At 38.6% G+C, this 1,153,433-nt stretch overlaps 9 protein-coding genes, 1 long non-coding RNA gene and 4 pseudogenes across 54 annotated transcripts; 6 read left to right on the forward strand and 8 right to left on the reverse strand.

Annotated features, from left to right (window-relative positions):
* Positions 1-822: 822 nt before the first annotated feature.
* Positions 823-44,505, reverse strand: DNAJB4 (DnaJ heat shock protein family (Hsp40) member B4). Of its 5 annotated transcripts, none has more exons than XM_022581035.3 (4): positions 44,284-44,505; positions 13,950-14,190; positions 6,112-6,680; positions 823-4,728 (listed from the first exon to the last, which is right to left on the reverse strand). In XM_022581035.3, the coding sequence occupies exons 2-4, from the start codon at positions 14,158-14,160 to the stop codon at positions 4,495-4,497; spliced, it is 1,014 nt and encodes a 337-aa protein (XP_022436743.1). In that variant the 5' UTR covers positions 14,161-14,190; positions 44,284-44,505; the 3' UTR covers positions 823-4,494. The 5 variants fall into 5 exon arrangements, with proteins under 5 accessions (XP_022436743.1, XP_089776860.1, XP_089776857.1 ...); XM_089920734.1 differs by having other exon boundaries at positions 13,950-20,642; positions 44,284-44,504; XM_089920731.1 differs by having other exon boundaries at positions 13,950-20,642; positions 43,657-44,504.
* LOC115801900 (U6 spliceosomal RNA) lies at positions 26,823-26,919 on the forward strand (annotated as a pseudogene).
* Positions 44,506-44,577: 72 nt separating the features above from the next.
* Positions 44,578-105,047, forward strand: FUBP1 (far upstream element binding protein 1). 22 transcript variants are annotated; one of them, XR_002645654.2, is made up of 24 exons: positions 44,580-44,809; positions 51,051-51,141; positions 51,968-52,030; positions 52,838-52,876; positions 53,847-53,886; positions 54,435-54,487; positions 54,580-54,651; positions 54,776-54,833; positions 56,481-56,643; positions 56,743-56,841; positions 56,966-57,067; positions 57,312-57,414; positions 57,514-57,614; positions 57,987-58,128; positions 58,759-58,919; positions 61,479-61,630; positions 61,716-61,795; positions 65,091-65,228; positions 67,243-67,317; positions 73,192-73,251; positions 73,332-73,477; positions 76,083-76,129; positions 77,033-77,168; positions 78,366-78,590. XR_002645654.2 is itself a non-coding variant. In XM_022581007.3 (24 exons), exons 1-23 carry the CDS (start codon positions 44,690-44,692, stop codon positions 78,409-78,411), a joined length of 2,151 nt encoding a protein of 716 aa, XP_022436715.1. In that variant the 5' UTR covers positions 44,580-44,689; the 3' UTR covers positions 78,412-78,450; positions 80,482-82,141. The 22 variants fall into 22 exon arrangements, 21 of the variants coding, with proteins under 21 accessions (XP_089776730.1, XP_089776739.1, XP_089776756.1 ...); XM_022581007.3 differs by lacking the exon at positions 77,033-77,168 and adding an exon at positions 80,482-82,141 and having other exon boundaries at positions 78,366-78,450; XM_089920681.1 differs by lacking the exons at positions 77,033-77,168; positions 78,366-78,590 and adding exons at positions 48,333-48,485; positions 92,644-105,047 and having other exon boundaries at positions 44,698-44,809.
* On the reverse strand, positions 73,963-145,388 carry NEXN (nexilin F-actin binding protein). 3 transcript variants are annotated; one of them, XM_089920705.1, is made up of 13 exons: positions 143,224-145,388; positions 119,480-119,558; positions 117,575-117,653; positions 117,341-117,489; positions 105,016-105,057; positions 103,646-103,837; positions 103,376-103,552; positions 100,582-100,770; positions 95,893-96,090; positions 85,744-85,965; positions 80,318-80,503; positions 79,701-80,058; positions 73,963-79,605 (listed from the first exon to the last, which is right to left on the reverse strand). In XM_089920705.1, exons 2-13 carry the CDS (start codon positions 119,504-119,506, stop codon positions 79,592-79,594), a joined length of 1,833 nt encoding a protein of 610 aa, XP_089776831.1. In that variant the 5' UTR covers positions 119,507-119,558; positions 143,224-145,388; the 3' UTR covers positions 73,963-79,591. The 3 variants fall into 3 exon arrangements, with proteins under 3 accessions (XP_089776831.1, XP_089776838.1, XP_022436734.1); XM_089920712.1 differs by lacking the exon at positions 105,016-105,057 and having other exon boundaries at positions 143,224-145,387; XM_022581026.3 differs by having other exon boundaries at positions 73,963-80,058; positions 143,224-145,387.
* A 6,153-nt stretch (positions 145,389-151,541) lies between these two features.
* Positions 151,542-242,875, reverse strand: MIGA1 (mitoguardin 1). Its single transcript, XM_089920719.1, has 15 exons — positions 239,592-242,875; positions 216,293-216,470; positions 214,703-214,839; positions 212,772-212,898; positions 209,436-209,569; positions 208,582-208,705; positions 180,068-180,168; positions 167,173-167,291; positions 166,844-166,916; positions 165,708-165,794; positions 164,196-164,294; positions 161,097-161,231; positions 159,945-159,998; positions 156,922-157,038; positions 151,542-155,180 (listed from the first exon to the last, which is right to left on the reverse strand). Exons 1-15 carry the CDS (start codon positions 239,688-239,690, stop codon positions 154,962-154,964), a joined length of 1,803 nt encoding a protein of 600 aa, XP_089776845.1. The 5' UTR covers positions 239,691-242,875; the 3' UTR covers positions 151,542-154,961.
* Positions 227,785-234,831, reverse strand: LOC149750725 (2-iminobutanoate/2-iminopropanoate deaminase pseudogene; annotated as a pseudogene).
* An 18,130-nt stretch (positions 242,876-261,005) lies between the features above and the next one.
* USP33 (ubiquitin specific peptidase 33) lies at positions 261,006-331,502 on the forward strand. 4 transcript variants are annotated; one of them, XR_002645655.3, is made up of 25 exons: positions 261,098-261,204; positions 288,156-288,287; positions 288,491-288,544; positions 288,973-289,035; positions 290,171-290,323; positions 292,565-292,667; positions 293,411-293,480; positions 294,997-295,110; positions 297,582-297,660; positions 298,789-299,200; positions 301,598-301,738; positions 303,003-303,118; positions 304,266-304,438; positions 304,539-304,633; positions 305,633-305,666; positions 307,301-307,346; positions 307,791-307,971; positions 308,373-308,499; positions 309,646-309,815; positions 310,962-311,043; positions 311,688-311,796; positions 321,943-322,045; positions 323,214-323,282; positions 323,684-324,014; positions 331,139-331,502. XR_002645655.3 is itself a non-coding variant. In XM_022581043.3 (24 exons), exons 2-24 carry the CDS (start codon positions 288,207-288,209, stop codon positions 323,839-323,841), a joined length of 2,733 nt encoding a protein of 910 aa, XP_022436751.1. In that variant the 5' UTR covers positions 261,006-261,204; positions 288,156-288,206; the 3' UTR covers positions 323,842-324,885. The 4 variants fall into 4 exon arrangements, 2 of the variants coding, with proteins under 2 accessions (XP_022436751.1, XP_022436752.1); XM_022581043.3 differs by lacking the exon at positions 331,139-331,502 and having other exon boundaries at positions 261,006-261,204; positions 323,684-324,885; XM_022581044.3 differs by lacking the exon at positions 331,139-331,502 and having other exon boundaries at positions 261,006-261,204; positions 304,563-304,633; positions 323,684-324,885.
* Positions 331,503-345,296: 13,794 nt separating this feature from the next.
* Positions 345,297-484,549, forward strand: ZZZ3 (zinc finger ZZ-type containing 3). 10 transcript variants are annotated; one of them, XM_089920771.1, is made up of 15 exons: positions 345,332-345,408; positions 363,203-363,300; positions 386,707-386,840; positions 388,449-388,602; positions 393,661-395,216; positions 427,540-427,678; positions 430,734-430,881; positions 430,968-431,083; positions 432,406-432,477; positions 433,502-433,603; positions 434,267-434,362; positions 436,749-436,901; positions 442,898-443,032; positions 445,564-445,664; positions 445,976-447,345. In XM_089920771.1, exons 5-15 carry the CDS (start codon positions 393,712-393,714, stop codon positions 446,118-446,120), a joined length of 2,712 nt encoding a protein of 903 aa, XP_089776897.1. In that variant the 5' UTR covers positions 345,332-345,408; positions 363,203-363,300; positions 386,707-386,840; positions 388,449-388,602; positions 393,661-393,711; the 3' UTR covers positions 446,121-447,345. The 10 variants fall into 10 exon arrangements, with proteins under 10 accessions (XP_089776927.1, XP_022436755.1, XP_022436758.1 ...); XM_089920778.1 differs by lacking the exon at positions 345,332-345,408 and adding an exon at positions 346,104-359,286; XM_089920801.1 differs by lacking the exons at positions 363,203-363,300; positions 445,976-447,345 and adding an exon at positions 483,816-484,549 and having other exon boundaries at positions 345,297-345,408.
* On the reverse strand, positions 452,407-690,580 carry AK5 (adenylate kinase 5). Its single transcript, XM_089920808.1, has 13 exons — positions 690,253-690,580; positions 685,780-685,966; positions 678,698-678,865; positions 674,394-674,770; positions 640,949-641,140; positions 573,222-573,312; positions 565,531-565,607; positions 515,197-515,239; positions 512,959-513,003; positions 483,760-483,923; positions 481,190-481,306; positions 468,902-469,090; positions 452,407-452,881 (listed from the first exon to the last, which is right to left on the reverse strand). The coding sequence occupies exons 1-13, from the start codon at positions 690,310-690,312 to the stop codon at positions 452,813-452,815; spliced, it is 1,779 nt and encodes a 592-aa protein (XP_089776934.1). The 5' UTR covers positions 690,313-690,580; the 3' UTR covers positions 452,407-452,812.
* Positions 690,581-712,088: 21,508 nt separating this feature from the next.
* On the reverse strand, positions 712,089-756,711 carry LOC111178400 (uncharacterized). Of its 5 annotated transcripts, XR_016394954.1 has the most exons (5): positions 744,690-756,711; positions 742,563-742,624; positions 740,083-740,123; positions 737,465-737,506; positions 712,089-731,480 (listed from the first exon to the last, which is right to left on the reverse strand). It is a non-coding gene; the product is annotated as an uncharacterized LOC111178400 (long non-coding RNA). The 5 variants fall into 5 exon arrangements; XR_016394953.1 differs by having other exon boundaries at positions 737,465-742,624; positions 744,690-744,742; positions 756,154-756,711; XR_016394956.1 differs by lacking the exon at positions 742,563-742,624.
* PIGK (phosphatidylinositol glycan anchor biosynthesis class K) lies at positions 756,363-891,144 on the forward strand. Its single transcript, XM_022581056.2, has 11 exons — positions 756,363-756,918; positions 760,311-760,364; positions 768,728-768,819; positions 795,672-795,807; positions 797,494-797,605; positions 799,506-799,602; positions 801,842-801,959; positions 802,183-802,293; positions 817,175-817,347; positions 854,465-854,549; positions 890,914-891,144. Exons 1-11 carry the CDS (start codon positions 756,826-756,828, stop codon positions 891,028-891,030), a joined length of 1,188 nt encoding a protein of 395 aa, XP_022436764.1. The 5' UTR covers positions 756,363-756,825; the 3' UTR covers positions 891,031-891,144.
* Positions 781,122-782,692, reverse strand: LOC111178403 (protein tyrosine phosphatase type IVA 1 pseudogene; annotated as a pseudogene).
* A 38,985-nt stretch (positions 891,145-930,129) lies between the features above and the next one.
* On the reverse strand, positions 930,130-1,103,280 carry ST6GALNAC5 (ST6 N-acetylgalactosaminide alpha-2,6-sialyltransferase 5). Of its 2 annotated transcripts, XM_022581058.2 has the most exons (5): positions 1,103,266-1,103,280; positions 1,102,275-1,102,472; positions 949,831-950,240; positions 942,629-942,736; positions 930,130-930,790 (listed from the first exon to the last, which is right to left on the reverse strand). In XM_022581058.2, exons 1-5 carry the CDS (start codon positions 1,103,278-1,103,280, stop codon positions 930,559-930,561), a joined length of 963 nt encoding a protein of 320 aa, XP_022436766.1. In that variant the 3' UTR covers positions 930,130-930,558. The 2 variants fall into 2 exon arrangements, with proteins under 2 accessions (XP_022436766.1, XP_089776944.1); XM_089920818.1 differs by lacking the exons at positions 930,130-930,790; positions 949,831-950,240 and having other exon boundaries at positions 942,671-942,736.
* On the forward strand, positions 1,018,970-1,020,834 carry LOC111178405 (transcription initiation factor TFIID subunit 9-like; annotated as a pseudogene).
* Positions 1,103,281-1,153,433: the final 50,153 nt, after the last annotated feature.

Genomic DNA, 1,153,433 nt, shown 5'->3' on the forward strand with positions numbered 1-1,153,433 from the left:
TTGGATTTGAGACTTTAAAATCCAAACTTGAAAATACCGGGGTTCCTTTCTTTTCTAGTTTATGCTTCCTCCCCCAGCTCTGCCCCACCCTCGCCAAAGGCAAAGCAAGGTTGTTACAGAAAAGTCAGAAAATCCAAGTAAGGCAAACAGGAATCTCTCTCTCTCTCTCTCTCTCCCTCCCTCCCTCCCTCTCTCACACACACACACACACACACACACACACACACACACACACACACACACACACACACACACACACACACACACACACACACACACACACACACACACACACCCTCCCAATACGGATGCAGGGGCAGAGACTGATCCGGGCTGTGTGGGTCACACCTGGGCACCTGCTGGCCACCCTGCGGTTTGCAACTGACCTTCTGTCCTTAACAACCCGCAAACAGGAAATCTCTGGATGGTTTCAAACCCCACTCCCCCACCCCGTCCCGCCATAAACACCACAGAACGGGAACAACTTGCTGGAAGTTAGAAGCTTGTTCAGAAGCAATCCAACTCAAAGAAAGTTTCTGTAGAAACGGACAAAAATAATCAAAGCCCCCGCCCAACTGAAGCTAGCCCACGGAAGAATAGACTCTCAGAAACCCCTGCCTTGAGCATACGCGTTTCCAACCCAATTGTCATCTTAGTCAAGCAGTTTTTAGATTAACGCTTTTCCGGGACTCTGACCTGGGAACGCCAGGGTTGGTAGCCCAGCCGCAGCGGCCAGGCCCTCTGAGAAGGCCCAGAGCCCCGCCCTCCCTTCCGGCCGGTGGGTCGGCCCGGCCGGCCTGAGCCAGGCTGAGGCGCTGGGGAGCACGGGCCTGGGCGCTGCCCCGGGAGAGCCCGTGAGTGCGCGGAATGGGGTGGGTGAGGAAGTGGGATCCCACGCACCGAAGGGCACGAAGAACCCGGGGATGCGAGTGGAGAGGTCCGGGCGATGGGGTCGCCGGAGGCTGCGGTGGAGGGAGGTGGTCGGCGCGTGTGTTCCTGGGCGTGGGGTGGGGAACTCAACCGGAGGGACGGGGCGGGAGGCGCGGCAGGTGCGTGGGCCCGGAGCTGGCACCCAGTCCTACAGGAGGCTGGGGAGGGGGGCCGCGCAGAGCTGGGGAGAGCGGGGACCCCCTGTCGGGGCTGGGGGCCGCACAGCCCTCGGGTGGGCTGCGCCCGGAAGTCAGCGTTTATGTTCACTAAAATGAAGGCTGCACGAAGTCAAAAGAGTGATAGTCTTTAGCTAGGAATAAATATGGCTTGCCAGTCCCTGCTTCCTAGAAACTTTTCAGGATCGCTCATTCTCACAGCTTCGGTAAGATGCTTGCAAATTTATTTTTCCTTTGTTAGACATAACAAGTATATGAAGAAAGGCAATTAAGAAAAAAAGCCTAGCCTCGTTCCCAATGTTTCATATTTTTCAGGTTTTAGAATTCTCAGTTAATCCCATCTCTTGAACCCTTTCATTCCCAGTCCCAGAGATGCAAAATATATACTAATGATTAAAAATATTGTGCAACCTTTAACCTATTAAACATAACTAAATATTTCCCAAGCTCTTCTCTGATAGAGATCTCCTGTTATAATTTAGTGTCACAGTAGTACTTCTGGTCCAGATTTTGTGTCTTCATCTCAGTGCCACCCCTCTAACAGAAACAGGAGTGGAGTTCTTTGCCTCTGGTTTTCTCATGCTTAAGGTTGCATCCAAAACTTCTCATTTTCCTTTGTCATTCACTTTACTCTCCCAAATCTCCAGTTTCCTCTTTATAAGAATGGCTTAAGAACTACATTCACATAAACCAAAATTCTAACAGCTACAGAGATGATGTACCAATCAAATTTTAGTTGTAGGAAAGGTAGGTAAACATGTTTATCAATTAGCTTACTGAGATCCACAGTACTTCAAAACTATCCAGGTATCCAAGAACCTGGCTGAATTTAAAGAGAACATTCTAAAATCAAAAGTACCTTCATAATTTAAGTAAATAAGAAAACTGTAAAACTCTTACATTAAGTCAAATTCAATAAATAAAAATTGGGCACTTACTACAAACTAAGGCATTATTCGATATTGATATACTGAAAGACATGAAAAACATTGATATAGTTTTTCTATAGCAATGCAAATTAATTTTACTACTAGAAGAATAATTCTGTACTTTAAAAAAATACTTTTTAATCCAAAGATTATCCATCTATCTAATCTACAAATCATTTATTTAACTTGGGAGAAAATGCTTAATCAAGAAAATTACAATAAATCACAGTGGGTTTAAAATAGAAACCACACCTACCACTCTGACTGATGCTTTTCAACTCTTATCTCTTTAGACCTGTGAGAAAATTTCCATGATGTTCATACTTCCCTAAGGAGTTTTAAATGTCACTCAGTGAAAAGTTATAAAGGAATCATTTACGAATTAGATGGAATAATATGCATGATTAGCTGAATTCTCTGGTATTTTCAAGCATTTTCCACTTGCAACTAAAGTATATGGTTATTCCCAACAATTTTACTCTTAGGTATATATATACCCAAGAGAATTGAAAAATTATGTACACAAAAACTTGTACAAAAATGTTCATAGTGGCATTATTCATAATAGCCAAAAAGTGGAAATAACCTAAATGCCCATCAACTAATGAATGGATAAACAGAAGGTGGTATATCATACAATGGAATATTATTCTGCCATAAAGGAACAAAGTACTGATACATGATGCAACATGGATGTACCCTGAAAACATTATGCTAAGTGAAAGAAGCAAAAAAAAAAAAAGAGCCAAACATTGTTTGATGCCATTTATAGGAAATGTCCAGAATAGATAAATCCATAGGGACAGAAAGTAGATTAGTGTTTGCCAGGGGCTGGAGGAATGTGAAGTGGGTGCTAATGGTTATTCAGTTTCTTTCTGGGGTGATAAAAATGTTCTGGAATTAGAAAGTGGTTGCACAACTCTGTGAATATACTAAAACCACTGGATTGTACACTTTAAAAGGGTAAACTTTTTAGCAGGTGAATTATATCTCAATAAAGTGTTAAAGTATGTGGTGATTAAAACCTATGTGTTGAATTTCTAAAAGAGACAATATTCTGCTGAAAGGTGATAGGGCTCAATATACCTTATATACCAAGCATCCTGAAAATCACTTTTGAACCAAAAACATTGGTTCAACATATCATTCTCACTATAGCTATAAAACAGAAAACAGAATAATTTTTTTTTTTTTTTTTTTTGCGGTACGCGAGCCTCTCACTGTTGTGGCCTCTCTCGCTGTGGAGCGCAGGCTCAGCGGCCGTGGCTCACTGGCCCAGCCGCTCTGCGGCATGTGGGATTCTCCCGGACCGGGGCACGAACCCGTGTCCCCTGCATCAGCAGGCGGACTCTCAACCACTGCGCCACCAGGGAAGCCCCAGAATAAGTTTTTAAACGTAAATATATTTTAAAAATTAAAACACCTAAGAATGCAATCTATACATATGAAAAAGTAAAATATTTATATGCATAACAAGTAGTAGCAACATCATTCATAAGCAGCAGTTAGTGTTTATTTTCCCCATAATTTGGTTTAACACCATAGTGGTAGTTTATTCTTTTTAGGGAAATTGCATATGGTACATGTAGCATATTATGAGCAAGTTATAGAAGGCTGTGTAATTGGAAAATTAATTCCAAGTAGCAATATTTCCTCTAAAAACACATTTATTATCAAACAAATTATTTTTAACTAGTGGACAATAAAATGTACCTATAATTTATTAAGTCCAAGATATATAGTCAACTTGCATAAAATTATGTATGGCATTTTAAAAACAACCTATTGCTAAAATATCAGTAATTCAGGCCAATTGGGATTTCCACAGGAGATAAATTGACATTAATATCCTTTTTATGAAGAAAAGGTCTCCCTTAAGAACATTACAACTATGTTATTAAGAAATGCTACAACATACTTTAAAAATCAAAATGGTGAAACATATGTATTAGGATATTCTTTTATGGGTACCAGCCCTATAGCAGCATTTCATATGGTGACTTTAATCTAGTTAACTAGATTTCCAAGTGACTTGGGTTTTTATTTTCTAGAAATACCTATCACATGTATAGTTTTGTTAAGAATTTAAATTTCCATCATAAGTGAGAACCTATCATACTGATAATGTAAAGATATAAGAAATAAAGTACTTGGATATCCTAGTACTTTATTAGAAATATATCTACTAACTCCACAGAAAAAAGTTTTACATGTAAGCAAAATACTAAAATTTTCTGATTTGGGAGAAATGAAATAAAATACAGTGAATGGTTTTCTCTTCTTCTCTAACTGTAAAAATCCCTTTTGCCTTTTTATTTGACCCGTCTATTCATGCAGTTTAATGAACCCTCGAAATAATTTACATGTCTTTATACAGAATTCACATCTACATCAGTAAATGGCCAGTCCTTTTATATTTTCAGTGCCTTATCAAAATATGGGTAACAAAGTTTTTCATTCTATGAGGCAGGAAGATGTTTCCTAAGTACTTCTTTGGATGATGAGGATATAGTATCTGGGAAGGACACCTCAAATTCTATTAGAAGGTCACCACGTTGCTCAGGATTTTTTGGAAACGGTAGCCCATATCCGATAATTCTTCGCCTCATTCCAGGTTTCACAATATCATTTATTGTCATAGGTATGGTTCTTCCATCCATTGTTGGCACATTAAATGAGCAGCCACACAATGCCTAAAATGGACCAAATAAAATTAACAAATTTCAAAACGTAAAAGTCTAATCAAAAATATTACCAGCTGTAAAGGACGATACCTCTAAGGCAAATTTTTAACCTCCAAAAGAATATCAATAATTATAAGACTTTTTCCACATTAGAAAGTCCCTTCAGGACACATATAATCAGACATTTTACAAAAGAAGGAAAGGAGAAGGGGAAGGAAAAGAAAAGGAAAAACGGAGGAAAGAATGTTTTTCACATTGACCTGGAATGAAATGGATTGTTTGAGGCTGCTATTACAACATTCAAGATGCAGGGGTGGAATGGGAGAAGAGAAGAGGGAGAAATTCAGGACTAGAAAGAATAAGATAGGAGCAACTACAAACTTCTCTGGAGGGAAAATGTTAGGACAAGAAATATACTTAATGTTTTAGTCAATAAATATTTACTGAGTACCTACTATATGCCATATATTCCTGTTAGAGGCTGAGCACATAGGGACCATGCACACAGACCCCACCTCAAGGAACGCACAAAGAATTCAGAAGCAAACTAGTAATTATACTACAGTATAAAGTTGGCATAGAAGTATGTGCAGAAGTCTTTTGTGAGAGAAAGGGCACCCAACCTACCCCCTTAGCTTCAGGGGGTAAGTTTGGGGTAAGCATTGGACCAGTAGCAGGTGTTGAGGTAGAGTGAGGAACAGCAGTGTTCCATAGAGTACAGCTCAGACAATGACACAGAGGTATACAAGATAATAATACATCAAACTTAGGGAAATGCATATACATTGAGGGTTAGAAATCAGATTAAAAACAACCTTTTATTTTAAGATAAAGAGTTTAGACATTATGGTAGATGCTATGTGGAGTCATTTAAGAATTTTAAGCAGGGAACTGATACGGCCTTATTTGCAGGATTACAATCCAATTTGAGAAATAGTGCCTAAAAATAGAACAAACACGAACTAATGTATTAAAGCAGTACCCTCATAAATTATTTTGTCTTTTAATACTTTTTTTGTTATATAATTATTAACCCAAGTTAACAATTTTGGAAAAATTCTATACATGGACTAAGGTGATGAGATTACAGTGCAGACCTCATAAACCATACTTGTAAAAAACAGAGTAGAGTTAATCCAGACTAGGCCTCATAGTATATAATTCACTTAAAATTGTGATTTAAATTGTTAGTATAAATAACTAAACTTAGAAAGTATAATCTTATCCATAAATGAGGTATAATAGTGGTACTACCTCAGAAGGTTCTTATGATAATTTTAAAAGTAATGTGTAGTAAACATAAAATTAATGTTAGCTATTATTTAGATAAATGCCCTAAGATCACATACATAATTCTGTTTGGTTTCAGAATCCTATGTCCTACCAACTTACCTCTCGTAAACTAATTCTAGCAGTATAAATTATATTTGATCCATCCCTTTTGAATTTTGGGTGATCTTTATCTTTAATGACAAAAACAATGTCTGCTGGAATACTAGTTGGTGTTTCATCTCCTTCCCTTGGAAAAGTAATTTTGGTACCTTCTTTCCACCCTTTTTTTATCTCGATGGTAAGAATTTTGTCCTCTGTTCGATAACTCCTTCCATCAGGGTTTAACCTTTTTCGAGAAATCTTCATCCGTTTGGTACAACCACTATATATTTCTTCAAGTGATACTCTAAGTTCATGAATAACTGGAGGATCTTGTTTGAGGCGGGATGGCCCCACAGAATTCCTGTCTCTTGGATATCCATTCATGCTGAATCCAAAGGCGCTAAAAGGATCTCCATCTACTTCCATTTCATCAGAATCTCTACCACCACCCATCCGTCTTCCAAAGAAAATTTCAAAGGGGTTGGAACCTCCGAAAAATGCTGCAAATGTGGCATGAGGATCGCCATGAAAGGTGTACCGGAAGGTACCTCCTTGTCCATCAGTACCTCCTGCCCCTCCTTTCAACCCTAAATGAAGAGATAAGCATGATTAGAAAAATGCTTACAACTCTTGAAAGTTAAACTTTCAACAACTGTATTACTAATAAACTTTGGCTAACTTAGGTTGCTATTTATTAATATTGGCCAGAAATGCCATTATAACTGAATACAGAACAGCTACATAACTTCCAATCATTCCACCCTAAGTTAAATTTTTATCTTTCAAATTCTTCTTCCAAACCCCATCTTTTTTTTTTAAACTGGTTTGTTTGTTTTTTTAAAAAACTTCATTTTTTAAAAATTAATTTATTTTATTTTTATTTATTTTTGGCTGCGTTGGGTCTTTGTTGCTGCAGGTGGGCCCTCTCTAGTTGCGGCGAGCAGGGGCTATTTTTCATTGCGCTGGCTTCTCTTGTTGCGGAGCATGGACTTCAGAGCGCAGACTCAGTAGTTGTGGCGCACGGGCTTAGTTGCTCCGCGGCACGTGGGACCCTCCCGAACCAGGGCTCGAACCCGTGTCCCCTGCACTGGCAGGCGGATTCTTAACCGCTGCGCCACCAGGGAAGCCCCAAACCCCATCTTTAATGATAAATTATTCCTGAGTCTTTGTTCCACAGGTAAAAAGAAAATAAATAAAAATCGGGAACCTCTTATCTCATAAGCTACTGGATTGATAACCTAAAGTATATAAATTTAAGTTTTTAAAAGATGTCGTTCAAGGGGTGGGGGAGGGAAGAATTGGGAATTCGGGATTAGCAGATGCAAACTAGTATATATAGGATGGATAAACAACAAGGTCCTACTGTATAGCACAGGGAACTGTATTCAATATCCTGTGATAAGCCATAATGGAAAAGAATATAAAAAAGAATATATATATATATAACTGAATTACTTTGCTGTATAGCAGAAATTAACACAACATTGTAAATCAACTATACTTCAATAAAATAGAAAAATAATAATAAAAAATAAAAGATGTCAATTGAAAGGTCTTCAGGAATCAATGCAAAATACGTAACCTAAATCTTTGAGTACCATTATAATCAGTGAGCACAAATCAATAATATAAAATACCGTATTTATACTAACTATCTGTATTTCAGATCACCTTTCACTGTTTAAGAATTAAATAGAACTCATTTGTGGCAGAAAGGGAAAAAATTCTAATAACAGAAAACCCTATGAAAAAAAATTTTAGACACTAAAATTGTTATCCTATCCTAGATAACGAAATTCTTTATCTAGGCATACCACGTGATAGCATTAATTTCAACAGCATGTGAAAAGACTGAAATCATGAGCTGTGAACTCTTTTGACATGTAGGGCCTTTGGGCTGGCTATTTCTGTCTATTATGGTCAACCTGCTTCAGACCCCAAGATAGTGACCCTTTGATCCTCTTTTTTAAGCTCAACTAAGTAATAAGTAGCTCACAAGAGATTACATATTTGAAGTAGCATTTTCTACTACATACTGAAGGAAGATTCTACTGAAACCCACAGAACAACAGTATAGTGATCTTTTAAGGGATCAATACTGACAAGGATTTATATCATTACAGTATCAGCAAAGTTTCTGAATAAGCCTTACGGGCATTCCTGACCAAGGAAACAAGCAGGAAAAGAATATAAAAATTATGAAACTGTAAAGAAAAAGTCAAGCGAATTAAACTAAGAGATTCCAATATATTCAAGCAGTGACCAATTTGAGGGCAAGAAATACATTTTATTCATTTTTGCATTGCTCATGCATACAGGTCTGAAAATGAGAGGCGCTCATGTTTATTTATTTATTTAAATTTATTTATTTATTTTTGGCTGTGTTGGGTCTTCGTTTCTGTGTGAGGGCTTTCTCTAGTTGCGGCGAATGGGGGCCACTCTTCATCGGGTGTGCGGGCCTCTCACTATCGCGGCCTCTCTTGTTGTGGAGCACAGGCTCCAGATGCGCAGGCTCAGTAGTTGTGGCTCACGGGCCCAGTTGCTGCGTGGCATGTGGGATCCTCGCAGACCAGAGCTCGAACCCATGCCCCCCACATTGGCAGGCAGACTCTCAACCACTGCGCCACCAGGGAAGCCCCGCTCATGTTCATTGAATAAAGGGAATGAACTAATTCTTAAAGCCTCCAAAATTAAACTTTAAAGTGTATTTTGAGTGTCAAGATATTTGAGAAAAGGCAGAAGCAAAAACAACATAAAGTATAATCACACATACACATATATGAGAAATTTAATAATAAAAAATTCTACTGAAGTCACTCAGCGTGATTTCACAGAGCTTTACGTGTCTTATTCTATTTGGCAACTTCCACTAAAAGGTATACATATACTCTACTTCATCCAACAGTGTCAGATGATGTTTAAATTTTTACCTTCATCCGTGAATAGAAATCTGGAGACACAAAAAGAAATCTAACAATTTGAAAATTGTCAATATATGTATTGGATGATATATCCAAATAGCACTCACGGATATGCCTTGTAGAACCAGAATGACAAGTACAAGCAGGACAAGAACTTTTAACACACAGCTCATCCAAAACTTCTTTTTATAAATTTTAGTGGTATAGTTATAACTCCAAATGTTAAAAAAAGCTAATGGCAGATTTTAAAAAAATGATATATATATATATCATATAACTCAAGGTCATTACCAATGTGATTAAACCAATGCTAAATTATTTCAATCACTTCATCTTTCATCCCACAAATAGAGTATAATAATTTAACAGAGTTAATAAAGTAAATTGAGTGAATTAGCCTGCCCAATCTAACCCTCTACAAGACAAAATCTAAATGTTTTGGACCTATAATGGATTCATGAAAAGAAAGAACAACATTTTAAGTTATTACATCATGGGTTTGGCTTTTCTCTAAAAGCCCTTCCTTCCTCTGCCAAAAATGGTAACTCAATCAGGATTACAGAGTCCCTGAGAAGATTCACACACTGTCTGAAGTGACGTTTATCAAAGCTAACAGCCAACAATGCAGCTTTGACACTAAACAGTCAACTACGTATCCTCTATGACTGAGAAAAATCCTACCAAAATTCACACCAATACAACATGAATTATTATGCAAGTATCACTTGCATTGCCTGGCACTTGAATTGTAACAAGCCTGTCATCAACTACAGAGTCAACTCTTTACTACATACATCCTGACTGCTCATGGAAAATTTTAATATTCAGCTAGATTCCCTCTGCTATCCAAAATTTTTTCTAGACATCATCATCACTTGTGTGAGCAAGAAATGCACCCCAGAGTCAACATTTACGTATGCTGTACCGACAGCTATTATTTAAAAAACAACCAATCAACCAATTTGCAATCCAGAAACAATTATGTGTCTGGGAGACTATCCATAACAATGATATCCGTTAGTTAGTTGATTAAAAGTTTATCAAAAGCAGCAGCATTGGAGAAGAATTAGGATTTCAAAGAAAAAAAATTATAGGACTTTAAAAACTTTCTTTAAGGAGATCTAATATGTGAGAACCCAGATTTATAAAAAATACTTACAGAGTTAACTAGCATAATGAAATTCTTTAGACAGCTTTGATTCATAAAAATACAATTTACTCATTTAAAAAAATATATAGTAAATAAATTCAGTTGATTAACTATATGAAGAACAGAAGTTGCAAGCTAGTATAAAGATTAATATACTAAACACAAATTTGATCATATAAATACTACCTTTCAATATTTAAGTTATTGAGTAAAACATAAACAATAAAAAAAGAAGGCATAAGGAAAAAGAAATGTTAGAAAACTAGACTACTATGAAAATGTGTTATTGAAAATCTTTTTTTTTTTTAAAGTCTTTTAATATAAACTTCTGTTGACATCACGGAACAATTCAGAACTAAACCTAAAACTTTACGGGAGAGACTGGATCAAAATCCAATTTTCAATTTCTGTAGTTCTATGTTTTTTGTTTCAAATGATTCAACTATGGAGAAACGTCTCTATATGGAAAAATAGTTTTATTTATTACATACAATAAAATTAACCCATTGTAAATATACAGTAGTTTTAGTGAAGTTGTAGAATTGTGCAACCATCACTACAATCCAGTTATAAAACATTTCCATCAACCCAAAGAGTTCTTTCATTTCTATTCATAGTTAATCCCTGCTCCCACCTCTAGCCCTAGGCAACCACTGATCTGCTATCTTTCTCTATAAATCTGCCTTATCCATGCATTTCATATAAATGGAGTAACAGAATATGTAGTCATTTACATCTGACTTTTTTAGCATAGTTCATGAGGTTATTCCATGTTTTATTAAATCAGTCCTTTTAATTGCTAAGTAGTATTTGTGTGTGTGTGTGTGTATATACATATACAACACACTTTATCCATTCACTAAAAGATGAAACTTTCGGATTTTTTCATTTGGGGCCATCACAAATGGTGCTGCTGTGAACACTCACGTACATGTCTTTCTATGGACCTGTATTTTCATTTCTCTTTTACAGATTCCTAGGAGTGGAAATGCTGGGTCATATGATACTTTCAAAACATCTCTATTTTTATTCAACCTTTAAAAAACTCAGAATTTAAAATTGTGGATATTAGAGGGGCTTCCCTGGTGGCTCACTGGTTAGGAGTCCGCATGCCAATGCAGGGGACACGGGTTCAACGTCTGGTCCGGGAATATCCCACATGCTGCGGAGCAACTAAGCCCGTGCGTCACAAATACTGAGCCTGTGCCCTGGAGCCCAAGAGCCACAACCACTGAGCCCGTGTGCCGCAACTACTGAAGCCCGCACGCCTAGAGCTGGTGCTCCGCAACAAGAGAAGCGACCACAGTGAGAAGCCTGAGCACCGCAACGAAGAGGAGCCCCTGCTCTCCGCAACTAGAGAAAGCCCGCGAGCACCAACAAAGACCCAACGCAACCAAATAAATGAATTAAACAAACAAACAAACAAACAAAAACCACAACCAAGTAGATATAAAAAAAAAATTGTGGATATTAGAGATTTTCAAAACACAAATATACTGGGATCACTGGTTCTGGTAGGTCCTAAATATATAAATTAGCATGTTCAACTCATACAATTCTCAGTTCACGGTTCCTTATTTCCACAGTCTCAGGCCTTGCAAAAGAATGCAATAATTGGGGGAAAAAAGTATATCAGGTAAATTAGTAATGGCCCCACAGTCCTAAAATTATTGTTATGTTACTTCTAGAGAAACACATAGGGCTATGGAACCAGGCCTGCCGGCACAAACAGATCAATGACAGGCAAAGACAAAAAGTATTTTCCCACATTTTAACAGTATACGTAACGAGGTATTTTAAATAAAGGATAAGTAAATATAATGCTTTTCTGTAAAGGAAGATAATTTCTAAAACATAATCGAATAACTTTCATTTAACTGTATTTTAAAGTAACATAACTAGAGAATTATATTTCTGAATAATATATTTCAATGCTTTAAAAAACTTATTCTTCCCTATTACCTCTATTGCTTATATCAATTACCTGAGTCAAGAACAAAAAAAGATTTGGGGTACACAGATGATCCTGTTTTAGTCTTTTTAAAATTCACTCACTGGTGATGCTCAGTAAAAATCAAACTGGAGAAATATCACCCAAGAAAAACACTATTAAGAGGTAATATTAAGCCAAGAAAAATGTATCATTTGGTGACTTGAAAATTCTGCAAATATCCTTAGTAAACACTGAATCTTATGGTTTAGTTATAGACAGATTTGAGCTATTTGTGAGATGGGGATTAAATCAGTGGATATTTGCTTTTTCATGGGAATTTATTGTGTTACTCCATGTTTGTAGATTTCTTTACAAAATTACAAAATAACTTCTTCAGAAAGAGTAGTATATGGTTAGTAGTATCTCAGAATCCTGCTTAGGTTTTGAGAAGAACCAAATCATAGTATTTTGAGTAGTATGGCCATAAGGAACCAACAGGATTGAACTGCCCACTATTTGCTTTTTCCAGTATTTACTTTGTAAGAACCTGATACTGCAGGTCCTCATCACACCAAAACTGGCAGCAGAAACTGCAATTTGGGGCAACTCAGATCAAAAACAAAGAACAACAACAAAAAACCCTCTACACAATCACCCTGCTTATCTAAATTTAATGTTTTAACTCAAAATAAGCAGTTGCTACTTCACTATACTTTAGGATATATTTCTAATTAGGAAAATTTAACATTAAATGCAATAAAGGAAGCAAAAAACCCGAGAAAAGTTTTCATAACTACAATGATTTAAAAAAAAACATCTGGGGAGAAAAATTAGTAATAAAACAACTTAGTCCTGATATAAAACGTTGAAAATCCCAGAACCTGTAGAAATTAAAGTGTTGTTGTTAAATTAGCGATTTAAAATAGTCTTACTTTATAGCTACATTTATATGGAGATGATGGATAAACACTTTAAAATCCAGAATGATAAAAGGATAATCTTCAATTATTCCCATTTACTGTATTCAACTAGTTTCTGATCTCACAATCCAAGAAACAAAAGTGTGGCAAGGAGAGGAAAGGGAAGTTATCATGCCTTCCTCTATACCTAGATAGTAAAATTTTAAAAGAAATAATGTTACCTTAAAGTAAATCAATAATTGTTCTAACTAGGTGGCCATTTTAGGTCAAAAAATTATATTTCTGAGATCTCATTTTCTTGGCACACAATTACTGTTTACAATTAAGCTAAAAACTTGTTCTGGTATTTTATGACATCAGGAAAATTCTTTCCTCTCCAGGCAGAATGCCAAAAACAACTACAGCTAAATGCCTGGGCCTTCGGCTTCTCAGAGAGACGATTCTGTCCTGTTTAATTTAAACTAGCTTTGCCATAAGAAAGGCAAAAAACTTCTTTTGTTTTTGTGAATAAAATATAAACTACCCAGAATTTGAACTGCCAATCTTAAGATTTTAAATGACTAAAGGATCTTTATTGGTTCTGACAGAAAATTCTTTAGAAAACAAAACAGGTTGCATAAGACTTTTGACACAATTTCTTAATGAGTATGGGAATTTAAGGTTTCTTTTCAAACATAATGTTAACATTATAAATCTAATGGTAGAATATACATATTACAAAATGTCAAAATTCATAAAAAGGCAAACAAATACATTTCATTCATAGCTATATAACATTCATTCATATGATCAGAGATGAAATCTTGTTTTCATCCATTATTTGTCTTTCTACTTTTGAAATGTCAGAGAATTTAATTTAATAACCAGAAGGCTGAGAGAGAAAAAAGAGAGACAGAGCTGGAGAAACAGAAAGATGTACACTGAATACTTACCTTCCTCCCCAAACTGATCATATATTTCTCTCTTTTTAGGATCACTCAATACTTCATAAGCTTCTGCGACCTCTTTAAATTTTTCCTCTGCCTGAGGAGATTTGTTCTTGTCCGGATGAAATCTGAGGGCTTGTTTTCGGTAAGCCTTTTTAATATCTTCATCTGAAGCTCCTTTTTCAATTCCCAAAATGCAATAATAGTCTTTCCCCATTTCGAATGCCTTGAAATGAACTTAGATTCCCTTTGTGAAAGAAAACAGCGTCCCCAGTCTTAGCAATACAATGATTCTACGAAAAATAAACCAAGCTGGGTATTTTAAAAGTTAAAGCAAATCAGCAATTCTGCTTTGCTGTCTTAAGGCAGCAAGCAGACAGTGTCTCTGTATTTAATGCCTTCCCCAACAGCTCACTTACAGATAAATATACACTACACAGGAGACAGCCTCCTTCTAGATCCTCCCATTTTCACTACGTGTCTCTGTACTTTCTAGAACAGCAAATGCTACAGGACGTCACTTCCCCAGCTGCCTCTAGTCAAAGTATTGAGCTAGGTTTTCTCCTCCTCCACGATTAACTATTCATTTTCCTTCTGGCTCTACCATTTTTATGTCCTTTTTAAGAGGCCAAGTGGATTAAGAAACCAATATTTCAGCACAGAATGTCCTAACTACACATTTATTTACTCCATTCTAGGTAAAAAAGCAACAAAAAAATCATTATAGCCATTAAGTATCTTACCATTAAAATAAGTTAAAGTTATTATACAAATAAAAATACTTATTTTAGGTATATTAATTTCAACTTCAAGTTATTCAAATGTAAGATATACAATACTAAAATATGGTTTGTTTAAATTAAAATTGTCAAATAATTTGTGTCATTTTCAAAATTCCTAGGGTCTATCAATCAGAAATGCCAGGAATTTGGCACTGTAAAAGTCTACATGTCATAAATATCAAAAGCAAGGTTTTAAAGTCAGTAAAGGACTTAAATATGACTTTAGCTGATGATTTTAACTTTTTTTTTTTGTAGTATACAAGAGTTAATAGTTCAGGCAAACTAATAACTTCTGAAAGCTTCATATCTGATTTTAGTTACTTCAACTAAAACAGAATGAGATCTGCCCTCCCCACTCCTAGGGTCACTATTTAAAGAATTTTTGTCCTGCTTCAGGAATGATAGGAGAAAGTATCAGGTTACAGACAGTAAAAACTCATGTTTCTTTTAAGACTTTAACTGGATCAGCTTAAAATCTGGATATGCTATTTATGAGGCATAATATGAGAGATATTTTTTCTTTTACAAACACACTTTCCCGGGCTTCCCTGGTGGTGCAGTGGTTGAGAGTCCGCCTGCCGATGCAGGGGACACGGGTTCGTGCCCCGGTCCGGGAAGATCCCACATGCCGCGGAGCGGCTGGACCCGTGAGCCATGGCCGCTGAGCCTGCGCGTCCGGAGTCTGTGCTCCGCAACGGGAGAGGCCACAACAGTGAGAGGCCCGCATACCGCAAAAAAACAAAAAAAACAAACAAAAAAACCCTCACAGTTTCCCTAATTATAAATATAAATGCTAACTGAAGATTTTGGAAAACACAGAAAGAAAAAAGAATAAAATAAAAACCTTCCTGGGCTTCCCTGGTGGCGCAGTGGTTAAGAACCTGCCTACCAATGCAGGGGACACGGGTTTGAGCCCTGGTCCAGGAAAACCCCACATGCAGCAGAGCAGCTAAGCCCGTGTGCCACAACTACTGAGCCTGCGCTCTATAGCCCGCGAGCCACAGCTACTGAGCCCGTATGCCACAACTACTGAAGCCTGCGTGCCTAGAGCCCGTGTTCTGCAACAAGAGAAGCCACCACATTGAGAAGCCCGTGCATCGCAATGAGGAGTAGCCCCCACTTGCCACAACTAGAGAAAGCCTGAGCGCAGCAACGAAGACCCAGCACAGCCAAAAATAAATAAATAAATAAATAACAAAACAAAACCTTCCTATCATACCACTTTAGGTAATCCCTGCTAAATGTTAGTGTGACATAAAAAAATGTCAAAAGAATTGTACAGAGCACTGTATTGAATATCTTAAGTCTGTAAAATTAAAAGAAAACAGAACAGTTATGAGAAAAAGTAAATGTACCTGTATGTTTAGAGTATAAAGAAAGGGTGATGATCACGTTAACCTTTAAAAATATGGGAACACCTACTCTATACACCAATCAGCCTTACATTAATGATTCAGCAATTCTTTCATAATGTTCCTCTTTGTCCATTTTGACAGCTAGGATTTACTATTTCTCAAAACTCTAGAAACACCTTGGTATAGAAAGGTATCGTATTTATCTAGCCTACTTACAGGTTACAGAGGTTTGCCAGCTATTCAGCAAATATTTTTAGTCCTACCAAGGAATAGTCAATGTCAAAAGATAAACTTTCAAATCCAGAAAACTTAAGGAAAAATGCTAATATCCAAAGTCACCTTAAGACGACTGCTTTTTAAAAAAGCATATTGCAAGTTGGAATCCAGTGCAATGATCAGCATTGAGAGTAGAGTAAAAATATAATAAAAATCATCTATTCTAGAATTAATTTCCAAGAGAGTTCCTTTAAATATTTATTACCAAAGAACACTGGTATAGTAATATGAAAATTCTGAATTGTTCTGGTGGGTAATGCTGGGAACTAAAAAAAAAACAGATTCTTATCTGATTCAATCATTTTCAGAGAGCTAGAAACATTATCAGGACTTGACATATTAACTGATTTCAGAACCCAAAGGCTAGATCTTTCACATTTCTGAAAAATGCATTACATGTTAACAAATGGAAAGAAATCTGGCTCTTCACACATAGAGAATGGTGATAAAGGATTTTCATATTTTTTCAAATATCATAAGCACACAAAGGGATTATAGTAGTAGTGTTGAGATGCAAGAATTCCCCTCAACTTGGAAATTCCAAGTTAATAAGGAAGAAATTATAATTTTAAGACTTTAAATAGTAAAATAATCTAGCTAGGCTTTGGTAAAATAATCTAGCTAGTTTTGGTAAAATGAGCAGTGTAAATAACTCTTTCAAACATTTAGGAATGGTTATTTAAATGATTTTAGAAGCACTGTAAATATCATACCTGGAAATTTCTTAGGAAATAATTCAAAGAAAAAATTATATATACAAATATACCCATTGCAATTACACGCAATAGGGTAATGGATCAATGTGGTCATTATTACACTCCATAGTACTTGAGAGACATTTTACTCTTACATACACTTAAAAGTTGAAAATCCATTACACAATCACTTTACATTCAATCTTCTTCATCCAAGTTTGTTTGAGATGAGATGAATGTGGGTTGTTTTTTTGGGGGGGATGGGGGGCGCAAGAGCAATTGTCACCCCTGTAAATAATTATCATGACAAAAATAGTGTAAAGCAAGGAGTAATGGCAGCCTGTAGGGAAAATGGAGCAGAGATGTAAGCAAAGCTCATCTAATAAGTGTGCTTTTAAAAGTAAAAATAAAAACAAAACCAAAAAAATTACATAATAAGTCTATGTGAAACAGTTTAAAAATCACATAAATCAGTGCTTATTTAATTTTATAGGTATGTGTATGTGTGGCAGAAAATTTGAAGAGAACAAAAACTAACAAGTTAGGAACACCCTTTTTTTTTTCTTTAATTTCTTTAAGGCTGCTATATTTTTAACAAGGATATGAAATTAGTGTTTGTATTTTTTAATTTTTATTACTCAAACATAGATGAGATTATTCCATGAAAACACAATTCTCTTCCCTTTATTAAAAGAAAATTACAAAGAGTGAGATTCTTCTTTTTAATGCTTACAGTTTACAAGGTCAAGTTCTCATGCTGGGGTAGAGGTGGTTCATCTCTAACTGAGGGACAAGTTACAAAAGTTACAATGTATTTTAAAGAAATGATTTTAATTTTTTCAATAAAATCATAAAACTTAAGTATGTTTATTATTTTGTTTATAAAAGTTAATAGCAACAAAACTTTTGTGCTTAATAATATATTTGAGGGAAGTGTATCACTCTCTTTTAGGGAGTCGAGGGCCAGAATTAAGTAAATATTCTAATGACATTACATTTTATTTTTAATAACTTTAATAAAACGTCCTTATTTGGGATATTATGCTTTAATAAGTACAGAGAAATTATTTTTACAGAAGTATGTGTCCTTTCTGATTTTATCACCACGGTTTAAATATTAAACATGTTTAGAGAATGAGAGCTAAAGATAATAGTATTTTAACTACAAAAAAAACCCCTGGGGCTTCCTTGGTGGCGCAGTGGTTGAGAGTCTGCCTGCCGATGCAGGGGACACGGGTTCGTGCCCCGGTCTGGGAGGATCCCACATGCCGCGGAGCGGCTGGGCCCGTGAGCCATGGCCGCTGAGCCTGCACGTCCGGAGCCGGTGCTCCGCAACGGGAGAGGCCACAACAGTGAGACGCCCGCGTACCGCAAAAAAAAACCCCAACAAACCCTGGAAGTATATAACTAGTCATTCAACTGATACCATCTTCACCTTCTACTTTGGCTTTATTCACAGACAATAAAAAAGTAAGTTTTATTTCTTCAATTCACAAATCATTTCTCAATTTACAAGAAAATTAGTACAGAGAAAGACAGTAAGCCTTCTAGAGTCTCAGAAGAAATTACTATTAAAATTTAGATCATCACTGCAATACTTGAATACAAATGATTTCTAATAGTTTACCGATGTTCCTGCTGAAAACTTTTTCTGTCAATATTTAGTTAACTCGGTACATTCAGAACTGAAATTTCTCATTTAGTATTAATATTAGTAACTTATGACTTCCATTCCCTGATACTTCTTATCCAAGAATAAGCAAACTGAGGCTCTTTTATACCTTGTTAACAGTGCTTGAGATATTTGAATAGTGGTTATAAAATCTGCTAAGGTTTATCAGGGAATATTGACAGTGTAGTAGGTAAAAGCACAGACTTTGGAGACAGACTGCCTGTATTAGAATCCTGGCAACACCACTTACTAGTTGTGTGGCCTTGGACTTAACCGTTCTGTGCCTCAGTTTCCTTATCTGTCCAATGGGATTAACATTAACACCTACTTTGCAGGGCTGTTATGAGGATTAAATGAGATAAATGTGTGATGCACTTAAATGTGGATAGTGCAATCCATGCAAGTTTTAGCTACTGTAATGATAACAATGATTTCATCATATGAACTAGAAGAATTTTTTCCTGGAAAAATGATTACTATACCATATGTATAACAAAATGCCCTTATTTACAAGCATACACATCCACTCACAGAAAAGCTATCCAACTAAGAATTGGCTTTTTCCAAATATTCCAGTTATTTTCTACTTACTCATCTTGACTCTCGTTAAATTTAGAATCATTAAGACATCATATAGGTAGCATCCATTGTATTCAAATGCAGTGTATTTCAAATACCGTACCAAGACAGTGTGGTATTGGTGAAAGAACAATAGATCAGGAAAGGCAAAAAGGTCAATAAAACAGAATAGGGAGCCCAGAAATAGACTCATATAAGTATAGTTAACTGATCTCTGACAAAAGAATGAAGGCAATATAATAGAGAAAAAATAGTGTTTGAACAACTGGACATCCACTTGCAAAGAAATGAATCTAGATACAGACTTTATACCCTTCACAAAAATTAACTCAAAATGGATCACAGACGTAAACGTAAAATGCAAATGATAAAACTCCTAGAACATAGGAAAAAATCTAGATGACCTTGGGTTTGGCAATGTTTTTAAAATATGATACCAAAGGAACAATTCATGAAAGAAAGAATTCATACGCTGGATTTCATTAAAATTACAATTTTCTGTTGACAAAGGCACTGTCAAAAGAATGAAAAGGCAAGCCACAGACTGGAAGAAAATATTTCAAAAGACATATCTGGTAAAGGACTGTTATCCAAAATACATAAAGAACTCCAAAACTCAACAATAAGAAAACAAACAACTCAGTTAAAAAATGGGTTAACATTTTTTAGACCTTAACAGACACCTCACCAAAGATATACAGACGGCAAATAAGCATATGAAAAGATGCTCCACAGTGTATGTCATCAGGGAAATGCATATTAAAACAATAAGATACCATAACACACCTACTAGAATGGCCAAAATCCAGAACACTGGCAATACCAAATGCTGGCGTAGAGCAACAGGAACTCTCTTTCATTGATGACAGGAATGTCTTCCACTTTGGAAGAAAGTTTGGTGATTTCTTACAAAAAATACATCCATCATGTGGTCTGGTAATCGTGCTTCTTGGTATTTACACAAAGGAGTTGAAAACCAATATCCACACAAAAACCTGCACATGAATGTTTATAGCAGCTTTATTCATAATTGCCAAAACTTGGAAGCAACCAAGATGTCCTTCAGTAGGTGAATAGATAAACTGTGGTAAAATCCCATTCAGGCAATGGAACACTATTCAGCACTAAACAGAAATGAGTTTAAAAAATAATAATTCTTTTAAAAAATTAATTAATTTATGGCTGTGTTGGGTCTTCGTTTCTGTGCAAAGGCTTTCTCTAGTTGTGGCAAGTGGGGGCCACTCTTCATCGCACGCGCAGGCTCAGTAATTGTGGCTCACGGGCCCAGTTGCTCCGCGGCATGTGGGATCTTCCCAGACCAGGGCTCGAACCCGTGTCCCCTGCATTGGCAGGCAGAAAAAAATAATAAATTTAAAAACAAGAAAATAAAAAGAAATGAGCTATCAAGCCATATAAAAACATGGAGGAAACTTAAATAAATGCATACTATTTGTGAAAGAAGCCAGTGTGAAAAGACTACATACTATGTAACATTTTGGAAAGGCAAAACTATGGAGACAATAAAAAGATCAGTGGTTGCCAGGGGTTAGTGGAAAGGGAAGGATCAATAGGTGGAGTACAGAGGATTTTAAGGTAGTGAAACTACTCAGTATAATACTGAATGGTAGGCAAATGTCATTATATATTTGTCCAAACCCATAGAATATACAACTCCAAGAGTGAAACCTAATGTAAATTACGGACTCTGGGTGATAATAATGTATCAATATAAGTTCATCGTTCCATCTAGTGGGAGATGTTGATAATGGGGGGGGCTATGCATGTTTAGAAGCAGGAGGTTTATGGGAAATCTTTGTACCTTCCACTCAATTGTGCTGTGATCATAAAACTGATCGAAAAAATAAAGCCTATTTGTCAATTTAAAAATAAATGGATAAAAAGTTGTGTTTATATTTTTAAAATATATATCTTTGATTTGAGAGTCAGAAAATCCCTCCAGCCTTGATTTCTGTTGCTGCCTCATATACCTCAATCATACTATATTACTTGAAAGATGCCTAGGGAGAACTATTATTTATCACTGAATCTTCAATTCCTACTAGTGGACTAGCATAAAGGGGCTACAAATGTCTAAAGTATAAGTTAAATAGTAAATAAAGACCTAAGAATTTCAATGCTTAGTTCCTAATCTCAGCTCTGCCATTTAGTAGGTAATTTAGGCAAATCATTTAATTTCTTTGAATTCCTATCTCACAAATGTTATTGTGAGAATCAAATAATATGCATGAAAGCACTAAAATTTATATAATGACATATACATATAAGTTGTTTGCATTATTTTAAGCTATACAAACTATTCTGCTACCACTTGAAGGTCTATTGACCAATGATCTCTCTTTACTGAAGAAATTTTGCTTGGTATAAAGCATTAGAGTAACTACCAGAATCACCCCCAAAGGACTCAGGCATCCTCTAAGATCATGCCCTTTGCCATGTTCCCTTTTCAGACCTTCATCACTGAATTTTAGTATTAAAAAAATAACTGTGGGGCTTCCCTGGTGGCGCAGTGGTTGAGAGTCTGCCTGCCGATGCAGGGGACACAGGTTCGTGCCCCGGTCCGGGAGGATCCCACATGCCGCGGAGCGGCTGGGCCCGTGAGCCATGGCCGCTGAGCCTGCACGTCCGGAGCCGGTGCTCCGCAACGGGAGAGGCCACAACAGTGAGAGGCCCGCGTACCGCAAACAACAACAACAACAACAAAACTGTGCTATGTCTTCTCTGTAATAATAACAGTTATATATTAGTTTACAGTTTATCAAACACTTCCGTATGCTTTCTCATATGTAATCTATATATATGCACACACATCTGATATTGAAAGTAGTGATAAGGTTTTAAAGAGCTTTTCAATGGCTAGCAATTTAATAATGAGTTAAGATATTTTTTGTTTAATTTTTTTTTTTAATTTACTTATTTATTTTTGGCTGTGTTGAGTCTTTCTTGCTGCGTGCAGGCTCTCTCTAGTTGCGGTGAGCGGGGGCTGCTCTTCGTTGTGGTGTGCGGGCTTCTCCTTGCGGTGGCTTCTCTTGTTGTGGAGCACGGGCTCTAGGCGCACGTACTTCAGTAGTTGTGGCACGTGAGTTCAGTAGTTATGGCTCATGGGCTCTAGAGCTCAGGCTCAGTAGCTGCGGCACATGGGCTTAGTTGCTCCGTGGCATGTGGGATCTTCCCGGACCAGGGCTTGAACCTGTGTCCCCTGCACTGGCAGGCAGATTCTTAACCATTGCACCACCAGGGAAGCCCGAGTTAAGATATTTTAAACAATACTTAAATAGACATTGTTCCAATATTAACATAAGGAGTACTACCAGGCTGGTGTCCTAATATTTGGCCTGCGTTTTAGATAATACCTAAATGATTACATATAATCAAACTATGGCCATCTAGTAACAGAATATATTTTACCTCTACATTTTATACTTTCCTAAAACTCTTTCCAGCACTGAGGAATCATTATCATAGATTTCTTATAGCAAATTGATTGACTGCTAGTTTGGAACTTAGATTCTATATTCTCATTCCTGTGGAAAGGCTTCAAATTTTGAGCATAAGTTATAAAACCTAAAAAATTTGTCATGGTTACAAATGCAACTTTAACTTTAGGGGAAAAAATTAAAAATTTTTGAAAAGATTCATTTCTTATTCCATCCACATTACAAAACAGAAAAAGCAAACTTAAGGCAAGTGTCTTTAAGTCATTAAATGCCATCTACTTAAAATTAAACTGTTCTGGAAACCCTGTCTTTTTTCTTAACAATAAATGTCCTTCTTTGGGTAACTACAGTAATTTGGACTTGAATTTGGAATGAGGCAGTCAATAATAGCATGTGAGCGCCCATTTTATAGTATCTGATGGGTACTACAAAACTTGTTTTAAAAGATGGCTATGACCATAGGGAACATTCTCCATTAATAAAGTATCTCAATCATTCAGCAAATGTTTACTGAGTGCATACTATGTGCTATAAACTAGACAGACAACATCCTTGCTCTCATTCAACTCATATTCTGGTGGGATAAGACAACCAATAAACAAGTTAAAAAATAAATAATAAAATTTCAGATAATTTGAAGTACCTTAAAGAAAAATTTTAAATGTTGCTAAGACAGAGATGGAAAGTGACTACTTTAGCCAGGGTGGTCAGGGAAGCCCTCTCTTTTTAGCTCCCTTTTAAAAATTATACTAAAAATTTGGCACTAGGGTAGGTAGTTATTTTGGCTAGAGGAAAAGAAGAAAGTCTGGGTATCATACTTTAAAAAATATAATGCTTTCAGAAAAGCAAATGGGCCGGTAAGGAGTTCTTAATGACCTCTTTGATTCTATTATCAAGAGATGTATTCAGCTCTCATCATCTTTTCCATTTATTCCCATTCCCCATGTACAAATGTGTACATATCCCTTCAAATCTATAGCTGACAATCAAATTAGTTTGATACAAAGACAGTAAACAATTAAAGGCCAAATACGTGTTATGTAACTATTATAGGAGTAAAGGGACCATTGAGGCAGAGAGGAAAGAGCATCAAACTTGGAATGAGAGGATTTGGTCCCAGTATTCTTAGTTTTGCTACTCAGCGTTTATACAAAGTTCTGGAAAAATCAGGTATTATTCCCTTATTCTCCAAAATGAATAACATCATCCACCTCATTAGACTGACATATAGAATGAGACAATATGGAAAGGGCTTTACGAAAAGTAAAATACTATACAAATGTTAATTATATGCTCATTTTGGGCAGAGTGGTGGGGATGGGAAAGGTTTCAGAAAAAAAAAAAAGTGAGGATCTTGAAAGATTGATACAATTTAGAAAGAAAGAGAGGAAGGGGGAGGGTTTGTGATTTGGACCAAGAACTCAAAGCCCAGAAGCAAAAAGCATAAAATCATTTGATACAGCAAAAAGAGTGGTCAGATTAAATCGTATGATTTAGGAAGCTGACAGATAAAAGTTACGGTCAGATTGCTGAAAGTTTTGAATGTCACTTTTCTACTTAATGACTGCTCGTTCATGTTCTTCAAAAAGTGCTAACTTGTTAGGTCTTTGAAATAAACTTTATTCAAAAGCTTGCTTCATTTCTTAAGTGCCAATTTACTTTGAAGCTAGTGAAATTACTTTTTTAGTTGTCTTAGTAAGCTAGTGAAATTAATTCTCTTATTAAGGTAAAAAATTTCATTAATATTTGTAAGCTTCCAAGAGCACCAGTAAAAGATGTCGAACTAACCTAAAAAATTGATAGGAAGAAGAGCTTTATCAATCATAATTCGCCTTGGAATACTGTCTATACCGCCTAAATTTCCCAGTACTTTAATCACTATAGTTATATTAGTAATTCCCAAGTTTTCAAGTTTTGATTCTGTCATTGCTTTTTTTTTTTCTTGTGCCAGTCTTCTAACTCTGTGTATTTTATTTTTACTTATTTATTTAAAATTTTTGGTGTACTATATGTGTACCTCAAATTTATTAATTTATGGCTGCATTGGGTCTTCGTTGCTGCACACGGGCTTTCTCTAGTTGTGGTGAGCGGGGGCTACTCTTTGTTGCGGTGCACAGGCTTTTCACTGAGGTGGCTTCTCTTGTTGCGGAGCACGAGCTCTAGGCTTCAGTAGTTGTGGCACGCAGGCTCAGTAGTTGTGGCACACAGGCTTAGTTGCTCCACGGCATGTGGGATCTTCCCGGACCAGGGATCGAACCCATGTCCCCTGCATTGTGGGGACTGCTCTTCATTGCAGTGCATGGGCTTCTCATTTCTCATTCCGGTGGCTTCTCTTGTTGTGGAGCATGGGCTCTTGGCACACAGGCTCAGTAGTTGTGGGGTGTGGGCTCAGTAGTTGTGGCGCACGGGCTTAGTTGCTCCACGGCATGTAGGAGCTTCCCAGACCAGGGCTTGAACCTGTGTCCCCTGCATTGGTAGGTGGATTCTTAACCACTGCGCCACCAGGGAAGTCCTTCATTGCTTGATTTTACAATACTTTTCCTGGCACAAAGCACTATAATAGAATTTACACATTCAATTTGACCAATTTAACAGTATTTACCAAAAAAAAGATTTAAAATAATATTAAAACAAATTTTTAAAGTACATGCCTTTAAAATAAATAAAATAAAACTGCTTTAATCATTTTATAAAAAATACTAGAGTTATCTGGAGATACCCAGGCATAAGAAATATTTTCTGCTTTTTAAAAAAGCATTTCCTTTTTGGGGAGTGTAGAACTGATTTTATTCTGTGGTGATATTAAAAAGTTTCCTAATAAAATAGCCTAATAATAACTTGCCCTTCTTTCTAACCCTCTTTTATAAGAAGTTACTGAAAAGCTTACCACAGGACTAATGAATATACAGTGAGCTAATCTCATACTTTCCTAACATTTTAGAATTAAAGTGTTCTGGGACTTCCCTGGTGGTCCAGTGGTTGGGACTCCGCACTTCTACTGCGGGGGTGTGGGTTCAATCCCTGGTGGGGGAACTGGGATCCTGCATGCCGCGTAGTGTGGCCCCCCCGCAAAATTTTTTTTAATTAAAAAAAAAGAATTAAAGTGTTCTGTACAATATTTTTCAATATTGAATCAGAAAGCCAAAAGAAACTATAGAGTTTCTAGGTCACTTTAAATAGGTGTTGTAAATTGGTATTTGATTATGTTGAAAGATCACATAACTTAGAGTAGTGCTGTCCAGCAGCGAGCTACAAATAAAGTGAGCTGCAAATGCAAGCCACATGTGTTACTGAAACATTTTTTTAATCCACATTTTAATAAAAGAAATGTGAAATTTTAATAATGTATATATTTAACTCAATAAATCTAAGATATCATATACTGCAACATGTAGTCAATAAAAAATTATCAATAAGATATATTTTACAATTCTTTTTTTTGTACCAAGTCTTCAGAATCCAGTGTGAATTTTACACTTACACAACATCTCAGTTCAGACAGCCACATTTCAGGCACTTACCTTCATGTGGCTAGTGACTACTGTATTAGACAGTGCAGATCTAGAGGTTCCTTCCGATTCCCAGTGCTATGATCCAACTTTTCAGAAACCTTAACCTATAAACTTAAGTATATCATACATACACATCTCTGACATGCATATTTAGGGAAAACCAAATCTTAACAGATGAATATTAAAGAAAAGTTCATTTCTGGGAATTCCCTGGTTGTCCAGTAGTTCGGACTCCACGCTTAGGTAACTAAGATCCCACAAGCCATGCTGCATGGCCAAAAATAAAATAAAATTTGGGCTTCCCTGGTGGCGCAGTGGTTGAGAGTCCACCTGCCGATGCAGGGAACGTGGGTTCGTGCCCCGGTCCGGGAGGATCCCACATGCCACGGAGCGGCTGGGCCCGTGAGCCATGGCCGCTGAGCCTGCGCTTTCGGAGCCTGTGCTCCGCAATGGGAGAGGCCACAGCAGTGAGAGGCCCACGTACCGCAAAAAAATTAAAAAAATAATAAAATATTTAAAAAGTTCATTTTTACTCATAAAATAGTATTCCAGTGCTGACTTCAGCTGTACATATAATTGGCATAATACAGAGATTAGTATGGCCCCTGCCCAAGGATAACACGCAAATTCGTGAAGCATTATATATTTTTAAAAAGATAGAGGGAATTCCCTGGCAGTCCAGTGGTTAGGACTCCAAGTTCTCACTGCTGAAGGCCCAGGTTCAATCCCTGGTTGGGGAAGTAGGATCCCACAAGTTGCGGGGCGCGGCTAAAAAAAAAAAAGATAAATATGTGAGGTGATGGATGTTTCAATTAGAGGGGAGAAGTCCTTTCACAGTGTACACATATATCAAATTTTCACAATGTACACTTTAAATATCTTACAGTATTGTCAATTATATCTCAGTAAAGTTGAAAAACAAAACATCCCATCTTTCATCTGCAAAAAAAGGACTTTTTGTGAGGACTTTTTCAAAGTAATACTTTACTTTTAGGGTAAAGTAGTGGGGATGGTTCTATTTACACATGCTCACTCAGTATATGCTTTCACAGTGTTGAAAGTAAAAGCAACACTGGGAAATGAGGAATTTATGCGATTTTCACTTTATTCTTTTCTAAAGCTTCTCCTCTCACAAGTAGCTAGGGAAGGCATCAGAATCACCTGGAAAACTTAACTGGCTGGCCAGAGAGGAGAGCACTCTGTGGCCAAAGTGAAACCAACAGCTCCTCAGGGTAAGACAAGTAGTAGAGGGAAAAAAAAATGATTGTAGCCCAGAGGTAAAGCAGGAAAGGAGAGGATAAGCTGCTGTTTCGCCAAACTGTTAGGCTCTTAGGCAAGATTGCAATAAACTGATTATCTCGCAAGTTTGTTTAGCTCTCCAACTGTTTACAACTCAATAATATGATTTATTTTTTTGGCTGTGCTGCACGGCATGCGGAACTTCCCCAACCAGGGACTGAACCATGCCCCCTGGAAGTCTTAACCACTGGACCACCAGGGAAGTCCCTAAAATGATTTATTTTAAATTTAAATCAGTACCTAACCTTAAGTATGAAATATCTTTATAATACGTTGCACCTGTGAAGGCATAAATAATTAAACCTCTGCTACTGTGGAGACTAAAATATGATTCAAAGACTTTATTGCTACCTACCAAATATTAAGAATTAGGACATGTATAAGATAAGCCAACCTGTTGTATAGTATCCACCAACTGCTATAAAATTAGGCCATCGACTGCCTAACTGCAAATACAATGAGCCCAAAGTACTGTAATTGCTTAAAGGAGGACATTTATAGGTAAAAGAAAAAGTAGGATTTCAAGAATAATTTAATTTTAAGTGGATGGGTTTTAATGTTTGTCTTTAATATTTTAAAATATAGCCTTTTATTATTATGCTAAATCAGCAAGTAAAGGCAACACTTACTGAGATCAAAACAGTCTAAGTCATGATCCCTTCCAATACAATATAAACATAAAATAGTACCTATTGTCTATTGCTGCTTTCCCCATACAGTGGCAGAGTTGAGTAGTTGTAGAAGAGACTGTGTGGCCCACAAAACCTAAAAATTTACTGTTTGGCCCTTAAGAGAAAATGTTTGCCAACCCCTGCTTTATACAAATTATCCTTTAACTGGAGGGAGAGGGCAGGCTAAAGCAGCAGTGAACACAATAAAATTTTGTTATATCTAGCAAATTAAAAAAAAAAAAACAGTTTTCACTGTGAAACACTTAAGCTTATAAAACATCAGCCTGGCTGATGGTAAAATAAAACTTGTAAACTAAAATTCTCAACCTGGGCATGTTCGCTAAGGGGAATATATTAGAAAACTTAGGGTAGTGAAGTGAGATGCTTATCAAAAGAGGGGCACGCTGTCTCAGCATCTCCATTTTTGATGAGACCTAAACCCCACCCCCACCCCTTAGTGTGACACTAATGGACACTCAAGTTTGGAAACTACTGATTTAGACACAACTCAGAGCTTTTATTAGCTTGCAAAAAGACAATTTGCTTTTCTCTTAAATCAAAAGGATAAATTTTGTAAATGGGGGGTAAAATGGTTTCAATTTTTATTTTAACTACAATTTTAGAAAACCGCATACTGCAAATGTAAAGAATATAAAGAACGGATCTTAGTACCTTGTAGCAATCTAGATGGTCATTCCAATTAAAATCAGTCTTGCTTTTTTTATTCCCATTGCAAAGATAGAAAAACACAGTGCTCAGATTGTAGCTGGAACATTGGCACCCCATATATGTTTATAGAATAAAAGTCTCCATATCAATATAGTGATTAATATTAATGCCATTGAGCTGAGTCATGCAGTTTTTAAATTATATTTGCCTATCCCCAATTTCTCATTTGAATCTAGCAGAACTAATCATACCTCTAATCATACCTCTATATTGTTCAGTTTGACCATCTAACTCATCATTCCTGGCCATAAATGACTTTGGCTGGTTCCCAAAGTCAAATTTATCCTGTCTCATTATTTAACATATTTATATTCTATAAAGTTGCGTGAATGCTGAATTTTAGCAAATACTGAATCATTGCCCCTAAGGGAAATGCTGGGTTAAGTCAACTCATGAACACATAACCTTGTTTCCCATTTATTTCTGTAATGAAGACACTTTATTTATTATAACGCTGAACTCATGGTCAAATAGCAGTGTAACTCCTACCTGAATGAAGCTTATCTAACACATGTATTCCCTCCATAAGGCACATCACAGACTTCTTGTGCTTAGGAACATCAGACAGCACTTCAGCACCACATTCAAACATCTCTTTAAACAGTAAAATCACCAAAAAAAAAGGCACGAAAATGCAAAAATGCACTAAATAGACTACAAAGACTTGTTAATGAGAGCTGAAATAAGAAGGCTAAGCACTGCCTTGTTGGATATCAGTTGGGAACATAAGACAAATTTTTTTTGCTGCTCAGCTCATGCACATGCACGTGCAAATGGCCAATAAAGCACCCTGGATTTCAGGGTTACAAATAAATTTTAGTGAGTGGGCAAATTTGAAAGTAAAGAACTGGTGAATATGAAGGATCAACTGTATGTACTACTACTGATAATCTAAATTAATTATGATCATTTAAAAAATTATTTTTAAGCAACAGCAAAATGAAAACTACACAGTCACCCAAAATAATGTCTTTAAGGTAATATTTCTTTGGTATGTATAAATTGAGTGAGGTGTGTATGTATGTGTGTATTTCCCTCTTCCCCACTCCATACTCAGCTTAGTACTACTTGGAGAATCAGTCTCTAACTGGGCAAATCTGATCCCAACTTGGGTTAGGTTCCGCTGAACGCAAGTTCCCACATTTTTCTCAGTATCTCTACCACTTATCACAACTACATAACCATCTGTTTGCTTATGCCCTACTCACTGGGTTGTAGCCTCCCTACAACCCAGTTTTTTTGGGTTTTTTCTTTTTTTTAGAACATTTTCCTAGTATAAAGCCTTGTTATACATTGCTGTTCAATTAACTTTTACTGAGCGAATAATTCAATGAAATGAGAAATTACAAGGACCTAAAGTATGATGACTATGATATAAAAAGACAAATGGGCAAATTTAATAGAGGTAGAATACATACAATTTGCCAACCAACTTTATGTGGGGGATTTGGAAGGATTTTAGATTGCCCTGGTTTCTTCTTCGTTTTTTTTTTTTGTTTGTTTGTTTTTTTGCGGTACGCGGGCCTCTCACTGCTGTGGCCTCTCCCGTTGCGGAGCACAGGCTCTGGACGCGCAGGCTCAGCAGCCATGGCCCACTGGCCCAGCCGCCCCGTAGCACATGAGATCTTCCCGGACCGGGGCACGAACCCGCGTCCCCTGCATCGGCAGGCAGACTCTCAACCACTGCGCCACCAGGGAAGCCCCTTCGTTGTTTTTTTTTTTTTGGCCATACGGCTTGCGAGATTTTCCCTGACCAGGGAGTGAACCCAGGCCACATCAGTGAAAGCCCGGAATCCTAACCATTAGGCCAAAGGTATGCAGAGTTGTGCTACTAATTAAAGTATAGAATATAGGAAGAGTACATTTGAAGAAAAGATGAGTTCCATTTAGTTTCCTATAACCTCTTCACCTATGCTACTTCTTTATTTTTTTTAAAAAAAATTTATTTGGTTGTGCCGGGTCTTAGCTGTGGCATGCGAACTCTTAACTGTGGCATGCATGTGGGATCTAGTTCCTTGACCAGGGATCAAACCCAGGCCCCTTGCACTGGGAGCGCAGAGTCTTAACCACTGTGCCACCAGGGAAGTCCCTATGCTACTTCTATACTTGGAAAATTTTATTGCTTGATAAAACTGCATTCCTAATTACTACCTGTGTTGGAATAACTTGTTCCAACTATAACGTAAGATCATACAGGGCAAGGTTTATTCACTTTTTGACTCCTAAAAACCTAGCACAACAATATTCAATTGAATTGAATGTGGATGAAGATGTCCAGGAGACAGTTGGATATTCTAAACTGGGGCTTAGGAAAGAAGTCTTAGCTGGAGATAAAGATTTAGAAAAGATCATAACACAGGTGTTATTTTAAAGGGTAGAAGAATAATTTTTGAAAGAATCAAAGACAGAACTTTGGGATACCAGCATTTAGGGGACACATCAATCAAGAGGAAAAAATGAAAAACACTAAGAAGGAACAATCAGAGATCAACCAGGTGAGAATGGTATGGCAGACACTATTGATTATGAACCACAAAGCCATTCCTATCTTCTTTCTGGATAACAGATATCTAGTTTCTTCCAGAATAGAGTAATGAACTCAAGGAAGGTCAGTGCCTCTGCCAGCCCCTGGGGAATGACTCATGGTTAGTTTAAGTCAATCATAGTAATCACATTTCCTTTTGCCAGTGACTGGGGTAGGGGTGGCCAATGAGATGTAAGGGAAATGCTTTGGGGAACTCTGGGGGAGACTGTCTTCCCCATAAAGAGATACCTACCCCAGAGAAACCCCAGCACTGACTGCCTTTCTGCTTTGGGATGATTAAACTACGGTGCTTGCTATCTTACAATCCTGAAGGTAAACATCTGTGACACAGTGAGAATGCTAGAGTACAAAGAAAGCAAGAGGCTGGGTCCTTGATAGTGTTGTTGCATCCCTTAATCAATATTAGAACCATCTATCATTGGTCTTATTGTTAAAGAAATTCTGTTACTTGGAGCTGAAAACATCTTGATATCACTGGTGTCCCGAAACCAAAAGGAGGACAGTGTTTCATGAAGGATATAGGAAAGTCAAGAAGGGTGATAGAAAAGTACCCACTAGAGTGAGAACGATTTTTGTTTCAGTAGTTATAGCTAATCATAGTAAGCACTCAAACACTAACTATGTGCAAGCATTATTCTAAAACTTAATACATATAACCTCATTTAATCTTTCACAACAATCCTATGATGTAGATGGATGGAATTGTGGGCAATGAAAGCAAAAGCCAGAATCCAGTGAATTGCACAATAAGAGAGATATGAAAATAGAATAGTAAATTTAAGCTTTTAAAGAAAGTCATCTGAGGGAAGAAGAGAGAGTTGTAATAAAGTAGGGATAAAGAAGGTTTTAAAGATGCTCAAGTGAGGGACATCCCTAGTGGCGCAGTGGTTAAAAATCCGCTTGCCGATGCAGGGGACATGGGTTCGATCCCTGGTCTGGGAAGATCCCACATGCCACAGAGCAACTAAGCCTGTGAGCCACAACTACTCAGCCTGCGCTCTAGAGCCTGCGAGCCACAACTGCTGAGCCCACGTGCCACAACTACAGAAGCCCACAGGCCCTGGAGCCTGCATGCCACAGCTACTGAGCCCACGCACCGCAACTGCTAAAGCCCGTGCTCTGTAACAAGAGAAGCCACCACAATGAGAAGCCCACACACCACAGTGAAGAGTATCCCCCCGCTCGCTGCAATTAGAGAAAGCCCACGTGCAGCAACAAAGACCCAATGCAGCCAAAAAAAAAAAAGATGGTCGAGAGGAAAAAATATAGAGAGGAAAATGAGATATATATATAAAAATACATAAGAAATGAAATAATTGCTTAATTAAGGTCTCAGAGGAAATAGGAGGGAGGAGGGTTTGGTGCCAAGATTGGAAATAGATGAAATTTGAACAAAATTAGAAGTAGGCCTCTGAGATTAAGAGAAAATAAATAAGGAAAAAATTATAAATTTGAAGGCAAGAGGACTAGGAAGACTAAAAAGTTTATAGATGCTATCAATCCTCTTAAAATTTTTTAAAAAGGACATCTGCAACTAAGGAGTTGAGAATAAAAGTAGGGCATTTGACACAGAATGGTAATGGTTTGACATAGCAGTTAAGTGAACTAGGAAGGCAACTAATCAGAAACAAGTAAAGGATTACTAAATCTCACTGAGGACCCAGCCAAAACCAGAAACCATGATAAGATGAATCAATATTCATTTTATTCATTTCTTCATAAACATTTTATTAAGGATTTTCCATATGCCAAGGCACCTTCCTAGGTACTGGGGATAAAAGATGAACAAAAATTCCTGCCTCATATACTTTACATTATAATGAAGAAGATATAAAGATTTTTTAATAATTAAAAATATTAAAAAATACTATATGGAATGTTGGATGGTAGTAGGTACTAAGGAAAATAAAGTAGGAAAGGGAAATAAGAGAATTAAAATTTTAGATGGGGTGGCCAGAAATGGCTTCACAGAGAAAATAAACATTTGTACCACGACCTGAAAGAGGAAAAGGGAAAAGCTATATACATATGTGGGGGTCATTCAAAAGCTTAGAGGTGAGAGAATGCCAGGCATCTTTGAGGTTTGGTTATTTAAGAATGATGGGGTAGGGGTGGGGAAGGGATTGGGAAATGGTCAGAGAAATAATAGATGTCTAGATCGTGTATAGCCTTGCAGGCCACTAAAGACTTTGACTTGAGTTGAGGGAAGGTGAGAAGCCACTGGAGAGTTTTATGCAGAAAAATGATGGGATTATTTTGGCATCTGGAGTAGAGAAGCATGGTGGGCAAGGATGGAAGACTAAGAATGTATTGCAATAATAGTTCAGGTGATTTGGACCATGATGTAGCAGTGAAGGTCCTACTTTATTTTAAAGGTAGAGTCAATAGGATTTTCTGATGAATCAGATGTGGAATGTGAGAGAAATCAGTAATGACCTCAAGGTTTTTCAGCTTCAGCAAGCTAAAAGAACAGAATTGCTATTTACTAAAATAGGAAGACAGAAGAGCTACAGGAGGAAATTGCAGAGTTCAATATTGGACATATTAAGTTTAAGACGCCAGTTAAGCTTATAAATGGTAATGTCTAATAGGCATTTGGATGAGTTTGGTATTAATAGAGGCAGTACAGAGGGAAGACAAAATATCAGTAGAGGTGAACTTTAAAACCACAAGACTAAAGGAGAGTATACTAGATTGAATGTAGATAGAAAAAAAAAAGGGTCCAAGGAGAGAGTCCTAAGATTTACAAATATAGTAGTAATGATAACTATTACTAATAAGGTAAGGCCTCTCAGCCTCAGGAGTTGAATCTTAATTATTCAAAACGAAGTATGATACTTGCTGGAGTAAGCCACTGATTCAGCTCTGAGCAGCACAAGGTTAATCCAATGAGCAACCAGAGGAAGGAGGTAGTAGTGTTTCCTTGTTTTTAAAGGGAAGAAACTTTCTTTTTCCACTTTACAATCATGCCTGCATAACACTGGGAACTGTGGCAACCATTATGCAATCATTAGGGGCACTAAGCCACATGATGAGGATGGCAGAGGGCAAAGATGAAAAAAATATGGATACCTCATGTATTGTTGAGCTGCTAAATCAACCAGCCCTAGAGTGACTCTGCACCTGGACTTTTTACTATTATTTAATAAGGGTTTTCATTACTTATAGGCAATTGTATCTGGTTACCATAATCTCATTTAATTTTCATAAAAATGCTTAGAGCACAAAGAACAAAATGAGACTCAAAAAAGATTAAACATGGCCAGGTTAAATAACTTGGCACATAGGTAGCAAATGGTGAACTGAAGCTTAACTAACTCCAAAGTCTATTTTAAGTGGTTTAGAGTAGATTTAAAGAGTGGACATAACTGAAAGACAAAGGGGAATGGGAGTTGAGAATTCTTGAAGTGACTGGCAAATAAGGCCAGGAAGTAACAGAGATTGAAAAAAAAGAAAAGTGTCAAAAGACTAGAAGAACAGAAGGAATACATTAGTAAACAGGCTATTAAAATAATAAGAGGTCTTCTTGAGAGAATATTGGAATTGAAGATTTTTATTGTTTGAGTAGTCTGGATGAAGATTAGATGTAGGCTGTAGCTATGAGTAGGGAGGAAATTGCATTTTCAGTGGTCAAGGATTGATTTATTAATATTTACTAGCATCTACTATGTGACACATTATTTTATGCACTTAAGATACAGTGGTGACTAAAATACACCCTGTGGAGCTCACACTACGGTGTGAAAAACTGACAACAAACAAGTAAACAACTAGAACTTTGGTGTGTACGGAGTTTTGGGCCAGCATAATCAGAGGCACTCAGTGGTATCTGATGTTTGATGAAGTTCCCTGGTTGTAGCCGGGCTAGCAACTGAGGCCTTTACTCATAGAGTTACAAATAGAACATTTTACTCAGGGTTACAAACAGAACACAAGAACTGAATGACAATTAGGATGACAATGACTGGCAGTTATGTAATTATTTCAAATAATTTTACATACTCACACAAGGAAATAAATGTTTAAATGAACGAGTGGTCTGATTAAGCTTTTCAATTCTTCAAAGAATTTTTTTTTTGGCCACACCAGGCAGCTTGTGGGATCCTAGTTCCCTGACCAGGGATCGAACCCAGGCCCTTGGCAGTGAAAGCGCCGAGTCCTAATCACTGGACCACCAGGGAATTTGCTAACCCTTTTTAGAGTGATGCAAATTACTATCTGAAAATATAGAGTCTTTCCAAAGTGATTCATGGTTTCATTCAACATTCACTCACTAGAATAAGGTCCATGAGGATAAGGGTATTTGTCTATTTTGTTCACTACTGTATATCTAACACCTAGAACAATGCCCAGCATTTTCACTGAACTGAATAAATGAATAGATTAATAAGCATCCACTAGATGCCAGGTAGTATATTCATCTCAAAAGTAAGTAAGGCAGTTCCTGACTAGTCTGCAGGGCAGAAATAGAGACACAGATGTAGAGAACAAACGTATAGACACCAAGGGGGGAGAGTGGCGGAGGGGATGGTGGTGGTGGGATGAATTGGGAGATTGGGATTGACATATATACACTAATATGTATAAAATGGATAACTGATAAGAGCCTGCTGTATAAACAAATAAAATTCAAAAGTTTAGGGCTTCCCTGGTGGCACGGTGGTTGAGGGTCTGCCTGCCAATGCAGGGGACACGGGTTCGTGCCCCGGTCCGGGAGGATCCCATGTGCTGCAGAGCGACTGGGCCCGTGAGCCATGGCCGCTGGGCCTGCGCATCCAGAGCCTGTGCTCTGCAGCGGGAGAGGCCACAGCAGTGAGAGGCCCGCGTACCGAAAAAAAAATTCAAAAGTTAAAAAAAAAGTAAATAAGGCAGCTCCTGCACTTAAAGAGTGTACCATTTAAAGACTCTAACTAAAATAAAATCTCTTGATCTTCACTTATATCAAAGTACAGTTAAAAAAGCAGGTTGTTAAGAATCTAAAAGTAATACCTCTCCTGGATAAAAGGAATTTATTGTAGACTTCATATGCTTTTATACAGTTTTTTTTTTAATTTTTTTTTTTTTTGGCAGCATTGGGTCTTAGTTGCTACACGTGGGCTTTCTCTAGTTGAGACAAGTGGGGGGCTACTCTTCATTGTGGTGTGCGGGCTTCTCATTGCAGTGGCTTCTCTTGTTGCGGAGCATGGGCTCTAGGTGCGTGGGCTCAGTAGTTGTGGCTCTCGGGCTCTATAATGCAGGCTCAGTAGTTGTGGCTCACGGGCTTAGTTGCTCCACAGCATGTGGGATCTTCCGGACCTGGGATCGAACCCGTGTCCCCTGCATTGGCAGGCGGATTCTTAACCACTGTGCCACCAGGGAAGTCCCGATATGCTTTTAAATTTAGAAAATAAACTACCATGCTATCTTGAAAATTTAGTATTTGTATTATTAGGTACTATAATTAGATAATCTGTTATGAAGAATATTATGGTTAAGTCACAGGAAAATAGTAATTTCAGATACTTTAAAATTTTTTATTCCTTCTTTTCCTTCTCAAGTCCTTTCAAATACACTCTTTTAAAAATGAAGTGAGAATATCTGTTAATATGAAGCAACATAAAAGAACAAACAATCAGAAGGCAAATTCCAAAGAGATCACTGCTATAAATAGACATGGAAATGTCAGGACAGAGAAGCAAAGTTCCACTAAAAACAACAACAAAATTGTATGCCAAGTGAGTTCTATATCTCACACCCACCCATCTTCAGTTAAGGATTTCATCGGCAAAGATCCTCCATCTTCTAGTAATCTATCTCAAAAAATAAATGTGAGTAAAGGCAGATGTCCTGATTTAAAAAATCAGCTGTTTCTGGTTGTGCACAGAGTTTTCTTCCCCTTGTACCTAAGAAGCAGAAAACCTCCATCTGAAACTTAACCTAATCACTGCTGCTTCAAAGAGAACTTATTTCATGAAACAAAGAGCACTGGACTAGGAATCTAGTCTTGGCTCTAGTCTTGCAATTAATCTTGTCACTTTGTACATAGCACTCAAGCAATCTGGGTCACAGTTTCCTCCATAAAATGAAAGAAATGGACCAGACGATCCTCAAAGTCTTTCCAAGTTCTTAGGAAAAGTTCGAGTGAAGCTACTCTTCTGTGCCACCTAGCCTCGAAGGTCCCCAACATTCGTAACCACATATCCAACAATTTGTTTTTAGCTCTAGCTTTGCAGCAAAATAAGTATGATTACATATAAAACTCAATTCAATATTTATCAGGCTTTCTACCAAAAGAAAAGCACTAAGCCATACTGGGCAAGCCGAAGAGTAAAAGCCAGTCCTTGACCACAGCCCTCTCTTACACAGAGGAGAAACGGGAAAGGACAAGATCTTTGTATTCAGAACATTTGCTACAGTCTAGCTGGGGAGACAAATTTTAATTCAGCTTAATTATGTAAATACTTATTAAATACTTTTTGCATAAAGTGTCAGTTTTCAAACTTTGATGAGCATAAGAATCTAAGATGCTTTTTTTTTTGGCCATGCCCCATGGCTTGCGGGATCTTAGTTCCCCAACCAGGGATGGAACCCAGGCCCCTGGCAGTGAGAGCACCTAGTCTTAACCACTGGACCACCAGAATATTCCCCTAAGACACATTTAAAAAAATGTAATTTCCCATAAAAATGATTCACTACATCCAGGTGGGGCCCAGGTATCCACATTTTTAAAAGCACCCCCAGATGATGCTGGTGGCCCTGTTCAATTAACATTGCCATTAGCCTATATCAACAAAAAGTTGATAGGTTCAAAAACAGAAAATGTTTCTAGAGCTTGAGTTCTCAAGACTATATGCCCATAACAACTAGAGAACAAACTGCAAGGCATTAAAAATAAGCAAAAATCTGATGGAGCATATAGACTTTTTATTTCAGTGGTTTTCAAGTGTGGGCTGCACTTAAAAAAATCAACATAGGGGGACTTCCCTGGAGGTCCAGCGGTTAAGACTCTGCGCTCCCAATGCAGGGGGCCCAGGTATCAATCCCTGGTCAGGGAACTAGATCCCGCATGCATGCTGCAATGAAGATCCCACATGCCGCAACTAAGATCCGGCACAGCTAAATTAAATAAACAAATAAAATCAACGTAGGAAGTTTTTACAGATACAGGTATAGACCAGTTAAATCAGAGTTTCTGGGAGTGGTAGTTGTGGCTCAGCTTTCACATTTAAAAAAAATCTCCTTGTAACAAATGCAGACAACCATTAAATTAAGGGCAAGATCACTGGAATTGGTTAGTCAGGTTAAGTTTCATGAAAAAAGATGATTTTTTATCAGACTCTTTACTTGGCTAAAAATTTAATGAAAAAGATAAATGTAACAGAAGAAGTGAAAGGAACCAATGTATAAATAAATGATCTAAGTAGGGGAGGAACAAATAGAGATGCTTTTGACCACAAAATAAAGGGAGACTAAGAACAGTAAATATATGAATTTTGCAAACATTATCACAGGGGCTGTGTGGTAATACAGGGGAAAAATTAAAATTAATCAATCCTATCCTTGTCTTGAGAAGACTTACAATCTAGTTAGTGATGTGTACTACAAACACATAAACCCCCTGAACGATGTATTTGAAAAATAACACTAATCATCATCAAATATACAGGTATATATGTATATATACACACACACCATAAAGCACTATATACTTTAGTAGGGCATATTACTAATCCACCCAGTGCAATTAGCAATACAGAGAAACAAGCTTCTATAATGTTACACAACACACGGGTTTTTTAAATTTTGTAAGTAATCTACTTTTATTACCTTACATTAAGAGTTGTCTTCCCATGAAGAATTTTATCCTAAGTCTTGATAAAAACTAATGCAAATATTTTAAACATCCAAGTAAGAAATACCAAATTGTGACTCATACCCTAGAAATTACAAAGAGATACATTTCATAGATTTTTAATAGATTCTTCCATTCTTTCAAGTCAGGCTGCCTAGGCTCAAATCTCAGCTCTAACATTTACTAACATGTGAGCCTGGGCAAATTCGTTAGCTCATCTGTACCCCAGCAAAATGGAGATTTTAATAGCGCCTATCTCATAAAGCCAATGTGAGGATAAATGAATAAAATACATGTAAAGCACTTACAGTGCCCAGTATATAGTACTTTAGAGTGTGCTATGCAGTAAAGACACAGAAAAAGACATAGCCCTTACTGTCATGAACCTTATAATCTAGTGGGAATTCTAAACAATAAATGATATTATGGTATTATTACCATGATATGGTACATGAATACAAATAGGAATCCCTAAATTTGATAGTTCTGGACAGGTTTTCTGGAAAAATGGAAAATTTTCAACAGGCAACAGTGAAATGGAAGAGGTGAGGAGTGTTCCTGACAAAGTGAAAGATATGTGCAAAGGCCCAAGGGCTCTACAGTTATGAGTAGGTGGGAATGACAAGGATGGCAAAAGGCTGGATTTATGGCAAATCAATGGTCATGAGCAATATCCTAGAGGATTTGTCAATGCTCTAACAGCCTTTCAATCAGGACATACTATTAAATCTGACATCCAAATCAGAGAAGAAATTTCTAATAACTGAGGGTGAGATGATACTATGGTGACTTCTGAAAGAGAAAAGACACAAATCATGGTGTAAAAACATAAGACATTTTTATTATCGTTTACTTTTCAAAAACAGATTAAACTGCCGTCTCTGGTATGCTGGTAAAAAGAAGTTATGTGACTTACCAAAGGGCACATGGGTCAGACTTGAATCTAGATCCTCTGGGACCAAGTCCAGAGTTCTTTTCACTACATGGGGCTGCCTCCAGTTTCAGACACTAGTCAAACTGTTGTTCTCCACAAAGTTCCCAAGTTACATTTGTGTTAACAACTTTGTCCTTTGTAATGCAAGTACTGATAGTTCTTGCTTCCATTCACACAGTCTGAAACAGAATCCTACAAACTCAATCAGAAAGGATACAAAAGTCATTAAGACCAATGACCAACATTAATGATCAAATACCCTAAAACAACATCCTGGACCACTTACTTTACTTTGAACTAACTGGCCACTTTCCTCCTCACATTTAACCTGAATCTGTTGTGACTGTGCACTGAGAAAATACAGGCCTGGTTCAAATGACACACAGAATACAGCATAAAGTTATCAGCTCCTTTTGGCTAAGAGTTGTTAGGAGGTGGGTGATAGATATAAAGATGAGGGAGGAAGTCTGTACAATTTTGCCACTCTAAAATGCCTATCCAAAAAGCTATAATGGACTTTTTCTCCAATAGCTATAAAATAAGAATCTGTTAATATTTCACACAGATTTAACTAATCCAACAGTGGAAAGTTATGCTGAGAAAGAATCAGTCATTTGGTAACCAATAAATCAGAAGGTAAAATGAAGAATGTTGCCAGTACATTCCAACTTGTACTATCTTTACTAATCTTTTTACTCTGTTATTTGATAAAACTGAATGCCCCAGCTAGACTTTTATAAGCTTAAAAACATTGACTTTTGCTTCATCCTGAGAATGAAATATGGAATACTAATTTCTATGATAAGACAGTGCTATAAAATAGAATTCAGCTTTAAATTTACCCAATCTCTCAAAGCACAATAAACCAGTTTTAGATTAGCTATGATACATCCACTTTTAAGAGGATTTACATTGCAAAGGGAAATGCATTTAGTCAAGAAAAGTCTGATTTCATCAGTTATAATGAAATTATCTAGAGTAACCAGCAAACTACAAATGGCTTTGAGAAGACTGAGTGGACTCAGAACTAATTCACATATAACCAAATCAAGTCACTGGTTATAGTTTTCCTACAATTCAGTTGCTGTTACAAGATCCTGGGTTTTACCAAAACTAAGATTTGAACATAGATGTTTAATCCAAAAAATTTATAGAAGTGGAGTACCACGGATTATCCTTTCCTAATTATGAAATACCAGAAGCCAAATTCTATGTTTAATAAAGCCAATTTCCATTTGATAGCACTTTCCAGTTTCTGAAGAGCTCACAGAGATACCTCATTTGAGGATACCAATGCAGGTTATGATCATTATGTAGATGAGAAATCTGAGACACAGAGTCTAAGTTCACTTGACCAAGGTCACAAAATCAACTAAAATGTAGAGATGGATTTTTTTCGACATTCATTCATTCAACAAATATCTAGAAAGCTAAGACTATGTGTTAGAGACTAGTCAGTGGTAGAGACAGACAAGGTCCTTGCTCTCCAGCAGTTTACAATCTAATGGAAGACAGACAATAAACAAGTAAACACATACGACATAATTTCCGATAAATTCTATAAAGAGAACATGGTAATTGGAGAGTGATTGCAGAATGGCACAACAGAGGTCAGAGATGGTCTAGGGAGATGACATCTGAACTGAGACCCAAATGATGAGGGCAAATCATCCATGTGAAGGTCTATAAGAACATCTGAATCAGGCAGAGGAAGATGCAAGCATAAAGCCCTAGAGGCAGGAATGTTCTTGGACAGCAAGGTGGCTCAAATAGAATGAGGAGCAGGAGTGTTTAGATAGTAGCCTGATTACATGGCGCCCTGAGGCCATTCCAGGAGATGGGATTTAAAGTGCAACAGGAAAAAAAAAAAATTAAAAAAAAAAAAATAAAGTGCAACAGGAGAGAAGACTAGGTGAGATGATCTATGTTTTAAAGAAAGCTTTTAAGCTGCTATATGAAGAAACAATTGTAATACATTCAAGTAGAGGCACCCTTGAGCTTCAAGAGTACTGGTAATGGTCTACTTTTTGGAGAACATTCCTGGAAAGCAGATACATGGGTGCTTGTTACATTTGAGACATTACATACATACATTATATACTTCGCTGTACAAAATTTCATAATTTTTAGAAGTAAATTGTAAAGATGTTAAGGGTGGAAGCAGAAAAAACAACTAGAATGCTACTGTAACAGCCCAAGACTGAGGTGACGGTAACTCAGGAGTAGTGGAATGTGGAATATACCTCTGAAGTAAGGTAAATAGGTCTTCTTGATGGAAAAATCAGGGGCAGCAATCAAGGCTGACCAGCGGTTCTCACTGTGGAGTGATTTTGCCTCCCAGGGGACATCTGCAATCTCTGGAGACATTTTTGGTTGTCATAATTGGTATGGGGGTTCTCATATTGGTACAGGTTCTACTGGCATCTATGGGTAGAGGCCAAGGATGCTGCTAAACATACTACAATGCACAGTAGTGCTATAAAATAAAAAATTACTTGGCCATAAAGTGTCAATAGTGCTAAGGTTGAGAAATCCTGATCTTGACTGATTGCAAATGGTTCCCATCCTAGAATACCCGTACTTCCAGGAGACTCTACCAAAAAAAACTAGAAATGGAGGTCTTTACTTATTTTCAATGTTTAGAGATAACTAAAATTGTGGTATACATGAAACAAAGTTTATTTCTTTGGAGGTAAATTATATCACTCTGTGACTAACACTATGTTGATCAGGACTAACTGGTATATGTCTAATTAATAACATGAAAAAATCAGTTAATGATTAATAAATGCCATTTATTGGACAGACTTGCTCAAAGCACAGCTGAAGAAATCCTATTTAGCAATACCACCCAACACTGCTTATACAGTTTTTCTTTTTACCAGTTATGCTTAAATCTGTAGTCCAACACATTCACTGCTTTTCCAAATACAAATTCCCCCCCAAATCGAAATAGATGGCTATGCACACTGAAGGACATAATCAGAGCTGTAAATGGATAAAATGGTAGGAAAAGCTAATTATGGGAAAATGATGGCCCACTTGTACCTGTGTGCATGTAATTGCTATCAGACTTACTTTGGGCCTTGAGCAAGTGGATACATTAATTTCAGGTATAAGTAAGACTGCAGCACACGTTTCTCTTTATTACTCTAAGACTAGCAATGGGCAAAGTACTCTTTGAGACCTAACTCACTAAACACAAAATACCAAAGTTGGTAAAGTTCATTTTACCTCATTCTTTGTTATCTAAAGGGAAAGAATTTGGGGGAAAAGTAAAATCACTGTGATCGACTCCTAAAGCATTCTAATGGGCCTGAAACTACTACCACTAATGCAGTAAACTACGTGCCGCGATATGCTCCAGAAAGAAATTACCTGATAACTGAAGTAGATAACAAAAAACAAAATAATCAATATCATCATCTAGTCCCGGGATGACAATACAAAACATCAGAGTTCTCACAGGTTGCGGCTGAGGGAAACTATTTCGAAGAAGCCACAAAGCCAATTTTGGTCAAGAAATGGACGCCGTTTCTTATCTATAAGGACCTCAATAAAACTGGCCATGGATACATACGATACTAGGTTACTGAGTCTGGCTAAAACTGAATTTTAGGAACAATTACATTTTTAAAAGGTAAAGAAAAGGGCAGTCATATCGTCACAGCCTCATCCAAAGAATTTACACAATAACTTAGAAATCAGCTCGAGAACGAAGGCCTCCGGCCTAAATTCATCCCCACTTGTGACAAAACTCAAAACTGACAATCTAGAAGTAAAATGCAGGGACACTTCACTACCCTTAAAATCATGCCGCGTTCCCGCTATGCCGGGCGGACGTTTTCGGGAGTATCACCGCGCGGCGGCCAAAGCGCGCGTCTCCCACATGCCCTCCCGGCGGCACGCTCTAGACACTGCTGCGCCGCCGTTACGCCTATCAACATCCCCCACTTCCCCATTAGTACACAGAATGACCCTGGGCGGAAAGTCCACCCATTCTACCTCCTTGAGGCGGCGACCGATAAGAAACTACTCCTTTCCTCCAGCCTTTCAAAAATTCAAGCAGACGGCGGCCAGCTCCCCAGTCTCTCCACTAACCCAGAGGGATAACCGCACCACCTCAACTCAAAAACGCGCATAGAGGAGGCGCCAATAGAAACCCCATTCTCGCGAAATCTAAAGACAATTCTCGCGATATCTCGCTGCCTGGCTTTTTCCAGCCTCACCCCCACACCAGCGCGTTGCTTCAAAACATCGCGAGATTTTCTTCTTTAAGTCTCCGCCCCTCTACGGCACGATGGTCGCACAAGAATGTGATACAGCCTCGGCGGCCGCCATTTTCTTTCTTTCTTAGCAGTTGGTTGAGAGGTCCCTGCGAAGAAGCGGTAGCGGCCACTGTAGAGTAGGCATGGCAGATTATTCAACAGTGCCTCCACCCTCGTCTGGCTCAGCTGGTGGTGGAGGCGGCGGCGGTGGTGGTGGAGGAGTTAACGATGCTTTCAAAGATGCGCTGCAGAGAGCCCGACAGGTAAGTCTGGACCGCGCGGCGAGACCCCGACAGCTCACGGTAATTGGCCGTTGGCTGAGTAGGCCGCTACTTCTTCGCGCATGAGGAAGAGGAAAGAAGTGCCCTTCCGCCCTCTGAAATGTGACGAGACTCACGTTTCCCCACGTTGGTAATATCGAATAGAGGCTGGAACTCGGTTTTGTGTTCTTGGTGTCTAAGCCACTTTGAACCCCAACGCGTGCTACGCGAAGATGGCTTTAGATTTTTTTCTCCCGTTTCTGCGGTACTCGCGCTTTTTTCTCCAGGGTGTTAGCATTTCCTTTTCCTCGGAGTGAACATCCTCTTCCATGGGGTAAAGCGCGCGTAGTTTTACACAATAGTATGGAAGCTTCTAGTAATGAGTTTGGGAAAGGACTAGGGTCTGTCCGCAGGAGCCATGGTAAGGGAAGGGATCTGTCATTAAAGCAGTCTTCAGAGCTTCCAACCCGTTCGAGCTCTCCCGCAATTAATCTTTCGGTACCATACACTTTCACACCTTCAAGGAAGAAAAATTAGAGGCGAGCACTCGTATTCCGCGTTGGAATCCCTCTTCAGGGCGGGATTTACGTGTGTTCTACTGTTCCTTCCCTCTTACTTCTCAAAATGGCTTCAGGGCCATTATACCCTAAGTTTCAATTTGAATCTGCCTCTCAGTTCAGAGTCGTAAACTGACCAGACCTCTTTGTATTACGTAGGTGCGTACATTTGCCCTGAAGACACCACTTTCCCAAACAAAAGCTGTAAAAAAAAAAAAAAAAAAGTTATATTCCAGGATTTTATTTGAACTTTATCTTTATTAGATAGTCCCTTAATGTAATTTTAAAACGTGTGATGTTGGTATGGACTTGTGTCTAAGTAAAAGTAAGAATCTTATATTCTCGTTATGACACGATGCATGTTAGATGCTAGAGATTTTTAGAGTACAGTGTTAAGCTCATGGTAATCAGAATCCAATTTTGTGGTATGTTTTGATTCCATTAGTTCACTTCGTTAACTTATTTTTCACCCCCCGGTTGGATTAAAGGATCCTTTGAGTCAAAATCCATAAAATCTGTAGTGATGTAGCAAAGCGCTCATATTTTTATAATGTGAACACATTATAAATAAAAATGTACCTGTACTTGTTTTTAATCAGAAATTTTCCAAGGAGTCAACAGAAGGTCATCATTAACCCTAATTCTGCGATTTATTCACCTAATTCTTATTTACTACTTCTGAACATGTTTAGAATAGTGACTGAAACATTTATATAATGTCAGGAACTCTGTTAGAAGGGTTTTATTAGATTGGATTGGAAGACTCACCTGAATTATTTTATTCAACCAGCATATTGAATTAATTTGTGACACACACTGTACATAAATACTGGAGACTTTTTAAACGTGTTAATTAGGTTTCTGCCTTCTAGGAAGCTATGATGGTCAAGGAACCAAAGACAAAAGAATAGAAGTATCTGATTAACGCTTTCAAACAGTAGACAAAATATGGGCACTGTTAATTCATCCATTTGTTCTATAAACATTTTAGAGTTCTATGAATCAGGTACTGTACATAACACCAGGGATTGGGGTACCTAACTGCCAAAGTAAAGGACTGATATTTTAAGCAAGGCATTAAAGAATGAGTGAGAGTTTGACCAGTGGAGAAAGAAGCAGCATGTGCAAAGGTATGGGGGTTTTGGGGATGACAAGAACCTAAGAGTGAAGTCACTGGAGGATAGGGTTGCGTGGGGGAAGGAGGGTGGAAAATGAGGTGAGAAAAGGTACAGGTGGATACAACTTCTGAAGACAATTTTCTTATTTAGACTGCCTTTTTAAATATAGAAATTGTCCTCAAACTATGAATTTCTTGTCCTCTGTTTATATGCCAATAGCTGCCCCAGTGCCCTTTCTGTAATAAAATTTAAAAGTGTCTTTGCTGTAATTTGATTGCTTCTACAGAATTGATCTTAAATCTGAGATTCTCATATTTAGCATTTGAGTTGAATTGCCCCTTCTGGTTACATTTGAGAGTGCCTCTGTATATTGGTTGTAGAGCTGCTTGTCTGATTATGTAAGTGGAGTATAGGGAAAAGTGCTTGGGCTGAAGGGGCAAATTAGGTTAATCCCTGAAATACTTTTTTCCTTATCTATATTAAATGGATACTGAATTATATTTCCAAAATCTCCATCTAACCTTAAGTTTCTTTTCTTTGTCTAGACTATTGTGCTGTGTTCTTTGGAAGGAAGAGGTATAAGAACAGCTTCTTACCTTCAAAGAGCTGCATACTGCTTGGGAAGCTATTGGCATTTCAGCTGGATAGTTCTTTGTTATGCAGGAAAGCAGAACAAATGATAGGGATCCCTGGTCCCTATCTAGTAAATGCTAGTAGCATTTACTCTAGCTGATTGTTGCCGTGAGGCAATTGAGGCCGAGTTGCTCAGTCTTTTTTCCAGAGAATTCTAATAGCTTATTTTCTTAATGTGAAATTTCCAGATTTTTATAATATTCTGTGAGCTAAATCTAGCACAGGGGCACCAGACTGCTTCTCTAGTTTAGGTTTCCAACCTTTCTACTTTAGAAATTTGTATTTGGGTATTTCAAACTGTAACTGCACAGGGTGATGTTGAAATTCTTTGATTAGATCTTTAGTGATCACACTGATAACAAGTTCTGTCTTTGAAACACTGGAAAATTGAGATACAGCTATCTACTTTTTTCCCCTTAAGGTTATATGAAGATAGAAGTGAATCAGAGACTGAGACTAAGTATAGTGGTAGATCACAGGTTATGCAAGAATATCAATCCTCATCACTTCCCCTCTAAACAGCTATTAAATTAGTCGTTAAGTACTCAATTCTTGAAATCTCTTTCTTGATAATTGTGAAAGTAATTCAGACTGTATTATGTTTGAATGCAATGAAGAATTTATAAAATAGGACTGTTGACTTTTTACTTAGCATTAATCTCCAGTGAAAACTAGTATTTGAGTGTGTGGTGGGGTGGGGGGGTTGTTTGGTTGTTTTTTTTTTTTAAAACATTTTGAGATGGGATAGCAAAGCTTGATTATGATAATAAGCACAGATTTCTGGGCTGTAAAGAGGGGACAATGCTAATAAAGTGGTGGGCTAGTAATATTTCTAGCCTGTTCACATTTCTGGTGCATAGGAATTGAATCCATTAGGACCTTGCCCATAGTAGGTACTCATTATTGAATTGAATCAACAGATATCTTTAATGAATTAAAGCAGTAATGAAATTTTGTTCTGAAAATAATTATGTTCTTTCAAAGTGTATATCTTTGGCCAGTACAAATAAAAACCTGTTAAATTTTTTAAATTGAATATTTGAAGTCTTGTGAACCTGCTTTATAGTTGAATTAAAGTGTGCTGATTTGTTCATAGTAACTGGCAATTTATATGCTACATATTAGGCTCTGTGCTAAGCATATTTATATTAATTCATTTAATTCTCACAACTATTCTACAGGGTAAGTGTAGAAACTATTTATCTCTTTCGTACACAGAAGATGAATGAGGCACAAAATGCTTAAGAAAATTTGGCAAGGACACAAAGCAGTAAAACCAGAATTACCACTGACCCCAAATCACGGTTGGACCCCAAAGCCTAAGGAAGCATGTAGACTGAAAATTAGGAGATAGTCATTTTGGGCATTTAGGTAATTACTTCCGAAAATCAGCTTTTTGTGTGTTGTTGTTTGTGGTTTTGTTCTTGTTTTAATCTCTAAAATCAGGTGGTGTGACTGAATAATCTCAAATTTCCTTTCAACTCCAGAATTCTTGGATTCTAGGAATAATTGAAGAAAGGTGGAAAATGCTAAAACATTGAAAGCACAAAAAATACTTACTCATTTGAGAAGTAGGCAGGGTCCAAATGGAAAGCTTGAATTTTTACTGTAAATTGAAAATCAAAGAAGTTACCTACACTTAATTCTACTAGTCTCATAAGAATTTTATATAGTTAGAGATTGGATTTTAGGAATTACTGTTTCTCTTAAATTCTGTGCAGTGACCTAGGAAGTGTATGTTTTCTATTGATCTTGGAGAATTGATTAAATCTGTGTTAGTATTTTTTCTAATAGTTCTTCTCTAATGTTTTTGTATTGGTTCTGAATTTTTGAGATGGTGTTAACTGGTTCTTCTGAGTGAACTAAAGATCAATTTTATTTTCAGTTGGATATTTTTAGAACTATTCAGTGGATAGGGAGGTATAAATAAATATCCTTTTTCTGTGCAGAAGTTCCTTGGAGTTCAAGGAGTGCTGCTTTGCAAACTCAGTGTTTATAAAAGCTAACTGCAGAAGGTACTACCAGCGTAAACCATTTTCTTTCATTAGTATTAACTCTTTCCTTGGACCAGAAATATTTTCCTCATAACATCAATGCCTAGCAGTATGTTAAATTTCCTGAGGAACAATTCAAATACTGATTGCTTTAAAACTGAATGGTGGAAAAGCAGTTCTCAGATGTGATGAGGAAAACTCAGGAAAGAAATAAGATTTTAATTAGATCAAAGATTCGAATAAGCTTTTGAGAAAGTGAGAGATGATTAATATAGGTTAGAGTGACCAAAGCTATGAAGTCAGGAAATACATAATTGTATACTTTTCTTGTTGAGCATTTTTATATTTAATCCTAATATGCTTTGTGGTGGGTGTTTGCATTTACAGATGAGAAAAAGGGAAACCTAGGAATCCTAGGAAATACATTTGGTATATGGGAACTGATATATGTTTAGGACTTACGTGATACATGTTGGATTCAAGTCGTTGAATACGCTTATCCTTTCCAGTTTTCTAATTATAATGAAGCTTGAGGCACTTGGTTTAGTTCCACATCAACACCTTTTTAGAAGAATTCCAGTCACCAAAAGTTTCATTTTCTGTTTAATTTTTATCATGGATAATTTCAAGCATACTCAGAATTGAAAGAATAATGTGGTGAACTCTAATGAGCCCATCACCCATCTTTGGTGATTACCACTTGTAGTAACTGCCAAGGAGGTGTGTAGAAATTGGGACTTCTCCACCATTGACTTACTATGTAACATTGGTTAAGTTACCTCTTGAGATTGTTTTCAATTGTAAAATGGATATCTATCTCACTAAATACTGTACCTCATAGAATTGTTGTGATGATTCAGTGACAAAATGAGTATAAAACATTTATTATAATACAGAGTTTGGCCTTTTGCTGGCACTCAGCAATTTTAGTTCCATTTCCCTTTTCATAGAAAAATGCAGTAAATAACCCCTGGTTGTGCCCCACTTATGACTTGAGGCTGGTGTTTCTTTTTTTTTTTTGCGGTACGCGGGCCTCTTACTGTTGTGGCCTCTCCTGTTGCGGAGCACAGGCTCTGGATGCGCAGGCCCAGCGGCCATGGCTCACGGGCCTAGCCGCTCCGCGGCATGTGGGATCTTCCCGGACCGGGGCACGAACCCGTGTCCCCTGCATCGGCAGGCGGACTCTCAACCACTGTGCCACCAGGGAAGCCCGAGGATGGTGTTTCTTATACGATGTTTGCCCCACTCTAAAAGTTAAAAGTCTCTAACAATGAAATGAGTTGTGGTTCTGTAACAGAGACTTCCTTAGATGTACAACTTCCCAGGCTTCCTCCACACCTCCTCGTTCCCTTAGAAAAAGATTGTCCAATAGAAGTATAATGCAAGTTACATGTTTTGTTTAACCCAACATATCTAAAATATTACCTTTTTAACGTGTTCAATATAAAAATTTTTGAGACGCTTTACATTCTTTATATTTGTTCCAAGGTTTCGCTATCTGGTGTGCATTTTACACTTGAAGTACCTCTCAATTTGGACTAGACATATGAAATACTCAGTAACCAAATGTGGCTAACATTTTACCTTATTAGACAGCACAGCCTTAGCCTGTTCACGTTCTCCCTATACCAACACAGAGAGTCATGGGAGAGAGACATGGAGAAGATAGGATTAGGATTCATATTTTCCTCAAAGTTATTTGGTCAGTCTTCTAAAGATTCTTAATTGATTACTTCTTTGTTTTTATAGAGATATATCAGAAGCAATTCCAGATGATGATTATTTGTTAACTCTGAAGTTATTAATGATATTAATAAATTGAACTGTAATTTTAATTTGTCTATCAAATTAATTTTCTTATGTGATAGATATTTAGCATATATTAGGAAATAATGTAGTTATGATGCTATCCTTAATGATGGTGTGTTTTTTGTTTTTTAAGATTGCAGCAAAAATTGGAGGTGATGCTGGTACATCACTGAATTCAAATGACTATGGTTATGGGGGACAGAAAAGACCTTTGGAAGATGGAGGTAAGTTATAGCCATAAATATTTTAAATTGTTTTACACAGAGTTTAGTTGAAGTGATTTTCAGTATTTTTCAGATGTTCTTTTTTTGAAACATTGCTGTTATCATAAGGTTCCTAAAATTGTAAGGGTTATATTGGACTCAAAAGGAGAGGGGGGAAAAGAGACCTAGACAAGGTAGGTAAAATTTGAGTTAACCAGCCAGTTTTGTCTTACTAGAGAACATCATTTTCCCTCTTTTAGGATTGTGCCAGATTGATAGTTTGCACAGACGACTTGTTAATATACTGAAGAAAACAAAAATACAAAATGTTTAGGAAACATTTCATGGGTTTTTCTCATCATACATGAATTAATCTGAGATGCTGTATTCTCATTACTTTGTTATTTCAGATTTCACTTTAAAGGTTGAAGTTGTTATAGTTTGCTACTTTAGTGTGTTGCAGGTTATACCATTTTTTGTTTGTTTTAGTACCTTGTTTTGTGTTTCAGGTTTAACTCAAAATGTGGCTTAAAACAGTAGATAAACAGTGCCTTGTATTTTTTAAAAACATAATTGTTGAACCTTCTGAACTTAGAAGTCTGCACATATTTTTTTGTTTTAGATTTGATGTATGAATTTTGATACATTTTCTTTTTGCCCTTTTTTTTTTTAAAGGAGGATTCTGAATGAGCATATAGAATGTATTTGTAGCTTTTGACCAGGAGTGCTTGGTTTCCTTTTATTTAAGTGTCTTTCACATTTATAGTGAGGTTTTAATATACAAAAAAAATGAGCTAATGATGCTTCAGATGTTGTATGTAATGTATTCTTTTTATTTTATGTGTAGATGGCTCTTGGACAAGTCCGAGCAGTACAACACACTGGGAGGGAATGCCCTCTCCTTTTAAAGGCAGGAATTTTTATTTATTACCTGTGTTCAGTATGTAAACGTGAAATAAACCAGTGGATTCTTAAATGGACACAAATATTTCTTGGATTATGTGTCTGAATTTTTGTTGCACAACATTCTGATGTTTAATCATTTAAGTTTGAAGGGGGGAGGAGAACGTAGTACTACTTTGAGCTGTAGGTTGTCTATTCTAAGGTACGCATTGTATTCATGTGTGTAAAGGATGTAGATAAAGATGAAGTCATGTAGTTGTTTGAGTTTCTTTTGAAGTTTATGCTGTGAAATGTTTGGTTAGGAACAGTAGAACAGTTTAGATTGAGATTGCCTTGCAATGTGATTTTTTACTTATTTTTCATAGCTTTGTGTTCACTGTCAGATACACTCAACTTTTGATATGTCAAATTTTCACATTTTGATAGGTTTTTTTCCTTCCAATCTTCAGTTCCTACAGTGGGAAGCATCATTAGACTTTAGCATGTGATGTTTTGCTAAGTAACGGACTAAATACTTTGTCTTGTATCATTCTAAAGTGCTTAACATACATTAAGGTCAGTGATTTGATTCCGTAAAAAAGAACTTTTTTTAATGTCTGTGCATCTTTTAAACATGAAGAGAATGAAAGAAATGCCGTTTTCTTTCGATCACTAAGTGTTTGGGTTGAGTTTTGGCAGTTTTGGTTCAAATGATAAACCATACCCTCAGCTATTTCAGTAAATGTTTATATTGGTATTCTTGATTGGGCGTGGGGGAGCTAAGTCTTATGTTTGTACTTACTGGCAAAAAATTAAAAGACTCTTAATTTTACAGATCAGCCAGATGCTAAGAAAGTTGCTCCTCAAAATGACTGTAAGTATTTATTTTAAATTGGGTTAAAAGTTAAAGTAACTGGATTTTAATATTAGGGCTTTGTTCCTATGTTTGTTGGGTATCTTTGAAGTTAGTTGGAGGCCATAAATTATCTTTTTGTATGAATTTATTTGTAAAAATATACCTCCTATCTCCCAGTTCAGTTATGGCCATGTATCAATATAATTTAAGATTTAGTTGCTAAGTCATTTTACATGTTCAATTTATTTTATAGCTCTGTTTTTGAAGTACAGTTGTTATATATTTCATTATGGTTTATCATTGGCTATTGAATGTAGTTCTTTGTGCTATGTAGTAAGAACTCATTTTTTATCCATTCTGTACATATTAGTTATATTTGCTAACCCCAACTTCCCACTCTATCCCTCCCCCAGCCCAACACCACCCCCCACCACCTTAAGTCTGTTCTCTGTCCACTAGTCTGTTTCTGTTTCGTAGGTAGAATCATTTGTGTCAAATTTTAGATTCCGCATATAAGTGATATCATATATTTGTCTTTCTCTTTCTGACTTAGTATGGATATCTAGTTGCATCCATGTTGTTGCAAATGGCATTACTTCATTCTTTTTTATGGCTGAGTAGTATTCCATTGTATATACGTACCACATCTTCTTTATCCATTCATCTGTCAATGGACATTTAGGTTATTTCCATGTCTTGGCTATTGTGAATAGTGCTCCTATGAACATAGGGGTTATAGCTCCATTTCTTAATCTTTGCTTATGCTGCTTGAAAAAGGACAGTTTTTCTTCTATGCTATTGCCAATAATGTCTGCCATTTCACTGAGTTTCTTGCCCACTCTCAGTGTTAAGTATTCTGCATAAAATTTTGTGCTCTTCAGGGTGTTGTCTGTGTGTCAGGGAAAGATTTTAGAATTGCTTAAAATGATTATATTGTTAAATATATGTCAATTAAATTAAATTCTCACTTTATTTAATTTTTTGGTAGCTTTTGGAACACAGTTACCACCGATGCATCAGCAGCAAAGGTATAGTCAAATAAAAGCTTTTCAAAGAGCACTTTGCAAGTTTTAGTTGAACTGTATATGAAACACAGCCAAGTTAGTATATAGTGAATATGTGTCTGCTTTTTTTTTTTTTTTTTTTTTTTTTGGTATATATAGCTCATTTCCCTTGACTCAAATAGGTGATAGCAAATGATCTGTTTTCTTGAGTGAGATACGTTTGTAATTTGAAAGGATGGGTGGAATTAGCCACACTTTAGAAGAACTAAGCTGAATTAAAATAACTGTTAAAATGATATCTCCTGAACTGTACCCCAACTCCTCTTTGTTCGTGCCTTCAGACTGTTGCATCCACCATACCTTCCTCACTTGATGTGTATGACCTTAATTAAGATGCTGGGTTTAACTACTCAGGCCCCATATTTTGACTTTGAGTATTTTAAGTATGTGCCTAGAAATCTAGTTTAAGCTATTAGGAGCCATTAGATTTCCATTTTTATGTTTACCTTTTATTTGTAAACAAATTATCTATCTTTCTTTGAAGGAAAATGTTGGTTTCTGTTATTTTTTAGCAGGTCTGTAATGACAGAAGAATACAAAGTTCCAGATGGGATGGTTGGATTTAGTAAGTAATCTAATTTTTTTAAAGCTATGAAAAAACATAATCAAAACATACTTTAAAATCTTTCAGCAAATAATTTTCTTTTTTCTTACTAGTAATTGGCAGAGGAGGTGAACAGATCTCACGCATACAACAGGAATCTGGATGCAAAATACAGATAGCTCCTGGTAATGTTATTCTCTTGCTATTATTTTCAAAGTGACAAGAAAACTAGCATTTTTAAAGTTGCTAGTGAAAATGATGCTGTTAACATTTTCTTGGCCTAAGATTTTTGTTTGTTTTTAATTGTAGACAGTGGTGGCCTTCCAGAAAGGTCTTGTATGTTAACTGGAACCCCTGAGTCTGTCCAGTAAGTACGAAAATCATGTTCCAGCCCTTCCTTCCTACTGAAGGATATTGTCCCTGCAATTGAACTGACTTTCTCCTGCGCTATTCCTTTTCCCCTTTTTTAGAAAATTTCTAACAGCATATAAACATGCTTGAAAATCCCTCTAAACAGAAAACCATCCCTAAACCCCACATTTCTAATTCTCTGCTCTCTTTTACAAAAAAACTCCTTAAAAGGTGGTAGCTCTGCTTGAATCTTCAGCCTTGATTTCTTTCCCTAAATTCCAGATTCATATCCAGCTGCTTCCTTAGTATACTGTCCACTTGAATGTCTACTAGACATCTTTAAATGTTAAACTTCAAATTGTTAAAAACAGAATCATTGTTTTCCAGCCCATGCTTTTTCTTTTACTCAATCTAGTTCATCTCATTTCAGTGTATGAAAACTCTGTTTTAATACTTTATCTTTCTCTGAAGTCTCATTTATCCATAAGCATTTTTTCCTTCCCAGTTATTTGGAATTCAGCCTCTTCTTGCCACCTTCTGTACTGTCACCTTATCTATGACACCATTTGCCTATATTACCACAATGTGTCTCCATTCTTTTTAGCCTTGTCTAATTATAGTATAGCCATACCGATCCTTTTAAAATATGAATCAATTCATATCACTACTTTGCTCAAAGATCCTCTAATGCTTTCCCATTTAGAGTAGAAGTCAGTGTCTTTATTATGTCTTGGCTTACCTGCCACCTTTCTCACTTCATATTTTACCATTCTTCTCCCAACTCACTCTGTTCTAGCCCCATTTAGCCTCTTTTCTATTTTTTCAGCACACCAAGTGTGCTTCTCTTTAGAGTCCTTTGCACCTTCTGTTTCTTCTCCCTGGAACATTTTTCCCCAGATATTTTCATAGTCACTCCTCTACTTCCTTCAGGTCTTGGTTCAAATGTCTCCTTATTAGTAAGGTCATTCATTTTTCTTTTTTTTTTTTCTTCGCCCTGCTATGCGGCTTCTGGGATCTTAGTTCCCCGACCAGGGATCGAACTTGAGCCTGCTTCAGTGGAAGCGCAGAGTCTTAACCACTGGACCGCCAGGGAATTGTTCATTCATCTATTTTGCATAAAATAGCATCCCTTCACATACATACACACAACCTGTCCTCCTTATCTTGTTTTGGTTTTCTTTATAGCACTTCACAAGTGACATGTTGTTTCTTTAACCTGCTATTTTTACTTATTTAATGAAGTTAAGCCATGCCAGCAAGGACCTTGTCTTTTTATTTCATTGCTGTAACCCCATTACCTAGAATAGTACCTGGCATATAGTTGACATTTCTTAAGTATTTGTTGAATGAACAAATAAATTTTAACATGTGAGTAACCAAAGTAAAGGTTTTAAAAAGTAAACACATCGTTTAATTTTTGGAAGAATGAGCTTTATTCTGAGATAACTTTAGAAGTAGGATGTGTCTTGGAAATTTTGGACTATTCTCAAAAATATTGATTATATATTGATACCTAGAAAATTTATTGTGTGGTTTCAGTCTTTGACACTCATGGCATTTTCTTTTAATTGTTAAAATTTAGTTTTAGGCCACCTTATCCTGAATTGGGATGGGAGGAGTACCTGATTATATTATTTTGTATTGGCTATTAATTTGTTAACAGATCAGCAAAACGGTTACTGGACCAGATTGTTGAAAAAGGAAGACCAGCCCCTGGCTTCCATCATGGTGATGGGCCAGGAAATGCGGTTCAAGAAATCATGATTCCAGCTAGCAAAGCAGGATTAGTCATTGGAAAAGGGGGAGAGACTATTAAACAACTTCAGGTATTACTATGTTTGTAAAATGATTACTTTTTGTCTGTTTTGAAGCCCGTTTCCTTCCTCTCCCCTCTTGTTAATACATCTGATTTCTGTGATTAACAGGAACGGGCTGGAGTTAAAATGGTTATGATCCAAGATGGACCTCAGAACACTGGTGCTGACAAACCTCTTAGGATTACAGGGGACCCATACAAAGTTCAAGTAAACTTAAGTTTATATTTTACAAAGAGGGATTTGGGGTGGATGGCAGAGGGGGAACACATGCATGAATAATTACAGTGTTTTGAGACACGATTCCTAAATTGGGTAATTTTTTCTACTTCAGCAAGCCAAGGAAATGGTGTTAGAATTAATTCGTGATCAAGGTGGTTTCAGAGAAGTTCGAAATGAGTATGGGTCAAGAATAGGAGGAAATGAAGGAATAGATGTAAGTAAAAATACCAATTTAGAAGTGGTTGAATGCTAGTCCATAAATAAGGTTTTTCCTGTTTTGTTTTACATAGCCTTCTCTAACATTGTACTGTCTTCCCCCCCACTTTCTACCTTAAAATACAGAATGTGTACTTTGTATCTTGCCAACCTCTTTGATATAAATATAGTACTTCTATGGTTTGGGACAGATTAATTTTTCAGGAAATGGCTTTCCTAATGCTTGGTCTTCTCTGCTTAAGGTCCCCATTCCAAGATTTGCTGTTGGCATCGTAATAGGAAGAAATGGAGAGATGATTAAAAAAATACAAAATGATGCTGGTGTTCGAATTCAGTTTAAGCCAGGTGAGTACATATATTTATTTTCTAAGCGTTGGTGGCAGTTACTTTTGACATTAATTAATTTAATGCTAAATTAATCCAATTTGTTTCCTTTGTTTAAAGATGACGGAACGACACCAGATAGAATAGCACAAATAACAGGACCTCCAGACCGATGTCAACATGCTGCAGAAATTATTACAGACCTTCTCCGAAGTGTTCAGGTTTGATAGAATGTTAAATTTTCATTGTTTTGTTTTCATTTTAAAAATACCTTCATTAAATGTGAAAGTCCCCCTCCATATTATTTTTATCAGAATCTGTTTGGTGATACTTTATTAATAGCTAGAAAGTTTAAATTGCTTTAAGGTGAACATTTTGGAGCAGGACGGCAGCTACATAAGTGCACTGCTTTATTCACCACGGCATAAAAGGAATAAATGGTGGTGGTCATTTCTTGATTATTTGGGCCAAGGTGTGTCCCAACTTCTCTAAACTTCTCATTTAGGAAAATGAAAGTCAAGGGAAATAGATGTGTAATAATTTTACTGTGGAAAGAAGAGCATATTTCTGACTTTGTCTTTCCCCTCTTTTAGGCTGGTAATCCTGGTGGACCTGGGCCTGGTGGTCGAGGAAGAGGTAGAGGTCAAGGCAACTGGAACATGGGACCACCTGGTGGACTACAGGAATTTAATTTCATTGTACCAACTGGAAAAACTGGATTAATAATAGGAAAAGGCAATGTATTTAAAACTATTAATGTGTGGTTAATAATTTAACGGTTCTGGATGCTATTTCTGTTGCTGTTGTAAATGAGTAGCAATAATTTTTTTTTGGCTGTGTTTTAGTAGAAAAGTGTTCTTACGCTGATAGTAATACCTAAAGCCTAAATGAAGGGCTTTATATGTACTTAAGTCAAGAGTGGGATTTGAATCACATTGGCTTTTAGAGAAGGGAACCAACAGAATAATTATTAGTGTAAGAAATTTTTCTTCTGACCTAGAAAGTGGTTAGTGTTTTTGTTTATTTTGCTGTTTCCTGACATGCTTTTAAATTTTTGAATTTTTAAATCATTGTGTTAGTTTGTATTTACGTTGCTTAGAAAAGGAATTTCTTTGAAGCAAATATTTTGATGTTATAATTCATTTTAAGGTTGGGTGCAGACATACTAAGTTATGTCTTAAAACTTAAATGTGTGAAATGCTTCATATAATTTGATTTAAAGTGTAGAATAAATGGAAACTCCTAGTAGAATATTGGCAAATGGGATACTGTTCATACCTTCCTTCTTAATTGTGACCAGTTTGTTTTGAATAGCTCCTCTGTATCCTTTGAATCTTTAGAGAAATTACTGTGCTTTGATTTTAGGAGGTGAAACCATAAAAAGCATAAGCCAACAGTCTGGTGCAAGAATAGAACTTCAGAGAAATCCTCCACCTAATGCAGATCCTAATATGAAGTTATTTACAATTCGTGGCACTCCACAGCAAATAGACTATGCTCGGCAACTCATAGAAGAAAAGATTGGTGTGAGTATGCTTTAAACTTCCAATTGATAGCACAGACCCTGTTAGTTAAATAAGACATTAATTCATGTGTTCCTATAAGTGCTGGACAGAAAAATGTTAATTTCTACTCTAAAATTATAGGTCTGGTCACATAATAGAAGCATACAATATAGAAGAGATTTTCCAGTGATGAAAATAACCCAGTTAATACACAGTTACAGGTGTTCAGAACCTTGTACTTGAGGGTGGGTAAATAAGAGGATAGCATTACTTGAGTTACGGTATTAGGGTTGGTGGAAGATTGTGGAATATACCTGAAGGAGACAGTTAACAGGAAGTCACTATTAAGGGCTTGCTTACCCAACTTTGGTGAAGCAAAGGTGAATCAGATGCCTGCCCCCTCAGTAAAGTAGAAATCTATAAATCCTAATTCTTAGACTGGCTGACAGTCGTCTGGGGAGTTTTAAAATGTCGAGCGCTTGGGTGCTTTACACCTTGACACATATAACGTACACAGTTCTGATTCAGAATGTCTGCAGTAGGACCCAGCATCTAATTTTAGAAGGATGTTCCAGGTGATTCTGGTGCATGATCAAATTTGGAAATAGTGAGGAAATAGTGCTTTACTGTGTTTATCTTACTGTGAAGAATTAACGTGAACGAGCATCTTAAATTATTAATAATAATTAGAGTATCTTAGGAAAGTTCTTCTTGATGTTTGCCATGCTGTGAATGGGGTGTTTCTCTCTGCTTGGGAAAACAAAAATAGATGTACAAAAGACACTTCAGAATATCTTATGGGGACTTCCCTGGTGGTGCAGTGGTTAAGAATCCACCTGCCAATGCAGGGGACCTGGGTTTGATCCCTGGTCCGGGAGGATCCCACATGCCGCGGAGCAACTAAGCCCGTGTGCCACAACTACTGAGTCTGCTCTCTAGAGCCCGTGAGCCGTAACTACTGAGCCCACGTGCCACAACTACTGAAGCCCGTACGCCTAGAGCCCATGCTCCGCAACGAGAAACCACCTCAATGAGGAGCCTGCACACTGCAGCGAAGAGTAGCTCCCGCTCACAGCAGCTAGAGAAAGCCCTCGTGTAGCAACGAAGACCCAACACAACCAAGATAGGTAGGTAGGTAGGTAGGTAGGATGGATAGACAGATTTATTAAAAAAAAAAAGAATACCTTATAAAAATATACACAAACATAAGTCCTGTGGTATGGAGAATAAGTATAATTGTTCAAAAAAATGAAGAAAATAATTGTTGGACTCAGTAATGGCAGGAATTGATGGTAGAAAAATGAATAGTGCATCTCGGTTTTGGATTTTGCTATCATCAGCATTGCTTCTGGATTGATGGACAGACTAGATATTGTTCAAGAGAAGCTCTTAAGAAGAACTTGGACTCTTGAGGCAGGCTATTTGGGTTCAAAATACTCTGAATCATTTACTGACTGTGTGACCTTGGGGGAAGATAATTACACTCTTCTTTGCCTCTTTTTCATCTGAGAGTGAGGATAATCATACCTACCTTTTAGGGTTATAGGGATTAAATGTTTGAAGTATGTGTGTTTATCCCTTAAAAGAGTGCCTAGCACAAAGCCCTGTAAAAATGTTGCTACCTTTTTCAGTAATCCTTTTTTTTTACTATTTGGAAAGGAAAGGTTATGTATAATTGAAGTGAGGGATAATGACAGCAGTTAGAGACTTAAAGAGACAGGTTATTATGAAAGTCTTGAAGTTTGGCTTTATTGTAGTGAGAAAATTGACAACCATATATAGATTAAGCATTTTTGTCCAAATTGTCACATGGTGAGTATTAACTGCATGAAAGGAATATTTTATTTTAGAACAGTTAAATCTAGTGGTCCTTACAAGTTGGATTATCAAAGAAGAATCAACTAAGCATTATTAATTATGATGTGGCATGAAATGGATACGAAATATCCTGATTTGTTAAATCAATTAAAAAGGGAATCTTCATGGTATTCAGAAAATTATGATGAAAAGGGTAAGGGAGGAAATGAATTAAATTATTGATTGAAATGGGGCTCAGTGACAGGAAGGCTGTGAGAAGGACTGGTTTGTTGAGTGAGAACTTGTTACATTATTGGGGAAGTATTCAATAGCCAGTTCATGATATGAGACCTAAGCAATTTGAGGACTGTATTGTCAGCATGGTTCTCTGATTACAATGTTAAGTGAATAGATGTAGAGTAGATGCAGAGAGAGAAGAGCTAGAGGTAAGAACTTGATATTTGATAAGCTTCCATGATTAATATGATAAAGGGCTAGTAAAAGTAAAAATTGTACAAGGAAAGGGAAATAATGGAAAAGGGAATAGCCTGAAAAGAATAGAAGGTAAAGTTAACGTTTCAGTTCTTTGCTAATGCTGTTGATTTTAATTAATTTTACATGCCTTTCAGAAGTTTTGCAACATGAGTGAGGAAATGAAGAAAATCATAAATTTTAGATTGCTTGTGGTTAGGTAAAAGGGTAGAAATGGAAGGTTATTTGGCCTTTGAAATGTTTAACCATTACTGTCTTTCTGATTTTTGTTTGTCTTTTGCTTTTTTGCAGGGCCCAGTAAATCCTTTAGGGCCACCTGTACCCCATGGGCCCCATGGTGTCCCAGGCCCCCATGGGCCTCCTGGGCCCCCTGGGCCTGGAACTCCGATGGGACCATATAACCCTGCACCTTATAATCCGGGACCACCTGGCCCTGCTCCTCAGTAAGTTTTGAGTTTGGTTCTAGGCTTTTCCTCAAAGATTCTAGATTTTGGGAAACTATTTTAAAATTGATTTCTGTGTTTTCAGTGGTCCTCCAGCCCCTTATGCTCCCCAGGGGTGGGGAAATGCGTATCCACATTGGCAGCAACAGGCCCCTCCAGATCCAGGTAAAAGATGCTTATCATTTGGGTGTAATCTGTGTTTTTGTTTGCCACTCCTGTTATAGTTATACATTTTCTAGTGTTGATTGTGTGCATTTTCTGCACTTGTTTCACTCCTTCAGCAGAAGTGTTAGGTTCTGGTTCTACTACAGTGTATAAGACTGTTGTGAGTATGGTCTATTTTCTTAGGTCTTTTTCTACCTGCATTTGGCTTTCTCTACTTTAGAAGTGATATAGCAGAATGCTAAAAGCCAAGAGTATAGGAAGAAGTACAGTGTCTTAGGTTTTAGATGCTAGTGCCATCAAATGTATGTTAATTGTGACATTATCCATGAAAGAATAGTGTATATTTATTTATAAAATTGTGTGAGAGTCAGTTGGAGTGTTTAATCTTTGGGCATTAAACTTCCAAATTCTCAAGATACGTAAGTTGCCTATTTTAGTATTTCTGATATAACTTTACATTAGTAAAAAGCAGGCCTGTATTAAATATCTGCATGTTGGAACTCTCAGATTAATTTAGTTAAATATTTTCTCTGTTCAGATGTGATTTTTATCTGTTACATTTTATTCTATCCTTGAATCTTTTCCCACCCTGTGGTTTTCTTTCCATCACAGTCAAAGAGCATTAATTGAAACCAGTAACTTTTATTTATGATCCCTTTTTTTTTCTCACCTACTACATACCTCTTAGGCCTCTTTCACTGGAGTAGTTTCAAGGAAGGTACTGAATTAAGGATTCCTTTTCACACTAGTATACTTACTTTTTAGTTTAGTTTTTTTTTTTTTTTTGTGGTACGCGGGCCTCTCACTGTTGTGGCCTCTCCCGTTGTGGAGCACAGGCTCCGGCCACGCAGGCTCAGCGGCCATGGCTCACGGGCCTAGCCGCTCTGCGGCACGCGGGATCTTCCCGGACTGGGGCACAAACCCGCGTCCCCTGCATCAGCAGGCGGACTCTCAACCACTGCGCCACCAGGGAAGCCCTATACTTATTTTTTAAAAAACTAAAATAATATAAATGAAATTGTTTTAGTGAATTTTATTAAACATTTCTGGAGTTAAGGGTGGCCCTGTGTTATAACATACCTTAATTTCATAGGAGGTATATGCTCTTTGGAACATGATGATACAACATGACAGTTACCAAATAACCACAACTCCCACAGGTTCAAGAAACTAAACTGTGTGTGCTAAGGTCTTGAGTATGCAGCAACGAATTTACATTCTGTAGAAATGCATACTTAAAATGTTAGCAGTACTGTGCTAGAAGGACTTAAGAAGGGTCAAATATGATTTATTGTATAATAGTGTTTAAAGAATGGAAGGATTTTTCTTTCCCTCTTGTAAGCTAATTGGTATGGTGTTATTAAGCAGAAGAATCCCACCACTGAAGAGACTGAGAAAATTAAGGGGCAGATTTATATTGGGTAACTTGGATGTGCAGGATGCAGGACTGTACTTATTTGGATGCTCTGTTTGGGTAGGTAGTATGATTGAGAGAAATGATGGGAATAAGAAGTGGTCTCTGTTTCACAGTCTCATTTTCCCACTTGGGGTAGTGGTGAAGTCATCAGTGAAAGAATTGGTTAATGAATGTGGCTTTCAGCAATGCCTTTGGGAAAGAAATAACCCATTTTGCTAAAAGATAAGAGCTAGTGTTAGATATTGCTTATATGTAAAAAGCAAAATGAAATTTTCATTACTTTGTATTAAACATCCTGGTATTTAAATGTGGCCCTATATTGACAGTAAAGTCTGTATTCTCTGAATTAAAATCTGTTTCTATAAAAAAATTACTGGGTTGTTAAAGATTTATGTAGTAGTCACATACTTAGAGTGAAACACACTTGAATAAGTCCTAGTCATAACTTACTAATTATGGGATAGTAAGCAAGTTTTGAACCTCTCTATAGCTGTTTTCTTATCTATAAAATGATAAGTAAATGAATGAATATAATAATGAATGAATTTAGTAAGTGCTCAGTACGTATATATGTAATTATGGGACTGGTTTTCATATATGGTCTACACATTTTAAGAGTGTAAGTATCAATTCCTAAAAGTCTGTTTTATCTCAGTTTCTCTATCTAGACGTGCTGTGTCATATTTGTATTAATTACTATAAGGTAATGATACTGTGTATTGGGACACATGTATTAATTTAGAAACTTATGGAGAGTGGCATAATGCCTTATAATTGTATCACCTTAGACATTGGATCACTCTGGGAATCCTTACCCTTTTTTTCTCAAACATCACTAACCTTTGTTTTATTAGGCAGCTGAGAATTGCTGCCCATTTGGGATGAAGGCTAAATAGATTACATATAGATATAGAATCTGGTTAAGGAAATTACATCTTTCTTCAGAATATAAACTAATAAAGATATACCTATAGTATCATATGATACACCCAGTATAAAAGACAGAATCCGTAAGAGGATTTCTGTTTCAGACTGAGAAGTCTCAAACTTTTAATGCATCAGTTGATTTTTATGAAGGATGAGTGAGGGACAGTCAAGTGCAGAGGAAGCATAACATGGTGAAACGCCCAAATATGAGCATGATGACTTTTGAAAAGTACAACCAATTTACTGTGGCCAGAACTTGAGTGTTGGAAAAATATTGACAGCAGGGAGAGGAGGCTGGAAGGGAAAGTATAAGCGAGGGTGTCCAAATACCTTGTTAAATATGTTGAATGATATTCTTTACTTAAAAGCTTTAATAGTCCCTAAAGACTCCAGGAAATAAATGAATTTCAAATAGGGCAGTGACATCGAGTTTATCTTTTAGGATGATCACTGAAATATGATGAGATGAAATATGGCGAATCTTTTTCTTTTTCCAAGGTTTTTAAGTTGTCTCTTCATTGAAAACAAGATAGGACAGAGTTCATAGTTGTAAAATAATTCTTTCTTGTACAGGTTAGTCCCTAGAATTCCTTTCCTTTAGTCATCTGCCACATAAAACTGTTGTGCTTGAGGCAAAACTGGTTTAGAAAAAGAAGGGCACAGGATGGTTTGAGACAAAGCATTGGATTTGGAACCAAAAGATCTTTATTTGTATTCCAACTCTGCCAGCCACTAGTTTTCTAGGAACTAGGAAAGTTACTTAATCTCTGAGCCTAAGTTTTCTATAATAAAAGCTAATGATGACAGTAAAAATAATAGAAGAATTTGAAAGTGTCCACTTACTGTTTTTTAATGTCCAGTTAATTTGGGGGTCTATATATTTGCTAGAGAGGTGTGTGTGTGATTGATTATGGACTTTAGATACAAATATAGAACTTGTGTTTATTCTAGCTAAAACAGGAACAGATCCAAATTCAGCAGCTTGGGCTGCTTATTATGCTCACTATTATCAACAACAAGCACAGCCACCGCCTGCAGCTCCTGCCGGTGCACCAACTACAACCCAAACCAATGGACAAGGTAACTATGGTAATTAAAGAATTTATTTTCTTTGTGGAAGTGAAAACCTGTGTTTGGAATTATATATAAAGTATATCGGTGTATTACCCCCAAATTTATAATATTATTTAGTTAACAGCTTCAGTAAGCAGCCTTTGCTTTTTAAAAACAAGTTACTTTGAAATAACTGCAAATTTTCATAAAAGTTGTAAGATACATTACCAAGAACATCCAGATAATCTAGCTGTTGATGTTTATCTTCCCCCATTTGATCCATTACCCTGTCACATGTGTCCATATCCATTATCATTAGTCTTTTTCAGAACCATTAAGACCAGGCTATAGACATAATGCCCCATTACCCTTAAATACTTCTTTCTGTATTTCTCCAAAATTAACCATCACACGGCACTCTTTAATCAACATTGATACATCTTACTATCCCCAAGGCACAGCCGTTACTGAGATTTCACCAATTGTTCCAACAGCTTCTCATCAATCAAGAATAATTCTTATCTTTTTCTTTCAAAAGAGTACAGACCTTTTGTGAGATGTTTATGGATCAACCTAGGTCCCTTCAACCTTTTCTTATGAAGATGAGGTCACAATCAGGGTTCTTGCTTTACATTATGGCAAGAATACGTCAGAAATGAATGCTGTTCTCTTAGTGCATTACAGTAGGGGTCGTATAATGTGGACCGGTTTTATCCCCAGAGGTGATGACCATGGTCACTCAGTCATGTTGATGTCTGCCAAGATTCTATACCATGAAATCACCATTTTTCTCTTTGAAATTAATACTGTCTATAGAGTTATACTGAGATTATACCACTATTCTGTTCTTTTTTTGGAGGGGGCAGGACAAACAGGATAATTTTATTCTCATTTTTCCTTAAAATAAAGATACAGTAGAAGTTTTACAGTTCAGTTTGATGAGATGTGATTTATAATCTTAACATTTTTTAAAAAACAAATGATAGCAAAAACAAAGAACTAGTACAAATTATAAAACTACTAGAGCAAAGAGAAAAAACTACCTTTCTGATCAAAACATGTACCACAGCTAAACTTCCTTAGAAAACTTCCTAAGATTTCTAAGCTAAACTTTCTTAGGATTCTGTTCCTCATTGAAGGCCTTAGCCTTCATTGATAATAGCTGCCTGATTGAATTACAAATATGATGATAATTTCTCCTTCCATCATTCATTCTGCACTTACTAGGTGGTATTTTACTATAGAAGAGGTTCCCTTTTTCTTTCTGTTTATTTCTGTATGTCAGTATGGATTCCTGCTTTATTCAGTAAGTTATGTTTTTAACTTAACCAGATTGTCCTAGATTTGGTCAGTCAGGAGTAGCTTTAAGATGGCTCCTGTATCTTTTTGACATGCCTGTCATTCTTTAAGCACTTCCCTACTTTCTTGCACAATAAGATACTTATATTGTGCTTTTTGAGCTCCAGCCCTTGAATCAGCCATTTTTCCAATGATCCCTGATTTCTTTTAGTAGATGATGATATTTAGAAACTTAACAGTTGTGTTCATTGCTGCTGAGGTGTTACTGCTACTAGCTCCTTTCAGTGTACAGAGCTAGGAAATGAATTTATGTACATGCATATCTACATACATATAAAAAATACATAAATATCCATATGTGTATGTATTTTAAAAACTGTACTCATATCACCTGCAGTTCCATTCCAGGGTTTCAGAGTTCTTTCTAGCTTTTCCCACTTTCCATGCTTATAAATGGTGAAAGACCTGGTATCGTCAGTGTGTTTTATTTGACCAGTGAATTTACTTACATGCTCAATGTAACTACTCTTCTAAATAAATAGACCATCTTCTCTGTACACTATCTCTGTACTCCCAGAGTCCTTTGTCTTTGGCACCAGCAAGGATGCCACTATCACACAGCACTTCTCTCCTACCCTCATTTTCCGTGACAGGCTACTCCCAACTCCTCTACACAAAAAAACAGAAGGAAAGGGCTAAAATTGCTTTTTAAAAACCTTAATCATAATTTTTTATGTTTTTCTTAAATAAGGAGATCAACAGAATCCAGCTCCAGCTGGACAGGTTGATTATACCAAGGCTTGGGAAGAGTACTACAAGAAAATGGGTATGTTCTACATTTCTTTTTTAATACATTTTATTAAACTGAAACGTTTAGTAAATATCACACTAAAAGGTTGAAGATTTTGATAAAAAGCATGTTTGTTCCATGTTTTTATTACCTTGGACTTCTTTCATCCAATAACTTTTAAAATCTTGAGGTATAGAACTATTGAACAAGAATGCATTCCAAAATCACTGAACTTTCAGACGTATCATGGTCATTACAAATAATTGTTAAATTTGTGGTTAAGAAATCTTTTTATTTCTAAGTGCATTTGTCAGCCATTTACTAATTGAAGGTAAAGGTTTCCCCACTGGCACATAGGACATTGAATATTACCTATACTTTTGTCAAAGATAAGTTACATGTCAGTAACCTAAATGACACCGGTTAAATTATAGAGCACCAAGCAAAAATTGGTTGCATGTGATATTATTTGTGCTGCAAAATAACAGATAAGAAGTAACCTACAGGGCTTCCTTGGTGGCGCAGTGGTTGAGAGTCCGCCTGCCGATGCAGGGGACACGGGTTTGTGCCCCGGTCCGGGAAGATCCCACATGCCGCGGAGCTGCTGGGCACGTGAGCCATGGCCGCTGAGCCTGCGCGTCCAGAGCCTGTGCTCCGCAACGGGAGAGGCCACAACAGTGAGAGGCCCGCGTACCGCAAAAAAAAAAAAAGTAGTAACCTACAGTGACAGAGGAAGTTAATTACTTAAATAACATTTGCATTATGAAAAAGGAAAAACAGTTACCTAGAAGGACTGTTTTCATTCAATAAATGTAGAGCATATACTATATGCCAAGCATGGGAATAGATACTGAGAATGTGACTGTGGGCATAACACTTAGGAGCCCTGCCCTTCTGGTTATTATATTCTAATGGAGGGTACAGTTGTCAGTCAAGTACTTTGCAAATATATTATTGCAAACTGCTGTGAATGAAAACTGTACAGTGGTCCCCCACTTTTACATGGGGGATATGTTCCAAGTCCCCTCCCCACCATGGATGCCTGAAAGTGCGGATAGTACTGAACCTTATTTGTACTGTGCTTTTTACCTATATGTACATAACTATGATAAAGTTTATGAGTTAGGTACAGTAAGAGAGTAACAACATTAATAGAACAGTTATAACAGTATATTGAATGAAAGTTACATGAATGTGATCTCTCTCTCAAAATACCTTGTACAAATTTAATGCCTTTAACTAAGCAGCTAATCACGTACCATTGCTGTAACCTGCATATTGAGGTGGGACAGCAAAACTTGGATGAATTTCTTTTTCCTCTTCCACAATTTCACAGATTTGTTCTTACATATATCTTAGCGACCTCAGTCAGCATACGATTTTTTTCTTTCCTTATTAAATGGAGAAATTTTAACCTTTTCATTTAAAGGAAAAGGCTTCTCTTTGTCATATCCAAATTGCCAGCATCACTATTCTTGGACTTCAGGGCCATTATTAAGTAAAATAAGGGTTACTTGGACACATAAGCACTGCAGTACCATGTAGTCAATCTTTTAAACAAGATGGCTGCTGAGTGACTAACTGGTGGGATATGCTAGACAAAGGGACAGTATGAGATTTCATCATGCTCCTCAGGATGGTGCACAATCTAAAACTTACGAATTGTTCATTTAATATTTTCAGGCTACGGTTGACCACAGGTCACTTCACTGCAGAAAGCAAAACCGTGGATGGGGTTCTTTCTGTCCACTGACACTTAGATGTGCACATTGGAAAACAGGTCACACAACTACAAAGTGGTGGAACCAGACTTTGAACTCTTAAGAGAGTCTAAGTCCCATTCCTGAATTTGCATTTTTCAGGAACCATTTCAAACCTGATGTTATACTTCCGGACAGACCAGGTTTTTTTCAGATGCTTATTCTCAGTCATTCAAAATTAACACACTTACACCATTGCCAGTTGTCACAAATAGAAGCTAATAAGATAAACTTGCTCATTCTTCACTGATACAAAAAGTTTCTATAGGTGATAGTTTTGTCATAAGGTACAGTCTACTTGTGATTCTCAACGTAAATTTCAGTGTTCTTTGCCGTAACACCATGTTTGAAGATCCTCCTAACCCCCACCTTCTTTTCACTTGAATGTTTTTCTGTAGCAGCACAATGATAAGCTATTAATTTTATGAGCTAAGTGAACTGGTTGAGTGATTCCCCCTTACATGTAAATCTTAAATAATGTTAGGTTGTCAGGTCTTTAATGATAGCCACAAGGTCCACATATTTTTCCTGTATAAGTCTTTTTTTGTTTTTTGTTTTGTAAAGGATTGATTGCTTAACTACTTTGATTTCTTCTAGGTGCATTGCTTGTCCTTAAGATCTTTTTAGGATAACTACAAATAAGAAACCTTAAAGCATCAAACTAATCAGTTCAATCTTTTGGTGTTTTTAAATGGAAGGGAAAGAAAGGGGTAATAAAATATCAGGGAGAGAGAAAGATCTTTATCTCTAAGTCAAACTCCCTTATTTGGAAAGATGGAGTTTTACTCTTCCAAGTGGCATAGGTAGGATTCCCTAGGACTCTGGATGTCCTGATTTCTTTTTTTTTTCTTTTTTGTGTATCTATTGCAGTTTTGGGGTTTGCTGTTCCCATGAGGTTTGTTGTTTTTTTTCCCCACACACATGCACTGTAATTTATTTTTACAAGAGATAAATAAACTGACACCAAGCATTGTAAATGGATGACCACAACAAAAGCAACAATGATTACAATTATCAAACACGAAACACACTCATACTATGTCATAATACTGACATTCAGTCCAGTAAGGATGTCCTGATTTCTAATCCAGTGCCCTCGTCACCAAATGAGGGAGACTGTCTCAGCTTTTGAAGCCATTTCAGCTTTTTCTGTTAAGAACAGAAAATCCCCACTAATACTGTAGATTTGTCAGCTTGCTTATTAATAAAAGTCTGTTGAGGGCTTCCCTGGTGACGCAGTGGTTGAGAGTCCGCCTGCCGATGCAGGGGACACGGGTTCGTGCCCCGGTCCAGGAAAATCCCACATGCTGCGGAGTGACTGGGCCTGTGAGCCATGGCCTCTGAGCCTGCGCGTCTGGAGCCTGTGCTCCCCAACGGGAGAGGCCACAACAGTGAGAGGCCCGCTTACCGCAAAAAATTAAAGTCTGTTGAAACAGATGAGTTTTTTAAATTTTGTTTTCTGAAACAATTGTAAATTCCCTAGATTAGCATGAAGAGAACTTAAGAGAGAAATTCTTAAAGGTGAGATTCTGGAGGGTTAAAGACGGAAACTTTAAGGAATTCATATCGCTGTCCTGTATGGAATGACAGCAGTCTAGATGTGGGTGCTTTTGAAGCTAGCATGAAGGGAACTTTTGTAAAAAAGTAAACACCCTAAAGAGAAATAGGGTTTCAGAATAGAGACAGGCAGTTTCTATTTGGAGGAAAGTAAATGAAGGCATTTTGGGATAAGTTTGACTTGAGGCGGAGTCCCTTTTAATGTTAAGCACTGATATGGTGGACTCTGAACCCTTAGCGTATGGTACCTAGCCTAAAAGAGCCAGGCGTGAGTGGTTGTGGGAAAGATGCAGGTGTATGGAGAAATAACTGAGAGTGAAATCAAGCAAGACTGTCGCTTGGGCTGTAATAGAATGTTACATATGAACTCTAGGACAAGTTTTATCTCTTGAATGAGATGAAATTAAGACTTTATTGTAAAGTTACATGTAAATGTTAAGTATTGTTCTACTAAATTATCTCATATCAAAACAGTTTTTGAAACTGAGGAGAAGAATAAAGGGAACAAGTTAAGGACATGGCTTTCCAAAGGGCAAGAGGCTAGGGGAAGAGCCAAAACATAAATAGATTAGATAGGAACAGTTCTTTGCCTGCTTTCACCTGGGCAAAAAGAATGACATTTGCCCTTCACATAGGAGTGGAATGAGTTTTTCTGTGGACGCTTTCAAGATTGGAATGTCAAATGTTGATGACTTACTTAACCAAATGTTTATTTTTCTTAGAGTCTAACATGTTTACTTTTAGCTTTCCACAGGGATATTTGAGTTTGGGATGGGGGGTGTTTTTCAGGGAACATTTGAGTTTGATGAATTTTCTTGATATGTCTCCCTGATATTGTTATTTTTTTGCCTCTAAAATATGAGTATCTCTTAACAATGAGGTTTAGTTCCATTTGTAAACCTGAAGTGGAAATTGTTGCTGTCTTAAATAAGTTTGGCCTCAAGTCAGCAAGTTTTCAAGTGTGCAGTTTGTAAGAAAATGTTGTATATGGTTTTATTACTATTGGTACCAAGATATTTGGCAGTTGTCTAAATACTGAAACTGGTTTTAGATTTACTTGAATTGTGTCTCCTCATAAGATCAAAATGTTAGACTCACTTCCTCTTTGAAAAGAGTATGGAAAACAAAAGTGTGAGAATTTTGTTTACAGCATATGGGATTTCTCTGTGCTGTTGCCCATATAAGTAGGGGGCAGTTTCTTGCATTTTTTAAGTTAGTCATAAATCTTAAATTTTTATTTACTCAGTTGCTTTTATTCTTTGGCCAATTTTGTGATGGTGAATAGACCACTTTCTAAAACTCTAAAGTTGCCTTGTTGGCAACATCTAACAAACAAAAACAGCTTTCTGCCAGTATTTTTTGTCTAGCTGTAATAATTTTATAAAGTCAGATAAAGTACAAACTAAATAAATTTTTTTTCAAATAAAGGAGTTAAATAGGGAAACTCAGGTTCTCTTTGTCTCCAACTTTTGGTTTCAAATTTTTTTATACCTTCAGAAAATTGGAAAAATAGTACAGCGAACACCCATGTTTATATTTCCTATCCAGATTGACCATTTTCAAAAAGTTTGCAACGTGTACTTTGTATGTATACTTTTTTTGGTGCCTGAGCCATTTCAAAGTAAGTTGCCAACTGTTGCTCTAAATAAATTTTCAATAATATCAACATATTTAAGTTTCCCTGGTTGTCAGAAAAAGTGTCTTTTGTAGCTATTTGTGTGTTGGGGGGGAACTTGTTTTTATTTTGTTTTTTAAATCCAGAGACCATTCAAGGTTCATGCATCGCATTTGAGTATGTCTCTTTAGTCTCTTAATTCCAGAAGGTCACCTAGAAGAACGTGCTTGCGCAAGCTGTTGAGCTTTGTGTTTCATTGATTTTGCTTCTTAGAACCTCTTCAGTAGTGATTATTCTTTATGTCCTTCATCAAGTTATTTTTAATAAAATTGTGTTGTAATTTGGACACAGCATATTAAAACTTTAAATGTCATATTAAAAGATATCTTGAAGATTAGTGTTTATACATGTAGTTTATAGGTTACTTATCAGGAAACAAAAATGTTGGCCAGATCTTAAAATAATGAAGTCTTTAAATAATAGCTTTTAAGTGGGTTTTTTTCCTCAAAAAATGTTTTTTCTTTTTCTCCATTGAAGATTTACATTTTATTTAAAATTTATAGTGTAACAAATCCAAATGGATAAGAAAACAAAAGAAAAAAAATAGCGGGCCATCCATTCCTCCCAGCATCACCACTGGGGAACCGTGGACTGCTGTTCCAGACTGAATTTAGAGCATTAATTCTGTAATTGAATCGAGATTAGGCCTAAATGTTTACCTATCTTAGTTAAAACTATGTGGATGGCTTTGTTTTTTATTAATAGTGATGCTCTAGAACTAAAAGTTACGATTAGTATAAGGCAAAAAGAAAATAAAAGAGCATTTAGATTTTTTTTTTTAATTACAGAGTAGTTTTCTGACACTAATGAATATTTAAAATAAAACAGGAGCAATTCTGATCCTCTGTGCTTTTGTTTTTATAACCTGTACTTACAGTGGATATAATTTTGTATTAAAATTTAGGGGGTTTTTTTTAGGTCAACAAGGGCAGACACAAGATTATTCAAAGGCTTGGGAGGAATATTACAAGAAGCAAGGTATTGTTTTTATTAGAACTGAGATTCTTTGGGGCTTTTAGTTGTGGTTACAGCAACAAAGTTGTTTTGTTTTCTCAAAGGTCAAGCAGTTCCTGCCCCTACTGGTGCTCCACCAGGTGGTCAGCCAGATTATAGTGCAGCCTGGGCTGAGTACTATAGACAACAAGCAGCCTACTACGCCCAGACAAGTCCCCAGGGAATGCCACAGCATCCTCCAGCACCTCAGGTATAATAAATTTGCTAATGTGTTGATTTCAACTCCAGTCCTGTTTTCTGCATGTTTACTGTTGTCTGGGATTATGTTTGCCTTTTAAATTTTTATCAGGCAAAGTATAACTAAATGAAGTACTGTGGTATATTGTTTGGGTTTTTTTGTTTGTTTGTTTGTTTTTTACAATGCTTTCTGGCATCTGAGTGCTAGATATCTCTATAATGCCTTTGATTTTAAAAATAAATTTTTTTCCCCCAGGGATTTGCAAATCATGCAAGAAGCCACCACCATTTATATTAACCAGTTTTTCTTTCTTAAAGGATTCACTCCTGAGTTAGCTCCATTTAAAGGATTTTCTTTAACTTTTTGTGTATTTCTTATGTATCTCTTCTGCACAGGGCCAATAATAAGAAGTGGACAATACAGTATTTGCTTCATTGTGTGGGGGAAAAAAACCTTTGTTAAATATATGGATGCAGACGGCTTGATGAAGATCTTAATTTTGTTTTTGGTTTAAAATAGTGTTTTTTCTTTCTTTCTTTCTTTCTTTTTTTTCTTTTTTTTTTTTTGAAAATGTACAAAATATCTATCACTACTGATAGGAGGTTAATATTTCTGTGTAGAAATGAAAATTGGTTTGTTTTTAGTATTTAGTGTAGATGTACACATTCCAGCAAATGTATTTGCAACTATTATGTGGTCAATGCTTTGTGATATAAATGTACTTTTTTCAATGTATACTTTCACTTTTAAAATGCCTGTTTTGTGCTTTACAATAAATGATATGAAACCTCCTGTGTCGGTAAGTTGGATATGTGGGTATTTAAAGGATTCATAATTTCTTAGCAATGATAAATTAAGATACATATACACAAATATATAAGCTTTCCCCATGAAATATTAATTTGAGTTTTTAAACACTGGCATGTTTTTTTCCCCCTTGCAGTATAGTAGTAGATTGGAGGATCTTTTCCATTTATTGTATTTGGCTGTTTCAGCACAAGTAATCCTGATATCTTCATTTTTTTCCCCTTCTGTTTGATTAAAAACTGCATGTGTGTACAGTGATCTTTTGGCATACTTCCATTGCATTAACAGTGAAATTTCCTTTTATACATGACCACTGTTTCAGACCTGTACTGCTGCTATAACAGTTAACCTTTCTGTTTTTAATTTGATAATTACTTGATTTCCAAGACTGTTTCAGTTTTCGGATAGTGAATATGAGTAGTCTATAATAAGAACAGTTTTTTCATGTAAAGCAGCTCTTGCAAATGTATACAATATTAGAGTGTTTCTTTCTAAATTTAGGGTAGAAAAAGTAGTAGTGTGCAAAAAGTATAGCTACAGTGCATCTGCCATTGAAACATTATTGGGGTATGAAAATGTTCAAGCTTTTTTTTTCTTTTTTTTCTTTTTGCAGTATAGATAAGCTTTGTTTTGTAAATGCACAAGTCCAATCATTGAATCAACTTAATTTTTTTATGTACTTAAAATCATTTTATTACTCTATAACACTCATGCTGAAGTTCTGATATTTTGTTGAAATCCATTGTTTTACTCTTTGCATATTTGTTGGCTCTTTGCATATTAATATATTAGACTACATGCAAATACAGTCTGTCTTGCCATTGTCTGTTGAAGTGCAGGTTTGATCCAGCCAGTATAGAACTAGCTCTGTAGGGGTGAGGAGGACTGTGCTGTGTATCATCCTTGATTGTGTTCCTTCAAGGAGCATTGCACTGTAAGTACATCAGAATGACAAATTGATGAACTGCAACAGTATCTTTTTGTCAATGTTCCACATAATGCAAATGCCATACTTTGTGTGAATATTATGTTGGAATACAGTGCCTATATCTTGGAAAACCATAACTGCTTCTTAATTTAACATAGAATAATTCATAGGTCTGTATTTTTTTTTTAAAGTGAGCTTAATGGGTAAGTATTTTTGATATGCTTTAGCTATAGCTAAAGAAAACTGATCATTAACAAAGTTGAATAGTATTACTCATTGGTGCTCCTAAAATATATTGTTTTTCAGTGTAAAACATGCATATCTTATATATTAATATGAAAGACTTGAAATGTATCAGACAGAGTGGTTTTCAGTTTGCAAATATTAAGCAATGTAGTGGTTTTAACACCATTTCCTATATATATATACTAGTTCTTTCATTGGTGGGGGAGCACCATTTGCTGTTCTGAATATACTATAAAGAAAGATGTGCAAGGACATAAATGTTGAGATTACTTATAGGGTAGAAAATAGCAGTACAGTTCATTGTAGATGTTTTGAAATGTTGTTTGACTGTTTTATAGAACCTAGAGTGACTTCCCTTACCCTTATTTAGATATGGATATGTAGTTCTAGCTTCAAGTTTAATAGTTAAGGAGTTATCTGTTATCTTTAAGAGTAGGGTATTGATGTGAACAGTTTCAGTATTTTGCATGATACTGTTTTATAGATGAACTTTTAGGAAAGTGGTACATTAATTAAACTGAAGAGATCAGTTGGATTCAATATCATAACTCACAAATTGGAGGCTGTTGATTTTGATTCATTTAAGGTTTAAAATCTTTATTAATTGCAAACAGTGCAATTATTTATACTTCACAGTGCCTTCCCAGACCTTCCACCTTAGGTTCTGCTGCAAAAAGCAACAGGTAAGCACAACCTAAGGACATATATAAATAAATATTTCAGTACATTAATGTTGTCCCTGTGAGGTTTTTGTGGTTGTGTATTCAAAAGCAATCTGCTACTGCTTCCCCAAAGTGTATTTTGTTATTTATGCTACCATTTCAGTGGAAAGTCTTTAAGTTGTTCAAACAACTGTTTACATTTCTGGGTAATGTTTTTTATTTTAATTTTTTAAATTAAAACGGGAAAAAATGATGAGTAGATTGCTGCTGTAATTAAACTACATCCGAACTTTTCCCAAATATAGAAGAATTGTTAAAATTTTAAAAAGGACAGTTACATAGGTTTCAGGATTTAGGAAATCATTTGGTCAGACACTTCAACAGCCTTCACAATCTGTTTATGATTGACAAGACATTTTCTTTGCCCTCCAAAGCTATGGAGTCTTTATTTTTTTTCTTATTCTTGAACCGTAGTAACTCAGTAAGGACATTATGGGTCAAGAATTTCATTATGACTTTTTTTTTTAGACAATTCAGTTTTCATAACTTTTATATATACACTGAAAAAGGAAAAAAATTATAAGAAATACTGGCAGTATGTTTTGGTAAAGGCATGTGCATCAGTGAAATGTTAACTGTATAGCAAATAACCTTTCATAATCTGTATAGCAACCAATATTTTTCTGGTTTATAATACTTTAATAACTGACGCTGCATTTTATTTTTTGCCAGTTTAAAATGTTTGTGTGTTCTTATAGATGATTTTAACTGGTACATATTTTGAGTTAAGATGAATGTATTAAAGCAGCATCATATCAGTTTTGTTTATTCGATTTCTAAAATGTGCTGATCCTTTTAAAACTCCTGCTTATCTTTGCAACAAAGAAAAATATTCAAAAATACTGCCTTCATTTTCACACACAGTGCTGAAGATGCTGCAAGCACCAAATCATAGCTCATAAAATCAGGTCCTGAGATAGTTACCCATAAGAGGAATCCTTTGAGTGTATGCCATTGGTGAGCCGATGAGCATGGACCATAGAAGGGCTCAATGTAGAAGGTAAAATTGGCAAATCATAATTGAGAAAAATGAAATGTTTTCCCATACATAATATATGGTATAGGGTGTAATGTACCTGCTTTGATCACTTTTCATTTTAAAGTGCTATTCACTTGATCTTAAATGTTCCATGAACTGTTAAATTTTGAGTTATGTAGTTATTGCACCACATTTATGTGTGTGTATGTGTGTTTTAATAGTCAATGATAGGTATGTTAAGATTGATATTAAGGAGCTCTTTGAACCTTAAGAGCCTGTCAAGTTTTGGTTAGTTGTAGTTTGCATTTTTATAAAACAAAATACATATGAATGCTAATAGATATTGGGGCATTGTTTCTATCTCATGAGAATTTTTTTTATTCATTATCATAAGCCTTCACTGATACTGCAAGCATTTTTTAAATGGCGCTAATCTTAACCTTGAAATAAATGGAAAGCAGAAAAGGTGAGCCAGTTGATTTGAATGCAATGGATGTTAGGAGTGGTAGAAAGAATGTTTAGCTTGAAATTGATTTATTTAGCACTTAAACTTGACAATGTGTTTTTGTTTTTAAGATTTCTTAGTGTGGTAGTACTTAGAATTCTTATGGTTTGATGTTTCTTTTAGAAATGGGAAGTATACTTTCATTTTTAATTAATGAAAATGGTTTTAATACTAAAACTAGTGGTTTAATACTAGTTGTTTATGAGCATTGTAAAATACATCCTTAGACAGATACCTTAGTAGTTAATTACAGGAGTGGGTTTGGATAGGAGTGAACAGAGTACCTTAAGAGGGAAATAGAAATGTATTCAAAGTGATAACATTTGTTTGAATACTCTGCCAGGAGAACCACTTCTGCCTGCAAAGTTATGTTGTCTAGAATAAGGTTGTAGAAATTACTAATTAATGAAGATGTCTTTATTTTCTGAAAATTCTGCCTCACTTTAAAATGTATTTTAACAATACCTAGTTAAAGATAATTTTGACTCTGAAAATAACCTTATTTTTTGTTTAGTCACTTGAGTTTCCTTGCCACAGTAAACTTTTGAGGGATTTTTTTAAATTGGTGCTTTTAAGAAAGCAGATAAGTCCCAGGATTTTATTTTCTTCAGTGATACCCCTATAGAAACTCTTAAATGTATTTGCACATATATATATATTTTTTCTTATGCATGCTCAATGCATTTTCGTCCTGAGAAAAGTGTTCTCTACAGAAACTACCCGTGTAAAAAGAAGATTGGCTTAAAATGGCTACTGTGATGGGAACAGTGTCTTAGGGAGATGCAGCTTGGACTTGAGGTAAATTGAATACTTTACAAACTGTGGTTTAGAGTTTGCTTTAATACCATTGTATGTAAAAGGGTACATGATTGCTGTAATTTTGTATTGATTATGGTTTCCTCAATAAAAAAATAAATGTACATTGGTGAATATTATAAGGGAATGTTCGTCTCTTTTCTAAAATACTGAAAGACTTTTTTTTAAGTACAGAAGTGACTTTATTATGGGTTTACATTGTAAAATAAAATTGTCTTCCAGACAATTAAAATATAAAACAGCTTGATTAGTACATGGTTGCTAATTATTTACAAACTCACTTTAAAAACTCAAAATTGAAGATTGTGCCATTTTTCCCTAAATCTAATTCTAGATCTTGAAATCTTTGATTATGTTGAAATTGTTTTCTCCTGCATGAACTGTTAATACAAAGTTTTCTCATTAAAATATAATTTGTTCAGGCAAGGTCACAACACAAATTTGCTTTTATAAGCTTGAATATATATCACACACATTTGAAAAGTACGTTTGATATTCTCAACACTCAGAACTCTGTATTAGGCAGTGGTTTCCATCAGATTTGCTCTGGCAGTTGTTTCTTAAAAGTCTTTAGTTTTTTTGTTTTCTCCACCCAGAGGGAGAAATGACACCCCTACCCCCTCATATCTCTGCTTCAGAAAGACTCTGAAACTACAACAACCAAAATGATAAAACTACTGAGGAAAAAAGCCCACTCAAATTGATAGGTTCCAAATTCCTTAACTCAGCTATTTCAGACTAATTTTAGGTGTGAATAGCTCATAAGTGTTATTCTTTCATGCAAAATATGTCCGATTTATGATTTTTTTAAACATCATTGCTGTAAACATGGGAAATACGCAGCCTTTGTATGGGTTCTGATAGAAATAATTGAGTAAATTTCCCACTTGGCCTTATTAAATTACACACCAACGTATACTGCGTAATGTGAATCTGGTGCTCATTTGAAAAGGAAGGAGGTACTTTTCAGACGAGCTTGTGTTGTGAAGACTGTTGGGGAAAGGAATGAGGAGTCAGCATAGTGGCACTTCCAGTTTCCTTTTCTGGCCCCGCCACAGAAAGGATGGATGCAGTAAGAAAGTCGGAGAGAGAGGGTGTGTGTTCCAGGGAGAGGGAAGGGGACCTAGTAGTCGTCAGCTAAAAAAGAGAGAAGAAAAGTGATTTTTTTTTTTAAAGGAAAACATTTTAAAATAGAATAAAAGTTCTAGATTCAAAGAGTGATTAATTCTTACTTTCAATGGTAAGAATGCAGGTACTAGCTGCAGAGCCTTTATTGTTCACTGCTTTACACATATACTCTCCTTCATCTTCTGGGAAAGTTTCTGGTAAATAAAGACAGTAAGTTTCTCCTCTTTCAATATATTGATAGTCTTCTCCATCCTGCAATATTTCTCCTTCAAACCACCATGTAATTTCTGGTTTGGGTTCTCCTGTTACTTTAACAGTAAATCTAACTGGCTCACTGTCTACAACCGATGTGTTTTTTAGAGGCTTCTTAAACCACGGAGCTCCTGATCTGGTTTGTGCTTCATCTTCAATGGTGGAGCCATTCATGTTGCTACAATCTTCTTCTTCCTCCTCTTCTCTTTTCTATAATAAAATAAGTGCATTCAAGTTGGCATTTATACTATAGTACTATTTTCAGGACAGTGGTTTAGTAATAGAATTTGGAGGTAAATATATTTTTCCCCCCAAAGTAAAGAACGTGTAAGTATGCTTACTACAAAGTATTTTATAAAACATTTCAATTACTTGAAAACTATTAAAATTTTTTTTAATACCTCCTCATAAAACTTCATTGTCTTTAAAAGGTCATCTTTGGAAAATAAAGGAAATATAAGCCTGGTACCTTTTGTAGTGCTGCATCAATTTCCTTTTGTTCAAACTGCATGCGTAATAACTTTTGCTCTTCAATTCTTCTTTGTTCTTCTTCTTCTCTTGCCTTAGCCATTCGTTCAAATCTAGCTTTCATATTCACTTTATGAGTAAATGGAGCCTCACTTTTTTTTGCAGGCTTGATATCAACATCTTCTTCCTTTACAAAAATGGGCCAAGAATAAGAATTGTCTAAAAACCAACAAGAACTGAGATGTTAATAGTTCTGAAGACATCTAGGCACAAAATAATTAACATGTTTGGTTATGCCTATTTGCCATACTGCAGACATGGAGATTTTCACTATCCCCCAATTTGGGAAAGATGAAAGTTTCATTTGTGAACTGTTTTCTTAACTATTGGAATCCTTTTCTCCCAGTGTAAAGATCATACATTATCTCTGGAGTCCTGGTGTATTTATTTGCCCAACCAAATCTCAGTGCTTGTTGATAATGAGTAACAGAAAAGGGTGAGGATATGATACATTGTTAACAATTATTAAAATACTTCCTTCTCGTTAGAGTCTCCATATCACTCTTCACCCTACTACATAATACAGAAATGTAATTTCTGTTATTTCCCACTTCATGATTTCTTTCCTCCTTTGTTAATAACTGAGATGAATTCCATTCAACAAATAATTTATTGATGGGCAATGGCAAAGAATGTTTTCAGATAGAATAAACAGGAAGACAACTATTGAAAGAGGCAGTGGTGGAACTTGGGGAAATCATTGAGGTGAAGTATGGTTCTGAGTCAGTCTGTTTAGGGGTGAGAGCTGGAAGCCATGAAAATAAGGGGGTAATTTAAGAGCAGAATTTAAACTGTCAAATAGTGTGAGTCTGTAAAACCAATTTGGTGATGATGAGATCACTCACTGGCCTTTTGGTAGCAGTTTTAGTAGAGTGGGGTCTTATGGGTACAGTTAATCCATGGTTTCAAAAGTACTTTAGTTGTAGTCGACTCTTGGTTTCTAAACTACTTAGACTCTTGTGGGTCTATCTGGAAATGCCACCACTTATATTTCACTGTACTATGAGGAAATTGCTTCCAGGTACCACGTGCAACCAATAAAGGAAATTTTGAAACAAGCTGTAAAATAACTGCCTGTGTAAGAAAAATCTTGGTTCATCAATGTTTTACATTAGTTTGAGGTGTTGCATTGCAGCTCCAATGAATGTAGAAGGAGGAGTTAAAAGTAAGTTGGATAGTTTTTCTGGTTCTCCTGAATCAAATTTTTGTTTGATACTGGAAAGTGCTAGAACATCAGACACAACCAGAGACCTAATGGGTAAATTCTATTGTTAACGCCATTATTTAACCTTCTGTGGATAAACATAAAGCCTGACTACCATTATTGTTAGTGAACAGTGTTGATATGATTGTTTATTATTATATTTAAAAGATAGGGTAAAAAGTACATGTTAAACAATGGTTTGCTTGCTTAACAAGCAAAGTATTAAACTGCAGTTTTAATCTCAGCAGGCTTTTCTGAGACTTACATGGAAAGAAAAATGGACCTCCTTTTTCAGACTTAAACAGTTCATGTTATTCTTTGCTTACAAAATAAATCCTCAAGATAGGATATTTCAGCAGGCACAATAACTGCTATTCTGACTGAATCCCTCCTGGTTAATAACTTGCCTTCTGGATTTTTGGATAAAATTTTGTGTAGGGCTTCCCTGGTGGCACAGTGGTTGGGAGTCCGCCTGCCAATGCAGGGGACCACGGGTTCGTGCCCCGATCCGGGAGGATCCCACATAACGCGGAGCGGCTGGGCCCGTGAGCCATGGCCGCTGAGCCTGCGCGTCTGGAGCCTGTGCTCCACAACGGGAGAGGCCACAACAGTGAGAGGCCTGCGTACCAAAAAAAAAAAAAAAAGATTCTTCATAAGTTAACTGGGAGAAAGTTCATGAACAGTCTTTCAGTTATTGAGTACAGTTGCCTTTTGTTGAATCCCTGAAAAGCCAGGTTAAAAGTGTTTCCAGGAAATGAATCTACTAGGAGAGTCACGTTATAAATGGAATGATCTTTGTTCTAGAGTCTAGGTGCATTCTTAGCAGGGCATCGATACTCCCAGCATGTGGCTATTACAGGCAACCGAAATAGGCAATGAATTTGGGATAAAAACGCAAGGAATGGTTTTGGAGTGCACCTTGTAAAATCTAGATAGAATGTCAAACACACTAAGGAAATTAAGTGGTTTACCTACCAAATGTTAGTACAGGTTAAGGGCTACAGGAGCTGGGACGGAATTCTTAGATTAGGTAAGGTTACATGAATGAGTTAGGCCTTGAAAGGTGTCTGGAACATAAAGAGAAGGTATTTTCTAAAGGAGGAGAACAAATATCAGATGGGAGGGGAAGATCCTACTCTGGAAGTTGATTATACTCTGCCAAAACTATGCTAACACAGGATCTCGGTGACCCTTAATCTAGAGGGATATGATAGGAGGAATGTCAGGTTCTACACAGGAAACTCAATTTAGGACATCCTCATGGATTACAGAAGATCAGCCAGGTCCTAATCTCATATCCTTTTATACAAGAGTCAGTAATTAAAACCAGAAGCCACCTACCTCATTTATTTTACCTACAAATTTTATAGGACTAGGTATCACTGCTCTGAGGTTTCAGTACCTTTTTTAAAAAAATGGAAGCACATGCATGCTTATTTAAATTCTTTACCTTCTGTGATTTGTCTCTAAAGGATCAACTGATCTTATGGCCCATCCGTCCATTTAATGTTGGTGTTCTCCAGGGTTTTATCATTCACCTTCCAACTATTAACTCTCAAGATGGTTTTATCTACATCTATACTTTGAAACAATCTGTAGCTCCTGCCTCTTCCCTGAGCCCAGTACCTGTGTTTCAGACTGCCATTATCTTTCCAAATATAGCTCAAACTTCACAGGTCCAAAACAGTTTATTCACCCCTCCCTGACCTCCTGAATTCTCCGTAGCATCATCTAGTTTCCCTGGTAATCTTGAAGCAATGTTAGGCTTCTCAGCAACCACCTGCCTGTAACTCAGTTTTGTTAAAGTTGGGTCAATTTTTCTCCCTTGCCCCCAACTTCATGACCATCTTCCAGTTTATCCTCCATGATCCCAGGATTCTGTAAACATAAGCCTTTTATTACTCTGTCTTAAAACTGATTATTTGAGCTTCCCTGGTGGCGCAGTGGTTAAGAATCAGCCTGCCAATGCAGGGGACACGGGTTTGAGCCCTGGTCCGGGAAGATCGCACATGCCGCGGAGCAACTAAGCCCGTGCACCACTACTGAGCCTGCGCTCTAGAGCCCGCGAGCCACAACGACTGAGCACGCGTGCCACGAAGACCGTGCTCTGCAACAAGAGAAGCCACCGCAATAAGAAGCCTACGCACTGCAACGAAGAGTAGCTCCCACTTGCAACTAGAGAAAGCCCGCGCGCAGCAACAAAGACCCAATGCAGCCAAAAAAACCCTGATTATTAACATTGTTCCCGGATTATAGTGCCCATAAGGTTAAAAAGGCCCTTCAGCTAGCTACAACCTAGTTTTACAACATTTTATCCTATCACCTATTATATGAACCTTTCCTTTGCACCTATTTTCCACTCTGCCAGATAAAGTTTTACAACCTTCCTGTTGACTCACATTGTCCTTCCAATCTGGAATGCTTTCCCTTTTTAACTGAAACTTCTATTCAGCCTTCACATTCAGCTAAAATGTCATTTTCTCAGCCCTGTTAAACATCTCCTAGGAATACTGATTCCATACTACTTGATCCCATAACACTAAATACATAACTATCTTAGCACTTAATGACAATTTTAATTGTTTTCATCTCATTAGGCTGGATTTCTTGAAGGCATATTATATTCACTTTTATGTACCCAAAACTTAACATAGGGCCCAACATAGAAGATATTAAAAATAGCAATGGCATTAGTTTTTAGCTGTGACAAAATGGTTTATAACCCAGTCCCTAAGTCCTTATGTTTTTGTGTATGTTGCACTAAGTTCAGATGCATATCAATTTAATTGATATCTGGATGTTCTACAGCATCTCCATTTGTCTAGCTTGTGACCTCTCTTCCTACCAAACTCCTATGTTCCCCTATTACCTAGTATACCCAGTCACTTTGATTCCTCTCCACCACCATTTCCAAGCTAAGTCTTGCCAGTTTTGTATCCTACATACTTACCAGTCCTCTCCATTCCAGTTCTAGTTCAAATCCTCATGTTTCTCTGACCACCCTGTACAAAATTGTACCACATAATCTACAGTCTTTTACCCTGCTTTGTTAATCTCCATAGCTTTTATTTACTACCCAATCATTGTTTTCCATTCCCTGTCTCCTGCCCCACACCTGTTAGATTCTAAACACCATATGAGCAAGGACTGCAGGTTTATTCATCAATGTAGTCCCAGTGTCCAGAACAGTCTCCGGAACGTAGTAGGCTTTCAAATAATTTTTTAATGCATAAGTCTAAAGCCATCTTTAGCTTCAGCATGATCTTGCGATAAAGATGCCTATTTGATAATATCATTCCATGTTTTAAAAATCCCTTCATTGCACCCCAATAAAACAAAGTTCCTTAATATGGCATCTAAGATGGGTCATCTTGCCTGTGCTTGCGTCTTCATCATCTTTTGCTGTGCTTGCACTCTACTTGTCTCAGTAATAATGAATTGCTGATAGTCCTGGAATTTGCCCAGTTTCATCATTCTTTTTATTCACCAATCTCCTCTGAAGGCCCTCCCAAATTCCCATACCTGTTTTATAGCTAAATGTATGATGAAAATCAATTTTTAGAAGAATATATGTTAAATATAACATGGCAATTTTGACAGAATTAAGTTTTCCAGATCTTATTTAAACCAATATTCATAATCATGGAACTAGTCCTTAAGCTGGAATGGCCATTATAGGTCATCTAGTGAGTGCCTCCTTATTTCACATATGGAGGTACTTCAAATTCATGTCACCTGAATTCTGATTTAGGCTCTGCCACTGAATGATTGGCATGACTTTGAACATATCATATAGGCTTTGTTGGCCTCATCTTTAAGAAAGTAGGTATGAATCATCTCTGGAGTTTAATATACACTGGTTCTACTGAATCAAAGTAAAACTTGTGCCAATAAATATCTCTGAGCTATTTTTGCTAAAGTGAACCATTTGATGTTCACTGTAGGCTTTAATTCTTATAAAAGTCATTTTGGAAAAATGCTGGAGTAGGGAAATCTTTTCAAAGTCTCTTAAGATCTTAATGTGCTTTTGCTATTTAGTTCCAAGATTATTATATACACTGATGGTTAACTGTAAATTCCAACACTTATTTCAAAGTCAATGTTATTTCTGTTAAGTTCATCATCATTACTGAACTATAACTGTTAAATATAAAACAGTATACCTCATGAAAGTTTTCTGCTTCTCGCTCTTTAATTTCAAGATCAATTGCTCTTCTTCTTGCTCGTTCTTCTTCTATCTTTTTCTGTATTTGTTTTTCAGACAATTGTCCAATTTTTTCAAACTTGCTTTTTAGATTTTTAGCTTGAATAGAGCCACTCCTTTTCAATTTGATTAATTCTTCATATTCCCTGCTCAGTTCAAAGGTTTCATTTTCTTCTTCTTCCTTCAAAAAAATTAAGATTTTTATATATTAAATACCAGAAAATTAGTTTGTACAATAAACCATCCAGAAAGTTCACTATTTCTTATTTGAAGCCCAAACTAAATGTTAAATAACTTCCTCCCTAAACACAGTGCCTAAATTTACTAATTAAAAGTAGTGCTACAAATTTAAGACTGTAGATAACATCTTATTTCATTTAAAATGCTATTTAATTAGGGACTATGGCTCAAAACCTCATTAACATTCCATTATAACCTGCTAAAAGTAAAATATGTACACGATTAGCTTTTACTAGGAATTGTAGGAAGACCTTTGTTTAGGGGAAGGTAAAGAAAATTCAAAAAATACTGGGCTAGGAGTCAATAGTTCTGACTCTGATACTGTGTGGCCTTTTGCCTGGTCACTTAGTCCACTGGACATGATTTTTTCATCTCTATATAGAGCCACAGTATCTCTAAAATTCCTCCTGCCTTTGATTTGATGATAGTCAAAGTTAAATATTACTTTTAATAATTCAACTGAATTAAGCATTTCTACAGATATAGTCTGGTAAAATCCCTACATTTTGCTACATATCACTTGTATTCTCAATTTTATATTCTGCCAAGAAAGATGAGTCAACAAAAATTGGGTTTGAATTCTTTATACCATTTTATCTTGAATACCTTATTCAGGTTCCTTTCCCTTGTCTTTTACCTTGTCTTTCCCTTTTCTTTGTATACTTCGTACACTAAACCCTAATGGACTGGTAGAATATTGCAGTTATTCCTGGTACACTTCTCCTGCGGAAGACCTAGAGTTCTAGGCAGAGAGAAAAAAAAAAGGTGGGACTGGGCAGGGTGGGGTGCGGGAAGAGTCACAGTGGATGATGTTGACATGAGGCTTAATTTCTTGGTTCAACAAAGGGAAAAAAGAAAGTTTATTCCTTTATACTACCTCCACTTTTTGGTCTATGTGGGTGAAAATGGGCAACTCGTAAAATACCAGAAATTAACAAAGTTATGACGTCACATCATATCACAATGGTTCCCACATCACTCTGATCAAAATTAATGGTTGAACTAATCAGTTATGATCTATGTAATCTTGGAATTGGCATTCTACTTGTTTGAAAACTCCCAGACATAGTGGAGTGAGTCACTTAGCACCAGAATGTCAGACAATTACACACTGCCATATATGAATTAGATTACTTCCCAATAGTATTACTAAAATATATTCTAATTTACTTTGTTTTTCTAGACAGACAATTCATTTTCAGCTTCCTTTATAAAATAAATGCTATTACATTTTTTTTAAATTCTGAGGGTACACCTTGCAGTATTTTCCTACAGCATATTCATTATATTTTCTGATTAACTATATATTTATGCAGCATTTATTGTCTCTTGGTTGACCTGGGCAAGGAAGTAAATATCCCCACAGTCCCATTGCTCCAACCCATGACAAAGAGGCAACTTCTAAGAGATTGCGACCTCTGTGAAGGAACCCACTCGGTTCCTTGATCAGGAGTTGGCAAGGGGCCCCCACCAAGTCACCTACCAAACATGCCATATCACTGCTGATCCTACTTAGGCTGGGAAAGCCACTGCTCGCCTCACCCCAAGTAATGGGGTTGTGCACTCATCCCCGACACTGTTGTTCGTGTAGCTGCTAGGGCTCCCTGCCCAGCCGGAGGCCAAGGGTGATGGTGGAATGCTGGCCTCCTCCCTCACCCTCCCCACTTCTGCCTATGCAACTGGTTGGCCATCCAGATGGAGGGAAGCAGTGTTCAGGGTTAGGAAGGCGAAGGTTAGACAGGGTCCCAGGACATCAGGAGGTAGGAAGAGGGCTGCTGAGAGCCCACCATGAGGAAGCACGGAGACGTCACATGGAGTGGGTGAGCCAAGGCTCCGAGACTCCAGCGCAGGCTCCACTGTTCAACCAACTTTCAATTACAACACACACAAGTTCAAAGATAAACTTATTTAAAATTTCAAAGGCAACCTCAGAGCACTAAATCCTGTGTCCCTTCTGAGCATGGGGTCCTGTGAGGGCACAAGTTGCATGTTCATGAAGCTGGCCCTGTACAGTCTATAGGTATGTATGTGTATATATATATTCTTAAAATTATTTATTTATTTATTTTGGCTGTGTTGGGTCTTTGTTGCTGTGTGAGGGCTTTCTCTAGTTGCGGCGAGTGGGGGCTGCTCTTCGTTGCGGTGCGCGGGCTTCTCATTGTGGCTTCTCTTGTTGTGGAGCACAGGATCTAGGCGCGCGGGCTTCAGTAGTTGCGGCACACAGGCTTCAGTAGTTGTGGCTCGCGGGCTCTGAAGCGCAGGCTCAGTAGTTGTGGCGCACAGGCTTAGTTGCTCCGCAGCATGTGGGATCTTCCCGGACCAGGGCTCGAACCCGTGTCCCCTGCATTGGCAGGCTGATTCTTAACCACTACACCACCAGGGAAGTCCCTATATATGTATTTTTACAATTCATTTCAATGCTGGTGAAACCATACTAAGGTATTTAATAGTATCAAAATTCTATCTTAGAATAATTTAATAAAATACAGGCATAACTTGGAGATATTGGGAATTCAATTCCAGACCACTGTAATAAAGCGAATATCTTAATAAAGTGAGTCATGAATTTTTTGGTTTCCCAGTGCATATAAAAGTTATGTTTACACTATAGTCTATTAAGTGTGCAATAACATTATGTCTAAAAAAATAATGTACATACCTTAACTTTAAAATATTGCTAAAAACTGCTAACCATCACCTGAGCCTTCAGTGAGTTGTAATCTTTTTGCTGTTGGACAGTCTTTCCTCAGTGTTGATGGCTGCTGACTGATCAGGGTGTTAATTGCTGAGGCTGGGGCGGCTGTGGCAGTTTCTTAAAATAAGACAACAATGAAGTTTGCTGCATCAATTGACTCTTTCTTTTGTGAACGACGTCTCTGTAGCTTGCAATGCTCTTTGATAGCATTGTACCCGCTGTAGAATTTCTTTCAAAATTGGAGTCAGTCTTCTAAAACTTTGCTGGTGCTTTATCAACTAAGTTTATGTAATATTCTAAATCCTTTGCTGTCATTTTAACAATCTTCACAGCACCTTCACCAGGAGTAGCTTCCTCATCTCCCAGCCTTCATAGAACTGAAGAGAGTTAGGGCCTTGCTGTGAAGTGTTAAAATCACTTTCTTTTTTCATCCATAAGAAGCAACTCCTCATTCATTAGTTTTATCATGAGATTGCAGCAATTCATTCACATCTTCAGACTCCACTTCTAATTGTACTTCTCTTGCTATTTCCACCTCTGCACTTACTTCCTCCACTGAAGCCTTGAACTCCTCAAAGTCATCCATGAGGGTTGAAATCAACTTTTGCTAAACTCCTGTGAATTTGATATTTTGACCTCTTCCCGTGAATCACAAATATTCTTAATGGTACCTGGAATGTTGAATCCTTTCCAGAAGGTTTTTAATTGATTTTGTCCATATCCATCAGAGGAATCACGATCTATGGCAGCTATAGCCTTACAAAACGTATGTCTTCAATAATAAGACTTGAAAGTAGAAATTACTTCTTGATCCATGGGCTGCAGAATGGATTCTGTGCTAGCAGGCATGAAAACAACATTAATATCGTCACAAATCTCCATCACAGAGCTCTTGGGTGATCAGGTGCACTATTTTTTTTTAACATCTTTATTGGAATATAACTGCTTTACAATGGTGTGTTAGTTTCTGCTTTATAACAAAGTGAATTAGATATACATACATCCCCATATCTCCTCCCTCCTGCGTCTCCCTCCCACCATCCCTATCCGACCCCTCTAGGTGGTCACAAAGCACGGAGCTGATCTCCCTGTGCTATGCTGTTCCTTCCCACTAGCTATCTACTTTACATTAGGCAGTATACATAAGTCCATGCCACGCTCTCACTTCGTCCCAGCTTACCCTTCCCCCTCCGCGTGTCCTCAAGTCCATTCTCTACGTCAGCGTCTTTATTCCTGTCCTGCCCGTAAATTCTTCATAACCTTTTTTTTTCTTTTAGATTCCATACATATGTGTTAACAGATGGTATTTGTTTTTCTCTTTCTGACTTACTTCACTCTGTATGACAGACTGTAGGTCCATCCACCTCACTACAAATAACTCAATTTTGTTTCTTTTTATGGCTAAGTAATATTCCATTGTATATATGTGCCACATCTTTATCCATTCATCAGTTGATGGACACTTAGGTTGCTTCCATGTCCTGGCTATTGTAAATAGAGCTGCAATGAACATTATGGTACATGACTCTTTTTGAATTATGGTTTTATTGGGGTATATGCCCAGTAGTGGGATTGCTGGGTCGTATGTTAGTTCTATTTGTAGTTTTTTAAGGAACCTCCATACTGTTTCCATAGTGGCTGTATCAATTTACATTCCCACCAACAGTGCAAGAGGGTTTCCTTTTCTCCACACCCTCTCCAGCATTTATTGTTTGTAGATTTTTTGATGATGGCCATTCTAACCAGTGTGAGATGATACCTCATTGTAGTTTTGATTTGCATTTCTCTAATGATTACTGATGTTGAGCATTCTTTCATGTGTTTGTTGGCAATCTATATATCTTCTTCGGAGAAATGTCTATTTACGTCTTCTGCCCATTTTTGGATTGGATTGATTGCTTTTTTGATATTGAGCTGGATGAGCTGCTTGTAAATTTTGGAGATTAATCCTTTGTCAGTTGCTTCGTTTGCAAATATTTTCCCCCATTCTGAGGGTTGTCTTTTCGTCTTGTTTATAGTTTCCTTTGCTGTGCAAAAGCTTTTAAGTTTCATTAGGTCCCATTTGTTTATTTTTGTTTTTATTTCCATTTCTCTAGGAGGTGGGTCAAAAAGGATCTTGCTGTGATTTATGTCATAGAGTGTTCGGCCTATGTTTTCCTCTAAGAGTTTGATAGTATCTGGCCTTACATTTAGGTCTTTATTCCATTTTGAGTTTATTTTTGTGTATGGTGTTAGGGAGTGTTCTAATTTCATTCTTTTACATGTAGCTGTCCAGTTTTCCCAGAACCACTTATTGAAGAGGCTGTCTTTTCTCCATTGTATATTCTTGCTGCCTTTGTCAAAGATAAGGTGACCAGAGGTGCGTGGGTTTATCTCTGGGCTTTCTATCCTGTTCCATTGATCTATATTTCTGTTTTTGTGCCAGTACCATACTGTCTCGATTACAGTAGCTTTGTAGTATAGTCTGATGTCAGGGAGCCTGATTCCTCCAGCTCCGTTTTTCTTTCTCAAGATTACTTTGTCTATTCAGGGTCTTTTGTGTTACCATACAAATTGTGAAATTTTTTGTTCTAGTTCTGTGAAAAATGCCAGTGGTAGTTTGATAGGGACTGCATTGAATCTGTAGATTGCTTTGGGTAGTATAGTCATTTTCACAATGTTGATTCTTCCAGTCCAAAAACATGGTATATCTCTCCATCTGTTTGTATCATCTTTAATTTCTTTCATCAGTGTCTTATAGTTTTCTGCATACAGGTCTTTTGTCTCCTTGGGTTGGTTTATTCCTAGGTATTTTATTCTTTTTGCAGTGGTAAATGGGAGTGTTTCCTTAATTTCTCTGTGAGATTTTTCATCATTAGTGTATAGGAATGCCAGAGATTTCTGTGTATTAATTTTGTATCCTGCTACTTTACCAAATTCATTGATTAGCTCTAGTAGTTTTCTGGTAGCATCTCTAGGATTCTCTATGTTTAGCATCATGTCATCTGCAAACAGTGACAGGTTTACTTTTCTTTTCCGATTTGGATTCCTTTTATTTATTTTTCTTCTCTGATTGCTGTGGGTAAAACTTCCAAAACTATGTTGAATAACAGTGGTGAGAGTGGGCAACCTTGTCTTGTTCCTGATCTTAGTGGAAATGGTTTCAGTTTTTCACCATTGAGAACAATGTTGGCTGTGGGTTTGTCATATGTGGCCTTTATTATGTTGAGATAAGTTCCCTCTATGCCTACTTTCTGGAGGGTTTTTATCATAAACAGGTACTTAATTTTGTCAAAAGCTTTTTCTACATCTATTGAGATGATCATATGGTTTTCATTCTTCAGTTTGTTAGTATGGTGTATCACATTGATTGGTTTGCGTATATTGAAGAATCCTTGCATTCCTAGGATAAACCCCACTTGATCAATGGTGTATGATCCTTTTAATGTGCTGTTGGATTCTGTTTGCTAGTATTTTGTTGAGGATTTTTGCATCTATGTTCATCAGTGATATTGGCCTGTAGTTTTCTTTCTTTGTGACATCTTTGTCTGGTTTTGGTATCAGGGTGATAGTGGCCTTGTAGAATGAGTTTGGGAGTGTTCCTCCCTCTGCTATATTTTGGAAGAGTTTGAGAAGGATAGGTGTTGGCTCTTCTCTAAATGTTTGATAGAATTCGCCTGTGAAGCCATTTGGTCCTGGGCTTTTGTTTGTTTGAAGACTTTTAATCACAGTCTCAATTTCAGTGCTTGTGATTGGTCTGTTCATATTTTCTATTTCTTCCTGGTTCAGTCTCGGAAGGTTGTGCTTTTCTAAGAATTTGTCCATTTATTCCCAGTTGTCCATTTTATTAGCATATAGTTGCTTGTAGTAATCTCTCATGATCCTTTGTATTTCTGCAGTGTCATTTGTTACATCTCTTTTTTTCTTTTTTTTCCCCATACGCAGGCCTCTCACCACTGTGGCCCTTCCCGCTGCGGAGCACAGCTTCTGGATGCGCAGGCTCAGTGGCCATGGCTCATGGGCCCAGCTGCTCCACCGCACGCGGGATCCTCCCGGACCGGGGCACGAACCCGCATCCCCTGCATTGGCAGGTGGACTCTCAACCACTGCACCACCACGGAAGCCCTCATTTTTCATTTCTAATTCTATTGATTTGAGTCTTCTCCCTTTTTTTCTTGATGAATCTGGCTAATGGTTTATTAATTTTATCTTCTCAAAGAACCAGCTTTTAGTTTTATTGATCTTTGCTATTGTTTCCTTCATTTATTTCTGATCTTCATGTTTCCTTCATTTATTTCTGATCTTCTGATCTTCATGATTTCTTTCCTTCTGCTAACTTTGGCGTTTTTTTCTTCTTTCTCTAATTGCATTAGGTGTAAGGTTAGGTTGTTTATTTGAGATGTTTCTTGTTTCTTAAGGTAGGATTGTATTGCTATAAACTTCCCTCTTAGAACTGCTTTTGTTGCATCCCATAGGTTTTGGGTTGTTGGCTTTCATTGTCATTTGTTTCTAGGTATTCTTTGATATTGTCTTTGATTTTTTCAGTGATCTCTTGGTTATTAAGTAGTGTATTGTTTAGCCTCCATGTGTTTGTATTTTTTACAGAGTTTTTCCTCTAATTGATATCTAGTCTCATAGCATGTGGTCGGAAAAGATACTTTATACGATTTCAGTTTTCTTAAATTTTCTTAAGGCTTGATTTGTGACCCAAGATATGACCTATCCTGGAGAATGTTCCATGAGCACTTGAGAAGAAAGTGTATTCTGTTGTTTTTGGATGGAATGTCCAATAAATATCAATTAAGTCCATCTTGTTTAATGTATCATTTAAAGCTTGTGTTTCCTTATTTATTTTCATTTTGGATGATCTGTCCATTGGTGAAAGTGGGGTGTTAAAGTCCCCTACTATGATTGTGTTACTGTAGATTTTCCCTTTTATGGCTGTTAGCCTTTGCCTTATGTAGTGAGGTGCTCCTATGTTGGGTGCATAAATATTTACAATTGTTACATCTTCTTCTTGGATTGATCCCTTGATCATTATGTAATGTCCTTTACTATCTCTTGTAATAGTCTTTATTTTAAAGTTTATTTTTTCTGATATGAGAATTGCTACTCCAGCTTCCTTTTGATTTCCATTTGCATGGAATATCTTTTTCCATCCCCTAACTTTCAGTCTGTATGTGTCCTTAGGTCTGAAGTGGGTCTCTTGTTGACAGCATATATATGGGTCTTGTTTTTGTATCCATTCAGCCAGTCTGAGTCTTTTGGTTGGAGCATTTAATCCATTTACATTTAAGGTAATTATCGATATGTATGTTCCTATTACCATTTTCTTAATTGTTTTGGGTTTGTTATTGTATATCTTTTCCTTTTCTTGTGTTTCCTGCCTAGAGAAGTTTCTTTCAGGTGCACTATTAATGAGCAGTAATATTTTAAAGGAATCATTTTTTCTGAGCAGTAGGTCTTAACAGTGGGCTTTAAATATTCAGTAACCAGGTTGTGAATAGATTGCTATATCTAGGTTCTCTGTTCCATTTATAGAGCACTGGCAGAGTAGATTTAGCAGAATTCTCAAGGACCCTAGGATTTTCAGAATGGTAAATAAGCATTGGCTTCAACTTAAAGTCACCAGCTATGTTTTAGCCTATAACAAGAGAGTCAGCCTGTCTTTTGAAGCTTTGAAGCCAGACATTGACTTCTCCTCTCTAGCTAAAAAAGTCCTAGATGGCATCTTCTTCCAATACAAGCCTGTTTGTCTACATTGAAAATCTATTGTTTAGTGTAGCCACCTTCGTTTTGATTATCTTAGATCTTCTGCATAACTTCTGCAGCCTCTACAACAGCACTTGCTGTTTCATCTTGCACTTTTTTGTTATGGAGGTGGCTTCTTTCCTTAAACTTCAAGAAGCAACCTCTGGTAGCTTCAGACTTTTCTTCTGCAGCTTCCTCATCTCTCAGTCTTCATAGAATTGAAGAGAGTTAGGGCCTTGCTCTGGAGTAGGCTTTGGCTTAAGGGAATGTTGTGGCTTATATGACCTTCTATCCAGACCACTAAAACTTTTTCTACATCGACAGTAAGGCTGTTCCACTTTCTTATCATTTGTGTGTTCACTGGAGTAGCACTTTTAATTTCCTTCAAGAACTTTTCCTTTGCATTCACATCTTGGCTTATGGTTTGGCCCAAGAGGCCTAGATTTTGGCCTATCTCAGCTTTCGACGTTCCTTCCTCACTAAGCTTAATCTTGCTAGCTTAATTTAAAGTGAGACAAATCGCTTCTTGGCCAAGTGTAAAGTGAGAGATGTGCGACTCTTACCTTCACTTAAACACTCAGAGACCATTAATTGGCCTAATTTCAATACTACTGTGTAAGGGAACAGGTAGGCCCGAAGAGAGGGAAAGAGATGGGCAAACAGCCAGTCAGTGAAGCAGTCAGAACATACACACTTATCGATGAAGTTTACCATCTTATATGGGAGCAGTTTGTGGTGCCCCCAAACAACTACAATAGTAAGAATGAAGATCACTGATCACAGATCACCATAACAAATATAATAATAATGAAAAAGTTTGAAATATTGAGAGAATTACCAAAATGTGACACAGAGACACAAAGTGAGCAAATGCAGTTGGAAAAATGGTGGCAACAGACTTGCTCCATGCAGGGTTGCCACAGACCTTCAATTTGTAAAAAGTGCAGTACCTGCAAAGTGCAATAAAGTGAAGCACAATGAAATGCAGTATGCCTGTAAAATTATTCAAAGACTTGCCAAACTGATGTTCCTATTAGCATCCATGGTACTCTTATAGTTTTTTCTTATTTTGATTACCAGCTTAATTCTGTTTCAAGGAAAATAAGTATAACTGGGTATATTAAGTACTCTAGAGTGACAGTTCTCAATCATGGTGTAATCTCACACAATTGTGAGGTATATAGGAAGAAATATTTACTTACATACTACAGTAATATCTCAGTCACTTGGAATCTCATATATTTTTCAAACTAGCAAGAAGGAGTAGAGTTATAGCAGGCTGGAAAGGTACACTCAACTATGCTGAAACTTGTACCACGTGCCTCATAGGAGTGTCCTTTATGTAAAAATAATACTTAGATAGTTATTGTAAGGTAATGCATGTGAAATACTGAGATTACTAAATATTTGTGGAATAAAAATGGACACTTCTTAAAGTCTTACCTCTCCCATTTCTTGTCTCAGTTGTTCAAATTCCTGTTTTTCCATCTCTAGCTTATGCTTCCGTTCCTCCTCTGTTCGTCGTCTTTCTTCTTCCATTTTTTGTTTTAATAATTCTTCAAAATTAATTTCTAGTTTTCCAGGTGTAAGAGATTCTTGAGAGATTGTTTTATACATCTCTGGGGAGTCATCATCTACTACCTATTTAAAATAATTCTTTTATCACTCTTGCCAGAGTTATACATACTACAAAGGGAATATTTCTTGAATAGAAAGGTTTCACATTGAACTAAAAACCAAAAATTCTCTTTAAAAGTATAAAACAATAAACAAGAAGGCATTATTAGAAACTGTAAGACTAAAGTATTTTGTAGTAACAGAGAAAATGGTGACCATAAAGTCTCCATTCCAGTGAACACAAATAAATACTTTGACTTTATACTATGAGTAATTTGAATTAGACATTAAGATGTTCTAACAACAAAACTTTTTTTAATTAAAAAAATTAAAAAGATGTTCTAATATTGGGAAAATGTTTTAATTGGATTAAAATGAACCTCCATTCTGGTAATTAAAATAGAGCATTTCAGTTAAATCATGGTTTTTACCTGAATGAGTTAGATATCATGACCCCTTCATAATCAGGCAAAAATCAGTTAATGCTGTGATTTTACTGTGCTGATTTATTTACTGTCAGGCTAATTAAAAATAAATAATAATAGTTAATACTTATAGCTGCCAGGTACAATTCTAAGCACTTTACGTGTATTGACTTATTTTTCTGTAACCCTGTGAAGTAGGTGTTATTAATATCCCCATTTTATAGATGAGGAAACTGAGGCACTAAAAAGTAACTTGTCCAAAGTCAACACAAATACTATGTGGAAAAGGTGAAATTCCAAACTTTAAAAGTCTTTCTAATAAAATTATAAATAACTATTTAGACTACCTCTTTGTAATTTCATGAATTACATGTCTAACTGCCATTTAGTTATGACCTTGGGCAAGTTACATAGCCTCTCTAAATCTGAGTTTCCTTATCTGTGACAACTTTCATAGAGTTGTCATGAGAATTACATAAAGTTTGGAAACACTTTGCAGTGTGTCTGACACTATGGTAAGCTCCTAAATAGCAGTTTTATTATTACAATATCATTCCCTGTATATAGGCAATCTCTAAATTGCAAATAGAAACTCTGCCTTTAAATCATTGACTTGGAATACATTTTGCCATGAAAAGCAATGACCTAATTCTAACCCCTGAAAGTATATACATAAACCTCTCACTTGAATTGTGTCCCTGTGGCTGAACTAGACACAGGAGTAAGAGAGGTAAAGAGTAATTATTATTTGTTCCAAGTTTTATATATGACAGGCTTTACCACAGAACCAGTTCAACTCAGAAATAATGTTTATATGGTCTCAAAATCCACAGATTGCCAAAAAATTTTTTATTAATATATGAGTTAACTGAGCAATAATATGAAATGACAATACTTGGCCCTAGGTAAGAAAACAACATAAATGAAGGAAAAAGTTTCTCTTTCCTTTCCTGATATAGAAATGTCTTTAGGAAACCAGAGTCTTGGTTTAATGCCATTTTCCTTCCCTGCACTTTTTCCACTAGTGAGTCATGATAAAACGGCAGATTTGGCCTAAAAATCTGCTCCCAGGACTAGATTTCCTGATCTTCACAGCTACTTCTTATCTACCACTTCTGAACCAGCTGATTCTCCAGAAATTAAGTGCTCTCAGAATGTTTGTAGGGTTTCTGTGTAGAAACCATTTGTGAATCAAGGATTACCTAATAAGATAGTATTAATATCACTTATTCCAACTTAGCCATAAAAAAGAACAAAATAATGCCATTTGCAGCAACATGGATGTAACTACAGATTATCATACTAAGTGAAGTCAGAAAGAGAAAGACAAATACCATATTTGTGGAATCTAAAATATGGCTCAAATGAACCTATCTACAAAACAGAAACAGACTCACAGACATAGAGAACAGACTTGTGGTTGCCAAGGGGGAGGTGGGTGGGGGAGGGAAGGACTGGGAGTGTGGAATTAGCAGATGTGAACTATTATATATAGGATGGATAAACAACAAGGTCCTACTGTATAGCACAGGGAACTATATTCAATATCCTGTGATAAGCCATAATGGAAAGGAATATTAAAAAGAAGAATGTATAAATGTGTATAACTGAGTCACTATGCTGTAGAGCAGAGATTGGCACAGCATTGTAAATCAACTCTACTTCAATAAAAAATAATAATAAAATAAATCACTTATTCCACAAGCATTTACAGGAAGTTTGTTACACTAGAATGCACTGTGCCATGTGCTTTTTTTTTCCTAAGTCCAAGCACCATCTTTTTCTTTTTTTTTGGCTGCATTGGGTCTTCGTTGCTGTGCGTGGGCATCCTCTAGTTGTGGTGAGCAGGGGCTACTCTTCGTTGCGGTGAGCGGGCTACTCATTGCAGTGGCTCCTCTTGTTGCAGAGCATGGGCTCTAGGCATGTGGGCTTCCTTAGTTGCAGCACATGGGCTCAGTAGTTGCCACACGCGGGCCCTAGAGTGCGCGGGCTTCAGTGAAGTCCCGTGTCATGTGCTTGATGTGGTCTTAGCCTCACTGAGTGAGGAAGATGGCCATAAGCCACAACAATACAGCGCTAGTGCTATGCTAGGGGAGCACTAAATGCTCTAAGAATACATGAAAGGAACACCTTTCTGGAACTTGTATTAGCAGGAAAGGCTTCCAGAGGAAATGGAATATATGAATAGGAGATAGCTCAGCACAGGGAAAAGAGAGAGAGACACGTTTCATATAGCATTTATGAAGTTCCAGAGATGAGAGCATAGCGTTTTGAAGAAATGGAAAGAAATTTAGTATGTCTGGAACAAACATGGCAGATTAAGGAAGACTCAAGAGGGACTTCCTTGGTGGCGCAGTGGTTAAGAATCTGCCTGCCAATGCAGGGGACATGGGTTCGAGCCCTGGTCCAGGAAGATCCCACATGCCATGGAGCAACTAAGCCTGTGCGCCACAACTACTGAGCCTGCGCTCTAGAGCCTGCGAGCCACAACTACTGAAGCCCGTGTGCCTAGAGCCCGTGCTCTGCAACAAGAGAAGCCACCGCAATGAGAAGCCCGCTCACCGCAACAAAGAGTAGCCCCCACTCGCCGCAACTAGAAAAAGCCTGCATGCAGCAACAAAGACCCAATGCAGCCAAAAATAAATAAATATATTTATTTAAAAAAAAAAAAGGAAGAATCAAGAAATGAAACTGGAGAAAATACTAGGGCAAGATTATAAAGAAATTTATTTAAAAATTTTAGTGTTTGGATTTTTGTTTTAAGGGACGTGGAAAATTTTTAAGCAAAATAGTAACAATCAAATGTACTTTTTTTTTTTTTTTTTAAGAAAGACCACTTCTGGCTTTATAGGAAAGAATGGATTATAGGCAAGAAAGCAAATTAATTAGGAGTTGGCCTCAGGCAAGGGATAACAGTGACCTGCATTATAGTAGTGGTAGTGGGAAATGGGGGAAAACTGATCAATTTTTAGAGTGATATAGGAAATGAGACAGTGAATGACTGGATGTGAGGCATGAACGAGAGGTGGAAGTGCTTAAGGCCCACAGGTTTCTGATTTGAGCATCTGGGTGGGTGATGAAGCCAAATAAACACTTGGATATATCTGTCTGAAGCTCACCCAGACACAGGAAGAAAACCAGGTCATGATATCATCGAAGCCAATTAAAATGTTTCAGGAAGGGGATGCAGCGTTCACATGTTAACTTACTTAAAAAAAAGTTTGTCAGGTAACTGTACATTTAACAAACATTGAAATGGTATAGGGGCTTCCCTGGATTCTGTGGTTAAGAATCCGCCTGCCAATGCAGGGGACACGGGTTTGACCCCTCGTCCGGGAAGATCCCACATGCCCCAGAGCAACTAAGCCCATGCTCCACAACTACTGAGCCTATGCTCTAGGGCCCGCGAGCGAGAACTACTGAAGCCCATGTGCCTAGAGCCCGTGCTCCACAACAAGAAAAGCCACCACAGTGAGAAGCCCGTGTAGAGTAGCCTCTGATCTCCACAACTAGAGAAAGCTCGTGCACAGCAATGAAGACCCAACGCAGCCAAAATAAATAAATAAATATTTTAAAAATGGTATAAGAAGTATAACTTTGTAACAGAGTTAAGTTTAGTAGCAATATCCAGAGTGATGGTAAGCATTTTGGAGAGTTAACTAATTGTGATTAAATGGCTTTGATCATTTAATACATCCCAGATGGGATGGATACTGGAAAGAAAGGAGGAAAAGAAGGAAGGAGTGAGGGAGGGAAGGAGAAGAGAATGGAGAGGAGGGAAGGAAAGGTGGGGGTAGGAACCCCGCTCCCTCCTCGCTTAGATACTTAGTTCTGGAAAACATGCCTTCCCAGAGAAGGAAGATAACATACACTCCTCTATGCTAGGCATAGCAATTTAATCAGAAACTTTTCAACACTATAATGAAGCAAACACCTTTAACTGACAGTGTTATGCCATAGAAGACTTTAATAACTTATATGCCATCCCTACTTTTGGCATATAAGTTCAGAAATAATAGGGTATTCCCCAAAGTTGAATGATTTCTCATACTGAATCCCAATGGCCTCCTCCAGTCACATTCTATCTTACCATGCTTCTCCTTGCTTCAGCAAATGCCTTCTTTTCTTCCTCTATTCTTCTTCTGGCTTCTTCTTCTGCTTTCCTTTTTTCATCTTCTCTCCTTTGTCTTTCTATTTCTTCAAAACTGAGTTTGAGTTTACCAGGGCGGTACCCTTTAAAAATGTTTTCTGTGTCTTGGTTTTCCTCCTCTTCATTTACCTAACGAAGAAACAACTCACTACTAAAAACTGGGATTAATCAAAGACAGGAATGAATTATAAATCAAAAGGCACAGACTCAGCCACCTTACACAGAAATGTTTCTTTGTTCTAGTATTCTTGACCAAAATCCCCTTCCTTTATAACGTCTCATATGATTTAAAAAATCAAATTTGGAAAAATTCCAAATAAAGATGTACTCAAGTTAAATAAAACTTCTCAAGCAAGTCAAATTTTTAAATGGATAAGATTAATTGTTTAAAATTCTTAAGGAATCATTTAAAAGTTTTACTAAACATTAACTCTCCCAGAACAAACATAAAACACGTGTGTGGACTTACTAGAGAAAGGACTTGAGGACACAGCGAGGGGGAAGGGTAAGCTGGGACAAAGTGAGAGAGTAGCATGGACATATATACACTACCAAACGTAAAATAGATAGCTAGTGGGAAGCAGCCGCATAGCACAGGAAGATCAGCTCGGTGCTTTGTGACCACCTGGAGGGGTGGGATAGGGAGGGTGGGAGGGAGGGAGACGCAAGAGGGAAGAGATATGGGAACATATATGTATAACTGATTCACTTTGTTATAAAGCAGAAACTAACACACCATTGTAAAGCAATTATACTCCAATAAAGATGTTAAAATAAATAAATAAATAAATAAAAGTAACACCAACACACAGATGTGGGTCCTACTCAGTTTAAGATATGGAATGTTTCCAGTACTCTTGAAGGTCTTTGTGTATCCTTCAAGAGCCCATCCACCTTTTGCTGGCTTTTCAGAGGAAACTAATATGCTTAATTTTGTGTTTGTTATTCTTTTGCTTTGTTTGAATATGTAAAAATTTGTTCAGTGTTGCAGCTTTTGAATTTTACATATAAGAAATTATACTGTACGTGGTCCTATTGACTTACAGTTTTGCTGAATCTTGTAGTTTTTTGTGAGATTTATCTGTGTCGATGGGGCTACCTGTAGTTAATTATTTTCTATTGCTGTATAGTATTTCATTGATTAAAAATTCTACAATTTATCTTCCAAAAAAAATAAAAGTGTGTGTGTGTGTACTTAAATTGAGGTTCAAGTATACACACACTGAGTCTCTTACATAATAAAATAAAGTTCTCATTCTGTAATTTTCATGGATTTTTTTTACTATGAACTACGGTTATTAAATGTATAAAACATTATCTGGAACTATTTTACATACAATTCAAATTTTATGATTTTATAATTAAAATTCTAATGTAATGCTAATTAAATTAATTAAATACTCACTGAAATTTATGATTTGATTAATTAATGATATTTCTATGTCTTTTCACTAGATTGACCACCAGTGATATCTAAAATGTGTAGGTATTATCCAACTGTAACTACCCAAAATATTGGGTTGGCCAAAAAGTTTGTTTGGGTTTTTCCATTACATTTTACAGAAAAACCCAAACGAAATTTGGCCAACCCAATAACAACATTTTCAAACAAACATCTAGAAAATTAAAATTTTGGAGATATAGACCTCAGAACATCATTAATGAAAACTGATCAAGAAAGTCTGAAAGTTTAAAAAATTACATATGTTCCATTCTTAAATTCTTGCAATAAGATTTGGAATCAGTGTTTTCTTATTTCAATTTTATTTTTTGTTGTTAAATCTGTTACTATAATAATAGCAGTTAACATTTTTAAAGCACGTATTGGGAATTCCCTGGCGGTTTAGTGGTTGGGACTCCACGCTTCCATTGCAGGAGGCATGGGTTCAATCCCTGGTCAGGGAACTAAGATCCCAAAAGCTGTGCTGCGAGGTCAAAAATAATAATAATAAAAAGATAAAAATACATAATAAATAAATAAATGAAACACTTATTATATGCCAAACACTACTCTAACTGCTTTCTATATTAACTCATTTAATGATTTAAGAAGTAGGCACAATTATTTTCACCATTTTACAAATGAGGAAACTAAGATGTAGAGAGGTTCAATAACTTGTCCATGGGTACACAATAAAGGTTAGATATCTGAATCCAGGCAGTCTGGCTCCAAAATCCATGCTCTTAAGCACTTAGATTATATACATTACACATATATATATATCTATATATATATTCAGTATATATATATATATATATATATATATATACTGACACTAAGTGTACACTTATGATTAGACTTGAAAGTGCGCTGCACCATGCTATTAAACACATTGCAGGCTGAGCTAACAGATGAAGAGAAATTAGATTTGTTGAATAATTATTTTGTATGTTTACAACAATTTATAAAAATAAAAATTTAAGGCATATTAGGTAAAATATCCCAAAATGAAAGCTAGAAAATAATATAAATGCATGTTATATATGGAATATGTATACAGTTTCAAAATCAGACCCTTGTATATAGAAAATCTCCTTAAATTTATAGCAATGAACCTTATCTAAAGCCAGCTACCTCCCTTAATATTAAATGTTTTATATATAACATTTGTATAACATATTATACATATAATATATAATTTGTATAATATAATATATAAATGTTATGTATCATAATATAATTATGTATTATAATATCATATATAAATGTTACATATATATCAGTTTGTTTTACCATTTGCCGCCTTGCTTCTTCAAAAGCACGCCTCTCTTCTTCTAAACGTTTTCTTGCTTCCTCCTCAGCTTGCTTCCTTCGGTTTTCTTGTCTTTGTCTTTCCAATTCTTCAAAAGTCAGTTTCAATTTTCCAGGAGAAAGTGACTCTTTCTTTGCCTCACTTTCCAGTTCATCGTCCTAAGAAAACATAATGAAAACCTGTTAATCATAAAGGGATATGCTGCTAACCAACTTAACTGCTTTTATTTGTTCTTTATTAAAAAAAATTACCATGACCAATGAAAGACACTTTGCTTCCTTGAGAGACCGACGTTGTTCTTCATATCTTATATCTTCTTCATACTTGACCCTTTCCTTTTCTTCTTGTTCTTTTTCTAGATCTTCGAAATTCTTTTTCATTTTTCCAGATGTTTTGTGTGATTTGACAGGTACCACTGTTACAAGCAGTGAATCATCTCCTTCCTAATTTATAAAATAGATAATTAGCATATTTCTTCCTAATCAAAATTTAGGTTTCATGGGACTTCCATCATTGGTGAATTTCATTACATTGCCATCAATGTTATGAAGAACAAAAATTAATATTTTTAACAGATTTCTATTAAATAGCTCTTTCTCTGAATTCATTGTACATGATGAGTCAATCTTATTGAAATCCACTGCTGACAGGGTTCAAGAAGCATCTTTTTTCCTAGAAGATGGTGTTAATACAGCTGTTTGGATAAAATTGCGTGAAATTATCTGAATTTCACTATCCGTGCACTCATCCCACAAAAGGTAATGTGCATGTGAGCATACTCTAAATCAATTTGATGGTGGATGGCTTCAGTTTAAACACACAAGAAAGGTTTCTGTGTTTGATTTTTCTCTCCATGCAAGTTTTTAAATACTTAATAAAACTAACATTTTAGCAAGGAAAAAACCTCCAGTATTTCCAAGTGATTTAGAAAACATTTATATTATGGACAAAACTCTTTGGCCTTTGGTCCTATTCAAATATTCTTAAACTTGTTTTTAAAATCCATTTTAATTAGTTCTATTACATCATCTGTTACTGCCTTTGAACTTTTTTCAAAAACAAAGAATTGTAATATGTAACACATGCCCCCTAAAATAAAACTGCTTCCAATTTATGTGGCTGTAGTTTTAGGCACACCATCAAATTGATTGGTCTTTAACTTTCTCTGTTAGATAAAAAGAGATAACTAAAATTTTTGTGGTTTGAACATTCCTTCATGGTAATAGATTCTGTACTCTCTGCTAGTATGTGATAAGCAAAACAAACTATCAGGAACTCTGAGGAAAGAAGACAGATATAAAAAGAAAACTGCCTTTTTCAAATGTTAGCTTTCAACAATCTCAACTATTAGTAACAGTTCAAGAAATATACAGCCTTGGCAGAGTATCTCAAATTGAGACTTATGTCTCTAACCATGAAAGCAAAAACATACTTTTCTTTAAAAACACTAAGCTATAGCGTTTGAAAGTGCAAAAGTATGATCTTGCTTTGCAAAATATTTTTGTCCTTGTTGTTGTTGCTATATTTATAATTAAAAAACTCTTAAGTTTTTTAATTGAAAGATTATTTGTGAATCAGATAATTTTAGGTGAATGTTTCATTAAAGGAAATGTCCATTTACCTCTGATGCTGATTCAGTTCCCGTATTGTTTATGTCCTCAATCTATTGGATAAGAATTTTATATCATTACATTACATCCGATTTCTGCTTTTTGTTTTAAACATACAACTGAAAAGTATTAGTTGTGATTTATGGTAAATTTCAAAATTTAGCATTCTGAAGTATTTTTATGTTGCTCCAAATTAGCCAATTATGTCCTTTTAAATAGAGGTTAAACTTTATATTAATTTTTGCATTTTGATATCACTATCTAGGGAACAACATATTAAGAAAAAATTAAAATAAAGCCTACCTTTGTAATTCTGGAATTTGAATAATGGACCAAACTCTTATAATCTGGCTGTGAGCTTACAACCAGCAGTTATTAATTAAGCAATTTAAATGGAGCTACAGAAACATTTCCCCATTCTCTCTCTGCCACAGCGAAAGGAAAACCTATCATTAGCAATCAGATAATCATCATGACTATATTTTATAATATAAATAGATGGCAAAAATATAATTGACACAATAATAAAGCACAGTAAAAGGTGTAGGCTTTCACATGGCTAGTGTAGAAGGGAAAATAATTCTGGAAATCATAATTGTTTACTCTATATTTTGACAGATCTAGGTAGGAAAGGCCCTCATTCAAAAAGAGGGAGCTCAATTTGGCCATTAAGATTGGCTTGAGGGGCAGGCTAATGTACAATACATAACAGAGTGAGAAATGACAGAAAGGTGATTTAAATAACACAATGTTTGAGATCTCAGGAAAAGGAGACATAAGCAACAGGAAAATGGAAACAGTTAGAAAGTAAAAATTCAGATTGTTTATTGTTTTAATTTGATTTTTAACACCAGTGAAAGAGCTGGAAGTAGTTTGTTCCTCACTCAGTCTAAGGGAATTCTGCTGTACCTTGTCTCATACTAGGAACTGGGCTGGCTAACTCCCTGTTCTCTCATCATCCCACTTTTCTATATTCTCTGTCAAGAAGAAATAATACATATTATTAAGATACCAAATTTCTTGAAAAAGAAATTATTCTGAACAAATCATTTATTAAAAATAAGTCTATTTTGTATCTTAATAGTTTATTTTAAATAGCTTTGTTCAGAATAATTTGCTTTGTTACAGAATTATTTATTACACTGATTTGTTGTGTAAATGATGAAGGTTTTATTGAATGATAAATGATACTATGAAAAATTTTAATGAATCTGTAATAAAATAATTACAAAATTATTTCCCTTCAAAAGAGTGTTAACAATTCCTCTACAAATCATGTTAATCTCAATAAAAAGTTCTAGGAGATATGGTGAGAAGTGAGACATTGAGAGCATAGGGAAGAAAAATTCTAAATTTTTTAACCCCAAATTTCTTTTTCTTGCTGCTACAACCTTCTCAGATTTTTATTAGCTTACAGTAGATAATAAACTATATTTAGAATAGTTTTTCTTTGTTTAGTTGGGTGTTTTTTTGTTACTTTTGCTTTATTCTTTGCTCATTTTAAACCATTATCAAAACAACAAAAGATAGAATTTTTTTTCCGTTGGGTTTCAACAAACAAAGAAAAAGATGAATTTGCCTAAGTGGCCATGGTCTCAGTATATTCATAGAGAACTAAGATATTCAGTTCAATTATAGTGCTAGCTTTCAGAAACTACCATTGAAGATCTGCTTCCCAATTATTTCTTTTGATTTATGGAAAGAAAACTCCTTTTGCTCCTTCCCAAATCAACTTCCTTTCTCCCCTTTCTTTTCAACATCTCAATCTCCCACCAATAACCTCTCTTTTTCCAAGTTGTTAGACATTAACCTTGTCCATCAAAATATCCTCAAAGATAACCAGATTATACCAGATTAAGATTCTCCCCCAAATTTTATTGGTCTTTGATTCCAACATCCAGTATACGAAGTATGCCTATTTTTAATTTATCATAATATCCTAGAATCTCAGAACTGGTAATTATCTTAAATGTTACTCAGCTACATGTCTGACTCAGGAATCCTTTCTATAGTGTTCTTGAATATGGACTTATACAAGAGGATTTTTCAAACAAACATTAAGACTCTTCTTGACTATGTCGTGCCTTACTTCTTATATTCAAAGATAGATTAAATTTTATTAGATTTGAGTGGAAAATGTATTTAATTAGGTTTTAAAATTAGACTTCCCATATTTGCAAGATGAAATTACTATTAATAGTTTATATTGCTCTACCGACATATTCTCAAATAATTTAATAGGCTAAAAATTTTATTAACCAAGATTCTCTCGCACCCTGCCATGTAGTATCCAGGGTTACTAAAGAAAGTGGTTCTTTTTCGTGATTAGTTTTCTTCCATCTCTCTCTGAGTATCCTATGTCTTCATCATATTCAAATTCACCTCAACACACATATTTCTTCTTTTTGAAACCGCTGCCGTATTCAGTTCTCGGGGTGGTAGTGTAATCAGTGCGTTTTGGAAAAGGGCACAGACTTAAAAGAGATAGACTAACCCCATGTGCATAATCACCATTTCCTGCCAAACACCATATATTTTAATTATATATTTTATTACCTTATTTTACGATTTGTATTATAAATATAATTACATATAGTGATATATTTTATATATAACCTAAAATATTCATTTATTATATATTGTATCCCCTTATTATAATAAGGGAACTCCCTCCTTATAACTGTATTCCCTTGTGAAATGTCATTTTTTTTTAAAAAAAATTAATTAATTTTTGGCTGCATTGGGTCTTCATTGCTGTGTGCAGGCTTTCTCTAGTTGTGGCGAGCGGGGGCTACTCTTCATTGTGGTGTGAGGGCACGCGGGTTTCAGTAGTTGTGGCTTGTGGGCTCTAGAGCACAGGCTCAGTAGTTGTGGGCATGGGCTTAGTTGCTCTGTGGCATGTGGGATCTTCCTGAACCAGGACTCAAACCTGTGTCCCCTGCACTGGCAGGCAGATCCTTAACCACTGCACCACCAGGGAAGTCCAAAACTTCATTTCAAAATGAATACTAATCTTTGATGACTGGAGGTGGCAGAGGTAAAGTACACCAACCTTTCTTCAGACAAAGAGATGCAAAGTAATAAAATATAGGAAATTCCAATTCTTTTCTGTAATTCATCTGGCATATGACATTATTTGTCACCATAAAAATGGCCTGTTTGTGCCATAAAGGTGGTTATTTGCAAAGTCAGGGTAAATAAATTTCTTTGACATGCAAATACAGCATATGCTTTGCCTTCTTTGTCACTTTAAAAAAATTTTTTTGTTTGTTTGGTTTTTTTTTTGGCTGCACTGCGTGGCTTGCAGGATCTTACTTCTCTGACCAAGGATCCAACCCTGGCCCCGGCAGTGAAAGCACCAAGTCCTAACCACTGGACCGCCAGGGAATTCCCTGTCATGTTTTTTAAAGAAAAGTAGTAGAAACTGAAAGAAGCATAGCAAATAGATTTAAGGCACTTAAAGAGTAGGCGAAAAAGAGCCAAGTACAATCTCACAATAAAAACGGTTGTGAAAGGGGGGACCTTGAAGATGGCGGAAGAGTAAGACGCGGAGATCGCCTTCCTCCCCACGGATACACCAGAAATACATCTACACGTGGAACAACTCCTACAGAACACCTACTGAAGGCTGGCAGAAGACCTCAGACCTCCCAAAAGGCAAGAAACTCCCCACATACCTGGGTAGGGCAAAAGAAAAAAAGAAAAAACAGACACAAAAGAATAAGGACGGCACCTGCACCAGTGGGAGGGAGCTGTGAAGGAGGAAAAGTTTCCACACACTAGGAAGCCCCTTCGCGGGCGGAGACTGCGGGAGGCGGAGGGGGGAGCTTCGGGACTGTGGAGGAGTGCACAGCGACAGGTGCGGAGGGCAAAGCGGGGAGATTCCCGCACAGAGGATCAGTGCCGACCGGCACCCACCAGCCCGAGAGGCTTGTCTGCCCACCCGCCGGGGCGGGCGGGGCTGCGAGCTGAGGCTCGGGTTTCGGTTTTGGACGGAGCGCAGGGAGAGGACTGGGGTTGGCGGCTTGAACATACCCTGAAGGGGTTAGTGCACCACGGCTAGCCGGGAGGGAGTCCGGGAAAAGTCTGCACCTGCCGAAGAGGCAAGAGACTTTTTCTTCCCTCTTTGTTTCCTGGTGCGCGAGGAGAGGGGTTTAAGAGCGCTGCTTAAAGGAACTCCAGAGACGGGCGCGAGACGCGGCTAAAAGCGCGAACCCCAGAGACGGGCGCGAGCTGCGGCTAAAAGCGCGGAACCCAGAGACGGGCGCGAGCCGCTGCTAAAAGCGCGGACCCCAGAGACGGGCGGGAGAAGCTAAGGCTGCTGCTGCCGCCACCAAGGGGCCTGTGTGCGAGCACAGGTCACTCTCCACACCCCTCTTCCGTGGAGCCTGTGCAGCCCGCCACTGCCAGGTTCCCGGGATCCAGGGACAACTTCCCCGGGAGAACGCACGGCGGGCCTCAGGCTGGAGCAACATCACGCCGGCCTCTGACGCCGCAGGCCCGCCCCGCACGCAGTGCCCCTCCTTCCCCCCCCCCACCCCCGTCCTGAGTGAGCCGGTGCCCCCGAATCAGCGGCTCCTTTAACCCCGTCCTGTCTGAGCAAGAAACAGACGCCCTCCAGCGACCTACACGCAGAGGCAGGGCCAAATCCAAAGCTGAGCTCCTGTGAGCTGTGAGAACAAAGAAGAGAAAGGGAAATCTCTCCCAGCAGCCTCAGAAGCAGCGGATTAAAGCTCCACAATCAACTTGATATACCCTGCATCTGTGGAATACCTGAATAGACAAGGAATGATCCCAAATTGAAGAGGTGGAATTTAGGAGCGAGATCTATGATTTTTTTCCCTTTTCCTCTTTTTGTGAATGTGTACGTGTATGCTTCTGTGTGAGATCTTGTCTGTATAGTCTTGCTTCCACCATTTGTCCTAGGGCTCTATCCGTCCATGGTTTTTTTTGAAAAAATTTTTTTCTTAATAATTAATTTTAATTGTAATAACTTTATTATACTTTACCTTCGTTCTTTCTTTCCTTCCTTCCTTCCCTCCTTTAGACAACGAATCACCCCAAATTGAGGAGGTGGTCTCTGAGAGCAAGATTTATGATTTTTCCCCCTTTACCTCTTTTTGTGAGGGTGTATGTGTATGCTTCTGTGTAAGATTTTCTCTGTATCGCTTTGCTTCCAACATTTGTCCTAAGGTTCTAGCCGTCACTTTGTTTTTTCTAAATATTTTTTAATTCAATAACTATATTATACTTTATTTTTACTATATCTTCTTTCTTTCTGTCTTTTTTCCTTCTTTCCCTCCCTCCTTCCTTCCTTCCTCCCTCCCTCCTTTCTTTCCTTCTTTGCTTCTTTCTTCCTTCCTTCCTTTCCTCCTTTCCTTCTTTCTTTCCTCATACTTCTACTAATTCTCTCTACTTTTTCTCCCTTTTATTCTGAGCCGTGTGGATGAAAGGCTCTTGGTGCTCCAGCCAGGAGTCAGGGCTCTGCCTCTGAGGTAGGAGAGCCAACTTCAGGACACTGGTCAACAAGAGACCTCCCAGCTCCACATAATATTAAACGGCGGAAATCTCCCAGAGACCTCCATCTTAACACCAGCACCCAGCTTCACTCAACGACAAGCAAGCCACAGTGCTGGACAACCTATGCCAAACAACTAGCAAAACAGGAACACAACCCCACCCATTAGCAGAGAGGCTGCCTAAAATCATAATAAGGCCACAGACACCCCAAAACACACCACCAGACGTGAACCTGCCCACTAGAGAGACAAGATCCAGCCTCGTCCACCACAACACAGGCACTAGTCCCCTCCACCAGGAAGCCTACACAACCCACTGAAACAACCTTAGCCACTGGAGACAGACATCAAAAACAACGGGAACTACGAACCTGCAGCCGGCAAAAAGGAGACCCCAAACACAGTAAGATAAGCAAAATGAGAAGACAGAAAAACACACAGCAGATGAAGGAGCAAGATAAAAATGCACCAGACCTAACAAATGAAGAGGAAATAGGCAGTCTACCTGAAAAAGAATTCAGAATAATGATAGAAAGGATGATCCGAAATCTTGGAAATAGAATGGACAAAATGCAAGAATCAGTTAACAAGGACCTAGAAGAAATAAAGATGAAACAAGCAACGATGAACAACGCAATAAATGAAATTAAAAGTACTCTAGATGGGATCAATAGCAGAATAACTGAGGCATAAGAACGGATAAGTGACCTGGAAGATAAAATAGTGGAAATAACTACTGCAGAGCAGAATAAAGAAAAAAGAATGAAAAGAACTGAGGACAGTCTCAGAGACCTCTGGAACAACATTAAACGCACCAACATTCGAATTATAGGGGTTCCAGAAGAAGAAGAGAAAAAGAAAGGGACTGAGAAAATATTTGAAGAGATTATAGTTGAAAACTTCCCTAATATGGGAAAGGAAATAGTTAATCAAGTCCAGGAAGCACAGAGAGTCCCATACAGGATAAATACAAGGAGAAATACGCCAAGACACATATTAATCAAACTGTCAAAAATTAAATACAAAGAAAGCATATTAAAAGCAGCAAGGGAAAAACAACAAATAACACACAAGGGAATCCCCATAAGGTTAACAGCTGATCTCTCAGCAGAAACCCTACAAGCCAGAAGGGAGTGGCAGGACATACTGAAAGTGATGAAGGAGAAAAACCTGCAACCAAGACTACTCTACCCAGCAAGGATCTCATTCAGATTTGATGGAGAAATTAAAACCTTTACAGACAAGCAAAAGCTGAGGGAGTTCAGCACCACCATACCAGCTTTACAACAAATGCTAAAGGAACTTCTCTAGACAAGAAACATAAGAGAAGGAAAAGACCTATAATAACGAACCCAAAACAATTTAGAAAATGGGAATAGGAACATACATATCGATAATTACCTTAAATGTAAATGGACTAAATGCTCCCACCAAAAGACACAGATTGACTGAATGGATACAAAAACAAGACCCTTATATATGCGGTCTACAAGAGACACACTTCAGACCTAGAGACACATACAGACTGAAAGTAAGGGGATGGAAAAAGATATTCCATGCAAATGGAAACCAAAAGAAAGCTGGAGTAGCAATTCTCATATCAGACAAAATAGACTTTAAAATAAGGACTATTACAAGAGACAAAGAAGGACACTACATAATGATCAAGGGATCGATCCAAGAAGAAGATATAACAATTGTAAATATTTATGCACCCAACATAGGAGCACCTCAATACATAAGGCAAATACTAACAGCCATAAAAGGGGAAATCGACAGTAACACATTCATAGTAGGGGACTTTAACACCCAACTTTCACCCATGGACAGATCATCCAAAATGAAAATAAATAAGGAAACACAAGCTTTAAATGATACATTAAACAAGATGGACTTAATTGATATTTATAGGACACGCCATCCAAAAACAACAGAATACACATTTTTCTCAAGTGCTCATGGAACATTCTCCAGGATAGATCATATCTTGGGTCACAAATCAAGCCTTGGTAAATTTAAGAAAATTGAAATTGTATCAAGTATCTTTTCTGACCACAACGCCATGAGACTAGATATCAATTACAGGAAAAGATCTGTAAAAAATACAAACACATGGAGGCTAAACAATACACTACTTAATAATGAAGTGATCACTGAAGAAATCAAAGAGGAAATAAAAAAATACCTAGAAACAAATGACAATGGAGACACAACGACCCAAAACCTATGGGATGCAGCAAAAGCAGTTCTAAGGGGGAAGTTTATAGCAATACAAGCCCACCTTAAGAAGCAGGAAACATCTCGAATAAACAACCTAACCTTGCACCTCAAGCAATTAGAGAAAGAAGAACAAAAAAACCCCAAAGCTAGCAGAAGGAAAGAAATCATAAAAATCAGATCAGAAATAAATGAAAAAGAAATGAAGGAAACGATAGCAAGATCAATAAAACTAAAAGCTGGTTCTTTGAGAAGATAAACAAAATAGATAAACCACTAGCCAGACTCATCAAGAAAAAAAGGGAGAAGACTCAAATCAATAGAATTAGAAATGAAAAAAGAGAAGTAACAACTGACACTGCAGAAATAAAAAAAATCATGAGAGAATACTACAAGCAACTCTATGCCAATAAAATGGACAATCTGGAAGAAATGGACAAATTCTTAGAAATGCACAACCTGCCAAGACTGAAACAAGAAGAAATAGAAAATATGAACAGACCAATCACAAGCACTGAAATTGAAACTGTGATTAAAAATCTTCCAACAAACAAAAGCCCAGGACCAGAAGGCTTCACAGGTGAATTCTATCAAACGTTTAGAGAAGAGCTAACACCTATCCTTCTCAAACTCTTCCAAAATATAGCAGAGGGAGGAACACTCCCAAATTCCTTCTACGAGGCCACCATCACCTTGATACCAAAACCAGACAAGGATGTCACAAAGAAAGAAAACTACAGGCCAATATCACTGATGAACATAGATGCAAAAATCCTCAACAAAATACTAGCAAACAGAATCCAACAACACATTAAAAGGATCATACACCATGATCAAGTGGGGTTTATTCCAGGAATGCAAGGATTCTTCAATATACGCAAATCTATCAATGTGATAAACCATATTAACAAATTGAAGGAGAAAAACCATATGATCATCTCAATAGATGCACAGAAAGCTTTTGACAAAATTCAACACCCATTTATGATAAAAACCCTGCAGAAAGTAGGCATAGAGGGAACTTTCCTCAACATAATAAAGGCCATATATGACAAGCCCACAGCAAACATCATCCTCAATGGTGAAAAACTGAAAGCATTTCCACTAAGATCAGGAACAAGACAAGGTTGCCCACTCTCACCACTCTTATTCAACATAGTTTTGGAAGTTTTAGCCACAGCAATCAGAGAAGAAAAGGAAGTAAAAGGAATCCAAATCAGAAAAGAAGAAGTAAAGCTGTCACTGTTTGCAGATGACATGATACTATACATAGAGAATCCTAAAGATGCTACCAGAAAACTACTAGAGCTAATCAATGAATTTGGTAAAGTAGCAGGATACAAAATTAATGCACAGAAATCTCTGGCATTCCTATATACTAATGATGAAAAATCTGAAAGTGAAATCAAGAAAACACTCCCATTTACCATTGCAACAAAAAGAAAAAAATATCTAGGAATAAACCTACCTAAGGAGACAAAAGACCCGTATGCAGAAAATTATAAGACACTGATGAAAGAAATTAAAGATGATACAAATAGATGGAGAGATATACCATGTTCTTGCATTGGAAGAATCAACATTGTGAAAACGACTCTATTACCCAAAGCAATCTACAGATTCAATGCAATCCCTATCAAACTACCACTGGCATTTTTCACAGAACTAGAACAAAAAATTTCGCAATTTGTATGGAAACACAAAAGACCCCGAATATCCAAAGCAATCTTGAGAACGAAAAAAGGAGCTGGAGGAATCAGGCTCCCTGACTTCAGACTATACTACAAAGCTACAGTAATCAAGACAGTATGGTACTGGCACAAAAACAGAAAGATAGATCAATGGAACACGATAGAAAGCCCAGAGATAAACCCACACACATATGGACACCTTATCTTTGATAAAGGTGGCAGGAAAGTACAGTGGAGAAAGGACAGCCTCTTCAATAAATGGTGCTGGGAAAACTGGCAGGTACATGTAAAAGTATGAGATTAGATCACTCCCTAACACCATACACAAAAATAAGCTCAAAATGGATTAAAGACCTAAATGTAAGGCCAGAAACTATCAAACTCTTAGAGGAAAACATAGGCAGAACACTCTATGACATAAATCACAGCAAGATCCTTTCTGACCCACCTCCTAGAGTAATGGAAATAAAAACAAAAATAAACAAATGGGACCTAATGAAACTTCAATGCTTTTGCACAGCAAAGGAAACCATAAACAAGACCAAAAGACAACCCTCAGAATGGGAGAAAATATTTGCAAATGAAGCAACTGACAAAGGATTAATCTCCAAAATTTACAAGCAGCTCATGCAGCTCAATAACAAAAAAACAAACAACCCAATCCAAAAATGGGCAGAAGACCTAAATAGACATTTCTCCAAAGAAGATATACAGATTGCCAACAAACACATGAAAGGATGCTCAACATCATTAATCATTAGAGAAATGCAAATCAAAACTACAATGAGATGTCATCTCACACCAGTCAGAATGGCCATCATCAAAAAATCTAGAAACAATAAATGCTGGAGAGGGTGTGGAGAAAAGGGAACACTCTTGCACTGCTGGTGGGAATGTGAATTGGTTCAGCCACTATGGAGAACAGTATGGAGGTTCCTTAAAAAACTACAAATAGAATTACCATATGACCCAGCAATCCCACTACTGGGCATATACCCTGAGAAAACCAAAATTCAAAAAGAGTCATGTACCAAAATGTTCGTTGCAGCTCTATTTACAATAGCCCGGAGATGGAAACAACCTAAGTGCCCATCATCGGATGAATGGATAAAGAAGATGTGGCACATATATACAATGGAATATTACTCAGCCTTAAAAAGAAACGAAATTGAGCTATTTGTAATGAGATGGATAGACCTAGAGTCTGTCATACAGAGTGAAGTAAGTCAGAAAGAAAAAGACAAATACCGTATGCTAACACATATATATGGAATTTAAGAAAAAAAAAAGTCATGAAGAACCTAGGGGTAAGACAGGAATAAAGACACAGACCTACTGGAGAACGGACTTGAGGATATGGGGAGGGGGAAGGGTGAGCTTTGACAGGGCGAGAGAGAGTCATGGACATATACACACTAACAAACGTAGTAAGGTAGATAGCTAGTGGGAAGCAGCCGCATGGCACAGGGATATTAGCTCGGTGCTTTGTGACAGCCTGGAGGGGTGGGATAGGGAGAGTGGGAGGGAGGGAGACGCAAGAGGGAAGACATATGGGAACATATGTATATGTATAACTGATTCACTTTGTTATAAAGCAGAAACTAACACACCATTGTAAAGCAATTATACCCCAATAAAGATGTTAAATAAATAAATAAAGCAGAAAAAAAACGGTTATGAAAGACAATATACTGTGAAGACGATGTTAGGATAGTTGTTAAAATACTGATGACAGAAGGAGGAGAAACTAAAATGATTTCATGACATTTTATCTATATGTACCATTATTTAGGTGAGACATTTATTTATAGCCCACTTACTTTGTACAAGGCACTGTACTAAGTGCTTTGCATTTATTAACTCATATAATCTTATTTAAAACGCTAGGAGATATACCATTATTGTCTTGTTAAGCTCAATACATTGATCATCTCTTTTGATCCTACAGTGTAGACAAGGTTAAAGTACATAAGCAATATAACTGTCTTCTGTGTCTTTTTTCTATGTCTCTGTGACAACAGATCGTTTATAATATAAAACAGATATCAATATATTAAAGAAATTTTTGTGAATTGACCAGTTCTTTACTTAATAAAATGTAATTATGACTATTAGAATTTCAAATTTCTATGTCATTACACACATGAATCATTTGGAGAGATTAGCTTTTTCTGGAAATTAGATCAGATTCTTGAGTATTTTAAAATACTTACCAGCTTCTTAGGTCTCATGCTCTGAGAAGAAAATATATGGGAATTCTAAGTTCATTAAGAGACTATATAAAATCATAGTAATAATGTTTTTCTCCCTCTAATTTGTCCTCTGTGGCTATGGGCAACAGTAATGGCTATATGAAGGAAATGACTGTCACACATTTCTCCCTTCTACTACCGTCCCCAACTTAAAAAACAAAGCTAAGCTAGCTAATAATACCATTATTGAATAAAATGTGACTTGAATTTGTTTCAAATAATTGAGTAGGAAGATATCCTAATTAAGCCTGTGTTTGATAATAACCAGCAAGTATTTTTTGATTGCTATTAAAAGACCAGCATTTTGTTATATGCTTGTGGATAGTTTATGTGTGAACTTGCCTTATATCTTTGTAAAATTCTCTAATGTGTCAAGAAAAATAAGGAATGTGGACAGTGTAAGGAATGCAGAGAGAATGATAAGATGGTATATAACAAAAGTCATCTCAGTATTCAACCTTGAAATAGGCACATTCTGCCCTTATCCTTCTAGGCATTTGATATTAAATATTTGTGCTTAAGATCTTATTTCCATGTTAGCTACTATTTCATAGGTTTATGTTATATTAAAATATTTTGATTAGGCAGCATACTGATTAGTTTTACTCTGTACAATTAGTTTCTGAAGCAAATACCAAATTAATATCTAGTGTATACCTGCTCAGCCCTTTTTGCTAATTCACGTTGTATCTTCCTCTTTTCTAACATATCCTGCTCAATTCTGCGTTTTCGTTCCTCTTCTGTTCTCTTCCTTTGTTCCTCTTGTCTTTGTTTCTCCATTTCAGCAAATTTACCTTTAACAGTTCCTAAGAATATATGAAACATGTTTGATATTTTGCTATGCTTCCTTTTTTGCAATTTTATTTACAATTTGCCCCTCAAGTGTCTTACCTGTTAGCTTTGGGACGTAAGCCTTTTCTACTTTAGAAGATACCTCTTCCTCATCATCAGAAGCAAGCATTTCTTTAATCTAGATGGTTAAATAAATTAATATGAACACATCCAAACTTTAGACTAGATCATATTATATGCAGAGTTTGCAATTAGCTTATAAACACAGAAAATATTAATTATAGTTAATATGAAATGTGGTTAATGTGAATAACAAATAAAATGTAAAAGATGAAAATGAATATTTGCATGAGAATAAAATAAAATAAAATAACCTCCTGCTTTCTCCTGTTCCATTCTCTCTCTCTAATATATTGTTCTTTTCTTCTTTGCTTTTCGGTTCTAGATCTCCTTTGATTTCTTTCTTCCCTGGCTCTCTGCATGGCTTCAAACTTATCCTTTACATCACCCTTGCCAAGTTTTGGCACATAGGTTTTTGGTACAGGTTTAGATGAAGAAAGCAGAAGCTTCATTAGAAGAAAATAAAGAGAAGAAAGTTAGAAAAATAAGAAAGGAAGAAATTAGGTAAAGGTAGATCAGAATAAGCAATATAAGAAATACTTATTGAAACAGACTATAGATAGAATTGAGTTTGAAACCTTTATTTGTATAATCGGAATCTGATTAGATACTTTCTAAAGTCTAAGTATGAAAAATGAAATTACAGAAAATATGAGAGTAAAAATGTTATTAATATAAAGCAAAGAAGTCCCATTTTGTAGGTGTGTTCCACTGAAGCTGAAGGGTAGCAAAATATAAAAACTGAAGACTGGATTCCAATTTAAAACAACCTGTATTTTATTGTCCTATTTCATTACATTAAAGATTCAGATTTTACATCTCTTGCTTAAAAGATACCAAGACTAATTTTAATAAGTTAGATGAAGTTGAAAACAAAGCAAAAAGTTTAAGACTAATTCACATAAGCCTAATTCTTGCTTGTTTCCATATCTAATATCAGCAAAACTGAAGGCCTTTACTTCTCATTTGTGGCTGAGGTGAGCCAAGGTCTTTGTGCACAAGCAGTGATTTTTGTTGTTACTACTGCTATACTGCCCATCTAGAACTTCTTTAAACCCAAGTTGAAAATATGTAAAAATGCTGCATCATTCCAAGTAGGAGGTGCCCTAAGAGGAAAATTCCTAAATAACAAAAGAGCTTTCCAAAGAAGGAGGAATCTGTTAAAAGACTAGAGAAATGATTTTCCTCCATCTGAAACCAGGAAAGCAAATTATTTTCATCTTTTTGAAAATTAAACTGATCTCTAAAAGAAGTTTCAGAAAATAAAACTTCATTGCCTCAGAACACCAAACCCTTTCTTCTAGTGATAATGGCAAATTGCATAATTAATCTGTGCCATACCCAGCCCCTATTTTATTTTCTGCTTATGGTACCATTGGCCATTTTAAGGTTTTTTAAAGTTTATAATTTTGGGGTGTCAGCAACTGATTTCTTCTTATTACAATTCTCAGTAACAACAGCCAAGAACCAGAAAAAGGCCTAAGATAAGTTTAATTGCAGATGCTAGAAGAAGTAGCTAAGAAGGATCCTCACCTGAGAGTGAATTATCTCTTTCTCCTTAAAGTATATACATCAATTCTGTTTTTTTAATACTGAAAAAATAACTTCTAAAATTTATCAAGATGTTAAAATCTACTCAAGATGCTAGACATCACATCCACTTCACTATCACTCACAAAACTTAATAATCATGCTTCCTAGATAAGAATCCAAACGAAAATACTGGGCCCAAGACCAGCCTGTAAATTTTACCTCTTCTTATGTTTTACATCTTGACACTATGTCACTATGAACTTCTGTGAATGACCTTTCCGCCAGTTGCCCTTTTCAGCAATTCTACAGTCAACCCTATGATTCCCCCATTTTTTAACTTTTAAGACTTACCTCAGCCTTTTGAGAAATATCATTCATGTTTGCTCTATGCGGTCTTGGGGTGATTATGAAGCTTTGTAATTTTTTGCACCTGAAAAAAATATATTAGTATTGAATAAGAATTTTAATGCCTTAATTTTTTAATATGCTGTGTATTTTTTAAGAGAAATAGCATGTTAATTGCCCCTCAAAGAATAATGACATCATCCAAGCAAGTAATAAATTATAATAACCCTCAGCTTTTCCCAAGATTCAGGGTATAGAAGGTACAAGGTGCAAGGTGTTAAAAGATTCTTGTAAGTTTACAGCCCAGAATAACTTAGTGAACGTATCAAGTACCCTTGCAAAAAATTTGTATTCTGCAGTTATTGGATGTATTATTCTATAATTATCAATGGGGCCAAGGTGGTTGATTGTGTTATTTAGGTCTTCTATGTCTTTACTAAAAAAAATTTTTTTTGGCCTAGTTCTATCAGTCTTAAACTATATGGAATTTTCTACTCCTTTATTATTTTATTTAGTTTTGGCTGTGTCCGGTCTTAGTTGAGGCATGTGGGATCTTCGTTGAGGCATGAGGGATCTTTTTGTGGCAGCGCGGGCTCTTCATTGTGGTGTGTGGGTTTTCTCTTCTCTAGTTGTGGCACGCAGGCTCCAGGGCACATGGGCTCTGTAGTTGTGGCGCGTGGGCTGCAGAGCACGTGGGCTCTGTAGTTTGCAGCACGTGGGCTCTAGTTGAGGCACGCGAGCTTAGCAGTTGTGGCGCACGGACTTAGTTGCCCCGCGGCATGTGGGATCTTAGTTCCCTGACCAGGGATCGAACCCATGTCCCCTGCATTGTAAGGCGGATTCTTTACCACTGGACCACCAGGGAAGTCCCTGTCTATTCCTTTAATTCTGTCATTTTTGTTTTATGCAATTTCAAACTTTTAAAAATGCATATGTTATGACTATAATATCTTCTTCTTGAATTGGCTCTTTCATCAGTATGAAATTTCCCTCTTCTTATCTCATTGTCTTGAATTTATCTGTTATTAAAATAGCCACACCAACTTTCTTTAGTTTTCATGGTGTATAATTTTCTAGCCATTTACTTTCAACCTATTTATCCCTTTATATGTAAAGCACATCTCTTGGACACAGCATATAATTGGATCTTGCATTTTTAAAAATTAAATTCTGATAATATCTTTTAATTGCAGTGTTTAGCCCATTAACATTTAAGGTAACTATGTATATGAATGGACTCAAGCCTACCATTTTACTATTTGTTTATTGTTTGCCCCTCTTTTTTGCTCCTCTATTATTCTTTTTCTGCCTACTTCTCTATTAATTGAATAATTTTTAGAATTTTATCTATTGGCTTTAAACTTTTAATTAAAAAAATTTTAAGGTATAACAGACATACAATAAGTTATACTTTTTGAAAGTGCACAATTTGATAAGTTCTGACATATGTATATACCCATGACACCATCACCACAATCATGATATAAATATATATATATATATATATATATATATATATATATATATATATATATATATATATAGGGGGACTTCCCTGGTGGTCCAGTGGTAAAGAATCTGCCTTCCAATGCAGGGGATGCGGGTTCGATCCCTGGTTGGGAACTAAGATCTCATATGCCGTGGGGCAACTAATCCTGCGTGCCACAGTTACTGAGCTCGCGTGCCTCAACTAGAGCCCACGTGCTGCAAACTACAGAGCCCACGTGCTCTGGAGCCCAAGCGCCACAGCTAGAGAAGAGAAAACCCGCACGCCACAACTAGAGAGAAGCCCACTCACCGCAAGAAGATCCCATGCGCCACAACTGAGACTAGATGCAGTCATAAAAATTAAATAAATAAATAAATATTAAAAAAATATATATATATATATGTAGGGATTCCCTGGTGGTCCAGTGGTTAGAACTTGGTGCTTTCACTGCTGTAGCCTGGCTTCAATCCCTGGTTGGGGAACTAAGATCCCTCAAGCCATGCAGCATGGCCAAAAAAAGATATGAATATACACATTACACCCAAAAGTTTTCTCAGACCCCCTTTAACCTCCCTTTTCTTCTAGCCTTTCCCACCTCCATCCCTAGGCAGATATGCTTTCTGTCACTGCAGATTAGTTTAAAATTTCTATAAATGGAATCATCCAAGTATATACTCTATTGTTTGGCTTCTTTCACCATGCATAATTATTTTGAGATTCATCCATGTTGTTGCATATATCAATAGTTCATTTCTTTTTATTACTGAATTTTATTCCATTGTATGAATATACCAGAGTTAACCACTGTTAATCATTCATCTGTGGATGGACATTTAGGTTGTTTCCACTTACTATTACAAATATAGCTGGTATTGGGCTTCCCTGGTGGCGCAGTGGTTGAGAATCTGCCTGCCAATTCAGGGGACATGGGTTCAAGCCCTGGTCTGGGAAGATCCCACATGCCATGGAGCAACTAAGCCCGTGTGCCGCAACTACTGAGCCTGCGCTCTAGAGCCTGTGAGCCGCAACAAGAGAAGCCCGCACACCGCAGTGAAGAATAGCCCCCACTCACGGCAACTAAAGAAAGCCCACGCACAGCAACGAAGACCCAGTGCAGCCAAAAATAAATAAATTTTAAAAATTAATTAAAAAATAGTCTCCTTCTTAAAAAAAAATAAAGCTGGTATGAATATTCACGTACAAGTCTTTGTGTGGACATATGCTTTTTTATTTCTCCTGGGTAAATAAATAAAGTATAATGGCTAGGCCTTATGGTAAATGTATGTTTAACTTTTTAAGAAACTGCCAAGCTGTTTTCCAAGCGGTTGTACCATTTTATCTTCCCACCAATAGTGTACAAGAGCTATACTTTCTCTACATCTTGATCAACACTTGGTATCGTCTTCTTAATTTTAGACATTCTAAATGTGTGTAGTGACATCATATTATGGTTTTAACATTTCCCTAATACCTAATGATATTGAACATTTTTTCATATGTTTCTTTTCTATCTATAAATATTCTTTGGTGAAGGTATCTGTTTAAATCTTTTGCCCATTACTTGGTTGTTTATTTTCCCATTACTAAGTTTTGAGAGTACTTTGTATATTCTAGGTACAAGACATATATCAGATGTATGAATAGGAAGATTTTTCTCCCACTCTTTGGCTTGTCAAAACACAAGCCAATTTTTTTTTTTTTTTTTTTTTTTTTTGCGGTATGCGGGCCTCTCACTGCTGTGGCCTCTCCCGCTGCGGCGCACAGGCTCCGGACGCGCAGGCCCAGCGGCTGTGGCTCACGAGCCCAGCCGCTCCGCGGCATGTGGGATCCTCCCGGGGGCATGAACCCGTGTCCCCTGCATCGGCAGGCGGACTCCCAACCACTGTGCCACCAGGGAAGCCCTAACAGTGTCTTTTGAAGAGAAGTTCTTCATTTTTATAAAGTCCATTTTATCAATTTTTTTCTTTTATGGAATGTGCTTTTGGGGTTGTACTGGCACAAAGAACCCAAAGATAATTTATCCTACATTTTCTTCTACAAGTTTTATAGTTTTAGGTTTTGCATTTAGGTCTTTGATCCATTTTCAGTTAATTTTTGTATATGGTGCAAGTTCTCTCTTTTTTTTTTTTTTTGTATGTGGGAAAACAATTTTTCCAGGGCCATTTATTGAAAAAACTTATCCGGGCTTCGCTGGTGGCTTAGTGCTTAAGAATCCGCCTGTCAATGCAGGGGACATGGGTTCGAGCCCCGGACCAGGAAGATCCCACATGCCACGGAGCAACTAAGCCCGTGCGCCACAACTACTAAGCCCGCATTCTAGAGCCCGTGAGCCACAGCTACTGAGCCCGTGAGCTGAAACCACTGAAGCCCACATGCCTAGAGCCGGCGCTCCGCAAGAAGAGAAGCCACTGCACTGATCAGCATGCGCACCGCAACGAAGAGCAGCGCCCGCTCGCCACAACTAGAGAAAGCCCTCTCGCAGCAAAAAAGACCCAACGCAGCCAAAAATAAATAAATTTATAAAATAAAAAAAAAGAAAAAACTTACCCTTTCTCCACTGAAATGCTTTTGTACCTTTGTCAAAAATCAATTGACCAGGGCTTCCCTGGTGGCGCAGTTGCTGAGAGTCTGCCTGCCGATGCAGGGGACACGGGTTCGTGCCCCGGTCCGCGAAGATCCCACGTGCCGCGGAGCGACTAGGCCCGTGAGCCATGGCCGCTGAGCCTGCGTGTCCGGAGCCTGTGCTCCGCAACGGGAGAGGCCACAACAGTGAGAGGCCCGCGTACAGCAAAAAAAAAAAAAACAGAAAAAGAAAAAAATCAATTGACCATATACATATGTTGGTCTATTTTTGGACCCTCCATTCTGTTCCATCAATTTATCTGTCTCTCTTGATGCCAATATTACGTTTGTTTGTTTGTTTTTAACTATAGTCACCATGCCACAATCTTTTTTTTTTTTTCTTGGTCATGCCATGGGGCATGTAGGATCTTAGTTCCCGACCAGGGATCGAACTTGTGGCCCCTGCATTGGGAGCGTGGAGTCCTAACCACTGGACCACCAGGGAAGTCCCGGATTAGTGTACTATATAATGAGATATGAAAAAGGTGGTGTAGAGAATTCCCTGGTGGTCCAGTGGTTAGGGCTCCATGCTTCCACTGCTGGGGTTTGGGTTCGATCCCTGGTCAGGGAACTAAGATACTGCAAGCCGTGCGGCACGGCCAAAAAAAATAAAAAAATAAAAATAAAAGAAAAAGAAAAGGGTAGTGTAACTCTGACCCTTCTTTTTCAAACTTGTTTTGGCTATTCTAAGTCCTTTGTATTCACATACAAATTTTAGAATCAGATTGTCAATTTCTGTAAAAACGCCTGCTGTGATATTCATTGGGATTGTGTTGAAAACTGTAGATGGATTTGAGGAGAATTCACATCTTAATAATGTTGAGTCTTTTGATCTATGAATACAGTATATCTCTTGATTCAGTTAGTTACATCTTCTACAATTTTTTCTCAGACATGTTTTATAGTTTTCACTGTGCAGGTCTTCCACATCTTCTGTGAGATTTATCTCTAAATAATTTCATGTTTATTGATGCTATTGTAAATGCTGTTTTTTACATTTCAATTGATGATTGTCTGTTGCTAGTATATAGAAATACAACTTTTTGGGGGGGCGGGTGTGCTGTGTTGGGTTTTCATTGCTGCGCACGGAAGAACTTCTCTATTCGCGGCGAGCAGAGGCTACTCTTTGTTGTGGTGCGCAGGCTTCTCACTGCAGTGGCTTCTCTTGTTGCGGAGCATGGGCTCTAGGTGCGTGGGCTTCAGTAGTTGTGGTGCACGGGCTTAGTTGCTCCGCGGTATGTGGGATCTTCCCAGACCAGGGATCAAACCTGTGTCCCCTGTATTGGCAGGCGGATTCTTAACAACTGTGCCACCAGGGAAGTCCAGAACTTATTTTTGTATTCTGATTCTATATCCTGTTACCCTGCTGATGTAATTTATTACTTTATTGTAGATTCCATCAGATTTTCCACATAGACGATTATATCATCTGTGAACACAGTTCTAACTTTTACTTTCCAATCTGGATGTCTTTTATTTCTTTTTCTGGCCTGATTGTACTAGCTAGACTCTCCAGTACAATGTGAAATAGAAGCAGTGAAAGGAACCAACAAGGACCTACTGTATAGCACCGGGAACTCTACTCAATATTCTGTAATAACCTAAATGGGAAAAGAATTTGAAAAAGATTAGAGGTATGTATATGTACAACTGAATCACTTTGCTGTACACCTGAAACTAACACAAAATTGTAAATCAACTATAGTCCAATATTTAAAAGAAGAAGAAGAAAAAGAAGAAGTAGTGAGGACAGACATTTTTGCCTTGTTCCTGATCTTAGGGGGAAAATGTTCTGTCTTTTACCATTAAGTATGATTTTTTTTTTTTTTTTTTTGCGGTACACGGGCCTCTCACTGTTGTGGCCTCTCCCGTTGCAGAGCACAGGCTCCGGATGCGCAGGCTCAGCTGCCATGGCACACGGGCCCAGCTGCTCCGCGGCATGTGGGATCTTCCCGGACTGGGGCACAAACCCACGTCCCCTGCATCGGCAGGCGGACTCTCAACCCCTGCGCCACCAGGGAAGCCCTGATTTTTAACTATAGATTTTTCTTAGATGCCCTATTTCAGATGAAGTTCTTTTCTATTCCTATTGTGGTGGAGTAATTTCAGGAACGGATGTTGTATTTAATTTAATGCCTTTTCTATGTCTATGAAGTAATCATATGATTTTAATTTTCATTATGGTGAATTACATTAATTTTCAAATGTTAAATAGACTTCATTTTTTAATGTGTTTATTTATTATTGTTGTTATTTTATTTATTAATTTGGTTGCACCCAATTATATATATTAATTTAATTAATTAATTATATATTAATTAATTTATCTTAGTTGCAGCAGGCGTGCTCCTTAGTTGAGGCTCTCAGGTTCCTTACTTGCGGCCGGTGGGCTACTTAGTTGCAGCTTGCAGGCTCCTCAGTTGCGGCTCGCCAGCTCCTTAACTGTGGCACGTGAACTCTTAGTTGCAGCAGGCATGTGGGATCTAGTTCCCCAACCAGGGATCGAACCTGGGTCCCTTGCATTGGGAGTGCAGAGTCTTAACCACTGCACCACCAGGGAAGTCCCTTAAATAGACTTTATATTCCTAGGATAAATTTCATTTAGTCATGATGCATTATTCTTTCAACATACTGATAATTCAATTTGATAAAATTTTGTTAAGCACTTGTGCATCCATGTTTATAAGGCATATTAGTCTGCAGTTTTATTTTCTTGTAATGTCTGCTTTTGTTAACAGAGTAATACTGTTCTCATAGAATGAGTTGGGAAGTATTTCCTCTTCTTTAGTTTTCTGTAAGAGTTCATGCAGGCTTGGTATTATTTTTTCCTTAAATGTTTGCAAGAACTTCCCAGTGAAGCCGTCTAGGGCCAAAGTTTTCTTTGTAGGAGGAGACAATATGATAGGAGTGGGTTGGACAAGATTCCATGTAATTATTAACAAATCCTAACTTTGGTTGTTTAGTGGGTCTGTGGGTGCTCATTACATTATTAACAATAATTACCTAATAAAAGGAGGTCATGCATGAATGAGAGTATCATTAACCAAGGCTTGAGTAATCTATGTGCCTGAGATAAAAATAACAAGCAGCTCTAGTTCTGTTGTCTTACCTGAGCCACTGTATCATATCTAGAGTTACCTATAAGATATTTCTTCTTGTATAACTAATAAAACCTAGTCTTCATTCTCATAGCTTCTCAAGCTTTCATTCTTCTTCTGTATCTCCTAAATTTTAATAGATTGTCATGATTTGTGAATGTTATTTTCAAATTTGCTGTTATATATTACTTGACTATTTTCACTGCCCCCATACTAATACAAGCCTTCATCACCTCACACTTTGATTACTAAAATTTGATAATCAGACCTAAATCTAAATTCCAACTCTGCTGCTTCCTAGTTAGGATTAGATATCTCAAGAATAATACCTACCATTAGTGGGTATCAATAAGTTTGATTAATTTCATTACTCAGTCTCCCTCACCACAATTTACCCTTTTCAGTAAAAACCAACATTTCCCCTGCTAGTGAGCACATTAACATATTATTTGTGCAATTTAAAAGAGTAATACCACAGGGTATGATGAAAATTTGATCATCTCACATGGGATTATAGGGACTGATAATTTTAGCTGAATTAATTGGCCAGAGGGAATTTCAGGAAGCCTTTTTTTCCTGGTGAAATAAAAGAAAATTGTGTGGCTTGGTGACAGTGAAGAATTAGCCTGTCAAGAGTAATCCTGGAGAATACATGGATCAGCTAGCCCTCGTCATCTAATTTTTTAAAAATCTTCAAATTATATCTTGACCTATTTATAGATTCAGAATAAAATGAGATTGATTTTTTAAAATTTAGTATGAGCAAAACCACTTAAAATGGTTTTTTAAATGTTATTTCAGGGACTTCCCTGGTGGTCCAGAGGCTAAGACTCTGCACTCCCAATGCAGGGGGCCTGGGTTTGATCCCTGGTCAGGGAACTAGATCCCACATGCCCGCAACTAAGAGTTTGCATGCCGCAACCAAAGATCCCGCAACCCACAACTAAAAAAGATCCCGCATACCGCAAGAAGATCCTGCACGTGGCAACGAATATCCCATGTGCCGCAACTAAGACCTGGCACAGCCAAGTAAATAAATATTTTTGAAAAAATTTTTAAAATGTCATTTCAGTATTCTGAGCTCTCTTTTTGAAAGTCTGTGGAAATTTGAATAGTACTAACTTTAACGTTTTTGGTTAAAGTACAAGCAAGTTATTCTTTGCCAAGAGTTCTCTCTGTTCTGCATTTTGAGGATAAAAAAATTGTAGCAAAATAAGTTTATTAGCTTTTTGCATCATAGGACTGTCTTTTAAGGTGTAGATTGAAAACCCATAGGACCCATATCTCTTGCATAGTTTTATGTTGAAGAAGAAAATTCAAAATCAACAGATAAATATTTGTAGGATTTATAGATAATTTTTAAAAGGCATGACTCTGCCTGGTAGAACAACAGCGTGTTTCCATTGCTAACTCAGTTGTCCTTCTGTGCTAAACCAGGTTAAAGGTATAAATTTGACTACATTTGGTTTATTAACTTCACAGGAAAGAACTCTGTGCCACAGTCATTGATGTATTGCCTTATCTAAACCCACTATCTCACTAATAATTCCTTTGATCACAATATGAATAATTTATGATGATAATAATCCTAGCTAGTATTTATTGAGCCTTTACTATGTGCTAGGTAATGTGCCAACTGGTTAATAAGCATTATTTCATTTATTTCCCACAATAACCCTTTAAAGTAAATACTATCATAAAACCCTCTCTCAAAAACCTTTCCAAGCTCAGTAACTTAAAATTTCTTAAAATATTAATATGAGAACAATGTCTCGGAGTTTATGTAATAGGATTTGAAGTCTTATGGAAATTGATACAAAAAACTGAGTCTCTGAAAAGTCAAGTAACTTGTCAAAGACCACACAACTAATGAGTGGTGGACACAGGACAGAAACAGGCAGTGTGACTACTGAGTCTGCATTCTTCCCCACTGTATTATGCTGATGCCAAGAAAGCAGCGCAATTGTTTTGTATGGGAATACCAGCCAGCTTATAAGCTTTTACCTTCTTATGTAATCTACATAGCCCTTAATCCAGTTATCTGAGAACCACAATTCCGAGCAGTAGAAACATGTTGGAAGCTAAAAAGACATTACTAACAGTATTCTCCACATTTAGTGAATTCGTAATATTTAGCTGGCAACTGGCAGCAGACCATGGTGCTGGGTAAGTGAGAAGCAGGTATTTTGCCTTATGTGAGCAGCACAGAGTTTTTATTTAAGTAGTTTATTTCCTTTTAAAGTGATACATGCTAGCAGTTATTCTCTTAGAATTACTTGGAGTTAAGCAAAACACACAGTGAGGTTATTAAAGGATTCCCAGGTATTGAATGAAATGCTGCTCTCTCAGCTGGTTGTGGTTTAGAATTCATTTAGTAAACTCATTCATGTATGATAAAGTTAGGGACTGTTTGGTCTCTGATTTTTAAAGTGCCTAAGTCAGCAACATGCAAGCAGCACTCCTATTGCTGTAACTAATGACAGTGAAGAATCCAGTAACAATATTCACATGTATGTTATTCTCTTGATTAAGAAACACAATGATATATCTCATCATTCTGCTAAATTGCCGAGAGTACAAAAGGCTTCTGAATCGCTAATGTAACAGAACATTATTTAACAATGTACTCCTAGGGTAACCAAATTCACTTTTATTTGTTTAGTGACTGTGAGAATTTTGGTTTTATGAAGGCTTTTTAAAGTATTAATTGACATCAACAAAGTCATGACAAAGACTCTGTGAAACGTTTAAAAACTAGTTGAATGTCACACATTTTAGTGAATCTCAACACTAAACCATAAACCCATAGGAGAAATTCCTGTGAAAGGGAGTCATAGACGGTGAACTTTAGTCAAGGAATGGAGCCATAACGCACTCTAAACTGCAGCTGAAAATGTTTCCGTTTCCTTAAATCCTCTCCTTTCTGCCTCCTAGTACCCTCTCTCCATCCTAACTCCACAATGTCCTAAATACTCATGCCCTTCCTGCCAGAAGGGCACCGTCACCTTCAACCCTGCCCAAACTACCTCCTTCTCTTCTATCAGCCAACTAGGGACCATGCCGTGGACTAAGCTGCTCAATATGTATCAATAAATGATCATAATTACAGGTGGTGGAATGTGTATTATGAAATTAAAATTTCAGAACAAATGACATATACAGGTTTGATCTTGTCATAACTTTTCATGACTTCTCTCACACAAAAATGTACAAACCTGTGTATTTTTAAATTTGATAAAAGGTTCATACAAATATAATTTGAAATCTTCCAAAATATTCTCCTAGAACTTTTGCTGCTTAAGGACCTTTGTAGAATTTAGAATTATAAATATATCCTGATACTTTCTCAGTTAATTGTTGACGTTTCTAACACAATAAGACAATGATGGTAGGAATTCCCTGGCTGTCCAGTGGTTAGAACTCGGCGCTTTCACTGACCTGAGCCCGGGTTCGATCCCTGGTCAGGGAACTAAGATCCCGTAAGCCGTGCAGCATGGCCAAAACAAAAACAAAAACAAAAGACAATGACTATGGAAGAAGTACTGGAGTTGGAGCCAGAAAACTTGGATGAGGTCATTTATTAGATGTATGGTCCTGGGCAAGCCAGTTAACTTCTGTGAACTTCAGTTTTACATGTAAATTAGGCATAGTAATACTTTTCTCATATTGTCAAATAAAATGGACATTTCCTGCCTTCTGAACCTCTTTGCTACATCTGACACTCTCAGTCACTCCTTCATTCTTTTTTTTAAACCAAATTTATTTATTTATTTATTTATTTATGTCTGTGTTGGGTCTTCATTGCTGCGCACAGGCTTTCCCTAGTTGTGGCGAGCGGGGGCTACTCTTCGTTGTGGTGCGCGGGCTTCTCACTGCGGTGGCTTCTCTTGTTGCGGAGCACGGGTTCTAGGTGAGCAGGCTTCAGTAGTTGTGGCTGGTGGGCTCAGCAGTTGTGGCTCGCGGGCTGTACACCGCAGGCTCAGTAGTTGTGGCGCACATGAGTTGCTCCGCGGCATGTGGGATCTTCCCGGACCAGGGCTCAAACCCATGTCCCCTGCATTGGCAGGCGGATTCTTAACCATTGCACCACCAGGGAAGCCCCATTCTATTTTTTAAATATTTATTTATCTTCTTTTGGCTGCGTCAGGTCTTAGTTGCGGTATGCGGGGTCTTCGTTGCAGCGTGCGGGATCTTTCGTTGCGATGCAGGCTGTTTGTTGTGGTGAACAGGTTTTTCTCTCTCTAGTTGTGGTGCGTGGGCTCCGGAGCACATGGGCTCTGTAGTTTGTGGCACGTGGGCTCTCTCACTGAGGTGTGCAAGCTCAGTAGTTGTGGCATGCGGGCTTAGTTGCCCCGTGGCATGTGGGATCTTAGTTCCCCGACCAGGGGTCAGGGATCGAACCCACGTCCCCCTGCATTGGAAGGCGGATTCTTTACCACTGGACCACCAGGGAAGTCCCAATCCTTCATTCTTGAAATCCGTCTCATGAGCCTTCACTTGGCTCATGACACCATTTCTCTCCCTGTTCATGTCTCTGACCATTCCTTCTCTGCTCCTCTGAGGGCTTCTTTGCCTCTCTACACTTTGTCAGTGTTGTCTGCCCCGTCGTTTCAGTCTTTGCCCCTTTCTTCTGACTCTACACTTTTTCTTCAGTGAGTTAATACACTTTCGTCGTTTAAATTACCTCTCTGGTCTCATCTCTCTCCATACCTCCCTCCATCGCCCATACTGAAATACTGGCACACCTGAGCCCTCACACAGCTAGTTCCCCCAGCTTGATGTTCTACTCATTCTCTTATTCTCTTAGCTAACTCCTACTCATCCTTTAGTTCTTAGATAAACTGTCACTTTTCTCCAGGAAGCCTTCCTTGCCTCCACGAGACTGGGTTAGGTGCTTTTCCTGTGTGTGTTTCTGTAGCACCCCCATGCTTACCCTAACTGTGGCATTTACCACAATGTATGGTAATAAAGGACTTTCTTGACCACCTCCTCTACCAGAAAGTAAGCTTTCTGAGAGTAGAGACTGTATTTTATACACCACTGGATCCATAGTATTTAGCATGTGCCTGGTACATCGAAGACATATATAATAATTGTTTACTGAATAAGTAAATCCTGCCAACTTCAAGAGGAAGCACTTTATAAACAGTTAAGGATTGTTGGGATATAATGTATGACTCTATGATTATCATTATGCCGGACTATAATATAAATAGAACACACCGTTCATTACAAAAATATTTATTAAGCATCTATTATGTGCCAGGCATTCTGCCAGACATTGAGAAATGCAGCACTGAATAGACAGGTGCTCTCCCTATTCTCACGTTATTAACAGTCTCTTGGCCAAAACTCTGAACAAAAGCCTCGGAACAGGATTTTTAATGGTTCAGTCTGCCTTGCTATCTGTAGACACCGGTATGGTTCTAACATCAACCGTACTTGATACAGAATTGAAAACCAGCACACACCCATACCCCAAACTTCCCATTAGATGCCTAAGGTCAATGACTTCCATTCTCAGTCTACATTCTGCAATACTCTTAATTCCACCCAGACTTTCATCTGTACATCTGGTAGACTTTATGGTCCTTTCCCACAATACAGAGGATTGGTTCCTTTCTAGTGCCTAGCTCCATGCTTGTTAAATAATAAATTATAATTTAAAATAAATCCCAAAAGCCATCATGGAAAGGTTTTCAATATCCATGTAGTAATCATCAAAACCAGGAACTCTAAAAGATTCCATTCCTCTGACTCAACTTTTATTCCCTTAATAAACCGTCAATACTACATTTTAAAATATGCTATCGAACACTTAACAAAAGATTTTCAAATTAATGTTTTGGAAACAGATTCTCAAATTCCAAATACCCATTCAATCTTTGATCATTTTATCAACTCCTCCCACTTTCATGCTTTTTACATATATTATTAGTCAACATTTCACCTACTAGTCTATAAACTCATGTGGAATTTGCTGCTTTATTTAGCACAGAGGTCCCAGGCCTTCCTTCAATTTCACATAATAATCCTTACTAGAAATACTCATATATATTTACTATTCATATGGATCATTATTTTGATTAATAAACTTACAAAATGAGAAGCTATAAAATTCAAAGTATTCACTTTAATAGTTTTCTCTCCTTCAGAATGCTGATAAACATTTCTGAATTATTAAAACTTTACAATAGGTACCAGAATCCAATGTGGTGAGTACATAAAGTTACCTCAGTTGCTATAGGAAAGCTTTTTTAATGCAGTCTCTTCGAAGTTCTTAACTGGTACATATTATCAAAATAATGATTTTTTTATACTTCTTTATTGGAGCATAATTACTTTACAATGTTGTGTTAGCTTCTGCTGTACAAAAGTGAATCAGCTATACATATACATATATCCCCTCCCTCTTGGACTTCCCTCCCACCCTCCCTACCCCACCCCTCTAGGTCATCACGAAGCACCAGCTGATCTCCCTGTGCTATGTGGCTGCTTCCCGCTAGCTACCTATTTTACATTTGGTAGTGTATATATGTCAGTGCTACTCTCTCACTTCGTCCCAGCCTCCCCTTTCCCCACTGTGTCCTCAAGTCCGTTCTCTATGTCTGTGTCTTTATTCCTGCCCTGCCACTAGGTCCATCAGTACCATTTTTCTAGATACCATGTATATGTGTTAGCATATGGTATTTGTTTTTCTGACTTACTTCACTCTGTATGACAGGCTCTAGGTCCATCCAACTCACTACAAATAACTCAATTTCCTTCCTTTTTATGGCTAATATTCCATTGTATATATGTGCCACATCTTCTTTATCCATTCATCTGTCGATGGACATTTAGGTTGCTTCCACATCCTGGCTATTGTAAATAGTGCTGCAATGAACACTGTGGTATATGACTCTTTTTGAATTATGGTTTTCTCAGGGTATATGCCCAGTAGTGGGATTGCTGGGTCATATGGTAGTTCTTTTTTTAGTTTTTTAAGGAACCTCCATACTGTTCTCCATAGTGGATGTATCAATTTACATTCCCACCAGCAGTGCAGGAGGATTCCCTTTTCTCCACACCCTCTCCAGCATTTATTGTTTCTAGATTTTTTGATGATGGCCATTCTGACTGGTGTGAGGTGATACCTCATTGTAGTTTTGATTTGCATTTCTCTAATGATTAGTGATGCTGAGCATCTTTTCACGTGTTTGTTGGCAATCTGTATATCTTCTTTGGAGAAATGTCTATTAGGTCTTCTGCCCATTTTTGGATGGGGTTGTTTGTTTTTTTGATATTGAGCTGCATGTATATTTTGGAGATTAATCCTTTGTCAGTTGCTTCATTTGCAAATCAGAATAATGATTTTAAGTACACATTACATATTAGTAAAATGAGGTTTTCTTTTTCTTTCTTTTTTTTCTTTCTTTTTTTTTTGCCTCACCACGTGGCATGGGGGATCTTAGCTCCCCAACACCAGGGATTGAAGCTGCAACCCTGCAGTGGAAGTGTGGAGTCTTAACCACTGGACTGCCAGGGAAGTCCCTATAATGAGGTTTTAAAAGTTCGAGAGTAACTTCTAGCCATGATTCTTTTGATTTCTAATAAGGTAACAGCTTGCCATTCTTTCTACCTTCATCAACTCGGCTACTGCCTTCTCTACTGCTCTGTGCTCCTTAACTCTGGTCTATCACTCAGCTCTGAGGATATAAACTGCCCAGTGCATCATGCACCAGAACCGAAATTCTTACCTGGGCTTGTTAGGCCCTTTTGCAGGTTCCCTTAGCCTCTCTGATTTACCTTGTCTTCTTCCATTCCTTCAACCTCCCACCTCGACAAATACATTCAATGCTTGTTTCCATCTCCAAGACAATTCTTAAGCCACTTCTTTCCCAATGAAGTATTTTTCCAAACTAACAATAAATAGAAATGGTGATTTTCTGCACTTCAACCTAAGCATGGATTTTTTTTCCTTCAGTCTCTGACATCTCAAAATGTGTTTAGATTTTCTAGATATATTAGATTTTCTAGTTGCTAGATGTATCTGGCATAAATTTAAATATTTTATATTAAACATCTTAGATGTATCAGTCTAATCTATCATCTTTAATTTTTTATTATTTCACACATATATAAAATTAGAGCAACTCATATAATAGACCCCCATACACCCACTACAAAGCTTCAACAATTATCAGCTTTTTCCATTGTCTTCAACAATGCAAAGTCTGTTTCTTACAGGCTGCCCAATGCCTATTTCAGCACAGCGCACAGCACTTTACAGACGCTTTAAGCCCTACTGCAATGGCACCCACCACATTCTAGGCACTGTGCAGGACCTCCTCCTAGCCCTCAGAATTATGCCCAGGATCAAACCCCGTAACTCTCGCCTTTTATTCTCTCTTGGGAAGACTTTAAAGTAACCACTCAAAGAAAATTGGCAAGTTCTCATTTGGTGAAGTCATTAATGAAATGAAGTTACATATATCAATAAAATGTAAGAATTTTTTTCTAGGGGCAGGACAGGAATAAAGACGCAGATGTAGAGAATGGACTTGAGGACACGGGGAGGGGGAAGGGTAAGCTGGGACAAAGTGAGAGAGTGGCATGGACATATATACACTACCAAATGTAAAACAGATAGCTAGTGGGAAGCAGCCACATAGCACAGGGAGATCAGCTTGTTGCTCTGTGACCACCTAGAGGGGTGGGATAGGGAGGGTTGGAGGGAGGGAGACGCAAGAGGGAGGGGATGTGGGGATATATGTATACGTACAGCTGATTCACTTTGTTATACAGCAGAAAGTAACACACCATTGTAAAGCAATTATACTCCAATAAAGATGTTAAAAAAAAAAAAGTAAGAATTTTTTTAAAGTTACAGTACATTAGAGGAAAGACCTGGTGTCTCTATACTAATTAAGGAGAAGGGTGGAAAATAACAACTGAATCCCTATTATGTACCATATACTAGGTAACATAAATGCCAAAGGATTTATATCTGGAATCTCACACACTTTTCTTAATCTAGTATTAAGTAACTTTTCTTCTGTTTGGGCAGGCAGATGTAATGTCTTTAGCCACCTTAAAGGGGCAGCAGCAACACAACAATTAGGCCTCACTGTACTTTTCTAAGTGTCTAAGATGTCAAGCAAGCCAGTTGAATTGTTATCAAGAATAAGATAAAACACTGACCAAAGGATAAGGCTGAACATGTGGTTCATCAACAAAAGCTTGGTCATAATAAAAGTATGATGAAGGGATTTAATAATGCCATTCCAGCATATTAAGCATTCAATGTCTTCTTAAATGAAGACAAGTGCCCATCATAGGTTTCAGAGGGAATACTGCAATATTACTATAGCCTGTCCATGATTTATCAAGAATGCATTTTTTTTCAAACTTGACAGATTAGGTCTGTATTTACAAACACAGTATTTTTGTGAGGAGAATCTACTGTGTACCAGACATTATGCCTGGTGATGGTATACAAAATGTAGGTGACAGCCTTTGAAATCAATTAGCTTTGTTAGGAAAAAGAGATGGGACCACAACTAATTATAAAACAAAGTAATAAGTGCTATAACAGCAGGATATACTGGGCTACAGAAATATGGAAAAGTCATGGAAAGACTACGGTGGGTTAAGGAGGGGGCTGGGGTGAGGGCAGATGACACAGAGAGAGATGGTGACATTTGATTTAGACCCTGAAGGATAAGTAGGATTTCGCAATGTAGAAAAGTAAGGGCATCCAGGCAAAAGAAGCAACACGAACAAAAACACCAAGGCCTGATAGCCCAGTACAAATTGGGGGAGCTATAAATTGTCCAGAGAATCTATGGTAAAACTGGAGAGACAGACTGGGCACAGAATAGGAAGATTCCTAAATGCCATATTTAGAAACAGTTTAGACTTGATCCTATAGTCAATGGGGAGCCAGCAAAGGATTTTTTTAAAGTAGAAATGTGACTTAATAAGATACGTATTCTAGAAAGAAAAAAGAAAGACGCAGTGTAGAAAACTGGAATAAAATGGGGAAAGACTACAGGGAGGACAAGTAGAATGATCTTGGCAACAGAAGATAAGGGCCTGAATTAAGATAGCAGCATTAGGAATGAAACGTTGGAAAAGACATTTTAGAAGTATAATTGACATGACATGGTGACCCATTCATTCATTTATTTAACAAGTCTTTATTAAGCTCCTACTACATGCCAGGGACTATCCTAGGCTGTGGAGAGATGAAAGTGAACAAAAAGACAAAGTCCCTTCCTCCAGGGAAGGGGGTTGTACTGGGGGCATTACTGCAAGAATTTTAACCAATTAGATTTGGAGGGTAGAGGTGAGGAGAGGAATACTGTCAAGAATTAGTTCAGGGACTTCCCTTGTAGTCTGGTGTTAAGGAGTCCGCCTTACAGTGCAGGGGACACGGATCCGATCCCTGGTCAGGGAATCGAGATCCCACATGCTGCGGAGCAACTAAGCCTGCGCGCCGCAACTCCTGAGCTCGTGTGCCTCAACTAGAGCCTGAGTGCCGCAAACTACAGAGCCCACGTGCTCTGGAGCCCACACTGCAACCAGAGAGAGAAAACCCACACACCACAACTAGAGAGAAGCCCGTGAGCCGCAAGGAAGATCCGCGTGCCACAGCTGGGACCCGATGCAGCAAAACAAATAAATAAATATTAAATCTTAAAAAAAAAAAAAAAAGAATTAGTTCAAGTTTCTTAGTTTGAGTGAACGGGTGGACAGGGTTACCATTAAAAGCATGCTTAAGGGATAAAAAATTGAGTTCAGTTTTGAACAGGTTTTACTACCCGTCAGAATTACATTTGGGGTCTGGTTATACATGTACTAAGAACTATGGACTTTTAGAGCTCATTCACTAAAGACCTTAAAAATCACTTAGTCCAACCCATTCATTTACCATATGAAAAAATGGGAGGCTCAAAAAGATTCAGTGACCAATCCAAGGCTGCAAACTATTCAGCAGCAGAAGAAGGAACTAGACTCCAAGTTTCTTGACTTCTAGTCAACTACTCTTTCACTCCATCATTCTCCATTTTTACCTAAAAGTACACGAAATATATATATATGAATTGTATATATGTATACATACACAATATACTAATATTGGTATCAGCTGGCATAGCAATAAATGAGATAACCTTCAGAAAGTCTTTGAAAATGACTTAATGGCCTGATAAAATATGTTTCAAAAATAGTGTATACTTTTGAGCTGTTATAGTTTCCAGGTTGAATATTAAAGTATAAAGCTCAAGCTGTGAAACAATATGTAAGTCTCACAGAGGAATATAATAGTAAGTGTAACAGACGGTCTTAAAATACGCATGCTAATGTTCCTGTTCTAGAATTTCATCGGACCTATGTTTGACCTCAAAATTTTCTAAATTTAATTACTTTACTTGACTTTTTTTGATATGCAATGAAAGTATTTCAAGATAGCAAATAATGCAGGAATCAAGAAAAGAATTTTAAATCGTAGCTGGCTATCATTTACAATAACTATTTCATTGTGTTAATGTATTATCTCTTTTCTCAAGGAGAACAGAATTGTCAAGAAAGTGACAGCTTTAAATCTGCATTTCATTAAACTCAAGTAAATTCTTTGTCTCAGCTTTTAAGAAGGTTTTAGACAGAACGCTTACCTATACACTAGAAGTAAATGTTAAAACCTACCCTTTACAGTCTTTGGAACAAACAAAATTATTTTGAGCTTCATAAAATGTGAGCCTAAATATTTTTTTTAACTTATTTTAATTTATTTATTATTTTTGCCTGTGCTGGGTCTTCATTGCTGCACGTATGCGCTTTCTCTAGTTGCGGCAAGTGGGGGCTACTCTTGGTTGCAGTGCGCAGGCCTCTCATTGCAGTGGCTTCTCTTGTTGTGGAGCATGGGCTCTAGAGCATGTGGGTGGGCTTCAGTAGATGCGGCGCTTGGGCTCAGTAGTTGTGGCTCGTGTGCTCTAGAGTGCAGGCTCAGTAGTTGTGGCACATAGGCTTAGTTGATCCGCGGCATGTGGGATCTTCCCGGACCAGGGCTCGAACGCGTGTCCCCTGCATTGGCAGGCGGATTCTTAACCACTGCACCAGCAGGGAAGCCCCTAAATTTTTATCATTTTGTACTTGTACAAGAAATATAAACTTAAATATTATGTAACCTTATTACATTTAATGAAGGTTGTAACCTTATACTCTAAAAATTATATTACAAAACATCATGAACCTCATCACAGCTCAAAAATATGAAACTAGATCCCATTTTACCTATTTAAAATAGTGAGTTGTTTTCTCCTACCAATATATAATTCCTCATTTATAACCAAGAATCTTATTTTCAACCTGTCTTGACATGCTTCTGTATTAATATATAATACTTTGCACTCATATGACTGTGTGTAACGTTTTCAAAAGAGCATTCACCATACTTTGAGTCCCTGAAAGGTAAGAACTGTGCTCTAGTTGGTTCTTTATCTTTTGCGTCTCATATAACAACTAGGACACAGTACAAACTCGATTCATATTTGAGCTAGTGAACAAATAACAAAGAGGAGGAAAACTGTCTGATCCAAAATCAGCCCAAATGAAACTTATGAATGATATCTCTAAAAGGAGGGCTGATAATGAGGATGCACGAATGAATGAACAACAAACAAATAAATAAAATTATAGAAAGTAAAATAAAATGGAGTGAGTTTACTTATTAACCTAGATATCATGAAAAACAGAAATTGGGCTTTCAGGATGTTGGCTTCCCAAGCAATTTCTGGAGGAGACTGGGCCTCCTCATCCCCTCTTCAAGTGGAAGATGGCCTTTCAATGAAGGACACAGCTGGGAATGGGAAGACCCAGGCCGCTGGCCCCAAACAAGTGGGTGGGACAGTGAGGTGGAAGAATAGTAGTTAACGCCACTTGATGACCAATGTCTAAGGGTCGCAAAAACTCTCCTAAACACTTAAGATGGGGAAGGAGTAGGATTATTTAAGAGTTCCTAGGAAAGATTTCTTTCCCAGAGATATCTCCCCTATGCTTTCTAAAGTCCCACCAGTTAAAATATTTTTAGTTCTCAATACATGGCTCCTTTCAGCTCAATGGACACTAGCAATTAGTGTCAATGAAAGTTAACCTCTCCTTCCCATTCCCATGATCAGATTATTTAAGAGAAGGATTGCTAACCAAAATATATCTTCAACATTTAACGTCCAGGTCCCTAATGCCAAGTCCAGCAGACTGCCCATCATATCATGGCTTCAGACTTGCCCTAATATTGATACTTAGATCAGGGGCCTGCATATTCAAGTGTCTATAGTCAGGTAATGTAAGTTCATGTTATGTAGTATAATTGACAGGTAATATAAATGAGTGATGACTAATTGTCAAACAGTAAGGGATGGTGGAGACTATGTCAAAAGAAGAGTGTGTACCCTATCTGAGGAGGGAGCCACTACTTAGTTCCAGCATATTCTTGCTATGCAGAAATGTGGACCCAGTTTTGCCAAGATCTTCCAATTTTTCAAGAGAGGCTGAAAATCCATATTTTAATATAAAATGTACTATTTTTAAGCATGTCTATGGCTGAAAGTGGCTTTTTGTCTCCCAATTTGTGGCCCTTGATCTAAATGAACAAGCATCATTGAGAAAATGCAAAGAGACAAAGGGGAGGCCTATTTTGGCCAGAAAGAGGGAGGCAGAATCAAAGGGGAGAAAAGGGCAGGAAAGAGGCACAGAAAGGAAGGTGGAAGTCAAATTTCACCAACCTCAAAACCTGGCCTAGGGACCCCAAACTATCTGTCTTCTAATCTGAGAACAAAAAGGAGGAGATGAAGAAAGAAAAAAAAAAAAGAGGGGAAGGGAGAAAAAGAACCAACTCTTGAACACTTACTAGATGGCAGATGCTGTATCAGAGGCTTTCACATATGCACTTTCATTGAGATATGGCAATGAGAGAAAAAACATCCTATGCATGGGGAAAAGAGGGAACTATATCAAAATACTAACCATTTATGTGTCAGATGATGAGAGCCCCCTTTCCAGTTCCCCACAATTTTTAACCATAAATATAATATGGTTATATTAACTTTATAATAAAAAACAAATCTGATTGAAAGTTAAATAAATAAGTTGGATTTCTGGGTAAAAATCCACCCATCCTAGAGTGTAGAAAGTATACTACCATTAAGTCAAGCCAAACTATGCACTGAGCATTTAAAAAGAAAAGAAAATATAACAACTCTAAGTGTATATACATATGTAACCTTGCAATTATAAAACCAGAAGAAAGAGAACATGAAAGAAACTATACAGGTGATGTAGACCACAGACAGATTAAATAAGAACAGAGATATGTGAAATTGTTAAGAATGCTGTAGGTCATTCTCCTTAATTATAAAGTTGACTACTAAGATGTTTTGTGTGTGTGGCCTAAAAACATACAATGTACTAAGTCCTCTCTTCTATAAAATCTTTCAGACATCTGCCCATCTGTTACATACTTTTCTACATTTACTACATTGTTTTCTTTCCTTTAGGCATGTATTTTTATTTAAACAATACTTTTATTTGCCTTTAGGGTGTTTCAAAGGTAACAGTAGGTTTTCTTTTTTTTTTCCTAAATGAAGTAGTATCTCATTTCAGGCCACTTGGGTTCTAAGCAATCTAAATTCCCAATTAATCTCTTCCAAATATACATATCCAGTTTTCATTCTGTTCACAAATGAAACCCTAACCCAAATACCTCAAATGTAATTTCAGGGGAAAAATACTGTTCAAAACCCTAGATAATGCATTCCTTCGCTGATGCTAAATATAGTCATCTCAAGATGACATACATTTTGACAATGATCAGTCTTACATATCAAATTTTCAAAAATAGCACAGATTCCATTTTCAATGAGTAGGAAAAATTGCTATTCACTACATTTCAGCTTAAAATGGATTTAAAAGTGGGACTCTTTCATGAAAATGGAAATTACATCAATACTGTATCAACGTAAATTGGATTTAAAAGAATTTTGTTGTGGTTTTTGCTTAGGGCTCTTTAAGGGAGTCGTGGCAGACAAAATACAGAATTGCCCACATTTTTCTTTCAAGTATTCCCATCCAGAATATAAAATATCTTCAAAAATAGGGGGCTAATAGCTGTGAGAAAGAATCTGACTTAACTACATTAAGTAATCAAAGTTCATTTATACTAAATATACCTCCTCAAAAAAAACCCTGTCCCTCAATTTGGTTGATAATGCACTTTTCCACCCTACCGGGCTTCAAAACTCAAAAGAATTTCAGAGACTTATGTGTATTCTGAGTTTTCTTATGGCAACAATTTAACCTGTAAAAGGATTGGCAAAGAATAATGTGGTTCACTCAATGACGGGTGACTAAGATGGTATAAATACCTAAGTTTATATAATCATGCTACCCAACACATAGTTATGTTGTGACTCGAAGGCCAATGGGCCCATACATGAATTCATTAACAAAATTAAGCTGGTGAATGATGCTCCTGTTGCTTTGCTCATGGAACTAATTTCTTTCTTATTATGGCTTAACTTCTTTTCTTTACCTGCCTCCAGCCCAAGGACAGACATTTTGTTAGGGCATATCCTTATGCTATTTTTATCTTGTTCTCATTCTATCCTCCCTCTCTGTCTCTCTCTCCCACTCTCTCTTCACCCCACCCCCCCTTCCAACCTCTTCGTTCGCATTATGGACCTTAAATTAAATAAATATGAAATGAAGATCTTGAAGCCATTGCGATAATCAACTAACCTCTCAACTAGGTTATTTTCTTTATAAACGCCATTAATAATAATTTTTTTAGCATTTGTAGAGCTTCGCAGAGTTTACAAACAGTTGGAACGGCTCGGCGTTTTCAAAAAGCATACAGAGAAGGGAGGTCTCGAGAGGTGACTACATCATTCACTCCAACTTCCAGCTCTAGTTGCACAACTCCCAACATCCGACATAGGTTAGAATCACTAAAAATTAGTCTGGAGGGAGGGGGCAGATGATGGGCTGTTAAATCACATTTCAGTCCCCAGCCTCCACAGGGACCGATCAGGAATGACTGCTCTTAAAAACAACAGGCACTGCCGGCGGAGACGGAGACCGCGCCGGGGGCACGTGGTGGGGGACGACACGGCACTTTACCTGCCGGGACCCCTGGGACAGAGCAAGGGGACCGGTACCCGCTCCACCGCCGTAGGGCTCACTACCTGCAGGACCGAGAAAGCTCCTGAAACTGCACAGACAGGGCGCAAGCCGAGCTGAAGCTGCGGAGCCGGGCAAGGAAATCGTGGCCAGGAGCCCGAGGCCGGTGACCACCGAAGGACAGCCAGGCCGACCCCGGTCCGCCCTCCGCCAAGCCCGCGGAAGCGGCTCCGAGGGCCGTTTCGCTCGCGCCGGCGGACCAGCGCGTCGCCACAGCTGGATGGAGCCGGGCCAGGAGCCGGGGCGCGCGTCCCCGCCGCCCCGGGGGAGCCAACGGCTCCGTCTCGGCCGCCCCCTCCCCACGTCCCCCCGACTCCTCTCACCCGCCTCGAGCCGGCGACACGCGAAGGTCCGGGGTGCGCGCTGGCAGGCTCTGGGCGCCGGGGTGTGGTCAGGGGTCCTGGCGCTCCGGCCGCCGCCGCTCCAGCCGCTACGAGCCCTCTGGCCGCCGCCGGCTCCAGCAGCAAGTTTCCATAAAAGTCCTGGTGTGCAGCCTGTTCCCGCATTCCAGGCGGGCCCAACGCCGGCTGCAGCTGTTCCAAAACACGAGGCCAGTTCCCCCAACCCCCCGCCTCCGCCGTGTGGCCCGGAGAGGGGTGGAGAGTCCAGGAGGAAGGCGGGCGAGGGGGGCGGTGGCTGCCAACTTTCCGCCGGGACCTGCGGGTCGCCCGGCTCTGGGTCCCTGCGCTGACTCCCTCCCCGCGGGTCCCCCTCCACCTCGCGGCGGGGTCCGGGGAAGGCAGGCTGCCTCCCTTGTGGGAAACGGGTGCTACCGGAATGGGGTTCAGAAACAGGCGGCGGCTGCCGCGACCGGCAGCCGCTTTGCGCTGGGCCCGCTTCTCAGCTGCCCTACCGGTCCTGGTGTCTAAGAAGCCGAAGCACTGCCTTATCTTCTTCATCCAGAGCGTCGACCCTTGGCCAACCTTCCTTTTACTGTTGAGAGCACAGGGCAGCAGACCGGGGACCACTTCATTTGTCTGTTGCTCTCCTTTTCTTGGTTCTGGTCTTCAACTCCAAAGAGAATGGCTGATAGAGAAAAGTGGAAGAAAGAGGGGGGAGGGGGCGGGGAGGAGGAGGCATAAAAATAAATAATATTTATATAATCTTCCAATTTTCCTTAATTGAAGGCAAATCATCTCTGGTCTTTCTAAACCTACATTAATGCATCTTGCGAATATTAGCACCACAGAACTTTTCAATCTGGACCACCAGACTGCCAATTAAATCCATCAGACAACCTACATTAAAACCTGAAATACTAATCCAGCGGTGACATTTTCCTGGTGGGGAGACCTTCAGTTCTGCACTGCATGCATAAAATGAATATAAATTTAATGAATGAGTGAATGAATTAACAAAATCGAACTAGCATCCACACAGATAAGCCAGGGAAACTATCCACACAGATAAGCCAGGGACAACTACCTCCAATTTCCAGCCCTGGGCACAGTGGTGCTCAGGTTATATTTTCAGGGATTCTGAAAAGGCCTTCTCGTCTTAACTAAAACTTTCCTTCTCCATCCCATCCCCATACGCTATTTACTCGGGATGGAAATTCTTTTAAGAGGTATAAACCATTCATTCTTCAATTAGAGAAAAGTTCTAGATTGGTAATTAAGACAGCTATTTAAACTTACTCTAACACAGGTTAGCGTGGCCTGGATGATCTAGCTTGTTCCCTTGCACCCGTCAATACCATCACCCTAACCTTCTTCAGTTCATGGAATTTTCCGTGGTCATTCTGGCTGCAGGGCCTTTGCATAAGCTGTTCCCTCTGCATGAAATTCTCTTTCCCTGGACTCTTCACCTACCTAACTTCAACATATGCTTTTGCTGTCTGCTTATATGTTGCTCTCTCAGAGAAGCCTTCCTTTTACCCCAATCTTTATCAGTCCCCCCATTATAAATTCTCACTCCACCCTTTTCTTTCTTACACTTACCAATTTATAATTAACACATTTATATTTATGACTTAAAGGAGTAGAAACTGTCTTAACTGATCCACTCAGATTCACCAGATACAATAAAGCTCTTCATTCTTCCTATAAACTCTGCTAGCTACCCACAGCATGCAAGGCCTACCTCTTCTCCCCTCAATTCATCATTCATTCATTCAACAAATATTCAGTTCTAGATACTTAGGATACAGCAGTCACAAAACAAATAAAAAGCCCTGCCATCATGGGACATACATTTTAGTGGAAGAGGGCAGCCGGTAAGCAAATAAACAACAAAGTGATATGCATTAGAGATAAACCAGAGCAGAAAAGTAGGGAATGATGGGAACGGAGTGGGAGAAAAATGGTCCAGAAGGAGGTGCAAAAGCCCCAGGAAGGATCCTATCTGACATGTTCTAGGAAGAGCAAGAAGGCTTCTGTGGGTGAAGCTGAGTAGGCAAAGGGTGAAATAATACTGAGTGGAGTGGGGCAGGAGACAGACTGTGAGAAACCTTTTTTACATTGTAAGGACTTTGGCTTTTACTCGAGTAAGATGGGTGGCCACTGGTGGATTGTGAACAAAGCAGTGACATAATCTGACATATTTTTAACATGTTCACTCTGGCCAATGTGCTGCAAACACACTAAATGAAGCAGGGAGACCAATAGGAGGCTTCCAAAATAATCAGGATGAAAGGTAACGGGAGTTTGGACCAAGATGATAGTTCTGTAGGTAGTGAGAAATGCTTGGCGTATTTTTTTTCTTGGTACTTTTTAAAAAGTGGAACTGGTGTAGAAGAATGCCAGAGATTTCTGTGCATTAATTTTGTACCCTGCTACTTTACCAAATTCATTGATTAGCTCTAGTAGTTTTCTGGTAGCATCTTTAGGATCTCTATGTATAGCATCATGTCATCTGCAGTGAAAGCTTTACCTCTTCTTTTCCGATTTGGATTCCTTTTATTTCTTTTTCTTCTCTGATTGCTGTGGCTAAAACTTCCAAAACTATGTTGAATAAGAGTGGTGAGAGTGGGCAACCTTGTCTTGTTCCTGATCTTAGTGGAAATGGTTTCAGTTTTTCACCATTGAGGACGATGTTGGCTGTGGGTTTGTCATATATGGCCTTTATTATGTTGAGGAAAGTTCCCTCTATGCCTACTTTCTGCAGGTTTTATTTATTTATTTATTTTTTGGTACACGGGCCTCTCACTGCCATAACCTCTCCCACTGTGGAGCACAGGTTCCGCACGGCAGGCTCAACGGCCATGGCTCACGGGCCCAGCTGCTCCGCAGCATGCAGGATCCTCCCGGACCGGGGCATGAACCCGTGTCCCCTGCATCAGCAGGCGGACCCTCAACCACCAGGGAAGCCCTCTGCAGGGTTTTTATCATAAATGGGTATTGAATTTTGTCAAAAGCTTTCTCTGCATCTACTGAGATGATCATATGGTTTTTCTCCTTCAATTTGTTAATATGGTGTATCACATTGATTGATTTGCGTATATTGAAGAATCCTTGCATTCCTGGAATAAACCCCATTTGATCATGGTGTATGATCCTTTTAATGTGCTGTTGGATTCTGTTTGCTAGCATTTTGTTGAGGAGTTTTGCATCTATGTTCATCAGTGACATTGGCCTGTAGTTTTCTTTCTTTGTGACATCTTTGTCTGGTTTTGGTATCAGGGTGATGGTGGCCTTGTAGAATGAGTTTGGGCGTGTTCCTCCCTCTGCTATATTTTGGAAGAGTTTGAGAAGGATAGGTGTTAGCTCTTCTCTAAATGTTTGATAGAATTTGCCTGTGAAGCCATCTGGTTTTGTTTGCTGGAAGAGTTTTAATCACAGTTTCAATTTCAGTGCTTGTGATTGGTCTGTTCGTATTTTCTATTTCTTCCTGGTTCAGTCTCGGCAAGTTGTGCATTTCTAAGAACTTGTCCATTTCTTCCAGGTTGTCCATTTTATTGCCATAGAGCTGCTTGTAGTAATCTCTCATGGCATTCTTATACACTAGTGATGAAAAATCTGAAAGTGAAATTAAAAAAACACTCCCATTTACCACTGCAACAAAAAGAATAAAATATCTGGGAATAAACCTATCTAAGGAGACAAAAGACCGGTATGCAGAAAATTGTATGACACTGATGAAAGAAATTATAAAGATGATACAAATAGATGGAGAGATATACCATGTTCTTGGATTGGAAGAATCAACATAGTGAAAATGACTCTACTACCCAAAGCAATCTACAGATTCAATGCAATCCCTATCAAACTACCACTGGCATTTTTCACAGAACTAGAACAAAAAATTTCACAATCTGTATGGAAACACAAAAGACCCCAAATAGCCAAAGCAATCTTGAGAACGAAAAATGGAGCTGGAGGAATCAGGCTCCCTGACTTCAGACTATACTACAAAACTACAGTAATCAAGACAGTATGGTACTGGCACAAAAACAGAAATATAGATCAATGGAACAGGATAGAAAGCCCAGAGATAAACCCACACACATATGGTCACCTTATCTTTGATAAAGGAGGCAAGAATATACAGTGGAGAAAAGACAGCCTCTTCAATAAGTGGTGCTGGGAAAACTGGACAGGTACATGTAAAAGTATGAAATTAGAACACTCCCTAACACCATACACAAAAATAAACTCAAAATGGATTAAAGACCTCAATGTAAGGCCAGACACTATCAAACTCTTAGAGGAAAACATAGGCAGAACACTCTATGACATAAATCACAGCAAAATCATAGCAAGATCCTTTTTGACCCACCTCCTAGATAAATGGAAATAAAAACAGAAATAAACAAATGGGACCTACTGAAACTTCAAAGCTTTTGCACAGCAAAGGAAACCATAAACAAGACCAAAAGACAACCCTCAGAATGGGAGAAAATATTTGCAAATGAAGCAACTGACAAAGGATTAATCTCCAAAATTTACAAGCAGCTCAATAACAAAAAAACAAACAACCCAATCCAAAAATGGGCAGAAGACGTAAATAGACATTTCTCCAAAGATGATATACAGATTGCCAACAAACACGTGAAAGAATGCTCAACATCATTAATCATTAGAGAAATGCAAATTAAAACTACAATGAGATATCATCTCACACCGGTCCGAATGGCCGTCATCAAAAAATCTACAAACAATAAATGCTGGAGAGGGTGTGGAGAAAAGGGAACCCTCTTGCACTGCTGGTGGGAATGTAAATTGATACAGCCACTATGGAGAACAGTGTGGAGGTTCCTTAAAAAACTACAGATAGAACTACCATATGACCCAGCAATCCCATTACTGGGCATATACCCTGAGAACACCATAATTCTAAAAGAGTCATGTACCAAAATGTTCATTGCAGCTCTATTTACAACAGCCAGGACATGGAAGCAACCTAAGTGTCCACCAACAGATGAATGGATAAAGAAGATGTGGCACATATATACAATGGAGTATTACTCAGCCATAAAAAGAAACGAAATTGAGCTATTTGTAGTGAGGTGGATGGACCTAGAGTCTGTCATACAGAGTGAAGTAAGAAAGAGCAAAACAAATACCATATGCTAACACATATACACGGAATCTAAGAAAAAAAAAAAAGTCATGAAGAACCTAGGGGTAAGACAGGAATAAAGACACAGACCTACTAGAGAATGGACTTGAGGATATGGGGAGGGGGAAGGGTAAGCTGTGACAAAGTGAGAGAGTGGCATGGACATACATACACTACCAAACGTAAAATAGATAGCTAGTGGGAAGCAGCCGCATAGCACAGGGAGATCAGCTTGGTGCTTTGTGACCACCTAGAGGGGTGGGATAGGCAGGGTGGGAGGGAGGGAGACGAAGAGAGAAGAGATATGGGAACATATGTATATGTATAACTGATTCACTTTGTTATAAAGCAGAAACTAACACACCATTGTAAAGCAATTATACTCCAATAAAGATGTTAAAAAAAAAAAAGTGGAACTGGTAGGATTTTGGTAACAGATTCAGTGTGAGATGTGAGGAAAAGAAGTTTTGGGCCTGAGGAACTGGAAAAATGTTTTCATTTACTGGGATGAGAAAGATGGGGAGGAGGTTTAGGCTGGTGTGGTCAGGAGATCCGTTTTGGACATGCTAAGTTTGAGAAGACTATTAGAAATCCAAGATTTGTCTATCTGTGTAAACATTCCTTGTATATTTATCATGAATCGATTAGACTTGTTCTCACTCTTGATTACATCAGTTGCATGTTACTGAAATTACACAAACATTACAAAAAGGAAGAAATACCAAAGCAAAAATAAACAGTTAATAGTTTTTATAAAAGCTAAGTCGAATGCTTTGAAGACGTAATAAAAGCAAATAGCTTATAAACATTACCATCAAGCTAGGTGTGGGGAAGACAAATGTAAGATTGGGTAGAAAATTATGAAAACCTAGGGGGATTTGGGACTCATTGCTTTTCATGTAACTTTTTCTCCTTTAAATAAGGGAAACTGGAAAACCCAGATGATGATTTTGAGGTATAGTTTCTACAACAAAGACATCTCAGAATACCCAGTAGATCCATACTCCCAGTAAAGGCCTTCACCCTCCCTCAAAAGATTGGTCCAAGAATGTGCACACATTCATTTAAAATTAAAATGTCTACATTATCTATATACAATTTATTATGATTCCCTGGTGTGATATCCAGTCACCAAGATAACCCCAAATGATCCCGCCTCCTAGTCTTTCCACCCTTGTGTAATCTCCTCCCACAGTGTGTCAGGGTGTGTGACTAATAGAATATGGCACAAGTGATGGTATGTCCTGTTCAAGTCTAGGTTATAAAAGATACTGTGTCTTTTGCCTTGACACCTCTTGGATTACTCACTCTGGGGAAAGCCAGCTGCTGTATTTTAAAGATACTCAGGCAGCTCTGTTAAGAGGCCCACGTGGCAAGGACCTAAAGCCCCCTGACAACAGCCATGCGAGTGAGCAAATCTTGGAAGCAAATCTTCCAGCCCTAGTCAAACCTTCAGATGACTGCAGTCTCAGGACAGACCCTAAAACCCTGGACCACTAGAACCAGCCGTTCCTAAATTCCCAACCCTCAGAAACTATGGGAGATAATGTTCGTTGTTTAAAGCTGCTAAATTTGGGGATATTTTTTTACGCAGCAATAGATAACAAATGCACCCACTTTAACCTACTTTTAAAAAAATTATCCATCTGCTACCACATTAAGCACTCAGTCCTTTTTAAAGTCCCTGGGCCTATTCTCTCACAGTGTTATTAAATAAAAGAATTAGCAAAATTCTAGAAGTCACATATTTCAGGTGCTTTCAAATGTCGAAGTTCTTCTCTATATTTAAGTATTATGGTATTATTTCAGATAGCAAATTACAAAAGTTCTGTAATCTCCTATATATAAGTATACTTTGTGAAAGCCTTTTGTGACACACATAAGAGACAGTTAAAAGCAAAACGTTGAGGTGGTATCTGATATGCCAGTTGCCTTGCTGAGGCTTTTAAGTACAGAATAAAAAGCATCATAGAAGGAAGGTTTCCTTTTTTTTTTTTTTTTTCCTGTACTGGAATTCAGTCCTTTCCTGCCCAAACGATAAAGGTTACTTAGGGGTTTTTCACTGTTCAAAGGTAGAAAAAAAACAAAAACAGAACCTCATCAGACTAAAGAGCTGAGCAGCCTGATCAAAGACGTCAGTAGCATGAGGAGAGAAAGAGATTAAAGGAGAAGTGGCAGGTTAAAGTATTACAGAATACAGAGTGTAGGAAGAAACACTACATAAAAAATAGAAGTCAAAAGCAAGAACAGTAGGAAAGACAGCTGGATAAACCAAGTGAGTTTATAACGATTTCCAGCGAAGCCCTACAAAGAGTGTAACAATAGGACACTGAGACTCTTGTAGAGGAGTATTTTAGACAAACATAAAAATTCGGAGCGACATGTTTAAAGGGCAAAATATTAAGTTCATGTAGCAGGGTCAACGAGGACGGCATGAGACAACAGGAGGATGGCAGATGACAAAGAAAACAGAAGATGAGACTGAGACATGGATCAGGTTTCCCATTCCATCTCCAACCCTATATCCTTGCTAGGAAAAAATTTCACCCATATTTGTATGGTTCGTTTATTAAGTAATATACTTATGTTCAGTTTAACAGTCTAAAAGTATAACTATACACATTTATCTATACTGTACAGGTTTATTCTAAAATAAACCTCTTCATTAAAAAGTCCCAAATCGAGAATACTGTTTTTATAACGAGGTAAACCCTTCTCACCATCCGGTATCTTCAGTGGTGACCAGGCAGCATCCCTCTCCTTGACTAAATGTATCTGAACCAAGAAGTGGTGGGCAAGGGGCATGTCTGAATAGGGAAGGATGCACGTACATCAATAAGATAAATTTATATTGTGTTTGATGGCAATTTTAACCAAAACACTTTAAATTATTAATAAAAAACCACAAGTACTTTGCCTTTATTGATCACAAAACTGTTTTCTCTCCCAGTTAGTACATAAAGAAAACATACTTTTACACTTGATTTCAGTATTTCTGCAGCGTTCTGTATTCTCCATGCCTGTATATGTGGTCTTATGGAGACTGAAAGCTCCCATAAGGTAGGCAGGGTTTGCTGAGACAAGTGTGACCTTGCAAATATATATAAGCATTGTATAAAATATTCAATACATCAGCAAGATGTACCATCACTTTTTTATTTGGCAGAAGTAGAAATACAGCCACGTTACAGTGCTTATTTTGGCTAAAGAGCCAGTGCTATTTTTTTCTGCTACTGTAGTGTTTCACTTTTACATAAATTAATAAGTGCAGTCCTTACATATAGGAAATAGACACATTTACTGATATCAGCCAAGTAAAGCTAATACACGGTTGTTCTCAAACTAAGCAAAACAATAACATAATATAATCATTAGGAACAAAGAAAGGATGCCCTTATTTCCATTAATCACAGACTATACAAATTCTTAAGTCTCACATACAGAGGTATTTCTAAATTTGATTAATCCAAGCAAAAAAATATATATTTTTTAATTCAGCCTAATTCTTACAACCACTTTGAAATATATATTCCAAATAATTTCCTAATATGTGTTCATGTTAAAATAAAAGCAAATTATGTTATGAACATAATTTAAACTTTCTAATTAGGAAAGGTCACAGAGAAGTATGTTAAATGTTACTTTGGCATTCCTATCTCACAGGTTTAAGGGAATGATAAACTAAAGAATTCTTTTGTAATGCAAATAATCACTCCCTAGATAATCATTTAAGTGGAAAATATTACATCTTAAGGCAAGAAAAAGTTTGTAAATATTTTTTATGAAGTCAGTTAATTCAACAAATTAATAGAATCACAATAAATATATACAAATAAAAAAATTTTTTATGAGAAGGAAAAAGTTCTTTGGAGCTGACTATAACACTATGAAAAACTTGCCTTCTTTTTAAAAAGAATCTCATTTTGACATTTAATAAACATATCACAATCCTGCAAGAATAAATAACTAGCCTTTTAGTTGAACAAAGATGTAGGGAAACCAAAATAGAAAAAAAAATCATCAAATATAAATCACCTGAACACTTATCTTTTTTCTTCCAGAAAACAGGAGGAAAAAAAATCCATTTTCTCATGATTAATTCAAGGTCCTCTTATAATTCACATAGGGAAGTAGACGGTAGAACTCACGGTGGCAAAGGCAATATTCTGATAATACTACCATGAAGAAGTGTTAAATAGGGTTTTATCCTAAAAGGCTCTGGACTAATTTACTTACTTTTTATTTTTTAAAACTGCTTTTAACCCAATTTCAAGGCAAACTGAAATTGGAACATATGCCTCAAGTACTCTTCAGTGGTCAGAAATATTTTTAAGAGCTGTTTCTTTAGAAAGGTCAAGTTTCTTCCCTTATAATAGAGAGGGTTTTTTCTATACCTATTACCTTGAAAGTCTATTTGGTCATTCTTGTCTCTTAAGTCAAAGGCCACATAGAAAGCCTCTTACTAAGGTAGTAGCTTCTGAAATGACCAGAAACTAACCAACCTCAAGCACTGAATTTGAGGTTGATATGCTCTTAAATATGGGCAATTTCTTTTTTTTTTTAAGGTGAAGTGTAAAAGAAAAAACACCTTCTGGAAAGCCATTCATCTTACCTGATGAAATAAATTCCCCAGAGTTGATTCATGTACTAGCAGCATTATTAAATAGTGCAATTCTTCAAAACAGATTTCAAACAATATCCTCCTCAAATAAAAAAGTAATTAAGTTTACTTATAGCTTTGTTTATAAAACCACAGCTTAAAACATTCAGCCCCCCAAACAGGAAAATTAACATAAGCAATAACTATCTTGCTTATACAATGATGGGAATAGGTGTGTGCACACGTGTGTACGTGTGTGAATCATTCAAGGCTGGTGGTACCTCAACAAGAAACCAAAATACAGGATACAAATTAAAAAGTAAAATATTACATAATGCAATTTTTAGCTTTGATACCTCTAAAGATATTCCTCCATCAACAATAAGAATTATGAACAGCCAAGTGTTAAATTAAGAATATATGTAATATGTGTAAGAAAAGTCAAGGAACTATATACTCAAAAAATATTAGAGCAATATTTCATATTGTTTAATGTTGTAACCTACACATTATGGAACACAGTACATGCAAACAGCATAAAAGTTCTGAATGTCCTATTTTGTAACTAATATTACATAAATTTGGCACATATATAAACTTAAAACCTTAAAAGATTATGCTTCTTTCCCCACTTTTCATTTTCTATTCATTCATCAGAAACTAGGCACTTTAAAAATGCATTTAAAAAAATATATTTTAGATCCTTCTGGATAACTCACTCCTAAAATGAATAAAGCCCACTTTAGGAACAAAATCAACAAATCCAATCTATTGTTTTACTCAGACAGCCACTCTAAATAAGTGGCATATGATTTACACACAAAATTAATACAACTCTGAAAGTATCTAATATACTCTGAAGAACCTTATTCATATGAACAACCCACTTGTTCATACATCTATCATAAAGGACAGGAAACATACTTCCATACCATTAAAAAATATTTTGTTCTATATTCGGGGGAAAAACCTTCAAGACCTCCCTAAGATTCAAAGTATCAATGAATAACTTAAAAATATGGTTATAATATGACAAATTCTCAGTGTGCTAAGTTCTCTGTAGAAACAACTAAAAGCCAGTTTTGCATAAGGAGAAAGAAGAAATGATTTTACTGTATCAAGATTAATACCCTAGGATGTTGGGAGATGGTCTCAAAACTACATGGAAAAATTTTAATTGCCTGTCATAGTTAATAAGTGTTATATTTTTAATCAATATTCATTCAAGGGAAATGTTCTAATCTATACCAAGACAAAAGAAATTTCTTCAGTCTCTCTATTGTAACATAGGACCAACTGTAATGTATTTTGGAAACTTCAGTAAATCTAATATAAACTTGTAAACTTCTCGGTGGCAATTCGTTTAAATGTTCTGTAACGATACTCGGCCATTACAATTTCTTTGATTCAAATACTTAAGCAAATGCACAAGCAATAACATAAGCAGTACGTATTAAACACCACTACTGCCTAAATTTGATTAAACAACAAGTAACTTTACAATTAAAAATACATTTTCAGGCAAAGTTAACTTTGTTGACACTAGGAGTAATATATTCTTGCATGTGTGGGCCATAAAAGTCTTGGCTAAAGTATATATATTCCAGGTGCAAAGCATAAAAACAAAGCTTTTGAGAATGAAACTGGACATTTCAGACAGCTTCAAGACAACAAGTCAATTAACTCCCAAGTACTGGTTTCAATTCAAGCAGTATTTCTGTAAAATATACATTTCACAAAGATTATTACCTAAAGATTAAAAAAAAAAGCACTTTGGATACACTACATGGGGACTCAATGACAGAACTTCTGTGTAAGTACAGTACAATCACTCATTCTTTACTAGGTTTTTTTTCCCTCCCTGAGTCCATATCCACCAATTCTGTATAATATATGTTACAAAATCAATAGTTACCTTAAAATATTTCATAGCACACTGAAATTGTCTGATTTTTATGGTACTTATTGTACTTTGGCTTCTAATAGGCCACTGGGCATAACATGACTATGACTACTTATACAGCTACTTGTATGCCTCAGTGCATCGGCTCCAAGATAGGCCATTAAAAGTTCAGTGCGGCGAATAAGCAACTGCATGAGGTCTTCAGCCAAAGTCTCTATACTGGAGTAGCGCACCTTCTCAAAATCAAAAATGTCTTTGAGAAAGAAAAGAACTTGATTCTGGAAAATGAACACAAAACAAATTGGCACTTATTAGACCAAAATTATATTAAAACTAAATAGTTACTAATATTGTAACAAACAATGAATTAGGGGTCAGTTCCACTACTAATTTCAAATCTCAATAGAAAAGGAACCTTGAACAAGTGATTAAACCTTTTTGGGGAGTCTCATTTTCTTTTTCTGTAAAATAAGGGATAATTACTACCTGTCATTTTTACTACTCAGGGCTGATGTAATGATTAAAAAAAAAAAATCTCGGGAGGGTGGGAGGGAGATGCAAGAGGGAAGAGATACGGGGACATATGTTTATGTATAGCTGATGCACTTTGTTATACAGCAGAAACTAACATACCATTGTAAAGCAATTATACTCCAATAAAGATGTTAAAAAAAAAATCTCTGGGAAATGCTGGTAAATACTAAAGCACTGTATAAACCTAAGGGGCTACTATTAGTCCTTTCCCAATAATTGAAGTTTTCATTGTTACCTATGGGCACTGGTACTACTTTAAGACAGGAAAGTAAACTATTTCCAATAATTATAACTTATAAAATTTCAAATGTACCAAAAATGACTTGACATGTGAAAAATAAAAATAATTTCAGGTCTCAAATCAGTGGAAGATCGTGAAGAAGATTTCACTTCAGTAACTTAATACTTATGCTGAAACCCATTTTAAGCAACTTGTATACTACTAAGTCAGTCTCGGGTTCTTATGCCAAGATGGAAAACAAGGTAATTCCAAAGAACAAAAAAACAGGAATATTTAACTTCTATCCTACGGAAATCAACTGTTAAGAAGTACTAAGAAGGCACAGTTCATAGATTTCATTGGATTTTATATCTGGAAGGGTCGCTGGCAATCAACCTGTATGGTCCCCTCATTTTATGAAGAGGAGGAGGACAAAGCATGATTTGCCCACAACCAGAGTGCTCATTAATGGCATACTTAATTCCCAGTCCAAACTTTTCCCTCTAAACACATACCTTACACTTGAGAGGTCAAGTAAATTAATCAAAAATTGAGTTTTCAATGACAGGAAAAAAAAAAAATGTCCTAAACCATTTACATAAATGTTACATTAACGGCACATAAACAAAATAATTTAATTTTTTAAGTGAAGGGTATAGAGTAACATCCAAAGTTTCAAACATCAAAAACTTTCAAATTCATACTTGATTATGTTTACTTTTATTTGCTCCTTGAAACTCAGCCTAAATTCAGGACTATTAAATAGTGAGACTTTTCTTGGCACTGTGCCAGGCAGAAATTTCTGCAACAAGCTGCAACTTGTGTTTTGGTAAATTTAAACTGCTGACTTTGGAATACAATTTTAAACTCCCACCTTATTTCTCACAGCTGGGATTTTATCATTCATGTTACCTTTAACTAGAACTTATTTCTAAATTGCCACATGTGCAATAAAGACAGATATTATTTGCTTTACAAATTTCAGAAGTGTCCAGGCATGCAGAACCGTCTATAGCAATTTGTTTAACATTGTAACACACATGAGAACATGTACACATTACAGAAGGAACTGATAAGGTGAATGGACTTGCTGAATCTTCTCCAGGATAAAACACCAAATCTATACAATACTGTTTCACTGGCATGGGTGACTTTTATAATCTTACATTTAAATAATATTCTTCTACAAAACCAAAACCAAACAGAATAAAACTTTACCCGTTTTTCAGTTTAGAAAAAAGAAATGATTCAATGACTGAACATACCTTAAAGAAGCAACATAAGTCATAGAGAGAATTTCTAGGACCCAAAAAACCCCAGGCTAGGACAGGGCTGATGTGCTCACAAATGGCATAAAAATGGGCAAAAAATCCATCTGGGATCTGTTACGAAGTAAAGGAGAATCAAGTTATTTTTACCTTCTTGCATTTGCTTGCTATCCATCATATGACCAGCTCTTTTTGAGGACAGAACAAGGGTCAATGATAAGCTAGCCTAATAAGACAGTTAATACACTTAACAAGTAACTGTTAGAGTCACAGAATGCTTTAAGTAGATTTCATATCCTAGCCAACAGTCTCACTTTGCTGAAAACATTATTTCTTAAAGGCATTTTTACCTCATAAAAAAGCAATCACAGTGCTGTAACCAAGCAATAACAAGAATGCTACAATGTTCCTTAGCACTATAATTTTTAGGATGAATGAGACCAACATGGTTTTAGCTAGTTCAGTAGAATTTAAGAAATTCTACTCAATCACTTAATTAGATTATCTGAAAAAGACTAAAATGAATTTTTAATTGATTAAGCACAAAAATATGCTTACTAGAATTCTAACTTTTAGTTAAGGAACCAGATATTATTGAAGCATTTAATTAGGCAATGCACCTTCTTGTGAAATAGTAATACATACAGTTGTGATTTAGGAAACTCTCTAAGTTTATTAATAACTTTCTAAATTTCCTTTGTTAAATAACATCCTGTGAGATTTTGTCATAGCATCTACTGGGGATAAGTATGCCTTAAGATCCTGTCTCTTGGAGGAGTTATCTTCTATTTTACAGGCTCCAAGACATCTTTTAAACCTCAAATTAAAAATATATTATAACAGCAGTTACTATTTAATGAGTACCCACTATATACCAGATAATATGCTAGGTTCTACTTAATTTAATAAAACGTTCCTGAAAAATTAGGTCATGTTAATATATTTTAACATGTAAAAAGTGAGACTTCAGAGGGGTTACAAAACCTATCCTGGGCTTCCCTGGTGGCGCAGTGGTTGAGAGTCCGCCTGCCGATGCAGGGGACATAGGTTTGTGCCCCGGTCTGGGAGGATCCCAAATGCCGTGGAGCAGCTGGGCCCGTCAGCCATGGCCGCTGAGCCTGCGCGTCCGGAGCCTGTGCTCCGTAACGGGAGAGGCCACAACAGTGAGAGGCCCGCGTACCGCAAAAAAAAAAAAAAAAAAAACCTACCCTAACTCACATACAGCTAGTTAGTAAAGGCCAAAAAGTTATCACGGATACATGGACTGTAGTCTAAGAGGTTCTGCATATATTAAAATTCTAAATCCCATACTTATATTAACTATATATATTAACTATAATAGGAATTCAGACAGGTATGAAGTTAGCATAGGCTGAAGTAGAAGAGTCATGCTTCACCAAGGAATAACGTGAACTGAAACAGTAGGTAAAATTTATTTAAGTAGACAGGATAGAGTATGACATTCCAGGATAGGAAATAGTTCCCCAAGACGTAAGATATATAGCTATCTGTGGATACAGGAAGAATATTAGTCCAAGGCATGAGATTTATACTAAGAAGTAAGAAATAAGGTTAGGTATAATGATAATAATATTACTATCATTATTATTATGGAAACTACTACTTATTAAACTCTTTTATATTTACTCTTAATTTTATGTTTTATCTCAGTTCATCTTTACAGCAGCTCTATGAGGCAGGTATTAACTTCATTTTGCAAACAGGAAAACTGAAGGTCAGCTGACAGTAACTTGCCTATGATCATAATAGCTAGTGCGAAAATCAAACCTAAGTCTACAAGTCTGTTCCCCAGACCTAAACCAGTGGTTCTCAGACGTTAGAGTTTCTAATCATTTGGGGAGCTTGCTAAAAACACAGGGTCTTTAGAATCATTTTTTATACAATTTTTAAAGGTTACATTCCATTTACAGTTATTACAAAATATTGGCTATATTCCCCATGTTGTACAATACAACCGTGTACAACATCTTTGAAACAAGAATTATGCAAATATATGGTTTCCAGAATTATTTTTAACAAGCACCTTCTGCAGATGCTGTGAGAACTATGCTCCAGAAACACTGCACTTGGCAATACTATCTCAAAGGTATAAGGCTCAGACTTAGAAATATGGACATGACAAAATACTGTAGGTCAGTGGGCAAATGATAATAAAATAATAATAACCTACAGGTGCATAATGCACTGTGTCCAGCACTGTTCTAAGACACTACATTAATCCTCAAAAAACCCCATGAGGTGGAAACTATGCTCTTCTTTAGAGATGAGAAAACTAAGGCATAGAGAGGTCAAGACTTGCCTGAGGTCATAGCTGGTAGGTGGCATCTGAATTCAGGCAGCCTCACCCCAGAGTCCATCCTCCTTTACCACAGGAGTGTATGTGAGAGCAGTGTGTAGTGGGTGAGATAGCCTGGAAGGTGCGGAGCGTGCGAGCAGGATATGACTTTGAGATGTTTTTTGGTAGGTGCTCTCAGTTGAATAAACCAGCTAATCAATCATCATTTCTCAACTGGATTACATGAAGTGGAATCCACTATGCTAAACAATTTTTTTTCTTTTTTTTTTTTTTTGCGGTACGCGGGCCTCTCACTGTTGTGGTCTCTCCCGTTGCGGAGCACAGGCTCCGGATGCGCAGGCTCAGCGGCCATGGCTCACGGGACCAGCCGCTCCGCGGCATGTGGGATCTTCCCGGACCGGGGCACGAACCCGTGTCCCCTGCATCGGCAGGCGGACTCTCAGCCACTGCGCCACCAGGGAAGCCCTAAACAATTTTTTTAATCTTAAAATATCATTAAGTGAAAAAACAACAAAAAAAAGTCTATTAGCGCTGTTTGCAACTTTAAAAACAGAGAAGCCAACCCAGTGCCAAAAGATCACTCATCTAGCTTGAGGGACAGTGCTTATGAGCTGCCATCCCCCGCTGAACACTGACTCACAAGTTTCTTTGACAGGAGCTTCAAATTACTTTACAGAGAACTCCAAGACATAATGAATTTTACCTTCATCTGTTGCCTTTTCTGTTTCAACACTGACCAACAACTTGAAGCCACAGCCTAAACATATACAGAGGAGAAAAAAGCAAGATTTAAATTTATAACTATATAAACTTTCCATTTAGAAAAGAGTGACTTTAATTAGAAATTCAAAGTTTAAAGATCTAAAATGTTTAAAACATTAACTAAAAAGAAACAGTCCATGCTCCTTCTATTGTTTGTAAATATCAATGAAAAGATGTTTATAAATTTTAAAATTAAATACAAAGCCACTAAAAGAAAAAGGGTGGACTCCGGTGACAAGGAACTTGGTAATTATAGTTCAAGTAATATTTTTTTCTTCAAGAATAGTAGTGCTGGAAATAGCTGTGAGTTGAACCAACATTCTTATTCAAATAAAGAACTAAGAAACATAACCATAATGACAGGGACAAAAACACCCAAGTGGATCCTGAAGGAATCTGACCCTACTCTGGCATGACCCCACTTCGATCAACGTCACTGTCCCAAATCAGTTACAGAAATGGAGACATGTATCTTTTATGGTTAAAACATACTTTGAAGGAAAAGTATTATACTATATATATATTTTTTCCTCCAAAAATATATATATCGTCTTTTCACTGAAACTGCTATATTTGTTTAGTCATAGAGCCATTTCAGTTACAGATAATTTTTTGTTAGGCCTGAACTAGTTTGAAACCCAAGTGTTTTTTGAGATCTGAAGAAATACTGGGTCCTCCAGGTCAAGGCAGGGACTGACAGAAGAGCCAAAAGGAAAATTTCATCTTCAGATGTTATATATCATACACATCTGATCCCAATATCAAAGGATGAGCTCAGTTTGCATAACAGTCGTTCTACAGGCAGACACACATATATATATCTTATTCATCTTCCTATTTTTAAAAAAATATATATTTATTTATTTGGCTGCACTGGGTCTTAGTTGCAGCACGTGGGATCTTTTAGTTGCGGCGTGCGAACCCTTAGTTGCAGCATGCAGGATCTAGTTCCCTGACCAGGGATCGAACCTGGGCCCCCTGCATTGGGAGTGCATTGTCTTAACTGTTGATCCACCAGGGAAGTCCCCATCTTCCCAATTCTGACTAATTTTCATCAAATTTAAATGGTTGAGAAAGGTAAACCACCACTTACGGTTTCTTTGAAGGAGGAGTTTAGCCAGCGATTATTTACTACGTTCTGTATGGATGTGGGTGGGTTTTCTAAATCTTCAAAGGAATCCATTAATATAAAATCCAAAACAACATCATAAAAATTTAGATTTTTCACCTGCATTAAATTATAAGTTAAAACAGAAATTATTACTACATAGAGCTGAAATGAAGTCTGAGCCAGGGCTTCATACTGATACATTACAACAGCAGTACATTTTTAGTTGAATCAGATTATATCTCTGACAAAAACAGAGGAAGAAGACAGACAACTATGAGAACAACTCACCACCAGAAATTATAATTCACATGACAGCTGTTCCCTCCTAGATCCTATCAGGTGAAATTAATCTCTCCCTCCACTCTATTCTAGGAGTTCTTTGTTCATGCTTTTATTGGGTTGGCCAGAAAGTTTGTTTGGGTTTTTCCATAAGATGTTAAGGAAAAACCCGAACGAACTTTTTGGCCCACCGAATATTATGGTATCCACAATGCTCATTCTGTTCCGTCATTTAGTTACTGGTATATCTGCCTGTCTTCCCCACCACATCATGAACCTCTCGCTCTTTCATTCATTCATGCAAATTGTATTGTACTACATGCTGTACCAGGTGCTGAGACTTCTACAGTAAGCAAACTATATGCTTAGAGGTTAGTGGGGAAAAGACAGCAATAAATAATTCCACAAATACACAATTAGAACTGTGATAAGCACAGTAAAGGAAAAAGTACACGGTACTATGAAAGCTTATGATGGAGCTTCTAATCTAGACTGGATGTCAGTGAGGGCTTTTTTCAAGGAGTGAGGCAAGCCAAGTACATGAAATACCTTGTCAAAGACTTGAAGGTAAGAAAGAACACAGTGATGTGGAGCCAAAGAGTATCACTGAAAGTGTGCCGCAGCTCTCTACAGCACGGGGGCGAGTGCCTAGACACAGGAGGAAGGGCCAGCTCCTGCAGAGTTTATGGCCCAGGTTAATGACTTTGGATTTTATCCTCACAGTATTTTGGGGGGTAGTGGTGGAGGGGAGATGGATGATCAGATCTTCTTTTTTAATCTTCGGTAACTCATGAATCTATTTCATTTTTTTTTCCAGGTTCAGTGAGACATAATTGACATACAGCACTGTAAAAGTTTAAGGTGTACAGTATAATGATTTGACTCACATACATCATGAAATGATTACCACAGTAAGTTTAGTGAACACCATCATCTCATATAGATACAACACGAAAGAATTAGAAAAAAAAACTGTTTTCCTTGTGATGAGAACTCAGGATTTACTCTCTTAATGACTTTCATATTTATACAGCAGTGTTCATTATCTCTAATGTGTTGTACATTACATCTGTAGTACTTATTTATCTTATAAGTGGAAGTTTGTACTTTTTGACCACCTTCATCCAACTCCCCTTCCCCTGACCCCCTGCCTCTGGTAGCCACAAATCTGATCTCCTTTTCTATGATTATGTTTGTTTGTTTGTTTTTGAAGTATAATTGACCTATACTATGTTAGTTCCTGGTATACAACACAGTGATTCAATGTTTCCATACATTCCAAAATCATCAACATGATAAGTCTAGTCTAGATATTACATAGTTATTGACTATATTCCCCACACAGTACATTTCATATCTGTGACTCACTTATTTTATACCTGAAAGTTTGTACCTCTTAAATCTCCCTCACCTATTTCTTCTCCTCCCTCCATCCCCCTCCCATCTGGCAATTACCTGTCTGTATCTATGACTCTATTTCTGTTTAGTTAAGTTTGTTCATTTGTTTTGTTTTTTAGATTCCACATGTGAGTGAAATCATACAGTATTTGTCTTTCTCTGCCTGACTTATTTCACTCAGCATAATACCCTCTAGGTCCATCCATGTTGTCACAAATGAGATTTCATTTTGTTTTTATGGCTGAGTAATATTCAGATTTGTATTGTTCAAGACCGTTTTGGCAGAAATGTGGAGAGCAGAACAGAGAGGAGGAAGAGTGAACGCAAGGAGGGGAGGAGCAGGCAAGAAATTCGGGAATGCAAAACGCTGGGGTAGCCCAGGGAAAAACAACAGTTACTCAGACTACCACGGGGCCGGCAGCAACAGAGAAAAGTTGCAGAAACTGAAAGATATATAGGAGTTAAATTGACAAAACTTAGAGATGAATATGATAAAGTAGGCGAGGGCCAGTGACGTGTAAAGGATGAGTCCCAGGTTTCGGGCCTGCGCAACTGAACGGATGCCAATTCCTTCACTGAGTGAGGGAACACCAGAGAAGGAAAGATCGTGCCTCCGTGTTTCTGCACCTACTGTCTTCTCTGCCTAGAAAGCCTTTCAGTCCCTTGCAAACTCATTCTTTTAGCTTCCATAACAACAAAATATTCCAGGCTCATCATGTGCTTTCTCTAACCCAGTGCAGAAATCAGCCATTTTTCCAAGAAGTCCTAGTTCCTTTTAGTGGAGAGTGGTACTTAGAAGTTAAAATCTGTGTGCTAGAAATAATTTCTTTTGAGGTGTTTCTACTCCCAGACCCTCTCAGTGAATAGAGCTAGGAAGCTTATGTGTGTTTATGTATATGCAAACCTTTCTATTTATTTCCCTATCTATCTATCTATATTGTAAACTATGAATTCACACTGACAGCTCCAATTCCAATCCTAGCTTCTTTATACCTCCCTTCTCTGACAGTGAGCTATCTGGCTCTGATCATTCTTAATATATTTAATTGTTTGTTTGATCCTGTGTATGCAGCCAATTCCCTGGCCCCACTGAGCTGCCACTGTCCTACCTGAAACCATCCTTGCACAGGCTACCATTACCACCCTGCTGGGCCTGCTCATTGACTTCTGGATGGAAGAGAGGGAGAGAAGGAATGAAGGGCTTCCTAAAAAAATAGTATTTTCACCTGCTGCCTCAATGTATAAAGACTGTGGTTGCTCTTGTTTCTGACTCTGTCATAGCCACCGTCACACAATTGGTTTTACTGTCATTTAACAAGGACAAGGAAACAGTGGCCTCAAATTATGTAAATATTCTGAGTAAATAACTAAGGGGGACAACTATTATAAAAAATTTGAACTTACTCCTCTAGCAGCAAGTTCCATTTCAGTACTATCCCAGTGATCAGTCTGCTCTAAAAAATAGATCATTTCATCAAAAACATCTTCAAACTTCTTCGGATTCTGTAGAAGAAAACACACTTTAATCCTAAGCCCGACTTGATAACAAGGCTCAAGCCTACAAAGTAAATAAGTTACTCTTCAAGTAAATTTGTTAGATCTTCATTCTATTAGGTAACTGAATTAAAACGCACTTTCAAGGGATGCCATATTCATTTGATTTAATATTTTGTTAGTCCAACATTTTGCAGAAGCCAAGACTAAGAATGTAAGTAAAATGTCATACACAAACTGCTTACTACTCAAATATGTGTGCTCATTTAGGTCAGTCCTTAAGATGAAAACTCGGTTACAGCAGATACTACGCGATGCTTTCGATGCAGTTCTATTCCTTTTGGAGGAACTCTAGTTCAAATCAGTGGGTTTATCTGCCTTGGGAAGGCCAAGAAAGCAACATAAGATTTACACTGGGATATTGTCTTTCTAGTGGTAGCAATTTGATAGGCAGAACAAGCTACTGTGTTGTTTTAATTTTAATTTCTTTGACTACAATGCTATGGAACTTTTTCATATAATCATTAAACATTCTGTTTCTTGTTAAAAAAAAAAAGATTTACATTGGGAATTGCAAGTAGTTAATATCACCCTAAATTTATGTTGTATTTTTAAAAAATTTGCTTTCCCATTTATCCTTTATTTAATCATCATAAGAACTCTCTGAAATAGGGTACCATAAATAAAATTCTATTCTACAAATGAGGGAACTGAGGTTCAAAGGGACTGGGTCTGAAAACCAGGTGTTCAAAGGGCTCAGAGAAAGTCTGGTTTTTGTTTTTTCCCTCATCATCTGGACACAACCTGCATAAAGGAAAGTGGTTCCTCACAGTCTTCATAAAGTTCTTGCCATTGCTTCTATGCCTCTGTCAGTCCCATGAAGATGAGTAAGAGGCAGCTCAATTTGTATTTCCAGATTTCTGAGATCTATACTACTTCCTGGAACCTTCTTACTGAACAGGATTGAGGGACGTAAGAGAAGAGGTATTAGAAATAACAATAGTGGTGGCTGTAGTAGCAGATCTAACGATAATTCTTACCATGACATTCACAAGTTTCATGGCAAATTGAGAATAATTTATCAACTTGATCAAAACAGTGTGAACTTTATACAAAGAAAATAAATGAACCCAAGTAGAAATCAATGCTCTTTGGGCTATTTATTTATTTTTTTGGCCATGCCATGCGGCATGAGGGATCTTAGTTCCCCAACCAGGGATCAAACCCATGCCCCCTGCAGTGCAAGTGTGGATTCTTCACCACTGGACTGCCACAGAAGTCCCTGGGTTATTTATTTTCAATATGTGAACCTTTGTAACTATCTACAAAAACATTTTCTTCTATTAAAAATTTAATGCATCTTAATCTTCAGCTCAACTGAAATAACAACAATAAAAAAACCTGCCAACGAAACAAGTTTACCTTTCGTGCTTTTACGATTAACGCTGATAAAATTTTCCTCCCACTTTCAGCAAGGAATATCCTGTTGGCTGTTTCTGAAAGAATTACCTGAAAAATATCCATCCCCAAACAAAGAAAAAAGAGACCTATAATTAATTTGAATGGACATTTGACTTTATAGCATACCTATGCATAAATAACCCAAATACAGTCAATACATGGCATGTGACTCTATTTCAGCAGGCAGACCACAGAAAAGGTCCTAAGTTACTAAAATATAAATAGCTCTTGAGGGCTTCCGTGGTGGTGCAGTGGTTAAGAATCTGCCTGCCAATGCAGGGGACACGCGTTTGAGCCCTGGTCCGGGAAGATGCCACATGCCGCAGAGCAACTAGGCCCAAGCGCCACAGCTTACTGAGCCTGCGCTCTAGAGCCTGCGAGCCACAACTACAGAAGCAGCCCATACTCTGCAACAAGAGAAGCCACTGCAGTGGGAAGCCTGCGCACCGCAAAGAAGGGTAGCCCTTACTCGCCGCAACTAGAGAAAGCCCGTGCGCGGCAACGAAGACCCAACGCAGCCAAAAATAAATAAATAAATAAAACAAATAAAATTGTTTTAAAAAAGAAAAATACTTAAAAAATAGCTCTTGAACATATAATAAAAAAGATTAAAGGGAGATAAATATGAATTTAAATTCTGTTCAATTTCATATTAGAAAATCCAAAAAAAATATTATACAACTCCAAAACACAGAAAAATAAAGATAGTTTTGTTGTTAAATGACCTTATTTCATTTTAGGAAATCGATGATTTCACATCTGATTCAAATAAAAATATTCTAGAACACATGCTAATTGACAGTAAGAAAAAGGATCTATATTTTAAGCAGCAATTTATACACATACATCTTTAGCATCAAAATATTCTATTTTGACAAAATGTGGTAGACCCAGGAAGTTATAGCAGAGGATGACAAATGAAGACAAATGAAGGGAAACAGCAGGCAGGAAAAATAAACTTAGCAGACTTTTTATCTGCCAATAGGAATAAGGATAATAAAGAGCACAGGGCTGTCCTGTTTATATGCAGCTGGACTCTATGGCATGAGGGTGGGGATGAGTGGCTGGGTGAAGTCACTTACTGTTAAAAAAAATACCTGAAAAGCCTGTCGAATACAGTGAAGTTTGGCAAGAAAATCACTGTCTCCTAGGCACTCCAACATTTCAGTTCTAAGTAATAAACAGGGGAGACAACTGTTAAAGTGCATTTAAGATCAAGCCTACTACAAATGTGGACTCGAACAAGGCTTAACCTCGGGACCTTAATAAAAAAACACATGTCTTTTCAGTACTGACAAAACATGTAAAAATAATTTTTTTTGAGCCTAAAAACATATTTTCCCCTATTCTAATAAATATTTTTAACAAATATCGGACAAACATAGCAATAGCATCTTAATATTTTTTATAAACATAAGCATGATACCTAAGCACTCTTGAGTAAATTTTTCCTTCTTCAACTAAATGCATGGCCTCTTCGTAAAAAGGGCAGTGGCAAAGAGACTCCAGACTGTAGATATGCTGTACTTCTTTGTGTTCTGCAAGCTAAGAATACAGTGGGTTAAAACAGACTACACTGATACGAGAAGAAAAACTATAAAAAATAGAAAATAGGATCTTGCTAATATTAAAATATACTCAATTTTATTAAAATGTGAAAATAATTCAGTAAGATTTTATAGCTAGTAAGATCTGAATTCATTTTATTTCAAAATTCAGTTGTAAAAAAAGAGTAAAACTTTATAACAAGCTTATAGTTAATTTTGAATACAGCTACAGTTTACCAACAAGAAAAACTGATGATGAAGCATTGAAAAAAAAAGAAGAGAATTTTATCATGCAAAGAATGCTTAAAAGTATTATAACTCATGATTGTAAATGAAGTAAAGTTGTCTACAAAAACACTGTAATAATCTCAATTTGGCTAATTCTAGGGAATTTTTTTTTTATATGTAGCTTCGACTAACCTTTGTATAACTGAAGAATAGTCATGTACCTATGGCTAGCATAAAAACTCTACAAATGAAATTCCAGCCTTCTGATAGTTCATTAAAAAACAACAAATTTGTTGTACAGCAGAAACTAACACAACATTGTAAAGCAATTATACTCCAATAAAGATGCGAAAAAAAGAAAATGATGACAAAAAAGAAAAAACACTGCAAACACTATAGAGTTGCCAGCTAACAGGAAAACTCTGGAGTGATTTTATTTTTCAATACCAGGTGATCCATTTAAATGGGACGCTGTAGAGGTTTTTTGTTTGCTTTTAATAACAGCTTTACTGAGAGATAATTCACATACCATAAAATTCACCCATTTAAGTGTACAATTCAGTGGCTTTTTAGTATATTCACTGGGTTGTACAATCAGCACCACTTTCCAATTTCAGAATATTTTTACTATGCCAACAAGAAACCCTCTGCCCATCAGCAGTCACTCCCTATGTCCCTTTCTCTCTAGGTCCAGGAAACCAATAATCTTTCAGTGTCTATGGAATTTCCCACTCTGGAAACTTCACATAAATTGAATCAAGTAATACGCAGCATTTTGTGTTTGGCTTTTTTCACATAGCATAATGTTTCCAAGGTTCATCTATAACGCAGCATATATCAGTACTTTATTCTTTTTTATGGCTGAATTGTAAGGATATACCACATTTTGTTTATCCTTTCCTCAATTGATAGACTTGTGGGTTGTTCCCACTTTTTGATAATCATGAATAAGAAAGACTGCTTTGAACATTTATGTACAAGTCTTTTATATTTTCAATTCCCTTGAGTATATACCTAAAAATGGAAGTGTCAGATGGTAACTCTATGTTTAACTTTTTGAGGAAACTGTTTTGCAAAGTGGCTGCACCATTTTCCATTCCCACTAGCAATGTATGATGATTTAAATCTTTTCACACCTCTGCCAACAATTGTTATTGGCCATCTTTTTTTATTATAGCCACCCTAGTGGGTGTGAAGTGGTTTAAATTTCTCTAATGACTAATGATGTGGAACATCTTTTATCTCCTTATTGGCCCTTGTATATCTTCTTTGGAAAAATGTCTGTTCAAATCCTTGGCCCATTTTTAAATTGGGTTATTTGTCTATTTATTGTTGGGTTGTAATGGTTCTTTATATATTCTGGATATAAGACCTTTATCAGATACATGATTTTCAAATATTTTCTCCCATTCTACTGTCTTTTCACTTTCTTGGTGTCCTTTTTTTTTTTTTTTTTTTCTTCTGTACGCGGGCCTCTCACTGTTGTGGCCTCTCCCGTTGTGGAGCAACAGGCTCCGGACGCGCAGGCTCAGCGGCCATGGCTCACGGGCCCAGCCGCTCCACGGCATGTGGGATCTTCCCGGACCGGGGCACGAACCCGTGTCCCCTGCATCGGCAGGCGGACTCTCAACCACTGCGCCACCAGGGAAGCCCCTCTTGGTGTCCTTTAAAGCACAAAAGTTTCTACTTTTGATAAATGCCAATTAATTGTTTGTTTTCTTTTGTCCGCCTTAACTTTTTCTTTTGTGCAGAGCATCAAGGTTGGCCAGAGGTGAGAGGTTAGGGACTTCTAAGGTCTCTCCTGGACACATGCATAGCCCTGCACACGCTTATGGCCTTCTAGATTCTCAGAAATACACTGGAGCTTTTCAAAGCTCCCTATAAACATCTCATTGCCCAATTTTTCCTTTTAAAAATTGGGCAATGAGGCAGCTCCAGTGTTAAACAATTACCACTGATATTTTTCAACAAAGGCTCTAGGGATAGAAATTTTGCACAGAGCAAGCTCAAGGTCAGGTCAAATAAAGACAAGTCCTGAGAATGGAGCTTTGCAAGGAGCTGCCATACAAGCCAAATAGTGACGATTCTCTAGTGATGGGACTTTTGGGAAGCTCCAAAGCCATTAAGTTTCTTCCAGTGGCTGCTGAGCCCCTGATTTTCACAGTTACCATAGACAGTTATGAAGCTGTTGGTTTTCAAGACTACTGTGGAGAGAGGGCTAGAAATAGAACAAGTTAAAAATGTACAAGTTTACTGTTCTCATGGAGGTTCACCTATTTTCCTTGAATAAATCCTCCTTGAATTTTTACAAATGTTTAATTTTCAGAGTTCTGAATATTTTGATTTTTGACAATTTTTGCCAGTGCTTTCATTGCTTTTGTGGAGGAGATCTTTGGAAGTTTTTACTCTACTATTCCAGAAGTGTTTCTCCATGCTGTAGTTCTGGCACTTCATATGCACCCATGCTGGGCTAAATGCTTTAACTTGATTATCTCATTTCTTTACAACCACTCATAAAGTAGGTACTATTACTATCCACCTTTTATAGGTAAAGAAACAGAGATTTAGATTAGCAGGAACTTGCCCCAAGGCCCACTACTAAAGAACTTAAAACCAGGCATTCATTCCAGAGCTTATATGGACTTTTAAATATCAAACTATACGTACTCTCCTATCAGCCTTATCCAAAAATCCAAAGGAGAATAAGTTTACACATCAGCATTATTTAGGACAGTATATATACATCTATTGGTCCAGAGGCAAAAAAAAACAAAAAGTAAACAAAATGACAATACCTGCCATTATATATACTGTCTGCTTTAAGTAATATTTCCTGCATGTTTTAAGGAAGATATATTACGCTAAAGGCAAAGTGTATTTGAGGTTAAAAAAAAAGCTAACAGTTTAAAAAATTAGAGTGGAAATTCTTTAGATATTAAATAATTTAAAGTTTTGTACCACTGTCAAAACAAACAGGATCTATGTACACCGACCAGCAGAGAAAAATTCTAAGGAGGAAACTGGGGCTCCAATTAAACTCTCTACATAAAATAATTTATACTAATAAGAAGTGAACAAATCCAACAATGAGGGATTCCAGGATCAAGTCTTGATTTTTTAGTCTATCTTGTTTATTTGTTGGTTTGGCTGAGGTGATCATTTAAGTCTCTTAAAATAAGCCTGCAGCTGTGAAAATACATCATATTTAAGATTTGACACTGGCTAACATTATCATCAATTCTTCATAAGAGACAATGACAACTCAGAAACATTAACTTAAATAATGTCTTAAGGACTTCCCTGGTGATGCAGCGGGTAAGAATCCGCCTGCCAATGCAGGAGGCACGGGTTCGATCCCTGTTCCAGGAAGATCCCACATGCTGCGGAGCAACTAAGTCCATGCGCCACAACTACTGAGCCTGCGCTCTGGAGCCCGCAAGCCACAACCACTGAGCCCACGTGCTGCAACTACTGAAGCCCACGCGCCTAGAGCTCGTGCTCCACAACAAGAGAAGCCACCGCAATGAGAAGCCTGCACACCACAACGAAGAGTAGCCCCGCTCCCCACAACTAAAGAAAGCCCGCGCACAGCAGCAAGACCCAACGCAGCCAAAAAAGTAAAAATAAAAAAAAGTTAAATTTTTTAAAGCAAAAAGCAAATCACTAAGATGATGGCTTAAATTCTCATTTTAGCATGTATCTTACAGGAAGAATTTTTTTGACAAAATTCCCAAAAACTTTTTAGAAGGTTTCAGAAAAAGATTAACATTTTACTAGAGCTGTTACTTCAGAAGCAGTCAGAAACACAGTTTAATCTCTGCATAACATGCAATTTACCATGAAAAAGGGTTCTTTTTCTTTGCTGGCTGAAACTTGAAATGTGCTTTATTTCTAAATTATTTAACATCCCAAATTACTTCCCCCTTGCCCTCCATGAGATGTCTTATCTTCTTTGACAAGCAATGACTTTGCTGAATGTGAAGTAGTATTTTTTAAAGCCTTAATATTTTTAAAAGCCTCTGAACAACCATGAAAGAAATGTCCAAAGTTCCAAAACTATTATAAGCTGGGGCATAAAATAGGCTAAGTTCAATTTTAATACAGACTATTTTTTACATTTACATTTTCCTTTCAAAATAATCACGTAAAATTACAAATAGGACTTACAGTTAAAGAAAGCGGGCTGACTGTATCTCCTATGTCACTAATAGAAAAGAAATAAAAAAGGAAATAAACCCACAATAACCACCTTCTAAAACAGCCCTCATGATGATTCTCTCTTCCTGGTACTTCATACCTCGTCCCATGTTGAAGAGGGCTGACCTGTGTAACCAATAACATATAGAAATAATGGAGTGTGATTTCTGAGGCTAGATTATAACAGTCACTGCTTCTGTCTCACTCTCTCTTGGGGAAGCCAGGTACCACCTTGTGAACAGGCTCCGGCAGTCTTATTGAAAAGTCCATAAAACCGTAAAAACTTAGGTTTTCTACCAACAGGGAGCACCAATATGCCATTCATGTAAGTGATCTTGGGGCAGATTCTCCAGCTCCAGTTAACCTTCAGATGACTGTAGCCCCAGCCAACATACTTGACTACAACTTCACAAAAGACCTCAAGCTAGCACCATTTCCAAATTCTTGACCCTCAGAACAATGAGATAACAAATATTTGCTATTGTTCTTATTATTGTATGGGGAATAACTGGGGGAGTGGGCAGGCGTCCAGTCTCAGAATTTCTGGAATCACTTCTTCGTGCTGGCAACCTTGGTTGACCTTGAGCATTTTGAACTCGCAGTCTTGATCAGGGGCCAGCCTCCCCCACTGTGACAATGTCACCAATCTGGATGCCCCGAAGCAGGGGGACAGGTCCATGGACATATTCTTATGTATTTTTGGATGCAGTGGAGGTAGTCTCAGCGGACAACAATAGTCCTCTGCATCTTCATCTTGATCACCACACCAGATAGGATCTGCCCTCAGATGGAGACATTACCAGTAAAGGGACATTTCTTGGCAATGTAGGTGCCCTCAATGGCCTTCCAGGTGCTTTGAAGCCCAGGCCAATGTTCTTGTATTGTGGGAGCTTCTCCTCGACAGTTTCTCCAAGCAGGACCCTCTTTTTATTTTGAAAGATAGTACCTGCTGCCTTTGGTAGGGACGCTCAGTCCAGGAGTCACTCCTTATCTAATATATGCGGCTTCACAATTAAATACCAAAACGACGGGCTCCTTGGATTAGCCCTAGGATTTAGTTCTCACAGGACTAACCCTAAGGCCCAAGAGCTCCAGAAAACCACCCCATAAGACTTGGATTTTAAGAAGGTGACTCCTAAAATGCTTGTGCCTCTATTAAACTCCAAGTGTGGAAACCCCAGGACTTAGAAGGCTCTAATCTAGATTAACACAAAGACACATGCCCTCTACTTGATTTAATCCCTAGGAAATTGAGGACTCTGGCAATTAACTCCCAAACTGGGGCATGTGGTCCCACTCTTTAGCACACACTTCTGAGACCCAGGACAGGACCTACAGCCTTGGCACCAGCCCCCAGCCCACACCTGAATTCTATTGGTTTTAGGACAATAAGTTGTGGGTAATTTATTACACAGCAACAGATAACTAATATAACAGTGGAAATAATACTAAGAGCAAAAGGAAGACACACAGATTTCCAAACACTGGAAAGCAAATGGAAGTGTGTGGACAGATGAAAGAGATGAGGAAGCGATAGTCCAGAATAAGTTCAAGAGGGGATACAGTCAAAGAGGAGACATTTGCTAAGCAGAGCCTCAAAGAGAACCAGGCTCACAGTGAGCAGGTATGAGGGCAGGACTGAAGAAGAGGGATTGAAAATAGTAGTTTAAATGAAAGTCTGTCCAAACAACTGTAGTTGTCCTATATCTTATTATACTCTCTGCCCCAGAAAAAAAGAATTTGCAACCAGAGAACATTTCTCTTTAAAAATTACTTGAATGGGGGCCTCCCTGGTGGCGCAGTGGTTAAGCACCTGCCTGCCAACGCAGGGGACATGGGTTCGAGCTCTGGTCTGGGAAGATCCCACATGCCGCGGAGCAACTAAGCCCGTGCACCACAACTTCTGAGCCTGTGCTCTAGTGCCCGCGAGCTACAACTACTGAGCCCGTGCCACAACTACTGAAGTCCACATGCCTAGAGCCCGTGCTCCGCAACAAGAGAAGCCACCGCAGTGAGAAGCCTGTGCACCGCAACGAAGAGTAGCCCCCGCTCGCTGCAACTAGAGAAAGCCCTCGCGTAGCAACGAAGACCCAACGCAGCCAAAAATAAATAAATAATATAAACTTAATAAAAAAAAAATTACTTGAACGGAAATTCCCTGGCAATCCAGCGGTTAGGACTCCATGCTTTCATTGCCAAGGGCCTGGCTTCAATACCTGGTCAGGGAACTAAGATCTCACAAGCTGCGTGGTGCAGCCAAATAACAAACAAACAAAAATTACTTGAACTACCTGGGGAAAGTAAGTCTGCTAGGGTGAGTGATGGGTCCCCCAGAGTAAGGCCCTCTTCATTCTGCATCCAGGTGTGCCCTATTAGGCTCTTTACAGACCATTCATCCTAAAGAAAAGCCTGCCAATCAGCAACCTCAAAGAAGTCAACTGAGGCCAGTTATCCTTCCTGTTCACCTATTCAAGGAAGAAACAAACAGAAAACAATGCTCTAAACCTCCACAATCTACCTAAGGAAATCAGTCCAGTCACCAGCTAAGCTTTCACATTTAAAAGGAAAACCATTGGCACAAGAATGAAAGCCCAAAATAAAGGAGACAAATTGACCCCAGAGGAAGTAAGATAATTCTGGATTGCTATAAACAAGTGCTATCAAGTCAGAGAGGTACAGCAAAAGCTTTCCAAGCTTCCTTTTAGACTATGAGTATAGGTATCTGAATTATAAGAAATAAAATTTTTTCTTCTCTTTAAAGAGCACCCTAAAATTTATATATTAAACATGCACACAGTGCAGAGTGGTAATTCTAAGAAAAACTAAAGTTACAGCTAAAACACTCTCTCTGCAATATTAGTTTCTACCTATCAAATGACAATCTCTTTAACAGATGGGAGAGTTAGGAGAGTACTCAGTGCAGTGGTACCCTAACATTAAAAAGACTTTTCAGAACTTGAAAATTAAGCTAAGTGAAAGAACATCAAACACAAAAGATCATATACTGCGTGATTCTATTTGTGTGAAATGCCCAGGATAGGCAAATTCATAGAAACAGAAGGTATAGGAGTAAGTGCCAAGGGCGATTAGGCAGAGAAAAGGGAGAGAAAAGGGAGCGATGACCAATAGGGAGGAGTTTCTTTTGGGGGTGATAAAAATGTTCTAGAATTAGAAAGTTTGCACACCTCTGAATATACTAAAAAATACTGAATTGTATACTTTAAAACAGTGAATTTTATAGTATGTGAATTATATCTCAATAAAGCTATTATTTTAAAAAAAGACTTTTCAGAGAAAAAAGGCTCTGGTTCCAAACCAATGTTTGGCAAAGCTTATATAGGAAAATTTTTTTAATCACTTTCACAAATGACTGACCAACCTTAGAGAAAAGCCTATGCCAGGACTTGTTTTAATCTAAATAGGTGAAAACTCTTTCTGATAATTCTGAATAAAGCTTTCAAATGATCACAAACTGTGTAACTTCATAAGGAGTTCTGGTCTTATTTTCTTAATAACTTTCTTCATTAAGCAGTTCTTCTTAAGTGCTTGGCATATAGTAAATGCTATTAAAAATAATTTAACAAACATTTCTTAGTACGCAATGTATCTTGGAACATTCACATTCTGAGATCATACATTTATACCCTAGAAGCATTCCTAGGAGGTTTCTCAAATAGTGAGCCCTTCTTGTGGTATTCGTGCATTTTGTTTTCCATAAGATTTTTTTTAGTTTATCAAAGCTTTGTAACTTAAACCACAAATTTAAAGTGAGTACAATGAATACTTGGCAAATTTTTTTTTTTTTTTTTTTTTTTTGTGGTACGCTGGCCTCTCACTGTTGTGGCCTCTCCCATTGTGGAGCACAGGCTCTGGACGCACAGGCTCAGCAGCCATGGCTCACAGGCCCAGCCGCTCTGCGGCATGTGGGATCTTCCCAGACCGGGGCACGAACCTGTGTCCCCTGCATCGGCAGGCAGACTCTCAACCACTGCGCCATCAGGGAAGCCCGGCAAAGTATTTTTTAAGGTTGCATATTATAAAGAAACTTTAGAGCAATTTGCTCTAAAGGTATATTGTTCTTCACAGTGGAAAAAATGCAAAGTGACTTGCAATTCTCTTTACAAACCATTTAGGACATAAGTGTCTACAGCAAGAAAGATAAAAAGCATTTGACAAAATAAAACATCCTTTTATGATAAAAATTCTCAACAAATTGGCATAGAAGGAATGCACCTCAACATAATAAAGGCCACATATGACAAGCCCACAGCTAACATCATATTCAACATTGAAAGGTCGAAAACTCTTTCTCTAAGATCAGGAACAAGACAAGGGTGCCCACTCTCACCAATCCTATTTAACATAGCACTGTTAAGTTCTAGCCAGAGCAATTAGGCAAGAGACACAAAGAAAAGACATTCAAATCAGAAAGAAGTAAAACTGCCTCTGTTTGTACATGATATGACCTTATACACAGAAAAATCCTAAAGACTCCACCAAAAAACTATTAGAACTAATAAACAAATTCAGTAAAGTTGCAGGATACAAAAATCAATATACAAAAATCAGTTCCATTTCTATGCCCTAAAACAAACTATCAAAAAGAGAAATTAAGAAAAGTCCCATTTACAATAGCATGAAAAAGAGTAAAACACTTAGGAATAAATTTAACCGAGGAAATGAAAAATCTGTAGAGTGAAAACTATAATATTTTGATGAAGAAACTGAAGAAGACACGAATAAATGAAAAGACACTCATGTTCATGGATCAGAAGAATTAATATTGTTAAAATGTCCATACTACCTAGAGCCATTAGAGATTCATTGCAATCCCTATCAAAATTCCAATGGAATTTTCCACAGAAACAGAAAAAAAAATCCTAAAATTTGTGTGGAAACACAAAAGACCCCAACTAGCCAGAGCAATCCTAAGAAAGAACAAAACTGGAGGTATTCTACTTCCTGATTTCATACAATAATACAAAGCTGAAGTAATCACACAGTATCATACTAGTACAAAAACAGACACAGACCAATGGAACAGAACCAAGAGCCCAGAAATAACCCTTGCATATAAAGTCAACCAATATTTGACAAAAGGGCCAAGAATATTCAGTGGGGAAAGGACTCTTCAATAAATGGTAGTGGGAAAACTGGATAACCACATGCAGAAAGACATTGGAACCCTATTTTACACCACTCACAAAAATTAACTCAAAATGAATTAAAGACATAAACATAAGACCTGAAACCATAAAACTCCTAAAAAAAAAACATAGGGAGAAAAAGCTCCTTGACATTTGTCTTGACAACAATTTTTTTGATATGACACCCAAAGCACAAGCAACAAGGTAAAAATAAACAAGTGGGACTGAATTAAACTAAAAAGCTTCTGTACAGAAAAAGAAACAATCGACAAAATGAAAAGGCAACCTACGGAATGGGAAAAAATATTTGCAAACCATCTATCTGATAAGGGGTTAATATTCAGAGGGCCTGAATAGACATTTTTCCAAAGAAGACACAAATGGCCAACAGGTACATTAAAAGGTGTTAAACATCACTAATCATTAGGGAAATGCAAGTCAAAACTATAATGAAACATCACCTCAAACAGAATAGCTATCAGCAAAAAGACAAGAGATAACAAATGCTGGCGAGGATGTGGAGAAAAGGAAACCCTGGTGCATGGTTGGTAGAAATGTAAACTGGTACAGCTACTATGGAAAACAATATGGATGTTCCTGAAAAAAATTAAAAATATAATTCAGCAATCCTACTTCTTTTCTATAATTCAGGGCTTCCCTGGTGGCGTAGTGGTTAAGAATCTACCTGCCAATGCAGGTGACATTGGGTTTGAGCCCTGGTCCGGGAAGATCCCACATGCCACAGAGCAACTAAGCCTGTGCGCCACAACTACTGAGCCTGCACTCTAGAGCCCACGAGCCACAACTACTGAGCCTGCATGCCACAACTACTAAAGCCCGTGTGCCTAGAGCCTGTGCTCCGCAAAAAGAGAAGCCACTGCAATGAGAAGCCCAAGCACCACAACAAAGAGTAGCCCCCACTCGCTGCAACCACAGAAAAGCCCGCATGCAGCAATGAAGACCCAACGCAGCCAAAAATAAAATTAAACAAAATAAAATTAAAAAATTTTAAAAATATATATGTATATAATTCAGCAATCCTACTGTTTTTTGGGTATATATTAAAAAAAAATGAAATCACTATCTTGAGATATCTGCATTCCCATGTTCATTGCAGCACTATTCACAATAGCCAAGAAATGGAAACAAGTCAAATATCCATCAATGGATGAATGGATAGAGAAGATGTGGTATACATATATTTATATATATTCAATGGAATATTATTCATCCATGAGAAAGAAAGAAATCCTGCCATTAACAATATGTATGGGGCAGGGCCTTGAAGGCATTATGTTACGTGAAGTCAGACAGAGAAAGACAAATACAGTTCACCCTTCAACAATGTGCTGGTTAGGGGCGCTGACCCCCCATGTGGTTGAAAATAGTCATCCCATGGTTTCCTCAAAGGACTGGTTCCAGGGCCTGCCTCGGACACCAAAATCCTCAGATGCTCAAGTCCTATTGTTGACCCTTAGTATTCGCAGTTTCACATCCTCGGATTCAACCAACTGCAGATAATGTAGTATGTATTTATTGAAAAAAATCCACGTATAAATGCACCTACACAGTTCAAACCTATGCAGTTCCAGGGTCAACTGTACTGTATGGTATCACGTACATGTGGGATCTAAAAAAGCCAAACCCATAAAAACAGAGATTTAGAATGGTGAGTGCCAGGAACTGGGGGTGGGAAAAATGGGGAGATGCTGGTCGAAGAGTACAAATGTCCAGTCAGAAGATGAGTAAGTTCTGAGGATCTAATGTACAGCATAGTGACCCCAGTTAACAATACTACATTATATGCTTGAAAGTTGCTAAGAGAGTAGATCTTAATCATGTGAGGTGCTGGAGGTGTTAACTAACCTTACTGTGTTCATTATTCCACAATAATGTGTATCAAATCATCACTTTGTACAGCTTAAACTTACACAAAGTTATATGTCAACTATATCTCAATAAAGCTAGAAAAAACAGAAAGATAACCCTGTCTATATAGAATAGTAAAAAGAAGAGGAAATAGCTTCTTCATAAAACAAGTAAAAAAAAAAAAGAAAACAAGTAGATATGTTCTGTGTGTTGCAAACTTACAAGTATAAAAATATAAGGAAAAAGATGAACAATTCAGGAGATGATACTGTGAGCAATAGCTAAAATATACATATACAGAAAAATCTTGAGACAATGAAAGACTATGGTCAGTACAGCTTTAAAAAAGGCAGAATCAAGGTTTAGGGTACAGGGTGTTGGAACACCTAAAGCTTTCCACACTAGAGCTTGAATTCACACATCAACTACAGATGTGTGATACTATCGATATGAAAAAGGACAGCATTAGTATCCAAAATCTACCATAAAAATGAAAGAATTCTAAGACAAAATTGGCCATATGTGATTTTTTTAAGCTGTTTCAAGTAGAAAAATGACCACTTTGCAATCTTCTCTTTGGATAAAAAATTTAAATCTCAGTGGAAAACAAATTACCCATAAATCTGTAATTCAGTGATCACCACTCCTTACACATTAGTGTATTTATATCTAGTCTTCTTTTCCTCAGCCTAAATACTTACATAATATAGCACATACATGTTTTTCTTTATTACAAAATTACAAGCATACTCTCTATATAAAACCTACATACTACTCTTTTCGCTTAACATATGTTCCCATGTCATTAAAAATTATTGAAACACGTTTATGGCAATATAATACTTCAAATTATGGATGTTCCATAATTTGGTATTAGACTGTTTTCAGTTTTTCATTATTATTAAAAATGCTACAGTGAATATTTTTATATATAAATCTTTGAATCCGATCATTTCCTTGGAAAAAATATCTAGAGGCATGATCTCTCAGCTAAAGAATCTAAATATGTTTAAGACACTTGATATAAGGTTAATTGCTTTCCATTGAGACACTTATATGCCTCACCCATAATCCACAGTGTATGAAAGTGCTTATCTAAAGTTTGTGTTTACATGTCCACCTCTCTAAAGAGACTCTAAGCTCCTGTGGGAACTTATATTCATGGTATATTCATCTTTGTATCCTGGTATCTTATCATCTTTGTATCTCTGTATCTATCTACAGAGTTGATACTCAATAAATGGCTACTGAACTGAATTACAGCACAATGGCAAAACTGTATTCTCCACCTAAAAAGAATAAGAAATCCTCATTAGGAACATACATGTCCTACCTCTGCTGCTGAAGCAAAAGAATCGGTTGACGTGACACTCAAGGTGTCTCTCAGGCCAAAGTCATCCATATTCCCCTTCATGGTGATATCTGTATCTTTATCTTAAAAGAAAAGGTGAAAAGTTCAGAAATTGACATTCCTTGTCATTGCCATATTTCATATTCTATGGTTGGTTTTTCTTTTTCTTTTTTCATTTGAACATCAGTCTTTATTTAGAATTCTGGAATCTAAAAGGAAAACAATACAAATCAATGGGATATAATCTGACAAGACTCTCAAAGTGCTTCAAACTGATTCTGAACACTGCCAAGAAGAGGAGAAAGTACTATAAAGGAGACATGTTTATTTTTTAAAAATATTAAACTATTTCAGATTTTAAAAGCTTTTGAGTAAATAATAACTTAAACTGGTATATAATAACTGGAGTTGGATTATCTACCAGCTATCAGCATATACCACAGATAGCCTGAAACAGAGCAATTTAAGTTGCAAGTGGCCTTGCCCAAATCGGGATAACTGGTAGGTTCATTCAAATTAAATGAATTATTCGCATAAAATGTTGTCTGGCCAGTCACTTGTGATAAACTGACCAATTAAAATAATTCAGGAAGATACCTTCAGTCTCTAAGGTCTACTTTAAAACACTGAAAGGCCCAAAATGATCTGGTTTAGGTCCCTCATGTTTATTCTGCTTACTTGAGGATCAAATATAACTGCCCCAATGATTTTATTTTTATTTATTTATTTTTTGGCCACACTGTGGCGGCTTGTGGTTCTTAGTTCCTCAACCAGGGACTGCAACTGGGCCCCTGGCAGTGAGGGCACAGAGTCCTAACCACTGGACTGCCAGGGAATTCCTCCCCAATGATTTAAAGTGTTGAAAAATTTTAAAGGCATTTGTAAATGGCTAATATGACCATACCAAGACAGGCTACCTATTACCAATACAAAGCATTCTGAACGTCGATGTCAATATCTTCACATACTATCATCTAACTGTTAACATTACATTTTCATTGGAGAACAGTACATTACTATGGAGAACAGTATGGAGGTTCCTTAAAAAACTAAAAATAGAGCTACCATATGATCTTGCAATCCATTCCTGGGCATATATATGGAGAAAAACATGGTCCGAAAGGATACATGCACCCCAATGTTCATTGTAACACTGTTAACAATAGCCAAGACATGGAAGCAACCTAAATATCCATCAACAGAGGAATGGATAAAGAAGATGTGGTACATATATACAACGGAATCTTATTCAGCCATAAAAAAGAACGAAATAATGCCATTTGCAGCAACATGGATGGACCTAGAGACTGTCATACTAAGTGAAGTAACTCAGGGAAAGAGAGATATCTTAATGATATGGCTTATATGTGGAATCTAAAATGAAATGATACAAATGAACTTATTTACAAAACAGAAACAGACTCACAGACTTAGAGAAGGAACTTATGGTTACCAGGGAGGAAGGGTGGGGGGAAGGGATAGTTAGGGAGTTTGGGATTGACATGTACACACTGCTGTAGTTAAAATGGATAACCAACAAGGACCTACTGATTGGCACAGGGAACTCTGCTCAATATTATGTAACAACCTAAATGGGAAAAGAATTTGAAAAAGAACAGATACATATATATATACATATATAACCGAATCACTTTTCTGTTTATAGTTTTTTAACTGTCACAATATTGTTAATCAACTATACTCCAATATAAAATAAAAAGTTTAAAAAAATTACATTTCCAAACAAATTCAGTACTCACTTATAGATGTGACTACATTGTAGCAAGCAACTGATACTCTTCAAATTCTATCACAAGTATGAAAAAAGCAAAGAACAAAATATATACAGATTTTTATTTTTATTTTCAATCTGCTAAATTTGTCAGATACTTAATCTTGTTTGAAAATAAATTGGAAATCTCTTTGGCTTTCATTAATCCAAGTTTCTATTCCATCATTTTTTCCCAAAATAAAGTTCATTACCTTTACCATAAATGTTCCAAATCCTGTTTACAACCCCCAAGTACCAGAAAACAGACCTTTTGTGATGATCTACAGGAAGTGTAAAGTTTTAAAAAATCCAAACCATCAATTTAGTTGAAACTCAAAAGTTTTGCCATTTGTATTCCAATCTCTAAGCCAACCAGAAGAGCGAATTGGGACAAGGTTTATTCCTATTAAGTATCAAAAATAACCATACTCATAGCATATTTTTTTCTACTTTATATTTGGTGGGACCATAGTTGACATTTTAACCATTTATCTTCCAAATTTAAGTTATAATTGTTTTCAAATGAAGCTTACATCAATCCTTTTAAAATACCTAACTTGTCAGTTCAAAATCCTACTACTAAATGACTATTAACTGAACAAAATCTGAGGTTAAATTATTCTATTTTCAAAAATAAAAGTTCTTTTAGGAATTAAAAATTTTTTCATCAAACTTGAGAACAAAACAACATAATCGTTTTACACTTATAAACAGCTATAAAACTGGTATTTTGGGGCACTCAGGTATCCAGAAAAATTCCCAGTATTCTCTTTTCAGTGCATATATGACCTTTGAAAATACATACACAAACTCTGAGGAATCAATTATTTACAAAATTAAATCAGCATTCATAACTTTCAAACCTTTATCTTCTTAATTATTTTCCATCGTTGGTATTAATTCTGCAAAAAAAAAAAATCACACTACAAACTTCATTATGCCAAAGCACGTTTAAAGTGGGATTAAGTTACAAGCCAACTAAGTTAAATCTTGGTTCCATATGCCTTTTGCTATTTTCGGAGTAGAACACAGACATTTATCTTATGTCACTTTACCTTTCAGACATTACCCAGGAGCTGTTAAAAGTCTCTTTTACTTCACTCAACAGTAACCAGCCATTCAATGTCATCCAGATCAGCTACCATGGTTGTATTTTATTTTTTTTAAATCTAACAAAGAAAAGTGGCTCCGAGGAACTGGAAAGTCTTACTCATTAAACCCAACTTCATAAACCACAGACCATATCTCTCATTTCAGTAATTGTTATGATTCCTGGAATGACAGCTTAATAATTTTGAAGAGAAATAATACATCTGTTTTTTAGATAAGCCAATAAAAAGTATAAAGAAAGAATATTGGGCAATATTTAACTGCTTTTGTGCAGTTTTAAAATTTACAATACTTAAATTTAAATTTTTTTTTTTTTTTAAGTTTTAGCTGCATTGGGTCTTCGTTGCTGTGCGCGGGTTCTCCCTAGTTGCAGTGAGCGGGGGGCTACTCTTCGTTGTGGTGTGTGAACTTCTCATTGTGGTGGCTTCTCCTGTTGCGGAGCACAGGCTCTAGGAACACGGGCTTTAGTAGCTGTGGCACGCGGGCTCAGTAGTTGTGCCTTGCGGACTCTAGAGCGCAGGCTCAGTAGTTGTGGCAAATGGGCTTAGTTGCTCCGAGGCATGTGGGATCTTCCCGGACCAGGGCTTGAACCTGTGTCCCCTGCATTGGCAGGCGGATCCTTAACTACTGTGCCACCAGGGAAGCCCTGCCAAATATATTCTTTACTCAAGTTTTCGGTTTCTCTTGAATCTTCTCCGACATATAAATTTCTCTCCTTCTGTTCCCTTGCCCCATGCTACCCAGGAACACATACTGTTTTATAATATGCAGCTCAAGTACTATCTAACCCCTGCATGCATTCTCCTCCAAAAACTACCTAATTTGTTGCTTTTATGTAACGCAGTACAGAAAAGATGTTAAAACCATGGGTTCTGGAGCCAGACAGCTTAGATTCAAAGTCTGACTCTGCTACATTTTAGCTGTGTAACCTTGGGTAAGTTTCTTATCTTCTCCATTCCTCAGTGTTCTCAACTGTAAAATCGGAATAAAATCTACCACACAGGGCTGTGTGAGGATTAAACAAGTTAATATAGTCGGCCCTCCATAACTACAGGTTCCACATCAGAGGAGCCAACCAACCACAGATAGGGGGAAAAAAATCCAGAATATTCCAAAAAGCAAAGCTTGAATGTGCTGTGTGCCAAGAACTATTACATAGCACTTACATTGTATTTGCAACTATTTACATAATATTTACATTGTACTAGGTATTATACGTGATGTAAAGTATATGGGAGGATGTGCATAGGTTATATGCAAATACTACAACATTTTATATAAGGGACTTGAGCATCCACAGATTTTGGTATCCATGGGGAGCAGGGATGACTGTATATGTAAAGTAAGCACTGGATAAATGTTAGCTATTCATATTATTATGCAAAAGATAAGGACATACCATTTAATACACTCTCTGAATCTTTATTTAATTACTGTCTGAATATGCAACCTGTCTGTCCAGCTGGACTGAAACAACTTGAGTGGATGAACTTTCTCTTTTTTTCTCTTTCCTTTTTCTTTTTTCTGATGGTTCCTACAGTTCTCAGTACAGCATCGAACACAATGCAAACTTAATTATTTGTTCACATAAACTAAATAAAACTTGTTATTATAGACTGACCATTCTCAACACATGAAAAATCCCTATTTTAAAACCTCTCATGTATTTCCCCTGGGTTATTTTGCTTGTTCTATGACGTTAACTTGTTTTAAGAGCACTGTTAAAATTCTTATGTTTCTAATATCCAACCCTAAATTAATTAAACTTATGATACTATAAACATGAGATATGCAGCTTAAGCCCCTTAAGGACTCATCATTAACCTTTGAAGTGCCTAAAAGAAAGCTTTCCACATAATTGGACGATTAAATATAAAAAAAATGCTCCATGTGTTGCCTCATTGGCTCTCAGTGGGGCAGCTTTTTTTTTTTCTAACCTTCTTAAATAGTAAATCTAACATTTTTAAGAACATTTTTTTACATGTCTCAATCATCCAGAACTTTTAAAACATTCATGCATAGACATAAACTATGTTCTTTGGAAGAACACTGAAAGTATACTGCTTACTTTTAACTAAATAGTCATATATTTTAGGCTGAAAATCTGACTGGATTCAAGTCTTCCTCCTTCTTTAACAATCTCATAATTCACATATTACTTAAGTTTTTTCCAAAGCAGAATTTGCTTGAAAGTTATACAAAGAAAAAGAAAAAACGAGAGGACACTTCAGCTCTGAAACTTGGAACCTCAAGCCTGGATCTATTTCTTTAAGCCAAACCAAGTGGGTTTTATGCATGTCTCACTTTTGCCATGCCCAGGCATATTCTATTTTCTGTCACTTAGAAGGCATCAGGTCTATTTTAACTTCAGCAGGTTCTAGTGGAGATTCCAAAGATGCCACTCTTCTTTTCAAATCCAAGCTGTCCACTGTGGATTTTATAACACCAACAAGAAGAGGAAGCCTGCCAAATGTCTCAATGTCATCTGACTTCTATGTCAGCAGCTATTCTCCAGATGATTTTTAGCAGTTTAAATATGACGTGGAACCTTATCTTTTTTATGGTTTTAATAAAAATGGAAAAGGTCCTGCTGCTGACAAGTTATTTTCCAGAATCTGCTATAACCTGTTAAAATAATTAAGAAATCTAGAAAATTACTGCTGTTCTTTGTTTATCCTGTATGACTATGTGCTCCTTCCACACTGTGGATAATTTTTTACTCTCATTTATTTTAATACTACAGAAAAGTTTGAGAGAAAAAAACAAACTGGAATACAAAAACCAAAAACAACATAGGGGAGGGGGAACTGGATGAAGGTAGTCAAAGGTACAAATTTCCAGGTATGTAATGTAAAACATAATAGATATAATTTACACTATTTGATGTTATATATGAAAGTTGTTAGGAGAGTGAATCCTGGGACTTCCCTGGTGGTCCAGCGGTAAAGAATCCGCCTTAAAATGCAGGGCACTCGGGTTCGATCCCTGGTCAGGGAACTAAGATCCCACATACTGCGGGACAACTAAGCCCATGCCACAACTACTGAGCTTGCGTGCCTCACCTAGAGAGCCTGCGTGCTGCACACCACAAAGCTAAGGCATTCTCAACTCCACATGCCACAACTACAGACCCCACGTGCTCTGGACCCCGCACACCACAACTAGACACAGAAAAACCCACACACCACGACAAGAGAGAAGCCCGTGCACTGCAACAAAAGATCCCGCATGCCTCAACGAAGATACTGCGTGCTGCAACTGAGACGTGACGCAGCCAAAAAATAAATAAATAATAAATAAATCTAAAAAAGAGAGAGTAAATCCTAACAGTTCACATCACAATAAAATTTTTTCCCCTATTTCTTCTTTTTGTATTGCCTATTTCACCATTTTATTTTTTTATGTATTTTTTTTACATCAGGTTCTTATTAGTTATCTATTTTACACATATTAGTGTATATATGTCAATCCCAATCTCCCAAGTCATCCCACCACCACCACCCCCATCCCCACTCCCCCCCTTGGTGTCCATATGTTTGTTCTCTACATCTGTATCTCTATTTCTGCCTTGCAAACTGGTTCATCTCTACCATTTTTTAGATTCCACATATATATGTTAATATATGATACTTGTTTTTCTCTTTCTGACTTACTACACTCTGTATGACAGGCTGTAGGTCCATCTGCGTCTCTACAAACAACCCAATTTTGTTCCTTTTTATGGCTGAGTAATATTCCATTATATATATGTACCACATCTTCTTTATCCATTTGTCTGTCGATGGGAATTTAGGTTGTTCCCATGATCTGGCTATTGTAAACAGTGCTGCATTGAACATTGGGGTGCATGTGTCTTTTTGAATTATGGTTTTCTCTTGGTATATGCCCAGTAGTGGGATTGCTGGGGCACACAGTAGTTCTAATTTTAGTTTTTTAATGAAACTCCATACTGCTCTCCAGAGTACCAATTTACATTCCCACCAACACTGCAAGAGGGTTCCCTTTTCTCCACACCCTCTCCAGCATTTGTTTGTAGATTTTCTGATGATGCCCATTCTAACAGGTGTGAGGTGATACCTCATTGTAGTTTGATTTGCATAATAATTAGTGATGTTCAGGAGCTTTTCACATGCCTCTTGGCCATCTGTATGTCTTCTTTGAAGAAATGTCTATTTAGGTCTTCTGCCCATTTTCTGATTGGCTTGTTTTTTTAATATTGAGCTGCATGAGCTGTTTATATATTTTGAAGATTAATCCTTTGTTGATTCGTTTGCAAATATTTTCTCCCATTCTGAGGGTTGTCTTCTCGTCTTGTTTATGGTTTCCTTTGCTGTGCAAAAGCTTTTAAGTTTCATTAGGTCTCATTTGTTTATTTTTGTTTTTATTTCCATTACTCGAGGAGGTGGGTCATAAAAGATCTTGCTGTGATTTATGTCAAAGAGTGTTCTTCCTATGTTTTCCTCTAAGAGTTTTATAGTGTCTGCTCTTACATTTGGGTCTTTAATCCATTTTGAGTTTATTTTTGTGTATGGTGTTAGGAAGTGTTCTAGTTTCATTCTTCTACATGTAACTGTCCAGTTTTCCCAGCACCACTTATTGAAGAGGTTGTCTTTTCTCCATTGTATACCCTTGCCTCCTTTGTCATAGATTAGTTGACCATAGGTGCGTGGGTTTATCTCTGGGCTTTCTATCCTGTTCCATTGATCTATATTTCTGTTTTTCTGCCAGTACCATATTGTCTTAATTACTGTAGTTTTGTAGTACAGTCTTAAGTCAGGGAGTCTGATTCCTCCAGCTCCATTTTTTTCCCTCAAGATTGCTTTGGCTATTCAGGGTCTTTTGTGTCTGCATACAGATTTTAAGATTTCTTTGTTCTAGTTCTGTAAAAAATGCCACTGGTAATTTGATAGGGATTGCATTGAATCTGTAGATTGCTTTGGGTAGAATAGTCATTTTCACAATATTGATTCTTCCAATCCAAGAAGATGATATATCTCTCCATCTGTTTGTGTCACCTTTGATTTCTTTCATCAGTGTCTTATACTTTTCTGGGTACAGGTCTTTTACCTCCTTAGGTAGGTTTATTCCTAGGTATTTTATTCTTTTCTTTGCAACGGTGAATGGGATTGTTTCCTTAATTTCTCTTTCTGATCTTTTGTTGTTACTGTATAGGAATGCAAGAGATTTCTGTGCATTAATTTTGTATCCTGCAACTTTACCAAATTCATTGATTAGCTGTAGTAGTTTTCTCATGGCATCTTTAGGATTATCCATATATGTATCATGTCATCTCCAAACAGTGATAGTTTTACTTCTTCTTTTCCAATTTGTATTCCTTTTATTTCTTTTTCTTCTCTGATTGCCATGGCTAGGACTTCCAAAACTATGTTGAATAACAGTGGAGAGAGTGGACATTCTTCTCTTGTTCCTGATCTTAGAGGAAATGCTTCCACTTTTTCACCATTGAGAGTGATGTTTGTTGTGGGTTTGTAATATATGGCCTTTATTATGTTGAGGTAGGTTCCCTTTATGCCCACTTTCTGGAGAGTTTTTATCATAAATGGGTGTTGAATTTTGTCAAAAGCTTTTTCTGCATCTGTTGAGATGATCATATGGTTTTTATTCTTTAATTTGTTAGTATGGTGTATCACACTGATTGATTTGTGTATATTGAAGAATCCTTGCATCCCTGGGATAAATCCCACTTGATCATGGTATATGATCCTTTTAATGTGTTGTTGCATTCCGTTTGCTACTATTTTGTCGAGGATTTTTGCATCTATATTCATCAGTGGCATTGGTCTGTAATTTTCTTTTTTTGTAGTATTTTTGTCTGGTTTTGGTATCAGGGTGATGGTGGCCTTGTAGAATGAGTTTGGGAGTGTTTCTTCCTCTGCAGTTTTTTGGAAGAGTTTGAGAAGGATGGGTGTTAGCTCATCTCTATGATAGAGCTCACCTGTGAAGCCATGTGGTTCTGGACTTTGTTAGAAGATTTTTAATCACAGTTTCAATCTCATTACTTGTGACTGGTCTGTTCATATTTTCTATTTCTTCCTAGTTCAGTCTTGGAAGGTTATACCTTTCTAAAAATTTGTCCATTTCTTCCAGGTTGTCCATTTTATTGGCATAGAGTTGCTTTTAGTAGTCTCTTATGATGCTTTGTATTTCTGTGGTGTCCGTTTTAACTTCTCCTTTTTCATTTCTAATTTTATTGATTTGAGCCCTCTCCCTCTTTTTCTTCATGAGGATGGCTAAAGGATTATCAATTTTGTTCACCTTCTCAGAGAACCAGCCTTTAGTTATACTGATCTTTCCTACTGTTTTCTTTGTTTCTATTTCATTTATTTCTGCTCTAATTTTTATCATTTCTTTCCTTCTACTAACTTTAGGTTTTGTTTGTTCTTCTTTCTTTAGATCCTTTAGGTGTAAGTTTAGATTGTTTATTTTTCTTGTTTCTTGAGGTAGGACTGTATTGCTATAAACTTCCCTGTTAAAACTGCTTTTGCTGCATCCCATAGGTTTTGGATGGTCGTGTTTTTGTTGTCATTTGTCTCTAGGTGTCTTTTGATTTCCTCTTTGATTTCTTCAGTGATCTCTTGGTTATCTAGTAATGTATTGTTTAGCCTCCATGTGTTTGTTTTTTTTATGTTTATTTTCCTGTAATTATTTCTAATCTCATAGCGTTGTGGTTGGAAAAGATGCTTGATATGATTTCAATATTCTTAACTTTACCGAGGCTTGATTTGTGACCCAAGATGTGATCTATCCTGGAGAATGTTCCATGTGCACTTGAGAAGAAAGTGTATTCTGTTGTTTTTGGATGGAATGTCCTATAAATATCAATTAAGTCCATCTTGTTTAATGTATCATTTACAGCTTGTGTTTTCTTATTTATTTTCATTTTGGATGATCTGTCCATTGGTGAAAGTGGGGTGTTGAAGTCCACTACTGTTAGTGTGTTACTGTCGATTTCCCCTTTTATGGCTGTTAGCATTAGCCTTATGTATTGAGGTGCTCTTATGTTGGGTGCATAAATATTTACAATTGTTATATCTTCTTCTTGGATTGATCCCTTGATCATTATGTAGTGTCCTTCACTGTCTCTTGTAAAAGTCTTTATTTTAAAGTTTATTTTGTCTGATATGAGAATTGCTACTCCAGCTTTCTTTTGATTTCCATTTGCATGGAACAACTTTTTCCATCCCCTCACTTTCAGTCTGCATGTGCCTCTAGGTCTGAAGTGGGTCTCTTGTAGGCAGCATATATATGGGTCTTGTTTTTGTATCCATTCAGCGAGCTTGTGTCTTTTGGTTGGAGCATTTAATCCATTCACATTTAAGGTAATTATTGATATGTATGTTCCTATTACCATTTTCTTAATTGTTTTGGGTTTGTTTTTGTAGGTCCTTTTTTGCTCTTGTGTTTCCCACTTAAGAGAAGTTCCTTTAGCATTTATGGTAGAGCTGGTTTGGTGGTGCTGAATTATTTTAGCTTTTGCTTGTCTGTAAAGCTTTTGATTTCTCCATCAAAACTCAATGAGATCTTTGCTGTGTAATCCTGGTTGTAGGTTCTTCCCTTTCATCACTTTAAATATATCATGGCACTCCCTTCTGGCTTGTAGCGTTTCACCTGATATCAGCTGTTAACCTTATGGGAGTTCCCTTGTATGTTATTTGGCATTTTTCCCTTGTTGCTTTTAATACTTTTTCTTTGTCTTTAATTTCTTTTCTAAATAAATTTATTTATTTATTTTTGGCTGCATTGGGTCTTCATTGCTGCATGCCGGCTTTCTCTAGTTGCGGCGAGTGGGGGCTACTCTTCCTTGCAGTGCGCAGGCTTCTCACTGCGGTGGCTTCTCTTGTTGCAGAGCACAGGCTGTAGGTGTGCAGGCTTCAGTAGTTGTGGTGCACAGGCTTAGTTGCTCCGCGGCATGTGGGATCTTCCTAGACCAGGGCTTGAATCCATGTCCCCTGCATTGACAGACGGATTCTTAACCACTGCGCCACCAGGGAACTTCCTTGTCTTTAATTTTTGTCAATTTGATTACTATGTGTCCCGTGTGTTTTTCCTTGAGTTTATCCTGCCTGGGACTCTCTGTGCTTCCTGGACTTGGGTGGCTATTTCCTTTCCCATGTTAGGGAAGTTTTCAACTATAATCTCTTCAAATATTTTCTCAGGTCCTTTCTCTCTCTTTTCTCCTTCTGGGACCCCTATAATGTGACTGTTGATGTGTTGAATGTCGTCCCAGAGGTCTCTTAGGCTGTGCTTCTTTTCATTCTTTTTTCTTTATTCTGTTCCACAGCAGTGAATGCCACCATTCTGTCTTCCAAGTCATTTATCCATTCTTCTGCCTCAGTTATTCTGCTATTGATTCCTTCTAGTGTATTTTTCATTTCAGTTATTGTATTGTTGATCTCTGTTTGTTCTTTAATTCTTCTAGGTCTTTGTTAAACATTTACTGCATCTTCTCGATCTTTGCCTCCATTCTTTTTCTGAGGTCCTGGATCATCTTCACTATCATTATTCTGAATTCTTTTTCTGGAAGGTTGCCTATCTCCACTTCATTTAGTTGTTTTTCTGGGGTTTTATATTGTTCCTTCATCTGGTACATAGTCTTCTGCCTTTTCATTTTGTCTGTCTTTCTGTGAATGGGGTTTTAATTCCACAGGCTGCAGAATTGTAGTTCTTCTTGCTTTTGCTGTCTGTCCTCTGGTTGATGAAGGCTAAGAGGCTTGTGCAAGCTTCCTGATGGGAGGGACTGGTGGTGGGTAGAGCTGGATGTTGCTCTCATGGACAGAGCTCAGTAAACTTTAATCTGCTTGTCTGCTGATGGGTGGGGCTGAGTTCCTTCCCTGTTGGTTGTTTAGCCTGAGGCGACCCAGCACTGGAGCCTACAGACCCTTTGGTGGGGCTTATGGCACAGTCTGGGAGGGCTCACACCAAGAAGTACTTCCCAGAACTTCTGCTGTCAGTGTCCTTGTCCCCACGTTGAGCCACCACCACCCTGTCTCTGCAGGAGACCCTCCAACACTAGCAGGTAGGTCTGGGTCAGTCTCCTATGGGGTCACTCCTCCTTTCCCTGGGTCCTGATCGCACACTACTTTGTGTGTGCCCTCCAAGAGTGGAGTCTCTGTTTCCCCCAGACCTGTCGAAGCCCTGCAATCTAATCCCGCTAGCCTTCAAAGTCTGATTCTCTGGGAACCCCTCCTCCTGTTGCTGGATCCCCAGGTTCAGAAGCCTGACATGGGGCTCAGAACCTTCATTCCAGTGGGTGGACTTCTGTGGTATAAGTGTTCTCCAGTTTGTGAGTCACCCAACCAGCAGTTATGGGATTTGATTTTATTGTGATTGTGCCCCTCCTTCCATCTCACTGGGGTTTCTCCTTTGTCTGTGGATGTGGGGTGTCTTTTTTGCTGAGTTCCAGTGTGCTCCTGTTGATGACTGTTCAGCAGTTAGCTGTGATTCCAGTGCTCTTGCAAGAGGGAGTGAGTGCACGTCCTTCTACTTGCCATCTTGACCCTGCACATCCTTCTACTTGCCATCTTGAACCAATGTCCTTTCCCTATTTCTTTAATTGTGTATCTATATGAGACGATGGATGTTCACTAAACTCATTGTGGTAATCATTTCATGACGTATGTAAGTCAAATCACTATGCTATACACCGTAAACTTACACAGTGTTACATGTCAATTAAAATAAAACTGGAATCAAGAAACCCATAATTTCAGAAAGTGAAAGAATTGAGTGAGCTAACAGATGATATTTTCTTGATTTTTCCCTCTATGTACCTTAATATTGAAAAGAGAAGCAATGAAATCCACTGGAGCAAAAAAAAGGCTATCTGACCAATTCTTGATGTGGTATAACTTACACAATTTTGCCTATGTGAAACAGTACATGCACAAAACAGCCTGATACTATGTCCCTACTCAAAACAATAGTTCCACAACAGTTGTCGGTGGCTTTCCCTGCGTATCAAAACTTCTTATATGCCATGATTGGCCAACATAACAACTGTGATTCCTAACTGGGAAATACAGCTGCCAATGCAAAACAAGTAATAGAAGGAAAGAGAAAGGAGTAACAGCACTTTATACCTTTTTTAGGAGAAGAAAGAAGTAACTGGATTACCCAAAGGGCAAAAAGTAATTAAGGGTAGGTCTGCAGTTATGGAGACTTTAATGGGGACATTAGAACCACCAGTCACCCTGTACATTACACAAAGGTCCCTGGCTGACGGGACAAGTAGGGGCAGAACTCCAGCCCACATCTTAGGCCTACATCTTCATGGAAGAAGTTGAACCTTTTTCTTATCACAAACGTGCCCTTCCCAAGAGGTTACATGGGCCTTTATCTAAATCAAACAAAGGCCTTGGATGGGCTAGTGCAGGTCCTGTACTTAGAAATCCAAGTGGATAAGATATAACTTGAATACAAAAAAGGCAAAGGCAAGAAGCAGGAATTTCCCTTGTGCGTGGCACCCCAGCAATTTTCATTATACTGCTTTCATCTCTGAACCGATTTTGACTTGCATATATAACACCACTTACACTTCATTTTGTAGTTTTGTTTAACACTTTGAAATTAAGATTATGAGCCTTAATGCGTGAGAGAAAATTACAGGGCAAATTTCTCATATGTTCTGCAATTTGCAGTCTGCACATTTAGAGGTCTGAGTATACAAGTTAGGCCTGCAATTCACGTCACTCCCTAAAAATAAACCCTCAGGGAGTTTATCCTCTGACCACAGTGATTCTGCAGGAAAGGAAAGGACAAGGTCGTAGAGTGTCAACTCTGGGCTGTCTGACATTTGACATAAGATGATAGGTTGAGGTTATTTCCTCTTGCTGCTGAGCTCTTTCAATATCGCTAAATGTTCTATCTGGCTGCTTAACAAAAGAGAAGAAAAATGTCTCTCTAGCGGTCGGGAGGTCCCACTTTACAGCTTTTCCTGTTCTCTGCCAGAGAATTTGTGCAGTCAGTACTAGGCTGGAAAAATCTCTAATTTCCCCTGAAATCCTATGCATAAGTGAGCAGACAGAAAGATGGACAAAATATTTAAACTGTCAGTCAATGTTTCCACAATCTCCTGCAAACAAGTAAATTTGATTAAGACTTCTTATAATTCTCAGTGGCTCCCTGTTGCCTAAAGGTATAAAACAAAGACCTTCAAGATTTATCTCCTGCCCACCTTTTTAGATTCATTTCCCACCACTCTCCTACATATACTGTGTTCCCAAACATATCAATCAACTTATAGTTCCCTGAACAGGCTCCACTCTACACCTTGATCCACGTTATTCCCTCCACTGGGAATGCTCTTTTCTCACGTTCCTGGTGGACTGTCTTTCTTCAAGTGTCACTCTTTTCTTTGTGTGACACCTCCACAGCACCTTCTAAACACATTATTACAGCACTTACTTCACTGTGCTATAAAATTTTTTAATGCCTATCTCCAAAACTAGATTCTGGGTTGCCTAAAAGCAAGAGTGAAATCTTCTTCATTCTTGTCTCTCCAGTGGCTTATACCGTGTTTGACATATACCAGGAAAGCAAATGTTTGCTAAATAAATATTCCAGACCTAAGATTCTGTGTTCATTCTGTTCAAAAAATAGATTATAAAGAGGCCTAAACACATATCTGAAATATGCAAAACGATGCTGTTAAGCTACAAAAATTCCTGGTTTGTTTTTAAGGGCTAAATTTGTCCCTACACATCATTATAAAAGAATTTCAAAGTCCTTTGCTTCAGCCAAAAAAACAACATTTATCAAACTTATGGCTTCAGAGTTGCCTGCTAACATGGTTATTGCAAACACATACTATTCTTTACAGAATATGTAAGCATACAACATGGTGCAACTAGAGGTTATCACACTAAGTGAAGCAAGTCAGAAAGAGAAAGACAAATATCATATGATATCACTTATATGTGGAATCTAAAATATGACACAAATGAACCTATCTATGAAACAGAAACAGAATCACAGACACAGAGAACAGACTGGTGGTTGCCAAGGGGGCAGGGGGTGGGAGAGGGATGGATTGGGAGTTTGGGATTAGCAGATGCAAACTGGTATATATAGAATGGATAAACAGGTCCTACTGTATAGCACAGGGAACTATATTCAATATCCTATGATAAACCATAATGGAAAAGAATATATATATATATATATATATATATATATATATATATGTATAACTGAGTCACTTTGCTGTACAGAAGTAATTAACACAACATTGTAAATCAACTATACTTCAATTTTAAAAAAGAGAGAAAATACAAGCATACAAACTACAAAGCCCAATTAATTTTAAAAGAAATCTAAAGTATAGATTAAACTTTATCTGTTGTAAACCATATCAGCTAAATAATATGCCCAAGAAATTGTAAGCAAGCTTCATTTGGCATTAATCAAGTTTACTTTTACACTGGTATTAAATTCAGCAATCTGGTCCTGCCCTAATAACCTAACCAAAGTGAGTAAAAAATAATCTTAATTCCTGAATGCACTGTTACAGAAATAAACTACCAAACTACTAATGATGTATACTCTGCATGATATGATGATAAGAAAAGTCTCCTAAAATATAACACCATTCCTTGGTGTTAGTTGTTGTGACCAAATAAAGTCTAATTTTTTCCAAAATAATTCAAATAACATAAATTTCTGTTTAATATGAAAAATATATATACTTTTATTGTGTAATATTTGATATGTACAAAAACTATATATAGGGGCTTCCCTGGTGGTGCAGTGGTTGAGTCTGCCTGCCGATGCAGGGGACACAGGTTCATGCCGCGGTCCAGGAGGATCCCACATGCCGCGGAGCAGCTGGGCCCGTGAGCCATGGCCGTTGAGCCTGTGTGTCCAGAGCCTGTGCTCCGCTACGGGAGAGGCCACAACAGTGAGAGGCCCGCGCACCACAAAAAAAAAAAACAAACAAAAAAACTATATATAGTATAGGTGCAATCAAAATACTAAAACAAACATTTGTGAATATACTACCCATTTACAGCCACTTTTCTTTTCTTTTTCTTTTTCTGGCTGCACCATGTACCTTGCTTCCCGATCAGGTATCAAACCCAGGCCCCAGCAGTGGAAGCACAGAGTCCTAATCACTGGACCACCAGGGAATTCCCTACAGCCACTTTTCAACATTTACAAAATTATTTACTTATTAAGGAAAAAATAATATAATCATGTAGAAGACACTACTGTAAATATCATCTCCTTACCTGATATTCATGAATCTCCAAATGAATTTCATAGATATTCAGCAAAAACAGCAGCAGATAACCAAAGATAACCACATGTCCCAAACCCTTATCTTAGGCTCTTAAACAGACTGAGGGCACTTCAGTTGGGAAGTATGGGAAAGAATGGAGGTGGGAACAAAAAGTTAAAAGAAGGATCTTCTGCTTTGTAGAGGGAGCTTAAGGTCTGAGTTTTACAAAATAGCTCAGTATTGAGGTTTATACTAATCTATATGGTATTCTAACTGCTTCCTAAAAGTCTTCATTGGCCAATCAGACTACAAGTAACCTGAAAACAGGCACTGTAGTCCTTATTTCATCTGCACGTCATCACACATAAGGCATACAATAAACAGTTAAATAAATATTTGCAAGGTGACTTTTAAGCTTTAATTCGCCTTAGCAGTATTCACAAGTCCCTACATCAACACTCTTGTACCTAACTGGGAGCCTACAGCAATAGGGGCACAGTCTTTTATTCTGTGTAGTGGGCCAGCTAACTCATGGTCCTCCTTTCTACACAGCTCTCTTCGGAGGCAAAGACTCTAAGAATCTATCCAGAGCAGTAAGATGGGGGAAAAAAGAGAAGGAAAGAAAAGAACGCATAAAGGTCGGAAAAAAGCATAAGGGTTGGAAAGAAAGAAAGAAAAATAAACAGGTTATCCTTCATAGATACGTGGTCTAGATAAAAATTCCAAAAAGAACCTATGACAGGGACTTCTCTGGTGGTCCAGTGGGTAAGACTCCAAGCTCCCAATGCAGGGACCCCAGGTTCAATCCCTAGTTGGGGACTAGATCCCGTATGCATGCCGCAACTGAGAGTCCGCATGCTGCAACGAAGAAGTCCACATGCTGCGACTAATAAGTCCACATGCCACAACTAAGAGTCTGCATGCTGCAATTAAGAAGTCCGCAGGCCACAACTAAGGATCCCATGTGCTGCAACGAAGATCCCACGTGCCGCAACTAAGACCTGGCGCAACCAAATCAGTCAATCAATCAATCAATATTATTAAAAAAAGAACCTATGACAAATTACTGGTGGCAGAACTAAGAGTTAATAAGCATTGTTGATAATATTCAAATGCAAATATCAACAACATTTTAGATACCAGCAATAAAAAATTAGAAAATAAATTTAGAAAAGATACCATGTACAATGACAACAAAACTATACGGGACTTAGGAATGAAGATATATAAGACCTCTATGGAGAAAACTATAAAAAACTATGAAAGACATAAAAAACTTAAGTAAATGAAGAGCCATATGATGTTTGTAGATGGAAACATTAATATTATGAAGATATAAATTCTCCCACAAGCTGACCTAAAAATGCAAAGCAATAATCAAAATCCCAAGAGGGGCTTTCATGAAACTTGACAAGCTGTCCTAAACTTCACATGGAAAAGCAAAGGGCTAAAAATAGCCAAAGGAATCACAGTGGGGACTTCCCCGGTGGTGCAGTGGTTAAGAATCCACCTGCCAATGCAGAAGACACAGGTTCAACCCCTGGTCCCAGAAGATCCCACATGCGGCAGAGCAACTAAGCCCATGCACCACAACTATAGGGCCTGCACTCTAGAGCCCACGAGCCACAACTACTGAGCCCGTGTGCTGCAACTACTGAAGCTCGTGCACCTAAAGCCCATGCTCCGCAACAAGAGAAGCCACCTCAATGAGAAGCCCACATACTGCAACAGACCCAATGCAGCCAAAAATAAATTAATTAATTAAAATTAAAGAACTTAAAAAAAAAGAAGACAGTGAATGGACTCACCCCGTCAGGTGTCAAGACTCATTATAAAACTTTATAAAGCTACAGTAATTAAGACACTAGAAACCAATGCAGAAACAGACAAACAGAGCAAAACAGAGAGTCCAGAAAAGACACACATATAAGACAACTTGACATATGACAGGGGGCATTTCAAATCAGTAAGAACAGGATACATCATTCAGTGAATGGTATTGAGGCAACTAGTTATCCAAATGTTTTTTTTTGTTAAAAAAAAGAGTAATAATATACATTTAAAAAATCAGCTCCTGACTGCTTCCACAAAAGGCAGAAACAAATGGTTCAAAGCATGTTGAATTATACAAAGGAAGAGCATCAGCAAAGAAATGGCAAAAGAAAAACACTGAAAATTTACTAAAAACCTGGAGTTGATTATAAAACTAAAATCTTAGAGAAGAATTTCAGTTTTGGAAGAGACCTAGTCTGGCTAGAATATATGTGAAACAGTAAAACAAATAGGTCAGAAAAGTGGTCTGAGAACCTGGGAGTGACAAGATGAGAGCTCTGCATCACGAAGATAACTCCAGAAACAAGGTACAGATTTACCAGTGGGGAGAGAGACTGGAGGTAGGAACCTTATTAGGAGATTATTAAATCCCAGCAAAATACAATGAGGGTGCAGAGAAATGGGAACAAACGACAGCTATATTATGGAGGCAGAATTACTGGATGTGCTGGCAAGAAGTACATCCACTATCATTTTTGGTTTTCCTCCTACGCATATGGCAAGACCAAGGATCAAGTAAAGTCAAAAATCTTAGCTATATCTGAAATAAATACTTCCACAAAGTATTTGTCCTTCAGATGGCAGTTTTCTTTTCTAATGCAGAGAAAAAGTAGATTTATAAAGAGCATCTTTTTTTACTTTCCCAAATAACTTTGAACATGGCTTAAATACCTTGTTTCAGGAAATGCAAACTTATGTTACTACTAAAATATGAGAAAAATAAATTTCCAGAGACAAATAAATGCTGTCTGGAGCATAACTGAACAATATCACTGTAAAACAAGTTATGAACATGTGATAGCATCTACCTGTAACCACGTGTTTTTTTAAAATAAGAGCCTATTCAAAAACATTTATTCAGAGAACTACTTACAAAGAAATAAAATTTCCATCAGTATCAGAAAGAACACACACTTTGAAAAGATACCACATGTAACATAAAAGTCCAGAGTACTGGAAATGAGTTCATTTCTGCCACAACCAACAACATGATTGAACTGAAAGTGCAATAATTAAAAGAACAACCAGGACACAAAATTCATATTTTAAGATTAATCTTCTAACAGGTTAAGAAAGAGTCAAATGTGGGCTTCCCTGGTGGCGCAGTGGTTGGGAGTCCACCTGCCAATGCGGGGGACACGGGTTCGAGCCCTGGTCCGGGAAGATCCCACATGCCACGGAGTAACAAACCCGTGAGCCACAACTACTGAGCCTGCAATCTAGAGCCCGTGAGCCACAACTACTGAGGCCGTGTGCCACAGCTACTGAAGCCTGCACACCTAGAGCCAAAAATAAATAAATAAATTTTAAAAAAGAAAGAGTCAAATGTATAAATTGGATAGGAATACATACAGGGATGATAAGTCAATGGCATTTAATCTTATTGCCTGTTTCATAGGGCAAATATGATCAAATACTGGAAATTTCATAGGAGTCAAACTAAAAGAACTTCAAAGAAAATGATAAGTACACAATTCAGGAGAGTGTCTGCCACTTGAGTGGACAGAGTGATATGAGTGCAAGATCGGTTAGGTGGATTCTGTGGTGATAAACCATGTTTTTTGTTTTTGTTTTTGTTTTTGTTTCGATACGCGGGCCTCTCACTGTTGTGGCCTCTCCTGTTGCAGAGCACAGGCTCTGGACGCGCAGGCTCAGCGGCCATGGCTCACGGGCCCAGCCGCTCCACGGGATGTGGGATCTTCCCGGACCGGGGCACGAACCCGTGTCCCCTGCATCGGCAGGCGGACTCTCAACCACTGCGCCACCAGGGAAGCCCAACCATGTATTTTTTAAACAATCTTAGAACAGGCCTCATAAAAATGCCAGAATATATAGGAATGGATAACAAGTGTTTACCATGTACCTATGCTAAAATACGATATACATGTTATCTCATTTCATCTTCACAATTCTATGAAGCTGATCCTAATATAGTACTCCGGCTTACAGATGAAGAATATGAGTCTAAGAAAGGTCAAGGCTTCCTTAGGTTTCATAGCTAGTAAAAGTGGTAGAGCCAGTATTTGAACCCATGTTTGTTTAACTCCAAAGCCCATGTTCTTAACCACTAAGCTATACTGTTTACAACTGAAAACATAGTGCAGTCTTTTGGTTGAATCTTCAAAAATTATCAGTACAATAACAAAATTATCATTTAACAATTATAATTTAACAACTATCTGAAAAACAGAAACTACAAATAAATGTAACACTTCTACCTGCTGTTAGCTAGAAGAAATTGCACACAAATGGAACTGTACAGTAATATTATTTCAAGTCTCTGTGCATACCCTCCTGACTCTGTCTCACTCTGAGTTACAGTAGCAGGTGTATACGAAACACGCCAGAAAAAGAATGGTGACCTAAATTTAACTCCCAGTGCTACGAACAGCACAGAAGGGCAGTTATGAGTCGCAGGCGTCCCACATGCAGATAAAATGTGCTGCCCTCTAGTGACTTCAACACCTTGCATTTAACAATAAGTGGTCTCTTGTAAGTGAAGGGAAATGATTGTTTTTTTTAAATTAGAGAACTAAAATCTTTATTTTATTTAATAATCAGAAGAACAGAGCAAATAACTTTTGTTTAAGCCAGAAGTAAACTTTTTGGTGTGTAAGAGCAAATACAGAACTATACCCAATAATGATTCATTAATTCAAAATGATTAAGGAAATATCAGTACAGAACATGACAAAGGTGAATTAGAGAATACAGGGTGGTTACATTTTATACAAGGAATTCATGCCTTAAAACGTAATTCAAACCCTGCCTAATTCAAAGCTACTTTGCTATAGGAATAAATGTAAAGAAATGCTGACATACAACTATTGTACTATATTCCTTTTCTCAAGCATAGTTTCAAAGCACAATAAATGACTATAATACGGTCTGTTTTTAAGAATGTTTTAAAAACACTAAGTATTGGTAGTAAAGTTTTTTGTATCACTATCACTTCCTTCCCAGATATCAAAAATATTTCCTATTTCAACACAGATGATAACTTGGCTTAGGGGTGAATTAGAGTTGTGATTTTAGAGCCATGTTGCCAGAGGTTTTTTTCATTTTTTAAATAAAAGGGCTCCTGCTTCAATTCCGCTCTTTTATTTTCTTAGCATTAGTTCCAATATTTCCAGGATGCTCTGTACTAAATTAACAGCATGAGTGTCAGCAGTTATTTGAGCTTCTTTATCACATTTAATTTAATGACCACTTGGATGATTATATTATAGAATATAAAAAACATTCTAAAGTTAACAATAAAAGTAAAATTAACAGCACAATTATCACCAAAACCATTTGCATAAGTTCCCATGCATGTAACCAATAGTATAGTTCACTGGATATTGACATAGGATACTCAGTATTTCTGGTTACCAGCTGAAGTGGCACCACCTTGGGTAAACAAAATTTGTAATTCACCACGTCCATGAGCTTTGAAACTAAGAGATTCTTAATGAATTAAAAAAAATTTTTTTTGACACTTGCATTATTTAAAATTTTTAGTATGAAGTGCTATTTTGCACTTTTTCAAATCACAAAAAATTACTTAAAATTAGCTTAACAGAATCACACTGTATTTTTAACAGCTTTATTGAAGTATAATTTACAAACCATAAAACTTCCCCATTTTAAGTGTACAATTCAATGAATTTTAGTAAATGTATAGAGTTGTGCAACTATCACCGCAATCCAGTGTTAGAATCATACATTTTTAAAACTCTGTTATTAACTTCACCTACCTAAACTAACCAAATAACTCACAATACTGACAAGTCAAAAGTATTTTTGGATCTGCTAAAGAGGATCAATATAATTTACTTTCAACAAATACACTGTTATCAAAAAAGAAAAACTCTAAGACGATTTTAAACATACTAAAAGAATCATGCTGAGGAGGATTTAAACTGTCCTCCTATAGTCCACAATGTTAACTTGGCAAACTACTTACTACTTACTATAAACAGTACAAATGAATGTAAAATTAAGTAGAGCCCCCGTTTATATTTTGAATTCCAAAATTAGAGAAATAAGTTTTGCTGAGGCTCTTATAGTCAATAAAACCTGACACATGTGCCTTTCAAAACTAAAATGATTTATTTATTTGCAAGTGAGTGTAAAACCAGCCATGAATATTTGATGGCAAATACCTATCTACAAAACAGCTCAGCAATGACAATATTTCCAAATAATGTGAATTGATATTAAATCTTTTTCAAAAAAATTTCATGTATTTTCTTAAATTAACTAGTTAAGTACATAAATACACACATATTTTGGCATGATACATAATAAAGTATCCCATGATCTCTTTATGATCAAGATGAAAAAAATATGAAAGTAGAAACAGTTGAATTTATAGCTTATTGCACAAGTTGCTAAGGCTACTTGAAAGTCATGCCTCAGATCTTTGACTCTGGCCCTGTCCACTTTAAAATATGGTATTGTGATAAAATAAGTAATATATATTTATCATGGTTCCTGGCACAGAGCTTCTAAAACTCTTGAAATTTCCTGAGCGATGGGAGTGAGAGGAGTATCTTCTGCTATTCATAATAAGCCCCTTTCAACTATACCTGAGTTTATGTTGATGAGGTGACTCTTGGAGGATGGGGGGTGGTTGCCAAGGGAACAAACCCTCTGATTAGAAAGTTGGAACTTTCAACTCCAACCCTGACCCCTGAAGGGAGAGAGGCTGGAGATTAAGTTAATCACCAATAGCCAAAGATTTAATCAATCATGCCTACATAATGGAATCTCCATAAGAACACCAAACTGTAGGGTTTAGAGAGCTCCAGGTTGGTGAACACATCCGGTGCAGGGAGAATGTTGTGTCTGGACGGGGTATGAAAGTTCTACACCCATTCCCCATACCATGCCCTATACACCTCTTCCATTTGACTGTTGCTAAGCTATATCTTTCATAATAAACCAGTAATAGTAAGAAAAGTGTTTCCCGGAATTCTGTGAGCCGTTCTAGTAAATTATGAAGCCCAAGGAGGGAGTGGTGGGAACCTCTGATTTACAGACAGTTGGTCAGAAGCGTGGGAGGCCTGGATTTGCGACTGGCATATGAGGGGGGGCAGCCTTGTGAGATGAGCCCTTTACCTGTGGAATCTGTGCTAACTCTGGGTAATTAGTGCTCAAATTGAATTAAATTGCAGGATACCCAGTTGGTATCCAAAGAGAACCGGAGAATTGCTTGGTGTGGAAAATCCACTCATTTGTTGTCAGAAATTGTAAGTAGAGGGAAATAAGTTTTCCTTTAAGCATTTTTTGCTAATGGTTTCAATGAAAGCATTGATGAACAAATAGACCAAACTGAACAAACTAGAAAGTGATAGAAAGCTAAAAGGGGTGTCAAATCAAAATCTAAAACTATCTTAATTCAGAATGATGACTGAGAAATGACAATTTAGTAGGAATAATAAACATAACATCTAAACCTTGGGTCCAAAAACACAACTGCACAGGAACAAATGAAGGAAGATGTGGCTTAATAATAACATCTAACAGTAACAACAAAGAACTTAAAAGTTTTAGTTAACCATTAGCTCTACATTAGCAATGTTACAAGTTAATGTAGTCCTTAGGCTCTGTAATTATAATGTCCAGAATTTCTAGTTCAAGATGACAGAGCACAAGCATCTACTTCTCCAGACTTCCCTGGTGGTCCAGTGGTTAAGACTCCACGTTCTTAACTCAATGCAGGGGGCCCGGGTTCAACCCCTGGTTGGGGAACTAAGATCCCACATACCGCAACTAAGCCCGTGCACCACAACTATTGAGCCCGCACGCTGCAACTAGAGAAATCCTCGCACTGCAATTAGAGAAGCCTGTGCGCCGCAATGAAGACCCAGCACAGGCAAAATAAATTAATTAATTAATTAAATTAAAAAAAAAAAAAAAGCATCTACTTCTCCTTCCTAAAGGCCCATTAAAAATGACAGGAAGAGGGAATTCCCTGGCAGTCCAGTGGTTAGGACTCCGCACTTTCACTGCCGAGGGCATGGGTTCAATCAAGCCACGTGGAGTGGCCCCCCCAAAAAAAAAATGGCAGGAAGAAAATAACTGCCTCACTGGAACACATGGAAAAGGTATCACCAGACCAGAAATTTTATCTTTTTTTTTTTTTTTTTGTGGTACGCGGGCCTCTCACTGTTGTGGCCTCTCCCGTTGCGGAGCACAGGCTCCGGACGCGCAGGCTCAGCGGCCATGGCTCACGGGCCCAGCCGCTCCGCAGCACGTGGGATCTTCTCGGACCGGGACACGAACCTGCGTCCCCTGCATCGGCAGGCAGACTCCCAACCACTGCGCCACCAGGGAAGCCCCAGACCAGAAATTTTAAAGAATACCTTGAAATTGGCCAAGGTAGGATCAGGTAGGTCCTATCAAACCACAGCCTAATATCCTAGAGGTAAAAATGATTGTCTTCCTCAGAGAGTTCCAAACTCCAACCTCATAAATATTGTTACCCTGTTCCCTAGACTTTTTATTTGTTAATATAATTTAATTCTCATAATTACTTTGTTAAATAGGTACTACATGCCCATTTTTCAGATGAGGAAGCTGAGGCTTAGACAAGTTACATAATCATACAGCTAATAAATGGTGAAGACAGAATTTGAACCCAGTTAGTCTGAATCTTGAGTTTGTATTTTTAGCTATTATGCAGATATAGGCCAAAAGGTAATCCACTAGAATAACTCATTAAAGTGCTACACTAAATTCAGCTGGCACAGTTGGGCCCTCTCCCCCTATTCCCTCAGGTAAATACAGCAGTTCACGTCTTCAGTTCCTGGATTAAGCCTTGATAAATCCCTTCTATAAAACGCGTGAGAGACTTCCCTGGTGGTCCAGTGGTTAAGAATCTGCCTTCCAATGCAGGGGACGCAGGTTTGATCCCTGGTTGGGGAACTAAGATCACACATGCCATGGGGCAACTAAGCCTGTGCACTCTAGAGCCCGCACGCCACAACTAGAGAGCCCATGTGCTGCAGATACTGATCCCGCGCTCTGAAGGCCACGTGCCGCAACAAAAGATCCCACATGCTGCAACGAAGATCCCACATGCTGCAACTAAGACCCGACGCAGCCAAATAAATAAATATTTTTAAAAAATAAAATGCGCGAAGTCTGTCTAGACTGCATAGAGGGCCTGAGAGAGGAGGAAAGATGCATGAGTTCATTGCAGATCCCCAGATAGATGTGGAGGAAGAAAAAATTTAAAGGAAAGGAAGATCCACACTAAATAAATGATACCACCACCAGAAATAAGGTTCCTTACTTCAGCAGCTGTGGGGATTCCAGACTACCTGCTCCAAGACATTTCTTACAGGGGAACTTTGCCACAAAGAGTTCACAGCCAATCCTCCCATTCAAAGAACATGTCTGTCTTCTAAGTGGTGAGGCAATACAGCATGGTGGTTTATGGACTCCAAAGCCAGCCGCCTGGGCCCAAATCTAAGTTCTGTCACTTAATAGCTATGTAACTCTGGGGAAGTGATTTAATACCTCTGTACCTCTCTCCCTGTCTGAAAAATGAGGATAACTATACTTACCTCATAAAAGTTGTAAGGATTAAGTGACATAATTTTTACTTAGAATTGTGCCTGACTCAGAGAAGAAACTATGGGCCTTACTTAGCAAAGGCCCTGGAACATGGTGACATGCAAACAATGGTAGCTGTCAAATATTAAGTCCAGGGGGAAAGGCGATAAATTAGATGACTTCTAAAAAATCTTCCAACCTTGAAAACCTATCAAATCCTTAGGAGAAAAAAAATTTGATTTTATCAAATAAGACAAAGCAAATTTCAAAACAATAAAGTATTCACTGAAGTCAGATCAATAAGGGGTGGTTTAAATTCACCCCTGAGCCTCTGAAGGCATTTGTTAACCTCTCTTTATTTATGACTACTAATTGTAAGTTGCCTCTCATTAATATACATTAAATGTGTAAAATGAATTTGGATTTAGAGAATGAGGAGAGTTAACTGACTTCTAAGCAATTTTGATTAATATCAAATCACAGATATAACAGAACTACTTCCCTTCTAGAGTCCTGGCCATAGATTCAGCTCTTTGAATCCAGAAGTTCCAAAATGGAAACTTGCGATATAGAAGAACATCCAAATAATTCCCAAGAAGGAACAAAATATAACAGCTTCATGTCAACTGGAATCTCCAGGGCAGTAACAGGCCAAGGTACTGCTAGGCTGCAGGGAAAAGCCAGCCAGCCTAGTAGCCACTGACAGCTCAGGTTAAGACATGGGTGGGGTCAGGAATTTATTACAAACCTAAGCTAACCAAATGGATAGATTGATTATGAGTCCCACTCTAGAAATCCTACCCATTTAGAGTTCCAAATTAACAACAATTTCCTCAGAAACAACTTGAAGGCCCCAGAAATTAAGCCATTTTCCCAGGGGTCTCCTTGTCCAGATGCAATGTAAACCCAAAGCAGACCCTCTGGGCAATACCCAAAAAACCTTTATTACCTAATAAACTGAAGAAATCAGAGATGGATTCCACCAACTTCTATGGACAGTAGAAAAAAGAAACTTTGGGCATGCCAAACAGAACGAAATCTGAGATGCATATTAGAAGACTAACAAGTACAAGAACTACACATCTACATGATCCTTATCATGAGGCTAGACAGAAACTGCAAGCAGAAGACTACAACAGTGAGGGCAAAGCCTCCATTCCTAGAATAAAAGGATAAAAGTCTCAGGCCCTCTTCCTCTTCCTTCCTTATATTTATAATTTTTTCCTACTTCTTTTTCTCTGTGGCTTTCCTTGCTACTTAACCACTTTGCTATCTCTTCTAGTTGTTCCATTCCCATTTTTACATTTGACTTCTTTTAAAAATGCTTCGGTGGCGGGGAGGAATTAGGAGATTGGGATTGACACATATACACTATTGATACTATGTATAAAATAGATAAGTAATGAGAACATACTGTATAGCACAGGGCACTCTACTTAATGCACTGAGGTGACCTAAAGGGAAAGGAAATCCAAAACAGAGGGGATATATGTATAGCCGATTCATTTTTGCTGTACAGTAGAAACTAACACAACATTGTAAAGCAATTATACTCCAGTAAAAATTCATTTACATAAATGCTTCTCTCTGTTCTTTTTCCTACTTACTATCATAAATGCCATTCTAATAAGTTATAAAAGAAATTGTGTAAAAAAATATGTAAATAGAAACCTTTGACAAATTCTATTTGTTGACATGAATACTGTCTACTTTTCTTCTGGCCTGAATCTGCATGTCAAAATATTATACCTATGCCAAAAGCAGAGAAACTTTTAAAAAACTATTCATTCAAGTCTAATGAATAATTTTTGGTGACAGTAACAGGATGAAAAAGCAAAGACCGAAATTAATGCAGAGGTTTCACATAACCCTCACTGTAACATATAGACAGAAATTCATAATTCTAATACAAGTGAAATCTTTTACCTAAATTCAAAATATATAAATATGTAAACATCTCAAAATGCAGCCACTTTCAGTACTTCATGTTCAGAAATAAATGTGGAAAAACTTAACAAGCCTTAACAATTTTTCTTTATTAGAAAACAAAAATCCTCCTCAAATAAAAAAATTTAAATTACTTTTAACAAAAAAAATATATAATGTAATTTTATTTTATTTCATTCTTTGGATGATGTACTGAAGTCAAGGAAGCTCTTTTTTGGCCGCGCTGGGCAGCTTCCAGGATCTCAGTTCACCAACCAGCCCAGGATCCTAACCACTAAGCCACCAGGGAACTCCCGGAAGCAAATTTAATCATTCTTTCCTTGGAAGACTTCACTTAATTAGTCTTTTCAAAGTTCTTTTTTCTTTAAAGTAGGAAACAAAGGTAATGGTATATATTGACGTATGTGTTGACTACTTACATCAAAATGTAGCCTGCAACTGAAATTGCGTCAAGAAATAGAGTGACTTAAAATACTTTAAATGTAAGTCATGAGCTACATGCCTGTTTCTGAAGTAGTGTGTCTCTGTCCCATTTTTATATTATTATTTTTTTCCTCCCTCTAACACTTTAACTGGGATTCTTTCACTTAGAATGTAATTTTAAAATAACGTTACAATCCTATCTATAGTAAGTACTTGAATTTATGTCAATAAGTTCACTTGAAAAGTTAAACTGAAAGAAAAAACCAATAAATATGATAGTACTCTTTTTCTCTTGGCTATTTTCTAAAAAGTATGTAACCATATTAATATACTTAAGCCAATGATTCCAAGAATAGAAAAGAATAAAATCACACATTTCATAAAAACCATATAAAATAACCACCTTACCCATATCATTAGCAAGGGAATTAGGATCAGATGCCCCTAGAGTAGCTTCAAACTCCTCTTGGAGACGATATGCTCTTTGCAGCAGAGCTTCAAGTTTATGGATAAATTCAGTACTAATAATATCCTATAAGGAGAGAAAAAGTACACACAGCAAATATTAGATTCTAATGTTAAAATTCTAAACACTTTCCACTTTTAAATGAAAGGCAGAAAAGTGAGGGATATAAAAAAATACTGTTGGGTGGTGAGAATACTGTGATAGAAGTCAGGAGGCCTGGGTTCTAGCTGTGCCTCAGATAAAATCATCTCCATTTCGTAATCCGTAAAATTAAGGAGTTGGACTAGATCTCAAAGTAAGGTTCTCAAAGTAAGGTCCCTGAACCAGCAGCATCAGTATTACCTGGGAACTTGTTAGAATTGCAAATTAGAAATGAATTAGAAACCCTAAAGGTGGGACCCCCAAATCTATTTTTCAGCAAGCCTTTCAGAGGCTTCTGATGCATGCTCAAATTTGAGAATCACTAACCTAGATGAGTCTAGCTCTAACTCTGTGTGATTTTTATGTATATAATGGCACTTAATTAAACCCAAAGCACAAAACAGACTTTTAAAAATCATATTTGCTTAATTCTTTATTTTCTTGAAAAATCAGGAAACAATGATAAATTGCAAATTTGGGGTTTAACAACTAACCGAACAGGAAAAGCCCAGTAAGAAATATCCCCACACAATCCCAAGGAAGAAAAAAAAAAGTTCTATTAAATGCCACAGAAATCAAATACACTGAATCAACATTAAAAATAGTTCAACTGTTCCAATATTATGAAGACCACTCCCAAATAAATCATCCTTACATCTATACTTTCTTCTGCAATGGCATCTCCCGCACCCAATTTAATGGAACTACAGGCTTCGTCTTCAGCCTGTCTATTTCGAAAGGTTAGAGCTTGTTCCCATCGACGCAATGCCTCTTCAAACAATTCCATACCTAAAAATTGAGAACAGAACAATTTTATTTTATTTTTTTTCTGGCCGTGCCACATGGCTTGCAGGATCCTAGTTCCCCAACCAGGGACTGAACCCAGGCCCCCGCAGTGAAAGTGCTGAGTCCTAACCACTGGACTGCCTGTGATCTCCCAAGAACAGAGCAATTTTATTAATTTTTAAAAGTTTTTAAGTTTATTTGGTTGCATTGGGTCTTTGCTGCTGCACGCAGGCTTTCTCTAGTTGCATCAAGCGGGGACGACTCTTTGTTGCGGTGCACAGGCTTCTCATTACAGTGCTCTCTCTTGCTGCAGAGCTCGGGCTTTAGGCACGCTGGCTTCAGTAGTTGTGGCTTGTGGGCTCTCGAGCGCAGGCTCAGCAGTTGTGGTACATGGGCTTAGTTGCTCCGCAGCATGTGGGATCTTCCCAGACCAGGGATTGAACCCACGACCCCTGTATTGGCAGGCAGATTCTTAACCACTGCGCCACCAGGGAAGTCCCAAGAACAGAACAATTTTAAATAAGTGAAATCAATACCAAAATCATTTTCAGTCTAAAGTGTTTTTCACACAGTTAGCACCAATGGCACAGTGTGACTGTAATTTTGGCACTAAAGAATAAAATTTATGCTCACATCATTTCTTTGCAGAATCTTAATATCCCAATACATTCCAGGTCTACAGATGTAGTCAACCAACAATAAGAGAGAAATGACTAATATGTTTTCCCTTTTTAAAATATGTAACTCAAAGGTATACGGTGCTTGGAAATTTTCTAAAAAAAATCATGAATTCATCAAAAGTCCTAACAATAATGGCTAATTTTTATAGTCACATAACTATCTTTCAAAATATCCCCCTAAATGAAATAGAAAACTGATGGGCAAATAGAAGAAACTAGTTGATAAGAAACTATCAGGTTTACAAGAGGTTCTCAGAAGGAGAGAGTAAAGCTAAGAAGAAAGATAACAGCACAGAGGTCCAGAATAAAGTCTTTTCTATCCTTTTTCCACCAAAAGGTGTCTTAGACCACCTTGACACCAACTTGCTGATTTGGATGGATAAAGTGCTGGGCCAGAGTTAAAAATATACAAGAAAAACCAATAAAGGGTTACAATCTGAGTAGGAATTTCATATCCCTCCTTATAGAAAGCTTTTGTAGGAAAATAGGTGAATATGTGCCTCTTTTTCTCCAAATTAAAAAAAAAAAGGCTTACCAAAGTAATTATGCACTTCAGGCCACAACAGTGAGAGGCCCGTGTACCGCAAAAAAAAAAAAAAATAATAATAATAATTATGCACTTCAAACAAAACCAAAATATTTCAAAACCTCAATTTTTCTAGACATATAAAAGTAAAAGATCTTTAAAAGCTGCTTAAGAATCTGACCAAGTCATTCTGAAGATGTTTTTAAGATATGGTAGCTAGAGAATACCTGTCCTCGAAAATCATTTCTTCAGTTATCTGGAGAACCTACAACTCTAAACAAATAAGATGTTCTTTAAATGAAATGTAGGCCTTAAATTGTTTAATTTTCTGTAGCAAAGAATCATTGTCTGGATCTTCCTTCTAAAAAATTTACTCACTTAAAAGACTTCCTTTTTCCAAGCTATACAATTCTAATTCCTTCATCCTCCTCTCACTCCATCCACTCTCTATCCTTCTGATTATTTTGGCTAAATATAAGGAAGAATTATCTAACAGCAGAGTTGTCCAAAGATAAAAGTTACCTCTCAGGAAGTGCTGTGTCTCACTTGACTGCAGAACGTGGCCCAAACTGTCACACATCAGCAGTTTTGTAACAGGAATTCAAACATGTTACCAATATATTTTTTATGTCATCAACACTGTGAAGGGAACTGAAACAATAGGTGGGAATTGAAACAGTATCTCCTACCGATCCTAATTCTATGACACTGAGACTCCCTGCAGCTTCCCTAGTTTTACTCTATTTCTCTTCAATTCTAACTCTCAATATTCCTACAGAAGTGTTGAGTGTAGGTTTACTAGGCATAGTTAATCTAGAAACATAGTGAGCTTAATTCTCAGGAAGACCTGGAAAAGGTGGCAGAAGAACTACTCCTATATCTCTCCCCCCGTGCAGTATTACCTACTGTGACATCACGGCAGATGATATAGTCTTTTTGCTTTTTTAACATCTTTATTGGAGTATAATTACTTTACAGATGATATAGTCTTTAACTATTCTAGAGTGTGGGAATGCACGCAGGCACACAGTCCTTCTGCCAACTCACCATCCCCTTACTACTCACTGGCCAAGGCCACATCAAGGTTTTTTTGGTTTTGTTTTTTAGTTAGTATGCATTTCCCTCAAAAGGAATATAGCCTGAAATAGAGTACAGAAGAACAGGGGAATGGATTTGAAAATGCACTTGAATCTGATTTGGTGTTAAGGTCTCTGGTTCTCTTCCTGGGCTCCAGTGAGACGTTCTAGACATGCTCATGTTTGAGCTATAAACACATGCCTCTTTCTATCTAAAATCCTTTCTAGATATAGGAAGAATACAAATGATATCTAGATAAAAGACTACATAAAGTGGATTTTGATAGATTCATTAGATAAAAGTCAACAGATTAGGTTAGGTAAGTGTAATAGATTGAATAATAACCACCCAAAGATATCAGGCCCTAGTCTCTGGAACTTGTAAACGTTACCATATAAGAAAAAAGTGTCTTTGCAGATGTGATTAAATTAAGAATCTTAACATGGGGAGATTATCCTAAATTATCTGGTGGGCTCTAGATCCAATCACAACCATCCTTACAAAAGAGAGGCAGAGGGAGATTTGATACACACAGTGAAGAGGAAGGCAGAGATTAGAGTCATGTGGCCACAAGCCTGAAGCCACCAGAAGCTGGAAGAGGCACGGAATGAATTCTCTTCCAAGCCTCCAGAGGGAGCATGGCCCAAATGCCACCTTGATTTCAGCCCAGTGATAATGATTTCAGACTTCAGGCCTCCAGAACTCTGAAAGAATATATTTCTATTGTTTTAAACCACCAAGTTTGTGGTAATTTTAACAGTAGCCTCAGGAAGCTAACACAACATGTTATGTTATATAGACTAGAGTCAGCAGATGAGAACATTTTAGAATTATAGTTGCTTCCCTTAGAACAATTCATCATTCTTCTGTTTCACATTAAATGTGAGTACAGTATCTTAAAACTTCATTATGTTATTCCTACCCATCAGGTATAGGTTCTCAGGAGTGGTCACAGGAATATTAACAAGTTTAATATCATCTTCATCTGCTTTGTCCCAGGAATTAGAATTGCCGCAAGCACAGCTATGACAAGAATTGACACTCTGGACCTAAAATTAAAATGGACGGAAGTTACTTCAAAATCTCTTTTGTAATAGTATTTTGCGATCTTTTATATTTATAAATTATTTATGTAAATCCTAATCCTGGTATAACAACCCATGGAATTTCTACCTGAAGAAATAAATCTGATTATATTCAGTCAAACTTAAGAGTCATAAGGCCCTAAGTATTCTGAACACTTGTTTGCTCAAAAATATACAACTAGAACAATATTTGAACGTAAATCAGATATTTCCATCAAAAATCAAGCAGTTATTTTTATAGTTTACTGTCGTTAAGTATTTACTTATAAATTTTATCCACACCTACTTTGATTTGAGGTAGCTAGCTTATTTTCCTTTTAGAACTTATTACAATGCTGGTTCTCTACTATGTAATAATGAAAATCGAAAAGCCTCTGTCATCTTCCCTTCTCTAGCAAGGTCCGCTGAGCCAATCATTTCAGTCACCTCTATGCAAATGACTCCCAAATCTTGAACTTCAATTCTGTCCTCTTTTAAGAAATCTAAGCCCACACTTCCACCTGCCTATTTGGTGACTCCACTTGGCTCTTCTGTTGGCATCTCAAAATGACTATATCAAAAAAGAGCTCTGTATCTTCCCATAACAAAAACTCTTCCTCCTCCCAAGTTCACTCACAGTACTTTTATCTCCATAATTCCTCAAACAACTTCTCTTCCCACACCCCTCATATCCAGTTACCAAGTTTTGTGGACCCTGTTCCCTCCTCTTCCACTCCTGTTGTCATGACCCTTACTGAGGCACTCATTAAGAGGCAGAAATCTGGGTTCACAGCCCTGGCAGTGGAATGACTAGGTCAGCTAAGGCACATATAGTAAAGTGATTCTAAAGACTTCTTACTTATACTATTACCATAAAACTCCTTTTCTCTAGTCAAGAACAGCTTCAACTTTCAGTTGAGAAAATTCAACACAGAGGTACCCCAGATTATAGAATGGGCATATACTTCATTATCCAGCTCAGTTTCACAAACGAATTGAGAGTCTGTATGCCTTTGATCTAGATGTTCCTACCACAGAATAGCCTTTAAAAATTTGGTATATTTTTAGGCATTTAAGAATGGGGCAGCTGTATATTCCAACAAAATACAGAAGCAAGGTATGGAACAGATTATGGTATTCTATAAAGTATTTTTTTATTTTTTAAACTATTTTTTTAATGCATATACATGATGGTAGGAGGCATATTCTCCCTGGAAGTATACACATAAGAAATTGTCAGTGTCCGTCTCTAAGGAGGGGAACTGAGAGGATCAGGAGCACATTTTCACTGTTTGCTTTTTGCCTCTTCTTTACTTAGTAGGAAGTGCGTATCCTACCTAATTTTTAAAACTACATTAGATTTAAACAAATATTAACTTCATTTTTCACCTGTCAATCAATACTATATTAATGCTGTCAAGAAAGAGGTGAAGAACTCCACACTTGACAGGTTCATCAAGTGATTTTTGTGACCTAGTACCATGTTTGCTGCATCTTCTAGCTTTCTGCAGAGCATCTAGCTTTGAAGCAACACTTCCATACCAACATCATCCTCAGAGGACTCCATGGGACCACATCACTTAACTCAAAAAAACCTGGAACCAAGCTGGCTGAATATTTAGCAAAAGGATAATTTTACTTGCCTGAAGAAAACAGGATCAACCAGATTTCTTAAGTTTCTTTCCATACTAAGAGCTATCTATAACTGTATGACATTTAAACCAATAGATAACAATAGATATATAAATAGTTAAAAGAAAAAACTAATAAAAATTTTTTCTTTACTTACAGAGGCCAAACTCTGTGCAGAACCTGAGTATTTACTGAAGAGTCCTCCATTAGCATAATTATAAGACTGAGATCCTTTGTCTTTGGCAGAACTTAAAGACAGTGTCAAATTCTGTCTGCTACTGGAACAACTTGAACCTACCAAACAAACATATTAATATTAAAAGTATCAATAACTCCAATGATAAATTTCAGGTAAAATTTCAAAGTTTATATATTCATTCAGAGGGCTCATTTTAAAACACATTTCCCTCAATTGTGTAAATTATTAAATGTATACCATTATTAAAATCTACATCTCTATATAATATTTTTAATACTGCTAAAATCTTCTGAAATGAAGATTAAAACATTCATCAATTACTCAAGGTGGTATTTGAATGGTCTACTGTAATCAGCATAAAAATACTGGCAACTATGAACTTTCAAATTATAAATTAAACAAAATATAAGCACTTCTTTCCTGAATTACCTCTAAGCTTTATCCGTATCACATTATATTGTAATCAGTCTTTTTATACGTCTGCCTCCCCTAACCATCTACCCATTAATCTAGGGCAGACACTGTGCCTTAGTTTACCTTAATGCAGCAGTTAAGACACTCCTCAATTCAAATCCTTGCACTTATTAGTTATATGAACTTGAGCAAGTCACTCAACTTTTCCATATCTCAATTTTCTTTAGGTATAAAATGGGAACAACAAATAGGATTATAGTCCTAATTCATAGGATTGTTATACAGGTTAAATTAACACAGTGAATATATAGAATGTAGCACTGCACCCGAGGTCTAATAAAACATCAGTAAGTGAGAGGCATCATTATTGTAATGTTCACTACACTTGGCACAAAATAGTCATTCATTAATTATTTGTTGGGCCAACAAATCACAAAATCGTATGATAAATCAAATAATAAATTTAAAATAATTTAAAATTCAAAAATAAATCCAGCACGCTGAAGAAACTATTTCTATTGATACAATTTGATAATATGTATCAGATCTCTAACAAAAACTACAGATGCTTTAAAGGCCAGCAATTCTACTTCCAGAACTTTATAAGCTTAGGAAATAAACCAGACAAGTATATGCAAAGCAAGAAAAACAACCTAAAGAGAACAACAGGGAACTGGTTAAATAATTAGAGTACATTTGTACACTAAATACATATTAAAAATGATAGCACAGAGATATATTTATTGACATTTAAAGACATTCTTATATAATGTTAAATATTTTAAAGGCAGGTTACAAAAGGTATGAATTTTACTTAAAATGCATAAATTATTTACTTGTATATAATATAAAATTTTATGTCTCAATATGACATTTAAGTGCAAATATAAATGGATAGATATATACCAAAGTATTAGCAGTATTTATTTCTGGGTAGCAGAATTTCAAGTGATTTTAATTTTTTCTGTTTGCTTGTCTGTATTTTCTAACCTTTCTAAAATTAATCTGTATTACTTGTGAGTTAAATATTAAGCAGGGAAATTCTGGAAATTAAAACACTGAAATCACTGCACTCCAGTAATGATTTACACATAAAATTTCCTTTGCAGACTTAATTCAGCTATTTCTACATACCTTTGTCTGATGCTGCTCTTTTAGTGTATTCAAGTATGAGATGCTCTGGTTCCCATGGTAATATTTTTCCTTTCTTCTTTCCACGTCTTCTTTTAAAGTGACGGGCCAGAAAAATTACAGATACAACACTCACTGCAGTTACCACAAATAACTTTTTAGCTACTGGCGAAAATCTGATCTGGAAAAGATGCAATTAGATTGAAAAAAAGTCTTATTTGTTTGTTTAAAATCGACATAAGTACTAAAATTATTCTTAAGCTAATCTAGTTCTAAATACTACCAAGATAATATTATTTTACTCTTTCAATGACAATTTGAATTTTAAAGACAAATCCAAAAAATGTAGTAATTTATTATCCACTGCTCTGCAGTTCTCAGATAAATAATAATGCCCAAAAAGTTACCAGGAGCACAAAATAATTCAATCCCATTAATATCTGTTGAACAACTAATGATTAATTCATGCAACTCAATCTTCTATCTGAATCACAGCAAGATTTTTTTTTTTTTTTTTTTTTTTTTTTACAGCAAGATTTTTAATTGCAGGAATGATTAAATCAGACTTTTAAAATGAACCAATTTTTTAAAACTATCTGGAAATGTGGGCAAACATAAATTAACTCAATTTATAAATATCATTTAAATAAGCCCTTTTATTCATTAATTAATCAACATATATTTACTCAGCATCTTACAATATACCAGGACTGTGCTATGAAAATGAAAATGAAAATCTTAGTATAATTCTATTCAATAAGCATATGTCTTTCATTTATCAAGAAGCACCAGGTATAAAGAGGATACAGATGTTGCTTCCCTAAAGAGTGTACTAATAGTAAAGACAAATATACAAATAATGTATTACAAATAATTACAGTATAGTGTGATAAATACAGTAATGTAAGTATGTACTAAGTACTAACATAAGAGCAAGAGGTAATTAACTTTGTCTTGAGGGACAAACACTATTAACCACCTAAAATGCAAAAGAACTTTGAAATAAAGCTATAGGCTTGGGGATGTAGAAAGCTAGAAAGAGTGTCACTTCCAACCTTCCAAAAACAAAAAAGTCAAATGACAAATTCTCAATTTTTTTGAACCCATCAGAATGCAGAAGTTGGAGGGTAATCAACTGGCCCCAAAACTAAGAAGACACAGGTTTTCACCCGGAGAGATAAGACATGAACACTGACATGCAGGAAGAAGGCATATCAGGATATCAGTAAGAAGAGTTCAGCTAGCATGGTTGGTAAGTTGGTGGAGACTGAGAGGGTACTGGTGAAAGACGGTGAATCACCCTTCCCAGGGGGGCAGGTGTGGTGCAAATATAAGGGTAATTCACACTTTTTGGACGTTTTTATCTTCATGAATCCCACCAAGCACACACAGAAAAGACGGCAAGAGTCCTAAGAAAGTCTTCCTAATGGTGAACTGCGGAAGGGAAACAGGAATTTTTGTTGAGGGACATGAACTGCATCAGTACCCTTCTCTTTTGTCCCCCAAAAGGAACAAAAGCCTTAAACTGTGGGATGCAGTTTTAACTTTAGAGGGAAATTTATACCATTAAATGTTTATATTAAGAAAAAAAGAAAGGTGTTGAATCCATAATCTGAGCTTTGACCTTAGAAAAAGAAAACCAAATCCAATCTAAAGCAAGCAGAAAATTAGGAAGTAATGAAGATGACACAGAAATCAATGAAATGGAAAACCAACTCAATAAAATCAAGAGTTGTTTGGGTTTTTTAATTTTTAATTTTTTATTGTTTTGGCTGCGCTGCGCAGCTTGCAGAATCTTAGTTCCCTGACCAGGGATCAAACCCAGGCCCTGGACAGTGGAAGTTCAGAGTCCCAACCACGGGACCGCCAGGGAATTCCTGGTTTTGTTTTGTTTAATTTATTTTATTTATTTATTCTTGGCTGTGTTGGGTGTTCGTTGCTGTGCACGGGCTTTCTCTAGTTGCGGCGAGCAGGGGCTACTCTGCCTTGCGGTGCGCGAGCTTCTCATTGCAGTGGCTTCTCTTGTTGTTGAGCATGGGCTCTAGGCACACGGGCTTCAGCAGTTGTGGCACGTGGGCTCAATAGTTGTGGCTTGCGGGCTCTAGAGCGCAGGCTCAGTAGTTGTGGCGCAAGGGCTTAGTTGCTCTGCGGCATGTGGGACCTTCCCAGACCAGGGCTTGAACCCGTGTCCCCTGCACTGGCAGGCGGATTTTTAAACACTGTGCCAACAGGGAAGCCCCTAGGTTTTTTTTTTAATAAATAAAACTGATAAACCTCTAGTCAGTCTGATCAAAAAGAAAGGGAGAAGAAAAGATACATATTACCAAAATCAGAAATGAAAGAAGGGCCACCACTACAGACCTCACAGATATGAAAAGGATAAAAAAAAAAAGATTACTATGAACATCTCTATGCCCATAAATTCAACAACTTAGATAAAACGGACTAATTCCTTAAAAGAGAGAACCCATCAAATTTACTCAGGAAGGCGCTTCCCTGGTGGCACAGTGGTAGGAATCTGCCTGCCAATGCAGGGGACAAGGGTTCAATCCCTGCTCCGGTAAGATCCCATATGCTGCGGAGCAACTAAGCCCATGCCACAACTACTGAGCCTGTGCTCTAGAGCCCGTGAGCCACAACTACTGAGCCCGTGTGCCACAACTACTGAAGCCCATGCGCCTAGAGCCTGTGCTCTGCAACAAGGGAAGTCACCGTAACGAGAAGCCCGTGCACCGCAACGAAGAGTAGCCCCCACTCGCCACAACTAGAGAAAGCCTGCGCGCAGCAACGAAGACCCAACACAGCCAAAAATAAATAAATTTGGAAAAAAAAATTTACTCAAGAAGAAATAGATAGCATGAATATTTACATACCTACTAAAGAAGCTGAATATGTAGTTAAAATCTTCTAACAAAGCAAATTATAAGCCAAATTCTACCAAATATTCAAGGAAGAAATATCAAACCCCACAGAGGGAACACTTCCCAATCTTTTTACAAACCCAGCATTCTATTAACATCAAAACCAAAGACATTACAAAAACAAAAACAAACCTACAGACCAACATTGATAGATGCAGAAATCCTTCATAAAATATTAACAAATCAAATCCAGCAATATATAAAAAGAATAATATATATGACAAAATGGTGCCTATCCTAGGAATTCAAATCTGGTTCAACATTCAAAAACTAATTAATATACTTCAACATAATAACAAACTAAGGAAGAAAAGCCATAATATAATCTCAATATATTAAAAAAGAAGTATCAATATGAGCTCATGTTTTGCTTTTTCTTTTTAATATATACAGATAGACAAATTCAGAAATACAGTTGTGTATAAATACACTGATCAGTATTCATTCACACACATCCTAGTTCTGTCTCCTAAGAGGGACTAGAAATAGCAACATCCCAGTAGCAACGCACACACCTTGCATCCAGATCTTAGTTTCTAATTGCCAGAGACTAAAGAGAGCTAAATATGGAGACTAAAGAGAGCCAAAGCTCCCCGGAAAAGTGGGTAATTCCAGGACTGAGGCAGAGAAAATACAAAATGAACCTGGAGAGGGAAAAAAAAAAAAAGAAGAGGGCATGTCAGGCATGTCAAAAGACACAGGAGGGCTTCTCTGGTGGCGCAGTGGTTGAGAGTCCGCCTGCCGATGCAGGGGACACGGGTTCGTGCCCCGGTCCGGGAAGATCCCACATGCCGTGGAGCGGCTGGGCCAGTGAGCCATGGCCGCCAAGCCTGCATGTCTGGAGCCTGTGCTCCGCAATGGGAGAGGCCACAACAGTGAGAGGCCCACGTACCGCAAAAAAAAAAAAAAGACACAGGAGCCAAACTGAAAGAGCTTCCAAAGCCAAATATGGAACAATTTGAGCAACAAAATAAATAATAGTATTAGATTACAAACCAAAGAACAAAATAAATACCCAAATTGATATAAATCAATAATTGAATAAATTAATAAAAAGGGAAGAAGGGACAACTCTCCCTTACAGGATAATTTTAAATAATGAGTGTAGAAGGAATGAAGGAAATAGAAAATCACCAATAAACGCTATGGTAATAACTGCTTACGGGCAAGATTCACTACTAAGTGCTAAAATTAGAGGACAGGGACTTCCCTGGTAGCGCAGTATTTAAGAATCTGCCTGCCAATGCAGGGGACAAGGGTTCAATCCCCAGTCCAGAAAGATCCCTGGACATGCCACGGAGCAACTAAGCCCGTGCGCCACAACTACTGAGCCTGCATGCAACAAGTACTGAGGTGCACATGCCACAACTACTGAAGCCCACGGGCCTAGAGCCCGAGCTCTGAAACAAGAGAAGCCACCGCAATGAGAAGTCTGTGCACCGCAGTGAAGAGTAGCCCCTGCTTGCCGCAACTAGAGAAAGCCCGCACACAGCCAACAAAGACCCAACGCAGCCAGAAATAAATAAATAAATAAAATTTATTAAATAAATAAATAAAATTGGGGACAAAAGTTTAAGGAGAAACAATATATTTGTATAGTCTCAAAGCACCCACCTCCAAATTTATTTACAAAGAGAAAAAACAGCATAAAAACTTTAATCAAGTGATCAAGGTTAACATCACCTGTAAAAGACATATACACATCATCATGTATCCCGATATAATGCACTGTGGTTTTGTGTCAAAAATGAATAATCTCAATGCAATCCTGAGCAAAGATCAGACAAATTCAATTGAGGGACAGTCTATAAAATGCCTAATTTGTACTCTTCAAAAGTGTCAAGCATAAAAGGCAAGGAAAGATTGAAGGACCTGTCACAGGTTGAAGAAGACTAAGGAGACTTAACAACTAAAAGCAATGGGGAAAAAGCAATGAAATTTAAGTAATTACATAAAAGGACAAAAATTGGGTTGGCCAAAAAGTTCGTTCGGTTTCCCCATAAGATTGCTCTAGTAGCACCTATCCCTTTAACTTCATGTGAAACAATTTTGTTAGACTGAATTGTGACAGCTGCCAATCAACGTTATACCACACAGGAAATAGCCGACATACTCAAAATATCCAAATCAAATGCTGAAAATCATTTGCACCAGCTTGGTTATGTTAATCACTTTGATGTTTGGGTTCCACATAAGTTAAGCAGAAAAAAACCTTCTTGACTGTATTTCCGCATGCAAATCTCTACTTAAACATAACAAAAACGTTCTGTTTTTAAAACAAATTGTGATGGGTGATGAAAAGTGGACACTGTACAATAACGTGGAATGGAAGAGATCATGGGGCAAGAGAAGTAAAACACCACCAACCACACCAAAGGCCGGTCTTCATCCAAAGAAGGTGATGCTGTGTATATGGTGGGATTGGAAGGGGGTTCTCTATTATGAGCTCCTTCCGGAAAACCAAACGATTAATTCCAACAAGTACTGCTCCCAGTTAGACCAACTGAAAGCAGCACTCAATGAAAAGCATCCAGAATTAGTCAACAGAAAACACAAAATCTTCCATCAGGATAACGCAAGACTGCATGTTTCTTTCATGACCAGGCAAAAGGTGTTACAGCTTGGTGGGAAGTTCTGATTCATCCACTGTATTCACCAGACATTGCACCTTCAGATTTCCATTTATTTCGGTCTTTACAAAATTCTCTAATGAAAAAATTTCACTTCCCTGGAAGACTGTAAAAGGCACCTGGAACAGTTCTTTGTTCAAAAAGACAAAAAAAAGTTTTGGGAAGATGGAATCATGAAGTTGCCTGAAAAATGGCAGAAGGTAGTAGAACAAAACAGTGAGTATGTTGTTCAATAAAGTTCGTGGTGAAAATGAAAAATGTGCCTTTTATTTTTACTTAAAAACCAAAGGAACTTTTTGGCCAACCCAATAAATAAAGTCTACAGTTTTTAGTTAAGAATATTATGCCAATGTTAATTTCTTAGTTTTAGTAATTATACTAGAGTTATGACAGATGTATACATCAAGGAAAATTGGGTGAAAAGTATATGGAAATTCTCTGTACAATCTTTACAACTTTGATGAGTAAAATTCTTTCTAAAATAAAAGAGATAAAGCTCTGACAGACCTTGTTAAGAGGATGAAAAAACATGCTACAGACTGGGAGAAAATATTGATATTTGTAAACCACCTATCTGACAAAGGACTTGTTTACAGAATCCATAAAGAACTCTTGAAATTCCACAGTAAGAAAACAATCCAATTAGAAAACAGGCGAAGGACATGAAGAGACATTTCATTTCACAGAAGATGGTACACGGATGGCATAGACATAGACACACACACACACACACACAACGATGTTCAACATAATCAACAGAGAAATGTTAATTAAATCTACTGTGACATATGACACACCTATTAGAACAGCTAAAAAAAATTATTTTAGTGACAATATCAAATGCTGGTGAGGATATGAAGACTACTTCTCATATATAGTTGTTGGAAATTTAAAATGGGACAACCATTCTGGAAAATAATTTGGCAATTTCTTTAAAAACTAAACATCCACTTACCATATGACCCAGTAATCACATTCCTGAGCATATATCCCAGAAAAATAAAAACTTATGCCCACACCAAACTGTACACAAATGTTCACAGCAGCTTTATTTATAATAATCAAAACTGGAAACAGCCAAAATGTCCCTCAATAAATGAATGTTAACAAACTGGTACATCCATGTACAGACTACGGAATACCACAATAAAAAGGAACAAATTATTGAACCTCTCTGTACTATTTTTGCAACCTCCTGTGAATCTATAAGTACTTAAAGTTTTTAGAAAATAAAGCTGTATCAACACAGCTGCTAATCCCAGTTAATTCAAACCAATGAAATTTTGGAAGAATTTTATGATTGGGTTGTTTTCCTTTGCACAACTATTCAATTAAACTGAACTGGGAATTCCCTGGCAGTCCAGTGGTTAAGACTCTGTGATTTCACTGCCGAGGGCCTGGGTTCAATCCCTGGTTGGGGAACTAAGATCCCACAGGCCGTGTGGTGCAGCCAAAAAATAATAAATAAATAAAAATCTTTAAAGAACTGAATTGACCCATGGTGCACAGTTTGTTGTCTTTAAATATCATTTTACACTAAAGGGTTTCTTGGAGAAGTGGCTGATTCCAGATATGGGGCATGAAAAGTATGAGAGGAGCCTGTAACATCTTCTCATACCAGATAGCAAGGAGGCTGTCAACAGAGTTGTATCTAAAGCACAAACAGGCCAACTTGAATAGGCTCTCACTGGCCAAAATGAGTTCATTTGAGCATAAATAAGGATAAATAAAGTAATGGTTTAATATATCATATATAATTAAATCTGTGAGATCAAAATGATCTTTTTTTAAACCCTCCTTGATCAGCTCTGACGAATACTAAAGAACCATCTCATTATTTTACAGTCTGGTCAATAAAAAGGAAAGAAGCAATTATTCTGCCATTTCTATGCAAACTGCACCAAGGTACCCAAGTAGTGACAGAAAGTTTCTCTTCATTGATATATTTTAGCTAATAAATTAAGAAGGAAATATAGAATGATGTCACCATTTTACAACCTCTTGAATTAGCAGATCCAATAATAATTATCAAAGACTGGCAACATCACAAAAAGATTCAACCAGATATTATGTACTTCTATAACTTAGCTTTAGCAACAAACTGAATCTAATTGATACTCCAATCTAACTCAATTCATAGAAAAATACAGTGGAGAGAATATAATCAGGATTATCCTGTCACAATAAAGAACATGGTTTCTTCCACAGAGAAAATAAAAGCAAAGCAAAAAAAACCAAACAAACGGTATGGGGGAAACTACAGATTAAAAGAGATCTAAGAGTTGACAGATACCTCAATTCCATCACACAAAACAAAAACAAACAAAAAATACTCATAGGACAACAGGAGAAATTAAACACTGACTGGATACTAATACTATTAAGGAATTACTATTGTATGGAAGGATGTAATGTTATTGTGGTGGCTCTACTTTTAAGAGGTGAGATATAAAATGAAACAGTTCCAGATGAAATAATATGATGTATCGATTTGCCTCAAAAGAATCCAGTGAGGGATGGAGGAGGAAACGGATACGAAAACAGAGGAAACAAGACAGCCCATGCAAACTCTACCCAATACTCTGTAATGACTTGTATAGAAAAGAATCTAAAGAAGAGTGGACATATGTATAGGTATAACTGATTCACTTGGCTGTATACCTGAAACTAATGCAACATTGTAAATCAACTATACTCCAATAAAAATTTAAAAAAAGAAAAAAAGAAAAATAAGATTGCCCATGCATTGCTATCTGTTGAGGCTGAGTGTCAGGTATATGGGGTTCATTAAACTATTCAATTTTGTATATGCTTAAAATTTTCTATAATAAAACTATTTGTAAAAATAAAAATTGAATTAACATAAACTTTAAACTATAATGTAACAGGAGAATAAAAACAATTATTCATTACCATTTAAAACCACATGATCATCTGTGTAGAAAAACCCTATGAAACTTACAAAAAGCTACCAGAACTAATAACTGAGTTTAATTAAGCTATAAAATATAATACCAATATACAAAAGCCTATTTTCATATACTAGAAATAAATAACTGGAAATTGAAATTTTAAAAATACCATTTACAGTAGCATCATAAAATATGAAATACTTAAGGATAAATCCGACAAAAGATGTGAAAGGCATGTATCCTGAAAACTAGCAAACACTGCTGAGGTTCAAGAAAGAAAATCTAAATATATGGAAAGACATAACACATTTACAGGTTGAAATACTCAAAGATGTCAACTGTCCCCAAATTGATCTATAGATTCAATACAATCCCAGTGACAATCCTAGCAAGATTTTTTTTTTTTTTGGTAAAAACTGATACTTGATTTTTAAATTTCATAGAGAGGGAATTCCCTGGTTATCCAATGGTTAGGACTCTGTGCTTTCACTGCTGAGGGCACGGGCACAATCCCTGGTCAGGGAACTAAGATCCTACAAGACGCACAGTGCAGCCAAAAAAATAAAATTCATATGGAAATGAAAAGGATCGAGAATAGTCCAAACAATTTCGAAAAAGAAAAACAAAGTTGGAAGACTAACCTTACTTGATTTTGAGGCTTACTATAAAGCTACAATAAACAAAACACTGTCGTGTTGACACAAAGAGACAAACAGATCAATGCAACAAGAGAGAGAGTACAGAAATAGACCCACAAATATACAGAAGACTGATTTTTGGCAAAGGTACAAAAACGCAGTCCAGTGGAAAAAGAGTAGTCTTTTCAACAACTAGTGCCAGGGTGGGAGGGAGGCTCAAGAGGGAGGGGATGTGGGGATGTATGTATACGTATAGCTGATTCACTTTGTTATACAGCAGAAACTAACACAACAATGTAAAGCAATTATACTCAAATAAAGATATTTAAAAAAATAAAAACTAGTGCTAGAAAAAACTGAGTATCCATATGCAATAAAATGGAATTTCAATCTGTTTCACACCATACACAACAAATAACTAATGAATCACAGACTTAAACACAAAACCTAAAACTATAAAGGTTCCAGAAAAAGCATAGGAGAAAATCTTTGTGATCTCTGATTAGACAAATATTTCTTTGAGATGACACCAAAAACCTGACTCAGTTTTTTAAAAAAGTTGACAAATTGGACTTCAGAATTTAAAACTTCTGCTCTTTAAAAGGCACTGTTATTTGTTGGAAGATTTTTAATCACAGTCTCAATTTCAGTGCTTGTGATTGGTCTGTTCATATTTTCTATTTCTTCCTGGTTCAGTCTTGGGACGTTGTGCATTTCTAAGAATTTGTCCATTTCTTCCAGGTTGTCCATTTTATTGGCATAGAGTTCCTTGTAGTAATCTCTCATGATCTTTTGTATTTCTGCAGTGTCAGTGGTTACTTCTCCTTTTTCATTTCTAATTCTATTGATTTGAGTCTTCTCCCTTTTTTTCTTGATGAGTCTGGCTAATGGTTTATCAATTTTGTTTATCTCCTCAAAGAACCAGCTTTTAGTTTTATTGATCTTTGCTATCATTTCCTTCATTTCTTTTTCATTTACTTCTGATCTGATCTTTATGATTTCTTTCCTTCTGCTAATTTTTGGGGTGTTTTTATTCTTCTTTCTCTAATTGCTTTAGGTGCAAGGTTAGGTTGTTTATTTGAGATGTTTCCTGTTTCTTAAGGTAGGATTGTATTGCTATAAACTTCCCTCATAGAACTGCTTTTCCTGCATCCCATAGGTTTTGGGTCGTCGTGTCTCCATTGTCATTTGTTTCTAGGTATTTTTTGATTCCCTCTTTGATTTCTTCAGTGATAACTTCGTTATTAGGTAGTGTATTGTTTAGCCTCCATGTGTTTGTATTTTTTACAGACCTTTTCCTGTAACTGATATCTAGTCTCATAGCGTTGTGGTCAGAAAAGATACTTGATACAATTTCAATTTTCTAAAATTAACCGAGGCTTGGCTTCACAGGTGAATTCTATCAAACATTTAGAGAAGAGCTAACACCTATCCTTCTCAAACTCTTCCAAAATATAGCAGAGGGAGGAACACTCCCAAACTCATTCTATGAGGCCACCATCGCCCTGATACCAAAACCCGACAAAGATGCCACAAAGAAAGAAAACTACAGGGCATTATCACTGATGAACACAGATGCAAAAATCCTCAACAAAATACTAGCAAACAGAATCCAACAGCACATTAAAAGGATCATACACCATGATCAAGTGGGGCTTATTCCAGGAATGCAAGGATTCTTCAATATACACAAATCAATCAACGTGATATACCACATCAACAAATTGAAGGAGAAAAACCATATGATCATCTCAATAGATGCAGAGAAAGCTTTCAACAAAATTCAATACCCATTTATGATAAAAACCCTGCAGAAAGTAGGCAAGGGGGAACTTTCCTCAACATAATAAAGGTCATATATGACAACCCCACAGCCAACATCGTCCTCAATGGTGAAAAACTGAAACCATTTCCACTAAGATCAGGAACAAGCCAAGGTTGCCCACGCTCACCACTCTTATTCAACATAGTTTTGGAAGTTTTAGCCACAGCAATCAGAGAAGAAAAAGAAATAAAAGGAATCTAAATCAGAAAAGAAGTAAAGCTGTCACTGTTTGCAGATGACATGATACTATACATAGGGAATCCCAAAGATGCTACCAGAAAACTACTAGAGCTAATCAATGAATTTGGTAAAGTAGCAGGATACAAAATTAATGCACAGAAATCTCTAGCATTCCATACACTAATGATTAAAAATATGAAAATGAAATTAAGAAAACACTCCCATTTACCATTGCAAGAAAAAGAACAAAATACCTAGGAATAAACCTACCTAGGGAGAAAAAAGACCTGTGTGCAGAAAACTAAAAGACATTGCTGAAAGAAATTAAAGATGGTAGAAACAGATGGAGAGATATACCATGTTCTTGCATTGGAAGAATCAACATTGTGAAAATGACTCTATTACCCAAAGCAATCTACAGATTCAATGCAATCCCTATCAAACTACCACTGGCATTTTTCACAGAACTAGAACAAAAAATTTCACAAACTGTATGGAAACACAAAATACCCCAAATAGCCAAAGCAATCTTGAGAATGAAAAATGAAGCTGGAGGAATCAGGCTCCCTGACTTCAGACTATACTACAAAGCTACAGTAATCAAGGCAGTATGGTACTGGCACAAAAACAGAAATATAGATCAATGGAACAGGATAGAAAGCCCAGAGATAAACCCATGCACATATGGTCACCTTATTTTTGATAAAGGAGGCAAGAATATACAGTGGAGAAAAGACAGCCTCTTCAATAAGTGGTGCTGGGAAAACTGGACAGGTACATGTAAAAGTATGAGATTAGACCACTCCCTAACACCATACACAAAAATAAGCTCAAAATGGATTAAAGACCTAAATGTAAGGCCAGAAACTATCAAACTCTTAGAGGAAAACACAGGCAGAACACTCTGACATAAATCACAGCAAGATCCTTTTTGACCCACCTCCTAGAGAAATGGAAATAAAAACAAAAATAAATGGGACCTAATGAAACTTAAAAGCTTTTGCACAGCAAAGAAAACCATAAATAACACGATAAGACAACTTTCAGAATGGGAGAGAATATTTGCAAATGAAGCAACCGACAAAACATTAATCTCCAAAATTTACAAGCAGCTCATGCAGCTCAATAACAAAAAAACAAACAACCCAATCCAAAAATGGGCAGAAGACCTAAATAGACATTTCTCCAAAGAAGATATACAGATTGCCAACAAACACATGAAAGAATGCTCAACATCAGTAATCATTAGAGAAATGCAAATCAAAACTACAATGAGATATCATCTCACACCGGTCCGAATGGCCATCATCAAAAAATCTAGAAACAATAAATGCTGGAGAGGGTGTGGAGAAAAGGGAACCCTCTTGCACTGTTGGTGGGAATGTAAATTGATACAGCCACTATGGAAGACAGTATGGAGGTTCCTTAAAAAACTACAAATAGAACTACCATACGACCCAGCAATCCCATTACTGGGCATATACCCTGAGAAAACCATAATTCAAAAAGAGTCATGTACCAAAATGTTCATTGCAGCTCTATTTACTATAGCCAGGAGATGGAAGCAACCTACACGTCCATCATTGGATGAATGGATAAAGAAGATGTGGCACATATATACAATGGAATATTATTCAGCCATAAAAAGAAATGAAACTGAGTTATTTGTAGTGAGGTGGATGGACCTAGAGTCTAGGTGGATGTCATACAGAGTGAAGTAAGTCAGAAAGAGAAAAACAAATACCGTATGCTAACACATATATATGGAATCTAAGGAAAAAAAAAAAAGGTCATGAAGAACCTAGGGGTAAGACGGGAATAAAGGCACAGAACTACTAGAGAATGGACTTGAAGATATGGGGAGGGGGAAGGGTAAGCTGTGACAAAGTGAGACTGGCATGGACATATATACACTAACAAACATAAAATAGATAGCTAGTGGGAAGCGGCCGCATGGCACAGGGAGATCAGCTCGGTCCTTTGTGACCACCTAGAGACGTGGGATAGGAAGGGTGGGAGGGAGGGAGACGCAAGAGGGAAGAGATATGGGAACATATGTATATGTATAACTGACTCACTCTGTTATAAAGCAGAAACTAACACACCATAGTAAAGCAATTATACTCCAATAAGGATGTTAAAAAAAAAAACAAACAAAAAAACAAAACAAAACAAAAAAATAAATAAAAGGCACTGTTAAGAGAATGAAAAGACAATCCACGAATTAGGAGAAAATTGCTGCCAATCATCTATCTAACAAAGGAATTGTATCTAGGGTATATAAAGAATTCTCCAAACATAATAAGAAAACAAAAATCCCAATTTAAAAATGAGCAAAGTATGGAGACATATGTATATGTATAGCTGATTCAATTTGTTATAAAGCAGAAACGAACACACCATTGTAAAGCAATTATACTCCAATAAAGATGTTAAAAATAAAGAAATAAATTTTTAAAAATGGGCAAAAGCTTTGAACAGACACATCAACAAAGAAAATAAACAGATAGCAAATAAGCACATGAAAGCACATTCAACACTACTGGTCATTAGGGAAATGCAAATTAAAACCACAATGAGATTCCACTACACACCTATTTTAGAATGGCAAAAATTAAAAAGACTGTCCATACCAATGGTATAACCACTTTGGAAGAAGTCTGGCATTTTCTTAAAAAATTAAACATATACCTACTTATGAGTCAGTCATTCCTCTCCTAAGTATTCACCCAAGGAAGTGAAACCATATGTTCATACAAAGACTAGTACAGAAATGTTCTTAGCAGCTTTATGTATAAGTTTTTTTTAAAAAAAGAAAAAACAGGACACCCAAAAGTCCATCGCAGGTGAATAGCTGAACAAACTGTGGTATATCCATACAATGGAATATTGTTCAGTAATAAAAAAAGAACTGACTACTGATACATGCAACATGCATATATTTCAAAATAATTAGGTTGGGCTTCCCTGGTGGTGCAGTGGTTGAGAGTCTGCCTGCCGATGCAGGGGACACGGGTTTGTGCCCCAGTCCGGGAAGATCCCACATGCCGCGGAGCGGCTGGGCCCGTGAGCCATGGTCGCTGAGCCTGCGCGTCCAGAGCCTGTGCCGCGCAACGGGAGAGGCCACAGCAGTGAGAGGCCCGCGTACCACAAAAAAAAAAAAAAAAAAAAAATTAGGTTGAGTCAAAAAAAGCCAGACAAAAGGAAGTACATACTGTATGATTCCATTTATACAAAATTCTAGAAAATGCAAACTAATCTATAGTGACAAAAAGCAGATCAGTGCTTGCCTGGGGAAAAGTGGGGGAGGGGAGTTGGACAGGAAGATGCAAAGGCAGAGATTACAAAAGGGAATGATAGACTTTTAGAGATCATAGGTATGTTTATTACCCTGACTGTGGCAAGGATTTCACAGGCATATACACATATATGTTAAAACTTAAATTGTATTCTTTAAACACGTATACTTTAATGTGTGTCAATTTTACCTCAATAAAGCTGTTTTTGAAAAATAACATCTTCGGGACTTCCCTGGTGGTGCAGTGGTTAAGAACCCACCTGCCAATGCAAGGGACACAGGTTCAAGCCCTGGTCCGGGAAGATCCCACATGCCATGGAGCAACTAAGCCCGTTCACCACAACTACTGAGCCTGCGCTCTAAAACCCACAAGCCACAACTACTGAAGCCCGCGTGCCACAACTACTGAAGCCCATGCACCTAGAGCCTGTGCTCCACAACAAGAGGAGCCACTGCAATGAGAAGCTCGTGCACCGCAACAAGGAGTAGCCCTCGCTCACCACAACTAGAGAAAGCCCACGCACAGCAACAAAGACCCAATGCAGCCAAAAATAAATAATAAATAAAATTTTTAAACTAAATAAATAAAAAAATAACATCTTGGTTCTACACATAAATCCAAAATAATTGCTCATTTTTTGGTATACCAGAAATTATTTACTTCCACTTGCCATTATTATTTGGCCTCAGCGACTGTAATCTAATAAAAATTTAAAACTATTCTTACTCTACTTTTCTTTCAAATCCATTTAATTTCTTCCAAAACTATCATGGAAAATTGGAACATTCCAATGTTGCCTCAGATTTTTTTCCTTTTGCAAACTGTAAGAATTATTCTCTTCAGTAATGTATCCATACAGGAATTGCCAAATATTTGTTTCTTTCCATTTCTATGTTTTTCCCTCTGGAACCATAGCTCCAGTGTTCACTGCAACCAAATGAGATTCAGGGAAAAAAAACAAAACGAAACAGTTCCTGGAATTTGGATGCTAAACAACCAATAATAAAATAAATTCTAAAAAATAGCACTATTATTAAGAACACCTTACTTTTCATTATATTTTATGAACTGCCTTAACTTCATTACCCCCAAAAAATGTTTCTTAGATCAAATATAAAAATTAGTATTTACTGAATAAGCAAACGTAAGATAACAAAATTAAGACCTCAACTAAAGAAAATAATCTATTGGGAGTTCCCTGGTGGACTAGTGGTTAGGATGCGGCACTTTCACTGCTGTGGCCTGGTTTCAATCCCTCCTCAGGGAACTGAGATCCCATAAGCCATGTGGTGCAGCCAAAAACAAGAAAAAATAAAGGAAAGAAAGAAAATAATCCATTAACACAGGCCCAGCCATAACTAAGTGATCACATGTTCTTAAATTGTCAGTTCTGCTATATCTTAGGGCACTGAAGTTAGAGAACTATTAGGAGACATAAATACAAAATTAAAACCACTGTCAGAAATATAACATGCTTTTGTTAATATGAATTCAAATACAATATAAATCAATTCACTTTTATTAAGATCCAAGTTCTGCATATATGTTAAATATTATTTTTACATAAAAGACCCATTACAACTTACAGTCCTAACCTCATGAAAAAAGAAACATTTCCATGACAAAAATAAGGTAAATTTCCCAGGAAAAGATTTTTATCACAGGTAATCTAGATGACACAAGGTTTGAAAGTCTCTATTACTCCTGCCTATCACTTCTCATTTTGTTACTTCTTTCTTCCCCAGAGGAAAGTCAATTACTTCCTATTATCATTGCCTGGAACACTGAAAATACTGCATCTCTGAATCTCAAATTCTGAGGGGCTTTTCGAGGTGATACAGTTCCTTACCCCCAGACAAAATGGGAACCAGACATGTGTGCTATTCATTCAACATGAACTGAGTACCAACTTATGGGCCAAACACTGAGAATAGAAAGAAAGGAATAAGACACTGTTCCTGGTGCTCAGATTTCACAATCCTCCCCACTCCATAACCCGATGCCATTGTTTAATGTTCTTGTCAAGTTTCCCCCGTCATCTAATGTTCTCTGGAGACAGAATAGCTATTTAGTCACACACAAGTCTCCTGCTCCAATAACCTATTTCCCTTTATTCAGCATGAAGTTCTAACTAGAACTAAGTTGATCTATTCCTCTAACACAGTACTTAACACTCCTTTTTTTTTTTTGGCAGGGGGACTCTTAAGAGCGTTACTGAAGTTCTAAGCTCAATAACGCCAGGGATTATATCTAGATCTTGTTCACCACTTTATATCAACTGAAACAGGGTAGATACTCAATAAACATAGTTTGAATGAATCTCTCTGGTAACTTGAACACACATGTCATATGCTAACTGTGACCTTTGGACAAATGAGAATAATACCATCTTCCTCACAGGGTTGTTGTGAAAGGAGATAACATACGTAAAGTTATATCTGACACATAGTACACATTCCAAAAATATGCGCTCTTATTATTTTAATTTAAAAAAAATTTTTAAACACCTTATTTTGATATTATTTTATTTTATTTAGTTTTTAAAATCTGCATGCTATTTTATTTCCATTAGAAAAATATTATCTATATAAAATTTGGTCCAGTTTCTTCTCCTTTGCCTCTAACATTCAAACTTAAATAATTTTACTCAAGTAAAAGCAGAATCATGTATCTGACATGAAAACTAAATATTTCACATCATTAAATTAATAGTTTAACTGAATTAGGTGTGCTCTGTATTATTTCTCAGAAATAGTAACTCATCTTTCCTACATGTTATTTCCCTTTACTTTTATTTTTCTGAGTAACTATGTAATGTGTGTCTCTTTTCCCACATCCAGTAATATGAGTGTTATAGAAGTGTAATTTATAACTTCAGTAACTAGATTCATCATTAATCTTCAACTCATGTTCAATTCCCCTTATTATATGGTATTTCCATAATAACTTCAGATATTTCAGTCAACCTTACACTTTCCAACAAAGACTGTAAAAATGAAGACATTAATTTAAAAACATTATTAAAATTCCAGACTAAGTAACACTGGGCCCACTTAGAGTGATGCTGTCACAAGGTCCTTGGACAGCTACTGCTTCAATCTCAACACGGCCTCCTTTGGGCAAAGCAGCAACCTGGTAAGCAGCTCTTGCAGGAAAACTACTCTGGAAATATTGTTTGTAGATGTCACTGACAGTATGGAAGTCATTTATGTCAGCCAGCAAAACAGTTGTTTTTACCACATTCGTGAAGTCATAGCCTGCTGCTTTCAGAATTTCACCCATGTTTGGAAGAGCTGGTTTAGCCTCTTCTGCCACCCCTCCTGGCACAAGATGTCCACTTGCAGGATCCATGCCTAGCTGTCCTGAAATGTAAATGGTCCTGTCGACTAACACGGCCTGACTGTAGGGACCAATGGCCGCTGGGGCTTTCGCAGTGCTTGATCACCTTTCTGATCAAAGACGACATGGTTAATCCTTCTCCCTTGCCACCCCTCAGAGACAACTACCCTGTACACTGCTCCTACTCGCATCTCACGGGTCTCTGAAATAATTTTAAATTTACAGAAAAGTTGCAAAGATAATAGAGAAAGTTCCCATATCACTCAGTTTTTCTCTGATAGTAACATCCTACATAACCATAGTACTCTTGTCAAAACTGAGAAATTAACATTAGTACAGTATTAACTAAACTATATATTCTGATTTTACCAGTTTTCCCACTAATGTTCTTTTTCTATTCTAAGGCCAACTCAAGATACCACACTACATTTAGAGAGATTTTTATTTTTTAAGTGCTTAGTTAATTCTTAGTCTTTTCCATATAACACTCTGAATTTGGAGAATCAACAAAACTATTTAAAGCTACAGAACTGTCTGAACAAGAACTCTGAGCTTTTCCTTGGTCTTTTCTTGGTCCTTTGATGCTATTCAAACTATAGCTTACTCTCTTAGTACAGGGCCAACAAACTTTTTTGGTAAAGGCCAGGTAAATTATTTTAGGCTTGTGGAACATACGGTCTCTATTGCAACCACTGAACACTGCTGTTGTAGCACAAAATCAGTTACAGATAATACATTAACAAATGAGCATGGCTGTGTTCCAATAAAACTTTACTTGTAAAAACAGGCAGCGGCCAGGATTTGGCCCATAGCCTGTAGGTTGCTGACCCACCTTAGTGCATTTCATAACATGGAATGAGTTTTGGATACTCAGTACTATGACTGAGAGTAGAGGATGTATCCTTAAGTTTACTTGCACTGATTCCTTATATTATTTTAAAAAAAAATATTCCATGGAACAATGTGGACAATAGTCCTGGCCTCAGAAAATTATTCTTAGGATTGAAAAGCAGGTTGTATAGTAGAATCAGTGTGGACAAAACACACAAAAATAATTGGCAAAAATCCCAAAGCTTTGGGGAGTGCAAAACAATACTATCCTTATGGAAGGAAATTTAACAACATCCATCAAAATTTAAATACATTTACTCTTTGACCCAGAAATCCAAAGTCTAAAAGTTTATCCTATACCTGTACCTATGTGAATTGAAGTATATCAAGCTTATTCATTATAGCATTGTTTGTAATGAACAAGATCAGAAACAAGCCAAATGTCCATATACAGAAACATCGTGTAGCTGTAGGAATAAAAACAAAAACAAAAAACTACATACATTAATATGGAAAAATCTCCAGGAAATGTTTTAAGTATTAAAAAAGCAAGAACATAAGTAGTATGATACCTTCTATAAGAAAGAGAAAATAAGAATATATAATTGGGACTTCCCTGGTGGCGCAGTGGTTAAGAATCCGCCTGCCAATGCAGGGGACACGGGTTCGAGCCCTGGTCTGGGAAGATCCCACATGTTGTGGAGCAACTAAGCCCATGCGCCACAACTACAGAGCCTGCACTCTAGAGCCCATGAGCCACAACTACTGAGCCCACGCTCCTAGGGCCTGTGCTCTGCAACAAGAGAAGCCCATGCACAACGAAGAGTAGCCCCTGCTTGCTGCAACTGGAGAATGTCCGCGCACAGCAATGAAGACCCAACACAGCCATAAATAAATAAATATTTTTTAAAAAACACAATATAGGACTTCCCTGGTGGTCCAGTGGTTAAGAATCCACCTTCCAATGCAGGGCACCCGGGTTTGATCCCTGGTTGGGGACCTAAGATCCCACATGCCATGGGGCAACTAAGCCTGCGTGCCACAACTGCTGAGCCCGCATGCTCTGGAGCCCACACGCCACAACTAGAGAGAAGCCCACACGCCACAACTAAGACCCAACACAGCCGAAGAAAAGAAGGAAAGAAGGGAGGGAGGGAGGGAGGGAGGGAGGAAGGAAGGAAGGGAGGAAGGGAGAAGGGAGGAAGGGAGGAAGGGAGGAAGGGAGGAAGGAAGGAAGGAAGGAAGGAAGGAAAATATAATTGCTTTTGCTGATATCTGAATAAAGAAACCTTGAAAGATATTCAAGTAATCTAAACGGTTACCTATAGAAGTGGATAGGAATTGAGAGAAAACATCTCCATGTATGTACGTGTGTATATGTGTGTGTGTAGTTTTGTTTTTTGAACCATGTAAATGTATTAGCTATTCAAATAATAAATTTTAAAGAATAATATTACTTTAGAATCATTGTAAGGATTAAAGAGTTTGTAAATGTAACCAATATAAAATCTCTAACACAGTGTTTTACACACAGTGGGTGCTGCTATGTCCTGTTGCTGGTCTTTTTAAATGTCATCCAAATGGTGTGATAACATAAACAAATAAAAGAATAAATACCAAACACTTAGACTCAATATTTTCATCTCTAGGAATCTACCTTAATAAAAATCTAAAAATTGGACAAAGATTTAAATATAAATAATGAACTGCTGAAACAACCCAAAAACTCAAAAATAGAGAAATATTCAATTAACTATAGTACACCTATACTTATAAAGCATTTTTAATGACAGAGAAAATGCTCAAAATATACAACTTTATAATCTCAAATGAGGGGGACAGAGTGGTGGGGTGGGGAGTGAGGGATTGGGAAGCAGAGAGATACATGCAGAAATAAAAGACCTAAGTAAAGTACAGCCAATAAACTTTTATAGAGGGGTTGTTGGCAATTTTTATTTTCTCTTTAATTCTTTTCTGTATTTTTCAAATTTTCTTTTAATCATGTAATCCTAAAAAGGAAAAGAAAGAAAGAGAGAGAAAATGGATTTCGGGATCAAAGAAATGCAAGTTCAAATCCCATATCATATATGCAATTTTAGACAAGTTAATTAAGCTGTTAAAAAGCTGCCAGATTTGTAAAATGGAGATGATACAGAAATTCCAGGGTTATTTTAAGGATTAGAGACATCATATGTAAAAATGACCTAACTAATGTCTTAAACATAGTGAATACTAACTAGTATTATTCTCATACATCTTATCTGTGTAACATCCTCGCCTATATAAAATTATACTAGGGGACTTCCCCAGCAGTCCAGTGGTTAAGACTCCACACTTCCACAGAACGGGGCGTGGATCCAATCCGCAGGGATCTAAGATGGGGGAACTAAGGTAGGGGAAGTGGTTGGGAAACTAAGATCCCACATGCTGTGTGGCATGGTGAAAAAAAGAAAAAGAGAGAAATATAAAATAAAATTATACTATATTTTAATAATCTAAGGTACTATTCCTTTTAAGATGCAAGGAAGTTTTAGAAATGTTGAAATATGAAAAATGATCATCTTAGATTTGATGAAATTCAGTGTTTAAGTTTAGTGAAATAAATGCTACTTTCCATACGTATCTTTTTATTTACTACAATGGAGTGTAAACTGCATTAGAAGCATATATTAAAAATAACAGGAGGGACTTCCCTGGTGGCACAGTGGTTAAGAATCCACCTACCAATGCAGGGGACACGAGTTCGAGCCCTGATCCGGGAAGATCCCACATGCCACGGAGCAACTAAGCCCATGTGCCACAACTACTGAGCCTGCACTCCGGAGCCTGTGAGCCACAACTACTAAATCCCGTGCACCTAGAGCCCGTGCTCCGCAACAAGAGAAGCCACTGCAATGAGAAGCCCACGCACCACAACAAAGAGTAGACCCTGCTCGCAGCAACCAGAGAAAGCCTGTGTGCAGCAACAAAGACCCAATGCAGCCAAAAAATAAATAAATAAATTTTATTTTAAAAAAATATTAAAAAATGGGCTTCCTGCGTGGCGCAGTGGTTGAGAGTCTGCCTGCCGATGCAGGGGACACGGGTTCGTGCCCCGGTCCGGGAAGATCCCACATGCCGCGGAGCAGCTGGGCCCGTGAGCCATGGCCGCTGAGCCTGCGCATCTGGAGCCTGTGCTCCACAGCGGGAGAGGCCACAGTAGTGAGAGGCCCACGTACGGCAATAAAAAAAAAAAATACACACACATATATATATAAGGATTGGGAATTCCCTGGCAGTCCAGTGCTTAGGACTCAGTGCTTTCACTGCTGGGGCCTGAGTTCAATCCCTGGTCAGGGAACTAGGATCCTGCAGGCCGTGCAGCTTCTATGTTTCTATATAAGATACACGAATGGATAGTAAGCACGTGAAAAGATGCTCAACATGACTAATTAGGGAAATGCAAATCAAAACCACGATGAGATACCAACTCACTACCATGAGTGGCTACTATTAAAAAAACAGAAAACAAGTGTTGGCAAGGATGTAAAGAAATTGGAACCCTTGTGCAGTGCTGGTAGAAATAAAAAATGGTGCAACCACTATTATAAACAGTATGGCAATTCCTCAAAAAATTAAAAATAGAATTACCATATGATGCAGAAATTTCACTTCTGGGTATATACCCAAAATAACTGAAAGCAGGAATCTGAATAGATACTTGTACAGTCATGTTCACAGCAGCATTATTCACAAAAGCCAAAAGGTAGAAGCAACCCAAGTTCCAGCAATGAATGAATGAATAAACAAAATGTGGTATATTCATAAAATCAAATGTTATCCAACTTGGGGAAAAAGAGGGAATTCTGACACATGCTACAACATGGATGAACCTTGAAAACATTTTGCTAAGTGAAGTAAGCCAGTCACAAAAAGGCAAATACTATGTAACTCCACTTATGAGGTACCTAGAGTAGTCAAATCAAATCCATAGAGACAGAATAGAGGATGGTGGTTGCCAGTAGCAGGTGGGAGCAGGAATAAAGAATTGCTGTTTAGTGGCTCTAGAGTTCCAGTTTTGCAAGATGAAAAGAGTTCTCAAGATTGGTTGCACAATAGTGTCAATGTACCTAATGCTACTGAACTGCACATTTAAAAATGGTTAAAATGGTAAATTTTTTTTTTTTTTTGCGGTACGCGGGCCTCTCACTGTTGTGGCCTCTCCCGTTGCGGAGCACAGGCTCTGGACGCGCAGGCTCAGCGGCCATGGCTCATGGGCCCAGCCGCTCCGCGGCACGTGGGATCTTCCCGGACCGGGGCACAAACCCGTGTCCCCTGCATCGGCAGGCGGACTCTCAAAACACTGCGCCACCAGGGAAGCCCTAAAATGGTAAATTTTATGTTACATATATTTCACCACAATAAAATAAAGTTAAAATTAAAGGACTGTAATAGTGAGAACAAGCCTATCTGAATAACATAATTCTCTGAAAATAACTGTAATAGACTGTAAATTCACTTAAGGTAGGAAGATTTTTTTAAAGTAATACAATCTCCTTTTAAGAGTTATGAATATGATAACAAAAAAAGTGAAATAAATAAAAACCAAGTAAGTTTTAAACTTCTTTAATAAACACTTTGAAGCATTTAAAACCCCAAATGAAATGTAAATATTGTAAACACAATACGCTCTGAGTAACAGACTTATTATTCAACTTCGTATTTCTTTTTTTTTTTTTTTTTTTTACCTGGCAGAGAGAATAGTACCAAGACAGAGGAAGATCAAACACTCTTAGTGCTGCGGTCCTCAGGGAAAACTGTGATTCACTTACTGTTTCTTCTGACATGACTCCTCTTCTAATCTTCAATAAATGAAACAAAAAATATATTAGCCACAAAGATTTCTGGTTATTTTACAAATGAAAGATACAAATTGAAATTTTAACTCTTTTTAAACAGCTTTCCTTTTTTGCACTTAATTAAACAGCTGTCTTTTTTGCACACTAACCTGAAGAAAATAACATTCTGAGCCAAATTTACTTGAGGTAAAAGTTTATTAATCACCAAAGTAACCAAAAAGAAAATGAGTTAGATTTCAATTTTGAGTTCAAGTAGTAAATTTTCCTTAGAAAACTGCAGGTTCTAGATTCTCTCTTTTCTGGTTAAATAAATGTTTCAGCTGTTAAATAGTAATTTAAAATATTTTTCTTCCCACTTATTTCCTTCCAATAACAGCATTGGGTGGGGGCAGGTACTGAAAGAAATCTGATTGGAATCTTGACTCTAGGGGCTAAAAATGAACCTCAGGGCTCACTGAACTTCAGAACTCATGCATTTATTCTCCTACTGTCCTGTTTTAGAAAAATTTTTATTTTACATTGGAAGATAGTTGATCCTACTATCCCATTTTAAAGCTCTTGAAAGAAATGACATACATGCTATGAAATTTTAATATTGTTTGAATGCCTATTTCTACTGAAACCAAAGAAAGAAACATCAGTTGTCCACAGAGAAGGCAGTCATCACTGAGAGAGGCCCTTAAAGGTAGCACAACGCTGACAGAAACATGATGGTTCAGGGTCTGGGTCTATGCTTTGTAGAGCCAGAAACTCAATTTTATCAGTGTACCCAGCTGGATACACACTAAACAAATTCACAGAGTATTAATATAAATTAGTTTACAAATTTGCTCATTTATAATAAGGAAATACACTATCTAGTGAAAGAATACCTTTATATGCTATCGAAACATACCCTTTCTGAAATAAGACATTGCAGGGAGTTGAATTAAGTATAAAAGGCTGTGTGGTGAGCACAAAATTAATGGACCCTAAGGAATATTTCATACAAGCTGGGAAAGAGCCTGAGAACTGTTTCTGGTGTACAAGAGTAGGCTTCCCCACTAGCCAGAATGTTTAGGCCTACCGAATTCAATACTTCTTTAGCTTGCAGAGTGCTGTACAAACTACCAAAGAGAAAACAGAAACTACCAACAATCCCTCTGTAAAAACTTATTTGCTATACTTTAAGTCCTTTATTTCTGCATATATCTCTGCTCTCTTTTTCTAAACTCTAGTAGACTAATCCCTTCCGTTAATAAGCCCCGTTTCTTTTTGTTTTTTTTTTTCGGACAACTATCAAAACTACTGATTAAGAGCTTCCCTGGTGGCGCAGTGGTTGAGAGTTCGCCTGCCGATGCAGGGGACGCAAGTTCATGCCCCGCTCCGGGAAGATCCCATGTGCCGCGGAGCGGCTGGGCCCGTGAGCCATGGCCGCTGGGCCTGCGCGTCCGGAGCCTGTGCTCCGCAACGGGAGAGGCCACCGCAGTGAGAGGCCCGCGTACCGAAAAAAAAAAAAAAACAACAAAAACAAAAAACTACTGATTAAGTAGTACTTTCCTTTCACATCAAGCACAGTAATACTTCTTAAGGTGGGTTACTGCTACTGACCGTTTACCTTTTCCCTATTAGGGACACTCAAGGAGTATAAACTTAATTCCCCCTCACTCATATTCTAATTAGAATATTTCAGCTCAGTGTAATTAGTTCTAATTGAAGTACATTTATTCTAACCAACAAACTGTGATAGAGACATATTATTCAGAAATACAAAGGAAATCATGAAGAAACAGTTAAACAAGTGAAAAATAGACTTCTGAGGAATGAGACTAGGGATGTTGGGAGGCTGGGCAGGGAACCACTGTTTTTCATTATAAGTGCTTCTGTAATATTTGATTGTTTAAGTGCCTACATGTACTTCTTTTTTGAAATGTTACACAAAAAAAAGGAGGGGAAGCACATTTATCCCCCCCTCAAAAAAAAAAACCCCAAAAAACCTGACAATTTCTTTTAGAGAAACATTTTTGGTAACGAAATAGATTCTGGATCATTAAAGCTATCTGTGCTATTGAATTAAAAATTAAAAAAAAAAAAAAAGATACTGAGAGTAATTCACCCAAAGTGATTTTCTCCATAACAGAGTTCCAGATTTTTAAGCAGAGGAGAAAGAAAATAAAGCAATCACTTCAATTTGCTGCAGGGATTTTCTTAAAAGAATTCTGACAAATTTCTATTTTTGCATTCTAACCACCTCATTCCCTTTCACTTAAAATCACTGAGGAAGTGATTCCAAACTTAATCATTAATAACTGAATAGCTTTTAAAAACTGGTCATTTCAGTTGCTTTCATAAATATTAATTTTAAAAAACATGAAGGCAGTTTCATGATTATTCAAATTTCGAGGGGGGGTCTAAAACATCACTAAAAATATTATACTCTGTAATATTACTCGCTTCCCTCCATTCTAACCACGAGAGAGTTAAAAATAAGTGTCATAAATAGCATTTGTTTCTTAAACACCCTAAAATTGGACTTTATCATCCAAGCAAGAATGAAACTCAGAAATATCCACAAAATTTTGATAATCTATACAACCGAAATCTGAGAAGATCCTTGAAATACAGCAAAAAATGCTTACTTGCAATAATGATAAAAAATAAAGGTCTGTGCACGAGCAAGACCTTTTGGAGTCCTCCCTCCAGAAAATAAAAGTTGAACAACTTTATTTACAGAAGGCCTCTAACGCCACAAACCTCCCGATGCTAAATTATTCTCGGAAAGCATCTTCAAGGAAAGCGTAATCTTCCACATCCAAAAACCACTCCCTGCTCAAACCACTGACATTCTTGCAGGAACTTGTACCACACTAGCTGCCCCTCCCTCAGGCCTCCCTCACCCCCACCGCGCTCTCCTCTGAGGGCTTCCTTTTTCTTTACCAAGATGACCAGGAAAGGGGCTCCCTCTCGGTTCAGCCGCCCCGACCGACCCTCGCTCCGGCTCCAAGCGGTCGCCAGCCCACCCTGATTCAGCGGTCCCGGGCGGGCCTCCCTCCGGCTTTCTGTTCTTCCACCCGCACTCGGAGTCCAGAGGTCGCAGGCTGGCGCTCTTGCTCGCCCAGCAGCCTCTACCCCGTGTCCGCTGCGACCCCACCCGACCCTCCGCCCGCCTGCTCCATCCCCGTACCTGGCGCTCCAGGATAAGTGTAGCCTGCCCACGCCTACTTCCCCGCCGCAGCGAGCCACAGGCCGACCCCAGGGGCGGAGTCCTTCCGGGGTCAGGAGTGGGAAGGTGGAGAGAAAGTCGCGGGGGCCTCCTAGCCTTTCTGCGTGAGGGGCTACGTGTGAAGCAGCTCCCGCCATTTTTGTTTAGGGTAGAGGCTCTCGCCCTGCCAGATACATGTAAAATATAGAATGGAAGAATTGCATCCTCTTACAGTGCTGTCAAGAGCTAGCCTCCTAGTTCGTAACCATTTGAGGGCTCTAGGACCATACTATGAATCTGGTGAAAACTATGGGGCCTTTTCCCCATATGTCATTTAAATACAGTGTTAAAAAAATACACTCACATACTATTAAAAGAAAAAATAGTGTGTGTGTGTGTGTGTGTGTGTATATATATATATATATATATATATATATATATGAGGTTAGATGCCCAAAACCAATCCACAGGTCCCAGATTAAGAACTACTATAGATGCTCAGCCCCCAAACAAATTAATGTTGAGGTATTCCAATCCTGTAGTAATGATGAAGTTATTATTGATTTCAATTCCTCTTTAGCTTTTCTCCACATTTCCTACTGAATTAGGCTACCAAATAATATGTGAATATGGTCAGCTCTGAGGGGTTAGGCAATGTATTCACAGCTCCGAGGTTCTGTCTAATACACAGTAAACTAATAGGGTGGGAGGGAGAACAACAGAAAACAACATGCTGTTTCTATGTGCAGTCCTGAGCCAAAACATTCCATCAGAACTGCAGATTTAAAAATTCCAATTTCTGAGCATATTTGTGGTGAAAAGCCAAAATAATTTTGTAAGGATTGCTAAAACATGAGAGCACATGCTACTATTCCTGTCTAAGAATCAAGAATGAACAGTCTTTTCTGGTAGTGTTCGAAATTCCCATTTAGTGAAATGGAAAATAGGGAGAATGATAATGCCAGTGTCTGACGTTACTGGATGAACAATAGCTAAAAATACACAGACTGAGTTGTGTGTGAAAGTATTGTGCACTTGTGAACAGTGCTCTTGACACTTGAAGAACCTGGAATTTGTAAGGCTATGTTTGTTTATTCCTCCATCTCCTGTCTGTGCCTCCTCCCAATTTCCCACAACTTCCAAACGTTCAGCCTAATGGGAAGAACAGGAATAATGATGACTCCCACTTAAAGCAACTTTCCTATGAACACTCTCTCCTTTAATTCCACAATAACCATTATGAGAAAGATATTATTACACACTGGGTATGGATTTTACTCTTTAACAGGAGAATAAGAACTATCAGATTTTATTTATTTTGCTAAATCAGTGTAATTTGCTCCAAGCCTCCCTTCTCCTGGGTTACCAGAATATTCAATCTTAGTCATTATTGAATATATCAGGTAGGATGCTGTTAGCTAGAAGCAAAAGAAAACTGAACAAATAGTAGCTTAAACCATAGGACAGGGTGGTCCATGTGGATGTTAGCAACAGATGGACACAATCTTATATTTGAACATTGATATCTTTGATATCTTCTGCTATCCTGGCCCAGGAAAAAAAATGGCACTTGGATTAATTCTAAAGGTCTGATCCTCCCCCAGATAACCAAAATCATCATGTAGTGCTCACCAAACCAGGAAGTGGAGTTCATGAAATAATATTAGTTGTTGCTATTGTTCAAATACTGAGGTACTTGCTACATCAACCATTAGTGAATTTGGGCATCCTGTCTGCATAGTATTGAACAATACTGTGGAGTCAGATTGCCACGGTTTGAATTCTTTCTCTGCCACTTACTAAGTGCATGGTCTTAGGCAAGGTACTAACCCTCATTATGCCTCAGTTTCCTCATTGGGATGTTGAGAAGAGAAATGTAATAATACTTGTAAAGCACTAAGAATCTTACATAGGTATTTTTTTAGGATTAAAAAATTTTTTATTGGATTATAGTTGACTTACAATGTTGTGTTACTTTCTGCTGTACAGCAAAGTGAGTCAGTTATACATATACATATATCCTCTTTTTTTAAATAAATTTATTTGTTTATTTATGGCTGCATTGTGTCTTCCTTGCTGTGCGTGGGCTTTCTCTAGTTGCGGCGAGCGGGGTCTACCCTTTGTTGCGGTGTGTGGGCTTATTGCAGTGGCTTCTCTTGTTGTGGAGCATGGGCTCTAGGCACGCAGGCTTCAGTAGTTGTGGCACACAGGCTCAGTAGTTGTGGCTCGTGGCTTGCGGGCTCTAGAACGCAGGCTCAGTAGTTGTGGCGCACAGGCTTAGTTGCTCCATGGCATGTGGGATCTTCCTGGACCAGGGCTCGAACCCATGTCCCATGCATTGGCAGGCAGATTCTTAACAACGGTGCCACCAGGGAAGTCCCATAGTTATCTATTTTATATGGTGGTGTGTATGTCGATCCCAATCTCCCATTTATCCCTCCCCACCTAAGATTCTTATATAAGTTTTTAACTTGGGTTACTTGTACTTCTGTGGAATCCAAGGATAAAACTCTTATTTCCATATAATTGGTTTCCTTGGTAATCCTACATATTTTATTTTATATGCATAGAAACATTACTTTGAGAAAGGGGTCCATAGGATTTACCAGAATGTCAATGGAATCCATTGACGTCAAAATCCAATGACATCAAAAAATGGTTAAGAACTTAGAACATTCCCTGGCACATATTTCTAAGATATATGGCATATCAAGTGGGACTTTTCCGTGTCTTTCAGCAGAAGCTCCAAAGCTGAGCAAAATAGATGCCAAGTGCCCTGAACATTCTAAAGAAGAATGCTAAATCATCCACACAGGGCATGCTAGGAGAAAGGGCAGCCCATTTAACAACTCTTAGCCCTCATGTACCTCCAGGGAATGATGTGGCAGAATTGATCAAAAAAGATTGGAGAATGGAAATACTCAGGAGACAATTTTCTGGAGTGCTGTGCCTTTTTCATTCTTCTTCCCCAAGAGTGGAGAGAGAAGGGTACTTGCTTATTCCGTCCTATCACCACCTTGAGCCAAGTGAAAGAATTTTAAGAAATTCAGACAATTTGACCTCTGTGCCCTGTAGTTTATGTCACCTGAAAAATCTAAAGGCAACAAACTACCCAAAGAGGCCTTTGATGACTGAGCAGAGAGAGGGGGCTGCAGCAGAAATGCCCTATACTAGCAATCTTGCAAGAAAAGTTTTCCTGTGGACCATGTGAACACCATAGAATGTAGCAGGCTTCAGTTATCTTAAAAGATCGTATGTTGAAATCAGGAGCTAAGAGGACCATCTATTGATAAAAGGTTAGCTACAGATTTTTTCAAAGTATTAGGAAATGAAACAGTGAAAAGTGCCCAGCAAGGCAGGGGGAGGGGAAGTCATTGAGGAACACATAAAAGGGACCTATAAGAAAAGAGCCAGCTCTTAGGAGTGGGGCACAGGCAGAAAGCACCGAAGTCGTATTTAACTACACTGATTGGGTATATCTGATATTTTATTTCAGACATTTAGGATTACTGCTCAGTCCATCTGAGACAATATATGACCAGTGTACTTCATTAATTATTGATGGAAACAGTGCTTATCAAGTGACAACATTAAACCTGACCAAAGTCTAGCACTTTGACAATTAAAACCAATGACATTACCTAAGTAAATGAATTCTTTTAGGTAATTCATATACCCAATTACCATTTCCATTAACTGCTAAAACCTGCAGAGTCCCCAGCAATAACTCAAAACCTCCTTTAAATCTACACAATGCCATAGGGCATATACTGGTCCTTGTATCTTTGTTCTTATCACTCACCCAAGAGTGTTTGACAAGACTCCTCTACAAGTCAGAACTAAGCCAACCAAGGCATCTAGAACTCAGAGTATTGTTCTAGATGCTAATTTAGAACATCTATTCCATACACATCCAAATATTGCAGATTCAGTTCCTCAGAATGTTAAACATAGAGTACCACATGGCCCAGCAATTCTACGCTTAGACAATAACCAAGAGAAATGAGAACATACATTGAAGTAAAAATTTGTACATGAATGTGCATAGTAGCATTATGCATAATAGCTAAAAAACGAAAGCAACCCAAATGTCTATCAACTGATGAATGGATTAATAAAATGTAGTATATTCATATAATGGAATATTATTTGGCCATAAAAAGGAATGAAGTACTGATACATGCTACAACATGGGTAAACCTTGAAAACATGTTAAGAAGCCAGTCATAAAAGATTATGTTCCTGTATGATTTTGTTTACATGAACCTCCAGAATAGGAAAATCTATTGAGAAAGTAAGTTAGTGACCACCCAGGGCACAAAGGGCTGAGAGGAAATGGAGGGGACTCCTTAAAGGGTATGGGACTTCTAATGGGTATGGGGTAGTGAGATGTTCTAAACTTAGATTGTGGTACGAGTTGTGCAAATCTGTGAATATGCTAAAACGTATTCAATTGTGTACTTTAAATACATGAATTATATAGCATGTGAATTGTATCTCAATAAAGCTGTTACCCCCCAAAATTATTATTGCCATTTCTTAGGTCAAAAAATCGAGGCTTAAAGAGATTATGAAAATGATAAAACCTAGAGATCTGAGGCCAGAGACTGATGCAGCGCATGCTCTCCCTGCATTGCCTCAGTAGTTATCAAAATGCTAAGCTGCTCCAATAAGAGGCATGCGTTCCATTGGGAAGTATTTACATCAAAATGTAAAATAAAGTGTAAACAACACAGATGTTTTTCTATTAAGAGTTTAGGTAAGCCAGTTTATTCTAAAGTTACTTTAAAGTAAAGAGCAATAGGGAAAAGAAATGAAGATGGTTGAGTAGAAGGACGTGCACTCACTCCCTCTTGCGAGAGCACCAGAATCACAATTAACTGCTGAACAGTCATCGAAAGGAAGACACTGGAACTCACCAAAAAAGATACGCCACATCCAAAGAAAAAGGAGAAGCTGCAATGAGATGGTAGGAGAGGTGCAATCACAATAAAACCAAATCCCACAACTGCTGGGTGAGCGACTCACAAACGGGAGAACACTTATGCCACAGAAGTCCACCCAGTAGAGTGAAGGTTCTGAGCCCCACGTCAGCCTTTCCAACCTGGGGGTCCGGCAACAGGAGGAGGAATTCCTAGAGGATCAGACTTTGAAGGCTAGTGGGATTTGATGCAGGACATTGACAGGTCTGGGGGAAAGAGAGACTCCAGTCTTGGAGGGCACACACAAAGTAGTGTGTGCATCAGGACCCAGAGGAAGGAGCAGTGACCCCATAGGAGACTGAACCAGACCTACCTGCTAGTGTTGGAGGGTCTCCTGCAGAGACAGGGTGGCAATGGCTCACTGTGGGGACAAGGACACTGGCAGTAGAAGTTCTGGGAAATACTCCTTGCTGTGAGCCCACCCAGAGTCTGCCATTAGCCCCACCAAAGGGCTTGTAGGCTCCTGTGCTGGGTCGCCTCAGGCCAAACACCCAACAGGGAGGGAACCCAGCCCCACCCATCAGCAGACAAGCAGATTAAAGTTTTACTGAGCTTTGCCCACCAGAGCAACAGTCAGCTCAACCCACCACCAGTCCCTCCCATCAGGTAGTGTGCACAAGCCTCTTAGATAGCCTCATTCACCAGAGGGCAGACAGCAGAAGCAGAAGAACTAAAATTCTGCAGCCTGTGGAAGGAAAACCACATTCACAGAAAGACAGACAAAGTGAAAAGGCAGAGGACTTTGTACCAGATGAAGGAACAATATAAAACCCCCAAAAAACAACTAAATGAAGTAGAGATAGGTAAACTTCCAGAAAAAGAATTCAGAATAATGCTAGTGAAGATGATCCAGGACCTCGGAAAAAGAATGGAGGCAAAGATCGAGAAGATGCAAGAAATGTTTAACAAAGACAGAGAAGGATTAAAGGACAAACACCTAGAAGATTAAAGAACAAACAAACAGAGATAAACAATACAATAACTGACAGGAAAAATACACTAGAAAGAATCAATAGCAGAATAACTGAGGCAGAAGAACGGATAAGTGACCTGGAAGACAGAATGGTGGAATTCACTGCCACGGAACAGAATAAAGAAAAAAGAATGAAAAGAAATGAAGACAGCCTAAGAGACCTCTGGGACAACATTAAACACACCAACATTCGAATTATAGGGGTCCCAGAAGGAGAGAAGAGAAGGAAAGGAACCTATCAAAGAAAATATTTGAAGAGATTATAGTCGAAAACTTTCCTAACATGGGAAAGGAAATAGCCACCGAAGTCCAGGAAGCGCAGAGAGCCCCAGGAAGGATAAACCCAAGGAGAAACACGCCAAGACACACAGTAATCAAATTGACAAAAATTAAAGACAAATTATTGAAAGCAACAAGGGAAAAATGACAAATAACATACAAGGGAACACCCGTAAGGTTAACAGCTGATTTCTCAGCAGAAACTCTACAAGCCAGAAGAGAGTGGCACGATATATTTAAAGTGATGAAAGTTAAGAACCTGCAACCAAGATTACTCTACCTGACAAGGATCTCATTCAGATGCGATGTTGAAATCAAAAGTTTTACAACAGGAAAAGCTAAGAGAATTCAGCACCACCAAATCAACTCTACAACAAAGGCTAAAAGAACTTCTCTAAGTGGGAAACACAAGAGCAGAAAGGGACCGACAAAGACAAACCCATTACATTAAGAAAATGGTAATAGGAACATACATATCAAAAATTACCTTAAACTTGAATGGATTAAATGCTCCAACCAAAAGACACAGGCTCACTAAATAGATAGAAAAACAAGACCTATATATATGCTGTCTACAAGAGACCCACTTCAGACCTAGGGACACATACAGACTGAAGGTGAGGGGATGAAAAAAGATATTCCATGCAAATGGAAATCAAAAGAAAGCTGGAGTAGCAATACTCAGATAAAATAGACTTTAAAATAAAGAATGTTACAAGGAAGGACACTACATAATGATCAAGGGACCAATCTAAGTAGAAGATATGGCAATTATAAATGTATATGCACCCAACATAGGAGCACCTTAATGCATAACGGAACTGTTAACAGCTATAAAAGAGGAAATCGACAGTAACACAGTAATAGTGGGGAACTTTAGCACCTCACTTACACCAATGGATAAATCATCCAGACAGAAAATTAATAAGGAAACAAAATCTTTAAATGACACAATAGACAAGATAGATTTAATTGATATTTATTTATAGGACATTCCATCCAAAAACAGCAGACTACACTTTCTTTGCAATTGCACAGGGAACATTCTCCAGGATAGATAACATCTTGGATCACAAATCAAGCCTCGGTAAATTTAAGAAAACAGAAATAATACCAAGCATCTTTTCCAAACACAACGCTATGAGATTAGAAATCAATTACAGGGAAAAAAATGTAAAAAACACAAACACATGGAGGCTAAACAATATGTAACTAAATAGCCAAGAGATCACTAAAGAAATCAAAGAGGAAATCAAAAAATACCTAGAGACAAATGACAACGAAAACAGGATGATCCAAAACCTATGGGATGCAGCAAAAGCAGTTCTAAGATGGAAGTTTATAGCAATACAAGCCTACCTCAAGGAACAAGAAAAATCTCAAGTAAACAATCTCACCTTATACCTAAAGTAACTACAGAGAGAAGAACAAACAAAACCCAAAGTTAGTAGAAGGAAAGAAATCATAAAGATCAGATCAGAAGAAAATGAAATAGAAACAAAGAAAAGAGTAGCAAAGATCAATAAAACTAAAAGCTGGTTCTTTCAGAAGATAAACAAAATTGATAAACATTTAGCCAGGCTCATCAAGAAAAAGAGGGAGGGCTTCCCTGGTGGAGCAGTGGTTGAGAGTCTGCCTGCCGATGCAGGGGAAACGGGTTCGTGCCCCGGTCCGGGAAGATCCCACATGCTGTGGAGTGGCTGGGCCCGTGAGCCATGACCACTGAGCCTGCGCGTCCGGAGCCTGTGCTCTGCAACGGGAGAGACCACACCAGTGAGAGGCCCGCATACCGCAAAAAAAAAAAAAAAAGAAAAGAAAAAGAGGGAGAGGACTCAAATCAATAAAATTAGAAATGAAAACAGAGAAGTTACGACACCGCAGAAATACAAAGCATCAGAAGAGAATACAACAAGCAACTATATGCCAATAAAATGGACAACCTAGAAGAAATGGATAAATTTCTTAGAAAGGTATAAGCTTCCAAGACTGAACCAGGAAGAAATGGAAAATATGAACAAACCAATCACAAGTAATTAAAATGAAACTGTGATTAAAAATCTTCCAACAAACAAAAGTCCAGGACCAGATGGCTTCACAGGTGAATTCTATCAAACATTTAGAGAAGAGCTAACACCCGTCCTTCTCAAACTCTTGCAAAAAATTGCAGCGGAAGGAACACACCCAAACTCATTTTATGAGGCCACCATCACCCTGATACCAAAACCAGACGAAGATACTACAAAAAAAGAAAATTACAGACCAATACCACTGATGAATATAGATGCAAAAATCCTCAACAAAACACTAGCAAACAGAATCCAACAACACATTAAAAGGATCATACACCGTGATCAAGTGGGATTTATCTCAGGGATGCAAGGATTCTTCAATATATGCAAATTAATCAATGTGATACACCATAGTAACAAATTAAAGAATAAAAGCCATATGATCATCTCAATAGATGCAGAAAAAGCTTTTAACAGAATTTAACACCAATTTATGATAAAAAAACTCTCCAGAAAGTGGGCATAGAGGGAACCTACCTCAACATAATAAAGTCCATATATAACGAACCCACAGCAAATATCATTCTCAATGGTGAAAAACTGAAAGCATTTCCTCTAAGATCAGGAACAAGACAAGGATGTCCTGTCTCACTACTGTTATTCAACATTGTTTTGGAAGTCCTAGCCATGGCAATCAGAGAAGTAAAAGATATAAGAGGAAAACAAATTGGAAAAGAAGAAGTAAAACTGTCACTGTTTGCAGATGACATGACACCATACATAGAGAATCCTAAAGATGCCACCAGAAAGCTACTAGAGTTAATCAATTAATTTGGTAAAGTTGCAGAATAGAAAATTAATTCACAGAAATCTCTTGCATTCCTCTACACTAACAACGAAAGATCAGAAAGAGAAATTAAGGACACAATCCCATTCACCATTGCAACAAAAAGTATAAAACACCTAGGACTAAACCTACCTAAGGAGGTAAAAAAGCTGCACTTAGAAAACTATAAGACACTGATGAAAGAAATCAAAGATGACACAAACAGATGGAGAGATATACCATGTTCTTGGATTGGAAGAATCAATATTGTGAAAATGACTATACTACCCAAAGCAATCTGCAGTTCATTGCAATCCCTTTCAAATTACCAGTGGCTTTTTTTTTTTTTACAGAACTAAAACAAAAAATCTTAAAATTTGTATGGAGATACAAAAGACCCCGAATCGCTAAAGCAGTCTTGAGGGAAAAAAATGGAGCTAGAGGAATCAGACTCCCTGACTTCAGACTATACTACAAAGCTATAGTAATCAAGACAATATGGTACTGGCACAAAAACAGAACTATAGATCAATGGAACAGGATAGAAAGCCCAGAGATAAAGCCACACACCTATGATTAACTAATCTATGACAAAGGAGGCAAGGATATACAATGGAGAAAAGACAGTTTCTTCAATAAGTGTTGCTGGGAAAACTGGACAGCTACATGTAAAAGAATGAAATTACAACACTCCCTAACACCATACAGAAAAATAAACTCAAAATGGATTAGAGACCTAAATGTAAGACTGGACACTATAAATCTCTTAGAGGAAAACATAAGAAGGACACTCTTTGACAAAAATCACAGCAAGATCTGTTTTGATCCACCTCTTAGAGTAATGGAAATATAAACAAAAATAAACAAATGAGACCTAATGAAACTTAAAACGTTTTGAAAAGCAAAAGAAACTACAAACAGGATGAAAAGACAACCCTCAGAATGGGAGAAAATATTTGCAAATGAATCAAAGGACAAAGGATTAATCTCCAAAATATATAAACAGCTCATGCAGCTCAATAGTAAAAAAAACAAACAACCCAATCCAGAAATGGGCAGAAGCCCTCCATAGACATTTCTCCAAAAAAGACACACAGATGGCAAAGAAGCACATGAAAATCTGCTCAATATCACTAATTATTAGAGAAATGCAAATCAGAACTACAATGAGGTATCACCTCACACCAGTTAGAATGGACATCATCAGAAAATCTACAAACAACAAATGCTGGAGAGGGTGTGGAGAAAAGGGAACCCTCCTGCCCTGCTGGTGGGAATGTAAATTAATACAGCTACTATGGAGAACAGTATGGAGGTTCCTTAAAAACCTAAAAATAGAATTACCGTATGACCCAGCAATCCCACTACTGGGCATATACCCAGAGAAAGTCATAATTCAAAAAGACACATGCACCTCAATGTTCATTGCAGCACTATTTACAATAGCCAGGTCATGCAAGCAACCTAAATGCCCATTGACAGACGAATGGATAAAGAAGTTGTGGTACATATATACAATGGAATATTACTCAGCCATAAAAAGGAACGAAATTGGGTCTTTGTTGAGATGTGGATGGATCTAGAGACTGTCATACAGAGTGAAGTAAGTCAGAAAGAGGAAAATAAATATTGTATATTAATGCATATATGTGGAATCTAGAAAAATGGTACAGATGAACTGGTCTGCAAGGCAGAAATAGAGACACAGATGTAGGGAATAAATGTATGGCTACCAAGGGGGGAAAGTGGCTGGGGTGGTGGTGGTGTGATGAATTGGGAGATTAGGATTGACATGTATACACTAATATGTATAAAATAGATAACTAATAAGAACCCACTGTATAAACAAATACATAAAATTAAATTAAAAAATGTAAAAAAAAAAAAAAAGAGCCAGAGGGACTTCCCTGGTGGTCCAGTGGCTAAGACTCTGGTCTCCCAAGGCAGGAGCTAGATACTGCATGCCACAGCGAAGATCCCACACGCGGCAGGGAATATCCCACGTGCCTCAACTAAGACCTGGCACAGCCAAATAAATAAATAAATATTAAAAAAAATAAAGAGCAATCATAGTAAAATTAAACCTCAAGGAAACAAGAATTCTTATTTTGTACATTTAGAATTCATAACGTTACAAAGGTCTAGAAAACCATGTGCTATTTCTAAAAGTAATAAAATGGAAAGAACTGTATCGGCTGTCTATACATTTAAATGATAAACATTTTTAAACGTATAAGAAAATTACTGGGACTTCCCTGGTGGCGCAGTGGTTAAGAATCCGCCTGCCAATTCAGGGGACACGGGTTCGAGCCCTGGTCCAGAAAGATCCCACATGCCGCGGAGCAACTAAGCCTGTGCGCCACAACTACTGAGCCTGCGTTCTAGAGCCTGTGAGCCACAATTACTGAAGCCCGTGAGCCTAGAGCCCATGCTCCACAAGAGAAGGCACCGCAGTGAGAAGCCTGAGCACCACAACAAAGAGTAGCCCTCGCTCGCTGCAACTAGAGAAAGCCCAAGTGCAGCAAAGAAGACACAACAGAGCAAAAAAAGAAAAAGAAAAAGAAAATGACTATCTCTTCAAGTTAGACACTATATCATATTTCTTTAATATTTTCACATTTATTCATCTTTTTAAGCAGCAAATTTATTAATTTGTCCATTTCCTACATTGTGCCCTGTAGTGTGCTCAATGCTGAAAATACTAAGGTGAGTAAGAAAAATCCCTGTGCATAGTTTGGTTCAGGAGACTGAAAAGTGAAAAAATTATTGCAATATATAATAATGACATTACACTGTATAATTTATAATCAGCAGTATAATATCACTAGAGAGCATGACATAGAATACAAGGAAGGACCCACATGACCTGGGAAAGTTGATGAAAGCTTCTCCTAGGAGGTGACTCTTGAGAGATGAGTATCGAGTTCACTTTTAAAATAAAGGGCAAAGGACAAAATGTCATTCTAAGGGATAGGGTTAGGGAAAGCAGCACTAAATAGGAGAGGCGCAAGCAAGTGTTTTGCCTTTTAGGAGAATGGGATGTAGATTAGAATAGTTTGAGGGCAGTGTGTTTTGTTGGGTATAACAAAAAATGAGATAGGAGGAGTAAATTTGGTTAATACTAAAGCCAAAGGGGACTAGGGTTAGGGGAGCAGGTGCCTAGGGCACACAATTTGGAAAGGTATTCTCTGGTTCAGACCAGTGCAAGGTCCTTAGATATTAACCCCTAGGAAATTTTCTCCTTTCACCCTAGACCCTTGGCGAGAAAAAATTCTCTGGGGCAACAAGGAGTCATTAAAGAGCTACATGATTGGATTTGTGTTTTAGGAAGAGTTGTGTTCAGAAGTATGGCACTGTACTAGAGCAGACTGAGACTAGAGTCAGAAAAACTTGTTAGTGAACTCTCAAAATAGAAATAAAGAGAATCCATAGAGGAAACTTCTTAAGTTCTATCTCCCATGTAGTCGATTCAAAGTCTATTGATTTTTATCTCCTAAGTAGTTCTCACAGCCATCTCCACTGCTAGGCCCTTACCTTCCTTTGTCTGGATTCTGCAATAGTCTCCAAACTATGCTAATCATTACTATCCAAGTAATCCAGTATATACATCTCATTATGTCGCTACCTTTCTCAAAGTTCTTCATGGATCTTTAGAGGGAAAAGTCTACTTAGCAGACATGATCACTCATGATCTGCCTTCTGCGTCTAGACTGTTCCGTTTCCCTGCCCTCAGTCTCTGCTCTAGTAATATCGACCCCTTACAAGTTCCCAAATTAGCACATGGCCTCTTGCTCATGTGCTTTCACCTCTGCTGTTCTCTCTGCCTAAAAAAATCCTTCCCCGTCTGGCTCATCAGAAATCTTCTTTCTCAGCCTTTAAACCAATATCATGTGTGTGTGTGTGTGTGTGTGTGTGTGTGTGTGTGTGTGATATTGGGTTGACTTGACCCCCTATTTTTCTCTCTTGGAAACTTTCATTCCATTCATCCACATAATTGTCTTTGGAGCTGCTCTGTTCTTTTATGCCCCTGACCCTCTGGTTAAATGCCCCTAGGTATGCACTTAACTCAGGTGAAGACAATATGCCCATTATTTGGGATTTTTTAAACTAGGAACTCTGCTCTTAGAGTTGTAAGATGGAAAATTTAAGAAATGAATGAAAAAGAGATCATAATACCAGGGAAAAAAGCTAAAGCCTTTGCCTAAGATTTTGTCTGAAGAATAGAGAGGGATCCTCAGAAATATTCAGGGACAGTAATAAGAGAGAATAAAATTGGTTTCTGCTTACCCCCTACCAAATTCAGTTTGTTCATCAAATTAGGAACCACAGTTTCATTAGGTTTCTGTCACTTATAACCAAACACATAAAGCCTCAGTTTAAATCAGGGTTTCTCAACAGTTGCACTAACAACGTTTTGGACTCTCCTGTCATGTTAATGCAAAGGAATGTGACTCTTTTTTCCTCCAGTCCTCTTCAAGGATATTGCCAAATATCTACCAGGGGGCTAATATCCACTGTCCCTAGTTGAGAGACAGCAAATATTTGAGTTCTGCAATGCTGATCTCTGAGAATATTGTGAACAAGACAGAAATACTTACAGTTCAGAGAAGATAGGCAAAAAATTAGGTGCACACAAAAATCTTAAAATAATTCAAATTCATAATAAATTCTCTGAAAGAAACAAACAGGGTACTGAAATGAGAAATAATGGGGTGAAGAGTGCTACTTTAATTAATTAATTTGTTTGTTTAAGAGTGCTACTTTATTTTTTTTTAAATAAATTTATTTATTTTTGGCTGCATTGGGTCTTCGTTGCTATGCATGGGATTTCTCTAGTTGTGGTGAGCAGGGGCTACTCTTCGTTGCAGTGAGCGGGCTTCTCATTGCGGTGGCTTCTCTTGTTGCGGAGCATGGCTCTAGGCATGTGGGCTTCAGTAGTCGTGGCACGCGGGCTCAGTAGTTGTGGCACATGGGCTTAGTTGCTCTGTGGCATGTGGGGTCTTCCCGGACCAGGGCTCGAACCCATGTCCCATGCATTGGCAGTCAGATTCTTAACCACTGCACCGCCAGGGAAGTCCAAGAGTGCTACTTTAAGCAGGGAATATCTAGGTAGGAATTAGGTAAATGAGGGATAGGAGTTTGGTATCAGGTCAAAGTATATCTGACAAAAGTGTGTCTGAGGGAACAGCATTTGTGAAGGCTTATTCAGTCTCAATTACATGAGCATTGAAATGTATGTTTTGTGCTTTGCTATTTTACTTGCCCTTAGTTGCAAAAAAGGAGAAAGTATTTGCTTTGATATTCTTTTCCTGCCCTGCCCCATCCCGGTCATCAGCCCCATTTGGAGAACCTTCACTACCTGGCCTGATGCACAGCTCCAGGACATACAGTTCACATCATATTGGACACAAATGGCACCTCCAGAGTTCTATACCAGAATTAGTGTGATTCAGCTGGGTGTTCACACTATGGAATCTATAATCTCTCCTCTCTGAGAGGGGAGTTGATAGATTTCCCAATGATAGCATCCTTCCTTACAGCCTACTGTTGAGGTATTATTTGAAGAAAAGTAAGGGATTAAGGATTCTAAATAAAGGGATAAAAGCATAAATGTAAACCATGAGTTCGCAGGGAGGGTGGAAATCCATGAACGCTAAAAGTGGGAGAGAGATTGCATTGTCAGAGTGCATTTGCTTCGTTTATAAGGACAGATCCACAGCAAGGATTTGACCTGGTGTCCACATGAGAGGCACTTGCCTGCTGTCATCTAGGCAATGAGCCACACCTGCCTTGAACAGTCACATCATTTGTCTTCCCTTTGCCTTAGGACCCCTGAAGGACAGGTAAGCCAAAGAGGATGTTGGTTATCAAGCAGGTTGGTGGGGAGACTTTGGGGTTGAGCTAAATTTGCTCACACTCTGCGGTAACATAACATGCCTGATACATTTTCCATGCAGGAATTTCTGGAGCAATGACTTTTGCCTTTTGTCTATTTAATTGTCTTATTGATTCATGGAAACACACACACACACACATATATATATATATACACACACACACACATATATGCACACATATATACACACATTTATATATGAGCTCTTTATTAGTTATATTGGGTTGGCCAAAACGTTTGTTTGGTTTTCCTCCGTAAGATGGCTCTAGTAGTGCTTAGGTGTCTTTAACTTCATTCGAGACAATTTTGTTAGATTGTATGTGACAGCTGCCATATCAGCATGCATTAAAAAAAAAAAAAATTGGGCTTCCCTGGGCGCAGTGGTTGAAAGTCCGCCTGCCGATGGGGGGGGACACGGGTTCGTGCCCCGGTCTGGAAGATCCCACGTGCCGCGGAGCGGCTGGGCCCCGTGAGCCATGGCCGCTGAGCCTGCGCGTCCGGAGCCTGTGCTCCGCAACGGGAGAGGCCACAACAGTGAGAGGCCCGCGTACCGCAAAAAGAAAAAAAACTTATCAAAACTGGTGAATTTTTGTGTAGCCATTTTAATACGGAAGATGGAAGAAAAAAAGCAACATTTTTGGCATATTATGCTTTATTATTTCAAGAAAGGTAAAATCGCAACCGAAACGCAAAAAAAGATTTGTGCAGTGTATGGAGAAGGTGCTGTAACTGATCGAACGTGTCAGAAGTGGTTTGCGAAGTTTTGTGATGGAGATTTCTCGCTGGATGATGCTCCACGGTCGGGTAGACAAGTTGAAGTTGATAGCGATCACATTGAGACATTAATTGAGAACAATCAATGTTATACCACACAGGAGAGAGCCGACATACTCAAAATATCCAAATCAAGGGTTGAAAATCATTTGCACCAGCTTGGTTATGTGAATTGCTTTGATGTTTGGGTTTCACATAAGTTAAGCAAAAAAACCCTTCTTGACCATATTTCTGCATGAGATTCTCTACTTAAATGTAATGAAAACGTTCCATTTTTGAAACAAATTGTGACGGGCGATGAAAAGTGGACACTGTACGATAACGTGGAATGGAAGAGATCGTGGGGCAGGAGAAGTAAAACACCACCAACCACACCAAAGGCCGGTCTTCATCCAAAGAAGGTGATGCTGTGTATATGTTGGGATTGGAAGGGAGTTTATTATGAGCTCCTTCCTGAAAACCAGACGATTAATTCCGACAAGTACTGCTCCCAATTAGACCAATTGAAAGCAGCACTCAACGAAAAGCGTCCGGAAAGAGTCAACAGAAAACGCATAATCTTCCATCAGGATAATGCAAGACTGCATATTTCTTTGATGACCAGGCAAAAGCTGTTACAGCTTGGCTGGGAAGTTCTGATTCATCCACCGTATTCACCAGACATTGCACTTTCAGATTTCCATTTATTTTGGTCTTTACAAAATTCTCTTAATGGAAAAAATTTCAGTTCCCTGGAAGACTGTAAAAGACACCTGGAACAGTTCTTTGCTCAAAAAGATAAAAAGTTTTGGGAAGATGGAATCATGAAGTTGCCTGAAAAATGGCAGAAGGTAGTGGAATAAAACGGTGAATATGTTGTTCAATAAAGTTCATGGTGAAAATGAAAAATGTGTTTTTTATTTTTACTTAAAAACTGAAGGAACTTTTTGGCCAACCCAATACATATTTAAAATATCTTCTATTTGCTGGCTTGATTTTTCATCTCTTAATGGTGTCTTTTGATGCAGAGATGAGTTTTTTATAGGTGACACAATTTTTGGCAGGAATATTACTAAATAAGGGAAACAGTTTCAAACTTCCTTTTTCAAAATGCTCTCTTCATTGTACAAGTTTCTTTCCAAAAGCAGTTCTCACTCATTTTTGAAACACGACTTTTACTTTGGGGCCATAGGATAAATGTATATATTAAAAAAAATTTTTTATTAGCATATCGTTGACAGCTACTTGTCATCACAGCAAAGGTCAGAAAATTTAAAACACTTGTCTTTTTTCAAATAAACCTATAAAACTCTCCTTTAAGTCAGATAGTACTTCACTACAAGACATCAGGGAACAAATGATTTTCATGATCATTCTCTTATGTCTTTACAGAGGAGTATAAACATTTAAAAACATTTAGAAATTTGATTTTTTAAAAATAAAAATTAACCACATTGCTGACATACTGAAGCATGTAAACTGCAATATTTTGAAATATGCTGACCAGCAGTGAACCCAGGACATGTTGTGGTGCAAACTGAGGCCTTGGTGTCAATCCCTATATAGGATGCTGGCAAAACTTCATTTCTTCTATTTTTACCATATGAATAGAATTGAAAGCTCTCATATTCTCTATTTGTTCCTGATGGAGATTGAGCCTCTTACATAATGCTTGAGTACAAGCTCCCATTTGGGAGGCCAAAAAGATAGAGGTAAACAGACATGTTGAAACTGACAATTTGAACAACTAATTAATATTAATTTAACTATTTTTATTATTTGCATATCAATCAATTGAACGGATTTTAACAGATCCATAAATTACAATGCAGATCTCTTCAAATGCTCTAGTCACTAAGCAGATACTAAAGTTTCAATAAATATTTGATATGATCTTGATTTTGGCTTAAGGGAAAATGGGAGAGATGAATTTCTACTTTGTAGATGTGGAAAAAGAAACACAATGACTTTCAGATAGTCTATGTCCTAAGACGTTGGGAGAAGAAAGAGGAGAGGAAGGGAAAAGGGTTGAATTGAATTAAGTAGTCTAATTTTTCTTTGCACAAGGCCGGAAACCTGAGGCCCTTCAGTGGACAGCCTTAACACAAATTCTGTAATGCATAGAGACAGACCTGCTAATGGTCGTAGTGTGACTGCAGAAGAGGGGAAGAACACGTGTAGAAACGAAAAGTGCCCCAGATCTAAAACTGCTCTGCACGTACGGTCTCTGTGCCGCTAGCTACCTTGGAAGTCCCAGCGGTGAGAGCAGCTTGGGTCTCCACACCTGGAGCCGGCCTCCGCGGCCACGCCCCAGAGGCGGGACGAGCTTTCCTCGCAGCCCCGCCCCTGCCCGCCCTCCTCGCCCTCCTGCGACGCCCTAGAAGCCGGTGGCTGTCGCGAAAACACCGGAAGGAGCTGGAGCCGTTGCGGGAAGTGGCCGGGAGGCTGGTATCCCGCAGGCTGAGCTGCGGGTCCGTTTTCCGGCCATCCAGAAGCGACGCCGCCCCCTCCTAGGCCAGGGGAAGAAAAGAGGAGCTGGTGGGAGGTGCGGCCGCAGGCCACTGTCGGCCGAGCTGGCGGGGCCCGTGGGGAAGGCCGTGGAGGTGAGCGCGTAGCTGTTGGGAGGGGCGCGGGGTCGAAGTGCGCCTCGCCTGCAGCTAGGGATCGGTCTGTGTTTTCGCTCCCGCGCGCCGGGGCTGTGGCTGCTGCAGCGGCCTCTTTTTCTTGGTTCGGGGTGGTGGTGGGTGCGCGGGTGGGTAGAAGGCCTAGGCCCCTCCGGTGCTCTGCGCTGCAGGGATGATTGGTGGCCTCCCCAGTAGGGGCGGTGGAGGATGCGAGTCAGTCGTAGATTTGAGGAAGGGTCCCCAGGGGGCGCTCCCCTGGGAAGCGGGAGGAAGGAGGGGTGAGAAGAGTCCCGAAGCGGGCCTCCTCTCTTTTCCTCGGTCTCCGCATGACGGCTTATCAGCCCTGCACGGTGGGCGCAGGCAACTGAAAGCCCCGCAGTGCGCTGGCTCCTGGGTTCTGGTTTCGCTTTGCGGCGTAGTTGGGGTGATCGGACCCATTCGTGCAGCCCCAGGGGTCCCGTTATTAATTGTTGTCAGCAGGAAAACCTAGGCGTCATCGTCACCGAAATTTTTCTTAGACGAATATTTAATCCTTACTGTTTCACCGGTTACTCCTTGCGGTCTGTCCATCCGCAGCTTTTGTTTGAGTCAGTTTCCATGGTGTGTGGTTTCCCAGACCGTTACTCTTACATATTTTACCTACTACAAAATGCTCTTCATTTGAATATTTACAGGGTGCAAATTGAGCTGTTGGATGACTATGGGTGTTTTGCACTCAAGTATTTTTAGGGTTTACGTCTCATATAATCAGTATAAGGCCGGGAAAATTGGGCCAGAGGGGAAAACGCTGGCAGGAGCATAGGCTCTAAACTTACGATAAGGATCTCTAGACTTATTGCTTATTAGATGTATAGAATAGTAGAATTTTTTAGTTTAATCAGATTATTTTTCTTTTAAGGAAAACTTGTTTCAAAAAATAATGAGGCTGTTCTAGTTCCACTTCTGGTTGAGACAATTGTATCATTTGGAAAGGTCTGACCAAAGCAGATAATAAGCTATTTGATTTGAACCTAATACGAATATTGTTAGTGAATTCATGCTATTAATATAAACATGGGGAAAAGTAGGAATCTTATTGAAAGACAGTGCTAATTTTAAGGAGGAATAATAGTAATAAGTTATACTACACCGGGGGCTTTATGTTATTTAATTTACTTTGGCAGGATTAAAAAAAAAAGGACAGTACAAAAGTATTGCAGGAATAAACTATTTGACCTCTTGCCATATGCAAGAGGGATAGTCTACTTAAGATTGCTTCTTATTTTTGATCTGGTTTATAGCCAGCTTTCATTTTTTTGTCTTGAGCTCTTTATAACTTACACCTTTATAACCTATTTGTAAAAAATAACTGTGCATTTAATGACGTTAGATTGTAGTAAATAGATTATTTTAATCGTTTGAAATTCAGAGTTAAGGAGATAATTTTTACATTTATTTATTGTTAGAATTTTCAGTGACCTTTCACATATACAATCTTATTTGATCCTCATGCCAGTCCTCTGAGTTAGAAATGCCAAGAAGTAAAGTCTTTTCCCATGACAGAAGCATTTCGAGATTGTGTAAGGATCAGAATTTCCCTAAAGCCTGAAATAATCTTGAAGTAACCTTTGATATAAATTGGAATTCAGCTAAGTATTGGAACACTGTGAAGTATAACATGGGACAGACTCTGGACTCTTTGCAAGGAAATGAAGTACATAAATGGTGAAAGATTTTTGGTGAGAAACATGAAATGTAGTCATTTCCCAAAAATAAAGGAATAAGTAACAGCTTTCTTTAGTGTTGTTTTTAAACTTTTTTTTTAAGTCTGCATGTGATTTCAGGAGCATTTTGATAAATAGGTTAGTCCCAAAGAGTCTGAGATAAGCTCAGTTTGTCTATAAAAAGGAGCATGAATTTTGTACTAATACTTAAGAATGCATATATAAAAATAAATGTTCTTTTCAAAAGTTACTCTGGAAGCCTATGTAGGTCAATATCTATGGGTCTATCAGGGAAAGAAAGCCCTTTGGAAAATAAAAAGAATGGAACATGGTTTCTACCCTTAAAGAATTTAAAGTCAGGCTTGTAGTCAAATAGGGTAGGTTTTTACAGAACTGTGGTAAAATGTCTTATGACTATTACAATCAGGAATTTAGGTGAGGGAGACATTACTTGTGATTGAATCTTGATAGAGATGATATTTGAGATGAGTGAGCTTTGCAAGGTTTTCAACAGGTGAATATTGGAGGGCATTTCTAAAAACAATAGATTATTGTGTTCCTGGAAAGGTACAACTTATATTTGAGAAAGGATCAGTACAACAATTTGGCTGATAATAAGTTATGATTTATCTAAGTTAGAAATAGGAGATGAAAAAGACAAATTACGAAGGGCTTCATTGAAAATGTTTGGTTAGAAGAGGTATGTGATCCATATGAATGCAGAATGAGCTGTAATTGGGAGATGATTGAGACCAAGAGAACACTTGGGCAGCTTTAGGTTAAGCAAGATCTTGATAGTGTCACTCTTTTTTTTTTTGCAGTACGCGGGCCTCTCACTGTTGTGGCCTCTCCCGTTGCGGAGCACAGGCTCCGGACGCGCAGGCTCAGCGGCCATGGCTCACGGGCCCAGCCGCTCCGCGGCATGTAGGATCCTCCTGGACCAGGGCATGAACTCATGTCCCCTGCATCAGCAGGCGGACTCACAGCCGCTGCGCCACCAGGGAAGCCCCGATAGTGTCACTTTTGTGGCCCTTGTAGTTTCTCCAAAGTGCTATCTTGTAAGCAGACCTTGAGATAACATGGGTGCAGGTGAGATGCCAGGGAGCACAAGTGAGGGAGTGGGTAAAGAGTCAGGAAAGGGAAAAAAAGCCAGTGATGGGCAACTGGGGGTTAATCCTGTGGAGATTTTTGTAGAGCTGCCTTAGAATTGTCCTACTAACTGAAGGGTAGATGGGGAGTTTTTCCACCTACTCCAGTCCTCACTGATGGAGATTGTTCTTGAAATGTTTCGAGCACTTCCCATTGTCTTAGCTAGGGTTGGGCAGGCTCCTGTTGGTGGAGGTGGGAAGCTGTCAGGATACTATCTGTACCAGCTGCAAGGTGAGCTGAAGGGATGGGGGCCGGATGTCAACTGTGTCTGTTAATAGGCATTCTTATTAAATAATCAAGATGTGAAATAAAAGCCTCAATTTAGGTGGAGATCTAGAAGAAATGTGAGTTGAGAAGTGATGGATAAAAGAAGCAAGCAGTAGAATTTGTTAACTGGTAGAATATAGAAAATGAGGAGGGATGCTAAAATGGCACTGAGGTTTGAGAGTTATGTAACTTGTGATTGAGGAGGGTTGACATAAGGTCACTGACATTCAAATTAGTTATTTCAGGAGAATAAAGGAATTACAGTGTGTTGAAGAGTGTTGATAAAGTAGAGTGTAGGTGACCAGTCATTCAAAAGGGAAAGTAGGGTGGAGATTTGAACAGTGCTGCCACCCCTACTAGATACAGTGTCTGACCCATACTTGATTGAGCCTTTGTTAAATTAGCCTCTAAATGCCTGGGGCTAGCGCGTCCTGAAATATGGCAGTATGGTGAAAATATGAGAATGAATGTGACATAGAATAAGAAGATTTCTTACATTTTTTCACTATTTATAAAATCCTGAAGGAGGAATTGCTAATATTTTTAGTAGAGGCATTATTTAGATGAATAAATTCTGATTCTTTTTTATAATCAGCAATATTCTGGTAAAGAAAAAAATTGACAAAATTTCTTAGAGTGGTTCTCATTTGAATATGGTGGTTGCAATTGTTTTTCCATGATTCTACATGTTCTACTTAAGTAGTTTTAATGACTGTCCCATAATGTTGATATTCTGTTAATTTAATTACCCCTCCATCTTGCTCAGAAGTGACTTAGGGTGAAAATTACCATCAGCTGGTTTGTGCTTCTATTAGAACTCTGTTATATTCATTGATTCTTGTTCTCCATTTCTTTTCCTCTTGCTTCCTCCCTCTTCTCTCTTCCCCCCTGCCTAGTGTTTGTCACAGTTATTTCAACTAGATAAGGCTACAGTTGACTATACTTTGCTGTTATTGGACAGATTTTTTTTCTTTGTGGGAAATGCTGATTAATGTTTACAAATCTTGATTAAGGAATTTTATTTAAAGCGAGGTTGCCGGGTTGGAGCTATGCTTTTGGGTGGTTTATTGTGGCAGTGTTAAGAATAGGTTCTAGAATAGCTAGATTGCAGGTAGAGCAATCAATTAGGAGATTATATAGTTCTCTTAATAGACTCAGTAAGCCTCTCATTAATTAGACTGTTAAGGGTCAAAGGACAGATGTTTTTAAGAAAAGGGAAATTAGAAGATTAGTACTAAATTTCTTTTTCTTTGTTATGGTTTGAACGAAAATTAAGAACGATTAGGGGAAGAGTTATAGGACTGTGAGATCTGTGTGAAGATTTTAAGGAGTTTGTGTTTGCTAGAATATTTGTTTAAAGGACAAGAAACACAGTTCTTAAAAGTGCTCATCAGGGAACTTCCCTGGTGGCACATTGTTTAAGAATCTGCTTGCCAATGCAGGGGACACGGGTTTAAGCCCTGGTCGGGGAAGCTCACATGCCGCGGAGCAACTAAGCCTGTGCACCACAACTACTGAGCCCGTGTGCCACAACTACTGAAGCCTGCGCGCCTAGAGCCCATGATCCGCAACAAAAGAAGCCACCGCAATGAGAAGGCCGTGTACCACAACGAAGAGTATCTCCTGCTCGCCGAAAGTAGAGAAAGCCCGCGCATAGCAACGAAGACCCAACACAGCCATAAATAAATAAATAAATTTAAAAATAAAACAGCGCTCATCAGGGGACTTCCCTGGTGGTGCAGTGGATAAGACTCCACGTCTTATCCACTGGGGGCCTGGGTTCGATCCCTGGTAAGGGAACTAGATCCCACATGTGTGCTGCGACTAAGAGTTCGCATGCCACAACTAAGGAGCCCATGAGCCACAACTTAAGACCCGGCACAACCAAACAAATAAATATATTTTTTTAAAAAGTGCTCATCAGCATATTTTATAGATTAAAAGTCTCCACAGACTCTTATTATGAATTGATTTAGAATAAAATAAACTTTTCTGCCTATTGTACTCTTTGCTGATATTAATACTTCTATTGTCAATGTTTTTGGCTTGCTTTTGTTGTATAGTAATTTTCTTCTATGGTAAATATGGAAAAATAAGCTGTAAGGTTATTTTAATGTTGTATTTTTACAATTAAAATAATTTTGAAACCTAGTATTTAAAATAGTACAGTTGGGCTTCCCTGGTGGCGCAGTGGTTAAGAATCCACCTGCCAGTGCAGGGGACACGGGTTCAAGCTCTGGTCCCAGAAGATCCCACATGCTGCGGAGCAACTAAGCCTGTGCGCCACAGCTACTGAGCCTGCGCTCTAGAGCCTGCGAACTGCAACTACTGAGTCCACATGCCACAACTACTGAAGCCTGCCCACCTAGAGCCCATGTTCCGCAACAAGAGAAGGCACCGCAATGAGAAGCACGTGCACTGCAACGAAGAGCAGCCCCCACTTGCCTCAACTAGAATAAAGCCGCACACAGCAACAAAGACCCAACACAGCTAAAAATAATAAATAAAATTAAAAATAAAATAAAATAGTACAGTTGGGGGCTTCCAGGGTGGTGTAGTGGTTAAGAATCCTCCTACCAATGCAGGGTTTGATCCTTGGTCCGGGAAGATCCCACGTGCCCCGGAACAACCAAGCCCGTGCACCACAACTACTGAGCCTTGCGCTCTAGCACCTGCGAGCCACAACTACTGAAGCCCACGCGCCTAGAGCCCGTGCTCCACAACAAGAGAAGCCACCACAATGAGAAGCCCGCGCACTGCAACAAAGAGTAGCCCCCGCTCGCTGCAACTAGAGAAATCCCAGGCAGAACAACAAAGACCCAATGCAGCCAAAAATAAATAATTATTTTTTAAAAAACAGTTTAAAAAAGTAAAAGATAAAATAGTACAGTTGGACTAGTCAGATTAGTTGTAGTAATGGAACAGTTGTATAGGTTGAAACTACTGACAGACAAATCAGTTTTTCTGCAGTCAGAGAATCTTAGAATTGACTTTAGGGAAAAATGCTGTCCTTTGAAACACCTGACAGTTGGTCTTCCAGCCTCTGTGTGTAACAATGATGGGGAACATCCTACTTCCCAAGGTTGCACCTTCCATTTTTATATAACTCTAATTGTTGAAAATCTTCACCATTGACTGGAGTTGCTATTTCTAAATTTCTCAAGTTACGTAAAAAAGAAAAGATCTCTCTTACTTTGGTCATAATGTCCAAATAATTGGAATGCATGTATCAAGTCCTCCAACTTTTTTTTTTTTTTTGGCTGCTTGGAGCGACTTACGGGATTGTAGTCCCCCAGCCAGGGCCTGGGCAGTGAAAGTGCCGAGTCCTAACCACTGGACCGCCAGGGAACTCCCCTCAAGTCCTCCAACTTTTGCCTTCTGCTGTCTAAACATAACATCCATGCTTTCAATTTTTGCTCATAATAGTTAACATTTATTGAGTGCTTACTCTCACTCTGTTCAAAGTAATGTATATATGTTAACAAATGTGTTATATAACACCCCCCCAACTTCACGAGGTAGATTTTTGTAATTATCTCAATTTTATAGATGAGGGAACTGAGGCACAGAGAAGTGACTTAACCCTGGTCACAAACCTAGGACATAGTGGAGCTTGGATTTGAACCCAGGTAGCCTTGCTCCAGAAACTTTACTTTTAGCCATAGTGTTGTCTTTATGAGGATACAGTTTTCAAATTATTTAAGACTGTCTATGGAAGGCATTTGTATTCTGTAGCTTTTAACGTTCTTCATAAATCAAACGTTCACTAAACAATCTATTTAGTTTATGAGTACAATAAGACTGGCTTCTCTTTTTATTGTGAAACCTATTCTGTTGATAAATTGAGTGAGAACTGCACTGTTGTTTCCTTCGTCTTTTAGCATCTAGAATCTAAATACCTGAAACCATTTTTTTGGCCTTACTTGAGACAGTAGACTCTTTTTTTTTAAATTAATTAATTAATTAATTTATTTTTGGGTGTGTTGGGTCTTCGTTTCCGTGCGAGGGCTTTCTCTAGTTGCGGTGAGCAGGGGCCACTCTTCATCGCGGTACGTGGGCCTCTCACTATCGCGGCCTCTCTTGTTGTGGAGCACAGGCTCCAGATGCTCAGGCTCAGTAGTTGTGGCTCACGGGCCCAGTCGTTCCGCGGCATGTGGGAACCTCCCAGACCAGGGCTCGAATCCGTGTGCCCTGCATTGGCAGGCAGATTCTCAACCCCTGTGCCACCAGGGAAGCCCCTGACAGTAGACTCTTTGAATGCCAATATAGAATACTATATCCATCCTTGTTAATCTTAGCTCATTTTTCTAAATAAAATGTCATTTCTTTAATTATTTTTATAATTTTATAATTAGATTTAACTAGCCTGTCTTCTGTGTCTTTATCCAGATTTTTGTTAAGAATTTTGAACAGTTCTGCCATCTGCTAATACAGAGTTTCTTCTGGATTCATATTAATCTTCTGTGTAACTAATAAATTAGCAACCAGTTCTCATGACAAATTTTTTTGTCACAGTCGCTTGATTCTGATTCTTTATAAATAGCTTTACTTTTTGGAATAGACTAGATAATGGAATACAGGCAGTTTTTCAATATTAAAAGGTTCTCCTTAGGTTACCAACTATGTCTTGATGTGTAACAAATATTAATAACACTGGTCCCTATGCTTTTCCTGTATTAAAACTTGAATGTCTGCTATTCTTTTATTAGGATGACTGGGTCAGAATTTGGGGCCTGAAGATTAGGGGATTGTACTGCTAAAAAGTAATATCTTCCCCACCCCCTTAAAAGTAATATCTTCAGAAGCAGTTTTGAATCTACAGATGGGCACTTGAGCCCCTGCCAAAGCTGTACATCATACAGCATGATGCTGTCATTTCAACCTGGAAGATTTTTCAGTTGTTATTACCATCATTATTGCTGAGGAGATTTCAAATTGTCCAGATAGGGTAGATAGAGGGAAAAGTTGCCTGATAAAAGATTGCAAAGGTCAGGACAAATTGAGGTCAAATTATGGAAAGCCTTAATTTCCATGCACAGTTTGAATATCTTTTGCTCTCTAGTAATTCCCAACCTGTGATCCCCAAGCTTCCAGAGGAGTCTTAGAGTTTTGTAGATTAATAGTTTTGTAGATTTGTATATTTTGGAGATTAAACCCTTGTTGGTTTCTTCACTTGCATATATTTTCTTCCATTCTGAGGGTTGGCTTTTCGTTTTGTTTATGGTTTCCTTTGCTGTGCAAAAGCTTTTAAGTTTAATTAGATCCCATTTGTTTATTTTTGTTTTAATTTTCATTACTCTAGGAAGTGAATCAAAAAAGATCTTGTTGCAGTTTATGTCAAAGTGTGTTCTGCCTATGTTTTCCTATAAGAGTTTTATAGTGTCTGGCCTTACATTTAGGTCTTTGATCCATTTTAAGTTTATTTTTGTGTATGATGTTTGGGAGTGTTCTAATTTCATTCTTTTACATGTAGCTGTCCAGTTTTCCCGGCATCGCTTATTGAAGAGACTGTCTTTTCTCCATTGTATATTCTTGCCTCCTTTGTCATAGATTAGGTGACAATAGGTGCGTGGATTTATCTCTGGGCTTTTTACCCTGTTCCATTGATCTGTATTTCTGTTTTTGTGCCAGTACCATACTCTCTCGATTACTGTAGCTTTGTAGTATAGTCTGAAGTCAGGGAGCCTGATTCCTCCAGTTCCGTTTTTCTTTCTCAAGATTGCTTTGGCCATTTGGGGTCTTTTGTGTTTCCATACAAATTGTAAAATGTTTTGTTCTAATTCTATGAAAAAATGCCATTGGTAATTTGATGGGGATTGCATTGAATCTGTAGATTGCTTTGGGTAGTATAGTCATTTTCACAGTACTGATTGTTCTGATCCAAGAACATGGTATATCTCTCCATCTGTTTGTTCATCTTTGATTTTTTTCATCAGTATCTTATAGTTTTCTTTTTTAAAAAATAAATTTATTTATTTTTATGTATTTGGCTGCGTCGGGTCTTAGTTCCAGTGTGCAGAATCTTCGTTACGGCATGTGGGATCTGTCGTTTCAGTGAGCAGGCTTCTCTCTAGTTGTGGTGTGCGGGCTCTTGAGCGTGGGGGCTCAGTAGTTGCGGCACACGGGCTCTCTCGTTGTGGTGCACAGGCTCCAGAGCATGCAGGCTTAGTTGCCCCGTGACATGTGTGATCTTACTTACGCGACCAGAGATCGAACCCGTGTCCCCTGCATTGGAAGGCGGATTCTTAACCAGTGGACCACCAGGGAAGTCCCAGTATCTTATAGCTTTCTGAGTACAGGTCTTTGGCCTCCTTAGGTAGGTTTATTCATAGGTGTTTTATTCTTTTTTTTGTGATGGTAAATGGGACTATTTCCTTAATTTCTCTTTCTGATCTTTTGTTGTTAGTGTATAGGAATGCAAGAGATTTCTGTGTATTAATTTTGTATCCTGCAACTTTACCAAATTCATTGATTAGCTCTAGTAGTTTTCTAGTAGCATCTTTAGGATTTTCTGTGTATAGTATCATGTTATCTGCAAATTAATTCTCATTAAGCTGTTTAAATACCAGAACATTAATAGCAGAATGGAGAGAACTAATCTTTCTGTAGTCCCCCTTTCTTCTTTGCTGTGAGGCAACATTCTGAGTACATAACCTTCAAAACTGTATTTTTTTCCTTTTACAGTGGATATGTACATACAGATACAATGTGCTATTATGCATGTTTTGTTTTGGGGCTTTATGTTTTTTGAACATTGTTTTCTTATTTTTTTTGTTTTATTTTAACTGAAGTATAGTTAATTTACAATGTTGTATTAGTTTCCGGTGTACAGCAAAGTGATTCTGTTGTACGTATATATATTTTTCACATTTTTTTCCATTATAGTTTATTACAGGATAATTAAATATAGTTCCCTGTGCTATACAGTAGGACCTTGTTTACCTGTTTTATATATAGTAGTTTGTATCTGATAATCCCAAACTCCTAATGTATTCTTTCCTCAGGTTTTAAATTTTTACTTCAGTGGTATCATAGAGAATGTGTTATTTTGCATCTTCCTTTTTTCCATTCAACATTATGTCCTTTAGATCTATTCATGTTGATAAATTATCCATCCAGTTCACGAAGTTAAACTGTTGTGTAGTGTTCAGTCATGAATATATATACATATATATATACGTATATATATGTATATGTATATATATATCCAACCTTGTATTGATGCACTTAAAACGTTTTACAGTCAAAAGTGAGATAATATACTGTCTAGAAAGCAGTGAGAAGAACATTTCCATCCCATTGGCAAACATTGGTATTAAGAAGAAAATGTATAGTTTAAATACTTTTATTATTAAGTAAATAAAACTAAGAGAATTCAGTTCCCATATTTAGGGATTAAGAAAATAAAACAGAAACCAAATAGGACATGGGGATTAAAGGTAAAACTGTAATTAATGGAATTGGAAACAACAAAACAAAAATAGTGGGAAGGATAAATCCCAAAGCTGGTTCTTTGCAAGGACTGATGAATTAGATAAACCTCATATAGAAGCGAAGAAAATGGAGTAAAAATATGCAATATTAGGAATGAGGAAGGAGCCATAATAGATACCCAGGTATAGGAGAGGTTAACGGAATTTTATGCAAACCTTCTTGAGAATACTACATGTTATGCCATGATGCCAAAGTTGAAAGTCAAGATTAATGGATAATTTTTTTTTTTTTTTTTTTTTTTTTGCGCTACGCGGGCCTCTCACTGTTGTGGCCTCTCCCGTTGCGGAGTACAGGCTCCGGACGCGCAGGCTCAGCGGCCATGGCTCATGGGCCCAGCCGCTCTGCGGCACGTGGGATCTTCCCGGACCGGGGCACGAACCCATGTCCCCTGCATCGGCAGCCTCAACCACTGCATCGGCAGACTCTCAACCACTGCGCCACCAGGGAAGCCCTAATGGATAATTTTATACCAAAATATAAATTAATAAAATTGACCCAAGAAGCAGAAAAGTTGACCAGTTCTTGCTCAAGGATTGAAAAGGTCATTGAAGATCTGTTCTTGAAAGAGGCAGCATAACAGATGGTTTCACAGCTGACTTTTATTTAGTTTATAAACAACATATAGTTTTTTTAAAAAACTGTATTGTATGTTATTAAAGATGCAAAGCTACTCAGTGCATTCTGTGAAGTACACATATTGGATTGGCCAAAAAGTTCGTACGGGTTTCTCCATAAGATGTTACAAACTTTTTGGCCAGCCCGATACTTTTATCCCTGATTAAAAATGCTATCAAAAAAGGTCAATCTCACTTACATCTAGAAATGCAAAATTTCTAAACACAATATTAGCCAATAGAATCTAGATATGAAATAACGGACTAATAGTACATTTTGACCCAGTAGGGTGTATTACATCAGTGCAAGGATCCTTAGTATCAAGTCTGTTAATATAATAGATAATATCAACAAATGAAACAAGGAGTCTAGGAAGCCATCAGTAGCTGCTGAAAAGACAAAAAACATCTTTATTGGAGTATAATTGCTTTACAATGTTGTGTTAGTTTCTGCTGTATAACAAAGTGAATCACCTATATGCATATGTATATCCCCATATCTCCTCCCTCTTGAGTCTCCCTCCCACCCTCCTTATCCCACCCCTGTAGGTGGTCACAAAGCACCAAGCTGATCTCCTTGTGCTATGCAGCTGCTTCCCACTAGGTATCTATTTTACATTTGGTAGTGTATATATGTCAGTGTTACTCTTTCACTTCATCCCACCTTCCCTTTCCCCATGTCCGCAAGTCCATTCTCCACATCTGTGTCTTTATTCCTGTCCTGCCCATAGGTTCATGAGAACCATTTTTTTTTTTTTAAGATTCCATATATATGTGTTAGCATGTGGTATTTGTTTTTCTCTTTCTGGCTTACTTCAGTCTGTATGACAGACTCTAGGTCCATCCACTTCACTACAAGTAACTCAATTTCGTTTCTTTTTATGGCTGAGCAATATTCCATTGTATATATGTGCCACATCTTCTTTATCCATTCATCTGTCTATGGACACTTAGGTTGCTTCCATGTCCTGGCTATTGTAAATAGTGCTACAGTGAACATTGTGTTACATGACTCTTTTTGAATTATGGTTTTCTCAGTGTATATGTTTGGGATTGTTGGGTTATGTAGTAGTTCTATTTTTAGTTTTCTAAGGAACCTCCATACTGTTCTTCATAGAGGCTGTGTCAATTTACATTCCCACCAACAGTGCAAGAGGGTTCCTTTTTCTCCACACCCTCTCCAGCATTTGTTTCTTGTAGACCTTGTGATAATGGCCATTCTGACCAGTGTGAGGTGATACCTCATTGTAGTTGTGATTTGCCTTTCTCTAATGATTAGTGATGTTGAGCATCTTTTTTTTTTTTTTTTTCTGTACGCAGGCCTCTCACTGCCGTGGCCTCTCCTGTTGCGGAGCACAGGCTCCGGACGCGCAGGCTCAGCGGCCATGGCTCACAGGCCCAGGCGCTCCGTGGCATGTGGGATCTTCCCGGATGGGGGCACGAACCCGTGTCCCCCGCATCAGCAGGCAGACTCTCAACAACTGCGCCACCAGGGAAGCCCGAGCATCTTTTCATGTGTTTGTTGGCAATCTGTATACTTTATTTGGAGAAATGTCTGTTTAGGTCTTCTGCCCATTTTTGAATTGGGTTTTTTGATACTAAGCTGAATGAGCTGCTTGTATATTTTGGAGATTAATCCTTTGTCAGTTGCTTCGTTTGCAAATATTTTGTCCCATTCTGAGGGTTGTCTTTTTGTCTTGTTTATGGTTTCCTTTGCTGTGCAAAACCTGTTAAGTTTCATTAGGTCCCATTTGTTTATTTCTGTTTTTATTTCCATTTCTCTAGGAGGTGGGTCAAAAAGGATCTTGCTGTGACTTATGTCAGAGAGTGTTCTGCCTGTGTTTTCCTCTAAGAATTGTAGTGTCTGGCCTTACATTTAGGTCTTTAATCCATTTTGTGTTTATTTTTGTGTATGGTGTTAGGAAGTGTTCTAGTTTCATTCTTTTACATGTAGCTGTCCAATTTGCCCAGCACCACTTATTGAAGGGACTGTCTTTTCTCCATTTTATACTCTTGCCTCCTTTATCAAAGATAAGGTGACCATATGTGCGTGGGTTTATCTCTGGGCTTTCTATTCTGTTCCATTGATCTATGTTTCTGTTTTTTGTGGCAGTACCATACTGTCTTGATTACTGTAGCTTTGTAGTATAGTCTGAAGTCAGGGAGCCTGATTCCTCCAGCTCTGTTATTCTTTCTCAAGATTGCTTTGGCTATTCGGGGTCTTTTGTGTTTCCATACAAATTGTGAAATTTTTTGTTCTAGTTCTGTGAAAAATGCCATTCGTAGTTTGATAGGGATTGCACTGAATCTGTAGATTGCTTTGGGTAGTCCAGTCACTTTTACAATGTTGATTCTTCCAATCCAAGGATGTGGTATATCTCTCCATTTGTTTGTATCATCTTTAATTTCTTTCATCAGCATCATAGTTTTCTGTGTACAGGTCTTTTGTCTCCTTAGGTAGGTTTATTCCTAGGTGTTTTAGTCTTTTTGTTGCAGTGGTAAATGGGAGTGTTTCCTTAATTTCTCTTTCAGATTTTTCATCATTAGTGTATAGGCATGCAAGAGATTTCTGTTCATTAATCTTGTATCCTGGTACTTTACCAGATTCATTGATTAGCTCTAGTAGTTTTCTGGTAGCATCTTTAGGATTTTCTATGTATAGTATCATGTCATCTGCAAACAGTGAAAGCTTTACTTCTTCTTTTCTCATTTGGATTCCTTTCATTTCGTTTTCTTCTCTGATTGCTGTGGGTAAAACTTCCAAAATATGTTGGATAATAGTGGTGAGAGTGCGCAACTTTGTCTTGTTCCTGATCTTAGAGGAAATGGTTTCAGTTTTTCACCATTGAGAATGATGTTGCCTCTGGGTTTGTCATATATGGCCTTTATTATGTTGCAGTAAGTTCCCTCTATGCCTACTTTCTGGAGTGTTTTTATCATAAATGGGTGTTGAATTTTGTGGAAAGCTTTTTCTGCGTTTATTGAGATGATCATATGGTTTTTATTTTTCAGTTTGTTAGTATGGTTTATCACATTGTTTGATTTGCGTATATTGAAGAGTCCTTGCATTCCTGGAATAAACCCCACTTGATCATGGTGTATGATCCTTTTAATGTGTTGTTGGATTCTGTTTGCTAGTATTTTGTTGAGGATTTTTGCATTTATGTTCATCAGAGATATTGGCTTGCAGTTTTCTTTTTTTGTGACATCTTTGTCTGGTTTAGGTATCAGGGTGATGGTGGCCTCATAGAATGAGTTTGGGAGTGTTCCTCCCTCTGCTATATTTTGGAAGAGTTTGAGAAGGATAGGTGTTAGCTCTTTTCTAAATGTTTGATAGAATTCGCCTGTGAAGCCATCTGGCTCTGGGCTTTTGTTCGTTGGAAGATTTTCAATCACAGTTTCAGTTTCAGTGCTTGTGATTCGTCTGTTTATATTTTCTGTTCCTTCTTGGTTCAGTCTCAGAAGGTTGTGCTTTTCTAAGAATTTGTCCATTTCTTCCAGGTTGTCCATTTTATTGGCATATAGTTGCTTGTAGCAATCTCTCATGATCCTTTGTATTTCCGCAGTGTCAATTGTTACTTCTCATTTTTCATTTCTAATTCTGTTGATTTGAGTCTTCTCCCTTTTTTTCTTGATGAGTCTGGCTAATGGCTTATCAATTTTGTTTATCTTCTCAAAGAACCAGATTTTAGTTTGATTGATCTTTGCTATTGTTTCCTTCATTTCTTTTTCATTTATTTCTGATCTGATCTTTATGATTTCTTTCGTTTTGCTAACTTTGGGGGGGTTTTGCTTCTTTTTTCTTTAATTGCTTTAGGTGTAAGTTTAGGTTGTTTATTTGAGATTTTTTTTGTTTCTTGAGGTAGGATTGTATTGCTTTTAACTTCTCTCTTAGAACTGCTTTTGCTGCATCCTATAGGTTTTGGGTCATCATTGTTTTCATTGTCATTTGTTTCTAGGTATTATTTGATTTCCTCTTTGATTTCCTCAGTGATCTCTTGGTTATTTAGTGACGTATTATTTAGACTCCATGTTTTTGTATTTTTTACAGTTGTTTTCCTGTAATTGATATCTATTCTCATAGTGTTGTGATCAGAAAAGATACTTGATATGATTTCAGGTTTCTAAAATTTACCAAGGCTTGATTTGTGACCCAAGATATGGTCTATCCTGGAGAATGTTCCATGCACAGTAGAGAAGAAAGTGTATTGTGTTGTTTTTGGATGGAATGTCCTACAAATATCAATTAAGTCCATCTTGTTTAATGTGTCATTTAAAGTTTTTGTTCCTTATTTATTTTCATTTTGGATGATCTGTGCATTGGTGAGTGTGGGATATTAAAGTCCCCTACTATGATTGTGTTACTATTTCCTCTTTTATGGCTGTTAGCATTTGCCTTATGTATTGAGGTTCTCCTATATTGGGTGCATAAATATTTACAGTTGTTATATCTTCTTGGATTGATCCCTTGATCATTTTGTAGTGTCCTTCATTGTCTCTTTTAATAGTCTTTATTTAAAGTCTATTTTGTCTGATACAAGAATTGCTACTCCAGCTTTCTTTTGATTTCCATTTGCATGGAATATCTTTTTCCATCCCCTAACTTTCAGTCTGTATGTGTCCCTAGGTCTGAAGTGGGTCTCTTTTAGACAGCAGATATATGGGTCTTGTTTTTGTATCTGTTCAGCCAGTATATGTGTTTTGCTTGGAGCATTTATCCATTTACATTTAATGTAATCATCAATATGTATGTTCCTATTACCATTTTCTTCATTATTTTGGGTTTGTTTTTGTAGGTCTTTTCCTTCTCTTGTGTTTCCTTCCTAGAGAAGTTCCTTTAGCATTTGTTGTAAAGTTGGTTTGGTGGTGCTGAATTCTCTTTACTTTTGCTTATCTGTAAGCATTTTAATTTCTCCATTGAATTTGAATAAGATCCTTGCTGACTAGAGTATTCTTTGTTGTAGGTTTTTCCCTTTCATCACTTTGAATATGTCCTGCCACTCCCTTCTGGCTTGCAGAGTTTATTCTGAAAGATCATCTGTTAACCTTATGGGTATTCCCTTGTATGTTATTTGCTGCTTTTCTCTTGCTGCTTTTAATATTTTTTTTGTAGTTAATTTTTGATAGTTTGATTAATATGTGTCTCAGAGTGTCTCTCTTTGGGTTCATCCTGTATGGGACTCTCTGTGGTTCCTGCACTTGATTGACTATTTCATTTCCCATGTTAGGGAAGTGTTCGACTATAATCTCTTCAGATATTTTCTCAGTTCCTTTCTTTTTCTCTTCTTCTTCTGGGACCCCTAAAATTGAATGTTGGTGCGTTTAATGTTGTCCCAGACGTCTCTGAGACTGTCCTCAATTCTTTTCATTCTTTTTTCTTTATTTTGCTCCCTAGTAGTTATTTCCACCATTTTATCTTCCAGGTCAGTTATCTGTTCTTCTGCCCTGTTATTCTGCTATTGATTCCTTCTACAGTATTTTTAATTTCAGTAATTGTGTTGTTAATCACTGTTTGTTTCCTCTTTAGTTCTTCTAGAACCTTGTTAAATATTTCTTGTGTTTTCTCCATTGTGTTTCCGAGATTTTGGATCATCTTTACTATCATTAGTCTGAATTCTTTTTCAGGTAGGTTGCCTATTTCGTCTTCATTTATTTGGTCTTGTAGGTTTTTACCTTGCTCCTTCATCTGTAACATATATATATATATTTTTTTTTAAATTAAATTAAATTTATTTATTTATTTTTGGCTGTGTTGGGTCTTCGTTTCTGTGTGAGGGCTTTCTCTAGTTGCGGCGAGCAGGGGCCACTCTTCATCGCGGTGTGCGGGCCTCTCACTGTCGTGGCCTCTCTTGTTGTGGAGCACAAGCTCCAGATGCGCAGGCTCAGTAGTTGTGGCTCACAGGCTTAGTTGCTCCATGGTATGTGGGATCTTCCCAGACCAGGGCTTGAACCCGTGTCCCCTGCATTGGCAGGCACATTCTCAACCACTGCACCACCAGGGAAGCCCTGTAACATATTTTTTTGTCGTTTCTTTTCTTCTTTCTTTTTTTTTTTGATGGATGGATGGTGCTGTATTCCTGTCTTACTGGTTGTTTGGCCTGAGACATCCAGCAATAGAGTTTGGAGGCAGTTGGTTAGAGCTGGGTCTTGGTGCTGAGATGAGGACCTCTGGGGGGCCTCACTCTGGTTAATATTCCCTGGGGTCTGAAGTTCTCTGTTAGTCCAGTGAGTTTGACCTGGAACTCCCACCATGGGAGCTTGGGCCCGACCTCCAGCTTGGGAATTGAGATCCCGCAAGATGGTCGCTGGGGGTTCCTCCCGTCCCCTTAGGTCTCCGTGGTCCCCCACCAGTGCCTGGTAGGTGCCCTAATTGTGAGGAGATGTGAATTCCACGTCCTCCTAGTACACCATCTTGACTCCGCCGTGAAAAGACATTCGATAGAGTTCATTAATACCATTTCTAACTAATATAATAATATAAATCAACTATACTTCAGTTTTTAAAATTAATTTATTTTATTTTTGACTGCATCGGGTCTTTGTTTTTCTAGTGGCCAGCGGTGGCAACTCTTCATTGTGGTGCGCGGGCTTTTCATTTCAGTGGCTTCTCTTGTTGCAGAGCACAGGCTCTAGGCACGTGGGCTTCAGTAGTTGCAGCACAGGGGTTCAGTAGTTGTGGCTCTCAGGTTCTAGAGCACAGGGTCTGTAGTTGTGGCGCATGGGCTTAGTTGCTCTATGGCATGTGGGATCTTCCTGGAGCAGGGGCTTGAAGCTGTGTCCCCTGCATTGGCAAGCAGATTCTTAACCAGTGTGCCACCAAGGAAGTCCCTGTACTTCAATTTAAAAGACCATTTCTGATTTTTAAAATGTAAGTACACTAAGAATGGAAAAAAATTATAGCAGATATCCTAAATGGCAAAACATTAATATAAGGACCCTGACATGGATGCTTACAGTCACCTTTATATTCAGGATTGCCTTTAGAGGTTCTAATAAATGCATTAAAACAGTAAAATTAAATAGCTGGTAGTAATATTGGAACAGAAGAGGTAAAATTATCAGGTTGTCTAGTGTACTTAGAGAGTAGACAAGGAAATGGAAATGGAACAGTGAAGGAAGTATGTTTTTACAGTTATCAAACTATTCTGTGTAGAATATTAGTCTCTGAATTAGATTAATATAATATGGGCATAGACAGATGAGTTTAAAAAAATAGAAAATCCAGAAATATTTTATGTGCCAATTTAATAAAGAATAAAGATAGGATTATAATTCAGTGGGAAATGTGTTGATTGTATAATAAAGGCACTGGTACAAATGTCTGCCCATCTGGAAGAAAATAAAATTGGATTCCTGTCTTAAGATAAACTCCAGATAGATTAAAAGCCTTGTTAAAAAAAAATTTAAGGGTATTCTACAGCTTTAGCTCTATAAATTAGGGTGAAGGAAACCTTAGGATTGGAAACTCAGATGCTATTATAGAATGAGATCTGATTTTATAAATGCAAACTTTTAATAATAAAGCATACCATAAGGAAGTTAACAATAGTTTTGGCACTAAGGTAGACATATAGACTAATGGAAAAGCATAGAGCCCAAAATAACGCATACATATAGTCATATTTTAAGAAAATCTATTATCAGCTTTACTGAGGTATAATTGACAAAAATATTTTTAGGCTTTTTTTTTTTTTTTTTTTTTGCGGTACGCGGGCCTCTCACTGTTGTGGCCTCTCCTGTTGCGGAGCGCAGGCTCTGGGCGCACAGGCTCAGTGGCCATGGCTCACGGGCCTAGCCGCTCCACAGCATGTGGGATCTTTCTGGACCGGGGCACGAACCCGTGTCCCCTGCATCGGCAGGCGGACTCTCAACCATGACGCCATCAGGGAAGCCCCTGACAAAAATTTTTATATATAAGGTGTACAATGTGGCAGTTTCATATAAACATACATTGGAAAGTAATTACCACAGTCAAGCTAGTTAGCATTCATTACCTCATGTAGTTACTTTAATTTTTTTTTCTTGTCATGCCCCCACCCCTTCCCCTTTGGCAGCCACCTGTTCTCTGTGTTTATGTGTTCGTTTCTGTTTTGTTTTTTAGATTCCATGTATACGTATTTGTCTTTCTTATTTTGACTTATTTCACTTAGTATAATACCCTCTAGGTCAATCCATGTAGTCACAAATGGCAAGGTTTCATTCTTTTTTATGGCTGAGTAGTATTCCATTTTGTGTGTGTGTGTGTGTGTGTGTGTGTGTGTGTGTGTGTGTATATACACACCCCACATATTTTTTATCCATTCATCTGTTGATGGATACTTAGGTTGTTTCCATATTTTGGCTGTTGTAAATAATATTGCATTAACATAGGGATGCCCATGTATGTTTTTGAATTAGTGTTTTTGTTTTCTTCAGAAAAGTATGCAGAAGTGGAATTGCTGGATCATATGATAGTTCTATTTTTAATTTTTTGAGGAACTTCCATACTGTTTCCCATAGTGGCTGTACCAATTTTCAGTCCCACCAACAGGGCACAAGGGTTCCCTTTTCTCCACATCCTCACCAACACTTGTTTGTTGTCCTTTTGATAATAGGCATTTTGACAGGTATGAGGTGATATCTCATTGCAGTTTTGATTTGCATTTGCCTGATGATTAGTGATGCTGAGCATCTTTTCATGTGTCTCTTGGCTACCTGTATGTCTTTTATGGAAAATGTCTATTTAAAATGCCCGTTTTTAAATCAGGTTGCTTGCATCTTTGATGTTGGGTTGTATGAGTTTTTTGTATATTTTGGATATTGATCCCTTATCAAATAAGGGGCAATTGTGGGGTCTTCTGTTGTGGCAGCGCTGACTGCTGTGGGTGTGCTAGTGGCTGGGGCTGGCCCCTGGCCTGGTTGGCTGCCAGGTGCTGCCTCTTGTAGAGGTTGCCAGTCAAGAGTGGAGTTTTGTTTCCTGCAGACCGCCAGCTTTCCCATACTCAAGCCCTGCTGGCCTTCAGAGCTAGATATTCTGGGGGCTCATTTTCACTGTGCAGATCCCTCAGGCTGGAGAGCCCAGTGTGGGGCTCAGAACCTTCACTCCTTGTGGAGAAACTCTGTAGTAGTGATTTCTTTTTTAATATTCCTTATTTTTGGCTGTGTCTGGTCTTAGTTATGGTACGTGGGATCTTTCATTGTGGCACGTGGACTCTTCATTGTGGCGCGTGGGCTTCTCTCTAGTTGTGGTGTGCAGGCTCTCTAGTTTAGTTGTGGCTTGTGGGCTCAGTAGTTGCGGTGCACAGGCTTAGTTGCCCTGCAGCATGTGTGGTCTTAGTTGCCCAACCAGGGATCCAACCTGCGTCCCCTGCACTGGAAGGTGGATTCTTAACCACTGGACCACCAGGGAATTCCCTGCAATTGTGATTATTCTCTTGTTTGTGGGTTGCCTACCAGGCATGTGGGTCTTGACTATATTGCATCTCTGCTCCTTCTATCTATTTCATGGTTCCTTCTTCATATCTTTAGTTCTGGAAAATCTTTTCTGCTAGTCTTCAGGTCATTCTTATAGATAGTTGCTCTGTAAATAGTTGTAATTTTTGTGTGTGTGCGGAAGGAGGTGAGCTCGGGGTCTGCCTACTTCACCATCTTAGTAAAGTATCCCCTGGTCAAATGTTTTTTGTCAAGAGTGCCAAGACCATTCAGTGGGAGAAAAAACAGTCTTTTCAAGAAAGGGTATTGGGCAAACTGTATATCCATATGCAAAAATATGACATTGGATCCCTACCTTACACAAACATACAAAAATTGACTTTAGTGGATCAAAGGCCTAAACATAAGAACTAAAACTCTTAGAAGAAAACATAGAGGGGGGAACTGTGACATTGGATTTGGCAGCGACTTCTTGGATCTGACACTAAAAGCACAGGTCACAAAAGTAGTAATTAGATAACTTGGATTATATCAGTTAGAAACTTCTGTGCATCAAAGGACACAGTCAACAGAGTGAAAAGGCCACCTATGGAATGGGCGAAAATATTTGCAAATCGTGTGTCTGGTAAGGAGCTAAATATCCAGAGTACATAAAGGACTCCTACAACTGAACAACAAAAAAGCAAAAACGCGATTAAAAAAATGGCTCAAGTACTTGAATAGACTTTTCTCCAAAGAAGGTATATAAATAAATGCCTAACAAGCACATGAAAAGATGCTCAACATTACTAATTGCAAAAATGCAAATCAAAACCACAGTGAGATATCACCGCAATTGAATGTTATTCAGTCTGGAAAAGGAAGGAGATCCTGGCCCAAGCTATAAAAATCAATGAACTTTGAGGACATTATGCTAAGTAAAATAAATCACAAAGAAAATACTCTATTTCACTTGCGAAGTACCCTGACTAGTCAAATTTGTAGAGACAAAAAGTGAAATGGTGGTTGCCAGTGGTTGGTGGGAGGGGGAATGGAGAGTTGCTGTGTAATGCTGTGGAGTTTCACTTTTGCAAGATGGGGTGAGTTCTGGAGATTGATTGCCCAACAGTGTGAGTGTACTTAATGCTACTGAACTGTACATTTAAAAATGGTTAGGATGGGCTTCCCTGGTGGCGCAGTGGTTGAGAGTCCGCCTGCGGATGTAGGGGACACGGGTTCGTGTCCCGGTCCGGGAAGATCCCATATGCCCGAAGCGGCTGGGCCCGTGAGCCATGGCCACTGAGCCTGCGCGTCCGGAGCCTGTGCTCCGCAACGGGAAAGGCCACAACAGTGAGAGGCCTGCGTACGGGAGAAAAAAAAAAAAAAAAATGGTTAGGATGATAAACTTATGTGTATTTCATCAAAATTAAAAACTTAATAGACAAATAGTAAGTTTGAAAAATGGTTGCAGTATAGAAGACAGGATTCTGTTTACAAGAAGAGGCTATCAACCCAATTGTAAAAAGGGCAAAGATTTAAAGAGCCATTAAATAAAATAACAAATCTAGGAGGCTATAAAATTCATGAAAAGACAGTCTCACAGGTTGTCAAGGTAATGCAAATTAAAGAGTCTTGTGCTCCGCTGACTGAGCTAGCCACGCATGTCAAGGCAATGCAAATTAAATACTAGTGAAATGTAACAGCATACCTATCAAATGACAACAGTTAAAAAAAAGAAAGTAATACCTTTACTAGTATAGAAAATGGTGTTGATGTGCAGAAAATGGTATTCCCTTATGAGTGGAAATATGAATTGTTATAGCATTTTTGGAAAGTAATATTGTAAAATCTATTTTTATAAATTGGCCCATGTAATACAAATATAAAAGCCCACCCATTATGTTTACGTGGATTTTTTAGTGGCAGAATATGGAAGCAAAGTGAAAGTCTATTATTAGAAGAATTGATTGAATGCATGCATCCATGTGTGAATGCATTTCATATGTATCCATGAAAATTTTGACATAAATGGATGTCTTTTAAAATATTATTGAAAAAATAAAATATTATTGACAAAAAAGATGGCCATGTATATCTCTGTATGTGTATTTGTGTATGATTTATATGGAAAATTATTAAAGCATACCTACAGGTTTTATAGTGCAGGTATGCTGGTGATAAATTCTTTCAGCTTTATTATGTCTAATGCAGTCTTTATTTTGCCTTTGTTTTTGAAAGATATTTTCCTAGGTATGGAGTTCTTGGTTGACAGTGTTCCTTCAGTAAACTGTAAAGATATTGCTCCTCTGCCTTCCAGCTTATGTTGTTTCTAGTATACATTCTGGGTCTTTTGGTGCTGCTTTTAAGATGTCTGTCCTGTTACTGGTTTTAAGTAACTTGTTTTTGATATGCCGTGGTTTTATTTGTTCTTATATCTTGTGTTGCTTCAATTTGTAGGTTTTTTAGTTTTCATCCTGTTCAGACTTTTCCATCTAGCTGAGTGATGCTCTTGTTTAAGTTTCTCCGTCTTTGTGTTTCATAGTTTCTTTTGCTGTGTCTTCAAGTTCATTATTCTTTTGCCTTGTCTTATCTAGTCTTAATCTCATCCATTGTATTTTTCACCTCAAATTTTTTTTTTTAACATCTAAATACTTGATTTGGGTCTTTCTTTTTTTTCCTATCTTTCATGTCTCTCTGTATCATTTGTATCCTTTATTCTATCATCTGTCTTATGTCTGGTTCCCTTAGTTTTTCTTCCCCAGTGAGGGTCAGATTTTCCTTCATTGTATATCTTATAATTTTTTTTTTTTTTTTTGCGGTACGTGGGCCTCTCACTGCTGTGGCCTCTCCCCTTGCGGAGCACAGGCTCCGGACGCGCAGGTTCAGCGGCCATGGCTGATGGGCCCAGACGCTCCGCGGCATGTGGGATCTTCCCGGACCGGGGCACGAACCCGTGTTCCCTACATTGGCAGGTGGACTCTCAACCACTGCACCACCAGGGAAGCCCTATCTTATAATTTTTTAAAATTAATTAATTTATTTATTTTTGGCTGCATTGGGTCTTTGTTGCTGTGCGTGGGCTTTCTCTAGTTGTGGCGAGCAGGGACTACTCTTTGTTGTGGTGCACTGGCTTCTCATGGTGGCTTCTCTTGTTGTGGAGCACGGGCTCTAGGTGTGTGGGCTTCAGAAGTTGTGGCACATGGGCTCAGTAGTTGTGGCTTGCAGGCTCTAGAGCACAGGCTCAGTAGTTGTGATGCATGGTCTTAGTTGCTCCACGGCATGTGGGATCTTCCCAGACCAGGGCTCAAACCTGTGTCCCCTGCACTGGCAGGCAGATTGTTAACCACTGTGCTGCCAGGGAAGCCCCTGTATATCTTATAGTTTTTGATTGGATGCCAGACATTTGATTTTTACCTTGTCAGGTGCTGGTTGTTTTCATTCCTTTAAATGTTCATTTTTTTTCTGGGACACAGTTAAATTCCTTGGGAACAGTTTGACCCTGTAATGCTCTCTTTTGAACTTTTTGAAGGCAGAACCAAAGTAGTCTTCCTTCTAGGGATAATTTTTTCCCAATACTAAGGCGATACCCTTCTGAGTATGCTATTTGATTCCTTCTGTATTATGAAATCTTTCAACTCTGTCTGGTGGAAACACAGACAGACCTGGGTTGGCTTTGAGGATTGTTCTACGTGCTCCTTTCCAATAGTTCTTTCCCCTTCTTAGGGTAGTTTAATCACAGACACATGCTCATCAGTACTGGTTGAAAACATAATGGTAGCCCTTTACGAATCTCCAGAGTTCACTTGCTCTCTATTCAGTTCTTTACTGTCTGTTACTCACCTTGGCCTCCCTGAATTTTCAACTCTGTCTCTTCAACTTAGATCACCAAAATCTGTTTGGTTTTTCTTCTACCTGTACTGTGGCCTAGAAGGAAATTCTCTCCAGGCAGTAAGTTGGGGTAGTCACCTTGTTTTTATCTTCTTATGGATCAGTGTCCTGCAGTACCTGTTATCCAGTGTCTGTGTCTGAAAACCATTATTTTATATTTTTTGGTCTGGTTTCTTACTTATTTGAGAGGGTAAATCTGGTCCGTGTCACTCCATTATGGTTGCAAGTGGGAGTATTTGGATAAGAGGGAAAAGATATCTAATTACAAAAGGAAGTGAGAGGTGGGTGGGAAACCCTCCTGCATACATAAATGAAAAATGGAAAATATTAATTATTTTAAGTTTAACTTCATGCTCTGAAAGTCAGGAGCATGACTTATGTAATATTACGTAGTAATGTGGTATTTATAAATAATGACTTATTCAATATCAACCCCAGCGTTATTCCTGTTGTATTTTGTAGGTTGCAGTATAATATTGGACTTATCATTTGATTTGATTTGATAGAACCTTTTTATTTAATGTGTTTTCTAGTGTGTTAATATTTCAGCACATTTATAACTGTTTATTCTTTCCTAGAAAGTTTCTTAACTTTTTCCCAAATAATTTTCTCAAACCCCAAAGATGAATGAAAGTTCATAAAATGCCCTGTTATTAAGAATGTACAATCCGGGACTTCCCCTGGTGGCGCAGTGGTTAACAATCCGCCTGCTAGTGCAGGGGACACGGGTTCGATCCCTGGTCTGGGAAGATCCCACATGCTGCAGAGCAACTAAGCCCGTGCGCCATAGCTACTGAGCTTGTGCTCTAGAGCCCACGAGCCACAACTACTGAGCCCCTGTGCTGCAACTATTGAAGCCCACATGCCTACAGCCCGTGCTCCACAATAAGAGAAGCCACTGCATTGAGAAGTTTGCTCACCGCAACGAAGAGAGCCCCCACTCTCTGCAACTAGAGAAAGCCCGTGTGCAGCAATGAAGACCCAACACAGCGATAGATAGATAGATGGGTAGAATGTGCAGTCCAAAGACGATCTAGAAATCCTTACTGAGTTAGACTTGAGATGTTTACTTGGAAATCACTCACTTAAACCATTCATAAGATAATCTGGGCATTGAATGCAGTGTATAAGTTTGCTCTATGATTCATAAGATTTAAAGTAGAGGTAGATAAGATTTAGTGACATTACAGTACATTGTGATGTCTTGGAGGAAATTAAGTTCACTGGGATTGCAAAATACTTTGCCTTCTGTTTACTTTAATGGAATTGAGGAAACTCCTGAAGAATATTAGGAAAATTATTATTGATTTGGGAAACTACCTCAGTCTTAAACTGGTTGTCTCATAGGGGAGGGAGGTCTGAGACCTTTACTGGTCATATAAAAAAACCTCAAGGGATGATGCAGAGTGCCTAATAAAGTTTTATGTGTATGTGTAGTATGTGTTACACACGTGACATGTACTACCTCATTTAACCCTTACGGTAGGAGTACGACATTCAGCACTTACTGGAATCTTCAGGTCTATTTGACTTTAGAGTCCTTGGCTCTTACCCATGAGATATATAGGTGGAGTCAAATCCTAGTTTGAATCCTTTGTTAACAATGTGAACTCAGTTAGGTTTTCTTCTCTTATTAGCCTTATATGCAGATGAAGATAATAATGGTGCCTATCTCAGTGTTGTTGGAAGGATCATATGATAATGTGGTTCTCAACCTGGGATGACTTTGTCCCTAGAGGACATAATTTTACACTGTCTAATGACATTGGTTGTCAAAGCTCAGAGTGGTAGTAGTGAGGGTGTTCTGGTATCTAGTGGGTAGAAGAAGGAATGTTGCTAAATATCTTACAATGTACAGGACAACGCTCCACAAGAGAGAATTATCTGGCCTGAAGTGTCAGTGGTGCCAGGGTTGAGAAACTCTGATATAAATTGACTATGCTAGTTTATTGCTAGGATACCAAACTATTTCATTTATATCATCAGTGGGCTATTGCTAGTGTGAAAATGAAGGTTTCCATTTGAATTCTTTTTCTTTTCAACTCCAATTCTAGCCTAAGGGTTAATCTTTTTAAACGAAAAATAAGAAGGGATAAAAATACTTAAATTGAATAACCTGAAGTTTTTTCCCTTTTATTTACCTCTAAAAAATGAAATGGGAGAAAGGGGAAAAAGCAGCAAAAGTAATGGAGAAACAAACTTACATTGACTCATAGGTATCAATTTTAATAAAATGATTATTTATTAGTAGAGAAACTTCCAGTGTTGAAATTAACTTCAATTGTGAAAGTACCCTAGATGTATTTGAAAATATACACTTTTGTAGGGCAAACTTAGAAACTTGTATGCTTCTTGTTTTATCTTTTAATAATTTTTAATATATTAGCACTTTTAAAATTGACTTTTCTGGTCAATTTTTCTGTAGGTATTACCTCATTTGGAAAGCCTTGAGAAACAGGAAAACATTTCTAACAAAATGTCAGCTTTTCGAGGTCATTGTCCGCATTTGGATTCAGTTGGTGAAATAACTAAAGAAGATTTAATACAAAAGTCTCATGTAAGAAAGAGGGCTTTTTTTCTTCCTTTAAAAAATCCTTTAAAAGATCATACTCATTTTTCTCCCAGATATGTGTTTTCTGTAGATTACTACAATATTCTATGTTCATGAATCCAAATTTTTTATATATGATATTAGTGAATGTATATATTTGGCTGTATTTATGTAACGGTAATGTTGTCTGTGTGATTTTCCTTTCATAGGGTTCTTGTCAGGATTGTAAAGTCAGAGGACCAAACCTTTGGGCGTGCCTGGAGGTATGTGTATGTTTCTTCTCAAAAGTTTGATATAAAAATTTATATCTGAATAAGGTTAACTAGAAGATTTTTTTTGACAGAGGACTTCATAAATGAACATACTTTAAGAAGATCATTATCGATTATAAAAATTAAACTTTAAACTTTGGGCTTTAACTTACAGTGCTTTTTGCAGAGTTTGGTAAATCACTAAAATATTTTACCCTCACCTTTTATTAGCGGAGACATATCTTTTAGCTTATAAATATTCCAGTTATATTCTTTTGTGCCTAGTACCTTTTGGTTAAAATAACTGACTTGGGAAGTCATTTAATCTTTCCGTTAAACCATGTGATCAGAACTTCATTGTAAATGTAATTGTAATGCTATTATTGTAAACTTACATGTTATAAAATACCTAATTTTCCTTTTTATATAATTATTTATAGAATAGATGTTCATATGTTGGCTGTGGTGAATCACAAGTAGATCATAGCACCATACATTCTCAGGTATGTATGTAGAAAAATTTTGTGCAAGACGTTTTTTAAAGAGAGCCTGAAGGAAAGGGAAAGCAAATACAACATTAAGTTGTAATTCAAAATTTTGTCCGTTTTTCTTTTTTTTTAATAAACGAGTTAAATCTTAGCTTATAAAAAGGTGGGGAGGGGAATTGCTAAGATCAGTATTAGAAAGAGGTTGTAATTAAGAGAGTAGTGATTTAAGAAATGTACCTCCAGATGTATGGAGGTGGTAGCTGAAGATATTAGTAGGATATGGAAGTTGAAGTCAAGAATAGAAGCCTAGGCTATGACAGGGCCTGACTGACTTCAAGTCTCAACTCATATACCTTTTTCTCTACATCCTCCTTACTGGAGTCCCGTTTCTACGTCACCCTGGTTGTTTGGTGCTTGTGTGTAATTCTGGCATGCTTCTTTTACAGATTAGATAGAGCTCCCATTCTAAACTATACATTTTCTTGAGAATGAGCTGTCTTGTTCATATTTATCTCTACAGCATTAACTGTTCTCAACCAGGGTTCTTCAAGAGAATTAATTAAGGCTCTCAGGCATCATGGTACATAGTTAATTTACTTCTCTTTGGTGCATCTAGAATGGTGGTACTCTGTACCATTCTTGGGAGAATTGAGAAAATAGTTACTCAGATCATCGTCTATAGGGCATTATTCTCTTGCAGAACTCTAGTTGAGAAAGGCTGGAGTTTCGTATATCCAAGATCATATTCACTATCGCTTGAGCTGTTTTGTGCTTTGATTCATGTCATTTGTATTCTTTTGCCATTCTGATCTCCTGGAACAGTTAACTGTGCTATTGTCAATTTTCTTGTATTATAATTACTTGCTAACCGCAAAGCAGAGTCTTATAATAACTCTTGTGTTTATCTTTATAATGAATAGTGGTGAAAAATGACAATAGAATAACTTTTGGAGTAGGCTTAGATATTGTTACTATTCACTATGCATTAACAATTTATCTAAAAACTGGTTTTTTGGTGCTCCAGTTTAAATTTTCTCTTTTGAGTATATTGTTATTCATCAAAGGCCAGCAGTTTATCTTCTATGATCTTTTGAAAGGTTTTCAACTATAATTTTGACTCTTCTTCCCTCTCTCCCATGAAATTGTACAGGAGACAAAGCATTATTTAACTGTGAACCTTACCACTCTTCGAGTATGGTGTTATGCTTGCAGCAAAGAAGTATTTTTGGATAGAAAATTAGGAACTCAGCCTTCATTACCTCATGTAAAACCACTTCACCAAACGCAAGAAAATAGTGTCCAGGTAATAATCTAAATCTGTGTAATTAAAATATCAAATATTTTCAGGTAATAATTTCAGAATTTGTCATGTAGCTGACATCTAAAAGAGCCCTACTTCACCTGTACTTTAAAAAATTTCCATAATGTGCCTCTTTTCCTCAAATGAAACACCGAAGCTGGCCTTTGTTCTTTTATAGAGTGATGGAGTAGAGTGAAGTTGAAGCCCACACCTGTCTGAAGATGGAAAAGCACCTGATGTGTTTTAAAAACTTAAAAAAACAGCTGGTTTAAATAATGTTTCTTTTTCTAGCCAGTCTGATTCTAGGAGAGGTGATGGGCCTTCTTTGATAGGCCCTAATTCAGCTCTCTTTTCCTCATTTCCCTCCCTGCTTCACCCCAATGTATATTACTGTAAACATTTTACTAATTTATTGAAAACCAGATAGAATACATTAAAGCTTAACATCAGTGTTTGGTTACAAAAGATGGGTAAGCTTGCAAAGATTGGCCACTTAATATTGAGACTTTTCTAGTCATATAAAAAATAGGAAAGGGAGGGACTTCCCTGGCCCTCCAGTGGGTAAGACTCTGCGCTTCCGCTGCAGGGCACATGGGTTCGATCCCTAGTTGGGGAACTAAGATCCTGCCTGCCGCGCGGCGTGGCCAAAAAAAAAAAAAAAGAAAAGAAAAAATAAGAAAAGGAATGAAAAAAATAAGAATAGTTGGCGTCCTATCATCATTTGGTCTGTATGGTTTAATTAACACATCAGTGAGTTTTTTCCTTCTGTGTTATAGAAATCACATTGTACTTCTATAATTGTGTTCTTTGATACCAATTCTTAAGATATTTTGTGTTGCATCTTTGTATCACATTCTGATGGTAGATATTTGTGATAGTAAATTTGCTTGCCTCACACATTATATAACTTCAAGTGACTAGATCTTAGACAAGGTATACTTGTTGCATTTCTAGTTTCATAGTTGAATAACTCTAGTTTATAAATTACCATCATTACTGTTTCTCCTACTGATACCTATTTATCATTTAAAACCGTGTTTTTTGGTTTTCTTTTGAATGCCATGGTAGTTTGAAAATAAGTTTACCTGAACCCTCTAACACTATTAACAAAAATGTGATAATTAAAAGTTTAATCACATGAGGAACTGATAACAATTTATAATAATCTAAAGAATAAGTACAGATAGTTCACAAAGAGGAAATACAAATTAAAACACATCGAGAAAATAATCATCACTGACTAAAGAAAAGTAAGTTAAAACAGCTATCTGCCATTTCTGCCCAAATAGATTATGACTGCAAACTCTTAGTGAATGCTGAATCCGGTTGAATAAGTATACTGATACTTTTCTGATAGCTTGTAAATAATTTTCTGGTGAGTTATATTTATAACACATAAAAGGCATGAATTTAATTTCATACAACTTCCTGATGATCCCATTGTTGAAGAAATTACTCAGAAGAAAAAGAAAGTTATTTGTACAGATTTTTTTTAGCAGTATAAAATTTACAGGCTGTTTGAGCCCAGTTCATCAGAACATTAATTATAGAATAACAGTATTGGAAACCATTCAAATGTCATTAAGATTTTTCAAACAGTTTTGTAGGAGGTAAGATTTTGAATGATTTTTTTTAAAGCTGCTCTACTTCTCTGTATTTCAATGCACCAAAGTGAGAATATGGGGCCTACCCAACTATCTAGTATCTACAGATGCCAGGAAGGTAAAGTAAATGTATAAAGTGGGTGGGTATAAGTGCATATATGCATGCCTTGAAGAAGAGAAATAGGCTGTAATAAGTTGGAGAGCACGTGCTAAGTACATTCTGCTGTTCAGTTTCCTCCTCCCACTGATGGTTGCTAAATGGGTTCAGTGTACTTTGATCTTCTGCTATTAGAAGAGAACTTGCAGAATTTGATTTTTATGTGAGCTCACTCAATTTTTAAAATATTAGCTCAAAGTTTTGCTTTTGTTTCAGTTTTTGTCCTTTTTTTTTAAAACAGTGTGGACTAGCATTTGACCAAGTCACCAGTTGCAACCTCTTGAGTTAATCCAATTCTCAGGAATTAATATTGGAATTTTAAAAAATATTTAAAGCTATTTCATATGCATAAAAGGATGCAAAATAACTTTAGTAACAAGTATCAGGAGAGATTGTAGAAGTCTACAGATAAGCTGCGAACAAATTAAAAAAAATTTTTGACCTAAGGATTTGTTCAACCCTGCTATCTTTTCTGTTATCCAGGATTTTAAAATACCCAGTAACACAACATTAAAAACTCCTCTGGTTGCTGTATTTGATGATCTGGACATAGAAGTGGAAGAAGAAGATGAACTTAAGGCAAGAGGTAAAATAATTCTCCTGTATAACACTCCTTTGTATGCTACTGTCCATTTCTTTAGGAAATTGTATCATGTGAATATTTCAAAATCTAGAGATGATCAGAAGATAATTACAAAAAAAATTTCTAGGAATCAGATTATCGGTTATCTTTTTAAAAAAAATTATCAGTTTACATAATTAATCAGGGTGCATTTTTAAGTTCTACCTTTTTTTGTTTATTTATTGTATTATGCATCACTTGAAAATACCAAGGAAATATCCTTTTGTTTTTAATGATGCATGGGTGGAAGTAATGCTAGTTGGCAGTATTTGATTGTAATAAATCAATAAAGTAATTGTATTTAAAAAAAAGTTCTGAAATTTGACCTAGTAAAATTGTATCTGTGAAAAAGCAAACTGACAACTTTGATGCTTCCTTTCTCTGGCATCACTTTACTAAAGCCCACAGTTCTTAGTATAAACTATCTGTATAGTTTAGTACAGACTTTTCTGTTTTATAGTTGATGTAAGGGAATCTTAACCCTTTAAGGATATATTTAAATAATTTTCTGAAAATTAACACTTTGGTGTAAGTCTGACCTCTTTGAGTTATTCAAGTTGCTGTTTGTATTTCTATAATGTATTTTGTATTTCCTTAACATAGTTTGGGAACCATAGTAATTACCTAGTTACATATTCAGCGAACACTCATAAAATTGAGTCATTGCATTATTGAATGATAACATAACTTATAATTTTTCCTAATAGGTCTTACAGGTTTGAAAAATATTGGAAATACTTGTTATATGAATGCAGCTTTGCAGGCTCTTTCCAATTGGTAAGTAGATAAATTAATTTTGTTAGTATAGTTTTTTAAAGTTACTCTTGGAGGACTTCCCTGCTGGTGCAGTGGTTAGGAATCCGCCTGCCAAGGCAGGGGACACAGGTTTGATCCCTGTTCTGGGAAGATCCCACATGCCACGGAGCAACTAAGCCCGCGTGCCACAACTACTGAGTCTGTGCACCACAACTACTGAGCCTGTGCTCCAGAGCCCACGAGCTACAACTACTGAGCCTGCGCACGTGCCGCAGCTACTGAAGCCTGCGAGCCTAGAGCCTGTGCTCCGCAACAAGAGAAGCCACCGCAATGAGAAGCCCGCACACTGCAACAAAGAGTAGCCCCCACTCACTGCAACGAGAGAAAGCCCGCGCACAGCAACAAAGACCCAGTGTAGCCAAAAATAAATAAATAAAATAAAATTATGAAAAAAAAATAATAGAGTTACTCTTGGAGCAGAAAACCGTGCTGCTGTAGTACACTGAGAAAAAAGGAGTGAGAAAAGAAAAGAAAGAAATATACATTAATAGTAATATGGGAAAGAGGTGACAATTATATTCAATTCCCCTAGCCAACAGGATCCCATTGAATCCTTGCTGTACCTCTTCCCTCACCCCTCTCAACACATAGTGCTGCCTCCCCCCTTTTTCTGAAATGCCCCCACTTAAAAAAATATCTGGATTAACTAAAGCCTAAATGTGTAAATATTCCTGAAAAAGTTATTTCCTCTTTCTTGTTGAGTAACTCTTAAGGTAGAGTAGGCAAGAAACTGAGTTGGGACATAATCCATTGTTGTCCCAATGGGGTTGCTTTGATCGTGCCTGTAGTTTCCTAAGACTGCTGGTCCTGGCTCAGACCCTAGGTGGTTGTATGTCTTTGAGGAAGTTATTTGTTTTTACATCTAGAAAACAAGGAGCTTAAACTAATTAATTCCTCAAATCACTTTTAGTTCAGAGGTCCTAGGAAAATATTTTATATTTTTCTGTAGGTGGAAAGTCTCTAATAAAGCAATTAGTTTTTTTTTTTTTTAATTATAGTCCTGTAAAATAGGTAGGTGCAGTATGGAATGCTCTGCAGACGATCACCCAGGGAAGAGATGAAAAGTCATAGGATCAAGTCCTGAGGAACCCTGATAGTTATATAGCTGGTAAGAGCAGAAAAAACAATAAAGAGGGAAAAGAGTTACCAGAGAGGTCAAGAAGAAAAGTAAAAAAGTGCATTATATTGGTCAAGACAAATGGGTGAACCACCTGTGACAAATGCTACTGAGGGGGAAATGAAAGGTGTTTACTGGATTTGGCAGCATTGAGGACTCTGATGTGGTGGGTCAAATCTGATTTGATGGGTTGAGCAAGATAATGAAGGAAAGAATGTGAAGCTGTAAAAGGGAGCAGAGAAGTAACAGATACAGGGCTCTATGTGCTGTCAATTCATTGAATGACTAGAAGTCAATCAGTATTAAGCTGTGACTGCACTCTAACTTTTTTTTTTTTAACCTTTTTTTTTTTTAAACTAGCCCACCTTTGACACAGTTTTTTCTTGATTGTGGAGGACTAGCCCGAACAGATAAGAAACCAGCTATTTGTAAAAGTTATCTCAAACTGATGACAGAGCTGTGGCATAAAAGCAGGTATGTACTTAATATGTGTATTTTCATTATTATATTTTTAAATGAATATCATAAATATTAAACATTTGCAGGTGCATTTATAGAGCTGTAAAAAGGAGATTTGAGACATTCAGTTTTGGGCATGTTATATTTGAAAGTGAACATCCAAATGAAATATCTGGACTGGAGATAAAATGTTGAACTGTTAAAGCTGCTGTTACTGACACTTTTGATTTTTAATTCAGGAGTAGGCATTCTCACAGTGCTAAAATCAGACCATAGAGGCATATATGAATGTTTATTTTTCTGCTTATCTTTATTTATTCTAAGTGTAGCATTAGAAAAATAATTGTTTGCTGTAATATTTTATATTAGAACTATTCAGAAAGTTGCATTTAATGGTTCCTAAGAACTGCCCAGCCTTTCTTCTAAGAAAACAATCACCAAAGCTTTCATGTACTTATATTCTTAAGTGCTTCAGTTTTCTTTGAGATATTTGACTCCCTACTAAAGAGTATCTCTTGAGTTAAAAATTTGTTATTACTGTCATTTCAGTATGCTAGGAAAAGATTGTTTTAATGAATTATTTTGGGATGTGAAGTTATATATCATTCACATTTCTAATATTCAAGAGACAGAATTCTCTCTTGTCATTTATCCCTATTGGGTATTACCCGTTGCTGCCAAGGGTTCTAACGTTTCTAAGTTCCTTACTGCATAGCTAGAACTAACCCTTAACTGCTATGTTTAAGCTTCTTTGCCCTGCAACTATAAACTTAATATTCTTGGAAGTTTACTAAACTTCAGAAGTGTTATAGTACAGAATTTTAAGTGATTAAATCTTGCATCTGGTTTACTTTTCATTTTTCTTTTCATGAGTATTTGATGGCTGGTTTAAAATTTTTATTTAGATAGTGTACTAGATATACTTATCCCAGGAATTTTAAGTAATTAAAATATTATTTTAAGTAATTAGAAGTGTTTTTTGAAAAATCATATAGTAGAGCATAATCATTTCATTAGGGAGGAGAACAATAAATTACGTAGCTTAAATATCAAAAATAAGCTATTTTGATGAACCTGTGAAGCATAATACTAGGCAATTTTTTTGTTTGCTTTTGTTCTCTTTTTTTTCTCACTGTTTTCTTTTTTAAATGAAGGGGCAATCTTTTTTTCTTTTTTTAAAAATTAATTCATCAATTTATTTATTTTTGGCTATGTTGGGTCTTCATTGCTGTGCGCGGGCTTTCTCTAGTTGTGGTGAGCAGGGGCTACTCTTCGTTGCGGTGCACTGGCTTCTCATTGTGGTGGCTCCTCTTGTTGCGGAGCACAGGCTCTAGGCGCGTGGGCATCAGTAGTTGTGGCTCGTGGGCTGTAGAGTGCAGGCTCAGTAGTTGTGGCGCACGGGCTTAGTTGCTCCGCAGCATGTGGGATCTTCCCGGACCAGGGCTCAAACCCGTGTCCCCTGTATTAACAGGCAGATTCTTAACCACTGTGCCACCAGGGAAGTCCCTGTATTTTTAAATTTCATTTATTTTTTTATACAGCAGGTTCTTATTAGTTATCTATTTTATACATATTAGTGTATATATGTCAACCCCAATCTCCCAATTCGTCCCACCACCACCACACACGCCCTCTTTTTTAAAAAAATATTTATTTATTTTGTTTATTTGGCTGTGCTGGTTCTTAGTTGCGGCATGTGGGATCTAGTTCCCTGACCAGGGATCAAACCTGGGTCCCCTGCATTGGGAGTGCAGAGTCTCAGCCACTGGACCACCAGGGAAGTCCCAGTATTGGGCAATTTTGAATGATTCTTTTTATTTTTTTTTGCGGTACGCGGGCCTCTCACTGTTGTGGCCTCTCCCGTTGCGGAGCACAGGCTCTGGACGCGTAGGCTCAGCAGCCGTGGTTCACGGGCTTATCCGCTCCGTGGCATGTGGGATCTTCCCAGACCAGGGCACGAATCCGTGTCCCCTGCATCGGCAGGTGGACTCTCAACCACTGCGCCACCAGGGAAGCCCTTGGATGATTTTTTGAAACACAAATACTTTTCAGTTTAACTCTTTGAATTTTTGATTGTTCGTTTCTTTTTTTTATTATTATTATTTATTTTTGGCTGTGTCGGGTCTTTATTGCTCACGCGGGCTTCTCTCTAGTTGTGACACACAGGCTCCAGAGTGTGCAGGCTCAGTAGTTGTACCACACAGACTCTTTAGTTGTGTTGCATGGGCTCCAGAGCACTTGGGCTCTGTAGTTGCGGCATGCGGGCTCTTTAGTTGTGGCACGTGGGCTCCTTAGTTTTGGAGCGTGGGCTTAGTTGCCCCACGGCATGTGGGATCTTAGTTCCCTGACCAGGGATCAAACCTGTGTCCCCTGCATTGGAAGGTGGATTTTCAACCACTGGACCATCAGGGAAGTCCCTGATTGCTCATTTCTAAAATAAAAACTAAAAATCACAGATTTCTTCCTAAAACTGTTTTCTTCCTCAGGCCAGGATTTGTTGTGCCTACTAATCTGTTTCAAGGAATTAAAACTGTAAATCCAACATTTCGGGGGTATTCTCAGCAGGTACGTCTTCATTGCTTTTTATTCATAATATTAATCTTTAATACATTTGCAGAATGCTATTATGCATTATGCTATTATATACTCATTTACTACTCTAAGAATAATAACCCCATATCATATTTTTGGCTTACATTTTTCCACTTTTCTCTTAATTTCATATTTTTCTAGAAATTTTAAATTTGGGGGTGTTTAAATATGTCAGTATGTTCTAGCGCTTTTAGCTTTGAAAAGTTCCACATCCAGAGATAAATTTTACCTGTATTTTCTGATTTAATTAAAAAAAGTTCTTTAGACATGTGTCATTTATTTCACATTACAATATAATCCAAATTTAATTTTTCGCAAACAGCTAACAAATTGTACGGAAGTACAGATTTAAGAATTTTCTTATCTGGTTTTAAAAGTTTCTTCTTTATTAATTTGATGCTTACATTAATGTATAATAAGGTCTGTTTCTGGGCTTTCTAATCTGTTTCATCGACCTGTAATTTTTTGGATTGACACCAATGGCAGTTTCAATTATTGTACTTTAATGTTTTTTCATGTTAATACCTGGTCCTCACATGTGTTTCTTTTTCAAAACAATACCTGTTCTCTGTTAACTTTTTCTGTTGCAAATTCCTGGATCACAGAGACTTGGTAGACATAAGTTGGGGCCTACGAATTTGTATTTTCAATAAACATTCTAGGTTGATCAAGGATTTTTGAGATACAGTGCAAAATTGGATAAAGCTTTAGTTTTAAGCCAAACTTATACTTGAATTTAGGATATCTCTCTCAATTGTTATTGTCAGATGAGGCAAATCCTTACTCAAGTTTTTTAAAATAGCAGCAGTACTAAAGCTGACCTCCAGATCATCTTCAGTTTTTTGTTGCTGTTGTTTATTGTTTTTTTAGTTTTAATTGAAATACATGTTCAGTTTTTTAATTACTTTTGTTTTATTTACATAACTTTTTAGAACTTAGTGCTTCCTATCCCTCCAATGCCTTATGTCTACAAAGTTGTATTTCCTTAGTATAATGCTACACATTTAGAAATCAGTTGCTAACCACATTTTGTATATTTTCTCATTTCTACATACATGTATTTTTAATGAAATGGTAATATCTATGTTGCTTATATATTAGGATGCTCAAGAATTCCTTCGATGTTTAATGGATCTGCTTCATGAAGAACTGAAAGAACAGGTCATGGAAGTAGAAGAGGATCCTCAAACTATAATGACTGAGGAGACCATGGAGGAAGACAAGAGCCAGTCAGATGCAGATTTTCAGTCTTGTGAATCTTGTAGCAGCAGTGATAAAGCCGAAAATGAAAATGGGTCTAGAAGCTTTTCTGAAGATAATAATGAAACAACAATGTTAATTCAGGATGATGAAAACAATTCAGAAATGTCAAAAGATTGGCAAAAAGAGAAGATGTGCAATAAGATTAATAAAGCGAATTCTGAAGGAGAATTAGATAGAGACTCTGTGTCTGAAACAGTTGACTTGAACAATCAGGAAACTGTCAAAGTGCAAATACACAGCAGAGCTTCAGGTGACAATTTTTATAATTTTCAAATGATAGTGTTTCATTTTTAGACAAAGGGTGCAAGATGTGTTTATATATATATATATATATATATATACGTATATATACATATACGTATATATATATAATTTTGTGTGGGTGTGTGGGTGTGTGTGTGTGGGTGGGTGGTACGTGGCCCTCTCACTGTTGTGGCCTCTCCCGTTGCGGAGCACAGGCTCCGGATGTGCAGGCTCAGCGGCCATGGCTCAGGGGCCCAGCCACTCTGCGGCATGTGGGATCTTCCCGGACCAGGGCACAAACCCATGTCCCCTGCATCGGCAGGTAGACTCTCAACCACTGCGCCACCAGGGAAGCCCCAAGATATGTTTATATTTAAGATGATATTTGTAATTTTACCATTTTCTGATTTGGGGGAGAGCGGAATTAGCCTGACATGTGACTTTAGAATGCATTTCTAATTTACATGTTAATGTTCACAGTTTATATTTAGCATAATAAAAATGAAATAGAATAATTAATAGCTTTAGCTTAATATTTTGTGTGTAGTATATGACATTATAGTTCAACCATACTAATTGAAAGAAAGAGGGTATTAAATAGATGTTACTTTTGGGCTTTCTGACTAGTAGAGTTTAGTACTATTTGCATGTGAGTGTTAAGTTAATGTCATTTAAAGCAGATTCGGTTGAGATCTGCAAAATAGCAAAATAATCCAAATTGTAGACTGTTAGATTTAGATTGCTGTCATTGGAGTCATATCAGCTATGAAATACTTGGTGTATGTTTGGCATAGGAGTTTAATTAACTATAATGAACCCTGTTACGATAGATTATACCATTATACATGTCATTGTTCCTGTGGGAAAGAGCAAGTGGCCAAATGAAAGATAGTTGAGCTAGGTTGCTTTGCATTTTACATTTATTTCTTCTAGGGTTAACTTGTGTTAGCTTAATGTGGTATTTAATTCTCCAAAGCACATAAAATTAAACCATCAGAGGTTCAGATTCTCTGACCTTAAAATAAGTGGCAGACAAGGAACATAAAAAATTTATCTTTTGTAATTACTGAAGAGTAGGAACTACTAAACAATTTACTTACGTTTTTGAACCCCACATTTTTTCTGGAGGAGAAGAATATTTCCTTAACCACAGGAATACTTGTGGTTCACCCATGTGCAGTGCATAAATGCCTTCTAGTCAGGAAAACGTGTTAGGCTCCTTGATTATACTGATGTTATGTTTAGAAGTTTAGATGTGGTTAGAAGTTGTTTAGTCAATAGATATGTGAAATTTCAGTATTGAAAGACTTAGCCGTCTGCTATCTAGCCTTTCCTCATCGAAAGCCTGATTAAGCCTGATTACTTGACCTACTGGTTCTTTATTGCTCCATAGCAAGTTTATTCTTACAATTAGTAACTAATTGATGACCTGGATCAGGGATCTGAGGTTTTGCATTTTCTGATTGAAAAATGTGACAAAGACCGTATATGACATGCAAAACCGAAAATATTTACTATCTGGTCTGTTACAGGAATCATTTGCCAATCCCTGACCTAGATGATATTAACTTTATTGCCTTCTGAAAGGCTAGAGTGAGTCTCCTCCTCTTTCTTCCCCCAATATTATGCAGTCTGCTTTTAGTCATGGTTGGGATAATGAGAAATGCCTCTGTGAAAGTAATAAAAGTCATTTATTTTGCATTATCTGGAAAAATCCCTGAAATCATTCTGTTTTCTTTTTTCTTTCTCTTTTCTTCACTCTCTTTTCTTCACTCAAATACTTTTTGAGCAGTACAATTCTCTTTTCTTCACTCAAATACTTTTTGAGCAGTCTCTTGCCCTGGAATATATGTTATGTACTAGGAATCCAACAGCAAATCAAGATAGCTCTCATAGAGCTTATATTTTCTTGATTCATAATTTAATTCCAAAAAAGGTGTTTTTTTCTGACAGAGGGTTTTGTTTCCTTTTATAACAGAGTAAAATAATTTATAATTACTTTATGCCTAAATTTCTTGTTAGATTTTGCTTACTATGTCAGTTTGGGAGGATAATCTCTTTTTCTCCCATATAGTTTTAAAGCTTTCTAAAAAACTGCCCTAAATTGCTTTTGTTTTTTAAATACTAAGTTAGGACAAATATGATCCTCTTTGGCTTTATATTTCCACACTTATATTTGCACAGTTTCTGGATTGCCTACAACAGTAATGTGTTATAAACGTTAATTAGATTCCTAGGGGGAGAATCACTGTTAGTTTGCTTAGCAAGTCTAATGTCTATCAGGTGTTTTACCTGACATTTATTAATGTGAGTTGTGTTCAAAATCTCAGATGAAGAAAGCTTTATTTGACAGGTGGAATAATTTTACTATTTAATGTAATAATACAAATTTTAAATATTACAGAATATATTACTGATGTCCATTTGAATGAGCTGTCTACATCACAGACCCTCCCATCAAGTGAAGGTGTTAACCCACGTTTATCAGCAAGCCCTCCGAAATCAGGCACTTTGTGGCCAGGATTGGCACCCACACACAAAAAAGGTAGAAGTTTCAGTTATTTAGGTTCCTTTGCTTTGATAGTTTAAAGTGTTAATTATGAAATATTATTCAAGCTTTTTAAATTGACAGCATAGTTTTACACAACCATGATTTAAAATTTTTGTGTGTGTGTGGCACAAATTTACATACAACAGAATTCACTCTTTTGGTGTAGGGGTCTGAGTTTCAACATGTGCACAGATTGTTACCATCACCACAAACAGAATATAGAACAGCTCCAGTACCCCAAAGAATTCCCTTATACTACCAGACCCTCCCACTACTCCTCCCAAAGCCCCAGCCCTGTGAATCTGTTCTCTATTCCTATTGTTTTTCCTTTTGCAGAATGTCATATAAAGAGAATCATACAGACGTAGTCTTTTGAAACAGGCTGCTTTCACTTAGCATAATGAATCTGAGATACAGTCATGTCGCAGGTCTGAATAGTTCTTTTTTATTACTGAGTAGTATTTCATTGTGTGACTGTACTACTGTTTATTCATTCAATGACAAATACTTGAATTTGTTTCCAGTTTTTGGCAATTATGAATAATGTTGCTATAAACATTTATGTACTGGTTTCTGTATGAACATAAATTTTCATTTGTTTAGGGTAAACACCTGGATGTGGGGTTATTGGGTTTTATGTTAGTTTTATGCTTAATGTTGTATGAAATTGTTTTTCGGAGTGGCTGTATCATTTTGCTTTCCGACCAGCTATGTATGAGAGTTCCAGTATTAGAAAATGTAAAACTGTAAAACTCTTATAAGAGTTTTCATGACCTTGTGTTAGAATTCTTTAAAAACATCAAAGACATCAAAAGCATGATCTGTAAAAGAAAAAAAATTAAAATCTTTCTTGGCAAAAGACACCATTAAGAGAATGAAAAGATAAGATTGGAAGAAAATATTTGCAAATCGCATAGCTGACAAAGGACTTGTATATAAAATATATAAAGAACTCTCAAAGCTTAATAGAATCCTTTCTTCAAATAAAGCCTTACTTGGGAGCAAAAACAAATAAGTAAAAGCAAAACTATTCTGGTTGAAGTCAAGATGGGAAGCTGAATACTTTCTATTTCATCATGGTTTCTCTTTGAGGTTTTTTTGTGTGTGTGTGTGTGTTTTCTTTAGGTAATGCTTTTGAATGGTATTTTGACAAATTTCTTCAGCATAGTAATTTTGCTGTTAAAAGATTTCAGAAAAAAATGCTAAAGGAACTACTTTGATTTCTAAAAAAATTTCTATGCTTGTTTTTCAATCCTAGCTCAGTCTGCATCATCTCCAAAGAGAAAAAAACAGCACAAGAAATACCGGAGTGTTATTTCAGACATATTTGATGGAACAATCATTAGTTCAGTGCAGTGTCTGACTTGTGATAGGGTGAGTATGAAAGAATTATAATACACAGGAAATTTCTGTTAAATGCTCTTTTTAAAAAAAAAACCTGACAAAATGGTGTGAAAGTTTAATGTCTTTTCCTTGTTGTTGATGATTATACATGTATTTCTTGTGTTTGAAGAAATATAAATTGATTCTAGGAGTAGAACTTGTTTTTTGGAAGCAATAGTAACATACTGATTTAAGGATGGGTCTTGACCTGTCACTGAACAGGCATGCATTTAGCAGGAAGAATTAACTCAGTTCTTCATCTCTGGTCACATACAAAGGAGATATGTTGCTCAGCAACGAGAATTTGTAACACTTGCATATTCTCCCAAGGCTGATGAAATTAGTAGGAAACTGTTGTTATTCACAGGCACAAGGCTATGTATGTATCTTCTCCACTTGGTTGTATGGCTTATAAATATTTTCCCATGTTAAGTTTGGATTCAGATAATAAAAGTAGTATCAGGTTCATAAACAAGAGCATGAATTAAAATCATCATGAGATTTTTAATAATACCTCTAAATTCCTGAGTTTCCTAGAGGTTTTCTTAAGAACAGTTTTACTTCAGTGCAGTGATGAATATAATTAAGATGAATGTAAAATGAACTATCTCAAAAAAAACCCAAAGTAAGTTTTCAGTTATTGTGTTAGAATTAAGTCAAATCTAAGGGTTTTCAATAGAGTTATCTTAATGTAGGCTATTTTGGTACCAGATATTTAAATGGAATTATCCTGAAATGTTTTCAGCTGTTTAGGTTTTGCATCTTGTTTTTTAAGCTACATTTAAAAACTATCACTAGAGGTCATTTTCAAAAATAAATGCAGTAGTGCTTAACAGTCTGGAACTCAGGCTACAGTGGCTGTGTGTGAGATACTTCTCTTTACTGCAATGTCCTTGACTAATGGGGATGTTAGTAGTTACCTCATAAGGTTTATGTGAAGATTAAATTTAGAACAGCACCTGGTACAAAGCAATTTTGCTTTCGTTATTACTATTTTAGCTTTTTTTACTATATAAAAAGCAGTTTTTTTGTTTTTTTCTTATTATAATTTGCTTTGATCTTTGCCGTCTAAAATCTATCCTCAAATGTTTGTGCTGGATTATTTTCATCCCATTGTTAAAACACAAAACAATTTTAGGTGTCTGTAACCCTCGAGACCTTTCAAGATCTGTCCTTGCCGATTCCTGGCAAGGAAGACCTTGCTAAGCTACATTCATCAAGTCATCCAACATCTATAGTCAAAGCAGGATCATGTGGCGAAGCATATGCTCCACAAGGGTGGATAGCTTTTTTCATGGAATATGTGAAGAGGTATGTATGTGTTTTCTTTGTATTAGTTGATTGTTAAAACTGCTGTTTCTGCTGTACTGGCAGAACATTTCCTTTCTTTTTTCTATCAATAATGTTTCAGGTTTGTTGTCTCATGTGTCCCTAGCTGGTTTTGGGGTCCAATAGTAACCTTGCAAGATTGTCTTGCTGCCTTCTTTGCCAGAGATGAACTAAAAGGTAAGAAATACGAAATAGTTTTCATCTATGGCTAAACTGTTGTGAGTGATCTAAAATACTAGTGGGACAAAATATAGAATGTATTCATAAAAGCTGAGTTTTTTTTTTAATTTATTTTTGGCTGTGTTGGGTCTTTCTTGCTGTGTGTGGGCTTTCTCTAGTTGCGTCGAGAGGGGGTTGCTCTTCTTTGCGGTGTGCGGGCTTCTCACTGCGGTGTCTTCTCTTGTTGCGGAGCACGGGCTGTAGGCGTGCGAGCTTTAGCAGTTGTGGCATGTGCACTCAGTAGTTGTGGCTTGCGGGCTCTAGAGCGCGTGCAGGCTCAGTAGTTGTGGTGCACGGGCTTAGTTGCTCTGCGGCATGTGGGATCTTCCTGGACCAGGGCTCGAACCAGTGTCCGCTGCATTGGCGGGCGGATACTTAACCACTGCGCCACCAGGGAAGCCCAAAGCTGAATTTTGAGGCAGCTCAAATAGTACTTGCCCATATTGCCATAGTGCCAGTATCTACCATGACAACATAAACACTATAAATAATATCCTGAAATAATTGATACAAATTCCTATAGTACTAGACAATACGGTATTTGAAGTGTCTAAAATCTTCTCTGGGATTGAAAAAAGAGAAAATTCAACCAAAATATAAAAAACTTACTTGTATATCTGGATTAGTCTGAATTTCTCCATAGTATTTAAGATCCAAGCCTTCACTATTTTTGTGTGTCCAGCACCTTGCTTGGACATGTAACAAGCAGTCAGTAAATTTTGTTGAGTTAATAAGTGTACAGGATGTTATTTGAGATACGCCTTCAAGGTTGAAAAAAGAGCAGGTAAAGGGTGTTGTAGGTGTGGTAAACGTGCTGACTCGAGCAGAGACTAAAAAATGTGAGCCTTGTGTTACTGTTCTACTGGTTCAGCATTGCAAGCTCAAAGAATTGCAGAACCAAAAGAAAATAACTTGCTTTTAGTTTGAGAGGAATGACCAGATCTGTTCTGTTTTCAGGTGACAATATGTACAGTTGTGAAAAATGCAAAAAGTAAGTGTCATTGGCAGTGCTTTCAATTGCATGTTTTGTACTTTAAATGGTATTTTTCTTGGTAATTTGAATTGGGCATGTAGGGTTAATTTTCCGTTTTATTTAGAAAAATATAAAGGCCAGTAAGCTTTGTCCTAGTAAAAAATGACTGGTTGTTCTGCAAAACAAATCTGAGGTTAAAAATTTAACAAATTTAATCGGCTTAGCTAAGATGTGACAGTGTATTTTAAAATATAAAATAAGTATGTAATTTTGCATAAAACATTTTCCAAATATGTTGTAAATATATACTAGGATATATAACATATATTTTTATTACATAGGTTAATTCTGTCATCATAAATAACGCAATATTCTTTTCTGGCTTACCACCTTAACAGGCTAGATTTAGGAAGTGAAAGTGACTATAAAGGTACATAGTTTCAAGTTCGTGTAAAATTCAGAAAGGTTATACCATCTCTAATGTTACCTGCTGTATGAGGGCCGAATAAAGAAGACAGTTAAGAAAAGTATGATTTTATTTCTTTATATCTACTACTAGCTGCCTTTTTCTATCTTGTAATAAGTTTAGGCTTTTAAGGCTTCTTGTTGATGAGTTAGAAAAGAAAAGTAAATGGAGAATTGAAAGCAAATATGTCTGAGGTAGAGTGAACGGGAAAATTTTTCTGAATCTCTCTGATAGAAAAATAATGGCCTCCGAATAAGATCTATTAATAGAGTCTTCATAATACAAACTTCTGGCTTTTGTCAAAAACCCAGGGAAATGTTGATCTGCAGCTGTTGGTCTTCTTCATTACAAAAAGGAATAGTATATTGTTAGGTCAATAAGGAAGAAAAGCTGCTTTGCACTTTCTAGAAAAAAATACACCTCTAGTGAATTGGAAAGTATTTATTATCAGTTTGTCCTTGAAGCCACAGCTGATAGCTGAAGACTGAGTTGGTCCAGAGGGGGAATCTTTCTTGGAAAAACAGTGCCAACTAGGAAAAAGATAATAGTGAAGATGGAAAAGAACTTGCATCTACCCCAGAATCCAGAGTAGAGATCTGTCAAGTATAAATTAATATTGATTATTGGGAATTCCCTGGCAGTCCAGTGGTTAGGACTCTGCACTTTCACTGCCGAGGGCCCAGGTTCGATCGCTGGTTGGGGAACTAAGATCCTACAAGCCGCGTGGTGTGGCCGAAAAAAATTTTTTTTGATTATTAATAATAACCTCTCTATTTTAAGTTATTTGTTTTCACATTTAGGAATAAAGGTTGTAATATATTGACCTGACCAACCATTTCTATAAAATTGGGATTTTATTTTACCCAGTTTTACGTGATACCTGAATGTTATAAAGGCATAGCCAGGCCATAGATAGTAGAAAATTTTCATCAAAGAATTATACAACTCTAAATTTTTATTACTGATGTCTTAATTTAAATAATTTTTTTACAATAAGGGGTTCCAGTGTTTTATTAGTATTTTTTTAATTGGTAGTGTATAATTCAGTAGTAAGCATTTTTAGTCTGACACCTTTATTTCTGCATTTTCTAAAAGATTTTGCTGTATATTTGAAAATACTAGAGGTTTTGTAGATTTGTATGGGAAACAGGTTTATTAAAATTGGTTTTCTCTTTTCACCCCTTAGATTGAGGAATGGAGTAAAGTTTTGTAAAGTACAAAAGTTTCCTGAGGTATGGGCTTTATCACAATTTAATTTATTTTATGTGATAGGTAAGGTATTAATATAACACAGTGTAGTAAATTCTTTAGCTTTGGTCGAAGAATGGAATGGTTCTATTGACCAGTGGCTGTGTATACCCTATTAAGATTATCCATTTTTTAAATATTGAGTTGCACACCAAGTAAGTGCCCTTAGCAGTAAAACTGTGTTGAACACAGTTTAATCAGATACTGTAGGGTCTTGCAGGCATAAAGTGTAAAATTGGAGAAGCCAGTAGCTATGAACTTAGCAAGTACCATGTTTCATCATTTCCACATTTTAACGTCTCTGGAATCAGGTTATCAGAATTGCAGGGTAATGTTTAATCTTGACAATATGTATATTTAATAGACTCTTTTATGCAGCATATGAAACAGTAGAATTTTAAATAATCCTTTGTTTCTCTTTTAAAAAGATTTTGTGCATCCATCTTAAAAGATTCAGACATGAACTGATGTTTTCCACCAAAATTAGTACCCATGTTTCATTTCCACTGGAAGGCCTGGATCTTCAGCCATTTCTTGCTAAAGATAGTCCAGCTCAAATTGTTACCTATGATCTTCTGTCAGTCATTTGTCACCATGGAACTGCAAGTAGTAAGTATGCAAGTTTGACATATGTTTTTAGATTTTAAAGAAAAGAAACATCTGAATTGATCTCTTAAACAAGACCCGATTGAACAAAAGAAAAAGTATAAAAGTAGATTTTTATTAATTATTTTATCTTGGTTATTAAAAACATGTCAGAAATTTTAGGAAATTGAATAATTTTACTCTGAAGTTTAAAATACTGGAAATTATGTTTTATGTAAAGATAAATAATAAGGACTTAAACATGATTATTTTTACACTGGGTTTTTAAGATTACGTTCTCTGTCCTGATTTTCATTTCCTCAAGTGGTGGTGGTAAGGGTATCTACTGGAAAAGAATACGAAGATAGTTCTTGCTATATCTTTTTATTACTGAAATTATTTAAATTTTTTCTGCTTAAATTCAGGTGGACACTATATTGCCTACTGCCGAAACAATTTAAATAATCTCTGGTATGAATTTGATGACCAAAGTGTCACTGAAGTTTCAGAATCTACTGTACAAAATGCAGAAGCTTATGTTCTCTTCTACAGGTGAGGAAATAACTCTCCTGGATAGGCTGTTTTGACAAATATGACAGAACATCTCATGTTGAGGTTAACAGTGACTTCTAAGACTTTCAAAGTGGATTTCTGAGTAAAGATTAGAAATCGCTTTACTCTCATTTCATTATGTGAGTAAAAGTGAAAGGTTGCATGCAGAATGATCTTTTGTTAAGAGAATGGTAAGTCATTTAGTTGAAGGGCAAAGGAATATATTTTGTTTTAGAAAGACTGGTTTTAATTTTAAAAATTAGGCACTGACAGTAGCAATTTTCTCGTAACATAACTAATAAAGGAGGTATTGGACTTCCCTGGTGGTCCAGTGGTTAAGACTCCACGCTTCCAATGCAGAGGGCATGGGTTCAATCCCTGGTCAGGGAAGTTCTGCATGCCACGCGGCATGGCCAAAATAAAAATTAAAAAAAAACAAAAGGTATTAATATAAAAATAAATCCTTGGTACCTTTTAGTATCTTCTAAAAGATTGTAATAACTACTAAAACAGGAAAGCAGATTAACTGTTTAGATCTTATTAACAATCATTTGAATGTCTGTTCTATAGCAATAGTTATGTGGATACTAGTAGTTAAGATATAGTATCACCCCTAGAGTGTGTAATGTAGTGGGGGCAGGGTGGAACAAAGTATATTTCTCATGAATAATTTTCAAGACCTAACAAGATTCACAGTACAGTCCACCCTCCATATCCATTGGTTCCACATCCGAGGATTCAACCAACGGCATATTGAAAATATTGGGGGGGAAAGATTCCAGAAAGTTCCAAAAAGCAAAACTTAAAATTGCACACCAGTACTATCTACATACCACTTATGCTGTATTTACCAGTGTTTGCATAGCAGTTACATTTTTTAGGTATTATAAGTAATCTAGAGATGATTTAAAGTATATGAGAGGCTGTGCATAGCTTATATGCAAATGCTACGCCATTTTATATAAGGGACTTAAGCATCCACAGATTTTGGTATTTGCAAGGGTCCTGGAACCAATCCCCCAGGGATATAGAGGGATGACTGTGTTAATGTGTGTGCTAAGTCTAATAAGTGAGTGGAAAAATCCACTTACTAATCTAATGGAGTAAAATGCATATTGAATTTAATGAATCACTGTCCCTTAATAGGAAGAGCAGTGAAGAAGCACAAAAAGAGAGGCGGAGGATATCAAATTTGTTGAACATAATGGAACCAAGTCTCCTTCAGTTTTATATTTCTCGACAGTGGCTAAATAAATTTAAGACCTTTGCTGAACCTGGCCCTATTTCAAATAATGATTTTCTCTGTATTCATGGAGGTAAGAAACTCTGTAATGGAAAGTAGTGGTAGGGATTTGCTGTTAAATAATTTACAAATAGGGTAAGAGCCAAGAATTTTCCTCTTCCATTTATTTTCCATTTCCCCATCTACATTCCAACTTAAATGTGTTTATTTTGCTATGGTTTCAGAAATTAGCTTTTTCTTCTAATTATAGGCAATCTGTAGCCTTTTCATAGAACAGATATTTACTGAGTACCTGTTCCAAACCCTGTGCTAGAGCCTGAAAGTACCAGAAACACTATTTCTATTTGCATAGCTTTAATTTCATAGTAAAGACAGATGCATAAACAGGTAATTATGGTGCAGTGAACACTTCTATTGCCCATCATTTTTCTCGGCTGAGAGACATGCAGCTCCAACTGTATCCGTGGCTCTTATCCCTTTTGTCTAAATGAATAGCTGGCTCTTTTCCTAACTATGAAAATGTACTCTGAGTTTAACAAAAAAACCTCATGCAGTTATTTGCTAAATGTAATTTATGCCTTTGTGACTGTGTTAGTGCTTGTTTCCATGACAACCTTAGTGTGACACCTTAATTAAATTTCATGGTTGAAGACTTGATATTCTCATTAATTAATTATTTTTGCAGTGAAACCACAAGAGATAGTAGAAATGTCCTATATTGGATTTAGAAATCTAAACCTTGAAAATATTTCTTTCTTTTTTTTTTTTTGAAAATATTTCTGTATGTGAATTTTTCTCTTATTATTTCCCTACTTGAGCTAATAACTTAAGTCTCTTCCGGTTCCAAATCTCCCTATAATCCTTTTATGGCATTTATCTGTGCCTGCCTTTTATTATGGTTATTCATATAAATTCTTCATTTCTACTGCTAGCTCATAAGCTCCATGAAGGAAAGATTGTCTCTGATTTATCTCTGGCTTGCTCCAATACACAGTCAAGGCTTTGTAAAGATTTATGTAAGTTAAGTACTTGAACATCTTGGTTAACTTATTTTTCCCTATTTCAAGAAATATGTTCATCTTTAGGAACATATACTTAATTTTTAACCTTTTGGGGAGAGGTTTTAAGAATAATGATTGGAAAAAATGCCAGTGATTAATCAGTTAAAAGTAATATAACGGAATTCAAGAATGAGACAGACCCATTTAAACTTTTTTAGGTGTTCCTCCACGAAAAGCTAGTTATATTGAAGACCTGGTATTGATGCTGCCTCAGAACATTTGGGATAACCTATATAGCAGGTTTGTTTTTTTAAATCAGACAATATGGTATTGTGGAAATCAGTTTGTGAAATTCGTTAAAAGGAGATTGGATTATTTTGTATATGCTCCCTGTGCTGTATGTTGCTTATGTGGAATATTCCCTTCTTCCTTCATTTATTCACTCTGAAGTGTGAGTAGAGAGACTTTTGTGGCTAGTGTGGCCCTAGTCTAGATAATTAATTCTAAGTTTTATGTTCTGATAATCTGTATCTCTAAAAGTATGCCGTGACATTTTTCTTAAATATTTTTTCTTAAATACTGAAAATAATTCATTCTATGAATTCTTAGTGGCCAGGGGAAGCCTCCTTCTAATTAAAACTTGATTAAAACTGTGGCTGTGTATAACTTAAGATTTATATGTTGTATGCTAACTTTTGACAGCCACTTCTTTTACTTTATGTTGTTGCAACAAACATATTTTGTAACAAAGGTAGCTGTAAGGGAAAGTTGAAATACAGATGAATCAGTAAGTCAATAAACTGATAAAATCAGCGACCCTGAAAAACATAAAATCAGGCCCTTACGATAATTTGGTTTTTACATTTTACTAAAACTTGGACACATTTCCTAGAACATCAGCTTACTTCCAGATTATCATACTTATTAAATTCTTCATGCATTAGGTATGGAGGAGGACCAGCCGTCAACCATCTGTACATTTGTCACACTTGCCAGATTGAGGCGGAGAAAATTGAAAAAAGAAGAAAAATTGAATTGGAAATTTTTATTCGGGTAAAAAAATGATGCTTTTCAAATTATAAAAATGATCTAGAATAAAGATAAAGAACTGACAGAGGAACGATGTTAGTGAAATTATTGGATGAAAGAGTTGTAATACATTTTAAGTCTCATGGGCTCATAACAGTGAGAGACCCCAGTCAGGTGACTATAGTTCTAGTGAGTTAAGTTCTTCTTTTGGGGGTTTTTGTTTTCATGGATTGGTAATAAATTTTGTTTTATGTATTGGCACTGGCAAGAAATCTCTTTATTGAAATGGTAAATTATAAGTTTCCTTAAGTTAGTGGTTTTTCTGAAAGCATCTACTCAGATTGCATTCTTTACTTCCACCCCTTTGTGAAATATAATATTGTTTGGGGGGACTCTCTATACTTATACCTAGTTCCCACAAAGTGAGTATGTTATGAGGCATTTCTTGATTGCAAGCAACAGAAAGTCTGATCACAGAATCAATAGGAAGAGCTGAATAACCAGGTTTTATTGGACAAAGACTAGTATAGTTCCATTTGTCTAGGTAGCAAGAAGTAAGTTTCTTCAAAGTGCTGCTGTCAGTAATACAGCTCCAACCATTTATTTATTATTCGGGTTCCTAGTAGAGAATACTACTAGAGTTTGAGTTACCTGAGAGGCATGTTCATTGATATTTCTATTGAAATTATATTGGTGGAGGGATAATTCTATAAGAGAAGATTGAGATTCTTTAGTAAAAGAAGGGGAGAAGTTAATTGAGCAGATATTATAGATGAACAGTACACTCCATGTTGTGGCCACAGGCTTCTTTTCATAGATTTAGGGGTGTTTTGTGTGTGTGTGTGTGTGTGTGTGTGTGCCTTTGCCTAAAGTAAAGCGATTTTCACATACACAGGAAGATATTACAGGTGTGGATTGATTTACTGTGCTTGAGCCTCATTTGCTTTCTAAATATAAGGAGGCAAATTTTAGTTGAATAGTAAAAGTAGTTCATTCCACGAATGCTTAAATAAATGGCTAATGACTATATCCATTAGGGTTTTTTTTTCAATATTTATTTATTTATTTAGCTGCGCTGGATCTTAGTTGCGGCACACAGGACCTTCATTGCCGCATGCAGGATCTTTAGCTGCGGCATATGAGCTCTTAGTTGCGGCATGCATGTGGGATCTAGTTCCCTGACCAGGGATTGAACCCGGCCCTGCTGTATTGGGAGCATGGGTTCTTAACCACTGGACCACCAGGGAAGTCCCATACATTAGGGTTTGATCAACAGAAGTCATTCTAAGTATTTTGAGTAGAATAGGAATACAGGCAATGAAAGACTTAAATAACTACTAAAAAGACTGGGCAGTGAAAATCAAGAAGACCATAGCTGACTTTCAGGAAATCTGGAAGGCTGCCATACTGGAGGTAGGAGTGGGGACAGCAGCTCAGAGTGGGGTCTCAGAGCCCAGACAAGGTAAAGAAAGCTTCTGTGTAGTGGTGTGGGCCTGGTCAAGGATGTTGGAGCCCAGGCAATGTAACAGTGGATGCCCGTGTTGGCTGGAGATTGCTGTGTGAGGCGGCACAGCTTAGTGGTGGTGGTAAAATTGAGGGATTGATTCCATGTGTAGGATTGATCAGATAATATGAGTGTAATGAGAGCCAGATTTCTTATTGTCAGATAAGGGAGTTACAGATATTGAAAGAGAGGAAACTAAAATGGACTCTTTGTTATTGGATTAAAATTGTAGGCATCTTTGTGAACTCACTGTGTTAGATACATATATACATATAGAGGTATAAATGTGTGTATATGTACACATATATAGAAATAAATGATGTACCTAAGTTAATTTCCTAACTCTGGCACTGAAAAGGCCTGGAAGCAGTAATAACTACAGTAGGATTGAGCATACCTAGCTCTCTTCGGATCTTGGCTTCTAAACATCTTTCTCTAGTAAAAGGAACCAGCCCTCCTTGGAGAAATGGCTGCTTTCAGGGCTGGGGCAGGGGAAGTACAAGATGAGCTTGGAATTTCTTACTGTTCCAGAAATTAAAGAAGTTTTTGAAGAATGATGGGGAAATGTCAAAAGTACACAGAAGCCAGCTTGAAGGGACTTTTACTTGCCAAATTTGGGACAATTTTGCTTCAAAATAAATTATAATGGTATTATAATGCATTAAACAAAATAGGAGATATTGTGTTCATACTGTTATAAATAAGTGAATAAATTGAAAGACTGATGCGGAATGGAATATTAACATAGTTCCAGCTTATTCCCCACAAAATACGTATTAATTTTGAAGAGGAAAGACTAAGCAAGAAGAGTCTGGCACCAACTCAATGAAGTCATTAAAGTGAACATCAGTAGCAGTGGAATATATCAAAATCATGTGCTAGGATAGGATACAGTGAGAAGAACACAGCATCACTTGTTTGGTAGACAGTGCATAACCTGAGTTTCAAATGAGGAAAGCCAGGCAGACCCAAATTGGGGGACATTTTATAAAACAACTGGCTTGTAACCTTCAAAATTGTCAAGATCGTGAAAGTCAAGACTGAGGAACTGTGCCACCTTAAAGGAAATATGAAGTTACATGCAACAAGTGATTCTTGCTTGTTTTTGTTTTTTGTTTGTTTTTTCGGCCGAGCGGCATGTGGCATCCTAGTTCCCGGACAAGGGATCGAATCTGCACCCCCTGCAATGGAAGCGTGGAGTCTTAACCACTGGATCGCTAGGGAAGTCCCAACAAGTGATTCTGAACTGGATCTTCTGGCTATAAACAACATTATTGGATCAATTAGAAAAACTTGATGGAGTCTGAGGATTAGGTGCTAGTATTACATCGATGTTAATTTCCACATTTTTATCATTTGTGTTAAATGTGTAGGAAAAAGTCCTTGTGTGTTTAGCAACTTACTCTGAAATGGTCCAGGAAAAGAAAATTTCTTCGTATTGTACTGGAGTTTTCCTGTAAGTTTGAGATTGTTTCAAAGCTAAAAAGAAGTTTTTAATTGCACAAAGCTTCTGGAAATTACCTATGTTGCTTACCACTGGCAAGTCTCAGGAGAATGCTCAGAAACTTGATAGACTTGATAAGCCGCTAATCTCAGGACCCTGGTGGGTTATCCTGAGGATGCTGCTGTTAAAGATGTTAGCTGCCTGTGGCACCGAATGAGGGATTCTTGGGAAGAGGCTTGGAAGTGGTGGCAAAACCCTACTTGTGCCATCTGTGGAGGCCTCAGTCCTGCCGCAACTGCCACCAGAGGACGTGGGGGAAGTTTCTCTTTCTCTTGTGCCTTCCATATATTGCATATATCATTGGCAGTGACTGATCTGGAGCACTACTGGCAAGCGATCCTGGAAAATGAAATCTTCTCTTTTCATAGAAGAGAGTGTAAGAATGAATGGAAATGATGCATTAACAGACAATAAATACAGTATAGTTTGCCCCCCTTGTCATATGCATTCATACGTCAGCAACAACAGTAGCAATAGTATCATGTTTCTGCCTAACATGATGCAGCTAGCTCATGTACCAATAGATGCAGCATTTATCCTTTCCCTAAACTTGGAAAACCCAAAGTCCCATCAGTCAGTGTATCCATTTCTGGATGATGATCATTCATATTTAGTTCAGTCAGTTTAGTCATAATCTCCCTTTTATATTCTGCAAGCTAAAGAATAAACGATAAGATTAACCACCAACAACATACCTTATATGAAATAGAGGAATGAAAGGAAATATAAATTGGTAATTTTTCACAAATTTAGAAATATTTACAAATATGTATTGGGTTGGCCAAAAAGTTCATTGGGTTAGTGAATACATTGTTCAATAAAATTCTTGGTGAAAATGAAAAAGGTGTCTTATAGTTCTACTTAAAACCGAACGAACTTTTTGGCCAACCCAGTGCATGGGGGAAGGAAGAAGTATGTGTCTATAGCTTATAACTACCCATTCCATATTCTCTGTTTTCTCATCCAGCACTTCAGCTGGTTATTTACCTGATAAGGTAACCCAGACCTTCGTTCCTGAAGAGTCTGAGCTCTTTGTAGTCTTGCCTGTGTTAGATTTCTCTAGTTGGCTATGAGCTTTTAATCTGTGGATATGGAAATACTGAATGGTGCTTATAGTGGATTGAATGCTGGCCCCCCAAAAAGGTGTTTCCGTGTCCTAATCCCTGTGAATTGACTTTATAAAAAGGGTCTTTTTATATATAATTAAGGATCTTGAGACAAGATCAACCTGGATTATCTGAATGGACCCTAAGTCTAATGATAAGTGCCCTTATAAAGAGATGCACAGAGGAGAGATACACAGAGAGAAGAGGTGAAAGCCATTTGAAGACAGAAGACAGAGATTGGAATATACACTCACAAAGCAGAAGGTTGAAGAGGCAAGGAACCGAATCTCCCCTTCTCCACAAGAAGCACGGTCATGCCTACACCTTGGTTTGGACTTCTGACCTCCAGAACTTTGAGAGAAAAAATAATCTGGTTTCAGCCACCAAGTTTGTGGTGATTTGCTATAGCCCCCCTCTGAAACTAATACAGTGGGTATAACCTGATTTTCAGACATAGTTCCCCTTGTTTCTGTTGTGTAGTAGTCATTTTATTCTACTTTTTATATAGCCCTACCCACTTTGTCTCTTGGTTCAGTGACATGAGGAACCCAAAATGGCCAGAGGAGTGTCTCATCTTCCAGTCCAGTAAAATCATTGTTGTGTCCCTTTGGAACCTAATACCTCTAAACTAGTAGAGGCCAAAGTTGTGATAATTAGAAGCAAAAAAGCTTTTGTGTCAGTAGGTAGTAATAGATAAACTCTCCTACTTCCTTTACCTGGTACCTACTCTCATGTTTTCTGGTTGTGGGAAAAACAGCACCATAGGGTTGTTTCTAGTTTGAGGCATATACTACATCCTCTAGGATAGTACCAACCCCACGGTGTTTTGCCACCCGGGCACAAAAACAGTATTCAGTAGGCCAGCAACTTTTAGGTGATGCCATATGGTAAAGTCAGTGAATTCTATGGATGTGAGCCCATTGCTTCATTTATTTTGTGTAAAATTAGTTACATAATCAGAGGTGATATGGGATATCATCTCAGGAAATGAGACATTCAGTAAGACCAACAACGGTGATACTGGAAGAAACACTATAGGTTAGGAAGGTAGGCCCAAATCCAGTTCTAAGCATTTGTAAATCATTTATCATCAAGGGGCTTGTATATATCCAGATTATATAAGATTATATAAAGAATTCGTACAACTCAAGAAGATAGATATTCCAATTTAAAAATAAGAAAATGTTTTAATATACATTATCCTTAAGATATGAGTGATAAGCACATGAAAAGGTACACACTCTCAGCAGTCATCAGTAAAGTGCAAATTAAAGCCACAGTGAGATACCATTACATACTTCTTAGAATGGCTAAAATATAGAAGTGGACAATATCAAGTTCTGACAAAAATGTTGGGCTTCCCTGGTGGCACAGTGGTTGAGAGTCCGCCTGCCGATGCAGGGGACGCGGGTTCGTGCCCCGGTCCGGGAAGATCCCACATGCTGCGGAGCGGCTGGGCCTGTGAGCCATGGCCGCTGAGCCTGCGCGTCCGGAGCCTGTGCTCCGCAGTGGGAGAGGCCACAACAGTGAGAGGCCCGCATACCTCAAAAAAAAAAAAAAAATGTAGAGCAACTAGAATTCTCATATAAACACTGTTGGTGGGCATGTGGTGTCACATGCCGGATGACAGCCAGTTTGACAATTTCTTATAGGTTAAACAAACACTTAGCACATGACTCAGCAATCTCACTCCTAGGTATTTACTCCAGAGAATGAACACTTACGTCTGCAAAAACCTGTACACAAATGTTCATGAGCAGAATTGCTCATAATTGCCCCAAACTGGAAATTGATGTCTATCGGGTGGCAAATGGATAAAAAGGCTGTGGTATACTACTAAGCATAAAAAAGGTAGAACTACTGATGCCTGCAGCAATATGATGAATCTTAGGAACATTATGCCAAGTGAAAGGAACAAGACAAAAGCGACTATGTAATGTCTAATTCCACTTATATGAAATATCTAAGAAAAAGATAGGGACTTCCCTGGTGGCACATTGGTAAGACTCTGTGCTCCTGATGCAGGGGGCCTGAGTTTGATCCCTGGTCAGGGAACTAGATCCCACGTGCATGCCGGAGCTAAGAGTTCACCTGCCACAACTAAGGAGCCTGCGAGCTGCAGCTAAGGAGCCCTTGAACCACAACGAAGACCCAGTGCAACCAAATAAATTAATTAATTAAAAACAAACACAAAGTAGGTCATTGGTTTCCTGGGGCTGAGAGGAAGTGATTGATTGTAAACTGGCACAGGGGAGTTTTGGGAGTGTCAGAAGTGTTTTAAACTGGATTGTGTTGGTGGCTGCACAGTTATAAACTTACTGAAAACCATTGAACTTTACACTAACACTGTGGATTATACTTTAATGAATCTGTTTTATAAAATGCAAGTCCATAATTATTCCATAACACTAGGGTTTTTTTTGTCTTATTCTACCACCACCCCTTTGAAAAAAAGAAAAAAAGTAATGTCTTAGTATAAAAACATAACAGGACTTACGTGGCGGTCCAGTGGTTAAGACTCTGAGCTCCCAATGCAGGCGGCCTGGGTTCCATCTCTAGTCAGGGAACTGGGATCCCGCATGCCACAAAAAAAATTAAAAAAAACAAAACAGAACACTAGAGTACAAAAATAGGTGCCCTTGCTAGACTGGAAATTAAGTGGAGTTTCTGAAAAATTGAGAAAGCAGATAGGATCAGTTTGAAGAAGCAGACCAATGTCATGGGAAATGACCACACAGGCTTTAAGCTTGGAAGCGGCAGATACTAATAGTGATTTCAGCACTCTGCCCCCTTCGTTGTACTAAGCAGCAAGCACGAAGGTGTCTGCTTGGATTGAGCAGTGAATGTGGACCCTTGGGTTGGTTAAAGAAGGCGTTAACCTTAGATAGCTTGTAATACCTAGAAAGAATTGTGTCTTCCTAAGTTATGCCTTAAAATAAATGATTGATTCTCAGAGAGATGCATAAGGATATTGTATCCTAAAAACAAAACAAAACTCAATAGATGGGTTGACTGAATGGCAGAATAAATACTGCTGGAGAGCATATTAGTGTACTGAAAGATCTAGTGAAGGGTTTCTCCTAAAATGAAGCACAAGGATAAACAGGTGGAAAACAAAACTTTTGACACGTTGGGTAGATACAGAATCCAATGTTTTTCTAATAGGTATTTTAGAAGAGAGTAGAGAGGTGGAACTCCTTTGAGAGCAACAGTTTAATTTCTGAGAACTGGAGAGAAACAGATGCCTTTAAATAACTGGGGTGATTACACTTAACTCAATTTTCAAAAGCCCCCACCTAGACACATAAGGAAGAAATGTCCTAATGCCAAAGAGAAAGTCCTGAAAGTGTCCAAACCTGGTAATGCTGTGAATGAAACAGATTCATCTGACAGAATCAGTCTAACATTACATTTCAGAAATCTCAGTTCTCTAAGGATAAGTTGTACATCACAGGAAGTCCAAACTTTAATTCTTTACCTGGAGACAAACATGCCTTGATTTCATCAGAGGCAATCACAACATTATTCATTATCTTTCATTGTTCTGTGGAAGCAGCTACCTTGTGTCCCAGAAGGATCCTTGCTCTCAAAGAGCTTACATTTAATAAATAACAAATACATTATATATCAAAAGGTAATGAGTTCTATGGTGAAGGAAGATATCTAACAGGATAAGAGGATCAGGAGTATAGTGATGAGGGGAGGAGTCAGGTGCAGTTATAAACAGTGTGATCAAGATCGGCCTCATTGGGCTTCCCTGGTGGCGCAGTGGTTGAGAGTCCGCCTGCCGATGCAGGGGACACGGGTTCGTGCCCCGGTCCGGGAAGATGCCACATGCCGCGGAGCGTCTGGGCCCGTGAGCCATGGCCGCTGAGCCTGCGTGTCCGGAGCCTGTGCTCCGCAACGGGAGAGGCCACAACGGTGAAAGGCCCGCATACCACACACACACACAAAAAAAAAGATCGGCCTCATTGAAAAGGTGACATTTAAGCAAAGACTTGAAGGAGGTGAGGGAGATATTCAAATATCTGTAAAAAGAAGGGATGCCCATGCAAAGGCTTTGAGAGACAGGAATGTATCTGCTTGATTTTGGGAGTAACAGAGAGGTTTGTTTGTGTGACCACAAGTGAATAAATGAGGAGGAAAGTACTAGAAGATGAAGTCAAATCATGGGGCCAGATCATAGAGGTACTTCTGAGCTATTATTATAAGGATCTCTGGGGACAGTGGCAGGGTTTGGATTAGATTTGATCATAGGGGAGAAATGAGCTGAACTTCACTGTTTTTGTCCATAGGTAGTATGTACCGCGGGCATTTAGTTACCCAGCATGAGATATCTGCAGGAGTCTCACTGTCTTTTCACACTATTACAATTAGATAATTTTCAAATACCCTTCATTTTCCTCAGGCTCTGTTGCTGTTCCTCTCTTTTTATTTTTTTTAATTTATTTATTTAATTTATTTCATTTTTGGCTGCGTTGGGTCTTCATTGCTGCACGGGCTTTTCTCTAGTTGCGGCAAGCGGGGGCTACTCTTTGTTGCGGTGCACAGTCTTCTCATTGCGGTGGCTTCTCTTGTTGCGGAGCACAGGCTCTAGGCACACGGGCTTAAGTAGTTGTGGCGCACGGGCTTAGTTGCTCCGTGGCATGTGGGATCTTCCCGGACCAGGGCTCGAACCCGTGTCCCCTGCATTGGCAGGCGGATTCTTAACCACTGCGCCACCAGGGAAGCTCCTGTTCCCCTCTTTCTATGCCAGTTTTTCTGTCAGTTTGGTTTTTGGTTTCGTCTTGTTTTGTTGGGTTTTTTTTTTTTTTTCTTTTGGTTTTTTGTTTGTTTTGTTTTGGCTGAGCTGCGTGGCTTGCGGGATCTCAGTTCCCCGACCAGGGATTGAAGCCGGGCCAGGGCAGTGAAAGCCCGTAATCCTAACCACTAGACCACTGGGGAACTCCCAAATTCGTTTTTTTAATTGAAAGTCGTAGAAGTCAGATTGGCTAACTTAAGCAAAAAAAGAAATTTATTGAAAAGAAAATTTGAATAACCAGACCTCCAGAAATTCAGGAACCAAGTTATTCCTGTATAGCTAACAAAGTTGACATTGGAATGACTCCGTTCCAATCATTAGGTTACTCCTCTGAAGATTTCCATTTCTAGTAGTTTTGCCTAGTTTGAGTCATATACCCATTTCTTGGGCCTTGGGACTAGAGGAGGAAGTGGAACGTCTTCAAGGACTGTCCCACCACTTTTGAGAATTTATCCTATATATATATATGTTGTTGTTGTTTTTTAAAATATTTATTTATTTATCTTTGGCTGCATTGGGTCTTCGTTGCTGTGCCTGGGCTTTCTCTATTTGTGGCAAGCAGGGGCCATTCTTCATTGTAGTGGCTTCTCTTGTTGCGAAGTACGGGCTCTAGGCACGCGAGCTTCAGTAGTTGTGGCTCGCGGGCTTCAGTAGTTGTGGCTCACGGGCTCTAGAGCGCAGGCTCAGTAGTTGGGGCGCACGGGCTCAGCTGCTCCGTGGCATGTGGGATCTTCCCTGACCATGGATCGAACCCGTGTCCCCTGCATTGGCAGGCGGATTCTTAACCACTGCGCCACCAGGGAAGTCCTATATATATGTTTATTGTCTATGAAATAACACGTACAGAACTTTTTGTTTCAACATTCTGTTTGTAATAGCAACATGTCTACCAGTATCTTAAGTGAATGGAAGTAAGATGTAGACAGTGGGTATGGTATGTTTAAATAAGATTTACACATCAGATTTTTAATAAATATGTGGAGTATTTATTGCCTTGAAGACTTTATCTTGACCATTCTCACTTATCCAATCATTATGCCCCTTTTGTGTATACTTGATAAACTTTGAGATATAACCTAGAATGTTTATTAGGTGTTACCATGTATCCTAGTATTAAGTTAACTTAGCATCAATGTAAGTCACGTTCTTTGTGTGTGAGGAATTGGCCTTATCAGATGCTGAAGTAGAATGGTTGTATTGTTCTGCTACAAAGCAAATTCTAGATTTTAGATGACTAATTTTTTTCCCTCTATAGCTCAACAGAGCATTCCAAGAGGAGGATTCTCCAGCTACTTTTTATTGCATCAGTATGCAGTGGTTTAGAGAATGGGAAAGTTTTGTGAAGGGTAAGGATGGAGGTAAGTGTTTAACTGAAAGACGAAATTCTTTGCAGATTTTTTTGTTTATTTAACAAATGTTTTTTGAATATCTGCATGCACTTGGGATTACACTAATGAACAAGAGAGAAAAAAACGTACATTCTAGTTCATATGTTGGTTATTTTTAATTTTTTAAAAACTTTCATGGATTATAGCATATTCATAGCAGATATAAAAGAACTGAATAAAAATTAGTCTGTGATCTTAACATTGAAAAATTAAAAAAAAATATCCTTCCAACAATAAGATTGGTTAAACCATAGCTTATCCATTACAATGGGATACTATGTGGACTTTAAAAATTATTTGTGTAACAGTGTTTAAAATTTAAAAATAAGATGTTCTTGATATATGAAAAAGGTTATAATGCAGTATGCATAGTTGGAACCTTTTGTTTAAAAAAAGAAAAAGGCAAACATATGCAAAGGCAGAAAGACCTCAAAGGTACTAGAACAGTTTGCCTGTCTTTCTGTAGTAGGATAACAGTATCTTTTTCCTTCTTGTGCCTTTTTGTTTTTTTAAACAGTTTTTGATAATGAACATGCACTGTACTTTTGTATCCAGGGGGAAAACAAGGTTTCTTTCCTTAAATTAAAAAAAGGATGCACTTTGGGAATTCGCTGGCAGTCCAATGGTTAGGATTCCACACTTTCACTGCTGAGGGCCTCGGTTCATCCCTGGTCGGGGAACTAAGATCCTGTAAGCCACAGGGCGCAGCTTTAAAAAAAAAAAAAAAAAAAAAGGATGCATTTTAACATTTCATTTTATCATGCTTTTATTTTTAGTTTAATGGTGGTCTAAAACCAAGAATTGCATTTCTTTTTAAATTACAAAGAATTGTTCTTTTGTAGCATTAAAAGTGCATTTTAACCTGTAATCCCCAAATGGATACTTAAGAAATCATTTTTATTAAATTTTGGATGGTAGTGAGAGAACTTCTCTCAGCTTCTTTCCTGGTTCCATTTTGGGGGAATCAAGACCCAAAAAGGAAGAAGCTCAGAAGAAGACAGTTAAGAACTGACTATAATAATCTGACTAAAAAATAATCTGATTATACAGTTATATCCTTCATTAATTCAGGCATAGAAATATGCAGTTCTTTGGTACATTTATACATTTTGATTATTTGTTTTTCCTTTTGACTTAGATCCTCCAGGTCCTATTGATAACACGAAAATTGCAGTCACCAAATGTAGCAATGTGATACTCAGGCAAGGTAAGTTTGACTAATACTATTAAGCCTTTACTTGTTAGTAATTTGTCACACTGTTAAGAATATATCATCACTAGCCATCTATACCACCTTTATATCCAGCTCAATGATGTAATTTATACATGAATTAGGACAAATAGTGGAAAAATTGCCAATGTTTAATTTTTATCTGAAGAAAGATTTTAAGGCTGTTAATAGGAGGCAGGAAAGAGGATCTCTAACTTTTTAAGGCAGACCATAAAGTTGCAACTTGTAACAGTATGGGCCGGTAGTCTGAAGATTCATGTTCCAAAAGTTCTCAATTATTCCTAGAGTATTCATGCTGGGGGTACATTATGAAAGTTTTTGCAGTATGAATATGTAGGTTTGTAAATATTATTCTTTCTCTATATACTTAATTTTAGGAGCAGATTCTGGTCAGATTTCTGAAGAAACGTGGAATTTTCTACAGTCTATATATGGTGGAGGGCCTGAAGTTATCCTAAGACCTCCGGTTGTTCATGTTGATCCTGATGCAGTACAAGCAGAAGAAAAAATTGAAGTAGAAACTCGGTCTTTGTAATTTTGAGGATATAGAGAGTTCTAATGAGAAATCATTTTCACTTCTGCTGACATGTTCCCATGCAAAAACATTCCTAAAAGCATGTTTATTTTCTTGATTTTTAATATTTTATCTTTCATTCCTTCTTACTGGGCATTATGGAAGAATGTGTCAAAATGTATAATATTCTACAGGTTGGTATATTTAATGCTAGATAACTTATCATAAAGTCTTTCAGTGTAATATTTTTGAAAAAAGAAGGAATAATTGTGATCATTTGGTAATCAGTAGGTTATCTTTGATCTTTATACTACATGTAAATCCATAGTATCCTTTGTAGCTTTGTAAATACTTTTGCTTTGAAAACTTTTCCATTACCCTAAGCTACCATAATTCTGACCAATCTTTTCAGTTCCCCAAAAACCTAATTTAATTGTATAGTTTTGACATGGCTTCATATAATAAAGAGCCTATTTTAAATGGAGAGTAGTAGTCAGAAAAATGTTGTTAATCTCCTAAAGCTCAGGAAACTGTTAGGGTGTCACGCCTTTTGCACTGCAGCATATAAACTAGCATATTAATATTTACAAAATGTCTTTTTGAGTGTATCAATGGTGTATTTAGTCTGAGTGGAATTTGTGTCAACAGATATTAGTAATTTATTGCCTCTTACACTGTAAAATGTTAAATTTCAGTTCCTACAACCCTGAATAGTATTCATTAATATCAGTAAAAAACTTAGGGTTAGTTTTAGGGCACTTTTTATTTTGAGAGCATGGAGTACAGAATGTGTCAATGAGATTGTTGATAAAGCTGAAGCCTCTTGCAAAATGATTTTTTAAATGAAATGCATAAAGTCTTTTTGAATAATATAATATGCACTGCTATTTGCTTGATTATGTGATGTCAAAAGTTTAACTATATTCCAAGTACAAAAACAAACTGGATTACTTTGAGAATGTTGAATAGCATTCACAATGGCTTTGTTTTGGTTTGGGGCAGCCGCCACCTGCTAAAACAGTGTTATTAAAATTAGTTCAATAAAAATGATTTAAAAATGTAGAACTTGGATGTATTTATTTGATAGATATTAAGGGTGAAGGGTATAAAGTTTGTTAATGTTAATGTCTTGTTATTTCTTAATCAGAAGTATGCAAAATAAGAAGTCATTTGGTATAGTATTTAAAGTTTTGGTATTTAGTGAAATGAAATAATCAGCCATTAGAATCTATTTGAATTAAAAAAAATAGTTTTTAGTTTTCTTCTTTCTCATGATTATGCTATAATCCTCTTCAAGGATTGAATGATATTACTGATCTGTCTTGTATCACCAGAGATCAGTGTAACGCCTGGCATTTAGGAGATAATCAAAAAAGATTCATTTTTAATAGTGCTTGCCATTTATTACATATTTATGATGTTTCAGCCACTCAACTAAGGGCATTACTTATATATATATATATATATTAATAAATTTATTTAGTTAGTTAGTTTAGGCTATGCTGGGTCTTTGTTGCTGCGCGCAGGCTTTCTCTAGTTGCGGTGAGTGGGGGCTACTCTTTGTTGCAGTGTGCAGGTTTCTCATTGCAGTGCCTTCTCTTTGTTGTGGAGCACAGGCTCTAAGCATGCGGGCTTCAGTAGTTGTGGCACACGGGCTCAATAGTTGTGGCTCGCGGGCTCTAGTGCACAGGTTCTGTAGTTGTGGCGCACGGGCTTAGTTGCTCTGCGGCATGTGGGATCTTCCCGGACGAGGGCTTGAACCCGTGTCCCCTGCATTGGCGGGCAGATTCTTAACCACTGCACCACCAGGGAAGTCCCGCATTACTTATATTTAATCCCAGTTACAACCCTATGACTTAGGTCAGGTGGTTTGCCCAAAGTCGTACAGCAAAGAAGTAGCAGATATGGGACTCCAACTAAAGTCACTGCAACTTTATACCACTGTTCTTATTCACCATATTTTCTCCCACTGAATTATTTTAAAACAGATTATAGTATTACTATTAGATTCATTAATAGCATCTGTCATTGGGATATATAATATGGTAAAGAATACTGGTCTTGGACTTCGCTGGTGGTCCAGTGCTTAAGACTCCGTGCTCCTACTGGGGCATGGGTTCGATCCCTGTTTGGGGAAGTTCCGCATGCTGTGCAGGGCAGCCAAAAAAAAAAAAGAACACTGGTCTCTAAAGGTTTATATAATTTTTTTTACATTATAATCATCAAAATACATAACAAAATAGTATGTAAAGGATTATTAGCAGTCCCATAGACTCTCAGCTGAAAGTTAGCGTATGTGTTAACAGGTGTCAAATAAAAGATATGGTTTATCTGAGGATGATTTTCTTGGAAATACTTAAGCTGAGAAATAGGAAAATTGCAGTTAAGGGATAGTGAGAGCCTACAATATTTTAAGAATACTACATTGATTTATAACATGAAGGTGATTAGTTTTCGGACTCTGGAGTCAGTTTGCTTCTGTTCAAATCCTAGTAGATAAGTCATCTTCCAGCTATGAGTTGGAACAGCACTCAGAGTTCTCTATCTCCAGTTTTTTTCATCTCTTAAACGAGAATGTTTCAGGTTGGGTTTTCCAGGACGCAGACACTGAGATGGAGTTAGAAGTACAAATGATTCTTGGGAAGTAACATCAGTGAAAGAAAACGGGAGGAAGCAGGAGTTATCAGAACATAATGCTGACCTGACAGAGTTTCTACCAGCTCCGTGGAAAGATCTGGAGCTAAGGTTGTCCATTAGAGAAGTCTTGCATTGGGCAGAAATGGGTAGGCTCTTGTACTGTCACAGACTAGTGGCTACCTGGAAAAGAGAGTGACCTCATATTGACACTGCAGGGACTAATAGCAAGATGCTATCAGCCAAGCACTCTCCTCTCATCTGGGTAATGAGTGCTTTCTTGAAGAGTGGTCTGAAAATCTGTGTGTATGCCATACTTGATCATAAGATTATGATAGTTATGTGTATTGTTATATTTATTAATACTTAACATAATTTGGCACTTGATGATGTAGTCCCTTATTCTCTTTCTCCTTTTCAAAATGTGTAACTTTTAAGGACACATCTTTGTAAGAGGGCTGCCAAAAATATTTAATCTGAATCTAATCATGAGGCGGGAGGGAATTGTGATAATTGTTTAAAAAAGGCACATTATACAGAACAGCTTTCCTGGACTCTTAAAAAAATAAGTGTTATGAAAGACAAAAAAAGACTGATGAAGTTTAAGAGAACATGACAACAAAATGTAATGTGTGATCCTGGATTGGAGGTAATAATTTATAAGGAGTGATACTGGGACAGTTGGGGAAATTTGGATAGGGAGTATATATTACATAATAGTAATGTATCAATGTTAAATTTCTTGAGTGTGATAACTACTGTAGTAATGTGAGGGAATGACCTTGGTAGGAAATACATGGTAAAGTTTTTAGGATTAAAGTCATGCTATATGAAATAAACATACGTGAGAGATAAAGCAGGGAGAGAGAGTGCAAAGAGGTGGCAAGTGTTAATTGGTGAATCAAATCAAAACCACAATGACATGTCACCTCACACCTGTCACAATGGCTATCATTAAAAAGAACACAAATAACAAATGTTGGCCAGGATGTGGAGAAAAGGGAACACTTGTACACTCTTGGTGGGAATGTAAATTGGTGCAGCCACTGTGGAAAACAGTATGGAGGTTTCTCAAAAAACTGAAAATAGAACTACCATATGACCCAGCAGTTCCATTCCTGGGTGTATATCCAAAAAATATAAAAACACGAATTCAAAAAGATACATGCACCCCAATGTTCATAACAGCATTATTTATAATTGCCAAGACATGGAATCAACCTAAGTGTCCATCTGCAGATGAATGGATAAACAAGATGTGAAATGTATATATATATATATATATATATATATATATATATATATATATACTCAGCCATAAAAAGAATGAAATGTCATTTGCAGCAACATGGATGGACTTGGAGGGTATTAGGCTAAGTGAAATAAGAAAGAGAAAGACAAATACTGTATGATACCACTTATATGTGGAATCTAAAAAATACAACAAACTAGGGAATATAACAAAAGAGAAGCCGACTCAGATACAGAGAACAAACTAGTGGTTACAAGTCGGTAGAGGGAAGGGGTGAGGGGCAATACAGGGCGAGGGGATTAAGAGATGCAGACTATTAGGTATAAAATAAGCTACGAGAGTATATTGTACAGTACAGGGAATATAGTTAATATGTTAAAATAACTATAAATGGAGTACAACCTTTAAAAATTGTGAATCACTATATTGTACGCCTGTAACATATAATGTTATACATCAACTGTACTTTGATTTTTAAAAAGGTTAAGTAAAAAAATAATTGCCGAATATAGGGGTTCACCCTATTCTTGGAACTTCCAATAGGTTTGAAATTTTTCAAAATAAAAAGGGCATTTCCTGGCAGTCCAGTGGTTAGGACTGCACTTCCAGTGCAGGGGGCATAGGTTCAATCCCTGGTCAGGGAACTAAGATCCCACGTACCGTGAGGCCAAAAAAAAAAAAAAAAGTTGGGGTCAAAAAGCAGTTGTTACCAACCCTACCCCCCAAGTTTAAAAAATTTAATCTCCCTTGATCCTGACAATGACTCCATTGCTCAGAAAGGTTATGATTTTGCATTGCAAGATTATGGATTCGGGTTAATTAAGAAGTATATACTCCGATACTCATATATCGTGAACTATTACTAAACTGCTTGCAGTTTTAGAATGTAGTTTAAGGAGGCATAGAATTTCAGAACCATTTAGAATCACTGAACTTAAAAAGTGAAGATGGGAAGACTAACAATATCTATATACCTTTACATGGTAATCATAAGATACTTATTTTTGCATCAATTTAGTTCCCAGAGTTTAGTGACATCTTTAGTGATCCTTTGTCAATTCGTCAGGATAACATACTACCACACCAGCTCTTCCAAACCTTGCCTTTCCCTTGGTTGCAGTAAATAATCTTACCCCTCTTTTGTTAAGATTGAGGAGGCGTAAGCTTCTTTGTCTTCTGTTGCCACCTCTTAATATTTGGCATCTTTCTGCATTAGAGAAAGGAGAAGCCCTTCTGTTTCCTTCTCTGACTTCCTGTCTTCACCCATGAATTTATTTATTCATTCAGGGTACTTTTCATGCCCTTTCACTTCCCTCAGTACATTGTTTTTTAATTAAAAAAAATTTTTAATTGAAGTATAGTTGAGGTACAACATTATGTAAGTTACAGGTGTACAATATAGTGATTCACAATTCTTAAAGGTTATACTCCATTTATAGTTATTACAAAATATTGGCTATATTCGCCATGTTGTACAATATATCCTTGTAGCTTATTTTATACCTAATAATTTGCACCTCTAAATCCCTGACCCTTATATCGCCCCCACTTCCCTCTACCCACTGGTAAGCACTAGTTCTCTGTATCTGTGAGTCTGCTTCTCTTTTGTTATATTCATTAGTTTGTTGTATTTTTTAGATTCCACACATAAGTGATATCGTACAGTATTTGTATTTTTCTGTCTGACTTATTTCACTTAGCCTAATACCCTCCAAGTCCATCCATGTTGCTGCAAATGGCAACATTTCATTCTTTTTTATGGCTGAAGTGGTAATCCATTGTAATACACCTCAGTACATTTTAAAATTAAGTATCGGGACTTCCCTGACGGTCCAGTGGTTAGGACTCAGCGCTTTCACTGCAGGGGGCACGGGTTTGATCCCTGGTCGGGGACCAAGATACCACATGCACCACATCATGGCCAAAAACAAAACAAACAAATTTAAGTATCCACACCATAGACTTTCTCAAACTTCCCCTTTTCACTTGCACCTTCCCCTGCCTTCACTCTTGCTAAATTTTCCCTTATTGGGAGGGAGAAGATGAGGGAAGTTAGTATTTCCTAGACCAATTTGCCACACCATATATATTTTTTTATTGAGGTATAGTTGATTTACAATGTTGTGTTAGTTTCAGGTGTACAGCAAAGTGATTCAGTTATACATACATATATCGATATATCTATTTTTTTCAGATTCTTTTCCCTTATAGGTTATTACAAAATAATTGAGTATAGTTCCCTGTGTTATACAGTAGTTCATTTGTATCATTTTTTTAAGATTCTGCATATAAGTGATATATGATATATGTCTTTGTCTGACTTAACTTCACTTAGGATGATAATCTCCAGGTCCATCCATGTTGCTGCAACTGGCATTATTTCATTCTTTTTAATGGCTGAGTAATATTCCATTGTATATTGGAATTTCTTTATCCATTCACATATTGATGGACATTTAGGCTGCTTCTATGTCTTGGCTATTGTAAACAGCACTGCAGTGAACACTGGGGTGCATGTGTCCTTTTGAACAATGTTTTTCTCCAGATATATGCCCAGGAGTGGGATTTCTGGATCATACGGTAGCTGTTTTTAGTTTTTGAAGGAACCTCCATACTGTTCTTCATAGTGGCTGTACCAGTGTACATTCCCTCCAACAGTGTAGGAGAGCTGCCTTTTCTTCACACCCTCTCCAGCATTTATTTTTGTAGATTTTTATTTTATTTTCGGCTGCATTGGGTCTTTGTTGCTGCGCGTGGGCTTTTCTCTAGCTGCAGCAAGTGGGGGCCACTCTTCGTTGTGGTGTGCAGGCTTCTCATTGCGGTGGCTCCTCTTGTTGCAAAGCACGGGCTCTAGGCATGCAGGCTTCAGTAGTTGTGGCACACAGGCTCAGTAGTTGTGGCTCGCGGGCTCTAGAGCGCAGGCTCAGTAGTTGTGGCGCACGGGCTTAGTTGCTCCGAGGCATGTGGGATCTTCCCAGACCAGGGCTCAAACCCGTGTCCCCTGCATTGGCAGGCGGATTCTTAACCACTGCACCACCAAGGAAGCCCTGTTGTAGACTTTTTGATGATAGCCATTCTGACTGGTGTGAGGTGGTATCTCATAGTTTTGATTTGCATTGTTCTAAATAATTAGCGATGTTGAGCATCTTTTCATGTGCCTCTTGGTCATCTGTATGTCTTCTTCGGAGACATGCCTTTTTAGGTCTTCTGCCCATTTTTTTATTGGGTTGTTTGCTTTTTTGATATTGAGCTGCATGAGCTGTTTGTAAATTTTGGAGATTAATCCCTTGTCAGTCAGGTTGTTTGCAAATATTTTCTCCCATTCCGTGGGTTGTCTTTTCTTTTTGTTTATGGTTTCCTTTGCTGTGCAAAAGCTTTTGAGTTTAAGTAGGTCCTATTTGTTTATTTTTGTTTTTATTTCCATTACTCTAGGTGACGGATTGAAAAGATATTCGTGAGATTTATGTCAAAGAGTGTTCTGCCTGGGACTTCCCTGGTGGCACAGTGGATAAGAATCTGCCTGCCAGTGCAGGGGACATGGGTTTGAGCCCTGGTCCGGGAAGATCCCACATGCCACGGAGCAACTAAGCCTGTGTGCCACAACTACTGAGCCTGCGCTCTAGAGCCCGCGAGCCACAACTACTGAGGCCTGCATGCCTAGAGCCCATGCTCCGAAACAAGAGAAGCCACCGCAATGAGTAGCCCATGCACCGCAACGAAGAGTAGCCCCTGCTCGCCACAACTAGAGAAAGCCGTCACACAGCAACGAAGACCCAATGCAGCCAAAAATAAATAAATAAATTTATTTTTTTAAAAAAGTGTTCTGCCTATGTTTTCCTCTGAGAGTTTTATAGTATACAGTCTTACATTTAGATCTTTAATCCATTTTGAGTTTACTTTTGTGTATGGTGTTAAAGAACGTTCTAATTTCATTTTTTTACATGTAGCTGTCCAGTTTTCCCAGCAACATTTATTGAAGAGACTGTCTTTCCTCCATTGTATAGTCTTGCCTCCTTTAGTGTAGATTAATTACCCGTAGGTGCATGGGTTTATTTCTGGGCTTTCTATCCTGTTCCATTGATCAATATTTCTATATTTGTGATCTATATTTATTTTTGTGCCAGTATCATACTTACTGACAAAGTTCTTACTTGATTGGTCTACACTCTTGTTACTGAACCAAACTTGGGTCCCCTTGCCTGTGCACAGTAAAGCCAATCTACTGACACCAGGTCGTGGTGAAGGAAAGTGCAGCATTTACTGTAAGGCGCCAGACAATGAGTCCAGGGCAGCTAGTGTTCAAAACATCCCAACTCCCCCAGTAGGTTTCAGGGAGACATCTTTATAGGCAAAATTTGGGGGCAGGGCTGCCGGATGTGTAACCCTCCTTTAATTGGTTGGTGGTAATAGGGTGGTATTCCAGGAATCTCAATCATCAGCCTTCTGGTTCCAGTTGGTCTGGGGTCCAGTGCTTATGCTCAGCCTGAAGTTACCATCTTCCACCTGGGTGGGGATCTTAGTTCTTGTAGAAGAACTCAGAGATATGTATCAAATTGTTATTCACATCCCCCAGGAGGAACCAGGATTTCACTCCATTCTGCATTATTGTTTCTTTTTTTAGAAAAATTATTAATTTATTTATTTTTGGCTGTGTTGGGTTTTCGTTGCTGCGCACGGGCTTTCACTTGTTGCAGTGAGCGGGGGGTGGGGGCTACTCTTCATTGCGGTGCGTGGGCTTCTCACTGTGGTGACTTCTCGTTGTGGAGCACAGGCTCTAGGCGTGTGGGCTTCAGTAGTTGTGGCTCACGGGCTCAGTAGTTGTGGTGCACAGGCTTAGTTGCTCCGCGGCATGTGGGATCTTCCCGGACCAGGGCTGGAACCCGTGTCCCCTGCATTGGCAGGTGGATTCTTAACCACTGTACCGCCAGGGAAGCCCCTGCACTATTGTTTCTTGATTGCTCCTCCTTTGTTTTTGCATTCCCTCATTTCCCTGGTTAGCAACTGTTTGTGCGTCTGCCTTTTGGAATACAGGGAAGGTCTAGGAGGCTGAATGAAGCCTATTTCCTACAAACAAGAAACAGGGGACATAGAAAGGGTTTATACCGGGAGGGCCGCACAGGGTCCTGCTCTGTTTCACTCCTTGCTTCCACTTCAGTATTTACCCTCCTTACTTTTCAAATCTCTGGCTTTTACTGTTGCCACCTGGCTCAAAAAATTTTTTTTCTCTTATATGGCTTATTAGCAATCATTACTATTTTCATAACTAACTTTGGAATATTATTTGCAGTTAATTATATCAGAAAGATGCAATTTCCTTGTATTTTGAAGCTACTCCCTTAAGTCTCAAAGGAAGATGATCAGTTTGAATATACTAGTTACCATTTTGAAGGATTGTGAGTAAAGAGATTAGGAAGAAACTGCTGTGTAACCCAGATTGGGACTTGAACCCACAGTATTTTAACTGAGATCACACACCTGGTCTCAGGACTTAATGAAGCTCAGGTTCTTGATGTCTCGTCACAGAAAGAATTCCGAAAGAGACAAAGTGATAGGTAAGAAGATTTGTTTATGGAGAAACACACTCCACAGAGTGTGGGCCGTCTCAGAAGGTGAGAAAGGCACCAGGGTATGGGGGTTGTCAATTTTTATAGGGGTGGGTAATTTCATAGGCTAATGAGTGGGAGGAGTATTCCAGCTATTTTGGGGAAGGGGTGGGGATTTCCAGAAGTTGGGCCACTGCCCACTTCTTGACCTTTATGGTCAGCCTGGGGACTGTCATGGCGCCTGTGGGTGTGTCATTTAGCTTGCTGATGTGTTACGATGAGCGTATACTGAGGCTCAAGGTCTAGTGGAAGTTGACTTGTCTGCCATCTTGGACCTATTTGCTTCTAATCAGTTTATGTCATGTCCTTGGGCTGTGTCATTCTTCTAAAGGTTGTGCCCTGCCCCCTTACCTCCTGTTTCTCTAGGGGAAAAAAAATGGGCTATCATTCAAAACTATTAACAACACAACCACTACTAATCCCTACTAATTTTGAGTTCTTAGCAAGTGTCAGACATTAGGCTAAATGTGTTTACAAACAAATTAATGTTCCTGAGTACATACAACTATTAAGTGTCAGAATTCAAGCCCACATGTGTCTGATTCCAAAACCTATGCTTCTGTCAGAAGTCACAAGTAAATTTCCAGTTAGAAAGTCCAATGACTTTCTCAGTGACAACTATATCCTGAAACTTCCCTCCTTCAAGTTGCATGGTGCTGCTTTCCACCCATTTTTTTCCTCTCTGCATATCTGCCTACTGTGGCTTCTCTTTCTGGATGTTAAATGATAAATCTCTGTCTTTCTACCTTTGTAAATACATATCCTCTTATTTAGGGAGCTCGTTTACTCCCTTGCTTTCAACATCATGTCTTTTATTATTATTTTTTTTGGCTGTGCTGCACGGCTTGTGGCATCTTAATACCCTGACCAGGGATTGAACCCAGGCCCTTGGCACTGAGAGCAGGAATCCTAACCACTGGACCGCCAGGGAATTCCCTGAATATCACTTCTTTTATTTTTTTTAACATCCTTATTGGAGTATAATTGCTTTACAATTGTGTGTTAGTTTCTGCTTTATAACAAAGTGAATCAGCTATACATATACATATGTTCCCATATCCCCTCCCTCTTGCATCTCCCTCCCTCCTACCCTCCCTATCCCACCCCTCTAGGTGCTCACAAAGCACCGGGCTGATCTCCCTGTGCTATGCGGCTGCTTTCTTTTACTTTTTTATTTTATTATTTTAAAAATATTTTTAAAAAATATTTATTTAGCCTGTGCCGGGTCTTAGTTGTGGCATGCAGACTGTTCGTTGCAGCATGCATGTGGGATCTAGTTCCCCAGTGGTCCACAAACTTTTTGGCACCAGGGATCGGTTCTGTGGAAGACAATTTTTCCACAAAATTGGGGGGGTAAGGTTCAGGCGGTAATGTGAGAAACGGGGGGTTCAGGCGGTAACGCGAACTATGGGCGGCGGCAGATGAAGCTTCGCTCGCTCGCCCGCTGCTCACCTCCTGCTGTGGGACCCAGTTCCTAACAGGCAGCGGACCGGTACTTGTCCATGGCCCAGGGGTTGGGGACGCCTGTAGTGCCCTGATCAGGGATCGAACCCAGGCCCCTGCATTGGGAGTGTGGAGTCTTACCCACTGGACAACCAGGGAAGTCCCAATATCACTTACTTGAAAATGATTCTCAAGTATATTTTACTACCCTCAATGCCTCTTACAAACTCAAATTTCTCTTTGCCGAATGTACCTACTTACATGTCAGTCACCTAAAACTTGAACAATCTGAAAAGCAATATAAGTAGTCATTGGCAGAATGGGCTTCAGAGCCAGTGTATCAATTACTTTTGCTACAATAATTCTATGTAACAACCACAAAAACTCAGTAGTATACAAGAACATTGATTTATTTTACAAGTCTGGGGAGTTGAGCTAATCAGGCCTTGGCTGATCTCCCCTGGGCTCACTCTTCACTCGTGTATCTGCAGTCAGCTGAGGGACGGCTAGGCTGGCCTCTAACCTTTGCTAGGCTCACTCATTTGTCTAGGGTTGGGCTGATGGAGGATGACTTCCGTGGAGATGACCGGAGCAAACTGGTTCTGTTTCTTATGTCCTTCAACATGTTCTCTTGGTCATGGCAGAGGGACAAGTCGTTTTCAAGTCTCTGCATATGTCCTATCTGCTAATATTTGCTTGACCAAAAAGCAAGTTGTGTGGTGTAACTCAGAATCAAGGAGGGGGGAATACATTCTACTTTTAATGATAGGCACTTGGCAAAAGACGTGGATACAGAGAGATGTGAACAATTAAGGTCATTAATACAATCAATCTACAATAGTCAAATTGCTTACATTGAATACGGGCTCTTCCACCTATTAGCTGTGTGACCTTGGCAACTTCTCTCACCTCAGTTTCCTCATCTGCAAAATGAGTATCTACCTTGAGTTGTTACGAAACTAAATGTTTAAAAGATACAAAGTACCTAGTAAATGCACAGCATCTCTCTCCCCAATTTTGGGTGCATATAACATGCCCTGTCAGATGCATAATCCCACAGTGCTTTTCACATGTCACCAATGGCAGAAAGTCCAGGACACCAGCCCATCCCTCTATAGCACTCCAAATACTAAGTAGATAGTGGCTTTGATAATTCATGTCTGAATTGTGTATTGTGTGGCAAAATTATGGAGGCATAGTTATTTATGATAGCAACTATTCAGGTGCAGATTTATCAGACAAGCCTTTTGGGTTTAAGTTCCTTCAATTCTCTGTCTCTCACCCACGTGAAGTTCTGCTACAGGACCTGAGGACACTGAAGTATGAGACTGTTCATGAACACAGCAGCTGGCATAGTTCTCTAACAGTAAAGTCATGATGCTACTCAAATTGAAGACGATCCTTTGTAGTGTGACAAAGGGCCCCAAAGCTTACTGACTTAAAATCAAGATTTATTATTTTTCATAATTTTCTGGGTCTGGGTGGTTCTTCTCCCTGTGGTGTTGTCTGGAGTCACTCATGGGGTTAATTGAGCTGGGAGATTTGCTGTGCTGGGAGGTCCAAGAAGGCTTCTCACATAACCAGGGCCTTGGAGCTGTTGGCTGAGGTACTACATTTATTTCCATCAAGGCCTCTGTCTCCAGGATCTCGTCCCCTAGGGCCTTTCCATATGGCTTCCCTCTGTAGAAGGATAGCCTAATCTTTCTTACTCCCCCGCAGCTACATTCCAGGAAGGTGAAAGAAAATGCTGCAGGCTTCTAAAGGGTTGGGACTGGACCTGACACAGTACCATTTTTGGCCATCTTCTTTTGGGAGGGAACTATATAAGGGCTTGAATACCAGGAGGCATAGTTCACTGGGAGACACCAATATAACTGTCTAACATGTTTGATGAGCCTGGTGAAGTGAGGGGGTCATACAATATTTGGTTATCCCACTTTTAATGATACAAGGATTGATCAGTGGGTTCAGATGGTAAGAGCTCAATCCTTTCACCGTAAAGTTACTGATCAACTTATCAACGAATAGTATTATCTACTGATATTATTGCCTGATTCAGTTATTTCATTACAGGCTGAAAAATGGTGATTTTTCTAATTCTACCATTCTTTTTGAGGGACTTTTTCAAAATCTTCTTTACACTGTAAATGGACTGTGGAAAAAGAAAGTGGTTCTGGATCTGTGATGTGATAAATGTCAAAACCAGTACTAACCTGGAGCCCTTGGGGTCAGTTGAGATCGCTCCTTTAGTGCTTGGTTTAAAGACCCTTGAGTGCAACCAGTTGGGGCTACTTGTAGTTCCCCTCTCACATTGCCACACATTCACATTCATGCAGTTCCCTCTGCTGAAAATGGTCTTTTTTCTCTGCAAAGTCATGCTGTAACTCAAATGCCAACCCTTGTAGAAAACCTTTCCCAAGTCCTCCTCTGTTGCCACAATACTTTATTTATATCTCCATGTAGAACTTCTGCAGCTCAAACTTGGGTAAGCTACTTAACCTCTCTAAGCCTATTTTCTCATCAAAAAAAAATGTGAATAGTGTCACATGTTGGGTTCTCCAGAAAGAAGACTCTTACATGATTAGTGTGCATATTTATTAGGGAATGCCCTTTGGATCATCACTTGTGAGAGAGAAGGGAAGAATGGGGCAGAGGGAGAAGTCGAGCTGCAATGCAGTCTTAATGGAATGCAGGTTGTTCTGGGGATGGGATGATCCATCAGAACTGTCCCAACTCGAGGTGAGAGGGCTGGGCCTTCCAACAATTTGTAGACAGATATCTGCCTCCTGGGGAAGGGGTGTGACATTAGGCAATGCCAGAAGGGGTCTGACATCTGATGGCTATGGCTGTCTGTGGGCAACACTCCTGGCTGCTGGGGTAGTATGTCCCTCATTCCTGAAGGGGATCTGAGAAGTACATTTCAGTGTCCCCCACTAATAGCATCTATCTCAGGATTACTGGAAGCCTAAAATAGGATACGGTATAAAAAGTACACAGCATACTGCCTGGCACATAGGACTCAAGAAGAGCTAATTGTTAAGGTTACTATAAATTAGTACGTGGCTCTTAAAAGCATATAGAGCAAGGTAGGGAAACCTTGTTTTGTTAATTTTTGTGTCTCTAGTCCTAGTATAGGGCCTGGAACTAATTAGATTCAATAAAGGCTTGTTGATGTGTCAGTATAAAAATATACCTGCCATCCCTGGTCTCCAAGCAGATATTAATTTGAATTGAACTCTCAACTAAAACAAATACAAAAAGGCATTTCAAGCATTTAATAACTTTTATTAGCAAAATAAAAGGAGGCACATATCCACTTGCCTGAAAAAAAAGTTTCAAACACAAGGTAAACAAAAGCAATGAAGCACTACTGGACAATTGCTGAAGAGCTCCAGTTAAAATAGTTTCTACCACTGCATTTGATAATTTTAGAATATAATCTTCAAATTATACAGAGGGAAGGAGATTTAGTTCAGCTTTTTCACAGCTCATAAAAGGTGAGGTTGTCAATGAAACTACCAACCCAAAGTAAGTACTTATCTCCATCAATGGGTATTGGACCTTTATTTCCCTCCATGCTCACTATAGTTCCTTGATATAATTTAATACAGTATCATACACTGCTTTGTGCCAGACACAGGTTCTGTGGATACAGCAAGATCAAAGGTTACGAAGTCCCTGCCTAAAAGGATCTCTGGACTCCCTCTTGTGAGAGCACCAGAATCACAACTAACTGCTGAACAATTATCGAGAGGAAGACACTGGAATTCCCCAAAAAAGATACCCCACATCCAAAGACGAAGAAGACGCCATGATGAGACGGTAGGAGGTGCGCAATCATGGTAAAATCAAATCCCATAACTGCTGGGTGGGTGACTCAAAAACTGGAGAACACTTATACCACCGAAGTCCACCCACTGGAGTGAGGTTATGAGCCCCAGTTCAGGCTTCCCAACCTGGGGGTCTGTCAATGGGAGGAGGAATTCCTAGAGAATCAGACTTTGGAGGCTAGAGCGATTTGATTGCAGGACTTCAACAGGACCGGGGGAAAGAGACTCCACTCTTGGAGGGCACACACGAAGTGTGTGCATTGGGACCCAAGGGAAGGAACAGTGACCCCATAGGAGACTGAACCAGACCTACCTGCTAGTGTTGGAGGCTCTCCAGCAGAGGCGGGGGGTGGCTGTGTCTTACCGTGGGGAGAAGGACACTGGCAGCAGAAGTTCTGGGAAGTACTCCTTGGCATGAGCCATTAGCCCCACCAAAGAGCCTGTAGGCTCCAGTGCTGGGTCGCCTCAGGCCAAACACCCAACAGGGAGGGAACCCAGCCCTACCCATCAGCAGACAAGCAGATTAAAGTTAGATTGATCTCTGCCCACCAGAGCAACACCCAGCTCTACTCATCACTAGTCTCTCCCATGAGGAAGCTTGCACAAGCCTCTTAGATAGCCTCATCCACCAGAGGGCAGACAGCAGAAGCAAGAACTACAGTTCTGCAGCCTGTGGAAGGAAAACCACATTCACAGAAAGACAGAGAAAATGAAAAGGCAGAGGACTTTGTACCAGATGAAAGAACAAGATAAAACCCCAGAAAAACAACTAAATGAAGTGGAGATAGGCAACCTTCCAGAAAAAGAATTCAGGATAATGATAGTGAAGATGATTCAGGACCTCAGAAAAAGAATGGAGGCAAAGATATAGAAGATGCAAGAAATGTTTAAAAAAGACCTAGAAGAATTAAAAAACAAATACCTAGAAGAATTAAAGGACAAACAGAGATGAACAATACAATAAATGAAATGAAAAATATACTAGAAGGAATCTATAGCAAAATAACTGAGGCAGAAGAACAGATAAGTGACCTGGAAGACAGAATGGTGGAATTCACTGCTGTGGAGCAGAATAAAGAAAATAAAGAAATGAAGACAGCCTAAGAGACCTCTGGGACAACATTAAACCCAACAACATTCACATTATAGGGGTCCCAGAAGGAGAAGAAAGACAGAAATGACCTGAGAAAATATTTGAAGAGATTATAGTCAAAAACTTCCATAACATGGGAAAGGAAATAGTCACCCAAGTCCAGGAAGTGCAGAGAGTCCCAGGCAGGATAAACCCAAGAAGAAACACGCCAAGACGCATAGTAACCAAACTGACAAAAACTAAAGACAAAGAAAAATTATTGAAAGCAACAAGGGAAAAATGACAAATAACATACAAGGGAACTCCCATAAGGTTAACAGCTGATTTCTCAGCAGAAACTCTACAAGCCAGAAGGGAGTGGCATGATATATTTAAAGTGATGAAAGGGAAGAACCTACAACCAAGATTACTTTACCTGGCAAGGATCTCATTCAGACGGAGAAATCAAAAGCTTTACAGACAAGCAAAAGCTAAGAGAATTCAGCACCACCAAACCAGCGCTACAACAAATGCTAAAGGAACTTCTCTAAGTGGGAAACACAAGAGAAGAAAAGGACCTACAAAAACAAACCAATAACAATTAAGAAAATGGTAATAGGAACATACATATTGATAATTACCTTAAACGTGAATGGATTAAATGCTCCAAGCAAAAGACGCAGGTTCTCTGAATGGATACGAAAACAAGACTCATATATATGCTGTCTACAAGAGACCCACTTCAGACCTAGGAACACATACAGACTGAAAGTGAGGGGACGGAAAAAGATATTCCATGCAAATGGAAATCAAAAGAAAGCTGGAGTAGCAATGCTCATATCAGATAAAATAGACTTTAAAATAAAGAATGTTACAAGAGACAAGGAAGGACACTACATAATGATCAAGGTATCAATCCAAGAAGAAGATATAACAAGTATAAATATATACGCCCTCAACATAGGAGCACCTCAATACATAAGGCAAACGCTAACAGCTATAGAAGAGGAAATCGACAGTAACACAATAATAGTAGGGGACTTTAACACCTCACTTACACCAATGGACAGATCATTCAAAATGAAAATTAATAAGGAATCATAAGCTTTAAATGACACAATAGACCAGACAGATTTAACTGATATTTATAGGACATTCCATCCAAAAGCAGCAGATTACACTTTCTTCTCAAGTGCACATGGAACATTCTCCAGGATAGAGTACATCTTGGGTCACAAACCAAGCCTCAGTAAATTTAAGAAAATTGAAGTCACATCAAGCATCTTTTCTGACCACAATGCTGTGAGATTAGAAATCAATTACCGGGAAAAGAAACGTAAAAAACACAAACACATGAGGCTAAACAATACATTACTAAATAACCAAGAGATCACTGAAGAAATCAAAGAGGAAATCAAAACATACCTAGAGACAAATTACAGTGAAAACACAATGATCCAAAACCTATGGGATGCAGCAAAAGCAGTTCTAAGAGGGAAGTTTATAGCAATACAAGCCTACCTCAAGAAACAAGAAAAATCTCAAATAAACAATCAAACCTTACATCTAAAGAAACTAGAGAAAGAAGAACAAACAAAACTCAAAGTTACAGAAGGAAAGGAATCATAAAGATCAGAGCATAAATAAATGAAATAGCAACAAAGAAAACAATAGCAAAGATTAGTAAAACTAAAAGCTGGTTCTCAGTTTGCAGGGCAGAAACAGAGACACAGATGTAGAGAACAAAAGTGTGGACACCAAGGGGGGAAAGTGACAGGGGGGTGTTGTTGTTGTGATGAATTGGGAGATTGGGATTGACATATATACACTAATATGTATAAAATGGATAACTAATAAGAACATGCTGTATAAAAAAAAATTCAAAAATTCAAAAAACAAAAAAACCCTAAAAGCTGGTTCTTTGAGAAGATAAACAAAATTGATAAACCATTAGCCAGACTCATCAAGAAAAAGACGGCAATGACTCAAATCAATAAAATTAGAAATGGAAAAGGAGAAGTTACAACAGACACCGCAGAAATACAAAGCATCCTGACAGACTACTACAAGCAACTCTATGCCAATAAAATGGACACCTGGAAGAAATGGACAAATTCTTAGAAAGGTAACCTTCCAAGACTGAACCAGGAAGTAACAGAAAATATGAACAGACCATTCACAAGTAATGAAGTTAAAACTGTGATTAAAAATCTTCCAACAAACAAAAGTCTAGGACCAGATGGCTTCACAGGTGAATTCTATCAAACATTTAGAGAAGAGCTAACACCCATCCTTCTCAAACTCTTCCAAAGCACTGCAGAGGAAGGAACACTCCCAAACTCATTCTATGAGGTCCCCATCACCCTGATACCAAAACCAGACAAAGATGCTGCAAAAAAAGAAAATTACAGACCAATATCACTGATGAATATAGATGCAAAAGTCCTCAACAGAACACTAGCAAACAGAACCCAACAACACATTAAAAGGATAATACACCATGATCAAGTGGGATTTATCCCAGGGTTGCAAGGATTCTTTAATATGCACAAATCAATCAATGTGATATACCATATTAATGAACTGAAGGATAAAAACCATATGATCATCTCAACAGATGCAGAAAAAGCTTTTGACAAAATTCAACATCCATTTATGATAAAAACTCTCCAGAAAGTGGGCATAGAGGGAACCTACCTCAACATAATGAAGGCCATATATGACAAACCCATGGCAAACATCGTTGTCAATGGTGAAAAACTGAAAGCATTTCCTCTAAGATCAGGAACAAGCCAAGGATGTCCACTCTCGCCACTATTATTCAACATAGTTTTGGAAGTCCTAGACACGGCAATCAGAGAAGAAAGAGAAATAAAAGGAATACAAATTGGAAAAGAAGAAGTAAAACTATTACTGCTTGTGGAGATGACATGATACTATACATGGATAATCCTAAAGATGCCATGAGAAAACTACTACAGCTAATCAATGAATTTGGTAAAGTTGCAGGATACAAAATTAATGCATAGAAATCTCTGGCATTCCTATACACTAATGATGAAAAATCTGGAAAAGAAATTAAGGAAACACTCCCATTTACCATTGCAAGAAAAAGAACAAAATACCTAGGAATAAACCTACCTAGGGAGAAAAAAGACCTGTATGCAGAAAACTAAAAGACATTGCTGAAAGAAATTAAAGATGGTAGAAACAGATGGAGAGATATACCATGTTCTTGGATTGGAAGAATCAATATTGCGAAAATGACTATACTACCCAAAGCAATCTACAGATTCAATGCAATCCCTATCAAATTACCAATGGCATTTTTTGCATTTTTTACAGAACTAGAACAAAAAATCTTAAAATTTGTATGGAGACACAAAAGGCCCCAAATTGCCAAAGCAGTCTTAAGGGAAAAAAAGGGATCTGGGGAAATCATACCCCCTGACTTTAGACTATACTACAAAGGTACAGTAATCAAGACAGTATGGTACTGGCACAAAAACAGAAAGATAGATCAATGGAACAGGATAGGAAGCCCAGAGATAAACCCATGCACCTATGGTCAACTAATGTATGACAAAGGAGGCAAGGATATGCACTGGAGAAAAGGCAGTCTCTTCAATAAGTGGTGCTGGGAAAACTGGATAGCTACATGTCAAAGAATAAAATTAGAACACTCCCTAACACCATACACAAAAATAAACTCAAAATGGATTAAAGACCTAAATGTAAGACTGGACGCTATAAAACTCTTAGAGGAAAACATAGGAAGAACACTCTCTGACGTAAATCACAGCAAGATCTTTTTGATCCAGCTCCTAGAGTAATGGAAATTAAAACAACAATAAACAAATGGGACCTAATGAAACTTAAAAGCTTTTGCAAAGCAAAGGAAACTACAAACAAGATGAAAAGACAACCCTCAGAATGGGAGAAAGTATTTGCAAATGAATCAATGGACAAAGGATTAATCTCCAAAATATATAAACAGCTCATGGAGCTCAATATTAAGAAAACAACCCAATCCAAAAATGGGCAGAAGACCTAAGTAGATATTTCTCCAAAGAAGACATACAGATGGCCAAGAAGCACATGAAAAGCTGCTCAACATCACTAATTATTAGAGAAATGTAAATCAAAAGTACAATGAGGTATCACCTCACACCAGCTAGAATGGGCATCACCAGAAAATCTACAAACAACAAATGTCGGAGAGGGTGTGGAGTAAAGGAAACCCTCTTGCGCTGTTGGTGGGAATGTAAATTGATACAGCCACTATGGAGAACAGAATGGAGGTTCCTTAGAAAACTAAAAATAGAATTACCATATGACCCAGCAATCCCACTACTGGGCATATTCCCAGAGAAAACCATAATTCAAAAAGACACATGCACCCCAATGTTCATTGCAGCACTATTTACAATAGCCAGGTCATGGAAGCAACCTAAATGCTCATCGACAGATGAATGGATAAAGAAGATGTCACACATGTGTACCATGGAATATTACTCAGCCATAAAAAGGAATGAAAGTGGGTCATTTGTAGAGATGTGGATGGATCTAGAGACTGTCATACAGAGTGAAGTAAGTCAGAAAGAAAAGAACATATATCGTATATTAACGCATATATGTGGAACCTAGAAAAATGGTACAGATCAACTGGTTTGCAGGGCAGAAATAGAGACAGACGTAGAGAACAAACGTCCGGACACCAAGGGGGGAAAGCAGCGGGGGGTGGTGGTGGTGGTGTGATAAGCTGGGAGACTGGGATTGACATATATACACTAATGTGTATAAAATTGATAACTAATAAGAACCTGTTATAGAAACAAATAAATAAAATTCATAAAAACCCCACCAGATCTCACATTCTTGGTGGCAGAGGACAGATAAATAAGGTCAGCAAGTGATAACTGTCATGAAGAAATGTAAGCGTGTAAAGACAGCAAAAGCGGCGGTGCAAGTGTGCTCCTTTGGATAGAGCGGTCTGCGAAGACTCAGATATCGATCTTTGACAAAGGACCTGAAATACGCGCCGAACGAGTTAAAAGAAATCTGGGGGAAGTGTTCCAGCCAGAGGGAACAGCAAGCGCGAAGTCGTGAAGTGGATCGAGCCTGCGTGTTGCAGGAACAGAGGGAAAGCCAGAGAGGTGAGCGAGGGACCTATGCGGTGAGAAATGAGGTAGGCAGGAGCACATACAATATACACACAGATAGTTTTCTACCTGAGACCACATTACTAAGGAAGGGCGGTGTACAAATCTCTCAAGAGGCCACAAAAGGCAGGATGAAACGGACTTCTAACCGCGGCGCTCCAGGGACGCCCTTCCTCCAAGGCTAGAGCCAAGTTAGTCAGCCGTAGGAGATGGACTGGGTCCCGCCCTCAGAAGACCAACCCTTGCCCAGGAGCGGGGGCGGATCGCGGGGGTGGACCTCGCCTGGGCCGCCGGCGCTGCACCGGCCGCGGTTACCAGCAGGCGGTGTAATGAGCGCGCCTGCAGCTGCAGCCGCAGCCGCATCAGCCCGCCAGTCCCAGCAAGGACGAGAAAGGAGGGGACCGGAAGGAGCCACTGGTGCTGCGGGAAGTGGCAGGAACGGGAGGCGGGGACCCACCTGGAAGCGCCCCAGCGCCGCTGTCGAGCTTCCTGCGGCGGCGGCCAGCAGAGCCAGTGCCGTGGCGGGGGCGGAGAGCGGCCACGGCGACGGCGCTTCCCGGAGTGGCCTGCGGTGCTCGGCCCCGCCCGAAAGGTGAGCAGGCGCTCGGGGCACGTGGTGGGGGCCAGATGGGGGAGGGGGAATGGAGGAGGAGGGATCTTGGGGATGATCGGCTTTGGGACCCGGATTTGGAACCGAGTGCTAGGAGGGGGTGGGCTGGAGGCGGCGGCGGCGACGGCGGCGACGGCGAAGCCCCCACGTGGGGCGGGGGGGCGCGCGCACGTGTGCGCGGGCAGAAGGGGGGCGGGGAGGGCTCTGGGGAGGGTGGCGGGCGCGCGCTCGCTCAGTAGTGGTCCACGTGACCGGCACGCCGAGAATGTTTCCACGTGACAGGCTCGGAGGCTGGCTGAGGCAGAAGATTGCTGTGTCTGTGTAGCGCAACCGTGGTCGTCGGAGGCTTTAGGGTTGTTTGCCGCTTTTCATCTCTACTAGGGGGGTATGAAGAGAAATATAAGGCGGAAAAGACTTTCCGCTCTTTCTGTGTTATACACATTCTTTTCGTAAATGAAACCTTTTCTAAATGCCGAAGTACTGATTTCTGTGTACCGCCATGTTGGTTCTGGGGGAAACTCGCGAGATGCTAGTGGGTTTGTATCGCGAGATCTCCCGATTCTCGCGGGACCTTGTTGGCAGAGCAGTTGTCCTGGATGGCGGAGCCGTGGGTTCCGGGGGCCTGGGACCCGCAACTCTTTCTGCAAGGCAAGTTGCGAGGGAGGGGCCGGGGGCAAGTGCCTCTTGGTGCCGGGAGCCGTGCTGCGTCATCTTCCTGTAGTCTTGAAGGGAATACATTGACCCAATTGAGGCGACACGATCCTCCTCCCCACCCCCCTGCGGGCGCTTCGCCACCTGCAGAAGCCACCCCTCAGCCCGGGCTCCTTCTCCCCCGCTCAGTGATAGTTCCTCCCCCGTCTCGCTGGAAGTACGGAGCCGTGCTAGCACAGACGTGAGGATTACATTGGATACCGTTCCTCTTACTTACAGACGTTCTTGTCAGTTTTTCCCCTTGTTACAATTTTCTGAAGAATTCCAGACCTGTTAACCATTCTGTCGCTTGTTTCTGCTGCAGAACCTTTCTCCACGGCCCCTTCTCAGACGCTTAAAATAGAGCGCATTCCATTTTTTCTCTCTGGGCATCATTTACTCACATTTATTTGGTCATTGATAACTCCCTCATCACTCTAACTTTGTGTTTACGATAACTTTTGGCAGTATTTGGAGGGATCCTTTATATCTCTGACAATACCTGATGTCAGAATAAAACCATTCTTTTAATTTTTTTGCTACGTGCCTATTAACTCATAATTATCGATAAGTTTTTTTTTCCGATAGGATTTTGATTACTATTGTTATGAGTTTGCCATCTTTGTTGTTCAGGGATGATTGTTTTAGTTTACGTATTTAAGGCAATAGTGGAATGTTTTAAGTCAAATTTAAAAGCAAACTAATCTTCGTAAACTTTGATGTCAAAACTTGAGTTCAATTTTTCCTTAAATGAATTTGAAGCAAGATTAGTTTTTCTCCAACCCTTCAGTGTTTTATCAAAGATGAATTTATAGTATACTTTTTTTTTCGTATTTTTGAGCAGTCTGGATTTATTTAGTATTCGTAGTGGTAAATTAATCGCAAACTAATCAGATAATTAGGTAATCCGGTCATAATTTTTTTTAAACTACAAACGTGTTATTTTCCTCTACACTTGGTACAGAGAAAAATAAAGGGTAAAATTCTTCCTGTTACATTCTACCAAGTTGCCTCTCAGTCCTAAATCTCTGTAAACACTCTTAGCGGTAGCTATGTATGTATTATTCCAGATATTTTCCATGTGTTTTATTTTTTTTTAACAAAGAGGAGGAAACGGAGGGGTGTTGTTTTAAGATACTCTGTCACAACATTAGCAATCAGTAAAAGTTTTTCTGCTCATATTTTTATTTAGTGGTTTTTTGCCTCATGCATACATGCTTTAAAAAAGTAAATTTTTTGTACAGATATTTTGGTGGTATAGTTTTGTGAAAATAGCTTGAGTGATAGCATTATTTTTACTGTAGAGTGGTATGCTGGTTGTTCTGTACAAAAATAAAGTACATGTGAAATCAGATTTAAAGGTATAAATGTTTTGTCACTTGAGTTTTATATTTTTATGTTTAATAGTTGTGCTATCTATTTACATTTATATTTATATGTTTATATTTCTTGATAACTTATATATTCTAAACTGTTACCCAAGTGTGTATATCGGAGTTTTCCAGAAGTTTAAAAAGTTATCAGCTTAATTAAATAGTTCTCAACTGAAGAGTGGAAGATACATCAGTAGTTAATACAGACAAACATCAGTAGTTAATATAGACAAACATACATATACTCAAAAGTTGCTAAGCAACATTTTGTGATTGTTTTTTGTATTTTTCCCTCCAAACTACCAGCAATATTATTTATCACACTTGTCACGTAAAAAAAGTGACCACTGGTTTTGGTCACTGTAGTTTTCTCTTGTAATAGTTAAAGTAGGAATGTTGGGGAATAAAAGTGAGTGTTGAGAGGTGAGATGTGGGAAAGAGGAAAAGGAGACACGGGAGTGTGTATAGGTTGATATTGAAATGGAATTGGAGAAGTTGCAGAGAAAAGAAAGGATGGTAGAAGGTTGACAGAGCCATGGTCCAAAAATAGTCTGTTCATGATGGCGGGAGGGTGACTTGAGTTGACCAGAATTTGGAATCAGTATGTGTGGCAATTTTTTTCCTCTTAAATAATTTTTTTTAAACAGGTTTCAGCCCACCCCCAGATGTGCTTGATATCACCTGTCCCCCCCCCAAAAAAATAAAATCAACTGAAGTTGATGTTTAATTGGAACTTTGTGAATTCTTTACTTATTTTATGTTTTTAGAAGTAGGAGCTTGTGAAAATGACAGTGGATTCAAAAGATCACAGTTCTATAATGGCCTTTGCAAACTTTACAAAGTTTTGCTTGGGAATTGGGCCTTGAGAGTTCTCATGTGCATCTGATCCTTGTAATAATATATGTTACTTATTCGTACAACTTTGTTTTATAAACTGTTTTTGGTAGAGGATCTTAGGAATTAGCAAACTTTTACAGACGCTAAAATACCCATATACTGGGTAGAAATATACTGAGACAATACAAGAAGAAGAGAAATATATCTTATGTGAGTTGAGTTTTGCTTGAGTAAAACTTAACCAGAAAATTTTATTTTCCTCTTACTCAGTTATTACTGTCATAGAAGTGACCTATGAGAGCTAATGAGCTTCAGTAATCAGAGGATATTAACAAAAGTGACAATACGATGTCCTCACTTGGATTTTTTCTTTAGATATGACACAATGCTAGTTTCCATAGACCTGTAACTTTGTAACTATATAGTGTAATACCTATGTTACATATTAATTATATGAAGAATGTACATTTTATTTCCTGCCTCTTCCTGAACCAGTGTCCAAGACAGATTACAGGAAATTACTTGACCAGAAATATCAAATACGTGCAGGTGCTTTTTTAAACAATCTGCCATTTCATATGAAAATTCATTGTCAGTTTAAGTACAAGGAATATTTGCTGCAAGTCTTTGCATGTTTTTTGTTTTGTTTTGTTTTTTGTTTTTTTGGCCTCGACAGTGAAAGCGCAGAGTCCTAACCACTGGACCACGAGGGAATTCCCAGTCTTGATTTTTAAAGTACTATTTAATACATATGTGGTATACACTGTAGTGCAGTTTTCTATAGTTAATATCCTGATAACCACTGTAATTATACTTTAAAAAACACTATGTGTAAATATTTCCCAAAGTCATAAGTCTTGCCTTCTAGAACCATGCAGTATGGACTTTGCTATTTCATTTGAACTTGTCCTTCTCACTTCTTTCCTTCTTTTTCTTTTCATCTGTTATTTCTCAGCTTACGTAGGTAATTTTTCTCTGGTCAGAGACAAGTGAGTTGAGTAACTTTGAGGAGACTATCAAACTATTCAGTTATTATGATTATTTTGGAACTCCAGAATATGTGTAAGTTGCAGTTAGTAATTAAACATTTTTTGAGTGATTGTGATTTTAGTCATTTCAAACAGCAGAGATCCTGAGGCTTCAAAATAACTGTAACCAAGTATAATAAGCCTATGAGCTTTATTCAGAAACTACTAACTGGAGTAAATAACATTTTGCAGCCCCAGCAGGGTTGGTTATCTGATTTTTCAGCCCACAGATTACAATTTGCAAGGTTGGCCATTGGAGTTAGGCACACTGACAACTGAAATGTCATCTTATTTCAAGGCTACTGAAGTAGAGCTATTAAAAAGTATATGGAACTATAAAAGGATAGTGTTTTAAGGCCATTTCATGGAGACATACAGTTCTATAATCATTAACTTCTGAGGGAATCACAATGTTGTAGAGTAGTATAGTACATGGTCTGTCACAGTGATGATCTTAATCATAAATAAACTTTTACTCTATGTACTGTGTTTAAGGAATTAAGAAATTGGTGTCTTTTTAGAAGACTCTTATAAGGGTAAACGTTTTCAAAGCTTTTTAATAAATTCATTTCAGTTTTCTAGAAAATTCACTTAACAGAACTCATCTGATACCCCCCCCCAAAAATGGGGCTGCTGTGTGTGGAATTTTCTTTGTTTTATTTTATTGCTTTTATCTACTTATTTCGTTATTTAGTATTTCAAGGAGTTGCCTCCCAAGTAAGACTCTATTACATTTAATATTTGATATCAGTAATAATTAACCAATTGGCTAAAGATAAGCACGTTTGTTGATGAAGGAATTTTCAGAGCAGATAATTAGAATTAGTAAATGACCTGTCTGTGAATCAGTTGTATAGTTCTGAATCCTGGTAGTGAGTCTCCATCCTTAGCACAGCTGAATGTCCAGAGGTGAGAAATGTTTCTTTTTGTAGTAGATTTTGTTTGTTGCTTTGCTTGCCTTTTCAGTCTCTTTTAATATGTTAATTTAAACCTTACGCACCCTTCAGTGGTAGAGTGATGGTATATAGCACTTGATTTAGGTATTAAGTGTGTATATTTGTGTGTGTTTTAATGATTTTGATGGCTGGTTTGAGGATTTTGAATCTTGGGAATTAATATAACCATATTAAAATTTTGATGTATTCTGTTATTTAAAAATATATCTTTTACATGTTTACAGATAAAACATATTTAATTTCATGTCCTGCTTTTAACCTAATGTTAGGTAACATTTTCCCATTCTCACAATGAGGTTTTTTTGTTTTTTTTTTGCGGTACGCGGGCCTCTCACTGTTGTGGCCCCTCCCGTTGCGGAGCACAGGCTCCGGACGCGCAGGCTCAGCGGCCATGGCTCACGGGCCCAGCCGCTCCGCGTCATGTGGGATCTTCCCGGACCGGGGCGCGAACACATGTCCCCTGCATCGGCAGGCGGACCCTCAACCACTGCGCCACCAGGGATGCCTCACAATGAGTATTTTTAACCATCATTATAAGTGGTTGTATGATGTTCCATGTGTAGATGTATATCATTCTCCTGTTCTAGTTTTTTGCGTAAGAGTGTGAAGAACATTTATATATAAGGTGTTTCTTATTTATAGTATTATCTTCTAGTATATTACAGGTATAATTTTTAGGTACATTTTAAAGGCTCTTAAAACCGTGTCACGATGTTTGTCAAAAGGATCAATTTATATTCACGTTGGAGTGGTTGTTGGCTCTATACATCAACATTAAGTATTGTTTATAAAAACGTAATACGGGGGGTTTCCCTGGTGACACAGTGGTTGAGAGTCCACCTGCCGTACAGGGCACATGGGTTCGTGCCCCGGTCCGGGAAGATCCCACATGACGCGGAGCGGCTGGGCCCGTGAGCCATGGCCGCTGAGCCTGCGCTTCCGGAGCCTGTGCACTGCAATGGGAGAGGCCACAACAGTGAGAGGCCCGCGTACTGCAAAAAAAAAAAAAAAAAAAAAAAAAAAAACGTAATAGAGGATAAGTCGTATTATAACATTTTTTTTCTTAGATTACTACTGGGGTGAAACATTATGCTTAATAGGTGTATTTCTTTTGTGAGTTTTTCAGATAAACAGAATTTTTAAATTAATATAATCAAATCATTGGCCTAATTTTGTTTTGTTTCTGATCTTACGAAATTCTGCCTTCTCATTTCTAATGTAATAAATAATACTGATCTTAATACTATTTATTTTAGTTTTTCTAAGTTAGATTTAAATTTAACTTTTTACCTCATGTGGCATTGGTATGAGAATGTAAATGTTTTCCTGCAAATCGGTAATTGTCTCAAGTCTATTTATCAAATATTTTCTTTGTTTTGCGTGTTTCATTTTTACATTTTAAATGTTTATATCTTATATTGCTTATTTTTAATCCCAAACTTAAAAAAATTAGTATTGTTTTTAAGATGATTCTTACTACATGTTTAATATCTTTTGCCCTGGTCTCTTTATTGTGTTTGTTTTCTTATCGATTTTTGAAAGCACTTTATAATTTGAGGATAATAAAGGCTTATTTTGTACAAAACAATGTTTTATAATTCCTTTTGTCAACGAAAATTTGAAATATTCTTTTCCCATATACCAGAATTAAGTAGGATTAAATGAAGCAATTTCTCCTTTCTTGAAAAGATAAAATATGAAACTATGTAAAGGTATACAGTACAAGAGGCTGTAAAGAGAAAAACTACTTTGGTAGATTTTGTGGAATTAAAGAAATAAACTTCTAAGATCAACAATTTAGGATGTGTGCTTAAGGTGTTTCCCTCATTAAATAGTAATATACAACTTGACATCATATCCCTCTAAAATATTTAGAAAAAAAAAGTGTTCATTTGCAGTTCTAGGACTCAAGTTCCAGAATCACAGTTCCTTTGTTTTTCAACTGTTAAGAATGGTGGCAATGTTGTGCGTTTACTGAAATTAAGTAATGAATCTGAGAAATTCTATGTGAGCATTCGTGAGGGCATCCATGCCAAGGAGAGCTTTTTAAATGTTTACAGTTCTTATTGTTTACGAAGGTGTGGTTTGTTTTTTCCTTTATGAAATAATTATTCAAGATAATAAAATAATTTTTTAAAAAGTGAGATATTTATACTTACATTTTAAAACTGTAATGTTCCAAGCTATTATTTTATTAAATATTGACTAGCACTTTCTGTTGGCTACAGAATGGTATGGTTACATAATTGCTAGGAAGAAAAACCAGATTAACTTTGTATGAAAACGTAATATTTGAAAACACATATGTCCTGTGCTTGGGTATTACATAAAGAGAATTGCAGATGAGGAACCAGGTGTGATGAAATTTCCTTTTACCTTGGATTGGGATGAAATTTATAGGGATTGGAACATAATTTATATCTTTTATTTCTACTAGAATTCTGCTATCCCCTAAGGGGTGAGTTTATTTTTCAGAATGGCACTGAAGTGGTCCAGGAATAGCAGTTGCTAATTGTGTTCTGGCATTTACTTACCTCCTTACTAATAACTTTTTTAAAAAATTGGACAGAAGTTTAAGGAAAGTAGATACTGCAGCTCATATGCACTTCCCCATTAGAAGCAGATTTATGTGTTTCATAAATAGAGTGAAATTTAGCTTGGCTGTATTATAGAGGGAGGTACCAAGATTTTTTCCTCCTGAAAAAGGTATGTGTATGTTTGTGAGATTTATCTACTGAAAGCCCTTGAGGAGCTTTCTAATACTTCTCCATATTAACTATCTACTCCCCACCCCAAACCTGTAATTCTTAATCTGAATGGTCTCCACTATTTTTTTTTAATACATTTATTTATTTATTTAGTTTTGGCTGTGTTGGTTCTTTGTTGCTACTCATGGGCTTTCTCTAGTTGCGGCGAGCGGGAGCTGCTCTTCATTGTGGTGCGCAGGCTTCTCATGGCGGTGGCTTCTCGTTGCGGAGCACGGGCTCTAGGTGCGTGGGCTTCAGTAGTTGTGGCATGTGGGCTCAGTAGTTGTGGCTCACCGGCTCTAGAGTGCAGGCTCAGTAGTTGTGGCACACAGGCTTAGTTGCTCCGCGGCATGTGGGATCTTTCCGGACCAGGGCTGGAACCCGTGTCCCCTGCATTGGCAGGCGGATTCTTAACCACTGCGCCACCAGGGAAGTCCCTAAAAATTTTTAATGTTGCTTTTGCAGTAATACGTTTCATTTCCTGAGGGAGAAATTCCTCCCCCCCACTTTTAAAAAAAAGTAAATATGATTAGCATATTAATACACACAGAAAGTTCTCCTAAGTGTACAGTTCAGTGAATTTTCACAATGTGAACACACCTGTGTAATTATTACTGAGAAATAGAACATTATCAAAACCCCTGAAACTGTCTTGTGCTGTATTGTGGTCATTAACTCCCCACGCCCATGAGAAATCACTATTTCGATTTCTAGTACCGTAGAATAATTTTGTTTGGTTTTGAACTTCCTTTATAAACATTAATGCATTGTTATCCTGTTTTGATATAAGTAACTTGAGAAATCCTAGAACTTGATCTAGTTTATACTTGGACATCTCAGCACTTAGACATTTTTCTCATGGTATTCATAGTTTTCAGGAACTCTAGAAGGGGACATCAAAGAACCACCTTCTTTGCTTTCAGATTGTGTGGTAGACCCTGTTTGTGTTTTAATGTTGTTTGGGCAAACAGGATGCTTTTAATTTCTGTCATTGATGGCCTTCAAGAGTACCTCACCTTTTTTTTTTTTTTTTTCCTCCTACTTAAAAATTTTGTTTTGAAAACTTTGGTATAGCATTCCTGACCAGCTAATGGCTTTTTGGACTTTTATCCTATGAGTTGGCAGCTTTTTTTTCATTCTTTGAATTCCTTTCAAGCAGTGATTCCCATTCAGATTTTTATGACAGCTATCCTGTAGTATCGCTGTTATTTCAAAGAACGTCATGAGTACCCACCCCTCGCCTTCCCTCCCTTCTCATAAAAAGTCTCAGGTTAAGTCATTTTACTTTTAAAATATTTATTTTGTATTTATGAACATTATAACATTGTGGTATACAGATTATAGATCAAATTATAGGCTACTAAAAAATTGAGTCAGCTATACCTAGTTAGCAACTCCTTTCAGGCTGGCTTCAAGTGTTAAGTGTAACTTTCTTATGAGAAATTCTCCCTTTGTACTTTCTTTTCTACCCCTCCATTTCACTTTCTTAATTTTAAAGGAAGACATAGGAAAGATTTATTACTGTGTTCCTGCACATAGTTTTTCTTTCATTTAAGTCCCACAGTTAGCCTGGAAGATACACTTAATTTCCTTTATAAACGAATTTTGCTTGCTGTCACTCAGTAATTATTAGGACCAGAATATTATAAATAGCCTGTAGCTGTCAAAATTAGGTGTTTTGTTCATGTATAATTTAAGAGTAACATGTACCTACATTTTGTACCCTAGTGCTCTTTCATTTGCTGAGCTTCTGTGGAAATTAAACGTTATGCAAAAATTTAGACTAATTTCTAAAAAAAATTTTTTTTTTTTTTTTGCCTGCATATTTTAAATGTTTGACTTTGGGCATCATGTTATAGGAGAACATCTCATGAAGAGTGAAGGAGAAAGTAATTGACTTTTGTAAAGGTTATAGAGTTACCACTAAATTTGAATAAATGCTGTTCTTGGTGAATGAGTCAGGACAATTTCCAGGTTGACCTCAGGCACATTTATGGGTAGGTACTTTTCTTTCTATAGCTAGCAAAATTTCATGAAGGAAATTTTGATTCATGTGTAACTATAAGGCAGTTGTTCTCAAACTTTAGCATACATCATAATTGCCTGTAAGTTTTGTTTTTATTCTTTAAAAACAGTGCATGAGTGTCAGGTTTAATAGATTAGGAGATCACACAATACTAGGGTATAGTAAGGGCACCTACACAAAAACCCCACAGGTGTTTCTGATGTACATCCTAGCTGAGAACCTTTGAGCATTATTTCTTAAAATATCATCCTGGGAATTTCAGTTGGCAATCTGTTAAAGGTGCAAATTCTCTCAAACTCTGGGGTGAAACCTAGAAATCTATTTTAAACTAGCCCTCCAAGTGATTCTGGTGTGTGCCAAAGCTTGAGAACCATCCTGGTAACTCAGAAGTGGCCTTCCTTGACACCTGTCTGGGAGCTTGTTAGAAATGGAAATTTCAGACCTTCTCGATAACAATCTCATTTTAACTAGATTCCCAGGCAGTTTGAATATATATTGAACATTGTGAAGGGCAGCTCTAGATGATTTTTATTACCATTATAAAAATAATACTAATTTAAAATTATTGAACATTTGCTGTATGCTAGATACATGTAAATAATGTATTCATTATTATTTGGTCCTCACAACAACCTTGTAGGGATGTTATTTATGTATGTGTGTATGTATGTGTTGGGTCTTTGTTGCTGTGCACAGGCCTCTCATTGTGGTGACCTCCCCCATTTCAGAGCACGGGCTCCTGGTGCGCGGGCCTCAGCAGTTGTGGCTCGCGGGCTCCAGAGTGCAGGCTCAGTAACTGTGGCGCACGGGTTCAGCTGCCCTGAGGCATGTGGGATCCTCCCGGACCAGGGCTCCAACCCACGTCCCCTGCAATGGCAGGCGGACTCCCAACCACAGCACCACCAGGGAAGTCCAGGGATGTTTAGTTTTATCCTCATTTTGCAAATGAGCAAGTTGAGGCAGAGAGGTTAAGTATCTTGTTCAGTGTCACACAGGCATTGAATGCAGGGTTTAGGATATGAACTTAAGCATTCAAACTCTACTTTTGGGGTTTGAGATGCTATCATCAGGACCATTTATGTGCATGTATATGTGTCTTCCTTGTTGTTCGAGCTCCATTGTATTGACATATATTCTAATGAATTTTTAGTGTGTCAAATTTTACAGTGGCATTTGAATTTTCTTCCAGATCTTATATTCAAGGACTGTTTTTGCTAAAATATTGTGTTTTATATACAAAAACAGAACTGGAAGTAGCTGTGATTTGAATACTTCGGTTTTTAAGAATAGAAATCACTTAAGTTTATTCATCAAGGTGTTACTTATCCAAACTCTTTGTTCCCTTATACTTTTGTTTTGTGTGCAATTGTAGTAAGGCAGCTCTTACTGGTTAGTGTTTCATTTAAAATTTTGCACAATGATAAGTTCATATATTCAAAAATTGTATTTATTAAAGAGGACTGGACTTCCCTGGTGGCGCAGTGGTTGAGAGTTCGCCAGCCGATGCAGGGGACACGGGTTCGTGCCCCGGTCCAGGAGGATCCCACGTGCCGCGGAGCGGCTGGGCCCGTGAGCCATGGCCGCTGAGCCTGCGCGTCCGGAGCTTGTGCTCCGGCACGGGAGAGGCCACAACAGTGAGAGGCCCGCGTACCGAAAAAAAGAAAAAAGAGGACCACAGTTGTAGTTCAGTACTTAGAGGCCCCGATGTGCTGAAACTATACTTGGGGTTCATTTCAAGTAAGCATGCATATTTGCAGAATAATAAATCTAAATGATGGCGTTTATTTCAAGGTAATAGTATAAGAAAGCATTCTGGTCACCTTATTAATAATAGGTTATTTTGGGAGGATTTGAGTCATTTTTTAAGTGTACAATTCACTGATTTTTAGTAAATTTACATTGTTGTGCAACCATTTCCACAGTCCAGTTTTAGAACATTTCCATCAATCTGATTTCTTTTTCTTTTTTTGTCAGTCTCACTTTCAGCTTATTATAGATTTAAAAAAAGTCAGCTGGTGGGTTTCCCTGGTGGCACAGTGGTTGAGAGTCCGCCTGCCGATGCAGGGGACGCGGGTTCGTGCCCCGGTCCGGGAAGATCCCACATGCCGCGGAGCGGCTGGGCCCTTGAGCCATGGCCGCTGAGCCTGGGCGGGCGTCCGGAGCCTGTGCTCTGCAGTGGGAGAGGCCACAACAGTTAGAGGCCCGCGTACCGCAAAAAAAAAAAAAAAAAAAAAGTCAGCTGGTGCATTTTAGAAGTCCTTCAGTATAGTACCATACTACATTATTAGTTGTAAAAACCTGTGTATAAACCTTAATCCATAAACCCTTTTTTAACTTACTTTTAAGAAATGGGAAAAAAAATTAGTGTTCTAGCTCTTAGTTTCTGTTCACTCAAATCAGTTAACTGATTGGCAGGATTCAAAGTGATGTGAATGGTAGTGTTTGGGCCTAGGAAACATTCTTTCATTCACTTAATTGGCTATTCAATCGTATGAGGAGAAGAGAAAGAGAAGATAATTGAGGGAAACTATAGTTCCATGATGATATTGACAAATACAGAGTTCTGTTTGGTGGTTGCTTGGTTTCTGGAAAACTATGGTAAGCATTTCTGTTGTCTTGATCTGAATACCTCACAAGAATGACAGTTTTTTTTTAAAAAAAAAACTTTTTTCGCTACATTGTTTTAAGAATTTTGAGGATGAGTAGCACATTATGCTGAATAAGGTAGCTCAGCCACCTGACTTTTTATGTCTCTCTAACCCTGGGTTTTTATGATTGCATATAAGGCTCTTTTAACACAAAAATGTCTGAAAATTACGTGTGGCATAATGTAATAGAATTTTTACTTTTTTTTTTTTTTTGGCGGTATGTGGGCCTCTCACTGTTGGCTCTCTCCCGTTGCGGAGCACAGGCTCCGGACGCGCAGGCTCAGCGGCCATGGCTCACGGGCCCAGCTGCTCCGCGGCACGTGGGATCTTCCCGGACCGGGGCACGAACCCGTTTTCCCTGCATGGGCAGGCGGATTCTCAACCACTCCGCCACCAGGAAAGCCCTTTACTTTTAATTAAGTGGATTAATTAAACAATACATTAACAATAAAGATTATCAGAGCTTTTGATACATTATTCGCTGGCAGTTTAGTCTCCTGAATGTGGAAGAGAACTGCTGGTATGAAATTGATTCCGACCAACAAGGAAGAACAGTGAGGGACGTGTGGAATTAACTCTTATTGAACATTTGTTTTGGGCAGGTGGACCCATTTTATAGTCTCTTCTTTGTGTTGTAGGAAAAAGAACATGGGCTTGGAATCAGACCTGGATTTAAATCCTGGCTCTAGTACTTAGCAACTCTGTGACTTTAAGAAAATTGCTTATATATAAGCTCTTGTTTTCCTCAATATAAATGATACATACTTTCTACTCACATATAGTGTATAAGGCACTTGATATAAAATAGGTGCTCATTAAATCTGTTCTTTATTGATGTCAAAATGGAGACTCAGAGAAGTTTGTTACACGGCTAGTAAGTGACAGATATCTGTCTGATTTCAAAGTCCATGCTTTTCCAAAATACTGTTCTTTGTCTCCTAGATAGAAATGGAAATCATGGGAATCAAAAGTTGAGACTGTGTCACTTTGGATTTTAAATTATTAGGTAGGAATTCACGGAAAAGCAAGTTTCAGAAAGGTCAGAAAAAAGATTGCTAATGACCACAGATGATGTAGACAATATTGATAGAAGGCACTTAAAAATAAACATGTTATTTTAAAAAATGGAGCATGTATTAAAATTACAAAAAATTTCCACTGAGGGGAGAAAAATGCATGAGTCATTCAGAGAAAATATTGTGACTTTCACATAGGTAATTTCTAATAAACTTCAAAAGAAAACGTATCAAGAATACCTGCATTACTAATGGTTTATAACTGATGGTTAATACTAAAATGTGTCAGTAGGAATATGGGGAGGCTAGAGCTCTGAATGAGTTAAAGTTTGCAAAAAATGCTTAAGCCAACAAGGGAGGGCTTTAGCTAAACTCAGCAAGATAGGTAAGGAAGAAAGAGACACATTCATTGGGGAGATATTAAATAATGACAACTACTCAGATCCTGTTTTACTTCTCTTATGTCTAGGAAGATGACTTTCATACTGGAAGGGACACAACCTTGTTTAAAGCGGAGACTATTCCATGATTGTTATGTGGTAAAGAGCATCTAGTTTCATTAAATAAATTTAGATCTCTAGTTCTAATGAATTACTTAGAGCAATGAAGCATCATTGTTTCTTGATGTCTGTGGCTGCTTTTGGGTGTAAAGACCATTTACAAGTTTTGGTAAAATAATATTGAGTCGTTAAATTAAAAAACTTGTCTTTTAAGTTCAACTTATATATTTTATTAATCTATTAATAAATTGAGCAAGTTTCATATAAACTAAGAATATTTTTGTTTTCCTGGGTGGGGGGATGACACTTTGATTACTGTATCTTAGTAATTCTTGCTGAAGAGATTAAATCTCCCTTAAAACACCCTTTCCAGGTAAAATGGCTTTTGTACTTGTTTTCTTTTTCTGTAATACACTTATATATTTGCACGCCTTGCTCCCTCATTTCTTAGGTTCAAATGTCACTTGGTCTAGAGAGGTTTTCCCTGATGAAGGAGTTTCCAAGGGGCATCATTTACATAGACTTCCCTGCGAATGATGCTTACTGGTGTGACCCTCTTTATACCATCTAAAAGAGCACTTCCTCCTTTCAGTTTCCCTGGTTTATTTTTCTTCACAGTAATTATCATATTTGATATTTATTGTTTGCCTCTTCTCATTAAAATATGAGATCCACGAAGGTTGAAATTATGTTTTCATAATTCACTGATTTATGTTCACTGATTTAATTCTCAGAGCTTGGAACAATGCCTAGTTCATGGTGTATGCTCAGTGATTATTTGTTGAATGAATGACTTTATATTGTAAAGTACTTGGAACAATGTTGAGCACTAGGAAAATGCTCTTTTGTTAGTAGCACTACTGCTGCTGCTTAACTTAATTACATTCCTTATATTTACACATTAATTATACTGGTTTTTATTTTATTTTTTTAGCACTTTATATACCTTACAGAGTAAATGTAAAATTTCAACAAGCAGGACTTTCCCGAATATGTAAAACTCCTTTAAAATTAATAAGTGGAACTTATAACTATAGTCAGTCATAATTTCTCTTAAGCATTCCAATATTGCTTATTAACCAAACCAAATACTTTATACCTTTAAACTTAATGTCCTAAGGCTGAAGTCAGTTACTATTTTAAATTTAGAATTATAAGACTGTCAGATTCTATAATGTTAAAGTTCTCTTAAACACTATAAAAACTTAAAGAAAAAATACATAGTTGTAAACTTAACATGGAAATATTAATATTGTGGGTTTGATATATAATACTTAAATTTTAGTAGTATTTAATTCTAATTCACCTTGGCAGAGAGTCTGTTACTTAAGGGAATAGTTTTGTTGTCTCAAGCAAGTTGAAATTTCTGTGACACAGTTTATGAACACAGACCAGTTACCATCTCTTGACTGGCTGATTATCAACCTGACATTGATTGGCTTCGGAAGCTGCCTTTGTCCAGGTGGTTTTTCTCATTCCGCACACGGACACATTGAACCTTTAACAAAAATCGTGATATGATAACAGTGGAACTCCAAGACAATGTCTTTTGGTTTCTTCTCCATTCAAGTTTAAGGCTTTTTGTAACTGCCTTTTAATTCCATTGCCTAATAAAGTTCTGTAAACCCCACCCAGGTTGTTTCACCACTTGATTGGATTCCAAGAATTCATTTTCTACCTATTTGGCTAATGCCACAGGTTTTAGATCATTTAAATGACACAAAGGAACTGAGAGAGATGTTGATAGCTTTTGTTAATTTGTGGTGAGTCAGAGTATGCCAGAAGATTAGAAACAGACAGTCTTATTTAAAAAAAAACAAAAAAAACCCAGTAGTTTTTGAAATCATTTTCCAGTCCTTGGAGGTAAGGTAGAGAAATAGGCTAGTTCATCAGCATTAAGAACGTTACATTAATAGGTGTAAAATAACCTTTCTTAAATACTGGTACAGAGGGATTTATGTCAAACTTAAGAGATATATCTAAAAAGGCTTTTTTTGTCCTTGTCTATTTTAATATTTTTATTAATACTTCGCATAAATATACAGTTGTGCTTATTTTCTGAACAACTCAACTGGCAAGGATAGATGACTAAAAACAGCTTTCAAAATTTTGTCTGAAATCACAGGCAGGAACCTATAGTTTGAGTTACTTAAAAATGAAGAAATTCTGAAAAAGTATGGAATTCGATTGAAAAAGTTCTCTGAGTAGAATTCTATTCAGTTCACCAATTTTAAGGAACTGTACTAGAGAATAAAACATGAATTGCACTGTTCCCTCAAGGACCCTGTAATCAAGTAAGGAATATACACACATCAAACTGTACATTGTAAATTCTGTGATAGAAGATTTAAGTGTTATGGGAACAAAAGAGAGCATTTAATTCTGATGGATCATTGAATTGGGTTTTGAGGAAGAAAAGTTTTCTAGGAGTTGAAGATGGGAGAAAGTCATTGTGGTGTTTTGTTTTGTTTGTTCTCTTTTTTTTTAATCTAATTAGGGGACTGAAAAATCAGCCAGGGCTCTGTTTATTAAGACATATATTTGTGAATAGATAAATAATACATTGGAATGGGAGATTAATTAGGCTATTACAGTTGTTTAAATGGGGTGATGATGGCCTGACCTGGAGCAGTAACAATAGGACAGAAAGAGTAGAAGGTTTTTTTCAGGACATTTCAGAAGTAGAAGAAGTAGGGTTTATTGATTGTATACTGATGGGAAAAGGAAAGAGTTAAGATGTCTCAAAGTTTTTTAGTTTGGGTGATTAGATATATGTCCTTTAGATTGTTGACATAGGGAGGAGATAGTTTTTTGGAGGTAGAAAGAAAATGACTAGGGATTTGTACTTGTTGAATACAACTACTTTTGGGATATCTAGATTGAGAGCTCAGAATATGCCAGTCTGAAGTTTTGGGTATTGGTTGGGGCTAGAAATATAAAACTGTTTATAGATTAAATTTATCTGAAAGAGTTTGACTTCAGCTATGGAGAGAGGGTTAGAAAGGGCGGGACATGTACATTTTGTCGGGAGCAGAGAGAAGTCACATTGCATGAGAAAATGGAGGGGGAAAGCCTTAGAAAATTTATGTCAGGTAGGAGGAAATCTAGAAGGAAATGCAGGTCAAAGATGGGAGTTTCAAAGGAAGGAGAGAAGCGATGACTTGATTAAAAGCTTCAGGGTGTGGCTACTGAGAAGAGAAACCTTTGCAGCTGGGGGAAGAACTAGCTGGATTTGATAGAGAATTTTAGGAGTTTGGTTTTGCATAATCTCAGAGATCCAACAGTGTGAGTTGTTTAAAAAAGAACAAAACAAATGAGGTACCAGGTTGTATTAATGGGATTATGTCCATAATAAGGGATATACTGTAATATGTATTCCATGTTGGTTAGAACGTGTTTACAATGTTGGCCTTGCTTCTAGAAGCTGCATTTTAAGAACAGTAAATGAAAAATTGAATGTGTCAAGAGGAGGGTAACCAGATGATGATGAAGTGTCTGAGAACCTTTGAAGGAGTTTGGAGTGCTTACTGTGGAGAAGGGATGACTTGGTTGGAATGGGTGGAGAATGGGAGGCAGCAGCTATTTTCAGGTAGTGAAGGACTGTAATGAAGTTTCATAGAGTGGAACTAGATCCAGGTATACTGCCAGACTTTTTTCCTTAACTGAGATATTCTTTTAAAAAATCACAGTTACAATGATCAAAATCAGGAACTTTAACATTAATATAATATCTAATTTATAGTCCATAATTAAATTTTGTCAGTTATCCTAATAATTACTTTCATCGCTTTAAGATCAAGGATCATGTGTTGTATTTAATTATCCTATCTTTCTAGTCTCCTTTAATCTGGAACAGTTCCTCGAGTTTCTTGACCTTGACATTTTTGAAGAGTTTAGGCCCATTATTTTGTTGAATGTACCTCAATTTGTGTTTCTGATGTTTCCTTTTGTTTAGATTCAGGCTATATGTACTGATACCTTCAATTCCAGTCACTGCAGTGTGTATTCCAGTTTCCCACCCTGATATATTTGTAACTCTCTTCTCCAATAAAGGTAATTAAAAGGTTTTTTTTTTTTTGCATCATGTTTAAAAGTACCCTGTTTCCACTTTGAACTGCTCAAAAATGGAGAAGGGGATATCTTGTGAGTTTAGAAACTCCCCTGAATTGGATAAAGGAAACTGACAACATTCTACAATGATCTCATTTTATTTATATGATAATTATCAATATTAAGATTGGTATGCTTTCCTCTTTTATACAAGAGAAAATCGCTCCTCAGAGAATTGTAGTTTGTTACCAAATATCTAAATATAAAGTTCATATTCATTTTCCTCTGAGTGTCAAAAAAGCTGTTAGGGTGTGTCTTCAGGGCTGAATAACGTCTGAGGGTGTTTTCAATCATTGCATTGGAAGTTTACTTTTTGTATGTGTGCCATACTGATTTGAACTTTATGTAAATGATATCACATAATGTTAACTGCATGCTTTTCTGGGTGATTTTTATGAGGGGATCTAGCGATTTTTTTTTTAAAGTTAAAACAGTTAATGCTCAATTTATTGATGACAAATTAGGGTGGCAAATGCACTTAGAGTACATATGGAATTTGAGTTCCTGAATTTTCCCAGAAAAGTTTTTATAAATGAAAAATATATGTTTTGTTTATGTTGTATGTTCATAAATGTGTGGTTCCTGTTGGAACAGCTATTGCTAGATATAAATTGGAAGAAATGGAGATTAGCCCAGAATGATTGGAACCTTGGATGTGGTCACAATGATAGTATAAAGGGAAGGGAAGAAGAACGATAGTTGGGCTCTAAAATAATGGGATAGAAGTAATTGTGGCCTGTTACTTAAGAGGCATACCTTTACCTGCTAGAAAATGAAATGTGCCTCTTCATTATTATTGGTCCCTATTGATACATCTCTACTGTAAGTTTATTCTTCTAGCTTCTTGTTTGTAGGAGTGTTAATTGCAAATGTAATAAACTTTTTCAAAACCTTTTTGTTGAGGTATAACATAAATACGAAAAACACATCATTATTAAGTATAAAGGTCAGTGAATTTCCAGAAACTGAACCAGCAACTAGATCAAGAAAGAGAGCATTAGCAGTACCTCCTTTCTTTCTTTTCTTCCTCCCTCCCTCCCTTCCAAAAAAAAAAAAAATATATATATATATATATATATATATATATATATATATACACACACATGGCTGCACCAGATCTTAGTTGCAGCATGTGGGATCTAGTTCCCTGACCAGGGATTGAACCCAGGCCCCTGCACTGGGAGCATGGAGTCTTACCCACTGGACCACCAGGGAAGTCCCAGCAGTACCTCCTTTCAGTCACTTTCTACTTCCCCATGCCAAGGGTAACCTTTATCTTGACTTCTGATAGTATAGATTAGTTTCTCTGATTTGAACTTTATGTAAATGATATCACATAATGTTAATTTTCAAAAGATTTTAAACCTAAATGTTTTTACTACTTTTGTTATGAAATCATATAATCATAAAAGTTTTATCCTTTCACTTCTAGGGAAAAGATTATCTTTTATATTTGTATGATTAGTTTAAAATATGAGTCTGCGCTAACTTTTCCATCGATTTATAGAAATTTTCATAGCTCTGTATGGTGAAGTTTATGCTGACATTTCTGGAGAAATGAACAAAAATTAATTTATTTCTTCTGGATAAAGATAAAACTTTTTTTAGTGAAAAATAAAATCATAAGTGGTTTAGTTATAAAGCAGGGTTTAATTTGGAATATCCAATTTAGGTGTTTTCTATAAGATTTTGATGAACATACTGATTGGGAAAAGGGGTATTATTGTAGAAAGAGAGGTATAAAAAGATAAAGGACGTTAATGTTATCCAGCGCAGGCCCATCCCTAGTCCTAGGGGTGGAATATATTATCCAGGCTAAAGCCGGATCAGCTCACCACTGGCCAAGTGATTGGTTCATGAGAGATGAGCACATGACTGAAGTTAGTCCAATCAGAGTGAATCTCAAGGCTTTACTGTTACTGGAGTGTAAACTCAATAAAAGTAGGGACCTTCCTTACCTGTCTTATTTCCACTGCTTCCACAACATCTGAAACAAAGTAGATACTTAATAAATATGTTTGAATGTTAAATATCCAAAAATGGAGCTAAAAGTGGAATAAAAACTGGATTTTAATGACATCGAATTCCTGTACCTCAGCTAAATCTACCCCTAGGTCATTCAGTTACTAAGTCAGTAATTTTCTTTGTTTGTTTGAGTTTGGATTTCTCTCACTTGAAACCAACAGGTAATAGGGAAATAGGACAGGAAAAAAAAAAAGATAAAAAGACTTTAGTGATAAGCATTTGATATTAAAACCAGAAATTAGACGTGATAAAGGAGAACAGCATAAAACTCTATCTTTTAGTAGGGAAGCTTGATGACACTTGACATCTTCCCCCCCCCCACGATGTCCTGTGATTCTTGATAAATAATCTTTTACACTGGGGTTTCTTACAGTGGGCAGTTGGGCTGTGACCTTAAAACAATGGAGTGAACTGGCATTTGGCAGTGGTTCCTGAGAGATACGTTTAGTCTGAAGTTCTGATAATCAGCCATTTGGCATTCGGCACCTATGTGTTTCTCTGATAAACATTGCTGCCTCAATGTCAAGTTACTCTGTGGTTTTTCAGATAAGAAAATATTCTTTAGGTAAATTGAAATACCTTAGAATCAGGTAAATTGAAATACCTTAGAATCAGTATATATAACCATTCTGTAGCCTTGAGCAGAATATCAGAACGCCTTTACAGAACTTCTACAGAACTGCGCCACCAGGGAAACCCCAAGGATATTTTAATGCATTGTTTTGTAGTCACCTTAAATTTAGAAGTTTTAACATATTCAGCTTTATATTAACAAGTATAAAATATAAAAGCTTTATCTGAAAAGCAACTTGACGGTGTTCATCACAACCCTAAAAAAGTTCATATCGTAGGACCCAATAAGTCTTTTAAACAAGTAGTCAGGGATGCAGAAATGTACAGAATGTACAAGGACATGCATCAAAGGGTTATTTATAATCAATAATAAAGTATCAGAAGTAGTCTAAATGTCCTAACAGAATGGATATGGTTGAATTAGGGACTGCTTACAAGGTTTTTCTATATCCATTAACAATTTTAAGACTTAACCGTGTGACATGTTAAGTGTGTGTGAGGCAGGATGTAAAATTAAGAATGTGAATGTGAGGGCTTCCCTGGTGGTGCAGTGGTTGGGAGTCTGCCTGCCGATGCAGGGGACACGGGTTCGTGCCCCGGTCTGGGAGGATCCCGTGTGCCGTGGAGCGGCTGGGCCCGTGGGCCATGGCCGCTGGTCCTGCGTGTCCGGAGCCTGTGCTCCGCAACAGGAGAGGCCACAACAGTGAGAGGCCCGCGTGCCGCAAAAAAAAAAAAGAATGTGAATTTTGACTTAAAAAATGCACATATAATAGGAATGGAAGGGAATACACTAGTATATTAAGTGGTTGTTGAAATGGGTTAAGCTATATTTGCACTTTATATTAAGGATGTATCTAATAATGATTGTATAGTAATTATTCATTTAACAAATAGTATTGGACATCAAGCTCTGACTAGGCTCTGGATTATAAAAGAGAAGAAAACAAAGTCCTTCTAGTGGAGATTATAGGTAAGTTGTGGGAGGTAGCAAGCAAATATTCCATTGAACCTTATTAAAAGGCTGTTATTTGATCATTTTTGACCTACTAAACTGGAAGTTTCATATGATTTAAACATATGTCAGATGGTGATAAGTGCTGTCGAAAAAACTGGAAGTAGGGTAAAGGGGATGGAGACTGTGGTTGTGTGGAGGCAAGGAGTGGCCATCAGGGAATATCATATGTAGGTGGTCAGGGAAGCCTGATACAGTGATATCTGAGCAGAGGACTGAAAGAAGTGAGGGAATTAACCAGAAAAGTATTCCACACTGATACAACAGTAAGTTGAAGTCCAGAAGCCTGCAGTTGTATACTGTGCTTTATGCTTGTGAGAATGCTTTACCTTGTTTTTGCAGTATCATGTGTTCTAAACACATGATCCTAGGTTAGGTCAATTATATTAGCACATTAAAATTTCTTAGGCAGAAAAATAGAATTAAGATATGATTATCTTCTATGTGTTTTTTAGGTATGTGTATTTTCCGGATAACAGTTCCCAACTCTTTCCCTATAAAACTTCTCATTTATTATTTCCCCTCTAATCTATATTTTCAAAGGTTTTTACTAAAAAAATTGCATTATTAATAGTTATGATCAGCACTGAGATAACTAATGTGGCCATATAACTTTCTAGTCAAGAAACAGGTGGAGTGATAAGAATGTAAATATGGTTGATTTTCATTATCTGCAGGTTTTGTATTTATGAATTCACCTACCTGCTAAAATTTATTTGTAACACCAAAATCAATACTCCTGGAGCTTTCATGGTCATTCACAGACGTGCAGAGTGGTGAAAAATTTGAGTTGCCCAAGGCACATGTTCTTAACTGAGGTTGAACAGGGTCATGACCTGCCTTCTTTCAGCTCGCATACTGTAAACAGTGTTCTTTTCATGGTCTATTTAGTGCCATGTCTTGCACATTTTTGTGTTTTGGGGGGTGAGATTTTGTTGTTTAAAGTGAACTCCAAGTGTCGTGCTGAAGTGCTGTCTAGGTTGTGATGGTTGTGATGTATCTTACAGAGGTTGTGATGTATCTTACAGAGAAAATAGAAAATATGTGTTAGACAAGTTTCATTTTAGTACTAGTTGCAGTGCTGTTGGCTGTAAGTTCAATGTTAATGAATCAATAATGTATATTAAATAAGGTGTATTTAAACAGACACGTACATAAAACAAGGTTATGTATTGATCAGATGATGAAAATGTGACCAGAGGCTTGCAGGAGCTTAACTCTGCATTTCCCTTAGGAGAAGTGGTTCAGTATTGGCTAATTCAGTGTTTGTGGCAACTTTATGGATAATGAGAATCAACTATATGATACTTGTGTTATGGCAGTTTTAGGTTTTTGAAATATTAAAACTAGCTTGGGAACTCCTTAACCTCTATAGATTCTTAGAGGTGGTGGAGCATCCACTTAGAGGTGGATTAGTATACTGGTGAATTTTTTTTGTCCTTTCTGAGATAATTGACAGTAAAAATTCAAGAATTTAGAGGAATTGCTAGAGATCTGATAAGATTTCAAGGGTTTTGCATTTTGATATTCCGCCCTTGATGATGATATCAAAAAATATTTCTGGGCTTCTCTGGTGGCGCAGTGGTTGAGAGTCCGCCTGCCGGTGCAGGGGACACGGGTTCGTGCCCCGATCCGGGAAGATCCCACATGCCGCGGAGCGGCTGGGCCCGTGAGCCATGGCCACTGAGCCTGCGCGTCCGGAGCCTGTGCTCCGCAACGGGAGAGGCCACGACAGTGAGAGGCCCGCGTACCGCAAAAAAAAAAAAAAAAAAAAAAAAATTTCTGGGAGGACGCTGTCCTGAGAGAAGAATGGTAAAATGTCCTAATTCAATATGACTCTTTACCTTAGTTTGTCTCCTGTTGATTTTTTAATTTGCTTTTAAGATTTTTCATAGTCTTTAAAAAAATTTTTAATTTTATATTGGCATATAGTTGATTAAAAATGTTGTGTTAGAAGACTTTTCCTAGTCTTCATTGTTGGTCCTTGATATCTGTGTTGACCAAAACCATTGAGAATTCTTAGGACAGATGGAACATGTCTTTTAGAAAGGGTTAAGACTGGCTTTTAAAGAAACTGGCATTACATAACATCCTTAAAGATAAAAATCACTGAATAAAGTTAATGGAAATTTATCCTTTTCTCCAAATTTAGCTAATTGATAAATTCATAACCACTCTAGAGCATTACAGAATTTGAATTTAAAATCATTATAAATATAAGACTTTTAACAACTGAAGTATAGTGGATTTACAATATGTGTAAGACTTGTTTTTAATATTTTAAAACAAGCACTTACAATCATTATTTGTAACCATTTTCAAAATGTTATGTACAGCTAGGCAGCTCTGAAAGATAGTTTTAGTGAGGAATATTACTGAAAGGAAGACATTTATACAAATTGAAGTTAATAGAGGGATCTTTACATCAGACATTTCACATAGGCCTTGCTGAATTATTAATACTTAATTGCAAATGTTTACTGAAGGTGAACCATTGTACAGAGCTGAGATTCTGTCTTAATGATGGTAAGTGCATAGTAACATAACGTGCTCAGTTAATGTATCTTGAAATAAATCAGTCTTGATAGTCCAAGAATCATTTCCAAACTAGTCTGTTCCATGAACAACCAAGCTAGTTTGGACCTCAGAATGATGTATAGATGCATTCCCATTTCATTTTTTGAAAGTCATCTGTCAACTAAGGGAATATTTTTGACTTATGAAGTTGAAAAGTTCAGATTGTTTATCTCGCTTCAGGCAGAACTAAATCAAATTGTTTAAATGATGGCCCTTTAGGGCTCTTTTTCCTTCTTTTGCTTGGGCACAGGGAGTTTCAACCTTATTTTTTGCTACTGTAGAGAAAAATCCTATCTGTTAGGCTATTTCATTAGCCATATAAACAGATCTCATGGAGGAACTGTGATTGGTGCTGCTTGCGTCATATGCTCTGTGTGTGTGTGTGTGTATGTGTACATATACATATATACATGTAGATGGAGTCAGCCATGTTTAAATCAACTGTATCAACACACATTAGTTTTACTTGTTCTTGAACTTTATATAAATGGAAACATACAGTATGTACTCCTTTGTGTCTGTCTTCTTTGGCTAAACATTATGCTTATGAGCTTTTGTTGCATGAACTTTTAGCTTATTTTCATTGTTGTATACTGTTTCATTGTGTGAATAATCAACAAGTTATATATCTATTGTTGATGGGCATTTAGGTAGTTACAAATAGTGCTGCTATGAACATTCTTATACATGTCTTTAGATGAACATACACATGCATTTCTCTTTTTTCCCCCATATATATACATTTCTATTGGCTATATACCTAGGATTGAAATGATTGGGTAAGACAGTGTGTATTTATTTAACTGTAGATATTGACAGTTTCCCAGAGTGGTTATATCAGTTTACACTTTTGCAAGTAGCGTATCAGAGTTCTGGTTGCTCCACATTCTTGGTCAATTTTTATTTTTTTATTTTTTGCTGTGGTGTAGGCTTGTGGGATCTTAGTTCCCCGACCAGGTATTGAACCTGGACCCTTGGCAATGAAAGCACCAGAGTCTGAACCACTGAACTGCCAGGGAATTCCCTCTTGTCAATTTTTGTTTTGCCTTTTTAAAAAATCATAGTCATACGGTCTTGATTTTTGTTTCCTTGATGAATAATGAAGTAGAGCATCATTTCATGTTTATTGGCTAATTGGCTTTCATTTTTTGTGTGGTCAAATCTTTGCCTGTTTAAAAAATATTAGGTGTGTATCTTGTTCTTATTGGTTTATAGGAATTTTTAAAATATATTGGAACATGAGTCCTGTTTTGATTGAAATATACATTGCAAATATCTCTTCCCACTCTGGATTGCCTTTTCATTCTCTTAATGGTATCTTGTGCTGAACAGAAGTTCTAAAATTGTAACATAATCCAGTTGATCCATTTTTTTTTCTTTTTTTTCTTTTCTTTTCTTTTTTTTTTTTTTTTTGTCCACAACACGATGGGGATCTTAAGTTCCCCAACCAGGGGTCGACCCAGTGCCCCCTGCAATGGAAGCCGTCCTAACCACTGGACCGTCAGGAAATTCCCAGTCCATTTTTTCAAATGCTGCTTTCTGTGACCTGTTCAAGAAAATCTTTGCCTGTTCCAAGATGATAAAGCTGTTCTCCTGCTAAAAAGTTTTTAAATTTTTCTAAAAAGTTAAAAAAATTTTTTTACCTTTCCCATTTAGATCCGTAGTCTGTCTGAATTGATTTTTGTGTATGGCATGAGGTAGTAGTCAAATCACATTTTATTCCATATGGATATCTAGTTGACCCTCTGTAATCTATTGAAGAAAACCTTTCTTTCCCCACTGTACTATAGTTTTACCTTTGTCATGAATCAGATGACCATATTTGCTCATACCCCTTTTGGTTAAAAAATAAGTAGCTGGGGCTCCCCTGGTGGCGCAGTGGTTGAGAATCTGCCTGCCAATGCAGGGGACACGGGTTCGAGCCCTGGTCTGGGAAGATCCCACATGCGGTGGAGCAACTAGGCCGGTGAGCCGCAACTACTGAGCCTGCGCGTCTGGAGCCTGTGCTCCGCAACAAGAGAGGCCGTGATAGTGAGAGGCCCACGCACCGCGATGAAGAGTGGCCCCCGCTTGCCACGACTAGAGAAAGCCCTTGCACAGAAATGAAGACCCAACACAGCAAAAATAAATAAATAAATTAATAAACTCCTACCCCCAACAACAACAACAAAAAAAGTAGCTGTTTCTTTTAAATATTTAAAAATACTGTCATGACTAAAATCCAGTCAAAGTAAAGGTAATTATAGAAGAAGCAGTTTTAATTTTGATCTTACAAATCATTTGTTTGATCATGTTGTGTCAATATTAACTATTTAATTGGCTTCCTTCTCTTAAGTTTTCTATTCTAGGAGACAAATAGGAGATAAATACAATGAAGGGCACTTTTCGTATCAAGCCTTAGGCTCTGTCTTGTGTTCAGTCTTTACACCTTTCCAAAGGTGGAAATCTTTTCCCTCTTCATGAACAGAGAGAGGGAATGAGTTTGCAGGAGAGACTGAATGACTTACAAAGAAGTATAAAACTCTTCTAGTTCTCTGTTAAATGATGTCATTGTTTAAACAAGAAGCATACACAGAAAACAGTAATGGACCTGTCAAAATACCTTCTGCTTTTGATTAGCACTGGGATATTCTCACAGACTTCATGTAAGTAGGGTAATGGTGTTATTGATATTCTTAAGTAAATCTATATTTTAACTTCTGGTAAATTTGACTGTTGACAGCCATTGGGAGGAAGTATTAACATAGGTCATGTATCATCTGTTTATTAGATATAACCTCTCTTGTTTTCTTCTGGAAGGAGTTCTTCATTCACAGTGTTTACAGAATTATTACCATAATACAGAGAGCCACATAGTCTCATAGATTGAACTCTGGTTTGAGCAATAAGACCTAGGCTCAAATTCTGGCTTTATTAGTTGTGTGATCATAGGCGTTTCTTGAGTTTGTTGCCATATGCTACAGGAAATGAAGATCATGCCTATCCTGTATACTTTTGAGATTATTGTGAAGGTATAATGAGAAAGTTGTTATTGTAAAGCACAGTATCAAAGTGGTTAAGACTCTTTTCTGCCACTTAATTATCTGTGTAATGTTGAAGAAAATATTTAACTTTTCAAGCCTTAGTTTTCTCATGTGTAAAATGGGAATAATAATAGGACCCCCCCCCCAGGTTTCTGAGAGTTTTAAATGAGATGATGAATATAAAGTATAGTGCCTAGCATTGGACATAATAAATGTTAACAATCATTATTATGTGTATCTATTGATTATGTAATATGTACTGGGAGTACTTTATATAAATTATTTCATTTAATTCTCAGGACAATTCTGTGTGGTAGGAATGCTTTTTCCCCATTTCACAGGTGAGGAATGAGTGTCAGTTAATTGCTCAAAGTCATATAACTAGTAAGTAGTTTAGTTTGGATTGGAACCTAAAACTCTCCCCCCGCCCCAACACCCAGTATATTAAGATTCCTTTCAGATATATGCTGTAGGTACCTTTACACCATATAGACGAATCACCTTTGATTCATGTTTACAGATTTTTTCAAAGACTGATTTTGAGTTTTCCAGTGTTTTCAAATATCTTTTATTCCAGTCTTCCTAGGTTTCTTTAATTTGCTCGATAGACTAGAACTTATACTACAGAAATAAACATGCTTTGTTGATATGTAATTAAGAACAGTTAATAGTTTGTTTATAAGCCACTAGACTCCTTGAGTCTGGCTGACTTAGCTATTACAAAGTGACTTTAGACTTTGCCTCTGGTAAGGGAAAAATACTCTGATTTTATCCTCTCTTTGTAAGGAGCTTACTTCAAGTTGAAGTGCAAAACTGTAATTGACTTTCTAGCCAAGGGAAGAAGGTCAAAAGACCCCAAAATGAAAAAGTACCTAGCTTTAAATATTTCTGGTTGAAATCTTTTGATGCTGCGTCTTGGAAAATAGAAATAGACATTGTATTCAAGGGAAATTTGGAGAACTCTATTGAGGTTTTCTTCCTTGTTCTTTTAATTTTTTTCCTGATGCAGTCCAGGTTTTGAACTTGGAATACTAATAGAGACCTTTAAATTATCCTTAGGCATTATGATGGCCTTTCACATTTCATTCCATCACTGTAAAATGGGCAGCATTCAAATGAACTCTCTCACTTTGTGCTATATATTTGTTTAAAAAGCATTTTTAAAAGTTTTTATGAAAAGGTTTATGTATTTGGGATCAAAAGATATTCTACTGATAATTCATCTGTGTAGTTGAGGTTGTAAATCATTGGGAAAATGTGAATTTTTATCAACATCTTGGAATATATGTTCTTTGTGGAGTTAGATATAGGTATTTATAAAAGATAACTTGTGTATTTGTAGGTCGTAATAACACCATTTCCCAAACATTAATCCTTCTCCTATAACTTTATTGTTTTGTTTGCTGAAGATTTGACTCCCTTAATTTTTCTTCGAACTAACATTAGAGCATTCACTTATATACCATAAGTCAGAGAAAGCAGATTAAATGATCTTCCTTACCCTTGTGCTGTGACATCATTAAAGTGCACATAATGTACAAAAAAATATATATGATGAATGATTGGATATGGGTATGGGTGGGTGGGTTGGATGATAGAGGAAAAGGGAATTAAAAAGGTTACTCCTAGGATTTTAGCTTTGGCAGTAGGGTATTTTGTAGTATCATTCATTTAGGTAAGTAATTCTGATGGAGGAACCAGGTATTGGTATTGGGGCTGAAGGGAAGAGGTGAATTCACTTCTGAACAAGTAGAATTTGAGGTTTTTGTAGAGTCCAGCGGGCAGTTGGATATAGAACTGAAGCTCTGAAGGGAAATGTAGAAGCTGCTGTATAGATTGAGGAGCCCAAAGCATTGAAGTTATTGTGCAAGGATAAAAGAAGGCAGTAACAAAGGAGGGAGTAGGACAGAACCTTGCAGAGTACTCCTGAGCAGAGGAGGAGTAATTCTTAGAATCTTTGACTTTCTTTTAAAGCTCCACATCCAGAGTATTAATGATAGTGAATTTGATTTGGCCTGCTTTCAAAATCTAGGTTGAAGTGGCCACTTTCTTGCCACTTCCTCTGATAATGCACTGGTATTTCTCCCATAGCAGTAATATTCTCTGGAACTGTCCTTCATGTTTCTGCTCTTGCTGTCTACAGTCTGTTCTGCACAGAGCTGTTGGAATGATCCTTTTAAATAAATGTCACATCATGGTACTCCCTTGATTAAAATTCTCCAGTGGCTTTCATCTCACTCTGAATAAAATCCAAAGTCCTTACCATTGCCTACCAGGTCCTACGTGATCACTATTCGAATGTTAGGTCGTTCTCAGAGATTGTCATACTGAGTGAGGTAAGTCAGAGAATGACAAATGTCATATGATAACGCTTATATGTGGAATGTAAAAAAATGGTACAAATGAACCTGTTTACAAAACAGAAATAGGGTCACAGATGTAGAAAACAAACTTATGGTTACCAAGAGGGAAAGGTGGGGGAGGGATAGATTGGGATTGACATATACACACTACTATATATAAAATAGATAACTAATAAGAACCTACTGTATAGGACAGGGAACTCTACTCAATACTCTGTAATGACCAGTATGGGAATAGAATCTAAAAAAGGGTGTATATATGTATATTATAACTGATTCACTTTGCTGTACAGCAGAAACTAACACAACATTGTAAATCAACTATACTCCAATAAAAAAATTAATTAAAAAAATGTTAGGTCATTAGAGAATTCCCCCCTGACCACTCCCATCATTTTCATTGTCTTATCTTGCTTTTTTTTTTTTTTTTTTTTTTTTGCGGTACATGGGCCTCTCACTGTTGTGGCCTCTCCCGTGGCAGAGCACAGGCTCAGCGGCCATGGCTCACGGGCCCAGCCGCTCTGCGGCATGTGGGATCTTCCCGGACCGGGGCACGAACCTGTGCCCCCTGAATCGGCAGGCGGACTCTCAACCACTGCGCCACCAGGGAAGCCCTTTGCTTTATTTTTTGTAGTACTTATCTGACATAATTTATCTGTTGAATTGTTTATACAAAATGTAAGCTCTGTGAAAGCAGGAATTTACCTCTTCCCAGTGTCCAGAACAGTGCCAGGACCACAGTTGGTCCCAGTTAGTATTTGTTGAATGAATGAAAACAAGTGACAATATTGGATGTAGTCACTTTCCTGCTTAAACGTTTATTCTTTTATTCCCTTTGTTCAAATTTATTAGGATACTCTTGTTCCCTTCCCATTATGCTCTTGAGTTCACATTCACACAGCAGTCAGAATGATCTTTTAAAACTGTATATTAGATTGTGTCATTCTCTTCTTTAAAATTCTTCTATGGAATAAATACTTCAGATTAAAAGTACATAACAAGGGCTTCCCTGGTGGCGCAGTGGTTGAGAGTCCGCCTACCGATGCAGGGGACGCGGGTTCGTGCCCCGGTCTGGGAAGATCCCACATGACGCGGAGCGGCTGGGCCCGTGAGCCATGGCCGCTGAGGCTGCGCGTCTGGAGCCTGTGCTCCGCAACGGGAGAGGCCACAACAGTGAGAGGCCCGTGTACCGCAAAAAAATAAAATAAATAAAAGTACATAACAAAATTAAAAAGTAAATTAAAAAAACCCCAAAGATCAAATTCCTATCATGGCCTACAAAGCCCTTCATGATCTGGCACCTGTCTGCTTTAAAGCTTATTTCATTATGCTTCCTCCCTTGCCCACTTAAGGTCCAGCCTAACTGGCCTAATCTCAGTTCCTCTGATATGCCAAGGCTTTTTCTGTTTCAGTACCTCCATTGATACTGTTTACCTTTTCTTAAACATTTTTCCCGTTACTGATTTATCCTCCATATTTACTTTTAGTTTGAATAATGTCTCAGTAATAATGTTTAATTAATGTTTTCTAAGCATCAGGGAAATCATATGAGAGGCCTTGCTATAAACTAGTTTTGGTGAATGAAATACAAGTGAATAGAAGAGTATAGTAAGTAGTAATTTTCAAACTCCTAGGGGAATAGTTTGAGGGAGGGTGGGCAAGCTTACTGTCATGCAATGACTTTACCCTTGTTTTTAACTAGAGCAGCTTTACTTTCTTCTGTTTCTTTAGCATATAATTTAAGAGTTCTTGCTTTAAAAAAGAGTTCGGAAAATACCACATGTGCTCAGTGGTATGATAAGAGCTATGTATAGGATTCCCTGAGAACACATAGCTTCTTTATGGCTAAAGTCTTTTTTTTTTTTAATTAATTAATTTTTTGGGGTGCGTTGGGTCTTCGTTGCTGTGCGCGGGCTTTCTGTAGTTGCGGCAAGCGGGGGCTACTCTTCCTTGCGGTGCGCGGGCTTCTCATTGTGGTGGCTTCTCGTTGCGGAGCACAGGCTCTAGGCGTGCAGGCTTCAGTAGTTGTGGCGCTCGGGCTTAGTTGTTCCATGGCATAGTGGGATCTTCCCGGACCAGGGCTGGAACCCGTGTCCCCTGCATTGGCAGGTGGATTCTTACCCTCTGCGCCACCAGGGAAGCCCCACATAGCTTCTTATAGGAGTTGGTTGCATCTGATCTGTGACTTGAAGGGCAAGATAAATGTTAGCTAGCAAAGGAAAGAAGGTAAAGACACTTGAGGCAGAGGTAGTAGTTTTAATCCTTGGTTGTTTGTTTATCAAAATTATCCTTGGAACTCTTAAAAATATATATATACCTCTACACTTTGTGATAATTCATCAAGCTGCACATTTAAAATTTGCGTACTTCTCTGTATGTATACCATACTTTTAATAGGTAAGTTAAAAATAACATAAAAAATGAGATAACATAGGGGACTTCCCTGGCGGTCCAGTGGCTAAGACTGTGCTTCTACTGCAGGGGGCATGGGTTCGGTCCCTGGTCAAGGAACTAAGATCCTGCATGCTGCAAGGTACAGCCAAAAAAAGAGAGAGAGAGAGAGATAATATAAAATTTAGATATAATAAAATCACCCCTTTAAAATGTATAATTCAGTAATTTTTAATATATTCACAAAGTTCCATAACCATCACCTTTAGAATACTTTCATCACTCTAAAAAGAAACCCCATACCCATTAGCAATCACTTTCCACCATCTCCTCCCTTCCTCCAGTCTCCGCAACCACTAATCTCCTTTTTGTAGCTTTTGGCTATGAATTTGCCTGTTCTGGATATTTCATATAAATAGAATTATACAATATGTGACCTTTTGTGACTGGCTTCTTTCACTTATGTTTTTAAGGTTCATCCATGTTGTAGCACGTATCAACACCTCACTCCTTTTTATGGCTGAATGAATATTCCATTGTGTACCACATTTTATATATCCATTCAGCAGTTTATGGACGTTTGGGTTGTTTTCACTTTTTGCCTATTATGAATAATGTTGCTATGAACATTCATGGACAAGTTTTTGTGTGAAAGTGTTTTCTTTTTGCTGGGTATATATCTAGGAGTGAAATTTCTGGGTCATATGGTAATTCTATCTTTAACTTATTAAGGACCTGCCAGACTTTTCCAAAGCAGCTGCAACATTTTGTATTTACACCAGCAAGTTATGAGGGTACCAGTTTCTCCATATCCTGTCAGTATTGTTATCCATTTTTTTGTCATATTAATCATAGTGGGTATGAAGTGATATTTCATTTTGGTTTTGACTTATATTTCCCTGATGACCAATGATATTCAGCATCTTTTCATGTGCTTATTGGCTTTTTGTACATCTTTTTTGCAGAAATATGTATTCAAGTCCATTGCTCATTTTTTAGATTGCTTGTCTTTTTGTTTAGTTGTAAAGGTTCTTTGTAGATGAGTGATTTACAGATATTTTCTGTCATTCTGTGGTTTGTCTCGTTATCTTGATACAGTTCTTAGAAGCACCAAAGGTTTAAATTTTGATGATTCCAGTTTATCTGTATTTTCCTTTGGTTGCTTCTTTCTTTTTAGTTTTAATTTTTAAATTGTGGTAGAATATACATAACATAAAATTGACCATTTTAAAAATTGAAGTATAGTTGATTTACACTATTGTGTTAGTTTCAGGTGTAAAGCATAGTGATTCAGCATTTTTGCAGATTATATTCTATTATAGGTTATTACAAGATTAAAGTATATAATTCCCTGTGCTGTATGGTATATCCTTGTTGCTTATCTATTTTATAGTAGTTTGTATCTATCAGTCCCATACTGCTAATTTGTCCCTACCCCCTTCCCTCTCCCTTTTGGTAACCACAAGTTTGTTTTCTGTATCTGTGAGTCTGTTTTGCATATATATTCGTTTGTATTATTTTTTAGATTTCACATGTAAGTGATATAATATAGTATATGTCTTCCTGTCTGACTTATTTCACTAAGCCTAATCTCTAAGTCTATCCATGTTGCTGCAAATGGCAGTATTTCATTCTTTTTGTGGCTAATATTCATGCGTGTGTGTGTGTGTGTGTGTGTGTGTGTGAGTTCGTAAAACTGACCATTTTTAAAGTGTACAGTTTTGTTTTTGTTTTTTGGCCGCATTGGGTCTTCTTTGCTGTGCGCAGGCTTTCCTAGTTGCGGTGAGTGGGGGCTACTCTTCATTGCGGTGCTTGGGCTCCAGGTGCACGGGCCTCAGTAGTTGTGGCACGCGGGCTCAGTAGTTGTGGCTCTCGGCCTTGGTTGCTCCGCGGCATGTGGGATTTTCCTGGACCAGGGCTCAAACCCGTGTTCTCTCCATTGTCAGGCAGATTCTTAACCACTGCGCCGCCAGGGAAGTCCCTAAAGTGTACAGTTTTAATGGCATTAAGTACATTCACATTGTTGGGCAGTCATCACTATCATCCACCTCTAGAACTAATTTGATTTTGTAAAACTGTAACTCTATCCATTAAACAATAACTTTCCATTACCCTCTTTCCCTAGTCTCTGGAAACCACCAGTGTATTTTCTATCTCTATGAATTTGACTACTTTAGTTACCTCATATAAGTGGAATCGTGTAGTATTTGTCCTTGGTTGCTTGTGCTTTAAGGGTTATATGTAAGAAACCATTGTCTAATCCAAGGTAACAAGGATTTATATTTATTTTTCTTCAAGGAATATTATAATTTTAGCTCCTACACATTGGTCTTTGATTCATTTTTAGTTAATTTTTGAATGTAATGCAAAAATAGGTGTCCAGCTTTCTCTTGCATGTGGATATTCCATTTTTGTTAGCACCATTTTTGGGGAAGATATTTTTTCCCCCATTGATTTATCTTGGTTTCCTTGTTGGAATAATTATCTTTTAAATACAGAATCTACAGTTATACCACTTCTTTTTTTTTTTTAATTTATCTATTTATTTGGTTGTGTCGGGTCTTAGTTGCGGCATGTGGGATCTTTTGTTGTGGCATGTGGGCTTCTCTCTAGTTGTGGCACACAGGCTCCAGAACGCACGGGCTCTGTAGTTGCGGCACACAGGCTCTCTAGTTGAGGTTCGTGAGCTCAGTTGCCCCGCGGCACGTGAGATCTTAGTTCCCCGACCAAGGGTCGAACCCACGTCCCCTGCGTTGGAAGGCGGATTCTTAACCACTGGACCACCAGGGAAGTCCCTCCTTGTTTCTTAATATTAATAATTTATATATTTTTTCCTGATCAGTCTGGCAAGAGATTTATCAGTTTTACTGATGTTTGTTTTTCTGTTTTCAGTTTTCATTGATTTCTGTTCTTTATTATTCCCTTTCTTTTTTATATGGGTTATATTATTCTTTTTTTCCCTAGTTTCTTAAGGTGGAAGTTGATGTTGTTATGTTGAGTTCTTATTTCTTTTCTAATGTTTTCTGCTATAAATTTTCCTTTAAGTGCTGCTTTTGTTGCATCCCACAGATGCTAATATGTTGTGTTTTTATTTTCATTTAGTTACACTATTTTCTAATTTCTCCCTTCATTTCTCTTTCTTCTTTGACTCATGGGGTATTTAGAAACATGCTATTTATTTTGAGATATTTCGGGATTTTGAGATATACTTTTAGTATTGATTTCTAATTTAATTCCATCATGGTTAATTTATATTACTTGAATCTTTAAAAATTTATTGATATTCTTTCCAAGGAACTTTTTCCAAATAACTATTTTAAAACTGATTTTAGACCATTTACATTAGCTGTAGTTAAGTTTAAACCTACTACCTTGCTATTGTTTAAAATTTTTTCCTATATTGTCTTTGTTCTCTTTTCCCTCTTTCTGCCTTCTTTTGGATTTAGTATTTTTTTTTATGTTTTATTTTATTTCTTTTGTTGGCTTATTAACTATCATCTTTTTTTTTTTTTGCAAGTGATTGCTTTTAGGGTTCATAGTCTACATCTTTAACTTATCACAGAGTATCTTGAAATTATATTATACCACTTCACATGTAATATAAGAACCTTACAACATTGTATTGTTGTAAGGTTGTTGTTGTGCTATTATTACCTGGTTGTTGTGCTATTATTACCTTCCTGGTTGTTGTGCTACTATTGCCTTTCTGGTTGTTGTGCTATTATTACCTTTTACTTCTGTGCATGTTATAAACTTCACAGTATATTGGTATTATTTTGTTTTAAATAGTCAATTATCTTTTTTTTAAAAAAATAAATTTATTTATTTATTTATTCATTTTTGGCCGCATTGAGTCTTTGTTGCTGCATGCAGGCTTTCTCTAGTTGGCGGTGGCTTCTCTTGTTGCAGAGCACAGGCTCTAGGCGTGCGGGCTTCAGTAGTTGTGGTGCATGGGCTTAGTTGCTCCGAGGCATGTGGGATCTTCCGGGCCCAGGGCTCGAACCCGTGTCCCCGGCATTGGCAGGGGATTCTTAACCACTGCACCACCTGGGAAGTCCCAGTTATCTTTTAAAGAGATATAACAACTAAGGGGAAAACTCTTTTAGATTTACCCTCATTTTCCATTTCTGGTGCTTTTCATTCATTTGGTTAGATCCAGAGTTCCAACCAGTATCTTTTTTCTTCTGCCTGAAGAACTTCTTTTAACATTTTTTGGGGGTGGGTGGGGGCTGTGCCACGCAGCATGCAGGATCTTAGTTCCCTAACCAGAGATTGAACCCACGTCCCGTGCAGTGGAAGCGCAGAGTCTTAACCACTGGACTGCCAGGGAAGTCCTCTAACATTTCCTATAGTTTATTTCTGTTGGTGATGGCATCTTCCAACATTTACCATTTGAAATCATCTTTATTTCAACTTAGAGAACGTATCTTTCAAAAACTATCGAATTATCAGTTGATAGTTTCTTTCAGTATGAAGGTAAACTTCACTGTCTTGTGTCTTGTGTTGTTTCTAGTGAATAGTCTGCTTTCAATCTTATTCTTCCCGTGTATATAATGTGTCATTTTTCTCTGTCTGCTTTTAAGATATTCTTTTTTTTTTTTAACTTATTTAAAGCAATTTGCTTATGATGTGCTGTGCTTTTCTTAATGTTTCTTGTGCTTGGGGTTTAGTCTCTGTGATCTGTGTGTTTATAATTTCCGTCAAATTTGAAAAATTTGGGGCCATTACTTTTTCAGACATTTTTTTCTGCTTTTGTGCACTCCAGTTACCCATCTACTAGGCCGCTTGATGTTGTCTCACAGCTCATTTATGCTTTTTTTATTCAGTTTTGTTTGTCTCTGTGCTTTATTTTGTAGTTTCTGTTGCTATGCTTTCATGTTCATTGACATTTTCTTTGCAGTATCTAATCTGCTGTTTATCCCAACCAGCATTTTTCATTACTAGAAGAATCAATTTTTAAAAATATCTTTCATATCTGTACCTAACATGCTTAACCTTTCCATTTATCTTTCTGAATGTATTAACAACAGTTATAATAACTGATTTAATGTTCCTGCCTAGTAAATCTTTCATGTATGTGTCCTTTTTTATTGATTGATTTTCTCATTATGTGTAGTATCTTCCTGTTTCTTAGCATGTCTGGTAGTTTTTTATTGGATGCCAGGCATTGTCAATTTTACGTTGTTTGGTGCTAGACGTTTTTGTATTCCTATAAATATTTTTGAGTTTTGTTCTGGGATACAGTTAAGTTCCTTGCAAATGGATTTATTCTTTTGGGGCTTGCTTTTAATCTTTGTTAGGTGGGACTAGAGCAATCTTTAGTCTAGAGCTCATTTTGTCCCACTACTGAGGCAATGCCCTCCTGAGCACTGTACTTGATGTCTTATGAATTACGAGTTTTTCTACTCTACCTGATAGGTATACAAACTATTCCTGGCCCTGTGTGAGCCACGGGCAGTGGTATACTAGAGCTTGTGAGGGCCAGTTTTCAAAATATTGGGAAGTTTGTGAGCTGGCTTAATTCTTAATAGAATTAAATTATATACACTTATAGTTAAATCAGTTATATTAAGAATAAAGGAGATAAATACTCAAAACTCATTACTTGTAAATTATATTATTATTACTATTTTGATGCTTTGGTGGTAATTTATTATATCACTATTTTAGAAATATTCTGTAATGTTTAATGTGTTATCATGTATCTCTTCCCATCTTTGCACTCAGTGTTATTCCTTGATAGCTTGAAATTGGCCATGGGTAGGAGTATTCACACCAGAGTCATTGGTAACCCTGCAAACCAGGAACTATAAACCACCAACTGCCCTTGGTTGTTACACATTTTCTAGCATACCCCTGGCTGTGGGTAAGAGTGGTTTTCCAGGCCTTGGATACACTGCATATACTGATCAGTGCTCAGCTCAAGACTTGAGGAGGATCTCTGCAGATCTCCTGAGGTCTTACTTGCTCTCTCTGAAGCTGCCTCCTCTCTGGTACAAGTGTTCTGGGAACCTTAGCTACTTGGGTCTCCCCAGACTCTGTGCTTCATTTTCTTAAATCAGGGAGACTGCTTTGCCTGGGATCACCCTCCTCACTCTGAAGCTTGGAAACTCTCCAAGCAGGAAGCTGGGGCTTTGCTTTATTTGTTTCTTCTCTTTCATCGATCACTCTCCTATATTGTCTGGTTTCCAGTGTCTGAAAAACATTTTCATATATTTTGCCCAGATTTTTAGTTGTTTCGGATAGGAACGTAAATCTCATCTCTGTTACCCTGTCTTGGCCAGAAGCGGAAGTCCCTTGGAAGTGTTTTAGATAAGAGAGTGACAGAAATGTGTGCTTTAGACCCCGCTGCAGACCATGCATTTGTAAGGGACAAGACTTAAAGTAGAGGGACCAATTATAAGTCATGTGGGTTAGTTCAAGTGAGAAGTGATGAAGGCCTAATGTTAGTCATGGATGACACTAGAGAGGTGGGGAACGATTTGAGAAACGTGTATGGGGAAGAATCTAGTTCAGGGTTTGTAAAAGGATGGGTCATGAGCCATTTACATCTCAGTCACCTGTAGTGTGTTTGATAAAAATGAGGATTCTGTGTCCTGCCCCACCTTTATTGAATCTGAATTTCTAAGGATGAGGTTTAAAAATTTGTATTTTAAATAAGCCCCTAGGGTAATGCTTACAAACACTAAAGTTTCAGAAGAAAGTGATGGAATTTTTTTTTTTCAAAGGGTGAGCCTCATCTTTGGGGGATCCCTACATTGGAATGACCTGAAGTGGTTAATTAAAAGTAAAGATTTATGTGTGCATGTCCAGAACTGCTGAATCTGAATTTCTGGGGCAGTTAGTTCCAGGAATTTCTTAGGCACACTAAAGTTTGCCTGCTTTGCAGGTATAATCTCACTGAACTTCATAGTAACCCTGAGATGTAGTCGGCAGGTATTATGTCTCCTGTTTTATAGGTGAAGAAATGAAACGCAGAAGTGCAAAGTGGTTTTCTCTTGGTCAAACAGTTATTATTGATGGTGGGTAGAGAATCATATTTCCTTCTCCTTCCACCAAATCTGATGCTCTTTCTATTTCCTTTCTGTTGACTATGTAATAGGCTTATCTCTGAAATCTGTAGGAGGCATCCAAGACATTACATCTGTGGTTACAAACAATTTAGGGAGCCAGCAAAGTGTGATCTTCTTGGTCATACTTTGTACCAAGTGAAAATTCGGTTCAGCTCTCTATAGCAAGTAAATGTGATAAACTTAATTGTCTAGAAAAAGTATTTTTGTCTTTGACCATTATCTTAATGCTTTTTACAACCAGCTTTGAATGTCCCTCTCTCTGTTTTCTTTTAAAATCACTTAAAGCCATAGTGTACTGCAGTGCATGTGTTCAGTATTTTTCTTATAACAACTGAAGAATTGGGTGTGATATATGAATCTATATTATAACCTTTGTTCTGAGTTTTTAATCCCCAAGGTCTTATAAAACTAAAAAAAAAAATTCAGTGTCTTATAATTTAGATTGCATTTAGCTTGGATGTCACTGTTTTACTTTTATAGTATGTTGTGTGGCTTATAACTTTGCTATATTAGTAGAACTGATATATTTTCTAGTGAGATTTTCTGTAGTCTTTTGAAGTGATTTCATATGTGCCATGAATCTGAGATCCGTAATCTGTTTAACACAGTAGTACTAGTGTTAGACTGCAAATGGTAGGAAAAGTAATTCTTTTCAGTCAAGATTGGTTTCTGGATTTGCTTTTGGAATTCTTGAATAGTCAATGAATTTTGTTAGTACGTGAAAACAAGCAAAGCTCTGTGGCAAAGAATAAATAAGGCCTTAGGAATGGGATTTAAATGGTTTGTTTTCTATTTTGTATGCGTTTCAAAAGACAAAGTAGCTAAGTTTTTTAAACTTCTGGAAGTAAGTTATATATTTAAATAGTTCAAATTTTAAAATTATTGTAGCTTGTCACAATTCTAAGTAGCTTTTCTGCTCCAGAAAGCATATAGTATTTGTGCAGAATCTTAAATATGAAATGTATAGTGAATGAAATGAAGACTGCTATGTAGGGAATATAAGAAGAGTTTTGACTATTTTAACTCCTTGCTTGTTACAAGAGAATTTATATCAACTTTTAAATTTAGGAATACCTAGATCTGTATTAACTTTTTTTGGCATTTCCTAAAGTCTTTTTTAACGTTTGAAAACAAATGAGGTAATGCACTGGCAGTCCAGTGGTTAGGACTCTGTGCTTCCACTGCAGGGGACCCAGGTTCAACCCCTGGTCGGGGAACTAGGATCCCACAAGACGTGTGGAGTGGCGGGGGAAAAAAAAAAGAAAACAAATAATAGGAATGAAGTGTTTGAGGATAGATATTAGTATTTCTTAATTGCTGTCTATTGTGTTTTTTTTCCTCCAATTAAAAAAAATTTAAATATAATTGATATTATGTTAGTTTTCTACTGTATTTTAGTGAAACTTTTCACTGAGAACATCTGTCAGGTTGACAACTCCAGTAACAAATTTTATCCACAAAACAGATGTAAGGCTATCTGCATTTTCTGTGTAGATTTTGGAATTTGGGATGGTACACCATGCTGAATCATTTTAGAATGCCATTGATAGATTTCTTTGACATATATATGACTTTTTTTTAGCTTATTTTTCCAATAATAAATGGGTAGAAATGACTTAAAGTTTTATATAATGCTTTTCATTATCATTGTAAGCACATGGATGTGTTTCTCAGACTTGTAACCTACAACCATGTGTATGTTTTTAAGAAGCTTACTTTTTTTTAAGGAACGTTTGTACAGCTACATCTTGATTTGTTTCTTCACTTATTTTGTCACATTTATTTCCTATTTATATTCAAAATAACATGGTCAGATTAGTCACAGAGGGATAATCTAACCAAGACAAAAATGTTACTTTAAAAGACATAGAATGTTTTAAAGTCACATTTAGGGGAAAGTCATGATCTTTTTTACTGCATTCTTAAGCTTCTAGATTTATTCCCTAATATTGTTATAAAACACAAAAAAGTACTTTTCTATTAATGTCTGAGAAATTACAGATATATCTGTATGTCTACATTGGTAGTCAGAAAAGGAATCTAAGAACCTCTAAAACTTGTAAGAATTTTAATTTAGAATTAAATTTGAAATATTTTATGTGGGTACTGTGAGAAGCATTTGTAAGAGTGTTAACAAATCATCTTAGTCTGCTAAAAAATAACACATATTTTGTAGCTAAATATAAGGAATTATTTGTGAAATTTATTAGAAAATGCAGTGTGTGGTGTGTTAAGAAATATTATCAGTTTTATCCACAAATCTGTAAACAGTAACACATCCATAGTGACTATATTGTGGTTTCCCTTCACAGATATCAAGTTGTGCTAGTACAACCATATAAATAAGTAATACCTGAAGTCACAGTGTAACATGGACATTAACAGTGATGACAGATAAATGCAGACGCTTGGGAGTCAAATACTAGGCGAAACACTTTTTAAAAAGGTAAGAAAAAATGTAATCTTAATTAAGGCCAAGTGGGCTTTAGTTAGTAGAAGTAATTGAAGTTTCCTTTTCACTGTATTAGGCTTTTAAGAAGCCTAATCTGCCTAATCATCTGCATGATCCTGTTTATCTTAATACTGGTAGGACTCAGCTGTAAGTACCAGTTCTTCTGTGAAAATAACTGCTGCAGATCTCCTTGCCTGGCAAATATCATAATGGGTGATGTTTCAACAGCAAACCCTACCCAAATAGGATAGTAACGTGACTGATTGGAACTTGATAGAGCGCTGGAATGGGCGTGCCAGCGGATACTCGGAGACACATCCTAAACTGTGGATCCTCTTTGGCTCTGTTGTTTGCTACCATCTCCATACACCATACAGTGTAATGCTTTACCATGTTTGTGAAAGGATTTCAGGGTTGAGTACAAAGGCGTTGGCAATTGGAATGTTATAAGAAGAGTGAAGTTTCAAGTCAAGGGTTACTTTTTTGTAGGACCATTTTTCACTGTGCACCCTCCTCGTGTTAATTGAGAACATTTTTTAATGTAGTATTAAATAATTTTATTTAGACAATTTTCCTACCTTGTGCTTTTCAAGAATTTAGAAGACATATCTGGGAGAGGTTGCATCTATAGATATTAGCCTTGTTGCCCTCTTGCTGACTTAAACTGTAATCTATTTATTTTTTCTAGGCAGTAAATCTAGTTTACAAAGCTTGATAATTGCATCCATTTTTATTTTGAAAAATTTTTTGCATTAGTTTTTAAGTTGCAATCTTTTACCAAAAATAGTGTCACTTCTAGAATATCTAGTTTTATGTTTATAATAAAGTGACAATTTCCATCATGAACATCGTTAGTCTTTTTCCTGGTGTTCCTCCTTGTTTTTGGATGGGCACTCATAGTAACCCATTTATCCAGATTCTCTGAAAAGGATATCATAATACATTATTATAAAGTAAAACTGTAATTAGCCAGACTGTCCATGAAATGGATTATAATTAGATTAATTAAAATATCTGGCCAACTGGGTACTAAAGCCAGAAAATCCTTATTGTTTTTGTTTTTGTTGAAAATCCATATGCCAAAAATAATAGAAATTTCCCTTTATAAAAAATTTCCCTTTGTAAAGTCTTGTAGCACTTTATATAACCAAAGTTATAATGTATATATATTGCAGAAGACTTGGTTGATTCTTTGTTGTACATAATCTAAATTAATTTTGTTGTTCAGTTCCTAGTTTTAAATACCTGAAAGCCAAACTTTGGGAAGGCCTCTAGAATAAGAGTAAGAGATTATAAATTCCGTATGAGAAATCTTCTTATCAAGGGCAGTCTTTGGGTCACCTCAAAACAGTATTGCCTTAGACTCTAGAAAAGAACTGAGTTACATTTTGACTCAAAATAATACTGAGTTGTTGTAAAGATTTAGTATATTTCAAGCTCTTTTTGGTTTGTTTTTGTTGGTTTCTAAAAATCTTTTTCCAGTTTCTTGATATATCTGAGGCTACAAAGTTAACAAGAATTACCAAAGATGTTACTAAAATATTTTAGCATAAGTTAATTTGATTCTTTAATTCTTTTTTTTTTATTATTTTATTTTTAAAGAAAGGAATTTAGGAAGTTCTAGTATTCTCCATGGCTGAAGCTGAGAGTCTGAAACCATGATGCTTAAGCTCTATTCTAGATCATAGCTCCAACTCCTTCAGGATATAAGGAAAAGAGATAATATTTCCACAATGATAGATCTTTGGTTATACAGGTAAGTTATTTAGTTTTGTAGTAGTGAAGACAACTATAGTCTGTTTGTTTGCCTGTAATTAAGGAGAGGAGGCTTGTTATTTTTCTATACTTCCTTCGGTGCATGGAAAATTGTGCAGTCTGGGTAGCTGTTCATAGGAGCGCAGAGCTATAGGGAATGGCGTAGGGATGATATCTTTTTCCAACAGGGGATAAATGAAGTGACTTAAAGTACATTGGAATCTCTAGAGCATTATACCTTTCTCTGACACTCTAGGTATTTTTGATTCAAGGGTAGTATGAAATTCCTTGACTTCTCTTTCTCCCCACTTGTCTTTTTAAGTGTATATTCATTCAGCTCTCTCTATATCTATGTCTCTCTGCCTACCCCCTCGCCCCTCTCTGAATGGGGAAGAAAGAAGGGATCCCTTTAAACAGGGGATCAAGGTAGTATGTAATAGAGTTCCCAGGGTTCAAAGAGACTGATATTAAGAACCTTAAGTTGAATTACATAGATAGGTCCCCAGGTCTCACTCTCCTTCTTTTAACCTTATAGATACTTTTGACATTATAGATAATAGTGGTAATTGCTCAGCAAAGAAATTTGTCTTAAAAGAATTGTATGACAAGGATAGTCCCTAAACCGTTATTAAACAGTTCCTGTTTATGTTCTAGACAAATAGAAAAAGAATCATTGGTAACACTTCCCAATTGCTCTTGTTCTTTTTGCCTTTCACTTTGGTTTGTCTACATGGTATCATGACCAGTTCCTAAAAATTGTTCACTTAATAAAACTAAATAAATATCAGCCAGAACATTGATGTTAACGAAGGATTGCCAGTCCTTCAATTCCCAAAATAAACCATACTACTTCAGTAATTATAGTGGAAAAAAAAGCTTACAGGCAGTGTCTTTGAAATATCTTTTGAGATTTCTAAAGTAAAGGTAGTAGATAGCTGGAGTAGTGTTTCATTAGGTGGACCATTTTACTTTCAGTCACTGAAACAGTGATACAGATGTGATCACAGGGGCTGGAAATTTATGATCTGAAACATAGCTGATACTGTTTCAGAGAGCGTTTCAGAATCCTATAATTATATTTGAGAATCCTATAATTAGATCCTACAAGTAGATTCAAATTTGGGAGAGGGTAGTTCAGCAGTAAATAAATGGGTGAGACATATGGAATTATAGGTAGGATTTGGGCCTCAATGTGAATGGACAGGGTAAAATTTGATTGACTCTCCTTCTGAGATATGTCCTGCAATAGAATGAAAACTCACGAAGATGGGGAAGAGAGGAATTCTAGTGATTGATTATGTTCTCTTCCCTCTGTTGTAGAAGATGCCATATTCATTAGTTTGTGGGTAACATAGGAAAAACGTCATTCTAGTTGCTAGATTGGGTTTTGCCCATGTGAATCTGTTAACTAACAGTTTCCCTTAATTCTAAAACTAGAGTGATTGATTGAATTACCAGTTCTAGTTGGGTGCTGGCTAATGTTTAAACCATGTTAACTATTTACTTAACTAGCAGGGGTATTTTCTGAGATACTTTGTTTGTAAATGAGTTTTTTCCTCTTCCTTTAGCAACTTAATTTTTGGCTGGAATATAATTTTGTACTCCAAACCTCTTCACTAAATTTCTTTAGTAACTCTTGTGTTATGCAGCTAAAATGAGGAAGACAACTGCTTTTAGTCTATAATACTTTACAAAGCATGGCAAAACAATGTTGAGACTTGGTTGAGATAATTGGAGCATTGTTAGTCTCTTTTCGGTAATTGAATTTTGCACTCAGTTTATAACTACAGAAAATATGTGTCTTTATAAATGCTTATTCAAAAATAGAAAAGATAATGAAGAAAAAGGTTAGAACAGAAGAAAAAAATCATTAGAAGGAAGAGTGTTGCAATTTCACTTAACTCTAATCTTCAGAATTTTAACCAATTTAATACCTTAAGTATATGTAATATGTTAATTTCAGGCAAGAGATTTTTATAGTCCTCTATTTGGTGCTTCCTTAGCCAAAGGGATAATGGTTTTATTTATAAATTTTTTAATATTAGGATCGAGTAAAGAATTAAAGGATATGTTATAAATGGTCTAATTTAGTTTGAAACTTGATATATTTTAATAGACTACTGTCTGGATGCAGTGGTCTAAGGCACTGCTTCTCAAACCCTAATAGACATTTAATGACCTGGGAATCAAATTAATTGGAAGGTCTAAGGCAGGGCCTGATATTCTGCATTTGTAACAAGCTTCCAGTAGATGTCCATGGTGCTAGTTCTCAGGCCACACTTTTTTTTTTTTTAAAGACTTTTATACTTTACTTTAAGGACAGTAAATATGAGTCACCAAATTTCTGTACAAAATATCCTATTGGTTTCTTTATTATTATTATTTGTTTTACTTTTTATTGGAGTATAGTCTATTTACAATGTTGTGTTAGTTTCAGGTGTTCAGGCCACACTTAGAGTTGCAAGAGTTTGAGGTACCACAAGGGTTCTTATCACAAAACAGTTTCATTTAAAATATGGCCCAATAGCATAGGGTTTGAGAACTCTAAAATTTGGACTTCATTGTAGTTGTGAACGGAATAAAAATATTTTTAGGGAGCAAAAGAAATGAAAAAAGTTTTAATATTTCATGTTGATCAGTGTTTTGACTGATCACTGGAATGGTGCAGAAATAAAACAGACCCTCATTATAGGTGGTGTTTTATAATGATATATATATATTCTTTGTTAGTAGTTTTGGGTACTACTAATAATAGGATTACTTCATTAATAATGATAAGGCAAAAATTTTGCTCTCATTTGGGTTGGTGTGGAGAGAAAAGGGCTAGGAATGCCTGTTACCAGAATCATTTGAAGTTTATATGCCCTTGATTGGCATCATATTTTTAAAAATAAAGATAAACAGTTTTTTGTGTGTGTGTTTATAAAATATTACTATTGCCAATATTATTTTTGAACCATAAATCACGAATATAATCAAATTGGCATTAAAGATATTTGTATTAGGTTTTATAAATAAAGTTTATAAAATTAGCTTATGTTTTCTTTGTTATATTTACATAGGTATTTAATATTTAAAAATCTTAATCTTCAAATTTGAAGGCTTCAGATTTGGATACATGAAACAAATACATTGATTTTAATATTTTTTAGTTTGTGCTCTTTTGAAACATCATCTGAAGTTTAACTTAAAGTTTTGTAATTAAAAGTGGATGTTTATGGGTCATTCACTGTTTATTACCTGTGAATAAAAATAGACTGTAATCTTGATAAGAAGATATTAACAGAAGAGAATTATGCATCAGGTCTGACTAATGAGTCCCAAAAGAGTAAAAGTTTACTTTGAAAAGCATTATTTTTAAGTTCTGATCAGTGTTCCATACTTACTGTTCATGTGATTGCTATGGAATTCTCTAGAAAGAATTTTCACACTTTAATCCCAGGGCTGATTTTGTGAGTCTTGTAAGGTTTTAAAAAATTGTTAATTAAAAATTTAGAAGTATGCCATACTCTGAAACAAAACTAAATTCAACTGACTTACATATTTTACAGGATACTTCTTCACTTTATTCATTTTGTCAGCAGGCAGGAACAAGAAGGCAGTTTCTTCTTTTTGTATGTGATACTGTGTTGCTGTATCTTCTGTAGCTCTTAATAACCTTTCCAACTGTTAGATACAGTTGAGGCAAAGGAGAGATTGTATTTGATTTGTGGGGAGAGGGGTAGAATGGCATTTGGAGGGTTATAGGAGAGTGAGCTTGTGGGAAAGCTGGCAAAAGGGATGAGGGAAGAGGTTCCTGTGCAACTTTGTACTACAACCATTACTGGCCTCTTTTCTCTGTCCATCCTGCACCACGTTTGAAGTCAGGCAGTGAAGTGGCGAAGTACCTTTTGAAAGCTAAATAGGGGAGGAGCAGAAGAATGGAGACTTGAAATTTTAACAGCTCCTTTAATTCTGCTTGTTGGGAGAACCTTGGAAAATAATCACTGAATCGCTCAGTTTTATACAAATGGATCAATCAGGGCAGTTTTCAGTTTCCCTCTCATTTGTATTATAGAAGCACCAAAGCATCCACACCAGAAAGCCTGCTCATCTCCTCAACATGCATTAATACTGTGGCATACACATATACTCAGGAGTTCAAAGAAGGAAAGGATGGGGTTATATGTGTATTCCTGATTTCTTAAATGTAATATTTGTTTGGCAGTGTGCTTCTTTCCCTTTTTCTTCTGTCCTCTTTAGAATACTTCCTTTCACTTGCTAATTTGTGGCTCTACTTCTAGAGACTAGGGTGGCTTGGCTTTGCTCTGTATTGCTCTTAGCAAGTATAAGCTACGGTTGTGATTTCTGTTCATCTGCTTAGTTATAAAAAATTCTGCGATTTCTGTTCATCTGCTTAGTTATAAAACATTCTATTGCAACCAAAATTTTTTGGATGCCACGTGGTTTGTTATCAAAGAATTTGACCTGAAACTCATTTTAGTAAGAGTGAATTAAAAAGGGCAGAGCCTGTCTTTTTACCTCCCAGAAGTGTTGAGAAAACATGAGAAGTGATTGGTATAGTTTATATGATAGCTGCTATATAAATTCAAGATTATTATTTTAATAACTAAGATGAAGTCCTGTCTTTGAGAGAGATCTTTCTGGGCGCTTTGCCCCTGTATATCTGAGAGGTAGATACATAGCGAGGAAGGTTAAGAGCGTGGAATCTAGGGCCCTGCCCAGCAGTTTACTAGCTGTGTGAATTTGGACAGATTACTTAAACTGTATGTGCCTCAATCTCCTCATTTATGAAGTAGGAATGATAATAAGCACTTATTCTAATTGTTGTTAGACTTAAGTGAGTTAACGTATGTAAAGCATATAGAACGATTCCTGGAATGTTTTAAGTGCCATATAATTGTTAGCTAATATTATCACTTTTGGAAATGTTAATAAAATAATTATATCACAAAATTTAATATGGCTATACATGGATTAAAAAGTTATAGCTTTATACTTTTGTTTTAGGTGTATTAACTATTACCTTTTTCTCATTATTTTGTTTACGTTTTTGAAGGTTTCCCAATGAGTGGATCATGATGACCGTATTGTAGGGACTTGCCATAGTATGGCTGCTTCCCGATCTACTCGTGTTACAAGATCAACAGTGGGGTTAAACGGCTTGGATGAATCTTTTTGTGGTAGAACTTTAAGGAATCGTAGCATTGCTCATCCTGAAGAAATCTCTTCTCATTCTCAAGTACGATCAAGATCACCAAAGAAGAGACCAGAGCCTGTGCAAATTCAGAAAGGAAATAATAATGGAAGAACTACTGATATAAAACAGCAGAGTACTCGAGAGTCATGGGTAAGCCCTAGGAAAAGAGGACTTCCTTCTTCAGAAAAAGATAACGTAGAAAGGCAGTCTGTAGAAAATTGTGAAAGAAGGCAAGCAGAACCTGTTTCACCAGTTTTAAAAAGAATTAAGCGTTGTCTTAGATCTGAAGCACCAAACAGTTCAGAAGAAGATTCACCTATAAAATCAGACAAGGAGTCAGTAGAACAGAGGAGTACAGTAGTGGACAATGATGCAGATTTTCAAGGGACTAAACGAGCTTGTCGATGTCTTATACTGGATGATTGTGAGAAAAGGGAAATTAAAAAGGTGAATGTCAGTGAGGAAGGGCCACTTAATTCTACAGTAGTTGAAGAAATCACGGGCTATTTGGCTGTCAATGGTGTTGATGACAGTGATTCAGCTGTTGTAAACTGTGATGACTGTCAGTCCGATGGGAACACTAAACAAAATAGCACTGGTTCCTATGTGTTGCAGGAGAAATCAGTAGCTGAAAATGGGGATTCGGATACCCACACTTCAGTGTTCCTTGGTAGTAGGAAGGAGGACAGTTATATAGACCATAACGTGCCTTGCACAAATTCAGAAGTGCAGGTCAAGTTGGAGGACCACAAAATAGTAACTGCCTGCCTGCCTGTGGAACATGTTAATCAGCTGACTACTGAGCCAGCTACAGGCCCCTTTTCTGAAATTCATTCATCTTTAAGGGATTCTGAGGAGGAAGTAGATGTGGTGGGAGATAGCAGTGCCTCAAAAGAGCAGTGTAATGAAAACACCAATAACGCCCTGGACACAAGTCTTGAGAGTATGCCAGTCTCCGGAGAACCAGAACCATCTTCTGTTCTAGACTGTATTTCGGCTCAAATGATGTCTTTATCAGAACCTCAAGAACATCGGTATACTCTGAGAACTTCACCCCGGAGGGCGGCCCCTACCAGAGGTAGTCCCACTAAAAACAGTTCTCCTTGCAGAGAAAATGGACAACTTGAGGAGAATAATCTTAATCCCAGTGAAACAAATGCACCTGTTAGTGATAATATAAGTCAGTCTGTCACAAATCCCGATGAAATTTCTCACAATGAAAAAGGCATATGTTGTGACTCTGAAAATTATGGGAGTGAAGGACTAAGTAAGCCATCCTCAGAGGCAAGACTCAATATTGGACATTTGCCATCTGCCAAAGAGAGTGCCAATCCGCACATTACAGAAGAGGAAGATGATGATCCTGATGTTTATTACTTTGAATCAGATCATGTGGCACTGAAACACAACAAAGAGTATGTGTAAATATGGTAACCATGAATTCTGCTTTGTTTATTATTCCCCAAGTTTTCATTTATTCATAATGTCTATAGCATTTTTATTACAGCTAAAATTAATGCTTTAGCTGAAATTTTGGGTTTAACACAATGATATTCTCAACTCTTAAAAAAAATTTTTCCAAAAAAAAGACTAACATCCAGCTTTATTAGCCTTCTCAATGGCAATATGGTTTTCTAGTTTTAAGATTTCACACATCTCAAATTAGAAAAGACATGTGGAAACATGGTTGATGGTGTTTTTATTTTTTAATAAGTTTTATATTATTTGAGTTAATTTATAAAATAGAAACATCTTTAGTTATCACAGTACACTTGTAGAACTTTATGAAGTGTATATGGTGTCCACATAATGTAGAACAATTAATGAGTGAATAAACATCATCCAAATAAGGGAAATCTGGCAGGCTACAAATCTACATTTATCTTAGTTATTTACATCTAATTTCCAATTAAAACTTTTGATTTAAACAGTGTGCTTTATGCATCGTCTTTGACTTTTGTGATGTAGAGAAGTAGATATTACTGTTAATACTGTGACAGCTAGTTGTATGTTGTAATTAGCTTATTAGCAAGAGTTAAGTCTGCTCTATAGTTTACATAAAGCATTTGAGACAGATTTCTTTATTTTCCTGATTCTAAATTATAAGGGGAGACTGTATCTTAAAATACTATCTGTTCTCAACCTTTGTGATAAAGGTACTTTTTAAAATAAAGAATTCCGTGTCCAGATTTATCACGATTTTGCTTAGATTTTCTTTACAGTACTCTGGGCAATAACAAATGAATTGGAGCTATGTCTAAATCGTGAAAGGAACTGTTAACAAAAGTGCTTATCATAAATATCATGATCAGCAATAGTAAAAGATAGACTTAATCACGTTTACTTTTACAGAGTAGGCTTTTGAATAAATATCACAATCAGATTATATAAACTGTAAAAATACTTATTTGAGGAACCTTTTTAATGTTTTTGTTGTGGCAGCTGTCAGATCCTGCTGTATATTGGATGAAAGTATCAAATCCTGCCTTGTAGAATATAATAATCTTTTGCCACGCATTATAGATAGTTTAGATTTGTACATGATAACATGGTGGCCTTTTAGCATAGGTCTCTTTTCTGAAAATTTTCTTCTGTTTTCTTTATAAACAGCATTTTAATATTGTGTTTCATAGATCATTTTATTTGAGCATTTTACTTATTTTGTGGAACTGTTAGCATTTTCATGTATTTGAAGTGTTTGAAGTCCAGTTTGAGATGGAAAAAAATTCATAAATGAAGTTTTTTCAATTTGAGATAAATTGAGTTCTTACCATTAGTATCATGTATCAGTTTTCAAAAGTAGAGTTTTTTCCTGCAGGCACTAGGAAGCAGAGCATGTGTCTTGGGGGAAATACCGAAAAGTCTGGAAGTATGCATATTTACAAGATGATACTCTATTCTATTCTTTGCTTTTTATTGCTTCTTTGGCAAAAGAGGTACTCTCTTATTAAGGGTTAACTGGTTATTAATCATGGAAAATATTCCCATTAGTACATTATGTTACTTTTTTGGTAAGAGCTCTTCTGGTGATTCTGAAGAATGATGTTCCTATAAAATGGTTCTCTAAAGATAGTGGCCATAACATTTGAAGAGTGAGGTGCATATTCCTAAACCTTTGAGAATGAGAACAATAGTTTCATGGGTTCCTTAGGATATAGAGTACTTTGGAATTTGGATGATAGTTGCTTTATTAGGACAGTGTTCTCAAGTTAAATTAGTGCCTTGTTGGGTGACTTTGGGCAACAGAATTGATTCCTTCTTGCTTTTTTGCTTTTTCCAAATCTTTTGAAAATAGCACCTTTGACCCTTCACTTTTAACTTTTTTTTCCCCCAAAGGAAGCAGATCAGCAGAAGTGGGATGGAGAGGGAGCATCTTGATTAGCATCTTGGTTAAAGATAATTTAAGAAAAATTGGGATGAGGTGTTTGATCATATCACATGTTAATCTCTTTCAGTAAAATCCCTGTTCCTATCTAGAACCAGGAGATGGTTAGAGAAAATGTTTTGACTGTTTTTACCCAAGTTGTCATTGTTGAAAATAGCATCATGATACCTGTCTAACGCTTTTAATTCTCAAATAAATTTCTGGCAGTTGGAAAATGTTAAAAGGTACTTTGGGGAAAGAAAGAAAGAAAAAAAAAGACACTTGGGGTAGATGGATTATTGTCCCCCTGCACACACAGATCTCCACCACTAGGGAATGAGTACTTCCTGATGGCCAGTTTAGAAAATATATTATGAGTAGAAGACACTGAGTGTGACGTAGCTCTTTGTCTGGAGCCAGGAGGCCATAGCTCTTTGTTCCAGTTACAGTTCTTTGAATTAACATTAATTAATCAGCAACCTTCTATCCTAGCATTCATCCTATAATTTATCCATCTTGTTTGCAGGGATATCATATACAAGGTCATCTAATCACTTCTAAATGTTTGAAAAGATATTTTATGTCGAGTCCTAGACTTAGACCCGATTCATGGTAATTAGGCCATAGGCCAGAGAAGTGAGCCTACAGATGTTTTGGGTGCTTGCCCTGTTTCCTCTCTAGATACCATCCCTCTTCTCCAGCATATAAACCCATAGGTGCTTTTCTGTATTTATTTATCCACATGGAGAACTCCACTGTGATCAAGGGACTGAAGAGTATCTTCTTCTCTGGTGTGATTCCAGCTGTGGAGTATTTTACTAGAATATGCCTTCTTAAAGATTAGGGGGTGGGGAATCAAAAAGAAATATACTTCAGCTCAAGACAGTCTCATCTTCTAGGTTGATAGAGTCTGTTAAAGTGGTAGATAATACCTAATGACTCTCTTTTTGGCCTAAATAGCTGGACTAACTGAGATCATGTGCTTAACTGTGGATTGCTCTTTCTGTTTGAGAATGGACCTTTTGATTTTGAATCAGAGACACTGAAACTGACCTCTAAATTTTGAAGTTCTGGTTCTAGGGAGAGAAGATATGGAAGATTTCAGGTCCTGGGATTTAATGTTCAGAGCTTTCCTTCCAATTCACAAGGCAGTCACTGGAAAATAAATTTTCAAATAAAAATGTGATTTGGTCAGTTGCCTCTGAATTCTCATTGTACAAGAATACTTAAATAAATTTGTACTTGAAGGGCCTTGGATAGCTTCATGAAAGCTTTTATGAACAGATAGAGGGTGAAAAGTCAGATTTAGGGTTTCTAGATTTTTGAGGTCTTACAAATGATTTAACTCATTGATAATATTGCTAATGTTGATATTGATTTGTAAGTTTCTAGATAATGAAAGCGTAAGAGTAAGATAGTTATTGCTCATCTAAGAGTGTTGCTCATGTAGTGTTCAGGTAAAAATCTTGTTTTCAAATCATATTAAGGAATATTACAAGAATTGCAGTTTCAAACTTGATTCTCTGAAAACATTAATGTACTAAATAATTATATGTCCTTCTGTTGCACAGTGCTTATGAGGAATCATTTGATACTTCATCAGTTTCAGAAGCTACATAGGAAAATCCTCATCAAGTCTTCTAGATTCATTACTTCCTATGAGACTACTTTTATTGTTTGTCAAGGTAATTTCTTTCAAAGGGCCAGAAAACTCCAAGACTAGGGATGGATTTTGCTTAGAAAGCACTAGAGTTGAAATCCGGCCCTGGATAAAATAATTTTACATTTGTACTGTGTTTCATAATTTACAAAGTAATTTCATCTAGTTTCTCATTTGACACCCACAACTACTTGGAAATAGACAGCATAGGTGGCAGTCCCTGTTTCCTAACTCATAATCAAGGTTTTTAGGTTATTTACTTAAAGTATGATGAATTCTGGGTAGAAATGGGGTTAGAACTTCTGTCTTTCAGTTGATAGTCTGAACTAGGTTCCCTGATCCAATAAAGATTTATTCTATGGACTTTTGGAATTTCTAGGTTGAGGACTCTAATGGAACAGATCTTGGATACCCAGTTTTCAAAATTTGTTAGCCCAAGTTTAAGCTCTGTAATTGTAATCATAATTATTTGGTTTTATCTGTCAGAGAATCAGCCTTATAGGTAAGTAACCTGTTTATTGAATGAAATACTTTCATGTTCATTTTTTTTTAATAAATTTTATTTATTTTTGGCTGCGTTGGGTCTTCGTTGCTGTGTGCAGGTTTTCTCTAGTTGCGGCGAGTGGGGGCTTCTCTTCGTTGCGGTCCGCAGGCTTCTCATTGTGGTGGCTTCACTTGTTGCAGAGCGCGGGCTCTAGGTGCGTGGGGCTTCAGTAGTCGTGGTTTGTGGGCTCTAGAGCACAGGCTCAGTAGTTGTGGCCCACAGGCTTAGTTACTCCACGGCATGTGGGATCTTCCCGGACCAGGGCTCAAACCCATGTCCCCTGAATCGGCAGGCGAATTCCTAACCACTGCGCCACCAGGGAAGCCCGTGTTCATTGTTTTGAAGAACATTTTGTTAGTGTGTCTGTGAAGGATAACTCCCATGTACAGTAAACTGGGGAAATAAAATTACAGCTACAACTTGACTTTACATAGAGGATTTGGATAATGCGCAAAAAATACTTTATGGAGGGTAGTTTAGAATGCAATTAGGTATATTAAAGTCAAAAGTTGCTAGGGAAAACTCATGGGAAAACAGTGTGGAATACAAGAGCCAGATTGGCCCCAGTAGTTTGACACAAAGATTAATGGGAGGAGGGAGATAAGTGTCCTAAGTATAAAATTTTGGGTTGAAGTGGAGTAAGCCATTGACTAGTCAAAATATTCAGTGAATTCTTTGTTTTTTCCTTTGAATACCAACATCTTTTATTTCAACTAATGTCAGTGGTTTCCAAAAGTAACTATCTGCCTGTGATTGAATTATATTTATACTCGAGTGTAATTTAATCTGTTCTTTTTGATTTAGGGTCATCTTTGCTGGCAGGGGTTATGTGGTGATACTTTTTCTGGCATCACTGCCAGAAGGTCTGTTTTCACCTGTGTTAAATGATTTGGGCTTCTCCGCTTTTTATGCTCTTAGAATGTGGCTTCTTTTCTAAGTTCTCTGGCTTCTTATGATTTTCTTAATTTTTGTTGACTTTCATTAGTCACTTGTGCTGTGATGGTACTTACCTTCTAATAATTCAGCCTTCCCTTCTAATTGCTTTCAGTTTTCTTTCAACTTGGAAACCAAGAATAACCAAGCTTGTAAGAATTGTCTCATGATTTTTAAGAGATGCACTGAGAAATTTCTTTTTGAATTAGTAAATGAGCATTAGTTCATGAAATTTTTTTTTTTTAATTGTGGGTTTTCTTGTTTGCTTCCTCTCTGATTTGGAGGCTGTGTCTTATGTAAGTTACCAGGTATCTAAATTTTGAATAAACAATAGTTGTTTCTTTATACATGGCAATAAATACTCATTAGAAATAAAACCCATCTAAAATAATTATCATTTATTTGAGACTGATTGAAGCTTAGCCTTTAGTTGCAGGAGCTTTATTTCTGTAAATTTTTATAGTAGGCTAAAAATGTTGTATTTTTACGTATTAGTAGCCTATACCATATATACTGTTTCTTTGATGATGCACGTCATCAGGTATTATAATGTACAGTAATAAGTGGGAAGATCTGTCTGTGACCGTTCTACTCCTCCCCACCCTCCTCCCTTCCTCCCTCTTACTTTAGTGGAATCTCTCTACCACATTTCCTTTGCATTATTATGGAAAGCTGCTTCTACTTGTCTCTTTAATTTCTGATTTTAACAGAGGGAAATTTGTAAAGTGATGAGAGGAGACTGAGTAATTTGTTCAGGGTTCTCTCAGTAGATAGAATTCTCTGTAGTGTGTTATGATTTTATTTTCACATATCTAGTAATATTTGTGTGGTAGACATTGTAAATATGTTGTTGACTGTCTGGATTTTGTTCTTTCTTTAAAAAGTGTTGAAATTTGGTCTGACAGGCAGTTAATTTACTTGATAATAAGCTTGGTCTTAATAAGGCTTATACTTTTAGCTCTGTTAGGGGGAAGTCCAGAGTAGCCTGTGCTCTAGATCTAGTTTAGCCTCACTTCTATGCCATGGCCTTTCTGGTGTCTCTTAAAAAGTTCTTTACTCTGTCTAGTTGAAACCCTAATGACTCTAGCTAGCCTCATGAGAATACTGGTAGTTACTCTTTGCTTGGTCCTGTGGAATCTCATGTTTTATATGTGCAGCTTTATGTTCAAGCCAAAGACTCTAGGTTTCTGTGTTCCATCCTTTTCTGTTTTGCTTCTTCTTTGGTGCTCTGTCCAACAAATTCCAGCTGCTTCAGCTTGCCCAAACTCTGTTTTCTGTCTCTCTGCTCATCCAGACCCCTTCTTATTTCATGATACTGATGGTACTTCTATGTAGAAAGTGAGTGTGATCCTAGGGCTTAGCTCATTTGTTTGCCCTCTCTCACAGGTCATAGTTCTGCTCTGCCTGTTGTCCATTGTCTGACAGTAATTGCTTCTATATTTTCTCCAGTTTGCTAGTTATGTATAGCAGGAGGGTATTCAGTGTTGGCTACTCTGTCATAACTGGAAGCGAAAATCTCTGATTTAATTTTAATATACATTAGGTGTGTTTTCTTCTCAGGACACTCACGCCTAGCCTACGGTTTGGCCATTTGGAAATGATTTTTTGTTGATGCTCCTGTGACAGTGAGGGCTAGTTTTTTTGTTTTTGTTTTTTTAAAAAATATTTATTTGGCTGCACCGGGTCTTAGTTGTGGCATGCAGACTCTTAGTTGTGGCATGCATGTAGGATCTAGTTCTGACCAGGGATAGAACCCGGGCCCCCTGCATTGGGAGTGTGGAGTCTTAGCCACTGGACCACCAGGGAAGTCCCTAGTTTTTAGTTATACCTTAAAAATCAGTTTAAGTGACGACTTTTGCTAAGAAGCTTAAGTCAGAGAAATTGGAATAATAACGATTTGAATTGAAGAATGAAGGTAAAAAGAAACTTGACATTGTTTTAGTTGTGTTGATGAGGTATTGTTATGGTTGAGGCAGAAGTAAAAAGTTGGGTTACTGGTTGATATATACTTCAGGAGGAGGGTAAAAGAGAAAGTGACATACAAGAAGATATGAAACATTGTTTACTAGGTTTAGAATGGTAGCCATAAATGATTAAGGAGTAATGTAATGTATCTGGATTTTAGTTAGCTCTTTTTCTTAGACCCTTCAGATCTTTTTGCTGGACCAAACTTTCTGTATTATATTTTCAGAAAGCCATGATGAATGTTCCCTTTTTACGACTATCAGTTTAATCCAGTTTCTTTTATATACTTTTTTCTTAAATAAAATTAAATGTAGAGTATTATGCAGAAATCTATTTTGCCTGGTACCGTAATTTTTATCATTTGTATTAAGTTGAAAAATTTTGGCTGAACTCTTTCTTTCTTTGCTACTTTTCACTTGTCTCACATTATCTTTCCCCATAATTTTTAAATGTATTTTTATCATGTTTTAAATAATAGGTCTCAGAATATAAAAGCATAAGATTATTTTGCTCTGCTTAAACTTTAGTTAGAGAGCAAGGGTCATGCTAAAAGTTTATTGGCAATGAGGGTAGGAAGTGGGAGTGAAAAAGATTACAATCAAACCCTAAAGTATCTTCTTAATAAACACTTCAAAACATATATATGGGTGTGAAGAGTCAGTAAAGGCAACAAATATAACATTTTCTGTCAAAATTAGAGTTTTTCTTAAGGCACCAATCATGAGTAGATAATGTTTGTGTTTTTCTTTTTATTTACTTATTTTTTATTTTTGGCTGCACCACACAGCATGCAGCGTCTTAGCTCCCCAACCAGGGCTGGAACCTGGGCCCCCTACAGTGGAAGCACGGAGCCTTAACCACTGGACTGCCCGTGAATTCCCAGTGTTTGTGTTTTTAAAATGCTAACTCGTTTAATTGTAGGATCTCAATATTTAAAAAATTTTTATTTGTAAATTATTTTCAGAGGTTGGACTAGATTTGAGGAGTGTTCCAGTCCCCTTCCATTACTGTTCTAAACTGGTACTGTGGAGCTGGGTAAATGTCTTTAACTTCTATGGTTGTCAGTTTTCTCATCTATAAAGTTGACATGATTTGATTTCTGTAATTCTAATTATTTTTCATATATGTCTGTCTATCTGTCTATCTGTATATATGATTTTGAATTCTCTTTGTCTGCTCTCCCCTTTACTTTTGGCCCTGCTCAGGCTTCAGTTGTTTACTTTCTTCATATTTTGCATGCTCTCTGGGCATTCTCACTGCTGTGAAATTGCCATCTTATATACTGATGGGTTTCCAAATTTACATGTCCAATCAGATTATTCTTGAACTTTGGACCATTTATAAGATATCTCCATTTACATGTCTCACAATAACTCAGTGGAACATGTCTAAAGTTGAACTCATCGTTGCTTCCTCCATACACACCCAATAAACACCACCATCTTTTTACTTAGTTGGTAGGGTCTTTCATTTGCCCAGTCTAGAAAAACGTACTCCTATTTTTCTTCAGTTACTTCTTCACCATACCCTCCTCTCCCACCAATGTTGATTCAACTTTATTTCTTTATTATTAATGTCACTTTCTTAAATTAATCTTAAATTAATGCCACTATCTTCTCTTTTCTAGATTATTGGAAATGGTTCCTCAGTTGCTTTCTGTGATGAGAGTGTATTGTTTCCCCCATGGATTCCTGTATTGTAGCTGGCATAAATGTCTTTAAAATAAAACCTATTCTTTTTTTTTTTTTTAAAGAAGATGTTGGGGGTAGGAGTTTATTTATTTATTTATTTATTTATGCTGTGTTGGGTCTTCGTTTCTGTGCGAGGGCTTTCTCTAGTTGTGGCAAGCGGAGGCCACTCTTCATCACGGTGCACGGGCCTCTCACTATTGCGGCCTCTCTTGTTGCAGAGCACAGACTCCAGAAGCGCAGGCTCAGTAGTTGTGGCTCATGGGCCTAGTTGCTCTGCGGCATGTGGGATCCTCCCAGACCAGGGCTCGAACCCGTGTCCCCTGAATTAGCAGGCAGATTCTCAACCACTGCGCCACCAGGGAAGCCCCAAAACCTATTCTTTAAAATGAATTACTGCATGATTTTAAAATATTCTCATTTATTTTCTGCCTCTCACTCTATATTTGAAACAGATTAAGCCTTTAGTTCCTTGATGATTGTATTCTTTCACTCTAGAATTTCTCATATGCCTAACTGCTTGCTCTAGTCCACTCTTACCCCCTTGCCCTGGTTACCTTCCTTTCCCTGTCTGCAAAGGGAGAAGGCTGTCACAGTTTAGATATCATATTCTCTGTGAGATCTTTCATATCTTCCCATGACTGATTAATTACTCCTTGTGTTCTCTGTCATAGCAAATTATAATTTCCTGTAAACATGTACCATACAGTGAACCTCAAGCTCTTTGAGGTGTCCATGCCTTACTAGTCGGTTGATGTATCATCATTGATATGTCAAGCCTTATCCTGCTTTGAAAATGTCAGAAAAATTTGGCATGCTTTTCATACTAGAAATTTTTTTATGCCATTAGTTTGACTTTTAAGATTCTCAATTTATGGAGTTAGTATTAATGATGATTTCCCTTTTTTTTACTTAAAAATATCTAGACTTTAAATTTTCAAATGAAAACAATGAATAACCAGTATAATCATTCACATAGTTCACTAAACTCAGGAACTGTGAAGAGATAATGGCAGGGGGTGGGGAGATAAAAGGGTGTGTCTCATGATCAGGGATGGTTGTCTGAACACAGTACCTGGTTAAAATAATGTTTTTACATGGTCACATAAAAAAGTAAGTTCAGTTGTTAATACCAGACCCAAAGAGAAGAAGTCATTGTATTATAAAACAAATTTACAAGTTTGGTATGATCAGAATGTTTTATATGGCTTCAGATATATTTTTATAATCTAGAGTTTTGCCAGCCGCCTTTAGAAAGCATATGGAATGATAAGAATTTGGTTGAGGTTGTCTTTATTGAATTGAAGGACTTGAAAGAAAATGTGTGTCCCTGTCTATGTATGTGTGTCTGTCCTGTTATTTAAAGATTTTCATCAGAGGTTATTATCCACCTTTCTCTGTACAAACTCATAATTTTGAGTAGATACTAGAAATAATTAAATATGACAAGACATATCCTGTGCCTTTGAAGTTATTGTGAAATGATCAGATACCCTAACAGATTTGTAGTTTGCTTATATTTGAGGTGTGTTGCCTGTTAGAGTATTAGCTTATAACTAGAAATTACTAGCTTGTCGCAATTATTTGAAACTTTAATTTATTTGCAATTCCAGAATAGAAGGTGAACTTTTTAGATGTTACAGAGGATTGTTTCTTAGAGTGGGTAATCTAAAACTCTTGAGTAGGGAAAATATGTGAATCTTGGTCTGACTGGTCAGGATTTTTTCTAGATGACTGTGCAACTTTTATAATATTGACCACAATACAGTTGCACTCAGCTTCCTATTTAAGAAGGAAAACTCAAGAATTCTGTTGATTAGATTTAGGAAAACAGGTACTAGGAACAAGTTGAAAGATCATCTTTTAAGGTTTATTACTACAAGAAACCTGGAGTCTTTAGGGAGGGAAAAAACCACATTATTTGGAGCCTATAAAAGTGTGGATTAAAAAGAATGATACTCACATTCTTTTAAAAACTCCCTGTGAAAGCCTTTGTATGGTTCTTCAAAAGGTATTCAATTTGAATACAAAATATTAAAATCCATTAATTAGTAAGGAACCTCTTCAGGTTATTTAAAACTAGTGAGAGAAATAAAGTCAAGGTTGTCAGAGCTTGTTTTAGTAAGAACTTGCTGGTTTCAGGAATCAGAAACCCATTCAAAGTATGTCAAATAAAAAAAAAGTTTATTTTGAATAAATAGTAGACAGTCTTATGAATATCCAGTGTCAGGAAATAAAGTCTAACCAAGCCTCATGAAATTATAACCTGTCAGTATCCAAGATTATACTCTCTTACCTCTGTTTCTCTTTGTGCAGCACGGACTGTGGTTTTTCTCTTTACCAATGTTTCTTTGCACACTTTTTGCCTTCTTTCCCCCATAATTTCAGTTTGCGAATGGCAGTGACTTCCCACTGTGACTGCGTCATCTTTATTCTGCAGAGCTGCTTCTCACATTCTCTAAAGAGAACCTGGTTATTGACTTTTCAGTAGATGGACTCTCCTGGGTCAGGTTTCTATCCCTGGCAAAATTATCAATGGTCAGGGGTGGAATTACTGTGGGAGGGAAGTGGGGTGGAGCTGGAGACAGTCTGTTGTGGCATATCCTTTCTGCAAGGATATCTTCTAGGGAAGAGGTTGGTGGGCAATGTAGGTGGTCAAAACATGCCCATTATAGACCAGTTGGTGTTTTGGGTCAAATTGTATTCTTGATCAGTTAGATATCTATAAAATGGGTTGTGGGAATCCTCATACATTGCTAGTGGGAATGTAAAATAAAATGGTACACCTACTGTAGCAATCTGTTTGGAAGTTCCTTGATATATTAAACATAAAATTACCATACGATCCAGCAATTCCACTTTTAGATATATACTGAAATTTTTAAAAACAGGTATTCAGGTAAAAAACCCTTGTACACAGATGTTCATGGCAGCACTGTTCACAGTAGTAAGAGGGTGGATACAACTCAAATGTCCATAGACTGATGAATTGATTAAAAAATGAAGTTTTATCAATACAGTGGAATACTATTCAGCCATACAAAGGAATGAAGTACTTTTACATGTTACAACATGGATGAATTTTGAAAATATTATGCTAAGTGAAAGAAGCCAGACACAACAGGTCACATATTGTATGATTTCATTTATGTGAAATATCTAGAAGAAGCATATTCATAGAGATAAAAAGCAGGTCAATGGTTGCTAGGGGCTGATGGTTGCACAACATTGTGAATGTACTAAATGCCACTTAATTGTATGCTTTAAAATGGTTAAAATGGTGAATTTTTTGTTATGTGAATTTTAACACAGTAAAAAGAATGACAAAGTATGGGGTGAGGTATGTGCATACCAGAGGATGCTCAAGAAAATCCATTGGGAGATAGGAAGAGAATGCTATTTATATGTATTTTTCCTTATTCTTAAGAATTTTGGGAGTTCTTTGTATTTGTTTATAATGTATATAATAAGTACAGTAAAACATATAATTTATAAGTTAAGTATACATATATTGGAAGCATGTGCCACAATTTTTATTTTATTTTTACCAGTAGAGCTGCTTGGTACAAAAATATGAAAATCATTGTTTTTAACAAGGAAAAGTCAGTTGTTAATCATTAACTTTTTGCTTAAGTGGGGAGTTTAAAAAAAATATTAGTAGATTCTCTCTTGAAGTCAGGATTATAGAATCCTAATAATACATTTAGAGAAACTGTTGGCCTCAGCTGGCATTCACTTTACAGTGAAAACAACTTTGGGTTACTTTAGCCAAATCATGGTGATCTATTATAATTAGACTGACTTTTTTTTTTTTTTTTTTTTTTTTTTTTTTTTTTGCGGTACGCGGGTCTCTCACTGTTGTGGCCTCTCCCGTTGCGGAGCACAGGCTCCGGACGCGCAGGCTCAGCGGCCATGGCTCACGGGCCCAGCCGCTCCGCGGCATGTGGGATCTTCTCGGACCGGGGCACGAACTCATGTCCCCTGCATCGGCAGGCGGACACTCAACCACTGCGCCACCAGGGAAGCCCTAGACTGACATTTTAAGTATTACTATCATTCTTAAGAAGAACACCAAAGGGATCTTAGGAATCAGAGACTTGTGAATTTTCTTCATACTGCGAAATTGAAGCCAGTAATGCTAATGATAATAAATATGAATAGTGGTTATTTAGAGAAAAACCAGTGATTTGGGGGAGAGGAATCATGGTTTCTGCAAGGGCAAGGATGGGAAACATGCCTAGCCAATTAATGAGAATTCTTTAAGAGAAAATTGTTAATAAAGAGCACTCAGGAATGTATAACGTATGTAGACTTAGGAGCCTTCGGGAAGGTTCTGTGTTATAGTTATTTCTTTTTAAATATGTGATTAAAAATATTAGTTAATTTGAAGGGATCTTTGACATACAGGAATTACATAGTGGTTATATTGATATTAGGTAGCATGTGACTATAGGTAGTACTACTGATTTGCTAAGTTTTATTTAAAAAGCAAAAATAAGTAAAACATCTTTCACTTTACAGATATCAGTGCCTCACTTTACTGGACTCAACCATCATGCTCAAAATGTTTTTGGAACTCAGTTTCTAACAGCTTACAGAATATCCTCAGTGGCAATAATTTTTGAAGGATATTTAATTTTTACTTGGTTTCTTAATCAGGTTTGGTACAGAAATACAACATGGAGAAACAAATATACTTTGTGTCAGAATTGAAATTGTAAGTAATGAAACTGATGTTCTTTCATTCCTCACTAACCTGAACCTAATGTGACTAATGAACTTGGCTCTGAAGAATTTCAGAAAAACTTTATAGCCATTTTGCATATGCATCATCTATCACTATCTTCTTTCCTAGATTGTGAGTTTCTTTGAAGGTGGGACCAGGTTTGTTGCACGTGATGTAGTTTCTTCACATTGGTTTAATCATTACCGTCTTTGTTAAAGATTTAGAATATTTTATGGATCTCTCCGCACCTCCTCTGTCTCATTTTTCTAGTCATCATAGTAAAAAATTCTGGGAAATAATACTGTGTAAAGACCATCCTACTCCTTGATTATATTCTATAGTTCTGCATCTGTTTAATTTTGAACAACCTTTCTTACTACCCTAAGTTGATGTACTGTGATGGTGGTGTTGCCATTTTTTTGTTAAGTAGAAAGAAGGCTTCCTTGAATTATTTGGTCTGCTGATCATCACTTGTGAAAGCAAAGAGAGAAAGAGAAGAGGGAGCAACTGGGGCTACACCATTGTGGAGGTTGATGGTTGTAGATGCCTCTACTGCTGGTGCCATGCTGTGCAGTCATTCCTGCCACCCCATTCATTAAGGCTTCTTTGAAGAATGAATGTTCTTTTTACATTTGCTTGCTTCCCTAATATTAGAAGTGGATTATAACTTCTGGTCCATTGCCCATGGTTAGACTCTGAAGCTATGTTTTGATATGAAAGTAGATAAACATAAATATTGTGAGGGATTTGGAACTTGAAGCTAGCTAGGCACACCCTGGGCTCTTCTGTTTTTTTTTTTTTCTCATTTTATTTCTCTTTGCTTTCAAGACTGTACTCACATCTGATTTTTATATCCAGTCATCCATGTTATTTTTAATTCTTTGCTACTTTAGGATGAAGAAACAGTAGTTAATAAATCGTTTAATAAATGACTGGACCAGTCTGGGGTTCAGCGTGGTGAAAGTCAGCTCCTAGTTGTAGAAGTGGCAGCTATTATGCTAATCATCCATGTAATTAAACCTGGCTTTTATTTTTCTCTTTAGAGGAACAGCAAAATTGCTTGTTTACTGTTATGACCTACTGGATAAAGAGATTTATTCTAACACTTTACAGTTGCTGTGATGATAATGGTTTCAGAGGCTGTTTTATCCCTATGAATTTATAGGTGTAAAAACCTAGACCAGAAAAGATAAGTCATGTTCAAGATTGTAAAATTAGTGGCAGAGTTGCCACTTGTTCCATGTTTCCTGACTCTCAGACCAGGCATTTTCTACTCTTAATTCCTTATAAAAGTTTAAAATTGTTACTATTATTATTATTTTGGTCTACATAACAGTCCTGAGGGTGTGCTTGTCAAATTTTACCACCTCAGTGAAGAAACTATAAACTTCTCCAAAATTTTTTAAATGGACTTTATTTTTTAGTACAGTTTCAGATTTACAGAAAAATTAAGAAGAAAAGTACAGAGAATTCCCATATGTCCTGCAATATTTCCTCTGTTAACATCTTATAGTAGTATAATATATTTGTTATAATTAGCGAATTGATACATTTTTATTAATTGTATATAATATAGTTCAATTAACATATATAAAATTTATTAAAGTAAACACTTTGTATCCAGAGTTCCTTAGTTCCGGAATCCCAATTAGTATACCACGTTTCTTTTAGTTTTCGTGTCTCCTTAGGCTTCTCTTGGTTGTGGCAGTTTCTCAGACTTGTCTTGTTGATGACCTGGGCAATTTTGAGGGATACTGGTTACGTATTATAGGTGCCTCTGTATTGTAATTTGTCTGACTTTTTCCCTCATGATTAGACTAGGGTTGTGGGCTTTTGGGAGGGAGACCATAGAGGTAAAATGCCATTTTTATCATGTCATATCAAGGGATATACTGTTAATATGATTTATTGCTGTTGATGTTGACCTTGATCACTTCACTGGAGTAGTATTTGTTAGATTTCTTATTGTAAAGTTACTCTTCTACCAGTATCCATATTGTATTGTTTGGAAAGAAATCACTGTACAGCCCACACTTAAAGAGGGTAGAGCATTTACATAAATTATTTGAAATTCTTCTGCGTGGGATTTTTTTTTCTCTTTTCTTTCATTTTTTCAGTCATTTATTTAAATCAGTATGGACTCATAAATATTTATTTTTATACCTTGGGGTATAATTTAGTACTGCTTTATTTTATTGCTCAAATTGTTCCAGCTTTGGCCATTGGGAACCTTTCTGATGGCTCCTGTGTCCCATCAAGGTGATATATTTTTGTTGTGTGTATTTGGTTTTTTGAGCACTTTCTTACTTTTTGGAACTTCAAAATACTCCAGACTCATCTTGTATGTTTCCTGCCCCAGTCCTAGAATCAGCCTTCTCTGCAAGGAACCTCAGTTCCCTTTATTGGAAAATGGTATTAGAAACCAGTATTTGAGTGCTGTGAGTACTCACTGATACTAGGGTTGCTGTTGCTTTTATTTAGTGTCACAGCTAGAGCAAGAACATATATGTGTGTATACTAACCTGTGTATACACATATCTATAAATCTTTGTTTTAAATTTTTTTTTTTTTTTTTTTTTTTGCGGTACGCGGGCCTCTCACTGCTGTGGCCTCTCCCGTTGCGGAGCACAGGCTCCGGACGTGCAGGTTCAGCGGCCATGGCTCACGGGCCCAGCCGCTCTGCGGCATGTGGGATCCTCCCGGACCGGGGCACGAACCCACGTCCCCTGCATCGGCAGGCGGACTCTCAACCACTGCACCACCAGGGAAGCCCTGTTTTAAATAAATTTATTTTTATTTATTATTTTTGGCTGTGTTGGGACTTTGTTGCTGTGTGCGGCCTTCAGTAGTTGTGGCTTGCAGGCTCTAGAGTGCAGGCTCAGAAGTTGTGTCCCCCCCACCAAAGAAGTGGAAGGAATAGCAGTGGAGAATAAGGAATTTTCTTCCTTTTGATTCTAATAAAATCAAGGTATTTATTACATTATTTAAGACCTGGTCTTCACAAATTTATTCTATGGTTAGGACTTCAAAAGTATAATTCAGCTAAATGCAAGTGAAAACAAGCTTCTATTTAAGAGAAATATGTTATACTCAAATTTCTTCAGAGATGGAAGAGTTATTCCTGCATGCTGTTATATTAGGGATTATGTGTTTAGACCAATACTTTAACAGCAGCTAGATGATGTTTTAGTCATTTACTGATGAAGGTAGAACTTGCCAACTATTACCCAAACAAGGTGGTAAAAAAAGTAAAGATCGTCAGACACTTTAAAATAAGGGCACACTCTGTAAATACTGATTTTCTTGGCATGGATAATTTTCGTTTTCCCTTAGCTAAGAAAAATAAATGATGTTTCTATTTTTAATATGCAGGCTAATATTTTATAAACAGATTATATTTTTGCCTTTAGGTTTTTTTTCAGTCAAAGTTATGTAAGTGAAAAATTTTCCAGCTTAAAAAAATATTGTGTGTGTATATAATTTAAATGGAGAAAGAGCTGGTCTATAACAAAGACAAGTATTCTTTAAATTTTTTTTTTAACCAAAAACAACATAGGAGGCATAAGACTATGTCTAAGCATAAAGGGAACGAGGGCTGATACTATCAAATGCTTATTGAAAGTTTTGGAGATGTGGGAAGCCTCAATTCAAACATATTTGCATTCAGAAGCGAACAGCAAGGTTTAGAGATCCAGGGAATGGGTGTAGAACGTAAGGGATTGGTGAGTTGACTCTTCTCACATAGCTTACTAGAGATATTACTTTTGGTACATGACACTGCCTAAATTTGCTTTCTTGATTTGTAAAGACTTAAATGTAGCTCACAAATAATTTTTTAAAAACATTTTTATTGGAGTATAATTGATTTACAATGTTGTGTTAGCTTCAGGTGTACAGCAAAGTGAATCAGTTATACATGTACATATATCCACTCTTCTTTTCAATTCTTTTCCCATATAGGCCATTGCAGAGTACCCTGTGCTATGCAGTAGGTCCTCATTAGTTATCTCTTCTATGTATAGTAGAGTTTATATGTCAATCCCAGTTTCCCAATTTATCCCTCCCCCCCTTATCCCTGGTAACCTTGTTTGTTTTCTGTATCTGTGACTCTACTTTTGTTTTGTAAATAAGTTCATTTGTACCCTTTTGTTAGATTCTACATATAAGTTATATCATATGATGTTTGTGTTTCTCTGTCTGACTTCACTCAGTATGACAATCTCTAGCTCACAAATAATTTTTAAAAATTGTATTGCAGTTATACATTATCTTTGCCCCTTAGTTAAATTATTTCATTCATTCATCTCAACTGTGAATAGTAGTTTCTAATATTGATAATTCTTTTTTTTTTTTTTTTTTTGCGGTAAGCTAGGCTCTCACTGTTGTGGCCTCTCCCGTTGCGGAGCACAGGCTCCGGACGCGCAGGCTCAGCGGCCATGGCTCACGGGCCCAGCCGCTCCGCGGCACGTGGGATCTTCCCGGACTGGGGCACAAACCCGTGTACCCTGCATCGGCAGGCAGACTCTCAACCACTGCGCCACCAGGGAAGCCCGATAATTCTTTTTTAGAAGATATTTATTTATTTGGCCGTCCCAGGTCTTAGTTGTGGCATGCTGGTCTATTTCCCTGACCAGGGATCGAACCTGGGCCCCCCTGCATTGGGAGCATGGAGTCTTAACCACTGCACCACCAGGGAAGTCCCTAATAGTGAAAATTCTTACTTTTTTTTTTTTTTTTTTTGCGGTACGCGGGCCTCTCCCGCCGCAGAGCACAGGTTCCGGACGCGCAGGCTCAGCGGCCATGGCTCATGGGCCCAGCCGCTCCACGGCATGTGGGATCTTCCCGGACCGGGGCACGAACCTGTGTCCCCTGCATCGGCAGGCGGGCTCTCAACCACTGCGCCACCAGGGAAGCCCGATAATTCTTAATGAATCTTTATTGCTTTTTAGGATTGATACAATGTAGCAGAATAGAGCTGCACATTAGAATCACTTACGATGTTTTAAAAATATATGAATGCCTAGACTTGCCCTAGAGATTCTGATTTAGTCTGTGGAATCTTGATCACCCCTCTCTCTCTCTTTAAAAAGCTCTCCAAATGATTGTAATATTCAGCCAGGTTTGAAAGTCATTGCCTTATATAGGATAGTTTTAGAACTTCAATACTGAGACTAATTTTATTTTTTTTTGGCCACGCTGCGGCTTGGGGGATCTTAGTTCCCCAACTAGGGATCCAACCTGAGCCCACGGCTGTGAAAATGCTGAGTCCTAACCACGGGACCGCCAGGGAATTCCCTACTAATTTTTTTTTTTTTTTTTTTGCGGTACGCGGGCCTCTCACCTCTGTGGCCTCCCCCGTCGCGGAGCACAGGCTCCGGACGCGCAGGCGCAGCGGCCATGGCTGACGGGCCCAGCCGTTCTGCGGCATGTGGGATCTTCCTGGACCAGGGCTCAAACCTGTGTCCACTGCATCGGCAGGCGGACTGCCAACCACTGCGCCACCAGGGAAGCCCCCCTACTAAATTTTAATGATTCAGCTTAAAAAGAGAAATTTCAGATTGGTTTTTCAATTAAAATATTTCATTAAGAATTTTAAATTTGGATTTCCCTCGTGGCGCAGTGGTTAAGAATCTGCCTACCAATGCAGGGGACACGGGTTTGAGCCCTGGTCCAGGAAGATCCCACGTGCCGCAGAGCAACTAAGCCCATACACCGCAACTACTGAGCCTGTGCTCTAGAGCCTGCGAGCCACAACTACTGAAGCCCAAGTGCCACAACTACTGAAGCCCACGCGCCTAGAGCCCATGCTTCGCAACAATGAGAAGCTCGCGCACCGCAACAAAGAGTAGCCCCCGCTCGCCGCAACTAGAGAAAGTCCCCGCACAGCAAGGAAGACCCAATGCGGCCAGAAAATAAAAAATAAATTTAAAAAAAAGTTAAATTTATTTTTAGGAGAAAAACTTTTAAACTTAGAACATGTATTTTCCTTTTTTCTTTTTATGACCCTTAAAAGTGAGTGCTAATCTTTAATTTGGCATCTATAATAAGATGTCTTCTGACATTTATTAAGCATAACTATTATAATCTACAATAATATTAAAAAATTCTTATATTGTTTATAAGCCATTAGATGACAGGCAGCATAGAATTTTAAAGGGCCAGTCCAAATAGCATTATGTCAGAAGTGGTTTCATGGTAATATGTTGCACTCTGATCATATTTTTATTTATTTGGTCTTATACTTTGAAGAGCAAGTAATAAGTAAATGTCTGTAAATTATCAGATATAGTTTCCCTCAGTCTTCATTTGTGTTAATATTCATTTACTGAAAAAGATATGTCCTTGAGAACATCTTCCATCATTTCTTTGATTCTAAGAAACGATTGAAATCTTTCAGTTTTCTGGAACACTTCAGCTAATATATAGTAACATTTGAAGACCACAACAAAAATGCAAACTCAAGTTACATGGATTTGTTATGATTAATTTAAAAATAGGTATTACAAATATGATTTTCTAATGTCTTACTAGTCTAGCTGAACTTGAATTGACAGGCTCTTGAATAAATAGATGGTTCTAGTTTTAAGAAATTATTATTATTTTTTTCTAGACATAGTAATTTTTGTCTGCCATGTTCAGAGTCCTAGGTTTAACTAATTAGTTTAGAACTATCTTAAAGATGGGGTGAAAAAAATTACAGTAGCTTGTTAATCATGCTCATAAATCATGTAAAAATAAATGATTGTGTATGACCAGCATCTATTTTGACTTATTAAGTGTTCTTAATTAAGTGTAGGTGAAATCCAAGTCGGTCACTGGCATTGTGATTTAGGGCTCACAAGTCTTTCAGTGCTAGGGTAATTACCTTTGGTTAAAGATGGTGCTTCAGTACTATAGATCCTTTTTTTTTGATTATATTTGATTAACAATGCTGTGTTAGTTTCAGGTGTACAGCAAAGTGATTCAGTTATACATATACATGTATCTGTTCTTTTTCATATTCTTTTCCCATTTAGGTTATTACAGAGTAGTGAGCATAGCTCCCTGTGCTATACAGTAGGTCCTTGTTGGTTATCTATCTATCTATTTATTTATTTATTTAAAAAAGGTTGAGCCTTCTTTTAATTTATTTTTATTTTTGGCTGTGTTGGGTCTTCGTTTCTGTGCAAGGGCTTTCTCTAGTTGTGGCAGGCTGGGGCCACTCTTTATCACGGTGCGTGGGCCTCTCACTATTGCGGCCTCTCTTGTTGCGGAGCACAGGCTCCAGACGCGCAGGCTCAGTAGTTGTGGCTCACAGGCCTAGTTGCTCCGCGGCATGTGGAGACCAGGCTCGAACCCGTGTCCCCTGCATTAGCAGGCAGATTCTCAACCCCTGCGCCACCAGGGAAGCCCTATTTATTTATTTTTATAAATTTATTTATTTTTGGCTGTGTTGGGTCTTCATTCGTGTGTGTGGGCTTTCTCTAGTTGCGGCGAGTGGGGGCTACTCTTCATTGTGGTGCACAGGCTTCTCATTGTGTTGGCTTCTCGTTGTGGAGCACGGGCTCTAGGCACGTGGACTTCAGTAGTTGTGGCATGCGGGCTCAGAAGTTGTGGCTTGCGGGCTCTGGAGTGCAGGCTCAGTAGTTGTGGCGCACGGGCTTAGTTGCTCCGCAGCATTTGGGATCTTCCCTGACCAGGGATCGAACCTGTGTCCACTGCACTGGCAGGCAGATTCTTAATCACTGCACCACCAGGGAAGCCCAGTTATCTGTTTTAAATACAGCAGTGTGTACATGTCATGTCCAAACTCCCAGTTGATCTCTCCCCACCACCCTTCCCCCTGGTAACCATAAGTTTGTTCTCTAAGTTTGTGAGTCTCTTTGTGTTTTGTATGTAAGTTCATTTGTATCAATTTTTTTTTAGATTCCATATATAAGCGATATCATATATTTGTCTTTCTCTGACTGACTTCATTTATTATGATAATCTCCAGGTCCATCCGTGTTGCTGCAAATGGCATTATTTCTTTTTAATGGATGAGTAATATTCCATTGTATACATGTACCACTTCCTCTTTATCCATTCATGTGTTGGTAGACATTTAGGTTGCTTCCATGTCTTGGCTACTGTGAACAGCAGTGCAGTGAACATTGCTGTGCATATATTCTTTTGAACCATATTATTTTCCAGATATATGCCCAGGTGTGGGATTACTGAATCATATGGTAGCTCTATTTTTAGTTTTTGAGGGGGCCTCCATATTGTTCTCCATAGTGACTATACCAATTTACATTCTTACCAACAGTGTAGGGGGATTCCCTTTTCTCCACACCCTCTCCAGCATATTGTTTATAGGTTTTTTGTTTTTTTTTTTTTTTTTTTTTTTGGCTGCGTTGGGTCTTTGTTGCTGCATGCCGGCTTTCTCTAGTTGCAGCGAGTGGGGGCTACTCTTCCTTGTGGTGCGTGGGCTTCTCATTGCAGTGTCTTCTCTTGTTGCAGAGCACAGGCTCTAGGCATGTGGGCTTCAGTAGTTGTGGCTTGTGGGCTCTAGAGCACAGGCTCAGTAGTTGTGGCGCACAGGCTTAGTTGCTCCACGGCATGTGGGATCTTCCTGGACAGGGATCGAACCCATGTCCCCTGCATTGGCAGGCAGATTCTTAACCACTGCACCACCAGGGAAGCCCTTGTCTGTAGATTTTTTGATGATGGCCATTCTGACTGGTGTGAGGTGATAGCTCATTGTGTGTTTTTTTTTTTTTTAAGATTTATTTGTTTGGTTGCACCAGGTCTTAGTTACAGCAGGTGGGCTCCTTAGTTGTGGCTTGTTGGCTCCTTAGTTGCAGCATGTGGGCTCCTTAGTTGTGGCTCGCAAGCTCCTAAGTTGTGACACATGGGCTCCTTAGTTGTGGCATGCAAAGTCTTAGTTGTGGCATACATGAGGGATCTAGTTCCCTGACCAGGGGTCGAACCCAGGCCCCCTGCATTGGAAGCGCAGAGTCTTATCCATTGCGCCACCAGGGAAGTCCCCTCATTGTAGTTTTGATTTGCATTTCTCAAATAATTAGTGATGTTGAGCATCTTTTCACATGCCTCTTAGCCATCTTTATGTTTTTTTTTTTTGGAGAAATGTCTATTTAGGTCTCCTGCCCGTTTTTTGATTGGGTTGTTTGTCTTTTTGACGTTGATCCACATGAGTTGTTCGTAAATTTTGGAGACTAATCTCTTGTCGGTCGCGTTGTTTGCATATATTTTCTCCCATTCTGTGGGTTGTCTTTCGTCTTGTTTATGGTTTTCTTTGCTGTGTGAAAGCTCTTAGGTTTAATTAGGTCCCATTTGTTTATTTTTGTTTTTATTTCCATTACTCTAGGAGATAGATCGAAAAAGATCTTGCTGTGATTCATGTCAAAGAGTGTTCTGCTTTTGTTTTCCTCTAAGAGTTTTATAGTATCTGGTCTTACATTTAGATCTTTAATCCCTTTTGAGTTTATTTTTGTATGCTGTGAACAAATGTTCTAATTTTATTTTTTAACATGTAGCTGTCCAGTTTTCCCAGCACCATTTATTGAAGAGACTGTCTTTCCTCCATTGTATAGTCTTGCCTCTTTGTCATAGATTGACCATAGGTGCGTGGGTTTATTTCTGGGCTTTCTATCCTGTTCCATTGATCTATATTACTGTTTTGGTGCCAGTACCATACTGTTTTGATGACTGTAGTTTTGTAGTATAGACTGAAGTCAGGGAGCCTGATTCCTCCAGCTCCGTTTTTCTTTCTCAAGATTGCCTTGGCTATTTGGGGTCTTTTGTATCTCCATACAAATTTTAAGATTTTTTTTTTCTAGTTCTGTGAAAAATGCCATTGGTAATTTGATAGGGATTGCATTGAATCTGTAGATTGCCTCGGGTAGTATAGTCATTTTAACAATGTTGGTTCTTCCAATCCAAGAACATGGTATATCATTCCGTCTGTTTGTGTCATCTTCAGTTTCTTTCATCAGCGTCTTGTAGTTTTCAGAGTACTGTACAAGTCTTTTGTCTCCTTAGGTTTATTCCTAGGTATTTTATTCTTTTTGATGTGACAGTAAATGGGATTGTTTCTTTAATTTCTCTTTCAGTCTTTTGTTGTTAGTGTATAGAAATGCAACAGATTTCTGTGTATTAATTTTGTATCCTGCAGCTTGACCAAATTCATTGATGAGCTCTAGTAGTTTTCTGGTAGCATCTGTAGGGTTTTCTTTGTATATACTGTCATGTCATCTGCAAACAGTGACAGTTTTACTTTTTCTTTCCAATTTGGATTTCTCTCATTTCTTTTTCTTCTCTGGTTGCCGTGGCTAGGACTTCCAAAACTGTGTTGAATAAAAGTGGTCAGAGTGGGCACCCTTGTCTTGTTCCTGATCTTAGAGGAAATAAATGCTTTCAGCTTTTCACCATTGAGTATGATGTTAGCTCTAGGTTTGTCATATATGGCCTTTATTATGTTGAGGTATGTTCCCTCTATGCCCACTTTCTGGAGAGTCTTTATAAATGGGTACTGAATTTTGTCAAAAGCTTTTTCTCCATCTGTTGAGATGATTATGTGGTTTTTATTGTTCAATTTGTTGATGTGGTGTATCACACTGATTCACGGCTATAGATCTTTTTTTTTTTTTCTTTTTCTTTTTTTTTGCGGTATGCGGGCCTCTCACTGCCGTGGCCTCTCCCGTTGCGGAGCACAGGCTCCGGACGCGCAGGCTCAGTGGCCATGGCTCACGGGCCCAGCCGCTCCGCGGCATGTGGGATCCTCCTGGACCGGGGCACGAACCCGCGTCCCCTGCATCGGCAGGCGGACTCCCAACCACTGCACCACCAGGGAAGCCCCAGAATCAACCTTTCTAATGGTCCCTTTTCCATCTGCATTTAAACATGCTTAAGTCTTTTCTGATTTAAAGATTATCTTTTCATTTCCCAAATACCTTTCAACTACTTACTTTCTCCCCTTCACAGCTAAATTTCTTGATTAAATTGATTATATTTCCCATTTCTCCTTTGTTAACTTTTCACTCAATCCTAAAGTATTGAAGTCTAGCGTAAACCTCCCAGCACGCCACTGAAGTGACTTACTAATGATTTCCTTGTGTGAAATCTAGTGGACATAGCCTTTTACCTTAGATTTTTTTTTAAATTAGAAGTTGGCTTCACTGGCCCTCCTTCTTGAAATTTTTTTATTTTTTAATATTTCTTTTGTCCAGGCAGTCACCAAGTGCTATAGAACCTACCATATAAATCTCTCAAATTACCTACTCACCTCATTCTTTCTCCATGCCCACTACCTGAATAGCCTGTCTTTCCTCTTGGTTATTACAGCAAGAGCTCATTAATTGGTCTCCTTTTGGAGTCTTGCTCCACTCTAATCCATTCTCCTTGTTCTGGTGTGAATGGTTTTTGTAAAAAGCAACATTTTTTTCCTTCAGCTTAAAACTCCTCCAGAGCTTCCCATTGCCCTTAAAATCAAGTTCAGTCTTGACTTTACAGACCCGTGTGTAATTGATCCCATTCTTCCTCTCGAGCCTCAACTCTGTCTTCACTCCCAGTCATACCAAACCTCTTTTCTGGTCTTAGGTTCTGTGCTTTGCCTAGAAGCATTTCTGCATAATGTTCCTTCTGTTTGGTTGGAAAAATTCTTGAACTCTTCTTCCCTTCTACACCTCTTCCCCAGCTAATTCCCTTTCTTCTTTCTGGTCTCAGCTGAACTTCTTTTGGGAAGCTTTTCCTTACCCTCAGAGACCTCTGTTTAAAGCCCTCCTATATTGTGTGCATTCCTCTTTACAACACTCATACCCCATATTGTAATTGGCTGTTTACTTATTTGTGTTGCCCCCTTGACTGATACCTCTGATAGGAAAAGGCCCTTTGTATCCCGAGTGTTTAATGCAGTACTTTAGCATAGGAGGTGAATGAGTTAATGAAAACAGAATGAAATCATGCTGCTTCTTCAGGTATTTGTAACTAAGAAAAACTATGTTAAAAACCGTACTTTGGCATCAGAGTATAGAAAAATGTATGAAGCTTGTTTAAGCCTTCTATTTAAGTTAGACTCAGATAAAACAAAAAGTGATGAGACAAGGAAAATATAGCTTAACTGTCATGCTTTTTTTTGTTGTTGTTAAAGTATTGTAGACAGAGATTGTAGACTCCAATCTAGATCTATCCTAGGCCAGTTTCCAGGTACTAAGATAGACTCGGAAAAGAGAAATCTGATAACTTTTATTGTAGAGACCATTGAAAGAATGACTGTATCTTCAGGATATTGATGAAACCTTAAGGGAAATGCCTTTTTTTTTTTTTTTTTGCGGTATGCGGGCCTCTCACTGTTGTGGCCTCTCCCATTGCGGAGCACAGGCTCCGGACGCACAGGCTCAACGGCCATGGCTCACGGGCCCAGCCGCTCTGCAGCATATGGGATCTTCCCAGACCGGGGCATGAACCCGTGTCCCCTGCATTGGCAGGGGAACTCTCAACCACTGTGCCACCAGGGAAGCCCCTTCTATGCTTTTAAAATAAAAAAAAGTACACGGTTTTTTCTTTATTTGTTTTTATTTATTTTTTTTATTAATTTTTTAAAAAAGTTTTTGGTTGTGTTGGGTCTTTGTTGCTGCGCATGGGCTTTCTCTAGTTGCGGTGAGCAGGGTCTACTCTTTGTTGCTGTGAGTTGGCTTCTCATCATGGTGGCTTCTCTTGTTGTGGAGCATGGGCTCTCGGCACACGGGCTTCAATAGTTGTGGTGCATGGGCCCAGTAGTTGTGGCTCCCAGGCTCTAGAGCACAGGCTCAGTAGTTATGCCGCACAGGCTTAGTTGCTCCGTGACATGTGGGATCTTACCGGACCAGGGCTCAAACCCCGTGTCCCCTGCATTGGTGGGCGGATTCTTAACCACTGTACCACCAGGGAAGTCCCTCTTTATTTGTTTTTAATTCAGCATTTTTAGTTGTTTTCAATACAGGGTTGATCTTTATATCTGGAAAGACATACTTTCAGGAGCTGAGGTATTAGTTTCTGTCTTAACACAGAATTTCATAAAAGTCTTTTTGATCATTCTCTAATGAAAAGTGAGAGAGACCATTTGTGAATTATTGAATTTGAAAATCCTGTAGTTTTAGTGTTTCAAATCCTTCGTGAAGGAAGACAATAATTTTAAAAACCATGTGTTCTACTTTCATGAAAGTAATTTCTGTTCAATCATGTATATACATGGTGAGCTCAATATTTTGCAGACAGTAGAAAATGCCACGCTTAGTTAAGATAATGGTATAGTTAGAGTAAATTGAGGCTCCTCCCTCAATTGTTTTACCCTGGTAGATTGCTATGATGAAATTTGTTATTGTTTAAAATTTTGTTAAAATGTTACTGTTATTTTTGAGAACCAATTTGCTTTACATAACTTTGTCCTATTGAAAATAAAATCTACAATAAATCTTGCTCTTCTTTATCTTATTTCCTTCTACTCAATGCATACAAGAGTGCATTTGTGCACACATGTGAAAACATTTGTTAAGTCATCTGATTGTAAGTTTTTCTTATACCCCTTTTCCTTTTCTTCTTACAGTATAAACTAATAGGTTTATTATTATGTCATGTTACTTCCTCTAGTTTTTTTCGGTGTGTTTAATCAAGCTTAGTATTCCAGCTAATAATAATCATGCTACTCTTTCCCCCTCATCTTCGTTCCTACCTCATATACTATAAAACTTTTCTTTTTGCTAAGCCGGGTTTTAATTAATTAATTAGTTAATTTGGCTACACCAAGTCTTAGTTGAGGCCCGTGGGATCTTCGTTGCGGCATGCGGAATCTTTTAGTTGTGACATGCGAAATCTTAGTTGTGGCATGTGGGATCTAGTTCCCTGACCAGGGATTGAACCCAGGCCCCCTGCATTGGGAGCGCAGACACTGGACCACCAGGGGAGTGCCTGCTAAGCAGTTTTAAAGTGTGTTGTAGACTTATCACCTGTATATGTTAGTATATGTCTCCTAAAAACAAGGACGTTCTCCTACATAACCTTAACTACCTTATTACACCAGTTTGGCACTGATACAAAGAGCAATATATTAAAAATTTTCCATCTATACACCCAAATGTCCGTTTTCCCGCTGTGGGAGCTAATCTCAGATTATGCATTACATTTGATTGTCATGTCTCTGTATCTTTTGATCTAAAGCAGGGCCTTGCAAACTTTTCCCTAAAGGCGCAGATAGTAATATTTTAGGCTTTGGGGATCAACTCCACTTTACAGCTACTCCACTCTGTCATTGTGGCTAGAAAACAGCCATAGACATTGTGTAAACAAATGAGTATAGGTATGTCCCAATAAAACTTTATTTAAAAAAACAGGCAGACCATAGGTTGTAGACTCCTGATCTAGAATAGCTTTCTTTTTTTTTCCTTTCCTTTTTTTTTTTTTTTTTTGGTGATGGTGAGGTCTTTAGTGACACTATTTAATGACTGAATAATCAAGCCAATTTTAGGGGCAGAATAACCCTCAGTTTAGATTTTTTAAAGTGTTTCCCCAGGGACTTCCATGGTGGTACAGTGGTTAGGAATCCACCTACCAGTGCAGGGGATACGGGTTTGAGCCCTGGTCTGGGAAGATCCCACATGCCGCAGAGCAACTAAGCCCGTGTGCCACAACTACTGAGCCTGCACTCTAGAGCCCGCGAGCCACAACTGCTGAACCTGTGTGCCACAACTACTGAAGCCCATGTGCCTAGAGCCAATGCTCCACAACAAAAGAAGCCCACACACCACAACGAAGAGTAGCCCCTGCTTGCTGCAACTAGAGAAAGCCCGTGTGCAGCAATGAAGACCCAATGCAGCCAAAAATAAATAAATAAATAAATAAATAGTTTCCCCATTAGTTTTTTAAAATTACAAATGCCATGTAACCTTCCACAATAGAATTGAAATCTGACTCCTTGAAAAAGATTCTGGCTTGCTTGGAAATAAAATCTTTCTCCTCTCTCTCTCTCTCTCTCTCTCTCACTCTGTCTCATAGTGTGTGTAATATCACTGCCTAGAAATTGGAGGATGCAATTAAACTTCTAGATTGTTAATTCTTGGTATCCTCTTTCAGACATCAGTATTTTTACAAATATACTCTTTCATATAAATGTTTTAAAATTCACAGAAGTGAGTAAAGAATTCAGGAAGGCTTGGAGAGTGAAAAGTAGTGAAAGTAACTTAGATGTAGATTTGAAGAGTATTTCTATTTTAGTCAAATGTGATTCCTCAGTACACAAGCTAAAATTCTTTTTATGTTGAAGACATGAAACAGAAATAATATTAACAATTATCTGCCACAGCTAAGCTTGCTGTTCTTTGCATTGGATTCAGCTTTAGAAATAGATAAAAAATAATTTTGAGAGATTTAATACAAAGTTGTCCATGTGGGGAAGCTGTACTCTACTTGCATTCATGTAAAAGTATATACTTTTTTTTTTCCCCAGTCTTTCCATCCTCTTACTTGGTTCAGTGAATAGCAGAATTGAAAGCAGCATGTTTTACTGGAGTAAAAGAGTTTCAGGATTTTTTTTTTTTTTTGCTATACGCGGGCCTCTCACTGTTGTGGCCTCTCCCATTGCGGAGCACAGGCTCCGGACGCGCAGGCCCAGCGGCCATGGCTCATGGGCCCAGCCGCTCCGCGGCATGTGGGATCTTCCTGGACCGGAGCACGAACCCGTGTCCCCTGCATCGGCAGGCGGACTCTCAACCACTGCGGCACCAGGGAAGCCCTTCAGGATTTTTTAATGCTTGAATTTCCTTTAAATATCTCTGTGAACATCTATGGTGATTGGGCACTGTCCTACCATCTTTTATTGGTTTTGACTGAGAGAAGGTTTTTCTTCATATTGTGTCTTATCACAATTTGATTCTAGTTTGCCCTTTTGTATATTATAAAACAAGTCTATTTTCTTTTCCACATAACTGCATGTTACATAAAGATTGAAATAATATTTTATTGCGGGTTCCCATTTCTTGGCTAATTATTCCTCACATCACATTATGGAACAAATGGCTGGCATGATCTGTGCCTTGGTTTACTTATCTGTGAAATAAGGGTAATGGTACCTATCTTGTAAGTTGATTATGAGAATTGACTAATTGCACATTGTATAATATATATAGTACACATTCAGTAAATGTTTGACACTATTTGTTATTTCATATTACATAGTCTCCCATCCATCTTGTGTGGTCATGAACCTGTTTGTCTCTCAAAGCAGAGCTGAATACAGTAGCAAGTATGATCCGATTAGCCCAGGAAGAGTACAGTGGCCACATCACCGGTTAATTTGAACTCAAATTGGAGTTTTCTTTTTAACTCATTGTGGAGAACTTCAAGCATACAAAAAAGTGGACAGAATGGTATGATGGACCCTCACATACCCATCCTCCATCCCCCACAACATGGCAGTCCTGTCCCATTCCTTCCCATCCAGTTCCTTTACTCCCTCTCTGGTGTAGTGGTAGATCCTCTATTATACCTAAGCTCTGTTCCTGATTTACTTTGATAATTACTGAAGCTTTTAAGGATAGTGCCTAAATTAATGGACAGGTGAATCTTGCCTCAATTGATGCCTGGGTCAGATTCCAGTGGTTTGCTTTTAGAGGTGAAGTGAGTGGATGGGTAGGATTGAAATTAGATTTGTCTGTATTATACTGTTTTTTAGATGTCATGCCAGTTTTTTATTTTCTCCATTTCTGCTTAGGGATATGTATGATAATCTTATTGGTAAAATCTCTGAATACTCTAGGAAATTATTCAAATTAGCTGGCCTAGAAGACTTAAATTCAGTATCTTCTTACAGTCTTTTTACTTATTCTGGACTTTTAAGTCTTTACCAATGTATATATTAGGTCTTTCAATTTGCTAATCATTTAATCTTGATTGAAGAGAAGCAAAATAGGGAGTGAAGAGTTATACTTCCTTTGTAATCTCTGTTAGAATTATTTTTTGAAGTCAGAATCATTGTGGAATAATTTACATACAGTAAAAATTGTTAAAATTTACTGACTTCAAATAGAGGCCTTTCTTCCCAGTGGCAGTGACTGACTGTAGCACTTTTTTCAAGTCTCTGCTTGTTTTTTCCTATAACTCTGTTCTTACTTGTGCCTCATTAATTGTTACTTGCTTACAGTAGTTTGCTGCAAGTTGAATAGACTCATAATCATTTTCATATTGATGATACAGAAGTGTGTCCTCTTTAAAGCAGGGGTCAGTCATCACAGAGACACCATGTAAGTCTTTGGTTATTCAGCTACATGGGGTAGGTATTCTGAAGGTGAAATATGGCAATTAAGAGTATTATAGAGAGGTTAGGTTCTACCTGACTCAGTACAATCACCCTAAGATTGAGTGTGGGTGAGCCTGCCTGGTAAGAAAACACCAGCACGGTCAAGGTTTGTACACGCCATACACCTCAAAGCAAACAGAGGCAGAGTGAAGGTGAGTTTAGGCTTAACCTCTGTAACTGATCCAGGAGTAACTTAGTACAGACCTTGGTTTCCAATTCAGTTCTAACTTTTTTTTTTTTTTTTTTTCAGTTCTAACTTTTGAATGAAGTATCTCTAGCTTGAGAGAAGCCTTACCCTTCAGTGTTAGGAGTTTTTACCTTGATTATTAAACATCTCATCAGGGATTAGGTAACAAGGGACTTGAGAATAAGAATATGTTTTAGGCAGGGGGCTGAAACGGTGTTCTAATAGAGAATGTCATGTTGCAGTTACGCCATGGCTGTGAACATCAAAACTGCATTGTTTTACCCTTGAAATTTCTGCTTGTTTGCTAACTTCCGGACTTAAAAGTTTCAGTATACTTTTGATTGCACAGAACATCTGTCCATTTGTTCATTCAAAGAATATTTACTGAGCATCTATATGTTGGGAAGTGTGCTGCACACTGAATAAACAAAACAGTGGACTTTTCAGATGTGTTTGCCATTATGGAGTTTATAGTCTGTTGGGAAACAGAATGAAATTTATTGAAAGCCATAAAGAAAAATTGTGCTTCACTAATATTTTAAAGACCTAGTGACTTATTTTGAAGTGAACTTGGAGTGATTTGTTCTTAGTTCTTTTGCAAAATGCATTCAAGTATTCAGGGTTTTTGTGCTAACGTGTTTCCTTATGTGTACTGATATGTGAAACTAGACATTAGAGAGGCAAGACAATTTGAACTGGGGTGGGGGGGAGGAGACTATGAACAGATAGTAGGTTTGTGTGGGTAAAATTCTATGTTAGCTGTGCTAAATAGACTGTTATAGGCAGGGAAGTAAGAAATATCTTTGAGTCCTTTCTTCTGTAAAAATGTTTAATACTTAAGAATTGACAGGGAAGTAAACTTCCTCTAGAATGGAGGTATAACAGAACGAGCAAATGAGAACCATGCCAACTAAGATCATGTCTGAATTATGTGACAGTTTCTTGTAACTCTGGTCAAGAAAATTTGCCTCAGATTTCTTATTCCAACAGAGTACAACAGAGGGACTGAATTTGGTGATCCCTCCTGGTGCTAAAAATCTTACGATTTAAAAAAAAATTTGACTTGGATTGCTGGAAAGTCAAGATGCTTGCTTTCTTACTTTCTGTACTTGTTCCGGTTCAAGAATTAAGAACTTTAGATGGGAGAATAAGGCTTTGCTTTCTCTAACTGCTATTTTCTGACTAGGTACTTCGTAACTCAGGAAGACCTCATTTATTCCCAGTAATATGTTTTACTAAAACTCTTTCAGGTAACTTTACAAAGACTGTGTGACTTAATAGTAGATCACGGCTTGAACTCAGTTTTTATTTATTGTTGTAACTAGAAAATTTTAGTGAGGGCTTTTTTTTTTTGTCTCTGTAGTTATCAGAGACTGTTACAGACGATTGCTGTACTCGAGGCTCAACGTTCTCAAGCAGTCCAGGACCTTGAAAACTTAGGCAGACATCAGAGAGAAGCACTAAAAAATCCCATTGGATTTGTGGAAAAACTCCAGAAGAAGGTATATATTGAGCAATTTTTAAGATTTATTGAGATGTATTTGGTAATAACTCGGTTTATTCTTTTTATATGATTATATACTTGTTTAAATGTTTAATTTTTTTCCCCTTCTGTAATTAACCATATTACTGAAGGCAGAATACTGCCTTCCTTCACCCCCACCAAACACACAATAAGATATACCTCAATGAAGATAGCTAGGAGCTTCAATTGGATGTGTGTTTAGAAACTTGATGTCCTGTTCCTAGCCATTTTTACAGTCTTTTTCTGTTACTTTCTTCCTTCCCCATCTTAAAAATATTTTCCCTGTTTTGCTTTCAGGACTTCAAGATTGTTGAAGCTAAAAGAAAAAATACTTTAGTATTTATTTACTGCTTAGTTTAGAGTTACTTTTCTAACTCTGAACGTAGTGAGATAGAAAACAATGGTGATACAAACAAAAACTATATTTTAAATGTCTTTAGGGTTATGGTTGCCAAGTCTATGAGAATGAGGTATATAAATTTTACTTAATTTTGAAATGTTCTTTTATTTTAGTGTAAAATTCCTTATAATTCTATTTTTTCCTTAAAACATAACTTTCATATTTAAGCAGTTAACCATTTGAAAGTGATTCAAGTTTTTATAACTTTCTTAGTGTGTAAACATGGAGATAATCTAGATGTGCATTTATGCCACAGTATGTGTCTTGAATTAGGGGCCCACTAATTATTCAGTAAATTTGAGAGGCAAATATTAATCAGCATTGTCTGAAAAGATTAAAACTGAAAAACTATGAAAAAGAATCCTCTTTTTCACCTTAAACAACACAAAAATTTAGCCTGTTCAGTATGAAAAATTTAGTTATTAGTTACTAGTTTTTAATGAGTCACAGAAGTGGTCTACCAGGTGTTGAGGGAACAGCCCTGGGGACTTCATTTTATTTAGATGATTATTGTTTGGATTTGGATTTTTCTAGTTATGTTATTTACTTGGCAAGCATTCCTTTCTCTGCTTTCAGAACATTGAATATCATAATAGACGTAGGATCTATATATTGATTTGTTAAACCTTCTAGAGTTTTTAGAACCCTATTGTACCCTCTGTGTTATAGTGGGCCCACTTAGGTGTTTATTGATTCTGCACTGCTGTCATGAAACAATTTGCTGGTGCAAAAAGATACAGTACTTTCAGTGTTTACTTATCATTGATTCAACTAAGACAGATGGTGTTTTAACCTTAATCGCATTTTATTCATGTTCTTGGGTGGGCAAAAAGATGCAGTTATGCACATTTACTAGATACGTTATGTGGTTGGTTATTTGCTGGTTTTCCATTTCTGTGTTTAGTTTAGAACTGAATTTCTTTTCACTTTATCTCAGAAACAGAGATGTGATATTGACTATCTTAAGAATTTTTTCAAAAATATACAAATGTGTATTAAATCCTAGATGCTTTGGTAATCATGAAAGACTTATGTTCCTTGGAAAGAAGATTTTCTGCTGGATTTAATTTAGAAGTTTGAGTTTTCACTTTTTCTGTGTTAACTCATGTATGCTTAAATTGTCTATTTTCTTCAGGTTTACCAGAGTAGTTAAGTTGTTGACATGTGATCTCTTTGTTTTACTGGACATCTAAAAACTCCTAATTGAAATTAAGGAAACTTGGATTATATATTGGTATATAGAATGCAGGGAACCTTTACGGCTTGTTAGCTTTCTTTGATATTACTACCATCATTATTTTAAAAGACACTCTGTTCTAATTTTTCTAAAGTTGAACCTTAGACTAATATGTGCTATTATGATGATGGTGCTAATATAATATGTCACAAGCAAAATAAAAATTAAGAATTCTGTGTCACAAAGTGGATTTTGCCTGCCAAGTTCATAATTTATGACCTGATTTTTTTCTCAACGTTTTATTTTGAAAAATGTTAAGTAGACGAAAAAGTGGAAAGTACTGTATAGTTAGCACACCCATCCACCCCCAGATTCTACCATTAACATTTTATTATATTTGCTTGATTGTATGTTTATGCAGTTCTTCCATCCACCATTCTATCTTATTTCAAGATGGAATGCATTTGATGCGTTCCAGAGTTGCAGACATGCACACTTAACACCAAAACGCTTCAGAATGCATATCGTTAACTAAAATTTTTTTTTAAAACTTTTTCAGGTGAAATTTACATACAATGAAATTCAGAAATCCCAATTTTACCATTATATGGGTTCTGACAAATACACCCACCCATGAAACCCGAATCCCTATCAAAAGATTGATCATGGGCTTCCCTGGTGGCGCAGCGGTTGAGAGTCCGCCTGCCGATGCAGGGGACACGGGTTCGTGCCCCGTTCCGGGAAGATCCCACATGCCGCGGAGCGGCTAGGCCCGTGAGCCATGGCCACTGAGCCTGCGCGTCCGGAGCCTGTGCTCCGCAACGGGAGAGGCCACAACAGTGAGAGGCCCGCGTATAGCAAAAAAAAAAAAAAGATCATACTGACGTGGTTTTAGTAATTATGACAACTATTCACTTCTCTAAAGATGGTTGGCAAAGTAATTGAATTCCAAGTAAACTAAAGATGTAGTTTTGATTCTCAAAATGTGATGTTTTTTTGTACACGTGCTGAGTTATATAGTGTGAAAATAATTAATAGTTTTATGGATAAGTCAGGAACACATGGGTCCATTAAAAATGAATTCTGTGTATCAAGTCATATCTATTATATTTCAGTCAGACACATTTCATGTGCTGTTCTTAGAGATAAATATCTTTCTTTGCTATTTCTGTTTAAAGTGTGTTAGTGATAAAGTACAGTATGTTTATATAGTTCAGCTTTAGACCTCTAAAATTAGTGCTTATGTTTTGTTAAGTTCATTTTCCTTTACTTGGCTATCATTTCTACCATTTAGTGTTTAGACTGTATTAACTTCATTGGCTGTTGGATTCAAAAAGTGAGTAGAAATGCTCAGTTGATGATTATTTAGATTTGGAGCCATCTGAAAATTTGGTTGTAGTTGATAATTTCTTGAATTAAACTTAGTTTGTCACTTTCATTTTTTTCCCCCACCAGGCTGATATAGGGCTTCCATATCCACAGAGAGTTGTTCAGTTGCCCGAGATTGTATGGGACCAATATACCAATAGCCTTGGGAACTTTGAAAGAGAATTTAAAAATCGCAAAAGACATACTAGGAGAGTTAAGCTAGTTTTTGATAAAGGTAAGAAATTACATGATACGAATTTAATTAGAGAACTACCTGACAAAGTCTTGCTTTAATAATCCTATATGTGGTTTTCTTTTTAGTAGGTTTACCTGCTAGACCAAAAAGTCCTTTAGATCCTAGGAAGGATGGAGAGTCCCTTTCATACTCTATGTTGCCTTTGAGTGATGGTCCAGAAGGCTCAAACAGTCGTCCTCAGGTAAGCAGGATAAAGTGTTAGAGCAGGAAAATTTGAATTGTAGACAAAACATTTTAACATTTTGCTGGTTTGTATTCTTAAAATTCAAGCAGTCTTTCACCTGAAGGTATGATGAGAACATGACTTTGAAGTTAAGAAAAAGCTGGGTTGAAATCATAACTCCACCACTTACTAGCTGTGGAACTTCAGATGTCATCTATATTAAAATCTCCAAGCTGCAGTTTCCTCTTATATAAAATGTGATTAATATCACCCTATGTTGTAGAGTTGTTGTGAGGAATATAATGAGTAGTACATGTAACATGCCCAGTTCAGTGCCTGACACATAATACAGTATTTATTCTAAAAATAAGAGCTCTTTGTGTGTAGTGGAATGTAACTAGGATTTGCTGGTTGTAACCTGGCCTTGCTGCTGTTAGTTAGATGAACTTTAATAAACATGTGGATTCAGAATGAAAAAGTAACATTTCTTTAAAATAAACAATAGCCATAAAGATAGTGGTATGTTGAGCTGTGTAACTAGTTAAAAATATTATGTACATTTTAGTAAAATTGATATTAGGCTCCATTTTATGAGCAAGACATACGTTTAGGATATTACTTTATTATTACTTAAATAAAAAGACTAGCACATTAAAAATATTATAATGGAAAAAATTCCACGTATAACTTCCTCATTGTTAGCAAAGAATATATATGGTACATTATTATTTCTAAAACTGCCCTAAACAGTCAGTACATATGATCTCTTCAAGATGTTTCCCCACATCCTTAGGCTAGAAATAAAACTGTTCATATTTCAAAAGTAAAGAATAAATAGATAACAAAGGAGAAAGATGCACCTGGTGTGTGTTCATGCTTTGTTTCCTTCATTTTTCTTTGTGAGGGTGGATGTGATGCTTTATTTAAAAGATTGGGATGGAAATACTCTTCTGAGGTACAAGACACTAATTGGAAAATGGATTTGTTAAAAATATTTGAATTCTTTGGTTTTCAGATGATTTACAATCTACCAAAGAAAGGTAATTCAAATAAACTATAAGCACTGTAACAATGATTATTAAAAAAAAAAGAAACATTTCTATTTCTTTAAAATGAAGTTGCTGTCACCTATATCTCAAGATTGCTAGGAGTATAAAACCAAATGAAATAAAAGAACATGAAAACATTTTGTAAGCAATAAATTATGTACACATTAAAAAAATAAATTTACTCACATATTTTGAAATTAATTAAAAATTTCACAATTTGTGTGTTATTTGGCTATATCAAAGGGTAGTCTTTGTTTTTTCTCTCTGACAAAAACCTTGTTTTATATGCAGATGATAAGAGGACGCCTGTGTGACGATACCAAACCTGAAACATTTAACCAGTTGTGGACTGTTGAAGAACAGGTAATAGATATTTCTAAATTGTGTAGGTTTAAAAAAAAAGCAGTTAAAATTAGAGCCAGTATTGTGAGTAAAGTGTATATTGTTGTATGTAATCCCTCTTAACCATGAATTTAAAATATTTAAACTTGTTTCTGTATACCTTTTTGCATACTTCAAGAATTTTGCATTCTGAGAATATATGAATTCCATTTTGGGGATAATTTTTAATTAAGGAACCTGGGTTTTGGGGAGGGGATTGAAAAAGATATTAAAACAGATGGAGTAAAGTTTTTGTAATGCAGCTTTGTGAGACAGAAAAACCTGGAGCCAAGTAAAGCTGTGCTTCAAAGTGAATTCTTGTTTTTGTTTGGAGGGGAGCTGGCAAAGCCAAGGTCAGAGTGTTCTCTTACATTTTGGCATATAGCTAGGATTGTTTGTGGGTAAGGTTTGAGACACATCTCTGTCTCATGTGAGGATTAGCCCCACAGCTATAATGAGTTTATCAGTTTATAAAAAGCTTCAGGAAACTTTTATTTCCAACATTTGGACTATTTTGCATCCTTAGGACTATGGGAGAATTTAGGAGATAGGTCAGAATATTAAAATTAAATATTTGAATGAAGGACCACACAAAGGAGGAAAAGATCTCTTTTAGTATTCTGTCTAAATCCAAATGAATTTACATAGTTTTGTCAGATCCATAGTGGCAAGCCTAAACATAGTCTAGCAAGATAAAGTGGTCAGTGGAAATCACTAAAATATGTAACATATTAATTAATTATTTTCTTTGTTGGGGGTGCTTTCCTTTTTTTACTGAAGTGCATAGAAAATCTTTATAAGGTCTTTCATAGGTTTATTTTCTAATCTTATTTTTCTTGTGAAGTCTTAAATTCCTTACTAGAAATTTTTCCTATCATGAGGATTTCTAGTTGACCTAACCCCCAAAGTTGGGGAGGGAGTATTATAGTTTAAGATGAAAGGTGAATGTATTTATTTAGAAACTCAGTATTAAACTTTCCTAAATTTGGTCTTTGGTTTGGCTTAGAAAAAGCTTGAACAACTACTCTTGAAATACCCTCCTGAAGAAGTAGAATCTCGACGCTGGCAGAAGATAGCAGATGAACTGGGCAATAGGACAGCAAAGCAGGTAATTGAGGAGATAGCCCCATATTGTTGGCATGTTTTTGATGGTTTTTTAAATGAAGGATAGTGAAGCTAAAATCAGTAGACCTGCCCCTTCATATTTAGCTACACAGTGCTATAGTATGTGGAGTTTTAAAAAACAACATCGTGTATTTTTCTGTTGATTTTAGAAACAACTCTGAGATAATTCTGCTTTGGATCATTACTTAAAAATAAAAAAGTAATGGACTTGGTGCCTCTTGAATGTTTAATGAGTGCACCAGTTTGTGCTTTTTGGTTAGACTGTGCTAATAGATTTGTGATCGTGCCTTAGTCAGTATTCCCTGATTGTCTTTCTAAAAAAATATCTGTCAGTTTTCTCCTTCACATTCCCATTGATATTAATAGATATGTTTTTATGCTGCAAGCACTTGTGTTCACAAGTTGAAACTGTGTTTAGCTTTGGAATCAAACAGATTTAATTTATTTTAACAGTTTTTTTGTCTCTATTTTAAAACATAAGTGTCTTTGGTGGCAATTTAAAATTATTTCTAGATTTATGGTAGATTTTAAGTTGTTACTATTCATTAAGATACACATGTATGTTTTAAAAACTATTTTAAAAAACTATTCTGATACTGCATGTCTTGTCATTTATTACGTTAAAAGGCTTGTCATGTTTCCTTAGGTTGCCAGCCGAGTGCAGAAGTATTTCATAAAACTAACTAAAGCTGGCATTCCAGTCCCAGGCAGAACACCAAACTTATATATATACTCCAAAAAGGTAAAAAAAAAAATAGGTAAAAGTAAACCTTAGATCTCAGATTAAATTCATCAAAGTCAGAGTTCCTGTGTAAAAGTTTATATATTTATGAGAACAGGGTTATTTTATTTTTAAAATTTGACTCACTCTAAACATTTTCTTATATATGGTAGGATTCCATTATTGCTACTCAGTGAGTTTCAATGACGATTATTCATTATTTTCTTAGGAGTAGGTTAGTTAATGTGAATGAGTGCTATTTGAAAGATATTAGATTGTATGTATGTCAAAAAGGCCTTTGTGATGTTAAAGTTTTTAGGGTGTTTGATTCTTTAGTAAATATAATCAATTTCTGTTTTATACATATATTATATAAATCCAAGGTTAGAAATATTTATTAAGATATTTAATCCTCACTGTAATTCTAAAAGTGTAGGTAGTATCACTTTCACTTTACTCATGATAATATTAATAGATAGCTTTTGATCTTACTGTTGAATGCTCTGGGCTAGGTACTGTTCTACAACCTTTTTATAGATGAGAAAACTAAGCACATTGAGTGAATTGTCTAGTCACAGCTGGTAAGTCTGGGAATCATTGATCTTCTGATTCTGCACCTAAGCCTTTTCCACTGTTCTCTGCCGCTCTGTACAGTGAAAAAGCTACTGTCCCTCTCCTACACAGAACACTGCATAGAATTATGGCCAATTTTTTGCTTTAATTGCAAAAAAAGTAAAGCACATCATTGGCCTTCTTTCATTTCCTTGGTAAATCATCTGGGTACTTCCACTCCCCCGCAACTGCCACCGTTCACCTAAAGAGAAGCTAGGAGCCGATCTAATGCTGTTACCCTTCCTTAGTGAAGCTAACTGTTTTACATTAAGAATATTGTCTATATACCTCCATGTTTTAAAAATTTTGTTCTTATTCTTTTTACCAAGCTCTGGAAGCTTGTTTTAATTTGTCAGATGTTTTAAATATTCTGGATTTTTTTCTCCCCAAATATAGTATTATCTATTTAGATATGTAGAGTTCATCCTGTAACTTCAGAATGTTGGAACTTTGATAACCACCATTTAACTTAACAGCTTTAATTTTCGTGATTTCTAGGTTATCTTTAGATGTGTTGTGCACCTTACGTTTTCACCACTAAGACTAGACGATGATAACAAAAGGAATACTAAAGAAACCTAAATGTGTTCCCTTCTTTGGGTGCACTGAATTTTAAGTTAACAGACATTTTGACTGCAGAGATCTAGCCCAGTCATAGACGTGGTTAGAGGTTTTTTGTTTTGTTTTGTTTTAAATAAATTTAATCAATTAATTAATTAATTTAGTTTTGGCTGTGTTGGGTCTTTGCTGCTGCGCACAGGCTTTCTCTAGTTGCAGTGAGCGGGGGGCTACTCTTTGTTGTGGTGCGTGGGCTTCTCATTGCTGTGTCTTCTCTTCTTGCGGAGCACAGGCTCTAGGAGTGTGGGCTTCCGCAGTTGTGGTATGCGGGTTCAGTAGTTGTGGCTCATGGGCTCTAGAGAGCAGGCTCAGTAGTTGTGGCGCACGGGCTTAGTTGCTTTGCGGCATGTGGAATCTTCCGGGACCAGGGCTTGAACCCGTGTCACCTGCATTGGCAGGCGGATTCTTAACCACTGTGCCACCAGGGAAGTCCTGACATGGTTAGAGTTTGAATTTTGAAATGAAATGATGGTTCTCTATGTGGCTGAGATTATTCTTTGTGGCGGTGCTGTTCGTGAAGAGAGGAAGTCTGCATAGGGGTTCAAAGGGAGGCCTTTGGCTCCACAGAGGCCTATTTTATAATCTTGATTCTACCACTGCCTAGCTGCAGTACCTTGAACAAGAAAGTTAACCTCCTCATGCCTCCGTTTTTTCACCTTTAAATTAGAAGTGATAATAACTACTTTACAGGAATGTTTTGAGGGCTAAGTGACATTGACAAAGAGTAAGCAGTCAATCAGTGTTAGATACTATTTTCAGACATTCATCGTGTTGGGGAAATTTTCTTTTTACTTGATAGTTTTATATCTGGCTTTGGCTAACTTCATCCTCCTTGATCATCTGTAAGATGACCTTAAGAGGAGCCAGCATGTGAATGCCAAGAGTGTAATAAATGTTGGGGATACAAATATAAGCTACATAATGAGCATATGGTCCATTATACTCCACCTAGGTATTCTGCCTACATTTCTGTTTGTTGGTTTGGTTTGTTTTTATTTAAGGCTTGTTGTCTTTTTAAAAATCCAGATAAAATAGAAAAAGCAACCACATAAGAGTATGCTGAAGGGTAGAGGTGCAGTCCTTCTGATCAGGCAGATTTGCAGGAAGTAGCATTTATATTTTTGATTCTTTTAATGATTGTCCACTATCCCAATTAAAAATTTGTTTTCTCACTTAGTCTTCAACAAGCAGACGACAGCACCCCCTTAATAAGCATCTCTTTAAACCTTCCACTTTCATGACTTCCCATGAACCACCAGTGTATATGGATGAAGATGATGACCGATCCTGTTTTCGTAGCCACATGAACACTGCTATGGAGGAGGCATCAGTAAGTTATCTATTTATACTATATATATGTCTGTCTATCTATCTATCTATCTATCTTTATCTATGTATTATACAGATCAGGATACAGAATGGGAGCACCAGGATTTCCTAATTATTCCTATTCTTCAGAGAATATTGCTTTCTTTTCTTTTAATTAACTAGTCAAACTTGTTTTACAATGGGCTTTAAAAATGTTTTTATGAAGAAACTTTCAAGCATATACAAAAATAAACCCATGTGCACCCATTATTCAGCTTTAACAATTATCAGTTTGTGGCAATCTTATTTTCATCTATACTTCCTACCCACCCAACTTTCTGTCTGGGATTATTTTGGAGCAAGTTCCAGACATTACAAAATATCATTATCATGTTTATTAAAAGGTACTTCTTTATATAATCCAGATATCCAGTCAGTTCACATTTCCCCAGTCATAAATTGCAGTAGTGCCTCCCCCCCGCCGCCCTTTTCTCTCTCTTCTGTTTTCCCCTCTCACATTTGTTTTGTTGAAAAACTGGGTTATTTGTCTTGTAGAATTTACCTCAGTGTGGATTTTGTTGTTTGTATCTCCTTGGTGTCATTTAATCTGTTCCTCTGTTCCCTGAATCTCCTATAAATTGATAGGTCTAGATAACTGATCAGATTCAGGTTTATTTGTTTTTTTGTTTGTTAGGGTGGGCAGGACTACTTCATGTATACTTTTATCAGTTTGACATAGCATACATTGTTGCTTAGATCCATTAACTCATTAGATGTTACAAAATAGTAAAATTCTTTCTTCATTTATTTGATAGAATATTCACAAAGTAACCCCCCCATCAACTATTTGATTATCCTAAGTTACATACAGAAAACGCAGCATAACTGCTTGATTCTTCCCTTTATTTTCCTGTTTTTAAAATAATGAGTTTGTTCTCTGATATCCTGTAGATTGACTCATGAGGTTTTAAAATTTTTGTATTCTTATGAATTGTTGGACTTAAAATATATTTAATGTGTTTCAGTGCATTGATATTATTGTCTTTATTAGTGTACAGATTGGCCCATTGGTTGGTTGTAACCTATTCAAGCTGGATTTTGAGTTCTTTTGACAAGACTCTAGTAATCTTTTATAGCTTTCTTACTGTCCGGTAGGACAAGGAAATTCCAGGCTCATCTTGTATATTTCCTGCTTCAGACCTGGAGTCAGTTCTGCTTTCTTTTATTGAGAAATGGTATTTGGAGGCTCTATCCTGATACAGGATGTTACTTGCTACTGGATTGATCATTGTATCTAAGCCTATATAGTGGACAGAGCTGAGAAATATGTTATATATTTGTTAAAATTAAAAGACATCATAAATTCATCATTTTATTTCAAATTCAACTTAAGGACTGTGGGAATTTTACTTAACCCATTTTGATCTTTAATATGTATCATTTTTCTACCATGCTGAAAATTCCAGTTATCAGTGACATCAACATAATGCTTTCTTTGTCTCACACTGCCCACAGTAGTCTCAGAATTTCATAATACTAACACTACCATCAACAATATGATCCTGAAAACAGGTTTTTTGGGTAGCACTGTTTTTGCAGAGCACAGGCTCCAGATGCTCAGGCTCAGCGGCCATGGCTCACGGTCCCAGCCGCTCCGCGGCATGTGGAATCTTCGCAGACCAGGGCACGAACCCATGTCCCCTGCATCAGCAGGTGGACTCTCAACCATTGCGCCACCAGGGAAGCCCCGGGTAGCACTGTTTTTGCCTTAGGATATACCCAACTACAGAAATAAAGTCAAATTATACTTTTAAAATCCTCTTGGACTAATTCCTCTCTGTGTTGTCATCAACTGGATGCTATTTTAGGTTAATTCATTTCATTTTACTTTACATTCGGAGATTCCTTTTTATTGCTGTTAATATTTTTTATTTTACTATGCTAAAATTCTTCCTCAATAAGTAACATGATTCTGATTCCTTGTTTAAAGGACATGAAGATTGCCTTATATCTTTCTTAGTACTTTGATTATATATGGTAACTGGAAAAGGAGATTTTAATGAAAAGTCAGCAGATAAAAATAAGTCTCCTTTGTTCTGTTTCTAGATTAATCAAACACTGATTGTATACTTTGGTATGAAACTACTGTAAAATGACTGTATTCTTAAATTTTTTTTTTCTTTTTAAACTTGTCTTTTTGAAAAACAGCTAGATTCTGCTGTGTCTTAAGATATGGCATTTGTGTGTAATTTTGTATTTTGTGACTATTAGAATTACTCATTGGAGAAATGTTTATTTACACTTAATATGTAACAGGCTCTGCTAGAGGTCAGCTCCATAGTTATGAATAAAATATCTATGATCTTGGGGTTCTCATAAATCTTAGTTTTGTGGGAGGAGATAAATGTGTAATCACATCAATAAATTACAGAATTTTAAAAATGCTTCAAAAGTATGTGTCATTGTAATTATTTTAGAGGTACTTAATTCAGATTGAGAGTTTAAGTGGAAGACCCAAGGAAGTGATAGTCAAGTTGGCCATTGAAGGATGAATAAAACTTAGCTAGGTGAGGAGTGATGATGGGATGCTTAAAAGAAGTACATTTTGAGAAAATTGGCAAAATATAGTATAGTATAGGTGGTTGAATTTGATTTAGCTTTTGTTTGGTTGATTTTATTTATTTATTTTTAAATGAGCACCAGTTCACATCATTCTGATTACTTTAAAATAGCTATTTAAATGTATATTTATGAATCCTCTAGTGTAAAATTTATAGATTTCAGTTTCTCTTTTCAGAAAAGCAGTAGCTAGAGAGACAATCTGTATACCATTTAGACCCTCTTGAAACTGGTCATAGTATTTCTCCTTTAAGTAAATTTAAAATGATTATAACTAGGAAATCTGTTTATGGGTGAGCATTTTAAAAATATTTGTTTGTTTTTTTGTTCATTTTAAAGTAACATTGGTTTATAACATTATATGTTTCATGTGTACAGCATTGTAATTCAACTAATATATATGCACTACAGTGTGCTCACCACCAAAAATTCTAGTTTCTATCCATCACCATACATTTGACCCCCCCTACCCATCTCTCCCTCCCCCTACCACTCTTCCCCTCTGTGGAAAGAACACCAATCTGTTCTCTGTACCTGTGTGTGTTTTTGTTTTAATTTGTTTGTTTGTTTATTTTATGTTTTTTTAATATTCAACATAAGAGTGAAATCTCGGTACTTGTCTTTCTCCTCTGACTTATTTCACTTTGCATCAATTTCCTCAAAGTCCATCCTTGTTGCCACAGCTGGCAAGATTTTATCTTTTTTTTTTTGATGGCTGAATAGTATGGAATTTTAATTTTTAATTGTGCTGAATACCCATAACAGAAAATTGACCATCTCAGCCAATCTTGAGTGTACAGTTCAGTGGTGTTAAAGTACATTTACGTTATTGTGCAGCGAATCTCCAGAACTCTTTATGTCTTGCAAAACTGAAACTCTGCATCCAGTAAACATCATCTCGCTATTCCCTCCTCCTTCTAGCTCCTGGCAACTACCATTCTACTTTCCGTCTCTTTGAGTTTGACTACTCTGGGTACCTCATATAGGTAGAATCATACAGTTTTTGTCCTTTTGTGACTGGCTTATATCACTTAGCATAATGTCATCAAGGTTCATTCATCATGTAACGTGTCACAATTTCCACTTTTATGGCCAAATAATATTCCATTGAGTGTGCATACCACATTTTATTTATCCATTCTTCTGTCAGTGGACACTTGGGTTGCTTCCACCTTTTGGCTGTTGTGACTAATGCTGCTGTGAACACGGGTGTACAAATATCTGTTAGAGTCTCTGCTCTCAAATTATTTTGGGTATATACCCAGAAGTGGAATTGCTGGATCATATGGTAATTCTGTTTCATTTTTTGAGGAACCACAGTACTATTTTCAGTAATGGCTAGAACATTTTATATTCTCATCAACAGTGTACAAAAGTTTCAATTTCTCTACATCCTTGCCAACACTTATTATTATTATTACTCTTTTAAAATTTTGATAGTAGCCATCTTAGTGGGTGTGAGGTGATTTAACTTTTTTTTTTAACATCTTTATTGGAGTATAATTGCTTAACAATGTGTTCATTTCTGCTGTATAACAGAGTGAATCAGCTATATGTATACATATATCTAACTTAATCTTGTTGACCAAATTTAATAATACCCTTAGACTTAAAATGCAAATTAAAAAATTTAGCAGAGTTTGTATTCTTTGTATTTGCCTAAAATATCTAAATTTAATAATTTTATTATAAAATTTCTTACTACATTATTTAATTATTTGGGGTACATCACATTTATTGGTATTACGTATTTATTACATTATTTATGTTGTCTTTCTCAGGGGTAACATAGGAAGGCAGTAGCTATAATTTAACATCTTTAGTTGACAAGAATTTGAAATGGATGAAAGATAGTGGGCGATAAGGTAGGTGAAGTGTGAGATTGTAAAGAATCATTATCCAGCTGAGGCCTTTGGGCTTGACAATGTAGATAGTGAGGAAGCCATTTTTAGCAATAGTGAGACAGAGGAGGGAGTGGTTACTATAGAGGACTGATTTGAGAGAGATTTTAGGTAGTATTAAATAGTGACAGAATTATGTTTTATTAGATATGAAGTATAAAATTAAGGATAACACTTAGGTTTAGGCCTTGGGCTGCTAGGTGTGTAAGGGGTTAGTTATATGGACAAATCTGGGTTCAAATCACTTGACTCTTTAACTAATTAACCATGTAAGCTTGGGCATATGTTATAATTTCTATAAACATCAGTTTCCTTGATATAATATAAATATAGTAGCTAAGAATACGTAACATGGAGAGCAGGAGAAACGGGAGGTGCAGGGGTTGTCTGGTCCAGGATTGAGAATTGATGGAACATGGGATTAATGAATTGGGGATGCTTTTATGAGGGTTGTGGAAATCAGTGACCATGGGATCAGTCATGAGGTAGCAAAGGGAAGAAATGGATCCTGGGTGGCAGAGCACAAATAAATTGGGAAAATAGGAAGCAGTTAGTGATTCATCTGTCAACTTCAAATTCATATAGCTTTTACTGTTCATTTCTTTATTGTAAATAATAATCTTTGTAACATAAGTTCATCCATTTGAGTAAGAGGAATGTACTGTATTGATCATTGGGAGTACTGAGCAGAAAACAGAAGAGATTAGTTTGCTTGTTGTTAAGAAAATGTCATATTTACCTGAGGAAGCTTAAAAATCTGTTAGATTGGAGAAGAGGAGCTTCCTGCAGATCAGGAAAAAGTATATTACAAGGAGTCTTCCAAGTCGCCATGAACTTGTTGGGATGGGGTTGAAGCTGCGTTAGTGTATGACAGAGGTGGGAGTCATGCCTTGTTCCCCTGGTACTTGCGTTATGAAGATGCCTACTACAGTTCAATATTACTATTGCATTAAGAATCCCTCCAGGGCTTCCCTGGTGGCGCAGTGGTTGAGAGTCCGCCTGCCAATGCAGGGGACACGGGTTCGTGCCCTGGTTCGGGAAGATCCCACATGCCGTGGAGCGGCTGGGCCCGTGAGCCATGGCCACTGAGCCTGTGCGTCTGGAGCCTGTGCTCCGCAAAGGGAGAAGCCACAACAGTACCGCAAAAAAAAAAAAAAAAAAAAAGAAGCCCTCCAGAAGTATTAGTCTAAAATATTGCTGAGGGTCTCTTTGGCCTCTCCCGTTGCGGAGCACAGGCTCCGGACGCACAGGCTCAGCGGCCATTGGCTCACGGCCCCAGCCGCTCTGCGGCATGTGGGATCTTCCCGGACCGGGGCACGAACCCGTGTCCCCTGCATCGGCAGGCGGACTCTCAACCACTGCGCCACCAGGGAAGCCCAAGGGTCTCTTAAATGTGGAAAATATCTTGTCAGTAGAAAAATAGTCTTTATCAGTATTTCTTATACTAGTTCATTTTAATTATGAAACTAACAGTTTTGTGTTTTGTTTTTTTCAATAGGATGAAGAAAGTATTCCTATTATGTATAGGAATTTACCTGAATATAAGGAACTATTACAGTTTAAAAAGTTAAAAAAACAGAAACTTCAGCAAATGCAAGCTGAAAGTGGATTTGTGCAACATGTGGGCTTCAAGGTAAATTCTATTTAATTCTTCTATTCATTTAATTTGAAAGGGTGATAGGATATATTTAAGGTGGTTTTCGGAGCTTTAAGCTCCACGACTTTCAAGCACACAGATAAAAGTAAGTTTAGCTCTTGTCCTGTTCATTTATACAAAGTAGTGTGCCACAGTTACTGGTGTCAAGAGATTTATGATTCAGTAGAGATAGAGAAGAAAAATATACAGGTATAGTTTGAGGTAATACATGAGATGAGAGGTTTTTCTAGCTATTTCCCCACCCCAAATTTACTGAGATATAACTGACAAATAAAAACTGTACATATTTGTGTACAAAATATTTAAGATATAAAAAAAATTCACCTCGCATAGTTATCTTTTTTTTTTGAGATAAGAACACTTAACATCTGCTCTCTCAGCAAATTTCAAGTATGCAATGCAGTATTACTAACTATAATTACTGTGTTGTACATTAGACCTCCAGAACTTATTCATCTTATAACTGAAAGTTTGTACCCTTTGACCAATGACACCACGCCCACCCCTACCTCCCCCCACCCCACCCAGCCCCTGGCAACCCTCAGCAACCTCCATTCTAATTCTTTGCTTCTGTGAATTTAACTGTTTTGGATTCTACATTTAAGCGAGATCATATAGTATTTGTCTTTCTGTGTCTGATATATTTCACTTAGCGTAATGTCCTTAGGTTTCATCCATGTTGTCACAAATGGCAGGATTTCTTTCTGTTTTATGGCTGAATAATATTCCATTGTGTGTGTGTGTGTGTGTATATATATATAGAGAGAGAACACATTTTCTTTGTCCATTCATCCATAGAGCTATTTCTTTTGTTGTTGCTGTTGTTCATGGATCAGAAATTTCTTTTCCCCTTTCAGATTCAGTTATCTCTGCTGTTTTTTGAGGGGCTAGTAGAAATACATTTATTCATGCCACAAAATTTTGAGATATCCATTTATGTTCCAGGCACTTTGCTAAGTGCTAGGGATTTAGCAGTAAACAAGATGGACTCACATCCTTCCCTATTCTGTTTTCATCTCATAAGTGATTTAGAGAAGTTAAATGAGTGAATTAGTTGAGTGTGACTAGTGTGCATACTGGAGAGCAGTGAGAGGCTATTTAGTTGCCTTGGAAATTTTGCTAAGGAGTTTAAACTCTTCTAAAATGTTGGAGAAACTTTGAAGGATTTTAAGCAGAGTAACATGAAATTTGCATTTTGGAAAGATCATTCTATTTTCTTAAACAATACAACCCTTAGGAAGGCAGTGGGTTTCGAGTGGATAACTCTTAATTCTGACTACAGTATTGTTAAATTCTTTAAATAATAATTTGTTCATGTATACTTTTTATGTAATTGAAAAAAAATTAAGTGAAGGGGGAAAAAGATCATTCTGGCATTAGTATGGAGAATGGATAGGAAGAAAGCAAGGCTGAGGGCAGGGAGACTAGTTGGAGATTCTCTTCATTAATTTAGACAAAAGATGAGAATGTCCTGAACTTGACTGGTGGCTGTAGAAATAGAGAGATTGACAGGTTTGAGAACACCTTAGATGTTAGAACTGGCTATACTTGGTGGGATTGGAGGAAGTAAGATTGAGACCATGAACTACAGATTTGCTGGTAGTGGTATACATAAAAATACTGATGTGTGCTGTGACTTAATAAATTTAAAACAAAATTCTTATACCTCTGGTCCTCTGGAGTGGCTATTAGCCAGAATATATTAAATGATTTTCTTTTCTAGATCTTTCAGTGGTCCTGCTTCTCCATTTAGAGATTTTCCTAATTGACAGCTGTGTCTTTCCAGGAAGAAACTCTCTCCACTTCTCATAATTTTGTTGTAAGACCCAGCTGTGGCTTGTTTGCCAGTCTGTCAGCCACTCTAGTTGGCCTGATGATCAAAGAACCTAGAGATTTACTTTGATTTCCAAGATTGCGCAGAACACACCGAGGGCTACCACACTGCCACAACACTGAGAAAGAGCTAAATTTGCCTTTTCTTCATGGTGGGCGTTGGTTATTAGGAGCCTTCAAGGCTTTGGAAAGTAACTCAGTAAGGTGAAAGTTCAGAGAGGATTTTGTGTTCAGTTGGGTTTATGTTAGCTGTGGTATCCTGTTTTAAATAGTTCTGTAACATATTTGGATAGTTTTAGCAATGGTATTAAGTCAGTGGTTCTAAAGCCCAGTCATTGTACACTGGTCTGAGGTACCTTTCAAGTCAGTAGCTACTAATAATCAAACGCCCAAGTTTGCAGATGATTTACTGAAGATTTTTAAAAATAAATTAAAGCATATTATGATGTTCCTCTCACCCATCTGTATTGTAGCTCAATCTTGAATGGATAGAGTTTCAGCTAGCTTGCTAGAAATTGTGCCTAACTTATAACCATTTTTTGTGTTATCCCACTATCTTGTGCATGGGGAGAGAGGAGAGAATGTCTATGTGCACATTATGTGTTGCCCAGCAGGAAAAAAGAAAGCTTGAGAACAATATAGTTTAATACTTTTTCTCTCTGAATCTTTAATAGTGTGATAACTGTGGCATAGAACCTATCCAGGGTGTTCGGTGGCACTGCCAGGATTGTCCTCCAGAAATGTCTTTGGATTTCTGTGATTCTTGTTCAGACTGGTAAGTGTTATCTATCATTGTAAGTCTTAAATTTTGACAAGAGCTTCTCAGACACTAGTGAGTTTGATTTCTAAACTGCTTAGAAAATCACCACATTTAATGGGTTGAACTTTGTTGTTCTAGACAATTAAGAAATTTTCCTTAATGACACCATATCTCAAGTAACTTTCCATTAGAGATTTTGAGAGATTAATGGATTTAAACAGGTAGAGCTGTGAGGAAGTTTGATAATATCTAGACCAAAATGCATCCAATGCCATGTAATGATGTGTTTGTATGTGTGTGTGTGTGTGTGTGTGTTTTCTTTTCAGCCTTCATGAAACAGATATTCACAAGGAAGATCACCAACTAGAACCTGTTTATAGGTCAGAGACATTCTTAGACAGAGACTACTGTGTGTCCCAGGGCACCAGTTATAATTACCTTGACCCAAACTACTTTCCAGCAAACAGATGACATGGAAGAGAACATCATATACTAGTCCTCTTCAACACATAGCAATGGTATCATTGTGAATTATGTGCACAGTTTGGAAAGATTCTCTACTTTCCCTGAAATGACACTCACAGCATGACAGCTTCCTGAGTGTTCTCGTCAACAGCTCTGCACCGTTGTGGCTCTAGATCACTGTTCAGCAGCTGAACATTCCTGGTGAGCAAAAGGGTTTCCCTGGTGAAATTCGCACCACCACCTTAAAGCCTTTTAGGTGGTGATCTTAAATGGGTGAGATGGAAATGAGAGCACATATTAAAGAGAGAGTAAATTCCAAAGGTTTCAAAGAACTTGGTCATAAATATGCTAATGAGAAGACAAAGTATTTATATTAAAACAGTTTAGTAGCTTTCAGTTTTGTGAAAATAGTTTCCAGCACAGAAACTGACTTCCTTAGACAAAGTTTTAACCAATGATGGTGTTTGCTTCTAGGATATATACACTTTAAAAGAACTCACTGTCCCAGTGATGGCCGCTGATGGCCTTTAGTAAATTGGAGCTGCTTAACCATGTTGATGTCTAATTTCTTTTAACCACAATGAACTGTCCTTATTACCAACAGTGAAGCACTACAGGAGGCAACTGTGGCATTGCTTCCTTAACCAACTCATGGTGTGTGAATGTTATAAAATTGTCACTCAGATATATTTTTTAAATGTAATGTTATATAAGATGATCATGTGATGTGTACAAACTATGGTGAAAAGTGCCAGTGGTAGTAACCGTGTAAAGTCTCTAATTCACAACATTAATTCCTTTAAAATACACAGCCTTCTGCCTCTGTATTTGGAGTTGTCAGTGCAACTCATAGAAGAAAACTGCCTAATAGAAAAATCATATATATGGTAATAATTTCCCTCTTTTGTAGTCTGCACAAGATCCATAAAAGATTGTATTTTTATTACTATTTAAACAAGTGATTAAATTTAGTCTGTGCAGTGAGCAAGAGTTCACATGCATTCTTTTATACTGCTGGATTTTGTTGTGCATCATTTAAAACATTTTGTATGTTTCTTCTTATCTGTGTATACAGTATGTTCTTGAATAATGTTCATTTGTCAGAAGAACTGTGAGAAATAAACTATGTGGATACTGTCTGTTTATATTATAGAATGCTTGTTGTGACTTCCTTCGGTTAGATTTTGGATTTTATTTTTACTAGTATTAAAACCAAAACAATTTTTTTTAAGGTTTTTTTTTTTCCTTTACCTATCTGCCCGTTAAAAAAGAGTAAGGACTATATATGATGGAAAAGAAGGTAAACTTGAGAAGCTCTGTAAAAGATGGTAATGTTTTCACTCACTGTGTGTGCTGAAACACTAAACTAGGTTAACAAAAGAGAATATGTACCATGGTTAAAGAAAAAGACAATTATTAATGTCCAGATGTGAAAACTAAAATTAGGTTGAAAACTTTTAACCTAACTATCATTCTTTCTGATGAAATAAGCCCCCCATGTGTTAAATAAGTGGTTTTTGAAAATCGCTATATTCCCTGGAAATTATTATTGACTACTGGAAAAGAAAATATAAATATTCTAAGATTGATTAAGTATACTGATGCAATTTTTAGAGTCTTCTGTTTTTTCCAATTTTAAATCAAGGGGACATTATTTACCAGTCCTCTTCAATACATTGCAGGGTACTGAAATAATACCCTGAATTCTTTCAATTGAGAAAAGTAATACAGTTTTAACTATAGAAATATGAGAATTTTAATGTATTGATTAAAGAATACTGATGATTTTGATAAAATATATCACATCAGAAGAAAAGGAAATGGACTTGAATTAGAGTTTTTGCTCTGGAATTATTAGTTGGGGCAAGAAGAGGAGAATCATTAACATTCTGGGCATTTGGCTATTATACTTCAATTGAATATGCCAGAGATCTACCTTCAACTTGTAGTAAAGTTGAAGTAGCACTTGATGGTAACTTCTGTGTTTGCATAGAAGTAATACCAGTCAGTTTTGGAGAACCATTCAGAGCCATTCAGAAATCCCATAAAGTATGAAGTATGCTTTGAAAGAGTGATACAATTGATATTTATATAAGCAGAATAGACAAAATAAATCCACTTAAATGTATTTTTTAAGGACAAAGATTTTGAGAATTTTCAGTAACAAAATTTTCTGCTTGAGCAAAAGATGTGTTTATTTTGCATTTTTCAGCTCCAAGCAAATAGTCCTCATGGCTTTAAAAGGGTAGTAGTAGTGGTAATGTGTTTTGTTGTTGTTTTAATGTGAGGACTGCGGGAATGCACAGGGCTCTCATTTGCAAGTAGGCCTTCCATCTCCTACATAGAAGCATTGGTTGTAAAAGACAACATAGACCTACTTATTAAAGCATCACTTATTTAGTAGTATTCAGTAGGTCAGTTGTATTTCCTGAAATATTCTGCTCAAGTTATTTGCTAAGAACTGAAGGAACTTTTAATGACACCTAAAACCACTGCTTTAATGTTTTTAGGCAGAGGGGATTTTGGTTGGTGTGTGATGTGTGCTAAGAATAATAGCAAACACTGATAGAGTGCTTGTTATGTGCCAAGCAAGCATATGGTAACGAATTTAATCTTACAACCTTATGAGGCAGGTTCATTTTTATCCTGTTTTCATATGAGGAAATCTAGCCAGAGAGGTTAAGTAACTTGCCCAAGGTCATATCGTTAGTAAAGTGGTGATGCTTAGATTTTAGCCCAGACAGATTGCTTCAGAGTCAGCGTCTGAGCAAGAATGTTCCCTTTGTGTCAGGGGTCTCAGAGATGGTGGAGGTGGAGGTGTGCAGGAGTTACTTTTCTGTCTCTTCTTCTGGTGCGGTATGCACCCTAGAGTACAGACGTGAGCACACGTCCAGGTTTATAGCTCAGAATAGAGCAGCATATCTGTGGATGGGGAAACCCATCGATCTGTGAAATCGTCTGCCCCATGACGAATTAGGAAAACACATAATTTACATATTCTAATTTGACAGCAGACATGTGGTCATGAGGCTTTAGGCAAAGCTGGGACTGAAGACTTGGGTCTTCTACCTCAGGTACGATTTGTTTCCATTCATGTTTGGTGCCTCTCACTTAACCTAATAGTGTGCTGTGTCCATTTTTCTCTCCTCTTCTCTTTTGTTTAAATTAAATTGCAGAACACAACAATTTACTGAGGTATGAGGAACATTTTTTTTAATGAAATTAAAAAAATAATATATGACATGTATTAAGGATAAATACTTTGCAAATTTCTATGTTAGTTATAAACATAAGAGTGGCATGCTATATAAACTATACTTCTTACTGTGGATAACAGAGTTTGAAGGGCATTATTCTAGGTACACTGGGTAGATTGAAAGCCTCCAGATAACAAGTAGATTTTTACACAAGATTATGTCCTATTTAGGTTCTAAAGGTTTGTTTTTATTTCGCATCTTGAAGAAAAATGGGCTTCTGTTTATATGATCCCAGAAAAAAAAAACAAAAAACAAAAACCTTTTCCCCTACAGTTCAAGTAGCTGATTAAATGGATTTTTGAACATGGTGTCACATTTAGCTCCATGAGAACAGAGACCATCCGTGTCTATATTTATCCCTAGGGCCTGGCTCTTAGTAGATTCTCAATAAATATTTATTGGTAGTAGGACCAATGTTTTGGTTACATTTTTCTCTAGGAAGTTAGAGAAACCACCTGTGTCTGAGTGTGTCTGTGAGTGCATCTGTGGGACCCTTAGAGGGTTTGCCTCAGGAGATCTCCTTTACAGGGCTCTGGGAGGAATAAAGGATCATTACATCCTATTTTATCTGGAGGATGTGGTTCAAACCTGGGTGGCTGAGATTTTGGTTCTCTCTGGGACCCCATTTTCTGCCATGTTTTTAGAGTGATATAATGTTAACTAGCATGGAAATTCTGGGTCCTAGTCTCAGTTGTGGAAGTGAGACCCTCAACAAACGTTGACAAAGAGCTGCCTCTTATTGAGCACTAGGAACTAGTAAATGATTTACATGTATTATTAACCTGTTTAGTCAGCACAACACCTCTATGAGGTTGCTTACTATTGTGACCTCCATGGTACAGATGAGAAAACTAAGGTTCAGAGGATTTAAATGTTAGTTCTCCATAATGACTGCTATGTGTGGGACTGAGGATACAGAGCCTTGCCCTTCTGAAGCTTATATTCTAATGCCGAAGACCTGCGGTAAACAAGTAAATAAAAAACACTATGTAATTTTACGCAGACATAAATGCTGTGAAGAAAAATAATGCTTGAAAAAAAGATGATGGACGAATCAGGACCAGCCTGCCATTTAGAGGGAATAATCAAAGAACACCTCAACAACAAGGGTAAATTTGAACAGAGACCTAAATGGAGTGAGGGAGTTAGCCTTGTGGATAATCTGGAGAAAGAGGCAGAAGGATAGCAAGGGCAAGGGCCCTGATCCAGTAGAGAGCTTAGCTTGTTCAGGCAACGTTAAGAGGGCCAGTGTAGCTTGAACCAAATGAGTAAGAGGAGAGTGGTAGTCGTTGAGGTGAGAGAGGGCAGAGGGCCAGATCAGGTGAGGCCTTGAATGTAGATCATTGTAAAGGAGTTTGGACTGTGTTCTGATGTCTTCTACATACAGACAAGGTTTTCTTCGAGGGGCAGAGACCTCTAAGGTCCTTTCCTGCTTTAGTGACTTCAGTGATGTCATATCAAGCCATTCAAGTCAGTCGACCTGTTTTAACAGTTCTGTAGAAGACTTGCTTTGCACCTCTACATACTCTTCTTCCGGGCAAAGCCATTTACCCCTGCTGATCTTTTTCAAGAGGGTGGCCAACTGCAGCCATAAAAGCCATGGCTGGGCTTGTCTGCTGCCCTGCTGTCTGTCAAAGCTGTGGTGGGCATGGGCTGTTGACCAATATGTGGTATGTGTTTAAAGAATGTTAATTCCTACGAAGAGTCACTTTGTGTTTTCTGGCACAACTGATAATTTTCATCCTGTAACTCTCTTTTTCTAATTTGCTCAAATACTCCTTGTCCTCCCCTGTAGAGAGTGTTACAACTCGGGGTAGTAATGAAGTATTTGACAACCGTGTGAGTTGTAGGAACATGCCCCTTTTTGTTAATAGAGGCGTAATTGTAACCAAAGAAATTTAATTTCTCCATTAGCAAACACTGACATTTCTGTTTAAGAATGACTCTAGAGTAAAAGGAAATACCATGTATCATGAATTACACTGGAAGTTCTTTCTGTAATAGCTCAAAACTGGCCTATGGCCAAAATTAAAACCATATGAGCATATCATAAATCTCAACTCTTACTGTGTTTGCTTCTAATTCTGTTTGGAATAAGGCTTCAAATGCTTTCCAGAATGATGTGAGTTACAAATAAATAGTAAAACGTTATCCTGTGTTCCATTTACTTTATTTATACATATCCATTTCAAGAAAAAAAAAAAGATTTTAAAAATACAGTTCTGTCCCAGAAATGGATCCTTATCTGCACAACCATTGAAGAAAAAAAAAATCATGCAAACGGAAACTGTGGTCTTTTCTAGTGACTGAATGGAAGATGCAGTTATTCCAGTAGAATATATAAGAAACTCTTATTTGGCAACTGATAGCACAAAAGAGAAACCAAACTTCACCAGTTTGATTTGAGGAAACACAATTTTACATACGGATAAAAGGTTTGCAAACCCCTGGAAAAGGCCTGTATGGAACAAATACAGCATTGGTATCTGTTAAACATGGTGTACCGACATGCCCTTTCCACCCACGTCAGTTTTGTTACTATATTTCTTACTTGCTTGGTAACTAAATAGATAATCATTTAAAACCAAAGCCATAAGTTGACATTAGTCCAGTGAATGTGATAACAAACCACCGCATGCTTTTAAATTCTGTTTGGTCATTCGTTTTAACGTATAATTCCCCAAATGCACCACCAGGTATAGAAGAGACTAGGTTATTAGATAATTTATCCAATTTGTTCACTTAGCCAATGCGACACTATTCCAAGTAGCCAGTATCATAGAAATGCATAGAGAAATGTTACCGGTGACTAGTCTAGATTTTGCTATCTTGGAAAAGCTATACAATTTCACATACAAAAAAGCTCTTATCACATTTTTTCAAATTTGATCAAATTTCTTATGAACAATTTGTGTTGTCTCGTCAACCCAATCTCTTCAGTTCTGAGCTGGATGAGACTTGAGGAAACGTCCAGAGGAAGAGGCCCAGGCCTGCCCCCCATCTTAAGGGCCTTAATCAGGTAACAAGAGATAGATCTTCAGAAGAGGAAGGAAGATGTGACGGGGTGTTAGGGATGCTAACTCCTCCCTATCTGCAGAGAGTAGAACTGAATGATCAGACCCTAGTAAGTCCTGAAGGCACAACTGACACAGATGGGCACTGCACTGCTGTTCATGTACTAATTTAGCTCAGGGGTGATAGAAAAGTGTGCTGCTGTGAGTGCAGACAGCTGTCTGACTTAGGAGGAAAAGGTTGGATAACACCAAATACACCATGCATGATTTCCAGACACCTCTCAGGTCAAGCTGGGAAGCAAACAGCAATGTCAGGATTTGGGAGCGGGGGGCATACAAAAGGTTTAAATGGAAACACAGTGTTAGGGATGAACTTTTAATATTTTTCTCTGTCTCCACTCTCCTTAACATACATGCATTTTTGCCTTCAGAAAATAGAGTCAATAGCTGTGCAGAGTTGAAGAAAAACTTCCTCTGGCGTCCCCTCTGCATTTATCTGTGTTAAAAAGGAAAGAAAGAGAAAGTTAGTCTTAAGAAATGTTTTTAAATAAGGCCACTTTTAGTAATAAAAAAGATTACCTGCTTATAAGTTGCTGTGCAAAATTTTAAAACACAGGACTCCAAAATCACAGAGAAAAGAGTAGTCGTTTAAAAACTAGGTGCCTAATTAAAAAAACAAGACACGACTACACACCTATTAGAATGGGCAAAATCTAAAACACGTCATCAAATACTGGTGAGGATGTGAAGCAACAGGAACTCTCATTCTTTGCTGATGGGAATGCGGAAGGGTACAGTCACTTGGGGAAAGAGTTTGGCGGCTTCTTACAAATTAAACACGCTTAGCATATGATCCGGCAGCCTGTGCTCTGGTACTTACCCAAAGGAGTAGAACACGTATGTCCACACAAAATCCTGCACACACGTTTATAGGCGCTTTATTCATGATTGCCAAAACTTGGAAGCAACCGAGATGTCCTTAGGTGAGTGGATAAATAAACTGTGGTACATCCAAACAATGGGATATTATTTAGTGCTCAAAAGAAATGAGCTCTCAAGCCATGAAAAGACTTGGAGGAAACTTAAATGCATATTACTAAATGAAAGAAGCCAATCTTAAAAGGCTGCATACAATATGATGTAATGGAAAATGGCAAAACTGTGGAGACAGTAGAAAAGGTCGAGAGCTGGGGGGAGAGAGGAATGAGTAGGTGGAACACAGGATTTTTATGGTAGTGAAACTATTCTGTGTGATGATATAATGGTGGATACCTGTCGCTATACATTTGTCAAAACCCATAGAACGTGCAACGCCAAGAGTGAACCCTAATGTAAACTATGGACTTTGAGTGGTAATGATGTGTTGATGTAGGTTCATCAGTTAACGAATGTGCTACTCCTGCGTGGGATATTTTTGTTCTGGGGGGTTTATTTTTGGCCACACCTTGCGGCTTACAGGATCTCTGTTCCCCGACCACAGATTGAACCCAGGCCCCCTGCAGTGAGAGCTCGGAATCCTAACCATTAGGCCACCGGGGAACTCCGTGTGGGATGTTGATAGTGGGAGAGGTTGAGTGTGTTTTGGGACACGGGGAATATGAGAACTCTACTTTGTGCTCAATTTTGCTGTAACCTACAGCCCGTCTAACAACAACAGCAAGAGCTAGGTGCTTATTGAGATAGATAAAGTATTGTTAAAGGTCACGGAAAGGCTTTGAGTTAGTTAAAATGAGACTTCTGAGTGTTCTGGAGTGTTTGGAGCAGGGTAGGAATAGGGCAGAGGTTGGGGGATGAGAAGGACGGGTGTGGAAAAGAAAGCAAAAGTTGAGACCTCAACTTGCAGGTGTGCTAAGTGCTAAGGGCAGAGCCCTCTTGGAGATTGTTGATACGCCAGGGCAAGGAGCCAACAACAGAGGAAGTAGGAGGGAGCTGATTTCCTGGGCATGAAGGCACTACCACCCCCTCCTCTCAAAATTGCCTAACATTGTGCCAACCACTGAGATTTGTCCCACCGCACATGTAGCATCCATAGAAAGTAGAGGCCTGGTGATGCGAATGAGACTCATGGAGGGGGCGGGGTTGTGAGCTTGCTAAAATGCAGCTTTTTCATACTTCATCTCCAGAGGTTCTCATTTGGTGAGTTTCGGCTGGGCCTTCTAATCCGCGAATTTAATCAAGCTCTACAAATGATTCTGATGTGAATCATCTTGGACCACACTTTGAGAAACTCTAGATGATTGCTTCAGTTCCTGTCTACCTTCTTTGTGCAGACGAGTTTTGATTTCACAACCCCTGGGATTCCAGAGGTAGAATGAATGCTCAAAAGGAAAAAAAAAAAAAAGTACACATTTAGGAACTTCCCTGGTGGTCCAGTGGGTAAGACTCCACGCTCCCAATGCAAGGGGGCCCGGGTTCAATCCCGGGTCAGGGAACTAGATCCCACATGCCGCAACTAAGAGTTCGCACGCCGCAACAAAGATCCCGTGTGCCACAAGTAAGACCCGGCACAGCCAGATAAAAAAAAAAAAAAAAGTAAATGTTTAAATATCCTAGAAAATAGATAATAACGATGTTTGTAGAAGCATTGTTTGTAGTAGTCCCAAACCGGAAAAAGTGCAAATGTCCATCAGCAGTAGATGGATAAATAAATTGTGGCATAGTCGTATAATGGAATACTATAGTAATGGAAAAAACAAACAAACTACAGCTACATCCAGCAACATGGATTAATCTCACAAGGTTGAGGGAAAGAAACAAGTTGAAAAAATATGCATTCAGTACGATTCAATTTATATGAAGTTCAAAAATGAGCAAAGCTAAATTATATCGATTAGGGATCCATACACAGATGATAAAACCACAGTGAACCAGGGAAATAATTATCATAAAAGTCAGGATGGTGGTTACTTCCTGGGGAGAAGAAGGGAGATTTGATTGGGAGGGAGAGACATGTGGCAGAGCTTCTGTGACTGTCTGCTGTTTCTTGACCTGCATGGTGATTACACGGTGTTCATTTTATAATTCTTCAAATTTTACATATAACTTTTACACATTCCTGTATGTATGCTGTATCTCACAAGGAAAAAATAAAACCTAAAAACATTTTTTCAGCTTCTACCCCTCTTCCCCATAAACGTATCATACTTGATCCTTACAGGAGGGTTAAAGAGCAACCCGCAGTTGGTTTGTCTCCCTGGCTGGCGGCTCTCCATCTGGGGGGCAGGGACGTTGCTGTTTTCTGTCCCTCATAGCACCTTGCTTGTTGCTTTACCTCTTCTTCTTTTCCCTTTCAACCAACAAACATCTTCTGGGTGCCAACAATATATTACATGCTGGAGAAACCAAGGTGAAATGGACATAATGGTCCTGCTCTCAAGGAGCTCACAGCTCAAGGGTAAAGACAGACAACAGGAATTCACGCTGTTGTCAGGTAAGCACAGGAGCTCTGGATAAAGGGATACTTTACACCATCTTGGGAGGGCAGGAAGCTTCCTGAGGAAAGTTGTCGTCGTCATCATCATTAAAAATAATACACTTTACTACTAATGAAGCATAAGTGCTATTTTTTTTCACTTCCACCCTTGCTTTACTTTCTCGCTTCCTTTTCTCCCCTCCCTCCTGCCCTCTCTTAATCCCTGCTTTGCTCACTCCCTCACTCCCTACTGGGCTCCCTCCATCTATCACACGGTCCCTTTTCTGCTCCTCTCTCATTCCCTCTCCTCTCACTTGCTCCCTTCTTCCAACCCCTGCTCCATCCTCCCCTCCTCCCTAGCACAAGTGCTTTTAAACAAACAGGTAATTCTAACAATGATCTTAGGCGACAGGTATTGTTATCCCCATTTCACAGATGATGAAACTCAGGTCCTGAAAGATGAATTAAATTTCCCAAGGTCATACAGCTAAGCAACTGTCAGACACCTGGTTCAAACCCAGGTCTCTGACTCCAAAGTCCTTGTACTTGTTGACTACATCCTTGTATATTACATCCACCAGTTCAAAATAGCTGGATGGTTGAACTTAGTGGGAGTAGCAAGGAGTGAAGCTGGAATAATAAAAAGAGGTTGACTATAAAGAGGCTAATAGACTATTATATAAGAATAATGGGGAGTCGGGTAATGGTTTTTAAGGAATAGGTTGACATAATCAAACAGAAACATTTGTTTCCTCAGAGATTGGCTCTAGATAGGTATCTAGAAAGTATCCTCTAGATATCCAGTGATCCCACTCCTGGGCATATATTTGGAGAAAACTATAATTCGAAAAGATACATGCACCCCAATGTTCACAGCAGCATTATTTACAATAGTCAAGACATGGAAGCAACCTAAGTGTCCATTGACAGATGAATGGATAAAGAAGATGTGGTACATATATACAATGGAATATTACTCAACCATTAAAGAAGAGTGAAATAATGCCATTTGCAGCAACATGGATGGACCTAGAGATTATCATACTAAGTGAAGTAAGTCAGACAGAGAAAGACAAATATCATATGATATCGCCTATATGTGGAATCTAAAAAAAAATGATGCAAATGAACTTATTTACAAAACAGAAATAGACTCATAGACACAGAAAATAAAGTTATGGCTACCAAAGGGGAAAGGCACAGGGGAGGGATAAATTAGGAGTTTGGGATTAAAATATACACACTGCCTTATGTAAAGTAGATAAACAGGGACTTCACTGGTGGTCCAGTGGTTAAGAATCCATCTTGCAATGCAGGGGGCCCCGGTTCGATCCCGGGTCAGGGAACTAAGATCCCACATGCCGTGGGGCAACTAAGCCCTCATGCTGCAACTACTGAGCCCAGGTGTCACAACTAGAGAGCCTGTGTGCCACAACTAGAGAGAAGCCCACGTACCACAATGAAGAGCCCGCATGCTGCAACGAAAGATCCCGTGTGCCGCAACTAAGACCCAAAGCAGCCAATAAATAAATAAATATTTTTTAAAATTAAATAAAATAGATAACCAACAAGGACCTACTGTATAGCACAGGGAACTATACTCAATATCTTGGAATAACCTATAGTGGAAAAGAATCTAAAAATGAATATAAATATATATGTATAACAATCACTGCTGTACACCTGAAACTAACACAACATCGTAAATCAACTATATTTCAATTTAAAAAAAAAAGTACCCTCATTTTCCCATTCCTTCTTCCCTTTCCTCACAAACAGGCTATTGTAGGAGCAGAAACACACTCTTGGAGCCCATTTTCTGACCCACTATCTGGACTTTATAGGAAGATATGGATTCTCTCTTGTAAAAGCTGGGCAACTTGGTTTCAGAAACAAGGGCTAATGAGCACAAGCATCTGAAGGGCGACACTTGATACTTTCTGACGTCTGAGACTGGGAGGCAGAAGGCTTTGCAGCGGGATCTTGTCAATCAGGCCAAGGCTAATGTTTGGGGGAAGCTGCAAGCTGGGCTGAGGGAGTGAGTCATGCCCTGGAGCCTTAGCTGAGCCATCTCCCGCTTCTATTTCCATCCAAAACCTCCCTCTTCATTTTGCTTTGTGGCTTAAATCCAGGCCTTTATTTATTTAATTAAATAAAAGAAAGCTGCTCATTGCCATCCAGAGTCACGTGCTGTGGTGTGTGCCTCTGTGGAGCCTAAGGACGTGAGGAGATTTCAAGACAGAATCAAATAATGAGACTTTCTAGATGCAAAAAGCAGCCTTTGACTTGGGTGAGTGGGAAATATATGAAGTTAATCTGAGGCCCTCATTAGGCCCAAGAAGCAGAATTCTGAGAACAAAAATTGCGACGCAATGAGATAGCATCTTTTTTCTTATAGAAGCTCTGTGTGTGTGTGTGTGTGTGGTGGGGGAAGGTATAGACTGGATTTTTATGGAGCAAAAGAGAGCCCAACTGAACTGAGTGGGATCAAAGCCCTCTGTCTACTCTCCAGATTTCTCCTTCAGTTCTTCAGAGATGACCTGATCATTTCCTGAATCTCATCTAATTCCCACATGGGGAATATTTTAAGAGAACAACAAATGGCTTTTATATTTTCATATCTGACTGTGGAACTCATAGGAAATGGAAAAGAACCAACTTCCTAAGTGTTTTCTAAGCTATAGGAACTATTCTTGGTGCTTACAACTTGAGCAAGTTTAAATGAGCTCACAAGGTGCTAGTGTTTAGTCCTTGATGAACAGATAAGAATCCTGTGTAATTAGCATACTAATTGTACAGTGTGAAGAGAACTTCCTCAGCAATTGTGCAAACTCGAAAATAAGGTGTCCTCCCACATACGGTAAGTTTTCACCCCATAATCAATGTGATAATATTAATTTACAGAAACCCTTTTTTCCCATGAAGAGTAAAAGTAAGCTTCATGATCTTTTCCCAAAGGATCTCCAATTCTGATTCAGCAGAGTCAGAATGTATGAGGTTTTCATATATTTAATTTAATTGAAAACCAGGTGAGTGGATTTGCTTCTGACTTGAAGAATTTATCACTTTTGGTCTGAGACTTGATATAAAATCCTGCAGTAAGTGATACCCTGATCAATATACAAAAGATTTTTTTAAATAAATAAACTAAAGGCAAGTGAACAGGAAATATGATTAAATTTCTGAGGTTTCACCTGACTTCTGGAAGGAAAAGTAGAGCAGTCAGAGGTAGTATTTCTGCCCAGCCATCAGCAGAACAGACTGCAAATTAGGAAAGTACTTACACCACCTTGGGAATTGCACGTTTTGTCTACTCTTTAGTTCCTTGAATTTATGAACCGTAAAACGGTTGGCTGGGGCATATACCCTGAGAAAACCATAATTCAAAAAGAGTCATGCTGGGCTTCCCTGGTGGCGCAGTGGTTGGGAGTCCGCCTGCCGATGCACGGGACACAGGTTCGTGCCCCGGTCCGGGAAGATCCCACATGCCGCAGAGCAGCTGGGCCCGTGAGCCATGGCCACTGAGCCTGAGTGTCCGGAGCCTGTGCTCCACAACGGGAGAGGCCACAACAATGAGAGGCCCGCGTACCACAAAAAAAAAAAAAAAAAAAAAGAGTCATGTACCACAATGTTCATTGCAGCTCTATCTACAATAGCCAGGACATGGAAGCAACCTAAGTATCCATAGACAGATGAATGGATAAAGAAGATGTGGCACATATATACAATGGAATATTACTCAGCCATAAAAAGAAATGAAATTGAGTTATTCGTAGTGGGGTGGTTGGACCTAGAGACTGTCATACAGAGTGAAGTAAGTCAGAAAGAGAAAAACAAATACTGTATGCTAACACATCTATATGAAATTTAAAAAAAAAAAAAGCTTCCGAAGAACCCAGGGGCAGGACAGGAATAAAGATGCAGATGTAGAGAATGGACTTGAGGACACGGGGAGGGGGAAGGGTAAGCTGGGACGAAGTGAGAGAGTGGCATGGACATATATACTTTACCAAATGTAAAATAGATAGCTATTGGGAAGCAGCCGCATAGCACAGGGAGATCAGCTCGGTGCTTTGTGACCACCTAGAAGGGTGGGATAGGGTGGGAGGGAGGGAGAGGTAAGAGGGAATAGCTATGGGAACATATGTATATGTATAGTTGATTCACTTTGTTATAAAGCAGAAACTAACACACCATTGTGAAGCAATTATACTCCAATAAGGATGTTAAAAAAAAACAAAAAAACAGTTGGCTGGTTCAAACATTGCCCAGATGGAGTGTTTTTCCTGAATTTTCCTACACTGTTCAAAACATTGCTTGAGTTTCATTGGCACCATGGGGCTCCTGGGGAAAAAACCAAGCTGCTATTGAGTGTTTTATGATGATTGTGTGGGTGTTGGCCACCTTTTTCCTCTTCTAACCCGGTCCTCTGTTCAACCAGACAGAGCCCCACACCACAGGGATCCCTCACAGCCAGAGGAGAGCGTGGTGCCCAGCCACGGCCAAGCCCTTCACATGTAGCACTTGTGCACGTCTCTGGACAATCATTAGATGCGCTTTTCCAAAGTCGGGGTCATGGAAAAGGCTGCCCCTGGGGAGTCGTCCATTTCAGAGATCTGGTCAGGCCACACATTACTCCTCACTCTCAAGGCCTTAGAAAGAAGGAGGACTATGTACACCTTTACTCTAGAGAGCTTTAAGGACAAGCTTTAGCAAAAATACAAGGATGATTCATAATCTGCCCATTAATGATGGCTCTATACACAGGACTTCCCAAAGTACCAGCAGTTTGTCCATTTAAAATGTTACCTGCTACTCCCTTTCCTTCTTTCTCTTCCTCTCAATTCTGTCTGTAGTTTAAATTTGACTAACATCTTCTCACAGACATGAAAAACAAAAAAACAAAAAACTGTCCTTTTTTAAAGTGACTTTTCTAAAACAGATCTGATCAGCCATGTCCCTGCTTGAAATTAGTGGTTCCCTTCATTACTTGCAGTACTTAGTTCAAACTTTCTAGAAGAGGCTAGAACTATCCAGGATACAGTAAACACTAGCCACAGGTGGCTACTGAACACTTGAAATGTGGCTAGTATAAATGAGGAATTAAGTTTTTGATATTCTATAATTAAAGTGAATCTAACTTTTAAAACTAATATTTGACTCAATTATTGGAACATTTAAAAATATATTTGGGGCTTCCCTGGTGGCGCAGTGGTTGAGAGTCCGCCTGCCGATGCAGGGGACACGGGTTCGTGCCCCGGTCCGGGAGGATCCCACGTGCCGCGGAGCGGCTGGGCCCGTGAGCCATGGCCGCTGAGCCTGCGCGTCCGGAGCCTGTGCTCCGCAACGGGAGAGAGCCAACACTGAGAGGCCCACATACCGCCAAAAAAATATATATATATATATATATTTGAACAAGTTGGGTATGTGAAATCTACCTTTTCAACTGGAAATTTTATGAGATACAAATACCATTCTAGTATTTCTGATGAAAATTTAGAATCTGAATTGAGATATGCTTAAATACCAGATTTTGAAGACATAGATTGAAAAAAGAATATAAAACCATCTCATTAATGATTTTTTATATTGATTACGTGTTAAAATGATAACATTTAGGCTATATTAGGTTAAATAAAATATATTGTTAAATTAATCTCACTTGTTTCTTTTTACTTTGTTTTGGTTAATGTGACTGCTAGGAAATTGTAAATTACCTATTTGGCCCAGATTATATCTCTGTTGGACAATGCTGATCTAGAATATTTATTGTATGAAGGAGGAATGAAGCCTCTACTTTGCTTTTTAGTCAAGTCTTCGCATGATCCAACAATTCCACTGCTGGGTATTTACCCGAAGAAAACAAAAACACTAATTTGAAAACATATATGCATCATTATTCACGATAGCCAAGATACGGAAGCAACCTTAACGTCCACCAGTAGATGAATGGATAAAGAAGATGTGGTGCATAAACAATGGAATACTACTCAGCCATAAAAAGAATGAACTCTTGCCATCTGTGACAACATAGATGGATCTAGAGGATATTATGCTAAGTGAAATAAGTCAAGACAGAGAAAGACAAATACCGCATGATCTCATTTATATGTGGAATCTAAGAAACAAAACAAACAAAACAAAATAAAAACAGACTCATAGACACAGAGAGAAAATGGGTGGTTGTCAGAAGGGAGGGGAAGGGGGTTTTGGGAGGTTGGCCCAAATTGGTGAAGGAGATTAAGAGGTACACACTTCCAGTTATAAAATAGATAAGTCATGGGGATGTGATATACAGCCTAAGGAATATGGTCAACAATACTGTAGTAACTTGGTAAGGGGACAGATGGTCACTAGATTCATTATGGTGATCATTTTGTAATGTATTTGAATTTCAAATCACTATGTTGTACACCTGAAACTAATGTTATATTGTGGCTACTAGAAAATTTAAAATTACACATACGGCTCACGTTTAATTTCCATTGGATGGCACTGGGGTAGAAGGAAGAGAGTTATGTGTTCTTGAGAAAAACAAGGAACAGCGGTACATAAAAAATACAGCAAACGTTCCTGAGTTAAAAAATACTGTCATGCCATTGAAAATCAGTGAAAAGCAGACCTATATCTGGACTCCAGTTTTAAATTACACGGAAAAACATTAAGATTTTTTCTTTAAAGATACTAGTTGAAAAAAGTTTACTTCCAAATTTGTTTTTGCCTTTCTTCCAGCACACTAAATGCTTCAAAACAATGGGGCAACGTTTACTGACTTGCCATAGAGAAATACTGTGACCTAAATTTTATATACAGTGAAACGGTTATTTGTGTAACAAACCACCATAGTGACATTCTCAGGTATTCGTGGAGAGATTAAACTAAAAATTAGGTCAAGAGTTATTTTAGCCAATTGAAAGAAGAATTTGAGTACAGAGAATTCAAGGTATAAAAGTAATCTGAGTTTTCCTTGCCTTGTGCTAGACTCCTATCTTAGGAATGCACTTGGCTAAGGGCTATCAAGTGGATTTTGCATCCAAGGGGTAAAATTTGATTCGATGCTGCCTTCTGCTTCCACTCCTTTCATGGAAGTTGCAGCAGCTACGTTTCTCATTCTTGATCCCTCAGTTCACAGGAAGTCTCCTGCCAGGTTGGATGACTACCCAGAACAATAAATGGGTACAGCTGTATTTTGGGACTTACTAAAAATGACTAAGCTATTTATGAAGTTGGGACACTGCAGCAGAAGAACTGTTGAACGAATAACTTATTTTCTCCTTTACAAAAGCCAAGTTGCCAAGGAACTGGATTATCTGCGTCTGTTGAATGCATGTTTAATGAGTCATTGGCCTCTCTTTTTATGTTTTAAATTGATTAAGACTAATAAATAACCCAGGGATGGATATCATCTGTTACCAGGACCACTTCCTCTATGGCCTGGGGGTATTTCTGGGCTTATGATGCCATGAGCAAAAAGTATATTAAAAAAATCAAAAGGGCCTCCCTGGCAGCGCAGTGGTTAAGAATCCACCTGTCAATGCAGGGGACACGGGTTCAAGCCCTGGTTCGGGAAGATCCCACATGCCGCGGAGCAACTAAGCCTGTGCACCACAACTACTGAGCCTACGCTCTAGAGCTCACGAACCACAACTATGAGCCCGTGTGCCACAACTACTGAAGCCCGTGTGCCTAGAGCCCATGCTCTGCAACAAGAGAAGCCACCGCCATGAGAAGCCTGCGCACCACAACGAAGAGTAGCCCCTGCTCACTGCAACTAAGGAAAGCCACTCACAGCTTCCACAGCAACGAAGAAACAAAGCAGCCGAAAATAAATAAATAAAATAATAAATTTATTTTAAAAAAATGAAGAAACACAAATGTAAGAAAATATATCAAAATGTTCATTAATTGTTATCTTTGGGTTGAAGAATTCTGGATAATTTTTATCTTTATGCTCTTAAATTTTCTAGTTTCTTTTTTAAAAGTAGTTGTTACTTTTATCCTTAGCAAAAGGAGAGGTTTTAAATATCAATTTATACACTTCTGTACATGCCACTTGAGGAAGCTATTTCTGGAATTTCTCCCAGTTCACAAGATCTCCTCTTCTGGAAATTCCTTGTTCTCCCCTCAGTTTTTAGGGAAGAGTCCCAGGCAACCATGCAACCATGTTTTTATTAGTCAGGTCTTCATTCAAATGGTACCTCCTTAGAGACTTTCCAAGCACCTGTCTAAAGTCCCCACGCCTAACAAGTCACTCTGTTTTGTCTTATTCATAGAGCTAATCCTATTAGCAATTATTTTATTTTCTTGTCTACTGCTCTTCTCTTTTCAGTGAGGGACTTTGTCTTGTTTATTGCTGTGTCTCCACACGTGCTATGCGCTCAATAGAACAGCCACAACAAGTGAAAAAAGCCCCACGTGACCCCGCCTGCCTGGCCATAGCTGATAGGACCAGGGACTGGAGCAAAACAAGGCCAATCAGAATATTTCTCTCTGGAATTTGGAGCTGTTGTGGTAACATGAACATGGAAGCTGCACGTTTGACATATTCTAGCTTCTGGGCCAGAGAAAGAGAAAAATCAAGATGAGAGAGAGAAGGAGGGAAAGACAGGTGTGAAAAGCATAGGGAAGCCTGGTCCCACGGGCTTCCTGGACCTGCTGCGTTTCAGCCTCGGTTCACATAACCTTACAAGTAAGCTCCGTGTTTCAGGTCAGGCCGGCTAGGGTTGGTGCCTCTTACCTACAACCTCATGAATATACCTGTGGTCACCATCATGCTTTAAAAATTCATAGCCAAAATATTTGAAGGAAATAATCCAGAATGTTTGCCTCTGAGTGATGGGACTACCTAGTTTTCTATATTTTCTAAAACAAGTCTCTGTTACTTTTATGATTACAAATATATGTTTTTTGTTTTTTTTCCCTGAGATGCATGGAGTGACAGACCTAGGGTATTCCAGGAGATCCCATTCTGTCCATCCATTTTATTCTGCTGAGAGGTTTAGCTGTGAAATGACTCACCAAGCTCCCAAAGCTCATTCACACCACTGTGGCTTGGGTTTTCTTATACCCAGGCCAGTATTCTCTCTCCCAGGCAACCTCTGGACAATTATTGTGCTGTTCACTTCAAAATGCTACATTTCAATTATTTCTTCAATAATAAATTCTCTCCCTCAGGGTGAAAAAAGCTTTCTCTTATAGGTCAACTCTAATGAGTTGTGTGTGACTACCTGTATTGCTGTGTTGAGAAAGTTTCTGAGGCAGCGTCCAGACGGGGTAGGAAGCTGACTAATGATGTCTGCCCTGAGTGCAAGGAGGAATGGAGTGACATGGACAAAAGTTCTGATTCTTTCTTAGATGCAGCGCAAAGCTGGCGTTGTGAGAGAGGAAAACGGAAGGTCAGGGGATCCATTTGGATCACATATGCTTCTATCCCTTGGTTTATGTTACAAGAAGTTCTAACTTTATTGTATGATGATGGCATAACAAAGACAAAGAATAAGGCAGTGGCTATATAAGTTCTGCTTTGCTTTTTTATTACTTTTGTTTGAAATTTCATTGCACTTTTCCAGCTAGTTGGTGGCCAAAAGGGCTGATTATCATTAGGCAGTAAAGGTGTCAGGGGATGGATCGACTGTAAGCATAACTGGGCGACACTGAGGACTGAGGGAAGTGCTTTTGGAGGGTCCTCTGTTTCTGGGCTAGACCACTGGGCAGCTCTAATTCCTAAAGTAATCTCACTGAGCTACTGATTCATCTCACTTGCATCTTGAAGTGCATTCACCACCCCCATCTAGTTTAAGAAAACTCCTTGGGCTTCCCTGGTGGCACAGTGGTTGAGAGTCCGCCTGCCGATGCAGGGTACACGGGTTCGTGCCCTGGTCCAGGAAGATCCCACATGCCGCAGAGTGGCTGGGCCCGTGAGCCATGGCCACTGAGCCTGCGCGTCCGGAGCCTGTGCTCCCCAACGGGAGAGGCCACAACAGTGAGAGGCCCGCGTACCGCAAAAAAAAAAGAGAAAACTCCTTAAATGATCCAGGAGCCCACCTGGAGAGTGAGCAGCCCCGCCTTGGGCTCAATAATCAACGAGACAGGGAAGGGGTACTAAGAAACCAAAGAGCATTGCGGGAACAAGACACAGGCTGTCACTTCAAATCAGGAGGCAATTAAGCTGGTGCTCGGAGACCAGGCAGGAGCCCAGAAGGCCAGAGAACACAAAGGGACAGAGACTTTCACCTCCAATGGAAACCAAGCCGGGCTGCTCTCTCGCTTCTCCTCCAGTCCCCCTCTGTGGCCCGAGCTGCTGGCAAGCCTCATGGGTCACCTGCAAAACATTGTCACCTCCCTGGGCCCCTGGGCTAGCACTAGGCCACCCTGTGCTGTCTCTACTCCAGGTTGGGGAGGAAGGCTGTTCATCTCTGCAGCTGCATGGGTGAGGACAGTTCCGGGGCAGAGGAAGGGACAAAGCAGCTTCTTCAGAGAGGCCCTCTGGGAGTCCTGAGGGCCAGAGCCCACGCTGTTCTGGAGTCAGGACTGGAGTGGTTTTAAATATTTGCCAAGTGGGGCTTCCCAGGTGGTGCAGTGGTTGAGAGTCCGCCTGCCGATGCAGGGCACACGGGTTCGTGCCCCGGTCTGTGAGGATCCCACGTGCCGCGGAGTGGCTGGGCCTGTGAGCCATGGCCACTGGGCCTGCGCGTCCGGAGCCTGTGCTCCGCAACAGGAGAGGCCGCGGCAGTGAGAGGCCCGCGTACCGCAAAAAAAAAAAAAAAAAAAATTTCCAAGTGGATCATACATGTTACCTCACCACAGGCCCAACAGCCAGCATCTCCAAAATGCGGGGGGGAGCTGCAGAGATGAGCCGCGTGGGACGGGAAACTCCCTTTCCCATTAACTTAGATATTAAATTTCTAAGGAGGATTCCAGAAATCAGCTTTATCTGAGAACTCGCTTAGCCCCGCATGCACGTGCCAATCATTTGTGAGTGTGTAGAATTTAGGTTGGAGTAACACAGGAGAGAGGTCAAAGGGCTTTTCTGACTCTGAATTACTCAGGAACTTTTCTCACCTCTGCAAATCTTCAAAGTGGAAGGTAATTTCCATGTGTGTTCTAGGTGGCACGAAGGGTGGAAATCACCAATCCTGGAAAGGCCTCTGCTACCTGAATTCTTAAGACCCTGCTCGTACATAGTGCACTTTTTGTTTGCTTGTTTCTAAACATCTAGGTCTTTGTTTTATGTAGCAACCGGAGGTTACATGAAGTACAGCAAATAGGATTCGTCTTGCTCATCAAGTCCTAGCAGTTGGAAGGAGCTGCCTGGTGCGCTGTGCTAACAACATCACGAGGCCACGTCTGGGTCTTGAGGAAAGCGCCACGATGCCGTAGCAGTGTCTGCTGTGGGTGCAGAAGGCGGGGATGATAGCTCTCATGTCACATACATGACACCTCTGAGTTAAATCATGGAGCACCCTTCAGATTCGACACAGGGCTAAGTCCATAGGAGTCTGGAAAATGGACCATTAACAGGCTCAGAAGATAAGAATTCATTATCAGTGGTTTCCCCCAAGGAATGGGTCATGTAGCTGTCCCCAAGCCAGGTTTGTTACTGATTGACTCGTGTCTCCTTGTAACTTCCTGGGAGAGGCAGATAGTAGCTGTTCACTCTCTCTCCTCTGCATTGGGCCCTCAGGGTTTGGTTCCTGGATACTCCCCAGCCTCCCAGTGGTCTCCTGGCCTGACCTCCTTGGGACCCATTCTCCACAAGGCTGATGGAGGGAGCTTTCTAAATGGAAGCCCTGACTATGTCTGTCCCCTTTGGTAGTTCCCGTCATCATCCTCAGGATAATTATTGGCTCCTATGATAGGTTCATCTTGATCTGGTCCTTGCTTGCCCCTCCACCTCCACCTCTTGTCGCTCGTTTCCTTGGCACTATATGTCACAGCCAAGCTCCTTCTGTGTGAGGTTCTGTGTGAGGTGCTCTGCTCCCCGTACGGCACCTGCACCTCGGGCTCAACTTAGTTCTCCTCTGGTGAACTTCCTCAGTGCCTTCTGTCTCCCCTCAGACCAGGTTAAAGGGCCCTTGGAACTCTGTGCTCGCTTTGACCCCATATTGTGACCCCAGGTGTGTCTCTCTCCCCTACTAAACCCAAGGCTGTAGCAGGCAAGAACCACATCTTATCACCTGCATCCAAACCACCAGGGCAGTGGATGGTCCATAGGAGGTGCTTGATACATAGTTATGAAATGAGTGAATGAATGGGGATCGGGTAGTTTTCCCAAATTCGTGAACTTAACAGGGACTCAGCATGGATTAGCGCTCGTGATCATTGAGTTGACACCACCCATTTCCTCATTGTTTCACCTCATCTGCTCTCCTGGCCCCATATGCTGCTTCTCCCAATAACACTTGTCATTGCAAGAAACTGAGGCAGCCAAGGGCCAATTATGAACTAGGCAAAAATCTAGAAAGGCAAAGTTGTTGAATTTTAGATCTAGACGAGACCTTCTGGATCCTCCTGTGCAGCTGAGGTCTGGGAGGCAGAACTTATGCCTCATCCATGCCTCCCTCCCTCCCTCTCCCCTCCCCCTCCCCTCCCCCTCCCTCCCTCCCCCCATCCCTCCCTCCTTCCCTCTCTCCCTCTTTCTTGGAAATAGGACCAGTTTCCAGCAACCATAATGGCATCTATGAACATTGTATAGCCAGCTTTTCATGGTCCATATGATGATATACAAAAGTGAAGAGAGGGCTTCCCTGGTGGCACAGTGGTTGGGAGTCCGCCTGCCGATGCAGGGAACATGGGTTCGTGCCCCGGTGCAGGAAGATCCCACATGCCACGGAGCGGCTGGGCCCGTGAGCCATGGCCACTGAGCCTGCGCGTCCGGAGCCTGTGCTCCGCAACGGGAGAGGCCACGACAGTGAGAGGCCCGCGTACCGAAAAAAAAAAAAAAAAAAAGTGAAGAGAGTAAGGGACCCATATTTTGGCCCAAATTGTGCAGCTATATGCAGTTCTAATTCCAATATCCCTTAACCGAAATTTCCTATTTTTTTCTCTTTTTTTGAATAAAAAGTGGGTGGCTGGTTCATTTTGGGGGGCTGTGAGGTTACTCACCTTATGTAGCTGTGTTTTCGTCTCATAGTAGGCGACCATGGGGATGGAGGCCCGGTAGTAGGTCTCAAGGCGCTTGGTGATAGCGGTTCTGTCGTCCGCGTGCGGGCTGCCCCCGCTCCTCTGGAGAAGGCGGTTGGTCATGGTGTCTGCCGAGCAGTCCATACAGATCACCAAGCAAGGGTCTCCAATCTGGGGATGGGGAGGGGGCACAACATGCTCAGAAATTCCATTCAGCGAGGTTCTGGAAAGACCTGGGATCCCTAGTTCTTTACTTCTGCTTCCTCTCAGGGTCCCAGACCTACATTGTGGCAGAGTTGGGACAGGACATCACGGCTCCTTATTTCCACGTCAGTGGCTTTCCACAGGCTGCCTCAGAGCTGTCTCTTGTCCTCAGCTTTTAGGTCACCTCATGTAATGCAGGGATTGTATAGAATGCTACTCAATGCAGTCACAATCTGTCCTCCACACTAAGGGGAGGTGTGTGTGTGTGTGTGTGTGTGTGTGTGTGTGTGTGTGTGTGGTGTTTCCTGCTGGGAGCCCTGCCTGACCTACTGAGACAAGTTAATCACCTCTTTCTTTGTCCACCACTATATCTTACATGAGCCACCAGGAGCACAATGTGGCTGTGTCTGTACTACGTGGTGGTCAGTAGAGCATGATGGTTGAGCACACAAAGGTTCGAGTCAGGCTGCTGAGGGTCAAATCCTGGTGTGGTGACTTGTCTCCAAGATGGTCTTCATTGATTGATTACCTCCATGTACTTTAAGCTCTTCCCCCCATTGAGACATAGAGCCCATTCCTCTACCTCCTTGAATCTGAGCTGAACTGTAACTGACCAACAGAACATGGTGGAAATGATGCCACATGCTTTTATTATTTATTTATTAATTTTTAACACCTTTATTGTAGTATAATTGCTTTACAATGATGTGTTAGTTTCTGCTGTATAACAAGAGTGAATCAGCTATACATATACAAATATCCCCATATCTCCTCCCTCTTGCATCTCCCTCCCACCCTCCCTCTCCCACCCCTCTAGGTGGTCACAAAGCACCAAGCTGATCTCCCTGTGCTATGTGGCTGCTTCCCACTAGCTATCTATTTTATGTTTGGTAGTGTATATAAGTCCATGCCACTCTCTCACTTCGTCCCAGCTTACCCTTCCCCCTCCCTGTGTCCTCAAGTCCATTCTCTAGTAGGTCTGCATCTTTATTCCCATCTTGCCCCTAGGTTCTTCATGACCGTTTTTTTTTTTTAGATTCCAAATATATGTGTTAGCATACAGTATTTGTTTTTCTCTTTCTGACTTACTTCACTCTGTATGACAGTCTCTAGGTCCATCCACCTCACTACAAATAACTCAGTTTCATTTCTTTTTATGGCTGAGTAATATTCCATTGTATATATGTGCCACATCTTCTTTATCCATTTATCTGTCTATGGATACTTAGGTTGCTTCCATGTCCTGGCTATTGTAAAGCCACATGCTTTTAGAAGCAAGATCATAAGAAGTTTTGCAGTTCCTGCCTGGTCAACTGCCATCTAAGATGTCCAATGACTCTGACTGCTAGGCTGGGAGGAAGCCCAAGCTAGCCACACAGAGAGGCCATGTGGACAGAGATGCCTGACCAGACCTTGGCTGTTGTAGACATCCCAGCCCCTGCTCCAGACATGTCTACTCAGTCTTACCAACTATCTGACTGCAGCTGAATAAAGGACCTCAAGTGAGAACCAGCCAGCTGAGCCCATCAACCCCCAGAACCCTATGAGAGAAAATAACAAATTGTTTCTTTAAGTTACCTGACTTCATCATTAACTAAAGGTGTCACTCAACTTCTCTGCACCCCCAACTTTCTCATTTGTTCAGTGAGGTTGATCACAGAATTGCTGTGAGGATTAAATACAATTAAATAAGGTAATGTAAGTAGATTGCTTGGCATATGGAAACACTTGGTATCAGTCACTATGTTATGTACCGTATTGGGCTATGATCTCTTTGTGTGTAGGCGTTAGGAATGCTCAGCTCCTGATCCCGTCTTGTATACAGCAGGTAACAAAGAAATGTTTTCCTGAATGAGTGATAGTGTATGATCGGTAGTGTGTCTCTCCCTATCTCCCCATCCTTCCCTTAAAGTGTTCTTTTGCTTCTGATGTCTCTCTCTGGAGGATACCAACCTTGCCTCCACTACCAATCTCAACCCTGGATCAAAAGAAATTGTTGCTCTCTTCTGATCTTGCAATGTAAACGAAAGTTTACCGCCCCACTATGCAAAGCGCCTGGGAGGGATGGGAACAAAGTCAGGGTAGGGGAGGACTTTAAGACAACATGCAGAGCCATTAAGTTGTCAGTAAGTGCTGTTCAATGATTTATCTACCCCCTCTGAAGGATGTACTTTAAGAAACAGAGTGGAAAAATTCTCCAAAATCTAGAAGAGTGAAATAAACCTCTGGAACATGTCATCTAACTCTTCTGTCTTTATTAATTGGAAGGAAAAAACAATGAGCATTTGAGCAGCAAGAAAGCTGGGTGAAAGTTTAGAAGACAATGACCCTTGTCCACCAGCAGAGGGCGAGCTTGGGAGGCAGCCTAGGGCTCAGTTACAGAGTTTGGCTCCTGGAGCAGTTTCCGGCCAGGGTTGTGTTTGGAGACTAGGTGATTTTTCTTACTGTGGCGGTTTTCAGGGCACTTGTGAGGACACGGATGACAATTCAGGGACTCATTCAGGTACAAACAGAGATAATGTGTGTCTGAGCAGAAGCTGGCAGTAAATGAACCGAAATAAGTGCAGGACAGAGAGGGAGCTTCCACCTTGATTCTCAAAGTGTGGGCTGTGAACCAGCCGCACAGGCTTCATCTGGGAGCTTGTTAGAAATGCAGATGCTCAGGCACCATCCTCGACCTGCTGACTCTGGATTTTAAGAAGATCCCCAGGTGATTCTTCACAAAATAATACCTTGAGAAGCTGCTCTTCTGCCAAGATTGGGGTTTGACCTAACCTATTTCTCCTGGAGTCAGCACTCCCTTCCTACATAAAAAGCTGTCAAGCAGCCATTCCATTTGGAAGTGGCCTGTACCACTGATTCTTTTTTTTTATTTCAATTAATAGATTTTAAGTTTTAGGTTTATGGGAAAATTGAGCAGATAGTACAGAAAGTTACCATATAATTCCCCTCCCCTGGTTTCCCCTATGATGTCTTTAGGGTGGTACATTTGTTACAATTAATGAAACAATACTGAAGCATTCACTGAAGTCCATAGTTGACATTAAAGTTCATCCTTTGTGTTGGACATTCTATGGGTTTTGACAGTTGCATCATGTCATGGTCCACCATTATAGCATAATAGGTAATACTTTCACCCCTCTGAAAATCTCCTGTGCTCTTCCTATCCATTCCTCCCTCTCTCTCTTCCCTAACCCTGGCAACTACTGATCTTTTTTTTTTTTTACTGTTTCTATAGAATTGCCTTTCCCAGAATATCATAGTGTTGAACTCATCCAGTGTGTAGCCTTTTCAGGCTGGCTTCTTTCACTTAGCAATATGCATTTAAGTTTCTTCCATGTCCTTTCATGGCTTCAGAGGTCATTTCTTCCACTGATGCTTTTAACACCTAAACGTTTTTGAAATGTTTGAGTGAAATACCATTCAATCATTTTTCAAAACGCTTTGATATATTTCTTTAGAAAGTCCCTTGGAGTAGCTCTGCCTTTTTTCCCTGGACCACAGTTAGCCTCTAACACAGCGGTCCCCAACTTTTTGGCACCAGGGATGCATTCGTGGAAGACAATTTTTCCACGGACACATGGGGCGGAGGGGGGGGGGATGGTTTAGGCGGTAATAAGAGCGACGGGGAGCCATGGGGGGTGATGGGGAGCCATGGGGGGCGATGGGGAGAGGCAGATGAAGCTTCGCTCGCTCACCCGCCACTCACCTCCTGCTGCGTGGCCCGGTTCATAAGAGGTTGAGGACCCATATCAGTCTGTGTCCTGGGGGCTGGGGACCCCTGCTCTAACATCCCGTGGAGGGGAGAACAGAGAACTCTGTCCTTGTCTGGATGAGTCACAGAGACTTGGAGACAACTCCATGTCCCCAGCACTCCCCTGCTGGCTCCCTGGAATTCTGCCACTGCAGTGCTGGGCTCTTCATGGCCTTTGGGTATTCAGGGGACCCTTATTAGAGCACAAGTGCCCTTGGGAGGGCATTGAGATATGTAAGAACATTTCAGCAACAGGCGCACTGTGCCATCGCTCTAACCCCTGTGGGGAGCAAATGGAGGCCCACAGAGGTTAACTTGCCCCAAATCACTGAGGACTAGCTAGTGACAGTCCTGAGCCAGCTGCATGTAACTCCAAAGCCTGGTGACTTCACCCTAGTGGAGGGTGCCAGAGCCTTCAGAATGGGACTCAGGCCAGATGCCTGGTGGGCCAAGTGGAGCCAGGAGAGGAGGGTGGGGTAGTAGGAAAAGAAGTGGACGGTGTCAGAGGCAATTTAGTTTTATTTTGCGGAAACTTGCTTTCGCTGCCTCTGGGGATCTAGTTGGGATCAGCAGTCACTCCAGCTGAGAGCAGCCCACCAGGATGAGGGTGTCAGCTGACTTGTGATGATGGCTTTGCCTGGAGAATTCCAGCAGGTAGAGCAGTAGGAGGCGTTTTCCCTGCTCTCCTCTGCCCCCCACTTTAGTTTTCTTCTGATTAAGTCAGGACACGGGTTAGGCCATATTACCAGTGGGCAGGGTCCTGCCATTCAGGAACTTTCGACGGTTCAGAGTACCAGCTTTCTTGTTCTCTCTGGGTGCCTCAGTTGCCTCATTTTAAATGAGGATGACAAGAGTTTCTGCCTCATAGGACGGCTGCCGAGGATTAAATGAGTTAATACATGGCCCATTTCAAGCACTGCATAAATGTGAGATAATGTTATTTAATGTGGGCCTGGCAAGATTCATTTTCATCCCTTTGCACTTCATAAAAGCCCCTGTTGGTCAGATTTGAATTTAGAAAGAGTCAGAGGCCCCACCCGTGCTTTTAGCCTAAGTCGTACACTCCAGCGCGTCTACCAGCCTCACTGCACTGGGAGGTAAGGCCTGGCTAAAAACAGGGCCACAGGCCTATTTCCCATTTGCTCTCACTCCTGAGCTTTATCCGCTTGGGGAACCTCAGTAGAGGAGGGGTGATGGGGTCATTTCAGCATTGCTAAACACACAACCCTAATAATAATAATACCACCCCATCGCCACCATAACGTCTGCCCTGGTGCTGCCATTACATAGCTCAAAAGTTCTGCAATGAACCGGAAGTTGGAAGAAGAGAGTGGAAAATCTCAAGTGGAAAATCCCAAGGTGGTCCCAAGGCTTGCCACAATTCCAAACCACTAGGACACACCAACTAGAAAGTTCCTTGGCCAGACTCATAACCTTTTTTTTTTTTTTTTCTGCTAAGAGTTCATTCCAAAGATTAGAATGCACTTATAAACAGAATCACTGATTCTATAGATGAACAGTGTTATGAGACAGTTCAGAGCAATCAGGCAGAGCGATACACTGTCATTATCCACACATCCAGGAAACTCATCTGCATAGTCAGGCTAAGGGCAGAATTTCCGCTAAGAGGCTTCTGGGAGGAAAAGGCAAGAGCAAACCCGTGCATTTCACTCCTGTTAACATGTGTTTAGCTTGGCTGCTGAAATGTTGGGTTCACACAGGAAAGCGTTTCCATTTCACACCAGGGAGTCAGGCTAAGCACACACCCTCCCTGAGATGAAAATAATCTATAATAATACCTACTGAATAGGATTGTAAAGATTAATACAATCCTGAATAGGACTGTAAAGATTAATACGATGACACGGGTAAAGCATCTAGTTCAGTTCCAGGCACACTTTAAGTGCTCAAAAAATAACAGCTATTATTCAGATAGTTATGTATCCTGTACGATTTTAACTGCACGAAGATAGGTAGAACCAAGGCCGGAAGAACAGACATCAGAGTGTTATCTCTGGGTGGTTGGTTAGTCTTTGTTTTACATTTTCCTGTATTGTCTCATATCTATATAATTCCTACTTCTATAATCAGAAAAAATACACAGAATTTTGGAAAAAACCATAACAATGTATTGAACATAATACGCAGGCTTATACATCTATAAGGCACATTTCAAGGATTTCAGCCAATCCTCCCAGCAAACACTGAGGTAGCAATTTTTTCTTTTTTTAACTGAAATATAGTTGACACACAATATTATGTTCCTTTCAGGTGTACTGCATAACGCTTTAACACTCGCATACATTATGAAATGATCACCGTGATGAGTCTAGTTACCATCTGTCCTCATACGAAGTTATTACGATATTATTGACCATATTCCCTATGCTGTATGTTATATCCGTGACTTATTTACTATACAACTGGAGGTTTGTACATCTCAATCCTCCTCACTTATTTTGCCCACTCCCCACCCCCTCCCTTCTGGCAACCACCTGTTGGTTCTCTGTATCTATGAGTGTTTGTTTTTGTTTGGTTGGTTGGTTTTTTAGATTCCACATATAAGTAGATCATGAGGTATTTGTCTTTCTTTGTCTGACTCAGTTCACTTAGCAAAATACCCTCTAAATCCATCTATGTTGTTGCAAATGACAAGATTTCTTTTCTTTCTTTCTGTTTTTTTTAATGGCTGGAGGTAGCTATTTTCCACCTATATTTTATAGAAGAGGAAATTGAACTATGTAGAGTCAAATGACTTGTCTTGGACTTATAAAGCCAGGCTCTAAATACAGGCCTGTGCCACGAAGTGACTATAACCAGGGGTTCACAAATGGGGTGGGAGCTGGGGATGGTGGTTAGAAACCCCAACTCCTCCTTCATATTCCATCTCTCTCTCTCTCTCTCTCTCTCTCACACACACACACACACACACACACACACACACACACACAGTGACAACCTTCCCTTCCTTAGCACACTATGTTGGTTACTGAAGGCACAGATCATTAATTCGATGGGGGAAAAGTAGGCTTGGGAACAGAAGATAGGGTGGTAATAGAGAAAGCACATACAGACTTAACCCTAAGCTGTGGACATGAGTTTGCACCTGGTCTTTAGTGGTGTTGTGTATGGTAGCCAAGCAGATCCTCAAAGGACCTGCCTCTCAGAGCAATCAGCTATAGTATGCAAAAACATCAGCCTAACTAACTGAACTGGATTTTTTTCAGCCATAGATGGTCCCAAGCATCAGACACACATCAGTCTCTGTGATACAGAAGGGCTGGTGAGGCATCTATGGGCTGGAAAACCATCCGTAGGCCTGAATGGGCTTCAAACAGAGTCGCAGGCCTGACAGGTACACAAAAAACACTCACTGTGCTCTCAGCCAGGCTTTTTACTCTGAATATCTGGGGAAGATGATACATCTGTATTTGTCTTTGCCAAATTTCAAATGAAATGCTTGCCTGTAATTTGGACGGGGCTGTACAAATGATTGAGTCCCTTCAGGGCATAAATGAATCAACAGCGGCTCATTCCGTGTTTGTAGCATCTTTGTTGTTCTGCTCAGGTTTAAAGCAGTGCTTGTTTTGGAGGGCTGGATGTGTTCTCTTGCACACAAGCCAAACTGATATTAGAATCTTCTAAATTGCTGTACCCAGGGACAAATCAAGATCACGCTTGACCGTTGCAAACTCCTTCCAGCAGAATGCAAAAGACTGTCTTCGTAGACATCTCACTTGAAGGTCGCCAGTTCATAAATGAAAGGGGCACTTGCATATTTTTGGAAGTGTGTCATGGATTTTAGCATTGGTTGAAACTATCCAGTCATCATGTTGATGACTCTTTCTCACTCCAAAATTCTAGTTAAGCCTCTTATCTGACACTTGCTAAAACCTGTCTGAATGGGACCCACAGTGGGGAAGGAAGTTTTGCTTTACTTTAGGAAGATCGTATGGATGATTTGAATTCATATTTACCCAAAGGCCAGGGATAGACTGGTTGGCCATCTAGAGTCCTGAACTCACCCATCCTGGGTTATAAGCAAAGGAGAAAGGCATGACGGAGCAGGAATTTATGGGCTTGAATGAAATGTGATTGAAAAATGGGTGACCCTAAAGTAGATAATATTTTATAACCTTTTATAGCTTAGGAAACACATTTATGTGTGTTACATCATTTGATGCTCACAAAACCCTCTAAATAGGATTTGGCAGCTACATTATTTTCTCTATTTTACAGAGAAGGAATCTGAAGTTGAGTGACACGCCCAGGGTCACACTAATCTATGACCAAGGTGAACATCCAGCTTTTTTGACTCCAGACAGCATAAGTGATGCGCTTTAAAGATGTCACCGTGGGAGGCTCTACATGAGTGCAATAGTGCTGTCACTGCTGCAAACAGTTCGGACCCCATAGGCCTAAGTTCAGATATTTGCCTTCAGACCCAGTTTAAAAAGTTCCCAAAGGAGAACAAAGATCATAATTTTGTGGTTGTTTGCACACAGTAGTTGACAAAAAAGATGCTTATCTTTACCCTACACCTTATTTATCACACTTGGCCATTTGGGGGTTTCAAAGAATATTCTACTACCACTGAGAACAATTCAAAAAAAAGACATTGAAAAGGATATTTTCCCCAGCACTTCCAAGCAAGTTTGTGACCTTTCCGGACTGTCCCAGAGACCCTGCCAGGACTCTCGGACCTTAAGTTCACGGGCAAGGTCAAGTGTGGGATAATCTGGTGGGGGGCTGCCACCTTGAAGCCTGAACCTCAATCAACGTTGCTGACTGGCAGCAGTGAGGGCTCATCTCCCTTGTGTGTGTGTGTGTGTGTTTCTTTTTTTTTAAGGTTTTGCCCTCTTGTATTTTAATGGCGTGTTCACACAACTGCCAATTTCTAATAAGCAGGGAGCCCCTAAAGGGCCCTGACCACCCCTTCCTCTTCTCTGGATCTCCCCTCACCCTCGGCCTTGCAGAGGCCCTAATTCAGAGGTGGTGCAGGAAAGATGCCCTTGTTCCTCAGTTCAAGGGTATCCCCAGGAACCTTATTTACAACCTGGACACTGGCTGGAAGATCAAAATAAACAAAAATGTAAGACAATCCGCGGAATACTTAATATTGTTAAGATGTCAGTACTACAAAAGTGATCTACAGATTTAATGCAATCCCTATCAAAGTTCCAATGACATTTTTTTGTTGTTGTTGCAGAAATAGAAACATCCACCCTAAAATTCATGTGGAATCTCAAGGGACCCTGAATAGCCAAAGCAACCTTGAAAAAGAACAAAGTTGGAGGGCTCTTACTTTCTGATTTAAAAACTATTACAAAGCTACAGCAATCAAAACAGTGTGGTACTGGCATAAAGTCAGTAACTTAGACCAATGGAATATAATATAGAACCCAAAAATGAACTCTCGGATACACGGTCAAATGATTTTTGAAAAGTGCCCAAGACCACTCAATGGGGAAAAAACAGTCTTTTCAATCAGTGGTGTTGGGACAACTGGTGATCTCCATGCAAAGAATAGAGTTGGACCCTTACATTACACTGCTTACAAAAATTAGGTCAAAATGGATTAAAGACCTAAATGTAAGAGTGAAAACTGCAAAATTCTTAAGAGAAAACAGGGGAAAAAACTTCATGACACTGGATTTGATAATAATTTCTTGGACATGATACCAAAAGCACAGGAAACAAAAGCAAAAATAGATAAATTGGATTATATCAAAATTAAAAACTTCTGTGACTCAAAGGACACAATCAACAGAGTAAAAAGGCAACCTATGTAATGGGAGAAAATATTAGCAAATCATATATCTGATAGGGGGTTAAAATCCAGAACATACCCCAGACTCCTACAATTCAACAACAAAACCCAAATAACCTGGTTAAAAAATGGGCAAAAGACTTGAACAGACATTTCTCCAAAAAAGACATACAAATGGCCAACAAGCACATGAAAAGATGCTCAACATCATTAATCATTAGGGAAATGCAAACCCAAATCACAATGAGATACCACTTCACACCCATTAGGATGGTTACTATCAAAAAAACAGACAATAAGTGTTGGCGAGGATGTAGAGAAACTGAAACCATTATGCACTGCTGGTGGGAATGTAAAATGGTGCAGCCACTATGGCTGGCAGTATGTATGCATATGTATTGATTCCTCAAAAAATTAAAAATAGAATTACCATATGATCTAGCAATTTCACTTCTGTGTATATACCCCAAAGAGTTGAAAGCAGGGTCTTGAAGAGCAATCTGTACATGTACATTCATAGCACCATTATTTACAATAGGCAAAAAGTTGAAGTAACCCAAGTGGCCATCAATGAATGAATGGATAAACAAAATATTATTCATCTTTAACAAGGAAGGAAATTTTAACATATGCTACAACATGAATGAACCTTGAGGACATTATGCTAAATGAAATAAGCTAGTGACAAAAGGACAAATCTGTCTGATTCCACTTATGTGAGGTACGTAGAGTAGTCAATTCATAATGACAGAAAGTGGAACAGCGGTTGTCAGGGGGCGGGGGACAGGTAAATGGGGAGTTTAATAAGTGTAGAGTTTCAGTTTTGCAAGTTGAAAAGAGTTCTGGAGATTGGTTGCAAAACTATACGAATACATTTAACATGACTGAAGTGTACACTTAAAATCGGTTAAGATGGTAAATTTTATGTTCTGTAAATATACAGAACACGATAAAATATTACCATCATTTTTTAAAAAACTAGAACAACCCTCCCAATTCCATTCTGTAAAAAAGTGGTTGATTATGTAAAAGTCTGAGCTCCTAAAGTGGTTTGTTTGGTGGGAGAAGGCTGTTTAGATTTCTGGTACATGAGTGCCCATCAGGAACCACCTGGAACTGCCACAGTCCCAGGTGCTGCCACACAAATCCATTTCTCCCTGCCCATCCCCATCTTGTTGATAAAGGCTCCTGAGTTGAGATTCAGAAAGTCAGTCCTGGGGGCTAGGGCCCACCCTTGGCAACTGGGCCAGGGAATTTCTTCTCTGACTCTGGTTGCAAATAGGAAATGCAAGGGAAGGTGAGCAATTGTCCTTTGAGTATTTAGATACCATCTAAGGAAATTAATTAAAACAGAGACTCAGAAGGAGGTCAAACTAACTCCCAGGGAACACACAAGTACCATTACCCCTAATCAACGTTGCAGTGTTAGAGATGGATGGAGATGGGCCCCCCCAAATCTTAGTCCTACCAGTAGTTGTCACTTACCAGTGAGTTGGCACTTACTAGCTGTGGGGCTGTGGGCAAGTCATGTAACCTCTCTGGGCTTAAGTCATCACCTTTACCATGAAGAAAATACCTCCTCTCTCTATCTAAAAAGTTATTAAAAATATATCAAATGAAATAACATATATAAAAATGCTTTTAAAACTAGTCTAAAGAGATCTCTATATAAATATTAATTCTTGTAGGCTCTGGAATCTTTGTTTAATAAATGGGGACAATTGTTTCCCTCTTCCTTGGACTTTGTAAAATTAGAGATAATGTGTGTAAAGCGTGTAGCCCAGGACTTAGCCCAGAGTAGGCTCAATAAATGATAGGAACAATATTTTTTACTTCCTGCTGTTCCCCTGTGAGTGGCCTCCTAGTGAAGAGGCTGGGACATATATCTGATTCTGGGATGGTCATAGGGGTACATATATCTGATTCTGCCTGTCCAGCAACCTTTCTCCTTGCCTTCTTCTAAGGGCATCCTATTTTTCTTTGCGTAATTCCTTCCCTTTCTTTTAATGGTTCAGGTGTGGTGCCCATTCTCCCTCCTTTCTTCCCATCCTTGCCCTGGTCCTCCAGGCTGGACCAGGATATTCCTGGATATCCACAGTGATTGGTTCAGTGATGAGCCCAGGACCTGATAATCCAGGATAATGAAACAAAATCCTGGGTGTTTTGCTGGAGAATAGAAACACTTTTCTGTGAGATCACTTAGATGGTAGAATATAAGCCTGTAACAGGAAGAAAATGAGGCCGACACAAAGAAAGAATATCCAAGAGATGGAGAACGTCAGATCACTGATGAACAAATTTGAATACATGGATCCAACCAAGTGTGAACTGCTCTTGGAAGTTTTAGTTACTTGAACCCATAAATCCACCACCAGCGTTCCCACCCTCCACCGTTTTATTGGCATGCATGCTGAGTTTCTGCCATTTGTAATAGAAAGTTTCATTTAATGTAATTGAGGAAGGCATAGACTTCGAATTTATCCCCCAGCCTAGATGATGTCCCCTACTTTTCTTCTGCTATGATCCCCATAACAACACTCACCCTACGTCCGAACTCTTCCCCTTGCTTCACTTCCTGAGGATAGCCATCAATCAGGAAACCCTTGGTGTTTCTGAGGTTGGCCACCATGGCCTCCTTCAGGAGCTCCAGAATGATGCCCTGGAGCAGAGGGAGAGCAGTCAGGACCCAAGCTCTTCCACAGAACAACACTGGAGTCAGCACAGTTCTCCCGAGCCATCCCATCACGGGAGGGAGAGAGATAACAGTAAGATGTTGAGAACAAACTTACGGATACCAAGGAGGGAAGGGGACGGGAGTGGGATGAATTGGGAGACTGGGATTGACATATATACACTAATATGTATAAAATAGATAACTAATGAGAACCCACTGTATAGCACAGGGAACTCTACTCAACGCTCTGTGGTGACCTAAGTGGGAAGGAAATCTAAAAAAGAGGGGATATATGTATACGTATAACTGATTCACTTTGCTGTACAGCAGAAACTAACACAGCAGTGTAAAGCAACTATACTCCAATAAAAATTAGTTTAAAAAAGATTAACAGCAGGCAGCAATATACTGTATTTCATCAACTCCAAATCTCACCCTCCCCCCATTTTAATGTTTATGGAACTGGTAGGTACCTTACAGTCAGTACTGGGTCATAGTTTAATAGTGTTTTTTTCTTACCGGTATATTTTTATTGGTTATATTTTACTGAGGTGTCTAAAAATAATGACATCTTAGATTAGGTGAAATATAGTGCTATATTTCATACAGTAGCACTCCTTGAATTAGGCCTAATGCCAGTTTAAAACTAGACAAAACACAGTATAAAATGTGCTTCACTGTTGATTTGTCCCAGTAACTATTTTATAAAATTTGACACACGCTGACTTGAGGAGACTTTCAGTAGATATGAAGTAGCACTTTCTAGCAATATCACTTTGTTAAAAAATTTGCTTTAACTTGCGCTTATGGAAAATAAGGAAGGAGGGATACATGGAAGCTTAGGAATGGATGTAGGAAAATGCCACCAGCTGCCCAAACTGGGGGGAATTCCTTGTGTTCTCTGGGTCCCAGTCACCCTCTGACTTTTGGCAGGGACTGGGGGAATGCAGCCATCATAAGGGCGGTCAGAAACTATCCCTAGATAATAATGAATTAAATCTGCATGAAGCTTACATTCTAGTGAAAAAGACAGATAATAGATGAACAAGTAAATATATAGAAATAATCAGCTAGAGAGAACTACTAGGAGCAAAACTAAAGCAGGACAGAAGAAGCAGAATGTTACAGGTGCTATTTTAGATGAGGTGCTCAGCAAGGGTCTCTTTGATAAATTGTGATATTTAAGTAGAGATCTGGATGAAGTAAAGGAGCAAACTATATGCATATATGAAGGAAGAGGGCTCTGGCTAAGGAAAGAGCAAGTGCAAAGGCCCTGAGGCAGGAACAGCCTGGCCTGTGGGAGGAACAATGAGGAAGTGACTGGTTGGCTGAGAGTAAACGTGAGAGTGGTGGGGAAACAGCGTCAGAGAGCAAGCTGGAGTCCAGAGCCACGGGAAGGACTCTGGATTTCATTCTAAGTGTGGTGAGGAGCTGTTGGAAGCTTCTGGGGAAGGGGATAAACGTTTTCAAGAAATCACTCTGGCTGCTGTGAAAAGAGTAAACTGTATGGGGAAAAGAGTGGGCAGAAGGAGACCCACTAAGAGTCATCTGCAATGGTCTGTTTCCTTTCATGAGGACCATTCTGGCTTCCAGGTGGGAAACAGACTGTAGCTGGTTGAAGAGGAAGCATAAATCTCTGTTAGCTAATAGGGGCTGCATTGTAGGAGCCCTGACTACAGAGCCTAGTGTGGGGCCTAGTCTGGAAGGGATGAATGTTTTTTGATACCAGTGGCATCTAACTTCTCGTAGATGGACAGTGACTTGAAAACAAACAAAAAAAGATAAATAAAAGGGATATATATATATTTTTTGCGGTACACGGGCCTCTCACTGTTGTGGCCTCTTCCGTTGCGGAGCACAGGCTCCAGACGCGCAGGCTCAGTGGTCATGGCTCACGGGCCCAGCCGCTCCGCGGCATGTTGGATCTTCCCGGACCGAGGCACGAACCCATGTCCCCTGCATCGGCAGGCGGACTCTCAACCACTGCACCACCAGGGAAGCCCAAAAGGGATATTCTTTACTTCAGCCACACAGGGAAGATACCAAATTTCAAGTTAATGTCATTATACCTCTCAGAACTAGACCAAAATATTGTTTTTTATTTTCCAGTGGGTTCTAATTCTAAGTTCTGCTGCACCAAGCTCACTTCTGCTTTGAAGATTTTAACTCTAAAGCGGGGAGCCATATTAGAAGAAAATATGAAACAAGGTAACATTCAAGGGGCTGGCAGAGCAACAAGACAGAAGGAACCTGGGCCTGGACAACTTGGTCTGGCAGATGGGTCTCTGCTGCTGACCTCCTGCCTACCTCTGGACTGTTACATAAGAAAGAAATGAAATACAGCTATTGTCCTTTTTGGGTTTCTTTGTTTCAGAAGCTTAGATTAATTGCAACACTCCCAAATCTCTCCCCAGCCAGAGAAGGCAGCTGTTGCTTACTGAGGGCACGAGCTCTCCACGTTCCATGATGTTTCTGATCAATTTGCTTCTTTCAGATTCTGATGACAGCTCATTCCGCAGGAGCTTGCCAGTCGAGAGATGTGTAAATCCGTATTTTTCCACCAGCTTTTCACACTGTGTGCCTTTGCCAGAGCCTGGGCCACCTAGAAAAGAAGTCGTGTATCAGACATCCATCCCAAATCCGGTGCCTCATTTTGGGCTATAGTCTCCATGGTGAGCAGGCCTCAGTGCTTCATCCACCAGCATGGACTGAACAGTGATGATTTACTGGGAGCATGTCCAGAGCTGTGGATACAGTGGAGAATGGGACACAGACCTTGCCCTCAACAAGCTTACTGTCCATGGACGGCAGATGGTATTGTAGACAAAACACAGCAGTCACTATAGGTGGTGTAGTGGGGAGGAGTTCCAGCTGTTACAGGGGGCAGAGTAGGGGTCCACAATCCCAATTTATTAGACATGCATGTCAGAGAAGTTTCCTGGGGCACTGAATCCGCTCATAAGCAAAGCACGGGCCACATTGCCTGATACACTGTGAATGTTCAACAAATGCTAGCCATTACTTTTTTTTTTTTTTTTTGCGGTACGCGGGCCTCTCACTGTTGTGGCCTCTCCCCTTGCGGAGCACAGGCTCCGGACACACAGGCTCAGCGGCCATGGCTCACGGGCCTAGCCGCTCCGCAACATGTGGGATCTTCCCGGACCGGGGCACGAACCTGTGTCCCCTGCATCGGCAGGCGGACTCTCAACCACTGCGCCACCAGGGAAGCCTGCTAGCCATTACTTTTAAAATAAATTGTTTTCAAATTTATGGTTACCAAAATGGCAAGAGGAGGGGGATAAATTAGGAGTTGGGGATTAACATATACACACTACTATATATAAAATAGATAACCCACAAGGACCTACTGTATAGCACAAGGAACTAGACTCAATATTTTATAATAACCTATAAGAGAAAAGAATCTGAAAAAGAGAAGATAAATATATAACTGAATCACTGTGCTGTACACCTGAAGCTAGCACAACATTGTAAATCAACTATATTTCAATAAAAAATTTGTTTTCATTTTCAAACACAGACCTACAGAAGAGTTATGAATACAAAGAACTTTCTGAAACATTTGAGAATCAGCGGCCAACCTGATGCCTCATGGCTACAGAACATTTTAATGCCATTTCCTCCGGACAAGGAACCAAACACATCCTCCTAAATAACTCCATCTTCAGACCCCATTCACATTTCAGTGGAGTTGTCCCAGTCATCTCAATAATGTCCTCTGAAGCCGATGGATCAAGTTCAGAATCACGTGCTGCCTTTGGTTGTCATGTCCTTTTGCTCCTTCTTCCCGAAGGAATGGTTCCTCTGTGTTTCCCTGACACTTTTTGAAGATTATAAATAGTCATTTTATAGAATGTCCCTCAATATGAATTTTTCTGTTGTTTTCTAGCTATTATTGCTGATGATCTCCCATAGTCCTTTGATGAACATTACATCTTGACTCTTTCCTTGCCCCTCCCTAAGTTCAACTAGTTGCTAAGTTGTAAGCTGTTACATCTTGAAAATAATAATAGCTAACCTTTGCCAAGTGCTTACTGTACTGGTCACTGCTCTAAGCATTTTGTCTATATTAATTTTAAATGATCTTAAGAGAGGCAGACACTGGTATTATTCCCATTTTACAGATGGGGAAGCAGAGGCACTGAGAAGTTAGCTGCCTTAGGTGGCAAGAGCAAGTAAGTAGCAGTCTAGGATTCGAAGCCTGGACTCTGGCTCTCAGAGGTGTTCCCACCTCTCGTGGCTGCTGCGCCCAGATTCACCTCCATGGTTCAGGTCCTTATGCTCTCGGTGTACAGCAGCCATCCTGCCTCTGCGTTGGGCAATGGGTGAGGCTTTGAGGTCCAGCAGACCTGCTAGCAGGATGATGTGCCTGAAAAGCATGTCACCGCCCAGCTCAGAGCATTCAGTGGCTTGCCATTCCTCACAGAATGAAATCCCAACTCCTTAGAGTGGCATTTCTAGCTTCTAGAATCTAGTTCCATCCAACCACTCCAACATTTTTCTTCATTTCTTATCCTCACCGAACATTGTTATGTCCAACTGTAGACTGTCCCTTCCTCAAGACATACTTCTTAAAAAAAACTTTACTTTGAGATAATTGCAGATTCACATTTGTAAGAATAATATAGAGAGATCCCATGTATCCTTCACCAATTTTCCCTTGTGGTGACATCTTGCAAAACCACAGCACAATATCACAACCAGAATATTACCATTGATGCCATGAAGATATAGAACATTTCCATCACCACAAGAATCCCTCATGTTTTCCTTTTATAGCCACACCTACTTCTCTCCTACACACAACCCCTCCATCCTTAACCTCTGGCAACCACTAAATCTGTCTATAACTATGTCATTCTGAGAAAATTATATAAATGGAACCATAGACATCAAGATATGCTTTTCCAATGTGCTTTTGCTATTCTTGGGTCCTCAGCCTGGAAGGCTTTTGCTTCCCCCTCTAACTATCAAGGTCCTCTTTATCCCTTAGGCCCAGACCCAGTGCTGTCCCTTTCTGGCATCAGCTTGCCCCCCTCACCTCCCTTGGGGTGAGTGATGTAACCAGGGCTTGGGTGACCTTGGCCTTGTCTTATGCTTGTTCTATGTCTCCCACTCGACTTTCTGCCTCACAGTGCCTATAGCACAGCACCTGTACACTGTAGGTGCTTCTTAATGCCTAGAGGATTCCCTATTAAAAGGAAATATTGAACTGAAATGTAAAACACAGCTGAGGTTTTTAGCATAGCAATGAGGATTTACGACTTGTTCTGCAATTTTCCTGGCTGGCCTCTCTTCATATTCAAAACTCCTTTCTCAGAACAACTGGCAAGACCCCTCTTGAGGGGCATTAGTTGTGGTCCCTCATCAGTAGAAGGGCCTCTCACTCCCTCTCCTGTGCCTTGGCAGGAAATCCAGGAAAGGTCCACGTTTTCTGACTTCTGCTCATCCGTACAGCTGCTCTCAGCCAAATGGGGTGGGTTCAGACCCCTCACAGTATTGTCATGGATGGCCTAGATGTAGTAGGAAAACAGCAATTACAAAGGCTTGCAAAAACAATGCAGACCATCTAGCAGGAGCGGCCGATTGCCGGCTGATGCTACGTTTGCTCCAAGCACTGTGACTCCTGTCTCCTGAGATAATGGAAATGGAGAGTGGAAACAAGCGAAGGCCACTCAGGGGAGAAGGGCTTCCAGATAAAGGAGTAAGGGGAACAAAGGGCTAGGCTCCTGCAGCGGCCGGATTTACCTAGAAACTCTTTTGCTGGGATGGCTGGAAACCAGTCACATGGGAAAGATATTTTCAGACTTGGCTTACAGGGCAAAAATGCTGCGTTCCAATTATTTTCTTCCTTCAGCAACCTACTAATATGACTATTACAGTTTTTGCTCCTCTAAAATGTTATTTAATAAATCTCAACACAAAGGCAATTAAAAATCTTCAGCTCAAATTAACCGCAGCTGTGTGTGAAACGGCAGCCACTGCCCCAGTTAGAAACCTTTCGAGGGAGCGACAGCTGCAAATCCTTAACATTCTTGGGCAAACGGTGCAGGCACAGCGGAATTTTAAGTAATCTACACAATGGTTTGATTCTTCCCACGGCTCCAAACCCGAGAACAAAGTGATTATTATCACTGCCGCGAAGGCACAAAAACTGCTAGGAGATGTATGAATTTTCATACACTGTCTCTGACATTTCTTTGAGGCCTTCACTTATGACTTTTAAATGAAAAGCAATGGAGCCTTGATATCCTTCTGGGATAATTTGTTACATGGGAAAAACTCTTTCGAGGTGCCACATATCTGAACAAGTGGGCTGTGTTCCCGGGTGACGAGACTGCTGACAGAGATGAGTAGCTGTCACATTTGCTGTCATCTCACTGATTTTTCCTGTATCACTACTCAAGGCTCAAGCCCTGAACAAACCTATACACAATACTGCGTGCTGTGATTCACAGACAGCCTGGGGTAGGAGGTTCCATTTCGAAAGGGTCTGTCAACCTTCAAAAAAAAAAAAAGTGAAAATTCTTTATTCTCAACCAACGTGATTAAAATTTTTTTCCATGTGAGGCCAAAGGTGCTATATTGTGAGAAGTGTAGATACTGTGAACGTCCAGCTCAGTGCATCTCTTCCCTTAATGCTGCACCGAAGGAAGGGGAAGAAGAGCCTGCAGGAGATTTGGGAGCCCAGTGTCCATGGCTGGATTCTCCCTCGCGCATTCTCCTTGGTACCTGGTGTTCTCTGAGGTGGAAGTGAAACAAGGTGCATCACCTGAGCATGCCCGCCTGAGCCACATTTTCCAGCGTGCTTCTTATCTTCTGGGGCAGTCCTCTCAGGGGACAGCTCCTGGATTCATTAGCTAGGCTCTGCAGGAGAAGACCTGCCTCCTATATGACTTTGCAGGGTGCCTGGCCTCAGGGCGAAAATAACAAAACGGCAAAGCTGGTGTGTTAGAGCACATTCTGCGCTCAGAAAGAAAGCCCAAGTAAATACTGATGTCAGGTTGATAATTAGCTGGATCCCAAATACAAACAAATGCATGGAGGTAAGTTTCTATTACACTTAACAGTGTTTTGAATAGTAATGGTGTGGAGCAGGCTCTAGTGTCCTTGGTTGACATTTTATTGTATCTTGTTAACTGTAGGATGCAACCTGGAACTAAGCATGAGGCCTATTAATACTGCTCTTCATTTGACAAACATCTGTTGGGCAGCTACTGGGGTCAGACACTGTGCTAAGAGCTGGGAATCAAAAGATTCAGAGGCCCTGTCTTCCAACAGAGAACTCACCCTCTAAGGCGAAGCCGACAGGTGAGCCCAGCATCACAGCAGTGTGAGGGGGCTACAAGCCAGGCCTGTCAACACCACTGCAGGGGCGCTGGGCGGGACTCCTCGCTCAGACAGGGGAAAGCACGTATGATTACCTTTGCTAACACCGGGGAAGTGTGGAAAAGAAGAGCAGAAGGCTGAGCTTGGTTTCTTCAGCAAAGTGACTTGGAACGTGAAAAGGTCTTGCAGAGAACTGTGGGACAGGGAGCATGGTGTACTGGGAAGGGCACAGGACAGATGGGTCGAGTATTAACCCCTGGCTCTACCACTTACTAGTCCAGTGGTTCTGGGTGAGTCTTAACTTCTCTGAGTCTTAGTTTCCTCATCTGTAAAATGGGGAGAAATAAGAACCAACTCTCTGCCTCATTCTACCTTTGCTCTCCTTCCTCCTCATCTTCCATTCCTGACCAGTCAATAAGCTACTTTGAAAAGTTGAGTCTACATTCGAAAAGTTTCTGAAATCTGTCCCTTTGTCCCAAATCTCCCTTGTCACATCTCTCTGCCAAAAAAAGTTGGTGCTTGATAAATGCTACTTAAAACGAGAGAAGGTTACTCATCCCATTAGCTCTTCCTGAGTTACATCTGCAGGGTGTCATCCAGCATATCAAGGTTGGAATCAAACATAATCCAGGGCTTCCCTGGTGGTGCAGTGGTTGAGTGTCCGCCTGCCGATGCAGGGGACACGGGTTCGTGCCCCAGTCTGGGAAGATCCCACATGCCATGGAGCAGCTGGGCCCGTGAGCCATGGCCGCTGAGCCTGCGCGTCCGGAGCCTGTGCTCCGCAACGGGAGAGGCCACAACAGTGAGAGGCCCGCGTACCGCAAAAAAAACCAAACAAAAAAACATAATCCAACAACAAGTATGGGGACTAGCCATCACTCCGAGACGTCCAGACCACTTGCAGGTAATTAAGATATATATTAGTGTGTGTGTTCACACACACACACACACACACACACACACACATATTTGACTGTACATTTACAAATATATGTATCTGGTTTGGAAAACTCATAAAGTTTATTTTCTCTAAGGCAACACAGAGGGGACAGCATTCTACAGGTTCTAATGTCATCAACAAAGCTTTGCAGGCCTTAATTCTCATCCCACCCCAGCCTCAGTGTTCTCTAAACCTCTTTAGCACCAATAACCTTCATCACTAACCCACTTTTGGCTCACCTTTGATCTGGATGAACTTGAGAGTTCATCATTACTTGGGTCTGTCCTCCCACCCTGCTCGCGTCTTCTTCTTCTCCCTGGCTCTTTTCTCTTGACCTCACTTCTTCTCAACTTGTTCTCTGTTCTCACTGTGACCTCATCGAGTAGGTCCATTCCCTTCGGGCTCCACTCACCTCCCTGACCAGCTGGACACCAGGCCCTTTCAAGTAACTCTGAATCCTTTGCACCCTTTGAATTCTATTGTGCCTGTGATGAGAACCACCAGCCTGCTCTCTGCCCAACCTACCATTTACTTGATTTGCATCTACTCTGGGTAGCTAAGAATTCCATACGAAGGTCAGAAAACGGAGCCAACTGGGTTTCTATCTAACTTCATAATAGCTTTTAATGCTTCTTGGCAGATAATCTTCTTTTGCTGATACCAAATTCGATGTCCAAGGATGGATTCTAATATATTTCCCCATTGTCCGTGAATCCTCAAACATACTCTTATTCCTCTCACTTTTAACGGGCATTTACATCTTCCTATTATTCACTAAGAAGGTGAAGATTATCTTCTTTGCTCAACATTTTCAAAATATGTGTATCTTCATCCTTTGTCCTCCATCTCTCCTTTCTCTCATTTGGAATATGCTATACAACTAGTCAGCCTAAGGCTAACTTCTCTGCTTTGGCTCTCATAGCACCTCAGCGTTTTCCTCCATAGCATTTTTCACAGAATATAATTACTATCTATCTGTCTGTCTATCAATCTATCTATCTATCTATCTATCATCTATTATCTATATATCCATTGTCTATATCTTTCACCTATCTCTTACCATCTATCATATCTATCAATTATCTATCATCTATATCTAACCATCTATATCTACCTATCATCTACCCATCTACTGTCTCTATCACCTATCCTATCTATCTATCTATCTATCATCTGTAGTTTACTTTAAGTCTGTCTTCCGTATTAGACTTTACAGGATATGAGTATGCTTTGCTTACCACAGTGCCCAACATAGTGCCTCAAATACAGTTGTCTACTGTGTTTATAAGTTGTCTACATTATAATAGTGACTGAAATAGTAAATACTTTAATGGTGAATGGATCCTTTCTTCCTGCCTGCTCCAAAAACTTGATCCTCTCTTTCTAGTCCACATTAAATTCATTCCTCTCTGTTGGCACCATCTCTTCTGTAAACAACATGCTTAGCTCTTCCCCATCCAAATGAAAATATTTCCACCGTTGTCTGTATCCTCTAGTTATCTTTACATTCTTTCGCTTTTTTCCAGTAGGCTGAAACTGCCCATTTCCATTTCCTCCTCTTTTATTGACTCCTTAGCCTCTTGCAAGCTACCTCCTACCCTCATGACTCTCTGAAATTGATCTTTAAAGTTCGACAGTGATTGCGTAATTGTCATCTTATTCAATGACCTTCTTCTAGTCTTTACTGTCTTTGACTCTTTAGTAGCATTTAACACCACTGATAAACATGTTAAAATTCTCTTTTCCCTTGATTTCCAGACACATAATTTGCCCATTTTCTCTCCCTTCCTTTGCCAGGCAGAAACTCACAGAGAGTAGAAACTGCTTTATTTATGTTGGTCTCCCCACAGAACCCTGCGAAGTATCACAGGCAATTGTTGAATAGAGTCAATGTCTAGGAGCCTTATGGCCCCACAAGAGTGACAACTATATTCCTTTTCCCATTAAAGGAACCCTGGACCAAAGGAATCGAGTTCTAGGTTCACACCCCAGACCTTTATCTGGTGAGATGACTTTAATGGAGTCACTTATCCTCTCTGAGCTTCAACCTCTTCAATTACAAAATAGAGATGATCAAAATGCCTATTGGTTGTGAGGACAAAATGTGATAATGCACATAAATTGCTTGGAACGGTAGCTGGCACGGTGAAATACTCAATAAGCATCATGTTTATTGTCTGTAAAATGAGGCAGCTTGTGTTAGTGCTGCCTAGAAGTCCTCCCAGCTCTAACATTCTGTGCTTTTACAAAGATTAGATACATTATTTTATATTGTGGTACTATTTTAACATCTTTAAAGACAGCCTTCACAGTCACAGCCTGTGAAGGTATCAAATCTTCTGTAAATCAAACTAGCCTATTTTTAGATAGTCCTCAGTGTTGTTTAAAAATCTATCAGATTTCTACCTCTTGAAATATTTCTTTCTGTCTGAATGAAAATGGGCTTCAAGATCGGGTTCAGGTTTTTGTAACTGAATGATTCCTTTAAGAGAAAAGCTATTCTGCCATCACATCATGAAACGACTGTGCCCTAGGAATGATCCTCAAGCACTGTGGGCCCTTGAGTCACTTTAAATATCCTGTATCTTGGATGAGCTGTGTCACCATGCAGAGTTTCAGCAGGGTTGCTGGGAATTGGCTCTCTCTGACCAGAAACAGTTACGAAAAATAGATCTTTATCCTCAAAGACTGTATCTCTATTCGTTCTGAAATGCACTGCTGCTTCAGGTTATTTGCTGAATAGGATGAAGAATGCCAGTGATAGGGTCAGCTGAAGGTTATGTGGAAGAATTTCACACGGGACTGGGAACTTCTTGATAGCAGGGACTGTGCCTTATTTATTGGTACGTGGTGTATAGTAGGCACGCAATAGTTATCAGATCAATCAATGAATAAATGACTGAATGAATGGATGGTGAATGATCTGGGAGCTTCAGGGAGGTAGCCTCCTAACATTGGGAGTTAGGAGACCTTGGTTCTAGACCATTCCTGGTTTGAACTAGCCGAAAGATCTTGGGAGAGTCACTCTGCCTCCTCAGATGCTATAGCTTCCTTGTCTGTAAATCAGAGTCTGGATTAAATTAGTGTTTTCCTGTGCTATTTTATATTACATTTCCTAAATATTCCAGCTTCTCTTCAATAGTGCTTCTCCCGGAGGAAATATTACTCATCCCCACCTTTTGAACTTAAAAGTCCCCAAGTGACTTGCTTTGGCCAATGAACTGGGGGCAGAGGTGGATGTGTGTCATATTTAGGCAGAGGTTCTTTTGGCCAATGCATGGTTTTCTGTGTCTCTTTGCCATGAAACTAGTAATATTTTGGATAGTAGGGGCTCCATCAGAATGGTTACCAGAGTGAAGCCCAGTCAACTGTTGACAAACATGTAGCATTAGTCCAGAAAAAGAAGACGAGGCGGAGGTGGAGGAGGAAGAAGAAAAAGAAGAAACATCTTTGTTGTTCTACATCACAGAGATTTTTAGTTATGCTTCTTACTACAGCGTAACTTAGCTTCTTCTGACTGATACGCTCCCAAACTTGACTGTGCATGAGAATCACCTGGGGAGGTTGAAAAGTTGCTGAATCAGCAGATCTCTGAACCTCTGGGGTTGAGGCCTTGGAATTTATAGTTTTAGAAAGTTCCCCAGGGAAAGTATACAGATATTGGCAATTGACTTTGAAATATGTAAGGAAAAAAAGATGTATTGATGGATGGATAAAGGGGTGGATAGAGGGAAAGATACGTGATAAAACAGTTATTGTAAATGTTAATGGCAGAATCTAGGCAGTGGGTTTACGAGTGTTCACTGTAAAATTCTTTCAGCTTTGCTGAATATTTGAAATATTTTCAAAATAAAAAAAGATCTTAAAAAAAATTTCCTCAGGTGATTCTGATGGTTAGCTTGATTTGAACTTCTAGACTAGATAATCTAAGGAAGGCCATTTGCTTCGAATGCCCCAGTGGTCACTGCAGGGAGTCTGTAGTGTTGATCTTTCTTTTAATATTTACAATGTAATAATCCTGAGATAATGATTCTTTCTGAGATAAAGATTCTATCATGAGTGAATACTTTGGTTATATATGGCTATAATGGTTAATGAGAATCCGTATTGCCTTATCAAAAGCAAGGCTATCCTTTCTGTTGCAGATAAGGGAACTTTTTGTTTTCTCAGCATCGAGCTGGAGGTAACGGGAGGGGGACTATGGACGATATTATACCAACAGAGTGGGTCAGAGACAAGTTCGAGAGGTCACTGCAGACCATTCAGATAAAGGTATCTGGTTCACAGTGCTTTTGGCTTGATATTTGACCCTAACAAGTATCTATCTATATGTTTTATTTGTAATAATTCATTTAATGCTTACAACTATGTGAAGTAGGTGCTCTTTGTAACTCTATTATACAGATGAAAAAACTATGCCCAAGGGCCAACTGTACCTTGGTAACCACTAAGCTCTATAGCCTCTCATATGTAAGGTCATTCTGGAAATCAGACCAACTTGCTGTGCAGAAAAGCACTGTACAGTCTTCAGTCAATCAGAATGGTCACCGGGAGATGGGTTTTCATCATGGACCCCTAGGGTTGCCCGCTGAAATACGGGCTGTCCAGTAGATATTGCATGAAACATACTTATACTAAACACTGTCACTGCTTATCTAAAATCCAAATTTAATTGTGTCTCATATTTTTATTTGTTAAACCTGTCAAATCTATCAGGCCCCACCAGTTATTAGCTTAGAGACTTTTGGGAGACATGATTTTATCTCTGTTCTGACAACTGTAATGGATTGTGATTCTGCGATTCATTCAGCTAATACCATCACAGCCATAGCCAGACATGTGAAATGTCTAATTAAGACAAGACGCTGAAACTGGTTTCCATGACTCTAGCTCTTACGTAGACAGATGACAAGGAAGGTTCAGGTCTTGGGGGAGAGGAAATCACAGGCACCATGATGGTGATTCCTAAACATTTACACCCCATGATGCTCCTACAGCTCATAGCATCCCAACCCCATCTCATCGCAACAGGGACAGAGACAAGATTTCCAAACTGCTCACAAGTAAATACCACTAAAAACCCTGTCCTCTGTTTCTTCACCCGGAGATCTCCAGGGTCTATTCCAGACACAACTCAACAAACTTACAGACTGGAGCTTTCTAATAGGTGCTTCATCAGGCTCTGCTTGTTTGGGTCTCTGAATTCTTGGACTTCATTCTTCTAGAGTACTCATCCTCTTCCAAATTCTTAAACTTATCAAGCCACCTTTTCCCCTGTTTTGTAGACCCTTCACACTATGATCTTAGGCACACATTAAATAACTATAATAGGCAATTTATGATCCAACTTCTCCTCTCTATTTTTTCCCTTCTTTTATTTTTTTAATTTTTTTTTTCTTTGCGGTACGCGGGCCTCTCACTGCTGTGACCTCTCCCGCCGCGGGGCACAGGCTCCGGACGCGCAAAGCTCAGCGGCCATGGCTCACGGGCCCAGCTGCTCCGCGGCACGCAGGATCCTCCCGGACCAGGGCACGAACCCGTGTCCCCTGCATCGGCAGGCGGACTGTCAACCACTGCGCCACCAGGGTTGGCGCCACCTCCCTTCTTTTATATAAAATAATTTTTCTTGACTGTACAAGAAATATATGCTCCTTATTGAATATTTAGACAACTTGAAAAAGTGAAAAGAAGAAAAATCTCCCATGGTCTCACTCCCCAGATGTAACTGCCAAAAATACATTTTGTTTTGTTTCTTTGCAGCTTTTTTCTTCTACATATGATTTTCTGGTTTGGTTTTTGTTGGGAATCTGTCCGCTTTGATATTTCTCCTCTTTGGGCTTTTGTATTCTCATATGAAAATGAGCTTGTTGGACTAGATAAATTCCAAGGTCATTTCCAACACTACCCTTCTATGTTTTTGTCTTTGTTAGGGAACTTGGAGAATATTTGTGCTTGCGGTCTATTTTTGTGCTGTAAAAGGAAGTGAGGATATTTAAGATGGTTAGGGACATTTGCAGTGAATGTTAGTTGGATTCCATCTGGGGTTTTGTGTTCAATTTTGGGCCATACCATGGAAACTGGAAGTCTTATGCACTGTGATGAGAATATAAAATTGGTGTAAACTTTCTAAAGGGCAACTTGGTAAGATAAGTCAAAAGTTTTAAAAGTTTTCAGGTCAATGGATTTATCCTAAGGGGAGAAAATCATGTTTTAGTTACATAGATACTCAGAGCATTTTTAATGAAAGCAAAAAATTTGGTAAAAGTGCATGACAATAGGAATAAACTCAATGAATTATAATATAGCAATACAAAGGAATAGTATGTGGTCATTAAAATGATGCATTGAGGAATGTAGAGTGGAGAAAGGACAGCCTCTTCAATAAATGGTGCTGGGAAAACTGGACAGATACATGTAAAAGTATGAGATTAGGTCAATTCCTAACACCATACACAAAAATAAGCTCAAAATGGATTAAAGACCTAAATGTAAGGCCAGAAACTATAAAACTCTTAGAGGAAAACATAGGCAGAACACTCTATGACATAAATCACAGCAAGATCCTTTTCGACCCACCTCCTAGAGAAATGGAAATAAAAACAAAAATAAACAAATGGGACCTAATGAAACTTCAAAGCTTTTGCAAAGCAAAGGAAATCATAAACAAGACCAAAACACAACCCTCAGAATGGGAGAAAATATTTGCAAATGAAACAACTGACAAAGGATTAATCTACAAAATTTACAAGCAGCTCATGCAGCTCAATAACAAAAAAAACAAACAACCCAATCCAAAAATGGGCAGAAGACCTAAATAGACATTTCTCCAAAGAAGATATACAGACTGCCAACAAACACATGAAAGAATGCTCAACATCATTAATCATTAGAGAAACGCAAATCAAAACTACAATGAGATATCATCTCACACAGGTCAGAATGGCCATCATCAAAAAATCTAGAAACAATAAATGCTGGAGAGGGTGTGGAGAAAAGGGAACACTCTTGCACTGCTGGTGGGAATGTGAATACAGCCACTATGGAGAACAGTATGGAGGTTCCTTAAAAAACTACAAATAGAACTACCATATTACCCAGCAATCCCACTACTGGGCATATACCCTGAGAAAACCATAATTTAAAAAGAGTCATGTACCAAAATGTTCATTGCAGCTCTATTTACAATAGCCAGGAGATGGATACAACCTAAATGTCCATCATCGGATGAATGGATAAAGAAGATGTGGCACATATATGCAATGGAGTATTACTCAGCCATAAAAAGAAACGAAATTGAGTTATTTGTAGTGAGGTGGATGGACCTAGAGTCTGTCATACAGAGTGAAGTAAGTCAGAAAGAGAAAGTCAAATACTGTATGCTAACATATATATATGGAATTTAAGAAAAAAGATGTCATGAAGAACTTAGGGGTAAGACAGGAATAAAGACACAGACCTACTAGAGAATGGACTTGAGGATATGGGGAGGGGGAAGGGTAAGCTGTGACAAAGTGAGAGAGTGGCATGGACATATATACACTACCAAATGTAAAATAGATAGCTAGTAGGAAGCAGCCGCATAGCACAGGGAGATCAGCTCGGTGCTTGGTGACCACCTAGAGGGGTGGGATAGGGAGGGTGGGAGGGAGGGAGACGCAAGAGGGAAGAGATATGGGAACATATGTATATGTATAACTGATTCACTTTGTTATAAAGCAGAAACTAGCACACCATTGTAAAGCAATTATACTCCAATAAAGATGTAAAAAAAAAATGATGCATTGAAAGAAGACAGATAAAACCGAATACATACAGTGTGATTCCATTTACATAAAGTTCAAAAATATCTGTGGCATTTTTTGCAGGGGGCAGTGAATAGAAGAGGGCACAGGGACGCTTCTGGGATTTTTGTGGTTATGCTTTTTTTTTTAACATCTTTATTGGAGTATAATTGCTTTACAATGGTGTGTTAGTTTCTGCTTTATAACAAAGTGAATCAGCTATACATATACATACATCCCATCTCCTCCCTCTTGCGTTTCCCTCCCACCCTCCCTATCCCACCCCTCTAGGTGGTCACAAAGCACCGAGCTGATCTCCCTGTGCTATGCGGCTGCTTCGCACTAGCTATCTATTTTATATCTGGTAGTATATATGAGTCCATGTCACTCTCTCACTTGGTCCCAGCTTACCCTTCCCCCTCCCCGTGTCCTCAAGTCCATTCTCTACATCTGCGTCTTTATTCCTGTCCTGCCCCTGGGTTCTTCAGAACCATGGATTCTGGTTATGTTTAATCTCTTGATCTGCGTGTTGGTAAGATGCGTGCGTCCACTTAGTGAAAATCCATCAAGCTAAACACTTATGATCCAAGTGCTTTTCTGTTTTGTTTCAGTTCAGTTACAAAAGAACCTTTAAAAAATTAAATCATTTATTCAGTTTTACAGTCTTGGAAAGATGCCCATGATATCTTGTTAAGTATAAGAAGTAGGTTTCAAAGTTTCATGCTCTCATTTTGATGAAAAACATATACTTAAAATATATATACATAGAAAAAAATCTAAGAGGAATGTAAGTCAAAATCTTAATACTATTCACTCCCAGGCTTTGGGATTTGGGGTGATTTGTTGTTGTTGATACATGTTTTCTAGAAAGAAGATGTAATATTTTGTAAAAAGAAAAATCCTTAAACAAAAATTCTGGAGAAATTTTGGCTACATGTGTTCAAGAGACCTGATGGGGTGAAAAATGATGAAATTAGAATTTATGCATTCATTCCATAAGTTAATATGGAGAATCCACACGAGCAATACAGCATTTCAGTATTGAGGGCACAAGGATAAGACAGTGCCCAGCTCTCAAGGAGCTTACAGCCTATAGAATAACAGAAGAAGCTGGATGTTCTTAATCAGATGAAAACATGACTCATAGGGAAGTTATACATGTCTTCAAATATTTGAATGGCTACAATGATGGAGAGGAAGCTGATTTGTTCTGTGCTGCTCTGCAGGGCGGGATTAAACAAAACAGCGGAAGTTTTGACAGAGCAGGTTTTGACTAGATCTTAGGAAGACCTTCTTAAAGACAGTAGCTGTGCAACAGAAAGAGACCCTCTCACCTGCAGGGAGACCAAGCACATGCAGCCAGTTCTCTCCACTGGGGCCCAAGGATAGTCCCCTCCAGTGATGTTGTGCAGTGTTGGAGTTAACATTTTAATTTAGGGCTCTTCCTTCTTCGGAGAGGACTTGAAAACAAGGGCTCTAACCAGTTGTTTTTGTTCAGTCTGAGGTACTGGAGATGCAAACCTTTTCTTTCTTTCTTTCTTTTTTTAAAAAAATATTTATTTATTTTATTTTATTTTTGGCTGCGTCGGGTCTTAGTTGCGGTGTCTGGGCTCTTAGTTGTGGCACGCGGGCTCCAGAGTGTGCGGGCTCAGTAGTTGCGGCATGCAGGCTCAGTAGTTGTGGAGTGCGGGCTCTCTAGTTGTGCGGGGGCTCGAGGGAGTGGGCTCTGTAGTTGTGGCATGCGGGCTTAGTTGCCTCGTGGCATGTGGGATCTTTTCCCCGACCAGGGATTGAACCCACGTCCCCTGCATTGGAAGGCAGACTCTTAACCACTGGACCACCAGGGAAGTCCCACAAACCTTTTCCAAGTTTGCATCCTCCTACCCCTATTTTCCCTGAGAACATAAAAAAAAAAAAATCCTGTAAAACTAGAAGGTAAATATGAGAGGTATATGGACAGATTCATCAAGGGAAGTTTTTCCCTCCTGGTGCTTCCTCGCCTGTTTACCAGCCCTGGACTGGTCCTTGGTCAACATCTCTTTGACTACATCATTCCTCAGCATCCAGAGCTTCTGTGATTTGGCCATTTCTTTTCTGTTCCTGGGCCAGGAGGGGCATACTCCTACCACTGTGATTGGTTCCTTACTTAAAATTTCCCTTCTTGGAGCCCCCCATCTCCCCAACCCTCTCCCAAACTTAGGGGTCCCCACCCATTCGCTGAGGCTCCCCTTGGTTCTCAGCTTCTCCAAAAAGGGGCTCCCAACCATTCAGCCATTGTGCTTTCTTCATCCCCTCATCCCTGCTAACACTCACTGAATAGCTCCTTTGTCTACCTGTCCTGTATTGGTTCTAAAGTTTTCATAAGCATTAATCCTTGCTTCATCAAATAGATTATAAGCTCCTTGAGGGGTGATGACATTAAAAATTTAAAAAATTCTCCCTTATATTTACTGTAGTGATGATGCATAGTTCAGCTTTTTCTTGCTCTCCTATCTTTAATGACAATTTAGCAACATATGAACTCCAGTCCATACTCCCTCCTCTGAAGGATGGTGACACTTGGAAATCAGTACAACCAATGGAATATTTGCTAGTTCTTTGTTTTGTATTTTGTATGCTTCCTGGCATCTATGCTAGCTACATAGTGGTGACTGGAACTTGATTCTGATACAGAAGCCACATGCTACCTTACCCAGCAAAAGCCATATTTGTTTTTGTCTTTGTTTGGTGAGAAGGGGCCAGGAAGACTTCGTGAAGAGTCCATATTGCTCTTTCAGGACCCATCCAGAGGAAGAATCTCTTAGTTATAGCTGGTTCTTAAAAATGGCCAAGCCTTATAGTTTTACTTAAAACCTCTGCTCTTATAATTATGACTCCAAATGGTTATTAGAAGACAGGTTAATACTGTTATTTCTGACACCGTGTCTTTATTTACCACAGCTGAGCATGGGGAACGTGGGGACAATAACTTAATCTTAGCTCATCATCATCTTGCTTTCTCATTCATTCATTCATTCTAAAGACTTATACTGAACACCTACTAAGTGCCAGGTTTCTCCCTGCTTAACATTCTCTTCCATTCTCAACAATAGATGTTGGAATGAGGGACAGTCTGGGGGCTTGCCCCCCCCAAGACCAAGCTGAGGACTTCCAAGAAAAACACAACTGTGCTCTGCATGCTGCTCTGCCCATGCCAGCTTCCCACGTGTTTACTCCAGGAGTTAGTCCAAGCAGAGAAATATATAATTGGACCAAATATGTTCCTTCCCCTTTAAACTAAGATCATTGGGGAAGTGTGTGGTGCGAACATGGTGATCAGCTTTCTGGTAGAAGATGTTCCTTGAGGAGTGGTAGGACCATCAGGAGTGCCCCAGAAAATATGGGAAGAAAATATCAACTGGGTCGCAGGAACCTGTCACGTTAAAGCAAAATAGCCGCATTCGCTTACGAGGAAAGAGTCCTTCATTGCCTTGACCATCTGATGGTTTAAATATATTTTATTTACAGCTAAAAAGGGACTCCCCTGGTGATGCAGTGGATAAGAATCCATCTGCCAATGTAGGGAACACGGGTTCGATCCCTGGTCCGGGAAGATCCCACGTGCGGCAGAGCAACTAAGCCAGTGCGCCACAACTACTGAGCCTGCACTCTAGAGCCCGTGCGCCACAACTACTGAGCCCACAAGCCACAACTACTGAAGCCTGCGTACCTAGATCCTGTGCTCTGCAACAAGAGAACCCACCGCAGTGAGAAGCCCGTGCACTGCAATGAAGAGTAGCCCCTGCTCGCTGCAACTAGAGAAAGCCCGCGTGCAGCAACAAGGACCCAATGCGGCCAAAAATAAATAAATAAACAAATGAACATGTTTTTATAGCTAAAAAGGTGCTCTGAGACTCTCGGTCCTAGAGCTTGGAGCAAAATGAGAGGGAAATACTTTGGGAATGTTACATATAGGAAGGCCAAAGGCCAAAACAGTCACTGCCCCCTTAATCACTGGCTTGTTATTCTGCTTCGTTCCTCAAGGCTAAATATGGTCTCCCAGAGTAAAAACTTGTTGTGTTGTTGTAAATAACTTCAGGAATGTGTCCACAAGAGGAACTGGCAGCCAACAGGCAGGCCTAAGCCAAAGGTCTAAGAGATACTTTCTCACCTCAACTCACCCTGATCCTAGCCAACCACACTTATTCTAGGTAACACCTCATTTAACAATCAATCCCTTAGGGAGTGTTTAATTTGAATGAACGACATCAGAAGCAGATACAGGAATTTAACCAATCTCTTAACATCTGTCATGGCTGCTGATGGGTTCCAATTGTAGGTTCCAATTACCTTCTGATTCCATCTTCGTCCCCCTTTTATCAAGGTATTCTCTTTCTTATTGGTTGTCTCCCCTAACTCAATATACAGTAGTTATACTGATGGCTACTGCTTGTTGAGTATTTACTAAGAGCGCTGTGACATGTGTTAACTCATTTCATTCTCACGTCAACCCTATGACCTTGGTACTATCATTGCTTCCACATCACAGATGAGGAAACTGAGGAAGAGTGAGTGTAAGGATGTTGCCCAAGGTCACACAGCTAGGACATGGGAAAGCTGGGATTTGAACTCAAGTAGTTCATACTCTTAACTAGACTCTGTACTGTCTCTCTATTTATACAAATGTGCTTGACTCTCTTATATTTAAGAACTATTTCACTCTGGAGCTTCCTTTTCCTTTAGATACTGCCCTAAGTCTTTTCTTTCTCTTAGAATTGAGTACATCTTCATTCCCTTACCTCTTAATCACCCCAAACCCACTGGCTTTACTTTCTCGTTTTCCACTGGAACTGCTTTTACCAAAGTTACCAATAGCTCTTTGGTTGCTAAACCCAACAGACACTTTTCATTACATTTTATTTAAACTTCCCTGGATGAAAACTCTCTCCTCCCTTGCCTTCTATGACACTATTTGCTCCTGTTTTCTTCTTTCCTCTCTTTCCTCCTTCAGCTCTGGCATGGGTGTTTCCAAGCCTCCAGATCTCAGCTTTCCTCTAGCCTCCCTCTACCCAAGCTCACTGGGTGATCTCTCCCACATACATGTCCTCACCTACCATTGATATCCTGGTGAATTCTACATCTCTGTCTATAGCCAGAATTTGTATTCTGGGTACCAGATCTCAAAAACCTCTTGTTGAATGGACATTATCTCTGGATGTCCCAGAAGCATCTCAGTTTTGAAATGTTTAGAACTGAACTCTTTATGGCTCCCCAAAACCCACTTCTACCCCACATTCCTTATCTCCTTGAGTGGCATCTCTGTCCACCCGGTGGTCTAAACCAGCCACTTCTGAGTCATGCTAATTCTTCTCATTCACCTGTACACACAATGGATTTTTTTTTTTTTTTTTTTTTTTTTTGCAGTATGTGGGCCTCTTACTGTTGTGGCGTCTCCCGTTGCGGAGCACAGGCTCTGGACGCGCAGGCTCAGCGGCCATGGCTCACGGGCCCAGCCGCTCCGCGGCATGTGGGATCTTCCCGGACCGAGGCACGAACCCATGTCCCCTGCATTGGCAGGCGGACTCTCAACCACTGCGCCACCGGGGAAGCCCTAGATCTATAAAGCCTGTTGATTCTACACCCCACAATCTCTTGGATCTGTTTCCTCTTTTCCCTTTCAACTGCCTCTTTGTTCCTCACCTGTATGACCATCCAGATGACCTGTGGACTGACCTCCCCACCGTAGCCTTGGCTCCCATTCCCTGCTGTCACGGTGCTCTTTCTGAAACCTGCGTCAGATGACACGTGACTGAGGAAAAGCCCTGACGGCTCCTCACTGCTACAGGATTAAGTTCATATTTCTTAGCCTGGTCACGATCCAGACCTTGTCTCATCTCCAGCTCTGCCTCGCACCACTTCCCACCCCCTCACCTCTGGGGCTCCCTCTTGCACACTTTTTCCCTCTCTGTGCGTGGGCCCACCCCAGTCATCTTCCCACTTGCACTTCGCCAATTCCTTTTCTTCCTCAGGACTCAGCTCTGACTCTCCCCTCTCCACCCTCACGTCCCCACTTCATCTTTCTCTCCATCACCTATGCTTCTGCCATTGCATGTACCAGCTGTACCATTTCTTTGTCCCCTCCCTACAACGTGAGCTCCTTGAGATTAGGTAGCCTTGTCTTTTTTCTTTGTACACTTAAGTCTATCTCTTTGCTGACATATAGTAGAAACTCAAAAAATGTACCAAATGAATTAATGAAAGTAACCCAAAAGAATATATACCTAATGGAAGAATTTAATATAGCAGCAAGGGAACAGATTTATCATTCGGGGAGTTAAGCAGCCCCCTTAAAGTCTATGTATCCTTTAGCTCAGGCCATTTTTTCCTCCACCTCCATACTAAGCCATCGTTTGAGATCAATATGGAGTCAGGGTACTCCATCCAACCCACAAGAAAGCACCAGAAGCACCAAGCTTCCTCAGATCCACCCAGCACCACATCCTCAGACATTTGCTAGTTGCAGCCCTTGGCCTTCTGAAATAGTTTTGGTAAAGCTCACAAAAAGGTACCCACAATATGTCTTAGTAAAAGATGCAATGTATCAATATATTCTGAAATCAATGTGCTTTGGGAGGGGTTCAGTAATGCTTCAGATATGGGATCAAATTGTTTCCTTTTTTGAAGTTAATATGGAATTACACATAACTGGGAGAGACATAGCTGGGGCACTCAGAGGTCTTTTTCATTGATACTCATTTGATGTCTTATTATTTTGTCATTGTTTTCAGACATCAATAGCTAAATATCCAGGAACAAAGTAAAATAGAAAATTGAGGTACTTATTCAAAGAATTATGGCAAGCCCTTCCCTCATCTACCATATTCTCACAACCACACCTAGATTTTGGCCTCCTCACTATATATTTACATACCCTTCGATAGCATGAGCTTTGAAGTCTGAGAAATTTGGTCTGAGTCTTAAGTCTGTCACTTACTAACTGTGCAACCTTAGGAAATTTACTTAACCTTTCTGGACCTCCATTTCTTCATCTGTAAAATGGGGAAGTATACGAGTACAGATGATTGGTCTGATGATTAAATAAGATAATATGTATAAAGACGGCACAGTATACGGAACACAGTAAGTCCCCGGTATATGCCAGTTTTAATATTCTTATGAGGTAAATAAAGTAAACATTTTTGAGGTAGAGGATGGGAACTTTGGCTTATTCAGTTGTCTCCACACTTCATTTCCTTGCGGCCACGTCTCTGCTGTACATGCTTCCAGTTAGGAAAACAGTTCGCAACATGTCAACTCATTGGCTATTCAAACTTGGGGTGAATAGAGGACAAACATTATTTTGCCATTTAAAAGAAATTCAGAGAGGCTAGGGGGTGAGTGACCAAGATGGCAGAGTAGAAGGACCCTAAGCTCACCTCCTGTCATGAGCACACCAAAATCACAATCTAAAGAATGACCATTGTTGAAAAAGACTGAAACCAGCTAGAAAAGATCCTCTACAGCTAAAGACAAAAAGACGGAACCACAAGATAGGTAGGAGGGACAGACTAGAGATATAATCAAATCCCATACTCTTGGGTGGGCGACCCACAAACTGGAGAATAATTATGTTATAGAGAGGCTAAGGGATTGGTCCAAAGGCACACAGAGCTTGGACACAAACATAAGATTTTGGGTGTTCCCTCATCTCCAGTGCTGGGTCTTGGGTCTGTAGCATCTGACAGCGTCCAGTGATCATTCTTCATGGGTCTTGGAACAAGCAAAAGGGGCTTTCAGTGAGTCAAGCTTGGAGATGTGGCCTTGACTGAGTGAACAGGCTCAGCACCTAAAACTTCACCAGGTGACTCTGTTGGTGAATTAATGGCATTTCTAAAAAGAGCTCAACAAATGGGTAGGAAGACACTTTACCTGGTAAAACTTACTCACTTGTGCTCTTTTCTTTTTAGCAATAATTTGCCCTTCTGGATGACTTAACTCAGCAACATTCTTTTCTTTGAGGAAATAATTTTTAAAAACATGGAGAAAAAAATCCCCTCTGCCATGTCATGCAGTGTTCCAAGGATTGTTTAATGTCTTTTTGAACCTCACAGTTCTTTAAGCATAGTGAGCCCTTGATAAAGGTTTATTAATTTGGTCTGTATAAATGAAGAAAGTGTTTTGTTCTAGTCAAACATACGTAGAGCTTTTTGCAGTGAAAAGATTTATGTAATTAAGTAGGTTCATAGTCAGCACACAATGCCTGCATTTCTCCAACGTTAGAAGATATCCCATTGTTTTGTAAATATATTTGAGATTGTCTTGGTCTTTCCAGTGTGTCTCCCGTTACTTCCATCCTGAATGGCCTGGACTTTGAAAAACAGGTATCGGCCAGGGTGAGTGCCAAAGGGGCCCTTAGTAACTGCACCCCTTCAGGGGAGAAAGAGCCGTGGCAATCACGCGGCTGTGTCTAGAGCAGGGATGATGTTTCACAGTTAGGGCAAGCCACAGGCTTTGGAGTCAGATGGAAACTTATTTCTCTATGTGAACTCAGCCTAGCTCATGAGCTGCCTGTTTTCTTTTCATAGTGGAAACAACCAAGTCTAGGCTGGGTTTTCTTAGCCTAATCCAATCATTTTTGATAACCCTGATAGTCCAGTTCTTTGTGTCCCGCCCCCCCCGCCCCGCAATTCCTATGTTAAATCCTAAAGTCTACTGTGATGGTATTAGGAGGTGGGGCCTTTGGGAGGTGCGTGGGTCACGAGGGTGGAGACCCCATGAATAAGATTAGTGTCCTTATAAAAGAGGCCCCAGAGAGCTCTCTAGCCCCTTCCACCATGTGAGGGCACAGTGAGAAGATGGCTGTATAGGAACCAGGAACGTGTTCTCACCAGTCACTGAGTCTGTCGGTGCTTTGATCTTAGACTTCCTGTCTCTAGAACAGTGAGAAATAAATTTCTGTTTTTTAGTCTATGGTATTTTGTTAGCCCAAGTGGACTTAGACAAACTTGAAGTTCAGTTTCCAAGTCAGGGCTGTCACCCACCTGGAGGGTTTTCTTCACCCTTCCTTCAGTCCTGGTCTTCCCGGTGCTGTTGGTTCCCCGGGGTGTGTCCCCTCCACCTTCCATTCAGCCCCTTTTCTGGAGTCTCCTCCCGGTCCTCCAGATGCATTTCTCTTTGCCAGTTCTGACTAGCACCCAGACTTTCCTTTCAGGCATCCCTTGCACCACAGGGTATAGAGAAGCATTCAGAACTTTTCCAGGTCCACAGGAGCCCCCAGAGAAACAGGGACTTTTGGTAGATGCACCCCTTTCCCCTAACTGCTTCCTCACATTTGTGAGATTATTTGCTTTTTAAAAAAAATTTTATTTATTTATTTATTTATCTTTGGCTGCTTTGGGTCCTCATTGCTGCGCTTGGGCTTTCTCTAGTTGCGGTGAGCAGGGGCTACTCTTCATTGCGGTGCACGGGCTTCTCATTGCGGTGGGTTCTCTTGTTGCGGAGCACAGGCTCTAGGCACGTGGGCTCAGTAGTTGTGGCACACGGGCTCAGTAGTTGTGGCACACCGGTTTAGTTGCTCTGCAGCATGTGGGATCTTCCTGGACAAGGGATTGAACCTGTGTCCCCTGCAATGGCAGGCAGATTCTTAACCACTGTGCCATCAGGAAGTCCCGGTTATTTGCTTTTGAAAGGACAAGTGAAAACAAGGCACAAGGGACTTTTTCCCTCCAAGATCTCCCAAACGCTAAGTCTGGGGTTTCTTATAGCTGCCCAAAAACACACCCCCAAATCTAATTAACCCTAGAGTTCTCATAGTGTGGTCCACAGACTCCGGTCCCCTATTTTGATTACAATACTAAGAGGTTATTTGCTTTTCACTGATGGTGCAAAAGCAATGGCTGTAAACCTGTGGTGCCAATCAAAGCCAATTATTCTAGTATTCTTCACCACCATGAACTCACAGAAAAAAAGAAAGAAAAAAAGAAAGAGAGAAAGAAAGAAAGAAGAAAACAATGCCATTGTTACTTAAGAATGCTCTTGATGAAGCAATGAAAAAGTTTAATTTTGACCTTAAGTACATATTATTGTAATATTTTGTGAGACAAAATGGGAAGATGCGTAAGGAACTTCAGCACAGCCAGGTACATTTAATGTTTTTCTCAAGAAAAGCACTGTGTGATCGTTTGAGTTGTTGAACTAGCTGTTTTTTAGTTGAACATCATTTTTACCTTCTGAAAGACTGAATAACAGATAAAACTATGGTCTTTCAGACTTGAGTATCTGGCAAACATTTTCTTGAAAAGTAATAAAGTGAGCCTGTCACTTCAAGGAAAACAACTGGCAGCATCTTTGCTAATGATAAAATCCAAACTTTCAAGCCCTGGATCCATCATTTACTAGTAAATTACTTAACTCTCTGACGTCTTACTTGAAAAATATGATGGCGATAATACTCCATAGAGCAGATACATTAAGTAAGATAACATTATAAAGCATTTTGTACAGTGCCTGCTGTGTAAGTGTTCAATAAACATTGGCTTCTATTATAGCTACATCAAGTTAAAACAATCAGATTTCATTTTCATTTGTAATTTGACCAAATACATGAGTCAATTCCACCAAAAATGTTTAACCTGATCTCCAAGGAAATACTCTCTAAAAATTAGATTTATTCATAGTTCTTTAATAACAGGGCAACTATGAAATGACAATAGACCTTAATAAAATAATGACAGGCATTGAGATATTGGGTTTTAAGCAAAAATTCTCATTTCTTTAGTTTTCCTCCAGGAAATAAATAGGACTAGTTGTGCGGTGGTGAAAAAATGCACAGAATAACACAAAATATTATACAAGTACCTCCCAAAGCTTACTAGTTAAAAGCGGTAGTTCAGCACCAATGCCAAGGTACACAAGGCCCTCTGTGTTCCTGCTACACTGAAAGCTACAGCCATTGAATGATGTCTTGATCATTATGCCATTAGTCTCACACTTCTCCTGTAAAGTCAGATGATTTTCCAAACTGAAGAACTTCTCCCAAGGCTTTGGATAGGAATTAATGGGAATTCAGGTTATGTTACATTTGGGGGATAGGCAGGCCATGAAAAGCAGAGAAGGGAAAAAGAAGCCAAAATAGATTGGATAATAGCAAGATAATGATCAAGAGATTTAAAAAAAGAAAAAAAGGAAAGAAATGTACCAGAAAATGTTGTGAAAAACTGTAGGAGCCTGTTAATGGGATGTCACGGGGCTCTTTAAGATATTTTTGCATTTTCCAAATAATTTTCTGTTTTCAGCAACGATTGTGACCCAGTCTTGTACAACAGCACAGTTCTTCTTTTTTTTTCTTTTTAATTTATCAGTTAATTAATTCTTGGCTGCGTTGGGTCTTCATTGCTGTGTGCGGGCTTTCTCTAGTTGTGGCGAGCGGGGGCTACTCTTCGTTGCGGTGCGTGGGCTTCTTACGACAGTGGCTTCTCTTGTTGTGGAGCACAGGCTCTAGGCGCATGGGCTTCAGTAGTTGTGGCTCACAGGCTCAGTAGTTGTGGCTCGCGGGCTCTAGAGCCCAGGCTCGGTAGTTGTGACGCACGGGCTTAGTTGCTCCACGGCATGTGAGATCTTCCCGGACCAGGGCTCGAACCCGTGTCCCCTGCCTTGGCAAGCGTATTCTTAACCACTGCGCCACCAGGGGAGTCCCCAACACAGTTCTTACATCTTGTTTGTGAACAACCATAGAACCCTTTTCAATCCTTTTGATCACCAGGCCCTATCCTGTGAGATATCTTATCTGTTCTTTGGAAGGCATTTCTCTATAAATAGCTACTGAGCTGCCTTCTTCATGAACATAGAGGCAATAATTTTCACAACAACATTCAAAGGGCCAACTAGGTCCATCCTTGTCATTTTTCCCTCTGATCCAGACGGTACACTTTCTCTGAACATTTTTTCGACTCAGAGGGCAGTCAGTGCAATTATTTGTCCCCAATTAAAACTATTTTGCAAATGAGCAAGAAAAAGCACCAGCTTGGAACGGGGAGGAGTTGTGTGGCTTGTTCTCCGTGAGAAGGCAGCAGCCACATGGCGTAAGAAGCGTCTGGTTAGGTTCATAGTTAACCTGAAAACCATCCTGGCAGAAGCAGCCTGTCAGTTCTGGTCCAGGAATTCCAACTGCTATTTCAGTTGTTACGGAAACTGACCGCACTGCTTCCTAAAGAATTCATTATTCCAACAATATTTGTTGTTCTAGTCATTCTGGGGCATCTAAATGAGTGATGCAGACACAGGGATAGAGAAGCACAGCGGAGGAAGGCTGGAGATCAGAGAAGACCGCACAGAGACCTAAGAATTAAACCTGACCTTGGGGCATGATTAGTCAGGGGAGAAGACATTTCAGGTGAGAGGACTGGCAAAAGCAGAGGAAAGTTCAAGAGATAATAATGGTGCAGGTGAGGTTGGGGCTGAAGACTCCTGTGTGGGAAAAGGGGAAGACACGTTGAGGCCAGTAGGGAGAGCGCTTTGGAGGCCAGACTAAGGAGTTGGACCCTTCTGTGGGCAAAAGGGAACCAGGAGACTTTAAACCAGGATACTTTAGGAATATTAATATTATTATCTTAAGACTAACAGTGAAGATGTCAACCTAGGTTCTGGCTAATACTACAACCCCACCTGTCTTGGTAGCTGTCAGGACAATAATTTGAAAAATGAAAAATTCAGCCATCTTCTCATATAGACAAAACCACACTTACTTTACTGAAATCAGCTGACTGTGGTGATTAAAGCTCATCAAAACTGCTATGGGTGTGTCGACGACAGCCCGAGTATTTTTATGAGCTTCAAATTGACCTGCAATAATACAGCCTCAAAATACCATCCTGCCATCTGTCGAGAAAGTACAGTTGATCCTTGAACAATGCAGGGCTTATGGGTGCGAACCCTCCCTGCAATTGAAAATCCATGTATGACTTATAGCCAGCTCTCTGAATACTTGGTTCCTGCTGATACATGGTTCTGAATCCGTGGATTTAACCAACCTGGACCGGGTAGTACTGTAGTATTTATTATTGAAAAAAATCAGCGTATAAGTGGACCCGTGCAGTTCAAACCCATGCTGTTCAAGGCTTAAGTATATTTAGAACTAAAGCCTTAATTTTCAAGCAGAATCCAGTAAATAGCCTAGAAGGAGAACCATCATTTTCCTTCTCATTGCAGTTGCTTTGTACATGGCCCAAACAGTAAGCTGAAATCCTTCTTTTCTAGAATAGTGACTGACTAACAAGTTGAAGTACAGGACAGTCTGGTTGATATAAAAAAAAAGAAAACCTTTATTCAGAGCGGCAGTTTTTAGTGTGGTCTGTGGACCCTGGAGGGTCTTAAGGTTTGTCTGGTGACAGACTTTTTTTTTTTTCTTGGCCGCACTGCATGGCATGTGGGATCTTAGTTCCCCAACCAAGGATCAAACCTGCATCCCCTGCATCGGAAGCGCGGTATCTCAACCACTGGATCACCAGGGAAGTCTTGATGCCAGATTTTATATTGTGCTATTTCACCTTCTGAAGGGCACAGGGCTTAGTAACAGGTGAGCTGAGATCTTTAGGCCTGGCTAGATAGAAGCAATATTTGAAAATACACTCAAAATTCAAGTATGGTGCCAAACAATGGGTAAATCTGAAATAATATTATTCTTAGAGACAATAACAACCACCACAAAACATGCTGTACTATTTTAAAAAGCTTTTTTTTGGACCACATTATTAAAAACACAGATTGCTATGTGATAATAAAGCCTCATTCTTTGGATTCCTGAACTTCAAGTTTAAAGAGTTTCCCCTTTTCCTAATTTGGCCTCTAAGATAAAAGCTGGACAGAAAGTATAATTTATTGTGTATATTCTAGATGCCAAGATAATTGATTAAAATTTGTGTGGAAAGGGAAATATTCTTTGAAATTATGATGATGAGTTTCTTTTTGGTAAGGAGTAGACATAATGTACCTTTACTTTCTGAAAAGAATGTAAACTAAGTGAGGCAATTGTCCATCCAGTTCCCAAGGCTAAGGTCAACTAGAGACAAGCAGGTCAGAAACAGAGCTCAGTTGAGCTCAAGAATTCTCACTGCTTAGACACGCTGTTCACTTTGGCTAGACTTCGTCTTCCTCTCACCTGCCACTAATCCCTTCAGTCATCCATCTTGTCCTTTAGTTCCCTGCTTAAATGTCGCTTTCACAGGGACTTCCCTGATCACCCATTTTTACCCCAAACACTTCACCCTGCTTGTTCGCTGTTTCAGCTCATTTCCTTCCCAATGCTTTTCAAGGTTTGTGATAATAACCTGATTAGTTCTCCTTTTCCTCTCTGATCCCTGCTCACTGCCCAGCATGGGTCCAATATTCAGTAAGTAGTTGGTGGATGATTAAATGTGGGGGACCGTCTAGGGTGACAACCCACATAACTCAGTTGTGGGGTGAGGAGGGCCTGGAAATGGGGAACCACAGCCACGGACCCTGGTCTCCTCTCTGCTACCAGTTGTTTGAATGACCTGCTTCAAAACCCTTAAATTCTCTGTGACTCAGTTTCTTCATCTGACAATTAGGGAGGTTTACTGAAAGATTTCCAAGGAAGAATCCTGACTTTAGGGTGCAAGATTCTAAGTATATCTGAGTATATTTCTAGGGTGCTGATAACCATTCTTTTTCCCACTCATTGAGGAGGTGTGGACCTTTTCATTATTTCTGAATATAAATAGGTATTTTCTGAAAAATGTACAGTATTAAGTGAGTGTATTAACTTTTCTATAGACTTGACTAGCTAGAGGGAAAAGCACTAAGTTTTGGGAGGTGATCTGACGATATTTTGTCCTATTCTATGTAATTTTAACTGCTGTGCAACTAGTCCCATTTATTCCCAAGAGAAAAACTGGAAATCTGATTCTCATACTAATAAGCTCTGTGACCTTGGACAAGTTGCTTAACCTCCTGAGGCTCGCTTTTCTTGTCTGTGTAATAGATATATAATAGGGATAGACTGCCAACCTATAAGATTGTGAAAGGATTAAACGAGATAACTTGGAACATAATAGGTGCTCAGAAAATGCTGGTTAACCCGAAATGAATTTTGTCCCACAATTTATTTCCCAATGAGTTTCTTTGCACTAGGGCATAAAACAAACAAGATTGTTTTTGTTGTTAGCTGTATGGAATGCAGGGTATGGTTATTAAGGTATACTTGAATATGTGGTTACTGACGTATTTAGTTTAGGGAGGAGCAGGTCATTGTTCAAACAGAAAAGGTGTTAGATTTTAATAGACATAGGCATCCTTTTACCTGTGGGATTATAATGCATTTTATTATCATAGAGCTAAACTCAGGAGTTTGATATTCCTTAGAGTCCTGCTTTGTCTATGCTGAAAAGATACAAAGCCAAAGTAATATAAAACTGTATAAATGAAAGGAATGATCCGGAAGCCTCGGGGGTGTAATCTTGACTAAAAAAGGGCCAAGACTTCAAAACAGGTTGAGAAATGAGTAGTCTTTTTTCCTTACCACATGGTTATTATTAGCAATTACAGTTGAAAATTTGAGGGCTGTTACTCACCAATCAGGAAAATAATTTTACACTTTCTCAAATCTTCCGTGAAACCTTTAAAATAAGAATAATTTAAGTTATACAGAAAGAAAAACTGTATTGAAACCCTGGTTTTATACTATATAGTATATAGTATTATATAGTATAGTATAATATATACTATTACATTATGTATTATAGTATACAGTATTCTATATAATATATAGAGAATAGATAGGATAGAGATAAAACAAAAGTCATGAAGGTGGGGAGTGAGAGCTGAATCTTGGGAACCACTGCTTTAAGGCAAAGGAATGATTAGGGATTTTTGGCAAAGTGTGAAACTCTGCAGAGTTTGAGGAGCCCTAAAAGATTTCCAGTTGTCACGTGATGTAGTAGGTAGTCATGAAATGGTTCACTTATATACACAATGCTACATTTTTGCAGGAATCCACTATTAGTTGAGTGAAAGGCCCAACTCTACCAGAGAGAGATAGAGACAGAGAGCGACAGAGAGAGAGAGAGAGAAGAGAGAGAGAGAGAGAGAGGGAATAGGGCATGAAGAATTGAGTTGGGGTAGAAGAAGAAGGAGACAAGGAAAAAGAGCTGGAAACAGAGGAAAGAGGTGAATTTGGGGGTCTTTGGAACCATTTGGTTTTCACATGAAAGGATTTTTTGTTATCGTTCTCTGAAATCAAACAGATGCTTCAGTCTCTTTAGAGAATAGCCCATGCTGACTGGAAAAATCGAGTATTATCTGGAGCTTTCTGTTAAAGGCAGATAGATTGATGCTTTTAACACGTGGAGCCAAACGGTCATCTCATGTTCTCCATACTTCGTTTACTTTTTTCTTCTAGTTTACTTTTATGAAGCTGAGCAACATTTAATGTATTTGCAATCTAGGAAAGTGGTTATTATTGTTAGTATTAGTATGGTTATCTTATTCCAGTTTAAAAAAATAGTTATTTTTTAAAAATGACTAGTTATTTTTAAAAATTAATGATGGTACATTCATAAAATGATAGTACATTCATACAATGTGGTCATTACAAATTAGGTTTATAGAGAGTTTTCAATGACATGGGAACATGCTTATGTTATGATAGGTACAAAATATTGGAGATAATGTTTGTACGTACACATGTATTCTCAACTAGGTAAAAATAGGTATATAGACAGTACACTACAATAAAATAAACCAGAATGTTACCCATGATTATTCAGAGGTCATAAGGTCTTAGATGGCTCTTATTTTCTACCTTAAAAAAATTTCCATATGAATGTGTGTTAATTTTATAACCAGGAAAAGAGGAAACGTTATTCAGCAATCAATCAATCCCCATCCAGTTGGGGCTGAGTTGATTATTTGCACTTGCTTCATGTTTATGTGCCTTTTCCTCATGAGTCACCATTATGTCATTTGGTGACTGCAATTTTTACATCCTGCTCTTGCCATTATCATCAAATGACACTTTATCTACTACCCCATGCTCATGGAGCAGCAGGATTAGAGCTGGGGTTATTTAGAAAGCCAATTCACTTACTTGTATATGCTCCCAGTCAATGTAAATATATTTCCACGGACCATAATTATAACAACAGTTATCACAGAGTGGAAATGATAGCAGGTATTTTTTTTCTAGGGCAATCATGAAACTTATCTTTTTCTGGACAAACTCAAATTCACATAATTTTATCTATTTTCAGTTCCATGTGTAGCTAATTATGGTTGGATTTTTTTAGTTTTGGCAAGACTTTTAACATGACAAAATTATGAAGCAGTATAATTTAGGTGTTTCTTAAGTTGCATCCCAATGGTACACTGCAGAGTAGTAACCACGATGCAGGAAAAAGACTTTTGTGTTCCAATAAAATTTGAAGAATGGTGAATTAAAGATAGCCAGCTCTCTTTCCTACAGGACATGTGGGAGTCTTGCTGTGCTCTTATATATGTGAATCTTCCAAAGGGGATTGGGTATTGTGTTTTCCAAACATTTTAACCAGAGCATCCTCTCTTCACTGAGCGTCTTGGGGCTCATGTTCTCTGGGCAGTGAGGAAATGCATCTCTTAGTAAGGCGTCCCTTTGATTCTTTACGTGGACCAAAAGGGGAGAGATCCAAAGAGTCCCAATCTTAATCATGTTCCCTGGCTAAGGGAAAAGTACAAGCTGTTGGTAGATTGTTATCTCTTAGTGGTGTTTAATAAAAAAAGACATGCTCAGAGCTACTAAAATGACAACTTTGGTCTGATCAGTAAATAAAGCTCACCTCCTATGGTGTCTTCTTCAAACACATTTAACTGGTCATCACCCTGTTTATAAAAAATGAAAATATTAGATGATAATACTAACAGGCATTGTACTAAACTTCTTGCCAGCATTAACATACTTAACCTTCCAAACGACTCTGTGAAGGAGGTACCATTATTACCCAGCTTTTACAGATGAAAACCATACTGAGTTCAAGAAGTTAGTTGCCCAAGGCCACATAGTCGTGAGGGACAAAGCCCAGATTTAAACCTGGGCTGTCTGTCCCCAGAGTTCATGCTCTTTGTAACAGGTGCAATATCCTGCCTTTTTCCTTGGTGCATAACTCTCTGTGGTCAGAAAAGCTGACGTAAAGAAGACAAAACTGACAGAAGTACTTGAAGCTCACTGATAGGAGGAGTACAACTATTTTACAAACAACTCCATGATTTACAGCTGGACTTGGCAAACTTTCTGCAAAGGGCCAGATAGTAAACATTTTCAGCATTGTGAGCCATATGGTCTTACTACTTAACCAACAGCCTCAGTTTGCCAATCCCTGAACGAAAGCATGAGATAAGGGAAGTTGGAATGACCAGCTTTGATTGATGCCTGCCTTTTAAATTTCCATTTTATTTTTTAATCAAACAGCTCCTCCCTTTTCCTTACAGAAAAACCTATGATGGTTGGGAAAAAAATCCAGAAAGGAAATCTGTAAAAAGGCATTGGTGAGATTTCTCACTCCCACCTATGTCTCTATCCATCCCATTTTCTCACTCCCTCATCCCTTAGAGATAACCACTCATAAAAGTTTTTTGGGGGGTATCTTTCCGGATACACAAAAACTGACTTCTAGATATCTATGGATACACTTGAGTATAACTATATGATCTTATTACCTCCATTACACAGAAAGAAGCAAACATATTATGTATGCATATGTGTCTATAATATACATACTAATCTGATAATACTGTTCTTCCCTTTGCTTTTTCACTAATCAATATATCCAGGAGAACCTTCTGTACCCGTACAGATGTTCTTGGGTTATACAGTATTCCACTGTATGGAAGGTACCATAGTTGTTATTGTTTTTAACTAGTTCTTTATTGATGGACCATTGAGTTGTTCACAATCTTGGACTATTTTTGAAAAAGTAGCACAATGAATAAACTCATATAAATGTCATTTCACACATATATACCTGTAGGATAAATTCCCAGAGAGCGTGCTGTGCAGGCAAAGAATAAATGTATTTATAATTTTGATAGATGTTTCCAAACTGCTCCCCCTAGAGGCTGTGTAGTTTTTCAGGGACAGCCTCTGGCTCATGCTTTACTCCAGCCTCTTGCCTCTAATTTGCTTTGATACAGGAGTCAGTTAAATGAGGTTGCCTGGTTGTATTAATGCTCCCTTTAGGTAAATTGCCACAAAAGCACTTTGTTTGAAAACAGAGCCTTGCCATCCTTTTTTAGAACATACGCCTTCAGGGCAACTTTATTGCTTGTCTTCCTAGATTTGCCTGTGTATCCAGAGCTATTCCAGGTGAGGGAAGAGTATTCAATGGACTAGTTATTCAGGGACACATTTACATTAATTAACTCCTTTCCATGAATAGAAGAAAACAACCACTATTCCTCAGTGAGCCTCCGCCCACTTCCCTTACTGAAATCATTGCATTTCACATTGTGCAGGGATCGTCTAATCCAACTCTACCACCCCTGCTCTCCCATTTTACAGATGAGGAAATTGGTAGTTGCAGAGGCCATGTGAGGGGCCCGTGGCCATATCATCATGTCCTTAGTGAGGCCAGGGTTGGGATGAGAACTGCATCTCCTACCACACAGTCTGGCTCCTAGAGATTTAGTCCCATCATCTTAGCTACCATAGTGGACTTGTTAGTGTCCTGCTGCTCAGCTGGCTGGTACACCCATCCCCCAGCTGCTGCTAAGAGCACACAGGAGTCTGGTTCCTCCCTCAAGCTGGGATGACTCTGGTATAAGTTGTTCCCCAGTGGTCCCCTTGAGATCAAGTTGAAGCTAATATCCAGCTGGCTTCTCCCCCTGCCCTATCCTGCGTCTCTCCCTGTCTCGCAAGAGCACACCCAATAACACACTTGCAAAGAATCCCCATCTTAGCCTCTGCTTCTAGGGAAGCCCACATGAGACAGGGACCTATTTGAAGCAATTAATATGTTTGCCTAAGATGCAGCTACATAGAAAGAGGCTCAGTAGCCTTTGCTGGAAAAGAATCGTTTAATCAGACTCTGCTTATTGCTTGTCAAACAGCTATTGAATATATTCAGGTAACGTTAAGAGGAAACCATGAGGTCTTTTCTCTCGATTTTTAATATTATTGTTGAATTATCAGACTTACACCCACCTTATAGACCAAACTGTAACAGATCTTTCTTGTACCTGGCTATCATGTCTTGGGAGTTTGATCAGGGTTAATCTGAATTCATAAAACAATGCACCAGGTTATAAAAGGGCCTTTCTGACCTTTATTTGGCTTCTTGAGTCTGACCTGCTTTTATCCACAGCTCTTATTCACAGTCTTCTGTTCTGTTTGCCCAAGTGCTTCAGATGATCCCCAGCTTCATTTCCATGAATGCATTGATAGTGAACAAGTTTCTGGAGCATAGATGCAACCGTCAAACACTCTCCATCAGGAAAGTGCTACACTGCACCCACTGACATGAAAACCCAGGTGAATGGGATGTTTGATTGCAGGGTGTTATTTTCCAGTGATGCCCAATGAACTTCACAATTGATCTTTTGTAGATAAAATTGATCTGACATCTAAACACACACACATACATGAAACAACCAGTGAAAGGCAAACACTTCTGGTTTTGGTGAAAAGATGTCATACAGCCTCCGGGGGCCCTAATTCTTTTTCTTTTCAAATGCTAGGTGTGTTCTGCATAAGAGGCATTAATTTCAGAATGTCAGTTATATAAGGTGCAAAATGTTAGATAAGCTTCTTGGAGAAATGGCTGATAAGGTGTTTATATCCAGTTCCACTGTAGCTGCATCTTCTGTGAGGCATTCTCGGAGAAAACACAACCCACCAACAACCCAGTTCCACCCTGGGTACCTGTGGGTGCCTCTGGGGGTTGCAGCCTTTTACCTTGTTGCTGCTGTATCCACTAAGCCCTTTGTTGCCTGTAAGTCTGAATGCGGGGTTAGACTTTGTGGGTACAGTGAGACACAGAAGACTTTCTGCAGTGTAAAACTAGGCTTTCGGGGCATGAAGCGGCATACCAAGTATGAAGAAGCTTACAAAGAGAGGTAGTACAAAAACAAGCACAGATTTATGTAAGTGCCATTTGTGACTCACTAGTCTGGAACCCAGACACAGCCTGCAATGACGCTGTTAATACTGGCGAAGGTAGGAAAGCCTGCAGCAAAACCACTAGCCCCCCCAAACCCAACTCAGGTCGACACATTTTTTTGTGTGATCGGTATTTGATAATATGTTGGTAGTTGATGGTGAGAAATCTAGAATCCTGTTGAACACATTTAGAACCTCAGGGTAGGATTGGTGGCTTTATGGGGAAGCTGGATTTGGACTACAGATTGGTTTTGCTCTCTATCCCTCATTCCCAGTCAAGCCAGAGCCGTAGGAGAGTAAAAGCAACCTGCATTCAACTCTACTTCCCTGCGTGGATCCGTAGGCAAGCAACTACTTCTGCAAGGCTGGATTCTGGTATTCTTTGTAGGAAGAGCAGCTAATTGGTATGTGTTTGTGTTTTCCTTTTGGATCAGAGGTCCTATTATCTTCACCTTGAGATATGGATGTTTGGTTGCTCCCAGTGCCTTGAATTATTGAAGTTTTGGTGGGCAAGATCAAAACAGCATAGCTTCATAGATGGTTCACCATCTATGGTGAAGTTCTTCATCCTGCTTTGATGTCACCACAGCATCTGCTCCTGGTTACGGGACCAGCGGCCCTGTCACAAGCAGATCATGTCATAACATGAAGCTGACACTTAAGCAGTGCTTTACAGCTCTGGCAGCATTTCTACAGATATGAGCTTACTGGATCCTTGCTGCAACCCTGATAGGAATGATGTAACTAAAGTTCTGTTGTACCACTGGATTGGGATGTATCTGAGCTTCCACTGCGCGCAGAGCTGGGCTGAGGACTGACCTCAGTGCCCTGATACCAAGCTACATTTCCTCATCAGCATCCTCTTACTGTTATGTGTGTGGGGGGGGCAGTCATCAGATCCTCTACTGCCCCTCCTTGAGTAGATGGTGTTGATTTTTAAAATCCTTTTGGGGACCACAAAACAAAACCTCCCCTGGGAAAGAGAGGGAAGTAGTAGGTCATTTTGGGAGTGTTTTCCTAGTTCTCGTTTGTATTAAACAGTGTGTGTGTGGATGTCCCTGGTGGCACAGTGGTTAAGAATCTGCTGCCAATGCAGGGGACACGGGTTCAATCCCTGGTTTGGGAAGATCCCACATGCCGCGGAGCAACTAAGCCCCTGTGCCACAGCTACTGAGCTTGCGCTCTAGAGCCCGCGAGCCACAACTACTGAAGGCCATGCACCTAGAGGCCATACTCTGCAACAAGAGAAGCCTCCGCAGTGAGAAGCCCACGCACCGCAACGAAGAGTAGCCCCCGCTCGCCACAACTAGAGAAAGCCCATGCGCAGCAATGAAGACCCAATGCAGCCAAAAAATAAATTAAAACAAACAAACCAGTGTGTGTGTTTCATGGCATAAAAAATGTGTATAGCTTCAAGTGGGATTATGAGAAAGAGGCTTTATATAATAATAAAATGTCACAGCAAAGATTAATTTTTGGCCCTAAAATTCACAAATACTGCAAAGAAAAAAGTATTTTCTTTCTCTGGCACTGAGCACAGATAACAATCCATTTTTAATTTCTTTTCAAAATCCAAAAAAAATTGATTTCAAAGAGATTCTGTAGTTTCTGAGACAATGTGAGGAGCAGTGTTTTCTAACTTTTTCTTACTTCAACTAGTACTAAGCAGATCATCCAAATTCTGGAGAATCATGACCCATGAAATGCTAGCATATGAGGATTTTCTATTTAAGTTTGTCTAAAGACACTATCTCTGATTATAAGAAGCAATAGCAGGGAAGTAGGGCTGGGGTTGAGATGCAAAAGTTCCTGCAGTTCTCAGAAGGGTTCATCTTTACTGAGAACCAGAATCTTAACAGGAAAGAAGAATAAAAAGGAACAAATAAAACAGTACCATTTCCCCATTTTGGAGCCTGAAAATGAGATTTTTGGATTCTCTTTCTTTATGCCTGTTAAGGAACAAAAACAGCAAAACATCTCACATAAACAATTTTAAAAATGGTTATCGGGGGGTTTCCCTGGTGGCGCAGTGGTTGAGAGTCCGCCTGCCGATGCAGGGGACAAGGGTTCGTGCCCCGGTCCGGGAAGATCCCACATGCCGCGGAGCGGCTGGGCCCGTGAGCCATGGCCGCTGAGCCTGCGCGTCCGCAGCCTGTGCTCCGCAACGGGAGAGGCCACAGCAGTGAGACGCCCGCACAGCCGCAAAAAAAAAAAAAAAAAAAGGTTATCGGAACTGCTCTTTGGGTAACATTTGGAGTGTTTGCAATATGTGTGATTTCATCTGGTCCTCCAGAAAACACTAGCAGGCAGGCAGGTTTGCTATTTCCCATATTTCAGATGGGGAAACTCAGGCTCAGAAAGCTTATGTGACTTGTGCAGAATGCTCCAGCCAGTGGGGTTTCCTGATCCCCAAGCTCGGGTTCTAAACGCCTCTCCTGCTGCCCCAGAAGGAGGGTGATGACTTGTCTGTGTGTCAAGTGCAGGAGGACAGAGTGTATCGAGCGACTGCACCACAGCAGGGTAGGGAACGCTCATGGTGTCACATGAATAGAGATGAAGATGGATTCATCTGCTAAAAGAGGGACTGAAGCTGGATCCTGCTCAGCAAGTGATTTGAAGATGGAACTCTCAAGTTTTACTGGTGAATGAAGTTTTGAAATTCCTCAGATCTTCAGCAGGAGGATATTGGAAAATGGAACAATGCGTACGTTGTATCAGCAGGAGGAAGGGAGAACGGTCCTTGAGAAGTGCTTTGAGTGTCTACAGTCCTGTTCTAAAAATGTTTTCATTTACAGTAATGGGCAATTAAAAAAAAAGTGGGGGAAGTGGTATGCAATTTAATTACACCCAATAATTTATTTTACAGCAAGTTCCATTTCTCTTTCACTGAAGTCTACACAATTAGAGGTCTTGCTGTGGAAGTACTTGTATAATTGAGTAAACAGGGAGGAAAAAAATACAGGGGATGCTAGGCTAGCCTTTTCCTCATCTTATTAAATTGCAGGTTCTCTACATGAACTACTTTAAATGGTGGTTTACACATCTAGTTCGTGAGGAGGAATGATAATTTTCTTCTTTTAGGTATAAATTGAAATGTTTGTGTCTCTAATGAGAAATTTTAAAGCAAGAAGTTTCTCCCTGATGTTTTCCTGTAAGTTCCTGTTTTCATCATCTTAAAAATACGTCCAACTCAACTCATTGCTGGAAGAGCGCGGAGGAAACACTTGGTCTCGGCTTCATGGGCCAGATTTGGCCCTAGGGCTTTGCAAGGCTGGTGGTTTAAAGAAGGGGCCAAAGTTCTCATTCTGATTTCATCTCATTTAAAGTGAATGTTGGCCATAAAGTCACACCTGACTACAGTCTTACCAAGGAGAGTTATTTGGCCTTTACCACTTTTGTCTTCTGATTCCTTATGAAACAGAAATAAAATGGCAAAGCTTAGTGTCAATCATTGGGAACTACAGAGCATACTGGCCTGTCTTGGGTACTTTTGTAGATGCTATGAGGATATAGGCTCTTTATGAGATAGCCTCAGCAAAATGGAAAATCAGATTACTAGATTAAAGCATACTGTATGTGTCTTCATGTGTTTTTCAGAGAGAAAAATATTGCACAGAATCATTCATCATCCTTTGTCCCACCATCTTTCTTTAAAAAGGAAGTAAGGTTGGGAGAAGGCATATCTGCATGGGGTGAGCAAGTGGAGGGTTGGAAGAGCCCCTTGCAAACTCCTCCTGATTCCTCTTCCTTCTGAGTCCTCTGCTCATCACGGGTGTGCCCCCTGCTTCCTCGGTGGCCTGAAGTACCTCGTGCTTATCACTATTACAGATGCAACAAACAGCTTTCCATGGACCACCCATACATCTACAGTCTAGCTCTGACCTTGCCTCTACTTCTCTCACTTTCGTTATTCTCCAACTTCAGTGTCTGTCTTCAGTTCCTTGAGGTTTTAGGGGGTAAGGCTGAGTGAGGAGTGGGACAGGGTTAGTTAGTGGCCATGGAGCATAGAGCAAAGAGGAGCTAAAGATGATCTCCAGGCTGGAGTTGGGAATCAAAGAGGCAGGTCGAAAGAAGTGTTCTTTCCACTAGAAGAAATCACTAGACTTGAGACCATGGGGCTTAAGTCTCTACAAGTCCCAGGAAGGGTTCAGGAGCAGAGAACTTGGAGAGACTTCGGGGCCGTTGCTATCTACAGCTGCTACCTACAACTTGGATAAAGTTCATGCTGCTTTGCCCAAGCTAGTTAAGATAAACCCTACATGAGATAAATAAATCTGTTCATTTTCCTAGAACTTGACCTGTTTAATCTGGCCTCTGAACACCTGCCTTCTGTGTTTGTCCAGCATGGAATGCCTTCCCCTTTACCCTGAGTTTGTTTACATTCTGCCTCTCCTCCCATCCCTCCTCCTCCCTGAGCCTTCTGCAGTCACTGCTGCATCAGCGAACTCCAGGTGCATCAGTAGCTTGGCCCAGAGCATCTGTGAATGGTAATAACAGCAACAGGAGCAGGTAACATTTTTGGATCACTTGTTACATGCCAGGCACATTACTGAGCACTTAACATGGATGAACTCATTTAACTGTATTGTTATTTAACTTCTTATGTGTAGGATTCACTTTCACAATAACCCCCCTGAAGATTGGAGGCTGTCTTTCATCTTTTTGTAACCCCAGTTACTGAGATGGAGATGTGCTAAGCGAAGATTTGTAAATGATAAAGACAGTAAGTCATTTTTTTTTTCTCCAAAATTGGGGAAGAAGAGTCATATAGAAGATACAATGTGTATATTTCTCCGGAAAGAAGGGCAGAAGTAACCTAAGGAAGAAAGGTCTAAATGTCTAAGATCTATAGCTGTCCAACAGTGGAAAGGTTAATTTGGAAGGTGGAGAGCCCCCAGCGCCGGAAGTATTCAAGCAGACATGGAATGACTATCTGCCAGTGAGGAGATTCCTAGACCTTGTAAGAGGTTAGACTACATGCTGTCTAAAGCAGCTTCCAGTGCTGAGATTCTGCTGTTCATTCAACAATTCTACAAACATTTATTGAGCTCTGTGGTAGACAGAATGATATGCACATCCTCAAAGATGTCCACCTCCTAATTCTTGGAACCTGTGGATATGGTATCTTACATGGCCAAAGTGACTTGCAGATATGATTAAGTTAAGGTTCTTGAGGTAGGGAAATCATCCTGGATTATCTGGGTGGGCCCAATGTAACCACAGGAATCATTATGAGAGGCAGGACGGACGCAATCAGAGAAGATGTGACGGCAGAAGATGTCGGAGTGATGCCATTGCCGGGAGGCGGCTGCAAGCCAAGAAATGTGGGCAACCTCTAGAAGCAGAAAGAGGCAAGGAAATGGATTTCCCCCAACTACTCCAGAAGGAATGCTATCTTGCCAGGACCCTGATTTTAGCCCTGTAGACCCGTTTTGAATTTCTGACCTCCAGAACTGTAAGATAACAAATTTGTGTTATTTTAATCCACCAAGTTTGTGGCAATTTGTTATAGCAGCAATAGGAAATGAATACAAGCTCCTCCTATATGCTAGGAACTATCCTGGATGCTGGGAATGTAATAGTGAACAAATAATTTTGACTCACTGACTTATATCAGGTATTAGTATATTAGGTATTTGAGTTTGCAGCAAAGGGTTACAGATGATGTTTATCCACGGAAGCTTTTATTTGAGCAGGATTCTATGTGGAAGAAGAATGGAGCCACTCTGGGTGGAGGTGGCATGGAAGGCACCAGAGCTCTTCCAGGGCCACCTCCTCTGCCCTCCTCCCTAAGCCCTTCTGCAGACACCCCTAGGCCCCTACTCAACAGCCCACCTTCTTCTTGCAGGCTGCAGCCACCTCCCTCTTCCTCTGCATGATGGGTACAGGCTTGTGGCCAAATGTGGGCCAAAAGGATGTAAAAAGCAATCTTTGAGGGGTGGGTGCTTCAGAGGAGAGGTTTCCTTCCTATTCAGAAGAGAGAGGGACACACACGGGGAGAATCAGCCTCACTCACCCATTCCAGTTTTGCAAATGGTTGTGTGGGGAAAAGCGCTGTTTGGAGGCACTGCTGCCATCTCGCGACCTTGAAGGGAGGTCTGCCCACACACCGAGAAGGGCAGATAGGAAAGAGGGAACCGGTCTGACAGTGTGTGGCCACTGCTGCACCAACCCCACAACCATTTATCCCTGGACTGCGGTTAAGAGAGAAAACCACCTTCTAAATTGTTTGAGCCAACTGTAGTTAGATTATGTGCAGGCAACCTCACTGAATCCTACTGAATTTATCCACAGTTGCAAAATCCTTTCTTGGGTGAACAATGGTGCAAGTATATAGAATTTCAGTTTTTGCCTCTGCCTGAAAGCATTTACCACTAATTTGATACAGAAGTTATTAAAGGTTAATAATGTTCAGAATCCAGACTTAAAATCAGCATGCTTTTAGAGCTTTTGGAGGACTCTAGTTCAGTACTCTAAGCATTTGGCCGCTATACAGGTCTGGCACGTACACGTGCTGAAACTGGCAGTCTTACAGTTTCCAGGAAGGATGCTTTGTTGCTGCTCTTCTTGCTTTTCCATTACAAATTATGATCCCTTTATATTCCTTATCATCCGCTTAAGTTGTGAGTTGTTTACTTAATGCTACCCGCTTTGCACTGACAGTCTTTGTGGACAGACTAAGATCAGCAAGTTCGATGGTTCACGGATAAACTTCCAGACTATTCCAGGTACAGAATTTGCATCTCTAAACACCCCAACCTGCTGGTGCAATAACACCCCGATGGGCAGAGTTAGTTTTTTGGGAGAAAAAGGCTAACAGGTGAAGTAGGCAGTGGAGACAACTTTAAAAAAGCATTTCAGGGGCTTCCCTGGTGGTGCAATAGTTAGGATTCTGCCTGTCAGTGCAGGGGACACAGGTTCGAGCCCTGGTCTGGGAAGATCGCACATGCCGCGGAGCAACCAAGCCCGCGAGCCACAACTACTGAAGCCCGTGTACCTAGAGCCCATGCTCAGCAACGAGAAGCCACTGCAATGGGAAGCCTGCACACCGCAGCGAAGGGTAGCTCTCGCTCGCCGCAACTAGAGAAAGCCTTCGTGCATCAATGAAGACCCAAAGCAGCCAAAAATCAATAAGCAAATAAACTTATTAAAAAAAACAAAACAAAAGCATTTCAGTGCATTCTAAACCCTGAACTAATGTTTCCATCATTTTATCATATTGGTTATAATAACAATAGCTACGTTTATTGGGCATTTTCTCATTTTCAGCCTACTGAAAAAGGTGCTATCGTTCCCAGTCTACATATTTTAAGCTGTGTCTTAGGGGTTAAGGGAGGTGCCTGAGTCATGGAGCTAATGTGAGGGCTGAGATTCGAACTCAGGTCCGTCTGATTCCAAAACCTGGGCACCAACATTTAAAACTATAGCTTCTTGGGCTTCCCTGGTGGCGCAGTGGTTGACAGTCTGCCTACGGATGCAGGGGACACGGGTTCGTGCCCCGGTCCGGGAAGATCCCACGTGCCACGGAGCAGCTGGGCCCGTGAGCCATGGCCGCTGAGCCTGTGCATCCGGAGCCTGTGCTCCACAATGGGAGAGACCACAACAGTGAGAGGCCTGCGTACCACAAACAAACAAACAAAAACAAAACAAAACTATAGCTTCTAAATATGCCATTAAAATAAGAAAATTCAAAACCATGGAGACAAATTATGGGGATTGGGTTGTGTTTGTACACATATGGTGTTTTTTTTTCCTTGCAAATTCAAACACTGTTTTAGAATCACCACATACTGACCAAGCTTTTTGTCAAATAATTATTTTGTATTAAAAATAATTTTTATCTATGAATATTTCTTATTGAGGCACAATTGACAGATAACATTATAGTAGTTTCAGGTGTACAACATAATGATAGTTGTATATGCAAAATGATACCACAATAAATCTAATTTGCATTTGTTACCATTCATAGTGATAAGAACGTTTAAGATCTGCTCTCTCAGGAACTTTCAAACATGCAGTAGAGTGTTATCAACTATAGTCACCATGCTGTACCTTATATCCCCATGACTTACTTATTTTCTAACTGGAAGCTTGAACCTGTTGATCCTACCTCCCACCTCTGGCAACCACCAATCTCTTCTCTGTACCTATGAATTTGTTTGTTTTTTGATTAAACATATAAATAAGGTCATATAGTATTTGTTTGTCTCTATCTGGCATATTTCACTTAGCACAATGCCCTCAAGGTCCATCCTAGTTGTTACAAATGACAAGATTTTCTTCTTTTCTACAGCTGCATAATATGCCATTGTATGTGCATTCATTTTCTTTATACATTGATTCTACCTATGCGTAATGACGCTGCAAAAACACTTAAAAAAATGTCCAGTCCTGTGCCTCAAATATGTTTGCCTTCTCTTTTCTAGCACGCAGTAGGTGCTCAAGTGTTACCATCAAAGAGAAGTATCATTTGTTGAGTTCCTGCCAGGCACTACAGCAGTTGCTTTCACAGATATCTCATTATTCTTATGCTAATATCATGAGGTGGGCTATACTATCCTCCATTTGCAAGTGAGAAAATTAAGGCTCTGAATATTTTAGTTTATAGTTTTACTGCCTTAAAAAGAGGGAAAAGGCATATTGGTTGTTACAAAATAATTTAAAAAATTTATATTGGAGTACAGTTGATTTACAATGTTGTGTTAGTTTCAGGTGTACAGCAAAGTGATTCAGTTATACATATACATATATCCACTCTTTTTTTAAAGATTCTTTTCCCATATAGTCCACTACAGAGTACTGAGTAGAGTTCCCTGTGCTATACAGTAGGTCTTTATTAGATATCTATTTTATATATAGTAGTGTGTATTGTTACAAAATAATTTTGAGGTTGTTCCTTTTCTGTATCATCATATCAAACAGTCTGTGATAGGTTAGTGGCAACTGTGGCCTCACATTTTCTCTCTTCTCTGCATTCTTGCTCTTGCAATGTCACTTTGCACATACTCTCATTGAGCGGTGAATCTCATTCCGTGCCCTTGAATCTGTGCCAATCAGACTTGCTCCAGCCAACAGAATGAGGAAGAGTGCTGGTGTGCCGTTTCTGAGGCTATGCTTCAAGAACCTTTCTTGCTTCCACATTCTCCCTTGGTCCCCCACCCCTGCCATGAGGATGAATCTGAGGTAGCCTGCTTGAGGATGGGAGGCCGTGTGGAACAGAGTTCCATTCATCCCAGAGAGGCCATCCTAGACCAGCCGGGCCCTGGCTGACCCAGCAGTTGACCAGTTAGGGCTCTATAAAGAAGCAGAACTAGCAGGATATAACTCTACCTATGTATCTCTATCTCTATCAGAGATTTACTACAAGGAATTGGCTTACACAATTGTGGAGGCTGGCTAGGCAATTCTGAAATCTAGAGGACAGGCTGGCAGGCTGGAAACTCTAGGGCAGGAGGTGACACTGTAGCCCATAGAATTTCCTCTTCCTCAGGGAAACCTCAGTTTTGCTCTTAAGACCTTTCAGCTGATTGGATGAGGCCCATCCGTATTATCAAAGATAATCTCACTATTGGTAGAAACGTAAATTGGTGCAGCTACTATGGAAAACAGTATGGAGGTTCCTCAAAAAATTAAAAATAGAGCTACCATACAACCCAGCAATTCCACTTCTGGGTTTTTATATGAAGGAGATGAAATCACTCTCTTTTTTTTTAACATCTTTATTGGGGTATAATTGCTTTACAATGATGTGTTAGTTTCTGCTTTATAACAAAGTGAATCAGTTATACATATACATATGTTCCCATATCTCTTCCCTCTTGTGTCTCCCTCCCTCCCACCCTCCCTATCCCACCCCTCCAGGCAGTCACAAAGCACCGGGCCAATGTCCCTGTGCCTTGCGGCTGCTTCCCACTAGCTATCTACCTTACGTTTGTTAGTGTGTGTATGTCCATGACTCTCTCTTACCCTGTCACAGCTCACCCTTCCCCCTCCCCATATCCTCAAGTGCGTTCTCCAGTAGGTCTGTGTCTTTATTCCCGTCTTACCCCTAGGTTCTTCATGACACTTTTTTCTCTTCTTAAATTCCATATATATGTGTTAGCATATGGTATTTGTCTTTTTCTTTCTGACTTACTTCACTCTGTATGACAGACTCTAGGTCTATCCACCTCATTACAAATAGCTCAATTTCGTTTCTTTTTATGGCTGAGTAATATTCCATTGTATATATGTGCCACATCTTCTTTATCCATTCATCTGATGATGGGCACTTAGCTTGTTTCCATCACTGGGCTATTGTAAATAGAGCTGCAATGAACATTTTGGTACATGACGCTTTTTGAATTTTGGTTTTCTCAGGGTATATGCCCAGTAGTGGGATTGCTGGGTCATATGGTAGTTCTATTTGTAGTTTTTTAAGGAACCTCCGTACTGTTCTCCATAGTGGCTGAACCAATTCACATTCCCACCAGCAGTGCAAGAGTGTTCCCTTTTCTCCACACCCTCTCCAGCATTTATTGTTTCTAGATTTTTTGATGATGGCCATTCTGACTGGTATGAGATGATATCTCATTGTAGTTTTGATTTGCGTTTCTCTAATGATTAATGATGTTGAGCATTCTTTCATGTGTTTGGTGGCAGTCTGTATATCTTCTTTGGAGAAATGTCTATTTAGGCCTTCTGCCAATTTTTGGATTGGGTTGTTTGTTTTTTTGTTATTGGGCTGCTTGTAAATTTTGGAGATTAATCCTTTGTCAGTTGCTTCATTTGCAAATATTTTCTCCCATTCTGAGGGTTGTCTTTTGGTCTTGTTTATGGTTTCCTTTGCTGTGCAAAAGCTTTGAAGTCTCATTAGGTCCCATTTGTTTATTTTTGTTTTTATTTCCATTACTCTAGGAGATGGGTCAAAAAGGATCTTGCTGTGATTTATGTCATAGAGTGTTCTGCCTATGTTTCCTCTAAGAGTTTTATAGTTTCTGGCCTCACATTTAGGTCTTTAATCCATTTTGAGCTTATTTTTGTGTATGGTGTTAGGGAGTGATCTAATCGCATACTTTTACATGTATCTGTCCAATTTTCCCTGCACCACTTATTGAAGAGGCTGTCCTTTCTCCACTGTACATTCCTGCCACCTTTATCAAAGATAAGGTGTCCATATGTCCGTGGGTTTATCTCTGGGCTTTCTATCCTGTTCCATTGATCTATCTTTCTGTTTTTGTGCCAGTACCATACTGTCTTGATTACTGTAGCTTTGTAGTATAGTCTGAAGTCAGGGAGCCTGATTCCTCCGGCTCCGTTTTTCGTTCTCAAGATTGCTTTGGCTATTCGGGGTCTTTTGTGTTTCAATACAAATTGTGAAAATTTTGTTCTGGTTCTGTGAAAAATGCCAGTGGTAGTTTGATAGGGATTGCATTGAATCTATAGATTGCTTTGGGTAGTAGAGTCATTTTCACAATGTTGATTCTTCCAATCCAAGAACATGGTATATCTCTCCATCTATTTGTATCATCTTTAATTTCTTTCATCAGTGTCTTATAATTTTCTGCATACAGGTCTTTTGTCTACTTAGGTAGGTTTATTCCTAGATATTTTATTCTTTTTGTTGCAATGGTAAAGGGGAGTGTTTTCTTGATTTCAATTTCAGATTTTTCATCATTAGTGTATAGGAATGCCAGAGATTTCTGTGGATTCTCTATGTATAGTATCATGTCATCTGCAAACAGTGACAGCTTTACTTCTTCTTTTCCAATTTGGATTCCTTTTATTTCCTTTTCTTCTCTGATTGCTGTGGCTAAAACTTCCAAAACTATGTTGAATAAGAGTGGTGAGAGTGGGCAACCTTGTCTTGTTCCTGATCTTAGTGGAAATGCTTTCAGTTTTTCACCATTGAGGATGATGTTGGCTGTGGGCTTGACATATATGACGTTTATTATGTTGAGGAAAGTTCCCTCTATGCCTACTTTCTGTAGGGTTTTTATCATAAATGGGTGTTGAATTTTGTCAAATCTTTCTCTGCATCTATTGAGGAAATCACTCTCTTGAAAATATATCTGCACTCTCATGTTTATCATAGTATTAATCACAGTAGCCAAGACAAGGAAGCAATCTAACTGTCCATTGACAGACGAATGGATAAAGAAAATGTGGTATATACACACAATGGAATATTATTCAGCCATAAAAAAGGGAATCCTGCCATTTGCAACAACATGGATGGATCTTGAGGGATTATGCTAAGTGAAATAAGTCAGATGGAGAAAGACAAATACTATATGATCTCACTTTTTTGTGGAATCTAAAAAAGAAAACAACCATAGATACAGAGAACAGACTGGTGGTTGCCAGAGGTGGGGCTGGGGGATGAGCAAAATGAGTGAAGGTGGCAAAAAGAACTACAAATCTCCAGTTCTAAGGTAAATAAGTCCTGGGGATGTAATAATATACAGCATGGTGACTATAGTTAATAATATTGTATTGTATCTTTGACAGATGCTAAGAGAGTAGATCTTAAAAGATATCACAAGAAAACAAATTTGTTAACTATGTGTGGTGATGAATGTTAACTAGACATATTGCAGTGATCATTTTGCAATATATACATATGTCAAATCATTACGTTGCATACCTAAAAATAACACAATATTATGTCAGTTATATCTCAGTTTAAAAAAAGATGATCTCCTTTACATAAAGTCAACTGATTGTAGATATTAAACCATATTTACAAAATACCTTCACAGTAATGCCTGGATTGGTGTTTGATTAAATAATGAGGGACTATATCCTAGCCAAGTTAACACATAAAAGTGACCGTCACACTGTGGATGTGTGAGAGCTGAGTCCAGCTGACTTCAGCTTTCATCAGTGGATCTGCTCAGTCAACGCTAGTGTCTCAAGAAAAATAATAAATGGATGTTGTTTTAAATTCTGGGCAGTTTCACAGCAGTAGTTCACTGATACATAGCACCTCTTATTTTGAAACGGTATTTGGAAATCCTTCATCCCAAGCACTCTGCCCTCTCGATTTGGGCTCTCTGTTATAACTTTCCCAACACAATGCAGAAGAGAGCTAAGTTTGGTTTCTGGAATGAACTAGCTGTGAGCCTCCTGGAACATGTTGTACTTTATATCACTTCTTTGTTTTAAAATCTTAGTACAAAGTTCCACAGGAGGAAAAGAGAAACATTTTATAATCTTTTGAAAAACTTTTGACAAAGAGTATTTGGGGAATACTTAAAAGGTACTGATGACATCATATTGGAAAAGCGCACATTCAACCCACTACCAAAAAGCAACCAGATATAGGAGACAAGGAAGCCAGCCTGCTCTCTACTACTGCTCAGTCCCTCGTACAGAACGCTGCGCAGAAAAAAGAAACAACTGCCAAAGCAGAAATAAAGGAAGCTCAGGTAAGACAAGGTTTTGACCATTAGCTTCGCAAATACACACATACATTGTCAGCCTTGGCCTTCCCGAGTGTTGTCCCTGCTCTGATTATACTCACTACTCAGAAGCAGGCCCTGTGCAAGAGACTGCAGGGTGGAAAGAGGGATACTCATGGTTGTGAGTATGTTCAGGAACCCTGCGCAGGAGAAATCAGGACCCCTGCTTTACAAGAAAGGAAACCGAGGCCTGGGGGTAGGGGTGACACAAGTGTCAATGTCACACCTCTGGACGTGAGCCAGGGGATCAGATACAAAGACCCAGTGAGCTTTCCCCGATCTATGAATGAACAAGAGAGGAGACGACATTATTTTCTACGCAGGAGTTATGTTAGCACATATTCCAGGAGTTACTATTTGTTATACATCCACACATGTCCACATCTAAGTTAATCTGGTCCCACAGAACACACTGTATTTTCTCTAGATTTCAATGTCTTGTATTTGTGTAGTGTCTCACTCAATGGAGAATGTTTCCATTTCTAACACCTGCCACGCAGTGTGGCATGCTAAGAAAGGTGCTGGATTCCTAGGAGTTGGGTTTGAGTCCAAACTGCTGGGTGTTTTTGGTCATGTCAGTGAGGCCTTCATTCAACACCGAGGCCCGCTCTGCCAAGCACCGGCCTGGGTGAGCAAACACACATGGTCCCTGCACTTACGAGCTTCGTGTCTAGCTGGGGAGACATATTAATTAGATAATCACATAAAGAAATGTATATTAAATATGGATCTATATAAAACACAGGGTCTTAGGAAAGTTAAATCAGGAGCTCTGGGGCTTCCCTGGTGGCTCAGTGGTTGAGGGTCCGCTTGCCGATGCAGGGAATGTGGGTTCGTGCGTGCTCCGGTCCGGGGAGATCCCGCGTGCCGCGGGGCGGCTGGGCCCGTGAGCTGCGGCCGCTGAGCCTGCGCGTCCGGAGCCTGTGCTATGCGGGGGGAGAGGCCACAGCAGTGAGAGGCCCGCGTACCGCAAAAAAAAAAAAAAGTGAAACAGGAGCTCTGGTATGCACTGGGGTCAGGGAGTGGGCGCTAAGTTGGCCAAGTGGGCAAGGGGGAACGGTGGGTGGGGAAAGACAAGCCTGTCCCAGCCGGAAGAGCCCTCAGCTGCTGCAAAGGAGGAGCAGACCACACCCTAGAGGAGCCGCGGGAGGCCAGCAGGGCTGGACACAGAGTCGGGAGGCTGGGAGGACGGTGCGCTGAGGCATCCTGCGGGCCTCAGGGCCACGGTGAGGACTCAGGTCTTACCGCAGGAACAAAGCGCAGAGAGGCATTGAGGACAAGCAGGGACGTGACATGATTGGTTCCGTGTTGCATTAAGATTATTCCGTGAACCATGGCTTAGAGGTGTCCTGTCTGAAGTGCTGAGAGCAATGCGCACGCCAGAGGGTGGTGGTTAAGAGGAAATGAGGCAATTAAAAGTTTTATAAATAGCAAATTATTGTACACATCTAAGGTGCTCTTATTATATCCTTTGTTTCTTAGTATATCAGGCAGGAGTTTTTTTTTTTGTTTTTTTTGGGTTTTTTTGCGGTACACGGGCCTCTCACTGCTGTGGCCTCTCCCGTTGCGGAGCACAGGCTCCGGACGCGCAGGCTCAGCGGCCATGGCTCACGGGCCCAGCCGCTCCGCGGCATGTGGGATCTTCCCGGACCAGGGCACGAACCCGTGTCCCCTGCATCGGCAGGCGGACTCTCAACCACTGCGCCACCAGGGAAGCCCAGGAGTTATTTTTCGTGTCTTCAGAAAAGTCACATCTCTTGTTTAATGTTCTAAGTCTGGGGTGCTAGAACCCACCCACTGTTCCCACCTACTTTTCCCTTACAGGATCCACTCCACTACCTTAACAATAGAAATCTATAAAAGCGGCCTTCCGTGGAAGTTGGAGGTAAGCAAATGTTACCCCAGAAAATTCTGAGATGAAATCTGGGGCTCACGTTCCCAACCACGAAGACAGCAGGCCTAGCATCTGGCTTGGCAGGGAGAGGGAAGCAGGACACGCTACTTGAAATGCAAAGTGAGGCTCAGAGTCTTAGGAAAGACTTGGGGAAAATATCTCACCACACGTTACCTTCTTTCTTTCTTTTTAAAAAAAGAATGTTCAGCTCAAGAACAACTAGAGTACATTTTTCTTCCTTTTTTTTCACTTAATTGAGCAGTTGCCACAGCAACTCAAGAACAGACTACTCACTGCCTTCAGTGAATTGCAGATACACAGTTTTCATCAACAGCAAGTGGCAGTGAGCTTTTAAAAAAGGTAATCTTGAGCTGTTGCTTTTTTTTCCTGGCCTGATATCAGTATTCTCTGTCCATAGCACCCTGAAGTGGTAGCACTTTGCTTTCATGAATGAGAAAAAATGAGAAAAATATGTCCCGGGGAGAGAGGGCTTAGAAATTTCATCAGGATTTGGACCTGCCAGCAAGTCAACAACACCCCTCCAGGCTCATCTGTGTCATTGTCTGCTCCCACATACCCTCCTGGCTGTTCCCCTGTGTGCACAACCATTTCCAACCTCGATACTCAGCCTTTTATTTTTACCTAAATGACCTGCCTAGCTTCCTACAACTCCTCTTGTTAGAAGGCCCATTTTAAGACTGAACTCAAGAAACTCTCTCCTTCCTCTCATTGGGATTAATCTCCTTCTCCGATGTGCTCACAGAGCGTGTTATGTCTCTGTGATAGTGCACACCATATCATACTCTCAGTTAGTTGTGAATTTTATTTATCTTTTCATCTTCCACAGTGCCTTGAACACAGAACATAGTAAGTGGCTCCCTCCTCATTAACTCATAGCACTTCTATAATTTCTCAATGCAATGAACATTTATTGGACTCTCTGCTCAGCCCCCATCCTGCCCCTAAAATGTGACTCTAGCCACCGGTGACTGGATCAGCAGTGCACCCAAACCAAGTTTGGACAATTAACATCCTTCCCTATGAATTCAGATGGAGAGAGATTGGCTTCTGTGTTGGCTGGACCAGTTGGTAGACCACCATGTAAATACGACTAGCAAAAGAAACAGGTCTGCAAAGAGAGAAAAGAAGGTAATGCATAGAGGGGTGCAGACATACAGTGGAGGGAAATTCTTAATGGCCTTTCAGCACCTAATTCAGCATTGTTCCAAGTGCTTGGGTACATTCTTCTTTGGATGTGCAAGAGGTCCCCAAAGCTTTATAATAAGTTTACCTTTATGGTGAAGCTAAACAGGTGTTTGTAACCTGCAACCAAAAGAATCTTAACTAAGGTACTCACATAATGAGGGTATGTTTTTGTAACATGCTTATCTTTCCCACAAGCCTGAGATCTTTGAAGGTAAGGACTAAGAGAATCTTAATTAAATTTGGTAACCCCAGAATCTGGCACTGTGTCCGGAATTTAGTAGGTGTTAAATACATAGTTGTTGAATCGACATATTGACATTTTCTTGACTCAGATGAGATGCTTTATAAAAGCACTAAATCAATGTGGGCCTAACTTATTAACAGACTAACTCTGCTGAGCTCTGGCCACTTACTCCTCTCCAGAGGAGAGGGGGAGTATTTGGGAGAATTCTCAATTGTTCCAAAGTCAGGCAGGGAGAAGGGGTCTCCCTCAGACATTAGGAGGGAAGAAGGTCCTCCCTCCCACATTCTCCTGTAGTTTTTTGAAATGGTTCATTAATTCACACCCAACTAATCCATATTTATGATAATCCCACAGGATTATCCATTAAGATCAGAATTCTTTGCATGCCATAAAAAAGGATTTGATGTTAAGCTTCAGATAAAGCAGCAGGGATACAATTAAATTAGTCAAGAGAAAAAATTTTCAGATACCCTGAGGCAATGCAGAGGTTCTAGTTTACCACAGAATTGATATAAATTACTTTTCTTCATTAAAGCAGGGTTCAAGTTATTAATAATAATATTCTTAGCTTATCTCAAGAATATTTTCAGCAAATCCAGTTTTATTATATTAAGGTATAGAGACCTACAAAATTCCCCAATTATTGTGTGTTTTTTCTACTTTTATGCAACTACTCAAAAATGGTGAGGAAGCATATTGACTAGTATTGAAAGAGGTTCACAACATAGTGTTATGTGAATAAATAGGCAACTAAAGAGTAGAAATACTGTGATCCCATTTTTATAAAAATATATGTATACACAAAAGTTCTTTATAAAAATTAAAATGTTAGCATATTAAATGGTTTAAACGTGGGTCCATGGTTATAGATCCTTTTCCTTTTATTTATTTGTTTGCTTGTTTCATTTTAAAGTTTTTTATTTTTTTTATTGTGGTATAACTGACATATATTAGTTTCAGGTGTACAACATAATGATTTGATATTTATATATATTGCAAAATGATCACCACATAAGTCTAGTTAACATCTTTCACCATACATAGTTATAATTTTTTTTGTTGTGATGAGAACTTTTAAGATCTACTCTCTTAGCAACTTTCAAAAATGCAATACAGTACATTATTAACTATAGTTGCCATGTTGTATATTACATCCCCAGGTCTTATTTATTTTATAACTGGGAAGTTTGTACCTTTTGACCCTCTTCACCCATTTCACCTACTTCCCCCCAGCCCCTGCTTCTGACAACCACCAAATTTGTTCTCTGTAACTATGAACTTGGGTTTTAAAAAAATTTTTTAATTCCACCTGTAAATGATATTATACAGTATTTGTCTTTTTTTTTAACATCTTTATTGGAGTATAATTGCTTTACAGTGGTGTGTTAGTTTCTGCTGTATAACAAAGTGAATCAGCTATATGTATACATATATCCCCATTTCTCCTCCCTCTTGCATCTCCCTCCCACACTCCCTATCCCACCCCTCTAGGTGGTCACAAAGCACAGAGCTGATCTCGCTGTGCCATGTGACTGCTTCCTACTAGCTATCTATTTTACATTTGGTAGTGTATATATGTCCCTCCTACACTCTCACTTCGTCCCAGCTTACCCTTCCTTTTCCTTTTAAATACATCTTATAATTTCTATAAAATAAACATGTACTACTCAAGTAAAAAAAATATTAAACAGAAAATTCAGGACTCACATAACTCATCCATTCATCCTTCCACCCATCCACCCATCCACCCATCCATTCATCCATCCATCCATCCAGTTATTCAACAAATATTTGTTAAGCCCCTACAACGTGCCAGGCCAAGTTAACCCAGATCAAGACAGTGAAAGTGTTCCTTGGCCTGTTCATCTTCTTGTGTGGAAGCTGTAATGCTAAAGTTTATGATGTGGATAATATAGACCATCTTGTCTCTTGTCTACAACTTTTTATTAGGATAAGAGCTTATGGACCTTGGAAAGACAGGAAATAGTCTTAGAAAGTAGAAAGTCAGAAATGCTTTCTACTTTGTTTGTCCTTCTACAAAGGAAATTACTGATGGTCCTTCTACAAAGACTACTTACTGTTTGTCCTTCTACAAAGAAAATTTTCTGTTCTTCAAATGATATTCCTAGTATATTTTGGTAGACCCTCTGAATCATTTTAAACCAACTTGAAATGTAGATTGGCAGGATTGGCAAATTAACATCCAAAAGACAATGGGTATTATGTTTTTTCATTTTTACTGGTGCTAATGTACATGAGCAAATGAATGTTCTAATCTGGGTTTGGTAAAAAATCCCTGTTTAAAGGATGGAGGAGTGTGTCTACATAAAAATATCCATTCTTTCTTTGTCATGCTTTGTATATTTCCTGTGACATTTATTATCATTTTAAAAGCTCTTCATTTGATTCATCTTTTGCAATGAAGCTAGGAATGACATAATCTCTATCTACCCCTTTGCTTATTTTGTGCGTATGGTGACCCATTCTGTTAAGGTCCGAGTCACTTTATCAGCATCCATTGGACACAGTCCCTGCATTTGAATATGTTCTTTTTTCTGTCTTGATGACTTTTTTTTTTTTTTTTTCTGTACGCGGGCCTCTCCCTGCTGCGGCCTCTCCCGCTGCGGAGCACAGGCTCCGGACGCGCAGGCCCAGCGGTCACGGCTCACGGGCCCAGCCACTCCGCGGCATGTGGGATCCTCCCGGACCGGGGCACGAACCCGCGTTCCCCGCATCGGCAGGCGGCCCCCCAACCACTGCGCCACCAGGGAAGCCCTTGATGACTCTTTTGTTAAAGAAATTTATATTCTTGGACAAGACCTAGAACTGTGTCGTATTTTTGAGATTCTAGATGTACCTGAAGCCTGAAATGATCACTCTGCTCATTGTAACACTGAGATTTAGAGCCTTCACAGATTTCTCTGAATGTCAGTGTTTCCACTTGGTACTTGCACAGTACCAGATAAAAGATTGTAAGCTTTATTTCTTTAAAATAGGATAAAAATTTTTTTTAATTTAATTTAAATTAAAATTTTAATGATTCAAAAGTCACAGATATTTAAGCAACTACTTCCTAGTTCAAGAAACTTAAGACAAATTTAAATAGTATCTCTTCTTCCTGCCCCAGCTCCTTATATTAGTAATGATGATAATAATAGCTCCCATCGATTGAGGCCTTACTATGTGCCAAATACTATGCTAGCTGCTGGGGATATAGAGGTGAACAAGACACTGCTCATAGGTATGCATTAGATCTGTATGTAGTTCTCAAAGTGTGGTTCCTGGAGTAGAAGCATCAGCATCACATGGGAACTTGTAAGCAATGCACATTCTCAGATTGTATCTCAGACTTACTGACTCAGAAGCTGTAGGTGTAGATATAATTACATGAATTCTTTTTTTTTTTTTTTTTTTTTAAGTTTTGGCTGCGTTGGGTCTTTGTTGCCGCACGCAGGCTTCTTCTAGCTGCAGTGAGCGGGGGCTACGCTTCACTGTGGTACGCAGGCTTCTCATTGCGGTGGCTTCTCTTGTTGCGGAACACGGGCTCTAGGCACGTGGGCGTCAGCAGTTGTGGTGCATGGGCTCAGTAGTTGTGGCTCGTGGGCTCTAGAGCTCAGGTTCAGTAGTTGTGGCATATGGGCTTAGTTGCTCCGTGGCATGTGGGATCTTCCCAGACCAGGGCTTGAACCCATGTCCCCTGCATTGGCAGGCAGATTCTTAACCACCGTGCCACCAGGGAAGTCCTTACATGAACTCTTAAAGAGAGGGGTAGGATGGTCAGAGTCCGAATAGGAGATGTAAGAAAGTAGTAGTTGTCAGAGAGGGATGAAGGGAGGGAGGCAGAGGGATAGATAGGTTTGAAGAGGCTACACTGCTGACCTTGAAGGCAGAGGAAGGGGCCACAAGCTAAGGAATGCAGGCAGCCTCTGGAAGCCAGAAAAGACAAGGAAACAGATTCTCCCCTAGAGCCTCCAGAAGGCAGACAGCTCTGCTGATATCTCGACTTTAAGAACTTCTGACCCCCAGAACTATAAGTGATAAGTTCGTGCAGTCTTAAGTCACTAAGTCTGTGGTAATTTGTTATAGCAGTATTAGGAAACTAATACACTGTCTGACCATGCTGGACTAAAGCTTCCTACTTCAGAGCCCCCATGCACACAGAGCTGTTAACCTGTCTCACCTTTAATATAAATGGACAGCTGTGGATCCCAAAATTTAGGAAGAAACCTTCAAATGTGAAAGAAAGGGGTCCAAATAAACAAAATACGTCCAGAAGAAATAAAAATAATGTAAGAAATGAGGAAAATTTAGAAAGTAATCTAAACATTTTTATTCTCAGAAAATATATGAGATATTACAGCCCAAAATAAAAACTTATGACATGTGAAAGGAACAGTTAGAAAAGAAGAAAGAGCTCTTGAAAATTAAAAATATAATAGCTGAAATAAATTCAGTAGAACAATTGGAAGGTGAGCTTAAGGAATTTCTCAGAAAGCAAAACGTAATAGAAAAGTTAAGAGGCAGAAAATGGGAGAAGAGAATGAGAGGGTCAATTCAGGAAGCCTAACATCCAATAAAGCAGGAACAGGGGACATTCTTGGTGGTCCAGTGGTTTAGACTCAGCCCAGCCAATGCAAGGGGTGCGCGTTTGATCCCTGGTTGGGGAACTAATATCGCACATGCCGAGGGCGCGGCCAAAAAGAAGGATTAACTAGGGCTTCCCTGGTGGCACAGTGGTTGAGAGTCCGCCTGCCGATGCAGGGGACACGGGGTCGTGCCCCGGTCCGGGAAGATCCCACATGCCGCAGAGCGGCTGGGCCCGTGAGCCATGGCCGCTGAGCCTGCGCGTATGGAGCCTGTGCTCCGCAACGGGAGAGGCCACAACAGTGAGAGGCCCGCGTACAGCAAAAAAAAAAAAAAAAAGAAGAATTAACTAAAAAGCAAGAACAGCAATAGCAGAACGTAGAAAATGAGCCAAAAAAAAAAAAAGATTATAAAATGTTCCAAGGTTGAAGGACCTGAGTCTCCACCTTGAAAGGTCACATCAAATGCCCAGTGCAATGAATGAAAAAAGATCCACACCAAGCCACATCACTGTGAAACTTCAGATCTTTAAAAACTTCCAGGGATGGGGGGAGGGTGGGAAGACATAGGTCACAATGACAGAGGATGGAAAATCAGAATAACCCCAGACTGCAGTCCGGTGAGGTAGAAGGCAATGGCATGATGCCTTCAACATTTTGAGGGAAGCTGACTGCCACTCTTGGATTAAATACCCAGTAACCCATCAGAAAATTATGAGGAAAGAGTAAAACCATTTAGTAATGGAAGACAAAAAGTTTTACCTTCCATCAGCTGTTTTTAGGGAAGCTATTATAGGATGTGCTCTAGAAAAATAAAAGAAACTTTAGAGAGGAAGACATCAGACCCCAGACACTGGAAAGAGGGTCAAACAGGCCCATGCAGAGGAATTTTATAGACCTTCAGAACAAGCTGCACAAGACAGGTGAGAAGAGCAGGCTTTAGACTTCAGTGATGCCCTGCACACCACTCCTTATCGGTCTTTGAGACTAGAGTGACCAACCATCCCTGTTTGCCAAGAGCAAGGGGTTCCCAGCATGTGGAACTTTCAGCTTTTAAATCAAGACAGAGCCAGGCAAGTTGGGATGCTTGGTAATCTTACTTGGAACTGTGGGCCCTGCTCATTCTTTCAAGTCTGTGCTTTTACATGTGTTCTCTCTTCCCTGCACACACGCTCTCTGCCTGGACAAATCCTACTCATCTTCTAGGCCCCAGCTCAAGTTTGGAGATGGGGAAATGTACCCATGTCCAGGTGGCTCTGCTCCAGCAGGTGTAATACCAGAACACAGTCTGTTAACCTCCTGAGAAGTCTTTTTTAAATTAATTAATTAATTAATTAATTATTGGCTACGTTAGGTCTTCATTGCTGTGTGCGGGCTTTCTCTAGTTGTGGTGAGCTGGGGCTACCCTTCATTGCAGTGCACGGGCTTCTCATTGCAGTGGCTTCTCTTGTTGTGGAGCATGGGTTCTAGGCACAGGGGCTTCAACAGTTGTGGCTCGCGGGCTCTAGAGTGCAGGCTCAGTAGTTGTGGTGCAAGGGCTTAGTTGCTCCGGCATGTGGGATCTTCCCAGACATCGAACCTGTGTCCCCTGCATCGGCAGGTAGATTCTTAAGCACTGTGCCACTGGGGAAGTCCCCTGAGAAGTCTTTATTCAGGCTGATGACGAATGAGACCTCTCCCTGCTCAGAGGGGAAACGGCTTTTGGAGTGGGGTTTAGTTCCATTTTCCTACAGGTTCAGAGACTACAGTCTAATCTTTGTAGGTATTTAAAAACTGTAAATCTTGAGAAATTATTTGCTGTTTTAGGAGCTTCTCTGGTGGTTTTCTCCACCAGACATTTTGCAAAGGCAAAGCTGAAAAACTCTATGGAACTTGCAAAATCCCTGGCACCCCACTTACACTTACTCTGACTTGGGGTCACCTTCATGAACTGGCACATATTTTTCACATTTAAACAAATTTGAAAAGATCATATTTTCTTACATTTTGGAAAGCACTGCTCCGGTGCTTTTGATCTGCTCTACTATTTTTGGGCACTTGATCCCTTTCAGCTATCAGCCTTCTAAGCTAGTGGCAGTGGGTCTCACGCCAGCTGCCCATTAAAATCTCCTAGAGAGCTTTTAAAACATAGTTTTGCCCAGACTTCACTTTCCATAGTGAAGAGCTGCAGGTAGAAAGAAGTGCTATCTATTCAACTGACAGTGTTTTTTTTCTTTATTAATAAATTAATAAATATTAACTTCCTGCTTTGGTAAATCTATTTGAAATCTCTTTGGAAAACATAAAGCCAACCAGATAGCTATGGTCTGGTTTATAGAATTTAAATATACGTCAGTTGAATGCAATCATTCTCAGAGTAAATAACAGCTGATGAAAATCAAAATGATTAAAAATCTCTAGAAATAAAGCTAGTGAGATGTGTGATGAAGAAGTAATCATGTCTTATTTTCTGCTGTTGGTTCATTACAAAAGCAAATATAAATAAACAAGAGAATGCTAAGCGCTAGGAATAGCATTGTCCAAGAAAGGGTACGATTAAAGTAGGAATTGAGGAGAGGGGAATGGGCCAGTACTGCCTTTCCCAGCCAGGAGAGTGCAAATATTCCAGCAAAAAGGTTGGTAGTTTGTGAATTGAGGGGACCTGACCCCACTCCTACACCAACAGTCCCAGGAAACACCAAGACCAATAGTGGGTTTGGAAGGTGGATGTCTGGGATCTCAACTGCCCCTGTGGTCCAGCTGGTCACAGTAGCATGCCTGCTGTGAGTGCAGCAGTCCACTTTTGAGTGGATAAACACAGGCTTGAACAATAAGCCATCTCATGTGGACCATAAAGAGCTGAAAGCCAAAGACTCTTCCTCAAACTTTTTGGACCAGATAAGTCTTCTCAGACTCTACTAAGAACCTGAAGGAGGGGAAGAAGGGGCTTCTCATACCATGACTGAGAATGAAACTTCCATTACCTACAAGGACAGGGCCTGATTTAGAAAAATACAGAAATGTTACATGGAGGCAGTCTACAGTCCTTACCTAACTACTGTACCACTGTTTCTAAAAATGTTTCTAATTTAGCGTTGATATGTATGCTTCAAGTACAGCATAACTGTGCTTACACAGTTTTTTACTGATAGAATTGCACAAAGTGACGGAATTGCATAAATCCAGTTACTTTGGGTATATAATTATTTCATTTAAATATTTAAAAGAATCAGTTTGGTGAGAGCAGTTTGGAAATGTGTAGTAAAGTTGAAGATGTACAAACCCATTGAAAGATTAGCTGGCCAACTGGCTCCATTTTACTTGTGATGCCCAGAGGGCTGTGCTGATTTCCCATCTTTCCATTCACCCCAGCAGAGATTTGGAAGAGGAAGAGATTTAGGAAAGACAAGGGCCAGTCTCTTTCCACTTTCTCCCCTGTTATTTGTTATAGAGAAACTCCTACACAATTGAATAAGAAAGTGCCAGGATGTTCACTGCACCAAATTTACAGAATTAAACATTGGAAACAACCTAAATGCCCATTGTCAGAAGAATGGATAGCTAAATTGTGTTATAGTCTTACACTGGAATGCTATGTTGCAGTAAAAATGAATGAAGCAGAGTTACGTTATCAGCATACATGGAGGAGGATATGTACAACATGGAACAATTTATAAGGGTCAGAAACATGAAAAAAAAAACCCTACATTGCTTGGAAATACACAATCTATTTTACATAAAATAAATCTTTATTGAATACCTGCCCTGTGCCAGATGGAGTTTTAAGTGCTGGTGATATGGCAGTGAATAAAGCAAAGTGCCTGCTTTCCTGGAACGTAGATTCTAGTGACATAGCTGCACACAGAGTAGAAATATAAAGACAGATGTGGGATTGATAAAGACTGAATTCAGAATAGTAGACACCTCTGGAAAGGGCCAGGGGAAGTGATTGTGGCAGGGCACAGAAGCCTTCAATTTTTTGCAATATTTTATTTCTTAAGCTGGAAAGTGGGTAAATGGTGTTTGCTATATCATTCTCTATATCTTTTAGTCTGTCTTATATATCTTATAAAAATCAATTTAGTTTTGTTTCCTACTTCTGCTTCTACAAATTTCTTTCATTCCTTTAAAAACACGTTTTCCTCCATAGATAATAGGAAGGTCAAATGAAACATAAGAAGATTAATGGAGATGTTCTGGGAACTAACTTTAAGTATTTAAGAAAGCCTATGTGTTTGGAAATGACACAAACTCTTGGACATTTTGAATAATATTGTTTCTAGAGAAAAGAAGAAGGTCATGAAAACACCAGCACAGAGCCGGGCCCAAAGAAACTAAGCAACTGCTTGTGAAATTAAGGACTGATTGTGGACTTAACTTGTTTGCAAGGAAAAGCCTGGGAGGGGTTCTGCTACACGTCCTAGAGACTTAATCTAGCCTGGCCACGAGGGTGACTGACATATTGGAGGACTGGCCTCTTGATCAACGGACTACAGATTTTTTAGTATTTAATGTACACTCTGCATCCTGAGTCATGTGGGACTAAATCTGACCCAGTTTGACAGCTCTTATTTCAAACAATTTAGATAAACAGCCTTATCTAAAAATTCTTCCTCCTTAGAATTCTTTTGTCCAATCAATAATCCTTGCTTTATTATTGAAGTGTATCTAGTTAAAAAGAAGTGGAAATATTGCAATACTACCCTTAATACACTTTGGCCCAATAATCCCAGTATTAGTAATCTCTCCTAGAATAATGATCAGAGATTTGGGCAAAGTTGATGTGTAATGATATGCCAGGGCAACAATGTTTATAGCAATGAAAAGATGAAAAATAAGTGCCCTGCAGTGGGGGAATGATGAAAATAAATATAGTACTCCTAGTACTATATTTATAGTAGAATAGTAGAATTATATTTTATACTGTCATTAAAAATGTGTTTACAAAAGTAATTCAATGACATGGGAAAGTCTATATTATTAAATGAAAAATTTGATTATAACTTGATTAAATATCTATCTAGTAATCAATGAAATGCTCCAAAATATTAATGTTAATTTTCTTTTTATACTCATTGTAATTTTCCAAACTTTCCCTGGCATGTAGTTTTGATTTTATAAATAAGAAAAAAGTTGTTAAACTAAAAAAAAAAAACAAAACAACAAGGAAATGGAAGCATATGATGTACTGAAAGAGAAGCAATCTTGACATTTTGACAGACTTGACATTTTTTACAATCTTAGACATTTGTTTACAGGGCTTGCTCATTTTATATAAGCCTGTGAAGAGATTAACTCCTATGATTGCAAATACTAGGATAAAATATAAGCTAGTTTTTGTGTGTGTGTGTGTGAAGAGAGGTTTTCTGGGGATCATTATTATAGATACTGGGGCAGCAGCATGACTTACTGGAAAGAGATGAACTTGGAGTGAAGACATTACTAGTTGTGTGACCTTGGGGATAAATGATACTTTCCTCCCAGGGTTGTGGTTAAGATGAAGCCAGATCATGAGAGCTCTGGGCACAGGATAGGCACTTAATAAAAGCTGCTGACTCTGAATTTTCTTCAAGGTTATGAACATACAGTAAAAAACTGCAAGTTTTCTGTTGTGTTCTCTGCCAGTTTCCTCTAGACAAGATTAATTAAAAAGCAAAGTGGTTTTAAAAGGAGTGTTGTTGCATTTACTGTTTAGAACCAAGCGTGTTCTTCATGAGTCAGCAAGCTTCTAAATCAAAGACAAGACAAGCAGGGCTTCCTTGGTGGCGCAGTGGTTAAGAGTCCGCCTGCCAATGCAGGGGACACAGGTTCGAGCCCTGATCTGGGAAGATCCCACATGTCTCAGAGCAACGAGGCCCATGCACCACAACTACTGAGCCTGCGCTCTAGAGCCCGCAAGCCACAACTATTGAAGTCCGCGCACCTGGAGCCTGAGCACCGCAACGAAGAGTAGCCACCACTCGCCACAACTAGAGAAAGACCGTGCGCAGCAACGAAGACCCAATGCAGCCAAAAAAAAAATAAAAAGACAAGACAAGCAAACAGAAGCCCCATCCCTAGCGCTACATGGTGTGCCTCCAAAGTCTATCCCTTCTGTTCTTCTCTGGGCCCATTCCCACTCCTGACCTCGTGGGGAGTTCTAGCAAAATCATCCAAGGGTAAATGAGCTCCAACTGTCTTTGATTCCTCCTCACCCCAACACCCCGTCTTCCTTTAGATCTTGGAACTGAACAAGGTTTCTTGGTTTTCCAAAGTCCCCTTCAAGGGCTATCCTGAAGTGGAACCATAGTGTGGTGGTTAAAACTTAGTCTCAGTGATGTCAGACTGCCTGGTTTTGAATCCTTGACATGTTACTTAACCTTTCTGGGTCTTAGTTCTATATCTGTAAAATGGGAATTAAAAAAATAAAAAGCCTCACAAGATTGTGGCCAGATTTAATGCATGTAATGTGCTCTGAATAGTGCCTGAAACATAGAAAGCACTCAGGAAATTTTAGCTATTATTATGATTACTTTTCTTGCAGGTTCTTACTCTAAAAATCCCTCATAAATGCAAGGCTAGAGAGCAACGTCCTCAGTGAGGAGGTGGTGGAGGCTAGGAGCACAGGTTCTGGCACTGGAGAGGATGGAGAGGGTGCAGTGTGGTACAGCTCTGCCTCTCTCCTGCTGTGTGATCTGGGAAAAGTTGCTTAGTATCTCTAAGTCTCAAGTGAAACTTGGGGCTGCAGGTAGGGTTGTTAAGATAACTGAACACTACTTACCATTGTGCCTGATTCTCCGTAGGTACTTGATACATTTTAGCAATTATTATTGTTCTAAATGTATGGTATATATTATCTCATTTAGTCTTCACAAAACCCCCGTTTTGCAAGTGAGGAAACTTTGGCATTGAGAAGTTCAAGGTCACATGGGTAGTAATTGGCAGAACCAGAACTTAAATCCAGACGGTCTAACACCCCAACCCATGGTTTTAACCACAGTACACCCCTGCACAACACCAGCTCTGCTTAATGATAAGGAAATCATTTGTGCTTCAGGGTCAATGGCCAACAATTACTTAATATGTTTCTACTCCTCCTAATAGGGTTACCTTTTAAAAGAAAACTCCTATGATTTTTGATATTTCATAATACAATAATTTTTACTGGTCTGAATTTAAGCCTGAAAAGGATTGTACAATTAAAAATGTTATAAGATGATAGAAATTTTATTCAGCTGCAGTTAGTTACATTTGGTTAAATGATATAAGCTAAAGATGAAAAACTGAGAGAGGCCTTCTAGTGACACAGTAATACCCCCCTTTAGATTCCACAGAGATAGGATTTTAGGTACTGAAGCAGGCTAGTGGGGGTGATATTTAGATATTTCTGGGATAATGATGGTGGGAGTTGATGTTACACACACACACACACACACACACACACACACACACACACTTTGGCCCCTTCTTAAACAAACAGACTCAGAGATGGGAAGGACCTTAAGAGGCATATAATTTTTCCACCCAGTTCAAAAATCATTTTTTGTAAGCATCCCTGAAGAATGGCTACCTAGAATTTGTTTGAATATCTTCAGTGAGGTATCCAGCTGGATAACACTAGTTAGAAAACTCCTTCCTACGTTGATCTGAATTCCACCTTTGTAATTAGCAGCTCTAGGACCTGATTCTCTCTTACATAGTAATATAGAAGTCTAGTTCCCTCTTCTAAAATAATATAGTCCCTTACAGATAACCTAACTTCTTCACTGAACAGTTAATTGTTGAGCATGAGTCAGGTGCTGTGCAAGGCACTGGAAACAGAGTTGTGGACCAGACCACAAGCCCCGCCCACTATGGCGTGGGCAGGCCATACTCTCAGGAAAACGTACTTCTCCACTTAGATATTTCCAGATCCTTCAACCACTTCTCGTCTGATAGTCTTTAGGTCCCTTAACATCCTGCTACCCTCATTTGAAAACATGTAAATTAAAAAAAATGTCACCATTGCATGTAGATTTGTTTTAATCCCTGTTCTCTGTTTATAGAATATCAGGCTTCTTCCTTGAGATTCTTCTTTATTCTGTTTGTGAAGAAAATATTTCTGAATTGCCTTCCTATACTTTCTCAAGCATTATTCAAAGAATTGAGGAATTATAGTGAAGTAGACATTGTCCGGGTCCCTAGGTATAATCTCCTGGGGGAGAAAGACATGTATACAAATGACCATAACACATGTGATGAGTGCTATGACAGAAATAGGTATAAGTGCTGGTAAAAGTAAGGCAAGTCTGCTGAAATCTTTCAGGATGGGACTGGAATCCCAAGTAAATTTTCACTGTTTTATTATTTTCTTCCTCTCTGTGCTTTTATTTAATGTATTTTGAAGGGAGGGGTCCTTCCAAAATCCTGAATGGTAAAACTGTTGTTCTATAGTATTTTCTATCTACATTCAAAAGAGGATATGAGAAACTTACAGTAAACAATCATCGTGTTAAGACTTTATGTTTCTGTACCTACACGTATACTGCTGTACATCTGTTAGAATGCCTTGATAGAGAAATCAGCTCTTTAATCTTCACATTATTTTCTTCATTCTACAGATTTGGAAACTGAGGCTCAGGGAAGTAAGTGGATATGTCAACATCACGAAGCCACTAAGTGGTAGAACCAGAACTCAAACCCGTCCAGACCTCTAAGCCTGGGGGCCTTTATTTGCCTAGCTGCAACCACCATTCCTGATAAAACCATGGATTTGACACAAAAGTTCCTGAAACCCCATAGAAAAAGACAGATAATTCATCAGTTGGTGGACAATGGTAACCTCGCTCCTTGGCAACCGACTCCGAGGAGCAAAGGGCACCCTCCCCACATCCCTTTCTTGCCACTCACATTTAAGTCTGTATGAGCCTGTGTTTGCTTTCAGATTGGGTTTTCAGGCTTTTGTGCACTCTCCCCACCCTTACTTCTGTAAATACATAATAAGCCCAGAAGGTTATCTGGTTTCCCATTAACAACAGTTTCCTGTCTTTTAAGGCTCCAAGGCACATCACATCACGGGTCACACATGAGTTCTATTTCCTTTCCTTTATTATGCAGGGATGCTATTATGTTATCACAAATATTTTCATTTTGCCTTCAAAATGACAGGACATTCAAGGTTATTCCGGTTAATAAGATGTCACAGGAATGAAATTATTTATAAAACCTGTCTGACAAGAATAATAAGGTTTTTGAAAAGAGAAAAACAAGCAGTCTCTACTGATCAGTCCTTCATATGTTTTTACCCCTGGAGTGTATCCTATTGCTTTGAAATAAGGAATTCTATCAGTTCTTATTTCCTTCTGCAAAGATTTCTCCTCTAGTCCTGTGATGGGTCACACCAGACCTGCATTGTGATGAGGCATTCACTTTTATGTCTCAGAGTTTGGAAATATACTGAACTTCTGGCTCAAAATTGGTAACCTAAGTGACAATGTTGCTGTTTAATGTTTAATATCTATACTGAAAATACGAAGGATACCCCTGACTTTTCAGTGAAGAATGGTGAAAATACATCCTTATATAATTTCTGAGGTTTGAAAATGGGACTTGTCTTTCTTCTTACAGAATCAATTAGCTGCAAACGGCCCGTGGCTCATGGAGACAGTCAGGAAGGGCTGGCTGCCTGAATGTGCAGCAGATATCTTTGTTTTAATGTTTGGGGAAAGCTAGACTTACATATTTCTGACCTTGGCCCTTCTCCCTCTCCTAAGTCCCTGCTTTCATGCTTCCAAGAGGCCACCAATAGTTTTCATACCAAGTACAGGTACTTCTTACAGAGCTGAGAGGTAAACCTGGCCATTCCAGCTTCCCAGCTTCAGTCAGTCCTTGTAGAACTTGCCGGAAAAACCTGACTTATCCATTAGAATAGGACTCAGGGTGTCAGCTACAACTCGATAAATCTCCAAATTATGATCGGTGCTGTATTGCTGAAATATACTGCTTTGGGAATGGCACTATTGTAAATCAGCTTTACACATACAACCTAACACAGGTTTTGGCTTAGTGTAATATTTCTTGATTTAGAAGCTGAATACCTCTACGGAAATTCTTTTGAAATACACACGTGTGCACACACACGTTAAAGTCTGTTATCTGCTCTGACCGGGGAATGTGGCATTATGATTTTATTCAGTCAGTCTATTTTGATCCTGGCACTGTCCCTGTCACAGTGTAGTAGACACAAAAGAAGTACATGATAGCATCCTCCTTCTCAAGAAGGAAAGAAAGAAGAGGAAATATTTACTGGATGGTCGACTGTGTCAGGTGCTTTTATGTGGATCATCTCTTTTAATGCAAATAGCCTGGGGGTATTATGTCTGTATTTTCAGATGAAGAAACTCAGGCTTGAAGAGGTTAAGTAACTTGCAACCCATAAGTCTGGCACTGAATTTGAACTAGGTCTGTCTGGCTCCACAGTAATGCTCTTTCTCATAATGGATGCATGAAGGAGACAATCAAGGAGTAATATGAGTCAGTGTGCAATGAAATACAAAATTACATATAATCAAGTGTTAAGACTTAGGGTATGAACCTCAAGTGCTTTGGGTGTTCAGTGGGACAGGCAAGAAATGAATGTCTTCTCTAATTATTAAAGAAGGTCTCAAGGAAGAAGAAGCAGGGTTTGAAATGATCCTTGTAGGATTGCTAGGATCAAATATTCTTTTTAATAAAGAGCCGGTTCATATTTGTGACACAGAGTTATATTTTTAAAGAAGTCAAATGTACTTCTAGGTCTTCTGGGCTTTGCTCCCTAACTGTGGTCTGTCCACTTCCCTTCCTGTCCTTGGTGCACCATCCCTTACACTGCTAATGCTCTGCCCTGTTAGCATATTCGGTAAAATTCCATTACTGAGTGAAGCATACTATGGACAATCTCTGTGCCCCTTGGGAGTTCCTCCTCCCTCTTTAGTATCTTTAGTCCTAGAAGAGTGTCTGGCATCTCTGGGACACCCAACTAACATTTGCTAAAAAAATGGAAAAAAATGAAAAGGATCGATTGGTCAAAAACCAATTTTCAGGACTAATGTCAAATGGGCTCTCACACTCTATATTCGACTCCAATCCTGTTAGGTTTCCTTAGTTCATTCTTTGCTGGATTCCACAACGTTTCAATCCTCCACTTGCTTCAAATCTTGCACTCTTAACAGATGGTTTTGCCTCATCAGCATCCCACTATTAAACATACAAACCCACACTCCCATCCGATCAATGTTCCTTCTGTTACAACGCACGTGTGGTCCCTCTTCTGTTCTTAGGCCTGTCTCTCCACCTGTGCTTGAAAACCCTGTGCTTTAGTTCCTCCTGCATTCAGAGGAAACTGCCTCTCTGCTGTCTATTATCCTTCTCATGAATGAGTGGATTCTTCCTATGAGTTTTTAAACATGTTCAAGTGTCTTCTATTACAAACAAACAAGACAGCCTCCCCCAGCAGCTCTTTGGAAGGTCAACAATGTCGTTTCTATATACAGTGGTCATTTTCCATTCTTCCTTTTTCTAATCTTTGAATCAACACTTGACACTCTCTGCTTCTTGAAATACAGTTTTCTTTGGCTTTTAGAATACCACATTCTGCTGACTTTCCTCCTATCTTTCTAACAGCTTCTTTCACATCTTTTTTGCTGCCTTGTCTTCCTCTACCCAGCCTTTAAATTTCCTCAGTACTCAGCTTTAGACCCCCTTCTGTCTCTTCTCAATTCTGCTCTCTTTCTTTAAGTATCTCATCTCCACTCAGTTTCAAGCTCTACCTATATTCAGAAGCTCACAAATTTTTATGTCCAGCCCAGATCTTTCCTCTAAGCACCAGACCTGTGTACTTAACTCTTCACTTGAATTCTCTACTTGGGTGCATTAAAGCACTTTGTACTCAGCATGTCTAAGATGATACTCATGCTCTTTCCTTATGGAGCTGGTGTCTTCTTAGTGTTCTTGCTCAGTGAATGTCACTACCATCCACCCAGCTGTACAAGATAAAAACCCAGGAACCATCTTCAACAGCTTACTCCCTCTTGGCTCTCATTTCCATTCCAACACAAAGTCCTGTTGATCTTACCTCACAGGTACCTCTCAAATTCATCCCTTCCTGTCCATCTCCTCCACTACTCCACTCCAAGTTACCATTCATGATCTCTTGCCTGGACTGCTGCAGCCTCTCCCTGGACTTCCCAGATCCATTCTCGCCTTCCTCCAAGTGTTCTTCATATTGCAGCCAGAACAATCTTTTTTTTTAAATTTAAACACAAATATAATGTTAACACACCCTCCTCTACCTGAAACAAGAGAAAACAACTCTTCAGTACTCCCCACTGCCCCACTCTCCAGGCTCATCTCACACCCCTTACCCCTTTACTCTGCAACCAGTCACACTGGCCTCATTCCAGTTGCTGTGCCTCTTCCTGCTTATACAGGCTATTTCCTCTTTCTGAACATCCCCTGTGCCCCCCATCCTTTCCTGTTCTTTCACTTTCTCACACATACCTGGTTACCTCTTACTCATCTTTCAGATCTCAACTGAAGCATCTCTTGTCTTAGAAAAGCCTCTCCTCACCTCACTGATCACCTGAGCACATCTATGCACTGCACTATGTACTTCTTTTATTTTTTTAATTTTTATTTTACATTAGAGTTTAGTTGATTAACAATGTTGTGTTAATTTCAGGTGTACAGCAAAGTGATTCAGTTATACATATACGTGTATCTATTCTTTTTCAAATTCTTTTCCCATTTAGGTTTTTACAGAATATTGAGCAGAGTTCCCTGTGCTCTACAGTAGGTCCGTATTGGTTATCTATTTTAAATACAGCAGTGTGTACATATCAATCCCAAACTCCCAATCTATCCCTCTCCTCCTCCTGGTAACCATAAGTTTGTTCTCTAAGTCTGTGAGTCTCTTTCTGTTTTGTAAATACATTCATTTGAGTCACTTTTTAAGGTTCTACATATAAGTGATATCGTATGATATTTGTCTTTCTCTTTCTGACTTACTTCACTTAGTATGATAATCTCCAGGTCCATCCATGTTGCTGCAAATGGCATTATTTTATTCTTTTTAATGTCTGAGTAATAGTCCATTGTATATATGTACCACATCTTCTTTATCCATTCATCTGTTGATAGACATTTAGGTTGTTTCCATGTCTTGGCTATTGTAAACAGCACTGCAATGAACATTGGGGTGCATGTCTCCTTTTGAACCATGGTTTTCTCTGGATATATGCCCAGGAGTGGGATTGCTGGGTCATATGGGTAGTTCTATTTTTAGTTTTGAAGGAACCCCCATACTGTTCTCCAGAGTGGCTGTACCAATTTATATTCCTATCAACAGCATAGGAGGGTTCCCTTTTTTCCACACCCTCTCCAGCATTTATTGTTTGTAGATTTTTTGATGATGGCCATTCTGACTGGTGTGAGGTGATATCTCATTGCAGTTTTGATTTGCATTTCTCTAATAATTAGCAATGTTAAGCATTTTAATATGCCTCTTGGCCATCTGTATGTCTTCTTTGGAGAAATGTCTATTTAGGTCTTCTGCCTATTTTTTAATTAGGTTGTTTGCTTTTTTGATATTGAGCCACGTGAGCTGTTTGTAAACTTTGGAGATTAATCCCTTGTCAGTTGCATTGTTTGCAAATATTTTCTCCAATGCTGTGGGTTGTCTTTTTGTTTTGTTTATGGTTTCCTTTGCTGTTCAAAAGCTTTTGAGCTTCATGAGGTCCCATTTGCTTATTTTTGGTTTTATTTCCATTACTCTAGGAGATGGATCAAAAAAGATATTGCTGCAATTTATGTCAAAGAGTGTTCTATGTTTTCCTCTAAGATTTTTATAGTAACTGGTCTTGCATTTAGGTCTTTAATCCATTTTGAGTTTATTTTTGTGTATGGTGTTAAAAAATGTTCTAATTTTATTTTTTAACATGTAGCTGTCCAGTTTTCACAGCACTATTTATTGAACAGAATGTCTTTTCACCATTGTATAGTCTTGCCTCCTTTGCTGTAGATTATATGACCATAGGTGTGTGTTTTTTTCTGGGCTTTCTATCCTGTTTCATTGATCTATATTTCTGTTTTTGTGCCATACCATACTATTTTGATAACAGTAGCTTTGTAGTATAGTCTGAAGTCAGGGAGCCTGATTCCTCCATCTCTGTTTTTCTTTCTCAAGATTGCTTTGGCTATTTGGGGTCTTTTTTTTTTTTAACATCTTTATTGGAGTATAATTGCTTTACAATTGTGTGTTAGTTTCTGCTGTAACACAAAGTGAATCAGTTATATGTATACATATATCCCCATATCCCCTCCCTCTTGCATCTCTCTCCCACCTTCCCTATCTCACCCTTCTAGGTGGTTATTCAGGGTCTTTTTTGTCTCCATACATATTTTAAGATTTTTTGTTCTAGTTCTGTGAAAAATGCCATTGGTAATTTGATAGGGATTGCATTGAATCTGTAGATTGCCTTGGATTGTGTAGTCATTTTGACAATATCGATTCTTCCAATCCAAGAACATGGTATATCTTTCCATCTGTTTGTGTCATCTTTGATTTCTTTCATCAGCATGTTATAGTTTTTGGAGTAAATGTCTTTTGCCTCCTTAGGTTTATTCTTAGGTATTTTATTCTTTTTGATGTGATGGTAAATGGGACTGTTTCTTTAATTTTTCTTTCCCATCTTTCATTGTTAGTGTATAGAAATGCAAAAGATTTCTGTGTATTAATTTTGTATCCTGCAACTTGACCAAATTCATTGATGAGCTCTAGTAGCTTTCTGGTAGCATCTTTAAGATTTTCTATGTATCATGTCATCTGCAAACAGTGACAGTTTTACCTCTTTGTTTCCAATTTGGATTCCCTTTATTTCTTTTTCTTCTCTGATTGCCATGGCTAGGAGCTCCAAAACTATGCTGAATAAAAGTGGCAAGAGTGGACATCCTTGTCCTGTTCCTGATCTTAGGGGAAATGCTTTCAGCTTTTCACTGTTGAGAATGATGTTAGCTGTAGATTTGTCATATATGGCCTTTATTATGTTGAGGTATGTTCCCTCTATGCTCACTTTCTAGAGAGTTTTTATCATAAATCAGCGTTGAATTTTGTCAAAAGCTTTTTCTGCATCTATTGAGATGATCATATAGTTTTTATTCTTCAATTTGCTGATGTGGTGTATCATACTGATTGATTTGTGGATATTGAAAAATCCTTGCATCCCTGGGATAAATCCCACTTGGTCATACACACTGCACTATGTACTTCTTCTCCCAAACACTTAATTCAGTTTTAATATTATATTTATGTGATTATTCTACTATTATCTATTTCTACCATAAAAGCCATGATAGTAGGAACCGTGTCTTCTTTTGCTCACCACATATTTTCAGTAGCTCATATAAGAGTCTGGCACATCAGATATTCTCTACTTTAGTTGAATGAATACATAAATTAATAAAGTTGAAGTCATGGGCATGGCTGAAGCAGCTGTAAAAGAAGAGGGACCCTCCCACTCCTGACAGAGCCCATTAAGGCATCTGGATGGGTTTTAAACAGAATGAGTATATAACAGTGTCAGACATATTCTTCCTTCCTTGAAAGCTGGCATTAAACAAACAAACAATAAAAAGGAACTTGGTGAACACAATATTTTAAAGGCAGGGCAGAGTAAGAAAAACCATGCTGGGGGGTGGGGAGGAGACAAAGAAATAATGGCCATAGAGGTGGCATAAGCCAAGGGAGCCAAGAGTTCTGAGAAAGCAGAAGTGCCATCAAGCATCTGGATCCCCAGACATTGTAAGAAACAGGAAATGTTCTCCTGACTTGACATTAATTAGATGACTCTTAATTGTCTCTTAGGGGAATAGGTAGGCAGAATTTGTTTTATAGGACAGAATGGAAGGTGAGGACGTAGGAGCAGGGCAGCTGACATCCCTTTCACCAAATATGGTGTTGAAGGAAAGGGGAGAGGAAAGACAGTATCCTACTTGGCCTTTCTACGACACTTGGCACTGTTGATGGTTACCTCTTTCTTCAAAGTGGGGATGGTGGCTTGTTAGATAGAGAAAAAAGATACTCTGAAGATGAGAACTTTAGAAAGATAAAGCAGTATCAGTTAATGGCGCAAGGTCCTGGGGCAAATGGAAGGAATGGGATCAAGGACTTGGGCAGATGCTGCATCTAAAAACTCTGTTGTTAGGAGCATATACATTATGAATTGTTATGTCTTCCTGGAGTACTGACCGCCCCCCCCTTTATCATTACGTACTGCCCTTCTTTATCCCTGATAACTTTCCTTGCTCTGAAGTTTTGCCCTGTCTGAAATTAATATAGCTATTCCTGCTTTCTTTTTTTCTTTTCTTTTTTTTTTTGGCCATACACGGGCTTCTCACTGTTGTGGCCTCTCCCGTTGCGGAGCACAGGCTCTGGACGCGCAGGCTCAGTGGCCATGGCTCACGGAGCGGCTTGGGATTCTCCCAGACCAGGACACGAACCCGTGTCCCCTGCATCGGCAGGCGGACTCTCAACCACTGCGCCACCAGGGAAGCCCCCTGCTTTCTTTTAATTAGTGTTAACCTGACATATCTTTCTCCATTCCTTTACATTTATCTATATGTGTCTTTATATTTAAGATAGGTATCTTGTAGACAGCATGTGGTTGGATCTTGTATTTTGATCTACTTTGAAAAACTCTGTCTTTGAAGTATTTAGATCACTGATATTTAAATTGTTTGTTGATATAGTTGGATTATCATCTAGCATATTTGTTACTATTTTCTATTTATTGCCCATGTTCTTTGTTTTTATTTTTGTCTTCCAAACTTTTTCTGCATTGGTGGCTTTAACTGAACATTTTATATCATTCCATTTTCTCTCCTTTCTTAGCATATCGATTATATTTCTTTTTAAACCTTTTTTTTAAAAGGGTGGTTGCCCTAGAATTTGCAGTATACATTTAAACTAATCCAAATCCACTTTCAAATAAGTGGACAGTACAAGTACCTTGTAATAACAAAATATTCCTAATTCCTCCCTTCCATCCCTTGCTGTCATTCATTTCATTCATACATAAACACACATAATCAAATATATTGTTGCTATTATTTTGAGCACACTATTATTGGTTAGATCAATTAAGAATAAGAAAAATAAGTTTTTATTTTACCTTCACTTATTCATTCTCTGATACTCTTCCTTTCTTCATGTGGATCCAAATTTCTGACCTATATCATTTTCCTTCTCTCTAAAGAACTTCTTTTAGCATTTCTTGCAAGGCAGGTCTACTGGTAACAAATTGGCTCAGTTTTTGTTTGTCTGAGATAGTCTATTTCTCTTTCACTTCTGAAGGATAATTTCACAGGATACTAAAGTCTAGGGTTTTTTCCTTCAACACTTTAAATATTTCACTCCACTCTCTTCTTGCTTGTATGGATTCTGAGGAGAAGTCAGATGTTTTTCTTATCTTTGCTTCTCTGTAGGTAAGATATATTTTTCCTCTTGCTTCTTTCAAGATTTTTTTCTTTGTCTTTGATTTTCTGCAGTTTGAATATGATTATGGGTAGATGTAGTTTTTGTTTGTTTTTATATTTAACCTGGTTGGTGTTCTCTGAGCTTCCTGAATCTGTGGTTTGGGGCCTGACATTAATTTGGGGAAATTCCCATCATTATTGCCTCAAATATTTCTTCTGTTTCTTTCTCTCTTTCTTTTCTTTCCAGTATTCCCATTACATATGTTGATATATTACACCTTTTGTAATTGTCTCACAGCTTTTGAATATTCTGGGGTTTTTTTTCAGTCTTTTTTCTCTTGACTTTCAGTTTTGGAATTTTCTCTTGTCTTATCCTCAATATTAGAGATATTTTTCCTCATCCACGTCCAGTGTATTATTGAGCCCAACAGAGACCTTCTCCATTTCTGTTACAGTGATTCTGATCTCTAACATTTCTTTTTGATTCTTAGGATGTTCATCTCTCTGATTACATTAGCCCTATGTTTTTGCATGTTGTCTACTTTTTCAGTTTAAGCCCTTAGCATATTAATCATAGTTTTAAAGAACTCCTATTCTGATAAGCCCAGTATTCCTGACTTATCTGAAGACTCTTGTTCTAATGCTTGTTCAGTCTCTCCAAACTGTGTTTTTACCTTTAGTATGCCTTATAATTTTTTGTTGAAAGGTGTATGTGATGTACTAGGTAAAAGGAACTGCAGTAAATAAGCTTTTAGTACTGTAGTGGTAAAGTGTGGGGGGAGGAGACACGTTCTATGAAGTGTACATAGTCCTATGATTAGGTCTCAGTCTTTTGGTAAGCCTGTGCCCCTGGACTGTGAACGTCACCACTGCTTCTCAGGTTCCCCCACCTAGATGAGACAGGATGGCTAGTTCCATTCTCCTAGGTAGGTTAGGCTCTAATAAAACCCCAGTAGGTTAGTTTCTCCTGAGAGCAGGCCTTGTTAAGAACAGAAGGCTTAGCTGGCTTTCAAAATGATTTTTTTTCTCCTCCGCCTGCTGGAAGCATGAGGAGACCGATATTCACTGTGAGAATCTGGTAGAGCTCCTAGTGGTAAAACCCACAAAAGTTTGGGGACCCCATGACTGGATGCCCATGGAGTTTTTATCCTCAGACTTGCCTACATTGAGTCTCCAGCAATTCATCAATTACAGTTTAGGTTTTCTTACCCTGGCCCTGGTTCTTGTGGAGGTTTTCTGCTCTGGTAAGTTGTGATTCTCTGAATCTGCCTGTTTCTCCAATTTTAGGAGCAGCAGTTTGCCTTGTGACCTCACTTCTAAGAAGAGACTTTTCAGTTTATTCAGCTTTTTACTTGTTAGGACAGTGGTAATTTTTAAGCTCCTACATGCCAGACTGAAAACCATAAGTGCTCCATTAGGATTCACTTAACTAAAGCAATGGTGGCCTCTGTCAGCTACAGAAAGACACTGATTGCTGAAAAGTTGGGTCTGGGGGAGGAGAGAAAGGGATTCATATTTACGAAGCATTTGTTCTGTACAAGGTACCTTACACTCCCTACTTCTCCAAACAGCATGTCTAAGTGGGGTTACTGTCATCACTTTTGAGAAGAGGAAACCCAGGCTCGAAAGAGTTAGCAAGAGGTAGCAAGTTATCAAAACGTTACATATTAAGTAGAAGAACTGGAAATCATTTCACTGACTTTTTAAAAAAATGGACATTTATTGAGCACATGCTGTATGTTGGGCAGGAGAGCAGAACACAGTCCCTGCAATGCAAGAGGATATTACAACACAGGGTCTCATGGATCCCCCAAGGAGGTGACATGTAATGAGAAGGGCTTCCTCAAGGAGAAGCGTGGTTCTGATGGAGCATGGGTAGGGGTTATCCAGAATAGGGGTGATAGGGTTGCGGAAGCTTCCATATAGAGGAAAGAGACTGTTCAAAGCACAGCCCACTTGGGGGGAACGGCAAATGGCTTGGTGTGGCTGGAGCATTCAGTGTGTTTTGGTGATTAGCAAGGGATGAGTTTGGGGAAGGAGGGGAGAGGGTCAGACTCTAATTTGAAAGTTCCCATGTATTATGATAAGAGGTTCTGACTTAATTCTGACATCAATGAGGAGCCATGAAGAGTTTTAAGCAGTGGAATGTGATGATTGACCTGGCTTTTCAGCAAGATGATTTTGATGGGTAAGGAGCCTGGGGAAGGGAGACTGGTTAGGAGACTGTCTCAGTGGTCCTGGGGAAGAAGGGTCAGGGTGGGAACCAGGACAGTGGCAGTGGAACTGGGGAGGGAAGGAGAGATGCCTGCACAGGAGAACTGACCAGCTGACCAGCTTCTTGATCAAACTGATGTAGGGAGGGAGAGAAAGGAAGGATACTAGGAAGATGCCCTGGTCTCTGGCTTGGGCAGCTGGGAGGATGGTGGTATCCTTCACAGAAATAGGGGAAGCAGAAGGAAGAACAGATTTTGTGGGGGAAGATGGTGAGTTCAGTTTTGCACATGTTGAGTTTGAGATGCACATGGGAAATCCAGCCAGTGCTGTTTAGCAGACAGACATAGGCGCTGGGAACCCACCAGGGAATTCTGAGTGAAGCTGAAATGCTCACATTTCCTCACTATTCCTTGTGAACAGAGCCCCAACTTTGTTGAGGTTTCCATGCCTTAGGAAAAGAGAAACTGGCTGTGGTCAAGCTTCTCAAAGGAGAATATGTGCAGTGAGGATTGAAGGGTCCCTGGCCAGGAGGCTGGTGGGTACCCGCACTGAAATAATAGACCAACAGAGCAGAGCTCAGCAAGGAAAGCAAGAAAGAGTGAGCCAAGAAGTAGGAGGAGTGCCAGAGACAGAACACATGGTGGGGGCCAGAGCTTTGTGGCCCAGGCTGGCTTCGCACTCACTAAACCTGTCTCTCTCTTCCTGGGCACCTGAGTAAGCTCCGTTTCCCATCCTTTTGCCTCCTCGCCTGGAGGTAGAGCCAGTGACTAGGGATGTCAAATGATCGTGGGAGGAAGAAATGTGCAATGAAGAGCAGGTCCCCCTTCCCATGCTTTTTCCCTTCCCATCCACGATCCCTCTGGAGGTCTCGCTGGAAGGAAAACACTCAGATTTTGAGTTTTATTTGTTACCGTAGCAGAGCCTCACCTATCTTTCCTGATCCTGGCTCTGCAGTCAGACGGCTGTGTTTCAATTCTGTCTTTACCTCTTGCCAGCTGTGTGACCTTAAATAAACTGCTTAATTTCTCTGTACGTCACTTTCCTTATCAGTAAAACGGGGGTAATAATATCAGTTTCACGTAATTGTCTCAGGATAAAATGAGGTAATAAATGTGAAGCACTTAGAACAGTATTAAATACTATAGAAGTGTTAGAAGCTAATGGAGAGGACACTGTCAAGAAATGGGGATGGTTTATAGCCTTGGTCAGCAAACTACGGCCTGCAGGTCAAATCCACTCTGCTGCCTGTTTATGCACAGCCTCTCAGTTAAGAATGGGCTTTACATTTTCGAATAGTTGAAATAAATCACAGGAAAATATGTGGAATTCAAATTTCAGTGTCCATAAATAAAGTTTTACTGGAGCACAGCCATACTCCTGTTTAAGTATAGTGGTGGCTGCTTTTGCACTACAATGGCAGGCTTTGAGTAGCTGCAGCAAATCCCTTATGGTTCACAAAGCCTAAAATATCTACGACCCAGCCCTTTACAGTAAAAGTGTGGTGGATCAAAGGCACAAAGGTCAAGAAAGATAACTAAAAAGTGTTAACTGGGGGACTTCTCCGGTGGCGCAGTGGTTAAGAGTCCACCTGCCTATACTACAAAGCTACAGTAATCAAGACAATATGGTACTGGCACAAAAACAAAAACATAGATGAATGGAACAAGATAGAAAGCCCAGAGATAAACCCATGCACCTATGGTCAACTAATCTATGACAAAGGAGGCAAAGATATACAATGGAGAAAAGACAGTCTCTTCAATAAGTGGTGCTGGGAAAACTGGACAGCTACATGTAAAAGAATGAAATTAGAACACTCCCTAACACCATACACAAAAATAAACTCAAAATGGATTTGAGACCTAAATGTAAGACCAGACACTATAAAACTCTTAGAGGAAAACATAGGAAGAACACTCTTTGACATAAATCACAGCAAGATCTTTTTTGATCCACCTCCTAGAGTAATGGAAATATAAACAAAAATAAACAAATGGGACCTAATGAAACTTCAAAGCTTTTTCACAGCAAAGGAAACCATAAACAAGACCAAAAGACAACCCTCAGAATGGGAGAAAATATTTGCAAATGAAGTAACTGACAAAGAATTAATCTCCAAAATATATTAACAGCTCATGCAGCTCAATATTAAAGAAACAAACAACCCAGTCCAAAAATGGGCAGAAGACCTAAATAGACATTTCTCCAAAGAAGACATACAGATGGCTAAGAAGCACATGAAAAGCTGCTCAACATCGCTAATTATTAGAGAAATGCAAATCAAAACTACAATGAGGTATCACCTCACACCAGTTAGAATGGGCATCATCAGAAAATCTACAAAAAACAAATGCTGGAGAGGGTGTGGAGAAAAGGGAACCCTCTTGCACTGTTGGTGGGAATGTAAATTGATACAGCCACTATGGAGAACAGTAGGGAGGTTCCTTAAAAAACTAGAAATAGAATTACCAAATGACCCAGCAATCCCACTACTGGGCATATACCCAGAGAAAACCATAATTCAAAAAGACACATGCACCCCAATGTTCATTGCAGCACTATTTACAATAGCCAGGTCATGGAAGCAACCTAAATGCCCATCGACAGATGAATGGATAAAGAAGTTGTGGTACATATATACAATGGAATATTACTCAGCCATAAAAAGGAACAAAATTGAGTCATTTGTTGAGACGTGGATGGATCTAGAGACTGTCATACAGAGTGAAGTAAGTCAGAAAGAGAAAAAGAAATATAGTATATTAACGCACGTATGTGGAACCTAGAAATATGGAACCAGTTTGCAGGGCAGAAGTTGAGACACAGATGTAGAGAACAAACATATGGACACCAAGTAGGGAAAACCGCGGTGGGGTGGGGATGGTGGTGTGCTGAATTGGGCGATTGGGATTGACACATCATTGACACTGATGTGTATAAAATTGATGACTAATAAGAACCTACAGTATAAACAAACAAACAAACAAAAAACAACTAATACTAAAAAAAAAAAAAAGAGTCCGCCTGCCAATGCAGGGGACACGGGTTCGAGCCCTGGTCTAGGAAGATCCCACATGCTGTGGAGCAACTAAGCCTGTGCACCACAACTACTGAGCCTGCGTGTTAGAGTCTGCGAGCCACAACTACTGAAGCCCATGCGCCTAGAGCCCGTGCTCCACAACAAGAGAAGCCACCGCAGTGAGAAGCCTGTGCACTGCAGTGAAGAGTAGCCCCCGTTCGCCGCAACTAGAGAAAGCCCGTGTGCAGCAAGGAAGACCCAATGCAGCCAAAAATAAATAAATAAATTTATTTAAAATAAAAAAGTGTTAACTGGAATTGGTGATAGATTACCAGTGACCTTGATAATGGCTTTATTTGGAGTGTGAAAGCATAAACTAGATTTTGGTGTTGGGGTGATCATAGTTTGATTCCTGACTCAACTACTTATTAGCTGTTTGGTATTGGGAAGTCAATTAACCTCTATGAGCTCCAGTATCCTGAGCTGTAAATTGGGGATAAACAGAGCTACCTTATTGAGTTATTGTAAAGATTAGCAATAATGCACATAAACCATAAAACACAGTGTCTGTCTTACAGTAAGTACTCAATAAATGCAAACCCTTGCTTCATTTAATCTTTTGTCCCCCAAATTGCTGTTTCTTTATAGGTAATGCCTTTTCACTTTTAATATTTTATTTTTGTCCCTGTGTTCTCAATGTTTTACATTATATGCCAAGTCTTTGCTCAAATCTCACCTCTTTAATGAGGCCGTCCTAGTTAATATTGACTTTCCTGTTTAATACTGTAATCTGCCCTCCCCAACCCAGCATTCCTAACCCTCCTACCGTGTTCTACTTTTTTTTTCTTCTCATAACACTTAACAGTCTAGAGAATTTACTAATATATTATGTTTATTGTTTACTATCTGTCTTCCCCACCTGTATGGAAGATCCTTGCCTGTTTTATACAATTAGATATTCCAAGTGCCTAAATGGTACCTGGCACATAGTAGGTGCTCTATTAATATTTGTTGAGGAACTAAATGGAAAAAGAATAGGTGAGGATTTTTTTTCCTGCTCAGGACTGGATGTGCTCCTTCAATCTGGGGACTTGTCTTTTCTCACCTCTTTAAATTCTCAACCATTATCTGTTAAAATGCAGCTCTGCCCCATCCACTCCATTTTATCCTCCTGGAGCTCCTGTTAGAATATGTTGACCCAATCATTCCATCCTCAGTGTCTCCTAAGTTCTTTCTTTGACAATGATTTAGCTCTCTGCTTCATTTGAAGGAAATTTCCTCAGCTCTATCATTGTCGCTCTCTTTTTTTACCGGGGTATAGTTGTTTTACAATGTTGTGTTAGTTTCTACTGTACAGCGAAGTGGAGTTCCCTGTGCAGCAGGATCTTATTAGTTATCTCTTTTATATATATTAGTGTATATATGTCAATCCCAATCTCCCAATTCATCCCACCCCCCCACCCCTATCATTGTCTCTTTTTAGCTGTGTCTAGTCTACTCTTCAACCGTTAATTGAAGTTTTATTGCAATGACAATATTTTTTTGTGCCTAGAATTTCTATTTCTGCCTCCCTATTCCTTCCTGCTTCTTCCTTTCCATTCTTTCCTGTACTTGTTTCATGGTTTCTAATCTTCCCTTTATCTCCTTGGATATTTTAAATATTCCCAGATTAAGATTTCTTTCAGGCTTTTCTGTTATCCCCAGTCCTTGGAGTGTGAACCCTTCCATTTGTTTAATCAGCTGGATTTCTTGCTATGGTTCATTCCTTGGTGCAGTCTGTAATTTTGGATGGTGAGCTCACCCTTCACAGTGGTTGTCTGGCATTTGCCCTTGCTGGGATCTTAAGAGTTAGCAACTGAAAAGGCTCCAAAAAGGCACCACTGAATGGCCTGTCTTTGGAGGTGAGGATGAGGGTGGCAGAGTGCAGGTGTTAAGGAAGGTGCTCTGAGTTCACTTCCCCACTGTGAAACTATTTGCATAACTGTGCGCAAATTACTCTTGGAGTCTTAATTCTCTTAATTATGAAATAAAGATAATAATTCCTATTTCCTAGAGATGTTGTGAGGAATTAGTATGATAGTCAAGTTAACGAACTAAGCACAATGTTTAGTATGTATGAAGTGCTTAATATATGCTAAAAAATATTTTAAATACTTGTCAATATCTTCTCCTTGCTTTGTGATATAAGGGAAGAAACATAATGCTTGTGAAAATAGCTTCTGAATATGTATATGAAACAGAGAGACAGCCATTACATTTGGACACTGGTCAGATCTATCCCCTTTATTTGTTACACATATTAGCTGAAAATGGGGGAAAAACAATTCCAGAAGAACATGCTCACTTGGCTTTCAGCCACCACAGAGGAGCACTGATGAGAGGTGGAAGGAAATTTCAGACATGATGCTTTTTAAAAAATAAGGCCTAATTAGAGACTGGGATCATTTGCCAACTATTTTGGATCATTAAAATAGAGCAGGAGGAAGAGTTCTTCTTCTGAGAAAAAAATGACCCAGAAAAATTTCTTTGGTTTTATTCAAATAGAAAATATATTAATATCTTGGCTGTGTTGTCCTTGGTCATCAGTCCCTTTCAAAGGTTAGAAAGAGAAAAGCAGAGCCCTGAACCTGTAACCAATGCTTAGTAAATACCGTGGGCTTATTACAGGGAAGGGCTAGAGACACAGGCAAATTCTTGGCCAAGAGAACCTCATGTAACTTCACTTCTATCTCATGTAACTTTTGACCACAAATCTTTCCTCAATTAATTGCCACTTTGAATCTGTGGATAAGGGAGGGTTAAAGGGCCAAAGTTAATGTATAAAAGCTGTATGATTTATCATGGAATAGATTATTTTAGTTCTCTGTAAACATTTCACAGAATGATTTGTAATTCTAATTTTCATGAAACATTTATAAAGACTAAAATTAGAAACATTTAAATAGAGAAATATTTTTAGATTCTAAGTACCTGATCTTCGTAATCAGATCCTGTATCAGTGATCTCTCCAGTGTCCAACAGCATTGAAGGATCAAGGTCACTTGAACCTAAGATTAGGAAAACAAAGATTACCTGATGGAGGCCATCCGTGTACATTTCTGAGGCAAACAAATGCCCACCAAGTTTCCATATTGTCTTATTTACAAATATTTCCAGACTCTTCCCATCTGCCAGGCACTGTTTGGCCTGCAGATGGAAAATGCAGATGTAACAGAGCAGGACCCTATGGGGCCTTCCCAGGACAGACCCCCTCCCCCATATCCTCTGCTTTAGCTCCTCTCTGAAGTACCTAGATAATAGTATCTGATGCACATTTCCTGCGTTGTTTTACAAAGGTTAAAACCACCACCAAATGGAAGAAATTAACTACATGACGATCATGAACACCTAGCTCCCAGATCTACTAGTGCCTAAGGATTGAGAATGTTAACCCCTGTGACACCGCCCAGTTACCTCACCATCAACCAATCAGAGAGCTGTGCACGAGCTGATCACATACCCTGGGACACCTCTCCCTCACCTGGCTTTTAAAAATACTTTGTTGAAACCCACAGAGAATTTGGGCTTTTTGAGCACTAGCTGTTCTGAACTCCTTGTTGGTCACCCTGCAATAAATGCTGCACTTTCCTTCACCACAACCCGGTGTCAGTAGACTGGTTTTACTGCATGTGGGGGAGTAGACCCAAGAACGGTTTGGTAACACAGATACCTAGACACTGTCTAGAAGACAATGATCTTGTGGAGGAGATGAATTTATCAACAGCAAGTTTCAGAAACCAAAAAGAAAGACTAATTCTGATTAGTAGCGGAGGAGATGATGGGGGTGGGATTCTTCACAAGGAAACAGTTTGTGAGTCTAAACTGTGAGGGTGAATACGGGTGGTCCAGGAGGAGAAGTGGTTTAAGGGTGTGCAATGGTGGCTGAGGAAGAAGGAACACCAGGAGCAAAGTACAGAGTGAGAGTAGAGCAAGGGGTTTCCAGGAAAAGAAGGGCTGAGTTTGCTCACTCCATGAGAACCTGAGAAGTTTTTCCTCTAGCCTTTGGGTCACCTTAGTCCCCGAAGGTGAGAAAAATCAGGTTAACTTAATGTATTAATATAGAGTTTTTTCCCCCTAGGTACTACAGGTTACACTGAATCACCTTCCCATTAATCCCCAAGGCTCACACTTAAACCAGTAATTGTCTTAATGGGACTCATGAAGCACAATTGATTCATCGTCCTCATCTAATGACTCTTTCTTGCTGGGAAATATATATTACCTAACTAGCCAGAAAGACAGAATTCAGTGCTGTCCATAAAAAGCCAGGCACCCTGTGAAGAAACCAACCACTCCATGCTTCATTGTAAACTTGCCCTTGCCAAATAACTCTTGTTCAGAATATGCAGTGAGTAATGTTTAATGAAGATGAATTTTCAAAACAATGTCAAGCATCTCACACACTTCTCAGATATGGACCTCTCCCAGAGATGCTGCTTCCGTACTTTCTTCCAGAAAAGGAATCAAGGTGTGTCCCCACACAGTCTTTCGTCATTTCTACTCTTCTCATCATTACCCCTGCTGTTCACCAAATTGACTAAGTACTAACCCATTATCAAATTGACTAAGTACTAAGCAGTAACACCATTGTTTACTGTGTTTGTAATTTAAAAAAAAATTTTTTTAAGTACAGTAAAGGCTTTCAAAATGGAGATACTTGACCCATCAAACCATTTTGGAAAAGTAACTAACTGTAGAGCTACCATGTATAGTTGCATAAATGTGTACTGCACAATTCTTGGTGATGCCCTTGGCAACACCAGTGTTAATGAGGTGCTTGTAGAATGGAGTTAGGAGGACTATTAATAAAGTGAGACTAGAGGGGTGATATGGAAACATTAATTTTATATATAATTTTTTAAGTAGAAGGATTATATACTTGTAATTTTTCTGTCTCTGTGCTTTAAGTATTTTTCAGATAAATACTTTTATTTATAAGATGTACCTTATAAATAAAAGGTGTACCTTAGGGCCAAACTACCTGATGTCTCAGAACCCAGTTGGAAGACCATTTTGCACTTATGTGTTGGGAGACAGTAAATATGTCAGAAGTAAAACATACATTTTTCCATTTTAAGATCATGGACATTTTAGAATTTAATATTTCATAGAATCCTACCCTGTCACTTTAGAAAAGAGGAAAATGAGCTGTGGAGAAGTTATATAGCTTGGCCAAGGTCATGCAGAAAGTGACTGAGATCAAAGACAGAAGTCACTGCTCCCATTTCTAACATAGCCTGCTGACTCCAAGTTGTAAGCAGGCAAAATCCAAATGGCTTTATAAACATGATCTTTCATTACAGTGCTCTGCAGGGGAGGACCTTGGAGGAGTGTGCTATCTCTTCTACATTCTGAGAAAATAGGAACAGTGAATGGACGATGATGAAGTGGGTCACTGGGTGGCTGCGGAAAGGGAAGAATAGAAAGTGGAATAAAGAGGTGTCACTCCAGCCTGTGACAGTCAAGGTGGCTGCTATTGACAGCACCGTTAAAGGCAATGCCAGTTTTAACTAGTTTTTGTTACTTCCACAATATGGATATTATTCACCATTGACTAGTGGTGATAGATACTCAAATGATACCCTCCCCTTAGAATTTAGAGTGATTCATGTGCAGTGAGCAACGTGATCTGAACACAAAGGCTCATTAAACATATAGCTGTTTCAGTTCCTCTGTCCTACTTATTTAATTAGAAACTGTTCTTTTGGTCGTTTTAATAAAGTACAATGTGAAGGACTCTTAGACAACCCAGTTAACAGAGATATTACACATTAATATTTGAAAGTGGAAAAAGATTATTAGAAAACTATCTTCAGCGATGGTAGAATGAAGAGGTCTTTGTTTAAAAAGCAACTTCTGCTTATAAGGAAGAAGAGATTGGCTTTCCTAATAAAATGTTTTGAACAGAAATTTTATTGTATCATCAAGGGGTGGAATTTCTTGACGTGCTGTTGCTCTTGGCAACAGTACTAATAGATCATAGAAGGCATAGACAGAGGATGTCATTATCAGCTCAGATAATGATTGAATAGCTTTCATTTTCTTTTAGTATTGGTTGCTTGGTTTGCTGAAAATGGGACCTTTAATAACAGTCTAAGGCTTGACATACAAAATAGGGAGGTAAATATAACCATATGTACACATTTTTGCCATCTTTCATTGGATAATTTAACACATAAAACAACTGCAATGATCTTGTTACTCAAAGAAGACAGCAAAATTAGGACCTTTTGCAAAAGTGATGGTATGGCTTTCGTTTCCCTCTATTTTGAATTTCTTGATTTCTTTTCAGATTTAGAAGTATCCTTCCCATAGATAACAGAGAAAGGTATGAGCTGAAATAGAACCCCACAGGGGGCACTCAGTGTCACTAGTTTTAGACATTGAATGGTCTTCGGAAATATTTTCAGGTTGTTTCCTTAAATTTAAGTGGGACGATGACAAATTGGCTTCAGAGGTACAGGAAGGCTAACCATACTGCCTTCTGGGACACTGGTAAAGACTTGTTTCCTCCTAGTGGATCTTCGATCTGAAGTTTGAGGAAGGCCCTCCTCCCACTTGGAGTATCAGATAGAGGGAGACTCCTGCAAGGCGGGGTTTCCTGCACAGTGAAGGGAGTCTGCAGATAAAGCTCCTCTCACATTTCTCCTGCCCCGTCTGAGGAAAGCGGTCTCTCCCTTCTCCTGTCTCTTCTGCTAAACCGTCAGCAGCTTTAGGTGGGGTTGTGTTTCTTCTCTGAATCTAAGAAAAAAACTTAGAAATTCTATGCATTCGATACATATATGCTGAATGACTGAAAAATGGATAAAAGGACAGTTACATTTCACTTTTGTGGATCTCAATCTTTTTTTTTTTAGCATCTTTATTGGAGTATAATTGTGTTACAGTGGTGTGGATCTCAATCTTAATCATTCGCTCCATTCGCTCTTTGAACATTAAATCCCTCCTAAGCACCTTAGGCATTAGGCACGGAGAATCCAGCTCTGATTCCAACAGGCTTGGAAGTGTTAGTAGCAGTTTGTGTTAGAATTCCTTTGAAGAAGGGCATTGTATTTCTTTGGAAAAAAAATATCCTGGCAGTATTTGGGTCTAGAAGGAAGCTCCTCGAGGGAACTGGGTGTTGGGGGACTGTTCTGGGTGAGAAGAGAAGGGGGGATTTTCTTTTTTTTTTTTAGTTACTCCATGACAGCGGTGGGGGAAGGGAGGAAGAGAGGGAGAAGAGGGTAAAAGTCAACCTAGGAAAATGGGGAAAGGCTGTGCTGCATAAGATGTGGTCTCTCCCTGTGACCCCTCAAATCCTCAGCAAAGATACTAACCTATACTTAACCTTTTAAACGGGACAGCCGCATGCTTTATACACATAAGCCATTTACTCTTCACAACTGTCCTATGAGGTAGCGCTAATATTCTTTCCTTATAGATGGGGACACTGAAGCCCAGAGACACTGAGTGATGTAGGCAGATGACTCTGCTAGAAGTATTACTGGAAGTTTCCATGGAGGAGGAAACACCACAGACAGGGTGCAGAGGTTCAGGGATGGCATTTTCTGGCCTGGAGGCAAGCAAATGCACACTCTGCTCTGGAGCAAAAGGAAATTTGGTGTGGCTGTGAGTTGATGAGCCCAGGTGAGTAGCCCAGCTGAGGTGGCCAGCTAGAAGAGAAAGGGCTAACGTGGCATCTCGCATGAGATTCATCCCAGATTTCAAACCAACGCTCACATATACTCTCTGTCCTCATGAAGTCTTGCACTCTTGTAAAGGACATAGAGTTTTAACAAACAATCCTATACCTAATTATATAATCACAGTTGCGATGAATGCCCTGAAGGTAAAGGGCAGAGCGCTACACAGGGATGTAGTCTGGGATGGGGTCTGAGAACGTTTCCTTGAGGAAACCACATTTAAACTGAGATACAAAGCAGGACCCGGCCAGATGAAGGACCGGATGAAGGAGTGAGAGAGTAGAGGGATGCAAATGGAGACAGGTGGTTCCAAGTACTTTGTGCAAATGGCCAGAGGCGGGAAGGTACCTGAGGCATTCAGGTGCTGGAGGAAGCTGGTGTGAGGGAGGGGAGAGGTGACGCTCTGACGGGGACATGACCACTGCAGGAAAGCTAAGGATATTTTTGTCACGGTAAGAACCCTGGTGCTCAGCCTGCAGGAAAGTCATGGAAGGTTTTGCTTTGTTTTGGTTTTTGTCAAGGGGCTGCATTCTGGGAGGATCCCCATGGCAGCAACAGGATTCCTAACAGAAGGACAGGCCGGGCCAGGAATGACAAAGGCTTCGATGAGTTTTCACTAGGGATAGTGAAGGAGGCCTGGACTCCCAAGGTGTCTCTGAGGAACGACGATCCATGATCGGTGTGAGGTGTGAGGGCAGGGACACTTTTGCCTGGCTCTCTTAAAAAAGAAAAACTGCGTGATCTCCCTTGCATGTGGAACCTAAAAAGGTCAAATACATAGAGGCAGAGAGTAGAATGGTGGTTGCCACAGACACGCAGGTGGGGGAAGTGGGGAGATTTTGACCAAAGGGTACGAAGTTGCAGTTACGTAGGAAGAATATGCCTAGAGATCCAATGCACAGCAAGGTGACGACAGTTCATAATATGTATTGAATACTGGAAAATTGCTAAGAGAATATGTTTCAGATGCTCATTCATCAAACACGGAAGAATGGTAACTATATGAAGATGAAGTATGTTAATTAGCTGGACTGTAGCAATCATTTCACAAATCAAATCATCGTGTAGTATATCTTAAACATACACGATTTTTATGTAAAAAATTTAAAGGAATTGAAAGCTATTCATGTGGAGGTGATATGGGAGCAGTGGGGCAGCTGAGATACTGCAGAGAGAGGATTCAGGAGAAGGGAAGAGCCACGGGAGAAAACCTGGGGGCTGCCGTGTCACAGAGCAGAGGCCACGGACATGGCTTGTTTAATTGACTGAGTTTAATTGACCAACATTTACAAGCTGGGAGATTTCACCTGCTGGTGCAGGCTCACCAGGGCTGTTACAGATAGAACAGGTTTACTTTAAGGCTGGAGCAGAGCCCAGTTTTCAGGGGTCTTGGAAGTGGAAGGGATCTAGGGGGAGTTGAGGCTGTGAGCACAGACCCCTCTGTTCATAAGCTCGGAGTTGTAGAGAGGAAGGAGTGGTCTCCTGGAAGCCTCTGCTATGGGCCAGGCACCGTGCACTCTACCAAGGGGACATGAAGAGGACAAAGACACAGTTTATTGAATTGCACACAAGCCAACCCAGCTACATCGCTATAGGACGAGGCTACTTTGGAGCGATGCTACTTGAGAGCCATAAAGTGCTGGGAGCTCTAAAGGAGGGGCCGCTTAAATCTTCTCCTCTGCTCCACTGTTTGGAAACTGAGGGTATCTAGCCGATAGATATTTGTTATTAGAGGTCTAAATGAATGTTCTAAATGAAACATTAAAATAAAAGCACAGGTGTCAGCAGTTTTCAGAGCAGTGGTACTTCTGTTTACATGATCTTACATGCTTCTCAACAACACTCCCTCTTGCTCTGCAATAGGCCATCTTTCTGTAAATATCACTGGAAAATGAGGCAGGTGAGTTTACGTCAGCTGTCTGTGCTCTGCGGGTCTGTCCAGAAAGACTACTGCCTTTTAAAAAACTCTGTCTTTCTTCGAGCCTACTTGCAGTGAGCTTCAAACTTTTAGGTGTTTAGCCTTTTTCTTTACAGCCCAGAACTTTTGGTCTTTATTCACTGAGGCCATAACTGAGAAGAAAGGTGAGGACTGAGAAAGATTTGAGAGTCATCCACGTAGAATTGATGGTTGAAACCAGGACGGACAAGGAGCTGACCCAGAGAAAGAGTAAAAGAGAGTGAGAGAAGGGTCAAGGACAGAAATGTGAGTACCTCCTACTTAAAGGGGTATGATTACCCTGCACGATTGTCCAACGTCAAACTTCTAGACATAGGAAGACAAGGGGCAGAGCCACAACAGGGGCTGTGGGTCGGGATGGGAACAGCTATCACACCAAAGAGGAGGCTTTTCCCAGGTGGCACAGGAGAGACAGGTATGAGTTAGGGAGTTCTGGAGAAACTGTAACTTTTATTGTTGCACAAATTGTGGGTTAGATCATTTTAAAATTATAGTAACAGAGGTCCTTTGCTACATTGTGACTGCCTGCTAATTTGCACTTTCAATGACTGGAAGAAAGGCAGTAGCTGTTAAGAGCGAGATGTATGGCTCTTTTCTATGTCGTTTTGTGCCTTTATTTTATTTTTTATTTTTTTGCGGTACGCAGGCCTCTCACCGTTGTGGCCCCTCCCGCCGCGGAGCACAGGCTCTGGACGCGCAGGTCCAGCGGCCATGGCTCACGGGCCCAGCCGCTCCGCGGCATGTGGGATCCTCCCGGACCGGGGCACGAACCCGCGTCCCCTGCATCGCAGGCGGACTCCCAACCACTGCGTCACCAGGGAAGACCAGTGCCTTTATTTTTACACCAGAAGTTGTAAAGACCTGAGGACAACATCATGCTTACGACCTTACGGCAGTTTGTTGAGCTCCAACCTTACTACAAAGCCCTAGACGCTTGGCAGGGGATCAGGGTATACTGCAGCGCAAAGGACACAGTGACTTACCTGCTGCAGCCTCTTTGTTTGGAAATAACTTGCTGTCAACTGCCATGCTGATGTCATAGAACACCTCATCCTCATCTCGGTCGGCATCAAACTGGGAGAAATCAGGACAGACAAGTTGGGAACGTGAGGATACATAAATTAATTCATTCCAAAATATAATGAACATGCATCACACAACTGTATCTCTAATGAAGCAGGACAACAGGAACTGAGTCTTTAATCAGATATTTAGAGGGTTTTTCAAGCCCGGACCTCATCTCAAACAGAGAGGGGTGTTAGGGAGTAAGTGTACAGTCACTAACAGTTAAGAAAATTGTGTAGAATTTTCTTAATTTCTAAAACAAGCTTTGGAAAACCCCATAAATTGTGTTTTCTGGCTCATAGTTTTGGTTTGAAATCTTCCCCGCTGCTGCCTCCTTCATGAAAAAATATTTCTAAACCACATGGGGATAGATTTTCTAATTTATTGTTAAAAAAAGAAAAAAAGAGACCCCTCAAACCAAATTTTAGCTACTATACAAATACTATAGATGCTATTCTATAGGTATAGTCTACAGACACTATAGGTTTAGATGTAACAAAAATTATGGATTCAAATATTTTACCATTCTCTAAAATTTACAAAATTTTAAATATTAAAAATGTGGTTACATTTATAAATCCCCTATTTCCCAAGTTGTTCAGTGGTTTTGAAATATTTATTTATTTGGCTGTGCTGGGTCTTAGTTGCAGCACGTGGGATCTTCATTGCTGCGTGCGGGGTCTTTAGTTGCAGCATGTGAGATCTAGTTCCCTGACCAGGGATTGAACCGGGGCCCCCTGCACTGGGAGTGTGGAGTCTTAGTCACTGGACCACCAGGGAAGTCCCTCAGTGGTTTTTAGAAATACACTTTTGTCTCTTTGTTTTTTTAAAATAGACTTACTGAGTTATAACTGATATACAATAAACTGCATATATTTAAAGTGTACAAAATGGTAAGCTTTGACATCTATATACACCTGTGAAACCATCGTAAAAATCAAAATAGTGAACATCTCCATCACCTCCCCCCAAAGTTTCCTTGTGCCCCTTGGGAATCCCTTCCTCCTGCCCCACCCCCCCATCAGGTAATCATTGATATGTTTTCTGTGACTAGAGATTACTTTGCATCTTCTAGAATTTCATGTAAAAGGAATTGTACAACATGAAATATTTTTGTCTGGATTCTTTCACTCTCCACAATTATTTTGAGATTTATCAAGTTTATTCCTTTTCATTGCTGAGTAGTATTCCATTGTATGGATATACTATTGATTCCATCCTGGGTATGTTTCATCTTGGACATTGTAGTTTTTATCCATAGATGTTTGATTTGAGTCTTTAAAAATATCTATGTCTCTATTTAAGGTTTTAAACACATGAAATACAATTATAACTTCTAATATCCTTTTCTGCTAATTCCTACAACTGAGTTGGTTTTCATTGATTTCCCCCATTATTATGGGGGCATATTTTCCTGTTTCTTTGCACGCCTGGTAATTTTTTTACTGGATGCCGGGCGTTGACAATTTGACCATGTTGGATGGTAGGTGGTTTTGTATTTCTATATTCTTGAGTTTCATTCTGGAATGCAGTTTAGTTACTTGGAAACAACTTGATCCTTTCCGGTCTTGTGTTTAAGATTTGTTGGACTGGACCAGAGCAGTGTTTAGTTTAGGGTTAATTATTCTGCCCTGTTGAGGCAAGACACTTTGAAGTACTCTACCCATTTCCTTGTGAATTAAGGGATTTTCCAGTCTGGCTGTGGAAACAGGCACTCTTCTCAGGCTGGTGTGAGCCCCAGCTACTGTTCCTGCTGATCCTTTTGGGTGGTTTTTCCCTCAGCCTTGGGCAGTTTGCTCATATGCATGCCCTGATTAGTACTCTGCTGGATGCTGGAGGGGAACCCTCAGCAGATCTCCAGAGTTCTCTCTCTGTGCATCTCTGGTACTCTGTCCTCTGCAATCCAGCCACCTTGGGTCTCTTGCACTCTCAGCTCCATTTCCTCAACTCTTGGAGTCTACCCATCTCCACAAGGCTTCCTTCTCCCTGCACTGTAGCTGGAAAGTCTCCAGTAATAAGCTGGGGGCAATCACCGGGCCCATCACATTTGTTTCCTTTCTCTCAGGGAATCACCTCATTGTCTGATGTCCAGTGTCTTAAAATTGTTTTTTTTTAAATATATATTTTCTGTTTATTTATTTTTGTTTGTTTCATGGGAGGGAAAATACAGTCTCTTTTATTCCATCTTGGGGGTTTTTTTTGTTTGCTTGTTTGTTTGTTTGTTTGTTTCGGTACGCGGGCCTCTTACTGTTGTGGCCTCTCCCGTTGCGGAGCACAGGCTCTGGACGCGCAGGCTCAGCGGCCATGGCTCACGGGCCCAGCCACTCCACGGCATGTGGGATCCTCCCAGACCGGGGCATGAACCCGCGTCTCCTGCATCGGCAGGCGGACAGCGTCACCAGGGAAGTCCCCATCTTGGTTTTTAACCTTAATTATTATCTTGAAGATATTTGAAAAGATTTAAGTGATTTATTCCTTTATATTTTCCTACTGAAGTGCTTCATTATTTTTAGTGAGAGGAATTTAGAAGCCCAAATTAGAAAGTTATTACCTAATCTCCCCTTACACAGTTAAAGCTCATCGTATGGTGCTTTAAAGTACTTTCACTATGTCACATCAGCCCACGGGAAAGGTGAGGCAGATTGTCTTGTTTCTATTTTACAGGTGAGGAAATACCTGCTCAGAGATTATGACTTTCTCAAGTCAAACAGCTGACAAGCAGGAGAAGTAGGACTTGCACTTAGGATGACTGACACTTTCCATCCTATCAGGCTAAATGTGATCATCATAGTCAGACAAATATAGCCCTGCTGCTCAAATGAGTGTTAACAGCCCCTCTGTCTAAACGCAAGGGCGAGAAAAGCAGATGGTGGTTAGGGCAGATACGAGGGGACCACCAAGGCAAGATTAGTGCCACCTTAATGCACTGCTTCCCACACCCGTAGACCATGGCTGTTCTTTTTCTTTCAAAATGTCTGTCAGCTATCATCAGTAACGGGTAAGTTCTACTAAGAGGGGGTTTGTTTTTATTTTTTTCTTGGGCTTTTGAAAGATGGGTGGCAGCATATAATTTTATAAATAAGAAAGCATAAGCTTATGTTTTAGCCGTAGTTCCCCAGAAAACAGAACCTAAGGCAAAACTTATAGGTTAACACTTTATTGGGGGCGCGTGTATGCATGTAATCCCAGGGCAGTAAGTTTGAAAGAAAAAGGGAAGCGAGACAGAGAAGGAAGCAAAGCAAATGTAAGGTGGCATGTTACTGATCTGGTCCCCAGCTTCACAAAGTCACAGCTGGTCTCCAGAAAGTCTAAATGGAACCAGTACATCTCAGAACAGTCTGAGGAGGGAGGTAGGGAGAGGCATTTATATGCTGTCTTTTCAGTTTCCTGCTTCCACTGGTCCAAGTTTTCCTTATGAAGAGTTAAGTCCCCTCACCTCTTGGCTGTGTTTCCTAGACCCCGGGGCAGCCCCTGGGAAGCCAGATCCCATGCCCCAGGGAGTGGCAAAGCATCTGGATCTAGAAGTGCTGGAAGGTGCCCAACCCCCTACAGGTATGGTCTGGTTGGGCCTGGGAGCCATCTCTGCACAGGCTCCCACCAGGCTGGGGACGATGAAGCCCAGCCTTCATCCTTAAGAGGCTGGCTGGGTCCGTCAGCCACGCCGGAAGGCAGGGCATCGGTGGACAGCTCTCCATTCAACAAGTGACCGAGGCCCAGGGCACATGGGCCAAGTGAGTCAGGGGAAGCTTGTAAACTGGCTTAGGCAGCTTAAAACTCAACCAGAGCTTGATTTGAATTTCTGCTTTCCCTGTAGCAGCAGTCTGATCTTGAACAACTTATTTCCCTGTTCTTAGCATATATACAATGCGATTATTATTATTATTATTATTTTGTGGTACGCGGGCCTCTCACTGCTGTGGCCTCTCCCGTTGCAGAGCACAGGCTCCGGATGCGCAGGCTCAGTGGCCATGGCTCACGGGCCCTGCCACTCCGCGGCTTGTGGGATCTTCCCAGACTGGGGCACGAACCTGTGTCCCCTGCATCGGCGGGCGGACTCTCAACCACTGCGCCACCAGGGAAGCCCCATACAATGTGATTATTGTGAGGGCTAAAGAGATGGTGTATTCAATACCCCAATACAGAGCCTGGCATAACTGCAGTCCTTCTTTTTCCTCCTTAAGGCTGAGGGAGTATGTTCTATAGACCTTTGATTGCTTCTGTACTTTGAACAAGGCGTGTGTATGCTACACACACACACACATGCATACACTTATTTTTTTTTAAACTTGGGGATTGTGTAATAAGGAATACAACTGACTTTGAGATTTTCTAGGAGATATTCTATCCTCCAACTGATTTGAACAAGGATATGTTTAGCTCTGGCAGACTAAAGTACTTAATTGTCCAATCCAAAAGGCAAAATGCAAAAAGTAAAACATCATTCATGAAAGCATTCAACAAATATTTGCTGAGTATCTACTATGTCCTAGGTAGATTCTTCAACTGACCACTCTTAAGTGATTGGACTACGAACAAGGAGCCCCAAGGAAGGAAGATGACACCCACACAGCCAACTCAACTCTGGGATTATAGAGATATTGTTGAAGCCCACTGACTCTTGCATCAGGACCACAGGAGTTAACCTCGTCTTCCTTATTTTCTGTAACATCCCACTTTGACAGCTCCAGGACTAGCATGGGACTCTTGTCTCTAGTCGTTTGGCAAATTATGTGGCATCCGGACCTTGGAGAGCACTCTGATTGGGTACTATCAGGACAACTGCCACTTAACGGACAAAGACCTTTACAAATTGGTAACATTCAGTGTTGGAGAGGTTGTGTGTATGGTGAGTGGAGAAGTGGCTTTTCAGTCATCAGACTTTTTACTTACTATCTGTTTTTGCACAAACCATACACATCCGTGGTTCCAACCAGGAATAATTGTGTCCACCCCTCCCACCCCTGCCCCAATATTTGGCAATGCTGGTAGATATTTTTGGTTGTCACAACTGGAAGGGGGGAGGCTATTGTCTAGGGACGCTGCTAACTACCTTACAGTACACAGGACAGCCCTCTCACGACGGAGAATTATCCAGTCTAAAATGTCAATAGTGCTGAAGTTGAGAGACCCTCATGTACACCAAAGCATTCTGTTTTTGGGTTTCTAAATAGTGTTTTGAAACTCAAGTAGCAATGATCTCCTTTCTTTCCTTTCTCCCTCCCTCCCTCCCTCCTTCCCTCCCTCCCTCCCTCCCTCCCTCTCTCCTTCCCTCCCTCCCTTCCTCCCTTCCTTCCTTCCTTCCTTCCTTCCTTCCTTCCTTCCTTCCTTCTTTCCTTCCTTCCTTCCTTCCTTCTCTCTCTTTCTCTCTCTCTCTCTCTCTCTCTCTCTCTCTCTGATTTTGACCTGCAAGAACCCGTGCTGTAAACTTCAAAATACAGAGGATAGTAGAAGTGATAATACTGCAGGGGTAGCATAGGTATAGGGTGATGAAGGTTCTAGAAATAACAGTTTCTATAGATCTCGTGGGTCAGAAACAAGCTTTGGGGGCAGAGGTAACTGTATGCCACTAGGCCAGATGATGTCCGAGGCTGTTCCCAGCTCTGAAATTCTGTGAGGTGGGCCCTTCATCTTTTTGATGATTGTTATTTAATATCTAGCAATCTTAACAAACCTCTTTTCTTAATCTGAGGGAAAGAACTCGCAGAGGACACGGTCTGCATGATTTGTTTTATGTCATTTAATGTAAGAGGGCTGGGGAGGTCAATTGGAAATTTCAAAATGAGATGCTTACCAAATTCCCCAGTTCACTCACAACATGTTTTAAGTTGAATAACAAATGTTGTAACAGCTTTCAAAATCATACAAAATATATCTAGATTAGGAAAGGAAATTATAGTAGATTGAGCAGAATTAGGCACCATCTGAGGAGAAAGCAACAATGACGGTTTGCAATTTTTTCTTTTTCTTTTTTTTTTTTTGTGGCTATGCGGGCCTCTCACTGCTGTGGCCTCTCCTGTTGCGGAGCACAGGCTCCGGACGCGCAGGCTCAGCGGCCATGGCTCACGAGCCCAGCTGCTCCGCGGCATGTGGGATCCTCCCGGACCAGGGCACGAACCCGCGTCCCCTGCATTTGCAGGCGGACTCTCAACCGCTGCGCCACCAGGGAAGCACAACGGTTTGCAATTTTAATGGCAGAAATGAGCTCTTGTTTGTTTTCTTTTGGCTCTGATTTTCAGACTGCAAGAGGCTGCCCAGATCTTCTCCACAGAGACAAGGCATTCTGTATTCTTAGCTCTGCTAGCTGGGAATGTTAGGTGTATAAAATATCCTAAAAGGACTCAAAAGGGAGGATAACAGTTCAGCCTTTCTAGATTCCACTTTCATTAAATTTAGCTCTGTCTCCTGTATTTTCTCTGCTTCAACATTTGAAAAGGAAATAAATTGGCTCTGTTATTAGTATTGTCTCAGTTTTATATATCCCATAAGTATCCTTCTCTGAGCATCATACCAGCTTCTTCAACATTTTACTTATCCCTGGTTTCCTGCAAGGGATTTCATTTAAGTATGCTCTCTACCAGATGTTTTTCATCATTTGCTACTGGAGACCCTTCAACATGCAAAACACTGGCCCTTCAAATCTTTTCTTTTATATGTCTTGAGACTTCCTTCTAAAGAATTGATTGGTTGGTGTCCTCTTTACAGTACTTTGTTTTCCTCCAACAAAAATTGGAGCTTGTACTAAAATAGTGATCATTAAAAAACTTGTGGTCCCAGGAGTGAAATCTGTAGTTATGAGCGATGGAGTAATCACAGTTTATATTATTCTGCAGAACTGTCTTTCTAAAGCTTCATAATTAAACACAAAATTTGAAGAGAAGCATCGAAGTAGATTTGGTTGGGGGTGGGGTGGGTAGGGACAACATTCTGTCTGGGAAAGCCAAATCATGTAGGTGGTGGAACCAGGATCTGAATCCAAATCTGTCTACATCGAACAGACAAGGCTGTTAAGATCAGGTCTCAGCTCCACGGGGCAGCCACAGATCTTAGCTGGGCTCTTGCAGAACAAACCAGAATTAAAGCCCTAAAGGAGAACTCTCAGGACAGACTGAAGCCAAGCCAAGCCAGGTCCAGATGCAATATACTCAAATATTCTTGATCTTGTTTTCCATTTTGAGGCCATAGTAGGTGATTTTATTTCTCTGTATAATATGTGTACCCTGCCAGATGGTTGTGTCTGTTGGCAGAAGAACCTCTCTGCAGGCTGGCCAGGAGCACCAGAAGAAGCAAGACAGGCAAAGCTGACCGCAAGAGGCAGAAGATGTCCCAACTCCAAATAGAGCTCTCTCGCGCGGTCTTTAGCTTAAAGTTATCAATTTCACAGGGAAGCTGGCTACTGCTCCTCCATCCTGTTTGTCTACTGTTGACTCTAGTTGTACCTTCCGCAGTAGCCTTCTACAACTTAAACAACCCTGCCCTTTAGTTTGTTAAGAGGACTGAAGTCATCTAGCATGGATTCTGTTTTTCTCCTCTCATTACCACTCAATCCTTCCTCAGTAATCAAAGAAAGAGTAGGCCTGCCCTCCTTCTAAGAGCCTCTCTGGGGTTGGAGAGTAGATTTATGGTCTGGGTCCATTTTCAGTCTAGCACTTCCTGTGGAAGCTGCTCTGGTTTTGCCCCAGGGGTTCCCTATCCCCCAGCACCTGAGGCACAGCCTTGGCTCAGCTGCTCCTCCTTACATCCCAGCCAGGGCTTCAGCCCTGCCCCTGACTGGGCAGCAACATTCCAGACTCCTTTCCCAGAGCTCCTTACTCTGGGTTGTCTCATTAGGGGATGGTGGATCCAAAGCCAGACCGCCTGCAATAAGAGGGGAGAGACTAGGTCTCAGGACTTGCAGACGGTTGCTGGGAAGAGTCAAAGCATAAAGAATCCAAGTTGGTGGTGGAAACTGGGTCTGGAACAATTTTTGAGCTGAATGGTACGTGGCTACAGTAGCTGAATGGTATGTGGCTACAGTAGCTGATTTTTAATACTTTGCAGGCTAAAGTAGAGCCCTAGAGCAGACATCCTCAGACTGAGCAATGTCCAGATAATGAACCGATATCAAGTGCTCAATATTTTGCTCATGGATCTGTTGGCACTAGGAGAGGACAATTTTCAGGTTAAGTTGCTCCATGTGGCATCTTAAAAAAACGCCAAACTCCAGAAACAAGAGAGTAGAATGGTGGTTGCCAGGGCCTAAGGGGTGGAGGAAATGGGGAGATGTCAGTCAAAGGGTACACATTTCCATTATAAGACGAATAAATTCTGTGGATCCAATATTCAACATGGTGACTATAGTTAACAATACTGTATCATATACTAGAAAGTTGCTAAGAGAGTAGATCTTAAATGTTCTCACCACCCACACATATACACACACATACACACACACACACACTGTAATCGTGTGAGGTGATGGGTGTGTTAACAACCTTATCATGGGAATCATTTCACAACATATATGTGTATCAAATCATCTCACTGTATATCTGAAACTTATACAATGTAATATGTCAATTATATCTCAAGCTGGAAAAAAAAGTGAAGTAAAATTAAGTTGCCACAGAAAGCATATATATAAAGGGCATAGATATCCTTTTTAGTCTTTTTGGCCTTGCCTTGAGGCTGTGGCCTCAGTTCCCTGACCGGTGATTGAACCTGGGCTCTTGTCAGTGAAACCACGGAAGCCTAACCACTAGGCCAGGGAACTCATTTTGTTTTTGGCCGTACCGTGTGGCTTGCAGAATCTTAGTTCCCCAACCAGAGATCGAAACTGTAATTAGTCTAATGGAGGTGTAGCTGAAAAAAATCCCTATTTTAGTACATGTGAACGGATTTAATATATTTTAAAGATGATACTACTAAATGATGCGTTGTTTCTCACTCGGAAGTTAATTAAAGAAATAGATCTGCAGCCCCAGCAAATAGGTTGATACAGTGGATTTTGTCAGATAAGAAAAGTTTTAGAATGTGTCTTAGGATCAGGATGGATCTACAAGATACAATTCAACTCAGTAAAGATTTATCAAGCACCTACTTTATCCTAGGTATGCACTGGGTAGTGAAAATACATGAAAAGAGGATTAAATCATGTAAGCTTTTCTGTAATTATTAAGGCGCAAACAAGGATTAAAATACTTTGAAAAGATTTGATAAAGAAAGGTCACAGGAAGAAAATGGAGGAAAATAGGCAAGATATACTCACTGTAGACGAGAATCACATCACGTGGTTCCTATATTTTCTCTACTGCACCTAGCAGGGTGCTGAGCCCAGCAGTTAGACAACAAATACTTGTCAGACTCAGTTAACCAGAAAATTCAATTAATTAAAATACCCTTTCCCTTCCTATTTTCTCTTTTTTCCCTCTCGTCCCAGCATTCCAGCAATTTGAGACTTTATAAAACTACAAGGTGGTGGCATAAAGATTTAAACCTCTGCCAAGAAATCGTGTAAACTAAAACTAGTTAAGAGCCTCAGAAGTCAAATTTCAGCCTCCTGTGACATTTGGTACCTTTCATAATTACAGGCTCCATTCTCTCTAGTGCTCAAGTGTCTCCTCTGTAGAGCCCTAAGTGGTACCCTGGAAGCCTGAAAAAACCACCTGCTGCCAAAGCACCAGATGTGTGGCTAGGGACTAACTTAGGCCTTGGGAAGATCAGGCTCATTCTTTCTTTTACCAATTTTTTCCTTTCCATTTTTTTTTCCCAGTTGAGATGCTTCATTCTTTTATTTTTAAAAATATCTCACCAGCGGTGTTGACTTTAACAACCCTAGCCAAATGTGGCCAGTTCATAATTACATGGGAGATTTAGTGGAGATCAAGTGGAATCAAAGAGATCAGCTCAGAAAACGAAAAGCAAAGGGAAATGTATCTTGCAATGTCAACACGGGACCTTAGGATGAAACATGTTGCTTACAAGCAGAAAAAGAGTTAGGATTTTAAATCAAATTCCTTTTTAGTTAGTACACACTTTCTATGTTACCAGTACTGAGAGATTGTCTCTCTATACAAATTTCTTTAGGATGGCAAAATTTCTTTAACACTGATGAAAACAGATTTTATTGGAGTAGCCAGCAATTGTTCTGGATAATAAAATAGCTCTTAGAAGAATCATGCTAATGTTTCCCCTTGTTGAATATATGGACAAGAAGTATTATAAGTATGACTTTGGGGAAATTTAATTTAATTCAGTCAAATATGGCAGTGCCTTTGCCCTCATGGAGTTTAAGGTCTATGTTGAGAAACTGATAAGTAAATCATTAATAACAGTTCTGTGCAAGAAGGGCCTTGATGGGGTGTCCTGGGGGTTGGGACTGTGCAGGTGGGCAGTGTGGGGTTAGGGGAGGGTCAGAGAAGGTTTCCTGGAGAAGCTGATCCGTGAGTCAAAGTCTGAATAAGTGAGACTAAGTGAAGTGAAGAAAGGAAAGGAAGGGCATTTCTTTCAGTGACAAGGAATAAAGGTATGAAAGCCACAGTTTCTTTGAAGAAAATGAAGGTGACTTTGCCTTAAAATTTTGGGATTCACCTTCTGAGAAGGGATTGGGTGGTGATGCACCTTCTTGCTTCCTGAAGTTATTTGACGGCTTTCTTGGGGTTTTTGATCTGGTAGCTGCTTCCTCTACCAGAAATCCCTGGGCATGTGCATGTACTAACTGTGTGCTGGGCTGTGTCCACAGGAAGGTGGCAGATGAGTTCATGGGCATAACAATAGTTACCATTTATTAAGCATTTTCTATCTGCCAGGCAATAGGTGAAGCACTTTGTAAACATCTCAGTAACACCCAGAACAACCCGAGGTGTCACTCTCCCAAGGAAATAGTTAGCTCAGAAAGGTAATACTTATTTAAGGTCAAACTGGTGAAGAACAGGTTTTGGGTATGAGCTCAGGTGTGTCTTACTTCTGTCTTACCATACTACACGTGCGCTCTTAAGAACTAAGCTACTAAAAAAAAAAAAAAGAACTAAGCTACTTTGCTCTGTGAAGAATAAATCCTATGCAGTTAGTTATCCCACATTCATTTCTTTTTTTTTTTTATTGGAGTGTAGTTGCTTTACAATGTTGTGTTAGTTTCTGCTGTGCAACGAAGTGAATCAGCTCTATGTATACATATATCCCCTCCCTCTGGGACCTCCCTCCCACCCACCCCCCATCCCACCCATCTAGGTCACCACAGAGCACTGAGCTGAGCTCCCTGTGCTATACAGCAGGTTCCCACTAGCTATCAATTTTATACATGGTAGCGTGTATACGTCTTTTTCCCCTGTATTTTTAGTTTTAAGGTCATTTCCAATTTCAGAGCCATTTAAACAACCATCCTCACTTTTTCCTTTATGCACTAACCCCAGGTTTAGTACTTTGTGATAATGTGGTTAGTACCAAGTTCCCAAAAAATCAATCTGGTCTTTGTTTCAGAGTAATTAACTTATTAACAAGATGGCTATGGTTTGATATTAAAAAGTAATTAAAAAAAAAGAATGGATGATTATTTAACAATTTAATAGCCATTGGGCCCTTTGGATAATTCAGCTATTTTGTTCCAAGTTTTAGGAAAAATATGAATGAAGCAAGAAAGAAAAATAAAATTATGAGAATGGAAATCAGATTTATAATGATAGGATTTATATTTAGGTCCATGGACAGAGGAGAGGAATTAATGTGCAAATGGATAAAAAATCCCTATAAATTCTTCTGATGCTGACTTTATGTGGTTTTAGCTGACTCAACTAAAAGTATGGTTACTTTTCACATTCCTCTGCTAAAGTCATTAGACCTTTGACTAGAAGCAACATGTAGAAAAAGAGATTACTTGTCATCCATAAGCAATATCTATATTTTATTTGTTGAATTTTGAAGTGGGTCATCTAGAAATTCCATTGGCCACATATCACTCAACCAATCTTGCACTCAGCAAATTCAAATCATGTGTAGCCCTGGGTTGATTCTGTTGGGTAAGTATGGTATTGATAGATCTTTCAGGCAGTAGCTGAGGTGGGTGGCTAGAGAGGATGAAGATGAGTGAAAAAGGGGAGAGAGATGCAGAATATGCTTCTATCTCATCCCATGGAAACTTGTCCATGTGTGTCCTGCTTCACCTTCTCCATCACTTTTGTTTGTTTGTTTGAGGCTAATTTTTTTTTTTTTTCCGGTACGCGGGCCTCTCACTGTTGTGGCCTCTCCCGTTGCGGAGCACAGGCTCCGGACGTGCAGGCTCAGCGGCCATGGCTCACGGGCCCAGCCGCTTCATGGCATGTGGGATCTTCCCGGACCGGGGCACGAACCCGTGTCCCCTGCATCGGCAGGCGGACTCTCAACCACTGTGCCACCATGGAAGCCCCGAGGCTAATTTTTGTTTAATTATTCCTCTTTTTCATTTTCAGATACACTTGAGACCCTAGAAGAAATCCTGTCTAGCCTCCCGTAGATATCAGCAATGAGAGATTCTGTTCTATGCAGGTATGACTTCCCTCAAAGATGAAATGAGCATAGCCTCTGAAAAGTGATTAGCCTCTGTGCTGTCTCCAGCCAAGTCTCCTTCTCTTTATGATTTATCTCTGCCATCGTGGACATGGTGAACTTCCTCCTAAAGGGGCTGGGAAGTGGTAAGCTTACCTAAGGTATAAAAGGTGCATAGTATTTGCAAAGCAACAGATTTCTCCAGAATTTTATAGACAGCATTCCACGTGGTACACATGGGACACATGGGACGTGCCAGTGGAGACCAAAGCCAATGAGAATCTTTTAAGAGCCTCAGGACAAAAAAGCTGAGCCTGAGAAAACCAAAACTAATGTCAATTTCAAATGCAACCTTCAGGCTCATAGAATAAGGCAGCTTTGATTACACAAAACAAAGGCAAATATACCAGCTTTTACAAAATGATGTAGTGACTTTGTAGGATATTTAGGAAATTTATCACATCCTGCAAGACCTCTTGCAAGCTATTGGAAGGTTCTCATAGATGGTTTTCATTTACTCAACAAATATTTGAGTACCTAACATGTGCTGTGGGTATGGTATGCAAAGATGTTTTACTCGAGTATCACATAGTAGAATAAAGAAGACTGCGTTTTCGCCTGTTATGAATGTCCTCTCCATTAAAGGTAAGTGAGAAAATGACACTATTGAGTGTGTGGAAACTTTGATTAATTTATTCATTAAAAACACATCTTGTGCACCTACTATACGCCATGCATTGGAGGTTCAGTGCTCGGTAAAATAATACTCTTGCCCTTGAAGAATTCATAGTCCAGTGAGGGGACATTCACTTGAACCCTAACATTAGTATAGAATAAAGGCAGTCACAGAGCTATAGAGAAATGTACATGGGAGATCAGAGGAGAAAGGAGAATTAATTGGTCTCAGAGAGGAAAGGGGGATTAAGAAGGATGTGTGGATAGATGGGATTTGAGGATTAGAAAAAGTGTCAGAGGAGATGAAGGCATATGAGTCCCATATATTTAGGACCCATAAATATTCTCGTCTGGGTTTGTGGCTGCCCCAGATCTAATAAAGATATTCTTCTTTATCTGACAACAATTTAGGAATCAGAAAACACGCAGCCAGATCTACACAATTCTTTTTCTGTTTGGAGAATTAGGTTTCTCAATAATGTCAATAATAATTTATTGTTTTGCTTTGACCACAGGTGACCCTCAAGGGAAATGATGAGGTGTAGAGAAAGACTCTTAAGCTAGATGACCTGGATTCAAATCCTAGTCCTACCATTGCTAGTTGTGTGACTTTGTGATTCTCTAAGCCTCTTTCCTCATCCATAGAAAGGTGATAGCCATAGTGCCTACATCACATGGTTGTGGACTGCTAAAAGGGTTAAGTAAAATAATCCATTATTACTGTAGAGCTTGGCACATAGTAAATCTCAAAAAGCGTTACCTATTACTATACTAGGGAGTAGCAAATGGTTGTCTATGTAGAATCACATTTCCTGGAAGCATTTAAAATGGGATAAATTCTTTTAAGTCCAAAATGATTTACATCTCTTTCTGACAACTTCTTAGTTCTCATCATTGCTTCTGCTTTTTAAAAATCTCCCTGGTTGTAAATCAACTATACGCCTATAAAAATTTTAAAAAATCAATAAAAATCTCCCTGGCTTACATTTATTGTATAAATATCATTATAACATTGATAAAGGAAATAAAAGCCACAATAGCAACAAATCACCCTAATCTGTGCCTCACTTTCACTTTTCCACAATCTTTTTTTGGACCAAACGTTCTGTAAGTGAATAAATGAATAAATAAATGAATTGTGATCTCAACAGTTCTGTCTCAAAAAGAAGTATAAGGTATCATAAAAATCAGGCCCTAAGAACTAGGCTACATTTCTGTGTTTACCCCAAAAGCTGGGAATAACTGTAATATAAAATGATTTCCTGAATTTTAAAATATTTAAAAAGAAGTCCCATCACTATTTCCTGGTAGGAAAGGCAAAAATGGAAGATTGAGGGCAAAGTGATAAATTTGGAATGAGAAACTACAGCAATGACGTTAATACTAGCACCAAAACAGGTTTCCACGGAGTATAAAAAACAGTCCTTTGGCCACTAAAAGGCCATTTCCTTTTGGCATAAAATCATGACCTACTTAGCGGTCTTGTCAGGAGAGTGAGAATCATGATTATGAATGTGCAGATTCAGGTTCTGTGTTTCCCTGGTCGCAATGAACCCAGCTGGACGACAACTGAGGGGGTTAAACATAATCCCCTGAGCACACACTGAAGAGAAGGCAATACGAGTTCTCTATTTAAAATTCAGATACATTTTTTTTTTTTTTTTTTGCAGTACGTGTGCCTCTCACTGTTGTGGCCTCTCCCGTTGCGGAGCACAGGCTCCGGACGCGCAGGCTCAGCGGCCATGGCTCACGGGCCCAGCCGCTTCGCGGCATGTGGGATCTTCCCGGACTGGGGCACGAACCCGTGTCCCCTGCATCGGCAGGCGGACTCTCAACCACTGCACCACCAGGGAAGCCCCAGATACATAATTTTTAAAGATTTGTAAGTAGCCAGATACTTGTCTCACTTTAAGATAATATTAGTATTCATTTAAAATGTGTTATTTTAAGTTTTTCAACATGTCAGGTGAATTACAGAGGGATGTGGCTTAAACTTTAAGTGGCTTAGCTTATAAACAGCACAGAGCAAACTAGTAATTACCCTGAAGAAGAGCAAAGCCACTCATTAGAACGGCCCCAAATGTGTTTGAGGATTTCCTCCATAAGATTCATGAGAGTTTAAGTCTGGAAACTTGCTCCTTGGAGGAATACTGAAAAATAATTAACATCCATTTTAATCTCATGCCGTCTAATAGTATTCATGGTATATTTTTAACTGCAGCCAGGCCTAAACATAAACAACCAATTTAGAAAGTATAATTATATATGTGCTTATTCAGTGGTTAATCTATCACATAGCAGAGACAAAAAGACTGGGAATCTTCTAGATATTTCAACCACTCTGCATGTTCCAAGGATTCTAGAATTTCTTATTTTATTCAAGCACCACCTTGGAGTTGATATGCCTGGCCTTTTAGAAGGAGGGAGGTGCAGCTGGTAGTTCCATCTTTTACAAGGAAAACGAAGCCACTCTGTGAAGCTATAAATGACCCAGGGTCAGTGGTTTTCAACATTTGTTTTACTCTATTCCACCTTCCTCATTTCTGAGCATTTGGTACAATGAAGAGGTTAAGAGTGTGACCTCTGATATCACACCAGCTATGTGACTCTGGAAAACACATCATCTCAGTTTCTGCAGGTGTAAAAGGGGGGTAATAACAGTTCCTACCTCACAAAAATAATCCATGCATAGTGTCTGCACATGGCAAATGTTTTATAAATGCTAGTTATTATTATTATCTATTTTTTATTACCTGGTTTTCGGTGTCTTTTCTGTAGCATCTATCCATTTATTTACCCACCCATTAGCTATTAATTGAGCACCTGCTATGGACAGACACTGGGCCACATCAATAGCCTGAGGATGTTTTTATTTGAAGAAGGTCCTGAGAGAGACAAATATATATACCAGGTTGGTAAACCCTTCCCCAGCTGCTGAGAGTATTGGCTGCTAACAGCTCATCCCCAGACCCTTTCCTGGAGGACTGCTCTTGGCTGACGGGTGCTGCCTGGAAGCAGCCCCCATCCCCTGGGCCATCTCTGTGCAATCCTCTGTACGGAGCTGCTGGTGAGATCAGGCTGAGTCTGGACTGCTCCTGAAATTTTTAATTTGTATCTGCCTTCTTTCCCTGCCTTCTCCTGTTCCCCTCACTCAATGACAGGTGTATTCTGAGAGCAATCCCTCAACAGACCCTCTCAGAAGCTCTGCTGCTGCAGAGTACAACCCAAGACAAAACATGCCCATGTGCTATTCATATACAAATTTTGATAATGCAGCTTTCAAATAAATATACCAATAATGATTAACCATAAATTTCTAGAACTTCTTTAAAATACACAGATAAAAATAATCTACTGTTCTTCTAAAGCGATTGAACATGTACTTTTAAAGTATTCTTTAATTTAAGGCTTTACTCTGCCTTTTTTTAATCTTAGCTTTCTTAGAATTTCCTCACTTTTAAACTAAGAAATCATGCTGTAAAATGGATATAAAGTAAATAGAACAAAAATCTTATTTATGAATTTTTAAAAAACATTTTGGGGTTTGTTTTTTATTTCTTACATTCTTTCAAAACTGGAAAAAAGGGCTTCTTTTCTGGATGGGTTGGTGATTTTGATCATCTCTCTGGTTCAGTGTTTATTCCCATTGATATTTTGTCTTTTACTCTTTATGAGTGATCTGGGTTTGTCATTCTGTGTAGAAGTTGGTTGTTAGCTTCACAAATTCTGGGCTCTACACGCTCACCTAAGTGTCCAGTGTTACAGTTTTACCAACTGTTTAATGACAGCGGTAATGAGCCACCCAAGACACATACAGCAGTCTGGCAAAATACAAGTTTCACAAAGTGAAACGTGCTCTGGTCAAAACTTTCACATCTCTGTTTTATAAACTACGACAGATAATGAGGTTATGAATAATTATAGATGAGTGCGTGGTCTAGGCATTTCATCCTATTGGAGATCACGTTATATCAAAGAAGTTTTTTGTGAAGCTAAACATAACTGATTGTAACTGGGTATGATATTCAGACAGGAGCAGAATGCACTTCTTAATATTCTGCAAGTGTCCTTTCAAACAGCTAACTATCTTTTATAACTGGTGATCCTTCCCCAAACCACAGAATCACAGGGTTATATCAGACCTCGAGTGTCCCGCTGAGGCTCAATTCTCACTTGAATTCACAAAGACCCATGTTTGAGGTCTGCCTGCCATATAAATCATCCTGTTTTAAAAAAGAAGTTTAGAGGAACTGTGGTTTCAAAATAATGACAATTGTTAAAATAGTAATAATTTGCAATTATTTTACCTCCCCAATTTCACATTAATCACTTTATCAATTTCTTTAAAAAGGTAAAATTGTATTCATTTCCTCTATCTTCCTCTTTTCTGTAGTCTTCTCCCTTCTCACTGTGTCCTCCAGTCACTTTTCTGTACTTTACTTACATAATTCAGCATTTCTGCTGCACCAGGCAATCTCTGTGCTCCAGATGATGCCACTTTTTCTCTTTTCTTCTTTCGTATCAGTGAGGCCCAGAAATTCTTCTTGTGGTAGCCATAGATTCATCCAATTTCTTTCCCAGCATTTGGAACAAGAATTTGCAAATATCTTTCCCACATGTTTCAAAGTTGAACATTACCATTCCTTCCCCATCTCCGCCATTTTCTTCTCTCAGGAGGATGTGGTCTTGACTTTCACCAATATTGCATCACATCAAAATAATTCTACAGTGTCCCTCTGGACATCAGAAAATCATCCTTAGGCTATCTAGCTTAAATACATGGCAGGCCTCCAAATACAGTCCATTGCAACTCAGGCTTTGGTTTAGTCAAAGAAGTCAGTTACTGTAATCAATGCCATAAGCTTTACACATCCTTAATTATGCTATTCGGTTATCACTGAGCCTTCTATTTTCCAGGCAGGATAGTTCTCATTCCCCGAACTAGATCCTTTTCCTTCCAGTCCTCCAGTTCATCTCTACTTTCTGCCACATTCTCTGATCTTCTGAGTTTGCTTCCTTAATCTGTGGTCTGGGACTCAGCCTGTCTATTGAAACAGCAACTCTTCTGGTCACCCCATCAAAAACGTCTTGCTACTTGGCCATTCTCCTTTAGGCCAAGAGGAGAAAGCTCGAGGCTCAGATCAATCTTCTTTTTCTTTTTATTAAAATAGATCTCATCCTTCCCACACTTTGTTTTCAGTAATGCATGAGTTCTCTTAAGTGTCAGGTGTTATGTAGCTGACAAGATTTAAAAGTATTTCTCCCACATTTCATTCTAAATTATCACAGTTTCCCATACATGAGGAATGCTTACTGTGAAAAAAAAGGTAAGATGCAGAATATTCTACATGGATTTTGGGTTAGTCTGAGACAATAAAGATTTGGCAGCAAAGGCTGTACCTGAATGCTGAGGACAGCTTACAGAGAGAGAGAGAGAGAGGGAATGAACAAGAGAGCAAATGATAGGGGTGGTGATCACCCAGAAGAGAATACACAGTTTAATTTTCTCCCTAAATGTAGCATATAACAGGGACAGGGCATCTCTGATTCACTTTTCCTCCCCTTTAATGACAACCACCTGCTAATCTAGCAGCTTGACTTATGCCATAAAATATAGACATCACCACGGAGATCTTTGAGGCTGGTCTGAAGAGGCAATGAATGCCCAACCCTTATGATAGTCTGTGGGCAGAGTTATGGAAGATGAAAAACGTCATGGAGTGGAATAAGGGATTCAAACCTTGGGCTTGTTAAGGCCCCATTTATTTATACATATGACAATGGAACTTTTAAACAATGTGATTGTTAATGTGCCATTAGGTCAGAATGGATGAAGAATCAGCGATGCTTGTTCTTGTTTAAAATGGCAGGATAATCAGAAAATAAGTAGCTTGGAAATCAGTGTTAGAAAAAGTATCCAGGTGGTGGTTTTAGCAGCCAATTTTAACCTAGAAATAATGGTTTATCTTGCTTTAAGCAAACATTTAATGATGGAAAATCTAGTCTTAAGCAAAAGGTAAATGAGGGGATTATTATTTACTTTTCAAGCGACTTGATTTTTCCCTAAAAGTGCAACTAGGTCCTGCTAGTGCAACACCAGGTCCTGCAACACCAGGTCCTGCAAAAGTGCAACACCAGGTCCTGCTAATTCTCAGCAGAATGTAACTGATTTTGAACAAGATACAAGAGGCTCATTCTGGCTCCATTTTGCTAACAAACTTGCCTGTGATTTGGGATGTGTCTGGTTACATTTCTTTACCTATAAATGGAGACATTCTGGGTCCAGTCAGTAGTTTCCAACTTGCGAGTCTCCCTGGGGTTTCAGAAAGCAGTGATAAGCATCCATAAGTTACTTTTCTAGGTATTTTGTATTTCAGAATACAGTGGAGGTTGTACTTTTATTCACAAAAATTCTCAAAGAGCCAACTAACACCTTGAGTTTATTTGCTTGCCCTTGTTAACTTGGTAAAGTAACAGTAGTTAGCTTATGCTAGTCAAAGGCTCTGATTGGTTGTAATGACATTCTAGAAATTTCCAGTGACAGGATAAATTAATTTTATTTCTTTAAAATTTATTTTATTGAAGTATAGTTGATTTACAATGTTGTGTAATTTTTACACACATATTCTTTTTCATATTTTTTCCATTAGTTTATCACAGGATATTCAATATAGTGCCCTATGCTATAAAAATAATTTTCAAAGTTCCTTGGAGGTGTAAATATTGTGAATCTCTAAGCTTTTCCATCTGTAATATTCTAATATCTTTCCTTTCCATTGCCACAGCCATTGTTACAGTTAAAATCGCTCTCACCCCCTAACTGGAATATTGCAATAACTGCTTAACTCTTCGCCGACCTCTGGTCTGATCTCCTGATCGTAGCATCCCACATACCACCACCAGGCTGATCTTGCCTACGTCTTGCTCAAAAATGTTCAGGGACATGTTATTTCCTATGAAATAAAGTCCACACTTGGCATTGCCTCTCCAGATCGCTCCTTCAGAATTATTACCATTACACCCCCCTTTTAAAATATGAATTTTGGGACTTCCCTGATGGTCCAGTGATTAAGAATTTGCTTTCCAATGCAGGGAACGCAGGTTCGATTGCTGGTCAGGGAACTAAGATCCCACATGCTGCGGGACAACTAAGCCTGTGAGCCACAACTATTGAGCCTGCGCACTCTGGTGCCTGTGTGCCACAGCTAGAGAGCTCGCGTGTTGCAACGAAGGACCTCGCATGCCTCAGCAAAGATCCTGCGTGCTGCAACTAAGACCCAATGCAGCCAAATAAATAAATAAAAATTTAAAAACTATACAAATCTTACATTGCTGCCAAGCTGGCTTACTACTGGTATGGGCTAATTGTGTCCCCCAAATGCAAATATTGGAGCCCTGACCTTCAATACCTTAGATTGTGACTGTTTGGGGAGATAGGGCCTTTAAAGAGGTAAGCAATAAAAATGGGGTCATTAGGATGGGCTCTAATCCAATATCACTTATGTCCTTATAAGCAAAGGAGGTTTGGACACAGACAACACAGACAGAGGGAAGACCATGTGAGAAAAAAGCAAGAAGGTGGCTATCTTCCACCTAGAGAGAGGTCTCAGAAGAAAGCAAACCCACTGACACCCTGATCTTGGACTTCTGGCCTCCAGAATGTGGGAAAATAAATTTCTGTTGTGGAAGCCACCCGTTCTGTGGTATTTTGTTACGGCGGCCATAGCAAACTAATACACGATGGGTCTCACCATCACATCTGAGCTGCTTGCCTTTGCTCCCACTTGCCTCCTGTCATGCCCGTGGGAAAGGCCGCAGCACCCCTCCGCTCACTGCCTGCTTCTTCCCACTGCGCGACTCTGCCTCTCTTCTCTGTGAGCTGAAGGCCACGTCAGACCATCTCATCTCTGAAGTCCTGAGGCTTTCCAGTCCATTACTTTTATTTAGTACTGGGAATATGCTGCCTTACAGTGTTGTCATTCTGAATAAACCACAGACTCGTGGAAGGAATGGACTGTCTTACAGATCCTATATTCCTTCACAGAGCCTAAAATAATTGATTGGGCTTTACTAAAAGGGCTCGGAGATAACGAATATTGATTGATTTATAAAAACTAATCTACACGTATTGCCAGGAACACAGCTATTCTATTAAGCAAGGTTATGACTATTCCAAATCTTTTTTTTTTTTTTAATTTATTTATTTTTGTCTGCGTTGGGTCTTCGTTGCTGCGCGCGGGCTTTGTTTCTAGTTGCGGCGAGCCGGGGCTACTCTTCATTGTGGTGCGTGGGTGACTTCTCTTGTCATGAAGCACGGGCTCTAGGCGTGCGGGCTTCAGTAGTTGTGGTGCACAGGCTTCAGTAGTTGTGGTTCGCGGGCTCTAGAGCACAGGCTCAGTAGTTGAGGCGCACCGGCTTAGTTGCTCCATGGCAGGTGGGATCTTCGCAGACCAGGGCTCGAACCCGTGTCCCTTGCATTGGCAGCAGGTTCTTTTTTAATTTTTTTAAATTTAAAAAAAAATTATTTTTTAAATTTTATTTATTTTTTTATACAGCAGGTTCTTATCAGTTATCCATTTTATACATATTAGTGTATATATGTCAATCCCAATCTCCCAACTGGCAGGCAGGTTCTTAACCACTGCGCCACCAGGGAAGTCCCCAAATCATTTTTTAAGCTTAAAAATAATTAAATCAAAACAGTACATCCACAGAGTTAAAAAGAAAAAGAATATGTTATTGTAAGGCTTAGTGAAAAAGAGCACTCTACTTTTTCTTGCAGGTAAAACACATTTTTATTTTAGATGTTTCTTCTGGAAGTTATTGCAATTATGAATAATATAGTTATACTGCTATTTCTTGATTTATCAGTTTTAGGATTTATCTCTTACACCTCTTTGCACCTCTTTGTTGTTGTGATCTCTCGATAATATTAGATCACTTTTCCATTAAATAATTAATGCTTTCTTATGCATCTTGCTCCTGTCCTGTGGTGACACTATTTTCTCCTATTGCTCTGAAGATGTAACCAGAATATTATTAATGTTTTCTCTCATTTCCTGCATGTCTCCATTTCTTCCAGATTCATTATTTTCTATTGTTTATATTGCACCTGCTTTCATGCTGGAAACTCTCCTCAAAATTCTTTTTGGTCGGAGTATTTTTTAAAAAAATTTTAATGGAGTATAGTTGATTTACAGTGTTGTGTTACTTTCTGCTGTACAGCAAAGTGAATCAGTTATACATATACATATATCCACTCTTTCAGATTCTTTTCCCATATAGGTCATTACAGAGTATTGAGTATACAGTAGGTCCTGTGCTATACAGTAGGTCCTTATTAGTTATCTATTTTATAAATAGTAGTGTGTATATGTCAGTCCAAATCTCCCAATATATCCCTCCCCCACTTCTCCCCTGGTATGGTTGGCATATTCATGAGTGAGGCCATTTTGCCAAGAGACCTCTCAAACGTTAGAATATCCTTCACTGGGGCCCATTAGTTTCTCTCGAGAGGTGTGACTGATCTCTAGCCAGAGGAGAGGGTCTTGACCACTGATGCAGTGCACAGGGCAGGGCAAGGGGCCGTGGTCTAATGACCTTGTGGCCAGGCTCTCAATCCACTTTCAGCCTATATCTCACCTTGGCTGCTGTACTAGGTGTTATGGGCTGACTTGTGTCCCCCCAAATTCATATACTGAAGTCCTCATCCTCAGTACCTCAGAATGAGACTGCATTTAGAGATAGGGTCTTTAAAGAGGTAATCACATTAAAATGAGGTCATACAGGTGGGTCCTAATCCAGTATGGCTGGTCCTTATAAGAGGAGATTAGGACACAGATGACACAGAGGGAAGACCATGTGAAAACCCAGGGAGAAGACGGCCATCTGCAAGCCAAAGAGAGAGAGGTCTCAGAAGAAACCAAGCCTGTGGACACTTTGATCTCAGACGTCTAAGCCTCCAGACCTATGAGAAAATAAATTTCTGTTGTTTAAGCTGCCCAGTCTGTGGTACTTTGTTATGGCAGCCCTAGCAAACTAATATGCTTGGTGTGTTTCATCTTGAGCTTTTCCTGGTTTATTTCTGTGGAGAAGAGCTCTCAGAATTTCTCCCAGGGGGAGGAACATGGGAAACAATGTTCTGTTCATGGGAATCAGGTGGGAGGAGCCAGCTCTTTTTCAATAAATGTCTGTATTTGGTGCTGAGCTTATCTTTATGTTCTGCCATACCTGGTACATCCAAATCCTGAACCTTTCCAAGGCCTTGCTTTTTCTTGTTCATAACCTCCTTTTATACAATTTAAACTGTGACTTCCTTCTTTCCTGTTAAATCAGTCACTTGTATCCTTCCTGCCTTCTGTCTTACAAAAATTTATTGGACTTTCTTAGTCATGGATGGCCTCTCCTGTTATCATTGTCCTTGTACTTTGTACATTAAAAAAATCCTTCCTCATCACTTTACTGGACTCTTGAGACGGAGAGGAAATAAACAAGAGTAGGGCACTAATGTGACTCAAATCTTTACTTAAAGTTAAAAATTGGAAATAAAAGCCATTTTCAATTAGTTACTTAAAAGCAGGATTAAATGTAGTAATGGTTAAGTCTTACTTCTGATTAAAAATATTATTTACAATTGGATATTAAATTTTATGATTTCGTTGTATGGCTATATAGATAGTTTACTTAAGGATTTAAAATGGAATAAATAATAGTTATACCATGTAAAAAATAGGGCATAATGCTGAACCAAATTTGATCTCATTTATAAATAATAAAATTAATACAGCATAAATTACAAAACAACAAATATTTAGAGTAGTTTTATTGTAATATGAATTGACTTGTGTATTATAGCATTTTAATAATGTGCATTATTAGTACCAGGAATAAAGAGTATATTCACCAAAATCTGTTAATAGATTACTATGAAGCGGGGGAGATGCTCAGGACAGAGCAGTTTAGCTCTTCTGTCATGATATTTTGGATATTCCGTTTTCATAAAATTAAACTGAGATTTTACAATGTGTAAGTATGTGCTTCTGTTTTTGTTCCCCTCTATCTGACTCCTAATAATGGATATTTGGACCAAACTTTACCTAGTTAGGCTTCAAATTACTTCTGTTTATTAAGCAGCCACTAGACTTTATTTTCTCTTCTGAATTATGTGGCATTAAATAGGTCATTAAAGGATTCCGAGTTCCATTTCTTTACTGGTTGCCTTTTACAGGAATATGTGAAGTGCCAACATTTTTTGCATAAACAGTTGTTAAGGAAGGGGGGGGGTAAAATGGTGATAGCCGTTATGGATTCCTGAATGTGTGTATTATCTCTAACCCTCTCAGAGAATTACTGTTTGATTTCATATTTACGTTCTGTACAAGTCCTTGGCAAAACACTGCCTTTGCAAGTTAAAGTTAATTTTAAAAATTGCATTTTTCAAATGTTATAGAAAGATAAATACGGAGCTTTTCGACCTAAAACTGCAAATATTTCTTTGCCTTTATGACCCTTCTGAATGTGTTCACATAGTGTTTTCTCGGCATTTTTAAAAACATATATTCAATGTGTTATCACATTTTGCAATCATTTCTACTCTCACACACGGATCAGGTACCGTTCTTGGTGCTCAACATTTATCCACTCATTCAGCCCACTAACATATCTATGAAATAGGCACTATTTTCTCCTCATTTTACACATGAGGAAATTAAGGAACACTGAGTCTAAGAGTTTAACCCTACTGTTCAACACCTAGTAAGGGACAGACCTGCACCCACGCAATTCATTTCCACTAACCTATACTTCCTCTCACTCCATGACTACTGAATAATCCATAGTCCTGCTGTTCATCAATTTTTTATTATTATTAGTGCCATCATTACACACTTTTAGAAGAATTACTGAATAAAAGGGGTGTGCTCATTTTGACTGATGTTTTTCTACACTTTGAATTGGCTTCCATAGTTATCGTTGGGCATTGGCTACTTCTAGTTTTCCTTAAGAGTCAAACAGACTAGTCGAAAAAAGTTTCCTATTTCTTTTCTTCCTTGTTCTTCTCTTTCCCTTCCCTTTTCCTTTGTTTTCTCTTTTTCTTTTCCTATTTTTCCTTTGCATTCCTTCAGAGGCAGCATGGTGTGGTAGAAAGAACTTGGGTAAACCAAGATCTGAACCTCTCTGACCTCTCTGATTCATTTAACCTTTCTGGATCTCAGTTTCCTCATCTTTAAAACACAGACAGAAATATCTACCTGGAGTATTTTAGTAAGGATGGGAAATCATATCTATAAAGTGTCTGGTGCAGTGCTTACTCAAGTAAGTTCTCAGTAAGTGTAGTAGCTATAATTACTATTACATGGTCCTAGTAATATTGCTACATAAAATGGTAGGGTCATTTTGAAAGATCTTGTTACATAGTTTCAACTATTTCTCATAATGATTGTATAAAACTTACATGGCTGCCTGAAATGTATTAGTATAAACTACAGCTCTGTCAATGTAGAACTTCATTATTTTTGATAATTTAAGTAGTTGTGAGGTGGCACTGCACAGTTTGGTTAATCAATATTTCCTTGATTACCAGCCAAGTGTGAACATTTTTTTCCTAAATGGTATTTATTCATATCCATCTGTAAATACGGACTTGTTATTGTGCTTTTAGCTTTCTTTAAATGTGAAGTTTAGATGTGAATATAACTATCACATTCATGTTGGTTTCATTATATCTCTAGTATAACATATTTTAATAATAAAATTCATTTACTTATTATTTCTTATGTTGGTCCAAAGGTAAAAGCAAATATACTTACTTTCAGACTTGGAGCAATTATACCACTGCATTTTTTCCTGAAAAACCCATATATTTTGCTGTTTTGTTCAACTGGAGCTTACTGTAGCCTATGGCATAAAGTTTGAGTTACACTGATTTTTCTTTATATTGGCAACTGTTCATTCCACAGAGCATTATCACCATTTAAAAATACTTGATTTAACATACATCTATATTTTGCACTTTTCAATCATTTTATTAAGTTCTTTATATTTTGACATTACATTTTGATATCTTGATTGGATTTGAACTTTGAGTCTTCTTAAATATTACAGTCAGGAGCAAGGTATATGTTGGCTTTCACTCAAACTGTTCTTTATTTCTCCCATTAAGGCTTGGCGATTTTATCTGCTCAGTGTTGGAGAATATGTCATATTAGCTTAAGTAGAAGATATTTATTATTTTCGTTGATACAGTAAATGGGAACCCTTTTTTCTTTATTATTTCTCAGTTTTTGACCAGTCCCGTTACTAAATTTTCAATGCCTTTAATTTTTGTCAATTTGAGTACTATGTGTCTCGGCCTGTTCCTCCTTGGGTTTATCCTGCCTGGGACTCTCTGTGCTTCCTGGACTTGGGTGGTGGCTATTTCCTTTCCCATGTTAGGGAAGTTTTCGACTATAATCTTTTCAAATATTTTCTCGGGTCTTTTCTCTCCCTCTTCTCCTTCTGGGACCCCTATAGTGCGAATGTTGGCAACGTTTAATGTTGTCCCAGAGGTCTCTTAGGCTGTCTTCATTTCTTTTCATTCTTTTTTCTTTATTCTGTTCCGTGGCTGTGATTTCCACCATTCTCTCTTCTGGGTCACTAATCTGTTCTTCTGCCTCAGTTATTCTGCTACTGATTCCTTCTAGTGTATTTTTCATTTCAATAATTATATTGTTCATCTCTGTTTATTTGTTCTTTAATTCTTCTAGGTCTTTGTTAAACATTTCTTGCATCTTCTCAATCTTTGTCTCCATTCTATTTCCAAGGATCATCTTCACTATCATTATTCTGAATTCTTTTTCTGGAAGGCTGCCTATCTCCACTACATTTAGTTGTTTTTCTGAGGTTTTATCTTGTTCCTTCATCTGGGATATAATTCCCTGCCTTTTAATTTTGTCTATCTTTCTGTGATTGTGGTTTTCATTCTGCAGGCTGCAGGATTGTAGTTCTTCTTGCTTCTGCTGTGTGTCCTCTGGTGGATAACGCCATCTAAGAGGCTTGTGCAAGCTTCCTGATGGGAGGGACTGGTGGTGGGTAGAGCTGGGTGTTGCCCTGGTGCATAGAGCTCAGCAAAACTTTAATCTGCTTGTCTGCTGATGGGTGGGGCCGGGTCCCCTCCCTGTTGGTTGTTTGGCCTGAGGCGACCCAACACTGGAGCCTACAGGCTCTTTGGTGGGGCTAATGGTGGACTCCAGGAGGGCTCATTCCAGTGAGTATTTCCCAGAACTGCTGCTGCCAGTGTCCTTGTCCCCACGGTGAGCCACAGCCACCCCCTGCCTCTGCAGGAGACCCTCCAACACTAGCAGGTAGGTCTGGTTCAGTCTCCTATGGGGTCACTGCTCCTTCCCCTGGGTCCCAATGTGCACACTACATTGTGTGTGCCCTCCAAGAGTGGAGTCTCTGTTTCCACCAGTCCCGTTGAAGTACTGCAATCAAATCCCACTGGCCTTCAAAGTCTGATTCTCTGGGGATTCCTCCTTCCATTGCTGGACCCCCACGTTGGGAAGCCTGATGTGGGGCTCAGAACCTTCACACCAGTGGGTGGACTTCTGTGGTATAATTGTTCTCCAGTTTGTGAGTCACCCACGCAGTGGTTATAGGATTTGATTTTATGGTGATTGCGCCCTCCTACCACCTCATTGCGGCTTCTCCTTTGTCTTTGGATGTGGGGTGTCTTTTTCGGTGAGTTCCAGTGTCTTCCTGTCGATGGTTGTTCAGCAGTTAGTTGTGATTCCAGTGTTCTCGCAAGGAGTGAGCACACATCCTTTTACTCTGTCATCTTGACCCAATCCTCCTACTAAATTTTCTAACAGCTTGTTGTAGACTATGTTGTGTCCTCCCCCTAAAGATATATGTTGAAGCTCTAACCCCCCAGTGTGATTATATTTGGAGACAGGGCCTTTAGGGAAGTAACGAAGGTTAAATGAGGTCATAAGGGTGGGGACCTAATCTGATAGAACTAGTGTCCTTATGAGATGAAGAAGAGACGTCAGAGCTTCTCTCTCTCTGCCACGTGAAGACATAAAGAGAAGGAAGCCCTCTAAAAGCCAGAAACAGAAGTCTCAAAAGAAACCCAAGCCTGATGTCACCCTGATCTTGAACTTCTAGCCTCCAAAACTGTGAGAAAATAAATTTCTGTTGTTAAAGCCACATGGTCTGTGGTATTTTGTTACAGCAACCCAAGCAGACTAATATATAGCTTTTAGTTTAGTACCCTGGATTTTCTAGCTATGAATAGTTTGCAATGGTGATATTTGTCCTCTCTTTATTTCTCTATTGATCCCCCTTTTTTGAACTTATTACAATGGCAGGAATCCAATAATGCAGAAAGCTCAAGTACAAGAAAGTGAACTCTTGTTTTGTTTGGAAATGTCTGAAATATGTCTTTGTTAAGTATAGTGACTTAATTTTAAGTAAATCTTATTATAAAAGAATCATTTCATGCTTAAATTTTTACTTTTCAAAAAATCCAGGCAGATGTACATTTCTATTAAATGTCTTTTTGAGGAATCTATTCATAAACTCATCATGAGTTTTTAAAATCATGCTGTTGATATTTATCATAATAATGGTTTTTCTCATATGGTACTACATTGTGTTCTAGGGGTAAGCTTAATTTAGTTATGGCAGTCAAACTGATGAACATATTCATTCATTCTCTTTGCATTTCTTTTATTAGGCTTATCAGTGAGTTGTCTGCACAAGAGGTTACTTTTAGCAATAAACTTAGCCAAATTTAGGTTCCAGATGACAGGTACCTCAAGAATCCTGTGATACTGGCTGCAGAAGTGTTACTGTTACTGTTAACAATAACATCATACCATGTAGGGTTTGAGGGCTGGAAGATCCCTTAGAGAACATCTAGTATCCAATGTTAACTCTTGGTTAACAGTTGAAGAAACTGAGGCCCCAAAATGTGAATGACTTACTCAAGAGCCCACAGATGGTTGGTGGCATAAGCTAGAATCAAACCATATAAAAACTGTGTTGTAAGCTCTTAGAAGGGATAGCAATATTGAAATCAAATAGTCATTGCCATCATTCTCCCCAGTCTTACATTTTGTGCACAATTTCTAAGCACAGACAGAGGAATAACTAAAGGATTAGGAAATCGGTCTTACAATAAAATTTAAGAGGAATTGGTTCATCTAATTTATGGGGGGAAACATTGAAAGGTCTTAATATCATCTTCATGCAAAAAAAAAATTCTTAATGAAAGGAATGCTTGAAAATCTGTTTCACAAAAGTTCACAGAGGAACTGCTGGGTGAAAACTGCTGCCTGAGATGCCCAGGCAGTGTGGCAATGGCCTTCAACGTGCACAGCGTCTCCCTGCACTGAGAGGTGGGGGAAGGTGCCATGTGTACATGGTGAGGGAGGCCTGGCGAACAGTCCCTGAAAGTTAATCATTGGGTTTAAGTTTTTTTCTCATTAAACTATTACTATTTTCTAGAGTTTAGCTGAATACAATAGGGAATGCTGAGTGCTCTAGGTAATAACGATAGGAGAATATTGGTAATGAAGAGACAGAGTTACCTGGGAACCCCAAAAGTTTATGGACTTTTGTTTATGAGCTGAAGAAGGATGGTTCAGGATTCCTATTTCAGAATTCTGTTAAGCAAACCTCTGAAGTAATCCTGTTGAGTGCTCAGTAAAGACATATTTTATAACCGCCTGTTTGTGTATCTGTCTCACCCTCTTGTACACGAAGTCTTTGAAAGCAGGGACTCTGGGCTGTTCTTTGCAGCCTCTGGTGCTGAGCACAGTGCCTTGCACAAACTCGCCTGGAGTTAAACATTGGCTGAAGAAACAAATGGACAACTGGAATCTGGGCTAAACTGAATATCTTGTTTAAGAAAGAGAGAATTTTATTAATGTTCCGAGAGGACTTGAACCTTAAAGCATTAATAACATTAAATTGAAAAGTGAAGTTAAGATTTTAGTTTCACCTCTTCCACGTCCCCTCCTTGGTCTAAATTCCAGTCACAGTAAACCTGCTGTTTCCTGACCATGCCATGCTTTTGCCTCCATGCTCTCTCTGCCTAGACTGCCTTGGTCTCCACTCTTCGCCCAGCTAAATCCTATTTTCCTTCATGGCTCGGCTCAGAGACACCTCCTCTTGGAGATTTTCCCTGACCTTCTTAGAGGGCCCAGTCTCCGTGGCACACTTCTATCTTGACAGTGCTTGGTACTCAGTACTGTGGGGTTACCTGTCTGTCCCCACCACCAGTTAGTGCGTTCCTTGAGGGAAGGGTTGTGTCTTAACCATGTTTGTGCCCCGTGCTTAGCACAGTGCCTGGTACAGCAGAGGTGATCAATACATGCATGTTGATTGAATGAAGACGTGTGCTCACAATTTTCCATTGGGGTTTAACACAGTGTGTTATATATAGCAACTATTTGAGAAGCTGAATGAACATCCTCCAGATACATACAGGAGGGAGAGGGTAGAGCCCAAATGGCTGGAAATACAGGCTCTGGAGTCGTGGCTGGTGCTAGACCTGCTCTTGCACTCACTAGTTCTGTGACCTTAGGCAGTCATGTACCTTCTCTAAACCTTAGTTTCTAGTGTGTAAAGCCAGGGATACCAATACTGCTCACAATGGCATGGGGATTTGGGAGGACTGGCTGTGAAATGCTCAGTACGGTATCAGATGCTTGGCAAGTGCTCTTAAAAGTGAGCTCTTAACTATATGGTTACCAAAGGGGAAAGGGGGTGGGGAACAAACTGGGAATTTGGGATTAACAGATACACACCACTGTATATAAAATAGATAAACAAGGACCCACTGTATAGCACAGGGGACTATATTCAATATCTTGTAATAACCTATAACGGACAAGAATCTGAAAAAGAATATATGTATATGTAAAACTGAATCACTTTGCTGATTCATTACACCTGAAACATTGTAAATCAACTACAATTAAAATCAATTTTTTTTTTTAGGGCTTCCCTGGTGGCGCAGCGGTTGAGAGGCCGCCTGCCGATGCAGGGGACACGGGTTCGTGTCCTGGTCCGGGAAGATCCCACATGCCGCGGAGCGGCTGGGCCCGTGAGCCATGGCCGCTGAGCCTGTGCGTCCGGAGCCTGTGCTCCGCAACGGGAGAGGCCACAACAGTGAGAGGCCCGCGTACCGCAAAGAAAAAAAAAAATTTTTTTTTAAACTGAGCTGTTATGATGAAGTGAAGACCTGAGAGCTCTAGGCTCGGGTTTTGCACGTTACTGCACTTTCCTTCCAGCCTCCAGGGTTGAGGTGCGGTGTCCTCAGCAGTTCCTTTTTTTCTTCTTCTTCCGGTTTTATTGAGATATAATTGACACCCAGCACTGGATAATGTTCTCAGCAGTTCTTTTCACCGCCCCAGCCCTGCTGGGGAAGATGCCAATAGGAGCTGCACCTGGCAGCCATCACACGTCAGCTGGCCTATGCAGTGCATATGCCTTCTGAACAGTTTCCAGCACTCTACTCTGTGGGCTCAGTGCAAACCTTCAGGATGCTGTCATTAATAATTATTAGTTCCTTGGAACCCTGCAAGCTGTTGACATGCTACAGAAACAGAAAACCCACAGGGGAGAGTCAAGTATGTTTTAGACTCCTTTGGCTTTCAAGGCCTGTGTGAAATGCATACTTTAAGCACTGACCCAGATCAGTTATTTATGAGTTTTAGGTTCTTGTCACGTACAAGTTATAATCTGGAAAATGCCATGCAACAAAAACCTGGGGAGCAAACAGCACTGTCCACAAAGTCTACTGTCTCCCTTGTTTCTGTCCCAACATTTATCTTCTTTTCAAATTTCAACTTGGACATCTTGCCTATTCGTTAAACACAGATATACCTGCCTCAGCCCACGTGTGCTAGCCACAGGGTTAAGGAAACCACTAATTAAATCATAAATTCAGGACATAGAACATGCTCCTCCATCCTCAAATTTACTACATTTGCAGGTCTCTTACTCACCATGAAGATTATTTGAATCACTAGAAACAAAGGACCCTAAATGGCCCTTTAAGAGTGTGCAGAATACAGCCCTCGGGAATCTCTGATGCTAATCTGTTGGACTCATAAATCCAAAGGACAAATTATCATCCTGTTACCTGCTGTCAGCAGAGAAAGGAAGCAAGAAACCTGAAGCTTCTCCCTTTCAGGGGTCTGTGATAATGATGGTGATTAATGCACTCTGCAAACCACAGTGAGCAGGTCTCCAGAGGAGGTGCCAAAGATGCCAACTGCACCCATTGCGGGGGGGGGGGGCACTTACGCACAGGGAGACAGTCTGAAGCTTCCTGCCAGGGCTCACCCAGAGCTAGGGATCTCTGCCATACACTGATCCCTCCTACTTAATCACTGGTCCTTCTCATGCTGGATCACCCTAGACCCACCAAGGTCAAAAGGCACATGACATGTTTGCACCACAGGACCGTGGGACAATGCTGCATTAGTGGTTAGGACTGGAGAACAAAATTAAGAAACATGATTTTACAGAATGAATGCAGTGTGTTCTCTCTTGTGCCCGCTGTGGTGTGTTTTTGCCCAGACTTCCCAAGCCTGTGAAAGCAGGTCCCCCATCCAGATGAGCAGCTGGAATAATAACCCGCCTCAAACAATGTTTATTGTACCTCTTTTCTGTTCAAACCTATGGCAGTTTGCTGTCCTAAGATATCTAAGCCTCCCCTCAGTCTAGAGAGTCTAAGTACTTCTGTCACTTTAGTTGCATCAACCCTAGTCCTTGTAGCCTTTGCAGCTCCATTATCCTCCCTGGAGAGCTTCCTCAGTTTTGCATACTTTTTCACATACACTCACTTCAGTTCATATGATGACGTCTCCCCGGTTTCTTCATCAATGCAACCTTGTTTTAGTATACACCTTTAATTAATCAGGCACCTTCAAACACTATTATGCTGTTTCACGTGTAGTGTAAGGCTCTTATGATCGTATATTCCTACCTTTCATCTTTTATGCTCCTGCATTTTACAGTTTACATTGTTGTACATCTTACTTTTAAATATGCTATAAACACAAATTACACGCCTATTGATTTTACTTTATTTACTGATTTATTTATTTTTGGCCGTACCACATGGCTTGTGGGATCTTAGTTCCCCGACCAGGGACTGAACCCGGACACTCGGCAGTGAAGGCACAGAGTCCTAACCACTGGACAGCCGGGGAATTCCCTGATTTTACTTTAGACAGTTTTCTTTTCAAGTAATTAAAAAATAAGAAAAAATAAGTTTTCCTTTAACTTTTCTTGAATTGTAGGTCTGCTGGCAATGAATTCTCTCAGTTTTGTATTTGTCTGAGGAAGTCTTCATTTCTTCATTTTTGACAGGTATTTTCACTGGTACAGAATTCTTTGTTGACCTTTTTATTTTTGTTTCAGCACTTTGAAGATGTAACTTCATTATCTTCTGGCTTCTAAGTCTTCTGAGAAGAAGTGTGTTGTGATTCTTATCTTTGTTCCTCCGTATACAACATGTCTTTTATTCTCTGGCTGCCTTCAAGATTTTCTCTTGGTCTCTTGTTTGCAGCAGTTTGATTATTATATGCTTAGACGTTGTGTTTGTTTTGGTATTTACACTGCTTGGTGTTCTCTGAGCTTCTTGTATCTGTGGTTTGGTGTCCATCATTAATTTCTGGAAAATTATTTCTTCAATTTAAATTAAATTTAAATTGTTTTGCTCTATTCTCTTTCCTTCCTCTTCTGGGATTCAAGTAACATGTATGTTAGATTATTTGGTATGCTCAGTTCTGTGGGCTTTTTGTCTGTTTTTCCCTGTTTTTCTCCTCTGTGTTTCACTTTGGGTAACTTCTATTGAACTACCTTGCAGATTTCTGATACTTTCCTTGGCTGTGTTGAATAAAGCTGTTTCATAATTTTTATTAAAAGAATGTAATAAAACAACATAAGTGTTATTAAGGAAGAGGTATTCACAAGTTGCTAGAGAAACACAGAGGAGGAAAGTTTCACCGAGATTGTGACATTCAAGTTAAATCTTAAAGAATGAGTAGGAATTCTCCAAGGGTAAAAGGTGTGCAAAGTAGCATCTTTTACAAAAGCACAGAGGTATAAAACTGTATTCCCCACTTAAGGAACCACTAGTATTTCGGCAGAGTCAGAAAGGAACATGGTAGAGTAGTCCCAAGTTCATGCTAAGGAATCCTCATTTTATTCAAGAGGTAACAGGAAAGCAATGAAGGATTTTAAGCAGTTGAGTGACATGACCACACATGTCACCCACGAAGCATGTGCTTATTGTCTGGAAGGGATTGGGTTGGAAAAAGGGAAATTGGTAGGTTATTGTAGAAATGCCAGCAAGAAGGAAAGGGAGTGGGTGGAGGGCCTAAATGATAGCTGTAGCAGTAGGAATAAAGAGGAGGGGCCAACCCAAAGAGATACCTAGGGATTAGGATGATGAGAACTTGGTCACTGATTAGAGGGTGGCCTAGAGAGACTGAGGCTCCTTAGGAGATGGTATTAACATTTTTTTGAGGTAAGGATGTAGGGTAGAAGCAGGGTTGGGGAAGGGCAGAAACTGTAAATTCAGTCTTGGACGGACTGTGTTAAACTGTCCATGGGACATCCAAATAGAGAGGACCCCAGTATCGAGGAGCCTGATGTATGGACTTGGAGCTGCCGCAGAGTATGAGGAGAAGAGGTGGTGGTGGGGGGGGGTCAAGAGAGAAACCAAGAATGACAACACAAAGTCTGCGAGGAGAATCAGCCTACAAAAGATGAGGAGAGGATGTTCTTCGTACTTCTGGGGCAAGTGACTGTCACATTACTTTGAACACTCAGGTAGAGTGATGTAATTGCTTACTTCAGCTTTACTACAGAGCCATGTTATTTAATGGTATCACTTAATGAAAGTGGGACTTCTGTTTATTTCTCATTTTATCCAAATCCCTTTGTACATTGGCTGACATTGTGCAACCTCTCTAGTAAACACACCACCAAAAAGCTAATGGTTCTTTTGGGAAATCAAAGAGGAAAAAAAAAAATCAAAGAGAAGACCCACAGGAACACCTACACACACCATTGATTAAACCAGTAATAATTTTAAAAGATGGGGTTTTTTCCTGGCATTGAGTGCACTGAAGTTTTCACTTTTTAGCTTGGTTTTACATCAACTGTAGACATGGCAGGCTCCCTTTCCCCAGTCGCTTGGAAGTGAGCATCCTCAGAGCCTGCCTCAAACTGCTCGCCCTCCCTCTTGATTTGTACTAAGTAAGTAGGAGGAGAGAGGCAGGGAGCCTGAACCGTGTGCCTGTAGACTGTAAGTCAAATTATAGTCATGTTGCCTAATTATCGTTCAGTGTCTGGAGTTTCAAGTGACATAAACCAGTGGTGCCTTCTTTGAGTTTTCAGGCAGCGCCAGAAGTCTGAGGCTGTGGCGAATATGTTAAAGCACTGAAGCACGACCTTTACTGCTACTTTTTTTCATAAGAAACTGAAAAACATTAAAAAAATTACACATTAGCTGTTACACAAATCTCTAATAACTTAAGCACCTAGCTCTTTGGTATTTTACAATATATTTGCATTCACATTCTTTCACTTGAGCATAACAGCAACCTAGTGAAATAGATATTAACATGATTTGTCCATTTCCAAAGATGAGAAAACAGAGGTTCAGAAATTAAGTCATTAGGTCACACATATACCAAGCGGCAGGGTTGAGAATCAAACCCGGCTTCCAAACTCCAAACCATGATCCTTTCCTTATACGGCATTGTCTCTTGTATGGAACCAGCACTTTGAATCTGTTTGATTACTGCAGTCTCTCTGAATAGCTACATTCTATTGTGTGGGCATAGGGAAAAAGTAGCCAGTGCAACATTAAGATGATCCAGTGGGATACAGTTTCCCAGCCCTACAGGTTATCTGCTGTACAATATCCCCAGACAGGGACCTAGGAAGCACAGCAGGGACCCTGAAGAACAGCTGCAAATTCAGTGCATCAAAATATTTGTGACTTACAGAGACTGAAAAACAACAGCAACTTTTCTCACATTGAGCAAAACATGAGGAGAATACAGATGGGACACAGAGCATCAACACTCTAGGGAAGTCCAGTTCTAAGACGGTTACTTCTCATTTCCACTTGCTCTAGTATTTCTTTCTAGGCATGGATGGCAGATCTCAGCAGGCAAACTGTCATCTCGTTTCCTGCCTTTATGGCTGGAGCTACTAGGCATCCAAAACACTCTGATAGAGCTTGAATTGCTCACCTGCCTCAGTGCAGCATCAAGGGGGGGCTACCGATCAAGTTTTGCATGCCAGACAAAAAGCTTCAGCATTCCTGCTTTACATCAATGATCTGAACTGCCTTGTGTTACACTGCAGCACTGTGAGCACAAGGTGTTTTTTTTGAGGAACACAGGCTCCGGACGCGCAGGCTCAGCAGCCATGGCTCACGGGCCCAGCCGCTCCGCGGCATGTGGGATCTTCCCGGACAGGGGCACAAACCCGCGTCCCCTGCATCGGCAGGCGGACTCTCAACCAGTGCGCCACCAGGGAAGCCCAGCACAAGGTTTTGACCCAGCTTGAGTCTCTAGAGCTGTGTGGTCTTGGCCAAGTACTTTCAAGTCTCTCTCTCTCGCCTCAGTTTCCTCATCTCTAAGTTGAGGCTAATAATACCTTAAAGTATACCGTTATTGAGAGGACTAAATGAAATAATAAATATGAGTCACTTAGCTCACTGCTTGGCACGTAATAAGCACAGAGTAAATAGTGATCCTGTTATTGATGTTATATAACTCATGTCAAAGGAATTCATTTATTCATTTTATGAATTAATAAGAATGCACTTACGAATACTGTTAAAATTGAGGAATCAGAGAAACTTAGTGAACATTAAACTAATCTATTAACAGCTTTTTCAATGTAACTTTTAGGTTTCTCTATTATATGTAAAACAAACTTGTACTTACAGAAAATAAAGCATATTTGGAAGGAATATTGTTAAACCTCATACCTTTTGGTTTCCTTCTCTTGGGAAAAAGCATTAACTCAATTGGCATCAAAGAACTGAATTGAAATGTAACAGGGAATTTAAACTCAAAAGGAAATTCTTTTTTTTTTTTTTTTTTTTTTTTTGCGGTACGCGTGCCTCTCACTGTTGTGGCCTCTCCCGTTGCGGAGCACAGGCTCCAGACGCGCAGGCTCAGCGGCCATGGCTCATGGGCCCAGCCGCTCCGCGGCATGTGGGATCTTCCCGGACCAGGGCATGAACCCGTGTTCCCTGCATCGGCAGGCGGACTCTCAACCACTGAGCCACCAGGGAAGCCCAGTCCCCGTATTTTCATGCCTGTTACTGTGAAAGGGAAATGGCATGCATTTCTCTCTGTGTTGTGCAATTTGTGTTCTTAGAATTTTTTAAAACACTTTTCTAAAATTTCATAGGAAACATTAAAAAAATCCAGTAGTATTATTCAAGGTCAGGTAAGTGACAGTGATTAAAAATGTGTGAAGAGAGTGGGTTATTATTTGTGACTTATCAGAGATAAGCACATGCTAACAGAGCATGCTGCATTAGTAAGGATTAGGTATAATAACAACAAACAAAATCACAAGCGGATTGAGAGATCCAAAGGTTCAGATGAGTGCATGCCTTCATGGAGGATGGCAGGTCTCCCCCTCACAGGTCATTTCTGAGAGGGTCAAGCAGCCTGAGCAGAACTAGTTAAATCAAGGAATTCTGTCACTTCAATCCCTCTTCCTTCTCCCAGGATGGAACTTTCCAAGGAGTGTTGATAAGCACCAAATTTTTTTTTTAACATCTTTATTGGAGTATAATTGCTTTACAATGGTGTGTTAGTTTCTGCTTTATAACAAAGTGAATCAGTTATACATATACATATGTTCCCATATCTCTTCCCTCTTGCGTCTCCCTCCCTCCCACCCTCCCTATCCCACCCTTCTAAGTGGTCACAAAGTACCGAGCTGATCTCCCTGTGCTATGTGACTGCTTCCCACTAGCTATCTATTTTATGTTTGGTAGTGTATATATGTCCATGCCACTCTCTCACTTTGTCAAAGCTTCCCCTTCCCCTTCCCCCTCCCCCTGTCCTCAAGTCCATTCTCTAGTAGGTCTGTGTCTTTATTCCCATCTTGCCCCTAGATTCTTCATGACCATTTTTTCCCCTTATATTCCATATATATGTGTTAGCATATGGTATTTGTTTTTCTCTTTCTGACTTACTTCACTCTGTATGACAGACTCTAGGTCTATCCACCTCACTACAAATAACTCAACTTCATTTCTTTTTATGGCTGAGTAATATTCCATTGTATATATGTGTCACATCTTCTTTATCCATTCATCTGTTGATGGATGCCTAGGTTGCTTCCATGTCCTGGCTATTGTAAATAGAGCTGCAATGAACATTGTGGTACATGACTCTTTTTGAATTTTGGTTTTCTCAGGGTATATGCCTGGGTGTGGGATTGCTGGGTCATATGGTAGTTCTATGTTCAGTTTTTTAAGGAGCCTCCATACTGTTCTCCCTAGTGGCTGTATCAATTTACATTCCCACCAGCAGTGCAAGAGGGTTCCCTTTTCTCCACACCCTCTCCAGCATTTACTGTTTGTAGATTTTTTGATGATGGCCATTCTGACCATAAGCATCAAAATTTAACAACTAAAAATTGTCTTCCCTTTCCCTCTATTATTCTCTAGTTTGCACACTAAATATGGAGTCGTGAAATAATGGAGACTTTAATGTATCAAACATTTATTCCGTGTTAGGCTCCTAACATTAAGAGGCTCCTAAATGTTAAGTCCTCCTAATAATCCTGTGGAGTAGGAGTTATTACTTCTATTTTATAGAGAAGCAAGCTGACCCCAGAGAAAGGTGAGCTGCTCTAATGTCATGCGGGTGGTAAATGACAGAGCTACTGTCAGAACACAGGACTGCCTGACTTGAGAGCCCATATTCTTTGCAACCAAACTTTCAGGTTGATTCTCAAATGCCTGAGGGGTGAGAATAAAATGAATCAGGCCAGGGCACTCCAGGCAGAAAAGGCTTACTAGCAGACCTAAAAGTATCATTGAATTGACTTCCAAACTCGTTGCTTTTGCTGCCTCCTTAGAAACCTTTCCAAATAGCACCTCCAAGTCTATAAAATATAAGATGTTCCATCTGGACATCTCTAGTCTTCAAGGAAAATTTTAAGGTTGGGCCCCTGTCGCCTCTTTCCTATCTAGACAGACTAGCCAGCTGCTGGACAAGCTAGGGCTGTTCTTTTAAGTAAGCCACATACATATGTTCTTGGAAGGCTGTCAATAATGCCAGGAAGGGCTCCTGGTTATGTGAGAACTATAGTTAGGAATAAAAGCACATTATCATGAATCAGAGCCTAAGCAGAATTCTGACTGCAAGAGAGAAGCCCTGAACTGTGTGAAGACATGTGAATGGAAAAAGAGTGTGGATATTTATAGTCTCCCCATGCCCACATCCTCTCTTGTTCTGCATGGGATGGAGTTAGCAGGTAATGAAAAGTGACATCCAGCCACGCACACATGATTTAAAGAAAACAAAAAGAATAAAAAGGCAGATTGGGACTTCTGTGGTGGCACAGTGGTTAAGAATCCGCCTGCCAATGCAGGGGACACGGGTTCGAGCCCTGGCCCGGGCAGATCCCACATGCTGCGGAGCAACTAAGCCTGTGCGCCACAACTACTGAAGCCCATGCGCGTGCTCTGCAATAAGAGAAGCCACTGCAATGAGAAGCCCGCGCACTGCAACAAAGACCCAACGCAGCCAAAAAAAACAAAACCAACCAAACAAAAAAAGGCGGATTGGTAGAAAGGAAGACTTTAGAGAGTAGTTGTGGAACAAAGTATGGCAGTCATTGTTAACTTCAGGATAGCAACAGACAGCCAGAAGGATCCTGGAGGTACTTGCCTGTTTGAGAAGGCACTGGACTTTTTTGAAGCAATGCCCGGTTGGGAGGGAGGGTCCCGAGCCTGGTTCCCTGGCTGCTGGCCCTGCACTGCGAGGCAGGCTTGCTGAGCTGGACTGGCCAGGGCTGGAGGCTGGCTCACTCCTACACGAGGTGAGGTAAAATATTCCCTTTCTTCTACTCACTGTGGCTTTCCAAAAGTACTAAATGGGAGGATAACCAAGAGAAGGAATGCCTTCAGTGTTTCTATATCAATCTATGGTCTGTGAAAGAATTTCAATCTAAATCGGCTATAAAATGGAAAATCTCCTGCCTGTGCCCTCAGGAAGACAAAACTTAAGGACTGAAAGACCCATTTCCCTGTAAATGCCCAATTTATAGAAAACTGATAATATTGGAATTTTCTTTAATGACAGAGATTTGGTCAGGGGTTGCCTCATATTCACCCTTGGGAAGATTTACTCATGGTTTCCAGAGGCATGAACAAGAACTGATCTAGGTCAGGTGGTCTCACAAAATAAGCTGAATGAGCTTTGTAGGACTTGCATTGGTTTTGTCTGCTCTGGAAATTTTCAAAGCTGGTCTTGGTTTGGTTTTGATTTTAAGTCTCTAATTGAACTCTCCCCTCCTAACATTCTCTGCCCATAAATACAGCCTACCCCAAACCATCAACGGACTCGCCTGTATTCCTCTGCTATTCCCGAATGAACTCATCTTTTTAACAATTTTGTGCTTGCCTTTTATTTAGGTTGACATGTCCCTTTTGACAATCTAGATCCATCTGAAGTTTTAAAACCCCATTCACTAAGACAGAGTAAATTATTCAGTTATCATACATGGAGCTGAAAAATAAATTGTAATCCAAATTCCCCCCAGTCTGTTTGCAATTTCCTTTGCTTGGTGTGAAGGTTTACTTTTGAGATAGGCTGTAAGGTGTGAGGGTGCCTGAGAATTTGTGAGAGAGATCATGTAGGGGATGATTTGTTAGAGGCTGAAAGGGAGAATTTGATTCCTTTCAGTTTTGAGATTTGTGGCTTAATCACTTTTCAGTGACTTTTGGAAAAAAGTGTCGGGCAGCCAATCCCACTCCTGGACTTCTCCTCAGGGCTGGAGGTGAAGTGTGAAAACAAAAGCAGTGTACATGTTGCCTGGGACAGGTGTGAGCAGGTTTGAAGCAGCTGGGCGGGACCAGAGCTGTGAAGAAGGCATCTACCTCATCTCTGGTCCCAGGCTTGTGTCACTTCAGCCTGTCTACAAGGGCAGAAACATGCCTCTGAGAAAAGTGTCTCTCAACAGCACCGGATGCTGTTTTGGGAAGAAAAGTAATGCTGGGAAATTACGTGGCTTTCTCAAAGCTGATGTAATTGCTACGTCACAGCAATAGTAAGTGCCATATTGGAAACGGCAGGTGCTGGCAGTGACTTTAAAGTTGTATTTTGGAAGAGCATGGCTGTACTCTCAACTCCAAAACTTGTCCATTTTCCTTTAATAATTTATAATGAATTTATCCTGAATGCTTTTCAAAATGCTTCTTGAAACTACTTAAATGTTTACTAAATTTAAAAGTAATAATGACACGTGAAGTAAAATATCAATACTCTTTCCTTGTAATACAAGTAATTCGAATACTACAGATTCTTATTTTTATCTGCATTTACCATTTTCATATACTGTATATTATACAAAAGGCAGTATAGTCCCATTTTGTCCTCAAACAAATAGATGGGGGAGGTCAAAATTAATATAGCTCTAATGTTTAATTGATACAGGAGATACAAAGATTTATGTGTGATAACAGACTACAATGATAAGAGAAGACTGTACTAACTTGAATAATTTGGGAGCGCCTACAACACTACAAAAGAGATGTTTATATTACTTATTTGAAGAAGAAAATTAGAGAAAATAAAAGTAATCTGTTTTTATTGAAAAAAACAATTTGCTAACATAACACTTCCTTAGAAATTTAGATTGTTATTTGTGTTTTAAAAGTAGATCTTGCTAAACATATATTTTTTTGAATAAATTTGAGGTTGTGTATTAGAGAGAGAACAAGCTTTGGAATTAGATAGATCTTGGTTTAAAATCTGTATCTGTATCATATCCTGATTAAGAAAGGTTATTTAACCTCTCTGAGCCTCAGCTTTCTTGTTGTAGAATAGATGACAAAACCTCCTTTGAATAAGGTTTTGAATAAGGATGAAAATGAGCACCATTTCAGTGAACCAGGCATTTGGTAGTCTGGTACAAACTGCAAATAGTGTAGGTTGTTTAAGGAGTGATATATGACCACATTTGATTGTTAAATGGAGCTGGATTATTAACTTAATATTTTATATATATATATATATCTTTAAAGATGTATATATAACTATTAAACTATTATCACATTATTCAATCAGGAGAAAAAAGAACCCTCTATAATATACCTTGCAAGTTCTCCTGAGAATATTTAATTTTGGAACCAAAGGCCAACAGACGGTAACTGAGGAGTCTTGGCCTTTCTGAAGTTGATGCTACTACTCACAGACAGATCATTGACTTTTTTCAATGATGGGTGTGGGCTAATATGCATTAATTGTAATTATTCAAGAAATTTAAAAAAGCATTAAGCTCTCCACTTGGAAAGTATATAAGCCAAAAGTTAATTTTAAATCACTGAGTGATTTACCAGCATTTTAGCCCAGTGACAATACCTTGTCATTATAACTTGACCTTAGTGAAGAGAGAGATTTTAGACTGAAAATAGTCCACAAGTTAAAACCACATGTTCTTTCCTGATAATTTAACTCCAAGACATATGGTTTATGTTCACACATGCATCCAAAGCAGAGTGTCAAAAATAAAGTAACTAAGAACAGATAACTTGATACCAAACTTTTTGGGACTCACAGTGAAAATAAAACTTTGTAATCATTATTCCTGGGGTAGAGGTAGAAGCGGGTGATAGAAAGAGGATTGGCTTTGCAGCTAGGCAGACACAGAAGGAACTCTGGCTCTGCCACTCACTTGCTATATGAACTTGGGCAAATTCCTTAATCTGTAAATATTACAATCTTATCCACATTACAGTTAAAGATCGTTAAACAGATGAGAGATAATAATGACAACCAAAACCAAAAATAGCAATAGCATATTCAAATTACAGAGGCTTACAACGTGCTAGGTACTGGACTAAATGTTTTATATACTTTTAATCTGTATAGAAGTTCTCTGGAGATAGCGCTAGCCTAGTTCACAGATGAACAAATGGAGGCTTAAGGAGGCTAAGTAGGATCTTAACCTCTCTGACTCCAAACCTTGGTTATTTTGTCTGCTTCCAAAGGTACAGAAAAGACTTAGCACCGGTACATAAAGTCTGTGACATCCTTGAAAAATAGTAGCTGTGATGATAATGATCCTATTTCCATTATATGGTTTTTGGAAAAAAACTGTTTATAAAAACAACATTTATGTATAATGTTTGGCAATAAAAAAGTACTACAAAAAAGATAACAAGAAACGTCTTGTAAAATTATCACCTAGAGGTATCCAAAATTAAGATTTTGCTGTATTTCCTTCAAGATTAAAAAAAGTATAATGTCACAAGATAGTTTAAAATTTTGCACATTTCTATGGTACTAAAAGTCTTTGAAAACATGACTCCATGTTTATAAACATTTCATTGTTTTAATGTGCCACGATTGAGTAGTTCTCCTATTGTTGGACTTTATTCCCTTTTTTTGCTCTTGTAAATTTGTTAATCCATTCAACAAATGCTTATTGAACATGTACTATGTACCATGTACTATTATAGGCATTATGAAATAACAATGAATAAAGTATACAAAAAAATTGCTGCCTTCATGGAGCTTACAATCTAATAGGGAGAGGTAGACAATGAATAAAATAAATTGAATGGCATATTAGAAGGTAATAAAAGTCCTGGAGAAAAATAAAGCAGATAAAGGGGATAGAGAGTGCGGGTGAAAAGATGTTGCAATTTTGAATAATGGGTCAAGTAAGATCTCAAAGAGAAGGTAACATCTGAACAAAGACTTGAAGGCTGTAAGAAGCAAGGCATGTGGATATCAGGGAGGAGCGCCCCAGGGATAGGGAACAACAAAAGTAAGGCCCTGTGGCAGAACTGTGCCTGCAGCATTCTGAGAACATTAGCGAGTACAGTGAGTGAAATGAATAAACAAAGAGGAAAGAAGGAGGCTTGAGGTCAGAGCGATAACAGGACACCACAGCAGATATAAGACCACACGGGTAAAGACTTTGGTATTTACTCTGAGATGAGATGCTGTTAAAGGATTTGAACAGGGGAATGACATAAGCTAATTAGCTTTTTAAAATGTTTCCTTGGGCTGCTACGTGACTAGCCTTCAGGGGACACAGAAGCAAGAAGACCAGTTAGGAGGCTATCATGATAATCCAGGAGAGAGATGGTGTATCCTGGGCTAGGGTGGTAGTGATGGAGGTCCTGAGAAACAGAAGAATTTTGATATACTTTGAATGAAGAGCCAGTACGATTTGTTGGCAGACGGGAGAGGAGTCAAAGATTATGAAGTTTTTTGCTTAAGCTACCACAGAAGGATAGAGGTGGCATCAGCTGAAGACTGGAACAGAGCGGGGTTGGGGGGGGGGTGTGGTGGGAGATCAGGAAGCCGGAGGTCAGTTAAGTCTGAGATGCCTATTAGACACCCAGATGGAGATGTCAAGTGGGCAGTTGGGTAGGGGAGCCCAGAGTTCAAGGAAGAGGTTGAACTTGGAGGTATAAATTTGGAAGTCAGCAGTGTATAGAGAATTTATAGATATGAGGGTGGATGAAATCACCAAGGAAGCAAATATATCTTTGATGAATATTCTTCTTCATAAATAGTTATGCTTATCTACGGTCATTTCACCAGAACACATTTCTAGGAGTGAAATTATTGAGTCAAAAGGCATGTCATTGCCAAGGCTCTTGATATATGTTGCCAAATTACTTTTCAAAGTGGCAACAGTTTATATTATCAGCCAACGCTGAGTACTATATTTTAAATAATCTCTTTTAATTTGACACATAGAAATAGAGTTTTATAGAAAACAAAGTTATGGTTACCAAAAGGGAAAGGTGGGGTTGGACGGATAAGTTAGGAGTTTGGGACTGGCAGATCCAAGTTGCTATATATAAAATAGATAAACAACAAGTCCTATGGTACAGCATAGGGAACTATACTCAATATCTTGTAATAAACTGTAATGGAAAAGAATCTGGAAAAAAAAATATGACTGAATCACTTTGCTGTACACCAGAAAGTGACCAACATTGTAAATCAACTACGCTTCAATAACAAAAACAAAAACAGTCTTACTGTTGATTTGAGTTTTCTGATGACTAGTGAAGTAAAAAGTTTTTACAATGTGTTTGTTGATCATTTTTATTTCTTCTGTGCATTGGCTAATGGCCTGCTCAGAGTAAGACTTCTGTTGGAGTACTTTTTAAAACTTTTGTAATTTGCATAATTTATAGCTTTATTATTTTAGTTAATTATTTCTAACCCTTTGTTTTTATGTATAGGATAATTACAAGCTAAGAAGAGGGATCAGATTGATGCCAAAGTGGCCTTTCCAGGGGCTCATGAGTTGTGACATTTTATTGGCTTGGGAAGATAATGGTGGCTGTGATATTGTGATTTATAATAAGAAATACTTATGTGATCTTAGTTCCTATTTCCAGAACAGAGTTCCTAAAACCCTTAGAATTTCCTAACTAATGAGAATGATAAAGAACAAATGTCTTTTGTTCTGTTAATGAGGTGACTTTTGCATCTCCGAGCTCAGGATGGGGGCTGGTGGCCCAAAGAACCTACCCCGTGATTAGAGGGCTGGAACTTCCAGTCCCACCCCCTACCTCCCACCAGGGAGGGCAGAGGAGTAGAGCTGGATACTGAGTTCAGTCACCAATGGCCAGTGATTTAATCAATCATGCCTCTGTAGTGAAGTCTCCATAAATACACAAAAGAAGAGAGAGGGTTTGGAAAGCTTCTGGGCTGGTGAACACATGGAGATCTGGGGAGAGTGCTGTGCTCATAGCCATGCCTCATGCCCTTTCTCTGTAAGTGTTTCTTCTAACTGGCTGTTCCTGAGTTATATCCTTTTATAATAAGCCAGTAATCTAGTAAGTTAATTGTTTCTCTAAGTTTTGTGAGTCGCTCTAGTAAATTAATTGCACCCAAGGTAGGGGTCAATGGAACCTCCAAGCTATAGTTAGTAGGTCAGAAGCACAGACCTGGCTTCTGAAGTGGGGATGGTGGGGGACAGTCTTGTGGGACTAAGTCCTTAACCAGTAGAATCTGATGCAATTTCCGAACAGACAGTCAGAATTGAGTTGAATTGTAGGACACCCAGCTAGCATCAGAGAATTGCTTATTGCTGTGGGGATGCCCTCACCCACCCACCACATATACATGTTGGAACTGTATCTTGAACTTTTAGCAGTTTTAAAGTATTAAAGTATTGAACCACAATTGGAGAAGCATATATAATACAGCCATTATTAAATACACATAATAAACAGAAAAGTCAAAACAACACAGAAGTTTCTTAAAAAGTAAAACACTGTGCTCACTGAAATGAAATTACCTGAAAACTAGAACTATTGCTAATATTGCTAAAGGGTGAGTAGCAAACATTTTAAGTAAACTATTTTTTAGTCTAATAATACACGGCAGGGAAGAAAATAATAACAGCGAACATTTACATAGTACTTATTACATGCCTAGTGATGTTTTAAGAACTTTATTGATACTGCCTCATTCTTTCAACAACTCTATGAGGTAGGCAGCAGTTAGAAACTCCTTTTATATAGGAGGAATTTGAACCCCAGATAGGTTAAGTAACCTGCCCAAGATGCCCCAGTAGAACCCAGAGTCTAACACACACAGTCTGGGTCAAGAACCCAGACTGTTTCAGTTGCCTGATAAATATTATTTCATGTATGCTTTTTTTTTTTTAAGTTTTATGGAGTATAGTTGATTTACAGTGTTGTGTTAGTTTCAGGTGTGCAGCAAAGTGAATCAGTTACACATATATATATTTCATGTACTCTTGATAGCGACCTTCAGAGGTAGATTTACCTGCTCATTCTAGAGATGGAGAAACTAGATGCAGGACTTGCTCAGGTCTTGCGTGTAGGGAGTGATACAGGCTGGATTTGACCCAGGACACTTTGAGACCATGCAGTTGGGGTTCCTTCCATTAATACAACACTGTCTCCCAGAAAATAGGTAAGAGCTGAACTGTGCAGTACACATGTTAAGTGGTAAAGGAATTCAGAAACAGAGGAGACTGACAGAGGCTGGAATAGTCAGGGAAAAGAGGTGAAATAACCAGGGACAAAAGACAGGATCTGAAAGGAAGAACGGAAGAGAAAGGGCAACTTAGGCAAGAGGGCCGAAGGCTGGAGGATGAATTGGGACGGCCTGTGTGGGGAATGTTCAGGAGATTTCGTACTGGTTCGTGGGCTTTTATTGTCTGTCCTGTTCTTCTGGTAATTGTCTTCTGGATTTTATTTTGACACATATTAATTATGTGGCTTCCTGTCTCTTCCCCTGAATAGATTCTCTTCCTGTGAGTTGCTACCAAGCTGTAGTCTCTAAAAAGCAGGGAACTTGTTCAGTTTTGATTCCTAGCCTATAAGGACTTAACATATATTTGTTGAAATTGGTTGAATTGCTGGTTTGGACCTGTTCTAGACTTTTAGATAAGGCTTCTTACATTCATGGGGTCGTGTCAGCCTCTTCCTTTCAACCATGTCCCTTCCACCAGCATTGAAACTCACTCAAGTCTCCCCTCTCTGAAACAAAAGCAATGGATGTAAAACAAAAGCAACAACTGTTTCCTCAGCTACACTCTTCCGTCTAACTACTGCTTTATTTTTCTCTTTTCCCCCACAGTCAAATGCCTTGAGTTTCTGACACCTGCCTATCCAGCTCTCTTCTCACCTCCCACTTATTCCACTGCTTACTCCTATCTGGTGTCTACTCCAAACGAGCAATGGACAATAAAATTCTCTAACTACCCTCCAATTTATAACAGGAACGGGTTTTTATCAGTCCTCATCTTACTTGACTTCCCACAGAAGCAACTTTGGACAGTTGATGCCTCTCATCCTGGAGCACTTTTAATTTAGGTATGGTATAGGTATGGTACTCGGTTCTCCTTTTCTCCCCCATCTTTGACTACTTTCCCTTCCCCTCCTTGCCTCATCTTCCTCTACCAGCCTTCAGATGTTGCTTTTAATTAAGACTCTATTGCTCTTTATGTAATCTAATCACCACCAACAATACATACTTATTGAATTAATGAATGGTCAAACAACCTAGTGCCTTCCTTGGGCTGAGCCCTAAGAAAATCCATTTCTTTCTCCTTCTGCTGACTGTTTCATTTAACTTTTTTCCTATGCTATTCCTGCATTTTCTACATCTTGCTAAACTCTCTATTTGGTCCCTTTCCCAATTTATCCCTGAGCCTCAGCTAATCCAAGATCTATCCCTTGGTCTGTTAATTCAATTCCTGGCTCTGACAAAGTTATTTAACTTTGGACAACTTTGATAGCATGAATTCCCAGTAGACTTCATGGAGAGAGAAAAAACACTGCCGCTGAATTTGACAGTTGTTTGACATACCATGAAACCAAATAAATAATTTGAAGGAAAGCTAGTGAATCATCTGGGGAGAGGTTCTGTAGAGTTCAAGGAAGCTTAGTATGTACTTTTCCCTCATGGAAAATATTGCACTGGTTTCCTGTAGATATCATATTGCTGTGTTTTGTTTATTTGAGCTGAATTCTCCCACTTCTTATTTATTTAAACTGGTTGACAATGTTATTTTTGATCTTTGAGCGTATGAGTTCTTAGTAATTTTCTTTTTTCTAGATTATCAACAGGATACATATTATAGTAGAAAAATTTGTAGAAAAGGAGAAGAAAAAAGATAAAAATCATTCTTAATTCCACCTTTCAGACATAACCAAACATGCGAATTTTCCATAGTAACATAATTATGTAAAAATACCCCTTATATGCTTCTGGCAAAAAAAATAGTTTAGATTTTTTTTCTGTAACATAAAATAACAGAATCTTAAGAAGCTTTCTTGTTTTATAATTCTTTTTTTTTTTTTTTTTTAGTCCAGGGGTCTTTCTCTATAAAATACTAGTTTTAATTTAAACAAATCATTATAAATGATCTGAGTTTACAAAAATAGACCTTTTCTTTCCTTTTTTTCTTTCTTTCTTTTTTTTTTTTTTCCAAGATGGGCTGGAAATTTACTATTCAACTGGCAAATCACATTAATGGGGGTAAAATTATAATTATGTCTGAGGTAAGAAAAAAATAATTCTCTGAAGCATGACTCATTTTAAAATTGAAAGAGCCAAGGATAGAAGGAATTCAAGATCTGAGAACTCTTTTTAAATAATTAGGCTAAGTTCTACTCATAGTCAAAAGAAGAGCTTAACCCTCTGCTTTTCTCTAATGTTTTCATATTTTAGCTTCATTTCTTGGACCAGACTGTGAACTCTCTGGGGTCAGGAGCTGTGTTAAGTCTTTTCTGGATCCCCACAGTGGTTTGCAGAGTGCTCTGTAAATGCATAATAAATATGGGCTTTTTGACGTCTCAAATCATATGGATCAGAGTAAATAATAATCTCATTTGTGTGCTCTACAAGTGACTTACAAAGGACCCTCACATCTTTTCTAATCTGGACTTCATGTCAATTCTCTGAAGTAGGTACACTAGGTTATCATTACTATTACGGCTTTAAAAGGAAAAATAAATATCTTGCAAACATGTTCATGATATAATTTTTTTTTTTTTTTTTGTGGTACTCGGGCCTCTCACTGCCGTGGCCTCTCCCGTTGCAGAGCACAGGCTCCGGACGCGCAGGCTCAGCGGCCATGGCTCACGGGCCCAGCCACTCCGCGGCATGTGGGATCTTCCCGGACCGGGGCACGAACCTGTGTCCCCTGCATCGGCAGGCGGACTCTCAACCACTGCACCACCAGGGAAGCCCCATCATATAATTTTAAGTTAAAAAATGTTTAATGTATAGCACAATATGATTGCAGCTACCATACTATCAAAATATCATAGAAAAACACTGCATGGAAAAGACCCAAAATGTTAACAGCGTTTTTTTCTGGGTTGCAGAATAATGCATGCTTTTTATTTTCTCCTTAAAATTGTCTGCATTCTTTACCCCCAGCACCTACTCACATGTAGGCATACACACACACACACACACACACCCTCTCCACAAATATCACTTGTTTTCAAAAGGAGGATTAAAATTTTTACATAAAAAGAATTAAAAACAGAAGTAAACAGACTCCATTTTTAATCCTCTGGATTGAAACTTGAAAGCTGCTCATCCTTCAGGCAGCTCTGCTTGCCAATGTTGAGAAGGAAAAGGATAGAAAATAACAGCATGCATCTGCCAAGACAGATTTGTGGTTGACATTTCTTCTGAAAAATGTCTCCATTAAAATAAGTAGCTGTTGGTGTTGTCTCCTGATTTAGTCATTTTGAAAAGTAATGAGTGGTTTTCAGAAGTGGATTTCTGCTTTCCCATGGAATCCATCACTTTGAATGGATATACCTTAGACATTATGAGCACATGCTGAATTTATCACCGGGTGTAGTCATCTTCCTAAAACATACTTGCATGATGTTGTTCAGCACAGTGAAGTGCTCAACAAATGTAAGCTATTATTCATTATGAATATTTTGGACATATTTTTATTAGACTTTTTCTAAGTGTTTTAGAGCTCGGACTATGGATTACACTAATAACTGCAGATGTCATTTATTTAACCACCCATGTGATATGAGTCCTTTATTCATATTATTTCTAACCTTAATTAATCTTGCAAGTCAGTTAACTCCAGCCCCATTTTACAGATGAGGACACTCCAGTTCAGAGGAGTTAAGAAACTTGCCAGGATTCAAACCCTGGTCTTTGTGACTTCAAAGCCAGCCTTTGGGGACTTCCCTGGTGGTCCAGTGGTTAAGAATCCGTGCTTCCACTGCAGGGGGCATGGGTTTGGTCCCTGGTCAGGGAACTAAGATCCCGCATGCCGCGCGGTGTGGCCAAAAAAAAAAAAAAAAAAAAGCCAGCCTTTGGCCCATGATACCACACTATGTTTTGCTGAATGTCATATTTATCATTGAGTTCCTTGTAGTATTTTCCTAGCACGGGGTTCCTTTGAATATATTAGAAATTGAGCAGGGTTTTTGAATGATACAGGCATGAACAAATGTATGGAACCAGCAGCCCTACCCATCGTTCTTGGTGTCTGAGACCATTCTCAGGGAGGGAGAAAGGGGAAAGAAATCAAGGAAGAGATTTGCTTCCAAGTGAAAGCAAGCTTGGAAGAAGAAAAGAGAGAAGAAAGAAATCAACATCAAGAGTCTATAAAATAGCTTCTGAAGGGCTTTTACAGCTGGTGAGAGGTTTGGCAACGCTTCTTCCAGCTGGGTTCAATTTTTTTAGTTCATCATTTCACAGGAGCTGCAACAGGTACCTTTAAAAAATGTCTCTGGATCACAGGAATTTTTCTCTTGTCATAAATCTGATGTAATAAAAGAATCAAGATAAGAAAGTAGCACAGCACATGTGGTTGCTATAGCATTAATAATATTTCTGGCCAGTGCAGTGGCAATACCATCCAAATAATAATAACAGCCATGCCTGATTAGTGCTTTCTCTCTGCTGGGCACTGTATTGAATGCTTTAATTACCTTTTCTCCCTTAATCTTCACAGCCTACCTAGGAGGTATGTAATATGAGATTCAGTTTTCCAATGTCATAACCGAGGACCTGAGAGTTTCTGTAACTTGTGCAAGGCCAAGAGCTGGTTAGAGGCCTACAACCATGATCGGTTTGCCTCTGAGTTTTTAATCACTGGCCTTGTTTTTCTCTGTTGATAAATGGTGCTGTTTTCACTTGTCTGGCCATGTTCATCTTTTTCTCTTTATGTCTCCAATCCAGTATGTGATTAGGGTGTTGGTTTAAATCTATGTTTCATTCAGTAAATATTTATTGAGCATCTACTACATGCCAGACAGTGTTCTAGGAGTTTGGGATATTAGTGATAAAGAAATCACTCAAAATACTTTCCCTCATGGAACTTTTGCTTCAAACATTGCATATTCTTTCTGAAATTTGCATTATTTGAAGAATTCTAATTTACCTTATGAGAGTGTGGAACAACAAAAACAAAAAACATCAAAATGTGATGTGCAGTTTAAGAGTTAAATTTTGAATCAAGAGACCTAACACTTAAAAGGAAAACAAAGCATGTTTAGGGCAATGTAAAGACTAGAATTCTTTTCTTTTTTTTTGGCTGCATGGCTTGTGGGATTTTAGTTCCCCGAACAGGGATCGAACCTCGGTCCCTGGCAGTGAGAACACAGAGTCCTAACCACTGGACTGCCAGGGAATTCCTGTAGGATACTTAAAAGATGTAACCTAGGATTAACCGCAAAGATGCGAAAAAAGGTTTTCAAGGTGAAAGGTGTTGTTTGGCTTTGTTTTTGCTCCCTCCCCCCATATATGGACTTATGGGCTCCAAGTTAGGTGCTAGAAATAAAATATTGAAGACAACAGTAAAGTGATACAAAAGAAAGTAGACAGTGAAATTATAAAGACAGTAGAATTATAGTTGAAAGATACTAGAATCATAAAGAAGTAGAATTATAAAATAGGGTAGTAACTGTCATGATAGGAATCAAAAGGGGTGTTGGAGATCTCACAGGTGGAGCCATCTGTCCCAGACAGAGTGGATTCCCAGAGGAAGCCATCTCGAATGTAACAGCCCAGCGAGGTCAACGCGGTGGCAAAGATGATCAGAACTGCAGGGAGAGAGAAAAGCTCGGGCAACAGCCCCCAGCTCAAGAGAATGCAGTGTGTGAGCAGCTACAAGTAGGAGAAAATAATTTGAGCCAACTGAAGTTTCCTATGATTTTTCTCTTCTCTTCCAGTTTTAAAGCAGAGCTATCATTTCACAGAGCATGGAGTAGACCAGTGCCATTATGGAATTGTCTACCCATACAATTTTAGGAAATTAATTAGTTGGTATTGTTAATAACAAATTTCAGTGTTTTAGAAATTCAGATGGAATTGATGAAATGAAAACGCAATCAGAAGCTGCAGTCATCCAACATTGCTAAGAGGATTGCACCCGAGCTTTAAGATCTTCTGAGAGAGAGAGGGTTTAGTTGGAAATTACTACTGAATTCAGTTGTAAGGGATCATATAATCTTTTGCGACTTCTGTCAGAATGAATTTATCATGAACATATGAACTCTAAAGCCGTGGTAGAAAAACTAAAAATAAACATTATCAAGTATGTATCAAATGATGGCCATGTCTGTATTCACATTTTTAAGCAGAAGTTTCAGGATAGAAGAAAAATCACATTTCCCATTGCATAACAATCTCAATATTTTCAAACTAAATTTTCAGGTAAGAAACAAGATTCTTGGGACTTCCCTGGTGGTCCAGTGCATAAGACTCTGTGCTCCCAATGCAGGGGGCCCAGGTTTGATCCCTGGTCGGGGAACTAGATCCCGCATGCACGCTGCAATTAAGAGCCGGCATGCCGCAACTAAGAAGCAACTAAATTGGGAGATTGGGATTGACATACATACACTATTGATACGATGTATAAAATAATTAACTAATGAGAACCTACTGTATAGCACTGGGAACTCTACTCAATGCTCTGGGTGACCTAAATGGGAAGGAAATCCAAAAAAGAGGAGATATATGTATACATATTACTGATTCACTCTGCTGTACAGTAGAAACTAAAAATATGGTGAAGCAACTATACTCCGATTAAATTTTTTTAAATAAATAAATTTAAAAAAAAAAGAAGCAGCTAAGAAGTCCCCATGCCACAACTAAAAATCCCTCATGCTGCAATTAAGACCCGGCTCAGCCAAAATAAATAAATGGATAATAAAATAAGTAAATAAATATTTAGAAAAAGAAAGAAGACTCTTAAAAAAAATCCATTGTTTCTTTTTTTCTTCCTTGATCCTGAATTTGACAGCAACTGTAGAAATTGTTTGAGGCAATACTTAGTATTTTCTGAGAAATCTCTCAAGGTTGCTGACACCTTCAAGTAACCTGTGAATTGGCAATGGTTAGAGGCCAGACCATAGGGGAAAGCATGAATTTTTGAAAACTTGAGTTTAAAACACTACTGAAAAGCTACTTATCCAATCCAAATGAATGAAGTCTAAACAAGGTCTTGTTACCACTAAACTTATTAGAACTAACTCATTCAATGCAACTCATAACTTAACGCATTAATTCAACAAATATTGATATTTTAAAGCACTCTGTGTATCTGGCGCTGCTCTGGCTGCACAGCCCCTGCTAAGCTGGTTACTGAAGAGAACAGCTACGACTTAGGCACACCCAGGTTTCTTTTCTACAGACGTCCTTTTAAATTCAGGGTTGTGTTGCTACTTCATATAGAAGATCTGAAGGCCAGAAATCAATGTCTTCATTAATATTTGAGTACCCCCTATTAACTAGAAATCTCAAAACAATTGCTTAAAAAGAAATTGATGAATGAGTAGATTTTTAAGTTTATTTGATACTGTGCGCAATTAAATTCCTAAATTAGGGAAGGGGCAATCAACAAGAAATTAGAATGGTTAATACAAAATTTCTTTCACTTCCTCACTCCTTCCCTGGCTGTTCAGCCTTTGATTCAGTCTTTTCTGTCCACCTCTTTCTGTTTCCAATCCTGAACTTGGTAATGACCAGGACTCCTCACTCAGTAATTTCAAATGTCTGATTACTTCCTTGAATGCGTGGAGTAAGGTCCACAGATTGTCCAGAGTGTTCGGACTTCATTCTGTCCCACAGGAGTTACCATGGAGAAGGCAGAGACAATTTGCTCCACCTTGCAGCCCTTTGTGCATCCTTCTATCATCATAATGGTCAGATGCTTTGAGGCCACTCATTTATCCCCTCTCTCCCCCTTTCCACCTGAGCTCCTTCAGAGCAGGGGCATGTCTGCATATCTGTCTATGCCTCACCTGCTAGGTCAGGGTAAATGAGGTGGAGGCACCACCCTTGGGACTGAGGCTTCCAGAGGCTGGCTAGGTGAGAGGCAGGATGAGAGGGGAGCCAGTCATAGCAGATGAGACAACAGCACGTGCTGAGTCTGAAGGGTGATGCAGGGCAGACCAGAGACGGAAGAGTAATGTCAGAGTGAGACACAAAGTGGGTGAGGCAAGAGTCAGGTTGTACAGTTTAGGATTTATCTGAGAAAGGATAGCAAAGCTCTTGTCTTTACCCGAAATCAGCTAAGTTAGCTATAACACCTGGCACATCCAAGGCATTAAATAATTTTAATACCTACCTAACAGGGTTGAGTGATTAAAAGTGGTAAAGATTAAAAGAGGTAACGAGCTGGCATAGCATTTGATCTAGTATGTTAGTCCTTCTCCATTTCTCCTAGAATTAGATTTCTCAGTCAATAACATCTTGTCATTCCCATTACTATGGCTTTATCAATATCTTTCCTGACTGTTTTTTTTTTTTTTTTTTCGGTACGCGGGCCTCTCACTGTTGTGGCCTCTCCCATTGCGGAGCACAGGCTCCGGACGCGCAGGCTCAGCGGCCATGGCTCACGGGCCCAGCTCCGTGGCATGTGGGATCCTCCCGGACCAGGGCACGAACCCGTGTCCCCTGCATCGGCAGGCGGACTCTCAACCACTGCGCCACCAGGGAAGTCCCTTTCCTGACTGTTTTGAGAGGGAGGTTAACTCTTTTCACGGCTGCAAGTCTGGCTCAATCCCTTGTTATTAACCGAGTGGACTCTGTGAGACAGGACCTATTTCAAACCTCAGCACCCTCATTTACTGGCTCTGGCATTTATGGTATGTTCCTGAACATCTCTGAACCTGTTCCTTTCATTAAACTTTAAGGGCGATTGTGACACTTGGATATAAAGCGGATAAAGGTCCTGGAATATTAAAAGTACTTACTGAAATGTAGCTATTACGAAGCAGAGACACCTTCTACTCAAACTATTTTAGACAGAATTCGTAGCAAATGTATTTCCCAATATCTTTTTAAACCAAGAAAATGGAATTTTTTTTAAACCTTGTAGTGGTTATTGCAGGTTGGTTTATTTAACATTTATCTTAACTCTTTTCCTTTGCTTTCCTCTACATCAGAGGCTGGGGAGCTAAATAATTCATTTCCCAGCCTCTCTTGAAGGCAGCGGGAAACCTGTGACCTCGTTCTGACTGATGAGACCTAAGTGTGAGTCAATGAGGGAGAGAGAGGGGATTTATGGGAAAGCTCTTGCTTTCTTAGCAAAGGGTAATAGATATGGTTACCCAGCCTTTTGCCCTAACCTCTTTGTCCTATTCGGAATTCTGGATTTGATGACTAGAGCAGCAGCAGCCATTTTGCTACAATGAAGAAACACGTCAAAGAGGGTGGAACAGAAAGATAGAAGGAGCATGGTTCCTTGATGACACCATTAAGTCACTGTACTAGCCTTAGATCATCCATCTCTGTACTTATTTTTACACAAGTCAAATAAACCTGTTTGTTTAAGCCATAGCTATTCAGCTATTCTGTTACTTGTAATCAAACATATCATTAACAGGTACAAACCTTATATTTTTGATTATAACTGACTACTGTGCAGTGGTTTAATGGAACTATGTCCTCATATCTGTAAAATGTATAGGGCTCTCTGCCATGAAAATTAATGGCTCCAAATATATCTGTAAGTATTTACTAAATTTATTAATTTATTTACTCAATGAGTTATTTTGAAACAACTATTTGTGGAAAGAATAATTGGAAATTCAATGGACCCTGCTGTCTCTTTGCTTGGATTTTCATGTCACTTTACAATGCTTTAGCTAATCACAATCCTTAGTACATTAGTTTTCTTTTCCCACCCTCTTTTCTTTCAACTTTGGCATGAATGCTGTCCAAATAAGAAATCAAAATAATTAAATTGGTAAAATGGATGTTACATCTCATATGCAGGTGATTTATGCGTGCTATTCTTCCTCAAGCATTTTTTTGGTTACTCCCACATTTGCGGTTGGTTCCAGACGGTTGTAGGTTCTGCCCCATGGAGAAGTAAAACCCTGTGGCACCCACAGTCACCATCCCAGCTTAGGTCCTTATCAAATCCCTTCCAGATGCTTTCTCCATTCAATGTTTTACACACAGCTATGAGCTTATATTTCCAGTTGTGTCATTCCCTTGCTCAGAGCCTTTAAAGCTCACCCCTGCCCATAGAACAACCCTTCCTCCTTAGCTGAGCACTTCAGGGCCTTCCTCATTTTGATCTCAGCACATCTGTCCCCCCTACCTTTCTAATTCTCACTACTTCGTCATATACCCTCCCCACCTTGTGTCTGTTCATGTCTGCTTATAATGCCCTTCCTTTCCATTTCTGGGTTCTCTTCCCCAACCCACAAGCGCCAATGTTTCTAGGAAAGCCTTTCTTAATCTTTCCAGGAGTAAGTCACTTCCCTGACCCTGACTCTTCCTGGCCTATTACACCTCTGTGTGTGACACTTACCCCCTCCTGTACTATATTCAAGTTATTTATGTTTATGTTATTGCCTGCACACAAACTCCTTGAAGGCAGATCTACCTCCATATCATCTTTCTATTCTCTACAGTGCCTGATGTGGTCCCTTTGTTTGACATGCGATAGGCCCTCAATAAAACTGTTTGAATAGATGACTATAAAAGGACTGTCATAATGGGGAAGATGAATTATAAAACTCCAAGTAGATAAGGATAGGGTTTTGCCTGAAGCAGAACTGCAGCCATGGTTTTACATTTGATTTGTAGAACTGAGCAAGATCAGAAATGATGGGTAGTGTAGATAAAAAAAAATACAAGGCCCGGGCTTCCCTGGTGGCACAGTGGTTGAGAGTCCGCCTGCCAGTGCAGGGGACACGGGTTCGTGCCCTGGTCCGGGAAGATCCCACATGTCGCGGAGCGGCTGGGCCCGTGAGACATGGCCGCTGAGCCTGCGCATCCGGAGCCTGTGCTCCGTGACGGGAGGGGCCGCAGAAGTGAGAGGCCCGCATACCGCAAAAAAATATATATATATACAAGGCCCAATAACTGGCCATTCCCAGTAAAATTTTCTTCTTGTAATGTGTGCTCAGATTAATCAATTTTATGAATTATCTTAATTATTTTACATCTGTTATCTAGTAATATTACTTTTTGAAAAACCTCTCAGTGTAATGCACCAACAGAATTAATTTTCTCTTTTATTCTTTCCAAAGAAACATAAATGAAGCGATTACAGCCGAATAGAGGTGCTTATCAAATGATAAATGCCTGGAGAAAGCAGTAATGGGCTTTCTCTTCAAGATCCAGAGTGCATAAGTGCCCTGTTTCAATGAAGGGACAACAGAGCAATCACAGGTGCTGCCTCTGGGGTCAGCGCTCTGCGTCTGGGCCAAGGCTCTACTGCTTTTATGGGATCCTGGACCAGCTACACTTTGGTGTGCTTCAGCTTTCTCATTTACGAAATGGAGATGATAATAATATCAGACTCATGGAGATCTGGTGAGGATTAAGGACCTACCACATGTGAAGCATTTTGAATAGTACCAAGCACATATTAAGCACTTATATGTTGTTAGCTATTGCTTTTTGACACCATCTATTCATAATATGTTCTTGTATTTTGCTCACTGGTAAGTCTTAAATGCCTGTTCTTTTTCTTTTCTTTTGTCTTCTTTTTTATTTTTGGTCACTTAATTTAGCTACAGTGTCTCTATTTAAAAATATCGATCAATCCCAATTAGTTTCGTCTGAAACAGAAAGAATTTAGTCCAAGAACTTTACAAAAAATATTATTTTCTTACTCATGTTTCTGATAAGTCTCAGTATAAAATATTAAAATAAATTAAGATCTAATTCTGGAAGTGTGGAATGTTCACTGACACTATTTTTTTTTTTAATTTAATCAATCTATTTATTTTTGGCTGTGTTGGGTCTTCGTTGCTGTGCACGGGCTTTCTCTAGTTGTGGCGAGCAGGGCCTGCTCTTTGTCGCGGTGCATGGGCTTATTGCGGTGGTCTCTCTCATTGCGGAGCACGGGCTCTAGGAGCATGGGCTTCAGTAGATGTGGCACGTGGGCTCAGTAGTTGTGGCTCGTGGGCTTAGTTGCTCCACGGCATGTGGGATCTTCCTGGACCAGAGCTCGAACCTGTGTCCCCTGCATTGGCAGGCGGATTCTTAACCACTGAGCCGCCAGGGAAGCCCTTGCTGACACTATTATCATAATTATTGTTCTGATCAGAGAGCTTCTCCTGGAGAAGTGACCAGCTGAAAATGTGTGTGTGTGTGTGTATGTGTGTGTGCGCGTGTGCGTGTGTGTGTGCGTGTGTACATTTTCCTGTCAGGAACTGGAGTTGAAACAAGAGTTTACAAGAAGCTGTTGGTGTGACATGACATTCAGCTACCAACTATCTACTAATCTGCTTTATTTTACTTAAAAAAAAAAATTATAAATAAAGACAAGCTATTGTAGAAGGCAGCCCCAGGCCTTAAACTAAAGTATTCTTAGGTAGACTTGTCAATAATAGTTCTTGGAATTGGGATTTTCTTAATGTGAATTTTCCACATGTGTTCACTTGAATATTACCTTGATTTTATCCATACTACTTATTTCATGGTTATCATGAAAAGACCCTAGTTTATACTTTAGCTGATTAAAGAGTAGTGCGTAGAGCTTTTTGGACTCTGTTTCATGGGTATTTGTCATAATAAAATCAGCAGAAAAATATCTTATATCCCTTTGGGGATGGAACCATGTTCATTCTTTAAGTTCGTCCTCATTTTCCCTGTAAACATCTGTATGAAACATCACAATGAGTATATTGCATTTGTTGGTGTGAGAGCTCTTCTCATCAGGCACCGACGATAGGTTCGCCATGTGGTTGGCATCAATTTCCCACTTTGAAAGGAGCTACATTCTCTGAGCCATTTAGTTTGCTCTCTGACAGTGGAGTATGGATAGGTCTGATACTGAGTGAGCTTTGGGTATGGAAAAGTTGTGGGTCAGAGTGCTTGCTTGTTACTAAGACAGAACGACAGGATTAGCTGTAAATACAGTATCTGCTTGTTCTCCCTTTTGTTTTGATGCTGTTTAGGAACCAGCGTAATTTGCCCCCGAATGTGGATGTTACTTTGCTACAAGTAGGTTGCCACTTTATGAGCAAATAGCGTTCTCTCGGTGCTTTTATTTTCCTTTCTATATATAAAAGATCCGAGAATGAAACTGGTATCGTAATCGTCTTTTAGTTTTTAGAGCCCACAATAATGACAGTTATGAAAGTAATCAGATTCACTTTTCAATATAGTTCTGGATATTTTAAAGCCAGGATACAAAGGTCTGTGTCACTAGGTAAATTAAATGGGTCCCACTGACTAACCCACAGAGATAGTACCCTCCTAAAGTAGGCCATGGTACTTTTTCTAGGGCAGCACTGTCTTGCCAGCTTTGCACACAGTAGGATTTGATAAATGCCTGTTGCCCAGACAGTGTGATTTCTTATAAGCTGCTCTTAAGTCAAGCCAAAAATGGATATTTCTCATGTTTCTTTGGGGTGCTTCACATTGAGGCTCTATCAGTATTAGGTTTGATGCCAGAAAGTACTGTCAACTAGATTTAAAATACTTTGAATTTAAAAATTTATTTATTTATTTATTTATTTTTACAGTAGGTCCTTGTTGGTTATCTACTTTATTTTTTAAATATATTTTTCCTTTGTCTTTTTAAAAATATTTATTTATTTATTTCATTATTTATTTAGGCTGCACCAGGTCTTAGTTGCAGCACGTGGGATCTTTAGTTGTGGCAAGCATGTGGGATCTAGTTCCCTGACCAGGGATCGAACCCGGCCCCCTGCATTGGGAGCGCAGAGTCTTATGCTCTGGACCACCAGGGAAGTTGCATGGTTATCTATTTTAAATATAGCAGTGTGTGCACGTCAATCCCAAACTTTCAATCTATCCCTCCCGCCCACTCCCCCTCAGTAACCATAAGTTCATTCTCTACATCTGTGAGTCTGTTCTGTTTTGGAAATAATTTCATCTGTATGAAAAAGTACTTTGAATTTAAAACAATTCAGAGGGCCATATATCCGGGTGCACGTATATACCACCATCACCCAAGCAAATATCTTACAGAATACCCCCATAGCCTTTCCTATTTATTAACCTTTGAAAACCTCTCCCTGGCTATTTTCTATCTTAGTTACTAAATCCACCAAATAGGAATTAGTGGGGGCTTTTGGTTATGTAACAATGAATGCTTAAACAGCATATAATCAGTGATGTTATATAAAGGAAATATAGCCTCATTATGTTACGTATTACAAATTTATCAACCTCAAGCATTGGGATGCAATAAGAGAATTTTCCTCCTAGTAATTTTAGGAGTATGGGTTTGTCTGAGTAAACTGTTATCGGGTATTTTCATTGCCTTTCTTCTGTTTATGTGGGCTGCTGAATTTACTGAGGGCTTGTGCTGTTTAGATTTCTTTCCTACCACCCCATGCAGTGATGCTAGTGGAGATGGCGATAATTAACCAATGGCTGTGCACTAGGAGTTTAGGAATAAGTGTACTTGTATTTAAAATCTTAGTGTTGATGCCTATGAAAACTGAAGTTAATTAAGAAATAATTATTCAGCAGTTCTGTCTAAATTAACTTTTACCATTCCTGTTTATTTTCTCTCTGGCTAGGAGTGCCTGGTGGGATGGGAATTACATAGTTTCAGTGGTAAATTTGAAATACATCATGGGCGCATTCTCAAATTTGAAGGAAGTCATAGGGGCAGATTAAGCAAATGTAGTGCTAATGGGGTTATCTGGGGGCTCAGGGACAATGCCTGGTGAATCACTAATAGTGTGGTTTTGACAAGGACATGTTTTCTATGCCAGGGGTTCCCCAGAACTGATGCCAGTTTATGATATGATATTTTGTTATGATAACAAAATGACAAAAATAAGGCAAATGTTGCAAATTTTTCTTACAGTCAAACAGATTTGTTTAGAGACTTTATTTGGAGCTACGTTATTCCTAATTTTTTTGTGCTAAAAATATCCCTTTCAAACAATGGCAATAATAGATTTTTTTTTCCTTTCTAATGCCCTCATTAAGTAAAATTTTTTAAAAAGTTAACTTGGGAAATGCAAATTAAAACAAGATACTACTACAGACCTACTAGGATGGCCAAAATCTGGAACACTGACAACACCAAATGTGTTACTGCTGAGAATGCAAAATGGCACAGTCACTTTGGAAGACAGTTCAGCAGTTTCTTTCAAAAGTACACTTACTCTTACCAGCAAACATGCTCCTTGGTATTTATTGAAATGAACTGAAACTTATGTCCGCACAAAAATCTGTACATGGATATTTACAGCAGCTTTATTCATAATTGCAAATACTTGGAAGCCACCAAGATGCCCTTCAGTAGGTGAATAGATAAACTGTGGTATATATAGACAATGGAATGTTATTTAGTGCTCCAAAAAAATGAGCTATCAAGCCATTGGAGGAAACTAAAATGAAAGAAGCCAATCTGAAAAGGCTATATAGATTCCAACTATATGACATTTTGGAAAAGGTAAAACTATGAAGACAGTAAAAAGATCAGTGGTTGCCATGAGCCAGGCTGGGGGATGTGGATGGGTGAGGGATGAACAAGCAGAGCACAGAGGTATTTAAGGGCAGTGAAAATACTCCATATGATATTGTAATGATGGGTACATGTCACTGTACATTTGTCCAAAAGCATAGCATGTACCACACCAAGTGTGAACCCTAAGGTAAACTATGGACTTTGAGAGATTATGATGTGTCAATATAGGTCCATTAACTGTAACAAATATAACACTCTGGTGGAGGATGTTGATAATGGGGGAGCCCATGCATGTGTAGGGGCAGGAAGAATACAAGAAATCTCTGTATCCTCCTTTCAGTTTTGCTGTGGGCCTAAAACAGCTCTAAAAAAATAAAGTCTTAAAAAAAAAAAAACAACTTCATCTTAGCCCCATTAAAATTTTTTTCCCGATCTATTAATTACTGCAATTAGGGAATCACTGGCCTACGTGGCCTTGTTATATGCTAAGATGGTTTATAATTAGTCCCTCACCTGCTTCCCTAGGAAAATTGGTGTTGGTGAACAAGAAATAATCCTGTCTTAACATCTTTCACATTTCCTGGCTGAAGAGATCCAGTCAGTTAAGCAGAGTCCTATGACTCTAGCTTACTTCTCATTTTTAAGTTATGCTTCTCTTGCTTCCTCCTATAAAAAGTCCAGAAGAAAAATGACCATCAGCTTACTTCACAGTCTAAAACTAAATGCGGACCTTCACTGACTGTCATCCACATTAGGTAGCATTTGTTCAATGTACATGAGTGTGCAACCATTTCCCTGGTAAGTTGAGTGTTGTTCCAGCTGAGTGGACTATCCAATGGCACATACATTCTGGAAAATAATAACATAAACACTACATCTTACCCTATTATTTTTCAAGCATCTAAAAAGACCCTTTTCTTAAAAATATAAACAAAACAGCATATATTTTTTAAAGAGTTCATCAAGCTTGTAAAGACTTGAACTGTTTCAACTAATAATATTTCTTTTTTTTTTTCTTGGCCATGCTGCACGGCTTGTGGAATTTTAAGTTCCCTGACCAGGGATCGAACAAGGGCCCTCCACAGTGAGAGCACAAGAGTATTAACCACTGGACCACCAGGGAATTCCCACTATTTCTTTAAAAAGGGTTCCACCTTGTGAAGATGACTAAAACAAAAACTAAATAAAATAAAATAAAGATAAAAAATTATCTCTAAGCAGACATATTATTGGGGTTTTTATACAGTTTCACGAAATCCAAGAGCTCCAAAATGTCATGAGACATAGCTTACTCAGTAAGACCAAATAAGTAGCTTTCCTAGTCCCAGGAATACTAAAACAAACTTCAAAGAAAAACTTCTGATAAACTTTGGGAAGTCACAGCAACCTAATCTTTAATTAGGAGCAAAAAGCTGTAAAAGACATGATGAGAATTCATACTTGCATGGATGACTGTATATAGACAAGTATTAGAAAAGAATAAAAGTGAAGCAGTCCATGTGATGGGAACCATGTCAATAAGATACAGTATTCAGGCAACAGCCTGTTTTCCTGGCTATTTTGATTAGGTTTTCTCTTCAAACTGGATTTGTTCTTCAGTCAAATCTGCCAACCGATACAGTTAATGTTGAAGTGATAAAGAAAAAAGAATGGGTTGACATCTGTTACAATTCAGCTACCATATTGACACATACCCATTATATAGCTTGATTACACGGGTGATAAAGAAGTCAAAGAAAACACTGGGAAAATTTTCTAACTGATTAACAGACACTTTTAAAGAAAAAAAAGAGAATTTGGAGAAAAGTTTTTAAAATCTAAATTCTTCATTTTGCACTTATCTATGGGAGAAAAGGCAACAGAGTACCCTCCAAGAGCGCGGATTTGTTAGTGGTGATTGTAGGTTCCAAAAATGGTCATTAGAGGTGGAAGGAAGAAAAAGGAGGAAATACGAAAATTACAAAATAATTTCAATCACTTATATTTCACTTACAACATTCCTGGCACCGTTCTAAGCACTTGATAACACTTACTCCACACAATTACACTGAGGTAGGACCGATAATTATACCCACTGCATGGGTCGGGCATCTGAGTCACAGACAAGATAAGTAACCTTCAGGAGGTCACACGGGTGGTAGGTGATGCAGCAGGAATCTGGACCAGGCAATGTGGCTACATGGTGCATCCGAACCACGACCTCTGCGCTGCCATCGTCTGCCAGGCTACATGCATTGTCTCATTTCACCCATACAACATTATGTGGTCGGTAACATCTCCAAGTTATAGATAGAGACTGAGTCATGGAGCACCATGAATTTATTAAACGGCAGTGGAGCTGAGATTCCAGGTGAAGCGTTTCAGACTCTAAATCCCTAGGGAAGAGGAGCCCCAAGATAAAGTTTCTCACCTGGACTGAGAGGTATGTGGTCTCTGTGGTCTTTAAGAACCTCACACCAAAATCAATGATGAATCCTACTCGCGGGTGGAGAGAGTCTGTTCTACTCACTACGGGGCATTCCTGTAGTGCAGGACATATGTGTGAGGCCCCCCTGCACATTCTCCTTTACAGCAGTCATCACACTTGATAACTCATTGTTTAATATCTGTTTCCCCATAGACTGCAAGCTCTGTTCATTTACTGGCAACATACTGTGTACCAGAGAGGCACTGTTCTAGGAGTTTGAAGTGTGTCAGGAAATAAAATAAAGATCCTTACCTTTTGTTTATTTAGCATTGCACCCCTAGCACCTAGCAGAGGGTCTGGCACCCACTGGTTCTCAATAAATATTTACTGAATGAATAAATGAATCAATTAGGAGGGGCAGGTAGAAGCAAAAGAAAAAAATTACAGAGAAAAGGAAATATTTGGGTTTAATCTATTAACTCCCAGATTTTTATTAAAATCTTAATATGTTTTTGATTAATCAGGATAACCGTTTTAATAATTTAACGCATCTTTAAAAGCAGAAATGCTACCAAGTATATTTTAATTCCCAGAGCGACCTATGATCCAGGTTCTGAAGGAGGACATGTGCTTCAGGACACTGCACTCACTCTTTTGTCAGACTAAAATTTCCAGTGACATTTCCCAGAGCTTAGCCTGTGTTTGTGTTCGATTTTCAAAAGGTGACTTTTGAAAGTCACCTTTCAAGTCACCTTTTGCAAGTCTTCTCCCAGTAATTAGAGGCATTTATCTTAAAGCTCATCGGGGTTTAGCAGGGAGGTTACAGGCTGTCATCCGCATTGTTATTGACTCCCTCAATTAGAGGCAATGGCATTTCACCTCCATGCAAAATATTAGTAGATTAACAGTCCCCACTCTGCATTCATTTGGGAAATATCTTCTGCTTGTGATGATGAACGTGACAAGCAGGGAGTAATCAGAGACACTCTGGTAATACCTTTAAGCTTTGCAAACATCAGTTAAAACTCTGGCTCTGCAGCTTGCAGTTGGGCTTTGGTCTGTAGGGTAAATTTCTATTTTTATGACATGACACAGAAGTCAGCATTGCTAATTTCCAGGAGAAACAAGCAACAACCCCAACAAAAAAGAGCCAGAGAAACATCCACCCTGATTTTCTTGAATCTTTCATGTCACTCAATGTCTCTTTTAGACCATAAATGGACTCTGGCATTGTGGACAACTTTCATGTCAGATTTATAATTCTCTGACATGACAACTTTGACTCAAAGGGCAAATTCTAATAAATATTTCTTTATAGTGATAAAAAGACTGCAAAGAGATTATTATTCAAATGCCGTTGACTGTCTCTTTCAATCTAAGGGCATTTTAGGCTAATGAAGAGATTTTTAACACAGTAAATTGTTAGGTCATAGGAGCTCTGTGGATGGGCTTCAGTAGATTTACCTAAAATTTATGGAAAGCATCTTATGTGCATTTTATTGGGATGGGCATGTATCCCTTTCATCAGATTCTCCACAGCTTGTAGCCCCATTAGACAAGAATCTCTGGTCTCGTGAGAAGAGCTAAGGGCTGAAGGGAGGGTTATGCCGAGGTCTGCTACCACCACGGAGCACCCCAAGCTGCTTTGGTTTTAGTGTCTTCTTCTGCAAAATGCCTCAGCTGGCCAACGATCCTCTGCCTCCTCTATTCCATAATTGAATCTCTGATGTGTGGGGACCATAAATTTAGCTAAGTTTTCACCTTCAGCTTCCTGTATTCTAATAACCGTACTAACCAGTGATTCAGCTTCATCCTTCTTTGGCACATTCAGTATCATTAACTACAAAACAAACTATTTATGAACAAAGTTAATATTTGCATTGTATCGATGGAGGAGAAAGATCGATGCCTTCCATTTTGAGACAATATCACTTCTTTATGACAAGTCAAACGCTTAATAACTTTTTGGGCCATCAAAATCTCATTTTTTTATGTGGTAACCTATGATAAAGTCTAACTTACAATTTAAGTCTAATAGAACACTGTATCAATTCTGTTTATAAGCCTATCAATTTTATTAGGTTTTCAAAGACAGAAGAGTTGAGAAACTGGGCCAATATTGCTTAAAATGATCAAAAAATTATTTAAAAATACTTTAAAATTTGGGGGCCACAGAATTCTAGCCAAGGTTAAAATTTATCATTTTTTGTAAAATCAATTAAACTAAAGTGAAAGTGCTTTTACCATCATGGCTTAATAAAGGCAAATCAGTTCAAAATTACCAATTATTTTTCATTGGATCTCCACCCAAGAGAAGTCACTTTTTTAAGGTAAAAGTATTTCTAAATGAGAAGAACATAGGATAATTAGAAATCTGAAAGATCACTCTTGTACTAGACATGTAAAGTATATCTAACTTACTGTCATGATGAGCCCCTTTTCCTGGAAGTATTTAACCAATGGAGCAGCGTTCTGCTTGAAGTTCATTAGTCTCCTTTGGGTAGCTTTCAAATTGTCATCAGGCCGCCCCTGTTGCTCTGCACGCTTCAGTAATCTTTCTTTGAGCCTCTGATTGGTACAGGCCAGGAACACCACCAAGTCGGGAGTACAGATCTGTGGAGAGCATCAAACAAGTAGACAGGCATTCAACATACCAACCAATGTGAGTGTGGGCAGTGGCATTTCTCTCTTCTGGGTCTGTGGAAGCTGCCATATTTTTGACCCTCTATGTTTTTGCCAGCATATTTCCAGGGCTACGGCTCCACACAAGGCCAGGAGGAGCTATTGCTATTACAGTCCATGTAAATGGTATACTTCAACTCACAGAGTCGTGTACAGTGGCCCTCCAAATTTCTAGAAAATACTTTTTGCCTGTTCTCAAATAAGTTTTCAAATTTCAAGTTAAGATCAATATAGGCCAAACTCTGCCAAAGGTAGATGTGACCTGTTTAGAGGGGAAATGACTATTGAGCTACAGATATTCTCTACAGTAAACAAGTACTGCTGCTATTATTACTATGTGCTGCCCTTTTAAAAGTATGTACTGTATGCCAGGCCCAGTGCTAAGTTATTTCCTTATGCTGTTGCTAAACTTTACAACAATCTGCAAGGTAAATATTATCTCCATTTTAAAGATGAGCAAACTGAGGCTCTGAGAAATTAAGTACTTGTCTGAGGTCACATGGTCAGTAAGGTCAAAGGTGATACTTGAACCCAGGTCTGTCTGGTCTATGGTCTGTGTTCCCTCCACTGCTACAAAGAATCAAATGGCTCAAAGGCCTTCATAAATTTCTGAAAATACCAAGGAATAACATGAAAAGAACCTATGAACTAAACAGTTTTTATTTAACTCAATTAGAACTAGTAATGTATGTAAAAGATAACATGATCATTTAAAGTGAATGTATTTTCTTGTTGGAAATGGGACAAGAGAAAGAGGCAGTTTTGCATAGTGCTTTAAAGAAATGATCTCCAAAAATTTTTTATTGTATCCTCACATTAGTAAATTATTTGAACATCTACCTCAATAAATATATACTTATTAAATTATAAATTATGCATGAATGTATGATAGCCATGTACTACCATGCTAATATATTGTATGTATTACATATGTACATACATACATATGTATGTATGTAATATATAGTATAATCGTATGTATGTTGTAAAATACACACAGAAGTACAATTTTAAAAGGATGACATATGATAATCATAATTTTAACATTTTCTTCCCACACTACAGTGGTTTGCCTTGTGCACTCTTGAGACCACTGGTTAGAAAATGGACCCTGGAGTCTGGGAAACATGGATTACAGTTCTTGCCCTGGGATTTATCAGCTGAGCTATGGGCATATGGCTTAACTTTACTAAGCCTCCATATCTTCATCTGTCAAAAGAGATACATGAACCTCCTCCCTGAGTTATTATAAAGGTTAAATAAGATCAGCACAAACTTGATCAATGGTAGGTGCTCAACGAATTTTAGCCATGTTTACTATCTCTTGGTTTTCATGATTCTGTATTGTCCTGGTTCTCATTTAACTTTTTGTTCTGTATTTTTTTTCCTCTTTGCTCAAATTTTTTTCCTTAAAAATGTAACACTCACAAATAATGATGTTTATGAGCCTTAGATAATGTTTTCTTTTGTTTTTCCCTCTCCAGGTCCTTATTCTCTCAGCTCCCTTCCACTGTTCTGGTTTCAACCACCTATCTTTTGTTGACGGATTCCAAATGTACATTTTCAGCACTGACTTTCAACAGCACTTATATCCTATATTATCAAATGCTTATATGACGGCTCTACCCGAAAGTCTTCTTTTTTTTAAGTTTTTTTGATGTGGATCATTTTTAAAGTCTTTATTGAATTTGTTACAATATCGCTTCTGTTTTTATGTTTTGGTTTTTTGGCCGTGAGGCATGTGGGATCTTAGCTCCCCAACCAGGGATTGAACCCACACCCCCTGCACTGGAAGGCGAAGCCTTAACCACTGGACTGCCAGGGAAGTCCCTGAAAGTCTTAATATTACGTGTGACTCAGCAAGGCCAGATCAGTTCCAGCACCTTTTTACCTGAATGAAATTCCCACCTTGCTTATATGTGTATTTGTTTATTTATTTATTTTTATGGTAGCAACACTACTTTCCTGAATCTCTCAACTAGAAGTCTTTTTTAAAACTTTTTTTTAATTGAATGAAAGATTATTCTTTTAAAAAAATTAATTTATTTATTTATTTTTGGCTGCGTTGGGTCTTTGTTGCTGTGCGCAGGCTTTCTCTAGTTGTGGTGAGTAGGTACGGGAGCTACTCTTCGCTCTAATGCGTAGGTTTCTCATTGCAGTTGCGGAGCACAGGCTCTAGGCACACGGGCTTCAGTAGTTGTGGCTTGTGGGCTCTAGAGAGCAGGCTTAGTATTTGTGGTGCTCAGGCTTAGTTGCTCTGTGGCATGTGGGATCTTCCCGGACCGGGGCTCGAACCTGTGTTCCCTGCATTGGCAGGTGGATTCTTAACCACTGTGCCACCAAGGAAGCCCTGAATGAAAGATTCTTTAAATTCTATAGTGTTTTACAATTTTCAAAAGTTTCACAAATGTGATTTCATATAATCCCATAATAACTCCTTTTAAAATTCCCTACTCTTATATTGCCCCTCCCCCCTTCCCCCTGGTAACCACTAGCTTGTTCTCTATATCTGTGAGTCTGCTTCTTTTTTGTTTTATTCCCTAGTTTGTTGTATTTTTAAGATTCCACATATAAGTGATATCATATAGCATTTGCCTTTCTCTGTCTGACTTATTTCACTTAGCATAATGCCCTCCAAGTCTATCCATGTTGCTGCAAGTGGCATATACACCACATCTTCATCCATTCATCTGCTGACGGACATTTAGGTTACTTCCCTACCTTGGCAACTATAAATAGCGCTGCTATGAACATTGTATCTTTTTGAATTCTCAGCTAGAAATCTTAATATCATTTATAACCCTTATCAAAACTTCAATCTCTCAGAGCTATCACCATGGACTGTGGAGTTTGGTCTTGAAACACTATTCAGATTCCCCTTCCCCCAGTTCCCACTGCCACTGTGTAAGCACAGGCACATACTTGCATAAGTGATTAAGAGCATGAATTTTAGAATCAGATCATCCTGATTTTATATCTAGAATCTGCTATTAGTCATTTGTCCTTGGGCAAAAGGTTCAATATCTCTGAAATTCAGTTTTCTCAACTATTTTTCCCTTCCCATCTCAGTAGTTTAATATGTCTCATAAAACACTTTTAAGTAGCTTTTGAGAACCCTTAACAATTTATAAAATCACTTTGTAATTTTTGTGTGATGTATGGTAAAGAGATTATCTGAAGTTAAAACTTTTATACTATCAAATATTATAATGCAAAATTCAAATTAAATAAAATCTTTGGTAATATTCAGTCTTACCCAACATAACAAATGACATCCTTTTAAATTTACTTTGAATAGCATATAAGGGAGAAGACAATTTTTGACAAATAAATTAAAATGACAGGGCTTCCCTGGTGGTGCAGTGGTTAAGAATCTGCGGGGCAATGCAGGAGACACGGGTTTGAGCCCTGGTCTGGGAAGATCCCACATGCCGTGGAGCAACTAAGCCCGTGCGCCACAACTGCTGAGCCCATGCACCACAACTACTGAAGGCCGCGCGCCTAGAGCCCATGCTCCTCAACAAGAGAAGCTACCACAATAGAAGCCCTCGTATCACAAGAAAGAGTAGCCGCTGCTTGCCGCAACTAGAGAAAGCCCGTGCGAAGCAGCAAAGACCCAACACAGCCAAAAATAAATAAATAAAAATAAATTTATTACAAAAAAATTAAAATGACATTATATTGTTCTTGGTTTGGTCATATTGTATATTAAAATACAGAAAAAACTTCAACTACTAGCTCAGTGTTGAATGCAGGTAAAACTTGCATTTAGAAATTCTTGCATTTTGCGTTTAAACAAATTAAATGCTTTACTTTAATACATTTTGTGTTTTGTTTCACACTGCAATGTATGTGCTTCTCCCTACTTAACACAATGAGGTTATGGGGAGACTTAAATATGTAATCATCACTATGTTTTGTCTTTTAGAATTGGCTTTTGAAATTAGCTTGAAATTTATAAAAGACTTTTTTACACTTTGAATAAAACTGCATTTTGTTTATTTTAATTAATAGACTTAAAAAAAAGCAGTTATAAGTTTATAGGAAACGAGTAGAATATCTAAGATATTTGTTGTTGCTGTTGTTTCTTTAATTTCTCCCAATACTTTTTATTGCAGAGCTCTGTAGTTTTCTATGTAATGTTCTTGCCCATTTAAAAATTATTCCTATGTATTTGACATTTATTTTTATTTTTTAATATATTTTTTATATCTAAGATTTTTGATCAATGAATGCAACTTCAGGTCTGATATAGATGACTTTGAAGTGAATCTGCAAAGCTATTTAATTTTATAATTGTAATTAACTTGCTGTCTTTTCTTGGTATAAACTAAATAGCATATAACCAGTGATACAAAAAATTAAAACGTGGAACAGGCAAGATCTCCATGGCAGCTGGGATAACCAGCTGACTGCTCAACAGTGATCTCAGCCACAAGTATGCTCACCTGATTCCTAGTCACCCCCGCATATGCCCACTCATTAGGACCCTTGTTCTCCAACAGTGCTCAATTTTAAAAGAAAAATTTTAATTGTTTATGGTTTTTTCCCCCAAAAATGTAAAATAGAAGTAGACACCATTCTTTCCCAGAAGATGTGAAGCACCTAGAAAGTTTTCATGAAATTCACTCATGAAACATTGAAAAGTATCACCAAACAAAGTGTATCCTTGGCATACCTTTTCTTAGCCTATGTTCTCAAAATGTATTTGCTGATTGAATGAATGAGTGAGTAAATAAATAAATGAGAACAAAGACCAAGATACCACTTTTGTCTACATGGAAGTAAACTTCCCAATTGTTGATATTTTTTCTCCCATTGGATCAACTAAATCAATCTTTTTTTCCCTGTCATTACATGGACAAGTCAATCTTCCTCTATCCATTTTCTCAAAGTCCCTTATCTGAATGATTACTCTGTTAAAAAGAACCTATGACCATCTTTGATTAGCAAAGATGTATTATTCACAGTATAAGGCTACTAAGTGAGCTTATTTTAGTGAGCTCTCTTCTTAACTGTCAGTGCTTTTGACTGCCATATTCTTTATGAAGACATGTTAAAAGGCCTACACTCCATAGTTCAGATCACTGTCAGAAACCAAGAAGCAAAGTATGAAAAAAAAAAAAAAAACCACAAAGAGAGAAGATCACAGTTGGAACAAAAACTGGAATCACATAAATAAGAGATGAGAAAATCTTGGAGGTTATCTAGCCCAAATTAATGCCAAACTTGTAATCATCTCTACAATCTCTTGACAAGTGATTTTTAAACTTGAACCTTTAAACTTGAATGTTCTTTGTGAGCATTTCTTGTGATGCCTCACTACTTTTGAGGCAGCCCCTTTCATTACTGGATAACTCTAATAACTGGGAAGTTCTTTCTAATACTGGGCTAAAATTTTCTTTCTTAATTCTGCCTATAGGGAAAATGTAAAAGAAATCATTTCTTTCACCCATTAAGCATTTATTGAATATACACCATTATTGCAGAGGCTAGACTAGATCAAAAAAGGAAAAAGGATAGATACCTGGACTTCACTATCATTTAACATGGAGATAATTTCTGGGCAAAGCTCTTAATGGACTATGGGGCTGAGGGGACAAAAACTGGAATATGGGGCCCACCACGGAGGAGGAGCTGTAGAAACTACTACTGCTGCTCCCAACTTAGGTTCCTGGTTGGAATCCTAAAGGGCTATACCATCAGAGTTTGCGTGAATCAGCCTTCACAGGACTAAATTCCTTTAGAATCATCCCATATCCTCATTATACTAAATGTGTTAATAGCCAATTAGGCATTGAAAACAGAATTAGTGAACTAAAAGTTCGGGAGAAAATATCCAGAGTGAAGCAAGGGGGAGAGAGGGGTAGGAAAAGTACAGAAAAGAGCAACAGAGACATATGAGACAATGCTTAGAAAATTCTAGAAGAAGAAGAGAGAAAATGAAGAAGCAGTGTTTGAAAATGTAATAGCTAAGAATTTTCCAAACTCATAAATAATATCAAGTCCCAGATTCAAGAAGCATAAAAACCAAGAAGAAAAAACTCAGATCTAAGCATATCATAGTAAAACTGCTGAAAGCCTAGACAGACAAAAAAAAAAAAATCTTTAAAGAAGCCAGAAAAAAGAAATGATTGATTACCTTCAGAGGAGCAATAACAAGACAGCTAAATTTGCCAAAGAAACAATGAAAGCCAGAAAACGATGAAATGACATCTTTAAAGTGCCAATAAAAAATAACTGCCCATCTAGGTTTCAATATCCAATCAAAATATCTTTCAAAAGCTAAAAGTAAATACAGATATTTTCAAACAAACAAACACTGAGAGAATTCTCATCAGAAATTCTACTCTAATGGAAATATTAAAGAATATTCTTCTGGTAGAAGAAAAATGATCCAAGATAGAAATCTGGCCCAGAGGAATGAATGAAGAGCAATGACATGATAACTCTGTGGGTGAACCTAAATGAAGATTGACCATATAAAAAATATTAAAAGTATCTTGTGGTACTTAAAACAGAGATGAGTCATGAGGCAGGTAAATGAAGTTCAATCTTTCTAAGGTCTTGCTTAGGAAGTGGTAAAAGTACTGATTTCTATGAGACATGAATAAGTTAATGATGCATGTCATAATCTGTAGAACAGGAATCAGCGAACTTTTTTTGTAAAGGGTCAGACAGCAAACATTTTAGGTTTTTCAGGCCATGTGGTCTTGTAGCATCAAAGCAGCCATAGGCAGGAAAGCAGGAGTGGGGACTGGGGAGAATGCAGAGGAGGGGTCAAACCAGTGCAAAGGTGCAGTGTTGGGTTAGTCACTGTGATGGAGGCTGGGATGCCATGCTGCTGGCTCTTCTAAAGGGACATGTGTGAGGAGCCTCTATTTATCAGAGCCTGTCCCCTGCTGGTCAAAAGTACCCCCTTGGCACACTGCCTCCTTCACACTTTCACAATGTGTATATCTCAGGGCAGGAAGTCAGTGAGTTGCTGTCCTGGGCAGCATTACATGGGTGCAAAACTGGTCACAGCAGCAAAGGTCAAATAAAAGGTGGGCTGAGAGAATATAAGGTAGGGCATCAGAGGTGCTAGATACAGCAGTACACTTGAAATATAAAGACACAGAAATGCTAAAAGTAAAGGGATGGGAAAAACATACCATGGAAACATTAACCAATAGAAAGCTGGTAAAACCATACAAATATCAAATCCAATTAAAAATGGGCAAAGGAAAAAAAATATCAATTGAAAGTATCCACTAGGAAAGTGGGTCTTGAAAGTTCTCATCATGAGGAAAAATTTTTATAACTATGTATGGTGATGGACATTAACTAGACTTACTCTGGTGATCATTTTGCAGTATATACAAATATGGAATCATTAGGTTGTAGACCTGAAACTAATATAATTGTAATTAATATAATTATTCCTCAATACATTTTCTAAATTAATAAAATGCCTAACAATCCATTTTCTACAAAATAAAGGGCAAAGGACTTGAACAGACATTTCTCATTAGAGGACATACAAATGGCCAACAGGTACAAAAAAAATGTGCTCAGAATCACTAATCATCAGGGAAGTGCAAATCAAAACCACAACGGGGGAATTCCTTGGCAGTCCAGCGGTTAGGGCTTGGCGTTTTCACTGCTGGGGCCCAGGTTCAATCCCTGGTTGGGGAACTAAGATCTCTCAAGCTGTGCAGTGCGGCAAAAATACCCCCCAAAACAAACAACAACAACAACAACAGAACACAATGAGATATCACCTCACACCTGTTAGAAGGGCCATTATCAAAAGACAAAAGATAAGTGTTGGCGAGGATGTGAGGAAAAGGGAACCCTTGTGCACTGTTGGTGGGAATGTAAATTGGTTCAGCGATGATGGAAAACAGCATGGAGATCCCTCAAAAAAAATTTAAAATAGAACTACCTCAATTCAGTAATCCCACTTCTGGGTATATATCCAAAGGAAATAAAATCAGTACCTCAAAGAGATATCTGCACTCCCTTGATCACTGCAGCATTATTTACAATAGCCAAGATATGGAAACAACCTAAAAGTCCCTTGATGAATGAATAGGTAAAGAAAATTAGTATTATATATATATATGTATATATATATATATATATATATATATATATATACACACACACAAAGAGCTAAATATTCAGCCTTAAACAAGCAGGAAAACCTGCCATTTGTGACAACATGGATGAACCTATAAGACATTATGTTAAGTGTAATAAGCCAGACACAGAAAAATAAATATTGCATGATCTCACTTTTATGTGGAGTCTAACGCAGTCAAATCCACAAAAGCAGAGAGTAGAATGGTTGTTGTCAGCCGCTGGGTGGAGGGGAGATGGGGAGATGTTGGTCAAAGGGTGCAAGGTATCAGTTATGCAAGATGAATAAGTTCTGGAGATCTAATGTACAGCAGTGTGACCACAGATAATTAATAGTACTGTATTGTGTACTTGAACTTTGCTTAGAGGGTAGATCTCAAATGTTCTCATCACAAAAAAAATTTTTTTTAAAAAGAAGAAAGCTGTAACTGTGTGAAGTGTGGCTATGTTAGTGAGCTGGATTGTGGTGACTACTTCACAATGTATATATATACCAAAACGTCAAATTGTATGCCTTAAACATATGCAATTTTTATTTGCCAATTATACCTCAATAAAGGTGAAAAAAAAATCAGACAAAGTAGTCGACTTTAAGGAGAGAAATATTACTAGAGGTAAAGAGTGTCATTTCATTATGATAAAAGATTTAATTATCCAGGAAGGCATAATAACTCTTAATTTGCATTACCCAATAACATATGCTCAAAGTATACTGAACTTGGACAGGACTAAAACTAGAAAGTTACAAATCCACAGTCAGAGTGGGAGATTTTCATAAATCTTTCCAAATAACTGATAGAACAAGTGGCAAAAAAGTCAATATGGAAAAAAATCAGTAAGGTTATAGAAGAGTTTAATACAATTAGCAAATTGATATATATTTATAAACTATAACCATCAAGTTGAACACAAAAATTTTAAAATACAGACAGAAAATTTAAGAAAGTTGACCATATTCTGAGCCATAAAGGAAATCTAAACAAATTTCAAATGATCACACAGATTATCTTTAATGACTACAATGGAAATAAACTTTGCATAAATAATAAAAATATAAATAGAAAATCCATGTTTGGAAATTAAGCAATACATTTCAATATAATTCCTGGGTCAAAGAAATCACAATGGAAGTAAAAATATTTTTAATTAAATTATGATCAAATTATATATAACATTCCAAAACTTGTGGGATGTAGCTATATCCATAGTTACAGGGACATTTAGTGCCTTAAATGAATATATTAGGGGAAAAAAGAAAGGTTGAAATTAGTGATCTAAGCATCCATCTCAAAATGGTTAAAAAAAAAAGAAGAAAAAAAAAATCAGACCTTTTAGGTCTACTAAAAAAGGAAAAATATAAGAGCATAAATTAAATTACATACATAGTTAAAATGCATAATAAACACATTATAGCTAAGGGTTCATTCTTTGAAAACACTAATAAAATCGATAATCCCTGGTGAAACTAATCAAGGAAAAGAAAAGGCAAAATATTGAGAATAAAAAGGAAGGTACCCCTAAATATCGTACAGCGATTAAGATGATAAAATAGGATATTAAGAAACACTTCATGAAAACAAATTGGAAAATATATATGAAATGGACAGATTTCTAGAAAAACACAACTCTCCCAAAAAAAAAAAAAAAAAAAAAGAATAACCAGAAAACCAGAATGGCTCTTTATTTATGGAAGATATTAAATCCACAGTTCAAAACTCTTGCACAAAGAAAACTCTGAATCCAGATGGCTTCACTAGTGAATTGTATCAGACACCAATCTAACAGAAACCCTTCTACTAAATATAAAGAAATACTTCCCAATTCATTTTATTAGGCCTGCATAATCTTTGAATCCAAAGCCTGACAAGGACATTGAAAGAAAGAAAAGTTATAGGTCAATCTCACTCATGAACGCAAGCAAATATTCTAAGTAAAACATTAGCAAATGAATCCATCAATGTATAAAAAGGATTATATACACCATGACCAATTCACGTTTATTCCATGAATGAAAAATGTGTTTACCTTTCAAAAATCAAGCACTGTTATTTACCAAATCAACAGAATAAAAAAGAAAAAAAAATCATATGATCATCTTAAATATGAAAAAAGCACTTTGTAAAACTTAACATCCCTTCACGATAAATACTCTTATCAAACCAGGAATTCAAGAGAATATCCTTAATCTGATAAATAATAAATACATAGAAGTTACAGCAGGCATCATACTTAACTGGGAAATGCTGAAACCTTCCCTCTGAGATGAAATAAAGATGCCCATTATCATTATTTCTAGTCAACACTGTAATGGAGATTTTAGACAGTAAATTAAGACATGAAAAAAAAAACCCCCACAGGATTGAAAGGAAAGAAATATAATAGTCATTTGAGATAATATGATTGTATGTGTAAAAAATCCAAAAGAATTTAAAAGCCATAAGAGTAAATATGCAAATTCAGTATGGTCTCTGCCTAGAAGGACAGTATACAAAAATCAATTTTATTTCTATATACTAAGAACAAACAATTTAAAATGAAATTAAAATGCTAGTTAAATAATAAAAAAATCATTTAATTGCCTAGGGGAAAATCTAGTGAAAAATGGTACAAGAATACTACACAGACCTTGGCAGAAATTAAAGATTTAAATAAAATGAGGTATATGCCATATTCATGAAGGGAACACAATATCACAGTGTCATTCTTCCCAAATTGATCTATAGATTTAATGTAATCTTTAAATTCCAGCAGGGTATTTTTTGTGTATGTGTGTATGGGAATTGAAAAATTGACTCTGAAATTTATTTGGAAATTCAGACGGTCAAGAATAGCCAAGGCAATCTTCAAGACAATCTTGAAAAAAAAGAATAAAGTGATAGAACTTACTGCCAGATAGTGTGACTTATTACAAATCTACAGTAATTAATACACTGTGGTATTGGTTTTAAGGAAGACCAGTAAACCACTGGAACTGAGAGAGAACTCAGAATCAGATCCACTGCCCAAATATATGATTTACAACAAAGGTGGTTTTGCAGTGCAGTGAGGAAAGCACGGTCTTTTCAATACATGGTTCTGGGTCAATTGGATGTTCATATGGAAAACAATGACTCTTGACTCCCTATGTTATAAGATATGCAAAGATTCATTCCAAATGGATTTTCAGATCTAAATGTGAAAAGTAAAATGATAAAGATTTGAGAAGGTGACATATAAGAAAATAGCTTCTAGACCTTAGGGAAGACAAGGATTTCTTAAATAGAGCCTAAAACACCCTAACCATAACAGAAAAGTTTGATGAATTGGATGGCTTTAAAATTAAAAAACACTAATATATTTATTAAAATAGACTAGTAAGAGAATGAAAATGTCAGTTGCATAGTGGAAGAAGATATTTGCAACACATATAATCAACAAAAGGCTTGTTTTGAAAACATGAAAAGAAATCTTACAAATTAATAAGAGAAGGAGAAAACAACAGAAAAATGGGCAAGAAACTTGATCAGGTATTTTTATAAAAGAGGATATCCAAATGACTAATGAATTGAAAAGGTGCCAACATCATTAATAATCCAGGGAATGCAAATTGAAATACGTACCCACCAGAATGGCTAAAGTTAAGAAAGAAGACCAACAATATCAAATGTTAGCAAGAATATATAACGGTTGGAGCAAGTTTGTGATAATTCATCAAACAGCACGCTCAAAACCTGTGTACCTACTATGTGCTAGATTCTATTCTATACACCAAAGACTAACAATGACCACAAATCAGGTATGTCCTTTCCCTGGTTGAGCTTATGGCCCGCTGGAGGAGACAAATTTTAATCAAAGAATTGCACAGATAAATATAAATCTATAACTGTGGTAAGTAGCTCCTACTATGAGAATATTATAATAGGGAGATCCAACCTTATCATGGAGATTATGGAAGGCTCCTATGAGGAACTGACAATTGAGCTGAAATCTGAAGATAATAAAGGATTAACTAGAGAAAGAAGGAGAGGAAAGAGTAGTCTTTCCAAAAGACCAGAAATTCATAGAGAAGAGCCAGCATGTGGGCCTAAGAGCAATGCAACACCCAAATTTTGCATGAAGTTTGCAGCTCACAAGATGAGAATCTTTTAGACATCATCCTCCTAGAGAGGAGACCATCTAAACAGGTAGGCAATTTTTTTTTCCAGGATAGGGGAAGCAATTAATGTCTTGATTGGGAATCTCTCCAAATTAAGTTTGACATGTACAAGTAGAAAATTCTAGACACAGGAACAGATGAACTGGGACCCTGGCAAATATGAAGTTCTGTCATCTGTTTTCTTGGTCTGCTCTCTTTTCCCAATTAACATGCATGGGCTCTGCACCACACAACTTGGTTATAAACTCCACGACTTGAGCTATTACATTAAGACGCTTGGGTTTACAGAAAAGGACAAGAAGTAGGATAATGTGAATCTCTAAGGAAAACAAGTTCAAGACTCTTCTTCCATTCTTCCTCATCCTCTTCACTTTTGAGGAGAAAGGTGTGGCCAAAGTTGGTCAGAGCAAGACTTTTCACTGAGCTACAGTCTTAGGTAGGGGCATGGTTTCTCTCACTTAAGATCCTCTCTTTTACTTCCAAGAGGTTGAGAAGTAATACCCATGTCTCTTTCTCTTTGTTGCTCTTTTTTTTTTTTTTGAACTTGCTTCTTTCTAGTGCAGCTAGTGAGATCGGCTGGACTTAATTGTCAGAAGGCTTGCATTGGGCACCTCTAAACACTGGCACAATTTATGGCTTCCTGGCTCTACTTCCTGTCTTCTCCTCCAATGGCATTCTCTGGATGAACATTTCTGTGGCGACACTGTGACAGTCTGAGATTTAGTGGGTGGGATTAGGGTTGGAGGAGGTCTCCTGGCCTGATTTGGTCCTAGGCTCTAAGCTGCTGATAGCCTAGAGGAAAGGAATCCTCCATGTGGTTCAGATGGTACTCTTGGGCTCCACTGGGTTTAAAGACAAAGTTTCACAGTAAAAGAATAAACATTTCTTGGGCTTCCCTGGTGGCGCAGTGGTTGAGAGTCCGCCTGCCGATGCAGGGGACATGGGTTCGTGCTCCGGTCCGGGAAGATCCCACATGCCGCCGAGCGGCTAGGCCCGTGAGCCATGGCCGCTGAGCCTGCGTGTCCGGAGCCTGTGCTCCGCAATGGGAGAGGCCACAACAGTGAGAGGCCCGCGTACCAAAAAAAAAAAAAAAAAAAAGAATATACATTTCTTTTGCTGTTAGTTGTTGTCCCTGCACGTATTTGATTTAGGGATCGTGGTGGAGGACTAGTAGACTAAGGATAGGTTTGCTCGTTCCCCAAATATCATTTTAATCTCTCATATTTCCAATGATCAGTACAGAGTATTAGGCTTTGATTAGGAAGAGGAATAAGACATTTTCTCTGACCTTAAGGAGCTACAGTTTAGTAGTTGAGATGAAACAATACTTATAATACTATATGACTAGCACAATGTTTAAAAAAATATGAGAATAAAGAGGAGGGCCTCTTCCATATGGCTATTCTTATAATACTGGATGTCAGTTAAAATATTCTCCCTAAGCGTTCTTTTTTACAAGAAAACTGCCATTCCAGATTTCCATTACTGTTACAATTGCGTGAAATCACAGGAATTAAATGAAATTTGTTTCACTGAGGCAAACTCTGATAACAACGTGCAGAAGACGCTACAGCTGTTACTGAGAGAGTAGTTGTTACGCCAGCTGCCCTTGCATGGGCATCCTTGGAAACTTGCTAGAAATGCAAATTCATGAGCTCCACTCCCTTCTGCTGAATCAAAAGCTCTGGAGACGGGACCCAGGAAGCTATGTTTTAACCTTTGCTTTATATTATAAGAAACACTGTATACAGACATGAGTGCTTGAAACAGTAACTTAATGAAGTTGTAGACTCTTTAAAAGTAAAATAAAAACAATAAAAATCCTAAGTGGATCAATATGATTAAGTACAAAAATGAAAGAAAGTAATCGTTTTGTTTCACTTAGGGAGAAAGCTAGTATGTGAAACTTTATTTTTTATAGTTTGGGCGTTTCTCATTGAAAAACTCTATTCTCTCTATTTCCATGGCCCATGGTAATCTCTTACAGTCCAATGCATATTGCTTCCACTACTTTAGTTAAATAGTTATCTACGTTACTCTGTCTTTTCATAATTTGTCACACGTCAAATTAATGATATCCGCTGAACAGAGTATATCATTAATGGTTTCAAAAAAAATCATTAGTTTATGAAAAGTACATTTCTGTGGTTTGATTTTTATGGTGCAAATCTTCATTTCAATAAAAGCAATTGGAGTACATTAAACTGCCAAGATGGAGGAATTTAATGAAGAGGAAAAGAATAAGGTTTTATTTAATATATACCAGGATGACAATATGGAAATGAATGTAAATTTATAATGCTATTTTTTCCAAGATACTTTTTCCCCAGCACTAATTTGATTATGCAGGCATCTACTTCATTCATTTATTTATTCATTCACTTAATATTTACTAGGATCCTATCGGGAGCCAGAAATTGAAGTTCTGGAAAGGTAAACCAAGACTAGATGGGCTGGTATTGCTTTCCATGCTAAGCAGTTGGGGTTATATCTTATAAACATGGAAGTAACACGTTTTATTTTGTGCCTTAGAATGAATGCCAATGGTAGTGCAGGGGGCAGATTGGATAGGGGGAGACTGAAGGCAAGCAGATCAACTAATGGAAGAGCTAATGAACCTGAACTGTCTACAATGATGTGCCCCTTATGAATAGAGGTCAAATAAAGTACAGTGTAAAACACGATCATTATTCTTAATACTGTCTGTATAGATGTGCTTGATTTTAATGATCATTTAGGAAATAGGAGAAATCAGTAGTGCCAGCATTAGGCAAACGACCCTGAAATAAAACAAAAAGACCTTCTGACATTGGAGGGGAGAGTGGAATGAAGACAAATGGGTAGAGTCTAAAAATACAACAGCTGTTCTTACACCTGTGGGATGAGCCATTCCTGCCTGGTTCGTAGTGGTCGGTTTCTGCACTCTTCATTACTACTGCATGTGACACAGGACTGATTAGACCACAGAAAACAGTATCTATTAAGAAAGCAGTCAAACAGCTGTATGATGATGTTGGCTGATGTTGCCAGACCCAGCCAAGAAAATCACCATAGAGACAGACCTTGAAGTGGAAGATCTCAGCATGTGGCTATTGCTCACCCTTAGCCAACTTCTAAACCAGCGCCTCTCTATAACTTGCCTCTTTACAAACATTTAATATATAAATCCATAATACTGACAATAGGAATAACTATCCAAGAGATCCTGTCATTGGTATGTGGGCATAAACCCCATTTATATTGTCCACTACATTCTAAATTCATGGAAGCAAAGAAGAGAGGGAAGGATTCTTAATGATCATGTGGTCCAAATCCCTGTCTGGTTTACTGCATAGCAATCAGTTTTCCAAAAAAAAAAAAACAACTGTTAGAGCTAAATACAGGGTATATTTTTGGTTGCAGCAAATAAGATAAAATATATTCATTTTATAAAGCAAGAACAGTGCAGTTTCTCCCTGACTTACCGATTTTAGACAACTGGATTTTATGGTTTGAGACATACTGCATCCATTCAAAGGAAGTATTAGAAAAGTGACTCAGAAATTAAAGCAAAAAGCATATTTTTGAATCTTTTAAAAGCATTTCTTGGAGGAAAATGAAATTCAAGAGTATATTAAGTGCTAACTGATATGGGAATGTAAAGTAGATAAGATATTATGTGATAGTTCCATTAATACTCCATGCGCAGACTTACTGAGTGGAATACAGGCTGAAAATTCACCACTAAAAGCCATTATTGAAGATTTCTATTTGAAGTTTAGATGGAAATACTTTTTTGCCCTTCAGCTTTGGTATCAGTCCAAAGAAAAATCTGGTATCTTTTTCTCAAGTGTAAGTTATCTTCATACATGTGGCTTGAAAGAAGCTAATACTTCAAAAGAAGATGCATGCTGATAGAGGGAACTTACCTCAACATAATAAAGGCCGTATATGACAAACCCACAGCCAACATCATTCTCAATGGTGAAAAACTGAAACCATTTCCACTAAGATCAGGAGCAAGACAAGGTTGCCCACTCTCACCACTATTATTCAACATACTTTTGGAAGCTTTAGCCACAGCAATCAGAGAAGAAAAAGAAATAAAAGGAATCCAAATCGGAAAAGAAGTAAAGTTGTCACTGTTTGCAGATGACATGATACTATACCTAGAGAATCCTAAAGACACTACCAGAAAACTACTAGTGCTAATCAATGAATTTGGTAAAGTAGCAGGATACAAAATTAATGCACAGAAATCTCTTGCATTCCTATACACTAATGATGAAAAATCTGAAAGAGAAATTAAGGAAACACTCCCATTTACCACTGCAACAAAAAGAATAAAATACCTAGGAATAAACCTACCTAAGGAGACAAAAGACCTGTATGCTGAAAACTATAAAACACTGATGAAAGAAATTAAAGATGATACAAACAGATGGAGAGATATACCACGTTCTTGGATTGGAAGAATCAACATTGTGAAAATGACTCTACTACCCAAAGCAATCTACAGATTCAATGCAATCCTTATCAAACTACCAAGGGCATTTTTCACAGAACTAGAACAAAAAATTTCACAATTTGTATGGAAACACAAAAGACCCCAAATAGCCAAAGCAATCTTGAGAAAGAAAAACGGAGCTGGAGGAATCAGGCTCCCTGACTTAAGACTATACTACAAAGCTACAGTAATCAAGACAGTATGGTACTGGCACAAAAACAGAAAGATAGATCAATGGAACAATATCAAAAGCCCAGAGATAAACCCATGCATATATGGTCACCTTATTTTTAATAAAGGAGGCAAGAATATACAATGGAGAAAAGACAGCCTCTTCAATAAGTGGTGCTGGGAAAACTCAACAGCTACATGTAAAAGAATGAAATTAGAACACTCCCTAACACCATACACAAAAATAAACTCAAAACGGATTAAAGGCCAAAATGTAAGGCTAGACACTATAAAACTCTTAGAGGAAAACATAGGCAGAACAGTCTATGACATAAATCCCAGCAAGATCCCTTTCGACCCACCTCCTAGAGAAATGGAAATAAAAAAAATAATAAACAAATGGGACCTAATGAAACTTCAAAGCTTTTGCACAGCAAAGGAAACCATAAACAAGATGAAAGACAACCCTCAGAATGGGAGAAAATATTTGCAAATGAAGCAACTGACAAAGGACTAATTTCCAAAATTTATAAGCAGCTCATGCAGCTCAATATTCAAAAAACAAACAACCCAGTCCAAAAATGGACAGAAGACCTAAATAGACATTTCTCCAAAGAAGATATACAGACAGCCAACAAACACATGAAAGAATGCTCAGCATCACTAATCATTAGAGAAATGCAAATCAAAACTACAATGGGGTATCACCTCACACCAGTCAGAATGGCCATCATCAAAAAATCTACAAGCAATAAATGCTGGAGAGGGTGTGGAGAAAAGCGAACCCTCTTGCACTGTTGGTAGGAATGTAAATTGATACAGCCACTATGGAGGTTCCTTAAAAAACTAAAAATAGAACTACCATATGACCCAGCAATCCCACTACTGGGCATATACCCTGAGAAAACCATAATTCAAAAAGAGTCATGTACCACAATGTTCATTGCAGCTCTATTTACAATAGCCAGGACATAGAAGCAACCTAAGTGTCCATCAACAGATGAATGGATAAAGAAGATGTGGCATATATATATACAATGGAACACTACTCAGCCATAAAAAGAAACGAAATTGAGTTATTTGTAGTGAGGTGGATGGACCTAGAGTCTGTCATACAGAGTGAAGTATGTCAGAAAGAGAAAAATACTATATGCTAACACGTATATATGGAATCTAAAAAAACAAGAAAAAAATATATGGTTATGAAGAACCTAGGGTCAGGTCAGGAATAATGATGCAGATGTAGAGAATGGACTTGAGGACATGGGGCGGGGGAAGGGTAAGCTGAGACGAGGTGAGAGAGTAACATTGACATATATACACTACCAAATGTAAAATAGATGGCTAGTGGGAAGCAGCCACATAGCACAGGGAGATCAACTCAGTACTTTGTGACCACCTAGAAGGGTGGGATAGGGAGGGTGGGAGGGAGACGCAAGAAGGAGGAGATATGGGGATATATGTATATGTATAACTGATTCACTTTGTTATAAAGCAGAAACTAACACACCACTGTAAAGCAATTATACTCCAATAAAGAGGTTAAAAAAAAAAAAAGAGCATGCTGAATACAGTTCTCTTTCACACTTATCTATGTTGATTGCTTAGCATTTACTTAAACACAAAGGCTGTCTCCAAGGAAATTTAGAAAAGACTATTAAGTTATTAGTAGGTGGAGGAGGGGGGATGGTATTTCCCTCTCTTCCTTAGGCATTACATTCTCTCTCTGCTTAGCTTATTTTAGAGTAACTCTTCTGATTCATATAGATAATGATGGAAAATACTTTACACTCATATCCTCAGACAATCTTTGAGGCATTAAGTAAGACCCAAATTCCAGTCAGAATTTGAGAAAATATCTTTAGAACATCTTGTTTTTAAGATTTTCTCGGACATCATAAGTATGAGAACCACTAAGGAAGATTCCTTCATTCTTCCACTCATTCAATCTGTAAGTGTTTATTAACTATTTTAATATGTTCCCACAGTGGTTAACTAGATCCCTCTTTTTTCATTCATTTCTTTTTGTTTTTTACGCTGATAAGCGGAGTTCTAGCACTACTTGGAAATGCATTTATAGGTGTTCAGTTCAACATATATTGAGCATCTGCTATGAGCCAACTACCATACTGGATGAAGGAGATGCAGAAGGGGCAACACATGGTGCTTGCCCACGAGGATCTCCCAATCCCAATGTGGAAGCAGACATAAGGTATTATTTCAATACAATGGAAATTCCACTATGTTGGAATACAGTTCCAAAATGAAATCCAGGGGCAGGGCACAGCAGAGACACAGAACAGGGCCTGGAGTTGTGAAGCTTGTGGCCCATGTGAATACCAAATGACTAAAAGGGATATCTTCTTTCGCCAGAAACTTTCCAGGGCTCCACTTTTCCTGGGTAAGTGTGTAGAGAGAGGAAGAAATGAAGAAATTATATCCAAGTCTATGTTTGGTAAGCAAAACTGGATCTATGAGAAATCCTGCTGATATAATGAAATTCCTCTTCTATCACTTATTCATTCACTTAGTGAGATCTTGTTGAATACTACCAAGCACCAGAAGTATAATAGTTGCATTTTGTATTAATAACGTATCTCATAATCTGGCCTCCAGCTCTAACTTGCTCTGATGTAACAGAATGTGATGAACTCAAGGTTTATTTTAGAAGTTGATGGCCTGGTAGCCATGGTTACATCCAGAGTACTGAGCTAAGCTGAGAGACTACCCAATGAAGTGACCAGCACTATATGTGAAATCAGGAGTCTTTCTGACAACCAGGAGTAGTCTCTGTGGGTATCCCCATCCTATCCCCTGCTCCTTAAATGCAACCCCACTTCTAGGAGGTGGGTAAAGGATATGTTTTTTTCCTTTAAAGATCTAATAAATGGGCTTAGTAGATTCAGTGTTTTAGAACATCTGGGATGGGAATTCAAAGTGTTATAATCTCAAGTCTATACACCTCAGATATGGCCCATCTGGAAGCTTTCTATCTGGAACGGGCAGAGTTTCATCATTGCTAATGATCATAGCACTCCGGATTCAGCTTCAACATCTTTCTCAACATAGCAGGCCAGGGAGCCATTACCATTTGAATATAGTACACCAGATGAAATATTTTTGTCACTGCTGGTTTATACACATTAGTGAGGTGGCTCCATAAGCCATACATAAAAATTAGTTTCAATCTCATTCTATAGTCACAATGAGTAACACACACACACACACACAAGCAATACAATTAACTAGATTTTCAATGCTAAGTAGTGGTGGAGAGAAGACGGTTTTTTAAAAAATTAAAACCAAGGAAGTTTTTCCCAGAATGGTTGATTTCCACTTTCAATATTCTACTCAGCCGTTTCAGCAGGCTGATCTTTAGCTTAATTTCCCATTAGTAACTGAGTGATTTTCCAAGGCTCTAGAAGACAACAGCCATTGTAAAAATGGGTCTTTTCAAACTGTCCTGGTGCCACTGAGCTGAAACCAGGCTTTTGAGTCTTTTTTGGCCACAGCAACTGTCTTCATCTTGGCCTTTCTGCTCTAACAGGGAGCCAGAGCGCTGAAATATAATAACTGTAACAGGATATTTTTATTCATTTAGTGTTTTGAAATGTATGAGTGATTTGGGAAGAAACAAATCTGAGCTGGAAACACGTTCCAAATATTTCTCTCCCTCCTATCTATCTGTCTATTTATCTACCTATCCCTGTGTATGTATACACATACATGCACATGTATACATACACACAGCTGAAAGAATAATATATATTAGAATACTTGGTAGTTCAAATACAACATACTTGGGTGAGTTTTCAGAAGGCTCATTATTAAATTTTAATAGAAAGCAAAGAAGCATGGATATGAAAAGGCCCACCAGAGATTTTAAACTATTATCCTTTTATTATCACCTACTCATTTCCTCACTCATTCAGTAAATATTGAGTGTTCAGTGTGTGCAAAAATAAAATTAAAGAATTTCCAAAAATTTCTAGACAAGAAGAATCAATGGTTGGTTCTAATAACTTGCTTTAATGCTTAACAATTGGTACTTTTAAAGAGGTTTTCATTATATGTAATTCAAAATTATTCTCTTAAATACAAATACATTTACTCGGCAGAGAAGAATCAGACAATATACTATTGATAAAACTCTTAGACATGCTTGAAAAACAGTTATGCGGAAATGACTATGAAGACAAACAACGATTTTGAAGTAAACATCACAGAACTAATAAAGCTAAATGTGCTTTCTCCTTCAAAATAGATCCTTTGGGGAAGTAAAAAGTCATTTTAATATGTTGTCCACTGTTCAAAATGGTTTTGGGACTGCCTTTTGGATCTAAGTCTAAAGAGGTTCTTTTGCGGGGTACAACCCAGTCCTTTGAGACTAGACTTGACCTTTTCAATTGCTCAGGGAGACAATATAGTTGGGTGGAAAGAGCACTGGGCATAGAAGTGTGGGTTGCTTCTTCTAGCTCAAGAGTTACTCTGGCTTTCACATTAACTAGATTTATGAAATCCAGCCAGTCACTTAACCTCTCTGGGAACCAATTGTCTCATTTACAAAATGAGATTGGTACTACCAAGCTTTTTTAATTCAAAGATTCTTTTTAAAGGTTTTTAAAAAATGCTAAGAGTTTCCATGTAGTAAAAGCCGTACTTTTGCTGTCAGCTGATTGAGAAAGTGCTGATTTTGCCTGCTTTTGTCTGCCTCTGGGATGACTCAGAGCCCCAGAGGCAGAGATCACCAGTTATGATATGCAGGGTAAAGTAGCCTCTAAAATTTGTACTTCTGTGAATCTGTGTACTCATGGAGGATCTTATTTAAAGCACGAATGGGGAGATTTTTCTTTTTGGCCATGATTCACACACATACAAAAGAGAGAACTGAAGACTACACCAGATTAAATGCAATAATCAAGTGCTACTCACCACATTAGAAAATTAGTCACTACTACCTTTTTGATGCAAACAAACACAAGTGTGTTATCCTTTGTCCCATCCACATTTATAGAGTGGTACCAATGACTATGTATTTGAATAGAGATACCCTTCTAAGTCAATATTTTAATAAGGAATCATCATGGGAAGTTAAATAATAAGCCAGAGATGGCTCACCCTATTTTTATAATAAATAGAAATTTGCTGCTAATATATAGAACTACAATTGATTTGTACCTTGACCTTGTATTCTGTGACCTTGCTAAATTTATTAGTTTTGGTAGTCATTTTGTAGATTCCTTAGGATTTTCTTTGTAAACAATCATATCATACACACCTACCGACAGTTTTGCTTCTTCCTTTTCTATATTTATGCCTTTAATTTATTTTTCTTGTCTTAGCTATTATTAGAACCTCCAGTACAAAGTTTAATAGAACTGGTAAGAGTAGACATCTCTGCAGTTCCCAGTCTTAGGGAGAAAGCACTCAATATTTCATAATTAGGTATGATATTAGCTACTGGTTTTTTTATAGGTGCCCCTTATCGATTAAAAGAGTTCCTCCTAGGCTTCCCTGGTGGCGCAGTGGTTGAGAGTCCGCCTGCCGATGCAGGGGACACGGGTTCGTGCCCCGATCCGGGAAGATCCCACATGCCACGGAGCGGCTAGGCCCGTGAGCCATGGCCACTGAGCCTGCGCATCCGGAGCCTGTGCTCTGCAACAGGAGAGGCCACAACAGTGAGAGGCCCGCGTATCGCAAAAAAAAAAAAAAAAAGAGTTCCTCCTGGGACTTCCCTGGTGGTCCAGTGGCTAAGACTCCATGCTCCCAATGCAGGGGGCCTGGGTTTGATCCCTGGTCAGGGAACTAGATCCCATGTGCCGCAACTAAGAGTTTGCATGGTGAAACTAAAGATCCCACATGCCGCAACTAAAGATCCTGCATGCCGCAACTAAAGATCCCGCATGCCGCAACTAAAGATTCCGCGCGCTGCAACTAAGGCCCGGTGCGGCCACATAAATAAATAAATAAATATTAAATAAATAAATAAGTTCCTCCCTTCTATTCCCAATTTGCTGAGTTTTTTACATAAACCAATGCTGAATGTTGTCAAATGCTTTTTCTGCCATTTTGGCCAAAAAACATACTCTATAAGATTTCAAGCTTTTAAAATGTATTAAGACTTGTGCTATGGCCGAGTATAGAGGTTATCTTCATGAAGGTCCCTTGTGCATTTGAAAACAATGTCTACTGTGCAGTTGTTGGATATTGTATTCCAGTTATGTTTATTGTTCCTCAGATCTTCCAGGTCTTTACTGATGTTTTGTCTCGTTTTTATGTGAAATAACGAGAAAGGATTGTTAAAATTATCAAGTATGAGTGTGGATTTGTCTGTTTCTCACCTTATTTCTGTCAACTGTTTGATTCAAATATTCTGAAACATTTTTATTAGGTATATACACATTATAATTTTCCTATCTTTCTGATGAATTGACCTTTCTATCACTATGAAGTGTTCTCTTTATTTCTGTTAAGAGTTTTTGTCTTAGAGTCTACTTTACCTAATACCAATAAAGTCATTCCAGCTTTCTTTTTTTAAAAATTTTACTTATTTATTTATTTTTATTTTTGGCTGAGTCGGGTCTTCGTTGCTGTGCGTGGGCTTTCTCTAGTTGCGGTGAGCGGGGGCTACTGTTCGTTGCGGTGTGTGGGCTTCTCATTGTCGTGGCTTCTCTTGTTGAGGAGCACAGGCTCTAGGCGTGTGAGCTTCAGTAGTTGTGGCACGTGGGCTCAGTAGTTGTGGCTCGCGGGCTCTAGAGCTCAGGCTCAGTAGTTGTGGCGCACGGGCTTAGTTGCTCCGCAGCATGTGGGATCTTCCCAGGCCAGGGCTCGAACCCGTGTCCCTTGCATTGGCAGGCAGATTCTTAACCACTGCGCCACCAGGGAAGCCCCAGCTTTCTTATATTTAGTATTTTCAGGGTATATCTTTTTCTGTCCTTTATTTTCAACCTGTCTGTGCCTTTATTTTATTTATTTTTTTTGCAATACGCGGGCCTCTCACTGTTGTGGCCTCACCCGTTGCAGAGCACAGGCTCCGGACGCGCAGGCTCAGCGGCCATGGCTCACGGGCCCAGCCGCTCTGCAGCACATGGGATCTTCCCGGACCGGGGTACGAATCCGCGTCCCCTGCATCGGCAGGCACTCTCAACCACCGCGCCACCAGGGAAGCCCCTGTGCCTTTACTTTTAAAAAGCAACTATTATAAAACTAAAGTATGTTTGTTTCTACCCAAATAATGAAAATCCCAGTTGAATCTTTCTGTAAAGGTAGGAGTCCTTTTGTAATGTAAACAATGACCCTGTTTATTCTTCATAGAAATTCAGCATCTCTGACCTTATTTTCTCATAACACAGGGCACACTTGTGCACATATTTACTCTACACAGAATGTGATGTGCTTAGAGTCAGTGAGGCTAAATTGGTTGGATCTGAGAAGAGTACTGTGGGCTTCCAAAATATATGACAGCCAGTTTAATTTGAATTTATATTTTTGGTAATTACTGAGGAGACTCAAATTATAACTGCATCTGCATTTTCTCAAGGAACTGGCCTTTTCTATTAAAGACATTAAGGGAATTGGGCCTGAAAAATAAGGAAATACAGGAGTTCCTGTTTGAATGAATCACTGTGCAAAAAATACAAAATGTTAACATTGGGAAAGCCTTTTATCACTCATACTTATCAAGCATTCTGGGCAAATAAAACCAATGGGTGCTGGCATAAAAAATGAAGATATAGTTACAGAACAACGACTATATGCAGTAGCTCATTACAGGGCTGTGAGGATGACAAAAAGTAGATGCAAGACTCTCTGCCTTAATGAATTTGTAATTGTGCAGTATCTTTTCCCTTTGCCTCTCTTGCTCCACTCTCCACCGTTCTCTCACCAACTCTGGGCCCTGGCTGGCTGACTTTCTGGAATGAATCAACGGGTTCTGTCGCTCTGTGGTTTTCAGTTGGTTTGGGGCTGTGGTCAACATCAGGAGGAGATCAGAGGAAGGGAGGAGATGAAAGTCTGGATACCTGTTCCCTTGGTTCTGGTCCTCTGGGTTTATCATAAGCTGGCTACCTCTCTCTACTGAAGGTCAAGGCTTCGGTAAGGAAGCCTTCTTCATATATCTGTCTTTTCTCTGAGTTCAAGGAACTTTTTCCCCTTACTGCACTGTGAGCCTGGGGATGGTAACCGATCCCACTTTTACCAGCCTTGTGATATTGAACTATCCTTTGTAGTTTCCTTGTGTCCTATACATACCCTTTCAATAATTTTTAATAAAATTTTTCTGTTTAGCCTGTTTGCATGTTCTGTATCTTTCCTGTTGGAACCTGACTGACACAGAAATCTAAAGAACGAATAGTTATCAATTTAAGGTACTATATGATAAGTGCTATACAAATATTACAGACAGTAAAATATTTTGCTCAACGAGCTGACAGTAGAGAGAAATCTCCAAGACTTGGGATCCTAAGGGAAGGTGTCCGGGGGAGGGTAAGATTTGACAAACAGCAAAAAATGACTATCAAGGAGGGACAAATAATGAGACAGCAAGGGCAAAAAGTGTTCAAGAGATGGTAAGACAAGCCAAGTCCATCTCAGATCAGATTGCACGGGGCAGTGATTTCACAGAGACCCAAGAACCCTATGACACTAATACTGAGAACACAGCTTATGTGAAATTCCTCCCATTCTAAGGAATTTCTCTCCCACTCAAGAAAGCAAGTGTGAAGACTAGTGAAGATGACATTATTGGGATAACTGTGGGCTTATGCTCTAATTTCAGAACTTCAGTATTATTAGCAACAGCAGGCTTGCTTCATAACTATGGCAACATGCTATGGCTGAGAACCTTTGCTATGTGCTGTTAAACACTAAATCAATTTGCACTTCAGTGTGCTTAAGAATCAGCTTTGCTAAAGATTTTTAACTTGTTAACTTGCAGATTCTTGGGTTCCACTCACGAAAAATTCTAATCCAGTAATTCTGTGAAGGGACTTGAACAATGCACATTTTTTGGCAAGGCACGTACCTGATTCTGAAACAAACCATACAGGGAGAAACATGTTCGTGGATAGTAATTGGCATTAAAGGCTTTCGACCAGAAGAATGAATTAATGACAATGGTCTTTTAGAAAGATTAATCTGGTCACAGGACACAAGACAGACTGGATGTGGAGAGAATAAGGACCAGAAAGGTGGAAAAGTGAAGACAATAGATGGAAGTGAGCACGTAGCACGAAAAGACTAGGAAGAAAGGAAATGAAGGGAAGGGACAGATGTGAGCAAAGTGAAGAATGAGTAGGTATTTATTTACTGAGTGTCATGGTGTGGTGGTTTAAAACATGCTGACAAGTTTTTGGGTTTTTTTTTGACACTCTCCTAATTAAAAAAAAAACAGTGGATTCTAAGTTCCTGCTCCTTGAATATGGGAGAATTAGTGACTAATTTCTAACAAACAGAAAGTGATCAATGTGATGCATGACCTTTGAAGCTAGGGTAGAAAAAGTGATAGGGCTTCCTCTGGCTCTCTTGGGTGACATGCCTTTGGAGCCCTGAGCTACTGTGAAGTCCAGTCACCCTGAGACCTCCATGTGATGAGATAGGAAAAGATGCTTGAGGAACTCCAGCTGTTCCAGACCCCAGCTATTTGAGTCTTCCTCCCAAATCAAGCATCAGACACGTTAGTAAAGAAGCCTAACTCCAACTACCATTTAAATACGATGTCCTGAGAGATCGTGATATATATGTATACATATAGCTGATTCACTTTGTTATACAGCAGAAACTAACACACCATTGTAAAGCAATTATATTCCAATAAAGATGTTAAAAAAAAAAAAAAGCTTCAAGTCATTAATTCCAGGGGGAAAGCATCCACATTTTCTTTACTATTTTGCATGAGCATGCTAATGCTTAGAAAAAAATTTGTTAATTAAAATTAAATCACTCCCCTTTAGAAGCAAATCAAATTTGTCTCCCTTAGGAATAGGAAATCAAATTATGAATCTGTCAAGTCAATTCACTACGAAAGCAGGATGACAGCCCTCTGAGCATTTTTTATGTCCAAGCATTTTTTAAAACTGTGTTTATCTAGTTGAGAATTTTTCATATATCCAATCTCACTCACTCAAACTCAGAACTTAACTCTATTCTCAGACGTAGCCATGTTTCTTAAGTCCTCATCAATGGACTGTGAGAAGTGATGTGTGCTGCCTTGGGGTCTGGGACTCAAGCAGTTGAGCACATACCTTCTCCACTCTTCTCCCTCTTCCAACCACCTGGAAGTAACCATGGCAGCGACCTAGCTTTCACCACGCAGATGTCAACCATGTCCCAGGGAAGTGGTTATCAAAGTGTGCTCTCGAGACCCCTGGGGATTGCTGAGACCCTTTCAGGGAGGAAACGGATCAAAACTATTTTCATACTAACACTGAGAAACTGTGTGCCTTTTCACTCTCATTCTCTCACAGATGTACAGGAGTTTTCCAGGGGCTACATGAAGTGTGATATCATAGCAGCTGGACTGCAAAAGCAGACATAAGAACGCAGCTCTCTCATATTAAGCTAGAACTTAAAGGGATTTGTAAAAATGTAAAGCAATGTTTCTCATATCTTTTTTTTTTGTGTGTGGTACGCAGGCCTCTCACTGTTGTGGCCTCTCCCGCTGCGGAGCACAGGCTCCGGATGCGCAGGCTCAGCGGCCATGGCTCACGGGCCTAGCCGCTCCGCGGCACGTGGGATCCTCCCGGACCGGGGCACGAACCCACGTCCCCTGCATCGGCAGGCGGACTCTCAACCACTGCGCCACCAGGGAAGCCCTCTCATATCATTTTTTTTTTTTTTAGTTTTGGAAAACATGGTTGCTTTTCATAAAAATGTGTTATCTTTGTTAACCTGTATGGATTTATTGTAATTTTTAATGACAATATTTAAAGATTTCAGTTTTAATTTCTCATATGCTAAATATCAACAGATATAGTCCATGTACATGAAAGCTTTTTGAATTTTTTAATAATTTTTAAAAGTGTTAAAGAGTCTTATGACCTAAAAAAACTGAGAACCATTGCTCTAGGGGCTGGAAGAACGATAACTTGGAAAGAACCTGCATCTGTGAATGAATGTGAGGACTGAAGCTATGAATGAATGAGGGCCCTCATTCACGGAGAGGCTGTCACATACAAGAGAAATAAGTTACTGTGTTACTCCAGTGTACCACTGTCTTTTTATTATAGCATCTTGGCTTCACTCTAAAAAATACAGACAATAGTCATATGAGTAGGACACTACTACATCAAAAACTAAATTATATGGTATTGGTTTTCTTGGGCAATAAAGGTACAGATATTTTAGATTAGAAGTTGGTGACCCTTGTTATACCATTGCAAAATGATTGGTATAACTATTGTGATAACTTGGAAGACAGACCATGTTCTTATGGAGCCCATAGTTAGAGATGAAATGGCTAGAAAGAGCTAGAATGTTAGTATGTGTTGATGTTCTCTGTTGTGTTTGGCAACATATAACAAGAAAAAGATAAGCCCAAGAAAGAACTGACCAAATTGCAAGCAGATAAAGAAAAACGAAAGTATCTGGTAATTTAAGACCTTATAAGATTGAAAAAGCCAACTGCTTCTATATCTCTAGACAGCAGAATATATGGCTAGTGCTGTTCAAAGGACTCCCAATAACTACCCAACTCCTTCCAAAAGTAGGGACCCAGCCCTAAGGCAAAACCCAGACTAAGAATGTTGCCTTCCTACCCAAGCCTGTTGTTTTATATGGCCTCAAAGTAACTGCCATCAAGATGAGAAAACAAACAAAGCAGCTTAATATCTATTGATATGTCCAGAAAAGGACTTTGAGTGTAGTTACAGATACGTGGAACTACCTGCAAGCAAAAAGAGCAGAAGCCTACCAAATTTTTGAGAAAATGCAAAGCAACTATAAGCCTAGCCAGAAAAAGCTTGTGTATTTTTCACACTTAAAATACCTCCCCTAAGGAAGGCGAAGTCTCCAACACATCACTTTGATGTGACCCGTGACCATGCAGAATAGACAATAAGGAGAACTTCTCAGAGGGCCAGGGGACTCAGAAGAGAACAGGCAAAGAGTTACTCCTTGAGAGAGAAAATGGAGTTGCCAATGGGCTAAGCCAGGAAATCACTCCACTTTCAGGGCAGAGACCCTTGGCAATCCCTGCCTCACAGCATTTATTTGCTGTGGTTCAGGGACTACCATTTATATTGCCCAAATTCCCTTTTCTGAATAGAAGCCTCTATTTCCCTTCTTCTGGTATTACGCCTCCATTGCTTATTGTTGGCAGGGAGGTCAGATAACTTGATGTTTATAGGTGTCTGTGATGAGGAATCAAATCTGGACCGAACGGAGAGAACTGAATATCAATAAAGATTCTCGACTTTTGAACTAGATGATGGGGTTCTGGTCTGTGTTCTTTAGGGAGCGAGTGAGTACATTCTGTGTGGGAAGAAGGGAGCCTGGAGACATTTGGATGGTCAGAGGGGCAAACTTGGCGTAGAAGCTGCTAGTCAGTTCTCTCATCCTTCCACAGTAATAGAACTGGACTAAGTTTCCCAGCCTGCCTTGCAATTACAACACATCTAAATTCTCAACAACGTCATGTGAGCAGAAGTGATGGATGCCACTTCCAGATCTGGGACTTCAGACCTTCATGTTCTCTTCCCCTTGTGTGCCAGTTGGAACCCACAGGTGATGGCAACCCTGCTTCGATCAGACAGATGATGGCATGGCCTAGGAGGTGGCAGAACAACAACTTGGAAAAAACCTAAATGATCTCAAGGAGAAAAGCTGCCCAGTCAATCTGGACTGTTCATGTTGACATTTTTCCCTATGAGAAAAAAAAAATACACTTCTTTGTCCACTTAAGTGTTAGGTCTTTTTGTTACAATGGTCTTACCATCACTAGTGTATATGGCTGATGTCAGAAATCCATCTCTTCTTATGCTCTGGACCTGTGAGGAAGTCTTGGGGAAAAATTTCTGCCTGTGTGTTTATACATGTCCACATGTTCAGTAAAAAAAAAAAAAAGCTGGTTAAAGAAAAACTTTGAGGAGTGTGGTATAACAAAATATATATATTTAGTGTTCGTCCCTGATTCCTGACACAGAGCTTCTAAAACACTTGGAATTTCCTGAGTGATAGAAATGTCTTCTGTTGTTCGTAATTAGCACCTTCTGACTACACTTGAGTCTAAGCTAATGAGGTGACTCAGGGCAGGGCCACTGGATAGCCTCAGGATGGAGTTGGTTTGCTGGAAAGACCAAGCATGAGACGAGAAGGTGAGAACTTTCAGCCCCATTCCCCCGCCTCCACGGAGGGGAAGGGGATTTGAAGACTGGGTTATAAAAACTCTTCAGCAATGAAGTTTGGGGAGGTTTTGTGTTTGTGAACACACTGACGTGCTGGGAGGGAGGTGCACCCAGAGACGGCATGCAAGGTCCCTGCCATCGTCAACCCCATACCTTGCCCTACACACCTCTTCTATTTGGCTGTTCCTGAGTTGTATTCTTTTTTTTTTTTTCTGAGTTGTATTCTTTATAATAAACTGGTAAATGTAAATAAAGCATTTTCCTGATTTCTGTGAGTTGGTCTCGTGAATTATCAAATCTGTGGGGGATGCCATGGAAAGCTCCAAATTTACAGCTGTTTGGAGAGAATACAGGTGACCTTAGGACTTTTGAATGATGTCTGAAGCGGGGGGCAGTCATGTAGGACTGAGCCTTAACCTGCAGCGTCTGTGCTAACTCCAGATATTTAGTGTCAGAGTTGAATTCAATTCTTGGACATCTAGTTGGTGTCAGAGGACTGGAGAATTGGTGTGGAAACTCCCCACACATTTGGTGTCAGAAATGGTAGCCAAAAAAATGACATCACAGGAGCTTAAGCCTACATAGGGTGCGGAGTAATAGGCGCTGACCCTAACACTTTGCTTTACATAAACCCTGCAGCTTTGCCTCTGCGCTCTCCGAACTCCTGCAGCTCATCAAAGGCAGCACCAACTTCAGACACCACTGGACTGCCTGGGGGGGCAAGGACCTCTAGGCTGCTACAGTGGCAACCTAAGAAAATGTTACATTGGACATTTCTAGCCTCAGAAGTGTGGCTCAGAACAGTAAACGCAAGTGACTGTACATTCTACAGAAAGATACCAGACCATCTCATGGAACCTGCTAGCAGGTGTCCCCAAACTGATACCGTGACCCTTCACCCATTGTGGTGAAGGCCCATCACTCATGACCAGGCTATAGAAGAGAAGGTGGAGATTGATCAGGTGTGCAGAGAGAGCTGCTGGAGAGTCATGCATTTTCTGCCCCTTCCTCACTACTTGCCCCATTGCAACATAAGGAAGAATTTCAGGGTTCTGAGACAACACTTTAGGTTTCTGAGCCTGAATCAGGCCCAAGCTGAGGATAGCAGACATGTTAAACTGAATGAGAAACTGAAGTTTTGATTTATATTGGACTGGGCTTTTTTTTATTAAATTTTTTTCCAGCTTTACTGAGATATAATTGTGGACTGGGCTTTTTAATACCTAAAAATGAAACTATCTGTGACCAGGAAAACTCTAGGATCTGCCTGAGTTATTATCCAGGGGTGAAGCAAGAGACATAGCATGTTTGAAAAGCGATAGACAGAAAGAATCACTCAGCTTTTCTGCTTGTACTCGCCAAGTGCATTTCATTTGAAATGAAGTGTGGACCAGGTTTGCGTGTGAATTCCTGCCTGATTGGCTCTCATGCTTCCACTGTAGCCACGAATCACATGGAATGGCTGACATAGTACCCATTTTCAATAGCAATATCATCTGGCAGCAATAGCAAAAACAAAAAATGGATTTTTCTAGTTTTTCTCTCTTCAAGGCCAGAGCAATAAGAACCAAGCCCGTAAGCTGAGTAAGAAGAGGTTCTGGACTTGCTGTGGGAGGGAGAGATCTGAGGAGGGGAGAAAGATATTCCAGCACAGTAAGCATCCCCAAAACAGTTAATGTGAATATTCAAAGACAGCTTTCATGAAGCCATCTTTGGCCTTGAACTGCCTAACTCCACACTTCTTTTGTATGAGACATAAACTGACAACTTATTTGACTTAGTTCTCCTTGATATAATATCGGTCATATATTAAAGGCTTCTCTAAATAAGGAAAAGAAAAACAAGTTCGTAGAAAAATAGGCAAAGAAAAGCAGGCATTCACACAGGGAAGAAATACAAATGGTGAATAAGTATCTGAAAATATACTTAACCTCAGTAATAACTCAAGAAATATAAATATAAAAAGTGAAATACTGTTTCTTACTTAACAGGTTGGCAAGAATTTTAAATATGAATTATATCTGGTTGGAAAGGGTCTGGAGAAATATACTGCTATTCAACATCGATGGGACTATAACTTGGAAAATTCTTTTTGGAGGACAGTTTGGAAATAGCTATGAAAATTAAAACTGCATTTGTATATGAGCATGCACACATGTCCATGCCTGGGTGTGTAAAAGTGTAGTATATAGAAAAAGGCCTGGAAGGATATATAATAAGCTTAACACTATTTCTATGTCTCAGGAGAGGATGGGCAGTGGAATGGAAGAAGGGCATTAATGGACATTCACTTTTTACACCAGGACTTAAAATTTGTTATTTTTGTAATTAACATTTTTCAATGAAAAATTAGACACACTAGCTTTACAAAGATTAAACAGATATACAAAATATTTTAATTGATTTATTTCTCTTTCAAATAGATTATTGGGTATCGAGCAGGCATAGTCTACTCAAATTTGAGTAAACTTTGGCACACTGAACCCTGCCTTGTTATAGACAGGTGGTTTAGTGTTTCATACACTGGTGAAGAGGGCTTCCTTAGCTGTGAGTGTAGGGTGATATTTTACATCCCCAGGCAGTACTGAATAAGGCTTGTTTTAAGTGATTAAAGATTAAAAATACAATCTTAGGGAAAGTATTCTGAAGTAAAGGTTAGAGAGATGTGCATTTTTGTTAAAAAAATAATGAATTCTATTATTGGTTTTTATCTTTTCTTTTTGGCAGAGACTGCGTTCAGTTTTTAAGCATGTGTGCCAACGAAATGACCTTCTGCCAACCCAAATGAATGTACTTGTTCATTTTCAGATTAGAATTCATTCCAAATAAGAGCAAGTCTTCCAAGAAATATATATATATTTTTTTTAATCTCAAATATTTAAGCAAAAAAAAAACAAGGTCATTTAAAAGATAAGGAGACATTCTTACTTGGTCCTCAAAAGATAGAGCCTGGGCAACATCTCTGGGAAATCCATCGATAACAATGCCCAATTCCTCAGGCATTTGCATCAATTTTTGTTTTATCTCTGTAATTGTTGTTTCCTTTTTTAAGAAAAAAGATGAAAAACCACAGTTAAACTTATACTCACAAGTATAAAAATCTTTGCAGAATAGAAGCAAATTATACAACAGTACCTGAGGGGCCAATTCTCCAGTGGTAATTATTTTGGCAATAAGACTCCATTTCCTATTGCTGCTGGCACTGTGGATCTTCTTCCTTAATAATTCTCCCACAGAAATGTATTGAAATCCATAACGTTCAGCGATTTTCAAACTCTGAGTACCCTTTCCACTTCCTGGACCACCTATCATTTAGAACAGGCAAAATTGGGACCTTCTGATACAATAAGAAACACCCTTTCATACAACTATTATCTTCATCTTGAGATGCAGAGTCTAGACCAGTACCAGGGCAGAAACCATTCTACTTGTGGCATCTCAGTGCTACCTCTGAATGCAGAGAAGGTGTAGATTTAGCCGAGGGAAGGGTAGAATTGTCGTGATTGATTGTATTAGATGAAAGAGACATTTTTTCCCTTACCGATTTTAGTAAACTACTAGTTTTAAAAATTGAATAATGCAGTTGAAAGAAAGCGCTTCCGTTTTTCTGTGTAAACTCTAATACTTTTATCCTCTGTAATCAAAGAAGAATCTATGATATACAAAAAACAATGACTGCAATGGCAGAAATGTGTTACATCCGAACAAAGAGTTAATGTGCAGTTTCGTGAAACGTAAAAATTAGTTTTAACCAAAGCCACACCAATATTGACATGGCTTATTTAAATCTTTCTTTGAATTGTCTGTTCATCCATCTCCTTGCCTTATATCCTTTAAAATTCAAAAGAAGTTTTATGCAGTAAATACGCAGAGTGAATGGAAGAGATCTTTAAGGTAGAACAATTTCATAGAACTCATGATAGTTTTGATTTTGTGATACATTAGCATGAAATAATCAATATTTTGCAACATAAATCAATACCAATAATCAGTAACTGCCATTTATTTTTTAAAAGCATAAGCACTAAAAAATCATAAAATGTATGTCTCAGATTTTATTTCCAAATCATATTACATTATTTTAGTAAATTTATATTTCTAGACAACCTAGACTAACTGGAATCTAAAGTCTGAGCAAATTTCAAAATAAAGCACATAACAATCATCCCAGTGTGATTTGTTATTTGTTGGCAATTATAAAAATAAAATATTTTAAAATACTTAATCATAAATTATTGACTGTAGAAAAAATATTTTAAAAAGTCAATGATAATAAGTAATGAATTGTTTTTGGTGCTAGTCACTGAAACATAATTATAATTGGTTAAGCAATATTAAAAATAAAAATTCAATAGAAAAGTGAGTTGATGTTCTCTCTACTAATTCAATTTATCAAGTTTTTTGGGTGGTAGCAATCATTTTACATACCATTATTTAGTATATTTTAAGAAATTCTTGTTGCAAATAACATAAGCAAAAAAGAATGGTGTTTGCTTCGCTTTGTTCTGGATTTTGTAAGAAGAGTTCTGAGTGAGTGAACTTGGTTGGCTAGGGGTTATTTCCTCTTTAAAAATTTTAATGTGCATAATTCTAAGATCAACTAGTATACTGAGACCCTTTCCTTAACCTCAATCCCAAATAATGATCCTAATAAAACTGGTTTTTGCCTTTTCATTGCCTTATTAAACTTATGATAGAAATTTGTTTACATTTTTGACATTGTCTTTCTAAGAAACTCTAAATCCAACCCTATTAGACTTACCATTATAAATTACTACTGTATTAAATTCATTACTTCACAAATAAAAAGTTTTGGTTCCAAGTAGCTGCTCTTGGCCTATTAAGCCATGGGCAAACCATGGACTGGCTTGAAGACAAATAATTACATGATCAATGCCATCAACAAATTCAAACTAATTTGATCCCCGAAGAATGAAAGTTATCTTTCATATTTTCACACCTGATCTGACAAATCATCAAAATAAGAGAACATATTGAATTTTTAAAAATTCAGACATGCTAAGAAAGTTATGGCACCTTCAAGGAAAAACATTTTTTTGTCAATTAATGGAGGCATTAGCAGACAACAAAAAAATACGATTAGCACAATTGACAGAGAAGAGCATTAATTTATTGGATGAGTTTGATTACCAGAGCTTCCTAACAAACTAATCTTACTTTCTTCTCCCTGAAACCAGAGTAAGTTTAATTTTGCTATATTTATTTAATTCTACTACTTATAAATATTAGGATCCATCTAACTGTTAGATTTTATGATTATGCTAACATAAGAGAGATTCATTAATATCTGTGCCAAGAAGGTTACCTTTAAAAAAAAAAATCTGTATTGCCAGAAGGGAAATTTTGCTTATTTGGATGTGGATATCTGTACCTCTCCCACTCTTTTTCAGGTTGGAACTAATAAAAATTTGTAAGGTTCAGGTACAATTATTTTATAATTCCTCAAAAGTCATAAAATTGTCTCAATTTTCTCAGATAACCTCAGATTCACTTTTTCTGTTCTTCTCTTATCTCAGTCCTCTAAAAGTTATTTACACTCATTGGTTCTGTATCATTCTTGTAATACATAAAATGTTACAACACACAGTGTAAGTCTAAAACCAAAATCACACCCTTGGGAAGCAAGCTGATTTTACTGAGTAAAAAAGAACTGTGAAGTGTAGGAGATTTAAGCATTTATATCTTCTCCACAGATCTTAGTTTACTGAAATAGTTTAATCATTTTCATATAAAATTCACAATGCACAAAAAGTTCACATATATGTGCTGTTTTATACAAGAACAACTTGTTTTACACCTTTTTCATGGACAATCAAGCCTTCATTTGTTTATCCTGATAATAATCACCAATATTGTACTAACAGCAAGAAAAACAAAAATGAAAGAATATCTCATTTTAAAAAGGTGAAATAATTTCCAATTATTCTCCACCTGTAGCTCTATTTTTTAATGAAGCATTTCCTTTTCTTCTAGGTAAGAACCCCAAATTTTTAAGCACACACACAAAAATTCCACCTTCAAGAATAGATAGAGATTTATGGCATAATAGTGGCTGCCATAAACCATGAGAATATTTTGACTTTTAGAAAGCTGATTTCTGTACTCTCGTCTTACAATTATTTTTCTATAATATAACAATTCAGGGATAAACATATGTGCAATTTTATTTTCATTACACTTATAGATGTACAAATATCCCTCTAGACTGGTGAACTTAAATTCTTGTTCTAGTTTGGTGTGCTTATTTGCATGTTTTTTCCCCAGTTGCCATCATCGTTACATCTTCTGGGAGCAGTACTTCTTTGTTTGGGGGCTGTATACATTTGGCCCTCGGTTAACAGTTACTGGCTAGAATAGCTTTAACATCTTATGCTAGATTTTTGCTTTTGGTCATCTTTGTGAAAGCTGAGTCAAATTGGAAAGTGAGACAATGACTACAAATGTTTCATGTTGACAGGACTCTTCAAAATTTTATAGCTTTTGAGGAAGTTAGAATTTGCAAAAGTGGTCAAAAATGCATTCTGCAAAATTACTTAAGACATTTTCAATATCTAATCCTTCTGAAATGGCATCAGACTGATATTTTCATATTCAACATAAGATTCATAGTGGCAATTTAAAAAATTAACTATTATCCTTGTTATTTTCATTAATACTCAGGTGTTACGTGCTGTGTAAAACACTATTCTATTAGATTTGCTTGTCTAATAACAACAAACTTAGATTTTATCATTGGTGCCAGTCTGTCATAAGGAAGATTCATTTACATGAATCTTTACCAACATATTATTATTGTTGTTTATTTTTTGCTCTGAAGTTAATAGTGAATAAAAATACAATTTGTTGAATTAAAGGGAAAAAACACATCATGTTTAGAAAACTTCTAATGGATTCAGCTATCTACGTTAAAAATTAAGCAAATAAAAACCATAAGATGGTAAATCTTCATTTATTACAGAGAATTTCTACGACATTGTAATGAGATTCTATAAAAGTGCAATAAGCATTAGATTATATAATTATAACAATATATGTTTTATTGAAAAGTATGCTAAAAATATTTCCATCTACTGTCTCTCAAGCTTTTGTTTCCATTGTTTGTCAATATCCAACTATTTGCAAATATGATGTATAGTTGACATAATTTTTGAAATGTAAATATATAAACAAAGTGAGCAACAGTATGAAAATTTTGCTTTCTGTCCTCGTACCTATGACAAGAATGATTTTTGGTCGAGGTCTAGTAGGATCAAAGACCTCATACTCCTCAATTAACTCCGCAGTCTCTGAGAGGTCTGTGTCACTTTCTATGGAGAATTGATGGATTGGAGGGAGCCGATCATACCGTCGATAAGGAAAGTTTGAATTTTCAGGCATTACTGCAAAAGAGTAAGATAACTTTGAAACGGAAAAAAAAGCACAATAAAACATTTTTTTGCACTTAACCAATTAGTTGAAGAAATTTAAAAATGAAATGAGTCTGATTTTTTTCAACTGGAAGAAGACTCCTGTCTCCTTAAGTCGGCAGCAAACTTTTCCTTAAAGGGCCAGATAATCAACATTGTGGGTTTTGAGGAACAGAGAGTCTCATACTCCACTTAGCCAGGAAAACAGTTGTAGACAATAAATACACAAATGGGGACTTCCCTGGTGGCTCAGTGGTTAAGGATCCGCCTTCCAAGGCGTGGTACACGGGTTCAAGCCCTGGTCGGGAGGATCCCACATGCCGCGGAGCAACTAGGCCCATGTGCCACAACTACTGAGCCTGCGCTCTAGAGCCCACGAGCGACAGCTACTGAGCCTGCGTGCCACAGCTACTGAAGCCCGTGCACCTAGAGCCCGTGCTCCACTGCAAGAGAAGCTGCCACAATGAGAAGCCTGAGCACCGCAATGAAGAATAGCCCCCGCTCACCCAACTAGAGAAAGCCCGCACGCAGCAACGAAGACCCAACATGGCCAAGAATTAAATCAATCAATCAATCAATAAACAAATAAACAAATGGATGTGCTTGTGTTCCAATTAAACTTTGTTTATAAAAAACAGGCAGTGAGGGGCTTCCCTGGTGGCGCAGGGAAGAGAGTCCGCCTGCCGATGCAGGGGACACGGGCTCGTGCCCCGGTCTGGGAAGATCTCACATGCCGCAGAGTGGCTGGGCCCGTGAGCCATGGCCGCTGAGCCTGCGTCTCCAGAGCCTGTGCTCCGCAACGGGAGAGGCCACAGCAGTGAGAGGCCCGCGTACCGCAAAACAAAATAAAACAAAACAAAACAGGCAGTGAGCCAGACTTGGTCATGGGTCATAGTTTGCCAACCTCTGCCCTCGAGGAACCTTCTTAAGTACTGCCTAGTCTTGCTTGGTAGTTGGTATACATCCTAGTCACCGAAAATGGTGCTCCTAGAGTTTTGTAGCACACACCTTCACAACTTTCATAACCATATGCAGCTGCCGATCGAGGCAATGCTTATGCACAACGTGTTTCATTTATCCATAAATATAGATACGCAATCACTATGATCCAGGTGCTCTACTGTAGTCCAATGGAATGGCTTGGTGGCATAACGCACAAAAACTTAAGGTACTGTCACAAGACAGGTAAAGAGTAGCAAACAATTTCTATATTTGGAACATCTTTCAACATCGCTTAACTTTACATTCTCAATATTTATTATCTTTAATCTCCTTGATTTAAAAAGGTAACTATGAAGATTTAAATTTACATCTACAACAGCAATAAATCTTTGCTATTTATTGTCAGACATGTTAGTGTGTTGAGGATGGTTCAGTAGAAGAATACAATAAGAGGTAGTCCTGTCCCCACAGAGCTTACAGACTAGAGCTCACATGCTTATATCTGACAGCGGTATGCACACCAGGCAGGATAAGGGCTAAAATGAATGCCTCTTATGGTAAACACCATAGGAGTTCAATTGATGGGTAGATCCATTTGGGCAGGAGTGGTAGAAAAAGACTGCAAAAGAGGCAGGACTTGAACTTCGAAAGACTAGAACAGGTGATGAAAAGTGGAAAGTACTTCTCAGTTGGTAGAAACGAAACACAAAGACTCAGAATCTGAAATACAAATGACATGTTCAAATAGATCAGAGGACAGAGCCGGCAAGCCCAAGTGAGGCAGATGCTCTCTACCAGCTATTGCTGTTTGATTCATGGATCTTTCCTTCCTCATCCATGTGCTGGTATTCAAGGAGGCAAAGAGAAGGCCTAACTACCCAAAAAGCACCTGGCCTGCCATGAGTAATGTGGCTAAGCAGATTACTGGATTTTAGCACGGCAAAATACTCACATTTCCCTGGAGATCAGGTAGAACTTTCCATTCTCTGCTGATACAATAAATGAGGTCATTGACTACTGACTCATGGAACTCACTTTAATTCCACGAAAAGAGTGAAGTAGTCTACAGATGACAGTGGATATTCTTTTTTTTTTTTAATTTTATTTATTTTTGGCTGTGTTGGGTCTTCGTTGCTGTGTGCAGGCTTTCTCTAGTTGTGGCGAGCAGAGGTTACTCTTCACTGCAGTGTGCAGGCTTCTCACTGCAGTGGCTTCTCCTGTTGTGGAGCATGGGCTCTAGGCGCCCGGGCTTAGTAGTTGTGGCACGTGGGCTCAGTAGTTGCGGCACGTGGGCTCTAGAGCGCAGGCTCGGTAGTTGTGGTGCACGGGCTTAGCTGCTCCACAGCATGTGGGATCTTCTTGGACCAGGGATTGAACCGGTGTTCCCTGCATTGGCAGGCGGATTCTTATCCACTGCATCACCAGGGAAGTCCCGACAGTGGGTATTCTTTAGAAAATTCTGGGAAGAGCTATGTCAGGAAAGGCACTAACAACATTATCCAGTTCTGCCTTGAAATTGAACTGCTTCACCCAATGCAGGGCAAAACTCTAAGCATTATCATTGATTACCTTCTTCCCTCACTCTTCATATCTATTCCCATAGGCTTCTCTCCAAAGCATATCCCAAATGCACAAGTTTTTCTCCATCTCCACTACCACAACTCATCCCCAAGCCGCCATCATTTATCTGGACTACTGTAGACTCTACGAATTGCTTGCTTCTACACCACAGTTCATTGCTTGAAATGTTCTTTCCTTGTTGAGCCCATGGCTGACTGCTTCTTGTCATTCACACCTCAGCTTAAATGTCACCTCCTATAAGAGGACTTTACTGACCTTTTAATCTAGGGTAGCCAGCCAGTTAATTTCAAGGACATCACCCCTTATAATAATGTTCTGCACAGCACCTACCACTTCACCATTGTTTGTCCTCTCCCATTAGAATAAGTTCTATAACAGCAGGGACCTTTCCTATCTGGAACTTTGTATCCCTGGGAGCTAGAACTATGCTTGGCACAAAGTTAGTGTCCAATAAATACTTGCTGAACCAATAACAAAGAGAACAATCTTGCTGAAGTAGATGGTGCCCATGGAGAAAAGCCAGAAGATGGGTAGGTAGAGTGTGGCCACAACGTGGAGGGCCTTGATCACCAGGGTAAAGGGTTTAGCTTTAATCTGGTAGAAAGCCAGTGGAGGTTTCTGGTGGGTAGAGAAATAACATGATGAAATATGAAATATATTTTTTAGGAAAATTAACCTGGTGGTGGTTAGAATGGATTTGAGTAGGGAGAAACTAGGAGCAGAAAGGGTAGCAGCTAGGAGGCTGTTAAAGTAGTTCACAGGTAAGAGGTGAGGGCTTAGACTAGAGGGGAAGTAGGGGAAATGGAAATGAATGGTTGGATATGGAGGACATGATTCGGATTCAGATATGAGAGATGACAGAAGATGACAGCTCAAAAACAATTGCCAGGGGCTTCCCTGGTGGCGCAGTGGTTGAGAGTCCGCCTGCTGATGCAGGGGACATGGGTTCGTGCCCCAGTCTGGGAAGATCACACATGCCGCGGAGCGGCTGGGCCCGTGAGCCATGGCCGCTGAGCCTGCGCGTCCGGAGCCTGTGCTCCACAACTGGAGAGGCCACAACAGTGAGAGGCCCGCATACCGCAAAAAAAAACCCCAAAAAACAAAAAACAATTGCCAGGTGTCAAGTCTAAAACAATAAGGAACATATTGCATTTCATTCAGTATCTTTCTGCCCTGTCTTTTATGCTCCAGAAATACTGGGCTTCTCTCCTTCCTGTCTTTATCCTGGCTTCTTCCTCTATGTCAGAAATCTCTGTTCTCTGTTCCCTAGTATACTCTCAATCTCCTCCATCCTTCTCTAGTTGACACCTACTCACCTCTCCGTCTCTTAGTATTAGCATATCACTTCTTCCAGGAAGCCTACCCTGAACCCTGGCTTAGGTTGGATCCATCTCTCTGTTAATATGGTTAGTTCTATAGCATATGGTATTTTCTATAGCATCCATTGTGCTTCTAATTATATTTTTAACACCTGACTTCATCACTAGACTATAAGGGCAGGTGCCATGTTTGTTCATGAGGGCAGGTGCCATGTTTGTTATTTTTTGGTGGTTACATTCTTGGTCTTAAAAGAGTGTCTGACACATAGTAGTACTCAGTAAGTGGAGGAGGGCTGGTTTTGAAGCAAATATGATATGTTTGGTTTTGGACATGTTGAGTAAAGCTGACAACGAGATATTCCAGAAGAAAAGCTCTATGGACAGTTGGAGTTATGGGACTAAAACTCTTATTTGTGAGTAATTATTTGTTCAATTGTATACAAACGGTAGAAAAAAATGGATGCTCACCTCATATTTACGGTACAATGCTTTAAAGAACTGTCAGCTAATAATTTATCCTTGCTTTTATCATATTTTTACTTAGGAAAGTAATTTGCTTAAAAATTATTAAAATGTTCTATTTCACGGAATAATTTTTCATAATTATATATTAGCATGGTTATGTCAATATTTCAGCAAAAAAATGCATGAATCACTTTCTGTTTCTAGACATAATAATAGTGCTTACAGTTACAGGGAAGTTAGTAATTTTGTTGATTTTAATAAGCTATTCTGTAAATCATAGTGAAAAACCTACAAAGCACACACGTGCAAAGCATTTCATAAAATAATATTTTATTATTATAGGATTAATCAGTTTAGAAACCATTTTCTGTCTTTTAGCCTAAGTTCCAGATATTAAACAGTGTGATACAACATTCTTGTCACCATAGTATGTGAAAGGTTTTATATGATGATTAATTAAAAGATCTATGAGTTGGAATTCTGGTAAAGTACTAGCAGATATGGAAATTCTAAAATTAACTAGTGATTTCAGTTCTAATGAAAGTTAAATCTACATTTTCCATTCCTATTTTAGCCTATCCTGCTAGATCAAGAGTTCCAAACTGGTCATCTGTGGGGCCAATGTAGCCTCATAGATGTGCTTTGTTCAGCTAGACATTTTTCCAGAATTTGTGCTTGACTCCCTTTAGACAATGATTGTTCACTCTAGTTCTGTTCTCTAGTTTGACCACAGTCTCCACCATTCTCTGTTACATACTTGGCCTGCCTGGCTTCTACATATAATCAAGTCAAGTAACAGTATAAAACAGAAGCATTCAAATTTCATTTTGTTACAAAATGATCACTTTATATAACCAGCTTTTCGACTAAGTGAATGTCACATCCTCTTAGACTTAAATTTAAGAACATAAAAATATCTTAGACTAAATCCAGTAATACCTAAGGTTTGTTAGTGCTTTAAGGTTTAAAAAGAAACTCCCCATATTTATGTCACTTGATTTAACAAGGGCCTAGGGCATGTATTTAACATTGAGCCAGATTCTAACATATGATGACACCCTGGGAAGGAAGTTAGCCCTTTTGGGAAGGTGTATGAACCCTTCAAGCTCACAAAAATATCATTTTGTTCACTTAAGCAGTAATTTACCAAGTGGTGTGCTGCAGTGGTAACTGCTTAAAGGTTCTCTCTTGAGCACCCAAGCCTAAATCACCTAGTGGTGACCCTGCATTGACAGGGAAGGAGTCTTCTCCTCTCTGGTGATGTTTCTGAGACAACGTCATTTCTGCTTTTTCTCCCTGCTTGTGTTTCTTAAAAATTAACACACTCTGACTTTTCCCCACATCATGTTCAAATAAAATCTAAGTGGGTCATGACTAAGTAAGATAAAACAAACTAAGATTTATTTCCCCCTTGTATTTATTGCAAATAGAATTGTCTGCGCTTCAAATTCTGTCTGTATAACTGAAACTTTTCGTGGTACAATTTTTGAGAATGGCTTAAATTTTGAAAATAGAATGATTTGGGCCACTGGGAAAGAATTAATTGGTTTCCTCTGATTGGAACTGATTTCATTTTGCACATACTATTGTACTTCTCAATTTTATCTGGAGCTCAAAAGGCTGCTTGGCTGATTTTGAACTAATTTTGATAAGCACATATTTCAGAAAGCTGGAATACCATGAATCTCCTCTAGTGAATTCCAGTTCTTAGTTCCAAACTATCCCTAAAATTGTTAAACAAGTTTATGCATCCCATTTCTTTTGTAGCATCCAAATGCCTAATCTCATGCATTGCATTCAGTAGCTGCTAAATAAATCCTTCTTGAGTTAACTAGTATAAACTTTACATGCATTTATGCAGATGCATTAATATGAACTCTGAATTTAGAAACACAGTAATAAGTTAAATCTCTTCTGAGCTAATCAAAAAATGTTGTAGTTATACAATAACTATCAATTCTCTCTGTCAACTACTCATTTATTTGGAAAAGTCTAATTTGCAATTTTAAGAAAAATTTAGTTTGCTAATGTAATTCATTTTACAAAATAACGAAGTCAGGACTTCCCTGGTGGCGCAGTGGTTAAGAATCCGCCTGCCGATGCAGGGGACAAGGATTCGAGCCCTAGTCCGGGAAGATCCCACATGCCACAGAGCAACTAAGCCCGTGCGCCACAACTACTGACTCCGTATGCCACAACTACTGAAGCCCCCGTGCCTAGAGCCCGTGTTCCACAACAAGAGAAACCACAGCAATGAGAAGTCCGTGCACCGCAATGAAGACCCAACGTAGCCAAAAATAAATTAATTAATTAATTAAGAAGAATAAACAAAATTAATGAAGTCAGTAAAAAATTTCATTGAGCTTACAAAATTACATACAACGGTATGTAATTTTGTTTGTCTTATCATGGAGGTGATTAGAATTAGTAGCAGAGACAGAATAGTCACATTCCAGGGCCAAATATCCTTTTAGGTGCTGGGAAATCTACTAAATTAAATCATTGCCTACAGTTTGTATGATAGGTTTTAAAGAAAATTGGTCTAAGTATAAACTGTCTATTATTCTACGAATACATTACCATTTCTTAGAAAGGATCTCCGTGACTGCCCTCCATTGAGCGGAGGTAAGGTCTTCTTCTCCTGGCTTACAAATGAATCCCACTTCACCTTGTCACAGCCGCCTAGTTCCTTTACTTTCTGTAAACAACTTTCCAAGTACTCTACTGGGTCTTCAGGCTTAGAACACATCAGTCCATTCAAAAGGCTCTGAAATACAACACAATATGCCCACAGAAAATAGGTTTTTAAACCACCTTTGTCAAAATAGTGTATATCCCATCTTTAAATTCTGGGTTGTTTTGATTCTTTGCATTTAAAAAAAATAAACAATTAGAGTTGAAATTATGCTCTGATTGAATAATTAAAATACCCCCTTAAATTCTTGACCAATTAGTTTTCAGCTCAGCATTCTCTGTCTTTTAAACAATTAAGGCCAACTATACTGTTTAAAATAGAAGAACCTTATCAATATGAGATAAAGTGCAGTGTGTAAAAATGTCATGATTTATCTCATTCCTACCCTCCTTAAAGGCTCCAAGCCTCAGTTTCAGAGGATTTTTTTAAGGATTAAAAAATGTAAATATTTTGTAAATACAATGTATTTTACATAAATATAATGTATGTAAATATTTGTAAAGTACATATTAAGTGCCTGGAACATAGTAAATGATAAATGTTGGTGGTTGTAATCATCAGGGAGTCTCCCCTGAGCCCGCAGGTTGGCTTGTGGACCCAACAACCTTCCTTGGTGTTCATGATACCCAGAAAAGACTATCGTACCTGTCATTCATACTAAAACCACCAGTTTATGTGTTGGTCTCCCTCTTCTAACCTAGAAACTCTTCAACAATACAGTGTGGGTCTTATTTATTGCGCAATATCCAGCCTCTGACACTTTCCCTCACACATGGTAGGTACATACTGAACTGTTCTCTACTTAGAAAAAAAAAATTCACTCAAAACATAAAGACTGAGTTTAAATAAACACATTTGATATATAATAAATCACTACAATATCCATTGATATTACAGAGGAAAACCTGGTGTCTGATATTTCACAAGTATTAATTTCTAAAAATGCTATAGATTTGGAAATGCTGATTCCTGGGAACTGAACTGATGTGCAAAATATTTTCCTTTGGAGTATTTCATGGAAAAAGCATAGAGGATTATTATCACCATTATTAATGCACAAAACATACACCCTTTGAAAAGCTGACATCTTTCCTAAATACAGTATTTTATTTTCAAATTATTCTTGTGCAATTTGCTCTGAATGGTAGGCAGTTCCTACCAGGTACATTTGTTCTCTGAAATCCTAAATAACGTAGGTTAGAATGTTCAACCAGAGGAGTTCAACTGCAGAGGGAGCAGAAAAAACTAACCTGGGCATCCACACCCAGTTTGTATGTCAGGGTCTGTGCTACACACACACACAGATACACACACATTGCGTTTAACTCCTCGGATTCCTCCTACCTCAATGTAGCTAACTCTGTGGCAGGGCTTACTCTGTATCTTTGCATGCTTTAGCTTACCCAATGCACTTTCAGCCCTATGTGGCATTATTATCACCATTTATAGACTAGGAAATCCTGGCTCAGAGATGTTAGTGAGTTGATCTAGGTTACTCAGCTAGAAACTCGTAGGCCTAGGATTCCAAGTCAATGGTTTTGATTCCAAAACCCATATATTCCTCTCTCTACATCTTGCAAAAATATGATATGAGATTAAAGAAGTGCCAGATTTTCTGTGCCCCATACATAATCCAACTGCAATTCGAGTCACTCAAGATTAGGTTTTTAGTTTTTTGATCCCTATCATTGCCTAAAATGAGTGAACACACTCAAGGAAGATTTTATTTTTTACTGGAAAATATGGTTCCAGCCTCCCTAAACATATCTGACTCCACAAAGGGTACTGATTTTAGAAGGGGGAATGAGGTCCACTCCTTCATAGATAATTTAAATCCATTCTTCTAATAGTCAGCCAGAATCGGGGATCCAAAACAACCAGCAAACATTTTTTACTCGGTCTACTTGAGTCAACCCTTTGAGAACCTGAACAATCTAATTTGACTTGCCCCAGTATTCAAATTAATTGCCAAATCTTTGCTCTAAGGTACAGCGATACAAGATCAATATATACACCATAAGGTTAACTAGAGTTAAGAACTCATCAGGGGAAAGTGGTTTTTGTTTTAACATTTAATCTAAAAATGGAAACACATTTCAAACTTGAACCTACCAGAGATATCCCATTTAGCCCATATGATGTTTCAAGTCAGAAAGAAATCTGAAAAGGTCAGTTAGATACAGCTAGTTGCTTGACAATATGTAGATTCAATAATCAATCACTTGGTCTACAATGGTGTCTAGTATCCACAACTGTGCCCAATGTTTTGGGCTTGATAGATATCTAACTGCTAAACTTTGTATGCCTAGAAACTTTGTATACCTACATTGTGGTTTTGAGGGAGAAAATCTCCCTCAAACTTAAAGTGTTTGGTTTAAGTTTGGAAACTTAAAGCGTTTGGTTTAAGTTTGGAAACTTAAAGCATTTGGTTTTGCTGTCTACACTCATCACACGGAGAGCTGCCAAGTTTTACTTCTCTCTTGTGCTGTGCACAGCACAGATTCTTCTTACTGGAAGGATGGAGCTTTTGGAGGTCACCAGCAGTCTCCTTCCAGCTTCCCATTGCCTTGGATTGCATTTAAGTACACTGTATATCTGTATTTCACCTAAGCAAGTTGACTTCCCTTTCTGGGTGTGCACTATTTTAAAACATCCCATTCATATGCAGAAAAGCCAAGGAAAAGCATAGCACCTGAACAAAAATGCCTGCCATCACTTATTTGCACAGTGTAGATTTTCATACACAAGCTATCAAAATCCTCTGTGGTTACCAAGGGGGAAAAACAGTACTCACATTTATATAGAAAAAAAGGTGTACTATTAAAAAGCACTTTGCAATCAGATGGCCCTGCTGCAGATGTCTCTAATTACTCTTTTAGGGATGACATTGATCTCAATAGCAGTATTTATGACAAAACCCTGCAAGCTCTTCATCTCCATATTTAGTTTTTGAAAATTAAAAAAAAGAAAAGAAAAACTCTTAACGAGAATCCTGCATACCCCCAAGACCTGTCCTTATGCAACACCTCCTGATTATTTTCAAAGACTAGTAACACACTTGCTGGATTGGGGTTTCACATACTAGGCTTGTGCTCAGTGGGTGATTTACCTGGAAATCTTGTCTTCAGATGGACCTGAAACCGGTGGCTTATGGAGGTGAGAGGAAAATGGAGATCTGTAATTATGGCGGCCCATTTAAAGATAATTTGGGAAAACAGAGACAAGATTATTTTCCCAAGTAGTGTTATAAAATTCCTTTTAGCAGAACAAACCCCCCAAATAGGAGAACGAGCAACGCATAACTTTTAGTTTACTGTATCAGTCCACAGTCTATCACCTTTCAGAAATGGGGGAGCAGGTTTCAGAGGTCGCTCTATGAAGCTTGGCTCGCTTCCATTTTTTTTTTTTTTTTCCTTAACCTAAGTAAAAACACATAGGATTCAGGAACGTCCTAAAATTCAAATACGGAGAGAAGGAAAGGAAACAAGACGATCCGCGACGTAGCCTATGGTTTAGAACTAACCAAGGTTCTAGTTCATCCATCAAGCCTCCTCTCCCACATTCCCAAAGTGTTCCCCATTTCCCGGGTCTCTGGTGCAGATAATGCGGTCGGAAGACAGAGCAACAGGAGTCACGCCCGCCTCGCCACTCCCTCTCCGATTCGCCTTCTCTACATGGGTTGGTGAGGGCAGGCGAAAGCTATGGGCTGGGGAGGTGAGGAAGGAGAACCATCCCTTCCAAGGTGACGGGAAAACGTGCTCAGGAGCTCATTCACCGAAAGCGCAGAGCAGCGCTCGGTGAGAGCCACCCGGGAGGTAGCGCTGCACTTGATGGGTTTGGATTTGTTTTTTGCATTTTCATCCCTCTCCCCCAAGCTGTCCCTGTGGTGGACTGCTTTCGTCCTCACTTCCCCGTCAACGCGGGGGTCCCAACCCTCGGCGCGCGAAGGGACTCAGGCTCTCGATTCCCAGTTCCGAGTCCTTGCTGGCTGCTGGGCGCCAGCGTACCCACCTGGCCTGATCCTCGCCCCGGGAGAGCGCGGCCGGCCGCTGCCAGCAGCCCATCCTGGGGGTCCACATAGGAGGGATGCGCTGGGGGCAGCCTGCTTCCAGAACCCTGTTCGAAGACTGAAACTTGATTTTCGAGATGGAGGCTTCTGAGTCCAGCCTTCCGACAAGGACCCCGCAACCCGCCAGACAGGCAGCTACCCCTGGGCAAGCGGGCGAGCAAGCTTCCGCAAGCGCCTTCACTTCCGTGCCCCGCGTCGGCAAGGTGGGACGGCGAACGGCCTCTCACCCCGAGCCCCGGGGATGCCCTCCTCGACCCTCCCGTCCTCTCTGCCAGACCTAGCCCCCTACCTCGAAAAGCTGCGGGATTTCCCTCCGGGCCAGATACTCCTTGGCTTCGTTGGTGTTCATGGCTGTTCCGCGCGCGCCCTGGGGCGCAGGCGGGAGGCTCCCGGGCTGCGGCGATCAGGGCTGGGGCTGGCGGTGTCCGCACCGAGCACCGCGCAGCCCTCGCTCTCACGCGCAAATACGCGCTCGGCTCTGCCTACCCAGGCCGGGCCCCCCTCCGCCTCTCCGTGGCGACTGTGGTCTCAGAGCTCCCACCGCCCCCTCCTCGGTGCTGGTCCCCACGCCGGAGCTGCGGGCTCGGAGCCGCGGCTTCCCGGGCTCTAGGCTGCGCGGCCGCCAGCGGAGGGGCGGAGGGGGCGGAGGGAACGGAGGAAGGAGAACAGCGCGGCGAACGCCAGGCAGCAGCCCGCCCGCCTGCTTGTCCTGCTCGGCGCGCCGCGCTCTGAGCCTCCCGAACCCGGTATGCGGGCGGCGACGGCGGCGGCCAGTCACGCTGCTCGAGCGGAGCGTGGCGCGGGGGTGGGGAAGGGTGCGCGCGGGGGGCTTGCAGTCACGCCCCCCGTGTCACACCACTGCCTGGCGCGCTTCCCTGCGCGCGCCGCCCCCGGAACGCAGCAACCTGGGACCAGGTGGCCAAAGGAACAGAGTCGGGGTCTGTAGCAATGTGCGACCCTTTCACCTCTCCCGACCCCCCCCCCCACGAGTTACTCGTGCATGCCCGAGGAGCTCCCGGAAGAAACCTAATTGTCACAGAATTTATCATTTATTCCTAAGGTTACCGGTCCTTCATAACAGGGAGCTGGGAGTAAGGAGAAAAGGGGATTGAGGGTGTTGACTCCATCCCCTTAAGATAATTTTTAGATCTTGAGTATTTCTATCCTTCAGGAACGTTTTGCTAGCTGGTCTCGAATTTTTTTCCCTGTTAGTGTCACAAATCCTTACAGATTTCAGAATAAGGCCTTACAGTGAGGCTGAAATCTTCCCTAACAGAAGGATTAGTAAGTAATCAACTAGTTAATTATGTCTGTAGAGAGGAATGGGAAGGTGGAGGCGAGAAGTGGGTGGTGGTTGAGAGCCGGAGACGGCTTAAACTGGAAACATGCTTGGTAGGTGACTGGGCGCCACCGTTAATCCGATCAGAGGAGTGTGCTGTTGGTGGACCATGGGCCGTTGGAGCACCCTGGGGTGGATATGGGTTGATGTGATAAAGCAGCGTTACGGGTCAAGTATCTTCCCATTTCCCCCATTATGATGTCTTTTCATTGCCTGCTTGAAAATGGTCCATGCCACCCTGGGAACATGACCTCTAATTCCGTACAAGACCCAACACGTGGGAGGGCATGTCAGAGAAAGGAGGCTCTTGCCATCGGGGATCAGGCCAGGGAGAGAGGCAACACCGCCACTGCTTCCAGGAACCAGTGTCTGGGTGTCCATTTCAAGTTCATCTTTTGCAGATCTTTTCTTGGTTCTATTTCTTGTCACAGTAAAGACTGCTACTCATGCCTTCACTATAGCTGCAGTTTTGTTTTATCCAGGGAGGGAACTTAAGAATTAATTGAGTTTTGTAAAGTAAATGAAGTTTTCTGAACACTTGTGAAACCATGTGTCATATGGTAGCCTTAAATGAGGCAGGTGTTCCATAGAAATTGGTTTCTGCCCTCAGAATATGCCACATCATTTATAGTTCCAGCTTCTGACGTTCTTTACCTTGTGTAAGAGCAGGTTTTGACAGTAGTGAAGCATTGTCTGTTCCCTGTGCAACGATGCTTGATAACTACCAGGATCCATGGCCTGTAAGCTTACTTTATGAGCAGGCACAGCTGAGGCAAAGCACCTAGGACTGAAGAGGCCACTTTCTACTGGACCTTTCAAGGTCACCCTTTACAGACAAGAATCTGGCAGAGTACAGCTCACATCTTCTCTCCTAGGGAGGAACGAATCCTGAATGGATATATGATTCTAAGTGCACTTTAGTGTAGTCAGGCAAGGATAACAACTTGCTTGTATAAAGAGAGTGGATAATGAAGACTACATTGCACTAAATATTCTAAATAGCCTGAAAAAACATAGTAGCTGGAGATATGGCAGATTTTCAGGTAGCCTCATACACTGACAATCAGTGCTCTTTGGTGTGTTCCAGATGTACGAAAGAAGTAAGTATTCACAATTACTTTTGCAAAGGGAGTTGTAGCCTGTTATGGAAGGGCTATATGGGGAAAGTGTAATGCTTAAAAGCCAGGCTGATTGTTTGGAAGAGAGGCAATAGAAAGGACAAGGAACAACAAATACATTCTTGCCATGGGAAAGCTGGCTCATCTCTCCCTGATATGAAATTCTAAGGGTGGGTAAATAAAGGGTTTCTTTGTTTACTTGGGGATACATCGTTGCAAGGAATCAAGATGCTTACTGCATACCTAGCGTCTCCAGGCAGAATCTCTTCTGCTCCCACATTGGGAGAGTGTGCTGCGTTATACAGCAGTGAATAAGACATACATAATTCCTCTGTCAAGGAATATACATTCTCCTGGAGAGTGCATGTAAGAAGTCCAGATGGACCATAAGCAAATAAAAATGCAGAAACAACATAAGATAGTGATAAATGAACAGCAGATAAATAATTAACCCCTCTCCCACCAAAGACATAAGTGAGAACATATCAGAGTGATAAATGTAATGATGAAAATCAAACAGGCTTAACTGTTGATTTGATGTAAAAGGGTGGAGTCCAGATTCTTTGCTGGAAGTAGCAGAGCAAGTGGGAATGGTGATAACCTTTGAGGTGATAGCTAGAACTTTCCAAAGTTCTTGAGGAGGAGCCTCTTGGTGGGAATGTTTCTCTGGCTCACTGCTGACACACAGGCTATGTCTCAGCAAAGGGCTGAACCTTGCTCTGTCTCTATTAAGCAGCTGTCTCAGAGTAGAGACCATTGACTGCATCCGCTTGAGAAGGCTCAAGGACTCTGCACCCAGGGCAGCAACTTCCCAAACCCCACAGAGATGGTTGGAAGCCATGCTTAAATGCTCGTTCATTCCTAACAGATATTTATGCCATTTATAATTTAAATAGGGCAAGTTTAACCGCAGAAAATTTTACTGATAAAGTGTCAAATATTTCTCATGTTGCAGTTTCTCACCCCAGGAGACGAGTCTAACGGGATCTACCACAGGCCCTGGTATAGGTGATAGTAATGATGTCATGACAAATTTGGCCATAATACAAGGTAAAAATTCATTGAGTGTTATGAGTCAGGCATTGTGACAAGCACTTTATAAAGTATATTGCATATGCCATATTTAATTCTCAAATCAACCTGTGAGGTATGTATTACTTGCATTATGTAAATGAAATAACTGAGATTCAGAGAGCCTAATTCCAAGATTATACTAGTAGTTACTATCAGTCCAACTGCAAATCCCTATGCATCCTCATTCCTTAGAACTTCATCATCACCATGCCTTTCAATGTTACAAAGGCCTGCAACCTTCCATTCTTCCTTTCCTATTCCCTTCCTTCTTTTCTTTTTTTTTAGCAGATGTTATTTTGTATTTGAGGGGAAATGTGTTTCAAAACACAAGTACAACAACAAAACATGTATAAGAACAAGTTTATCTCTATAGATTTTCTAATTGTTTAACGTTCTTTTCTATTTGAAAGATTTTTCATGATTCAGAGGTTGAAAAGATAACACAACATTCCTATTTATTGAAATCTTGAGTGCTGAATTTCTCTCATTCTGCACAAAAACCCCCCAATATCTCCCTCCTAATTATTCTATTTCCCTCACTAATTGACAACCCACTGGGCTATTTGTATTTTCAGGGCCATTTGTAAATATTTTGTTTATCCAGAAAAAAATCTAAATACATAAGACTATCCATATTGTGTACATTGGCCTGATAAGTATACCCCTTATTTACAGGGTTTTTTTTAGAAGGTCTTTCTGAGGCTTTTACTTTTTTGTAAATGTGGAGTATACATACTGGTCTGTGAAATCTGGGGTAAATGCAGGATGAAATAATGATGTATAACACAACTCTTCAGCCAAAGCAGAATTTCCCTATGCTCTATTTCTTTTCTCCACACTGGCCGAGTAGCTGAGCCAGACACTTGGATTCTGGATCTCAAAGACCTCTAGGAATTTTTGGGTTAGTGGAGGTTAGAGGTAAGAGATTGAAAACTCTCCTACAATGTCTGAAAACTTTAGGAAAATTTCCAAGTATATAATTTATACACTAAGAATAGGAAAATCCTATATATTTATCTATTCATTAATATGTTCATTGATCAAACAATTATGAAATAACCTTGTATGATCCAGACCTGTGTCTAGAGCTACGAATACAAACAGCAAGACTAAAAGGTTCGCTGTCTAGTAGGGAGACATGGGCTTGTAGTAATTAAGCACAGGTAAACGTAATACTATGTTTTAATAATATGATAGAAGTAGATATGTGGAGGTAGGGGACACAAAGGTACATGACTCATATAAATATGTATACGGTAAAAAAAAAAGCACTTAGAACAGAACTCATACACACTACTGGGGGAATGTAAACTTGCACAACCACTTTAGAAAACTGGGAATAACTATTGAAGCTGATGTATTTTTATATTCACCAGAAGATATGTATTAGAATTTTCACAGAAGCACTATTTTAAATAGTCCTAAACTAAAATATACTCCAACGATCACCAACAAGTAGAACACATAAATTGTGTTAGATTCACAGCATGGAATACTATAAGCAATGAGGATCAGCAGTCTACAGCTACATGTAACAACATGGATGAGTCTCACAGGCATAATGTTGAGTAATCACCAGACACAAAATACCAGACACAGAATAATCACCAGACACAAAATACACAAGCTGTATGATTTCATTTATATAAAGAACAAAAACAGGCCAAAAAAATCTATGCTGTTAGAAATCAGGACAGTGGTTACCCATAGGAGAATGAAGTGACAGAGAGAGCTCAAGAAGGATTTAGGGGAAACTGCTCACGTTCTGCTCCTTGATTTGGGTGCAGGTTACACGGGTGTGCTCATCTTGTGAAAACGCATTCAGCTGTGCAAATAGAACGCGCACTTCTCTGTGTGTATATTAAACTTCAGTAAAGACATGTTGGAAAGTAAAAGATGGTGAAGTATGGGATTCAAACCCAAGACCATGTTAAATCCCATGCCCTCCTAACAGCTCCATGCTACTTTATCATTTAATAAGCAGATCAGAAGTGAATTTGCAATCCATGGCCCTTTGCTCGTGCCTTTATTATTGCACTTAGAGTCAAATTGCTGCACTCAACACTATGTTGTTTGTAAGTAATAATTTACTTACAGTTTAGTCTCTCTCACTCTAAGATTCTGAGCTTCTCATCAGTAGGACCATGTCCTAGAAATCTCTATTTTCTCAGTGCTTTGGACAATGTCTGGCTTAAAATAGATACACATGAATGCAGGAATGAACTATCTGTGTCTATATGTATAGAATGCTTAGGACTCAGCCAAAGAAATTTAGAAAGATATCCTAGCAGGAAAAAGTAAACTTTCTAATGTTTTTTAAAAACAAATAGGTTGAAACCTTTAAAAATTGCACCATGATGACTTGAAAGAGTTAATGCCATTTGTAGGGATTCCTGATTTACCATGTGGGAGTTTAGGTGCTGAGAAAATCTAACTCAGACAATGTTTTTGTAAGGTCTAGAAATATAATGGTTTATAAATACATGATTAAGCTACACAAATTAAAATGAAAACAGTGTTTTGTAATCATTCATTCAGTCAAATATTTCTTGAGTTCCTGGTATGTGCCAGGCACTGCTGTGCTTCTCAGCACATAGACAAATAAAATACATGCGTATAACATATATCTAGAAGGTGGAAACAATAAAATAATATTTTATAAATCATATATGTATTTTTTATATTTATAAATCATATAGGTTGTTAGAATGTGATAAATACCATGCGAAAAGAAAAAGCAGAGGAGAGTAAGGAGGGACAGAGGACAGTTTCAGTTTTTTTAAAAAAATTTATACAATTTTAAAGGTTATTTTTCATTTACAGTTATTACAAAATATTGGCTATACTCCCCATGTCGTACAATACATCCTTGAGCCTATCTTACACCCAATAGTTTGTACGTCCCATTTCCCTACCCTTATATCGCCCCTCCCCCCTGTAAGCACTAATTTGTTCTCTATATCTGTGAATTGCTTCTTTTATTTTTTATTCGCTAGTTGTTATATTTTTTAGATTCCATATACAAGCAATATCATACAGTTTTTATTTTTGTCTGACTTATTTCATTTAGCATAATGCCCTCCAAATCCATCCATTTGTTGCAAATGGCAAAATTTAGTTCTTTTTATGGCTGAGTAGTATTCCATTGTATCTATATCCCACATCTTCTTTATCCATTCATCTGTTGATGGATACTTAAGTTGCTTCCATATCTTGGCAATTGTAAATAATGGTGCTATGAACATTGGGGTGCATGTATCTTTTCGAATTAGTGTTTTTCAGATATATACCCAGGAGTGGAACTGCTGGGTCATATGGTAGTTCTATTTTTAGTTTTTTGAGAAAACGCCAACTGTTTCCCACAGTAGCTGCACCAATTTATATTCCCACCAACAGTGTACAAGCGTTCCCTTTTCTCCACATCCTCATAAACATTTGTTATTTGTAAACTTTTGATGATAGCCATTCTGATAGCTGTGAGGTGATATCTCATTGTGGTTTTGATTCGCATTTTCCCGATGATTAGCAATGTTGAGCATCTTTTCATGAGCCTGTGGCTGATTACAATTTTAAATAGAGTGGTGAAAGAAGGTGTCATGGAGAACATGACATTCCAGCAAAGATTTGAGAAGGTGATGGAGTTAACCCTGCCAGTATCTGGGGGAGCAGCCAGTTCAAATATCCTAGAGGGGAAGGATGCCTGACATGTTTTGGCAGCAGCAGGGGGGTGGGTTGACTGGAGCGGAGTGAAGGAGGGGAAGGGCAGAGGGGAATGCAGCCAAATCACGTAGGACCTTGTAAACCTAGTAAGTTCTTAGACTTTTCCTCTGAATGAAATGGGAAATTAGTGAAGGGTTTTGAGCCAAGACTAACATGATCTGACTTATATTAAAAATTTTTTTAAATTTTATATTGGAGTATAGTTAATTTACAATGTTTTATTAGTTTCAGGTGTATATATATCTATTCTTTTTCAGATTCTTTTCCCATATAGGTTATTACAGAATATTGAGTAGAGTTTCCTGTGCTATACAGTAGGTCCTTATTGTTTATCTGTTTTATATATAGCAGTGTGTATATGTTAATCACAAACTCCTAATTTATCCGTGCCCCCCCACCTTTCCCCTTTGGTAACCATAAGTTTGTTTTCCATCTGACTTAAATTTTTAAAAGGCACATCTGTCTGCTGGTTTAGGAAGAGGACAGAGGGCAAAGGTAGGAGCATGGAGAACAGTTGGGAGGCTATGTGATTCAGATGAGATGAAGTCAGTAGAGGTGACGAGAACTGGTTAGATTCTAGATATATTTTGAAGATAGAACAAACAGGACTTTTGGACAGATTGCATGTGGTATATGAGAGAAAGAGAAAACATCAAGGATGACTTCATGTTTTTTGGCTTGAGGGTAGTAGACTATTAACTAATTGGCCACAAGTAGCTTGCTAACTTAGAAAAGCAGATAGATGGAAGGGAATTTTGACTTGCTCTGAAGGAGGCCTGGCACATTGTGAGTTCTCTCTTCTACTCACTGACCAATTTTCTGTTTTCATACACAACCTCTGGCTTAAATGTGGCCATCTGAGCTCATGTTAGGTTAATGTACATGTCACAGGAAGTCAACCTCTTGTGCAAGTAGAAAAGAGGAATTTCCAGTTATTTCAGGAACATATTTGGAACTTAATGTTTTAGGATTTCAATGTCCATTCATTGGCATGACTATTTTACCTACCAATGGGAAATCTGTAATTCCCAAATCGGGTCTTCACCAGTCAACCTAACTTGGCTAAGATAAATACAAATAAGGAAACAACTTGAGCTCCAAGGAGCTTCTAAATTTAAATGCTCTAGCTAAAATACCTAGAGAAGCATTTTCATTTTGACTTAAATGAATATTCTGACAGAAGCTTTGAAGTAAAAGCTTTTTTGAGTCTCATAGAAGCCCCAGAGAAAAATAAATCCATGACATCAATTTATGTTTTTAAGTTTGTTTTCACAGAATGCAAAGAACACATTTGAGTTTTTATTATTCTTTTTTATCATTATGGAAAAATGGCAATTCTGTGAGCCTAGAGGCCTAAAATTTCTAAATCACACATATGTGTCAGAACCAGTATGCCCTTTTAAGTGTCTACATTTCTTACTTTTGTCTTTTTACTATATGCCTTATGAACAGTCTATTAGTAATGCATATATTAATCAGCTTGGGATGAGTAAGATATAATCTTTCCATCCAAGGAATGAAATGTGCTGTTTCTCAAGAGTCACAAGGCATTCATGTTGGTGTGCTAGAAATTTTTAAAACTTACCAGAATTTACCATCTGCTACTGTTTTTTAAAATCTTTTTCATTTAGTCACATTTTCTCTATTAACTGTTCTTCTATAATACAATTAATTAGCATTCACAGTGTTTTTCTAATTAGGTGAAATCATAAAACTAAATATCTAGTAGAGATAACATGGGCAGTGACTAATTTAAAGAGGTCCCTTCCCCGAATAAATCAACATTTTAGATTTTGCAAAGGAAAACTAATACTAAAGCATTTCTCCAATCGTGTCAGTCTCTCGTGCAAACATTTTAGTGGCTACCATTGTCTGCACTGTCCAATATGGTACACTAGCCACCTATGGCTATTTAAGTTTAACACATTATTAATAATAATTTTAAAACAATAAAATTAAAACTTTAGTTTCTCAGTTGAACTAGACACACTGCAAGTACTAAATAGTCATGTGTGGCTAGTGGTCACCATGTTTGGATGGAATTAGATATAAATGTAGATATAGATATAGAACATTTCTCTCATCACAGAAAATTCTTTTGGAAAGTGCTGGTGTAGAGAATAACTTGTAATTTTTTTATCGTGGAATTCCAAGCATTCCATTATTTCATTCCAGTTTACCTTACTAGGTATATCTTCCACTATACTGATCACATGTGACCTATGAATCCTATACTTTTGTATTTCTGAGCCCTTACTTATTTGATTCCCTCAGCTTATTATTAATTTCATCTGTTTTCCATTTAATGAAATATTCCCATAGCTACAAGGATCCAGTTAAATGTACCTTCTTCATAAAAGCCATCTATATTCAGCCCTGGTGGATTTAAGTAATTTCTTCCTTGCTGTTCTCTAGAATGTGCTTGTGCAGGTATCCCCTGGTTTTTGATAGTTCGCTTTACGTCACTTTGCTTTTATGAAAGACTTGCATTAGTACTTGTTTTCTCTAACCAAAAGAAATCCAAAGATTTTTGCTTTTACAAGAAAGGAGAAAATAAAAAATGACATTCAGCACTTGTTTTGTAGCTAGCGTTATAGAGGCAGCACATGACCTGTGCAGCAAGAGTGGTACCACCAAGCTCCTTCCCTGGGAACTGCGCTCAGCACCCCAGCATCAAGCTGCCATAGCTTTGAACTGTGTCTGTGAGCATCTGTGCTTTATCTTGATTTATTTATTATCTTTCAGTATCCTTTTTCTTTTTCATCGAATTATAATTGACCTACACTATTATGTTAGTTTCAGGTGTACAACATAGTGATTTGATATTTTTTACATTAAGAAATGATCACAATGTCTAGTTACCATTTGCCACCATGCAAAGTTATTGCAATATTATTGACTATAATCCCTATGCTCTACTTTACAACCCTGTGATTTATTTTTTAACTGGAAGTCTGTACCCCTTAATCTCCTTCACCTATTTTGCCTGTCCCCCCCCCCCACTCTCCCTTCTGGCAACCACCAGTTTGTTCTCTGTATCTATGAGTCTGTTCCTGTTTTGTTTTGTTTGTTCATTTGTTTTGTTTTTTAGATTCTACATATAAGTGAAATCGTACAGTATTTGTCATTCTCTGTCTGACTTATTTCACTAAGCATAATACCCTCTAGGTTCATCCATGTTGTTGCAAATGGTAAGATTTCATTCTTTTTTATGGCTGAGTAATATTCCATTGTATATATATATATACCACATCTTCTTTGTTATTCATCTATCAATGGATACTTAGGCTGCTTCCATATCTTAGCTATTGTATATAATGCTGCAACGAACAAGGGGTGCATACGTCTTTTTGAATTAGTGTTTTCATTTTCTCGAATAAACACCCGGAATTAGAATTGCTGGATCATATGGTAGCTCTATTTTTAATTTTTTGAGGAACCTCCATACTGTTTTCATAATGGCTGCACCAATTTGTATTCCCACCAACCATGCACAAGAGTTCCCTTTTCTCCACATTCTCACCAGCACTTGTTATTTCTTGTCTTTTTGATGATAGCCATATCTTGATTTTTTTGTGCATCTGTTAGCAAGATGTGTCCTAAGATACCTGCGTCTTTGCTTTACACAGTTTTGGCTTACAAATTACTTAATAGGAAAGGTCTACTTTCAGAAAGTGTGGAAAACCTGTATCTCTATTGTACCCTGTATAGGATTTATGTACTTTTGTTCCTATCATCTGCTCCAGCCCCCAAAGTATGTCTTCATGGTTGTACCACTATACAGCTCATCAGTGTCATGTACATGAAGAATACTCTAAAATGATGATTTGAGTAATTTATAATACATTTAAATATTACTTCTTCTTCAACCCCATTGTTTGATATGTTTTGAATTTGTAAATTTATTTGCTCCATTGTTTTTTAGGATGATCATTTTCAAACCCCATCTCCATTGACTAGCCTAGATTTGGGGGCGGGGGGGGGCAGTGGAGAGATTAACCATATCGAGTTATAAATACAAGTTTCTCTTCATGTCTGTAATTCGACACTTGAGCATTTCAACTGCCTTCTCTATTATCTCTCATGCCTATAGCTAGAAAACAGGATGCAATTTAAGCCAATCAAACAGAGTGTCTACTAATCCCTGATAATTGGTGCTATGGGCTAGGTGTCTTTTCATTCATCTGCCACTGGTCACTAGTTTTGCAGAATCACAATCATCAGAACAAAAAAAGGTTGTTATGACCTTGTTTCTGCCTTTCTGAAAAACTGTTGGCCATTACTACACTCCCATTTTTAAAGCAAAACAAAGCCTTTCACCGGTTAATCTATTATCAAATTATAAGCTCCAAATGTATTCCCAGAAGTCATCACTCCTCTCATCTCTAGAAAACACAGCACAAGACCATAGCACATTCCTTTTAGGGAAATTTTGAATTGTGTTTCTCTTGTCTTTCACAACAGTCTCACTTGTAATTTTTCAGAAATTGGCAGGTGTTATTTGTGAAGATTATTCATGCTAACGAAATGTTGAAAGTCCCAATGTTGGAACTGCCTTTGTGGAAAGAGAAGAGGAAGTTTTTGTCAATCTCTCTTATCCTGAGTACATGCCTTCAAAAGAAGGTGTTTCCTAACATGACCCTGGTGGCTTCGTGGTGACAGTCATCCTGATATCTTTGGACTTGATAGCTACCATTCAATATGAGTAGAAAGAGAAAGTATTCTTATGCTCACCCTGAAGTCAATGTATTCATTAAATGGCCTTTGAATTTATTACAAGCACATATCAACTTATCTATCTGCTGGCTACACCAATGACCTGTCAGCAGGTGTCTTCCACATCTGTTTATCTCCAGCCCTAGCCTCTCTCCTGGGCTCAGTTCTGCCATTAAAACAGGTTGCTAGATACTTATTCTTTCATTATTGTTCACATATATATGCCAGACACGGTGCTAGGATTTTGGGAAACAAAGACACAGCCAGTGTGGCAAAATGCTCATCGTGTCCACAGAGGAAAAGGCTACTAAACCAAAGATGACAATGCAGCAGAGGGTACTAGAGCAGAGTGGAAAGAGCATAGGCTGTGGAGTCCTAATTTCCACTCTTGTCTCTTTCTTACCCAGCTATCTGATACCCACAGGTTATTAACCAGTCTAAGCCTCAGTTTTCTCTATTACAAAAGTGAGAATATTATTCTTTAACTCACTGAGTTATTTGAGGCTTAATGGAGCCGGTAAGTGCAGAGTTGAAGCTCAGCCTAATTGGTTGCCTCCAGAGTCCATTTTGTTGCCTACTGAATTTCTTATTCTGTCTTTTAAGACCCTGATCTTAATTATCCACTGTTTCCTCTCCCACATTGTAAGCTCAAATTAAACTGATTCACTTCCTGTTCCTTGGATACATTTGCCTGATGCCTTTTTCCTTTGCTCAGGCTCTTCTTTCTGCCTGGAATAGCTCACCAATTCTGCACATCTAAATTCTTCCTGCTTCGGGGCTCTTGATGAAATATAATCCTCTTCATAAAGCTTTCCTTGGTTTCTGCAGCATGAAATGACTTGTTCCCATATAATCCTGTAGAATTCTGTTCTAACGTTTTTTAAATGTTGTTTTTATGAGATGTGATACATCGAATACTAGAATGAGAATGATCATTAATATCTATGCATTGAAGTATTATAACTGTGACAACAGTTTGTCATTTGAGCTTGTGGAAGACGTGGTGGAACAATCTTACCCCTGAAATAAAAAGAAACTAATGGAGTGTGGAATGCGGATGCTCCTCCTTCCCCATATTCAATCTTCAATTTGCCCTTGCTATTCTCACTCCACCACTTTAACTTCCCTCTCATTGTCTTCAGGAAGCCACTTCTATGTTTTAAAGTAAATTAGAAATGGTGGTAATAAACCAGACCTAAAAACCACCTCATATAGGTCTCTATGAGCCACTTCAAAGTGAAGTTGCTACCTTGATTCTTGGTAAATGTGGGTTTGCTGGCTGATTTTTCCTTGAACCATCTTTCAAAAGTCTTGAATTCTTGGAAAGAGCCCCTCATCCAACAAAGAGTAGGAACAAAATTAACTGTGAGTTCAATATGTTTTAAAGCTTAGTACTACATAATCATTTAAATACTCATTTGGGTAGTATTTCAGTCTCTCTTAGATAAACATATGTGGTCTCTCAGACAGCCTTTCCGTGCTTCTTTCCCTAAAACGGCCTTCATGTGATGAAGGTAGGGTGTGGCCTCGTTGGGGAGGTGCCAGGGAAGAGTCTGTCAGGCACCTGGTCCTCTGCTTCCCCTGGTCCCTGGGTGATGTCCTTTAGTTCAGCTGCTGCTTGATTTTGAGCTGCTGGAGCGATGATCTGAAACCTATTGCCTTGGGTGGGAGCCAGTCCTCCCTGTCTCATCTCAGGCAAGAAGAAAGAGACAAACATTCCTTTCTTGACCGCCCAGGGCTACTTGACTGATTTCATCTTTCTTGGAAGTAACCATTGTTCCCTTTTATGAATACTTCCACCCTGCTGTGGCAGAGTTAATTATTCCCTTTCTGTGGTTATCACCACTGGTCTGGCTTCTGATCTACTATCTCAGTGTGGAGTGAGTAGGGGATCCAACAGACCCCACAGATGAAGGATTCAGATCCCTAAAACTCCCCTTGGACACTGATGGTACCTTGTGAGACTGGGCCTGTTCAGCTGGAGGATTCCTGTTTAGCATCACGCTACATCTCTTTTCTGTGTGCGCCTCTTTGTCTCGTGCTGCAGCAGTCCCCAGCAAGTCTCTCCCTCACCCCATCTCATGGATGCTCTGCGGCATCCATGGGGAGGCCCCATCTGCTCACAGGTATCCGCTGTATCTCTCGGAAGTAGTGAACTTGCAGGGAGTAGTTCCTGCTCCCACCCACCCGGCCAACTACAGTCACAACACCTCTTCTCAGTGTTCCTTCCCTCCCTCCAATAGCCCTAGGACAAGTCAACAAGCCAAAAGTCAGCAAGCAACCACCAGGCTTGAGATGTCAGGCTGTTCTCCTACCAGCTACCCTGCAAATTTTCCCAAGGAGGGAAACTCTTGGGCTCCCTTCCCTCATCTTCAAGGAAGGAAACTATTTGAGCACCTCTCTTCCTTCCTCCATGATGAAAGGGAGGGAAAACCCCTAAAACACTCTAATTTCCCAGTTTCTCACCTCCTCATCTCTGTCTCATTGGTAAAAGTCATCAATCCAATTTTCCCCTCTCATGTGGGAACAAACCAGAAGTCTCTTGCTAAGAACTAGGATTTTTAAATTTTTAAAAAAATTTTAAGTTTTTTTTAATTGAAGTGTAGTTGCTGTACAATATTATATAAATTACAAGTGTACAATATAGTGATTCACAATTTTTAAAGTTATACTCCATTTATAGTTACTATAAAATATTGGCTTTATTTCCCATGTTGTACAATATGTCCTTGTAGCTTATTTTATACATAATAGTTTGTACCTCTTACTCCCCCACCCCTATATTGCCCCTCCCCACTGGTAGCCACTAGTTTGTTCTCTATATCTGTGAGTCTGCTTCTTTTTTGTTATACTCACTAGTTTGTTGTATTTTTTAGATTCCACTTATAAGTGATATCATACAGTATTTGTCTTTCTCCATCTGACTTATTTCACTTAACATAATACCCTCCAAACCCATCCATGTTGCTGCAAACGGCAAAAGTTCACTCTTTTTTTTATAGCTCAGTAGTATTCCATTGTACGTGTGTGTGTGTGTGTGTGTGTGTATACACATATATATACGTATATGTACATGCCACATCTTTGTTATCCATTCATCTGTTGATGGACACTTAGGTTGCTTCCATATCTGGCTACTGTAAATAATGTTGCTATGAACATTGGGATGCATGTGTCTTTTTGAATTAGTGGGGTTTTTTTAAGATATATACCCATGAGTGGAATTGCTGGGTCATATGGTAGTTCTATTTTCAGTTTTTTGAGAAACCACCAAACTGTTTCCCACAGTAGCTGCACCAGCAGTGTACACGGGTTCCCATTTCTCTACATCCTCATCAATATTTGCTGTTTGTGCTCTTTTTGATGATAGCCAAACTGACAGGTGTGAGGTGATATCTCGTTGTTTTGATTTGCATTTCCCTGATGATTAGCAATATTGAGCATCTTTTCATGTGCCTGTTGGCCATCTGCATTTCTTCTTTGGAAAAATGTCTACTTAGCTCTTCTGCCCATTTTTTAATTGGGCTGTTTGTTGAGTTGTATGATCTTTTTATATACGTTGGATATTAATCCCTTATTGGTCATATCACTTACAAATATTTTCTCCCGTTCAGTAGGTTGTCTTTCCATTTTGTCAGTGGTTCCCTGTGCTGTGCAAAAGATTTTAAGTTTAACTAAGTCCCATTTGTTTATTTTTGCTTTTACCTCCTTTACTTTCAGAGATAGATCCAAAAAAAAAATATGATTTATGCCAAAGAATGTTCTGGAACTGGGTTTTTTTCAAACTCAGCATTAAAGCATTTAGTAATTTTATTCTCAGAAAGATGTTATCTCTTTTGTAAGCCTTGCACTGTTTGTAACCTTCTGGAGCTAGAGAAGATTTCAGTTAATACTTCACACTGTCCTGTAATGATGCCTAGTATTTAGGATTTAAGACATTTCATTCATTTTACTTTAATTCTTAATGTAATTGTGGTTTGGTTTGGTTTTGCTTTTGTCCAGAAGATTCCCTACTTTATTTCTCTCTGTGTGGTGAAGTTCCCACTATAGTCACTGAGAGTCTGAAAATTTATTAAATGAATTCTTTCTGATAATTGTTACTGGTATAATTATTTAATGACTAATTTTAATCAGCTGCTCTTTGTACAAAACGTATTTTTTCACTATGATTCACTGAATCATAAAGTTCAGGCCTAAAAGGGACTTTAGATGTTAATTCACGCAAATCTCTTATTTTACAAATGAGGTTAAGTAATTTGGCTAGAGTTATATTGTTAGTTTATTAGTGGTTTGCTCAGGACTCCCTAGTCCTTTGGAGCACTTACAAATATTGAATTTGGAATTATTTGTATAATTTTTCATGTATAATCTGACTTACCCCACCCTCACTAAAATTAACACACTAAATTAAGCTCTGTCAGGGCAGGAACTGTCTATTTTGTTTTCTGCTGTATCCCCAATGCTTAGCACAGACTCTTGTATATAATAAGTGCATAATAAGTATCTGTTAGATAAAGGAATGAATAATGGATGGTTGGATTCAACAAACAGGTATGTAGATTCTACCATGATTTAGGTACTAGCGCTTGGTTTGGGAGTTGCAAAGGTGAATAAGACTGAGTCCAGAAAAGAGGCAGACACAGAAACCAAAGGCTACAGGAACCCCAAGGAATGATTCACTGTGGGAAATTGTGTTTCTTCTTCTCCTGGAATGGGAAGGCAGCCCTGGGTAATAGGGGCTGAGAGCCTCAGCCCTGGAGCCCTTCATGAGCACCTCCAGGATCCAAGACATAGATCTCCACTCAAGACCTTGTACATCATTGCCCCTTAGACAATCGCATATTGCGTTTCTGTTCTGTTTTATTCTAGAAGAGTGGCTCATAGTAAGTTAAAAATACACCAATGTGTCCACAATTTCAGCAGAACAGATGACTCACAGTTCAAATCACATGAAGGGAAATGATTATAAGTCAGCTGTGAACTTATCGGTTCCAGAGTAACTTAAGGCACTAGCCTGCCTAGTTCAATGAAGACACCGGTTCACAGTCACATGTAGAACTGATTTCCCAGGTCCCTTAGGATCCTTTTGATGTTGCCATCTGGTGCTGCAATAGTAGACAGATTATGTCATTGTCGGGTAGAGTTGTTTTTTCCATCGAGCAAAGTACCAAAGGAGAGAGATGAGATTCCTTCTCCCTGTCCTCACATTCAAACTTTTAGTCACAAGAAGTCAGGGGCCATGAAGAAGTGCTCTCTGGGGCTTCCCTGGTGGCGCAGTGGTTGAGAGTCCACCTGCCGATGCAGGGGACACGGGTTCGTGCCCCGGTCCGGGAAGATCCCACATGCCGCGGAGCGGCTGGGCCCGTGAGCCATGGCCGCTGAGCCTGTGCGTCCGGAGCCTGTGCTCCGCAACGGAAGAGGCCACAACAGTGAGAGGCCCGCGTACCGCAAAAAAAAAAAAAAAAAACAAGTGCTCTCTGTTCATATTAATCACTCAATGAATTATTACCAGAGTCTGTTCTAACCACTAGAGAGAAAGTGGTAAGTGCCACTGGCAAGGAAGGATAAACACTCTCCCCAGTGGCATCCGTTGTACCCATGCATTAGATCTGCCATCTCTCTTCCAGGAGGGTGCCCAGGTTGGGAACTACACCGTATGGCTGAGGTGGAAATGAAGATGCAGCAGCTGGATGTGAGTAGAGTTGACATAGAAAGCAGATTTGTAGAATTATATCACCAGTCCCTGACACTGTCATGGATCAGGTATTTCAAAATGAAATGCCTCAGATAGACATTCAACAGTGGGCAGTGGCCATCAGCAGATCGTTATACATGGGTCAGTTGAATAATATAGGCCTTCTATACAGAATAAAATAGTTCAGAATTTTGTTTAAATAAAGAGATCAGATAAGCAAGAAAAAATAGTATATAAAATCATAGAGAATGTAGGAAATATATAGCAGAGACATTGAATACAAAAAATCTTTTACTATTAACAGAAATAAAAAATTTTAAAGAACTTGGAAAGTTAAGAACAAAGTCTGTAACTGTCTCAAGGAAAAAAAAAACAAGAGGCAGTATTTATGCTATGAAGTTTGCAGCCTGGCTGATAAAGACATAAAATGACCAAGGTTTACCTATTACCCAGGGCTGCCTTCCCATTCCAGGAGAAGAAGAAACACAATTTCCCACAGTGAATCATTCCTTGGGGTTCCTGTAGCCTTTGGTTTCTGTGTCTGCCTCTTTTCTGGACTCAGTCTTATTCACCTTTGCAACTCCCAAACCAAGCGCTAGTACCTAAATCATGGTAGAATCTACATACCTGTTTGTTGAATCCAACCATCCATTATTCATTCCTTTATCTAACAGATACTTATTATGCACTTATTATATACAAGAGTCTGTGCTAAGCATTGGGGATACAGCAGAAAACAAAATAGACAGTTCCTGCCCTGACAGAGCTTAATTTAGTGTGTTAATTTTAGTGAGGGTGGGGTAAGTCAGATTATACATGAAAAATTATACAAATAATTCCAAATTCAATATTTGTAAGTGCTCCAAAGGACTAGGGAGTCCTGAGCAAACCACTAATAAACTAACAATATAACTCTAGCCAAATTACTTAACCTCATTTGTAAAATAAGAGATTTGCGTGAATTAACATCTAAAGTCCCTTTTAGGCCTGAACTTTATGATTCAGTGAATCATAGTGAAAAAATACGTTTTGTACAAAGAGCAGCTGATTAAAATTAGTCATTAAATAATTATACCAGTAACAATTATCAGAAAGAATTCATTTAATAAATTTTCAGACTTTCAGTGACTATAGTGGGAACTTCACCACACAGAGAGAAATAAAGTAGGGAATCTTCTGGACAAAAGCAAAACCAAACCAAACCACAATTACATTAAGAATTAAAGTAAAATGAATGAAATGTCTTAAATCCTAAATACTAGGCATCATTACAGGACAGTGTGAAGTATTAACTGAAATCTTCTCTAGCTCCAGAAGGTTACAAACAGTGCAAGGCTTACAAAAGAGATAACATCTTTCTGAGAATAAAATTACTAAATGCTTTAATGCTGAGTTTGAAAAAAACCCAGTTCCAGAACATTCTTTGGCATAAATCATATTTTTTTTTTGGATCTATCTCTGAAAGTAAAGGAGGTAAAAGCAAAAATAAACAAATGGGACTTAGTTAAACTTAAAATCTTTTGCACAGCACAGGGAACCACTGACAAAATGGAAAGACAACCTACTGAACGGGAGAAAATATTTGTAAGTGATATGACCAATAAGGGATTAATATCCAACGTATATAAAAAGATCATACAACTCAACAAACAGCCCAATTAAAAAATGGGCAGAAGAGCTAAGTAGACATTTTTCCAAAGAAGAAATGCAGATGGCCAACAGGCACATGAAAAGATGCTCAATATTGCTAATCATCAGGGAAATGCAAATCAAAACAACGAGATATCACCTCACACCTGTCAGTTTGGCTATCATCAAAAAGAGCACAAACAGCAAATATTGATGAGGATGTAGAGAAATGGGAACCCGTGTACACTGCTGGTGCAGCTACTGTGGGAAACAGTTTGGTGGTTTCTCAAAAAACTGAAAATAGAACTACCATATGACCCAGCAATTCCACTCATGGGTATATATCTTAAAAAAACCCCACTAATTCAAAAAGACACATGCATCCCAATGTTCATAGCAACATTATTTACAGTAGCCAGATATGGAAGCAACCTAAGTGTCCATCAACAGATGAATGGATAACAAAGATGTGGCATGTACATATACGTATATATATGTGTATACACACACACACACACACACACACACACACACGTACAATGGAATACTACTGAGCTATAAAAAAAAGAGTGAACTTTTGCCGTTTGCAGCAACATGGATGGGTTTGGAGGGTATTATGTTAAGTGAAATAAGTCAGATGGAGAAAGACAAATACTGTATGATATCACTTATAAGTGGAATCTAAAAAATACAACAAACTAGTGAGTATAACAAAAAAGAAGCAGACTCACAGATATAGAGAACAAACTAGTGGCTACCAGTGGGGAGGGGCAATATAGGGGTGGGGGAGTAAGAGGTACAAACTATTATGTATAAAATAAGCTACAAGGACATATTGTACAACATGGGAAATAAAGCCAATATTTTATAGTAACTATAAATGGAGTATAACTTTAAAAATTGTGAATCACTATATTGTACACTTGTAATTTATATAATATTGTACAGCAACTACACTTCAATTAAAAAAAACTTAAAATTTTTTTAAAAATTTAAAAATCCTAGTTCTTAGCAAGAGACTTCTGGTTTGTTCCCACATGAGAGGGGAAAATTGGATTGATGACTTTTACCAATGAGACAGAGATGAGGAGGTGAGAAACTGGGAAATTAGAGTGTTTTAGGGGTTTTCCCTCCCTTTCATCATGGAGGAAGGAAGAGAGGTGCTCAAATAGTTTCCTTCCTTGAAGATGAGGGAAGGGAGCCCAAGAGTTTCCCTCCTTGGGAAAATTTGCAGGGTAGCTGGTAGGAGAACAGCCTGACATCTCAAGCCTGGTGGTTGCTTGCTGACTTTTGGCTTGTTGACTTGTCCTAGGGCTATTGGAGGGAGGGAAGGAACACTGAGAAGAGGTGTTGTGACTGTAGTTGGCTGGGTGGGTGGGAGCAGGAACTACTCCCTGCAAGTTCACTACTTCCGAGAGATACAGCGGATACCTGTGAGCAGATGGGGCCTCCCCATGGATGCCGCAGAGCATCCATGAGATGGGGTGAGGGAGAGACTTGCTGGGGACTGCTGCAGCACGAGACAAAGAGGCGCACACAGAAAAGAGATGTAGCGTGATGCTAAACAGGAATCCTCCAGCTGAACAGGCCCAGTCTCACAAGGTACCATCAGTGTCCAAGGGGAGTTTTAGGGATCTGAATCCTTCATCTGTGGGGTCTGTTGGATCCCCTACTCACTCCACACTGAGATAGTAGATCAGAAGCCAGACCAGTGGTGATAACCACAGAAAGGGAATAATTAACTCTGCCACAGCAGGGTGGAAGTATTCATAAAAGGGAACAATGGTTACTTCCAAGAAAGATGAAATCAGTCAAGTAGCCCTGGGCGGTCAAGAAAGGAATGTTTGTCTCTTTCTTCTTGCCTGAGATGAGACAGGGAGGACTGGCTCCCACCCAAGGCAATAGGTTTCAGATCATCGCTCCAGCAGCTCAAAATCAAGCAGCAGCTGAACTAAAGGACATCACCCAGGGACCAGGGGAAGCAGAGGACCAGGTGCCTGACAGACTCTTCCCTGGCACCTCCCCAACGAGGCCACACCCTACCTTCATCACATGAAGGCCGTTTTAGGGAAAGAAGCACGGAAAGGCTGTCTGAGAGACCACATATGTTTATCTAAGAGAGACTGAAATACTACCCAAATGAGTATTTAAATGATTATGTAGTACTAAGCTTTAAAACATATTGAACTCACAGTTAATTTTGTTCCTACTCTTTGTTGGATGAGGGGCTCAAGGGAAATCAGGAATAGCTGTAACCAAAATAAAGAATTTACATTTACTTTATACACCTAAGTTTTCAAGTCTGGAGTCCTGACCTGACTCTGGATTCCTATACGCTATTATTGAGTGAAATAAATAATTGGATCACAAAAAGTCTGAAAATTTTGGTTCTTTTATAAAAGTAATGTATTGAGGAAGTAATGTAATATAGAAAAACCATCTATGACCAAACCTATTTTGATAAGAAACAGCACAGCTTCATTTCCCGGCTCTGCTGCTTATTAGGTGTGTGGCCTTGGGCACACCGCTTAATCTCTCTGACTTAATTTCTCCATCTTTAGAAAATGTAAAATAACAGCTATTGTGTTGGATTATTATGCTTAGGAGTAATGAATGTAGAGTTCAAGTACAGTCTCTGACACACAAACCATGCTAAACATTGACAATTGCCATTCTTATCATTATTATATGTTGTGATCTTCTTACATTTTCTATAACAGGGAAGCCAGAATTACTAGTCCCTCTTTACTATTTGCTTTAGATGAATCAAGCTTAAGAAATCTCTTAGCTAGTTCTCCTACTGTATAATATAGACAGCCTATGCTTACCAAAAGCCACACTGGGGGTTAAATTCTACTTGTTGTTGACATTACTTTGTAGTGTCTTTTAAGTTAAAATATATTTCTTCAATGAATCACAGGAAACTAAATGAGAGGGAGTTCCTGGGTGGTCCAGTGGTTAAGACTCTGCGCTTCCACTGCAAGGGGCATGGGTTTGATCCCTAGTCAGGGAACTAAGATCCTGTATGCTGCGAGGCGTGGCCAAAAAAAAAAAAAAAAGAAAGAAAGAAATGAGAATAAAATGTGAAAATTAACTTTAGAAATAAATGAAATTCTTGAGACTGGTTTTCTAGACAATAAAAATGGAGAGCCGAGAAATTTTTATTTGATCCTCAAAAGTAGCTAATTAGGTTATTTTCAGCCCCCAGTTCTTCCTTTTCAGAACTAGTAGGAATTATTTTGTTCTAAAACATCAAAAATTACTTTAGTTCTCTTTAAAGAGCTAAATAGGCACCTGTCTAGATGGAAAAGGCATAGAGAGAAACTATGAAAATGATAGATAACAAGTAAGTATTCCTAAAATAGCATAGTTTACTAGTTCTCTAAATGCATAAATAACAAAAGGTACAGAGATTTTCTGTCTTTGGCAATATCTTTTTCTTATTTATCCATTGCATTTCTCCATAGTAAAAAGGTGTTTAATAATATTCATTGAAAAAACCAACAGTGCAACATCTCTCAAGCTTCCTAATTCAAAATGACATAAAGTGTAAAAACATGACTAAAACCATTGAGATGAAAATAGAGAAGTTGTAGTGCATCCATCCATTTCTATAATCTAGGTATCTTTTATTGTTTAAATCAAACATTTGTGCTTTTGACTGAATTTCTTAGCTCTTGTCTCTATGATTAATCATAATGAAGAAATTAATTATTAGTTAATCACAATTGAATGCTGCACTGTTACTCCTAAGCCATATAATAATCCAATATCACACTTTTAATATCGCTTTAATGTTTTTGCTCCCTGTGGTTACAATTCCCGTCTACTCCATTTTAGCTGTCATACCTGGGTGCTCTGGGACACTAGTAAATTCAAATATTCTGTGTTGTTGGTCCCTCATCCTCACTCATCTATGAACACTAAACACCTCCTTCTTACAGGCTCTGTCTCCCCTTGTCTTTGTGCCATCTCGGGAAGGAGGAATTTTTTTTTTTTTTTTTTCGGTACACGGGCCTCTCACTGTTGTGGCCTCTCATGTTGCAGAGCACAGGCTCTGGACGCGCAGGCTCAGCGGCCATAGCTCACGGGCCCAGCCGCTCCGCGGCATGTGGGATCCTCCCGGACCGGGGCACGAACCCGTGTCCCCTGCATCAGCAGGCAGACTCTCAACCACTGCGCCACCAGGGAAGCCTGGGAAGGAGGATTTTATGAATTTTTCAAGTAGATGGAAAAGAAGTCAGGTGAAGTCCACAATTAGTTGTTGATTCACACTCCCAACATATGCATACGGAAGTTTCAAATTAAAATCAGGATGAACTTAGACGTGGCAGAATAATACATCCTAGTTTTCCTCTCACTTCATTGACTACTCCTTTTTTGTTACTTTTGTTGGTTCCTCTTCATCTTCCCAACTCTTAATTGTAGAGGGTACCAGGCCTCAGCCCTTGGACCCTTTTTTCTCGTTATGGATCCACTCGCATTATGACATCATCAAATCTCGTGGCTTTATATGCCATCAATAGGCTTAGTCTTCCCAAATTTATAATCCCAGCCTAGACTTTTCCTCAAGCTACAGAAACCCTTGTATATAATTTCCTACTTGATGATCCTACTCTAACTGGTAGTCTAACTGGTACCTCAAATTTAATATTGCAAAGCCAGCTAGCTGCCTGGTCATCCCTCTTCTGCCTGTCCTTTCAAAGTCTTCTCTACCTCAGTTAATGGTCACTCAATACTTTCAGTTGCTCAGGTCAGAAGCCTTGGGTCATCCTTGACTCTTATCTTTCTTTCATCTGCCACAAACTGTTTGCTGTGGCTTTACAACATACAGAATCCAAGCACTTCTCTCTGTCTTCATCACTACCACCTCAGTCCAAATGCCATCATTTCTCACCTGCATTATTGGAATAGCCTTCTCACAGTTCTCCCTACTACCATGCCCTGTGGCCTACCACTATTCTCAACACAGCAGCTAAAGTGATTCTGTTAAAAATTAAGTCCAATCATGTCATCCTTTGCCCAAAACCCTCCAGCGGCTTCCCATCACACTCAGAGAAAAAGTCAAAATTTTACAGTGGCCAAAAGCACTCTACACAGAGGACCTTCAAGATGGCAGAGGAGTAAGACATGGGGATCACCTTCCTCCCCACAAATACATCAAAAATACATCTACAAGTGGAATAACTCCTACAGAATACCTACTGAACACTGGCAGAAGACCTCAGACTTCCCAAAAGGCAAGAAAATCCCCACGTACCTGGGTAGGGCAAAAGAAAAAAGAAAAAAACAGAGGCAAAAGAATAGGGATGGGACCTGCACCAGTGGGAGGGAGCTGTGAAGCAGGAAAAGGTTCCACACACTAGGAAGCCCCTGCACTGGAAGAGATGGGAGGTGGGCTAGGGGGAAGCTTTGGAGCGACTGAGGAGAGCGCAGCAACAGGGGTGCAGAGGGCAAAGCGGACAGGTTCCTGCACAGAGGATCAACGTTGACCAGCACTCACCAGCCCGAGAGGCTTGTCTGCTCACCTGCCGGGGAGGATGGGGGCTGGGAGCTGAGGCTTGGGCTTTAGAGGTCTGATCCCAGGGAGAAGACTGGGGTTGGCTGCATGAACACAGCCTGAAGGGGGCTAGTGCACCACAGCTAGCCGGGAGGGAGTCCGAGAAAAAGTCTGGACCTGCCTAAGAGGCAAGAGACCATTGTTTCAGGGTGCGTGAGGAGAGAGGACTCAGAGCACCGCCTAAACGAGCTCCAGAGACAGGCGCAAGCCATGGCTATCAGTGCGGACACCAGAGACCAACATGAGACGCTAAGGCTGTTGCTGCAGCCACCTAGAAGCCTGTGTGCAAGAACAGGTCACTATCAACACCGCCCCTCACGGGAACCTGTGCAGCCCGCCACTGCCAGGGTCACTGCTGGCCTCGCTGCCACAGGCTTGCCCCGCATTACATACCCCTCCCTCCTCCCCGCCTCAGTGACCCAGAGCCCCCAATCAGATGCTACTTTAACCCCATCCTGCCTGGGCGGGAAATGACGCCTTCAGGTGACCTACATGCAGAGGCGGGGCCAAATCCAAAGCGGAGCCCCTGGGAGCTGTGAGAACAAAGAAGAGAAAGGGAAATTTCTCCCAGCAGCCTCAGGAGCAGTGGATTAAATCTCCACAATCAACTTGATGTACCCTGCATCTGTGGGATACCAAAATAGACAATGAATCATTCCAAAATTTAGGTGGTGGACTTTGGGAGCAACTGTAGACGTGGGGTTTGCTTTCTGCATCTAATTTGTTTCTGGTTTTATGTTTACCTTAGTTTAGTATTTAGAGCTTATTATCATTGATAGATTTGTTTATTGATTTGGTTGCTCTCTTCCTTTTTATTATATATATATATATTTGCCTTTTTCTCTTTTTGTGAGTGTGTATGTATATACTTCTTTGTGTGATTTTGTCTGTATAGCTTTGCTTTTACCATTTGGTCCTAGTGTTCTGTCTGTCCTTTTTGTTCTCTTATTTTTTTTTAGTGTAGTTTTTAGCACTTGTTATCATTGGTGGATTTGTTTATTGGTTTGGTTGCTCTCTTTTTCTTTTCTCTTTTTAAAAAATATTTTATTAATTTTTTAATAATATATTTTTTATTTTAATAACTTTATTTTATTTTTTCTTTCTTTCTTTTTTTCCTCCTTTTTCTTCTGAGCCATGTGGCTGACAGGATCCTGGTGCTCAGGTGGGGTGTCAGGCCTGAGCCTCTTAGGTGGGAGAGCTGACTTCAGGACATGGGACCACCAGAGACCTCCCAGCCCCATGTAATATCAAATGGTGAAAGCTCTTCCAGGGATCTGCATCTCAATGCTAAGACCCAGCTCAACTCAACGACCAGCAAGCCACAGTGCTAGACACCCCATACCAAACAACTAGCAAGACAGGAACACAACTCCACGCATTAGCAGAGATGCTGCCTTAAATTATAATAAGGTCACAGACACCCCAAAACACACCACCGGATGTGCTCCTGCCACCAGAAAGACAAGATCCAGCCTCATCCACCAGAACACAGGCACAGTCCCCTCCACCAGGAAGCAGACACAACCCACTGAAACAACCATACCCACTGGGGGCAGACACTAAAAATAACGGGAACTATGAACCTGCACCTGCGAAAAGGAGACCCCAAACACAGTAAGTAAAGCAAAATGAGAAGACAGAGAAATGTGCAGCAGAGGAAGGAGCAAGGTAAAAATGCACCAGATCAAACAAATGAAGAGGAAATAGGCAGTCTACCTGAAAAAGAACTCAGAGTAGTGATAGCAAAGATGATCCAAAATCTTGGAAATAGAGTGGAGAAAATACAAGAAATGTTTAACAAGATCCTAGAAGAACTAAAGAGCAAACAAACACTGATGAACAACAAAATAAATGAAATTAAAAATCCTCTAGAAGGAATCAATAGCAGAATAACTGAGGCAGAAGAACGGATAAGTGACCCCAAAGATAAAATAGTGGAAATAACTACTGCAGAGCAGAATAAAGAAAAAAGAATAAAAAGAATTGAGGACAGTCTCAGAGACCTCTGGGACAACATTAAAGGCACCAACATTCTAATTATAGGGGTCTCAGAGGAAGAGAAAAAGAAAGGGACTGAGAAAATATTTGAAGAGATTATAGTTGAAAACTTCCATAATATGGGAAAGGAAACAGGCACTCAAGTCCAGGAAGTCTAGAGAGTCCCATACAGAATAAATCTAAGGAAAAACACTCCAAGACACATATTAATCAAACTATCAAAAATTAAATACAAAGAAAAAAATGTTAAAAGCATCAAGGGAAAAGCAACAAATAACATACAAGGGAATCCCCATAGGTTAACAGCTGATTTCTCAGCAGAAATACTGCAGGCCAGAAGGGAGTGGCAGGACATATTTAAAGTGATGAAAGGGAAACACCTACAACCAAGATTACTCTACCTAGCAAGGATCTCATTCAGATTCGACGGAGAAATTAAAATCTTTACAGACAAGCAAAGGATAAGAGAATTCAGCACCACGAAACCAGCTTTGCAACAAATGCTAAAGGAACTTCTCTAGGCAGGAAACACAAGAGAAGGAAAAGACCTACAATAACAAACCCAAAACAAATAAGAAAATGGTAATAGGAACATACATATTGATAATTAGTTTTTTTTTTACATCTTTATTGGAGTATAATTGCTTTACAATGGTTTGTTAGTTTCTGCTTTATAACAAAGTGAATCAGTTATACATATACATATGTGCCCATATGTCTTCCCTCTTGCATCTCCCTCCCTCCCACTCTCCCTATCCCACCCCTCCAGGCTGTCACAAAGCACCGAGCTAATATCCCTGTGCCATGCGGCTGCTTCCCACTAGCAATCTATTTTACCTTTGGTAGTGTATATATGTCCATGCCACTCTCTCACTTCATCACAGCTTACCCTTCCCCCTCCCCATATCCTCAAGTCCATTCTCTAGTAGGTCTGTGTCTTTATTTCTGTCTTACCGCTATGTTCTTCATGACATTATTTTCCCTTAAATTCCATATATATATATGTTAGCATACTGTATTTGTCTTTCTCTTTCTGACTTACTTCACTCTGTATGACAGACTCTAGGTCCATCCACCTCATTACAAATAGCTCAATTTCATTTCATTTTATGGCTGAGTAATATTCCATTGTATATATGTGCCACAACTTCTTTATCCATTTATCTGTTGATGGACGCCTAGTTGCTTCCATGTCCTGGCTATTGCAAATAGAGCTGCAATGAACATTTTGGTACATGACTCTTTTTGAATTATGGTTTTCTCAGGGTATATGCCTAGTAGTGGGATTGCTGGGTCATATGGTAGTTCTATTTGTAGTTTTTTAAGGAACCTCCATACTGTTCTCCATAGTGGCTGAACCAATTCACATTCCCACCAGCAGTGCAAGAGTGTTCCCTTTTCTCCACACCCTCTCCAGCATTTATTGTTTCTAGATTTTTTGATGATGGCCATTCTGACTGGTGTGAGATGATATCTCATTGTAGTTTTGATTTGCATTTCTCTAATGATTAATGATGTTGAGCATTCTTTCATGTGTTTGTTGGCATTCTGTATATCTTCTTTGGAGAAATGTCTATTTAGGTCTTCTGCCCATTTTTGGATTGGGTTGTTTGTTTTTTTGTTATTGAGCTGCATGAGCTGCTTGTAAATTTTGGAGATTAATCCTTTGTCATTTGCTTCATTTGCAAATATTTTCTCCCATTCTGAGGGTTGTCTTTTGGTCTTGATTATGGTTTCCTTTGCTGTGCAAAAGCTTTGAAGTTTCATTAGGTCCCATTTGTTTATTTTCGTTTTTATTTCCATTACTCTAGGAGGTGGGTCAGAAAGGATCTTGCTGTGATTTATGTCATAGAGTGTTCTGCCTATGTTTTCCTCTAAGAGTTTGATAGTTTCTGGCCTTACATTTAGGTCTTTAATCCATTTTGAGCTTATTTTTGTGTATGGTGTTAGGGAGTGATCTAATCTCATACTTTTACATGTACCTGTCCAGTTTTCCCAGCACCATTTATTGAAGAGGCTGTCCTTTCTCCACTGTACATTCCTGCCACCTTTATCAAAGATAAGGTGTCCATATGTGCGTGGGTTTATCTCTGGGCTTTCTATCCTGTTCCATTGATCTATCTTTCTGTTTTTGTGCCAGTACCATACTGTCTTGATTACTGTAGCTTTGTAGTATAGTCTGAAGTCAGGGAGCCTGATTCCTCCAGCTCCTTTTTTCGTTCTCAAGATTGCTTTGGCTATTCGGGGTCTTTTGTGTTTCCATACAAATTGCGAAATTTTTTGTTCTAGTTCTGTGAAAAATGCCAGTGGTAGTTTGATAGGGATTGCATTGAATCTGTAGATTGCTTTGGGTAGTATAATCATTTTCACAATGTTGATTCTTCCCATCCAAGAACATGGTATATCTCTCCATCTATTTGTATCATCTTTAATTTCTTTCATCAGTGTCTTATAATTTTCTGCATACAGGTCTTTCGTCTCCTTAGGTAGGTTTATTCCTAGATATTTTATTCTTTTTGTTGCAATGGTAAATGGGAGTGTTTTCTTGATTTCACTTTCAGATTTTTCATCATTAATATATAGGAATGCCAGAGATTTCTGTGCATTAACTTTGTATCCTGATACTTTACCAAAATTGATTAGCTCTAGTAGTTTTCTGGTAGCATCTTTAGGATTCTCTATGTATAGTATCATGTCATCTGCAAACAGTGACAGCTTTACTTCTTCTTTTCTGATTTGGATACCTTTTATTTCCTTTTCTTCTCTGATTGCTGTGGCTAAAACTTCCAAAACTATGTTGAATAAGGGTGGTGAGACTGGGCAACCTGGTCTTGTTCCTGACCTTAGAGGAAATGCTTTCAGTTTTTCACAATTGAGGACGATGTTGGCTGTGGGTTTGTCATGTATGGCCTTTATTATGTTGAGGAAATTTCCCTCTATGCCTACTATCTGGAGGGTTTTTTATCATAAATCTGTGTTGAATTTTGTCAAAAGCTTTCTCTGCATCTATTGAGATGACCATATGGTTTTTCTCCTTCAATTTGTTAATATGGTGTATCACATTGATTGATTTGCGTATATTGAATAATGCTTGCATTCCTGGAATAAACCCCACTTGATCATGGTGTATGATCCTTTTAATGTGCTGTTGGATTCTGTTTGCTAGTATTTTGTTGAGGATTTTTGCATCTATGTTCATCAGTGATATTGGCCTGTAGTTTTCTTTCTTTGTGATGTCTTTGTCCGGCCTTGGTATCAGAGTGATGGTGGGCTCATAGAATGAGTTTGGGAGTGTTCCTCCGTCTGCTATATTTTGGAAGAGTTTGAGAAGGATAGGTGTTAGCTCTTCTCTAAATGTTTGATAGAATTCACCTGTGAAGCCATCTGGTCATGGGCTTTTGTTTGTTGGAAGACTTTTAATCACAGTTTCAATTTCAGTGCTTGTGATTGGTCTGTTCATATTTTCTATTTCTTCCTGCTTCAGTCTTGGCAGGTTGTGCATTTCTAAGAATTTGTCCATTTCTTCCAGGTTGTCCATTTTATTGGCATAGAGTTGCTTGTAGTAATCTCTCATGATATATTGTATTTCTGCAGTGTCAGTTGTTACTTCTCCTTTTTCATTTCTAATTCTATTGATTTGAGTCTTCTCCCTTTTTTTTCTTGATGAGTCTGGCTAATGGTTTATCAATTTTGTTTATCTTCTCAAAGAACCACCTTTTAGTTTTATTGATCTTTGCTATTGTTTCCTTCATTTCTTTTTCATTTATTTCTGATCTTATCTTTATGATTTTTATCCTTCTGCTAACTTTGGGGTTTTTTTGTTCTTTTTTCTCTAACTGCTTTAGGTGCAAGGTTAGGTTGTTTATTCGAGGTGTTTCCTGTTTCTTAAGGTAGGATTGTATTGCTATAAACTTCCCTCTTAGAACTGCTTTTCCTGCATCCCATAGGTTTTGGGTCATCGTGTCTCCATTGTCATTTGTTTCTAGGTATTTTTTGATTTCCTCTTTGATTTCTTCAGTGATCACTTCGTTATTAAGTAGTGTATTGTTTAGCCACCATGTGTTTGTATGTTTTACAGATCTTTTCTGGTAATTGATATCTAGTCTCATAGCATTGTGGTCGGAAAAGATACTTGGTACAATTTCAATTTTCTTTAATTTACCAAGGCTTGCTTTGTGACCCAAGATATGATCTATCCTGGAGAATGTTCCATGAGCACTTGAGAAAAATGTGTATTCTGTTGTTTTTGGATGGAATGTCTTATAAATATCAATTAAGTCCATCTTGTTTAATATATCATTTAAAGCTTGTGATTCCTTATTTATTTTCATTTTGGATGATCTGTCCATTGGTGATAGTGGGTTGTTAAGGTTCCCTACTATGAATGTGTTACTGTCGATTTCCCCTTTTATGGCTGTTAGTGTTTGCCTTATGTATTGAGGTGCTCCTATGTTAGGTGTATAAATATTTACAATTGTTATATCTTCTTCTTTGATTGATGCCTTGATCATTATGTAGTGTCCTTCTTTGTCTCTTCTAATAGTCTTTATTTTAAAGTCTATTTTGTCTGATATGAGAATTGCTACTCCAGCTTTCTTTTGGTTTCCATTTGCATGGAATATCTTTTTCTATCCCCTCACTTTCAGTCTGTACGTGTCTCTAGGTCTGAAGTGGGTCTCTTGTAGACAGCATATATATGGGTCTTTTTTTGTATCCATTCAGCCAGTCTGTGTCTTTTGGTGGGAGCATTTAATCCATTTACATTTAAGGTAATTATCAATATGTATGCTCCTATTCCCAGTTTCTTAATTGTTTTGGATTTGTTATTATAGGTCTTTTCCTTCTCTTGTGTTTCTTGCCTAGAGAAGATCCTTTAGCATTCTTTGTAAAGGTGGTTTGGTGGTGCTGAACTCTCAGCTTTTGCTTGTCTGTAAAGGTTTTAATTTCTCCACCAAATCTGAATAAGATCCTCACTGAGTAGAGTAATCTTGGTTGTAGGTTTTTCTCCTTCATCAGTTTAAATATGCCCTGCCAGTCCTTTCTGGCTTGCAGAGTTTCTGCTGAAAGGTCAGCTGTTAACCTTATGGGGATTCCCTTGTATGTTATTTGTTGCTTTTCCCTTGCTGCTTTTAATATGTTTTTTTTTGTGTTTAATTTTTGACAGTTTGATTAATATGTGTCTTGGCGTGGTTCTCCTTGGATTTATCCTGTATGGGACTCTGTGCTTCCTGGACTTGATTAACTATTTCCTTTCCCAGATCAGGGAAGTTTTCAACTATAATCTCTTCAAATATTTTCTCAGTCCCTTTCTTTTTCTCTTCTTCTTCTGAAACCCCTATAATTAGAATATTGGTGTGTTTAATGTTGTCCCAGAAGTCTCTGAGACTGTCCTCAGTTCTTTTCATTCTTTTTTCTTTATTCTGCTCTGCAGTAGTTATTTCCACTATTTTATCTTTGGGGTCACTTATCCGTTCTTCTGCCTCAGTTATTCTGCTATTGATCCCTTCTAGAGTATTTTTAATTTCATTTATTGTGTTGTTCATCGTTGCTTGTTTCATCTTTAGTTCTTCTAGGTCCTTGTTAAATGTTTCTTGCATTTTCTCTATTCTATTTCCAAGATTTTGGATCATCTTTACTATCATTATTCTGAATTCTTTTTCAGGTAGACTGCCTATTTCCTTTTCATTTGTTAGGTCTGGTGGGTTTTTACCTTGTTCCTTTATCTGCTGTGTGTTTTTCTGTCTTCTCATTTTGCTTATCTTACTGTGTTTGGTGTCTCCTTTTTGCAGGCTGCAGATTCGTAGTTACCAATGTTTTTGGTGTCTGTCCCCAGTGGCTAAAGTTGGTTCAGTGGGTTGTGTAGGCTTCCTGGTGGAGGGTGCTTGTGTTCTGGTGGATGAGGCTGGATCTTATCTTTCTGGTGGGCAGATCCACGTCTGGTGGTGTGTTTTGGGGTGTCTGTGGAATTTTTATGATTTTAGGCAGCCACTCTGCTAATGGGTGGGGTTGTGTTCCTGTCTTGCTAGTTGTTTGGCATAGGATGTCCAGCACTGTAGCTTGCTGGTCGTTGAGTGAAGCTGGGTGTTGGTGTTGAGATGGAGATCTCTGGGAGATTTTCGCCATTTGATATTATGTGGAGCTGGGAGGTCTCTTGTGACCAGTGTCCTGAAGTTGGCTCTCTCACCTCAGAGGCACAGCACTGACTCCTAGCTGCACAACCAAGAGCAGAGCCTTTCATCCACATGGCTCAGAATAAAAGTGAGAAAAAGTAGAAAGAAAGAAAATAAGAGGATAAAAGTAAATAAAATAAAGTATGGTAAAATAAAATAGCTACTAAAATAAAAAATAATTATTAAGAAGAAAAAAATTTTTTAAAAAGTAAGAAAGAAAAAAAAAAGGACGGATAGAACCCTAGGAGAAATGGTGAAAGCAAAGTTATACAGACAAAATCTCACACAGAAGCATACACATACACACACATAAAAAGAGGAAAAGGGGAAAAAAATCATAAATCTTACTCTCAAACTCCACCTCCTCAATTTGGGATGATTCGTTGTCTATTCAGGTATTCCACAGTTGCAGGGCACATCAAGTTGATTGTGGACATTTAATCTGCTGCTACTGAGGCTGCTGGGGGAGATTTCCCTTTCTCTTCTTTGTTCACACAGCTCCCGGGTTCGGCTTTGGATTTGGCCCCACCTCTGCATGTAGGTTTCCGGAGGACGTCTGTTCTTCGCTCAGACAGGACAGGGTTAAAGGAGCCGCTGATTCAGGGGCTCTGGCTCACTCAGTCCGGGGGGGACGGAGGAGGGGTATGGAGTGTGGGGCGAGCCTGTGGCGGCAGAGGCCAGCGTGACATTGCACCACCCTGAGGCGCACCGTGCTGCGTTCTCCCGGGGAAGTTGTCCGTGGATCCCGGGACCCTGGCAGTGGCGGGCTGCACAGGCTCCTGGGAGGGGAGGTGTGGATAGTGACCTGTGCTCGTACAGAGGCTTCTTGGTGGCGGCAGAAGCAGCCTTAGCGTCTCATGCCCGTCTCTGGGGTCTGGGCTTTTAGCCGCGGCTCACGCCTGTCTCTGGAGCTCCTTTAAGCAGCGCTCTTAATCCCCTCTCCTCCTGCACCAGGAAACAAAGAGGAAAGAAAAAGTCTCTTGCCTCTTCGGCAGGTCCAGACTCCCTCCGGGCTAGCCGTGGTGCACTAACCCCCTGCAGGCTGTGTTCACGCCGCCAACACCAGTCCTCTCCCGGTGCTCCGACTGAAGCCCGAGCCTCAACTCCCAGCCCTGCCCACCCCGGCGGGTGAGCAGACAAGCCTCTTGGCCTGGTGAGTGCCGGTCGGCCCTTATCCTCTGTGCGGGAATCTCCCCGCTTTGCCCTCCGCACCCCTGTTGCTGCGCTCTCCTCCGCGGCTCCAAAGCTTCCCCCTCCGCCACCTGCAGTCTCCGCCCGCGAAGGGGCTTCTAGTGTGTGGAAACCTTTCTTCCTTCACGGCTCCCTCCCACTGGTGCAGGTCCCATCCCTATTCTTTCGTCTCTGTTTATTCTTTTTTCTTTTGCCCTACCCAGGTACGTGGGGAGTTTCTTGCCTTTTGGGAGGTCTGAGGTCTTCTGCCGGCATTCAGCAGGTGTTCTGTAGGAGTTGCTCCATGTGTAGATGTATTTCTGATGTATCTGTGGGGACGAAGGTGATCTCCGTGTCTTACCCTTCTGCCATCTTCCCACTCTCCTTGATAATTACTTTAAGTGTGCAAGGATTAAATGCTCTACCCAAAAGACATAGACTGGCTGAATAGATAAAAAAAAAAAGACCTGTATATATGCTGTCTACAAGAGACCCACTTCAGACCTAGGGACACATACAGACTGAAAGTGAAGGGATGGATAAAGATATTCCATGCCAATGGAAACCAAAAGAAAGCTGGAGTAGCAATTCCCGTATCAGACAAAATAGACTTTAAAATAAAGACTATTAGAAGAGACCAAGAAGGACACTACATAATGATCAAGGGATCAATCAAAGAAGAAGATATAACAATTGTAAATATTTATGCACCCAACATAGGAGCACCTCAATACATAAGGCAAATACTAACAGCCATAAAGGGGAAATTGACAGTAACACAGTCATAGTAGGGGACTTTAACACTCCACTTTCACCAATGGACAGATAAAGCAAAATGTAAATAAATAAGGAAAGACAAGCTTTAAATGATATATTAAACAAGATGGACTTAATTGATATTTATAGGACATTCCATCCAAAAACAACAGAATACAATTTCTTCTCAAGTGCTCATGGACCGTTCTACAGGATAGATCATATCTAGGTGACAAATCAAGCCTCGGTAATTTAAGAAAATTGAAATCATATCAAATATCATTTGTGATCACAACACTATGAGACTAGATATCAATTACAGGAAAAAAAACGGTAAAAAATACAAGCACATTGAGGCTAAACAATAAACTACTAAATAACCAAGAGATCACTGAAGAAATCAGAGAGGAAATCAAAAAATACCTAGAAACGTATGACAATGAAAACACAATGACCCAAAACCTATGAGATGCAGCAAAAGAAGTTCTAAGAGGGAAGTTTACAGCAATACAATCCTACCTTAAGAAACAAGAAACATCTCAAATAAACAACCTAACCTTGCACCTAAAGCAGTTAGAGAAAGAAGAACAAAAGAACCCCAAAGTTAACAGAAGAAAAGAAATCATAAAGATCAGATAAGAAATAAATGAAAAAGAAATGAAGGAAATGATAGCAAAGATCAATAAAACTAAAAGCTGGTTCTTTGGGAAGATAAACAAAAGTGATAAACCATTAGCTAGACTCATTAAGAAAGAAAGAGAAAACTCAACTCAACAGAATTAGAAATGAAAAAGGAGAAGTAACAACTGATACTGCAGAAATACAAAGGACTATGAAAGATTACTACAAGCAACTCTATGCCAATAATATGGACAACTTGGAAGAAATGGACAAATTCTTAGAAAAGCTCAACCTCCTGAGACTGAACCAGGAATAGAAAATATAAACAGACCAGTCAGAAGCACTGAAATTGACACTGTGATTAAAAATCTTCCAACAAAAAAAAGCCCATGGCTTCACAGGCAAATTCTATCAAACATTTAGAGAAGAGCTAACTCCTATCCTTTTCAAACTCCTCCAAATTATAGCAAAGGGAGGAACACTCCCAAACTCATTCTGTGAGGCCACCATCACCCTGATACCAAAACCAGACTAAGATGTCACAAAGAAAGAAAACTACAGGTCAATATCACTGATAAACATAGATGCAAAAATCCTCAACAAAATACTAGCAAACAGAATCCAACAGCACATTAAAAGGATCATACACCATGATCAAGTGTGGCTTATCCCAGCAATGCAAAGATTCTTCAATATATGCAAATCAATCGATGTGATAAACCATATTAACAAATTGCAGGAGAAAAACCATATAATCATCTCAATAGATGCACAAAAAGCTTTTGACAAAATTCAACACCTGTTTATGATAAAAACCCTCCAGAAAGTAGGCGTAGAGGGAACTTACCTCAACATAATAAAGGCCATATATGACCCGCCCACAGCCAACATCATTCTCCATGGTGAAAAACTAAAACAATTTCCTCTAAGATCAGGAAAAAAGACAAGGTTGCCCACTCTCACCACTATTACTCGACATAGTTTTGGAAGTCTTAGCCACAGCAATCAGAGAAGAAAACTAAATAAAAGGAATCCAAATCGGAAAAGAAGTAAAGCTGTCACTGTTTGCAGATGACATGATACTATACATAGATATGCTACCAGAAAACCACTAGAGCTAAGTAATGAATTTGGTAAAGTAGCAGAATTCAGAATAATGCACAGAAATCTCTTGCATTCCTATACACTAACGATGAAAAATCTGAAAGAGAGATTAAAGAAATACTCCCATTTACTACTGCAACAAAAGGAATAAAATACCTAGGAATAACCCTACCTCAGGAGAAAAAAGATCTGTATGCAGAAAACTATAAGACACTGATGAAAGAAATTAAAGATGATACAAATAGATGGAGAGGTATACCATGTTCTTGGATTGGAAGAATCAACATTGTGAAAATGACTCTACTACCCAAAGCAATCTACAGATTCAATGCAATCCCTATCAAACTACCACTGGCATTTTTCACAGAACTAAAACAAAAAATTTCACAATTTGTATGGAAACACAAAAGACCCCAAATAGCCAAAGCAATCTTGAGAAAGAATAACAGAGCTGGAGGAATCAGGCTCCTGGACTTCAGACTATATTACAAATCTACAGTAATCACAACAGTGTGGTACTGCACAAGGACAGAAATATAGATCAATGGAACAGTAGAAAGCCCAGCGATAAACCCATGCGTGTAGGGTCACCTTATTTTTGATAAAGGAGGAAAGAATATACAATGGAGAAAAGACAGCCACTTCAATAATTGGTGCTGGGAAAACTGGACAACTACTGTAAAAGAATGAAATTAGAACACTCCCTAACACCATACACAAAAATAAACTCAAAATGGATAAAAGACCTAAATGTAAGTCCAGACACTATAAAACTCTTAGAGGAAAACATAGGCAGAACACTCTATGACATAAATCCCAGCAAGATCCTTTTTGACCCACCTCCTAGAGAAATGGAAATAAAAACAAAAATAAACAAATGGGACCTAATGAAACGTAATAGCTTTTGCACAGCAAAGGAAACCATAAACAAGATGAAGAGACAACACTCAGATTGGGAGAAAATATTTGCAAATGAAGCAACTGACAAAGGATTAATCTCCAAAATTTACAAGCAGCTCATGCAGCTCAATATGAAAAAAACAAACAACCCCATCCAAAAATGGGCAGAAGACCTAAATAAACATTTCTCGAAAGTAGATATACAGATTGCCAACAAACAGATGAAAGGATGCTCAACATCACTAATCATTAGAGAAATACAAATCAAAACTACAATGAGGTATCACCTCACACCAGTCAGAATGGCCATCATCAAAAAATCTAGAAACAATTAATGCTGGAGAGGGTGTGCAGAAAAGGGAACCCTCCTGCTCTGTTGGTGGGAATGTGAATTGGTACAGCCACCATAGAGAATAGTATGGAGGGATCTTAAAAACTCAAAATAGAACTACCATGTGACACAGCAATCCTACTACTGGGCATATACCTTGAGAAAACCATAATTCAAAAAGAGTCATGTACCACAATGTTCATTGCAGCTCTATTTACAATAGCCGGGACATGGAAGCAACTTAAGTGTCCATCAACAGATGAATAGATGTGGCACATATCTACGATGGAATCTTACTCATAAAAGGAACGAAACTGAGTTAATTGTAGTGAGGTGGGTGGATCTAGAGTCTGTCATACAGAGTGAAGTAAGAAAGAGAAAAACAAATACTGTATGCTAACACATATACATGTTATTAAAAAAAAAAAAGGTTCTGAAGAACCTAGGGGCAGGACAAGAATAAAGACACAGATGTAGAGAATGGACTTGAGGACACAGGGAGGGGGAAGGGTAAGCTGGGACAAAGTGAGAGAGTGGCATGGACATATATACACTACCAAATGTACAATAGATAGCTAGTGGGAAGCAGCCACATAACAGGGAGATCAGCTTGGTGCTTTGTGACCACCTAGAGGGGTGGGATAGGGAGGGTGGGAGGGAGATGCAAGAGGGAGGAGATATGGCGATATATGTAAATGTATAGCTGATTCACTTCGTTATAAAGCAGAAGCTAACACACCATTATAAAACAATTATACTCCAGTAAGGACGTAAAGAAAAAAAAAGCTGAGAAAAAAATGTAAATACTTGACTACAACAGTTGGCAAGTTATTTATTTAATTAAAAATCTGGTTGAATTTCGTGCTTAATATAGACAATAATTATTTTTAAACTAATAACGTTATCTGTTAATATCTTTGCAGTTTGATTTAGAAATTTCCTTGGAATGGATATTTTTTCCTCCACATTTTGCTACTAACTCAATGTTTTCAGATGCAATGAATGATGACACATTGTGTTTCATGTAGAGAATATTTTTAGCATTTCCAGCTTTAAAAAAGTATTTAAGCCACTTAAATTATTAACCATAGATGTCATATTTATCTGTCATTTTAGGTATTTTAAGTCACATTAGGAAAAAGATCTAATGCATTTCTAACTTTAATATCCCATTTTCTCACCACATTTTCTTATCCTTTTCCTCTTACCCTTGCCTTCCTGCTCTAATCCCTCCTCACTCAGCCTCCTAGCACTTTGTTGCACTGTACTTTTCTAGATCATTTCCCTATGATATTTCTAAATATTTGGAAAGGCAGTCTCATGCACACAGTCTTTCAGTCTCTTCTTGGTTGCATAAGAATGGGCCTGGGACCTGGAACATTTACTTATCAAGAGATAAAGTGCACCTGAAGCCTGTGTTAGACTTGTCACCTGTGTGGGAATATCTTTCCGTGTTTCACACCCAATGTGTACTCTTTTGTTCTGTTTAGTGTGTGTGTGTCATATGACACCTGACCAGCCCCACTGCTATATCTGTCCCCTGCAGGAAACTGATGAGGTCCTTCTGTTGCCGCACAAGAGGGGTTCATGCAGGCTGCTGAGAGGGACCCGCAGGCTATGGGAAACCATTGTGCACTCCTGAAGCTGATCTTGCCCTGTCTCTTTACGTGAGTAAAGCATCGTTCCTTCCAGTGCTTGACAGTGTTGTGTTTTCCTTGGAGACTTTGATAATAACATGCAGTGGGCAGAAGTGCTTGGACTTCTACTTCTGGTGACAGACAACAGATGCCACTTGCCTGACACCAAATCTTCAGTAAAAGTACTGCTTCTTTATTTTATTTTGCTTTCATGGAAATTACTGATAGGCTTGAACTTTGTGCCCAAGTGCAGTAGCTGAGTGGAGACATAGGAAGGATATAGAAAGGGCCCTGTACTCACACAAAGCTTGAAATTAAGGCGTCGAGTTTCCACAAATCCCCAAGGGAAAACGGCAGCCTCAACGGATACTGAGTTACAACAACTGCATTCTAATCTTGAAAGGTCAGTGAGAGAATCTACTCGTCAAGGGACCACTAAACATAGTATCTTCATTGTACTATAGCTACTACCATCTTTTTTTGAAATCCAAAAGACTGGGAACTATTGCCCTAGCCAGCAGTCCCCAATTCTATCAGACCCATAGATACTGTAACTTGTATACAAACTTCCCAAAAGTAAATATATATATGTTTATATATATACATATATATATATATATATATATAAAGTATAATATAAAGCAGGAGGAAAGGAAAGCAATTCATAATAAAATAACATGTTGAATAGAAACTAGCTAGCCAAAATTTTACTTTGAAAAACTTACAGTGAACTAGATCAAATCCATACACACATTTCTTTTTTCTTTACCTAATATTTATTTATTTATTTGGCTGCACCGGGTCTTAGTTGCGGCTCGCAAGGTCATTGTTGTGTCATGCAGGGTCTTCGTTGCGACGTGCGGGATCTTTAGTTGCAGCATGTGGGATCTTTTTTCAGTTGCAGCATGCGGGATCTAGTTCCCTGACCAAGGATTGAACTCCAGCTCCCTGCATTGGGAGCATGGAGTCTTAACCTCTGGACTACCAGGGAAGTCGCATACATACATTTCTTCATTTTTAATTCATAGAAAAAATCTCTTTAAAATTTTTGCACGCAAAGAGCATAGCTTAAGAGGGCAACTCTAGAGTCTGACTGCCAGGTTTTGAATCTTGATTCTGCTCTTTCCAGCAAGTTACTTAAGCTCTTTGGCAAGTTACTCAAGCTCTCAGTGTTTTACTTTCCTCATGTGAACAATGTGGATAGAATTAGTACTATCATAGGGAGTTCTGGAGAGCTTTCAATGAGTTAATGCATGTAAAGCATTTAGACCAGGCTCAATAAACACTAGCTCTTATTATTATTGTGAAATGGTTCGAATGAGTCCACTGGACATGCCAACACAGAGCAAAGTACATTTGCAAATGTTCTATAAAGATTTAACCTGTTTCTCCCTTAGATTAAACTACTTTGAAAATATATAAAATAAAAAGAATCTTTCTTCTGAAATTGAAGAGAGCTCTAGGCAAGGGCTCCGGAACAAGAAGGAGAGGAGCTCAGATTGTAAGGACATGTAAGCCGGTAAGCAGAAGCAATCCCTAAACATAGCTGGGAAGGATGTTTCTGAGCTCATAAACTTATAGACTCAAGATTTAAAATTCTCAAAAGGTATAGAAGTGAAAAAGTAAATTTGTGCTTTTTCACCCTCTATGCTAACACTTTATGCTGTTGCCAAGGGTTACTGTCATTAATAGTGTCTTATTTTTCTTTCCAGGAAGTATCTATAAATACAGAAGCATATATATATTTTTATTTTAAATAAAAGTTTCTCTCTGCTTGCCTCTGTGATACTATAGCATACCATAACACCTGGATGAAATTCCATCATGTTTGAGAGGAATTCACTGAGGATGGTTTGACTTACAATACAGAGTGTACAGCAGAGTTGAAAGTCACTTTGGAGAGTCTGTTGGGTCCATTCCAAAGCAGCAGGCAGTTATCCTCTAAAGCAAATGACATTGAAGTACAGGAACCTTGTGTGCTGCCAAGTGGGAAAGAAGCGCATATAGATTAAAACATCAAGGACACAGAAGCCAAACTTGGGTTTCAGACATGGATCCCAAATGGGAATCCACTCCAAACTGCAGCTGTTGATTTCTGATGAAGGACTTTATCATGTGAGAGGTTTTGGCAGTATCCTTTAGGATGAGTGGCAGCAGGGAATCTAATTATTTCATATTGGTAATGAATTTCTCAAGCCACCTGGGCAGGTTCACTGATTCTACACACATCCTTTCTTCCCTCACGTATGGTATTTTGTGGTAAACACAACAAATATATGAGTCTACTCTGTGCCAGCCATCATGTTAAGGGTAAGTTTATAAAAGTAACCAACACTTCGTCCTTGACCTCACAGAGTTCAAGTACAATTAAGAAGTTTCCACTAGTGGTCTGGAGGGTATGCCAGGTGTAACCCACTTCGAGCCTGAAGCTCTTAGCTGTAGGGAGGAAAGCACAGAGAGGGCATCCTTAGATACTATGGATACATTTTTAGAATAGTTCTTTATTCACAAATATTCATTTTTTCAACAAATATTTACTTAGTACAAATATTTGGTTGGTAAGCCCTGGTAAGTCGTTGTAAGGACATTGGCTTTTACTCTGGGTGGGATGGAAGGGATTAGAGTTTTTAGCAGAGGAGTGATGTGATCTGACTTACATGTTAACAGATTTACTATGGCTACTGCATGGAGAGTAGAGTTTAGAGAGAGAGGGGGCAGAAAAACCAGTTAGAGGGTTATTACAATGAGAGAGAGAGAGAGAGAGAGAGAGAGAGAGAGTGATGGTGGCTTGGACCAGGGTGTTGATGGCAGAGGTGGTAAAAATCAATTGTATCCATGGTATATTCTGAAGACATGTTTGATGATGGATTAGACTGAGTTTTGAGCATGTTGTCAATGGAGAGTTGGCTGTAACAGGGGTTAGGTTTTAAGCAAGCATATATGCTGTATGCTGGAATATGACGAAGTGAATATGAATGTAAGAGAATGGATTGTAATGATTTTTTAAAATTAATTAATTTATCTATTTTTGGCTGTGTTGGGTCTTCGTTGCTGTGCGCGGGCTTTCTCTAGTTGCATTGAGCGGGGGCTACTCTTTGCTGTGGTGCACAGGCTTCTCATTGCAGTGGCTTCTCTTGTTATGGAGCATGGGCTCTAGGTGAGTGGGCTTCAGTAGTTGTGGCATGCAGGCTCAGTAGTTGTGGCTCGCGGGCTCTAGAGCACAGGCTCAATAGTTGTGGCGCGTGGGCTTTGTTGCTCCACAGCATGTGGGATCTTCCTGGACCAGGGCTCGAACCCGTGTCCCCTGCATTGGCAGGCAGATTCTTAACCACTGCACCACCAGGGAAGCCTGGATTGTAATGGCTGAATGTGGAAGTCAAATTATTTGAAGAGGGACATGAGCACTTGAGATGAGGTGAGGAAAAGTGAGAAGGTGATAGAATCAATGAATCGTTGGTTTTGATATGATCAGAGATGTTTGAAGACAGGGTTCTAAAAGAGGGAGCTAGAAAAATAGGTGGTGGTGGGAAGTTAGAGGCTGGAAATTTAGATTATGGAAGGTTTTCAATTTTTGGTAACAACAAGGTCTAAGATATATCATAGGAATGAGTGGCTGATGTAAAGTGATGGACAAGATCACGGCGGAGAGGAGGTAAAGAATCATGGAGGAGGGGCTAGACTACTGGAAGGCTCATCCTCCTGGAGTTTGAAGTGACAGAGTGAAGACAGTAATTGTGTTGAAGAGAGGGATGTAAGCCAGGAATTAAAATTTGGTGGATGATTGCAACAGGAAGAGGTAAGGTGTAGTATAGACAGATGATTTGAGATTCAAAATCAGAGAATTTTAGAAAGGAAAGAAAGAGAATGACCTGGAGGTGAAGTAAGGAGGACACCTATCTTACATCTTATTTTACCTGCAAGGCCCAATATTTCCAGGTAAATGGAGGAAAAGCAGCTTGTATGTAGAGGATCCCAGGGACGAGCCAGGTTTACAATGAAGCAAGAAGGTGAAGGAAATGATGAGAGAAGGGACTGAGAAAATAAGAGAATCTGCTGATGACGATCCATGAGTTCCAGAGAGCACAGGGCTCCCTCCTCACTCCTGCCACTGGAAAAGCAGAGCCCTCTCAGCAGGCATGTTTCCCAGGTTTTGGTAAATCATGACTCTGTACTAGCAGAGTATGTATTCTTTTGGATTTTTGAAGTGGAAATGCCTTTTACATTTTAGGATAAGTACACTTTGTCTCTTCTAGGAAGGACCTAGATGTAGAACCAATCCATCTACCCACTATAGGTTTCCTGTAATGATCACCTGAAGGGATTCATCAGAAATAGAAAAGGGACCCATTTAGATTGATGATCTAGGCCCCTAGGACTAAGACTATTAAGCAAATATCCGGGAACAGAGACTTCCTGAACCTCTCCGTAAGTCTCCTGTTTGGTAAAGGAATTAACACAAAGGTAGAAGAGACCTGAGGCTCCTGGAATATTTTGTGGTGCAACACTGATAGATTTTTTTTTTATCCAGCAGAATTGCTGGATAAAAGTTCAGAGCCAGACTGTATTCATTACCTAGGTTTTGTTATGCTCACCACCTTGACCTCTGCAATGTGATTAGGGTGCCCGAGAAAGCCAGGATTGCATACATCTTAAATTGATCAAATCTGACAATGTTTGGCACTAAAGGAATATACTGCTTTTCTTTTCTTAATGGAGTTAGATTTTCTTTATAAGCCTTTTTTTTTGTAATAAAATAAATCATCACTACACTTCACTCACAACCCTCAGCTGGAATAATGTAATGGATTTTTAAAAGCACTTTCTTCCCTGATAATAACATTTGGGGGTAAAAATGGATCCTTTGTCCAAGTAATTTCAAAAGCATTTAATTGACTTGTATTTAGAAGATTCCATTTCTATGTTCTTAGAATAGAAGTCGAATGGTATTTGACATACTTAAACTGTACAGATTATATTTGATGTCCTTTATAGCTATCGTTAGAAGAGCAGTAGTGAAAATTGAATGGCTGTATCACTACTGCTTAATTATCTACAATGGAATAAAAAACTTACTTTTCTCTGACATCCATAACCTCATATATAACCCTTGTGGCACTATTACATATTGCTTACGTATGATTTTATTCTTAATTTTTAGCATTTTTGTGTCTTTTGGGGTCTGTATCAAAACTAGAATATTGTAATTATTCAAGGAGCAACATAGTCTTTAGGCCTATATATGTAGCAGGTGCAAATTCCACAGACACAAACAAGTAGGCCGTGCAAAAGATGATAACTCACTTTATTTTTCCATAATAAAATTTAATTTCTACTTCCAGCACTTGTTTCCACCTCATAGTAGAGAACTGTATCTTGTAACTTGAGGTAAACTCAGGTAAATATGGTAATTTCTAGTAATTTGGCTTTAAATGTAGCCCAGTTCAGAGCGCTCTCCCTCCTCTCCCTAGGATGGCATCTCATTTAAGGGGGGAGAGAGTGGGAGCAGGTGTTAGAGGGGTCATGTATAGCATTATGGCATTGAATAAGCAGAGAATTCTCCCCTGGAATCCTCTGAGGTGGCGGGTAATTGCTCATGTTGAAATATACTAGGTTCGCATCTGGTTTCCTGTTGGCACAGTTCACACAGAGGTCTGCAGATATGACCCTTTTGAAGGACTCTGAGACCCTTTGGTCCTCTGGCTGTTTGCTTTGTATATTTCATTCTCTGAATCAAGGAGAAGGTGTCCCCTCCCTTCCCCAGGGCTGTGAGCCACCCATAGCTGTCACTGGGCTTCTCTGTCCCACTGCCTTCCCCTTGTGTGGCCCAAGGCACTTCTTTGGGACGCTTTGTGACTCACGTGCAGAGCACGGTTGTGAAGCAGACACAAGCCTTGTCTAGAGACTCCCCTCAAGGTTCACATGGTGGGCCTGTTATCTACTACCTTCCCCAAGACTGGCTCTTGGATGGGCAGGAAAAAGGCCTATTGTGAGGACCTATCAGAGTCTAAGCTTTCTTCTTTCACTTGAAACTCTTCTCCCTAGAAGACGGTAAGTGGGTGTTACTTTGGCACTTTTTTGGAAGAAACATTAGGCCTCAATTTTTCTAAAGTGCAGCTTTTTTTTTTTTTTTTCAGTATGTGGGCCTCTTACTGTCTTACTGTTGTGGCCTCTCCTGTTGCAGATCACAGGCTCTGGACGCGCAGGCTCAGCGGCCATGGCTCACGGGCCCAGTCGCTCTGCGGCATGTGGGATCTTCCCGGACCCGGGCACTAACCCATGTCCCCTGCATCGGCAGGTGGACTCTCAACCACTGCGTCACCAGGGAAGCCCTACATTTTTTTTTTTTTTTAAGTGCATCTTTTTAAAACAAAAAAGTTTCAAGGGCCTACTTTGGAATTCAAAATATGAGTGTTGACCATTTCTACATTCCTGCTATCCTCTGGAGGCAATGGATGCCCTGACCAAGTAGGGGAGTTACTTATGTGAGGAAGTGCTGGGGAATGGACAGAGGAGAATGTAGAGAGGGCACAGACACACTGGCGAGAGCCTGAAGCTACTATCCCACAGCACTTACTCTCACCTGTGACCATCTCCATCCATATAGTCCTCTCTGGGTTCTGCGACATTAGTCTATTTTAATTTTCTTCCTACCTCTTTAGTTCATTCTTTTTTCTCCCTTTCTACTCTTGTCTCAAACCGAGAGGTTCTGGTTTTGGCTCTTGATTTTTCTCTCTTCTTAAACCTCTGACTCTTGGGAATTTCATGCATTCCAACACCTCCATCTGGTTCTATCTATACAAACAGGGCCTACCTCCAATCCCGACCTCCAATCTCACATTTCAGTGACCTTGAAGACACTTCTACTTGGACCTAACATCACCTCAAAATAACACGTCCAAATCCAAATTCTTCACCTTCACATCACCTTTTAAAACTAACCTTCGCTTTTCTCCCCATGTCTATTAATGGCATCCCCATTTTTGCATTCACAGTGTCCAAAACTCTCCCCCTTTTGACATCTAATAGTCAACAAATCTCGCGGATTCTTTCTTTGAAATATCTCTTATATTTGCAACCCCATTCACATTCTGCCTCTCACCACCAGACTGTGGCAGCTTATGTAACCTGACTTGAGAATTTCTTCAGCCTCACTTCCTCCTGCCATGTCTACCTCCTGTGGATCTCTCAGTTACTCTCACCTTGTTGTGACTCTACATCTTGGCTCTCATATTCCATATTGCTTTTTAGATGGATGAATAGATTTTGGATGTTCTAGTCTGGCTCTGTTTTTAGTGTCTTTCAGCATATCTGTTCTTCAATTTCGTGTGCCAGCCCTGCGCACTGTCTTGATTGATGAGGGATCCACTTGCTAGAGCCTAGTCATCTGACTTCTGCCTAACTGGGAAAGGGCTTCATATTAACTTGCCTTGCTGCCTGCAGTCTGCTGAACACTATTCTCAGGTTAATGGTAGTCTTATCCTGTCTCTTCCTTCCTTCCTCATCCTCAGGGATTCTTCATCACCTACAGGAGAAGATTCCAGCATGTGGAATCTTGCATTTAAACTCCTCCACATTCTATCATGAATCAGCTTTCTAGCTTTACTACTAACGACTGTCATAAAAGAACCCTTAGTCAGGCCCACTAAATAGATCCAATTACCATCTCTCTAGAACTTTTTTTGCTTCTGGACATCTGCAATTTTATTTGTGTCCTTCTGGGTATTTGAAATCCCTCCCCCACCTCCCCCACCCCCATCCCCAATTCATCTATGGAAAACGTACTCTTGTTTCAAATTTTAGCTTAAATTGCTTCTTGAAGCTTTCCTACCAGCTTACTGTATCTTTCCCTCTGGAAACACAAAACAATACCAGGAACTGAAATAATGAATCATTATAATCATATCAACAGATATATAAAATGTAAAGATATCTATATATAACAGTTGCATGTAAGTGATTTTACCCATGTTACCGCAATTGGATTAACCAGGCTCTGGATGGATTTCTGTGAAAAAAAGGAGAGATGATTTTTAATTGCTCTAGCAAAGATCATAATGACCTCTGAATCCCCAAATCTAACCCTTCTTCCCAGGCCTCTTCCTTCTTGATGTTTGTTGCATGTGTCCTCCCCAAGCCCCTACACCCCCAAATTCTCTCCCTATTGGTCCTTCTACTTCCACATTGATCACCCCCTTTCAGGCTGGTTTTCCATCTTTCTTTGCCTAAACCTGGTCTGCAGGTGCTCCCTGAGTGATATCACCACTGATTTCAAGGACCAGCTTATGACACAAATGTTGAAGTCTACCCTTGACTCTTCTACTAGTAAGCTCAGTCTAGACCTATGTTTTTGGCTTGGCAGCTCTGTAGATAATTCAAACTCTAAGTAACCCAAACTGAACTCACTATTACCCTCCATGACTCCAATTGCTCCTTCTTCTGTATATGCCTTTCGTGTTGGAAACAGCATCATCTCAGTCACCCATTCTGAGAGAATCCTCAGCGGCTACTCTCTCCTCTTCCCTCAACACCAATTCACTCCTCTCCTTGAAATTCTTCAGAGCATTTTGTAACACTCAGACTTATGTGCAAGTTTTACCATGGCCCTAAATGTGGTGTCTGCCTGATTCTCCAACCTCATCTCATGCCACTATTCTCCTTTTGCTGAACTCTAATAACTCGGATTTTCTACCTCATGGCTGGCCTATTAGGATTCTTTATATGCTAGCTTAAAGACCACCTTCTCAGAGTCACAACTGACCTAAGTAAAGTAACTCCCCTTGTATTATTTTCTATTAACTATCATTCTATTTCTTTCTTTCTTTGTTCTTAATATAAACCACAAATTTCTCTTCCACTGGCAAATAAGTTTCCTGAGAACAGGTGTCATGCCTACTTTTTCATTGTTTTAGCTGCAGGTGCTTGCCATGTGGTAGGAACTCACTCAAATTTTATTGAGTGAAAAAATCAGTCATCAAATTCTGTTGATTCTACCTTCAAAATGCCCCTTGAATACACCTTCCCTTTCCATTACTGCTTTTTCTCTAGCTAGACTCTTATTAATTGAGAAGCGATGAAGGATAGTGGTTAAATATACACGCTCAAGAGTAAGACATTTTGGGTTTGAATCCTAGCCTTAACACTTCCTACCCATGGACACTTTAAGCAAATTATTTAGCAACTGTATACCTAAGTTTAACTTCTGTAAAATGGAGATAATAGCATCTTCTTTATAGAGGTGTAATAAGAATATACATAAATAGGCAAATAATTAGCATATGAACATTATAAGCATTGTCTGTTAGCTATCACTACTTTTCTCATTTAAACTATTATTGTAGCCTCCTGTCTCTAGTATCTTTACCGCTGTCTTCCTAAAACATAAATTTGATTGTATTACTTTGCTACTTGGAAAAACACTTTTTTATAATGGCTGCGTACTGTCCACAGGATGAAACTCAGCACTTGGCATTGAGTCCAAAGTTCTTCACAGTCTAGCCCCATTTCTCATCAGTCAGACCCATGCTCCTACATTCCAGTTACTTGGGTTACTCATCCTTCCTCAAAAATTAACAGCATGAAAAAAAAAAAATTAACAGCATGCTTTTCCCCAGTTTGTATCTTGGATTGTGTCCTTACCTCTGCCTGGAATTTTCCTTGCCCCTTCCGATCAGGCAAATTCTTATTCTTTCCCCCCATCTCCGGACACCCAGTTCTAATATTGCCTGCTCAGTGAAACCCTCCCTGACTCTTCCTAATAATAATTATAGCAATACTAAAAATAATGACAGCTGTTAAACTTACTGAGTACTTATCACATGCAAGCTATAATGCTTCACATTATTATCTCATTTAATCTTTTTTTTTTTTTTTTTTTTTTTGTGGTACGCGGGCCTCTCACTGTTGTGGCCTCTCCCGTTGCTGAGCACAGGCTCCGGACGCGCAGGCTCAGCGGCCGTGGCTCACGGACCTAGCCGCTCCGCGGCATGTGGGATCTTCCCGGACCGGGACACGAACCTGTGTCCCCTGCATTGGCAGGCGGACTCTCAACCACTGCACCACCAGGGAAGCCCTCGTTTTATCGTTTTAATGACCTATGAGATAGGGCTAATGTTAGTCTCCATTATACAAATAGAAAAACTAGGCTTAGAGAAGTTAACTGGAATTAACGATTTCTCTACACTCCAGTAAGACTTTAATATACCTTCATCATAGCTCTAGAACCCTGTTACTCTATTGTTTATTCAAGTGGCTGCTCTTTGCCTCCCTTCCTACAGGATGAGCCCCTTGCAACTAAGAACTGTGCTATTTAACTTTGCATCTATGGGGCTTCCTGTGATGCCTGGCACATGGTACTTAGTCAGAAAATGTTTCTCTTGCCCGAATTGTGTCTTCACTAAGATCTCCAAGATCAGTTTTAGACAATTTTCTCTAATTAAGTCTAAACTTTCTTTTGAATCCTTGAGACTGGCTTAAAATGGCCTTATTAACTTTTTTTTTTTGAAATAATTATAAATCTCCTTTAAAGAAGGGATGAAGAAAACAAGAGAGCTACACGGGGACATTAAAATTTGTTTTACTTACTGGAAAAATCAATTTAGATTTCAAATGATAAAAAGTTCCAACTGTAAAAAGAAATGAAATGTAAGCAAAGCATTCATATTCATTTTGTGGTACAAACAAAAGGAGTAAAAATGCATGTTATTTTTTGCAGTATGCAGGCCTCTCACTGTTGTGGCCTCTTCCCTTGCGGAGCACAGGCTCCGGACGCACAGGCTCAGCGGCCATGGCTCACGGGCCCAGCCGCTCCGCGGCATGTGGGATCTTCCCGGACCGGGGCATGAACCCGTGTCCCCTAGCATCGGCAGGCGGACTCTCAACCACTGCGCCACCAGGGGAAGCCCTGCATTTTATTTTGATTAAATTTGTTCTCAGACCTCTACACCTTAATGATGCCCTTAAGAACTAAAGTAACTTTTACTTTGTATTTTTTGAAACAATAGGATGCAGCTATAGAAAGTTATTGACATCATAACCCTACATATCTTTCACTGATATGTACTTCTGTATTCAAAACAATTTATCTCTTATTGGCGAAGAAGATTTTGAAACCACACTCGGAAAGATTAGGCTTTTTCATCAGAACAGACAAATAAAATTCAAAATTCTATGAAAGATCTAATTTATGTGAAAATTTCATTTATTACCCCAAATATGCCACTACAGAGAGAGGTGTCTGGCAATGTGAAGTATAACTTAACTCTATTTTACTATTCCCATGGATAGAACTATTAGAAATACTAATTTGAATTTTGCAAAGATTTCATTGAAGTTATGGGAAAAACAAGAACATTGAAAATAATTAATTTTATTAATAAAGTAAAACTCAGGAAGGCACTGGGAGTACATTTTGCAGTGCAGTTACAAATCAAATTACCAGAATAATTTTTGACCCCTTAGACCCACAATTTGGTGTTCTATTGGGGCAGGCAGAGAACAAACTAGAGAACTTGCTGGAGACAGGGAATGGGGCTGACCATAATGGGTGGGAAGAAGGAAATGCTAATAACTATTAACTGAACACTCATCATGTATCAGACACTGAACTAGGGGCTTTAGCATACATATATACACAATATCTCATGAAGTACGCATTATTATTAGTTCCACTTAGTATATGAGGACTAAGTTTAGAAGAATTATATAACTTGACCAAAGAGACATAGCTAGTAATGTCTAGCCGAGACCAGGACTGACTCCAAGGGCTATATATATATATATTTTTAAAATAAATTTATTTATTTATTTATATTTATTTTTGGCTGTGTTGGGTCTTTGTTTCTGTGCAAGGGCTTTCTCCAGTTGCGGCGAGTGGGGGCCACTCTTCATTGTGGTGTGCGGGCCTCTTACTGTCGCGGCCTCTCCCGTTGCAGAGCACAGGCTCCAGACGCGCAGGCTCAGTAGTTGTGGCTCACGGGCTTAGCTGCTCCGCGGCATGTGGGATCTTCCCAGACCAGGGCTCGAACCCATGTCCCCTGCACTGGCAGGCAGACTGCCAACCACTGTGCCAGCAGGGAAGCCCCAAGGGCTATACTTTTAACCACTAGGCCATAACAGACTCAAGAGACCAAAAGATGGCCTCTAGAGGTTCTATGTTCAGCTTTAGCCTCCATAGATAGCAATTCATGTTGGTTATATTTAATATCATTAGGTTCAACAGAGGAAATTAAACAAATAGGATATTGAGAAAAGCATGCCTAGTCAAGACTGGTCACTGTTGGTCTTGGCGGCCTTGGAAGGGGCTCTACATCTAAAGTATGCTTCTTAGACAATAAGAAAATTAAATGCACAAATAGGAAGATTAAGGTGTACATACAGAATCATATAATTTTTGATGATAACTGCAGAAGCCTTACTGCCAAAACCATTATAAAGATGCAGTTTTTACAAAATTCACAAAAATCTCCAGAGGAGGTAGTTTACAAACTTCTTAAAAAACATTATGGTCATAAATTTCTTTCTGATGTCTAACCCAAATTTATGAAACTGAGATTAAAACCCTAATTTCCTTAGGTATAAATGATGATCATTTGCTCATCCATATACATTCAAGGAAGCTATACAAAATGCTGAGTTTAACTCTGCAGAGATGCAGTGACATTCGGGAATATTCAGGGTCATTACTTAAAATAATCTTTAGGCTGGTAAAATATTTTGTGAGTCTCAAAGAATTTCTTAATTGTTGATGAATCTGTCCAGTGTTAATATATATAGCTAATACTAAAGGTCTAGTAATGATTATTAACTTATAGATTATTCATGCCCTTTAACTTTTGTCCTGCTCCCTTTGGCTGACTGCCCCATACAACTGTTTTGCTTATTTGCAATTTAAATCTATCCATCTTGCTATTTGTTAGCTGATGTGGTTAAAAATATTTTTTAGTACTGTAGTTAAAATAACAGTTAATCAAAATAAAATTATATATCACACATAGAATCATCATTTAAAAATGTCCCTACTTTTTCTTACTAATAATAGACTCATTTTGCTTTCTTTAACATACCATGTTGTTTTCTTTTAGAATAATTCACTGAATTTGGTCCTCACCAATTGTCTTTTCTTGTTCTGTAAGAATAACATGGTCTGTACTTTTTATTGATGCATTTTATTTATTAAAAATTTTTTTTTATTGTGGTAAAAGTCACATAATATAAAACATACTATTTTAACCATATTTAACTGTACAGTTCAGTGACGCTAAGTACATTCACATTGTTGTGCAACTCTCACCATCATCCATCTCCTGAATTTTTCACCTTCTTAAACTGAAACTGTGTCTCCATTAAACACTAACTCCCCATTCCCCCTCCCCCGCTAACTCCCAGCCCCTGGCATCTACCAATGTACTTTCTGACTCCATGAATTTGACTATTCTAGGTACCTTGTATAAGTGGAATCAAACAGTATTTGTCTGCACCCAATGTATATTAGAATGCATTTTTAAGGTTAACTTAACAAATGTCCTGCAAACAGATTGTACCATCTTTTTATTTTTCCCTGTGCTATACAGTAGGCCTTTATTTCTTAGAGAATTTTCAGGTTCATAGCAAAATTGAATGGAAAGTAGAGTTCCCTTATATTTTCTGCTCCCTCCTCTGCACCACACACACAATCTTTTTCATTATCGACATTCTGTACCACAGTGGTATATTTGTTACAAGTGATGTAATTATATTAACACCTAAAGTCCATAGTTTACATTAGGGTTCACTATTGGTGCAGTACATTCTATGGGTTGGTCAAGTGTATTATGACATGTGTCCACACTGTAGTATCATATAGAATAGCTTCACTGCCCTAAAAATTCTCTGTGCTCTGCCTATTCATCTCTCCCTTCCCCCAATCGCTGGCAACTACTAATCTTTTAAAAGTCTCTATGGTTTTGCCTTTTTCAGAAAGTTGTATAGTTGGAAGCACATATTGATTGTATGTAGCTTTCACAAATTGGCTTTTCATTTAGTAATATACATTTAAGATTCCTCCATGTCTTTTTATGGCTTTATGGCCCATTTATTTTCAGTACTGAATAATATTCCACTGTGTGGATGTACCACAATTTATTTATCCATTCACCTACTGAAGGACATCTTGGTTGTTTCCAAGTTTTGGCAAAAATGAATAAACCTGCCATAAACATCCACATACAGGTTTTTGTGTGGACATAAGCCTTCAGCTCATTTGGGTAGATACTAGGGAGCACAACTGCTGGACTGTGTGGTAAAAGTACATTTAATTTTGCAAGAAACTGCCAAACTGCCTTCCAAAGTAATTGTACCATTTTGCATTCCCACCAGCAATGTGGGAGAGTTCCTGTTGCTCCACATCCTTGCTAGCATTTGGTGTTGTCAGTGTTTAGATTTTGGCCATTCTAATACATGTATAGTGGTATCTCGTTGTTTTAATTTGCATTTCTCTGATAACCTATGATGTGGATCATCTTTTCATATGCTTATTTGCCACCTGTATATCTTTTCTGGTGAAGTGTCTGTTCAGGTCTTTCATCCATTTTAAAATATGGTATTCATTTTCTTATTTTCTTTCTGTATTTTGGATAACAGACCTTTATCAGATGTGTCTTTTTAAAATATTTTCTCCTATCTTATATTTTTAATATAAAACTTTCCCATGATTTCTATAGTTATTCTTTCCCCCAGTTAGTATTCTTCATTATTTAAAATTTTTGAAATCTCATTTGTTCATATGTTTATTCAAAATACATTTATTGAGCATTTTTATTTAGTATGTCCTAGATCATGGGAATACAAGATGAAAAAGGCATGGTCCTTGACCTCAAAGATGCAATCAGTCCACCATAAGAGACAATAAAACTATTGCTACAATAGAAATACATGTAGGGTGTTATGGTAACAAGAGACAGTTGTGACTCTTCTGGGAAAAAATAAGGTTAAATGAATAATAACGATAGCAATAATATCTGAGGTTTATTTAGGAAGCTCTTAACTTTGTACCTGGCATTGTAGCCAAGAGTTTTATATACATCGTCGTATTTAAAGTTCACAGTAACTCTGTGAGGCATATATACTTTAATCTCATTAAATTAGGATTTCTGTTCAATGAAGGACAACATGAACCAAGGAGAAAAACCAATGACAGGAGGGGTAGAACATACCTGAAATGTCTAAAACCAATAAAGGATTAAATATCTGTACTTTGTAGGAACACCTGCAAATACACAAGGAAAAGATAGAAAACACAACTGTAAAATGGGCAAAGAATATGAATAGGTAATTTACAAAAGAGGAACTCTAAAAGGTTAACAAGTATATGAAGACATGCTCAAAAGTATCAGTATTCAGAGAAATGCAAATGCACATTAAAACAATGAGCTATCAGTTTACCCCTGTTAGAATGGGAAAAAAAGGAGAGAGAGAGAAATGACAAGTGGGGCACAGGAATCCTCATGCACTGTTCGTAGTGGTTTACATGGACCATCTATTTTGGAGAGAAATCTGGCTTTGCCGTGTGAAATTAAATATGTGTATCTTTTCCTCAGTGATTCTACTCCTCCTTCTTTGCTCACAGAATCCTAGCTTTTACTGAAAGCAGTTACCAGAGATCAGGGACAAACAGTGATTGACCTTGGTTACTATTAATCCTGTGCCCCTTTGTCACGTCTGGAAATAGGCATGTGACCAAGCCTTGGATAATCGCATGTAAGGCAAAGTCTGCTAGGAGGCCATTAAGATTGTCTTTCTTGATATGCAAGGATATGATATTTGGAGGATATATGCTACCGTGACAAACAAATCAGGATCCCAGAGTCAATAGACTGAGGTGGCAGAACAGGACTGTTGGTCTTTGAAGAAATCATTGAGTTTGCAAACCAACCTTGAAACCACCTTTCAGTGCACTGCTTGTCTTGCCAAGTAATTATATATCTTTGGTTTAAATCACTGTTAGTGGAAGTTTCTGTTGCTTTTGGGCAAAATTATCCTTACTAATGCAGTGCACAAATGTTTGTTGAGTGAATAAATACTGGTTGCTATAATCATCATAAAACAAACTGTTCTTAGTCTCTATTTCTACAATAAGAGAGGTTAAAGAAGAGGACAAAATAAAGAACGCAGCCAGCATAATACTAAAATATATTTGTTGGTTATGAAAATAGCTACATTAGAGCCTATATTTGTTTCCTAGAGCTGCCATAACAAATTACCACCAACTAGGTGGTGTAAAACAACAGAAAATTTCTCTCACAGTTCTGGAGTCTATAAGTTGGAAATCAAAGTGTTGGCAGGGCTATGTTTTCTGAAGGCTCTGGGGAAGCACAAATCCTTCCTTGCTTCTTGCTAGCCTTTGGTGGCTCCTAGCAATCCTTGGTTTTCCTTGGCTTTTAGTTGCCTTCCTCAACCACCTTACATGACTTTCTTCTCTCTGTGTGCTTTCCTCTTCTTATAAAGACATAAATAATTGGATTTAGGGGTCCACCCTAATCTAGTATGTTCTCATTTTGATCCTTATTTTTAAAAATTAATTAATTAATTTATTTATTTTTGGCTGTGTAGGGTCTTCATTGCTGCATGCGGGCATTCTCTAGTTGCGGTGAGCAAGGGCTACTCTTCGTTGCGGTGCGCGGGCTTCTCATTGCGGTGGTTTCTTTTGTTGCGGAGCATGGGCTCTAGGCACGCAGGTTCAGTAGTTGTGGCACGCGGGCTCAGGAGTTGTGGCTTGCAGGTTCCAGAGTGCAGGCTTAGTAGTTGAGGCGCAAGGGCTTAGCTGCTCCACGGCATGTCGGATCTTCCTGGACCAGGGCTCGAACCTGTGTCCCCTGCATTGGCAGGAGGATTCTTAACCACTGCGCCACCAGGGAAGCCCCTTGATCCTTATTTTGATTACATCTGCAATGACCCTCTTTTCAAATAAGGTCACATTCTGAGGTTCCAGGCGTTCAAGAATTTTGGGAGGACACTATTCAATCCACCACAGATCCAAAATACTTTATTTATTTCATCTAAAGCAAGAATATCTGAATTCTAAATCTTCCATTTTATTATCACATTGATATCTTTACTTTTAGTCTCTCCTATTTGTAATTTAGCTGATATAAATCTCTGCTGCAACTGAAATTTAACTTCTTATTGTGTCATTATTATTATAAGTCAATTCTACATTATGACACTTTTTTATTGAACATAGGCACATTTATGCTGATTCTAATTAAAGGACATTATTGCTCAAAATGTTACAGACATCTAAGTGTACTGAGAAGTAAGCAAGTAAACAAACAAAAAGGATCACTTAAAATTGGTAAGATTTTATTTAGAAATTTTGATGTCACAGTAGTTATTAATGAGGGCATATTTATTATAGAGATGTTATTTTCCCCTCTACCCATATGAAGGTAATCACAAATTATAGTTCGGAAAATTACTACTCATCTGGGAATTGTAACAGTTAGAAGATTTTAGTGTTGAGAAATTTGGAACTTTTGGTTTTTTTAATATCCAGTTATTTCATTTATGAAGTTAAGAAAAATTCCTTTAGTGATACCCTTTGTGTTGATTTCAAAATAATTTTTGCTCTTTGTTCCTTTCCTTGTGTTCCTTAATTTTGATCTGATAAAAATAGCACTGTGATGGGCAAAGAACCTGGGTTTTAATTCCCTCAAGGTCAATGTTAAGTGCATTTCACAGCTCTTCTTGATAGATTGACTATCAAAAGGTAATACATCTCATAGTTTCCTAATGTAAGCTCTGGACAAAGAAGCTATTTAACCATTATTTTATTTTACTCTTTTTGTCCAGTGGCTTCAATTTATTAACTTAAATATTTCAATTGACTGAAGTATATGAGAGAAAGAGGAAAATGTCTGTTCATTAAGCTAAATTTGGCTAAATCAAGCCATATGAGCAGACCATTTCTAGCACTGAGCAGCTGTGTTTCCAGATATAAAGAGAGGGAGGAGTGTTAGTTATTCCTTTAAAAAAAACACTAGAAGGACTCATTTTTTATAATAGTAAAAGTGATATGTGCTCTTTACAGAAAATTAAGAAAATTTTGTTTTCCACCTCTGTCTGGCAAATTTCCATTTATCCTTTAGTTTTAAGCTGAAGTTCCTCAGGAAAGCATCCCCTGACTAGGTTAGCCTGCCTTAGGACATGATGACATCACCTGTACTTCTCCTTTGTTGAACTTTTCAAAATATAATTAATAATTTGTGTAATTGCCTGTTCCCTACTACATCTAAATTCCACGAGGGCAGGGGTCATCTCTATTTTATTCTCATTTGCAATCTCAGTTCCTAGCACATTCTCCAGCACAGATAGATGAATAACTGTTGAGGGACTTCCCTGGTGGCGCAGTAGTTAAAAATCCGCCTGCCAATGGAGGGGACATGGGTGCGAGCCCTGGTCTGGGAAGATCCCACGTGCCACAGAGCAACTAAGCCCCTGAGCCACAACTACTAAGCCTGCACTCTAGAGCCCATGAGCCACAACTCCTGAGCCCGCATGCCACCACTACTGAGGCCCACACCCCTAGAGCCTCTGCTCCACAAGAGAAGCCACTGCAATGAGAAGTCCGTGCACCGTAATGAAGAGTAGGCCCCGATCACTGCAACTAGAGAAAGCCCGCGTGCAGCAATGAAGACCCAATGCAGCCAAATAAATTTTAAAAAAAGAATATTTTTTAAAAATATTCACTGTTCAACAGTTCATTCACTGTTGAGTGAATGAACAGGTACATGAATATTGAACATTCCCAATCTCAATACCCAGGACTGAAAACTGCTAACATTTTAGTAAGCTTCCTTCTTATTTTCATCTAATTTTTTACATGGTTGAGAGATTATTCCATATACAATTTATTTCACTTAATATTATCTAGTTTCTCTTTTAATGATTATTTATTTTTATTAAAGATGCTATACAAATCCATAATAAAACAAAAAAGTGTGAAGGATGGAGAGTAAAAGCCCTCTAAGACCCCAATCTTCATTCTCAGATCTCCAGAGGGCAATAACCACTGTTCACAGTTTAAATACCTACAGTATTTTCCTATTGCTGCTGTAACAAATTACTATGAACTCAGTGGCTTAAAACAATCAAGTTTATCATCTTCTAGTTCTGGAGGTCAGAAGTCCAAAATGAGTTGGTAGAGCTGAGTTTCTTTTGCAGGTACTGGGGGAGAATCCATTTTCTTGCCTTTGCCAGCTTCTTGTGAAACTACTCACGTTCCTCGGCTGGTGGCCCTTCATCACTCTGACTAATGTCTCTGTCATCACATCTCCTTTTCTTCTCTGATCCTCTTACCTTCTTCTTATAAGGACCCCTGTGATTATAAAGGCCCAACCCAGATAATTCAATATAATCTCCCCAACTCAAGATTCTCTCTTTTTTTTTTTTTTCAAGATTCTTAATCATATTTGCAAGTCCCTTTTGTCACTTTAGGTAAACACATTCACAGGCTCTAGGGAGCCATTATTTTGCCTACAACAGTACCTTTCTAGCAACTTTCTATAAAACACACAACTCCTCCCTCCCCTCCACACCACTCCAATATCTTCCTAAGAGAGGCGTTCAGAATGTCCCACACTTTACTAAACATGGTATAATTAAAGTATTTATTAAATGTCCTTGGGACTCCATAGAGTCTCAAAAGATGCTTAATGAATAAAAGCAATAAACAACTGGATAAAAATCAACTGAATAAAATCAGTTGCACTTGTAGGAAATTCTTAGCTCATGGAGAACTAAACTCTATCAATTGTCTTTGCACCAACAGAACCAGTGGCTTCTTGATTGACAAGGGAGCATTACACTACTCATAAGATACCAAGTTTTACATCACTAAAGTATTCAACATAACTTTCTGTCCAGGTCATAATGGAATTTTCATGACAACATAGGATTTCCAAAAATGAGACTTTGAAGGGCATTTGCTCTACTCTTGCACTGAAGCAATGTTACTCTGCGTTAGTTCTGAAGTTAATGAGAAGGTCATGAGTTGGAAACTGGTTACAGCCTAACAAACTATTATTTTTTTATTTCTAAGTTTTGAAACAAATACCTTTTATTTTTCTGATTTTTGTCCTGGAACAGGAAGAAATACCAAAAACATTTTAATGCTGAGGACTAAAACTCCAAATTGCAAGGTACAAGAAGGTTGGTGAGAAGTAAACAAAAGTAACTGTATACCATCATATGAAAAGCAAGTCACATACAGAATAAAATTTGTTCCTCTACTATATCTACTAATTTAAATCATGATGCTAATAATTATCAAATTACTACTAAGTATTTTCTAAGGATATAGTATATGTATAGGACTATATTCTAGGCTATATTCTAGTTCCTGATTGGGTTCACAAGAAATATAAAACCTAGATCTACCATATGTTCTTTTCTTCCTTTTTTAAACTGTGTTAAACATAATATAAAATCTACCATTTTTAAGTGTCCAGTTCAGTGGTGTTAAATACTTTCACATTGTTGTGCAGCCATCACCACCATCCATCCCCATAACACCATGTGTTCTTTTTTTTTTTTAACATCTTATTGGAGTATAATTGCTTTACAAGGTTGTGTTAGCTTCTGCTGTATAACAAAGTGAAACAGCTATAAAATTCAAAGAGTCATGTACCACAATGTTCACTGCAGCTCTATTTACAATAGCCAGGACATGGAAGTAACCTAAGGGTCCATTGACAAATGAATGGATAAAAAAGATGTGGCACATAAATACAATGGAATATTACTCAGCCATAAAAAGAAACGAAATTGAGTTATTTGTAGTGAGGTGGATGGACCTAGAGTCTGTCATACAGAGTGAAGTAAGTCAGAAAGAGAAAAACAAATACTGTATGCTAACACATATATATGGAATCTAAAAAAAACCAAAAACAAACTATTATTAAATGGCTCACTGGAAGGAGGGAAGAAAAGTATTTGAGGCCAAACTGAAATGGAATTTAAGATGGTGCAAAATTTAAAAAAAAAGTACTAGAAAATGATATAAATATACTGGAAAGAAATGTTTTTGCTTCATTTTAATTGATTTTTTCCATATGTATTTTATTGTGTATCTAATGTCTGTATCTAATTTTATTGAGTATTATCTTGCCCAAAGAAATATTTTGACTGTTGGATGTGAAATGTTTTCAGCAAATACTTGTGGTGCTGATTGTTGTAGCAAACAGATTTGCCTGTAGCAATTAAACTGTATAGTATAAACCACATTGCAAAATCTCTCTCAGGGGCCATGTTCTGATCCTGATTAAACTTATCCTCTCCACTCACCTCATTTTCTAACAAAATTTATTTAGTAGTCACAGAAGTACTTCTTATAATAAGTTAATGCAAGTCTGTCTTCCAAATTGCTCTGGGCAAATGTTTAAGCCAGACCTCACTTGTATATGAGTCCTAAACCTGGTCCACTTCCTGTGAGTCTTATGTTTAAAAAAAAGACACTACTATGCATTTAGTTGTTAGAGTCAAATATCCAAAAGTCATCTTTAAAATTGTCCTCTCTCCTACTTCCTAAATATAATCTATCATCATGTTCTGCTGGTTATAATCTTAAAATTCTTACTGGTTCTCTCCATTTTTCATCATCTTTACTCTTACCACTCTGGTCCAAGCTACCGTTGCCTGAACTGTAACAGCAGCTTCCCCAATGCTCTACCTGCAGCCATTCTCGTCTTTGGAGCCAGCATGATCTTTACCATTCTGAAGCTTTCCATGAACCTGACCCTCAAGGATTTGAAGGGAGCGGGCACCTGCTTAGCAATGCAGTTTCATCTTACAGCACTCTCTCTTTTGTTCTTGAACTGCAAGCACAATGTTATGAGTGATTAAAAAGCTCCTCTGATAAGGCAAGCTTCCATAGGTTCTTTGCAAGAGCTATTTCCTCTGCTTTGAAAGCTTCTCCCTCCCCTCCATCTTTGCTTCAATAACTCATTAATTTCAGTTCAGTCAATTTCCTCAGGGAAACCTAACCTGGTTTTTTCTTATAAGGTTTGGGTCCCCTACTAGGAACTCTCCTGTTAGACTTTTACATTTGCTTAAATGCTTCTACTATTAATGTCTTTCTCCCCTGGACTGTAAGCTCCATGAGGGCAAAGACTTGCTCAGTTTTTGCTCTCTCTTCTGTTGCCTGTGACTAGCACAATGCTTGGTACATAACTGGTGTTATAAATATCCACCGAGCAAATGAATAACACAATGGTGTTCTTGGTGCACAAAAGAGAAGAGAGAAAAAGAGAACAGAAAAGAAGATATGATAGGGTGTAGGTAAGAGGAGAGAGCAAGAATAAACACTGATCCAACACGAGAATCAATAGGGTCAATCTGATTTATTGTTTGATTGAAGAACAATAGTGAAAACAGCACGGATAGACGAAAATGCTAATTCAAAAAGACACGCACACCCTAATGTTCATAGCATCACTATTACAATAGCCGAGATATGGAAGCAACCAAAGTGCCCAGAAACAGACAAATGGATAAAGAAGATATGATATATATGTGTATACACACACACACACACACACACACACACAATGGAATACTACTCAGCCGTAAAATGAATGAAACTCTGACATTTGTAGCAATGTGAATGGACCTAGAGAATATTATGCTTAGTGAGTACATCAGATAGAGAAAGACAAATACTGTATACTACTTATATACTACTTATATGTGGAATCTAAAAAATGATATTTGGGTTGGCCAAAAAAGTTCATTCGGGTTTTCCATAACATCTTAAGGAAAACCCCAAATGAACTTTTTGGCCAACCCAATACAAACAAATGCATATAGCAAAATGAGAAACAGGCTCACAGATATAGAAAACAAGTTAGTGGTTACCAGAGGGGAGAGGAAAGGGAGGAGGGGCAAATCAGGAGTAAGGGATTAAGAGATACGAACCTCTACGTACAAAATACATAAGCAACAAGGATATATTGTATAGTGCAGGGAATTAATAGCCATTGTTTTGTAATAACTTTTAATGGAGTATAATCTGTAAAAATGCTGATTCACTATGCTGTGCACCTGAAACTAATATAATACTGTTAATCAACTATACGTCAATTTTAAAAAAAGGCTATTTAAAAACCCAGCATGGATAGACTTCATGGTTTACTTACTGTGAGGCTCAGGCATAAAAACTTTATTAGAGAAGCCATGAATACACGTGTATAGATGTGTGTAATTTTGATCTGATAATCAAATGCTTTTCTCTTTTAGTTGCTAAGTCAATTATTCATTTAATGAATAACTGAATTGAACTGTAGTCTAAATGCAGACTCTGGTTAACAACTTTTTTAAAAAAGATTGAGATAGAATGACATAAATATTGTATCAGTTTTAGGTGTACAACATAATGATTTGATATATGCATATACTGCAAAATGACTGCCACAATAAGTCTGGTTAACATCCATCATCATATAGTAACAATTTTTTTCTTGTGATGAAAACTTAAAAAAAAAATTAATTAATTATTTTTTGGCTGTGTTGGGTTTTCGTTGCTGCGTGTGGGCTTTCTCTAGTTGCGGTGAGCGGGGGGCTACTCTTCCTTGCAGTGCGCGGGCTTCTCATTGCGGTGGCTTCTCTAGTTGTGGAGCAAGGGGTCTAGGCACGTGGGCTCAGTAGTTGTGGCTCACGGGCTCTAGACCGCAGGCTCAGCAGTTGTGGTGCACGGGCTTATTTGCTCTGCGGCATGTGGAATCTTCCCGGACCAGGGCTTGAACCGTGTCCCCTGTATTGGCAGGCGGATTCTTAACCACTGCGCCACCAGGGAAGCCCGATGAGAACTTTTAAGATCTATTCTCTTAACAACTTTCAAGATCTATTCTCTTAACAACTTTCAAATATACAATACTGTATTGTTAATTACAGTCACCATTCCCAGGATTTATTTGTTTAAGTGGAAGTTTATACATTTTGAATGCCTTCACTCCTTTTGCCCATCCTCTGCCCTCTGCCTCTGGCACCACCGATCTGTTCTCTGTATCTGAGTATCGTTAACAATTCTAACCAAATTTTAAACTATGCTATTTCACATATTAACAGATTAAAAAATTATTATTTCCCACTTTGAGTAGTGTTTAAAACTGCTCATGTGTCCTACATTAAGGTCTGAAGCTGGCCACCCCATACTTGAAAATCAGTGGTTCAATGAAAAAAGAGGAATAGAAGTCTACTTCTTTCACATAACAATGAGTATTTACTCAAATCCAAGAGCTAATGACAGACTTAATGGAAAAGTGCTAAAGCCATTCTTTTAAAATTAAAATGAAACAAGAAAATCTTCTGCAATTAATATATTAATTAATATTAAGACGTAACATAAGCCATGAAAATGAAATATTGATCCAAGATACAAGAAATAATACTGGAAAGGAAGAGGCAAAAAGATAATTTGCAGATAACATTACTGTAAAACTAGGAAAGCCAAAACAATTTGTCAAGCAAAAGTTTTAAATAATTTTGAATATTAAGATAATTAAATAATTCTTATTAAAATAATGAAAAAGCAGTTGGACACAAAATATGACCTGCATCCCAACAATAACTGAACAGAATACATAATATTATAGATATTATTTATAATCATTTATATATGTATTTCCTACATAATGAAAAGGACATCCATTAAGAATAACAACAAATGTTAAAAATGCTTATGAAGTAGCTTAATTTAGTGACCTCTGACTTAGAGTTTTACTGAGAAATTTAAAAAAGCAGCCACAAATAAATGAAACTACCATATTCCTGAATGAGAGACTAAATATGATAAAGATGTCAGCTTCTCTCAAATTTATTAACAGATTTTTCATAATCCCATTGAAAAAACCCAAATAGTATTTTTTTTTAATAAATTGAAAGAAGGATTATAAAATTCAGTTGGAAAATTACCAGGCAAAATCATCAAAGAATTTCATGAAAAATGAAGTGTACTGAAACGGTTAGCCCTAATGGCCAAATATCAAAACATATTAAAAGCAACAATAATTAAAATAACATGGGGGGACTTCCCCGGAGTTGAGAGTCTGCCTTCCAATGCAGGGGATGCGGGTTCAATCTTGGTCGGGGAACTGGGATCCCACATGCTGTGGGGCAACTGAGCCTGTGAGCTGCAGCTATTGAGCCCATGCCACAACTAGAGAGCCTGTGTGCTGCAACTACAGAGCCCACATGCTCTGGAGTCTGTGCACCACAACTAGAGAGAAGCTTGCTCACCACAACTAGAGAGAAGCCTGCACCCCTCAATGAAAGATCCCATGTGCTATACCTAAGACCTGACCCAGCCAAAAATATAAATAAATAAATAAATATTAAAAAAAAAAAACCATGGTTCTGGCCCCAAATTAGACACCTATTTTAATTGAAGAGAACAGAGTCTAGAAATATTCTATTTCTTATAAGAATTTAATCCAAGAGACATCATGAGTCAATAAGAAAGGTAAGCATTATGTAGAAAATTATACTGGATAATTAAATACCAATTTTGATAAAAGTAGTGGTAGATCATTATAGCAATGGCTCCCACAGAATCATGTCTCCCTTTTCTACATCCTTGTGTCTCTGGGTGTGGGCACACCACAAAGTTTTGGGTGGGTTGTTATGCAGCAGTACCCAACATATTAAAACATCTTATAGAATATACCAAAATATATTCCAGATAGTTGAAGAGTTAAATATAAAATTAAAAGAAAATAAAATTTTGGTCTGAGACCTAAATGAACTTGAGGCATTCAGGTACAAGACATGGTGGTAGTGTGCTAACTTTCTTATCTTCACAAGGGAAAGCCTGAAATTTGACTACCTAACATTAAAGATATCAACAAAGTGCAAAAGCAAGAGAAACAAAATGGAAAGAGAGACAAGAGACTGGGAAAGCAATAGCATAAAATATGGCTAGGGTCAATGTCACTTCTTTATAAAGATATCGTTCAAACTCATATGTAAAACAAAGCTATGAACATATAATTTACATCAGAGGATGTACAGATATTTTATAAAACAATTACTATCTTGATAGTAATTAAAGAATTAGAACTATAACAACCTTGAGGTAACATTTTACCCCAAGGAATTTAGAAAAAAATGGTATAATTTGGTCTTAGGTTGTGTATTTTGATGGCACTGTAGATTTGTACACTTTGGAGAGAAACATCATTCATAGCCACTAAAACTTTTGTATCCTTTGACTCAACATTCCTACTCCAGGAAAATTATCCAAAGAAAGTAATTCGCAAGTGTAAAAAGCCAATACCCAAAGATACTCTTTACGATATTATTTTAATAGTAAACCGTTGAGACTTTGTATTGCCCCAAAAAAGGGCAATTACTTTGGCTGAGCATAAGAATTCCATGTTACCATTAAATGTTAAATTTATGAAGATTAGGAAGCAGCAAAAACACATGTTAATGTCATGCTAGATGCAAAGCAGAATTTAAATGCATATAACGAACATAATGGAATGAATACACATGATCTTATTAAATCCTCAGACTCTGAGATGTCTTAGCTCTATAATTACAGAAGAAACAAAAATTTCACTAATTTCTCAAGGTTCATACTTTTAATAGGTAATAGACCCCAAGCCTGTTAGCTGAAGCACTCACCCATCTTTTCATTTGTAATTGATCCAATTACTCATCTTTTTGTGCCCCAAAGCTTACTCTTCCCACCACATCATGCTTCATATAGTCAAAGTACTGGCAGCCCTATGCGAAAAAGGAAATAATTTCTTAAAGTTTATGGGTTCACACGTTTTTCTCTCTCACCTTTCAAAAAAGTTTTAAAATGTTACATCCATTTTACGATATAAAAATCAAAAATGTAGGGCTTCCCTGGTGGCGCAGTGGTTGAGAGTCCGCCTGCCGATGCAGGGGACACAGGTTCGTGCCCCGGTCCGGGAAGATCCCACATGCCGCGGAGCGGCTAGGCCCGTGAGCCATGGCCGCTGAGCCTGCGCGTCCGGAGCCTGTGCTCCGCAACGGGAGAGGCCACAACAGTGAGAGGCCCACGTACAACAACAACAACAACAACAACAAAAATGAAAAACGTAGTCAAAAATAAAGTACTCAAGTCCTTCACCTACTGTGCCCCACTTACCCGGGAAACTCAAGGTCTACGGAAGCGCGGGCTTCTAAAGGCGGGCGAGGGGCCAGGAGGCGGGGCAGGCGTCGCAAAGAAAAAAAAAAACCAAAACAAAAGTACGCAAAACCCTGCCCCGCGCTGCTTTACGGCACTCGCTCCGCCCCTCCAGGTGCGCGAGTCTGAAGCCGGCAAACATGGCTGACACCTGTTTTCTCGGCCAGGGTTTCTCTACCCTGGTAGGGTTATTGCTCTTGCCCTTCGGCAGCTTGGCCGCTAGTCAGATCGAGGTAGGAGTCAGGCCCTCTGAGCGACAGGGCCCTGGGGGGACAGCTGTGGCCTGGCTGTCAGCGCCCAGCAGATGTCCGATACACAGCCGCCGAGGGAAGCCTTCTGGAGTCACCCACCAGCCTCTTCCTAGGCTGACTGGGCTGTGGGGAGGGTGTCGCAGGGGACGGGATAGGACAGTGTCCGTCTGTTTCAGCCTTTTAAAATGGTTAATGAAAAGAATCAAGTCCTGGGGGCGGGGGAGGGCCTGATCCTTTGCTCCGACTAGCGTGCAGTCCCTAGCTGGTGAAAGGTCAGCGCATGAGTGCCGCACCTACTTTTCCCTGCTACCAAACTATAACGCTCTCCTTTAATAGGAGTCAGATGGATACGGTGTTTTATTTTTGGCTCACACTACGTTCTGGCGCGTTACAAAGCTTTTACTATCCCCTATAGTCTGACAATACCTTCGTCCAGTTCTGCAGCCTACATCTCTAGCATCATTTTTCAGAATATCCAGCTGGCTTAGGGGCCCAGATAGTCAGCAGACAGTTGAAAATTTGTGTCCAAAGTTTTATATTCTGCCTACCCCACCTCCTGTGGGGTTGCTTCTAAGCTAGAAACCTAGGGTTTAAAAAAATTAACTCCTCTCTTTATTTCACATTTTAATCATCACTAAATTCTATGTTCTGAACTTTTAAAATTGCTTTCACCTGTCCAGTTCGACTGGCTTAATGCAGGCCCTGGTCATTTCTTGCTTAGATTATTGCAATAACTTTATCTTTTTTCCTCTAGGCTTCCAAACTCCCTTACTTTAGTCTTCATCAAATGTAAACCTGATCAGGTTATTCTTCTGATTGAATCTTTTCAGTATTTTTTTCATTACATACAGAATAGAGTCTAAACATCATGATCTGGTCTCTAAGCAGAGACTTTTCCATTCTTCATATAGGACCCCATTCTCCCCACCATCTCAGACCTTGAGCTTAGACCAGCGGCTCAAAACTTTTTGAATACACATCCCTACCAGTTAAAAAGAAAGCATGCACTCCCTCTTTCTATTCATGAATTATTGCTAATTTATATATTCAGTATTTATAAAGCATATTGTTTAGATAATGTAAACTTAAATAGAAGTTCTATTTTCCTTATTTAGTAGGTTATTTTGTATACTTCATTTTGGATACCATTACTCTTTTTTGTAGTTACACAGTTGTGCTTTTTTACATTACCATATTTCATTCCTCCAGTTTCTTCTGTTTGCTTATTTACTAAATGCAGTAAAAGCTAACCTCTGTAGAATCTTTCCCTATCCTTTACTTTTGCCTTTACTGTTGTAATTTGTGCACTTAGCTAGTATAGCACTCGTCTCTTATAACCCATGTATTCTTTGTACTCTATTATTACATCATCTTTCACTTAGAGGACAATAGCTGCCTAATTGGTCTGGCTCAAGTCATTCTTTTTTCTTTCCAGTCTGTTCTCCAAGCTGCAGCCCGAGTAACTTTTAAATAACTTTTAAGTAACTTTTAAATATGCAAATCCGATCATGTCAAGAACTAAATCTTGATTATGACCCATAAACAAGGCCTTGCATTCTTTGGCTCCTGCCTACACCTCCAGTTCTCTCTCCCGCTCTCTCTTTTTCAAACTTCTAGTTGTGCTAATCTTTCAGTTTCTAGAAATTTTTAAGCTTCCTTCTGCCATTTGGGCTCATGTTCCCTCTGTCTGGAATTATCTTCCCTCTTCTCATTATCTTTTGGATCCTAACCAAATGTCACTTCTCTAGAGAAACCTTCCCTGACATCCCTGCCTGCCCTTCCCCCTCCCATTCCCTGATCAGGTTAGGTCCCCCTATTATACTCTTTTATGATACTGTATATCTTACCTTTATAGAATTTGTAGTTTGTCCTTATCTGCTTAATGTATGTCTATCAAATTGGATAGTAACCTCTTTGGAGGCAAGTACTAGCACTATTTTTGCCCATCATTGTATTCTGAGCACTGAACAGGGACTGGCACATGGTACCCAATGAATGTGATGAATGAATGAACGTTACATAGTAGTGTAATGTGTTTGCATGCTTGTCTTCTTTATTGAACTCTGGGATTCTTGAGAGAAAGCAGCATGCTTTTTAGTGACTTTTTTGCATCCCTGTACATTACATGGTACCTGGCACATAATAGGTGCTCCACTATGTGTAGAATGAATGAATAACTTTGCAGTGTCTATATTGTCTAAACAATCACAAAAGAGTTTTGCCATCTCAATTTTTTCACTGAAGTCTTAATGATGTGAGGATTTTGGAGCTGGAAGGGACATTAGAGGTTATCGGGTCAACTCCCATTTCTACATGAGGAAAATCAAGTCTACAGAGCTAAATGACTTAACTCCATTCTCACAGTCAGATCTTCAAATTCCTAAACCACTATAGCACATTGCTTTCTTTAGCATCTATGCAGCTGTTGAGAAAGTTTAAAAAGAAATATATATATATATGGCGCGCACACACACACACATATATGACGCACACACATATATGACACACACACACTGAGTGAATTTTTTATTTCATTCTTTCTGAAATTTTCTTGCCAGCTGAAAATTAAAACAGCTAATATTTGTTATACAATTACTATGTTCTAGTCACCATTCCTACATTCTGTGAGTCAGGTAATGTTATCATTTTATAGGTGGGGAAATGGAAGTACAAAGAAATTAAGCAGCTTTCCTAAGTTTATACAGCTAGTAAGTAGTAGGGTCCAGATTTGAATCCAGGCAGTCTGACTGTTCTAGTAATTCATACTGTTTAGGGGCAGATCTGAAATCATTATGGTTTATATTCACTATTATTTTAATATATAATAAAAGTCATATTCATTAGGTGTCTGGATGGTATTGGATGCTGAGGTTTTTAATATTCCATGATGGTAAATATAATTCAGACTTTAACAGATTAGCAAAATGGTACATGGAAGTATGCTAGAGAATGTGTTTAATCACATATATTGGTGAGTTAAAATAAAATAATAGGAAGCACTCAGCACAGAGTAGGAGCGAATATTGAATGAAATTTCGGCAGGAAGGGTATTAATATATGTGAATCAAGAAATGAAATGTCATTCACAATTTGAAGATTGAATAGAAAATGAGAAGCATGAGGAAGAGCTGACTGCATTTGAGATAAAATGTTTAAAAACAAAAATCCCCTCTTGCAGTAGCCTCCTGCTCCCCCCAAATAAAACTATTTTGTCTTTCATAAGGTCAGATACTAGAATATTTATAAACTTGCATAATGATGGCTTACTGTTATTACAACTGTAAAAACTCCGTGAATCGTAACTGTCCTTTATCAGTCTTTATTCTGGGAAATGTGACTTTCTTTTAAGCTTTTTGCTATTATTTGACTAATAGGATCAAGCGGAACAGTTCTTTAGAAGTGGCCATACGAACAACTGGGCGGTTTTGGTAAGTGTATTCTATAAAGGTATACCTTGTTGTTTACATTAGATGTGTATCTGAGAAATTTTGTGTGAATCTAATTCTTGAAAATAATTTATATCTTATAACAGAAATTATTTTCATTTGGCTATATTTAAATTGATCACATCAACTAATAATATCCTTTGTCTTCAGTGTGTCTGTCAAGTGGTGATGTGTAAATACATGGAAAAATAAATTAGGGATCCTATTGTGAAAGGGAGCATTTTATAAAGTGTAGAGTTATTTTAATGATGGAAACTAGTAATTGTATTTCTTGTCTGTAATATTTGTTTATAGATACTTTCTACTTTGGCTATTTTGTTTTTATTTGCTTTTTTTGTCTTTTTTTAATTTGTTTTTTTGTAAACATTTATGTTTACAAAAATAAATGATCATTGTAGAAAATTCAAATTATACAGAAAAGTTTAGAAGACAAATTAATTTTATGTTACTGTGATTAAATAGAATAGCAACGTGGGTTCATGACTCATTTTCTTGTTCTTCAGGAACAAAAACCTTTTATATGCTACTGCCTCATAAGAGATTTTATGAAGGAATTGAACAAAAGCTGCTCATGATAAGGAGATAGGTTTTCAGTGACCACTTAAATTGGGGAAAACTATGAGGAGGCAGGCCATGATCCACCAATTTGAGAAGATAACTTGCTCTATAGGAAACTAAGGGCACTTCCAATTAGTCTCTATAGGAATTCTTAAAAGAGGGAATAACTGCCTATGTGCGACAGCTAATTGCCAAAGGGCTCATCTTTTAGAATAGGAGCCTATTAGCTTATACTACACACACATTGAAGTCTTCCTTGTTCTGGGAAACCTTTAACTGAGCCCCTCTCTAATCTCAGCAACCTAGGTCTCAGATGAGAAATAGAAGGTGAAAAAGAATTACTTCTGAGTATTTGACAACTGCAGTTTTCATGTTTTGTGAAATATTTTACACATTAACTCAGACTTAGTAGAGTGAGACTTCAATAAATTGTACTTTCTTAAGTGGAAAATTATGAAATTTGACCAGGGCCAAGTTGAAAGTATAAAATGTACATTTCTTTAAATGTTATGTAGTTCAAATTAAAGGAAAAAAATATATATGTTTTTCCTCCCAGTTTGAATTAATTTTAATCTTGATTAGATGATCAGAGTTAAATGAAATGCCCCTTCGCTCTTGTAATATGATTGAGAAAACTTGCCACCAGAGGGAGATAGAAGGAAAATCAGATTCTATTTTAGTTTCAGGATCTGCTTTGAATAAAACATTTTTGTCTCTGTTTAATAAAAAATGTTACAAAGATAATCCATACTCATGGTTAAAAAAAATAATACTGATGGGTAGTGATTTTGTTTCTAGCTTTTTGGTTTTGATTTTTGCTAATGTAGGCAATATTATAGTGAAAGTGCTTGAACACATATTTTTACATGCTTATATGAGCTAAATAAAAAAATAAGTACATTTTCAAACTTGATATATGTTGCAAATTACCCTCTTAGAAGGCTTATATTAGTTCACATTCCCATAAATAGGATATGAGTGTTTTGTCCTCATATCTATAGTATTTGCCCTCATACTATTGGCAAGGGTATTGTCATACCCTTGCCAATAGTACAAATTGTCAGACTTTTGGATACTTATCAATTTATGTTTTTTTAAAATTGTTGTATAACTACTTTACAATGTTGTGTTAGTTTCTGCTGTACAACGAAGTGAATCAGCTATATGTATACACATATGCCCTCCCTCTTGGACCTCCCTCCCCCCAACACCCATCCGACCCATCTAAGTCATCACAGAGCACCAAGCTAAGCTCCCTGTGCTATACAGCAGGTCCCCACTAGCTAGCTATTTTACACATGATAGTGTATATATGTCAATCCTAATCTCCCAATTCATCCCACCCTCCCTTTCCCCCCGTGTCCACACATCCGTTCTCTACATCTGCGTCTCTATTCCTGCCCTGCAAATAGGTTCATCTGTACCATTTTTCTAGATTCCACATATATGTGTTAATATATGATATTTGTTTTTCTCTTTCTGACTTACTTCACTCTGTGTGACAGACTCTAGGTCCATCCACCTCACTACAGATGACTCAATTTCGTTTCTATTTATGGCTAAGATTCCATTGTATATATGTGCCACATCTTCTTTTGCCATTCATCTGTCTATGGACACTTAGGTTTCTTCCATGTCCTGGCTATTGTAAATAGAGCTGCAGTGAACATTGTGGTACATGACTCTTTTTGAATTATGGTTTTCTCAGGATATATGCCCAGTAATGGGATTGCTGGGTCATATGGTAGTTCTATTTTTAGTTTTTTAAGGAACCACCATACTGTTCTCCATAGTGGCTGTATCAATTTACATTCCCACCAACAGTGCAAGAGGGTTCCCGTTCTCCACACCCTCTCCAGCATTTATTGTTTGTAGATGTTTTGATGATGGCCATTCTGACTGGTGTGAGGTGATACCTCATTGTAGTTTTGATTTGCATTTCTCTAATAATTAGTGATGTTGAGCATCTTTTCATGTGCTTCTTGGCCACCTGTATGTCTTCTTTGGAGAAATGTCTATTTAGGTCTTCTGCCCATTTTTATATTGGGTTGTTTGTTTTTTTGATATTGAGCTGCATGAGTTGTTTGTAAATTTTCGAGATTACTCCTTTGTCGGTTGCTTTGATTGCAAATATTTTCTCCCATTCTGAGGGTTGTCTTTTTGTCTTGTTTGTGGTTTCCTTTGCTGTGCAAAAGCTTTGAAGTTTCATTAGGTCCCATTTGTTTATTTTTGTTTTTATTTCCATTTCTCTAGGAGGTGGGTCAAAAAGGATCTTGCTGTGATTTATGTCATAGAGTGTTCTGCCTATGTTTTCCTCTAAGAGTTTTATAGTGTCTAGCCTTACATTTTGGCCTTTAATCCATTTTGAGTTTATTTTTGTGTATGGTATTAGGTAGTGTTCTAATTTCATTCTTTTACATGTAGCTGTCCAGTTTTCCCAGCACCACTTATGAAGAGACTGTCTTTTCTCCATTGTATATTCTTGCCTCCTTTGTCATAGATTAGGTGACCATAGGTGCATGGGTTTATCTCTGGGTTTTCTATCCTGTACCATTGATCTATCTTTCTGTTTTTGTACCAGTACCGTACTATCTTGATTACTGTAGATTTGTAGTATAGTCTGAAGTCAGGGAGTTTGATTCCTCCAGCTCCATTTTTCTTTCTCAAGATTGCTTTGGCTATTTGGGGTCTTTTGTGTTTCCATACAAATTGTAAAATTTTTTGTTCTAATTCTGTGAAAAATGCCATTGGTAATTTGATAGGGATTGCACTGAATCTGTAGATTGCTTTGGGTAGTATAGTCATTTTCACAATATTGATTATTCCAATCCAAGAACATGGTATATCTCTTCATCTGTTTTTGTCATGTTTGGTTTCTTTCATCAGTGTTTTATATTTTTCAGAGTACAGGGCTTTTGCCTCCTTAGGTAGGTTTATGCCTAGGTATTTTATTCTTTTTGTTGTGATGGTAAATGGGATAGTTTCCATAATTTCTTTTTCTGATCTTTCACTGTTAGTGTATAGGAATGCAAGATATTTCTGTGCATTAATTTTGCATCCTGCAACTTTACCAAATTCACTGATTAGCTCTAGTGGTTTTCTGGTGGCATCTTTGTGATTTTCTATATATAGTATCATGTCATCTGCAAACAGTGACAGTTTTCCTTCTTCTTTTCCAATTTATATTCCTTTTATTTCTTTTTCTTCTCTGACTGCCATGCCTAGGACTTCCAAAACTATGTTGAATAATAGTGGTGAGAGTGGACATCCTTGTCTTTTTCCTGATCTTAGAGCAGATGCTTTCAGTTTTTCACCATTGAGAATGATGTTTGCTGTGGGTTTGTCATATATGGCCTTTATTATGTTGAGGTAGGTTCCCTCTGTGCCCACTTTCTGGAGAGTTTTTATCATAAATGGGTGTTGAGTTTTTTCAAAAGATTTTTCTGCATCTATTGAGATGATCATTTGGTTTTATTCTTTAATTTGTTAATATGGTGTATCACATTGATTGACTTGCAGATATTGAAGAATCCTTGCATCCCTGGGATAAATCCCAGTTGATCATGGTGTATGATCCTTTTAATATGTTGTTGGATTCTGTTTGCTAGTATTTTGTTGAGGTTTTTGCATCTATGTTCATCAGTGATATTGGTCTGTAATTTTCTTTTTTTTTTAGTATCTTTGTCTGGTTTTGGTATCAGGGTGATGGTGGCCTCATAGAACTTGTTTGGAAGTGTTCCTCCCTCTGCAATTTTTTGGAAGAGTTTGAGAAGGATAGGTGTCAGCTCTTCTCTAAATGTTTGATAGAATGCTCCTGTGAAGTCATCTGGTCCTGGACTTTTGTTTGTTGGAAGATTTTTAATTACATTTTCAATTTCATTACTTGTGATTGGTATATTTATATTTTCTATTTCTCTCTGGTTCAGTCTCTGGAGATTGTGCTTTTCTAAGGATTTGTCCATTTCTTCCAGGTTGTCCATTTTATTGGCATATAGTTGCTTGTAGTAATCTGTCACGATCCTTTGTATTTTTGCAGTGTCAGTTGTAATTTCTTCTTTTCCGTTTCCAATTTTATTGATTTGAATCCTCTTCCTTTTTTTCTTGATGAGTCTGGCTAAAGGTTTATCAATTTTGTTTATCTTGTCAAAGAACCAACTTTTAGTTTTATTTATCTTTGCTATTGTTTTCTTCACTTCTATTTTATTTAGTTCTTGTCTGATCTCTATGATTTCTTTCCTTCTACTACCTTTGGGATTTACTTTGTTCTTCTTCCCAACTTGCTTTAGGTATAAGGTTAGATTGTTTATTTGAGATTTTTCTTGTTTCTTGTAGTGAGATTGAATTGCTATAAATTTCCCTCTTAGAACTGCTTTTGCTGCATCCCATAGGTTTTGGGTCCTCGTGTTTTCGCAGTTATTTGTTTCTATGTATTTTCTGATTTCCTCTTTGATTCCTCAGTCATCTCTTGGTTATTTAGTAGCGTATTGTTTAGCCTCCATGTGTTTGTGTTTTTAACAGTTTTTTTTCCTGCAGTTAATTTCTAATCTCATAGCGTTGTGGTCAGAAAAGATGCTCGATACTATTTCAGTTTTCTTAAATTTACTGAGGCTTCATTTGTTACCCAAGATGCAGTCTATCCTGGAGAATGTTCTGTGTGCATTTGAGAAGAAATTGTATTCTGCTGCTTTTGGGTGGAATGTCATATAAATATCAATTAAGTCTGTCTGGTCTGTTGTGTCATTTAAAGCTTCTGTTTCCTTATTTATTTTCTGTCTGGATGATCTGTCCATTGGTGTAAGTGGGGTGTTAAAGTCCCCCACTATTATTGTGTTAGTATTGATTTCCCCTTTTATGGCTGTTAGCATCTGCCTTATGTATTGAGTTGCTCCTATGTTGGGTGCATAAATATTTATAATTATATCTTCTTGGATTGATCCCTTGATCATTATGTATTGTCCTTCCTTATCTCTTGTAACAGTCTTTATTTTAAAGTCTGTTTTATCTGATATGAGTATTGCTACTCCAGCTTTCTTTTGATTTCCATTTGCATGGAATATGTTTTTCCATCCCCTCACTTTCAGTCTGTGTGTCCCTAGGTGTGAGGTGGGTCTCTTGTAGAGACATATATATGGGTCTTGTTTTTGTATCCATTTTGTATCCATGTCTTTTGGTTGGAGCATTTAATCCATTTACATTCAAGGCAGTTATCGATATGTATGTTACTATTACCATTTTCTTGTTTTGGGTTTGTTTGTGGGTCTTTTTCTTCTCTCGTGTTTCCTGCCTATAGAAGTTCCTTTAGCATTTGTTGTAAAGCTGGTTTGGTGGTGCTGAATTCTCTTAGCTTTTGCTTGTCTGTATAGCTTTTTTTTCTCCATCGAATCTGAATGAGATCCTTGCTGGGTAGAGTAATCTTGATGGTAGGTTTTTCCCTTTCATCACTTTAAATATGTCCTGCCACTCCCTTCTGGTCTGCAGAATTTCTGCTGAAAGATCAGCTGATAACCTTATGGGGATTCCCTTGTATGTTATTTGTTGCTTTTCCCTTGCTGCTTTCAATATTTTTTCTTTGTATTGAATTTTTGATAGTGTAATTAATATGTGTCTTGGAGGGTTTCTCCTTGGATTTATCCTGTATGGGACTCTCTGTGCTTCCTGGACTTGATTGACTATTTCCTTTCCCATGTTAGGGAAGTTTTCAACTATAATCTCTTCAAATATTTTCTCAGAGCTTTCTCTTTCTCTTCTTCTTGGACCCCTATATTTCGACCCTTGATGCGTTTAATGTTGTCCCAGAAGTCTCTGAGACTGTCCTCATTTCTTTTCATTCTTTTTTCTTTATTCTGCTCCTTGGCAGTTATTGCCACTATTCTATCTTCCAGCTTACTTATTTGTTCTGCTTCAGTTATTCTGCTATTGATCCCTTCTAGTGTATTTTCCATTTCAGTGATTGTGTTGTTCATCACTGTTTGTTCTTTAGTTCTTCTAGGTCCTTGTTAAACATTTCTTGTATTTTCTTAATCCGTGCCGTCATTCTGTTTCTGAGATTTTGGATCATCTTTACTATCATTACCCTGAATTTTTTTTCACGTAGGTTGCCTATTTCCTCTTCATTTATTTGGTCTTGTAGGTTACCTTGCTTCTTCATTTGTAACATATATTTTTGTCATCTCATTTTTTTTTTTTTTTTTTGATGAGTGCTGCTGTGTTCCTTTGTTGCTGGTCATTTGGTGTGAGGCATCCAGCACTGGAGTTTGCAGGCAGTTGGGTGGAGCTGGGTCTTGGTGCCAAGATGAGGACCTCCAGGAGAGCTCACACTGATTAATATTCCCTGGGGTCTGAGGTTCTCTCGTAGTCCAGTGGTTTGGACTTGGCACTCCCACCACAGGAGATCAGGCCTGACCTCTGGCCCAATAATGCAGGGATTCCTCCTGTCCCCTTAGGTGTCTGAGGTCCTCCACTAGCGCCTGGTAGGTGCCCTAGATGTGAGGAGACACGAACTCTGCGTCCTCCTACTCTGCCATCTTGACTCCAGTCAGAAGTTCCCTTGCTCACCAGTGAAAGCCAATGCTCAGAGTTCATTGCAGTCCCTGGACCCGCTTCTCAATCATCCTCAGCACAGGACTCTAGGCAGCCACTCAGCATGAGCTGAAAGCCATTTACCATCCTCACAGTGGCTGGAAATCTGCTTAGGGAAGCCTTCAGCCCAACAGAAACATCACAAACCTGTTTTCTTATATTATGACAGAAGCTGAGCATCTTTAAGAGTTTTATTGTCTATTTTTAATACTTTTGTTATGAAATGCTTGCTCTCATCCTTTGCCCATTTTTCAAAATTGGGCTGTTCATCTTTTTCTTATTGGGTTATAATTATTTCAAGTTTTCCATTTCTGTTAGGATTTTATGGTACATATTTTTTTATGTAGTCAAGAATTTTAGTCTTCTCCTTTTTGGATTCCAGGTTGAAAATTCAGTTTAATAAAAAAATCTTGTGGTTCCGTCCTGTTTACAGGGGCAAGAACATTTGTGGTATTCTCAAAACTGTCATTACACTTACTATCAGCAGAACAGTGTGGTAGGAGGTAGGAGGATACTTAGTGGATAGATATATTACCAACTGATCCCAGTCTCTGGTTTCTCCTTTGGAATGAGCGTTCGAGAGGGTGACTTTTGAGGCATGGCATTAGATTTTCCTAGTATCTTTGTTATCTTTTTTAAGGATCAGTTTGTCTTTAAGTGTAAAACTTGTTGAAATCGTTTCTAGTTTTCTGTTCCGTTCAACAGCTTCTTTATAATGCATTCCCTTATGTGCATATAAACCTGTTTTCTATGCTTTGTTTTAGTCTCTCTCTTATGTTTTTCACAACTAAAATTAGGAAGCAATCCAGAGTGAAAGGAATATTATATAACCCAATGTAGTTAATATTCTTTTCTATTCTGTGAAGAGATTATGGGCATTGTCTTTGGTTCTAAAGAATTTAATATTTTAGAAATAGGAACATTATAGAATCATAAATTGAGAGTAACTAAGTTGGTTCAGTATTTGATTAAATTCCCCAAATATTTGTTTTCTGTTAAGCTGAATCTTTTTTTGACTAGTGATGAAAGACCTTTTTCTAGAGAGATTGGTTTTATTGACCATTCTTTATGTGCTTTGCTGTTTCTAGTCCTGATTATGACATACTCTTTTTTTAGGCATCTCTACATCCTACTTAAAGAGAAGTAATTCTGTAACTCTGTAGCTTATTTTGATTCCTAAAAATAATATATTTTTTTTATTACTTTAGGTATGTACATCCCGATTCTGGTTTAATTATCGACATGTTGCAAATACTCTTTCTGTTTATAGAAGCGTCAAGAGGCTAGGTATTCCTGACAGGTAAGTATTCTTAATAAAGCTTAACTCTGATCCTCAGTGAAAATCACCTTTAGATGATATTATATTTGTTTTTTTGTGTTGCTTTTGAAAAACATAAAGAAACCTAATTTGAAATTATTTTGTTGTTGTTAGAGCATAACTATCATGTATAAAATAGTTCTTACTTAAGAGCATAATGGCAAATTATATAAAACAACAATCAACACTAAGGTAAAAAGATTTGATAAAGTATAATTGTTCAGTGTCATTTATTTAATTATTCAGTGCTTCAGTCTGGGTTTAATTTTAGGCAACAGAAGGCAATTCTGACCGATTCAAGTAGAAAAGGTATTTAATGAAAGCATATTGATTAGTTTACCAAATTGCTGGGAAGGCTGAGGCCTTAAAGAGTCAGGAACAAGAGAGACTACGTAACAGAAAAGACATATCTAAAAATCATGGCATAAAACCAGTCCAGTGATAGGAATGCACCTTGAATTGCTGATGGCTAGACTCAGCTACCACATTACTGCTACCGTTGCCTTTGGAAACTTAATGTTGCTTCTGTGGCCTGCTGCCAAAATCTGACCTTTGCCGTCCCAGCTTCTTACTGTCTCTAGCTCTTAATTTAGAGTCCTTGGTGGGAATGTCATGTTGGCAGAATATAGATTAAGTGCCCATGTCCATGCTGCAGGGGTGACAAGAAGAATGACTATGTGGCATTGTTAGCTTCTCTATAAGGAGGGGGGGCTCTACCTTCTGTGAAGACTCATAAAGTGGTATATTCCCTAATTATATGAGGGAGCTCAAGTACTAAGCAGAACTCCCACACCTCCACCCCTAAATACCTGTCCTCTACATTTGGTTTGTCAGATATGATAGATCTGTTTTTTGCTACTTCCAAAGCAGTTATAGAAGAAATTGCAGTCAGTTCAGTTACTTAGGTTTGATTTACTTAGTCCTGTGTTCCTCTCTACCTGTGAGGTAGTGTGGAAAGAGCTTTGCAGTTAAACAGATCTGAGTTTGAAATCTGGATTTAGTGGTGATTTTGGTTAATCATTTCGTGATACTAAGCCTATTTCCTTAGCTATTACATGGTAGTGGTACTACCTTCTTTGCAGGATTTAGGTACTTACAGTAAAGTGACTAGAGATATGTATAAAGTGCTGCAGGAGAAGAAAGGAAGCAGGGCATGATTCAGGAAACAAAGTTATCTTACAGTCTATGTCAATAGATCATTTTAGCCTAAGAAGCTGACAACTATAGCCTTGGAGCTGTAATTTAATTCCTGTATTTCATCTGGAAGTTAAGGCATCTTGGTAATACCATTTTTAAAATGTACATTAAAGTAAGTCTGAGAAAGGATGATTTGTTATATCAAATTTAAGAACTATTCTTGTAATTAGCTGATTACTGTTATTTGTTAATTAGTTCTCAAATAGGTGTATGTGGTTAGTCTGTTGATTTTTAACTGCTATTGCTTCTATACCCAATGTGCTCCTTCAGGGAATTACTATGCATGGTTTGGCAGTAGGTTTCACTTTGGTAAATGAGTCTTTGTCCTGTCTATAAGTCATGAGGATATGTTTAAATGATTTAAGTAAGATTTAGAAGGACTTTTTAGAAATAGAATATAACTGTAGGATATATTTTATATATAATAATTAGTAAGTTTGTCCTTAGGTTTCTGAAGAATATTCTTTGAAAGCTTATTCCTGTTTCAAATGCTTTCCTGTCTACATCTCTGGTTATGAAGTCTTTGTTGGAGAATGAATTGGGGATTGAAACAGTTGATGATTTAAAACATTTACTACTTAATAAAAAGCGATCAATAGAATAGATTCTATTTGGCTTTTAGTCTATTATCGTGAATACTCCTCTTCTTGGTGACTTATCTCACTTTACCCCTACCTGGAATTAAGTATAAAAATATAATTGTAAGTAAATTTTAATCAGAAAGTAATAAACTATTATGAAATAACAGTTTGGAAACTTAAAATCATTGAGTGGTTTTCAGTTTTAAAGCTTGAATTTCAAAATACAGTTTGAATTTATTTTATACATTATGGAACATTTTCAAGTTAAAACAGTATTATCCTAGCTTCTGACGTATATCACAGCTTCTCAGGCTGTGTATCTTGAGAAAAATGAGTGGTCACTGCATTGAATAAAAATTATGAGTAGAACTCTGTTTTGTTCTGTTTTACCTTATTTGCTTTTTAAAAGGAGCATTTTACTTTGTCTTGCAATGCAAAGTATTTGCATTTAGTTTTTCCATATACTTCAGTAAGAAACTAGTTCATGTCAGAAATCATTTACCAAAACACATGACACAGATGATTGCCTTTTATTGTGGAAGTTCACATCAATTCCTTAGATCCTGTTTGAAATGTCACATAAATTGTGTCAGTACTCTTGTTCTGATTTCATTTTGATTTTCTGTCTGTATTTCACCTACTCCAACCATACTGAGCTATTCTCTTTGCCTGGAATGGTTGTCTATACTTCTAGCTCACTGCCAGCAAAACCTGGCCGTGATTCTGAATCACTCAAGGTACATGTTAAAAATACTGATTTCTCGGCTTCACCCCTGGAGATTCTAATTCACTAAATCTGAAGTGAGTCCTAGACATCAACTCTATATGTGGTTCTGGTGCACAGTCAAGTTAGGAAGCACAGCTGTAACTTTTACCTGACCTTCCAAATTCACTTTAGTACTTCAAAAAAATATTCTTGACCTCCCTGTTTGCTTTTATGGTATCCTTTGTCTGTACTTTGATTATAACATGGTTATACTAATTATAGTATGTCTCCCTCATTAGATAAACTCCTTGAAGGGAACAAGAATTATATTTTATTTCACTTTGTACTTCTAGCATCTAGCACAGTACTTGGCACATAGTAGTGCTCAGTAGGTATTGGATAAATAAACTTGTGACTTGGAAATACTTTAACCAGTTAGGCAAAACAAACACAAGTCTGTACTTTAAAAACATTTCTGTCTTCTAAAGTGTGTTAGTCTAGTTTTTAGCAAATGTTAATGTTATAAAAGACTTTTTAATACATAAGTTGTCAGAATTTTATAATACTGTATCAAAATATTGATTCAGAGAGGGGATCTTAATGGTTATGGGGGAAAATAAAAAGACGTGCTCATAAGTGGTTCATAATTACCCTCCACCTTATCTATTATCCTTTTCATACATAGGTTCCATGGAGTTCAGGTGTCTTGCACTTTGTGCCCATGCTTTCTGTAACCTTACCCACCCTCAGAGATTTTGTTTTTCTTTGCCTGGTTTTAGCTTCCTGAAACATTTCACTATTTTTAGGAAATTTTATGTCCTCAAATACTTGTTTTGGACTAAATCCCTGTTTTGCTACCTCCAGTACGCTTTAAATGCTTAAGATGAGGAAGCAAAAAGGCATTAAGCAGGGCTTAGGTTCTAAAGTCAGTATGTGAAGCAAAAATTTAGCTAAAATTTTTCTTGTGAAGTTTCTTAAATAGCACATAAAGCACAATATAGTATTATCTTTCATCAAGTCTAACATAGCAGTTTTAGAGCAGTGCTAGAGCAAATTACTATTTTCTTTTTCTTTGGTGGAACATTTGATGAAGTGGTTCACTTAGGATTAAGGGACATGTTTTATGAAAAATAGCCATATCTTTAACACTAGAATTGTGATGCTCATGCTGTGAGAGGCACATGGGAATTGAGACTGAGGGAATGTAGAATTGTAGCTCCCATCTCATCTCATGTTTACTTTGGGGAATAAATGCATTGAGTAGTAGGGTGGATGAAGTCTGTCTTTCCTTTTATTTTTTTTGGCTCAATGCATAAGAATTAAGTTTATGGAGTTAAATGTGTATATAATTTTTCTTAAAATATGATTTAGCTCTGCTACGAGTTGGGTGGATATGAGTTTTTGTAACGATCCCTATCTGATAAACTATTTCTATAGTTAAATCCAGTAGCTTTTCTTTTTTTTAAATTTTTTTTATTGAAGTAGAGTTGATTTACAATGTTGTGTTAATTTCTGCTGTACAGCAAAGCGACTCATTGATGGTCCAGTAGCTTTTCTGACACTATTTTTTCCCTTACTCTGTATTTTAATCGTTATGTGAGATTAATATTCTTAATTTAAACCTTTATTCATCTCCCCTTACTCATAAACTCTTAAGGTATGCAAAATAAAGTTCAAATCCCTTATGCTGGAACTCAAGGCTTTTGCAGTCTGTCCATATCTAATATTCTGATCATTTAATTTCAATTCCTTATGCTCTAGCCAATACCTTCTTATAAGTCTCTGTTTTGGCCTCTGTCATTGCCTTACACTGGTCCTTCCGTCTACAGTTTTTTCCTTCCACCCTCCTTTCTAGTTTTCCTATGCCCAAATTCACTTCATACATTCCCTAACGCTTTCTCAGTCCTTCTTGCATAAATATTTTATTTGTACTTCTATCATGGCACTTTTTTGTATGTATTGATCTTATTTCTTCAAGGTAGGTTCTGATACTATATTTATATTTCTCCCAGTACATTCTGTAATATATTGTGCAGAGTTGAATGAATGAATGAATGAATAGTATGCTAAAGATCCCTAGTTAAGTGGAACCTAATTGGTCTAGATTAGAAAGGAAATATATATGAATATTGCTTATTTATAGTCTCTTTAGATCTTTATTCTTTTTTTTTTTTTTGCGGTACGCGGGCCTCTCACTGTTGTGGCCTCTCCTGTTGCGGAGCACAGGCTCTGGACGCGCAGGCTCAGCGGCCATGGCTCACGCCGCTCCGCGGCATGTGGGATCTTCCCGGACTGGGGCACGAACCCATGTCCCCTTCATCGGCAGGCGGACTCTAAACCACTGCGCCACCAGGGAAGCCCTAGATCTTTATTCTTAAGCTGCACTGAGCTAAAAGTGCCCTATAGTAGATTTTATAAACTATTCCCTGACTCCTACTTTTGGGATCCATGGGTGGGGTGATCTCACCAGGGAAATTCAGATTCATTTCTTTCTATGAGAAGTCTATAGAGTCTTGCCGAAGACACGTTATTCCCTATCTTCCTACTGTTTAAGTTCCCTCAGAATGCACTTTTGAGTTTTTGGTCTCTTATTCTTTTTAACTTCTTTCTCAAGCAGTAAATATTAGAATTAGAAATGTGAATTCTGGTAATGTTGTAAATTAAAAAAAAAAGTCACTAACTGCCTGTTATTGTTGTTTTAAAAATCAGATTGGTCATATAGCTTTTGACAGTTTTTATTTATTTATTTTTTACATCTTTATTGGAGTATAATTGCTCCACAATGGTGTGCTAGCTTCTGCCCTACAACAAAGTGAATCAGCCATACACACACATATGTTCCCATATCTCTTCCCTCCTGCGTCTTCCCCCCTCCTACCCTCCCCATCCCACCCCTCCAGGCGGTCACAAAGCACTGAGCTGATCTCCCTGTGCCATGCGACTGCCTCCCACCAGCCATCCATCCCACATTTGGTAGCGTATATATGTCCATGCCACCCTCTCGCTTTTTGACAGTTATTTTTTATTCTGCTGTGGATTTGATCTTATACATAAGAAGATATTGTGTACGGTGGAACATTAATAAGATACTTCAGGAATTTTCTTGTATAATTTCTCATTAAAACAATATGGAGAAGGGCATGGTTATTACGGTTCATTGGAGATGCTTTTGACTTTCTGATAAGGTCAGCCAAAATGGACCCCTACTTTTGGCCTCCTCCTCCATCCCCCCTGCAACACACATTCACTATCCACTGTCCACCATAATTCAGATACTGTGTTAGGGATTTTATAAAGAATTATTTATTCCTTGAGCTTTTATGAGAGAATCCCCTCCCCCCCTTTTTACATATTAAAAATGGTTACTCAGAATGGTTAAATGACTTGCTTAAGGTACATTAAAGGCACTGTTAAATAATAGAACCAGAATTTGAATTCAGGTGTTTGGACTTTATGGCTGAAGCATTTCAATTATTTCACAGCTATCTCCTCCCTAAGAAATTACAACAGGTAATATTTATGTAATATTTACAATTAGAGAATTCTTTTAATAACATGATCTCATGTTATTCTTATGACAGTCCTATAGAGGTTGGTAAAATTATGCACACTGATCATTTAATACCTTATTTAATTAAAAAGTGTATATCTACATGTTGAATGTGGTGCTTGTGAAAATCATTCATATTAATTGAATAATATAAGGAGCACCTTCCCATTTTCCTATATTTTCCATAGTTTTTACTATTTTCTAAGTCTTCATGATTTCATGCTTCATGTACTTCATGCTTCTGTACTTCAGCAGCTTTGTAGCTGTTTATTCCCTGTCTCTAGTCTCTTTCCCCCTCCAGCCCATCCTACACACAGCTGTCAGAATTATCTTTCTCAGACACTGCTTTTATCTTTTAACTCCCACGATTAAGAACCTGCAGTGACTGTTGTTTCTCTAAAACAATCTAAAAATTTCAACCAGTGTTCAGTCTTTACTGCTTTGTTAATTACAACTTACTATGTTCATTTGTTGATTTGTTATGATGTTTACTACATAATATTTATTCACTCCTATTTCTATTTTTTTTTAACCATTCATCCCACTTAGAACACTTAGAATATCCTCTGTGCTGTCCTTTCCTACCCATATAGCTTTCTTTCCTTTGTGTCACTATGTAGAACTTTGCAGAGTACCCTGTACATGGAGGTTACTGAGTGATATTTTTTAAACCATTACAGTTAGTTTATAAAATTTTCTCAATAATTAAATATATAGTTAAAACTTTATTACTATTTTTATTTTATGATTTCACCTCCTTTTTTGTGAACAAAAGAACTAGAACAGTAATAAATATGCTTTGTAAATGATTTGTGATATATTATCATAGTTATTGTCAAGATAATATTAACTCATGCCTTTGAGTGTTCTGCTTCTTGTCTTCTGTCATTTCCCAACAGTTTTTTTTTCTCATATACTTTGTAAAACTACAAATAATAGTGTTTGAATATAGATACTTACGTATTCTGAGCAGTCTGTCATTTTATTCTCACGTTGGCAGCTGATCTGTCTGCCACTCCACGTGATATTCTTGGTGAAGTGCATAATATCTTGAATAGGTAAACGTTTAGAATAGTTAAGAAGCTGAAATGTGCTCTGAGGAGGAGAATAGTGACAATGCTAAAAGGAGCATTTTGGCCACTGCTATCATTCTTTTATGTTTAGATAATAAGATCCATATTGAAGACTAAGGAGACCATTAAGGGTTTTATGGAGCAAAGGGGAAATTTCTTTATTGATTTGTAAATAGATAGAAGGGTTTTGGGCTGTTGAAGAAGTGAGAGATGCTTATTTTTCATCAATACCACAACGTCTTCATTCCTGACACTATCTTCATATCTGGGAATTTGATTTCCTTGACTTTGGTCTTCTTTTGAATTGTCTTGGGGTCTTGTTCTTCCATATTAAGTTTACAATCAGCTTGTCAAGTTCTTAAAATCCTTTTGGGATTTTCATTTGCATTGCAGTGAGTTTTAGATTAATTTAGAGAGAATGGGCTTCTTTATGGCATTTTATCATTCAATTTTATCATTCAATTTATGAATAAGGTATATGTACATTTAATTATGTGTTTAACATCTTTCAACTAAGCTTTGTAATTTTGTTTTTGTTTTTTTAAAACATATTGGCTTTTTAAAAAAAATAAATTTATTTATTTATTTATTTATTTTTGGCCGTGTTGGGTTTTCATTGCTGCGTGCAGGCTTTCTCTAGTTGCAGCGAGCAGGGGCTACTCTTTGTTGCAGTGTGTGGGCTTCTCACTGGGGTGGCTTCTCTTGTCACGGAGCACGGGCTGTAGGCACGCAGGCTTCAGTAGTTGTGGCATGCAGGCCCAGTAGTTGTGGCTTGCGGGCTGTAGAGCACAGGCTCAGTAATTGTGGCACACGGGCTTAGTTGCTCCGCGGCATGTGGGATCTTCCCAGACCAGGGCTCGAACCCGTGTCCCCTGCATTGGCAGGTGGATTCTTAACCACTGCACCACCAGGGAAGTCCAAGCTTTATAATTTTTAGTTTTTGGTAGAATTTTTAGTTGTCATATTGTTTTGGTTGATACTGTAAGTGGTACCTTTTAAAAATACATTTTCTTACTTCTGATGCACATGCAGTTGGTTTTTGTGTATTGTTCTAGCAATACTGAACTCACTGAACTCTTATTAATTTTAATAATTTGACTGTAAATTCTCTTTTGGTAGCCATAAAATCTAAATGACAGTTTTCTTCCTTTAAAATCTTTGTACCATAAATTTTTTTTTATTCTTCATAAGTTTTTCATATTTGAAAATTTGGGGAAAAAAATTGTCTTTAAAGACCTCAAAATTAGTAGTCCGGGGAAATCCTTTATTTTACACATGAGAAAAATGTGTTTCTGAGAGGTAAAGTGACGTTTAAGGTCAACAACTGTGTGGTGGCAGACCTAATGCTAGAATCCTTGTATAATGATTATATTATATTGTGTTGCCCAATTCATCAGTAGAAATAAGTGAAATATTGAAGAAAAAGGATAAATGAAAGCAATTAATTAAAAATAAGTATAACTGTTGATACATCTTAGGACGTTGATGTTTGCAGGATAACTCAGTATACTGGATTTACTATTGTAAATAGTAATCTAATAACCTTACCAAAATTACAGTAGCTTGTCTTCAGAGCTTTCTCCTATGGTAAGCTTTCTCTAGAGCTGTCCATCTATTTTAGTTTGAAAATAACTCAGAAAATTATTTTTATTTTCACATTGGCCCTCCAATAGAGTGCACCTGTTGGCATCTTATGTCAAGTTTTTATGTCAGAATGTGCAATAACTTGATTTCCTAAGTATTTGTGATGGCCTTGTTAAATAGTCTTGCTGAATGATTATTTTAAAATCAATTATAAACCAATTTAAGATTCAGTGGCTTCCAAGGATTGTGTTGTAAATGTAAATAAATCACAATTTAGATTGGAGGCATTTAGCATAGTGTTTAAGAGTTCAAGCTCTTAAACTGTCTCTATTTGCTGATGACATACTATTATGTATAGAAAACGCTAAAGAGACTCCACCAAAAAATTGTTAGAACTAATAAACAAAATCAGTAAAATTGCAGGATACAAAATCAATATATGAAAATTTCTTATGCCTCTACTAATAACGAACTATCAGAAAGAGAAATTAAGAAAACAGTTCCATCAAGAACAATAAAATACCTAGGAATAAATTTAACCAAGGAGGTAAAAGACCTGTATGCTGAAAGCTATAAGACATTAATGAAAGAAACTGAAGAATACACAAATAAGTGGAAAGATAGTCTGTGTAAGAATTAATACTGTTAAAATGTCTGTACTACCTAAAGCAGTGTGTACTACCCAAGTGTCTGTACTACCGAGTGTAATCCATATCAAAATTCCAATGGCATTTTTCACAGAAATAGAAAAAACAACCCTAAAGTTTGTATAAAACCACAAAAGACCCCAAATAGCCAAAGCAGTCTTGAGAAAGAAGAAAAAAGCTGGGGGCATCACATGCCCTGATTTCAAACTATATTAAAAGCCATAATAATCAAAGCAGTATAGTATTGCATAAAAACAGATGCATAGATCAATGGAACAGAATAGAGAGCCCAGAAATAAATCCACACATATATGATCAGTTAGTTTACGACAGAGGAGCTAAAAATATACAATGGGGAAAGGACAGTCTCTTCAATAAATGGTGTTGGGAAAACTAAACAGCTACATGTAAAAGATTGAAATTAGAACATTTTCTCACACCATATATAAAAATAAACTTAAAATGGATTAAAGACTTGAACGTAAGACCTGAAACCATAAAACTCCTAGAGGAAAACACTGGCAGTAAGCTGTTTGATGTTGGTCTTGGTGATGATTTTTTGGATTTGACGTCAAAACCAAAGGCAACAAAAGCAAAAATCAACAAGTGGGACTACATCAAACTAAAAAGCTTCTGTACAAAAGGAAACCATCCACAAAATGAAAAGGCAGTCTACTGAATAGGAGAAAATATTTGCAAATCATATGTCTGATAAGGGGTTAGTGATCAAAATATATAAAGAACTTGTAAACTCAATAGCAAAAAACCAAACAATCCAATCAAAAATGAGCAGAGGATCTGAATAGACATTTTCCAAAGAAGACATACGGCTGGCCAATAAGTACATGAAAAGGTGCTTAACGTCACTAAGCATCAGGGAAATGCAAAGAAAACCACAATGAGATATTATTGTAAATAATCTAGAGATGATTTAAAGCACAGGGAGGATATTGCTGTGTAGGTTAACACGCAAATACCAAGTCATTTTATATAAAGAACTAGAACATCTGTGGATGTTCATAGGGATTTCTGGAACCAACCCCCTGCAGATACCCAGGAACAACTGTATTGGGGAACCAATAAAAGGATCCTGATACGTTTGATGTCATATAACTTTGGGTAGGTGCTAGGTTGGTCTGAGAAATACGAAGGAAGAAAGACAGTTGGTGGGGTTGGGATACACACTAATTTAATTTACTTCTTTTCCTTTCTTCTTCCTTTTCTCCTTTCCTTCTTCCTCCTTCCCTTTTCCAGCCAACAAAATATGTATTGAGAGCATATGGTGTTTAGAATACACTTGCCAATTTTTGTAATTTCAACTGATGTGGGGATACAAGGAAGAGAAAAGGGTAGAGGAGTGAACTATAACTTCCATGAAAAACCTAAGTGCTTGGCTGGTGACAGTGGGAGTGACCTCAAAATAAGTCAGACTCAACTTGACATTTCAACATGGAAAGTGGTAATAATAATAAGTATTTCTAAGAAATTTCTGAGAACTTCTAGTGGAGAATTGATACAAGCAATGTTGTAATTCTCTGTCATGTTATATCTGACTCAGGGATGTTAAAAGGATAAGTGAAATTAACATTTGTGAACATAATTTGATTTCTTTGTAGAAAAGATATTTCACAGAGTTTTATATTAATGATTTCTAAGAATTTGACCTGAGCATGAGTGGGAGATTACTCAATTCAGTAAAAGGTACCCTGACATTAAATCCTTATTCCTACCCATTAACTTATATTTAATTATATCCATCTCCAAGGCTTCAAATCATGAAATTCAGATATGTTATTTCAGAAAGTAAAACCCATATTAATCAGAACTTAATTTACCTAAACTGTCAGTTTTTTTCTACCATACTGGAAGCAAAGGACAATCAACTAAAATCATATTAGGGAGCTTGTTCTACAAATATATTTTCAGATTTATTCTGGACAAGTAAAAGCTAACTTAATATTCTGTACTTTTTCTATCTATTGTGTTATATTTAATAATAGATATTCAAATGTTAGCTTTGATATACTGATAAAGATTTTTATTTAGTAGATTGATTATACTTATACAAGAAAGTAGTTTAGATATTGTCTTTTTTTTTCCATTTCATTATTTATTTAGATGTTTAGCTCTCGCACTAGGTTTTTGCAAACTGGTGAACACTGACAAATTATTTGTCTCACAGAACTATAACTACATATTACAAGAGAATATAAGTATGTGGTCAAACTAACATTAATGTACATCACCATTTGATCAGTTTCATAATAAACTATCAAGTATCCAAGTATTGAGTTACACAGCTCAAAAGGCATAGAAAAATTAGATGTCTGCTCAGTTCACTAGCAGAAACCCACTTTAAAAAAAAAACTATTTATTTATTTATTTTTGGCTGCGTTGGGTCTTCACTGCTGTGCACAGGAGTTATTTAGTTGGGGCAAGCAGGGACTACTCTTCGTTGCAGTGCTTGGGCTTCTCATTGTGGTGGCTTCTCTTGTTGCGGAGCACAGGCTCAGTATTTGTGGCACATGGGCTTAGTTGCTCCGTGGCATGTGGGATCTTCCCAGACCAGGGATTGAACCCTTGTCCCCTGCATTGGCAGGCGGACTCTTAACCACTGCGCCACCAGGGACGTCCCCACTTCTTTTTTTTAAAAGGGAGGTTGGGAAGAGAAGAAATAAAAGCACATTTCAAACAAAAATAATAGCTGGTAAACAACTTCCAGTAGGTATGGAAAAATAACAAGAATTTCAAATATTTTATGACTAAGAATTAGCTACAATAACAAAACATCTTTATCTTTAAAAAATATTTACTAAATCAAAGAGCATATTCTACATATTCTATACAAGGTAAAGGCAGTATCTTACTAGAAATATTTAATAGCCCTCTCCTGTTCCTTTTTAGGCTCTTCCTGTTAAGTGGCACACAAAAGTACAAACATTAAAATAATTGTAAAGTTTTTTTGCTTGGAGATGTTAAAGATATACTTCTATATACAATGTAGCTTTTCAAAATGCAGATTTTCCATAACAGCACAAATGATATTTATAGAAAGATATTAAATAACACCATATGACTTGGTAAAAAATTTAACAAAAATCAATGGTTATGCAAACCTGATGTATACTGGTATGAATGTGGGCAAATGTAAATGTAAAGTGAGCAAGGAAATAACTATATAGGCCCTGCTTTCAATGTAAGAAATGACTGAAGCAGTAAACCACATAAGATCTAGAGTATTCTTAGTTCCTAGGGTTTTAGTTCTATATGATAATAAAAAACATACAAGTGTTACACTGGATATCTTGGTACCTAATCTTCCTAAATTTCTTATGCATTGAAAAGATTCTGGCATGGGAATAGATTTAAAGACTTATAACTCAGTACTGCATGAGTTCAGGAACTGGAACAAATGATAAACAAATTTGAAATGCTGAACAGCAAGAATCTTTTGCTAAGTGTCCGAATACATTGATCGTAACCTAAACATAGAAGTTCTGTCAAGCAGGTAAACTGGTAAAATTGCTTTTCAATACTCTTGTAAAAGCTTCATTAGACTTGTTCACTGAGCCAACTTCTTGGCTAACATGTGCAACAAATTAGGTCCTGTTTGAAGTTCTACTTCCAAGACAACAGCATCAGACACCTCAGTTTTATTGACCATTGAAGTCTTTGCAGCACATTGAGAATGGTACTTCTCTAAGTACAAAAGTTGCTTGATGTTAAAATCTCCATGCTGCTTTTGTTTTCTGACCTGTACTGCATCTTCCTGTTTCATTCTGCCTTCTATTAATGCTAGGGCAACAAGCAGTGGAGCTGTTCCAAGGCTTGCAACACGGTGAACAGCAGTATAGTAACCAGGTTCTTCATAAAACTTGATTTCACAAGACGTAACTAGCCATCAACAATAAGGTTGGATGGTGGTGCACCTTCATGAAAAGGCCAGTCAAGAACATGGATGCCTTCTTTTTCCATAAGAGCAGTGTCGTCGTACATTGCTTCACATACTCTTACTATTGTGGTAATCCATATTTCTTAAGTTTCTCAATAACTTTGTTCAAGGTCTCTTTGGTTGGATTGTGTATAATAAGAAAAATGTTTTTGTATGTGCCTTCAGTGGGAGTTGGGCAGTTCATGCAAGACATGTTAATTTAGTCAAAAAATACTCATTAGGGCTATGAAAGAATTAAACAAATTGAATACAGAAATGATGTAAAGAAACTTCAGCTTATTCCACTTGAAATTCTCAGTGCTTTGAGTATGAAGTTGGGAATAATGGGGAATGAGATGAACCTCCTAAGAAGAAGAAAGTCTTCAATCTTCAATCCTGTAATACTGAGCAACAGAGAGGAAGTGTTTTGAGGCTCACCCTGTCTAGGTCAGAACTGGAAAATGCTCTGTGGATTTCAGTTCAACACTTTTGTGTCCAAGTAACTGCTCTTATGCGGCTTCTTGGTGGAGGTGGTAATGAATTTCTACAGCTCTCATGTCCTCATAAAGGTCATGCTGTGCTTGGCAGTAATCTTCACTGACCTTCAGAAACTCCGTAAATGTGTGATGACAGAAAGGATTATGTTTACTCATTGAAAACTGTGGCCTAATCATGCAGTGGGTACCAAAGTGGCAGCGACACAGGCAGCTGCGGTTGCAGCTGCAGGGCGGGGCTCCGTGGTGGTCGGTTGCTGGGTGGAGACAGTGCAGGTGTTGACAGGCAGCAGGCAGGTATTGGGTTTTGAAAAATAGTTGAAATCAGAACGTTCCATTCCCCAAGCATTCTTTGTCTGATTTTATCATTATTAAAAGAAGACTTTGGGAATATTTTTCAGTTTTTTTAAAGGTGAAAACAGACTTAAAATCTGTAGCTCTAAAATTAAATGATTTGCATATTTAAAGTTTTAAAAATATTTGTAATGAAGTTTAAAGGATAAATTTCATTGAGTCATGAACAATGGAAATACTGAAATGAGATTTTTATGAGGAAGGTGATGTCCCCTTAATATTTGTTGATGCGAGTATAGAAATGATTACAGATTTTCTTTTGGCTCTGCTCACTATTTGGGAGTGAAAGTGGAGTGAAAGGCAATGTATTCCATTCTGCCAAAGAATGTAGTAATGGGTGGAAAGTGTGTGGACTTTGAAATCAAATCTCATCTCTTCTGCTTACTAGTCATGCAGCTTTGGGCAAGTGATCTGCCCTCGCTGAATTTCCTTATCTTTAGAATGGAGACAATAATAGTCTTCACGGGATTGTTGTGATTTAGTGAGAATTAAGTATCTGAAAAGACTGCAGCACAATGCCTGTCACACAGTAAACTCAACAAATATTTGTTTCCATCATCTTGTCATCTTACCTTGTTTCCATTTTTCCATAGCTTCTAATCTTATGTTTTTATAATCTTATTGAAATATGAAATCCAAAGTGATAACTTGGGTAAAATAGTAAGTGTACAATTTAATATGGAATGGTTAAATCAAATTTATGTCAGTTAACACCATTATAATGCTTTAAAAATTGTTGAAATATATTAAATTGAGATTTATTATCTTCCAGTTAATTATCCTTTTGTCTGTCATAGTCTCCATTTATATTTTTCCTCTTTAATTTTTGTCCTAGCTGACTTTTTGATCGAATTGAAGAACAGAAGTGGTAGTAAAATACTCTTCACTATCCGTGTTGTGTCTCTGTATTTTATTCTTTGCCAAATAGATTTTAAAAAACTGATAAAAAGTGATACCTCAGAAGCATAGCCATCCAAGTCTTCTTAAAGAAAAGAATATCTGAACTTAATTCTTAAGAATATCTTTCTTAGTGCCCAGAGAAATTAAGAGGACCTTTTCATTTACTTGCTATTCGAGAATAGAAATGTACCAGAGAAGGCTTATTAATGATGGTTGCATATATTTTTCATGCAAAATGTGCAGTTCAGGCATTGTGGTCAAGTCCTAGGAAACTTTGTAGCATCCTAGTGAGGTTACATATAGACTGCTAAAATCTACTGATGTTAAGCAAGATTCCAATATACTTGTCATAAAAGTAGATGAGTTGGGGAGACTGATTAAGTCAGTACAGACCATTACTGGAAAAATAACAAAAGTAAAATTTTTGTTAAACATGAGAATATGTGAAAGATTGCATATATTGATTTCCATTATGATGGATTGTATACAATATATCCAATTGTATCCTGTGTCTTTTGACAAAAAGTAGGTTATACTAGATCAGTGGATGCAATATTCTTTTTTTTTCTTTTATTAACTTTATTAACTGAATGTTGCCAGTGAATTTAAAATGTTATTTTTTCTGAACAACTAAATACAGAACTCAATACCTTTAATTGTACTTCGAATTAACTGCATTTGATCCAGTACTTTAACTTTTACAAACTGCTTCATAACACTCTACTCAGGTTATTTCTGTTTCATTAGTATGTCATTTATTGCACAAAGCTTAATATTATGCTTTATTTATTTATCACACATTCCTCTGATAAAAATAGACAAATAATTTCTAGAGGGAATGGTAAGGTAAGAAAGTTTTATCTAATACTGATGACTGTTTTTCCAGGAAACCATTAGCATCTAATGCTATTACAGCTAGAATAAAAAAACAAATTTAGTGGACCCCAATAAATGCACCTTTGGGTCATGCCAGTCTTATTATTATGCACATTTTACACTGAATTTAACCATTCACTAGGAAACCAAAATGGAAACTTTTGAGTACAAGCAATTTTTTAGCTTTTCCTTATTACTAATTCATCGTTATTGCTATTAGAATAGTAATATTAGTACACCTTTTCAAATACGCCAATTTAAAACATTTGTAAAAAAAGCCTTTTAGTTTTCTCTTTTAAAAATTGGAACACCATCTACCCCCAATTTCCTATATATATGCCTTTTAAAAATATTTTGCCAGTTATTTTCCCCTATCTAGAGCTTATTTTCTTTCTTCCTTTTTTTAAATTAACATCTTTATTGGAGTATAATTGCTTTACAATGTTGTGTTAGTTTCTGCTGTATAACAGAGTGAATTAGCTATATGTATACATATATCCCCATAGCCCCTCCCTCTTGCGTCTCCCTCCCACCCTCCCTATCCCACCCCTCTAGGTGGTCACAAAACACTGAGCTGATCTCCCTGTGCTATGCAGCTGCTTCCCACTAGCTATCTATTTTACATTTGTTAGTGTATATATGTCAGTGCTACTCTCTCACTTCGTTCCAGCTTACCCTTCCCCCTCCTTGTGTCCTCAAGTCATTCTCTACGTCTGCATCTTTATTCCTGTCCTGTCCTGCCCCTAGGTTCTTCAGAACCAGTTTTTTTTAGATTCCAGATATATGTATTAGCATACGGTATTTGTTTTTCTCTTTCTAACTTACTTCACTCTGTATGACAGTCTCTGGGTCCACGCACCTCACTACAAATAACTCAATTTCGTTTCTTTTTATGCCTGAGTAATGTTCCATTGTATATATGTGCCACATCTTCTTTATCCATTCATCTGTCGATGGACACTTAGGTTGCTTCCATGTCCTGGCTATTGTAAATAGAGCTACAATGAACATTGTGGTAATGACTCTTTTTGAATTATGGTTTTCTTAGGGTATATGCCCAGTGGTGGGATTGCTGGGTCGTATGGTAGTTCTATTTGTAGTTTTTTAAGGAACCTCCATACTGTTCTCCATAGTGGCTGTATCAAGTTACATTCCACCATCATTGCAAGACGATTCCCTTTTCTCCACACACCCTCTCCAGCATTTATTGTTTGTAGATTTTTTGATGATGGCCATTCTGACAGGTGTGAGGTGATACCTCATTGTAGTTTTTTTTTTTTTTTTTTTTTTTGCGGTACGCAGGCCTCTCACTGTTGTGGCCTCTCCCATTGCGGAGCACAGGCGCCGGATGCGCAGGCTCAGCGGCCATGGCTCATGGGTCTAGCCGCTCCGCGGCATGTGGGATCTTCCCGGACTGGGGCATGAACCCGTGTCCCCTGCATCGGTAGGCGGACTCTCAACCACTGCGCCACCAGGGAAGCCCCTCATTGTAGTTTTGACTTGCATTTCTCTAATGATTAGTGATGTTGAGCATTCTTTCATGTGTTTGTTGGCGATCTGTATATCTCCTTTGGAGAAATGTCTGTTTAGGTCTTCTGCCCATTTTTGAATTGAGTTGTTTGTTTTTTTGATATTGAGCTGCATGAGCTGCTTGTAAATTTTGGAGATTAATCCTTTGTCAGTTGCTTTGTTTGCAAATATTTTCTTGCATTCTGAGGATTGTCTTTTCGTATTGTTTATGGTTTCCTTTGCTGTGTAAAAGCTTTGAAGTTTCATTAGGTCCCATTTGTTTATTTTTGGTTTGATTTCCATTTCTCTAGGAGGTGGGTCAAAAAGGATCTTGCTCTGATTTATGTCATAGAGTGTTCTGCCTATGTTTTCCTCTAAGAGTGTTATAGTGTTTGGTCTTACATTTAGGTCTTTAATCCATTTTGAGTTTATTTTTGTGTATGGTGTTAGGGAGTGTTCTAATTTCATTCTTTTGCATGTAGCTGTCCAGTTTTCCCAGCACCACTTATTGAAGAGGCTGTCTTTTCTCCATTGTATATTCTTGCCTCCTTTATCAAAAATAAGGTGACCATATGTGCGTGTGTTTATCTCTGGGTTTTCTATCCTGTACCATTGATCTATATTTCTGTTTTTGTGCCAGCACCATATTGTCTTGATTACTTTAGCTTTGTAGTATAGTCTGAAGTCAGGGAGCCTGATTCCTCCAGCTCCGTTTTTCATTCTCAAGATTGCTTTGGCTATGTGGGGTCTTTTGTGTTTCCATACAAATTGTGAAACTTTTTGTTCTAGTTCTGTTAAAAATACCATTGGTAGTTTGATAGGGATTGCATTGAAACTGTAGATTGCTTTGGGTAGTATAATCATTTTCACAATGTTGATTCTTCCGGTCCAAGAACATGGTATATCTCTCCATCTGTTTGTATCATCTTTAATTTCTTTCATCAGTGTCTTATAGTTTTCTGCATACAGGTCTTTTGTCTCCTTAGGTAGGTATATTCCTAGGTATTTTATTCTTTTTGTTGCAGTGGTAGATGGGAGTTTTCCTTAATTTCTCTTTCAGATTTTTCATTGTTAGTGTATCAGAATGCAAGAGATTTCTGTACATTAATTTTGTATCATGCTACTTTACCAAATTCTTGATTAGCTCCAGTAGTTTTCTGGTAGCATCTTTAGGATTCTCTATGTATAGTATCATGTCATCTGCAAACAGTGACAGCTTACTTCTTTTCCGATTTGATTCCTTTTATTTCTTTTTCTTCCCTGATTGCTGTGCCTAAAACTTCCAAACCGTGTTGAATAATAGTGGTGAGAGTGGGTAAACTTGTCTTGTTCCTGATCTTAGAGGAAATGGTTTTGGTTTTGCGCCATTGAGAACGATGTTGGCTGTGGGTTTGTCATATATGGCCTTTATTATGTTGAGGTAGGTTCCCTCTATGCCCATTTTCTGGAGAGTTTTTATAATAAATGGGTGTTGAATTTTGTCAAAAGCTTTTTCTGCATCTATTGAGATTATCATGTGGTTTTTATGCTTCAGTTTGTTAATACGGTGTATCACATTGATTGATTTGCGTATATTGAAGAATCCTTGTGTTCTTGGTGTGAACCCCACTTGATCATGGTCTATGATCCTTTTAATGTGCTGTTGGGTTCTGTTTGCTAGTATTTTGTTGAGGATATTTGCATCTATGTTCATCAGTGATATTGGCCTGTAGTTTTCCATCTTGTTTAATGTGTCATTCAAAGCTTGTGTTTCCTTGTTGATTTTCATTTTGGGTGATATGTCCATTGGTGAAAGTGGGGTATTAAAGTCCCATATTATTTCTGTGTTACTGTCGATTTCCACTTTTATGGTTTTTGGCATTTGCCTTATGTATTGAGGTGCTCCTCTGTTGGGTGCATAAATATTTACAATTGTTATATCTTCTTCCTGGATCGATCCCTTGATCATTATGTAGTGTCCTTTTTTGTCTCTTATAATAGTCTTTATTTTAAAGTCTATTTTGTCTGATATGAGAAGTGCTACTCCAGCTTTCTTTTGATCTCCGTTTGCATGGAGTATCTTTTTCCATCCCCTCACTTTCAGTCTGTATGTGTCCCTAGGTGTGAGGTGGGTCTCTTGTAGAGACATATATATGGGTCTTGTTTTTGTATCCATTCAGCCAGTCTGTGTATTTTGTTTGGAGCATTTAATCCATTTACATTTAAGGTAATTATTGATATGTATGTTCCTGTTACCATTTTCTTAATTGTTTTGGGTTTGTTTTTGTAGGTCTTTTCCTTCTATTGTGTTTCCTCCCTAGAGAAGTTCCTTTAGCATTTATTATAAAGTTGGTTTGGTGGTGCTGAATTCTCTTAACTTTTGCTTGTCTGTAAAGGTTTTAATTTCTCCGTCAAATCTGAATGAGATCTTTGCTGGGTAAAGTAATCTTGTTTGTAGGATTTTCCCTTTCGTCACTTTAAATATGTCCTGCCACTCCCTTCTGGCTTGCAGAGTTTCTGCTGAAAGATCAGCTGATAACGTTATGGGGATTCCCTTGTATGTTATTTGTTGCTTTTCCCTTGCTGCTTTCAATATTTTTTCTTTGTATTGAATTTTTGATAGTGTAATTAATATGTGTCTTGGAGGGTTTCTCCTTGGATTTATCCTGTATGGGACTCTCTGTGCTTCCTGGACTTGATTGACTATTTCCTTTCCCATGTTAGGGAAGTTTTTGACTATAATCTCTTCAAATATATCCTCAGTCCCTTTATTTTGCTCTTCTTCTTCTGGGACCCCTGTAATTCGAATGTTGGTGCCTTTAATGTTGTCCCAGAGGCTGTCCTCATTTCTTTTCATTCTCTTTTCTTTATTCTGCTCTGTGGTAGTTATTTCCACTATTTTATCTTCCAGGTCACTTATCTGTTCTCCTGCCTCAGTTATTCTGCTATTGATTCCTTGTAGAGAATTTTTAAATTCATTTATTTTTTTGTTCATCATTGTTTGTCAGCTCTCTAGTTCTTCTAGGTCCTTTTAAACGTTTCTTGTATTTTCTCCATTCTATTTCCAAGATTTTGGATCATCTTTACTATCATTACTCTGAATTCTTTTTCAGGTAGACTGCTTATTTCCTCTTCAGTCGTTTGGTCTGGTGGGTTTTTACCTTGCTCCTGCATCTGCTTCACATTTCTTTGTCTTCTCATTTTGTTTAACTTACCGTGTTTGGGGTCTCCTTTTCACAGGCTGCAGGTTCGTAGTTCCTGTTGTTTTTGTCATCTGTCCCTGTTGGCTAAGGTTGTTTCAGTGGTTTGTGTAGGCTTCCTGGTGGAGGGGACTGGTGCCTGTGTTCCTGTGGGTCGGGCTGGATCTTGTCTTACTGGTGGGCAGGGCCGTGTCCAGTGGTGTTTTTTGGGGTGTCTGTGACCTTATTATGATTTTAGGCAGCCTCTCTCCTAATGGGTGGGCTTGTGTTCCTGTCTTGCTAGTTGTTTGGCATGGGGCGTCCAGCTCTGGAGCTTGCTGGCTTTGGGTGGAGCTGGGTCTTAGCTTTGAGACAGGGATATCTGGGAGAGCTCTCACCGGTTGCTATTATGTGGGGCCGAGAGGTCTCTGGTGGACCAGCGTCCTGAATTCTGTTCTCCCACCTCAGAGGCTCAGGCCTGATCCCTGGCTGGAACACCTGTACCCTGTCAGTCACATGGTAATCATTCTTTCCAGTGGTGGACCAACAGTGAGACAGGGAGAGTGGTTTGTCCAAGCTAAAATCCAGCTGGAGGAGGTCATGGAGAGGACATAACGGCTGGTTGAACAGGGAAGTGGACGCAGGCAGTTCCGTGACTTGACTGTTGGGTTAGTGGAGGCGCCTTCCCCACAGCAACATTCGTTATTTTGACCATTTCTGTGAGCCATCCGATGGCTCGAACCATCGTTATTTTGACCATTTCTGTGAGCCATCCATCTCGAACTCTGTGAGTTCGAGAAATATAATAACTTGTAGTTTTGCTAATATAATGCACAGATTTGAATTTCAAGCCTTGAAGCTGGTGTGCTTGACTAAGTCAGTAAACTAAATAGTTAGTGGGAAGGTGAGCAATGGAAAACAGGAAAAAAGAGATGGAAAACTTGTCTACACAATACTAATTTTAGCTCTGATAAGAGAAGGGAAGGAGTGGATGGGGCACCTCTGCTGCTTACCTCCTCCTCCATTATAGGAAGAGTGGTTAATATTGGGCAGTGTTTGGAAGCAGAGATAAGAGCAATCAGGACTTATGTGTAGGCTATAGGTTCAGGTGCAGATGGCTGAGAGTGAAAATGGCAGGCTTGGTGGCTGAAAAGATGTTGGTGAGAGAAGGGCCAGTAGCAGGATGTAATCCCAATGCCTTTCTGTAAGAAGAGAGTCAGGGGCTTTAGAGAATTAATTGGAGAATGTCTAGAACATTAGCCTCTGTATCTCTTTGATGTTCTGTTCTCTGATTTTTGCATTTAAATGGACAGTTAAATTTTTCAGTTATACCTTACTACTTTTAAAGGAGAAATTACATACCCTAGTGCTGTTCTTCAATTTAAGAGTTTGCTATGGTCTCTGGATGGTTCCATTTAGAATTTCAAGGGCCTATTTTATGTTAGTTATTTGCCATAAATATTGAACAGCAATAATGAGTGCATGCATTTAACTTAATTATCTGAGTTGATTAAATTATCAATATAAAACAAAACACACCATTAAATTCTTTCAAATTCCAGTTCACATAGTGTCAGGGTAATGCAGAATTACTAAAAACAAAGGTTCATGTCACACAAAATGGGTTTGACTTCAAACTCCACTACTTACTAGCTGTGTGACCTGGGACATGTTACTTAACTTCTTTGTGCCTCAGTTTCATAACCTGTAAAACAGGTATGATAATAATATGTATCTTGGAAATAATGTATGAGATAATGCCTGTAATGTGCTTATTTTATTAGTGCAATGCTGGAGATATACCAAGTGCTCAATAAATGTTATTTATTATTGTATTATACTAAACCCCATCTGACTTACATATATGAGCCTATAGCTACCTAGCTCAACCCTTATGTAACATGTCTGTTGCTGTTGACTGTCTCTGCAGTGCAGTTTTTTGAGTTTTATTTCTAATAATATAAGGGCAGAATACCTGGTATCATATAGTCTTATAATGCCAAATATTTACAATTTGGCAAATTGAAAGTAATTCACAAAGTCTTGATGGTCCAACACCTGTGACTAGCAGATTTGTTATGATTAGTTTTGTAGAGCATTGGTGGCGAGATTTGTTAACTTGGCGATTCCTCAAGACATGGAAGAAAAGGAAGAAGAAAAGCCAAAAGTAAATTACTCTGGCATCAAGCTAACAATTATATAACAAAATTTGTTGAATTTGCTTGGTCCCGTAGTCATTAGATTGCTGCAGAAGAGGTAACCCACAGAGCATTCTGAATAATTTATGTCAGGAAAAAAAAGTAACACTTATGAGCAGAAACTCAGAGATTTAAGAGAGCATCAAAGATCTCTGTGATCCTCAAATCCTCAGTTGCTTTAATTTCAACTACTATTCTAGATGATGATATTGAAGATAAGCTTGGTGTAGGTTGCTAAAGATGCTCTAAGGTAGTATTATCTGATTAGTAGCGTGGTTAAAGAATGTATAGCAATTTTAAGTGAATGGTTTAAAAACATTTTCACCAATACAGTAATTTATTTAAATTTCATTTAGTGAAAAATTTTTCTTATGGCAATACCAGCCTGTTATAAATGAAAAGTTATGCTTTTTGAAACGTCATACTCTAATGGTCTAGAGCAGTGAAAGATTATTTATTTAAAATGTTTTTTTTTTTTTTTTTTTTTTTTTTACCCATTGGTTACTGGTTCCTGACTGGGCCAAGGAAGAATTTCAGGGAGGAGGGTAAAGAATGGCCGAGCAGCCCTGATACAGGGCTTACCTGTTCCTTCAATGTTAGACAAACATAATAATGGGAAAGTATTTATTTCAGACCATTTTCCACTCACATATGTTTCTAGAACTGGGTTTCATGCCTTCTTTTTTGAGAGGTTTTAAAATTTCTTTTTCATTTTGATGATCTTTAAAATCTATTTAAGCATGATCAGGGTATTCTATTAGATCAGACACCAAATAGTGGTAAGGGAAGAAAATTTTAGCAGTTTCTTTATGTTTCTTTTTTTTAATCTATAAAAGAATGAAGTTGTGCTTCACTAATATTTATTATATATATTTGAAATAGCAAATACATATGACTTACAAATCAGTAGATATATATATATACATGTGTGTCCTCACATTTTTTTTAACTAACAGGAGTGAGTGTATGATTTAAACAGTGTGGAAACTACTTATATAAATAACCACTGTATTTGTTTCAAACCCAGTTTGAACTTTATACAATTTCAGTGCTCACCTTTTGGTTTTGTGCTGAGAGGCCATACCATATGCTTTGTTGTGTGATGTAGGTTTTGCTGGGCCTTGAGTAAAGTGTGAGAGTTGAGTCATCACACATGGTAGTATAGGATTGCCAAACTGTAAGAATATCATATTCTTCTATCAATTGGATATATTTGAGGGATTTTTGTCTTAATTTTAATAAGATAACAAAGCAACTTGCTATCATTATTTATAGGAATGTAGTAGTGTGTCTTCAATGTAGCTTTTTTTTTGTCTTGATTCTAGCAGTGATTGTTTGATACCCACTCAGTGAAGACTTAAATAACTGCTGTGATGTTAACCTGATATTCAGGTGAAAAAGGCACTTTAAGGAGATAACAAGTTAGATCTCATGTAACTGGTGTCCAAAGAGTGTTTGTTGGCAAAAGCCTTAGTTAAATGTAAGATCTGATTATCCTGAACAGTAAACAAAGCATGGAAATTATGAATGGCATTTTGTGCAACATACTTTTGTGAACAGATATATTCGATATCATAAAATTAAATAGTAGTGTGGATGTCAAAATATAGACAAAATTGAAGTGTAGAGCCAGGCCTGAAGTTAACCTCTTTCTCCTGTTAAATACAACAGCAGTCATTTAATTTCAGCAAAGTAACATCATCCTTCAAATGGAATTAATGTTCTTAGAATATTATTAGTTTAGTAGTTTTATTAGAATCTACTTTATAATTTTGTATTTATTTTTAGTTTTGTAAGAAATATAAGCCTAAGGAGTTTATTTTCATGTATATATTTAAGTATCATTTTACAAATAATTTTATGCTTGGGCCAGGTGAAAGGGGTTTTTTTCTCCAGAAAAGAGTTCTGAACTTTCAGAAACAGTGCATTAGAATATGTGGTTGAATTTCTAAACCTTTGAAAATTCAGTCTGTTTTCTGTCCTGTTTTTTATTTATTATCTACAGATATAATGAATTTTTTTTTAATTTATTTTTTTTTGTGGTACGCGGGCCTCTCACTGTTGTGGCCTCTCCCGTTGCGGAGCACAGGCTCCGGATGTGCAGGCTCAGCGGCCATGGCTCATGGGCGCAGCCGCTCTGCGGCATGTGGGATCTTCCCGGACCGGGGCACGAACCCGTGCCCCCTGCATCGGCAGGAGGACTCTCAACCACTGCGCCACCAGGGAAGCCCGATAATGAATTTTTTTATGATATATTGATTATGTTAACCAAAGGTTATAGTGTTGATTGAATTTATAATTTTAAGCTGAAGCGACTACTTCTTTATGAAATTGACATTGTATAGATATTAAGTAATCATTTCATTTCAAGGAATGAAATTAACCTTCAACCAAAAACATGACCTAAAGGAATATTTTTATTTTTATATTGAGATTTATAGGTCAGTTCATTCTTGTTTAATAGTGGCTTATAACAGGAAAGATATGATTGATAATAACAATATAAATCATTTTAAGTTATTAAAATGAGAAGATATATTTTCCATTTTAAGAGGAATAACTTTCACCATTCTGTGAGTATGAATCAGTAACAGCTGAAGATCTGATCTTTGAATGTGGCAGTGTTGGAACCCTTTCAAAATAGAAACCTAGCCAATTTTCAAGAAAAATCACAGTGTTTCAGTTCTGAACTTTAATGTATTTGGACCATATGCGGCAGAACATTTTCTTCTTGCTATCTCTTGCCAAACTAATTACATATGCCACATTAATTTTTCCCTTATGTTTGGGAAGCTCAAGTATATTGTAGAATAAAGAATTGCCTGATTCATGTTCACCAGTTTTAATGGAAAGATCAAGATGAGAAGCATTTAATTAAAGAGAGACTTTGTAATTTTCTCTCAAAGAAAATAAAAGCAAAAATGAAAATGTTTCATTCACTTAATGAATGTTTATTGAATACCTACTATATGCCAAGCTGTATTACTAAGCCTGAGTGATACAGTGGTGAACAGGACAGATAAAAGCCCCTGCCCTCAGAGAGATGCTCATATTCTAATGGGAGGGGGTAGTGGGAGAAGATGGGGATTTCAGATTCGTAAATGACCTATAGGAAAGAAAACTTGAAGTGAGAATAGAGTACCTTAGCTGAGATTTGAATGATATGAAGATTTGGGAGGAGAGAAGTCTAAATTTGGTCAGTAGCCCCTGAATTGGGAAAGGCTTGGCATATTCCTGGAACAGTATGGAAGTAGCATCGTGAACATGGGTGCTAGGGGCTGAAGTTAGAGAGACAGACAGAGACCACATTGAGCCTTTTAGACCATGTAAGGAATTTCTGTTTTCCTCTAATTATAATGGGGAGTTCTTGAATGGTTTTAAGTGAGAAAGTTTAGTGATTTGACTTGTTTAAGGAAGGTCACTCTGGTGGCTATAAGGGGAATGAACCATGGGAGGGTGAGAGTGGAAGTGGGAAGCCAGGTGGGAGCTAATCCAGCACCTAGTCCAGCATCATCTAGAGATGATGGTGGCTGGTGTCAGGGAGATGGAGTGGAGCCAGTGAAGAATGACTGCATTGGAGATGTGTTCCTGTGGTACAGTGATTACACTTGCTGATGGATTGCATGTTTTCATACTTAAGCATTTGAGATTCTGAAAAGTAGATTCTTTGGAATGTCATAGTTTAACTCAGTAAGTCTTGAGAGTTTCAAATATTATTAAAATTGAAAAAAATGTTTTGGGAGGACAGTGTAGCTCCTTCATCTTAGCTTCCTTTTGCTATATGGCATAAAGTATACTCTGTTGGGAAAAAAAATTAAGTTAGTTAATTTCAAGTTCTGCGGATAAGTTCATGACAGATTGTTCTAATTTCTCGACTTTAAAACTTATACTACATAAAGATATGAAAAAAATAATTAAAGCTCTTTTAAATATGTCCTCAATAATTATTTTGAGTTAATTTTAATAAAGAAAGAATGAAGATAATTACCATATTATATAAATAGAATATATTTGTTTTTACCTTTCTGGTTTTATTTAAATAGTACACTATATTTACTGAAATTTTTTTTTCCTAGTCACATTGTTCTGATGCTTGCAGATGATATGGCATGCAACCCTAGAAATCCTAAACCAGCTACAGTGTTTAGTCACAAGAATATGGAATTAAATGTGTATGGAGATGATGTGGAAGTGGATTATAGAAGTTATGAGGTAAATTGTTTAGTTTAGCAACATTTTTGAAATATTTTCACTTTTAAGCTTTAAAATAGTGGTAGAATAAAATAATCTTATTCTTTTTCTTTAAACTTTGTACATGATTGTCACTGAAACCTTGCTATAATTCTGTTTCTGGAGTTCATATTAAGGAAACAATATATGAGTAAAACTGTCACAGCATAAATATTTCATATATGTATCTAGGATAGAACAACTTTATCTTGGCTTCTATATTAGAGTATTTTATTGATGTTTAATGTATCAACATTCTTTTATAGTAAGTATATTCTTTGTTTTTCATATTTGATCTAAAATTTCAAGTTTTATATTTTTAGTAAGTATATTGTGAAAATACTAAAGTGACTAACACTACTTAGAGGTAATCACTTTTAATATGCTTCCAGTGTTTTTAGCATGTATGATTAAAAATAAAAATGTAAATTTGGAAAAATGGCATTATACTATATTTTCTCCCTTTGAAACTTCATTTTAAATTTAATAAATTGTATGTTTAAAATTTGAAGTCTTCCTTGATGAAGTCTTCCTCAATAATCCTTCCCCTTTTACCAAGTTTACCAAAAGTAAGACACAATTTCCCATGTTCCCAGACCTGTTTTGAAGCAATTTAAAAAGAATATCTTTTCCCAGGCTGTAAGCTGCTTGAGAACATGGCCTGTATCTTACACCTAGAGAGTTCCTGTAACCTTCTGAAGGCACTCAAAAATGTTTGTTCAACAGTTAAATGTTTATGAATGTTGGACTTTTTCTTGTTTATTTAGTCATTATAAAATGTAGACCAAATACTTCCCTTCCTTGTTAGCCAACAAGAAGTCCTGTTAAAGAAAAACACTTAGCATTTTGCTGTCTTCTGGGAAAAATGTAAACCAAATAGCTTACATACACACACACACACACACACACACACTTACATACTCATGATCTAGGGAAAAGTCGAACAAGAAAGCTGGATTGATTTTCTGCTTTTTAAATTTAGATCTGTATAGTATAACTTCAAATTAGCATTATACTCCCAAGACCTTAAATATCTTTCAAAGAATCCCAGATGTCCAGAAATTCCTGGTTGGGAAATCTGGTTTACAGTGTTATGAATTTTTTACATGTTAAAGATACCCCTAATGAAATTTAAGTAACAAAATACATTAAAAAATCAAAGATGCATAATTTGGGAATTATTTATGGATCTATCCTTATGGTTTTATTTTTATAATTTATTATGGACCTGTCTTTCACTGTTAATCTAGAATTGACTAAGTAGTTGCACATATTAATTGCAATGGTTATAATGTTGTTGAATTTATTTATGTTTCTATATCTTGTTTCTTCCCAGAGAACTGCCTGTGAAGACAGACTGATAATCTTTAAGTTTTTGGCAATATTTTGTATAGTATTTGAATTTTTAAATGTATAATTAACCTATTTTTCCCCAAGGTAGTTTTTATTTGTTAGTTTTTAGTATTTTTTAAAAAATGGAAACAAAGTTAGTTTGAGGTATACATTTAACTAAATATATTTTAATTGAGTTATATTTCTCTTCAGGTTTTATTTTCAGTTTATGCTGAGTAATACATAGAGAAAGAAGAAGGAATATTTTTGAAAGTAAAAAACAATTATCAGGTTTCCCTCAATTCTATTTCATCTGATTTTTCACTTATTTTTCAGGTAACTGTGGAAAATTTTTTACGGGTATTAACTGGGAGGATTCCATCTAGTACGCCTCGGTCAAAACGTCTTCTTTCTGATGATAGGAGTAATATTCTTATTTATATGACAGGTAATTTCATAATTTAGATATTTAATGATAGCATATGTTGCAACTCTTTTCAAAAAGGAATTTGTGTGGAAAGAAATTTAAACATCTTAAATTATTTTGGTTCAAGTAGTTTGATAGTTTGTTATGAAGTTCTCTTTTCTCATAATGTATAAAAACTTGAAACGATATTTTAGAACAGTGTATTACTCATCAACTGATGATAAAACAGGTGCAGAATGATTCTTAGATGTCATACAGCAAGACAGTGACCCCCTACTTAGTGGTCTTCTTTTCTTTATCATGTTGCATTTATTTACAGCTTTTAAAATACAATCAATTTATAAACTTTCTAAATTAACCCAGCAAGTTAATGAAGTCAGAAAAATTTTCATTTTAGTTTATCTGACATTTACAAGAAATTTTAAAGTTTTTGTGGCAAATAGGATGAAGTACAGTCTTGTAGCTTGGCTTTATTTGATGTACTAAACAAAAGGTTTTACAACATTTTTTTCTGAGTCTGTTGATCCTCTTTCAGGATAGCTCCAGGTATGGGAGAAATTCCAGTATCTAAGAAAGAATTGGCAAACCCTGGCCCATGGAAGGGCTACTGTTTTGGAAGTAAAGTTTTATTAGAACATAGTTGTAACCATTTGTTTTGTGTATTGTCTGTGGCTGCTTTTACATTACAGTGGTAGAGTCCAGGAGTTGCAACAGAGACCATATGGCTCACAAGTCTAAAACATTTACCACATGGCCCTTTACAGAAAAAGCTTGCCAACCCGTGTAAGAGAACGGGAAGGTTGATAATTATGATAATATGATAATAAAAACGGTAATAGCTAATATTTATTGAGGCTTACTATACATCACGCAGTATTCTTAATCATTGTGTATATTAGTTCATTTCATCCTCACAACAATCTAAAGATTTAGGTGCCGATTTTCAGGGCTGTCATATATGGTTGTGTGGGTTGTGCACTGCATATAAGTGTCTGGCTCGGGTGGTGAGTGGGAGCTGAGATCTAGTATATGTTTACATTTACTCAGCTGTGTTCCCTGCTATAAAGTTGTGTCTAATGGGAGAGAGAAATATTCCTCTTCCCTTAACCCACCCTAAGGCATAGCCACTAACCACTTTTGAGCTTACAGGACTGCTTATATTCAGTGGGAGCACTGAAACACACAGATTTTTCTACTTTGTTACCCAGTGGGAAGTACCTTTTGAAAATCTGCACAAAGGATGTATATAGACACGCTAATGATGACCTTACTGATACACTTCTTACTTTACATCTGAGGAAACTGAGGCATAGAAAGGTTAAGTTACTTGCCTAAAATAACACAGTCATTAAGTAGTAAAGCTAGTGTTTGTATCCAGGCAGACTGGCTCTATCATGCATTCTAAATGTCATAATCTTCTGGTCAACTCTCATGGGACAGTGGTTGATGATTGTGAAAACATCAAGTTTTAGGTGAGAACTACACTTCCTATTGATATAGCATTTCAAGTATATACTGTGAATAGTGCTAGCTTACCATGGGACTAGCTAGTGTCTTCAACTCCTTTCTCACCCAAAATGTTTGCCTGGTATTGGAGAAATTTTTATCTATGGAAACTCATTTCTGACATAATAATGGAGCCAGTGAAAAAAGTATAAATGTGTTTTTCTAAAACTGAATGATAGAAAATCTTTTAAATATATATTATATCTACTATTTTGTACATAGTCTATCATTATTCTCTTTAATTGGTATAGCAGAAAATTAAATTTATTTGTTTTTACAGTACTTTTTATTTTAGAGTATAAAATAACAAGTGATATTAAAATATTGCCATGAATGAAGTGAATGTTTATATCTGGATGTGTGCAGTTTGCATTAAAAACAGTGTCTGTTTGATCTTTCTGACTCTTCCTATAAGGACATGGTGGAAACGGTTTCTTGAAATTTCAAGATTCTGAAGAAATTACCAACATAGAACTTGCAGATGCTTTTGAACAAATGTGGCAAAAAAGACGGTAATTGACAAATGACTACTTTTCATAAGATAAATTAGTACCTAATTTTTCCATGGTTAGTAGATTTATAAATCTTATGAGATCTAAACTTATTTTAATAAGTTATTTCTTCTACTCTAGATTTATGTTTGTTATTTCTATTGAACTGAACTATTTTTAATTTTTTTAGAAATTGTACATTGTAGCAGTAGTTTTATTATATTTTACAGAAGTATGAACTGAATTCTTTTTAGAAGAAAAATTTGGGTTTCTTAAAGAGCATGGAAAGAAATTCACCTGTTAAGATCATGTCTCTTGTTTTTGCTCATCCTGTTTGGAGGAAATAAGAATCCCACCAACCACGTTCCCCATTATTTAGGGGGATTGTGAACATATATTTATTTTTCATCTTGTACTTATTCTTTTTGTACAATCTTGGGCCCTCCAAGTGATAGGAATACATTATTTCTTCTTTGGAAAAAAGATGCTGAAATTAGGATTAGTATAAAATTTGTAGCAACTCACATTAAGGATGATATATTGTTAGTAATCTGTGGTAAGCACCCTTTTAGTTGAAAGTTGTCATATGAACTTAAGTGAATTTAAAGTAGCGATTGAACTGCTTTTAAATTAATTACCCTCAATAAATACTTATTGCTTACCTTCTGAGCATGTGGCACAGAGGGGAATATGATGCTTATTGTGCCTTCAAAGTTTTTAAAATCTAGTAGAAAAGAGAAATGTGTACACAACTCTGCTACAAATTAAATATTCTAAATTCTGAATTATAGGCATAAGGAGAATGTATAGAAGTGTTGAAGAGGAAGCTTTTGCTTGGTACTGGTTTTATCTTATTCATAGCTTACATTTATTGAAGGTATACTAGGTGCTGGGCACTGTTATATAATGTGTTGCTCTGTTTAATTTTAATAACACCATGAGGCAGATATTGTTATTATTCCCATTTTTACAAATATGTAAATTGAGGCACAGATAGATTAAATAACTTGCCAAACTTTATACAGCTCATAAGTGCCAGTACTAGAATTCACATCCAAGTGGGCCTGTTCCAGAGCTTACTCTCTTAATTGTTTTACTGTACTGCCTCTCATAACCTTAGATGTTTATGATCCCCAGGGGTGTCCACAGATTTTTGTCTCAGAACAAATGTGTCATATTAATCGTGCCTTCTATCCCTTGCTTAGATAATATTAAGATTCCATGCTTTCTTTTTTAGGTGTAGTGTTAGCTGTTTACTTAGATCCAATGTCTGAGAGAAGCCTCTGAGAAAATGTTATTTGCTCCCTGCTTTCACCTTCACCAACTAGGCAGCTTAAATATAGAGCTGATTTTGTTATTCTTTCACTTTAAAAAAGCCTTTAATGGCTTCTTCAAACTTACAGGTTAAGATCCAAACTTTGTACAGGATACTTTACAGGTTGACCCTGCCTTACCTTTTTGAAATGAATTTCTCTCCATTTTACCAAATTAACTCCAAATCCAAGCTACATGATACAATTCCTTTTTCCTAAACATTTATACTTTTTTACATTTAGATGCCTTAATATAGGCTTTTTCCTCTGCTGGAATGTGCTATTCCTCTCTTTGTTAAATAATATAACACTCACCCCTCACTGCCCTTGTCAGACATCACCTTTCCCTGACCTGCCTTTCCTTACAGTTTCCTCTGTTTCTTTCTCAGTGCTCTTGGAGCACTTTGACTGTTAGACTCTAAGCTCTGTGAGGGCAAGGACTATTGTATCCCCAGCTTAGTGTCAGGCACATTGTAGGCCTTCAATAAAATTTGTAACACTCATCACATTCTGATTTAGTTATATGTTTATGTGTCTGTCTTCCAGTTAGATTTTAAGATCTTTGAGTATGGTGACTAAGTCATATATATATTTTTTCTGAATCTAGCTCAGTTTCTAGGACTGTGTGGGTGCCAGATAATGTTTTTTTGAATTGAACATGTGTTTGAATTCTGAATCTTCTGGCATAGATAAGGGAGGGGGAAGAAGTTGGGGCAGCCACTTTATGGCACAACTACTGCACTCTATTGAGGTGGTTCCCCTGGACAGGTTATACCTTTAATATTTCTAATATTAAATTTGTATTGGGAATTCTATCAAAAAATGTCAAATTTTTAGCTAATGAAATGACTAAGATATGGCTTAAACATCTTAGGGAAGTATTGTAAAATGTTAATGTATGTTTAACAGCATGGTTCATGTCAAAGATATTATCACTTTTCTTTCAGCTACAATGAGCTATTGTTTATTATTGATACTTGTCAAGGAGCATCCATGTATGAGAGATTTTATTCTCCTAACATAATGGCTTTAGCTAGTAGCCAAGTGGGAGAAGATTCACTCTCGGTAAGTGCATTTTTTCTTTCCCGTTTGTAAATGGCATTATCTTTGGAATGTGTAGCTATTTCTAGGATCACTTATATGCTTTATAAATATATCTGTTATTTCTTATTCTTAGAATTCTTTATATCTTAGAAGGAAATTTTGATTATATTTAAAATATTTTGTTGTAATGTGATGATCCTATCTATTAGACATACACCTTTTTTTCCTTTGCTTTTTTTTATAGCATCAACCTGATCCTGCAATTGGAGTCCATCTTATGGATAGATACACATTTTATGTCTTAGAATTTTTGGAGGAAATTAATCCAGCTAGCCAAACTAATATGAATGATCTTGTAAGTATTTGCTTGATTTGATTATAGCACAATAGCTATGCTAACCTTAATGTAATAAGTGAAGTCTGTTATTCCTCGACTTCTAGGGTACTCTTCCATATGCTGAATGGTGGCCTTTTAAAGTGTTTTGAATCTCCCATTACAGTAGTATCTCTTTCTTTACTACAAGAGGCCTAAAACCTTAGCCTAGTTAACTTGCTATTCCTTGAGGTATTTTGCTATTGTCATTCATTTGCTCATGTTTTTTTTTCCCTACCAGAAATCTCCTTTTTTAGATTCACATATTGAAATTCTACCTATTCTTTGGGAGTCAAATCAGATCCTACCTCCTCCAGGAGATCTTCTCATAGTCTTCTTGTTGGAATTTATGTAAAATAAGTAAAGCTACTCAGAGCTTTATTTTTTTTTTTTTTATGCCATTTGTCACAGTCTGTCTTTTTTTGGACTTACTAATTGAGTGTAAATGTTTTTCTCACTTAATGGGAAGTTCTTGAAGGAGAGAGGCCTCCTCTTACATATTTTTGTGCACCCTACAACTTCTAGTACCATGTTTTGATGTGGCCTGTTGAATTTAGTTCAACTTTTTTTCCTGAATTTTCTGCACTGATTGTCTCTTTTAAAATAAATCTACTTTGAAGTTGCTATCAAAAGTAAGCATAATAAAAAGCTTGAAATAGCAGTTCTAGACTGGATAGTTACCTTGAATTAATGACTTTCATTCTTTTTTCATTAATTTATATCTTAATTCATTCACAAATATTTCTTTTTTTTGCTAAGTGACAGGCACTGGCTGTACTCTAAGTGACAGGCACTGGCTGTACTCTAGAGATAGAGGCAGATACTGTCCCTGCTTTCATGGAGCTTTGGAATGAATGGGAGCCTGAGTAGATAGGGTTCTGGACTCTAGTATTTCATAAACCAAGCAGCTTTGTATTGATCTCTTTTATTATATAGAAACCTTTCAGGTAGATTTCTATTTATTAAAGAGGTTCAACTCTAAAATTCTGAAAACCACTGCTTTAAGCTATCAATTTGATAACATCAAACTACATACTACATTTTGAAGTTTTGAAAGGGAATAACTGCCAACTAGGAATTCTGTAACCTGCAGGGTTATCATTCAGAATTGAAGGAGAGATTAGGAGTTTTCCAGATAAGCAAAACTAAAAGAGTTCATCACAATTTGACAAGAAATGTTAAAGGGACTTCTCTAAGCTAGAAAGAAAAGATACTAATCAATAGTAAGATAACATATTAAATTAAAAATCTCACTGAAAAAGGTAAATAAGAAGGTAGTGGGTTAATCATTTATAAAGTCAGTACAAAGGGTAAAAGACAAAAGTCATAAAATTAATTAAAAATACAATACGTAGTTAAGGGATATATAAAATGAGTAGATGTAAAATGTTATCAAAAACGTGTTGGGGAAGTAAAATATAAAGCTTCGGAATGTGTTCAAAATTAAGTTACTATAAACTTAAAGGAGATCGTTATATATGTAGGATGTTATGTGTGACCTATGGTAACCACAAACAAAAAACCTTTAGTAAATACACAAAAGTAAATGAAAAAGGAATTTAAAATAACGGTAAAGAAAACAGTCAAACAACAAGGGAAGAAAGAAAGAGAAGAATTAAGGAACAGAGATGAACTACAGAAACAGTGAGAAAACAATTAACAAAATGGCAGTAAGTAAATACCTATCAATAATTACTATAAATGCAAATGGACTAAATTCTCCAATCAAAGGACATAGGGTGGCTGAATGGATTAAAAAAAACAAGACCCTTCTCAATGCTCCTTACAAGACACTCACTTCAAACCTTAAGACACTCACAGTCTGAAAGTGAATGGATGGAAAAAGATATACCATGAAAATGAAAAGGAAAAGGAAACTGGGGTAGTAATAGACTTCCAAACAAATACTGTAACAAGGGCATTACATAATATAAAGGGGTCAGTCCAACAGTCCAACAAGAGGATATAACATTTGTAAACATTTGTGCACCCAACATGGCACCACTTAAATATATAAATCAAATAGTAATAGAAATAAAGGGAGAAATAGACAGTAATACAATAACAGTAGAGGACTTAATACCCCACTTAATATCAATGGATAGATCATCCAGACAGAAAATCAACAAGAAACATTGGCCTTAAAAGACACCTTATATCAGATTGACTAAATAGATACATACAGAACATTCCATCCAAAATAAAAACAGCAAAATACACATTCAAGTGTACATGGAACATTCTGCAGAATAGACCACATGTTAGGCTACGGACCAAGTCTCAGTAAATTTAAGAAGTCTTAATAAATTTGAGCATCTTTTCTGATCACAACTGTATGAAACCAGAAATCAGTTATAAAAAGAAAACTGGAAAAAAACACAAAACATGTGGAGACTAAACAACATGCTGTTAAACAATCAGTGGGTTATCAAAGAAATCACAAAATACCTTGAGACAAATGCAAATGGAAACACAACATTCCAAAATCTTTGGGATGCTGCTAGCGAAAGCAGTTTCTAAGAGGGAAGTTCATATTAATACTGACCTACCTCAAGAAACAAGAAAACTCTTAACCATCTAACTCATTTAAAGGAACTAGAAAAAGAAGAACAAACAAAGCCCGAAGTTAGTAGAAAGAAGGAAATAATAAAGATCAGAGCAGAAGTAAATGAAATAACAGCTAAAAAGACAATAGATCAATGAAACTAAGAGCTGGTTCCTTGAAAGATAAACAAAATTGGCAAATCTTTAGCCAGACAGACTCATCAAGGAAAAATGAGCCCAAATAAGTAAAATCAGAAATGAAGGAGGAGAAATTACAGTCAATATCACAGAAATAAAAAAGATCATAAGAGACTATTATGAACATTATATGCCAACAAATTAGACAATCTAGAATTGGATAAATTCCTAGAAACATGCAGTCTTCCAAGACTAAATCATGAGGAATTAGAAAATCTGAATAGACCAATTACTAGTAATGAAATTAAATCAGTAATCCAAAAAAAAGAAAAAACGCCAGCAAACAAAAAGTCCAGGTCTAGGTGGCTTCATAGGTGATTCTGCCAAACATTTAAAGAAGGTAATACCCATCCTTGTCAAATTATTCCAAATAAAATAATACACACTTTGGATAATACACACTTCTTCAGTTTGAGAAGAAAGAAAGAACACTTCCAAAGTCATTTTATGAGACTAGCATTACCCTGACACCAAAACAAAAGAATTGATGCTACAAAAAAAGAAAATTATTGGTCAATATCCCTGATGAATATAGATGCAAAAATCCTCAACAAAATATTAGCAAACCAAATTCAACAATACATTAAAAGAATCATGCAGCATGATCAAGTGGGATTCATTCCAGGGATGCAAGTTTGGTTTAACACCTGAAAATCAATAATGTGATATACCACATTAACAAAATGACTGGTTTAAATCATATGATCATTTCAATAGATGCAGAAAAAGCATTTGACAATTTAACATCCATTTATGATAAAAACTCTTTACAAAGTTGGTATAGAGGGAATATACCTCAATATAATAAAGGCCATATATGACAAACTCACAGCTAACATTATACTCAGCAGTGAAAAACTGAGAAAGCTTTTTCCTCTAAGATTAGGAACAATACAGGGATGCCCACTCTTGCCACTTTTATCCATAGTGTTGGAAGTCTTAGCCACAGAAATAAGTCAAAAAACTGAGTTATTTGTAGTGAGGTGGATGGACCTAGTCTGTCATACAGAGTGAAGTAAGTCAGAAAGAGAAAAATAATACCGTATGCTAACACATCTATATGGAATCTAAAAAAAAATGGATGAACCTAGGGGCAGGACAGGAATAAAGACACAGACATAGAAAATGGACTTGAGGACATGGGGAGGGGGAAGGGTAAGGTGGGATGAACTGAGAGAGTAACGTTGACAGATATACACTACCAAATGTAAAATAGATAGCTAGTGGGAAGCAGCTGCATAGCACAGGGAGATCAGCTCGGTGCTTTGTGGCCACCTAGAGGGGTGGGATAAGGAGTGGGGGAGGGAGATGCAAGAGGGAGGGGATATGGGGATATACGTATGCATGTAGCTGATTCACTTTGTTTTACAGAAGAAACTAACACAACACTGTAAAGCAATTACACGCCAATAAAGATGTTAAAAAAAAAAAAGAAATTATCAGGAAAAGAAATAAAAGGCATCCAAACTGGAAAGGAAGAAGTAGCAAAACTGTCACTATTTGCAGATGGCATAGTACAGAAATCCCTAAAGACTACCAAAAAAACTATTAGAACTAATAATGAATTCAGTTAAGTTGTAAAATACAAAATTAATATACAAAAATTGGCTGAATTTCTGTACACTAATAATGAACTATCAGAAAGAGAAGTGATGAGAACAATCCCTCTTACAATTGTATAAAAAAGAATAAAATACCTAGAGATGGATTTAACCAAGGAGATGAAAGACCTGTATTCTGAAAACTCTAAGCATTGATGAAAGAAACTGAAGATGACACAAATAAGTAGAATAAATCCATGCTTCTGATTTAGAAGAATTAATATTGCTAAAATGTCCATATTTTCCAAAGCAATCTACAAATTTCATGTAATCCATATCAAAATAATAAAGACCTTTTTTTAATAGAACTAGAACAAATAATCCTAAATTTTGTATGGAAGCACTGAAGACCCCAAATAGCTAAAGCAATCTTGAGAAAGAAGAACAAAGCTGGAGATATCATATGCCCTGATTTCAAACTATGCTACTGAGCTATAGTAATCAAAACAAGTGTGGTACTGGGAGCACCCTTCTAGTTGCTAGATGGGATGCTGCCTGCCCAATTCATGAATCATCTAATAAAGCCAAATACATCTTCAAATTTACTTGGTTGACTTTTACTTTTTAACGGATGGGTGGCAGTGATGAGATTTGAAGTGAACTTGGGATGGCTTTCAAGGAGCAGGAAACACAGGCATGGCACCCTATGAACCCTTTTCAGTTCACTGTCTTTCTTGCTGTTTCCAAGGGCCATTGGTAAGTTCCTTTTGGTTGAGCTCTGTTCTTTTTGTGTTCGAGCTCCTCATCTAATTAGCTTTCCACAGTTCATTGTTTTGAGTGGAAAACTCCAGTCCCTTGATTCTGTCTCCACATTTGGAACTATGATGGTTTAATATGCACCTCCCCATTTGTTTGGAATCCTTTCCCAGATTCCCTGTTGAGAGCTACTAGCTATAGCTGCAGTTCTCCTTTTGCTTGGAATCAGTCTGCAGTACTCATTCTTTGAGGTCTGCTCGTTCAGTCCTTTCCCCAGTCTCTCTCTCTCTCTCTCTCTCTCTCTCTCCCTTTTAGTTACCATGGGTTTCTGTTAATGTGCACACGAAGTAAAGCCCATTGCTAATGGGAATTTCAGAAGCTAAAAAGTTGCAAAGTTTGGTGGGTACCAGACGTTTAAAAGTTATTAGAGTGCTCATCACCCCACCCAAAGAGTCTCATGTTAGGATAAGTTGGTCACAGAATGGGTTAGACTGACATCTAGGTCACTCACCAACCTCAAGAAAACTTCCATGCAATAATGTACATTGTAAAACACCGCATAATCCCCAACCCTGCCACAAGTACCTCTTAGGTATTAGTTTGACTGAGAAAACCAAAGGCCTAGCTAGAAGAAACATGATCCTTTATGCACAAATAGTTGAGCACACTGCCTTCCATCACATCTGCTTAGTTTATATTTAAGAACTGTGAATCCTGGAAGCTGCAGTTATTTAACAAAATGGCAAAGTTTTACTAAAATCAACCTAGAATTACATTGGCCATTATGAGGAATGTTCCAAATAGGTAAGATCACTTAAAAACAAGGGCTCCCAAGTTAAATAAACCAAATGGAATACCTATTTTAATTAGTATGCAGAAGTCTCCAAAAGCTTTCAAAATTCCAAAATAACTTCATTAAAAGATTCGTTGCAAAATCCAATGAAAAATTAAAGATACAAAAGATATCTAAAACAATGCCTAGGCCTCCCCATTTCACCTTCTTGGGGGTTCATTATTAAAACACTTGCCCAGAGATCAATGTTTCAGCTGTTATCAGCTGGGACACTGGAAAAGAGATTGTTCTCAAGGCTCTGTGCAAATTCTTCAACATCAACTTAAACTCCCATATGGGCCCCTCACAGAGTTGATGATACAGATTTTTTGGATAAACTGCTAAATTATTCCCTTAAACACTTAGGGAACTGAAATTATTCAGAGTCTGGTAAGAATTTAGACCTTATACCTGAAGCTAGATATACCCAGAAGAAAAGAAACATTCCAACAATAGGTAGATGGGTGTCATTCCTTTTTGCCAATCCCCAAACCTCCTCTCTTCATCTCAAAATACTTGTAGATATTGGGACTTTGGAAATAGAATTGTTCTGTACTTAATCTGTGTCTTTGTGATGTAGATTTCCTATCTCTATATTCTCTGAGACTTAAGAGCCATTCTTTGAAATGCAATTGTTTCTTATCAGAGAAAAAAAAAAAAGGGAAGAAAAATTTGGAAATTTGGCAGATGAAAAAAAATCTTAAGTGTCTTCTCCACAAATATTGGTAACTATGAGATCTCTCTTTGCATCTGTGTGTACCTCCTTATGTACGTTGTAGATATGTGGTGGTGTTTGTTTTTAACTTCTAGATGGTACTGCAGAATTATTTCGTAGAAGAACTCTATTTAGTTGGTTTGAAGACAAGCTTGTAACGATTGTGTTACCGAGTGCAAGCACGCTCTGCTCGCCGCACAACAGGCCAATAAATCGGGAGACAAGGTGTTGAGGCAAGGAATATGACTTTATTCAGAAAGGCAGCAGACCGAGAAGGTGGTGGACTAAGGTCCCCAATAAAAACATCTTATTGGGGTCTGGATGCCAGTTTCTTTTATAGAATCAGAGAGGGAAGTAAAGTAAGAAGGCAGAATAGAGAGGGAGAGGCGGGGAGGAAGTAAAGTAAAAAGGGCCATCAGTCTTGCAAAAACATCTCCTGGAATGGCCAGCCTCCAGGAGGGCATGTGTTAATTTCTTCTTTCATGCAGCCATTCGCAGGTGGGTAGGGTTCCCTGCGGCAGGCCATTATGTATGATTATAATAACAAAAGCAAGGAAAAGCAAAGGCTAAAGTCAAAGAAACAGAGCCAATGTGGAGTCAAAATGGGCATTCCAAAGTTGTCAGAAATACAACAGAAACTAACTGAAATGCTTTTTAAAATTATGTGATCTAAGATATCTTTTGTAAATAAAAGCTAGTTTAAGGTTGTTGGTTTAATTAAAGCAGAGATGTCTTTAGAGTTATCAGCACTAAATATAATACTTTTATTTTACCTAGGCTTGCAAGGAAAATAGCTGGATATGATGAAGTTTTCATAAGTAATCTAAATAATTGTTAAGAGCAAGTATTAAATAAATATAAGTAGGATAAAAAGTTCTTAGTTGAACTTTTCAAATTAATTTCCCAAATCTTTTCAGTAACCTGAAACCTTAAAGTTTTGCTAAGATTAAGTGCTAGAAATTTATTGAATATCTAGATCTCCCCAAATAAGAAAAAATACTGAGCCATTAATTATTGAACATAGGTTTATCTACTTTTGGTTTCTTATTATAGAGAAGCTAAAGATAAATTTGGGTTTATTAGTAAGCGTGTGTCGAGTGAAAAAAATGTGCAACCAAAAGTTGAGAATTATGTTTTGTTTGGCAGACAAAATTGAGGACTTAAGCCCAGGATGTAGCTTCTCAGATAGCTCTGAGGGACTGTTATGAAGAGGTAAGGGAGGAACCAGATTTTATGAGTTTTTGCAAGGAAGACCAGGTAGTCAGAATATCAAAAGATTACTGTTGGACTTCCCTGGTGGCGCAGTGGTTGAGAGTCCGCCTGCCGATGCAGGGGACATGGGTTCGTGTCCCGGTCCGGGAAGATCCCACATGCCGCGGAGCGGCTGGGCCCGTGAGCCATGGCCGCTTGGCCTGCGCGTCCGGAGCCTGTGCTCCGCGGCGGGAGAGGCCACAGCAGTGAGAGGCCCGTGTACCGCAAAAAAAAAAAAAAAAAAAAAAAAAGATTACTGTTAATTAAATAAAACCAGACATCTCAAATTAATGAATTTAGCACTTTTCTATGTATGGGAAGATGCAAGAGTCTGGGCTCATTGAAATCATTCCTTTGATATGCATCATAGCTGTCTAGGGCCAGTATCCTGGGCTTTCCCATCCTGAGTCCCTTCAGGGTGCACCTTTGGGAGCAGCTGTAGTGGCTCGACGGCTGCAACATCCTTTGTTTACTGATATGGCAGGCAACATTATTCATTCACACTTGTTTGGTGCCATGCTGAGAAATTTTCTATGAGAAAGCACATGTTTCTAGAAATTATAAAAAAGTATTTATAAGTTTGCCAAGCTGTAATGCTAGGGTAAGAGATAGTCCACAATTGTTTACTTCCTAAATTTTCACTAGAAATTAAGGTTTTTAAAGGTTAAAAATTCTAATTATGCAAGTAAAGCTATTAGAAACGATATGGGAGACATCTCCATAGGCAGGGAAAAGCAGGATGTGTTTTTGGCTAAGAAAAAGTATGAGGAATAAAGATGCATTTGTGTTAAGGGAAATGAGGATAATTTTGTCTTAACTAGAACTTCTGGTTATGAAGGACAAACTAAACGTATATAAAAGGTTGAGAGAGAGAATTTTACCTTGTCTAATCAAGCTGGCTGAAATTGAATTGTTTATAAAGGTTTTAAAAATTAACCTTTATTATCAATAGTGTACTTCAAACTAGAACTTAATTTTTTTCATCTGCTAAGTAGACAATATTGTTTCATATTGATCTGTGATCCTGTTTCTTCAAGTGTCCAAACCTTTTGATATCTTTGACAGACTTCCCAAAATCAGATTCTAAAACTGAAGTCTTTTGACCTCAATTAACTTTCAAGTTTTTCAGAGGGTGCCTGGAACATCTCAAAGGATGTATTTCCTCTCCTTATAAAAAGGAAGATGTTAAACTGATTAGGCTTGTTTCATACTTTAAGTTACATGGGAAACATTGTCTAATAAGTAGGAACAAGCCTTCTTTATGCTGTGTCTGTATAGGTATGTATTATAAGTGTTCCAGAAATTGCATGAAATTCTTGAAAGTCTGATATATCCGGGTGTATTATATTGTCTGTCATCAAAATTGAGACTTACACCAAAGGACTGAACCTCAGTATTAGGGAGTTGCCCTAGCCGACTTTCATGCAAAGGCAGCAGCAATAGAGGCTTATAAAGATGGTGGCACATGTGGATGAAGTCCATTCTGCTTCTGCAAAACATGACCCTCTCATTGCCAGACTTTTGCCATCCTGATGTCATTGTAACATGGCAACAGTTTGTTCCTGAATCAGAGAAATTAAGGTGGGTAAATAATGGCTGTAAACTGAATGACCAGTCAGGGCTATGGGAGAACCTAGACAGCGTTTGGTTCTTCCTGGCAAACGTTTTTCTTTTTTTGCATTCTTTTGCCCACCCACCAGTGCATTTAAGAATAACAATTTTTGTCCCTAGAGGTGGTCTCAGACCTCCTCTCTCTCGTCTCCTTTAGCACCTACAACTGGACTTCATTCATTTGCCACTTAGTATGGGTTATCGGTATGTTCTTGTTATTGTATGTATGTTTCCCGGATGGGTTGAAGCCTTCCCCTGCTGCAAGGCCAGTACTCTCACCGTGGCAAAGAAACTGTTAGAAAATGTGTTTCCCACCTGGGGTATACCTTCCACAATCTCCAGTGATTGAGGCACACACTTCGCTGGGAAAATCATACGGTCTTTAACGAAAGCCTTGCAAATTTCTTGGAATTATTATTGTCCCTATCACTCTCAATCATCAGGCAAGGTTGAGAGAACTAACGGAAAAAACTGGATTCAAGCAGAACAAGAATTAATAACATGGGACTGAATGAACTGATAAGGATGATTTTAATTTTTATGACTGTGTTTAAAATATTGCGGGTTCTTTAATGTTTTTTCCAGATTTAAAGAAATCTTTTCTCTTAAGCTATCAACAATTTGGTAATATATACCTTTGTGAACAAAAATGAAACATTTACTTTTTCTCCCTATCTGATCCCCCAAATTCAGAAACTCTTAGTGAATATTCTTATTTGCATGTTCCTTGTAACAGGACACAATTAGAAACATGGGCTATATTACCAAGGCTTTGACTGGAATGTGTACATAGACTCAGACATGACCAGACAGCTGCAAGAAACCACGTGGAAAAATCAAGCTGGTACTTTGCTTACAAAGTTCCAGCAAAGCAATCTTAAAAAAGAACTTACATGGTCAGTCACTATTCTTGCTGTACCTCTATAAAAATCAGGCCAAGTTTAATACAGACAAATTAGTTTTACTGTGATTATCTCTGGTTTAAAAAAATGGGATAATCATAGAGAGAAAAATTATGTTTGCACCTTTGTAGATATTAGATTCTAGTCCTGTTAACTGTCTTTGTGGTCAAAGATTCCTCTAGTTTCCTCAGATATCTGACTGTGACTTACCCAATTAACATTTCCAGCTTTTTCTCACCCTTCTGATTTGGAATCACTAAGAACAAAGGCAGCCCTTGAGCCCCATTGGAAGGGACCTTACCAAGTGTTCCTGACCACTGACACTGCTGCAAAACTAAAAGGTTTTGAGGCTTGGGTGCACATCTCACAGCCAAGGAGGATTCCACCTGGCATCTGGTCCTGTACTAATGCTGGAGACCCCTGAATCAAACTGACAAGGAAGAGAAGTAGCTGACATTGATGTAGACTGCTTCTGCCCAAGATAACGGATCAAGACTTCATACTTTAACTAAAGCCTTTTCCTCTTTGCTTTCTTACCTTTACTCTGGAATTGACCTGGAAAGATAACGCCATCATCCGTATCTCCCAGGCCATTGCTTAGAGGGGTAACCTCTCAAATTTAGAACAACTTTTTATTTCAGGTTAGGAGAAAATCTGACTGACCCTTGGCTTGAATGGGCAAGTGCAACAACACTTGCAAATGAATCCATTAACAGTGCCACCTAAGTGGAAGTAGTTTGTGCCCTGACAGGATTTGTCTTAGTCAGTGATGGTTATTCTTCCTTGGGCCTATGAATGCCTAGATGGCTGGTATATAACCAGGCAGTACCTATTAGGTAATCTAACTGTGCCCCTAACTGTTCTAGAAAGGACCTACCAGGAGGCATTCGTAATTCAGAATCGCTTCCTTTGGCAGGGTCAGTTTCCCTGATTAGGAGTAAATACAAATGAGAATATGATCAGAAGCCTCTTCTTAACTCTTGAAAGTATTGCAGAACCCACTGCTAAAGCATTAGCTGCCCAGCAAAGATCCTTAGACTCTGTGGCTAGAGTTGTTCTTGATTATAGAATAGTCCTTGATTATCTTTTAGCTGAACCAGGAGGTGTCTGTACTGTGGCCACCAACAGGATTGACATTTCAGTCACTGAGCAAACCACTTGGCTTAAAAGGGTGACTCCTTCAACCGGGTCTTTCTTTGATTGGTTTGGGTCTTGGGGACCTGACTCTGAAGTGCCTTCCAAGTACTGGGATTATCCTGCTTATAATAATCATAATAATCCCCCTGGCAGATCATATTCTCTCAAAAGCTTTCAATTCATGTGCGCAGCTGCTAACTGCCAGGCAAATGATCTCCTAAGACTGGAAGGTCAGAAATGAAATGAAGAGAATGACCAACTTAAAATTTATGAACCTGGAACCATGATCTGTGGATGTTATGGGAATTAAGCAAAAAACGTTTTGGGCGCTCTCTATCCCCCATCCCCCTAGAGGCAATCTGCATGATAAAACCCTTGTCATTTCCTCCCCCTACACCCCCCAAAGGAAGCCTGGCCTAACAAAATCTTTTCTTTTGCTAATAGCTCCCCGACTTTCCTCCTATAAAACCTATTTTGTACAACTCCTCAGAGCACCCTTCTAGTTGCTAGATGGGATGCTGCCTGATTCATGAATTGGCCTGTTAAAGCCAATTAGATTTTCAAATTAAAAAAATAATAATCATATGGTACTGTACAAAAACAGACACATAGAACAATGGAACAGAATAGATAGCCTGGAAATAAAGGCATGCTTGCTTATATGGTCAGTTAATACACAACAAAGGAGGTAAGAATATAAAATAGGGGAAAACACTCTCATGCACCCCAGTGTTCATAGCAACATTATTAACAATAGCCAAGATAGGGAAGCAACCATAAGTCTCCATCAATAGATGAGTGTGTAAAGTTGTGCTATATATACAATGGAATATTACTCAGCCTTAGAAAAGAATGAAATTCTGCCATTTGCAGCAACATGGATGGACCTAGAGGGTATTATGCTCAGTGAAATAAGTCAGAAAAAGACAAATACTGTATGCTATCAACTATATGTGGAATATAAAGAAAAAACACAGAAGTAGACATACAGAGAACAAATAGATGGTTGTCAGAGGGGTAGGTGAGTGGGGACACGGGTGAAATAGATAAAGAGGATTAACAAGTACAAACTTCCAGTTAAAAGTAAATAAGTCATGGCAAAGTAATGTACAGCATAGGGAATATAGCCAATAATATTGTAATAACTTTGTATGGTGACAGATTGTAAGTAGACTTGTCATGGTGATCATTTTGTGATGTATAAAAAAATCATGGGCTTCCCTGGTGGCGCAGTGGTTGAGAGTCCGCTTGCCGATGCAGGGGACACAGATTGGTGCCCCGGTCCGGGAAGATCCCACATGCCGCGGAGCAGCTAGGCCCGTGAGCCATGGCCGCTGAGCCTGCCCGTCCGGAGCCTGTGCTCCGCAACGGGAGAGGCCACAACAGTGAGACGCCCGCGTACGGCAAAAAAAAAAAAAAAAAATCAAATCACTATGTGGTACGTCTGAAACTAATATAATTGTTTCAATTATAATTCAATTTTTTTTAAAGTGGAAGTTTTTTGTTTTTGTTTTTAGCAGCAAAGAATATAATACTTATTTAGTGTTTGCCAAGCTCATTCAACTGCTTTTCTTTTCCTGCTTGCTTCAGCTAGTACCTAATAAAGCTGACCAAGTTGCTCATACAGGAATACCTTTGATATACCTCGAACTTTAATTTTATCTTGTTTATTTTATCTTTTATTTTGTCTATTCAGCCTTCTGTCTGTTTTGTCCTTGTTTGACATTTAACTTTCTTGATCTTCCCCCACCCTTTTTTCCTTCTTTGCTTCTTAATTTATATCCTGAACTCTTCTTTGTATTTCCTGTTATTGCTTTCCTGAACCTGGAAGGCAGTATGATGTTAGACCAATTAATCTCTTTGAGCCTTAGTTTGAAGGAGAGATAATAATTTTTGTATACCTCAAAGTTATTGGTAAGCTTAAATGGGAATATCTGCAAAGTGCTTAACACAGTGCTTGGAACACTGTTTCATATATAGTTGCTGTGCCCTTCCCCATCTCTACGGTCGTGTTGGTGATTATACCTACGCAGATAGTCTTGTCCCTACAAGTGGGCAAGTGCTGTGGGCTCTGGGTCCTTACTAGTGGGCTTGTAATGGTTTCCTTCATATATGCTGGGCTTCTGCCAGATTGAGTCCTTTGCCTTAACATGTCTCTGCAGCTGCTCCTTTATTAGGAATGTTATTTCCAATCTAGTCTTCCTTTTCCTTCAGAAAATAGCTAAAGCCCCACTCCTTTTTTCTTATCCTCAAACACTAAGAAGTTTATCTTTTTCTGAATTAGAGCCTGTCCCTTTTTTTTCTACCTTGTTATGTTTATTCATCTCTGACTAGACTTAAAGCCTTGAGGAGAGGACCCAAGTCTCATCAATTTTTGTATCCCCTATGGAAGGTAACCATATGAAGTGTGTATAATAGACACTTTTTATGCTTTGCTGAGTGAATGAACATGTGTCTGGGGTTAGCAGACACTTGGTCCTGTCCAAAACGTCCATACGACATTTGGCCCATGCCAAAAGGTCCTTGAAATTTGGTCTTGTCCAAATGTTCATGAGCATATTTGGTTCATGCCAAATGGTTTTGGACAGGACCAAATATCAAGGACCTTTTGGCATGGACCAAATGTCCTGCAAAGGTCCTTGGTAATGCACTGATATGGAATATCAGGAATAAGATTAACATAAAAAATATTGCGAGATCTGTGTAGTGGTGAAGTTGTAGTTTTCAGACTATTCTCTGGAGCACTATAGTGTATGAGGTGCTTTGGGTTTGTAATTTTTATCATGGATAAACTAAGAAAGTTACTTGATTTATAGAATGGTTTTTGTAGATTCACAGCAGGAGGATGAGGGGGATAGCTAGTGAACAGGCTACACTTAACTTCCTGCAATCCAGAGCAGCTCTTGTTTCATCTTTTTTACATATTGAGCCTACTACGTAATATTTTATTTGAATTTAAAGTTTGAATGAAGGGTCATGATTACAAAATGTTTAGAAAATGCTCTGGTAGAGCATTCCACTGAGATGGATGTAGTTACAGAAAAAAAGCAATTCTCTTGTCATAGTGTTGCCTATGAGTTCTCATAAATAAGTGTTCAAAATAAACTTTGTAGCAAATGATTTAAAAAAGTGAATGTTTTTTCGTTGCCTTGCCAGCTTCCTGTTTTATTGATAACCTATTCTAATGTCTGTAAAGCTTCTTAAAGTGTCAAGCATTACGATAGCAATGAAACTTTAATCTTTAGAACCAGTAGTTTCTTTAGGTTGGGAGAGCTTTGAAAATATATTACAGTCTACTATATTGTATTAATGGATTTAATAAAAGTATGAATATGTAAGCATGTGTATTTATTATTGTTGTACATATTTTTTTCAGTTTCAGGTATGCCCCAAAAGTCTATGTGTGTCTACTCCTGGACATCGCACTGATCTTTTTCAGAGGGATCCTAAAAATGTACTGATAACTGATTTCTTTGGAAGTGTACGGAAAGTGGAAATTACAACAGAGACTATTAGTTTGCAGCCAGATTCAGGAATCATGGAAAGCAGGTATTCATCTTAAATTTTTATTTGAATAGAGTATTCTAGTCTCATGATTTGTAAACTTTTATGTAACATTATATTAAGAGATGAAAGTTAGTATTTATAAAGAAAATCACACATTTCTACCCATTCTTTACTTTATGTAGCCCCTATGCTTTTCAGATTAATGGGCAGAAACTCTAAATATCAGTGGGAAGCTAAGATCTTGATTAGGGTTATGTTGTAGCTCCAAAATACGTTTGTAGAAGTATGAGTTCAGGCTTGGTTTAAAAAGGACTAAAACAGGGACTTCACTGGTGGCACAGTGGTTGAGAGTCCGCCTGCCAATGCAGGGGACACGGGTTCGTGCCCCGGTCTGGGAAGATCCCATATGCCGCGAAGTGGCTGGGCCTGTGAGCCATGGCCGCTGGGCCTGCGTGTCCGGAGCCTGTGCTTCGCAACGGGAGAGGCCACAACAGTGAGAGCCCTTGTACCGCAAAAAAAAAAAAAAGGGACTAAAACTTACACAACAATAATTGACTGTCTCAGAGCCATACTTTTCTGTCAGTAGAGGTATATATGATGGTTCAGAAGACCTTCATGATGGGGCAGGTATGTGAATGTTTCAAACATTATTAATACTCTCTAACAATGTGTAGGTTGTCACCTATTGCAGTAGAAGGTGTTAAATGACGTGACACTGAATAGGGAAGTTGGCAGCTGGGCATTTAGAGTATAATAGGGCCCTAGGAATCTGGTAGATGCAAGGCAGATAAACATATAAAGGGGAAGTGAGTGTCAAAAGAATATAGGTGCCAAATGTATACTTCAAACTGTAACACAATGCTTGCATTTTCAGAATTTCTCTGGGCTCCAGCAATCTGATTAGTTCTCTGCCACGTGTTTTGGTTCATAGAGTCTGGGTGGTTTGTGAGCCTGGTTCAGTCCTATCTCTGGCTTTTGCCTAGTGTTGTATTCTATTAATCTTCAAAAGTTTATCTTTAGGATTTCTTTGGGGGCTCTTAGTTATTGATTAGGGAAGAGAATGAGAGAGAGAGGTATAAGCCAAGTACTCCCCTCTTGGGGAATGGACTGTGTGTGTGTGAGTAGTGAGTGTGCGCGTGCATGTGTGTGTGTGAGAGAGAGAGAGAGAGAGAGAGAGAGATTGCGAGAGACTGCTTGATTTGGGGTACGTGAATTTAGAAGTATTTATAATGTTCTGCTTGTTTTCTTTTCTGTAAACATTTTTAAAGGCACAATACTTTGTTGGGATTAAATAGTGTCTCAGTTAATAGCCACTTTCTTGAACTATATAGACGTATATTTTCCTAGCCATTAAACTTTGTTATTTGGGATTGTTTAATGCTGTCTATTGGAAACTCATACTCCAGGGAACTTTTCTGGATTGTCAAACGGCGGCATATAAAGTACTTTTAATTTTGAAAATTTAAAAGATTTATGATTGAGCTTGTGAATGTTTTAGAAATAAATTAAAAAACTAGCAGTAAATTATTCCTTATGAAGATTTGAAATTGATATTATTATTATTTCCTATTATGCATATTCAAAGTGTTGGATTTTTTCTTTTTCAATTTCCTGCATCTGTTGGCTTAAAAAATATTTTCTTGAGACAGCAGGTGATACCCTCAACAATATCACTTTTATTTATTATTTAAAATTTCAAATTACTTTTGTAAAATAGCTAAATTATACCTTAATACTTAGCAGCTGAAATTGAGCTACTATATGTTTTTTTACCAAATTCATTTTGTAATTTCCCTTGAAGTTAAGCCTGTAAGATACAAGATATACCTTCTCTTAATCGTCTGAATATTGCATTAATTTCCTTTAGAGATAAGGACTATCTTTATACTTCTGTGTTATTTTCTGTTCTATCCACTTAACACAATATTAAATACATAATAATTGTACAATAAAAATGATTTCAGTGGAATTCTACTAAGTTTTATTTTATGTTCTGGAAAGATGAAATTTTTGTCTCATAAAGTATCTCCATGTATTAGTTCAAAAGCAAAAATTGTTGGTGCTGATAATTATCTTCATTTATCTATAATCAAGGAGAAAATTATATTAAGCATCAAAGCCAGATACTAGGCACTGTGTTTTGTTTTTGTTTTTTAAGTTATTTTATATTGGAGTATAGTTGATTAACAATGTTGTGTTAGTTTCAGGTGTACAGCAATGAGCAGACATTGTTGAATTAGAGCACCCTCTAGTGTTTATAAATAAATTTTATTTAGAACATTGCTTACAGACGGTTTCATAATTACTGATATTTGTTATCCAGTTAATTTAGGAAGATTAAGTTCCCAACATGTTCCAGGAATGGATGATAGAAATATTATCTCATTATATATAGGTGCTATTTATGTGCAAATATGAATGGCAATTGGATGTTTGTTTAGAGAAAAGTATTATATATTCTTGAGAGATCAGCTATCACAAAAAACTATTTTATTAAGGAAATTATGGGCTTGAATGTATATGTATTTTTTGAGATCTTAGGTTAAAAACATCAATACAGTTACTGTTATTAAAATTGGCAGTTAAACTTTTAAGAATACTGCTTTCTACATATATTAAGAAAATAACAACTCATTTGTCCAGATTGTCCATATTTCATATTTTGTGTATTAAACTAAAGTCAGATATGATGGAGAGCATTAGTACATAAAATTGACTGAAGTAGCTGTATGAAATAATTGGTGTTTTGTATGTCTTCTGACATATACATGAGTAAGGTACAGTCATATAAATACTTATATTGAGTAAGGTCATATCCTTACAGTCATATCCTTAGTAACAACAGTTGTTTCAGCGTGTGTTTTACTTATTGTGTTTTTAATTTATTTACAAGAACAAATGAGGTAAAATAAGGACTGATTGCAATAAGCTTGGCTTATATAACTTAATTCTAAACAGCTTTATCTGAGTGTATATAGGTTGACTTTTGATAAATATGCAAACAGCCTGCCCTCAAAGAGTTGGACTTTCTGGAATATAGTAATAAGTCCATGTCAGCGTTACTCAGAGTACCAGAGTACCCTAACTATTGATATATAGGGAAAATAGCCTTTAGCTTGAGAATGTAAAAATACAGGCACCAAAATGTAGAAGTGTAAATTCTGTAGGCATTACCTAAGAAAAAAATGGAATCTGGGACAATATGAACTGTAAATGCTCAACATTTTTCTTGGTTGTTAGATGACATCTTACCTAGTCTGACTTTTGCTTTAGGCTCTAAATTGAGGCACTTGATTCTATCTATTTTTTTGTTGTAATTTTATTCTGTTATACTAGAATTTCTTTCTCTCTTTAGGCAGTCTTTAGCAACTGAAAATTTTGAATCTAGCAGGAAATTTGAGGATGGACTCTTTTCTTACAGATTTCTTATAGGTAGAGGGGTGAAAATGGGCTAACAAGGTCAGTCTGTATTTTGAACACCACAGTCGGACTCTTTCAGGAGCTCGGTAAGGAAGTCCCCACCTTATATAGGAGATCAAAGATCAGACAGTTGTTGTCACAGAGATTAGATTTTGAGCCTTTTCCATGTGCTTCATGCTTTATATAACATATTATCTAGGACGGTTGGATTGTAAATAGTAGACTCCAACATAAGCTAGCATTATTTCCTTAAAGATATTTATATGTAGGTATTCTGTGTTTTATGGAACCCAAGGGCAGGCCTCAGTAAGGGACTGGAATCAGGAACCAGAAATCAGTCAGAAATGTGGGCAGTACTCCCTCTGTCTCCCTGTTCTAGTCTTTTCTTTCTCTGCTGCTCCGAATGTAGGGGATAGAATGTGTACACACTACTCTTCTGGAGATTTATATCTGTTCTGTTCATGATAAAGCCCAGATACAGAATTAACTTGCTCATTCTCCATTTTAAGCTCCCCAGAGGGCTTCTTGATTAGCCCAGCTTGAGTACTGACCCAGCTGGGCAGTAGTGGGGTCATTTAACACAAAGTCATAGCTACTGGGGGACCCATCCCATGTGTATAAGAGGAACCCTCCAAAAGGAAATTGGGAGCTATGCAGATACCCTCAAGGAAAAATTACATTAATCCCATTTAATTCACATAATTGCTTTATGAGGCAGGTGTAATTTTCCCATTAAATAGATGAGTAAAGTGAGGCTGAGAAAGGTTTAAGAAACCTGCCTAAAGTCCACATCTAACAAATGGTGAAATCAAGATATGAATCCAGGAATGCTTCCTACCTCTAAAATATATATATATTATTTTATTGTTTTATATAATTTACGCTGAGTTGCTTTCTTTTAAAAGTATATAAAATATACATGATAGCACAATGAATTATCAGAAAGCAACTACTCAAATAACCATCAGAGAAAGAATTAGAACAATGTTGGTACCCTAGAAGGTTCCCCAACCCTTACACCCCTTCTCAATCTCTACCCTCTCACTCCCCCTCAAAGTTAACAGTGATCCTGTCTCTTATGGAGTTTACTTTCTTGCTCTTCATCTTAGTTACATCACCTAAACGTGTATCCCTAAACGTTATGTTTTGTTGCTCTTGCTAGTACTATGTTTTTTTGTTTTTTTTTTTTTGAGTTTAGTAAAAGTTTTAGTATATAGTTCTGAGTTTTGACAAATGCATACACTTGGATCATCACCATTGCTAATCCATCACTACAGAAATTTTCCTTATGCTCCCTTTTCTCCAATCTCTCCCTCATATCCCACTGATCTGTTTTCTGTCCCCACAATTTTGCATTTTCCAGAATGTCGTATAGATAGAATCATATATTCTGTACTCTTTTGAGTCTGGCTTCTTTTACTGCCATAAAGCATGTCAGATTCATATCTGTTGTCACATGTATCAGTAGTTGGTTCTCTTTTATTGCTGTATCTCACCAATTGGAGGACATTTGTTTTTGCCCCCTAGTTTTTGACAATTAAATAAAGCCACTATAAATGCATACAAATATAAGTTTTCATTTCACTTGAATAAATATAGCTAAGAGTAGTTTTGCTGCGTCATATGGAAGTGCATGTTTAACTTTATAAGAAACTTCCAAACTATTTGCTATAGTCACTCTACCATTTACATTTCCACAAATAGTTGTTCCACATCCTTAATTACACTTGGTATTGTCTTTTTAATTTTAGCTATTCTAATAGGCATGTAGTAATATCTCATTATGATTTTAATTTGCATACCCCTGATTGCTAAGGACATTGAACATCATTTCATGTACTTATTGGTTATTCATACATGTTTCATGAAGTGCCTATTCAAGTGTTTTGCTCATTTTTTAAAAATTGGGTTGTTTTCTTACTGAATTGTAAGATTTCTTTATATATTCTGGGTATAAGTCCTTTGTCAGATATATGTAATCCAAATATTTTTTCTTAGTCTTTGGCCTGCCTCCTATCATAGTCTTTTTATTTTTTTTTTACTATGTCATAATATTGACATTCAGTCCAGTAATCCTCCACTGTAACAGCTCCTTTACTTTGCAGTGAAAATTGATTTGTATATTTTTTGCCTGAGTCCTTGTGGGATTTTTTTTTTTTATTCAAACAGAAAGTCACAAAAATTATAATATCCTCATCGGTTCACTCAATCCCATGTAATTAATTTTTTTTTCATCTTGATCTTTTGTTAGCACTTTTATGAATTCATCACTTTTCCATTAGAGTTCTGAAAATGCTTATTCATTCAGTTCAGCAGTATAGTCAGTTACCAGAAACCTGTACTTGTCAGAGTCTTTTCCATGAATTCCTTGAAGATGAAACCCTTTTATAGGAACATTTTTGTGAAAGCATCAGAGTACACCAGGAACTGTTTGTAAATGAAAAAACACTTAAAAATGACCACGGTTAAAGATTTGATGAAAGTTCATAATAATGCAATTGACAAGTAAATTTAGTTATTTCTGAGATATACATTTTAAAGTAATAACTAGAATTATGACTTATAACGTTACACCAGAAAATATAACATTTTTAGAAATTTCAAGTAATGTCTGAAACATTTATATTAACATATTTCCATATAAAAACCCAAAGAAAGTTTAGTATTAGTTGTTTTTTTTGTTTGTTTTTTGTTCTTTTATACTGCAGGTTCTTATTAGTCATCAGTTTTATACACATCAGTGTATACATGTCAATCCCAATCGCCCAATTCAGCACACCACCATCCCCACCCCACCGCAGTTTTCCCCCCTTGGTGTCCATACGTTTGTTCTCTACATCTGTGTCTCAACTTCTGCCCTGAAAACCAGTTCATCTGTACCATTTTTCTAGGTTCCACATACATGCGTTAATATACAATATTTGTTTTTCTCTTTCTGACTTACTTCACTCTGTATGACAGTCTCTAGATCCATCCACATCTCAACAAATGACTCAATTTCGTTCCCTTTTATGGCTGAGTAATATTTCATTGTGTATATATACCACAACTTCTTTATCCATTCGTCTGTCGATGGGCATTTAGGCTTTTTCCATGACCTGACTATTGTAAATAGTGCTGCAATGAACATTGGGGTGCATGTGTCTTTTTGAATTATGGTTTTCTCTGGGTATATGCCCAGTAGTGGGATTGCTGGATCATATGGTAATTCTATTTTTAGTTTTTTAAGAAAACTCCATACTGTTCCCCATAGTGGCTGTATCAATTTACATTCCCACCAACAGTGCAAGAGGCTTCCCTTTTCTCCACACCCATGCCAGCATTTGTTGTTTGTAGATTTTCTGATAATGCCCATTCTAACTGGTGTGAGGTGATACCTCATTGTAGTTTTGATTTGCATTTCTCTAATAATTAGTGATGTTGAGCAGCTTTTCATGTACTTCTTGGCCATCTGTATGTCTTCTTGGAGAAATGTCTACTTAGGTCTTATGCCCATTTTTGGATTGGGTTGTTTGTTTCTTTAATATTGAGCTGCATGAGCTGTTTATATATTTTGGAGATTAATCCTTTGTCCGTTGATTCATTTGTGAATATTTTCTCCCATTCTGAGTGTTGTCTTTTCGTATTCTTTATGGTTTCCTTTGCTGTCCAAAAGCTTTGAAGTTTTGTTAGGTCCCATTTGTTTATTTTTGTTTTTATTTCCATTACTCTAGGAAGTGGATCAAAAAAGATCTTGCTGTGATTTATGTCAAACAGTGTTCTTCCTGTGTTTTCCTCTAAGAGTTTTATAGTGTCTGGTCTTACATTTAGGTCTCAAATCCATTTTGAGTTTATTTTTGTTTATGGTGTTAGGGAGTGTTCTACCTTCATTCTTTTACATGTAGCTGTCCACTTTTCCCAGCACCACTTATTGAAGAGACTGTCTTTTCTCCATTTATATCTTTGCCTCCTTTGTCATAGATTAGTTGACCATAGGTGCATGGGTTTATCTCTGGGCTTTCTATCTTGTTCCATTCATCTATGTTTTTGTTTTTGTGCCAGTGCCATATTGTCTTGATTACTGTAGCTTTGTAGTATAGTCTGAAATCAGGGAGTCTGATTCCTCCAGCTCTTTTTTTTTCCCTCAAGACTGCTTTGGCTATTCAGGGTCTTTTGTGTCTCCATACAAATTTTGAGATGATTTGTTCTAGTTCTGTAAAAAATGCCATTGGGAATTAGATAGGGATTGCTTTGAATCTGTAGATTGCTTTAGGTAGTATAGTCATTTTCACAATATTGATTCTTCCAATCCAAGAACATGGTATATCTCTCCATCTGTTGGTGTCATCTTTAATTTCTTTCATCAGTGTCTTATAGTTTTCTTCATACAGGTCTTTTGCTTCCCTAGGTAGGTTTATTCCTAGGTATTTTATCCTTTTTGTTGCAATGGTAAAATGGGAGTGTTTCCATAATTTCTCTTTCAGATTTTTCATCATTAGTGTATAGGAATGCCAGAGATTTCTGTGCATTAATTTTATATCCTGCAACTTTACCAACTTCATTGATTAGCTCTAGTAATTTTCTGGTGGCATCTTTAGGATTCTCTATGTATAGTATCATGTCATCTGCAAACAGTGACAGTTTTACTTGTTCTTTTCCAATTTGTATTCCTTTTATTTATTTTTCTTTTCTGATTGCTGTGGCTAGGACTTCCAAAACTACGTTGAATAATAGTGGTGAGAGTGGGCAACCTTGTCTTGCTCCTGATCTTAGAGGAAATGCTTTCAGTTTTTCACCATTGAGAATGATGTTTGCTGTGGGTTTGTCATATATGGCCTTTATTATGTTGAGGTAGGTTCCCTTTATGCCCACTTTCTGGAGAGTTTTTATCATAAATGGGTGTTGAATTTTGTCAAAAGTTTTTTCTGCATCTATTGAGATGATCATATGGTTTTTATTCTTCAATTTGTTAATGTGGTGTATCACATTGATTGACTTGCGGATATTGAAGAATCCTTGCATCCCTGGCATAAATCCCTCTTGATCATGGTGTATGATCCTTTTAATGTGTTGTTGGATTCTGTTTGCTAGTATTTTGTTGAGGACTTTTGCATCTATATTCATCAGTGATATTGGTCTGTAATTTTCTTTTTTTTTAGTATCTTTGTCTGGTTTTGGTATCAGGGTGATGGTGGCCTCATAGAATGAGTTTGGGGGTGTTACTTCCTCCGCAATTTTTGGAAGAGTTTGAGAAGGATGGGTGTTAGCTCTTCTCTAAATGTTTGATAGAATTCGCCTGTGAAGCCATCTGGTCCTGGGCTTTTGTTTGTGGGAAGATTTTTAATCACAGTCTCAATTTCAGTACTTGTGACTGGTCTGTTTATATTTTCTATTTCTTCCTGGTTCACTCTCGGGAGGTTGTACTTTTCTAAGAATTTGTCCATTTCTTCCAGGTTGTCCATTTTATTGGCATAGAGTTGCTTGTAGTAGTCTCTTAGCATGCTTTGTATTTCTGCGGTGTCTGTTGTAACTTCTCCTTTTTCATTTCTAATTTTATTGATTTGAGTCCTCTCCCTCTTTTTCTTGATGAGTCTGGCTAATGCTTTATCAATTTTGTTTATCTTCTCAAAGAACCAGCTTTTAGTTTTATTCTTTGCTATTGTTTTCTTTATTTCTATTTCATTTATTTCTGTTCTGATCTTTATGATTTCTTTCCTTCTGCTAACTTTGGGTTTTGTTTGTTCTTCTTTCTCTAGTTCCTTTAGGTGTAAGGTTAGATTGTTTTCATGGGATTTTTCTTGTTTCTTGAGGTAGGCTTGTATACCTATAAACTTCCCTCTTAGAACTGCTTTTGCTGCATACCATAGGTTTTGGATCGTCATGTTTTCATTGTCATTAGTCTCTAGGTATTTTTTGATTTTCCTCTTTGATTTCTTCAGTGATCTCTTGGTTATTTAGTAATGTATTGTTTAGCCTCCATGTGTTTGTGTTTTTTACATTTTTTTCCCTGTAATTCATTTCTAATCTCAGCGTTGTGGTCAGAAAAGATGCTTGATATGATTTCAATTTTCTTAAATTTACTGAAGCTTGATTTGTGACCCAAGATGTGATCTATCCTGGAGAATGTTCCGTGAGTACTTGAGAAGAAACTGTAATCTGCTGTTTTTGGGTGCAATGTCCTATAAATATCAATTAAATCTACGTGGTCTATTGTATCATTTAAAGCTTCTGTTTTCTTATTTATTTACATTTCATATGATCTGTCCATTGTTGTAAGTGAGGTGTTAAAGTCCCCCACTATTATTGTGTTAACTGTTGATTTCCTCTTTTATAGCTGTTAGCAGTTGCCTTATGTATTGAGGTGCTTCTATGTTGGGTGCATGTATATTTATAATTGTTATATCTTCTTCTTGGATTGATCCCTTGATCATTATGTAGTGTCCTTCCTTGTCTCTTGTAACATTCTTTATTTTAAAGTCTATTTTATCTGATATGAGTATAGCTTCTCCAGCTTTCTTTTGATTTCCCTTTGCATGGAATATCTTTTTCCATCCCCCCACTTTCAATCTGTATGTGTCCCTAGGTCTGAAGTGGGTCTCTTATAGACAGCATATATATGGGTCTTGTTTTTGTATCCATTCAGCAAGCCTGTGTCTTTTGGTTGGAGCATTTAATCCATTCACGTTTAAGGTAATTATCGATATGTATGTTCCATGACCATTTTCTTAATTGTTTTGGTTTGTTTTTGTAGCTTATTTTCTTCTCTTGTGTTTCCCACTTAGAGAAGTTCCTTTAGCATTTGTTGTAGAGCTGGTTTGGTAGTGCTGAATTCTCTTAGCCTTTGCTTGTCTGTAAAGCTTTTGATTTCTCCATCAAATCTGAATGAGATCCTTGCCGGGTAGAGTAATCTTGGTTATAGGTTCTTCCCTTTCCTTTCTTTAAGTATATCATGCCACTCCCTTCTGGCTTGTAGAGTTTCTGCTGAGAAATCAGCTATTAACCTTATGGGAGTTCGCTTGTATGTTATTTTTCGTTTTTCCCTTGCTGCTTTCAATAATTTTTCTTTGTCTTTAATTTTTGCCAATTTGATTACTATGTGTCTTGACGTGTTTCTCCTTGGGTTTATCGTGTATGGGACTCGCTGCGCTTCCTGGACTTGGGTGGCTATTTCCTTTCCTTTCCCATGTTAGGGAAGTTTTCAACTATAATCTCTTCAAATATTTTCTCGGGTCCTTTCTGTCTCTCTTCTTCTTCTGGGACTCCTATAATGCAAATGTTGTTGCATTTAATGTTGTCCCAGAGGTCTCTTAGACTGTTTTCATTTCTTTTCATTCTTTTCTCTTTATTCTGTTCCGTAGCAGTGAATTCCACCATTCTGTCTTCCAGGTCACTTATCCGTTCTTCTGCCTCATTTATTCTGCTATTGATTCTTCTAGTGTAGTTTTCATTTCAGTTATTGTATTGTTCATCTCTGTTTGTTTGTTCTTTAATTCTTCTAGGTCTTTGTTAAACATTTCTTGCATCTTCTCGATCTTTGCCTCCATTATTTTTCTGAGGTCCTGGATCATCTTCAGTATCATTATTCTGAATTCTTTTTCTGGAAGGTTGCCTATCTCCACTTCATTTAGTTGTTTTTCTGAGGTTTTATCTTGTTCCTTCATCTGGTACATAGCCCTCTGCCTTTTCATCTTGTCTCTCTTTCTGTGAATGTGGATTTTGTTCCACAGGCTGCAGGGTTGTAGTTCTTCTTGCTTCTGCTCTCTGCCCTCTGGTGGATGAGGCTAAGAGGCTTGATGGGAGGGACTGGTGGTGGGTAGAGCTGACTGTTTCTCTGGTGGGCAGAGCTCAGTAAAACTTTAATCCACTTGACTGTTGATGGGTGGGGCTGCGTTCCCTCCCTGTTGCTTGTTTGGCCTGAGGCAACCCAACACTGGAGCCTACCTGGGCTCCTTGGTGGGGCTAATGACAGACTCTGGGAGGGCTCACACCAAGGAGCACCTCCCAGAACTTCTGCTGCCAGTGTCCCCGTACCCAGGGTGAGCCACAGCCACCCCCCCCACCTCTGCAGGTTACCCTCCAACACCAGCAGGTAGGTCTGGTGGGGTCACTGCTCCTTCCCCTGGGTCCTGATGCACACACTACTTTGTGTGTGCCCTCCAAGAGTGGAGTCTCTGTTTCCCCCAGTCCTGTCGAAGTCCTGCAATCAATTCCCACTAGGCTTCAAAGTCTGATTCTTTAGGAATTCCTCCTCCCGTTGCTGGACCCCAGGTTGGGAAGTCTGACGTGGGGCTCAGAACCTTCACTCCAGTGGGTGAACTTCTGTGGTATAAGTGTTCTCCAGTCTGTGAGTCACCCACCCAGCAGTTATGGGATTTGATTTTACTGTGATTGTGCCCCTTCTACCATCTCATTGTGGCTTCTCCTTTGTCTTTGGATGTGGGGTATCTTTTTTGGTGAGCTCCAGTGTCTTCCTGTCGATGAATGTCCAGCAGCTAGTTGTGATTCTGGTGCTCTCGCAAGAGGGAGTGAGAGCACATCCTTCTACTCCGCCATCTTGGTTCCTCTCCCTTGCCTGTCATATTCTTAATGTCTTTTTTTGACGAGCAGGAGATTTAATATTGATGAAGTTCATTTATCACTTTTTCTTTATGCTTAATGCCTTTTGTACAAGGATTTTTAGGCTAAATCAAGGTCATAAAGACTTTCCTTTATTTTCTTCTAGAAGTTTTATACTTTTACCTTTTAAATTTAGACCTATGATTTATTTTGAATTAATTTTTGAGTATAGTGTTAGGTAGGGGTTGAGGTTCATTTTTTTTCCATATGGATATCTAGTTATTGCAGCACCATATATTGAAAAGATTGAATTTCTTATTGCATTATGTTGGTGCCTTTGTCAAAAATCACATGACCATGTGTATATGTGTGGGTCTGTTTCTGGATTGTACTCTGTTGCATTGAACTGTGTCTCATTTATACCAGTATTGCACTGTCTTGATTATTTTAGAATTATAATAAGTCTTGAAATAAGATTGTATAAGTCCTACAAATCAATTTTTCTTTTTTAAAGGTTCTTTTGAATATTCTAGATCCTTTGTTTCCATATAAATTTTAGAATCAGCCTGTCTATTTCTAAAAAACAAAAACCTACTGGAATTTTTATTGGAATTGGATTGACTCCATGTATTAATTTGTATAGACAAATTGTTAAGGAGTATAGACACCTTAACAAAATTGTGTCCTCTATCCATGAACGTATCTCTACATTTATCTAGATCTCCTATAATTTCTCTCTGCATTGTTTTATAGTTTTCAGTGTAGAGGTCTTCCACACTTTTCATTAAATTTGTTCCTAAGTATTTTTCTTTTTCATGCTAGTTTTTAAGTGATATTTAAAAATTTTTAAGAATTTTTTTAAAGTATTTTTAAGTGATATTTTAAAAATTTATTTTCCATTTGTTGCTCAAATATAGAAGTACAATTAATTTTTATATTGACTGTATTCTGGGATTTTTATTGATTCTGGTATTGATCAACTCAATCACAACCAAAATCCCAGCAGGCTTTTTTCTGTAGAGACTGACAGACTGATTCTAAACTTGATATGGAAATGTAAAAGACCTACTATAGTATTTATCATTTATCATTGAACATATGAATTCTAGTCTCTATTTATAATGTTTACTAAGAAATTAACTCGAATTTAAATGTACAAGTTGAAACATGTGTTTTGAAATTGGCCAAAATAGATTGTGAGGAATGTGAAACTTTGTGATCAAACAATTCGCTGAAAATTGTTCATAGTAAGTTGATATGATTATGAAACTTTATGAACCAAAGACTTGTCAAAATGGCTCAAACAGTAGTTGATAGGATTTCTCTCTTACTATTCTACATATTTTTCAAAGTGATTAATTTACTCATTGGCATAATTCTATTTTACCTTAGGCATGTTATTTGGCCATTTTTTTTTTCTTTTGCGGTACGGAGGCCTCTCACTGTTGTGGCCTCTCCCATTGTGGAGCACAGGTTTCGGATGCGCAGTCTCAGCGGCCATGACTCATGGGCCCAGCCGCTCCACGGCGTGTGGGATCTTCCTGGACCGGGGCACGAACCCGTGTCCCCTGCATCGGCAGGCGGACTCTCAACCACTGCGCCACCAGGGAAGCCCCTGTGACTCTTTTAATCTCCTCACTAATTGTAATATTGTTGCCTTGTCCCACTAAATTAAGGTTTAATGTCCTAAATGAGTTAAATCAACTTAATGTCTATTATCTGATGTTATAGAGGGTATTACAGAATAATAATCAAAGGCAGGGTCATTGGAATCAGTCTGCTTCTGAATTCAGAGCCTCTGCCATTTACTAGCTGTGTGCCTCAGGCAAACCACTTGATTTCTTTGATTCTCAGTTTCTTCATCTGTAAAACTGGAATAATCATTCCACTTTATAAGGTTATTAAGAGAATTAAACTGCATTTTGCTCATAAATCTCTTCTAGAAGTGCTCAAATACAGTAAAGTGCTCAATAAATGTTAACATTATTGAGAGAATATATCACATGTACTGATAAACATTATTGCTAGAATTCTATTTTTAGTGTATTTTTTGTCATTTGTAAAAACTATTCTGCTTTTGTTAATCTAGTATTAGAAAGGAGGGATTTTATATCTGGAGGTTTGTCATTTGGAGAAGTGCTGTAAAGAATTGGGAAATTGTGTTTTACCAGAAGGTGGCAGTAGAATTACATATTTGTACATATGGAACTTGGGTTTTTTTAATGCTATAGATTGGGGTAGGTTGTACTTTCAAATAAATCACGGTATTTGTTTCTTTAGACCATTGACAGGAGGAAAAGACTTGATATTGAATTGTCAGTTTAAAAAAGTATGGTAAAAAAAAAAAAGTATGGTAAAAAAATTCTCTCTGTATGTAAGTTGCCTTGCTTTAATAAACCTAGTTATATGGAATTTTGGCTATAAACTAGGTAAATCTACAGGATCTTTCTGAATTGCTACTTTTCTGGCATATTTTTAGGAATTAATTTATATGTTATAAAGTACTTAATAAATTAAAGGGTCAGAAAAAATCTTAAGATGTTTGTGAAGATTATGATTAATAATAAGGATAAAACAGTTCTTATTTATAATTTATCAGTGGGGAAAAACTGGATTCAGTTTTTTAACAATTGATTTATATACAGCACTTTAGGATTGAAGCTGTTAAGTAAAGCAAGAGGCAGAAGACATTTACATTAATAATATAAATCTGTAATCCCATTTCAAAAATTGCCACTTTTGTTGAAATCATGGTATACCTTGTTACATGGTTTCCAAATATTCTACAGGTGAGGTATTGCCTAATTGTCCCTTCTGGTGCTACATGGAACCTTTAAGGCAGTCTTACATAGGTAGAAAGAGTATGGAGATGAATGGACTTGTATTCAAGTTTTGGTTTGGTTCCTGGCTTTACGTCTTAAAGCACATTACTTTATCTGTAGAAGGGTGATCTACCTTCAGAGTTATTTTGAGGATTGGGGATAATGTATATAAAATGAGCATACTTTGTTAATGACTTTTTAAGAGCGTACCATGTAAAACTCATCACAGCCATACTGATGTCTCTTCTCCAGTGCAAAATATACAGTGGAAGTGTTGCCATCTTTATTTGATGTACTATAGCTCTGTTTATATAGCTTGATTTGCATTTTTACCTGCCATGCCACATTTTGCCCATATGACAGGAATTATTGTCAGGTTGGCCTTCCTATACTTACTCACGTAGTTGATTTTTTAAAAACTCTATTTTAGACTGTACTGTATGCTTATTTCATTGTGTTTTTATCTTACCAATAATTATAAGTACTAGTTCATTATTGCAGTCTATTAGTCTTTCAGTATACTTATTCTGATATCATAATATTAGTATATCTGTAGGTTTTATTGTGGGGGAAAAATGAAACTGGTAAGGGACAGAGCCATGAGGTCTTTACTAGCAATATCCTCATGATTGATAGCAATTTTGTGGCACAGCTATTAAGTTTATTAGACTACTGTGATTTTTCTCAGGGGTATTGGATGATTTGACATTTCATGACAATTTTTTTTTTTTTTTTTTGCGGTACGCGGGCCTCTCACTGCTGTGGCCTCTCCCGTTGTGGAGCACAGGCTCCGGACGCACAGGCTCAGCGGCCATGGCTCACGGGCCCAGCCGCTCAATGGCATGTGGGATCTTCCCGGACCAGGGCACGAGCCCGTGTCCCCTGCATCGGCAGGCGGACTCTCAACCACTGCGCCATGAGGGAAGCCTGACAATTTTTTTTTTAAATAAAGCCAAACTATACCTAAAAACTGCAAGTAAAGTCATTTATGTGATTTTTCATTAAATTGGTATAACTTAGTAAATATTATTTAAAGTATTTTTTTGTAAATGTAATAGATTTCCTACAAAGTGGCAAAAAATTAAGAATGCTTATTTCAAAATTGATTTTCTCATAAAAATGAAAAGCAGGAGACTTAAAAAAAATCGTTTGGTTTTTTATTGTGTTCTGGGAATATAAATAGTACTTTAATATTTATGTGAGAAAGGAAACATATTATATTTCTTCATGAAACAAACATTTATGGACAATTTTCATTTGAGCTACAGATTAATTAATCTATTCAACGTTGACTAACTCTATTATTCTTCATCTTTGTTTCAAATTCATGTATATGAAGTTCTTGTCTTATTCAGTAATATTCCAGACTTTGCACTTTCTTTAGTTTGATGAAATTGTCATATATTATTCTGAAAGTACTTTCACTAAGAGAAGGATGCAAGTTGATATTGTTAGGGAATATCTTTTTTCAGTGAAATTGGTCAACCTCATTTTAACTTCAATATTAAGAGCCTTTCTTTGTTCTTCATCTGATGGAATCAGTTTCTAATGTTAATATTTTCTAGTATGATTTCTCAAAAGTGAAAAACAAATGAAAATTAATGAAATACAAGAGTTCAGAGGATATGATCTCAGAATATCTGAATTTGTCACATGATAACTAAGTGTAGATGCTGGCTGAGAATTACTTTGCACCACACTGAGTAGTGGATAGATATAGTTGAAATGGTCTGAACGACTTTGCCAGTGGTGAGCAATTTAAACTAGGTTGTATTAAAATTAGTGCTATATATAATTTTTTTTTTTTTTTTTTGTGGCACGTGGGCCTCTCACTGTTGTGGCCTCTCCCATTGCGGAGCACAGGCTCCGGATGCACAGGCTCAGTGGCCATGGCTCACAGGCCTCGCCGCTCCACGGCATGTGGGATCCTCCCGGACCAGGGCACGAACCCATGTCCCCTGCATCGGCAGGTGGACTCTCAACCACTGCGCCACCAGGGAAGCCCTATATATAATTTTTAATATGTTTATTTTGTTATACCAAATATATGTGTATTAAGAGTATGATCTTGAGAGATGGAGTAGGAACATAGTATTTTAGATTTCTATTAGATAATTTAAGGATTGCATGCTTTAGGAAGAGTATTTTGCACTTTTGCTTTAAGGTACTGAGATAGGTAACAATGAGTTATATGATTAGACATAAATTATCAGTATAGGCAATCTCTGGCTTGGAGATGTTAACCCCAGTTTCTGTTGCTTGCAGTAGGAGTTGTAATTGCTCTAATTGCTTTGCATAAACATGATGTATACATTTAAAATCTTATATTCAACGTTAGGGAAAGCTCTAACTTATGCTTTAAAAATTAACTGATATTCATAATGATTTCTATTTAGTGTGCTAAAACACTGTAATACATATCATCTAAATCAATGAAAATGATTAAAATACATCTTGTATGCTTTTAATGTTAAGCGTAGTTTTTTTTTTCCCTAACTCTTAGAAAATTAGGCACAATAAAACCTTGAGTATCCAGAAATTAGGTAACTTCTAATAATAAAGAATACATGAAAGTTGCCAATGAGTTGGCTCTGAATATGAGAAATTACATTTTTACCTTAGATGTAGAAACACAATCTGACTTCAAAGGCCTTTGGCATTCATAGTTTGAAATTTCATCAGAAGGAAACATTTCTCAATAAAAGAATACCCTATAATATTCAGAAATAGATATAACATTGTACTTTTCCCAGGACAAGAAATTAATATAAATGAGTTAGAGAGGTGGTTTGAAGTTAACAGTAAGGAACAATCATTTGACTTCACTTTCGGAATTGTTGCTGACTAGATGTTTCTGAAAAACTCCTCTGTTATAAAAAACCTAGAAGCTCTATAAATTACAAAAAAAATCACTTTTAAATACATAACTGAGCTACCAAGAAAGTAGTTGTGTGGAGACAAGCACCATTGTTTGATGAATGGCATTTCTGGCTTTTCCCAGATTGAACTAGAACTGTTGTCACCTCCTTATTAAAGAAAAGAGGCTCACAGGTTCTACTTCCCATGTTTTTAGATAGTCACAGCTGGTGTTCCAAACATGCACATTCCCTAAACAGCTGGCAACAAGTTCAGATTCTTTGTCTCCCTTTGCAAGGCCTGCTTAGCCTTACTATAAAAAGACTATCAGTGGGCTGGGTTGCTTTCCTAGAGCCAATCCATGATGTGTCCAGTGCACCTTAATCCAAACATGCCTTTTCAGAGGACCATGTGCTCTATCCTGCTGCAGGCTTTTTTATCTGTGAGGCAGAAAGTATTTGCAGGAGCCCACTGCTAAACAGTGGCTCTCAGTAGAAAGCTCCACTTTCTTCAATGATAGGGAAATCTCTTGGAGAAAACTTTAGATTTAAGGAGCTAAAATCCAAGTGGTAAGTAAACATAGAAGGCAGGGCTCCCTATAATTACTGCTATAGAAATCTAGAATTCTCAGTTACCATTGTTTTGTGTGAGGGTCAAGACAAAAGGCTGCGGGTCCATTTGTGGATAGGTGGGCTTAAGAAAATAACTGTCAGCTTAAAATTGATTACCCAGCTAAACTATCGTTAAAGAATGAACAAAAATAAGGACATTTTCACATATAAAAAAGCTGAGAGTATTTTGAATCAGTACATGCTTACTTAACATCTAAAGGGATCACTTCTTGAAGAAAGCAAAGGAGCCAGGAGAGAGAGATCTGATTACAAATTAGTGAAAATGTGAGTAAATTTAAGCAAAAACTGAGTATATTTTATAATTATGATAGTAGTGATGATGATAATTATTTGAGGGAGTAAGATAACTCAAAGTACTAATGTTTTTAATAGCAATATTATGTAGAAAGGAGAAGTCATTGGTTTTAAAGAATTCTGAGGGTTTTTTTTGATGGGGGGAAGAAGAGTAAGTTTTAGTAGCTATGGACAGTAAGGTAAGTATGCATTTTACATTTTAAGAAGGACCACTGAATGACTAGAAACAGAAGAAATAAGATAAAAAAAACAGTGCAGGAGAAAAAATGGAATTAGAAAACATCAGTGAGGTGGCAGCAAAGGAGTGAAGGTGAAACAGAAAAAACAGGAAGAGTAGAAATTGCAAAGTAAGAAGACAAATAATTATGTTGCTTACAACAGTAAATTTAAGTGAATTAATCTTAGTTTAAAACAGAGATCATCAAATTAGGATAAAAAGAAATCTAACTACAGACAGAAAACCTAATGACATTGCATACTGAAAATCAAAAGATTACCAGATAACTGCTAACAAAAAGAAAGCTTGTATAGTTATATTAATATTAGATAAAATAGACTTCAGGAAAGGGTATTACTAAGCATAATGAGGGCAACTAATGGTCAAAGGTTTAACTCATCAGGAAGATAAAAGCATGTTAAGCTTTTAATTACCTAATAACATAGCCACAATATATATTTTTTTAATTTATATACTTAAAAAAGAGTTTGATAAATTCACAATTATAGTAGAAGATTTCAGTGTCACATCAGAAATTGCTAAAAGATTCCCCCAAATGTTCTGAAATTGAAGATATGAGCAACACGATTCAGTGATGGATCCCACAATTAGAGAATAAACATTCTTCTCAAGCCCAAACATAATGATTTAAAAAAATTGACTCATAGTTGGCCAAAAAGCACATCTTAACAACTGTGAAGTGTTTGTAATCTTATGGAGCATTTTTTTCTGATCACAATATAATTGTTAAAATCAATAACAAAAAAAGTTTATTTTATGTATTTTATTGTTTAAAATATATATGTGTGGAAAGTTAAAAACACACTTTGAGTTATTCTTGGAATAAATAAAAATAACAATGGAAATTTAAAAAATACTTAGAATTGAGTGATAATGAAAAAAAATTTTTTAAATATCTTACTTTTATTTTTAAAAATTTATTTATTTTTGGCTGCATTGGTCTTTGTTGCTGCATGCAGGCTTTCTCTAGTTGCGGTGAGCGGGGGCTACTCTTCGTTGTGGTGTGCAGGCTTCTCATTGCAGTGGCTTCTCTTGTTGTGGAGCGTGGGCTCTAGGCGTGTGAGCTTCAGTAGTTGTGGCATGCAGGCTCAGTAGTTGTGGCTCATGGGCTCTAGAGTGCAGGCTGAGTAGTTGTTGCACACTGGCTTAGTTGCTCTGCAGCATGTGGGATGTTCCCGGACCAGGGCTCAAACCTGTGTCCCCTGCATTGGCAGGCAGATTCTTAACCACTGCGCCACCAGGGAAGTCCTGAAAATTTTAAATATCAAAAGTAGTAGGATATAGTTTCTGATTCTGGAATGATGAAATAATTTGCAATAGATTTATGATCCCACTAAGAACAATTGGAAAAGCCAGACAAAAATAACATTTTTAAAGATTTCAGAAGCAATGTGGACTAAGAAGGTAAAAATCTAGATTTGGGAGAACTTCTCAGAGATGAACTGAAAATCTATAGCCACTTTTCCACTGAGTTAATTTACTGATTCTGGGAGTAAGCCAAAGGTTGAGAATCTGGGTTTGGTGCAGGCAGTGGGTCATGCATTGCTTGTGGATAGAGAAATCAGCAAAAATTTTGGTGATTGTGTGAGGCTAGAGTGGCACAATTGTCACTCAAATCAGAAATCAGTTTCCCTTTCAAGGTATTTGCCTCAATCCCATGACCAGTTTCCTTTTCAAAATATTTGCCAAATTCTAAAGCTAAAGGAAAGCTAACTGCTAAGCAGAAAACTTCTGAAAACAAGAGCTGAATTTACTAGTCTTGCAATTTCTGAAGTGATAGAGATCTTCAGGATGTGAGTCTGAAGAATATGCCAGGTCAGAGTTGACAGTCCTGGAGATGGTGGTGAACTGACACTGACATTTTCCAGCTACTTTCCCTTTGGATACACTTGCTGATTCTGAGTGCAGCAAGAGCAAAGATCAGCACACTATAGCCCATGGGCCAGGTCTGGCCTGCTGCCTGTTTTGTAAATAAAGTTTTTTTGGAAAACAGCCAGAATCATTCCTTTATTCATTTACATATTGTCTGTGGCTGCTTTCATGCTATAATGGCAGAGTTGACTACTTGTGATAAAGACTATTCCGCCAGAAAGCCTAAAATAGTTACTATCTGGCCCTTTACAGAAAGACGTTGTTCACCTCTGTATTAGAGGAATCTGGGCTTGACCTCTGATAGAGGGTCACTAATGAGGACAGAGTGACCAGTACAGCTTGTGGCAATTCACTGGGGCTGGAGTGCCTAATTCTGAAGCTATGCAGGACAACAGGACAAAGGTCTAAGCCAGAAACCTCTGAAAAGCATAGTGGAGTTTTCTGCGTTCTGTCTGTTTTGAGGGGACAAAGACCTGCCAGTCTTCAATTTAAAATCTTGAAGGGCCTCACCATAAGAATAGGGTTAAATTAAAGATTGAATTGTAAGGCAGTCTTAATTCAGCTCAGTCCCTGATTGAATGGAAGTGATCAGGACCACCACTCTCTAAGTGCCTAGCAGAATATTTAGATGGATCTTCTCAGATGGAAAAGTATTGTCAGTAGGTTTTTTTTTTCCTTTAAACAATTGTGCGCTGTGTCCTGTACACAATCAATAAAAAATTACTTGGTGCATAAAAGGGAGAACATTATGACTCTATTACCAAGAGAAAAACATAAACAAAACAGAATATAGAAGCAGACCTAGAAGTGATTCAGAACTTGGAGTTAGTAGAAAATAGCCTTAAAATACCTATTTTTAATATGTTCAAGAAAATAGGGAAAAAAATTCTTGAAAACAGATGAAAAGTTAGGGAATTCACCAGAGAATATGAGTATGTCTAAAACATTGAAGTGAACATTCTAGAATTGAAAAATATAACATCTGAATTGAAGAACTCAATGAATGGCTTAACATCAAATTGGATACATCAGAAAACAGCATTAGTGTACTTAAGGCAATTCGATAGAAAAAAATCCAAGCTGAAGCACAGAAAGAAAGAAAAGAAGGAAGGAAGGAAGGAAGGAAGGAAGGAGAATAAGGGATGTTATTAGATTCAGTAAAATGATGTAATGTGTGTAAATAGTGTCTTAAACTAGAGGACAGATTGAAAATAAGGAAGCAACAATACATAAAGAGATAATGAGCAAAACTAATGAAACATATTAAACACATCAGATTCAATTAATTCTACTAATCCCAAGCAGGCTGAATATGAAGGAAACCACATCATAGTCAAAATGCTGGAAAATCATAGACAAAGAGAAAAATCTTAAAAGCCCACCAGAGAAGAAAATGCACAGTACCTTTAATACTGACATAAACAGTGGAAGCCATAAAACAGTAGAATGACATGTTTAAAGTGCTGAAAGAAAGAAAACTTCTAACCTATAATTCTATACACAGCAAAAATATCTTCCAAAAATGAAGGTGAAATAAAGATGTTTTCAGACAAACAAAACAATTTGTTGCCAGTGCACCTGAACTAAAATAAAAACTAAATGGAGTTCTTCAGCCAGAAATAAAATGATCCTAATGGGAAGCACAGAAATTCAGTAAGGGATGAAGAGAACCAGAATAGGCATATGTATCATTTAAGATAATTGAATATTAATGGGACAAAACCCAAAAATAATCTCATGTTGAGTTAAACAATATTTGTATAATTAAAATATATTACAACAACAGTGCAAAAGGCAGAGTTAGGATAAATGGAATCAAAGTGTTGCAAAATACTGTTCTTATTGGAGAAACGATAAATGTGATACATTTGATTAGATTAACAAATCAAAGTTTGATGTTATAATGTCCAAGGTAACCACTATAATAATGGTAAATATGTGTGTAATTACCATGTTAATAGAGAAAAAAAGGATTAATAAAGTATTTGGTTAATTCAAAAGAAAAAGGAACATCAAATAGATGGGAAATAGAAAATAGGTAATAATAATAAATCCAGTTGTATCAGTGACTAAATTAAATATAATTAGACCAGATACCCTCTGTGAAAGAGTAAGGTCGTCACACTAAATTCAAAACAAAACCCCAAAATGTGCTGTTTACATGATGCATTTTCTATATAAGGCTATAAAAATCACTTGGAATGTGGCTGAAGTAATACTTACCAGGGATTTAGGAAAAAAGTAAGTAAAAGAAATAAATTAAGCCTTCAAGTAAAAGAATTTGCTTTTTTATCAATTGTAGAAAATACGTACCTTCTGTCAACAAACTTCAAACAGCAGTAGGCTTAGATAATTTTTACCTGTGACATTTACCAAACATGTGGAGCTGACATACGAACTGAATAGACAAAGAAAGCATGCTCCCTAACTCATTTGGTGGAACTAGTTGATTTTGAAGCCAAAACTAGACAAGGAGATTATGAAAAACTAATAGAGCCAACCTCTTTATGATCACAGATATACAAATCTTAAATAAAATCCAAATCAAATCCAGTAATGTAAAAATAAAAATACTTCATGACCAAATAGAAGTTATCTTAAAATTGCAGGAATGATTTAGGGTTAGAAAATATATTAATGTATTTCATCATATCACTACATTAAATGAGAAATATTTTGTAATTGTTTCAGTAGATGAGAGAAAGCATCTGATTAAAATTTATCAATCATTAATGATGGGGCTTCCCTGGTGGCGCGGTGGTTGGGAGTCTGCCTGCCGATGCGGGGGACACGGGTTCGTGCCCCGGTCCGGGAGGATCCCACATGCCGCGGAGCGGCTGGGCCCGTGAGCCATGGCCGCTGAGCCTGCGCGTCCGGATCCTGTGCTCCACAACGGGAGAGGCCACAGCAGTGAGAGGCCCGCGTACCGCAAAAAAAAAAAAATCATTAATGATGAAAAAAAGCAACATGGCTTAGCAAACTAGAAATAAAAGAGAGCTGCCTTGACTTAATAAAGGCCATGTATCTAAAGTGAGCAGAAAACATTATACTTTAGGGTGAATCTTTAGCAGCATCTCAATGAAAGTCAGACAAGATAAGGATGCATATTATATTTCCATCTATTCATCATTGCACAAGAAGTTCCAACTAATGTGAGAAGACAAGGGAAAAATAGGAGGCATAAGAACCAGGAAGAGGCAAATTTTCCCTGTTTTTTTACAGACCGTGTAATAGGAAATCTAAGAGAATCTACCATTTAATAATTATTAAACTTAATAAGAGTTGGGAAATAGGAGTGGGGAAAGATGTCATACAAAACATAGCTAAGAAGAGATTAATAAAAATTACTGCAACAAAATTAAAATACCATATATAGTAAAAAAAAAACAAAACAAAGTTAAAAGAGAAACTCTGGGTGAAATTATTTGCAACATGTATGTCAAAGAATTTCTATCCAAATTATATAACTCTGCACATTGATTTTTTTTTTTTTTTTTAAAGACAACCCAATAGAAAAATGACCAAAGGAAATGCAGTTTGGAAAAGAAGAAAGACTCATGTCCAGTGACCATTCAAGTATATTTTTAAAAGGGAAATGGAAATTAAAACAATGAGATACTGTTTCTTGTAGAAAGTTAAGTGGCGATGAGGGAAATGGGAACTTACACATTTCTGGTGGCAGTATAAATTGATGCAGCCCCTTTGGATAGTAATTTGGTTGTTACTAGCAAAATTTAAAATGTGCGTAATAACTTATGACCCTGCAAATCCACTTTTAAATAATTACTCTAGAACAGGGGTTGGCAAACTTCTGCTGTAAAAGGCCGGCTAGTAAACATTTTAGCCGTTGTAGGTCAAATGACCTCAGTTGCAAACACTCTTGCTACTGTAGTGCAGAAGAAGTCATGGATAATACATTAACAAATGAATGGGCTCAAGTAAAACTTTATTTACAGACACTGAAATTTGGGTTTTATATAAGTTTCATTTGTTATGAAATATTATTCTCCCTTTGATTTGTTTTTGCAACCATTAAAAAAATGTAAAAACCATTCTTAGCTTACTGGACATACAGAAACAGATGATAGGCCAGATTTGGCCTGTGGGCTATGGTTTGCCTGTTATAGAGCATCTCTTGCACATGTAGACAAAGTAGCCTGGAAGGATATTTTTTGCAACACTATTTTTAATAATAAATAAATGAAAGCAGATATCCATCCATAATGGAATGTTTAAATAAAATGGAGCATTTTCATATTATACCATATAGCTATTATCAGTAATGAGCTAGATTGGTAATCATATTGAGATGCTTGGATCTCAAAAACATATTAAATGAAAAAAAAAAACAAGTGGCTGAATTATATGTATTATTTATTTATTTTTTGCTGGGCCTTTTTTCCCCTTACAGTTTTATTGAAATATAATTGACATACAGCACTGTGTACATTTAAGGCATAATGATTTTACTTTACCACAATGTTTAGTGAGCATCCATCATCTCATAAAGATAGAAAAGAATAGATAAAGAAAAAATATGTTTTTCTTTGTGATGAGAACTCTTAGGATTTACTCTCCTGACTTTCACATATAACGTATAGCAGTGTTAACTAGAGGTTAACAGAGGTTTGTTAACTAGAGGTTTATACCTTTTGAGCACCTTTATCCAATTCCCCCACTCTCTACCCCAGCCTCTGGTAATCACCAATCTGATCACTTTTTCTATGAGTCTGAAGTATAATTGACCTATAAGACTATGTTAATTCCTGGTATACAACATAGTGATTTGATATCTCTATACATTACAAAATGATCACCACGATTAGTCTGTTTACCATCTGTCACCATACAAAGATATTACATTGTTATTGACTATATTTCCCACACTGTACATTTAATCCCTGTGGCTCATTTACTTTGTAACCGGAAGTTTGTACCTCTTAATCTCCCTCACCTATTTCGCTCATCCCCCCACCTCCTCCCCTCTGGCAACCACCTGTTTGTTCTCTGTATCTGTGACTCTGTTTTGTTATGTTTGTTTATTTGTTTTATTTTTTAGATTCCCTATGTAAGTGAAATCATACAGTATTTGTTTTTCTCTGACTTATTTTCTTAGCATAATACCTTCCAGCTTCATCCATGTTGTTGCAAAATGGCAAGATTTTATTCTTTTTTATTTGGCTGAGTAATATTCTATTATGTGTGTGTGTATACACACACACACACACACACACGTACACTCCCCCCCCATCTTCTTTGTCCATTCATCTATTGATGGACACTTAGGTCGTTTCCATATCTTGGCCATTGTAAATAATGCTGCAGTGAACATAGAGATGCATATATCTTTTCAAATTAGTGTTTTTGTTTTCTTCCGATGAATACCCAGAAGTGGAATTGCTGGATTGTGTGGTAGTTCTACTTTCAGTTTTTTTGAGGCACCTCCATACTGTTTTCCACAGTGGCTGTACCAATTTACACTCCCACCAACAGTGCACCAGGGTTTCCTCTTCTCCACATACTCGCCAGCACTTGTTATTTGTTGTCTTTTTGATAATAGCCATTCTGACAGGTGTGAGGTGATATCTCATTGTGGTTTTGAGTTGGCTTTACCTGATGATTAGTGATGTTTAGCATATTTTCATGTGTCTGTTGGCTCTCTGTATGCCTCTGGAAAAATGTCTATTCAGGTCCTCTGCCCATTTTTTAATCAGGTTGTTTGTTTTTTTGATGTTGAATTATGTGAGTTCTTTGTCAATTTTGTATGTATTTACATATTTTCATTGTTTATATTTGTATATAGAATATAATTTATTAATGAAACTGTTTATGAGTATTCTACATATTTTTCATGTATACATAGATGTATATGTAAGCAAAATAAAATGACTAAACAACACACATATATAACTTGTTACATGTACCTACTAGATTGCCTAATACAGGGTAAGTGCTCAGTAAAGTTGACAGGTTTTCCTTTGACTACCCACTGTTCTTTTAGAATTATCTGACTCTACACAGATAATTCCTTATATATACACATTTGCTGGTTTGGGAAACTTTCGGAAAGCCTGCCTACAACCTCTACCAGACAAGAGATCCTTCAGTGAGAACTAGAGCTTGGTTTTCTGGGATTTTATTATATTCACTTTATTGAATTGCTTGAGAGATATTCTTTCTTAACTGGTATGTGCATCTTTATACCTCACTGCAAGCTGATGGTAAATAAGATGTATTTCAACAGTTGGGCCATAAGTTAATGTAACATTAATTCTCTTGGGAGTTAACTTTCTGTTCTCTATCTCAAATTATGTCTAATTTCCCCAGCTCATCATCTTTCTTGTGCTTCTTCAAAGTAGATAATAGCCAAGGTTATGTTTTAATACCTTTGCTTACAAATTTTTAGTTTGACAGTTAGAAGAACGGCGATGCTATGAGTTTGGGAGGGGAATCTCATTTCAAGGAAGATGATGCGTTAGATTGTTGTCTCATTTCTATATAACCTGTCTTCACAAAAATAATCTTTGGTGACACTTGGGACATTTTTTGAGTTGTAATAGTATTTTTTGTATGTCTCTATTGACCAATAAATTTGTTTTTTTCCCTTAGAGTGTCTTTAAACTTTCAGGAATGTCATAGGGTTGCAGGTTTGTCAACTATATCTTACACTACAATATGTGTTGTCAATTAGATGAATGCTTGGACATTTTTTTTAATGCAGTTTAGGAGTGGAAATTTTTCTATCCTTGTTTTTCCCCAGCAAGTTTATATTAAATTAACTGGTTTTTTTTTAATATACTTTTAGTTTCAAATAATTCTTTTAAGCTATCAAGTTCAAGAAGTAACACTAATGTTGGCTCTCCTCCTATTTTTGATATGTTTAGAGAATTCGTTCCTAATGACTTTGGATTACACTACATCATGTGTCTTGAATTATTTGTTGATGTTCTTAATTTTTAGTTTGTATTTGGCATAGTGCAATGTGTCTGTCTTCCTGTTCTTTTTGTTGGGTATATTTCTAGTGTTTGAAAAGATGCTTTGGTCTTCTGCCCACAGTAGGCTAGGTCATTTTATCATGAATAATCTAATCTCAATATGGCAATATGGAATAAAAACTTCATCTGTTTCTGAATCAGAGATGACCTTCTATATGGGTACCATAAATAATTTTACAGTATTATTTTAGGAGTGCTTGGACAGCACAGAGGAGGAAGATTTTTGAGGGCACTGAGCATATATGAAAGAGTAAAAACACAAAAGAAACGAGCGTTTGTAAAGACTAACTTCACAGGTTTCAGAATTTTGCCAGCAGTATTTTATTTACTTGTGCAGAGGATTTGCATTTTGATTTAAGACGGTAGCATCACTGTATTGGATCCAGAATCCTTCCATAGTATAAGCAAATTCCATTCCATTTATTACTGTTTTCTTCAAAAGCACAGTTTTTTAAAAAAGAAACAGTAAAGTAAGAAAAGGAATATACAGCCTTTTGCATGCAGAAACTACTCTCTTGTTAAATTATTTAAGTAGTGTTTCTTAGTGAAGGATCTTGGAAAGATAGAAAAAGTACATCCTTTTAGGAAAAATTCAGAATGTTAAATGAAAGGAATAATGGGTGGCTTTAAGAAAGAGAACTTTATGATTTTGCAGGAGAAAAATTCAGATTCCCTTAGGATGGCAGACATATATAAATTGAAATTAACATTGGTAGTTTTCTCAGTTTCTGAATTATGCTGTAAACATGGACTACTTGATCAGAGCTGTAGCTACTGAAGATAGAAGAGATGGGGCTTAGAAAGTGTGGGTGACTTAGGTGACAGTCTTGGGAAATTAATTCTGACGGAATGGAAGATACCTTGCAAGGAGGGAGGGCGTGTCCCTTGGATGCTTGGTAGTAAAGGGAAAGAAAGAAGCAGCTGAAGATAAAGGACCAAGGGAAATAAGAAAAATGGAAAAACAAGAAAAAGACAAATTCTGTTCCCACCACTACCACAAAAAGTACCATTTATTAAAGAATCTACACTTCATTGTAGCCACAGAGGAGGGTGCTATTGAACTGAGAGAAACCTAGTAAGCCAACTTATCTCCGTTCTTCCCCTCTTCACAAGATAGCTTACTATTGCTGATTCTAAAAAAAACCAGTGCAAATAATCTTCAACTGAAAAAGAAGCCAGCATCCATACAGAGTTACTATAAGAAAACAGAAAATTAAAACCAAATCTTCTCAGCACACACATAGAATGAAAGGAAAAATAAAAAGAAAGAAAAGAAAAGCCACAAAAAAAGAAAAACTAAGACACAATACTTGAACATGAATAACCTCTATTAAACAAGCAATTGCATTATGAAAGGACACCATGAATCAGACACTCCAAAACTCACAATTGAAATGGACAATGAACAGGAGGATGTATGAAATAGGAGCTGACTGAACTCTGGAAAGGAAATCAACAAAAAAACTCAAAAATCATTTCAGAAATGAAAACTAAATTACAAGGTGCCCAAGGAAAGATAGATATTACCAGAAGTTCAGTAAGAGACATAAAGAATAGAAATGAAAAGGTCAAGAAAGTGAAATTGAAATAAGACAGATAAAAAGATCAGAGAGAAAAGTGATAGAGAAAATCCAATATATTTAGTTCAAGAACTTGAACTAGAAAAACAAATGGAAAATAAACAAATAATATTTAAAATTATAATAAAACAAACTTTTCTAAAATAAAAGGAGATGTGAATTTCCATATTGAAAGAGCTTCTATATGCCTGGAGGAACTGATTGATCTAGAATAATTGACTCTTAGCTATATCCTATATCCTACTATTAGACCTTAAAATAAAAGGAAAAGACCACCAGAGCCTCCAAGCCAAAAAATACTTTTATTGTTAAAATAAATTAAAAATGAAAATAATTAAAGTGGAAAGAAAATCAGTTTGACATCATACCTTTTAGAAACATTATGGCAAGAAAATGATGGACATTTTCAAGAAATTCAAAATGAGTAATTTAATTTGTTGTGGGACATTGAATAAGTAAAAAACTCCAAAGTCTGTAGTGATACCCAAGATTATTTGTGAATTACACTTTGAGTGCATTTTTAAAAAAAATCCTGCAGAGGTAGACCTTCAAGATGACGGAGGAGTGAGACGTGGGGGTCGCCTTCCTCCCCACAAACACATCAGAAATACATCTACATGTTGAACAGCTCCAACAGAACACCTACTGAACGTTGGCAGAAGACCTTAGGCCTCCCAAAAGGCAAGAAACTCCCCACATATCTGGGTAGGGCAAAAGAAAAAAGAAAAAACAGGGACAAAAGAATAGGGACAGGACCTGCACCTCTGGGAGGGAGCTGTGAAGGAGGAAAGGTTTCCACACACTAGGAAGCCCCTTCGCGGGCGGAGACTGCAAGTGGCTTCAGAGCTACGGAGGAGAGCGCAGCAACAGGGGTGTGGAGGGCAAAGCGGAGAGATTCCCGCACAGAGGATCGGGGCCGACCAGCAATCACCAGACCAAGAGGCTTGTTTGCTCACCCGCCCGGGAGGGTGGGGGCTGGGAGCTGAGGCTTGGGCTTCAGTCGGATCCCAGGGAGAGGACTGGGGTTGGCTGTGTGAACACAGCCTGAAGGGGGTTAGTGCGCCACGGCTAGCCAGGAGGGAGTCCGGGAAAAAGTCTGGAGCTGCCAAAGAGACAAGAGACTTTTTCTTGCCTCTTTGTTTCCTGGTGCGCGAGGAGAGGGGATTAAGAGCGCTGCTTTAAAGGAGCTCCAGAGACGGGCACGAGACGCGGCTATCAGCGCAGACCCCAGAGACGGGCATGGGACGCTAAGGCTGCTGCTGCAGCCACCAAGAAGCCTGTGTGCGAGCACAGGTCACTATCCACACCTCCCCTCCCGGGATCCTGTGCAGCCCGCCACTGCCAGGGTCCCGTGATCCAGGAACAACATCCCTGGGAGAACGCACGGCGTGCCTCAGGCTGGTGCAACATCACATTGGCTTCTGCTGCCGCAGGCTCGCCGCTCATCTGTACCCCTCCCTCACCCCGGCCTGAGTGAGCCAGAGCCCCCAAATCAGCTGCTCCTTTAACCCCGTCCGAAGAACAGACGCCCTCAGGCGACCTACACACAGAGGCGGGGCCAAATCCGAAGCCGAACCCGGGAGCTGTGCGAACAAAGAAGAGAAAGGGAAATTTCTCCCAGCAGCCTCAGGAGCAGCGGATTAAATCTCCACAATCAACTTAATGTACCCTGCATCTGTGGAATACCTGAATAGACAATGAATCATCCCAAATTGAGGAGGTGGACTTTGGGAGCAACGATATATATATCTTTTTCCTTTTTCTCTTTTTGTCAGTGTGTATGTTTATGCTTCTTTGTGTGACTTTGTCTGTATAACTTTGCTTTTACCATTTGTCCTAGGGTTCTGTCTTTTTTTTAGTATAGTTTTTAGTGCTTGTTGTCATTGGTGGATTTGTTTTTTCGTTTGGTTGCTCTCTTCTTTCTTTTTTTTCTTTTATTAATTTTTAAATTTTTAATAATTATTTTTTATTTTAATAACTTTTCCTTCCTTCCTTCCCTCCTTCCTTCCTTCCTTCCTTCCTTTCTTCCTTCCTTCCTTCCTTCCTTCCTTCCTTCCTTCCTTCCTTCCTTCCTTCCTTCCTTCCTTTCTTCCTTCCTCTCTTTCCTTCTCTCTTTTCTTCTGAGCCGTGTGGCTGACAGGGTCTTGGTGCTCCGGCAAGGTGTCAAGCCTGAGCCTCTGAGGTGGGAGAGCTGAGTTCAGGACATTGGTCTACCAGAGACCTCCCGGCTCCAAGTAATATTAAATGGCTAAAGCTCTCCCAGAGATCTCCATCTCAGTGCAAAGACCCAGCTCCATTCAATGAACAGCAAGCTACAGTGCTGGACACCCTGTGCCAGACAACTAGCAAGACAGGAACATGACCACACCCATTAGCAGAGAGGCTGCCTGAAATCATAATCGGTTCACAGACACCCCAAAACACACCACGTGGACCTGCCCACCAGAAAGACAAGATCCAGCCTCATCCACCAGAACACAGGCACCAGTCCCCTCTACCAGGAAGCCTACACAACACACTGAACCAACCTTAGGCTCTGGAGGCAGACACCAAAAACAACAGGAACTACTAACCTGCAGTCTGTGAAAAGGAGACCCCAAACACAGTAAGTTAAACAAAATGAGAAGACAGAGAAATGTGCAGCAGATGAAGGAGCAAGGTAAAAACCCACCAGACCAAACAAATGAAGAGGAAATAGGCAGTCTACCTGAAAAAGAACTCAGAGTGATGATAGTAAGGATGATCCAAAATCTTGGAAATAGAATGGAGAAAATACAAGAAAAGTTTAAAAGAACCTAGAAGAACTAAAGAGCCAACAAACAATGATGAACAACACAATAAATGAAATTAAAAATTCTCTAGAAGGAATCAGTAGCAGAATAACTGAGGCAGAGAACGGATAAGTGACCTGGAAGATAAAATAGTGGACATAACTACTGTAGAGCAGAATAAAGAAAAAAGAATGAAAAGAATTGAGGACAGTCTCAGAGACCTCTAGGACAACATAAATGCACCAACATTTGAATTATAAGGGTCCCAGAAGAAGAAGAGAAAAAGAAAGGGCCTGAGAAAATATTTGAAGAGATTATAGTTGAAAACTTCCCTAATATGAGAAAGGAAATAGTTAAACAAGTCCGCGAAGCACAGAGTCCCATACAGGATAAATCCAAGGAGAAGCACGCAAAGACACATATTAATCAAACTCTCAAAAATTAAATACAAAAAAAAATATTAAAAGCAGCAAGGGAGAAACAACAAATAACTTATGAGGGAATCCCCATAAGGTTATCAGCTGATCTTTAAGCAGAAACTCTGCAAGCCAGAAGGGAGTGGCAGGACATATTTAGAGTGATGAAAGGGAAGAACCTACAAACCAAGATTACTCTACCCAGCAAGGATCTCATTCAGATTTGATGGAGAAATTAAAACTTTTACAGACAAGCAAAAGCTAAGAGAATTCACCATCAAACCAGCTTTACAACAAATGCTCAGGGAACTTCTCTAGGCAGGAAACACAAGAGAAGGAAAAGACCTACAATAACAAACCCCAAACAATTAATAAAATAGCAATAGGAATATACATATCAATAACTACCTTACATGTAAATGGGTTAAATGCTTCAACCAAAAGACATAGACTGGCTGAATGGACACAAAAACAAGACCCGTATATATGCTGTCTACAAGAGAGCCAGTTCAGACCTAGGGACACATGCATTCTGCAAGTGAGGGGATGGAAAAAGATTGTCCATGCAGATGGAAATCAAAAGAAAGCTGGAGTAGCAATTCTCATATCAGACAAAATTGACTTTAAAATAAAGACTATTACAAGAGACAAAGAAGGACACAACATAATGATCAAGGGATCAATCCAAGAATATATAACAACTGTAAATATTTATGCACCCAACATAGGAGCACCTCAATACATAAGGCAAATGCTAACAGCCATAAAAGGGGAAATTGACAGGAACACAATCATAGTAGGGACCTTTAACACCCCACTTTCACCAATGGACAGATCATCCAAAATGAAAATAAAAAAGGAAACACAAGCTTTAAATGATACATTAAACAAGATGGACTTAATTTATTTTTAGGACATTCCATCCAAAAACAACAATACACTTTCTTCTGAAGTGCTCATGGAACCTTCTCCAGGATAAATCGTATCTTGGGTCACAAATCAAGCCCTGGTAAATTTAAGACAATTGAAATCATATCAAGTATCTTTTCTGACCACAATGGTATGAGACTAGATATCAATTACTGGAAAAAAATCTGTAAAGTAGTTGTTACAAAAAATTTCAAGCTCATTCATTTTCCTCATTTTCTTTTGTTTTATTTTTTCTGAACCATTTGAAAGTAAGTTGCAGATATCATGACAGTTCACATCTAAACACTTCAGTATGCATCAACCAAGAATAGGTCTGAAATTTTTCTTTTCTTTTTTTGGTCACACACAGCTTGAGGGATCTTAGTTCCCCAAAAAGGGACCAAACCCAGCCCCAGCAGTGAAAGTGCTGAGTCCTAACCACTGGACCGCTAGGGAATTCCTTTTAAAATTTTCTAAACAACTGCAAGACTTTTTTTTTGAAAACATTTTTATTGGAGTATAATTGCTTTACAATGGTGTGTTAGTTTCTGCTTTATAACAAAGTGAGTCAGCTATACATATACATATATCCCCATATCTCTTCCCTCTTGCGTCTCCCTCCCTCCCACCCTCCCACCCTCCCTATCCCACTCCTCTAGGTGGTCACAAAGCACCGAGCTGATCTCCCTGTGCTATGTGGCTGCTTCCCACTAGCTATCTATTTTACATTTGATAGTGTTATATATGTCCATGCCACTCTCTCACTTTGTCCCAGCTTACCCTTCCCCCTCCCTGTGTCCTCAAGTCCATTCTCTACGTCTGTATATTTATTCCTGTCCTGCCCCTAGGTTCTTCAGAACCATTTTTTTTTTTTTTAGATTCCATATATATGTGTTAGCATATGGTATTTGTTTTTCTCTTTCTGACTTACTTCACTCTGTATGACAGACTCTAGGTCCAGCCACCTCACTATAAATAACTCAATTTCGTTTCTTTTTCTGGCTGAATAATATTCCACTGTATATATGTGCCACATCTTCTTTATCCATTTGTCTGTCGAAGGACACTTAGGTAGCTTCCATGTCCTGGCTATTGTAAATAGAGCTGCAATGAACACTGTGGTACATGACTCTTTTTGAATTATGGTTTTCTCAGGTTATATGCTCAGTAGTGGGATTGCTGGGTCGTATGGTAGTTCTATTTTTAGTTTTTTAAGGAACCTCCATAGTGTTCTCCATAGTGGCTGTATCAATTTACATTCCCACCAACAGTGAAAAGGGTTCGCTTTTCTCCAACCTTCTCCAGCATTTAGTGTTTGTAGATTTTTTGAGGATGGCCATTCTTACTGGTGTGAGGTGATACCTCATTGTAATTTTGATTTGCATTTCTCTAATGATTAGTGATGTTGAGCATGCTTTCATGTGTTTGTTGGCAATCTGTATATCTTCTTTGGAGAAATGTGTATTTAGGTCTTCTGCCCATTTTTGGTTTGGGTTGTTTGTTTTTTTTGATATTGAGCTGCATGAGCTGCTTGAAAATTTTGGAGATTAATCCTTTGTCAGTTGCTTCATTTGCAAATATTTTCTCCCATTCTGAGGGTTCTATTTTCGTCTTGTTTATGGTTTCCTTTGCTGTGCAAAAACTTTTAAGTTTCATTAGGTTCCTGTAATATATTTTTGATACAAATCTTTTCAAGTATATGATTTACAAAAATTTTCTCCCATTTTTGGGTTTTTTTCACTTTCTTGGTAGTGTCCTTTGAAGCACAAAAATTTTTAATTTTGATAATATTCAATATATCTATTTTCCTTTTGTTGCTTGGTATATGTTTTATATACCTAAAAATGTAGAGAGACTTTTTAAATGTACATTGTGAACTATTTAAAAATAATGTGGGTTTTTGGGTCAATGAATATTTATTTTATTTTTAATTGTGGTAATATATACTGTATTAGTTTGCCAGGGCTGCCATAACAAAGTACCACAGACTGAGTGGCTTAAGCAACGGAAATTTATTTCCTCACAATTATGGAATCTAGAAGTCCAAGGTCAAGGTGCTGGCAGGATTGTTTTCTTATAAGGCCTCTCTTGTTGGCTTATAGATGGTCAAATCTTCTCCTGGTGTCTTCACATGGTCTTTACTTTGTCTTTCTCTGTGTCCTAGTTTCTTATAAGGACACTGTCATATTGGGTTAGGACCTACCCTAATGACCTCATTTAACCTTAATCATCTTTTTAAAGATCCTGTCTCCAATTACAGTCACATTCTGAGGTACTCAACATTAGGGCTTCAACGTATGAATTTTGAGGAGACACAGTTCAGCCCACAGCCTATACAAAACATAAAATTGACCATTTAAACCCTTTTAAAGTATGCAGTTCAGTGGCATTAAGTATGTTAACATTATCCTGTAACCATCACCACCAACTATCTCCAGAATTTTTATCACCTTTTAATACTGAAATTGTACCCATTAAACAGTAATTCCCCTTTCTCCCCTCCTTTGCCCCTGGAAACCACTGTTCTACTTTCTGTCTATATAAAACAATGTTTTAAGACAGTTTTTTCCATCATTAGTGAGAGTCTTCAAAGTTCCCCCAAATTAATTATTTTTATGCTAATCTGCAAAGTATGCACAAACTTTTACCTAGCTAAGAGGTTTCTTATACTCTTATATACAAAATTTTGTCCTTATTTGTATATCTGCCTTTTTACTGGGAGAGATTCCAGATTTCTCATCATCAGATTTCTTAACTACAGCCCTGGAGACTTATACTAGTCTTGTTTTATTATTTTTCAAGATAATTCAATGTTTCAATTTTTAAATTTGATTTTAAGTTGATAAGGTGATGTGTAGTTTACAGGAATAAAAGGTAAGTGAAAGTTTAAATGTGTTTCGGTCTTATTGTTTTGTAATCTAATGAATCTAATGTTTATTTGCTATTTTGAAAAGGGTCAATACTTTTTTCAGAATATTTTTTCTAATTCTCTTCATTTGGGGAGATTTTATTTTTTGTTCCTACTCTGCACTTTACTGTTTTATACCCTGTTATGTATGTGTTGTATCAACTCTGCATCTCATTGTAAATATAGATATTAAAGAAAATATTTTCCATGTAGAATCACCTCCCAGAATTATTGTTGTCTTTGCTTTATTCATACATTCATTCAGCAAACATTTATTGAGTATAATATGGTAAACATTGGATATACAAAGAAGAATAAGACATAATTTTTGTCTTCAAGGAGGTAAAAAATGTACCTAGATGCGTCTAAATAAATTATTATATTTGAAAGAAGAGTAAAGAAAGAAGGAGTTGTGGTTGGTCCAAACAGGAAACACAGTGGAGAAACTCAGAATCATGGAGATGCCAAGCCCATGGGCAGGTGACCACTAGTTGGAATGGCTGAAACTGTTGACTTGGACGTACAGAAGGAGTTGCTGGAGATGAGGCTTGAATGGTTGGAGCCAGGTTTTGAAGACCTTTATTTAAATACTATGATAAAAAGCATATGCAGTGAACATGGAGTTCTTAAACATTTTTAAGTCTCAGAGTGAAAAACAGGATCTGAGACTATTAGGTGATGTTAGCTACTCTTATTAAATAGTAATTAAATGCAATCTGAATGTATTCATGGTTATGTCATTTAAAAATTGTCATTAGGTGTTTTTTCATAGATTACTGACAAATACTGCTTAATTCAGAATCTCATATTGATATATATTTTTAATATATTTCATATTTGGCATATTTAAACATTTGGCATATTTAAAAATAATATTTACCTTGGCTTTGTGTTTCTTAATTTTTTTCCAGCTATAAGAAAGACCTGATGGATGAGGAACTAATGGAACCTCTGAAATATGCTGAACAACTTCCTGTAGCTCAGATAATACACCAGGTTTGCTTTCCATTTTGTTCTTTTGAAAGAAACAATAATTTTAAATCTCTGAAAAGTAATTGCTTTTGTTAGGTTTTTCAGAATCAGTGTGCTATAGCTGAAAGGCATTCCAGGCCACCTAGCCCTATTTAGACTCCACCTATTACAGTTGGAAATCTCATTCAAAGCACAATATTAAAAGGCTACTTGCTGTGTAACAGTAGAATTCTTGCTTATATAAAATACAGGGTAGAATCAGAATTATCTTTTGCGCATTACTTAACAACAAGTGTTAATTTCAGAGAACGCTCATTTGCACCATTGTATATGGTACTTGTTAGTTACAAAGAAAAAGTTGAAAAAATATCATTTGGTATAATTTTTTTGAGTAGCTAAAATGAAAAAGCAGTCTCTCCCTACTTCCTCTGCCCCACCCCATTATCAACTCTTGTAAAGTATAATTCTAAATGTCATGTGGGTAATTTTTTCATTTCCAATTTTAATGACTCTATCATCCCTTTTACATAACTGTAATCTTAAAGAAGGCAGTGTGGTAAGTTTTTAAACTTAGATTTGGTACCGTAATTTTGACAGCATATAAAGTCTGCCCTGCTGGACTAGAATCGAAGAATTTTAAAAGTGATCTGTTGGTGAGAGTTATGGCCTTTAGACTTACCAGGTTTTTCGGAGGCTATAGATTATGGGAAATATTAAAAGCCCTTAAATGTCAGAATTTTCATGAATGTTAATTATTATTATGTTTTTCCTTATGTCTTTGCCAATCAAAATAATTTTTATTTAGCAGATATGGATTGATTAGAAGTTCCAGGTTGAGTTTATTAAAAGAAACAGGCTTTTACTTTAAAATGTTGGCTATGTAGTTCTTTTCATTGACATTAACATTGAATATTAAAATTCTATGAGAAATTACCAAAAATGGTAAGAAATTTGCCCCTTTTGGTAGCCTATCTGTGGTTGGTAATCAGGTCCAGTTATATGTCAGGAATTCCCTGGTGTTGTCAGAGCTTAAATGACCTAACAGCCTGCAAATGTCACATTTAAAATTCTGTCTTCATGCCTGACTCTCAGCATGAATGAATTAAACAACAGAGCAGGCAGCAAGTCAGTATGTTCTTAATAGTCAGAGTGAGCAATGAAACAGTTTGTGGTTTGTTCAGAATAGGTAAATAGAATCTGCCCAGAACAGTTCACCTAGAATAAAATCTGAAATAGGAAACAAGAGTTAACCTTTAAGATGGTTGACCAGATGAAATGTCAGTCATATTTTTACAGCTTGAATGAACCAATAAACTATGGTTTATGTAAGAGCTGCGTTTTGCTATTATATACTATATAAATTCAAAGATGAAAATCTTTGACCCTGGTGAAAATTTTTATGATGATATTCTTGGCATTATAAGAAGCTATATTAATTTTAACACTGAATTATTAAACATTATAATGAAATTTTTGTAGTAACTGAATTTATAAAATTTTAATTTTAAGATACATGATAGGAATTTATTTTCTTTTTATTGAATAAAATTAATTTTGTTCTCAGGAGGTAATAAGGAAAGATCATTGTTAAACCAGACTCTTATAATCTGTTCCTCTTGTTATGTCCCTTTATTGACAGTACTACAACTTTGGAACTGTTACCATTGTCTATCCAAGTGATGTTTAAGAAACATATGAGTTATGTTGCTAGAAGTTTACTTATAAGTGGATTATTTGAAAGTGGTCTTCCCCCTAAGAGAATAGTAATAATACATGTAATAATTAGGTTCAGCCAATCCCACAAAACTTTTAAACATGTAATATATTTAAATTACAGCATTATTGTGGTATATATCTAAGCTCCACCTATAATAATAGTATGTTTTTATACTATAACTATTTTTTCTTCTAATCTTGAATCATGCTTTACCTATGCCTGTTTTGGAGCATGTGTCATTTTTATTTGAAATAATGTTATTTATTCACATGTCTTATAGATATCTTATATTTGATTGTCTTTCTGGATGTCCTTGGTTTCTTGATATTCTTTTCAGCATCTAGCCTTGTGCCATGTATGTATATATCTGAATGGATGGATATGTATATTTAATGGTATAGTGAGAGCCAGATTATCTCTTTTCCCTACTACCCAGCCATCAGAAGCTGGGGCCTCTCACTGGTGGTACAGTTTAGGAGCTGAAGGAGAGAAGGAACAGGGTCAGGGGCTGTAACATGAGGAGCAACTTGAGAAATAGCAGAGAGAGAGGAATGTATCTCAGTCATTTGAGTAATTAATTTCTTGTGTATGTTACTTAAACTGCATTTTACAGTGAGGAGGTAGGCAAGATTTCAGTATTACCATTTCATATTGCCAAATTATTTACCTCTTTTTAGGGGTCCTAGCAACATGATTGCACATCTAGGAAACCCAAGACACTCAAGTTACAAACAGTAGAATTAATAAGAGAATCTGGTGAGATAGCCAGATATAAGATGAATAAAACTGGTAGCTTCTCTATATATGCAATAACTACACAGGATGGAAATGGGAAAAATGTTCTTTTTTTTTAAAAATAAATTTATTTATTTATTTATGGCTGCGTTGGGTCTTTGTTGCTGTGCACAGGGTTTCTCTAGTTGTGGTGAGCGGGGGCTATTCTTAATTGCGGTGTGCTGGCTTCTCATTGCGGTGGCTTCTCTTGTTGAGGAGCACGGGCTCTAGGTGCGCGGGCTTCAGTAGTTGTGGCATGCAGACTTAGTAGTTGTGGCTCGCGGGCTGTAGAGCGCAGGCTCAGTAGTTGTTGTGCAGGGGCTTAGGTGCTCTGCGGCATGTGGGATCTTCCCGGACCAGGGCTTGAACCCGTGTTCCCTGCATTGGCAGGCCGATTCTTAACCACTGCGCCACCAAGGGAGTCCCAAGATGGGAAAAATTTTCTTTCACAATGAAAGGATCTATAAAATACTTAGGAGTAAATTTATCAAGTAAACCATAGCCCCTGTAGTGTAAGAATTGTGGAAACATACCATGTTTCATAAGCAGAAAGTTATACCAAATATTTGATGGGGCAGGGAACTTAATATCATAAAAGTATCATTTCTCCCAAATTAGCAGTTCTAATTAGAATAGAAGCAAGTTTTTTTTTTAATGTTAGAAAACAAAAATGACCACATAGTTCATGTGGAAGAACAAATATCTAGTAATAGCCAAAGAAGGTATATAAAAAGAGAGAAAACACAGCCACTAGAATTATATAGTTATGTATGGACAAAGGAATAGACAAATGGATTAATGGAATACAATGAAAGGGTGGATTTCAAACTTTATTTATTACAATTGACAATGAGAAATACATTTTACATACATAATGACCCTTGATATATGTGTTTGTATGTGTATGTTAAAAATCAGAAATAAAAGTATTATGAAACATTAGCCCTTATTACATATGATACACACTATTTTCTTTTTCTATTTTTTAAATGGCAAATAAAACATACTAAATTGATTTCAAAAGCAACAAATATTCCTGATCCGTGGCTTGACAAACACTAGAACAGAGAATCCAGAGAAAAAAATTTATTGTTTGATCATTAGATATATGATTAAGATGATTTGTATTTCAGTAAGAAAACAGTTACACTTCTATTTCCTACTATGTAATACAAAGTAAATTTTGTGTAAAGACTTAAAGTAAAATAAATAAATAAAATATTTAGAAGAAAGTTTAGGCAACTGCATTTTTAATCTAGGAGTAGGGAAGAATTTCTTAAAGAACACACAAATGCGGAAGATATGTTCAGCACCATAAAAATTCAATATTTTATATAACACAAGATACCACAATGTTAAAAGACTAATGTTAGAATCAAGACAAAATGTTTACAAAGAAACAATAGTAAATTGGTTAATATCTAAAATATACACAGAATTCTTAGAAGTTTATAAAAAACAACTCAGAAAAAAAAAGAGATGAAAAACAGTTTAGAAAAAAAAAAACAGATGAAAAGCAGTTCCGAAAAAAAAAAAAACAGAGAGATGAAAAGCAGTTCAGAAAAGAGCAAACTTGAATGAAAAGAAAGCCTAAAACTCAGTAAGGAAGTGCACATTACCAATTCAGTAAAATTATTATATGCCCTTCAAATTGGCAGAAATTAAAATCACACTTTGGAAAACAGTTTGGCAGTTCCTCAAAAGGTTAAACATAGATTTACCATGTGACCCATTGATTCCAACCTAAGTATATAAAAACATGCATCCACACAGAAACTTGTACATGAATGATCATCACAACATTATTCATAATAGCCAATAATTGGAAACAACACAAGTGTCCATCAACTAATGGATGAATAAAATATAGTACATCCATACAGTGGACCATTATTCAGTGATAAAAGGGAATGAAGTACCGATACATACTACAACATGGTGAACCTTGAAAACAAACAGTGTGTTAAGTTAAAGTCTGTCATAAAAGACCACACATTGTATGGTTCAATTTGTGTGAAATGTCCAGAATAGGCAAATCTACAGAGACAGAAAGTAGATTAGTGATTGTCTAAGACTAGGATGAGGTGGGGGAATGAGGAATGACTTCTAAATGGGTATAGGGTTTCTTTTTTTTGAGTGATAAAAATGTTCTAAACTTGGTGGTGATCATTGTGTAGCTCTGTGAATATACTAAAACGATTGAACTGTACACTTTAAAAGGGTGAATTTCATAGTGTATGAATTATATTTCAATCAAAATGTTTTAAAAATTAAAATCACCCATTTCTGGCAGAGATGCTAGGAGAAAGATACTTGTATACCTTGTTGGTAGATATCTGAATTATTCCTACCTTTTTAAAAGGCCATCTTGCAACATCTACTCACATTTAATATATATACCCTTCAACCCAGTGGTTCCACTTGTGAGAATATAGCCCATAGTGTTAATATATGAATAAAAGTACTAACATATAAGAATCTCAGTGCAATGATAATTTATAGCAGCATTACTTGTGGCCACAACAAATTGGAAACGGTGTGAATGCCCCTCAACACAGTTGATATATAGTGCGTACGATTTTCAGAAGCCACAAATCAGTAGAGCAAATACATGTTTTTCCATATTTTCTTATAATTGCACTTTTTTTTTTATCAACTAACCTCTTATCCCTCCTCCTCTTTCTGCCTAATGGTAGAAAATGTAGTCACTTACACCTAGTATTTTCTCCCTCTTCCACTCCTTCCTGGGATGATGGAATCACAGCTTAGGTAGTAGGGGGTAGTTGACATGGCTTCATGGCACTGAGAGATTCATGGTGTTCCTCCACTGAGATATACTGTAATATTGTATAGTTTTGGATTGGCATCTACCTCTTCTGATAATTGCTGAGTTGGCCATGTGCACGGCACATCTGTTAATATTTTACACACCATCTCTTCACATAGTTGCATAGCTCTAGTAATGTTGGAGGAAGAGAACAGAGTACGCAATGAGAAAGGCCAGCTTCTCATTTGCTGTCATTCCTTCTCTATCCACTTCCTCTATTCTCTATCCTCTTCTGTCTTCTGACTTTCTCACTTTTCTTTCTTGTCCCTTTCCCCCATTTTCCTCTATTTTGTTCTCATAAGCTAAAGTTATATGAATTCTTCCCCCATGTTGGTGAGTGTTGTTAGTATTTTCATTGGAAAGTGAATTAAGTACAGTGTCTGATACATAGTACACACTGGATAAATATGGAGACCTTTGTTGAGTTTAGGCTCTGGCATGCTGACAGAAAAGAGAGTTAAGAGTTCTCTAAAGGTCACAAAGAGCTTGTGGCAGACCTGTTTATGATACTCAGGTTCCTTTCATAGCCAACAGTGGTGGCGTTTATTAAACATCTCGGAGGAGGTGTGCAGATCATAGGGTTCATTATACTAACAATTCAGGCAACCTAGTGGTCTTGCAGCAACACAGCAAAAGCATAAACTGCATGGAAAGGCATAACTTGCAGCTACTGTTGAAGGGAGCATCACTTCACATGAAAGTACAACTATTCCTTTTAAGGATTCATCAAGTTAGGACGTAGAATATTACTGGGAAGGCAGGTACAGAACTATCTTACTGAGACAGGTACAGAGAGAAGTGTATTATTTTCCCATATAAGTAATTTTACGTTTACTTCAGACATGTTAATTTTAAAATTAAGCCACTTTAAAAAAATAGCTTAAATTTACTCTTAAGATTTGAAATATGTGACTATACTGTGGTCTTTTGTGGTAAGTTGGTAGTTTTTCTTCTTTGTGAAAAGAATTGCATGCAGATGGGTCAGAAAACTTTTCCCTTTTTTTTAATTAGTAGGCTCATTTTACTTTAATTTGTAAACATAAAAAGTTGATAAGCACCATGTAGAGTTTATTGAATTATAAATGGTGACAACTAGGGATTTAAAAAAATAACCAGACACAAGTCTTTTAAAAAAAGAAATTAGTATGTAGTTAAGAGTAGTATATTAGTCTCAAATACAGATGTTACTTAAACTTCCTTTTTAAAAAATTAAAATATTTTAGAAATGTACTGAAAAATGAAAAGGTCAGTAATGAATGTATAATTTATCATAACAGTTTTCCTTTAGTGTCATCTAGTTAAGCATGTGTTTTATTTTTTAAAATTTTGTGTCAAGAATCAATTTTAGTTAGCTCTGGCAGATATTAAAATGTTTAGGCTTGTACTGTTTAGATATACAAAGTGCCACTGATACAAAAATGTAGGTAAGTCTTATGTGCAGAATAGATAGTACAAATCATCTAGCTAGCCTAGAAACCCCGGTATGTATATGGATTATATAAATGATAAAGATCACATCACAGATCAGTGAGAAATTAAAGGATTATTCAGTAAATAATGCTGGGACAACTAATTAAGTATTTGCAGGGGGCAGGGAAGACTTGATTCTTGCTTTATAACATGTGGAAAAAAGTAAATTTTAATTGGATTATAGATCACTGCAAAAAATGGAAAATATCAAAACTATACATTGGTAAATATTTGTTGGAAAGGAATTTCTAAGCATGAAAATAATGGCAAAAACTTCAAGGAAAATTGATATATTTTACTTTGTACAAATGTAAAACTTACGTACATCAAAAGAAAAAGGCAAATATCAAAGTGGAAAACTATTTTCCTCACAGAATTAACATCTTTACATATAAAGAGCTTTTACAAAGAGATAAGGAAAAAACTTAACTCTTCAATGGAAAAGGAGCAAAGAACATATACAGACATGCCTCAAAAGTTGAAATAAAGATGGCTAATAAACTGATGAAAACATGTTAATATTCATTAATGATTTAAGAATTATTCATTTCAACCATAAAGTACCATTTTAAAAAATCTCTTAGATTAACAAAGATATGAAAAGTATTAATACTCACTAAAAACAAAACACATACACTGCTGGAGAGGAGTGTAAATTAGTACAAAGTGAGGACAGTGTGGTAATTTGTACCAAAATTTGTAAATATGTTTATGAACTATTTAGACATGACTGATTGAATACACATTTATTCTCCTTCCTGAAAAGCCCTACTAAAGTGACAGTAAAGACATAAAAATATATAAATCCCATAAGACAAAGAAAATGGAAGAGGAAAGAATAGCAGAAAAATTGGAAGAAGAAATTGGAAGAAACATGGAAGAAGAAAAATAGTTGAAAAATTGGAAGAAGAAAAATAGTTGAACAAATGGTAGCCAACTTGGCAGAGTGGACAAGCTGCACCCTAACTTCCATCATGGGGGAGATCTGTAAGAACAAGCCATTTGTACTGCAGAACCTTGGGAAAGCAGGCACCAGGCACCTCAAAGGTTGCGTGCAAAGAGAACTCCCAGTGTCCTTCTCCTGTTTAGTTCTCAAAACACTGGCATCCAGGCTTATATTCTATCAGGCAGAAGATTGGAGAATTCCTCCCTGAGGATACTAGTCCAATAGAAAAATATTGTGCATTTTGACATTTGCAGGACCCCAGTTTTATAGCCAAGTCCCAGTCTGTTCACCCCACTGGTAAGCCCAGTGGTTGATAAGTGCTGTTAATACATAAAGATCTTATGATCAGTGTTTTATTTCCTACTCTTAACTATGAAGATACAACCAAGGATCATTAAACTTTCGGGGAGTGTCTTCATTATGAAAGACAAAGCTCAAAATAAGCAAATGGAAAAAGTGAGGTTCTCCCCGCCCTTTTCCCCTAAACTAACACATTTAGTTAGACTGACCAAGATTATAGAAGAAAAAAATTAACAAACTCAAGAATGAAGAGGGGGCATCATTAGAACCCTTTCAGAAATCAAAAGGATTATAAGTAAAGGTTATGAAGACCTTTATCCAACAAATTAGACAACTTAGGTGAAATGGACAAATTCCTAGAAACATTCAAATGTTAAAACTGATTCAAAAAGAAATAGAAAAGCTAAATAGACTTTTATCAAGTTAAGCAATTGAATTTGTAAATTAAAATTTTACCACAAAGAAGGGTCTGGCCTCTGATGGCATCACTGGAGAATTCTATCAAACATTTAAGTAAAAAATGATACAGAGTCTCAGAAAATTGAGGAGGAGAAAACACTTCCCAACTTATTTTATGAGGTTAGTATACCCTGATATCAAAGACATCACGAGAGAAGAAAACCACAGATCAACATCCCTCGCGAACATAGGCACAAAACCATAACAGTGTTGGCAACAGGAACAAGAGACAACTTGTATATGATCAAATATCTAGTCTGTGGCAAAGCCAAGATTTGAACCTGAGCATTTTAGCACTGGAGGCTTTGCTCTTATATACTGGACTGCGCTGTGCTATGAAAGCAGCAAAGATATGGTGTGAACTCTGTAAGTATGAACTGAATTTAAACCTCCAATGTGTCTGTCTGTTCTTGGTCCTGATGATTATTGTGCTCATTTGTGAAATTAAACTTATCTTACTATCTCAGCCTGTTCCTATATTAAACAAGCATAAATATGCATGATTTAAACATCTTGATTAGAGATTTTTTAGTAGATGCGTTCCTGGGATTTAAGATATGTGAGAGATTCATTCTGGGTATCAACATCATGAAACAATTTTATCTTCTTTATTAATTCAAGACCCTTTACTAAGGCAAAGGCTAGGTGTAAACAAAGGCACAAACCGGTGTATGCTTTAAAAAACTTTAACGTACTCAAGTGAATATTTTGTCTTGACAGAGATATATTATCCACTTTTTCCCCACTGTGTTCTTATCCATATTCCATGCTTTTCCTGGATCCCCCAGTTTCAGTTATATGGCTTCTTACAAATCCTTTAATATTTTAATAAGATTAGTAGATTGTAAAATCTATATTTTTTAATGCATCTCTGCAGGGTACATGGTGATGATATAATGTAACCTATTCTCTTTCATTCACACAAGCTGCCCAAAAGATTACTATAGAGCTATGTGTCCATTAAAGATTCAGTTTACTGGAAAGAAGTACTGGAGTGTGTCCCATCAGGCCTTGGCTTATAACATGGAAGGTTATCTTGCAAAATTTTGTTTCATCTATGCTTTGTTTTTCCTTTTTAATCCTAGAGGTAATTTTTTTTTTTTCTAGTACAACCAGTCCATATAGTTCCTGGTATGTCCATTGTTTTGCTTTAGGGTACTCTTGGCATTTGAATGGGACCATTTTTTCATTGTACAAGACTGGTCTGTGCATCACAGGATTTTTGGCATCCCTGGTCCTTCCAAACACTGGTTGCCATTAGTACTCCTCACTCATTCATTGTGATACCATACCAAACAATGCACTCACCTTTTCTGAATTCCTCCCCTCCCATGGAGGGCAGTACTACCTCAGGTTGAGTACCACGGCAGGTATTACTTGCAGTGTTTGCCTATAGAACCATTTATCTGTATGGTCCAGTCTCTTAATCTTATAATGTAATATTTAAAAATATGTATAATTGAGAACCTCTTCTCACTTTTCTACATTCTGAGATGTTTTCTTGGATGCTGCAATTCTAGCTTCTGTCATTGTGACATGGATTTGGACAATTTTTCAGTTCTTCTGTCCTCGTTTGTGATAGTTCTTCATCTTATTTTACTCTAGCTATTTTGGCATTTTTATGTTTTTCTATTCTAGTAATGCCTACCTAAACTTTACTAAAGGTTGACTGAAATGTCTATCAAGTAGAAAATTTCTGACACTTTCTTTTTAAAAATGTGCCTATTGAATTATCAATACCTGGAAACTCATCAAAAGGCTGAATCCATAGTACTCTCCCTGCCTAGGGACTGACAAAGATTGCTTTAAATTCTTATAGAGCTTTCTCTAATTGTAGACTTTAAAACTGAAGTCTAGTGAAAAATAACATACTGCGTTTTTATTTTCATTCAAATTATAAGGCAAGTAATGAAAATTAAACTATTTGAAGGTCATGTGCTACTCCTTTAATATCAACTGGGATATAATTTTAGATTCATATAAATTAATCTCAGCTTTCATATTATGACAGTCACTTCCAAAAATGTCACTTTTCGAGGAATAAATGAAACTGTAAAGCTATTTGAAAATAGTGATCAATATTTCAATACTGATATTTCATCAACTTTATGTAAGTTTGAAAACTTCTGTCCATCTATAAATTTGTCATCATAGTTTCTGATATATTAAATTTCTATATTAGAAATGAAAAGTTTGAGCCTCATTAGTCATTAAGTATTCCAGAATAAAAACAAACAGATACGAGTTTTCACCAAGTTTGTAAAGATTTTAAAAATGAGAATAGTTGATGTCGGTGAAGGGGCAGTGAGGTGAGCATGCTCATAAGTTGCTGATGGGAATGTAAGTTAATACAGCCTTTAGGAAAAGTAGTTTGTTAGTGTGTTTGTGTTTATAGCTAATAATAGTAATTCCACCTCTAGGATTTTATTCAGAAGAAGGAATTAGAATAGGACAGAAAGATTTATGTTTAAATCTGTTATGTTCTATTAGCATTTCTTAGGACACAGCATAATGTAATAGGGTGGACTGGGATTGAATCCAGGCTTCACCATTTAATAACTGTCTGGTCTTGGGAAAGCCTCTTAATCTTTCTTTTGCAAATTATACATTGGAAATATGATGATGATGATAATGATGATGACAATGACAACAGTAGCAACAGTGAAGACATTGACAGATTCATCTGGGTTAAATACTGCTGAATAAATCTAATTAGGTCCCTTACCAATTTTCCATAGCAGATGTTCCAAATATTTGCTATAGTCTTTATGCCTCTGCCTCACTTCCATCCCCTTTCATGTTCAGCTTATGACCTAGCCTCCCAAGTCTTGAGGAAATTAGGTGAAAACACCTTCAGTATACCTTCCCCATACCTTCAAACTTATTTGTATCGTCATGAGTCTTTATCTTTTTTGTTCATCTCAAAGGAAGAAGTGTGTGAATTGTATCAGAGATAACCTTACTTACCCTATTAGGAACGTCGTTCCATCAGTTATGCCTTTCTCTCGTCTTTACACTCTCCACTGCTGACTTAGATGTTTTTAGTCCTTAAAAAAGTCTTCCTCGATCCTGCTATAACTGAGCTCAACAATGGAGAAACAAACAGCCCATATTAAAAATGAGCAAAGGGCTTGAATAGACATCAGTCAATAGGGAAATGCAAATCAGAACCACAATGAGATAACTTCTTCATACCCATTAGGATGACTATTATCAAAAAAACAGAAAATGACAAGTGCTGGAGAGGATGTGGAGAAATTGGAACCCTTGTGAACTGCTAGTGGAAATGTAAAATGGTATAGCCACCATGGAAAACAGTGTGGTGGTTCCTCAAAAAATTAAAACAGTTACCAATTCCATTTCTGAGTACACAGCCCAAAGAATTAAAAGCAGGGATTTGAACAGATATTTGTAACCCATTGTCTATAGCAGCATTGTTCATAATAGCCAAAAGGTAGAAACAACCCAAATGTCCATTGACAAATAAGTGGATAAATAAAATGTGGCATATACGTACAATGAGATATTATTTAGCCTTAAAAAGGAAAGAAATTCTGAAACATGCTGAACCTTGAAGATTTTATACTAAGTGAAATAAACTAGACACAAAAGTACAAATATTGTATGATTCCACTTATATGAGGTACCAGGAATAGTCAAATTCACAGACACAGGAAGTAGAACAGTGATTTCCAGGAGCTGAGGGAGGAGGGACCTGGAGAGTTATTGTTTAATGGGTATAGTTTTAGTTTGGGAAAATGAAAATGTTCTGGAGATAGATGGTGGTGATGGTTGCACAATGTGAGTTTACTTAAAGCCACTGAACTGTACACCTAAAAATGGTTAAAATGGTAAATTTTATGTATATTTTACCACAATAAAAAAAGTAAACTAACTCTCTTCATTTCTTCACTCCCATTTTTTTCCTCAATCTACTTTATTCTAGTTTGTACTCCAGCAAATGCTCTGTATCTGTTCTTGCAAAATGTACTAAAATGTCCTAATTTTCACATCATCTTAATTTTTTACTTATTTGTGATATTTAGCTCTCTGAAACCTTTTTACTTTGCTCTTAGACCATCACTGTATACTGGTTTTCCTTCAATCTCTCTGATCAATTCCTTTGAAAATCTTTTGCTTTTATCTTCCTAGACCTATCTCTAGGATTTTGTGTCTTTTACAAATTCTTACTGGACAGGCACTCCCTACTGTTCAATCTACCATGATGTTTTTCAAATATTACTTACATGTAAGTAACCCCCAAATATCTTCATCTCCTTTGAGTTACAGAACAATATTTTATTGCCTATAAGATAGCTCAACCTGGATCTCCAACACATTGTCTAAAACAGAATTCACCCCTTTCCTAAATGGTTCTTCTATTATGTTTTATACCTTAATGCCACTGTATCTTCAGTAATACTAGCTCAGAATCTTGGGCTTTTTTTTTTCTCTGTCTCTCCTCCCTCCATCTCTCCGTTCTTCTCTCCCTCCTTCTCTCCTTCCCTCTCTCCTTCCCTTCTCCTTCCTCTCACAATATTCATATATAATTAGTTTTTAGTTTCTGTTTAATCTGTCCCTTAAAGGTATCTCAAATCCATCTACTCCTTTCCATATTTTGGGGGCACCTGCAAACAAGTATAAAACATCATATTTCACAGTTAATCATAATCATCATCATCAGAAAATAATTATTACCATTGAAAAAGTTATCGTTCCCATTTTATGCATAGATGAACTGGGGTTCAAAATGGTTTAAGTAACTTGCCTAAGATCTTCCATCTTGTAAGTGGCAAAGCCAGAATTTGGATATAGGTCTGTTTGACTTCAAAGCCCTTCCTCTTAACAATATATAGTTCCTCTTACCAACATTGTAAAGTTCTTATAAAGGAACTTTGTTTGCAGGAAATTTGATGAATGAGGTGTCAACAGATGTAATGCATGCTATGTTTAATTGCAACCATATTTTGGAAGAACTGAATGTCAACAGAGTTCGTTCAGTATTCAGCACCTGAGTATCGATTTATTTAGAAACTGGCCTAAAGAGAGTCACCCTCTTTACAGTTCTATTCCTGATTTCCTTCCCATCCCAGTTGTTCTTGGCTACCAAGTGAGGGCTTAAGACAAGGTAGAGATCTGAGGGGATGTGGGTTAAAAGCAGTAGGAGAATGTGCTTAAGATTAACTTTACTCATTTAAAATTGTACCTGTAGTTGACTCACTTGAATCAAGAGAAAAGTTTCTTCTATGTAGTCACCTAATCTGAGGATCTATATTTAGTTCAGAGAGTTCAGCAACATTAAGGATTTTTATAGACTTTTGTGAACTATCCTGTTAATGTAACAACCATTTATAACATGATTTTCAAAAAATCTTCCATAAAACTGATGATAAAATATAATCAGTTATAATATAATTCATATCCTGTTTGCCTGTATAATTCTTTATCTTTTCACCACTGAAGGCAGCTTGATAGATGATAGTGGTTTGTCCAAAGTTGTAAGAAAATGAGTGTCAGAGAGCCTGAATGATCTCTAATTTGTGTGAGTGGACCTTGAATACTTGAGAATTAGCTACATACAACTAAAATAAACAATCAGCAATTAAATCAACTAGACAAATACACATTTCTTTCACAAGTCAAAGTAATTTAGAGTTCATCACATTTAGGAAGCGAACATCCCTAATGAATATTAGTCATTTGACCCTTTGTATTGCTTTGAATATTAAGATCTTGGTAGTAATTAACCTTATTCCCTTTGCATTACAGCTTTATCATCTTAGTTACTAAGACAGAAGGCTTTCAGAAGAGTTTTTGGTTCTTTATAGAAAATAAAATTTTTTTCTTTTTCTTTTAAAACATTTTGTATAAATAGTAAAGTCTTGTTGCATATATTTTATAATGGATTTTTATTTTATTAACAGACCATGATATAATAGCAGTTCTAAATTGGATTTTTGTCGTTTAAAATTCATTTGTAATTTTGTAAATGTGCCAGATATAAAGAATGTCTTCATTTTCTGTATTCCATTATATCAAAATGAATCACATAGCTTCTGGTGTATTCTTAGATTTTTCTAAGTTTGTCTTAACAACGTGTAGACCATAGTATTAGGGGCATAAGTGTGCTTTGATGGTAGATTGTTGGTGTTTTGAATAAATGTTGGCTTTCTGGGTGTTGAGGCAAAAAGTACTGGAAGTGAGGAGATGGGCCATTTTCCACCTTCAAGAAATGGAAAAGTGATGTGCTCCTTGGCTAGTTCCCTACTTTTCCGATAGAAATCTGTACATAGGAAGAAAAGGTACATTATACAGTGAAGAAAATAGAACCAGATCACTCATGCCCAATGTATCCTGTGCTTCTAGTAGGAAGGTTTTTAATTTACAGTAGAATAAGGTAAATGAACATTTTAGTTAAAGAAAAAAGTGAGGGAAATATGTTGTTGCTTTTATTAACAGGCAGTTATGTGCCTATCCTGATAAACTTGACAGCAGTTCAACTCAAGGATCCACTGAAAGCAGTACTAGAAGTACCATGGCAAAAGGAGAAAATGAAACACAAGAGAATCTGTATACCCATTAGGATGACTATTATCAAAAAAATTCAGAAACTGGCTGTTTGGATATAGACATAAAAATACAGTGCCCTTCAGCTTAATGCTGTGTACTTGGCAAGTAGTTAGATACTGACTAGCAACAGATAGAAATAGTGTAACTAGGAGTTATTTAATCTGTCATCTAAATTGACCTGAAATCACCTGAATGTGCTTTCCGATAAGGGTTGAGATTATCATTCACTTTAAAACTGATGTATTCGGGCATCCCTGGTGGTGCAGTGGTTGAGGGTCCGCCTGCCGATGCAGGGGACACGGGTTCGTGCCCCGGTCCGGGAAGATCCCACATGTAGCGGAGCGGCTGGGCCCGTGAGCCATGGCCGCTGAGCCTGCGTGTCCGGAGCCTGTGCTCCACAACGGGAGAGGCCACAACGGTGAGAGGCCTGCGTACCGCCAGAAAAAAAAACAAAAAACAAAAAACTGATATATTCATGGCAAAAAAGTCATATTTTATATTAAAGGAATCAATATCTTTAGTTACACATTTGTAACATTCAAGATTAACTTTCATTTCATAGTACTAATCATGTTTGGTGGGTAATTAGTGTAGTATATTTCAATTATAATTTCTGATAACATTTACATAAGCACAGGTTTCTTTCAAAGATTATTTTTACTTTGGTTTATATTCAGATGTAGTTACCAGTGCCTGATCAAGGCATTCAGTTGTTTGATTTTGTTTGTGTTTCTTTTTTTATTTACCAGTTCTATCTGCAAGGTTATTAATACCTTGTGAAAACAGAATAATATCCATTTTACCTAATATTGGTTAACTAAGAGATTTCTAGTTTAAAATGTGCCAATAGATGTTTAACTTTGTAGAATAAACATGTTTACTTTTAGATAGTGTTATTAAATCTATAACATTGCTAGAGTGAGATGTAATAATTATAAATGGATATGTTAGGCACTAATTATATATTTTGTTCTGCTAAATAGCTATATCTGTTATACCTAAAAGTGTTAAAGTTTGTGATAGAGTAGATTCAACTGACATTTTAACAATTAATTTTTAAGAGTTTCAGACTTACTTTACTTCTTTCCTGGTACATGTCGGCTGTTTCTCCCAAAAATAAAATAGTAATTGTAACAACTATAAACCTTAGCCTGCTGTCTTCAACTAGTATAGAAGTAGAAAAGGACTGTTTCAGAACACTATCATTTATTAAGCCATTTAGAGGGCCTTTATCCATGGGAAAGATCATTACAAGTAGAGTATGGGAATAATAATTATAAGATTTCTTTTTGTTTGTGAATATGTCAAGCATTTTTATAATGACTACCATGGCTAAAAGTGACTGTTTTTGTTAAAAATACTTTGTCAAACTTTAGATAATTTATTGTAAAAGAAATTTAGTTTAAAATCTTTTTAGGTATAAGCAGATGATGTTCAAAAATTAATTTGACTGAAATTAACTAATTTCTCTGAATAATGTCCATTTAAACACAAAGATAAGCTTCCTGATTTGTTCTTCAGACTATATATTTCAAAAGAGAAGGTGCCAATGAACACTTAAAAGCACTGTAATGATTCTTTTGGGAGACCCACATTACAGACGTTATAAAAATTCTGCCTAAAAATATGGAGTTGGAATTTACCTTTTCCTTAAACAGGAAAATAACAAAAGCCCATTATAGTAATTTTCAATTTTTTTCCTCAACTATTTACCCATTTAGAAATAGTTGTACAGCTGGAGGCAAGCATTATTCATTGTTGGTGAATTAGTGGGGGTTTTGTCTTTTTTGTTTTTTAGGTACAGAATAAAATGTAATTTAAATGTACTTTTTGTGATAATTAAGTTGTTGACATTTTTCATATCAGAGTGAGAAACTTTTCCTCATGGTTTGAAATCATAAAGTAATGTAAGAGTGTGCTGATTTCTCACTGCTTTCTTAGAATCATGTATGTTATCTCAATGTTAGAAAATCTTCTAGACTTTTAAAAATCTATCCAATCCTTGCATCTCTTAGATGGCATCTCACCAAAATGTTGTCCACTCAATCATGGAAAAGTCCTCTCATGCTCCTCAGAGCAACCTGTTCTTTCTTTGAACTGCCTGTTGGAAATTTTTCTTAAATCTAATTGGAAACAGTCTCATACTTTCCACTCCTTCATTTTAGTTCTAGCACTAAAGGCTACATAAAACAAGTCTGGTCCTGGTTGCATCTGCCAACCATCATCAAATATTTGAAAGGTTATTACTTTTCTCCTCACTTTCCAAGATTCTGTCTTCAGGAAGACATTGCGGTGTAGTGGAAAGACCATGGTATTTCGAATGAGTCAGGACTAGGTTCAAACCAAGGTTGGCTAATTAATAGTTTTGTTACCTTGGGCGATTTACTTACCTCTTTTACTCTAGCTCTTATCTGAAAGATGGGGTTAATACTTTCAATGAAGAATTGTTACAAGATAGTGTATATAGAACACCTGGCACATTCTTGACACTGAACAAATGTTGGTTCTTGACAAATGTTGACTCTCTTCTTCCTCTCCCCTTGCCACCTTCCCTCATCCATATTTAAGAGGACGTATTTAAGAGCATAATTTTTTATTGAGGCAGAGAATACATTAAAATAAAGAAACAATAGGATTCACTTAGTTACTCACTGACTAATGGGGAGGAGAGAATAGGTCAAAACTACACCTTTCCCTGTATCCATTAAGTTTGGTTGAATAAACAAGCTGGTGAAACGGGGTATACATGTAGAAAAATTCATTTAATAAGAACACAACTAGATGTTATACATAAATAATCAGAAATTTTTGGAGTGTGCACGTTTCATTCTTTTTCTGTAAAAGATACAAATGGCAAGCAAACAAAGCAGTAAAAGGAATCTATGCACAAAATACACAATTTCTTGTATATATCATATTTCTATATACAGTTTAAATTCATATTCATACTTGTAGCCATGGGATTTAAATGTGCTTAACTGTGAGTTTCCCATGTAATATGTTTCTGAAGCACTAGTTCTACAGTATGTTAGTAGTTAATAGGTTAAAAAGAGGGTTTCATGGTATAAGTTAGTGAAATGCTTAAATAAAAATTACATGTTTCTTTACTCTGGGACTTGAAATCATCTTTAATAAACTGATATGTGTTGTGAGGATATCAGAGATTTGAAACACCATTTTATCCTCTTTTGAGGACATGCTTTATTCTTATGATTTATTTTATCAATGTAAATAATATAAAAGCACAGACTGAAGAAAATCACTATACAGTTAGAGGATGAAAAATCTTCCTTCTGCTCTCTTAGGTTCTGTGGCTGGGCTTGAGAATTAAACTGACATAAGACAGATTAACAGGAGAAAAACAGAAATTTTATTTAATATTTTTATGTACATATGGGAGTCTTCATAAGGAAAGTGAAGACCCAAAGAAGCAGGTAGGACTGAGAGCTTATATACTTTAATAAAGAAGCAATAAATTTGTGGGAAAGTGATGAGACAGAGGGACTTGGGCTAGGGAGGCAGTAAATTGTGGGAAAGTGATTAAGAAAATATATGGGGGAAACTAATGGAAGATAAGGGTTATTTTAGTAGGTTGGTTTGTATAGATTCATTTTGGTGTTGACTCCCAGTCTCCAGTAATGAGAATGTTCTTCCCTTCCTGGTACAGAGAGGGTACCTCTCTCATAGGAAATTTTATGATCTGCTTTTTGGTAGAAAGGTGGAGGTCAGAGAGCTCTTCCTGCAACTCCTGTTTCTCAAGTGCCTTCAGTTCAAAATAATATGCCAGAATGGCATAGCTTGGGGTAGCATGTTCTGAACCCATTCAACAGCAATTCTTTAGAGCATGGATTGGCAAACCATGGCTCATGGGTCAAATCAACCCACCACCTGTTTTTGTAAATAAAGTTTTATTGGGACATAGCCAAGCCCATTCATTTGCATATTGTCTACAGTTAATATTGTACTTTGAGGCAGAGTTGAGGAGGCAGAGTTGAATACTTAGAAGAAAGATTCTGTGGCCTGCAAAGCCTAAAATATTGATATTTACTCTCTGGCCCTCTATAGAGAAATGAAAAAAGATTCCTGCTCTAAAACCTTGAAATGCTTTCTCAGAAACATGCATATTTAGAAACATGACTAATTTATAAAACTACTGCATGTACCTTAATTTTATTTAAGAAGTAAGGATTTATCTACTTTTCTGTATAAACATAAATGAAATGATTTTTCATGACCTACAAATGTAAGTACAAAGGAACCTATGTTAATATACATTACTACTTTTACAAGTAAGAATAACCATATTTACAAGCCCCTTAGCTCAAATGGCTTGTACATAGTAGGCATTGAGGAAATATTTGTTGAATTTATTATTGACAATAAATCTAGAAAAATATAAGACAAAAAATATAGTACAAAGGGATTCTTCTAGCTTTAAAATAAAAGATCATTTCTGAATTTTGAAATACCTGTCAACCTATTAGGAAAATATGTTTTACTTACATTTTTCATGTGTAGAGAATAGATATATACACATTAAAACTGCAGAGAATGATGAGATAGTATCTTTAAATCTGTATATGTTAGTATGCACTTAAATATCCCTTGCTACATGAATTACAAAAAAAGGGTAAATCCTAGTACTTTTTAACGTAACCATTTATATGTAGAAATATAAATTAGAGCATATGTGTGTGGAAGTATTTCTTGCTTTAAATGATCAAATTTGCAGTGGTTACAAAGACATCTCAAACTGCAGGCATGTGCCAGTGTAAAGTGGAGACTGATATATTTAAAGATGCATTCCATGTGTGCTGTATCTGCTACTTGACCATGAATAGCTAGGAGGGCAGTACTCAGGAGAGCCAGCATTTCTGGGCATGTGCCTTGTACCCATTTAGTCTCTTGTTGATATACCAACCTTTCTTCCCCAGTTCTACCCCTAAATCCTAACACCAACTGCCTCCAATATGTGCTCTATAGCTCATTAGTCTTGTGCTTATTTTAATTGCCCCATAATATCCGTGAGGTTAAAGGAGTTGCCTGGAGGAGAAGTCTGGACCCATTCCCAGAGGAATTGTGCAGTTTAGTAGCATTTTTGTAATGGTTAAGAGCACTGACTTTGAAATCAGACTAAACCATGTTTCAGTCCTAGCGAAACCACTTACTAAAGCTTCTAGCTTGTGACTAGTCAGGTTACTCAATCAGTTTTCTCATGTTTGAAATAAGATAATGATAATTATGTCACAGTGCCATTGTAAGGATTAAGTTAGATAATATATATGGAGGTCTTACAAAGGAGTAAGCACTTTGTACAGCACTCCATAAATGATAATCATGATTATGGGTAGTGGTGGTAGTTTTGTAACAATTGTTAACTTTCCTTATCCGTAAAACAGGGTAATAATATTATCTACCTTAAAGGCAATGCATTGACACATTTAAAATTCTTAAAATAATGCATGGCATATGATAAACATTTAAAAAGTGTTAACCATTATCATCTGCAGTCTCTGCTTGACTCTTGGGTTCTTCCCTCAGGCATTCTTATCAGTACAGATCTCTTGTTTTACAGGCTGACTGGAAATCCCTTTCCTCTTTCTATATTCTCTCCTTTCCAAATCAGTTAGAGATGTGGAAATTTTTATAGACCCTACAGAAATATGTGTCCTTTTAACTCTGGCTTAAAATTGGATAATATGGTAATTTGTATCTTGCAAGGTATAACTTGTCAAATTTATTGCCATAAAGTTCTTTTTATATCCTCTTATTACCTTTCGAATGTCTGTGTAATCTATAGTGATATTCCCTCTTTCATTATTCTCTGTTTTTTTCTTTTAATCAGTTTTGTCAGAAGTTTATCAATTTTATTGAACTTTCAAAGAAGCAGTTTTGGGTTGTTGATATTTTTCTCTTTTTTGTTTTGTTTTGTCTTTTATTGAATTTCACTTTTTAATTTTCTTTTTTCTGCTTACTTGGGTTTCATTTGCTCTTCTTTTTCAGATTTCTTCAGGTGGAATCTTAGATTACTGATTTTAGAAATTTCTTCTTAGAAATTTTAGAAATTTATTCTTTTCTAATATAAGCACACAAAGCTATACATATCTCTGTAAGCATGTTTTATGGACATGCCCCACATTTTGAAGTGTACGAATATCGCCTGCCATTTTGGCTGCCCACCATCAAGCCCTCAGCCTCTGCAGCCACCCCTGACAGTGCACCCTGAGGGGAACTCAGGACAGAGAAAAACAGGGTACTGGCGCTAGATAGTTAAGGTGCATATCAAAGGAATAATTTCAGTAAGCCCAGACTCTTGCATCTTTCCATACATAGAAAAGTGCTAAATTCATTAACTTGAGATGTCTGGTTTTTTGAATATAACTAGCAGTAAGTAATCTTTTGATGTTGGACTCCTGAGTTTGTTTCTTTTTCTTTTTTTTTCCAAAACTGCTATATATCCTGATACATTCTGGCTCCTACCCTGCCTCTTCGGAGCAGTCCCTCTGAGCTCTCTGAGAGGCTGTATCCCAGGCTTAAGTCCTTAGTAAGTCTGCTGAATAAAACGTAATATTCAGTTTTTAGGCTTTGCATTCTTTTCAGTTGACAAGTATATTTTCATTTTCATTTTTATTCAGTTCAAAATATTTTTTAATATCCCTTGTGATTTCTTCTTGGGTTATTCAGAAATGTGTTGTTTAATTTCCAAGTACTTGAGGATTTTTCCAATTTATCTTTTCTGTTACTGATTTCTAGTTGAATTTCCACTGTGTGGAGTACTCTGTGTGATTTCAACCCTTTTAAATTTATTGAGACATGTGTTATAGACCAGAAATTGGTCTATCATGGTGAATGTTCCATGTGTGCTTATAGAGCATGTGTATTCTATTGTCATTGGGTGGAGTGAAATAAATATATCAATTACATCAAATTTGTTGATAATGTTCAAATTTTCTATATTCTTACTGATTTTTTTACTTATTAATTCTGAGATTGTGCTGAAATATACAATTATAATTTTTCCTTTCAGTTCTTTCAGTTTTTGATATGTGTATTTGAAGCTTTAAGTACATACACATTTAGAATTGGTATGTCTTTTTGATGAATCAATCCCTTTATTTATATGAGAAGTTCCTTTTTATCCCTATAATATTCAATGGTCTAAAGTCTACTTTGTTCTGACATTAATATGGCCTGCCCAGGTTTCTTTTTCCATGGTATTTCTTTTTCCATTTGGATGCTTTTAACTTATCTGTTTTGAATTTAAAGTAGTTTCTTATAGGTAGAATATCATTGAGTTTTATGTTTTTATTCAACTTGACAATCTTTGCCTTTTAATTGGAATGTTAAGGTCTTTTCCCTTAATGTAATTATCAGTATTTAAATTGGATTTAAATCTGGTTGGATTTAGATCTACTATATTGCTGTTTGTTTTATACTTGCTCCATCTGTTTTCAATTCCTTTTCTTTTTCTGTTTTCTATTATTTTGTATGATCCCATTTTAACTCCACTTTTGGTTTATTAAGTGAATCCACTTTGTTGTTGTTACTCTAGGATTTATAATATGTATCTTTAATTTAATAAGTCTACTTTAAATAATATTATTCTGTGTATAACATAAGAACTTTATAATGATATTTTCTCAATTCCTCCCTTCCATCCTTTGTACTGTAGTTGTTATACGTTTTGTTCCTACATATTTATGAACCCCACAATACATTATTATCATTTTTGCTTTAAGCAGTCAATTATCTTTTAAGGAAATTTTAAAATGAGGAAAATGTTTTTATATTTGTTTACCAGTTTACCATTTCGATCTCTCCTCTCTCATTTGTGGAAGTCTGTATTTCCGTCTGGTATAATTTTCATTCTGCCTGAAGAACTTCTCTTAACATTTCTTGTATTATAGGTCTGCTATAGGTATACCTTGTAGTATAGGTATTTGGTATACTACCTTGTAGTATAAGTCTGCTGCAGTATACATCTGTTGAATTCTCAAAGCTTTTGTTTTACTGGAAGTTTATTTCATGTTCATCCTTGAAAGATTTTTTCACTTGTCAGATTTTCCCTAGAATTCTAGATTAACAGTTGTTTTCTTTCTGTACTTTAAAGATGTCTTTCCATTGTCTTCTGGTCTCCATGGTTGCTGACAGCACATCTTCAATCATTCTTACCTTTGTTGCTCTGTAGCAGGGGTCAATACACTTTTTCTTAAAGGACCAGATAGTAAATAGTTTAGGTTTGTGGGTCATCTGGTCTTCTTTACAACTACTGAACTTTGGTGTAGTGTGAAAGCAGCAATAGACAATATGTAAATGAATGAGTGTGGCTGTGTTCTCATAAAACTTTATTTGTAAAATCATGTGACTGGCTCATCTGCTGTAGTTTGTTGAACTCTGCTCTGTAAGAACAAATCTCTTTTTATCTGATCTCTTTTAAGGTGTTCTCTCTATCACTGTTTTTCAGCGTTTTGATTATGATGTTCCTTTGTGTGGCTTTCTCTGTGTTTCTTATGTTGGTGTTGAGCTTTGTGGATTTGGTGGTATATAGGTTTTTTGTTTGTTTGTTTGTTTGTTTTTACCAACATACACAATGATTTTATACACATCCATGGATAGTACTAACATTTATAACCATTCACATACACATGTATGTTTGGTTTATAGTTTTTATGAAATCTGGAAAAAATTTCACTCATGTTACATATTTTTGATAATGTTCAAATTTCTATATTCTTCCTGAATTTTTTTAAAATCAGCCCCTCACTGATTTTTTTTACTTATTAATTCTGAGAATGTGACCTTGCTTAATATTATGCCCACAATAGGCATATCTTAGGCTCTGTTTATTCTTTTCTCTTTCTTTCCTTCATTTTGAGTACTTCTACTGCTATCTTAATAGTTCTCTGTTACTTCTTCTGTAGTGTCTAATCTACTGTTAATTTCATCCAGTTTATCTTTCATTTTATATATATTTTTCATCTCTAGAAATCCTATAATGGGGCTTATTTAAATATTCTATTTCTCTCCTCATATGTTCATGTTTTCCTTTACATCCCATTTATAATAGCTGTCCTAAGATCCCTGTCTACTAAATCCATCATCTTTTTCATTTATGTGTCTATTTCAATTGATTAATTTTTCTCCTGGCTTTGGCTGATATTTTCCTCCTTCCCATGTCTTTTTAAAAAATTGGATGCTAGCTATTTTAATTTTTTGTTGTTGTTGGCTGTTGCATTTTGGATTTTTGTTTTATTCATGTAGCGAGTGTTGGATTTTGTTCTAGGATCAGTTTGATTTCGCTAAGGATTGCTTTTAAGTTGTTTTAGGCAGGTCCAGAGTAGTCTTTTTTGGGGGGTTGGTGATAGCCCCACTGTTTCTGATTTATTCTGATTTAGCCCCACTATAAGCTGGGACAGGGTGCTCTGCATATTATGAGTATTGGGAATTGTTTGGCCTGTTGCTTTTGGTGTTTTGTTTTGTTTTTCTGTACGATCTTCTTGTTATGCATATACAGATTAGAACTCTGCCAAAGATTTAAGGAAATCTCTCTGCAGTTCTCTGGAGCTCTCTGTGGAGCCCGCTTTTCTGCAATAGTCTACCCTGAAAATTCTAGCCAACAAAACCTCCTTGAATTCTAATCTGTGTCTCTTCAACTCTTCAATACTGCCTGGCTCCCTTGGGGGTTCTGTCCTTGTGCTGCAGCTTGGAAATGGCCTCCAGGCAATAAGCTTGAGCAATTGAAGGACTCATCTTATTTGTTTCCATTCTTTCAAGGATCAGAAAACTGCTGCAAATTGTCCAGTATCTGAAAACCATTGTTTCCTACCTTTTGAATGATTATCTAGTTGTTCAGAAAGGCAGATAATTCCTGTAGCGTTTAATCCTACATAGGCAGAAGCAAAACTCTGATCACCTCTTAACAGACACAGATAGATACTATTGATAAATGAACCTTTATTATGTATTTGTGGGAACAGTGGGTTCATTCTCTTAGTTAAGAACTAAAAACTAGATTCATTTATTTCAAACTTCAAATTGTTTTACACATTTTTTTTAATTTACACCTGTTCACTCAACATCCAGAGTATTTATTTAGTTCAATAACACCTATTTTATATTTATTTATTATTATTATTTTTTTTGCAGTACACGGTCCCCTCACTGTTGTGGCCTCTTCTGCTGTGGAGCACAGGCTCCGGACGCACAGGCTTAGCGGCCATGGCCCACGGGCCCAGCCGCTCCGCGGCATGTGGGATCTTCCCAGACCTGGGCACGAACCCGTGTCCCCTGCATTGGCAGGCGGACTCCCAACCACTGCACCACCAGGGAAGCTCCCACATTTTTAAATGAATATTTTTTTAACTTCTCACTAGGGAGTCTTGAAAGAGACTGTGTCGTTATTTGATTAATGCAGTTCTTATTTTTTTCCTTAAGTCATAAAACCAAGATGTAAATTGGTACTTAATATTTATATTTGAATATTTTACATTTCTTATTTTCAAGAAGAAAATAATATATAACTAAAACAAATTGATTATTGTATTCAAAGCTTATGAGACCTTGATAAGGTTCAGAAATGGATAAAGTATCACAAGCAGATCAAAATGTCGCAGAATCACACCTGTAAATTAACTATAGTGTAAGATATAAACCAAATATCATCAGTGCCCTGAGAAGAAGAAAGTAATTCTTACCGAAGTATGAGAACAGGCTTCACCTGGAGGTGATATTTGATCAAGGTCTTAGAGAATAAATAGGTATGAAAGAGTAGGAGGAATTAGTCTAGAATATTTCATTCTCTTATTTTTTTTAAACATGTAAAGTTAATATCGTAATAAGGTTTTCCACTCAAGGAACAGTTATCAGATGTAATAAATAGTTTCATTTCAAGATTTGTTTGTTAATTAGTTTTCTATAGGTGTGTAACAAACAAATTTAAAAGCATTTATTATCTCACAGTTTCCATGTCTCAGGAGTCCAGGCACAGCTTAGCTTAATCCTGTGCTTAGGGTCTAACAAGGCTTCAATCAAGGTGTTAACCAGGACTGCAGTCTCATCTGAGGCTCAGAATTTTCTTCCAAGTGTACTGATCATTGTCAGAATTCAGCTTTTCATGTCATAGAACTGACTGTGAGGCAGGTCCTCAGCTCCTAGAGATTGCCTGCCATTCCCTGTCTGTGGTCCATTCTACAGCGTGGCTGTGTGATTCTTAAACACCAACAGGAGAGTGCCTCAGCTACTTCTAATATATCTGTCTCTCTCTCTCTCTTTTTTTTAAATTTATTTATTTTTGGCTGCGTTGGGTCTTTGTTGCTGCATGTGGGCTGTCTCTAGTTGCGGCGAGCGGGGCTGCTCTTCATTGCGGTGCGCAGGCTTCTCATTGCGGTGGCTTCTCTTGTTGCGGACCACTGGCAGTAGGCGCCCGGGCTTCAGTAGTTGTGCCATGTGTGCTTAGTAGTTGTGGCTCGCGGGCTCCAGAGCGCAGGCTCAGCAGTTGTGGCGGGCTTAGTTGCTCTGCGGTACGTGGGATCTTCCCAGACCAGGCCTGAACCCGTGTCCCCTGCATTGGCAGGCGGATTCTTAATCACTGTGTCACCAAGGAAGTCCCTATCTGCCTCTCTTGACTTATGTCTCTGATATCTAGACCCTCTTTTAAAGGGCTCACCTGATTGAGTCAGCCCCTTCCCCCAGGATAATCTCCTTTTTGATTAACTGAAAGTCACTGATTTAGGGACCTTAATAACATCTGCATAATCCCTTTGTCTTTGCTATGTAATGTAACCTAGTCAAAGGAGTGATACCCCATCATATTCACAAGTCCTGTCCACGCTCAAAGGGAAGGAATTATACAGGATATGTACGCCAGGGAGAGGAAATCTTGGGGGCTGTCTTAGAATTCTGCTGACCACAGTTTGATTTATACTATTAGTATACTTTGAAGACTACAAGTTTTATTTTATAGAGAGGATGTGGATAGACTGGAAATACTAATAAACTACAACTGATTAAACAGTTGAAAACAAATAAATTATTTTCTAAAGTAATTGTCACCTCAGTAGATTGGGTTTTTTTGTTCTTTCCTTAAATAATTTAACTGATCTGATACACTCATTATATTTTAAGAAAAGAATCTCATTGAAACGTTGTAAAATTTCCATTTGCTTCCCAATAAACATGTACAATTTTTAAAATCCTCAGTTTTTTCTTTTTACATAATTTTAATACTTTGATCTATTCTCTGTTAATTATTTTGAAGTTCTATGGTAATGTTCTCCTAGCAACATGAAAGGGGAGACTGAACACTGTTCACAGTTGGCAGTGCAGTGTTGCTAAGCTACCTGTCTTTTTAATTTGAAATATTAGGCATTTCAATAATAGGTAGCCCTTAAGCTTTTAAGTGTTTGCTCATGACACATTACAGTGTTTATGTATACTTTTCACCTCTGTATTATAGCTATTATTGTGAAAGCTTAAGAAAAAAAGAAGAGTGTATTTAATAGCAGTCAGTAGAGTACCTTAACTACATAAAATTAGTCATTTTATGAGAAGCTCTAATATGGACACAAATGAAATTATAAGCTATACTTTAATAAGAACTTACCTCAAATGCAGGTGTACTACAAAATGCAGTAATTATACCAATATTTCATTTGATTTTAAGTAAAATCATTGTAGAATACCTAAAATATTACCTATAGTTGTTTTAAAACTGGCAGTATTGTTATGCTCTAGGAATATCATTAAATACATACTGAAAAAGGATTTTATTATATTATGTTGCTGTCATGCTATTCACATTACTTTTTCTTAAAGTAGGATATCAAGTACTAAACGGTATCATTGCAGAACATCTCCTAATTTGTAAAAGATGAATATATGAAGATTCTTCTAGGTGGACTCTTTTAATGAAAGTTTTTCCTCTATATTCCCCTTACCCCATAAAAATAATTAAATAAATACATGTCCATTGTAGAAAATAGCTTCAAAAGTATAGATAAGTATAGAGAAGAGTTTCAAACGACCTCTAATCCTCCTTCCCCCAGAGAAACACTATTCAGACTTTAGCATATTTCCTTTCTTTGAATATTGCTATAGAAATAAAGATCATATTTCATACTCAATTTGCATCTTTTATTTTCTTATTACAGTATAAGCATCTTTCCAAATCATTAAAATTGAAAACATTTTTGATGACTAATTATGTGGATGTACAGTATTTCTCATTATATAGTTTCCTGTTTTTATTATGTAAGTAACAGTGATAAGAAAATCTTTGTGCAAAACCTTTGTCAGCATTTCTGAATTCCTTACTATAGATTCTAGCTAGGACTGTAACAGATTCTAGGAATGAAAAAATATGAACATTTCAAAGACTTCTGAACATGTAAATAGATTACTTTCCCTGAAAAGTTTACCATCCTTATTAACATTTACTAGCTTAGTTTTAAAAAGAGGAAGAGGACTTCCCTGGTGGCGCAGTGGTTGAGAGTCCGCCTGCCGATGCAGGGGCCACGGGTTCGTGCCCCGGTCCGGGAGGGTCCCACATGCCGCGGAGTGGCTGGGTCCGTGGGCCATGGCCACTGAGCCTGCGCGTCTGGAGCCTGTGCTCTCCCGAAAGAGGAAGAAATAGTTCATATATTACTTTTAACTTTTTTTATGATCAAAAAATTGTATTTTTTCAAGTGTTTATTAGCCATCTGTAATTATTATTTTGTGAGAATTTCCATTTCCCTGTAACATTTGTTGATATATCCATGTGTCTTTTACTGATTTTTGGGAGATCTTCAAGTACTGAATTTATTCCCCTTTCTGTCATATTTTCCCGTGTATTTGCCTTTTAATTTGATTTATACACTTTGTAAAATACAGATCTTTCAAAAAGTTCTTTTAAAAATCTCTCCACCATTTCTTTTTATTTCTATTTGTTGCTTTTAGACTTATAAATCCCTTTACTGTGTAGATTCTCCTACATTTGATCTCCTTTTACCATATTCACCTGTGGGTGGTTGCTGGGTAAACTCCCAGAGGCATCGCATTGTCTCAAATCCCAGCATGCAACTGGACATTCACAGAGTGAACCTCCCGGCCCTGATGCTTGCTATTCCCAAACTGCATCGTTTCTTTCATCAGGGTTCCCTAAGCGCCAGGGGTTTGGCAGTGAACAAAGCAGATGCAGATCTCCTTCTGTCACCTTCCCCCTGCTAGCTAGGCTGGAGCATCACTCTTTTCCCACTGCCTGGCTTTTCTCATAACCGTGACTTTGCTCCATGTGCCACTGTTTGGGTGTTGTCTCCTCCTCTCCATCAACTCAGATATGACACCTTGTTCAAGGGCCAGCTCATCCAAGAAGTCCTTCCTGAGTAGCCACCCACCTGACAGTCCCTTAGCTTGCAGGCCCTTTGACTCATGTGTTCTGCTCTCCACAGTGAGCTCCTTTGTAACTACTCTCCACTGGTACCATTAAAGTAGCTACCATTGTGATGGATCCCTGGGTGCCAGTTTACAAAAGTAATTAAAAATTTTTTTTTACATCTAATATTTTTACATCTAATTCTTAACCATGCGAAGTGTATTTTGATTTATAGTGTTGGGTTAGAAACAAAACTGATTTTTTTTAAATGTTAATCCATTGCTAGAGCACCAGTAAGAATATTTCCTTGCCCATTGATTTGTGATAGTTCTTTTATAATATACCAAATTCGTGGATACTGGGCTGATTGCCTACTCTCTGTTCTGTTTCATTGATCTTTTCTATTTTGCATCAGAACAGCATTATAGATTAGCTTTATCATATCCTTTTTGATATTTGGGACTGTTTACCCCTCTATAGAGTAATGCAGATTTTTACCATACATCTTGTGCTGTGGGTATTCCTGGATATTTTATGTTTTTTACTGCTATTGTGAATTGATTTTTTTTCTATTCTGTTTTCCGATTCTTTTTTTTTTTTTTTTTTTGGCGGTACGGGAGCCTCTCACTGTTGTGGCCTCTCCCGTTGCGGAGCACAGGCTCCGGACGCGCAGGCTCAGCAGTCATGGCTCACGGGCCCAGCCACTCTGCGGCATGTGGGATCTTCCCGGACCGGGGCACGAACCCGTGTCCCCTGCATCGGCAGGCGGACTCTCAACCACTGCGCCACCAGGGAAGCCCCCGATTCATTTTTACTGGCACATTGGAAGGGTATTTTTTTTTATATTTATCTTAAATCTGAACTCTTTATTCTCAATAATTCTGAGTTGATTTGTAGAGTTTGTTTGTATCTAATTATAAAATCTGCAAATACGAAAATTTACTTCTTCCATGAAGTTATATCTGGATTGGCTGGAAATTACAGAGTGATATTAACTAATAATATTAATAGTGGGTATTTTTATCACACAAAAAAAACAGTGGTCAACTTTCTATTGAAAATAAAATTATAGTTAAAAACAAATCATCTTTAGTTATCCTAGATTAGATTAATTGCTTTGCAAATTTACCATGTGTAAGATACATCAAGATTCTGGGAGATATTCATTTCTCTAGCAGAGGGTTGGGTGGGGGGGCAACATCTGATTAATACTAATTGCCAACTAACTTCAAAAGGAAAGGAACTAGACTTGAGATAGAGATTTCAGGGACTTACCTGGTGGTGCAGTGGTTAGGAATCCGCCTGCCAATGCAGGGGACACGGGTTCGAGCCCTGGACTGGGACGATCCCACGTGCTGTGGAGCAACTAAGTCCATGCGCCACAACTACTGAGCCCACGCACCACAGCTACTGAAGCCTGCGCGCTTAGAGCCCGTGCTCAACAAGAGAAGCCACCGCAATGAGAAGCCTGCGCACCTCAAGGAAGAGTAGCCCCCGCTCACCGCAACTAGAGAAAGCGTGCGCACAGCAATGAAGACCCAACACAGCCAAAAATAAATTTAAAATAAATAAAAAAATAAATAAAACAGGGTTAAAAAAAAAAAAGATTGTAGTTTGGAGGGGAAAGGGCTAGAGAGAAGTGAGGTGAGTTAGCCTCTAGATTCCCCCACTTTATCTCCTCGGGAGCAATTCCTAGCATGGTGGCAAGTGGAGTCAGCCTCTTTCCAAGAAGACTACGAGAGAGCTAGAAGTGAGCATAACTGCAGCTCCCTTAAAGTGAGGGATGGGTAGCAAAGAACATTCACAAAATTTACCTCTAGAAGACACTATAGCATGACTTCTACAGAGTCTGGCTATACATACTGTTCAGGCGTGACAGGCGTTTGTTGAAGTCATTACTTTGTGAAATTTAGCCCAGATGAGTGAATGGGGCTGGATTTCTTATTCTAGGAGGACCCAAGGGGATTATCTTGACAGACCTCCCTCACTTCAACAAAGTTCATGGTCAACAAGGAGTTGCTTAGCTACCCTTCATACTGTTTTTATATATACCATTGTTGCAGAAACCTGAAGCTACAAGTATGTAGGTGGAAACTTTATTTTCTTATGATAATAAAGGATCAGGGTTTTTCCTTCTATATTGATTGTCACCTCAGTGGATATATTCCATAGCTTTTGATGGATAACAAACCACTCCAAAACTTAGTAGCTTAGAGCATCAACCATTTATTTGGCTCATAATTCTGAAGGTTGGCAATTTAGGCTGAGTTTAGCTGGGCAATTCTGTTCTTAGCTCCCTCCTGAGTCTGTGGTCAACCTTGGGTTGGTTAGGCGATTCTGCTTCTGGAAGTTGGCTAGTTGCTGACTGGAAGACTTGACTTCTTCTCCATATGGTGTCTGTACCTCCAGAATCCTTGCCTAGGTTTTTTGTCATGGTGGTAGCAGAGGTCTAAGAGAGAGCAGAAGCAGGCAAAGAAGGCCTCTTGAAGCTAGCGTTGGAATTAGGACACTGTTGCTTTTGTTCCGTTCTGTTGGCCAAAAGAAGTCACAAGGCCAGCTGATTCACAGAGGAAGGACATAGAGTCTACCTCTTGATGAGAGCTGCCATAAAGCAACATGTTCCAAAGGGTATGGACACAGGGAAATATGGGGAATTGGGACCATTTTTTTTTGCCATCAGTCTACCACAGTTTGGTGAATGAAGGACTCAGAGATGTGCTTCAGACACTATCTTTGTTGTCAATATAGATTTTAATTTTGCTGTTACAAATTGTATCAGTGCCCTTTTTATCTCAACCTATTGTCCTTGTACCTTGTATTATTTTTCTCTTTATACTATTCATTTGGTTTTGGCTTCTTGTGCATTTTTATTCAAGTCCATGTCAAATAAAATTTTTCTAAAATTATCTTTTGGTTCTTTATTAAATCTATTCAGAGACATGTTCTCTCTGTCTTCAGGATATTTCTTCTTCATGTGTGGGAGTATTTTTACTCATGGACCTCATCATGTTTTTTTCCCTTTTTGTTAGAGTTCTGTTAGTATGTGCCAACAGAGCATGTGGACGTTTCTCACTGTCTGCTTAGATTTGAATGCCTTTTCAGATCCTCATCTGAAGAATAGTTGTTAGACATTCCCCAGTGACTGGCAACCAGTCATCAAATGTGGTTTTGCTAAACTAAACTAGGATCATCTGCCACCATGCTATGTATGCCTGGTTTTTGGACAGTTTAAAAAGGTGAAGTATGTGGAAAAACCATATTTCTTAACATATGTTATTAAAAGAATTTTTCCTGTATTTTCCCTTATTTGCAGAAATTTTCATTTGGATATTGAGCCTTCTCAGATGCAGTAAACCATTCTTAGATGCAGTAAACCCTACCTTCTCACATGCTCTTTACTAGGAATTGTACTTAAATGGATGTAGAAAGAAGTGTGCCACTGGTCAGTTGGGAATGAGTTGCACTACTCTGGCTGCCTCATAAAGCCATCCTCTACTACGGCAACACTGCCTCTCTTAAACAGCAGGCAGAAAAAGGGAGAGAGCTAAAGTCCCTTTCTCAGCTGACAGAATTACTGTGTTTCACAGAGCAAAGCAATCCTTTGTACCCTGTGTGCTATTCAGAAAACTGGGCCACCATTAATTTGTTTCTAGACCTGGTTTCTGGACTTACAGATAGTGAAATTGAGGGTTCTTATCAGAGGTTAAATTAATTTTGGTAGAGTGAACTCTTGTCTCTTTCTGTGCCTTTTTCTGTGCCTTTCCTGAGAAGATGGCAGCAGCTGCACTGGCAGGTCTCTACGTGGATGCCATGCTAAGCTAAGAGTCCAAACTGTATTTAATTAATAATTCATTTTCCATTTTTTGTTAATCAAATATATGTAATGAATATCCAATAAAAAATATAGCAACCACAAATAATAGTTTTTGAAAGGGTGAGATTTGCTACTTTTGTTAGCTTGTACAGTGTTGTAATATGAATAAATACATCACTCCATAATAATTTTGGAGTAATAACATATATTTCCTAGTCCTCCATTATTGCCTTCAAAGTTTGCTGTTGGCAAACCACAGCTCTAGCACTTTGCTTTTCTCTCTTGTCGTCTCCTGGGCATCAGTGGTCTAAATGTGGGACATGTTTGGCTGAAGGCTCAGGAAGCAGTGCCTCCAGAATTCTCTGAAACAGTTTTTGGAATAACAGATCGAAATAGCTATCTTTGAGGAAATGATAGTTACTTCTAAAGGAGCTCTAGTTGTCTTATCTCTGGCAACTATTTCTGGCTGCTAAGTTTAAGACGTAATGGTATGAACTACCAATGTTTGACTAGTAGAAAATAAACAGGACAAAAACTGAGCAATAGTTAATCATGTTTAGTTCACTCACTTGTTTTTTCATATCACATGCTTATGATACTTACCTTACCTATCTTTAATATAACTATGTTTTATATTAATTATTATAGATTTTCCACTGGAATTAAGATTTTTCACAATGTTGCACAACGTTCCAAGAGCTTATAAACCATCTGAAATGGTTTGAGAACCACTGAGCTTATCATCTTGTAAGATACTAGAGGGAAGGTACTTTTGTCATCATCGTCATCACACATGATCAGAAGCCATTGTAGACTTGAGTAGAAAGTAACATGAGGAAACATTGGACTTAATCCTTGGGGTGTTTGGGGAGTTTTCTGGAATGAGTGGTGGAGGGTGAGAGTAGACATGGCAGTGAGAGTGGAACGTAACCACTGTAAACAACATTGTCAGTTCAGTTCATATTAAGCATTTGATTAAAAACTCCTAAAACTCTAGCATTATTGATCCAGATGAAAATATTAAGGTGGATTTCTCTTCTGTTAGTTTGATAAGTTAATTTTGAATTGATGAAAGTTGTACAAATTAAAATTTTAAAAATCATATTTTTTTTCAAACATTCTTCCTCATAACTGGCAAACACAGATGAAAGTCATCTAAAAAGTACTTTGAGTTTCATATTATTATTTTTCTAGGTAGGAACATGTAATTATAGGATACGTTTTCAAAACTACATCATTGCAGTAACTACACATTTATTCATTCCTAGGCGGTATGTGTTACTATGCCCTAATTTTACAGATTCAGAAATTCAGAGTGGCGTAGTGGCTTGGCAGCCTTTAAGCATCAAAACTAAACTTTGAATCCAAGGCAGATGATGCTAAATCCCATGCTCTTTGAACCACACCACAACATGCCTTGGTTTGTAAATTATTTATTTAATTTCTTAAATAACAAAAGTAATATATGCTCAAGGCAAACATTACCTAAATGCATACATTATGTATGGCAAGTATATATTATACAGATATATATTTGTATTTTGGAAAGATGTGTCTAGCAGCGCTATGGTTGACAGATGGAAAAGAGGGAACCTTGGAGGAAGAGAAACTAGTTAGGAAACTATTTCAGTAATCCTGACAAGAAATGATAACAGCCTCCCTCCCTCCTTCCTTCCTTTCCATGTGATGATTTGAGGATTGAGTGAAGAGCATTAGGTGTCCTGCTTATGTAGGGGAAAAACCAAAGTATAAGATGTGGAAACCTCTAAGAGATTTATGAGCCTTTCTGGGATCTAGTTTACATGGTGACTAAAGCAAATTTCAGATTACAGTTTCTTTTCACTTTTGTCTATTCTAAAATAGGATTCTTATAACTGTCCTTACTATCTTGGCTAGTAATTCAGGAAGTAGAACTCATAAAGAGATCATAGTCACAGACCTTCAGTTTCAGGGTCATAATGTAGCTGTTGAAATGACAGCTAAATGGGGAAGACTGGTCTGCCTCTCTTTGCTGGCCAAAGAAACACACAAGACACTTGGCTGGATGTTGAAGGGTAAGGAATGGAGAAGGGCATGTAAAATGGACTCAGCCAGACCTTGTCCCTGGAAGTTTTCAGGGAGATAAATGATAAAGGTAACTCTAATAGTAGGTAGGAGTAAAAGTAGAAGGGGCTACAGATTCAAAGAAAAGAATTTATCATCCAGGAAAATCTGGAGGAGTTGGCATTTGAGTTAGTGAACTTTGAATAGGAAGAATAGAATGAGGAGCATTCTACCTCAAGGGAGTAATATGACCAAACTCACTGGCCCCCCCAAATATTTGTTGAATATCTGAATAAATGGAATCAGGTAGCATTGTTGTTCCACCAACTTACTCGGTATAATGTAGTGTCTCCTATATGCCAGGCACTGTGGCAGGTAGGTGCTAGGACTATAACAAGATGACCCTCATAGACAGTCATCCTCTAATAGGAGAGACAAGTAAAACAAACTAATGACTATATAAATTCAAAGTGAAAAAGGACTGTTAGGCTACTGAATAACTTGGGTGAAAAGACATGTTGGATAGGGTAGTCAAGGAAGGCCCCTCTGAGGGAACAAAATGTCATTTGAAACTGATCTTTTTAAGAACCACTTTGAGATATTTACCCTGTTTCAAGTCTTTACCATTGTTGCTTTCCAAATACAGTCCTCCAGGACTGGTTCCAGGACCCCTGCAGATACCAAAGTCCGTGGATGCTCATGTCCCTTATGTAAAATGGTGTAGTGTTCGCATATAACCTAAGACGTCCTCCCTAGACACTTTAAATCATCTCTAGATTACTTATAATACCTAATACAATGTAAGCGCTATGTAAATAGTTGTAAATATAATGTAAATCCTGTGTAAATAGTTTCTGGTGTGTGACAAATTTAAAATTGCTTTTTGGAACTTTCTGGAATTTTTTTCCCAATATTTTCATTCCATATTTGGTTGAATCTGTGTGTGGAACCTGCAGATAGGGAAGGCTGACAGTACATTTAATTTGTCTAAATTACTCCCCCTGAAAGTACAACCTGTGAATTTCCTATTTTCCATCAGTATTTATTTTATATTTATTTATTTATTTGTTGACTTATTTACCTGTTGTTAAATTTATAATGTCATCCTTGTTTTGCAGAAACCAAAGCTGAAAGATTGGCATCCTCCTGGGGGTTTTATTCTGGGATTGTGGGCACTCATTATCATGGTTTTCTTCAAAACTTATGGAATCAAGCATATGAAGTTCATTTTCTAGATGCGATGATGTATGAAGAACACTACATGGAAGACTACAACCTTGGATAAAAGTTCATGTCAATATATATATATATTTTAACATCTTTATTGGAGTAAAATTGCTTTACAATGGTGTGTTAGTTTCTGCTTTATAACAAAGTGGATCAGTTATACATATACTTATGTTCCCATATATCTTCCCTCTTGCGTCTCCCTCCCACCCTCCCTATCCCACCCCTCCAGGCGGCCACAAAGCACCGAGCTGATATCCCTGTGCTATGCGGCATGTCAATATATTTTTAAAAATGCATTGCTCTTGTGTGATTTGGCAGAAAGCATAAGGAAGCTAAATTTGAAAGAACTATTGGTTTTATAACTTAGAAATAATTGTTAATGCAAGTGCTAAATGACACTAAATATATTTGTTTTTCATTTTGTATTATTAGAATATTGGGACAAAGAGATCAGAATACACTCACTGACTCTTTTTGAAAATAAGAATTTCCCCTTGTTTTATCCCCTTTTCATTTGGAAAAGAAAAAAATGTGAAGACATTAAATTCTCACTAGCAAGGGAAACTTTTGTTAGTATTTTTGTATACGTTCTCCCAGTCTTTTTCACACTTTTTTTCTAAAATAGAGAGCATATAGAACATACCATTTTATAACCTTATGTGTCATTTTGCAGTATGTTGTCAACCCCTTCCCTCTCCTTGGATATTCTTCAAGAACACGTGAATGGCTGCACACTATCCATTTCATGATTGTACAGTAATTTATTTAACATTCTTCTATAATTAGACCACTTACTTTGTTCCCCAAATTTTCTTTTGGTTCATTCTTTAATGTGTTAATATTTTGTCAGCTATTCTTGGAATTCTGCAGCTAAAATGCCAAGTAGATATGAATAATCAGTTTCTTAATCTGTGGTACTGACAGCCTCCAGGCCCTTATTTACTGTCAGTTTATCTGGAAAATTTAAGATCTTGGGGAAGTTCACATACTGATTGCTCAAGAGAAACAAACCTAATCATTTTTCATTTCTAAGCATTCTGTGCTCCTCTAGAATTGATCACCTCCTCTTCTGTTTCCACGCTGAAAGAGATGTTGTTTCGTTCTGTTTAAGGTAAACCTTGCCCACTGGCTGGATCTACACTTTTTCTGGGACAATCCCGTAAAACGGATGGGCTGTAGGAAAAATTCATACTTGTGGCCCTGTCTTCGTGTCTGACTGATGTATCACATAAGGCAGTAAGCTCTTTTCTGGTCTCTGACAAGATGCAAGGGCTTATATCCCCATCACTGATTTTTTTCATCTTGCCAGCCATCTTCATATCTATCTCATAACTGTAAGTGGTATTGAGATTGTGCTTTGCTATCAGCCCCAGATATTGCTTTTTCACATATAAGCGGTAAAAAAAAAGTGAAAGTTGAGTATTCATGTCCCGTGGGATACTTTTTTGTATTTTATCTGTTTTATCCAGGAACTTCGTGCTAATCTTTATTCACTATGAAGATATGTTTTGTAAATTGTAGGAAACATTCAGAAGACAACCCTTCCTCTACAATAAAACCTCTTAAAATTAATAGTCCTTAGACTCTGTTTTCCTTTTAGCACTTAAAATATTACCCTTTAATTATATGCAAAATGGTCATGCTTTTCACAGGCAAAGGATTAACTGTTATCTCTCAGAACAAATGACACTGAGGCTTTTTGCCAGCTCTGAATCTTCATTTTAATTGATCTTTTTACTGCTGCACTAGATAAAAGAAGAAGGACAATTTTTATCTGATTATATGGAGAAGCATCTTTTTGTACATAGAAAGGGGGAAAAACAAACTTAAATTCGAATAGCTGGATCGTAGTAGTGCTAAGAGACAAAAAAAGGTTGACCATGTAAACACTTACATAAGGTCATGGACACTCTGGTGGCCGGGAGCTACTTAGAGTAGTAAAGGAAATATGATTGTTCTTGAGCCAATGTCATTTAGTTTGAGTATAATGAAACATACCCTGATGGTAAAGACTACTGGAAAGTAAAAGGATTCCTCTTCAGAGATTGTAGAAGGTGCCCTTCTTAGTTAAAACCAAACTGGGAAAAGTAATACTGGGTATAATATACAGTATTAATTTTATTCCAGACAAATTTCATAGGGCAATTATTTCTTTCTGTTTCATTATTGAATTTTCAGAATATAGTTAAAGCAAAAAGCTTGAAATATGTTAAAGGTTTAGCTCATAACCATAATCTTTTTACATAAAGTATATTCTGCCTTCAGTAATAAGTAAATCCTCTGCATATGTTAACTGGGTAACATCGTAAGTGTAATTAAATGGCCCAGACTTTAAATGATAACATAAAAGCACATCCTAAATATATTTTCCTTGAGCCACAAAGAGCTGAACAACTGAAAGGTGTTTTCCTTTTGCCTTTCTCACAGTGTTATCGTAAGGATCAGATGAGCTAATGATATGACTACACACTTTGGAAATTGTGAATATTTGGTGGTGGTGTTTTTCTTTTTTCTGCCTAGGAAGATACCAATGGGGAAGTTAATGGTGCCAGGGTCCCACTTATTTACCTTTCTAAGCTACTCAGTGTGATTCCCATTCTCTTCGGTGTTCTTTTTCTCCTCCCCTGCAGTGTCTTCTATATTCCTTGTCCCTTCAGGGAGACAAGGAATATAGATAAATGGATCCCAGCAGACATGTCCTGACCTTTTGGGGGAGGGACAGGGCATAATGATGCCCTTCTGCAAAGGCAGCCTGCGTGAGAAAAAGAAACCAAATGATGTGGATTTTAAAATTATGAAAGACATTCATTTACAGTTTATGAAAGGGAAATGTAGTTTGGAAGCAAAGCTGATTAAATTGGATCAAGAAAAATTGGAATTAAATACAAAAAATAATGAATGCATTTATGGTTTCAATTTTTATATATCCTCAGCTAGTTGAAAATGATGATTCCCACAACAAGCATAACTCAGCTTGTTTCTGCTTACTGAGTATTTTCTACTATGGTATATGTTGACAACATTTCTTACCTTATGTATGTTGTACAGCAGAGTTACAGTTACTGTGGGAATCATAATTTGAAATTTTGACTTATGTGTTTCTGTAATGTTTACAATAAATGTTGCATTAACATAGAACTTCTTTTCATTGATTTTACCAAAATTAAATTCATCTATAGCAGATATACTGTTTTAACTTATGAAAGAAACATTTTATAAACATACCACAAGGTATGGCTGTAAGATGAGATCAGTCTCCATTTCACTTTATGGAATCAGCCCCATTACTTCACTGTCACATTTCCTGCCTGAGTGCATTACCTGCTCATGTACCTGATGCGTAAATGTGAAAGTCTTTCAGTTCATGGACAATACACCTTAGTAATAACCGGTCTTTTTCCTTTTAGTGCAAAATTTTACTGTTTCGGAAATGTGCTATGAAATATTTGTTATAAATTAACTGAGTAGACCCCTGAATAACGGGATTGATATAGATGAAGGTGTGACCAAGAAACTCATTATTAAAAATTCGTTTACTCCACACTTGGAAAGGTGGTCACTGTCATTCTTGTTTCACTTGGGCTGCTTGCAGCCTCAGAGACTTGAGAGGACTTTCAGATGTGCCCGATGTATATACCCAGAGTTTACCGGGCTCATATGATATGACCCTCTTCTCATGATGGAAGTACCAGCTCTGACTGTGCTAGAATCTCAGGGACAGCTGGCAGTAGCAATGTAGGTCACTTTCTTCGGGGTCATTAAATAAGGTCATAAATGTAAAGCACATCATACAATACCTGGCACATGGGAGAGGTTCAGCCTTTTGTTCTTTGCTGGGCAGGGCTCTACCTAGCTCTTGTTTTTAACCTCCACTCAGGTTACTCTTTAAAGAACCATTAGCCTTGGTGCTCCTGGGCTGTCCTGTCCCCTTTGGTTTTCAGCAGTTGTCATTTTGAGGTAACAGTTTCTTTTCACTTTCAACGCTGTCCGACAGTTTCAATCCACAGGTTCTCTTCCCTCTCTTTTCGGTTTTTCCATTTTAGATAGGCTGAGGCTTTTCTCCATCTTCCCTCAGCCTTAGGTTTTTATTATCTTCTCTCTATGACTTATCCACTCTCTTGGAAACAAATATAGCATGATTATTGGGCAGTCTAGCCTCACCCCAGGCCCCAGATGTCTGGATAATTACCCTGTCTGAATTTCTCTTTATTCCTCTGTCACACTGGGTACTGCATTTCCAGGAGAAGACCTCCTCCTCTCCCCCCAACCATGTTAGTCAGAACTTTTAAAGTTTCGAATGATAGAAAGCCAACTAGAAAAAATTTAGGCCAAAAAAGGAATTTGCTGGAGAATATTAGGATATCTTACAAACTTGCGGGAAGGGGGTCTGGTGTGAGCCTCACCAGGGGCTGGCATGGCACCTGGATATTCTTTTCTGCATGTCTCCTTTTGGCTTTCTCACGTGACTGGTGACTCCAGAGCCTGATATCCTGTGCTTCATCACAAGAGAGAGGAAAGTTACTTTCTTCCTTTATTTCCAGTTCTGAAAGTCTTGGGGACGAACTGATTAACCTTGTTAATCCTATAAGCACATAAGGACCTCTGGTGGCAAACTCCTGTCTAGTAGGGTCCCTGCCAGAGAAGGGAGAGATCACAGGAGCCAGGCAGTCACCCTTACTACTACTTTCTACTAACTTGCTATTCAGTGGGTGGTCTGTGGAGCTGCAGCATCACCCTGGAGCTCGCTAGAAATGCAGAATGTCAGGCCCCACCCTAGACCTGCTGAACCAGAATCTGCATTGTACAAGATCCCCAGGTAATTCACACGCACATGAAAGTAGGAGAGGCACTGATCTATACCTTCTACTAGCTAGCTCAATTTTATCTCTTAAAAAGGAGGTTGTAAAAGATTGCAAATACTCACTTGTAAAACAAACAGCCATGGGTAGCATATTTTATGGGTTAATTGACTCTTTAACATTCTTTTTCTTAACTTTTTATTTTATATTGGAGTATAGTTGATTAACAATGTTCTGTTAGTTTCAGGTGTACAGCAAAGTGATTCAGTTATACATATACACGTATCTATTTTTTTCAAATTCTTCTCCCATTTAGGTTGTTACATAATATTGAGAAGATCTCCCTGTGCTATACACTAGGTCCTTGTTGGTTATCCACTCTTTAGCATTATTCTTGACTCTATTAGACCTTTTAAGGCTGTAGACCACTCTCATTCTCATTTTTTTTTCCTTCTGAGGCTTTTTCAAAATGTTGAATGCTTAAATGGGCATCTAATTAGCACTTACTGTATGTAGTGTCTGCAGTTTCTTTGACACGACTGTCATCAGGAGTGTGAGTCTAAATTCCCCTTCCCTGAATATAGGCTGGCCTTAGTGACTTAATTCTAATAAATAGAATGTGGCGGAATAATACTGCGTGACTTCAAGGCTAGGCCATAAAAGGTAATACAGCATCTGCCTGGCTCTCTTTCTCAGGATACTTCTCTTGGAACCCAGCCACCGTGCCCTGAGGAAACCCAAGCCACTTGGAGAAGCCAGGCATGTTTATTTTGGCTATTACCTTGGCAAGGTCCCAGCCAATAGCCAACATCAACTTCCAGACACATGGGGGAGAGAGCCTCCAGATGTTTCCTGATGGCAACCGCGGGAGAGACCCGCAAGTGAGAGCCACCCAGTTCTGGTTCACTCCCAGAACCGTGAGAGATAATAATGTGAAAAAAATTGTTATTTTTACCTCAGTATGTTCAGGATGGTTTGTTGTACAGGGATAGTTACTGAAACACTGTGTTAATACCTACCCACTTTAGTAGATGCTAGGAGAGATTACAAAGAAACAGAATTCTTTTTTCAAGATTTACAAATCAATTCTTGAGACACATGTGAAAGGATGAAATAACTGTATAGCAGAAAATGACAAGTGCCATGTAAGAGCTATAGAATAGGGGGTTTAAAAAGAAACTTCTAACTTTAATTGCTAAAGAGATGCATTGTTCATATTGTATTTATTCTCGGGAACAGAGAAGACTTCAAGAAGGAAATTAAATTTGAGCAATCAGATTAGATTTCTCTTGTTTTCCCTCCTTTTCCCATTATTGCTCTTTCGGAATTGTAATTTTTCTTCAGTCCTGTTCCACCAACTCAGACTTTCCTATCGTCAGAAGATTTTGCTTTGTAATCTGAAAATTAAAATGGGGGAAGTGAACTAGCTTAACTTCCTTCTCTACCTCTACAAATTTGCCTCTCTTTCCCCCCCCCCACCCATTCCTACCCCAACCCCTTTGGTCTTAGAGATTGAGTTATTGACTCCATCCTTCTTCTGGGATATTGCTTACTCATCAACTCACCTTTCTTCTTGCCCTGCAACCTCCCTTTGCATAGAAGTGCTTTCCCTTACATTTTGTAAGATGTTCAAGCTTTCTCATCTGAAAGACTCCTCAAAATTCTATGTCCCCCTTTAAATGCTAATATAGAAATGCTATATAGAGCTCTTTTCTACTTCATTCTGTAGCTTATTATTTTGAATGAATGAGCGACATTCTCTAACTTGGCTTCCTTGCCTTGTATTCATTTGTGAACCTTTCTGTGAATCTATCTTCTGCTCCCACCACTCGCCTGAAACTATTTTCTTACTGATATCAATGATCTATTTGCCAAATCAGATGGAATTTTACTGCCTGTATCTTTTTCTTTTTAAATCTCTCCTTAATATGTAATAATTGTTGATTACTCCCGGTTTTAGAAACATTTTCTCCTCTGCCTTGTGGTACTGCTGTCTCCCCAGGTTTTCTTCACTTGGCCTCTCCTTTTCAGTCTCCAACAAGTGCTTCTCTTTGACAGCGCACCCCGGATGTTCTGCAGAGTTCTGTCCTCGCACTCTTCAAATTTAACACTGTCCCTGAATCTTTTCATCCCCACCTGTGGTTTCCGCTATTACCTCTACAGCACTGGGCAGCCAAATTTGTATATCCCAGGATCTCTCTTGAGTTCCAGAAGCACCCCCTTCTACCTGAAAACACAGGAATCTCAAACTTAGTGTACCCCAAACTGAACTTACCATATTTCATCACACCTCATTGCCCGGCTCTTCCTTTTCTATTTTCTTTTTCTTATTTTATATTCTGAATCTTCTCTAGATGGGCACAGATAGTGAAGACATCTGTGGCCCATGTAAATGTTCACCACAGCATTTACTACACACGAGGCTTCTAATAATCAGGTGAGTGAAATGACATGCTCTGTGGGTGTCAGTTAGCCTCTTTTGCCAGACATTCCAGTGCTTGCCAGTGGGCCCATGAAGAAAAGTCGTTGTGTGGGATGGAGACTATGCAGGGGCTCAGCAAGCTGGATTTCTCCTTACCAAGGCTGATCTGGCTAATGCCTCAGCTGACAGCCTAATCTACCAGTAGCAGAAACCTTCATTAAAACTCAGGCAGTAACCAGGTTGATGCCTCCATTCCCCAGGAGGGGGCCAGTCGGCTGACTGGTAGTAGGTTGATTATATTGACCATCATAGAGTGGGCAGAAATTCATTTGCACTGCAATAGATGCATCTTCTGAGTATGGATTTGCATTTCCTGCTCTTAAAGCTTTCTCCAGCATCAACCATCTGTGAACTCACAGAAATCCTTATCCACCCTCATGGCATTCTGCACAGTATTGAGTCAGATCAAGGAACTCATTTCACAGCAGCTAAATGTGGCAGCGAGCTTATGCCCATGAAATTAATCAAACTTACCACATACCCCATAGGACACAACACTCTGAAAAGAGGGAACTCTATCTACAGACTTTAAATCAGAGACCATTGCATGGCATTATTTCCCCCATAGCCAGAATGCATAAAACTGGGAACAAGAGTGGAAATGTGAGCAACTCCTCTCACTATTACACCTAACAGTACATTTCCAGAACCTTTGCTTCCTGTCCTGGCAACTTTGAGCTTTGCTAGTATGGTGGTCTTAGGTGCAAAGAGAAGAATATTTTCCTCAAGGGATATAACAGTGGTTCTATTGAATTTGAAGAGAGGATTGCCACCTGGCCATTTGGGGCTCTTTATATCACTGAACCAACATGCCAAAAATAAGGAGTTACTCAACGGCTGGAGTGATTGATCCCAGTTACCAAAGGGAAGTTGAGTAGCTGCTACACTGAAGGCAAGAACAACTAAGTGGCAAGAGGATTTTCTAGGGTGCCTCTTACTAGTTCCATGACCAATAGCAAAGGTTAATGGAAACCCGAAACAATCATTAAAAGGCAGGATGATTGAGGACTCACTCTTCTGAATGAAGGTTTGGGTCACTCCACCAGATAATGAACTGACCATCTCAGCTTCTGGCCGAGAGCAAGGGAAGTACGCAATAGGCAGGGGAAGGTAGGAAGCCATAGGTATCAACTATGGCCCATGGCCAACTGCTGAAATGTAGTAGTTTTGTGTATTTTCTCTTTGCCTGTTACATGTTTGTGTGTGTATGCTATTTCTCTCTCTTCTCTCTCTTTTCCCCCACTTTTATGCACATTGGAGGGGCTTAACCTTACAATATAATCTTTAGGTAAGAAAATATTTAATGGGACCGTGATGGAATTTGAGGAGTAATTAATGTAGCCAGCAGTGCACACAGCAGCAGCTGGGGCTGTGTATCTCCTTATTTTGGTGAAGAGTGAGAATTTCTTCACTTGTAAGAAGAATAACAACATCCTATTAGATGGAAACATAGAGTTGTGTCGCTGTACAGAGCTCACATGTGTGGAAGAGTGAATGCAGGAGCTGACCAGGCAAAGGACTGTACTGTTCCAATTACCAATTCATTGTCTCAGCTGAACCCTTTAAGGCTAATTTCCCCATTATAGTGAACACGATGCTAAGTTTTGTCAGTAGAGGGTGCTGGGGAGGCATTGCAAGAAGAAGGAGCTTCTCTTCCTGTTCCTGGTGTAGTCCTCCCATAGGTCTCCTGCAGTGTGCGTGTGTGTGTGTGTGCACGCGTGCGTGCGCATTCACCAGCACACATGTGTTTCCTGCAGTGCCCAGTGGTTGGCAGCACAGAGCACCTTCCTGTGGGCAGCTTCATAGCAGAGGGTAGCCAGCAAAGCACCTCCGCATGAGTTGCTGCCCCAGGCAAGTTGCCTCTGGCTGCTTTGCAGTGGGGCACCTATGGAGGGCACCTTCCCATAGTGTACCTCCTTGGGCATCTCCATCATGGGTGCTGCTGGCAAGGGCACCTCCTCTGGACAACTTTCCCCACACCCTTTGAGGGGAGTTTTCAGTAAATTCGAAGGTGTGGCTCCTCTGTGAGTATAGATTTCCCTAGCAGTCCAGAGAGCAGCTTTCCAGCAAGTTCCACTGAGACAACACCTCAGTGAACGTCTCCACCATCCAATGAGCCCTGCTGCACCCTCTCCAACAATGTCTGGATCTCAGTCCTGGGAGGGGTGGCTTCTCCCTTGGGTCCTCTGCCTCAACCTGAGTTGTGGTGGCCGCTCCTGATACCAGCCATTCCTCTATTCTTTAGAGTTCTCTTTCTCACTAGCAAATTCCCCCTTGCTCAAATGCCTTGATCAAATTACTATGTGATTCCTGTCTTCTGATTGCACTTTGACTGATATACCTCCTCACAGAAAGCAGATGGCACTAAATGGTGAAATTCTTGGCCACAGTCATTCAGATTGTTCAGATTATGCCTCTGCGTTCAAGGGAAAGTCCTCCTCCCTCCCAGAGAGATGGACAAAGGATTGGAGCCCCTTCTTACACCTCCCCCTAAATCTGAACTTCCACTGAGGGTTAACAGATGGAAGGAATAACTCCTTCTGACAGTCTGGCAGCCAGATCTGGCCCAGGAGATGCACAGACCTATCAGACACGTGGAAGCCATTCAGCGAGGGTCTCGTTGACTTTGTTTTAAAAATGCTGGATTCTTCCGGCTCTAGGCAGCTTCTCCTTGCCCCTTGTAATGAGTACAGGAAATGAAAAGATTCAGGCAACAGGATTTCTTGTAACCCTGCCAGGAAAGGAGATGGATCAAAAGAGAATAAAGCATGTTAGAGGCAGACTGCTGCAGGAAATATTCTTGTTTGGTTATTAAAGTGCTCACAGATTAATAAGGCTGCATAGCGCAGTGGTTAAGAGTCAGCTTTGCATTTCTGTCGCTTGTCAGCCTGATAAATGCACATAATACAAGGAACAGAATAATTAAAATTACAAATAAGGAAATACACTTATAAATCAATAAAACCAAAGGTGAAAAATTGAGGCTGAAATATGAGAAACCAAATAAAAGGAATATACATTATACATTAAACAGGTTAAAACACAAAACCGGAAGCTCAGAAATTACAAAGTCTAACTAGGGAAAATGAAATCAAAGAATTAAAATTCTAGATGTGAAAATCAGAACCTTAGAATTTCAAGGATATAGTTGTGAATAAAGTTAAAGTAGAAAAAGGAAACATGTTTTAAAGTGAAAACAATGGAGGGGAGAATTAAATGGAATATAAAGAGTAAGCCCGGTAGCTGAAACAATTTATTCTAAAAGTTTAAAATAAAGCTAAAACTAGTCAAAGGAATATAACATTCTCTAAGTGCTAAGTATTTAGAGAACAAAACAAACTGAAAATAAATATAGAAGACAAGAGATGAACAATTTAAAACATGAGAAGAGCAAACTTTTTTTTTTTTAAAGCAAATTACCTGCTTTTAAGAGACACCTGGCTTTTGTTATTGTTATTTTGCAGATACTCAAGCAGCCACAAAATGCAGTAGATTGTGTCTGTAACTTTGATTCCCAAGGTCAGGTTCTTTGTAGAGCATCCCTTGGGGTTCCTTTAGACTGAAAGCTAAAGGTAGCAAGCAGTTCAGAAGGGAAAGGCTCCTGGCTCCTGTGTCTACATGGCTTGAGTCCCTTGAAGAGTTGGGCATGGAAACAGGTTAGAAAGATACACACCCCTGGCTTGGCCAGCCCTGTTTTCGGTTTGGCTCTCTGATCTGTTGCCTCGAAGCCAAGCAATCATTCAACAAATACATTTCCCACCTACATAGCTCTCAGCGCTGAGGTAATCATGGACCCTCCTTTCTTCCCTTCACATTGCTGGCTGCAGGTCAGACAATTGTACTGTTTTGTAGTATTTCTGGCCTCAGTTTGAAAGCAAATCAGTGGATTTCAAACTTTTGGGCTACCACGCACAGTAAGAATACATGTCATATTGTGACTACGCATATATGTGTTTATATCTATATGACTAAAAAGTTTTACAGAATATGTACCCTCTCTAATGTCATACACTATTATCTTTATTTTTTGTATTCTGTATTATAGAATTGTCTCAGCTGGGAGCCAGATCAATGGTTTTCAAAAATATTTTGCTTCTATCTGCATTAAGAAAGAAATTTCACACTGTGATCTGATGCACATACATGTGTGTGCATCTATATAACTGAAAGAAAAGTTTTACAAAATGATACTGACTCTTCATATAAAGCACCTATTAATTTCCTATTCTATTGATGGCTTATGAGCCATATACGGCTATATTTGCATCTCCAAACTTCCTGCCAAGCGGACTCAATGAGAGTGTGGAGAACCCCAGCCAAGGAAAATGCCCCACAGGGTGGTAGAATTATTACAAACATCCTTGCACTGACAATGCACTTTACTGCTCCCTGGTGCCAATCTAATCTTTACATTGTGTGAATGACATAGCCTCAGTCTTGAAGCCTGTCTGGTAAGTTAGAAATGTCTTTATTCTGTCTCGTTTATTTACAGTTGTGGATGGGGAGCCAGATGAAGAGAGCTCCAGGAGAGCTTCTAGAAGGTATCATGAATGGAGAGCATAGGTCGAATACAGGTTTTTTGAAAAGGACAACAAATCCAACACAACTATGCTAAAATAGAAAATAGAATTTATCAATATTTACATAACAATGTCCAGGAGAGATTTGTCTTCAGGCTCAGCTTGATCCAGTACTCAATGACATTCTAAGATCTATCACTCGTATCTGTTTCCCCTGTGATGGCTTCACTCCCAAGGTGATTCTTCTTGTGGTAGCAAATATGGCCTTATCAGTCTCAGGCTCTAAAGCATTATGAGCTGGGGGGAAGAGTTGTATCCCTGCATAGGGTCATGTTCCCATCCCTGAACCAATTCTTGTGTCTGAGGTACAGGATACGCCAGTAGGTTTAAGCCAGTCAGGGCCTACCCCTGGAGCTGTGTATAGAGCTAACCAGATGGTTAATGGTGGAGAGATTGACTTTCCAAAGAAAATACAGGGAACCTTCGCCCCAAAGGTAGGGAAATGGAAGCTGGGCTGCCAATGGCAGATGCTTACTCCATTGAGCCTTTGAAGGCAGTGTGGAAACAGGGAAAAGAGTTGTGGTGAGGAAGGCTTGTCAACAGATGGGGGCACAGGGGGAGAAGGGTCAGCACTCGAGGTGCAAGGAGCAGCCTGGGCGAAGCCTGGAGCCACCTTAAGTCACCTGAGGTAGCTGGAGCTTCAGGACACACGTGAAGGAGCTGTGAGGGAGGAGACTAGAGCTCAAAAGGCAGACAGTGGGTTCTGAATCCAGGCTACGGAATGAGGATTAAATCTGGCAGCTAGTCAGAATTCAGAAGAAGGTTCTGAGTGAGGTGAGTACTTTATGAGACTTATCTTGCACTGGCAGAATGAATGGGAGAAAGGCAACCCTGGAAGGCCAGGGCGGTCCAGGCAAGAGCTAAATGAACGTGAACACAGAGCAGTGAGCATGGAGACAGAGGAACTGATGCAAAAGCTCTGTGCTCCTTTATCTCCTAACCTGAAATGAACTTTCAGTTCTGTTGACTTATGCAAAGGAGGGAGACATCCTTTAATATTTAATTGGCTTCAAATAAAGATCAAATAATTCCTGAAAACTTTACTTTTCAAAAGGGAAGAAACTACCCTTCGATGGAAAAAATAAGCCAGTGCTCATATAACTCAATACACATGTCTATCCCATCAAATGGTTAAACTACTTTGCAATAAACAAGACAGAACAAAGATATTTCTAACTCACCAGACAGGCTCTAGAGACCTCCCTGGGACCTTCTGAACAGAGTTCCTCTCCTCCCTATCCCATAGAACCTTGGGTCCAGCTGTCTTGTATCTGCATCACGTATGTGCGTGTTCTACCACCCATGGATTATGAGCAGGACAGAAGCCTCTTCGTGTTGACTGAAATCACTTCTCTTACCCTCTCTCCATTCCTTTCCCAAGCACCTCTGCTTGGACCCAAGCATCGTGATAGATGCTGGAGATACGGAGATGAGTTCCAGCTAGTCCTGAACCTGAGGAGGCTCCAGTCTAGTGTGAGAAGTGAGATATTTAACCAATACTGGGAGACACATCTATGCAGAATACAGTGGGAGAAGAGGTCAGCTCCACATGGTGAGATCAAGAAATGCTCCATCAGAGGCAACATGTGATATGAGTCTTAAAAGACTAGCAGCAGGGGAAGATGGGCAGGAGAGAGGAAAAGCACTGAGTGGTAAGCACTCAGTCGGGCAGGGAGGTGTTCTAATGTGGAGGAGGCCATAAGAACTTTGACCTCATGGGTGTCTACAGAAATATGTACCCATTTCTCTTAGAGCACTTTCAGAGCACTTCCCTGCCATGCTGGGACTGAGTTATCATGGACAGGAGCCTTTCATATATTCTTATTTAGTTCTTACTACAACACTGTATAATAGATACAATAAGAGGAGCCCCAGTTTTACAGAAAACAGAGGTTTTAGCAAAGTGGTAGAGAGGCACACAGCTGGGAAGGGAGTAGAGGATGGGTTTTCAAACAGTCCTGGCTTCCAGGCCTTTTGCACCACGAGGGCATACAGCCACTGCCCGCTGTCTGCTTGCAGTGACTGTCCTTTTGGAGTTGAATCAGGTTGGAGAACTGGAGCTCCCCCTTCTGCCCTCAGCTAAGTCACTTCTTTATTTCACTTGCCAGAATCAGTCCAACAGTGTTGTTGTTGTTTTTTTAAATTGAAGTATAGTTGATTTACAATGTTGTATTAATTTCATGTGTACAGAAAAGTGATTCTATTCTTTTTCAGATTCTTTTCCATTATAGGATATTACAAGATTTTGAGTATAGTTCCCTGTGCTATACAGTAGGTCCTTGTTCCTTATCTATTTTATATATAGCAGTGTGTATATGTTAATCCCAAACTTCTAATTTATCCCACCCCCCTCCTTTCTCCTTTGGTACCCTAAGTTTGTTTTCTATGTCCATGGGTTTATTTCTGTTTTGTCAATAACTTCATTTGTATCTTTCTTTTTGGTTCCACACATAAGTGATATCATATGATATTTGTCTTTCTCTCTCTTACTTAGTATGATAATCTCTAGATCCATCTATGTTGCTGAAAATGGCATTATTTCACTCATTTTTATGTCAGCCCAACAGTTTTGACACTTGCTTGAAGAAGAAGCCAGTTATAGATAGACAGACAGAATAAACTGCACACACACACACCAACACACACATTTGGCATAACATGGTGATGGTTAATCTAAAATGAAAGACTATCTGGTGTTAAGAGTACAGGTTTATTTTTACTAAAATAAGGCAAACAAGATTCATTTCTCTCTACATTATAGCCACTTACAATTATATTGAAAACAAGGAGTAATCTTGTAGAAATTGAAACACTGATACTTAAAGTTATTTTGATGTTTTTCTTTAAAAAATAATTCTCAGCAGAAGAAAACACTTTTAACATTCCTTGAACCCCATAAAGCATTGCTTTACTCACATAACTTCCATGCTTAAACTTCAGTGATACACTGCTAACATCACCAAGTCACACTTCCAGCTTGGAACTCAAGGCTGGCAGTAATTTCACTGAAATCTATGTTTCTAGTTTTATTTCCAGGCTTCTTGTAGGTTCTTCCTTTTTGTCCATGCTCACTTCTGTCTACTTACGTTTAGATTTTACCTTTAGTCCTGCCTCCTCAGTGGTACCTGTTGCTATTGACAGGGCTGTCTGTGCTGAAAATACTCAATAGGAATCTGAAGACTTCTGAGGACTGAGGTCCCAATCTGGCACATTGTGGGAGCATATCCCTTGCCGTAGACAGTGAACTGTCTACGAACTTCTCTCACCCTGTGGGTGAGCCTGGCTGGAGTTGCTTCCCCTTGTAGACCTCTTATTTGATGCAGAACAGAAAGCTCTAGTCTCATGGAGGGCTTAGCTGGATAGACAATTTGGCATCTGTCAAACTCACACCATGTTACTACCTCAAAGAAGGGTAAGAAGTGATAGTGAAAAGGTAAGGCATAAGGAAAATCAAGGTAGCCCTTCCCAACATCTTGTTTTATTCGATCCCTTATTAAAGATGCCAAGCCAGATCCTCATATCTCTCTTGAAATCCAGGGAAGGAAGGAAGCAGACATGTGGGTCCAAGAGGTGGAAGGATGTGTTTGTGACACAAGGAAAAAAGGAAGCTGAAAACCAGAGCAGAACACTGCAGGGAAGGGTTACGCTGTAAATCAGCCAAGAGTCACAGAAAAGAACTTTGAAAATTCTTTGAAGCAAGAACTTAAGAGAGGGAATACAGGGGTCACCAGGTGCCAACTTGATTTGTTTTTAGGTTTAGCCAGGGGGGATGATACAGGCACTGTTTCTATTTTAGCAACATGTTTGTTAAAGCCTTCCGCTTGTAAAACGGCCGTGAAATATGTGCTGGATTGAAGTTACAAACACCAGGCAGGTCAGTTCTATCCATATTAGCAGCTTTCTCTTATCTATCCTACAGGGAAGCCTTGCCGGAAAACCATCTCCTGACTAATATGCTTATCAATTTTACACTTAGCACAGGCAATAAGAGATTAAATGTGTACAAGATGACAAAATTAAAATGGTCTTGACAGGCTGACACCAGTAAGATTAAATTTAACATAGATAAATGTTAAGTTCTTTATTTAGGTTAATTGTTTCTTCCCCTGAGGTTGAAATGGTTTGGCATACAGGATTACAGGAAGATGCTATTGTAGTTTGTCCTATGACAACTTGCCCATTTTAAAATCCATTAAAATTAAAAAAAATTCCATATATAATTATTTTATATTTTGATTCTGATAATTCAAATATTCAAGGTCTTGTTTGTTATTTCTGTTGAATCTCCCTAATGCTGGCATATTTCCTTGGGTATTTTGTGATTTTGTATAGATTATACAGATACATGCTTGATAAGGAGTCTACATAGGAATGTTCCCCCAAAAGTATATGAACAGAAATATGGGTTTGGGCCCAAGTATTTGCTCTGAATTGGTCAGATGGTCTGGGTTGGACTGGATTAAATAACAGATTAGACAAGATAAGAGAATATTAACAAATCGGACACTGGAAATGAAGAACTTAATTAGAATGTGGCATATAAAGACAAGGAGATGAAAAATGTGAAAGAATGATTAAGAGCACAGGGAATAAAATATATGATCTGTTATGTATCTAACCCGAGTCCAAAAAAGGAGACCAGAGGGAATGCAGGAGAGGCAATAGGTGAAGAGAAAATGACTAATCATTTTCCAGAATTGATAAAAGATGTCAATATATACATGTAGGAAGGAACTTGTATATCTAGCAAAATAAAGAAAATCTGTATCTAGACATATTATAATAAAACTTCACAACCACAAAAACATAAACAAGACTGAATAAGCAGCCAGAGACCATACAACAGAATAAAGTGAAAAACAGAAGACTTTTCAGTGGCAATATAAATCAGGAGACAATTGAACAGTATCTTCAAAGAAGTGAGAGAATATCACTTTTAACTTAGAATTGTGTATCCAGAAAAGCAAGGATGAGATAAAGACATTTTCAAGCATGTAAATCTGATATTATTTCCTTACAAATAAATCTTCACCAATGGAACTTCTAAAGTATGTCACTTAAGAGTAATAGAGATCGGACCTTCAAGATGGCAGAAGAGTAAGACGTGGAGATCACCTTCCTCCCCACAAATACATCAAAAATACATCTACATGTGGAACAACTCCTACAGAACACCTACTGAACACTGGAAGAAGACCTCAGACTTCCCAAAAGGCAAGAAACTCCCCACGTACCTGGGTAGGGCAAAAGAAAAAAGAAAAAACAGAGACAAAAGAATAGAGATGGGACCTGCACCTCTGGGAGGGAGCTGTGAAGGAGGAAAAGTTTCCACACACTAGGAAGCCCCTTCACTGGTGGAGACAGGGGGTGGGCAGGGGGGAAGCTTTGGAGCCATGGAGGAGAGCACAGCAACAGGGGTGCGGAGGGCAAAGTGGAGAGATTCCTGCACAGAGGATTGGTGCCAACTAGCACTCACCAGCCTGAGAGGCTTGTCTGCTCAACCACCAGGGCGGGTTGGGGCTGGGAGCTGGGGCTCGGGCTTCGGAGGTTGGATCCCAGGGAGAGGACTGGGATCGGCTGCGTGAACACAGCCTGAAGGGGCTAGTGCGCCACAGCTAGCCGGGAGGGAGTCCAGGAAAAGTCTGGAACTGCCTAAGAGGCAAGAGACCATTGTTTCAGGGTGCACGAGGAGAGGGGATTCAGAGCACCACCTAAATGAGCTTCAGAGGCGGGCGTGAGCCATGGCTATCAGTGCGGACCCCATAGATGGGCATGAAATGCTAAGGCTGCTGCTGCAGCCACCAAGAAGCCTGTATGCAAGCATAGGTCACTATCTACACCTCCCCTCCCAGAAGCCTGTGCAGCCCACCACTGCCAGGGTCCCGTGATCCAGGGAAAACTTCCCAGGAAGAACACATGGCGTGCCTCAGGCTGTTGCAACGTCACACTGGCCTCTGGCACCACAGTCTCACCCCACATTCCGTACCTCACCCCCGTCCTGAGTGAGCCAGACCCCCCTAATCAGCTGCTCCTTTAACCCCCTCATGTCTGGGCAAAGAACAGACGCCCTCAGGCAACCCTACATGCAGAGGCGGGGCCAAATCCAAAGCTGAACCCCGGGAGCTGTGCGAACAGAGAAGAGAATGGGAAATTTCTCCCAGCAGCCTCAATCAGCTTGATGTACGCTGCATCTGTGGAATACCTGAATAGACAACAAATTATCCCAAAATTGAAGCGGTGGACTTTGGGAGAAACTGTAGACTTGGGGTTTGCTATATGTGACTGGCTAGTTTCTGATTTACATATTTATCTTAGTTTAGTTTTTAGCACTCGTTATCATTCGTGGGCTTGTTTATTTGTTTGGTTGCTCTCTTTTTTTTTTTATTTTAATATTTAAAAAAATATTTTATTGGGCTTCCCTGGTGGTGCAGTGGTTGAGAGTCCGCCTGTTGAGGCAGGGGACACAGGTTCGTGCCCCAGTCCGGGAAGATCCCACATGCTGTGGAGTGGCTGGGCCCGTGAGCCAGGGCCACTGAGCCTGCGCTTCCTGAGCCTGTGCTCTGCAACGGGAGAGGCCACAACAGTGAGAGGCCTGCGTACCGCAAAAAAAAAAAAAAAAAAAAAAAAAATTAATTTTGATAACTTTATTTTCTCTTCTTTCTTTCTTTTTTTTCTCCCTTTTCTTCTGAGCCATGCGGCTGACAGGGTCTTGGTGCTCCAGCCGGGTGTCAGGCCTGAGCCTCTGAGGTGGAACAGCCGAGTTCAGGACATTGGACCACAAGAGACCTCCCAGCCCCAAGTAATATCAATTGGTGAAAGCTCTCCCAGAGATCTCCGTCTCAATGCTAACACACGACTCCACTCAACAACCAGCAAGCTCCAGTGCTGGACACACCATGACAAACAACTAACAGGACAGGAACACAACCCCATCCATTAGCAGAGAGGCTGCCTAAATTATAATAAGGTCACAGACACCCCAAAACACACCACTGGACATGGTCCTGCCCACCAGAAAGACAAGATCCAGCCTCATCCACCAGAACACAGGCACCAGTCCCCTCTACCAGGAAGCCTACACAACACACTGAACAAACCTTAGGCTCTGGAGGCAGACACCAAAAACAACAGGAACTACTAACCTGCAGTCTGTGAAAAGGAGACCCCAAACACAGTAAGTTAAACAAAATGAGAAGACAGAGAAATGTGCAGCAGATGAAGGAGCAAGGTAAAAACCCACCAGACCAAACAAGTGAAGAGGAAATAGGCAGTCTACCTGAAAAAGAACTCAGAGTGATGATAGTAAGGATGATCCAAAATCTTGGAAATAGAATGGAGAAAATACAAGAAAAGTTTAAAAGAACCTAGAAGAACTAAAGAGCCAACAAACAATGATGAACAACACAATAAATGAAATTAAAAATTCTCTAGAAGGAATCAGTAGCAGAATAACTGAGGCAGAGAACGGATAAGTGACCTGGAAGATAAAATAGTGGACATAACTACTGTAGAGCAGAATAAAGAAAAAAGAATGAAAAGAATTGAGGACAGTCTCAGAGACCTCTAGGACAACATAAATGCACCAACATTTGAATTATAAGGGTCCCAGAAGAAGAAGAGAAAAAGAAAGGGCCTGAGAAAATATTTGAAGAGATTATAGTTGAAAACTTCCCTAATATGGGAAAGGAAATAGTCAATCAAGTCCAGGAAGCGCAGAGAGTCCCATAAAGGATAAATCCAAGGAGAAACACACCAAGACACATATTAATCAAACTACCAAAAATTAAATACAAAATATTAAAAGCAGCAAGGGAAAAAACAGCAAATAACATACAAGGGAATCCCCATAAGGTTAACAGCTGATCTTTCAGCAGAAACTCTGCAAGCCAGAAGGGAGTGGCAGGACATTTTTAAAGTGATGAAAGAGAAGAACCTACAACAAAGATTACTCTACCCAACAAGTATCTCATTCAGATATGATGGAGATATTAAAACCTTTACAAACAAGCAAAAGCTAAGAGAATTCAGCATCACCAAACCAGCTCTACAACAAATGCTAAGGGAACTTCTCTAGGCAGGAAACACAAGAGAAGGAAACAACCTGCAATAACAAACCCAATGCAATTAAGAAAATGGTAATAGGAACATAAGTGTAAATGGATTAAATGCTCCAAACAAAAGACACAGACTGGTTGAATGAATAGAAAAACAAGACCCATATATATGCTATCTACAGGACACCCACTTCAGACCTAGGGAAACATACAGACTGAAAGTGAGGGGATGGAAAAAGATATTCCATGCAAATGGAAATCAAAAGAAAGCTGGAGTACCACTTCTCATATCAGACAGAATAGACTTTAAAGTAAAGACTATTAGAAGAGACAAAGAAGGGCACTACATAATGATCAAGGGATCAATTGAAGAAGATATAACAATTGTAAATATTTATGCACCCAACAGAGGAGCACCTCAATACATAAGGCAAATGCTAACAGCTATAAAAGAGGCAATTGACAGTAAAACAATAATATTTGGGGACATTAACACCCCACTTTCACCAATGGACAGATCAACCAAAATGAAAATAATAAAGGAAACACAAACTTGAAATGACACATTAAACTAGATGGCCTTAATTGATATTTGTAGGACATTCCATCCAAAACAACAGAATACACTTTCTTCTCCAGTGCTCATGGAACATTTTCCAGGATACATCATATCTTGGGTCACAAATCAAGCCTTGGTAAATTTAAGAAAATTGAAATTGTATCAAGCATCTTTTCCAACCACAATGCTGTGAGACTAGATATCAGTTACAGGAAGAAAACCATAAAAAATAAAAACACATGGAGGCTAAAAAATACACTACTAAATAACCAAGAGATCACTGAAGAAATCAAAGAGGAAATAAAACAATACCTAGAAATAAATGACAATGAAAACACGATGACCCAAAACCTATGGTATGCATCAAAAGCAGTTCTAAGAGGGAAGTTTATAGCAATACAATCCTACCTCAGGAAACAAGAAACATCTCAAATAAACAACCTAATGTTACACCTAAAGCAATTAGTGAAAGAAGAACAAAACCCCCCCCAAAGTTAGCAGAAGGAAAGAAATCATAAAGATCAGACTGGAAATAAATGAAAAAGAAGAAAACAATAGCAAAGATCAATAAAACTAAAAGCTGGTTCTTTGCGAAAATAAACAAAATTGATAAACCATTAGCCAGACTCAAGAAAAAAAGGAGAAGACTCAAATCAACAGAATTAGAAATGAAAAAGAAATAACAACTGACACTGCAGAAATACAAAGGATCATGAAAGATTACTACAAGCAACTATATGCCAATAAAATGGGCAACCTGGAAGAAATGGACAAATTCTTAGAAAAGCACAAACTTCCGAGACTTAACCAGGAAGAACTAGAAAATATAAACAGACCAATCACAAGCACTGAAATTGAAACTGTGATTAAAAATCTTCCAACAAACAAAAGCCCAGGACCAGAAGGCTTCACAGGCGAATTCTATCAAACATTTAGAGAAGAGCTAACACCTTTGCTTCTCAATCTCTTCCAAAATATAGCAGAGGGAGGAACACTCCCAAACTCATTCTACGAGGCCACCATCACCCTGATACAAAAACCAGACAAGAATGTCACACAAAAAGAAAACTAAGGCCCATATCACTGAGGAACATAGATGCAAAAATCCTCAACAAAATACTAGCAAACAGAATCCAGCAGCACATTAAAAGGATCATACACCATGATCAACTTGGGTTTATCCCAGGAAGGCAAGGATTCTTTGATATATACAAATCAATCAATGTGATACAACATATTAATAAATTGAAGGAGAAAAACCATATGATCATCTCAGTAGATGCCAAAAAAGCTTTTGACAAAATTCAACACCCATTTATGATAAAAACTCTCTAGAAAGTAGGCATAGAGGGAACTTACATTCATATAATAAAGGCCATATATGACAAAGCCACAGCTAACATCCTTCTCAATGGTGAAAAACTGAAACCATTTTCTCTAATATCAGGAACAAGACAATGTTGCCCACTCTCACCACCATTATTCAACATAGTTTCGGAAGTTTTAGCCACAGCAATCAGAGAAGAAAAAGAAATAAAAGGAATCCAAATCAGAAAAGAAGAAGTAACACTGTCACTGTTTGCAGATGGCATGATACTATACATAGAGAATCCTAAAGATGCTACCAGAAAACTACTAGAGCTAATCAATGAATTTGGTAAAAGCATGATACAAAATTAATGCACAGAAATCTCTTGCATTCCTATACACTAATGATGAAAAATCTGAAAGAGAAATTAAAGAAACACTCCCATTTACCATTGCAATGAAAAGAATAAAATACCTGGGAATAAACCTACCTAAGGAGACAAAAGACCCATATGCAGAAAACCATATGACACTGATGAAAGAAATTAAAGATGATACAAACAGATGCAGAGATATACCATGTTCTTGGATTGGAAAAATCAACATTGTGAAAATGACTGTACTACCCAAAGCGATCTACAGATTCAATATAATCCCTATCAAACTACCAATGGAATTTCTCACGAACTAGAACAAGAAATTTCACAATTTGTATGGAAACATAAAAGACCCCAAATAGTGACAGCAATCTTGAGAAAGAAAAACGGAGCTGGAGGAATCAGGCTCCCAGGCTTCAGACTATACTACAAAGTTACTGTAATCAAGACAGTATGGTACTGGCACAAAGAACAGAAATATAGATCAATGGAACAGGATAGAAAGCCCAGAGATAAACCCATGCAGATATGGTCACTTTATCTTTGATAAAGGAGGCAAGAATATACAATGGAGAAAAGACAGCCTCTTCAATAAGTGGTGCTGGGAAAACTGGACAGCTACATGTAAAAGAATGAAATTAGAACACTCCCTAACACCATACACAAAAATAAACTCAAAATGGATTAAAGACCTAAATGTAAGGCCAGACACTATAAAACTCTTAGAGGAAAACAGGCAGAACACTCTATGACATACATCACAGCAAGATCTTTGTTGACCCACCTCCTAGAGAAAGGAACATAAAAACAAAAATAAACAAATGGGACCTAATGAAACTTAAAAGCTTTTGCACAGCAATGAAACCATAAACAAGACCAAAAGACAACCCTTAGAATGCGAGAAAATATTTGCAAATGAAGCAACTGGCAAAGGATTAATCTCCAAAATATACAAGCAGCCCATGCAGCTCAGTATCAAACAAACAAACAAACAACCCAATCCAAAAATGCGCAGAAGACCCAAATAGACATTTCTCCAAAGAAGATATACAGATTGCCAATAAACACATGAAAGCATGCTCAACATCACTAATCATTAGCGAAATGCAAATCAAAACTACAATGAGGTATCACCTCACACCAGTCAGAATGAACATCATCAAAAAATCTACAAACAGTAAATGCTGGAGAGGGTGTGGAGAAAAGGGAACCCTCTTGCACTGTTGGTGGGAATGTAAATTGATACAGCCGCTGTGGAGAACAGTATGGAGGTTGCTTAAAAAACTAAAAATAAAACTACCATATGACCCAGCATTCCCACTACTGGGCATATCCCCAGAGAAAACCATAATTTAAAAAGTGTCATGTACCACAATGTTCATTGCAGCAGTATTTAGAATAGCCAGGACATGGAAGCAACCTAAGTGTCCATTGACAGATGAATGGATAAAGAAGATGTGGCACATATATGCAATGGAATCTTACTGAGCCACAGAGAGAAATGGAATTGAGTTATTTGTAGTGAGGTGGATGGATCTAGAGTCTGTCATACAGTGAAGTAAGTCAGAAAGAGTAAAACAAATACCATATGCTATCACATATATATGGGATCTAAAAAAAAAAAAAGGTTCTGAAGAACCTAGGGGCAGGACAGGAATAAAGACGCAGATGTGGAGAATGGACTTGAGGACACGGGGAGGGGGAAGGGTAAGCTGAGACAGTGATAGAGTGGCATTGACATATATACACTACCAAATGTAAAATAGATAGCTAGTGGAAAGCAGTCACATAGCACAGGGAGATCAGCTTCGTGCTTTGTGACCGCCTAGAGGGGTGGGAAAGGTAGAGTGGGAGGGAGACACAAGAGGGTGGGAATATGGGGATATATGTATATGTATAGCTGTTTCACTTTGTTGTACAGCAGAAACTAACACAACTATGTAAAGCAATTATACTCCAATAAAGATGTTAAAATAAATAAATAAACGTTAAATAAAAGAAGAATAGGGCTTCCCTGGTGGCGCAGTGGTTGAGAGTCCGCCTACCAATGCAGGGGACGTGGGTTCGTGTCCGGGTCCGGGAGGATCCCACATGCTGTGGAGCGGCTGGGCCCGTGAGCCATGGCCGCTGAACCTGTGAGTCCGGAGCCTGTGCTCCGCAACGGGAGAGGCCACAGCAATGAGAGACCCGTGTACTGCAAAAAAAGAAAAGAATAATAGAAAGAAACCCATAGAAAATTTCTGATATGCATTAAGAAATATAGAGCAAAGAAACAAGTAAAACGTATAAATGTAAGCAGGTATGTATTTTTAGATTTTTAATATATTTAAACTGTATATATTATATATAAAATAAAAAATAACTTCTAATGTGTGGAATTGAAAATCAGATGGAAATATACTCTATGTAGGAATTTTATCATTGAGAATCAGAATTCTAAGTTCCTTGATTATTCAGGCAAGGAGAGGAAATCTACAGATATTGATTTATCATAGAATTTTTAAAGTTGTTTTATATATACATATGTATATATATATATGATAAAATTTCAACAGTGACCATTAACAGAAAGAATATATAACTTCCAAACTGATAGAAAAAGAAAAGTCAAATAATAACAATCACAGTCAGCTGAGACAAAAGGACAGTATAGGAACAAAAAACTGAGAAAAAGAAGAATGAATGGAAATTGCAAAGTAAGATTATTGTAACAAGTCTAAATATATTATTCATCCTCTCAAATTGGAAATGAACTCAACTCTCTCATAAAAGTCAGATTAGAGAAAGAAAAAGTTTTATTGTTTATGAGAAATGCCTAAAATATAAAGACATGAAATACTGAAAATAACAGAATGAAAAAAGATATTCCTAGAAAATAATAACTAAAAGAACACGAGGTAGCTATTTTAATGGCAGAAAAATACAGACTTTAAGGAAAAAGCAATACTGTATTGGGAATAAAAGTGGTTAATACCAAATGATAAACATTAATTTCACCAGGAAGATTAAACAATCATAAAGTTGTATACACCTCAAAACAGCTAAAGCAAAATATTTGTAGACTTATAGGAGGAAATTCAATATTATATTGGAAGACTTTAAAATACTTCTCTATCATTGTTTGACTACACAGACTAAACAATCAACTATAGCTGTTTTTAAGAGAAATGATTTAAATAAAAAGACATAAATAATTGAAATTAAAAGAATGTAAAAAGGGTAGAAAAGAATATAAAAATACAAACATTAATAAAATAAAAGCAAATATAGCTATACTACTAACAGGCAAAATGGACTTTAAGGAGTGAGGTATTACTACTAACGATAGCGAGGGATATTCCATAATGACAAAAGGATCACGTCAACAGGGAGATATAAGATCCTAAATACATATGTAGCTAATATGTACATTTTCAAAATACATAAGGCAAAAATTTACAGTCTAAAAGAAGAAGTAGACAAATTTGCAATGATAGTTACAGATTTCAATACATCCCTCTTAGTAACTGATAGAACAGCAGAGGAAAAAAGTTAGTAAGTATAAAAACGATTTAGACCACACTAGTAATGAACTTGACTTAATTGACTTAAAGAATACTGTACACAACCATAGCAGAATACACATTTTTTTGATCATGGAACTTTGATCAAAATAGACAATATTTTGGACCATAAAACAATTCTCACTAAATTTCAAATAAGAATTGAAATCATGCAGTGTATGATTTTTGACCACAGTGGAACTGAATTAGAAAATAATAATTAGAACATTTCTAGAAAATTCCTAAGTATTTGGAAATTACACAACACATATATGAATGACTCATGAATTTAAAAAAATCACAATAGAACTTAGAAAATATTTTGAAGTGGATGATAATGAAAATTCAACATACTAAAACTTGTGAGATGCTCCTAAAGCAAAATTTAGAGAAAATTTTATAGCTCTAAATTTATATGTTAGGCAAAACAAGAAGAATGGTTGAAAAACAACAATCTAACCTACTTCAAGAAAATAGAACAAGCATAGCCAATTCAACTGAAGAAAGGAGAAAGAAGAAGATAATAAAGATAAAATATTCAAGGATATATTAAGCAAATGTACAATAAAGACAAAAAGCCCTGGCAAATTAGAATGAGAAAAAAGAGATATACCAGATATCCTAAAGAAATTAAAAAAAAATCATCTTATGAGAAACTTTATTCAATTTAGATAAAATGGACAAATATACTAAAAAACACAATTTACCAAAATTGACACAATAGGAAAGAGAAAAATCTGAATATCGTCACACAGAAAATCACAGTTCCAAGTGGCTTCAATTCTTCCAGACACTTATGGAAGAAATAATGCCAATATCACACAAACTTTTCTAGAAAATAGAAAAAGAACAAACACTTCTGAATTCATTAATGACACCAGTGTAACCTTTATAGCAAAACCTGACAAAGCTAATACAAGAAAAATTACAGGTCAAGCTATCTCATGAACACTGATGTAAAAATTCTCAACAAAATATTAGCACTCAAATACAATAAGGATATGACATCACAAAGTGTATTCCAGTAATTCAAGTTGGTTTGAACTTTTGAAAATCAATGTACTTTAGCACAATTACAGAATAAGGAAGAAAATCTATATGATCATCTCAGTAAATACAGAATAAACATTTATTTCAGTCCAAGACACTAAAATAAAAAATCTTAGCAAACTAGGAATAGAAGGGAACCCCCAAGATCAGCTCAGTGCTTTGTGTCCACCTAGAGGGGTGGGATAGGGAGGGGGGAGGGAGATGCAAGAGGGAGGGGATATGGGGATATATGTTTATGTATAGCTGATTCACTTTGTTATACAGCAGAAACTAACACACCATTGTAAAACAGTCATACTCCAATAAAGATGTTAAAAAAAAAAAGGGAACCCCTTCCATCTGATAAAGTTTATATATCTACCAAAAGCCTACAGTGAGCATCATTATTTTTGGTTTATATTAAATAATATTAAACAATTTTCCCTGAAGTTGGGAAGAAAATAAAAATGACCACTCTTATTACTTCTAACCAACACTAGACCAGAAGTCTTACTCAGTATAATAAGAAAATAAAAGAAATAAGATGGAAAAGAAAGAAATAAAACTGTCAGTATTCACAGAATTATGATTGTACATGAAGAAAATCCAAAAAATCTACAAACAAACTTTCAAAATCACTGAGTTCATTTAGCTCTAATGCTGAATATAAGATCACTATACAAAACACAGTTGTATTCTATATAGTAATAACAAATAAGTAGAAGATTAAATTGAAAACAAAATCATTTGTAATAGCACCAAACAAACCCATCAAATATCTAGGAATAGATATAAGAAAAGATGTGGATGACCTCTATAGAGAAAACTTTGTGCTCAAGAACTGAAGACTTGATTTCGTTAAAATGTCATTCCTCTCCAAACTGTCCATAGAATCAGTGCAATCTCAATAGGAATCCCAGCAGGTTTTATTAAATATGGAAACTGATACTCTGATTCTATAATTTTATGTGGAAATACAAAGTGCCAAGAATAGCTAAAGAATATTGAAGAAGATGAGTAAGCTAGATACCTTCCACTTCTAGATATCAAGACTTGTGAAGTTATAATAATTAAGATAATGTGACAATGGTGCAAGAATACAAAATGGTACAGAATTCAGAGTCAAGAAACAATCCAGCATATATATGATAACCTGATTTACCACCAAAGCACCAGTGAAGAAAGGGTGGTATTTACAATAAATGGTGCTGTGTCAACTGTATTTTCTTAAGGAGAAAAAAAAAAAGAACCTTGAACCCTACCTCATAGTATATCCCCAAGTCAATTTGAGATGGATCATATATACAATATGGAAAGGAGAGAAAAAACAAAGCTAGAAGAAAACATAAGCAGTTACCTTCATGACCTTGGACACAAATAATACTATATGAAATACTTATAAATTGAAATTAAAATTATTAAAATTAAAAACGTTTAGTCATCAAAATATACCATTAAGACACGAAAAGGCAAACCACACACTGCAATATATATAACAAAGGACTTGAATCTAGACTAAAGAATTCCCATAAACAAGAAAAAACCGTGACAACCCAACTAAAAGAATGGACAAAAAGCATACTGCTTACGTTTTCTTCTAGGAATTTTATGGTTTCTGGTCTTACATTTAGGTCTTTAATGCATTTTGAGTTTAGTTTTGTGTATGTTGTGAGAAAATGTTCTAATTTCAATCTTTTACATGTAGCTGTTTAGTTTTCCCAGCACCAATTATTGAAGAGACTGTCTTTTCCCCATTGTCTATTCTTGCCTCTTTTGTCATAGATTAATTGACCATATGTGTGTGAATTTATTTCTGGGCTCTCTGTTTTTCTTTGCCAGTATCATAATGTTGTGATTATTGTAACTTTGTAGTATAGTCTGAAGTCAGGGAGCATGGTAACTCCTGCTTTGTTCTTTTTTTCTCAAGATTGCTTTGGCTATTTGGGGTCTTTTGTGGTTCTAGACAAATTTTAGGATTATTTGTTCTAGTCATGTGAAAAATGTCATGAGTATTTTCATAGGGATTGCATTAAATCTGTAGATTGCTTTGGGTAATGACATTTTAACTATGTTAATTCTTCCAGTCCATGAGCACAGGATAACTTTCCATTTATTTATATCATCTTAATTTCCTTCATCAATGTCTTAAAGTTTTCAGAGTATAGGTCTTTCACTTCCTCGGTTAAATTTATTCTTAGGTAATTTATTTTTTTTGCTAAGATTGTAAATGGTATTGTTTTCTTGATTTCTCTTTCTGATAGTGCACAGAAATGCAACAAATTTCTGCATATTAATCTTGTATCCTGCAACTTTACTGAATTCGTTTATTAGTTCTAATAGTTTTTGGTAGAGTGTTTGGGTTTTCTATGTATAGTATCATGTCATCTGCAAATAGTGACAGTTTTACTTCTTCCTTTCCAATTCGGATGCAGTATGCTCTTTGAAATAAGGCTTAGCAATATTTGTTTGGATCTGTCTCCTCGGGCAGGGGAAACAAAAGCAAAAATAAACAAATGGGACCTAATCAAACTTAAAAGCTTTTACACAGTGAAGGAAACTATTAATAAAATGTAAAAGCAACCTATAGAATGGGAGAAGATATTTGCAAATGATATGTCTGATAAGGGGTCAATATTCAAAATGTATAAAGAATTTATACAACCCAATATCAAAAAAACAAGCATCCTAATTAAAAAATGGGCAGAGGACCTGAATAGGCATTTTTCCAAAGAAGACATGCAGATGGCCAACAAGCACATGAAAGATCCTCAACATCATTAATCATCAGGGAAATGCAAATCAAAACCACAACGAGACATGATCTCACACCTATGAGAATGATTATCATCAAAAAGACAAGAAATAATTGATGATGACATGGAGAAAAGAGAAACTGTTGGTGGGAATGCAAATTGTTACAGCCACTATGCAAAACAGTATAGAGTTTCCTCAAAAAATTAAAAATAGAACTACCATATGACCCAGCAATTCTACTTCTGGGTATATATCTGAAGAAAATTAAAGCACTAATTTGAAAGGATATATACACCCCAATGTTCTTAGTAGCATTATTTATAATAACCACAATATGGAAGCAACCTAATTATCTATCAACAGATGAATGGATAAAGAAGATGTGGTATATATATATATATATATATATATATATATATACATATATACGATGGAATATTACTCAACCATAAAAAAGAATGAAATTCTGCCATTTGCAACAATATGGATGGACCTAGAGGGTATTATTCTTAGTGAGATAAGTCAGATGGAGAAAGACAAATACTGTATGTTTTCACTTATATGTGGAATCAAAAAAATAAAACAAATGAACTAACATAACAAAAGAGAAACAGATTTACAGATACAGAGAACAAACTAGTAGTTACCAGTTGGAGAGTAGTGGGGGAGGGGTAAAATAGGTGATGGTGATTAAAAGGTACAAACTACTAGGTATAAAATAAACAAGTTACAAGGTGTATTGTATGGCACAGGGAGTATAGCTAATATTTTATAATTACTTTATATGGAGTGCAATTTGTAAAAATATTGAATCAATATGTTGTACACCTGAAACTAATATAATATTGTAAGTCAATCATACTTCAGTATAATAAATAAATAAATAAAAATTTAAAAAATTAAAAGAATGGGCAAAAGCTTTGAACAGGCATGTCACAAAAGAGGATATGCAAATGGCCAATAAGCATATAAAAAGGTGCTCAAAATCATTATTCATCAAGGATATATGCACAGGAAACTATATTCAACATCTTATAATAACCTATAATGGAAAAGAATCTGAAAAATAACATACAGATACACACACACACACACACACACACACACGTATATAAGTGAATCACTTTGCTGTAAGCCAGGAACTAACACAATATTATAAATCAACTACATGTCAATAAAAAATAAAAAAATATATATATATATCCAGTTATATATATAACCAGTTAACAATCACACTTGACTTTTTGCCTAGACTGTCAGTTTCACTCTTCCTGTTATATCCAATAATAAATTTATTAAAATTTAAACAACAAAAGGGTATATGAATCTAAACCCATAATGATTTACCACTATCTAGCCAGAAAAAGGGTTACATTCCTAAGGACTGACAATACCTTGCGCTGGTAAGTATGTGAAGCAACTGGAGCTCTCAGTTACTGCTGGTGGGAGTGGAAACTGGAGCAACTATCTTGGAAATCTGTATCTACTAAGGCCAAGCACAGGTGAATCCTGTGACTGAGCAAATCCATTCTTTGCCGTGTACCTAGTAGAAATGAGCACCATGTCCGTCAAAATACATATACAAGAATTTTCATAGTAGCTAAATTTGTAGTAGCCCCAAACTGGAAACAACCCCAAAGACCACCAACGTTAGAATTTGTAATTCTAGTGCAAAGTGATACTATGCAGCGACAAAAACAAAACTACTACCCATATGCATCAACGGGGATGAATCTTACAAACATAATTTTCACTGAAAGAATCCAGACACACAGGAAGTACATTATATACCATGTAATTCATTTACATAAAACTTTAAAACACCCAAAATAAATCTACATTGATGGAAGTCAGAAAGGGTTATCCTTGACCGGGAGATTAACTGGAAAAGAGCATGAGTGAGCCTTCTGGGGTGCTGGAAATGTGCTAACCTGTGATCTGGGTAGTGGTTAGATGGGTGTACAGATATATAACATTTCATCAGTCTGTATACATAAAATCTGTGTACTGTATTGAATAAAAATGCCTCAGTAAAAACTAGTGACTTAAAAAAAAGAATAAGCAAACATCCCTCAGGAAGAAGAATAAAGTGAAGGGGAACTTGCCCTACAAGATATCAAGACTTATTATAAAGTTATAGTAATTAAGACTGTGTGGTATTAGTACAGGGGTAGACTGGTTAGAATGGAACAGAAAACAGCATAGAAATAAATCCCCACATATATGGAAATTTGACTGTAGATCACTAGAGAAGAATGAATTCTTCAGCAAATAGTGCTGGGATGGTTAGTATTTATATAAGACGAAAAATATTTTTTCTACAAAAAATAAATCCCTGTCACATGAAAGACAAAAGCTTTGAAATTTTTAAGAATAAGATATAGGAAGATACTTATTGACCAGGAACAGTGGAAGATTTTTTAAGTAAAGTATAAGACGCTCTAATGACATAAGGAAAGATAGAAAACATGACTACATTGAAATTAAAAACTTCTGTTCATTGAAAGACACCATAGAGAAAAAGAAAAGACAAGACAGAAATTGGAAGAAGATATTTGCAACACATATAATCAACAAAAATACAGTATATGGAATATACTAAGAATTTTTTAAAAGAAAAAAGGAAGGGAACCCAGCAGAAAAGGGTGTGAAGATGAATAGCCATTTCATAGAGAGGTAATACTAATGGAGAAGAAAAAATGCTAAACCTTATAAGGAATCAAGAAAATACAAGAGGACAATGAGATATAATTTACACGTACCAAATGGGCAAACATTTACAGTCTGAAAATACCAAGTCAAGTGTTAGCAAGGATGTGGACAACCAGTGTTAGGAATATAAAGTGTCAAAGCACTTTGGAAAACAATCTGGCAATACCATGCACATGTGAACAACTATAGCCCAGGAATGTTATTCCTAGATATATACTCTGTATAAAAATTCTTGCACGCATGTACTAAAAGAACTTTCCAGAATGTTCATAAAAGCATTAGCAACAAACTGAAAACCCAAATGTCTACTTAAAGAATGGATAGAAATAAATTATGGTATATTTACACAATGGCATTATACAATCTTGAGAATAAACTAGAGTTACACACAAAGAAAATGGATGACTCTTGGGGAAAAAAGTTCAGAAGACTGTACACAATGTTGTAACAGTTTTATAATGTTTATTAATATTTAAAACAAAAACCATTTTATTTGTTGATATATCTGTATGTAATAAAACTATTTATAAAGCAAGAGAAGGGGAAATCGAAAATCCAAGATGATAGAAGGAACACTCAGGTAGCTTCAGGGGTCGTGGTAATATTCTCCTTATGTTTGCTTCATAATTTATAGATTTGCCACTTATTATTTGGTATTTCTCAAATATTACATATATTATGAATATGATGTAATAGAACCTGATAAATATTCTGATAGAAATTGCTACCTATACGGTTAAGTTTCTGCCAGGAAGTACATGATGACTGAAGGCAGAGACTCCAGAGGGTCTGTCTACCCTGCGGTGTCTAACCTGACTTTCCCACTTACTAGCTGCATGACCTAGTAAGTTACTGAAAGTTGGGAAAGTTACTGAAGTTCCCTGTGTCTCAGTTTTCACATCTGTAAAAGGGGAACAATGAAAGAATCTATTTGCTTATTGGGGTCATGGTGAGGATGAAATGCCTTTATAAATGTAAAGCACTTAGAAGAGCGCTTGGTCCATGGCAAGCCGTGTCTGCTCTCATCTTCATCACTCCGGGGGCTGGGTATGCAACCTGTCCTAGTCTCAGCTTACTTATTTTCACAGTGGCATCATAGGATTATTGTGGAATACAATGTTGTGTTAGTTTCTGCTGTACAACGAAGTGAATCAGCTATATATATACATATATCCCCTCCCTCTGGGAACTCCCTCCCATCCCCTGCCCCATCCCACTCATCTAGGTCACCACAGAGCACTGATCTGAGCTCCCTGCACTATACAGCAGGTTCCCACCAGCTACCTGTTTTACACATGGTAGTGCACATATGTCAGTCCCAATCTCCCAGTTCATCCCACCCACACCCCCGTGTCCACATGTCCATTGCCTGCATCTGCGTCTCTATTCCTGCCCTGCAAATAAAGCAACTATACACCAATAAAAAAAATAAACAAATATAAAGAAAATGACATTGTGCAAAGTACTCATTAGTCAGTAGATAAAATATAATTGTATACATTTTGACTCAGTGTCATGGATTTCCTATATTTGTTTTTTTTCTTTTTTTACTATTTTAACTATTAAAAATTCTTTTTAATTTTTATTGGAGTATAGTTGATTTAAAATGTTGTGTTAGTTTCTGCTATACAACAAAGTGAATCTGTTATACATATTCATATACCCACACTTCTTTAGATTATTTTCCCATATAGGTCATTACAGAAAATTAAGAAGAGTTGCCTGTGCTATAGTAGGTCTTTTTAGTGATCTATTTTATATACAGTAGTGTGTATATGTCAATTCCAATCTCCTAACTTGTCCCTCCCCTATATTTGGTTTTGAAATTAAAGACTAGTCATGTGGTAAAGAGCTAAAGATTCTAATCCTTAAGATGATTTATGTAGTGAGCAATGACATTCTTTTATGTGTAGTTAGACATGGTATATATCAATACTAGCTTTTTACTAACATTCCTGTTGGGATTCAGTTTGAAATCCTGGCATAATGTCTTTCTTAATATTTCATTAAATTACATTTTGCGATCATAATACCTCTGAAAATATGGGGAAATCTATAATCCTATCCACTCAGAAATAAGCACTCTTCTCAGTTTCATGTAGCCCTTTTCCTATGTTCTAAAAAATGAAATCAAGATCACACAATTAAATAAATATGTGGAAGAGCAGACAATGAAGGGAAAAGAACCCCAGAGTGTCCACATGTTCAAGAGGTAATAGTTATGGTTTCTGTAGAAGCCCCCACCAGCAGCTACTCACCCTTCCTGACTATGCCATCTTACCCTCTCCTGCAACCAGGTGGTCATCGGACACCAGGTGCTGGCCAGGTGGTGACTCAGGAGCCTGGGATGCTCCGCCTGAGGATACTCTTTCTCAAGAGTTCTCCTTACCCCTCAGGTTCTCATAGAGATGAAACAATTTTAGATGATCTTCATGGAAACAAAAGGTTTTTTGAGGGGGAGGTATTTTATTTTTAAGATAAATATATGCTTAATTTTTATAGACCCTCAGTAACCACAGTTGGATTCTCAGCAGCTTAAGTAAGCTGTCAAGTTTAAGGCAAGCTATACTCATCTCATTTTAGCCTCCCTTTTATAGTTGAACCACAGAAGTCAGAGCCCAAGATGCCTTTCCACTTTTTCGTGTGGTATAGCATTTGTCAAGATTAAATTTAATTTGTGCTAAGAGCAGCTTGCTAACAGCGAGAGCACAAAGCTTGCTGAACTTCACTTTGTGTGTGCAGAGCAGCCAGCATAGCAAACCTAATGAAATCAGCAATATTATTCTACCAAATCTAGCTCAGTTCTGTTGATTAAAAATATTATAGGTTTAAGGACTGACCCTATAAAAAACCATTTAAAATTTAACTATTTCATCACCTATTCTGTCTCTTGTACTTTTTACATGGAAGAATATATACCAATTACCAATCCAGTGGGCCAACGTTAAGAGGTCATCATCAACAACAGACATTTATTGAGTGCCTATTGTGTGCAAGGCACTGTGCTAGGCATGGGGCTACAAAGACAAAGGAGAAACAGTCCCTGCTCTCAAAGAGCTTACAATCTAATTAGACTAACAGGACACGTACATAAAAAGACAAAGGACAATCCAAGGTAGCATATAATATTAGGGCACTGAGTGGAAACAAACAGGATTGCAGCCTTTTTTTGCATTTCTATGGTGGCTCAATACCCTGAGTAGGTGGGGATCAGGGAGCTAGAATAAAGGGGTTACTCCTATTCATTTATAAGCCTTGTAGACACTCTCTCACCTCTTCCCACTCCAAAATGTCTTATGGCATGTGCTAGAACCTCGGCAGTTGGTTCACTTTTATCCCAAAGGCTTTAGTATTATAGTTCTCATTGAAGTGGCCTTTTGATAGGGTGACACACTGTCCTGGCTTTCCTGGGACTGTCCTGGTTTTGGTACAGAAAGTCCATATTTTGGAACTCCTCCCCTTGCCTCCTCCCTTGGCCATGGGGAAACCAGGATGGTACTTCTGAAAAACCTTGTCCTGTAGACCTCCCAACCTACTACGGCTATTGCTCTGGTAGGACCCATCCCAAATCTGTTCCCCAGGTAGTTCTCTAGTTTAAAAACCTATAAGAAAGACCTTAAGAGACACCAAAGACTGCTGGTTTAAGAGTACACTGTAGACAAAAGACAGCAGGAGAGAATGATGGCAAAGACAGAATGAGGTTTAAGAGAGAAGCAATGAGGATAGAAGAAATGGTTGGGTCAGGAACGAAAGATGTAAGTGTGGTAACATCACCTCCTAACACTTCAGAGACAGAGTGGGAACACAGACCCTTCTTTCAGAGTGGGTCTGTTTAACAACCTGAATCATCATGCCAGTGGAATACAGGGTATATTTCTAAAGTGAGGCCGCTCCTACATAAGGGCAAATATTTGGGCCTATTAAATCGGTACACATGCATTTAAATAACACTCTCAGTCCTGATAGAATTTCAACATTTTCCTTCCTTCTAAATACCTTTACCTTCTAAATCAATAATTTTAATTTTTGAGGTGAGTTTTATTTCAAAATGAGGTTATAGCCTTCCATTTTAATGTAATTCAAAAAGATCAGTAATGGAGAGAACTTCAGAAAACAAAGGTAATCTGTCTTGAGAGCTCTTGTTTGTAATCTGATACACATATCTGGTAGGAACCTAAGGGTTCCAAGAGACCTCACAGAAATTTCTCTTTTAAGTACAGTACTTTGTGTTTTGCTTTCATTTGTTTTTTGGAGAAAAGCTCTAACTCTGCAATCTTAGGACCTTGGAAGTTCCTGCATCACTCTGGCTGTATGTCTAGCCCTTAGGAGCACATACCAGGGTTAGTGAAGCACAGGGACTTAGTTATCAAATACCCATTAACCGTAATGGAAATCACACAGCGAAGTCCTCACACAGCGAAGTCCCCACATATTCAGTGTGCTGCGAGGGAAGCAGCACACTGAATATTTACCTCTTAATGTTCTTTTAATGTATGCTTTCTTGGGTGAATATTTACTGGAGAATATTACAGGCAAGATTCCTCCTTTTATGGGCCATTTGAAGTGATTGATTTTGCCTGTGCATTCCTGTACCGTTGCTCATAATGGCTATGGCCTCTGCCAAATGTTCTTGCGTTGAAATAACAGATGCTGGGGATGGGCCAGCCGTAGCTTTGTGTTACTGGGGTCTTGAAAGCTGAGAGGACTGATGACACAGCTGGGGAGAGAGGAGAAAGGTATGTAACATAATAAGTATGATGTAGGCTTCCAACACAGTTGGATATTGAAATCACTGAGGTCTGTAACCATGGCTGTAGTCTTTTATATGAGTTGATTTTAATGGTGTTGCATCGTGTTAAGACTGATAGTCATGAAATGATATTGGCAAGAGAAGAATTCAGTTGCCCACAGCCAGTTCCAGCAGCACAGTCTATCAGAGTTCTAGGTATTTTCTTTAAATGCTGTAATAAAACCACTGTCCAAGTGATAATTTCTTACATATTTTTACCATAGTTTTAAAAATATAAATTCACATATCCTAGCCACGTGTAGATTTAAAATATTTCCCAATGAAGCCAGGAATTTCAGAATTCCTTTGCTTTACACTCTTTTGAGTATCTGAGAGAGAAAAGTTACAAAAAGATGGAGCTATCATATGATCTTAAAAAACAAAACAAAAACAAAACCCCTAAAACCTGAGGATAATACAGACATTTGAGATATTATTTGATTAGGTAATATAGCTGCATCTTTGCATGTCCCAGTATGCCTTAAAAATAAAACTTGTTAAAGGAGCTACTTACATCTGAGCAAAATAATCTCTTCAAGTGATGGGAAAGGTGGCCTATGAATCATTTATGTAAAATTCTTATGATTTTTTATAAGTTCATAAAGTACTGTTTGTCCAGAGTCCATGCTGTAGAAGAGATTGTGCTGGAATAGAATCCTATTGTTTCTTTAAAAAACTGAGACAATTTAAAGGACACATTCCAGTATGTTTTGGACAGACATTTCCATTGTATTGGCTTTTTACAGCTCACGCCGCACCACGAAAATACCAACTTTATTTTTGCTAAATAAACATCTGGACTGTGTTTGCATCTCAATAACAGTACTCCATATAATTAATAGTACTAGTTAATGCAAAGGAATGGAATCTCAGTACTAATTAAGGAAAGGGAAAAGAGGTGGTAATGTGAGAAACCTTCTTTAATCTCAAACCAGGTCATGTTTTGTAAAACAATGTCAGTCTCCATACATAGTATTTGCTGGTGCCTTCAAATTTGGCATTAGAGAAATTAATGCCTCCTAAGCCATGTGTAAAGAAAACATTGGTATATTTTTTTAAAGGCTATTTTTGAACAATATTACTTGTGTAAATGAAAATCTTTCACACTAGCTGATCTTGGCTCGGAATAAAAATAAGTCCTTTATACTTCTGAAGACGAGGGAACGGCAGTGAATATAATGTAAGATTTGCAGGAAGTGAATCTGAATAGTTCATAGGATAAATGAGTCGTATGATGGGGAATCTCCTTGTATTCTCTTCTCCGCACAAACTCACAGAAATGCAGTTCCTTGCTCTTGTAGTCAGGGAATAGCATGAAAGATTCCCCCCACCCCCCCTTAGAATAGCATGGAAGTTCTCTCTCTTTCTCTCTCTCTGGTGCAAGAAGCACCAGAGAAGCAGGGGATGGATTTTGGCCAATGGGTTCCGTGGAGGAGGTATGTTTTTAACCACAAGAGGGAGATAGGTAGTAGGGGGATATAAAAGACCCCCTAAAATAAGGCTCCTGCTACTGTGGGAGCCCCAGCATTCCAAGTGCAAAGTCCTCATGTGGGTCAACAAGAGGCTCGTTGAGAGAATTTCAGATCTGGAATGAAACTTAAGAGGTCTGCTGGTACAGTGACATCATTCTCCAGAAGAGGAAACTAGGGCTTTAGTGAAGTAACCTACATCAATTATTACTAAAGCAAACTGTCTTTAAGTTTCTCTTGTTGGTATCTTTTTTGTTTGAACGACGCAGTTTTTGGTTTTCAATGTTGTCATTTGGAGCATTTCTGCATATTGGAAAATGTCATAGCTGTTCTTGAAGACTGAGGGTTCAAAAAATGCAATGCAACGTTTCCAAGCCAAATATCGTCGCATGCTAACGATGAGCATTGGGAACACCGCAACTCATCTCCCAGTTCTGGGCCTTTTCCAACCATCACTCAGGATTAAAGAATTAGGAAGGATAAATTACCACATAATCATAATCTATAAAAATACTGGCCGAGAACACACTAAAAAACTCTCAATAAATAAATATTGGGCATTTGCTTATGAAAGTCAGTGAAGATACACTCTTCAGAAATCATGTCCATACTTTCAGGCTGCTTTATACAAATCACACATACAGAGTCCAACAAACGGCAAAGGTTCAGGTTAGGATACAATTTGATAGAAAAATGACTTTTGACGTGGTATTTCTACAAAGGAATACAATTAATGTTGAGTTCCTAATGTCTCAGTTTCGAAGGCAATACTTAAAGAGATCCAAAATGTTTTTAGCCGTGGCAACATCATTTAGATGAGAGTTCAGCCCCTACAGTAACCCCTTTTGAAAGGGACGACACTCATTAGGATGTATTCATTCTGGAATTTTCCCTTACAAACCAACTGCACTGCTGTGTAGTCACGCCTCGGAGGCACCTGTACATGGTACTTCTTGAGAACTGAAGCTACCCCGGCGACCCATTCTGTTCCTCTTTCGTGTCTCGTGTTTCAAGAAGTTCAGTGGCCTGATGTCTGATACAGTGGGTTCTTGGGATATCCATCTGGCCACACACATTCCTCAGAACACAGGTTTATTCCCAGGATGACTTATAGCAAGTGATTCTGGTTTCCAGTCTGGTTGAAAAAAGTGAATATTGAATGTCTGTGCCCAGTTCTTAAAGACTCGTTTCTCTGTGATAAAGCGGTGATGACTGCCCTTCCGTCCTCGCTCGTGGGAGAGGTACATCGTACATTCATCAGGTCCAAGAGGTTCGTAATAGTGGTAAGGTACTGAAGGGTGATTGGGATCCCTGTAGGAGGAAAACGAGATAACTGATTAAAGCCAAAAAAAAAAAAAATTCCTTTCACAGATTTAAGTAAGATGTTATCTTTAATAAGCCGATAAACACAAACCATACTTTCAAGTTAAATGAATTCAACAAACGGTTTTGCTGATGTTTAAGCAATATGCACGTGAAGAGGATCTGAGGCTGTGAAATAAACTCAGCGACCATCATTATCAAACAGCAAGATTAAACGTGAGCCTGTAGGATGTTCAGGCTTTTGGGATTTGGAAACTACGTAGTCCTAAGAGCCAGCTATAGTTATGATTTCCACTCTTGCCCCACACAGTCTGTTTAGCACAAACAGCTATGAAGGTATTTACAAAACAAAAACACATCATCCTCCTTCCCCAGCCCAGCCCCACTCCAAACCCTCCAGGGGCTTCCACTGCCACTAAGAGCGTGGCCTACAGGGTGTTCCGTGATCTGGCTCCTCTCCAGAGCCTTCTCCTAATCCACTTGACCTTGCCTGCTATGCTCCCGCCTTACTGGCCTCTCCGGTGGTCATCTCGACCAAGCTGGTCCCTCGCCTGAGGCCTTGGTTATTGAGGGCAGTCACCTGGCTGGAACGTTCTCCCATCAGCTCACTCCTTCTCACTGCTGGGGATCAATGCAAATGTATCCTCCTCGGAGAGGGCTTACCTGATGCCTGCCCCTTCTCTCTATCTCACTTGCATTTATTTCCCTTGTGGCATTAATCATTCTCTGGAACTGCTGTCGTTGTTTACTTGCTTATTGTCTGTTCATGAGAGCAGGCCTTTGTCTTGTTCTTAGCAGGCGCTCAATAACTATTTTTTGAAGTTCTGTTGTTGAAAGAAATTTATATGGAGTTAGCAGCTAAACGGCAGGCCTCTAAAGACAATTCTTCCTCCAGGTATGGAAAGTGGATGATCCAAGTTTGATCGCACGGGAGAAACTCAGCAGGCACGACGCCACCATTTTTCTCTTGCTGTTTTAGACGGACAATGTACTTAAACCTAGAGTCTCTACATTGAGAAAGTCCAAATCTTCAACCCCTGCTGTGTAGCCCGAGAGTCCCCACATTTTTCGGTCTCTATATCCCTGTCTCCGCCTCATAGGAGAAACACTGGCTCATTTGTTCAAGGTAATGTGAACAGGATTAACATGTGGTGGTGGTGAGCGCCCTGATGTAGGGTTACTAAAATATCTCACCCCCAAAGAGGTCTGGTCTCAGACTGGGTTCCATTCCACCCCACCTCTTCTGTCTTGAAGTCTAAATGATAAGAGCAGTCAAGATATCCCAGCAGATAAACCTTCCTACCTTCACCTACACTCACCAAGCGGCCTTGTTGCAAGACTAAGCTCTTCTTGGTCTCTTCTTAGCACTTCTCTTAAAAAGTGTCCCAGCTTCCTGCAAACCACCTTACAGCGTTTGATGCCCTGGGGTCTCCCTCCCAGCACTCAGCTTTGCTCTAAGTACAGTAACTTGGTTTCCCAGAGATGCTCATCCTGCTAGATACCTATTCGTTTTCTTCAGAAGAGATCAATACACAAATGGCTTTTAGAGTAGCAAGTTTTCTGGGGTCAGGGATCGAAGTCTTTTATCAAGAGGGGTGTCGAGTTCATGGCTCTGAAGACAATAAACCTTTGAGCTTCCTCTCCTGAGGTTAAAGTTCTTCCAGGAAGAGAGATTTACTTTTGTCGTGCAGCATTTAAACATTCCTCATCCTGGGTTGGATGCTGCGCTGAGTTAATAGTTTGCATCTCTATTATGCCTGTGTCAGAAGTATCTCTATGTTCTATAGTGAGACATCAGATCCCGTCCTGTCCAGTTATTATAGAGTTTGCTTATTTACTTACCCTAGAAATTGAAACCCCTTAAAATTTTAATAGAAGGTATTTTCAATATAGAAAGTGCATGGTAGGAAAAATTCAAGTTGGAACGGACCACTATGAAGAAACAAAATAAAAAAAAGAGAAATAGAAATTTGTGGGACAAGTCTCCCCAGATTCATATGGCATAATCTGGGGAACCGTGCTAAATTCATGTTGCCATGGTAAACTTGGGGTTAAGCTTTTATTCCAGTACGGATCATGTTTTAAATCTGATTCATCTAAGTTTTGGACATATTATTGGCATCAATCTGACTAAAGAGGCAATCAGGTTTCTAAAAATATCATGAGATTGATTTGACACCTAGGCATAGAGGGAAATTGGAAACCAGATAAAGGATGCTATAGGATCAATTTCCTTATTCAGGAAGACCATCTCCTTGAATGAAAATGTATCTGGCTCCACACTGCTCTCCTAAAGGGAGAATTAAATTTACATATTTGGTTCTGATGGTTTCAAAGGTGTCCAAATAACTGAGGGTTGTCTCCATGCTTTAAACCTTTGTCCAAATGGCAGAAAAGGGCTTGATGGGACTTAGAAGGCAGAGCCGAAGCAACTGCAGGGACAGCTCTGCTGTAGGTTGTCAGCCTGCCATCAGGTGTCATCCACTGTGCCGTTCAGAAAGCCCTTCTTTCAGAAAGTTCAAGCTTATAACTCCTTAAGCCTTTTTTCCCAAGCCTGACTTTCTAAAGTTTGCCATAGTTTTTTTCCCCTCCACCTGATCCAAATGAAAACAGCGATAAAAATCAGCAGACTTTCCACATCAGGAGGCTACTACTGTAAAAGAGAGGATTCTGGAGCTCAGGTTGCTGTCTGGGGTCAGGGGATGCTCAGGGAGAGAAGGTGCAGGGGTGCGGGCTGTGTGGGCATGATAATCACAGAGCCAGTTCCCTAAGTGGCAGCAGCCTCTCATCAGCCCTCCAGGGGCCAGTGAGGGAACAAATCCTGCAGAATAATGTGAAGAAGGATTGTTTTTTCTCTACAGAGAAAGCAGGTAGGGAGAATGAAAGAACTACCATGTAGTGCACAGGTATTAAAGAAATACCATGGCCTATGTTCCACCTCCATAGAGTCTGGTTTAATTGATTTGGAGAGGGTCCCAGGCATAGGTATTTTAAAAAGTGCCTTAGGTTTGAGTATCAAAATAAATAATGGCAGTATTGGATTATAAGTCCCATAAAATAAAACTGAATAAATATCCATGAGTCCATGATGATTTCAATAAATTACTGAATAAATAAATAAATGAAATACAGAATAATTCCAATTAATAATCTAGAAAGAATGAGGGAATAGAAAATCACCATTAGAACAATGCAGTAATTGTTGCAGGCAAGATGCACAGATGAATGGAATATGAGAGAGGAAAAGCATGAGGAGAAATAGGTTATTTGCATAAAGTCCCCCCAATGTATTTATTAATGATAGAGGGAAAAATTGTAACTTTACAGTGAGTAAACCTGGCAGACACCACCTTCACCAAGTGACCAAGGTTAACATTGCCAGTAATAAGACATTTTGACATCATGTACCTCTTGATATGAAATGCTATTGCTTCTGTGGTATCCTTCTCAGTAATGCATAGCCTCAATCTAATAATTAGAAACTATCACACAAATCCAAAGTGATGGACATCCTACAATGACCAGAATTCTTCAAATGTGTCGGAGTCATGAAAGATAAGGAAAGACTGAGGAACAGTCACAGACTGGAGGAGACTAATGAGACATGATAAGAAAATGCAAAGGGATCCTGGATTGGGTTCTGCAGGAGAAAAATGACATCAGTAGGAAAAATGGTGAAGTGTGGATAAAGTTTGAAATTTATTTAAGAGTACTGTACCGGTGTTAATTTCTTAGTTTTGATAATTTTGATAATTGGACCAAAATGGTAACATTAGGGGAAGCTGGGTGAAGGGTATACAGGAACTCTCTGTACAGTTTTTGCAACATTTTCTGTAAGTCTAAAACTTTTTCGAAACAAAAAAATTTAAAAAGGTAACAATGTTATAAAGTTCTGTAGGAGATTCTAATATGCAGCCAGGTTTAAGAAGGCTGATTTAGTTAAATACCTGCTAAGCCTCAGTGCTTAGCTTATATTAGCTCCTTTATTCTCCATCAGGCGTCTAAGGTTAAGTATCACTACTCCGTGTGATGGGTGAGCATCTGGCACCCAGGGTGAGAATCCGGCGCCCAGGGTGAGAGTCCTGCACCTGGTTTAAGCACACAGCCTCACTCATGGGCCATCCAAGATTCTAGACTTGACTCACATAGCGCTCAGTACTCCACATGGACTAACATTTAATCCTCACGTCGCCCTAGTGAGAGAGGTACTGTTATTACCTCTGTTTTACAAATGAGAAAACTCATACCCAGAGAAATTGAAGAAGTTTCAGGGCCCAGATCTCAACCAAAGCTGTACTCTTAAGAGTGAGGCTCTGTGTCTTGGAAAAATTCCTGTGCCACCAGGTGGCTGTCTGCACTAATGGCACCCCAGGTTCCCACTGGGTTGGCACCACATGGTTGAGAGCAACTCTGTCCTTGCTGCATTCTCCCAAGCACCCACCTACAGAGGTGCCCCGTGCCTGGTGGGCACTGTGCAGCGGGTCAGGGTGCGAAGCACAGGCCTCATGCTCATTTACAATTCTGCCCACTGATATGTTATCAATGGCAGCAGGAGTTGGTGACGTGCCATTTTAAATCTTCTAAAGCTAGGCTGTGCAATTGGAAAGAAACCTTGTATCATTAACAGGTAAGGGTGGATATTTCCATTTCCGGGTATGATCTAGGTTGACCCTGATCTCCCAGTTTGGGCTGGACAATCTAGAAGACTACAAAGATCCCGATGAAAGAATGGTGCTTTTGCCTCTCTTGAGAGCTCTCAGATACTCTCTCCAAACACACTTTTATTCTTGGCATGGTATACAGTACCATATAGCAGGTAGTCAGGAACTGTTTGAGGAATAGTGTTGAATCAGTAGCTGTCAAGTACCTCGGTTGTTCGGAAACTGGCTTGCACTGGGGGTCTTGGGGACAGTACGGAGCATTCAGAAGGAAATGTTCCCCTAACAGGCCTTCCTACACAGCTGCTTCAGGCCCGGGAGGCCCCATGAACCACCTTTATTCTGTTGCCTCCATTTCTTGTTTTTACAGCCTCTTTTGGAAGGAAACTGCCACCCACCTTGGAAGCCAGTGAAATAATACTTGTGTTTCTGGGGCACAAAAAGTGCCGAGAGCCTGCAGCTGCCCACCCGTCATGGGTCAAAGGCCCAAGTGAGTCGCCTGAACCCCATATCCACACCCAACCGCTCAGGCAGCTCAGGTGGTGCCATAACGTCTCATAACAGATGCACTGTAGCCATGGGAGAGAGGAAGGTAATGAAAACACCCAGTGACCAGTAAGTTGGTTAAATTATAGCAAAGATAGAAGAAGAAATTATGGCAAAGTTAAGCATCTATGAAAAAAAAAGTACAACAATGTATTTTAAGTTCACTTCATAAAATGTGAACCACGTGGATGCATTATATTCCATACCCGTCCTCTGTGAGCATCTGATGCTACAGGGTAGACTGTTGCCAAGTAGGAACTTGCCCTGTAATGCTGGCAGCTTTATTAATGTTCACTAGCTAATAACTCGAGCAGAATCAACTCTGATATTCACGATACCTTTGAGATGTCCTTCACATTATGGATAAGATATTAATTTAGTTCCATGACAGTGATTACTCTGAGTCGTTACTCTGCTAATTAATCCTCAAGAAATGATGGGTAACAGAGAGTTGTAAACTTGGTAATGTGTTAAGTATGACCAGAAATATGACTGTTGGATAGAATTTAAATGCTTGGCCCATTATTATCACAAATAATTTACAATGGGAAATGAGATTAAAAATACTCACCATCACTTAGTTTGGAAAGCAATGATAACAGAGCTTTGCCATTGCAATTTATAGTCCATCTAGAGAGAATGGATTTGCCTTCCCATATGGATACGGCATGATTTAAAGGTCTATGTCCCCATAATAATATATTTTGAGGCTGTCTCTGGTGTGACACGACATTAATTTTCTCTGGCTTTCTGAACACTGATGAGCCCGGAGTCCAGTGATAGAGGCAGGATGGAGACTGATGCCTCATGCCTGAGGACCCAGTGCTGGCCTTGGCTGGGAATGATACAGGCAGCCACCATGACTTCTTTGGACCCTTGAAATCGGTACTTGCCACTGGCTACTTATACTCTTCACTCACCTGGCACTTTTGATCTCGGAATAAATATAGAATCAGTCTTCTAAACACCGTCAAGGAAAGGAAGGTTTTTATTTATTCGTTGAGTTAATCAATACTGAATACGTACTACGTGCCAGACACAATGGCAAGAGCTAGGGACACAAACGTGGCTTGAGACAGGACCCCTTCCCTTGAGGAGATTACAGGCTGATGAAGGAGATGGATATGTCACTTAGTTAGCTGAGGCAGAGGGGAAGGTGGCAGAGGCCCCAGTAGGGGTCCAGGTGGGGTCTGACTCAGATAGGAAGGCAAGGAAAGCTTGGAGGAAGAGGACCTCCAAAGCAGTGGAGGGAGGGGTTAAGAGTGTTAGCTCTTGAGCCCTGAAGACCTGAATTCAAATCCCAGCTCCATCACTTACCTGCCCCACGACTTTGGCCAGTTGTTTCATGTCCTCAAGCTTCATATGTAAAATGGCGATAATAATAATGTTGATCTCCTGGGATTATCATAAAGGTTCCATGAAACGGCACCCGTACTCGTACTCAGCACAGCACCAGCATGTGGTATGTGCAGAAAAACTATCAGCCATTAATATCACGGTGAAGAACCGGTAGCGATCAGCCAGATTAAGAAGGAGGGGCTGGGTGTTCCGAGATGAGGGCAAAGGGACAGGTGTGTGCAGGGTGAGCTCCTTCTTGAGTTCCTCAGCACGGCTAAAACAAGTCTGTGAGTAGAGGAGACGAGACTAAGGTGGCTGCAGAGGTCAGGTCCTGAGGACTTGTGTGCTAAGCTAGGGAGCGTGAACTTTCTTCTAAAAGCTGTGGGGACCTACGGAGGGCTTTAAGTGACAGAGTCAGACTTGCGGTTTATCCAACAGCACAGTGGTGTTTGGAGAGGAAAGAGAAAGACCAGAGTTGGGGAGAGCGGTCAGGAGGCTACTGCAGCGCCAGATTAAGGAGGAAACGGTTGCACGCCAGTCACGTGACTTTTAGTCAGCGTTAGATTCTGCCAGGTTTCGAATAGCATGTCCTTCATCTGCCACCATGGCCATTTATACATTCACTGTTTCCATTTGTGGTGTTAAATATGAACGTGGGGTTATTCGTCTCCCTAAGGAGTCCATGTGCTTAGTAGTTTAGAGGCTACTGGAAATCTTCTTGCCAATGAATGATTCCTGGAAGTAAAACTGGCCCTTTGGGTGGGAGGGATGAGAAGGCCAGACCTCCAGGAGAGCTGGATGGAAAATTACAGCTCCAGGCTTGTAGGAGTGAACCCACCCACACGTCTTAGAAGTCAGGCACTCATGGATTGCTCAGCTGTCTGCTCCCAGGATATAATTTAGTCCCCTACCGCACCTCCCTATATATCCCAGCATATAGCAGCTGACATTCCCTTTGGGTCACTGCCACGCTAAGCTGATGGAAATGACTGCAGAAGTAGTCCAGCGTTTGGTCCTCCTGTGCCTTGGTTTCCTTGGCAGGGAGAAGGTGATGACTCTATTCTCCTTAAAAGTGTGTGAGAGTGTGATTTAGATTGGAAAGCGGCATGACCGTATCTTAGACCAGAGGTCCTCAAGGCTGTCAATGTTCTTATTTGCCATGGGACCCTTTGTGATATGAGAGCCCATAGGTAAAACAGGGAGAAGTTCATCTGCTGCCGATGAAGTGGCGCAGGAGGGAGCAATGTTCTTTCATCTTAGCTCCTTGCCCTTGTTCCACTGGATCAGGTCAGGAGAAAGCCAGAGCTGGATGTTTCAATAAAGCCCTGCACATCAGAGACTACGACAGGCAGAACGTGAATATTTTCTCCCACAGGAACCTTGGGAACCTTCTGTCCCTTATGACTGAATTGTGTCCAAGTGACACGCAGGAGACTGAAGGCGGGAACCCTGTCTCATTCATCTTTGATTATGTCCCTAAGTGCCCAACATAAGTTAGGTTAATGAATCAAAGTCTCTGTGATTTGTTTAGTAAATGACTTCTTTTGAGGGTCCTAGCTGTATCTCAAAGTCTGGAAAGGTTAATTTACCCAAAAAGGGCAGTTGGCTCTCCTTTGGTTTGCTGAACCCTGGCCCCATGTGCCTAACTCTTCATTCCAGTGAGAGACTGGGCATAAAGAAGCCACAGAATGGGGGGTGTCTGCTGTGAGCAGCCCGTGGGGTGTCCTGCAAGGAGCTGGAGGGAAAGTGGGACCCAATTCACATGGGAGCCTTTCGTGTCCTTGGCCCTCCCTGTCAACCAAGCACCATTCATTAGTGCTCGCCAGACAGCTCCTTAAAATGTGCTCATGGGTGCATACCCGCTGATGAGTGAGCCCTTTCTCCTCGTAAATTTATCCACGCTTAATGTACACCAGCACTGTGTCAAGAATTCCTCATCTATTATGTCGTGGAATTATCATATAACCCCGTGAGGTAAGTACTAATGTCATGATCATCTGTACACATGGAAACTACGGCTTCTGAGCCGGTCATTAAGTAACCTGCCCACGGTAACTAAGGCTCAGTGAGGTTGAATAATTTTCTCAAGGCCACATAGCTTCTGACCTTGAGAAATATGGCTCATTTTCGGTCATATAAACACCCTTTGACTACAGCACGAGAGAGAGAGGACAGGGCCATTCATTCACTCAGTATGTATGGAGCATCTGCTATAGGTCAGGACGGTACTGATCTACTGTCCTGTGCACCATGGCTCCAACAGTGATCCCAACACACAAAAGTCTCTGCCCTCGAGGTGTGTATATTCTGGTGGACTCAACCAGCATGAGGTCTGTCATCTCACAAAAGCTTCCCTACCACTTTTGGCCCCGGTGATAGCTTATCTCCCTAAGTCCTACAGCTCATGACACATGTACCCTGCTGGCCTTAGAGTTCTTAGCTTCTTTCAAAATCAAGACAAAGGGAGAATGATCAGACTAGTAGCTGGATTAACTTATAAGTTGCTTTTTCATTTTCTGGTGGTGATACTGTTTGCAAGAGTCATTTTGACTCCAAGTGGCTTAGCTGTGCTTGTTAGATTTCTGTGTGGGTAACGCTTATCATAAGCCTCCAGGAAGCAAGAGCTGTGGCCTGTTCATTGAACCCCTCCCAAAATTCTTGGTACCTTTCAGGGCAATTCTCAAGGGCTTAGGATAATATTAATAATTATTTTATATATTTTATGTATAATATTAAAGTATTAGTAACACTAATGTTATTAATAATCTTTCCTGAGCACTAACTGTGTGCTGGGCACTGTGTCAAACGTTCTACTGCCATGATCCCATTTAATCCTCACCATGACCTGTTTGCTTTATTATTATTTTCTTATGCCCATTTTGCAGATGAGGACAGCAAGGTTCAAGGTAGGAACTGGGTGCCTGGTGGTTCAGCCCATGTGTCCTGGACGTGAAGATGAAAGGAACCTGGGAATCAATCTTTACTGCTCCTTCCTTTCTTACCCTTCCTAAACAGGCATCAGGACTGAAGAGGGTGCCGTCACCAGCCTAACCCTCTGCACCAGAGGATGCCCAGAACACTTCTTCACTCTCTCTGATAGGACACTGGGGTTAGGGATCCTTCTGATGAGTCCTGGCCAAAATCATCTTATGAGAACAACTGTTGAACCTTTGGGATGGTGGCTGAGGAACAGAAATTCAGAGCGGCTGCCAACATACGGTGCACGGACGGTATCTTGACTTCCTTGCTAGTGTCATCGTATAAATTATTCCCATCCTAAGTGCACCAAGCCGTGATGAACTAAATCTGAGTAAGAGAAATGACAGGTTAACTTGCCTTTCATTTGTTTTCCATAATAAGTGCAATATTTCCTTGAACACTTTAAGTCATTAACATTTCAATTTATTCATGCTCTTTTTCTCTGGTGCCCTAATGGCAATATTACATAATTATATCTGCCATCTAACCATCAGCTTTGATGGCTCTTTGCATGCCCAAAGGGGCCACTGCCACTGCCTTTGTTAGCCTGTTGGTTTGAGGAGGCAGTTGGCTTTTTTGCACCATCTTACCTACTTTTTTGCACAGAGGTTGTTAAAGGGGAAAACAAGGCCAGTGCATTAAGTGACGAGGAACTGGGTGAGGGTCCAAGCTCACTCTGGCCATGTACTAGGCGCTGTTCCAAGCACTTTACATGTATTCACTTATTTAATCCACCTCCAATCCTCTGAGGCAGAGTCTATTATTATCATCACATCCACTTCTAATGGCGAGGAAGCTGAGACACAGAGAGAATGAGTGACCTACTCAAGGTCGCACTAGGTTAGTAAGTGGCAGGGCTGGGCTTTGAACCTGTGCCGTCTGCGTCCAAACTCCACCCACTTCCTTACTACATCATGTCTTCCCTGGGGATGCATGAGTCCAGGCAGATTTCAAAGGCCTGCTCTGTCCACCCCTTTCCTTCTCCCCTGTGACCTGACTCTTACATATAAACTAGTACTGCTGCTGTGTGGTCTTTGGATTAAAAAGGGTGGGAGAAAAGTGGCAAAGTGATAATGGCACAATTAAGTATGCTTCATCATTCTTGCATCAAACCTCCAAATGGTAGACTTTGCCTAAAGGCTCACAGACATTGAGAAGTTGTTAGGTTTAAAACACATGAAGGTATAAGCAAGCATAAATTTTAATGAACAAGTTTAAAATGCCCTCCCACCCCAGATCTTACCTTTTAAAGATCACGACTGAGGCCATGTGCAGGTCAGCAGGCATGCCTGAAGACTAGGAAACTTTCTGATTTTATTGGCATCGCTCCTTTAGGTTACAGGTGAATTTCAATTGGCCTTCCACAAATCAGGCCCTGAATATTTCTCAGTGTGTCTGTTAGTACACACCAAACTCTACCTGGGCACATGCCAGGGGGTAACTTAAGGTAGCAACAGAAATTATTATTACATCAAAATAATTATGCCTGTGCTTTTGGTCTTAGAAACACAAACCGAGGCTACTGATGTGGAAAGGGAAAGGGACTAAGAGAAATATTTTAATTTTGGAAAACAGGCCTTAACCATCAAAGAAATTGCCCTCTTTAATTCATTAAAAATTACCACATTCTTTTCAAATGAGAATAAAACTAATATATATATTTTTAATGAATGAATGAATGAATTTATTTATTTTGGGCTGCGTTGGGTCTTTGTTGCTGTGCACGGGCTTTCTCTAGTTGTGGTGAGCGGGGGCTACTCTTCATTGCAGTGCGCGGCTTCTCATCGCGGTGGCTTCCCTTATTGCGGAGCACGGGCTCTAGGCACGCGGGCCTCAGTAGTTGTGGCTCACAGGCTCTAGAGCTCAGGCTCAGTAGTTGTGGCTTACAGGCTTAGTTCTCCGCGGCATGTGGGATCTTCTCGGAGCAGGGATTGAACCCGTGTTCCCTGCATTGGCAGGCGGATTCTTAACCACTGCACCACCAGGGAAGTCCCCAGAACGAATATTTCTTAATGCTTGTTCATTGTTAATATTATGCCAATTACTGCATTACTTTTGGTTGATAAATATTCAGAGGATAAATGAAGCCCACAAGATGGATTAATTCTCCAGCAGTACAAACAAAAACTTTCAATATTTTATATCACATAATTAAATGCCGTTTGCTTAGAACCAGGACTTGGGACATGTTAATTAATTGCTTCAAGAGACAGTAAGACATGTTTCATGGTTGATAGTTGGAATCAGATATTTATAAACACTGCACAACACTGCTGATGAATTACATTTGCAGAATAAATCCTACCTGCAGAAGTCTGGGGGCACCATGCCATAAACATTGATCCTGTCACAGAGCTCCAGGGCAATCGTCATTGTGAACCAGCCAGTGCTGAGCCAAGTGTTGGAGATCTTCCTGGAAGGAACAACAGTTAAGTGTGAAAGCTGGTAAAATAATCATTATACCCACTCCATCTTAAATCTTTTCTGGAACAAGGCTGACTATAAACACACACACTCTCTCTCTCTCTCCATTTGGTAAACTCTCTCTCTCACTCTCTCTCTATCTGCTAAAGCTGGAACTTTAGCAGATAGAAATCTGTTACTCATACCACCATATTCCATGATAATATGATAAATGATGTCAGTACTCCATCATGGTGGATTCTCAAGGGACTTCTACATAGTCAAAGATGATGATCAATGTTTCAATGTTTAAGTGCGAATTATTACCACTCAATTTCTTGTAAGATGACAATCCTCGTGTGTCGGCTCTTTATTAAACTAGAATACTTGACTAGCTATAAGTATTCTTTTTTGCTCCACGCAGGGTGGATAACAAAGAGCTTACTAAATGTGAATAAACACAGTTGCCTTTATCTATCAGTTGATCAACTGATTGACCAAATGATCTTAGGGTAGAACCTTGCCTTCGACTAGACTAATTAACACCAACATCGTGACTGAATGTCTTTCCTTAGAAGGAGTACATTCATTTGGGAATGGGCTAATGACCAGAGGAAAAGGGACACAGGGATGCTTATGTTTAATTGAGCATTTGCTTTATTTTACCTCAGAACAGTCCGAGCCCTGTGAAAATTTTTATTAAATGACCAAAAATGGACAGAATTTAAGGAATAAATCGGTGGGTTCCAACATTCATTCATTTGCCCATTCAAACATCTGTATTGAGCCCCAGCCACACACCAAGTCTAAGGGTAATCGTGGAGACACAGCATCAAGATCTAATTTGACTTGTGAGGATGACTCGGTCCACCATGCTATGCTGCTGTGGATATTGATTTCAATTCTTTGGGGGTTGCTGCATTTACTTTTTTTTTTCAGTGCTTGTGGCATGCATCATTAGCCAGTTTCAAACACCTTATCCCCAAGGTCAGACTGTCTGACTCTGCCCAGCCATAGCACCGTATGTGATGTGAATGAAAGAGCCGCAGGAAAGCTTTTCTACTTGCACTGCATAGCACCCCTCTTTGAAAAGGAAGAGTTTTTGTTAAGCAGTTTGCATTATTTCCATTTCACATAAGGATTAACAACCAAAAAAGGCATTTTAAGATGTCTTTTGTTTTGTCACCTACCTGACAGGAATGGGTAATTTAGCCATTCCTGAGTTCGTGGCTTCAACTTTCTAGTTCTTAACTCCTTTACTCATTTTTATTTTCCATTCCATTGTATCCAGATCCAGTAATATCCCAGGAAGTACATTTAAAACATTCTCAAGATGGAAATAGCATGGATTTGTATCTTACTAGTTTCTGTTATTCACCAGCTAAATGACCTGGGGCAGGTTATTGCTGTTCTTTGAACCTTGATTTCTTATCTAGAAAGCAAGCATGGGAAGCTCTATCTTCCTGTGCTATTTCGAGGACTAAAGGAGAGAACATCATAAAAAGTTATCTAGTCTGGTGTGTTGATACATCAAGATCCCTTCCTCGCCTCTTGGTTGCTAGGCTGGAGCAAATGAAATAATAATTCAACCATTACTCCCAGTGCTTTTTAGCACACACAAAACAACTGATATCTTCCAACACTGCTACTGGCTCTTGTGTAGGAGCCATCATCAGTAGTCAGGGCAGTACAGTAAGTCCCTTACATACGAACTTTCAAGTTGCAAACTTTCAAAGATGTGAACGTGCGTTCGCATGTCCAATCACATAAGTTAGTTCCCGTGTCTGGCATACATAGTCACATGCGTGCATCCTCTACAAGTGGTTGTGCTTTTGTGCAATTTACTGTACAGTACTGTAGTACAGTATCTTTATTACAAGCCCAGGATGTCATCTATGATGAGGAAAAAAGAGCTACTACCCAGATATCACTGGATTTTTTTTTTCAAGAGGGTAGATAGAATTGAATCCAGCAAGGGAATGGAACTTGTGCCATCAACATCAGGCGTGAGTGACACTGCTGCTTGCCCTCCATCTCCTGTTGCTGACGATCCTTCAGCTCTATCATCTCCCACCTCCTCTCCCTCCTCCAGTCAGTAAGTCTTCTTGCCTGTTCACTCGATGCCAGCTCCTGTATGCCAGCTGTTGTACTGTACTTTTCAAGGTACGGTACTGTAAGGTTAAAAACTTTTTTTATTTTTTGTTTGTTTTTTTATGTATTATTTGTGTGAAAAGTATTATAAACCTATTACAGTACAGTATATATTACTATATAGCCGATTGTGTTAGCTGGGTACCTAGGCTAACTTTGCTGGACTTAACGAACAAATTGGACTTAGGAACACACTCTTAGAACGGAACGTGTTCATATGCAGGGGACTCACTGTAATTAGAAAATTCTGGAGCCTCCAGCCTACATAGGTATTAACAATCCCCCTTGTTTTTCACCAGGGCTCTAAATTCATAAGAACTTTGGGACTGGAGGAGGTGGGACAGAGCAGAGCTGACTGAATGGGGGAGGGGAAGAGAAGACAGTGCCTTGCCTCAAGTTAGACCTTGTCTTCACCAAGGCTGTGGCCTTGAGATGGCAGGTTGTTCTAGACTTAAACTGGGAGAGTGAATACCTGGAATGATGTGGAGCCCAGGAGGAGAATGACAGCTTACTTGTACCCCCAGATTCCTGATCCAAGAATCACACTCATGTCCCTATGCTTTTGAGTTGTAGGAAGCACTAAGAGGGCTTTTCCCAGTGGCAGAAACTTCCCTACAACTTTGGCCTTCTTTTGTGTGATGTAGTAGAAATCACAAGCCACAGCCTGAAATATAGGGAGATGTGACTCTACAGAAAAAGATTTAATGGGTAAAAATGGGGAGAATAAAAAGTGGAGGACTAAAGAAACTAAGGTGAACATTTCTTTAAAGTGCCACTTAAAATTCCCCGGACTTGCAAAATAGTAGTCTTTTGGGATCACAGGCTATAGAAATGTAACTGCTTTGTGCTTTCTAAAAAGATTTGAACTCTTTTTCCAACAGAGGAATATCTAGTGTTTTTACACTTAATCAGCTGTAATGAAGGAATATGAACAGCTGTCATGTGCTAATTAGGGAAAATTATCAGATATCCTTTTATATGATGAAGTAACACACTGAGCTGATAATGCTATAGTACACACTACATTACAATTAAAGGCCTTTCTGCTCCACCAGAATCTCATTTATAATGTCTATGGAAATATTCTTCCTGCAGTTATTTCATTTATACTTCTTTTATCTAATTACTATAATATTGGTTCTGAATCATATTTTCCTAATGTACCCTGTTCAATTATAAAGTTATTTTCAAGTGCAGTTACTTTCTAATATCAAAGAATACCACTTGGCCATCTATGTCATTTGTCATGCTTCTTAATTGCAGATTGCTCCTGAGACATTTTTTTCTCCACTTTTAAGTAGGGTGAAATTTCCATAAATCAAAATTTATTGAATTATCTCATTTCTTCAAAATATTAGCCTGAAATGAATGTCCTGATTATGAGATTGCAAAATTAGATATTCCATACTTTGTGTATCTTTAATCCATGCCACTGTTTTGTTAGGTTTCAAGAAAAACATACACAGAGGCAATACTGTTCGACCCTAAGTGTTTTGTATTTTAGTTTATAGAAATAGTTTTGTTCTGAAGGGCTGTTTCTGACTTTGTTCTTTAGCTTGGAGTAGACTGAAGATTAAGAATATGGACACATGAGAATATTGAGTCAATACAATATTAGCTTCTTTAAGACAGTTTCTTTCTTTCTTTTTTTTTTTTTTGCGGTACGTGAGCCTCTCACTGCTGTGGCCCCTCCCGTTGCGGAGCACAGGCTCCGGACGCGCAGGCTCAGCGGCCATGGCTCACGGGCCCAGCTGCTCCGTGGTATGTGGGACCTTCCTGGACCGGGGCATGAACCCGTGTCCCTTGCATCAGCAGGCGGACTCTCAACGACTGCGCCACCAGGGAAGCCCCTAAGACAGTTTCTTAAAGGTAAGAGGCACGAAGATTCTAAAAGTTGACAGTGTACTTTGGCATCCTACAAATCCATCAGTGTGATTCCCTGTGTGGGGGCTGCATGGATCCTAGTAGATGGATGAGAAGCCTGGTAGCCAGTCCATGAAATTTCATCTGTCTCACTAAGGACACAGGCTTATTGAGCAAAATGTTTTCACTGGTCAGAATTTAATGAATTTAGTGAGTGGGTTATGTCTTGATGTGAGATTGTTTCCTAAAGATGTAAGGATGTAATGACTAGTCTCCAAGTTTTCAACTTAATCCCTTAAGAAGATCCAGAACAATGTGTAAATATCCTAAATAGCTAACACTGCAGCAGTGTTTCAGGAATACTTACATTTAGCAAACAACCATTAAACTCAAAAGAGAGAAGTGTTTTCTATTGAAGAGAGTCTTTCTACTTATTTTGAATTTTCCAACCAGAAAAAAATGAAACTGTAAATAACTTCCCTCATTCTCCTTCTCTTATAAAGTGCTCTCTTGGTTAAATAACTCATTCAAATGAGCAACAGTCTGTTATTTGTATGTTGTTTTTTTTTCTTATTTGTGGTTTTTAAAGGACAGTAAGTGACTGGATTTCATGACAGTGTGTGATGGCGACCAGGATCCCCCACGTGATCTACTGGCTGGGCTAACCATGGAATCACCTGGGCTTCCAGGGAAGGGGGCCACAGTGCCAGTGGCCAGGTCCACCTCTCCTCAGTCCATCAGCTGCCATGCCCTCTTTTGCCTGGACCAGCCCTCAAATGGTCACAAGGTTTTAAGGATTTAAAAAGAAAGCTCTTCCCTGCAAAGAATTTGGGAATGATGGGCTTTGGTCTTTCTTTAAAACTCTGTTCTTCATAATGAGCTGCCTAAGCTATAGCCAAAAGGATTTAGTACTTCACATTATTTACTTATCGTATCTCTTTAGTTTTAAAATAAGAAATTGACACAGGAACAGTTTTTGTAAGGGAGGGGGTAAATTACATCATTAAATGTGTATTAGTTATAAACATACGTGTTTTAGAATTAAGGAAATGAGGAAATTTAATTATTAGACTGGTCCTACAAGGCCTAGTCACTATGCCCTTGTCACACGTGAGGTCACTGAAATGTTAGATATCTTGTCCAAGGCCATATAACTAGTGAGGGACAAAGAATTCCAACCCAGAGCTGTGTGTTTGGACTACACCACACTGCTCCTTTCAATACCTATAGCTGTCCTTTTCTTCACCTAGATTTGGCCAGCTCCCCACCCTTTATCTGTGCTTCCTCTCTGGCTACTCCCCACCAGCACTCCTGTTTCAGCCACAGGGACTCTTCTCCAACCCCCTGGAAGTCCTCTCACCTCCGAGCTCTTATACCCATAAGGATGTTTCTCTCTCCCCTTCTCAGATTCTTCTTTACCTGGATAAATACTTATTGGCCTAGGACTCAGCTTAAATACACCTTTTGGAGAATGTCTTTCCATCACACCCTCATCTTCTAGACCAGTGCTTTTCAAAAGATTTTGACCTATAGTCAGAAACACATTTTGCCTCATTATTGAGCATATATGCTCACACGTATTGTACATGGTTTTCATTTCATTTTAGTTTTCTAAAGTGTGTAATTTAGTTTTTTTAATATACTCACAGAATTGTGCTCTCATCAGCCCTGTCTAATTCCAGGGCAATTTTATCACTTCAAAAGAAGACCCTATATATGTATATTTCTATGTATAAAACCGAAACAAATTTTATCCCATGAAATAATACGTTGCCTTACTTACTATAGGAGATGAATGCTGATATTGTCTGTTTTATTCCATTCTTTCCATTACATTAAAAAAAAATCTTGCAGTGACTCAATACATACATTTCATGTTCCATTACTGAGTTGTAAGCAGCAGTTTGGTAAGCCTTGTCCTAGATTACAGCAGGTCTCTCTGTCCCACTGGCATAGCACCGTTTTCTTCCCCTCACATGACCTAGCACACTGGCCACTACTTGGTGAGTATCCGCTGGCCCTGTTAAGACTATATTCTGGGAGGGCAGGGTCTAGATCTGCCTTATTTCTGACTGTGTATATCCCCAGTACCAGGTGCAGTGAAGTAGTAGGTACTCAGTAAATATATGTTGACTGAATAAATATTTGCCTTTGAAAGAGAAAAATAACCTTATACACTTATTTCTGGTTAGTGTTCACACAAGTAAAATAAAATGCAATAAACCTATTCTCTTGCACTTACTACCAGTGTAAGCCAGGAGCAGTGTTGCCTCATCCTCCAGAGTAGGGATTTGGCCCTGAATTATCTGTATAAATGTCTCAGTGCTTCCTTTCACTTTGCCCTATAAATTCAGCTTCAGCAGTCCAGTCTCCAGGAGGGCCCTACCGATGAGCTCTATAGATGGCACGAGCAGTGTGGTCACAACAAAAAGCACTTAGCAAAAGCTTTTAGAAATAAAAGAATGCCATTTGCAGCAACATGGATGGAACTAGGGATTATCATATCAAGTGAAGTAAGAGAAAGACAAATACCATATGATATCACGTATATGTGGAATCTAAAAAAATAATATGAATGAACTTATTTATAAAACAGAAACAGACTTACAGACTTAGAAAACAAACTTATGGTTACCAAAGGGGATAGCGGGGGAAAGAGATAAATTAGGAGTTTGGAATTAACTACTACTATATATAAAATAGATAAATAACAAGGACCTAGTGTAGACCTCAGGGAACTATATTAAATATCTTGTAATAACCTATAGTATAAAAGAATCTGAAAAAGAATATATATATTATATATGTATGTGTATATATAATATATATAAAAATTATATCTCTATAACTGAATCACTTTGCTATACACCTGAAACTAACACAACACTGTAAATTAATTATACTTCAATTTTAAAAATGGTTAAAAATTAAAGAAAAAGAAGCTTAAGGAGATGAGCTTATCTGACATCAGCATAAAAAAATAAAAATAAAAATAAAATAAAAAAAGCTTTGCTTTTGTTGAATCAGCAAGCAAGGACATTTCCTCACCCTCCCCTGGACCCCGGGCACCCCCTGCCCGCGCCTCTGTACCTGTCTTTGCCGGTCTCGCGCTTGAAGAGCTCATCAAACTGCAGCATCTTGTGGCGCGTGATCATGAAGGCCTTCAGCCGGGGCAGCACCTGGCTCAGGAGCTGCAGGTTGTTGTAGACCTGGCCCTTGCCGTCGCGCCGCATGTAGCTGCTGGGGCCCCAGAAGATGAACACGGTGCCCTGGCTGACGTTGAGCAGGTCGTGGCGGTTGCGGAGGATTCGCTGGAGGCTGGAATGCGCGATGACCCTCAGGCTGGTGCGATTGCCAACGTCGTGCCCGTAGCCGCGCGTAGGGGCGTCGTTCATGCGGATGACGCACTCGGTCTGGTCAATCCGGGGGCCTCGCAGGCTACGCAACAGATGCCCCGAGCTCGTCACCAGGGCGCAGTCCCTGCAGTGCATTTTCAGGGGCTGCAAGAACGGGGAGAAGGACCCCATCAGCGGCAACACTCACTTGGCACCAGCAGGTCACTTCCCTGCCTCCGAGGGCTGCCGTCTTCACTCTTCTCCCTCCTATGCCAGAATACATCTCTTCTGCTATTACCTCATCCACCCCTACATTCTCTTCCAGACTGGTGACAGGGAGTACTGGACAACAGGGGAAGAGAGCCAGCGGTGACCTGTTGACCATTGGGCTCTGGGCTTTACTGATATTAATAGATAAAATCATCATATCAACCCAGCAAGCTTGCTGTTACTGTCATTTTACAAATAATGATAACCCTAGGCTCAGAGATGTTGAAAAAATTGCCCAAAGATGCATGACTAGCAAGTAATGAAGCCATGCTTTCAAACCCTGGTCTTTCTGAATCCAAAGTTACCCCCAAGTTGAAGGAAAGACTATACTACAATTCGCCGTGACACTAGTTTTAATGCTCTTAACTCACCTTATTGGAAGTTAAGCATGTATCAGTGTCCTTGGATGCTGTACAAATATATTTATCCTAAATGGACATCGTCTAAGAATCATGTGAGAAAAGACATGCAAATTGTAACCCCTTAGAAGCCATAATTTTGAAATGACAATTAGGAGATTTCTCCCATTTTAAGGGGAGAGGGAGAGAAATTGAGTCAGTCTATCTTCAAAAATGTAGAGAAAGCCTCAAGCTCATCCACTGTACTCGCACCCTGTGGAAGCCCTGGCCCTATGGTGTCTACCAGGGACAACGCCAATGACAATGCTCATTTCAACATCCTGAACCAGTGATGTACTTTCTGAACACCTACATTCTTACAAGTTAAACATTTCCCTGTTCATGTTTAATGAGAAATATCTCTCAGTTGCTGTTTGAAGATAATGTAATTAGGGCCGGAGGCCCAGGACAGCAAGTGCACAAAAAAATGATAATCAAGAATGTTCTGAAGGACAGTTGCACTGTTAGGTTTTCCCCAGAGCCTCTGCCCTTCCTCTCTGTTAACTCTGAACTGGACGCGCTGGCTCCCTGCACAGTCTCAGAAAACTGGATCCAATTTAGTGCTGCGTATGTACAGTCTTGTATTTACTCTTGGAGTTTCCTAAGCCATAGCTCTGTCTTCCGAACCAGACAGAGAGCACCGAGGGCGGTCACCTTCCCTCACTGCAGAGTGGCCAAGGGCACCCACACAGGATGGTCCAGGCTTCTCTACACTACCTGTAAGGTATGGGACCTTGGCAAGTCACTAACCTCGCAAGTCTCGCTTTTCTCATTTTTAGCCGAGGATAATTGATGCCTCATTCCACTTTGATAGAATTAAAATGTACACAGTGGTAGGTCGAGCCATTTAAAATTGCCAATATTTGACCTGCGAAAGTAGCAATTGCATGGGGTTGAACCCAGTCCTTACCATAGGACGTGGCACGGCGTCATTCATTAAGTGAAGGCTGCTCTGGGGCTTTTCAGGCAGAGTGGAGCGCATGGTAGGTACGCACCACATCAGTGCGTACTGATCACTCTGGGTTTCTAATTGACACATGGGCTTATGAAATGGCGATTCTACCACTGCAAATTCTCATCATTCATTTGACATCCAGTTACTCTTAGGTGACAAATGTACTGGGCAGCAAGAATGCGAATGGAATGGAAAAACAGAACCCCTCAAAGTTTATGCTTTACTGGGGGGCAGTAGGTCAGAGATGTGCAATGACGTGACACAATGCGGGGCTGTGCCGCACTGTTAGTAAAGGGGACTGTTTAGAGCACAGCCGGGCTGGGGGCACAAAGGAAAGAGTGGTCAACTTAGTTAATATTTCTGATGTTCTCTATGTGCCAGGCACTGTTCTGAGCTTTTTATATAATTGCATTAATTCTTCAACTAAACCTATAAGAAAGATATTACATCATCACCCCTGTTTTACTAAGGAGAATATTGAGAGGTAGAAGAGGAGCCCGGTTTGTTAGGGGGTGTTTGGGTTTTAGCATCCAAAGTCCTGTATCCTGGGAAAACTCTACTCGCGTGAAAACATTCCTACAAAGATGACAGGGGCATCTGCAAATAGCATGTGAGTAAATGATGTTTAGGGTCAGGAGACCCAGGGTCTAAACAGACTTTATCACAAATTGGGTACTTAACTTTCTCACCCGTAAAACAAAGAGAGCGCCAACTAGACACTTATGGCCAGATGATATTCATTCGTTCATTCATTTAACAGACACTTCCTAAGCACTTAATACACCCCTGAGGTACAGTGTAACTCAGTCTGTTTGCTTAATAAGGTCACTTTGCAAGATTTCATTCCACTGGACCCGAAAGCCATTGGGACCTGCTTTTTCTCCTCAGACTCACCTAGAACTATTATCCTGAATTTTCCACACACACTATGCCCATGTGAGGCCAGATGAGCACCCTTTCAGGGAAGGCCAAGGTTCCTGACTGTGCCATACAAACCCTCTGTGATTACCGGGCGCCACCGGAACATGCTGGGGTCCACCCAGTCCCAGAAAGCCCTCCCTCATGAGTCCTGCCCACCTGCCTTAGGTATTGATTACCTCAGGCACCAGCATCCTCTCTTTGAGTTGTACAGATGCACCAAACAATGCAAAAAAGATCTAAGTCTGAATTATGCCTTAAGTGCCTTTCTTTAAGTGTTGCCAATAAAGTGGCAATAGTTGTTCTAAACAATGTTACACTTCCTGCAGTTGAGAAGAGCATGTACCAAAGGCTGAATCACTTCCAAAGGTGGAAACGAAGTCTCTTTCCTGCATTCAGAGGGACTAAGGATACCTTGGGAGGCAGAAGAACTATACAAACTGTGGGACCCAGGTTCTTGGGATGTTACAGTCCCCTGAGACAGCCATGTTCCTGCACATCGAAGTACCATTATCATCCTGAGTGTCTTAATGACATGGGTGAAAATACTCATGCCTTGGTGAGTTAAGGTTCCTGATGTAGTACTGAACATGTTCTTCCCTTAAACACTCCGATGCTGGGTTGATGAATCACTCCGCGGAGCATGGGAAGGTGAACTTGGGGCTCTGCCAGCAGGCCAGGGAGATGAAACTCCACCGAGGACAGGAGAGGGGAGGCGGCTCCTGGTGGAGTCACTGCCTACCTACGCCTTCTCTCCTACTTCTTTCTCACAGTAGTCACCCTCCCTGATTCTTGGGGACATTTTCCTTAAAGACTCATTTGGTGAGGGGTTCCGCCCTTTGCAGGAAACATGGGCACCCGTGTTAGGTCACTCCAACCTTGGTAATCTCTCTGGTTTCCTGACCTTTGTAAGCACTCAATTAATACTAAATTGATAGATGGGTTGATAAGTGAGTGAATGAAAGCCAACCTCCAGGCTTCTCAGTCCTCTGAGAAAACCTCCATATATACAAAGAAGACATGATGTGATGCCCTAACCAACAATTCTCCTGCAGCCCTGTGTACTAATACCACGGGGAGAAGCAGGGGAGAGCACAGAGGAAGCTCTGTCTGCAGAGAAGGAGGCTGGACCATTTGCCTCCGGGCCACTCAGCCCAGGGAGCCACAATGGCCAGAGCCCAGGGCACTGCTTGCAATTAATGGCTGACTGGGAAAATGGCCCAGGACACAGTTAGGGCCATTAAACCCAGCTGGTTATTAATCCCCAGTAAGAGCTTGATGCCAAGGTCATCAGGGCTGTTGTGCAGTGAAAAATGCTCAGGAAAATCTACAAGGCACGGAGCAGTTACCTCTTCTCCAGACCACTGATGCTCAGAGCAGCAGCCCATGTCCCAGGAGTGCGGTGCACAGGAGCCTATGGGGGCAGGTGGGTTGGCTTCTAGAGGAAGTGCGCGCGTGCGCGCACACACACACACACACGGGCACACGCAATGCATCATCCCAGTTCCTAGGACAGTGGCTGCAACTCATTGGGGGCTTATGAATGTCTTAGAATATTGGGGATATTTAGAATATTTTAGAAGGTGTGAATAAACTTCTCTTTCCACCCCCGACTCCTGGTGATAAAACCCCACAATCAGGGGACAGGGGAGAATGACAACTTTCATCACAACTTGCTCCTTTGGGCCGCGGCGACAGAAGCAATTCCTGCTTGAGAAAGCACACTCAGGGAATCCAGGTCTGATTTCTGTCACAGCCCGAAGAGCAAGAGCAGAAGGCATTCTCCCTGCGACCCAGTTGATGCCTGCTGAGCCTTTCTTAAAAGAACAGAACAGGCTAAGTCCAACTGAACTTGACACCTAAAACACTCAGTGACGTCCTTGCAAACATTTGCAGCACGGCAATCTCAGGCTTCACTTTAAAAAATTCTGATTTATTGGGCAGAGAGAAAGCCACCTCAGAACATAATGTCCATTAGTTTGGTAATGAGACCAGTCTTGCTCTGGGAGCTGATTGTTGGTCTGGAGCAAACATAAGATATATTAAATGGTTTCGCAGGTTTCAAGAATCTCTGCACTTTCCAATCTGATATTTTCCAGTAATTACTGGGCTTTTATTACCTGTCAACCTCCGTTTACCCTGACACTGGGTATAAGCCGCTCTGGTTATTTAATACGATTCACTGGAAAAAGTGTTACTCTTCCAAGTTGCTCCTCTTCCTCTTGTTCAATGAAAGCCCTCCCATCAGCAAGAAGTCCTCCTCCCTCCACCAGAGCCACTTTCCATGATTTCCATCCACTGGCTGGCTAAGGATGAAGGAACTCCTTGGGTAGGAGGAAGTACTGAGCAGTGTTTAAAATATGGCCTTTGGAGTCATTGGCTTCGAACTTGCTTCTTCCACTCCTTAGGTGGATAATTTGGGGCAAATTGGCTTAGATTCTCTGAGCTCCAGTTTCTTCATCTGTGATCTGGATATAGTAAAGTCAGTCTCAAAGAAAGGGTTTGCCTTTTCAATTAATGGTGTGCCTTCCACCCAGCTGCTCAAGACAAAATTCAAGGATTGTTCTTGACACCTCTTTCTCTGCCCCCTACAACACATCCAGTCCTATTGGATCTCTCCTCCTATAGATGTCCCAAATCCTAGCTCTTCTCACAATCCCTGCTGCCACCCCCTTCATCAAAGCCACCATCATCTCTCTTTAGTTCCTGCTGCACACTTGTAACTCTTTACTTCCCTCATTCCATCCCTCCTCTATATTCCTGTCTCCACAAAGCTCCTGGGGTGACCTTTAATATGTAATTACCAGAGAGTTCTGTACAAGATGATGCCAATACCATACTGTTTGATTATATAGCTTTGTAATATAGTTTAAAACCAGGGAGTGTGATGCCTCTACTTTTTTCTTCTTTCTGTTAATTACACTGCCATATCTCCATTTCCTGTTGTCTGACGTGATTTATATTATATAATATAATAATTTATATTATTTCCACACCCAGGATGCTCTTCTCCTGGTCTTTGCATGATGACACCTTCACCTTCTTCAGCTGTTACCTCAAACCACCTCCCCAGAGAGACCTTCCCTGACCCCTTAATATTTCCACTGCCCTCCTTTGCCATCTTCTGTCACTGTCCCCATTATCCAGGCTTCTTTTTTTTAACCTTTTTTTTTTTTGGTTGCACCATGCAGCATGCGGGATCTTAGCTCCCCAGCCAGGGATTGAACACGGGCCCCTACAGTGAAAGTGCCAAGTCCTAACCACTGGACATCCAGGCTTATTTTTAAACTCAAGCATCACTACCTAAAATAATCTTAATTATGGCTTGTGTGTTTACATGTTTATGCCTTTCTCCTTTACTAGAATGTAAGCTCCAGGAAAGGTGAAGCTTTGTCTTGTTCACACTGTGTCTTCAGCCTCAAGAACAGTACCGAGAATAAAGAAAAAGTTCAACAAATATTTTTGAATGAATGACTGAAGGATAAACCATGTAGCACCTACCACAGTGCCCGGCACATCAACAGTATGAAAGAAACGTGCTTACTGTATTTGTGTCACCATTCTACTAGTAACCAGTCCCTGATATTTTTTTTTGTCTGGGTGAGTAGGTTGATATATTCTAAAGCACAGTATTTGAATTCTCCTGCATATGTCATAACCACCTTCAGCACTAGGTGACCTTCAAAGAGAAGTCCAGGAAATCCCATTTGTTTTTTAAAATTTTTAATGGAATTGCATTCTATTTTTTTACATGTATTATATATTTTTAATGTCTTTTGACAACTTTATTGATATATAATTTACATACCATAAAATTCACTCATTTTAAATGTAAATTCAATGATTTTTAGAATATTTACAGAGTTGTGTGACCATCACCATGATCTAATTTAAGGACATTCCTGTCATCCTGAAAAGATGCACATCCTTACCAACACTTGTTATTTTTCGTCTTATTGATAACAGCCATTCTTACAGATATGAGGTGTTATCTCACTGTGGTTTAGTTTTGCATTTCCCTGATGATCAGTGATGTTGAGCACCTTTTCATGTACTTGTTGGCCATCTGTATGTCTTCTCTAGAGAAATGTCTATTCAGATCCTCCGCCCATTTTTTCTTCCAGTTTTATTGAGATATAATTGACATATAGCACTGTATAAATTTAAGGTGTACAGCATAATGACCTCTGCCCATTTTTAAACTGGATTGTTTGTTTGTCTGTTTTTTGCTATTGAGTTGTATGAGTTCTTTATATACTCTGGATATTAACCCTTTATCAGATATATGATTTGCAATATTATCTCCCATTCAGTAGGTTGCCTTTTCATCTTGTTCACAGTTTCTTTTGCTATGCAGAAGCTTTTTAGTTTGATGGAGTCCCACTTGTTTATTTTTGCTTTTGTTGCTTTTGCTTTTGGTGTCAGATTCAAAAAACATCATCACCAAGACCTATGACAAGTAGCTTACCACCTATGTTTTCTTCTAGGAGTTTTATGGTCTCAGGTTTTATGTTCAAATCTTTAATCCATTTTGAGTTAATTTTTGTGTATGGTGAAGAGGGCTGTCCAGTTTCTTTCTCTTGCATGTGGCTGTCAAGTTTTCCCAATACCATTTATTGAGGAGGCTGTCCTTTCCCCTTTGTATATTCTTAGCTCCTTTGCTGTAAATTAATTGACCATAAATGCATGGGTTTATTTCTGGGCTCTCTAGTCTGTTTCATTGATCTGTGTGTCTCTTTTAATGCCAGTACCATACTATTTGATCACTATAGCTTTGTAATATAGTTTGAAATCAAGGAGTGTGATGCCTTCACTTTGTTCTTCTTTCTCAAGATTGCTTTGGTTATTTGAAGTTTTTTGTGGATCCATACAAATCTTAGAATTGTTCTCTTTATTTCTGTGTAAAATGCCATTGGAATTTTCATTGTGTTCTTGATTTGCATTTTCCTAATGACTAATGCTGTTGAACATCTTTTCATGGTCTTATTTATGCCATTACTTTTCAGGTTTCTAATTCCATCTATTGCACCCTATCTCTACCCCAAATAAGTTCCACCATGGGTAGGTGATTCTATTGAACTCTAAGTCAACATTCTGTTGACTTCTGCAGGAGTCTTGTATGTGCAGGACCTACAAGCCAGAGGAGGGTGCAGAGTCTATGTGCATGGAAAATAGAGAGAAAGACGGGCTTTTTAATCAACACCTTTAAGTCAGGAGAGGTAAATCCAAAGTGGAGAATCAGGTGAGCATTGTCTGGGACATATGTTTATATTTAAACCAGATTTTGTAAAAATAGAACTACCATTTGATCCAGCAATCCCACTTCTGAATATACATACGAAGGAGACAACATCAGTCTTTTGGAGAGATATCTACACTTTAATGTTCACTGCCACATTGTTCACAGTAGCCAAGATATGGAAACTCTATAAGTGTCCATTGATGAATGAATGGATAAAGAAAAATGACAAATAAAGAATACTATTCCACACAATGGAGTAGTATTCAGCTATGAAAAGAAGGAAATTCTTCCATTTACAACAACATGGATGAACCTAAGTGACATTATGCTAAGTAAATTAAGCCAGACAGAATACTAGATGATCTCACTTATATTTGGAACCTGGAAAAAAAAGTTGAACCCATAGAAAGAAAGAGTATAATGGCAGTTGCCAGGGGCTGGGAGGTAGGGTAAATGGGCAGATGTTGGTCAAAGGGTACAAAATTTTATTTATAAGATGAATAAGTTCTGGGGATCTAATGTACAGCATGGTGACTATAGTTAATAACACAGTATTGTATACTTGAAATTTGCTAAGAGAGTAAATCTTAAGTTTTCTCACCACATACACCCCCCCCCCACACACACAAAAGGCAATGTGAGGTGATAGACATGTTAATTAATTTGATGTGGTAACCACTTCACAATGTATATGTATATCAAATCATCACATTATATACTTTAAGTATATACAATATTATTTGTCCATTATACCTCAATAAAGCTGGGAAAGAAAAGAAAGCCAGATTTTGATAATTAAAGTTAGAAAATATACCTAATCATATTATATTGAAATGAGTTTTCTAGAATTACGGAATAGAACGAGTGGCAGAAATCTCAGAGATTAAGTAGCCCAGTAGTTCTCTGAGCAAGGTTCCTCAACAACAAAGTCTAGAAACTTTCTAGAAACGCAAATTCTCAGGCCCCACCCTAGAACTTCTGAATCAGATGCTCTGAGGTGAGGCCCCGCAATCTGTGCTTTAGCAACACAGGTGATTCTGATGCATCCTCAAGGTTAAGAACCCCTGGACCAGGACAGTACCTTCATTTTATCAAGGAAGAAGCTGGAACTCATGAGGTTATGTGATTTGCTCAAGATCACACACTAAGGGCAGCACCTGGGATAAAACCCCAGGTCTCCTCACTCCACAAATCTAAGAAAATTCGCCTGTGTCTGTAGATTGTTCAAAATCACTGGGAACTCACTGAAAAGGAGTCATGAATTAATAGTTTACTTAAGATGGAACCTACAAATGGAAGTGATATGGTGGAGACAGTTGAATAAGAAGGAACATCCCTTATGTGATATGCTGCCCTCAGCAGGGCTGCCTGCCTTTGCACCACCTGCCTGCTTATTTGGAAGGAAGAACCAGGAATAGCTAGAGAGCATCCAAACCCTCTACTACAGGGAAGATGCTGATGCTTGTGTATGTCTGGGGACTGCTCTTGCCACAGAAGTTGGGCCACTGGGGCTTCTCTCCAGCACAGCCTCTCAGAGGCGTGGCCAGTCAGGACCCTCCTGCCTGTTGTGGGCTGAATTGTATCCCCCTGGAAAACATATGTTGAAGTTTTAAACCCCAGTACCTGTGAAGGTGACCTTATTTGGAAAAAAGGGTTTTTGCGGATGTACTTAAGATGCAAATCAAGATGAGGTCATACTGGATTAGGGTGGGTCCAATCACTGGTGTCCTTATAAGAAGAGATCAGAGACACACAGAGACACACAGGCAGAATACTATGTGGTGACCAGGCAGAGACTGCAGTGATTCATCTACTGGCCAAGAACTCTGAGGATTGCCCCCAAGCACCAGAAGCTGGAAGATGCGAGGAAGGATTCTTAGAGCTTTGAGAGGCAGTGGGACCCTGCCAAAACCTTGATTTCAGACTTCTGGGCTCCAGAACTCTGAGAGAATAAATTTCTGTTGTTTTAAGACACCCAGTTTGTGGGAATTTGTTTTGGCAGCTCTAGGAAACCAATACACTGCCCCCAACAAGTTCTTTACTCTCTGCCTTCCAGCTTCCCGCCAGTGCCCCAGCCAGCAAGGCTCTGTCCTGCAGCTTTCACCCTTATAATTCACTCTCTGCACAGCTGCCGGAGGGAGATTTTAAAGCATAAAGCACCTACTCCCACCTTTTTAGAAAAATAAAATCCAAATTCTTTACTTGGCTGGAGTCTTGCCTACCTCATGGACCTCAACTTGTTGCCTCATTCTCCAGCCCCGCTGACTGCCGAGCTCCTTTCTGCTTCTGGGAGAGATAAGACAGTCCTTCTTTTGTCTCTGGCCTTTGCTTCCCCTGTTATTTACATGCCTGGCCCCTTCTCATCTCTCACATGTCAGATTAAAAGCCATCTCCTCCAGGAAGCCCTCCCTGACTGCTCTAATTGGAGGTGGCCTCCCTCACTTATTACATAACAAAGATATTAACCACTAATAACACTGACAAAATGTTCAGCTCGTGTAAGGCACTGTTCTAAGCACAGTACATGCATCATCCAAATTAATCCTGAAACAGCCTTGAGAGGCAGGTTCTACCATTGTAATTTTATCAGATGAGGAAGTTACACAAATTAGTCACCTATCATGATCCTGTTTATTTCCTTCATGGCACTTTCCACAATCTCTAATGATTTACATTTTTATTTCACTAAAACATCAGTGCCATGCGGGCAGAGATCATGATGTATGCATGGCATACAACAGGTGCTCAAGAGATAAAGAAATCTCCTAATACATCACTACCTTACTTTTTCAGCAAGCAGTAGATTTTTCTCTGTCCAGAAGGGGTGTGGATGAGCTGTCAGCGAGACAACCCTGTTTCTAGAGCCCATTTCTTCTCTGAAATGCTGGTACAATGGTTGATGTTACACCCTGACTCACTTCACAGCCTTTCAAATAACTCCCTGATGTGATTTCCTTCAAAGGTCACTCATATACAATTATTTCCTCTAGGAGGAGATTGGATATAAAGGCCCCCTGTGCTCATTAAAACAAACAAAAAGCTCCATTTTCATTAGAGGAGTGACAGTTAATGCTGCCAGACAAGCTGATTCCACAGAACTGGCTTCTTTGGCCTCTGCTACACTTGAAAGTGACCTAAGGTAAATACGGCATGGCCTGAATCTGGGAAGAGCACTAATAATTGATGATCAAAGGCAAGATAATTATGAGAACTCGGGAGTTCCACAAATAGCTTAGTTAAATGGAGGGAAGAAAGCCAAGGTTTCAGGTGACCAAATGAGAAAAAAATCTAATTGAACAAAACATTAAATTTGTAACATTAAAGTAGACAGAACACTGTCTTGAGTCAGACTTGGGTTCGAATCTCAGTTCAGTCATTTATTGGTAGGTGCTTCCCTACTCTCAGTCTGTTTTCTCTTCTGTAAAATAGCCATAGTAGACACTAAGCAAGGAATAACTGTTATTACTATCATGGCTTAATCATTATAGATAAAAAAGAGGCCTCCTGAATAACCTGCTTCATCGTCTCCCCTCATGTCCTGTCACTCCCTGAGCCTGCGAACTCAACCTCCTTCACCTCTGTTGAGTTTGATCATTTCTATCCACCCATACATGGCTTCTCATTGACCCCTCCGTGGTTCAACCCACGATCTTTGCCCAGTCACTGCCATGTCTCTTAGCCAATCCTACCACACCCATTCCTGTCTGTTCCCCAGGCAGAGTGGCCTTTCTAAAATGCACATCTAATTAAGTCCTGCTTTCGTTTAGTGCCCCTATATGACCTCCATTGCTTTGAGGACGAGATCCTTCCAGTGGCTTACCAGGCCCTGATAACTTGCCAAGTCCTACTGTATCCCCCACTCTCTTGTAGATCTCTACACTCTAGTCACACTGACTTTGACTCTGTAGTTCCTTGTAGCCCCAAGTGGCAATATTCATAAGACTTTGCCTCAGGGCCTTTGCACGTGCTTTCCCTGGAACCTGATAACCTACCTGGCAGAGTTATTTTATGAGATAATAATAACAACATTCAAAGTTTCCCTCCCCTGTATCCTCTCCCCATTTATGACTTTTGTAATTCTTCATCACTCGTTCAAAGTACCACTTCCTTGAAACCTTCCTTAAACTCCAAGATTAGCTTAGGATCCTGTTTCTTCCTTTATAATTCTCATCATATCCGCAATCATTGATTCAGTGTCTCTCTTCCCCACAAAATGGCAAGGTTCTTAAGAATTGAGTCTATATCTGCGTTGAGTTTAGGTCACCAAAATATCCCCAAGACCTAATATATAGTAGGTACTCACTAAATATTTACTGTACAAGTAACCAAACTAGCTCATGCAGCCGAGGGGGCCATTCCAAAACCAAGGCCTCTCCCAGGCTTTCTGTTTGGGTTTTCATTTCCATTGATAAGCCCAAGTGTAGACCAAGGAACAAACTCATCCAAAATAGATTATTTACTTTGGTGCAAATACTCATTTTCCAGAATGACTCATTATTTGGGGTTCTGGACATTGACTAGTGCCAGGTAGCTAATAGCCAGATTGCATTGGTGTTGATACTCTGGTTCTTGGGCTGATGGTTTGTTTATTGAACTGCATACTTTAGGGGCTCTGAGAATGAAAGAATGGCCATCAGCAGCCTGGATAACTCAGCACCCCAGCCGGGAACACATGAGTAAACAAAATCGTAATTTTTCACTTTGCCAAGCTCAGTAACAGTGTCATGATGAGCTACCAGCAAAACAGCCATTAGTTAAATAAATAAAGCGCAAGGCTAGAAACAGGATTGCTGATGCAGGCACAGTCTCCTCTTTTGCTGACCATTGATGGACATTATACATGATGCACACCCTGGGCCCCCTGCTTTAATTTGCTAAATATGATGCATCCTCTGGGCTGCATGGCTTACTTTGTATTAGTGACAAATCACCTTTTCTTCTTTTCCCATTTCATTTGCTCACCAGATAGTTATTAAGCACCTACTGCCTGTGTAATGGGACCTCTTGGGCAGGCTGCCCAGTACACAGCTGTCTTCGGTCCTCTGGTGATACTCAGACTCAGAGAGGAGACCTAAAGTACAAGGAAGCTGATTCCTGGCAAGAAGAGACAGCGGTGTCCCTGCTCCTTCAAGAAGCCTGGGGGTTGGTGAAGGCAGATAGGTTTGATAACGTGAGAGAGTTTCAGGGTTAAGAAAGGTTTCTTTTGGGGAGGTGCTTTTTTTTTTTTTTGTAATAAACAGGGGAGGGACTTCCCTGGTGGTGCAGTGGTTAAGCATCCACCTGCCAATACAGAGGACACGGGTTCAAGCCCCGGTCCGGGAAGATCTCACATGCCGTGGAGCAACTGGGCCCGTAAGCCACAACTACTGAGCCTGTGCTCTAGAGCCTGTGAGCCACAAGTACTGAAGCCCCTGCACCTGGAGTCCATGCTCTGCAACAAGAGAAGCCACCACAATGAGAAGCCTGCACACCGCAACGAGTAGCCCCTGCTCGCCACAAATAGAGAAAGCCCACATGCAGCAATGAAGACCCAACACAGCCATAAATAAATAAATAAATAAATAAAAAGAAATAGGGGAGATTTTTACCTGGTCTTCTTTTCTTGATACTTGTCTTTTGGCTTCATCTATTTATGTTAGATCTTTCTTTAGACTATGCTCAAGCATATTAGTGGATCCATAACTCCTGGCGACTTTCAGGACCTTGACTCATGGCCTCAGCCATCCACTCCATGGAAATGTCTCCCATATTCTGGTTCTTCCTCCATCTGTACCTGGATCCCAACTCCCTGCAGTCTTGTGGGTTATATTTATTTCTATTGAGGATACCAGTAAAAATCAGAGCCCATAAGTGCCAAAAGAACAATAACGATAGCTACCAGTCTTTACAGAGAAACTTTCTATATTGCCATTATTAAATCAGTTAACCCCAAAGTAAACTGGCAAGGTGTATATTACCATCTTGGTTTATATTATGAGGAAACAGAGGTTTGAGGTTAAATTGCTCAAGGTCATAGTTTCAAAGGCCCAGCCTGAGTTGGTACTGAGGTCAAACTCACTCCCAAGTGTGGGCACGCTTTGTACAGGACAGGACAGGCAAAGAGCTGAGTGGAAAGATTGCAAAGCAAAGATGATCAAAGGGTCTTAAAGGAAGACTAAAAGAAGCCTATGTAGGCAAAGGACTAGTTAGGTAACAAAAATGGCAGGAAAACATAGAAAGCATTGGAAAACAGAAATTGGAGACACTAGGTGACACAGTGGCTGTATGAGTTCTTGGGGGATCAGAAAAGTTAAAGAGAAATTTAGCAGAACAGCCTAGAATTCTGGAGCCATTCAGTGCAGGAACAAATGTTTCCACACTTCTCAAAAGCCATCAGTATATAACACACTGCATTATAATAAGTGACATTCATAATGGGGATCCTAAGTCTTCAAGAAAAGCTTAAATTAAGTTAAGCTTTGTTCACTTAGGTAGGAAAGTATAAAATCAATTTGGAAACTTCAAAAATAATTCAGACAAACACGATTTTGCACTAAAAGGGACTGTGCTTATGTTCTTTTAAGCTTCATTTGCTCATAAAACTCATTCCTCAACCATGCTTCAAAATGAGGCGCTAGACAACTTTGAAAAGTTGTCGCTGAAGGGTAAATAAGCTCTTCTTTCCTCACTCAGGTGTGAGAGACTCTCCACCAAAATTCATGCTTTCCCTCCACAGTGTAGTCATAGACAGAAATGGCTACCCAGTCAGGACTACATTTCTCGTCCCCATGCTTCTAGCGGGAGGCACGTGCCTCCCCATGGAATCGGAACAGAGGTCACTGAAGAAATCAAGCAGCAGGTGCCTTCTCCACTCTGCACCCTTCTGCTGCCTTGGTATTCATGGCACCGTGAACTTGGAAGCGCTGTGTCAAAGATGGCAGAGCCAACGAATGGAAAGAGACCAGGTCCACGAATCATTGTTTGGATGAGAGATATCAGTTACGCTCACTTCTTTGACTATGTGAGAAAAAAAAGAACTGTCCTTTTGAGCCATGATGCATTTTTTGGATCTGTTTATGAAGCAGGCAGTGTAACTGTAACTATCGCATCAGGCAGCCAGGGAACTTTCTTTTTTGCAGACTTATTTTACCAAGTGGCTAGAGTGCGGGAACCACGTTTTCTTTCTAAGTTACAGCTCTGATGACGTCACTCCTGCTCAAAGATTTTCCATAACTTCCTGTTACTTACAGAGGGGAAGTCTACATTTCTAAATGTGACCCTTCATATCTTATTTTTTACTGGTCCATTTCAAGAATGCTAAATTCCCCCAAACTGGACCACCACTCATTTATCCAAACGTGCCATGTCCTGGTCTTTGCCCACAGAGTGGCCACCACCCCCAACTCCAGTCACTGAAAGCCAACCTGCCATTCGAGTCCTCCATTAAGGCCATTTGATCAACAAAGTTGTCCTTAATTCTGATTGCTCGGGTTCAAATCCCATCACTTACTAACTAGTGACCTTGGGCAGATTTCTCAACTTCCCTGTGCCTTAGATTCCTCATGTATAAAATAATGGTAAGAACAGAACCTCCCTCATAGGGCTGTGAAGGTTCATGAATCCACAGGGGAGCCGCAGCTTGCTCTTCAGTGAACTCATGAGCCCTCAGCGTATCTCACACTTCATACTGAAAATTATTTCTTCCCCAGTTTTAACCATTCTTGTGTCACCTTCTTGGGAGGCAGAATAACTTTTTAATCTTTGTGTCCCCACACCATCCCACAAGGTGACTTAAATACAGAAGATGCCTAATATGTGGTAGTTGAATAAATGAACATAGGAATTTCTAAAGCTGCAGGAACTGGGTTTCATCCTTCCATTCACCCATGATTTGCTCAGAGGACCATGATGTCTTCCTCTAGTTTGAATTCTAATCAGAGAATGACAAGGCTTCTTTTTAGTATCCTGAAGTTCTGAAGAAGCTTTGATCATTTTTCTGACCTCCAGAGAAAGTATCCACCCCTTGAGCACAGGGACCTGTTTTACTAGGAAGTTTACTTCAGCTTTGAAGGTATGAAACTTAGTAAGTTGCTCTGGCCACGCTGAGCAGAGGTGGACACTTTTGTCTTTTGTGCTAATTCCTGGGCATAGCTGAGGTGTCTGAGTTACCGAGAGTTTGTCTTCAGAGGCTATAGGAGGGTTAAGTAATTTGAGGCTGGAAGGACTAAATATCCTTCAGAGCTGACAGCACAGGGGGCCAGGGCAGGAGTCAGTGAAGGAAGGCACTGGTAAATACAGAGCCTGACAGACCGGATTCCCCACTGGCCTGGCCCGACTCATTCTCAGTCACACTCAGGGCTGACATGGTGTTTGTTTCAAAAGTAAGACTTACAAAAACAAGAAAAAAAAAAGACTTACTCTTAGACAGAGAAAGACAAATATCATATGGTATCACTCATGTGTGGAATCTAAAAATTGATACAAATGAACTTATTTACAAAACAGAAACAGACTCACAGACATAGAAAACAAACTTATGGTTACCAAAGGGGAAAAAGTTGGGGGGAAGGATAAATTAGGAGGTTGGGATTAACATAAACACACTACTATATATAAAATAGATAATCAACAAGGACCTATTGTAATAACCTATATGGGAAAAGAATCTGAAAAAGAATAGATATATGTATATATATAACTGAATCACTTGGCTGTTCACCTGAAACTAACATAACATTGTAAATCAACTAGACTCCAAAATAAAATTCAAAAACAAAAACAAAATAAGACTTATTTATGACAGACGCCATCTTCAAATGCAGGAGGACACGTCTCTCTAGGACACTATTGGCGTTTAAAGATATGAGAACAGTGAAACTCCCCCAGTCTTCAAATAATATTTGGTACTAAATTGTCCCACCTCCGAATGGATTTTTCTCCTTGGATGGCACATAGGAGCATCACCCTCAACACATCTGGCACTGAACGCATCTTCAGACTCCCCAAAGCTGCCACTCTTCCTCTGTCTCAGTGAAGGTCTCAGCTCCACCCAGCTGCCCGTGCCAGAAACCTGGGAGTCCTACCGAACCCCTCCCTTTCCTTCTCCACCTCAACCAGACAATCCTTCGTCCTCAATTTCTCTCAATTCTGCTCACTTCTCTCCATTCTTACTGTAAACACCCCAGTTCAGCCCTCCACCATCTGTCACTTCAATTACTGCGACTCTAGTTACAACTGTAGTTTATTTGCCAGGGTCCCTTGCTAGACTACAAATGCCATAAGGATGTTGCCTTATCCAGAGCTTAGCCCAGAGTCCGACCCACAGTGGACGCTCAATAAGTGGTCACTCATCTCAAGTTCACGCTTCCAGCCATTACAAGAGGCCAATGGGAAACGGACGTAGACCTTCACTCCTGTCCCCAGTTTCAGGTCCCCTGAGATGGGTCATAAGCCCCACATCTTAAGTATAAAGGAACATGAACCCACTTCAATTCATCTTCAGTATAAAGGGCAGTATTTATTTTTGCTATAAGTGACCAGAGGGCAGGGAATATATCCTTTTGGGATTAACTGCATGATAGAAGCTTGAAAGGACCCATAAGCACTGTGCAGTGGAAGCTGGCACCTTTTTGCTCTCCTCTCTGTTATTAACACTTATTGTTTTCTGTCTCTAGAGTGGAGGTGAAGGGACCCTTTGTCAGCACCACTCCTCCAGGCTCCTTCCATCAGCTGGGGGAACATTCACACTGGAGCAAAGGGTTCTTGGGTAGCTGATGACCCCAAACACTGTATCCCTGCCTGAGACCTCTGTCTGCCTTTCTCTTGATCACCTTAGGGATGGACAGTGGGGCCAGGGCCAGACTCCAAGAATATGTTTGGCAGCAGAACACTTGAACCAAACACATTCCCATTCATTCATTCATTAGTTCAAAATACATTTCTTAGTAGTTTACTATCTTCTAGGTACAATTCCACATGCTAAAGACATAAGAGTGAGCTGACCAGACAGAACCTCTGCCATGATGGAGGCTACATACAAACTGGGGCGACATATAGTAAACTGATAAATAGGTAAAAAATGTGCAGTGGCTGACACACTTCTCTGTTGACTTTGGAGAGCACGGGATTATGTCAGCGGCTCCTTGGCACATGGAGCCAGGGCTATTTCCCCTGCCCCGGAGAGTCACTAAGTTTAGCCCTTTGAACTCCTCTCAATGACACCTCTGCAAGCCAGTGCCAAGGCTGGAATTAGGCTTCTGAGATGAATCAGTCACAGCTCCACACAAAAGCAGCCCAGCCAGGATGCATATGTGGACTTTCTAGAAAGCAGTTTTAAATGCAATCGGCCATGCTGTGCCCTTACATGGTGACAGTAGGATTAGCGAGAAGGAGGGGGAAATTAACTGAAGAAGAGCTGAGGCTGATCCAAAGCGCTCGCAGGGTCTGAGCACGAAGGTCCCCTCCGCTGCTAAGGAGGGCCAGGAGTCCCTCCTTAGTCATATTTCCCAGGGCTCTTTTCCCCATAACAGTGGCAGCAAACAAGTCAAAGGCGGCATGACATTTACAAGAAAGAAAGAGCATCCTCGGGAGGTGAAGGAACTAGTCCAAGGTCACAGAGTGAGTCAGTGTCAACGCTGGGACTAGAACTTGGGCTAAAACTTCCAGCCCAGTTTCCTTCCCAATATGCAATGCTGCCCCTTAACAGAAAATCTTAGGGGTGATACTCTTTCCCGAAACTAGTTTGGACAAGTGCCAGCCTCCCTAAAGAAATGAGTGCGCATTGTGATAGGAGACTGAACTGACCTGCCTGTATTTACATGTTTACTATTTTATCATCTGCTGAGGGGAGTGGAACCTCTGAGCCAGGTGGCCTTGGCAGGCGGAGCTCTGCAGTCGGAAAGGAGGAGACTGCCTGTGGGAGGAGGGGCAGGATGCGGGAGGAGGGCCTGGGTGATTTGACCCAATGGGTAGAGCCACCCAAGTATCTCACTGTGTCTACAGAAGCACCCCACGTTCCAGACCTTTCTTAACCATATTTCCTGATCAAAATCCATCTAGTCCATGATCCATCTTTTCCAAAACTATTCCAGGTATGCAGAGAAAGCTGATTTTCACCAAGTAAATTGTGTCCAGGTATAAGAATGGTTTAATTATAATCTCTTCAATTCCTTAAGCCAACAGAGTGACTGTGGTGGAATGTCAGGCATTTAAGCATCCTTGGAGTGGGACAGGGGCGTGTGTGTGTGTGTGTGTGTGTGTGTGTGTGTGTGTGTGTGTGTGTGTGTGTGTGTATGAGACAGAGAGAGAGAGAGAGTTTTCAGAATAGATGGAACTTTTTCAGCACATTTCAATGACTATGATATTTATGCCTAAGATAAAGGGAATCCATAGAGGGAAAGCTGGGGACCAGGGGTGGGATACAGAGGAAGTTAGAAGGGGCACAGGGCCTGGGAGGTGACCTGGCCAGTATTCAGGTGACATAGAAAGGCAGGTCACAGCTGGTGGGGTCAGAGCACAGGAAGCGTCTGTGAATCCCTGCACTGGGAAGCTGGGGATCTGGTGCTCCATGGACTGTTATGGTCTCTGTTGGCTCCATCTAGGCAAGGCTTGGGACAGCTGTCTGTGCGGTGCCTCCTGCTGCCTGCAAGTACTGTGGACTTTATAAACAAAGATCATATCCTGGCCGGTCTCCACAGATAGGTACACTGCTTCCTTTCTTCTCTGCAGAGAGTTTCTGGGCCCCAAACGTCAAAATCCCCAGAAACAGACTCAGCCATTGAGATCTTCACTGGCCTTTCAGAGGTGAGATGCTCTCCCTACTCACAGTGATACACCTGTCATCTGAGCTCTGAGGTCCAGCGGGGACACGAGTTTCTCACCCCCGGGAGGACACTGCTTCCTGTCCTTGACCTTCAATGCATCCCACAAGGTTCTGTACTAGGAGAGAGGCTCTGACTGTTTGGGGGTATCAACATGAATCAACTCATTCATTCATTCCACAAGTATTTCCTGAGTGTCAACTCTTGCCAGGGAGCACGTTTGATACTGGGAAGTCAACAGAAAGTAAAGTAGCCATGGATTTCTGCCTTCATGAAACATATGGTTTAGTGGAGGAAACAGATGTTAATCAAATAATTGCACAAATACATAATCACAAACTAATAAATGCTAGGAAGTAAAAGCATAGGATGTTATGAGAATATTTCTGGCGGGAGCTGACCCAGTCTAGTGTTGGGTGTCAGAATTCTGTTGTGGTCCTGGCTTCTGAGATGTCCCCAAGCTCCCAAGCCCACACCATCCTTTCCTCCACTCCCCTGGGTCTGGACTGTGGCTAGTTTCTTGGGCTTTCTCAGAATTGTCACCGTGACAGTGACCCCTTTACCTGTGTGAGCTGTATGTACGTAGCCAGCATTAGCACAGGACACCTGCTTAAGGCACCCAGATCACACCCCCTTTTAAAATCATTTCACTTGCTTTGTAGCTCATGCCCTTCTAGCTGTCTCTACACTGGCCTGATTCTGCTAGACCCCAGGCTCAGTCTCTCGCTTCTCTGCCCACGCTGTGTAAACACAGCATAATAATGTCGTGGGTACCAAAAAAAGCCAATCCTAAATTCTAATTTTGAAGGCTCCTGCCTCCCCCCTGCCATTATTTCTGAGCCTGCCCCAGATTTCAGGTCTGCTTTGATGGAGTTTCTTTCCACACTTGTGTCATCCCACAATTCAGAATGGCCCTGGATTCCGTTACTGATGCTGCTGTGTCAGCACAAAGCTCTGGTTACCTTCCACACCCCTCAGTGGGAGCCTGTGCTGTGAGGGCTTAAGTGGAATTTGTTAGCACATAGGCTCTGCGGACTCTGGTGACCCTTGACAAAGATTCTCTTCTTGATCAAACTCTAGCCAGGCTCCTCTGAGCCTTCTTCTGAACAAGGCTTGTCAACCTTGGCTCACAAAGGCTTGAACAAACACTGACATAGTTTCTAATAGCCCAAGGCTGCATCCCTAGGATTACCGTAGCTCCCCTTAAAGTGTCTTGCCTGAGAAAACCCAAGGCTGCCGCCTGAAGATAGCCCATATCTGAAGACAGGGCCCCTGGAGGAGGGTGGAAGCCTAACTTCCATAAGTGTCAGTTAGGAAACCCAGCTGTGTTTCACATGGATCAAGTACCTTCCCGCTGTTGTCATTTTTCACTTCCCTGACTCTGCTGAGCCCTTGCTACTGCCCTCTCTACACCCTCACTCTCCCTTTAAAATGCCCAGACACCTCTGTATAAATCGAAGTTGGGTTCAGTTCACACTGGACTCTTTTCCCTATTATTTCCCCTTTTAATCAGTCTATTACTGATTAGAATCCATCCTTATCTCTTTGACTAGTGTCCAGCTTTGTTTATCTTTGACACCGTGAAAGTGAGACCAGGGCACTGTAACCTTGTGCAGAGCTGTACCTAGAAATGTGCAAGGTACTTTTAGTTAGTTACCCAGAAAAATGAGTTTCTGCTTATATGCAGGAAAAATTCCCAATGCCAAGGCTGCCATAACAGAATGCCAGACTGAGTGGATTAAACAACAGAAATGTGTTGTCCAACAGTTCTTGAGGTTGGAAGTCCAAGATCAAGATGTTGGCAGGGTTGGTTTCTTCTGAGGCCTCTCTCCTTAGCTTGTAGACGGCCGCCTTCTCACTGTGTCTTCACATGGTTGTCTCTCATTCTGTGTATCTGTGTCCTAATCCCTGCTTCTTATAAGGACACCAGACATACTGGATTAGAGACCACCCTAAATCTTGTTTTAACCTAATTACCTCTTTAGAGGTCTTAGCTTCAAATAGAGTTATATTCTGAGGCACTGCGGGTTAAGACTTTTAACATACAACTTTTGGGCAGTGGACACAATTTAGCCCATAACACCCAGTTTGACGAGAAATATTTATTCAGAGAGAACACAGATGTTAAAGGAAGAAAAATAGAAAGGTTGTAGGATATCATCTCCTTTAAAAGCGCCAATTCAGAGGACAGTCCTACTTTCAGGTGTGAGAACAAAATGGGAGTAAGCTCTAACTACTCAAAAGAACTAAGTTTTTGTATTATTTTCCCCAACAGATGTAACTGAGTCTGATAAGTTAAAATATCAAAAAAGCCCAATTTTTATAATTGTTAGTTTTGTTGGTCCACAATGTGACCATACAGAGATAGAAGAGACAGAAGCCTCCTTCTTCAAGTTTCATGTGATCTAATTAACGAATCATGAATTCAGCTATGTGGCTTGAAAGCCTCGAGTCTGATAAGTACCTCTAGGTCCTGGATGCGGGCATTCATTTGAAGAACACTCGGAATCTAATACTGTTGCAACCAAATACTGCATTACATTGGCTCCCTTGGTCTGCATATTTTAGGGGTACAAACTTCACATGAGGAATCAAAACACTTTCTCAGGTCTGGAAAAATAAAATTGCAACCCAAGCATATGTCAGATGAAGCATGCTGTGTTTATAAGTCTCTCGGGAGCTCCGTTTTCTTAGGAAAGTTGAAGTTATATTACTAAGCAAGGCTTCTGCTTCAGTGAGGTGCTTGCTACCACCTTAATTTTCTGTTTTTATGGAATTGATGGCAAGTGAAAGCTTCCACTAGAGCAATTAAAATACCACTCTCCTCAAAAGAGAGAAATGGTGCAGGTTGGGCTTCTAGGAGCTGGCCACGTCCCAAATAGTATTTACCTAGATGTGCATTTTGTTGGCTGGAAAAAAAAATATTTTAAAGACAAACAGGGGTGTAGCACAGACTGCTGAATGGCATGACAGCTTCTGTGTATGAAAGGCATTTCTATTCTTATTAGGAGGTCTGATTACACGGTTCTCAAATCTCCCCTTAAGCCTCCTGAGATGAGAGTGAGGTGCAACCTTGTAAATTGTCAGCACATATAAAGCTAAGATTTAGAGAGTGGTTTCCACTGTGCATCCTATAAAACGTGTCCCACCAGGAAGATTAGTATCAATCACAGGCTTATTGGAGAGGGAGATGGGGTCCAGTGATAACCTGGCACTATCAACTAGAGTAATGGTCCAAGAAGAAAAAGCAATCAGAGAGGAGAAAGGAATAACCAGACAGAAAGACAGAAGTGGAAAATCAGAGTGCAATGTATCATATTGATGAACAGGAGCTGTTATCCAGGACGAAGGCTCACGTGAACAATGCGGTTCTTAAACAATGGGTCTCGCCTACTGCTTAGCTTAAGGACAATGAGAGGCGACTTAAGAGTCACATCCGGTAGCCTGCCTCTGGCAGCACCAAAATGTAATGACGTCATGATCACTCAAGAGTCTTACCCATCCGACTTGAGATTCATTTGCTAATTTCAGAGGCTTCTAAAAGAGAAACCGGCATTGTGGTTTCACAGGTAACTTCATCCTGGAAAAGATAAAAGCAACATGATCCAGCCCCAACCAATTTGGGTTCTTGGATTCTGGTAGACTCATTCAAGTGGTTATTCCTCAGATGTGAGTGGATAAGGAAGGGATGAAAGAAAGGTCTGACTGCTTTTTAAAAAGGAGGCTGGTTTGACTGCTTTTTTAAAAAAAAGACTGATTTGAAGTTTTTCATGTCCTGGAATTCTTTGACACTCCTCTCATCAAGAGGTGCAGTCTAATTCCCCTTGTCCTAACTATGGGCTGAGCTTACTGCCTTATCTCCAGTGAACGGAATGCACTAGGAGATGATGGTATGGCTTCTGCCTGGCTCTCTGTCTTGGGATGCTCGACCCTGGGACCCAGTAGCCATGCTGTGAGGAAGCCCAGGCAACACAAACACCATTTGTTGGTGTTCTGACCAATGGGTCCTACTGAGGTCCCAGCCAAAAGCCGTCATCAGCCCCCAGGGATGTGAGGGTGCTTTAAATGATTCCAGCTCCAGACTCTATCTGACTGCAGTCATATGAATCATAAGGGAGGTCTTGGTGGAGATCTGCCTAGCTGGATCTAGTCAACCTTCAGAACTCAGAGATAAGAGTAGTAAATGGTTCCTGTGGTTTTACCCCAAGTTTAGGGTAGTTTTTTTTTACTAATACATTTAGTAAGAGACATGGCATAAACACCATTGGCCGCTCTCTCCCAAACAATGGAACCGTAGTCAGAAGGAATTTGAAAAGACGTGGGAACTTCCTCATAAGTGCAACACCACAGCCTCAAATACCTCTTAGAAGCACATTCTAGGCACTTTAAAAATACCAATTAAACACGAGAATTCCCTCCAAAGCACACCTGTCATCATTACATAGATCATAAGGAGACTCCACAGTTTCTAAAACGGAAACAGACTCAGAGACACAGAATACAAACTTATGGCCATCAAAGGGGAAAGGAAGTTAAATTAGGAGTATGGGGTTAATGGATACCAACTATTATACAGCAATATACGATAGATAAGCAACAGGATTTACTGTACAGCACAGGGAACTATACTCAATATTTTGTATAACCTACAAGGGAAAAGAGTCTGAAAAAAATGTATAACTGAACAACTTTGCTGTACACCTGAAACTATACGTCAATCAAAAAAAAGCGTCCCCAGTCTACTGTTCAGAGCCATCGCTGAAGCCTTTGCTCGGTGTTATCACAATCAAAGTTTTCTTCATCGTCAAAAGAGTACAGATACTTGGCTCAATTCTTTGCATTGTTTTGACAGTATAAACACAATCTGAGGGATTTTCATGTAGAATATGGTCTGAGTCTTTCTGCTAAACTGTTGCGTTGGCAACGTGGCCTGGTGTCTATGGTCTGATGCCAAGACCATTTAGTTTTCAGGCCAGTTTAAAGTCTAAAACAGGAATTTGCAGGAGGAAAATGAATCATGAGACACTCCTCCATTTCCATAACTATGAACAAAATGGCAATAGTTAGGTCAAAGCTCCCTTGACAAGTACTTTTTTTTTTTAAATACATGCCAGGGCTGTGGGTACCTCCAAGTTGGGTTTTCTTGCAAAAGGAAATAACCTCCCAAAACACTGTAATTGCAACTGGGCAAGAACTCTCAGCAACCCTTCCGCTACTCAGATTATTGTGAACGAAGGACTTAGGTGCCACTTCTCCGTTAAGCTGGGCTATTATAAAGTCTGCAGAAGTTCCTCCAGGCCAGGCTTTAGAATTACCATGAAGCAGAGAAGGAAGATGGTGCTCGGGACAGTGTGGGGAACTTTCTGCTGGAGTTACTGTGAGGACTGCTTTCAGCTCTCTACTGCCCTTATCTGTGAAGACGCAGCCGCCTCGGTGAGAACTCCCGGGGGCTTGAGCATCCCGTGCCACAGTGTGATGAGGACACAGCAGCAAAAGGAAACCTGGCTGGGCCGGTCCGCACTGCACTGGAGGGCTTTCTGCTGCCCCACGGCCCCTGTGCTCTGAGGCACTTCATGGTGACAGCGAAGCACGCTGCCCCTTCTGCCTCACTCAGCTGGCAGGAGGGGACCTCCCCCTCCTTTCATGTGTGTTTTTCAAGGTTCCATGCCATTGGGCTGTGGGGAACATCTAATACTTCTGCTGCCTGTAACAAATTACACTGGGGAAGATCCAGGTATACTTCCTCCTTGCCCCGTCATCCAGAGGATGTGATTTCTTTACAATGGAATGGTTTAAGCAGAGGTGGCATTTTTCCTTCCCAGAAGCTCAAGGGAATTTCTGTGGATTCACATCTTCCTGGGGGGACTGCAGAGAATTGAAGTGTCCAGTCAGCAGGCCAAGGGGTTACATGGATGCCCCCCAAGTCCTTTTGCACCCCCGTGTCTCCAGCTCCCTGGGGAAATATGTTCATCTGTTATGTGATTTCTTGCTTTCCTGCTCGACGGGATGGTTTTCAGCCTCTTTCTTCTGGCAGTGCAATGAGAAAGAAGACAGTAGAGCATAATAATGGACTAATAACTATAATCATGCCCCTCATTGAATGCTTCCAGGTACGTGATATGCCTTATCTAGAGCTCACTTAATCCTCAAAACTTGTGACTGGCTCTTCCCTTCTTCCGAATTACAGACCAGAAAACTGGGGCTTTCAAGAGGTTAAATTACTTTCCCAGGGATGGTCAGTGAGTGACAAATGCCAGGTTGGAACTAAGGCCCGACTCCCAGAGAGCCCAAAACTATGGCATATAACTTGGCCTCTTGGGCATGACTGAGATCAAGTGTTTTGGAGCCAGAGTCCTTGTTGGTCTGTCTCACCCTCGCTGTGTGTTTTGCACACATGGCTTTTCCTCTCCAGCCTCCATTTCCCATCTGCAAATCTGCACACAGTAACAGTTTCCTAGAGACCCGCCGCTTGGGGCTGTCGTGAAGAAAATGAATGTTTGTACCTGGTGTGGTGCCTCGCGTGTGGTGAGCACTCAGTAGATGGCTGCTGCTGTGAGGATTCTTCACTGTTTATAAGAAGTTTACTTATGATCTATAAAGGGATCAATCCTGATGGCAAGACGATGAGGTTGCACCAGATTTTTCCAAGGGGTGACTCTTTCTGGAACTCTCCTTCCTCCCTTCCTCTATCTATATTCTCTGCACCCCTGACAGAATCTTCTTATTCTTATTCCATTATCACATCACAGAAGAAAACACTGTAATTCAGAATGAAACAAAAACTGCTTGGTGCAGACAGGGCATCCCTGATGAGGTGCTGCATGGATCTCACTGGGGTGGAGGATTAAGCTTAGAAGTGAGCCCAGCTCTCGTCTGAATCAAAACTTTGCTTCTGCAGATGGAGGAGCTACTTAAGCCCTTGACTGTGGACACGCCGAGGCTCAGAAGCTCTTACCCTATGCCCAGTGCTCTTTCCTTTCCCTCCATTACTTCCTTTTTTTTTTTTTTTGCGGCATGCGGGCCTCTCACTCTTGTGGCCTCTCCCGCTGCGGAGCACAGGCTCCGGACGCGCAGGCTCAGCGGCCATGGCTCACGGGCCCAGCCGCTCCGCGACATGTGGGATCTTCCCGGACCGGGGCACGAACCCGCACCCCCTGTGTCGGCAGGCGGACCCCCAACCACTGTGCCACCAGGGAAGCCCTCTCCTTCCTTTTGAATCATTCATGTCAGTCAGAAATAAGAGGTCTTGGAAATTCCCTGGCAGTCCAGTGGTTAGGGCTCCGCAATTCCACTGCAGGGGGCATGAGTTACATCCCTGGTCAGGGAACTAAAATCCCTCATGCAGCAGAGCACGGCCAAAAAAAAAAAGAAATAAAAGGTTTTAATCACAAGGCTTACCACATTGTATATGAAACAATTATGAGTATATTACTTTCACTCAATTAAAAAGGAAGCATTTAAGTTGTTGAAGATCCTAATTTCAGTACAATATCCCATCCCCTTTTGTGGATGTAGGACAGTTTAAAGGCTTGAGAATGGTGTTATTTTCTCCAGTATGAAACACATCCCAGTCAGTTTTTTGAGTAAAAACACTGATATACAAAGAGGCCAAAGGCAGTGTGTTTAAATACCGCTGTGAAAGCAGCTGGAACAGGAAGCCTGACCCCAAATCTCAGCTCCTTCCCAGACTAGCAGCAAGTGACCTTGATCAAATCAGCCTACAGAGTCACCCTCAACCCCCTCACTTTTTTTTTTTTTGAGAAAAAAAAATCTTTGCGTGAGCAATCACCATTGTGTACTTGGAGGCAGAAGCATTACTTCTGCTGTAGCCACTCTAAGAAGTGCTTGACGGTGACCAAAAGTCAATATTCCTTCCTCCTGGAAAAGGAAGAGGAGAAAGAGGAGGAGGAGGAGGAGGAGGGGGAGGGGGAGGAGCAGGAGCAGGAGGGGGGAGGGGGAGGGGGAGGGGGAGCCAGAGGGGGAGGGGGAGGAGGAGAAGGGGAGGAGGAGGGGAGGGAGAGGAGGGGAGGGGGAGCACAATGGGGAGGAGGAGAAGGGGGAAGGGGAGGGGGAGGGGAAGGGGAGGAGGAGGAGGGGGAGGGGGAGGAGAGGGAGAGGGAGGAGGAGGGGGAAGATACTGCTGGGGTGCTGGGATCCGGAGCCTGGCCCTGTGGAGACAGCCGCTTATAGGCTTACAAGCTCCTCCATGAATAGGCCCGGAGGCTCTCCAGTCCACCTCTCCCCTTTTCCACCTTGTATTCTAAGCTCCGACAACCTGCCCGTTAAAATCTGTCTTGCCTCTGGGGCTTTGCATATGCTGTTCCCTCTGCCTGAAAAGTCTTTTCAACCTGGCTCACTCCTGCTTGTCCTTGAGGCCTTATGCCATTTCCTCAGGAAAGACTTTGCTGGACCACCGCAAGACTGCAGTCGGCGTCCCTCGTCTGTACTCCCTAAGCCCCCATGCTCCATCCAACCACTTTAGTGCTGTCCACACTGTATCATTTTGCTCGCTTGCTGGTCTCTCTCTCCCTAGACTGTGAGCTCCTTGAGAGTACATAGTAAGCAGATGCATACCATGCGTTCTCAATAAATATTTTTTGAGTGAATGAGAGAATAAAGGATGTGTATATGCATGAAGAAATTGGTAAAGAGAAATCTCCTGATTGAGGAAATACGGCTTAGGGAAAAAAGTATCTTGCCCTGGAGCTCCAGAGTTTAATTCCAGCTTTGTCATTAAGTTACCGCATGACATTAGGGAGGTCACTCAAGTTTCTAAATCTTGATTTCCTATGCTGCAAAATATAGATTAAAAAACTCCACCCTTTCTACTTCACAAATCATTGTGAGGAGAACGCAGTAATTTTTACACATGGACACGTTTCTCAGAAAATTCCATCCTGGTTATTTCCTGTTGGCTGACAACCGGGTCCCAGAGGCCTTCTCTTTATAAGGAGCCGTCAGGTCCCCAGGATGCAAGGACGGAGGTGAGCTGGTTTGGGGGCACGGGGTATTTGGGGTGCAGTGAGGAAGCGTGGATGTAAATTGGAGTCTGTGCCCTGCTCTCTCCACCAGCCTGGGCCAGCAGTGTGTTTGAGAAGCTCTCAGCCAACTTAGTTAAGAGCATGCCCCATTTTACAATATCTTCTGAGAGGGCAGTGGTTAAAGGCACCAAATTCATTGCCGAGATAATTCCAAGCCTTTCTGGGGGCAAAAAATCTGCCTCCCTATATCCTTTATTCATAACTTTCAGAAAAGCTACAGTAAATCTCCCATTGCCTCCTGCTACTTGCCTGTAAATAACCCATGTGTGAAGTTCCACATGCCTATCCAGAGGCATGAAGTGAAGGTCCCATGCATTCAGAGGCCCTGAAGGGGAATCCTGTCATCTGGCTGATGGAACAGTAATAGATGTGGAAGTAAGCAGTGCATAATGGATCATGGGATTTCAAATCCAACCTCCACATCCGAGCTGCCTGACAAGGTTAGGGGATTATATGGCTGCAGCTGCCTCAATTATGAAATAAAAATATTCTCCCCTCTCCTTGCATTGCAGAAGGTGGTAAACATTTTATACTGGTTCCCTCTGTAAGAGGAAAATACTTGCTTTTACCGATCAGCCTGGAGCTTAAGCAAGTAGAAGGGATAGGGAAATCCAGACCCAGGAATGATGGGCAATGATCCTTTACTTATGACTTTATCCACAATTTGGCTTGACAATTGATGGGAAAGGAAGTGTGGTCAATTTCAGCCGACTGGACACCGTTTCTCATTGACTGACCTGCCAAATTGTTGATCAAATAATTAGTTAAAGTTCAGTTTGAGTAGCCATTTTGTACGACCCTCTTCAAGACAAGTCCTAATGGCACTCTGGAAGGGCCAGCCTGCTGCCACGAGCTAAGACATTAATTGTTTATCCTTTCACTCAAGGTGGTGAGCCACCACATGGATGTAAATAATCATGATAGTCTCTAAGGGATGAATGGCAGCTGGAAGCAGGGCTGTGAAGCAAGGCGCTAAGAGAAATGTCACGGATTTAAGGATGGCTTCTCACAGAGGAAGGAGATGTATCCAGATAGAAATAGAAACCTAGGAGAAAACAAGTCACAACTCATCTCTGGCTAACAGGGGATGCTTCTCAGTGGTTGATCAAGGCAAACAGGTATGGTTTGGTGAGAAAGTTGCTGGTAAAGGCAATTATGTAAAAGACAACAATGAAAATCCCTCCAAACCAGAAAGTGCTTAGCTTCTTGCCTAGAGCATAGTGACTGACTGCTCAAGAAATATTAGCCCCTTTCCTCCTTGGCTGTTCTAATTTCACAAAAGAGGCTGAATGATTTTAATATATGTATGTTAATTTCTTAAATTGAAGTATAGTTGATTTACCATATTGTGTTAGTTTCTGGTACACAGAAAAGTGAATCTATATATATGTATGTATATATACATGTCCTTTTTCAGGTTCTTTTCCATTATGGTTTATTAGAGGATACTGAATATAGTTCCCTGTGCTATACGGTAGGACCTGTTGTTTACTTATTCTATATATAGTAGTTTGTATCTGCTAATCCCAAACTCCTAATTTATCCCTCCCCCATCCCCTTTCCTCTTTGGTAACCAAGTTTGTTTTCTATCTATGTGAGTCTGTTTCTGTTTCGTAAATAAGTTCATTTGTTTCATATTTTAGATTCCACATATAAGTGATATCATCATATGGTATTTGTCTTTCTTTTTCTGACTTACTTCACTTAGTACAATGATCTCTAGGTCCATCCATGTTGCTGCAAGTGGCATTATATCATTTTTTTACGGCCAAGTAGTATTCCATTGTGTGTGTGTATGTGTATGTGTGTATGTATCACATTAATCCATTCATCTGTCGATGAACATTTAGGTTGCTTCCATGTCTTGGCTATTGTAAGTAGTGCTGCTATGAACATTGTGGGTGCATGTATCTTTTCCAATTAGTTTTCTCTGGATATATGCCCAGGAGTGGGATTGCTGGATCATATGGCAACTCTAACTTTAGTTTTTTGAAGAAACTCCATGTTGTTTTCCATAGTCAGTGCATCAATTTACTTTCCCACCAACAGTGTAAGAGGGTTCCCTATTCTCCATACCCTCTCCAGCATTTGTTATTTAAAAAAAATTTTTAATGACTTTTTAATGATGGCCATTCTGACCAGTGTGAGGTGGTACCTCATTGTAGTTTTGATTTGCATTTCTCTAATAATTAACAATGCTGAGCATCTTTTCATGTGCCTTTTGGCAATCTGTATGTCTCCTTTGGAGAAATATCTATTTAGGTCTTCTGCCCATTTTTCAATTAGGTTGTTTGCTTTTTTTGTTATTGATTTATATGAGCTGTTTATATATTTTGGAAATTAAGCCCTTGTCGGTCACATCATTTGCAAATATTTTTCTCCCAGTCTATGGGTTGTCATTTTGTTTTGTTGATGGCTTTCTTTGCAGTGCAAAAGCTTATAAGTTTGATTGACCTAAGAAAACATTGGTATGATTTATGTCAGAGAATGTTTTGCCTATGTTCTCTTCTAGGAATTTTATGGTGTCATGTCTTACATTTAAGTCTTTAAGCCATTCTGAGTTTATTTTTTGTATGGTGTGAGGGTGTGTTCTAACTTCATTAATTTACATGCGGCTGTCCAGCTTTTCCAACACCACTTGTTGAAGAGACTGTCTTTTCTCCACTGTATATTCTTGTCTCCTTTGTAGAAGATTAATTGACCGTAGGTGCATAGGTTTGTTTCTGGGCTCTCTATTCTATTCCATTGATCCATATGTCTGTTTTTGTTCTAATACCACACTGTTTTGATTACTGTAGCTTTCTAATATTGTCTTAAGCCTGGGAGGGCTATGCCTCCAGCTTTGTTCTTTTTCCTCAGGATTGCTTTGGCAATTCTGGGTCTTTTATGGTTCCATACAAATTTTAGGACTATTTGTTCTAGTTCTGTGAAAAATGTCCTTGGTAATTTGATAGGGATCACATTAAATCTGTCAATCTGAATGGCTTTAATATTATACATTTTCCAGGTGCTTTAGTATAAAATTAGACACACAATCCTAGAGAAGACCCTAGAAACAGGGAGTCTGACTTCCTACTGAGACACAGACCCTGACTTGGGGTTCATGAAACTCTAGAACTGGGTTCAAGCCCTCCATCAAAGAGTACATAAGAGTTGGGTGACCAGCTGGCTAGTTCTGGTTGTTCACGGTGCACTTGCATGATTGAGGGCTGCCTTTGTCTTAGGTTCTTGGGTGTACACACTGCTCCTTCTGCCTGGGATGCCCTCCACAGCAGCCTGGACCACTGCAAATCTTCTGTGACACAATGAAAGGTCTCCTTTAAGGGGCTTTCTTGGACTTGACTTTCCCACCCCAAAGAGGTTTTTAGTGCCCTTGCCTCAGAGACACCATAAGCAACTCTCAAATGTCTATGGAACCACCTCAGGAAGCTGGTGCTGGTTTTCTTATCTGTCTCCACCACTCACCTGTGAGATTCTTAGGGAAAGGGACTATTTCTTCTTTATTTCTATATCCCTTTCCACCTTATCCCTTTCTGTCTCCCCGAGAGTACAGCTGGTTCAGCAAAAACACTCGATAAACGTTTGTGAATGAATAAATGAATCCTAAGATGTATTAGAAAACTCTCCTAATTTACTCATAATATTCTGGAACTTTAGCTAAGAGCATCTAGGCCACATTGTTATAAAAGCCCTTCTGCTGGCTCACAATGGAGAAGGGCTCCCCTACTGAGAGGAGGTCTACTCAATTCAATTAGGGCTTGTCCTTCTAGCCTTCCTCTCAGTACAGAAGGGTTTCCATAAGACAGAAAACCTATCAAGGCTTTGCATCAAAAATTTAAATAACTGCCATTCAGAAGCAAGACATTCTCCCAGTCCCAGGTTGGGTGAAGTCCAAGAGCTGCTTCATACAGATGCTTTTCCTTTCTCAATTCTAGAGCAAGTACTGGAGTTCCCGTGCCTTCCAGACCTGTCTTGACAACTGGTCACTGGGGTTCTGCGAAGTTTCTATTTCTATAAGTTTGGACATTAATCAACTAAGAATGCTCCGGGCCACAAATAGATGGTCTAAGTTTATCTAAGGTTCAAAAAACTCCTAAATATGACTTCTGCAGAGAACGCATCATCCATTCCCTTCACACTGACTTTTATACCTCTCTACTGCTTTGGGATGCAGTTCTCTCCAATCAAATCTCCAAAAGCTTCAGGCCACTTTGACCAGGGCAGTTGGTAGTTAAAAGTCTTGGGCCCGGGCTTCCCTGGTGGCGCAGTGGTTGAGAGTCCGCCTGCCAATGCAGGGGACACGGGTTCGTGCCCCCGTCCAGGAAGATCCCACATGCCGCGGAGCGGCTGGGCCCGTGAGCCATGGCCGCTGAGCCTGCGCGTCTGGAGCCTGTGCTCTGCAACGGGAGAGGCCACAACAGTGAGAGGCCCGCGTACCGCAAAAAAAAAAAAAAAGTCTTGGGCCCGAGAACCACCAGGTCTGGGGTAGATTCCAGCTCTACTGCTTGCCAGCTATGGATCTTGGGCAAATCACTTAGTTTCTTTGTGTCTCTCTTTTCTCATCTGTAAAATGATGATAATCATACCACCTTTTTCAAAAAAGAAACGTGAGGATTAATGGTAAAGATGTATATAAAGCACTTGGAACAATATCATGTATATAATAAGCAGTCTTTATGTACACAGTTAATACGTCATCATCACTATATTACACAATAAAAATACAATCTAAAGATACTAGATACAAAATAATTGTATTGTATTATATGCTACATACACAAAATAGAAAAATAAAATTATTTTATACACAAAATGAAAATAAACATGATTGTATATGAAATAAAAATAAAACAAGTTCAACTAGTCTGAGATACAACTGTATAAACTACAAATGAAGAAGTGCTCTCAGGGGCAGGGACTCCCACACCTTGTCATGCTTTGGGACATTTGGGGTATTTGTTAAAAAACAAAAATAACTGGGCTACCTCCCCAGAGAATATCTCTAATGGTTTTTCTGTCCCCCTGACAGCATATCTGTGTTACTCTAGGGGTTAACATAGTGTGGCCTCCACTGGTGACACTTTTGTGCCCTAAGTCTCTACTCGTGTTTGAATGTGTGGGTGAACTCATACAGGCCAGAGAGACCAAAACACATAAAATAAAAATGTTTCCACGTCTCTTAATTCTGCGCAGGGAGTCATTGTCTCCCACCGTAAAAGCTTCATTGCTCTAATCATTGTTGTCCTGCTGAGCGCCACTCAGAAGTTTCTTTTCTTTTTCCAATCTTTATTTTATACTGGAGTATAGTTGCTTTACACTGTTATGTCATAAGTTTCTGTTCCTGTCATGGCCGACCTTGGAAAAAAGTCAGCCCTTATTCCCAGCAAGGAGTTGCCTACCAGCCAGAGAGTGCTGGGGCGTTCGGTCTGTGCTTTAAAGAGTCCAACAGCGGTAGCCTCAGGCTTCAAGGAAAATGATCAAAGGTTCTTATCCGAACTGAAACATCAGGGGATGAAGAGATTTCTGTCTCTTCAGGGTCCTCAACATCTGAATGACATGTAGACTTCTTTGGGAAGATAGAGGCAGCTCACCATTCCTTTCAAACATCATTTTCAAGAGAATGGGTGAATTGAATCAGTTTGCCCCTGAGTTGCAGTTGCTTTTAGAAATAATCTATGAATTTCCATTTCTAAACTAATTAGACCGTGACCTTTGACATATTCAAGAAGAGGAGTGGCTAGGTGTTCAGTCCAGAATAGCTGGGTGTCCTGGAGCCATAGGTTCAGGTGACTGGCACACACTGAGCCACCCGGCTTCCTAGGGTGGAGACCGCGGGCCACACGTTTAGAGGGACGGTCTTTCAGGCTGTGGGAGAGTGCTCCAGGGAGGAGGGAGACACGGTCCAAAGCAGAGCTGCCCGAGGACCACTTGTTACAGGTGTTACCCCCAATGGTTTCAATTGTATCTGGCAAGGTTATTATTTTAATCATAGACCATCCCTCCAATCACTGAGTAATATCTATCGAGGAGTGATTGTGCACCAGGCCCTATGCGTGTGCCTGGATAAGAGAGACACAATGACTCTCATGTCTTTCGTGCTGTCACCTCATGGATGGTCACTGGTGAAAATGCCCAAGGACTCTGCTTCAACGACTTCCAGAGCAAACTTTTTAATTCTCTCAATGTGGCTATTGCCACCAGGCTGATAAGCCCTTCAATTCCATTTTTCTAGCTCCAGTCAATAAATTAGAAAGAACAGCAAATGGGAAGGGAGCAAGGTCACTCTATTAAAAAAATATTTTAGTATTTTCCATAAAAGAAGAAATTGGCAGTTTGTCCTAAGAAAATACTCTAAGACAAGTAAGAAACCTGAAAACACCTCAATTTTCACAGTGATAGAATTACGATTTCCTGAGGGGGAAAAAGATCACCTATAGCAAGGTAGGAAGTGAGACAAAAAGTGAGGAGAGAAATACGGCCCCAGAGGGAAATAAATCCAGGCAGACAGATCAGCTTCCTGTCACATGGGGGAGGACAGGAAGATGGTATTTTTCCACACAGCATAACAGTTAAGGTTGCTCATTCAACTTGGCTGAAATGTTTGCCTTTCACCCTCATTTGTTTCCCCTTTGGATCCCTCTCCTACCCCTAATTTCTTTATCTCCCTCTTCTCCCAAGCACCAAAGCCTTGCAACCCCCTGGCTACCTACAGGTAGCATCTAACCCTCTCCCTAGTGTCTCAGGTTTATGGAGAAATTGGATTTTTCCAGAAAACGCAGGTTGCATGGTTCTGGTACCCATGATCCCAAATCCTCTCTCCCTTCTCCTTTTACGTCATAAAACTCCTGTTCCCATCCATCAAAGTCAACTCCCAACAAAACTCCCACTGGGTCCAGCTGCTACTTTCAGCTAAGTCCAAACTGGAAAACACCAGATTGAATACATTTACATTTTGATAGTCGGCTGTTCCAGAAAGTCTGGTGGAAAACCACCCAGGAGATATTTGGGGGGATTTCTTTCTAAAAACCCTAGTGCTGCAGGTGCTGTGCTTTGCTGTTGTCGGGGAAAGACTGATTTGGGGCAACTCCAAGTCATAGAAAAATTGCTTAAGTACTAGGTAGCAGCCCAGATAGAAATTCCTGACAGGCTATGAACAAACAGCAAAATTTATTTTCATAAATGTCTTTGTCTCAGCTTGAAATGGTGCTAGGATGGTTCACAGAGTACCTTCCCTGCAGTTTAATTTCTGGCCCAGAGAGCCAGGCCAAAGGCATCTCTTTGTGGTGATGAAACTGTACATCATAATAGCGTTGACTACAACATTAAGCTTTCGCTAATATTTTGATCAAGCGCCTACTACAGGTACTGTGCTAAGAGCTCTACATGCATTCTCTTAGCAGTTCCAAATTTCATGAGCTAGATAGTATTATTGTCCCATTTTATAGATAGATAAGTTGAGACTCAGAGAGGTGAGTCACTTACTCAAGGTCACTACTAAAGTGCAGGCTTTGAGCCCTCCCGCGCGTAGGCTCCTCATGGTCTCCTGCTGCAATGTCTGACTACACAGAAACACGAAGCTCAGCTGCTTACTCAAAGCAAGCCCTTGTGCCTGTAGTGAGTTTCAGTTTTGGCAAAGCGCTTAGTGCTGAGTGTCCCAGCACCTCTGAGCCGCTGGCTGGGTATTAAGCTGATCTCATCTCCAGGTGCTAACAGATACTATCACTTCATAAAAATCAACCTCTCCAACAGAGTCATGCTACTTGAAAAATACAGAATTCCACCCTACTCCCACAGGACTAAATACACACAAAGTAAAAGAAAAGAAAGAAGTGTGCAAAGAAAATTCCTGTCCTAGACATCCATCACTATTCAGCTGTATGTGACTCTTCAGTGTCCTCCGCGTTGTAAAAATCAGCTGCCCTCTCTCAGGCAGCTGTGAGGCCAGAAGTGCTAGCCACTGCAACCTTGCAGAAAGCACTCGGGGGGTGAGGAACAAAGCTATCTCGCATACAGAGGTTATAAGTTTGAAGTCAATTCTCATGTCCTTGCAGAGCTTTACATCTGCCTTCTGGCATTCAAATATCTGGAACTTCTAATTAACCAACCTATTTTCCTATATTTGAGCATTCATAAAGGCACAAAGGAGTGGGGAATGAGGCAATGAGGATTATTCTCCAGGCTTTTCTTTTTTTAAAAAAAACTTTCTGGATATATGTGAGGGATCCAAACACATTTATTCTCACTCCCAGAACTTCTCCACCTACAGGAGAATGGAAATGCCTGAAACAAAAGGGACTTGGACTATGTTGTTGATGGCTTTGTCCCTAAGGCCTAGAAGAGTTCCAGACCCAAGTAGATGCACAATAAATATTTATTAAATGAGTGAATGAACACACAGATGGAGTGCGTTTGAGAGCAGCTGGGGCATGTAGTTCTGAGGCCTATATGCAAACTCAGAGACCATTACGTTTCACTCACTGGTTCACGATGGCAGGAAAGTTTTCAGATAACCCGGAGTTCATTGGAAAACTGAATTAAGCAGCTGGGCTGTGGTGGGGTGATGATAGCCTGGTCCCAGCTCCTTTTCTGCCTCTCAATCTCCACATCCTTTGGAGTGTCCTCCATGTTGACTTGGGGCTTGGCCAGATGACTTGCTTTGGCAATGGGACAAGCAAATGGAATGTAAGTAAAGACTTGATAGGTGCTTGTGCATTGGGGCTTGTCCTTTTGCCGCTCTTGGAACCCTGCCTCCATAAGAACGAGACCACTGGGCAATGAGAGAGTCTAGGCCCAGTCACTTCATTGCCTCAACCAATAGCTGAACAACAGCGAGACATATGACTGAGGCCAACTGGGACCAGCCGGCGCCCAGCTGACCTACCACGTGACTATAAAAAGCTTGAGCCAGCTCAACAGAGATCAGATAAGCCTATCCCAGCGCAGAAAAGCCACTCATTATCATGAGCTGAATAAATGAATGCTGTTTTAAGCCGTTAATTTTGGAGGTAGTTTGTCTTGCAACAATGTGTAACTGATAAATATGTGTTTCCCAAATTACCTGATCATAGAACCACCTGGAGTACTGGTTAAAAACTATACATTCCAGCGGCTTCCCTGGTGGCGCAGTGGTTGAGAGTCCGCCTGCCGATGCAGGGGACACGGGTTCATGCCCCGGTCCGGGAAGATCCCACATGCCACGCAGCGGCTGGGCCCGTGAGCCATGGCCGCTGAGCCTGCGCATCCGGAGCCTGTGCTCCGCAGCGGGAGAGGCCACAACAGTGAGAGGCCCGCGTACCACAAAAAAAAAAACCCAAAAAACTATATGTTCCTACAGTATGGCAATTCCTCAAAAAATTAAGCATAGAATTACCATAAGATCCAGTGATTCCACATCTAAATATATGCCTAAAAAAATTCAGAGTAGAGACTTGAACAGACATTTGCAGCCCAGTGTCAACAGCAGCGTTATTCTCAATAGCCAAAAGGTAGAAACAACTTAAACATCCATTGATGGATGAATGGATAAACAAAGTGTGGTATATACGTGGACTATAGTCAGACTTTAAAAGGAATGAAATTCTGATATATACTACAATATCAATGAGCCTTGAAAACATGCTAAGTGAAACAATCCATATACAAAAGCACAAATATTGTAAGATTGTGTGATTCCCAGGGGCTGAAGGAAAAGGGGAAAGAAGAATTCTTGTTTAATGGGTACAGAGTTTTAACTTGGGATGATGGTAAAGTTCTGGGTATGGGACAGTCATGCTGGTTGCACGACAATGTGAATATACTTAATGCCACTGAATTGTACACTAAGAAACGGTTAAAATGATAAATTTTATGTTACATAAATTTTTACCATAATAAAGAAAAAAACCCAACGCTACATATTCCTAAACCCCACCTCATAGCCACTAAGTCACCATCTCTAGGGCAGGGCAGGTTTGTACTAGACCATCCCATTTCCCAAACTGTTTTGGCTCAAAAGAATATACTTACACACTAGACCAGAATTAAAGTACATGTGTTTCTCCTTATAAACCAGGACAATATCTGGAAAAGTCACAATACACTGGCTTTGTTTGAAGGATTAAAAAAAGGATTTCAGGCTGTAAATCCTTCATGATGGAAAAGTACCAGATTTCAGATAAAACACACTACAAGGGAAATCCCTTACTGGAGCAAAGCTGGCAAAGCCGCCTGCCTTCCATTTGTTTAGGTATCAAGGGGAAATACCACATTGAATCCAAAAGGTAATTCTAACCTTTTCATTCTCCTACAATACTGAAACAAGAATAAACTGAATCACTGTCTTGAAAGAGCCAGCTGTGTGAGTTTACTTCCCTTTCATAATCACTAGATCTGAGTAATAATGAAAAAAATCTTGCATGTAGATGATTCTAACATAATTTCCATTCCAGGTATGAAAACACTGCTTCTCTTCTATAAGAGGCTGACTGTTATTTATGAAAGATAGAACTTTCAAATAGTATCCTGGGTAGGTAATTCACACGGTAGAAATTATTCCATACTCTGCAGTGTATAATTACAAAAAAGAATTTTATCCTCAAAAACGTTTCACACGTATTAGTCACAGAACTTTTAATGCCTCTGGATTTTTGATGGATTACTCAATGATGGCTCAAAGTCTCTGGGGAATTTTAAAACTCTAAACTTTAAAAGATTTAAGTTCTATTAATAAGAAAAAAAACTCAGTATGAAAATGGTATGTAAAGGAAACTGGATCTTCTTTCCCTGTGAATAATGTCTTGAATTCTGCTCAGCACAGAATATAATTAATCTTGTCAATAGTCCTTACAGATTGTCATTGAATCTGGAATCAGAATATACTTTGTTCAATTATACAATGTAGTTGTTCTAAACATTTTTTCCTTTAAAATGTCATTTAGAGAGTGTTTCTATGCCAGATACAACCCCAAACTGTTAGCTTCAAATGTAAGCTTTTTTAGAGATAACCTAATTTTATTTCTTTAGTACAAAATGAAAGAAAGTTCGAATCTCTACATATACCCACTACAGTATTCAATGAGTGGTAATTTAGTTGCCTAGATCCTGTTTAAGAGGAATCAACTAATAAGAGTCCTAGAAAAGCTTCAATCCACATGGCAGGGTCTTCGGTATATATAGCACTGCTTGGTTGGAAGCTTTCTGTAGATTTTTAAGTCATTTTGAGCCCAAGCTAGCCTAATCTGTTGCTGCCACGCTCCATGTTTCATGCAAAACTGCTCCCCCTAGACCCTCACAACCTAGTCATGTTCCTTCATTGTTCATACTTGTCTCCTCCAAGAAGTCCACTTTTTCTTGAAACTAGGAGTTCTTGTTTCTTTTCCAAGAAACCATGCAAGCACTGTGTATCTCCTACAGGTGAGAAACAATCCTTCATCGCTTAGTTTTACTTCCCAAATTTCTACTCATTTACAGGGTTATTTATCTCTTTTTGTTTCAAAGTCATCTATTGTGAAACAAACCAAAAAAAAAAGAAAAGATTTGTTTTGTAATTTGCACTTCACAGGACCTCCCCTCCCCGCTCTGCTTTACCTAGCACACTCAACCTCCGAGTGTGTCAGTTCATCAGCCATCTATTCTTCTCCGGGGGCTCACGTGACACTGCTGAAACTGACCCTTCTGGGAATGCTTCTTGTTAAAATTGAACACATCCTGGTACAAATCCTGGAAGATTACTCTCATGCATTAAAGTGCCATTTTCTCCCCTGTCATCTCTGCTGGTGTCACCTACTCGAATGCTGTGATATGATTTCCACCTCACACCTTTGCAGGCTCTTTTCTCACTTGGAATTTTGCAGAGACACTAACATTGGCATAAGGGCAAAGACAGAATGTGCTTGCTGTCTGTATTTTCCAGGGCAACTCCCTGGCAATGCCATCCTTGTTCCAAACTCTCCATGCTGAAAGAAGTTCCACAGTTGTTCCATAAATTTAAGCCTTCTAGCCTCAGCTCTGCAAACATGCATTACTGTAAGGATTCCTAACACATGTGCAGGATGGTTAAAATCTGGTTTCAAACCTGAAACAATAGCCCTTAATGTGTGTGCAAACCACCAAGCCTGGCTTTTCTTCCCGTTTAACCTGAGCGTTATTGTAGCTGTGGACAGGGTAGGATTTCAACAATGTATGCTGGAATTTACGTGTTCAAAGCATTGTGCTGGCGTGAGATTGTGAGTGTCTTTGAGGACAAGGACCACACCTCACTCACATTCGTTGTCTGAAAGCTTTGGCAACGTCTGGTGCAGAGCAAGCACTTGAAACAACCCTGCTGAGGGAGGCGTGAGACATGCTCGCCACTCCACACACCCATGGTCTACACACTCTGATACGGAGGAGTGTCCATACATGGAGGAGAGGCCACCTGGTATGGGGAACCCTAACTGGCCTGGCTCAGGCTTTTTTAAGTTGGGGGTTCAAAGCCTGGTTCTGTCACAAGTTAGCTGTGCAACTTTGCGCAAGTCGCTTAACCTCTCCAGGTCTCAGTCCCTTTTGTGAATGTGGTGGGGCCCTCAGGCCTGTCACCTTTAAAATAAGGGCACATTTGTGAAAGCCCTTTGTAAATGAAAAGGTGCCTATAGCGCTGCAAGGCGATTAAGCCACATTTACCAGGAGCAGAACTTTCAAAGGTGGTGATGTCTAGTGGTCTCTCTTTTACTTATCCATTCATTGAAGACGTACTTGTTCTGCTCCTCTTGGGCTCTATGCTAGCGGCTGACAATGAAATGGTGAACCAAAAAAGACACAGCCCCTTCCCTCTTGGAGCCACCAGGCTTATAGGTGACACAGACATACATTTAATAAACACAAATGTAAATACCAAATAGTGATGGTGGCAAGTGCTACATAAGGAATTTAGGAGACTAAATTCCTAGGACTCTAGGAGAAAAAGAAAGCAGAGGAAAGGAGGGGGAGAGGAAGGGAAGAAGAAACAGTCATTCGAAAAGTGCAGGTAACTTGACCGTCAATAAGAATGTGGCCTATATAAATTTGAGGTAGAATCTATGGATCTGCTCTTTCCTCACTCTGTCCCAGTTCCCCCTACCTCTCAAGGGCACTCTTAGTATTTAAAGCTATAACATTTTAAATAACATAGAAAATGTAAGCTGACCACTTAATCTCATGCTCAACCCAAGAGACAGTGAACTGTATCAATGGTGGATGATTTACAGTTGGTGGGGAATTCTGACCATATGTAATTTTCTCCTTAGATCTCACTTTTGAACTAACCCCAGTTTTGAGCTACACTAAAACGTTCGGGGCTTAAGCTTGGGTAGACAGGAAATGAGTCTTTTTGACTCAATGCCTCTAGTCTGGGCATAAGCTCACATTTCTATAGGGGCCAAGACCACCTTTCTAATAATCTATTCTGGAGTATGGGCCAAAAGTCTAGCAAAAACTGAAGCAGGACTTCCTGTCTCTGGCTGGTTGTTGTCCTGTGTGGTGTTTCTCTCTTGACACTGTAAGAAATGGCTGCTGTGGTCTGTGGCAGTGTGGGAATATTCCTGAGTCCCCCCCCCAACATGGGGGCCCATAAATCGCATCTCAGAGTCATTCCAGTTTCTAAAATTTAATATACAAGTTACCCCAAGTGGAGGTTCTAAGTGTGTCTCATGGTTTTTAATATATTTCTTTTACATTCCTTTTCACTTTCATTAAAATGAAACTTAAGAAAAGGTGGGGGCTTCCCTGGTGGCACAGTGGTTGAGAGTCCGCCTGCCGATGCAGGGGACATGGGTTCATGCCCCAGTCCGGGAAGATCCCACATGCCGCGGAGCGGCTGGGGCTGTGAGCCATGGCCGCTGAGCCTGTGCATCCAGAACCTGTGCTCTGCAACGGGAGAGGCCACAAAAGTGAGAGGCTCGCATACTGCAAAAAAAAAAAAAAAAGAGAGAGAAAAAAAGAAAAGGTGTACATCTTATTTATCAGGAGGCCACAATATGAAGAGCTCCTGAGAAACTTTGGGAAATGCATTCCCCACCCCAGGTCATGTCATTCTGAATTTCATTGTGAGTATTTTAGTCACAGAGACAGTCTCACCTTACTGAGTAAAACAAAGTCATTTTAGAAAGATAGACAGTGACCAAATTAATTCTTTTATGGAGCTGTCTGATTTGATTAAGTCATTTTACCTCATTTTAAAACTCATTAAAGCTATCAAGCCATTTTGTATGTGATTTTTTTCTAATGTCTTTTCATTTACTGTCCTGGAAGGCTTTTGGTGTCAATCAAAATAGATGACAATGCTAAATCACTGGCTTCATAACATAATTCAACAGTGGGTGAGTTCAGCTGTCTCTGTGAAATATGACCTTGCAAGAGTGGTTGATTTGCCTGTTGCCTTCTCTGATAAGAAAAATATATTTACAATGACATTGTGGTTGTATGTATATTTCACAGTGTATGCTATTTTATAACAAGTTTGTTGAATCTTAAAGAAATGTCATCCAATACTAGGTGAAAGGGGGAACCTTTAAAAACAAGTTTTTTTGTCCTCTCTTGCTTGTTTTCAACCAAAGCTTTCTCAAATAGCTTCTATGTCAGGAAGCACCAGTGGACAGAAATTCACAAGTGAAAACAGAAGAAATAAAGCTTTACGGGGAGAGCTTAATGAAAAAAAGAGGAGACAGCTGGATAAATGTGCACAAAGGAGGTGAACAAGAAGCATTTTCAAGAACTGAAAGCTAAACATAACACAGTAGAGAATTAACTGCTTAGATACAAGGAGTTGAGCCTGGTTGAGTCAGGCTTTGCCAATTTCTCCAACAGTAACAATTTCCTTAAACAGAAATCTCAGGGATTCACCACTGCAGTTACAGTCATTATTTCTAGTAATACAGGCATAGTTTGTTTTATTGCATTTTGCTTTACTGCACTTCACAGATATTGTGGTGTTTTTTTGTTTTGTTTTGTTTTTAAACAAATTGAAGCTTTGTGGCAACACTGCGTCGAGCAAATCTATTGGCGCCATTTTTCCAATAGCATTTACTCACTTTGTGAATTCTCATAATATTCCAAACTCTTTTACTTGTACTGTATTTGTTATGGTGATCTGTGATCAGTGATCTTTGATGTTCCTACTGACTTGCTGAAGGCTCAGATAATGGGTTAGCATTTTTAGCAATAAATTTTTTATTTTTTAATAAATTATTTTTAAAATTAAGGTATGTAAAATTTTTATTGCACACACTTAAGAGACTACAGTATAGTGTAAATATAACTTTTATACTCACTGGGAAACCAAAAAATTCACGTGACTTGCTTTATTGCGATATTTGCTTTATTTCTGTCATCTGGAACCAAACCTGCAGTATCTCCAGGGTATGCTTGTACAAGAAAAATATAAACAGGAATGAAACTCCCATATGACCAGAGAACAGTGCAGCGATATTCCATATTTCTCACAAAATTTATTAGAGAAAGCTGCAGTGAAACATAATGCTGAGACATGAGAGATGGTACTGTTTAATGGGTACTAAGAATGTTCTATAAATATAGGTTAATAAAGTAGGTTAATAGACATTGACTTAGCCGTTGCTGTTTTCTAAATTTTGCACTGAGGGGTGGGAAGACAAAGAAAAACTATAATACAGACCAGGCCTCTGAGGCTTGTGAAGTAGCTGAGAAGCCAGTAATGTAAAGATGTAATTACTGTGCAGCACAAAGATAGACAAAATACTGCACAATCACAGAGGAAAAAGCAGCTATGCTAGATTTCACAAAGGCATCTTGGTGGGGGTGATATCTGAGGTGTTTCTTAAAGTATGAATAGACTAGCCAGGGGGAGAGAAGGGTGTATGGCACACAGAGAACATTGTAGGGAACTGTGAAAAGTTGAGGTATCCAAGTTTTAAGTGAGTAGGTGGGTAAGGAGGGCGATGAGGCTAGAAAGGCAAGTTGATTTCCATGCTAAGGAGAAGGGTCTTTATCCTATAAGTAAGAGGCAGCAAATTGGAAGGTAGATCAGGGGCCAGCGGGTAACTAGAGAGGGATGCCTCCTTAAAAGCATGCAAATTCAGATGTAAGGTACACTGTTGGGCAAACACACAAGAACCATCTGTGGGCCCAGCAAACAGGGAGAGTTCGTGGCAGTCTTTATTTTATTATATTATTTAAAATAGAGGGTGGTGGGGGCTTCCCTGGTTGCGCAGTGGTTGAGAGTCCGCCTGCCGATGCTAGGGGACGCGGGTTCGTGCCCCGGTCCGGGAAGATCCCACATGCCGCGGAGCGGCTGGGCCCGTGAGCCATGGCCGCTGAGCCTGCGCGTCCGGAGCCTGTGCTCCGCAACGGGAGAGGCCACAGCAGTGAGAGGCCCGCGTACAGCAAAAAAAAAAAAAAAGGAAAAAAAAATAGAGGGTGGTGGGACCAGAATTAACCTTTAAAAAGGCTACTGGCTGCAGTGAAGAGAAAGGATTGGCAGAGGGAAATAGTTGGAGGCAGGAAGACCTTTAGAAGGCTCTAGGATAAAGATGATGAGGATCCTTGTCAAGGTGGTAGCAGCAGGGATGGAGGTGGAGAGAGTTAGAAGGCAGAATTGCAAGATGTAGAGCCATTAATTCATTCAAGAAATACTGATTTCAATATCAGGCATGGGGGGTACAATGCCAAGCAGGGAAGACATGAGCTCTATTTCTTTACTATAGACTTATGACTACCTGGCTGTGGGAAATAAAGGAGATGTTGAGGATTACCTCTGGGATGTGACTTTGCGAAATTGAACTCCCCCCGTAGACTATGGAAATTGTTGATTTCCTCTTCATTATAGAAGCACTGATGAAAGTTTTTAATATTTACTTATTTCTCTGCCAAAATAGAAAATTCCCCCCATGCATTGATCTGTTTTGTTAGAAAACAAAAATTAAGGAAACCGTAAAATGTTAAATAAGTTTGCAAAGTCAGGTGCAAGCATAAGTGTGTGTTGTCGGGAGAGGTGTCAGGAGGGCTTAAGCTAATGAGTTAGGTTTTCAGCACGTAAATTTAAGATGCCTGTAAAGCATCCAGGTGAAAACGTCCAGTGAGCAGCTAGATCTGTGGACTGGGGGCTCATGAAACAGAACTGAGCCAGAGAAACAGTTCCGAGTCTCGCTAGGGAAGATGTGGAAACTGATGTCAAAGAACTGAAAAAACCCGCCCAGGAGAAAGCATAGAACCAGCAGAGAAGGCTGAAATAGGAAATCTAGGGACTAAAATAACGGTGGGAAGAGGAGGACTGTTTATGGAAACTAAATGAGAAGTGATTGGGGGGGTTAGAACAAAATGGTAATAGAACCTGGATGATTTTTAAATAATGTTCAGTGGACGTGTTTAAATAATTCTATGCCTTAGCTTTCCAATCTATGTATTTGTTCATTTACACCTAGTGATGCATAACTGTGTTGAGCCTGAAAACCCACCTTTTAATTGACATATGGCCGCAGATTTATGTTTTCTTTAGCATAATCTTGTATTTGCTTTTTGCAAGCCACCAATCTTTGCAATGTGTTTGCTACAGAATAAAGTTCCTCTCAAAAGTTGTTTAATCTATTGGTGGCTCCACAGAGTGCTGTTTATCTTTTGTCTGCCTCTCCAGATCCACCCTCTGCTCTTCTCCCCTCTGCTCTGGGAGGCTGATCTTTATGGATTGATCAATGGGCTCCATTTGCCATCTGGCTTTCACTTGGATTTGGCCAGTGAGAGGCACTGCAGGAGATGGGAGAGCGAAAAGAGAGAGGTTGGGATTTTTTTCCCCCTGCTTCCCTCCTTATGTGGTTTACATCCCTCTACTAAAGTCTACAGTCCCTTCAGGAAGCCTTCTCTTAACCCTCTGTGGGATCCTCTATCACTCCCACTCTTGGTCCTTTCAGGCTTAGGGATTGTAAAGGCTCCCTGCTATTTACCAACCCAAAGATACTGCATTATCCCTCCTCAGCTTTCCCCAAATCCTGACAGAGGAGTCAAAGTCTCATGGGATTAATTGTCTCTTTATTAAATTCTCAAATCACCCAGTTGAGTGTGCTACCTGGTTTGCTGCCCGGAAGAGTTTGGTTCATAAAACAATCTGTTGACTGTCAGTTGATCCACTTTCCCACTGGTTCCTAGCATACAGTGTGTGTGTGTGTGTGTGTGTGTGTGTGTGTGTGTGTTGGGGGGGTTGAATTTGAAACAGTTAGGTGGAAGAGGGAGCAGGAGAGAATCTGGGGAGGCATAAGCTGTCTTCTTTTCAGACTAGCAGTCTGCACAGAGCCACAGAGCCAGCACCAAGATGATTCCTCTGGGGCACTTCTACTCAACCACTTTAAAATGAGCAACAGAGACAACAGAAGGCTGAGAAGGTCCACATTTCACCCTGACAGAACCAACAGATTGGGGGGTGAAATCTCATGTGTCTGGATTTTCAGGTAACTGCTGTCTGAGTTCATGTTCAGAACCATCAATTCTGCAGTAGAGAAGTTCCATAACTCAGGTTGTCATACGTGGAGCAATGCCTTGAAGTTGCAAAGAAGATGTTCTTGTACTATTTTTGGCCACTGTACAAAGAAAGTAAAGTGGCAAAAGAAAGAATCTTCAAAAGAATAAAAGAATATCCTTTTCATGATGGTTGGGTATGGGGTAGAAACTCCCAGCCTATGTGCATGGCTGTGTAATGCAGCCTTACACCTCCTCTATCTGGAAACCACCCAAGAAGAATGAAAAAGTAAAAACAAAAACTCATTTTTGAATAAAACTTCAAGAGAATTCTAATACGTTTTTAATATTTTCTAAAAGCAACTGAGTTCTCCCAGGAGAAAGTGGAGAAAGGCTGAGGAGAGATTTTAAGATGTCAGTGGTAAGAGCCCAGCCTTGACAGATCTCAGGAAATGCCACAAAAATTCACTTCCTGAAAGTGAGACGTGTACCCTGAGAAACAGAAGCTGGACCATTTGCTGAGCAGAAACAGAAGGTTACTTTCCACCCCAACAGAACCATAACAAGTTCAGTAAAAAAGAGGAAAGATTCAGACCAAGAAGACACATTTTCAGGAGGCATTTTAGCTTTGTGTAAGCTCTAAGAAGAAGAGGACCTTTGTATTCTGAAACTGTGCTGGACAGGAATGCTAACTGGCCTTTCTCAAGAAAGCTGTTATAAGTACCTGGTCTAGGAAAACAAAAATCATTCAATGATGAATAATAAAAAAACAATCACTTCTATACAAAAATACTCTAAGACAAAAGGCAAAAAGGAGCAGAATTTATGAACAAAGTACATCCTCCTGTAAAATATTATAGGGCAGAAGAAAGTTGTGAACATGTTTTGCCATGAATTTGGAGGGGAAAAAAACCCAAAATGAAGTGATGAACTGGATGAAAGAAGATAGATAATAATGCAGAAATGGAAGAACTCAGGGGAAACAGAGTAGAGTAACAGGAGATAAGTTACCAATTGGCAGAACTTAGAAAAGGTATACAAGAAAAAAAACAGCAAAATAAAACAAATGAAAGCAAAATGCAGCACAAGAGTGAACTGATACTACAGAAAGAATCTACAGAAAGTATCTACAGATACTACAGCAGATTCATAGAGGATCGAAATGAGAAAGTTAATGCAACAAAAGAAATAAAGACCTAGAATGATCATTGAGACGTATTCCAGTAAAGTTACTGGGCTTAAAAGATAAGGAAAGAATCTTTTGGGCAGACAGGTGAAAAGATCAAGTCACTTTTATAAGGAGAAGTCAAGCTGACTTCATATTTTTATACAGCAACACTGAATACCAGAGGCAATGCTCCCAAGATTCTCAAGGAAAGAAAGTTTAAGATAAGGATGGTATATACATGCCAACTCCTCTTCAAGGATAAAGACTACAAACAACAACTTTAAAGATGCAAAAACTGGAGGAATATTATTTTGTTGATCTTTTTTGTGGAAAATAATAAAGAACAACACTCAGCCAATCAAGAAGTTTGGAAAAAGATTGGAAGAGAGTGTATATATTTAACAATACCACTAAAACTAGAAAAAATGCTGGTTAGAGTGGAAGATATAGTACAACTGAAAAATTGGGAGGGGAAGAGGGAAAGAAATTGGAAGAAAGAGTAAGTGTGTTTCCTGTCTTGTACAAGAGCTGGAAGTCAAAGGATTTCATTTAAACTTGATAAATCAAGAAATAAAAACCTAAACATTCTTAAGGATATCAAGGCAAATACTAAGAAAGATAATTCTGACTGAAAGCAACATGCAGAGGAGAGATGAGAGGAGGGAGGAGGAGGAAACATACTAAATGTTTAACTGCTCATAGTTGTAACTAATAAGGATGGACACTCATAAATATGACTAAGAGTAATTTATAATTAAAGATAACTAGAGAAAAACCATAAACTTCCCATCAAGAACACAAAAGAGCTTGACAAAGAAAACAAAGTGAAGAAAACTGATCATAGTGAACAGTTTCTAAAAAATAGTAAGAATTTGTCATAAAAGATAAAGTGATAGAACTAATACAAAATATATCCAACTGGGCCAAAACTACCTACCAAATGAAAATGAATTTCAGATGTGATATTTAGTGTACAAGAGATACAATTAAAATAAAGGGATTCAGAAAAGTAAAAAAAAAATCCAAAAAGGACAGAAATATATCAGCAAATGTAAATAAAAAGCAGGAGTCATGATAATGAAACTTAGTAGCAGACAATTTTTAACCTAACATTTATATAGCACTTATTACATGCCAGTAAGCATGTAGTAAGCACTTACTGCTTACTTATCTTAAGTGTTTTGTATATACTAATTTATGTAATCCGCTTCAAACCCAGTGAGATAGTTACTATCATTATGCCCATTTTTTTTGGATGAAGAAACTGGGACACAAAGACACTTAGCTTTGCAAGTGTGAAAGTCTGAATTTAAACCTAACCAATCCAGAATTTGTGATCTCAGTAACAATGTTTCCTGCTTATCCAGGCCAAAAAGCATTAAGTGAGAAAAAAAAGAATGTTAAAGGATACAATTCACAATGCAGGATATAAGTTACAAACAGTATATGCAACAAAAAAGTAGTATCAAGACTGACAGAGTAAAAATAAAAAGAGATATTTACAAGGAGAAACTGTAGTAGAAGGGACTTCAGTTTTTTTAACAGTATATTGAGATGTAATTCACATACCAGATGTTTCACCCATTTAAAATATACAACTCAGTGGCTTTTAGTGTATTCACAGGGTTGTGCATCCATCACTATGATCAGTTTTAGAAGAGCTTCCTTACCCCAAAAAGAAACTCTATATTAGCCACAGTCATGGAGATCTACAAATAACTTTTTCATTCTTTCTTTTTTAAAAAAATATTTTATCTTTTAAAATAAAAATTGTGTGTATTTAAGGTGTACATGATTTGATACACATACACATAGTAAAATGATTACTACAGTCAAGATAATTAACCTATCATCTCCTCACATAGTTACCATCTTTTTGTATGTGTCATGAGAGCACCTAAAATCTACTCTCTTAGCATATTTCCAGCATTCAATACAGTATCATTAACAATAGTCACCATGCTGTACATAAGATCTCTAGACTTAATCTTCTTCGTATACAACTGCGTTTGTACCCTTTGACAAACGTCTTTCCACTTCCCTATCCCCTGGCCCCTTGTAACCAGTACTCTACTCTCTGCTTCTATGAGTCTGACTTTTTTTTGAAGATTAAACATGTAAATTAAACATGTAAATTAAACATATTTGTTTACATGTAAATTAAACATGTACATGTAAATTACATGTACATGTAAATTACATGTACATGTAAATTAAACATGTAAATTAAACATATTTGTCTTTTTCTGTCTGGCTTATATCACTCAGCATAACGTCCTTCAGTTTCATCTATGTTGTTCTAATGACAGAATTTCCTTCTTTTTTTAAGGCTGAGTAATATTCTGTGGTGTGTGTGTGTGTGTGTCACATTTTCTTTATCCATTTGTCCGTCAATGGGCACTTAGGTTGATTCCATATTTTGGCTATTGTGAAAAATGCTGCAAAGAACATGAGAGTGCAGACATCTCTTTAAGATACTGATTTCATTCCCTTTGAAGGAGGATTGCTTGATCATATGGTAGTTCTATTTCTAATTTTTTGAGGAACCTCCATACTGTTTTTCCATAGTGGCTGCACCAATTTACATTCTCACCAATAGTGCACAAGTATTCCCTTTTCTCCACATCCTCTCCAAAACTTTTTATCTATTGTTTTCTTGATAATAGCTATTCTAATAGGTGTCAGGTGATATCTCATTGTGGTTTTGATTTGCATTTCTTTGATGATTAATGATATTGAGTATCTTTTCATATACATATTGGCCATTGGTATATCTGTATTTCTCAAAAGAACGTCTATTCAGGTTCTTTGCCCATTTTTAATTTGGGTTATTTGTTTTCTTGTTATCAAGTTGAGTTCTTTATATATTTTGAATATTAACCCCTTATCAGATGTGTGGTTTTCAAATATTTTCTCCCATTCTGTAGGTTGTTTCTTCACTCTGTTGATTGTTTCCTTCGCTGTGCAGAAGCATTTTCAATTTGATGTAATATCTTTTGTCTATTTTTGCTTTTGTTGCTTGTGCTTTTGGGGTCATATCCAAAAAAATTATTGCCCAGACGAATATCAAGAAGAGTTTTCTCCATGCTCTCTTCTAGTAGTTTTACAGTTTCAGGGTCTTACATTTAAGCATTTAAAGAACAGATAATTGTACAGTGATTCTAATACATTCACAGTCTAGACAAAAAGGAAAATCTTCAAGTTCCTCTTATGAAAACAGCATACAAACCTTAAAAAAGATAAAAGCAAGAGAAAACGATAGACATCTCACTTCTGAATAGTGACACAAAAATCCTAAATGAATTACTAGCAAGTAATTTATAAAAACCTTTTCATAATACAATATACACATATGGAAAGACTGCATTAAATATAAAGATCCATAAATAATTATAAAGCACAGACCCATGCAAATACTACCCAGGTCAAGAATTTAAACATCACCAGCACCCTAGGAGGCCCTCAGGTAACTTTGCCCAATCATCCCACTCTCCCCTTTAAAAGTGACTACTATCCTAACTTTTATGAAAATCATTTTTTTATTTGTTTACATTTATCACCTATGTATCTCTAAATACTCTAGTTTTGCCCACTTTTGAACTTTACATAAACGAAATCATGCAGTATATATTTTGTGGCTTGCTTTTAGGAAAATTTAAGCTATGTTTGTAAGATTTATTCATCTTGGTGCAAATGTTTGTAATCTGTTAATTTCCATTCGTGTATAAAATACCCTAATTTGTCTATTATTCTGTTGGTGAACTTGTAGATTATTTTCAGTTTTTGAATGTTATAATGTTGCTGTAAACATTCTTACCCTGCAGAATTAAAAATCATTATGACTAAGTGGAATATATCCCGGGAATGCAAAGATGATTCAATATTAGGAAATATATAGATATAATTTATCACTTTAATGGGTCAAAAAAGAAAATAATGTGATAATCTCCATAGATACAGAAAAATATTTGAAAAAACTAAATCTATTCTTGGATAAAACAGTGATCATGGGTTAGTTGCTTAACATCAGATAATGTATTTACCTCTATCCCAAAGTGTCATTCTTAGTAGAGAAACACTAGAAGTATCCTCACAAGCAAAGGATACCAAGTATTTACATTATTATTTAACCATGTACCAGACTTAAAATCTTATAAAATTATGATGAGAAATAATGAAAGGTATAAAACTTGGAAAGGAGGAGGAATGATAAGATTTTATATCTAAAACCCAATACTACCAATAAAGAAATGCAGTAATGTATCAGCTTATGAAACTAACAAACAGAAATCAATAGCCTTCATACAAGACTCCATTTGCAACAGCAACAAAAATAATAAAATACTTCTGAATAAATTTACCAAGAATATATCCAGGATTCTATTAGGGGGAAAAAAATCCTCTAAAAAAAGGCATAAAATATATAACAGAAGATGTCAACAAATGAAAAGAGACACTACATGTTTTGATAGGAAGATTCAAAATCATAAAGATGTCAACCTTCCCTAATTTACATTTTAATTTCAGATCCAGTAAAAATACCATGTTTTTTTCCTGTAACCAGATAAGCTGATTTTCAATTTTATAAACCAGAATCATCAAGAAAACAAGAGAGGGAGAAGAACTAGCTTTTTCAGAAATTAAAATATTCTGTAGAGCTTCAGTAATTAAAGCAGTCTGTTTCTGGTGTGTAATAAGGCAAATGAATCAATCCAATCAGCACATAAAGCACTAGAGAAAATTACCAGACAATCTCACTCATGACCATAGTTGTAAAAATCCTGAATTAAACATGAGTAAACTGAATGTAGTAAAACAGAGACACAGACACACACACACACAGACACACACCATACCCCTCATGATCAAAGGGGCTTTATTTCAGGAATACTAGTTTGATTTAACATTTTAAAGATTGTTTAATGTAATTTGCCTTATTTTTAGTATAAAAAAGAAAAATTGTTGATATGATCGTCTCAGTAGCTCAACACTCAGCCATGCCAAAAACATTTAAATAATTACATATAGGAGAAAACTTCTTTAGTCTGATAAATGCTATTTACAAAAAAAAAAAAGAAAGACATTTTTTAACAAACCTTGTACCTATTAATGACTTACTGAAACTTTCCTGAAATTGAGAATGAGACAAGAATGGTCGCTATTACTCTTTTAATTCAACATTGTACTGGAAGTCCTAAACAGTGCTATAAAGAACAAGAAATAAAAGTAGTTTTGGAAGGAAACAAAATTTTCCTTATTTATAAATGATGTGATTGTTTACACAGCAAATCCAAAAGAATTCAGAGATGAATTATTAGAATGAAAATGAATAAACTCCAGCTATATGCAACATATGATTCTCAAAGATAATGTTGAGTGAAAGTCATACTCAAAGGAATACTTACTGCATTATTCCATTTACATATTGTTCAAGAAACTGACAAAACTAAATTATATAATTTAGTGACATATACACAGGTGATCAAATTATGGAGAAAAGGAAGGAAGCAATTATTACAAAAGTCAGAAAAACCTACTTCTGAGGGGGTATTTCTGGGTCCATAGGAGGGAAAGCAGTGTGATATGAGGTTAGAGAAAGGCCATTAAGAATTCTGGGTCTTAGCCTAAGGTTAATGGGTTTGTTGAACAGTTTTGAGCCAGAAAATACTACTTATCTGGTATTTTTCAAGAGGACAACTCTGAATAATTGTGGGTTGTAGAAGGACAGAATCGGAAGTAGGGAAACCAGTTAGGAAGAGACTGCAGTAGCTCAGCTGAGTGATGCTGGCTTGGATTAGGGGATTGTATTAGTTTTCTATCACTGTTGTAACAAATTAACACAAACATAAGAGCTTAAGACAACATCATTTATTATTTTCCATTCTGTCAGACAGAGCCCCATGCAGGTCTCACTGGGCTAAAATCGAATTGTCGGCAGAGATATGGTCCCTCGTGGATGCTCTAAAAAGAATCCATTCCCTTGCCTTTTCCAGCTTCTAGAGACCACACGCATTCCTTGGCTCAAATCCCCCACCATCCATTTTCAAAAATAGCAGCGTTGCATCTCTCTCACTTTTCCTCTGTAGTCACATCTCCCTTTGACTCTGACTTCAGCTAGGGAAGGTTCTCCCCTTTTAAGGACTCATATGATTAGGTTGGGTTCACCTGGCTGACACGGGATAATCTCCCCGTCTCAAGGTCCCTAATCTTAATCACACCTGCAAAATCCCTTTAGGTATGGTAAGGCAAGGAATTGTAGGTAACTTATTCACAGGTTCTGGGGATCAGGGTATGTATTAAGACCAATTAGAACATCTTTTTCCTATTTAGGTCATCGTTGTGGGCTTTTATTCTGCCTGTCACAGCAGTAGACATGCAAATGGACATAGTGTGAGTAAGGACATACTCAAGTTTTTGCCTGAGTTTGAGAAGCAGTCTGGCTGCCTCTGGTAGCCTCTGCCTACCTTCTGAATTAGCTCCACCACCCACTCTCTATATGATGATCACCTAAACCTATAATCATCCTATAATTAAGACACCTCACTCTTCAATTCAGGCCTGTCCTGAATTCGCTCCTTAGTCCCCATCTTTCTCAGTCCTACTGATTAGCTTTTCTCAAGGCCAAAGACATTCAGACCAACTCAAGGCTCTGGTTATGCACAACTGCACGGTGGTTTTGTAGGCAGAACTGTGTCTGCTCTAATAGGAATGGTCATAAATGCACAGCAATCTGATTATCCAGAGCACTCCCTCTGTAATTTTAGCTTATTATCAATAAAGCATTGGCTGGTCGTATTAAATCTGATGTGTTTTCTAACTGGAAAAAAAAATGTATGGCTCTTTGAACTGTTAGCCACATTTTTAATGTTGTAAGCAATTAGACAGGCTCTAGGTAGTGGGCAATATCTTTCTACTATCATAGTCCCGCCTACTCCCTCCCTCCGTCTGTTGCAGTTATCCTAACAATTCCCTTCTCTATTCTCACCAGGTCTTCCACAAATGTCCCAATAATCCTATGCACAAATTTCCACAAGATGTGAGAGATGTACTTCAAGAACTATGCTCTGAGAAGTCAATCCATTTCCATACCGGTATGAAGTCTAACATAAGCAACTCTAAACAAAAGTCAGTGTTCAGCTATTCCCTTCAAAGCCCTTGGTAAACAGTAAGGAATTAAAAACCTCCTTTCACTTTTGGAGTCAAAAGAATACACGAATGAGTGGAAAACAACAGCCATATTTCTGTTTCTCTCAGACTATGAAAAAAAGAGGGTGATTAAAAGTTCAGTATTTTGGTTTAAAAGATCAAATTAACACCATCTTTTTGTTACACTATTTTTTATACTTTTCTTAAAATACGCATGTATGTGTGTGCATGCATGAGAGAGGAATCATTCACAGATTCAACAATGCTTTAGCCTCAGATATCAATTTCAGTACTCTACCCTATGCCTTTAGATCCTTTAGTTGTTATTGATGATGAAAATACTTCATAAATTTGCTTTGAACTTTCCAGACCTCCACTCTAGGATCTGCACTGTATAAACAGGTCTTTGTTAAGATGAAAGCAGGTGACATTATCACATACTACAATTGTGCTTTGGATCTATAATTACATCTCCTCCAAGTCCTCTTGACTTTCCACTGTATGTCTCTAAACTTTCTGTGAGCTGCTTGACATTTGATCTGGGATCGTTCAGGCTGCCCTTCCCAGGCTCTTCTCTTCACTGTGTCTTTAAACTCCTTGCGGCAGTGATGTGACCAGAAATGAACACTGCTTTCAGACACAGCCAGCAAGTAGCTCTGAATTTTTTAGCATGTTTTCTTCAACCTTCCTCCTCAACTTTCCCTCTTAGTTATTCCATCTGTCTCTCAGGCTATGTGTGTGTTCAGTTGTTTCAGCATTCTTTCCTGAGATTACCAAATAATGATTGCTTTTATAATCAGCTAACTGTCTATCTGACTAAACAATTGTTCAGTATTTGTTTCATTTTGGACAGTTAGCCCTCACCAGTTGTTTTACATTAATCAATTCATTCATGCAGCCAACAAAAAATTTATTCAGCTATTCCTATGGACCACTCTTTGTTCTACCTATATGGGATTCAATGGTTGGCAAAAACAAACTCTGTTCCTACATTCATGAAGGCGATAGTCTGGGGGAGGAGAACACTGTTATGGAAATGACCCTGCAAAAAAAGTAAAATTACAACTTCAAGAAATACCCCAGGAGTACCAGTTTCTATAAGAATGTGTGACAGGGACATTCAAAGAAGAATTCTCTGAAGAACTGGCGTTTGACCTGAGCTCTGGCAGATATACAAGTATTGACTAAGGAAAGGGATAGGATGGGTACATTCCAGGGAGTAGGAACAGCAAGGGAAGGGGAGCAGCATATGCAAACATCCTCTGGTGGCAAGAAGCATGGAATGTTTGAGAACCTGAACTGAGGCCAGTACGGTTGGTGCATGGGGAGCGAGGGAGTTGGGGTGGCAGATGCTGGCAGAGAGACAGGCAGAGGCCAGGCAACAGAGGAGCTCACAAGCCCTATAAAAAATTAGTTCCTAACACATGAAAAGATGCTCAACATCTCTAATCATTAGAGAAATGCAAATCAAAACTACAATGAGGTATCACCTCAGACCATTCAGAATGGCCATCATCAAAAAATCTACAAATAATAAATGCTGGAGAGGGTGTGGAGAACAGGGAACCCTCCTACACTGTTGGCGGAAATGTAAATTGATACAGCCACTATGGAGAACACATTTGGAGGTTCCTTAAAAAACTAAAAATAGAATTACCATACGACCCAGCAATCCCACTACTGGGCATATACCCTGAGAAAACCATAATTCAAAAAGAGTCATGTACCCCAATGTTCATTGCCGCTCTATTTACAATAGCCAGGACATGGAAGCAGCCTAAGTGTCCATCGACAGATGAATGGATAAAGAAGATGTGGCACATATATACAATGGGAGTATTTCTCAGCCATAAAAGGAAACGAAACTGAGTTATTTGTAGTGAGGTGGATGGACGTAGAGTCTGTCATACAGAGTGAAGTAAGTTAGAAAGAGAAAAACAAATACCATATGTTCACACATATATATGGAATCTAAAAAATAATTTCAAAAAAGGTTCTGAAGAACCTAGGGGCAGGACAGGAATAAAGACTCAGATGTAGAGAATGGACTTGAGGACACAGGGAGGGGGAAGGGTAAGCTGGGATAAAGTGAGAGAGTGACATGGACATATATACACTACCAAACGTAAAATAGATAGCTAGTGGGAAGCAGCCGCATAGCACAGGGAGATCAGCTCAGTGCTTTGTGACCACCTAGAGGGGTGGGATAGGGAGGGTGGGAGGGAGACACAGGAGGGAGGAGATATGGGGATATATGTATATGTATAGTTGATCCACTTTGTTATACAGCAGAAACTAACACAACAACGTAAAGCAATTATACTCCAATAAAGATGTTAAAAATAAATTTGTTCCTTACCCCAGGACAAGGAAAACCACTGAAGGGCTTGTCCAAGGGAGGGTGACATCATTCAATTTTCATGTCCCCCTGCCTTATTTATTTATTTACATCCCAAGGACGTGTTGTGCCATGAATAATAACTGTAAACAGAATAACTCACAGAAGTTCAAATAACATCAGACCTTTTGAATGTGCAATACAGAGATTCTTAATTGAATTCATAATCTAGTCCCTCCAAAAGGGCTTTACTGGCAATGCCCAGGCACCAACTTGGGTGGCTATTTTGGGGCATACCCATATAATATATATTTTATTTTATTTTATTATTTTTTTTTTGGTGGTACGCGGGCCTCTCACTGTTGTGGCCTCTCCCGTTGTGGCGCACAAGCTCCGGACACGCAGGCTCAGCGGCCATGGCTCCGGGCCCAGCTGCTCCGCGGCATGCGAGATCTTCCCGGACCAGGGCACGAACACGTGTCCCTGCATCGGCAGGCGGACTCTCAACCACTGCACCACCAGGGAAGCCCTAATATATATTTTAAAGGGGGGTACTAATGGTCTTGTTTTATTTTTTCACCACTTCTTGAGCAAAATGAAGAGGGCTTAACATGTTAGAGTCAGCCTAGAGAAGCTGCAGAGCACACAAATGCTCCTATTCTCATTTCTGCTCAGGTGCCTTTGTTTTCCTCATCAGTCTCCAAAGAAAACTGCTTTTGATGTAACACCTCTTGAGGTTTCAAGATAGAGACTTTCAAAGGTGATGAAATAGTCCCTTAGAACCTACTTTGAGCAGGACCCCTGCAGGGAGTCCCGGGAGAGAAGGAGGTAGGAGTTGCTCATGAGAAGTTAAAATCTTCATGAAGAATTTGGGACATAAACAAGTGTCTAACAACGTGACATTGCATAAAGCTGTTCCGAGGAATCTGGTGAGCAGCCAGCTTTGAAGGACAGTTGGTCCTCAAAAAACTCAGCAGAAATGAAAGCCTCAAGTGCCAAGAGGCTGCCACTCAACCTCTGTAAGAATTTACAATCAAGCCCTACCCCACCCTTGTCCATTTTGTGCTTCAAAAAGCATCAACCACATTTGGACAAGGCCCTAGTTTACCCTTCATCTCTCTAAGCATCTGTCCATTTCTAACCAAACTAGGCCACGATTCCTTAGGTTCTACTGTGCCTACAGGCCAGAACAGAAGGTCTAGATAAGCAAGCCAAAAGCAAGCAGAACTTCAGAAGAATTCAAGGGTTAATTAAAGCTAAAAAGCAAATCACACACACAAAAAGAGAAATACATAGATATAAATAGATATAATTATGCTACCGCTGTAGCTTTAAAATAAGCAAAATATATCATTGTATTTACATTAAAATGCCAAGAAAATAAGAATAAATATATGCAGACTTTGAGTTTCTATACATTAACTAAATATGGATCTCTCTACACGTGTCCTCCAGAACCTACAGAGATCAATAAGGAGAGCAAATAAAACCACACATAACCCCTGCCTACTGCATAACTAGAAGACAGAGGATGCTACAAATCCCAGTTTACACAGAGCTAGGAAAAGAAGAATCTGGAATCTGAAGAGCCAGCACTGAAGACTTGTTGGAGCTGAGAATTGTCTGGAGAATGCTTGGGGAAAAGGAGAAGGCAGCAGGCCTGGCAGTGGCAGAGCACAGATAAAATCATTCTTAGCAGGAAAATGCCACACTCTGAAAAGATAAACACTGACAAAAGTCTATAATCTGTTGGATCAGGACACCATTACTGGGCACACAAATGGAGGGAGCTGCCCAGAGGTGGCAGTCTTGGGAAGGCACCTTTTTGGGGAGATGAGAGGGATCCTTAAAGCCCAGGTGATGAAGCAGGAGGAAGCAAGATGAGGGGTCCATCAGAAAAGAACGAGAAGGCATCACCCCCCACCAATAGAAGGTGCCATTTAGTTTTTTGTTGTTGTTTTATTTGCGGTACGTGGGCCTCTCACCGTCGTGGCCTCTCCCGTTGCGGACCACAGGCTCAGGACGCGCAGGCTCAGCGACCATGGCTCACAGGCCTAGCCGTTCCGCAGCATGTGGGATCTTCCCGGACCAGGGCACAAACCCGTGTTCCCTGCATCGGCAGGCGGACTCTCAACCACTGTGCTACCAGGGAAGCCCCATGCCATCTAGTTTTGAAAAGTGCTCTTAAGTGTATCAACAGAAGACAGTGCTCTTGAACTAAGAAATTAAGTGATCCTCCCCAAAATCTTACCACTGTGTGCACAGAATCACCTGTTGTTTCTGATTCAGGAAAATGCAAGACTCTTCAAAGGTACAATAGCAGATATCATCCCCTCAGAGTCACTGTAAGACCATGGAAATGGAAAACCAAAATATTTCAGCAGGTGAAAATTCTTCACCCCGCAAAACGACATAGTAGAAGAAAACTGTAACACAAACCCCAACTGAATTAAATGTCCATAAAAAAGCACTTTGTATATTTTCAAAAAACCTCTAGTCAGAAATACAAAAGCTCAGAACAGAAATGGGCAAATTTTCAAAAGAGACTGTGAAACAGGAATTGGTTGAATGGGGAATCACGGACATCCCATCACAAGGGGGAGAGCTGGCTCTCAGCACCTCAGCCAAGAGATTGTATTTAGCATCACTAATAATGGAGCAAACGGACATTCTGAGCCGCCTGGTGTGATGTACTAGGGGGACACAATACGGTATCATCTGTGTAGTATTCTTTCCAAAAATATTTAACCTGAATCTATTCATCAAGAAATAATCAGACCAATCTAGAATATGAGATATTCTCAAAAATAACTGGCATGGACTCTTCAAAAATGTCAGTGACATGAGAAAAAAGGGGGAGGGCACTCGTCTAGTAAAAGGAGACTATAAAGAGACATAATAAATAAATGCAGTGTCTGATCCTTTATTTGATCCTGATTTGGAAAAACCCATCAGCTAGAAAGAATATTTTTGGAATAAATGAGAAAATTTAAATATGGTCTGTATCTCATATAAATCATGGTATCAAATGTTAAATTTATTATGTTGTGGTAATTATATTGTGATTATGTAGAACGATTTTTTTTTTCTTAGCTGAAGATATCAGCTGAAGTATTTAGGGTTGTGGTATCATGTCTAGTACTAACTTTCAAGTGGATCAACAAAATCTGTGTGTGGATAGATGCATGTGTGCACACATGGGTGGATGGTGTTAAAGATAAAACAAAGGTGTCGAAATGTTAATAATTAATCAATGTAGGTGTGCTGGGTTAAACAGTTCCCCCAAAACGCACATTTACCCAGAAGCTCAGAATGTGACCTTGTTTAACAATAGAGTCTTTGCAGAGTAATTAGTTAAATTAAATGAGGTCATACGGGATAAAGGTGGGCCCTAAACCTAATATGGTTCTTAGAAGAAGAGGAGACATAGAGACACACAGGGGAGAAGGCCGTGGTGACGGAGGCAGAGATTCGAGGGATACAAGCCAAGGAATGTCCAGGGCTGCCAGGAATCACCAGACGCCAGGAAGAGGCACAGAATTCTTCCCGGAGCCTTCAGAGGGAGCAGGGCCTACAGACACCGTGATTTTAGACTCTTAGTCTCCAGAACTGTGAGAGAATAAGTGTCTGTTGTATGAGTTACGCAATTTGTGGTGATTTGTTCTGGAAGTCCTGGGAAACTAATACGGTAGGTACTGGTTAAAAGTGTCCAGTGAAAATACTTTGGGTTTTTCCCGTGAGTATGAAATATTTCAAAATCAGAAGTTGGGAAAAAATTAAAATTAAAAAAATTTTAAACTTATGCATAGGAAAAAATCAAGGACATACACCAATCAACCAAATTTATCTCCCCGTAGTTGTAAAGAGTCCCTGCCCCTCGGTGACGTCTGAAATCCTCCTGCCCTCCATGTTAAAAAGTGAGCTTAATCATCTCCCTCCCTCCTTCCTAAATTTATGCTTGGTATGTTATGAGACTTTGGTTATTGGGTAGAACCGCCAGATGTGGAGAAATGGGGAGATGATTGGGAATAATACTGCTGAGTCATGGAAATGCAGTTGGCCTTCAATAGAAGTGAGTGGAGCGAAGGTTCTAAAAAGCGGGTAAAGGGACAAAACAGATCCTCTTCTCACAAGAGTGATAGACAGCATCACTTAACAAGTCAAAGTATGAGCAAAGTCAATATTGGACCTGGATTGGGCCAAAGGAACAAAGAAGGTGTTGGCTTCACATAGAAAGGGACGTGCCAGTGGAGGAGAGGGGTCGGACCTGTCACTAAGCTTTCTATCTTTCTATCATCTAAGAAGGTTATTTAGTCTGTGGACTTGGAACTGGTCTTCCTGGGTCTGGATTCAGGGTGTCTCTTACTCTGCCTCTGTGAGTTTAGAAAACTGGGGATAATAATCGTACTTTTGCAGGGTTGTTGTAAGAAATGTAACTGCAAAATACTAAGGAGAGTTCCTGCCACCCAGCATTATGCACGTTTGAGTTGGACATTCTTCTTGAATCTCGGGCCTGGGTTAGGTACCTGGCTTCACCCACTAGTCTCAAACCATGGTGGATGCAGAAGCAGTGACTTAGAGTTTAACCCTGAAATTTTGGAATGATCACGCCCAGTATTTCAAGGTATGGGGAAAAGAATTCTGCAAACGGTACAACGACGGATAAAATTTTATTTTCTCCTTTGAAGTGTTTGTAATTTTCCAAATGTTTTACAATAAGGTAGTGCCAATTTGATAGTCAGAAAAAATGAAAGAACTAGCCATGTCCTTTTTACTCCTCATCTTCCCATCGAAAAAATGGAGGTGGTAGAAATAATGGTGGGGAGGAAAGATTATGTGTTTTGTTTTAAAGAATAAGAACATCAGTTAAGAAGCAGAAGCACTCAGATGTCCCGCAGCCCCTGCCCCAGACCTGCCCAGGCAGCTGACACTGGGGCTGGTTGCTCAGTAGGTCAGGGGAGACTCAGCGGAAAACTCGTAAAAATTAAAAAAAAAAGACTCAGGTTGACTTTAGTGAATTATTCTGATGAAAATACACAAGCTCAAAGAGGAAAGCAAAAGGATATCAACAAGTTTGGATGTTTATTTAATGTGGATTTATGGGCTTCATTAAAAAAAAAATTGATTAACAATAACTTACTTCCAAACAAAACCCGATGTGTATATGGTTGAAAATAAAATTGATAAACACTTCAGCAGTCATTGCACTGTCCCAGGTTTCAGAACTGTAGATCCCTAAGTGCTTTTTCATAATTTAATCCATTTTTAAAAGGGCACAATGACTAGGGAGTATGGTAGAAAAATGTTATTAGAAATATAAATATATGAAGTATCTGACTTAATGACTACCATATTGATTGCTGAATTTATCCATGTCTCTGTGTAAACAAATTAAAAAAATCCCTTCTTGACACACATGATGGTCACAGATTCTTAGACACTTAAGAATCTTAAGAGGGCCCTTAAAGTATATCCAATCCAGCTCTCTATGCAAAGCAGGCATTATAACGCAATGTAAGTGATGAGTAGTCAGGCCCTTAGATGAGGTCTTCAGAACTCTGTCTGAACCACCCTCGTATTACCCAAAGCTGTAATAAATTGAATCATAGCACCTGCTTTTTTTTTTCCTTTATGCCACTTATCACAATTGTGACACCATTTTTCACTAGTGTGATTTTTGTTCATTGTCTAGCTTTCCACTGGACCGTAAATCTTTGAGGGCAAAAATTGTGATGACTTTGCTTGCTGCTGTATCCCTAATCCCTTCTACATAGCCTGGAACTCATCAAGTATTTGTTAAATTAATGAACACGGCTTTGGATTCTTCTCCCAATTTTAACACTACTGGAAACTAAAGGTCATTGAGGTGTTCCTCAAAGCTGATAAATGTCAGTGTCAAGAATCAGACCCAGCTTCATTTGACCACAGAGGCCATGCCTGTCCTAGCAAGCTTCTGGGCCACCCAATTAGTTTAAAGGGAACCTATGAATTAAGCAATTTCAAATTAATAGCATGAATTTACATTCAATTCCTGCTCCCTCTCTCCAAAGCTAATAAAATGTGAATTTCAAATCTGAGTTTTAATTTTCTACAAGATGGTACTAATGCCACCTCTGGGCCTCGGTGCTTTTCTAATGCTTTACGTTATATATTTCAATGTTTACACATGCTCACCATCCCTAATCATCTCTATGGCTGTCTTTTTTCCTCTAATCAGAACCTTACAACACAGTTTAAATCAATGGTGTGCTGCAGTCAGCTTGTACTGGCTCCCAGAACCCATGGTTAAATTTTCAGGGAGTTTGTGAGCTGGATGTCAAGCCACAGCCATTACTAAAAATTAAATCTACAAAAAAATAAATTATATGAAAAACAAATGAAATTTCAGTGGAGAAAAATAAGCTTTTAAATAAATGGTGCTAGAACAATTGGACATCCACGGGCAAAAAAATAACTTTGACTTAAAACCTCATACCATACAAAAATATTAACTCAAAATGGACTGTGGATTTAAATTTAAAATGCAAAAATTTAAAACTTTAATAAGAAAACATAGGAGAAAATCTTTAGGATCTAAACCTACACGAGGAGTCCTGAGACATTACATTAAAGGCATGATCCATAAAAGAAAGAATTGATAAATTTACCTTCATCAAAATTTAAGATTTTTGGGGGCTTCCCTGGTGGCGCAGTGGTTGAGAGTCCGCCTGCCGATGCAGGGGACCCGGGTTCGTGCCCCGGTCTGGGAAGATCCCTACGTGCCACAGAGCGGCTGGGCCCATGAGCCGTGGTCGCTGAGCCTGCGCGTCCGGAGCCTGTGCTCCGCAACGGGAGAGGCCACAACAGTGAGAGGCCCGCGTACCGCAAAAAAAAAAAAAAAAGTTTATGTAATGTATGGTTCTATATTTAAAACATTCTGGATATTTATTGTTATATTCACAATAGACATGGAGAACAGATTAAGGGTTATGAGAGACGAGGATGGAGTGGTGACAATCTAAAGAGAAAACGCAAGGGAATTCCTTTGTGATGATGGGACATTTATGTATCCTGAATGTCCTGGTGGTTATACAAATCTATACATGGGATAAAACTGCACACATACCACACATGTACACAAACACACACACCCAACAAACGAATCCATATTAAAATGGTGATAGCTGATTAATGTCTTTAGTAGTATTGTATGAGTCTCAATTTCCTGTTTATGGTATTGTATTACGGTCATATAAGATGTCAACACTGGGGGAAGCTGGGTAAGGGGTATGTGGGACCTTGTACTATTTTTGCAAATTCCCGTGTGTCTATAATTATTTCAACATAAAAAGTAAATGAAACAAATGCAGAAGAAATAAATACTAAGACATCACTTTCTAATTGCTTTACAACATTTTAGTATTAACTATGCCTTGAAGTTATTCACATCCACTCTATGCTGGTTATATCAGTCAGCTCAGGCTACCATAACACAACACCAGAGACTGAGTGGCTTAAACAACAGACATTTCTCACAGTCCAGGAGGCTGGGGAGTTCACGATCAAGGTGCTGGGCAGATCTGGTTGCTGGTAAGAGCTCTTTTCCTGGCTTGTAGATGACAGTCTTCTAGCTGCGGCTGTGTCCTTACATGGCAGAGAGCAAGCAAGCTGTGGTGTTTTTTCCACTTCTAATAGGGACACTAATCCTATCATGGGAGCCCTACTCTCATGACCTCATCTTAATTTAATTACCTCCCAATGGCCCCACCTTCAACTACAATCACACTAGGAGTTAGGGCTTCAACATACAAATTTTAGGGGGATACAAACATTCAGTCCATAACAGTGGAAATATCATACAAGTTCTGCTACTATGCCTCTCTTCCCTACTCTGCATTCAATGATGTCTCATTGGTAGCTGGAAACCAGCCATATGAGAGTGTTTATATCACAGAAATAAGTACGCACTACAAATCAGAACTTGGTTTATTGTACAGCTGATTGCAAAAAAAGTAATGGAGAAAATGTTAATATTGTAAATTAAGCTTTAAAGTGTGCTATGTCTGTAACCATTACATCATGAATAGCATCAAATTGAAAAAAGTCTTCTATTATTTGAAAACTATTGTTTGATTCTGCAAAGAAGTTACGTTTTGATTCAGGTTTGTCCTGAGTGAGAAAAGTTCCAACATTGGTCTTTTTTGTTTCTCTTTCTTCTAATTAGGTAACCAAAAATATCAACCACATTCATGTTGGGACTATACTCATTCATTAATTGCAACCACAGATTGTCTACAGACACAAGAATTTTGAAAAAATCAATGAAAGCATTCTGTGAGGACCAGTTGGCTATATGGAATTTACAACAAAGCGTATTGTATATTAGTATCTTATTAGTAGTAGTATTAGTATTTTATTATTATTTCTAAAGTGTGTACTGCCTTTATAGCAATAAAATTCATAATAAACTGAAGCATGGACATATGCACATTTTAAAAGAGCGCTAGTATGTAAACATTTACTGGCACAATGCTAGTTTAAGTCCAATCCTCTCTCTTACTTCAGTGGAGACAAATCACCACTCCCCTTTAAAGTGGTGATGTAGGTTACCTGTGCCACATCAGGATTTTACCATTTGCAGATGTTCTGTTTCTGGGAGACTGATTTGACTCCCTGTATGTTCAGATATGTATGTTCAGAATCAACGACCTCCTACAACTGTAAACCCTTTTGACTTTACAGGAAGATGCTCTAGTTTCTCCCATGAAGAGTCTCTCGCTGTGGGCTGGGTCAGTTCCACTTTGCTTTTAGGTTAGATGCCAAATTTCCAAGTTTTCTAGTGGTTTTTCCATTTCTTTTGGTATAACAATATCTGAAAGGAAGATTTCTTTACAACTGGTGGTTCATGGGATTAGTCACCTTGGGCCTTTACCTACTAAATATTTTACACTCAGTGTCCCTTTGCTGTGGCATATACTGGTCAGAGATCAAACTTCCCAACCAATTTGCTGTTGGTTCCATGTGTAGCTACTTTCGGGCTCTGTGCTTCTGTTTATTCTGGAAGGCCTTTCACCCCGATTCCAGTGCCCAGCACCTACCCTTCTATCGAGGTTCAGTTCAGCTACCTTGCCTTTCCTTTCCTAATCCATTCAGTATGGAAAAAAATCATCCTTTTCTCTGAATTCCTCAATATAGCCAAATCTTTCTTCTGACATCTTCTCCCTTATACTGCTGTCACATATATCTGTGGCTTATGTCAGAGGTTTCTATTATCTCCTTGAGGAAGAGCTCTTCCCTAATTTATTTCTAAATCCCACCATGGTGACTAGTTTAATGCCCGTACATAGTTAAGACTTTTGAAAAATTGGTTCAGCGGAATGAGTGGGCTATATGTCACTAAATGAACAAGTGAGTTCATCTCCTTAAGCCTCAGTTTTCTTACCTATAAGTTAGAAATGATAATCAAGAGATTATATCTTATAGTTATTGTAAAAAACAGAGATAAGATATATAAAATGACTAGCACAGTGCCTGGTTAATGGTGGCTGCTCAATAAATGGTGTGTGTGTGTGTGTGTGTGTGCACGTAATACATAGGATACACATATAACATAAATATGTGGTATATATAATTACCATTGCTGGCACTATCATTACCATATGACTATTATTGATACCAGGTTCAAGTTTCAGTGAGTGTGTCTATGAATTCTCTAGCACAGTGTGGTGTAAGAGCTTAGGCCTGTAAGTCAGGAGTCAGACAGAAGACGCAAGTTTTCATCTCAGTTCTGCCCAATGTTCATGATCTTGGGCTAGTCAACCTCCCTGGGCTTCAGTTCCCTTATCTGCAAAATATGTGTGTGAATGCAAGGAGAAGGCTGAGACTCTTTGAAGGTCTGTCCCTCCACAATACCACGTGGCAAGTCCCCTTGGTTGAACTGGGCTCCCAGTGACAGGCAGCACACTGCCTTCAATAACTGCCTCTCTCTAAACCCTCAGCAACGGGCTAAGTACCCTTTGGCAAGGCTGTCTCGGTGATGTACTCATGGGTGCAGAGATCCCCAGCCATTCCACTTGTTGACTTTACTGGCTGGAGAAGGATTATTTCCTTCTTCATTCTGTGACTACAGTGAACATTTGGAAGTTGTAGAGGAAAAAATCAATGCCAGAGAGTTCTGGAGGTGACGTATCTAATACTTTTTCTCTTGGCAAGTCACTGCGGGGGGGATGCCTCTCAAGTTGATCACTCTGATGACAGTGCACCAGTGCATCCTCCCTGCAGACCCCATGTGACACAGGGCTGGGGACCTCAATTACAGAGGCAGGAACACAGAAGTCCAGAATAACCGGGTGTCTCAGCTGGGAGAGGCCTGTCTAGTCTAAGCATTCGATTTTACACATGAGGAAACTGAAGGTCAGAGGGGCCAAAGGACTCCTTCAAGGTCGCAGAGCTAGTTAATGGAAGAGCTGGGTCTAGGAAGTGCACCTCCTGGAGTCCCGGCTCACAGCTTCTGCTCCCACTTCAGTCCCACCTGCTGTGGGCCAGCATCACGGCCGGCCAGGAGCCTCTCTGATGGCAAAAGTGAGTTCCAAACAGGCACCAATGAACATTGTCTTCTCCCCTGCCCCCCAGGTCTCAAATAAAATCTGACTGTTGGAGAGAGTTGAAGTTGGCTTTGGGAAAAACTAATTCCAATTTTTAACTCCCATGAGAACAGTGAAAATTGTTGTCTTTAATGCATATGCCACCCCATCCTGGATGTGATTATTCAGGAGCAGTGAGTAACTGGTGCCTCAGGGGCCCTTTTCCTTTTCTGGCTGAGCACAGACCCAGCAACGCACCTCAGGGCGTGGCTTACAAGAAACAGTAGTTATGTTTCCTGTAACGTATCTGCCCAGACTCAGATGGCAGCTGCTGACCGTGAGCTCCTAGAGAAGAGTACAGCTCAAGCATCAACCTGGCACAAGAGCCAGCACCTGGAAGACATTCAAAATGTTGGTTGGATGAGTCCAGAAAGTGTCACTCATGCTGGTGACCCCAATGTCACAGAATATGTAGAATATGAAAAGGCTCTTTTCATATAATAATAGCTGCCCTTTAACAAATGAAGATGAGGTTGAAAACGAGTCATTTGAGCTTAAGGAAGCTTATGGTTCTTGATATGTTTTGGAGTAAGAAAACCAGACATACATTTTATCAGATTCACTATAGTGGGAGTAGTCACACGGGAGGAAGGGAAGTAGAGTGAGAAGTATATTCTTGTTTATAGGCTTATTTCAATAGTTTTCTTTCTCTCTTTTTTCACTCATTAATCAAATGACGTGTGGGATGACCTGGAGTCTCTAACATTGGAATATGGTGCTATTCTGGAAATCTGTGCTCTGGGGCTTGGTAGGAGATGTAGTGTTCCCATTTACTCTCTCTCTCTCTCTCGTTCTCACTGGCCAGTTCTCTTTCTTTGAGGGGATGTTGGTTCTGAGGAGAGAAATCAGGGAGCTGATCACTTAGGTGGGAGGAGCTTACAGGAGTCAGAAAGTCTTCCGAGGCAGAGACGTCTATGTCCCATTTCATGTCGCCTTGCTGGCTCAAAATCCCTTAAGTAGGGATAATGTGGCTGAGTTACAATCAATGAAATGTGGAAGAAGTGTCACGAGGGCACTTCCCGGCCCCTACAGACATGTGGGGAAACTTTTGCCTTCCTTTTTTCTTGACACAGCAACCTCGCAGGCCACAGGATAGGAGAGGGTCACCTGATTCACTCTGGACTTTGAGTGCAGAATAAAATCCTCAGTGTCTTAAACAATTTACTCATTGAGGTTTATTTATTACTGAAGCATAGCCTACCTTATCCTGACCTTTCTTCTAATTTATCAAGCCCATTGCATCTGAGGATGACAAGGTGGGGCAGAATGCAGGACAGGAGACTTCTTCAGGATTCAACGTTTTGCATTTCTTTTTTAGAGATCCTCTCCTGTTATCCTGCTTAGAAACATGAATGTGTCAGCGCAGGATACAGGGATTTGAGGGGAATTTATACACATGCCCAAATTTTCTCTTCTGGCCCTAGTTTCCCCAAGTGTTCCTTTCTTGTTTTAATATGTACTAAAAAAAAACCACCCTTATAAGATAAAAGATAAACTTTGAAGGTGAATAAAATACTTTGGTAAACTTTCAATAATTTTGTAACTTTTTAATAATCATGATCTTTTAACTTTAACAATCCCTCATTTAAAGTTACTAATTTTCCTTAAGAAAACAGGGGATAAGCTTCATGACATTGGTCTTGGCAGTGATTTCATGGACCTGACATCAAAAGCATTGGCAACAAAAGCAAAAATAGACAAGTGGGATTACCTCAAACTAAAAAGCTTCTGCACAGCAAAGAAAACAATCCTATCTCCTGTCTCATTTCTTTTTCCTTCTCAGCCTTTCAGCCCCACTCCTTCCTTCTGAATTACATAGCCTTATGGTTAATCATTTCAATGTGCAGATTAATTCTGGGTCTTCATGTCCTGTCCGCAGCTGACAGAAATGAAGGTAATGAAGGAAGAGAAGATTCTGAGTCATTTACCTCTCCTCCCCCAAGACATTTTTTATTAGATATCACAAAGCAAAGAAATCAAACCCCTTTGCCATTGATCAAGCCACGTTCAGGCTCTAGATTGCCAACTGGTAGATACTCCTTGACTGTTCCAAATTATAGATTTAAGTCTTTACAAAACAGGGATCTACTTCTGTGGGAAGAAGAACAGTTCTGCGATAAAGTGTTGGTTCAGTTATTAGCAGACCAAGTACTCCCACACTTGACACACCAACCCCACACACCATGTCTGTGTCAACTAAAGTAGGGACTCCAGTGTCCCTCAGAGGGCAAAGGTTCACAGTACAGATGCCCACTCACAATCCCCAGCTGTGAAAGCATCAATTCCTGCAACATCAGCAGTTCAGAATGTTCTAATTAATCCATCATTAATTAGGTCCAAAGACATTCTTATTACCACTAACATGGTGTCATCACAAAATACTGCCAGTGAATCATCAAATGCATTGAAAATAAAATGTGAAGATGATGATGACCATGATAATTTGTAATCTAGCCTTGATGCATGTAACATGCATACTTGGTTTTAAATCCATTGTACTGAGGTTAAACATGCATGCTGGCTGTTTCCAGGCTGTGTTTTAGAAAAACAGTATTTAATGAGTAAATATGGTTATCATAATTTTCAATTAAAAAAAAAAAGAAGATACCAATTGAGTTTCTTACTACAACATCTGAAATAAAAACTAATTTTCCTCTTGAAAAAAAAAATAAATAAAGTTACTAATTTAGTTTAAAGAGTTGTTGAAATAAATGTCTAGGTCCAAGATGGAGCTGCTTCTGCCTGGGGTGCCATGTCAGCAAACTGAAACATGTAACTTTCAAGTCCCTATAAATGTTCCACTTGACCAGAAATGCAGTATATACAGTCAACCAATCCCCACATGCCAAGCCAACTCGGGGCTCTATACATATTCCCTTTTCCTTATTCATTTAAAATTTCCCTTCTCTATTCCTCATTCTTTATCCTATAAAAGCTTCCTGCCTTCCAGTCCATTTTGAAGTTCTCTGGACCCTTGGGAATGGAGACTGCTTGCTTCATGAAGTGTTAAATAAAGTTTGTATCATCTAAATTGTCTTCTTTAATTATTTTAAGAGAGCTTAATCTCTACTGATTTCCTGTTACATGATAGAGAAGAAATTTCTTTTTTTAATACATTTATTTGTTTTATTTATTTATTTTTGGCTGCTGTGCGCAGGCTTTCTCTAGTTGTGACAAGTGGGGGTTACTCTTCATTGCGATGCATGGGTTTCTCATTGCGATGGATTCTTTTGTTGCAGAGCATGGGCTCTAGGTGCATGGGCTTCAGTAGTTTTGGTTTGTGGGCTCTAGAGTGCAGGCTCAGCAGTTGTGGCCCACGGGCTTAGCTGCTCCGTGGCATGTGGGATCTTCCAGGACCAGGGCTCGAACCCATGTCCCCTGCACTGGCAGGCGGATTCTTAACCACTGTGCCATCAGGGAAGCTCCCAGAAAAAATGTTTTTAAAGCTACAGGATACAGCTTTTAGACCAGGATTATTTATATTATCATCAACCTGGATGTATAAAATATTATTCATCCTAAACTTCAGTTAATGTCTAATAAAAAAAAAAAGCAAATTCAGGAATTCTCGACCTGGTTGCATTTTTATTCTCAAAGTTAGTCTGTTGCTAATAAATAAATTATTGTTATGAATTTGAATTGTTGCCCATGCAGACTGGAATCATGGATAACTGAGTAAATAAAAATGTGTTTGAGTTTGGATCAGTACGTTTTATGAGCCTAGAATTTCACAAGAGGAACTGAACTCAGCTAGTACTTCTGAAACCAGGGCCCCTGCTAAAACCGAGTTCCCCTGACAAGTATGATTAACCTCTCTATCTAAAACTTAATTCCCTTTCTTGTCCCACCCCTGTTCCCCTCAGGAGTAAGAAGTATTAAAGAAAAGGGGGGGATTGAAATTGAGCAGGACCCTGTGAGGCCCTCCCATGTACAAAAGTGTCTGTGTTCCTCACCCTTTCTTGTCTGTAGGAAAGATTTTAGTCTCCTATGCCTTCCCTGAGCTCCAAAGAGAAGACTCAAATGGTTACTAATTAGAGAAGTGATGGAATGCAGAAACAAAGGAAAAGCAATTAAACAAGATAGCTTGAACCACAGTTTAGTGATAAGACAGAATCCTCCTGAAGGAATATACATAACAATCTGATGCATATCTTTGAGTTGTTATGCAGAAATTAAGACCCCTGACCAGGTGGAGGATGGTGACAACGTGCTGACCCCAGTCTGGTTGGAACCAGAAAGTTGATTGAGATTCCTGAAATTCCACCTTGTCACCTAACCACCACCCTAATCAAAAGAAAGTCATGCACCCTGCAACCCTCACCCCAATGTTGCCTTTAAAAACCTTCCCTGAAAACCATAGAGGAATTTGGGTCTTTTGAGCATGAGCTGCCCATTATCCTTGCTTTGCACCCTGCAAATAGACACTGTACTTTCCTTCACAGAAGTTTTTTGTCAGTTGATTGGCTTTGCTGGGCGGTGGGTGGGCGAACCCAAGTTTGGTTCAGTAACACTTCCATATACTAATTCATATCTACTTAATTTTGTAATTTGGTAGGATGCCAACCTATCCATTCAGGGATAGGCACATCTATTTGAAAATAGTTAAGTTACATGTACAAAAAAATGTATGTCTGCTTATCCTTATGTACATAGAATGCATCATTAAATTTAGACGGAAAAACATGAATCCCAAATCACTTAAATTCCTAGGTAAAGTCATCTAAAGTATTAAAACTAAACAATTTAAACTTTTTTATCATCCACAAACCATTCTGGCCCACTCTTGCAAAAAAAGCTCACAAGGCAATTTGGGTTGGAGGCATTTTTCTTCTTTAGCTCTTCCAAATGCAGCTTTGTATTAGCATGCTCAGTAAAGCAAGTAACACTTCCACTTGATTGCTTAAGACCATTCTTGACCCTCATTTCATTCTAGTTGGAGGTAATTACTTGCTGCTAATGCAAAGTGCTGAAGACAGCCTTAAATTCTGTTGAATTATTATGTAGATTGGGAATCAGACCTCCCAATTCTTCTCTTAAAACAGCACCATAACTCTAATCTCTACTTTGTCAAATTCAAAAGTCTACCTATTTTTGAGTGAAAACTTCTTACTTAAAATAAGATATTGGTCCTGGACCTGGTGGAGGAAATGGGTGAGTTTCTTTGGGAATGAGGTCAGGAAAGAATAAGTCAGCAATAAGGGAGGTGAAGTAGATACTTTCAGGATCTAATATACCTCAGAATTGTGAAATGTAGCTCTTACTCTCTTTTTTTCATACCTGGTGTACTGAAAATATAATACAAGATTGTTTAGGCAATCTAAATAGCAACTCTAAATTCAACCACAGTCACTGGATAAGTTTTTGTTTTATCTGAGTCTAGATGAAAACTCTGAATATCAACTCATTTAAATTCAAACCAGTCATGTCTGTATACTAAGAAGTCATCTCTGGATTAATAGTATTTACAGTAAAATGGAACAGGGTTTCTCTTAGCCTCATTCCGGGAATGAATAAAAAACAACAGTAAAAGGCTATTTTTTCTGTGAATACCTAAATGACTTCACAGCCATTACTCCACTCAGAGGAAAAATGATTCTCATAGCACAGCGAGGGGGAGAGAATGCTTGGCTTCTATTAAGAGTAATGGAGGTTGGGATGCAAAGTTCAGTTGTCAGGAAAGAAATAGTTGCCACAGGCCTGGAGAACAGGAGGAAAATTTACTAATTAGTTCTTCCTAAACCAAGAAGCTTATTGTTTAACTCTCCCTCCTTCACGAGAAAGTAAAGCACAGGATCATATATATTCCTGAAAAGGGTAAACGAAATATTTTCCAAAAATTAAAATAAGATGGCAAATGCAATAATAGAAGCTTAAATATATGGGGTTGTACATTCATTCTTTTTTCACAATGTAGAAAATTTAAGTCTACAAAATGTAGAACTATTTGACACCTGAAAAATTGGAAATAGAGAGGGATGATTTATCACCCCTGTTCCTCCCGGGAGGGCAGGGCCAAGCACATTTTCTACTGCATGCCTACTACTTTCCATTTTCTAAAATTATGCTTCCTTTTTTTCTCCCGCAAAATCACCTCAGGCATCACAAACCCATTTTATTGGAAACCGCAATCTTGTACTTAACAACTCAGCGTTAACCCCGGGCCCTCTGGACACACTTTATCAGGTTTAGGTGAGTCCTGGAATCTTAGAACTCCCGACGGGGCTCGGGACAGTAAGGAGGGTTTTACAGACCCTCGCCGTGTAGGGCCCACGCCACAGCTGCTTCACCCTGTGACTGGCGTGGCACTGGCACTTCTACTGAGTCAATCCCAGTTTCCCAGGAGAACCACTCTTGAGACGGTCCCAAGCTGCCCAGCAACCCCTAAGGCAGCAGTGCCACGGTCTGTCATGAGCTTCCTGGCCTCTTTTTTTTTACCAAAGATGGTCAGATGTTCGCCTAAGTTGGTTTTCCTCAATTTGCTAAGATCCAAATGTAAGGAAAAGACAATTTCTCCTCAGGTGAATTCTGGGGAGAAAAAGCTATAACTACAGATCCAAAAAAAATGCTGGGGAAGACAAACTGGGAGAGAGAAGCAGAGAGCGGTTTCCAGGGGAAATCGGTATCATTAGGCTGATGCTAAAATCTCCTGTGAACCTTAAAGCTTGTCCTTATTCAAGGAAGCTGCTTTACAGGCAATGTGTTAGCTTATTTCCACAAATGAATTCATTTGGAAGGATAGTTTTTCAGATTATAATTGACTCATTCATTCATTTGCTTGCCAGTGAGTATATACTCAATAACTGCATATGCCAGACTCTGTGTAAAGCCCTGAGGATACACAGTGAGCAAATGGACAAGCATCCCTACCTCCATGTGGCTCACATTCTCAGGGGTGGGTAGGGGGTGCAGAATAAATAATTAGGTGGATAAGAAAGGAAGATAGAGAGGGGGCAATCTAACTTATTCTTGGTACCTTAAATACTTTTCATACTCAGCCTCCTTGGGCCTATGATTAAACAAAAATTCTTTGCTAAACAAAGCTTTCCCTTTTTCATAATAACTATCACATTTCTTAGCTCCGGATCATCTTGACCTCTAAAGTGTTAGCTGTGGAAGTGACCCAATAGCCATCTATTCCTCTCTTTTAAAAAGTGAAAGCAATTCCACAGGAATTGTTGCCAGCATTCTCAGACAGAACCAGGACACGTTTACTACTAGATTTCTGGCACCGTATATCAGGGGAAGCACTTCTGCATCCTACCAGGATGAAAGCTATCACCTTGGGCAGCCTTAGGGTAAGAGAAGCAGCAGTGGGGACACACAGGCCTCCTCTCTTTTGATGGGTCTACACTCAAACCCTTGTACTCCTCAGCACACGATGACTAAATAAATTATCTGCTGGGCAGCCACAACCTTCCTGCTGCACCCTACGTGTGCAAACTCACACCCTACTTTCGCTAAAGAACACAATATGTATTGTTGTACTCCAGAGAAATCCCATACCATTTGAAATGTGTACAACCCGAACCTTGGCCACTAACATGTCTTCATATTTTAGAACTGGTCTCCGTGAACTAGATGTACTGTCTTGTCACAATACTGAATTAAAAGCATGAATTACATACTGAGACATCGGTGGGGGGGGAGGGGTGCGGGCGGAAGCTTCTGGTTAAGCTCTCATGTTACTTGTATCTGATTGTTCATGGATGGAATTCGATAGCCTTCTCCCCAGCCTGCTAGAAAGAGCTGTGGTGTTGGGGGCACCTGGATTTAGAAGAACTTCAGGACTGCCTGCCGTAGGCCCTGTCATTATGTTGATGGTAATGTGAACTCCTCAGCATGAGAACTTATATGCCACAAAGATAAACTCAGGTCTATTTTAGAAGGAGCTGCCAACCAACTTTTCTGAATGCTGCCTGTTATACGTTCAGTGCAAACCACTGAGCACAACACCGTATGTTTAAGAAGGAACAGAGGCACTTCCTAAGAGACCTGTGTGATACAAGAAATTCCCCAATGTCTGACTCATCACCCAAGCTTACCGAGTTGACAATCCTGACATTTGGTCACCGTAGCCACAGCTTCTGTATCTTGCCTCCAACTGCTACTTAACTAAAGCTGTGCCCAGTAATGACAATTTTTAGTTAATACTCACAATAATGCTAATTTTTTGAGGCTCCAAATAAAAGTTTTCAGTGAATCTCCACAAGCCTAACTAAGCCATCCAGTGAAACCAGCTACGATTGTCAGGCTTACGATTTTTTTTTTTTTTTGCGGTTCGCGGGCCTCTCACCGTTGTGGCCTCTCCCGTTGCGGAGCACAGGCTCCGGACGCGCAGGCTCAGCGGCCGTGGCTCACGGGCCCAGCCGCTGCGCGGCATGTGGGATCTTCCCGGACCGGGGCACGAACCCGTGTCCCCTGCATCGGCAGGCGGACTCTCAACCACTGCGCCACCAGGGAAGCCCAGGCCTACGATTTTTGTGTTTGGATTTTATTTTTATTATGAACCCAAAAAGGCAGGTGGCAGAAAAGTGAGGAGCCAGCGAAGACAAAATAGGTACACTCCAAAGCTTGTAACTAAGCTTGGCATGAAAGGGAAAGGTGTTTGCAGCTGCCATGTGGTGTGGACCTAACTTATCATCATTTTCATCAAATGTGAGGTGAGGTATTTCGAAGAGAGGCAGTGTAGGTACAGCAGACTTTTCCAGCTGGGGCAAAAGACCAGATTTGGCTTTCCAGTTTACCACTCACTATGTGACTTGGGCAAGTTATTTTACTTCTAAGGATCTCAGGTTTCCTCACCCTGAGGGAGCCAGATGACATCATTTCTAAGGTCCCTTCCATTTAATACATGTTTGAAACAGCCTGTCATAAAAAAGCACACTAACACATGTCTGTGTGAGCTAACATTTATTATTATTTGATATGTACAAGTACCACACTTGTGCTCCATTATGTCCGTCTTATTTATTTATGAAGACTTCAGGGCCTAATAAGCGTAATAATACTGACAACAACTAGTATTTATTGAACACTTATTTCATGCCAGGTTGCATACTAATGGGTCTGGCTTTACCTGAACTCAGAAGTCCTTCCTCTCTAACATCTGGTCACCACAGCCACATCTTCTGTATCTTGTCTCCAACTGCTCCTTAAACTAGAGCTGTGCCCCGTAATAACAATTTTAATTTAATACTCATAATTAAAATGTTAACTCTGTTAAATGCCTCAAATACAAGTTTTAGTGAAACTATACGTGCATAACTAAGCTACACAACTCAGTGAAGCTGGCTATGGGTGCCAGTCTTATGATACCTGAGTTTCACACGCATTTGCACGTGCATAACTAAATAATCATCACAGTGACTCTATGAGGGAGGTACTCTGATTACTCCCATTTTCAGATAAGGAAATTGAGGCCTGTAGAGGTTCATTAACTTATGCAAAGTCATTCAGCAAGTAGGTGGCAGTCATGATTCAAATTCCGGAGACTTACATTTACTGGAATATAAATTCCATGAAAGTAGCAACTAGGTCTGTCTTGTTTGCCTCTGCCTCTCCAGTGTCTGCCACACGGCAGGTGATCAGTAAATACTTGTGGAATGAATGAATGTCTAACGCATATCCCTTACTCTCAACGACTCTCCCGGATACATCATATAATCAACCCTCTCAGTGATCTTGTAAGAGGCTGCAAGGGAGACCCCACTTGTGAGCACAGGTAGATTAGCATAATTCTAACTCCACTCTTGGAAAACCAAGTGAAACCAGTGCACATTTTGTAGACCCTGGGCCCCCTCCTACTGCACAAAGGATGATGGAGCTGTGGGATATTTGTGTCAGGGAATAAGCCTGCTTTCCTTGGCCTTTGCTTTGGAAATGACATTCCCATTGACAGTGGGTCCTGATTTTGCAAGGAAAAGTCAGCTGTTTGATCAGTTGTGTGAGTGACCATCTCTTGTGGGAGCTATGATTAGTTTTCATCCTGCCTCTGCCTTTTGACCACCAATAAGACTGTTTCGCTTTCCTATCACCAGAACTGGCTCCCTGTTAATGCATTTCCAGCCCTAACAGAAGAGAAATGAGAAGGGAGATGGCGTGAGTGTCCCCATGGCACTCAACCTGCTAACACTAATGTTGAGCAGGGCCATCCATCCCGTTAGAGTTGACAGAGCATCCCTGAGACATAGCGGATGCCACAGCTGAAGCCGCAAGCGCCCAGAGTGCAGCCATGTCCATCCAAAACACAAGTATGAGAAGGCAGCCTCCTGGAGGAGAGGTTTGCTGCAAATTGAAAATATTCAGCTCTGTGGAATCCTAGCGGATTGATTGTTTAGTAAATATTTCATTGAGAACATCAGCTGTGGAATTTGGATGCTTAAGTGATGCAGATAATTAAATGTAAATAATTAAAAATTAATAACGTTTGAAATGTTAAGTATAATGAGACAGGCGATATATCAGTAATAAAGGGGTTTCATTCATCCTGAAGATCCGCTCACCGCCTTCACGGCTGGGTCACAACAGAGATGGCCTGCGTCAGTTCCTGGCTGTTCTGGGGATGCAACCCTTCATTCCAATTTGGCAAAAGCACTGCCAACAGATGCTTTCTGGTCCTCGTCACTATAGTACGGGGATCTTTACAAAGGCTCTACCCAGAGCAGTTACTGGGGTGTGTGTGAAGAGGGGCAGGGGAGATTCTGTAAATGTATTGCCAGAAATCATACCTCCAGTCCGAGGGCGCTAGAACCGAAACAAAGACGAATCCACGTTTGTTTAGTGAATTATGTAATGGAAATAAGCTCCCTGGAGAGTTGTTCCATTTAGTCTTTTCTCCTGCTCTCGCTCTCTCATCTTCAATCATTTCCCTTTTCCTCTCCAGTAGCTACTTGTCTTCAGTCTAAAAATAGTATGCTCAAGTGTTCCTCGTCGTACAAAGAGAATTCTCTCAACGTGCCTCCCTGTAAAAGCTGCTCCTCTCTTCTTTGTTTCCCCATCAAATTTCTTGAAAGAGTGGAGCACGTTCCCTTCTCCCTCTCTGCAGCCCCGTTTCCCTGTGTGGCAGCCTGCCCCTGCCCTCACCATACCATGCACAAACTGCTCCTGGCAGAGCTACCAGTGCTGTACTGCTCCATAAATCCAATGCTCTCTTAGGACCTCTCCACTGCATCTCACACTCGTGACTCTGCTTTTCTGAAATCCTCCCATCCTCTGGTTTCAGCTCTAACATTTTCTTCCGATGCTCCATCTACCTTTCCGGTGACCACTTTTTAGTTCCTGGCCTGCCCTCAAAAGTGAGCTTTTCCCCTAAATTCTTTCCTTCTCTACACAAGGGTCTGCAAGTGAAAATCCAACAGAGAGAAAGCAGGAAACATAAACGTGTGGAATGGTTGGGATAGGAGCGGGTGTAAAGACAATAGGGAGTGGTGCAGGCTGTGGCTAACGGATACTGAATACCCTCGTGCTAAAGCCATTCAAATTGGAATACAGTCATCTTGATCTTTTCAGGGCCCTTGCTGAGAGCAAGGAATTGCAAGCATAAATATTATTGGTTGGGTAGGACAGAGGAGGAAAAGTAATGTTTCTTTTATGTGTCCCCCTGGTGAAGATGAGACTGATATCAGTACCTGGGACAGGTTCGTGTTCGTTTTCTACTGGTTTTTCTCATGGTTTTCTACTGTTTTTTTCTCATGGTTTTCTACTGTTTTTTTCTCACTGGTTTTTTCTCATGGTTTTTCTACTGTTTTTTTTCTCATGGTTTTCTACTGGTTTTACTCCTGACACCAAGGAGTAACAGCTGCTGAGCACAAAGTACACAAAGTACATTCATTCCCTGTTCTTCCTTTAAGCCTGCATACACTCTGGCTTGGAAATACTTATTGGGTGTTTACCTTAATTAGTACATTTGCTCTTTCTTCTTCAACTCAGCGGCCTCAACCCTTCCTCACACCACCTTCTATCAAGCTGTTAGTCATTCTCTTTTTTAAAAACATTTATTGAGAATTTAAAATGGTTTTAAACTGTGAATGAAAGAAAATATTTGCAAATTATATAGCTGATAAGAGGTTAATATCCAAAGTATATAAGGAACTCATACAACTCAACAGCAAAAAAACACAAACAATTCAATTAAAAAATGGTCAGAGGAACCGAATAGGCGTTTTTCCAAAGAAGACGTACAGATGCCAAGAGGCACATGAAAAAGTGCTCAACATCACTAATCATCAGGGAAATGCAAATGCCATCACCTCACACCTATCAGAATGACTGTCATCAAAAAGACAAGAAACAACAAGTGTTGGTGAGAATGCAGAAAAAGGAAACGTTTGCACACTGTTGGTGGGAATGTGAGCTGGTGCAGCCACTCTGGAAAACAGTACGAAAGTTCCATTAAATAAAACTACCATATGATCCAGCAATCCTACTTCTGGGTACATAGCCAAAGGAAATAAAAACAGGATATCAAAGAGAGGTCTACATTCCCGTGTTTACCCCAGCATTATTTGCAATAGCCAATTGTGCCCATCAGCGAATGAATGGATAAAGAAGATGTGGTATATATACACAATGGAATATTACCCAGCCATGAGAAAGAGGGAAATCCTGCCATCTGCAACAACGTGGATGGAACTTGAGGGGACTGTGCTATGTGAAACAAGGTGGACAGATAAAAATAAATACTGCATAATATCACTTATATGAGAAATCTTTTAAAAAATGCCAAACCCTTAGAAACAGAGAGTAGAAAAGTGGTTGCCATGGGCTGAGAGGGGGTGGATTAGGGGGAGAAATAGGAAAAAGTTGGTAAAAGGGTACAGACTTTCAGCTATAAGACCAATAAGATTTGAGGCTTTAATGTAAAACATAGTGACTATTGTTAATAACACTGTATTGTAAAATTGAAATTTGCTAAGAGAGTAAAACATAAATGTTCTCACCAAAAAAAATTATTAGGAATTTAACATGCTTTTTAACTGTGCTGATAATTTAATAAGATTATTTTTATTTTTATTAATGTTCTGGTTACAAACATGGGTTTCGAGTGATTTGCCTCATCCTTATCTCCCCCATAAAGTCCTATTATTTTAGTGTGTGATTTTACAAAACTTTGGTCTTTCAGAAAAATCTTTTATTGTCAAATCATCAAAAACAAGAATCAAAAATAAATGACAAGCAAAACTAAAAACACCTGCAGGGCTAGTTCAGGACCTCTGCTCTACAACCCCTCCTGAAGTAATCTTATCCTTTTTTATATTTTGGCTTCTATTAACCACTGCTTTGTTGCTGATCCCCAGACCTATATTCTCCAGCCCAGGCCACTCTCTAGAGAGGGAGATGATATTTGATTATCTACAAAACATCTCATTGTGGCATCTCCAAGGAATGTGCCCAGAATGAGCCTCCTAAACACCCCTCCCCCACCAACGACAAACAGGCACACACACAGGCCCAGCTTCCTTCCTGTTCTAAGTTGGGAGTGTGACTTCAGACGCAGTTTTTTTTGTTTGTTTTTCTTTCTTTTTTTGCGGTACGCGGTCCTCTCACTGTTGTGGCCTCACCCGTTGCGGAGCACAGGCTCCAGACGTGCAGGCTCAGTGGCCATGGCTCACGGGCCCAGCTGCTCCGCGGCATGTGGGATCTTCCCGGACCAGGGCACGAACCCGTGTCCCCTGCATCGGCAGGCGGACTCTCAACCACTGCGCCACCAGGGAAGCCCCAGATGCAGTTTTGAGTCTCTACTCTCTCCTATCTTCCACCTTCAATGGGTCACGAAGTCCTATCAATTCTCACTTTGTTTTTGTTTGTTTTTTTCTTTTTTTTTTAAATTGAAGTATAGTTGATTTACAATGTTGTGTTAGTTTCAGGTGTACAGCAAAGTGAGTCAGTTATACATATATAAGTATCTTTTTTCAGATTGTTTAGCACAGGGAACTATACTCAATATTTTGTAATAACCTATAAGAGAAAAAAATCAGTTCTCACTTTCCAATAGCTTTTACATTCGACCATCTGCACCTAATTCTGCTGTCACTTCCCTCGTTGGAGACTCATCTTTTGCCTGAAGAAATCCACTGTTTCTCTGAGTCCATCCCTTCTTTGCACCAGTGTAGCTTACACACTGAGGTTTCAGATAGACTGAGAGATAGACAGGAAGGGGAATTGATGGAAGATGAAATAAGCTCAACTTTCCATTCTGGACAGGATCAGACTTAGCTCTTTATGGGCCTTTTTGAAGGGAATGAGTTATGAATTGTTATTGTTCAGCTAAATCGGAGAAGAAAAAAGTCAGACAATATCCTAAGAATCAACTAGATTTGATGGCTGTCAACAGTGAATGAGGCTGATTTTCTGAGCATCTGGCGCTTAGATGGTGGTTGGGAGATATTTGCTGAATGAAGGCTGGAACACACGGCACTGGTGCCTTAGGAACCTGCAAACTCCCTGCCCGTTGCCCCTGCACCATTTTGATTTTGGATTCTGTCTTAAAATCCTTCTATCAACAAAGAGAAAGGAGGACCTATCTGGTATCAAGTCAGAGGATGTTTATTCTCCTTCCTTGGAGAACAAGTACTGGACTGAATTTGGAGGAGTTCCTGTATCTTGGAGGTGCCAGGGAACTGATGATGGAGTATGGGAATGACTTTGTCAACAAGGGGATACTTTCTTTTCTAGTTTTATCCCTTTTCTTCTAGTCATACTTCTGCTTCTACCCAAAGGAAGCTCTCTGAGCCTGAAAGTGTTCAAGTATTAGTTAATTATGCTTAATAAATAAGTCAGAAATTATTTGTCTACTTCTATGATTTTAAAATTTCCATTTGAAATGGTTAGCTGGAGCAAATTTCTCTACTTCAGATTCACTCACTAACTTCCAATTACCTGACTGTTTATGAATAAGCTTCTCACCTGGCATTTAAATCTCTTCATAATAGCGCCCTACTTACCTGTCCACTTTCAGCCCTCAAATTCATTTACATAAGGACTGGCTGGAAACCACCAAGTTCTATGCTGCTTTTGGAACATATCCTATGTGTGCCCTTTTCCTGTTTCGGCTTAGTTTTTCCCCTCTGTCTGGAATGTCTTCACTTTGGCTCCTCCCACCATACTTTGAGGCCCAGATTAATTATTTCCTCTTCACGAAGACTTTCCTGGTCCCTCCCCCCATCCCCTTTAAAACTGGCTATGAGGCCTCTTTCTTCTAAATCCTAAATTACATAGGAATTCAAACAATAATTATATCAGTAAGGTACATTACATGGCCCTTCCAATACCCTTATTGTATCATTTTAGACTACAGTTCTGTTTTTAAAAACCTTTATTATCTGTGTAATTTCTTGACACTGACCATGATGTCATAATCTGTTCTGCACCTCACTGGACAACCAAATGGCATCTTCAATTCTCAGACATGATTCCCTGTCTCCTTGGCCAGTTCCTCTTCTATAGAACTGTTACATTGAATCTTTTCAGGGTTCCATTCTGAATTCTTCTAATATCCTGTGTTTATGTTACCTGTTTCTATGGATTTAAATAATATTTGCCTACTAACAACTTCCAAATGTGCATCTTCAGTTTCAAGTTTTCATTTGGACTTCAAACCCATATAGCTAAGAGCCAGCTCAGATATCTGAGACTCAACATGTACAACTGCATTCTTAAACTTCTCTAAATCTAGGAAGGGGGAGAAAACAGAGGAGTCATTTTTAAAAAGGAAAATAACCCTTACAAAAAAGAAGAAGATTTTCCAATGGTCCCAGAATCGCCCACTCCTAAGAAGGCCTTGGAATCATTCGGTCCATGTCCTCACCTGTAGGTGAAAACCCACATCTTCTGATACAAAGTCCAATGTTCTTTCTACTACATCTTCATGTAACCTCTACTATGGGCCTTAGAAAGATCTTTAGTATCTAAGATTCATTATCAGTGGCTCAACGATTAATTCAATTTCAAAAGGTAAGACATTATAAAACTGAAAATAAATCTCACAGATTTACTCCATTTGGGCAACCTCACAAATACTATTTAATTACCTTATAATAATACTCTCTAAAGTAAGGGTTGGTTCCACAATGGGAACTACTCCAAAGAAACGCTTCCTTCTCCTTCAGACTCCGATAGCAAGTGCACATAATGTCTCAAAGAAAGAACATCCTTCAGTGAAACTTGCCGGTGAACTTTTGTCCAAGGGGAAAGGCTCATTCACAAGAAGAAACGGGCCAGTGTTTTTGGTGTGTATGTTTTCCCTACTCTATTTTAGAGTATGAACAACCAAATAAACTGCAAGTTTGGTTCTTACTTCAATCTGAAAGATAGATCCGTTGCTTCAAATAGAAGGCAATCAATCAGATACTTACTTTAAGAATCTGGTACCAACAAAATAAAGAAAGTGATAGACTGGGACAGTATTTATAGTACATACAGCAAAGGCATAAAAGCTTAATTACAGGGCTTCCCTGGTGGCTTAGTGGTTGAGAGTCCGCCTGCCGATGCAGGGGACGCGGGTTCGTGCCCCGGTCCGGGAAGATCCCACATGCCGCGGAGCGGCTGGGCCCGTGAGCCATGGCCGCTGGGCCTGCGCGTCGGGAGCCTGTGCACTGCAACCGGAGAGGCCACAACAGTGAGAGGCCTGCGTACCGCAAAAAAAAAAAAAAAAAAAAAAAAAAAACTTAATTACATAATGAGCTTCAAGTGAATGTAAAAATAGTAAGACCCCTGGAAGACGGTCAGAGAACAAGATACAAAAGGAAATTGTATATGAACAAACAAATATGTGCAAAATTTTCAACCCAACTAGAGGTGTTTTTATTGAATTTTTTTTTTTTTTTTGAAAAATTAAGAATGTTTTTACCTCCACAGAAGATAACCTTCCTATTACACTAGAGGAAAGTTCAGAGTGCTTGGGGAGTCTGGACCTATTCCTGGTTCTTCACCATATTAACAAATGACTGCTCAGTCTCAACTTTGTTGAGAAATTGGTATAATGCCTCCAAGGGTTATCATCAGTTGTACCTGAAATGTTCTATACAAGGTCTGGCACCAAAACCATACCTTGTAAGTGTAAGCTCATGAGAGTAGGACTTAATTTTATTCATGTCTGTACTCCCAGGGACAAGAAAGTGCCTGGGGCTTCCCTGGTGGCGCAGTGGTTGAGAGTCCGCCTGCCAATGCAGGGGACACGGGCTCGTGCCCCGGTCCGGGAGGATCCCACATGCCGCGGAGCGGCTGGGCCCGTGAGTCATGGCCACTGAGCCTGCGCGTCCGGAGCCTGTGCTCCGTGATGGGAGAGGCCACAACAGTGAGAGGCCCGAGTACCGCAAAAAAAAAAAAAAAAAAGAAAGTGCCTGGACTTTTCAGAGATTTAATACTATAGTAATAATAATAATTCTTGAATTATATTGCATCAAAATGATTTGAATTACCATCTTACAATAAATCTTTTTTACAAATCCCAAATATTTTACTCTAAATGCTAGGGCCAAGGGTCTTTAGGTTTTGTGCTAACTTTACAATTCAATTTTTCAACATCTGAACAAGTTTTCCTTTTCAAAAAAAAAAGAACTAACCAAGGAATTTAAATCATAATAACCATCTATACAACACCAATTTTATTCCTAAATTATTCAGATTACTTCTGGTTATTTAGCATTTCATGGAAAAATTAAATTACCAATCTACACCTTTACATATACATATTTATTCCATTCAACAAGAGTATGCAATGCCACATCGCCACTACTGATGATTTGTGCCTAAATAATAACTCCTAAAGAGAGCTCACTGTTTTATGGGTCTTTGGTGGGATTTAAAAAAAATGAATTCTGCATGAGAGATGATATTAAAAAGGGAAAAACACATAATTTGATTTTTCCCCCATCTGGACCTCGTATTGGTTTCCTTTTATTAATTTCAGCAATAGAATCGCTTAGACGTACTATTGTTATTACTCATTTCCTACATATTTCCAAAAAAAGCTTTAGAGTAGTCCATTTTAACATGCTGTCATGTCTTCAATATTTGGTTCCCTGGAAGCAGCTGTAAAATTGAGTATATATAGCTAGCTCAGGATAACATACTGTGGAACCAATTTTCCTGTGACAAATAAATAAAAGTGTTTATTATCTGCCCACATACTTATTATGCAGAAGTCATTTCTATTAAATCAGAAATTAGGCGGCAAAGTGAAATCTGACTTAGGAAACAACCAAGAGCAGAATGAAATGAAAATTATTGTAGTCTAATTTGTGAACACTCTATACAGCTTTAAAATATTACCTACAGACTCATAATATAATTGATTAGCTCAAAATTTCAAAGTCATGCCTCAAGACCCCACAGAGGCTTTCTAAAAGGGGGCCATCTGTCTGTCTTTCTTTCTTTTTCTTCTTCAGGATTGCTTCAGAGGATCAGCCAAGCAAAGGCTTTCCTTTTAGCCTGTTTATAACTACCAAGATATTCACAGTATTCCCTGGGCTTTCACCACTTCTTACATCCTCAGGTTTCAGCACGCAGGCCTTATTCTCAACCCAATTACCTGGATATGAAGCAGGCACTTCGCAGCTGTCACAAAACACCTATACCATTTTAGAAAGGCATTGCTATCAATAACCAAAAAAACTGGGATTTTATCGCAGACAATATGTGAAATTGCACCTCACTGACAAAACCACTGCAGAACTCGGGTGATAATATTATTATAGTAATTACCATATGTCTTACATCAAATGCAACTCCAGTTTTATTATCATTCAGGTTTCTAGAAGGAGATAGGAGGGAGCTGTCACAGTTAGACAGTTTGTCCTCTATTCCACTGCCAGCTCCCCTCTGAAACACAGGCTTTCTATTCCACTAAAGGAAATACAATTATAACTCCATTTGCATTGAGAACAAGAGAAGCCCTGGGTTAATTACAGGTAAGGTTCTGTTTACATTCCCTGGGGCTCGCCACAGCCAGATTCCATTTCTGAGGTGAAAAAAGCTGCTGGAGTTTGAACTAAAGCCACATTTTTTTTTTTAAATCCCACTCTTGAAATTCTGTGTGGCCAAAGGGAGCCTGTCACTCAAAGATCGTTCAAACGTAACCCCGGAAACCTCCATTTTCCAGAATCTGCATGTAGTTAAAGTAAGTCCAGAACCCAAAGTCTAAACAAAAGAAACAGAATATGGAGTTGGAGGCCTTCCCTGTGAAGATCAGGACAAGTGAGGGTGGTAATATGTTTATTATTAGTGTTATATAATCAATTGCTTAAAAAGGTAAGACAAAGGAGTGGTAAAAGGAGAGAGCCTGAATGCCAGTACACTAAGAGGACTATTTACTGACAAGAGACTGAGTTTCCAACAAGTAATTTCCCTCATGTGTAAGGTTTCCTAGCTTCTTCTCTTCTGGTTTTCAGGATGTTTCTTGGCTGAGGACAGGATGGACTGGCTGTACTAACCTCAGCTGATTTCTGGGATGTGTTTCCCACTCCTGAGTTCACAGAAGAGAATTCTTTCTCCTGATTTAGATTCAGCTTTCCAAAAATATGGACACAGCAGGTCTTATGCCAGTTGTATTCTTGCCAAGGTAATCGCAGACTGTTTAGCTGTCTGATTGCAATCTAATAATCTGAATTCTGGATAGTATTCTAGATGCCTAAAGCCAGCCTTTTCCCAATCATTATCCATCATACCTATTTTATTTTGCTCATACTTATCACTTATAATCTGACTTTTTTTTTTTTTTTGCAGTACGCGGGCCTCTCACTGTTGTGGCCTCTCCCGTTGCGGAGCACAGGCTCCGGATGCACGGGCTCAACGGCCATGGCTCACGGGCCCAGCCACTCCGCGGCATGTGGGATCTTCCTGGACCGGGGCACGAACCTGTGTCCCCTGCATCTGCAGGCAGACTCTCAACCACTGCGCCACCAGGGAAGCACCATATCTTTTTTTAATATGTATTTGTTTAATTGTTTATTTTCGCTTCGTCCTCCCTCCCCCCCCCCATTACACGCACATAAGAATGCCAGCTCCCTGAAAGCTGGGGTCCTTATTTGGAGCCTAGAACAGCACTGGACACATAACATGTACTTAATCATTATATTAAATGAAAGTATAAACCGCCATGATAATTTCAGAAGATCTGAAAGTTGGCTTTGGTGGCAGCCATGGCCAGAGCACCAGCTGTACATAGATGATGCAGATATGGAGGTTGCTTTCTTTACAGACCATTTGCGAGGAGCAAAATTTTAAGATATATTTAAAAAATGAAATGGAAAACAATTCTAGTTTTATGGAGTTAGATTCTTCTGAAGAAAAGACAGGTTACTTCTAAAGAGTTGTAATGCATGCACAGTTTCCAGAAGAACCAGTCTCAAAGAAAAATGAGGGATGACTCTGGCCTCGTTTTACCTAAATCAGAAGACGAAAGAGATGGGCACTGCAAACAGTTCCAGTGGGAAGGAGAAAGCAAGGAGTAATGCCCTTTCTAGGGAGGATGGCGGGCATGTGCCACGTCATGCAAAGAATATGTCCTGCAAATGGAATTCCTCACTTCCAACCTGAAGACCTACATTGTGTGTATGCATGTGACTGTCAAGTTAAAAGGCAAGACAAAAGTGTAGTCTGTCGAGATGTGTGAGGACAGTCCATCTGCGTGCAAGAGGGATGGCCATGGAAACAGCCTTGAAAGCTGGGCTGCAAGATATTTCACACATTAATGGAGACAAACCAAAATCCTGTCTCCTTCAACTCCAAGTGAGATTTCAGAATGGTACTGATTCAGCTTTGGTGAGATTCTCACCTCCTCTCCGAAGCTGAGCTGTACTCAGCCAGACTCTCATTTGTGTTCAGTTAACTTCCTCTCTAATTTCCATCAGCAATTGTATCTGTTTTCCCACCTCCCCTGTTCAACAGGACCCCACTTACTCAACACATGGGAAGACTAAATTCATGTAAATCCCCTGACTTCTCACCCCGACACCTAGAATGTATTTACTTCCACATGTAGGATAATTTCTTTTCCTCTACTCTGGGAGAAAGGTGTTCTCCCCCACCTATGGCTAATTCTTCATGCTGTCCACCCCAACCATGCCCTGTCACAAAATTCTGGACCTCGCTTTAACAATAATCCTCTTCCTTTCCCATATCGACAACCTCTCTTCTTGTAACTCTTCATGGACGACAAACATAAATGTCTCTTCCATCATTTAAGGAAAACGCTTTTCTTGACTCATTATTCCCCTTTAGCTATCACCTAAGTGAATATTTACCTTGATTTTTGCATTCCTAAGTTATTTAGTGACTTATTAAAATCCAACTTCCATCCCATCTCACTAAGGTAAAAGAATCACTTTCTAATTCCTAAATCCAGTTAACTCGGGTTTCATGTTACTTTTCTATTTTTTGGAACTCTCTTTATCTTGAAACTCTTGGCATCCCTGACATCATTTTGTCCTAAATCTCTGCTGGTCTTCCTGACTTGGTTTCCCTGTTGCTGATTCTTTTTCTTTATGCCCCTTAAATGCTGTTTCTTTCCTGGGCCTTGTATTTAGTCTTCTTTACCTTCTGTGGATGATCAAGTGATTTAATCCATTTCAGTAGCTCCAATTACCATCTGGAATATGCTAATGATTTGAAAAAAAATCTCTCTGGTCCATAGCTCTCCTTGGAACCTTAGATATATGTGTATGATACATTCTGAACCACAGAATTGGGTCAAAACTAATGTGAGAAACTGAGTCATCATCTACCAACTGAAAATCTATTGCAGGTAAACTTTCAAAGGCTATAAAATACTATAAACATGATAACTGATTTTATTATTAAATATCATACACCTAAATTCCTCAGCCAGGCTTGCTAAGATGGCAGAAACAACTAAAATGGAGAAAAGGAACAATGAGTTCCAATAATTTCAATGCATATATATCTTGCTTTACCCACAAAATATGCTTAGAGGTGAAAATTTGGATAAGTCAAAGTATCAGTGTATTAGTTATCTATTGCTGAATAACAATATTACTACAAATTAGAGGCTTAAAATAACACATATTATTGTCTCAGTTTCTATGGGTCAGGAGTCTGGGCATGACTTTGCTGGGTCTTCGGCTTAGGGTCTCACAAGGCTGAAATCAAGGTTTTGGGGATGTGGTCTCAGCAGAGGCTTGACTGGGGTAGGATCCACTTCTAATCTCAATCTGGTGCTGTCACCTTAAGAGTCTCTTTGCCAGGTTCAAGAACAAATAGTTAATTGCATTATAAAATCAATAAGTAAAATGCGAAAAAAAGAGTCTCTTTGCCACAATCCATATACGTTTTTTATGGGGGGTGGGGGAGGGATGGACCGAGAGTTAGCAATTAGCAGAAGCAAACTATTATATATAAACTGGATAAACAACAAGGTCCTACTGTATAGCACAGAAAACTATATTCAATATACTGTGATAAACCATAATGGAAAAGAATATGAAAAAGAATGTGTGTGTGTATATATATATATATATATATATATATATATATATAACTGGATCACTTTGCTGTATAACAGAAATTAACACCACATTGTAAATCAACTCTACTTCAATAAAGTAAATTTTTTTAAAACCCTTAATGACTTAACACTTGTCACCTAGCATAGGCAAAAGCCTAGGCAAAAAATATTAATAATAGCTCTGTTTTCAAGATAACAACTTGCAACATTTTTGAAAGGCAATTTGGCAACATATATCAAAATTTTAAATGCACATTTTTTTGAACAAGGAATTCAACTTCTAGGATTTTGTTCAGTGGAAATAATTACACAAATGCTTTAAGATGCAATATGAAGATATTTGCTGTTCTGGCTGTGATAGCAAAAAATGAAACAACTTAAATATTCACAAATAAGGGATTCAAAAAGAAATCCCTACTATCTATAGAATAGACTAGGATTCAACTATCAAAATATATGTGATTTATTAAAAAATATTTATTTTCTTTAAATATAGGTATCATAAATATCTTAATTTTTGACTGACCTCAAAGTGTCTTCTCTCTAATTAGTTAAAAATACATAGAGATTGCCAACAATGTTTTTTAATGGATCTGTTTTGCCAAGAATCCATTCTCAAACTTAGAAGCTTGGACTTTCATATTTTAGATTTCTTTCTAGGAAACAACACAAAGTAATAGAGAACTGCAATAATGTAAGAGAAAACTTTGTAAATTTGCCATTTATTTCAGCATGCTTCTCCCAAATAGCCTGCTAGAGAGAAAGGTAATTAATTCATTTGAGCTTTACTCTCTTCCCTCCATCTGCTCTGAGGAAAGAGGAGGGCAGGGAGAAGCGAATTGGACTAGTAAACCATCAAAAATGTTCACTATATTAGTCTATAATTGCTACTACTGCCCTTAGAAAAATATAGGTTAGTCACAACACTGCTACTTAAAAATGACATTATCCCTTTGATAATTCTACCCACTAGCGTGAAAGTGCTAGTGACCACTGCATTTATTTACTTATTTAACAAACACTTAAAAAGTGTAATCTGTTTGCCAGACACCGTTCTAAAAGATTTATGCATCTTTCCTCATAATAATAGTATGAGTTAGGTACTACTGCTATCTTGATTTTACAAGAAGATACAGTAAGGCAAAAGAAAGGTCAAGTAAGTTGCTGAAGGCCACAAAGCCAGTAGGGGGCAAGATCAGGATTTGAAAGGATGCTTTCTGCCTCTAGTCTATGCTGTACTACTGTCTATACTCACAGTATTCAATAGCTATTGCCAGCCACAAATGCAAATGACATCTGTAATTTTTTTTTTTTTTCGGTACGCGGGCCTCTCACTGCTATGGCCTCTCCCGTTGCTGAGCACAGGCTCCGGAAGCGCAGGCTCAGCGGCCATGGCTCACGGGCCCAGCCGCTCCGTGGCATGTGGGATCTTCCCGGACCGGGGCATGAACCCGTGTCCCCTGCATCGGCAGGCGGACTCTCAACCACTGCACCACCAGGGAAGCCCGACATCTGTAATTTTAAATTAAATAGTAGTCACAAATATTTTTTTAAAAAAACTAGGTGAAATTAATTCTTTTCTCCCCTTGGCCACACCACGTGGTATGCAGGATCTTACCCGACCAGGGATCGGACCAGTGTCCCCTGCAGTGGAAGTGTGGAGTCTTAACCACTGGACTGCTAGGGAAGTCCCTAGGTGAAATTAATTTTAATAACATTTTATTAAACTTAAAATATAAAAACTATTATTTCAACACATAAGAATAAATATATGAATTATTAATAAGATATTTTACATTCTTTTTTCCATACTAGATCTTGAAAATCTGGGGCATATTTTACAATTACAGTACACCTCAATTCAGACTAGCACATCCCAAGTATTAGCAGCCACACGTGGCAAAGTGGCTACAGTGCTAGATTACACAGCTCTTTACTATACTTCTCTACTATACCATGCTGCCAGTGGCAAAGCCCCCCAATTGTTTTTAATATGAGAGCATACTTGATTTGTTTCTCTAATCTGAAACTTAAAAACATGTGAGTTGGACAAATAAGACAACTGAGTTTTTTCATTAGATTTTTAACTCCCTGAAGGCAGGGGTTATTTCCACCATTTTCACCACCACATTCTGTGTCAAGAACAGTGTTTGAAGCAAGCACTCAGCAAATATTTTTGAAAGGAAGAAAGGAAGGTTTGAAGGAAGATGGATTTGTATTTTAATCATCAGTTGCGTGTATTAACCCCTTAGTAAGTTAAGATGGCAAGACTGGGTTCACTCAGTTGAATTAATTAAATGTCACCTTGTGCTAGAGCCCATAGTAAGCACCAAGCCCTGAGAATATACAGATGATAGGCCCGAATTCTGGTAGGATGCACACAGGGAGACAGATACTTTAACATTACAGTGCGGGTATGGACAGGAAACAGAATCCCGATAGACAAGGGAGTAGGGATGGCAAGAGGCTACATCCTGAAGAGCAAAGATGAAAAATTCCAAGCCTACTCAAGACTAGACAAGCACAAAAAACGGAAAAACAAACAAAAAGAGTAGGCTCACTTACAGCTATCCAATTATGCACCTGACCCTTCCTAGCTGTGGTAGACTCACCCATCTAATTTAGTTGAAATTCCACGGAAACGAACTACCAGCAAAACCCTCAATGGTTCAAAACAACTCTAAAACCTAGGTATGGCAATGGAACTAATGTGCTGCATTTATTGCTATGAAATTGGAAAAGAAACACCCCTACTGAAACACCCAACCCCAAGGACTTGATGTGACAGTTGATATAGCACAAATAATCACAAGCATTTTTATTAAAAGTCCCACTTCTACAGCATAATTTTGGTGCAGCGCACTATAATGAATATAGCTATAATACATCACATCATGTTAAAAACCAATGAAGGATGAAAATACAAGTACAATATTCAAAACAATTCAGATTAGGAAAAAGCTGTCAACCTTTATGTTCTATTCCCTGGTCTTAGTAAAGAAAAGAGAGAAACAACAGAATTGGTAGTAAAATGTGAGACTGTATTTCACCTTCATTGGTGCTAGAAGTCCCACAATATAAATTGCTGAATAACAGCAAAGTAACATAAGGTCTACCTGGGGCTCCTCCCAACCGTGTGTTTGCTCCCAGATTACCCCCATCAAGCTTCCTTTTCCCCAATAATCACACATTGAAAAGATCACCACTTTCTACTCTGAACCCCAAATTAAGCCCTACAACATATGGTTAAGCTCCGGGAAAGCAGCATTAATACTGGCATGCACAATTATACTGGAATCACAAATAAATGACTTTAACAGATTTATGTACAACCTTTACGGATAAGCTCATCAATCAAATTTAAATGCTTGAAAAATGCAATAATGCCATCTATTAGACCAGCCTAAAGAGAATGGATACATTTTATTGTTGCCAAGAGTAACAAAATGCGATGGAGATCCTGAGGGATTCTACAGTCAAGGAAAAACAATTTATGTCCCATTAAAACAAATGGGACAAGTGCAAAGAAAAAACTTGAAGGCTCAATTAAAATCATGTCTATTAAATCACACAAGTTTAATGTACTATTGTCCTCTGTGTATTTATTTTTCCACCAGGGTTATTTTTTCTTAACATGCATCTCATCTTTTTTGAAGGTATCACGATTGGGCTCTTGCTAAATAAATCCCTGACATCTTTCCCAATAGCGAAAAAGGAAAAATAGTGTCATTTCACTTTCAGTCTCCCCTGTTGCTAAAGTTTTGAAGATCACAGCTACCTTATTTTTTCCATCTGCTTATCACCTCACTACCCTCGAATACAGCATTATTTATAGTGGTGAGAAACTGGAACAGTATAAATACAGCTGACAGTAAGGAAACAGACAAACAATGGTACATTCCTAAAGTGTATTTTAAACATTCATTAAAACATTTTACTAGAAATTTTAATAATAAGGGAAGGTAAAAACAATATAATGTTAAAAAGACAAAAGCCAGACATAAAATTATGTATTAGTTGTTATTTGAAAGTATTAACATTTATACATAATTTTAATACACCATAAACAAATCAAAAGGCAAATGACAAATTGGGAAAATATTTGCAATATGCTATAGACATGAAGTATTTATTTATAACATAAAATAAATTTTTACAAAGCAATTTTAAAAAGACAAAATCCCAGTTTGAAAATGGGTAGTCCACAAAAGAAATTAAACTGTCTATAAATATATGGAAAATGTTTGACTGCATTATTAATGAAAAATTATTAGTAAAAGTGACCTATCATCTTTATTTAATGAATGGTGTAAATGTTTCACTTTCTTCTAGTAAATTGGGAAAATATTGGTAATACTGATGACAGTATGAAGAATCCACCTTTCTTACACATTAACTAGTGAAAGCATACATCCTCACAGTCTTTTTTGTGGTAGTCCTGAAAAACATATCAAAATTGACCCAGTAATTCCTTCTCTAGAAATTTATCTCAAAGAGCTATTAAGTACAAGAATACATGTACAAAGAGCTTCACTGAAGCATTATTTTAGAGAATAGAAAACTAGAAACAATCTACATACTCATAAATAAGGGCTGGCTGCATAATTTCTAAAACAACCATCCATTCATTTAAAAGACTTATCTGCATGCATTACAAAGAATGTTTTTCTATATTTCCTGATATGAAAAGATCTCCCTGAAATTTGATTGAATTAAAAAAAGCCAGATGCAGGGCATGATATGGAGAATGACCCCTTACATAAATTAGTGATAATTGTGTGTGTAGGTACAAATAAAGAGATGACTGGATGATATATTAACAATGGTTGCCTCTGGATCATGGGATACTTACACTTTTTTCTATAATGCTTGAGTTTTCTAAATAAGCATGCTATTTTAATTTTAGAAAAATATATGCAAAGATGAAAATGAATATCACTTGATAGCAGGATTATAACTTGATTTTTTTTTCTTTTAGAGCTTTCAATAATTTCTAAGTTTTCTACTATTACTTTGCTTCATTTTCACAAGAAAATCAATAAAATAAATAACAAGAAAGAAAGAAAAGAGCCCTGGAATCGCTTGCTGATGCCTATTTCTTTGTTCCAATCAGGCAGACACTTTTGCTCAGTTTTCCCACAAATGTGTCAGCTGGAGTTGAGGGGCGTGGCGCTGAAGAGTTCTGCTGACACAGCGGATTTCGGTAACCAGGGAGCCTGGAAAAGCTGCTTGTGGGTTGAAGTCCTGGTTTCAGTGTTGCTGGCTTATGGATTAAACTGTGTCAGTCTAGGTCCCAGCTATCTCTTCTAGACCGTTTGTCAGTAGTTATCTTTGTAAATGTCATCTCTCTAAAGCAAAACATGCAGTTTTTGAAATGGCAATTTGTATCTCCTCCAGTTTCAAAGAATGGAAGGAATGCTTACATTTATTAATGTAACTTCTGTAAAAAATTAGAATCTAGGTTTTTCTTTCTATATTTGTTTTCAAAACATATAACCGATGATGGAGTGTATCATGTAGGACGCAAACACTTTATTGTTTTTCTTCTTTCGGTATCACATATTTGGCTTGGATGACTCCCTAATGACGGAGGCTTTAAAACTCCTGAATGTATTTCCATGAGACGCTCTGTCATTTGAAATTTCAAAGAAAGGACAGACTGTTCTTATTATGAATTAATTTGACTACACTATTGACTGAAGGCAGAAAAATGGACTCTGCACTGGTCTGTTCACCTCTATGATCTTCAAGTATGAGTTACTCTGGTAGCAAAGATAAATGTGTCTTTGGCTTTGAGTAGGCAAATTCAAATAGATTGCTGGAATCTTTAAGGAAACCAGGCCAGCCAGAATTATTTACTCTTTTTAGTTTAAAAAAAGTGAAAATCATCTAATTACTGCTTATGGGTCTGTACTGGTCAGGAATGTTTGGACCCAAAAGACTGCATAATTCTTAATTCTTCAAGGTCTCTTGGAACCTCTTTGTCCCCTTGGTTGAAAATGTCCTTGGTCTAAAACCCTAGATATTTAAGCTAGTAGGACTGCTGATTCTCCAGTTCAGGGGAAAAGTAGAGAAGAACTTTTGGTAAGTAGGTGACAGTATGTGGGGAAGCTAAAGAAACATGTTTGAACGAGCCCACCAGTAAAGCTGACACTGCAGAGAAAAGAAGACATGTGAAAATTCTGGTTATAAATATTTCATGAGAAGCAAAGTATATTAAGTACTCTGGTATCCTCCAGAAAGTCCAATAAACTGGTAGACACAAAGTTAGATCGCAATAATACATGTGGTTACATTCAACCATGCAACAAACATTTGTGTGTTCCTATGTCAAAATAACTGTGGTTGGTATATCAAGATGCATGAGATGGACCTGCCATCATGAAATGTGATTTGAATGAACCTTCCTAAAGGGAAGCATTATCTCTAGATACTTAGGTAGTGGAGCACCCCTTCAGTGTTTTGCATTTCACCTTTCACAGTTGGCACTGGAGTGGAAGGGCTTAGTGGTGTGCAAAAGCAATGCCACTGAACAGACACCGGTTCGCGGACTTTGAAGTTACAAATATTTCTTTTATCTGGAAGAAAAAGTCTTTAATTCAGGCTTCAGCTCATCCACACTTATATACTTACACATACAATACTAATCTACACTAATATACTCGTGCTTTTGCATGCACACACGTGCCCACATACACACACACAAATTAAGACAACCCAGCAGAAATCTGTCTCTCCCACTCTTTGGTATCACAGCAGTGTTGATTTTCCCCTACCCAGCTTTAATGCTCATTTTAGTACCATCATGCTGTGTTTATCTGACCATGTTTTCAATAGGACTTTCATTTGATGCATTTGCAAAAGCCCAGGAGTACAGCATGCAGTTTCTTTTCATTGGAATGGCACATTAACTTTTGAAGTGTTGAACTGATACATTATAGTTTCTGTGAACGTCTAGATGGTATTTCCTAGATGTGGCAGGGGGCGGCCATAACTTGGGATCATGCTTTTCCAAATACACTTAATTATGTCAATTGTTCTGCTTCAAATCCATGAAATCTAACCTCAGCGGGGCTAATGATGGAACTCGGTAAACCTTTTATTCATCTCTAGTTGACAACCAAGTGCCTTCTACGTGAGCTGTCCTATGGCTGCAAGTCTCCAATTTCTGCTCCTATCCTGCACTCGCTCTTTGTTTTTTCATTTGGCAATATCGTTTATTTATTGGCTGCATTGGGTCTTTTTTGCTGCACGTGGACTTTTCTCTAGTTGCAGTGAGCGGGGCTACTCTTCATTGCGGTGCGTGGGCTTCTCATTGTGGTGGCCTCTCTTGTTGCAGAGCACAGGCTCTAGCTGCATGAGCTTCAGTAGTTGCAACACGCAGGCCCTTAGAGCACACGGGCTTCAGTAGTTGTGGCACGCAGGCTCAGTAGTTGTGGCTGTCGGGCTCTAGAGCACAGGCTCAGTAGTTGTGGTGCCTGGGCTTAGTTGCTCCACGGCATGTGGGATCTTCCCGGACCAGGGCTCGAACACATGTCTCCTGCATTGGCAGGCGGATTCTTAACCACTGTGCCACCAGGGAAGTCCCTTGTTTAATTTTTTAAAATAAACTTTCTGTTTTGAAATATCTGTAGATTCATATGTAGTTACATGAAATAATAGAGAGAGTTCTTGTATGCCTTTTGTGTAGTATCTTCCAAATTGTAACATCTTGCAAAACTAAAGTGCAGTATCACAGGCAGGGCATTGATGATGCTGTCGGTGTTTAAAACATTTTCATCACCATGAGGATCCCTCATGCTGCTCTATTAGAGCCACATTGATCTCCCTTCCTGCCCACCCCCATTCTTCTCCCTAACCTCCTGGAAGCCACTAATCTGTTCTCTATTTCTTTAATTTTGTCATTTCAAGAATATTATATAAATGGAACCATCCAGTAGGTTACTTTTTAAGATCAAGCTTTCTCACTCAGTATAATTCCCTGCAGATTCATACAGGCTATTGTATCACTCATTTATTTCCTTTATTACTGAGTAGTATCCCATGGCATGAATATGCCACAATTTGCTCATTTGTTTATCCATTCACCCATTGAAGGACATCTGGTTGTTTCCAATTTTGGGCTATTATGAATAAAGCTGCTATGAACATTTTTGTACAGGTTTTTGTGTGAACATAAGTTTTCATTTCTCTGGGATAAATTACCAGACTGCTATTGCTAGATGATATAACCAGTTTTATGAGAAACTACTAAACTGCTTGCTGTGTCAAGCACAGCAAAGTGGCTGTATCCTTTTACATCCCTACCAGCAATGTGTGAGTGATTCAGTTACTGGCAAAGCATTAGGTGCTTTCACTAATTTTTATTGAGCTATTCTGGTAGGTAGGCAGTGATATCTCACTGTGGTTTTCATTTGCATTTAACTGATGACTAATAATGTTGAACATCTTTTCATGTGCTTATTTGCCATATATATCTTCTTCAGTGAAATGTTTGTTCATATCTTTGTCCATTTCCTAACTGGATTGTTTTATTTTTTTTTTACTGCTGAATTTTGATAGTTCTTTATATATTCTAGATACTAATCCTTTGTTGGATTTGTGGTTTGCAAATATTTTCTCCTAAATTGTATCTTATTTTTTCTTTCTCTTAACAGGGTCTTTGTTGAGCAAAAGTTTTAAATCTTGATGAGGTACAATTTACCAATTTCTCCTTTTATGGATCATGCTTTTGGTGTCAAGACTAAGAACCCTGCTTAGCCTTACATCCTGAAGATTTTCTCCTAATGTTCTCTTCTGGAAGTTTTATATTTTTATATTTTACTTTAAATCCATAATGCATTTTGAGTTATTGGTTTATAAGGTCTAAGGTCTAAGTGAAGGTTCACTTTTTTTGCCTATGGATGTCCAATTGCTCCAGCACTGTTTGTTGAAAAAGCTACCCTTTCTTCATTGAATAGCTTTTGCACCTTTGTTGAAAATCAGTGGGGCATATTTGTATGGGTCTGTTGCTGGGTTCTCTATTTTGTTCCAGTGATCTATGTGCCCGTCCCTCCAGCAATACCACACTATCTTGATTACTGTAGCTGTACAGTAGGCTTTGCTCTATGGTAGAGTGATTACTGTCACTGTATTCCTTTTTTTAAAAGATTGTCTGAGCTATTATGAGGTCTGTGTCTTTCCATATAAATTTTAGAATAAGTTTGTCGGTGGCTTGGGTTCGGCAGGAATTGCAAAGTCTCAAGTATGTTGAATCTTCTAATCCATGAACACAATGTCTTTCCATTTATTTGCCTTCTTTGATATCTTTCAACAGTATTTTGTGGTTGTCAACATATGGATTCTGTACATGTTTTTGTTAAGTCTATACTAAGTATTACTTTACTTTGGAGTGATTGTAAATCATTTCAAGTTTTTAATTTCAATTTCCACATATTCATTGTGAGTATATAGAAATCCAATGGATTTCTGCATGTTGATCATTTATCCTGTGACCATGCTGAGCTCCTAATAGGTTTCTTTCTTTTTTTTTTTTTTTGAGATTCTTTGGAACTTCCTATGTAGATAATCATGTCATCTGCAAAAAGAGATAGTTATATTTCTTCCTTTCCAATACATATGCTTTTCAAATTTCTTTTTCTTACCTTATTTTGGTGGCTGGAACTTCCATTACTATGCTTACCAAAAGTGGTACCACCCATCCTTCCCTTCCTGTCCCCATCCTAGAGGGACAGCATTATCTTTTGCTGTTAAGTATGATGTTAGCCATATGCTTTTTGTAGATATTCTTAATAAGTTGAGTAAGTTCCCCTCTATTCTTAGCTTGCTGAGTATTGATCATGAATGGGTGTAAGATTTTGTCCAATGCTTTTCTTCATCAATTGATATGATTCTATGTTTTTCTCCTTTAGCCTTTCAATTGATTTTCAAGTGGTGAATTCGTTTTACACACTTGGAGATTTCCTTTTCTGGAACTTTTAAATTACAAATCTAATTTCATTAATGACTTTAGGACTGTTCAGGTTGAGGGGAGGTAGGTTGTAATTTTCAAGGGACTGGTCTATTTCTTCTAAGTTGTCAAATCTATCAATGTACAATTGCTTATACTATTCCATTACTGTCATTTTAATGGATGCAGATTTGTAGTGATATCCTTGTTTTATTTCTGATATTGGTGATTTGTGTCTTCTCTCTTTATATCTCTTTCAGCCTTGCCAGGGGTTTATCAATTTTATTGATTTTTTTTGAAAAACTAGCTTTTTGTTTTGTTGATTGTTTTGTTGTTGATTTGCTTTTTGTTTCATTGTTTTCCTTTTTTGGTTTCTCACTCTTCTTTATGCCCAAGAGCATATCTCCAAGAGAGGAAAAGAAGAGCTCTTTGTCGCTCTCATTTTCTTTCTAGTTTTTGGTGTCCCCACCCCATCTTTTCTTCATTCCTTTTGTGTCAGGAGAAGGCTCCTCCCTCCTTTCAAAGGCTAAGCGCCCTCTCCCCAGTTTTGTCTCAGTTTTCTTCTCTGGGGTCATGCCACATTCAGAAACTGTCGTTTCTCTTTCAGCTCCAAGCTTCTTAGCCCATAAGTTTGTTCCCATCTCTATTCCATCCTAAATAAAGTCCCTCAAGCACAATTCCCACTAAATTTTGCTTCTCTTCACCATCAAACTTCTCTAGCAGGTAGTCTACATTCTCTGCCTCTAGTGCTTTATTTCCCACTCATTCTGGCTACCCTCCCTCATTCTAGTTACTTCATCCTAACCATGTCTCAGTTTACTTCTGATTATGCTTGTTGGTTTCCACTTCTGACACTAACCTCTCACTAAATGATAGTTCCTACTGCCTTTACCCAAGTCTGACTTTGTATTCTTCTTTTGACCTTATGTCTTCTGTTTTGTTGTGGCTTCTGCTTACTGTCTGCCTATTATCTCTGTGTCTGTGGGCTTTGGTATCACTCTATTATCTGCGTTTCTGTATTCACACTCTTCAAGAGAGTATTGGATTGGTTGGCCAATCACTCTCCAGTACAAATTGCCTGACTGGCCACGTCTGTTTTGTAAGATTAGCCCATAGGCTGACTCTGGGCAGACCACTGTTCCCTGATCCAGTCATCTGTGACCAGCATAGCAAGGTAGTATGGGTACAAAGTTTGGTAACTATACATAAGGAACTTATCAGAAGGGAGCCGTGGGTAGAGGGTCTATGAAGCACTCAGAGTAAACCACAATTTAAAGTTCCAGATTGGGTATACTAATGGTGTTAGTTTGGACTTTTTGGTAAAGGAGACAAGTACACTATTCTATTATAGTCATTATATCTGATCTGGTAGGTTTTTAAAAGAGTCTAAATATCAGTACTTTTAGTTTCAATTCCTTCACAGTTTCTATGTCACATGAGTCTCAAATTCACCAAAGATTATCAGTCATATGGCTGTTTTCCTCTAAGACATCGAAGAATAAATAAGATTGATTCATGGGAAGTCACTGAATTTATAGCAGTTGAGATTTTTAAATTTCTAAGTTTTGTTATTTCTTTGTAGAAGGCAAGACTAAAAAATTCACCCGTACTTCAAAAGGCCAGATATATAGAGCTGACTAGAGAAACTATTCTAAGATACTTGACCCTCCTTTCCTAGATATGACATGCATACACTTTCCCTTTTTTTTCCCCCTAATTTACATGTGAAAAACAGTCATCACCAGAAAGATGAATACAGCATGTCAAAACATGATACAGGACGTTATTTCTCACTGCCTTATTTTTCCACAAATATTTCCATCTTCAAGCTTCAGCACAGCTTTCCACCTTATTTAATGCCATATTTATGGTGTTTTCTCTGATTTTTATTAGCACTTCTCAGTGAAACTGGTTATAGCTCTTTTCTATTATTTCGTGAACAATGCTAGAAAATTCATTCTTTAACACTACAGTCCTCATCCTCACTCTAGCTTCAATTACAAAGATATTTTAGGGTGAACGTGTTCTGAGTTTGTCAAGATTATAGTGAAGAAAGGTCAGAAGTTTATTTTTTTAAGGAACTAAGAGCCCTTGGCTTCATCTTTGGGAATTTAGCTTGGAGCACCCCACGTTTACTCAGCACCGTCAAGCACTGGGGACGTTCAGATGAATTAATACAGGTTCTAACATCAAAGACCTTACAGCCTAACAGATGAGACAGTTGGTTCATCTATACCCAGTGTGACCACTGGTATATTTCTCCTGGAAAAAAAAAAAGGAAAGTCACCTTGTCCTGCAGAGGGAGAGGCTGTTAGAGAAAACTTTTCAGATAAGAAGATGGCTGAGCCATGCCTTGAAAAATGAATAGAAACTCACTAAGGGAAGAAGGAAGAGATTTGTGAGGTTGGGGAGGGTGGCAATCTAGGAGTGGGATTAAATAGTGTGAATAATTGGTGCATGTGAAAAACTACACTGTTTAGTGCTAGGAAATACATGACTGACTGAGAGTGCAGGAGCCAAGACTTGAGCAGGGTGGATGGGAGGGCCTGTCTACACCCTGCAGGAGCTTTCGCTCCATCCTCAGGGCACCCAGGAAGCTTGGAAGACGCTTAAATTGGGAGTGCCATGGTCACATTTGTTCTTCAGAAGGATCACCCAGTCAGGTGCATGGAAGATAAATTTGGAGTGGTAAACCCAGAGGCAAACAAACCAGCTCAGAAAGAAAAAATTAAACTGCCAACCTACACGCACACACACACACACACACACACGACTGAAGAGAAAGACAACGGTCTGAGAACCAAGGCATTGGTAAAAAGAACAGAGAGGTGCTTACCTGAGGAAGTGAAAAGGTAGGATATTAATGCTACTTTACAATATCCTAATGACATTCTGGGAATCCTAACTTATGAACAGAAAGAAAGGGAGGAGAAAAGAAGAAGCGGGCATAACAGAATCTTTAAGATTCTTCAGTTGTAGAGGTCACTTCACATCAGTAAGCCTCATTTTATATCTGTGTGTGTGTGTATGTGTATAATAGATGCAGTCCACTTAACAGAGTGATTTGGGCTGCTACCCAGCTAAAGAGAGTGTTCAGTGGGGTCCGAAGTATCAAAATTTCACAAACACTAAAGCTGTGGAAAGAGGAGTGTCTAGTGCTTGTGGCGGGACCTCATTCTTCTGACTTGCCTCTCCAACGTTGATGCTATGGAAAAACGACCCCCATATTTAGAAAAGTTTTACTGAGCTTTCTTCTTTTCTTCACTTTCAAACTGTGTTAGAAGCCAGGAAAGATTTCAGGCACATCAATCAATTTGACTCTTGCCTATATCTCTATCTTTTAGAAAGAAGGTAATTTCTATCCAACTCATTAAATTTCTTTTTAAAAAATTACTTTTAGAGCTTATAAGTGTAAGCATCAAGTGTTATTAATTTAAGGGTCTCAACTAAAATGAGGCACTGTCCTAAGGAACCAGGTGACTATAAGTAGTTCACTGATTGTTGGTTGTATGTACCCTCTCTTATCTATTACAAAAGGCTGAAAATGAAAAAAATATTACTTTTAATATGTTACTTGTATAAAAAATTATCTATTTAAAAATAAGAAACCAAAGATTCAAATTATTTATAACTCCATTAACTAGAGGCAATAGGAATGTGTGTGTGTGTGGTGTGTGTAGGTTGTCAGTTTAATTTTTCCAAATGATTGAATCACACTGCATATATGTGTTAGTGATCCTAGCTCAATAATAACTCATAAACAAATACAGGACATTTTGACCCTGATGTAAATATTTAGCCTAATTTTTCCTAGCCTGATTTTTAGCAATGTTCAATGTGAGAAGCAAGTCAGTTTTTGTCTATGGCAAATTTTACTCTATGCTCTTTTAGTCTTTTCAGCTTCATTTTGTGTTGATTATTTGTATCATTAACATTCATTATAAATTGAAGACATAAATACCTCTTTGTTTTTACGTATACATGTGCAAAGAGCAATAGTAAAGCACATGCCTAAGATCTTGGTTCTAGGCAAGGTCAAATAATGAATTCAAAACTCCATTTTCCAAATCAAAACTTGTACAGTTGAAGGAAGTAGGGCTCAGAGCCTTGCCCACCTGACTTTCTACTCATCCTGAAGGGGTTCCTGTGGAGACTCCACAATTAATCTAGGAGGAATTAATTCTCAAGAAGAGCAGCAATTCTACTTAGGATGTTTTCTTCTTTTAGTTTGTTCATTATAATTATTTGTCAACTTACTTTGTTAATATCTATACTAAATTTTTTGGTGGCATTTGACACACAAAGCTTAATTTACAGGGAAACTGTACTAACATGTTCGTTTAACCAAACATAAGGGAAAATTCATTGTTTGGGCCATGAAGCCAAAGCCAAGGTAACTTTAAGGTATATCCTAATTGCAAGAATACCTAAAAGGTGAGAAAAGCCCTCAAACTTTGTATTGACAAACATTATCCTATTTCTTTGCAATGCCAATGACATACCAGCTAGATTTTAACTGGAGCACTGAAAGAGAAATATGGTAAAGTTTATTCACGCCTTGTGGTTTGTCCTTACTGAGCACTGAAGAGTGCTTCAAAATCCCATCCTTTAATAATTTCATTCATTTTCTAATGAATACCAAAATCTTGATGTTTAAAGAAACTTTACTTTTTCCATTCACTGAAAAATACAATTTAGACCAAGATCAAATTGGAAGAGAAAATTTCTGGATAATGAAGTTTTAGTTCTGGTCTGTGAGATCAATGTATGACATCTGAATAGGGCGTAAAGAGTTAGGTGTTTTGTTTTTTTTTTTTCTTTTGAAAGGAACTAAAGAGAAAACAAGATGGAGGCCTCTCTGGCAATGCACGACTGTTCTTAAGATGCGGAACAAGGGATGGGTTGGGAGAGACAATGCAGAGCAGCTGTGCAAAGTGGCTGACTCACTTCTCTCCTCCATGTGTCATCTGTCCCAGCCTCCCACCTGCAACCTGCATCTCCAAAACACTAGAACACAGATATAGAAAATTTTGTTTTCAACCAAAATTTGGATTCTCTTCTTGGTCCAAAAGCAAAAGATACTTTCCTCCTAAAACCATGAATGCAGCCAATCCATGGGAGATATATTCTATGTGAATGCTTCAGATAATTTTTTTAATGCATATAACTAGATCAATCTTGTTTTATTTTGATAGAAAACCTGTTTTCTCTTCACTTTCTAAATTCTCAAATACACAAATGATTATTATTATCACCAAGGAATTTTTAGAAACATGTTAAAATCTTAACAAAGATCTATATCCGCTGCAAGTCTTCCCTGAGTGAGTAAATGTGCTTACTTGCTCATCTCTCATTTTCTAATAGCAAGTGCAGCTCTTTAATTAAAGATGAATGTAGCTCAATAAACTGTGGTCTCTCGGTGCACAGGGAATCCTAGAGCTAATGGGGGTACTTTTATTAAAGCCTGGTTTTCCTCATCTAAGATTCCAGTGGGTGCTGAATTTGAATTATGCTTTTTTTGGCCTTGACTACTTATTTAAATATACTCTTTACCTAATGAGTAATTAGAGGAACAAATTTTCTAGTCACAGGAATTCTGAACGGCATATAAATCACCACTACCTGCATTTTTCCACATAAACAACTTTAATTTTATAGATATAGATGTCAGTAGTGATAATACACATCCAGTTCACGGTGTTAATAAATGCGTCTTCAAATTCACATTGATAACAACCTACAAGGAAAGGTATCTTTAGAAACATCTGATCCTCAGTGTTTTATGTTTTAAAGTTCATGTTGGAACTTTCTTTATAAGTAATTCACCAGGTATCAGATTTGTTATTTAAAACTCAGATGTCCAAATCTCTTTGTTATAAGTACAGGCAAAACCAAAATCTCATATCTACGGCTCAATAAAAATGTTTGGTTGAATTCTCTGGGCAATCAACTCAGACAGCTAAAATGCTCTCCCCTGAAATTACTATATTTACTTAGGTTTTTTTCCCCCAAAGATTAAAAAAATTATCCATCTTTAACCCCTGCAATTGTGACACTGCATATCACCACCTGTGTGTTCTAATTCCATGATTGCATATATTTACACAAGTTATATAATAAGATGCAATTACAATAATTACAGAGCCAACAATTGAAAAAAATTACAAATTCCAGCTAAAATAACAGTATATGATATGAAAACCATCAGACAAACCAATACAAAGAAAGAGTTATAAGATGAATAAAACAATAAAATAACAACATGAACAACCATGCCAGCAAAACGTCTGTCTTAGCAAATGGAAGCATGTTATGCTGAGAAATTTGAGGCTTCAGGTTTAAGGGTAGAGTTCTTTCTCTTGTAAATTTGGTTCCCACTCCTATGATGTGAATGTTTAACATCTTGACTTTCCTAAACACATTATGACTAGAGAACCTTTTTCCTTGGTGATTTCTTGTTAATTCAAAGAAAGGAAGAAGAATTACTAAAGGGATAAAACATGAACACACTACAGATCATGCTATGGCATTTTAGTTAGGGAAGAGCAAGTCCTGCTATGCTTTTCTTGTCCTTTGTTCTACAAGCTGTCTCCAAGCGTACATCTCATTTTCAAGGATTTACAGTCTTTTGTCCAATTTGTTTTCCTTTTTGAAAATATATTCATAAGACAAATTATGCAACTGATACATTTGAACTCTCCATAAATTGTCCTGTAGTGTGTTTTATTTGCATTTCAATTTCTCACTTTGTTTTCTATTTCAGACAAATATCCTTAATATAAAAATTGGGGGATTCCCTGGTGGCGCAGTGGTTGAGAGTCCGCCTGCTGATTCAGGGGACACGGGTTCGTGTCCCGGTCTAGGAGGATCCCACATGTTGCGGAGTGGCTGGGCCCGTGAGCCATGGCCGCTGGGCCTGCGCGTCTGGAGCCTGTGCTCCGCAACAGGAGAGGCTGCAACAGTGAGAGGCCTGCATACCTCAAAAAAAAAAAAAAAAAATTGGAAAGGTTGCCTCTTTGCTTTCTTTTGCAAAGATTTTACTAGATCTGAAACTGTGTCTTGCCAGCCTATGATTGAAAAATTAACATTCTGATATACCAGAATTCTTCACAAAGAAGCTTAGATTTATCCTTTAGTCTAGCTTATTCATAATTTCTGTATGTTCCAGGTACTAATTCACAGTATATTTTATGTAATATTTCATAACAACCCTGCAAGGTGATCTTTTACACCAATTGAATTCTCACTTTACACATGAACACACTGAGGCTTTGAGAGCTTAGGTACAGAGATAAGTGTCAGAGACAGAAAGTAGTTAAGCCTAGATTTGATTTCAGGCTTACCTTAAGCATTTATACATTTACTGACTGCTGACACTGCACAGATATGAGGTTGTGAGGATACAAAGATGAATCTGACATGGTCACTGCCCTTGAGGCACTTCACGTCTTACAGGTGAAAGAGACACAAATACCAATAATTTCATATAAAATGGAAAGTGCTGACAAAGAGGCCTGAAACAGGTTTCTTAAGGCATTATTAGATGTCTCATGCATTTTACCGTACAGTAGCAAGGCTTTAATAAACACAGTAGTGATGATTGAAAATAGTGATAAATCAGATTCTTTAAGAAATGAAACTAATATGTAATTTCAGGAAATAAAATTTCAACTTCTTAGAGTATCAAAGACTTCTATAGGATTGTAAATTCATTGATTCACGGATTCAGAGATTAATGGAGTGATTTAGATCATTCAATCATTAAGAAATGATCATTAAGTAGTTCCTCTGGGCCAGGTACTGCAACAGGCTTTCAGGACGCAAGGATGGACAAGAAAGACAAGCATCGTGCTGTGACGGAGCTTACAGACATTCAGAACAACCCAACAGAGTGTGTTCAGTGTGATGTGAAGAGAAGGGGAAGGGGTTATGGGCACACAGAAAAAGCTCTAACCCAAACTTTCTGGAGGGAGGGAGGTCTAAGCAGAGATTAAGAACTAGCCAAGCAAAGAGGAGGCGTATGAGCCCAGTGGTCTGGAGGCAATTTGTTGTGTAAGCGTGTTGAGAAGAAAGAAAGCATGGCAAAAATCAGAGCCTGAGACATATTTATTCGGCTTGGAGCCTTGGATGGGAAGGAAAATGGTGGAAGGTGAGTAATAGGAAAGGAAATATATTGCATTAAAATAGGGTTTTAGGTTAATCAGGCAGAGGGAAATAAACCCTTCCACAGGCTCTGCAGGTGGTCTTGCATGCTGGTAATAGCTCACGTGTTGCCATAATAGAAATGTAATGCACTAAATTAATGTTTTTAGTGTTCCTTCCTAATAAGATATATGAAAATAATAACAAAGTATAAAGGAGAAGGCCAGGATGATCTTGGGACTACAACTAGGGTGAACCAAGGATATCCATTTAGCTGCAATCCACTAAGTGAAACAGTCAAAGCCTAAGTTCAAATATCTGTCTTGATGGTCCCAATTATGAGATCCCTCTCCCCAAGCTTAATAAGGAGCAAAACCTCATGTCAATGAAGCACACAGCAACCAAGACTAGGGTCAGGTGGAGTGGAATGGGAGAGTTGGAAGACTTTGAGTCCAGGACAAAGAATGAGATCACAGGGGGAAGCACTTGGGTGGCAAATGAAAGGGGCTGCCCAGAGCCCGGTGAGGTAAGAAATTGTGGAGAAGGGCTTTCTCTCGCCTGTGTAGTTGCAGCTAGTGAAAATCAATGAAGTGTCTTGTCACCATCACCCCTCAGAAAGACCTCATGTTGGACTTAGTGGTTTTTATGAGTTTGCTTGTGTTATTAGCCAATCTGACAGCCTGCTGCCTCAGTTGCTCTTTCTGTCCCTTGCTGCCACCAAAGATAGGTGGACATACTCAGAGACAATAGGAACTCACAGAGGCTAGAGTAGTAAGCAGGGTCGAGATCATAACTGAATCCTAAAAGCCATGTTAAGGGTTTTATCCTAAGAACAGAAACCCAACAAGTGGGTAGAGAAATGACCTGAGAGTTGAGTTTTAGAAAGATTGCTCTGGTGATAATGGATTAAATGAGGCAAAAGGATGGATGGACCCAGGGAGCCTGGTTAGAATAATGCTAAGGGAGCCAGTGGAGGAATGATGGTGGTCTCTTCTAGATGGGCAAGGGTGGGGATACAGAAAGTGGTGGCTTCAGGAGGATTAGGAGAGGCGATTGACTGGCATGTGTAGCATTTGAGATGGCAGAACCCAAGGATGATACCTAAACACACGATTTTGGAAACTGGTTTAACAATGATTAATAGAAAGTAGAAATAGGAAACAGTAGTAAAGGCTCAAGTACGGGGCGCAGGAGAAAGCTGAGATGATGAGTTTTCTTTTAAGCCTGTTGAATTAGCATACCTTTGGAGCATTCAAGGGAATGTGTGCAGTAAGTAGTTGGATATGCAGATTTACAGCTTAGGAGAAAGACCTGGGGTGGAGATACAGACGGACGTCTTGCATTAATCATGCCAACTTCTAAGCAAAAAGAGACAAGTTCAAGTTCTAAACACATTCACCTTACTACTTAAGAGAACTTTCTGTTTATACTGCATCTTATCAATCAGAAGTGTCTTCATAAAATTCTTGTCATTCCTGTACTCAACAATCAAAAAATTATGGGAGAAGTACTATATTTAACGACAGTATTCCTCTAAAATTCAATACATTAAGTGACTTTAATTCTCTTTTCCCATCTTGTACAGATTTCCAAGAATAATTATGTGTTCAGGAAGTTCAAAAGTTCAGATAATATTTTAACTGCCTTTCTCAATTTAAATTCTTACTTCACCTTTTGCAACAGTCATGAACAATTCTACCACTTTATTTCCCCCATGGAGGAAATGATTCCTGAGAAGTGCTGCCAACAAAAACCAGTGTGAGAAACCATAATGAGAGTGGCTTTATTCTGGAAGCTCTTGGAAAGCCCATTTTGGTTAGGGGATGTGTCACTTTCCTTGTCATATTCTCCATCTCAAAAGGGCTTTTAACTTGGCTATATTACTCCCCAGTAGAGAGGAATTGGGGCAGGTAATTTTTTTTTACATTAGCATGGAATTTTTTTGTTGCTAGATAATAGCTTAAGTATGATCTGCTGCAATTCGGTTAAGAAAAAGACAAAGAAGGGACTCATTACGGCTTTTCCTCCCCCAAAATGATGAATACATTTAAGACAAGAGCATTTTGCTTCCTTTGAAGCAGTCAGGTCATGCTAACTTTCTGTATGCTTAAAAGAATAAGATAGTTCTACAAAAACACTACAGAAGTCACCTCTCTCCATCTTAACACCAGCTAAAATTCACTCTGCTCCAAGGAAAGATTGCAGCAAATGAAAGAGATGAATGTACCACTCACCTCCCCCAAAGCTTCACATATACATCAAACAAGCCAGAACATGCCCGAGTGCATTTATTGGGAATATTTTCTTGATAATCCATTCATAATCCCCGATTTGCAAAAGGCTGACTTAAGAAACTGAGGTTTTATTCTAAGAAAATAAGTTTTCAATACAGAATTTCTGTCTTTATAATTGGAAGGATTGTTTTATTCATTATCAAAGCACAGAATTTTTAGTTTTTCATAGAACTGAAAAAGAAAGATCCCTTCCTCCAGTCACAGTTTGAAGAACTGTACCCTGTGAGTTAGCAATTACATTTCTTAACAAAAGAATGAGCACGGTTTCTGATTTGGACATAAGCACACCATAGAGAAATATAATGTTTCCTACTCCATTTGTGCCCCCGTCTACACCTTCTGTATCTATGCAAATCAGGTAGAGAGGATGTCTGAGCAGCCTGACCAATGAGGCAGGAGATGACCACCACCACTGTTCACCTGACTTTAGGCAGAACTGCTAGACAGTCTGGTTCCAAGACAGCAAAAATGAAATGGCCAAGCTGGAAGGGGTCTATTCTTTCTATGCTCAGGAAGTGCCCTGTAACTCTGATTCGTGTAAGTGATGACCCCTCCACTCCATCCTTGGCAGAAAATCCGTACCACTACATAAGAGATAAACAGGATTTGCTGCCGAACTCTACAGAAAATAAACAACACTCTTTACTTTTTACTTCACTTTTTAACAAAGTTTAACATATAGCGAGAAAGATGCATAAATAAGTGGACAGCTCAATGAATTTTCTCAAAGTGAACACACTCATGTAAACAGCACCAAGATCAAGAAATGGAACATTATCAACCCCCCAGAAGCCCCTTCTCTGCTCCCACTCACAGCCCCTCCCCCAAGTATAAACACTAATCTGTCTTCTATAACATAGATTTGTTTAGCCTATTACTAAACTTTATTTAAATGGAATCATATAGTTTGTATCTTCCTAAATGGCTCTCTTGATTCAACATTAAGTTTGTGAGATTCATCTATACTGTGTGCTTTTGTAGTTTATCCATTCTTGTTGTCATATTGTATTCCATTTTAAGTACATCCCAATTCAAATATTGATGGATATCGGGATTATTATTAATAGTACTGCTATGAACTATGAACATTATTGTACGTGTCTTTTACTGAATGTGTTGGTGCCGGTCATGAGGCCTAATAACTGGGAAGTGCAATCCCTTCCCTTTCCTCTTCCAACCAAAGAGTCTAACAGAACTCTCACTTTGTAAAGACCCAGATCTCTTAATGATGTCAAGGACATGTGTAATAAACTTTTTCACTTTTTACCATCTGGCATTTATTCATCCTTCTTCCAAGAAAACTACTCTTTGCCTATTTAGGACCCAGATATTCAGATAGGGCTCCTCCCAGAATAAGCAAGGAGCCTTTGGACTAAGCCAATGAGAGCATCCCATTCCTGTTTTGTTTCACATTTATAACTGCAATTATATTGAGATATAATTCACACACCATACAATTCACCAGCCAAAGTGCACCCTTCAGCGGCTATCAGTACAGGCAGACCTCATTTTATCGTGGTTCACACTTTACTGTGCTTCACAGATACTGCATTTTTTACAGACTGAGGGTTGTGGTGAACCTGTGTGGAGCAAGTCTATCGGCACCATTTTCCAACACAGCACTGGCTCACTTTGTGTCTCTGTGTTACATTTTGGTAATCCTCCCAATATTTCAAACCTTCCACCAGCAAAAAGATTATGACTCACTGATGGCTCAGATGACGGTTAGAATTTTTTAGCAATAAAGTATTTTTTAAATTAGCATATGTACATTGTTTACTTTGACACAATGCTATTGTACAGTATAGTGTAAACATAACTTTTATATGCACTGGAAAACCTAAAAATTTGTGTGGCTCCTTTTATTTCAATATTTGCTCTATTGCGGTAGGCTGGAACTGAACCCATAGTATCTCCAAGGTATGCCTGTATATTCAGAGTATGTGAAACCATCACCACAATCACTTTTTCAACATTTTCATCACCTCAAAAAGAAATCCCATACCCTTTAGCTCTCACCCTCTTATCTACCAATTCCCCACCCCAGTTTTAAGAAATCACTGATATACTTTCTGTTTCTATGCGTTTGCCTATGTGGACATTTCACAGAAACAGAACTACGTAATATGTGTGTTTTTGTGACTGGCTTCTATAACTTAGCCTGATGGTTTCAGGGCTCATCCATATTGTAGCAGGTATCAGTACTTCATTCAATGGCTGAATAATATTCAATTGTACAGATATGCCACAAGTTGTTTATTCATTGATCAGTTGACAGACATTTAGGTTGTTTCCACATTTTGTCTGTCATAAATAATACTGCTATTGATCATATAAAAGTATTGATCACAAATAAACATTTGTGATCAATGTTTTTGTAGCTGAATATTTTCATTTATATTGATATATACCTAGGAATACAATTGCTGGGACATGTGGTAATTCTATGTGTAACCATTTGAGAAATTGCCAGACTGCTTTCCAAGGTAGTAGCACCATTCTACATTCCTGCCAGCAGTGTACGACAGCGGTCCCCAACGTTTTTGAAACCAGGGACCGGTTTTGTGGAAGACAATTTTTCCACAGATGGGGGGGTGGAAGGGGAATGGTTCAGGCGGTAATGCGAGTGATGGGAGGTGATGGGGAAGCAGCAGATGAAGCTTCGCTTGCCCACCGCTCACCTCCTGCTGTGCAGCCTGGTTCTTAACAGGCCACGGACCAGTACTGGTACCTGGGTGTTGGGGACTCCTGCAGTATGAGGGTTCCAATTTCTTCACATCCTTGTCAACACTTATGATCACCTGTCTTTTTTGAAACAGCCATCTTAGATGTGTATGAGATACATCCTAGGGGGTTATCTTGTGGTTTTGATTTACATTTCTCTGATGACAAATGATGTTGGGAATCTTTTCATGTCCTTATGGTCTATTTGTATATGTTTTTTGCATACATGTCTCTTCAGATCCTTTGCCCATTTAAAAATTGGGTATTTGTCTTTTTATCACTGAGTTGTGATAGTTCTTTATATATTCTGGATACAAGTCTCTAATCAGATATACAAGTTGTAAATTTTTCTCCAATTCCGTGGTGTCTTTTTACTCTCTTGATAGTATCCTTTGAAGCATAGAATATTTTAATTTTGATGAAGACCAATTTATTTTTTTCTTTTGTTGCTCATGTTTTTGGTGTCATACCTAAGAATCCACTGCCAAATCCAAGGTCATGCAGATTTACTCCTAAATTTTCTTCTAATCTCTTAGAGTTTTCTTCTAAGAAATTAGCATTTACATATATCTTACATTTAGGTCTTTGATCCATTTTGAGTTAATTTTTCAATAAGTATGAGGAAAGGGTCCAATTTCATCCTTTTACATGCAATTATCCAGCCATCTCAACATTATTTGTTGAAAAGATTATTCTTTATCCAATGGTCTTGACACCTTTGTTAAAATCAGTTGACCATAGACACATGGGTTTAATTTTGCATTCTCAGTTCTGTTCTATTGACCTATATGGCTATCCTTATGCCAGTAACACACTGTCTTGATGGCCCTCACTTTATAATAAGTTTTGAAATAGGAAAAATTTTGATATTTGAAAGCCTCCAACTTTGTTCTCGTTTTTCAAGATTATTTTGGCTACTCTGGGTCCCCTGCAATCCCATATTAATTTTAAAATCAGCTCATCGATTTGTACCAAGAAGCCAGCTGGGATTCCAGTAGAGACTGCACTGAATCTGAACAACAACTTGGAGAGTACTGTCAACTTAACAATATTAAGACATATGATCCATGAACATGGGATGTTTTCCATTTATTTAGATTTCCTTTAATTTCTTTCAAAAATGTTTTGTAGTTTTCAGAGCATAAGTTTTGCATTTTTTGTTAAATTTATTCCTAAATATTTAGTTCTTTTTAATGCAATTGTAATTATTTCCTTCATTCCATTTTCAGATTGTATAATAGAGAAGAACAAATCTGACCCCATATTGGATCTATTTCTCTTATTTAACCTTTGTATTCTATTGGTTTTTTTTACAAGTTAATCACTAAAAGGATGTTGCCTATAAGCTTAAATTATATATACTGACCCATCTCTGGGAACCCTGCCTCCCAGGTAATGAGCATTAAGCTAAAATACCTTTGTTTAGCTCACAGGAAACATCCTGACCAGGCCCACCCATGATTGACTACAAGAAGGAAGAAATTAACTCATTCCCTCCAGAGGATGACCAGGACTAGGAAATGTTTGCATTTACTTTCTCCTCTTTTAGTATAAAAGAAGCCTGAATTCTAACTCAGGGAACATGCTTCTCTGTGACACTCTTCCACCATCTTCTTGGTCTGCTGGCTTTTGAATAAAGTCACTATTCTTTGCCCCAACAACTCATCTCTCAATTCATTGGCCTGTCCTGCAGGGAGCAGTATAAGCTTGGACTCCGTAACAACTGTTCATTGTAATTGTATAGAAATACAATTGATTTTTGCATAATGATCTTGTATCCTGCAACTTTGCTGAACTTGTTTATTAGTTCTAACAGTTTTTAGTATAGTCCTTAGGACTTTCTTTATAAAAGATCATATGTCTTTTTTAAAAAAAATCTCTTAGAGAAACATAATCATAACAAAGAGGGAACAAGTTAATCTCAATGTATTATTTTCTAACAATTTTCTGGAGATGATAAGATAACATCCTCTGATCCTAAAGGATACTCTGCAAAGGAATTCAGGGGAGAAAAAATGCATCCTGTTTTCTCAGTTGACTGTACAATTAGGTTGGAAAATAATCACGTGTAACATTTTGCAGTTAGAAATAGATTATTCCATTTTATATAGCCACCTAGTGAACATAATGAGGAGAATTAAAAATCAGCTTTATAATAAAGTGAAAAAGCAAAATTCAAATTGATAAAGACACTCTGGAAATTCTCTAAAATAATACATAAGATTTTATTTGCTATACTAGGCAAAAGATCAGGAAAATGTTACCCAGTTCAGAAGACCAATGCAATGGAGTTTCTCTGAAAATAACAAATCCATTTACACCCAGCACAAAACATTTCTCATTCAATAGGTCTTATATTCCCAAAGTGCCTTGTTCTCTTGTTTCTTGTTATTTCTCAGCAGTTTCTGAATGTACCATAATTTATCCTCATGTTTCCCAGATACAGTGTTTGATGACTTGCAATAAAAGCGCTAAAATGATACCATGTTAGACTATTAGATCATATATCACCACAGCCTGGGCCAAACTGCTCCACATAAAAACATAGGCTTTAACCATACTCACAATGAAGAACACTGCCCTACTGTAAAAAGAAAAACCCAACCCTGGGCTGAAGTGCTCTCAGTGCTGCCCCCTCGTGGCAGATGCAGACAGAGGACACAGGGAGGTATTAGCTGGAGCACCCAGGCTCCTTTCAACCCTAGTTGGGAAAGGTCCTGAAAGGCTGACCAGTATGCTGCGATATACAGTAAGACCTTTTATTCTACCAAAAAGATATTGAGGGCTAAGAAAGTAAGATGTATCCCATGAATAAACAGTTCTTAATGTCCTTGAAGTATTTTGTGGCCCTGTCGTTGATGTGTATAAATATACCAATCATTTATTTTCATCAGAAGAGGATGTTGGAATTAATGTACCATGAACACTTGTTGCAACTATTCCACTTTCTCAACCTCTGTGATCTAAAGGAAAACATTTTCTCATTTGAGACTACTGAGGAGCTTTATAAAATATTTATTTGAGAATTACACTGACATCTAATGAGGCTAATAATGTGCTGACTGTAAACATCATGTTATTTCCTAAAACACTGATGTTCTGAGCAAATATTAATCCGTAGGTCTGTTCCCAATTCATTATCTGAATTAATTATATATTCAGATAATTCTCAGCAAACGAGTGTTATTAAACTATGGAAATATTCATTAGCAATAAATGTATCTAAATGTGATTTTTTTAATCACTGAGGGAATAAGAAACATATTTAAGAAAAATCATTCCTATTTGCAAAATGTAAAAATGAAATATTTGAAATGATAATTATTTTTACCAGTTTGTTCACTGTTGAAATTAGACTGACAACTTTCTTGCTTTCATTTTGTTCGTTGTTAGAATGTTCAACCACTTTGACCAGGAATCAGGGGATTTATTAAAATCCTAGAAAAAAAAAACCCCATGAATAATTGGCTCCTCCTTATGGCACATTTGATAAACATACTCTCTTATAGCTAGTGGGAAGCAGCCTCATAGCACAGGGAGATCAGCTTGGTGCTTTGTGACCACCTAGAGGGGTGGGATAGGGAGGGTGGGAGGGAGACACAAGAGGGAGGAGATATGGGGATGTATGTATATGTATAGCTGATTCACGCTGTTATAAAGTAGAAACTAACACACCATTGTAAAGAAATTATACTCCAATAAAGATGTTAAAAAAAGAAACACCCTCTCTTGCAAAAATATGTTCTAATTCTGGGCTAATTAACACCAAATGTTTCTTTGAGAAATGACTATTTCTACAATATTGTGACATACAATTTTTAATAATTATAGTTAGGAATGAATATAAGATACTGAGTATACCTATGATTGTGGTGAAAACACCGAAGCATAATCACATTAATTTCGCATCTCAAACAAATTTCAATATTTATCCCATTCCAACCGACTTTCATTGCACATCTACCACCTGTAAAGTACTTGGTAGAGTTTTATTTTATTAGTTATTTATTAAAAAAAAATTTAGATGATGGAAATCTTTAAAATATTGAAATTCAATTAACATAAAATTGTGTAAGTCTAAGATGCACAACACATTGATTTGATACACTTATATATTACACTATGATTATCACTGTCATATTTGACAGCACCTCCATCATCCCAAATAATTAACATTTCCCTTTGGTGCTGAGAACATTTAAGATCTAGTCTCTTAGCAGCTTTGAAAGATACCATACATAATCATAATGCTGTGCATTAGAGCTCCAGAACTTATTCCTGTTCTAACTGCAAGTGTGTGCCCTTTGATCAACATCATCTCAACTACCCCATCTCATAGCCCCTGGCAACCACCATTCTACTCTCTGTTTCTGTGAGTTCAGGTTTTTCAGATTCCACATACAAGTGATATCATATAATATTTGTCTTTCTCTGTCTGGTTTATCTTACTTAGCATAATGCCCTCAAGATCCATCTATGTTTTTGCAAATGGTATTTCCTTCTTTCTTATGGCTGAATAATATTCATATCCATATATATATATATCACAACTTCTTTATCCATTCATCCATTTATGGACTCTTCAGTTGTTTCTGGATCTTGGCTATTGTGAATAATGCAGAAATGAACATGGGGGTGCACATATCTTTTCAGTATGTGGTTGTCATTTCCTTTGGATACATACCCTGGAGTGGGATTGCTGAATCTTTTGGTAATTCTATTTTTAACTTTTTGAGGAACCTCCATCCTGTTATGCATAGTGGCTGAATCAATTTACATTCTCACCAACAGTGCACAAGCGTTCCCGTTTCTCTACTTCCTTGGCAACACTGTTATTTCTTGTTTTTTTGATAACAGCCATTCTAACAGTTGTTAGGTGATATCTCATTCTGGTCTTCATTTGCATTTCCCTGATTATTAGTGATGTTGAGCATCTTTTCATGTACCTGTTGGCCATTTGGATGTCTTTTTTGGAAAAATGTCTATTCAGTTCCTCTGCCCATTTTTAAATCGGATTTTTTTGATGTGGAGTTGTATGAGTTATTTATATATTTTGGATATTAATTTTTTATCAAATATGGTTTGAAAATATTTCTCCCATTCTGTAGGTTACTTTTTCATTTTGTGGTTTTCTTTTGTAGTGCAGAAGCTTTTTAGTTTGATGTGGTCTCACTTGTTGATTTTTGATTTTGTTGTTTGTCCTTTTGGTGTCATATCCAAAAATTTGTTATCAAGACCAACATCAAGGAGCTTTCCCCCTATGTTTTCTTCTAGGAGTTTTATGGTATCAAGCCTTATGTTTAAGTCTTTAATCCATTTTGAGTTCATTTTTGTGATCGGTGTAAGATAAAAATCCAATTTCATTTTTCTACATGGGTTTATCCAGTTTTCCCAAAGAGACTATTCTTTCCCCTTTGAGTATTTTTGACCCCTTGTCAGGTGTTAGTTGACTGTATATGTGGGGGTTTATTTCTGGGCTCTCTTCTGGTCCATTGGTCTATGTATCTATATTTATACCACTGTCATACTGTTTTAATTACTACAGCTTTGTAATGAAATTTGAAATCAGGAAGTGTGATGCTTCCAGTTTTGTTCTTTCAGGATTATGATAGCTATTCTGGGTCTTGTAGTTCCATACACGTTTTAGAGTTTTTCTATTTTTGTGAAAAATGCCATTGGAATGAAACTTAAAAGCTTTCGCACACCAAAGGAAACCATAAACAAGATGAAAAGACAGCCCTCAGAATGGGAGAGAACATTTGCAAATGAAGCAACTGACAAAGGATTAATCTCCAAAATTTACAAGCAGCTCATGCAGCTCAATATTAAAAAAAAACAGATAACCCAATCCAAAAATGGGCAGAAGACCTAAATAGACATTTCTCCAAAGAAGATATACAGATTGCCAACAAACACATGAAAGAATGCTCAACATCATTAATCATTAGAGAAATGCAAATCAAAACTACAATGAGATATAATTTCACACCAGTCAGAATGGCCATCATCAAAAAATCTACAAACAATAAATGCTGGAGAGGGTGTGGAGAAAAGGGAACCCTCTTGCACTGTTGGTGGGAATGTAAATTGATACAGCCACTATGGAGAGTAGTATGGAGGTTCCTTAAAAAACTAAAAATAGACCTACCATACGACCCAGCAATCCCACTACTGGGCATATACCCTGAGAAAACCATAATTCAAAAAGAGTCATGTACCAAAATGTTCATTGCTGCTCTATTTACAATAGCCAGGACATGGAAGCAACGTAAGTGTCCATCAACAGATGAATGGATAAAGAAGATGTGACACATATATACAATGGAATATTACTCAGCCATAAAAAGAAATGAAATTGAGTTATTTGTAGTGAGGTGGATGGACCTAGAGTCTGTCATACAGAGTGAAGTAACTCAGAAAGAGAAAAACAAATACCGTATGCTAACACATATACATGGAATCTAAGAAGAAGAAAAAAAAAGGTCATGAAGAACCTAGGAGCAAGATGGGAATAAAGACACAGACCTACTAGAGAATGGACTTGAGGATATGAGGAGGGGAAAGGGTAAGCTGTGACAAAGTGAGAGAGTGGCATGGACATATATATACTACCAAATGTAAAATAGATAGCTAGTGGGAAGCAGCCACATAGCACAGGGAGATCAGCTCGGTGCTTTGTGACCACCTGGAGGGGTGGGATAGGGAGGGTGAGAGGGAGGGAGATGCAAGAGGGAAGAGATATGGGAACATATGTATATGTATAACTGATTCACTTTGTTATAAAACAGAAACTAACACACCATTTTAAAGCAATTATACTCCAATAAAGATGTTAAAAAAATAAAAATAAAAAAATAAAGAATTCTGTTTAAAAAATGCCATTGGAGATAGCATTGAATCTATAAATGGCTTTGGTAATATGTACATTTTAACAATATTAATTTTTCTGATCCATGAACACAGGATATGTTTCCATTTACGTCTTCTTCAATTTACTTCATCAAACTCTTGTGCTTTTCATTGTATGGATTTTTACTTCCTTGGTTAAGTATTTTATTGTTTTGAATACTATTTTGAATGAGATTGTTTTCTTTATTTCTTTTTCAGATATTTTGTTGTTAGTGTATAGAAATACAACTGCTTTCTGTATGCTGATTTCATATCTTTCAGTTTTACTGAATTTATTGATTAGTTCCAACATTTTAAAGACTTTGCATTACCTACTGGGACATCACCATTTTTCTCATGAAGTTGCACTACTGAGAGATAACATTGTGAAAGGTAAGGATTTTCTTCCTTTTGAGTATGGTCTCAATCACCAAATGGCAAGTGACAATGAGGTGCTTATCAAGTCCATAGGGAAGGTCTATTGGGCCCAGCTGGAGGCAAAGATTCCTTGCTTAAAGTTCCCCCCTGCCTCTTCTGTGCTCCAAACTGCCATGTCACCTGATATGGTTAACTACACTTGGCTGATCTTTGTCATAACTCCACACATGAAACTCCTTCGGATCTGGAACACTGCTGCCACAGGGGCGGTGGCCAGGCGGGGCTGTGTACTCTGCCTTGTAACGGGCCCATTCAGGTTAACAGAAGGTCAGTTAGCAAGAGACCTCATTCATATAGCTCCAAAGTAGATTCAAAGCAAACCTCAAAAAGTTTTATGATAATTCAGTTTTTGTTTCAGCTTCCAAGAAGGTCAAGGGGGAAACTTTGGGGATTTGACAGATTTTAGAAAGGCAAATGGTACAAAAAAATGACAGTTTCTTATAGAGAGGCTTTCCATGACAGCATTGTCTTGAACTTATTTCAAAGGTAAGGGAAAAAAATCTAAAAGCCTATACCACTCATGAGTGATTTGAAAATGTTTACATTTGTATGCTAAGGCCACATTTCAGGGTTAAAGAAAACCTGAGTATAATTAGCATCTTCCATTAATGACTGATATTTACTGAGTGCTTCCTATGTGCTGGGTATCATACTAAAGGAATAACATTTATTATGCTATTATCATCTTATTAAATCCTCCCAATAATCCAGTGAGGTAGATACTGCTACTCCTTACATATTATAGAGGGAACTGAGGCTCAAAAATGAAGTGAATGTTCCCAAATCACAGTCAATTAATGGCAGATCTAAGACTGAAATCTGATCTGTCTTCAAAGACAGTACCCTCAAGCATTATGTTATAATTCTCCTTTTCTAATGCCTCTGCCTTCCTTTTGCTCACCTCTTCTCACCATTTACACCACTTTATGTCTCAGTATGCCATCATGTGATTTCATCTTTCTCTGTTATGAGGGATGGAATCCAAGTCTGCCCATCCATCCTTCTGTCTATCCATCCCTTCCTCCCTCCCTCCTTTCCTTCCTTATTAACAAAGTTTTACTAAAGCTATTTTCTGAGTGCTGCGTCTCCAAAGCTCCCACAATCCCTAAGGGCAGGATCTACATTTTCTATTGTGATATTCCCTATGCTTACCAAGACTACAGGTGTAAATTAGAGAGTGAATACATGAATGATATTTAGAGCAAAGTCATGCTCTGTAGGAACCTCACATGCTTGGGGCTACAGCAAAGAATCTGGACTTTCTAGCAACTGCTGCTGAGAATAAACAAGTTATGATGAATGACTGACAAGTGTTGATTCATTTGAGGAACAGCCTAGAAAGCAGCTAGAGGCACCCACTATTCCACTGTATATCTAATCCTCTTCCCTTTCTTTGCACAACTCGCCAGATTGAGGTGCAAAAACTTAAAATAAGAGGTTTAATTATGTGTTCTGAGGGTACCATTTGTGTTTTATGTTGGTTCATTTGTTTGTTGCTTAAAAGTACTCCAGATATAAGAAAGTTGATTTTTTTTCCTTAGTTCCTCTGTTGTCAGCTACAAGTGACCCTCCTTCTTTAAAAATATGTGATTGTGTGGTGTTGATTAAGGGTCTTCTGTTTTTCCACCTTAGACATTCAACAATAATCTCATTATTTAGGAGTGAGATCAGTTTGGGTGGAATACTAAATATATTCACATGTTTCTAGAGTTGAAGGAAAAGTTTGAGGTACTGCTTTTGCTCTTCATACACATATCCACTATTCATAAAGATGAGTATCAGAAACCCTGTCTAGGACTTCCACGGTGGTACAGTTGTTAAGAGTCTGCCTGCCAATGCAGGGGACACGGGTTCTAGCTCTGGTCCAGGAAGATCCCACATGCCGTGGAGCAACTAAGTCCGTGTGCCACAACTACTGAGCCTGCATGCCACAACTACTGAAGTCTGTGCGCCTAGAGCCCATGATCCACAACAAGAGAAGCCACCACAATGAGAAGCCAGTGCACCCCAACAAAGAGTAGCCCCCGCTCACTGCAACTAGAGAAAGCCCATGCGCAGCAATGAAGACCCAACACAGCCAGAAAGAAAGAAACCTTATTTATCTTCACTGCTTACAAGTAATGCTGACTGCCTTCCAAGGTAAATGGAAAAATCACTGTGACTAAAGAAAACAAAAATCCTAAACATGGCTCTTTCTATTCGGGATCTATCTATGGTTTTGCTTATTGCAAAATGCAATCTTTTGAAACAACAAAAAACCAAAGGGGCCTTAAATAACAATAGCAGCAATAAAAGAGGCAGAGTCTTTTTTTCTGTCCCTAGTAACACTCTCATGGGAATACCTTTATGTGAGACTGTCATGTACAAGTTATGAAATCAAGTGTGAGCTCTGAGAGGCCTGAGAATTTTACAATCTTTTAACTACTTAATAGTGTACAAATCAGACCTATTCTTAGTCTATATAAACCAAACAAATTCTCAGCTGCACAGGCATCTCTGCAGGACCTTTGGAAATAACAGACCATGATTCTTTTCCATGACTATTGATAATCATTGTCCTTGCCAGTCTTAAGCCTGTAGGAACATGTGATGCCTGGTATGGCTAGTGACTATTCATATAAAATAATTGATAGAATAGAATTGAGAATTCACAAATAAAACCTTAAATTTAGAATGATTTATTTTTGACAACGGTCCCTTGGCAATTGAATGGGGAAAGAATAATCCTTCTCAACAAATAGTGCTCAGACAACTGTATGTCCATGTGCAAGATGCAAAGATGAAGTTGGATCCCTATGTCACATCATGTACACAATTAATTCAAATTGGGTAATAAAGATAAGAGCTAAAACTATACAATTCTTAGAAGAAAACAGGAGTAAATCTTCATGATTTTGGAATAAGTGATGGTTTTTTAAAAATATGACACCAAAAACACAAATGATAAAAGAAAGCAAAGGATAAGTTAACATCATAAAAATTAAAAACTATGATTCATTAGGTTAATGTGAATAAAAACCACAATGAGAGAACTCCCTGGTGGTCCAGTGGTTAGGACACTGCACTTTCACTGCCAAGGGCATGGGTTCAATCTCTGGTCAGGGAACTAAGATCCCACAAGCTGTGCAACGTGGCCAAAAAAAAAAAAAAAAAAATTCTTCATAACCACTAGGAAGGCTAGACTAGACAAAGACAGAAGACAACAAGTGCTGACAAGGATGTGGACAAATTTAGAACCCTCATACATTGCTGGTGGGATGGGTAAAATGGTGCAGCTTCTTTTGAAAACCATTTGGCAGTTTCTCAAATGGTTAAACCCTGTATTACCATATGATCCAGCAATTCCACTCCTAGGTTTATACCCAGGAAAAATGAAAGCATGTGTTCACAAAAAACTTGTATTTGAATGTTCATTATCTTTAATAGCCAAAAGATGGAAAACCCCAACTGTCAATCAACTGATGAATGGATAAATAAAATGTGGTTTATCCATAGAAGGGAATACTATTCAACAATAAAGAAGAAAGAAGGTCTGATACATGAATGAAGTTTTTAAAATTATGCTAAGTGAAAGAAGCCAGTCACATTTTTTATACAAGTAGAACAAAAAATCTTAAAATTTGTATGGAGACACAAAAGACCCCAAATAGCCAAAGCAGTATTGAGGGAAGAAAACGGAGCTGGAAGAATCAGGCTCCCTGACTTCAGGCTATACTACAAAGCTACAGTAATCAAGACAGTATGGTACTGGCACAAAAACAGAAATATAGATCAATGGAACAGGATAGAAAGCCCAGAGATAAACCCACGCACCTATGGTCAACTAATCTATGACAAAGGAGGCAAGGATATACAATGGAGAAAAGACCGTCTCTTCAATAAGTGGTGCTGGGAAAACTGGACAGCTACATGTACAAGAATGAAATTAGAACACTCCTTAACACCATACATAAAAATAAACTCAAAATGGATTAGAGACTTAAATGTAAGAACGGACACTATAAAACTCTTAGAGGAAAATACAGGAAGAACACTCTTTGACATAAATCACAGCAAGATCTTTTTTGATCCACCTCCTAGAGTAATGGAAATTAAAACAAAAATAAACAAAGGGGACCTAATGAAACTTAAAAGTTTTGCAAAGCAAAGGAAACTACAAACAAGATGAAATGACAACCCTCGGAATGGGAGAAAATATTTGCAAACAAAGCAACGGACAAAGGATTAATCTCCAAAATATATAAACAGCTCATGCAGCTCAATATTAAAAAAACAAACAACCCAACTAAAAAATGGACAGAAGACTTAAATAAACATTTCTCCAAAGAAGACATACAGATGGCCAAGAAGCACATGAAAAGCTGCTCAACATCACTAATTATTAGAGAAATGCAAATCAAAACTACAATGAGGTATCACCTCACACCTGTTAGAATGGGCATCATCAGAAAATCTACAAACAACAAATGCTGGAGAGAGTGTAGAGAAAAGGGAACCCTCTTGCACTGTTGGTGGGAATGTAAATTGATACAGCCACCATGCAGAACAGTATGGAGGTTCCTTAAAAAACTAAAAATAGAATTATCATATGACCCAGCAATCCCACTACTAGGCATATACCCAGAGAAAACCATAATTCAAAACGACGCATGCACCCCAATGTTCATTGCAGCACTATTTACAATAGCCAGGTCATGGAAGCAACCTAAATGCTCATCGACAGACAAATGGATAAAGAAGATGTAAATATATACAATGGAATATTACTCAACCATAAAAAGGAACAAAATTGGGTCATTTGTAGAGACATAGATGGATCTAGAGACTGTCATACAGAGTGAAGTAAGTCAGAAAGAGAAAAACAAATATCGTATATTAACGCATATATGTGGAACCTAGAAAAATGGTACAGATGAACCGGTTTGCAGGGCAGAAATAGAGACACAGATGTAGAGAACAAACGTATGGACACCAAGGGGGTAAAGTGGCGGGGTGGTGGTGGTGGTGAGATGAATTGGGAGATTGGGATTGACATATATACACTAGTATGTATAAAATGGATAACTAATAAGAACCTGCTGTAAAAAATAAATAAATGAATAATAACATAAGCAAAGCCAGTCACAAAGGGCCAAATGTTGAATGATTTCATTTATATGAAATATATGAAATGTCCAGAATAGGTAACCCATAGAAATAGAAATTAGATTAGTGTTAACTAGGGAATGGGGACAGAGGAGAATGAGATGTAACTGCTAATGAGTATGGGGTTTCCTTTAGGAGTGATGAAAATGTTCTAAAATTAGATCATGGTGATGGTGGCACAAGCGTGTAAATATGTTAAAAACCAATGGATTGCATACTTTAAAAGGATGGATTATATATGAATAAAGCTGTTAGTAAAAATCAAATCAGATTGAGAAACATTTATTGAATAGTTGCTTTATTGTCTGTTTTTTTCTGAATATATTGGAAGCTCCAAATTAGAGTTCTATTGCATCCCCTAATGCACCTAGCTGAGAGATTAGAAATAAAAATTTTGTCACCCAATAATTTTTTATCAGTCAAATTTAAAGCATCTAAGAACGTCAGCTAGGCAAGGAATCAGGAAGTCAATTCACCTATCTATTATAATTGAAAAAGTGATTTATATGTATATTCCAACCAAATGAGATAAAGACAAATCAATACAATAAGAAGAAAGTTGGGGCAAAAATGACAGGGGAATCTTCCCTTATCTGCTTTAAAATGAAAGTTAGAAATCCAATTATGGATTATGTTTTCTCATGGGTTCTTTGCTTTGGGGGCTTCCTCAGTTATTCCACTTAAGATTTTTATCGCAGTCACAGGACTAGATCTTTTATTATTATTTTTAAGTCTATGCCTTAGGTGAAATCTCTTGCCATGTTTGATGACCATCTAAATTAAATATTGATACTGTTCTGTTTCAACACTTCTAAAATTTTTTTATATGGTTGTGACGTTGTGCTAAAAGAATGATTAAACAAAAAATATTTCCACCTTCTACAAATAGAAGTCTGCATAATAGAGAATTTTACTGGAAGGACTTGATATTATTTGCTGCCAACCTCGCTATATAATCCTCCACTTTCCCACTTGTGAATATCTTTTAATTATGCTTAAATTGATACATATGGTGTGAACTCATCTATGTAAAAATAATGTACATAGAAAAAAAACCTTAAGAAAACATTCCAAAAATTTTTAATGGTTATGCCATTTCTAGTTTAAAAAACCCCTGGAGATTTTTATTTTATTCTTCTACTTTTCTGTATTTCTAAATTAACCTGAGTAACCATATATTTATTTTAAAAAATAATATTTAAAAATTTGCCACTGATACAAGCACTCAGATAATAAAATTCCAAAAAAGGCTGAATAAAATGTTTTAAAATCTTTTTTATTAAGCTAACAAGCAAGTAAGGAAGTGCCCAGAGTTTGACAATGAAGCCAGAGTACAAATCAAGCATGAGGAATGGGCACTGAAGACAGCTGCTGCTCTAAGGGTAACTGCTGATCCTTTCACTTACAGCCTTAAATTTCAGCAGCCACGTGGAGGGACAGCAGGCAGAGCCTTGAGCTTGAGCAAGGAAGGAGAACCCTGTAAGGCCATAACCTTCAAAGAAAGAGTGAACTAGAAAAAGAAAATATACCCAGAACAGGGAAAGTATAAGAAAACCTGCCTGTTCTGTCCTTGAATCTGGGTAAAGGGGGTAAACAATCTTCCTTGAGAATTCATAAAAAGCACATAGGTTTGCAGTTTACATTCACACCACTGGCATGCGTTCAGAAGGTCAGGCTTATTTGAAAGTGGCATTTCTTAGTTGTTATGGCCCCCAGGAGTTTGACAGAAGCAAATGAAAGCTGTCTTTGGAGGAATGCACTTTCAACATAGGTCACTAAGAATTTCCACGGATATAATCCAGATGAACATGGAGTCACAATAAATATACACATCAACACAAGCACAGACAAAACACATAAATAAATGTTTCCTTGAATAAAATCAGCACAAGACCAAAAAACATATTTAGACTTCCAAAGATTTAAAATATTGGAGTTATCACATGTGGAAATAACATGTATGTAAGTAAGAAGACACTATGAAAAAAGACCAGGACGATTTGGGGAAAAAAAATCTAGAAATCATGATTAAAATGAAATACTTGGGGAGAAAACACTTGGTGAATGAGTTAAATAACAGATTAGACATAGCTGAATAGAAAATTAACAAACTGAAAAATCAGAAAAAATCACCCATAATGCAGTATAGACAAATAAACAAAACATTACAAAGAGATAGAGTGAAGGAGAGACACTATATTTAAAGAGATAATAGCTTAGATTACCTAAAAAGTAATGACAGCTAGCCTGATGGCAAACAGCTCAATACCAACAATGAGAGGGAGAAAACACAGGAATTAGCCCTTCAAAATACTGAGAGAAAACAACTAGTGATTTTGAATTGTATTCTCTTTCCAGAATGTGAACAAAGATATTTTCAGAAAAACTAAAACTGTGTTTACTACCAAGAGAACTTCATCAGCAGAACTTCTAAAAAATTTATTTCAGGAAGAAGGATAATGGAAATATAAGTTGAAAGAAGAAATGATGAGTAAAAAAATTGGTAATATGCAGGTAAATCTAAATAAACATTGATTATCTGAAATAATGACAATAATAATGCTAATATCCAATTTGTTAGGCTTCAAAAAAGAGAAATAAAATACTTCAATACAATAGCAGCATGTAAAATTACTGTTTGGGTTGATCAGAGTTAGCGTTCTAAGGTCCTTGAATTTTCTGGAAGGAGGATAAAGATATTAATTATCTTATGACTTTGGTAAGTATGCATGTTAAAATTTCAAGAATAACATTAAAAGAATAGAAATCAAGAGTATAACTTCCAAGCCAGTGTAGGTTAAAAAATGGAATAAGAATGACAATCTCCTTTCCCTCCCACACACAAAACTCCACCAACCCAGAGGAAGAGGGGAAAAGAGAAGAAAAAAAAAAAGCATAGAAAAAGAGATAAATACAAAGCCAATGTTTAAATGAGATTTTAAAAAACCCTTCAATATAGGGCTTCCCTGGTGGTGCAGTGGTTGAGAATCTGCCTGCTAATTCAGGGGACACGGGTTCGTGCCCCGGTCTGGGAGGATCCCACATGCTGCAGAGCAACTAGGCCCGTGAGCCACAACTACTGAACCTGCGCTTCTGGAGGTTGTGCTCCGCAACAAGAGAAGCTGCGACAGTGAGAGGCCTGCAAACTGCGATGAAGAGTGGCCCCCGCTTGCCACAACTAGGGATAGCCCTCGCACAGAAACGAAGACCCAACACAACAAAAATAAATAAATTAATAAACTCCTACCCCCAACATCTTCTTAAAAAAAATACCCTTCAATATATCAATAATGTATAGCAAAAATCACAATAAATGTAAATGAACTAAACTTAACTCTTAAAAGACAATGATTATAAATTTAGATTAAAAATTAATTCCTGCTATATGCTATTCATACAGGATATAAGCAGTATTACCCTTAATATGAGATGAGAAGGACCTCTGATCTGGGCCCTATGCTACTCAAAATGTGGTTCTTGGACCAGTAGCTGCATGGAGTGCTTGTTAGAAATTCAGATTCTCAGGCCCTGACTCAGACCTAAAGATTCAAATTCTGCATTTTAATAAGATCCTCAGGTGATTCATACACACATTTATGTTTGAGAAGCACTGCTTAAAGGGCAGAGAAAATCATAAACAGTGCACAATTATATCAAAGACCACACGGGCACCTCTCTCATTGTTAGAGTATTATCCATAATTGTAAACAACCACTCATACTGAACACCATTCAGGCCCCAGAAAAAGTGCTTCTCCATATTTCTTGCCCTCTGCCCTTGAAACAAAAGGCCACTGTGTTCAAATGCTATGAAGATTTATGGATTGTACTGTTGCTAGGGTGGAGCTTGTCACTGCTTCAGTGTGTGTAAGGGGAAGGGGGTAGAATGAGAAGAATTTTAGATTGAGATAAAATAGAACATGAGAAAAAGAGCCTCGGGGGAAAAAACTGAAAAAATAAATAGAAAATCTTCAAAGAAGTAGTCTACTTACATTTTAAGGAATTGGAGATAATGCAAGTAGACTGACTTTTGTCAAGCATTACCCACATAAAATTATCAAGCATGACATTACAACCTTTTCCCTTAATGAAGATTTAATTATTGATCAAAAAATAAAATGTACAAGATAATTATTCTGATCAAATCCATAACTGTGGTAGGTCACATGAAATCTCTGAAACTTGGAAATCTTTCCTAAATGAAAACATAATTACTGATTAAAGCAATTAGGATGTATGTGGGCCTCCATTTGTACTCTTGCCTCAGGCCCTGCAAATATTAGCGACAGGTCTGGCCATATACAAAACATAAGCATACAAAAGACTAAAAGTTATAGGATGGATATAAAAGGCAAAAAGATACAAAAGGCAAACATTAGCCAAAAGAAATCTTAATGGCTATCAGCAAAATGGAAACAAAACAGACTTTAAATCACACACAATTTTTTAAAAAACACATAACATGTTCACAATTAAGTTTAAAAAATGAAGAATGCAATGCAGAAGATTGTCAGAAATAAACCAAAACTATACCATTACTTACACTAAAATGGTAGGATTATGGGAACATTTCCCCTTTTTATTTTTCAAAACGTTTACATGATCTTTAGACAAATGTAACTAGTGCAATTGATGGCTTCTTCTTGTCTTTATTTTTTTACTTTTATATTTTTTGCATGTAAGTGGGAAACAGCTAGGGGTAGAGTGACCTTCCAGGTGTGAGGTGATCAGAGCTAGAGACTCAGGTGCTGTCATGGGGATGGGAAAGGAGGGAAAAAGGAAGGAGGTACTTCAAAAAATCAAGAAGAACACCAATGTTCATTGCTGCATTATTCCCAATAGCCAAAAGGTGGAAACAACCCAAGTGTCAATCAAAAGATGAGTGGATTAACAAAATATGGCTTATCCATAAAATGGAATATTATTCAGCTGTGTAAATGAACAAAGTTCTGATCATGCTACAACATGGATGAAAAGATTACGCTAAGTGAAATGTCAGACATAAAATGACAAATACTCAATGACTCCACTTTATGAAATGTGTAACACAAGCAAATTCATAGAGACAGAAACAAAGTAGAATGGAGATTACCAGGGGCTGGAGGGAGAGGAGAATAGGGAGTCATTACTTAATGGTTACTGAGTCTCTGTTTGGGGTGATGAAAAATTTTTGGAAATAGTGGTGATGATTGACAACACAGTGAATTAATTAAAATGTAATTAAAATGCCACTGAATTGTACACTTAAAATGTCAAATTTTATGTTACACATGTGTCACCACAATAAAAACATTTGTAAAGGTGGATCAGACAGATATAGAGAACAAACTAGTGGTTACCAGTGGGAAGCAGGAAGAGGGGTAGGGGCAGGGCAATAAAGAGGTAGGGAGTAAGAGGTACAAACTATTAGGTATAAAATAAGCTACAAGGATATATTGCACAACATGGAGAATATAGCTAACATTTTATAATACCTATAAATGGAGTATAACCTTCAAAAATTGCGAATCACTATAGTGTACACCTGCAACATGTAATATTGTACAACAGCTATACTTCAATTAAAAAAATAAAGTGGGTTTTTTGTAGACAACAACAACAGCAACAAAAATGGAGCAGAAGGATTCAGTGATGCTTCAATCTAGAGGATAAAGGAGGGAGTTCAGGCATCAAAACAAAGGACTGATTTCATAAAGAGCTTATTGGCAAAGATCTCCTGTTCTCCAATTCATCCCTTTTCTTGGAAGCCACCAAACCAAGATGTATAAAATATACCCCCTGCCAGTTGGCTGTCATGGGAGAAGCAGGCCCTGATGTCTTTAATGACAGAATTATTCTACCCATGGACTAGAAGAATAATGAGGAGTTCTGAAATTATGCTAAAGTCAAGAAATAACACTAAGCACATATTTGAAAAATGTAAAAAAGAGTAGCTCAGAGACATCATTGAGTACTAAAAAAAAAGTCAAGAAGAACAGTCACAGATTCAACAATTTGGGTTAAAATAAGATAAAGGAATTAAAATGTTTTATAAAACTAGAAGATAAAAAAAATACAGAAAAGTTTGCTGATTAAGAAGGTGATACTTACAAACATTTGTGTCACAAAATTTCTTTTTAGGATAGACAGTTATATCAAAGTAAACCTGCATTGTATACGGGCAAGCAATTAGATCTGTAATATATATGGGCAGGGAATTAAATCGCAAGTGGAAGCCCAGAAAATAAAGGCTAACGTGAGGCATACATCTGGAAAGGGACCAGCCACTGACCAGGAAGATGTCGATCATCTCTGAGTCCTGGAAGCCCGTATGAGTGTGCCACCTGCTATGTCCCCAAAATAGCTACTGATGGGTTGGAGGGAATTTAGAGAAAAGTGACCAGAAGGATTAAGGGACTGTTGGGAATGATTCATAAAACTGAAAAATCCTGGAACACTTTCTGTAACTAAGCAAACAGGCAGAGGATGGAAGGTAGGGATGGAAGCATCGTCACCACTAAAAAGTGCTGGAGAGTTGTAAACAATGAGGAAAGAGAAGAGTGTTTAGGGAATTGCCTGGTGGTCCAGTGGTTAGGACTCCAAACTTTCACTGCTGAGGGTGCGGGTTCGAATCCCTGGTCGGGGAGTCGGGGAACTAATATCCCACAAACCGCGCACCACCACCAAAGGAAAAAACAAAAGTGTTTATGTTAATAAGGGATGTACACATCTTCAGGATTAATAAGTGGAGAACTCAGTACCAATATCAAGACACATTTACTAATTATCCCAGCTCTAACTGGAATATATTTGGGTTTTAAGGTATTAAAAAAGATGTCTTTTGGGGACTTCCCTGGTGGTGCAACAGTTAAGAATCCACCTGCCGATGCAGGGGACACAGGTTTGAGCCCTGGTCCAGGAAGATCCCACATGCCGCAGAGCAACTGGGCCTGTGTGTCACAACTACTGAGCCTGCGTTCTAGAGCCAGCGAGCCACAACTACTGAGCCCACGTGCCACAACTACTGAAGCCTGCGCGCCTAGAGCCCGTGCTCCGCAACAAGAGAAGCCACTGCAATGAGAAGCCGGCACACCGCAACAAAGCCCCAATGCAGCCACAAAAAAAAAAAAGTCTTTAGGATCTAACTGTATAGCTCATTCCCTCTGCTATACTACCAATCACGTGATATGGTAATACTATATACATATAGACCCCAAATACCTAACATATATGAATTAAAAGCAGGATAGAAGTACATTAAAGTGTAACAGATACATACGTTTGATATGTATGAAAAAAGTCTGTAAGGAAATACATTAAATTATCAACAGTAATTATGTCTGGGTGGTAAGTTTATGAATAATTGTTATTTTCTTTTTTTACCATTTGCCATTTTGAGAAGACAATGAGAATATATGCAACTGGGTGGGGGTAAAGTTTGGTTTTCAAAACTAGCCTTCTATGTCTCTTCTCTCATTTCTTTTTCAACATGCTATTGCGGGGATGATGCAGAAGCAGCTCTTCTCAGGTAGAAGGCGTTCCATGCTCTCAAATATGGCCTACAGGCATAGTTTTCATGAGACAGTACTGAGTTTTGGCGTTCTCAGGCAGAATACCCTGGACGATACAGATCTGCCTCCTTTCCATCCTTCAGACCTTCTAAAGGGTGAGACACCATCAAGATGCTCTGTGGGCCCATTAAGAATGATCCTTCACTTGGCAGAGATTAATAACTCCCTTGAGGACCTGAGCCTGCTCATCTTAGCAGGCCACCATGGTGTTCATTTCAGGAAAAAAAAACAACAACAGTGTGATTCCTAGTCAGAGGAACTTATTTTCGACGGATTCCTTGTCCGTTGATGTTCTATTCTGTTGTCACACAGCACGACAAATCACATTCAAACATAATAATGTCAAATCACTGTTACCCCACTGCAGAGCCCGTGACAAGCCACCCTTATTGCCTTTCTAGAACCCAATCAGTATTTCATGCCTGTACAGCCAGAAAGAGAGCCCCTTTGTTAACAGGGAAGAAGCAACTGGTCTTATTTTTTCACTCTGGTCCTTTTTCTTGGTCCTGGGTCCAGTTATTTCATCTTTATACTTCACTAGTGCAGGCCCATCCAGTCTGGATACCCTGTTCTCTTATGACAGCTTTCTCTGACTTTTATTTCTGAACTTCTGTATTAAAACTCCATCACATTTCAAATGGAGCCAAAACCACACACAGTTGTTAGTAAGAGTGATGGGCATAATTCTTCAAGGGATTCATGATGGCTAGAGCATCAGGATAAAGCTTCTTTTTCTTTGGTAGCAGGGAACACACACAGATTCTTATAATCCCCTCCCCCTTTTCCAAGTTCCAGAAAACAAGCAGAATGTGATCACTTCCACCACTTTGTTCAAAACATGCAACAAGAGGAATAAAAATGAAATGATCCAGCTTTATGATTTGCACTACAGAATGGAAGCACATACTACTTAGGTAATGGGAGACGACTTGGAAATCCCTGATGGCAGCCTGGCAGGTGCAACATTGCCAAGTAACTCCAAATAGGAGCCCCAAAAAACCAGAGTTCATTCAGATGTATATATTTTTTGCTCCCAACCAAATGCTTTTGAATGAATTAGGAACCAGACCCCCCCCCCCACCTTGACAAGCTTTTCCTTCTGGTGCAAGGCAAACAGAAACTTTACTTTTCTTAGAAGATGTGAACAGACTTAAGTGATTTAAAAGAACACGAATTGCTCTCTCTGTAACTATGGGGATGAAAGGAGAGGAAACCACCTTCCACCCCATACTTCCAACAGATCTATACCTGGTGAGATTTATTATGCAGCAAAGTCTCCCTTGATAAGGTTATTCTAGAATAAATTCTCTCCCAGTAGAACTGTTACCTAATAAAGTGTCTTCATCACATTTATTCCACACCCCACTGGCTCTGCTGCAGGTGGAGGGTTTAATTCCTGTCATTCGTTGCCAGTGTGCATCAGGGAGTCTCCACGAACAGCTTGCAGCCTTAACCATCACACCATTGTTTTGCTCAAGTCAGTATGCGGTATTAAGATGCACAGTGAGGTTCAAAATTAGACAAAGTTGGAATGCCATCTGGGATCATCCTCAAACTCTTTTCACTAAATACAGAGAGGCAATCTTGAACCACAAACCTTCTGCTGCTCGAGAAGATGCACTCAGTCTGTCTGCACCGACAGTGCAGTGGGGTGGGTGATCACAGAAACTTAAGGCAGGCAGAAACCTTAGGTCTCTTTTCCTCTCACTCACTCAGATCACATCCACACTCCGCTAACTGGTCCCTCTTCCTATAATCTAGGACCGCTGTGACCTGTGCCATGCCAAAGCCACAGGGATCCGTTGAAACACACCTCTGATGAAGTCACTCCTCTAATTCACCCTTTAAAGACTTCCTCGAAGCTTTGAGGAAAAAAAGCTAATCTCCATATCATGTAAATCTTTCTTTCCAAATCTGTGCTGTAATTTTATGTCTGTTTACATACCTCTCTCTTAGATGTAAGCTTCATAGAGTCAGGGATCCCACCTTGTGCATCGTTGCCTTCTGGGTCGCGAACACAATGGCAAGTCACACAATATTATTTGATAAATGAGAGAATGAATGAATCTAGCTTAACTGCCCCTTCTACAGACTAGGCTAAAAGTTACATGACTTTCCAAAGTGCTCATAACAAGTAAAAAGCTTAGACATGCCTCCCTGCCTCCCAGGATACCATACTGTCCTCAAATACAGGCATTCCCATCTCTCAACACCTGGGCAACCACTCTGGAAAGATCAGCAAATGCTGCTCTGCATTTCAAGGGGAACCAGAAACTAAAGATGTGTCTGCCACAAATGTGAAGTCCTTCTGACCCTACTTATCATTTCTGTCATTCTTATGTTAAGTCTATTAGCCAGACTTGTTCAAATCTCTTCCTATTACATATAATTACAACAGGATTCTGTCCACCTAACGTTCAACAAAGATTTGTTGAGTTTCACCATGTATGAGGTACAGCTTTAGGTTCTGGAAATACCAGTATGGATAAGTTATGTTCCTGGTCTCAAGAAGCCGGGCTTCCCTGGTGGCGCAGTGGTTGAGAGTCCGCCTGCCGATGCAGGGGACATGGGTTCGTGTCCCGGTCCGGGAAGATCCCACATGCCGTGGAGCGGCTGGGCCCGTGAGCCATGGCCGCTGAGCCTGAGCGTCCGGAGCCTGCACGTCCGGAGCCTGTGCTCCGCAACGGCAGAGGCCACAACAGTGAGAGACCCGCGTACCGCAAAAAAAAAAAAAAAAAAAAAGAAGGTACAGCCTGGTCGAGGAGACAAGCATGCAGACAAATAATCGCAATACTTTGTGATTAGAGGCCTGCACAGGATACAGAGAATATTTTAGCACTTACAAAGATACAGTCATTGTCATATGTGCTTCCTCCACTGTGATTTTCCTGTGCGTAAGGACTAGGTCCTTCCTCTCCTTTCCTCCTCTGAGTCTAGCACATAGTAGGCACTCAGCCAATATGTGATTGACTAACTGATACACTGCTGGCATAAGACAATGTGGGGCTTACTCTGCATAGAGGTCGTATCTGGGAAAACTTTAGGAAGGAGATGCTTGTGTTGGATTTTAATGGATGATTCGTCCCCTACCTGGTGGATAAAATGAGAGAGGGAGGAAGAGCAGGTAAGTGTGAAACAGCAAGCTGTGTTCCCAGGGTGTGTGCAGCCTGGGCTGCAGGCTGCTGTGGGAGGTGAGGTTGGAGAATTAGGCCGTGCAGACCCTGTCGGGCCTTGTGAGCCTTCCTATGGAGTCTGAACTTGATCCTCCAGGCAGTGGGAAGCCATTGGAGGCATGCAAGGAACACAAGCAAATCTGTAAATGAGAAACACAGTAATGCAGTTCAGTCAGTGGAGAGGTCCCATATGTGCAATTAATTTCCAGAATATGCTTTCTTATTAAAAACTGGTTTAACTCTGCATTTCAGTCTGCCAGGGTATCCTCAGACTCTGTGAGGTTCCCAGGAACAATAAAGACACCTCCTTAGCTATTAAAGGAGAATATAATAAAGAAAGTATCCTTTTCATTCTGAGCTACAACAACTATCAAGGTTAATTTTCCCTACCATGGGTAAAATGGTTTCTTATTTGCCTAAAGTAATTCTATCTCAGAGTAAGAATCACATCTCAGAATTTAGGAGGAATCAATGGTTACTTGCAGAATGGCAGTCCAGATACTTGGTGAACTGAGTCTCCCAATGGTGTTTCCTTCTCCACTGTGGAGAAGGTAATTCAGATAAATAAGTGGTCTAGTCATGACATTTCTGCAAATAATTAAACACGACACTTCTTTTGGCTTGGTTTACTTTTTAAAGGCAAAGTCCACTCTGATTTGCAAATTGTTCCAATTACATCGGTGTCATGCATTTTGTGCAGCCTTTAGAGTACCCGTTGCTAAGTCAGTGGTTGGTGGGAGCTCTTTTTAACTACCCAGAGGCATATTCTCAAATTCATTTCAGAATAATAAGATGTTTAAATATTTATCTTTTTCCAATAACTGGATAGGCCTAGGCTCTTCATTTTAATAAATTCTGTTCAAATAATGTTGAGTCACGGCTTGGAATATACTGGCACTGAATTTCCCTTACGGTAATGATATTCACATTAGAGACCCACATTTTAGCCCTAGCTCTGCCACTAACCCTCGACTTTGGGCAAATCGCATGACCACTCGTGAATTCCTTTTGATAATTTTGAAGTTTCATTCTAGCTCTAAAATTTTGAGTATGTCTTAAGAGCTCTGATTAGTACAAGAAAGTAGAAATGAAATAGTTACAGAACTACAAATTATGGCTGGAGAAATTGACATTTATGATGTGTAGTTATTCCTTGTCAGTAACTCCAAGCAGTCAGAAACAGTCTTATTTTAGAAGAAATATAAAATCTTTATATAGATACACTTATTTATTCAACAACTATTTATTGAAGACCCATTATATGCCAGGCTGGGAATTCAATGACAAAAAAAGAGAAAAAATTCCCAGTCTCCACGAGTCAAGCTGAGAAAGCAGACAATTTTAGACAAGAAATGACAATCAACCAGAATAAGTATTATCATGCGATGCTGGCTGTGATGACAAAACACACAGCTCAGATCTATCCTGGGCTACAAGTCCAGGAAGGCTTCCCTGCCGGTATACTGTCTAAACTGAGACTATTCACGCCTGTGGCTTTTATTTGGGAAACCATATTGAATAGAGCATGCAATGAAAATATTTATTTGTCCCAGGCCCACACTAAGAGTTTAAGACTAAAAGAGCTTATGAAGAGGAATCTGAGTACATCTCATAAATGCCTCCACCCCCAAGTTTTTATTGATCATTTGATCATAAATCTACTGACTCACAAGGGGATTCTTTTCTTGAATCACAAGGTATGGGAAATAACATTATTATTTAAGAAATAATCATTCCTTGTCTTTCTATATCTAAGATCCTTCACAGCTGATCAAAGGCTATTTAATAGGTGTATAGAAGGGTTCCAGAATGATTTATTGATTGATGATGGGTTTTAATGTTTCAGTCTTTTCTCATCTTTAATCTCTCTTTATCCCAATATTTGCAGGACAGGAATTATACTGAGCTGCTGTTTGACTTCAGAGGTATGGAAAGTCCCCCTCTATAACAGATGTCATGTTTCCAGGATGGATCTGATTGCAAATATTCTGTCTTGTGGCCAACACAATTATGTTCAAATTCATCATACCATGAGTTATGAGATTTGGTTCAGAAATATAGTCACCATATGTTACAGACACATGTGAACAGGGTAAGAGGGTTCACTCCCTTCAAGCATCCAGGAGATCCTATGCCATACCAAAGGAGAATCATAAAGAGATTAAATATTTTGAACTTAAAATTAATTTATGCTGGCAGAGCTTCAAGACGGTGGAGGAGTAAGACGTGGAGATCACCTTTCTCCCCACAAAGACATCAAAAATACATCTACATGTGGAACAGCTCCTACAGAACACCTACTGAATGCTGGCAGAAGACCTTAGGCTTCCCAAAAGGCAAGAAACTCCCCCACGTACCTGGGTGGGGCAAAAGAAAAAAGAAAAAACAGAGACAAAAGAATAGGGATGGGACCTGCACCTGGGAGAGAGCTGTGAAGGAGGAAAGGTTTCCAAACACTAGGAAGCCCCTTCACTGGCAGAGATGGGGGGTGGCGGGGGGGAAGCTTCGGAGCCATGAAGTAGAGCGCAGCAACAGGGGTGCAGAGGGAAAAGCGGAGAGATTCCCACGTAGAGGATCAGTGCCGAAGAGCACTCACCAGCCCGAGACGCTTGTCTGCTCACCCCCGAGGGTGGGTGGGGACTGGAAGCTGAGGCTCCAGTTTTGGAGGTCAGACCCCAGGGAAAGGACTGGGCTTGGCTGCGTGAACACGGCCTGAAGGGGGCTAGTGCACCACAGCTAGCGAGGAGGGAGTCTGGGAAAAAGTCTGGACTTGCCTAAGAGGCAAGAGACCATTATTTTGGGGTGCGTGAGGAGAGGGGATTAAGAGCGCTGCTTAAAGGAGCTCCAGAGACAGGCACGAGCTGCGGCTATCAGCGTGGACCTCAGAGATGGGCATGAAATGCTAAGGCTGCTGCTGCAGCCACCAAGAAGCCTGTGCACAGGCACAGGTCACGATCCACACCTCCCCTGCCGGGAGCCTGTGCAGCCCGCCACTGCCAGGGTCCCGTGATCCAGGGACAACTTCCCCAGGAGAACGCACGGAGCGCCTCTGGCTGTTGCAGTGACACACTGGCCTCTGCTGCCTCAGGCTCACCCCGCATTCTCTACCTCTCCCTCCCCCTGGCCTGAGTGAGCCAGAGCCCGCGAATCAGCTGCTACTTTAAACCCATCCTGTCTGGGCAGGGAACAGACGCCCTCAGATGACCTACATGCAGAGGCGGCGGCTAATCCAAAGCTGAACCCCAGAGGCTGTGCGAACAAAGAAGAGAAAGGGAAATCTCTCCCAGCAGCCTCAGGATCAGCAGATTAAATCTCCACAGTCAAACTGATGTACTCTTCCTCTGTGGAATTCCTGAATAGACAACGAATCATCCGAAATTGAGGCAGTGGACTTTGGGAGCAACTGTAGACTTGGGGTTTGCTTTCTGCATCTAATTTGTTTCTGGTTTTACGTTTACCTTAGTTTAGTATTTAGAGCTTATTATCATTGGTAGATTTGTTTATTGATTTGGTTGCTCTCTTCCTTTTTTTCTTCTAATATATATATATTTTTCCTTTTTCTCCTTTTGTGACTGTGTATGTGTACGCTTCTTTGTGTGATTTTGTCTGTATAGCTTTGCTTTTACCATTTGTCCTAGGGTTCTGTTGGTCTGGGGGTTTTTTTGTATAGTTTTTAGCACTTCTTATCATTGGTGGATTTGTTTTTTGGTTTAGTTGCACTCTCATTCTTTTTATTACTTTTTAATTGTTTTTAATTTTTTAATTTAATAACTTTATTTTATTTTATTTATTTTACTTTCTTGATTTCTTTCTTTATTTTTCTCCCTTTTCTTCTGAGCCATGTGGCTGACAGAGTCTTGGTACTCCAGCCAAGTGTCAGGCCTGAGCCTCTGAGTTGGCAGAGCCGAGTTCAGGACATTGGTCCACCAGAGACCTCCCGGCCCAACATAATATCAAATGGCAAAAGCTCTCTCAGAGATCTCCATCTCAACGCTAAGACCCAGCTCCACTCAATGACCAGCAAGCTACAGTGCTGGACACCCTATGCCAAACAACAAGCAAGACTGGAACACAACCCCATCCATTAGCAGAGAGGCTGCCTAAAATCATAATAACTTCACAGACACACCAAAACACAGCCCTTGATGCTGTCCTGCCCACCAGAAAGGCAAGATCCAGCCTCATCCACCAGAACACAGGCACCAGTCCCCTCCACCAGGAAGCCTACGCAACCCACTGAACCAACCTTACCCACTGGGGGTAGACACCAAAAACAACGGGAACTATGAACCTGCAGGCTACAGAAAGGAGACCCCAAACACAGTAAGTTAAGCAAAATGAGAAGACAGAGAAACGCACAGCACATGAAGGAGCAAGGTAAAAACCCACCAGACCAAACAAATGTAGAGGAAATAGGCAGTCTACTTGAAAAAGAATTCAGAGTAATGATAGTAAAGATGATCCAAAATCTTGGAAACAGAATGGAAAAAATAAAAGAAAAGTTTAAGAAAGACCTAGAAAAACTAGACAGCAAACAAAGAATGATGAACAACACAATAAATGAAATTAAAAATTCTCTAGGAAGAATCAATAGCGGAATAACTGAGGCAGAAAAACGGATAAGCGACCTGGAAGATAAAATAGTGGAAATAACTACTGCAGAGCAGAATAAAGAAAAAAGAAGGAAAATAATTGAGGACAGTCTCAGAGACCTCTGGGACAACATTAAAGGCACCAATTTAGAATTATAGGGGTCCCAGAAGAAGAAGAGATAAAGAAAGGGACTGAGAAATATTTGAAGAGATTATAGTTGAAAACGTCCCCAATATGGGAAAGGAAATAGTCATCAACTCCAGGAAGCGCAGAGAGTCCCATATAGTATAAATCCAAGGAGAAACACACCAAGACACATATTAATCAAACTATCAAAAATTAAATACAAAGAAAAAATATTAAAAGCAGCAAGGGAAAAGCAACAAATAACATACAAGGGAATCCCCATAAGGTTAACAGCTGATCTTTCAGCAGAAACTCTGCAAGCCAGAAGGGAGTGGCAGGCCATATTTAAAGTGATAAAAGAGAAAAACCTACAACAAGATTACTCTATCCAGCAAGGATCTCATTCAGATTCGATGGGGATATGAAAACCTTTACAGACAAGCAAAAGCTAAGAGAATTTAGCACCATCAAACCAGCTTTACAACAAATCCTACAGAAACTTCTCTAGGAATGAAACACAAGAGAAGGAAAGGACCTACAATAATAAGCCCAAAACAATTAAGAAAATGGTAATAGGAACACACATATAGATAACTACCTTAAGTGTAAATGGATTAAATCCTCCAACCAAAAGACATAGACTGGCTGAATGGATACAAAAACAATTCCCATATATATGTTGTCTACAAGAGACCCACTTCAGACCTAGGGACACATACAGACTGAAAGTGAGGGGATGGAAAAAGATATTCCATGTAAATTAAAATCAAAAGAAAGTTGGAGTAGCAATTCTCATATGAGACAAAATAGACTTTAAAATATAGACTACTACAAGAGGCAAAGAAGGACACTACATAATGATTAAGGGATCGATCCAAGAAGAAGATATAACAGTTGTAAATATTTATGCACCCAACATAGGAGCACCCCAATACATAAGGCAAATGCTAACAGGCAAAAAAGGGCAAATCGACAGTAACACAATAGTAGTAGGGGACTTTAACACCCAAATTTCACCAATGGACAGATCATCCAAAATGAAAATAAATAAGGAAACACAAGCTTTAAATGACACGTGAAACAATATGGACTTAATTGAAAATTAAAGGACATTCCATCCAAAAACAACAGAATACACTTTCTTGTCAAGTGCTCATGGAACATTCTCCAGGATACATAATACCTTGGGTCACAAATCAAGCCTTGGTAAACTTAAGAAAATTGAAATCGTATCAAGTATCTTTTCTGACCACAATGTTATGAGTCTAGATATCAATTACAGGAAAAAAATCTGTAAAAAATACAAACACATGGAGGCTAATCAATACACTACTAAATAACCAAGAGATCACTGAAGAAATCAAAGAGAAAATTTAAAAATACCTATAAACAAATGATAATGAAAACATGACAGCCCAAAACCTACGGGATGCAGCAAAAGCAGTTCTAAGAGGGAAGTTTATAGCAATACAATCCTACCTCAAGAAACAAGAAATGTCTCAAATAAACAACCTAACCTTACACCTAAAGCAATTAGAGAGCGAGGAAAACAAAAACCCCAAAGTCAGCAGAAGGAAAGAAATCATAAACATCAGATCAGAAATAAATAAAACTAAAAGCTGGTTCTTTGAGAAGATAAATCAAATTGATAAACCATTAGCCAGACTCATCAAGAAAATAAGGGAGAAGATTCAAATCAATAGAATTAGAAATGAAAAAGGAGAAGTAACAACTGACACTGCAGAAATACAAAGGATCATGAGAGATTAGTACAAGCAACTACATGCAAATCAAATGGACAACCTGGAAGAAATGGACAAATTCTTAGAAAAGCACAACCTCCCAAGACTGAACCAGGAAGAAATAGAAAATATAAACTGACCAATCACAAGCACTGAAATTGAAACTGTGACGAAAAATCTTCCAACAAACAAAAGCCCAGGACCAGACGGCTTCACAGGTGAATTCTATCAAACATTTAGAGAAGAGCTAACACCTATCCTTCTCAAACTCTTCCAAAATATAGCAGAGGGAGGAACACTCCCAAACTCATTCTATGAGGCCAACATCACCCTGATACCAAAACCAGGCAAAGACGTAATGCAAAAAAAGGAAAACTACAGACCAATATCACTGATGAATATAGATGCAAAAATCCTCAACAAAATACTAGCAAACAGAATCCAACAGCACGTTAAAAGGATCATACACCATGATCAAGTGGGGTTTATCCCAGGAATGCAAGATTCTTCAATATATGCAAATCAATCAATGTGATACACCATATTAACAGATTGAAGAATAAAAACCATATGATTATCTCAATAGATGCAGAAAAAGCTTTTGACAAAATTCAACACCCATTTATGATAAAAACTCTCCTGAAACTAGGCATAGAGAGAACTTACCTCAACATAATAAAGGCCATATATGACAAACCCACAAACATCATTTTCAATGGTGAAAAACTGAAAGCATTTCCACTAAGATCCAGAAGAAGACAAGGTTGCCCACTCTCACCACTATTATTCAACACAGTTTTGGAAGTTTTAGCCACAGCAATCAGAGACAGCAAAGAAATAAAAGGAATCCAAATCAGAAAAGAAGAAATAAAGCTGTCACTGTTTGCAGATGACATGATACTATACATAGAGAATCCGAAAGATGCTACCAGAAAACAACTAGAGTTAATCAATGAATTTGGTAAAGTAGCAGGTTATAAAATTAATGCACAGAAATCTCTTGCATTCCTATACACTAATGATGAAAAATCTGAAATAGAAATTAAGGAAACACTCCCATTTACCATTGCATCAAAAAGAATAAAATACCTAGGAATAAACCTACCTAGGGAGACAAAAGACCTGTATGCAGAAAACTATAAGACACTGATGAAAGAAATTAAAGATGATACAAACAGATGGAGAGATATACCATGTTCTTGGATTGGAAGAATCAACACTGTGAAAATGACTATACTACCCAAAGCAATCTGGAGATTCAGTGCAATCCCTATCAAACTACCAATGGCATTTTTCTCAGAGCTAGAACAAAAAATTTCACAATTTGTATGCAAACACATAGCTGAAGCAATGTTGAGAAAGAAAAACGGGGCTAGAGGAATCAGGTTTCTGGACTTCAGACTATACTAAAAAGCTACAGTAATCAAGACAGTACAGTACTGGCACAAAAACAGAAATATAGATTAATGGAACAGAATAGAAAGCCCTGAGATAAACCCACAAACATGTGGTCACCTTATCTTTGATAAAGGAGGCAAGAATATACAATGGAGAAAAGACAGCCTCTTCAATAAGTGGTGCTGGGAAAACTGGACAGCTATATGTAAAAGAATGAAATTAGAACACTCCCTAACACCATACACAAAAATAAACTCAAAATGGATTGAAGACCTAAATGTAAGGCCAGACACTATAAAACTCTTAGAGGAAAACATAGGCAGAACACTCTGTGACATACATCACAGCAAGATTCTTTTTGAGCCACCTCCTAGAGAAATGGAAATAAAAACAAAAATAAACAAATGGGACCTAATGGATCTTAAAAGCTTTTGCACAGGAAAGGAAACCATAAACAAGTCGAAAAGACAACCCTCAGAATGGGAGAAAATATTTGCAAATGAAGCAACTGACAAAGGATTAATCTCCAAAATATACAGGCAGCTTATACAGATCAATACCAAAAAAGCAAACAACCCAATCCAAAAATGGGCAGAAGGCCTAAATAGAAATTTCTCCAAAGAAGATATACAGATTGCCAACAAACACATGAAAGGATACTCAATATCACTAATCATTAGAGGAATGCAAATCAAAACTGCAATGAGGTATCACCTCACACCAGTCAGAATGGCCATCATCAAAAATCGACAAACAATAAATGCTGGAGAGGGTGTGGAGAAAAGGGAACCCTCTTGCACTGTTGGTGGGAATGTAAATTGATACAGCCACTGTGGAGAACAGTATCGAGGTTCCTTAAAAAACTAAAACTACCATATGAGTAAAACCATAATTCAAAAAGAGTCATGTACCACAATCTTCACTGCAGTTCTATTTACAATAGGCAGAACATGGAAGCAACCTAAGTGTCCATCGACAGATGAATGGATAAAGAAGATGTGACACATATATACAATGGAATATTACTCAGCCATAAAAAGAAACAAAATTGAGTTATTTATAGTGTGGTGGATGGACCTAGAGACTGTCATACAGAGTGAAGTAAGTCAGAAAGAGAAAAACAAATACTGTATGCTAACACATATATATGGAATCTAAAAAAAAAAAAAGGTTCTGAAGAATGTAGGGGCAGGAAAGGAATAAAGATGCAGATTTAGAGAATGGACTTGAAGACATGGCGAGGGGGAAGGGGAAGCTGGGACGAAGTGAGAGAGTGCCATGGACATTATATACACTACTAACTGTAAAATAGATAGCTAGTGGGAAGCAGCACATAGCACAGGGAGATCAGCTTATTGCTTTGTGTCCACGTAGAGGGGTGGGTTAGGGAGGGTGGGAGGGAGACTCAAGAGGGAGGAGATATGGGGATCTATGTTTATGTATAGCTGATTCACTTTGTTATACAGTAGAAACTAACACACATTGTAAAGCAATTATACTCCAATAAAGATGTAAACAAAAAAAGAAAGAAAGCACAATATCCCAGCAATTACAGATTTTCCTTTAGGACACATATTTTATGTTAGGACACATCCTCTGTAAACAGTCAAACAGCATCACCCTGCTAATGAGTAGAAAACAGATCAAATCATCCTAATCTGTTCTTGGCAAATTAAGTCTAAGTGCAGACGGAACTTTCCACTGTGACTCTACACACGTTTGTCACTGAATCTGACTCTTCCAAAACATCTCTAAGTGGGAATGCTTGGGCTTGACATTAATAGCTCTTTGACTTGAAATAGCTCTTTTTCTAGTAACTCCTTTACACAACCAACGAGAGAAAGGAAGCCAGAAGGAAGCCATATATTTAAAAGGGCTAATGAATAATAGAATTTTAGTTTGAAAGTTTTATAACTTCTAAGGTAACAACAGTATCTAACTTACTTTATAGATGAGAAAGATCACAGAAATTGCCCCCTTTTTAGTGTCCGTGCCTTGATGTACTGTTTCTTGGTTTCATATTATTATTCAGGACTTGCTTTATTATTTAATCTTTCTTGCTTCTTTGTCTTTTCTTTCCAATTAGATCAAAGGTTCTTTGAGGGCAGGGACTGTGTTCTTCTTCCAGGATATCCTGGAATTTTGCAACTATTAGGCCTTCAATGAATATTTACTAAGGGCTATGAGTAGTTCAAAAACCCAGAAACAAATTAGCTACAGAACTACACACTATGATGATTAAAAACGTTTCAAATGATGATTCTCAAACTTTAACGTGCACAAGAACCATAAGGGAAGCCTATTAAAATGGTAGATTCCCAAATCTCATTCCCAAAGACTCTTATGTTTCAAATCATTTCCTATTATCATTATTAGGAGGAGAAGGAGTAAATCAAATTTAGGAAAGATGAGACATACCAGGGCCTGGGACTGCACTGATGTGTCTTGCAGAGAAAGGACTTGACATAAGGTAAGGCAGCTTTGTCCTTCTTCAGGGATACCCCACCCCCAATACGCCCTGCTTTCTTCTTTCCTTCCATAAATACTTATTGTGTGCCCACCAATGGCCAAGTATTAGGGCCTGGATTTAAACTGGTCAACAAGATGTATCAGATGCTTTGATATCAGAGCACTTAGATTCTACTTGGGGGGATGGCAGACAAGAGACAAGTAAACTTTAAGATTATTTCAGATATTGTTAAGTATTATAAGGAAAATAAAACATGCTGGTATGATAGAGAATGACTCGTGAGAAGGGGGCTATTTAAAGAGTGTGGTATACAAGAAGACGATATGTGATCTGAGGACTAAATGACCATAAGGAATCAACCATGCAAAAAATCTTGAGTGAGAGCTTTCCAGGGAGATGAAACAGCAAGTGCAAAGGTCCTGAGGCAGAATGAGTGTCCAAGGATCAGCAAGAAGGCCAGAATGCCTGAAACTTGAGAGGGAGCTAGGTCAGACCATCTGCTACGTACAGTCTGGGCTTTGGCATAAAAGTATCTTGGGATTACTCCTGTGGGAAGGTGGAGAAATACTCTTGGTTTCAGAATTAAGGAAGGTTAACTATTCAGTAAATGTTAAAAGAGTTTAACTTCTCCAGTTAAAAACACCCACGTTATTGGAACTCTTCTCCCATAAAAAACAGTTCATTTCATGATTCCATTTGGTTGATGCTTTGTGATAACACAGTTTTGTCATCATTGGCAGATTACATTTTGTAATACTCGAGCACTGAAAATAAGCTCACTTTAAATTTCTTTGAGATCCAAATTATTTATCATTCATTGGATGCCTCAAATATTATACAACAGGGTCTAATAAATGGTGTAAACTTATATTTGAGAATGTATATACCTCTCTAAAGGAAGAATTCTTATGCCATAATTTCAACATAAGTTATATGGCATATACCTTTTTTTCCGGTTTTGAATTACTTTTCAACTCTTGCATTGACTTGTATTATCATCCCAACTGGACATCTACCAATTAATAGTGATAGTACTCTTACCTCTAAGCACTTTGGTTTTGTCTGAATAATTGAGTGCTTAAGGAAAGAAAGAACCAAGGGCAAGCATGTCACCGGTACGTGTAAAATCCATTCCTGGGGACTACTACCAAAGCGAGGAGATAGCAGCTCAGCTTCAGGCCCCATGATCACTGCTCTTTCATAAGCCACCTAAGAAGAGGGCAAGCCAGGTGACAAGTGGGCCTTCTGTGAAAGGGCTCCAGTCCACTGGAAATGGGAATCAGCTCACAGTTTCATTTCACAGGGTCCACCAGATGGCAAATGACTTTATCTACCCGGAGGCAACCCAGACTGAACACATAATGTGCTTCATGCCCCCTTCCACTCTGCTGGGAGACTTGGAGCTTTCCTCTGAGGGTTGCTTGATTTAGTGAGTGAGTGTGTGTGTGTGTGTGTGTGTGCATGTGTGTTTTAGTTTGATTATACATTATGCTGCAGTTCTAAAGGCAGAAGTTTCTCCAAGCCATGAAGATTGACTTCTTTGTTTAGATCTGGAAGATCTGATTAGAAATCAATGGCTTCCAAAATCGGGGACCAGGAAATGGCAGGATGCAGATACAATAGCTGCAGTGACAGACATGTAACGAGATGGAAATAAGTTGGTGGAACATTTGTGGGAAAAGGTCAGGGGAAGGATTGGGAATGAAGAGAAAAAAATCTACCTAAGAGAAAATGAAATGGTTTCATTATCACAAGAAACTCCAAGTAGCCTTCACTTACTTAGTCATACTGGAATTACAATTTCCGCTAGCATCGTTTGTGAAAGAGGAAGCAGGGAATACGACCATGGAAAGTGATATTTTAAGCTTCAACACATATTGCTCATCACTGGCTTGACTTGCAGCATGTCTTTCAACAAAAGCACATAGTGATTTAATCTCAACAGTAATTCAGTCTGCGGCATATGAGACAAGACTATCATTGCAGACAGGCGGTAATTTGTGAAATTCAGGTGCTGGGGTTCAGGACCACCTGTTGAATTTAATCTTGGAGTTATAATGTTAATGCCATCATGTAACTGAACAAAAACACTACATATTTATCAGACTTTGGGACCTCTAGCCATGGAGATGTGAACGTTTTCCTAAATGGTATCTGTACCTCTCTCCAGATTCAGTAAATCAATGGCCAGTTGAAAGTCTGTTGGAATTCTGATTCAATATGCAGCAGCATATGGCTTGGTGGTCATCACATTCAGCATATCCTATAATTTTTCTAAAGCTTGATGTGAGAGTGGGACAAAAAAGCAATCAGAGTATCATCTGGCAACATAAGAAGAATAGAAATCTTTCATTTATCATCCCCTGTGTTAACTGGAAAAAAACATCTTAGTAATAGTCTAACGATTGATTTCTACCTCTGCTTAAGCAAGACTATAGGAAGATCCCAAGTAAACCTAAACAGCAATTTTGGGAGAAGACATAAACGTTTTACACGTGCACCTTCAGATAGCCATTGGAAATGAAACTGCCGAACTTCCAGCCGGTTAAATAGTAGCAGTAAAGTGACTACATTCTGAGCAGAAGTTTACATTTCCTTCAGTGGAACAATTGAAATAATGCCTAAAAAGAAGGCATAGATTTTAATATTTGCATTTGTTCCTTTGCTTGAGGTAGGGTAAACTTTGTTGAACCCTTTGGGTATGGAATTTTGTGAGAGGTTGGTTTTCTATGAAAGAATTTCATTGGTGTTATCTGCTAAGACCTTCCTGGTCACATTTTTAATTCTCTGCTAAGAATTCCAAGGTCTTCCACACATATGTATCATTCACGTAACACTTCACAGCTTACAAAACCCTTCACTACAGATTATCTCAATTTCTCATACAGAGTTCCCACATTCCTTCCCCAAAAGGGCTGTTCTTCATTTTAATGAAATAAGGCTCTGACACATTGAAAATGGAATCCAACATATTTGTGTGAATAAACACTGCTTTGAAAAAGAACATGAGGGCATCATATTTTGACTTAGGCTATCAATATTCTTAGCTGGTGTCTGTCCAGCAGGAGAGCACAGGAAGGGAAGTATTAGCAATATCTTCCTAAAGGCAGATCAAAGCTTACAGCAAATTTACCTTTTGACACCCCTATTAACCAAAGCTTCACAAGTGCTAGATAGCCATTTCCACTAAACAATAGCCATGAAAAGCCACCATGTTCAATATATTCATTATAAACACATAAACACCACATCCCTCCACAGTGGGAAGTCAATGCACAAACTTTTCTAGAACTCCAGCCCTTATGGATTGCTTGCACATGCAGATACAAAGTATGTAATCAATCAACAACTTAAAGAGAAAACAGAAGCTTGTGAAAACAGAAATTGTGAAACTGATGGCCCTCTCTACTTTTGATTTAAGATCTACCACCAGCACCCTCCCCAGTAAATCACTTCCTAATGAAATCTCTCCCTCTTTTCTGCTTCTGTGAATTCTTCCCAGTGCAAGTTCCACTTTTTCAAAGAAACTTTCCTTGATCCTAGCCGGGCAGAGATCTTTCTCATCTCTGTACTCCAACAGTAATAACTGTTTATATCCAGTATTTCCTATACATTTACATCTACTGTCTATCTCTCTGTCTCTCTGTCATCTATCCATCCATCCACATTTCATGGTATGTTGTTTGTTTTCCCACAGGCATTCAAAGATCCCTAAAGGCTGCGTCCTGCCTTAAATTCTTTTGTATCCTCCAAAATCCTTAGCATTATCCATTGCACAAGTGAGTAGAAGTATTTTGATTGCCCCTTAAAAAAAGTCTGACTTTTTCATGCATGGTTAGAACCATCTTTTCACACAAAAGGAGCACCTGCTAAATATTACTTTGGTTCACAGCCATACAACCTAGTAATACAAAAAGCAGGATAGCTGGGTGGTTTCAAGAAATCCTCTAGCTTTATAGGGCATATACAGAATGGAATTGTGTTTTAATAAAAATATATTAGCAGCTTCAAATAATGGGGAATACATTTAAACTGTATTAAAATATCTTTTCAGAATCAGGAAACTTGATTAGGATTCTCCCAGAGGCTTCACACACTGAAACGAGAGATTTATTATTCCAGGGAAAGAAGGCTCAATTTCTTAAAAATTCACCTTATTAATTATTAGCCAAGCCATGCAGCGGCTTCCCGGAAGGCAGAGGAAAATAGGCCCTCAACGATGAGTTTCAAGCCAATGGAAGCTGAGTTTGTGCCTCAAGCCTTCCGCGCTTGCCTGGGCACCGCTCCCCAGGGCTGTAGGAATTTAGCCCAGAGCATCCGAAGCAGAGATCAGATAGGAGTATGCGAGCCTGAGCTGCGGCCGCGGACTGGCTGCTACTCAGCCTCCGGTTCCCTGTCGGAGGTAAGCTCGGGCTGGTACCCGCGCCATTCCCGGGTCTCCTCCCACTAGGGCGCGACTTGGCTGCCAAACCCGAGGCTTCAGGAGCCCTGCACCCAGCGATAGCTGCAATTCTGGGGATGAGGCGGTTCTAATTCCAGGGACAGTTCCTGTTAGGAAATTAGGCTTTGGGGTGCACCCATCTCATCCCTATTCCCGGAAAAACTTTGCTTCCTTCTCCAAATAGAAATTCACACCAAGTAGGAACTATCTTGTCCCACCCCAGCGGGTCCACTCGCACTTCCAGCCTCTGAATGGCACCTACTCACGGCGCCTCCCAACCCCGGGGAAGGGGGCAAGCTCAGGTGTGCGGGATCCCCAGGCTGGGTGGCGGGAAGGCTGGCGAGCAAGCTGTCACCTTGTGGTCCGCCACGCCAAGGTATCCGTCCAGTGGCCGCGGTCCCGCGGGGGCCTCGGGGTGCGGCGGGGGGCTGCCGGTCGCCGCTGCCTGCTGCTGCTGCGGGGGCCGCTCCTTCTGGCCGCCTAGGCTGCTGTACACGAGCAACAAGCTGGTGCACATGGTGGTGAGCGCTAAACACACTGCCAGACCATGGCGCTGCGGGAGAGCGGGAGAGAGCACAGGAGAGTCGCTGAGCGCCGACCCGGGAGGAGCGCGCCCGGCAGGGACTCCGGCGCGACGGTCAGACGGGCGGGGGCAGCGGGGGTAGCCCGGGTCCCACCTTGGCAGCACGCAGCCCGGCAGAGGAGGCACCGTCGCCCCGCGTACGGCAGGGCATGCTCCCTGCGCGTCGCTGCTCTGGGCCGCCGCCGCCTCCCACATCCCTCGGCAGAGGACAGGTGGTGCGTGGCGCCCGGCTACGCGAAGAAGAGCACGCCGGCGGCGGGAGCAGGGGTGGGCTCACACTTTGGGCGGGGGCCCTCTGCCCCAGCTCGGCTTTGGAATGTCTAGCTTCTCCTTTCTGGACCCGCGGGGCTCTACCTTGGCGATCCTTGCAAGTTTGAAATCCGACAAGGAAACCAAGAAAGTCTACAAAGGTCCCCCCTTCCCGCCCCTCTTAGTTTTTTGCCAGGCTGTTTCGTTAGGGCATCCCCAACCCCGAGCAAGGCGCCCATCACTCCAAGGTTTCTCTAGCTCTCCGCTGGCCGCTCGGAACTCCCGCCGGAGATCCAGGAGCCCAGCAACCCCAGTTTCCATTCGGGCTCTGGGATTCCGAGCCAGGCTGAAGCGAGGAATCGGGAGTGGACGCGGAGCAGGTGGAAAGTTGTCCCCTTGTAACGGGCGACCTCGCAGCGCAGGGTCAGGCACCCTGGAGCTCTCCCGTGCGCCCCGGGGACGCTGCGCCCGGGGGTCCCGCCTCTGCCCAGAGGAGTTATAACAAACGACTCACCACCAGGGTCTTCATTTTGGGCACCTCTTTTGTGCGGAATCCTCAGACACACGCGTCCGGGGCCACTTTTTCTTGGAGGATTTCCATCGTGGGTGATGGGGCGGAAACGGCTCTGATTTTCGCCGGGCCTCCAGCCGCGGCTGAGCGAGCAGGAAAGCCGCGGGACCCAGGAAGAGCCGCTGTTGCAGAGATTAGAGACAGAATTGAAGCTGAACCGGACCCTCGTAGTCTCTCAGCGATCTACACAACTGCCGCCTGCCGGGTCCTAAAGCCCTCTGCATTCCCCCCTTCCCGCCCCCAAATAATCATCTTTTCAGCCGAGTAGAATTTCTGGGGCGAGAGAGTTAACCGTGCCCATATACCCACCTCTTGGTCCGAAGGCTTATTTATCTTTTATGAAGTCATCAAGTAAAAGGGAAGGAGAACCCTATTGGATTCTGAACATGATAGCCGTTTGAAAATTTAAAACTACGATTTCTGTTCTGTGATTTTGATAAAAACAAGTCAACACCCCAAATGTCAATAGCTCTATTTATAGCATTTGCGTTTATGTTCATAGCGTGGAGGAATGTCACGAAATAATTTTTTCAAAGAAATTATTGTTTCAGTTTTCCAATTGTAAGCTTTCTGATATTCTCTTCCCCTTAATTTTACTTTTTAAATCGAGTTATTCTCATGCAATCTTTATATCCGCATTTTCATCGAAATTATTTCATTCATTACTTGTTTTAAATATTATAGTTTATTTTTCTATCAGAACCTTGAGGTTCCTAGTGTTCATCTAAATGATATAAAAGTGTTAAGAACATTCAACACATCACATCCACAGGATTAACTGGACCTGCAGATTCTGCCTAATTTAAATGAAAGATTTCTGGCTGCTAGAGCTAAAACTGCTTACTGCTTATTTTGTAAGAATCCTAAGGCCTTTGGTGCTCTCCTGTGTTGGTCTACTGCACTGACAGCGTATAATTTCACATTCAGAACTTCAATTAGTTTTTTTTAAAACTCATCTGTTTTTTCTTGGGAAATTCACATCCATAGCTTGTTTTAAGGATACTCTCCCTCCTCCCGCCCCGCGTTGAATTACACATGGCATTTGTTAAATGTCTAATTTAGTTAAAAACATATTTCTTGTGAAATTGCTCAGCCAGCGAAAATAGTTGTCTTAATGTATTACTTAACACCTCACCTGTAGCAGCGTAATGTTAAAGATTACGTTAAGATGGAAATGATCAGCAGGCCAACTGAACCATAGGCACCATAAGAGATTTCTCAAGGCCAAAAAAGGCATTACAATCCTTTTTTAATCTTCACTAATCCATTACTGGACCAATGATAAAACAGGAACTATTTTTAACTTATGAGGCATCCTTCTATACCCAGTATTAAGAAAGTTAAAATTAATCGGTGCAACAATGACTATCAACGCAATGTGTTTGGGGGAAAGTGAGAAACAGATGGGATTCAGCCTTTCAAGGAAAAACAAAAAAATCCAAACACTGTCCAACATTGCCAGCCTTGAAGCTATTTATTCAATTTGTGCTTTAGGCATGAATAGTACCAGTTAGGGCAGAAAACGCAGCAGCCAGAAGAGAATCTTATTGGGTCTTGGCAATTCTTTATTGGATGGTTGCACTTGACACTCAAATTAGGGAAACAAAGGACCAACTTGATGAATCATTGCAAGCAGATTATCTGTGTTTCTCCAGGGCTCCTTTTGAGATGCTACTAGTGGTAGCTTCTGAAGTTTTCAGAATCATTCCCCTTCTATCTAGTAAGTTGCCCAGTGACCAATAAAACACTTCTAATATGTTTTGCCATGCCAAACAGAGCCATCATATTTATGATTTAAGCTCATGGCATCATGTCGGACATCCATTACACAGTATGTCTGACCAAATTCATGAAGCTTATCCTTTTTTTTTTTTACCTCCTGGGATAGCGGTTAGTGAGTAGCTAGATCTACTTATGAAATGACCAGGGTAAATTTGAAAAATGTAATTCTGAAGTTGATTTGAATAGTTTCAAGGTCTCTGGCTTTCAAATATTTAATTAGATTGATGCAATGGTTTTAGGCATTCTGGCCTGAGAGCCAGATGAACAAGGGGGAGTGGAGAAGGGCAGGTAAAACAAGTGACAAGTTAAAATCCTTGTGCTGTTTAATTCAGTGATCATTTAATGATCACCTGCTATTAGGTGGTTTTATATTAGGGAATGCAGAGAGGAATAAGGCACAGACCTTCTCACTTAAGAGCTCACAGCCTAGGGTTTGTGTGTGTGTGTGTGTGTGTGTGTGTGTGTGTGTGAGATAAGTCTTCAAGTTGGCCATAAAAGACTGAGTACTAGAGATTCAACATATATTTATCAAGTGCCTACCATGTTAAGCACCTCCTCTGGTGAGCACCTGCTACATGGCAGGCATTGGGATACCTGGATAAATAGATCACATGCTGCCCTGAAGGAACTCACAGCCTACTATTCCCAAGTAACTGCCATGAATCTTTATATTACAAAAAGTTAGGAAACCGTCAAAATACTTGATTGGTTTTTCAAATTCTGCATGCTTGCTTATTATTACCTGAGGGGTTTGATGTCATAAGGTTAGCCACCTCTATGTAACTTTTTGCACACTTCTAGGTTAATAATTTGAAGAGCCAGAAAGAACAGAAAATAGGCAACATTCACAGACACTTGATTGACTTGGAGATGAGCAGACAAGTCAGTAAAGCTTTTTTAGTTCATCTAACTTGTCCAGTTCAATAAGTTGGGTAGTCACAATTTGCTTCTCAAAATCCAGGTAGCTGAAATGGATTTCTCACGGTTTGAAATTTCTCCATATTTCTGCCTCTGGTGCCATCACATCCAATCAAATAGATTCTTACTTTTGAAAAAAAAAAAAAAAAAAGGATGAGAAAGGAAAGGAAAGGAAAAGAAATTGAATGTTCCACAATGTAGGTTACGTGATAGGCTGAAGGCGATGATTTATGAAACAAGCCATGTCATGGGGTGAGGAGGAGTGGGGAGGTGGGACCTGGAGCTGGAGGGAGTGTCTGCCAGTGCACACGGCCACGGCCACGGTGGTACCACAACGCTCTGAGGGAGGCAGAAGACAGACTGCTGGAAACTAGTGAGCCCTGCCCATGACTCCTAAATGACCTCTCACATTAGAAACAAATGTTGCAAACATTCTAAAGATGTATGAAAAGCAAAAGACAACATAAACTGCATTTGGGATGCAACTGATTTTCACCTTATGACCTTAAAGAAAAAAGGTTCTGCTAAATGCTGCAAGAGCAAAAAGCTTCATAATGGCAGAAAGTCCTAGAACAAAGTGGATACTTGTTCCTTAGTTTCCTTAACTCTCTTTACTTCGCAAGCTGTGCCTAATGGGCTGGCTGACTGAGAACAAGTCCAAGGAGTCAGGTTGCCAGGACCCAGATTCTGACTTTACCACTTCCCAGCTCTGTGACTTTGGGTAAGTTATTTAGCTGTGCCTTAATTTCCTTACCTGTAGAATAGCAACCGTGAGCACCTATCTCAAAGCTTTGTTGTGAAAGTTAAGTGAGATACCACAAGTGAAGTGTCAAGAGGAGTAACTGACACTTAACCATGACTAATAATATTTTGATTATGATGAATAAGCATCATAATGTTTATTTAAAGGTGAAAGACCAGGGTTTGACCTGTGTGACCAAGAGCTGCATGACGAGAAAAGCACTGAAAAATATTAAGCAGACTCTTGACTGACCTGTAAAATGACTAAACAAAGCCTAGCCCCTGCTTTGTTGGAGGGCTCATTAAGATGTAGACGTGACTGCTTTGTAAATGATGAAGCTCTGTATGAGCTGAGATAATAGTCATTCATTCATTCATCCAACAAATGTCAATTGAGCATCTACTATGTGCCAGGCACTATTCTAGGCCGTGAGGATGTGACAAAGACAAGCAAACCCATGAGGCTTATAGTCAAGCGAGGGCAATAAACTAATAGAATAGAATAGCAGGCACTAGGGAAAAAAGCAGGGTAAAACAGCTAGAGATTGGGGTGGGGTGTAGCACTGTTTTCGCTAGGATAGTGATATTTGAATAAAGGGAGGGAGGGAGCCATGAGGTTATCTGGAGGAAGGGCATTTCAGGCAAAGGAAACAGCATGTGGAAAGGCCATGAGGTAAGAGCTTGGCTGGCATGTTGAAGAGACAGCAAGGAGGTCGTGTGGCTGGAGTGGAGGGGGTGAGAGGGAGACTGGTGGGGGGCGGGAGGGCAGAGACGTAGTCCAGGGCCAGGTTGTCTAGTGCCTCATAGACCATGAAAAGGACAGTGCGGGGCTTCCCTGGTGGTGCAGTGGCCACTTAGGAAGTTCTTGCAGTGGTCTAGGTGAAGGAGGTGATGGTGCTTTTAGGAGAAGTGACTGGTTTCAGGATGTGCTGATACTGGGTATGAAACATGAGCAAAAGAAAGGAGGCAAGCAAGCGCAAGCCTTGGGTGGCTTGGGGAATGAGGCTGTTAGTTCCAAGATGGGGAATGCTGTGGGAACAGCAGGTTTGCGGGGCTGTGAATGGAGGATTTGCACTTAGAGGTGCTCAGTATGAAATGTCACAAGCGGTTGGAATTCAGGCATAATGCTGGGCTTAGAGACATGGACAAATCATCACAGTTCATGAAAGGGTGAAGTCACCTAGGGATAAGCCAGGACACAGAAGAAAAGAAGTCACCGGCCTGAGCCCTGGGAGCTCCAAATTCCAGATGCCAAGAATAGGAGGCATTATTACAGTAATGATAATACTGAAAAGACAGTGAATGACTCTCTGAACTTGATTTGATTTAGATGGCTGATTATTTTCATTTTGAATGGATTTTCCATTCCAAGACAGTGAGTCATTTATGCCCTCAAAGTACTTTTCAACTTCTGTTATTGTATCAAGCATATTCATTTATATATTTATTTTTCATCCTTCCTTCTAGATCATAACTTTTCTAGAACTGGAACTATGTCCTCTTACTGTTTATATCCTCCATAAACCCACAAGCCCAGCATATAAGTGAGGGTAATAATATTACTCACTAACATTTATCCAGCTCCTTACTATGTGCCAGCACTAGTCTAAGAGTTTTACATGTGTTCATACCTTTAGTCCCTACAACAACCCCACGAGGTAGGTACTATTATTTTCCCCATTTCACAAATGAGTGAACTGAGGCACTGAGAGTCGTTTGTCCAAAGCCACCCAGACTTTGACAAGTGGTAGCATTAGGCTAAATCAATATTTGTTAAAACAAATCAATATTTGTTAAAGAATGAATGGATAGACGCTTTGTAGGAGTTCCCGTAACCACGTTCTTCCACTAAACTCCAAATTGGTCTGATTTATAAGAATACAGTTTATACCCAATCTTTAGATAATACAACCTTGTTTATATATAACAAATATAAACAAGGCAGTGCCTTGTTTTGTGATGTACTTTTTTGCTACTTTTATTTCTTCAAGATGTATTTTACAGACAGTAAAATACATAAAATTAGGGGTACAGTTTGATGAGTTTTGACAAAATTATACACCTGTTCACCACCACCACTGTCAAGATATAGATCATTTCCATCATCCCAGAGAATACCCTCATGCTTCCTCCCAGTCAGACTACCTCTCACCCAATAGGCAAACAGCAAAGATTGTCCTGATTTTTATCACAATAGATCAACCTTGCCTGTTCTAGAACTTAATATAGATGAAAACATACAGCATATGCCTTTCAGTCTGAATTCTTCTCTTAGCACACTATTTTGAGGTTTATCCATCTCATTGGGTGTTTTAATAGTTTGTTCCTTTTTATTGCTGAGTACTATTCTATTGTGTGAAAAAGACACAGTTGTTTTTATCCATTCTCCTGTTGATGAACGTTTGGGTCGTTTGCAGTTTGGGGCTCTTAGGGATAAAGTTACTGAGGACGTACTTGTCTTTTGGTAGATGCATGACTTCATTTTTCTTGCATGAATACCTAGGAGTGGAATGGTTGGGTCATGTGATAGGTGTCGGGTTAACTTTAAAAGAAATTGTTAAACTGTTTTCCAAAGTGGTTGGACCATTTTTTATTCCCACCAGCAACAAATGAGGCTTCAGTTGTTCCACATCCTGTCAGCACGTGGTGTGGTCAGTCTTTTAAATGTCTCTTGGCTTTTGTACAGTTTTCCAGATAAAGTTAGAAATCCTTGCTTAGCATCCCAGGTCCTTCCCAACTATGCATCCACCGCTCCCTTTGAATCTCATCTCTACACAGGAACCTTCTGAATTAGCCATAAAAACTGTTCTTTGAATTTACAGTACTTATGGTCAGTCAGCTGGGTCTTTCAACAAGTCCCTTTCTGTCCTGCTCCTTCACATCTCAGCCTGTGCCCCATCCACCAGCATCGTCCACTTTCTGATCCTGCAGTCGGACACTGAGGCCCCCCCTTAACGCTCTCCAGCTCAGTTAAAAGCACAGGCTTGGAATCACACAGACCAGGTTTGGCCCAACCTCTCGCGACTGAGAGCAAGCCACTGACTGCCCTTCTCAGGTTCCTCATTTGTAACAGGCAGATAGTAAAACCTTTCGAGCAGAGTAGTTGTGTAGACAAAATACACTAACATATGGAAAGTGTTCATCACCATTCGACTATACAGATGGATCAAACAAAAGGTATGTTTTCATAAGGGGCCGCCTCTTTGGTATAAAAGAATTCATCCTCCAATGTTTATTGAGCTTTTAGTAAAAATAATAGTTAATAGGTATTGTGTGCCTGCTGTCAGGCATGGTGCTAATTGGAGACAGTGGCTTTTTTAATCGGGAATGATGTCATCTCCACTTTACCAACAAGGAAACTGAAATGTAGAGATGTGAGGTCGTTTGCTCAAGGTCACATGGCTAGAAAGGGACAGAACCAAGATTTTTTTTTTTTTTTTTTTGCAATATGCAGGCCTCTCACTGTTGTGGCCTCTCCCGTTGCGGAGCACAGGCTCCGGACACGCGCAGGCTCAGCGGCCATGGCTCACGGGCCCAGCCGCTCCGCGGCATGTGGGATCTTCCCGGACCGGGGCACGAACCCGTGTCCCCTGCATCGGCAGGAGGACTCTTAACCACTGCGCCACCAGGGAAGCCCCAGAACCAAGATTTGACCAGACCTGTCTGACTGCAGAGCCTTCCCTCACAAGCTCCACATTCCACACTCCACCGTTTTCTACATGCTCTGACTCTAGGCCAAGTCCTCCACTGGATACTGGAGTTGCAGAGAGGAGAAAGACACAGCCCTCACTTACAGAAGACAAATCCATGAGCAGGTAATTATACCCCAATATGTTAAGTTTAAATGTTGAGTTACAAATGAAGAATTAGAGGGATCACAGAAGAGGGACATATGGCTGTGTGGGAGTGTTTCAGATATGATTTCTGGCAAAAGAGAAACGTTCAGCTGGTTTTAAGGGATCACTAGAAACAGGTCAGGAGAAGGCCAGTGTCCCTTGGCAGAAAGGACAGCATAAACAAAGCAAAACCGTGGAAGCATGGACCCTCATGGTGGGTGCTGACAACAGAGAAGGAGTTTGTGGGTAAGGTAGAGAGTTATCAGAACCAGAGTGGTTCTGTACAGCTGTGCAGGTTGTGCAGTGGGCAAGGATGTGCATCTAAGTGGGTATCACAGTCACGGATACTGCAGATTTGTATATTTATTTCATCAGTTTCCTTGAAAACGACCTTGACCATGTGTAGACTATGCTTTACACGTATCAGAGTATTATAACAATTTTCCACTAGATAGACATAGAGTGTTGTAAGTACCAGAAGCCTTTAAAAATGTGCACAGTAGTGCCCTTTGGGCTGGGAGTAGTGTAGTCAGAATTACTTTCTAGGTGGATGTCTCTGGAGACAGTGAGAGGGATGGCTTTGTAGGGGGAAAGACTGGAGCCAGAGAGGACAGCTAGGACCCTGTTGTGGAAATCTGGGTGAGACATAAAGGCTTCAGCCAGGGCAGTGGTGGTTGGGATGGACTGAAGAAATTCCTAGGCAGGTATTATGTTATAATGGGTAAATGGATCAAATCCTAACTATGCAGAAGAGGATTTATAAATAAGTGCCTTTTGGGGAATTCCCTGGCGGTCCAGTGGTTAAGACTCGGCGCTTTCACTGCCGTGGGCCCGAGTTCGATCCCTGGTCGGGGAACTAAGATCTCACAAGCTGTGCGGCGCGACCCCCTCCCTCCAAAACGTGCTTTTTTCATGCAAAATGGAGTGTATAATTCTGGCCACATTTCAAAATGATATAGAATAATAATAAAAAATGGCTTATATGATGCCGTAGTTTGGGTTCTCTCGCAAGCATACCCTGCAATAAAGATCCATGTGCAAGCATCTCTTTGGCAGGTGGAGCAAACCCCTTTGGGGAGTGTAGGGAAGCGATATAGGGAGGAACGGCAGCCAGTAAATGGTGCATTATCCAGCAAATTACAACGGTAGACAACTGGGGCTCAGTCCTGCTGGAGAAATTCTGGCAGCCAGTGTAGAAGTCAGGCCTTGGTGTTTCCACCGGGGGCTGGGGGAGCAGGGGCATTTGGTTGAGGGCTGCCCTGGGCCTGGAGCCATGGGCGCTGGTTCTTTGGCCCGTGCTGCCTGCCTCACACGTGGCCGTGCAGGCAGGCTCCGGAGGCTGGAAAAGACCCTCAGGCAGGGACTGGCAGGTGCCGGAGGTTGAAGTCCCCATAGAGTTTTCTTTCTTTCTTTCTTTTTTTTTTTTTTTTGCGGTACGCGGGCCTCTTACTGCTGTGGCCTCTCCCGTTGCGGAGCACAGGCTCCGGATGCGCTGGCTCAGCGGCCACGGCTCACGGGCCTAGCCGCTCCGCAGCATGTGGGATCCTTCCGGACCGGGGCACGAACCCGCGTCCCCCGCATTGGCAGGCGGACTCCCAACCACTGCGCCACCAGGGAAGCCCCCCATAGAGTTTTCAAAGGACTCTTGAGAGTTTTCAAAGGATTCAAATTCCTCAGGTTGTTTGAACCTCCGGATAGTTTTGTGACCTAGAAAAATGTGTGGTTTCCAGCTAAGCCTGAGCAGCTCTTGCTCATGGTCAGTTCCACCGGCCTCCAGAGCTGCTGCACCAAACAGAAACGTCTCTTGTCAAGGTCCCTCCCCTTTTCCTCATTACTGACTTGTTGGGATATCTGTCTCCTGATATAGATAGCGGGCCGTTGAATTTAGAAATTTTGTATAATTCACCTTTGTTTTCCCAGAGCCTGGTAAACAGTGGGTGGTTAGTGAATGTATTTGAGTGGATGGATGAATGACTATTATCATCGCCATTTTAACGGTGTTAAAACTGGGACTGACAGAGCTAAAGCAACTTACCCAGAGTCACACAACCAGTTAGAAGAGACAGGACTTGAACTCAGCTCCTCCACATTCCTCTCGAGAAGTCTTGCTGCTGCCACGCAGCTCCGTGAGGGTGGGCATAGCGACTCTTTGTTGGGGATTCGTAAATCCCACAGGCCTATAAAGTTTGGAGTATTTGAAGGTAGGCCAACAACTAGAAAGGAAGGCCAGGAAACTTCAGGGGAGGGAGTTTTTCACATTAGGAACTGACTTTTGTTTTATTATTTATGATATCTCAAAGTAGAATGGGGAAAGACAAATAGGGGCAAACACTGTGACCCTCATAAAATAAAACAAATTTTTCCTCCAAATGTGAAAGACAAAGGACCATCCCCGTAGGACCCAGTGCAACGATCTGAAAGCTGAGTGAGCACGTGCTGTAAAGCTCACTGTGCTCCTGGGTAACCTGGGAAGTCAGGGGTGATGCTGGGCCTACATCAAGGAAGGCCGGCCTTTTTATTCTTTTTGTTCAACATGCAACGAAAGGGGTAGCAGATGCAAGAGGGAAGTCAGCTAAAGAGTTTTAAAAATGAATTTAAAAGTGCATTCTTGAGTGTCCTTGCAATATTTCTGCTAATGTAAAAAGCATGATTGATCTATGAGCATCTTTCTGCTTCTCTTCCCGCTAATTTATATCATTCTTGTGTCTTTTTCCTTTTGTTTCAAAATATTGCATATGCCATTTAAAACAGCTGATTTTATTTAAGTAGCACTGAAATGTGACACTTTTAAAGAGTCAACTTTTTTAAAAAGTTGATTACTTAAAAGATCTAAATTTGTGACTTTTGAATTTCCTTTTATCTGTGGAAGCTATACTTCACTTCTGTATAAAGTTAACGGTACAGGCTCCACTGTCAACTACATCCATGTTTGAATCTCAGCTCTACCATTTATAGGCTGTGACCTTGAACAAGATACCAAGTCTGTCTAAGCTCCAGTTGTCCCATCCATGCAAGGGCAATGGCAATGCTGCTCTCCTCAGCTGGGCCATTTTAAGGATTAAATGAGGCAATGATGAGGGTTTCCAATAGGTATATAGGATTTTTATGTATTTAATCCTCACAACAACCCTCTCAGTTAGCTACTGTTGTAGTGTCCTTTTTCATATAAGGAAACTGAGGCATACATAGGCAAAATATCTTGCTCAATATCACAGAGTTACTAAGTCATAGTATCAATATTTGGACCCTCACACATAATGAACTTAAAAAAAACCTGTCAATTATTATTGTAGTTTAAATAAAACATTTCCTGGAGACTCATTGTGTGAGTTAAGATTGGAGCTGTCTGGTTGAGGTAGGAACGGGAGACCCAGATCTCTTCCTCCTGCCTGAGGCGGCCATAACTTGGAAGTTATGCTTGGAAACCACTGGCCTTCCTATGGCTGGTAGAGAAAAATAAACATGAATAAAAAATGAAAAACCGCCGGATCCTTATAGGCGTTCTGTTTGGAATGCCTTCTATGCCCCACACCTGTCCTGTCGCTCCTCAAATAAACAGGTGCACCTCCTAAGATGACAGACAAGGCAAGAGCCATGATGAGAGGTTTTTGGGGGTCCTGTTGTTGTGAGATCTGAACGAGGGTCGGTCAGTGGCACAACCAGATAATTTCGCATTAAAATTTGTACTTAACAACTTAAATTGTTTGAAAAATATTCACTCATTAATTCATTAAGCAAACAGTCATAGATTAAAAAGTATGTATCAGACATGGTTCCAGTATTTGGGGGTTGCTAGTTGGGCTCAAGATACTGAAGTGGAAATCCAGCTATATATGCTCACACCTCCTCTCCCCGAGTCATCCCACTTGGCACCTGCAGGTGCCCCTGCCTGCCCATTTCCCGCTGTGTGTAGTCTGGATGACCACTTCTGTGTTGCACCATCTCAATCCAGACACTAACGTCTTTTCCCACGTGTTCTTATATATTCTGTAATGTTTCTATCGTCACTTCCCATAGAGGCATGCGTTGTTTCATTTTCTATTTTCAGAACCATACTTCCATGCCCTTCCAACCAGGGTAAACTTCTCATGTGAATTTATTTCCCTTTTCAAGTCAGAAGGCAGGGATTTTCTCCAACATGATATCTCTGAAGGGACAGGGCTGTCACAGCACCTAACTTGCAAGATGGTCATGAAGCTTGACCTCTATAACACAGGCTCTGGCACATAGTAGGCCCTCAGTTACATATGATTTCCCCTCTTCTTTAAGAACACAGTAGCCTAAATTATATACTGTGAGATCATTTACAATTTATGCGTTGTTATACATCAAGGGCTTAAAAATATGGAGGTCATTTCTTCCTTTTCTAGGTTATCATCAAATAGAATTTATGAACCCTCAGATTCATGGGCTTTCAATGAATGATATAAAATTGAAGCAATAAAGCTCCATTCCACATTTTGGCTCAGAACTTCTTTCACATACATTTTTGGATCTAATAATAGTATTTTCCACTTGTAAAACTTCTTTTCAACTTGGACACTTGTACGATGGTTGGCATTGTTTCATGCTTATGTCAACTAGTCAGTGAGTTGAGTTTTAATTTTCCATGTGTAACTTTGGTGCCTGCATTTGTACGTGTCATAAGTGGGAAGGCTAATTGAAAAGTGATGAGATTTGAATCTAAGTGATTTGACATGCAGGGGCTTCTAGGATAATTAAATAATTAATTGCTTCACCTATCTAGCATTTATTGAGAACCTACACGGTTGACACGCAGCATGCTATGTGCTAATAACACGAAGACGAAAGAGTTTCTCAGGGAGCTAACAGACAATCAGTAGAGACAGTTCCATAAAGGATTGCAGTGTGGTATGTGGAAAGTGCAGCAACAGCGGCACTGGTGTAATGGTAGCAAAAAAGCAGGAGCAATCAATTCACTAAGTTTTCAAGCATGCTATGATGAGGCCAACAGATCACGAGATGATTGCCACTGAAAAATAATTTATGCTCTGTTATATTCAGAGATCCCAAGAGGAGGGGCATGCTATACCACAGGGGGCCACGTGAGAAAGCTCCAGTGTTGGTCAGGATGTACGGGGAGGAAGGGATGTGGGCAGGAGCCTTTCCTGTGGTGGAGAAAGGCAGGATAAACAAGTTTAGGAGTGGCTAGTTGAATGACTGCAGCAGGCTCTGGGGCTGAGGGGCTGGCCCTAGTTGTCTAGTGTCTGGTTCTGGGGTGATTAGGGAAAGTGGATGAGAGCTGGTAAAGGAGACTGCTGGGGGTATGGGTTCTGGATTGCTTAGTTTGAATGTAAAAGGCGTGCTTCTGGGCTAGTTGTTTGCTGTCTTTCTCTAGGAATTAGCTAACCCTTGGAGGAGCGGTCTGTCCAGAAACAGCAAGGCCCCAAATATCAAAGCATCAAAATATACAAAATGAAGAATATGGTTAATACAACCACGTCGGCCAGGGCAGCCAGGAGAACAGGACTAAACCAAGAGCAAAAGAGCTTTCTGGACAGAGGGTTCCGTTTATGCAAATATCCAGAGACGTGGAAGAACCTGTTTGTATTTTAATATGTTTCGAGTCCGGAGTCAGGACGAAATGTGAGCAGTAGGGCGGGGTGGCGCTCTGAGCAGCAGCCAGTGCATGAAGTTTGCCTGGATCAGGAATTTGGACTTCGTGTGAAAGGTAGTAAGGTATACCTGAAGGGTTTTACCGAGGAGGGTGACAATGATTTCAGTTTCCTTCTGTTTGGTGAAAATCTATGCTATTATATCTATGCTACTTAAAAATTAAAGAGGTTTCACATTTCATCTTTGTAAGATAAACAACATGATCTCTTTAGTACTTTCAATGGTTATGTAAAGAATATTTACTCTTTGGCTCCTACGGATTGTAAATCCTTGGTGCTCTCTTTCCAACACCCTCCAAGCAGGCAGGTAGTAGAGCAGAGAGTACGGGGTGATAAGGCAGTCGTTAGAGGACCAAGGCCTGGTCATTCCATTGGTTGAGTCACCTCACTTCTCCAACGAGAAGATAAGCTCATCCACTGGAGCTGGTCAGTTGGCGTGGATCCTGTATCTGCCACTTACTGTGTGAGTGACCTCAGGCAAGTTATTTAACTATTGTCTCAGTTTCCCCATATGTAAATGGAAATAAACGAATATCTATATTACAGGATTGACAACAGGCTTTGGATTTGGTTTCCCCATCCATCATGCCTCTGCCAGCACCGTCTCTATGCAAACCAATGCCTTATAATACAGTATTATTATGATGGTCTGGGTAACGTTGGACCAAAGAATGTACATCATCGCAGAATAAAGGGCAAGGGGATGATGTTTATGGAAATCACTGGTACTACCATATTCCTCAAGCCCCAGGAGCAGCTACTCTTCTAAAGTGGAAGAATAGAATATTGAAGACTTGTTCTTGGCTGAAGCCGGCATTCTGTAAAGTTAGTGTGCTGTCTTATAGGTTGCTATAAACCAGAGATTAGTATCTGGTATGTTTTCCTCCTCCTGTTCTCTATGACCGAAATACAGACATTGGGGAACCAAAAACTAAGGGGAGTGGTGCCTTGTGTGATTACATCTTATGCCTCCCAGCAACCTTTGTGCTTCCTGTCCTTATGCCTCTGGGTTCTATTTCTACTAGGAGATACAATAATTGTTCCCATGAATTGGAAGCTACCAATGCTGCCTTGTCCTTTCAGACTCTTCATGCCACTAGGAAACTGCCCCCCCAAAGAGACTGTATTTCATCTGGGCTTGTTGATCATGCAGAGCAAAATAGGGTTACAGCTACATACACAGTGAGACTAGGGAGAAGCAAGGATGGGAACGCTAGATACTTCGTGGAATCTTAACGGAAGACTGTCACAACCCCACGTAGGCAGGTCCACCAAGGACTCATATCCCTCAAGAATGAAAGTCTGTGTCAGTGAACTGAGCAAAGAACCCCAACAAATGAGTTGATTGTTCAAAGCAAAGAGACACAGAATGTGTAGCCTTGAGCTGTATTTCCTTCCCTGCTATTCTATAGAGATGATACATAGATAGATAGATAGTTAGGAGGTTGGCTGGTTGACTGGTTGGCTGGCTGAATGAGCACAGACACACATACATATTGATACATACGTAGGTGTTTCCGTAGTGTAGTGTTTATTACGTTCGCCTCACACACATACATACATACATAATAAAACCTCTCACCATAAGATGAAAATTGGAGGCCAAACTTTTAAAAAGTTTGTGATTTTATAAGGTTCCTGAAAAACAATATTTGCGATTGGTCTTTCAGTCACCGTGTAAAAGAAAAGGAAATGTTTTCAATTATTAGTTATGTGGAAAATAGACCAACTTACAAACAAATTATGTCCTATAAACAAAACTAGGAAGGTCCCAAATGATTATAAGGCAGTCACTCTCTAACTTACCCTTTCTCCTAACCCCTTTCAAGAAGATAAGAACTTGAGCTCAGCCCAATTTTGGAATAGGAGCTGGGTGGAGGCCAGGAGTCAATCTAATCACATTGCATTGCACTGGCACAGTCTTCCTTTTGTGGGAGAGAGTGTAAGTATATTTTAATTTTGGTATGGTTTCTTTCTTTTACCTGATAAATGTGTTGCTTGAATTAAGTTTTAAAGATTATAGGGGTAAGTTTTGTTAACTTTCCTGCCTCCCAGAATCCATTCTCCTCTGTTTTCTTTTGAGAAAGATTTTCTTGTGAGAAATCACCTCTCCCCCACAAATCACCTCTCATTTGTGTCATTTAGATGGAATTCTCAGTCAAGGGGCCCTGCCCTTCTCTAACCAATGAGTGGATTCATGACCCCGCACACATGTCCTAGGCTAATTGGACTTTATCTTCCAATAGGTGAGAGCTTGAGCAGAGTGATGCAAAGGAAATGAAATCAGGTTGAAGTGGACTCATCCCCATGGTGGCAGCACCATGTCTGGCTCCTCCCACCAGAATCTCTGGAGCTGTCCTGATTCTTGCCCCTTCTGAGCCCAATTCTTCTAATATTCCTTCCATCTTGTGAACCATCGTATATCCGTCCAACAAATTCATTTTGTTTTGTGTTAATTAGAGATTAGATTGGATTCCAAGACTAGATTGGAATCTAATAACCCTAACTAGGTCAGAGTAGAAAAGCTCTTAAAGCAGGCAGGAAGGGGAAAGATAGATACTCTTGACATAAGGAAGTCATGAGCAAAGTGGTGATGGTCTTAAACAACATGATGAGTCTGGATAACCTCAAGTAGTGCAGAACAGAGAGTCAGTACAAAATTAATCCTGAAGGGGTTTTTATCCTTGCCTGGTGATTCCCAATATGTGGGCTATGGATCTCTAGGTTACTGCACAGTCTAAAAAGACAAATTCTTTAAGAACCTCATCTGTAGATTGAATGAAAACCCATGGAATTACTGTCATGTGCTATTCTGTGAAAAAATTTTAAATACAAGAAGTCTTACCATTGAAATGGTAAGGAACAACTGGTCTGTCAGCAGTTCTCAATTGTAGAGTGGTTTACACATTTCCCTCTCATGGTGCAATTTGATATTAGCTGAAATGTCAAGGGTTACAGGTACATTACTTCTTTTATAAATTAGAGCAGATTCAAGGCTGTCCTTTCTATAAATTCATCTTGTCTACTTGTATTCTGATTTGTTTTCTTGAGTGGGAGAGAACTGAGTGGAATTTAAACTGCTGCTCCAAGAATTGTACACAAGTCCTTTGTCTGTTCTGTCTCCGTCACAGAGCATGGTGAGCCTCTGGTACTGGGGTGGCGCTGATGATTATAGAGCTAACGCATCGTCAAGGTGTTTGTGAGTTGTAGTGCCATCATTACTTTCTTTTATCTTTCATTTTACCCTCAGGTACATTTATTATTTATTTTGAAAAAAAATCTAAACTTATGCAAAAGTTAACAGAATAGTATAAAAAAATTCTTACATTCCCTTCATTCAGATTTCCTAATTGTTAACATATTACTGCATTCTGTCTATGTCTTCTAATCTCTCATATGTATATATATCAGAAAGATGAGAGAAGATGGCATATCTATCTATCTATCTATCTATCTATCTATATCAAGCAATGATTCATTGCTGTGGTATTCTTGCAAAGAATGCATGCCTGAGTCTAGTCATGAGGAAACGGGGTGGACCCCAACTGTGCATTTAACTGTCCTGTCTCCTTAGTCTCCTTCAGGCTGGAATAGTGCTTCAGTCTTTCCGACTTTCACATCCATGGTAGTTTCAAGTAGCGCAGGCCTTTCAGCATTGCTCAAAACATGCACTAAGTATATATTTTAAAATTTTCTAGTGGAAAAGCAAAATGGAATTTTTTTCTAGCATTAGGAAAAGGAAAAAGAATCAGGTGAAATTAATAGTGATGATATACTTATTTAACCCATTTCTTTCAAAATGTTATTTAAAAGTGTAATCAGTACAAAAATTATCTATTTATGTTATTTTTTCCATATAAAAGTTTTGAAATCCAAGGCAAATATAGCACATCTCAATTAAGACTGGTCACATTCCAAGTGCTTAGTAGCCACATGCGGCCAGCGCTAGCATACTGGACAGTGCACTGTCACTGTGTCTCTTAGTCTGGGTCCCCCAGTAGTTTCCTCATGACCAGACTCAGGCATGCATTCTTTGTAGAAATGAAGCTGTGCTCTTTGTAGTTTGTCACATCAGGAGGTACGTGGTGTTGACCTGACTCATCACTGCTGATGTTAACCTCGGTCACTGGGTCATGAGATGAGGGTGTCGTCCAGGTTTCTACACTGCAAAGTCACCATTTTTTTCTTTTGTAATTGATAAGTATTTATCCTGTTCCTCTTCAGACCATCAGCCACCAGCCTTTACTTCCAAGGCAACTTCTGCCTAAATCAACTACCAGTATATTGATTGCCAGATGGTGTTTTCTATTTCCATCATTCCTTCTATATTTATTAGTTGGCTTTCTATTGTAAGAAAAAACTTTTCCTTCTTTCCCCTTCATTCACTCATATCAGCGTGGACTCATGGGTATTTATTTTACTCAATAATAGATTTTAATCTGTTACTATCAGTATTTATTTTGATGCTTATAATGTTCATATTTGACCAGTGGGAGCCCCTTCAAGCTGACTCCTCTGTCCCTTTGATGTATCTTTGTCATTCTTTGAGCATTCCTTCAATTCTGGTCCAATAAGATACTCTAGGTTTGTCTTACATTTTCCCTGTCTCACCCTTAGGATTAGTTATTTCCCCAAGGAGTCCTGTTCCCTTCTAATGTTAGACAGAATTTAGAAACCAGGATTTTGGTATGATGTGCTTATTTATACTGGGTCAGCGGACAGAGCTAAGATGCATACATATACATATATTTATATACACATACATTAATATTTATTTATATAGCTATTAAAAAACCATGAGTTCCCACTGATGCCCCCCAATTCCAAATGAACACTTTAGAGTTGTTTTGCAGTCTTCCCCTTTTCTATACTTGTAATCCTTCTTCTTATAGTGAGAAACTTGGTTTGCATTATTTTGAGTATGTTTATTTATTTGTTCAGTCCCACTGCATGTCACCAATGGCTAGATCATGCCAGCTGTTGTTTTCTTTTTGTTTATTTGTTTGTTTGTGGTACGCAAGCCTCTCACTGTTGTGGTCTCTCCAATTGTGGAGCACAGGCTCCGGACGCGCAGGCTCAGCGGCCATGGCTCACGGGCCCAGCCGCTCCGCGGCATGTGGGATCTTCCCGGACCGGGGCACGAACCCGTGTCCCCTGCATCGGCAGGCAGACTCTCAACCACTGTGCCACCAGGGAAGCCCCCAGCTGTTGTTTTGATCCTCAGCCTCACTGCTGTCTCCTTGTCCTTATTGCTGCCTTCTTGGTCTCACAAATACCTCCTTCACACCACTGCCTCCTTGGCCCCCCAACCTTGCAGGTACCTCCTTGGCCTTACTGCCTATCAGCCCCTCCCTTGCTTAGCCCCAACCATGCTACTTCTCCAAGAAAAAGGGACGGGAAGGGGAGGGAAGTGAAAAAGAAGAGGAAATGCTTCTTGTTTTTAAATTAAGAAGTCAAGCATAGACTTAGGCTTTTGGGAACATGGCAGATTAGATATTTTGAAAAGCTCTCTCACTGACAAACACCTAAGTGATGGATAAATTAAAAATCAAACAAACAAAAAAGTTTTAAGTATTGATGCATTACTAAATGTTCAAGAAAGCAAGAGAAATTTTTAAAGGGCGGTAACCCCTAAAACGTACTAAACAGAACAAAATTTAAAATTATAATGATTAAGAGCTGAAACCAGAGTGGTAAGTGGACACAGATACCTGGGCTGTCCTGAGTGGGAAGGGGGAGAGAATGTAGTTCCCAGTATAATAGAACTTTGAGGATTGATGCCTCCTAGAGGGATAAGAAATACTAGGCCTGAGGCCTGTGCAATGTGGGCAGATGAGCAGACCGGTCCCACATACATTTGGGCACTAAAAGGAGCCACACCTTCATCAAAAGGTGGGTTAGACATTGACGGTGAAACCAGCCTACTTCTTCCAAGGAGAAAAACAAAAGTATCTCCTGAGAATTTGCTACCATAGACCTACTCTCGTGTGGTGTCTGGGGTTTAAATTTAGACTACCTCTGTGGCTAGGCGAATATCAAGCTGAGAATAAATTAAACTGGTTCTGGAGTCTGAAGCTCTTGCAAGTCTTCTCTGGAGAAGGCCATTTTAAACCTAGGCTACTTAAATTTCCCAAGATTAAGTTCAGGCAAATATGAGCTCGTGATTAAGGAAAAAAAAAAAAAAAACCCAAACATCAAACACATGAGAAAACAAGCCTCCATGTTTAAAAAGCAGCAGAAACAACCAATCAACGATTTGGGCTCAATAAACGTCAGCTGTTTGGATTATCCCATATAGAATATAACATACCCATGCGTGAAATAGAAATGAAACTTAAAAATCAAAAAGACTATCAAAACCAATCAGAAATGTTTAGGAAAAAATATATAATCATTGAAACTATGAAGCACTCAAAAGCATCCAGAACTCTCACACACCATTGGTAGGAATGTAATTGGTACAGATACTTGGTGAAAAAGTTGTGTCTATTAGAAGTGAATCTATAGCAAATCCTATGACCTGGCAATTTCACTTCTAAGTATACATCCAGCAGGAGTGCATGCATATGTGCACCAAAAACACGTCCTGGAATGTTCATAGCAGCACTATTGGTAACAGCCCTTAGCTAGCAACTTCCCACATGGCCACCGATACATTGTATTGAAAAATTAATTATGGTGTATTCCTACAGTGGAAAGCTATACAGTAATGAGAGTGAACAAACTACAACTACACTTCTGGGTATACATCCGAAGAAAACTAAAATTCAAAAAGATATATGCACCCCAATGGCCATAGCGGCATTATTTACAATAGCCAAGCATGGAAGCAACCTAAATGTCCATCAACAGAGGAGTGGACAAAGCCGATGTGGTATATATACATGATGGAATATTCCTCAGCCATAAAAAAGAATGAACTAATGCCATTTGCCGCAACATGGATGGACCTAGAGATTATCATGCTAAGTGAAGTAAGTCAGACAGAGAAAGACAAATATCATATGATATCACTTATATGAGGAATCTAAAGAAAATGATACAAATGAACTTATTTACAATCAGAAGTCGATTCACAGACATAGAAAACAAACTTACAGTTACCAAAGGGGAAAGGGGGAGGAGCAATAAATTAGGAGTTTGGGATTTAAATGTACACATTACTATATATAAAATAGATAATCAGCAAGGACCTACTGTATAGCACAGGGAACTACACTCAGTATCTTGTAATAACTAACAATGGAAAAAAAATCTAAAAAAGAATATATAAATAAATTACCTATCTATCTGAATCTTTGCTGTACCCCTGAAACTAACACAAAACTGTAAATCAGCTATATTTCAATAAAAATTTTGAAAAACAACAAAAACCAAACTACAACTACATACAGCAATATATATGAATGTCACAAGCCTCATGTGTAAAAGAAGTCGGACACAAAAGATAATATACTCATTATTCCATTTAGATGAAGTTCAAAAATAGATAAAACTAATTTATGCTGTAAAAGTCAAGATAGTAATTATCTGTGGTGGGAGTGAATGACAGAAGGAGGATGAGGGGATTTTGAAGTAGTTGGTCATATTACGTTATTTGATCTGGGTGCTGGTTACACAAATGTGTCTCATCTGTGAAACTTAACATGCACATTTAGGACATGTAAGTATACTCTTCTGAATGTATATTATACTTTAATACCAAGTTTGAATATAAAAATAATTCTAGCTTAAGAAATAGCAGTGCCTCAACGTTTATTCATTCATTCAACAAATATATTTATGCACTGTTCTTGTAGTTACCAGGAATATAACAGTAAACAAGAAAGAAAGATCTTGCCCTTAAAGAGCTTATAGTCTCCTAGCGGAGAGAGAAAATAAATTCAAAAATGAATAAAATTATAAAATCTCAGGGAGTGATAAATTCAGTGAAGAAGAAATTAAGAAAATGCAATGCGGAGCATAAGGAAATAGATAACATTGACTGGGATCCATCAGAGAAGACCTCCCTAAGGAGGTGGCAATAGAGAAGAAGCTGGAAGAAGTGAGTGCAAACCATGGGAAAAGTTGGGAGGATGTAAGCCCTGAAGTAGGAAGGACCTTAGGGTTCTGTTGGAAAAAGTCGAAACTCCCCTTAGAATAAAGATTGTCAGTATTTGGCTATTTCTTTTTCTCATGAAATGAGATGTTTTGTTGGCTACATGTACATGAGGTTCTGTTAACAAATATTTGTGACAGTATCTGCTTTGCTTCTCTACAAAATGTGGGGAGTTGGGGTTTGGTCAGCAAGGAGTGGGTTCTTACATCTAAATGACATTTGTCCTGTGTGTTGCAGCGGGGGAGACATTGAGAGCCACTGACCTTGGCCATGAGGAGCCACTGAAGGGAATAAAGTAGTGGAGTGACATGATGAAATTTGTGTTTTAGAAGGATTATTCCAGCCACAAGATGGAGGATCCAGAGGAAAGAGAAACAGGCAGAGGACATGTGACAGAGAGTGCAGGGTGGAGAACCATTTTAGAATTGCCAGCACAGAGCAAAACCAGTCAACAAACCAAAATAATAAAAATACACTGCGAACGTGGCTTATTTCAGATTCTAATGGCACGCGTGACACCTGTGGAAGCGTTAAGCTGTTAGAGGTGTCTCCCTCAGGCCGTGACCGGCTAAAGAGAGATTGTGCTGATCATACTAGGCTCCCAACTTAGTTTTCATTTAGTTGAGTGTGTTTTCACTCAACTCGAATAAATACTGATGGAGGGCTTGTTGGGGTTTTTTTGTTTTTTTTTTTAAACTTGTATTTGAATCACTCTTGGCACCCAAACCAATTTAGTCCAAATTCTTACAAATATCAAATAAAATGCTGGTTGGCACCTTTTTTTTTTTTTTTTCTTTTTCTTTTTTGCGGCACGCGGGCCTCTCACTGCTGTGGCCTCTCCCGTTGCGGAGCACAGGCTCCGGACGCGCAGGCTCAGTGGCCATGGCTCATGGGCCCAGCCGCTCCGTGGCATGTGGGATCTTCCCGGACCGGGGCACGAACCCACGTCCTCTGTATCGGCAGGCGGACTCCCAACCACTGCGCCACCAGGGAAGCCCTGGTTGGCACCTTTTTAACTGCATCCTCTACATCAAGCAAGGAAATATGTTGCTGAATTATTTAGATAATCCACTAAGAAAACAGACCAGTCCTAACTGGACGTTGCTTCTCTTCTTCATTCTAGAACAACCTGTGTCCAGGCAAGAAAGATTTCCCCTCTCTTTCCTGTTTTCATAGTGTCTTCCTGCAGTAGGCCCACACAGAGGGAAAGGGAGGATTAACTCCATCTCTCCATCACCTCCAGCTCCATGGGCTTTTTTTTTCATTTTACTGGAGTATAATTGATTTACAATGTTGTGTTAGTTTCAGGTGTACAGCAATCAGTTATACATATACATATATTCATTCTTTTTTTAGATTCTTTTCTCATACAGGTTATCACAGAATACTGAGTAGAGCTCCCTGTGCTATACAGTAGGTCCTTCTTGGTTATCTATCATGTATATAGTAGTGTGTGTATGTTCATCCCAAGCTGCTGATTTATCACTTCCGTCTCCATGTTTCCCCTTTGGTAACCATAAGTTTGTTTTTGATATCTGTAAGTCTGTTTCTGTTTTGTAAATAAATTCATTTGTATCACTTTTTAAGAATTAGATTCCACATATGAGTGATATCATATGACATTTGTCTTTCTCTGTCTGACTTACCTCACTTAGTATGATAATCTCTAGGTGCATCCCTGTTGCTGCAAATGGCATTATTTCATTCTTTTTTATGGCTGAATAATATTCCATTGTATATATGTACCACAACTTCTTTATCCATTCCTCTGTCAATGGACATTTAGGTTGCTTCCATGCCCTGGCTGTTGTAAATAGTGCTGCAATGAGCATCATGGTGCATGTATCTTTTTGGATTATGGTTTTCTCTGGATATATGCCCAGGAGTGGGATTGCAGTAATGTGGTGACAGAGAATTGTCTACTACTCTTCAGTATGAGTGATGCTGATTTCTCTCCACTGAGTAACTGCGGTTGGCCTGGCACAAAAGAGATTTTCATTTCTATGGGGACATCAGCTCTGGACCTCACACGGGACCTACCAGGGATGCTCACAGGTGCTGTTGTAGTCACTCTGCATAAATAAAAAGAAAGTACTCCTTTACCTCACCGGGTTAAATAAGAAATATTGTTGAGGACCTACACATATATTGGTTTGGCTTTTTAAGGAACTGACTCATCCAGATTACCTTTGGTAAATGGATTTATTGCAAGGATGCACAGGACAGTGGATTATCATATTTTGAGTCTGTGAAGAAGACAGCTATCTGCTTTGCAGTGTTCTTTCTCTCCTTTCTGTAGTCATAGACCCCCTACTCAACCCCATCAGATTTTATCAGGGCACACAGCTAGAGGCAATGCAGCTAAAGGCAACATCTCCCAGCTCCCCTTGCACCTGGGTATGCCATATGAACCAGTTCTCCCAAAAGAGGATGAGTAGAAGGGAAATATGCAACTTCCATGCCACTTAAAGAAATGTTCTTCCCCTGACTTCAGACTATACTACAAAGCTACAGTAATCAAGGCAGTACGGTGCTGGCAAAAAAACAGAAATATAGATCAATGGAACAGGATAGAAAGCCCAGAGATAAACCCACACACATATGGCCACCTTATTTTGATAAAGGAGTCAAGAATATACAATGGAGAAAAGACAGCTTCTTCAATAAGTGTGCTGGGAAAACTGGACAGCTACATGTAAAAGAATGAAATTAGAACACTTCTTAACGCCATACACAAAAGTAAACTCAAAATGGATTAAAGACCTAAATGTAAGGCCGGACACTATAAAACTCTTAGAGGAAAACATAGGCAGAACACTCTATGACATACATCATAGCAAGATGCTTTTTGAGCCACCTCCTAGAGAAATGGAAATAAAAACAAAAATAAACAAATGGGACCTAATGAAACTTAAAACCTTTTGCACAGCAAAGGAAACTATAAACAAGTCGAGAAGACAACCCTCAGAATGGGAGAAAATATTTTCAAATGAAGCAACTGGCACAGGATTAATCTCCAAAATATACAAGCAGCTCATGCAGCTCAATACCAAGAAAACAAACAACCCAATCCAAAAATCAGCAGAAGACCTAAATAGACATTTCTCCAAAGAAGATACACAGATTGCCAACAAACACATGAAAGGATGCTCAGCACCACGAATCATCAGAGAAGTACGAATCATCAGAGAAGTACAAATCAAAACTACAATGAGGTATCACCTCACACCAGTCGGAATGGCCATGATCAAAAAATCTACAAACAATAAATGCTGGAGAGGGTGTGGAGAAAAGGGAAGCCTCTTGCACTGTTGGTAGGAAAGTAAATTGATACAGCCACTATGGAGAACACATTTGGAGGTTCCTTAAAAAACTAGAAATAGACCTACCATATGACCCAGCAATCCCACTACTGGGCATATACCCTGAGAAAACCATAATTCAAAAAGACACATGTGCCACAGTGTTCATTGCAGCACTATTTACAATAGCCAGGACATGGAAGCGACCTAATTATCCATCGACAGATGAGTGGATAAAGAAGATGTGGCACATATATACAATGGAATATTACTCAGGCATAAAAAGAAATGAAATTGAGTTATTTGTAGTGAGGTGGATGGACCTAGAGGCTGTCATACAGAGTGAAGTAAGTCAGAAAGAGAAAAACAAATACCGTATGCTAACACATATATATGGAATCTAAAAAAAAAAAAAAAAAAGGTTCTGAAGAACCTAGGGGCAGGACAGGAATAAAGACGCAGACCTAGAGGATGGACTTGAGGTCACAGGGAGGGGGAATGGGAAGCTGGGATGAAGTGAGAGAGTAGCATTGACATTACTAGCTACTAGTAAAACAGTAGCTATCTATTTTACTACCAAATGTTAAATAGATAGCTAGTGGGAAGCAGCTGCATAGCACAGAGAGATCAGCTCGGTGCTTTGTATCCACCTAGAGGGCTGGGATAGGGAGGGTGGGAGGGAGGTGCATGAGGGAGGGGATATGGGGATATATGTATACATATAGCTGATTCACTTTGTTATACAGCAGAAACTAACACAACATTGTAAAGCAATTATACTCCAATAAAGATGTTAAAAAAAAAATGTGCTTGTATTCCATATGCTCTCTTTCTGCTTCTCCAGAGGCTGAAAATGGATATTGTGCTGCTGAGATAGCTTTGATTATGTAACAAGGACCACTTCCCAGGAGATGGAAAAACCCCTGTAGTTCAGAAGAGAGGGAGGTTGACATGTATGGTTTCCCACAAAGTTGATTTAACCACAGTTCCACACTCTAGAACATGACACAATATACTCAACAATACAAAAGTTATTAGCATACACATGAATCATTGCCAGGCTTCCAAAGATTTTTTTTTTTTTTTTTTTTGCAGTACATTGAGAAGCATTAGTAATCTCTTTCTGAAGGCTCCACTCACCTTGACTTTCCCACTTCTTCATTTCAGAGGGTGAGCCAGTTCCAAAGCACTCACACAGGGCTCTCCTAACACACAGCTGGGTAAGGTGGTGACAATGGGAGAGTGAATTGCTTAAAAACTATCTCTTTATCTGTTGTTAATGCCTGAAATTCTTCATTAGAAACTCATCCCCTTGGTTTAAGGGAATGTTTTCTGATCCAAAATGAAAATATCCCTGGAATGTCAAGAACTGTGAGGAGTCTGAGATTTTATTTCCTCGCAAGCTAACAAGTTATCCTGCCACAATTTCCTATATACTGGCAGGGGACCTGCATCTCCTGGGTCAGGGACAAAGGACTCTATTACTGATGACTTCGCAGGCTGCATGAGCTTTATGTTCACATTGGTTCCCCTTGCCCCCAAGTCTCACAGGACACCTAGGTGAAGTTGTGCATCGTAGTTGAGGAAATCCTTATTTTTGAAAGAGTGATGCTGGTAAACTTGCCCAAGCTTGGGATAATGTCTGGAGGGAGACATTATCTTAATTATCCTGGGTCATGAAGCTAATGTGCTTTCTGTCCTGGAGGGTGATACTATCTCTATCTTCCAAGGCTGTCTGTTACACAAACAACCTTGAAAAGGCAGTGTGGAACAAAAGCTGATTCAAGACATGCAGAAACACTATGGAGAATTGTCAACCAACATGTGAGAAGGAAGACTACTAAGCCCTTAGCAACTTTACACACATGACCAAGTGTATCTAAGGACACTCTCTAAGGCTGGCCATCTGAAATGGTTCCCCAACAAAAGAAAGGCAAGCACAAGAGGTAGCTTCCAGAGTCCCCATGGCCGGGTAGTCCGTAAATAGTGACAGATCTGGATAAAATACTCAACTGGGGAACCTGGAATAGGAATAAAGATGTCACCTTCACATACTTGACTTAGTTCCTGTGGCTCTTTCTGCCTGAAGTACTGTTCCCTTCCCATTTGCAAAGATATTTTTTTCACTTTTGCCTTTAAGACTCTGCTAAGGCATCTCCTCTTCTGCAAAACCTGCTTTAGGCCCTTGCCTCCAGCTAAGATAGGTGTTGTGTATCTGTGTTCCTATAGCACTCCATGCCTATTTTCCTCTGAAATAGCATCTACTGCACTATATCACAACTTTATGCATATTGATAAGTTTCCCTTAATCAGTGGAAAACTTCTTGAGGGCAAAATCTTCCTATGTCTCAATCTCCGTGGTTTGCAATAAATGTTTGAGCAACTGAACTGAACTGGGGAGAATGTCACTACCTAGATTTGACCTTGCATCTTCACTAGTCTTTAAATTCAATGTAAATCTATACCAGATTATAATTTCCTGCAATGCTATGAATTCTTTGATATTTCCCTAAGAGGGACACTTGATAGCAGGTGGAAAATGAATTAGATGAGAGTCTTTCTTTTGGTAATTATAAAAGCTAAATGAACAAGAAGTTATTCAAGGTTAGGTTAGATGTCAAACAAGGCTGGACAATTGTTCTGATCTCTAAGACATTGAGTATAAAACTGAATCTTGGAAACAGTGATACTCAGAGAGACTTTATGGTTGTGTGTTAGGGTACAAGCTAAGCTGCTATAACAAAGAGACCCCCAAGCATACTAGCTCAAATATAGAAATTTATCTTTTGTGTATCAGCCTGCCCAGAGTCGATGGATAGATGGACCAAGGTGAGTTCTGCTGCAAAATCCAAAGTTCCCGTTTAGTTTGTTCATCACTTAAGGTTGTTTTTACATTTCATATCTTACTGTTTGGGGACTGGAAGCAGTCAGTTTTTTTGGTCTTGCAAGACCCCCACATTTCTAAACTCTCTCTATTCACTTCATTTCTGCTTGAAATTGCCTATTTTCTCCCCTGAGGTATTATTTGTCTTGTAGCGTTGCCAAGCACACTTGGCAATGTGTGCCAAAATGTGCCAAGCATATTTTATGTGTGTTGTTATTGTCAATAACAACACACATAAAATTAAATTTCAGTTTTCCTACCTCTCCCTCTAAAGTTGCCTACTCAGGCATCACATGCTCTGCCTCCCATATTACCTCAGGAGATGGTTTTACCAAATATGATACATGGATCTCCATCTCTCCCACTTCAGAGAGCAGTCTTCTCAACACCTCACTGCCGGACTAATACCACATATTATAGTTTTGGGGGTTTACTTTTGCTTTGTTATTTGGTGACAGCTCGCTTCTGTTCTAAATATGTGTATTAGCCAGGCTCAGGCATTATGGTAGGCTGTATTATTGTTCTCAGTTATTTGCTTCTCCTCCCTGTGGAGGGGGTAGAGTTCTCTGCTCCATTGTAGTAAGGCTTGGCCATGTGACTTGGTCTGAGCGATGAAATGATGACAGAAGTGTTGTGTGCCACTTCTGAGCAGGAGCTTTAAAAGCCGTCGTGTGGTTCCTCCCACTTTCTTGCCACTGCTGTGAGAACGGCAGCAGCCCCAGATAGGGGCTGCTTCTTCACCGTGAATGCAGAATGAAGACGCATGAAACAGAGACAGAGCCAACCACAACCACATCTAATGTGAGAACATCTGGTAGTGCTCTAAGCTGCTGATATTTCGTGGTTGTTTCCACAGCATACCTTAGTGAAAGCTAATGCTACAGCTAGACTGTACTACAGCAGTAAATAAATCCCCGTTTCTTAGTGGCTTAACATAAGAATTTAATGCTCTCCTTTAGGGTGGGGTGAGGGGGGCTCCGTTTTCTTTAGTGTGCAGCCTGCTTTTAGGCAAATTGTCATGAACAATCATTGCTTTGAACTTATCTGACCAATGTCTCTTTGTACCATGTACAACCAAATCCACTGGGAGGGAGCCTCGTGAAGGTCTGAATTTTTATTTTTATTCTCTTGTACTGCAAATCCTCTTAGCCTGTTTATATAGTTTGACTCTTGCCATTCTGAGATTTGTCTTGATCTTGGATGTACCATGTTTTTCCTCATTAAAGAAGGATTAATTTGGTGGCTCCAAAATGAATTCCATTCTATTTTCCAAATCCAATATCCTTTTGAACTTATTCCAGAAACTGTGAAGCAGTGTTGGTTTTATGATGTAGAGAGCTGTTTGGGCCTCTGTAGTATTGGTGTGAGGAGAAGCTGTAGACTCTGTCTTCTTCCTCCGCACTCTCAGTCTTAAACCTCACATAGAATTTCTAAATGTACCAAAGTGACCTGCTTACTTCTCTCTTATCTAAAGATGGTGATTAAAATTAGCTCAGTGCTGAAGCTCTCAAAGCCTTTGAACAGATTTCAGCTGCTCGGTCTATCTTTGATTAGGATATGTTCATTTAGGTGTTCCAACTCCTTTAAAAACTCTTCAGTAAATTTCCAAGCCTCTTGTCAAACACCACTGACCAATTGCCTTTCTAACTCCCAGCCTAAAGGACTCTAAAATCACTTCTCTGACCTTCTCATTGAGTAATTGGGCTTTGATTGGTGTCAGCTGCTGCCAACTGTGATAAAACTGTTTTCAGTAAGCCTTGACATTCTGGAGGTGACATTAGGTCACTTTCTCATACTTATAAACAGGACAATTTTAGAATTGAGAGGGGAGTTGATGCTATGGATCGTCTTTCATTCAACAGATCTAAATTAAGAACTGACTTTGTGCCAGATATTGCTGGAATGGGGTAAGAACTTACTCCCTTCTTCAAATTCCCATTGAAAACAACAAATTATTGCAGTTGGAAAAGATGGTGAGTCCGGACTGAGGGAAGTACTTTCCAGCTTTGAAATCGCAGTGTGGTGGGGGAGGAAGAGGCCGGGGCAGGAGATGTGGCAGAAGGGTGTGTGTGTGTGTGTGTGTGTGTGTGTGTGTGTGTGTGTGAGACGTCTCCATCCCATCCCCAAACACCACCACGAGGTAAGTACTAGCGGTGCCTCTCGTATGTGAGGAAGGGGCGCCCTCAGAGCACTCACTGACAGTTTAGCTCAGATGATGAGTTACGTTGTGCAGGCTCCTAATGAAGGTGGTAGTGTCAGGTTGAGAAGGGAAGCAAGAGCCCCAGATAACTTTCTGGCTGCCAGGACAGCTGTGGAAAAGAACCACTGCACAGAGATGAGGTTCCCTGAAGTGATTGATCTGGGGCTGCAGCTTCCTCCCGATTTCCCAGGGGGCAGCCATACCTCTAATCTCACAGAGTAAAACTACAGCAAATCTAAATCCTCTTTTTCTCTATGTGTCTTGAGCCTGAAATATTTGCTCAGGGACCCATATTCTCTGGGACAGAATCTGCCTGAACTTTGCTGGGCAAACATAGCTGTCCCTCTGCAGAGCGGGCAGACAGAGAACACTCACCGGACATGTGATATAAAGCAACAGCAGCTCAAAAGACAGCAGGCATGCTAATGACACAGGGCAGATGTCACCCTTTGAGTCACAGGACGATGAAGGAAAACTCTCAGATCACCTCTTATTTGCATTTTCAATAAGAGTAAATTGCATTTATGATGTAAAAGCAGGCAATCCGGAAAAGGGAGGAGTCTGAAAGTCGTCATCTTGGAGATGAACATCAGCTCTGAATTCATGCAGTGGAGGAAGCAGACAGTGAATTGAACCCAGGAGAAAATGGAATTAATGAATGAGAAGTAAGCTTGATAAATTGTCCCAAGACACTAAGGAAAAGGATAAAGGAATGGAAACAATAAGAGAAAAGAGACACAGGACATGATGGAAGTGAGCTGATACCCTATAATTGAAATACCTTCAGGAGAGGACATCACAGGTGGAGGGAAGTAAAAAAGAAACAGTAGAAGAAAAATATTTTTATTTATTTATTTATTTGGCTGTGTTGGGTCTTCATTGCTGCATGTGGGCTTTCTCTAGTTGCAGCGAGCGAGGGCTACTCTTCATTGCGGTGCACAGGCTTCTCATTGTGGTGGCTTCTCTTGCTGCAGAGCATGGGCTCTAGGTGCGCGGCTTCAGTAGTTGTGGCACACGGGCTCAGTAGTTGTGGCTCGCGGGCTCTGGAGCACAGGCTCAGTTGTTGTGTGCACGGGCTTTGTTGCTCCACGGCATGTGGGATCTTCCTGGACCAGGGATCAAACTGTTGTCCCCTGCATTGGCAGGTGGATTCTTAACGACTGCGCCACCAGAGAAGTCCTGAAAAATATTTTTAAGTGGAAGAAAAATTTGAATCTTAGAGTTGAATTAATTAAAATGACTAGATACATCAGGGCAAAGTTTCTTAATTCAATGATTTCTCAATGCTTTAAAGCATGCAGATTCAAGGGAAGCATTCGTTATAATGGAAAATAATCCAGCTGAGATCAAAACTCTTCCTTTTACAGTTTTATTACAGCCGAAATGATTTTATGTAAACAAATTTAATTTCATGTTGAAAGTTGGTGTAAATATATGAGTTGGGTATATTAAGTCAATGCAGAGTAATAAAAATAAAATAAAAATAATAAAGTCAAAAAAAAAAAAAACGAACACTGGAAGAAAACAATGCAACACTGTCCACATAATGACTGCTGTGAAAAGTTTCAGCTTAGAGTGTAGATTTCCTGTCTCTTTTTTTGAAGCAATTTCGAGGAGCAAATATTGTGTTCCCAGAATTCTAGCCCTGGACACATTAGCCTTCATATGGAAGAGTAGAAGGAAAACAATCTCCAATGTGCAAGGCTTCAGAACGCATACTGTTAGTGTACCTTTCCTGAAAAAAATTATTGAATAAGTGCTCCAGTGAGCCAAGAAATTAATCATAATAAAGAATTTAGAAATCAGGAAGATTTATAAAAGAAAATGTAGTGAAAGGTGGAACCAGTGAAATAGCATTAAATTTAGATTACTATTGCTAATTTAGTTATGAAACTTTCTGCAAATGTCAAAAATAAAGGGAAGAAGATACATAATGTCAAAATGTATTAAAAAGATTGAGATCTAAAGTCCTAGATGATTTCAACAAAAACTGGCTGGTAAAGGGGGATGTGAAATTTCACATTTTATAGGAGGAAGTATACTGTTTCATGTTTGATGTTAATAGAAATATGTGTTTGTATATGATTTAAAAAATTTTAAAGATGAACACCAATATAGTCCTGTAGGTTAAAACCTTTTTGTTTTTAGCAGTTGAAATCTTCCCCTCTCCCTATACACACACCCACGTACCTAAATATAAAAGAGGTCACAGTGACACCTGCTCTGGTTGAGACAGGGCAGCAAACCCAGAACTCTAATCCTTGGGCTTCCCTTTCACTTCCAAGGCCTCTAAGGCCCTGGAACAAAATCCTGGAGCTCATAGAACAAAATTTGAAAACCATTGTCCTAGTAGATAAAATGAATAAATCTTCCATGTCATTAGATCACAACTTGTGCCAAGGTGCTATAAATGGATTACAGCCTCCAGCTAAAGATCTCCTCTGACCGTGGGGTGGCTGACCAAGCCTGGGGCTGTTGGAGTCCCATAGCCTTTGACCTGGAGCTGCCTGGTCCAGGGCTTCTTGAAGGGTGAAGTGGTCTGATGGTGCCCCTTGGTCCCCACAGGGTGGCTGTGTCTTTCCTCATTTGCCATCTGCTCCACCATGCTGTGCAGAGCACAGTTGAAGAGATACTTGTGCATCCTGGATCCCTCTTTCAGCAGACAGTGTTAAAATAACCAGATGTGGTCAGGGGAACCACACTAGCTCCAGGAGAAGCTGGCCCAGTGTGGGGACATCGGGTTGGGCACAGCTCCCTGTTTTCACATATATCCAAAAACTTCTGTTCATTGGTGGCAGAATGCCTCTTTAGTGGCAACTTAGCCAGCTTCAAGATGGCCTCTTCAAGGATATATGTTCATTCTGAAAAGTAGAGCATTGTCATTATTTTGAAATAATTAATATGGAAATTTTCAATGGATTCAAAATTATTCCCATTATCACAAGAAATTTCAATATTACTTTAAAAGGTAAATGAAAGAGCTGCTAGTTTCTTTAAATGTAATCTAAATGTGTACGTTTTTGAGTAATAGTAAAAGTGCTTTACATTTTTTTTATCACCAACCTGTGCAAAGTTTCTCACTGATGGTTCCTATTAAAGAATTTGAAAATATCATCATGAAAAATTCTTCATCAGGACTTTTGTGTTATTATTTTAAGCATAAACTCTGATATAAATAAGATACAAATAAGAGTATGGAAGCAAGCTAGTTTTTAATTAAACACCTTGAGACTATTTTATTTGGAAGCTTTATACAAATTCAGTATTTTAAATGTTCCTCAATTTTACTTTTTTCTATTTTATTTTTAATCATAATTTTATAATACAAAGGAAATATATTTTGCACCAAGCCCTGTATATATGTCTTCATATTTCCTCCAGTTTTCTGAGTGTGAAACAGAAGTATTAATTTTCATCTGTGTGTGTCATAATGTAAAAATGATTGGGAAACATGGTTTTAGGGAAACAAATATGCAGAGAAAGTGTCATCAATAAAAAAATAAAGGGGGAGTAAAGGAAGCCTATTTGAACATTGGCCAACATGTATTAAGTGAGGGGGCAAGTTATAGAATAATATGTATGGTTTATCTTTTGCTTTTGCAAAATAAAAATATTAGAACTATTGCTAGTGGATATCTGTGGCTCACTGTGACTTCTCCCTTCTGGTTACTGTCCTTCAACCCAAGCATGCAGTTACAAAGGAAGCAGCCATGTTGCTGGGACATGTGTGCCCCTTTGATCAGGATGGACTCTTTTAAGAATCTTAACCTTCCCAGGGAGCTTTGGGACTTGACCAAGAATGTTCAGTCTCTGTTTGGCTGCTTGCTTGAATAGAGGGAATTTAAAATCACAAGATGTTGGTACTTGTTATTTTCTGCAGCAGGATGAGGAAATAGAGTGAAGGATGGAGGGAACTGATTTTTCCAATTCGCTGCCATGTTTTAGTCTGTGTCTAAGACCTGGCTGCCTTCCTTCTTGTCAGTTCAGGGAGACGTTTTACTATGCTTATTGTAAATCCCCCCGCCCTTTTACATTAATTCCTTCAATTGGGTTTCCTTTGCTCACATCCAATAAATACATAATCTATATGTTAATTCACAGGGAAAGATGAAAGTCAGGGACATCTCCATTAAAATATGCAGAGCTTAACTCCAGATACTGGACTGTGGGTGAAACAAGACAACATTAAACGTTAAAATATTTTTTATTTTGCTTTTAGAAAAACTTGCATGACATTCAAGGAGCATGTATTACTCTTGTGAGAAGAAAAATAATTAAAGAACATATTTACTTAGGGGATAAGAAGTTGGGTAATTATGGTTAAGTCTAATTTTTATGTTTAAGCTCCTAATTTTGAGCCTTATTATACATAATATAAAATGGAAGAGTTGACAAATAATTCTGAAAAGACTGATATTAATTATTATGAATGTAATACTAAAATAAAAATTTAGCAATATATTCTTTAAATACCTATAAAAGTGATTTTATTTTAATTTGCTTGCTAGGAGAAGAATTTACAAATTTTTTGTTAGTGTATAAATTGTACTCCATTTAAAGAAATATGAAGGGAAGGATATTGCCCTCAATTTCTTTTTAGATTATGGCAAAGTGAGCCATAGGAAAAGTAACAGGTTCCCAATCCTGAACCTCCTAGTGGTCTTCCACTTCCCTGCAATATCTGTACCATCAACTAAGTGAGATTTCAATGAAGTTTGATCAATGTTATTATCCCGGCAGATGGGGAGCAACGAGGAAGCATATTTGATTTAGGAGCTGCCTAATGGTTGGCGGGTTAATAGGAGACACACAGTTTTTGTTTGTTTGTTTTGCGGTACGGGGGCCTCTCACTGTTGTGGCCTCTCCCGTTGCGGAGCACAGGCTCCGGACGCGCAGGCTCAGCGGCCATGGCTCACGGGCCCAGCCGCTCCGTGGCATGTGAGATCCTCCCGGAACGGGACACGAACCTGTGTCCCCTGCATCGGCAGGCGGACTCTCAACCACTGTGCCACCAGGGAAGCCCGACACACGTTTTTTAGTGAATTACAAGAAGGAAAAAGAATGCAAAGTCTCCAGCCCCCAATTACTTTCAAAATGTCAGGAAGATCTGAGCCATTGAAACCTGAGATTTAAATTTAAGATGCTAATAGGGCATGCATGAGTGAGAACTTCCTTCTGAATTGTCTTTTTCTGAGAGAACATAAAAACACCCAACACGTTAATAATTGGGCCAAGTTGGCCATGTGACTCCAAAAGCTTAAATGCTGAAATAATTCATTGTAAGGACCGTGTGCTTCTATGCTTAGCACAGATGGGTTCACCTGTGTGAATTTCGGTTCTTGTTTAATGTTGTCGTCTTCAAGATGAGAAATGGAAGGTTGACATTTCCTGATGCATTTTCTCTGGCAAGTGAACAGAAATAATCACTGGCATTATTTGCCTGATGACACTATAGTGGGGTAAAGTGAATGATGACAGCCCTTGGCACCTGCACATCAGGTGAGAAAGGAAAAGAGTTTGTCCTAGTGGAGAGAAGAAATATTGGATTAAAATGAAAAGCTATTGGATAAGAGAGTGTTCAAATGTGTGGCTAACTCTGTTTTCCATCTCAGTACCTAACCCTAAAGGTTACTTAGATCTGGTTCTTGAGTCTATCACAGACTTCGGCCAGTCTCCAAATGTAGGATCCAGTGGCTTTGAATTTCAGTGTCAGTGCTTTCTGAGCCCAATCAAACATCATTTAAGGCTGATACTGATTTGCTTCTCAGGTTGCCTCATCAGGGTGGGCCCAGGCTTTGGATTCAACCCCATTTGAATCTGGGCTCCTAGAGGTGAGACTTTGAAAGGTAACTTCATCTCACTGAATATTGTTTATTGTAGAAGTGGCTAATAACACTCACCCCCCCAGGCAGTTGTGGAGAATAAGCATGGTGAAAGTACCTGTCGCATTCCCTTGAATGAATACTCTTGCAGAATATTCTTTATATTTTATCTAGAGGCTTTATTTCAGCTCTAACCTTGTCCACCTTTCGAAACTTCCACTACACAGCCTTCTTATCTTTCATGAATATACTTTGTTCATGGCACTTACATTCACATATTTTCAGGATCACTTAGATATTTGTTATTTGAAGATTTTCCAGAGCATTATTCTAGCGACTCCTTTTTTGCCCAAAGACTAAGAAGCCATTTGTTGTTAGGATTTGGGGGCTATCAAGTCAGGAGCTTGGAAATATGATTCACCTCTGAGACTACAGAACTGTCACAAAGTAGGGATCGGTTGTCCTTGCCTCAGATGGTTATTGGGAGGCCTAAATGCGATAATCTATAAAGCCCTTAGCATGATGCCTAAACGTGCCTACGCGAGTGACGATGTTGATGATGTTGAATAGCCCTGTGCATGCCACCCAAAATAATACCTTATAAGCAGTAATTATGTCACAGATTCTTTTCCAATCAAAGATTACAGTATAGCTATAGGATAGAGATTGCAAATAGGGTTTGACTCCTCTGCGCACATGCTATCTGAATGCTGTGTTAGGAAGGATTCTGAAGCTGCATCTTAGCTCAGTGGGAGAAAGTTCTGTGACTGCTTAGAGGTGTCAGATCTGAGAGCGGGGGCAGGATGATCCGATGACATTTATTTAGCATTCCTCTTCTAGGTCAGTTTCTCCCTTTTATTTTTTTGACTGCTGCCTGCTTAGGTGGAACAAAAGATTTCTTGATTCATCTATCCTACCTGTTCCCACTTTCTAGTGTAAAAAAAAAAAAGAAACTCTATGGTAACAAAAAAAATTGGAGAAAAACAAAATAATAAGCACTATACTCAAACTCTTCCATGTTAGTTCCTGAAAAATTATAGCCCCCCACCAAAAAGTCATTACCAATTTTAGAGTTATTAACCCATAAACACTGAAGTAAAAATAATGAAACTAAAGGAATAGTAGTTGAAAAGCAAGCATAGCACCTGTTGAAAACCCCGATCAATCAAGACCACACTAATAATATTCTAATAACAAGCTTTCTTCCTCTAAACAGTGGGAGTTTTAACTATGTGTATGTCCATGTAGAATAAGATTTCTAGTGTCGCCAAGCCTTGAAGAGTGGTCAGACTTAATAGAATCCTAAGTTAGAGGCTTCTATAAATTCTGCTTACACACTAATTTTAGTTCAATGTGACACAGATTACTAATGGCCCCCAGTATCCCTGAATGAACACTGGGAATAATAATTGTTTGTATTCATAGGGACTGTGGAGGTTAAGTGAGATGCTGAATGTAACACCAAGGACACTGGGTAGCACACAACACAAGCACAGAAAATGTTAGCTATTATAAGTTCACGCAGTTTTAGGAGTTCTAGTGAGATGCTGCTAACTCCTTAAACTCTTTACTATTTTCTTAAGGGAGCCCCATTACACCACTTGAATGTATTTCCTCTCACTTAAGCTTTTGATCCATGTTTTTAAAAAGCATATTGCCTTGGCAAGACCGATACTTTATTTCCTTATATGTTTAGCATATTTATAAGTGTAATGAGCTAGACACCATGCAATGCCCTGTGTAGGAGAGGGAGTCACTAAGATGAATGTCACAGCCCCTGACTCTAAGGAGCCATAGGTCTTTCTGGGATGTGTGTGGCTGCCTGAATTAATCTGATAACTTCTATGATCTGGCCCAACTTACCTTTCCAAATGAATTTCCTATCACAGGATATTATCTTGTGTCCACATTGAACCACCATGTTTCCAAGCAATCCTTCTGCTTTCCAAACTCTGCCTCTTGTCGCATTCTATTTCTTCTAACTTGGAAAGATTCCCATCCTCACTTTTAGAATAGGTCAACTGTAGCCTCACCTGTGATATTTTCCTTTATTATCACAGTCTGAAAGCAAGACTCTCTTCTTTGTATAGCTGTAGCAGCGTACATTTTTGGTGAATGAATCGATGTAGGGATGATAAATAAGTTTGTATCTTACTATAGTCAAGGAGCATGGGTAAAGCATGTCAGGCATGCTGGGTACGTCTGCAGAATCTGGTGGCAAGAGATTCTGAAGGCAAGCATCAGAGGTTTGGCACTTAATGTATACACACAACAAGCCTTATTGTATCCTGGAGTATTCAAGGGCACCTGTTCCGGCATCAAATCCCAGCTCTACCACTCCATGCTATGGCCTCAAGAAAGTCACTCCGTTTTCTCGTCTGTTAAATGGAGATAACAATAGTACCAACATCACTGGGGCATGAAGATTAAATGAGATAATAACTATTAAGCTCTTGATAAGAACCCGACACATGGTAGGAATGTAATAAATGTTCATTATTATTATCATTTGCCCTTTTGTGAACTTCTCATTCTCCACGTACCTGTAAGACTCGACCCAGTGCTAGGTTTGAATCTAGCTCTTTAGAGCCATCTTTCATGACAGATAAACATTTTAATTTCTTTTTTTTAGTAGAAATTTATTTATTTATTTTTGGCTGTGTTGGGTCTTCGTTGCTGCGCTTGGGCTTTCTCTAGTTGCAGCGAGCAGGGGCCACTCTCTTCTGCGGTGCCCGGGCTTCTCATTGCGGTGGCTTCTCTTGTTGCGGAGCATGGGCTCTAGGTGCACGGGCTTCAGTAGTTGTAGCACATGGGCTCAGTAGTTGTGGCTCACGGGCTCTAGAGTGCAGGCTCAGTAGTTGTGGCGCACGGGCTTATCTGCTCCGCGGCATGTGGGATCTTCCCGGACCAGGGATCGAACCCCGTGTCCCCTGCATTGGCAGGCGGATTCTTAACCACTGTGCCACCAGGGAAGTCCCTAAACATTTTAATTTCTTATGCAAATATAAAACGGGAGACCATTAGAAGACTATTTGGAGTATCAATAAATGTGGTTTGTGGAACTTAAATTATGTTTCAGACAAGCCAGTTCTTCAATTGGAGTAATTCCTACTCCATTCTCTTTCAAGTTAATATCTAACCACACTTAATGGTCATCTCCTCTTGTTAGCTGGCAATAGGTGAAACCAATTAAAATGCAATTAATAAATGATAACTCTGGTGTAGAATGATGTTGGCTTGGCAGAGGCTTTCAGGGACAAGCTGCCCAGGAGGCCTGTCAGGTTGGCAGAATAAGCTGGAAACCTATTTAAATGTTCTTTGAAAACAACTGAAATGCTTTCCTCTGAGTGTCACCAGTAACGCACAAAAGTATACCAAAGAGCATCTTGATGTGGTGCTGTTTACAGCAAATTTCCCTGATCAAGGACAGATACATCATTTACGTTATATTTTGTGTGTATATATGTGTTAGATAATGCATGCCGTCCACTGTAACAGGAAATTTGGATAATGTAATTTAGAAAGTAAAGTAGAGGTGAGAAGATTAGACCCTTATCTGCAACACTACAAAGGATGTGAAAGACAGCATTTGAGGTCAATCAGTTTTTCTTTCAAATCATTTTCCATGAGGTACTAAAACTATACTTCATTTGCGGTTTCATGGTTTCCAAGTGAACTGTAGGCTGGATGGTGGTTGGGTGAATCCCTTGCAAAATAGAACTGAGAAACATTTGAATTAGATATGAGACATGACAGGAAGAAACACTGCAGCAGAGAGGAGCTAGAGAAAGAAAGGGCACTTATGAAAACAGCATAGCTGGAGTGGTTGTATACCCTGGGCTTTTCAGGAGAGTCCCAGTTTATACCTGTGCTCAGACATTTATTTAGCACCCCTTTTCACTGTCAGTGTCCCAGTTTATGCTATAGATTAAATATCCAGCAGAGTTTACACCGAATGCTCAATTTCACTTTCATGAGCCAGAAAAAAGTAGCATGGACCCAAATCTGCCACTGGCTGCTGAAATTCCAATTTGCGTAATAGGAATTTAGAAGGAAAAGTAAGAGACTTCATGCTGAAAAGCCTAGGCACATTCACTTGGTTACTTAGGTAATAAAGATGACACATCTGGGGCTGGCAAGATAATCAAGTATATTAGTACCTAGTGCAAATTTTGTCCTCTGGAGGATTGATATTACATTTGCCTGGGATCTCTTACTGCTCAACTTGTGACAGAAACGTTGCCTCACTTTTCAAGGTAGTTGAACTAAGAGAAAACAGACAAATGTCACGGCTTCCAATGAGATTTTATTCAAGGAGGTGGGCTAGAGGGAGATATGGTCAAAGGGCTGATTCTGGTCCAAAGGCTCAAACTCGTTGCCCTGGAAACAGCCTCTCACTCAGAAAGCAGAGCTCATCTGTGGAGTCATCTCCTCAGGTCCCTGCATGTCTACCCAGGAGGGGCCAGCTGCCACCTGAGGGAGCAGAGTTTAGCTCTCTCACTTTGGCAACACATATACCAACACTGGAATGAGTTCAAAAATATTAGCATGACTCCTGTGCAAGAAGTTATTGATTTATTCCAATTTTGGAAGTCACATGTTATGAATTTATTCAGTGTTGTACTAGAGTCTTTGGCCACTGGAGTAAGGCAAGAAAAAGAAAGAAAAGTTGCCATGAGGGGAAATAAATAAACAAAACTGATTATTCAGAGATGACATGAAAATTGCCCAAGTAGAAGATCTAATGTATATACACGTATACACACTCGCACACACAACACATTAGGAGAGTTTAGGAAGATTGCTAGGTATAAGATCAATTCTTAAAAGTCAATTGCATAGTCATAAAATAGAAACCAATAGTTATAAAGTGTTAATGTTACATGAAATGTCTAAAAATAGCAACAAAAAATTGACACCAAGGAATAAATTTAACAAAAGCTGTCTGACTTTTATGTAGAAAGAAGGCCTAAATAAATGGAGACATGACACATTGCTAGATATGATCAGGTCTCCCATAATTGATCTGTTAACATAGCAATTGAATTGTTGATAAAACTTGATAGATAGCATCCAAAGTGAATACATGGAAAAGGCAAGCAAACAGCCAAGAGGAGCTTGAAAAAAGAAAAATGTGGCGTAACTTGACCTAGGACTGTAACGATTTATTTTAATGCTTTATATTAGCTTGATGTATGGGTACATAAAGAGATCACTTAAACAGAAGAGAGGGTCAGAAACAGACCCACCCATACATAGACACCTGACATATATAGAGCTCACATTGCAAACCAAGTGGGAAAAAATAGGCTTTGCAATCGATGGTGCTGGGACCATTGGCTCTTCCTTTGGAAACAAGTACAGTTGGAACTCGGCTTCATATTCTAAACAAGTCTAGTTCAGGTGACTTAGAAGTTTAATAGTGAAAAGAAATCTTTAAAGCTATAAGAGAGAATATAGGATAAAATCTTTACCTCAGGTAGGGACATAGCATTTTTAAACAATTCACACAAAATATAAACCATAAAGGAAAAAGAAATAAATTGGATTACCTTAACATAAAATTTTATGTTTACCAGAAGACAGATAAAAAGAAAACTTAAAAGGAAATGAGCAAAAGACATGAAAAAGACATTTCACAGAACAAGAGCCCCTGACGCTAGTAAATATATGAAGAAAATATTCGACTTAATTAGCAACCAGAGAAATCCAAATTGAAACACCAGTGAATTAGTGTCTTATACCCATTAGACGGGCAAGGCTGGACAATACTAGTTGTGATGAGAATGAGAGACACGTAGACCTCGTAAGAGTATAAATTGGTACAAACACTTTGGAAAATTATTTGCCATTATTTTTTTTAACTTAAAGAAAACATATTACCTAGCAATTTCTTTCTTAGGTGTATACTGTAGAGAAATTCTTGCTCGTGTGCGTAGTGTATAACAATGTTCATCCTGGGTTTACACAAATGTCTATCCAAATGTCCATTGCCAGGAGAATGGATCAATACTTTGCATACTATAGTAGTACAGATGGTTGAATACAACTGCCTGCTTCAACGTGCATGGGAACCAAAGCATAATGCGAGTGAAGAAAGCAAATCACAAAAGGATACACAGAGTTCACCTAATAAAGTTCAAATGTACAAAAATAAGTAGCATATATTTCTGGGTTATATATGTAACCATGTATGGTTATATATAATAATATATAATAAACTATTTTTTAAAGTGCATCTATAATAAGCTATTTTTAAAAGCCATAATCCTTGGTGGGGAGTCAGGGAAATAGGAGAAACAAATGGGGAAGGATATCAGGGGCTGTGCCATAATTAGTCATTTTCTATTTCTTACGCTGGCTTGGGCACATGGATGGTCAGTCAATCATTCTTTATACCTTAGCTATTCACTAGACATAATTTTTTGAATGTATGAAATATTTCATGAAAAATAAAATTTTAAAAATGTTCCAGCTGGCCACAGATTTTCATCAACTGATGCAGGCAGTCCAATTATTTCCTTATTTACAGCTGGATCTATACTTTTAACTCTGGCTCATCCCTGAACAAATTTACTGAACATGGTCTAGTGGTCAGATTAGCAGCTCTCTATAACGCTTTAGCCATCCCCAACCTCAGCATATGCATAATACAATTTTAATGACCCAGAACAACATATTTAGTCATCTAGTATAGGCAGTTTCCCCATTAGCAATTGCATTGGAATCCCCAAGTACGTAATTTCTGTCAGTGACTTTATTATGAAATTCCATCGCTGCCTGCTGGGGGCTATAGGAGGAACCAGATTTGATGATTCCAACAAATGTTACTTTCTCGGTGAAGCCTTTCCCAATGCCTGAAGGCAGAATTTGTTATTCTCTTCTGCTCATCCCAATAGCATTTCCTTGTTTGCAAAATGCGGAGTACTGACTTAGACCTTATTGGGTGCCAAGAGGAATAAACGAGATAATGCATTTAGAGCTCACAGTAGGCACTAGCAAATATCAGTCAATCTTATATTTGTATTTGTATTCTTATTTTTGTTATTGTTTTTATTCCTTGGGCTTTATTGGAACGCATGGCACAGTATGACAAGCATCAGCTAATTGCATCTGGCTCTGTCTCCCTCCTTAGTCTGTAAACCTGTTGAGGGTGAAAAGTGTGTCTTCTCATCTGTGTGTCCCAGGTGCCTAGTACTGTTCCTGGTGTGTAGTAAGCAGTCAGTGCATATTTCTTGAATTTAGTTAAAATAGAATTGGTTTATGGTTTAAAATTCTTCTTTAAAAGTTTAGAATTTGCAGGGACTTCTCTGGTGGTCCAGTGTGTAAGACTCCATGCTCCCCGTGCAGGGGGCCTGGGTTCGATCCCTGGTCAGGGAACTAGATCCCGCATACATGCTGCAATTAAGAGTCCTCATGCTGCAACTAAGAGTCTGCGTGCCACAGCTAAAGATCCCACATGCTGCAATTAAGACCCAGCACAGCCTAAATAAATATTTTTTTAAAAATTAAAAAAAATGAAATTTAGGATTTGCAAATCTATCCCAGGTTCCAGTCCCTTGAAATCACCTGAAATTTGTGCCTCAACTCTGTGCCTCGGGGATGCCAGTGGTATTGGCACTTGTCCCTCCCTGGCTGTATTCCAAGGTTTGGTGAGATGCTGGCAGGGCTCTCATAAACACTTCCTGAGGAAAATGAGAAATGTCTACCCTTGGGCAGTTTGCTATTCTGGTAAAAACAAATTTTTTTAAATGCTATTCATTAGCCACCTGGCTTGGTCAGAAAATGTAGGACCCAAACATGGGTAAAACCCTCTTTTCCTAAGTCAGATTGGTTTCTTGAAAAGATCTATTTTGGAAAGAAGACAAGGAACTCAGCATTATTGACCATAAGACCATAATATTGTTTTCATAGGAGAATATAATTTGTTGCTGAAAATAACCCAGTGGATTATCTAGAGCCAGCCTGATTCAACTGGCTCTAGACTTTACTCTCCCATGTGGATCAATCTGAGAAATAAGTGAATGCTGATATGATGCACAGCAAGGTGAGGGTCAGAGAGTATAGACATTTAAGATATACAGTTAGTTCACCCCTCCAAAGACCTTATATACTAATCTTGATCTGTGACTAATTCTAGTTGTATAGTCATATGCTAAAGTGTTTAAGAATTTCTCTGTTTGAGAGGAAAATAGTGTGATGTGATGGGTAATATAGATCAGTAGGAAATTTTATTGGAAATTTTATTAGTGTAATTAATAAGCATATAAAATGTATTGGGTTAGAGGGTTTATAGAGATATAATTGTGTGGTTACATACGCTTGGAAATAATTTGTGTTATATGAGTAGAATAGAATACACTAAATCAGTGGATTAGGGGAATAGATTTTTAGATAGTAAACTATTTTAAGTCACTGTCAAGATGGAGAGAAGGAGGCTGTGAGAATCTCTGTTTTTGTGACCATAGCAATGACAAGAGCCAGGGACAGCAATCAGAATCTCATGAAATGGGGCAGAGATCTTGGCTAAGAAGGGACTTTATAATCGTCACTCTTGGTGGTCCAGGTACTGAATCCCTCCTCATCTCAAGATACTAGGCTGAGCAAAACTCCATGCAAAGGAAGTAAGCAGTCATCGAGGCAGAGCAGAACATGGTTTTACAAGTTGGCTTTTGGAGTAAGGCTCAGAGTGAAGGAATGGTTGGAGTAGATGGTATGGTGTGAGATCACATGGGGAAGGGTTTTCATCATAAGTAAGGGAGATGTACTAAGCTTTCACCCTCAAGAGCTGGGATGCACGGCTTTTCCAAGTCATTTCGTTCACTGGAGTGATGATGATACAGGTTAATAAACCAAGGTTCATAAATAACCCCTGGTACTGTCACATTAGTGGCAGGTAAGGAAAGGCTAGAAGCAGTAGGTAAAGGAGCCCACATAATACAAAGACTGTGATTTTGGAGTCAGTCAGTACTTTCTTTAAGTCCAACCTCTGCCACTCACAGGACCTGAGATCCTGTGTAAGTTACTTAATATTTCTGAGCCTCTTTCCTATTTTTCATAAAATGGGATGGAAACAGGTTCTTCTTAAACATACCTTTATTGGTTTTTGTTTTGTATTTTAATTAAGACCTAGAGTTTACATCTATCAAGTGCCTTCCATTATAGGGGCTTCAAATTCTCCTTTACTAATAAACATTGAGTGTAACTCCAGTCTACCCTGTGCTAGAACCTGGGGAAGAAAGACGAATGAGACACTGTTTTGTTTTGTGTTTGTTTTTTTCTTCAACAAACTTACTATGTGATTGATAAAACAGGTAAACAAGTGTGGTAACCATTTTACAACAAGCAGTAGAAGAAACTGCTAGCTGCCTTGTAGTACACATCTGTTCCTTCTTACAAATGAGAAGCCCAAATTTTTCTGGGAACGCTGCCCTTCAGCTAAAATACTACTTTACAAACTCCAGTTGACAAGTAGTTATGTCCTTGCAGTTAAGTAACAGCCAGTGGGAGATAAGCAGGGCCTCTGTGTGCACCATCTGGGATGTTTCCTGAAGGTTAAGGGATATTCCTTCATTGTCTGCTTTTCTTTTTCTGCTACCTGGAATGTAATAGCTGGAGCATAAGCTGCTATCTTGGACCTGAGGAAGATATCCTGTAGGGAGGGGGTGAGGCAGGAGCAAAGCAGATTTACCCCTGAACCTAGATCCTCGGTGATTATGGGGCAAAGCCCAGCTTTGGGCTTCTTACCTTCAAATATCATGAGAGAAAAATAAACATATCTTTTGTTTAAGCCACTGCTCTCCTGAGTTTTCTGCAGCTTCTAGTCTAACTTCAGTGAATTAATGCAATAGGATACAGTGAAAGACACTAAGAAGGGACTGGTGACTTTTTTGGGGGGGCAGGCAAGGCTTCTCAGAGTAGGTGATGCTTAAGCAGGGGGCCTGCTGCCCGATATGGCGCCCAGATATTAGGAGTTTGGTACTGTGTCTATTTATAAATACTATTGGCATGTCCTAGACAAACTTATTAGAAGGAGGGTTTGAGAGTTCTTATATAAATTGATCTGCCATTTGCCAAATAAGAGAAGGCTGGAGATTTTCATTGGAGGCTTAAACAACTGGACTGTTTTTTTAAATTTACTGTGTGTGTGTGTGTGTGTGTGTGTGTGTGTGTGTGTGTGATGCTTTGGAAATGCTAATAACTGTTTTCTCCTCATATTTCTTTTTATGTCTTGACCCTTCTCCCACGTTTTGATCAGCTAAACTTGTCTGTGTTCACTGGCACAGAAGAAGAAAGTGGGTACATAGAGCAGAGAAAAGGAAATTTATTCCTGGCTTGAGTTTCAAAAGCACAGATTCTGACTGTCCAAAGAAGAGTAGGAAAAAAAATCTGTCACTAGAGATAGAAGACAGTCAGACAAGAAGCATGGATGAGCCCCTAAGAAAGAAGTTCTGTGTGCTCTGTTCTCTGGACCCGGCCCCAGGCCAAGGTGGGTGCAACCACTGGAAAACCCAGATTGGTTTGTCGGATCTGAAAACAGTTCTCTTATCCCTTTCCTAGGTAGAGTCCTGGGTAAGTGACAGGGCTCCATAAGAGAAATGACTGTGCTGTGTAGGTGAAATGAACATTTAGATACTCAGAGTTCCAATATAGCTTGGGAGCTGCAGAATGATGGCCTAGAAGTAGCAGAGAAAGAGCGAGAGGGCCACTAAACCCAGAGAAGTCTGGGGGAGGAGGACGAATGACTCAGAGGCAACCAGAGGGCATAGTTCTGTGGGTGTTCACGTGGAAAGATGACTGGGAGGATGTGTTGCCCACCCTCCAACACCTTGATACTATATAAGGCCCCCAGACCCTAGCTGTGATGGATGACCCTGCCATAGAAACATGGAGCCGAATCTTACATTGCCAGTCTGGTGAAGAGCAGCTAAGTCCAGTTATGGAAAAATAAAGAAAATGATTGTTCTTGCAGACTCGAGTATGAGGATAGAAATTAGGATCTGTTGCATATTCATTCATTCAACAATAATTTATTAAGTGCCTATGAAGTGGCTAGCACTGTTTTTAGACATTGGGGATGCTGCAGTGAACAAAACTAAATCAATTCCTGCTCTGGTGTAGCTTGCATACTAGTTAGGGAGACATACAATGTATAGAAAACATAAATGTTGTATTATCTCCAGGTAGTCATAGGGGTCAGGTAGAGAAATAGAGAAGGGTCAGGTATAACTTACCTATGCTAGAAGGTGAATATTCGTACGTTAATGATGAGGCTGAATAGAAACGCTTGCTTTTATTGCCAGTCTTGCTGTGTGTCATGTTGATCTTGTGTAACTGATGAGAGCACGCAATCACTGATGACCCTCAAGGTGGGGAATGCCAGAAATGATGATGACGTAGGTAAGTTGGCTATTAATACCTTCCAAAGATCGAGGCCAAAGTTGAAGCTAGGTACCACATTTTGCTAAACCCCAGGGATGAAGCTGAACTTCAGTGCAGGCCTCATACATTATCTCTTTTAACCCTTTATCCACCCCACTGGGTAAATATCTACACTTAGTTTTCTAGATGAGGGCGCTAACGCTCAGAGAGGTTATTCAATTGGGCTAAGATTACACCAACATTCAGACCCAGGACTATGAATTCAAGGCCCTCGCTCTGTACTAAATTGGGTAAAATACTCCAGCAGGCTCCATGGGCTTCATTTCTGGACTCTCTCTAGCTTTGCAACGAATTTGGGGGTTTCAAACAGGACAGGCCTGAGAAGTCCTCTACCATCCTAAAGGGCCCTCTCTTGGCCAGGTAAGTCTCAGAAAGTCATAGCACTGCCATTTGGGATGGAGGGTGGAGGGAAGAAGGAGGGGCAGAAATGTTTTGCAGTGAAACTCAGAAGTTTAGATTATTCTGCAGCAAACCACTATGGATTACATTCAGCTGTAATCAATCTGCAGACCATGGCAGAGACATTTGTTGTGGTTCTACACCAGAGGATTAGAAAGTTGGAAAGGATTTGGGGAATCATCCATCCAGTCCTTGAATTTCCTCAATAGGATCTCTGACTTGGAGACACTTTACCTTTTTTTCCCCTTCCCATCTCTTGTTTTCTTAGAGAGAAGCTCTAACCTGACTGAGCAAAATGCCTGTGTTCAAAGAGGTCCTCCTGTTCCAGGGGTGAGCAGAGGGTGATGACCAGACCTCAGGGATGAGTAGCCCTGGGTTGTCTGAAAGGGACATCTAAGAACAAAACTCCAGGATCTCTGTCCCGTTCCAAAGTACCACTCCATAAGGGCAGAAGAAGAAGATTGGAGCTGATTTTATCATAGGGGGGGCCTTCCTCAGTAGAGAGGTTAACAATTTGGCAAAGTTATTGGCCAGTTGACTCACAGAATAAGCCTTAATAAAGGAATTCAACCTGCACAATGTACTGTTTTATGGCTAGTACATGTTGGCTCACCTGTATGAATTTACTCTACTTATTTAATATCCTCTTTAAGATGAAAAATGATGCCAGCTCAGAGTCAACGGCATCTTTTGACACTGAGAAAGGGTTCCTGTGGGTTGAATGGCAGCCGCTCCTTCCTCAGACAGAGATTGAAAACTTCATCCTGAATGTCTTGCACTGGTGATGGCGTCCTGGGCAAATGTCAGCACCAGCGTACATGTTGATGGAACAGTGCCTCATCTCAGGTACCTTGACTTTGTGGGCTCACTGGTCGAGGGTGTCCTCTTTCAGAGAGCCTTTGTCAGTTGCCATCATATTAGGATAAAGAAAACTCCTAACTAACTCATATTTCAATTTACAGGTTAGCTCTTGAGATATTCTCCATCAGATGGCATATTTCGCTTTTTTGTTATTCTCTATCTTACCACCTCTTTGAGTCTTAAAATCTTATCATCAGGAAAAATGATAGATTTATGGAGACACTCTGGATGTGAAATTATTCAAAGTTCCCTGAGAGATCTTGAAATTGATGGGGAAAATGTTATGAAAACACTTCAGGAAACAGGAGAAACATACGATATTGATCTTTTCTGGGGCTCAGATTCCCTGCCTGTGAACTCAGGGAGAGGCTAAAAGTATCTTCTAGCCCTAATGTCTCAAAAGTCTATATTTTTTCTCTTGCTTTTAGGAACAGATTCTTAGAAAAGTCTTCCTGTTCAGGTACACAACATTTTATTGATCTGTCTCATTATTTTCTCTATAAGATAGTGTAAGTTGGGTAAGATGTCAGGCAGAAAACAACATTGGATTAGGACTCAGGAAGTGGATTATAGCTTTGGCCGATGAAAGCTGTATGGTCTCGAGGAAATCACTGAACTTCTCTAAATCTGGGTTCATTCATTTATACTATAAAATAAAAGTGCTAGATTAAACTCTCTCTGATATTTTTTTAAGTCCTAAGAACTTAGGTTTTGTAGACTATTGGGCTTTTGTGCTGTCTAATAAATTATAAAAACAAACAATAACCTATGATTGTTATTGTGACTTCTTTCTAACAAGATCAGATTCCTGTAAATAGAAAATAACCCGGTGGGTTCTTACGTTGGGGGGTGGGGCTGGAATGCTGGATAAACCAATGCTTTTCACACTCCTGTCTGTGGACTCCTGGAGTCCATAAATGTATTTTCAGAGGCCTGCAAGTTCCTAAGTCTGAAAAACACTGATGTAGAGACACCAAACCAAGCAGTACCTGGAATTGGAAGTGGGTCGGGGGTAGAGGCAGGTGGGAGGTTGGGAGTAGGCGGGTGTATCTGTCAGGGTCTTGTCAGCAAATAGAAAAGCATTGAAATTGAGTCATTGGAGGAGAGCTTATTAAAAGAGAGTATTGCTAACGGTGCTCAGGGTCCAGGAAAACGATGAAGGAGGTACAGTGTCCAGATACCATAACACCCCAGGTTAGCAAGGATGGAGAAAGGAGTCATTGCCAGGATAGAAACAGAGAGGCTTGGCCTTCAGCTGAAGTACACAGCCAGCCCACATAAGCGGCTGGGAAGTACTGCAACATGACCCTCCTTCCCACTTCCATTCTCTTGCATGTTCACTGAACTCCACCAGGCGGTCCGCTGATGTAACCAGACAGATCTGCCTCCAGGGGGCAAAGGACACAATGGTACAGCAGGGAGATGGGTCTGTAGAAGCAAAATGAAGAATCCAACACAAGGGGATAGAGAAAAAGAGAAGGTTCAGTCCTTTTAACAGGATGACTTAAATATCCAGCACCATCTATACTGAAGGCAGGCTTTTCTTAATGTGATTCTATTTCATAAAGTCCCATAAATGAACATGCCTCTGCCTTTCCTCTCTCCTTATGGTACCTAATGCAACGCACTGCACACATGAGAAGCTCAACAAGGCGTGTTGATCTGATTAGATGGAACTTACTAATGCTTTAAATTTGGAAGTAAAATTTAGAGGGACATGATAGTTTCTCAAAACTCATACTTTCCCTTACACGTTGGGAGAAAGAAGAGAAATAAAAATACTCTAGATTTGGGGTTGGTTATAAAGAAGTGAAATAAAAAACAAAAAAAGGATGCCAGGATTTAATTTTAATTATTAACCGGTATTGGTGATGTCGTTTTGGTTTACAATGCCTTTTCAAGGTTGCTATCTTAACCTGTTCTTTTAAACAACCTTTGAGTTGTTGTTGCTGTTTTTACCCCTACTTTGTAGATGAAGAGAAGGAGGCTGGAGGAGGCTGAGCAATTTGCCCAAGGTCACGCTGCTGGTAAATAGTTCTCATTCCCACGCTGAGCCCACCACACTGCTCATTACTTTAAAAAGGTTAATACAGGATTCCCTGAGGGGGAATGTCGGACTACTAATTTATTCATTTCTTACCTTTTCTTGTCATAAGTGGAAAGTATGACGATTTTATTTGCTACCTGATC

Source organism: Delphinapterus leucas, chromosome 1 (assembly GCF_059928025.1).
Source record: "Delphinapterus leucas isolate spDelLeu-1000000601 "Yukka" chromosome 1, BTC_Dleu_Yukka2, whole genome shotgun sequence".
NCBI classification, from domain to species: domain Eukaryota; kingdom Metazoa; phylum Chordata; class Mammalia; order Artiodactyla; family Monodontidae; genus Delphinapterus; species Delphinapterus leucas.

What these genes read in the sequence shown, in the direction of transcription:
- DNAJB4 (XM_022581035.3), bottom strand. Translation starts at nt 14,160, where the DNA reads ATGGGGAAAGACTATTATTGCATTTTGGGAATTGAAAAAGGAGCTTCA. An exon ending in TGATCAGTTTGGGGAGGAAG is followed by an intron (nt 6,681 to 13,949) that starts GTAAGTATTCAG and finishes CTCTTCATTTAG; the next exon opens with GGTTGAAAGGAGGGGCAGGA. An exon ending in CTAGAATTAGTTTACGAGAG is followed by an intron (nt 4,729 to 6,111) that starts GTAAGTTGGTAG and finishes GGTCCATTTTAG; the next exon opens with GCATTGTGTGGCTGCTCATT.
- FUBP1 (XM_089920604.1), top strand. Translation starts at nt 44,690, where the DNA reads ATGGCAGATTATTCAACAGTGCCTCCACCCTCGTCTGGCTCAGCTGGT. An exon ending in CGCTGCAGAGAGCCCGACAG is followed by an intron (nt 44,810 to 51,050) that starts GTAAGTCTGGAC and finishes TTGTTTTTTAAG; the next exon opens with ATTGCAGCAAAAATTGGAGG. An exon ending in AGACTATTAAACAACTTCAG is followed by an intron (nt 56,644 to 56,742) that starts GTATTACTATGT and finishes TGTGATTAACAG; the next exon opens with GAACGGGCTGGAGTTAAAAT.
- NEXN (XM_089920705.1), bottom strand. Translation starts at nt 119,506, where the DNA reads ATGAATGATATTTCTCAAAAGGCTGAG. An exon ending in TAGCAAAAAGGGCTGAGCAG is followed by an intron (nt 105,058 to 117,340) that starts GTATACACTAGA and finishes CTTATCCAATAG; the next exon opens with ATTGAGGACATAAACAATAC. An exon ending in TTGATGCAGCACTACAAAAG is followed by an intron (nt 80,059 to 80,317) that starts GTACCAGGCTTA and finishes ATTTTATTATAG; the next exon opens with AAAAGAGAAGAGGAGGAAGA.
- MIGA1 (XM_089920719.1), bottom strand. Translation starts at nt 239,690, where the DNA reads ATGTCAGAAGAAACAGTAAGTGAATCACAGTTTTCCCTGAGGACCGCA. An exon ending in CTGCACAGAGTTTGGCCTCT is followed by an intron (nt 212,899 to 214,702) that starts GTAAGTAAAGAA and finishes TTTTAATTTTAG; the next exon opens with GTCCAGAGTGTCAATTCTTG. An exon ending in CTTTTGCTTCAGCAGCAGAG is followed by an intron (nt 167,292 to 180,067) that starts GTAGGACATGTA and finishes CTGTATTCTTAG; the next exon opens with CTTGCAGAACACAAAGAAGT.
- USP33 (XM_022581043.3), top strand. Translation starts at nt 288,207, where the DNA reads ATGTCAGCTTTTCGAGGTCATTGTCCGCATTTGGATTCAGTTGGTGAA. An exon ending in CGCAAGAAAATAGTGTCCAG is followed by an intron (nt 290,324 to 292,564) that starts GTAATAATCTAA and finishes TCTGTTATCCAG; the next exon opens with GATTTTAAAATACCCAGTAA. An exon ending in AATTGGAAATTTTTATTCGG is followed by an intron (nt 311,797 to 321,942) that starts GTAAAAAAATGA and finishes TTCCCTCTATAG; the next exon opens with CTCAACAGAGCATTCCAAGA.
- ZZZ3 (XM_022581047.3), top strand. Translation starts at nt 393,712, where the DNA reads ATGGCTGCTTCCCGATCTACTCGTGTTACAAGATCAACAGTGGGGTTA. An exon ending in TGTGGACTGTTGAAGAACAG is followed by an intron (nt 432,478 to 433,501) that starts GTAATAGATATT and finishes GGTTTGGCTTAG; the next exon opens with AAAAAGCTTGAACAACTACT. An exon ending in TGCAACATGTGGGCTTCAAG is followed by an intron (nt 443,033 to 445,563) that starts GTAAATTCTATT and finishes AATCTTTAATAG; the next exon opens with TGTGATAACTGTGGCATAGA.
- AK5 (XM_089920808.1), bottom strand. Translation starts at nt 690,312, where the DNA reads ATGAACACCAACGAAGCCAAGGAGTATCTGGCCCGGAGGGAAATCCCG. An exon ending in GAGATCCTTTCTAAGAAATG is followed by an intron (nt 678,866 to 685,779) that starts GTAATGTATTCG and finishes ACTCTTTTGCAG; the next exon opens with TAATGCCTGAAAATTCAAAC. An exon ending in AAAAGGGGCTCATCATGACA is followed by an intron (nt 573,313 to 640,948) that starts GTAAGTTAGATA and finishes GATTTCTCCCAG; the next exon opens with TTTGATGCCGACCGAGATGA.
- PIGK (XM_022581056.2), top strand. Translation starts at nt 756,826, where the DNA reads ATGGCTGACACCTGTTTTCTCGGCCAGGGTTTCTCTACCCTGGTAGGG. An exon ending in AGGCTAGGTATTCCTGACAG is followed by an intron (nt 768,820 to 795,671) that starts GTAAGTATTCTT and finishes TTTTTTTCCTAG; the next exon opens with TCACATTGTTCTGATGCTTG. An exon ending in TGGGAGAAGATTCACTCTCG is followed by an intron (nt 801,960 to 802,182) that starts GTAAGTGCATTT and finishes TTTTTTTTATAG; the next exon opens with CATCAACCTGATCCTGCAAT.
- ST6GALNAC5 (XM_022581058.2), bottom strand. An exon ending in TTGGCGTGGCGGACCACAAG is followed by an intron (nt 950,241 to 1,102,274) that starts GTGACAGCTTGC and finishes CCGTTCTTGCAG; the next exon opens with CCCCTGAAAATGCACTGCAG. An exon ending in GTGCCCCCAGACTTCTGCAG is followed by an intron (nt 930,791 to 942,628) that starts GTAGGATTTATT and finishes TTCCTCCTACAG; the next exon opens with GGATCCCAATCACCCTTCAG.